The following is a 977,008-nucleotide window of genomic DNA, read 5'->3' as shown; positions in this document are numbered from 1 at the left end:
TACAGTTCCGTGCGCAGGTTTGCCTGGTTTAGCCGCAAATACGTGAGTCGGTTCTGTTCCATTTTTGCATACATATCCACTATATATTGCTGGAACAATCGGCCGTACAGGTGCAAATCGTGGCTGTTATCGCGCATCATCAGACGGTAGCTATACCATTGCATGACGGTAATGCTTCGACCGCTTGGCGAGCGTGAGTGGATGTTCCACCCGAGATCACCATGCGGGAACATGAGGACATAGTGGAGCGCGTCGTAGTACTGGTGCATTTCACTGATGCGTTGAAGCCCATAGCTTCTCGATCGGAGCACAATATCGCGGCTACTGTTTGGTGTGATGTACTGTCTACCAGGATCACTCCAACTTCGCTAGCTGTGGGTGCATTGTAACGACGAACATCAGGCGTGTTTTCCGCACTTATGAGTAGCCTCACATCTACGGCTTCCTCAGATTCACGCAAGACCTGGGCCATCGACTGCAGCAACGGCACGAACGGGTTGACTTCGGTAAGCAGATCTTGTAGAATGAGAAGGGTGGCATTTTGCAGATAGGGTGCCACAGCATGCCGGTGTCTAAGTTGTGTGTTGGAATCATAAATGTACATTTGGGCAAACGCAGGGGTATGACTCTCGGTTGGTGGTAGTAGACCACCGATCTGGTGGTAAATGCCACCTTGGATACGGTAGCAGTAGGCTCCGTTGCGATTGTTGGCCACGGATTCATCTATTTGGGCGCCTACCGAAGTAAAGCTCAAATTCATATTATAGGCGCGGATCTGCTCACGGAAATCTCGCCCTTCTTCATTGTCGCTACGAAGGAGACGGGCAATGATTGGAGGTGTAGGCTCCAAAGGTGGAAGCACAGCGGAACCTTGGCCACAGCAGAGTTGGAACTGCGGATTGGAGTTCGATTCAGATGAGCTTTCTTTGGCCCACATGTGTGCCTGACAGAAATTGCAGACAACATTCATGCGTCCCAAGGTATGTCTACAGGGGAGCTCGTTATCATCAGCGGATACAGGTAATCTACGAATGCGTTCCGCAGTATCATTGTCGTTTGCTTCCCTCATAGCCAGTCTCCTCGGATTCAATGGGCAAGCTGAATGGCTATTTCGCTGATGTCCCACTTGCTGGCACGTAGAGCAACGAACTTCTACCGATCCTTGGGCCGTAGCAACACTGGGTTGTTGGGCGCGTCTGGGATTGTTGGGACAGTTTCTCGAGGTCGAGCGAGCATGTCCTGGACGACTGCAAGAAGCGCAAAAAACGTTTGAGAATGACATAGGGTGTTTTTTTATTGAAAAAACTGAAAGGATGAGCAAAATAAAAGGGCTACGGAATAGATCAATCTAGCCGTGTAATGCGTTTTGCTCAATTGCTAAATCGAATTGATGTATCACGGTCTAATCATTCAAAAAAGGGAAAGGTCCAACTCAACCACCGCAGTAAATCATGTGATTCATTTCGTTTCAACCAATCATAAATATTTGTTTTTCAGTAATTACCCAATCAAAACCGACATGTAGCAAAAAGCTAATGTGACTGCCTTGTGACTGAAAATTAGCGCGCATAACTCCCAAACATTTTAATAAGGTTGAGACTAGTAGCGCCTGTTGATCTTAAAGATCACAAAGTTATGCTCTTTCGGTCTGTAGTTTGTTGATAATCTGAGGCTAGTGGGAATAGTAGCTGATTAAAGATGCGTTTGGAATGGGATGCTCCATTTGCAATATTCAGAACTCCGCACTCGAATTTGTGTATCCAAAGGTCTCGCTTGATGGTACTCTAATCTTTTGTCAATAAGCGGTTGATCTTTCGGTAAGATTTAGTTGATGTGCGCATAAATCTTTGCGTATTCAATGGACAGCAGAGTAGTACAGTCTCTTTTTCTTTTTTCCCGGGGGTCTTGCCCCCCCCCCTGACCTACCGCCACATAGCGATCATTTTCTTCATCCACGACAGAGGAACAACAATATGTACACAAAGTTAGGAACAGAAATAGTCAGACATCGATATAATATTAAATGGAGATACAAAAATAGATAATAGAAAAAATCGTACTTGGGGAAACATAGCATAAGGATAAAATCAAAAGGAACATAAGGACAAAAAAGCATACAGTAAAACATAAAGGTGAAGAATAACTTGAAAAATCATAGCAAAGGATGAAAACAAAGGAGCATAAGACAAAAAACATACAGTGAAATATAAAGGAATTATAAAAACAACAACATAAGGGTAAAGACGCCACCAGGACCATCAACAAAGAACAATCGGGCTGATTCGTTGCTTCCATGCGTGACACTCTGAAGAATTGCGTGGTATACGGCATGTTGATAACGGTTTAGGTACTCGTGTGTTTGGGGAACATTGGCAGCGTCGGCGATGAGATTGAATTGTTCTCTTACCAGTCTGGGCTGACGGCGAAGTGTGCTTCTGCCAATTTCTTGGCGATCTGGAAGAACAAAGCGATCGTAACTCAGGAGTGAACTCGATTGGCGGTTCAGATGCTCTTCAATGTCCAGCAAAGCGCGATCGTACACGATTTGGGGCGGCTCAATTTTGATGATCATTGTCTTGATTTTGATTGCTCCAAAAATGGAAATAGTCTTCTGCCAAATGCTGGCGGAACTGCATCCAAAGCGCAAACGGGTCAGGAGCCTGACATTTTCTGTCATTGCCGGCATGATACATTGCTGCTGCAGCACGATCGTGGTCCTTGTAAACATACTTGTACAGGTATTTGACGCTTTCCAGAGAAGTACAGATTTCGACGTTAATGTGAGCGTTATATCTTGCACAGAGGTATCGATTGTGGGGAACAATCCATCTATGTCCAACTGGACATGGTTCTTGACCACAAAATCACCATTGTTGCGACGACGGTATAACGGGTAACCACTGTGATCTTCGATAGTAGCTTCATTGAAGGAGCGCGGGTAACGCTTTTTACATGAGCCGTTTTCCATGCAGGGAGACCTCGGATGCGTTGTTCCACAAGGACCGTGCATCATACATCTGCTGACGGTGTCGTACAGGAAATCTCTCTCTGTCCGGAAGTTCGGCACACACGATACGATCATAGTCATCAAGTGTTCTCGGCTTATCCTCCGGAGTAACACCAAAAGCAAATGAAGATGCAGTAAGCCTCGCTTCTAAAACTCCGCCGTGTGTACATGGGTAACGACTCTTCCCAAACATGGTTCTTCTTTAGATCTTCCATCAGAGCTTTACGCTTCATGTTAAAAATTCGAGGACAAAGGTCGGGCTGATCAACAGCTGTCTGTCAACCAATCATATATTTTTTTTTTTCAAAAATTACCCAATCAAAGCCGACAAATGTAGCAAAAAGCTAATGTGACTGCCTTGTGACTGAAAATTAGCGCGCATAACTCCCAAACATTTTAATAAGGTTGAGATAAATGTGATCCAACAGTTGCCTACCGGTTGGTAGCTTATAGCTGTGTCCAGTTATCACAAGAATAATTAGTTCTGCATTCAGAGTGGACGCAACGAAAATCAAAATCAAGGTCAAGGAACAAGAAGAACCAGAAGAAGACAAAGGGGAAGGCAAAAATAAGACAAAGACGCTCATAATTTTCTCCTCACCCACAATCAATTCCACGTCTTGCTGGTTCTGTTGTTTATCCTGATTATAATGCTTTTACTGGTGCTGATGATGGTGTCGGTGACGCTGGTGCTTGTGTTGAAGCCGATGCTGCGAAGCTGACGCTGCTTGTGTGGTGCTGATGATGTCGGTGCTGAGACTGATGCTGATTATAGTACTGGTGCAAATGCTGACCGTGCTAGTCCCGGCGATTGGCGCTTTGTTAACACTAATACGGTACTGCCAGTGTTGATACTGGTATCGCTGATCCGTGAAAGAAGATCTTTTTTATTGCGAGGAAATAAAAACGTACTTGATGAAAGCTTATTTTTGAACGTATATAAAAAACATTATTGTCGTCGACACAAGTTTCAAGATGAGAGTTGCGAGCGTCATCGTCATGAAACGTTCGGTTTTCCTTTTTCACCCAGTTCTTGCTCAAGTCAACTGGGTGTCTATTCTGTGCAATTAAATTGAATGCAATTTCACCCAAAGAAGTTGTGAAGCTCATTTTCCCTTGAGTCGTTATTTGTTCAGAGAGAATTTACTTTCGATCTTTTTTTCCTCAAAATTCAAAGAGTGATTCGCCAGTGCTTAGACATAATGTCGTGACGTTGGCAACTTCTTCCAAACTGTATTCAATTACAAGGCCCCAGTCTCTTACTTCTTGCGAAAACTCGGATACACCTCGATCTGTCCATCACGTAAAATAACTGACCACATGCTTTAAAAAAAAAAACAGGACAAGTTTTTTTTGGCACATTCTGGTTATCCTGTCCATATATTCTAAGCACCATGATGGGTTCTTTACGTATATTAAATAAGCTGTGCTCGTCGGGCGCAAAACGGTGCGCTCATCAATTACTAGCTAAGTGCTCGGGATGTCGCGCCTTGGCCAAATTGGAAGTATTGAACCGCGACGAATAAAGCACAAAATTGCAACTCGTGGAAAAATGGGTCTACAAAGATGCTTCCCATATCTTTAGATTCATCGAAATCAAACGATTTTGGATCCCTTCGTTAGCTGCAGATCACCAACTTGGCCCAGTTCGCATTGCTTGCAGTTGGTTAGAAAAAATTTGAAGGGCATGAATGAAGACAAATGCCGGCTGTCGAGAAGAAAAATCATGTTTGTTTGGCAAACGTTCGTTTACAGCGCGATAACGACCATCAACAGCATCAATCAATCGTATAAAGGAACACCAACTAGGGCGAAGGGGATTCGGCAAAATATGAAGAAAGGAGAATGAATATTCTTGATTTGCAGCGTAAAAAGCACTGATATTGACGTCAACTCGATTCCAGTGGGACAAAACACGTTTTCTACGTCCCCGCCAAAAAAATTTCAAGGAGACTGGTTCGATTTCTTGCAAAATAGGATAAAATTCGCTGCACTTCAAAGGTGAAACACTATTGCTATGCGCAAAATATGAAACGTCTCCATGGCCCATCGCTCCAAAGCAACCTCGCAAGGCCATGCCATAATACAACAATTGGTAGGTAACTGAGTGCGGATCGGGTGATATGGGAAGAAGATTAATGAAAAATTAGTGAGCTTTCTCATTTTTCTGTAAGACGGTGCTCATTCGGCGTTTCAATGTAATTTTTGCATTTCGGGGATTCCGGAAATTTTTGTTTGCCAGCCGCTTCACACTCCAAAAAAAGCAAGTGCCTCACCTTCCCACAGACGCTCGTTCGTTGCCTTGGCGTTTCCAGCCATATTCCACAAAGCGGGCTGTAAAAAAAACGCACTGAGACTTTTTGAGTTTTTTTTTTTTTTTTGGAGAATCGAAAAAAAAACCCTACTAACCTTCTCGGATAATCCTCTTCCTTGAAGCCATTTAATTTTATTTCCTTTCAGCAGCTTATCTTGAAACTTGCGCTTGTTTTTTTTGTAATTAAACCCTATTTTATGGAATCCACGTATAAAGAAAGGTGTGTTTATAGTGTTTTCATACAACAGTACCGTTGCCATGGTCAACTGATGATATAAACTGAAACGTAGATTGCGCTATTTCGAGCTTACTTTGAGTGACCAGAGCGAGGCAGAACATCATGGTCATTGGACTCCCATCATAGACACAAAATCATTCCGAGAAGCTTGCTTTTATGGTGAGTGGAACTGGCTGCTGTATGTCACCATTTTGAAATTCGCCACCCTTTTGTAACATTTTAAAACTTCAGGTATTCCTGATGAACTGGGCCTTCGTGCGACAGCTTGGAAAGTGCTCTTGGGTTATTTACCACCTGACAAACGCATGTGGCATACCATTCTTTTGAAACAGAGATTAAATTATTATGTGAGGCATTCTTTTTCTTTTCTTTTATGGAGATTCAGCTTCTATGGAGAACAGAATATTAACGATCGTCATGCATTGCAGAATTGGGTCAAAGATCTATTAGAAGAACCAGGAGATGAGTTACCGACGAGCGATCACGTAGGATTATTTCATGGACGAGATCGGAATTATGATGATGCTAAAACAATGCAATATTTTTCTCTTGTTGTTGCTTCATGTGGGAACGAATCGCTTTTTTTTCCGCTTTTTTGATATAGCCGTTGAATGCCGAACCGGGGTCGAAATGGGCCACTTACTTCCAGGATAACACGATACTAGAACAGATAGACAAAGATGTGCGACGCACTCTTCCGGACATTGCATTTTTCCAACTACATGTTCCCAACAATCCTCTTAATCCTCTGTCGCCACCGCCTTGGGCAGAGACGGAAGAGACCACAGTTGAAGTTGAAGCGATACCCGAGTCGCCGTTGGAAAAACCGCAGAATCCTCGTAGGTTTTCATTTGGTCGAATGACCCGTCCACGTTCATCTTCCAGTGCATCTCGAAAATCAAACAAAGCAGCCACTACTACCTCCACCAACAACAATACCCGATCACGATCCAATTCCAAAAGTTCGGTGCGATCCTTTTCATCTGGTGTGCTGGAAACCGATCGAATATCATCCCCTCGCAATATCGTGCGTAAACTTTCATCGGCTTTCATCAAATCATCTCCCAATCCTACGAAAAAGCGATTACTGGATACATATGAACACGATTCGCCCATTTGTCCCTATATATTTAGTCGACGTTCCTTGTTTCGTCGCATCGCCCACTTGAATCATGAATCTAATCGACAGTCAGCCGTCGACGAACGAACCGTCACCCCTGGTTCCGCCATGTATGTGCAAGATTATCACTGGGAAGCCATTGAACGCATTCTTTTCATCTATGCCAAGTTGAATCCTGGTGTGGGTTATGTGCAAGGAATGAATGAACTGTTGGCTCCCATATATTACGTTTTTGCCAAAGATCCTCACATGGAAACGCAAGCTCACGCTGAAGCCGATGCTTTTTTTGTTTTTACAACACTCATGTCGGATGTGCGTGACCATTTCGTTCGGTCCCTGGATCATGATGCAAGTACCGGTATCAATGCTTCCATGCTCCGTATGAGTCAGCGACTAGCATGGTACGATCGATCGTTGTGGCGCGAGTTGCAACGAAAAGACATCAAAGAACAGTTCTATGCCTTTCGGTGGATCACCGTTCTCTGTTCGCAAGAGTGGGATTTGCCAGATGTGATTCGCTTGTGGGACTCGCTGTTGGCGGACCGAGGTATGCAAGAGAACTCGGAAGACATGCGTTTTGAATTTCTCTTGGATTTCTCCGTGGCCATGGTTACGTACGTATTTTGAATGAGGATGAACAAAAGTGAATTGTTGTTGAATGTTAGAGATTGACTATTTTTTATATTTGCAGTTGCGTTCGACAAGCGCTTTTGAATGGCGATTTTGCGGAAAATGTGCGATTGTTGCAGAATTATCCCATTGATGACATCCAAGTAGTGCTGAACACCGCGTATGCGATCCGCGATATGCGCTTAAAGACGATTGCTTCCGGACAAATTGTTCCGGGTGTGAATGATCAACGATGCAGTGGTGTCTTCAACAGTGACTGGAGCGATACTTCGTCCATGTCTTCCGTTGGTTCCAACAATCGCCTGCAGCGTTTGCGCGATTCTACCGAACATGCTCGCGCCAGTTTTGACTCTTTCCGACGCGAATCCAAAGAATCGATGGATGAACTATTCAAGAAAGGGTTAGCCATTGCACGTCATCCTGATCGGACCGATGCCTTGAAGCGCGCTAGCATGGGTGACATCCCCAAAGGGTTTTCGCAGAGGCTGGGATTCCTGACGACTAAAATGAGACGATCCGGATCCTATAATGGGGCTTCCACCCATCAACGGCAAAACAGTCAAAATAGCCAATCATCTCAATCACAGGAAACCAAAAGTTGGCTGCTGGCCAGTCAACCGAATAACGCCCAAGGCTGGACCCCGGCTATTCACCGCAACATGTCCATTTCGTCAAAACACTCTCAAGATTCGACTTCTACTTCCCGATCCAGTTTACTAGGCCGTTTTTCCAACATGATGATTTCCAATACCGCTGTCTCACCTTTCCAACGGCATCAGGATACCCCGGCGGAACCCCCGCTTCGAGAAGAAGACGATGAAAAACGAATCTTTGCCAAAGCACAATCTGCACATGATGAAGCTCTGAATCGGAACTCGCAGACCTATCGGGGCTATGTTTGAGATGATCTCCTTTTGCAGATGAATACAAGGTGAAGGGTCGTTACCACGGGCCTATGAAATGCTTGAAGCATGAGTCTTGTGACAGGATCTTTGGCCTTGGCTTCCCAAGAGATGCGGTGCCCTTTGATCAACCCATGTTCATGTCTATTCCATCTTTGTTCATCTTATAAATAGTGCCTTTTTTGTTCAAATACTCTCTTTTTTTTTGTTTATTAGTTTTTTAAAATAATTATAGTAATAATCTATAAAAATGGAAGAACGTTTATACCATGGTCAACTACAAGGACGCCGATATCTTGCTTGGTAAACATCATGGCATCGTATTTACGGAACTTGACATGATTGAGGCTAAGAAAGAAGCCGTTCAGGAAGCTTAAACTTCCGTCATCAAGTAGCTGCCATGCCCATTTCGAACAAAGAGAGGATAACGCTATTGTTTGCAATAACGGACATTTTGATATCGAAATCGCTGTTGCCTTGTCAACTTGACATCTACAGGCCACCCTTCTTGCGTTGTCATGTCCCAACTCTTTCACTAACCAGATATTGGCTCAGATTGCTTTAGGGACGCAGCCTGATCAATGGTTCTGTTGGCGTCCACGTGTTGCCCAAAAAGTTGGATGAAAAATCCACTTGCGCCCAATGAGCAAGCCTGGGGTCGCGCTTTTCTACGCTTTCTGCTGTTCGATTTAATTACTTGTCCCCTCCAGTACTTATGTTAAATAAATGCATTGCAACCCTTATTGCATTGCCATTCTGGAGGTAGTCTTCCTCGGGTGTTTCCCCTATTCATTGTAATATAGTGTTATTACTTCAAAATTTTATCCTTTTCCCTTTTCTGTTCAACAAGCCATGGATCAATAAAAAAATCACACAGCCTTTCGCGGCAAGCAGAGGTGCTTCAAGGCAACAATGGGTCACCCGTATTGTATCTTTATTATGGTATGTTTGATCTGGAATGATCTAATTTTTATTGCTTGCCTACTTTGTATTGAAGGAATGTGGAAAGTCTAACGATTGATTTGTATTCGAATGATTGTTGTGCTTGCTGTTGTTCATCAAGGAGCTGAATTGGTTGCATCTGTTTTGCTTTCATTTGGATGAGTGTGCGTTTCGCGTGAACGGGAACGGGAACGCGAATGTGAACGACGATGACGTTTGCTTTTACGGTCGCGACTACGGTGACCACGGTGGTGACGAGAGCGAGCAGATCGATCATCCTCTTGGTCCCGCCTTCTATCCCGGCCACGCTCTCGGCCACGCTCTTTGCTACGTTCGCGACTACGATCGCGGCTACGATCGCGATTTCGACGGCTGGAGCTTTTACGGCTGCCATGCTTGGATGGTGATTCTGACCGATCCCGATGATCTCGCCGACTGCGATGGGAACGATGATCGCGTCGATCGTGATGGTCTCTGTCAGATCGCTTCTTTGATCCCTGATCATCACTGCGACGATGATGGCGTCTTTGATCTTGTTCACGGTCTTCTTTAGGCTCATTTTCTTCACGCGACTTTTGCACTTGATCGTCGACGTCGACCTCTTCTACCGGATGTGGCAAAGTATCTTTTTGCATGCTCGTATTTGGAACGTTTAGTGGTACTTCTTTCTGTTCTTTTTCTTTTTCTCTTTCGGTGATCGTTTTCTTTCTCGTTTCTTTTTCTGGCGAGGTAGCATCTTTCTTTCTGTCAGACCGGTCTTCGTCTCTTCGACTGGAACGATTTCTCTTTTCTAATGATCGACTAGTTCCGTGATCGGATAGACTATCACGGCGATCTCGTCTTCGACGGTCTGAGCGTCCATGTCGATGTGAAGACCGCTTGTCTCGTGTCGTGTTGCGGCGTGATGGTGATCGTGACCGTGATCGTCTAGAAGAATGGAAAGATGAGCGGGAACGAGACCGAATAGGTGAGCGAGAGCGAGGACCGTGACGAGAACGTGAACGAGAGCGAAGGGGGGAAGGGGAACGAGAACGAGAGCGTGATCGAGATTCATATTTCCTTTTCTTTTTTCGATGGCGGGAAGATTTGGACCGACTGTCATCATTGCTGTCACTTTCAGCACCACTTTTGGAATGACTTGATCGTTTCTTCTTTTCCTTGAGACTATCCTCTTGTAATTCTTGGGTTGGCACATCCAATATTTCCCAACTGTCTCTTCTTTCTTTTTTCGGCTTGCTGGTATTTTTGAGAGCACATAAAAGTGCTTTGGCGTTTTCATGATTTGGATCCAAACGCAACACGCGCTCGAGATGTTCGGTGGCTTCTGCCGCTCGGCTTTGCCGCAGCAGTCTAATCAATTTGCCATCAGCAACCTCGTACATATCTACACTCAACAACGCAACTGTATTACCGCTTTCCTCTTCCCTCTTCGTATCTTCTCTCCTTTTCCATCTTTTGTCCCAAACCTCCCCCTCCCCCCCCAAAAAAAAAGTAAAACCAAGATGAACGTACCCTTCCGCTACTCGATACCACCCTTCCGCATATTTCGGATCCATATCAAGGGCGCGTTTGTAATACTCCATGGCCTCTTTGATCTTATTGTGTTCCATATGCTTGACACCATCAGCAACCCTAGAAAACGGATAACGGGAAGATATCCCGACCACATTAGTATCCCATATTGAACGAGTCATTCGTTGCCTTTCTTCTCGAGAAAATACGCACGCATCCTTGGCATAATTTCGGTTTTGCACGTCTCGTAATTCTAAATAGTTTTCCAAGGGTTGTCGATTCTCTTCAGCATTCACGCCTCGATCTTGCAAAGCGACATTCAATGTGGCTTCGCTTATTAAGCTCGGCTGAGTGGCCGTTCTGGAATGTACGTTGAAAAGGCTGGCGAGCCGTAACCACTGATGAGGGTAATTTAACATGGCTTCGTCGTTGATATTAGCGTGCCATGCTGTCTGCGACGCTAAGCTTAGAGAACTCGGTCGCTCAAAAGCAAATGGTTCTATTTGTTCCGGGGGGTTATCTTGATTCTCTACTGGTCTTCTTTCTGACCGTGACGGTTGAGGCTTCGTTTTGGCGTCTTGTCGTGCTTTTCGCTCTCGTTTACGTCGTTCCAAATCGGCTATGGCTTCTTTATGTAATCGGTATAATACCTTTTGAAATTCATCCTGCTGCGCAAATGCCTCTAGTTTGTTTTCAAACTGGGCATTACTCTCGGCTGCTGCGAGAAATACATTCTCTTTCGAAGGTGCGTCGTCATCTTGGCTGGCGGATCGAACTTTTCGATAGAAATAATGACGTGAAGGCGATTCGGTGGATGCGTTGTCTTGATTTAGTTTGCTTTTAATAGTCCAAGTACGATACTTTGCTTCGTCTTCCACCTGCGCTTCCATGGCTAATGGATGTCGTACGGAAGGATACCAAGATAGATGGTTCCAGGTGACTGCAATTTTTTTATTCTGCGTAATTTTCAAGAAAAAATAAAAATATCGTGAAATCCTGTGGATTCATTCCCAATCTTTGACGTGCGTTTGTAGACACAAACAAGCAGTGGCAGCACTACCATGTAAGTTGATCGTGTATGCTGATCGTGTATGCTAATATTTCAATGCGATATTACTCTCAAAGTAAAGACTATTGTTGTCATACAGCTTATGAAGAACGGTGGATCAATTTTTCGAACGGTGCTTTATTTGCCATGGTTGCCAGTTGTACTCTTTTCGCCAATGCATAATCTAAGATCCTGTAGCCGATGATATAATGACTCTGTGTATTTTTACGAATTAGTCTACCAGTTAATGCTTCTTTGCATCTCAAATATTGCGATACGTTTATCCATCCACGATATATCTTTACTCCTTGACATGTATTTACAAGTTATCACTTATCACAACATGGCCCATGCTGGTGACTGGAGCGCTTACACACTTTCAGGGAACATAATGGGCAGCTTTTGTTCGCAGTGCAATGTTTCATGATCCCGCGGAGTGCTTGTGGATGGCTGATTCAACAACATGTCACCCTGACTCCCGGTACAACCACATCTTTGTATCACACCGTAACCTGGCTTACCAGTCCCTTCATATCCTTAATTTCTTCATGTATAGCGAGCAACCGCTGTAGTAGAATCGATTTGCCAAGAAAATAGTCAAGTTTCTGTATATTTTGTAGCCTGTATTTAATTTTTGTTCTGTTCCATGGTGTATCAAATTGTCTAGTGATGGGCATCGTGGGACTCCTACAATGATAACAATGGTAATAAGTTAGATTTCTATAGTTTTTTTGTTATCATTATTATAAGGGCTTACCGTGAACATGGGTGGAGGTGTGTTGCGTTCCCATTTGGTACCTTCGGGACCGAGAGCCACTAGAGAAAAGATTACGGTGAGTTTTCCTTGAGGCATTGAAAGCAGAAAGGTAGCAAAGATTTTTACATTTGTAGGGATCGGGATGTGCCCAGGCTTCAAGTTCTTGTTCGGTCTTTTTAATGAGAGCTTGGAGCTCCTTGGTGCTGGTGACATGCTTATTGCGTTCGAATTGAGCTCGAATGTCTAACGCCTTCTGGCGCCAAACATCACGTTGAATGTACCAGTCCAACGAAAGCTTCAATGAGCGCTTGTAGAGAGATTGTACATGCAAACGATGAGCGTTCTTGAATGTCGTAGAGGCGGCAGCAGAGGACATGGTGGTTATGTATGTGTATCTTCCACTTCCTACGGTGAGCGCGAATTTTTTATTATTTGGTGAAGGCCGGGTCCTAAAAAAACTTGGGCGGCTGAATATTGCGTCATCAGCTCGAAATCCATTTTTGGAGATCGGTTCCTGAAATGGCCAACTGCTCCAAAATCACCGCACAGACAACTGCCATCCATGGTTGCAAATAGACCTTTGATCATTTCTTTTCAACTACGAAGTATCTGACCATTTCGCTCAGTAGCACCAAATAAGCTTTCTGACAGACGATGAATCCACACAGCAAGGCTCTATCACCGAGATTCCAAAGAGTGCAAATGGCCACCGGTGTCAAAAGCTCAGCTGGTTTTTAGATTATGCTTTTGGGAGCCAGAGAAATAAGTATCCTTCCGATGGACCTGTGTCGGACGATGTCCAACCTGCTAGAACACTCTTCAGTGATACATGGATAATAAGGCAACGTTAAGAAATCAAAAACTTCAATAATGCATCACTGTTTTTCGTCTGCAAGCAGATGATAGAGACCAACATAAGATAAACAGTTGATTTAATCAATGGTATGGGGGATATCGGGACGGTGGAGAGTGATGCCATCATAGCAGTCGATTGCAAGTGAGGATGAAGTGGCTGAAAAGACGGATAATGGAAAAGATAAATAGGCTTTTCCGTTAGTGACCATAAAATTCGTCGCTTTGTGTGTCCAAATAAAGGGTGCCGTCATCTGAAAATGAATCGTCGCTAGGTTCGGTTGGAGGAGATGGTGGTATGGCCTGCATAGCCGGAGGTATTGTGTCCTCAGCATCTACCATGATGTCTTCCGCTTCATCCATCGCCAGGCGATGGTATGCGTGGGCTGAATCGTGTCCACTGTCTATTTCTGATTGCGAATGAATCATATCGGTTCTGTCGCTTTCATACGCGAGAATGCGAAGATCAGTCGACACTTCGACAGAATGAGCACACTCTTCTGCGTACTTTTCTTCTTGGCTGTTGAGATCGCTGAGTAGGTCTCGGATGGATCCTTTCTCACTGTGCCATGCGCCGGGTGTGGCCGTAGGAGCAAGTGTGGGATAATACTCGGAGGTTGCTAAATGCATGCAAGTTTGCACATAAAAAAAAAAAAAAAAATACGCAAACTCTGGGTGCAAACGGCAAAAAACCAAATACGCCATGCAGAAGAAGAACACCGTGACTGGTTTTTTAAGGTAGAGTTCAAGCGTCCGCGCGTCCATTTCAACCCCGCTCCCGTAAATGACAACTCGCGCTGGAAAGCCATCTTGATTGACACGCATCATGAGCGCCGCGAACATGGATGCGGATGAAGAAGTATACGAAGTCCAAGCGCTGTTAAATCATCGTATGTCCAAGTTGAAGCCGGTATAAGTGCACAGTGCAAAAGAGAGATTAGCTGCGAACGAAAGCATGTTGAGTTTTTTCCCTTTTTTGATCTACAGGGTATCGTGGAATATCTCATCAAGTGGGAAAATTATGACGAATCGTGGAATACCTGGGAGAGAGAATACAACATGTATGCACTTGAATTAACAGTAACACCGAAAAATGGTATATGTTGATAGCGCGTGAGGCTCATGTTATGTTGACTTTAGCTTTTCAGAGGACTTGATCGATAAGTATTGGAAGAAGCAGCGAGAGACACGATCCGATTTCATTGCGCGTCATACCCCTGGAACATCAAACGACGATAAAGGTTCAGATCGGTCTAAACGGAAAGACGCAAAAAAAAAGAAAAGCAATCGACGAGAAAAGGCAACGCAGAGCGAAAACGCCAAGGCACAGACTGAAGAAAAAAAAGCAAAACGTATACCACAGGAAAAAGCGTCTCGTGGTGATACAAAGAGGAAGACAAGAAGCCAAGTACGGACCAACGATGATGTTACTCAGGCCATTCAGGTCAAAGTGAAAGACGATCGTACACAGGCCTCAACACCCGAGTATCAGATCGAACTTCCGATGGACACACCACCGCTGAATCTGTCATGGAAAGACGCCAAATCCGTGAATCATGTTTATGCAGACGCAGACGGCGTTTTATTCGCCAAAGTGGCATGGTAAGTGGTGCACCTTATCATCAAGATGTGAAAACAGCGTAACACAAGAACAACGGCAGGTCGAACGGAACAAGTACGTTTATTCCCACCAAGATCCTCCGCCACTACTGCCCTGTTCTTGTAAGTAAACGCTCCCCATCTCACTTCTTTTCCTTCCTTCTCATTTGTGACATACCGTCCCGTTGAACGTTGAACAAGAGATGGCTAACTATTATTCACAGCTTTTGCGCTTTTATGAAAATCTGTTAAGTTTTTCCACTGACTAGAAACTCGCCATTACTTTACAGCCCATCATTCCATCCACCCGGCTCCGACACATTATCTATAGCCATTATTTTACAACCCATCATTCCATCCACCCGGCTCCGACACGTTATCTAGCGCCGTTATCAAACCCGCCAACCCATTCTCCACGGTTAAACCATTCCACAATAACAGGTTCTTATTGTCCTTATACTTTACGCTTTTTTATTGTTATTATTATTATTATGACAAGCCATTCATACGCCTGTGAAAGGAAAAAGGGAAGAATGAGTGGCGACGTTATTTTTCGCTGTCTATTTTTTTCAACTTACATTTTGTATGCGGACATAACACTGGCAACGAATGCTTCTAAATGAAAAATGTCTTTTCTTCCCACTCGCAATCGATGCTCCTATACATTATCAAATGCCTATTTAACCCACATACCTCACATGAAAAAAAGAAAGTGATGACTTACGTGAAAAGCTGCTTTTTCAATGATGATCTTTTTGAAATCGTTATCGACTGCGTCCGCCAACTCAAAAGCCAAATTCTAACATTGCATGAGCACAAAATGAAGCTTTTGAATTGTCTTGGATATATTATGACATTTTTACCTTGATGATGAGGCTAGATTGAATGCAATGGGAGATAAGATCGTACAAATGTGTTCGGACGGCAAGTAATCTAAAATTTATATAGTCAATCATAGGAAGAGACACCTTTTTACCAATTGTTATCGGTCCATACCTCGCAGGCGATTGTTCCTCCAAAATCATTTTTGCAATCTTGTTGATCGCTACTTCCCAATCCAATTTTTCCGGTCGCTGAACATCGGCCAGATCTGGACTATGGGTGGCAAAAGTGTTTAGGCTCAGGGTCGACCAAGGAAAAATGGGTGACTTACTGTCGTACGGCTGTGCTTTCGAGAGACAACAGGGCGGCTCGTAAGTTGCACTGCGTGTCTTGAGCGATATTCTGAGCGAGAGTTTTGTTGAGCGGGAAGCCTTCCTTTTTCGCGACCAGTTGTAAAGCTTCGGTGACCTACACAGTGTACAGTTTGAGTCGTCTGTTAGTGCGCGATCGGGGCTGGTTCAGACCGTTCATTCAACGTACCTCTTCAATATCAGGACGAGCTACCCGCACGAGTAAACAACGGGATCGAACAGGGGCAATAATTTTACTCAAGCTGTTACAGCACAGAATTAAACGCATATTGGATGTATATTTTTCCATGGTACGACGCAGTGCTGCCTGGGCTTCTCGTGTGAGTTCGTCGGCCTGATCGATGACCACCACTAACGAGTGTGTGAGGCGACAAAAATTGGTAAACTTTAATAACGAAAGCCACACTTACCTTTGAATGGATGCCTTGCGTTGGCGTCAATTTGCTGTGTTTGTGCTATGCCTTTGATTACGTCCTGTACAATCACACGATCGTACATGCCGAGATCACTGAATGAGTATAAAGGAAATAAAACGATGTGTGAGTTCATTTGATTCAACCATTTGAGCCATAGTTTTCCTTTTTCTTTTTGATCTTTACCTAGGATTTAATTCAACGTGGAAATTGCTGGAGACGACGGTAAAGATCATTTTACGATTGGAGCTTGTGATGAATTGACGTTGATCGATTTTGAGCTGTCAAGGACGGTGAGAGGGATAATTCACAAATGACAAGTCGTGATTCTTTCTGGTCTTACTTTCTCAACGGCAGGTCCATATATTTCTCTAAGCACGGCGGCAAGGCGTGTTTTCTTTCCGGCACCAGAAGGTCCGTAGAACAGCATGTGTGGAAAGTTTTCACTAGCAGCCTGTTGCCCGTTTTTCCAGTCAGTTCACAGACACGCACATGCAAGTACACTGTCAATATACTTGCCAGTCGCTTCAAATGCAAAGACAGATCGTCATGATATGTCAATTGATCCAGTGTAGTTGGTTTATATTTGTCAGCCCACAAACTCATAATGATTTACAAGGTAAAAAGACTCGGAATGGGAGCACGCATACGCGAAAACATTAGGCGCGCAACGCGTGTGGTCATTTTCCAACTCCGTCAGTGACCAGCTTTCTTTGGTCCCCACCGTTCTCGCTGATACCGGTAGTAACGGCGAATTCGTTTCCGGTTATATTGAGCAACACTAAAAAAGACTTTAGTTTGGCATAGGATGAACCTTTTTAAAAAATAACAGTCGTAAATCAACAATTTTAATAAGAAGGCAGCAAAGAATAAATAAAAAAAGGGGGGAGTAGAGAAGAAAGAAAAAGAAATATATGCAGTAAATTGAATGGGCTTTTTTTGTGAGTGGGAACCTTGATAATTCGGGCGATATTTTAAAGTAAAGTCACCTTTGATATCAGCGTTACCATTGGGCTTCATGTCGCTGCTAAAATCCATAAGGTGGGCCAAACGATGAATTCTATGGGTATGGTCCAGCACTAATCGGTAGTTCGTTTTCGCATTGAATGGTGTTTCCTTGACTAGAAACAAAAAGAAAAAATGGTGAGTAACATGCATTGTCAATGTATTGTTTATCAGCCAAAAGTTGCAGGGCACTTACAAGTTGAGGGTCGGAACCTTGTGATGCATAAAAAATACCGTCAAATTTCTGTTGCGCCTGAGAACCATCGTCCACGTTGCAGTTGTGCACCACCGCGTGGTTCGCCAATAGGAAGAGGGCCCGGTCTTTGGCGGGGATCGAGGCGTCCGTCGAATCGAGAGTAATGCCCACGTATGGGTCGTTGCTTCGACCACAGCGCACAGCGTTAATCTGCTGTAGTTCCTCCAAGGTGAGCTGTTTGGCTATCAGGTCACGGAAGTAGGGATCCGTCTTTTTGTTATACGTGTGGCCGTTGACGTAGCTCGCCAAAGTGTCCTTGTCCATCTTGAGAACCTTTTTGATGTCGTCCTGGGTTTGCCCATACAGCTCAAATACGCGCACCATCATGGCCACCAGCTCGCGGTCAAAACACCTGGACAATCGCTTCCTTGGCTTCGGTATTTACTTGGACAACTGGTTCGGCGATTACTTCAGTGGTTGGTTCGGCCTTTATTTCGGCCTTGATTTCAGAGGTGATATCAGCAATAAGCAAACTTCTGCGACGCGCAGTCGGGGAGCGGTTCTTCCACATGCCCCTCAACACTACCGGCGTCGCGGGCATCACATGAGAGTAGTCGCTTTCAGAACTCGTGCTCAAACTGGGTGACGGCATCGCCATTGATTAGGGGCGTCTTTGCGATGTCAACATCAAAGGTGGGGGGCGCGGACGCACAAATGGTCCTGTAGAACTCGAGGCGCCTCCAGTCGATGGACCCGCTTCCGATGACTCGACAGAACTCGCCATTGCCTTGCGCTGTACAACGAGATCATCAGTAACAAAACTCACTGCCCCCCGGACATCACAAGAAATCTACCTTTTGGCGATCAATGTATATTTCTTGTAATACGCGCGATAAAGACTCGCGTTCCACCTTGAACCGGTACTCCACAGGGAGACGACGAACCACCGCAGGGGCTGGGCGATACTTGTATGGAATGGAAAGGAGGCTCAACACGTTAGTCAGTGCACTGCAAGGCATAAGGGTGATTCGGAAGCAGAATCTCATATTCATGCCGTATTTGTTTACATGGGCTTCCGTGTGTCCTATGGAAAATTTGATGCTCGACGAACGGGCCAGGGCAATCACTCCAGTCGCGAGGTCCTGGTAAATGGATATAATGATGACTTGTATGTATAAGCGCTGGGCTTCTTTCATGTCGTTGTTGCGGGTTGCGCATTCCATTTCGTCTTCATCTGCTTCAATGGGTCCTTCGCCTTCCACTCGAACGACATGCCTATCCGAGTCGATCAACCCAGCCAGGATATTTTCGCGAACCGAAATCGGCTCGGTCTCGAACCATGTTTCTAATTTTTTTGAGCCTTTGGCTCCCATGCCAAGGGCTTTGATCAACTCGCGGAACCTGTTTGGCCGCCGGATATACACTCTTCCGCCAAGTGTGCCGACTTGACTCGGTGTTTGCCTGGCACCAGCAGCAGTAACTCCTAATTTTCCGCAAACGTCTTGGATCCGTTGTATTTCGTCGACATCGTTTATGTTCACTGCAATATCAGTACTTCCGGTCGTTCCGTCCCCGAGCCAGAGGCCGAACAACCAAGCAACATCGTTGATTTCGCTGACAGGCAACCCCACTCGCTTGAGGAGCCGCTCGAATCGTCTGTTCTGGATAAGGACGGGGCCAGCCAGCTGGAAGTACTTTGTCGAATTAATCCATCGACATACGGATAATGCCGGACTTCCAGCTCCCATGTCATGGGTTGCGATCCATCGTCGCGTGAAATTCATCCGCAGCAGGTTTCGCTGCTGCATCCGAGCCGTACGTAGAAAAGAAGAACGCCTTCTTCACCCAACCCAACATGGGTATCTTTTCTCCATCGGCTCCCTTTCCAGCGCCCATTGCGATATACTTTACCTGATAAAAGCACCGGTCGTACCGTCTACCCGTCCCACGCTCCACTCCGGGCTTCTTGTCGAATGTAACTTTTTTTAGACGTTGGTGCGTGACCAAATGAAGCAGATGGTGTGAGTTACAAATATACGTGATGAGTCCCAGTCGTTCGATCGGTCGGTTCTTCAGGTTTTGGCGCGATTCCCGTACTTCAAACATTAGATCTTCTCCTCGTTGAACAGCCGTCACAGTACGTGACTTGGAGTTACCAAGGAAAGCGCCCAGCTTCTCCACCAAAATGTTGTTACTTGGGATAGTTCGTCTATCGCAAAGGCACGGCCCGAAAGGTTGCTTTGTTTGTTGACAGAGAGAGTTTGATTTCTTTAAATTTCCAGACTGAGTTAGCGTGTTGTACTTGACTTCTGCTCTTCCGTAACTGGTCACTTATTTGACAACGTACCATAAACTTCGCTTAAACCAAAAGAGGTGTACATTTATTGTTCGGAATGATGATCAAATTTATACTGGTAAAAAATTCAATTGCCGCCAATGATTCAATCAACACGCATAAGCGTGTGACCCGTCGCCATTTTCCAATTCTGTCATTGACCACTTTTATTTGATTCCCACCCTTGATGTATTTACGCAGACGTTCTTGTTCAACTTTGAGCCATAAATGGATGAGAAGGTTCAAATTCTCGCGACACACAGTATAACAGGTCATTGACATCACGGCGAATTCGTTTACGATTATAATGAGCGACACTAGAAAAAGAGTTTACCATGGGATAGATGGACCTTGTTTAAAATAACAGTCGCAAATCAACCTTTTTTAATAATCAGGCAGCAAATAATAAAGAGAAAAAGGGGGAACAGAGATGAAAGAAAAAAGAAACTTTTTGGAAACATATACAGTAAATTTAAATGAGCTTTTTTTTTTTGGTGAGTGGGAACCTTGAGGATTCGGGTGATTACTTTTTACGCAAAGACATCTTCGATATCAGCGTCACCACTGGGCTCCATGTCGCTGCTAAAGTTCATAAAGTGAGCTGAACGATGTGATTCGTGATAGAATTCTTTGGGAACGTCCAGCACCAATCGGTAGTTCATGTTCGCATTGAATTGTGCACCCATGACTAGAACAAAGAAAAATAAAAAGGGAAGTTAGCATGCGTTATCAATGAATTGTTTGTTTGTTCAGCTCAAGTCGCAAGGACACTTACAGTTATAGTTCCAAATTTCAGAGGGGACCATGAAGAAACCGAGGAATCGATCGGATAAAAGGATTTGCACCTTTTCGGCATGGGTGGGGAGGTAACCTTGAGGATTGTTGCCAGTGTCCATGTTGTTCTTACCCCATTCGAAACCACCGGGGGTGAGTTTGTATGCGGTAAGGGAGCATGAACCGGGAGTAAATGAACAAGTCATGGTAATGGTCTTTTCGCCATCCCACGATTTGTTGTTGGCCAATAATTTGGCATGCGTGGTAACATCTTGAGGAGACATGTTCATCAATTCCTGAGGTTGCGTGTGCAACCAACCAAGGGGTTCCAGATCGGCCAAGTATTCGTGTTCAGGCAAGTGACTCGGCAAATGCACGGTTTGGTGAGTACCCCACTGAGGAGGAATCACCACACATCGGATTTCCTTGACATTCGGTGCATCTGGAGGACTGACACCATACATCAAACCGGCCACCTGGGTACGCAGATCGGCAATGGTGATGAATCGCTTCAACACATTCTTTGGTAATACGTAGGTATACGTGTTCTCCTTGATATCGTCCGAGTTGACGTAGATGTGATTCGTACGCAGATGCAAGTTGGTGGCTGAAATGGCTCGAATGCGCCATTCGGTCTTTGAAGAGAACGTGGCTGTTTCGTAGTTACTGGTAGTGGTCACAATCATTTCATCACCGTGAATGTTGCGTGTCTTTGTGGTTACGGCCGTCAACTGCGATTGCTCCTTGGTCTGCTTCTCAATCTCGGCAATCTGCTGTCGCTGCAGCGAGGGAGCCTGGATCTCCATACCAAGAATGATATCACGGATTTCCGATTGGGTCAACGACGCCACGTTCACGTTGTTCTTCTTGCCGTAATCTGCCAAGATAAGATCCTTCAGCTGCACTTCCACCTTGGCCCATTCTTCGTCGGACAATGTCGGCCAAATGTGATGTGCCTCCGTGATCGTATTTCTGTCCGGTCGCAGAATCATCTTGGTCTTGTCATTATTTACATGCAATGCACGCAAAATCAACACCAAACGCGAAAACGCCGTGTACGAGGAGAAGCTGCGCAGCCAGTCGTCATACAAGTTGAACAAGACCTGTTACAACAAAAACACAGAAGTTAGCTCACCGACAGCGCAATGATCCAAAGAAAATATGTCATGAAGCTTACCATCTGGGGTTCAGTGGCCTTGAGAATAAGATCACCAAACTTTTCGATTTTGAGACACGCTTGGAAGGGAAGCTGAAGTTCACTGCCCTTGATGACAATATTGGGGAAATCCAAACAATGGACCTCAAGAGGATCCAACATACCCTTACGGGTCACAATAATCTGTTTCGGCTGTTCTTCCACGGGAAGTGATCGAATCAACGCCGCCACTTCTTCGGCCGTCTTCCACTTGGCAAGCTGACCAAGACGCTTCTGACCAGCCCACACCGATGTATGAATAATCTTCAGGAACAGTTGACCCGTTCGCGGATTGAAAATAAAGATCGCACCGTTGATCGGTTTGGTCGTCAAATTGCCTTCGAATGTCTTGTGGATGGTCACACGGTACACGTTGGTATCATCCACAAACCAGATAATCTGGTTACTGAACAACTCGCCATAATTCGTGGATGACAAGTAGGGTTCCGTCGGTTCCGAACTGTATAACTGCAACGCCTTGCGAATACGTTCACGCAACACGTACAATGCAGGGTTTGCCTTCATAATCTTGGCCATCATCTGCTGCACCAATGGCTTCATACCAGGAATCCAGTTACCGTACGCCGAATACAAGTTATACGCCAAATCGATACCAATCATCAGACCCGTCGGCGAAGGATAAATACTCATATTGTCCGTCGTGTAATCCAAGAATTTGGCACGTGTGTATCGCTCAATATCGTGCGAATCAAAGTCACCCCATCGCAGTTGGATATCTAGCCAGTACTTGGTCGTCGTAGGACCGTCCATCACATCCTTGGGATCGTTCAACAGCGAAGGGCGCGACACTGGCCATTTATAGGCCGCAAACAACAGAATGTCACTGGCGGAGGAGTTCATCTGAAAAGATAAAAAACCAAAAGTGAAGAGTGAGTACGGAGTATGAATTGAAACAATTGCCTAAATAAGGAAATAAAATTTCACCTTGTACGACTTGCGGGGATGAATGGTCTCCTTCTGCACCGTCTCAATCTGAAGCGCTTCCAATTCTCTATCAAATACTTGACAGCAATCCATTGTAATCGCCTCGTGCAGCTTTTGCCACAAATGGGCGCGGAAGATTTGAATCAACGAAATCTTGAGCGTCGGAATCTTGCCGTGCATGAAAATACCCGTCAAATCCAGTTGCACCTGGAAACCAACATAAACGTTGGATCTCTACAAATCGTTAAAGAAGTATGTTAGATCATCGTTTGAACATATAGAAAGCAGTTATAAATTGAAACTCCGATGCTAACATTCACAGTGGGGGACCACCATAGTGTGAATCGTCTGTTTGGAATCTGATTGAGACCGGAACGTTGAGCGTTGGTGAGTTTCTTGTACTTCATGGATTCTTCGAAACCGGAAGCCTTTTCCCAGAAAAGACCTAACCAAGAGGTGAAATAGGTGGCTTTGAAAAGGGTGTGTTCCAAGATGCCTTCGACGCCACCGAGGGCCTGGATCATATCGGTACGGTAATTGTTGAGATTCCAGAGTTTACCGTCGTGGCGCGAATGGGTCCAGTAGAATGGATTGTTCTTGAGGATTTGGTACTGCTTGAAATCGGTACGTACACGCCAGCCCTTGTCATAGGCGAGAGTATGGCGATCTTTCTGGAACAAGGTGTTAATACGGGGAATACCTCTATCCCAAGAATCTTCGAGATCTTCCAAAGTAAGACGACGATTTTGGGCATTGGCTTCCTGACGCTTGAGGGCATATTCTGCCCAGACACGCTGGGAGTCAACGAATTCCGATTCCCAGGATTGGATGTAGCGGTAAAGATTGGGAATGAGTTGGTCTTCATCGTGGGACATACCCGATCGGAAATGGGTGATGCCGGTTTCTGTTTGTTGAGACCATCGCAGGTCGGACTGCGGGATGAGGATGTGACCCATGGAAAGCATACCGAGACCACCGAGTTCTTTGGGACAGTTATGACCGATGAGGAAATCGCCGTGACAGAACAAAGGAGACTGTCCATCGGCAACTTGGAAACCGTAGTACTTGTCAACGCATTCAGGTTCAGCTTGAACTTGGAAGCGTCTGAAATGCGGCTCAGAGCGGGCCGACTGAGCAATTTGGTTCTTTGAAAGCACGCAAGGGACAAAATGGATATCACCACTGAAACGCACAGAACCGCGCAGATCGGTGTCACCGGGAACTTGTTGTTGGGTAGTGGTAGTGTAAAGACCAAGGGAACGTCCGATATCGTAGGCAAGGCGCAAGATTGATTTGTGGTGGGTAATCGATTGCGACAGCATATAGCCGGTTTCACTTGCAGAACCATTAGTGTCCAAAAGACCAGCCAAGAGAGAACGACGGACATCCGCAGATTCTTGCACAAAGAGTTCTCGAGCTTCATCAGAGACGCACTTGTCTTGCAACAATCCAAGCTTGGACAAGATGAAGAACAGAGGGTTGTCGGAAGATGACTCGCAATTCAGGACGTTGGTCAGACCCATCTTTTTGCCAATGGCTTCGACTCGCTCCTCCAGTCCAGATTGATCTTTGGCGCCGTTGCCGAGCCACACACCAATGATATAAGCGCATTCAGCGGAGGTGAGTCCAGCATAAGGACGATTGGTTGATTGATGCGCCTCCTTGACAAGTTTTTCCAGGCCACCATGGGTAGCAGCAATGGGCCACTGTTCGATAGGACCAGAGTAACGCATTTCACAGTCGATAGGTTGACGTCCAGTAACCTTCATATGTTCCGCGTAACGAATGAAATCTTTCACCCTGACGGTCCATTCAGAAGCGTGCTGTGCCTCTTCTACTTCATAGGGTCGCTCCATCTGGAGTTCTTCGTCATATTTCACTTGGTAACATTGGCCAGCCGAAGGCAAGCGCACCACAAGGTAATGGTTTTCGTTACAGAGGAAGCCTGGTTCAAACAAAATGTCTTCCTCCTCTCCAGATGGCTTGACACGGTACAATGGAGCAGTTCCCGAAACAGTGGAAGCCACTGTTCTTGCCTGACCATCGCTGCCTAGAACAAGATCGCCAGCTTTAATGTCTTCAATCAACCGGGTGGAACCGTCCGCCAGACGCACAGGCATTCCTGCGCCATAGCAGTAAAACACAACCGGAGGAAATCTTGAAGGCATCTTTGAGTTGAGACCAATCTTGATACGTGTTTGAATCTTGTTTTCACATTTCACAAGGAGATCGAGGAGCTCACGGGTGTGGACGACGGCTTCACGGTAGTAAGTCATAAGACCGATGAGGGCCGTGTTGTATTTGTTTGCAATCTTGCTAAAGGTGGTACTGCCGGAAGACATGAGGATCTGACGGATGCGGTTGTGGAAGCGATCCATGGATTCCTGATCTACGCGAAGGTAGGCTTGGGCGGTACGCTCCTTGGTTTGTTCGTTGATGAGATTCCACACGCCGTCCTTGAGAGTGAATTCTTCGTTGAGGGTACGAATCTTGGGGAGAATGCGTACTTCAAAGCCGGACATGGCGAAGAGAAGATTTGGGTTATCTTTGGAGTAAACACTGACGAAGCTGTCTTCCCATTCAATCGTAGTAAGGGAACGGGGAAGACGATTTTTGATATCCCAAAAGACGGCGCGACCAAGATTGACGTCGTGCTTCATGAGACGCATGCGGCAATCACGGGGCCAGCATTTCTTGTTGTTGTAGCCGACAATGTTTTCAAAGTTGGGATCGGGATGCTCGGTGAGGTAACGTTGAATGAGATCACGGGCTTCATCGGCGGTGAAGCGGAAGAAGATGTGGATCTTGTCAATGTAGCGTGAGTAGAGACGAATGGGATGACGTGTCTCCGTGGCAACATCGCGATACTGCAAAAAGTCGTTGGGAAGTTGAGGAGGGCCGGCCATTTCACTGGCGCGATGAAGACCGAGGACGAGAAGATCGAGAACAAGGCCATAGTACTGGAAGATGAAGGACGCGAATTGCAGACCACGAATGAGACCGTAAGCGTTGACGTGATTCATGTCCTTGTAGTTGAGAACGACGTTATTTTTGGCGGTAGCGTAATCGGCAAGATTGTGATCGAGGATGAGACGCAAAAGACGACCGAGCAAGGTGAGATCGATCTTTTCGTAGACGCGGCTAAAGTTGGTTTCCATCATGACGTTGCATTGGCCTTCGGAAGTATCCCAGACATCGACGAGGTTGTTAATTCCCTGACACCATTTATAGACGAGTAATGGCGGGGGTTCCGAATCGGAAGGTTTGATCCACGCAGGGAAGAGATGACGTTTATCGGCTTCGTACCAGAGATACTGGTCAAGGTAAGCGTCGGTGATCTTTTCAAGGGGTTCAATATCGTAGACAGGAACGAGATGGGAGTAGAGATCCATGAATTCGATGCCGACTTCCTTGAACGCACGCTGAGTGAGCAAGAGACGTTTGATACGGGACAGGGCTTCATGAGGGTTATCGTAGGCTTGTTCGATAAGACCGAGTTCTTCACGCTGGCTCTGATTGAGACGACCTTGGACACTGTAAGCTTCACGCAAACGTTCCAAGGCAAGGATGAGCAACTTGGTGTCATGTTTGTAAGAAAGAGGGGGGAAGGGAATAGGCGAGAATTTACGCGATTCCAACCAGTGAACGGTGGATGTGTAAATGGCGACAGCCTCTTCAGGGGTGATGTAAGGACCATCCTTCATGTAATTATGCTGACGTTCTTGTTCGGCTTTGAGCCATAAACGGGTGAGACGACCCAAATTCTTGCGACACACGGTTTTATCGACGGTAGCACCACGACGAATACGTTCACGGTTATAATGAGCAACGCTTGTCCACCAATCGGCCTTGGCCTTGATGTAACGCAGAATCATATTCTCAATGGGCGTGGGCAATCCAGGCACCTTCCAAGGAATATTAGCCTTCCATGCTACAGAGTTTCGAGAAAAAAAATTGAGATGTTAATCATAAATGTCAGTGATTGAGCGGTCAATCATTGGGGCGTACCTCTCCATGCTTCTGACAAATGTTGCAGAATGGTTCTTGATTTATTGCCCTTGATACCCTCCGGCATGGCGTCGGTAATATCGTGAAGCACAGCTGCACGAAGTTCAAGATCGTAATGCGAATCAACACGCTGTTTTGTCACTGTCTTGGCAATGCCCTTGGAATGACTATATATTCATAAAATCATGAGTACACCATGACATGGAAGTTCGAATAGATCAGCCCAATCGATTACTTACCGTCCTTCGAATTGACGAGCCAACAGATTTCCAAGCCATCGCTCAAGCAAGGGAACAATACCACGCATAAAGAAAAGCCACACTCTCCATCCAGGCGCCCAGAAACCAACACCTGGACCCTTGCCAACAGGACCCGTATTGAAACGATAGTCTAAACAGTTTGAGGGGAGAAAAAAAAGTTTAGTTCACATACTCATAACTACCGAGTCCATTGTTCCGCCTCATCCATCCTCCATGAGTTTCGAGAAATTCATGATCCGAGACGCGGCTGAGGAGCATTAAAATACTTACAGATAAGATGCTTGAGATCTTTGGTCATACGAATTTGACGCATGAGACGATATTTGTAGCGGTACATGCCGGTAAGCTGACCAACGTGAGCAAAGATATATTGGAGACCATCGGCCAGTTGGAAGGCGTCGACGTTGCCAAGACGATATTGAACGTGGGAGTCAACGACGAGTTTGGTGAGACGGAGGATTTCTCGACATAAGTGGAAAGCGTTACCGAAACGGGATTTCTTACGTTCTTTGGTTGTCAGTGTTTTGACGGGTTTGAGATTAAAGTTATAATCCAAGTGGAGGTAGTTAAGATTCTTTCGGTGAATCAGCAGGTTAAGCATATTGTAACCTTGACGACACACTTGCAAACCAGCTTCAACCCAATCGAGCTGAGTGGTTTGGAAAAACTTGGTGGACTTGAGACTGCGGAAAAGATACTTCTTATTCAGGGCCTTTGGAGGACGATGCTTCAACGCGTTCAACACGTAGCATTTCAACAGTTTTTGGTAAGACACGCGGACCTTGACAGGTTGATTAGGAGGACAGTGTTCGAGATACCAGCCCTTGACGAGAGGAATATCTTGAGCACGACGTGTGTAACCAGAACGCTTGTCATAAGGATGAGGCGCCCAGTAAAGAGCAATGGCATTCGCCGTGTTATCATTGTACAGCTCCTTGTCGTCGAGGAAAGGTTTCACTGTGGTAGGAAGCGTAAAGCTTTGATCTTCTTCATCATCCCCAAAGATGGAATCTTCATGCTGTGTGCCAGCCGCCTCGACGGTGCGCGACGAAATAGGATTGATGATGGGATCGAAATAGAACGCAGGCAAGTCGGGATCTTCAGACCGGACAAATACCACAGTAGGATGATGATACCATGAAACGCGCACACTGCGAGGGAGCGAATTGTACAAAAAGGGGAAGGCGATCTTGTACTCGGTACGAACAGGTTGGCGAATGATGATCTTGTTAATATCGTTAAACTCGTTCCAGTCTTCGTCGCTGGTGTCCAGATCACGATACAAGGGTTCGAACTTGGGACCACCGGGAATGGCCATGCTTAACGCCTTGGCTGTGAAGAAGGAATGCAAATCAAAGAGGTAAAAGTAGTTTTGATCGTTCAAGTCGGTCAACAGCTGATGTGCCAAACGGTAAAGATTGGCCATGATGGGAAGATCCAGGCGCCATTTACGATAAGAAGAACCATTAATGTGTTTGGTGTCTAAAAGAGGTTTGGGATCGTAAAACCAGTCAACGACAGCGGCATCTTCTTCCTCATCCAGTTCCATCTGGATGGCTTCAAGTGGTTCCACATCCATGACGTTGTCACCATAATCCAATGGAGGTTCTTCATCATCGAAAGGAGGGAATCGCATACGCTTAAAATGACGTCGATCACGCTTTTCACGACGCATCATAATCCACATGGTACCCCATTGGGCAATATAGACCGGTTCCACCACCCAAGGAATTTCGTTGACAAAGGTAATCGCACCGGTGATATGATAGAGAACTTCGACTTCACGGACTTGTTCCCACGGCATGGGCATATTTTCAAGAAGCTTCAAAACGGCGTGAGGGACGTATTTCAGAGCTCCCAGATAAATACGCTTGTCGTGTCTGAATTTTTTGGCTGACATGTCACCGTGATCTTTCACGATTTTACGCAAATGCTCAGGGGGCATTTCAGCTTTTTCATGTTCGATGAAACCTAGCGACATGGGCAATATTTAGACATGGGCTGTCATGGGGAATTGAAATTTTGCAAGAGTCAATTAGCATGGTAGATTACGTACCGAATTTACGTTTTTCACCGTAGCGTTTGTTTTGTAACTGCTGCCATTTCCTTGATTTCTCAAGTAGCTTTTGTTCGTGTGTTTTTTCTGGTTGCTGAGGTTGATTTGGTAGCTGCTGATAGTAACCGGCTTCGTAGGCATACTGATCATACTGCTGTTGCGACTGTTCAGAATAAGCAGAAGGCGTGCCTCCAACGGAAACAGGAAATCCTTGATCGTGGCTGGCCATAATGCTAGCTCGATTATCGTCCTATCTTTTGACTGACAACAAGAAATGCTATATCAAAAGTAGAATGTACTCTTGGTGAGGTGAAATAGCACAGGTGAAAGACAGAGATGGAACAATGTCGGGTTGAATTCGTCAGAGAAAGTCGGTAAAAGAAAAAAAAAAAGAAAAAAAAAAAGTGAACAGACGTAATTGCCCACTTGTCGCAGCAGCAACAGTCCCCGAAAAAAGTGTGCGCTTCAAAACAACTCAGAAACTAACAGTGACTGCTTTCTTTCATCCGCCAATCAAGTAGACCTTCGCATTGCCCTGTTCGGTATTTCAACTCTGAGAGGGTGCCCCCAAGTGCTGGAAGTCCCGAACTGACAAGCGCTTGATAAAAAATATGTAGTTGGACAGGAGAGGAATAGAGGATTATATGTGAGTGTATGTGTACGTATTAGACAGATATTCTAAAACAACTTTTATGTCACCACAATTCTTGAAAACTTGGTCATTGAACGATGTCCGCTGCAAGAAAATTCGCAGCTTTTTTGCTTGTGAAGATGAAAAATAAGGGCAAGTCTTTTGGTATAGACATGAATGGCTTTTGAAATAATTGGTACATATGGAATATTATCAAAAAGGTTTCTTGTAATCCGTCAAGGCGTGTTTCGACACAAGTAATGCACAGTGGACAATATATACCGGTATGCGCGGCAAAGGGAAAGCAGATGGGCAGTGAAAGAAAAGCATCATCGATAAGGAGTAAAGTGAGTGACATTACCAAAATTGAAAAATGTAATTCGAAAAAGTAGGTGCAATGCTTAGTTCCGACTTCATCGAAGGATACCGCGAAATGCATGTGATCTTATTACTTATCCGACGGAATAAAAAGTTCCATCATGTTCACATTGCTTCTCTTCAAAAGTTTCAGAGTGAATCGTCTTGTAAAAATAGCGGGAGTAGAAACTAATATCAAAGGGTCTTGAAAATGCCAAGCAATTCGTTACCATGAAAACTGCTTCTGCACGATTCATTATAAGCTGATATTGGGCAAGGCTGATCAACAAAACCGGGGTTAACAAGGATAGGATGGATCAAAAAACTTGCATTCATCTGACCACATTTGATAATGTTTATCGTATTGCACTTTTTCATACTTTGTGATATTGGATTGGAGATGCAAGATGTTCCTCTTCTGGAAAGATTAGCCTCGGCTGTGTTCCTGTTTGCGTGGTTGACGGGTGTCAGCTGTTCGAATTCTCGAAAATATACGGGTCATACGGAATTCTTTGGTCTTTTTTTTTATTATTATTCTCTGTGCTCACAAGATTCTTTGTTTCATCATTGATATCATTGTGGTCAGGAAATGTCAATAGCTTTTTTCGTTTATTTACTGCATGGCCAGTAGAAGTGAATGGGGAGAAAAAAAATTGGCCCATGACCCATCATCGCGTCATCAAGTCGATATGAAATGGTTGGTAAATGCAAGGGATTCCCAGCATGCATTGAATGTTGGCAGTCGTGTTGCTCATTGTTCCAAAGTGGCAAGCATACATTTGTTTGTTCATTTGTTTGTTTGTTTGACAGCAGCCATGCCAATTTTGGCAATGGATATGCCTGATTTGGCAGACCATCTTTTCCATCCGGCGCTTAATCCGGTCATCCACCAGCCTTCAGATTTGCATCCGAACTCCCTTTTTTTCATTTCTCTGCGTGCATTACAGTTTGTTCAGAGCGGTGTATTACAGCGCAATTCAGAAAACCGGCCCATTGGTACAAAAAAAAGGGGTAAAATAAACCAGAATGGAGCTTCGGTAATCTTCATTTTGAATATGGTGGGTAAATACATTGGTGAGGATGATATAAAATATATGGTATGGGAATTAGGCTTGGATATCTGTAGGCTTGTTAGCAAACAATTGCTCCACGAGATCGGCAGCAGAGGTATCATCAATTGGCTTCCAAGATATCGCGCTTTGTCGACAATATTTTGCCTAGGAAATAAAGTGGCAATTATCAAGCAGCCGCATAAGAACACACGTCTTCTTCTCCTTGTCTGCAATTCACTGGCTTTTTTCCCTCGTTCCAATCCGCCTCACCCCCCAAATCCCAGAACCTTTTCTTTTTCCTTTTTGTAATCCATTCAATCCCTTGGAAAGTTGCTTACAAGTGACATGACAGAATTGGATTTTCGAATGGAAGAGCAAGTTGTTAAAGCTGTAGAAAGAGGAATGGTTATGAAATGAAAAAAAAGGAGGCAACATGCTGCTCAATCATATAAATTATTTACCAGTAGAACGCTGATCATCGATGGCACATGTGCGTAATTTTCGTTCTGTGACGATAGTGGGTATATCTTTGAATGTTTGCTTTTTCATCAGCGGAGGTCTAAATGATGGGGCAAATTTGTGTCACTCATTCTCTCAAATATGCCTTGTTTTGTTCACTTACACCTGGAACTGGATGCCGACATCGGACTTTTGATTCATCCGAATGGTCAACTGAAAGGGAAAAAAAAATAGCATGCATGTAGGACGAACAAGAAGGGAAAAAAAATAAAGCGGGCTGGGTCAGAGAAATGAAGCATGTGAAACGAGGCAAAATTTGGCGTTTTACCTTGATGGTAGAGTTGAATTTGGAATCATGAAGCAAATAACGATCTGAAGTGACTCCTTTCTCAGCGTAGGCGGATAAATTCACGGTGAGGTTCCCGATGGACGTCGTTTCCTTGCCACCGCCGAGTTCTTGGTATACTTCGAGTTTTAGTTCGCAAGCCCCGAGAAGTCGTTGTTTGCTTATGATGAGGTGAGTCATGGTGCTGATGGGGTGATTCCAGTAGACACAGTGATCTTTGATGGGTGATCTAAAACATTTGGGTTTTTTTAAAGGCGGGGTGTTGGTGGGTTGAAATAAAGCTAGGTTGTTTTTAAATTTCACCTTGCGGTTGAACCACTAGGATGAGAGGCATATTTAATTTTCCATTGAACATAATATAGTCCACTGACGAGTGGTACGTTGATGAGATCATGGATGATGAGGGCGACTTCAAAGTCCACTTTTCGGTTTTTGGAGATGAAGAAGTGGGTGAGCGGAGCCATGGTTAGTGGACCTTTTGAAAGAGAAGAGGAAGAGAGGAAGAAGATGATATCTTAGTAATAAATAAATAAAAAGAGAGGAGTGGGTGGAATTGAGTGTCAACGTAGTGCGGGGAAAACGCTGACTGTAATAAACTGTAATCCATAATAGAGAACAATGTGACGTTCTTATGTTCCTGTGGGTTGGGAACTGGGAATTGGGGGAGGTTTTTGAGTGGAGTGGAGTGGAGTGACGAAAATGGGGAGAGCGGGGATTGGAGATGAAAAAAAAAGGTGCGAGACAAAAGAGAGATGATATATAACCAACCCGAAAAAAGTTGATGGGTGTGATTCTTTTCTCTTTGCTGCCACTGTTTGCTGCTTTGAAAAAAAAAAAAAAAAAAAAAAACCAACAACATCAACAAAAAACAAAAAAAGAACCGATCAAAAAATCATACTTTCTTCCTTTCCTCTTGTTGACACTCTTTTTGTGTAAAAAAAAAAAAAAGAAAAATATTTCCTTGGTTTCTTCTTCTCCTTTGTCCTCTTCGTCTTTTTTTTTCCTTCTTTTCGTCCCTTTTGTTGCGTTTCGCACCTATTTTGGTTCTTTCCTGTCGACTTGTTCAATGATTACTGTGGCGCCAACCACCGTCATGGCGTCTCCTATGTCAACCATACCCTCCGTCACCAGTTCGCCGTCGCCCAGTGTACCGTCGCTCCGACGATGTACAGACAGATTATTCTTATCCCATCTTCTTCACTACCTGGCCCTTGTCTACGAATACGTCAGTTCCTTTTTCAATACACCCACCAAACTCATTCAACCTCCACCCGCTTCATCGTCACTATCTTCATCTACTCTCAAATCAACTTCACCTGTCACTACTCCGTTGTCCTCCATCCAAACGTCCAAAGACTGTTCCATACACAACAAAACAACCCCAGCAACCAATACCAAATCCTCCCTTTCACTACAGTATTACAAAGGCAAAACCCTTATTTTGGACTTGGACGAAACACTGGTCCACTCCGTTCGTCTAGGCTCCCCCGACGCCGCTCGATCCGTCAGCGCTTCCATCAAACGCAAAAAAATTGAAGTTCAAAACGATAAACAAAGTATCCTCTACGAAGTCTACAAACGCCCTCATGTGGATTTTTTCTTGAAAACGGTTGGTTGATTTGAAATTGGGTTTCCCTGAATGCTTTCAATTTTTAATGAAGGTCATGGGACAAACAACAACAAAAAGCAAGATTCTCACTGGTGATTGGATGATTGTCTTTTTTTAGATCAGTCAGTGGTATAAAGTGGTCATCTTCACGGCGTCCATGGCAGAATATGCAGATCCAGTGATTGACTGGCTGGACCAGGATCAAACCGTTGTTTCCCAGCGTTATTTTAGACAGGTATTTTTTTTAGGTTTTTTTTTTTTTGGGTTCACCAAAATTTGGGGTCTAAATGCCAATCACAGTCCTGCGTCGTTCGTAATGGAAATTTTGTCAAGGACATCTCTTTGGCCGAATCGGACTTGGCCAAAGTATGTCTCGTTGACAACAGCCCTGCGGCTTTTGAAATGTTTCAAGGTAAAGGGGGAGAAAAGAGAACCACACGTTTTGATCTGACAACGATGCTAACGGATGGAATGGTAGATAATGGTATACCATTACCAGGCTGGATATCCAACCCCAAAGATGAATGTCTTTTGGATCTTTTACCGTTATTAGATGCTTTACGTTTTACAGCAGATGTTCGGAGTATTTTAAGACTACGATCCATGGCTTAAATGATTGCCTTGCTAGATAAAACTTCCCTCCCACTGTCACTTTCTTTATTCCTTCTCAGTTTAGGTAAATTCTGTTGGATGCGGCAGCTTTATGCCGCAGAGGTTTGCAGCATGATTTGTATATAGGTTAATTTGTATTCCTCAAAACTTGGCCCAATATTTGATTTTACCCACGCCTCGGTTTTTCTTCATACTCCACTAGTATTTGTATGTAAAAGCAAAGTTTGTTAATTTGCCATCATTCTCGTTTTTGACATAAACCTCATTAGAACGGAACTGTATCTGACCTGATATTGTTGATCAAATAAATAATAATGATCTGATTGTCATGACTTAACTTGAAATAATGATCGTGTGATGGTTTTTTGGTGGAAGTATGGGACGGGTATTGTCGCCATGCATACGATGAAAATGCTAAATGGACGTTTGTTTTATTACACTCATCGAAATTTTGGAACATCATGCATGCTCTAGAAATATATATGTAAAAGTCGTTGCAGTTCGCCATGGGCAACTCAAACGATTGGGGAATCTATTAGAATTGATCGGATCAGGTTTCCAGTTGTACAAAGTGCATTGACTGTAAAATGAGGGCAAATAAATCTTCCTCTGATCTTTTTTTTTTTTTCGTACATTACCCCACCTTTTTATTTTTATTTACCGAATCCACTGTTGTTCCCATGTCATTCAAAAACTGATCATTTGGCTGCGGTGCTCACTTTTCGTCAAATACTGTTTGGTCACAACAAGACAATGGACCCAAGGTGAAGCGTCAAGCAGCAAGGTTCGAAGAATAACTTGATTTCCGGATCAGTTTATCGCAGTTCAGACACGCCATGTACGTACGCTCTCGGCATGAAATTCCTGGGTTTTTTTATGGCCATCACCACAGCTTATATGAACCATCAGCAAACATTCTTTTGTTTGGCGCCCTATCTTTTGTTTATCGTACCTTGTAATCCATGCGGACGACTCGGTATTACAAATAGCAACAACAAACGTTTCTCCAGCAGCGACACAGCGCAACGTTTAGATTGATCGAAAAATTGATAAATAGATCATTCAGGCTGATGTTGTGCCCTCTAATGGTTTGAAACATACCATTATAAATGTCCTATACGAAAATTATCATGCAGAATGCAATCACAGCTTACCTCGTTTGTTTGTCCTGTAAATATACCCTTTTTTATATCTCGCATAATGTGACCATCATTGAAATTATGAGTCAGTATCTCCAATAAGCACTTACAGTTTTTCTTACTTTCGAGCGCCAAGGTCATTGTCTCTTGGACAGATTGTTCCGAAAATGAATACCTCGAAATGGTTTCGTATTTGTGCGTTGCAGCGAGTGAACTGGGAATCATCATATACGTTGGTCTGAATAATCGACGGCCTCATTCTTCCCCATTTTGTGGGTTATTTTCCTCTAGAACAGCGATGGTTTCAACAAGGCTATCCATGATGCCATCCATGGTTCATACATTCAACGGGATTACCTGCATATGACCTAACCCAAAGCGTTATAAGAGCATAAAACATAAAAGGACAATAGCATATGAAATCGAACAGTAGAAAAACAAGAATATGAGAAGCAACAAGTGAAGAAGCAGGATAGCCCTGCGGTAGTTTGCTGAACGATTGCTAGTCAGTATGATCCAACAAATACGATATCGTCATTACGCACGGAGCCCAACATTGAATATAATGCTTCTATCGAAACATTCTTTGTGCAAAGGGATACTGTAGCGATGACGTTTACGATCATGTGTCGTCATTTGAAATAAAAGATATCAAACTGCACTGTCGGTTGCAATAGCAATTTTGGAGGGAACTTTACATGGCATCATACTCAGTGTCAATGGGGGGGCTCTATTGGTGCTTCTATAATCATTTCTTCTTACTTTTTACAATAAAAAAGAAAAAAACAGTAACAGCAAAAAAGATTACTCATTTCTCTTTGCTGATCTGTTAAAATGATAAACACAAACCGAAAAAAAAACCTTATTATGTGGACAAGCGTTCGTAAAAAGCTATCAAGGACAAAAGCAAATAGATTACATGGTACTGCATGTGTTCCGGGATGCATTTCACCAGGCCTAAAAAGTAAGTGTGTCACAAGGTGATGCGATCTGACAAGCCGTCTTCACGGAGCCAAGCGCCATTCATGCCGAAGTTTGAAAGACCGCTGTTGCCAACCCAGGCACCATGCCTTGCTGCACTTTCGGACAATCCTACATGATAAAATAAATAAATAAAAAGTGACAGCATCGAGATAGCATGTGAAAGCTTTGCAAAGCTTTGACAAGACAAGAGGAAAATCATCTGTCTCATCAAGGTTTGACTGTTATGCCAATCCTACTCGCCTTAGAATAGTATCTTTGTATCATGTGTCAGAAACGCAGAATCAGCATTTTATTGCGACACACCCACGTTTATGAAAGCAAGCATTTTCATGCAACAAATTTTTGTTTATATAACCCTTAAAATGGGTACGAAAGACTATTCTCTACAGCATGCTTTGCAGATTCATTCACCGTCACATTGTTTAAATCGACTTGTGGAAATTCAAATGATGCAGAAGGAAGAAAAAAAAAATTAGAATTCATCCCTTCTTTTACTTTTTCTTCCGTTTTGATCTGTTCTTATCTTTTGTCAGTCCCTCGATCTCGACTTTTTTTCAATGCCTTTTCATTGCCTTCACTTACTGTCTGTCGTTTGTCCTGCTACCTGTGAATTATGCGGTCACTGGATGCCCCAGCATAGCGTAAGTTGACTCACCATGTCGTACCATTCCGCTTTTTTGATTTAATCTCATTTGTTTTGTTTTTTTTTGTTTTTTTGGCTATTTTGACAGGGCAATTGTCCTCGCAATGGAGTTCATCCTTCTCAGTGGTCAATGGACGCAATCACCGATAATCAAACATGCCGCGATAACGATCTTTCCAGAGACACTGCCCATACCAGTTGCACAAACCATTATCCTGACGTGGCTTATCACCAAAGCGAATAACTAACCGCCTCTTTCATCAAAACATCCATCGAAAAAGCTTTAACCTACTATGCACACCATCCATTCAATCATTCTGGAATTCCCTCTGTGCCTAAAAACAATACAAATTCAAAAGACTTGCTGAATCCCCACAAAAAAAGAACGGCGCTTCTTTCATTTTGCTTTACATTTCTATGTTCATATTTCTTCCCGACTTCTGTTGATCAGTAGCCCTTGTTGTGTGCAAGCATAATGAATCTACTGGTGTTCATTCGTTTTTTACTCTCCACCAATGTACCTTTCTTCCTCTTACAGCAATGGTTCAACCATTGTGTTAATACTCAGCATTTTTCTTTTTACCCATCGCTAATCCAACCACAAGAAAGACCCATCAAGTATCATCGAAAACGAAAAGAATGAAGCCCATCCATGTTCATTACTATGCAATTCAAGCCACGTGAATAAAATGGTGAATTCATGCCCAAATAAAATGTTATCTGTTTCTTCCCCCTTTCTTTTCTTTTAGTTTAATTTTCTTTTGTTTCTCTTTAGTGGATATAATCTACTCCCCGTATTCCCTATCCTTTCCGTCCCTTACCTTGCCTTGTAATCTGTGCCAATTCAGCAAAGATACAAAATAAGAAATAAAAATAAGTGAATATCTCCTGATCTTTTTTTCATCCAATAGTATTCATTGGCAATCCCTCAAATTCTCCTTTTTTGATGGCCAAAAAAAATTTTGAGTTTGACAGCAATGCACCCTTTATTTCCGAAAAATTTCTCCCCGCATAATGACATCAAAATCACTTAATGCCACTCTCGCCTGATACCGAGTCAGCTCATCCGGATCCGTCTCTTCAATATATCGCAACGTGCGATACGTTCGTCTCAAGTTTTCAACAGGATACTCGTACAATGTCTGGGACGCAAACCCACGAAACAATGATAAAAGTAAAACGGTTGCAGCTGTTTTAAGATTAAAAAAAACAGGAATGTGAGAATCTCCATTCATCTCACTGACTCTTTTTTTCCCATTTTTCTTTTTTTTTTCTTACCTCTTCGAACCTCGGCAGCCTTTTCTAGTTCCAGAATGTTCAACACCCAGTCTGTCAATTCCCATAGCTGCCCCGTCAGTGCCCTCGGGCAAGTTTGACATGCCATGCTCAAAATAGACAAGGCTGACACACGTAAATGCGTGTCCACTTGACGCTGTACCAGTACCGTTTCAAGCGGTTTTACAAGGGTATGTACTAAAGTAAAGTGAGCGCCATACTCTTTGGGTGTGTCTTTGGTATTTCCGATCATAACTTACCATATTTGCTTAATGCGTCGCCACATCGCTGGACGGTTTGAAGCAATGCTTCGCCCACCCGAAGTCGGTTATCCAAAGGTTGCTGGTCATCGCAGTAAATTTCTCCCAACTTGCGAATAATTGCATTGCCGTGGATATCGGTTAAAGCGGATAACCCCTTGATAGCATTCAAGTAGATAAAACTGGTGAAGCATGTGATATTAGCACACGCACGTCTAAAGTGCTCTCATCTTTGTTTACCTGTCTTCGTCTTGCACCAGCCGCACAAACATATCCAGCACACTGTCTAGTCCTGTGCCTGTTGATACCAGCGGATCTTTTGCTAGCACCATTTCTTTCAGCATCCCAATCCCGTGCGCTCGTACTGGTAATAATTCATCCTGCAACGCTTTCATGGCCTCGCGATACTTGGTCTTGGAAGCTTCCATCTGCGAATCTTGCTTTCCTTTGCCCTGTTTTGCGAATTTCTGTGCCGATAAATGGGAAGTAATGGCCAGCATCACTTCATGCACCGCTTCCTTGATGATATCCATCGAGCGTGCCTCTAATTCTTTCAACGGTCCCAGAGCACTTTCCAAAAGCTGCATTGCTTGCAGACTCAGTTCGTCATTTTCTGTCACAAGTACCGCTGCTTAGACACTTTTGAAAGCACACATGGAAACATAGTAGAAAATCATTACCATGGATGACGGCTCGAAGCAGGTTGATAGCAAGTAATAACGATTCCACATCTTCTTCCACGGACACAGTATCATCATGTAAATCTTCGATCATCTCCCTGTCTTCCTCTGATACAATATTTGCTATATCGGGAAATCTGCTATTGTTTGGCCGTTTTTCCGTCGTTTTTTGCAGACGTTCCACATATTCAGTAATGATATTGTTGCCAAAGGCCAGGATTTGGGTAGGTTTTTTCAGAATCGTAGGCCCCAATGAGTCCAACATGCCCATGATTAATTGTAGTGTCAATAACATGCTGAATAATTCAAATAAGTTTCGTTATTGCTTGACTGACCATCTCTTTTCGAAATAAATTATTTTGGGACTTACATTTTGGGATCAATGTTCTGCGCGCCCATTTTTATAGACGAGTATTCATTGAGGAGAAACACAAAGAAATCACCGCACAAATCGGGATTGTTGATGGTTTGGACGAATTCTACCAAGATGTCCGTGTCGATAGGCAATTGGTTGCCTCCCAACATCTGTGGCTTCCTTCGTAACCGTAACTCGATACCGCCCGACGGTCCTGCCGCAAAGTAAGCGACGCGTGTGCCATACAAGTCTCGAGGGTCAAGCAGAAGCCGTTTCAGGTCATTGATAGCTTCTTTGCTGCCAGCCAGCCGGAAATAAATCGTCAACAAATCCAACCCCGTTTCTCGCATTCCTGATTTGGATTTCACGGCTGATTCATATAAATGATACAGAGCTGGCACCATTTTCTCCAAGAACAACCGAATGATCTCCGGAGACGGTTCTCCAACCATCACTCGATGCAGCAGTTGCAGCATGAGCATGATATCTTCCTCAATCATCACCGTGCGATCCAATAATGAATCTCCATCTGCCGAGCTATCGAACGTCTCCGTGTTCCAATACCGTAAAAATGGTCCCGTGATCTTGTCGACAATATAAGCCTGCGTCAAATCCGGATACTTGAGAGCCATTCTTCCAATAATAAAAGTCACCACTTGGCTCGTCGATGAGTTTTGCTGTCCTCGTTTTACATTCTTTTGCAACAATGTCAATAACTGAGGTGTAATTATTGCGTAATAATGCTATAGAAACATCGGTTAGATGGGTCTGTAGACTGCTGATGCACGGAAATCAGCCTTACTTCCACGGACGGCATTTGCTGCGGCACAGATAAAATAAGTTGAGACACTTTCTCCAACTGATCCAACTGAACTATGTAAAAAAATCAAATGCAAAATGAGCCATATATCATTCTGGCATATTACGTTTGAGCAAATTACCTTGTTCAGCATCACCAAGTGTGAATTCAAGCACAATGGCCACGCCATTCGGTTTCAAAAGAATGCGGGAGAGAAAGCGGCCGCAGATACTACGAAGCCAGCCAGGTACAGGATGCAACGGGGAGGTACCCAAGAGTAGCATCAATGACTCCATCGCACGATAAGCGTCTGATCTACAGCATCCTTACTTAGTATTCATTTCGGGGCCCGCAAAGCGCTCTTTTGGATAGCGTCACGATACGCCATCCTGAAGACCGTTCTTTTTTGTTTTACCTATCAAAGAGCCACATAAACATTCGCGCACACCGATCACGGTCTTTGTAGGAAACCGTCCTTTCCTTCTTTTCTTGGGTAAAGATCGCCGCGGGATTGCTCGGTATAGGTGCACTGGTGGTCTGTGAGGAGCCTGGTTGCGGTTTCGGTGTAGGCGCGTAAGCGAGTTGAAGAAGCGCTGCGTACAGATCGGGAAGATGACGGATCATAATAATGGAGGCTACAGTTGTATACCCTGACGCGGTTTCCTGCTGATTTGTCACCAAGATATCCATCAATTTGGTTGTTAAATCAAGCAAAGTAGGCTGATCCGCAGCATTTTTTGTCGATTTCGATGCACCATTCTCATTGTCAATTCCATCACGCGCAAGCAGTTCTTGGGGCAAGGTCAATAATAGTTAACAGAAGATCAAAGCATTATCTTACCGTGGTTGGTATATCCGGATTTCACGCGTTTGGATAATGGCACGCCTACTCCCGGCAAGAAGCAAGGATATAACCCCCATGATATCACGATTTGTAGCAAAGTATGAATCAGTCGCAAATCTCTCACACCAATGATATCTCGGTTGTCCTCCTTTCTTTTCCCTGCTGAATGCACAGTCAGAAAAAACTAAAAATAAGAATGGCGCGCTTATCAGACAAAAAAGAATGGGTTATCACCTTCAAGCGCAGAGACTGCCAATAACGCTTTCTGTATGTTTCCCAGTAAATTTAAGCATTCGCTGACAAAGGCAATAGTAGGACGCTCAAAACTTTTCGTTTCTTCCGCATCGCCTTTCTCCAATTGTAGCTTATTCAAGCGCTCTGCTAACTGATCGTCAATGGAGACGTCTATACATGAGTGAGTTATGACGCCTTTTTGCGGTAGCCCTTTTGCAGACAGACCCTGAGAGCTCACGCCTTCTGATACTAAGATCGAAGCTTGGCTTAGCAGTTTATTTAAAGCTTCCCTTTCCTTGTCCCATTCCGATGTCATTGCCGTCGAATCGCTAGATCGATCGAAAGAAACGATAATGCTGCGCAAGTTGCCAGACAACCGTCACGCAGTTTTATTCTCGAATTCCGGCGAATTTTTCGTGTCCTGAAACGCTCGCCGCATTTCACGATTTTCTTCATCAAATTGCACACTAACTTTACTCTTGCAAATTGAAAATAGAAGCAAAACTGACAGTAGGAAGCTTCTATGATGGTAATAGTTGAACCATTTGCAGATCAAGAATTCCATCTTCATTTGAATCACTATATGTGTAGAGGTATTCAACGCTGAAAATGAGGATTTCACAGTGGTACGGGTCATTCACCATTCTTTCACTTCGGGATCTCGTTTCCTCACATAATATATCCTTGTCAGTTTACATATCCATATTGATAATGCATCTCTTTTGTCTGAAATTGCGGCTTAATGCACGCTCGCTTTCAACTACGCAGCTTGCTATTTACCAGTGACATATGAAAGAGACACACTCAACTTGCCTCATGGCTAGTTGGATTACTATCTTGAAAATCAACCATTTTCTCTATGCGCTCCACTGAACATCGACATGAAAGCTTAACAATACAGCGTATTACTGCCAGAAAAGCCCAAATTGGTGGAATCATATTTTTTAATTGGTCCGTTATGGAGCTAGCATTCCCAATGAACTTCATAATTCCAGTAAATGATAAGTGTCGTCAAGGGCAATCAAAATCAATAAAGGCTACTTTTTCAAGAAGAAAAAGACTTGTAGTTGTCGTTAAAATAAATGAGATTAATTATTTGTTTATTTTTAATAGTACAATAGATATATTCCATGACGTGATTAAAGAATTAGATTAACAAGATTCTCTATATCTTGCACTTTCTACTAGATGTATAGCTGTGTATGTAAATTCATCCAATATTAATAAATCTATACTGCCCATAACTCTATGAAATGAATCAATTTGCACTACGGTTAAGTAGTATTTTTTAATTTCATATAATATATCTGAATTATTATTTTTAATAGATATATCATATTTCTCTGGAAGCATACATAACGTCTTTGTTAGCATGAATCCCATGGAAGTTGCTGCGTTCTTACATGCTTTATTAGCTGACTATTGATAGAACGTACGGTATTTCACTAAATTCGGCAAGAAAAAAATTGAACCATCTGATATGAATCACAGGAATAACCTCTTCAAGCTTCTCGTGCGCCCTTATCTTTATTTTCTCTATTAACTTTCTTTAGGCCTTCGCGGCCCTAGCGCGAGTAAAAGTCCTCAACGGACGTGTATTCATCATCCTTAGTAAAGAGAAGCTTTTAATCGCTTCTGCGGCCCTACACTTCCTGCGCGCAATTTTACCTTATTTTTTACCCAAGTGGTTTTTTCTCAGTAGTACTGATTCCAGGGTGATAGATAGTCTCCAATGGACGTTTGTTTCATTCACCTTTAAATAAAAAGAAAATCTTTTAACTGAAATTTTAATCGCTTCTTCATGAACAGAGGAAGTATTAAAAATCAAAATAAAAAATCCACGGAACATAACTAGGTTACAATTATTATAAAAGGTTCTTGGCGAGAATTCACACCAAAAGGATACTTGTAAAGAAAACAAAAAAAATAAAAATAAAAAAAAAGTGTGGTTCCAAAAATATAAAAAGTTATGCGGCCTATGTGGATTGAACACATGACCTTTAGATCTTCAGTCTAACGCTCTCCCAACTGAGCTAAGGCCGCTTATATTATGAAACACCGATATTTAATACACGTTCCATAAAGTGTGACTGCTTATAACTGCTTCTACGGTTGAGGTGGAGTATGAGATAGCATAGTTTGATCGCATAACGATACTTTTTTTTTGATGTGAAATTGACGTTTAGCGAAGGTAACTTTAATTGGAGGCCTTTCGATAGTCTGTTAAACTTTCTTGAGCTATAAAGTAGCTGCAGTTCTGCTGAATCACGGACTTTCAGTCACTCTTGCCGGGCGAAAAGGCGTTGGATGCAGATGCAGATGACTCTGTTATAATACGCCGAGATTTTGGGTGTAATGACGCTGTATAATGGAGCATATCTAACGCAAAAGTACACGTTCTTAATCTCGGGGTTTGGGGATAACCTTGACTTGCTGACGGATTTGGAAGAACAGATTTGCCGGAAATTTGCCGTTGTGATTGGATAATAGGGAATGGTCACATTTGGATACGGTTGCCAAGAGGGAGCGGTTTCGAGACACAGCGGCAAACTGATAATTTTTTTCATTGTATTTGTTCAATTGGCGTGATGGCTAAAGCTTCGGCTTCGAAATCTCGGACATGTTGTGGGTTTATTCCCATGAAGACAGGTAAACAGAACTGCTACTGAATCGTTCCAACTGTAACTGACCGGACCATTATATACTAGGCGTCACCATTCTCACCATCTTTGGTATTGTAAGTTATTTCTTTCGGTTCATATCGAGAGTCCGTTTAACTCTGTTTAACGCTTGTTATCTGCATAGCTCAACAAACTCTCCGGATTTTACGGTCTTATTTCCTTTGATTTTGAGGACAAAATTGCTCTTAGTGTATATATCTACTCTTTATTTGCACTCATTGTCTTTGGTGTCGGCTTTTACGGTATCCAAAACGTAAGGTTTCATTACTGTCTTCTAGACAAACCGAAACAATGATAGAATGCGAGATTAATTAAATTTATTAGGATAATCTGCAAATCGTTCGATGGTACACCGCTTTCTATTGGGTTGACTGTGTAGTCAGTACTGCAACGACCATCCTCTTTGCTGTGAAGTGGTACGTGTTGACAGACCACAGCTTACCAGAATTGGCAGACGACCCCGTGAAATTGAAAGAACATGACGACGTTTTCCGTATGGAAAGTACCGTCAGTATCTTGATTTTGGTTATACTACGTCTTGTTCATGTAAGTGTTCAAATGGCCTGCAACTGCAACGAGAATATGAAATGAAATTGACAATGAGATGCCCGTTTAGGTCTATTTTGCTGTTATCGTAACAACATACTATATGTCGATGGGCAAGGCACAATATACAAAGCTGGCAGCTGCTGTGGACGAGGAACTAAGTTACGCAGAACATGCCAACGCACAACATCTCCGGCAATCTGAGAAGTTGATGAATCATCGAGAATAGATCCATTTATTTTCTGTTATTTTCCCTTTTCCTCTTCCTCCCATTCCCCGCACTGCAACGTACAGTTCATTATGTATTTTTAACCTCTGACTGCTTCCATTTGTTTTCATTCTAATCGCTTATTACTCTATCAATCAAATCACTTTTTTTTTTTTTTTTTTTTTTTTTTTTTTTTTTTTTCAACTGATCCATAGTATGATGACGGTCAATGCTTAGGTATAAATATAACAGTGTAAACCCTACGAGAAGACATCAGTAAATAAGTTAAAAAGCTCAAGTGCTCATGGCTCTTGCTTTCGTGGGAATGTATAAAAGAGTATTGTCAACAACCAAAATGGGCTGCGGTAATGTGTCAGATGACATTATTCCATTTCTTTTTTGTTCGTTTGCAGAATAATCGTATGACAAAATTATGAATCTAAGCAGGCCAATATTCTATTATTATAGCAATATTTCACTGCTATATTGTATGCCATCGATTAAAGAAATCGAATGCAACTAGAAAGTTTTCGATGTGTAAATGTGGCTTTGTGGGCGCGACGTAATATCATATTCCTTCCGATGCAATCACGCCTGACGATGGCGTGCGCAAAAAAAAAAAAAAAAATCCAAAGGGAAAAAAAAGTGGAGGTTTCACAACCCAAACTGTTTCTTTCATGCACGCTTCTCGTCGACCACTGTTTTCAACTCCATGCCATTCCACCTCCCAAAATTACGATATCCACTTGGATCAGCAACTGCATCAAATTACAATCCGAGATGAACACCATCTCAAAGATCGTCTTTCGGAATTACCGATGGAACTCAAGATACGGATTTTCGTGCTGGCACAGAATCCGCAATTGGTGAAGTCGGCATCCACATTTTGGAAACTATCTCGAGCGTCCATGGTACGGGCACGGTACCTTGTTCAACGGTTTGGTAAAACTGCGGCATTAGGTGAACGAAGTATGAGTTATCGCATTGTTTCGTTACAAGTGATTGCGGATATACTGAAATTACGCTGCAATCCCCGAGCCGATGGCGACTGGTTATTTTGGAAAGCGTGTGAAAACCACCACGAGCAGCTTGCCAAGATGCTTCTTGACGCCATGCAACCATCAAAAGAGACACTTCACCATCTCCTCAATGTGGCTGCTATGAAAGGTGCCAATAATATCATTGACTTACTCGTTCATCAGTATGGAGCGGATATTCATCACAACGGGGACGACTTGGTGCTGATGCTTGCCTGTGCTGAAAACCAGGTGGATGTTGTGCGCCATTTAGCCAGGCATTACAACTGCGATCTTCACAGCAACAGAGAACGTCATTTACGTCGGGCTTGTTTGCACGGTTACACGGATTTGGTTGATTTATTGATCCCTGGTGCTGACATTCATGCGTATAACGATGCTGCTTTACAAAATGCCGCCCACAAGGGTCATGCTGCAATTGTTGCACGATTAATTGACGTTGGCGCCAATGCTGCGGCAAACGATAACGCTCCCATTCAGTATGCAGTAGTCCATGGCAACACCTCCCTTGTAGCCTGTTTAATCGCTGCCGGAGCTGATCCACGATGTCACCAGGACAAACCATTGCGGATCGCGAGTCGACATGATGTGGTGGGAGTGATTGCTTTACTATTGAGACATGGTGCGGATCCGAATACTGGTAAAGGAGTTCCTCTGCGTGAGGCTATCCGGGCTGGCCATGTGGCCGTTGTCAACGTTTTGCTTCAATTCGGTGCAGATCGTCATGCCTACGGAGCGCTAAAAGGTCTTGCCGATGCCATTGTGAAGAATGATCTGGACATGGTTCGATTTTTGACCAAAGCAGGTGCACGTTTGGATCACAATTGGATAGCGCAGACGATGAGATCAGCCAAACGCAAGATATCTAAACCAATGCAACAACTGGTGGCTGATTGGCATGATTCTCGGTCCAACAACGCAGCAGATCATTGAAATCATTGTTTATCACTTCCACATGTAAATAGTTTTTTTTTCTGCTGTATCTAGCAGATACATAGTCTATACTTTTATTTTTATTTTTATATCATAGTTGAATGAAACACCAAAAGCAACATGTGCTGTACATAGTACCCATGATATGCGGTATGTCTTTTTCAATGCTTCTCGTTGATTAATAACAACCTGCAAGTTTTTCCAAGAAAGAACTAAAGGATCGTTTGAGCAAAGGTAGGAGGCATGTGTTCTTTTTGATTTTTTTTATATATATTATGAATTAGCATCGGGGAAGTAATGTTTTACAAGGACTTCTATGAAGCACCGAGGATTATAAGCGCAATTACAAATGGAAAAACTTTTTTAAGAAAGATAAAGGGAAAAAATAACAAGGTAGTTACTACAGGGCTGGATTGTATATAAAATGCAATTGAATAAACATAATGATGCCTTCCAATAATCAGCAACTACACTGCCTGCTTGGACACTGTGTGAGATGGGAGGTTAAACATATCACGTTCAGGAGAAACCGATGACCGAATGATGGGTTTTTTGTTAAAGAGACTAAAAGCTTGCAGCGCTTCATATTCGTCATCGGTAACGGCAATTCCTTCTATCGACCTTCGTTTACTATCTTTGGCAGGTTTGTCATCATCATGATCGGTCTTGGATAGCAGCGGCGACCGAATTTCATGTCCGTGCTCGCGCTTCTCAAAGTCTGGACAATGTCGCGCAGCACTATCCAACTCCTGGATCGGAGTTGCCAAATCGACTACCGAGAGTCGCCGCATTTTCGATGGTGTCATTGGAGGAGAATAGGAAGTAGCTGGTTCTGAAGCAGGCACAAAAGGTCGTGAGATTTTACTATAGTGGGCATCATTGTACTCGTCATGGAAATTCATGCCGTATTGATAGTTGGGCATGGGATATCGAGGCGAGGTCCCGGGAGGAAAGTAAGAAGGTGGGTGTCGCACGACTCCTGCAGGCGGTGGAGGAGTGATAGGATAGTACACTGGTGCTGGAGCCCAAGAAGATGCTGGATGAAACTGCATTGCCTCATGCATCATATACGGACCAGAACGAGGCATAGCATGGTACTCGTCTTCTGGTAATGGCGATGCGGGAAGTGACATGGGAGGATACTGAGCGTAGGGCATGCCATAGCTGGATGGCGTCATGACGGAACGGGCGGGATCGGGGTGAAATGACGGTCCATGAGAGGCGAGATCGGTGATCATGGAAGAAGGCGGGAAGTTTTGCTGGTGCGAAGAGACAGGATAAGGTGGTGACATGGAGGATTTGGAAGAGGACGAGGATGAGGACGAGGGACAGCTTTCATTCGTTTTCGATTTTGTAGGCGATCTTGTTGGAGACATGGACTTCTTCTTTGAGCGATTGTGCGTATGGGTATGTTGCATCATATTATCGAAACGACTAAATAACCGATCGCAACCAGGAACGATACATTTATAAGGTTTCTGTAAACAATAGCCACATTAACAAACAATTCACGTCAAAAAAAAAACAAAAAAAGGTCTCTTTTGAGCTCTCCAGTTCTTCTTGCCATATAGATGGACTGAGGAAGAATAGATGACAAGAGAACCGACCGAGACTTCGAAAACGTTGATAGATATACGTACTTCACCCGTATGTTTGCGAGCGTGTCGAGCAAGATGTTCACTTCGTGTAAACACCATGTGACAATCACCGAATCCGGTGCAACGGAAGAGTTTAGGCATGCCACGACGACCCTCAGTAGTTCGTTTTTTCTGAGGCATGGCTTAAGGTACAAAAGCGGAAAGAAAGGGGAAGTACAAGCAAGTAAAAAAAAAAAAAAAAAACAATGGAAAATTGAAGTAGAAAAAAAAAATCCCCCCAAAAAAAAGAAAAACCCAGGGAGAAACTTGGACCACTTTTTTTTTATTTTCCACCCCTGAAACATAGTTATGCAATAAGCCAGTCTGAGTCTGTCCGTCAACCGTGCCTTGAATGTTTCAGTCACAATCTCCTGATCATCGCTTTTTCATTCCCATTTTCACACCGTCTGAAGCAAATGGATGGCCCCTGAAAACCTAAACACCACACAGATCATGTATTCAGTAAATAGAGTTTGACAACATCAGTCGTACATAAAATTCTTACCTAGCATGATCACTATAGTGCTGCGAAGTAATACAGATAACATCGTTTCCTATTGATCGGATCTGAGATCCAAACCGTGCCTGTGCCAACCAAAATATCATTTCAGGTCCCGATCAACATTATCTCAGGCACCACTTGCGTTGCGTCTTTTTTTATTACTCAGCTTACCAGAGTTGGCAAGTTCTTGATACATTCGATTTCATCGTTTTCGAAATTCCATCGATATACCCGTCCCCTCTCTGTTCACCGTAACGGTTCATTTGTAAGCGATTCATCAGCCATGATCTAAAAATCACAAAAAAAAAACCGAATTTCCTCCAATGACGCGTTACCTTTGTCACCCATCGGTTCGCCAATCCACAGACCGACCCCGCCGCTGTCCCTCTCAAAGAAGGCCATCGAAGCTCCCAGGTGGCCTGCAATCTCGTTGCCATTCAATTGCCTCAGCATTCCCTTTTCCAGAGATATTTCGCCGCTCATGTATTGAATATTCAACAATGCCTCTCGACCGTAAATTCGCACTACGCCGCCTTGCCATCGCCGTTGCATCCTTGAATTCCAAGTGGTCTAAACCATGACCAAAAATAAGCATTGGATCATCCCAACGTCAATCACTGGATACACACCTCCGAAGGGCTCGAAATAGCAATGTACTGTTGACTGGTCCCTGATTTACCGGTGATAATGACTCTACGTCCAAATTAAGGTTCAGTTTTCGAAAAGCAAAAGGAAAAAAAAACGTAATTCAAACTCAGCAAGACAAACCTTCCAAACTGCTGAAATTCGTTCACACCTGACATGGTCCAGCGCCATTGCGGCCGAATAGAGGCAAATAGTTCAAAGCAGTAAACCCGTCCAGCACGTTGTAAATCATGCACTCGAGAATCGGGAGCACCTACAAGCAAGATACCGCGCCGCCTTTCGCCTGATGGCTCATCGTGATAATCGATAAATTCAAAAGCGCTGCCGAAATGCTCAAAACCCATTACGTTGGGGCTCGCTAGTATCCAATCAGGCCGCGTGAGAATAGCAGGTTTCTGTACCTGAAATTCGGAACGACCAAGGAAAATATACAGAGCACCCGCCTAATATTTTTAGGCCGCCGAAAAATCAATAAACAAAGAGGCAATTGCGGTTCCATTTTGCATAGGGAGTATCATACCTGTACTTCATTCATGACAGAGCAGTAAGGACATCCAACGATCAAGTCCTTGTGGCCATCGCCATCGATATCCACACCAGCAAGTTGAGCTCCGAAGCCTTCCATCCGGTTGACCATCGATGGAAGCTGGATTCGAATATCCGGTACCTCAGACAACCCATGACCAGCATTGGCTCTTCCAAAGAAAACATCCACATGACCAGAAAGATCATTTGAAAAAGGGGAGGCCACAGCCAAATCGTCAATGCCATCGCAATTGAGGTCCACTGTCGCCATTGACCATCCAAATCGGCCCTTGCCGCTGTGACCGGTCAATATTACTTGAGATTCATCCCGAATATCCGTGATATTGATATGCTGTTCCTGAATTAATCTGGAAAGTCGGGTTTTCGTTCCATTTAGAATAAACACGACGCCATTCATGAGACTTTCTTCCACGCTTGTCGCTCCCGGTTGGCGCAGGTCATGGTACGGTGCGGAAATGGCTAAATCAAGTTCACCATCCGCATCAAAATCACCCGTAGCCGTCGCATGTCCAACCGCCGCCGACAAAATAGGTAATGACAATGTGATGGGTGGCAGAAAGGTGCTGCTATCGCCTAACCCTACATGCTTGCTCAACCACTGGCATTGTCCCGGAAATCGCTGAAGGGTTGCTCCATTGGACGATGTGACAAATGGATCAAATATTTCGTCTTGGGCTTGATATTCCAGCTTTGTGGCCACCGGAGAAGAGCCATGGAAGCGGACTACATCTGGCAGCTCTTCCTTACCTCCCATCTCCGCATCTTGGACATTTTCCATCTCGTTTTGTCCCGTCTTCATAGACAGCGTCAAAATTCCAGTGTTCTCTTCATATAATTCATGGATCTCTGGACAGGTATTATCGATGCATACATTCGGTATCAGATGATTGGGTTCCTTGATGGAAGTGCTGTGGTCGTCAAAGTAAGAAGCACAGAGGGTTGGAACGGATCCGCCTTCAAAGAGGTGAATCATGTCTTGATAGCATTCAGTAATGCTGGCTGTCATGTCTTGTAATCCTAGCATCCTTTCTGAGTCAGTAGATGTTCTTCTTTAGGTTGAATCACTAGTACCTCCTTTGTGGTAATCGTTTAATTCTTCTATGAGAAATGGGCTCTTGGAACCGTAATAGCCAAACAAATGCTGTCCTAGTTTGAGGTCCATTTTGAAGGCGGCAAAAGCGATAGACATGCAATATCTGAGATGGCCTTCCGAGGGTATCATTGACGGTGAATCTTTGTATAAGCGGGTATAAATTTGCACCAGATCGCGGATCGGTATTTTCCATGTTTCGTTGAGGTATGCTAGCTTGGTTGAGTGCCGTAACGCGAATTCAGCCCCTGTATCGGCGGCAGTATGAGCACTGGCCGTGTTGTCGTGGAAATCCATATGGGCCATCGCTTCTATGAAATAATTAGATAGTCCGCCCAAGCTGTGCCACTTGACGTCAGCCATGTCATGAGACATGATGGCAAATACGAAAGCAACGAGGCCCTGCAAAAGCCCGAATCAAATCGTTCATACATGATTTTTATAATGAGTACAACAATCTATACGCTATGTGCTGCTACCATCCTCGAATTACCTTTATTGACGGATCATCCCAGGATTGAGGATATGTATCTTTTATATACTCAATGGCCGTTCGAATAAAAGGTGCCCAATGTGCTGATAGAAGAAGGTCGTGTTACCAAATGGATGCAGTATATATTAAGCAGTATGCATTACCATCTTCTGATTGTTGATGATATCCCAGGCATTGATAACCCCTAATCAATTGGATGAGTGTCCATGCACGTGCTTTTTTGGTTCGTACTCTGTAACGTACCAGTCCGGAAAGAAGGAACCCGCTTGGAGATAGTTTTTTGACTCAAGCAATATGTTTTTATACTTGTTCTGGATAGGATCCCGAGGTTTAAATAAATGCAGAGATCGGAAAGTCAATTCATTATGGACCGATCTAAGCTTGGAAAATCCAGGTTAGATTCGGCATGGTTGCCTGTTGGCAAATAGCCCAACGTACACTCCGCAAGCTTTTGCTGTGAAAAGCGATCCAAGCATGGCCACTAATGTGACTAAGGAATGACAACGACGTCTCATAATGGGGTTTTGATTGTTGATTCACGGAATCAGTGACAATGGAAATTGAAATGGAAATGGAATATTTCAGCCGTTAAGACAGTAATCTCCACTGGCAAAAAAGAATCTTGCTTATCTGTTGGGAGGAAATTGAGTGATTCATGCTCGAAAAATTGTACTTGACCTAAAAAGGTTAGACGACCGCCGGAATGGCTGGTATACTCCGCCCATTGCATTGTCAACTTGCATATCGCTCAGATGATCCAAGGTATCTTGCACATCTAAATTATATCACAACTGGTGATTTAATAATCTAAACTTGGGAATTGAGGTTGAGCATCTGATAGTCAGGCTATATTACGTGAAGTCAATTTTGGCGCCACCTTGTTGCAAACAACCTAATGTGCCAAATAAAACAAAATTTAAGGAGGCATTCCGGATCCGGTAAGGTCTGGGTAGGCTTTGTAGTAAAGTATAAACTATTTTTTTGTATGGTGTTACTTCGTTTGACAATGGGCGAAGCTTTTCATTCTTTGGGTTACCCTCCAATTTCGAATTTTGCTAATTTGCCATGCATATCCTTTAGATGTATATCACAAATACATATGCATGCTTAATCATAAGTTATAACAAGTAACTTATACTGCCTTTCGGCACTTGGAACACGCATGGAGGATTAATATACGTGCTCTATTCGAGCAGACAGCAACTAGATCTACGCTTCAAAATTAAGCTTTTTGGGAACCAATGTTCACTGACCAATTAAGATGAGCGGTCGAATGGTATCTGAACATGGAAGTGGCAGACATCTCTCGGAAGCACTACTTGTCGTCACCCAGCCACCTACTTGGGCATTGATTTCCCATCTGCGCTTAGCTTTTTGCTAACATTTCTCGTTGCAGCCACATTTTTTTCAATTCTACACCAATAACCAATTATATTATCGATAGCCGAATCCCTTCCTTCGTTAGAGTTGATTTTTAAATTAAAGTCCTAGCACAAGAAAGTAGTCTCTCCTTCTTTAACATCTTCATCGTACAGTTTGAAAGCTTCGGTGCTGGCAGGAGTGAGTTTACTTGTGTTGTCTCCAATGGTAACATCGCCGACTATTGAATTGCCACTTTCCATCATGTATATCAACAGTATCCTCGTGTACAAGATCCGCACTTGATTTCGGTATATTGGCGCTGCCTGGACTGTGTAAATTTGATTTCAGGTCAGCAGAATCTACGCATGGATCAGTACGGCTAATGTCGTCTTAAAACGACTTGTGTACTGAGTCCATTCTTGTCCAAGCTATTTTTTTCGCATACACACACACACACACACACACACACACACACAGAGAGAGAGAGAGAGAGAGAGAGAGAGAGAGAGAGAGAGAGAGAGAGAGAGAGAGAGAGAGAGAGAGAACAAAGAATCCAAAGAGGTAAAAAAGACTCAGTGGAAGAAGTTTCAGCAAGAAAGGTAGAGAGCGGACCGATTCGCAGATACAAGAATATAGACATAACGACACATATAGGGTTCACGTAAAGAGTGGAACACCACATTGATGCCGAGTCACCAACATTGTACCCCATTCTTTACATGAACTCCATATGTGCCCTCTTCTTATTTTCATGAATTTTGATATTAATTTAATGACGATCGGTAAGTCCTGCTTTCAGATCGCCCAGTTGCCACCTACAATGCAGGAACTGAGACTGTGAAATTCCTTGGAGCAGGGGTTGGTTTTTTTTTTTTTTTTTTTTTGGTTTTGTTTCGGGTGCTATCGGTCAGCCTGTTCACACATTGTTGACCGTATCCATGAACGGTTTGGCTTCTCCGTGTTATCAGATCATTCGGATTTCTGTTTGTTTTAATAAAGGAGTACCAAACTTGCGCTGCGGATTATAAATCCTGATGTTTATGTTGACCATTCGATAATCTAGGCGGGCAGATAGAATAGGGAATGATTTCATTTATACTAAGATGGATAATGAATAGCGATGAAAAGCGCTATCACAGGCTAAAAGCCGCTATTACTGTGGCAATGGTGGCGAAAGACGTATGGCTTGACAGTCGGTTTGTAATGGTTTGTGAAGATCGTCCTGTCTAGCTGCATAAACTAAAAATTTTAGCTCACTAACTTTCTGTAGCCAATTATCATCTCCAATTAGAAGATCGACAGGCTTTTTGTCTAAGATGGCTCTTTTTATTTAGGTTGTCCATAGCTTGTTCTCTTTACGAAATAGCCTTTGACGGCAAATAAGTATGATATAGTCATTTCAAGTGGCAGCAAAAGAAAACAGACAACATGAGCATAGTAAACAATTACCAACCGCTTTCCATCGTGCTCCGATAAGAAGACGGGAAATGCTTGAAAACAGACGATGGCAGTATAAAAAGCTGTAAATAGAACCTCAGATTTGTTTGAAATAGGAGAACATTCAGCCAATATTGTCAACCACTAAACGTAAAGTATTTTCACAAGGATTTGACAGATAAATATATCCTAAAGCCTTAAAATTTTACAATAGCACGGCGAAAATATTACATCAGCAAGTAATAGAAGCTTTTATATGCGGTGAAGCTCTAAGAAAGGGGGAAAATTTTCAGATAATGAATTATCATCTCATAGAAAAATAACGCTCCTTGTTGTATAGGCTGTAATCAAAGTACAAGAGGGATAAATCCTTTTGAGAATAGGTACTTCATTCACATTATCAATTTGCACTATTATATATGATCTGAAGAAATCGTCTGTTTCACAGTTTATTCTTTCATTAGCAACGGTCGATGGTGTTGTCCATTCTTGGATTGAACACATGTCTCGTATTACAGAAAAGATATTGCCTTCAGACTAGAATTGCAATCCCGATCTTCTGATATGGAACAGATTCCAAAGAATAGGTGAATACGCCAGATGAAAAGGTTGTGCTATACCACACTCACTCTTAGTCCTCAGGCCTAAAATCACTGATATTTCACCGAAACGGAATAAAAAATGCAATTGTGGCAATTTGTCATAAATCTCTATTCAGCTGAGCCAGGGAGTAGATGACCATAACTATCTCCTTTCATGTGTATCGTCCATGGAAAAGGAGAAGTTTAGGTTGTATAATCCCTGGAGTTGCTTAAATTTAGGGGATCAATAAATTACGTAAACTCCGAAGAAAGAAAGAAAAGAGTATAAAGGTATTCAACCTAGCTAATTCATGGTTCTTTCTCCTGAGTACTCCGCTTTCACACCCATTCTGTCGTAATCAATGATGTGGGCAAATGCATGTGCTTTGCTATCACTTATAGCTGTGGCATTGGCCGCTTCAACGCGGCAAGACTTATCAAGGGCGTGTTCAGCATCGAATTCACGATCTAGCGCTATCAAAGCCGCCTTCCAGCATGCCTATAATGGTTACAGACGTTATGCTTGGGGCAGTGATGAACTGCTGCCAGTCACTAATGGGTCTTCCAACTCCAGGTAAGTTCCCCTCATACTAACCAGCAAAAAATCATCAATCTAACTGGTGTGCATTTTCATGAGCTTAGAAACGGTTGGGGAGGTAAGCGAATGCGTAAAGCTGAATAATGGAGATCCGTATCTCTGATCAATTATCACTTGCCTCATGGGTCTCTAGCTACTATTGTTGATGCTCTAGATACTATGCTTATAATGGGACTTGAAGATGAATACGCCGAAGCCTTGAAGTATGTCGAAAAGATCGATTTCACCACATCAGCCTGGGAATCCAAGGGATTTGAGACGAATATTCGTTATTTGGGCGGTTTGCTGTCAGCAAATGACCTTCGTGCAAACGATGTGCTGGTGAAAAAAGCAGTCGAACTTATTGAAAATGCTTTACTGCCTCTCTTTGATTCGCCGTCAAAAGCACCTTACACCTACATGGACCTGAATCGGTACAACGTTTGATCACTGTTTCTGTCAGGCTTTTTTACTTACATCCTATTGTTATAGAAAGCGTGCAAAGCGAACCTCGTCCATTAACCTAGCGGAATTCGGAACATACAATCTAGAATTTACGCGGTTGTCCCAGATCACAGGCAATGCGACCTATGCTAAATATGCCAATGATTTGGTCGATCGCGCCATTTCGGAGCCGACCGTGTTGCCCGGTTTATTTCCAACCAGCTGGACCACTGATACCTTCAAGCCCATCAATTCCAGTAAGTCGTTCTCTAGATGAACACTTGAAAGAGGTGCCTAACGGAACCGTGAAAACAGGTTACATTACTATCGCTGGCGGAGGAGACAGCTTCTACGAGTATTTAATCAAGAACTATATTCTTCTGGGAGGCTCGGACCCGAAATTGCTGTCAACATGGAAACAATCGGTTGAAAGTATCGAAAAGTACCTACTGACGTCCACTGCAGAGAATCCTCGCATTAAATTTGTGGGAATGATTGATGGTCAGGGCCAGCCTGTTTACGTATCTCAAGAATTAGTGAGTACCAGTGATGGATGTATCATTTTTATGATCTCTCGTTCTGATACCTAGGAATTTAAAGATATGCTTTTGGCCAGGCAATATCTTGCTAGGAATTAGCCAAATGTCGGGCAACACAGATCGTTATCGGCAATTTGCGGATACATTCATGGCGTCTTGCCATGAAACATGGGCATCCACTACTACTGGAATCGCTCCAGAGAGCTGGCAATGGAATCCATTGCCTAATACAACTGATACCAAGGTACACATATATTTCGTTATTTTCATTGGCTTGTTTGACACCATCTGACTGCGTTTTTGAAGAAGACAAGGAAGAATGCGAAAGCATCCAAGAGAGCCTTCACCGCAAGCGATGCGATTTACGACTTGAGACCTGGTACGATTTGAGCTTGTAGCCGTAACTTTTTTTTTTATCTATATCTGATGACCAACGCTTAGAAACCCTGGAGAGCCTATTTTATTATTACCGGGTAACAGGCAGTAGAACCTATCAGGTAATTTGTTGTCATGCTCTCAATGGGCTATCCAGCTTGGCTTACACAAAATTGCAGGATACGGCTTGGGAATATTTCCAAGCTATCAATAAATACACGCGTACCCCTTCAGGGTTTACACGTATCACAGATGTGGATAGCGAGAATCCACAGCAGGACAATTTTCAAGAGAGGTAAGCAACAAGACCAAAAAATTGGTCATCTGCAGAGATGTAGTTCATATTGCTAATCAATGACGGCACCACAGCTTTTTCCTTGCAGAGACCCTGAAATATCTCTATCTCATTTTCGTTGACAAGGATTGCATATCGTTAAACGACTATGTTTTCAACACTGAAGCACATCCCTTCAAGCTCAATACACCGATCAACGTCCAATGATAAATGTCGAGGCATAATTTCAATGGATACACATTATACCACCACTTTTAGTCATATTTTTATTGGCACAGCTGAAAAACTGTCCAATAACTACATTGTTAAAAAATCGTTCTTATATCCGCTGTGTTTATCATTTTACCCCAAAGGATTGCAAAAAGTCAACATGAGCTGTTGCTTTCTGAGCGTGCTTCCTTTGGGCCAATTTTATTTGTGTTTGATTGGTTCATGCTGTTGATGTCGAACTCTCATTGTCATTGGTTCGATTTCCTTGCGATCCCGCACGGCAGCAATAACGCCCAGTGGCTTTTCCTCTTCCCCCGCCCGCATGCACTACAACGTCTTTCGACCCCCTTCCTTTCTGTGTTCATGCCAAAGAGACAGAATCTGAAGAATAAACTAAAAGTATACACTGTACAGAAAAATGAGTCACTAAGATCTAGTCATGATTCGGATGCTCAAGCGAGAACCGCGGACAATGTGGACAGTGTGAGCACCAAACTCGCCAAATTGCGCTCCGAGCAAGCCCGTGCAGCATGGAATCGACAACGACAGCAACGACCTATACCCAGCAATATGGCTGAACAATCTTTGAATTTGGGTCCGTCCTGGTTAATGCCAGCCATCTCGCCTAGTACAGTCGAAGCATCAACTTCGCACCGTTCGGCAGCAGGACCACCACCACCTCGTTCTTGGATCACGAGAAAGAGCAATCAAATCAGGACCATCCACCGGAAAGTATCGAATCCGACGGAAGGAGTGCCCTCACTTTGCTGGTTATGCTCTGTCGCTATAGCAAGGCGTCTAGCTGAGGATTACCGATTGCACGCGGATCGATATGACAAGGCTTTTGCATCGCTTTCCATCCGAGTCAAGCAGTCCCTACTTCGAGCATTGGCTACATCAACGGGTATCAATGACCGCCTGCTCAAATTGTTTCAAGATGAAGAATACGATGATCTGTGCTTAGAAAGTAGTTCGATCTCATTTTCAAAGCTGCTACGGACGTATTGGCGGGTGAAGCCGCTTCAAGCGAAGCCTCCACCGGAATTGGCGGTGAAGGAGGACTGGGAGGATGAAGAAGAGGAAGAGGTTAACCAAGAGCAGAGCTGGCCCGAAGGAGAAGGTTACATCTTTGATCCAGACGATAACAAAAAAGAAGACACCGAAATGTCATATGCGATGCAACAAGTTTTGGAGTGTGCTGTCCCCGGCATTGCACGTGGCCGACCGTATCTCCTGTCCATGCCTATGGCGTCTACGTTGGTTTCTCTGAATCTATCCTTTATTCGTCCCGTGCTGCCATCCATAGATCTGGCATATTTGATCGTCACCACATTACCCCACCTTGCAAGTTTATCTACCGCTGCTTGTTTCACGGCTACGGAAGGACCACGTGCGCTGTTTATTTTATCGCACGGATTGCGGCGACTGGAGTATTGGGATATTGGGTATCATGAATGGATGCAATTGGAATTGCTGTGTGGGCCAGATATCGGTGCGTCAATCAACTGGAAAAAGGACCTGCTCTATCTGAAGGTTCTCGGTTTACAATCGTCGGGACGGAACGATGACTTGTCACTGATTGGTCGACGGTTTTCACGTTGGTTCAATAATGAAATAGCGTCTTTGCGAAAATACCCTCTCCGGATTTTATGGCCATAGTTGTAAAAATATATAATTTGGATAGAAAGTCTCAATAAAGCAGACAGAAACAATCACTTGATGGCACGTTCACAGTATATGCAATAATGATGACACAAGTGACCAGAGACTACAATGTCTGTCACAAACAAGGTCACCTCTCAACGGGTGCTGATCCGTCATTACCTCAGCACAATTAGTACTGGCGGAAACACGGACAGGATGTTACACAAGGTTCTGGATTATGAACCCAACCCTGCCCGCCATTTTAGAAAGCGTCTCTGACTCTAAAAGTCTACAATTGTGTACCACGGTAAAGGATGGCACCCAGTACCAGCGTGCGAAAATATGGCGCCGTTAAGTCGGGCAAAACACCGTGGGATGACAACCGATTAAGTTTAGCCTGTATCACTTTTTGTGCTACGGTACTTCATTTCATAGACATCGTTGCTCATGTGGGAGAAAAAGCCAAGCTTGTCCCTGCATCACCATTTCCGATACATGGCAATATGAAAAAACCCGAATTTAACCAATCATACCAAGGAAAACATTGATGGTTGATTCACCAAAAGTACATTTTCCTTGATAGTGCAAGAGGAAGTGAGCTGCAAGATACAGTAATGGAGTTGCAAAAAGAAAGCTGTGGCCGATTAATTGCTGTTCCCATTTTTGAGGGAATACAACTTTCTTAAAATTCCGTAGAAAATCCTCGAAAGATACGACAGGGTTAATAAACTTCCGCTGCGCAAACAAACAGGCGTGACAACAGGAAGTTTCAGATTATGGTACGACAAATGCAATAAATAATATTCCAAGCAAGCCGATCAGATCAACACTAACCGAGATTTAACAATGTCCATATACACTTATAGTTGAAATTCCCTTTAACAGAACAAGGACTAGACAGCATTTTTCACGCTAACGAAGCAACCGGGGATGTGCAACGTTGCTAGGTGCAGTTTTCTCCTGGCACCGGTTGCCTCGAGTAAACGATCTTCAGTTTCATTCGCTGAAATTAATTCGACACAGATGAAGGAAAAATAATGGGCCGAGGATATACTTCTTTTTTTGTCTTAATTTTTAAACCAATCAAAATCATTCGAGAGATAATAGCCTTGATTGAGTTTGAACGGAGATGAAAACATTTTAAAAGATCAAGTGAGAAAAAACCTCGAAGAAGAAACAGAATCGGTTTTCATGTGGCCACAACCCGACCACTTCCCCCTTTTGGAAGGAAGTGGTTGGTCCGCGTAACAAGCGTGGGATTCTGGGGAACATTACAGCAACGGCGGTTGTTCCAAGTGGGAAAATTACACCAGAAAAAGGAGATTACTATGATACATGAGATTTCTCGGCATGACGACAAGATGAACATTTCATTCAAAATGGGAAAAATATAACCAAAAAGGTGAATATCTTGAAACCTAGTTATCCTTAACAATTGGCTGCTGCCCACCTTGACCGGTGTAATCTATTTGGCGGGTGGATGCGGAAAGCTGACTTTTTTTGGTTATAATTCGTTTGTCTTTTTTTCTTTTTGCGAATCAAATCGCGCTGGTAAACTGCAGGGATCATATGGTGGTTCAACCCTATCTTATTCCCATATCAGGCAGTTATCATAGGTTTCTTATTCACGACTCGTCAATGGCCTCTGATGCAAATCTTGGTCGCTCACATTATTCGTTCGCTTAGTTTCAAAAAAAAAAAAACATTTTTTTTTTTTTTGTATCGTAATCATTGGAACCCGAGAGAGATAGAGCCGTAATATATAAAAGAGAGGAATTGTATCCGATCAACGGATTTTCCTGCTTTTCGCTTACCCTCCTCCCCCTTCCTTCCCCCCATTCAAAAAATGGAAGAAAAAAAGGACCAGACGGTCGTCACCGAGTCATCACAACCACCTCCCGCCTATGAAAACGTTGAAGTCCCTGACGAAAATGTTTACACCGCACCTACCGAAGAAGATTGGGAAACGCTTCCTGAAGTGGCAGACACCCTCCCTAAAGCTGCCTACCTCGTCATTTTAATCGAATTTTGTGAACGTTTTACCTACTATGGCCTCAGTGGTCCTTTCCAAAATTATATCCAACATCCTGATCCCGGTCACTGTAAGTTTTTTTTTCCCGGTTTTTCAAACTCTTTTTATTTTTCCAGCAGACACAAAAAATGACGACAAATGATCTAATCAATTCATAATTTAGATCCTGCTCAACAGCCCGGTGCTATGGGCCGCGGTCAGCAAACAGCTACTGCTTTGACTACCTTCTTCCAGTTCTGGTGTTACATCACTCCTGTCATCGGTGCTATCATTGCCGATCAATACCTCGGAAAATACCGCACTATTGTCCTTTTCGCCAGTATTTATATGCTGGGTTTGGTCATTTTGACCGCCACCGCAAGTCCCGCCGGTATTGCTGGCGGCGCCGCATTCCCTGGTTTCATTGTTGCCATCATCATTATTGGTCTTGGTACCGGTGGTATCAAATCTAATGTCGCCCCTCTTGTCGCCGAACAATACCGCAGCCGTGCTCCTTATGTCCGCACAGAGAAGAACGGTAAACGTGTCATTGTTTCTCCTCAAGCCACCTACCAAAAGATTTTCAGTATGTTCTACTGGGGTATCAATATTGGTTCGCTTTCCGCCATTGCCACCACTGAATTGGAAAAGAACGTCGGTTTCTGGCCCGCCTATTTACTGCCTACTTGTATGTTCGTCCCGTGTATGGCCGTGGTTCTGCTCGGTCGCCGTCACTACGTGCAGAATCCTCCTCGTGGTTCCGTTTTTGTTGAAGCTGGTAGATTGTTCTTCTTCAGCTGGAAGATCAAGGGCGGTATGGAGGCCTGCAAGCCCTCCAACATTGAACGTGAACATCCCGAATTACTGAGCAAGGTCACCTGGGACGATATCTTTGTTGACGAACTCAAGCGTACTCTCAAGGCGTGTACCGTGTTCTGCTGGTACCCTATTTACTGGATCTGTTACTCTCAGATCACCAACAATTTGATCTCCCAAGCTGCTACTATGATGACTGGCAATGTCCCCAACGATATTATGCAAAATATCGATCCTTTGGCATTGATCATCTTGATTCCTATCATGGATCGTATTGTCTATCCTCTGTTGCGTCGTTATGGTTTCCGCATGCGTCCTATTCTTCGTATCTCTCTTGGTTTTGTCTTTGCCTCTGCTGCCATGGCTTATACCGCTGGTATCCAGTCCAGAATTTACAAAACTCCTCCATACTACGACCATCCCAATGGCAGAGAAAACTGGATCTCGGCCGCTTACCAGATTCCCTCTTATGTATTTGTGGCCATGTCCGAAATTTTCGCTTCCATTACTGGTAACGAATACGCTTACAAGAAGGCTCCTCAGACCATGAAATCCATCGTTATGGCCCTCTTCCTGTTAACCAACTGTGTTGCTTCGCTTATCGGTTTCGCCTTGGTTTCCGTTGCCAAAGATCCCAAACTCGAATGGATGTTTACCGGTCTGGCCGGTGCTGCTATCGTTGCCGCTATTCTTTTCTATATCATTTTCCACAAGAACGACGATGTCGACGTTGCCGAAGATGCTATTATTCGTGATGATAAGCAAATGGAAGAATATCAGAAGCACGATCAAGCAGTCGTGGATTATGAAGCCGAAAAGGGTCCCGCTTAAATAAGCATCCCACTTTTTGTGATGATATTATTTATTTGTTATTTTGCTTTTTTGTTCCCTTGTACTTTTCTCAATATTCTTTCCTTCCCTTTTTTCTCCCGCTATTCCATAATATCCCGTTTACCTATCGTAAACATTATCGTTTGTAGTAATATATTTTTTCCCGCTGCAGCTGGGCTGCGTTGCGTTTGACGCGCTCTTGGCTTTTTCACATACATATCGCTTCAAAAATACAATCATCTTTATCTATTCAAACTTATTTACATGGTCATTCTGTTGTTGCATTACCATTTGAATCGTTTCAGAATTGCCGCTTATGAACGTATTTATCAGATTTTTAGACAATGGGGGAGTTGTTATCATCATTTTTTTCGTCTTGATCTCGGTCTGCCTTTGTCTTCTTCTTTCTGTTTATTGCAGAAAAAAAAAAGAGATGAACAGGTATGCAGAATGTCGCCAAAAACTAGAAAACAGAATAAAATGAACGGTGATAATATCATCCATATTTTTTGATGTTATCTAGTTTTTCTACAATGACTTCATAGGTGAGGATGGTCATGGCGGAGGAGGGTACCGTGCGTATTAAATTGGTGGACATGCCCTTATAGAACCCTCGAATGCCCTCTTCTACAGTAATGACTTTTATGGCATGGATAATACCGTGGTATTTGAATGGTTTTCTGGTTTGATTTTGTAATCGGGTACGAATGACCTGAGGATAGACAATTTTGAGTACCTGCATCAATGCATACGGTTACACATGCACTTACTTCATGGGGATATGTGGCTGTGCTGGCAGCCATTTTTGACAAAGAGGAGGCTAATAAAATAACGAGTGTACCTGATGGTACATTGGCTTGCGTATCTATGGATCCAAACAGAAACAAACAGTCAAACGATCATCAGCCATGGATTCGAATGGAGTTTTCCAGCACTTGGATACTTACGAAACCAGGTTTTTAATTTTTCGTAGAGTGGAAATTGTACAGCAACGTGGCTTACGCCGATCAGAGAAGGTCCGAGACCTTTGTAGAACCCTCGGATGCCTTCCTCTTTGGCAATAGTGGCAAATGCATGAAGGGTGTTGTTGTACCGATACGCTGTTCGTTCGCTCTGTGTCTAAATCCCACCATTGACGTGAGTTATCCCTCCATCATTGGTTCCCTTTGTTTCTTTCCTTACCATGAATCGAGTTTTAATCACCCATAGGGGATTAGTAAGCGAGGTGGATGCAGCTCCGGCTGTCATGGCAGATGCGATGTGAAGTGTCCAATCGCGCCCTGGTTGACCTAATTCAATGTCGATGCAAGTTGAATCGATAAATTACCGGTTCTTCACGTGTGTTTCATGCTCTGTTCCCCCCTGTGACTCTTACCCAACTGACCCGTCCATCGTCCTTTGCAATAATCATAAACCGTAAAATAAATAGCCCAGGTCGGTAAATACCCCACAAGCATCGGTCCCAACCCACGGTATAACCCACGAATCCCTTCTTCTTTCCAGATCCTCGATAATGTGCCTTAATTCGATTGAAAATGAAACCAATAATTCGTTAGCGATCTGTGTGGCAGCGAATGATCCGATGTTTTTTCCACTGAATTGCGGGGATGTAACGTACCTACGGTCCCTCTATATACAATCATTCCCGGCTCTAATTTCCCCTGATTTTGTAAGCGTGTTTTGACGACATCTAACGGACATGTTACGATAGAAGACACTATGCCGGCGCCTGCACCGGCAATCGAATGTTTCAAATTTTCATGAGTTCGACTATCGTTTCGACCAACGTGGGAAAAAAAAGAAAACGAAGAGCGATTTAAGTACAATCCTCCATGACGTTTATGGCAAAAACTCTAAATCAATCGAAATGACTCTTACGCGAAGTCTTTCCACCAATTGGCGGCGTAGTTCATCGGAAAGCAAATGCTGTGAAAAGGAACAAGATCAAGAAGCGGATCCCGATGAGAAGGGGCAAGTTACGAAGAATGAGCACAGACAAGAAGCAACGAGAAGAAAGCACAATCTCAGATTTCTTCCAGCCGGTTGATCTCGAAAGAAAGGCAACCAATTATGTAATAAAATAGCAGTGGTAAGAAAAGAGAAAGGTGGGGTATTACTGCTGCGGAAGAGGCGGCGTCAGGACAGGCAAATTCAAAATGATTTAAGACCGTTTGAAAAAAAAAAAAAAAAAAGTTAGATCGCGATTTCTCGTGACGTTGTTCCCGTCGATTTGACCTGCGGCTGTTGAATTTTGAAAGGACGCAATTTCAGTTTCCTTTTGGCACCTAAGCTGGCTTACTTGATTGCAATGATCAAATGCGAGTGTAGGTCAGTTCAACATTGAAACTAATTGTATGAAAGTGGAGAGCGCATATCTGACATGGATGCAGAAAAAAAAGATAAACAAAAAGGTGCCTGTCTCATGTTTCTCGGTCAATCAAATTGGCGGATTATTAAAATCACAGCGGAAACCAATGGAATTTCGCCGTTAATGTTCACTCAGCTGACATATAAACACACAGCAATTACAAGGATAACTGAGTATTTTCTTACAATATACGGTGGACTGCTGCCTATCATCGACCTACACACAGCACATCTACCACCCGATAACAAAATAGCGAGAAATACCTCTATTATAGTGACCTGACCCAGCCTTATTCCCTCAACCATCCTGTGACACAATCAAAAACACATTTAGCTGCTTATCTACAATTCTAACGATAGGTATAACTTTCTCAAAGAATCAATGTAGTACGCAGGAATAGCCACACTGTGGTCGGATCACTTAACCTTGTACTTACAAACCCTTTTCATTGAAGACTCTGCTTTGATGCGATAGCAACAGCAGATAATAGGGTTGATTGGAGGCCGCAAAAGTGCACAGATAGACGAACATGGCATATCTTTGCCTTTATATCAAAGGTCAAGCGGTATCCGTTCTTCAAACGCTTATATACATGACATAGAATGGAATCCAATTGCAAAGGCCTGCTCATTTATTGAAATGGCCTTTGGTTAGCTGTCGTGAGCTAACAATTATGAGAAATGTCATGGAAACCATTCATATGCTTCTATTCTTCCGGATCGAGAAGTTTATCTGATGATTTCATCCGATGAAAGGACAAGAAGCGATAAACTCGTTGCGACTGAAGCTATTGAAGCTTGTGCATCCGCATTTTCCTCCTGTGGATTGTGAAACTTAAATTAAGTATGCCGCTATGCACGTAAATGGGGATTATTTGGTACAAGAATGCTCATGTAATTGTCAAATAAGATTGATGCCCAGTCTACTATGTTTCTGTCAGTGTTGCGTAAGTATCTATTACACATACTTTGTCCCCCATACAGTAGAGATGTCTTGCTATAGTGCGACGATGCTTGGTCTGCCTCTTTGTCATCACTTATTGTGCTGCAATATCATACCATTCTTGCAATTATCGACAGCTTTGTGCGTCCGCAATTTCGGGTAAGGATGCGGTTTCTCTACATCGCTTTTAATCTGGTGCAAGGACACTTCACAAGGTGATTTTCGCCGTTCTATGCCTAAAAATTTATACTTCTTCTCTTTGCGGCTCCAATTTTTCGACCTTTGGTTTCCATCAAAAATTTCCTTTTCTGACACAAAAATAGGTACATTTTTTTAGATACGCAAATTTTTTTCCTTGCAATAAACACAAGGTTGTTCAGAAACCATGTCTCAAGAGCAGTTGTCCAAGAGCGTTGCTGATTTGAGCATTGAAGAGCAAGGTGCTCCCCCTGCGAAAACCGCTGCGCAGAATGTCACCCCCTGGGAAGTCGAGGGTGCTGTTGTTGACGGTGTAGCTCAAGCCATTGACTACGACAAGCTTGTTGATCAATTCGGTACTACGCCCATCACCACTGAATTGCTTCAACGTTTCGAACAACTCACTGGCAGAGCACCCCACGTTCTCTTGAGAAGAGGCACTTTCTTTTCTCACAGGTAATCGACATTTTGTGCATATCGTGCATTCGGTTCCTTGCCGCTAATTGCTTTCTTGTTTTTTCGTATGCAGAGAGTTCTCCAGAATTCTGGATCGCTACGAACAAAAGAAGCCCTTCTTCTTATACACTGGTCGTGGACCTTCAAGTGCTTCCATGCACTTGGGTCACATGATCCCTTTCATCTTTTGTCAGTAAGTGAAAATCTATAGTGAGGAAACCAACGGGAAGAAACATGTGTCTAAATGGGGTTAACATAGATGGCTTCAGGACGTCTTTGATGTTCCGATTGTCATTCAATTGACAGACGATGAAAAGTTCTTGTTCAAACCTAATCTTACCGTTGAAATGTGCAATCAGTTTGCTTATGAAAATGCCAAAGATATCATCGCTTGCGGCTTCAAACCTGAAAAGACCTTTATTTTCTCCAACTTGAACTACGTCGGGTAAGAAAAGATAAGCATGATGACTGGCTGTGCCACGATACTCATCTTGTCAACGTGTGAATATAGTGGTGCTTTCTATCATAATGTTGTCCGTATTTCCCGCTGCATTACTTCCAATCAGTCCAAGGCAACTTTCGGTTTCAACGACAGGTAGGAAAAATCAACGAAATGGAGAGAGTCTTCTTAGATAATGTGTTAGTAACTGTGATATAGTGATAATGTCGGTAAACTCCATTTCGTGTCTATTCAAGCGGCTCCTTCCTTCTCCAATTCGTTCCCTCAAATTTTCGGAACCAAGAAGGATATTCCATGCTTGATTCCTTGCGCTATTGATCAGGATCCCTATTTCCGTTTAACGCGTGATGTGGCCAAGCGATTGAAATACCCCAAGCCGAGTTTGATTCATGCCAAGTTTTTCCCAGCATTGCAAGGATCGCAAACAAAGATGAGCGCCTCCGTCGATAGTTCTGCCATCTTCATGTCTGACACCCCTAATCAGATCAAGAACAAGGTATGACTGACAGCATAACTGGGAATGGCCGCAGATAAAACTGATATTTTTTGGATGCCATCATAGATCAACCGATACGCTTTCTCTGGTGGAGGAGCTACCGTGGAGGAGCATAGAGCCAACGGTGGTAATCCCGATGTGGACGTTGCTTACCAATACCTCAGTTTCTTCCTTGATGATGATGAAGAATTGAAGAAAATTCACGACGTAAGTGGCTAAAAAAAAGCAGGATAAAAAGGGAACGAAAGAAAAGAGTCAAAGGACTCATAGATGGATTTATGCAGGCATACAAATCCGGTGAGATGATGACGGGTGAACTGAAGAAGCGCTGTATCGAAGTTCTTCAGAAGGTGGTGGGTGATTTCCAGAAGAAAAAGGCCGAAGTCACAAAGGAAACCATTGATTACTTCATGGATCCTAATAGAAAAATTGATCCTTAAAAAAGAAAGTTGTAGTATAAAGGAATGCATTGTAAAAGTTAATACAAATTGGGGACTGCATGCTTCAAGTATGTGGGCTCACTTGAAAATGCAAGTATTGGTTGTTATACGGCAGCAGAGACTATGAGTGTATTTTATTGACTGATCAGGGACACATTGGAGTTGGGACATTTCAGTGGCGGTCATTTGGGAAGGCATCAAATTGTGACGATTCTGTCCAAACGCCGTCTTTGAGCTTCTTTGCCTCCTCATTTTTTCGAGCACCGCGTACCACTAGAGATTATGCTCAGTGGAATGAACGACTTTGAAAACGAGCCTGTGTTTGACTACAGGACAATCAATGAACGATTTCAACAGCGATTACTGGAGGCACAGAAAACAGCCAACGAAAAAGAGATAGAAGCCGATCTGGTATGTATGACCTTGCCAGGATCACGGACACGTTACTGTGTATTAATCAACATCATACAGAATCTTGCCGGATCGCCCGATCTACCTGATGCTGTAGATCCATTGGAAACCGAACGCCAAATACTCGAAGCCCAGGTAGCACGCGCGGAGAAAGATGTAGAGGAATTGAAAAAACAGGTGGCAGATCGTAAAGCACGTCGACTTCGCGAAGCAGCGCTACTCAAGATGACACCTGAAGAACGTGCTCGAGTCGTTGAAGAACAGGAAAAAGCGGCTGAGGAAGGTATGCCGATTGACGATGATGTTGACGATATGGATGTGGTGTTGTAAGTGGAATCTGATGTGCAACCGGACGCTGTTTCAAGCTTTTGAAGATACTTATTCTCTGTTTATGTTTGGGTCTAGCGAGTACCTGTTGCATATTGGCGAAACACCGTTACCGAGAAACGCAGCTAATATGTCGCGAACTGACTTGATGTCGTCTCATGCTGAATTTCGTACAAGAGCCATGCAAGACCCCGAGGTAAATGATCGTATCAATGCCAGGAGGGAGACAAAAATGAAAGTAGCTGCTCACTCGTTCTGATAAACTAGGTTGAAAAACAAGGTGAATTTGCCCACCTTCGATTTACCGAAGCCAAAAATCGTCTAACCCCCAATCCTAACGGACAAGGTAACTGTGAACCAGGAACCGTTCCTTGGGTTATTAGCTAAGCAATACTTCTAACAGGGGAGATACGTTCGTGTGAACTTATCGGGGAGACTTATCAACAATCTTTCAAGATTTGTTTTGATGTTTACGAGCCTAATTTTGTGGTCGATAACCTTGTGTTCGATCTCAGCATCGAGATGCAACTGGATTGCGGATCAATATTGCAAGAGCAAGTTATTGGAAAATCCGGACACTTTGCGATAACTTTCTTTAACGAGGGATGGTTTTTTTTTTTTTTTTTTTTTTTTTTTTTTTTTTTTTTTTTTACAGGATTGTGGACGAAAGTGATTTGTTGGCATTCTTCCGATTATTAGTGCACTATGCTCGTTTGGATGATGAGCGCAAAAAGGTTTTCAATCAGCTAAAAGAAAAGCTTGCCGACACACGGATAACTCTGCTGCCAATGGCAGAAGATCGATTAAAGTTTCAGAGCAATCGGTAAATGCTTGTCGTCATTCACTGCACCCGTTATGGATTTGATATCAACTATCCACATTTTACAGAAATGATGAACCGGAATTATACCTCTTGTGGAAAACTAAAGTCATTGAATCTGAACATGCTGATTTGGACGCCAATATTTGCGAACGTGTACTACCTGATATACGGATGGAAGCAGATACCTCTGAGAAATGTAAGCGAACAGATAAAAAGAAACCCATAGATTTTGCGTCTTACAGGTTGCTTCTTAGGGTCTTTGGTCGATGAAAAAGGAGTCATGGATCATCTTCCCACGCATTTCACGCAAACCATGAAGCTCAAGGGAGTGTTTTTAGCCACCCTTATTATGGTAGACGCTGTTTTTGACATGGGTTTAGCCTAGAATATGACATTGAATCGATTCAAACATGTAAATAACCTCTCACAGCATCTTGTACTAATCAAACTCATCTTCATTTTTATTTGTCTTACACATCGACCTTTCTGAGGACTTTGAATTTTTTTTTTTTTCGAAGCTGACACGGCGATGCCAAAGGCAGTATAAACGATTACGAAGAAAAAAAAAACTGACACGGCGACGCCAAAGACAGTATAATGGGTGATTGAGAAGAAAAAAAAGCTGACACGGCGACACGTCGGATGATCCTGCAATAATGTAGTGCCCGACTCATAAACATATGCTGGTATAAATAGGGCACTTCTGGGTTGATGAAATGGGGAAAGCTAGAACTTTTTCTTCCCAACAATTACTCTTGAACTTTTTTTTTCCATGACAAAACAAGCGAACGAATTCGTGACCGAGTGCAAGTCATCCTTGGCACGAGGGGTAGCAGTGGCTAGCGATCTTCTAGTTGACCGAGCGGTGGGCTGTTACGTCTATATGACGGATGGGCAAGCGTATCTGGATCTTGCTTCGGGTATTGGCGTTACGAGCACCGGCCATTGTCATCCTACCGTAGTGAAGGCGGTTCAAGAGCAGGCCGCCAAAATTTCGCACGCCCAAGTAAACATGTTTTATCATCAACCCATGTTACAGCTGGTGCAGAGACTCCGGTCCAAGGTGCCGCCGTCCCTGGATACTTTCTTCTTCTGGAATTCCGGATCCGAGGCTGTTGAAGCCGCGGTCAAGTTAGCTCGGCAAGCAACCAACAAACAGAATATCATTGTTTTCTCCGGAGGCCACCATGGTCGCACTATTGGAGCGATGGCCTTGACAAGCTCCAAAAGTATCTTTAGCGCTGGGTTTGGTCCTTTGATGTCAGGTGTCCACACGGTAGATTTTCCCTATGAGTTTCGTTGTCCAGCCAAGGATCATGCGCCATGTCACACAGGCCAGCATTGTGTGGATGAAACGTTGCGCCAACTGGAGCTTCTGCTTCAGCAAAGAACAGCTCCCGAAGAAACAGCAGCTATTTTGCTCGAACCTGTTCTTGGCGAAGGTGGCTATGTACCAGCTCCTCCAGGTAGGGATTTTGTCCCTTTTTCCGCAAATTCTGCACGTGTTGTCTGCAAAAACAACAGTTCTCAAGCGCCCTTTTTTTAACACTCTAGGCTTTTTCCAAGCTCTACGTACATTTTGCGACCGTCATAACATCCTGATGATTGTGGATGAAGTGCAAACTGGATTTGGACGTACTGGAAAAATGTTTGCCATTGAGCATTGGCCTGGAGTAGAACCAGATATCCTTGTTATGGCCAAGGGGATCGCAAGTGGCTATCCTTTGTCCGCTATTGTGTCGAGAAAGGCCCTGATGGATCAGCAACCTCCTGGATCGATGGGTGGCACTTATGCAGGCAATGCTGTTGCCTGTGCTGCTGCATTGGCCACGCTCGATGTTTTTGAAGAAGAGCGTCTGTTGGAAAATGTGAATCAAAGGTAACGTGAGCCTTTATGCACTGTTTTCATATCAAAATTCATTCGTCCGCTATATGGCAATAGATCCGAGCAAATGTTCAAGGAATTGCGGGAGAAAATCCCACCTTTGCTTCCCGAATCCATCCAACTTGACATCCGTGGATTGGGTCTTATGATTGGTCTTGAATTTCGCAACGCTCCTACCGGTTTTGCGACCAGAATCACCAAAGAAGCCCGCGAACAACACCACATGATCATTATCACTGCATCTGTCTATGAGACGCTGCGAATGATCCCTCCATTAATCATCAGCGAATCAGAAGTGACAGATGCCATTAACCGCTTAGCCGAAAGTATTCGAGCAGCCGTTCAGGCTATGGTATGATGATTATAATACCGTTGAAGGCATGCCATTTTATCACCGTCATGCTTGTAGGTGATAAACAAACCGAAAAAAAAAAGATATCTACTTTCTGTACCTATTTTTTATCTTTTTATACATATAAAATCGAAACAATGGTGGTCACTTTTTGCTACTGGTCTACTATTTTCTAAAGCATATAAACAGAATCTAAAGGCGTCTAGCCTTCTTGGGTCGGCATCCGCCGAAAGGCATGGGTGTTGCGTCTGTGACACGTTTGACATTCCAGTGGTGGCCTGATACCAAAGCCTTGAATGCGGCATCGCGACCGGGACCGAATCCTTTCAAAACCATATGCAAAGTATTTACTTGCAAGTTTTTGGCATGCATCTTCTCCAACAGTTGCAATGCGGCTTGATGGGCGGCTTCGTAACCACTGCGAGCTGCCTTTTTGAAACCGACCGATCCACCGGAAGTTGTAACCAAAGGTGCACCGTTGGGACGGGTCAAAGTAATGATGGTATTGTTCAATGTCGCATTGATGTGAATTTGATGTGGAACCTGACCCAAGCCCGTTAATGAGGAGCTCAACATGAGCATATCGAATTTGCTGCCTCCCGCTGCACCATCGTTTGCTTGTGATTGACGTTGCTTTTGTACAGATTCATTCAACACATTGGAAACGCTATCCGTTGATTGCTCCGATGACGCTGTGGTGCTGTTGCCCAAAACACTCAGAATGCCGTCGAGGGGTGTGCCGGTTGCAGTTTCTTTTTCTGCATTGGGTGTTACAGGTGATTGCTCGCCATTGGTTCCACTGCTATTCCATCGAGCCTGTACGAGAGGGCGCTGTGTCTGTGTCCAAATACGTCCGGTAAGATATTTGCAGGTGGCAGGCAACATGACAGGGACACTACACTAATGGGTAATAAAAAAAAAAGAAGAGGTCCAAAATGATTGGAAAAAGCCACTGATCACCCCCTCCCCTTCCTCTCTCTCAAACTTTGTTTTGTTCGCCCAGATATTTCAGGGTCCGATCGATCCAACCTCAGCCCTGATTTTCCACCGCATTTTTTTGGGTGGGTTACAATCCCGTGTCTGTTGAAGTGAACCTTTGCTCTCTATTTTATTTTGATACCTCTTTTTTTTCATTTATATATTTTTATCTTGCGTCAAGTTCACCTTTCTTTCACTCTTATAGCTTCTTTTTCTTTTTGACACTTTCTGCGTTTATTTTTCTGTATGTCCACAAAACGTTCCGGCTCAAGAATAGCGTCGTCCACGTCGCAACGGACGGAGAATTTAGATAGCTCCACTGTGGGCAGCAGACAACGTCAGTCTAAACGAGACGAAGTAAACTATACAGACATTTATTTAATCGTCTTTCAGACATAAAAACTGACACCAAAATATTACCTGTCTTTTAGGCTATCCGTAAAAAGCTGGAACAGGAGCTTTCAAAGAAACGCTCGGGTACTTCTTCTACACGTAGCCTTCGGCATACTCGCAAGATTGCCGGAACGGTTTCTGCTCTCCGACCAGCACAAGCACTTACTGTGAAAGAAAATATGCTTGTTATTGAGTCTGCTCAACTGATGGCAGCCAAACGTGCCGATTGTGTATTGGTAGTCGATGACGACGATCACCTGAGTGGCATTTTCACGGTATGGACAAGCACCTTTTTGCTTTTTGGGCATCTTCTCCGCGCGACATACGGAGATTCAAATTTTCTCACCTCATGCTTTTTTTTTTGTGTAGGCAAAAGATCTCGCTTACCGCGTAGTGGCTGAGGATTTGGATGCAAGGTAACCATAGTTATTTCCCATTCTTCTTCCCTTTTTTATACCTCATGAGTTCCCCTGATATATGGATGACGGGTGACTAGGTCAACCACGGTTGCGCAGATTATGACGAAAGGGCCGATGTGTGTGACGGCAGATACATCAGCTACCGATGCCCTGAACCTCATGGTGTCCCGAGGATTCCGTCATTTGGTAGGTTATCTTGATGCAGGCCGTCCCCATGGGTTTTTGTGCGAATCATTAATCCGTATCTAAACATAGCCTGTATGTAACGAAGAAGGAGATATTTTTGGTCTGTTAGATATTACCAAATGCTTGTACGAGGCGCTTGATAAGATGGAACGTGCTTACGGCTCCTCGCGTAAGCTGTACGATGCATTGGAAGGTGTGGAGCGAGAATGGTCAGCAAGCCCTGTTCAACTGGTGCAATATATGGAGCTTCTTCGTGATCGCATGTCGTGCCCCGATCTCAATACAGTATTGGATGGTACGCCACCTGCCGAAGTGTCGGTCAAGGCCAATGTTCGCGATATTGCAGTGATGATGAAAGAGAATCACACCACGGCCGTTTTGGTAACCAAACATCATAAAATTGCCGGCATCTTTACTAGGTAAATGACCCTTGGATGTGCCTGATTCGGCGTAGTTACATGGTGATTTCTAACCCAGGTCACAGCAAAGATGTTGTACTGCGTGTCATTGCTGCGGGACTGAATCCTGAAAACTGCTCAGTGGTACGTGTCATGACACCTAATCCGGATACTGCAACGCCGCAAACCACTATCATGGAAGCGTTGCGACGCATGAATGGTACGTCCAGAAATGATCCTCTTTCTGCTGTTGATTTTAATTCTTTCATATAGATGGGCACTATCTTAATTTGCCAGTTTTGGATGATGGCACATTAGTGGGCATAGTGGATGTGTTGAAGTTAACCTATGCTACACTGGAGCAAATCAATAGCATACAAGGCAACGACGGCGAAGGTAGTTCTCTTTGTTTTTCGTAGAGGAAAAGAGGCTAAATATGGAAGTAACCTGTAAATGTAACTAGGTCCAATGTGGTCGCGTTTCTGGGATAGTTTTGCAGGTGCTGATCATGCAGAAAGCGAGTCTCAAGTCTCGGACTCATACCCTTCACATCATCCGTCTACATTGATGGCTCATTCGGCAATGCATGCGATTTCGCCGGAACCCTCGACTTCTTTATCCCAGCTGCAAGGATTTTCCGAAATTTTACCCAACGAGTCGGCCAGTATGGTGGCCAACAACGAAGATACCCACTCCAGCCTTTCATCCCCACATGTGCATCATCATGCCGATGAAGGCATGTTCGCATTCAAATTCACGACCGCAAGCGGCAAGACCCATCGATTTACCTCCGCTTGCAATAGCTATGCCCAATTATTCGAAGCCGTGGAGCAAAAAGTCATGCCAGAACACCTGGCTCACGGTGGTCATGCCGACGATGCGAATGACGCAGCAGCTTGGCTGAGCATTTCGTACTTGGATGATGAGGAGGACAAAGTGCTGATGTCTTCCGATAACGATGTGATGGATGCTGTACGTTTGGCGCAAAAACAAAATCAGAATCGGGTGAAACTATTTGTGCATGATGCCGCCATTGAAGTCCAAAAGCCTATCGTTACTATTACACCTGCCGCAGAATCCGCACCGATTCCCGTAAAGCAACTTGAAAGTCTGACGGACAGTGAAGAAGAAACGAAACCACGTTCGAAAACCAAAAGCCATCAAGGAACACGTCAACATCACAGCGTCGAAGACAAGCAACGTCCATTTTCCCAAGACCTATTGTTGCCTGCAGCAATTGCTTTTCTGGGAGTCGTGGTCTTGGGTGTATTTGCAGTATCCCGACTTAGTCCCACCCGTAATTAAATACCACCGTGATTGGTACTAAAAATACATTGTGCCTATTCTATCTATTCTTGGTACTTGCCAATACACAATGTCCTATTATGCGAGTCCGTCAACAGGATAAAGGGCCGACGGGCCGATGGGCCCATATCTAAGCTATGGGTGATTGGTGGCGATGCATCCATATGAGGAAATCCTACATGTTCGCATCTTCTGTAATATATCCTGATTTCAAACGTTTATTATCTTCATCTTTAACCTGGATCATCCACTACCTCCTCAACATCAAGCATATTCAGCATGACATTTTGAGACCCCATCAGTTCATTTGATTTTGACTTTTTGAGTTCCCACGACGAGTAATCCCACAGAGTTTCAACCAGACAATCAAGGGGACGCGCATCGTTAAAATGAGCAATGAGAATGCTGCCTGCTGAGCAGCACTTGGATTATATCTATCTCCAAAGATAGAAGATAGTTTTTGAGTGCCATCATATTATAAAAATGCACGTTCATTGGTCCCTTACTGAACTCTTATGCGCACAAACTTATTCATTACAATTTTCATTAAAGGCATAGAAACAGGTGACGGAAACATTGGTAAACGAAGCACGGCAACAAACCATTCGCTGTCAAAAGCTGCCTCGGTAACAATTGATGGTTACGACGGTTGAAGTAGTAACTAGTATTACATACCGAATAAGGCGGTCTAGATACCGCTATCATATGCTGGGAGACCGATTTTGACAGTGCACTGAATTTTATAGCCAGGATTGAACCAGCTTCTTCTAGACAAAGAGAAAAACCCTTAGAAAATGGATTTGGACATTTTAAGTGTTAAATAAATCTAAGAACAGAGGTTCCCTATGACAACTGAGAATGAACGAATGTCGATAGGTTCCACAGTCTAAGATGGTACTAGTCCACAATAAATGTGTACTTTTTGCTTTGAAGGCGGCTGTTCACAGCTATTATAGTTATTGCATCATGTAAGGTTCATACGGGCAAACAATATCCCGCTATTCTTTTTTGGAGGCAATTTTTTGTCGAGAAACATGGAGAAATATACGTTGGAAAAATTTTCTTCTGAATCATGCATGTGTTGGGACGAAAAAAAATTTGGCAGCGGTCGTTTATCTTGGCGTGCGCATTTGATTCTCCGCCATCAACAGCCCTTGTCCCAGCGAAGCTTATTCCCTGGACATTCGGCAGGCATCGAGTGCATGCCGTTGATTTAATCAAAGCTATCTATAACAATACAAGCTCACATATATTCTCTGAATAATAGGCAATTAATGCATGGAAGACGATCGTTTGCCACAGGCTTTATCATGACATCACTAAAACATAAGTTCTCCCAAAAGCTCCCTTTTTTTTGCCTTATTTGCTATCCCCGACTCCTCTGAACTCCCATCACCCTTTTTTTTTTCCTTTCTTTCTTTTCTTTCCGAATTTCTTTTATCGGTTTTCCGTTAACATTTGCATTTTTTATTCTTTGTTTGCAAATGGTGATCAAAAAATTATTTGTCAAAGTTCAGGATAAGCTACATAATGAAAAGGGTCGACATGACGATGAAACCTCGGCGACAAAGTCTCCTTTATCCAAACGACAATCCAAGACACTTCCTAAAGCAAGGCCTGAACCCGCAGCCAAGCATCCTTCGCAGGGGTCAGGCGCACGGTCCATCCATCAGGTTTCCTCCAACACCTTGCAACAACCGACTCCTCATCGATATGCCGAGAAGAAATCCCACTCGTCTATTTTGGATTCCAAGCACGAGCCGGAATTGAATAGTCGTCAAACTAATCCATTTCTTACCGAAACTACGGAAACTACAACCAATGTAACCAACGATGTTCGTGTCCCGGACGTGGTTACCTTGTTAAGGACTCCACAACCATCCAGCCTCCATGAACCATCCTTTGAAAAAGACGATTACGCACAGTATGAACCTATGCTGGGTTCATTTTTACAGCAGAGACCCGCTTCATCGCCTTTGAATACGTCTCAAAGCCATCATGATATCTTCAAGACGATGAGCAGCGATAATGAGAAGCGCCGCCATTCGTATGGCTCATCGTTCGACAGAGCAAGTGATCATCACCGTGGACCGAGCTCCGCGTCAATCGTACAGGCAGATGCATATCCGCGCCAATCAAACGCCACCTCAAGTGAGTCTCGTCCGTCAAAAGGTGAATCTGGTAAGCACTGAGATCATCCACACATTGTATCTTGCCTCATTCTTATCTATAATCTCTTTCTGTGTCTGTGTGTGTATGTTTCCCACTAGCATCCTCCATCGAAGTTTTGTCTTCAGTCACACTGTCACCTTCAGATACCCGAAAATCATCCTTCATTGACCCGGCATTACAGAAGGGACATGATGAAATCGTGAATTCACCAGGTCCGACGATCATCAACACTAACATTCCTCTGGTGGCACAAACCATTTCGGAAACTGCGGATGAGGACGATGGTAATAATGCGCCAGAGCGACGCCCAGACCAGTCCGAAAGAGTCTTAAGTCAGGATTCATTCATCACTGCTTCCACGGCGGATACGACTAACAAAAAGGATGACACGATGGATAGTTCGTCGTCACCCGTGAATCGTGAAATGAAGCGCCTTTATCTGGAGAATGGGGAATTGCAACGCCGTATCAAAGCGCTTGAAGAACAAGTTCGTGTTCTGGAAGACACTTCGACAGCCACGGCCAACACGTTGATCAAGGAGAACGAACGTTTGGCGGAAAAGGTAGCGACACTTGAAGCCGAAAAACTGGAAATGAAATCTCGGATGACGGAAGAAAAACAAATATTGGAACAACAAATCTCCTTCCTGAAGAAGTCACAACAAGAATCGGTAGAACAACACTCGCTTCCATCGCCTAGAACATCATCCTCGCTAACATCTTCGGCATCTTCGCCCTCTTCGGAAACTGTCGTGACTGACCTTCAGGACGAACTGTTGCGTACTCATACTCGTGCACAGTTGGGACTTATTGAATATCTAGAAGGAGAAGACGACATTGGAGCCGCCATGGCACGATTCAAGAACCAGTTGGAAATGGACGCGGAAGGAAAGGTGAAATGTGCGGGAAAGCGGGATACCCTATTTGATAATTCCATGTATTCATCGAGCACGTCTTTATCCGATGCAATCACGGATGACCCTCCGCCAATGAGATCCGATAATTCGGTTTCTGTTCATTACCAATTTTAAATTGCCATTTCCGCGTCCTTCTTACTAGAATTTCGATTGAACCTTTTTTTTTCTTGTCTACACCATACGAGAAACTGGAAATCACGTACTGGAAATTGATTTTCTGTTACCCTTGCTCTTGTTTGAACTTACATTATCACTCATCATCAATATATCACAATGCCCAATAACCTCACTTTTAATGGACCATTGTAACCACCAAGAACAAGCCAAGGAGCATGACTCCATGCTTTATTGCATTTGTCTGCTGTTAGCTATTCAACTTTCTGGTAGCATTTTTGACTAGCTCACTTTTAGATCGAAAATCTACACAACTCCTTCAATCCATAGATAGGGATATGAAGTTATGAAGTTCAGATTCAAAAGCATGGAACCAGTTTCGTCTTCAATTAATGGCATTTTCGTGAGACAATGGCACGAACTTTTTTGGCAATAAAAGCGAACTTTCAGTAGTAATTTGTTACTTCTTTCTGACTACCTCAGCAACGGTGTGACCTTCAAAGTTGATATAGAAACCTGGATTTAGTTTGGCATACCCCATGATATTGTCGGGATCCTTCTGATAGATGGACACCAAGGGCTCGCGGAAAAAAAAAAAACGAATCAAGGCTGGAATCATCCATCATGCTGATTTTTTCGGATGATGAAGAGACTTTGCAAGTCTAAATTTGGAAAACTGATGCATTGTATTTCTGGCAAGGTTCATCATTTGTGACATTTTATTTCTGTTTAACATGCATGGTTAGTTAGATTTGTAAAACTGCCTGGCGTAATCAGATAAGCAATGATGCCAACTTTATCGGCTCATTCCTCAAAAATGATTACACTGAAGATAACGAAATTATTCAAACGTAATGATGATACATCATACAGCTAGAAATATGCGTATCGTTTTGTGTGTCCTTGCTGATTTGGATAGGAATAACATGAGACTTTGAAGTCAGTTTCCAGGTTGGTTCCTCACTGATTTCTAGTATCGTAAGAAATCAGAATCAGAATATTTTGTCCGTTGAGGCGGAAGGAGTAAAAGAGGAGGTTAGCGAGTCTCAAACAAAGCGGCAATGACCCACTTTTTGTTGGCTATTGCGTGACCCGCGTTCGGTGCTCCGTTGTCTTGGCCGGAACGTTCCGATGATGATCAAAATGTTCCAAATTGAGACATTTTCATGAAAACATTCACGCCTTCCATCGAAAAAATTTCTTGTGAGAGGTGAGTTGTTCCTTTTTCGACGATGAAAATCGTGCGAAGATTGACCACGTTTGGCGTGAATGAAAGGAGGATATCAACCTTAAAAGTTTTCTTGGCTGTGCTCGATGTTGGGATGGTTTGAATTGCTCTACGATAACTACTCAGTTGGTGGTTCGGCTCGATTCATTATCAGAATGAAATTGAGATATCATGACTCGTTTACTATCAAGCATTGCCTATCTTGTTTACATGCGCAGGGAGTTTACATTGCAGTGTGAATTGTAATAACATACCGTTGAACAGGCATGAGGAACTACTTTATAGCTAAGGGCGATATCACCTTAACTTTCTTGTATAAGAGAAGAATTGTATCTGTTGTTGTGAATGAACTGCAAAAGACGCGGATCCGAAAAGAGATGCCTGTAAAATTTGTGACTGATTCATTTCAAAAAAATTGAGCGGAAATTTTTGTCATTGGCACGTGCAACACAAAACGAACAGGGTTTGCCATCATCATGTGTTAAATAATGTCCACGTTGATCTTCCTCGGCCCGTAGTTTGTCGACAGCTTTTCAATAAGGCAGTAAATAGTAAAATATCTATTTTCATATGGGAATTCAGACAACTACATCGCACAAAACTGACATTTTCTCGATATGACACGATCACCGTAACTAGTGTAAAATGAAATAAGACAGGTGAAGCTGCTCATTTCAGCTCATCCGAGAAATCGGAAAGTAAATTAAATATGGTTTTACTTGACTTTATTCGCTTGTTCACCCCCTTTTTCTTTGGCTTTTTCCCCCAATCTTGCAATTCATCTCGTTATCTCCCCCATACCGCCTACCTAAATTGGCACAAATTGATGGCTTCGATAAGGGATTTTGCAGCACCGATCATCTTAAAAACAAACACAAATTTTCGGCTTGCCTTAAATCAGCTATTCCAGACTTCTTTATAAGCCGTTTTTTCTTTTCCATCGCATTCGCTGCAACAACCATCGCATTATTCATCTCTTTCTCCAGCACTTGTCTCTTTCAATATGCAGCCATCGACGTTAGAATCCTTAGTTTTATCGCATCAAGACGGTACTTTTTGCGCCGTGTGTGGTTCACGCTACCATATGACCAGTATGAATCCGTTTCACCGTTTTCTTTTTTCCTCATGTCATTGAAACTCATGAATCTAACCTATTTCATGGTTGAATCGTAGAACATTGTCCTGTTCATCCCTAGAAGTATCCCGGAGGGATCCCATCATATATCATCATTATCGGCATTACTATTCTACATAACAACAGCATCATTATCATGCGCATATCAGTTTCATAGAGTTCAACTGCGCCATCCTCGTTACTCGACATGGATTTCATTTCTCTCGGCTAGATGATCATTTTTTTTTTTTTTTTTTACATATGTCATTCTCCCTTCTCTCATTCTTCATGATTCATTCTGTCATTTTCCAGTAGTGGCTTTTTTTTTATTCTTGGTTACCCAATGTCTCATTTGTGTCCTTTTTTCATTTTCTCATTTCTTCTTGAAGTCTATGGTTACACATATTTTTTATGGTTGATCCATGGTTTTGTTTGTCGACTCCTCGGCATGACACCATCATTGTTCCCCTTTGCATGACTCATTTCGTCTCCATAGCTGTGTATGAATTGTAAATTTTTTTCTTTTATTTCCCAAACTTTATTCTTATGATAATTTTCATTTTTGCCACAACAGAATAAAAAACAAAAAAGAAAACCGACAATCTAATAAAAGAACATGGTATATCTCTTGATAGTAGCTTGATTTTCCCCTTCTGACTTTTGCTATTTTATAATGATACGACTTTATCTAGAAAAATAAGAAAGTAAAGCTTGTAAATATGTATATAACATGACGTTCGCGTGAGTGGTCGACCTCCACCTACGAATGACCTGCATTCAAACGCTATTTTTCTATTTTTTAGGAAATGAGGAAGCGGTGTAGCAACTCATTGCCGCAGCGGAGAAGGAAAGGGTTGCAAGGACGGAGTTCGTTTCATCCATTTTTTTGGGCTATTAAGAGTTCCTGAATTTTCTGTTGCATGGCCTTTTTCTGGTGACATTTGATCACGTTCACCCATTCGGAATGACGGCACCGGAATGCAACATCCAATTTTGTGCTGCGCTTTTCCAAGTCAGATATCAACAGTCTGAAAAATGGATGTGATATGGTCATTTGTAACGCAAAAGTTGCTGCGACTGAAAATAGACTAAGGATCATCCTTGTATACTTCCTTGGCGTCGCTGCTCAATAGTTTAGAGTTGATTTCGAGACGTTCCGTAGATCGTCTCCGTTTCTATGGTGCTTTTTTTTGAAAGACAGTCATTTCAAATGCGGTCATGATTTATTACTTTGTGATGAAAAATTCGTTGAACAATATCATGAAGTAACACTATGTAGCCAAGTTAGACAGGCTACAGCTGATAAATTATGCTAGGGCAACAGTTCCCTATTGAAGACAAAAAGATAAAGCAGCACTATAACAACTATTTGCCCAAGGAGAATGGCAAATCCAATGGGTGGCGTGTGCATGTGAACGTGAGCACAAAGCACTAATGATAACCACTGCCGAAACCGAGACATTCTGCTACAGTGACGAATTCAAGTTGTTTCTCTTTGCCATAATTCACAATCCATGGAATCAGTTCGTCAATGGTCTGGTCGAAAACCTAAGTTCAAAAACGTTGGAACAACAATGAATTGAACCTCTTCTGTGTCCATAAAAACAAGTTCTTTGATACATACTTCATGTTGCAATGTAATATAGCTTCCTGAGGCTTGGCCCACACCAGCTTCATATTCTCCTTTTTCTGCGCCAAGATCGTGTGTCACCCAATCCTGAGAGTCTACATTCCACATGACAACGCTGCAAAAGCGTTGTCCCATAAGCATCAATATCACATTACTAGTAAATTGCTCGATAACGGGACTTACTGATACCCCAGGTCACCAAGCACCTCTAATGCATGGTCATCATAGCTTCCTGCTGGCGGACGCATAACTGTCCACAAAAACAAATAGGGTGAATATTTCAATACCAGTGGTTAATCGCTACATGCTTACATGCAGGTCTATTAGAATAGAAAGAGAATTAGTAGACGCCATTCAACGAGATCTAATGGTTGAAACGTACCTCTTGCCAATGGCTTCTTCAATAACAGATGACAAGGTCTCCATTTGATAATGGATATCTTCTGTAGAAAGACCGCCGAGCTCTCTGTGCTCATATGTATGGCTACCGATCTGGTGCCCCAAGTCATCCAAATGTTTAAGAACTTCCATATAACTTTTGACTCCTTCCGAAGTGTCGACGCTACTGGCTTTGACATCTCTAGAATGAAATTTCATGAGTCCATTCGATCGATAGCTTGATTTCACAAAACAAAGACATACACCCAATTATTGCCATTGATGAAGAATGTCGCCTTGACCCCTTGATCGCTGAGCATGTTGCCTAGTTCCCATGTACGATAAAACGGCCCATCATCCAAAGTCAGCGCAATTTTGCCTGGCTCGGTACATTCATGGTACACCGTGGCCGCCGAACGACGAACGAATGGTGCGGTGAACACCGATGGTACCAATGACAGTGTGATAACACTTAAAATCCAGCTAACCATTGAGGGTACGTCAAATAATGAATAACAGGAGAAAGGGAGAATCCTGTTATGGCACGGACATATTTATACTCGTAGTGATCATCTTTGGCAACGCGAACCGCCGAAAGAAATAAAAGTGCGTAGCAGCAAAAACAAAATATTTGTCCTGATCTTATACTTTTGGTATCCCCTTCTTTTAACATTTAAGCTACATTAATGGTGCTACTGATGCGGTTTGATGAACGGTGCAGCTAGATTTCCATGGTTTTCCGTCTTGAAGGATAACTTGTTTGTCTCAATGCGATTCCCATTATTCCACATGATTAAATTTTCAAATATCGATACTGGAAATGAAAAATACCTCATTGCTAACAATACATCTAAACTCACGCACCCATCTAGCCGAAAATACCGAACGCTAGCTGGTGATGCAGATCAAAGTGCATGAGATCGCGTCGCCCCTTGTTGTTATTTGCAGGAGTCACTTCTTCTATTGCTTTCCGAGTGACAACACGCATTCACTATCTGAGTCCTTTTAAAGGGCCTAAAGCTTAATGACTTGGGACTATTGTGCCATTGGGACCACTTTATATCATGGCAATACATTTTTATCCGTGTCTCCAAGCACTTTGTCGCCAAATTCGATGCATGGTAACCAAGAGAACGGGTGTGCCGACAGAATAGCTATATTAATCGCTTGGGGATCAATTATCGTATAATTGTTATTTTTTTTTTGCGCTTTTGTTTTTTATGAGGAATTGCGTACACAATTGGTAATTATGTTTATTTTAAAGAGAACTCATCATGGTACTCAGCTTTGTGCTATAATGAGTGCTTAATTGCAGACGGATATGTTTTTTGCATCTTGCACAAGAGTTTTTATATGAAGTCCAAAGGCTACAATACATGGTATCAAAAGACTCGAGTACCCAAAGTCATGAAATGGAGATAATTCATGCATTCCCCCTTGCCCTTAATTCCCCATATCTCTGTAAACACGACCAATCAAGGCATGCTTCATACATCAAGACGATCCATTCACACTTTCGACGACTGGACTTCGCGACACTTGAAAATCCCATTTTGGGCGCGTCAATTGTTTGATTCATGAGATGCAAGCTGAGAGGTCAGTGTATACTGTATATTTCGCAAGAAATTTAATTTGTAAACTTAGTTGAAGCTCGGTTATAAATGACCATAACTTGTAGGAATGAAAATGTTTATGCTTACTTTATACTATTTGGCCCGCGTTCGGTTGGTTATGATGAGACATCACTCAAAAAATCCTCTCAACAAATGCATATCGATACTCTCGAATGAAGTGATGGCTTCATTTCTTACGGATTATGCAACAACACTGATTTCGATCAGGATGTCTACACGTGGAGCAAAAAAAAAGAAAAAAAAACTGATATAGATAGTTTGAAAAGCGTAAATTCGGCTTCCTTTGTCAAGTGCGCCACCATGAATGATTATATTGACAGCAAATCAAAGCTCTAACATTATCTGTTGCTTCATAAACATCCATTTAATCTATTATGATGCAGTATCGCGTTTTTGCGGAGCGATGTCTCTCTTGAAACTGTTGAATTTTTGATTGATGGAATAAGCTGTCACGAAATTCAAAAGTTGCCGTAAAGGCGTGCGTGATCCTCTGTACCTTGTTTCCCTCAAACCGATTTTTTCTCTTCCATACCGGATGCGTATTCATCTATTTGATACAGAGACAAACTTGCAGGCTCCGTTCGTCGCGGTGAAACGCATCAACATTCATGATTACTCCGATTATGCCGAATTACGTTCATTCATCCATCATCACTGTGTAGAACGAGGAGAACCGCTGGTGATTGAAAATCTACACAGGCTTCCTAGTTGGAATCCGCACTTGTCTGATATCGATCGGCTTTGCGAGTTTTACGGCACCGAAGGTAATCCCTTCTCATTTCGGTCATCACATAGTTGCCAAGCTTTTAATCATCTACTGCAGAGCTCCAACTATATGATATGAAGACCAAAGGAAATACCACCATGACCATTCCCGATCTTCTAAAAGAAAGCTATAATAGTACTAAAGAAGAAGCCGCATCGCCCGTCGTAAAGTCGATTGTTGTTAACCCGCCTGTTGTTGAACCGCCTGTTGCTGAACCGTCTGTCGTTGAACCGTCTGTCGTTGAATCGCCTGTCGTCAAGAAAAAGCGAGGACGACCGCCGAGAATCGCGTCAGCTTCTGTTTCGCAAGAGCCTCTTAAGACCACTGTCAAAGGACGATCACGAAAAAACGCGCCAGCTCCTGTTCCGCAAGAGCCACCGCAGACGACTGTCCAAGGCAAGAAGCGCGGACGAACACGAAAAAACGCGCCAGCTCCTGTTCCGCAAGAGCCACTCCAGACGGCTGTCGAAGAAAAGAATCTACCCAAAGCAGAAGCGCGAAGAATTTACGCGAAAGATTTAACTTGTCCACCTGAATTCGAGACATATTTGAAGAAGATTGTGCCGGACTATCTGTTACCGCTGGGGACCCATGATCTTTTTGGATGTATGCCTCCAAATCTGAGAGCCGAAAATCTGATGTGTTATTTGGGAGGCAGCTATACCGGCACGGCATTACATCGTGATATTTGCGGTACCTTTGGTCACAACATCATGCTACACACCGCTCCTGATGCATACTCTGAATGGCTCCTTATTGAACACCGTTACCGCGACGCGTTAGCCAATGTAACACATCCTCCGCGATCGCGAGTTTCCGGCCAAAAGAGTTTCTTCCTTGACAGTGACAGAGCCTGGTGTTCTCGACATATGTTGAAGAAAGCTGGCATCAAAACACACGTCATCATCCAAAAGCTTGGTGACATGGTGCTCATTCCCAGTTTATGCTACCATCAAGTACGCAATGTCGGTTTCTCGGCAAAAATCGCATGGAATAGGGCAACACCCCATACCTTAATGGCAGCACTTGATGAACATTTACCCATTTATCGCAGGTATGTCGATCATTGACTGTGTTCATCCACTTGAGAGGCATGGTATCGTAACATACTTGCAAATGTTTTGCTAGCATTGTCCGCCCTGAAGTTTATCGTTGCAAAGCCATGGTGTGTTATGCTCTTCGGAAATGGCTGGCGCTTTTGAAAAAGTATGAGAAGGATACAGATGCACCTCCTACAGATACTGCTGTGCTTGCTATCATGCCATCCAACGATCCTGAAGAGACGAGTCCGAGTCTGATGGATTTACCAATGCTTCAAGGGGGCAAAGCACTGTTTCTGGAAGAATGTCGGATTTTGTTGCATTTGCTGGCCAAAAATCTTATCCAACCAGAGACGATAGAAACTATCGAATTTGAAGAAGTCAGCAACGATATCCGAAACGAAGCATGCAACGCTGGCCTTTATACGAGGACGTGTGATTTTTGCCGAAGCGATATCTTTTTCCGCTATTACCACTGCTCTGACTGCTCTGACTATGATCTCTGTATGAATTGTTATATTCGCGGACGCAGTTGCAAACACGTGGACAAAATGACCATGCAGCAAAGTCGTACGAACTTGAACGAGTATATTCAGCTTTATCGTAAATTCATTGAATGCGTCAACAATATATTTGAAAAGAAATGTCTCTTTAAAGAGAACCTGTCCGTGGTGTAAGTAGACGACAGAGCCCCTCCAAAAAAATTAATGCTAATCAATATTCCATCTACTAGTGCACAACAATACTCATTGGCTACCTCATGCCGACGGTTGGAACTGTATCGAGCAAAAAACAAAGTAAGTATCCATTATAGCCGTGGCAATTACGCAGGTTTCTGATGAAAATTTAGTGTTTCGCCAATCATCTCGTCTGCGGTCACTGTCACTTGGTGACGACTTTAGCTGAACTGTACCAAGAGCATTCCTATGATATACAATCTATTTTTGGTCGACGTCTCTGTTGGAAATTAGTGGATTCCTCGAACAAAAATGCGGTGTACACCTGTGAATCATGTACCAAAAATTGTTCAAGCTGCTCTCCTCTAGTGAAATCTCCCTGCGACGATATACTGTTGAACTATTATCTTCCACCGTATCTGGATAACCGAAACTGGGGCGCTCCTGTCGATGAAGGCCTTTTTAAAGTAAGAAAGAAAAAGGCAAATATTGTCGTCAAACGATTCCGTAACCGTTCTTCGTTGAATAGTCATACTATTGGCCTGATCAAATCGTTGGGGTAAGTAAACGCTTGGATTTTTACTTTGTTTTTCTTTTGATTTGGAGATGCAAATGATATTAACGGGACATTATGTTCAGAACGATGACGAGGAGCCTCTTTATCCTAGTAAGGATTTCAAGCTTTTTAAAGAAGATATTCAGAGTATCGTGCTGGGCAACATGCTTCAACATGGCGTTCCGGAACTATGGCAAACAATCAACGACGAAACAGCTTCAGCCGAAGCCATCCAATTGCTCGAGGATGCATCTCAACAATGGGGAGAAAAGATTTGGAGTCGATTGAGAAGAACGCGGAGACCATTGTTTCCCGTAGTGATAGGGGCTACGGGGCGAGAATCATGGTACAAGAGCATCATCAAGTTTGTTAAGGTCAAAGAAATTGAAATGGTTTTCCCGATCAAGCCGGCACCAGAGGTTACAGAAATGAAGGAAAACATCCATCAAGTGGAGCCGACTGTGGATGCGAACGAACAAAAGGCAGACGAACTAGCGCAAGAGAAGCAGCCATTGAAACGTGATTATGACTTGATGAAGTTAATGGATGCTGATGGGGCTGTGGAAGGTCCACGTAAAAAAATGATGCTGTGATTTTATTGATCACGGTTTGTGTATTTTCTTGTAATTTAAACTGGTCTACATTCATTGTATAAACTATGTTCATGATCGTCAAGTTACCAGAATAAGCAAGCTGTTTTGGTAACACATAACCTAAAGAAGCGGATGAATAAAAAACATACGCATGTGTTTATAGGATTTTTTTTTCTTCTATTTGAAATTTTCTTATTGCTTTGACTCTCCTATCATGGTGTTTTGGTGGTTATATCAGCCTGAAGAACGCGTAGAAGCATTTCATGCCAAGCACTCGTTCACACGAAAGTTTTGCGGTTGCATGTCCCTGCGAGGTGGCTGTGCCATTGCTTGCGGTATATGGATGGTAGGCTACAAGGGCTCTGTTGGATGCTGCTACACCCAATAACAGTTGATTTTGGTTTTTTGAAGGGAGTAAATTTATATGCCTGTATATTAGCTTTCCAAAGTCGAAGTCGTAAGCATGCAAATAGCCAATGGAGATCACACAGCCCAAGTATTCTTACTGACGATAAGTATGAATGATTTAGCTTTCTTTTCACACCTGGATCACAAAACGCTGATGGTGCAGGGAGGAGTATGCTTGCTTTTCGCCTTGATCGCTTTTTATACCCTATTCGCCCTGTTTTCGGTAGGTTTGATTAAAATGTTGATAAAGACGATGGTTGATATGAACTATTGCTCGCTTAGGATTCACTACGATCATTACACCATGCGCATCGAGCTATGTGGTTTACAGTATGTGTATTCATTATCGATTTCTTCGTTACGATCGTGATATTTGGCATGCAAGAACAGCAATACTATGACTGGTGTGCGAGCAAGTCTCGAAACATTGTGGACGAACACGTATCCGCGCAGACGGTCAACGGCACACAATTACAGTTCAGTTTCACCCCCAGTCAAGGAAGTCGGGATTTCTACAACTGCAACAAGCTCTGGCAGGACGAAATGAAGTTTGCTATTGCGATATTTATCGTAATTTCCATCTGCTATGTAATGTTTTGCATGACCTCTCATTATTAGCCCCGTGCCCTGAGTAACTGATCTTTGTCCGTACGCAGATATATTGGGCTATCTGCCTATGGTCCTATTCGCAGAAACTATTTCGAATCGCACGAGGGCCCAGCAATTTCCTTCCACCAGGTCCGGTAGCGCCCATGATCCCTGGTATGATGAATCTACGCCCAGGAACGCAAGAAGAGGCACTAGAAGAAAAGACGGCCCCTTCAAGATCAACCGAAAAGAGCCTAGCGCAAATAACGAAATCACTGATCGAACGATGGACAAGCAAACGATGAGCGCGTGGACGCATCCAAAAAGCAGAAACCAATTTTTATCATTATAATACAGATGAAGCCAAAACAAACAGTGGTATGAAAGGGATTGCATGTCGAGGTGTCTATGTTTGTGTCTATACCCACTATGCGTACGATAAAAGTTGTATCTACGTACGCGTGTGGTTTGGGAGCGAGTCGATAGTTTTGAAATTATTGAGTCATCAGAGGGCGCCTGTCGACAAGATCGTTTTAAAGCATATTGGAAAACTCGCTTTCCGTTGTGGAGGGAGTGGCGGAACCTGTTGCTGATGGACTGCCAGCATTCTGTTCCATCTTTTGACTGAGCAACTTCTGAACAGCAAAGTATTTTGCGACGCAGCGGTCAATGCAAACCATTTCACCCTTATTAAGTTCAGGTTCATGGTAGTTGGTTGGAATACACTTGACTTGGCATCGGTCCAAGATTCTAAGGCATGTTTGAGCAAAGCTTTTCTATAACCGGATTTCGTGGGTGTCTCAAATTATACATACTTGTTATATAGTTGCATAAAAGAATCCACTTCCTGTTCGGCTTGAACCAGGTTCTCGGGATTGACATAAGTCTGCGAATAACTTCCCCACATGCTCATGATGGATTATTTAAGACTTTAAAATAGAAGAACTGGTAAAATCACACAATCGAAATCGAAGTTTTTTCTGAGTCTGAGATTGTAAGTCACAAATCTCTATCAAATGCCATGGATTACGCCCACAAACGATTGCCAGCACATTTTGCACATTATGGCAAGCGAGAGCAAGTTCTTTTTGTTTATATGTAACGCTCTATGTGAGTAATAACAACGTTCGTTTGATAGAACTCCAAAAATGGTATGAATTCCGTTAATTTTATGTTATTATCTTCTTCGTTTCTGCTTGAGGAAGAAAAAACCCAATATATACAATCTGCATAACAATGATAACTATAAGAAAAAAAAAGGATAAATAATTTTTCAGCAACATTAAAGAATAGCGGAAAAAACGCCCGCGTTTTTTCCATGGGATGAATTTGGGCGGGAGAAAGGCAGGCGTTCCAAGCAAAACAAGGTGAGATTCCAAAATTTTTGGCAACCAGATCATGCAATATAGGGTATGTTGTCATCATCGAGTAACTGGCTGAAATGGTGCATAATCTCTTCTTCGCCAACGATGTCTGATCCATTTCCAAGGTTACTCGAATCGTTTCTATGCTCTATCGCGTTTTTATGTTCTATCACGTGGTCTGACCCCTTGGATGGACTTTTCTCTGGCTGTGATTTAGCATCGCCACTACTGCTTCGTCGTCTTTTTCTTGTTGAAGTCGATGATTCTGAAACGGACGATGGCTCGGACCGCATGCGTTCGTAACACGGATGCTGCTGTACTAAGTTTGCGTAGTATTGCTGCAAGATAGGCCCAGTACTCGCAAGATGCCAATCGATCAAAGTGAGGAACTCTAGCTCCAATGCGTTCAGCTCTTGTGTGGAAATACCTCCCACTTTCGCGTAATGTGTATTGGTACAGTAAGAGTCACACAGCGCCTTCGAGGATACGGTAACGGCTGTAATTAGGAATCGATGGGCCGTTAAAGAAGATATTGTAAACTGAGGATGAAGCTCGCATACACGATCGATATAAATAAGCAGAATGAGGAGACAGGACTTTTCGACTGAAGTATATTTGACAATACGACGCAAGTAGTCACTGAGTGATATATTGGGCGGCGTCCTGGAATGGAAGCGGGTTAGATTGCTGGGCGTTAGGGGAATAAGGTCGTTGTGGGTTATCAATCGACCGAGCATATCCGCTGTCCTCACAAAATGGTGGTTAGTATTTGCCCATTGACACATACATTCAACTAACAGGTGTCCAACCACTTTACCAATCATATGCGTCAAGTAGTTGATGTCGACCGCGTAATAATACTCGGGTACAAGAATCACATTCATGGTCGGCACCGCCGTCTGTGTTGATTGCGCCATGACATAAAGCGGGATGGCGACGCAGTGTGTCTGGAATGAAAAATGACGACGGTGAGTCACTCACTTCCTTGTTTTCTTTTAGATTGGTAAGACACGGGTATGTGGGCAACCAAACGAGGTAAAATTCCCCAAAAACAAAAAAAAAAAAAGAAAAAGATAGAAACGCACAAGTGAAGGCTGGCGTTTCCACAGTTGGAGCTTGACTCTGCAGGAAGCCGCCGAAGCCACTCGGTCTCCGCGCCTCTCAAATTGAAATTTGATGATGATGTCATTGGTGATTTGATTTTTTTTTCGTTTTATCTTTTTCCATGGAATTATCATTTTACGCAGCAACATCAAAGACGATGGCCAGGAAATAGGTCGAGTCAAGTCGAGGGTACACATTTACGCGTACGGAAAGATACATAAGTTGAATCACTACAGCTATCCTGTAATATGTATTAACCATGGTCGGATGTTATATGAGGCATTTCCTAAACGGGATGAAGCTTTTGTGTGAATACAAGATATTCAAAGCGAGCGCGCGATAACCGTTTCAAAGGAACAACTTGAAAGCTTCCAAGCGTCCCTCACGGCTACGTGCTCCTATTTATCAACCGTAATTTTCGGAATTCAGTAAAGCAACGTGCGGCAAAAAAAAATTGATACCATAGCAATCTCATCAGGAATCACCCGAACCCCTGAAAAGGTGTTTCACAGCATTTCCGTTTAGCAACTATGCCCAAAAGAAGGCTATAAGCTTTGGTGCTTATCCAGAAAGAGAACGAACGACAAGTGGCAACGATATTTGCGGCCTTTATCTCGTTCAATCAGCATAATAGCGAACGACCTGAATATCGTTCGGGTTACGACCTTTTGGCTTATCATTTTGTAATTCAGGCTTCCTAATACAAAACTATCAGCCTATAGTCCAAGGACTTTCCAGGACAGAAGCAAATTCTGCTCATCGTGATAAATCATTGGAGGTGTTGACCCAATGTCATACTATCTAATGCCGCTATTTCGCTTGTTCCAGTAGAATAATAAATAATAATCCTAGTAGCGGCCCGTTACCGTAATCCCATTCGTCAATTAAAACCATCCTTCGTGATTTGTGCGTTTGTTCTCTTGCCACTTAATTTCTCCAGTTGCATAGATCGACGCCACAAATAAATACCGTGTAAGCAGTGATATCGAAAACAAAGCGTGAATAATCAGAGTGATTCAGATTGTTGTATCTTTATACTTTGGTGCACCATGCTAAGTTAGCTGCGATTTCAGAATGGAAAATGTGGGAGACGGAAAATGGGAAAGAGAGAGAGGACGGGTCAATAACTCAGCAGCGTCCTTTTAGATATGCAAAGGGAGACGCAGAACGCTATCTAAAAATGCAGAATTTGTCTTTTTGAGTTTTCTCATTTCTACAGCAACTGTTACTCCAGCTATACATTACCTCTGTAGCGTGCGGTATATAAGAAGCAAGTGATTGTATCCAGTTCCTTGACTGTTTGATTAGCGAAATGACGGGATACTGCCGAAACGAGTTCTTCTTTGTCGGTTGGCGATTTGATTGTGAGATTATGTACACGACAGTACTTGCGTAAAGTAGGAATATCCATAGTATCGAAATCAATCTAATGTCTTGTTAATTGGATACCTAACAAAAAGTTTGGTCGGGTATCATATCATTCCTTACAGTTTGAAATTCTTTGCCAACGTTCCCTTCAGCTCTTCGCCGCTTTTCTCTATCTCTATCCATTTGCGTATTATGTGTTGCACTAGTTGTTGACATTGTCTTTAATTTGGACCCCATTGTGTTTTGACGAAAAAGAAAGTTGTTGTGGAATGAAGGCGCCGGCAGAACAGGAAAAATGCAATCCAAACAATGATCCTCGTTCGCCCAATGGTCAACGTAACACGTGATGTTTGCGATTTCAATTGGCTGTCGCTGCCAAACTGAGCAATGCCTTTGGGCGTTGTCATGCTTGGGGGACGGGGGAGGGTTTTTCCTCTGTTCGGCAATGGCACTTTCCGAAACTTCGAGAAAACGAAAACGTGCATCAGAAGACGATACTTTGCCATCGCCGAGTTGCCCGATCTGTTTGCAGATTTACGTCAATCGTACCTTTTTAAGACCTTGTTACCATTCGTTTTGTTTTTCGTGCATCCGTCACTGGATCAATATTTTACCAAGCTGTCCGTTATGCAAACAAGTCATTGAATGTCTCATTTATAATATCGATGACGACAAGAACACCTTTCAAGAATATCAACTGTCTACCAAAGCAGACGATGAAAAGCATGACCCACCTTTGCAATTACCTTCGTTGACGGCGGAGGAAAGGCAACGAATACGTCGGGCAAAGATTTATCGTACACCTATTCCTGCGATATCATATCCAAAGCCGCTGCCAAGGCTGAAAGAAGTCAAATACATTACCCCAGAACATATCCCCAGGGTAAATATTGTCGTTAAGAAGCTTCCCAATGATGGACAGGTAACCCAGTCATCATCGTCACATGATAGATCGAGCCATTTTTGCGAAAAGAACTTCCAGCCTTGATGGGAGATTACCACGATTCATTTATAGAAACTCACGTGAAGCACATATTGCTAATGCCACATGAAAAGCACCGGCAAAAATCCACCGCTGCGGAACCAGTAACAGAAGACTTTGACATGCTAAAACAACTAGCTGAGTGGATCAACGACGAATCAGATACACTGACGGTAGCTCGACGGTTTGTCGTGGAACTGATGGCCTTTCTGAGAAGTGGGCTGAATTACCGAACGTTCATCTCCAATACCGAATATGCTGAACAGACAGACGAAGCGGAAGCGTCAACGGAACGGGAGAATGTACCCGTACGCATGTAAATAAGATTTTCATTGTTTTCATGATTATTATTTGTTTATTCATTTTTTTGGGGGTTTTGTCTTTTCTTTTTTCTGAAGAGATGAAACTTGATGTGAGATGGTTTGCTTTTGATTGTTTGCATTTATATTAAAAGATGCTTTTTGCCAATGGTTCTCATGTAGAAATAGCCAGTAGTTCATCATAAGTCGGCAAGGATTCGTTGCTGGATTCGGGAAATGAAGAGGTGAGAAAGCGGGAAACGGGACGCGAAGAAGGTCTGGTACCATTTTGGAATGGCAAAGCCAGCAGATGACTTGTATTACTGTGACAAGTGAAGCTGCTGGCCATACTGTACAAACTGTTTCTGATGGCAGACGATCGTCTTTCACATGTTTCTTCAGGTGAATCTTCAATCAAAGTGATGCGGCGGAGTGCGAGATTCATGCTATGGCTTCCCAATCCATCTGGTTGACTCAGCAATGCCATCATGAGCGCTGGTTCGTAAGGCATCGATTGCCATGTTTCTTCGTATGCTGGTAGACCCGCGAGCTTCATGGCACAAATCGTCACTGGAAGTACGGCGCGTAGTTCAGATAAATGGCCGTCCGTATTTTCGATGGATAAAACGAACTTGAGTTTATGACGAATCCGGACCACATCTGTTTGTACATCACAATGAACTTCGTCAGGCAGTCGAGGAACGGGTACCTGCAGGATAGTAGACCAGGGCACACCACGTCGACATGTGTGGTTTAAATTGTCATCGCGTACGTAACGCAGGATGCGGTTGTGGGACCTTGTTTTTCCGCCAAACAGTCCGTGTGCCGCTCGGCAGGTCATATACTCTTTAAAGGTACAGGCGACGAACCGGATTTTCAGATTGTTTACGCAAGGTGTCATTCGAATCGTCAGAGGGATATCTTCTCCGCGTGTGTAAATTTTGGTGGGCATCATGATTTCATAGTCGATTTTACCCACCCACTGATTCTGCAGAGAAACCGGTTCCATAAAGTCAGGTGTAAGGGGCAGCATCTGACGTGACAGATGCAATGTACGTTTTGATACATAATCGGGAAGAAACGTTGGTCGTTGCACAACCGCTTTGAGCTGATAATCCACAAGGTACAGATTGGCAACCTGGGTTGATTCCGGCAAATTACCCGGTAGGGGTAATTCGAATTCAAAGGGATGGCTTCCGGCGCCAAGACGATACATTTGTGCTTGCATCGGTAGAAACCACCAGTGGTGGTGCATGATAATTTTTTCTTCCTTCACCATCCGTTCGTGTCCTTTTCCAACCGCTAGAAAAATATATTATCCTTATGAGTAATTTATTTTTGATAATATGTGTGGCAAAAGAAGAAAGTTTTTTGGCGATCTCGTAAATTTTTTTTGTTTTGTAAAGGTGAGAAACCCAACCCCCACCCCCTCCCCACCAGAAAACGGATCAAAAAAGTAGTAAACGTACGTTCGTTCCAGCTAATGCTCATCTTTCCTGTGAAGCGCATCATCATGGATTTCACCCTGGTAGGCTTTTTAAGCGTAAGATTGAGTACACCCCGAAGAACGCAGCCGGCTGATTCATGTGGAGATCCATGCATAATCAAGTGCTCATTTTCGAGGTGAATGTGCAATTTATTAGTACGACGACTGCGACCCATGGCTTATATGGATATAAGAAGAGAAAATAAGGAACCAAAAGAAAAAGGAAAAGCGAAGATCAAAAGGATATAAGAGGAAGGAAGGATTTAAAAAAATTGAAGAATGAATCTCAGAGGTAACAAACAAAGCAAGAAAAAAAAATCAAAAAGGAAGGGTTGCCAGATTGTTGGAAAAAACTCTATTTACTTCATGCTCACTATGCCAACGACAGCCGGTTGCACCCAGCATGGTGACACAGATTTACTTAATGCAGTTAAGCGTCATCTAAAACAGTGGTCCACTTCTCTTTTGTCGACTGCCCTTCCCTTATTTTGACTTGTCCGCAGTGAATATACTGCATAACTGAACACATCTTTTTCATGCATCTCGTACAGCTAATGCGGTTGACATGTGTGTCGCATTAGAAATGTAAACATGTTGGTGATACAAAAGGACAACACCCCAAGGGAATGAAACATCAGGCAGATAAAAAAAAAATTAATCTTATCTCGGTTGTTGAAAATAATGAAATAATGGAAAAGTAATAAGATCTTTAGGCTGAAAATCCGAGTACGGGTACCTCATGCCAAATAATCGACGTGAGAAAAAACCTGGATAGGCCTGCACTATTTGCTTTTCAAGAGCAGAAAAAAAAAAGACCGCATCATTCTGAGAGTCAGCTGTTCCTATGTGATGTACAGCGGGACAAAATCTCTGCTTCTGGATTTGCTGTGGTCATTACCTGTTTAGGTAAACCCCATTGACTAAAAAATTGACCGTTTGATTCATAAAAGGCTATTGTGGTCACCTGCTGTGATGACAACAACAACATTGGCGAATGAAAAAAGAAAAATATTCGGGCATCCCTGGGCAAAAAGAACAACCGACCTTTCATTGCCAACATTTGGTACGACTGAAAATGATTTGTCACTCGATTCCTCCCTTTCTGTTGATCTTCATTCAAACAGGAAATCCGCACCATCCACAAAACCAATCCCAAACTATTCCCGCTTACCCTGCGCGGGAATCAAGCAACGTGCTCGAAACTTTAATTGCTTAGGCACACAAAACACACACACAAAGCCGAGACTCCGCCCCGTTCTGCTAAAAAAAAAAAAAAAAAAAAAATGATGGCGCGCTTTTTTTATCGGTAATCAGCACCGTAAATTATTGTTTTTCTTTTTATGAAATCGATTAATATATAAGTTATAGCATCCATGTGGGGTTTATCACCGCAGCCATTCATCCTGAAGCACCATTTCGATCGTTGGACGCTTTTTTAGGTCACGACTGAGCATTGACGATAATAATTTCATTGGCCCTGCATAATGGGTTGGTTACGCAAAAAGTTACATCGAGTGATTCTTTTTTCTTCTGTCCTTTTTAGTCAACTCTTACCTGAATACGGCATGCTTGATATCTTCAGGTCATGCTCTAGAATTTCGTCCACAGAATAAAAAGGTGTTTCGCGGAATATTAACGTATACAGCAGAATTCCTAAACTCCAGACATCTTGTGGTGGGCCTTCGTACTTATTGCCTTTGAGAATCTCAGGTGCTGAATACTCTAGCGTTCCCGCGTAGGTGTCAAAAGTGCGGCCTGGCCGGAAATAAGCTGCGCACCCAAAATCAATCAGATGAACAGTGCCATCTTCGTCCAGTAGAATATTCTCATCCTTAATATCTCGGTGCACAATATTGTGATTATGTAAATGATGTACTGCGTCAGCCACCTGTCGAAAAATGGCTTTCACTTCTCGCTCAGAGATATGCTCGTTCATCTCGATATAATCGAATAAATCCATCCCTTCGCCGTGCATTTCCATGATCATGAAATAATAGTCCTCATCCTCAAGATATTTCACTACAAGACCCCAATTTTGTGAATCAGTCAATTTCCTGATCACATACAGGAATTTCCCTTCACGCCCATACTTACATAATCGGCAACAATTCACATGAGGATGTCTTTGCAGCGTTAACATAATGTGAATCTCCAAAGGAATAGATCCACGTTGGCGATCCCTATAACATTTTCGTAATAACATTTAATATCGAACCATTATCATGATACACAAGATGTGCAAAGGATTATCGTATGATGGAACGCGCACGCGATGCAAAGGGGACACAAAGAAAAAAAAACTCACCTGATCCAAGAATCAATAATGATCCTTGATTTGGCAATATACTTTATGACGCATTTCTTCTGACCTTGGTTTTCTTTTAGATAGGCCAATTTAGCTGTCCCGTAAGCGCCTTCACCAAGTGTCCCCACAATCACATAATCTTCCAAAGGATCTCTTGATTTGCTCGGTGTAATCTCTTCCGTTTTCATTTGCGGTAATGCAGAATCGCTGTTGAATCGAGTTTCTGGCAACAGCGCATTTGTGGAACTTCCGTAGGAAGTAATACCATACGGCCGCAACATGGGTCGTCTTTTCGGCCCACCTAGACTCATCTCATCCTCTGGCGGAGCGCTCGATGACGGTGTAGGAATACTACGATGTTCGAGCTTTGTCTCAGACAAAGCATCCGTTTCAGGCGATCGATGGGGAAGAGGATCTTGAGTAGCAGTATAATCACCACGATTTTTGTTCTTGGAACTTCGAGAACTCGCATACAGCCGATCGTAGGTCACCCATATACTCAGCAACGATTCACCGTCGCTTTCGATTCGCCGTAATTGAAGCTGTACCGTAAAAACTGTCCTGTCTCTGTGGACAGCCTGAATAGAGCATAAGCCATGCGAATATTCTCCAGATCGTAGTTGATTGGATGCACGCGAAAGAACGCGACGGCACGTGTGGTTATTGATTATATCCTCCGCAATGAAAGCTGGGGTTCCTTTCAGCTCCTGTATTAATGTCGGCATTTGGGGAAGAAGCTGGCTGATATTCATCTTTTCAATCATCTCCTCCGGCTGATAGCCAAATAGGTATTTCGCCGGTACGGGACTGGTGCTCTGAATCGTGCCGTCCAAATGAACCGTAACCACTCCTGCAATCGTTGGTAGCGAGATGATCTTCAGGATATACGTCTGGTTCATTTGTTGCTGCGAGTGAATCATTACGGGGAAACAGCCACCCCATTTGGATTGGCTTCCATAGAAACGATACCGATCGATGATCTCGAAATCCATATTCTCCATTTCCATGTCCATATCGCCAGCGGATAACCCTGGAATAAGCACGCGGATGGATTGTCCGACCAGATCCTTTTTTGTATATCCGTACAGCTCTCTGATTAATCCAGATATGGCAATGATGGTGCCCTATTCATACCATACTATATAAATGCAATGCTTCGTCATCTATGAGCAAAACGACTTACCTTGGCATCCACATACGCGGATAAAGAACTTTCGTATATTTCTTCAAAGACCCATATGCATACAGGACCATCCGCCCCGGACTCTTTCACTTTTAACCATAAAGACGCTGCTGATCGTGTGCCGTTGGCCTTAATGATAGGTACCTAAATACAGATACAATTCCACGTATCAATACTGGTATCGGCAGTATCACCTTTCGGCGACCTCATTTCCATTTACCACAGAACCACATATAAGTACAAGTCCTTGTGTTGATTTCCAAGCACGTGTTGCTGTGATGTTGGCATCCCTGCTCCTGCTTAATGTATCGCGTATAGATTGCCGCACAGGCGGTTCGATCATTTCCAGGATAGATTTGCCGACATATGATTTTTCAATGCCAAAACAGAGCGATGCAATGTCGTTGAAAAGTAAAATATTGCCTGTCGCATTGGTAGTAAAGATGGCTTGATTTTGGGGTAAGAATCGGGTGGGAGCATGAACAGATCGATGTAATCGGGATAACTCTGAAACTGGTATCGAAGCAGGTTTTGTCTCGTCAATGGGTGGTAAAGTAATATTGCGGGAGAGCTCTGTTGCAAGGCTGCCTTGGCGGGCTGCAAGATATCCATCCGCTTCGTTAGCTTCTTGCTGATCCCAAGCCGTTGTCGGAGAGGCAGGTGTGGATTCCGCAGGGTAAGAGGAACGGTGCTGAGAATATTCGCTGGTATGTATTGCAGTAATGAAATCATGCAATGGTGTTCTGCCTTGACCTTGATCATTCACAACATCGGGAATCTCTTGTGTTTGCCAAGCGTCTTTCCACCGACGCATGTCCAACGCGCTTGGTTGCGAATAACGACGACCTTTATCACGATCCGTCAGCCGATACTTTATGCGGTGCACACAATCCATTCCTCGAGCCATTGACTGCCGATTGCTTTTGGCGGCTCTCATCATGCGTGACATTGGGGTGAAGCTATAGCTGTAAAGCGATTCTGTGGAGAACCGAGTGATGGTATCACCTTCAGGTGCCGTGGTTACCGGTTTGGCCGTTTCATCTTGACTGTTCCCTCGGAAACGTGTCAATCCTTTTGGAGGTAGTTCGCTTTCTCCATCCTCGTCCGACGTGTCTGTAGAACTAGCCACACTTTTGAATCCATATATGAGTTTTTCTGCAACTTTCTTTTTTGCCCTCGTACTTGTGCTCACCTTGTCACTTTATTATCCCGGTCACTGAACTTTTTACCGGGAGAACAATCTGAGAGATATCCATATAAGTTCATATGTCTCTGTTAAAACCATTACTGCATTTAATACCCAATGTTGTTCGTTCAGCAGATTCCATTAATTCCAATGCCAATGGTGGTTGCCAGTACTTTGTAAAGACAAGCAAGGGAATTTCGTTCAAAAAAAAAAAAAAAAAAAAAAAAAAAAAAAGGTGCGCACGGTTCCCCCCCCCCCCAACTCACAGTTGTCACGGCGAAACAACCGTCACTTATCTGAAAAACTTCTACAGACCTCACCATGACCTAGACGAGCATCTTTCGGTATATTATTATCCGACAGGTCCCACCGCACCATGCGCCTTTCGCACACAGTTCATCGTTGAGATCGCCATTGTGCGTCATTGACAACATTTGTCCGTCGTTTTTGTGGCGTTATGCGCAGGAAGAAAGCTCGTCGTCGGTAAATTTTCTGAATTTTTAAACCTCCATCAATGCGGCTCTTCAATCTTTCGAAAAAAAAGCCAGAATCGAACATTTGTTGAAACTGGTTACGCAGAAAAAAAAAGAAAAAAAAACTGGAAGGCCGCAAAAGTTAGAGGAGCACTATCAAGTATCATGAGCCGATTAGAACGTATTTCAAGCAGGAAATAAACTACGATTCATCATTCGTAAGTTCTTGTAGACTACTTTCCCAAAATAGCTTTGTGGTAGCCACGCACAGCTGTGAAGCTATGGAGTTTTTCACACTTGCAACGGACTCGCCATCAGGTTAATCCTTGGATTATTTCAATATGTCCATGAGGGCAAAATCAGGCCAACAATGTCAGCCGAAAGAACAAGAATAGTGTAACATATTCGGCTTATCGTGTAAGCTATGAAATCGTTATGCTACGAGATGGCAACGTATATAGTCATATATCAGATTGGAACAAATGTACGGCACAAAAAAAAATAGACCAAAGATCAATGAGCAGCACCACACATGTTCTTTTAGCAAAATATCTAACTTCTACCGAAATGCTTTGACAGCCCACCGAAATCAAAAGGAACGATTCAACAGCACAGTATGCTCCGTCTTATTTTTATCTTCCCGTATCAACACGAGCCTCATTGCAACCTTTTATAGAATGACGCCACTTTACACCATATATGGACATCAATGGTATGTCTAGCACTTTGCATCCGTACTAAAATGGCACGTTTGGTACTCGAGGAAGCTGGATGTGCAAATAGGAATAACAGGTACTGCCGTGATACCTGGTTCGATTACTATGCTAAGGTTGAATGCTGCAAATGCGGTTGTTAAAGGGTAGCTTGCTGCTGTAGAGATGCTGAGCGCTAATATACAATTTTATGTTTTTGAGACCTTAAGATCGGGAAAAGGCTGCTGTTTTATTGTGCGCCATCTATCGATATTTATACTATGACGGTTATTCGTCTTACAGACATTTCAGAAAGTAAAGTCGCTGGTTGAATTTTATGTCGTGCAAAAAAATTGTGTGTCCAAGAATAATGTCAACTGCTCCAGCAATAAAGTCGTGTTCACGTGTCATGAACCTCCTTTATTTTTACTTGTCGCTTAGTAATTATCCTCTTGGCATTATTATTTTTATAAAAAGAGGAGCTTTTTGAAGTGGGTTTTTTCTGGTTTCTTTTCTGATTTACATTTTTACGGACATTCAGAATGAATATGCAATTTCTTTATGAAGATGGACAAGGGCATGCTGTTGATAGAAATGGAATTGAGCCCATGGATCTTGTTGATGAGGAGCTATTTGCTATCGAAACCATAAGTTCTCGTACTTCTAATGAACAAACCTCCTGAGAGATCTCATAATCCTGTAATGCATACCGTTGCAGATGAGAGGAGCAGTGTGGATGTTTATATGAAGCAATGCAACTGTCATGACCATTCCCGCGCACACGTTGTCTTGGCGATAATGCATGACCATGTGCATTATTGGTCCAAGCACACTCCTTCACTGTTGCCATGCTGGTCCATGCGCTTACCCCTATACTTGCTCTTGTGTCCTCCTCTATCGATCTATGTGTTACCTCATGTTATGCTCTGCATTTCATTTATTTATTTTATTATCGTTGTCTCTTCTGTTTCGCATCTTTTAGTATAAATACCCGATCTCTTTTATGAAATAAACCTCAGTCAAGAATTGTGTGTGTTGTGTGTATTCTCTCATACTATCTTGTTTTCCATCTTGTCTTGTCCTTGTCTTGGTTCTTTTCCTGTTTCTATTCTTGTTCCGATTTCGACTTGTTTCTTGTTCCTGTTTTACTGTATTCCTTTTCTTGTCTTGTCTTGTCCTTGTCTTGCGAAAGCACTTAACACCACCCTCTTGTCCAGCTTGCACTGATCCTCCCGTAATCAGTGCATAACATTGTTAAATGAACTTCACAAAAAATCGAACGAGACTTTCAATTTACACTTCGCTTCTGAAAAAGAAGGAAGTGACAAATCGATCGATATTTCATCGTCCAAACATCATAGCACCACGGGAGAAACACCAAAAGAAAAGGAAAAGACCAACGAATTCAGGAAACCACAGAAATTAACCAGAACAAGGGAAATCCGAAAAAAGAAGTCTACTGAGACTTATACAACTTTGGTTTTCACAAAAAAATGTGAAGTGTGGTGGGAGAGTGGTAACCAAATTGATGTAAGAGTAACCAAAGAAAGAATATTCAGAATAGATAAGATTAGCTTCAGAACTTCCATGGTTCTTCCTCCGAATACTAACTTCTTGTTACTGTAAATCCGAATAGGGTGATAGCCGACTGTAAAAACTATCAGACTATTCCAAAGAGACTTCCAAAAATGTAGGCGCTAGTCCAAAGTGTATCTTCGAAAAGATGTATTCCCAGAATAAGAGATCAAAAGACAAAAGCTTAAGGATATCGATACAGAAATTTCTAAAAGACATTTAAATACTTTCACCGTACTATAGTTTCTTAACTAAGGGATTACATAATATGTAAGAACAATAGAAATAATCATGGTTTGAGTCGTCGTCAGAATGCGTAATGATCATAAGATAATTTCAGATCGTTAAACGAACTTCACGAAAAATCGAACGGGACTTCCAATTCACACTCCGCTTCTGAAAAAGAAGGAACCGACAAATCGATTGATATTTCATCGCCCAAACATCATAGCACCACGGGAGAAACACCAAAAGAAAGGGAAAAGACCAACGAATTCAGACAACCACAGAAATAAACCAGAACAAGGAAATCCGAAAAAGGCAATCGGCCAAGGCTTGTACAACTTTTGTTTCACAAAAATGATACGTGGGGTAGGTCGTCTATCGTAAGGCAGGTAAATGGGGTAGGCAGGGCGCGTAAAGTTGCCTTGTTGTTGATAGAGGATAAGGATGTCTTCTTCGATTCAAAGCTTAATTGCTGTGGTGTACTTGACTTCCGCTTAGATAATTTCATCTCTAAATTATCTCTCCCGTAGCTGGTCACTTCCTTGACAGAGCACAATAAAGCTTTCTTAAAACCGAAAAAGGTCTGTCTTTATTCTTAGAGAAATGAGGATGAATTTATACTACTTCTTTAATTTTAAACTACCGCTTCTGTCATTTCCAAATTCGGTGGCCTTCTATCATCGATTCTGATTGGCTCATTCAAAGTCACGTGAAATTCAGTGACTTTGAACTCCACCACCACAACTACGTATCAAAAACAGCTTCTCGGATAGTATAGTGGTGAGTATCCCCGCCTGTCACGCGGGAGACCGGGGTTCAATTCCCCGTCCGAGAGACTTTTTTTGTTAAAATTTTTTTGGAATTTTCTGGTTTTTTTTTGTCCCTCTGAAAGTTTTGTCTTGAGTAATATTTGATATATTATGGATACATACACATCGACTTTCTTTTTTTTTTATCAGTCCACGTCTATTTATTTGGGTAATTTTTGCAGTGTATCAGATTTAATAGGTACGACCAAAGTAAAAATAAAAAAGATTTTCATTTATTAGAAGGCTGAATGAACCCTGCCTAATGGAAACGACCGGCGTGATGTGAATATTTGTCAAAGCAATGCCGGGATCAGCCTCATTTATTACCAACCTAAACGATTTAGGCAGTTACAAATTAGGCGTGCCTCCACATTGAAATGTACTTTCTGACTTTTATGGGTGAAAGGCAGGGAGACATTGTTGGTTACGCTGTTTAACGTATGGTAGATTCAAGGACGAAGAAGGGTGTTTTGATTGGTTTCTATAGAAGCCTTTCCATCTTGGGTATCTCTACCGTCGATAAGGTATTCGTTTTTTCTTTTCACAGATAACTGATCCAACAACCTCGTTAACAGTATCTTCTCGTGGATCATGCGCAAGTGGCTAACTGGTTTATGGTCCCGCAAAGAGACGACAAACTCCTGTAATGTCCATGCTGAGACGATGTATAACTGACTGCCATCGAATCCGAAATACTTCAAGCTTCGGTAGAATGTATGTTCTACCTACAATCAAACATATAAGTTTGCGTTTGACTTACAAGCAATTAACGCATGGAAATCCACAGATGATAAAATCTTACTTCTCTCGTGAGCTCGATGACACTTTTCCACCATAGTTTGGTTTCATCCGTTGAATCGATGGAAAGTTTACGTATTTTTGATTGAATTGCCTGGTAACCCGTGTTAGGAATGTCTCCATTGATATGAGTTTGTGTTTCATTGGATTTTACCAGATCGGCTTTGTTTCTGATGAAAAATACCGGAATGCGGTATTTAAGAGCCCGGCGAGCTAATTTTACATCTACAGCCATCAGACGATCAGTTGATACGATAATTAATGCATCAAAGATTCCAAGACTGCAGGCTTCGAAGTATTGATTCGCTGGCTGATTCTGAGTGCCCGCACCGGGAAAATCCCAAATCATCAACGTCGGCAAAAGCGGGTGATGGTAACCCTTTGGCTCGGTAGTCGTCTCCGTTTCACCGACGGCCGCTGCTCTCACATGACGATCTTTGTATCCGAGCAACCCATTTACTAACGAAGACTGATAAGAATCTGACGGGTAAAACCGCCATTCATTATTATTGGTGTCGTCATGTTATGCGTCACAGTTGGCTAATCACCTTCCCAGTGCCTGCACATCCAATTACCGCCACGTTGTAATAGGAAGCGTCGATACCTAGTCTGTCTTTGGCTTGCTTCTGGTATGCTTCATTCACAACGATTTTCGGTGGTGGCGGGTTATAAAACAGAGTTTCCATTGAATCCCAGAATACATAAAACGGCGCCAACGGAGAGGCCATGAGTCCGAATAAAGTGCCAATAACTCCATCGATCAACGTGGAGCCCGTCAATAGTTCCTCTTCTAATGCTGTCCCAAACTCATAGGCTCCAATGACTGGCAGAGCCACAATCACAAACGGAGACAAGAGCACTGTAGCTCCGAAAAGACCAACAGCCTGTGCACCCTTCTTTGCACAGTCTATCATGCAATAGTCTTCTGCTGTATGCGATTGACCTGAACCCATACGTGCAATTTTGTGTGAAAGAGAGGGTTGTGAAGACAAAGAGGAACAAGGGATGCGATATGCGAGCGAGAACCACAGAAACCTTAAAATAACTCAGTACAACTGGCCATGTGATACGATGCTGGCACGGATCGGCGGACTTTTTATAGCTAAAACCTCCAGCCCGTATTTTTTTGTCTGTTCGTGAACCACCTCTTCTGCATAATCCAATTCGTAGCATTTAGACAATAAACCAGTACTGCCATTCCTCCTCATTATGCGACATGACGAAAATCAGAATCAGCTGGCATTCCTCGGAACGGTAGAAGAATCTACAGCCTCGGGACCGATAAAGAGGTAATAATTTACCTCTATGTACCACGGGTAGTTGTCCTCATCTCAGCGTGCCATGCATGTAGCATATCCAGTGATGAAGTCGACATATCGGGGGCCAATGCGTCAGACTCGCTGATTTCTGGTCACATTGCTGCCGTGTTTATTGTGAAATTCGATGTTCAGCGGGGTAACATGATCGAGTGGCAGTATCCACAAGGTGAGAAATTCGGGGTGCCATGTACGACTTTGGGAAGAATAGCTTGCCAGTAATAGCTAACGGGCGGCTGTTACAGATATTGATCTAGACGGTATCGAATATCAAGCTTTATGCAGTGGGTTGCACCACATCGACTCCGATATTATGTAAGTTTCGGCATTTCGATGTTTTTTCTTTAATTACTCTCAGTATGCTCATGCGCGTTGATAGCTACTTCTCAAAAGAGCCATATGTCGGTGTCAGTGTCTTCAGACAAATACCAAGCGAGACTGAGAGAGGAGCGATGATGAAATCCATGGGTGCAATTTTGAAGCCTTCTTCTGCAACAGGCATGGCTAATTTGGTTTCGACGCATATCGAATTTTTGACCCTTCAACTACAGTAAGCGATATGCTACATGTGATTGTGAAACTAGTAATTGATTCGCTGTTACAGGAACCTGATGGCGAAAGAAGTCGAAGACAAAGTCGTCTACGATCGGCTCATTCAATATCACAAAACATACTCGCCACCCGACAATTTATCTACCGAATCATCCAATGACAAGCATAGCGCCAGAAATCAAATACGGTCCTTTCCACGAGCTGAATCCTTGAGCGTTTTCATGTCTCAATCTGTTAATAGAGGGTTTGATGATTTGTCAACGAATTCCGGTCCTGTCACCAGTCCTGCCGGCTCATCTTGCTGTTTTCCGTCCTTTGTACATCAATTCGGTCCAGACGTTTTCGTGTTGTGGAAGGCCATGCTGTTGCGTAAGCGGGTTTTATTCTCGGTCCAACCCCCTATGGAGGCGGCATGTCACTATGGTAAGATATTGTATTGCAATACGAAGAAAAATTATGCTAAGTGAATGAAATTCTATAGTATATAATACTTCTGTGTTAAGTGGCGATGCCGATAAATCCTCAGCAGAAAGCTTCTTTGGTGGCAAGGAAGATTTCAGCGTACATCCGCTCTTCTCCGTCGGAGTACATGATATTCCTCAATTAGAAAACGCGAGAAATGGCTATGTTGCATGTATATTTTTTTTCCGCGTTTGTGGGGATTCGATGGGTTCACTTACACACGAACGATCATATTTGTTTTCCAATAGGTACATCTGACGCGATTTTTCAAAGTAAAACAAACCTGTATGATGTCTTCATTCAACTGGAGCCGATATGTAACTCCACGCAGGGAAAACTGCGAAAGAACCAACAACCTCTGATTACCAAACAACGACAACCTTCCCCTCATCCGCCAACAAATCGACCGACCATTCAATCTTTCTCCTCTGCGATTTCCTCAAGTGCGAATGCGGCCGATATCATACGATTCCGCCTAATGCAACATGTGTTACATAGTCAAAGCGAAAAGACAGGATACGCACAAATGGGTGGGAGCGAATTAACCTTTGATGCTGTAAGACAGCAACGTGGTATCAAAATAGCATTACAACTGTTGATGCTCGAGGCTTACTACCGATGGTACGGCGAAAATATATGGGTGGAACGACCTATGAGGGATGCGGCGGAACGTTCTGATAACTACCATCAGCATGACAACCGCAAGCAACCGTATTCTTGGCAACGGTTATTTGCTGGTGGCTCTGGAAAAACAAAATATCAACGTGGTACACTGCTAGGCAACGTGGCGAGTACAGACGATGAGCAACAAGACTTGCTTTCCGTGAGTGACATGTCATTATTGATAGCAGATGAACAAGATGCCGTGGAAATCAACAACAGCGATGTTTTTGGGATGACCGCAGCGCAATCGTCCGAGAACCATAATCAGAAATTTGCAACCGAGCAATTTGAAGAATCTCGCGAAACATCGCAGCAGGCTGTGGACATGGAAATGAGTTCTAAATATACGGCAGAGCTTCTCACAAGGTAGGTCTACAACTGTGTAGATCGATATATAATCATTTTCGCGTCGTTCATTAATATGCTGATGAACCTTTAGATTTTTCCAGAGGTTATCATCACGATTACTGTCGCTACTGCATGATATATTGCAGGCAAACGAGGAGGAGTCGATCGACATGATCATAATATACCCTCGTGACATGGTTCAACTAGGGTTAGACCCTTCTGCTGATGCCCAATTCATACAAGAGGTATCACAACTGTATTTCTCAAAACAAGTGTGTGTAGCAGGATGCTTAGGAGCAAAACCATGTTATTACTGCACAAAGGACAAGATCCAGTCATGTCTTGACACTTGTCAAAGTATTTGCTCCAGTCAGCAGAATAGTCCTATACGCTTATAAATAAAAATAATCACATCTCACATAGTAAAAGAACACAAAATATTTTGGAGGACCAGATACGGTATATTTATATAATGATGTCCAGCAAGAGTATGTACAAGTATGTCCGGTAATATGAATGTCTAACGCAACAATGCTCGGCATTGCCATAAGGCGACTGCAACATCTACCGTGTCTATGGATTTTGGGATCCCGATGGCAAAGGTTGAATCGGTGCATAACTGAGGGTATTCGCGTTTGATGTCGTGGCAAATTTCATCGATTTCTTCTGCACTCCATAGTCGGCGCATGTCGTAGCAAGGAATATGACGAAATATTTGAGTATCTGACATTGATTCAGGAACAGGAGCAGACTCGGTTCCTAAAGTCTTGCACTGAATCTCATGACCCAAGTCAATAAAGGGACTTTCAGGAGTCGAAGTCAGAAGAAGAAGACACTGGAATCCATTCACAGCAACGTGAAACTGTTGCTCTGTGCTTTCCATGCATTGCCAGCGTGTGGGAGCCGATGCGGATCCTGGTACGGGATGTAACAGACGTAACTGATGAGACGGCACCTGACGAAGTAGCTTTAGCGCATGAGTCAATGTTAACCTCGACACATGATCTGTCATATCGACTCGATAATAAACTGATTTTTGGAAGGCTGCCAGGAATCCTATACAACTCGACTAAATTGAAACGATCGCTTTTGCGGTTCAACGACAGCGGCGACCCACCTTGCCGTGTTCGAAACATCTCCAGTGCTTTCGTATGTAGTTTTACATAAACACCTTTGCCTTTTGACCGATGTTTGTCATACATGCTAGTATATACCCAAGGCATCAATGTCTTTGGATGCAAACCCAGTTGGAAACGAGCAAGCAGTTCTTTTGTAATATGCAAAATTTAGGAACAGCAAGGTAATGATAGATAAGCAGAATACGTACTAGCAGGAAACATCCTTAAATGAAACTGGCATCTTCGGAGAGGAGAAGCAAGTATATTGGCTATATATGAGGTTATTAAAGCAACAGAATGCATGGTGAACCGATTAATCTACCATAAGGGCTTGCTGCCATCCGCGCTTCTAGTGTGTTCAACTGATTACGGTTGTATGCTGCACGTTTCTTTTTGCCAAGTTTGCCATACGGTTTGGAGGATTTGAGTTGCCACTCTTTGATGAGGTGCGAAATTGAAGAAGAAGGTCGCGTAGACATTGGTTAAAAAGACAAATAATATAGCTCTCCAACTGGCAATGACCACATAAAATACTCTGGCAAGCCACTCATATCTCCGACCAGTCCGATAGAAATCAATTCAGTAGAAAGGTGACTTTAAAAAAGCCAATATGAACGATGGATACCTAATCAACCTCAAGTCTATGTAATCTGATTGTGTAAAATCATGTTGATAAATATAGTCGGAAGTGTGATTATTGATCTGGACACAGAGGCAGAGGTTATCCGAGTGTAACACGAGACCAAAAAAGCACAAGTGCCTAGATTACCGCGAGGACAAAAGACTGTAGCAATTCAGTTTATGAAATAGACAATAATCCAACCACATCCACAAAGATCATTGCTGCTCATAGTTAGAATGTCTTCCCATTTTTTCTTTGTTTTCATTTTATTTGTATTGTACAATCACGTGGTCCCCATCTTCACGGTGGTTTATTCATTGCCTTGCTTTATATCCATGCGAGATTCAAATAATAAAGCATTAGTTGAACTAGTGTTCCATGGAGACAGACACCTTGGCAGAGGGCATGCAGTTATTTATACCACCCGTCTTACTATAGCTCATGCTAAGGACCGTTCTCGCTTGCTTCTTTTTCTCCTTGGCTGATGTACGGGCTTTCAAACGACGTTCCTGACGTGACATGCGCTTCTCTTGTTGTCCGTTCTCGGCTGAATATTCTTTCTGAGCGATAGGGAACGGAGCAGAATTAGCGGCGGGAATGGTTTGAGTAGCAGCAGTAGAAGGCACAGAGAGATTTAAAGGAGAAGTTGGAGTGACTGAAGGGGCTGCTGTCGGATTTCTTTCCTTGGGGGACAATGTTGAAAGCGTTCGTTGGGACGTTGGAGCAGCTCCGTTGGCCGATGATTTCATATGAGGAACAGAAACCTCAATCCAACCTTCATCCTCTTCGTGCTGATTCAAATCATGTATTTCTTGGTATTCCTGCGGTGACAGCCATGTAGAAAACCAGTGCAAAAGCATATGAACGCTACAAAAGAAAAGATAGGGTTTCCCTTGCTACAGGTGACAGAATTGAGTTGGACTTCCTGCTTGTTCAGTGAGAAATATTGATGACACTGGTTCAGTAAACTAAAGGTTTAAAAGAGGATTTTCAGAGAAGAACTTGGTGGCAGTATGATGTTGGTAGTGGAAAGAGGGTGAAACGGTAACAATAGGGACAAAGCCCGAAGCGAAGAACAAGCAAGTGCATCAAAACGTGGAGAAAAAATTTATATTCTATCCTTCTCATACAAATTGTCCTACCGGGAAGTAATGTGACATAGAGCATGATACCTGAGGAAACGGTGCCCTTTATGAAAGATACCCGTTACAGAGGCTTTACATCACTTGACTTCCGAGTTCACATACATGAGCCGGTCTCCATACCCCTTTTTAGCACTGCTGGAGTCCCACTTATTCCCCAATTTGAGACCCTTCCGATAAAAGCCCTTTCCTCTTTGCATTCGAGTCATGATCACATGAGTCATTGTTCCACGTGGACACACCACAGACAGCACAAGCATTTTCTTTATTTTCAGGAACTTCACAATAACCTGAGCATGCTATAAAAAGCAGTGTGATTGGCAAAAGGTCTGCATATTGCGTCAACACACCAATAAATGCTTTACATTCAACAAACAATTTAAGACGTCTTTACGTAATACATCATAGACTTTAATAAAATATGTTGATGCAATCGATCGTTCTATGCAGCTTTTTATTAGCTCATAAAATATGTATTGACTTTTTTGAGAGTAGCTCTAGAAGGAGATGCCTAACAAATTTATGAGCAACGGAAATTTTGGTATTGCCAACGCTACCGTCATCGTCTTTTTTTTTTTTTTTTTTTTTTTTTTTTTTTTTTTTTGCTTACTTTATGTCGACTGCTGATAATTTTCAATAGTTGCTGCTGTATCCGTTTCTTATCCACTATGTCAAGTGCTCAGTTTTTTTTCTCCTGCCTAGTCTCGCTTTCTTTGTATTTGCTTTTTACCATAACCTGCACCTTCGGGTTTGAAGTTTTCTATAAACATTGACGGCGTGAGTAACATGCGCTAACCGTAAGTAGGATGCATTTAGTCTCACCTTCAGCATCATAATATTTCACAAGAATCGCTAAAGCAATGCCTATTGACGTGTCTTGGCCTAAATCCTGACGTCACATATCTTCTCCTTGTTATTCACGCGGATCCATCGTTTTTACCTTTGTTACAGTAGATAAGGATTTGTTTTTTTTCTTTTAGAAATGGTGCAGCGAATGTTAATGCGGGAGAAATACTTTCAAAAAAGGCGTACTGCCCTTTTTTGCCTTCGGGAATCGGCAAGTATAGGTACTTGTTCTGGTATTTTTCTTGCTTATTCTCACTGTATTCGGTTGGGCCACAGTTGATCACCGCATCAAACTGTTCCCAGCAAAATGGCGGTTTCCCACAAAAACGATTACCAACCGTAATTCCTGTGTTGCCAATACAGTTGTAGTCGATATCCACGTCATCCGCCTCAGTGGCAGTTTCATGATTTTGCAACCTTAATTCATCTTGCACTATACGCTTGACCTTTTCTTCGCATTCCACTGGACTATGAGCATGCAATAGTTCGTCGTAGTATTTCCAGAACATTTGACGAGTTAGGCCCTATCAAAGTGTGTTAAGTAAAACGGTAGCTATAGTGAAAAAAAAACGAACGTAGTGATACAAACGAGACACCATGACTCTTGATCATCGGCTGACCCTTGGACATAAAGATAGCCTTGGCGTGCTTGACAGCCCGTTTCTACAGCCTGAGAAGCACTCAAACAGATAACAGGCCAAAATTCGGCATCCTCAAACTGCGGAAAGTCGTCAAGAAATAAGGAGGAGTGGGGCGTAAACCACATTGGTCGCAAAGGTTTCTTCAAAGCGCGAGACAACGGTTCCATGGCAATACCGGAATCCTACACAGCAAAATTTCAGCATTCGCGAATAGACACACGATGGTCTCTGGATACATACAAGCAAACGCTGCGCAAACATATCAATTTTCTCCTCTATTTGAGCGTGTTCGGATTTTGACACCACTGTTGGAGGTGAGTGAAAACGGGTATCCCAAGTCATACTGTTCGCTTGATCGTCTAGCTCGACCGATTTTCGGTATCGATCTATTGCCCGATTAATCGTACAACACCAAATAGGAATTGTTTTGGAGAGCGCATCTGGCAGTCGCTTGCCACGTCGTGTTGAATCAACTATGATACATCTGTTCACCGTTAAATTTTTTTCTTGTACGGTAAGGTTTCCGATCAGGTGTTACCCTTCGTGCTTAGCGATGACATCGATCAAATGAAGATTGTTTCTACGAAGATTGAAATCCCATTGGCCTGTGTGGCCATCCGTTGATTTGAAGTACACGGAATACACGGATCGCTATTAATGGTAAGGCGCCTTCAGAAAGCTGTGTTTCATTGAATTCGAGTCAAGAGTCGTTTTACATTAGTAGGTCTGATGTACCAGGCACCGCACCGTTCGTTGGCTGTCAGTTATAGTTCTTTTAGCTGAATTCAGCTACTCTCGCAATGGAAAAGATAATGTACCTGCGAGGGCATACTTTGGGAAGAGGTCAGAAAGTTCTTGCACGAATGCCGAGTCTTCTTCTATGGACTTGAGCCTATTGTAACTGAAAGCAAGATAAGACTTTTTTTTTGTTAAAATTTTTAATATCAATTCCACAGGAGCGTACATATTCTTGGCATCTTTTCGTATTTGATTTGCTTCCGAGTGAAACTCTTGACCATAGAATATGTCGTGTTTTGGCATTGGAGATGGAAAAAAAAAGGGAAGGATGGCGATGACTGCGGAAAATTGGAGAGATGAAAAAGAAAAAAAAAGTTTCCGTTGCCCTGGACATTATCTGGCGCAGACAGGACCTGCATCTGTTCACAATCGTTGAACAATTCATATTAATATTTTCACGTAGTCAACATGATCTTTATTTAGTAACTACTTCTATCTGATGTATAAAATAATAAGCAACTTTACCAATGTCATATTCACCATCCAAGGGGAGGGCGCGGTTCAATCCCCGAAGATCTTACCTGTGGCCAAAAAATCTTGAGCAATTTCTTTTAATGCTTGAAAATCTTCCAGAAATGGCAACTACAAAGAAACGACCACTGAATGAGATCAGCAGTGAGGAGCGAACGAACAACCATGACCACATTGGCATGCACCCACGAAATCTCTATAAAGACAATGCACCGGATTTTCGTAGCCTCGCGAAACTGTTTCCTTCATTTCAACCATTGTATGTTGAGTAATCCAATCATGCACGACACTTACAACCATATTCACTGTCTGTCAAAGTCTCATTATAGATAGACATGGAACTGCACATATCGACTTTCATAATGCTGAAGCTGTGAGGTGTTGCAATGATATGACGTAAATCCATTTTCGACACGGATATCCTGACACCGTCTTTGGTTTAGGCAACTGACGTTATGCTTGTTAAAACGTGATTTCGGCTTGGAAATTGACTTTCCGTTGGATACTTTATGTCCTCCCGTGCCAAATCGGTACAGTAAATGCAAGATTACATAGCATGAACATTAATTAATCGGGCCAATGATAGGCTGAATTATATTCTATGGTTGGAGGATATTTTGGCAGAAACGACACAGGCAGATGCAGAAACTGTTATAAGCGGTATTGATATGTAAGTGTAGTTTTTCAACCTTTGTTACTTCTATTCGGTTTTCTAAATTGAGCCTAGTGGTGTAGGAGCCTCTTGCATCTATCCGCTATTAGGATGTGCAAACAATAAGAATTGGCGATTTGTTGGTACAGGTATGGGAAAAGATGCTTTATGACTGACCAACTTTCTGACCTTTCCAAATGAACATTTACAGAAATTGATAAACGTTCCCTTGAGTATGCGAAAAAGAACGTCTGGCGTAACAAATTAAGCGATAGAATACGTTTGATACATAATATGGATGCGACCAAAATCTTCAATTTTCTGGAATCCGATGATTCAAGGTACGAACGACATCAGTACAAGAAAACCGTAGCAAGTTTTCACATAGTATATTATAGGTATGCGTTCAGTATGTGCAATCCTCCATTTTATGAGTCAAAGGAGGAGATTGAAGAAGCCTACCTCAGCAAAGATTTGGCACCTTCAGCAGTAAGGAGAAATCAAAACAATAGTTGGTGCACTTGTTGTTAAGAGATTGCTTTTTTGTAGGTATGCATGGGAACAGAAAATGAGATGATTACAGAAGGAGGCGAATATGGATTTCTCAAGCGTATGATCCAGGAAAGTCTGATATATAAGGAAAGAATAAGGTAAGAAGAAGCAGATGCAAAATGGAGCAGTTACAATGGAGCTAATACATGTATTTGACACGAATACTAGATGGTACACAAGTTTAATAGGGCAGAAAAAGTCTATTAAGCCGCTGGTTCGATTACTGAAATATGAAAAGGTAACATCTGAATTGACCTAGGATTGCAAGACAGAATATACTAACCCGACGCTGTAAGATTAATAACTACGTGGTCACCGAATTTTCCCAAGGACGAACAAAACGTTGGGCTATAGCTTGGTCGTTTTTTCCGGCTCGTGCGGTAAGGGAATTTTTTTTCTTCACAAATAGTTGTACTGTGTTTTAAGACGAAAAATTGCATCGGTGTAGGTTACAGTCAAAAGCCTAGAATTTTATCGACCAAAGTGCCGCTTCGTACTGATTATTCCAAAGTCGATGGATTTTGCAGACTCGCAGCTTGATGCCATTTTCCAGGATCTCAACGTGACGACCAATGTATCCAGAAGCAATGCATCCATATCGTTACGCGGCGAGCCACTGCACAACACATGGTCCCGGGCAGCTCGACGACAGAAGAAACGACAGCGGGTGGAAGAGAAAATAGAAGATGTGGCTGATGCCAACAGTGACCCACTATTCGGTTTTGATGTTCGTCTACAGCCTACAGAATCTGTCAATGAGTGTGAAGTTATGATATCATGGCTAAATGGCGAAGATCGCAATGTTTTTGAAAGTTTCTGGAACCATGTCAAGAAGCGCTTGCAGGAAGCATGCGGCATCAAAACAGGCAGCGCATTTGCGGCGTAGAAGGATATATATTTATTGTAATTTGAAGCAGTTGCTCTGAAATGAATCACCAATCCAGCGTGCCACTTGCTTCATAACGGCCACCTTTTTATCGGTTGGATTAGCGTACCGCAACTCATACAATGTACACATATTCATTAAAGCAGTTTCGCAAGTGCCGGCTGACGTGGGGTTATCCGTAGTAAGTGTCTCCAGAATTGCGATCGCCTACCACGAACACATTTGTCAGTTGGAACGCGCAGTGACATCAGGAGACGTATGGTTGGATATACCTTATTTAAGTTGCCCATATAAACTTCACATACAGCGAGATTATGCATGACCTATGGTTGAAAACAAAAATTAATATATTTCACCAAATGAATCATAGTGGTTCATGTAACATACTAGTAGATTCTCCTTATTAGTTTGGTAGATTTCCAGAAGAATATCTCGTGCCTGCTTCCAGTCAGCTTTAGCAATGCATAGCAACGCTCTAAAAGTTCATAATCGATTATGTATTTTGACGATCCAAACGCAGGTTCAAGTTCTTTACCTATTGATTTGAATGCATTCAGTCACAGAGGGAGCGTCATTTCCCTGATACTGCGATTCTAAACGAGTATACAGATTCTGTGCCGAGGAAATATCACCCAACTGTCATTGAACAGTAAAAGGGGATGAGTTGAGTAGACAGAGGGAGAGACTACGATGTTCCAATTTTACCTGAAGATACAATCTTGCTAATCCTGACAAGATGTCGATATCTTGTTCGCCATTTTCTGCTGTCGCATATTTATCAAGAATCATTTCCATTGTGGAAGCAGCGCCCGTATAATCATTCATTTCCATAAATCGTGTACTTAACACCAAGTACATCTGGACCTCGCGACGTTGCCAAATATTTACTTGAGAAGCATCCGTCTTTTGCATCTGGGAGGCAAAGATGGGTTGGCCTCTATCTACGCGTCAAGAAATGTATCCGTTGTGCTTACCTTTTTACAGTGCACAGCTAGCATAGTAATCCTTTCTAATGTGAGCAACGGATGCTTCATCAATGCCGGTAAGCAAGCCCACAATACTCGTAACTCAAAAGGAACCATACAACCATGCTTGTTAGGGTACAGATCGGCATGATACTGATAAGTCAATTCAGGTCGTTTAAGATCTCCGAGTTTATCAAGTTCAGCCGATGCCAGCTGGTATAATCCCAGTTTCGTCAAAGCAAGCAGACGCAAATACCAAAGCTAAAACGCGATAAGAGTAAATTTTGAGAACCTCCAAACTTTGTTCAAAATTCTGTTTCCAGCTATACCTGCAAGATCTCCTCCAATTGCTCTGGATCGTGCTGAACAATTTTTTGACGAGCATAACGAGCTACCGAACGCCACATATTATTCATCTAATAGGATCGTCAATTGCCACGCCACCCATAGTCATAAAAATAATTGATTTCGTACGACTAGTCCCACGAGCATTTCTGAATTTTTTGCCTTGTCCTGATCCAAGGAGGCTGGACTGTCACGCTGTGGCAGATCCTCTGCAGGAATGTAACGCTCAAGCATTTCCGAAAAAGCATCGCTCTATAATAAGAGACAATGAGCCACTATACTAAGCTGGGACGTGTATCGGCACTGCTTACTACTGGAATGTCATAGAATGCGGTATGGTTGGTAAGACTTTCACCAATGATTTTACGGTTCTTTGAAGTTGAAAGTTCGCGTTTATGGCCGGGAATGGAATTGAGGGAGGATGTGGATAGATCTCGCGTTCTGGTAGAAGATGATGACGATGATTGATGGTTAAGTGTTGGTCTTCCGGGCATAGATCGTCGCCGTTGAGGCACACCGGAAAAAGAATCGGTGGATTCAGAATCGTGCACGCCTAGAGCGTGAGTGACGGTCTGAAGAATATTTTGCGACATGGTCGGTGAACGGCTGTGTTCAGGAGTGGCAGGAACAGAATCTAACCCATCGGTGTCGTCCAATAAGCGAGTATCGAGAGGAGTGGGATGAGACAGCAGTTCTTCGCCTGGTACAGGCACATTATCTGCTTTCAACGGAGAATCCATGGGGAAATGCCTGCATCGAGCGAAATTTTGAGCCGACCTGCGCATAAGAAATTACACCCATCCAATAGAAATCGAGTATCTCCGTCTGACAACGCCATGCGATTTGATACCTTGTAACTGTTTTTGAGTAGTTTTTCTATTTATTCTTTGAAGCAACACTCATAGCTGATGATGGGTTCTTGACTTTTTATTCCGTTGGATAGTACGTTCAATGATCGTATGGTGTTATGTTACAGTTCACGGGGCATTTTGACTGCCTGAGAATAGGCGTTTTTTTTGGTGCATGGAATTTGACTGCTTTCTTTCCAAATTGGCCACGATGATCCCAACTGACAGTTACGATTTTTCTCTAAAGCCAATGGCGACCATTCATGCTATCGATAAACATTCTGTCCATAAGATCTGCTCTGGACAGGTCATTCTTGATCTTGCTACCGCAGTGAAGGAATTTATAGAAAATAGCTTGGATGCAGGCGCAACTTGTGTAGGTACGTTTCTGTCGTAATACCACGTTGTTCCTCTACTGTGTCTTAACAGGCACCGGTAGATGTAAAGTTCAAAGACTATGGTCTCGAAAGTGTTGAGGTTCTTGACAATGGCAGTGGCATCGATCCTAGTAATTACGAATTCCTGGGTAGGCTAGTAAGCGCTTAGCGTTGTTCGATAAGCCTGCTGACGCTCTCTTTATTTAGCCCTAAAACATTATACTTCAAAACTCGAGAACTTTGAAGATCTGGAAAAGGTGGCAACTTTTGGCTTTCGTGGAGAAGCATTAAGCTCTCTATGTGCGCTTTCTGATTTGGTGATCACTACAGCGACCAAGGAACAAGCGCCAAAAGGTGTTCGTTTAATATATGATTCTGATGGCCAGCTGGTCTCTACAACACCTGTAGCTCGATCTGTAAGTAAATAATTTTGTTGGGCATCTTGTTTGCTCGCGATCCACTAACGCTTTTAACACGGTAGGTAGGAACCTCTGTACAGATTACAAAAATGTTTCATTCATTGCCCGTGCGACAGCGCGAATTCAAACGCACCATCCGACGGGAATATGGGAAAGCACTTTCCATGATTCAAGCTTACGGCATTATTTCTCGAAATACACGGATAACCGCAACGAACCAAGTAGCCAAAGGGTATTCATCGACACCGACCTTTCCATTTATGTTCATGCAACTCATTAAAGATTATATTATGCAGATCCCCTGTTCGCGCGCTATCAACTAACGGCAATGATAATTTGAAAGACAACATCGCGAATATTTTTGGCTCCAAGTTTTCAACCCAAGTGATTCCATTTTCCCTTTGCCTTGAAGACGTGCTGGGACGCAATGATGATCAGACCATGTATGTAAAACTTCATATTGACCCATAGAGTAAATCTGACTGACTGATCATCAATCATCATAGACCACGGATCGAGGGATATATATCCAAGCCGCAATGGGGATTAGGTCGAAGTGCGGCAGATCGGCAGTACTTTTATATCAATGGCCGACCGTGTTCTCTACCAAAGGTCGGTTTTATGCACCGTCCGTAATGCATGGTTACTGACTCGCCCATGGACAGATTGCAAAAGCCTTCAATGAGCTTTACCGTAATTTTATATCCAACCAATACCCATTCATTGTGGCTGATTTACATCTTCAACCTGGTAAGTGAGTAAGGTATTACTGAAGCAAAAGTGTAAACTTATAATGTCGGTTGGCTCAAGATATGTACGATGTCAACGTCAGCCCCGATAAGAGGACCATTTTCCTGCACAGCGATCAACTCATCGCACAACATATTATTGTAAGGATCGCGACTTGAACTCACTAAAGTATCAAAAAGTTCTGAAATGACCTTTTTGCAGGAGGCTCTTACTGAGCAGTTGGAGCCATATCGATCGACATACGAAGTGAATCCTTTTGAGAAGCTCAAGAAGAGAAGTCTGTCGGCCGACCTAGTGAATCATGCTCAAGTCGATGATCTACACGCAAGCCATGACTTACCGCCAGCATTGCAACAAAGAGATTCACCACAAAATGCGACTTGTGATCGCTCTACATCAATACCTCGGTCTCCGTCGCTTCCGTCAAGTATCCAGCATCTGGAATCACTAGCGTTCGCACCCGCAATCCGTCGTTATACCTCGACCACCTCCTCTAATTCGTCACCCAGCAGAGGCAAACGTCACAGCAACACTTTATTGAATTACGTAACTAAGCGTCCCAAGGCCAGTGAAGATGACGAAATACAGTATTCAGCCCCTGCTTTATATTCCGAAAATGCTGTATCTGAACTTTCGCTGACTGCTTTGGCCCTGAGATCAAACGAATCAAACGAAACTACGTTGAACACATCAGCATTGATGGCACAATCACAACAAGTAGAAACTGAAGCGCAGCAAGGAGAAGATATGGATGTTGACTCTGAGGTTACGGGACTGGAAAAAGACACTGAAATGGAAAATGCAGAAGATACAACCGAAATACCAACGCCCAATCATGCCGATTTAACAAGCGAGATACCAATGCGAGATACCTTGGATAATGAAACGTACTTTGAAGAAGCTCCGTTGACGTTATCTTTCCGAAATTTGTGGAATTCCACGGGCGAACACGCTACAGCTCATGTTAATTATCGATCCGTGAACCTATCTTCAGAGCGATATCGTCCGATCTTTTGCGATGCGAATGATGCTGAAGACGCATTTGGCGACAACGGGGTGGAAGAAGCAAACATTACGAACACAGTGGATCTGGAAAAAGCTTATGACGCTCTGCGTCGCGTGATTGACAAGTCAGATTTCAAAAATATGCAGATCCTGGGACAATTCAACCTGGGGTTCATCATCACACTACTGAATGGAAAGGATCTTTTTATAATTGATCAGCATGCATCGGACGAAAAGTACAACTTTGAAACTCTACAGTCGACTACGCAAATCAAGGGACAGCGCTTAATAAGGTATAATTTGCATTAAGGTTCGATGTTCTACTTGGCGCGTCGCATATTGAACCAGTATTATTAGACCACAGCGACTCGAACTGACAGCTTCCGAAGAACTGGTGGTGATTGAAAATGCGAATATTCTTCGAGCCAACGGTTTCGAAATTGAAATCAATGAGGATAATGAATCAAGCAAACGTGTACAAGTACTATCCCAGCCGACGAGCAAAAACACCATGTTTGATAAAAGGGGTAATTGGGTTGCATTGTGCAAATAGTTAACTGATATTGACATACCTTTTGACTTTGTAGATTTCGGGGAGCTAATATGCTTATTGAGCGAACACCCCGGGCAAATGGTACGTTGCAGTCGCGTTCGAGCCATGTTTGCATCCCGAGCGTGTCGCAAGTCGGTCATGATTGGCGACCCTTTGAATAAACGTCAAATGATTCAGGTAAGCTCCACTCTTCAAGTCTATCACGGAGAGAGATGCTTACCATATTTGGTTGGCGGGGTAGATCGTACGTCACATGAGCGAAATAGACCAGCCATGGGTAAGAGTCTTACATACCATATAAGCTGCTTGCATGATAACTCAGGGCGATTGTGTATAGAACTGTCCGCACGGCCGTCCCACCATGCGACATCTCTTCACTCTGCGTTCCATCGATATATTACATAATTCTTCTCGAAAATTTACCTACCGTGGATCCATATTCTCGTCAAAATCATAGTCACTGTCATCCATGCATTTCATCATTCCCGTCATTTGCTTTCTTGACATCGGTCTATGTCAAAAAATACTGTACACACAGACCGTTCATTCATAGGTATAATCATAAACTCTTCCGCAAAAGTCTTTAGAACAATTATGCTCTTGTTTTTTTCATACTACTCTATCCTGGCTTCCTTTGAACGTGTTCTCTTGTCTTTTTACCGTGACAGAGATGTCAGTGTCAGAAAGATAATAAACAAGTTCTCCATCTTCTCGTGAAAAACACTTTATTCTTTAGTAAGTATTAAGCATCGGTCCCATCCTTGTTTATCCTTCAGGATATCCACAACTTTCCAGTCAGCCCAGATTGCTTTGACGCGATCCATCATGCCTTTTCCGCATTCCAAGATGACACGACTTCCGGGACGTGCCACGAGGGGTATTACTTTGCTGAGAATCATATACCATTCATAGCCTTCGTCATTTGCAAATAGCGCTTCGGAGGGCTCATACTTTAGCACGCTCATTTGATTCTGCTGCTTCGTGGAAATATAGTCCACATCGAGGTAAGGTGGGTTGCATACGATGATATCGTACAACATATTCTCGTCAACATCAGAACCCAGTTGAGCCATATCTTGTTTAATAAACTGGGCCCGGTTATCGATGCCTAGCATTTTTGCATTGGTCTCGGCCAGGTTGAGTGCACCGGAGCTCACATCAATACCGACACCGGTAGCGTTAGGTGTGTTGGAGAGAATAGCCAAAAGAAGGTTGCCGCAGCCGGTTCCAATATCCAAGATTCGGCAGCCCTTTTCGGCAGATCTATCCTTGAGAGCCATTAATGCTGCATCTACCAGAGTTTCTGTGCTTGGGCGCGGGATCAAGCATTCTTCAGAGACTTTGAAATTGAGTCGATAAAATTCCTGACAAATGCTGGTTTAGACGCATGGAAAACCGGCCAAAACTAATGATTTATAGCATCAAGCGTGACTTTACCTTTTCACCGAGAATGTAAGCCAACGGCTTTTTGGTATTACCGGTCTCGATTTCGTCAAGACCTTCGGTGCCGTTCACTTTAATGCCTGCTTTTCGCATCGCTGCTACGGCTTGATCCACCTTCCGTTGCCAAAATTTCTGTTCCCGCTTACGTATCAGCTCGAATTTTTCAGGCTCCTGGCCCTCCAAACATAAAAGTTCCCCTGTCACTGGATGTGTGAATTCGATCCGTATCAAACTTGCACAAAGGCCTTTGTCACGGTTGGACTTTAGATATTTTGTATACGTGGAAGATCCCACAATGGGATGTGAGGTATGATGGAAAAAAAGGCTACGGAGTCCCACGCTGGAAAGTGGCGTTCGCAAGTGGAGATCCAGTGTCGTAAGATAATCCGCATCGTTGGAACGTGTGACAGAAACGATATCGAGCGACTTTAGCATTAATTTGGCGTTTCGTCTCGTATTGACGTATTCCGGTGGGAGTTCTTCTTCGCTGTCGCCGTTATGGTCGGCAGAGATTACGGATGAAGGTGTCTCGATATCCGGCAACAGAGATAACAAATTGCGTGGTACATTGCCATGGCATATGACTCGCATTAACATGCTGATCGCGCCAGCATTGTAGACATTCAGCAGCTTTTTTCGAATCTCCTCCGTTTTAGCAACGATCAACTGAAAAGACAACGACGATTAGGACGTGGTATATTCGCTGGACCAAAGTCAAGGTAGCATACCAAACCTGACGCCGCCTTTTGCAGAGTATAGACACACCAAATCTTTTGCCTTATTCCTTCGTCTGTAAGGCTTCCAACCGTATATTGTAATGCTTTCTCGAACAAGCCAAAATTCTATGGAGATTGTCTCTGTCAGATACAGATCATTCGTACGCACAGTTCTGCATGTGGAAACATCGCTCACCTGACCAGCTGATTTCCATACTACGGCTATATCTTGATCCTCATATATCACATTCACGGGTATGGATTTCATACGTTCTTGTTCCTCCTTTTGTTTATCATATCGAATTTCAACAACATCGCCCTCCTTCAAAATCCGAGTTTCTTCCACTGGCTCGTCGTTGACAGAGATTTCTCGCCGTTCAAAAGATCGATGAAGGTTTTCTTTGGACCGAACGAGGTTACGGTAATGCTCCAATATCCATTTTCTTATCCTAATGTTATTTGCCGAAGACGGTACAGTGATTTTCAGATAATTAATGTGAGAGGGGACAGACATTGGAATGAAACGATCCAAGCAAAAACTCCAACCAGCAAATTTTTTTTTCCTATTTCTCTATTTCTTTTCAATCCCCGCATAAAATTGGTTGAGACTATTCGCTGTAGAAATAGATCTTTTTGATATTGTAAATGATGGCAAAATGAGAAGGGGGTATGAATAAGGTGAAAGAATGCTCAATAAAATGAGGATACAATAATAATATCGGGATAAAATAAAAAGGGCACAAAGCTTAGTTATCAAGTAGAGGTTGGCGCTGATCCTCGTGATCAACATGGTAATCTTCATCGGTATCCTTGCGCTGAGGCCGGCAACAGCACACCAGATACTTGAGCAGTTTCCAAGCGCTGATAAACAAGCTTTTGATATCTCGGAAAATGCTGGCGCGACCATTAACAATGCGCTCGGGACGAAGTCTATGTTGACGATCGATCATAACACGAATGCAAGCTGCTACAGCACTTAGTACCCCAAGAGCGGTGCTGGCAGAGATCAAGAACATGATGATTTGCTGGTAACGTACAGCATTCATTACTGGAGCACCTCCCAAGATTTGACCCGTCATCATACCGGGAATGCTATCCAGCATGCATTGATAAGTATATCCACTTTGAATATTAAGTCTAACACTTACCTAATAAGGCCAATAACGGACATCTGATTAATCGTGGGCAACATGGCTAAGCGTACAGCTTCCACGGCGACCGATTGACCAGCTTCCCAGCGACTTGCACCAAACGCCAAATAAGTTTCGATGTGTTCTTTGTGTGAACCGACACTCGACAAGCAACTACTCAAAGCGACGGCCATGCCACTCATCACGTTTCCAACCAGCATGCCCATTACAGGGATAAACGTTTCGGGTAACCAAAAAGGCGATTGTGCCATTGCCCACTTTGAACCAATGACACCGATCAACAGCGTCGAGCAGCCAGTTGAAAGCAGAACGGAAAGAAACTAAGAAACTGTATGAATGATAATGTTCCTTCGCGATAGGATGGTCAGATTTACCATTCCGGGATATGACTGTTTCGCTTTGTTGTATACGGTTTCGTAAGATCCCAAAATAATAAGAACGACTATATATACCAATCAGTCCTGCGCAAAATAATAAGGCCTAAAACACTGTAATTCTTACATGACATCAAAAATACAAGTCCTGGCTGTCTTGCTCTAAAGACGTCCTCCAAAATATAACCCTATCAATGATACGTGTAAGCTCTTCGCGCATTTTTTTTTCTTCTCTCGCCAAGGATTATACCATAATGGTTAATTGTACTAGGCAGCGTATGGCTGCGATGAATAACGACTTTTCAAGCTTTAACCCAAGCAATAGCGAAATAACGCCTTTTCAGGAGAATGTAAGTTTGAGCATGTGAGTTGTTGGTGAAGAGATATATCATACCGTTTATGAGAATAAATCCTGAAGCGGCGGCAATATTGACCCACGATAACTCAGGAACTTGTCCTCCCGGTTTCTGTTCGCTTATCGTCGTCGTCCCATTGGCGATTAAGTTTGATATATGAAGGAGATAAGAGGTGGGCATCATGTGAACAGAAGATCCTATAAAATAGAACTACTATTCCCGCTTGAAATTAAGAAGGTCGCTGCCGCTGAAACCCAAAAAATAAATAAAAAAGAAAACACACTGTGACATCATTTTTTTTAGTGGCATTGATATCCTTAGATCCGTAACTGGGGTCATCGGTGTCACCGGCCCGCTTCTCTAGAAGGAGCTTTATCCCCTCCTTATTGTTAAAGCCGTATCCAGCTGCATCATGGTAGACATAGTCTGACCGTTCAACATAACGCAAAAGCTCCGATGTTTGGTTTCTGATCCATCCCCCGCCCACCCTATTTCCTTATACGTGTAAACACGCTTGAAAAAGGATACACGACCTTCCGTCTTTATAGAAAGCCATATCACACGGAAGTCTGCTTCACTTTTATATGAGTTGTTCAACCCGGGAAAAAACAAGAATTGGAAAATTCTCACATGATTAAATCAAATCATGATGATCGTCTTTCCTTTTTTTTAAGACTTAATCAACTGGTTGTCATTGGTGATAAAACAGCTGAAAAAATAAATATCTTTTACGTTTTAACCATCAAGATACACGTTGTATTCAGTGTGCGAGTAAGAGACGTTCTATTAACTTCATGCACAATACTTCAGTAAAGAATAAAGAAGTAACCGTTGCTCCATTTATCCGGCTATTGGCCCTTTTATTCTTACTACATGCCCGCAGGTAAATTAGCCTATGGCTACTATTTGGTGTTAAAATGCATGTCAACTCGGTTCTCTGTGTGAACTCTTGGCAATTTGAAACTTTTAGTTTTTGAGCGATCTATTGGCAAGTATAAATGCTAAAGCGATTGTCCTGGGCTTAATTATACCACTACACACAATATGAAGGCTTCTAATTCGCTGAACTCAAGTTATCGTGAGGAACACTATGTACAATCCAAATATCAACTATGTTGTGAGATTTGTGGATTCTGCTTTCCAAATCAAAGCGTTCACAATGATAGGGTACTGAACGTAAGACAAGTTATCAACCGATGAGATGCGTTGTTGTTTGAAACGTTGGAAAAGGCCGGTGTATGTATCTTATGAAAATCAAGAACTTCTATTGTGTGTTGCAACAAAAAAGGGGGAAATAATAGGAAAGCATAAAGAACGATTTTTTCGTTTCTAATCTTCTAGACATGAATGATATTACGCTGAGAAAAAGAGAAAACTGGGCAAGATTATTTGTTTGGTAAATAACCCAGCACCAATTTGTTCTCAAGCGGTTGTTTTTGATATTTCGTTTTGCATAAAGAGTATGTGTTATCTTACTCTTCCATAGGCATCTCATCTTCGTCTTCGATATATTCTTCGTCGTAATCTTCATCAATGGTGGCTTCTTGATACTGCTGATATTCGGACACGAGATCGTTCATATTGGACTCAGCCTCGGTGAATTCCATCTCATCCATACCCTCGCCAGTATACCAATGCAAGAAAGCTTTGCGTCTGAACATGGCTGTGAATTGTTCATTGACACGCTTGAAGAGATCCTGAATAGCAGTGCTGTTGCCAATGAAAGTACCGGACATCTTCAATCCGACAGGAGGGATATCGCAGAGAGACGACTTGACACTGTTGGGAATCCATTCAACAAAGTAGGACGAGTTCTTTTGCTGAACAGCCAACATTTGGTTTTCGACTTCCTTTGTGGACAAGCGACCACGGAAGATGGTGGCAACAGTCAAGTAACGACCGTGACGGGGATCGGATGCAGCCATCATGTTGCGGGCATCGAACATTTGCGCAGTAAGTTCAGGAACGCTCAAATTGCGATATTGTTGCGAAGCAAAAGCAGTCAAAGGTGCAACACCGACCATGAAGAAATGAAGACGAGGGAAGGGAACTATAGATAGACAGTGCGGATGAGAAGATTGTTCAATTCCAACTTTTTTTCTGTTTTTTGCAACGGAAAAAAGAAAGGGACACTTACCCATGTTAACGCAAACCTTTCGCAAATCAGAGTTCAATTGACCGGGGAAACGCAAGCTGGTGGAGACACCGGACATCACGGCGGAAACAAGCTGGTTAAGATCACCATAGTCGGGGTTGGTGAGCTTCAAAGTACGGAAACAAATATCGTACAATGCTTCGTTATCGATACAGAAGGTAGCATCACAATTCTCTACCAACTGGTGGACGGACAAAACAGCATTGTAAGGTTCCACAACTGTGTCCGAAACTTTGGGAGATGGTACAACGGAATATGTGCTGAGGATTCTGTCGGGATATTCTTCGCGAATTTTCGAGAGCAGCAAAGATCCCAAGCCGGAACCAGTGCCACCACCAAGCGAATGGGCAAGCTGGAAACCTTGAAGACAGTCGGTGTTCTCGGCTTCCTTGCGGACCACATCCATGATGGTCTCAACTAATTCGGCACCCTCAGTATAATAACCCTTGGCCCACGAGTTACCGGCACCGGATTGGGCGTTGATAAAGTTATCAGGACGGAAGATCTTGCCGTAGGTGCTACCACGGATAGCATCCATCGTGGCAGGTTCGAGATCGACAAGCACGGCTCTAATGGAGAGCAGCAAGGAACACGGCAACAGAAAATGGACGGAGTTTAGTTCCAGTTTCAGACGCGTACAATTTTTACGTTTCTACATACCTCGGTACATATTTGCCTTGATAGCCCTCATTGTAGAAGACGTTGATACGTTCCAATTGCAAATTGTTATCACCGCAGTAGTTACCGTTGGGGTCGATGCCGTGCTCTTGACTGATAGTTTCCCAGAATTTTTGACCAATCTATACAGTGAGATATTTCCAGCATCAATTAATACTGAAATTTCCCGGACGCCCATGTGTTGTATAAAGATAATCGTGAAGAATCTCTACCTGGTTACCACATTGACCTATAATAATTGAGTTGATAGAACGTAAGATAACTTAAGGACGCGATGGGGATCAGAAAACCAAATGTGATTTACCAGCTTGAACGTGAATGATCTCTCTCATTATTGTAGATTAGTAGAAAGCTATCGATACACAAGAAGGAACAATGGTCAATGGTCTTCTGGAATCAGTATACGAGTATTTCATATGCTTACAGGAAGATATATTATAAGGTATTGAGAGGGGGAAAAGCAAAATGAATTAACCAAACAACAACAAAAGAAAAAAAAAAGAGTTGCAAAAAAATTCGGGAATATGCAGGTCCACGTCACGATATAAATTCCGCATGAGGCAAATTGCTCGCGACACGATTCCTGTAAGGTGTCACCAACATGCACCACGTGTGCTGATAATCCGTGAACGAATAGAATAATTCAACTTTTTCCAGAAGGTGCAACTTACACGCGCTGCTATATTTATATCAAAGAGAAGTAACGTTGGTTGCAAACTAAGCCAACCCCGTGCTCTTCTTTGATTATCGATGCTAAATTTCCATATAGACCTGTTTCGCAATTTCATACCAAAAGCAGCATACTTAGTTGGTGGGATTAGTACTAGTAGTATAAGTGTCGTATCTTTATTTTTAAAATCATTTGCCTCGGTTCTGTTTTTGAGTCCATTCTTCTTGTAGATTGCTTTGTATACGAATTTATAAATTTTATATTTGTAACATCATCAGACGGCCCAAATGGAGTCGAACGCTTGAGTGTAATAAAGGCCACAGAGCGAAAGAAAACAGAGGATTTAACAAAATCTCCTGAAATTGGCATACTATTTTAATAAGGTCGATAATGGTGTTGATTTCTCGCGCTTTGAGATGCATGCAACGCTCCTCCGCCGCCACCGCCACTGACAGATCCTGAACCGCCACGGCCAGACGATCCGTAGTCCGATGATCGATCTCTCGTATCGCGAGAATACCGTCTTTCTTCGTTTCGTGGACGGTCATGATGTCCGCCGATTTTAACCTCATAGTCATTTTCTGCGTCGTCATAGCCACCGTCTTGGTGGCCGCCATCGTTGTTGTAACCTCCTTGCATACCGCCACCATATCCGTAGTTGCCGCCGTTGTTACCTCCGCGACCGCCATAGTAGCCCATATTGTAGCCTCCACGGTTGGCATAATATGCCGCAGCCATATTGTAGTTGCCATATCCGCCATACATGCCACCATACATATTGCCAAAACCGTAACCCCGACCACCACCACCCATCGGCCCGCCAAACGATGCTGCGCCGGCATATCGACTATTTGGCATATATCCTCGTCCGGCAGAACCAGGAGAAAATGCAGGATTGAAAGAATTTTGTGCACGAGCTTGTCGTGATTTCGGCATGGCTCTTTTCACTTCGATCTGATACGCAAAGGCATTAATCAAACGCGTTTTTTGATCCTTGCTTATGTACCCTGTCAGAACACGGGTGCTCCTTACCTGTTTGTCTTTGATAGCAAGGTTGGGATGGCGCAGTGCTTCCTCTACACCGTTACTGCTGTCGAAAGTAATAAATCCAAATCCACGGGGTCTACCGGTTTCTCGATCAGTCATGAGATTGGCATCGATGACTCTGCCGAACTGTGAAAAGAATTCGCGGAATTCTACTTCATCAACATCGGGCGAAATGCCGCCAACGAAGATCTTCTCTGTCTTATCCTGCTCTTCTCGTGGAATCGCGCGTTTAGGGTCAATCTGTAAAGCAGCAGCAAAATTAGCACTGTGCCAGTGAACTTTTCCCTCGTTTTGTTCCTTACTCTTTTACCGTCAAGGTAATGATCCTGATTTACGATATCGTCAATGACATTTGGATCGGCCATGGTCAAAAATGCAAAACCTCGAGAACGACCAGTAACGACATCGCGCATAACCACACAATCGGTCACCTCTCCAAACTGTGCAAAATACTGTTTCAATGAATCTATGATATATCAATAATGTTAATGATGGATTTTTTGAATGTCACTATCTCACGCTGGGCCAAAGCAAAGTTGTCTTGATCATCTCTGTCCTACCCAACCATAAACAGCATGCAAAATTAACTGAACAAATGCTTACCATCCGTTGTTTCCCAGTTAAGTCCTCCAATGAACATTTTGCTTTATAAGATAAAGATTGTTCGTATGCCATATGTGAAATAGATAGAATATAGAAATATAAAGAGATATAAAAAGAGAACAATAGATTAATTTCTTTGAGCACTACATTTGAGAAAATACCTAGCGCACTAAACCTGCTTCGCTACTACTGTCGATAGTCTAATAGCTACAGCTGGCCAATGTCTGATTCCTATCCTCATCCACCTCCCCCCCAAAAATCCCTTCTTCCTGACTTGTACACCTGTACACCTTTCTTCTTCACATCCATACCATCCATCGCATGATATGCCTCTTTTTGGTCTATTTGCCTCCCAGAGGATCGAGTGCAGGCATGCTAACTATGTACCATGTACAGCAAAGCGCTGACCCTATACGTGTGACCATATACTACTCACATCGGTTCCTCCATAACGCAGCTCCCCCTCCCCCCAAATGAATACCAATATCTTGATGTATGCTTACCCTTCGTCTTGATTCGCCGCGCTGGCAACGGGGTGGTTAGCGCTTCCACTGCTACCTCCCATATCATCTTGATTTCCTTGCATCATTGGTTGTTGTTGTGGTTGGCGCATTTGTCGCTGGAACATCTGCTGCATTTGGTATGGATTCATCATTTGCTGGAGGTTACGCTGATATGCTGCATACTGATATGGATTGGCTTGAAAACCGCGCCAATTATTCATCATCATTTGCTGCTGTGAATATCGCATATCCTTTTGATCTTCCTTTTCCTCTGAGCCTTCATTATGTTGACCATTTTGATCTTGATCGTCGTATTCAGGTTGATCTCTGTATTGACCGGTGGGAGAAGACGACGGTTCATAACCTTCGGTTCCAGCGTTCGCGCCATCGTCCTGACTCGTAGTTCCGTTATAATCGCCTCCATAAATATCTACGTTGGAATAAGAATCTTCCTTCGCTCCGTTGTACACGTTATAAAGTTCGTCATCGAAATCGTCAGCCATTGTTTGATTATCACTTGAAAGGAAACAGCCGGTCCTCAATTTTTATCAATGGTTCCAGGAAAAAAAAATTGAATTTTTTCCCGTGATGACGCACTGTCGGAATTCCAAAAGAAATATTTTTCACCACGGAACAAATGTGTGGGTTGCCGGAGCAAAGGCAATTCCGTTTATCCATGACTTTGCCCAAGAGAGACGAAGTCGTATTATTCGACGGCGCATCCTTCGGTACACCGGAAATCGTACTTCTTACTCCAGAATGCTTTGCAACTATCAATGATCGTTATTATATAAGGCTATAGGGAATCCCATACTAGTTGAAGCAGCGGTAGAGGGCAGAAGAGACAAGGAAAAAATTGGGTGTGCTCCTTTTTCCATTCAAAATTGGAATAAGATGATAGGCTTTCTCCAACAGAAGCCATTCACTGCCAAATATACGGACTGTAGCATGTAAAGCTACAATATCTGGTTTTTTGTAATATGTAATCGCTTTGTTCAAAGCAGGCAAGAGGTACGGTTTGTCGCTTTTTTGGTCCGAATGGATTCCTGTGATTTCAGGTGGTGTCGAAATAGCAGGTTCGCAGCTATTCATCTAATCTCAAGCTTTCCACTTGGGAAACTTTAGTTAGTTAATGATATATGGGGCAAATAAAAAAGAGAAAAATGTGTTGATGTGTTTCATGATGTTTTCTACAATGGTTACGGAAGAAATAATGTAACTACGATGACCGTATTAAAAAAAAAAAAAGAGGGATCAAAGCAGACGATGGAAAAAGTACAGAGTTTGTTATTCGTCAATTACTTTAGGTATGCGTACACTCCATAATCCAAGTACGTAGTTTAACCGAATCAGAAAGAGGTCTCTGGCCATCAGAATAGAGTCTTTCATCAGGTTGACTTTACTGCCATCAATTTCATGCCAGTTGACTTGAACCTCCGTGATGGGTATATGTTGCGATTGTGCGATCATGAGGCATTCAATATCGAAAATCCATCGTTCTACGTGCATATTAGGGAATATAATTTGAGCGGTTTTGCGTGTGAACAACTTGAAGCCACATTGTGTATCTTCAATGCCGCGAATTCCCAACACGTAAACCAGCGTATGGAAACCGCGCATCAGCAGATTTCGTATGAATGAGCGCTAATACCAAGAAAAAAAAGCATATTTAGCATAGTGGACATCAATCCCAAAATCCAGCCACATTACCTTGACTACGGCCTCCGTCGTCACCAAATGCGATCGTGATCCAACCGCCACTCCATGACCATCGTCAGTTATCAGCGTAAGCGCATGCTCGACCTTGTCATAGTCTGAGAAACGTGTGGCTCCATCCGCATCAACCATCAAGCACAATTTTCCCCGAGCAGCCAACATACCCTGTACTCTGGCAGTTAACATCTGAATCCCAACACCATTTGAAGCAAACTGTCCTAGTGTACCTGGGTAACCGCACCGCCTTTGCCTCTATTCTTTTCCAAGCTGATAATTCGTAGATCGCACTGCTTCCATTCTTTAGAAAAGTCCAATGCCGTTTCTACTGTATTATCTCTGCTGCCATCGTCCACAATAATGATTTCATAGCTAAAATTAGGATCATCCCTTTGCTTTTGTTCGAGAAATACTACGGTTTCTTTCAGCATAGTCGGTAATCGCTGGCTCTCATCAAAAGCTGGCACAATGCAGGAAAGCTGAACGCTGGGTTTATCAAATAATGTCGGTAGGCGTTTTCGTTCGTGAGAATGCGCGTCTCGATAATATTTTTCGTTATCGGTTGGTGGTCGTGGCTTTGGAGACAACATTAGCAGAAAGCCGAGTACCTTGAGAAACGCATTAGCTGACACAAAACTTTGGCAAGCGTTTTGAGGCCCATACCATGGATATAGTCGTTAGTAATATCGATATAGCAAGATGTAAGTACGACATGTTGAGACGATCGATCAGTAGCATGGACAGAAGACCGATGAACTGATAAGCCCAATTTTGTGCCTGGGATAAAAGCAGCAACCAATGATAACGCCACACACGACGTGGTTTCTGGGGCACATCCAATGGGACTTGACTGAATTAGGAATGCCGAATTACAAGCCAGCCTGTTTGCAACTCCCTGCAAGTTACCATTCACAATAATACGGTATGGGCTAATGTAAATCACCACGGTTGAAATACAGAAAAGTCGTCTGCGTCCCACTTAAAAAAAGGGTTTAATCATTTTCTTCAGATCCCTCTCTAACTTGCTGTATATGGTGATTAGCAAATACGGCGAACGGGGACAGGTCAAAGGTTAATGTCGCTGTCATGGCGCGCAGACTGACCACCTGAGGAAGCAAACCACACGTTAAACAATAAATAAAAACAATGTCCTATATTATATATCTGTTGTTTTGGTGTCCGTCAGTTCTTTAACAATGAATGGTATTATTAGTAGCTACTGGTTTTTGGCAGGAATTCTGCGCCCTCTTCTTCTGCCAACCACTAGCTCTGTATATTCCATCGGATTCCCACACGCAAAGCATAACACACATTGTTCATTTTTCAAGTCATCGATTCTCAGGATTATTATTTATTTGTATGTATATTATCAACAGATGCGTTAATGTTCTTTGTGAATAATCTTCTCATCGTACTGTCGATAGAGACCGTTGGTCTTGAGTACCTCCACAGCATTAGTGTAAATATCTTCGACCGCTGATTCCTCCTCCAATTGCTCGTTGATGAACCATTGTAGCAGGTAATCGCTCGTCCAATCCTCTTCCTTGCGAGCCATTGACATCAATCGATGGATGCGACGACTGTTTTCCTGTTCATTTTCAAAGGCACATTTCCTATTTCGACATTCACACGTTATTCCTCGATACCCGTATTCCAATATGTTTCTTTTGGAACTTACCAAGCTTCTGCAGGACTAGCAAAGTCAAAGGTTGCTTTGGGGTTTACATCCCGGATAAGAGCTCCCTTGGCACGGCGCTTGATGATGTGGTCGAAAATACGCAAAGCGTGGTCGCGTTCTTCAGCAGAGTGTGTGCGGCACCATGTGGCGCTACCAGGAAGTTCTTGATCATGGAACCAGAGTGAAAGGGATAAATACAAGTTGGAAGCGTTCAACTCTTGGTTAGCTTGCTCGATCAAGCCATCGAGCATGGTATCGGAGATATGCATAGCAGTGGGCATTTTTTTTGTACTAAAATAAGCTGTAGAGCGAAACAGTTGACGAGTCAAAAGAGGTTTGTTGTTGGAAGCAATGTAGGAAAGTTGTCTTGCAAACATAATGAAGATGGATGGCGTATTTTTATATATGCAAGAGAAATTCTGCCGCCTTTTTGTCTTCTCGGAAATAACAGTCCGTCAACGGAACAAATGATACAACCATGATGTAACGGTCTGAGCTTCATCTCTCGATGGAGCGGAAAATGTTTCATAACATCGCATTTTCGTGGTGATCGCGCTTACACAAAAATCACCTTATTATAGGATTCACAGATGTGATCTTTGTTTGCTTTCGTTAATTTGGGCTTCTTATTATTACCGCTCAAAATTCTCATAGGCTTGTAGTTCTGAATGCATGACCTGGATATTCATGATTTAAGGCGGATCTCTATCAATATAAAATGCTGTGGATCATCTAATTTCAGACTTTGGACTGCACGCTTTATTTCGCTGTGATTGAGAGACGCTCGCCATACTGATAGAATTACCATGGAAACAAGGAGGATAACACCCACATTTATTGCCTCCTAAAAAAAGAAAATGGCGCTTGAAGCATATTCCACAAACTGGATCCCCAAGTTGTTTGCTGGGACTCATGTTCTTGTGGATGTTCTTTTCCTTGCTGAGCGTTGCGTGGCTCGTCATAGCTATCAATTCCAAATTCTTGCTCTGCATCTTCAAACACTTCAATTTCTCGCTCTTGCTGTTCCTGACCGTTATCAACCTCAACTTCTATTCGACTGGCTGTCCTTTTAGTTACTGCTGCCGATGAACTGTCAATGTACTCCTGGGGATTCGCAATATTTTTGGAGACTGCGGAAGCCCGTTTGTCGGTTGCTTTTGTTACCGTATCGGTCTCCGATACAGTGTTGATGTTCTGTTTCTGTTTCGATGGTTTTGGTCGTTCTTGCTTCGCAGATTCAAGAATTGATATCAACAATGGATCGTGCTCGATCGTTGTTTGCGTAACTAGGTGAGCTGTTGTGGTTGTTGCTTCTGACGAATGTTCCACCTCTGCTTCGGAATCGGATCGTTGTGCCGATTTCACCGCAAATGACGTTGTTGTCTTGCGAGAGGAGCTGTTTTGCCTAAAAATCCAATAGTGCCCCATGTGTTAAAATGCTAACGTCTCGTTAAATAACATTGACTCGTTTACATGGTGTCTGGTTCTGACGCTAATAATTGCGCATTCGCCATTTCGTCCGCTATTTTACGTTCAATTTGTGCGCTGCGACCAGAGCATTGCACCTATTTCCAATCAGCGACATCAATATTGTGTATCGAAATTCAAATAACAGAAACATACAAGGGTCGTAGCTGCCTCGCGCTCCTTGATATTTTCCTTCAGCATATCACACAAATGACTGTAATGGTATAGACCATCTTCTCCCATGAGGACAACTACAATACGGTTGAATAACAAGGGAAAAAGTAGCAAAAAATCGAATCATACCATTGGGCAAGTCACGACAACCGGTGAATATCCTCAACGACGTTTGCTTATCGGTTGCTTGCAAGGCATACAATGCTCCCTAAAAAAAATTCGCATTTGTAAATTTTCTGACTGGATCGACTGGATAGAATATATTTCATACCATAATTTGCGCGTAATCAAAGTCTTCGATGGGTCGGCTTATGCTGAATGTTCGCACACAATTTCGCTCATCGTTCTCGCCGTAGTACAAAGTAAAAGCAGCTCTCCTCGCCGGTTGGATAGCCGCGCCAATCCAAACATTGCAACTATAGGGAATCGGTGGGACGTACTTCATGACAACCGAAACCTTAGCAAATGGGTAACCACGAAGTTACAAGACGAACAACTTACTCTTCTCCTTCCAGTTCTTTTAATCTTTTTCGCTATATAAACAATATAAATACAATTGTTGATCTGTAACACCAGATGACTTACGTTTCTCTCCTGCCTTGTTATCATCTTTTGCCTTGCGTTTTATAGTCTTATTTGCAGGAAATTGGGCATCAGATACATCATTACTATTAATTGTCGGTAGGTCATTAAGATCGAACTGAATAAACGTCGGCATGCGTTGATGCCTAGGACTAGGAGGCATTATTGCGAATTGGGTTACAGTGCAGCTGCAAGAGGAAACACACGATGCTCTCAGTTCTGTGACCGCCAATGAAATGAAAAGTTTACTCTGAGAATTTTCCTCCTAAACAAAACGTTTCCAGTGTTCCGTCCGTCATGCCCTTTGCTGGATTAAGTCGTAAACCTCTCGCAACAGTCTATCGTAGACAATTGCAGAGTTACCGTTATTTCGCCTCGTCCTCTTCTGGAAACGAAATCAGCGGAAATAGTCCGTTGCTATGGATAGGTATGTTCAACTAAAAGAGCGAGCGTAAAGTACCCATCATACTCAATGCAGCGAAATGAAGGATGCATTGCTCTCGGAGGTGCCGTAAGCTATTATCTGAAAGCTCAAAAGGCGAAGAAGGAAGCGGAACATCAGCGTGAAGGATTGGCAGATGTTGATGAGACGGCTGACGCGAAGACATCGGTACAGGACGCGGAGACAGCAAAATAAAGACCATATATGGACTAGAAGTTCGAACCTCGCGTTCTGAAACTCGTACAAAGTTGAACGGGACACTGCGTTCGGTTATCCTTGCCGATAATGCTCAACATATATCTTGGAGGCATTCTCGTTTGCCCCACATAGAACGTGCATGAATAAATTAGAACAAAACCAGCATCTGCACACATTTTTCATTCTTCAATTACCGGTTTTCCCCGGTAGTTTTTGTTTATCACATTGTATTTCCTTCAAGATCTCAGGACCAGCAATAGTCTGTGTTCTCTTAACGAAACGTTTTCAAGCATGATAACGTCATAAGCGTAACCTTCCCTTTCTGTACCCCATGCTGTCACCGATAGTTAGAAGATCCAAAGTATAAATATCCACGTAGACCAAAAGAATAAAGATGATTTTATCCTCCCATATTTTATTGTTCACTATTGATCTAGTCTACTTCTCTTGTCAGTTACGCCGGTTCTTCTTTTGCGCCGATTAGATTTGCTATACCAAAGTTTAGCAAATACGGAAGACAGCGCATTGGCTCGTCCGCAGATCGATGTCTGGAGGAACTTTCGAGAAGGTATGAAGGACCAATTGATGAACGAGGCATACCAAAGGTATTGCCTGGAAGTGGAAGAAATATAGGCCGAATCTGTTCAGCATTAAAGTGGTCCGGAATACTTCTGATTTGTCATGTTTCGGAATAAATCCAGAAGATTTGCAGGAAGTCTGCGAGAACCTTCCTGAAGATGGTGGACATAAAAAAATGTGTCTTTGTAGTAAATATAAATATGACATCTTATGGTAGAAATAAAAACAACAATCAACTACAGATTTAAACTGAACTTTAAAGGAGTACTCAAATCTGACATTCTGGCCATTGGAATTCCAGCACAGAATATTGACGACGACACTTGTCGTCGTCGATACTGAGCTGGATCACCAATGGTTTAGATGACAAACGGATTGATAAGTGCAATAGGATTGAGGCGGGGAAAAGCTACGAAACATTTCATCAAACTGACATCTGGATCAAAAAACAAATAGGACGAAAAAACGAGGCTACCAGGGGTCGAACCTGGAATCTCCTGATTCGTAGTCAGGCGCCTTATCCATTTGGCCATAGCCCCTTCGGTTTTTGTGGAACCGAAGGGGTAATGTTATTCCTACTGGCGTGACTGCTGGTTCGGACCGGGACATCGAGGCAATCTCGTATTTATTTGGGATACCGACCGCAGTGTTCAAGGGTTTAGCACGCATTTGACGGTGCGGGATATTCTGTGGGGTTCAGGTTCTATCGCCTCACAATAAAGAAACACGCATGTCGCCTCAACGTATAGTGTTTCTTATTTCGCTCATATATCCTTAGCCACACTCAGCGAAACAATAATCCTTCTGGAGCCATCCAGCGCAAAAAGCTAATCACCAAAGCGTAGGAAAGACAGAGATTCTTGACTATCATTAAATCTACTATTCTACTTCATATTGCCAGTCAAAATAAATGCAAACGCAAAAGTAGCGTGCCTCAAAACCAATAAGTCCGCTTTTTTGTTCTACTTGCTATTATCATTCTTATCACTTAAAATTGTCTTCATCATCGGTCCTACTTTTACTGATAATCAAATGGTTACACTTAATGAGAAATCGGAACGGCTGGTCTCTCCTATTTTGCTGTAAAAGCAAGAAAAGTCTCCTTAGCATAACTGATATTGCTGTCTTTGGATAGTTCTACTCGCCATATGAATGATAAAGGTGATCCTTTGTACTATAATGCTCCAACTAGACGAGAGTCTCACAGTAAGCTGTCTAGAATTTTGCACATTTCACGTCTGGATAGCTTTATGAATTCCGCTATTAACTCAGCTTAAATAACCTCGTCTCCATCGCATAGTGGTTAAACAACACGCTTAAGCTTTTAGTATGCTCTCGGCAAATAATCGTTGCTGTTTTTAAATAATGAATCACCAAAATGAAAATAACAAAGAAATAAAATTTCGCTGTCTGTTGAAGGAGGGCACCATCATCGGCACTTTAAAAAACAGTTCTTTTGCTTTGCAATCATTTTTTTTCGTTCCTTTCACTAAACCGACATCCGTTTTTTATCAGTCTATTGATACCAAACTAAATCTATCCGTCACAACTTTCTACAGCATTACAGTGTCCCTGCCATGGCTGAGATCAAAAGCTCAAATTACTCGAATGAACCAAGCAGCATTAAGCGCATTCACAATGACAGGAAGCATGCTACCTCCACTTTATACTGGTATCCAATACTTAGACGACAAAACGCTACGGTTGGCGAAGAGGATATTGAAATATCTGATAAACTCCACAAACCCTCAGCAACAGCGGTAAAAACTCTGATAGGGGATATGATGCTGCGGATTTTGAAGACTCATCCTTTTTTTAATCCCAGCCTAGCAATGTGGATCGATGTTGCAGGATTTGTTATGGATCCGAAGAGAATGACACCACTCAAAAGTTCATCATGCCATGCAACTGCAAAGGGACAGTGTACGATGACATGTTGCTCATACAAAAGAGGTTTTGGTCGGTAATTCACTGATATGACTACCTTTGGTCATTATTAGTCGCTTCGTTCATCGGCAGTGTCATGCCGATTGGGTTCACTCAAATACCAGCACAGAATCGCTTGAATGCAATATGTGTCGCTTCAAATACCACAGTATGCATATCCAGCAAATGGAGAATCATTGGAACCGGCAAAAAAACGATAATATTTCCGATTACATCAGTCACATTTCAGGTACAGTAAACAAACAACGTGGTTCTATAGAAGTGTTAACAGCATACAGCATAGCAGTAAATCGACAGAATATGCGGACACTTCTAGTATTCGCATTTTCGGCAATTGTGATTGTGATCTACGATGCCGTCCATTGTAGCGAGATTCGAAAAATTTCTGAATCGAGATTCGGACGAGAATCCGCAGATATGGTTCCCTTTGATAACTTGCGATTGCCTGTAAGGATCAGCGGAATAGCTTACAATTCTACTACGAAGAGAAGGTGATGACCTGCTTATGTCACATAGGTTTTGGAAAGATCTTGCTGGCAAGCAAGTATAAGTGGAAGAATATATTCTATTCTTAGGTTTTCTGTGGGGATCACCAATTTTTGGTACCTAGGTGCTATGCTTATTTTGATCGTCATTCTGTGCAAGAAAATGGAAAACGGGAGAATATCGGCAACTGGAACGCATTCATAGTCATTGTGATGGAACTGAATAAATAACATGTTGGGTATCCGAATTTTATTGATGTGCATGCTTATAAAATATGTGCGTTTGCGTGTGCGTGTTTGTGATGCCAAGAGAATGAGATTATGTGGGCTTCCTATTTTCGCTTGTTGCTGATGGTATGTCTGGATGATGGTTTTGTGGTCTTGCTGGATTCGGGACCTGTAGACCCTTGAACATTGGTAGCGGCTTTATCTCCATTACCTGTCGCTCGATGAACGCTATCCTGGTTGTATCCAGATTGCTTCGGTCGACGTGATTCCGCGTTTTTTGGACAACCGTCCCCGGCTAATAAATGATCACGCCAGCCTGCATCCGTTGGAGGAGAGATAGGAGTTTGACATAAAGGGCAGTTGGCATCATCAGCTTCCGGTGCTATTAAAGATTTTTCGACTATTAGTACGAAAGGCTTCTCATTCATGAAGTCTAATAAAGCGTCAGCATACCGGTACAACTTTTCTTCAGCGCATGTTGAAGCCACTGTTCCAAGAGAATAGGCCGCTTGCAGTTGGAGCATTGCTTCATCAAATGCTTTTGATCGCAGTCGCTTAGCAAATGGTCGTTGAGTGTTGACACTTCGAGAATCTAATATATAAAATGACGTTTAGCTATCGATTACCAAGCATTTAAAGCTATTGTACTAACAATTTTGCACATAGGACAATTTGTCAACATCGGACATGTGTTGTAATAATGAGAAATCAATGTATCCTCGTTAAAGTTCGGATCGACTTGATCACAAAAGATACAGATGCTATAATGATGGCATTAGTATCTTTGTCCATCCTGGAGGACAACGGCGAAAAAAAAAGAAGCATACTTGTCGGTAGAAATAGTAGGTTCCTTCTTATCTTCTGCGGTCGGTTTGATAGCAACAGCTTTAGGCGCTGCTGCGCCGGCACTAGAAATAGTACCTCGGGCAGACACAGGACGGCTCGATCCAGTCTATTCAATTGTGAGATTGATGATCTGCTTCTCTTTCAATTATTTTCACTCACTCTCTTCGTCCCTGTGGCTGTTGAGGTCTTTGATGCTATGAATTCATTTGTTATTGAGACTTGCCTCTAGATATACGCGTCTGTCCGTTGTTACCTGCTGGTTTGGAAGAGCGAGCAGGTTTATCAGATGATTTCGTCTTCTTCTGGGAACTATCTGCTGTTTTTTTGGCCGCGGTTGCAGCCGACAATTTCGTCGCTTTTCTATTAGGATTGACGTTGGATTTGGCAGCAATGGCTCGAATTTCAGCCATCGTGAGGGCAGCATTTGGTTGTGCTTGGGTATTATTGCTTTCATCCTCCAGTGTTAAGCAACGGTAAAGCGATGTGAATGTGTCTTCCTGCGAATCAACCAATGGTTGGACCAACTGCATATCAAAGGGTTAAACGCTTCAGTTGCCTCGACCAGTGGCAACAACTCTTTCAACATACCTTGAGAAGTCCATCCCTCGCGGATTGATCAATGCATTGATAAACCTCCGCCGATCCAGTTTGTTGCACAACGTTATCCAACATTTTCAAGGCACCCTCTTGCACGTCGTTATGCGAATGTGCAGCATAAGCTGTCGCAAAGTCTACAATGAGCTGCAGCGGAATCACAACTTTAGCAACGGTGCTTGTGCCTGTGTTTGTGATCAGTATTCCTAGCTTGCTGATTGCCATTTCAACGAGCTCTATGCGTGCTTTGGCATCCTTGTGATTGTGTATCAGTCGCTCAGGCGTTCCGATGAACAGTGGTATAACAGAATTGGGTGGGTAACAGTAAGTACGCGCCAGAGTAATCACAAGGTCCGTGGCAGCTTTTCGAATACGAGGATTTGTGTCAGTCGTTCGTTTCAAGAGTCCGGCAAAAGCACGTTCGACCATAGGCATAATAGATCCAACATCGATAGATGCTGCCATGCAAAACCCTATAAAAGAAAAATTAGGGTTGAATCTTAAAATACCTGAACCAGTGTTACTTACGGTTAAGCTGACGCCAGATAGCAATAGCCATATTAACGATAGTTTCTCTGGAATCCATAATAACTTCTTGGATCATCAGGAGAGAACCATTTACAAAAACACTGCATTTTCTAGCACTTTTATCCGATGTCCAGGAATCTCCATCTATCATTGTAATGTCTTCATTGCTGACTCGATCCATTATATCATCGATTTGTTCCATCTTGTTTTCCATCGCTAAATGATTGGCAGCTTGAATGCAATTTTCGATATGGTCAAGTCCCCGTTCTCTGTACTTTGCCTTGACACTTAGAATACAAGCGACGCAATTTTCGCCGAACACCATAATTGAGCTGGAATAGATTTCACGCTCCTCATCCAGGATCATTTCAGGTTCGTCGTTGTCAGCTTCAGGGCAGCTAAGACCTGCTAGCTGCGCGTTTTCACTTGAAGCCAAGGCATCAACATTCGACACTTGATGAGTGGCTGATATATACTCGCTATGTTCGTCTTCCTGCAAGGCGATTCCGTCGTCATACACTGGTTTTATATCCGCTTGATAAGAAGTCAAGTACGGTGGCATCAGCATAGCAGCGAGATCCGTGCTAACAGTTACTGCAGGGGACACATCTGGGTATTCTTTGGTCTCTGTCAGTTGATCAGCGCCCGGAGCGACCTGAAAATCTAGCTTGTCGGCTGCCAAGAAATTTTCGTCTGTTGCTTCAGGATATGAATAATCGCCCATAGGATGCGGATGGTTAATAGGGAATGAATCATGCGGGGAAGACGGTTTGTAAACTGGTTGACGTTCATCGAATGGTACTGGTAAAGCGGGATCGTTTACTGTTTGGTGTTCCTACGTAATATTTATGATAAGTATTTGAGAAATGCTGAGAGGTCAGAAATACTCACTGCAGGCTGTTCTTCGTAGAGACCGGGAGTGGTACTTGCCACCAAATCACCATGGCTAGTCATACGTATGCCAGATCGCTTCAGCATGTTTTCTGCAGATTGCTTTATTTTTTCAATGTCGGCCTAGATATTAATTGTAAGTCGTAATTAGACGTTCTCCATTATCCAACTCTAATTCTTACTTTGATTTTTTCTGCTTCATCGTAATCTTTGTTTTCTGCAGCTTGACGCTTCCCCATTTCCAGATCCTTGAGTACACTGATATACTGCCCGAACTTCTCACTTAGGTATTTATACACTTTTGCCTCTTGGTATGCTTCCGCTTAACGAGAGAGGACATGAGATTTACTAAAGCCTGACGCACATATATAATTTAAAGCGCTCACCTTCCACAGCCTTATCCTCGGCATGCAACAGGGCTGATAACCATTGTTGGAGCTCTGTCTCAATGATCCCCGTAGCTGCTGGACTCAACATTACACTAGGACTACTTGATATACTTGTCCTACGTGTTGAAGAACTAAGCATGCTGACACCGTCTAGAAGATGTTGAGGATATTTGAGATTCTGACAGGTAGTGAGACTCCTACTCTTCGGCAAATGCAATGGATTGATATTTTTTACCTGCAATATGTCTTTTGCAGTGCCATGGATCATTTCTTGGTGAGATTGACCAAAGACAGTGATGGCAAGCAGCCCGACCTAGAATTATAAAAGATGAATCACGAAATATTCCAGTGAATAACTCTGTTCTGATCCATTGCTCTTTTTTTTTATGTATTCCCGTAAGGTTTATTGCTTGCATTCTCTGTGTTTCTAAAGCGATTCTCATCTCTTTTTTTTCCCATTCCCATTCATGTCAAGACTATAGAAAACGGCGGTGCTCGGCTAAAAAAAAAAAATAGGGAAAACACCAAAAGAGAAAAACAAGTTACCTGATTATAAGTGTTTAAACGATTTCGGTAACAACTTCGTATGACAAGGCGTATATACTCTCCGTCGGCGTTGACTTTTATGGATTTCAGTTCTCGAGCCCGAAATTTTGCTCGAACATTATTGTCAAAGCAAACATAACTACGGGTCTCCATAAGAATTCATCATATGAAAACAACATGCATAAAGTGCATACCCTAGTCTCGTGAACTCGATAAGCATGTTGTCGTCGCCGTCTTCGTTGCTGTTGATTTCGCTATTAAGATCGTCGTACTTCAGGCATCCTACGTACACATCCACTTTGGACGCTATTTTGTAGTGGTGTGAAAGGATGTGGATTTTGTTTATACGTGCAGGACCGTTGAGTAAGTGAAGAATAAGGTCTTGCGGATAATTAGGACATCTACAGAGCATCAAAATATTTAGGATATTTTAATTAAAGATAACTCAGTCAAGAGCCCTACTTGGGCGTTTGCCAGCCTTTCATAGTAGGGCTAGCGGAAGTGCCTGTAACATCGTTGTATTCGGCAATAGTTTGTTCGTGCAGGACAGTGCGATTATCAATGCTGGAGTTTACCAGATGATCAGGAGCATGTTCGTTATCCCATGAGGAGCAATGGGCTACCTCGAATGGAAGATGCTCAGCGATCATGACTTTGGTTTAAAGGAAAGGAGATCAGAAGAAAAAAATGGAGATAATTTAAAGCAATTGCAAAGGCGAAAAGAAAGAATAAAAAAAAAGGGGGGGGGGCCAAACGGGCAGATGTCGGTTAACTTTGCATGGTCGAGTCCAATCCTCGTGCTGCATGACCGCATTTTCGATGAAGGAATATGAATCAGACAGCGGAGTGGCGCTCACCGGTTAAAGTGCGTGCCACACAAAAAAGCCTAAAAAAAAATAAGAAAAACTTCGGCAGGCTGCCATTAGTTTTCTGGAGAAAAGAGAAACTCACTCTGTGGTGTACCGCCAATGTATCCAAGCCGTCTACACAGAAAACCTTGTCTGCTGTCCGATTTATTGGATTTCCGATCTTTAAAAAAGCCATACGACGTCGATTATGAATCGAAAAATAGGATACTGTCTGTAAGGGAAATATATCGTTCATCAACGGAAGCTTGATGAACTCAAATATTCTTATGTTGTTGGCAGTAAAATACAGCGGTTGGCACATCATAGACCAGAGATGTTGTCACTGGAGTTGTTCATTTTAAATTATTATAGAACTCCTTTTCATTCTAGAGCAAGAGATGAAATGTATACTTGCGACTAGGGATGTACTCCACAATCTAATGGTTTTTATAGATTCTTGATAGCGATAAATCACAACCCAGCGCATCCTGGATTTCGGATGCACATAAAGGGGAAAGCAGCACGTGGCGTGCTGTTACCAAAAGGCGTTAAAGCATAATGGACCAAAACGCGGAAACGGCATTCTTTTACATTGCCAAGTCAGTCATTTTTCATTTAAACCTCTTATGAAACGCCGTTGACATTGCTGAGGCACCGATCTCCTTGTTTTACTGCCAAAAAAGAATCGATTGGGATTTATTTCTTAGGCACATTGCAATTAATGGGGAAAAAAAAATAAACATTCGTTTGATCATCGGTTACATAACTTGTGCAACCCTATTTAATGGAATGATGAGTTCCATGGCATCCTATATGGATCGTGCAACGATGCAAAATGATTCTACACGAATTTTTTTTTCAACCAATTTTCGCGTAGATTATATCCTATCTCCTTTCTCCTTTTCTTTTTTTTGGCATCTTTACTCTAATTTTTTTACCGTTATAAACTTTTTCTCAGCAGTGATGGTTGACACTACATTTCCTGACTCTGCTGGTATTAAGCGATCGCGAAAACCAAAGCCCTTGTTTAACATATTTCGAAAAAATAAGCAACAGAACGTGCCTTTGCATATAGATCCTCTTGGTTCCGGTGTCACGATACCACTCGAGTCTACACTTGTTGCCTCAGCACCTTCTGCCCATCATGCTTCTCGAATAATGCCACCTCTAGAAATTCATACGAAAATAGAGAATGGATCGAATTCACAACCTACTAAAGTACGCCGAAGACATCGTTCAAAATCCGTCGATCCTTCCATTTGCAAAGAAATACCGAATCCTAACAGCCTCACGGCAAGAGAAGAATCATTCAACAAGCTGTGTGGTCGCGCACCTACTACATCACTATCAGCAGAGGACTCCATTCTGCTTTCCCCAGTTCGTGCATTTCATCGTCCACCTGTACCCCCAATCCCTTCCCAGTATCATCATCACAACTCACCGGATGGTTCTTCCCCAGTTTTTCCCGAATCAAACGGTAGTATAGGCAATTCTTATCAAGGAATTCGAAATTTGCGCAAATTCTCTTCCGCGCACGATCTACGAAAAGCCGCAAAATTAGAACAAGAGAATATACATGCTACTGCAAGGCATATGCCTATGCCTATGCCAAAAACGGATCTGTCTCGGTCACGCTCCGTCAACGTACCAAAGCACATTCACCCATCACGATCGCAGACTCGTTCACCTGCACCTCCTGTACCTCATCATCGAATGGAATATTCACCCGTATCACAGTCTGCAAACGTAAAAGGCCGTTCCCGCTCAAAATCGTTTGGTGTATCGCGCGACGCAACCTCCTTTCGCCACAACGTCAGCCCCCCACTACCTACACAGAATATATATCCGCACAACAATATTGATGACGACGACGTACCTTTAGCGGCAGCAGTCATGATACCTTCGGACATACAGATGACGTCCCCCAAACGCACCCCTCTCCATCTGGTGCAGCCTTCTTCTTTATTAATTGACGAACAAGAAGAAGATGATAAGGATTTAGTACCAATAGCTATGCTAAAAACGGCTGATCCAAGCAAACAGATACAGACCGCGGTGGACGAATATCTGACTGCAGCAGATAAATATAAAGAGAAAGTCAAAGAACGCTTGCATCTCACCTCTGAAAATGGAACAGAGAATAACATTGACGACGATGACATACCAATATCATCGCTTCCTTTTATCCGGCAAATGACTGGCTTTGACTGCGAAGAGACATGTCTGAAACAATAATCACTTGGTCGATACAATTGCGTCTCACAAGCATTAGGCAATGAATTCCTGTTAATCATGCTTTATTTAATTTGATCCTAGCAATAAAAGCTATGATCAGTGATCCATTCAGAACAATTACACTGCATATATAGATTCTTTGCATGTTTATCAATAAATATTAAACCGATTGTTGGAAAAAAAAAATATATCTGTTAAAGCATGCTCAACATGTGTGGTTACATGGACGAAAGGAGCACTTCCATGCCAGATTCTTCACCCAAGCCAAAAAAAGTACGGCCTGGAGACACACAAAGACCTGAACCTGCATTTTAGGATGCCCCTTGCTAAGGACAGATTCTAAAAAAAAAAAATCTAATCGCATACTTTGATACGAAATCAACGGACCGAAACTCATGGGCACTTCAAAGACAGAAAATCATCTCCGGACCGGATATCCGAACCACCGTCACAGTCCGAGGAAGTTTTTACCTATCGTAGTGTAGTTTTTTTTCGCCGAAAAAGCAGGAGCTTCCTTGGCTCAGTCGGTAGAGCGTCAGTCTCATAATCTGAAGGTCGCCAGTTCGATCCTGGCAGGGAGCATCTTTTTACCCATTGAGCAATGGGTACTTTTTTTTTGAAAATGAATGCAAATGGCATTCCCTCTTTCTGATTTATTTTTGTCAGTTACGCCGGTTCTTCTTTTGCGCCGATTAGATTTGCTATACCAAAGTTTAGCAAATACGGAAGACAGCGCATTGGCTCGTCCGCAGATCGATGTCTGGAGGAACCTTCGAGAAGGTATGAAGGACCAATGGATGAACGAGGCATACCAAAGGTATTGCCTGGAAAACGGAAGAAATATAGACCGAATCCGTTTAGCATTAAAGTGGTCCGCAATACTTCTTGATTGGTTATGTTTCGGAATAATAGAAAACCGTGCAGGAAGTTGACGAGAACCTTCCTGAAGATTGTAGACATAAAAATGATCTTGATAGAAAATATAAATATGACCATGTTATGGTAGAAATAAAGAATGAACAAAAAACTACAGATCTAAACTGAACTCTAAAGGAGTACTCAAATCTGACATTTTATTGGAAAAAAAAAAAGTAAAGTAGTGTCGTATCCTTTTCTGGTATTTCCTAAAACGTTCACGGCAACACCTACGTTTTTGGTAATGGCGCTTTGATCACCTTCAAGCAAGCGTTTCCTTTATCGAACAGCTCGACCCAAAGGCTGAGCATTCAGAACCAAAATACCCTGCCAAGCCTTATTACGATATTATTAAGATTAACCCAAAAACATATAAATATCCCCTCGATCAAAACGAATAAAGAGCATCAATTATCTATCCTCCAATTCTAGTTTATTTCTTCATCTATCGTCCGTGGAACCAGTATCCGGAATAGATTCAGCAAACCCCGAAAACGACAGTAGGATAATTTTTTTATTAGGGGTTGTATCAATACATGTCCGTTGCAGACTATTGCTCGCCCTATATCAAGAAAAGTTCTAGAAAAAAAAACCACGTGGGAAAATAAAGGTATAGAGGCGTGCCGGAAGCTTGGAGTAGCTAGAAGATAGAAAAAAGAAGAAAGGCCGAGTTAGTCATAGCCGTCTGACGAGATGAGCCAAAAGGTAGAAAGTCTGTGCCAGAAGGTGGAGAAGTGTCATCATCACTTCGGTTGATGATTATATCGACAGAAGAGGGAGAGGGCGAGTCAGTTATGTTACCAGAAGTAATGGAGGCGGTAAAGTGGTTTGCTAGGCAATTTGATAATCCACCGCATTGGGAGTTAAATTCAGAGAGAGTGAGATAAGTCCGGACGAAAAAGTAAGCAAAAGAGCAGATGTTGGTGACTATGGTGGTAGAAATAAGAAGTAGGGCAATGAATGGTTGGAAATAGTTTGATACGGTTTTTTTACTTACAGTCCAGGACAGGAAAGTGAAGTCCAAAACGTGGAGTAAGCTCCCAACTTTCTTTTATGAATAAGCAAATGAACATCGTCTCTTAGTGATTATTGAGCGGTTATTCTACGAAGGTGTCGAGAAACAACGGAAAAAAAGTTAAAAGAAAAATTTAGGAAGCGAAGAGTTATGACGGAAAAGAGAATAACGTACACTATACTTGAAAGACACGGAAACTGATAATAACGGTCATCTCTTGAATGGATGTCCCGAGACAAAATCTGCATGCCAATAGCAGCCAAAGAAATTGGGTTAATCTATTATTTGGATGTCTGCTTACGATGTGCTTCAAAAAGAAACAATAAGACGATAAAGGGCCCATACTAATACGATTGATGACAGGAAAGACGGTAACGATGAAGTGATTTCTTGATACGAATGCGCTGCGGTTATGACTGACGCTGAAGAGTAGGGGGTTAGGCCGAGACGTAAAACGGAGGTAGAATGGATGATGTCGACTAGTACGCGGAAACCATCAGATGCATAGTCGTAGCTTTACACGGAAGACATTTGCGAGATTAGCAAACAGGGCGACTTCATCATGGAAAGATATGAGGAAAGAGTCGGATCGAGAGCTACGCGGAGGCGGAAGAGCTAGAGAATTGATAGAGTTGAATACTTTATTGTTAACTTTCGTAAATTCGGATGAAAATCTGAGCAAAGTTTTGCACTGTAACGGGTAATATCCTGCATCTATTATGGTGCGAATGGTATGTCAAACGCGGAATGAGAGTTGCGAAAAATACACAAGACATGTAGGTCAAATGAAATGAAGATTGACTGACAGGGAGAAGAATTAATCGAATCGTGGATGCTTCGCAATGGAACTGCTGATAACCATCAAATAGCATAGCTAGGTGAAGACTAAGACGAGAAAATAAGTATCCAAGCCTTTCAGCGAATCATTCCATCGTCTCCATGGAGTTGCAGATAAGAATGACATAATTTCGAGTTGTCATGCTTGCTACTTATTTCGAGAGCTTGTCATATTTGAACATCAGCGAAAAATTTGTGAACTATTTAGAGACAAGCTTATGATCCTTTATTGATTTTCAATAGCGGAAAGGAAACGGCAGCGCCATGACGAGTTTTAACGTAACAGGAAAGCACTGTACGTACAGGATTGTAGTAGTAGTGCCTACTTATTGGTCCTTTTTGGACTCTTCAGTGTTAGCCTGTGGTTTCTGTGCATTCATTCGGTTAATAAGGGATTTATAGACGAGACCGGATGACATAATAACAGCACTCCAAGCTTGAGCTTCGACCGGCTTCAATCCCGGTATGCCAATCCATTCGCTCAATTCAGGTGTAGTAGAAATAACGTAGAACACAGCCGTCAGAAAAGACGCCTTCATGTCGATAGAAGCTGTATGAAGCAGTCGCGGCGTGGAGAATGACCATTCTTGGTGTGTGAGTCGAAAAGCATCTACACGCAATGTGAATATATGATGTATCATAAGATTGGTTCTCAGACATTTTACCGATCCACAAGCCTCCACCAGAGCCAGCGAGAGTACCACAGATGATCTTAGCTACCCATTTGTCTTCCCCAAGTGCAGGATTTGCTGAGACGCCGTCAACGCCGATACGGGTTACTGCAAAGTTTCGAAGAATACCGTCTGATAAACAAACGACTTGTTCAACTACTGGGATAGAAAACAGGAATTGAAGGATGTTGTAAAAGTAGGGGTTTGAGAACATGAGCCAGTACGTTGTACTGGTTCATTTCAGTATATCAGTGATTTGATGCTTTGCCTTTTTCCAAATATCACAGGGCGACTCACCCGTATATGCCCCAGAAGCGGTTACTTTTTAGAATGCCTAACGGTTCCCCCCGTAGAATAGCGACTGTAGAGCCACCTCCTGCGCACATAACAATGGTAGCTAGTAAACCTTGACCCCAGCCAATGTGAGCATGATTTCCCCGTAACATGGACCGATACGCATAGTTGATCAGAATCGCGTGAAGCACTTCCAGTACTGGCACTGACACGTCCAGTATCGGGATATCAATTGTTAGGTTGGCGAGGCCAAATACAATAGCACCAAGTTGATCAGTCAGACTCATTAGTGAAGCGATCAGCTGGAAAGTACAGTAGAATTGTAAAGCGAATTCGACGATGAGAAAATTCAGGGACGAGACCAATCACCTGTTGGTGCGCCGTCACACAGTGTGAACTTCTGGTACATCATCTGCTCTGGTAGTCAGTAACGAAATAAAAAGTTATCAAGTGTTCAGCATCAACAGCAAAAATGCACATAATACAATTCATATGAGCTTCAATTAATAAAGTCGTGAACTTCGAAGTAAAAAATGAATAATCATCGCTTCAGAAACTGATTTCCAAATTGGGAAAGAGCATTTTTCGTTCATGTCAAAAATAAAAAAAAAAATGACTTCGATTTTCCCCAATTGCACTGAAAAGCAACTAAATCGCGAAGATCCGATCGCGTAAACAAAAACACATGGCCGATCGGAATACGCAAGCTGAGCAGCTGCCGTCGAAGCGCTCACAAGGACGATTAGACAGAAAAGGTATACTATACTGGGGCTTCAAGTCTACACGGACTAACAAAAGGGTATCATATTGTACAGCCAAATTCCGAGAATCAAAAAAGCGACGAGTAAACGGCATCGCTATCGATAAAGCGCCCAATACCCTTGGTAATGAATTAAACGTATCGAGTTCGACAGCGCAAGCTAATATGTTTGCGATATAGGTATCGACGCTGCTAAGCTAGAAGGACCTATTAACGCCGTATCGTTCGCCGCTGCACGAATTCATGAGATCGACGCACTTCAGTCCAGTATAAAAAAAGCCAGGTAGGTAATGACTGACTCAGTAACAGATTCTTCAGTTATCGTGAACGTTATTTGCTAGCTTCGAGGCCAACACCATAGCTTTCCCACCCATGCACCGAACCATGCGTCGACGTGCTGCAAGTCATATACTTCATGGGTTCCCTGCGCGTATGAGAGCGGTGAAAGCCAATAAATCGGCCAATGTAATTCCCGATCGAAGCATTGATGTGCACTGTTATTTATTAACATGAACTAAAATTTTTAGAAAGGAAAAACACGGACATTTTCATGGAGATCTAGCACCTTTACTAAAGAGTGCTTAAAAGGGCACCGTAAGTATGGCTCGTCATTATTTTCTCGGGAAGTCTTCCCTTCATACACTCTATAGATAATCAACGATGGCTGGAAACTTATATGTGGCACATAAAACGGATGAAGATGGACAACAAATGGGGATATCGATTGGTAAGAGTCCTTTTCTTGCTGCAGCGTAAGCCAGGTTTCCAACGCCCTGCGTATATAGGCTACTCATCCAATGCTGAAATCATACCGAGTCATGTATCGTGCATTCACTCGCTTCTCCATGGTTCACGACGCATCTTATTATGGGTGTATTGAAATGACAGGAGAGATGGACGCTATCAGCAGCGTTCTGGATACAATCACCGATCCGTTCTTGCCCTCAGTAGGCAGTGCTAGGTACGTATTCAGCCAATGCTTGATCAGTGAGGAGCCAAATTGATGAACAGTATTGTGCAAAAAACAGATTCAAAGAGGGACTGCGCTCTGGGCAGACCTGGATTTATCAGTGTCAGTCGTATCCTCGAAATCTCATTGCCCCTATTTCATATCTGTGGCGACCCACTACGACAGCCAATGCAAGTAGGGCATTATGGATTTGGGTGCACCCGTCTGCGTATAATGCCGTTTTTTCGTGCATTGAAAGTTGTATTAAATCGAAGGACAGATCTACAGGTAGCGATAATCATAATGACATGTGTTTTTGGATCTAACGGTTCTATTTGGCAGATATTAGGATAACAGATCTTCGTAGTGAGCTGGTCCGGTTTGAGTTAACGGGCCCTCGGTCAACCGAACTTCTGCAAACTATTCTGATCACAGCTGATAATCATGAGATCGAAACTAATTCAAACGCTCATCAAGTTTGGAAAGATATGAAATACCTCAAAAATGCATGCTCACTGTCTTCAGGCGTTGTCCTTGGTTTGAATGTCGAAGACCCTCGTTTAAGGTATTTTTTGAGCATAGAGAAATGGTGGTTCCTCAAAACTCATCCTGGCTGTTATAATTCCCGTAGGTTCCCACAAAAGATACCACCACTGCCAGCAACGGTTCCTCCTGATGTCACGGCACGGTTGGAGGCAGTAATACAACGATGGCCACATGATGTTGCGAATTCAGATATTTGGGAAAGCAATGTACGAAAACACATATACGATTCAAAGAACTCGGATTATTCTCTGATAAAACGAAGAGAACAGGTAAAAAAAAAAAAAGGAAATACTACTGTGTGGTTTCTTAATTAATATTCCCAATTAGAATCTATTACCTGGAACGAATCTTGAATTTACATCGGACGACAATCGTATCCCTGTTTTGCTCATCCAACGAAATAACCCTATCATTGATAATACCGGGAACAACCAGTTATCCCACCCCAATATGCCCGTGATCCCAGGCTGGACAGTCATTCTACCTCGAGGATGGGGTAGCGCCTTCTGGAGATCGCTAATATTCGCTGGTGCAAAAGTCGCTGGAGTAAATGACGTTCGTAACACTCACTGGGAATCCGGCTTTGGTTCTTTCCCGTACGATTTTCCTGGTACACGCGCGTTTGTAAAAGAGAGAAGCCGATCAAAAACTGCTGCTGAAGCCATTTGGATGAGAAAGCCGGTAACCAAGCGTGTTAATTATGCAAAGTTCAAAATTGATCATCCATTCGAGTGCGCCTTTGAAACTCTCATTAACACTGGGTCTTCCACCACAAGCAATCAGTTGCCGTGTGCTATTTTGCTGCAAGGAAAGAAACTTATTACTTGCATCAAAGCGGCCGAAGATACCACAACTGTTGAAAAGCAATTACAAGACTTAATGGGGGCCATGACGGCTAAGCGAAAAATCGCCCCACCAGCACCGTTTACTTTGAACGACGTTTTACTCAAGATCAGGATTACATACATCCAACGCGGTCGACCGCATACCAACGCATTGATATATTTACTGGACGACAAAGAAGAGTATCAGCAGTATGTTCGTTCATTTGGTTCCGCGGCCAAGGCTATAGAATCAAATGAATCGGCGGTAAGTATAAGCTGTGTTCTTCACGTGCATGATTCACTCATCAGGACGGGCTATGACAATGTAGGATGAAAACCATACCTCACAGCAATTTTCTCAATCTCCAAGACATATTGGTTATGTAACCAACGGTGGATTCTCACTAATGAACGGATGTGGTTTCGGCGTGGGTGCTTGTAGTGCTCATGGATTCCGAGCCTTGCTAGATGTCAGCCAAAGGTAATGTCAAACAAAAGGAACAATGTGTACCGTGATTTAACGTTCTGTGACCAAACCAGATCCGTGAATCACATTGTTCTTGTTCGAAATCCAAGCAGTCGGAGATACTACCCTGCCAAGTTAGAGCTCATGTGCTAGAGTTTTTCATAGATAAAGTATCTTTCAGGTCCATATAGACATAGTAAATTTGAGCCATCTGTAACTGCGAAACAAAGCCTATGTATTTCTAGACAGCTACTGTCGCTTTCATCCATCAATTTCCAAAACTTTTTAGCACCTCTGTTTTCTGTCTTTATATCCCTAGTAATTACATTTCAATTATCGTGAGAGAATCAGCTTCAACATACCTTGCGCAATAGTAATGATAGATTCTAACGCAAAAAGAGTCGACCAAGCTTTGCATCGAATATTGCACACTGAGTATCTTTAACCTCTTTTGCCCTACGCTTTCTGCGCGCAATTTTACCCTTGTTTGTCCCAAGTGGTTATTTTTCAGTAGTGCCATGTCTCATAGGTCACAGCGCGAGCGATAGTCCGCAATGGACATGTGTGTTCATTTACCCTTTTAACAAAAAAAAAAAACTTTTACTTTAACTTAACCTCTTTTGCTGACTCGACACAGACTATACATAAGAATAATAAAACGAGCCATCCATCGGCCTTTTGGCATTCAGTCATTCTCCAAAAAAAAAAGCGAAAACTATTCAATCAAGCCAACTTATTACCAAATATGTAAGTGGCGTCATGAACGTTTGTCGGACCTGTTAGCGGTCCTCTAAACGGTTTGTCTTAATGACTCACGGTTCGTAAATATCAACAACAAAGCTCAGTATGAGTAATAGTCGATATATCATGAATAGATAGCATTGTCATAATAGAATATAAAAAGAAACCCCAAAACATTGAATAAACATCATCATTCGTTTTATTGTCAATCCTCGTCTATTTACTTTGGTGATCGTGCAGTTTATCAGATCCAGTAATACGACACGTTTTAGGAAATAAAAAATGAATTGACGGTTCAAAAAACGTCGCTCCCGGGTGGGCTTGAACCACCAACCTCCTGATTAACAGTCAGACGCGCTAGCCAATTGCGCCACAGGAGCTTTTTTTTTTCGAAAACTTCCGGAAAATATCGACAATATATACGCAAAAACCAGTCACATGGCGGAGGTCAAAGATTTTGGCGCAATTCAATTTCTCGACGATTAAATGTGGCGGTTGATATCGAAATTCGAGCTGACTCATGGAGGCATGTATTCGTAACGGTACTTTGAAGCGTCGATTATGCGGGCAGCGGCTTGGCTTATTTTTGGTCTATAATGGATAATGCTCAAGATGATATGGTGACATAGAATGTTACTTCTGTTCTTGAAGCACAATGCCAGTGGAAAAAAATAAAAGACTGGCAGTCAGTTAAAAAATGAGCGGGGGCCAGCCAGTCACCTGTGTGGGTCTTCCTGCATTCAAATATCTCCACGCTAATTACAGATGTGCTTTAATGATTTTGCAAGACATCGAGTAGAGGCGTTAATAAAGTATTTGTTCTCCGTGACATGGTCTAGGCGATGGGGTGATTGGAAAGGTGCAAGCAATAAGACGAGTCCGACTAGAAACAGCCCAATACATTTAAAAATACAAACCATATCACTCTATTGAACCATGCTAAGCAGGCCTTCATTTATTTATTTATACGAGCTTCTTGGCAACAAAGAAATTCTTGAAATGTCGCATCTGCCATGCACATACTGCACCAAGAACGACGATCTGAGCAATTGTCCACCACACCACACGCGAATTAGTCAACTCGGATTGATCGCGGAACTCAGCTTCACGCTCCTATGAAGAAAAAGTCAACATGATGGGCTCACATTTTTCGTTGGATTGAAGTTGTGACTTACTCTCTGAGAGCTTTGTTCACGGCGAATATCCTGCACACGTTCGTTCAACTCATGCACTCGTTGAGCCAAATCTATCAATGTCTGAATGTCAGAAAACGCAAGTTTCAGTATGACATCAATAGCAATTATACCAGAAAGAGTCTCCGAATGATCGTGCATAACGGCTGGATCATCAAAATCCATATCAAAGGTCACTCGCTATTTCCAGATGTTTAGTTCAATCGGCAGTAATGCTTTATCTGTCCGGAATCTCACCGTTTTTGTCGAGTCGAACCACGAAGAGCTCGAAGCCGCCAAACAGATGGAATGATCGCCTGACTCTGCTGATGTAAACTTGAATTCACCCTCTGAAGTACCTGACTGTTCGAATACTCGGAGACCTTGCGTTAAATCCTATTTTAACAATACATCACGTAAGACGCTCGATTTCTCTCTGCACCACAAGCTGGAGATGGTACCTCGACTGTAACGTAAATTTTCAAATCGGAATTGACGATCCATTGCTTATGCGCATCGGAAAATTGCTCGGCTTTGTAAGTTCCTATGAAGCAGAGCTAACGATGAGAATACAGGTACATCATCCATAGAATAGCTGCGACCGTTTACCAATAACCATCGTTTCCTTTGGTAATTCTTCCAAAAAGCACTTTTTTTCAGTTCCATCAAGGTAGAAATACAGAGCATGTGCCACCTGAGAACAGATGAGAAGAATTCCCAGAAGCCACAGTGACAAATTTTTGCCGTTGAGAAGAGCCATGATAAAACACGTAGTGAACCGCGTTTGAACGAGTTAAAGGAAAGTCTACGAGGTTTTGTGAAGACGTCCAATGGCGATGAACCACAGGTCGCTATATTTTGAACACCGATCACGTGTTTTCAAGGGCAGTCATTATCGGTCAGTTCAGGCTGATTGCACTTTGACCATCGTAGACCGAACTTTCTCGAGCAAACAGAAGCACCATGACGTTCGATTTCGATAAACACATAAATTATTTCCTATCCAATCTACGGATGCTGCCCAGCGCTTATACCGAGACCGAGACAAATAGGTACTTTACTGTTGTTCTAGGCTGAACAAGTGCTTCCAACAAAAAGCTGACGAAAGGCACGCAGAATGACGCTGGCATTTTTTTGTCTTGCTGGACTCGAGCTGCTTGGTGCGACTGATAAAGTCATTTCCGACCAGAACAAACATGATTGGATTGACTGGATTTATGCTCAACAAATACTTCCAACGAAAGATAACGAAAACGGTACTTGATCATCATTCTATATTCCGCACGATCGCCCTCCGCTCAAACATCCTTAGAGCTGAACAAAACTCACTGCGGATTCCGAGGGTCATCTTGGTCAGGCCGATCATTTCAACCGCATGCAGTATGTGTCGTCCAGTAATATACCAGCAAGGAAAGAGACTGCCAGCAATTAAAGAAGCCTATCTTTTTAGAGTCACTGCGAATATCAACCCTATGATTCTGCTCATATCGCCAATACCTATACAGCACTCATGAATCTTCTTATTCTCGGTGATGACCTATCACGAGTAAATCGAAAAGCGGTCCTGACAACGATTCGTAATTTACAGCAAGCGGATGGAAGGTAAGAGATATTATTTAGAAACACAATATTAAAAAATATACACTTTTCATGCATAAATTTTAAGTAATGTTGCTTTTAGTATCAGCCCAACAGATGGTAGTTTGGAGCGCGATGTTCGATTCATTTATTGTGCGAGTGCTATCAGCTATATGCTCAATGACTGGAGTGCAATAGACGTGGAAAGCACCATCGAATATATCAAGCGATTGCAGGTACTATCTATACAAGTGTCCTGTTTCGCAGACAACCATAACATCTTGTCTTTATCTATTTAGTCATATGAATATGCAATCGGACAGTCTCCTGGAGAGGAATCACATGGTATGCGAGAAACACCTTTGGTCAGTCTCCGAAGAAAAATTAATTCATGCTTGCGTACCCAATTCGAAACATAGGTGGCTCGACCTTTTGTGGTGTTGGAGCATTGACATTGATGAATCACCAGCAGGACGGATTGTTGAATAAGGAGAAGCTTATCAAATGGTGTGTTTCGAGACAAAGCAGTGGTTTCGAAGGTCGACCGAACAAGAAAGCAGATACCTGTTACTGTTTTTGGATAGGCGCTACATTAAAGGTAATCTTTTTATAACGGATACGCGAACGTTTAAGTATTGAGAAAAAAGCGCCAAGATGGTAGACTCCTTTGATTTAATTAATCATGAAAACTGTCGGGCTTTCCTCACCACAACACAAACCAAATATGGTGGATTTGGTAAAGATGCTGATGCATTCCCTGGTAAGTCATATACTACCTTCCCTTGGTCTGTTAGCTTACAGTATTTTTCACGGTAGATGTATTACACTCTTACATGGGTATTGCGGCTCTATCATTACTCGGTGAGGCTGGGATTCAGCCAATAGACCCCGCACTCAATGCTCCGCTATCAGCTGTAGAACGACTGAAATCCAACTGCGCGTTCTGGAAAACCAATCAATGATAATGGAAAGACGCGCCTTCAAATATATCCTAGGGAGAATATGTCCATCTTAACATCATGCTCCGAGTAGACATTTGGTTTGCGGGCATCGGGGTCCATTTCTTATGACATACGTAAGTCCAAAAATCAGCTTGCATTGAGTGATCTATTCGGTGGTTCAATAAAACATTTTCGCTTTGATTGTGTCACTTACCTTTTGGTCATTCACTTTACCATGAAGAATAAATATCACAGCACACAATTCGAGCATAACAATAACAACGATCAGAAAGAGTGTTCGTGCGCTGAATTTATCTCCCGCCTGATGCACTATTCAGCTTTATACTTTCTAGGCTCACGTCTCAATCTCACCGGCGTAAGCTTCAGAAAGAGAACGCTCTTCCTTAGGGTATTGATCGCGAAGCGTCTTGTTTGCACCAACCGTTTCGCTTTATAGGATCTGCCTGTAGAGCCGCCATCGTTGTGAGCTATCTCCTGAACAGATTTGCCAGAAAACTACTTGATCATGATGATCTCTTCGCCCGCTGCTTCCGGTAGCATAATTGGCCAACATTGCCTGACCTTTTGCCTGATATGGACGACCTCACTGGTTTTTCTTCTCCTACCCCTGGCACCGATTCTCTACCCTGGCTCATCCCGCCAAAAGAACCTCACCCATACAGTACCCTTTTTTAACCTTCGTTTTTCCTCCGAGGTTTTTGTTCATCGGGTTCATTCCCCCAGGACTCCAGAACGAGCAATAGACCGCAACGGACGCGTGTCCATACACATGAAACAACATGACAACTTCTACTCTACTTTAATAATGATTCTCATGAATCAAAAATAATTAACATCATCTATCTTCCCGTAGTTTATCATTTTCTATCAAACTAGTATTGCTTTCTTGCATTGGATTCCGAGATCAGGTTTGACAACGACCAAATGTCGAATCCTTTTGATGTTTTAGGCGTTCACGGCGCCATTTTCATATTTGGTAATGACGCCGTAACACTTCTTCAAGCAAACGTCTTCTTCACTGAACAATTCGGCAATATCTTGAGCCTTTAGCCCAAAATACCCTTCTCGGAAAATCATCACAGAATAGCCACTTAAATAAAAATAATCAAATGCCAATCCTCTTTACTTCCTATATTTATTGTCCGCGCGATTCTACCTTTGATTTTTCCAATTGCACAAGCTATAAAATCCAGGGGAGCAGTAACTCACAGCCAGTCTGTGTTCACTCTCCCCTATAAAGAAATTTTTTATTTTGCTTTATTGCTCATGGAACCTGTATCCGGTGTCGTACTTCACTCGGATCTGATATACCGGCAAGATCACCAGAGTGGGAAACAAGAGGATTAGGGATAGGAAAGATAACGCTTTATTTTTGTCAATTATAAGGAGATATTTATATGTGCTTATTCGGTCTATGTTCTTCAAGAGGATAATGGCTGAGCGGCTAAAACTTTGATAAAAGGATGGTTGTACTTAGCAAGATGCTAAGCTGATTACCATTTTCGGACGTTATCCGCTTCAGCCACGACACCGGAATAGATCCAATAAAACAAAAAAATTGCCGCCGTGAACATTTTAGGACATCCCAAATAAAAAAAAAAAAACGAGTTGGTAAACATTGCCAAAAAGTCGCTCCCGGGTGGGCTTGAACCACCAACCTCCTGATTAACAGTCAGACGCGCTAGCCAATTGCGCCACAGGAGCTCCGCTGGAGATGAAAATGGACAGACATTGATAATTGATTGATAGGTCTAAAATCAACCAATCAAATCGCAGGCAGTTTCGGTTTCCGTTGCTTCGGTATCACGGGGTGACGAGGTCTCTTCCTTTGGTTCTGGCGCATTAAACACTTAAATTAAACAATTCTAGCTTTAGAATTATTGGAAATGCTATAGCAGACACTGAAAATTATGTAATTGCCTTTCCCAGAATGTTCGCTTCCTCAGCTTGTAATGTTTTGCCAGCGAATAATGCTGGTCAAAGAAATTATTTCCAGTGAGTCTCAAAGATTGCTTCCAATGATTATTTTTGTTGCCAACGCAACTCTTTTAGTGCGTTGAAAAGATGATCTTCTTTATATGAAAGGAGCCAAAGGATTATGAGTGTTATGCTTTGTTTCTGGTTTGATATTTTGCTGTATTTTGACGACGTCAAATGCTGATTTTTACGAGTTTATATATAAAGACAACCATATATTGCTCGTGTAATAAAACCAATCTACCCAAGATCTACAAAATACAAGATCGCTTGAGTGAACTAAATAGTTTTAGGGCTTGACCCATAAAATAAAATTTATGGGCGTCTCGGCGCCGTTATAACAGCGGAAAATTCCGTTTAGCTTCGCTTGGCGGTGTCGCTTTCAAAAGTAAGTTGAATACGAGAGCGGTAGGATTCAGAATGAGGACCTTTCAGTCTTTCAACTTTTCCATCTTAATATATAATCGTTTAAGTAATTAAATTAATAGCATTTCTAATACGCGGTAATTGTCAATAAAACGTCAATAGATAAAAATATAAATTTATGTGCGATGTTGTTGTAGTCGTGTTGGTGACCAGAGACTGCGGCGAATACATATTTTTCAATTTCCATTTCCACTGAAATCTCTACTTTTCGCAAATTCAAGCTTTGGGACAAAGTGATTGTTTTCATTATCATAGCCATCAATCCAATTATCTCGCTCGTTTCCGTGGAAGACAAGGGACCCGCCTACGACACCTGTAACTTCATATTGAGGACTAGTCCAGCCAGGAAAGCATTGCACGACCTAGATACACATATCGTTTTGTTTTAACAGCATACCCGAAAGTCAGTGTACGGTTGCGTAATATTTTTCACACCGAAAACACTTACTTCAAAAACCACAGGATCAAACGGTTGTTCTGAAGCACAGCAATCCAGCGTTTGCCAAGAGCAACATTCTTTTTCACCTGCGCTGATATTTTTTCTGAAGCGTCTAATAATGACCAGGGGTTAAATAATACCGCAATTTTTTCGTTTTTATCGAAAATCGAAAATACTTGGTGATAGATGCGGCAGTGTTGCCCTTTTGACGGATCTGCACAACGGCTCCATCCGTGTGCTTATTATAGATACAATAGGCTTGGATCAATTGCATCCAGCTGAGGAGAGTAAAAACACAGAGCTTCATTTGATGAGTTAAGTCTGCTTTGAACACTGTTCGGTGCTAATTTTAATTTTCTGACTAGATATTAAAAAGGTTTTGCTATGGCTTTTGTTCGCTATAAAAGGCAAACTGCAAATCGATATCACCGACGCATCAGTGCTTCACATTTCATTATGTTGAAAAAAGAGAAGGACGTTTTCTAATATATTACAGTAACGATATGGCAATGCTATGATGTTATATTATTCTTTCGCTTTTCCGCGTTATTTTATATCTTTTGTACAATCTATGATGAAGGTGACAACCGATAACGAGGCTTCTGTCTCTTATCCGTCGATCCTTTGGGTTTCTTCTTGTTGTTATTATGATGCGATGATGATTTTTGACGCAACGGTCGTGTCCGCTGCGACTTTTCCTTTGGCACATTCTTTTTTTCGATCTGCGGTGTTGAAGATGAAATGGGACTAATTGGATGAACTCCTACACGAACAATATCGGCCATTGTCCTTTTCGGGATTTCGGCATCTTCAATTATCCTTCCATGCATCGCGGACGATCGTTCAGGTGTTCCCACTGCGTTGCTACTTTTGGCCGTAGACCATCGACGTCGACGTTGAGCTGCCCCGTCCCAGTGTTGCGAAGGCGCCGGTTGCGTCGATATTGAAGGCCAATCGACCAACGCGCTGGATCGGCGACGAGGAGTCCGAGAGGAAGCCACTGATGATTTATCATGGCGATAATTTGCGCCGGAAGCATGGGACGAAGAAGGCATAGCGCCATTCACGCTTAGGCTACTATGGCGCCTCCGTCGTTCCTGAAAGCTGGGCCGTCGATTATAACGGGCAAAAATACCGTCCATGGTCCGTTCTTTCATATTTTTCTTACGATGAGGTTGCAATAAAAAGAACATTGGTGACGGCACAAGGGAGGGATGACTTCCGTGGCGCATATTTCGCATTTGAGTGATGGTATGAAGCGTTTGTGGTGAACTGTATCGGGGTTGAAAATGAGAATGCATGCGTTCTGAAGAATATGGATGTAGTGCAGATGATGATGGAGGTTGAGGTTGGTCCGGTAAATCCAGATGTGCATTGATGTCTAGCAACGGGATAGTTTCTGGATGTGGATAAATGCCTTCGACCATACTATTACGTCGATCATGATGATGAAAATCGTGCAAGTGCGGATGAATCGATGATAAGTAAGTGGGTGCTAACGGATGATGAAGTGTATGAAGTTCGGTAAACGACATTCGTCTGTTATCAATGATAGGAACAGGTGTTGATGTATCAAATGATAGGAATTCGTAAGGTTCGCATAGGACGTTCAATGGTTCAGAAGCAAGCATCATATCCATCGCTCGTCGAAATTCCAGCCGTAATCCTGTCACCGAGGTTATATCTGCTGAATTACCTAAATTACGTGATACGTTGAAAGGCTCTTCCACACAGAAACTGAGATTTCGCCCGGTGTTCCAGCCTTTTTCCTGTTTCGATAGGTAGCACCCATGTCTCACAGAAACCACTTGCTCGTCGTAATCAAATTCAATGGCGAACCGACGGAAGAACGCGAACAATAAGCCTCCCAGACTCTCATGGTTTGCTTTTCCAAAACCTTGGAGTTTTCCAATATGTCGATAAAATGGATGCTCGTTTGGAGGATCGTCAGCGATATTGAGCTGATGCAATACAGGAAGAATAGGCGGTTGCCGCATTTGGAGGAAGTTGATGAGCATGCATGTCCACGTGTATGTCGATAATGTGCCGCCGTTAGCTAAGGACGAAAAAAAAAATATAAATTAAGATTATATTTCCAATTAATTATATCGAAGAGCTGAATAGTTTGTCATGTCGCCAAACAATGTGTACCTGCATCGTTCAGTATACGTTGCTTCGTCCATTGCTTGATGATCATAGCCAAAGGTCGAACACGCGGATCGATGGCCACATATGCCTTGATCATATCGGTATTCTGCAACGCCAGGGTATTATTTACGTTGATATCGCAGGCCAGCTGTCTGTTGATCATCCCGTTAATTTCTTTGTTCTCTCATGTGACAGCGCATATTGTATCGTTTTCTTTTTTTTCTCCAATACATACGATTCCGGATCAAATAAGCGTACAATGGGCACCTTGGCGCGAGGAACGCACACAACATGCTGCATACCATCTATAATTTCCAAAAAAAAAAAAAAAAAAAAAATTAAGACCAAAATCTCAAGAGGCGCACTCTCGATCCAATGGAGACTTACGATGTCGAAATAATCTTGCAAGAGTACGGATATTACGAAGTCCATTCCACTGCGTCGTAATACATAAATCAACATCGGATTGACTTGTACCAAGATCATTCACAGAGGATCTGAGCAAAGTGTGGCTCGATGGTTAGTAATCTGTTACTTATGTCATTATTTTCGATCATTTTCGCATCCTACCCAAATAAATGGACTTTGATACCTCGGCCCGGCCATTCCATATTCAGCAATCGATCGATTTTATATACAAGCCCCATACGCCGATCGTAGCTTTCCCTTGACGGCAACAGTTCCTATAACGGTATTAGATAGCATTAAAGCTACGGGAGCGTGCGACATATTGCGGGGAAAGGTATGGTTACCTCGAACAGCATGAGCATTTCAGCACTGATATTACTCTCATAGATTGGATCAAGCGTTAAGGGTACATCGTCTAAATGAAGGTTTTCCAGCACATCGACGATGGAGCTGACAGCTGTGTTGTCCTGAGTCGCCGGGTCATTGCATTCCTCGTCGTTCATCGATCGGGATAGTGCTTCTTTGACGGCGGGTTCGTTGTTGGGCGGTGAACCAGCAGAAACGGAAGCGTTGCCAGTCTTTCCAAAAGACGGATGAAGCTCACATTCCTGAGTTGTATTGGACTGTTCCAAAATGGATGCTGGCATCCTTGAAAGGAAAAACGGTAGGAAGTTGATCGCGTGTTGCTTGTGCTTCGAGACATTATCTTCAATTTTCTGATCAAAGAAATCCAGTCACGCTCTTCGCACTGATTGACAACTTTGAAGCACAGATCATCATCACATAAGTTCCTGAGTGGATCAAAATTACGCTTTTTTTCAATAAAGGAGTAGATAATGTACTTGTATGATGCCATATAAATCAGTTCTCGCCAGTGCAAATTTAAGGAATATGCATTTCTGACATGACATATATGGACATAGTTAGCTCGATGCAAGGTGGATGAGGCAAGAAGCGTCAAACCATTGAACCCCGCCCCAGCCTTTGCGGCGTGTTGTCCAATGCATTCGTATTGAGATCGAACTAATGATCCAAAGAAATTATAAACAAACGGAAAAAAATATGCCATTCTTCATTGTGGAAAAGGAAAAATCGGTCTTTCTTTGGTACATATTGTGGTGCTCGATTCAAGCTAGTTAGCATGGTATCCTGTTCATTTCATGTATAATCTTTGGTAAAAAGGACAGATATCATAAAAATGACAAGTATCATACGAAGAGCATATTTCATAGACAGATTTAAGGTCATAATCAAGGAAGCATTCCGGAAGACTGATCCTACAATTTTTTCAATGACAGTTCGGTGTAAGATGTCGTCTGTATTATCAAAAGGATGGATTTGTATAAGATTGAGACAACGTACAAACGGGAAGGAAGCGAAAAAAAAGAGAAATGATAAGGTGATAAAAAGTAAGCACATTGTAAACAAGTTTCATTATTAGCGGGAAAAAAACTAATTCATGACTTGAAGAGGATAGAAAGAAAACAATAAGGGTCAAATGATCAAAGCTAGGATGGAGCAACAAGTGAAATGTCACTGCCACGTAATGCTGGATAGTTTAATGGTACATAAAAAATATGTTATGTCATCATTGTAAATTGGTCGCCTCTGTTCTCTTCACAATATCTACATCAAACCAAAAGATAAATAAGTTATGACATGAAAACTATAGTTTGATGCTTGCTACTGCTCACCAAAATATTTGTGATTCATGGCTTCCTGAGCCGTCAGACGTTCCTGATGGTCATATCGCAATAAATGATCCAAAAAGTCTATAGCTTCATCGGAGACAAATTGAACATTATCTTTGTTGATAAACTTGCTCCATGGTTTACGAGGGTAGCTAAGGAGGAAAACAGAGACGGTTGGAATGGACAATCCTAGGGCACTTCAGCGTTCAAGTCATCGGTTCTTACCTTCCTAAAATATCGTGGTACTGCTGATCCAGTTCGATATCATATTTATTGAGGTATGCGAACAACTCATCTGTGCCAAGCACTCTGGCAATTTTCACAAGTTGATCATAGTTGTCATGGCCATGGAAGAATGGTTCCTTGCGGAAGATCTAGAAAATAAAAACATCAGTCCCTGTCAGTTTTTTTTGACACAGTAATCGCCAGGCATATAACGAAAAGGTAAAAATGAACAAACATAGCTTACCATACTCGCGAACATGCAGCCATAACTCCATAAATCCAAACTGTAATCGTATTCTTGAAAGTCGACCAAAAGTTCAGGTCCCTTAAAATATCTTGATGCGACGCGAACGTTATACTCTGTGCCAGGATGATAAAATTCTGCTAAACCCCAATCAATCAGTCGCAGCTAAAAGAAGATGCTTTTTTTATCAGTTCTGATATGCAAATAATGGTAATTCAATCAATTATTTTTTACCTGGCGTTTTTCATGATCGATCATCACGTTATGAGGCTTCACATCACGATGCATGATACCCTTTGAATGACAGTAGTCTAATGCCTACTCAGAAACAATTATTATTAGCCATTGCTTTGAAAGCCTTCAACTAAGCTCAGTTTATTGAATCCTACCTTCAAAAGTTCCAGCATATAGTATCGAATATCATAATCGGTTAATCTTGGATATAGGATTTTGAAATCCGTATTGTTCACATATTCAAAAATGAGAGCCGGCGTCTTTGACTGTGGCATGAAAAATGGGTTCAACAAGGTGCACTGAATGGTGTTCCATGGGTAATCATCATGCATACCTGAGGATCTCTCACAACATCAAGAAGACCGACAACGTTGGTACCGCCTGCCAAGTTTTGCAAGATTTTGATTTCTCTCTTGATCTTCTTCTTCTTTACAGGTTTCAAGACTTTGATAACACAGCGTTCGTTGTTGGTAATGTTGATACCCTCAAAGACTTCAGAATATTTTCCACGACCGACTTTTCGAATAATTTCATAATTTTCTTGAAGACTACCAAGGGACGATCAGCATGTTTTGTGGGGAACCGTGCAACTCGTGTTACAGATTCTTGTCTGACGCTTACCCCCACTGTACTTGATGAGTGTCGTAATCCCAGTAACTACTCGGCATTCGACTATTGGCATCCGCATAGCAGCGAGCAACACTTTGATATGGCATTTTACTCGAGGCCATGACAAAGATATACCCAAAAAAGTCGAGCTGTTTTCTGTCTTCGATAAAAGGCGGAACCGACTTCCCCCAATCCCTCCCAGCCATTGGGTTTTTCCAATTTGCAACAAGTGACTACTTTTCCACCATCGCCGACCCAAAAATCTCCGCCAACCGATGCTGTCCCCTTTCAACGTTTCACAGCAATCATCCGCATGAACTTCACTCAGTGTATAGAGTCGACGACCAACTTCCAAAGATCATTTCAATCTGCAGCATCCTTTATGCACAACCATCACAAACCAATGTTCATAATATAGCTATTTCTATGCCACTATTCCGGTGGTTCCCTGGGGAGAAGATGGCTTCTTTCTTGTGTACTATCATGCCAACAGAAACCAACAGTGGTGCCTTATGCATACCACAGTGGATATATTTTCGCATGTTTGCTTACATTACATAATTCATAGTATATTTCGCAGCATAGGTGTTGATAACCAACTACGCCTTAATGAATAAGAAACAAAAAAAAAGAGGGAGCTTCAGTGGATTACAGTATGCTTGTGTCGAATAGCTTAATGGCAGGTTTTAATAGGTTCATTGATAATGCTAATCGGTATCAAAAGTGCAGGTGGTGCCATAAGTCTTGCCTCGGATAACAGCTAAATAAGCAAGATCAGATGTCAGCTTTCCATATGTAACTGATGCCAGGAAAAATTATCATGCACAAACCTTCGACTCTAAGTTCTACTTCGCCAAAATACATCTTTATAGATAAATCCACCTTTTCACCTTCCATCACCCCTGTCAGTGCAGGCATAGGGATTGTGAAATGAGCGACTTTTCGTACACCAGGACTTGTTGTGTAGCGGGGTTGTTCTTCGGTATCTGCAGCGTACAGTGTACAGGTGGTATGGTGGGGATAGTAAGCGAAAAAGTCCTTGGATACGCAATTGTCGGTTTCTAAGAAACAAGTCAGGATTTCCCTCACATAAATCATCGAAATATAGAAAAAAAAAGGCTGGCTTACCGAGCGGTTGCCCGCGTTGGACATATACCGAGAATCGGTTGTCACATCGTACACTGCCGTCGGCGCGAACGATCTTGTAACTGGGAGGATCGATGCCCTCTTCAAAGGTGGTGGTTGTATCGATACCATACCAATAACGTGGAATACGTGTTGTCACGACGCGCGGATTCAGACCGAAATAAACTGCGCCTCTCACAACCGCTAATTCACATCTGGGAGGCACAGCCACAAGACCCACTCGTGGTCCAAATTCTTGCTGAACACGCTCAAACAGGTAATTCGACGAACCAAAACCACCCACAAGGAAAATGGCTTGTAAAGAACCGGCCTTGAACAGTTGATCCTCGATTAGAGCCAGTACTTCGCGGATCACCGGTTCAAACACTTCTTGTTTCAGTTCCGCGGCGGTGATACAAAGCATGCCGTCTTCCAGTCCAATCGCAGGATTGTTCAGTGTGTCCAAGTTCATCGATGCCGGTAATGAAATAAACTGATCTTCCACACCATCAAACTGAGGCTTAATCAGATCGACAAATGTGTCCATCATCGTCTCGAATGCAGAAGCAGGAATCGATGACAAATATTCCTTGAACTTCTTCTTTAGCAATTTACGCATACGACGATCCAAAAATACAGAACCACACGATTGACCGTGGCCCTTTGTTGATTCTCGCAGTTTTCGTCCCATTCGTTCATCAATCTCAAAAACAATCAAATCCACAGTTCCACCTGAGCCAAAAAAAAGCTGTCAGTCAAACCAATCACTAGTTCCTAAATTTTACACGTTTATGGGATTCATCGGAGAGTGGTTACGTTACCTCCTGCATCACAGATCATGAATTTATCGCCATGACGAAGATCAAATTGATCACACTTTTTCTCGCAATACAAAGCAGCAGCTTCCGGTTCAGAAATAAGCATCAATCGATCACGGTGATCATCTTCCGCGATAAGACCAGCCTTAATCGCAGCATCGCGCATCGTGTTTTTGGCTCGGTCGGACCACATGGCGGGAACCGTTAAACACTAAACATCGATCAGTGTCAAATACCACAGGACGATGCGGCAGTTGTATATTGCACTTACATAACGGAATTGGTGTTGACCATAGTTACGAGCGAAGCCTTTCTTTAACTCATTCACCACATGTTCGTGAAATGCGTGAAGATAATCAGCAATAGCATCCACAATGGTAAGTCCATTGGGCAATGGTGGAAGTTCTTTCGCGATGTTCTCATCCAGATAAAGCTTATACTGCTTCAATAGGACCGAATTACGAGCAGTCGGTCGTTGCATTTCCAGTCGTGCCGCGTTACCCCATTGTGTCATTTGACTGGAGTTGCCTTGATAAAAATTCAACGTTGGCGTCTTTTTTCATCAACAACAACGGTTGTTAGCTACGCTGGGTATTTCTCTCCCTTCCTAATTTCTCCTCTTTTTTTTTATAGCTATTCCCTATCACTTGCGCACTGTTTGTCCCTTTCTCATCTTTAACCCATGTGGATGAATAAACGACGAGCCGACATGCTCACCTTTGGGTACACATTATTATTCTGCTTGGGCCTGCAAAAGGTACAAAGAAGCAACAGTGAGAATGACAAGCAGCTACGGAGAAAAAAAGACGATGTATTCTTACCATCTCACAATATCGACGACCTCATCGTTCTGGATAAAAGCATAAGAGCAGCCCGAGAACGTCGTACCTACAATCCGAGGGTTGAGTGCTCGAGTCTATAAAGATATCCCAGCCGGATAACGGCAATGACAGCAGTCCTACCAAAGTCGATACCAATGACCACAGGGTAATCGTTAGGATTAAAAGGTCTCGCTGCTGCCATAGAAACTTGTATTCCAAAGGGGGAAAGAGCGGTGAGAGAAGCCAAAAATAAAACGCTCACGGTTGAGTTTTTTCTTTTTTTTTTTTTTCTTTTTTCCTTATCCCTCGCAGTTCCCGCTTTTTCGAAGGATTTCAAACTACGCTCGAGCATCGGGTTCACGTCAAGTCCCAGAATGGAAAGAGGATTTTCTTTTTTATTCTTCGCAGCATTATGTTTCCCGATAAGAGATATTAAGTTGATGGATTGCTTGGCACAAAATTGGCCAACTGATACTGGCGTAACCTCTTAAGCGCTGTTCCAATTGAAGCATTTCGTACATAAACTTAAGATTCGGTTGAATGATCACGTTCAAGCGACGTGCCCGAACGTACAAATATGCTTGAATCAAGCTCATATGTAGGTAGTGCATCACATAACAAATAGTAATAGCCGCACTTCGACTGACTCCAACGCGACAGTGGATCAGGCACCGTGTGTTATTCGTCCGAGCATCATCTAAATTAACAAATAAAGACGAGTGAGTGGTTATATAAGAAAAAGTCACACATGAAGTGCTTTATCAGGCACCCGCATCCCCTGTCCCGCACATACCAACAAACATCATCGCTTCCTCCATACGTCCACGGATCGAGTCGATACCGTCGTCGTACAGATTGTCTAACAGCAAGAGCTTGAATTCATCGGAAGACAAGTTGGCATTTTCGCCCACGCTTACGACGTGGGTAATATGTAGTGCCTTTAGGATCCCGGAATTTGTTGCGTGGTTGAGATTTCCAAGATACAGGAAAGGTAAGATTTTCGATGGCAAGGATCCTTCAAAACGAGGGGAGAAAAACCACGGGAACCGAGCAAGGTCATCGTCGCTAGGCGGCAATGGCATCAACGAGGACAACAGTTGTGCTGGCATACTCTCGTCAATATCATTGCTGTTAAATTGCGTGTAACAGCAGTCAAGTAAGGGTACAGGTCGTCCTTCCACCGGTTTCGCAATGTCAGATTCGCCATCCAATGTGGTGGAATGAAAGGATCGGATGTGATATCGTTTCTCAGGTATTGTTGATGAACCGTTTTGAATATCAGGTTCGTTATCCAGCTCCTCGTCACCGTCTTCGATATCATCGTCCTCATCATCCAAATCGGTTTTTACATTATCTCTGATGCGCACATCCAGACGTTGCACAAGCTGATTGTCCGTGTAAGTAGATTTGCATTGGTTGTGACATTGGAGGTCCGTTGGGTTCAACTCCGTTCGTTTCCGCTTATGTTCGGAGGTTGTCTGAATGGACCGTAGCCGTTGTTCAATACGCCTTAGAACCATCACATCCACCGCATAAACAAAAAAGCTGCGTTTCTCTTGTAACATTAGATATGCTTCGGGAAGTCGAACCTTGTGTTTATACATAATCCATGAAAGAGCAAGTAAACTGGTATCCGTGTAACCGTCGGAACAGTGAATCAGCATATTGCGTCCTCGTGTCGCCTGATCGTCCATAAAAGCGAGTAAATGCATCAAACACGCATAAAATTCATCAAACGAAGTTGTTTCTGTAGGAACCCCCGTACTAAGAACATCCAAATGAATAATCTCGTCCGGTAACTCGTTTGGATCCAACTCGTCTAAATTCTCTCGGGCCAACGTCAGAATAGAAGGTAGCGGCATGTCGGCAAGATCGTGGGCTTCAATGCATATTGAAAATCGATGCGGATTGTCACATAAGTTGTTCCAATCAGCGTCCGATTCAATCATCTCGTCCGCACCTCGAGCAGAAACAGGAACATCTTGTGTATTGCCAAGCTACCGCTCGATCAGTTACGCTGGTCCGATAGACGATTAGAAGCATACTTACCCATATATGGGGTGTGACTTCGGTGGCAGCAGTCATGATTCGCATTTCTTCTCGCTCTTGCGCAAGGAAATTGAGACAGTGAATAGGCAGACCGTCGCTGCTGTATTGAACCAGCGAGGGAAACTGTCGTTCAAACGTATCAAAACCATCTACGCCAATATGTCATGAGTCGGCTGTACCATTGGACGAAGTGTTTAAGCAATTGCCCACAATACCTTTAATCACCAGTGTCCGATATGTCAAGGTATTGCAATTCTTGATGGCCCTCGAGCCAGCCGTTTGTTTGATGTGGTCCAACTCCTTCATTCGTTCCGCTCGTAAGCTCGCTTGCGCTTGACTGATTTGTTTTGCGACTTGTTCCGCTTCTGCACCGTAGACCACAATATCACTAATTGTGGCATATCTGGCTACCTGAATTTTGAAATTGCGAAGGTTGATACCCTGTTCCACTTCGTGTTGGAAGAAAGCTGTGCGTGTGATGTCGAGAATCTCGCTCGGAAGGACGGATTGCACAAGGCGGCGGTGATGGGGATACGCTTCGTCAGCGTGGACAAGTAATAAGCCACGATGCAGAGGGACCAGGCTACGGCGAATACGAAAAAAGAGATTTTGTTGGTAGGATCGTCCATCAACTCCATGCAACCAAGGAAACAGAATGTCGTTTGGCAACGGGCAGGTTGCATAAATGTCTTGAATGTCGTTATATTGTTCAGCCGAGATACTGAAAACGAGAGGATCCGTGGCTAAGGATTGTTGTAAGTACTTTTCAGGTATATCAAAAATGGCTTGTGTTTTCGGTTCGGTTTCAATGGCATGCTCCTCTTCCAGGGAAGGGGCTACTGCTTTGTCACTGTCATCGTCCTGTATAATGCCTGGTATCACAGACTCGTCGGTGGATTCCATGGGAACAAGCGGAGTAGGCAATATTTCGATTCTCGAAGCATTTGTCGACGCATTCACTTCCATGGCAAATGAGCAACTCAAAATCAATGAAATCTTTCCAATGACAAAAATCCGGGTTTTCTTTTTTCGCCACTGTAAAGAAGTACCTGGAAAGTTTTTCGCTTTCCTTTTTTGATTTCCGACGTCTCCCGTTTCACATGTTTCTCACCCGTATCAGAAAAGGAAACTTGTTGGAAACGGAGACCCTCGAATCAGGGTCTTGATATGTCATCCATTTTTTTTTTATTTTTTTTTTTGCGATCTGATCCGCCTCCATTGATGGTCATCTTTTGGTCTGTCATACATAAAGCAGTAATCCAAATTCCACTCCTTTATGTAAAAATTTGGCCCATCTGAAGGGTCGCCTGAAAATTTTCAGTCACACACCGTGTTCCAGCCTTTGTTCATTCCACACCAGGCACCAGTATGGGCTCGCACTCCCACTCGCATTCTAAGCACAAGTCCAAGAAGCGAAGACATTCAGACGATTCACACAAGGAAAGACACAGCCGAAAGAGAAAACATAGCCGGTCTCCTTCTGTCGAACACCCTTCTAAACGATCTCATCCGCACCATAAAGCGAGTGAAGAAAAAAATGCCAACGACGACGCTATTGCTCAATTAAGAAAGCTGGCTCAAGCGCAGAAAACGAAAGAACAGCCGAAAGAAAAAAAAGTAATCAGTACTCCTGAGACTAGTCACCATGGTCGTCGACAAGTCATGGTTCCCATGACCAAAGAATCTTACGAGAAAGAACGATCGATTATTCGCCGCGAACTCGATCCTGATACAGGTCGAATGCGGTAAGTAGCATTCAACTGAGGTGTCTGTTTGCTTGTACGAAGTTACTGATCTCGTCCATCGCGCCATTAGTTTGGTGAGGGCGACAGGCGAAATCCTGGAAAGTGTGGTGACTCGGGATCAGCATCGTGCCATCAACAAAACCGCGACTTTGAGTGATGGTATCAACTTCCAAGCTCGTCTCTCTCAACAAATGCATCACATATCGTAAAATGAACGACACTGCAACTCAGCTTACGTTGTCTCGTGAAATACTGCAATTGCCGCACCGTAAAGAGTATGCTGAAGTATCTATCGCAAACCATATATTTGCTTGTCCTTGATGGGAACGAGAGGAACATCTTCTCGACCATACTCAACACTTGCCATTTTCCATTGATATCCTCTATATGAAGTGTATTATTTCTCTGAATGAAAGGTTCGATAAAAACAAACAGAGGCAAACAGTAAGCAGCTTGTCTTCCCAGTCAATTAATTTACTGGCAAGTTACTTGCTTAAAAGTGAATCAGATTGGTGGGAATATTGTTGGTTTTGGAAAGAAGCATATGCGATTTATGCATTGCATAATGTGTTGCAAGATAATAATGTACAGTATATGGGGTCAAGAGATTATACCTTGATCTCCTTACAATAGACACTGTTTTTTTTTCTTCTTGCTTATACTGGTATTGTTGATGCACCAGGTCTATTCTTGAGTTTTGCAATAGCACATCCTTTAGCGAGGCGCGGAATCTTGCTGCAGTAGGTCGCCTGGTATGAAGCTCCAGACGGTCCCCACCATAGCAATTATTGCAGTAATAACGATCAATCCAATGTTCAAGGTCCGTTGAAAGGCTGATATGCTTGACCAAAACATTTTAAGGTAACACAGTAATGGAATAATGATGCATGTTACAGTTCCCAAGGCGGAGCCAAAGAAGGACTACAAGAATTGGAAGAAAATCAACACATGCAGTTTGTCAGTCAGTTCTCCCACGATAGTCTTACAAGAATTCGGTCAAAGTCAGGGAAAAGGATTGCAATTGCCACTGCCGCTATACTTGTAAGCACATATATGATGTAACGGAGCACTCCCAGCAAAGGAAACTTGCGTAAAAACCGAGCTTGTGCCAGACCTCTTGCCTCCATTTCATAAGTGATCTGCAAGCACAATGCATACCTGCGCATTACCGCACGTCAGTAATGAAAGATTATCCGGCAGCCACACTTTGTCATCCACATTACTTGCTCACTACAGTCAACACAATGGTCCACACCACAAGTTTGTTCAGCTAAGAATCGATTCACAAAAGGTTAGCGAGTGATCTTCAGTATCAAGCGCTAAAACTAAGAATTTACCACGATGCTGTAATCCGACTGGCGCTGTATTCGATCAATTTAGGTTACTCCAAAAAAAAGAAAAATTCATTGTGTGCAAACAGCATCCCACTTACCAAGATATTTTGGGTGATTTCTTTCTCCGTGTTGTCGCCAAACATAAGGTACATCGTTGATCCCCTGTTCCTACAGTTACACAAAGCTAATGCATAGTTTTGACATACACTTGCTTGCTTACATGAACCCGTGGAGGATAGTTGTAAGTGTGAACGAAGCCAGCAGCACCCGAGAATACAAATGGGGCGTCTTCATCTTCTTGTAGATACTAAGTATGGTTTGGTTTAGCATTATTTGGAAGCTTGTCAAAGGGCGGGCATGATATATACCTAGGGAAAACAATGTGACCAGCGAACACATAACACATAATACCTAAACCATAAGGCAGAAGTTTCCAATTGGTAGGCCACAATGATGTCTGCATTGGTTCGAGAAGCGATCCCGGTGCATGCCTTTTTGTCAGCCCATCTATGCATGAGACAATAATCAGTCCCAGCGAGCTGATTGCACCGATGCAGCTGGTATATCCTAAGTATCGCATTGGTAACATTGAGATACAAGTGACAATCGGCATGGAAACTAGTTTAATATGGATGATATCGAATTCTGGAAACAGTTCGTGGACGTTGTCAGCACAAATGAGTGCATTTGCTACACCGTTGCCGAAAGCCTCAAAGATGAATATGATGCCCATAACAATCCGGCCTTTTTTTCCCCATAGAACTGTACACAGATGCACTATATGTTTTCTTAAATCAGCGCTAGTCATAGTTGCGAAATAGGTCCGCAAGTCGATTTTACCGTAGCTCGTAATATCTTCATTGAAGCACTGCACTAAGCGGTTTCCGGTATAATTGCTGAGAATGGCCCACAAGAGAAAAAACGACCACCCAATAAGCCATCCGGATACCCGAAAAGCGTATGGGATGGATAACAACCCCAATCCGAGAAGAATGTTCATCGTATTGGTACAGCTTTGCCAAATCCGAAGTTTTCTCTCTGGGACAGCAATATCTTTGTGCTCTTCATGTGTTACTTTGGGAAGCGTCTTTACAGATGGGGATATCGTGACCGAGCTGGTGGTAATAGGATCAGTTGGGGTTTGCCCTAAGTACCCTATGTTTCTTCTGTGCCATAAATTTTTTCTCCTACCTGTCAAGGACATTACAGCAATCATTTTCGTGCACGGTCATGTCAGATTGCATGAAAATAGAATCTTGCTGAGACAGACAAGTAGCGCTTGTAAGAAAAATAAAAATAAAAACAAAAGAAAAAGAATGAAAATGGCGAAATTGGCAGATGTATCGGTCTCGGGCGAAAATAAAGGCTAGTGCTGTCTTATGGGGAGCCATTTCCTTTTGTTTATTTCTCTTAACATGTTTAAAAGATGCAAATGGCTTCATACAGAAATGGAATGAGCTGATAGATGCGCGAACTTTATTTGGGTTTGCTTTTCTGTGTGGATGTACCATACAGGATGGATCGGAAAAGTTTGCATTATAATCGAATCAGCGATTCCTCATCTGTTTTATTTTCCGAGCGAGTTCCTTCTTCTGTTGACGACAATGATCGGGAAGGTAACGACGATCGAGGTACAGTCGACGTACCGGAACGAATTTCTTGCAGTTCAACCTCAATATTTTCCTCATTCATGGATCTGACAGGTTGATTATCCGAATTAGAAATATCCAAAAGGCTACATTGAACGTAAATCAGGTGAGTAAGATTTCGTTAGATCGTTTTCCGTCCCCACTCCTCGCTCTTTGGCCATTCTCTTTTGCTGTAGATCTTTGATCTTTTTGTTTACTTACGTATCAACGGTTTTAGCAACCTGGCCATCACTGGCTTGGAGAATCATAAAACAAACATCGGGATCAACGTTGGGGAACATAGCAATAACGGTTTTGAGTTTGTCATCAAATGCTCTTTGCATTTCTTCCCGTCGGCGTTCGGAAACATGCATATGCGTTGCCTGTGGTGGCAATTGGGCTGTCGCAAGAGTTTGTTGTGATGCATATGGCATGTTGCCCGGATAAACATGCTGCCATCCTCCTGGATATCGTCCCTGCGAATGACCATGTAGTTGCTGCTGTTGCTGCTCATAATATAGCCGCGCCCGTTCTCTATACATTCTTGCTTCTTCATCATCCGGAACCGGTGTTGCTTCACGTTGTTGTTCAGGTGGACTTGTGCTTAACGGAGTATTCTCCCCTAATCCTTGTAGGATCTTGCCAACGAAATCTAATGGTTTTTGCATCGTCTTTTGCGCGAAATTACTTCCTTTTTCAAGTAGCGCCGCCGCCTTGACAGGATCGATGAGCAAAGGTGTTTGCACCTGTGGTGACTGTGAAGGGTGGACTACATTATCATAGCTGATTTGGCGTTTATCGTGCGTGATGGATGGTCGTTCCTGCTCCAATTCATTCATTGTTCGTTCAATGTTCCTGTGCGTATTTAAAGAGACATGAATTAGTCAATGATAAACCCTGTACATGATTGTGTGAGTTCGACGATCCATACGCATCAAATTCTTCTTTGGTAATAGATAATGAGTTGGCCTCCATAGTTTCAATGAATGTAACAGCACCTAGCTATTTTCTGGTTTAATACATCATTTGCTCTGTCTAACCATTGTGACGATCTCATAAATACCAGATTTGTCAAGTAATACCCTGCTTCCGATTGGAGTTGCTCGGGATTTCTGAACCGCGAAATGTATCTTTTTTTTCCATGTGAGTTCGCAGAAAGTAAGAGACATCATTCCAATGAGTTACTTACTGTATATTAGAGACCAGTCGAGGAGGGTTGGCGCGGATGACAACGTAGATAAGGACAGGTAAGAATTTATCAGCGCCTGCATCACCTTCCACATGCTTAATCAGACCTGTTCGTTCGAAAAGAAAACGATTAATACCTCTGCGTCCAGGCGGTATCAATTTCTCAGGTTGTTTACGTACCAAAGATGACTTTACAGCAATTTAGGACACAGATCAACTTGTCTCTTGGCGCTTTGTAATTGTTAATTTTCAAAAGTTCTAAAGATATAAGAGCATGTTAAGCGCAACTCTTTTCTCAGATCATTTCCAAGAGTACTTTACCAGATTCTGCAAATGTCATAAAAGACGCATTATGACTGGTCACGGGTATATCAAGATGTTCTTCTCGGATCCATCGGAAAATGCTAATTTTTTGGTGTAAAATCTCGTCGCGCTCTTTATCATCGGTCGTGCTCGGTGAAAAGGTACTGAATTCATGAAAGTTAACATCGTCGGCCCTGAATTCCAAGAGGCATCATCCTGGAAGCGATCACTTACGCGTGGTATAATCGATTCATGACTAACTTTTCCATTCCCTCTTTAGCATTCTCGAATTCCTGATCGCTGACATCGCGCCACACTTCGCATTCACGCATTTTGACGTAAATAAACTAGAAAATAGGTGTATGTTTAATCAACCGTAATCGAGACCCTTTTTAAAGTGATTATTTCCTGCTTACATCGAGAAAATCTTGAATGATTTTGATCTGTTCTTTCACACTCCATGGCCTTCGATCGAAAGCTTGCAAAAAGCTATTGAAGACGATCAATAAACCTGAGCATTAAGCGACGAGATCAGTAAGGCGTGGTGATCAGCAGAAACCCACCTTTTAAAATAACGAGTGATAGGCATGGCGCTTCGTCGTTTCATTTGTTCTAAAAACTTGTTGAAATCAAAGGGTATCTCCTGACGCTGAGGTGGTGCTGTCACATGGACCGTCTTTTGCAAGTCGGATATCGATGGTTTTTTAGGTTCATGACCGCTGGGCTTTCGTTCTATTGATGTATCGGTCTCGACTGCTGGTTTGGAAGAGGCTAGTGGCAGGCGCCCGGGTTTAGTCTCCATTTCTCGCATCGATGATCCTCATTGTGGGTGAGCTTACCTGAATCAGGTTTAATATTGAGTTCCTCTTGCTGGCTATCAAACTGTTTGAAAATCTTTTGAAATTGGGAGTCATTGCGAGCCACTGTATGCAAGCGTGGATCGCGTTCCTTTGATTTCGCTTCTTGTTGTTGTTCCGAGTCATTCTTCACATCGCTATTGCAACAATGCAGTTTTAGCTGAATTGCGGCATGGAAAAGTCGGCGAGGCATAAGAGCTTCGAAATACATACGGTGTATCATCTGGTAGATCCGATAAAAGTTGGTCAATGTCGTGTTGTTGCTGTTGCTGCTGGCGGAGTGCTTCCTTTTCATCGACAAAGTCATCGTCTTCCACGACGTTGGAACGAAGCTCGGCTTTTTCGTTGAACTCGTCAGCCAGAGCATCTGTATCCGACATGGCTGGCTTGCTACTATCGTGAGGTGCCTGATCTTTATTTGGTTTCATAACAATGGGCTGACACCAAGTGGAAAAATAGAAGAAAGAAAAGAAAAATTACCAGCCAATTTACAAAAAAAAAAGGACTTAACTCCGTTAAAAAGCGCTCTGACCGCGTTGAGACAAACGTCATGGGGAATCGGATACGTTGATTGAAAGATAAAAATAAGGCTTCTTAAATTCTATGTAAGTGTAACTCGGGCCCAACTTTTGATTCATGTGTAAAGTGAAGGTACAATGACAAACATCCACAGGTTATTCTTATGATGTGATATCAGACCTCTTTTATTCCCAAATGAATGAAATGGGGGAGTTCGACACGGAGCTGAATTTCCTCGTGAAGAACCCCGACCCATTATTTTCCCGGCACGCTCAGGGGCTCTGCGTAACGGCGATTAACCTTGCTGGCATTCATTGAGCTTTACAGGACAAGTCATAAGCATCAAACTATAGGAAAAAAATTATAGAGGATGTATCGTATGTACTACTATACAGCAAGATGATTAATATCTGAAATATCAGGAACTTTTCTAATAATAGAAATTACATTTTTTTTCTCAAGGCTAAACCAATGCTGAATTTTACCGGAACTTGCCTCCGCACAAACACAAATTACGTCGGCTAAGACATTTTAAAAAGGCTCATCAAGCAAGCTCAAGCTGACTATACGCCATAGTTTATTTAATGGTGGTGCAGTCGATTGATTAAAGACTGCTTTGTAATATAGATAAATTATATTTGTTACAACGGTGCGTTGGGCTGTAGAATGGTTTTCCAAGTGAAATTGGCCAATTTGTTTCGCAATTCATACAATGATTTGGTTTCAGATGATCATTTTGCCGTCAACTTTTCATCCATAAATCACCATAATGCATGCAACAAAAAACAACACGATAATGAGAAAAAAACAGACTAATAGCTTTGTAGTTTGATTTATCTAAATCCGTACATCATATAAGCAGATAAGGAAATTATCATTGAGTGGTTCATTGCTAAAAGCTGGAATCAAGAAAAATGAAAAAAGGTCGAGTCAACTGAGACTTATAATAGCATTGGAGCAATTGTAAATTAACAGTGTTTATTTTTATCAATCACTTTCGGCTGTCTTGTAAACGTTGCGACCTGTTGATGTCGCGGACGGGGTTATGCCGAGATTTGGCCATCGCAGTTGGGTGAAAATAAATAGATTTCTTTGGAATATGCATGACTGAGTGATTTTTTTTCTTGTAAGATGACCTATGCGCACGGGGAGAGAGATGTGTAAAATCTCGCGCAATACATATGATTTGATCAGAAGGATAGTAAAAAATTCGATCAGTGTTATCCTGATCCATGATATTGTGCTTTGACATTTGTAACATGTCAGATTCCAAATTTTGGCCGTCGAAGCTCCGGAACTTATGAGTGATTTATATGATTCCACGGTAAATTCGGTATAAGGTGTGCATTATGCAGTACGAGTCAAGTTTATTCTGTACTGTTTTATATCCAGAAATCAAATTGTTCTGCGTCCGGATAGTGAATCTTATCACATGCTAAGATGATACAGGCATGGGAACTCAATTCACTGCAGCGAACATAAAAATGCATTGTCACTGAATACCCAGAGCCGATCATGCATGTGTATAAAAAGAGCTCATAACTCGTTTATTTTTTTAAACCTTTCCTCGGCTTTCCTTTTTCTTTCTTTTTCCGCTTGGATGGTTATTTTCATTCGACAACTGAAAGCATTTCTATATGCCGAGGAACGCGATAATAATCGAACGCAGAAAAAGGCTCTCCAAGTAAAAATCAGCAAAGAACCTCCCGCTATCCAGTACTTTGAGAGGAATCAAGATGAGTTCACATTCGAGCTGATATTTGATCCTTTCGTCTGCCACGACGATGAAGCAGACCATCCAGACCTATTACTTCTCAGTTCAAGAACGTTGGAACCGCACCCAGCCTATACCCCTGGATTCGCTCAGTTTAAGAAGTTCTTATGGCCATCGCGCGTTCTCGCTACATCTGTGGCGTCGGTTTCCATCAAATCTTCTAGTGTTTTAAAATCCTCACCCCAAAAGTTAGTAAAACATAATATCTGTGCTGCTGTATAATCATGTTATTCTCTATTCATTACTTTATCTTTCATTCGATTCGTTGTATTTTTTTTTTACGCTCATGGCTGCAAACTATTTGTGCTCTTTCTTATGCTTTTGCCTTTTTTCCTTTCTTTTCCCATGCTTCTACAAAAATATCAAAAGGGAGTTCACACGATCTCCGCCTTCCCTTTGTTTATGCTCATCGTGTAACCAATAGCATGATGCATAAAATGTATGATCGTCTGCCTCGTCTCGAGTTTTAGCCTTCTCAAGTCAAATTTTGGAGCAGCATTATTGTGCCAAACCCATGTCGCTGTTTTTCATGGTTGATCTTTGGCCTTTTCTGCAACGACCCAAGACTGTGCTGTGACGGGTTTTCTTTTGCAGGGCAGCTCCGGTGCTGAAGGATTAAACTGACCATCAAAAATAAAAACCGTGGGCTCATTTTGCTTCACGGTGCATCAGAGAAAGAGACCCATGTTGACTCAAGTACGACTACTGAGTAGAACCTTATGCAAGTACAACGGTAGACTCTTGCTGTAGTTTGTAATGTTAACCCCTTCCTATATTATCGCCATCAGTGCGTCAAGGTAAATCGTGTAACGCGATAGCCTGGCGTCAGTCCATGACCGGTATGGCCGGTGTCGCCATTCGTCGCTCCATCAGTGTGTCTTCTGTTTCTGATCTTGTACCTGACACGCACAAACGGTCATTCGGACAACCAACCGTGCATACGCATCCTTATCTGATGAAAAATGGAGAAGGTCCGCTGCAAACTCAATGGACGAAATAGACCAGGATCCCCTAAAAGGGCTTATTTTTTTTTCCATATCTGTAGTGACCCCGGGACTACCTTCGAGCGAGTTTGAACAAAGACGATCAACCTTGATGAAATCACTTCCCAAAGGCAGTGTGGTGGTGTCACTGGGATACGGTACTCGCTATATGACCAACAACATCTTTTACCCCTTCCATCAAAATACCGATTTTTGGTACCTTTGTGGGTTTAATGAACCAGATGCTGCCATGATCTTGCGTAAGTAATCACTAATATATTTCACCATGCAATTTAATTAACGGATATGGTCTTTCGAACCCAAAAAAGAGAAAGACGATTCACCGCGTGGGTATAAACAAATCATGTTTGTGCCACCCAAGAATGCAGACGCAGAATTATGGGACGGTCCTCGCACCGGCGTACAAGGTGTCAAAGAATTCTTTAATGCTGACGAGGTAATACAAGAGTAGATGATGATCGATTGGACATTTTGCAATGCGTGTCTGACATCCTGTGCCTTTAGGCCTATGATAATTCCCGGTTTCCGGTCTTTTTGCGGGAAGCATTGAAAGCGGAGAATGTATTTATTGATCCACCGAAAAACATGCCTACCTTGTTGGAGGACAAGCAGATCATTAGCCTGATTGAAACTGGTATGCATCCATCCAAGGAAACTTCGGCTTGGTCAAAGATCCACAGTATGACGGGATTCCTTCACGGTGTGTAAGCGGATAGCCCAACATGACTGCCAAAGGATATAGGGGGGCTACAATCGATGAAAGACCAGTAAACTGAGGAAAATTTGTCGTAGGCAAGAAGATGAGCGCCATCAAGCCACTCAGTACGCTTATTCAGGAATTACGTGTGGTGAAAAGCGACGCAGAAATTGATATTATGAAAAGATCCGGACATATCAGTGCCAAGGCTTTTATCGAGGTAACGAAAAAGAAGAGTATGGATCCCTTTTTTTCGCCGTCGTATACTCATGCCCGAGGCTGTGATTAGGCCATGAAATGGACACAACCTGGTTATACAGAAGCTCAACTTTGGGCTAAACTGGATTATGAATGCCGTATGCGAGGATCATCTATTCTTGCCTATGTACCTGTTGTTGCGGGGGGTCCCAACGCTTTGTCCATGCATTATGTTAGAAATGACATGAAGCTCAGGTAAGCATTGGAAAAGGGTGCCAAATCGGCTGGAAAAAAAACAAGATCTACTCACAAGTTCCTATTGTAGAGATGGCGATCTCGTTCTTGTCGATTGTGGTGGCGAGTACAATTATTATGCTAGCGATATCACTCGAACATGGCCCGTGAACGGCAAGTTTACTGAACCACAGCGGGAGCTGTATCAAGCCGTTTTAAATGTCAACAGAGCCTGCATCGAGGTGAGCTGGGCTCATCGCCATTAATGTAATCAGTTTTGTTGACCTTATTTTTTTTGCTCTCCCACTAGTTGTGTACAGTAAAACAAAATATTTCTCTTCATGGCATTCATGCAGCCTCTGTCAAGTTGATGAAGCAGGAACTTCAAAAAATAGGATTTTCTACCACTGCATGGGTAAGTCTTGCGAAGCACAAGGACGATACCACAACGAATGGATTCTAATCTTTCCGATTTCCCTTCCAACGACGGCATAGGATTTGGAACGAGTGCTTTATCCTCATCACGTGGGTCATTACCTCGGTTTGGATGTTCATGATGTTCACAGCTTGAGCCGTTCACGTAAATTGCGGAAAAATATGGTAATCACCATCGAACCCGGAATCTATGTGCCATTCGACGACCGGTTCCCTCGCAAATACCAAGGCATCGGGATTCGTATCGAAGACAACGTCGTCATCGGAGATACCACGCCTTATGTTCTTACAGCCACTGCTCCCAAAGAAATTGTGGATATTGAATATTGCTGTGCGAATAACTAGGTGCGGGTTTACGTGATATTACATTCGGTTTTATTCGCTGTCAAAAGATTTTTTTTTAATTTCTAAGATTTAACCCTAGAATGCATTCATCGATACATTAATAGAGCTCTCTATTGAAGAAAAAAAAATGTATGTGTTCATTTGTAGATAAACTTACCTCGAAGGAGTTGGATTTATGTTTGGGAATAAATTGGAAGTCTTCAGGAGCAGGGCCCAAAAGAAGCTCACTAAAATAACAGATCGTGAGCAACGCCACACTGACTCAGTCAATTTGAATATTTCTTTGTTCTTACCTTAACTTGACCCAATCAGAGGCACGAGGACTGGCCATCAATGTCTCCAAATCGTCACGACCAAAATATGGAGGAGCTCGCTCATTGATATGTTGAGGCACCACTTCCAAAAGTCCCGCAGGGATGTATCTAACAATAGCGTTCGTTAACTAGGTTTTCCCTTGGCAACATTGATTCCATAGCTTTGGACTATCAGTTCCATACCTGTATAAGAAGGATTGCCATTCGCACAGGAAACGTCGAGTGGCGTTAATACCTTGACTGTCGGTACCCCAATGCTCCAAACCATAATCACAAAAGCGTTTCAACATATCAAAACGCTCGCGAGAGGAGATATCCCAGTGTCGCTGATTCTTGATCTCATCAAAAATCCAGGGTTTGATCAGGGCACCGCGGCCAATCATGACAGTATCCACGCCGGTTTCTTTTTTGTGCTTGTTGTAGTCTTCAAAACTAAGTACATCACCATTGCCACACAAAGGCATGTTGTTGGTCAACTTTTTCAATTCACCAATGTAATCCCAATTGGCCAACTTGGTGTAGCGCTGCATACGTGAACGACCGTGAATGGTTCCCAAGGCCATGCCCCAGTCTTCCAATTTTCCAATCAGCTTATGGGCCGTCGGCTGATCTTGCTTGATGCCCGTTCTAAACTTGGCCGTGACAGGAACATCCAACACGCGCTTCATGCCTCGCAAAATTTTGGACATACGACCACGAGCATCCATCAACGCAGAACCTCCGCCCTACCATATGCGTATGAGTGGACCGCAGCCAGTAGCACCTTGATGCGCATCACACACTTACCTGGTTGAATACGAGATCGATGGGACAACCCATATTCAGATCGACAAAGTCGACGTCCACTTCCTGATTGATGATTTCGCAGGCTTTCACGGCATGTTCTACTTTACTAGCGCAGATCTGTGATACGAGCGTCGTTTTAGCCCCACCTCTTGCATTCTCAACAGTGCCAATGGGTTACCTGAATACCAAAAATATCCTCAGAAGCGTGGCGCTTGGTCAACGCCCACTCGGATTGCTGACCCTGTTTCCAGACAAAGATTGGATAAGGAGATCCACAACCTTAACGCTTCAGTGATAAAACCTTACCTTGAGCAAGTTTTGACACATGGCCATTTCACCGCAAGTAATATCGACACCAAACTCTTTACAGATTCTTCGGAAAGGCAAGTTACCCACCGTAGTCAGTGGAGCAAGGTAGGTCTTGTTGCGGAAATCGATAATCTTCTTGTAGCCGGTATCGATAGGACCCACCGACTTCTCTTTGGGCTCGACATTCATGTTTACATCCGGCAAGTCATGGTCAATGGGCAATTCCGGTTTCTCTTCATTAACAGTCGTTGCTTCCTTTGCTGGGGCTTCCACCACTGTTTCTGTTACCACTTGTTTGCTGACCACCGTTTGGTCATTGTCGGTGACTTTTGTCGTTTCTGTCGTTTCAGTGGTGACAATATGCTCAGTTTTTTCTTTCTTGGCAGAGGCATCTTGGCTGTTTTCCGGCCCCTTTTCCTCTTCCGCTTCAAGAGCATCGAGTTTTCTCTTACGATTCTCGGCCTTCATATCCTCTTCAGCTTGCTTTTCCGCTTCAACTTCCTTCATATACACTTCACTCTTGGGAAATTTGAACTATTCGATCCCAAATTTGCTCAGTATCCCATCCAACCGATACTGTATGACTGACTCGCTCTTACCTGGAAATTCTGCAGTGCCTGTTGAGTTTCCGAAGAGATACCGTTCGTAGTATAAACGGGGTTCTTCTTCACAAGCTACCCATTCCAAACTGTTTAAGTTTCTCTCCTTTTGTCATCATTCCACTATGAAAGAGCAAAACGTACTTCTTCATTCACGATAAGCTTGCCATTTTCGTCCAAATGGGCCTTCAAGAAACGGCATTTAAAGCCGTGACGGCACCTGTCAAAATGTACCGGTGAGCATTCTCGACTGCGATTGACATGCGTGCGAATTATATGACGTACTTTCCAAAGAGATCAAACTGCACGCAGCGATCGCCAAGATCCTCAGGCTTACTAGCCATATAAGCTTCCAAATCGTGCGAGAAACGGCAACTATATGCAAGTGATTAGGGAACCTTCCTCGACTGCACTGGATCGTTAGATCCAAACGCACCTTTCGCCGAAAGGGCATGCTTCCTCGCGCGCAGTGTATTGACAGATCTATCAAGGTCATTTAATGCGAGAAGAAGAGGTGGGAATGGACGAGATCGTATCAGGAAATAACCTACTCTGAGATTGTCTTCGATACGTTTTTTACCGCGCTGACCCTTGTTGGCTCCCCTTACACGCTTGCCTTTTTTATCCTACCACTGTAGTGAGTACCCCAAATTTTTCTTTCCTTCAAACTGCAAGCTTACTTTATCGTTAAACTTTTTTCCTTCTTGGGCTTCGTCACCAAAGACTTCAGTAACTGCTGCCGCTTCGCCACTCTGATCATCCTCGAACCATTTCTCCTTACGGAACCTATGAATGAAAAAATGAGCAAAAGCGTCATATACTCGCATTTCGTCTTCAACGCACTCGTCTTTAATGGGCGCTTGGCCTGGCTTTCGTTCAAAGGTCGGCATGATTGAATGACAACTATTGACTCTGAATGCTCGGGCGAGGAAATATTTTTTTTTTTTTTTTTAGATCTGGTTTCCTGCGGGACTGTGACTTCCTTTGACCCAAAACCGGATTTGCAGGAACATAATGCACATTGGATAAAATGGCTCATTCGTTCAAACATTCTGTTTGTTAGCGATTGACATAAGTAGAAAATGGTTCGAAAGAAATCCTGTCGATCCATCAAACAGTGTGCTATTTGATAAAGGAGGGGGTTGCTGCAACAGCACAAACGGGGTGCGAAACACCCGAATCCCGACGCATAATGTGTGTCAAACAATAGAACTGTTTATAATGAAATATTCAATATGTCATTTGCATTATATCGGCTCATAAAAGTGAAGGCCCATAAATGGACAGTACTGGACTTTGATGCACACAACGAGTTGGAATGAAAATTTCGAGTATTTAAATGAAATAACCTTTGGATGATTGCCAGCTGCATCATTTGCAGAAAACCCTAGCTTTGAATCACCAGTAATCCTATTGCTTTCAACATTCTTTGCAGTATATTATAACACTTTTTAGACAAAGATACTGCTTACCCTGTGGTTGAGTTGTCTGCGCTTGTCAGACGTACAAAAGGATCGGAAAAATTTGTTACTCATTCTTGGTCAAAATAAAGCGACCATCATTGTGCTGGAAAGTGAAACCTTCAGAACGTATGTGCTCTCCTCATTTCAATATGTTCGAGCATTTTCGTATGCATAAAAATTTGATTTCATGATAATCTTATGCAATGCTAGTCTCATCCAAGGAATGCTGTCATTAAGCTGCAGTTCTCGTCAAAATCACGAATGTATTTGGCACTTACAGCGCTTACGCAAACAGAGAGATCACCTCTCCGTTGACGATAGAGGATGGAACTATTTCCATATGAATTATTTCTATTTGTGGTTTACAGAATGCAAACAAGATCTTCATGAATACACGACCTTGTTTCATGAAAGGAGACATCGATTCGGTGAATCATAAGCCAGTATAACTCAATCGAATGAGGCTATACGTAAACTCTCTATGCACGCATTGCAGTTACTGTAAGCTGGTAATCAAGTAAAGATTCACATACAAATAAAAAGATAAGCTTCAGCATACCTCAAGTGCGCCCATCACCTGTCAAAAAGAACTGGAGTGATGGGATGCCACGGTTGTCTATGGAAGAATACTATTTCGGGTATTTCAAATGAATCTAGGAAAGTTTTTTTTTCTTCCGTTGTGTATAATAAGTTTCCTAAAGCAAATGAGGATTATATTGAATCGGTTCTTTCCTTTGTCTTCAGGATGCAACTACGTAATGCCATCATTGCCATCGTCGCTGCATTGATGCCTTCTTTTGAGGCATACGAATTTGATGTGGATTGGGTCGCACAACATCTTGCTGCCCGGTCGCCATATCCCACCAAACATATTGCTAGCAAGGATATACTTCCTGAAGGATACACACTGGAACAAATGCAACTCATTGTACGTCACGGCACACGGTATCCTGAAAAGGACGATGTCGAGGAAATTGAAGCTGCGCTACAATTACTACGAACAAGTAGTAACCGAACCGCCGTGGGTTGGGTGGACGACTACGTGAATCCGTTCGATATGGAGCACGAAGGGCTGCTGGACAGTAAAGGCGTCGAGGAACAATACCTGCATGGACGTCGAATTGCTGAGAGCTATCCTACCTTTATCAGTCAAATTGCGGACGACCGGTTTACTGGCGTGTCAGTTTTTTCCTCCTACACCCAGCGCACCGCCGAATCTGGCGGAGCACTATGTCGTGGGATCTTTGACACGTATTCTAGCGCGAATACAGCGGACGACGAGTCATCGTTGAAGATGGTGATCACTAGTAAAAGCAATGATACCATGCTCGCTTTCCATGAACATTGTCCCCGATGGAAAAATGAGGTGCAGAACAACCCTTCGTCAAATATCCAAGTGAGCCGGTGGAAAACAAAAGCATTGGCGCCTATAGCCGAACGATTATCCGAGGATCTTGGCGTTTCTGTGGGCACAAAAGCGGTGAAAAACATCCATAATGGCTGTGCTTATGAAGTCGCTCAGCGAAATAACGCGAGTACATTTTGTACACTGTTCAGTCCTGAGGAGCTTTTAAAGCTGGAGTATCGTAATGATCTAAAGTACTATTACAAATATTCGTATGGCTTTGAGGAACTCAACGGACGCATGGCTTGCAATCTCGCAAAAAAATTGATGCAGGATATGGATGACGCAGTCCAGAGGAAGCCAAACCACGAGCGTCTAACCATCAAAGTCGGCCATTCAGAGACGATCATCCCTTTGCAAACTTTCTTTGGCCTGTTCCGGGACGACGAGCGATTGGAAGCGGACTCAAGTCCTGAAGTCATTGACCAGCGGCAGTTCAGGACATCTCAGTTTGGATCGTTTGCTAGTAATTTGGCGTTTCAAGTACTGAGTCAACAAAATACGGACGAAAAATACATTCGAGTATTAGTATCTGAAACCCCTGTCGTCGTACCTGGATGTGACACTGAACTTTGTCCCTACAGTCAGTTCCGCCAGTCTATCGAACCGAATCTACAATGTGATTTTGATACACTTTGCGAAGTCACCTCATAGAACAATAAAAAAGTAGGCATACAGTAATAGTAAGACTCAAGTTAGAGCTCTTCGCTGTCGGATACAGTCGTTTTATTGCTTTACCGAATTCGGGGGGGGGGAAGATCAATCTTTTACGGCAACCGAACCTATAATATTTGCCATTCCAAAACTGTTTTATAGTAAAGACGAATGTCTGTACGGTACCGCATATAAGATTATCTGCCAGCAAAATATAGTTAACTTCAGCACTATTGCAGGATTTGCAATCAAACGCGTGAGCATGATAGATACGTAACGGCAGTACTGAAGGATAAGGAATTCAATAATATTGATAGGTAGACCCGGAATGCAGGCGCATCGTAATACCTAACCAAGAAACTGAGGGTGTGATTCACCGAGATGGTTTTAGGAGAAATGGTAAAGACAGCATTCATGGTTGTACCAAAGCGAGCAAGCGGATTTTTGCATTATCCGGACCCTTTTTCATGTGGCGCAGTCAAAGCAGACTCGGAGTTAAATAATTTGAGAGTGGCCAGAAAGGAAGTGGGTTTCACTTTTCAACCCAATCGGCAATTGACCATGGCCACTGCTGCTGCTCAGATTCCTGTCTGTGCCTCTGTCGAGTGCCAGAACGAAGCTCGTTTGCAATGTCCTACATGTGTAAAGCAACGCATCACTGAAGGATCTTATTTTTGTTCTCAGGATTGCTTCAAAAAGAGCTGGGTAAGGGATACAAGGCACACTATGACTGTTCTGCACAGACATTAACAGCTCTTTCTAGGGCATGCACAAGTCGCAACACACCCAAAGCAAGGGTAGGTTTATACATTTCATGGATAGCTTCCAAATAGCTAAATGAAGCCAATTATTTATCTTTTTTTTCTTGCAGCATTGTATGATCCTTTCCCAACGTTCAACTACAAGGGTCCACTTCGTGCTTGTTATCCTTTGTCGCCTCGTCGAGCTATTCCAGAGTCGATTCAGAAGCCTGATTATGCTGAAACTGGTAAGTTCAGCTTGTAATCGAATCATGAATGATCGACTCATTCCAGAAATGGTCATCTAGGCATTCCAAAGTCGGAATTTATGCAAAGAGGAGGCGCTATCCGAGTTTTGAACGAGAACGAGATCAAACACATGAGAGAAGCTTGCAGAGTAAGCCCTAACTCAAAAAACATATCCATAAAGCTTGAAGTTCACTAGTTCATGCTCCACAGATCACTCGAGAAGTTTTGGAGATCGCTGCCAAAGCCGTGCGAGTCGGTATCACGACCGATGAAATCGGTAAGTTCGCTGTCTTTATTCTTAGACCCTTTCATGATGAGCATGTCATTTAACGCTTTGAGAAAGATCGTATCGTTCACGAAGCCACAATTGAAAGAGGCGCTTATCCTTCGCCTTTGAACTACAACTACTTCCCCAAGTCTTGCTGCACGTAAGTTTCCGTAATTCGGCGCAGTGTTCTATTTAAAGTTATCTGATCTGTTTTTTACGTCGACACATAGATCTCTTAACGAAGTGATCTGTCACGGTATTCCCGATCAGCGTCCTTTGGAGGATGGTGACATCATCAACATTGATATCAGCTGTTTCAAGAATGGCTTCCACGGCGATGCGAACGGTACCTATCTTGTCGGTAACGTCGATGACCGTGGTCGAGAACTCGTGCAGGTTACCCGGGAGTGCTTGGAAAAAGCAATTGCTGCAGGTAAAACTCTTGTCATTGACGTTAACTGCTCATAATAACAATTGACTTAATGTGATGGCGTTTCCTTTCTTTTACATCAGTTAAACCCGGTGTCCGATACCGTGATTTTGGTAAAATTATCGAAGATCATGCCACTAAGCATGGATTTTCGGTGGTTCGTGCCTTCTGTGGTCACGGCATTAATGAATTATTCCACACCACTCCCAACGTTCCTCATTATGCCAGTAAGTTTTGGTGAAAAGCGGGGCTTCTCAAACGATGTTTGGTCTGATTGTGTATGATAGACAACAAAGCGATCGGTATTATTAAACCAGGTCACTGCTTCACAATCGAGCCTATGATTTGCGAAGGCGTGTGGCAAGATCATTTGTGGTAAGTTGAGGCTAGTTATAATTTGTCCGTACGCACACGGCAATCTAAAATACTACGATACTCTAGGCCTGACGGCTGGACGGCCACGACCAGGGACGGCAAGCGATCTGCTCAATTTGAGCATACCTTACTTGTTACTGAAACCGGTGTAGAAATTTTGACCTAGAAACAAGATTCCAATAAACCCTGATCAACTGTATAAATTGATTGTACCATCGATAATGCGAATCTATTCAATGATACATTGAGACACGTAGTATTATAACTAAACGGTTTAACGGATCTAGGCTACATATATGAAGCGAATTGTAATATAACAATTGGGGTTGTTTGATCTGCCAGTGCTGGAAAGCTTTGGGAAAAAAAGCCGGAGATGAAAATAAAAAAAGTGTCGTCACCCCGTCTCCACGCAACGTCACCTGGGGCAGTCGGAGTCTTTGGCTTCAAAACAAAATTGAGCAATGTTGGGACGGGTGAGAGAGTACACAACCGCTTCATTTTATTTAATCTTTTCATAATGGCATCAGCAAGCTGGGAGTATCCCGAGCACAAGCAGTTCGAACGGTATGTCAACTTGGCGTTATACAACGCCTTTTATGATTATGACTTATCCACTAATTTCTCATTGTCACAGTGTCCCCACCTTGGACCAAGTGGATCCTAACGATCGCAAAGGTACGCCCTTCCGAACCGAGGTTCTTTTTATCGTATTCTCCTATACTCACTTTTGCTTCGTTTATTCTCCTTTTAATTAGCCGTTTACGCTGCACGCAACCAAAAGATTCGAGATGACTGGGTCAAGGTCATGGAAGCTCGTATCATCAAGGAAAAGCTCGATGAATGTTACCGAACTGAAGGCGTCAACCACTGTAAATAACACGACCAAACTTGATATACGAACTCCAGCAAACATACTGACGAATATGTTTTTTTTTTTTTTTTTTTTTTTTTTTTTTTTGGTTATTGACGATCCATAGACGAAAGCTGCCGTCATTTGGCTGATTTGTACTTAAGAGCACTCAAAGACAACAAGGTCGAGGGTTTCCGCAAACAGTCGAACAACGCATAAATAAGTAAGTGTTGTATTCTTATTTAAAGCACACTAACTGGATCGTTTGTAACCATTAACTTTTGTTTTGATTAGCCATTTGAAAATTTATAAAACGAAGGACATAGATGGCAGATATCAATAAAGAGTAAACTCGACATCTTGGCTGGTTTATTCATGACGCGACAAAAGGATAAGGGGAAACAAGGCAGAAGAAATGAAGAGATAAAATGACATGATGATAAGAGAGGAAAATCAAACGGATGAGGGAGGAGTCGATTTATTGGCTGAAGAGGGAAAGCGGGAAAATACACGCCATCTATGATGATGCCTACGTGTATCATGCGCTTTCCACCAGTCGATAATGTTCGAGTGAGCAAACCTTCTTGCCGGTCTTTTTCGTTACGTATTTTTTGAGATTGTTGCATGCTTCCACTTCACAACGGGCCTCACCCTTCACTTGGGGTTTTCTATACAAGAAGAAGGATATTATTAGTTGGCCAAGGAAAGGTAACAGCAATTAGGACCATCAGTTTGACTTACGGTTGGTTTCCAAACACTTCTTGAATCGTATGTGACATTGGGATGGAAAGGGAACTGCCTTCTTTGTTGTTCACATAATGGAGTCGAGTTCGATCTTCTTGCTGTTTGGTGCCCGCTGCTTGACCTTCTTTATCTTCACCGTCATCTTTGATCACGCGTTTGCTTTTACTGGCTTGCTTTTTCAAAAGACGATTGATTGTGTCTTCCTGTAAATCCCAAATGGCGAATAAACTACCTGCTGTTATCAAAGAACCAGACCATGTACAAAACCCACCTTATCCTTTTCTGCTCGTTGGATACTTTGATTTTTACGTCGTCTAGCTACTTCTGATCGTCGCAACGCTTCTTCTTCCTCTGTAAGGAGCTTCTTTTTACCGGATTCTGTGACAGCAGATAAAACGACAATAAGTAATTCTATACTTTTCGATCGTTGCTTATGTGTTGATGACTTTACCCATAGGTAGCTCTAGGTAATCTTCCACTGTTTCGTTATTCAATTTGGCTCGTTGACGTTTCGTGAGCGGTCGGTTCTGCACTACTTCGTCCATATTTTCATCGTCGCTGTCAAACATCGCTGCTGTTCAAGTATTAGTTTAACTACGCCTTTACAAGTTCCAACAAATCCTGCACCTACTGCGCTTCCTGGATTTGTTTTTGCGAGATTTGCTAGCTTGCTTTTGAAGAAACACTGGTTCCTCCTCGTCTTCTTCGTCTTCCTCCTCTTCCTCGTCCTCATCCTCTTCGTCTGCCTCTTCTTCTTGTTCTTGTTCTTCCTCGTCGTCTAGTTCGGAATCCATCATGGTCGATCCGTCGTCAAGTTGACCGTAGCTCATTTCTTCGGCTTCTTGATCTTCAACGTCGTCTACAGGTTCTTGATCGTCATCGACGGGTTCTTCATCACTGATACCGAGGTCGTCATCGTCCAATTCATCCAATTCATCGCTTTCAGGATCGCTTAAAATGTCGTCTTCCTCAGAGAGAGGCGAAGGTGAACGAGGCTTGGTTGTTCGTCGACGAGTGGGTCTCATGAGTGGTATTTTTAAGTGGTACACAAAGTTGAACAGGTATGCAATGGCAATTTCGCGCACTTGACTTCAAAGGCGTGACTCGTCATTTTTCCTTGGTCGAAAAGGCTGAGTGAGAAAATTGACCCGATCAGCTTTTTTCTTCGGGCGAAAACATCATATGTCCATCCATGAAAGCTTTGTCGACCGTGGGAGTATACATTATGCTGTTTTAAAGAAGTCTTCCTTCTAACAAGTTCTCATGTACAACAGTGGCGGATAGAGCTACGTTTTTTTACTTTTTATTTTTATTATTTTTGATAAAAGGTGGAGGGCAACGGCAGATGGATCCACGTGATAGCAGCAATGCCAAAAGATAACAGTGACACGCATGGTGCACGAAGATTTTTCAGCGTGATAAACAAATGCAGGCAGAAAAACGCTTCAGGAACCGTGACGCGGCCAATTTCCGTCATTGTAAGGAAACGATGATGTATCATCTGTGTCATATAATAACCAACTGGCACCCTATCAACGTATCGTTGAATGGTTATGATCCAAAATACGCTGGAAAAAAAATAGTGATGTTTTTCGCCTACCATTGATTTGAAACCTGGGAGGAGGGTGGGCATGCTTCGCCAATTTGTTTCGCGACAAAATAGCAAGCCTAAGTTGTTTACGTAAAGAGAGTGGTTGGTGGTACTCTCATCACCAGGTTTTACTTCGCCATAACCGAGCGATTGCCCAAAAATATGTTGGATAAAGGTAGATACAATAGCGTCTTGACGAATGTCACCAGTCAGCCCGTCCTCCTTGTTTGCCCACCGCAATACGACCTTCTTCATGGTATCAGGAATCATGGATGACAACAGCGTCATACTGTCTGGTTTACGGATCTACCTCCCCCAACTTGTCCTTGTCGGTGATGGGATCAAGCGGCAACTTGGCCAACCTACACAAACACAAGAATTCCATATTAGTACTCATGCACGCTCTTGCTTTGCCAATCCAGGTTATTTACAAATCAGAAATGCCTTCGACGACATTGGACTTGGAAGAATCCATGCTGGCCGCCAGCGTCAAAAGATGGAGCTTGGCAGCTTTTGGAGACATGCACTCCTCGTCGATGGCTGTCACTGTGTTCACCGTTGTCACGAAAATCATCGTTCGTGAAATTCGGGGCATCTTCGGGAACGTTGTTAAGCAATGCTTCCGTTTGATGTTTCACCAAGTTCTTCAGCAGTTTCTCCCCAAAAACACCCAATTTGCACATCTGACAATGCAAGAATTTCTTGAATGCTTGATTCCAGTGGCAGAGGTTCGGGAGAAGGTCAGCTCTTTGCTGGTATTCGCGGAACAGAGCAGCGATGTCTTTGCCATCAACCATCGATTTCTCTTGTTCGGTGCTGTTCACTGATTGACTATCGGTCTCCTGATTCAAATCAACTGGGCTCCTCGTTTCTATGGGTCCCAAGCTTGTAGAAGCTCGTTCTTACTGTGTTGCAGCGGATTGGCTCTGAGGCTCAAGGGCATTCGATGACTCTGATACCAGCATCCTGTTGACGGCTTCCGAGCAATTCGATTCGGCAGTTGCCAGAGCATATTTTCGGTTACGTTCTTTCTTGCTTCGACTATAGACAGAGGTCCGTTCCAATCCTTCTTTTTACTGTTGCGTAGAGATGCCTTCGCCAGGCGCGCGCATTACATGCCAGCGGTAGATCAAGCCCAGCAGGAGGCTCCAAAGACAGCACGGGCATTTGCTTCACCACCGTGTCAATCATGATAGCCTGCGGGTAAATGACGGGTCCGGCCTTGAGCCAACGTAGTCACTTCTCCACAGGATACATCGAAAGGATACATCGAAAAAAGTATCTGAAATCATCCGCGCTAACGGAACGCCATTGCCAATCACCGAAAATTTGGCAACAATGGTGTAAAGTAAGGGCCTTTTTGCCACTGACATTCAAAACCGTGTTATGGGTGACGTCCATGTACGCTGTACCGAGTTCATTAATCGATTTGAATAAATAAGTAATCAAACTATGATTCAACTAACCTCAATCTGCCATGTGCTAACAAAGCCAATATGGACCACCCACCATTGACAGCGTCATACTTGAAAAAATGGCCGGTGTTTTCGCCATCAACATAAGCTATTATTACAGCTTCACGTAGACGCGCAGTCTCCTTCAAAGACCTCTGGATGGCATTGTACACATGCATGTGCTCGATGGAAAAAGTTGGCGGGATGAGAGCCCTTATCGTACCCGGTGTGATTTGTATTCGGGGAGGTTGGCGGTTTTATCTTGCGTGTCTTCATGTGCGCAAGATCTCTTTTCGACAAAGCGGCATGCTGGCGCAATAATGCAGTGGTCTCCGCTGTACTCTTTTTTGTTTTCTTGACTAAATGTCGTCGACGGCGCGTAATTTTGGAAGGAAAATGGGGGAGGGGGGAAAGGGAAAGAGAAGCAAAAAGAAACCGGACTTGTAACTGACCATGTTTTGATTGCATGAAACGCATAAGCCGACCCGCGAATTCTTTTTAGCTAAATCCTTTGTGGCCCAACTGCCATATGTGCACAATGCCGATTCTCAAGCTATCAATGATATTGATACTGCTGCTATTCGTCCCGCCCAAGAGTTTGCCGCAGACAATTCTGTCGTAATCACCCCCCGCAAAAAGACATTCCAAGCTTCCCTCAAGGTACAAAGAGGCTCAATGAATTATTTTCATTGTTTCTAATCGTACCTTTGTTGAATCTTTTTCTCCCCTTTTTCTTTCACAGGCTGGACTTGTGGCTACTAAATAGATGGATCGATCGCAGTTGTCATGAATGTATAAATAGTGTTACGAGAAACATAAGATTGCAAAGTGTTGCGTTAAACTTGTTGCCACTTCAGTTACAATAGCAGATGGGTTCTCACCAATATAGTTTAAAAGCCACTTATGCCCATCCCCAAGAATACGACGCTGACCCAATTTTTTATTGGTTAACATAGTGCTGTAGTAAGCAAAAAAGTAAAAAGAAACAATGTATTGAACACGGTTTTTTTTGCACGACATCAAATGCATCATCGGCGACTTTACTTTCAGAAAATGACGGTATAAAGAAGGCACAAATAAAAACTAACTTTAGGAAACGTAACACAAGCAACACTGTATCGGATACAGAGTCCCGAACATGGTAATGACAGAAATGGTGAATTTTTCTTTTCTTTGGTTTCATACAAAAAATACGGCTATATATTTTTTATTACAAGGATGAATGGATGACGGTAGCGGGTATTGAGAATATTTAAATTTGTATTTAGAATTGGTAACCAGTCTGCTGGCTGTAGAGCTTTTCGGCTTCTTCCTTGGCGTGGCTAAAGAAAAAAAGTAGTGGAATGAGCGACCGCAATGAAATGAAACGCGTGATTGCGACAGATGAGTATTAGATAACTTACTGCTTGGCCTTCTCTCTGTCGAACCAGTCCATGCCCTTGGTTTCAATCAAACGATCGACGGCAGCACCGGAGACAGCAGCAAGGAGTTCCTTGGCAGTGCTATGGTCAACTTCTTCACCGTTTTCCTCCTTCTTCTTGTTGATAAGGTGCATGGCTTCATAAGCAGCAGCACCGGCCAACAACTGGTGGGTCCATGAGGACTTGTGTTCTTCAGTGGGGACTTCAACGGCGTTGATGGTGTTGTAGGCTTCTTCGTGGAAAGACATGGTAGAAAGGATAAAAAAATGGATGTACTGATGAGAAATCGTCAAGTCAAAATGGGGTCTTTTTATATCTTTCCCCCCTGGGTCCCTTTCGCTTGTATCTCCATTCTCGTTTGATCGTTCCGTTCTCGGAATCTAGTTTTTGTTTCCCAGCCAACGATCTTCCAGACAACGCTTGGCGGGCCCAGCATTGGCGGTGCAAGTTAAGCTACTTTATTTATCAGCCACATGCATTTTTTGCAACGAACCATCATCCGATTTTGCCTTTTTGAGAGCCGTCTCCGTTGCTGACACGCTTTATTTTAGTCCCGTCCTACACTGTGTCTGTGGTGAACCACTCCACGCCTTTGGCGGAAAAGGAATAGGAACAAACTTTCAGTGACTGGCTTCGTCTCTTAAACTGTATCCCTTCTTGTCATCCATTGGTTAAATCGATAATGAAGTAATTAAACATTGACACGTCATGTACGTTGTACAGTAGCTTGGAAGAAAATCATTTTGTAAAAAATAAAAAAAGTTCATGACCGTGTTCTTTTGATTTCCCGAAAATGAAGCCTGCTCATCGTCCAATAATTATTTTGGCGCTACAGCATGGGAAAGAAAAGAACAAAAAGAAGTCTCGCTGCAGCGGGCATGTATTTGTTTATCATGTTTCGGTTGTTGTTTGCGCATAACAAGGCAGTACCTACGAGACAACGCGTTGCTCGGGTGATCAAACTGATAGTTGGCGCGCCAGTTGTCATCGCAAAAATTATTTTTGAACGCCGAAAGCTTGCATTTGAACCGCTGTGAGCTTTTGCCTGAAAGAGGCAGTATACACAGGGTATCGCGTCCAGGACCCGGGTAAGACGAGTGGGAAATGAACACAGTACTATGACTGTTTCAAAAACAAATCCGTTCGTTAATAGATCGCATGATCGCGTAGTCGGTAGGTACCGTTCCTGAACCAAAATGTCACTATGCAACCCGCAAGCTTATTTTTTTGAGATTCATGTGCGTTTCGATAAATAGGTCTAACTCGATATGATTCTTGCGATTTAACGAGAAGGTCCCATTCCTTTTTTCCGCTCCTACGCCCTCTTGACCTTTCTTTTCTTTCTTTACTGTCTTCTCTGTTCTTTTCTACAGTACGAAACGAAGTGAAGAGAAAAGGTGGGATGTATTGAAAATGGAAGTCCGGGCTGAGTAGCGCGGTCTTTTTTTACGACATAAAAAGAGAATTGATACATTTATGGAATTAATGAGTGGTTTCTATTTTTTCTTAAATAGACCCTTTTGCAACCATTTTGGCACGCCGCCTTGCTTATTACCGGCAGACGATGACAGTATGTGGCCTGAAGAAGTAGAGGAAGCAGAAGCAGCAGTCTTGGTAGGTGAGGAATCGGAGGATAAGGTCGGTGATGGAAGCTCCTGCTGCATGTCTAGATATTGTTGCAACAAGATGGGAGACTCTGGAGTGACACGCGGGTAAAAAAAGAACCAAGGCGCACAGTGTGAATAAAAAAAAAGGAGTGGGAAAATCAACAAACTATTCTCTTTGCAAAAGTGTGTACTAGAGTTTTGTGGATTTTTTGTTTACCTTGCTGTCCGGAAGGCAGTTTTTCAAGCCATACGAACATGACATTGGAGGCAGGTGAAAGGTTTGCTTTGAATAAAGAGATGTCGGGGTCCACGAGCTTGGTGCGTGGCGGAAGACATAGCAAAAATGGTCGTTGAGGTGTTTGAAGTGTAGATCTCACAAAGTCATACAAAGCTGCCACTAAAATCGAGGGGGCGGAATGAAATGAACGAATTATTTTTCATGCTCTTGTTCTCATAGGTTCTGCCTAAGAATAGAATACTTGCCTGGTTCCTTAGACAAAAATGTCGCCTGCAATATTCTTCGGTCAGGGAAGCGAATACGCATGGTAGTTTTGGGGTATTTTTTCATACGTTCTTGCTCTTCAGCATTACGCATCTTTTGTGTTTTCAAGGGACTAGACCACATTTCGCATTCAGCATTCGTCATTCGATAAAAGAACAGCCGTGGAAACCCGCCATCGCCATGTTATGGAATTTCCACTTTACCTATTCTCCAGCTTTTGACGTTGTTCCATTTGAGATTGATACAATTTTTTCAGCTCACTGCTGTCGAGCTTGTAAAACGACTCTGGCATTTCCACTAAATTCGCGCATGCAAGCGCTTTTTTTTTTAGTCATCTGTATGTCACGGCTAAATAATAAAATACAAACGGTACCTGGAGCAGCCGCGTTGGCTGGTAATTCAAAGACCTTAATTTGTCTGTCAACAGCATCCGCAGTGGACGCGATGGATGGAGGGTTAGAGGACGATTCACTGGCCATACTGTAAACGCAGAGAGTGAACACAGGACCAGACCAGCTTACGGCATCCCCACTTTGCGGGGTCCGTAAGAGGCTTAGGCACAGCAACGGAGTCTAAAAATGGGCAAGTTCTCTTTCAGCCGCCATTTCCGTACAGCCCGAGAACCTTTTTACGTGGCCAAATCGCAGACCATGAAAGGACATTAAAAACCAAAAATATTTATAGCTATAGCTTTGTTGTAAAAGTAAAAAAATAAAGGGAAAGATGATGATCAAACGCTTACAGCAAGAAGTGCACTTGGATTCAAAAACTTTATTTCACAAAGACACATGGAGAGTGTCAATCATAACAAACCAGAGAAATGAAAGGTTCCTCAAGTAACAAAGAAGACAAAGCTGTCATTGAACAGATATAGATGATCCAAGCACATATAATAAAATACTTTATCCATGTAAAAGTTCTGCTCCGGCACAGGTCGTTCAAACGACAACTTTCACACCCAAACATCAACATTACCAAAGGCGGATATTTTCTTTGGCATAACATAGACAAACCATTCGAGAACAAGCTCACCATCTTTTGTTGACTATATCATACCGCAAATCATAATCTTTTTGCATCTACAGGATGCGCTTCTTGGCGTCGGAGCTGTGTCACATGGATATTGTAAGCTCACCATTACCATGCTTTAGCCGCAATCCGATTACATCGTTATGACCCTCTTTGTGTAGACAGAATAAACACTGTTCTATTCTGCTGCGAGTTGGTGTACCGACCACATTAGGCAGGCTTAAAATGAGGTTTTTTTTGGTCAAGCGCTGCGACTACTTCGAATGTCATACTGTATAAAGAGGTATAAAGAGGTATAAAGACAGTCTGTGAATTAAAATATCAGGAAACAATGGAAAACTTTGCGTTAAGAGATTTTTTTTTTTTTTTTTAGCAAACAAGAGCTGCATCGCGCTGCTTTAATTATGGAATGTGAGGCGTGCGTGTTTTATGCGCTGATGGATTGTTTTGGACTATCAGATTTGGCAAAAGGAAATGGTTTCGAACCGCTGCCTATTTCTATTTCTATTTCTAAGTGGTTCCCTCTTCTAGCAAGCAAACATGGTCGTTGTTGAAAAAGGCAAATGATTATGCTGCATGTATGAAACAAGTCTCGGTTACCCTGACTGTGACATCCATTTGTAGCTGTTATTGATCAGCTCATCTATTAACGTTGATGCATAAATTTCTCGATAACCTGAAACAGTCTTGAACAGTGAGACTACAAACATCAGGTTTGTACAACTTACCGGCACGGAACCTCATTCACACTTGATTTGATGGATTCAAGTGATTCAAGAAGTAGGGTATCTAGACTGTTCCGTATCACATCCATCGGCTTTGCTTGCTATACTATTGCTCTTCTTCTTTGCTCCCTTTTTCCAGGCCAGCATCATCACAGCAGTAGAAAAGTTGCAGTCGCGTGAAAAATGTTGCCATATGAATCATTGGTATAGCGAGCATGGATCAGACAGGCTTTGACATTTTAATATCAAGTCATGAATGGCAGATAAAAACAAACAGTGTCCAAAAATTTTTTCATTTGCTACAAGAGAATAAAATGAGCAAAGAGAGCAGGAAACCATGACCTTGTATACTTTATTCATGACCTTTGCTTTGAGAGCATTTTCTTACAACATGCGGAGACCTTATCATCCAACACCTCACGAGGGTGAAAAGCAACGTAAGCTTAAGAAAAAAGAAAGAAAGGAACAATACCTCATCAACAAAATATTTTCAAAGGTCTAGCTTCTCGAGAGATAGTATCAGAACACACACCGTTACGTCCGCACTCGGTATCGCATCAGCAATCGAGTCTACTCTGGTCCATTTTGACATGTGCCTTTCTCTTTTTATCCGTGTTTTTCATCGGACGGTTCGTCGTTTTCTGGAGCATGTTGCAACGAAGTAAGTTAAACAACAACATCATCAGGACGCCCGGATTGCACTGACTCATTATTTATAAATTTGCTGCAACGAAACAGACATGCCAATCGAAGAAGCCAGTGAATTAATTAAAGCGATCCCTTCAAGCAACTCTATCCGCGGTTACCTTCATACTTATGCATCAGTACCTCATTTGGGTGGATCTGATAACGATTTCCTTCAAGCGCAGTGGACAAGAGATAAATTTATTGAATATGGTATCGAGAATGCAGTGATTGAAACGTATTATCCTGTGCTCAACGAGCCCTTGGTCCGTCGGCTCGCTATCGTCAGTGGTTCCGACGAGTTACTATACGAAGCTTCACTCAAAGAAAAACCTTTACCGGGCGAAGATGAAAGAGACGATGCTGTTCCCACATTTCATGGTAAAGTTATTTCTTTTTCTCATTCTTGGTAGCCCGATTGGATACGGTGATGTCTCAACTTTTTTTTTTTTTTTCACATGACAACTTTCTATGTTGATTATTCCAGCATATTCTGGAAGCGGCAATGTCACCGCCCCGGTTGTATACGTTAATTACGGTCAGAAAAGTGATTTTGAATTTCTGCTGTCTCAAGGCATCCCCGTCCAAGGCACCATTGCTCTGATGCGAGCTGGCGTGGTTTCCCATGGATTAAAAGTCCGTCTTGCGGAGACATACCAGTGTGTCGGCGCTCTGATCTACACCGATCCACTTGATGATGGTCCGATTAATAAGTTCAAGGACGACGATCTACCTGATGCGTCATATCCCAAAGGCCCATGGTACGTACATATCCTACGCAAAGATGCATGTGTTTCTTATGATTTACATTTCTTTTTTATATTTTTCAGGCGATCCGCTTCTTCGGTTGAAAGAAGTACGGTGCAGTTCACTCCGTTCTTGATGGGCGATGTCACCACACCTGGATATGGTGCCATTTCACAAAACACGACTCGTCGTTCGGTGAACGAATCGTCTCCAGTGGTGCCCACAATTCCTTCTCTTCCTATCTCGTGGCAAGACGCGTATCCGCTGCTCAAGGCTACGGAATCACTGGGTGTTCAACCAGAGCAAGGCTGGGCAGGCGGTCTTGACAATGTCAGTTATTTCAGCGGTCCAAGCGAAGCTTTGATTAATTTGGTGAACATCAACAACTATCAAATCAAACCGATCTGGAATGTGATTGGCCGCATTGAGGGTATTGAAGAGCCTGACCAGGTTGTCATCCTAGGTAAGAAGTTGAAGCCAAGACTTGCACGAAACGTTATCTGATTCAACGCTGACTCATATTTCTGATTTGATTCAAAAAAAGGCAATCATCGTGACGCTTGGGGATACGGAGCCACCCACTCATCATCGGGATCGGCGGTTATGGTAAATGAAAAAGCACATGCTTCATCTTGGCAACTCCAAGAATAGAATTGAAGATCATTGTTACTCATGATGTTATTGTTTTCCTTTCTTTTTATGTGATGTGATGCCCAGATGGAATTAGTCCGCACGCTCGGAGTTTTATCCAAGCGCGGATGGCATCCACGACGCACCATTGTGATTGCTTCTTGGGATGCCAAGGAATATGGCTCGGTCGGTGCAACGGAATGGGCAGAGAATCATCAATCTTGGCTTGACGAACAAGCGATCGCCTATCTAAATGTGGATATGGCTGTCAGCGGATCTCACTTTTCGGCCCAAGCGTCCCCGTTGTTGCACCGTTTGCTCTACGAAGTGACACGTTCGGTTATTGATCCTCGAACCAGCCAATCTGTGTATGACTCTTGGCAGAAACGGTGTCCCGCGGTGGATGGATCGGCGTTCCCCGTCATTGATCTTTTGCATGATCCCTCGGACACGGTTCCCTTTTTTTATCATCTTGGTGTGCCAAGCATGTCATTGCATTTCAAAGGCAGTTACGGTGTACGCGGAAGCAATTACGACAAGTAAGTTTAATTTTTTTTTTTTTGCAGACTTTTTTACATACCGGGGAAATATGTATATGGCATGAAGATGAGACAAAGCAAAAAAGGAGTAAAAAAGAGTCATTTTGTCACAAAGCGTGAAAGAAGGATGTAGGTGTGGTTTGTGGTGACGCCATTTTTCTATTTTTTTCTAGTATCTATTGGATGGAAACTTTTGGCGATCCGACATTTGAGTATCACCAGACGATGGTGAGACTTTGGGGACTGGTGGCATTGCATCTTGCAAACGATATTGTCTTACCGATGTATCCGCTGGACTACGCCAATGCTTTGACGAGATACGTGGATTCAATTAGCGACCAGGAGCAAGGCTATCTATCGTTTCCCTCGTTAACTTCTTCCATTCATGCACTGCGTCGCACTTGCGTCCGATTGGACAAGAAAATGATGTCGTGGAAAAAAGATGTCCATATAAAGAAACATCATGGACAAAAGTTGATGAAACAAATCCTTCGAACAAATGGACATATTGCCCAGTTGGAGAGAATCTTCCTGGATCCGGTGGGTTTACCTCAACGCCAGTGGTACAAGCATGTTTTGTACGCTCCTGATGTGTGGACCGGTACGACGGCGAAAATTTTACCGCTGATCACAGAAACTCTGGAAGAAGACGGGAGCCCAAATCTCATCCGAGAAGCGGAACAGAGAACCGCCAGCTTGATTATTGAAGCACGAGAATTATTGCGGGGAAGATTTGATGACACAATGGATGATGATTTCGACATGGATGAATAACAAGCCAAAAAATTAACCATCGTGATCACGAATGTACCTTTTTTGGGTTCTTCTTGGAAAAGAAAAGAACAAATAAATAAAACCAGAAACTTCCACAGTTCTTAAAAAGAAGTACTTTCTTTCATTTCTATGATTGGTGAAAATAAAGGGTGACAAATTATTTTTAGTAGTGCGATGACCTATCGTTATTTTCCCCATATTTGCCGGTATTCCTGGAGAAGAGCAAAAAAAAAAAAAAAACCGAGTCGTCTTCTCACACAATGCAACCGATGGCGGTGATTTAAACAGGCCAATCATTGGTTAGCAATGCCAAAGGTACCTCATCATTATTTTTTTTTTTAATGGGGTGCATCAATGTTCATTTTTTTTTTTCTTCTTTTTGTTTCCTGATCTCTATTCAGACTTGTTATGATTAAATACACCTACGACGAGCACGGATTTGCATTTTACTATTTCATTCTCTCGACTCTCTTACTCTGCTTGGTGCCTGCTACAATCATCGCGCTTTCCGATGCGTGGAAGAACAAACAACGTATGTATAATGTCATCATCCAATGTGTATCGTCGCTGTTTTACGTAAACATTCACATATCTCTCTCTTTCTTTTTTGTAATAGAGCCGCCCATTGAACATCACAGCTGCGCATGCCGACTGTGTCAGCAGTTTCGAAGCAACCACGACGATTATAATTCTGCGATTAAGAAAGTCCTTCATCCAAAGTAAGCTTTATATATATATATTTTTTTTTGTTTTTTTTACACCATGTCGCAACAATGTCGATATTATTTTACCTTGATATTACTGCACCGATTTGCTATGATTTGGCTTTCCACTTCATCGCCTTCCCCCTTTTTTTTCTTGTACCATGTGCGTTTTTGGAAACGCTTTTGTTGCAAACAGCTAATCGCGGGCATGCCACTGCCCATATAGAAAAATCTTTTTGGTGATGGGCTGGATCGTGGTAGGTTTACTCTTACATCAGGTGTCACATGCGGATGCTTCTCATGGCATTTGGAACCCTTACGAGATTCTCGGTATTCACGAGGTAAGCCATTGAAACGAGCATTGGAGTGGTTGCACGGCCAAAATGAAGTTTGACCCAATGGCTGAATACAAAATCCAAATCATAGGACACGCCCATGGTCGATATCAAGCATTTGTACAAAAAGTTGAGCTTAACATATCATCCCGATAAAGCACAGCCTGGATCGGCGGAAGAGCACAAGAAACGTTTCATGGATATCACGGCTGCTTATAAAGTGTATGGACATTCCCAAGCTGAACAAGTGTTACGATCAGCTGTCATACTCAAATTCGGTTTTGTTTTTTCTGAATTCTAATAGTTTAACAGATCATCATACACGAAAAAATTATGAAACTTATGGCCATCCTGATGGACCGCGCCCGTTCTCTATGGGAATTGCGCTGCCAAAAATCCTCGTGGAAGGAAGCAATCGCACGATTGTTCTCGGTTTATATGGCTTGGTATTTGGACTTGGCCTACCTCTTTGCATTGTAAGTCTTTTCACATTGGGATTAGCCAACAAAGTTTATTTTAACTAAATATGGTAATTGTTCCTTTCGATTTCCGCTTCTTCGTTAGATACGTTGGTGGTTCCAATCACGTCGTTTGACCAAAGATAAGATTCTTCATGTGACCATGTCCATGTTTGTGAAAGAACTGAAGGAGGATATGGATCTCAAAGGTAACACAAAACAACCTATTTCTTCTCCAGTCGATGCTCATTTTGCCTTCACGGGGAATACGATCGTCGTTGTATGATACAGCTATTCTTGAGATCATTTTTGCAGCCAAGGAATTTGAAGAAACGGTCCATATTGAATCGCAGCACGAACTTGAAATATTGGAAATGATCGACACGCAAATCGCGGAGCAATTGGATCATCGATCTGCGGAGAAGTATTCCAAAGACACTGAGGTAAGACAAAATCGTAGCATTAGCAACCTTCGCCAAGCCCATCTATTAACTGAGCTCCAAATATTGCCAAAGAATGAATCACCATCCCATCGAAAAGCACGCACACTACTTTATGCTTATTTGCTTCGACTGGATTTCAATCAACTGGAAGCCTCGGACTATCGAACCATCAGAAAAGGTAATGTGAACCATCCAGGTCAAGAATGGTTGATAGAAAACTTGAAATAAAGCCAACGACAACTTTGTGGGTCAAATGTACTGATGGATCGGTTTATAATTGGATAAACAAAAACAAAAAAGATCAACGTGAAGTGGTGAAAAAAACCATTCATTTACTGCGAGGACTATCCGAGATTGCCAAAACCAAGCAATGGCTTAAAATCATGGTCCACCTGATGGAAATGAAACAGTATCTGATCCAGGCCATCTATCCCGGTGAACCACCCATTTTACAACTGCCCCATATTACGGCACATATGCTATCACGTTATCAGCTTATTCGGAACGAGCACATCACCACAATCCAGCAGTTTTTAGGTTTGTCCGAATCGGATCGTCAACTGTTCTTGGAACCACTGACAGAACATGAGCGTGAGGATGCCATGCATGTTGCAGAAACCATCCCCAAGTTATGTGTGAGCAAGGCCGCCTTTAAAGGTATCATCTCATCTAACCACGTTGGAAATATGGTTTTCTATTGTTCAATATTGTCTTTGCTAATCGAATGATAAACTGTATGTAGTATCTGGAGAAGACGTTATTGCCGCTGGATCAATCATTCACCTGATTCTTCAACTCAGGAAGGGTCAATTCGTAGGTATTGACCCTGTAGCCAAGGCAGTGGTAGAAGAAAAGGCAGTTGAACCGAGTGAGGAAAACAGTGATGAGGAAGAAATGCTGGATATTATTGAAGTATCAAAGAAGATCCCCACTTCAAAACTTCCTTACGGTCATTCCCCCTATTGCCCAATCGTAAGTGAAATAGAGATACAATTCCATTGTGATAATGAGTGGTCCCATCTCACGTATGACGGTAGGACAAGAAACCCAAATGGTGGGTATTCCTTGGCGATCCAAAAGTGGATCGCATGTTGGTTCATCCTCGTATCTTGACGGATATTTCAGACGTGGAAAAGATCAGTATCCCTTTCGCTGGTCCTCCTCATCCAGGCACTTATACTTTTTCATTTTTCTTAAAATCGGATACCTATTGCGGTATGGACATCATTCAAGACATTAAGCTGACAGTACGTGATCCGAATGAAACAGAAGATGATAAAAATGAAAAGCTCTCCGAACGTCGTCCTTCAGTGACCGAAAGAAAACCAGCATCTCTTGAAGATTTAGGATAAAATAGATTCACCCACGTTCATTTACTGTTAACCGTAATAAAAAAATTCATTATACCATCAGGGCTGTCTCAGTGAGACTGTCTATCTTATGTACAAAATGGAATGAATGGGTTATCAGTAGTCTACCTTTTTTTTGAAAATCTATAATCTCAAGAAAAAAGAACGCAGTTACTTCTTCTTATTGCCCGTCACTACATATCAGATACAAGTTAGAAAAGGTCATTCTTTCTTATCCATATGACGGAATGATGAATGAGAACTTACCATTGAACTATTGGAAAAATATACGAGCGAGATAAAGAACGAATGAAAATCAGAGCTCAATAACTGCGTTTGTGGCAACCTAAGAGAAAAAAAAAAATACTTGCCTTGAAATGCATGATATCGCCGTCTTCCACGGTATAGTCTTTTCCTTTTTGCATGTATTTTCCAGCAGCTCGAACAGCCGCTTCTGTACCCAGTTGTCGCAGATCACCCATTTTCATCACTTCAGCCGAGATGAACCCACGCTCAAAATCGGAACTAGGAAAGCAAACAAAAGAGTGAGCATGTCAATACCGAAACTCTTTTGAATTGAAAAAGTTACTGTATAACACCAGCGGCTTGCGGTGCTTTGGTGGTTTCCTATAGAAATATCAGTTTCGCATCCTCTATGCGTTTAATGCCATGATTAAAAATTTGTAATTACCCGCACTGTCCACGCGCGCACTTCTTGTTCACCGCAGGTAAAGTAATGGATCAAATGCAAGCCTTTGTATCCTCCCAAAATCACGCGGGGAAGTTGCGATGCTACACCTGTTTGTGCCAGATAATCTGCACCTTCCTCGGCAGCCTATACAAAGCCAAAAAAAAAAAAGATAAATATAAACTGGGTGAGCCTCTCTCTGATCCAACGTCTGCTGTATCGCTATGATGCAATAGTCCCTCTCGTCCTTTTCTTCCATTTCCCTTCTTCTACCCGTGCGTGCCGTCGTACATACCTTGGCTTCAAAGGCAACGGAAAGGGGGATGATGAGATCGTTGGGGTTATGGTTTTCCACCCATTGCTGGATTTCAGATAGCCTTTACAAGCGCGATGAGTATTCAGGTATAAGCATCATTGGTATGCAATATAATATACCATGGACCGTTACTGCCACTAACGTAAGCGTCTTCGCTAATATTACAAAGATAGACCATGGGTTTAGCGGTCAGTAAATGTAATGAATTGATAACGTGAGCTTCCGGAGCAGTCCACTCGAGATTGCGCACATCCTTTCCTTGGGCAAGGTGCTCAGCAGCCTTTTCCACTACGGCCTAGAGAACACAGATAGTTTGAATATTTGCGAAATGTGAATCATGCATTAAAAAAAATTACCAATTCTTCCTTCTTTGACATGACTCCCTGCGCCTGTTTAGCATTGGGAAATTTGGCAGCGCGACCCAAATCAGTAATATAGCGTTCCAAAGTTTCCTCGTCTTTGAGACGAAGTTCATCGTGAATAATTTCCAAATCTCGGATAGGATCGACAGTATCTTCGACGTGGGTGACATCGTCATTCTCAAAAGCGCGCACAAGATGGTAGATGCCATCGACCGAAGCAACATTGGATAAAAACGCATTGCCCAAACCAGCACCTTGAGCTGCGCCTCGAACAAGGCCAGCAATATCCAGGATTGTCAACTACAAGATGGAAAATCAGATCGCTCGAGCCGAAGAAAATAAAAAAGGTACCCGAGACGGCTCGACATATTCTCAAACCCTAATACGTACATGGGCAGGAGTCACTTTTTTGGGTCGATAAAGGTCGCAAAGCCAGGTGAAACGATCGTCAGGCACCTCCACTCGGGCTTCAGAAGGATCTATAAATGAAGATCAAAGCATCAATGAAGCGGGGATCTGCCAATGAAAGTCGACCGATGCTTCGTCTTACCAATGGTGCAAAATGGGTAATTCTCGGCAGGAACGCTACTGCTCGTCATGACATTGAAGAGTGATGATTTTCCAATGTTTGGCATTCCTACCACGCCCATTTTTAAATTGTTGGAGGGTCGCCCGAGAATAACGTTTTCAAGAACATCGTCTTTTTTCGCCGCTTTTTTGGCTTTCTTCGCTTGCAGTGAAGCTGAAACGGAGAAGCAAGCTTTGGAGGACCGATGCAACAAAGCAATGCTTGGTCGAACCACGGTTGTCGACGTAAACCACATTGCTGTACCTTTTTTTGCCCTGGACGATCAAATGATCGATACCGAAAATCTTTTTTTGGTCGTCTATCCATGGCAAACTACTTCGGAGATCCAATCCATCCCAAATTCAATTGGTCACGTGGAGTCCCAGCGCAGGCTTTGCATACGATATAAAAAACGATTCACGATAATCCCCTTATTGACAATGAAGCATTTCTTTGCTTTTGCTTATAGAGTTCTTGAAATAAAGAGTGAGATCGCAGAAACATATGATTCTGTAGGATTCGATGGTGCGAATGTTTGAATATGCTGTGAACCTACTATGCAGGTCTCATATTATGATTCTGAAAAACCTAATCAACCGTGTCTATCATCAATTAAACGAATAGACTTGGATTGGATGGGAAGTCTTCATCAGAGCTTCCCGCCGTCCAGAAAGTCGTTTGAGTACTACAAACGACCTTGCCGATTTTTCCTCAGTTGCTTGCATCCAATGAACGAAATAAACAGTAGCTCCATCCACTGTAATGTTTTCTATTGTGCAAGCCAAAGACGGATCTGTTTCTATGTACGCATCAATCCGTTTATATGAAAGTATAACATCTTGCAGAAAAAATCATCATTGCCAAGCTCAGATAGAGTAATGACAAAAAAAAGGCGTCATACAAGATACAATTACTCTGTTTGCAATTTCCTTTGATAGTGATGATGTTCAAACCTCTTATGAAGCTGCGATAGGATACGAGTGAAATATTGGTTGGAGCAGTAAAAAAATGCACTCGCAACAGGGTATCATAGGATTACTCTTATCATTGGCTGATGCAGTCTGAAAAGCTGTATTTGATAGTGTCATAAATATGAAAGTGACACCGACGATGGTGGGTTGTGGCCACAAGGATACAAGGCACAAAAAGATGGGAAGAGAAGTCTATTTTTGGAAATTGTGCTGCGAAAAGAGAATACGAAGACTGATTGGGGGAGGAGAAGGGAAACAAAAGATGAAATAAAATGTCTACATGCGACCCGCGTGTATGGTAAACCTTTTTGATGGTTACACAGCGCACGATCCTAACCACAAAACAGTGAGAGTGACAAAGTTTAGGGAACTGACCTGCCGCATACCGTTTCCTTCTTTTTTTTTTACAATACACACAATTTTCCCTTTGCACTTGGGGCTAAGCTCATCGCAAAAGAAGCTCCTTTGCCGTTCTAAAAAGCTTACTCCAACGTCAATAACTCTTTTCCTTTTTCTTTTTTTTTTTTTTTGCTTACTATCCACTTTGGGTCTCTTAGCAAGCCTATTTTTTTCTTGTGAGTTTCCAACGACAGCAAAGAGCAAACTATTTCTTTCACCTTTTATACTAAACGGCAAAAGAAGGAGATAAACCGACCGACAAACTATGTCCTCTGTATCTTATTATCAACCGCCATTGGAGAGACATGCCACTCGAAGCCCATCAACTCTGATGCCGCACTTATTACTTCCGGATTACCCCAATAAAGTGCAACCCCGCTCTTCAGCTGCCAGACACAAGCACCTTCTCCCATCGTCCACAAAGACCCCTTCTGACAGCAACAGTCCCTCTTTAGAAGATACCACACTGGACAATGTCGATGCCGAAGCAAGTTCTATATTAATAGCACTGGCAAATCAGAACTCATCTTCTTCTCCCACCAAGGAGTCTCCATCGGCCAAGGTAAACACTTGTTCAAGGAATAAGTTATTCACACCGCAGGAAACAAACATATTCATCATTAACCATCCGATCCATACTAGCCAACGAACAATGATACCAACAACGCGATATCTGCTAAACATACCATGAATGATGACGAGAACGACCTTGGCCAAGAGAGCATTATCAATGCCAAGTCAATGTCTATTCATAGCTTGTTGGGCAACGGTAACTAGGTTCCCTTTTCATTTTATTTGGTTTTCATTGGTTCCTGTCATTGTGGTTTTGATTTGCCAACCTCTCACGCTCCCTTCTTTTTTTTTTTTCGTCGTTCGGTGTTTTGTTATTTTTGGAGTAGGCAACACTTCTTCGTCTCCGTCTGAGTTGACATCTGTAAGTCTGCTGATCTCTCTTGCTTTATCCAGAAATAGAAATAGATCGTTTGATCAGTGGGAGTTGAGGGACGATCGGATGGAGAACCCCATCGGAGCAAGGATCCGATGCCCTTATAATTTTCTTTATACGTTCCGGAAAATGGGATTTACCAGAAAAAAAAAGAGAAAAACAATGAGAGAAAGGGAGGAGGCAAATATAATGCATCAAGCAGGAATGGTTCATTTATCATATCAACAGGGAAAAGAGGGACTTGGGCATGGAAACGGGACGGTTGCCGGGGAAAGCCAATCAAATAGGCCATTTTTAACTCTTTTTCTTTCATGAATGATTATCTATTATACTTACCGGGATGCTCTTCTTTTTTAGCAACGACAAAGCGCCAAGGATGGAACAGCAGGTAAGACAAAAAAGGTATTTTGTAACCAGACCATGGTCGGTGGATTCACGGGTCAAACAAAAGGTAGATCGCGCATACCATCGTTCAACGGATCGTCTGGGAATGAGCTTCAATGGAAACATGCGGTACGACCGGATCCCATCATGTTGTTAGCTGCTGCCGCAGCAGCGATCGACGACGAGGATAATAAGATGTATCGATCACGGAAATACGAACGTCGAGAAATTCTATTGACCCCACGGTATCATGAACGACGATTTGATGGTAGGGCAATAGATAAAAGGAGATCCGCAAGAAAAAAGGGACAGATAAATGATGAAAAAGCAATCTTAGATCGTCCCAGCGACAACGGACGACCGTCCTTTTACAGACGGCGATCTTCCAGTCGTTCCCACCATCAGAGTAGCTCTGACATGGATACTTCTGAAGCGAAAAGACGCCATCGATATACATCCAAAATAGACGCCAACGCAGTACACCGACGTCCACCATATCATACGCGGAATTCCACAGACAGCTACCATGACGAACCGCAAGAAAGTGAGCCAACATCAACACAGCCTTCCATGGTAAACCGCTGTTGTCAACTTGCAACGATCAAGAACAGTGCACTGGAAGCCAGTTGAGCTGACCCGTTTTTATTTATACAGACTCAGCGTGCAAGTCCGAGTTCAAGCGAAGCCAATACCTTTTCGTGGCAATACCTCTCTATGGTAAGCAATCTTGATGAAAACGTTGTCATACGAAGAAAAAAGAAAAAACTCCTTGTCTGATGCCAAATATAGAAACAAAATCCTAAAATCAAGCGCAATGCAATGCATGCGTACATCACCTACATGATTTATACAGATATGGCCCAGGAACGCTCAGTAAGTACCGTCACTGTTGTCTTGTTAAAATTTTTGTATTTTCAATACGAAACCCGTCGTTGCAATGCATGAGATGGCTCACTTTTTTTTTTTTCTTTGCCATTTTTTTTTATCATGTGTGTTGCTAGCGAGTTGAAGCGGCGATAGCAACTAATGGAACAACGATGCACGACTATCGTGCAGAACCCGCCACTATCATGGGCTATGCATCCGAAACAAAAGAGAACGATCCACCTCCTTATGGCGTGCGTCGATCATTCGAAGATGAAACACGAAAGGCATATGCATCCATGGATCAGTCTCCATCGGTGGCAGCGGCGGCGATACGAACAGAGCCGAACCATTCAATGATCGAAACCACACCCTACAGCAATCATCACGGAGGTTTGGCAATGGCGCATCCAGGAGATGGTCTTCATCATCGCCCTGGTGTTACTGAAACCTCGTGGTACGCTAATACAATGTCTGCAGCTTCGTACCGGTTGCCACCGTCTCCAAATCAACGTTACGATGGTATCCCACCCACGGTTGGCTATCCAACCAGTGCTCCGTCGTCGAGTTCGATCATGGGACGACCATTAACAGCGTTTCTCTGGGATGAACCGGGTTCAGCCCCATCTGCAGCCCATCCGGAAAGAAGGCATGAAAGTGTAACTTTACCGCCTTTAACTCGTCCGTTTTCTTCCATGCCTGTCAATGCTGACTTTGATCGATCTCACATGCTTTAGTTGGCTCTGTACAATCTCATGTAACATTTTTCTCTCCTTTGTTTTTTTTTCCTTTGTACTGTTTGAATCTGTGTCATTTTTTCTTCTTTCACCATGTATCCTGCACTGTTATGAGGACGTGACGGATATGACCGCTTTTACCGGTTTTTTTTTCCTTCTTTTTTCTGCTCTTTATACAAATGCTATATCTAACATATACATACCTATCTATTCTCCATCACTATTTGTTTGTTTCATTTTTTCATGTTACCACGAAAAAAGAAAACGTTTCTTTAGGCAGAACGGGAAAGTAATGTGCACAGCATGTAGACCAATAAAATGGGAAAGAGGCATAGGTGGACTGTATCCAGTGAGAGCATAATAAGTTGGTGATGCTACGATCTGTAGTTGAAAGTGGCAACCGATATTCCCATGTGTAACGTTGCTGGATCATGATTTGACGAAGCGGAACGATCCCGTCAATAATGTCTTTATAAAGTTTGGGACACTGAGTACAGCCCTCTTATTTATCCAATGAACCCAATCCCCGCGCTTAATAACACAGAAATTTCATTGTCGTGACAAAGAATTTAAGCAATACATCGTTGCAGCCCGTCTCATTTATCACAAGGGAACCCCATCGTTGCGTGGACGACCATGGAGCCTATCGCGGTAAAGAGACCACCCGTGGCCGATGAGTTATCCCGCTTCCAAAAACAATGTACTACATATCTTAACGTCAAACGCTTATACGTACGATGTATTATAAACTCATCAAAAGGTACACAAAAAAAGTGTACACTTCCCATAGCAGTAAGAAAAAAAAAAGTAAAAAAAGTAAGAGACCTATAATCTTGTCCCATTCACCTCTCTTCGCATTCCCCTTTCCCTTTGTAACCTCCTTCCCCTTTTTTGTTTCTTTCTTTCCATTGCCCATTTTTTAGCCTTTTTTATTTTTTTCTTTTTCTGTCGTTTTGTTCTTAAACAAGCTTGACGCTTTATCTGTCTGTTGTTTTTGTAACTTTTTGTTTTTTACTTTTTGTGTTTGGTTTGATATATCCTCTTCTTTTTTTGTTTCTGCTTTTTGGTTCTCTACTTGCTATTAATTGTGAGGGACTCTTCAGAAAGTCATCTCGTCCTTGCATAGCGGTGCTTGCGTGATGTTCTCTACTGCTCATTCACCCGAATCGCTCCTCAATGATTCGTACAGCGTGGACGGCACCATGACCGGGTCATCCCGTTCTCATTCTTCGTCTTCACCTTCTACCATATCTACTCCACAGTCACCTAGAAAACCAGATATCTTGCCCCGCAAGCCCGCCACCGCCACCACCACTGTTATTCAATCCAGACCGCGCTCAAAAATGGGTTCCCCCTGTACCGCCAAAAAGGTAAAACCACTTTCGAATCCTCTCCATATGGTATCTTTTTGCTATCATCGATCATCATTTCACTGACGATCCACCTGCCTTGATTTTTTTTTTTTTTTTTTTTTGTTGTATTGACTTCCTCTCCTTTTTTCGCTTGCTCTTTGTTTCACTTGTTTATCTCATCTGTGGTTTATTGGATTCTGTATCTTTGTTGTGGGAAAATTTTTATTCGTCATTCACATTGAATGTCGTTGTTGGATTGGATTTTCCGTTTTTCTCCATTTCTTGATGAATGAACGCTTCCAACTGCCTTATTGTCACTTCTTTTTTTCTCTTCTTTTCCTTCTCTCACCATTTTCCTTTTTTTTTTTTTACTGCGTGTACGATGTTATTATTTTGCATCAAAAAGGCACCATGGCGAGCACCTGGCAACTGGCAGATACCCGACATTATCAAAGAAAGTCATGAAAAATTGAAGCGTCACCAAGATACCCAAGCGAACAAATTGCAACAGAGCAACGGCCATGCGAACAATACAAATATGAAGAATAAGGCCACAGTAGAGAATATACAGTCGCCACAAAAGGTAAGACTTTTTCTCTTCCACAAGAATCACCGGACGGGTGGCTGTACATGCGTACATACGCATACATAACCAGGGCTTTTCAACTTGGAATGGACTGCCCAATATCTCATCATTTTATATATTTCTTTTAGCGTCCATGGATACCAATGGTGAAACCACTCGACATTCTCCCATTACTTCCCCCGATTACTCGGACCCCCAAAAAGCCGCACGCAGAGTTTGACAGCAAAATGCGAAAAGTGTTACCACGATCAAAAATTCTGGATATCAATCCTCGCGACTATTATGTTGGTCTCAGCAAAGTTGGCAGTGGGTAGGTAAATCGTTCAACGGACAGTGAGGCAGTTGTGATGTAAGGATCCATCTAAGCTTTTTAGCTATTGGATTCCTTCAAAAAACCCCACTCGCATCTGCGATACTCTTGTCCTATGTGCTCAAAGAGGATAATACGACCCAGAAGAAAACTGATCCAAGATTGATCGTTTTTGTTCGATAGTGCCAATGGAGCCGTTGTCAGAGCGACCAAACGATCCAACAACAAAATGCAAGTGGCTATTAAGCGTTGTTATATAGAAGATCAAGATACCCCGCACCATGCATACATTCTCCGCGAACTGCGCATCATGGGTTGTTTATCCCATCCTAACCTCTGCCAGCTAAAAGAAGCCAGTTTATGGGGAGATCATCTTTGGATGATTATGGAACTCATGGCATGCTCTGTTTTCGGTTTGTTATTCAACACCACCGTCGGTCTCTCTGAAGCCATGGCTATCCGAGTGACCAAAGAGGTAAGGGACATATTTCCCGCCTTTCCTGACATATTCACATCAACGACTCAATTGGAAAATCTTTGACCCCCCCCCCTTAGTGTCTCGAAGGTCTCGTGTATCTCCACTCCAAGAATTACATGCATCGTGATATCAAGTGCGAAAATATCTTGCTCGGTCGCAACGGTCAAGTGAAATTGGGTAGTGCATCCAACATCTTGTTTTTGCCATTAAAATCTCATCTAACTGATCGACATGCCTTGCAGCTGATTTTGGTTTGGCCACACCTTTGAATCGAGTCAACTCGGCGCGTTTAGGCACTGCCAAGGTAAGACGTCTCCTTGGCATTTACATTTCGTTCAGGTCAACGAACCCTGTCTATTTTTTTTTTACCATTGCCACAGGGAGCATTATCTAACTGTTTCATTTTTTTGGTTTTGTTCTCAATAGTGGATGGCACCTGAAGTGGTGGCTGAAAACCCGTACAAGGAAAACGTGGATGTGTGGTCTATGGCTATTACGTTGATCGAAATGATGGATCGCGTGCCGCCTTTATATTACTTGGAAGGCAACCGTGAAATCTACGGCGAAATTCTGTATGGCAATGCGCCTACATTCAATTTCACATCACCTTCTTCGGCCGTATCGGAGCTCCTAGCAAGCATGCTGGATCCTGAGCCGGAGCGACGTCCAGGAGCTCGTTGCGTCTTGACCAAAATCAAGCAGCAGATCTCGCTGGGCAACCTGAAATGCGCGAAGCAAGCCGAATTGGGGGCTTTAGTACGAGAAGTCTTCCCCGAGTCCGTTTAAAAAAAAAGGACGCTATACCATTGAAAGAACTTGTTCAAATGCGCTTCATTTTTTTCTCTCTTCTACTTTTTATTTCTCTCTTGCCTCTCTTATTACCTATTTTCATACATCACATTCAAGTCATTCACTTCACACACGCCTTTTTTTCTTTTCTACAATTTCAAAAAGTTCTTTTCTTTTTTTTTCTTTTTGGTTGCCTCATCAAGGAGTATTCTTCTATCTCTTTGCTACGGACGGATCTTTTGGACCCATCTTTCTCTTTTTCTTTTTTCTTATAATCTTATTGAATGTTTTATTGCTCTATTTTTCAATACCTTCAATCTTAAAATCAGGTGAAGGCGCATTTCTTCGGCTCACTGTTTTTATATTGTTCCCTCTCTTATTTTTTCTTTTTTGTAAATATTCTAGTCTTATATTCGTATCGAGTTAAAGCAGTCCAAGCGATTTCTTGTAGCAATTTTATCAATGGTGGTGATTTCTCTTTTTATCGTTTTGTTGCATAGAATTGTGCCATGATCGGCAAAAGCAAGGGGGAGATTTCCAAATCATCGTATCACCGAAATCTATGATAGAAAGGATATACCCCTCCACGGGCCCGTTGTGGTATCGTAAGGCACGTACGGGTTCTTGATTTTTCCACTCCGTCTGGTTCAAATTTCATGATTGATGAAGAAAAAAAAAAGTGATAATGACAACTATTTTACAATAGAATTTCATCATCTTGCGCTGATCAGCTTTTACTCTTTTTCCGTCTACATGAGCTTAAGGCTGTTCTGGCCTCACGAGGGAATGAGAAATTCCCAAGACAAAGCGATAAAAACGCAGCATGTATATGATTATGTCAATGCGTGGCTGTACAGAGTACCCTTCGTTTATTATATTTGTTTTTATTTACTCTTCATCGGATTCTTCAGCAAGAGTCATGGCAATACGATCCAAATCACGCTGGCCATCCTGAGTGATTCTGCGGCCACTATTTTTCGAGGAAACAAACATAGACATGTTGGTATTTCTCTCAGCTTTGTGATAATTAATGAAGTCACTTACCCCTTCTTGTCCTTTTCCAAGACACCGATCTTTTCCAAAGACTGGAGAACCTTGCGGTTGACGGAGCCGGAGGCATCAACGTGGTGGGAGGGGCGGGAACCGCGGTTCACACGACCACCATGGACTTTGTTCAAAGCACCAACACCGACGCTCTTGCGGATGTAGATGTGACGGGCAACGGAAGCTAATCCATTTCATGTCAGTAAAAAGAACTTGATCCCAATGTTTGGAGTCAAGGTGAAAAACTTACCGGCACGGACAAAATACCAGTCGGGATCATAGGGAGCCAATTCCTTGAAGGTACCGGTCTTGACAAGATCAGCCCACTTGGGAACATCGAGCTTACCAGTGCGCTTCAAGTAAGCAGCATAGGCTTTGATGAAGGCTGTAAAAATAAAACGATGATGTGATAAGTACAATGCACCATATAAAAAAAAACGACCAAAAAAAAAATCCAGGCCAGCCATGCCAAGCCACCCAGACTTGAACCAAGAAAGGTCTTCGATATTCCCGTCTCGTCCTCTTCCGTGTCAGTGCTTGTTGCTATACTATCTTTGTCGTTCGGTTGTTGTTTGCTTTTAACGCTGACATGAAAACATCACGACGATATGGGGAGCGGATAAGACGAGACGGATTCGCAACATGAAAGAACATGGAATGGGATGATAGTGTTGGGGGGACTGGTGCAACGGCTTGGAAACAGCAAGCACTGGATTTCGGGTATAGTTCCCATATCTTTTTTTACGGGCAAGAAGAAAGAAAAGAAACGAGTGTATTGCGTACCGTGGGCGTTAACGTCCTTAACAGTGATACCAGCCATCGTGTTGAAATGCGAGAGCAAAGAGAGAGAAAGAGAGACCTACACACCCAACCAATTCACAATAATAAAATTTTTTCTGATCCCGACAATTTTTCCACGTCACCCCGAGAAAAAAAAAATTGTATTGCAAAGTGTGCAGTAACTGTCTGAGTTTCGTTTTCCTCGTATCGTAGCACCACCACTTTTTTTTCCCCCTTTCTTTCTCCAAAAACATGATAGACACTGGTTTGCCCTGATGTTCATTTATTCACTCGCATGCCTTTTGTTATTACTTTTATACTCTCCCAACGAAACGACTGCGCAAACCTCGGTCACCATTCAACTTAAAGATGGTGAACTTCAAAAGTCATCTGTAGCAGCCGGTGATACACGCCATTACTACTTTTCATCGGTCAACGGGCAAGCCCTCTTTCCCCGCGATATCGACGATGACAGTCCACTCTTACTGAAACGTGATATTCCCAATATATTCCTTACTGTTACCACGTGCTCCCAGCCGACGGCGCCTTCCGGTCACCGCGAAGCCATACCCTCCCTTGATCTTTTTCTATCCACTTCAGCCGATGATACCCTTCCCGGACGTGGCACCGGTAAACTGATCGAAGGTATTCGACCAGGTTATACTGCATGGACAAGTCAGTCCACCGTAAACGATGTATGGATCGGCGTATCTGCACCATCCATAGGGAGCGTTTGGTCCGGTAACTGGACTTTTGAGATTGCCGTTTCTACGCAACGTAAGTATACCACTTGTCTGGATATGATACCATCTGATCCCTGTTAACTCCCTCTGTCATATTAGACTGGATGCATCCTCTCTTTTTAAGCAATGATCCTGATCAGGCGGATGTACCATCCATTACATTGGAAGACACGGATCAAACACATGCGCTGTTTCTTACCAATCCCTACACAAGTCAGACTCCCAATGTTTCTATACTTGTGGCCTCCCACGTCCCACCCGAATTGTCTTACTCATTATGTGCTGTACGGTCTTACCAGTTGCCGCAATACAGCACCAATATCACCACCACTCACCGAGGTCCATCAGGCGCTCCACGACAACAGATCATGGTTTCGAATTTGACGGAAAATGAATCTTATACCGCTTATCTATTGCACACAACGAATCAATTGACTGGTTTGACGCCGCCCGTCAATGTTCAAATGAAATCAGGTACTGTGAAAATACAGCTGAATTGAATGAAAGGATGAGCTAAAGTCTAAAACCGGATCATGCACATGACAGATCCCAATTGTCGGCTGGTTTATGACCTGGAATTTTGCGACCAGGTGGCTTACAGTGTGCCAGTGAACCCTCAAGCGCAAAATATCGATATATGGAATGTCACACTGAGCTACGATAATCAGGCACGCGCTTTGTTCAAACCCTTTGATACCGCTTTATCGCAATTCAACTGTGATACCACTCAATATTCTCTGGTTCGAAACTGCACGGATTGTTACAGAGACTACAAGCGATGGATTTGTTCAGTGACGATTCCTCGATGTACCTCTTCCAATCCGTCGGGATACAGTCAGATCAACAGTGATACAAAACCAGCTCCAGCTGTCAGACCGATCGGAGCCAACCAGTCACGGAATCCGTGGATCGATGAAGCCATGTCCCCCGGCGCTTGGACCGAGTTGCTGCCATGTATTGATCTTTGCTACTATGTAGTGCAAAGCTGTCCGCCTTTTCTCAAGTTCTATTGTCCGGAAGGGGATTTGGTGGCACTTCAATACGGCTATTGGCAAACGGGGCTCGTTGACCAAAACGGAACCATGACAAACTATGGTCTGGATCGACCTACGTGTAACCGTTTAGGTGCGAATGCTACGCAGCTGGTGATTAGCCAAGCGAACACCATAGGAAATCACATATCGTTCAAAGGGTTACTGACTGTAGGGACCCTTCTGTGGATTGTTCTCGCCTAAGAGATGACGTATTTGGCTGGGATTTAATTCGGCTTGGCGATCCGGGCGGCGTCTTATATTTTCTTGTCAATTTTTCTTCACCCTGTCTTTTTCTGGCTTGTTCTTGAATTGATACCTACCCCATTTGCATAATGTCAAAAAATAATAATGACCCGAATTACTCTGAGGAGCTTGAAGACAGTTCTCGCAGCATTCTACTCGGAATTGCATCCCAGCTCACCAAGGGAATGGATTTGGTAGTGTCACCAATACGTCAAATGGGCAAAGCGAAAATAAAAAAAGAAAAGAGGGAACATGACAGAACCTCTAATGCTGTAAACAATATTTTACATAGCATCGAGTCACTCTACCGACCTTTGTTCTAGAGCCACGGAGCATGTTGGAGCGTATTACCGACTTTATGTCACACCCGGATTTATTGTTGCAGTAAATTTTAAAATGATTTTGCCTTTTGCCGGGCGGTTATCTAATATTGAAAGCTAGCGCGGGCGACATTGATGATCCTCTTGAACGATTCATCGCGGTGCTTCGGTATTATTTATCTGGCTGGCATGTCAAGCCCAAGGTATTTTCCATACATCATTTGAATCAGATTACAAAATTGGGGACGCCATTGACACATTTTTCCTCTTGCGGGAGGTAAATTTATGCAGGGTGTAAAGAAACCTTATAATCCTATCCTTTCCGAATTCTTTCGATGTCATTACACATATCCTGACGGCACCGTTGCTTATTACATCGCTGAACAGGTGTCGCATCACCCTCCCATTTCATCCTACTTTTATACCTGCCCTGAACATCACGTCATCGTCAAAGGCGACATTAAACCGAAATCACGCTTTCTAGGCAACAGTGTGGCAACATTGATGCAGGGTTCCTCTCACATCATCTTGACCAATAGACATAACGAGCGCTATGATATTGCCATGCCAAACATGTACGGTCGAGGTATCTTGTAAGTCATACATTCGCCATGGCTATCAGCTGCTTTGCAAGTTCGGTCTCATGCTAAAGACATGAAAATACCATAGATTTGGTACAATGACCATTGAATTGGGCGATAGTTCAAAGGTGACATGCATCACAAGTGATCTGTCATGCGACTTGGAATTCAAGACCAAGGTACTTTCCGTACTAGCCCAGTCGTTATTCTCTTCGTCTTTTTACTGACAGCGATCTCATGCATGTTCTCTATTTCAATGACAGGGGTTCTTTTCTGGGCAATGGAATTCAGTGGTTGGAAAAATCAAGAAGGAATCCACACAAGAAGTCTTGTGCGAAATCACAGGTCAATGGTCCAATGAACTAGACATCAAGTATTTAAAGGTAAATGCAAAATGTGAGATTTTCCGTTTCCATTAGCCAACCCAATGGATATTAGACTGGTAACAAAGAGCGATTTTTCGATGTGAAAACGGCATCCACGTTCCCAAAGGATGTGGCTCCTGAAGATCAACAAGAACCAAACGAATCGCGACAGTAAGCGAACTGCACATGCTGTGTAGGTGGTTCAGACTCCCGAGATATTCATCGTCATCACTTGCGTAGTTTGTGGTCCAAGCTCACAGCTGCTATTAAAGCGCGTGACATGGATACCGCCACTGACGAAAAAACGACCATTGAAGATGCACAGCGACGTGATGCCAAAGAACGTGAAGAAAAGAACATCACATGGTCACCACGATTTTTCCAGGAAACAAACGGAGAATATCACTTTAAAGGATTACCAGAGTAAGTGGTATTACTTTCTAAGTTATCATTTGCATTGTGACTTATCTTTCTCTCTTTAGGCTTGATTACGACGATCCACAGAAAACCAAGCAATTACTGGAAAAAATCATCTTTTCCAAAGATTGACATTGAAACAGTTGATAAAAATGTATATTTCGCGAAATGCAAGTTACTTGGCTTTGGTTATTTGATGCTCGATTAAATCGTAGAAAAAAAAATAGACAATGGACTGATCCTTTATTATGTGACTCTATCCGAAAGCAACATGTTTCCAAGACAATAATATCCTTGTCAACGAGGCTGTTCGCCAAGTCGAGGTTGTGATAAATGAAAAAAAAAGCAGGCGCATCATTAAAATTCCTGCTGACAATTCAGAGTGGGCCGATTGGGAGTACAAATGAAAATTGCGCTAAAAATTTCAGATCAGTCAAAAGTCCACCAAGAATGGTTTTGCCGGAAAACTCAATTCCAGGGCGAAGCTTGTATGACCGAGTGTTATTTATTTTGGTATGCCGACATCTTACCGAATACGTTTCTCTCTAAAGGCCATTGACAAACGTCATTACAGCATTGATTCAATCTACATTGTTCTACATAGCTAAGGTTGGTGGTGTGGGTATCTAGAATATCCTTCAGGAAGGGAATAAATGATTTTACATCTATCCGTCGGCGTACATCCTTGTAGTACTGCTCAATCATTTCCCGCTCCCTGCCTGGAATGTATTTCGACAGCAGTTCAATAGGATACTCCTGGGTCAGCAGTGCTTGTATTTCCGTTTCGTTCAGTTTCAAGTTGTATTGGTCGAGTATACTGGTAAGAAACGATCGATCGTATTCTTGACATATTGCATTTCTACACTCAAAGTTGTAGATACGTCTGCCGACAGCTGTCATGGGCCACTTGAACCAATCTTCATTATACCATCTTGAAGCAATCGAAATCAGAACCGCGTCTTTTTTCATGAATAGACCTGCTCCTAGACCATTGCCGAACGGTGCAATTAACACATCAACATCTTTCACCAACTCGGCGGTACTTCGCATGTTGCAGCCAGCATCAAAGTCGATCGTCTCTATCGATACGTTCATCGCACTCAATGCGTCGATCACTTCCGGGATATTCGTTATATGTCGGGTCCTGCCACGATTTAGAATTGCGATGCGAGGTGTGTCGGGCTGATGCTTGTATGTAATCACTGACGAGAGGCATTGACTTGGTTCCGTAATGGGTTGATCTACAACGTACGAACTAAACGATTCGTAATGCGACGAGGGAATTTGGCCGTCACAGTACCATAATGCACATCGATTGCCCGATCCTACGACGGCTTTCCGGAAGCATAAAGGCTTGTACGTAGGTAACACTTGCTTTTCGGTTAAACGATCCTTCCTCTGGAGCACCATATCCGGTCCGCTCGGGAGAATCATCTCGAGTTTGGTATGTTTACCCTTCCAAGTCGCAACACGAAGTGTCCAGGCCGAGGATGACGCATTTTTCTCTCTCATCGTGCTGTAGAGTGGCATCAATCCATTGTATATGAAATGCGAGAAATGATACGGGCTGTATAAACCGTAGACAAAGACATCTTCATCGATGTACTTGGCACCGACGCCCCGTTTCATGGCCTTCGGCTTGAACCATAGGTCTTCTCCTTCACCTGTATTGAGGAGATTGATGCGCGGAGGATCTTGGCTGGTGATAACGAATGGGCCGTGATATCGATCAATGCAAAAGTTGGTAAACTCGCACATCCCCAATCCTTCGCAGGTCCATGTCGAAGTTTGGATCGGTTCGCCATAAAAGTTCCGCCATAAGAAGAGCATGACCCACATAATCGCGGAGCACAGAAAGATGTACCGTGCATACCTTCTCAATGGCTGTAATGAGAGGAATCGAATCATGGTGTCTGCGGCGATCCCGCTCAAATGAGAGTGCAGCTGCTGGTCGATCTTCTATCGAAAACCGGAAAGACGGGACCAAATTTTATGGAGTGACTGCTTTATGATGATCTGTGATGCACAGAACTTGGATTTGCTTTACTCAAAGACACATTAGCTTGCAAAGTCTTTATTCAATATCATGTTTTTGGTTTCTGAAAATGTCCATTGTATTTTCTCGATAAAATATAGTGTCTTTTGGCATATTCAACTCTAAATGCCGCTTTGGCCACTGATCGTGGATCATCCACACAACCTCCGCCCAAACATGCATAGACTAATTTCGTGATCGCAGCTACTGCTTGTTTATAACATGGTTTACAACGGCAAAAAGAATTGGAAGGAATCGAATGGTGGATATCTCCTTTTGCCATATAATGGAACGTTTATCCGCTGATGGTGAGTTTTCAGTGTATATGGTGTTCGCGGCAGCGAATTATTGATATGCCAATTTCGACGATCTGATTCGCCTATATCCACGATCCGTCGCAGACAATTCCTCATCTTGCTGGATTTCCTTCGCAGATAGGATTAAAAGTCCTCATAACTACTGGTGATAGTCCGTATCATTCCTCCCTTGGCCTTTTCGATTCATACAATGGTTCAGTTGTGGTTGGCCTAAACCACGATGAGGGCTTTCCGCAGAAAGAGTCATGATCGATGGCCTGAGATTTCACAAAGCACGTAGTCCCGGGGGAAGAAGGCGAATATATCCAAATTTTTAACGTCGCAAACTATTTTTGGAAGAAACATGTCATTTTGATGGGACTTTTTCTCTCTCCTTGGTCTTTTTCTCTATTTCAGCCGTTGCCCCATTTTCCCTAGTCGTCTAACTTTTTCATTTCGCGTCTCGCTTTGGGATTCTTTCGCGAAACCATTCCGTCAAGGACACTTTTGTCTTCTAACTTAATGGATTACTGATGTATAAAGTTCATTCAAGACCATAAGCAACTGCAGTTATATTTTGCTTCAGCATCGTCAAACTATTGATGGGTGGGCACCATATTTTTGCAGAGAAAACCCATCCTGCAACGACATGGTCAAGGGCGCAGCACGCCGCGAGTGGGAAATTTTACGTCATCGCGCATTTCGTACTCCGACAGACTTTGGTTCTGTGAGGGCAATTTTTGAACGGGTCTTTCACTTGAAGAAACGCTTCAGTCTACTTCCCGAAAACTTGACAGTTTGTCTCCTTCTCACAGATCGATCATTGAAGATTCGAACTTGTAGACAATTCGTCAATGCAGCGGGACGCCCATAAAAAAGGATTTACATTATAAGTATACTCAATTTTACAAAGGAATATATGCAGACAAGGCTGACACGCTTCCTTTTCCCGATTTTTTTACAAGTCATGAACGATTCGTACTTGAAGTAGTTCCGGCGCAACGCCTCATAAAGGTACCTTAATCTCGATACGATCGTTTAATAACAACGGACCATGTAACTGAATTCTCCTCATTAGGGTTCGGCTGAGCTGACCATTCAGCCCCTTCATAATAAACTGACAGGCATTCGGATCAACAGCCGTCAATGCCGTAAGACATCATTAGTTTCGCACCTACATATCGTTCAAACACCTTACGCAGACGTTTTTCTTGACTTTAGAAATCGTACAGACCTTTGTGAACAGTACACCCGTCGAACACACCTATTCCGATGCCGTAGCCGACTTAACGCTTGGATCCAACACAACCATCGCCCATCATCAAGTGTACAAAAGCAAATACTTGAATGCACTAAGAGAAGCGGACGAAGGAGAATTGTTGATCAGACTGCCAGAAGACAGCATTAAACAGGTACGAATGGTGCCTGACAAGATCCGCGTAACCTGGTCATTTACCCGTCATTGTTCTGATGCTAGATGTCCGAATCCGAAGCCCAACTCATAAGCAACGATGTCTATATGCACAGCAGTGCCGGTATGACGATTTATTTTTTCAGACATATTTTCGCGCCGGTGATACTAAGTGAAATATATTAGAAATGGGCGAGGACGGGACACCGCAGGACAAGAGTCTGTCTACACCGACTGTCGATGCTGGACCATCTTATGCACCCATTGTAGTGAGAGTCGATTTTATTCTGGAGAATCCTCGCATGGGAGTTGTGTTTGTTGAACCGGACGAGGAAGTAGCACCCTATGTAAGTGTTGAAACCGGATGAGTTGCATAAATGAAGTAAACTGACCGATTTTTTTCTCCAGCGCGCTCCTCACGTATATACCGTAAACCAACCATTACCGGGATCAACACGTGCCTGGCTTCCTTGCATTGATCGAGTGTCGGAAAGATGTACATGGGATATGGAATTCATTGTTCCTCGTAAAATGGGATCGACAGCGGTGACAGATTATGATGCCGAGAGTTCGCTTGATGAAGAGGATGCCACCGTGGTTGTATGCAGTGGTGAAGTTGTTGAACAGGTAAATAACACGGAATGGAAAACAATGGGAGATAGGATCACAGCAACTGAACTTTGTTCCAATTTTTTTGTCATATCTATCAAGGTCATTTATCCGTCTGATATATCCAAGAAAATTGTTCATTACAGCTTAGCGGTCCCCACTGCGGCGCCATTCATCGGCTTCGCTATCGGACCTTTTGAAATGATTAAACTATCACCATCTCAACTTCAAGAGGAAGTACTGACGGGCGCCGATCTCGACGAAAACCAGCAGCAAAGTTTGATGGCGGAAATCAACATGATGTCCAACATTTACGCTTTTGCGCTACCGGGATTAGATGAGGAATTAAGCGTGAGCTGCAGCTTTCTGATGCATGTAAGTGAATTGTCCCAACCGATATTTGTACCGAGTCACGAATACTTATTGCGTCAAAACAAAAGGCCATGCATTTCTATGCTCAGGAATATGGCTCATACCCATTCTCCGACTATAAGCTGGTATTTGTGGAAGATGCTTGGAGCGAAATTACGTCCAGTGCCTCGCTGGCTATTTGCAGGTAAGATTTTTGAGATGGATACGAGGCATTGCCAAGGCGGCCGGGGAAATTCACACTGACGATTATATGTCGATTAGCTCTCGTCTCCTTCATTCGGCCGATATCATTGATCAGATCTATCATACCCGTCGCATGCTGAGTTTAGGCTTGGCAAGACAATGGTTCGGTATCCATATTGTACCTAAATCTTGGCCGGATACCTGGTTGGTGTGCGGATTGTCCAACTTGATGGGGTCCTTGTTTATCAAGCGGCACTTGGGCAATAACGAATACCGATTACGCATGAAGCGAGTAAGTGGCATTGGGATCAGCAGTAAAAATGTATTCATGGTAGGGCGACCAAGTTGCTGATATCATTGTTTTCGTATAGGATATGGAATTATGTTGTTCACTTGATGTCAATCGGCCGCCCCTTTACAATCCAGCGCTTCCGATACCTTTAGATCCTGAAGATTTGGATTTCTTGGAACTGAAAGCTCCTCTGGTGCTGCATATGCTTGATAAACGTATGTGCAAAGGCGGCGGAACCCTTGGTCTTTCACGCGTTATTCCCAAAATCCTCGTGTCCGCCATGAGTGGTGAACTTCCCCAAAATGCCATTAGCACACATTACTTTATGAAGCTGTGTCGGAAAGTGAGCGGATTTGATACCAAGAGCTTCGCCGATCAATGGGTGTACAAGAGCGGATGCCCCAAGTTTACATTCTCGTTTCACTTTAACCGAAAAAAAATGGTGGTCGAGATTTTTATGCGACAGGAAAACTCCAATGCGGTTATCGGCAACGAAAGTCCAGTGAGTTTACTATTGGAAGGCAGCAGCAGTCAGGATCTCGTGACTCCCATGTTCACGGGCAATTTGACGGTGCGTATCCATGAAGCCGACGGTACTCCGTACGAGCATATTTTGGATATTCAATCGACCAAACATAAATTTGAAGTGCAATTCAATACCAAATACAAGCGTATCCGTCGAAACACGAAACGGTTCTTGGCAAAGCAAGCTGCGGCGGCAGCGGCGGTGGCCGAGGAGGAATTGGAAAATGAAGACGGTGAAACAGGCACCACCATGCTTGGCATTATTCCCAGTTTAGGCTTGGGAATGCCGATCTTTGAAGATCCTACTCAACGTCAAGATTGGCGGATCGTCGAATGGGGTCAAGACGAGGAAGATACAAGTGGTGCTGCCAGTGCCATGTTCGACTGGATTCGTCTCGATGCCGAATTTGAATGGCTGTGTACCATGGATTTTCAGCAACCCGATTACATGTGGGCAGCGCAACTTACCAAAGATCGTGATGTGGTGGCACAACATGAGGTGGGTGAAGGACAGTGAGAATGGAGTCATTCAACAAAACTGACCCTCATTTATCCTTACGATTTAGGCTATTGAAGCACTGAAGCACATGCCCTCGTTTCCGACGTCTACTAGTTTACTACGAGCTCTCATGGATCCTAAATGTTTCTACAAAATCCGTATGGAGGCTGCTTATGCGCTGGCATCGGTAAGTACGAAACGATGCGTATTGTCCCACCATTTAGAAGGGCATAGGCTGATAATGGCTACTTTTGTTTCTGGTTTGCTAGTGTGCCACACCGTCTCTGGATTGGGTTGGATTGTTGCAACTGAACAAAATGTTCCAAAAACGCTATTGTTTCCCTGTCGGTTCATCCCATATGGAAGTGGACGATGATATTCCTATGGAGCTGGCGATCCCAAAACCCAACAACTTTTCCAATCTGCCGGAATACTTTCTACAGAAGGCTGTTGTCATTGCGTTTTCCCAAGTCCGTGATCAGCATGGCTTAACGCCGCTAAAGATTCGCCAATTCCTGTTGGACCTCCTGAAATACAATGACAATATCGGAAATGAGGTGAGTCGCAAAACAATAAGGAACGGTAAAAGTTCAAATGGGTTGCTCATACCCTATTCCGTCATTCTTCTAGTTTTCGGACAGCTATTATATCGCCACACTCATCTCTGCTCTCGGAGATTCTTTAATTCCTGCTTCCGACGCCGAAAATGCATTGCAGTACGATGACTTTGAAGGGGAAAATGTACTGATGGCTGCCAAATCAGAAATCGAACGTTTTCGCACACTGGACTATGTGATTCCGACCTACCATAATATCGTGACCATTACATGTCTCAAGGTAAGCTGCGAAATGTGGGTCACGCAAGTTTATTGGTTCTGACATGTCACAGACAATGGCCAAACTGATGCTCAATGGACTGATGGAAGTAAACTTGGTGATGTTTTTGCAATATACCCGGTAAGATGGTTCTTGGTTTGATGTGCCTAATCGTTCCTGTTGCTCATTTTTCAATTTTTTTTAAAGCTATGGCAATTATATTCAAGTTCGCCTCACCGCCTTTGATTGTCTCTTTGTGTTGAAAGGGTTGACGGAAAGCACATTGACGCAATACTTTTTAAGCGTGATAAGAGATGATCCTTGCGTCTATGTGTCACATTACGTCGCTCGCGCCATGCTGGCATGGCTAGGCTTAGCATTGAAGGACAAGGTGGACTCATCGCAAAACCGATTCATTGAAGAATTTGCCGAAGAAGAAGGACGCGTCGTCATTGATGATGATCGGCAATCGTTCAAGAAAACCGCACAACAAGAATTCCAAGCCAATGTGGAAAATCTCAGAAAACGATTCGAACACAATTATCAGTTACAGCAAACCATATGGGAAATGTTAAAGTGAGTGGACGATGGGTCATCAATTACACGCAGCCGATAATCTCATACTCCATGCTTGTGCTTTTTTTCTTCTTCTTCGCCGTTTCCAGTTCTCCCGAAAGCTCGCATCTGGACCATTGTACACGCAAATATCTGCTTCAGTTCTGTGAATACATGTACAAGCCAATCGACGTGGGATTGAAAGTCACCATTCGAGTGCCTTCCTTACAGGTATGAGACAGGTTTTCTTTTATGTCCATTAGAGGTTGGATTATTGGCTAAACTAAGGAATGCTGATGCTTTATTAGACCACGGATTCGCCAGATGATATATCAGAACCTCAAACCCCCACCCCGCCGATCATTCGTCTTCACAAACCCAAAACGGTCTCACGAAAAGAAGGCGAAAGTAAGTATACCTCTATCCTTCTCTGGTTTTACTTGAGAACATGAAATGGACGTCAAGTATGCTGATGATGCGCGTCGTTTTTTTCTCTCTCCTGCTTCTCGCCTAAAAGAAACTACGAAACCCAAAAAGGCATCGACAACGATTCACATCAAAACCGAAGCTGCTGCCGAGAGTACTGTTCCTGCAAGTGGACCATCGGCTACACCTAGTATTCCGAAAACACCGCCTTCTACTGTCGTTTCCACTACTACGACCGCGACCGCCCCCACCCCGGCTCCTGCTACAACGGTGGCCATGGAAGCGCCCGTGGCCTCAAAAGCTCAAGTGAAACCCACCCCTACACCCAAGTTGGTGATCAAAAAGGGCGAAGGTATGCCCTCGGACGAGGCTAAAAAGGCTCGCCGTATTCTCAACAAACTTATCAAACACCGATCTGCCATTCCTTTCTTGCAACCTGTGGATGAAAACCTCGATGGCGCTCCCGATTACTTCAAGATCATCAAGTATGTATAGTTTTTCATGATTTTTCCCATGAGATATAGGCATTCAGGCTCATTATTCAATTTTTAACTGTTAAAACTACCAGGCGACCAATGGATCTTGGCACCATCAAGGTATGTTCTCGGAATGACCGAATTGGGTAAGTGTTTGAATAATAGGAATGCTAAATGGACGCTCTAGAGCAAAATGGAGAATCGACGCTACACTTCATTCCGGCAATTTGAGGATGATCTTCGGTTAATGTTCAGCAATTGTTTTGCGTACAATGGACCTGGTACCTTTGTTTATAACGAGTGCCAGACACTGGAGGCTGTCTTGGAGAAAGAACTGGCGAATATTCGCGGTAAAGAGCCCGAGGAAACACAAAATATGACGATCGTTGAAAGTCCCGCCCCATCGCCCCGGTTGAGCCATGCACCCGCCATTGTGCCACCTAAACCGCCGAAACCTTCAGCAGAGCCGTCTAGGCCCGCTGCACCCACGGAGAAGGCGACAGTACCCGCCTCGAAGTCGGCGATTCCTGCAACTGCTTCAGCTCAAGCTTCAACATCATCCCCTGTTCCCGTTTCAGCTACCCCAACTACGCCAGCTACATCAGCGGCGACAGCGACTCCTGTATCTTCGGCAAGCCCGTCCATGCCGCCTAAGAAACCCGAGCGTGAAGAAACCGACAGGGAAAAAGTTCACACAATTCTGCGAAAAACCATGGAAAATCAGCATGCCTTTGAATTTTTGCGACCTGTGGATCCTATCAAACAAGGTATTCCTCACTATCTGAACATTATCAAGAAACCGATGGATTTGGGTACAGTCAAGGCGAAGTACAAAACGGGGCAATACAAAAAAGCGCAGCAATTTGATGAAGATGTGCGGTTGATGTTCAGAAACTGTTATACCTTTAATCCTCCCAACACGTACGTATACAATGAAGCGAAAGCACTCGAAGAAGTCTACAACAAGTACTGGCAAATGTACTATGGTGCTCCTACAGCGGCCGCTTCAGAAAAGAAGTCGGAATCCCCCGCTGTTATTGCCAAACCTCCCAAGCCCGCCACTGCCAAGCCAGCCACTACCCAGCCAGCACCTACCAAGCCAGCACCTACCAAGCCCGCCGCTCCCAAGCCAGCAGCACCTACAAATACTACTGAGCAAGCACCTTCCTCTGTCGCCCAAGAAGCGCCTAAACCAAAAGCTGCTCCTGCTCCTAAACCTTCGGCGCCCAAGCCTGCTGCTAAACCTTCGGTGCCCAAGCCTGCTGCACCCGCAGATCCTCGTATGGACAGCAATAATCACAAACGTTGTGACCGTATTCTGAAGAAGCTGTGGCAGCATCAAGCTTCGCAACCATTTTATGAACCTGTATGTGATTCCAACCAAAATCTTGCAACAACATCATAGGGAGGGGCTTCAGTCAATTAACGCTTATTGTATAGGTCGATGCGGAAGCTTTGGGAATTCCTCAGTATCATGAGATTATCAAGGTAAGCATCGCTATAGGTACATCATGGCATCGCTCATGCATGTATGCTCATACCTGGTTTGAATATTTAAGCGACCCATGGATCTGTCTGCTGTGCGTAAAAGTTTGGAGGAGAATCGATTTGCAACCATCTGGGACTTTGAAACCGATGTACGACAAATCTTTTGGAATTGTTACCGGTTCAATGATGCTGCTTCTTGGGTAGCGCAACAGGGCCGTGCTTTGGAGTCCTTCTTCAATCAAATTTGGTCAGCAGAATTTGCGGATCCGAATGCGCTGAAAGGAGATGAGAAACGGTTGGCGCAAAAGATTGTTAACAAGCTCATGGCTCATGAAGCAGCTGGATTTTTCAACGAGCCTGTGGATACCGATCTTATTGCAGACTATGGCAAGATCATCAAGTCACCCATGGATTTACGTACGATCTCTGAAAAGTTGGAATCCGGGAAATACACCAGCTTGACTCAAGTGGATGCCGATATCCGTCTGGTGTTCAGCAACTGTTTCATTTACAATGCCCCCGTCACCTTTGCTTACGAACAAGGGAAGCGACTCGAAAAATATTATCATAATGCGGGCCGTGAGTTACGTAACAAAGTCAAGGAAATGAATGGGACAGCTCGCCGAATGTCCAACTCGCCTTCTCCAGCGGCGATGGCCATGCCTTCCAAACCTGTGGCGGGATCCAGCTCGGCCAAGACACCCAAAACCGCCATGGGACCTAGCGCTGAAAGTGCGAAAAAACCCAAAGCAAACAAAACGCCGTCTGTCCCGGTTTCAAGCACCAACAAGACGCCGTCAGAAACGCCATCGCAAGGTCTTCATCCGGCTTTGGAAGCCAAACTGGTATCCTTTGTCAATAAGCTTATGAACAACAAAGCCGCACTGGGTTTCTTGGAACCGGTAAGGAGAAAAAGAAATGTGAGGAAAGGATCGTCTCTGATGAAATGAAATTCTATAGGTGGATCCTATTGCGCTTAATATCCCTCATTACTCTTTGATTATCAAGCAACCCATGGATCTTGGGACATTGTAAGTGTTGAGAATGACAAAGACTTGCAATGTCCAGGTTTTAACAGTGGAATATTTAAATAGAATGAAAAAACTGAAGAGTGGCGCTTACAAGTCAGTGCGCGATTTTGAGACGGACACTCGACTGATTTTCACCAATTGCTACACGTTTAACGGGTTTGATCATCCAATCTCGCACAGTGCCAAAACACTGGAGACGATCTTCAACAAAGAAATTCCGAATTTACGGCGAAAGGAAGAACAGTTAAATGCAGAGGCAACTGCGTCTCCCTCACCGTCTCCTGCTCCCGCCAATGGCACAAAAACATCGAAACCGGCCCCTGCCAAACCAAGGGAAAAATCAGCTTCAGCCTCCCCGAATCCTGTGAAAAACGAACTACGAAAATACAAATCCGTGCTGGATAAACTTCAGTCCCATCCGTCTTATTATGCGTTTGGTGCGCCAGTGGACCCGGTTCTTTTACAAATCCCTATGTATTTTGATATCATCAAGGTAAGTTTTTTTTCGATACGAAAACAATGTGCGAAAAATATGCATGTTGACATCTTTTGAAATTAAGAACCCAATGGATTTTGGAACGATCCGCAAGAAAATGGAAGATTCTGAATACCGAAGTACTGAAGCACTCCTTAAAGACGTGGAGCAGGTCTTTGTGAATTGTTACTTGTTCAACTTGTCCGATGATATCGTGTATCAGATGGGCAAAGAACTTGAAGCGCGATTCAACAAACTATGTGCCGCCAAAGGATTAAAAGGAGTTCACGTGAGCATGGATCCACCACCTGCCATTAAACGTGAAGCGGATATTGATATGGAAGAGGTAAGCAAAAAGATCGTCCGGCTCACGAATGTCAATGCGTACTAATACTTGAATTGATCCAAAAAATAGGAGGCCATGTTGCTGAAAAAACAAAGACTGTGAAAGCGACATTTGAAAAATCATTAATATTCCTTTATCTTTCGCTTTTCTCCCAAAAACTGTAAATAGATATTTTGTACAAAATAATGAGAGTAAAAGATATCAGGTGTCATCATTTGGATGCTAAAAAAACCACATCAATCCATGTTGTCTTGCGAGTGACTGTAATATTTAATCATTGAAGGATGATAGAAATCGAAAAAAAAAGGAAACATAGAGACGAGGTAGTTTAATCATGCTGATTTTTCGGCACTGATGTACAACACTAACAAAATACTCCATTGGTTAGTTCTCTCGTGAAGAGTGCGTTATGCGTGCACGTCACTTGGTTGTCGACCTACCGTTGTTGCCTCGAATGAAGGTATCGCCATATCTGTTTTTCAGTTTTCCATCAACGTACTCTTCGGTACCTTCCAAAGCAATATTCATGTAGCCATCCAAGCAAGCAAGAACGCCTACGATAGAATCAAAAATAATGCCATTTCCCTGTTAGCTGCCATTGTAGGTTCCATTACAAACTTTATAAGGACTTTATACCTTTATAATCAATGCCAGAGTTCAATTTTACAATAACACGGTGACCAATGGCCGAGTTCAAAAAGTCGGTAGGTGATCGTGCGTGCTTTCCCTCCATGTGTGTGTGCGTTGTTTCCCGATCCCAAAAAAAGGTTGCAACCAGCGTCCTCACGGTTGCGCTTGGTCGGTCTGTGACTTTACGGCGGGTGTACAATCACGTGTGGAAAACTTCATTGGGTATAAATATGCTCGGACTGCCTTGCAACTTCCGGTTCGGACAAGTTGCAACACAAGTCACCGTTCCGTAGATTTTTTGGAAAGGTTTCTTCCCCAGCTCAGATTTCACCTGAAATGTGTAAATTTTTTTTTTTCCTCACTTCTTCTTGTTGATCTTTCTTTCAATCGGGGACATCAAAGCAACTGGTTGATCTTTGTTTAACCGTTTACATCCATTATATACCATATCAAAGCATTTCTACGTTTCATTCTTATTTCCTAGCATACCATATCAACGGTTTAATCTATCATGAGCTCCACTCGCGCTACCCGCAGCACCACGGCTTCCACCAACGCTTCTAGCCCAACCGCCACCAACAGTGCTTCCAATGCTACGTCATCGACGCCTCGTAACACCTCACCGGCCACATCGAGTGCGGCCTCTTCTCCCTCGACTCCCAAATCTACCGCATCCAAGAAGAAGAGTTCTACCAAGACTCTCAGCAGCAGTGCAAAACGGTGAGCAGTAAAAGCCATGGATGACATGATAAGTGTCCACTTATCTGACTAATGGTGCTTTTATTTTGAATAGTATTTCCAAGGAATTAGCTGAGATCTCCCTTGATCCTCCTTCCAACTGCAGGCAAGTGTCACTGGTTAAGGTGGACCGGCGATGGAGAGTGACTGTTCCTTTATTAACATGATCACTTGCTTTTTCTAGTGCTGGACCCAAGGGCGATAACCTGTATGAATGGGTCTCTACTATTGCAGGACCGGCCGGTTCGCCGTATGCAGGTGGCATCTTTTTCTTGGATGTGCACTTTCCACAGGAGTATCCCTTCAAGCCACCAAAGGTACGATAGTTTTCAATTGTTGAAAGGAGAGGGGGGGGGGGAAAGAAAAAAAAAAAGATTGTCACAAAAAGCAAAGCAGCGGAGCAATGCATTAACTTTTTTTTTATTTCCCCTTTTTAGGTAGTTTTCAGAACACGCATTTATCACTGCAATATCAATAGCCAGGGCGCCATTTGTCTCGATATTTTGAAGGACAATTGGTCTCCGGCCTTGACCATCTCCAAAGTTCTACTTTCTATTTGCTCTCTGTTGACGGATGCCAATCCTCGTAAGTGGAAAATTTGCATGCCCTTGCAGTGCATACATTTATTCCTGGGTTAAAACGTCTACCATGTATTGACATTGATTTTGGGATAGATGATCCTCTTGTGGGCAGCATTGCTCAGGAATATCTCAATGATCGTGAAGAACATGATCGCGTGGCACGAGAATGGACGAAACGGTAAGCATCAGTTTCTGAATTTTTTTTTTTCAAGGTTTCAGTGATGCGTTTTTTGATTGGGGGTTTTTTTTTGGTCCTTTTGTTTTTTTATGCAATGGTATTTACGTTTTGACCTTTTTATAATGTAGATATGCATGTTAATTTGATGATGAATCGCCTCTGTTATTCATCTTTACCTTCTTTCTCCTTGCTGTTTTTGAATATCATTTGTGTAAAGTCTCCATAGAAACATCATTTGCTCCCATGCTCAACAGATGGTAGTGGCCTTTATGTTCATCCTTCGAATAAAAAAGCTTTTCATTGTATCATAAAAGGAAAAGTAGATTTTTTTTTTATTCGGGTTTATCACGGCACCCATCATAGATAAGCCAAAAGATTATGAAAATTTTATCGGTCGATTTTTTCCCGCTTAATCAGTGCGTGGATCATTTTTCCGTGCCAACATAAAAAAAAATCGTTGTAAATTTTTGGGATATCGATGGCTCCTTGAAGAATTTCTTATGGCTTAAACATATACCACACAATGGAAGTCGAATGGATAATTTGGAGTTCGACATGGGTATCGAATCCACCAATGAAGGAATGTGGGATGAATCTGAGTTTGAGTATAGCAGGGGTGAACACTGAGAAACGGCCATATCATTGCCATCATACGAGCAGAGTTTTAAAAAAAAAAAACTTGGACTCGGCCGGACTTTTGATGCTGATCCTCTCAGATGATGCAATGAGCGAATTCTCAAAAAAAAGCATAAAAGGGATTCATGTGTGGGCGAGCCTTTTGTCTTGTTTTTCTTTTTCTTTTTCTTCTTTGTAAACCTTTTTCCTTTACACTTGTACTATATTAAAAAAAATGGGTGTTCTCGATATTGTTCCCGCTGGTGTTGTCACTGGCCAAAACTTGAAGAAGCTTTTCGAATACGGTAAGATCAATTAACTCGAAATTGCGAAAGAAACAACATGGTTATTCATACGTCTTTCCTATAGCTCGTGAGCACAAGTTCGCTATCCCTGCTATCAACTGTACTTCTACCAGGTAGGCTAAACTCTTTCTTGAGTTTTCATATCATTGTTGGTGTGACAATGTGGGCAATGCTATGCGAGCGGAATCATGGCCACGCGGAACACGTCATAAAATGCGGGATGGCTTTTGGGTTCAACTTTGCATTAAGCTTTTCGGTGAGAGAAGCGATTGGGAAAACTCGGGAAACACGCGGGATGTGACAGATGCAAAGTTAACGCGGTTGACCCGGAGCCATCAACCCGCGTGGGTTTGGAAAAGTGTTTATCTTGGCTTCTATCTATCGTCAATGGTTGGCTGTGGTTTCTCTGGATTTGAATTTGAATGTCACACCATCATGGATTCAATCTTGGAAAGATTCCAAACTGATCATACTTATCATGATTTTTTTTCTTCTCTTAGCACTGTCAACGCTGCTCTTGAAGCTGCTCGCGATATCAAGTCCCCCATCATCATCCAGTTCTCCAATGGTGGTGCTGCCTACGTCGCTGGTAAGGGTTTGAGCAACAAGAACCAGGAAGCCTCCGTTCTCGGTGCCGTTGCTGGTGCTCAAGTAAGTTTATCAAACTGGGTCTTATCTCTTTATCTCGTGGCATAATCCACTGACTGTTGATTATGTAAAACTTTTTTTATAGTATGTTCGCGCTGTTGCCAAGGCTTATGGTATTCCCGTGGTTGTGCACTCTGATCATTGCGCCAAGAAGCTCCTTCCTTGGTTCGATGGCATGCTTGCCGCTGATGAGGCTTACTTCAAGGCTCACGGTGAACCTCTTTTCTCTTCTCACATGCTGGATTTGTCCGAAGAACCCAAGGAGGAGAACATCGCTACCTGTGTCCAGTACCTCAAGCGTATGGCTCCCATCAACTGCTGGCTCGAAATGGAAATCGGTATCACCGGTGGTGAGGAAGATGGCGTGAACAACGAAGATGTTGACAACGCTTCTCTTTACACACAACCCGAAGACATCTGGGAGATCTACGAAGCTTTCTCCAAGGTCTCTGATCTCTTCTCCATTGCCGCCGCCTTTGGTAACGTCCACGGTGTGTATGCTCCCGGCAACGTCAAGCTTCACCCCGAACTTTTGGGTAAGCATCAAGCCTACGTCGCCGAGAAGCTCAACTCTTCCAACCCCAAGCCTGTCTTCTTCGTCTTCCACGGTGGATCCGGTTCTACCAAGGAAGAAATCAAGACCGGTGTCGATAACGGTGTTGTCAAGATGAACGTCGACACTGACACCCAATGGGCCTACTGGATCGGTCTTCGTGACTTTTACAAGAAGAACGAAGCCTACCTCCAGACCCAGGTCGGTAACCCCGAAGGTCCTGGTAAGCCCAACAAGAAGTTCTACGATCCTCGTGTCTTCATCCGTGCTGCTGAAAGCACTATGATCAAGCGAGTCCAGGAGGCGTAAGTGTTTTTTATTTTATTTTTCTTTTTGGGTCATATATGAGTACAAAAGATATTGATGTGTTCTCTTTCTGTTCTTCTTTTTCTAGTTGCGAGGATCTTCACAACGTCAACACTTTGTAAATACGTTAGTTCTTCTATTCTAAAGTAGTTCTCATCCACAAATTTCTTATTTCATTAAATTCAATTCATTACGGTTATTGGAAAAACGTGCAGTCTTTTGTACCAGAACAACATCTTCAAATCGAAAAATACAATTTTTTCACATGAACTGATACATGGAAATTTTGGGAATTCCGCATTTCCATCATATATCTGTAAAATAGAGCCTTTTACGAATATAAGATGTTAGGCATCCGATCCCCATGGGCTTCAGATGTTTTTAATCGTGCGGGTGGCTTCTGATTTATGTTTCCACGTGCAAAAACATCGAGACTTAGACAACCTTTCAGATCAGATGATAAAGATGTCATATCATTCCCAAATATATAGTTCTTGTCATGAGTGCGATCAAGAATGGCTTAGCTGTATTTTCTTTTGCTGCGATTCTGTGATGAACATCATTGGGGGGGGGAACAATGATAAATGATTCCCTTGCTGTAGTGTTTCGATGATCTGGTTTCGATTTCATCAGTAGGTCAAGTTTGTAGTCACTGTTAGTCATGGCAACATATGTTTAGTTAAATACTCATGTTTCATTGTCATGAGAATAATATTAACAATTCGATTAGACAATGAATCATGGTGGAAACCAATGATCTAATGGAAAAATATATAGAAATGGAGGATCCGGAAAAAAAGGAGCATGGCATGGATGGACTCATCAACCTGAAGAATTGTATCGCCGACTTAAAAAAAGTTGGCCAATGTAAAAGTCTTCTCGGACACAGGGACAGATCAAATATAAAGAGAAAGAAAAACGAAACATTGAATATTTGGAAAGAAAAAAGCTGCAAACTAGCATCTAGGATCGACTGCTGTTACCATCTACGGTTAACGAAAGGGCTATTTTCTTCCACGTGAGAATACCATTTCCGGTAATCGACAACGAATTTTTTTTCTTCAAGTCGCAAACGTATTTGGAGCGAGTGGTATATTTTATTGGACCCTTTCTCCCTTTTTCCACCCCTGTTGATAAAGAAGAAGCCTATCGACAGGCTAAAAAAAAATTACCTACACAAGAGTCAGAAAAATATGACTCCTCCTGTTGCACAGGTGTCTCGTCCCCCTTTGCCGCCACCTTTACCATTATCATTGGCGCAATCCACTGCCCTGCTTTCGCATCCACCTCCATCTCCCACTACTCATAATTTACCCTCACGACGTCATTCCTTGCCTGATCTAACGAAACTGAAGGAAGAATGGTACTGCAAAGAAGCCTTGCAAGTCAATACACTCCCTCCTGGAAAGTTACAGGTAAATACCCGTTTTTGGCCCAACCGTTCGTATCACGGGGGCACTGACCTTCCCCGACTAGATTGATTTGCTGAATTTTCAATCCGATGTCAAAGTGAAACGACCACAAATGCGGCTTAGAATGGGCTCTCAGCATTACTACTCGTCGCGGAGCAAAGATGCCACTGGCAACTGGAATGAAGGATTCATATTCACCATATCCTATCACAACCAATTATTTGATACCATCGAAGTAAGTTATCGGTTGCATTCCATTTTTTTTTTTCGGTGATGGGATGAAAATTAAGAATTTTTCTTATTTGGGGAATGATTGTGTATGTTCTAATGCATATTTATTATGGTTACGGCATGAAGCTTGATTTGTACGATAAGCGAAAAGGATGGCATAACAAGACACGGCATGTCGGCAAAGCGAAACTCAAAATTTCCTCCATCAAAGGCCGTGATGATGTATTTCTCACGTAAGTAGAACTTGTTGATTTTATATGAGAGCGGTTGTGGAACACCTTTTGATACGGGCGTGGGTTGTTCATTATTAGGTTTCTCCCCATGTACGAGTACCATGTTCGACGCTACCTTCCTGCACATATCCAATTACCGCATAATTTCCTAAAGTCACACATGCCTACCGTTCCGAATTTTAGCTCAATTCAACGCTCACTCCAGTCTCGAATATCTGACCAGAAAAATGTCACCAGCCAAGACGCTGATGATGATGATACTGAGACGCTAGTTATACCCGACTTACAGTACCATCAACATCCCAGCCACCGCAAGCATTCCATGACTCCCTTGATAGGATCCATCCAGATCCGTGTTCGTTACATTTACCAGATACCACCGGACGGCCTCACCGAAGATTTGAAACCCATTTACATGCCTTACAATGGGACCAAAGAGTTTGATACCTGTAGTCTTGCCAGCAGTCAACATAATCCCAGCTCCTACTCTGTCCACAGTCGATACAGCGGAAAAAGCCTTTACAGCACCGGTAGTAGCAATGTTTCCAATTCGACCATCTGCTCGGATGGACTTCAGTCTAGTCTGGCCGATTTCCATGACGCCGTCGAACCCAAACTGGTTTACGTCGATGATCTCAAACGCGTGTCTCCCACGGCAGCTGACCGACAAAACCCACCGTTGAGACGAGATTCATCCATCGATCTCATTTTTGAACAGAAACTGCACCACGAAATGGCCCGCCCCACGGATCCTTCCTCTGCCAAACGATCGGCTTCCTATGCCAGAGAACAGTTTGGTTTCTCACAATGTGACGTCGATAGCCGCAACAAGAATACCCGAAAAACCAACAGTGGTACCTCCACTCCCGATAATGCAAGTATTCGAAGTCATAACTTTGGCGACAAGAACTTTGCGTTTCGGTGGATCAATGAAACCTTTGATGAAGTTGCCCTGTCCCATCCCAGTTTGGACCGTATGATCGGTCTGGTGGTCAGTCCTCAGACACGAACATTACTACGTGCTGTGGTCAAGATGTTCAACGCTTTTGTAAGTGACAGCGTTGGAGTGCCGTACCATGTCGTTACTCATCTTTCTTTTCTTCGTTTCAGGGACAAGGCTTCAAGATTACTGGCATGCAATTATTATCATCCTTATCACTGTTGCAGACATTTTATTCAGATATACCACGGTAAGGAGACAATAGAATGGAGATATGTAAGTTCGCTTGACCTTGTTACTGATGACCGTGATTTAGACCTCCACCTGCCGAAAGAGTCAGCGATCTTCGGTTTTTGGATGAAGGGTATTATTTCCTGGGACACGCCATTATCGCTTATGTAAGTATCCGCTAAAGAGCGTTTTTTATTATTCTTTTCACGCACAGATGATTGAATGGTTTTCTTTCAATCTAGGGTTGGCGCGGCATCTCGTATCTAGGCGACTATGCCAAATATTTGAAAGGTGAAGTGTGATACAAAAAAAAAAAAAAAATGAAAGTAGACAGTCGAATCCACGTGCTGATTTCAAATTATGTTTTGCTCTTACAGATGTAATGAAGACGCGATCCAACAAAGAAGCCATCGTTCGTTTTTTAAAGATCCCACCGGAAGATCTGTTGGGTTACGAATATGGCTTACGAAAAGGCGCTGTATTTCAACCTAGCTATTTCGTTTCTCTGGACCGAGGTCATGAAGCTGTCGTTTTGGGCATTCGTGGCACCTGGGTAAGGGATAAAAAATATCGTGGCGTTAAAATGGCAAGTACTCACTCGACTCCTTATTTATTTATTTTTCGCTCCCGTAGAGCCTATATGATTGCATTACGGATCTGGTGTGCGAATACCGGCCATGGAAAGGTGGTCTTGTTCATTCAGGACTCTTGGCTTCGGCTCAATGGTTCTTTACCCGCATTATTCCTCAGATTTTTCATTACATCCATGAGCAATCGAAATCGTCCGACCGGCCTATTTCGTCATTTATCATTACCGGTCACTCTCTGGGTGCAGGCGCGGCGGCGATCCTCACCATGATGATCGTGGATCATCTCGATGAACTACGCCAACTGTCAGGCAACCCGAATTTTCGAATCCATTGCTATAGTTATGCTCCTGTGGCGGCGGTTTCTTTGGATTTAGCGGAGAAACACAAAGAGTACATTACCAGTTTTGTATGCCACGATGACCTCGTGGCTCGCTTATCTTACGGAACCGCCAGCTGTGCCAAGGAACTCATTATGGACGCTCTTATTGCTGTCGATGGCATGGGTGGCACCAGCAAGTTGAACGCTGACGAAATAGCGAAAAAAGCTTGCTTCGACATCATCAAAAAGCGACGTGAGGAAATCTTCCACTCGACCGAACCCAAATATCCTCTTCTCTATATTCCCGGAAGCGTCTACCAGTTTCGACGATCCAATAAGCCCGTTTCCACCGTACCATCCTCACTACGACCTCGATCGTCCTCCGCCTCTTCTTCCAAATCGACCCCCGCCAAACCATCTAAACTCACCTCTAGCCAATCCGAACCTGCTCTATTCCTAAAAGACGACGACCAACCCGGCGAAGTGAGCTTTACCTTACACAAAAGCTCGCCGCTCATTTCTGAAGAAGTCCTGGTGTCGAAAACATGTCTTGAAGATCATATGCTCGTCACCTATTTGAATGCGTTTCAAATGGTGCGACGTGAATGCATGCTTCATTCCAATCCAGAGTCGTCTGAAAAAAAGTCGGAACAGGACAACCTCCAAGCGCCTCTCAAGAGTAGCATGGAGGCCTCTGCATCTAATTTGCATGCCACGAATTCCCAGCAAAATCATGTTTTATAGGATAAAGCTATTATCATTTGATGAAGAAAAAAAACACTTCTCAATCAATCTTTTATAAATCTTCTCATTTTGCATCTGAAATTTTTCCCTCACTGATTTCGCCGATCATCTGATGGCGCTAAACATAACAAGATTGGGTCGTCTGATACGATACTGCTTGTTTATATTAAAACCTTGCTTAATCTGTTGTGGCTACAGAATTTGCCAGTTTTTGTTCTCTTTATTCTATGATTCCCAGGATCCTAGTCTCATCGTACTGGCTCTTGTTACTTTTGTTTCATTTTGTTCGTCCATGGAGGGTGGAAGGAATAGATGCCACCTCTGCTTTGCTGGAGGCTGCACCTTTGCATCTCAACATATCCAAGTTTGTCAATAACCAAGGATTCGGCGGCGGGGGCGACTTTGATGGTTTGGGCAATCATTTTGTCTGCGATACGCCTTTGCCCATGCTTGTGGGTGAAATTCCTTTTATGCCTACCGTCAATGAAGGGCTCAAAGATAATATTATGGCGCGGGGACAAGTCATGACGCTGCCTCACGAACGGCTGGGGGCACTTTATCTGCTCGCCAGCGTCAATCATGGTCCTGTAAAGACAAAATTCGTCATCATGTATGAAGATGGGACACATTCAACGACGACCGTGGTGCTTCCAGACTGGCAAACGGGCCACTTTACGCAAATCGTGCAACATGATGTGACGACGTGTCAAGTGAGTACAGGAGCAAGTGCCGGTCTCTTCTCTGTACCGATTTATGTGGATCCTACCAAAGTCGTATCGCATCTGACCTTCCCCTATACTGAGCTGTTGGGCTGGTTTCGTCCCGCTTTACACGTGTTTGCTCTGACAGCTTACAAGGCCGAGCCATCTTTACGTATCATCTCTGCGCGAAGCACCTCTCGTTGGGTATCCGAGCAGGTCCCCAATGGCTCCAATCGGCAGTATCAGATCATGACGGTGCGTGTGCATAACACGAGCCCGTATTGGGTGGAAAATTTACGTATCCAAATGGACGGCCCGCTTATCCAAACCAAACAATTTGGGAATATCGGCCAGCTTGCACCGGGCCACATCCAGACCGTTGATGTGGCTATTCACACGATTCGTCGTACCACCGGAAATGTGGGCGTCACCATCACATTAAGAAACGCCAACGATCAATTGGTGGCAGCTTCGGTTCGTACGACACTCAAGATAGGTTTACCTGACTATACGGAAGATGAAAGGTCAGTGACAGCAAAAATTTTGCTGATACGACTAATGCCTCACATTCCACCTATCACCGTTGTAGGGCGCTACGATTCCATGAGGCACCTACTTGGATGCAGCAAGCCAAATTTGGAATATTTATCCATTGGGGTGTGTATGCGGTGCCTTCATGGGCCCCTGTTGGTCAAGCGTACGCCGAGTGGTACTGGTGGCAAATGAATATGGGAAAGGCTACACGCGAGTACCATGAAAACGCATTCGGCACCAAATTTGAGTATGACGATTTTCTTCAACTGTGGAAACCGACCGAATTCGATGCGAACCGTTTGCTGGAACTCATTGATGTTTCGCGCGCAAGATATTATGTGTTCACCACCAAACATCACGACGGTATTGCATTGTGGGACACCAAAGTCACAAGTCGGTCTACGGTCCAGCTGGCACCTCACCGTGATTTTGTCAAAGAACTGGACACGGTATCGAAAACTGCTTTTCCACATTTGAAACGTGGTTTATATTGTTGGTGATTAAATAGCATCACTTCATACTATGGCGTATCGGTAATGATTTCATCTTGTTCTCTTTCCTTGTTAGATTCTCTCCCAGAGTGGTATCATCCAAGCTATTTTGACCCGTCTTTAGGTTGGCGTGGACCGCCACGGAATGCATATACCGGAGAACGAGTGCCGTACACTGGCAGCCGACCGATTTCTGACTATGTAAATGAACTCCAGGTACCGCAGATTCTGGAATTGATTGACACTTTTCAACCAGATATTCTTTGGTATGTCAACCACCAGTGCAGCGTATATTTCGTGAGAACACATGGCTGACTTGTAGATCTTGCTGCTCTAGGTGCGATATTGGCGGTATCAACAATTCGACGGCGTGGCAAGGGAAATTTTTTGATGATGGGCAACAAAGAGATCAGCAAGTCAGTCTAAATGATCGGTGTGGTAACCACATATCTGATTTCAGTACCATTGAATATCGTGCTGTAAATATTCCTCCTCCAAGGTTCTGGGAAGCGACGCGTGGTATTGACCCGTATTCGTTTGGGTAAATATTGGCAACCAAATGGTATTTAGATGCTTGATTAGCAGCTGATGATCGATTAGTTACAATCATGCAACGCGACCGGACCAGTACGCGTCAACGACGTCGCTTATTGTTGAACTGGTGAATGTGGTGACAAAGGGCGGTAATTTCCTGCTCAATATTGGACCGGATGCATCAGGAAAAGTACCAGATGTGATGGCGAATTGTTTGCGAGAGATAGGACAATGGCTGGATAAAGTGAATCCGGCGATCTTTAATAGCGAACCCTACTGGGTGACCACTGAAGACACTCTGGAACCGGGCCAACCTTTACGCTTCAGCCAACGACGCGATGGTAGGGCGTTCTACGTTTTTAGTCTGCAACGGCCTATTCATCGAATGGTCGTCAAGACCGTCATCCCCCTTCGACAGCAATCAGTGATACGAATGATGGGGTCCGCCATCGAATTGCGTTGGGAAGTACATAATAATGGTCGCTTAATTATTGTCATCCCATCTGGCATAACCAATACGTTGGAACATGTCTGGGTATTTGAAGTATTGCTCTGAAAAAATTGAATGCTTTTGCATACACAGTATAGCTTTTTTTTTAATATGCATCACCCAAAATATGTTGACTAAACTGTTATTTTTTTTTTCAATCCTGTTTATTCTCCCTTGGTTGGTGGCGGTGTGATATCTGGCTGCGGTGCGAGATCCGCCTGCGGTCGATCAGTAAAGGTATCATTATAAGCCTTTTTCGCATGACTGACAAACGCATTGAGATCGTCGCCATTCTTGAGGCTGTCAAAGCACCGCTGGAGGAAAGCGGTCTGTGTACCATCCTGCCATGATCGAACATATTGTCGTGCCATTGTATACCCTCCATTGATAGTCGCTTTTCCTACTGTTTCCGCTACATCCACGCTGTCAATATGTGTGTAATCCATACATCTATAATGTAAATCACCAAAACGCTGATAATACCTTTTTTGCCTGCCTGATAAAGACCTTCCCCAACATCCAGCTCATAGTCTTGCGATCTATAGCTGCTTGATTAACATGGTACGGGCTTTATCGATTTGATCAACCCAAATACCTACTCTTTCCTGAAACTACCACTGGCCGCTTCGGAGACTATATTCATCAGTGAGATCGTGAAACGAAGAATATGAAACGACCAATGATGGGTCAGAGAGATGCGATTACCATTTGTTTTCGGCTCAAAGGAGGAAGATTCTCGGCCGGCTACGAGCGAATAACCTCGTAGAGAATTGTACCAACGATTACTCGCTGCGGCATCCGCCTCATTCTCGAGTTTTCGGCGAAAGCAGAGTTTGGAACAGTCGGCTACATCCTCGGCCGCTTGAATGTTTTTCTTTTGTTTGCACCACTTTACACAGTTCTCCTCCCATTTCGCAATCACAGCGAGTTCGGCATTGGTAGGTGACTCGATGTTCGTCATTGTAGCAGTGAACGGACCACCTGTGTGAATTGCTTCGGTGCGCAATATTTCTTGATTGATCCGGAATCACATGACAATCAAATGGATCAACCAATAACAAACAAAATCATGAATGCACTGCCTAGTCGAATCATTGAATCGGGGCATTTCTTTTTGGTCTCTTATTGAGGCAATGAAGTCGTGATAGTAAAATTCCCAAAAAGCTTTAGTCATGTAATGCATCTCATCCCGAGCGAAAAGAATAGTCAATTTATAGTTGGACTATTACTATTTTTTTTTTTTTTGAACAGATATGAAGATAAGAAACCATTATACAAACGGGTTAATATTTATCAACTCAAAACAAGCGTCAAGAAATAGATACATCACAAAAAAGGTACACACCATTTCGCTTGTCGCAACATTACATATACTTGCTTGTGTGATAATCGTCCATCCAAAGAACAGTACTGGAATTCTTCAGTCAGGCAACAGTGGCCTTCGATTCCTTTGATTTATTTACTTTATCCCCTTTTTCCGTCGAAGCTGACGAACTCTACGATTTGATATGTATCGCTCACACATATATCTGCTGCTTACTGAGACACTGACACTGATCTACCTACCACAATTCACAACCGCTTCATATACTTTACATGCTTTATACGCTTTTATAACATTTTCTTCATGCGTCGGTATTACAAGTCCAGGTCTACATTTGGAATGTCAAAAGTTGCATGTTTTTCAGTAATAAAACAAAGTGGAGTTTGTTCATTGTGATCTTAGTCGCCGACCTTGGTTGAAAAAATAAAATAAAAATAAATAAATAACGAAATTGGTTGCCAAGTGAAAAGTTTGCCTTCGCGGTTAAAGTTTTTGAGTTGCGGGATTCTTCTTGAGTTTCATTTTCCGCAATCTTTAACTCTAAAAGCAAACCACTTTACACAAAACCAACTCACCGAATCAAATGTCACATAAAAATGAAGGCCAGTTTTCGGTTGGACGTTCTGGATATTTTTGGAGCTCCATATACGCACCATCGACAGATTTTGAAGTTAGTATGATGACAATGACTTTTCAAAATAATTTACCTGTCAACATAAATGTGCATCCGTTATTAGCTTGAGATACCAAAGTGCTATACGTGTTATGACGCCTGCCAACAATGAAAGGGAAAATAATGAGGCAAAAAAATGACGGACCGATGGGTGTCACTGGTATTACGATGTCTGGGAGTGCATGATGCACCGAATAGGTTCTGATGGTGTGATAAATATGTTTCGTTACAGTTATAGATAAAAAAAAAAGTTCCAAGGGTGTTATAAAACACTTTTTTTTTCTCTGTATATGTGCGTGGTCTTGTGCTCCATCGGGATCTGAAGGTCCTTTCAAATTTGGATAAGGATTTTTTTGGTGGGGCATGCGACCTTTGAAAACGCAAACTAGCTATAATTTTTTTTTTCATTTCCCATGAATAGAGTTGGGCAAATTATATATCACAGCCAACGACCGACCTTTTTTACTCACTGTCATTCCGTAAAACAGTACATATCATTATGTGTATAAACGGTTCTTTTGTCAGTGGCCAGCGTATGTGATTCCGGCATCTTCAGAAATGCTACTGAACTGTCATGAGACTTGAGAAAAAAAAAACTAGGTGCTGCAGGTGAATGCTGCTATGTTACACGAAGAAAGTCAAGACATCAATCTGTTGCCACCACGGAACGGGGTCTCCGAATCGAGTCTCCATTGTGTCACCCAAAAGAAAAATGATACGGGAACTCCATGGTCACCGGAATTACTTTGGCAACTATCGCAAAACGGAATGAAACAACGACAATCTGTCATGCCATGGAATCCATTTCGAATACGATGCAAAGAAAGAGCGACCATTTATATTGACGGGCATTCTGTAGCATGTCCAAGTTTTGAAAGCCATTGCAGCGGAACACAACAGGAAAAAAAAAACCGAAATGCATGCTGCTTCTGGGTTTACAGCCGTCCCAAGCCTTTGGCTGTTGTTTAATGAAAGAGAATAACACAAGCACACATACACACACACACCAAAAAAAAAAAAAAAAAAGAAAACCCGATGAACAGGATTGGATAAAAAAAAGGGAGAGAAAACTATCTTCCGTTTGTTGCTTCATATACGTTGGTTTTGCTGCAGCTATCTCGGTTACCATTTATGAAAGATCACCCTTTCTTTTTTTTTTTTTTGGGTCGTGCTTTTCCTTGTTTTTCTTTATTTTTCTGTCTCCCCTTTCATTTGTGTGCGTTTCTTCTGTTCCTTTTCTTTTCTAATTTCCCTTGCTTTTTTGACGCCTCACGGCAAATCCCGTTTTCTCTATTTATTAAAATCTACAGACGAGAAACGTCTTGTTTTTTTTTGGCATTTATTTTATTATTTCTTCTAAAAAGTATTTAGACACAGTTGACACGGTAAGCATCATTTTTTTGTTGCTGCCCATTCTCGGGTGGTCATGCTTAGGCCATACCAAATGCAGCATGTCCGTGACAATGAAACTAATGCAATGAGTTGTCGCGCCATGGTCACCATGACACTTACAGAAAGAGTCACTCTGGAAACACCAACCAATATAAAGAGAAAAAAAAAGAAGGCGAAACCGAGATACCGTCGAGACAACTGATATCTTATCTTCTCCTTTTTGGCTTGCTAACGAGAGAATCCTCCTTGTGTGTCTGATTATTACGGATATTTGAAAATGACGGATATGTATGTAATGAAAGCAGTGGTGAAATTGCCTAAAAGTCGGCAAACCATGGTAACGAGTTACAACACCATGTCGGCTGATACTGCATACTACGTTGGTGATTGCTTGGTGTCTGACAAACTGTACCTGGAAGTGGCATCGGCAATCTCCGAAAGTGACATTTTGGATCTGGTGCGAAGTTGTGACCCTGCAGAGTAAGCGTACCACAAGACGAATGGTGGTTGATAAAAATAACCCCGGTTACTGATTCATTCATTCTTTTTTTTTTATTTGTCTCTTCTATTTCATTCCACGTTCTTTCTAGGGTTCAGTTGGATCATGCCGATCCGTCGACTGGCTATATCCGGTTCCCCAGCAAGGAGAAAGGTGAGAGATAGCGCAAAAAATAGAAAAATTGGAGAAGAGGGGACTGAACCCTGATTAACCCTTATTGATCTTTTTTTATTGTTTTTTTTTCTACTTTCCCTTTTGACCTGGCTGTTGCCTTTTTATGACATTTTCCCTATTCTATCGATTTTTTCCATTCGTCATAGCTGATCGGGCCTACACCTTATTCAACGGAGCTTATTTCAGGAACGGTGTACGTTTGCAACTCAGAATCTATCCCTCAGGTCGTCAAGAACCCGAAGCCACTTCAGGTATCCTTCAAGTCCAAAATTTACCATTACACACGACCAATCAATCCCTATATGACCTTTTCCGACCGTACGGTCCCATGAACTTGTGCAAGATTATTGTCGAACAAGGGTCAACCTTCAAGGGCACTGCGCTCATTCAATATTTTCGCGAAGAGGACGCCGACGCCGCAGAAGCAGCTTTGGTAAGAGAACAACAAAAAAAAGGATGATTTTTTTTTTCTATTCAGGCGTCTGTTGAGGGACTGCGGAGATCGTGTTGTTGAATGGAGAGCTGATGCTCCTTATGCCCATCTATAGAATAGTAAGAATGTGCACGGAAACATCATGTGAGTTGCTTTGATTACCGAGACTTTTTTTTCGATTGATCTGTTCCTTTCCTCCACGTTACATCCTTTTTACTTTTTCTCTCTCTCTGATTTCACTCCTTGATCTGTCAACTTATACATGATGCTTGGTGATAGTACCGTATTCCCGTTTGTATCAAGAAAATTACGATCACCACCCACCGCCCCCGACCGCAAAAGTCGCTACTCAGTGGACAGTCCTGGCATGGTATGTACAAAATGCTTAGGCATCATCTACAGTCGCATTAAGCATTCTTTATCACGTTTCAAGGTTCCTTCAACGGATGGTCATCACAGCGGTGGTTCTTCAAGAAGCGAACCGAGCCGAGTGGATTATACCAATTTATACATCAAGAACCTGGATTTGAATGTCAAGAGTTCGGATCTGTTCAATCGCTTCCGAGAATTTGGTCGCATCATCTCTGCTCGAGTAATGAAGAACGCGCAAACAAAGCAGTCCAAAGGATTTGGATTTGTCAGTTTCAGTAAAGCTGAAGAAGCTTACCGGGCTCTACAGAAAATGAACAATCAGTACATCATGTCAAAACCAGTGATGGTGGCCTTCCATGAACCCAAGAAACCACGCAAGGAACAGACCCCTCCTATAGGGAATACCAATTACTTCATGACGAACCCCACTCCTTCAAGACCCGTGTCGGTGTCGCCGCCGTTACCTGGTGGCCATTTTGATACCTATCGTCCACCCAATGGAAATACCAATCGACCGCATTCTCACATGCCTTCCAATGGCATACCGCATCAATCTGCTCCTTCTGCACCGATGAACCATATCAACCACCCACCACATCACCAATCCGTCTATCCTGCACCTCCTTCTTCACATGCTCAGCCGCATCATCCTCACCCACACCAACATCTGCACCAACACCAACACCAACACCAGCATCCACATCCACATCCACATCCGCATCCTCATCCGCACCAAAACCATCATCAGCCTCCTAGTGTCATTCCACAGCAACAACCTCCTGCAGAGTATATACCACCACAGCCTTACCCGACGCCGCCTCAACCGGATCGTCCTTACTCTTATCATCCTTCATTACCTAATAACTCCAGGCCAGGTTATTTTGACTACCATTTTTCGTCCCCGCCTATGGACAAGGTAAGCCTTTTTTTCTTTTGGCGTTAAAACGACATCATCTTGAAGAGAATGATGATCTCGCTTTACAAATGGATTTAAGATGATGACCATGTTTTAGATAAATTATAGCAAACCAGGAAATCATCACGTCGCACCTCGAAGAGATATCTCTGGACTCGCTGGTACCTACGGGCCAATACAGCCTACGACACCATCACTGATAGATCTAGCTTCTGGTGCCTTCATCGACACGCCTCCAAATGGCACGGTAGCAACTCCCGACTACAAACAGAGTCAGGCACGTCCGACGTTTAGGCGCCGCGGATCGTTCGAATCTGTTTCCAGCGTTTTAACGGAAACAAGCAGTAACGTGCAACGACAACGTATGAGGAACGCAGTATTAAAGTCTGGCGAAACCGAGCATGTGAATGACATTGTCGATATGTTGCTGACATTGAAACGAAAAGAACGCTCACTGTGTCTATTCAATCCCGATTTCTTGAGAACAAAGATCCAGTTGGCGAAGAGTGCTTTGGAACTTTTCCAAGATGACATGGACGGTGCTTTGGACACGCCACCCGGCAGTGGTGGAAGCGAAGATAAGAAGAAACTAATGCCCCTTATGTTGATACCGCCTCCACGAGGCTCACGCGCGATTCCCATTGTGGTGCCACCCAAAGAAAAGGATAAGGCCTTGTGCGAAGAGATCGACAACTTTTTGGCATCATTGGAAGGCTTAGCAACCCACGAAAAGAAACAACGGCTAGGCGATCGCCTTTTCCCCCTTGTCAAGGTAAAGTGCCACGCGTAAAAAAATAAAAAAACATATCCTCGCGATGTTTTATCATGTTGATACAATGATTGCTCATTCGATTTAATGCAATGTAGGCCACCGGGGTTCGATACGCACCAAAAATTACGATTCGTCTCCTGGATACCGTGCCATTGAACGAGCTCGCTCATTCCATGTATAACAAAGAGAGTTTAAAAGCTAAAGTAGATGCGGTGGTGGCGTCACTTCAGACGTAAACCTGATGGTAATAAAAAAAAAGAAACAATGAAATTGCAAAAAGTTTTTCTCGAGGTGACCATGAATAGTGAGTAGCGATCCTCAGACAGAATGGGTCTATTTTGCAAAATGTGCTCAGACAAAAGTGAAGATGAGATGAACACTACAACACTATTGTGACAGCGATGCTATCGTTGATTTATATATATATATATATATATACAAGTGGGGTGAAAAAGAAAAAAAAAGTTGGATATATGAGATGAGAAGAAATATAGCTAAGATCGAGTTTCTCCACCAATGCCGCCAAAGGCAAAATAAGCCTCCTGCAAGCCAGGCACGACTTGATCAAACTGTTCCAGGACGCATTCAGGTTCGCCTTCGGGATGAATAAAGTCCATGCACGCTTGTCCATTGTCGGAGATGTAGAATTGCGGCATGAGCCATGTGTTGGCGCGACTCATGGTGTATCGTTTGATGAGCTGCCAAGGCTGTTCCACAGGTTTGCCTTGAATGTCTTGCATAAAGTTATTTTTATCCGTGATTTTTAGCAAATTCGCGTGAACAAAGAGGAGTTGGTCGTCATTGTTACTGTCCACGTAATACTGCAGCATTGAATGGCCGCAAAATCGACCATTGACCATGCTACCGCCCATGCCGAGGAAAGGAGTCACCATATGATAAGGAGCTCCCAGAGCCTAAAGAGAAAAAAAAAAAAAAGCAGATGGGGTCAATCATCTCACATGACGCAGATCGCCCTTTTTTGTTTCGTAAACATACCTTCCACGCATATTTAAAGGTATCTTTATCACCGTTAAGGAACTGAAAGTAGATTTCATGGTGTTGCTGCATGAACCAGGCCAACTGTAGTGGGAGCCAAGCACGACGCTTATCAATGACCATCTGACCAGACTATCATGATGACCAAAAGCAGAAAAATTAAGACAATTTACTCTATTAGGAAGAATGCTAGGATTCTCATACCTCTTGCTCCCATTCATCTTGACAGGGAATATTGAGGATATCAAAGATCTTGTTTTCACCATGCGTTTTCCTACAGAGACAAAGCCATCCCAAAAACGCATCAGTTGACATCATGTTTTGCTTCTTAGGTCTCTTGAATACGACGACTTACCAAAAATCCGGCCAAAACAAGGCACCAGTTGCTTCATAATTGGCTGTACGAAATAGGAAGGATGGATCTTGGGTGGGGATATTATCTGAATCCAGATAGATGATTTCCTGAAATCCGGAGTTGATAATGGCAGCCGCTTTAATCTGAAACCTAGAGGGCCATTGTGAGAAACATTTAGAAAAAGGGAAAATCAGCAGAGGCACACAAAACCCGTCCCGGAGGATGGTGGGGAAGAACAGCGGAAGCACAGGGCAAGAACTCCGAGTGATAAGACTCGAGCACTTACTGTTTTTCAGCGTTTCGCCTTTGTATAACGGGCCGAATTAATTGTGGATCGCCCAGGTCGCGTGTAACAGCACCTGCTTTGTACAGATCTCGAACCATATCTTTGGAAGGCTGTTCATCGTTGAGATGCCATACTTCGGCGGGCAGCGAGCATGAAAGACTTCTCAAAAGCCGAACCGTCGTCAAGGCCCGTACAAAGGTGTCCCTGTTGCCAGCAACCAAGACAATCCCACGCCCTTTCATTGGAATCTCCGAAATTGGCCGGCTTGCTTCCTTTTCCACAAACGATTGCCAATCCTTTCGATAAGCCGCCACCGTCTCGTTACTGAGATGCTGCCAGAAACCGATGTGGGCCCGTGTGTGGTTTGGATCGGTATTGCGTTCGACCGAGTGAGTTTTGCAAGCATCTGGTTTGGGTTCCAATGATACTGTGGCCTCGACTTTATCTGTGTGACTGAAATGCTGTCGCCCTTTGACTATCATGCCGTCTCGACTGGTGGTGATAAAAGTGAAGAATAAAAGAAGCCCGAAAATAATCAGGACCAGCAGATTCACTCGGGATCTTGCTGTGCTGCCCATGCAGGATAAGTACTGAAGGAAAAATAGATATGATATACAAGATGATAAGAAGGAAAAAAAATGAACAACAGATAATGCCAAGAATTCCACCCGCTGAATAAGTCTGAAAAAAAAAAGTTGTAGTGAAAAAGATAAAAAGAAAAGAATAAAAAAAAATGGGATCGCCCAATTTGTGACTTTGGATCGTCATTGGTGGTGACACAATAGTGTGGACACTGAAATTCAGACCGTCTCCAGTTTCGTGATGAAACCCAGTTAGAGAGACCGTTTTCATTCATCGGAAACTGGAGCCGAGGATTGCGCCATATTTGTAACAGTTGACAGCGGAATTTTGCTGTTTGTTATTATGACACTACTGAATGAACAAAGCCATCAAAGAGTGAGAATTGCATTGCGTCGCATAGATGATGTCTTTTGTGAAACCTTCAGCTGCTGAGCAACAAAATTTGCCATTTTTGTCCTGGTTACATTTTTCCATTCATTGCAGCTCCTTTACAAGTCTGGTTGGCTGATTTTTAGCCGCACTATGGATGGATTTACTTCTTTGTCTCAAAGGTCAAAAATCATATCCATGACTTCGACTGTTAATCTAACTGCCAGAGTTTCCAGCTTGATACCTGATACAATAAAGAGTTATTATTGTTACTGTACGTACTGTATAAACAGCAAGCATAATTACAGTCCTATCTTGGTTACGTGACAACGCAAAGGCACCTTCATGGGCGTATGTGTTTAGAGGGAACTTTTTGGGGCCGATTGGATAAACTGCATCATCTTTGACCAAGCATCCAGACTTTCCCCAGTTTTCGAACGTAATGCTTGGCGTCCTAAAGAATTCTTCTGTGTCCTCGTGAAAAGCCATTTTATAAAACAAGGTGCTACTTGTACTTGGATGAATCCATATCCTTGTATCAATTTGTCTACTACATTGAACAATATTACCTCGAACATGCTTCGCTTCCCCTGAGTGCAACCCCTCCATGTGCCTTTTTTAAAAAACATTAACCGCTTCAAATGTCTCGCTTGCGAATTTGGCCATTGTTTTTGTCTTTATGATAAATGGTCGAAAATTTATCTGAATCGTTGTCACAAACCCAATTTCATTTTATTTTGCCGATGGTCATGACTACTATTTCTTGTGCCATCACAATCCATCAGCCATCCGTCCAATAGGGAAAATGGAACCTGATTGTCACCAGAATTCAATCGGTGTCCGTTCGAGAAGGGACATCAGTCAATGATGGATTTTTCCACTTGTTCAATTCACATGTCAGTAAAAAAATGAATACACGTTACGCGACGGATACCGATTGATCAATTTATTTCCAAAATATGAAAGGAAAAATTAACAAGACTCTATACCAGCAGCATGGGTTATTCAAAAAAAAAAAAAAAAAAAAAACTCCTCAAGGAAATCCAACCATGGGTATTGTGTATGTGATGAATTTCCCCCAGAAAATATTCCATGATACTCTCAGTCTCTCTCTCACCCTTGTCAGCTGGTTTGTGGTGGAAAAAGAGAAAGGTTAAAAGTCAAGGCAGAGAAACTCTGAAAAATATACAGCCAAAGAAAAAAAAGAGTAATGAAGCATGTTGAAATAGTGGATGCAGAAGAGGGCGGGGGCGCGCTTTACGTAGCTGCAAGGATGAAGCAGACGATGCAGTAGGGTCATAAGAAATCGCAAGTATGAATGAGTTACAGACTATCGATTCTCTGGAAGGAACGACCTCCTTTAGGTCGCTGATGCAATTTGGGATTATTTTTGGCCAATATATCTGTGGCAATGGATAAGTAAAAAACAACTTCACAGTCGTAGGGGATATTAGGAGAAAAACTTGCCTCTATCCAATTTGGCGTAGTCAATTTCACAATCATGACGATCGGGGTACCGATGTGAATCGCAAAAGATGTACTCGCATCGGCATTTGTTCGCCGCTTGTTTGGCAAGTGGAATCTATCCATACATTGCACACCCCGTCAATACGTCTATGCAGTTCATTTTATTCCATGGTTTCCGCACCAACCTTAACGCGGCATTTGAAACATCGGCCCTTGTTTGTCTGTGCGGGTTTACTATTAGAGGGGAATCCGTCCGTCCCAGTCGATGTCGACGCCGGTGAAGATGCTACCGTGTGTGGTAACGGGGAAGAAACAGGGGATGGCGATCGAGGGTGTTTGCGAGGCAAGATATTATGGGTCGGACTGTGAGAAGGTGCTTGTGATTCATCGTGCGGAGTCGACGTCGTCTTGGAATTTCGGATTATCGGTGCCGTTGCTTCCACATTTTTATCTTGTTCTGTCGATAAGGGTTTACTCGCAGATGAAGGCGATGTGGACGATGTAGTCGTGGATGAAGTTGACCGATGATCTGAATTTACCGAGTGATGCATTTTTTCGGTCAGGAAATGGGAACCAATTACTCTGTCTCGACGTCATTTCGCTGTCGCTTACCTTCCTTGCCCTTGTTTGCCAACTTGTAGCATTGAGAACACATGTTATTATACATGGCATTGCCATAGAATCCACAACCGGCAATGCAAAGCAACGGCACTGTTTTATTATTGTTCTCCATGACCAGAAATGGAAAAGTAAAAAGGAGCACTAAGAAAAAAAAAACCAAGAAGAAGAAAAAGAGAAAAAAGAAAGCAAGTGGAAAAAAGGCGACCCATCCAAAACCCAACACAAAAAAAGCTACGATATCTCCCAAAAAGGCAATCATTTTATCCAATCAAACTACGCCGTAGTCCAACCATCCCATCGTCTTTCCACGCTGCCTCCCGCCCAATGCCTGATGGAAAAATCACTCTTGCTCAAATATCAGTATTCTGCGAAGATAGAAAATCAAGACCCAAATGGTGTGCTATGTTGTGGCACTATGCACTCTGCTTATTCGGGAAGAACCGTCAATTCGAACTTCTTTGACAAATCGAGAAAACAAATCGTCACTTGTTCAATATGTGGGTGTTTATTTGCATTTTACCGACTAATTGTTTGGTAATTGAATCTTCCGCATTTTTACTTTAACATAGTATTACGAAAAAAAAAGAGGTAATGGGACAAGAAAATATTTGTCTTTGCGGTAGGCACGATACCACAGGGATGATGGGGTAAGAAAGCTTGAAAGGGAATCATGTTGGCGGGCTTTATAATACATTTTTGAGTTGATGAATTTCCCGCTTATTGTCGGTTTGCCTAACATTGACCAAAAATCAGTCTGCAATGGCCTGAAGAAATCATCTATTGCAAATAGCTTACTTGGTAGAGTCCAGTGTAATATCCGCAATAATACCATGACATCATCAAATGGGAAAGAGCATCCTCTGGATTCAAGTATGAAATCGTTAGTTCGAGTACTTTATCTAAGGCCTTACCAAGAAGATCCCCGAAGGCGTTGCTAAACTGACCTGAGGTTACTGCGTTGGTCTGTGGATAGTACGAAGCAGACTCCTGTGGGTGATTATATTGAGTAGAACCGGAAGTGCCTGCTGTAGCTGATTGGGCTGGAGGAATGGGTGAAAGAGAATGAGAAGAAGAAGGAGACAGATTGAGCGGAGTCTCCGCAGCAACAGGATGCCGCGGATAATGAAATGATTGATCGCCAAAATAGGCTGTATCATCATAACATGTTGCATAGGAAGTACCTGTTTCTTGGAGAAATTCAACTGATGGCTCAGCTGCTGCAGTTTCTTCATCGTCTTCCCATGCCTCTGGATCATCCGCAACCGTGGCCACCTTTTCATCCGCATCCTCTTCCCCCTGTTCCTCATTTTCTTCATCGTCATTATTATGATCATAGTCAGCCCGCGAAGGAGAAGCATTACCCTCGGGATCCATTGGGTTGGCTGTTACGTCGGCGAGAGTTGGCGTGGCAATAGAATCATTATCGACTTTGGGTTTCTTCTCTCTGTGTTTTGACTACCATAAAATCAGAAATGACGGGAGACATAACCCATCTTTACCACAGAGGTTCTTACCTCGGATTCTGTGATATTTTCGGCTTCGGCTTCAGCTTCGGTTTCGGCTTCAGTAATTTCACTTTTTCTACGGTAAAAGCAACTTAGATCATACTGTAATGCCATCATCAACGGTGTTATTGTTACCTCTTCCTTATGACAGCTGCAGTCAGATTGGATTGCGCGTTTGGATCGCCAGTTTTTCGACATTGCTGCACGATGTTAGTCAAGGGTACAAGCGCACAATAATAGAAACCACAGTTACCTCGTAGTCATTGACAGCCTCCTCCCAGAATTGCGCAAGGTAAACACCGTGGAGAAGGTTCCAATCGTTGTCCTAAGTAAAAAGGTTGAAAACTATTCGTGATGCTAATCTGAGGTTGCGTCATTCCATTGGGCGGCACCACGAACCTGTAACGGGAAGCTAGCATCACTTTCAGTGAGGGAAGTCGCGCCGTTGGTTTGAGAAACGTTAAATGAAGACATCACCACTTATTCAATCAGGAATGGCGAATACCAGAAAAGGGACAACAAAAAAAAAGGCATAGAGAGGTGCTTTTGTCTATCTCGTATTTCAGACCCAGCTTTCCCACTTGTTGTAAGGGTCACGTGTCCTTTTCCGCTATTGAGGCAAAAAAGCTTAATGAACTATACAACCTGAATGAGACTTTATTGCTCCAACTGTAACCGTAGTCGATGTATTTCAGAGCGTAATTCTTCCAGACTGGCTTTCAATGTTTTGGCATCATCATACTTTCGGTTTTGTTTGGCCTCCTGTATGAATCCTTCCACTAATTTGTATTGTTCCACATACGCTTGGTACTGCGCGTGCAATTCTTCAATGTTTGGATTTTCCGTCGGTGTTCGTCCTGTGACTGAACGACGCTTCTTCTTTTCGGGTTTTAATATTCGGGGTAACATCTGAAGCGGAAGCATGTTGCGTTGCAGATACATGTTGGCCGCTGTCGATATATTGGTTTGCAACCGTTTCATGGAAGCCGATGACACTGGCAATGTTCGAATACTTTTGGCCAATGTGTCGTACAGAGCAAAACTGTCAAGTAACGACTTCCGGATTTGAGAAGCAGATCGGTAGGTTTCATGCGTCTGATTCACTATTTTCTCTTGCCTTGTAGAAAAGGAAATACACGTAAGTCAAGGGAGAACAAGAAATCGTCAACTGAACTGGTAGCTTACTCGAGCATCACTATCATATCGTGGAATCTAGGCAATTGTCGTTCTATATTATTACGGGCAATCGATAATTGATGATATAGGTGGAAAATGGGTAAAGTACGCGTGGACTCTTCATGCTTGAGTTTGCGACTAACGCAGCGAGGTAAGGGTACATTTTGAATCATTAGCGGCCAACCATCCATCTCACTTACTGAAAAACGGCACGGTAGCAATCACGGCACGCTCGTGTATCGCCCACAGGGTCTTCATCAAACGAGTCTAGTTCAATCATGAGGTTTCGCTGTCGCAGTTGTCTGTGACGAACCAATTTCATTCTTACCAGAAGCCATGTTTAGAAATAAGGGTATCATTCGTGAACATCGAATATTGCCGCATACAACGCGACCACAAAGACGACAGTGATGTTTACGATTGGTCAATGTAAATTGATTTCTGCAACCGAAAAAAAAATAAAAGAAAAAATTAATAAAACACCAAGGATAAAAAGACCGCACTTTTTTGCGTATCACGATTTGGATGAACCTTACAAACAGAGTGGACATTGCACAACGGATCGGTCATCCTCCCACTTTGTTACAGTTTGTTCGCCATCTAGTGTTCCACACAGGGTCAGTTATCAAGCGGGTCGTGTCATACACATTCTTTCCGGGGCCTCCCATATCGTCCTACTATTTCTCTAACTACCTCATGCTTACCTCGGTACTTAAGTTTCATACTGAGGATACTGCTCCCACTGGAAATGGCGCTTGCTTTGGAAGATCGCACCCCACTGCCTACACTGTCTCTGGAAGACACTGAATCGGCCCGTTCCAGGGTAATACTACTTAACGATGGACTGGCATTTGCAAGACGACTTGTGGATCGACCGGTCTTTGATATTCCCATGTCCGCATTGTAGTGAATATGAGCTAACTGTAAATTGAAATCCAGGCAACGTTAAATATGCCTATCTTATCACCATTTTTTTCTTGCACGACTCATCGTTCACCTTTTCCAACCGTTTTTCTAACCGATTACGTTCCAAGTACACGCGTTCCATCGCCTTTGCGCGACGACTCAGGAATAACGCCGACGCATTTCGCATCGCACCCAGATGTTCCACATAACCTTCTCTGCCGACAAAACATCCTGCACACACTTTTGCCCACGTTCCATGCGCTGGGTCGTGACGGGCTTGGCGATTGAGTTTGATTTCGTATTGCGTGTGAGCGTCGCAGAATAATCGGCCACATCTAGTACCAAATAGCATAAGCATACGCAACATCCTACATACCACTTGCCCCGTTTTCCTGTTCCGCTTACTGTCTGCAATGCTGCCTTCCTGACCCTCCTTTGCCGAGTATTTTGGTGCAACCGTTTAAACTGCAGACATCGTTCCCGGTTTCCGATTGCCAGTGTTCGCGTGTAATAAAATCGCCTTGGCCACCGTCTGAGGCAAAAAACGCGGGGCTGTTATTACCGAGATTCAAATTCTGGAAACTGCTCATCAAGGCAGGATCAATTAACTGTTTCAATGATCGTTCAACAGGACCATTGGAAGGGGATTGTCCCGGTCGCGGACTCGATGATAACGTTGTCTGCACTTTTTTTTGAGCATTCTTCAACCAGGACAACAATGCACCTTTGGTATCTTCTTCATTGTGAGCCACATCCAAGTGCTAGCCAATAGATAATTGTTCATGTGAATAACGGCATGGACGCGGGCCCAACTTTCTCAACTGTAACATATAAAAAAAAAGTACCCTACCTGGTTCAGCAGCTGAAGGGAGGAACAGGGACTGTCACATATAGGACAAACTATGCCATTGACAGGAACATAGTCCTCATAGTTATAAGCAGGCAAAGGACGGCCTGTGGTCATGATGATCCATACAATGGAGAGGGCTTCTTTTTTCTTTTTTCCTTTTTTCTTTTTCCCTTAGCCAAAAAGTTTCGGATTACATGCAATTCCCGAGCGGGGTTTGGAACCGGAATGATCAGTCACTGAACAGGAAGTGGCCATTTTTGCGTGCATGACCCCAACCAAACGCACGCCATGCCCACGCACAAAACTTTAAACTTGTTTTTCAGCGTATAGCAGCTGCCTATATAAAAAAGACATCGTTATTTGTCAAAGTATTTGCTCCAGAAAACACCGGAGACTGGAAGTTGCCGTTATCTGTAGTCAATGGCGATACGCTGGATTCTCAATTTTGGCTGAGATCAAAAAAGAAAAGCGTAAAGTTCCTGGTCGTGTCACGCAGCGGGCTATATGAGGGTATTTATTGTTACAGACACGAATCAGCCAAAAAGAAAAAAAAAAGAGTGTGAGTTTTGTGTTCCCTCTTGAATCCTTGGGTGGGCGAAACAAACTGTTGTTCGAATCCAATGAAAAGATATCTCAGAGGGAAGGTGCACGTTCCAGCGGATCATTGAATTTCCTTTCTAGGTTTTGAAGCGAGCAAGTGGAGGTTGCAACATGAATGGTCGAGCATAGCAACCATATGATGATAGAACAACCCCACTAAAAAAAACCATTATAAGCATCCAATATTAAAACAAACCTTATTCATCTTTTTATTTTTTTTCTTTCTGTAATTTTTTTTTTTTTTTGGACGATCGCTTTATTCCTTACACTTTCGTTGTTTTCATGAGCGACGCCAATGAGCAGCCCTCTTTTTGGCGGATCCAGGACAGCCAAGGTCGTTATCATTGCGACTGGCGGTTAACTACGGTGAATTGTGTGGAAGAGAACGCTTTGCGTTGGATGTACAGTGTCAACGCGGCCGTCTCGGGTGTCGCCACCATCATCGGTAAGGCGCTTATCCATCGCATCGAACGAGACGAAAAAAAAATCATCTCACACCCAATTTCCTTTCATGATAAGCTGCGGCCTTGCTTTATTGGCGATTATACCATAGAAATCAGAAAATCTTTGATTTCCAGACAGGATTCTTGCGTCCCAAACCGATCGAATCCATGGCTTTATTTGGCGTCATCTTTAATTTACGTACGTATCTTCTTTTCCGTATTCTTCTTTTTTTGATTTTTCATTTAAAGTTTTTTTTTTCATGATTTTTTGATAATCCGACTATTGACCCGGTTTCGTAGTCCAAACCATTCATGCCATCATCATGGTTACAGATGTAGCACCAACACCCATCTTTCGTTCAAGTGAGTTTGAATTGCACGTGTTGCCGTCGTCTCTCTTTCCCATTGAATCCAGATAGCTTCTCACTACTCCGCCACGCTCGATCAATTACGGTTGGCTTATAAGGCTATTTTTCATTTCCCTGTAGTATTTTTTGAATTACCATGGCAATTTGGTTTTTGCGCGCTGGCATGCTATTTATTTGGTGTGGCTCATACCTTATCAGATGCAAGTAACCCCGCCCGTCGCTATCGTTCATGTCCACCTTTTTTTTTACTAAGCTATTGCCCTTTCCCATCATCTTACAGAGCAGCAAATTCATTTACAGTGCCTGGATACGATCGCCAATTATTGTCGATACCATCTGTCTTCTCGTTATTACCTTGCCTTTTGTCACTAACAACATATGCTCCGTAGCCGCCGGCGTCTTCGCCGCACGAGGCAATAACGAATTAGCCGAACGATTCACCAATGCTCTGTATGCATTATGGACCCTTTACACGGTCTTCCTAGGCATTTTAATTCTGTACGCAGGACTGCGTTTACTACACCTACTGAACCATAATTTATTGATGCAATCAAATCGCCAACTGAATATCGGCAAAATCAAGACAGGTGCTCTCAAAGTCAGGATCATCATGGCCGCAGGATGCCTGTGTCTGTGGATTTTCGCCATCATCCTGTTACTGTATGCATGCATACGTCTTACCATTTCTCAGAATTACGCATTCAATATGATCATTGCTGTCATATGGAGATTTGACGGCACCTTTGCCACCCTTGTCGTTGAATTTGCCGTCATCCTAAAGTACGTATGAAACAGCATTACAGTTGCATACAAATTTATTCAGGGTTTAAACCCACCTTCAATAGTCCTCGTATGACCGCCAGTCTTGCCCACCTTTCCTTTGGGTCCGAACCATCCAATACTACTGTATTATCGGATTCACGGCAATTCACTCTTGATGACGACAACGCGCGCTCCAAGGAAAGATTCTCGGGGTCACGGAATCCAGGCGATGTCAAAGATACTTGGATACCCGTTTATGCAATGGGTACTGAGGAATATAAACGCAACATGTTGGCGCAAATCACGCGCCCTGAGCCATCCTTCAGTAAGGTGGAGGAAGATCGATTGCAATACGATGCTATGACAAACCAACTCCGCACCTCTCCGCCACATTATCTGAGCTACGAAGATCGCCGCGCCGAAACCAATGAATCCGTCGAGTCATCGCTTTTCGCCGACTCCACCATATCCGCATCTCACTTACTAACCTCCTCTGCGTCATCACGACCAATCATTTAATATATATCCAGAAGCATAACACCTAGCAAAAAAGTCACTTTTTTACTGATTATATTCCACTATTATAATATTCCTTTATCACTATTCCCTGTTTTTACTTTGAAAATTATCTCAAGACACAATTAATGCATCCTGTGTATGATCAAAATATAGTAAAGTAAATGGTGTCCTGAAAAGGCGTAAACAAAAGGTGGCGCAGGCTGACGTCTCTATGAATTTTTAGCCAAACGTTTCGATCTCGTCAAAAAAAAAAAAAATTCGTGGATAAACATTAAAAAGAAGAAAACACTACAGACGAACCTTTGAAAAGAAAAAGAATCACCCGATCTCGGATAGCAATAGAAAAAAGGGAAACTCTCATTCACGTAAGTGACGAAATAGTAAATCCTTCGATGAAAGTAAATTGAAATGACAACGCTGTTATGAATACCGATAATACCGATTCTGGCCAATCAAGTTTATTTACCCTTTTTGGCACCACCTCGCAACAATCGTCGCCTCACCCCTATCGAAATCTTGTGGCGAAAAATGAAGGCCCATGTCGGCCACTTATTACGGTGAAGTAGTTTTTTTCCTTTTGAGTCAAATACTGTAATAGGTACAGTACATATCCTATTTGCAAGTAGTACACGAACGACTTTTACATGCAATTAAAAATTTATACACATGGTTAAAAACCAGCTACTTTCAATATTGGCACAAACATATACGTACAATGAGACTGAGACCCTGGTTTCGTGGAGTAAAACGTAAGCATCCATCGTCACAGCAATATTGAAGAAACGGTTTCAAAAACTAAACTGATACACAGGAACAGCGCAAGATAGGGAAACTTTCCAGCATACAGTAAAATAAAAGAGAATGAGCAAAGTCTGACGCATGTCGCAATTAGGAGTCAACCACAGGCTTTATTGAAAGTCATAGAGTGACTGTAGTGGCATTTTGTTGCTCATGGCATGACATGGCGCAGTTCCTCTTTGCATCGCTTACGCGAAAGATTTTTTTTTTTTTTGTAGGCGCGCAATGTGCGTCGAGTTTTTATTCGTAACCACGTCCTAAGGAGAGGTGGAGGGAATGAGACGAAGAAGAAATCAACTTAAGAGGGCAGGTAGCTGTGATTCAGCGATTCGTCGTGAGATCAATTTGTGGATGCGGTTGATTACCTCTTCAGGATTGAATACAGTGTGATAGAAGATAAAGGCCCAGTGAGCCGACCAAATCCCGTGAAGGATGGCTTCAATGATTACAACACTCTTACAGTTGGGAGGATCGCGAGGGAAATCGAGCTGATAGAGTGCCTTAAGGATCTGCGTTTCGTTGACTGGGAGGAGCAGTAGATCGGGCCATACACTCTCCCACACCACTCGTTTAGGGGGGCATTGGTATAGGAAGTGAACGGGGGTGTCAGTCGAAATAGTGCAGAGAGGGCACTGGTCCGTGAGGTGAACGGTCGGAAGTAGTCGGTGAAGGAACGTGCGACTAGGTAATTTCGAATGCAGGATTCGGTACCACAAGTTGCGGGTGACTGAGGTTAAAGGAATAGACCAGAAGCGGGCCCATAGAAGGGCTTACGCGAAAGAAGTGTGAGGCTTTGAATTTCGCGAGTTTTGTTGCGCGAATCGAGCCAATGAGGTGCATTCGCAGTCAAAACAGGGTCACAATCGAAGATCCCCGAACAATTTTTGAAAAAGATATAAAAAGAGGGCGTTTTTCTTTTTCTTTTTTTCTTTTGTGCGCCAGTTCGGAATCAGGGGCTGCTAGGCTGGTGGTCACTGGTAATGATGAACGCTCCGGTTTTTGGTAAAGCATTCGGGGTATGGCGAAAAATCCGAAAACCATCCTCTAATGATAGGATTGGCCATCCTCTGAAGAAGATTGTTTTCGTTCCCGTCGGCTCTTCCCTTTGGGCGCCTGACTAGTCATCAGCGCGGTCATTGTGGAAGGTATGTCGGTGGGTTTGCTTTTTAATCGCAACAAAGGTAAATGAAAAATAAAAAAGGCTTTTGCCTTTATTATTATTCTTTTCCCAACCCTTTGTGGGTTGAATAATAAAATAAAAAAGTGAGCTTAATGTCCGTGTGGACGAACTATGCCACTTCATATAAAAGAAAATAAATGAAAAAGCTTTGCTTAGAAGAGATACAGCAGGATAGACCTCTTTGTTATATTTGTACATGATTCTTTTGAGCGCCAGCCCAAACACTACCTCAAACCCATATTCCTATTCAGTAGCTGTTGGTCCCACCTTCCATTCGCTGTATAGCCGTTTGTAAACCTGATGCTTTATGCTTACAACGCAAGCATTGCGCCCAAAATTATGTCAGCGCGATGAGGACGATCATCAAAAGCTGTTTTCAAGGCGTCGGCGACACTTCTATTGATTGATGCCGCTGACGCCGTTTCTCATGCTCGTCCTGTTTGTGGATCCACTGTTTTGAGGAAAGAATGGCCTTCTCAGTGTGACGTTAACCGAGCTTATAGTTGCGACAGGCAGAACACATGAATAAAGAGGCCGGTTTTTGGACAAGAGGAGTTACTGGACATCTTTACTGAATAGAGTAATCGTTCGATACAGGCGTTCTGAAGATTGCCATTCTCATGAGAGGCGCGTTTTGCAATCGTTACCAAGCCAAAAGGAAGCAAGAGGAATTCCGGATTATTGACCGGACGACGGCCTTCTCTTGAGAAGCCTGACTGATGACAATTTGCAATTTCAAGTCGGACTGACTGACGGAGAACCGCAGATTTCGATCCGATGGCTTACTCAATAGGGCGTACCATTCTTTTTGTATTACATTGTCACTTTTTTTTATTGGATGCAAGTAAACTTTGTTTCTTTCAAGCGGAATGAAAACTTGCTAAAAAATTGGGAAATCGGATAACAGAAAAGAAAGTAGAGGAATAGAGCCCAGGAATGGAACAAGAAGACGCGTCAGGTGAGGGAAAATGGAGGCAAAAGCAACAGAAATCAACAAAATGGATAGGAAAAGGAAAGCGTGAAAGAGAGGCACAAATAGACAAAGGCAGAAAGAGGGAGAGAGATAGAGAGAGACAGAAAGAGAGAGAGGGAGAGAAAGTTACGAAAGAAGCAATAACGAAAGGGTTTAAATGAACAAGCAAGGATATAACAGAGTACAAGTAAGGAAGATGGATCAAATGGTTAGTTCAAAGGGACCCCGATGTGTGTTTTCCTATTCCTGTTTTTTCTTTTTTCTCCTCTAGTGTCTTATCGTTGCTCTTGTTGATTGCCAGACTCTTGGAGGGCCGTCACCACTCTCTTGGCGAGACTAAAGATGTCACCATCCATATCGTCCGATCCGTCTTCTCGTTCATCTTCCTTTGCCTTTGACTTGTACCCATCCGAAGCGTTGGCGATACGCGTCACGGCATCGACAATGTCTTGCGACTGCGAAATTAACGATACCAATCTTTGATCTTGAAACCACGTAAACAAAATGCCAAAAATGTCAGTGGCCTGTATCACCTCGGTTCAATAAGAATTTCTGAATCTTACCATTGCCTTCTAAAAATTGTTCAATGGTCCAGATACCGATGTGTTGAAATGCGATATCTTGAGCTTCATCTAAGAACTGGGTCAAGAAACCGTGGAGGCCACCAGCAGGGGAATCCCAAATTTTTATAAATGGTCCGTAATTTTTGACTACCATGGATTCATCCCATCATGTCAGAAAACGTGAACTACTTTTTGGACGTGTTTTTTTTTCTTAAGCATACCTTTTGAGCTTAAATTACCAATGGCCGCGGCTGAATTACCCTGGACTTCCATGTTCTGACTGGACGTCAGCGGAATCAGTACTTCTAGTACATCCATGCCCACCAGACGTTGCTTTAATTCATCACTTAAAGCCAGCACCGCTATTGCTGCCGTCATCTCGGTTTGCACACTCGCAGGCACTTGGTTGATCAGCGACTTGATCCGTTCCACCGCCCCGGCTTCCACAATTGCTCGCTTATTTCGTTCGGAGCTTGCGGCCAGGTTTCGTAACGTCGAGATGGCATGGCATTGAATTTCTTCGTTGTCGTCATAAGAGAGCAGATCAATCAAGGGACCCACGAACCCTTCATCAATAATGGGCGATTCATTAGCAGGATGGATGGATATATTACGAATGCATGCGACGGAGGAAAGGATGAGAGGATGGAATGCGGATTTAAGAAGATGTAACAGCGGCGGAAGACCTTTGCAACGCACAATTTCAAGTTGATATTTTTCTACAGAAAATCATTGTCCCGTCAGCATCAGCATCAGAATTGCCAAAAACAAGCGTACCGTCCGATGCAAGGTTGCGTAATGCAAGCGCGGCTTGACATTGGACCTTCAAACTCTTGGTGTCCATAAGAGCGATCAGGTATTGCACCAGTCTTGAATCGGTCCGTGCGAGCTTTCTCCGATTACCGCCTAAAAATCAAAAATGATTTTTGCATGAATACGACCTGTTCAGCACTTTTCAAACAGAATCGGAGCTCTTACTATCGACGGCAATATTGCTGAGCGCTGTAGTACAGTAGTACTGTACATCAGCATCGGGGGAACTGAGGAGGCTGATGAGCACAGGAATCGCTCCGGCGTTGACCAATTGTTGCCGATTTTCCTCTAACGGTTCAAATGATGGATGAGTCTTTTTTCTTTCCCGCTAACATTGATTTATTCGAAATGTACGTACGTGTATGTGTCATGTTCAAGAGAGCACCTGTGGCGTTGCGTTGTACTCGCTGATCTTTGGAACGGGCTAAATCCACCAATAGACGTAGAGCATCCGATTTGGCAATTTTGGCCTTGTTCTCGTCTAAACAATCACCGCGCGCGTTAGGGAAAAAATGTCCTTGTTCTTCCTCGTTTGAGTGAATTAGATAATGAGCACTGCTTTCATACCGTGAGTAGCAAGATTGGTAATGCATCCAACCGCGTTACATTGGACTTCTACGTTCGGGCTTCCCATTTGACGAATCAACTGGTCCAGACCGCCAAGTTTCACAATTAGTAACTTGTTTTCAGCTACGAATAGGAGAGTTAGAAAAAGCCAAAATGCCTAAAGAATCAAGCGCTGCTTACTGTTGACGGCCAAATTGCCCAACGCTGCACTGGCTGCTCGTTGTACTTCGATATCGTGTGACTGTAACAGGAAAAGGATCGGGTCCAGCGTGTCTCGGCCGACTTGACGAACATCTGGTAGACTGAATGGTGAGTTTTTGACTTGCAAGCAATGCGGGTAATGTTCCTACGCACCTTTTTCGGTGATTTCTGCAAATGCCAAGGCGGCCGATCGCTGCAGATCGACGTTATCAGAGTAAGCTAATGTGGAAAGGGCTCGCAAGGGTTCGCCGTCAAAAAAGTTTGTATGGTTCCGGTCTGGAGGTCGAGTGCAGAAATAGACAAAAAGAAAAAAAGAAAAAACCAATGCGGATCATTAGCGCATGTCGACAAGATGGCGTAGAATCGGCACTTACTCTCAAGAAATTGAAGTAATTCGGCAATAGCTTCGCGTTCATTTTCCTGTAAAAGTGGCTCGTACAGTCCAGTACGATTGCGTTCTAAAAAGATGGGGATTTTCTTCAATACGAAACGCGCTGTGAACATGGTCCATCATCCACCTACTTCCGAAGCAATCTTGACAACAGCTGGAAATATTTCCCATTGAAAAAACCAAATATGACAAGATTGCGCAATTAGACTGGAAAAAAAAAGAAGAGAAACGACTTGATAGGATAAAGGAGACAAAGAAGGTCTGAGAGATAGAAAACTCCAGCCATAAATCAGGCGTGACGTCGTTGCCACGTGCTCAAATTTTCCTTTTCGCATTTGAAAGCCATGCTTCTTGAGTTTCTCTGTTTCGGTAGGGCATCTATCTCTTAAAGCTTACATATATATTATGTACTCTAGATGGTATACCAATCAGCTACCAGCTCTTGAGCTCTTCTAAATCGTATAATAAAATACTCCGTAGACAAGTTAACCCTCCCTCGTTTTGTTCATTTATTACACGCTTCATAGTTGATTGTGTGGCGCACCGTCCCCAAAATCTTTCGAGAATACAAAGCATACAAAAATAGTAGGGGACGGATAGTTTCCACTTCTATAAGAAAATATAGCTTGGCGACCACAATAACAAAATACACAAGCCGATAGTTCTCTTTAAGGATTTTGGCCACAATGAAGCTTTCGCATATTTCTATTTTAGTCTAGAACTTCGTTTAGAAAAAGTCATAAAAACGCGACACATAGTTGAAGTCATCACAATTGATAATCAAATGAACAATGGCATATGGACTTTCACCAAGCAACAGCAGATCACTGTATTACTAACGTCAACAATTCTGACATGATACATGTTCTTCAATGTTATCATGCATATCTCACATAAAATAGAAATCTTTTTAGGCCAAAACCAGAATGAAATGAGAGGTGAATTGTCTTTTTTTTATTTATTGTAACATGAATAGTTCATAACAAATAATGATGAATGGTATTGATTGATCCCTCAGTCAGTGTGAATACATAAACTCACATGGTGTGTTTTCAAGTAAAGTTTTTGAAAAAAGCTGTCATCATTGGGATCGACCATCATACATTATCAAAGGAACATCACATACAAAAGCAAACCTGAACAACAGCATAAAAACGGCACTAACCAATCGTGTTTTTTATTAACAACTATTGGGGCCATTGAACTTTCTTTTTCGACAATGTATCTACTATTCCTAATGCAAGGAAAAAGATATGGAACACCAGCGCCGAAGCGTCGTTGAGACCGCAGACCGGATTTAAGCAACCATAGCAGAAGCAGTGGCAGATTCACTATAAAAAGGAAAATCATGGGTCAAGGTAGACAATTACCGAGCAAAAACGTAGCGTTTTTACCCTTGACATAATGTCCAATATAGCAAAGATTCAAAAGTGTCCTTTCCCCTCTCCCAGCCCACCTCACTTTTTTTTCACATCCCCGCGCTTTTCTCCCCGAAGCCAAACGCTCATCGCGTTAGCCAATCAATCAATCAAAAAGGATACTATTTCCAGTTGGGAGGCAACTGGCCGGAGGTCTTGTAGTAACGAGCAAGACGGTGGATACGAGATTCGATCAAAATCAAGCGGTACTTGGAATCCTTGTCCTTGCGGTTGCGCTCCAAGTGCTTACGGATGGAGACAGCCTTCTTGATCAAGTGGTACAAATCCTCGGGGACCTCGGGAGCGAGACCGTTGGACTTGAGGATACGGAGGATCTTGTTACCAGTGACGCTGCGAACCTGGGGGATACCGTGGGAGTCACGGAGAATGACACCAATCTGAGCAGGGGACATACCCTTCTTGGCACTCTTGCAGATGATATCGACAACCTCTTCGGTGGTGGTCTTGACCCACGAAGGGGGAGTGCGGCGGTAGGGGAGGGCACTACCAGAGATACCCTTACCAGGAGTGTGCTATAGTAACATTGGTTTATAGAAAGTCAATAAAAAGCCCATAATGGCGTGTGCCAACAAAAACAGCCGAAGCAAAAACGACACATACCATGCGACCCATGTTTGCTAATTGAGAAAGTTGAAGGGAAAAAGAGAGAGAACAGCACGTTGTTTGCTTGCCCCAAAATTTTTATTGCACCGCGAAAAAAAATTTTCTACTGTGGCCGCTCCAACGAGTCACACAACGGATGTCGAAATTGGACAAGCCACCTTCACAGGCTCAGATCCAACACCACATTGTTGGCATACACCAACAATAACAGCACCTAAATGATATAAATGGATTACATAAAAAGGTTTAGTATGTTTGATTGGTTTTTGGTGGTGGTAAATAAAAAAGGTATTCCAGATCGAAAGCATTGTACACTTTTGATGTGAACGAAGCTCCTCTTTTCGAAGAACAGTCCTCGAGAAAAAAAAAAAAAAAAAAAAAAAAAGAGTGCCCCGCAACTGAGGGACAGATCATTTCAACGCCGCTGAGTTCTTTTTCCTTCCCTTTTTCCTTGTTGGTTCAACGATGGCGGATTCACAACCTATTATTACTTACTGCATCGAATACGCAGAGACGCAACTGTCCAAATGTGCCGACTGTCAAAAGGTGATTCCTCGAAACTCGCTTCGTGTCGGCCAAGTGTTTCGTAAGAACAAATCAGAAAAGAAGCGCAATGCAAAGCACACATGGTGGCATTTCAAGTGCTGGGAAGGTACATACTTTTATCATTGAGCGACCTGAATGGACATTATTGATAATCGTCTCTTGATTAGTGCCTGAACTGGTGACAAAGATACCAATTGAATATTTCAGAGGCTATCCCTCCATCCAAGAAAAAGTAAGGTCTTTTTCTGCAGCCAATTGATCGCTTATGCTGACGAAAAATACTTGGGTCATAGGATCAAAAACGTGTGCAAAGAGTGATCAAGGCCGGTAAAGGAACGTCATGGATGAAGCTGACTGCAAAGAACAAGGAAGCGGAAAAGGCAGCGGAACAAGCCGAGGAAGGAGCTGAGCCAGCGGATCAGAATGAGCAAAAGAAGAAGAAGAAATCCAAGGCTAAGGATGAAGAGATCAAAGATGTGGATATGACGGACGCGTTAACGGGTGTACAGACATCCAAGAAACCCGAAACCGAACAGAAGGAAACTGCGAAAAAGGAGAAAGCGCCTGCGAAATCCCCAAAGTCAAAGGTGGTAAAAGCAACCAGCGAGAAGAAGGAATTGAAACCCAAAACAAACGAGAAGAACAAAGTAACCAAAAAGACGTCCAAAGTCCAAAAGGAAACCGCCCCCGTCAAGAACATCACATTACCTCAAGCCGATCAACTGGAACTTCAAAACATTGCGTCTGAAATTCAAGCAAGTTTGAAGAATGAGGCCAAGAACAAGAAGAAGAAATCGGCATAAACCATGTTTTTTTTTATCTATTCATTTATTATACAGATCTTGTCGTTTTGTAAACCAAATCATTGATTCCATCTAACAGTTAACATCATGTCCTCTCAATCTATTTCTTGCGGCGCACCGTAATAAATCCATCTTCATCCACTTCATCCTCCTCTGGTTGTGCACGTTCAGAGGATCCAGTATCCACGTCCATGCCATCCTGTAAAAAGTAAATAGTGTCAACACTTTTCACATCATCAAACGACACTGTCGCCCAAATTTTAATGTACCTCTTCATGGTCATCCTCCTCGCCATCCGTGTCTTCAGAATCGCTGCCATCCTGCTGCTGCACACAGCTGGCTGCCACTTGACTGCGGGATTGACATTTTTCTCTCAGTCGTTCGACTTCGGTAAAGTTACCGTGAATACATTGATTATAAATCTCAACCAAATGTTTAGCCACCTAGATACATCGCCATTAGTATATACAATAGAATAAACTGCTTCTATACAAAAATCATACCAAATAGGCCGAGTCGTCCTCCAAAATTGTCAGAAATTCGTCCGTCATGATTTGCGAAAGAATGTCTTCAATATCAACGATATCAAGCTTTTTGCCGTCTGTTATTCAAAAAGCATGTTATTTTACAACGACTCCCATTCTCGTATAGGTACTCTATATCGAAAGATCAAACACTTACTCTTGCCAAAGTAGTCTACAATGACATCGATCATCCAATCTCGTTTCTCGGCGGAATCAACACCACCCCAATCCTGCTCGACAGCAAGCCTTAATGCAGTCCATGACTCGATAATGTATTTAACACCTTCTTCAAAGGCGGCTTTGTTGGCTTGCGGATTGCTAGCTGTACTCGCTGCTGCTGTTGCCATGATCTACTTTGTATAATGGAATATAGTGCAGTTGAAATGTCGAGACCACTTTTTATTTGGCGGTGGTCAAAAGCGAGCTGAAGGATGCTGATTGGTGGACACTAAGCCATCAAGCAATCTCCCCCTCCCCCGCGCCCCAGCTCTTTTTGATTTTCGCGACAAAAACATAGTTCTTTTTCTATCAATGGAAAATAAAATCCTGTAAAATGTCAAAGCTCACATAAGACGTTTTACTAGCAAGTTATACCACGAAAATTTGGTTACAAGAGGTTCTCATAACAGCTATTGAAAGGCTGATACATTATCATATGTTACTGAATTCTTAATCAGACGCCAAAACTACTTTTTTATATTTAGTGGCTAACGTATGATTTTAAGCGGTGTGATATTTAGTGTTTGCATCAAAGAACATTGAAGGGAAGAAGGTAACCTTTTTTCGATCTATGATATACGTCTGATCAAAACTTTTCGTTGATCGTTTAATATCCGTGCCCAAGCGCTTTTCATAGATGTTGCTTGAATAGAAATTAGAGATATAAGGTTTTCTTTTGACATACAATAAGACCTATGTAACAATCCACCTGAGAGGTAAATGCTTGATTTTCTGCTCATATTAAAAAATCGATCTGATGCAAAATGGCCAAACCCAGAAAGAGAGAAATAGCCTGTGACAGGTGAAGTGTGTGTGTGTGACTTGAACTGACGGTTCCCGACGATCGCGCGGATTACGCGTTCAAGCTGCGCAAAATTTCTCGCGACCGATTTTTCGTACGCGCCGCTTTCTCTACATTTCACCCTCATTCACCTTTTTTCCACCTTGTAAATAATGGACAAACCTACACCTCGCATCAACTCACAACTTCGTGAAAACTACGTCGGACAAACCGTCCGAGTAGTTGGCAAAGTATTATCAGTAAGTTCATATGCGCCCGACTAAACCCCACTAGCACAGTTCAGGTAATGACCCACGTTCTTCTTCCCATCACAGTTCTCTGGCGACACCGCCGTCTTGGAAGCAACTGACGGTGGTCAAATTCTCGTCAAAGTCAACGGCGTAAGTACACTTGTTCAATGCATGTGACTGACGATAATTACTCATCTTTGACTAATTCCGTTTACAGCAAAGCCAATGGGGATCGGATTATATGGAAGTCATTGGACGAGTAGAATCTGACTTTAGCTTGATGGAATTCAAATCGGCCAACATGGGAAATTCACTTGGTAAGTTCCACTTTCCGGAAAACGACATAATTGATATTGATACAGTTTGATGTAGATATGAAGTTGGCGGATAAAGTAGTGCAATACGGACAAAAGTGCCCTGAACTGTTTGATTTAAAGGCGTAGTTTGTGGATTTATGCCGGGAGACAACTGAATTTGATCGGAAGGGAGATTGCCAAAAACAGTAAATAAGAGGGTTGGATCAACCAAATAAACTCAAGTTCCATTTCATCGTTCTTTTCACTTGCCCCCCCAACGAACGCACTATTTCCTGTCCTTTCTTTTCCCTGTCTTTCTAACTTTTTTTTTTTCTCTTGCAGTTGATTTTTTGTTTTTTTTTTACTAGCTTTCTTCTCGTATTGGTCTTTTTGATTTAGTATTAGGGGGATTGTATCTTTGTTGAGTAGTATGAGTTCTTGTGCTTCCAGCTCTTCCGGTGTCGATCATTCGTCAAGGTAATAATCAACGATCTGATTCTGCTGCGCATGTATCTTTGTTGTACTCATGCTGACGATGTATCAAGTCAAGTTACCAATCCAACCATTACGCTGTCTCCTCCGCCTACAGTCTACCAAAAAGGGTCTCGTCGAAAGCGCAGTTTTCGAGCATTATTTACAAAAGACGATGGATCGGTCGTCTCTTCTATTCTGAGCAAGCTGACTCACTCTCGACCCTCTTTGCCTTCATCCGAGACGCCCACCGTAGATGTAGCAGCGGTGGCAGGTTCTTTAGCAGCAGTTTTGGCGGTCAGTCAGGAACCCATCATCACCGACGTCGCCTCTTCCCAACAACTTCATCCTGACACTGCGTACAATGTATCGGCCATTTCGTCTCAATCAAGTGTTTGCTCAGCTTCACCAACCGCTAGCAGTGGCCGATCGGGTGTTTTCCAAGAGATGAAGCGAGCCGTATCACAGTATCAACATGGCCAACGACGCCTTAATGATAACGATCGACCTCGTATTCGAAGCCTCCATCGTGCTCCCTTGGAAGATTCTATCACGGATCGTGCTCAACCGTCTTTGCTTCACGAAAAATATAAAGGCCATCGCAAAGGCAAAGTCATCGGTCACGGAGCCACCGCAGTGATTCGATTAACCGAACTTCCTGCTCGGCCTGCATTGTTAACAGCTGATCTAACCACAGAACACCGCCCAAAAACAGTGATCGCCGTCAAAGCATTCCGCAAACGGGATCATGACGAGTCCGAGAGGCAATACCGCAAGCGGTTGACCAACGAGTTCTGTATCAGCAAAACCCTGCGTCACGATCACGTTGTGGAAATGTTTGATCTCATGAAAGATAGTAAAGGACGGTGGTGTATTGCTATGGAATATGTAATGTATTGTTGCTTTTTTCTGTGCTGACTATTCATGATGGGTATTTTGACTGACTAGATGCCTGCTTTTTTTTTTTGAATCACTAAATACCTAGTGTTCCGGAGGAGACGTTTTCTCAATCCTGCAAAAATTTGATCTGAATGATGGGGAGATTGATTGCCTTTTCAAGCAATTGCTGCTGGGTCTTCATCATATGCATCGATGCGGCGTCGCTCATCGTGATATTAAACCGGAGAACCTGGTGATGACGGCAACCGGCGTTTTGAAAATCACGGATTTCGGAGTGGCTGATGTGGTGCAATCGTGCTTTGATGACACTGAGCGAGAATCGTACGGACGATGCGGTTCGGAGCCTTACTGGTCACCCGAACTGTTTGCGGAAAATCAAGGCTACGATGGTCGAGCTTTGGATATATGGAGTGCCGCTGTCACTTGGCATTGCTTATTGTACCGTCAGATTCCATTTGTGAAGGCCTCCATGGAAGATCCAAAATATGTCAATTTTCTCGACGAACGACCGGCTCGCACATGGCTGCCTCTCAGCAAATGCACGGATCAAGAAAAAGACTGCTTATATCAGATGTTTGAACCCGATCCTCAACTGCGCTGGACGAGCAGTCAATGTCTTTACTCAGAGTATGTAGAAAATATCCAAATCTGCCGGCATGGCCTTACACCGGACGGAGCATCCCACAGACATCATATTGCAGCAGTCTAGACTGAGCAGCGCTAGTATTCTTTTTGTTTTTCCCATTTTTATTTGTACAAGCACACTGATATAGTCCGTAAACAATGGGGACAATAATAGAACAGATCATCGTCCTCTTTAATATCAATCGTGTGATAAAGTAATAGAACAGAACAGCAGTATAATCAATGTTCACCTAGGCAACGCAGACACTGCCCTGGATTAAAGCCAACATGACGACCCACCCAACATGAAGACCCACCAAAAACAAGCTATGCGATGTCCTTTCACTAGACCATATAAAAAGGGTTACAGTATCAAGAACATGGTTTAGGTTGGGAGCGTTGGATGTTTTTGGTTTTGATTCTTACCTCCAAAAATCCAGAACAGCCATTATGGTTACAGGATACAGAATTGCCGGCGAAGGTGCGTAAGGATAGCATGGATACATGCATGTGCCGATCTAAAAACAAACATTCATGCAGAATCGGTATGATGATTTCAGTGATTTTCCCCGCCTCCAAACTGCTTTCCTCTCATCACCCCCGAAAACTCTTTCCCCTGCTGCCCAATACCCTGATTTGATTTTTTTTCTTCCAAATCCAATCTTACCTTCAATACAGCTGTTACGGTCTTTAATGCTTTTAACAGCTGTGGATCGGCGGTGGTATACCACCAACGTCTCTCCCTTGAAGTGGCGGCGGGATGAGGGGCCAACAGCAAAGGCACCTCTTCTTCCGCTGTGTCCATTTTCTCGCTTGTCACATTGACGGACTCCGGTGATGCAACCAAAGGCTTTTCTTGTTCCTCCCCTGCGGCTGTTTTTGACGCTCGTTTCCTTCGTTTGCGAACCTCGTTTTTGGTCTTGGCATCTTTACTGGAGCCCTCACCTTTGCGTCGTTTCGATGATGTTCTGCTGTCATTGCTTTCACTGCTTCTATCCGTATCCGAGTTGGTGTCCATGGCGTCGTCTGATTTTGACATCTCGGTATCTACGGTATCGCTGAAATCGCCAATAGGTTTCAATTTGCTGCTAGTGGCTGCAAAATTTGATTCTGCAGACGGTGTATCGTTATCCCTCATTGGCGATTGTAAGGAGCCTCGCGATGGCCCATTACCGTTGTACAACACAAAGGGTGAACTGCTGCGGGGTGACCCTTTGCTAAACCATTTTGGCGACATGGGGTTGTAGTTATCCAGAGCCGGTTGCATGTGTCGTATCTTTGACAAAATTTCGGCACAAGAAGGTCGCTTATTGGGATCGAGTGACAGCAGCATTCGAATCAATATCTTGAGCTCTTGTGGTATATCCGAGGAAATTTTCTGCCTTTGCATGGATTCAAGTATGGAGGGATCCAATTCTTTTTCTCGACCATTGTAAATGTCAAATCTCGACTTTGGAAACTTCACCCTTTTTTTTACAGTTCCATTATCAGTCGTTCAGATTGAACATATCAACAGATGAATCACACTTACTCTCGAAAAGCCAGGATTTCCTCTCGTAAGATGTCCACATCATCAATATGTTCGTATGGCAAGCGCGAATAACATAAATAGTACAACACCATGCCCAGCGACCACATATCGGCTTTCGCCGAATATTCCGATTTGTTTCGTCCTTCAGGGTTCAGCATGACGTGCTCCGGGGCCATGAATTCAAGCGTTCCGGTCGCACCTGTGCGATCGCTGTCCATGGTCTCTTCAAGATCCTCGCATTCACCAAAATCTGAAATCAGCACGTGCGGCGCGCCATAACGTCCTCGAGGATGATTTTCCCATTTTAACAATAAATTCGGCGGCTTCAGGTCGCGATGCACGATATTTTGCTCATGCAGATGACCCAACCCTTCCACGATATCGAGGAAGAGAGACCAAATTTCCGGTAAGCTCAATAATCTTTTTTGGGTATGGATCGGCAGCTGTGCTTGGGTTTCCCGCTCGTAATCCTCTTGCTCTTGAAGTTGACGCTTGATACGTTCTCTTTTCCGTTGTTTGGCTGTCTTGGGCTCTTCCTTCGCTTGGGGGTTCGCCTCGGAGCTCACCTCGGGTTCGAGGTACTCTTCGAGATTCCCACCATTGGCACATTCCTAATATTAAAAATCAGCAAAAGCTGAGGCAAGCACAGAGTTTCTGCTTACCATTAAAATAAATAAGCATGGTACCTCGGGACCTGTGAATTGGGTTAATATTATGGGATCAAAAAGACAGATCAAGACCAATACGATTACCAAAAGGTGTGAGTCGATCATTCTCAAGCCAAGAATGCTTGTAGCTCACAATATTTGGATGCCGCAGTCGTTCGAGTAAATGCACCTCGCGTAACATCTTGACCAGCCAAGGATGATTATTTCCTGTGAGAACACTGGATGAGATATCGGTTCGTATAATGATCGGTTATTTTAATCTTTACCAATGGCCACTTTTTTTACAGCATAGACACCCAATTTGACACCGTCAAGCTCATGCTAAAAAATAAAAGGGGACTCGCAATCAATCCATAGCCCCAGATGTCCAATGAAATCATTGCGGCATCCACGTACCTCACATAAATACACACTTCCACGGAAACCACGACCTAACTTTTTCTTTTCCACAAAGAAGCGTCTGTAGTAACCCTGATTGAAAGCTTCCGCCTTGAGATGCATGGTAGCTGCAGTTGAAGGCGCCGGGCGACTAGATTCACCTCTGGTTGGCGGCAGCGGCGAATCGTGTTCCGTCTCAGTTTCCGATTCCTTGGGTGTCTCTTCAGCTGGAGTACTGCGGCGCTAAATTAGACACATATTTTCCATGGATATCTTTTTCGTCCCGATTTACCTTGATGGTAGTGATGCTAATAAACGAAAGTAATTTCGATCCATAAAGGTAGGCTCATTGATCTTTTTTTTCAGCCGAGTGAGTGCGGTGCTATTCATAACAACGTCTTGAAATACCTACATTATCTGTGGTTGAGGGCGACGTAAAGGGTCGATGGCATAAAGGGCATTCGTCCGTTTGCATCTGAGAGAGTCATCATACAACGGGTTGGACTTAAACGAATCTATGCATGCATCCTAAAGAAAAACTCACACTTACCGGCAGAGGCGGACTACCGTTCGCCGACAGGCGTCGATGAAAGGATCCCGGCGAAGCCTGCTGAACGGTCACCATCTTGTTTTCAGCGTTGTAGAGCACTATTTGACCGCTCACATCGTTGCGACTAAAAAACGATATATGAGAGATGGAAATGCGGGCCACGTCGCATTATTCTACTTACGAAATCACGGTCCACTCGCGGTAAGGCACCAGCTCAAAGCTACGCCCCGAGGAAGTGGTATCTTCAATAGCCAAATAGGAGGTTGGCGCCGGTCTTGCATCGTGTTCGCCGGCGGATTGCGACCGATGTCTTGTCATTCCCGGCAATCGTGCGGGGGTTTCGTCGGGGGAACGAAGAAAACCACGTATATAAGGTCGGTCAACGACGAAATGCTTGGGACTGGAAGGCGATGGGATATAGTCGGACGGTGAATAGGGTAATGGTAAAGGCACTCGGGTAATGAAATGGCTGTCTTGGGTTGGATCGGCATTATTCAGCATAAGGGCCATGGCATGACTGACTTCCGGGTCACTCGCACGTCGATAGCCAGTGGTCGAATGCTTGGATGGTTTTTTCTTTGTCGAGCGGCTTTTCTTCACGCCAGAATGACCATAGCTCATGTCGGGGAATGGTCGAAAACGAAACAAAAATCAGCGACTCTTGATACTGCATGCTTTTTTGCATGATTACATTTTTGCAGCACCCAATCCATATTAAAACTCCGCAATGGCCTGGGGGCCTCGAATCCCCTCTTCATTCAGCATTCTGTCTTTTCCTTTTGTCAGTTGGATATAACTTGTATAAACAGACATCCAAATTCACAAACACTACGCGCTTATTTACACATAGATTTTAGAAAATATGAACACTTTATAAAGTGGCGGGAAATGGTGACTATGTCAGAACACTAACGGTATGAGCCTAGGAAGAAAGAGTAGAAAAATGTTGCGATGTCGCACTGTTTCCCAACAGTTTTGGGGGTTAAAGTTGATCGTCGTCCATATCAAGCTTCGAGATCCCATATATCAAGAGTAAACAGGGGCCTAATTATTTGGTGACTATTTTACAATGGCAATGACGATTTTGGGGCACGTAGCACAAGCTTGCATATGATAATTTGGCATAACTAGGGTTGTGACCTTAGTCATTGGTAGTTCAGCATGGCCACTTGCAATCCTGTCTTTTCTGAAACAGATTCGCTGGAAATCACCGGTCAAAAGCTTCTTCAACTGGGTGAAGGAGAGGTCCAGTTGACAAAGCACTATGTACCTGGGATAGCTCTCATTGTGCTTCACCACCCCAAACGCCACAATGCTCTGTCGGGTAGGATGATGGCGCAATTGAACGACATTGTAAAACAACTGGAGCAAGATCAGGGGGATCTGGTGGCTGTTATTATGACGGGCAGTGCAGGCAAATCATTTTGTGCAGGTTTAGGTAAGTTGGCACAATGGATAGGAAACGGTGGATTGGATGTCAGCTTACAGTGCGAAAATTCCCCCAGATCTGAACTTTGCTCGCGAATATCTTCAAGATTTAGCAGCAGCGAAAGCTATGAATAAATTTATGCATAGTGTGCTTTCTCGATTTGCACGTCTTCCACTGATTACCGTGGCCTCGGTGGCCGGTCCTGCTTTAGGTGGCGGCACCGAGCTTCTTACTGCATTTGACTTTATTTGCATGCACTCTCAAAGTTACATCCGGTTTGTTCAAACGCGCATGGGGGTCACTTCGCCTTGGGGTGGAGCCCGTCGGCTGATGAAGCAGATTGGTCGGAAAGAAGCGTTGCGAGTCATGGCCAGTGCTCCGGTGCTGTATGCTCAGGAAGCAAAAGAGATTGGCTTGATTGACGTTATTATCCCAGTGGAACTCTCCAGCAACCGTTATGAAACTTGCCTTGCCGCTTGTGTGGAATTCTTAAAACCATTTGTCACGGATGACCACGGTGCGAGAGTGGCTCCTGATGCGGTGCGCGGCATGAAGCGGCTATTGACTGCCGCAGATTCGGAAGAACAGATAGAGCAGGACATGCTGATCTTTTCCCAAAGCAACCAATCTAAACTCTGAATCAGCAATCCTGTTGCCCCATGGATGATGGTAAAAAAGTAGCTAATCTTTGTATTTTTGTTTTCATGCCATTTGTATGAAATTTCACTTTGAAAATGCCAAAAAAAAAAAGTGGTTTAAGATACCGACGGGTTGCCAAATAAAGAATTCTGGCATTAAGCTTTTTTTTTTTCTTGCTGCCCCTGTTTTCTTGACACGCTTGGATTGATACGAACTTGTTGCTAATGGAGGACGCGCTTTTGGCTCAATTGCAGAATGCCCACCTTCATGACGACGATGATCTTCGTCACGAGTCAGAAACGGGCTCTGAAGCATCAGACAATGACCAAGATGAAGACATTTACAAAGACGATGTACCGATCGATGCTCATTGTCAAACATAACACGTTGACTTATAAAACCGTTTTATATAGGATAATGATAGTATACCCTTCAATGCACAGCATGGTGGTCGACAGACAGGGCCCAAAGGAGTTATTGCGGATCAAAAATACCACGAACAACTGCAAAGAGATGCCCAGCTGCGTTCGCAAGCTCGACATAATGCTCGCATATTAGCCAAGGCACCGACGACAACGACATATCGTGAAGACGAAGCGGCTAAAGATGAACTGGTTTTGGAAGCGAAAGCAGAAGAGAGTGACGGTGATCTGGAGGATGAGGCGGCTTTGCAGCGGTTTCGCCAACAAAGGTTAGCGGAACTCCGGAATATGAATAATCACGCCGTACGACAGCAGCATCGAGTGTTTGGAACGGTCCAAGACATTACGGCCGAAGAATATGCGTCAGTGATTGACAAGGAATGGAAAACGGTTCCAATTATAATTCATTTGTATGATGAGGTAACATGGCCCAACCTTTTTGCCAACGCTTAAAAACATTCGGGTTAGTCTTGATACTAAATAAGGGAGCGCATTTTCATGCCCTCCCCCTTTTTTTCTTTCCAATCCTTTTTATTTAGTCCATTCGTGAATGTAGAACATTGGATGACTATTTCGTGGGACTCGCTTATAAATACGCATTGGCCAAATTTGTACGGGTCTCGGCAACCGACCTGGAATTCGACCTGGTAGGATCACCGGCCATTCTGGCTTACCGTGGCGGGATTTTGGTCGCGAACCTGGTGCGTTTGATTGATGAAGTTGGGCCACAGTTCATTGTCGATGCAGTGGAAGATGTTCTGTTACGGTACGTCATACCATGCAAGATCTTATGTCATCGGACTTTTCTGGTTGCCCCCCCCCCCTTTATTTTAATCTTTTATGTTTAATCTAATCGATCTATAGGAGTGGGGCCTTGTCAGAGGACGATCTGTATGATTTACCTGTTCGTACCAGATCGGACACTGAAGACGACGAAGAGGATGGATGATGATTTGAATTCCAGCATCAACCGACCATCCGACTCTCGATGGATCATACGGATGGACATGTTCGATTCATTTTTTTAGGATTCTTCAATAAATATTATGTACCTAATTGACAAAAATGGCACCGTTGGGAAACGTGAAAAGATGTGGGTCCTTGCCATTAAGAAAAGCGTATGTCGTCATGGCCAGGCCCAAGCATGAGAAACGTCTAAGCTTTGGGACGAATACTAACCATTTTCGGTAAGTGTCGGGGCATGATTATCAGCTGTATCGGTCTTTGGATTTGTGACCGCGGTTCCTTGTCTTATCTCTTTTTTGTGCCAACAATTTTTTTTTTTAAATCACCCACAAATTTTGGCAGTTGGCCCGGAACCCTTACTTTTCTGCATATAAATAAAAACAAAAATCACATTGTGGTAAAAAATGTCTCTCTATAAATACGCTCAAACTCAAGTGCAACGCCTTCAAACCATCTCTTCACATCTTACCCCTTCTTTCTCCACAAGTACGAAATCTACCATGGTCTCAGCATCCACTCAACCCTCATCAGCACGTCCCATCATATCTTTCATTGGCGGTGGTAACATGGCCGAAGCTATTCTCGGAGGATTGCAAGCCAGTGGTCATCCTGGTTCTCGTCTGAGGTATTCCGAGCCGTTGGACGAACGTCGCAAGTATATGCAAACAAAGTATCCCGAACTGGTGGGCAGTGCAGACAATGAAGCCGTCGTGGAGGGAGCCGATGTTGTCATCCTAGCTGTCAAACCTCAAGTGCTGCGTAATGTGATCAGCAGTCTTGCTCCTTCCTTCCTCAAGAATCCGTCCATGTTGCTAATCTCCATTGCTGCCGGGATCTCGACCAAAGATATGCTGCGATGGCTCAACACAGATCAAGCCGTTTCGATTGTGCGATGTATGCCCAACACACCGGCTCTTGTGGGAGAAGGTGCCGTAGGATTGTATGCAACTCAAGCCGTCAGTCAGGAACAGCGAAGTACCACCGAAGCCATTATGCGTGCGGTGGCCAAACAGGTATCGTGGGTGGAGTCGGAAGCATCCATTGACACTGTCACGGGTATCAGTGGCAGCGGCCCTGCTTACTTCTTCTTGATTATGGAGGCAATGCGTAAGTATCAATTAAGATGGGATTGAATGCAAAAACAAAATGAAAATGGGAATTTCATGACTCACCATGACTCTCTTTTTTTTTTGGCGGGATTATCCGAAATAGAAAACGCTGGTGTTGCAGCTGGTCTGACGCCGGAGGATGCCAAAGCATTGACGCTTCAGACATGCTTGGGTGCGGCTCGTATGGCTCAAACATCTGAAGATGATCTCGCCACTCTCCGTCGTAAAGTGACTTCGCCCAAAGGTACCACAGAAGCGGCCATCAAATCGCTCGAAAGTAACGGCATTCGCAAAACTATGGAAGAAGCGGTTTTTGCCGCTGAGAATCGTGCCCGTGAATTGGCCGAAGAGTTGGGCCAAAACTAGACACATCGATTGTCTTGTTTTTCTTGTCTTCTCATATTTCTGTATCCTCTCTTTCTCCCCTTATTCTTCGCCATCTCATTTTACTTCATGATTTGTATATTTTTTATTTGCTTCTTATACTCCGAAAATATAATAATTCACGCATATCTTCGCAACAAGTAATAAGGGGGGAATCTGATGAGGTTGATGAACACAAACTTTTTACCTTAAAAAATTCTGTGTCTTTATTTGGTTACTGGCCAAACATTAAAAAAAAAAAAACCTGAAAAATGCTTTTGGCATGATCAACGTCAGAAATCACACAAGATCTTATCTCCATCCCTATTCTGCCAAATTTAGAAGGACCATTCTACTGGTTCCTGGGACGCCAGAGGGTACCTGTCACCAACATCTAAGAATGGAATTTCCCGCGATAGCCCATTGGTTGCACAAGGGACGGATGTTGACACGGAGCTTAATCGTTGTAGAAACAACTGCTTGCTACTTTTCTCCATCAAAAGTAAAAAGGGATATCAACGATAGTCAGTGTGAACCAATAGGAATAACCCGGTGCTTCTGAGCATCAATTTTCTTATCAAATATTGAAGCAGAGAAGGCAAAGAACAAATAAGGATGCAGATATTCCTAAATCTCAACCAATAACCAACCTTCATTTTCACGAAAGGGCGCATGAAATCCACACAATGAATCAAGACGACACGGTCACTACAGGTTCGGTTAGAAAGGGAAAAACGCATGTGAATAGAAAGTCAATGATATCGATAGCTAAACAATGGTCAGAATAACTTCATCATAGAAAATGATGAGGTTTTTCATCTCTGCGAAAATATAAAGGGATATGCTTATTCCAATGAATCATTGGGGCAATAAAAGCATTTGTTTCCCAAGATTTCAATTCCATTTAGAAAACCAAAAAAAAAAAAAAAGGTGTGAAAAGAAGAAAGAGAGGTAATTTTTTACAGAACATGCTGTGCAATACAGATGAGATTGAATGCTTGGATAAATATCGCCATAAACGCGAAAGTAGAAACAGATCGTGTTGCTCTAATCCACGATTATGCGGCAACACCGGTTTCCAACGATTGTAATAGTGCAGAAGACATCACAGAATAAATTTTTGAACCACCGTCGATGCATTGTTCAATAGCCTAACGAACATCATAATATCCTTCAGCACACGGACACAACAAATAAAGCTTTCCATCCCGCCCTACTTACCTGACTCGTAATGGCACTGTCCGATTGTCCCGTTTGTAAAATGTGAGTGACTTCATTCAGCGAAGGCATGTAGGATAACACAATCGAACCATCCTTTTGCTGCTCTTCTTTATCCGTAGCGTCCATCAAGATTTGATTTTTCATGTAAATCTACAAAACTCTGTTCAGCCTCTCTTTATCCTTTTCCCGATTGGATGGTATTTCCTATCGTTTCTGTTGAGAAAGCGAAATACGTACCGCTGAGCAGGCAGTGACTTGATCCAACATTTCAATACCAGCGTCGGCTAACGCCACACTTGAAGCAATAATGGCAGCTGCAATACACGAACTCGTACCGTCATTCTCGAGAACATTGATGTAGATATCAATAGCCGATTTGGGCAACAGTTCCAAGCGAACCGCAGGTGCAAGTGCTTGCTCAAGGATATGCGAATACTCCTTCTCTTGTGTGTCCTATGAATGCAAGTTGAGTGAGCTTCGCTCTGGATCCCTATTCCGATAGATCCCGATGCTGCTTACGCGAATGTGCCCGCGACGTTTTGTGCAAGAGAATGTGGAAAATCGGAATTCGCAGTTTAACGTGCCGTTACGAGAAAATGCGGCTTTTTTCAATTGACGAGGACCGTATCTAGTATGGTTCATCGGGACATTCCAATGTTGGTCAAAAGGCTAGTCAGAAACAAGTGAACATTTAAAGCTTACACTGCGCACACCACTTTGGTGTTCCCAACTTCAATGTATGCTGAACCGTTGGACTGCGTTACGAGTCCTGTTTTCAAAACTGCGAATGGAAAAGAAAAGCAGGGTAAGTTTTCTTATTAATCCAATGTCCCGTTATTATTTTCTGTCTTACATAACGGTCGGATGGCGTCCATGCTGCGCTGATCATGGCGTTTGTTGTTACTGTCAAGTAGAGGTGCAGTTTCTTGTGCCTTTAATAATGGGGCCACACTGACTTCAGGTCCAGTCACACGTTTACGATCCATATTGACACGGGGTATTATACGAGTTGAAAGAGTTCACTGGGCAAAATCGACACGGCTTTCTTTTTGCGCCACACAAAATTTCCAAAGAAGCAGTCATGGCCATCAATGGCTGCATTGATCGCTTCGACTCTCTTGTCTTTTTTTATCTCTCCCTCTCTCTCAAATTTCACTCCTCAGCAATAGCTCAATATTAAAATTACAATCATATGCTATCTTCTTTCTTTAATTCAAAGCAAAGAAGGATAAGCGTACAACGCGGCTTAGCGCCTGACAATTTATCTACGCCGTCAAGGGGAGCTGCACTGTTAATGGCACGTTAAACGGATTTGGAGCTCTCCCATGTATTATATTACTCAAAAGCAATGATGTTTTGATTTCTAATCTGTCAGCCTCACTGTATCATTTCTTCTACATATATCACTTTGTTGGGAAGACATGCTACGTGCATCTGACTTGTTGGTCACGGTAATACTTTATCAAAAATAATCAAAGGCGGCGTGTCGCATGTATGTAAATACGTTAAAGAGTATTTCAGCCTCTTGTAAATGTTTGCAAGTGTTGTCCCGTAAGCATCTGTGAAGTCTTATTTCTCATTATGTATTCAAATACTCTTTGAGATTTTTGCATCTCAGCAATTCAAAATGATTCCGAGGCCGAGGCAGTGCCCCAGATGCCGTGCGCTTATAAGCCACCGTTCAGTGATTTCATGACTGCGACAAATGAAATGGGCGGGATTGCAAATTCTCGTGTAAATTTTTTTTTTTTCGCACATAAAAAGGGTGGCTGCACGCCGAAATGTTTTTTCTTTATCATAGTGGTATCTGCCTTAGATCCTTTGTCAGGGAATTGGACCTTTGGGTCCCCTTCCCACTGAGCCTTTGTTTAGCTGTTCGTTGATAAAGAATGAGTCATACAGATACTAGAATACATGTACCTCCATTTCGATTCCATGAATTCAACGCCGATACTTTCAGTATCGATACTCAAACGTTGTATTCGGAATGTCATATGGAGACAATTCTTTCCTTTTTTACAATCAAAACAAATATCAAATGAAAAAACATAAACGAGAGTTTAGGTATAGCAGATGGAATTGTGGGCCGCATATTGTGCTTTTTTTTTGGATACAGTATGTGCTGCTATGGTAACGGGTGGAGGGTGGCGGGGGTGAAACCACAGAAAGATGGATATGTACAAATACACATACAAATACAAGCAGGGCAACTTATAAGGGCAACTTATACCAGGTCGTAAAATAAATCATTCAACTTTCCTCGTGGTATACACTCGTCACTTCTGAAATGATCCACGTTGGTGGTATGACTCGCGTGACCGTGATGTTGGTCAGGGGAGATGCTAGGACAGGACACTGGAGCGTCCGACTGGATATACACAGCGTCTTCCAGCAGATATACTTTCCCTACGAGATCAATCACCGAGGGAGGAGCACCGGACGTCGCCGTACAGATGAGTGCACCGATCGGTTTAGACCGCCTCGTCTCACAACAGGTAGGCACCAAAGGCTTGTAGCATAGTTTATCTTCAATTTGCCATTGCACATCCCAGTTGCCGGACCCAGTGGTGGGGTCCAAGTGCCGGATCCCCGCAAATTGTTCAAAACTCCATGAAGCTGGCGAGTGAAGATCAAACACGCGGCAAGTACTTGTTTTAACGGGACGGCCACACCATTTCGCGGTTAAATCCTTGATATACTGAAGAGGAGAATTGGTTTGGGTAATGTCGGAAGCGCATTGAGCATTTATACACAGAGTAGAATCGCAATATATACACAGTATCTTCACAGATTGGTCTTTCTGGATGGTTGTCGGCGGCACGCTGGTGGTTGAAGAGGATGGCGGAAGGGGCATACTTTCGGGAATAGCGAATGATGAAGCAATTAATGCGTCCATTGCCGGATCGTCATACACGTCGTCAGGGAACTCGCTCCGAGGACTCGCGTCTGGAGCTTGCAAGGAAGTCGCCAGCTGCAAATCGGATAGTTCGCATGCTTCGTTCCGTATAGCATCGTCAATCAGGGTATCATTCAACATGTACGTGGTGTCATCCTCCGAATCATGCTGGCTAGATACTATACCAGGTCGACCGGAAGACATTGACTGAGAACTTTGAGACGGTCGGGACGGTGGAGAGTGCCTTGGCTCACTTGTTTGGGAAGACCTATGAACTTGACTCGGCTGAGTAGGATGATGGCATTCATGACATATCGGTGGCTGCGAAACCGTCGAATTGCGCAAATTGAAACTGGCACGAGACTCGATCGAACTTTGCGTTTCTGCCGGGCTTTGGCGTTGGATGGCGGTATAAGGAAGGCAAGATTCTTGAGAGCTGGCCGATGTGTCTTTGGCAGATTGATGCGACTGGACCAACGTCTGAGACCCGGTATTCCGCTGTGACTCAATCTGTCTTTGAGACGCTTCGGATTGTATCATCGCACATTCATTGGTGATCGGGGTAAAGTGACGAGAGAGAACGGCCTGATTGAATTGAGAGACAGCTCCTTGAGACATGATGGGTCCTTGAACAAGGCTTGGGGATGTCGTTTTTCTGAGAGCGTCGGTTGCATCTTCCATCTTCACAGCTACAGAGCCAGGGCTGTGAAATTCGAGACTCTGTCGCGACCCGTCGAAATGGTGGATTTCAGGATCGCCGCGATCATCGATTGGAGAAGAGCCTGCAGCTAGTCCCTGTCCAGCAGCAAGAGTACCTGTGAATCCGTTTTCCATCATCGGTTTCATGTCCGCGTCCATATCTGTGTGCATCTCTGCCGCCATATCAGTGTTTAGATCTGCATCGCTGAGCATTCCATCATGCTCTTCTTTTTTTTCCTCTTCCTCCTCGACGGCGAGCCCTTGATCGATCATGATACGACGACGAACAAACGACTGGAGTTCTTTCATGGCTGAACCAAAATCGCCAGGATTTTGAACGCACAATTCACGCACCCATTTGGATAACCCTCGGCGGTTCCTCAAGCCGGCATACTCGTTATTATGGAATCGCTCCTCCAAAAGTATAATAACGCCCCAGTCGTTCCGGTGTCGTATACATCTTCCAATGGCCTGGTTGATAGCTACGGAAACGATGAGTCACTCTAGCTTCTTTTTTCCGCAATTCCATCTGATACACATACCACGATAAGCCTGAATGTCATACCTAAAAAGAACGATAAGAAATCTCATACAACGTAGAAGGAAATAGACACACAATCTACCATTCACTTCCAGTTAATGGTCGATCTTCCGGAGGTTTCATTGGAAACAAATCTACGTCTTCCTTCCTCCTCATGTCGTTGTACTCTTTTTTCAATTTGATCTGGATATCCTTTCTGCAAACGATAGCAATGATAAATGAATCATCTTTAGCTCAGCTCGCCCGGATCGCTGACTCACATGTTCGGATACGGTATGCCGAGAGCCACGACGGCGCGACAGTTATTGTTGCTAAAATCGATGCCTTCACTTGCTTTTCCTCGATATACCTAACAGATTTGATTCCATATTCAATGCACACTGCTTAAACTCGGTAAACCAATTGTACATACTGCCAGAAATAAAGCTCCGTCTTTGCCACTACCAAACATGCCCTCTTGTGCTTTCTGGATGTGTCCATAAAACTTTTTCAAAGTTTTGTCAAAAGCGTTCCTGGCTCCCTGATGAGGCTCTAAAAGAGAAAAGCATTATAAGCCTTCACTGTGCCGAGATTCAACTCTCGGTTCCGAAATTACCTAACATAACATGCTTTTGCTGATCCAACTGTTGATAGAGACCCGTCGTCTGTCGAGAGTACAACAAGGTCAGAAGAGAGCTTGGCTAAACATACTGCTTTTTATGTACCTTCCACCGCTTCACGAGTGTGTCAATGGCTCTGTATGAGGGAAAGAAGCACAGCACGCCATAGGGGACCGCACGCACCACATTTAACAGAGCTACAGTAGGTTAGATGGTATGCCTTTAGATTGCGAAGGGCCCAAGTCCACCCTACCTTCACCGACATCATCTTGGTAAGCAAAGCTTTCAACATTGTTAAAGGTACCAGATAATATCACTTGTCCGGGGCTATCAATACGTTATGAATTAAGTTCACATAGACCGACCTCTATGCCTTACCCTCTGGGAAGTGTCCGGACCCAGACTTGGGACGAGTCAATGACATGCTTGGCTTCAACTCGTATTGGACTATCATGTATGAGCAACTATGGTAGCAAAAACAAAGCAAACTCACGAGACAAGTGTACTTACAAGTCGGTTTCAAGCTCTCGAGCAAAGGTATCCATCTAAAAAAAAAAAAAAAAAAAAAAAAAAAAAATTGAATGATTCCAATCCAGTTATTCCTGAGGACCAGCACACTTACTGGTGATAAAGTACCACTGGTTAGAATCACGGAATGGACCTTTTCGCTAATGTCACGAAAAATAATACCGGGATTCAGGCACCTTCATGAACAGAGACAAACAAATAAAATAGTTAATTTGATAAGGCGAGAATGCCCACTGTTGTCGTTTTTTGTATTACCAGAATGCGAGTTTATGAACCCATGCGTCTAAAAGCAGAGTAGAGCTATTAGTGTCACCCGTCCCTCAAATGGTCGACAACGGAATATTTACCAGCTTCGTTTTGAGGTTTTGTCGTGCGATTTTTCCTTTTGATAAGCACCATGCGGTAGTCTTTGGCATGAGCATGCTCTTTATCAAAAATATAACCGAGGACCATGAAAAGACCGGACAACAGTCGTAACCCGTAGTCGCTCACACATTCGCGCACAGTGTACTTTTGATTTTGGCTGGAAAACGGTTCATCGTCTTCATATACCATGTCTAGATCCGTGCCTCGACTTTCGTTTTTCTTCCGTATTTCATCTGCGTGGCGTCGAACCGCTTGATGGGCAAACACCAGCGTGGTATGGAAAATACTCTGCGTGATACCCACCGAGCTCAGTTTGGGTACCAGCTGATGACCATCCCATCTAATGAAAAATCCGAATTCACTAGCTTATTCCCTTTCGCGCTGGGCTTGTTCCACTTACAGTGCAACGTCTCGGTCGAATTCTTTGATATTGTGGACGTTTTCCGGACTTTGCATCCAATCAAGCAACGAATCTACCAACTAGAATCATCCATGATGAGCGTTATTCCCAGACGTGTTTCGATGCTCGGTTGACTTACGAAGAGAATTTGGCCGTGGCTATCGGCAGAAAGTTCTCGTTTGGAAATCTGATTTAGTTCAAGCTGCAATATTTTAAGCTCCATTTCATTGATCTCGAACGAGCCAGCAGAACGTGCCGCATCCTCAATGTTATGGGCTAACAACAACGGGGCAAAAACTATACTCAATACTCCGAATTCTGGTTCAAACTTGGACTATTGTTTACCTTCATCAATAATGACAATGTTATTCTCCAGATCGATATCCAATGCACTGCGAATATCTATGTGAATACGTCATTCTTAGTACGGCCTATAATGCTTGAAAACGAGAATCAATTAAAGGCATACTAGGATCGATTATGTAGTTGTAGGGACAGAAAACCAGCTCGGCATGTTCATACAGAGTGCGTGCTGAATAATACGGACATCCTAAACAACCACAAAAGCATCAATTGATTGTTCTACCAATTTTTTGTTTTCTGAAGCGTTTACCTCGAGTCTTTTTTCCCAGCGTAACCAAATCTTCAATATCCCAGATGGGATTCACACCGCGAGATATTTGAAGATCACCTAAAAGCTGAGCCACGCGTCGACCGTAGATACACTCTCGAGCTTCGAGTAGATTAAAGCTATTGCGTAACAGATTATTAAGAACCACTGATCCCAATTCTTACGGTATCACAGAGGTATCATTACCAGTCCTCTGACTTGTTGGATGATTTGGACACTTTTGGATGAACTGGATGGAGACCATATCTGCGTCAGTAAAAATTCAGGTCCATAACGGATCAAGGTAAAAAGCTTACTGCAGAGTTGCTCACGACTTCCAAGCACCGTCATCCCTAAAAGTGGAGATTAGTAAAAAAGGAAAAGGCCGTACATCAGGTTCAAGCGTACGAGGTCTGTAAGTCGTGTTTCCTTTCAATTCACCAACCAGTTGGGCAAGTTGTTTATGGCTAAAGTGAATAATTAGTAGATCTACTCATTGGCCATTTTTGTTTCCACGGTAAGCTTACGTTCGACTGCAGACGAAAATCTTGGGTATTCGATATGAGGTGGATTTGGAAGGATCCTTTGTTTGAAAAGCAGATGCCGCAGTAGGGGATAGCATGTCGTGATCTATGGAAGGTGATAAGCGCCCACTCGGATTCACTTTCTTTTTTCGGATATAGCGTGGTTGCTGGAAATCATCATCATCATCCATCACTGCTTTCCGTTTGCCCGTCGATGTTTCCTTCTCTTCCTTCATTGCCTTTGTTCCCTCCACTTCCGCACATTGGTATTTGAAAGAATCAAGATTGATGGTTTTCTTATAATCTGCTGACGGTTGGTTTGCCGTTCTTTCCTCGGAATCAGTTCGCTGCTGAAACGCATATGCAGGAGAAAAGGTGGGCCTGTTTCCGATGGCGCGGTGGAGATGTTCATTGACCGCATACTGGTATCGCATGGACTCGGTATAGGCTTTCTGCTGCTCGAGAAGCTCGGCTGCCACCCGTTTCTTTTCGTTTTCTCTCCAGGCTAGCAAATGGATCAATAAGCGGTCAATTGATCCGTGGCACGGACATACCTAGAGTTGCACAAAGAAGCGCTAATGATTTTCCGGATCCTGAAAATGTCAAATACAATGAGATGACAGATAAACAAACAAGGTGTATAAAAATCACTCACCTGTAGGGCTTTCTAACAGTGCATTTTCTGACCGCTGTAGAGCACGAACAATCTAAGGTATAACCAGAGGGATTAGCGCAAGTATAAAATCAAGCTCTATTTCGGATCGCAGACATACCCCAAGCATCATGCGTACTTGCGAAGGATCTACGTTTACATGAGTATTTTCAAATCATCACTGAGGGTCCACGAATTTCACATACAAGCTTCAAATGGAAAGTCGATCTCTACGCCGTTCATGGGGTATCGTTTCCTTGACGAAATCAAGGCAGGGTCCACATTGGACGAGGAGGATGAGGTGTCATTGGATGTTTGTGCAAAGTTCAAGAAAGGATGCGCAAGCGTTTTTTCACGCTTCGATTCTTCGTTGCCTGAAGTGAATGTAGACGGCAGCTTTCGGGATCGTGTCATTGCATAAGAAGTCCTGGACTGGGTTCGAAGCCATTTCCGAAGCTTCAAGGCGCAGTTAACATTGACAGCAGTCACCCACTCGCGCGAGCTGGTGTTTTCTTAGCCGTCGCGGACCAGGTTGGCCATATTTTATTGCCAACGTCTACTTGACTGTTTGAGCTTAAAGCTTGAGGCTCCAGTTTACATAAGGAATTTGAATAATCTCAAGCTTTAAAAGAAAGATCAGTTCTGCCCTGCCAGCACTGTATACCCGTTCGTGACGCGTCCGGCACTTTGTGCCTGAAACCGCAGCAAGAACGAGAAGCAACGCCACAGACATTTGTTCGTAGCCTATATTTAGGTTCACACAGAATAGCAAAAACTTACACAGCAATCCTATTAATGAATCTTTTGTTTATTATGGGATGGTGGAAAAATAATCAAATATATCGCTATTTGCCTGAACCAAGTACAGGTTTTTGTTTCGCCAGACAAGAGCTTTTAAACTGGCATCATATGAATGTTTGAACGATACCATCCAGTGTTGATTGAGATGATCAATATTATAAGGTTCTGGGACACGTATGGTATAAAGCAACAGGATGATTATGCTATGCCTATTTTCTTTTTGTGGCGAAATATGCTGGCAAGCAGGCTGTAAGTGTCTTACAGGATAAATACCGTACACCTGCTTGTCATGAAAAAGGAATCCTTTCTCCCAGATTCTGCAGAGGACAGTTACATGGCAAACTAGCGCATCTTGAAATCATGCTAAATAAAAGTAGCAGGTGGGCGCTTCCAATCAGCATATCCTGAGCTGTGACTCAATTAGGAAATTCATGTCTTATTTCGCGGTCTGACCTGGCAATTGTTCACCACGCTTTCTTCATGATCTATTCTTTGTACATTATCAACAAGGCTGGTGGTTTAGTATATCAGAAAGACTTTGCCGACCAATTAGAGAAACTCTCCAGCAATGAATACCTAGTTCTTGCAGGCACATTTCACGGGTAAACCATCTCTCGTTTTGCTGTTGTGTGTGGGCACGACAATGGGTTTTCTCATCACTGTTCTATAGTGTGCACGCCATCACTTCAAAGATTTCTCCTGTCCACAACTCTTCAGGTATTGAAATGTTGGAAGCCGATAAATTTAGACTTTATTGCTTTCAGACACTGACAGGTAAGTACAAGGGGTGAGGAGGTTTTCTGTGCCTGTGTAAATTCACACTGAAAATTTAGGCACCAAGTTTTTACTCATAACTTCACCACAACAACTTAACGTGGACCCTTACATGAAACGTATCTACGACCTTTACAGTGACTTTGTCATGAAGAATCCCTTTCATACCCTCGAAATGCCCATTCGATCCGAACAATTCGACCAGACATTACTCAAATTCATTAAAGGAATCAATGGGTCATAACTCCAATAAAAAAAAGGAATCCCAACCAACCACCGCGAACCTCGACGTTGGTGCTTAGCGTTTGCGCTACAAATAAGAACACCCTCATTTATCCCATGCAAAAAGTTTATCCTGCCTTGAAGAAGATACAGCTGACAACTGCCAACTGAAACAGAGGGTTCATTCGAGTTGAGAAATATTTATATTTTTGGATTGATTGGTTGAAAATGAAAATGAAGAGAAAAGAAAAAGGCCATACAGCGTATTCTACTATGAGACAAGCGAGTTAACATCAGGATACCGAGTGCACGAATTAAAGTGATAATATCCTACCATGTTACAAGTCTAGATAGTATGAGGGTTGGAGTGGAAAGGCGACCAAATACCGCGAACACTTTCGGTGGTGGAGATGACAGGTTTCTTTGCCAAGTTCTTCATCTTTTCCCCGCTAGAATCGCGCAAAAGACTCACTTTCTTTGAGATTTCGTTGGGTTGCATATTTCGAGCGCAAATCACTTTATCGCGACCATTCACTATGGAGCAACGAATGGTAGATTAGTTGACCGTACTAAGCCGAGGCAAGTGGTGAAGAATACATACGATAATAGCCACGAATGACGGGGTGATGTCCGGGTCTGGGTTGAACGACAATTTCGATTTGAGGATGTTCTCGTGCAAAGTTGGCCAGATCCTTTTTAATGTATTGACTGCAAGAGATCCTTTTGGGTTAATACCAACTATTTATAAAACCCCCTTTCGGTTATATTACTTACATCATGCCCTTGTTGCTCGCCCAGTGTTCACAATAGTTGAACACCATTTTGCGACATTGAAGAATAAATGCACCTGTGCCATTGCTTGGCTTGGGCACCAGTTTTTGGGCTAGCGCAGACATTGTTTGTATTCAAAGATGATTTAGGGCCATCCTTGTTTTTCCGCCCTCTTGGACAAACTGTCCAACCTTGTGACGTGTTTGTGACTTGTTTCACCGAAGCTTGGGATTCTCTGCAATTCCTTTTTTTTTTTTTTTTTTTTTTTTTTTTTTTTGGTTGGAACGATCGAAGAATCCCGTCCTAGAATAACTGGATCCCATCATGTAAGAAGAAGCGGAAGAAGACGGCGTCATTGAATGCGAATGACTGATCATGATTTTACAGGTCACGATTGATTGTGAAAAATTTACCCAAAGATCTTACAGAGGAAAAGTTCCGTGAGCATTTCGCCAAGAAAGGCGAAGTAACCGATGCCAAGCTGATGCGTACTCAGTAAGTGTGACATGCATATACTGTTGGCAGAATCTCGGGTAGCTGAGTCTTTTTTTCCAGATATGGCAGTTCGCGTCGCTTTGGCTTTATTGGTTATCGTACTGAAAAGGCCGCTTATGCTGCCATGAAGCATTTCAACGATACTTATATTAACATGTCCAAGATCACAGTGGAAAAGGCCATTCCTGTAAGTGATTTAGACACATTTGGAAAGAGTGAGGTCTTAAACATGGTATTTTAGTATGGATCGGAAGCTTTGCCTCGACCATGGAGTCGATATACGGAAGGATCTTCAGCGAACGAACGCATGACGGGTGCAACGTCCAATAAAGGGGAGCAGTTTGCTGTGGAAGAGACGGACGCTTTTAGGGAACGACAGAACAAGAAGGACGAATTTATCAACTCACTTCGTCCTGAAGACAAGGATTCAAAGTTGAAAGAGTACCTGCAAGTGATGACTTCCCGAACAAAGAGCAAAACCTGGGCCAACGACGATGTGAATGCGAACGAGACGTCTGTCAAGGCGAAAGTAAAGACGGCGGCTGTGGCCAATCGAAAGACCGGTGGTGCTGGTCAATTGTTAACGAAAACCCACGTGACGTTTGAGGATTCAGACGATGAGTTGTATGAAGATTTACCCGCCCAAAAACCAAAAGATACCACCGATAATGATGGGGACTCGGAAGAGGAAGAGGAGGCGGAAGTTGAAGATGAAGAAATGGCAGAAGCTGGTACGGAAGAAGATGAAGAAATCGGAGCGGTGACGGATATGGAGACGAACAATGGATTGGACCAAGAACCGTCCGAGGAAAATGCAGAAAACAAGGATACCCCGATCCCTGAGAAGAAAGAAGAAGTGATTTCGGATCCAAAAATGCTAATTGAGGATACGGGGCGTCTCTTTGTGCGTAATTTATCATATGCTTGCACTGAGAAGGACTTGAAAACACTTTTCTCCAAATATGGACCGTTATCCGAGGTAGGACAAACACTTCAACGGTTGGACTGCAATGTGCAACAATCGACTGATATCAGCCCACTTGTTATAGGTTCACATGCCGATCGCAAAGGATACTAAACGGTCCAAAGGTTACGCCTACATACTGTTTCTCATGCCTGAACATGCGGTGAAAGCATTTGAAGACTTGGATATGAAGACCTTCCAAGGAAGATTATTACACATCATTCCCGCCAAAGAAAAACCGCAACCGCGTGAAGACGAACTTCTCGGTCCCAATGGCACCAAACTGAGTTCTGTCAAGAAGGAAAAAGAGAAGAAGCGAAAAGATTTGGCCGCCAGTGACTTTAATTGGAATTCTCTGTATATGAGTGTAAGTATTTGGCTGATTTTCCCTGTTATAGTTATCGTGTCTCATGCGAAATGGGCTGTGTGTCTGTGTGTGATTGTGGTGTTTTATCTGTATCATGGATCTGATCATCTATTCTGTTTTTGAATAGAGCGATGCCATTGCTGCGTCGATTGCTGACCGTTTGGGAGTGGAAAAGTCCGATGTGCTGAATGCTGATGCCAATAATATGGCCGTACGATTGGCGTTGGCTGAAACCCAGATTGTGACGGAAACAAAAGAATTTTTTGAAAAGAATGGCATTATTCTGGAGAATTTTGGCAAGAAAGAGCGCAGCGATACTGTGATCTTGGTGAAGAACATTCCTTTTGGTACCAGCGAAGATGAACTTCGTCAACTGTTTGGTAAATTCGGTGAATTGGGTCGAGTAAGTATAATGACAGATAAAGTCGTGGGAATTTGTCGTCTTAATGATGTTACTTTTTCCAGGTTCTTATTCCTCCTGCTCGCACCATGGCGGTGGTAGAGTTCCTAGAGCCTACCGAAGGTCGTACCGCTTTCAAGGCATTGGCCTATCGACGATTCAAAGATACATTGATCTACCTCGAGAAAGCGCCCACTGGCGTTTTCCGCGATAAATTTGATCGTGATCTGCTCAAGAAGAAAGAAACAGAAGAAACACCCAAGATCCGTAGCGGTGTGGATCTTATTGACACGGCCAAAGAAGACGAAGATTTGTCGGACGTTTCCACCTTGTTTGTCAAGAATCTCAATTTCGCTAGCACACCCGAAGATTTACGCCGAGTGTTTGCGTCTCTGGAAGGCTATAGATCATCGCGTATCAATGTCAAGCCCGATCCCAAGCACCCAGGCAAGACGTTGAGCATGGGCTTTGGTTTCGTCGAATTCAGTACCAAGGACAATGCCGAAAAGGCACTCAAAGCGATGCAAGGGTACATGTTGGACGGACATGCCTTGGAACTCAAATTCTCTCATCACAAATCAGATACCGGTAAAGCCGGAGCCCAGAAAGCGGAAGGTACCAAATTGGTGGTGCGCAACGTTCCTTTCGAAGCAACCTCCAAAGATCTGCGCGAACTATTCGGTACTTATGGTCAGTTGAAATCGCTTCGATTGCCCAAAAAATTCAATGGCGGTCATCGTGGTTTTGCTTTCCTTGATTTCATGACCAAGCAAGAAGCCAAGAACGTGTTTGACAATATGGCCAGTATCCATTTGTACGGTCGACATTTGGTACTGGAGTGGGCCAAGGAGGAAGATGATATCGAGTCCCTGAGACAAAAGACAGGCAAAAACTACGCCAAGGAGGAAAACTTTGGTGGTCGACTGACCAAGCGCAGCAAGGTGGACTTGGATGATGAGGGCAACGACGACATGTTAGAGTAGTGGAGCTTTTTTTTTTCTTTCCTTTTTCTATAATTTTCATTCTACCCTTTTTACTATTGCATCTGTTTTATTTTAGCATTTCTCTATAGAAGCAAACACCGGCATTTCTTTTTTTGGTTTTCACCTTCAAATCGAGTGATGAACTGCCTTTGAAAATTGTGATGGAACCGGACAGTGGGAATTTGTATGATGATAACTCCGTTTCTCCACGTGTCTTTTGAGGCTACCATGTTTTTCATGGGGGCCGTGGAAGTTTTTTTCCGATGTCGGAAATAACGCGTTTAGCTAGGCCATTAACCGCGGTGGTGCCAGGTTTTTGGATAAGTATCGTCTGTGATTGAATTAAGGTGGTGCAATGGACGCACGGGTCAAAAAAATTGGAAAAAAAATGTTAAAATTGAGAGCACGATCTTCCAAACAAAGAGGGAATTCCTATCATCTACTGATTGTCGTCTATTTGTTCTTCCTGATTTTTATTTTTGTGCTTCCTTTTGTCTGAGCGCTTTTTTTTGCCTTTCTTTATCTGCCTTGCCTTTCTTTGAGAGCCTTTCGGCGCTCACTAGAATTCCTTCTGTCAATATGCGCTCCAATACCAAGTTGATACTGACCCTTATCAACCGTATCGCTCGCCAGGTACCGTGACTCAAACCCGCCACGGTCGCCTCATGTCGAATTGGTCATGGCTGACCATCCTTTTTCGTAGCTTCCTAATCACAGTGGACGATCTTTGGAGAATCTCGAGCAAGATCCTATTGTGCAACAAACGGGTATCTCTCAACTAGACATCAACCAAAAAAAAAATAAGGGTCTTAAAAATAATATACTGATCTAAACAAACCATGCAATTTTTAGTGGCGGCTATTATTGAACTTTCTACTTACAAATTATCGACCATTGCAAATGCTCTCGGGACTGTTCTAGAAGACACAGCCAAAGTACGTACCTGATTATTTTTTCAAGGATCAGTGATTTGACCCACTCAGATATCAATTATCATCGGCAGCCCACTCATCCCAACGGTCCTGGTATCCCCTCTGTGCGCGTGGATACACTGCAATCACAGTTATTTATTTTGCGTCTGTTGGCGGCATGCATGCAGCATCACTGGAAAGTCTATCACGAAAAATCCATCAGTCCTCACTTTCATGAATCGCATCCAATTGATCCCCAATTCTCCACGCTGCCGAACGAGATGTATTCGTTGAACGATGCCATGTCACAAACAAGCGATATAGTCGTGCCTGCTTTGGACGAAGCGCTCGTTTCCTTTGTGTTGGTCTTGATGGTCCAATTGCTTCATCAGAGTCACGCTATCAGCCATGGCGATCAACGTTATGGATTTGCGTCTTCTACTGGCAGCAATGGATCGCTTGAAAGGACTCCTACGATAGCTACGCGTTTTCCCGACCCATATGCCAAAGAATTGGCCACGGAGATCTACAGAACAACGGGTAGAATATTGTACTACGTGAGTGCGAGCAACTGGAACACCTATTATGGCAGAATCAAAGAGGCAGTACAATTTCTTGGTACAACCAATGACATGGGGGATATTACTATACCCGAATTGCGATTGCTCGAATGCAGCTGTCTGACACGTCAACGACTTCACACCGTATTGTCAGGTATGAAAAAATGACACGCCGTCTCCTCCCTTGTTTGATCCACGGCTGTCAATCCCATTCTATGATTTTTTGTCTGCCACAGCTAATAATGATTTTGGTTTCTCCACAGAATTAAGCCCTCATTTTCTGCATATGAAGTTTGGGGCAAAGCTGCAATTTTCACACATGATACGCAAAGCGATCTGGAAATGGATCGAATGTTATCCGAGTGAATTTGCTGAAGTGTGCAATAGCGAAAAACGACTCCTGGGAGGATCAGAACTGTTGTTTGACATGTGTAGCTCCGCCGCAGACAATACAAAAAATAAGACCATTTTGTGGCCATTACAAACTATATTGCTTGTGTTATCACCCGATTTATTATTGCAAGCATTTTTGGACAAACCGTCGGCGCCAAATAATCGCAGGGTAAGCTGCACTGTAGATCCCTTTTTTTATTTTTTATTTTTGGTGATGCCTGATTGGTACCAATGAAATGACAGGCGCTAACATTGGTCATGCCTCAGACCGCCTTTTTAGGAACTTTGAGAACATCGTTACGCAGTTCTAGAGCCCCAGAAATTGCGGCTGTTTGTTATGTCGATCTATGTAAAGCGGCCACTTACGTTCCTCCCACGGAAGATTCAGTGCTACGACATATCGCTGCAGATATTGCTGATGATCTGCGCGACAAGCTTTGGACCGTGATGCGCCCCACACTTGTGGATCCATTGCCGAATTCAGGATACCCCATCGATCAGCCCACACTTTTGACCGATTACCTCGTGGCCATGTTACGACTAAATCCTAGCAACACATTGCAAGCATGTTTATCGATCTGTTATGATCGAAAAGCGGCCATGATGGACAAACAAGCGCTTATTAAAGCGTGTCTTGTACTTGCTCAAGACGATCAGCGTTTGCCGTGGAATCCTTCGTTCAATTCAATGTACGCATCGCTTTCTCCCGGGATCCGTAGCTTATTCGCCGACACGGTGACGCTGGAAATAGGAAACGATGTCAATGGGTTGACATCAACACCAATCAACGGCTCGGAAACCCACGGTCGAGCGGAGTTAATGCACGATATATTGCGCCTGTTCCGAACCAACCCTAATCTGGCCTTGTCGGTAATACATTTTTTCTGGACCCTATACTTGGTATCACACAAACTAACCGAGCATGGAATAGAATCATGAGACTAATTCTGTCGAGGAAAACATCAAATGCATGAAATACATTACTAAGCTTCTTCAGCATGGCGATAAACGGATTAGTTTGGCCGCAGGCGAGTGTCTTGTGAAACTCCATGGTTCATGCTATATTGAGCATTGGGGCACCGCCCAATCCTTGATGACCAATTTCTGGAGAATTTCTTCTTCCGTCGTCTACGCGATTGCGCGACAGATCCTCGAGTACAGCCAAAATGAAGATCGTCTCAAATCCCGACTTCTCTTACTCATCAAAGTCTTTACCGCACGCGGTGACTTTATGAAAAAGGGCCATCAGGTAACCCCTTATTTTACCCTTCCCCCTCCCCGCTTTCTTTTTTTTTCTCTTGTTTTCCATGGCTAGATGCTTTTTTAGAAACCAAGACTAACTGCATTTTTTTTTGTCGAAAAAGAATACTGCAGCGGAAGGCGCCGATGTGAAGGAACGATTACAGGCGTGTGTCGCACTTGAAGTGGCTCTGCTGGTGTCACTGTGTTCGTCCGACGTGGATATTTGTACTGCGTCTTTGCGCTGTATCAATTATCTCTGTGCCGAAACGCGTCTGGCCGATGAAGAAGGCGATCCTCAGCTAAGACAGATCACCCTGATCAGTAACATATCCATCTATGAAGACCTGTCCTCCGACAATCCCATGGTGTTCCTGGGACGAAAAGCACAGCAAAAACGGATCTGGAAACATTTGCGAATGATTGTTCACAGCACACCCGGCAATTTAGCGGCCTGGGAGGAAGCATGGAATCGGTGGAGCGCGCTCACACCGTTACTGTCTCGATCCAATAAAAAAGCCATTGAGGAATGGGTGGAAAAAAATGGCAACAAGGCGACACGTCAACGCAATCGTGCTCCACCACCGATCGCCATTATCGCAAATAAAGCCACCACCGATATCAATGACGAACAATCTATTGCGTGGCACAATTATACCGGTTTTTTGGCAGCCTTGGGCGGTTGCTGTATCGATACTGAAGAAGAAGGCGATACGAAACGGAACAAACGATCGAGTCGCGTGCTGCCGGCCAGCCAGCCTTTACTCATGGTCGACCAATATCTCAGAGAAATGGTGGAACTGCTCACATCGGACAACATCTTTGTTCGTGAATCCGTCAAAGATACCTTGGGTGGCGACTTGTCACCTAGATTATATCCTATTTTATTCAAGCACCTGGAAAACGGCATGATGCATTGCTTCGATTCCGTTGGCGAAGCGCTTCCTACTCCTCAAAACAGTCTTTTCGTTGAACAAGCAGTACTTGTTCTCAAGTTAATATTGATCCGAATGAACGATACCACAGATTGCCTCCTAAATGTGGATTACGGCTCACTGATCCAGCTCTACGCCAACTATCTCAACAAACTTTCCAATGATTATACCTCCTTAAGCATCAAGATACGAATGTGTCGTCTTATCCATGCAGCAATGACCAAACGTGACCAAATTGTCATCTCCAACGAAATCCGACTTCGCAACAAACTATTAGGAATTGTGGCTGAATGGACCAGTGATTTTAAGCTGGTACGTGTACGATTCGTGTGTTTGAACAATAGAGAGCCCTTTTATTCACATAGGTCTCTCTAGAAACCCGGAAAGAACGCTACGGTTCAAGATGAGCAGCTTCACCAAGACCTCGATTTACTGTGCTTGAAGGCCATGGTGGGTCTGTTGTATCAATTACCGCTCCAGCCCCCAGATTCCGTTCGACAAGCCGATATTCAACAAGCCAAGGGTCGATTGTTTTACAAATATTTCAGCTACCTTTCGAATTTGTTAAATCGCTGCCGTATGACAGAGGTAAAACGCCTTTGGAAAGAAATGCCGCAAATAATTAGGATCGACAAATAATGATGGATATGTCTTCACAGAGTGACACAGCAAGCAACTATTCTCTCCCACGAACACCTAGTACGGAAGCATCCATTACGTCAAAGGTAAGCCATCTTCTTTTACCATGGCTACAAGTGACTCATCATCCGAAACCATTTGTAGGAAACTTATCAAGATTGGACATCGATGAAAGAGCTGACTATTCTTGCCATGTCGAACCTTCTCAGCGCCAACGTAGAGACGGGCTTGAAGTATTCCTTTGCCATGGGTTATCACGAAGATCCACAGACCCGCACCGCTTTTATTCAAGTGCTTACCAATATTCTCAACCAAGGCACCGAGTTTGAAACCCTGGCCGAGAATGTCACCTCCGATCGTTATGAAAAGCTAGTCGATGTAGGCATGAATTTCATTTTTTTGACATGTGAAACGGTATGGATTACTTACCTGTTGTTTTCTGTTATGTGCATAAGATGCTGGTGGATTCGGATTTGGAAATTGCCATGTCTTTATGTGATGTGTGTCCTTCGAGCGAGATAGCCGCCATTGCCGAGGTGCTTCTTCTCGCCTTTGAATCACGTAACAAAGCCATGCAGTTGCTCAAAGCGCTGATTGAACGTGAAGTGAGCTCCACCGGTAAGTAATTTTCTTTTTAATTTTTTGCTGGCTTGGCGTACTGACTATCCCAATGCATCCTAAAAATGGTTACATTAGAATACGAACCTACCTTGTTTCGAAGTACCACCATTGCAACGCGCGTGCTGTCCATTTTCGCCAAGACCACTTGTAATAGCTATATCCGTACGACCTTGCTTCCTGCTATGGAGAAAATCAACCAACTGGACGACGAAATGTTAACGTGGCAACTGGATCCACAAAAACTGACTTACGAAGATGATGTACTGCGGAATAAGGATAACGTGATTCGCGCCACGGAGATTCTCCTCGATGCCATTTGCTCGTCGGCATCGGAAGCACCAAGGTGAGCATCGCCCTCTGTGACACCTAATAATCCTAAGCTGACGCATGGTTGTTTATTAAAAAGAGAGTTCCGTGAAGAGTTGTCCCTGATTTCCGATGCTGTCTCGATTCGATATCCGGAAGCCAAGTACATTGCCGTGGGCAGTTTTGTGTTCTTGCGGCTCTTCAGCCCTGCCATTCTGACGCCGGAAAACATTGGATTCCCGAAAAAAGCCTTACCGCGAAGCAACGATGTGCGTCGACTTTTACTACAAGCCACGCGTGTCATGCAGAATCTCGCCAACAATGTGTTGTTTGGTGCAAAGGAGACCCATATGATCATCCTCAACGATTTCCTTACCGAGAATCTGTACAAAATCACTAACTTCCTGCGAGAAATATCCACCTGTCCACCGGCGGGCCAGGGACAGATCACCAAAGCCACGGTAGAAATGGATCAAAATGCCTACGTGCGTCTACACTGTTTTCTGGCCGAAAATTTGGAACGAATGTCTCGCGATCTCAGCACGCGCAAACTGAAAAGCTCGAGAGATACTCAATCGTTGTTGGAATGGAAGAAAACGCTTGATCGTCTGTCGAATCTCCTGGGACAGCTTGGAAGACCGTCCGATATTCCCCTGACTGATCTCTCCTCATCACGTCACACCGCGGTTAGTCACGGCAATCAAAATTATCGAGAGTTTATGCATCGCAACAGCCATCGAGACCTGTCGCAGATTAGGGCCCAGAATATCTTTTTTGAAGGCGGCGTCTCACGCGGCGGAAGACCGGTGTTTTATCTAATCTCGCGCCACATTCACGCAGACAGTATGGATTTTGAATTGTTGGTCTACTATATGATCCGCGTAAGTCGTCACCGATGCTGCCTTGCACACAGTACAAAGAAAACTAAAATGTTATTTCTGGCTAGGTTATGGAGCCGTCTTTGGACAGTCCGTTTGAGCTGCTGTTCGATTTGACATTGTTCACCACCGACTGCGCCATTCCAGCTCACTGGTTTACCTTGTTTTTCCAGCTGATTCTCAGTGAAATGAACGATCATCTGACCCATCTTCACCTCTTCAACTCCAATTCGTACCTTCTTCGCTTCTTTGGTGCATTGCCGCAGGCCATTGCCAACAAATTTGTGAAACGCACCTTATTCTCGGGATCGTTGCAAGAACTGTACGAGCGGATTGCTCCTTCCGAAGTGTCCTTGCCAAAGTCTACATGTAAGAATGATAAGAAAGATGAAAACTAGTTGACGCGTTCACGGTATTTATTCGCTGCTTCGATACAGTTGATATTGAGCGAGAACAGAGCATTGTTTTTTCACCGGTGATGAAGCGTGTTCAGCTGAAATCGTCTGTTCCGGTCGTCGTAAAAATCGGCAATGAACATGTGCAAGTGATTACTGTAAGTTATGGATCCATCGCCTTAGTGTTTTTATTCAAAGGATGCTCACTCTTATACCATTCAGGTGCGAAAACAAGAGCTTAGCTACAACTTTAGTGCCGTCATGAAGGATATCTATCGGATTGAAGACATCGAAGATATTATTTCCATGTCATCTCCGAAGCATGATAATGGTGCCGGAGGCGAGTTGATGATTCGTTGTGAACATGGTAAAGCATCGGTTATTCTCAGTAGCTCCAAACGAGACGCCATGGTGAACGTAAGTGAACTGGATTATAATAGCATTAAAGATAACCGGCGGCCTAACAGACAAGTCATATTCAGCTACTTCGATACAATAAGCAGCGTTGCGATTCTCTGAAACCCAATGCGATTCATGAGCAATCCATCCGTCCTGGCGATGTGCCCGGTCGACTGCTCAATATGGCCCTTTTGAATATCAGTAGCCGAGATCCTAGTTTGCGACTGGCCGCTTATAATTTGCTTTACTCTTTAAGCTTGGCCTTTCATTTCGATGTAGAGGGCCAGTTACTGACGGTGAAAGGTACATAGAATGGATGGTAAAAACTAAACCGTTCAAATGACGGGATACTAAACACTTCTCTTCTTCAGATTTATGTATACCATTCAACAGCATGGATTTCGTCGTCGGCATCAGCGAGAGTCTAGCCGCCACGGAAATCCCCTTGACGCTTGAATTCCTCCATGAGTGCTTGATTGGCATTTCCAAATCCAGCGAGTCGATGCAATTGCTATGTTTGCATTATATGGCACCCTGGCTGCGTAATCTTGGCATCTTTACCCAGACCCCTTATGAGCGGAATAAGCATATGGCCAAAATCAAAGAAATGCTGCGAATGTTCATGGACCTGACAGTCAACCATCCAAAGGTAAGAATTCATGACCATGTTGCTTTGTAATGATCGAAGAGATTGACAAGATGTGGTTAGATGTATCGAAATATTCAGGAGAAAATCTGGAAAAAGCTGGGTCGCATTGAAACAATGACCGATCTGCTTTTAGACGCTCTCATCGATTACTCCATCGAATCCGGTATTGGCACGGCTCATGCGGAAGTCATGGCGGACACCGTGGTCACTATATCCGGTGTTTACGTTCGTGGCAAACTAATCAATCGCATGCGCAAAGTAAGTTGTGTAAAAAACGACTTCTCTTCACTTCACTTCGAAACGAACTTACCATTAATTTAATCAATGGTTACGTAGGTTCTGCGACAGACATCGATATCTCCATGCATCAATATGAGCGACCACTCCACGTGGCCCCAGATTGCAATCTTGCTAAGATTCTTACTCATGGTCTCGTTCAACAACATTGGCTCGATCAAACTCTATCTGCCGGAATTATTTCATATTATTATTCTGCTCATTTCCACTGGTCCAACCTTTACGCGTTCTTCGGTGCATGAATTGACTGTAAATGTCATTCACACGCTGTGCACGCAGATGCCTCTGTCGCAGGACAACATGAAGAAATTGCAGTTGGTCTTGCACGAACTCTGTGGTAGCAAATGCAGGATTGCGTTTGGTCTCACCAAGCATCATGCCAGTGCGTTCACGATCAACAACGAAACATTGGCTGACAGTGCCAACTCGGTGAATCTAAATTCCATTCAGTACGTGACTTCCCTGCTCCTTGAAGCCATGGAGTATGGCGCATCCACACGAGGTAGGCTAGAAACAAGCACAAAAACGTCACAACAGCCATCAATAATAGCTGAACGACAAAATGATAGACATCGCCAACACTTGGAAAGCGCGGTGGATGGGGTTGGTAGCCAGCACGGCATTTCATTTTAACCCTGCGGTTCAGCCACGAACATTTGTCGTCTTGGGTTGCTTGGCTCGCGAAGAGACCGATGATGACTTGGTGTATCAAATCCTGACGGCTTTGCGAGGAGCTTTGGCCGTATTTGACGAAAATGACGCCACGCTCATCAACAGTATCATGATGTGTCTAAGCAATGTCATCAACAGCCTTCCCATGGATTCCATGTACCTGAAATCGTTATTCTGGCTCGCCATTGGGCTTGTGCAAATGGACCATGCAGCGATCTTTGCCGATGCGGTAAAATTTTTGCAAGCGGTTCTGCGAGCCCTGGATTCCCGTAAAATGTTTATTCACGCCTCAGTGGTGGATGTGTTGATGTCGACGCGTGTTCCTTTTGCTGACATTGCTTTGGAACTCGACGCGGCGTGCGGCGTGAGTTTTGAGAGCCACTTTTCATTTGCAGTGGCTGGTATCCTTTTGAAGGGGCTGAATACGTGCGAACCTCGAGACATTGTATTGCAGTGTCTTACGACTTTTCTGGAAATCGATTTGCAACGCACAAGCACTCCGGGACTGGTGGATGCGCAAACGCTAGGCTATGTAGCCGGTTTACTACCTGCCGCGGCGAAAGAAGGCAATTTACGGAAATTGCTTCGACTGGCCGGGTTATCAGACATTGATCTGGATCAAATGGAATTCAGCATCCCCTATGTTCCGCTGTTTGACGTATTCTACATCCCCGACAACATCACAGCCCTTTTACTGGTGTCACTGCTCGTCATGATGCTCGGTTCCATGGACAGTGAAGCGGAACGCGTCTTTTTATACAGCTTTTTGGCCGAAGCCGCTTCCTCCATTCCAGAGGTTTTCTCATTGGTGTAAGTTGAAGAAGAAGAAAAGTTTGGTGATAACTGTCGGTGACACTCATTCTTTTTTTTTCTTCTTTTGTCTAGGTATGAACCATTACTTTCGAAAGTGAATCAAGTCGTCAGTAGCAGTCAGAACGGTATTGTCATTGAAGCGGTGAAAAATATCATGATGATCGCATGCTACGAACCGGCATTTGATTTGCGACAGAGCCGCCATGGTCAAGCCGCGTACCTGGAAGAACTCGGGTTCGCTTCCTTTAGCGATCCTTCTTTTGGCATGTCCAATTCCTCCAAGAGCAGCAATGCACCATTAGTTATTAAATTACTAGAACGTATTCTTGAATAGACTAGAATCATTATAATAGTTTCTTATCTCATGCCATTATTCTCATTTTTTCATTTCTACTAGCATAGATTACTCATCATTTTTTTTTCATGCCTGTGATATCCGACGAATTTCACAGAATAAAATCATATCATGCCTTTGATGGATAGGTGGCAGAATTATTTGGTAAAACCAACAAAAAATAGATCGGTTCTTCCACGAGCAAAGCGAAAGATACTGTAAAAGATGGAAAATCAAAAGACAGAACGTGTGTTTAAGTAGATGGTATGTATCAGGTTATGGGGCAGGATTATTTCCTCTTGGCATCCTCTGCTGAGAATTTAAACGGCCCGCAGTAGGATTGGGATTGGAGTGTTGAGGTTGCGATTCACAGGAAATAGGTTTATCGGAAATAGCAAGGCTGGGGTCCCATTGATCGTCTTCTGTATCACTGACAATGGTAGAAGAAGCTTCACACAGCCGTCGATCCTCAGCCTCCTTTAACCGTCGTTGTCGCTCCCGTAATCGTTTGTAATAGCCATTTTTCTGTCGAGCTTTCATCAAGCCATTGCAAAAGATGTCATATTGGCAGAACAAGCAGATCCAGTCTTCAGGAAGCGCACTTCGTATCATGGATAGATCGGATGCCCAGAGATCCGTTGACAGCAACGATGGTGCTTCCTGTTCCTTTTTTCGCTGCCCCTTTTTACTCTTCTTTTTACTCGTGGATGAAGCGCTCATCTGAGATCCAGAAGCAGAGACGGACGTCTTGATATGTTGAGGATCCAATTCTTTTTCGCCTTGTTTGATACCTGGTTTGCCCTTTTTTCGTCTGGACGACTTTTTCTTCTTTGCACCTGTTTCCGTGGATCGAACCGCTTTCGATATTTCTGGTGATTGTGCAGGTGCATCAGCTATGATGGGGGAAGATGGCGCCTTGCTCTCGTTTCTCGTTGCATTGTGACCAAATTCGGTCGCCGTCGAACCACATGCATCATTCAAAGCGGACAACTGGTCCCAATTGGGTTGGATGGCAGGATCTAACGAAAACTCAAAATTGTGGTCCGGAAACGTCGCCTGAAGATTGGTTCTGAAACTGGTCCCCGGTCGATCATTTTCTGTCACTCTACACCATCGTTCGCGCTGCCGAGGCGTCGCAATCGGTAGTTCCTCTCGGTTTCTTTCATAGACTCGAGAGCATTTCAACTTTTTTGCGCTTTCCCTCGATCCCGCCTCATTTGGATGCGCAGATGAAAATGGATGCGATGCATCATGATCCATTGAAAATAATGATACTGATGGCTGCGATTCGTTGGAAGAAGGAATGTGAGCCTCACTGTCCTGCATCCAGGGTCCGTCATCAGCCGCCGTAGGATTGTCAGTCTGCGAAGCGGTTGCGGCAGGAAAATCCCACACCGAAAGATTAGAGTCAGTATTATCGGTTGGCGAGTTTTCTGAAGATACTTGATTGTCCAGGAATTCTTTAGATGATGTATCTGCGCTTTCGTCGGAACCTGCTGCTGCTTTCATGCCGGCGGTGGCGGTCTTTCGTTTCGAACGTTTCGTCGGAAGAGGCAGGATTTTGCGGTATTGCAATTGGATATATTTCGAATCGGGGAATACGCGTATAGGCAAATTGGGATCGTTGAAAGGTGGCGTTGCATCTTGGTCCACTCGGGAAGACGGCAAAGTGGTAGAGGCCAACGTTGAAGTGTCATTTGCGGAAGTGTGGTATACGTGGTTCCCCTCACTCGATGACGCCAGCTTGGCTGGAGGAGGAGGCATGCCCGCTACGGATGGCTGTTTGATACCGAGTGGAGCGGCATTTCTTATACCGTTAAAAAACTCTACAGAGGTTGGTGGAGGAAAAGAGAATTGAGAACGATGAAAAGCGATGAGTTGGCTGGTGGGCGTGTCTGTGGGCACAGGATGAGACTCCTTTGCCGATGCCGCCAGAGCCACTGGACTATCCGACGATGAGAGTGAGGTCGAAGCGGATGACAAGCTGGTGTCGTTGAATGTAAAGTTGAAAAGACTTGATAGCTGTTTTTCGTTATTTGAATCGACACGAGTCTCTCGTGGTTGCTCAGACACTTTGTGTGTCTTCATCAAGGAAATCAGTCCCTCCAAATCGGCACTGCCCGATGCTTGGCTATTCGACTCGGCAGAACTCAGACAGGGCGCTATGGAACAAAAAAACAATGTGTAAACATAGCTGGTGTAAATTGGGAAACACAGTTGAACTAAAAACGACATAATACCGGGATGTAAGGGTGCATGAGAGACGGAGATGGGCATGCTGGAAGGTGATGGACTGGTGCCGTGAGTGGTATTGGTTGGTGGAACAGTGCTGGCGCTGAAACCGAGGCTGGCGGGACGAATGAGGTTCAAAGGATGAGGAAAGGAATGCTCCTTGTTGTTATTGTTGTTGTTAAAATTGACGAGATGGCAGCCATTCCAGGGACGTTTGGAATGGGTATTTGTACTCATGCCTTGACCTCCAGGAAGGATTGCACGGGTAAGCCAGCCATCACATACATAGGAAGCACCTGACACACACACAAACACATACCAGAGACATCGTTATTATTGGGAAATACGGTTGGGTGGTCTTTATCTCTTGGTTTGATAAACGGGGCCATAATTTGTTACAACGGACACAGTGCTGACTCACTTGCATTCATTCTGTAAGCGGAAAAGGGGACTGCTCGGAACAATCACACCAAAAATGGTCATCCATCCTTTTCTCTCGCTTGCCTTTTCCAGTGCCTCAGTGTGAATCCGGGGAAAAACCCCTTTGGCCCGCCTCACACCTTTGTTTTTGCCTCTGGTGTACCGTTGCTGTCATACTTGATCAAACCTCATTGAACTACTATTTTATCGCCGTACGCCATAGTAAAACATGAACCATCATTATATGAATATCGCGTGCTCTTCCCTCTGATTCACTGCAAAATCCAAATACTTTGAACTTCCTCCGCGGGCGTCCCACTCCCCTCCCCTGGTCCGCTTTGATATCGTAATTGATGTGAAGGTTACGCTTTATTCACATGCACAAGGAATCGCCTTAGCACGCACCACAGTAGGTTTTTGTTATGTATAGAAGGATATTAGCTCAGCAGAAGTACGTTATTTACTTTGCCACACCGTCGCAAAACGTGGCCAATTCGACGTCCTTGGCTGAAAGTCCCTGACAGTCATGAGTCGACAACGTTACTTCCACTCGGTTATATACCTATCCAACATTAATGCCCTGATTGACATAGCCATATGATCATGTATATCCCAACTTACATTGAACCATTCCGGATGATGATCCATTTTGTCTGCTTTTAAGGCGACTCGGGACATGAAACCAAAGGCTTCATTGAAATCCTGGAACTGATACTTTTTGATGATAGCGTCGCGGTTGGTGACCATGGACCAGCCGGATGACAGCAAAGGCGCGAGGGATTCTTTTCTCTGTTCTTTGGTAAGGGTAGACATGAACAGTTTTCGGAAACAAGGATGAGGTTGGACACGAAGAGACAAAGAGAGAAATGGAGGCATGATGGCAGGGTTTTTATAAGGTTAAAGTTTCGCAATTGAAGGTGTGGGAAATTCTGTTCTCAAAATCCAATCACCGACATTTCGTAGTGACGTGGTTTTTCCGATTCAACTTTCTGGTTGAACAAGTTGATTTTGGAAAGTCATCCTCTACTCAACTTTACTCGTTAGATCATGGTATGACATTCAACCATCACAAACCATCAGCTATTATCAACGACTGACAATCTTGTGCTATTATTAGGATCGATTCAACATTAACAGTCAAATTGAACATTGTAAGCCTTGTCGTCCAAATGCCATACAATCTAGTCTTTCCGTTTCTTAACCCAATTATATCATTCGTTTAGTGCAATCCAAATATGTTGGTACTGGTCATGCCGATACCATCAAACAGTAAGTTTCGAGCGAAATATGATTATTTTATTTAACAATGAACTGACGGTGTTAACTGCAAATTCTAGTGAATGGATGACGAATCAACAAAGGGACAGCTACGCTTCTTACATTGGTCACAACTCTTTAATTTCATACTTTTCCGTGGCTGAAAACGAATGCAAAGCAAGAGTCAAACACAATATCTTGGAGGTACAGTATTATTTTAGTTGATCATTGTTGTTGTGTTGGGTTGATTCAACGTTTTCTCATTGATGAATCATGGTTATAGAAAATGTTGCAACCTTGCGGACCGCCACCTGTACGCGACGAACAATAGCTTTCCGATTTCGTTGGTATTCCTTGTAATCTATTCCTTGTAATCCGTTTATGCTCCTCTTTGTTTTTCATTATCTTGTTTCTTCATTTTTCATCTTTGGAAATAAGCTCAATATTGGGTTTAGTGCCTTTCTTCTTTCCTTCATTTTGCGTGTGAGGTATGACGATCTCGGGTTCTTCATCGTCATCGCTGTCAGAATCATTGTCGTCTCGCTTTTCTTCATAAACGCCCAATCCGAGATTCTAAAGGCACACAAGTTAGACATGTTCCAACTTGTTTTTCCTGTATGATCCACTCACCATTTCAATATATTGATCTTCTTCATTCACATTTTCAATGTCTAAATTGCTTGGATCAGTGTTTTCCAGTTCCTTATTGGCCGACTCCAGCTGCGGCAAAAATGCCTGTATCCGAGACAATACTGTGGTTTTTTTTTTTTTTTCATCCTTCGTTAAATACTGACGATGACATATCATGATGGTTCACACTTACAGTCGCTTGGTGCCTCTACTTTGTATGTTTTTCGCTCATTAGGTGGTGGTGGTGTTGGCAAGCTATCGGTGTCCATGGGTTCATTGTGCGTCTCTTGAGATTTCTTCTCCGCGAGCAATTTCGCTAATCACAAGTTTTTTGATCAGTCCCGGATCTTTGAGTTAGATTATGAGGTTGCCTTACCAATGGTCTTTTGTCGGCCTGGTATATTCAGTAATTCAGAGGAGTGAGTTCGTTTCTGGTCCATTGGGGCTCTTTTGTATAAGAAAGATCGTGAAGGGTAGACAAAACGTGGCTTTTTGAAGGCCAGAAAATGCAAGTGCATTTCAAGCAACGAAAATTTTCGCGGTCACTCCCACTTTCGGCTGCCTTTTCGTTTCGTCAAACCGCACTGCTTTGGGGGAAGGGAAAAAAAAAAAAAAGGGTTACTGATCTTAATACATTACGGACGTGCCAACTCTTTTATAATACAACATTATGGTGAAAGAACTGGATCCTAGCTTAAACGAAAGCGAATTTCTTTTGGAAGCCTTGCGTAAAGGTCACCGAGTCGACGGTCGTGCTGTTTACGACATGCGATTGATTGAACTGACATTTGGTTCGGATTACGGCCATGTCGAAATCCAACTGGGAAGAACAAGGTACGGATCAGTAATTGAAAAATGAATGCTTCTTGATTTTTTCGGATGGATTTATAAACTTTGGGTTTAGAGTGGCAGCACGAGTCACTGCTGAGGTGGTTCGACCGCGTCCCGACAAACCTACCGAAGGCATGTTGCTATTCAACACCGAAATATCACCCATGGCGTCTGCTTTATTTGACGCTGGCAGGTAAGCGATGGCTAAAAGGAACAACTCATTTCTAATAATGGAGCGATGACTAAAAACAAAAAAAAAACTCTTGAATAGCCGATCGGAAGAAGAAGTTCTTATTAGTCGTATCATTGAGAAAGCCATGCGTCGAAGCCGGGCCATTGATACGGAAGGTCTGTGTATTGTTGCCGGAGAAAAGGTAGGTTTATATTGTTCAAGGGATCATTGGTGGGACTGTTTCATTAAAAAAAATGCATCATTACAGGTCTGGAGCATTCGTGTGGATCTGCATTTCATGGATCACGATGGAAACCTGATCGACTGTGCATGCATAGCGGCTATTACCGCGCTGTTACACTTTAGACGACCGGATGTCACAGTTGTCGGTGAAGAAGTAACCATTGTAAGTGATTATTCAATGGGAAAGGATTGGTTGATTTTTCAATGCAAAATCGCTAATACTGAATATTTTTTTTTGCAGCATCCAGTCGATCAACGCAACCCGGTGCCGTTAAGTGTACATCATATACCTATCTGTGTCACATTTGGATTTTATGCGAACGGGTAATGATTTCTACATTGATGTTGGATACGTTGTTCCCCTTGTATTTGGCTAATAATATGGTTAGCGAGTTAATGGTGGTAGATCCCACCTATTTAGAAGAGCAAGTACAAGAAGGCAGCATGACTATTACAATGAATATACACAAGGAAATTTGCACGCTTTCAAAAGCGGGCGGTATTCCCTTGGAGATGGACCAAGTACTCCGATGTTCACAAGTGGCGCTTGTCAAGGTAACCGACGTCACCGAACAAATTCAAAAAGCCTTGGCCGATGATAAAGTAGCAAGGTAAGAAAAAAACCGATTCTATGAAATTTTATTGCCGTGATTCATTTTACATTTTCATTCATCCTGGACATTTTTGGTTTTTTTGTAGACAAGCGAGTCGAAAGTGAAAAAAAAAGGATCGAAATAGAAAAAAAGAGAAAAAAGCAGTCCCCTCACTCAGTGAGAAATAAAAGTCAATCGATGAAAGAGGAAAAATCCAGTCTCCGTTACAGTTTTCCCACGCATCTTTTTAAAGATAGCTCATTTTTGTTCTGCTTATCTTGTTTTTTCCTCTTCTTCTCTTAAACTATCCTTCTCGACTATTTATTCGCTTTTCGCTTTGCTCGTATGTCTCTATCCAATGATAACTTTATTGGCCTCACTAATTCGATGTCTGTTGATATATAGACGTATGCATAGAAAAGCCGCCTTGTCCTTACTTAGGACCGCCCAACGTTGTGTATCCGCCAAACCTCATCCCGTTTTTCTCACGGTAAGTCGCCTCAGTGTCCGATCGTGTCTCTCTCCGTATACTTACTGTCGGCAACCCAACTCTCACCAGGCAACGCGACCACTGACGTATGGAACATATCATGTTACAGCGCGAGGTCGCCCATGGAACCGTGAGCCCGACGTTTCCATGACACGTTCCCGAGGTTTTCATAGCTCTCGTCGTCATCAAACTGTCAAACCGTTTCTGCTGGCAGATATAGGAGAAGGCATCACCGAGTGTGAGGTCATTCAATGGTATGAATACGAATTTTCTGCGATTTGTTATGCAGAAACTAATGCCTGGTTTTCCCCAGGTTTGTGGAACCCGGGTCCACGGTCGCAGAATTCGACAAGATCTGTGAAGTTCAATCCGATAAAGCTTCGGTGGAGATCACTTCACGTTATTCTGGAAAAATCACCAAATTGCATCATCCAGTGAATGGTATGGCCAGAGTAGGCGAGCCCTTGGTTGACATTGACACCGAAGATGGAGACATGAATATGCCATCGGTGGATGATGCAAAGAGCCAGGCATCGTCTGTTTCGACCCCGAGCACTCCCACCACTCCTTCCAACAGCCGCACGTCAGGGTTCGCCATGCCGTCCGCTCAAAGGTTACTACAGATAAGAGGACTGGATGTCTCGCTTGTCAAGGGAACAGGTAAAGGAGGAAGGATCCTCAAGAGCGATGTTTTGGCGCATTTAGCTCAATCACCTGAACCACGTAAGTCCCGCAGGATGAAGAAGGCGAATGAGTGTGTGGATGGTTGATTGATTGGATTGTCTATATGTAGAAGCAAAACCACAAGAAACAGCAGCGCCGTCATCTGCAAGCTCGTCTGGTACGAGTGACGACTCGTCTACCCCTTTGACAATGATGCAAAAGGCCATGATCAAGTCAATGACGAAATCGCTGTCTATTCCCCATCTTGGTTACAAAGATGAAATTGAATTGGATGCTACCACCCAATACCGTGCGGCGCTCAATGATTACATCACGTCTCGTCCCAATGAATTTGCGTTCAAGAAGATGTCGTATTTGCCCATCTTCATCAAATGTCTTTCCATCGCCATGTCGCATTATCCTATCATCAATGCCACGATCCAGGGCAATGTGGAGGATGTCAACTCGGTTCGGATTGCCTACCGTCATGCGCACAATATTGGCGTCGCTATGGATACCCCCCAAGGTCTGGTTGTACCAAATATCAAGAATGTGCAGGACAAGACCATTTTTGAAGTGGCTGCAGAGCTCCATCGGTTGATGGAACTGGGTAAAAAGGGCGCCATCCCACTGGCAGATCTCAAGGAGGGAACCATTACTTTGAGTAATATTGGCGCGATCTCGGGTCTGTATGCCAACCCGGTGGTTGTTTCCTCAGAATTGGCCATTGTCGCACTCGGCAAGACACGTATATTACCACGCTACGATTCCATGGGCAATGTCGTGTCGCGACAGATTCTCCCCATCAGTTGGTCCGCTGATCATCGTGTCATTGACGGTGCTACCATTGCCCGTTTCGGAAACACTTGGAAGAGCCTCATAGAAAACCCGGCTATCCTTGCCAGTGAACTACGATAGATAGGATAGGCGTACCTTGTATAATTTCCACTAGATATAATATACTTCCGACTACAGTGCTATGAGAACAGATAGTACGCTTCATTAGAAATGCGACAGTAGAATTGGTATCCTCCCCAATTGTACTCTGTCGTAACACGTATGATGGCTCTGCTGCTTATTTAAAGATACCGGAAGACAGTTAATTTTTCCCCATATGTTTATTTTTCTTTCTATCATAGCAGAAAAGGCTTTGCTCAGCATTTCAGGCTTTTTTCTTCTTTTTGGTTGCATTTATACAATCGATACCCAGATTGATCTTGACGATACTTGTTTATTACATTTGCCCGCATTCTAAACATGGATTAGCCATCGAGGCTACGTTCAAGTTCGTTATGCACAATCTTACCTGTGATCTTGACAGACAACTTTGGACGGTTGTTGGGACCGGTCGACACATTTTCTGTAACAAAGAGTAGAAATTAGTACCTTTGCCATCGACCAGGGAAATCCATTGATCCACATACCAATTTTACGCAAGGTCAACAATCCGTCCACTAAACGACCAAAGACTACGTGTTTTCCATCCAAGAACTCACAGTTATCGCATGTAATGAAAAACTAGCAGCGAATTAGGTTCAGTCGCGGAAAAAAAACGATCACTCTATTGATATACACACCTGACATCCATTGGTGTTGGGTCCAGAATTTGCCTATATACAACAAATGAATAAACATACCAATAATCAATAAATACAAACACCAATGCGTACCATCGATAATAAACCGGCGCCAGTATGCTTCATCTCAAAGTTTTCGTCCTCGAATTTGTCACCGTAAATGCTCATAGACCCTGTGCCGTCACCCTGAAGACTCGCAGTGAGCGATCAAATTTGGCCACTCGTCATAAAAGAAATCCTACCTTGATGAAATCACCGCCTTGAACCATGAAATCTTTGATAACTCTGAAAAAGGGATTACGTTAATTACAGTGACCAATTATGCCACGTCGACATGACTACCGTACCTGTGGAACACACAATTTTTGTAGCCTTGAGGCACACCATTGCGTCTACATCATACGTTCAGGTAAGTCTCATCATATCAGCTATTAGAATCAAATGAACGGGAACCTACTTGTATTCTCCTGTGCATAATTGTCTGAAGCAAGAACAACAATGTGAGTATTGAATTGCATGTCAATGCCAGTTTTCAACAAATTGTTACCTGAAATTCTCGGCTGTTTTGGGAACAATATCTGAGAACAGTTCCATCTTCATTCGGCCGACGGGGACATCGCCAATGGAGATATCGAAAAAAACTACAGGTCGCTCTTGAGCCATGATCGATTAAGGGCCAAATGGAATATAGTCTATTCTCCCTTTCGATGAGCCGTCAATTGGCTGACCCGGATTTCAGCATTTTCTGGTTGTGACTGTTGTTATGCACCTGGAGTTTTCCCCCACCCCAAGGTTGAACACTCGCTTCTTGTCTGTTCCAAAGTACATATTACAGTGACCGCTATATTCTCCATCTAGTACTTTATTCACACAGCAAACTTGCATGTATGAAGGTAGCTTGTTTCTCTATTTCTCCAGAAAATAGCGTTTTCTCACCGTTTACCATTCGCTTCGAGTTAAATTGTCTCCTCAAAATCGTTCAAATTTTTTAGTTTCTTTCAAAATTGCTTTAAACCTTACCATCAAAACATGGGTCACTGGATGAGAATGTGATCGTCAGTTCAAGGTATTGTTTATCAGATGCTCCATTTGCACAACCCAACGGACTGAATAGGCAAATCCAGAGACACTGTAGATCGTTGCTGAGTTTGCAAGCACATGGAAGATATCGCCGCAACCAATCATTTTGTTCACAAGCGAATCAAAAAAGGACGGTTTTTTTGCCGACGGGCCCACCAGGACGAAAAATCGCTTTCTTCCTTCTTTTTTCCTATCAATTTCAATGGAATAAAGGCTGAGACAGAAAAAAAAAGCGAGAAAGATGGAATGGCTCTCCAAATGTATCAATGATTTTTATTCATCGCCTTGTTCAAACAATGCACCTGCAACAGCACTGCCACCTATTGTGACGGAACCTTTGCCATCGGTAATTCCCGTCAGTTGCGTTGGATGTACCAAACCTTGTATATCCCATCCTCTAGTCCCTTCCCATCTCAACATTGACCAATCTCGCCCCTTGAACAACACCGTACCACCCTATGCTGTTCATCTCATTATATTGACTGGTAAAACGGATTGGGCCGCCCACATTGAAGACGAAGGATTAGCGGCAGCGTTGATCAAGGCCATCGATGAACGGAAACGCCAGGGCACAGATCAACGATCGGAAAGGAACCGATACTTTGCACTTGGATCGATGAAAAAGGACGTCAAGCAACGAATTGTGGTGACGAATGCGTCTTTGCCATCGCAGTATTCGACCAAACGCGGTGCTTCCGATGTGCTTCTCATGCCGGATAACGTCGTGATCAGCAACGTGACCGCTCGTCAAGCGCATGCGCTACTTGACTTTGTTTTTGGGAAACCTAGCCATCTGTTTGAAACCTTTCCTATGGAAACTCATACCTTGATATTGATCTGTGGACACGGTAACAAGGATCGGCGTTGTGGCACCATTGGGCCAATGTTGCAACGAGCGCTCCAGCAAGCGTTGCACGAAGCTAACGACCACCAAGCGCAGGTCGCTTTGGTGAGTCACTTGGGAGGTACGTGCATCCGAGCTACGCTTTTTATTGTCGCTTCTGTCCCAATCCCGGTTCACATGTTGTACTTTTAGGTCATGCATTTGCTGGCAATGTGGTGGTGTACACGTATCAGGGGCAGCGAGCAATTTGGTATGGTCGAGTCACCCCTTGCCACTGCAAAGAGATTGTTCAGCAAACGATTCAAAACGATTACGTTCTACAGGACTTGGTGCGTGGCATCTTTGAGGTGGATGGGATTAAGGAAAAGACCTCATGTCGGTCCTCACAGTTGGATTGGTGAATCTCGAGTCGAAAAGGGCGGGCAAATCAGGCGTCACATGAGCCACGCCAAATTTATGGGTCTTTGCTCAGCCAAACCCAAAAGAAGGCTGTTAGCAACTTTCCATTCGCTCTTTTTACTTTCTTCTCATCTTTCCCATTTACTCTCTTTCGGCATTTCCTCTCATCTCTTTCATATCCCCTTGTACCATAATATTATATACCTCCACCTTGATCAATTTATTTCTGTAGTTACATTTTCAAGTAAAAAGATCATCTCTTCAAACTGGCTCGACAACAAAGAGAATCATACGGACCCGGAGGGGTCTTTGTCATTCCTCGCTTAAAATCACTCTCCGGCGTCAAACGATGTATCGAATGCAATGAACAGTTCAAACTATTTCGGCAAAAGTACCATTGCCGTAACTGCGGTAACATGAGACAATAAATGCGATTCCCATTTCGAGAATCAGCCCCACTAAACCGAGAGAGCGTTTTCAATGTAGGCGATGTCGTATGCTCCAACTGTTCAGATCACCGGCGAGTGCTTTTAAAGTTTGGCTATGAAAAGTAAGCGCCCTTTTTGTTTGCTTTACGATGACTATTGAGGGAATTGATGTAAATATTGTATTGTTGATCCGTGTTGATAAAGCCCTGTGCGGTGTTGTGATACATGCGATATGCTTATTTACATGCAGCAAATGAATTCAGAGGAGCTGTCATCCAAGTCACTCAAACAACTCAAATTCTACATCCAAGCGTATAATCTCGCCGCCAAACATGCTATTGAAAAAGATGATCTCGTCCGCATTATTCTCAATACTCGTCCTATTTCCAATGAGAGCGAAGTTTATTATCGAGCCAACAAATCGCGACTCGCCGATAAACGACCCGTATCGAATAACAATGACATGAAACCGTCTGACGACCAAGAATTCTCGTTTTCCAATATATTCCAAGATATTTTTGGTGGCGGTCAGTCTCCGTCACCTCAGCCCACTTCCATACCTGGGCAATCCATGTTTCAAGACCTCTTTGGTCAACCTTCGCCATCCGCAGCAAATACACCCAGGACAACCCCGTCACGATCACAACCACGGCCTCCCAACCCATCGCCACAGCAACCACCCTCTTGGCAGCAAACGTATTCCCATTCGCATACACGGCCTCCTCCGCCCACAGCCCAATATCGTTCCAATTCCCGGCCAACCTATCAATCAGCTCCACGACAACCACAACAGCCAAGATACCCGCAAACAGCTCGTCCACCTACTACTCCTTCTACGCCTGCTAATAATGCTTCGGTACCACCGTCCGGTCCGGCCCATAGACCTCCACCTCCACGTGCGGCGGCCGAAAACAATACGATTTCATTGGATGATCTGATCAGGAGCAAGATTGATCCTTCGTCTTTATCCGTTCGAACCCTGAAAGCCATCTTGCGTGCGAACTTTGTTGAGCAGTCACACGTATTGGAAAAATCCGAACTGGTCACAAGAGTACAACGATTAGCAAATGAAAGAAAAGAGGAATTGAAGGCTTCAGACAGCTCGGTCAACGAAGACAGTCAATGTAGAATATGTATGGATGCACAACAAAATTGTGTGTTTCTCGATTGCGGGCATATGGTCACTTGCATGAGTTGCGGCAAAAAGGTAAATCGATCCCCTCCACCGCCAAACGGATATCCCAAACAGCAAAGAGAAAAAGAGAACCGTTACTGATGAAACCTGTTACTGTTAATTTAGTTGATAGAGACCAAAAATGAATGCCCGATTTGCCGAGAACCCATCCTCAAGCTGATCCATGTTTTCCGATCCTAGACCTGATCGCGTTTTTCCACTACATCCACGACCCTGGCTTATGTTCGCGCCTATTATCACGACTCATCTGTTCATTGGTTGTATTCTCTTCCGAAATAGGATATAGAAAATGAGGAAAGAAAGCACCAATAAACAATTTGTGATGCAAAGAATGTTGCAAAAACTTGGGTGTTGGAGCCACGTCGAACAAACCAAATGGTTTTAACCACAAAAGGCGATATCTAACTCTTTTGTATTTCTCGAACAAAATAGGGAAAATTCTCTCTTTGGCTGCAAAGCGCTGCAAGATATTCATGGATCTTGTGGTTAGCTGATGACCGAGTTGTTGTTTTCTCCATTGATGCGGGCAAACCGACCAGCCCTACTGAGCGAAAAAAGATGCTCTCAACTCGTTTATGTCTGAGTTGATGCAGAGCGGCGAACGAACCTTCTAAGGACCATTTTTTCTCGATTTGGACGATGGATTTCCAAAAACGGTGATTTAGAGGATATATGGAAATGTTCCCGGTGCCAGTGCGCCTGACAGCGGTTCTCACCGTTATTACCGAATTAAGAAAAATGTCGACCGAGAGCCAAAAACAATCCACTATCATACGCTGGCGGGCATATGACATGGAAATAAATAAAAACTGCATCGTTACATGAACACAAAAGGTTAAAGGACGGACGGATAGATTTCCTGGGATTCGACAACAACACGAAACATATAAATAGGCAAGATGGCGCCATTGGATTGGCGTTATACTAGGTGATTTTCCTGTAATTTACGCTATTTTCTTCCGCTTCATATGGCGCCAGATATTACGGAAAAACCGATTAATGAGAGTATTGTCAAGCCCGCCTCGCTGAGCGATCAGGCTGGCGATAAAATGGCTTACATGGAGAAATCCGACAGCTACTATGATACTGAACATGCACAGACCCATGCAGAAGACGAAGAAGATTCGCCCATTGAAGAAGTCCGTTCTGTGGTACCAAAGTAAGCATTTACGACAGAACGTACAGAGATGCCAAGCTGTTTAACAAAATTGTCCTCTTTTTTTCCTTTGACTTGTTCTTCAGCACCGATGATCCTACATTGCCCGTCTGGACCTTCCGCATGTGGACCCTTGGTTTGGCGTTCTCTTGCTTGTTGAGTTTTGTCAATCAATTCTTCTGGTACCGTCAGAACGCCATGTCACTCTCGCCTCTGGTGGTTCAGTTGATTTCGTTTCCGCTCGGTAAACTCTTGGAGGCCATTATTCCGCGTTCCCGGTTCTTCAACCCGGGTCCATTCAACATGAAAGAGCACGTTCTTATTACGGCCATGGCCAACTGCAGTTACAGTACAGCTTACGCCATTGATATCATTACGATCCAGAAGCTCTGGTACGGACAAGATATTGGCTGGGGCGGAGGTTTGCTCCTCATTTGGACCACCCAATTCATTGGTTACGGTATGGCCGGTGTACTTCGACCCTATCTTGTGTATCCTTCGTCCATGGTGTGGCCTTCCAATCTGGCCAACATTTCCCTTTTCCGAACCTTCCATGTCACAGAAAGGTAAGCCAACCCGTTGTAAAAAAAAAAAAAAAAAAAAAAAAAAAAAAAAAACTGTTTTCTGCTCTGGTCGAATTTCCCTTCTAACTTGCTATTACTATAGTAACTGGACTGGCCCTACGCGTTTCAAATGGTTTGCCTGCTGCTTTTTGGCCATGTTTGTTTACTATTGGCTCCCTGGTTACTTCTTCCAGGTGCTTACCTTCTTTTCCTGGGCATGCTGGATTAAACCCGACAACCGTACGCTTGCTCAACTCACCAGTGGCTACCAGGGTTTGGGAATGCTGGCCGTTTCCTTTGACTGGTCTACCATTGTTTCGTACTTGTCCTCGCCTTTGGTTGTCCCCTGGTGGGCTATTGCCAATATTATGGTCGGGTTTGTCACCGTTGCTTGGATTATTGCCCCTGCTCTGTACTACAGCAATGTATGGAATGCTCAACGCTTCCCCATCATCACTTCGGCCTTGTTCACCAAAGACGGTGAGCTCTGGGATAACAGTGTCGTGCTTGACGAGCATAACCGTTTGAATGAAACGGCTTATGCAGAATACGGTCCTTTGTACATGACCAGCTTCTTCTCTTTCACTTATGGCATTATGTTTGCCGGTCTTACGGCTGTCCTCACCCACACCATCTTGTACCATGGCAAAGACATCATCCAACAGTTCAAGCGATCCCGCGACCACGATGATGATATCCACATGAAGCTCATGCGTGTTTACAAGGAAGTCCCCGGCTACTGGTATCATGCTACTTTTATTGTTGCTTTCGGTATTTCGTTTGCGGTATGCTACAAGTGGCCTATGGATCTTCCCTGGTGGGGTCTTATCTTGGCTATTGCTATTCCTATTGTGTTTGTGTTGCCAATCGGCATCATTCAAGCTGTTACCAACCAACAACCCGGTTTGAACGTAATTACTGAATTGATCATTGGTTACGCTTTGCCTGGTCACCCCATCGCCAATGTCACCTTCAAGACTTATGGATACATTTCGATGGCTCAATGTCTTACCTTTGTAAGCGATTTGAAGCTCGGTCACTATACAAAGATTCCACCGCGTGCCATGTTTGCGGTGCAAATGGTCGGTACATTCTTGGCGGGTATTATCAATTTGGCCACCGCACGCTGGTTGATGGGCACTATCCCCAACATCTGTACTGCTGATGCGTATCCATTCACTTGTCCATCCGCCAAAACCTTTTACTCGGCTTCCATTATCTGGGGTACCATTGGCCCCGAAAGAATGTTCGGTCCTAGTTCGCCCTACAACGGTTTGATGTACTTCTTCTTGGTGGGATTGCTGCTGCCTATTCCATTCTGGTTCCTTGCCAAAAAATTCCCCAATAGCTGGCTCAAATACGTCCACATCCCTCTTATTTTCAATGCTACAGCAATGATGCCTCCAGCTGTGCCTCTCAACTTCTCCATGTGGTGTGCCGCCGGTTTCGTCTTTATGTTCTGGTTACGAAAGTATCGTCACAGTTGGTGGATCAAGTACAACTACGTTACTTCAGCTGCCTTTGATTCGGGTTGTGCCATTGCTGCCATTATTATCTTTGGCGTTGTTACCGGCTCGGGTTACACACCACAATGGTGGGGCAACGGCGGCTACGGATTGAATGCTCAGTTCGACAATTGCCCTATGGCCTTGTACAACGGCTCCGATGCCTGCGTCTTATGCTAGTCTATGCTGCCTTACTACATAATTTACTCTTCTTTTTCCTTACTTGCTGTCAACTTTCTTAATAAACTAACCTCTAATCAGTACACACTATTTGCACTTATTGACTGTGGAATTATACCCATGAGAAAAATTATTAACGGAAGTTTAACGAAAGTTTGGAAAAAAACGGCTTTTTCTATACCCAAACTTTTGCTAAACTTCCGTTAAACTTTCGTTAAACTTTTATTCCATAGGTGAACAGTTTGAGATGACTCCATATTTTTCGATCTTATCAGTTGCTCCTTATTCTGTTGCGGTTCCTATTCAAGAAGATTGAGCATTTCGGCAATGGAGTAATTTGGATATTGAGACGTTTCTTCGTTTCAATATATCGGCTTCGTGCCTCCTGTTGTACTCCTTGTTTCCTTTATGGGAGACAGCCAACAATCATGTTTCTTCAGAATTTCAAATTGATGGCTCCAATGTACAAAGATACGTTTTGATCGAAACTACGTTTTGTAGCTATGTCCATGTCAGGCATACTCAAACTAGGCATGCTGTATGGTTATTGACTCTATCTAATCGGCAATACACACACTGTATAGGCAGTGGATGGAACGATTCTAACTGTAGCGTTACCAGTTCTTGTTCTCCTGATAATTACGGCGGTTTATTCTAGTTTGTTACGTGCACTTCGAATGCCATGCCTCATTTGTTGTATCAATAAAATGCAAATAAGCTTTCATACACATGGGTCCTTCCATTTAAATTGTTGGAACTCTGTTCCTACTTTTGGAACTGAATGTCAATCTGCTGCATGAGGCATTATTCCATGTCCTCCGCAACAGTCACCAGGGCTGCTTTTATTCAAACCGCCGAACAAACTGAAAAAGGATCCGTGTTTTTTCGTTTTCATCCTTTCCTTTTTTTTTCTCAGTTTTACCTTCTACTTTATACACTTTGCAATAGAGATTGTTGGGATATTATTATGCGTACTTTTTATACCCCCGCTTTGTTAGCTTTGACGGGTGTGGTGGCTGGTCAATTGGAGGCTGCCAGTGGTGAATTCAATATTACTTCGCCTTTGATGAATGGCGTTTACGTCGCTGGCCAGATATTACCTGTAACATATTATTTAACCCGAGATTCTTCCAGTAAGGAGATGTAAACAGTTATAGTGTGCTGGAAATGATCTTTTTTAACGTATCGAAACGTGTAGAGTTACATCTTAATATTTACTTGCAGCCTGTGGGTATCAATTACACCACTGCTGTCATTGCTCAGGATGCTGATGTATCCGAGAACCCTTCGGCTGTTGTCACCGTCAACCATGAAACGGTATGGCAACATTCCTATAATTATGAAATCCCTCCCACGGCACCCGCAGGCACATATCAGGTAAAGTGCTTCAAACTGTTGCTGGGAAGGAGGTATACTAAACATACATCGATAAAACAAAAAAGGTGATTTTCGAATCTGTGCGTACCCATGCGAACACCTCTATTCCCATCACCATCCGACCTTTCGTATCGAGCGCTTCTCCTATGCCATCATCCACTGCCGTCTCCTTGGCTACTAGCAGCAGTTCCACTTCATCCACCCCAGCCAAGTCTTCCAGTAGCATAGCACGGTTGTCAAACGATATTGCCGTGACAACCATTGCAGTAATGGCAGGCACATGGTTAACATGGATCCTTTGATTTATTTAGTTGTTCTGTTGCATTTTTACTGATAATATAACCCTAATATCTAAATACACTATCGAAGAAATTTCGTCCATTGCAAAAATACCTGGCATGCCACGGAGGGAAAAAGAAGATTGGCACAAAAGGGTCAAGGGGGTGGGGAGATCCGGAGCTATCGTCCGTGAGGGAGAACACTGTTTTTAGATTTTTGTGCATTCAAATTCTGCGCGGTCTTGCTGCATGTGCGGACTACATCTATTTAAGCAGTACCCAAATGGTTAACGCATGAATATTTGCTTACGGTGAATAATAATACGCCTTGTGCCTGTGGCGCCGAATTTTGTGATTGCTTTCTCGATAACAATACATTGCTTCATCCAAAGGATATCGATTCGAAGAAATGGGTTTTAGTTGCAATAATATTGGTGAGATTATTTTTATGGAACGAAAGCATAATTGAGAGGTTTTTTGTTATGAATCACTACTAAAATAAACCGTGTCGGGCACTATGGATAAAAGTTTAACGAAAGTTTGGGTTTAAAAAAAGCTGCTTTTTTTTCATAGTGTTTATCCTCAGCGATAATCATGGCTTGACAGATAAACTTGATTTGTGATGGGTGAATGTTATGAGCGAGTAGGGGCGCCTGTTTCATTCGATGAATACGTAACTGCCGCCTTTGGTTTTACCTGACACAGTGAAAAGTCCATCATACTTGGGATCAACCTTGGATATTTGTTGCTGCCTACGGGAAATCTTGGATGATGCGATGCTTGCCTCCAAATTTGTCTTTGTTTGCTTCATGCAATGAATTTATGCGGTCACAGATAGCGGGTAGCACCAGTTCTTCCATCTGTGCGATGCGGTCTGTGGCATTCACGTTGCGACGGATAGTGTGGTATGAAGGCTTTTGGTCACCGGAGAACTCGTTTGGCCGACGGGCGAACATCAGGGCAAAGGCTGGCTGTTGTTGAGACGGGCGTGCTTCAAGTTGATAGCTAATTGCGCGCTTGATGTGCTATTGATTTTACCTGAGATAAATATCTAGTCCCGCTGGCTTTTATTGGGGTTGATCAATTAAAGAACTTCTCGCTTTACTTTTTTACGAGGTGTCAAAGACATGTAAAGATACGAAATAGAGTGGAAGAAAAAGTAGATAAAGCAATCCATGCATTTACCCAAAAACAAAATGTGACACCTGCTTAGGACCATCAAGCTCGAAGCAGCTAAGGAAAAGCGACTATTACAAATTTCACGCCGTAAACCACCCGTCCGCCTCAGCACCTTGCAATCGCTTGGGAATGGGAGGAATTTGCTTAAATAAACGTTTTTACAATAGGATGAAAGAAAAATGAAAAATGAAAAGAACGGGTTGAACGGCTTTATTTAAACTGCATGGTATAATTGGATTTCTTTATACGATCAATCTTTATTGTCAGGGGCAGACAACTTTAGGTACTTTTCTCTGTGTGCTATTTCAGATGATAAGCTAAAAGATTACTTATTTCCAATTTCTTCAGAAGTCAACCAAGTCGAGGGATCACGGACGTGACCGACTTCCTCCTAACACGCTTGACAATGCCTTGTTTCATCATGTGGATCCATTTTTCAGGTACTCTAGTTGCCCGAGGATGATATGGAATAACGAGCCGATGATCGATGTCAGAGTGTTCTAACCCACTTCATAACTCCGTTGACGTTGTTGTATAGATGGGTAGAAACATGAGTATGGTGAGTCTTGTTTTTTATTTTTATTCTCAAAAGAAATGATCTCTATAATATGGTGCCAAAGAATAATAATAATCGGGATCGCGATTTAAATATACAAATGATATATCACTATTCTAGTGTCTCTTAACTGCTTGAACCGAGGCAATTTTTATGTAGTGGCATGTAAGTCCTATCTATACTACAGACGTTATGAGATTGAACAATACTAGGTTCCGAATCTTGGCAAGGCGGTATAGGTGTTGCATAATTTGGTCACCGTACCGCTCAATATTGGTGATTCGTCGTTGACCGGAAGTAAGAAAATGAATCCACCCCATAGAGGATCCAAACTGTCGGTGTTTTCGATTCCCGCGAAGGCACCGATGGACCTTTTCGATAAGAGAAGGCACTCCTTGGCAAAGTGCGTCGATAGAGATAGTCGGCAATATGGCCTTTCTGGGTGTGGTTGCAATTGGGAATGCACGGATCGGGCAGGTATCGACGCATACCGTGACCAGAAGTGGGCGCGCACGATATTGACGGTAAACGCCAAGGCGGTTTATGCTGCCAAGATCCATGGAGTCTCCAGACAGTCAAGTAATACAGGTGGCGAATTCAAAAAATCGGCGGACCGAGGAACGTACAAGCCGCCAGAGTCAAGGCCAGCGTTGATGGTGACGTGGGACCCAGGGACCACGTCTAGTAATGTTGTTGTACAGCATCAGCGGTCCATTGCTCTTGCAAAATCAGTCTGGTGATTGGGTCCGTTCCGAGTTGATATGTTTCTGGAAGCTCGAAATGCGAGAGATCGGCAGGAATATTCATAGTAAAAAAAGTCAGGTAAAAGACGGGAAGATGATATGATAAGTAAAGAAAAAAGGGCAATACTTGATCGTTTTTGGGCTCCCAACGCCGTATTTCATTGTTAAAACAAATAATGCGGACGCTAAAGGAAGAAGAGAATTTCTTCTTTCGGGGGGCTGCATCGAATTGAAAGAACGAATCGGATTTTAAGCTCCTACAATGACCGTTGGACAAGGAGTACATCAGTATAATTCATGATTTCATATTCATGTATCTTGGGAAAAAGATCATCTTACCTAACTTCCATGGCCAAATGTTTGGCAATAATTGTGAAGAGAAGACTTGCCTGAAATCGTACACAAAATACCAAAGCGTGAGAAAATGGCAACCATGATATGAACATAGTTATTTCCGGAGGTGCAGGTAACTTTCATTGTAGGCAGAACGATAGCCCCTTGGATTCCTGTTTGGCTGACGTCAGTTTTTGAGAGGAGTGATAGCCATGCTTGTTTATGTTGAAACGCTGACAGTATGTGTAGTGTCTTTACTATTTGCTTCTGAACGAAAGGCCGGCCGAGTAAGTGCGCTTTGTGGACAGAAGAGCTAGAAGCTCGTTTTCAGGAGGTAGGCAAGAAAAGGTGTGACGTCGAGGATAACCCTTTTTTTGTCTAGGTTATCATCGCTGTCACACTTTTTTGGCCAGGTTATCATCGCTGTCACACTTTCTCCGCCCAGGTTATCATCGCTGTCACACTTTCTTCGCCCAGGTTATCATCGCTGTCACACTTTTTTGGCCAGGTTATCATCGCTGTCACACTTTTTTGGCCAAGTTATCATCGCTGTCACACTTTTTTGCCTTAGGTTATCATCGCTGTCACACTTTCTTCGCCCAGGTTATCATCGCTGTCACACTTTTTTGGCCAGGTTATCATCGCTGTCACACTTTTTTGCCCTAGGTTATCATCGCTGTCACACTTTTTTGCCCTAGGTTATCATCGCTGTCACACTTTTTTGCCCTAGGTTATCATCGCTGTCACACTTTTTTGGCCAGGTTATCATCGCTGTCACACTTTCTTCGCCCAGGTTATCATCGCTGTCACACTTTTTTGGCCAGGTTATCATCGCTGTCACACTTTCTCCGCCCAGGTTATCATCGCTGTCACACTTTTTTGCCTTAGGTTATCATCGCTGTCACACTTTCTTCGCCCAGGTTATCATCGCTGTCACACTTTTTTGGCCAGGTTATCATCGCTGTCACACTTTTTTGGCCAGGTTATCATCGCTGTCACACTTTCTTCGCCCAGGTTATCATCGCTGTCACACTTTTTTGGCCAGGTTATCATCGCTGTCACACTTTTTTGGCCAGGTTATCATCGCTGTCACACTTTTTTGCCTTAGGTTATCATCGCTGTCACACTTTCTTCGCCCAGGTTATCATCGCTGTCACACTTTTTTGCCCTAGGTTATCATCGCTGTCACACCTTTTTTGCCTTTTTTTTAAAATGAGACTGCTAAATTGCGGGCTGGGTTTTTTTCATGCATTGTTTACTGCTCCTTCCATTTATCGTGGCTGAGTATGCAGGTTTGAGTTTAAGGAGACTATGTGCGCGCTGTCTTGTTGTTATTTTGTTGCAAGACTCTATCAACTGCAACATCTGAGTAGATCTTCTTCAGTGATGTCAAAGTTCGATGGAATTCTTGAACACTTGATGTTAGCGATCATACTGTCATGACCATTCCCGCGCACACGTTGTCTTGGCGATAATGCATGACCATGTGCATTATTGGTCCAAGCACACTCCTTCACTGTTGCCATGCTGGTCCATGCGCTTACTTCTATACTTGCTCTTGTGTTCTTCTCTATCGTTGTCCTTCCTCCTTTTATTGATCTATGCGTTACCTCATGTTATGCTCTGCATTTCATTTATTTATTTTATTTTATTGTCGTTGTCTATTCTGTTTCGCATCTTTTAGTATAAATACCCGATCTCTTTTATGAAATAAACCTCAGTCAAGAATTGTGTGTATTCTCTCGTACTATCTTGTTCTCCATCTTGTCTTGTCCTTGTCTTGGTTCTTTTCCTGTTTCTATTCTTGTTCCGATTTCGTTCTTGTTTCTTGTTCCTGTTTTTATTCCTTTTCTTGTCTTGTCTTGTCCTTGTCTTGCGAAAGCACTTCACACCACCCTCTTGTCCAGCTTGCACTGATCCTCCCGTAATCAGTGCATAACACATACTCATGCTATCCAAGTTTGCCCTTTCTCATTGTCCCGCTACTTCTTTGAATGGAAATTAGTGACGGACCTGGTATCGTTTATGGCTGCGTGGCTTCGGATTCAGAAGTGACATTCTGCGGCTGATACATCCGGATGTCACCATAGTGAAGTTTATCTTAAAAGGCATATAATTTTGAATAGATTAAAATGGAGTGCTCCAGTTTCTTTTTCTTTTAACTTACCAGCTCTATGTAATAATGAGTGTTTCGTCAATCCTCTTGATCAGATGCATATTGTAGTATTTTAGCCGTAACTCATGACGAATAAGACTGAGTGCGATACACTTTATGACCCAATTATCTTCCATCACATCGTTCCGATTCTTAATAATGAAGCGATTATAGATCCAAATCTGCCACTAAACTAGCTACTCGACCCATTTAGGTACTAAACAATCCCAATCCCGAATCTACGATCAATGACAGAACCTCACTTGTCAATGTACAAATTGAAGATCAACGTCAATGTCAGTAGCTTATAACTAATAAGCCCACACTCCGATCATCTATCTCAGATACACGAATCAATGATATAAAAACTAGAGTAGACTTTAACTTGTAAAGTCGGAAGGATTTTTTTATCTTTATCAAATATACAAAGAGCCTCAACGTATTTCACTTGTCTTGTTGTATTTATTATTCATTCTGCAACCCTAAACACCATACATATGCTTACAGGCACCAATTTATGTTGTTCATGATCCATGCAGCTGCAGCTGCGATCGATTCTTCATAATGAGTCTCATTGGAACATAACTGCACTGAATATACTGCGGCGCGATCATTATCATCGACCTCTAAAATAGTAACCATATCGTACATCACAAGAGGACTAATCGCTTCAGCGGCAATTTCTCTGGCGCGCACCATTCGTTGTGCCTCCCCCCCCCTGCCTATGTTGAGCACTGTGCGCGAATGTTGCTCCTGAAATCCTCATGGACGTCCTTAACAAGAATGTATACCAGGCGGTCAAGGTATCTGTTGCGCTTTTTTTGCAGGCAGGTCATTTTCAGCTGATTGTGCCAGCTGGGGATCACAGACATAGCAGGTAACTGTGAGGCGACATTCGCAATTTATCTTCTTGCTTGGTTTTTGAGGGTTCCTAGGCCTTCAAGATTGCCCGCCTGCCGTTCGATCGTCGCGTACAGTTTTTTTGCCACTGCGATGACAGACGTAAAGAATTTTCAAGCGACCGCATCGATTTTTTATAGGCTTATGCTGGCCAATTTCTTCATCGTTTACGGTAAGTGTCTGATTGATTGTATATCCAGGTGACGGCAAAGTTCGCCAGGACATTTCTTAAATATATTCTTATATACAGTAACCTCCAATGTGGATACAGGAGGAAAGGGAATGTACGGTTGAACGATGATATCAGGCATAATAAATGTAGTGTTTTGAAGCGATGTGAAACGATCAAGTCAGGCTCATGAAAACTTTGGATATTTGCTGATTTTCAACATTTTCCTTTTCATGGTCCGCCTAAGGGGTTGTGACATAAGGGCGTGCAAAACTAAGATTTCGAATTCCTACGGTAACTTTCTTTTTACGTCTTTCTTATATTGCCATTCTTTTTTTTTTTTGTATCATAATTTGCGCCATTAATTTGTAATTTTCCAAATCCCTACGGTGAATTTTGGAATAAACAGTATTTGTCGGCTTCAAAAAAGGAGGGGCGGGGTCTCTCTTTAGCATTCTGTTAATTTTCGATTGTTGTCTTCCCCATTTCTTACATGTCACAGCCAACTCTCGTATTCATCGTTAATCGTTGCTTCATGAGCAATGACTGCCATACAAATTTCAACTCATCACAGAATCTGCGGCGCCACCTTAGTCAGGTCCACGAGTTCGATTTTCCTAACCGCATCAAAAGGCCACGGTTGCACAACAGCGAATTGTACATGTACCTTAGCGAACCCTCTGCTCCCTCGAATCAGACTGTTTCAATTCAAAGTATTTGCCCTGTTTGCGACAATCATTTTGAAGAAGTGGCTGCTCTGAAAGCGCATTTCGTGACCACCCACCAGGAGCATCTCCCCAGTCAGCAGCATGAGCACGATCAAAGCCGCAGCAGCACCCCTTCAGAAGCATCCGTGGTCAGCAGTCAATCCATACCGGCTTCAGACACGATGGGCCAAAAACGACACTCTGATGAGGCTCTTTGCCTAGACGGTGTGACTCTCGACCAGCCATTGGGCGAGCATTTGATCATTAACGGCTTTGATGTGTCGGTAGCATTTCACAACATGAAGATGACGATGAAAGCGAACAAGTGGAAGCTGTCGTTAGAAGATAATCTGCTTTTGGCGCTATCAGCCACATCAGTGCTACTCCTTGACGGGTGCAAATACCCAGATGAGGTGAAACCGTTCTTTGCTTACGAACAATGGCGCATGACGGACGAGCATATCCAGCAAGTATACGGCATTAAACGTCAACCCATTCCTCTCAGGACAACCACGGAACTCAGTAGCACCCTTGATCAGTTACTCAATAAGGTGATTAGCCGGGATGAGGCTGAGATCATCTTGAAATCTATGCCATTATCAACCATGGAGAAGAAGATCGCCAAAACGATCGCCAACCTAGTGTCGAAGTTACCCCTTGTTGCCATTGAAGAAAATGTAAACGAGATGGAGCTTTGTTCCCGCTTTATTGATCCATTCTTGGCCGGTCTGTTTGATGATCCGGATAATGATATCTACTTGCGGTGGCTAGATGAAATTACCTTGGAAGCCAAAGCAAAAGATTCTTCAAGCACACGTCCGGATATGAGTGTCACCAAATCTTGCGGTGTCAGATGGGCAACTACTTTGGCCTATGGTGAAGCTAAACCTGCGATACAAGGTGATGATCACTATGTTGTTTGCAGAGACTTGATCAAGGTAGCCCGTTTTTGCAAGGATGCTCTCGACAGCCAGCAATTTGATGGGATTCTCGCTGTACAAATCATTGGACGATCTGTTGTGTTTTATCTTCTGACGTTACCTGCGACAAGCCTCTATACGATGATTCCACTGGCAACAATCAAAGTCCCAAACAGCCTCAACGAGTTACCTGGTTTGATATATAAAGTACCCGATATTCTCAAGGTTTTGGACTGCTTTGACCGGGTCTGTGTTCGAGCGGCACAACCGGAGACCGTCAAGAAGCGCTTTGCTCCAACATTGTCCATGGCGAAGATCGAACAACTTTTTTCTCTTTCTAAAAGCCGTAAGAGGTTATGTAACATCCAACTTCACCACAATTGATTAGTAAACAACAATAATGGATTGCATCACTTGCTGTCGTTGGTGTTGGTGTTGTTATCGGATCTCTTGTTCTTATATAGCTGAATTGCATTAGCTTTACGGAGTGTTGAATTTTGCAACCCCGATTTGATTAATAGAGTACCATCATTAGCGAATGAAAAAATGAACCGCTTTTTGGACATCATGAGTCGACCCACTTACAATCATTTGCCGACCAATCTCAAGAATCGATACGTTATTGCTCGCCACGGATTTTCTTTGGCGAACAATGCCGGTCTGATTTGCTCCGATCCTGCCATTGCTATTCCGGAAGCAGAAGGACCCCTGGGCACCGGTTGGGGTTTGCACGATCGTGGCAAGGAACAGGTCAAGGCGGTAAGCAAGCAATGACAAACCTTCAATGGGAATCCAGCTTTTATTAAAGTTCCTTGTTTGTTAACTGTGTCATGTCCTATGTTTTGCAGTCGGCATCGCTTTTGGTCAAACACTTGACTTCCAAAGGGTCACCATTGACCGATGAATCAATCGTTATTTTCTGCTCGCCGTTTTTGCGCACACGTCAAACAGCCGAGATTTTCCGGTCGACTTTGAATGAAACTCTGTCACTGAATATTGCGCCCGCCACTCCCAACCTGTCACTCAGAGAACGTTTCTATGGCGACTATGACATGAAGAGCGACGAAAATTACAAAACCTGTTGGGCCGACGATGCTACGGGACCTGATCATGGAGAACACAGCTCCTCAGGCGTTGAATCTCCCAGCAGCGTGTGTGATCGCACCACGCAGTTTATTCTCGATGAGATTGAAAATAAGGTGCAAGGAAAAGTGGTTTTGCTGGTGGCTCATGGCGATGTATGCCAAATCATGCAAACCGCTTTCTTATCCATGGAAGCCTACCGTCATCGTGAAGTGGAGCATGTGGAAACGGCAAGCTGGAGAGAGATGGAAGCATAGAAATTATAATTATTGTTGATAGATCAATTTACAAGAATAGAAAGAAAAAAGGCTCATCCATTGTTTTGGCATATTTTTTTTTCTTTTCATTAAGTGCTCGATTACGTTATATAAGTGACAGATGAATATGTGATTTGCTCCGGCTTGGGAAACCGTTACAAGATTACCGACATATCTGGTCATATGGCAAAGTGCCGCTCATCAAGAACTCGATGTCCTTTTCTGGGCCGGGCAAGTTGTTCCATATAAGAAGCTCTTTGCCAGTGGCGGTCAAACGTTCAATAGAGTCGCACGCTTGTGAATGAAACATCCAGAAATGACCATTGTTGCTCGATTTGAGACACTGATGGCATGGCGATACGACATGATATCCAATGATATTACCACTATGCAGTGATTATCACACGAAAAATGAGAAAGACACGGCAGGAAACTGAAATAGTGTCGTTGTATAGTTACCACAGTGTACAAGAAACATCGCGAATGCGACAATGACAAGTTCGTGTCAGATAGTCCTTGTCAAGTAGATATACGCTAAATTTTCAGTCAGTTATGGGTTTTCGAAATGACAATGTGCAATTGGCAACGTGCACCATATTAAAAGAAAAAAAGAAGCACCTACGATGGTGATGGAGTGTCGGTGCTGAAAAGCTGCACGGAAGCGTCGGCCAGTAAGATTGCTTTCATTCCACGTGAGCATACAATGGTGTGACAATGCTTGCATGTTAGTTTATAGACTGGTTTGACAGGCATGAGCATATCGCTGTAGGCTCCGGGTTCTCCGCGATGTCGGCGATAGTTGGTCATGGACAATACCGGGATTTGAGTGGAGTTTGTGGACGTTGGATGCCGAGGTGAAGGAAACATTGATTCTTGTGGTTGTCTTCGTTGAGGGATGTTCACTGTTGGAGGTGACATGGGTTGGGCGAGGATACATGTAAATGATGATAAAGGGAAACTCGAGTTATATACCAATTTTTTTATTTTACTTTTTCGCTGTATAATTCCGAGAAATAAAAACAATTGGGAGCGCGTAGGTGTTGAATGCTCGGAAACATTTATGTTTTTCCGGACCTTCCGCCCCGATCAATCCATCGTAGACAGAACAATAGGTAGGGAAGCTTTTGTATGCGCGGAAAATAAAAGAGATAAATTATTTAATGATCAAATCATGTACATTGGAAAAAGAAAAAGTGAATGAGTAACAGGAGGAGGATAGCAATGGTAAGGAATAAAAGGAGATGGCGGGAAAAGGGTGGATGAGAAATCGGAAAGGATGGAAATTGATGGCTTCTATGGCTCGGCCACTTCTTTTGTCATTGGCAATTTGGCGTGTGAATCGACAAGGGTAGACGCTGAAGCAAAAGTAAGAATGGAGCCTGGAGTGGTTGGTATATGTGGCAGTTTTTCTACGACGTCCAAAGTCTTTGTATGGCCACTAGGTGGATGTGTTATCGACTGCATCTCGGCAATCTCACTCCGGGCAGTATAGGTTGAGTAGAGAGATGATCTGTTCAATTCTTGATGTTCTTCTTCTATCACATGCTTCACGTTGATCGGAAAGTCCAATCCCGTTCCAACCATACGTCGCGGACAAAACCAGAACAGTACGTGTGGACCGAGCACGGTTCGAACATTATTCATGATGCCTCGATGATATGGATATTTTACCTGAAGCCAGAAAAATTCGCATCAGATCGTTGATTGATTATTTTTTTTTTAAAATCTTGATCTTACTTTTTGAATGGTTCCTTGATTTTTTAGCGTCAGAGTTCGACCTTTTTCCCAGCTTTCAATGGTGGTGGTGTTGGTGCCAACGCAATAAACATGATATCCACCCAATATACCAACGGCTACCAGGACAACAGTGCACAGCACCAAGTTGATGGATAAAAATGCGGCCTCTTGCGTAGATGGTCGAACATGAAACTGCGAAAATAAAAACAAATAGGGATTCTTGAATGAGATGCTTCGTTCCTCTTATTACTTATTTTAAAGTGGAAACGAACAAAAATAACCCTTACATCATGCATCTCCCCCACGATACGTGCCAATCGACACGCCAGGAGAACGAATAAATAAATCGATGTGACGTTGACGTAAAACAGTAATCGCAAGAAATGGCAGTAATTGGCGAAACCAATGCAGTTGTTCACCCACGGGCAATGATGGTCCATTTTGAGTACACACCGTTGACATATCCGACAATGATGGGCTCGAGGCGGTTTATAGTTGTTGCAGGTTTTGCAGAAGCGTGGTCTGTGAGTTGACTGTTTCACTTCCAGTACATGATGGTCTGGGATCTGTTCGTAACTGTAGTGATTAAAACATTTTCTGCTTTCTCTGTCTGTCTGTCCTCGACGACTGTGTCAGCTTTGAAGAGGTGCTTACCCAATTCGACGGTACGGATCCCGGATCGGTAAGGCAGGTTAAAGCGTAGTTGATGTATATCATGATGATAAAAACGTTGAACGGAGCGAGGATGAGGAAGGTGTGTAACGTCGGACCACCCAAGTAATTCCACAAGACGAAGATTTGTGAAGTGTATGCCATGAATATGATCATCAGTGTTACAGCGGTCACCGTGAGTGGACCACGCCACTCTTGCCAACTCATGATAAAAACAATAACAAATAGAGAACACAGGGAAAAAAAAGCGAGGTGTCCGTGTGGGGTATTTTTAACGGGAGGGATGGCACAATTGAAATAGGACTTAAATAAACGATATAAATAGGGGGTGGGATGAGGAACTGGGGTAAACGAGGGAAAATCGGATATTGTTATAAGAAAATCCGGAAAGATGACATGAAAAAAATCCAGAGAACGTCTTATATCAAGAACACACAGGCATATCAATCGCACGGTTGCAAATGTGGATGGAGACGATGATCAACACCAAGATTCGGACACGCTTCGGTGGATGACAAGGCGATTGTTACGGATACTTGTAAGTGTAATAGTCAAACGCCCGTTGATCGAAAAAAGTAATATAAAAAAGGTAAAAATAAGCAGGATGGTCGTTGGAAAAAGGTATTCACTTTGTTGTCGTAGTTAGACAACAGATAAAGAAGTTTTCGTTGCCGTGCCGCCAAAGAAAAAAAAAAGCAAAATGGGAAAAAAAATGTCTTTGTGTAGCACTGTTACTTTTCCTTATTGATGGCGAAAGCTCGTGTCAACATCCATAAACTGAACTGTTTCCAATTTACTCGGCTCATTGTTCTTTTTCATGGGGCGATTTCAGAAATGAATTACTAGATTGCCATTGTCCCTCTCCCAAGATAATGAACCTTTCACATCTTCGTATAACCATGGCATCATCGTCGGAGTCATGGCGTGTATGTGTGCTCTGTCTATCGTTGCACAGCCAGTGAATCACTTTTTAGCCGTTCCATACAGACCGACAGACCGATTTCAGAAGGCTATCCATTACTCTTTCTATCTATATATCATGCTTTCGCCATAAAAAGTATGAAAGACGTCTTCTGGGTTTGATCCGCCTGAATGTTCGCGCTTTTTGATATGCTGTACAAGGCAAGGGAAATGCTAGAAAAAGAGAGCAATACATGGTTTTGTATTGTATCCACAGTGTACAAAACAGCGTTCTACATCTCTATGGCCATTCCAAACGGTTTATACAAACAATATCGCTTTGCTTTTGTGATTACGCTGTTCTCATGTGCCATGGGCGTGTGTAACCCTTTTTTTTGCTTAAACTTGATAATCAAGCGATAGAGCCGTACTGTGCATTGAATGCTCATACGATTAAAAAATATAGATGTTGTTGTTTTCTCCATTTAGAATAAAATGATAATTGGTTTGTTCATGTGTATATACGATGGTAGGATTTGAGCTGGTATCTCTGCTGTATCCCGATCTGAAAGGTGCAGTATGGCTTGGCTTTTCTAAAAGTCGAGAATAATACTCATGAGTAATAAAGTGCACTGAAGCTCAGACACACACCTTGTCATGATAGGGACGCTAGCCATTTGAACCATTTCGACGAAGCAAGGTTTTGATATTTTGCAATTTTTATAAACCTTCATTATCACAAAATAGGATGGTTTATGTTTCTTAATTATGTAAATAGGATGGGCTATGCACAATGAAAATAGCAGCGGGGATGTCCATTCTAGATGGAGGGAGAGGACAGTTGCTCGGCAATTTCGATGATGAGTCGATTTTCGGGGATTGTCTCCAATTCGTGTGCCGTCAAGTTACTGCCTTTGGTGATGGCATCCACCGCCAATGACACTTGTTCCTGTTCCGATAAGCGTTCCATCCACTCCATGTATTCTCGCGGCGATAGGTCATATACCGAATATGGCAACGCCAATCGAGGTGTCGACGATTGCGATCGCACAACCAAATGATGGATCAGCACCAATTTTGAAAGCCCCGCCGTATGATGAGCAGCTGTCAACTGCACGGAATCCAGGAATAACAGAGGTCTGCGTACAATATTCCATGAGCCTGGGATAACGCCAATCTTGTACTGCCTTGTACTTACCTCAGCACACGCAGGGCTTTATACTCATCCCCAATTTCTTCAATCCTCACACCATAATCACTCAAGAACGAGCTAGTGATAAACTCAATCTCGGCCATATCTCCTGCCAGCTTCAGTTTGCCAGCTTCGCTCAGAGGCGATATCAAGCTTGCTTGGAAAACAAAAACATGTAGCATGTATTTCCCGATTTGACGCACCCTACAGGAGCATTTTTACATTTTTTGCTGATCTATAATCATAACCTTACAACTACTTACCATGATTTTGGTTCTGTACCGCAAGACAACCGAGAAAGGATCTGGCTGTGATGGTAACGGATGTGTTTGGCAAGTTCTTTGACATAGGCACTTGCCGAATCGTCTTCCATTGGATTGAAGTTGCGGTTCGCTTGTCCCGAAAAGTCTTCTTGATGCATTCGTATCAGTACCCGTAATATATCCAATTTGATACCATCCACCAAGTTTTGACCGATGGAAAGCATGACCCGCCGACATTCCTGAAATGGAAATTAGAGACACATATACTGCTATCACTGTGTTGCCACGCACCTCAGATCCTTTGATGATGATGTCCACCATCTTCTCTGGGTATTCCTCTAGCACTTTCCATATGGACTGATGCATGTAGTATGTAATATTGATGAGCTCAATTTTCCTGCTCAGGCTCATGAAAATGGTATTGTTCTGCGTAGCTGTATAAACAGACTGATCCGTATTCGGTATCTAGACAACGAATTTAGCACCAAGGGCATGCCTGTCAAATTCGTGCAACTGTAAACTCTTACCAATGCTTCGCACTTGGCGCAAAACATGTTCAGCGTTTTGACCACATTTCTTGCCACGGCTTGAGCTAAATGGGGCTCGAAAGCCGCAGTTTCCAATTCGCTTGATAGGATAAATCGCGGTAAGAACGCTTATACCTTCATATCATCCTCTTTACTGCTAACGACTTACTGTTCGATGACCCGTGTAATAGTCAATATACTTTGACGCCCGGGAGCCGTTCTCGACAATCCTCCGTGAGCAGGGAACGTTGCATTGATCGTATCATGCATTCTTGTCAATGATCTAGCCAAAAATCCGCTTTCAAATATGTTGAAGCTGCGTAGCATAATGACGTATTCAGGGCTAAATTATCAAAAAGGAAAACGTTACTATCACATGAGCATTTGCAAATCGGATGGCAAAGAAAGGTGTCTCTACCTCTGGGCATAATCGTGCAATGAGGTGCCATTATGGATTGCGACTCTGGAGAAGAATTCGTGAAGCAACTGGAGCAATTTGGGGTATCCGCCGACAAAGGTGTTTTGCAAAAAGGTCGAGACTGTGGTAGCCATGGCTCAGTCAACGGATCAAGAGTAGTTGACTAAAAAATTGCTAAATTACCTTTGGTGGCCTCTTTAAGTTCTCGCTCAAAAGTGGCCGATAATACGCGCCAAAAATGGCTGACAAGACTGGTCGCGTCGAACATCTAGTAGAAAGGGGTATACAATTGAGTTAAATAGCACACATTAACTCTGTAAGAGAGCGTATTTACTTTGGCCACTTCCTCCAAAAAGGTCACTTGACTGAGCGAGTCCTTCTTTATCTCGAGCACTTTTTCCAAATCGTAGATCTGTAATCGCACTGGTCAGCTTCCATGTTATTTGACCCAAGGGATACATTGACAAAAAATTTTACCTTGATACAACTGTCACTCATGGACTGCATCAATGTCTCCATACGACCCCATATCGCTTGCGCTAATGCTTGCTGATTACCGAAGCTGGGTTCGTTATTCGTCCGTCGCACATTAGGATGATTGCCTACATCAAGCTAAGCATTAGACCGAATTATATGCATCGATGGATAAGACGCCGGACCTTTCATTTCTTTTTGCAACGAATGCATATCAACGACATGTTTGATATTTCGAGCGAGGTCGTCGAGCATTCCGTTGGTCAACTCCTGCACTCGAGTGCTCATTTGCCGCATGTTATGAAATATTTGCAGACCAGCTGCCATCTTTGCCTGCGACTGTGTATTAACTCCATCTTTGAGTAATCGATCCGCTTCGCTTTCAACTCGTTGCCGAGCGGTTTCTATGAATGCGAGTTCTTTCGTCACGATATGGATGCCTTCAAAATCGGATTCATTGACAATGGTCTCTAGAATCGTTTTACACAGACGATGAGCTCCTGCACTTTTGCTAGGTAAGCCTTTCATTTACCGAGTTCGTGTACGGTTAATGCCGCTGCCGAGAGGTCGCGTCCAGCCATACTATCAGGCTCTATAGATGTGTTCTCCGTCGATGGCAGTTGCCCTTCCAGTCTTCGTTTCAGCAGTAGAAAGCGATGGAGCCGCCTCAGCAATTCGCACGTTTGTTGCAGATTTTCGAGCTGTGTCGTATAGCTTTGAAGTTGATGATACGGATCCTTAATTTTTGAGACCAATCTAATAATACATGACCATTTAGCTATGATGATCATTTACCCCAGTAAACGGTTCCATGTCAATACTCACTTTCGCAGAGACAGCTTTAATTCCTGGATGTTGGCTTTGACGGTCGCCAATACTGTCTCCAGATTTTTGATCCCAGTTACTTGTCCCAGCAAGTCTTCGTAGTTGTCCGTGACCTGATCGACGTTTGCGTCAGCTGATAATGCCTCTTTTCAGCTACTTCTTTCTATGCTGAGCTGTATCTACCTGTTCCTGAATTTGCTTATTCAGGCTATCGATACTGAATGATAGTTTTGCGAGGGCCGTGCCGATATCGCTGCCGTCGCCAGTACCTGACTGATTCACGATGGTGTTCGCATAACTGTTTGCGTCGAATTCATCGGACAAAAAGGTGTCATAATCTAAGCATCCCATTTATTTAATACCATGTAAAATGAAGCAGGGAATAATGTTGCGAACCTATATAATTGTCTGCTTCCCGCAAGAAAAACGTGGTATTGCCGGCCATGATGCTGCTAGTGTTGAAGCATGCTTTGTCCAGAAAAGCGTTCGGGCTGCCATTTAGAGTCACGGCCGCTGTGACGGATGAAAAATTCAAACCGCGTTTCTTTCATCCTCATCGGATCACGAATTCAAACTGTGAGGCCTGCTTCTTCCAAATAACTAGGATAACGAGTGAAAAAAGATACAGAGGATCTTTTTTCCGAGCATTTTATAAATACTATTAAATGGAGATGTGTAATATGAAGAATAACTATATGAATCTAATGCAAATTGATGAATTCACACCCAGGCAGCAAAAACAGCAAGTCGCTGACGCTGACAAGCACGGATATCTGGACATGGTGAATCTGAGCCATAACGTGCAGTTCACCATCATGTCCAGAATCAAGGACACTGTAAAATAATCCCATAGTCCAGGTAATCGCTATGATCGCGCAGAGGCACTTGTAACGCTCGATGCGTAGCGATGAGGATCCATCTTGTAAACTGCAAGCTGACCCTAAACATCAACATGAGATACGTATCAAGGATATATCGAACGAGTAACTTTTTTGGTACCTTTTGAGTTTGCTTTGTCACATCTTTGGTGTGTACGAGTGCTGTCAAGCATTCTGTAACTTTATACTGCGGTAATTTCACCTTGTTTACAATCGTCTTGAGATGTCTTTTTTTTTGACGAAATATCAGTATCACCATTGTTTGATAACACCGTCTGTAGTACTTACAATCCATCAGGTTCCGACCGCAGTAATTTTAGAATCTTGTTAAGATTTTGTGTACGTTCCTAACATCCACATTCATTAATTGATCCCCTTGGCAACAGCTGACAATATGGGTAAATTACCGTGGATTCTCGAAAATCTAGAGGAAGCCGATCGATGATTTTACTAATATTGATCTGCCAGAAAAAAATCAGTTTCAGCATGCGTGGATCGCTCGCAGAATCCTTACCTTGGATACAAATACTCGTGTTTTCTTTCCTGGCTTTCCATTATCCACATCAGCATTGCTTTCTTTAATGGTTCTTTTTCTTGGCATCGCGTGTGTGGCGTGTCCGGTATCGGACGTTCGTGGTCTGTCTCGATTCGATGATGCGTTTTCCACTAGAAGCAAGTTTGAACAATGAGAGAAAAGTACGAATCTGACAGCAGCATCGAGATGGAACGCTTACTGGTAGATGGACGTGCCCGTGTGTCGGTCCTGTTTGCAAAAGATGATTTCACTGGCGCCTAGGCACACGGTAACATGAACAAATGGTGCGACCACCCAAGGTATCAGTCACCTACCTGTGGCCAATCAACCGTTGTGCTGTTGGCTGTCATGCCAAATAGAAAGGCACCAAAAGCGCTATTGAATCTGTTCAAGGAATCATTGATGTCTTTGAGGCGTTCAAAATGGCCGTGCATCGTTGAGAAGGACTGGCTCACGGCTGACAACGAATTCGAGAGCACTTCAAACCGTGTCACATCGGTAGTGTCGCGCTGAGAGTACCGATCCGCTGGCGTTGCATTGCCGTATTGAAAACGTCGTGAATCACGCCGATGAGGGGTACTGAAAGGTTGCATCAAAAGTAGGGTTGGAGCTACAGGAAAATCGAAAGGGTCTTTTTTTTTAACGCGAGTTTTTGGGTAGGTGACTGTGAAATCATGCTGCATGGATTCAATTTCGCTGAGGACCATCTTTGCCATAACTATTGTTCCTGGCTCATATCAAGTTTAACTCATCACCATTATGTTTCCATACAAACTGTTGGGCAAATATTTAGCTTGCTGTTATCTTACAAGTGCATGACATTTTTAGTTTATTCAAGATCTACATTCCGATGGCAGGAAGCAAATCCCTATACACACACTAGTGGACCTGTGAAATATCCGCATATCATCAGTGATTATTCCCGTGAATAACCCGATGGGGATAACAGTACAAAAAAAAATACTGTCAGCGCCGAAACGTAGGATTCGAAAAAGCTTTCGACAAAAGCCTTTCCTCGATATAGGATCGACAAGAAAGGAATGCGAGTGAATAATGGTACGATACGCTTCATTCGTTTTAGCCAGACCGTTTGGATGACGAAGGTTCGTTTGGACTTTGCGATGCTTCAGTGTTGGTGCTGGGACGACCGAGGATCTTGACCACCGGTGGTTTGGCTCGACCATTTTCCGATCGGTTTTTACTACCGCTGGTTTGTTGTGAGGCAGCTCCTTCTTTGTTTTTGGAAGACCGTTTTCGACCTTCTTTTTTCGATCGGCTGCTGCTGGAGCCTGTCTTTTCTGATTTAGTGCCTGAAGCCTTTTTTTCTGTCGTTGGTTGCTCGGGGGTCCCTGCGGGACCTTTCTTTTCCTCTTTCTTCTTTTTCCGTTCCCTGCGATTTGACTTTTTATTCGTTTCCGAGGGCGAAGCATTGGGCGCGTTGGAGGCGGCAGAATTTCTGCCTGAAGATGTTGACTGAGCTCCTTTCGATTTGAGGACCTTCTTCGCCGCACTTTTGGCCGCCTGGGCTTTCGCTTTCGCTGCTGCTTGGGCTGCCTTTTGCGCTCGTAAATGTTCAAGCAGTGGCGTCGTCGTTGGCTTATTCGCACGCTCGGCTGCTAATGCTTGAGCTAATTTCACATAGTTGGGTAGCGGTGTGAGATTCGAATTGCCCAAGAAATAACCACCATTCTCCTCTGCTTACCAGACACCATGGCCAACTTGTTCTCTAAGCGTTCGATCTGCGATCCACCTTCGCTCACATCGGCGGCCACCTCGGCTGGTTTGGCTTTTTCGGCTTCCAAAGCCTCCAGGAAATTCAAATAATCGCTATCTGTTCGCAGTGGAAAATTTGAGCATACGGAGCCGCAGGATTTAGCATGCATGTGTCGCCACTCACCGTTATCAATGGTGCCTTGCCTAGTATCCGGTGCCTTGTGTTCCTTGGGGAGCTTCTGGAAGGGAGCAAATTCCACGACCGCCCTGCTTTCGTTTCCTTGTAACCAGTAATCAATAAAGGCTCGGCTTATGACAAATTTTCCCTTGAAAAAAAATGGTTTGCTATCATACCTGTATTGTCGAGAAATATATGCCCGTCAAATCCGCGATGGAATTCAATAACAGCTTCCATGGACTTCATGTGGAAGTATGCTCGAGAATACACATGTTGCTTCGCTTTGCTAAACATTGGCGGATTTAGGATTCTTAACGAAAACTCGATTGAATGGACGGCTGTTGTGGATAATTACCTTTTGCTGATTTTGCCAGGAACATAATATTTGTAATCGACAACGTCATCGCCGGTCCAAGCCTTGACGGCATTCATAAATGTCTCCTCTGGCAAGTTGGGGGGCAGTCTTCGAACGACGACCTTTGTTTTGAGCACGTTTTTGCGATTGGCACGTTTCGCCTTTTTCCTTTGGCGATCTCTCTTTTTCTTCTTGGCGGCTTTTTCCGCGCCTGACTTGTCCAATTTCTGTTTGTCTGTTCCACTTGACTTTTTATCCTTGGTAGCAGGAGCTGGAGCTTCAGCCGATGCGGCAGGCACTGGAGTGACTTCGGAAGACATGGCGCTGTCAAGGACGTTAATACTGCGTCGCCAATTTTTTTTTTTATTCAAAGGGAACTTGAACTTTTTCATCACGTGCGATCGAATTTTGTGACAGGGCTTCGACTCACAATGCAATTTTCAAAAAGACATCCTCATTACAAATACCAGAGTTTCATTTCAGGCAAGTGTCACCACCTTTCCGTCTCACTGTATATTTATAAGTGAGAAGAAAATTATTACTCATCATTAAGTTAAAGTCAAGAAAAATCAACCATCTAGTTTATATATAATTGTAAGCGTCATTGAAGGAATCCAAGAAACCACTTTAATATGAGATGAGACTTTTCTTTTGGAATACTATCGATGTGTGCTCTTTGTAGTAGTAATCGTTGACAACCCGGTCAACAATTTTGTGACCATGTATCAATCGCTTGGTGAGCTTTTATCAGTTTACACTGGGACATTTCATAAGATCAAATATATTTTTCTTTGTTCTAGTTACTTTTTAGAGACCTAGCCACTGTGTGGCATATAAGCATTAGAAAACTTATACTCCGTCGACTTAATATTTTTTAGCATATGATCAACTCATTCACAGCACATCAGCAAGATTTGCAAAAATGCAATATTGACCCAAACTCCGCTGCCATACTATGACTGGATGCTTGTTTTTTCTCCGCATTTTGTATATTTTATAAAACACCAATATCTCCACACTTCCGTATCCTACAGACGTTGTTTCTGCGCTGCAACTAGCCTCTATTACTTTACTATTATTATATAAAGAATTTGAGCAAGTTAAATATGTAACTTTCAAAGGAAATGACCTTTTTTGATGGTCCATATATGTCATGATGATGCAATGGTGTGTATATGGTCCCGTGATGTAATGGTTAGCATATGAGACTCTGAATCTCATTATCCGAGTTCAAATCTCGGCGGGACCTTTTTATTACCCGGTGGTACTGGGAAATTTTTAGCCAATCAGCATCGAGTTTGGACTTTTTTTTTGCCCTCTTTTTTCTCTTTTTTTGTGACGAAACAAAGTGGTTATTGTAAGTTTTCTGCCATTTTACGGCAATCGATGGCTTTGAGTTGGTTTTTGTTTCGATGAAGGGTAAAAATGGGACACATCGATTCATTATCGCACTAGAAACAGGTCTCTTATTTTATATTTTATTTTATTACTTGATTCCAGATTTGTAACCGCGATATGTATATGCATGCAAGCAGAGTCTCTGCTTTATATGATCGGTCGACATTGGCGAAGTCTATACCGATAATTGTGAGTCTACAATAGCTTTTGCAAGACACATAACAAGTAGTGGGTGGAAGCGGGCCTTCATCATAATTTGGCCTCACGTCCAGCTGCGTTCATGGCACGATACGTTTGAAATGTCATCTAAGATTTTTATAGGAAGAGATTACATCGACGAAACAATAGCCATACGGAAATATGACCGAAAGCGCGTACCGCTTAAGCAAGTTTGCATTGATCACAGGATCCAACCCAAAGAATTGAAGTGTTTCAGTTCCGAGAAAAGGAATGCTGTACAAAAGAAGAACCTCATATTACAGAAGAGCCCTTGGAAACAAGCCATCAAAAAACGCATTGTAAAATGGACATACTGACGTTCGGCGAGCACAATCTGTACGCATAACACTACAGAATTAAATTACGCCAATTGAACTAAGAACGCTTGGAGCAACTTGTCTGTGATCGATGGTCTGAGGGGAGTTCATGCAATGCAAGTCCTGTTGTTATGGCCAGCAAAATCAGTCAAGCCCTATAAAATTGTCGTAGAGACCAAGTCAAATCGACGGTATCCTCATCTTGTAGTTTTTTTTTTCTTACGGCTTCTTCTGATCCCCGAAATTAGGTAGACAGATCATAACATGAGCTACTGTATCTGATCGTGTAGACACGACCCCTCAACAAAAAGAGCGAGCCATTCGGTAATCAATACCTTTTTGTTCGTTTCCCGCATCTGTCCCTCCATGAAAGTAATATCGCTTATCACCGCTGGATCGAGGACAATCGGTCTCCAAGCGCTAAAGAATTTCCAAACCTCACTTGTCTTCACGTATCAAAATATTAGCCTCTTTAAAAATTCTGTAAGTTATAATATTTATTGTGTTATCTGCCTTTATGCTTAAAAAAACATATCCAACCTAGCCTGTTTCGCTTCGCATTGTGTTTGCAATTTCCGGCGAACATTTTCAAGCTGTCCTCCCAGGATTCTTCATCGAGGTTGTCCATTACAACTTGCAGGTGGCGAAGTACCTCGCGCGGAGACATCTTGGAGGTTGTGGAATATCGATTTCGGGCTCAGACTTTTCATCATGGGTTGTTTGGACTGGGTTGGTCTTAGGGAGGCGGTTCTCCTTCTTCAGAAAAATTGATATCGAGAGAAATAGTGGCTGCATCGAATCCGTACATCTCTGAAATGTTCGGCCTCAAGGCTTCAACCTCAGGCAAGTTTTCTACAGGTTCCACCCTCGTAGCTGGCCCCAAGATAACCTTGAAGGCATTGCTAATGGTCTCTTGTCTGACCTGGCCCCAAGAAAGCTTCGACCATCGCATTGCCGTCAAAATGTCAATACGAAAGAGGTTGCTATCATTGGCCACGTTTTCAGAGTTATTTTCTTGCCAAGATTTGGCGGTGAATTCTTTCGTACTGCAAATTCCTAATAATTGGAGTAAACAATATAAGTATTTAATTGACAACAGAATCCCAATAGAAACAGCACTTACTTGAAGTGCACTTTGAAATTTTGAATAATTCCAGCATCAAGAGGCTGAAAGCTTTGCTGTGGTATTGGGAGGCAAGTACGGGAGCTCAATGTTGGTAGGAGTGTAGTCACACGTGCGTCCTGCGAAATTATCTCAAATCAGGATCACCTTTCGATCAAAACCTTGGATTGATTTATCAAAGCAGCGAAGGTAAACTTTGAAGATATCCTCGTCATCCAAGCAGTTGCATTATGAAAGTAAAAGGAAAAGCCAAAGGCAGCCAGATGCTATTTCATGCAAATACGGTGAGCGATGTACATTGAAGTTCACACTAATTTGTACTGTACCTTTTTCTTAAAACAAGCAGGTTGGCTTTTCCAATAACAATGACTCCCGTTTGTCGCTCCCATCAGCATTCGCAGATTGTCATTCTTGCGAGATGTGCGTTTGTCATGCTGGAATGTTTAGCCTTCTTCAGGAGTTGATCTTGCTGAGCTGATGTTAACTTGATGTATGATTTGAACTTTGACATGTAGAATATGGTTTCTGGTTTTTTTTTTTTTTTTTTTTTTTTTTTTTTTTTTTTTTTTGATCGGTTCCCTGCCAGGTTACCGACATTGGTAATTGGGCACTTGCCGTATGTAGTGTAACAACAGAACGCAGACTCCAGTAAAATAATAAGCTGTTTGGAGTTCTTTGTCGTCGCGCATCAACTGAAATGTTTGGTAATGAATCATGATTTCACTTAGATCGTATACGATAACATTCATGTAGTGTGCGTGTGCAAAGGATTTGCCGAAACATGTCGCAAACTCTTTTGTGTGGCTGAACAAATGGTTATGCAGTTGCCATAATTGCAATGTTTACCTTTGTGTGGAACAATGGCCGAAAAATTGCTGCGTGGCTTTTGCCTATTACCCTTTTTTTTTTTTTGGAAAAAAAAAGAAACGTGGTATTCGCGATAGTATGTAATCCCTTGGGATCATTTTAGTACATTTCATCAAGTTTCATCCACGCGTTTTGAAACGTTCAATCAAGCGAGGTAAGCGAACAAAACGACATTACCGAGAATGATTTTTTTTTATTTCATGCAAAAAGAAAGAACTTTACAATGTCAGTTAAAGATATGCCACGGTGAAACAGAAATAAACTCAAATGAACACGGCGGCTTTTTTCTTGGGTCATCCTCTTTTTGCCATGTTGGGTAATGATGCTGGAAATGGTGTTATCTCCAGGATCGGGCGATTTTTCGTGACTGATTCAAGTTTGGAACAAAAAGTTCCCAGGTTACTTTGATGAAGCGTGAGAAGCATCGCTAGCTCACTGGTTAGGTTGGGAGCTCGTTAATGCTAACTTTTATGGGTATCGCGATAAAGCCGTGTTCTTCCCCTATATTTCTTTTTTTCCTTTTCCATGATTGTCGATTGACATCATTTTTGCTTTAAAAGGGTATCTTTTTTCACATTCAGCGGTTATTTGAGCGAATAGATAGACAAAAACGACACTTATGCCCACGAAAACGCGCCAAGTTGGCGCTATGTAATTGAATTATAGTTTTGTTCATAATGGGCATGTACGAATAAAGGTAACATGCATAGTGATCATGTAAGATAGAGACCATAGATGATCCGCATGGATATCGTTCTTATTTTCCCATATTTGGGTACAGACAAAAAGACTCATCCTATATGTTTCATTTGCTGGATCCATGGGAATAAAAAAAATCCTTGGAGAAATAGCAAGGGTGAAACAAATTGGTAAGACAGATGCGAAAGGGAAAAAAGAAAAGGCAAACCAAGGTAACCAAGACGAGGTCCAGTCTACCCCATGAATGCATGCATACCCGCCAGCAGTGGGGATGCATATCGGGTCATATTCTATTTTTAGGAAAATGTTTGAAGTTCTGCCATCATCCTTATCAAGGTCGTTCAGTTTTCTCACGACAAATTCCCTCATTTCACACGATTCTATGGATGAATGGGTCGATGATGGTGAGAGGACAATCAAATACACATTGTGTACCCGGTCGGTTGATCCTCCGAACTAGGCTGCGTAAAATAAAAACACAGCAGTCTCCGCTCGTAATGATACGAATGCATGGCGACTGCAGAAGTCTATTTATCTCCTTATGTCATATTTATTTGCACCATCAGCGTGATCGATAAGGGTCATTTATCCAGATTAGAGAGAATACCCTAGAGTATGACAAAGACTATATGCAACAAAGCAGTAAGATGGGGGTGGGAAAACCTAATCTCATTGTTCAGATAGGATGGTCGAACCAAAAATTGACGTGCGGATTCTGAAATAAGCACCTATTGTGTGAAGGGCTCATATGACTCAAGAAATGCTCATCCAACCAAACTTGGCATTAGGTCCAAATCATCCAAATGAAACCAATGAGCTATCGCTTTTGTAAAATGCACCAAAAAAAAAAGGGCAAACCTTCACTATATAAATTAGAGCGACTTTTTCGCATGGTCAGATTACAAGTTAAAAAAAAAAAAAAAAAGAGAAACCGAAAAACCCTTTAACAACTTTTTTCTTTCCTGAATTCTCTCTTTTTCATTTTTTTTTTCTCCGCGTCGCATCAATAACCCTTCCACATCCCTCTTCAAAACCAAATTTTCACTCAATATGTCCGTGGAAGAGAAAAAACATTCAAGTGAATACAGCGGGTCTATCGTCCAAGATGCTTATAGTGGTTTGTGTCTATATCACTTCGCAGTGGCGCAAACGATGACCAACAGAAACTGATTCTGTTTGTTTATTTCATAAAAATAAATAGATAGCAATTTCGAATACGGTGGAGACGGAGACATCAACCGCGAACACGCCGGAAGCGCATTTCTTGCATTTGCCAATGTTGTCTGTGTCATTGCTGGCACGGGTACTTTGGGCTTACCAGCCGCTCTGAGTCAAGGTGGCTGGATTGGTCTCCTCATTCTGTTTCTGGCGTGGACCATGTCAACTGTACGTGCTAAAGATTTGAATACAGTCCATGACCCAATTTTTTTACTTATTTCCATAACATATTCTATAGTATACCGGTATCATTTTGGTACGATGTCTGTACGTACCTAAACAACGTCTCCACACCTACAAAGATATCGCCACCACAGCATTCGGTGTGATTGGCGGTTGGGTCACATTCTTCTTCAACGCTTGGATTCTTCTTGGTGCGCCCATTCTATACATGGTGCTTTCCGGCCAGAATCTCAGTCAACTTTGCAGAGGCACAGTTGGAGACATTGGCGATACAGCATGGATTATCATTTCTTGCGCCATTGTCGCCGTCCCGTTTGTCATTGTCAAATCGATGAAAGAAGTCGCCTTCATGAGCGCTTTCGGCGCCTTGGCCACGCTTGTCGTCGTCCTCATCGTTCTTGTGGTGGCATGTATCGACGAAAAGAACCAAGTCGATGTTACGCATTATCCTGTTATTTGGGATCAATTCCCTGTTGCTCTGTCCACGATTTCATTTTCTTTTGGTGGCAACGTCGTTTATCCCCATGTGGAAGCATCCATGAAAAAACCCAAGCAATGGCCCAAGGTCGTGGCTGCCGGTCTGAGCGTTTGTGCTCTCATGTATTTCCTCAGTGCTGTCCCAGGTTACTACATCTACGGCACCGATGTCAAGTCCCCTGTGTATAACTCTATCCCTGATGGTGTTCCCAAAATCATTTGCTTGGTCTTAATGACAGTCCACGTAATTACTGCGGCGCCCATTCTTGTCACATCGTTTGCGCTGGACGTTGAAGAAATGCTGAATATCACCGTCGACCGTTTCGGCCGTATCTGGGAATTCGTATTGCGCGCTATGTTGCGACTAACCGTCATGGTCGTCATCGGTGTCGTCGCTTGCAAAGCACCATACTTTGGCGATCTTATGTCGTTAATTGGTGCCTTTGCTAACTGCGCACTGATTTTTATTTTCCCGGTCATCTTTTACTTCCGTTTGACAGGTTTCAGAAACAAACCCTTTTACGAAATCGCTTGGTGCGGACTTATCGTTCTTCTCGGTCTTGTTGGTCTCATTTTTGGTACCATCGACGCCATCAAGCTCCTCATCAAAGATTTCAATTCTTAAATTTTTCTTTTTCTTCTTTTTTTATTTATCCCTCATTTGTTCATTTGTTATCCTCTGGCTTCTTTTTTTTTTGAAGTCCCTTCCTCCCCTGCATCTGTATTCCTGTTTATCTGTTGGTTGAACCAAACATTCACGTAGATGTGTATATATGTATTATTTTTTATTTTTCATTCCCTTTTTATATTTGGACATACCCATCGATTTTTTCCTTATTTTGAATTAAAGAGAAAAAGGAAACACACTTATTGTAGCCATTCGATACAACTGGTCCATACCAATTTTTTATGTGATTAATATTGCCTATTCCATTATACAATCTCGTCTGTTTCAAACCATTCTACAGTTTAGCGAGACCGAATGTCCTAATATCAACTTACAATTGTGAAAAGGCAAGAAGAGTTTTAGATGGTGAACAACGCTTTCTTTTTGAACTTTATAAACATTCTATCTACATCATCCCAACTTGGGATGTTCCACGCAAACCCTTCTCTATCAGTTATATAAAAGCGAGAAACAAGTAAAAAAAATAAAAAAAAATAAAGAAGAAGGATAAATGAACGAAGCAATGAAAATGGGAAAGAAGAAAAAAATGAGGATGAATAAACAAGGAGTTGAGTGGATGTGAGCAGGGAATGGATGCAGACTCTATCATTGATATGGCATGAAAAATAATGATGAAAGATAATAATCAAAAAGAAAGTAATAAAATAATGTCATTTAGAACCAACTGGTCTTTGTCTGATATTGCAGAGGCACGTCTCTGGAATAAGCAGATCGACCACCACCACCGCCGCCGCCGCTCAAGGGTGGATAGTTGGAGTAAGGTGGGAAACCTCCCATGTCATAGAAACCACCGCCACCGCCGCCAGGACCATTACGAGAGCTGCCGCTGTAGTCTCGTCGGAAATCGCGGCCACCAAAGTTGCCACGACCGCGACCTCCGCGGCCTCGGCCACCATAGGATCGTGATTCACGAGCAATGGATTCCAAAAAGCTTGGAATTTCTTGATTGGCCTCTTTCAAAATATCGACAAGATCATTCACGATGTTCTTGTTACCACGGTTGAAGAAGGCAGTGGCCAGACCAGTGTTACCAGCACGACCAGTACGGCCAATACGATGGACGTAATCGTCAATATCGGTGGGTAGATCGTAAGAGATGACGTGCGATACGTTGGCAATATCGAGACCACGCGCCGCCACGGCTGTGGCTACCATGATTGGCGTACGACCTGTACGGAAAGAATCCAAAGCACGCTCACGCTCACGTTGAGTGCGATCACCGTGAATGGAGGTGGCAGGGAAATTCGAGTTCAGCAAGTAATCGCAAAGGGCATCGGCCATACGTTTCGTTTCCACGAAGATCAAAGTCAAACCGGAGACGTCCGTCGAATGAAGAATATCCAGCAACACCGACCGTTTGTCTTCGTCTTCAACATATTCCACCTTTTGCGTGATGTTTTCCGAAGTCGAGCCTACACGACCCACCGACAAGAAAATGTAATCCTTCAAGAAATCGCGGGCCAAATACTGAATGTCACGGGGAAAAGTCGCCGAGAACATGAGAGTGACACGATCTTGCACAGGCGTCATATCTTCTTGTTCGACAATGCGTCTAATCTGGGGTTCGAAACCCATATCCAACATGCGATCCGCTTCATCCAAGACCAAGAATCGGATGTGAGCCAGCGAAATACGAGCGCGTTCAATCAAATCCACCAAGCGACCTGGTGTAGCCACGAGAAGGTCGCAGCCACGCTCAATTTGGCGGAGCTGACCTCCGATGTCCGCACCTCCATAGACTACCGCGGGACGAACCCAGCTACGGTAAGCAAACTTCTTGGCTTCTTCATAAATTTGTGACACCAATTCACGAGTGGGGGCCAAAATCAGAACCGCTGGGTAGGCTTTTCGAGAGCGGTATCCGTGAGAGGGAGTTTCAGGCCCGCTGGCCAAGGGGCCTTTGCTGAAGAGCTCCGACAAGACGGGGAACAAGAACCCACCTGTCTTACCAGAACCTAGAGGGAGTTTCAATCTCAGCCATCGCACTTTACCCTTTATGAAAATCAATTCCACACTTTACCTGTTTGAGCGCACGCCATGAGATCTCTACCGGCACCGACAATAGGGATAGAGTACTTTTGCACAGGAGTAGGCGTAGTGTATCTTGCCAATTCGATGTTGCTCAAAAGGTGAGGATCCAAAGGAGGATGGGTGAACTATGTTGACCATCTCTATTGGTTAGCTCTGGTTTAGATCCATGCTACCGGGACTCCATCTCAAATGGGGAGTTTCAGGGGTAAGAAAATCAAAAAAAATTTACCGTGGTTACAGCCTCTGGACAGTTATCACCACTAGCCTCCACAGGGATATCATCGTACTTTTCAAAGTTGATGCCGGTCTGTTGGGTTACAGAATCATCCACTGTCCCAAACAATTCCCGTTCAGTACGAGGATTGCGGTTGCCGACGTGGTGGACGCCGTCTCTCCAGTAACCCTGACTATCATCTCGACGGACATAACCGATATCGTCACGACGGTTGTTACGGTATCCTCCATAGGAACCACGTTCGAAAAAGTTGTTGTTGCGAGGACCGCCCCAACTATTGCCTCGGCTGAAATCCGAACGGGACGACGACCAGCTGTATGGTTTTTTGTTTCTCGAAAATCAGTCTTTTGCTTGCTTCTTTTTTTTGTGCACTTCTAAATCAAGATAACTTACCCGTCACCTCGGTTACGTTCATTGTTCCAGGCAGCCCAACCTTCGTTGGCACCTCTGCCACGACCGCCGTCTTGGAAACCACCACGACCACTACCACCTCGAAGGTGAGGAGGGACATAGGCAGACCGTCCTGAATTGTTTGAGGGACCGTTGTACTTGTTGCCACCAACGCTCATAGCAGCTAAAGAAAGAGGTGGAATAATAAGCAAATATTATTTCGTCCTATGGCTGTAATATCAAAGTCCTACCAAACTGCTGATCTAAGCTTTGCGAGTTATAACCATGGTTCATCATTCAGATTGCAAGATCCCAATGAGTAAAAGTAAAAAAGAATACAGTGCAAGGCACAAGGTTGCAAAAACTTTTTTTTAAAGCGCTTTCAGCAGTTAGATGACGAAATAGTATGACGAATGATAGTCCAGTTCCCAAAAAAAAAAAAAAAAACCAATCTAAATGATCTATTATGACGGACTACCACAGGTATTTCAGGTTGACCCCTATATCTCGATTCTCAAAGGTACTATTGCCTAAAGCTCGACGCCAATGAATTGCATGCGCCATATTATCAGCCAGTAGATACATTTTGCCTTCCAGCCCTTCGTCTTCGTCAAGTCGTACAGGTTGAACCATCACAGCACTAGTGCGATCGAATTGCAAAACTACGCCTTTTTGCCGATCAATGCACACTGTTTCCTCATCCTCGCATGACGGTTTGTGTACATCTTTCAAATACCCCAAGGGAAGAATATCCACCGGTCCTTTATCCTGTATAAGGGAAAATTTAGTACAATGAGGGAGTTTACGATTTGGCTGGATTTTCGTTGTTGGGCAATAGGGCCGACGCTAGTCTTACCTTGTACGAAAAATCACGCAGTACAAGCTGACTGTCTTTCAGCGTCACCCAATATCGTTTCCAAGTCTAAAGCACCAATTCATGAGCTTATCTCACAGAATATAATGTAATCAAGGCGGGAAACCACTTACAGGAAAAGCGAGTCCTCGGACATAAAAGGTAAGATAGTCGCCTGCTTTGCAATGGGCCAGAGCGGCCTTTAAATCTTCAGCCCGAATGTCTGCGTCCAATTCTGAGGACAAAGATTGATACGAGAAACCTGGCCGCTGCGCAGATATCTTTGAAAATAGCTTTCCAGCCGAGGTTTGCTCTTCTTGCACTTGCAAATCAATGACGAGTTCCAGCTCAAGTCCTTTGATTTGTATGTTTTTAGGCTTTGTTAATTGATACCGTCGTGTGCCTTGGTTACAAGATTCAAGGCCGTGGTCACCAGCCGAAGTAAGTCGCAAAAAGCCAACCACAGGCATGGGTTCCAAAGGTTGTTGTACGATGCCCATACGTGACAGCCATGCGTGGGCAGGTCTCGCTGCTACAATAAATGTCATGGTGAAAGGACCTTTGACCGACCTAGAGGAATAAAGCCATGTTCAGTGGGTTTAGCCATCGTAGTGCACCATTTTTTTTTGTTGTGGTTCTACTATGTACCATGACATCGAAATGTCATCTCGCAAATCAATGCTCGTACGTTTGTTGGATCCCTTCAAAGAACCTTTTTCTGATAACTGAGTGATATCATTCAATTGCAAATGCAACTCATAAAGGTAGTCTATGCAAACGCATGGATGTCACATTATCTGAACCTTGTTTTATTTATTTATGTGACAAGCCTTACCTCGTGAGGAACCCTTATTGATGACTTGTTTCACTACAGTGTTCCATCATCAGCAAACAACGATATTAATGTTTATATAACGCTTCATCACGCACGAACCTTGACAGTGGATTGTTTTTTTCTTGAGTACTTTAGTAGGAGCGTAAGTTCGTTTAACAATCGTGACCGGTGACACGGTATGCAAGTTATTCATATGAGACCTGAGAAACGATAAGAAAAAATTATTCCAATATTAACTATGGTCATCTATCCCTACCGTAAGAATCCAAAGTGATCCGTGTCTGTACCGTAGAACCGCTCTTCAGCAGAAGCAGGATGGCGATCCACTCGACGCGAACCTTGCATGGTTTCTGCATTCACTGTAGGCGTCACCTCCATACCTGCATGGTAATGGTTATCATCGTGCCGTGTTGTCTCTTCATAGTATATCATATCATTGTGATCTGCACTCCCACCCCTTTGAGTTTGGGGTAACCCCTGAGACATTTTTCGTCCCAAGGAATAAACTTGGTTTGATGAAAGAAATTGATCGATAGGCTTGCCCAGCCATGTGGCGGCTCTTCGTAACTGGGTTTTAGGTTGCGATGCAGAATTATCTTCTGATACTGATTCTGGCAAAGGTGGGAGAGCGCGGTTCATGATCTCTGCATATGGCAGCTTGGGAAACTGATGTTCCGACGGGGTGGCAAAAGATGTAGCGGCTACATGGTTTTCTTGCGACGTCAAGGTTGATAGTTCATCATCGTAGTTATTCCATTCCTCATAGGACGGTGAAAAATCATGTATTTCATGGTGATGGTCTGTTGTCACGGCGGTCAGGTCCATTGATTCCATGGTTGGCATTGTTGTCACATCATCCGTATCTGGAAAATCAGGGGAACCGTAACCATCCTGACCATAGCGGGCTGCTTCATCTCTTTTCGGCGCATATGATGTATAGTGAAGATCGGCTCCTTGATTCATCAATTGGTTCATCGCACGGTCCTTGGGCGATTCATATTTCTGATGATCGGCTGTAGCAAGGGAAGGAATATAGGGACCCACACGCTTCAAGGAGGGCTGAGTTCGCCATCTTGGTAGAGACTCTCTTCGCGTGGCTTGCATAGGATGATTAAAAGACGTGTAATTGGACTGCAACGGCATAGTGCAGAATAAAGAAGCAATGTATTAAGGAACAGGCATGTACACGCATAAAAAAATGGTTCCTCATACATGTCGCAAGTAGGACTGGGTCAAAGCTTACAAATAGAATTGAAAAAAAAAATCGAGATTACAACATTCCTATTGCATATTTTAATGGAACCAAAAATCAAATAGACCAAGCAGATCGATAATAATAAGATTTTGTTGTGGGACTTATTGCCTGCTATGTTTCTCGAGGCGTTGAATGGCGGTGTTTAATTATGTGCTTATAAGAAAGAGACACTATGCATGGAAAAAGTCTAAGATTACACTAGTTAGAGACGCGATTATGCGTGGGATCACATTCGATTTCAATGTTCTTGATATATGCAGCAATTTCCGGAGCCTTATCCCACTAGATTGATAACAAAGTCCAAGATTAATCTTTTTTTTTAAAATAAAATAAAAATAAAACGCGCTTTGGATCAGATATCTTACGTTGATAGGTCCAGCTGCCCATTCAGCTGTGCCGGGTTGAAAGCTACCGTCCCAGAGTCCGACCTGAATACGCCTTTGACCATGAAGATATGGAACAAAGAGACCGAAACAAAGAGACACACATGATATAATTTAGTAAAAACATTTGCGTATGGATTATACAATGATACATACATGGGATGAGTAGGGTATTTGCATTCGCCCTTGGAACAAGTTTCTGTTTGCTTTTTCACACGGACGGTTTTGCCATTGATAGACCATTCGATTTTGGAGGGTGACCTACAATCCAAAAAAAATAATAATCGTGATTTAGAATGCGCTCACGTGAATCAACGGTAAAAAACGTGCTTACCAGGTCACAGTATAAGTAAGGAAGTTTTCGGTAATGTCCTTTGGTACTTTATGGATGTCACCGTTAACACCATACACGATATCATCGCCGTAAAAATAGTTGGTTCTAGACAAAAAATATTACGTACAAAGATGCGTAAAGGTGATGTTAGTGAAAAAAAGTCGCATCTCGTTGATACTTGGTTATACTTACTGAACATGATTGGGATCACCTAATCAATATAAAGGAAATTAGAAAAAATAAATTTTAAGGGGAAATACATCCGATAAACTAGCTTGCGGTACCTCCTAGCATTTCATAATCGATTTCATCACCATTGTCGCCAATAAGAATAATAGCCGTGATCGCTCCACCGACGGGTGCGCTCTTCACCGTGGCCGAGAATTTGCCAAACTGCATGTAGTCGGTCGAATTAAACGTTGCGCCGCTTCCAGCATACTTGTTGTAAGGCACTATTTTCACAGAATGGAGAGTTAAGTTATTGAGTGAACTTATAGTCTCGTCGAGTCAAAAAACATCAACGAAAAAATTGAGGTCAACTTACAGCCTTCGGAATCCTTCAAGCGCACGTATTCCTCCGGAGGAGCCAGCACCAACTTGAGACCCTCTGAGGTGACTTTCCAGTTCTTCCTGGTGGGATCGATCTCTTTCCAACCAGAGGTGCCTTGAGTGAAATCGGTGCGGATGTTAGTGCATGCTGTTTTTTCGGCTCTAGCCATCAAGGATTTTGGCGGAGCATGCGTGACAGGCATAGATACGTCATGACCATAGGGTGCAGTATAAGGCCTCTTATTCACCGGTGAGGCGTCCAAACATTGGATTGCTACGAATAACGCGATAACCAAAAGGGAGCGTACCATAGGAGACAAGCGAAAGAAGAGCAGCTGATGCGGTTGCAGGATGAAAAAGTAATGTCATTATATAGCCAAAAAACCCATTTTCCCTGTCCAGGAGGATCGAAAACACGAATTCTGTTTTGTTCATAGAATTTAAAAATAACTTGGATGCAACGAATTTCTTTATCGTGTTAAAAGTAAATGAGTTTTGTATTCCGCGCCGGTATTGAATGGCTCAAAAGCAGTAAATATCTGTGCACATCTCACTGTCGATCCATCCATAAAATGGAGACGAGGGTGCGGTAATAAACCATCTCAATTCACATCCCACAGTGTGGATAGTGATTTTGGGTTGTGTGGTAGTTGGTTTTTTTTTCGTCGCTTTGAATGCTCCCTTTGTTCTTCCTTGCACCTCCTCTCCTCATCTAGACCCCGCTCTGGACCACTATTTTCCACTCCCTTCCCCTTAGTCTCCCTTATATTTGCATGCTGGTCGGTTCCGCAAATAAGATCATCGAATCATTTACTGGTTTCTGGGGTCGCTTCTTTCATTGGCACATCGTTTTTTGCATTTCGGCAAATCCCTTTTTTCCGATCCCATGTTTAATACGCGCGTTGATATCTTTTTTGGCACAATACGTGACGCAGTCGAATAGTTTATTATTGTAGTGTTTCCTTTTTCGTTTTTGGTTCGTCTAATAGCGTTTCTTACTCGTCGGTCTTGTTATCAGAGAAATAGCTGCCGGCAAAAGGAATCTTGGACAGAATATCCTTCTTCACAAGAGGAATGTCGGAACCCAAGAGAGCGAGGGCACAACCGGTGGCGACACCCCAGGTGGCGAGGTTAGGAGCACTACCGGATATACAGTTAACGAGAATGCACAATGCGAGAGTGACCAAATGTACACTACTTACACTCGAATGAGTTTTTCGGGAGTGACGAAAGCAAAGTGGGGACTGGAGACGATTCTAGCGACAGGCATGATAGTGTGAAATGGGATGGAATTAATACAAGAGGCCAGCCCCCCCAGACAGTGATTTTTTTTTCAGTAAAAAAACACAGGCATCGGAGTTTGAGTTGAACACTTGTGACGTACAGTGAATTTTTTAAAATGTCTTACAAAGATGATGGGAAGGGATTGTGAAATAAAAAAGGATGTAGAATATATACAAATATACAGGCGAAAAGATCGTTTAATCTGTCTCATTACCGATCCGAAGCATGACAGAAAGCCATCGTTCGTCGTTGACCCAGTCAATATTGCTCTCGAGAATGAGACCCTTGGAGTGATAAAAGATTTCCGTGAGCTTTGTATTTGAGAATCAGAGTAAAACAAAGGAACTTACAATCAGCACGTTGCGTGCAATTTCAAATCTGTTTTGCATTTCTCGAATTCTATTATTGTGCCGTTGTATAAGTGACGAGTGAAGGGAGTTGACTAGCATTTTATGATTTACCTTTCCGTTAAAGCTTCTGGGTTTTCAGCCGCGAGATCATCATGCATGTCTACTATGATTTCTGATTGCGAAACATTTTGCTCTTCGATTGATGCCATTAATTGTCGGTTCGCTCGATGGCACTCTGAAATACAACCAAAATATGAAATAGATTAATCTTTCTGATCGTTTTCTCCTGGTTCCTGATGACACCATACCGATAATTTGACGTTGGGTATTCACTAGGTTCGCTTTTACCTCGCGTAAGCTTTCAAAGGTTTGCATAAAACGTACAAGCAGCTCGTCTCTTTCCTCAATTTGTTTTTCAACCAGTCCACTAGAATACGATGGAAAATAAGTAACTTAAGGGCTGGCATCGATCGGTCCATCAGCTACTTACGCTTGCTTTAGGGTATCCGGAGCGCTATCCGGTGGATAGAGCGCAGACAGTACTTGATGCGAACCATCAAGACTTCGCGTCAAAGCGTCTTTGCCAAGATTGAACTGTGTAATAACATCCAGCTGTGTCCGCAGCGTGTTCAATCGTTCTTTGTATCGCTCTAGATTTTCAGTGACTTCATCTAGCGTTAAGCGACGGACATCGTGCTCCAAGGATTTCGCTTCAGCGACGTTCTCATATCTTTGTAGTTGTCGTTTGAGCCAGTCAATTTCGCGCTCAGAATCTAGTACAAGCTGTTCCTTTTCTGATAAAATATTCGGCATGCTGACCAGCAGACAAAAGGTAGAACACCAGTGTCACACGAGATCGCGTCTGTGTTGAAGCTTTGAGTGGCTTGGCCCATGCATACCACTTTTTTTTCTGCGCGATCATCACTTCTTGTGCACAGTGAGATCATAAAATAGTGTAGAAAAAGTCATCTTTTTGTGTAAATCTTGGCTCTCTATCCGTCATCTGGACGAAATACGATTCGTGCGCTTGCGAGCATTGCCAAGAACTGATATAACAAAGAATACGCCTCTGATTGGCTCTCGTAAAAATAAAACCCTCGTTTGCCCCGCTTTGGAAATCCCTTTTCTTTTCACTGCCTCCATTCAAGCTCCGGCGACAGTTGCCCCTTGATACATGAGACATCTTTTTGGCAAAGAGCACAAGTCGCTTAAGCTTCAGAAAAGGCTTCAAAAGGAGGAAGAGATTCTATGGAAGCAAGAGCAGGCACTTCGAAAGGAACAAGAAGATAGAGATGCTGAATTGGCCCGACAATTGCAAGCAGAATTGGACTCGGACGGTTCGACGCCGCAGTTGCCTTTGGCACCTACGCCCTTTGACCCGGTGCCACCGTCCTCTTCGCCTGTCAATAACCCAGAGAGTCCTCCACCATTGCCAGTAAAACCGGCTGCATATAATTCAGGTAAGTGTTCTTAAGGTCGCTTTCCAAACACGTCTCTGACCAGACTTTAACCTTTTGTTCACAGTGCACGGCTCCACAAGTGCATGGTCTTCACCAGTTGGCGCGATATCTCATCAACAGTCTTCATCGTCATTACCGTCATTTGCAAACTCTGGCACCAGTGAAAACAGCCAAGCGAATTACAGGCCCTCGACGTTGAATAGCGATGTGCCTTCCTTACCGCCGCGTCCATTGCCATCGTATTCTTCGACGAGCAATCTATCGAATCAATCGACTCACAATTACAGTCAGCCATCACCTTCTCTGCCACCCGTAATGTCACCGTCGCCAATATATGCGCACCATTCACACCATTCTTTGCCAAAGACTTCTTATCCTATGGCCTCGGCGCCTGTTACATCGTCTTCCTCAGCATCTTCGTTATCAACAACACCACACCCTCAAGCACTACCGTCTCGTCCCATGTCCCGAGACAATTTTGTTCCTGTAATACCGGTGGCACCTACTACTCCTGCGCCGTATACTCAACCATCGGTACCATCCTATTTTCCGATGCCAGAACCCCAGATCGTGCATAAACGACACCAATCCTCATCTTCCGCATTTATACCCTCCGTAACGCAGCCACCCGTGGTGCCTAGTAGCAAAACTGCAAATACCATGCCACATCGACACAAGTCCCATCACTCTGTCCCTACAGCCGCCGCCATCGCCGCCGAATCTCCAGTTTTTACGGGTCCAATGCAGAAACCCGACGAGGTTTTTCCCACTCCCTCCAATCATACCACCATTTATACCAAATCTTTGACTGATCTCGATACGGAGGAGTCAAAAGAAAATAGGTTTTGGGAAACATCTCCTCAGGTGATAACGCTATCCAAGAGTCCAAAACTGAGCCTATCGGAACAATCACGATTGTATGAGCCTATCACGGAAGATGACAATGGTGATCCATTCGCGGATAGCTTTGAAATCGAGGAAGAGAAGCAAGATAAGACGGCAGTTGAAATTCACAACCATTCTGATATCAGTACAAGTTCCCAGGCATCCTTGAAAGACATGCAAGCCCGTCTACAAGCGCTACTAAAAAGTGATAATGCAAGTACGGACAATGTTTCTACCAATGACGAGAAGACTTTGGAAGAAGGAAGCGACCGACAGCATCGTCCAAACGGCTTGATTATCGGCCATCAGCGCTCACGTTCTGCGGTATCTCTATCGCAAACGCCTCAGCCCTCATCGCAGTCGATACCCCCAGCTTACGCAGCATCCGAGTGCGATTCTGTCGATGCTATACCGCAAGTATTTCCAACAAATATACTTCGTGCGGGTGCACCTACACCGGTCGTCACCGAGGCATCTACCACTGTTGAGCCGCATGCGCCAGTGACTTTTTCAGAAGGTAAAAATCCTACAATATGAGGTTAATATATTGTACAGGCTGTAACTAGGCTTCATATTTTTTAGTGTCCTCCAAGGACTATGGTTATTACAAGATTGCACCTAGCTCGACCAGCACCGTACCCGCCAATCTCAACAAGTCGTTGCCGCAGGTTCCTACAAGTAAGTGCTGACTTCAAAATATTTGACGCGTACCGGTTTGGCTGATAGTTGGTGTGGTAACATAGCGGATCCAAATGATCGCCATATCACTGTGCCTAGCATTGATCCTGAACATCGTGTATGGATTCGAGTGCATCCCACCGACACTGGAAAATCGCTTGCTCAGCGTATTCACATTGTGGCGACTTTCAAGACCCGGAAAATCACCAAGATCAAAACAGCTACTGGTCGTGAAGTGCCTATTAACGATACACCGGTATTTAGCGATTGGAATGAAATTACGCAGTTGCAAGATGGTGCACCATGGCAGGTCGAATGGGGCCCTATTGAAAATCAGCTGTTAGACGCAATAGAAAACGGTATGTCATTTTCGCTAATGCTTTTCGCCATCCCTTGAATTGCATCAAATCTGACTTGCACTTTTGTTTTGATTCAGGCAAAGAAATGATGCGAAACTTGAAAGCTAGTTTACGATCACAGTAATGCACCTACTGATATGTCTACATGCATCCATATATAATATGTATAAATATTTTTGATGCTATTATATCGATACTCTTAGAAAAAAAAAACGAAAGGGAATGGGGAAGAAAACACACACATTGAAAAAGAACAGATGAATGAATGCTAAACGAAAATCAGGATATCAGAAAAAGACAGGATTGGGAAATGGGAAGAAAAAAAAAGAAGGGCAAGGTTGGGAGACAGGAAGGTAACGAGTGAAAAGACAGAATGGAGTGATTAATGCAAACGAATTGAGGACACATTGATGATTCACTGGGATTTTCTTCAGTGAAGAAAAGAAAAAGAAACACCATGACGACGGTTTTTTTTTTTACCATCCGTTTTCGGCGTTTTTAAGCTTGAGATATTCGTAAATCTTATTACCAGTTTGCTCTTCGCGGATTTGTACCATATAGACCATGCTTGTGCGTTCCTGTTCATTGACCAACAGGAATGAAATACGCTTTGGATTGATACGCTCCACGTTACGACTCTGTACGGATGCGCTGACCAGTTTCTTGGTAGCTTTGCCGCTTTTCTCTACGTCGATATGGATATGCATCTTTTTGCTCGGCAACTGTTGCGATATCTTCATCGTGACGCTGCCAAAGCTACTCCAATTGGAATGTTCGTTTTGCACAAACAGTTTACATTTGCATTGCATCACGAGCTTCAGTGTCTGAGGAATAGGCGCCAGTTCTTCGGTGGAGATATTCTCGTCGAGCAACGAAGCTTTCCGCACAGAAGAGGGAGGCGAAATACTTTCATGACGTGTCACACGCAATGATTCTTGGTACATTCGATTTAGAAGCAGGGTCAATCGCTCGGCTTCGGAGGCTTCAGTGAAATGGACAAGGTACATTTCTTTGCGCGGACCGAGGAATACACTCAATGTCACATCGGTTTCGGATGGGCGGCGAATCAAGGTCGAAGGAAGAATCCAAGCGTTTAAATACAACTGAGCCGTACTCTGTAGACGAATGGCGACGCACGATCGATTCGTAAAGGTCTGTCGTACTTCAAGCAAGCATTCACCGTCCACAGCATACCATGACTCGTCTTTCCAATGAAATACTTCACAACCGTGACTATACAGCACCTGTCGTATACCGTTTGGATTCCCGTTCATCATATTAGGCTATACAAATAAAAAAAAGCAAATACCATTTCAGGTTAGTTCCGTCGCTTGCCATGTTGCTATTTTTGCAGGATACTTACGCTTCGAGGAGGCGATCCGGCATCTTCCTGACCAGGTGCGGTTAGTCTTGGTGTGCCAGATACAAGAGCAGGTCGCGGCACTGATTGCTGACCAAGGTAGGTAGGCACGGCCGGCGTCGACAAAGCTGCCGCTGGTGAATGATAGGGACTCAACGATGAGGATGATGTGGTGCCGCTCGAGAGGGATGGACGCATTAATGGTGTGGGTGGCGCAGATCGTTGCAAGGAATCATCACGGCTTAGTGTATGCGACTTTGACGAAGTGCTTGCTCGAAGCGAAGAAGCCGATCGTGCAGCAACAGGTTGGTTGTAAGGTGGTGGACGAGGACTTCCAGGACGTTGTTGCGGTATCATCATCGAAGTAGGACGCAGTTGTGAACCAGCGGGATTCAAGGACATGGATCGTGTAGGCGCATAACCAGGGGCTGACGAGATCTGCATGGAAGGCCGTTGGGGATAAGGTCCTGAAGGTCCACGTACCATAGGCGAAGGAGATCGACCATTATGTGCAGGAGGGCGCATTTGCTGGTGCTGAGGCGGTGGAGGAGGATACTGCTGCCCGGGAGGAGGCATGGTCGCACTTCGAATCGAGGATGTTCGAGGCAAAGGCTTGTTGGTCATTGGAAATGCGGCCGACTCGGGACTCAGACGAGGGGTGACGGGCCGTGAGCCCATATCATGGGCCTGTCGTTCACGGACGGCGCTATTGGGCGTGGGCGAACGGCTGGCGGGCGGTGTCATGGGATCACGCAACGACAGGTCTGCTACCCGCTTATCCTTTGAACGATCAGTGGACGACGATGTTGACGACGACAAGGAAGCCGTCTCCGTTTTCAGTGCAGCAGGGTCACTCTCCCCGACAGCGATGGAGGCAATTAGAATTTCCAAGGATGATCGCTTATTACTGTCCTGCTTGGCATTCATCTGAGACGTCGATGTGGTAGAGGTTGAAGCTGAAGCTGAGCCCGATGCCAACGTGGATGTCGAAGCAGAAGCAGAAGTAGAGCTGTTGCTGTTGGTGTTTGGTACCCCTGGGAAATCGGATACACTAAACGAAGATCGCATGAAATCTTTTACTGGGACAATGGGTGGCAATTCCGGTAATAGCTTTTCTCCAGTCGGTTCGGCAGCGGAAGGTGCCTTTGGCAATGACTTGGAAGCGGCGTTTGGGCCTGACATGCCGGAAAGATCTTTTGGCGGAACAACGGGTAAAAAGGAAGCCCGCGACTCGAACATATCATCGTCGGATTCATCGGACGAGCTTTCCAGCGGTGAAATTTCTCCCGAGTTTTCACCATAAAACGAAAACACGTCTTCACGGCGGATCATGGACCGTTTTTTCTTGGTCTTTGCAATTTCAAGAGGAGGACGCTGAACTCCATTCTGTAAGGCTGGGGCGTTTCCACTGTCAGGAGCATGCATTTGCACGACCACCTGTAAAGGCTTGGGAGACAACATGGCTGCATTGGCGGCGGTCGATTCCAGACCAAGCCACATATTGCGTACTTCCCTTGCGTCTGCGCGCAGTGTCAATTGGGATTTGCCATGGATCGTCAATTGCACAAAATATTCGCCTACGATTTCCCGATTGAGTAAGATGGATTGAACGGCGACATCCCGAAGGGCAAAGGCGGGATAGATCAGCAAATACGTTTCATTGGTCGTTTCCTTGCAGATGAGAAGCTGCTCCGAGGTCAAAGTGGCGCGAACACGTACTGGTCGACCGATTTCGTTCTCGGGAAGAAGCATGAAATGATTGTGCACAATGAGTCGGGCATCCGTATTGATCAGTTGCGGCGAGTAGGACTAAGGAGAAGTTCAATATGGGTGATTATTCATTCATGTTTTATACATACGAACCATTGGCGCTCCGGTAGCAAAGTCAACGACTTGGGAACAATTCATCTGCGACACAAATGTCTTTAAATTGATGCCTCGTCTCATCGCTGGAGTATCTTGATTCGACAAATGAAAATCGGTCTTGATCTGAGGTAAAGTGAGCGTGGTAGATTGAGAACTTTCAATGCTCGTCGATGAATTAACAAAGGATGATGAGAGCGATGAGAGCGGACTCGTTTCCTGAATTAAGGACATGATGGCGTCTATTCTGTTACTGGCAGCTGATACCAATGCATGGTCAGATCCGCCAACTTCAGTGCTGTCCAATAAATTCTAAAGCAGAGTAGTTGTTTTTATCCTTTGAGTAAGCAACTTAATTTTCCCTTTTTTTTTCTTAAGCTTTAAAATACGTACATTATAAAGTACTTTATAGTACTGCATTCGTTTTAAAGGGGCATTAAAGAGATATTCAAGCGTAATATCACAGGATTTGACAGTCGACAGATTCTAAAAATTCGAATGTTAGCCCCCGATGATGTCGTCCATGAGCTTTTTTTTTCTTTTTTTCTTGGCACCATTATAAGTATGGTACATGACCATCTTCCTAAGTGCAAGTTCAAAGTAATACGAAAGTTGGATAGTTACATGAAGTAATTGTTGGATAGATGCAAGAGAGGCGATATCCTGTCGTTGATTAAGATGGGTAATGTAACTTCTAGAGAAATTGCCATAAGGAAGTTCTATAGTCTTGGACTGGAGAGTGCGATTTGCAGGCATGTTAGCTTTGTGATTTGCACATTAACAGGGGTGGAGGGGTTGACTACGTTACCCATTGCATCAATACATCTCCGAGATCCCGCATTGTATGAGGATTAGCAGCAATATGATCGAGTTTCTAAGCGAGCCGGTTTGCCAAAAAAGAAACATGCCAACGTCAGACATTGGTACACAAGACGGGAAAGACAGAAATATTCATAAATACCGCGCAGAATTGCGTATTTGCCACAAAGATATCGTTTGCATAGGTTAGCAATTCGGTGAAATCGGGAGCAGTAGCTGTCGCTTCTTCTTTCCAAAGAGGAGAAATTTGCTACAAACAATTGTTTACAGTCGCCGATCAGTATTTTTTTTTTTTTTTTTCACACATGTAGAGATGTTTTTTTTTATCCATGGCAGCTACAAAATCGACGAGATGCGGCCAACAATAGAGAAAGTAGTCATTTTTTACGCAAAATAATACATACAGTGGCAATGGTTTCCAGTTTCTCAATGTAATCTTTTTCGCTTTGGATGAGTTCGGATAATGCGGTTGATTTTTTGTTGCTATCGAGGGAGAAGGACGACAAAGGTGGAGATGTTGAAGCAGGATTCATGAAAGCATCCAATGGAGCAGCGTGAACCGTGGACGCAGACAGCATGATGAAATGGCGATGTTATTATGTTACAATGTGTCGAATGGAATGAAGGTTGATGATTATGATTCAGTCAGACAGTTAAATCTATCAATACGAATAGAAGTATAAAAAGAGAGGATAAAATAATAAAAAAATGAGAGAAAATAAAAGATAGGAAAGAAAGGGGCAGTAAAATAGTGTCTATGACAACGGACGTAACTAAGGATTATAATAAAAAAAAAGAATGGAGAGGAAAAAGGAGTGTCTAGTGCTCCAGATGTGTTATGGACACATATACCATTGAAGATACGCGATGCATTCTGCCGAACTCTTTGGATTCTGTATCACCTATTTCCGGGCATCACGCTATTCTCGTGCAGTATCATCGCAACCGCCCTGATCAGCTTTTTCGTTTTCACCCCCGATCCGAGCTCATGCGGAGTCGAGACCTTTCTGGTTTTTTGTTTCTCACTTTTTTTTTATGCCTTGCCTTTAAACGCGGTGAAAACCGACAACTTGCCAAAACTGGATTCAGGCACGATGCGATTTCCAACCATGGGGAGAGACGAGGGCGATTTTTATGGTTAGACACAACTGTCCATTTTCTCAGCAGAAGAAATCGGTCTGTGGAGAGTTTTCCGTGACGTGTTGCTGGGCAACAAAAGTTATATTGATTCGCAACCGATTTTATCATCTTACGCCGTATTGTTTTGCGTAACAGGAGCGTTGCTCCGCCTCGGCTGGTGCCACATACAAAATAAAAAGTCCATCCCAAAAAACTCCCCCATCCTCTTCACGACTTTCTATTTCTACATTTAGTCAAATACACGGTCCTCAAGCCAATACCAGCTCACAGTAGATTTTTCTTAACGCTTTATTTTACGTGCAAAAAGCTTGCTATCCAGGAGTCTTGCAAGGGGAATTACCGGTTGGTGTGTCTCTCGATCGTCTGCAAAAGAAAAGAAGCAAAAAAAAAAAAAACTTTACTAGAGTTTGCATTCCGATCCCATTCATCTAGCTTACAGGAGCAAAAAATTGGTATCCAGTCTATGTAATTGTCGAGGAAAAGATGGGATCACGACAGCGTAATGCTTGAGAGCGATTCATCAAGGGTTAGAATGGTTACCAGCTATCGAGAAGTGAGAAGTTAGAACCAAGGGCTGTTGGGTCTCCTGGAATCTATTTCCGGACAATTAAATCCCGGGCCCGTATGAAAGGTCGAACCGTATTTGGTGTGTTCCAATGTTGACGTGCAACTTCAGTCCAACAATATTCTCGGTCCATGTTATGTCCATGTGTGCGATGTTCTTTATTGTTACTTGTTTACAATGTTAGCAACTTCAAAGGTTTTTTTTTGTATCACGCACAATATGAGCATACCGAGCTGTTTGTTTCATCGACAGAAAAATCCAAAAATGCGTGTATTTTGAGTAACAGTCTCTCTACTCAGCAAAAACCCCACATGTTGTGCTTCTTTGTATCATGAATGAATTACTTCGTGTCTAAAAATAGACGCGCAGGCGATAGACAGTGATGCTAAGTTGCTTCCATTCATATTCCTTCCTCCTAATCAAAACATGAAGGGAAAATCGGATTTGACTCTTCCACAGTGATTTCTTGAATCGGATTGGCGCTCTAATGCTTTGGCAACTCCTGTCTCTGCAGAGCGGTTAGGCTCCATAGTTTTCTGTGGAAGAGAGTTTTTGAGAGGTTGAAATGATGAAATCAAGGCAGAGGGAAAAGATTATGTTGAAGAACGAATTATTGTGGTAAACTACACAGAATGGATGATCATTCAATCCTCCAATCACATCCAGCATTCGGAAAGGGACACTTATGTTTCAAGAGTAACTTTTGACCGCCCAGCTTCCTTTTTTTCTTCAATTACAACTCACAGATAAACTTGATTGACTTTACATATACGATTTGGAAACATCTCCTCAACTTTCTCGACATTATAGAGTGTATAATCTAAAAGTCGAGCTGCCCTATATGAGCAATGACCCCCAAAACATCATGGCTAAAACTTCATTTGCAATGAATTAACAAATATTCAAAATTTATTCGCAAGTGACATTGCATCAGCGGAAAAAGAGTGATATAAGATTGGCTCAACTCGTCTGAAAGTAACATATTGTGCATGGCAACGGGTACCGTACAGAAGGGTTAGCTCATGCATCCGCACAGGTACATCGAAATGTCAGCGCCGTACATTATTCGTCTGTCTTCTTTCTCATATTTTATGTAATAGGTCATAAATCAAAGGAGACGCTGAAACTTTTTCATAACCGAAAGTGACAATAGTCCATCATTGCGTGTCTGTAACTTGGCAAGCGCTACGAAAGAAACCATGTCTTCGAACATCCTACCTATCAATCTTTTTGAATTATGTATACCGTGTTATTTCCACAATAAATTCCTTTTACATCCTGAGAGAAGAGTTCCTGAATCGCTAAACTTAGAATTATACAGTGGCATTTTTTTGTAGCATACAGCTATCATCATCAGTGCAAAAGGCATGATAAAAAGAAAGAGAGGCGAACCACATACGTTAAAAGGTACATAATTTCATACTCTGGCCAGTTTTCACTTATATTTACATGGTTCTATACGCACGGTATTGAAGGAAAATATGCATCAAAAAAGTGAGTCATTAAGAATTTGTTATGTGTATGCCACGCTAAAAAAAAGTAACGGCTCACTTTTTTTTTCTTAATGACAAAGCTTCCAAGCGCATATATTGGATGCATGAACAGACAAAAACGATATCCAGGCGTTACAACGTGGCGTTATCGTAACGAATGGCAACCACTGCCGAATTTCGCCAATCCGTCGTCAACGATAGATAGGTCATTGTTCGTCCATAGTTGGTATAAAGCCGCTCATTGAACAAAACCTCCCGATACTCCTGATTCAATGACAAAGTTGCATGCAGCATTGCCCAGTCGAAAGAGAATGGTCATGAAAACAGTATGCGGGATTATGGATGAATAGCAAATAGTTGAAAAGATGCAAGTGGATACTGCTTGTAATCTATCTTTAAAACAGACAGATGCATGGTTCAGTGGCACAGAAATTTGAATGAATGACAATCTGACAGATAAAAGAATGAATTTATTATGCAGTCTTTTGTTACCACGAGGCTTTCCTCAAGTAATTGAATGTTTGCCATTTTAAGAAGGAAAATGCAAGAATGAAAATGGGGTAAAAATAGACAAGTTTGCTGATTTTGTCTTTCTTTGGACATTTCCCGTGGAGATTGAGTGATGTACGAAAATGGTTCATTTCCAGGCAACGCCGATGATGCGGGAAATCATGTTAGAGTATAGCCTTTTTCAGTGGAGGTTTTGATTACGCGCCTAAGCAGGCTGCATCAGCCATGATGTTTTCACTATGGGGTTGGGCGGGTGAAATAAAGGGGGGGGGGAATGTCGACCAGCGTTGTTTCAAGCAGGGGCAAGATACATCAATAAAGTCATTGCAAAGCGGCGATACACCATATCTGGAATGGATGGTCTGTGATCGCACTTCTGATCCCTTCGACTTTTGAAGGAAAATGGACAAGAAAGAACGGACCCTCACGCTACCAAAACTTAAAAAACGGCAATTGATTCGTTGGGTGATCGTCATTTACCAAGGCATTTAAATGACAGGATAACCCATCCCTTGAGATTACGTCGTCAATAAAAAGGCTCGATCGAAATCCGTTTCCCCGGGTCTTTATCACAACAAAAACACTTTAACAATGTCAACGTGCTCTATCTTCAACGTCAAAAATAACCAATGCAAAATTCCTCGACCAATGAATTGCTTCTTGGCCTATCGTCTGGACAAGCAAGTCGAAATCGCCGCTCGCTGCCCCGGAGCTAATCATCGTGACATCTCGAAAATCATTGCCAAGTGGTGGAGGGAAGCTTCCGAAGAAGAAAAGGCGCCTTACCGAGAGCGTGCACGTCTTGCTAAAATCGAGCATGCCAAGTTGTAAGTTATTTACAAAAAATCTCTTTTGAACCCACAACATGGTTATTAAACCCAGAGTATAGATACCCCAATTACAAATATCGCCCAGTCAAGAAGTTGGGACGCAAGACCAGAAAATATTTGAAGCGACCCGCTAACAAGTTCACTTCGCGTTCAGAGGAAAACAATCGTATGATGGAACTGTTCTACCATGATCCCGCTACGGCTTTACGTCAACCGAACAAGCGATCCCGCAATACTACGAATGCCCAGTCAGATACCAAGAAAAGTCAAATGCCACTAAAGAAGCAACCGCAACGAGAACATACTACCGCCAAACAAAGCTCGGGAATCACTTGGTCGGCTGCCCCGAGCATGACAATAACGACCCAGGCCAGGACTTCGCAGAGTCCGAGTGTCGTGGCTTCGCAAGCTCCTTGCGTGATGAATGAAGTTGCAGACACCAAAACCGTGTACTTTGGTCAAAATGTGTCGTGTCAGCAGATGACCATCAATCCTCAGCATCTCTTTCAGCCCTCCGGTAGTAAGAGCTGTATGTCGTACGTGCAAAATGTGTTTGCACCGCCTAGCCCGGTCCAGAAGACCAAAGACATCCACTTTGGTGCATCCATGCCTTACACTCTGGTGCAATCGTCCCCTCCAATGGTGTTTGACCCCAATAGTCCGGTGTCTACCTGCGCATCTTATTCTCCTGACTGCAGCTACGCATCGAATGAAACCTTCAAATTGGAGAGCATACCGACAACTACGTATCAAAGCATGCCATCTCATTACGCCACCGAAAAATTCGTTGCGAACTCGTGCAACGCCGTTGAGCCTTGGATGCCTCTGCCCTCAGCTCCTGTGTGGCATCAGGCACCGGCATTCGTTGATCCGAGTATGTTATCGTTCTACTCTTTTGCATCGCCCGCCTCAAGCTTATGTTATGATAATCTCTCAAACTCTGTGCCACTTTTACCCTACTGAGCATGCCAACTTATCTGTACATTTCATCTTTCGTCCTTTTCTTTTCTTTTTATTCTATTGTTATTGATTTTCATTCGATTGCTTCCCTGTGACCTTTTCACTCCACTAGTTTTAGCCGGCTAATATTCTTTATGCATCATTGACTTTTTTTTTTTGTTTCCTTCCCCCTTATTGATTTGCCCTTTTTTTTTGATTATTTGACTCATCTCATCATCACATTAACCTATGTCCTTGCCACCCCGTGTAAGATCACTATTGCCCTTATTATACACTATACAGCATTAAGCATTCTTATAGACGCAATTATTTTTAGGCCCAAGCATCATTAAAGTAGACTTTTCACATAGACATTTGCAAAGTTTTTAATTTTGATATGAAAAGAATGAAAATCATACACCAAGATCGCCGCACATCGTTTCTATATAAATCTAGACCAACAAAGAAATTTAGTTTATCGCATAAGCTTCCTTGCCATGATCCTAAAAAAAAAAGGAAAAATGTCAGGTGAATCCGCGTTTAATTTCTCCAAAAAAGCTCTATTGGAACTTACGCTGATCACACAAATATGGTCGAGATCACGGAAATATTCATTATAATCCAACGCATAACCGACAACAAAGGCATCAGGGATAGCAAAGCCAACATAATCGGGAACATAGCCGTTGCTTCGGGTGGTCTTCTTGATCAACAAGCTGGTCACCTTCAACGATTTGGGCTTATATTCATCCAACTTCTGCAATAATTTCACCATGGTAGCACCTGTATCAATGATATCCTCGACGATCAACACATTCTACCGAAAGGGAATAGGTGAGCAAGTCTCGCAGTCGATGGATTATTCCTGCTTATTGCCATACCTTGCCCTCTAATTCGCGGCATTCTTCCTCCGTCATGGAGATGGTCACACCATCCGACTTGTCATTTTTGTACGACTTGACACGAATGAATTCAAGGCTCAAAGGAATAGTTTTGCCACCTTTAGTGGTAAGTTTTTTGATGCAATTCACCAGATCAGCGAAATACTGATGGCCACCCTTCAAGATACAGCACACAACTGCCATCCAAAAACCGTCAGTTTCCACGATCCGTTATGATCGTCAATGCATAATTACCAAGTGGACCGGTTGTTTCGTCGACAATCATACGAGCCAACTTGTGGACACGATCCTGAAGCCACCGAGCAACACGTCAGTTTCGAGAAGCAAAAGAAACAAGAGCGTCAGTGACAGGGACGAGGAACATACCATAATGACACCATGGGGAATAAGAATACTTGAAAGGTCCTTTTCATAATGTTGAGGAATGACGAAATGGTCTAAATGGTAGTGATTTTTTTCGACATTGACGTCGATCCACTTGGAAGAGTCCATAGGCATGGTGTACTTTGGCGGTGAAGATGAACACAAAATTTTCAGAGCAAAAAACTCCTGAAATTTCGCTGCCAAAGTGACTTGCAATTCTCTTTTTTTTTTTTTAACAGTCGACAGTCATGCTGAGAAAATCGGTCCACAAAAATACAAAAATTCCTGCGAACTCGTTTATCTTTTTGTCGCTAGCACTCGTACAGACATTATTAGTGTTGCCAATAGTATATTACGTTGATTAAAAAGATATAACAGATTCATTGTCATCTTTAGTGTTCTCTGGTATTACGGATTAAAAAAATGTCTAACGAGATAAAGAGGAAAGAGAACAAAGAAATACTGCAGCTGCATGGTTTATGCAGTGCATAGTAGGGCCCTAAACCAGTCCATAGAATGGAATACCACCGTTACAGTTTAATCAGGTTACATAACATAATCCGGTGTAAAACATATTCTGCGACTATTGTTGTCCATGTTTTGATAAAATAGTCATTCGATTTATTTGGGAGGCGGCAGTAAAAAAGTGATTTTGGATGCAAAAATACGAGAATTGTCAGTGCTTCTTTGATGAGGTAAAAAGATCTAATCATTCCAATATACCACCCGATCATGTGTGTCTTTTATCATTTTTCAGGCTGTTCCGCTCCCTTGAGTAGAGGTGTGGGCACCCTCTTGAACTGATTCTGCATTCTTCATTGACCTATGTTCTATCATTTTTTCCAAGGCTGAACATGGTTTATCATAAACACACCCTTTCAAGTATATTGAGTCATATTCGCATTTTCAAATGGGCGCTACTCCTACAGGTCCACCATTACCTTGCCTTTGCGTCTTTGCGTCTTTTCTTCTATCTACATTATTTAGCCTGGCTTTTCGCCAACTTTTGGGCACGTTGTCCTGAGCATTTTGGGACCCTTTTGCTGCAATATGATATACCCCTAAATAGGAAAAAAAACACTTTAATCTTCAAGAACTGAAAGCGGCTCAGAGAGCTCGAACCACTTCGGAATCCGAAGCGGAGGCACTACGTATGGTGAGAGACACGACGTAAAAATGGACTTCCCCAATGAGTGACTGGACAATTTTTTCCAAATCAAGTTCGCCATTTTTCATTCACCAGTTTCGCGCTCGGTCTTTGAAAGTATAAGTTACCGTGCCATGGCCGACCAAGAAACAGAAGAAGCACGAAGAGCCAAAGTACTGGCCGCGAGAAAGAAGGTATACTTATAACCAAGGCTGACCATCCTATTCGCTCTGATCCTTGAGTAACGTGAACATTCCATTATCTAGCTCAAGAAATTTCAGAGCAAAAAGCAAGAAGGGTTGCATGAAGGCGACGACAGCAAAGCTAAAAAACCAGACGCACAGACGCCTGTAGAAGCACCTGTTTCAGAGGAGACAAATAATACATCAGAAGAGTCAGTGGTTTTGAATTACACAGTGAATACGCTTGCATTCCCGCTAATGCTTGCTTTAGGAAAAACGACGCAATCATTCACAACGTATCTCAGCCAGGTCCGCAAGAATCAGTGATTCAGACCGACTCCCAGTCAGACCAGCTTGCAGCTTTGCAACAAGAAAATGTGTCGCTTCAGAAGCAGCTACACGATATGCAAACAGCTCACGAGGAGACTGAACGTCAGTTGCAGGCGCTGCAGTCTACTCAAGATGCACACGACGACCACCAGCAGACCCTGAAAACGACGCAACAGCAACTGGAGACCGTGTCGAACGAACTCGATCAATACAAACAGCAATATGAAACGGTCATGCAACAACTGACCGAAAAAGACGTCACGTTGACTGAACAATCGAAGCAAGCCGAAGACAAGATAAAAGAGTTGGAAAAGTTGGTCCAGAGCTCGGGCGATCAGGAGTCTAGGGCAAAATTGCTGGAAGATACCTTGGCTGATAAAGAGCAACACTTGGGCGAGCTTACGAAAGCCATCGAAGAGGAGAAAGCAAAATACCAACAAGCCAACGAGCGCATTCGTGAACTGGAAAACCAAGTACAAACGCATTTAGAACGCTTTAATGGCTTAACTGAGGATCACCAAAGGGCACAAGAAGAAGAGAAAGCCAAACACGCTGAACTAGAGGAACGGATTCGTGCTGCCGAAGACGAGAAAGAGTCCTTCCGAGTTACGCGAGACGAATTATCATCCAAGATCGCCAATGCACAGGAAGCGGAAGAAAAAATGATGGCACAATTGGATGACCTTGAAAAGGTCAAAGAAGAGCTCCTCAAATCGCTTGAAGAACTTAAAGCGGAGAACGCCTCCCTAAAAACAGAGCAATCCGCCGAAGCAGATACATTACAACAACGTTTGCAAGCAGCCGACGATCAAAATCAATCGTTGATGGATCAAATCGAAAAGCTAACAAACGCACTAAAGGACGAGAAAGAGAACAACAAAACAAGCAGCGGTACTGTCAATGAGCTTACCACTACCCTGGAGGAAATGAAGCAAGGAAATGCTTCGCTTCAAAGGACGATCACCGAGGCAGAGGAGAAGCTGGCATCGACTGTGGAGGAAAAGCAGCGCATCCTTGAGCAGACGCAGGAACTGTCAGACAAACTTGAAGCAGCCAACCTCGCAGTCGACAAGTTGACCAAGGAGAGTCATACTGCAGCTGAGGACAAGGCCTCGTTGGAAAAGAGAGCAAAGGAGCTCTCGTCTTCCTTACAGGACATGCAAACGGAAAATACGGCTCTGAATGATCAAGTAAAGGACTTAACAGCCAAACTGAATACGGGCGATATGAATCAGCAGTCTCTCACGGAACAGATCAATGAGCTGGCCTCGGCGTTAAACGAAGCGAAAAATGGAAAAGAAGCCTTGGAAAAGAAGATGCAAGAGGTCTCCAAAAACTTGGAATCAGAGCAGGAGGATAAAAATTTGATCAAGACCAAGATGGATGAATTGGCTGCGGCATTAAAGACCGCCCAAAGCAATCACGATTCAGCAGTTACACAACTGGAACAGTTGCAACAGTCCCTGGAAGCTGCGGATTCAGAAAAGACAGAGCTAGCAGAAAAGGTCAACGAACTTACAACAGCGTTGCAACAAACTGAGAACGAGAAAAAGTCCGTCACCGAACAAATGAAGGAGCTACAAGCAGCAATCGAGACTATGGAAGCCAATAAGCGGTCCGCAGAGGAGAAATTGACGCAACTAACAGACGAGCTTGCAAAGGCAAAGGAAGAAAAAGCGGCCATCGATCAACAGGTTGCAGAACTCTCGAACAGTTTAAAGACAACAGTGACGGATAATGAAACCTTGAACAACCGAATCGAAGAGCTTTCCGAGTCATTAAATGCAGCTCAATCCGATCAGGCGTCCACATCCGAAAAAATTGAACAACTTACGAAGGCATTGAAGACTGAACAGACTGATAATCAAACATTACGCGATAACGTCAACGAGTTGAAGGAATTGCTGGCCAAGGCGGAGCAAGAAAATCAAACGATAACGGGTCAGATTGAAGAACTGACAAAGTCGTTGGCTTCTGGTGAATCGAATAATCAGTCTTTGAATGAAAAAGTGCAACAACTGACATCCACGTTGCAGCAAGTCGAAGCGGAAAAAGTATCGGTGACAAACAAGATCGAAGAACTGACGCAGGCCTTGAACACCGGCAATACCCATAACGAGACCCTCACCGAACAAGTAGAAAACTTGACGGCTCAATTAACGAAAGCGCAAAACGATCACCAAGTTGTGACGCAGCAGTTGGAAGAAATGACAACAGCGTTGGAAGCAGGTCACAACGACAAAGAGGCTCTGTTACGACAGACAGAGGAGCTTAATGCTGCATTGAAAGATTCGCAGGAAGAGCGTACACGCATGACGAATCAAGTAGAGCAATTAAGGGAAGCCGTCAAAACCGGTCAAACGGAGAGTGAAGAAATCACACGCCAAGTGAAGGACCTATCGGCAGCGCTAGAGGAAAAGAAGACTGAGAATGAAAACTTTATCAGCAAGATGGAGGCGCTTGAACAGCAGCTCGAAAGTGTGCAAAACGAGAAAGGATCGTTGAGCAACCAAATCGGAGAGATGCAGGCATCATTAACAACCTCCACCGAAGAAAACGCATCGCTTGCAAAGCAGTTGCAGGATCTTTCCGACACCTTGAGCCGTACCCAATCTGAACATGAAGCTGCTGTGAAGGCTGCAGAAGAAGTTCAGCTGTCATTAGAAGCAGCTGAAAAAGACAAGGAAACTCTGTCCACCAAAATCGATCATCTCACAACCACGCTGGAAACTACAAAGGATTCGTTCGCTCAAATAGAAAAGGAATTGCAGCAGACTGTCGCAACAAAGGATCGTTACGCACAAGATGTGGAGGCTCAACTTCAGCAAGCGAAAGACCAATTCAACGATGAGAAAAAGCAGCTCGATGAAAAGTATACAGCACTTTTAGCGTCAAAGGAGATGCTGGAACAGCAATTCATGGATAATCAACCGTTGGCCGAAAAAGCCAGCAGTTTGGAAAAGGAAAAGACGGAATTGCAGATCAGCATTGATAACCTGAAAGCGGATCTCGCTCGATTACACACGCTTGAAGCAGATAAGCAGCAGCTGGAAGAGAAACTACGCAAGACCGAATCCAATGCTCAAACGATGTTTGACGAATTGACTGAGCTGCAATCGAAAATCGAGGAGACAGAAATTTTGCTTGAAGAGGAACGAAAAACGAGGGATGAGGCTTCACAGAAAGTGACTTTGGTAGAGCAAGAATTGGAAAAAATCAAGGCGGATCTCGAGTCGTCGTTGGCAAATGAGTCTTCCCAGTCCGAATTACTGTCCGGAAGAGATGCTCGTATCACCGAACTGGAATCCAATATTGAAGTGGCCAATCAGAAAATGGAGGAGAACTTGCAAATCCAACAGCAATTGCGCGAGGAAATGAGTGGCCTAGAGGAGCATGCCGCCAAACTGACGACTGTGGAGGAACAGGTGATGCAACTGCAAACCCAACTCGAGGAAAAGGATCGTCAGTTCTCTTTGATCAACAATGAAAAAGAACGCTTGGCGGCTGCTCTCAATGAAGCCACGCAAAACCATTCGACGGAGCAGACAACGAGCAAACAGGCGTACGATATATTGCAAGCTGAGTTGGCTACGACCAAAGATCAGCTCACGTCCGCAGAATCTCGAACCAAGGAGCTGGAGAAAGAAATCCAGTCGCAACAAGAAGTAATACAACAGTTGAAGGATGTCCCTGCCACGGATAAAGACACGGAATCATCATCGGAAAATAACCAGCAGGAACTGGTCACGACCAATCAACAGTTAACGCAGCAACTGGCAGAGACCAAAAAGCAATTGCAGATGCATGAACAAAAGTCCGAATACCTGAGAAAACAAATGACATCGTTCAAGAAGCAAGTCGCCAAACTCCAAAAGGTTGAAGCGCAGTTGCAACAAGCGACAGAAAAAGCACGCAAAGCGGAGCAGGAAAAAGAAGAACTCAAAGCGAAGCTTGCGGTGGAGCAAAACGTTCCTGATACAAGTGAGGCACAGCACACACAAGCAACGACAAGTTCCGAATCCGAGTCTGATGCTGATGATGTATCGAAGAAGCTGCAATCGCTTGAACAAGAAGTAAAGAGACTTCGAGCACAGGAAGCCGAAAATATCGAATTAAAGCATCGGTTGGAACGGCAATTCGAAGCCTTTAATACGATCCGTGGAGAACTGACGACGGTACGGGATCGACAACTGGATTCGGAGATGAAACTGGAACGGGAAAAGAAGGAGTTGATGAGTGAAAAAAGCGGATTAGAGAGGACAGTCCTTCGATTACGTACGGAATACGAGCAGCACTTGGAGCGGATATGGAGTCAGTATGAAGAACTCCGAGAGGAACATGAAGAAAACTTGACGGCTGGTCGTACCGCACTGGATGCGGCTCAAGTGAAACTGATGATGAATGGTTACAGCCCGGTAAGCGAAACTGGTTTTGAGTGGGTAAACAGCGATAATGAAGAAGAAAATGATCAGGACGATCATGAGCACGAAGAAAGTCAAGAAGAGTATACGGTAAACAAGCAACCTGTTCTCGGACCGTTACCACCGATCCCCAAGCCAGCGTTTTTTGAATTCATGGAAGTCCCACGCTGTAGTGGATGTCAAAGTGAAGTGATTGACATTTAAAATGAAATAAAACTTTTGTGCCCTACTCTATGTTGCTGCACTCGGTCTGTCAGTCGATCACATCGCATTCGTCCATCAAATTGTGACATGAATCATTTAAGAATGGACCAGGATATCAGTGTACATCAAACAAACATGCCGTTGGCCAATATATGGGAAAGTACTGGTATTTTATTTTAGATACAATGCTAAAGAACGGGACAGCCATTCTGTGATTGTGAAGACAAGCTTATTTCGAAAAAGAGAGAGAGGCTGTCACCACATAAAAGGGAGAATGAGGAATTTACAATATTTAAATACTTAAATTATAACAGATGTAAGAGATGGGATGATTGGTTTTTCAGTTCTGGATTAGCAAGTTGTCAGGTCCGTCCCAGAAGCTAATCATAGCGGCTACAGTCAAAACGATGGAAAACCGGCACCATCGCATTACTGCGCCAAAGAGTTTACGAATCATGCAACGGATACTGTCGATGAAGGTATTTGGTTGCTGCATCATGCATTCTACAGGCAAGTGAATGTTCGGATATAGTCCTTCAGAAGGGAACGAGGTGTCAAAAAAGTCACAGGCATAGATATCGTCACTTGTACTTGGTTTTTGAGAATCACAACCAATCTCCCCTTGAAAGTCTTCATTTTCGATGCGATTAATGAACGATAACGCTTCCTCCAACAGATGTGGATCAATGCCCGTGGTTTTCGATATCAAGTTATCGAGGGATAAATCGTTGGGCACGTTGTAGAATGCTGCAAGAGATTGTTCTGTAAATTCTGAAATATCACGCAATGGCCGAAATGCGGCTAAATTCGCGAATGACCGTTTCTTGGACAACCGTGGCGTCGCCAAAGGGGTGGTAGTTGTGTTGCGCTTGTGCCATTCGTTTTCTAGTTCGCTTAACAAACTGTGTCGGAATACAAAGTTTGTTTCGCTACCATGGCAACTCGGTGCCGGCGTGGTGTTTGTGGAGGAAATATTGACACCGCGATCTCTTAATTTCTGTAAAATGGTACGGTGTTCCTCCAAACTTTCATTCAGCTCGGCGATGTGACGAAATTGGCGATCATACGCGGCTTGCAAGTTTTCAAAATCAGCTTGTGTAAATTGGCATTGCTCAAATTGTTCCTTCAAAAGACGTAAATCCTTCAACGTGGTGGCCAGTTTATCTTCGACCTCGTGTTTCGATCGCTGTGCTGCGGCTTTTTCAACTTCAAGTTGGTCAATTTTGGCGTAAAGGTCTTCGATAACACATAGTTCATCTTCTGCAGATAGACGAGCCGATGGAATGTGTAAGGATTTGTCACGTTGCTGCCTTGCGTTGATCTCTTCTAACTCCTGAATTCTCGCAGATGCAATTTCCAGGTGACTCTGTAGGGTGAATATCTCCGTTTCTAGTTTTCGTGCTTCCTTTTCATCCGTTTTGGTCATGGATTGCTGCTCCTCCAGCGTTGCTTCCAACTTTCTTGTCAGCTCCGCGTTTTTCTGTTCAAGTACTTCAATCATTGCCTCGCGAGTCCCACGCGACGGGATAAACCGCATCGTGTTTTGTCCGTCGCCAAATTCCTCTTCTCCATCGCTTCCGTCGATTCCAGAATCATGACTTTGTACTTCAAACGATGTCGCTGGTGTCACTGACGGTGGCCAATGATTGGCTTGTGATCGAGTTTGCTGGAGAAGTTCCTCGTAGCTTGTCTTGAGTTTGATGTTATTTTCTAGCAGCGACTTTCCAATTTCGGCGGCCAGTATTAAATCTGAGTTTTTTTGGTGAGTTAAAAATTTTCACATGAATTTTATCAACTTAATGGGTAAATCGTCACCTTTCTCCTTATCTTTCAACACATTGAAAGCATTTTTCAGCAATGGAATCAATTCGTTTGTAGACTTTTCGGCCATCCATGAGACAGACGACATGATAGATGAACTTGAAAATGACGGAGAAGGCGGCCCTGGAAGCGGCAAGCAGGGCATCATTCTTGTTCGATCGGATCCTCCACAAGGGGTCATGTTCATGTCGAGATGCGTTGCAGCCAAATGAGACAACATGGAACAAAAAGTTGAATCTGTTTAAAATAATAATAAGCTCAAAAAGTTCGATACGGATAAATCAGTCCAAGAATAAAAGAGGGAGATCAAAAATGAACGCTGGTGAAAAGCAAAGTAGATGTTGCGTATATCGGAGGAGGAGGAGGAGGAGAAGGAGCAGGAGCAGGGTAAAGGATAAAGGATAGTGAATGAAGATGTGATGTTAACTTGATAAAAAAATCATGAGAGATAAAGTGTTACGAGGGAATAAATTTACGTCATTGCCATGAAGAACATTTCCCAACGCAACTCACGTTAAGGAGAATCGACAGGACCCGCGCAGGTACGTTATTCCCCCATGCCACCATTTGCTCCCATTATTGTTACCTTCACATGCAAATAATATATGGGCCTGGCCTTATCGTAGGCTCAAAAGGATTCCCTTTGTCAGGGTACCTTCTTTTTTCCTCTCATTTGCGCAGCAAAAAAATAATAATAATTGGAGCATGATCTTCTCATTTCTCTCCTTTTCTGTCCGATTCAGCCAATAATTTAATTATGACCATCTGCTCCGTACGGCTGTAGCACCGGCACTATCTATTTTATTTTAATTCCGATGATTCAGCCATTCTCGCATCATATCTGCTTGGATCTCCTCAATCCACAGTGCCACGAACTCAAACTTTATTCTGTTCACCTGTTCATCAAATGCCACTGCAATGTATCGACACCAAACTCTCGGATCGTATCATTTTTTTTTCTTGTACATGTGTTTACATTCATGCTTTCATATGGACGTATCGCAGCAACACCTGTTTTTAGCATTGCATTGCACACTCTTGGCATCTATTACCTACTTGTCTCTGATATTTGGGAAGCAGAAAAGGTATGAGGTAGGGTGTACGATAAAAAGTCTGCGGCAAGTAACTGAAATGTGCTTTGATCTTATTATGGGAAATGTCTTGTTCTTGGCTTTCACCAGAGCTTTACAGAGATTCTGAAAATTTTGTTACATAGGGCCAAGTTGCTCTCAGACTTTTAAAGGAACCATCTTCATTACAGTCGCAATTTGTACCTTGCATTTGAACACAAATGGTTTTTTTGCTCGTAGTTTGTGCCAAGAGTCTCTTATACGTAACAGCTTCCACGTGAAAGTGTCGATCCTAAGATCGGGTTCCCAACTGATTTTGAATGTATTCAGTTAAGTAATATAATATTTGGATCCGTTTGTGGAGTATTATTGCGACTATAGAATATCAAAAGAATTGGGGACTTGTGTGGCGCTGATGACGCTAAAAACCACTGCGCGGCTGACTATGGGTTGCCTCCTTTCCATGCCGCCATACAGTAACTCTGAGTCTGATTGGCCCACATTTCCATCACACTGCATGATCTTTCGAAAACAGTAATTACTGGACAATAACTGCTTGACTTAAATGTCAGCACCAATTCCCAAGTATGCCGCAGCAGCATTAAAGAGTTGATACAGCAGTATCAAAAGAAAAAGAATGAACAGCATCGTTATGAATTCACTAAATATAAATAATATATAAACCATAAACTAGATAAAAAATACAAGCAACTCATCATAAAACATATTCACTAACGGCAATTCAAAAACCAGCATATTAATGACAATGCTCATCTGAAAATGTGCAAGCGACTTACCCTTTGCGTTGTCTATCGTTTGGGAAATCGTCCTCCAAAGGTTGCACGGGATCAGCAAATGGATCATCAGAGTCAACAGAGTCTTGACGGTCGGAAACACTGAGTGACGAGAATTGCTGCAATGGACTGTCCTGTGTTTGTCTAAATTGACTTGACGAAAGAGGAGGAGGAGGAGGCGGCGATCGCATATGCTGGGTTGGAGACATTGGAGACGGCAAAGAGGTCGGGGCCACCGGCGAAGTCGGCATATTGACTGGTACTTCTCCGACAGACATCACATCGTACATGTCCAGAGCGCGTAGCAATTCTTCGTTGGTAGCAAGCAAGGTACCGATCCATTCTTCATCTTCCACCAGACGTGCATAGCGCACAATTTTTCTCTTTGACTCTTCACATTTTTGACGCAGATCCTGAACGCGAGCATCGTGTTGCAAATCAATCTCCCAGCGATCTTCTCGGGTGTTGATCAGTTTAAGCGCATTCACAAGATTATTGGTATTCTGGTTGGCAAGCGCCACTTCATTGATAATCTTGGGTTTGGCAGTTTCGAAATTGAATACACGCTGACCACTACCGCTGCTGCTCGCGTTGGTAGCATTGCTTTGACTACGAGGTTTGTTCTTGACTTTGGTCTCGATTGGTTTGACCGGCTTGGCCGGAGGCGGCATGGATCGTCGGCGTTCTTCTTTGGTGGGTGACTTTGGTCTCGAACGCACTGGCGGTGGAGGAACAGGCTCAGATCGTGTAGGTGTGCTTGCTTGAGAAGACTGAGGTGATTGCGGAACCTTACTTGCTGTCGACCGTTTGGTGGACTGAGAGTGATAAAATCAATACTTCCGTCAAATTTCACATACACCTCATCGGTTCACTTACATAACCAAGCTTGCTCATCCCCATCTCATAAATGTCACCCAGTATATGCATTCCAGGTTCACCTTTATACTTTTGAGACCAAGCACCTAACAACCCAACCAGTGTTTTTCGAACTTCGATGGCTTCCATCTATGGACAATTCATGCAGCTCAGTATTTTTTGGTTCATGAAGTGTCAAAGCCGATGCCTTACCGGAGAAGTGACCATCAACTCGAATCGTTCTTTCATTTTTTCATTAGACATGAGTTGCCCTTTTAACAAAAAAAAAAAAGGCACCAAGGTATTAATAAAATATGCGCAAAAGCCTGGATATCCTAATATCACTTACGATGAAAGCGCTGATTGCTGTTTTCCATTAGAAGCTTCAACACCTCTAGCACTCGCAATTTCTGCTGGGTTGTTCCATGCTTTAACCGTTTACGAATAGCTTCGATGGCTTCTCGAGATCCGCTTTCTTGCATGAAAATGGATTCGGTTAATTGCTGAAATTGATACCACTCGATCTCTTCATAATTGGAAAGTCGCTCTTCGAAAATGAAAGGTGAATACACTCTTTGTCACTTTGCAAAAAAAAAAGATACAAGGTTTATATTACCGATATAGAGAGTGACCGAAGTCTTTGGAACTTCCTCGGTGAAGATGCCCATAGGAAGAGGATTAGAAGATGACAATGAAGGTGAAAAGAAAGAAAAAAGAGTCCAGAGAAAAAGAGTGCAGGGTTTGCAAATTCGTCCTCCGGCTTCGAGATGATGTCAATGACATTGGCTGCCATCCAATTTTTTTTTTTTTTTTTTTTTCATCGATTGAGGCTTTTAATGCAACAACATACCTGTACTTTTCTTTTCGAAGAAAAACGATAAGATTGGCAGAATCAAAGCACTATGCATACGTTGTTGTCATGCATATGCAAAGTCGCCAGCATAGGAGAGCAGCTCTTTCATCGTTTCTTTCGTAAGAATTACCGGATTTGGAACATCAAGGCCGAAGCCATCTTTTCAAACCCGAAACGACTAAATCAAAAGAATTGGATATAAAAAAGATGTGTCGCTTGTTTGCATAGGCCAAGGTTTTCGCTCAGAGATAGCTGTAATTTTTTTCATTGGCATAAAGGGATGTTGTAATGTAAAATGCCTCTTTTTTTTTTTAATACCCGCAAACCCATGTATGAGTCCAGAGCAGCCCTGCCTTTTGCAAATTCAATGAACGATTATTCAACTGTACAGGCACCTTAAGCCTAAAGGTAAAGATCCATTGATATGAGTATCTACGAAAAGAACATAGACATACGAGAAGCGGTCATCGAATGACGAATGACAGAGTATGCTTAAAGTTGAGGAGAGGCAAGAGTCAGGGAAGCTGATCAAAAGATTTGGCTCGGTAAGAAGACAGCTGAACTTGAAAAATAAGAACACAAAAGATTTCTTCTTGGAAGAAATGATAGAAGAACTAGTGGGCAATTTGATAAGTTAGTCTGAAGATTGCAGAATTAGTTCAAGAAGGTGCTCGCACCTCTACTTTAGGGAGCGGAACAACCCTGTGCTTGCCAATCAAGCGATTGATTATAAACAAAACGTGGACAACACTGATGGCAGAAAACAAGTTTACACCGTTAACTAAGCGCCGGTGTGCGCTTTATATAGAGTTGACTGTGTCAAACTCACATGGTTTATTCTTCTGATAACAGCGCAAAGGCTCCTCCTGTCTGTATTTCATACTCGTTATCTTCAGTTCCACTGCTCTCATCTTCAGTTCCTGTTGCGTTCTCTTCCTCATAAGCGTCAGCTTCCTTCACACGTAATTGCTCATATTTTGTAGATGTAAAGAATCCTTCAGGCTTGAAGGATAAGAGAATACGACCATCATTGGCGAGACGTAGTATTACGTTGGCAGCTGCCAAAAATCGAAATGAGCCTCATCTTCCTACATCAGATCACTCCCACTTACCGCGATACACATCCGGTCTTGCAGCACGGGCTGTGTGGAAACCGCGTTGTTCAGCAAAAGCTAAAAGTGACCAACAGAAATTGAGTAAATAAATCTACCATCATGTAGAAAGTGGGTGGCTCTTTACCTTCACAAATAGCCCAAGCCGACCATTGGTAATCTTTTGCTTCTTCCAGGTCGGGAGGTGATAAAGACAAGATCTTTTCTAAAGGGATACGCTCGGCAAGATATTGCACGACACTATACGGCTCCTGAACTTGTGCGACAGGGTACATTCCAGAAAGAATCTGTCGACGAACATCAGCTTAACACGAAGTCCCCAGGGCCCCGTTGTCTTGGTGATAAACTTTACCTGAAGAGCACGAGGAAGAACGGATGGAAAAACGAGCCCCGGAGAATCACAAAGTCGAACGTTATCCGACAAATAAATCGTTTGAAAATGTTTTGTGTGGCCTTTGAACACAAAATGTATTAGTTAACGAACCGTTGATCTGATAGATAATAAAAAAATCAACTTCCATACCTGGCGTACGACTGGCACTCACAACGGTCTTTCTCATAATACTGTTAATGAGACTACTCTTTCCCACATTGGGGTGACCTAAACGAGGACGCGTCAAATCCAGCGCAGAACAAAAAAACACTGCAAGACTTTACCTACGAGCCCCAAAGTAAGGTACTTGTTATGTGGTTGAACTTCGCGACTGTGAATATCCAATATCTGCGAAAATTCATCATCTGTGTGCCATTTTAGCATTCAGTAGCAGTAAGCCAAGTAATCAGTCCGTACCCAAACCGAGTGTGCTGCCAGTATCGCTGTCATCATCATTATCGTCTGATTCTGTATCCTTGTTGGCGTACTCGTCGTCGTCCTCGTCATCATCGTTATAGCGATTGATAAGACTGGTCCAATCAACGTGGAGACCTTCTTTTGGTCGCTCGATCCGCTGACAGACCGACAAAATGTTGCGTACCCCTTCTGCGTGAAAATACCGTTTTCTCGGACGCTTGACTCGATTTTTCAGTGCATCTGCAGGGACCATTGTTAAGATATACGGATATAGAAACTTTGCACCCGACTTACATGTAGTGGTATCGTCAATAAGTTTGGGATCCCGAGGGTAACAGCTGAAGCACGCGATTTGAAGTTCAGGGAAATGTTCTTCGAAATATTTACGCCAAGAAAATACAGTGAACTCGGAAACCAGGTCAACCTAAATCATGGCAGTAACTCAGTGATTCCGGGACGACCTCAAAAACAACGCAAGAATCCAGCCTCACCTTGTTAAACACGCCTACTATTGGTCGACCCAATGTTTTGGTCACATAGTGATACAACGCTTGCGGAAAATGAAGAAGAGGTTGCCGAATATCCATTATAACCAAGATGATATCACTGATTTCCAGTACTCGCCATCTAATTTCATTCACGGAAAAAAAAAGGCTCGTTACTCGTGATGGAAGCAGGTATTGGCATGTAACTCCTTACAGCTGGCGCCAAACTTCTAGATTATGTTCAAACCAACTCAGGGGAGTATCTTTCTGGTTGCCGTAGCGTTCGTATACGCCTTTCATCCAGGATTGAAACTCGGTTTCTTCCTGCGTCTCTACTTCTTCTTTCGACATTTCATAGTCCCACTTTGGTCTCTTTGGAAAGTCAATTACTGGTCCAATACTATCAATCGATATCTCCAAGGCATTCTATGCATAACAGAAAAGCAGGTTAATCAAGGATATTATGCAAAATAACCGTTGATGGCACACATACTTGTGGAAGTCGATGAAACGGTTTCATACTCCGCAAGCGAGCTTCGTTGATTTGCTGTGGCGAGAGCTTTTCGAACATGGAGACCAACCTACGCAATTCGAGGCGAAAACAACGTCAGCACTAAGAACATTACACAAATGCGCTTAAAGGCAATACTATACCTATTGGATTTGTCAGGCGATTGCTGTAATGGAACACTTGTGGCAACAAAGTTCTCATTGACAGCTGGAACGAAATGTTGAGATAAAGCAGGTGGAGGTTGAGCGTCGTGATCGTCTTCCCATTCGTTGGAACGGCGTGCTTTTTGAGCTTTGCGAGCATTTTTAGCTTGCAGTTGCAGCTTCTTTTGTTTGCCACTAAATGGCTTTTTGCGATGTGAGTTCGGCATAAGAAGAAACCGAGGAAAACCGGCGAAGCGGTCGATAATTTCTAAATTGTGACACGGACACAGAAAAATCGCATAAGCGCGCAAACAATAAGAAGATTCAGCATATCAAACACAGCTCCAGAGTGAGGTGTGGTCTCCAGCCATATTCAATAAAAAATGAGAAGGATAAAATCTGGCATCTCTCGAGAACCGGAAAACGTCGTGCATCACCAAAAGCTGCTTCGATAAATGTAAGGCTCAAAACAGATGAATGCCCAGCAGCAGCTGTGGTGGATTTCAGCTCTGATATGTAAGCCGATGACAATTTTTATTCGATAGATGAGGAAAATATAGAGGATTTGAAATTGTTGCAAGAGGAGAAAGAGGAAGAGGAAGAGAAAAAGAGGTGAAGAAACAATATCAAGGGAGCCGACCGCCAGATTTTTGATATCTCTTTTTGCAGTTGTCAAGAAATTGTCATTATTTCGAGATAGTGGATCGGGTTGATGTGGCAAATGAATATTTTCTGACCAGTTTATCGGTGAGCAACGAAAGATCATGACCCGTTTGCAAATGATTTTTCTCTTTCAAACTCGGTTTGGAGTAATATTCAGCGACCAATGAAAATTGATCAGCAAGCTCCTTTACTGCAAGCGATGCTGCATGGAGGCTCGTGCAGCTCATGTGTGATAGGCGGATCCATGCAACGCTGTATGTCTTATTGACGCTGTGATGTAAGACTCTGTATGTAGTACCTTGTTTCAGAAGTCTAATGCATGCTTTTGTTACCGCATTGTTTCATGAGGGATCATCATTTTTCTGGTTATATTACAAATGCAAGCCAGTCAATAATGAGTAATAAACAAAAAATAGTCAGTAACGAATGAGATGATGAAAGGAACAAGGGATTCGACCGCGAAAAAAAAAATGGAAAGGATCGACGTGTATGGATAAACAAAGACAAATGCTCTAAAAATGACAAGATAATGTAGTGAGGAAAAAAGAGGGAGGAGAAAGGGGAAAATTGTAATGGTAGAAGGGAGGACGAAATCCAGCGTCCGATATCATCCATTCACTAGTTTGGTTTTGAGACGGCATTGGTAGAAGCCAGTTGGGATTCGGGATGATGTGTCGGTGTGTGGGGCCCAGTTGTGGACACGGAACAGTCCGAAATATACTCGTCATCGGGAATGGCTGTTAATGCATCTACAGGGAGGGAGGCTTTACCGACGGCGTCTGGATCAAGCCCGATACCATCGAGGATGACAGGTAAGGCACCCATGCTGTGGAATAAATGGCAATATAAAATAGAACAACGTGTTACTTTTGTGTTACTTTTGTATTGCATCAAATTTTTTGTCATCATGGGACTCGGAAAAGGAAAAGAATGCACAACACGTACCGAGAATAAAACATCTGTAACCTTAAACGAATATTCTCTGCATAAAGATCGTCAATGGGCCGATCCGAGTAAAGGCCGAGCTGGATATTCCGAATGAAAACAAAGAATTCGCAAACCGCCACAAGTCGATCTCGACAGTATTGATCAATGGGGGACCAATCGTCCATGTCGTCCAATTTAAATCGATAAATTAAAGGATGGTGTTCTGAATTCGCCGGTCGACCGCAAGCTGAACATCCGGAAGTGGGTTTCGTGTTATTGGAAAACCGTTCCCACAAGGGTCGTTGCGCTGCTGAGGAAGGGTTAGGTGGATGGGTGGTAGGAGGAAGCGGTTCGGACACTTGTTCTATAAAGCAAGGCTGACGAGACAGGTAATCCATCATTTTCTTCACCGACAACCGAGAATGAGGTCCGAAACGTAAGCACGGTTCAATATCCTCGATTTGGCAATGTTTCATATAAGCAAATTGGTATAATTTCTTCAGCGGGGTAGTGCGCGAGGATTGAACAAATTGGCGAAACGCTTCGAGTTGGAGTTCATCAATGGTGGTTGATTTCCATTGTTTCGGTTGAGATGGAAGAGGAGGCATGGAGGCGACTCGTTGTCCTCCAGCCAAAGTGTGCTGATCTTTGAGAGACTGTGGTTTGCGGTAAAGGAGCGTCTGATTGGCGCTGGCTCGTTTGATGCCGTGGAGTTCTTGAAAATCTCTGCGAGCGCGTAACCGCGGATCGGAGGTGGAAGGATCTTCGTGATCGGATTCGGATTGCTGAATCATCTCTTGCATTCTCTGACGTAATTCCCTTAGTTGACTTTGCTCGGCCACGAGATGCTCGCGCGTCTGTTGCAGTTGATTTTCGAGCTGCCACTTTTCTCTTTTCTCGGTAGCCACCATGCCGTTTGCTTCCTCGAACAAGCGACAACTGAGTTCTTCCAATTCGTGCTCGACCAAATCTTTTTCGTGCTGAACGTCAGCTACACGATCGATTTCAGCAACGTATTTCTGATTCAGTGTGTGCATGTCCAACTGAAGGCGTTCGAAGGCCTCATTTTTCTCGCGAAGGGCTGTTTCGAGACGAGCGATCTCTTGTGCTTGGGCTGCCACTTTTTGTTCGAGTTGAATGGTGTGTTGTTGATCGGGTTCAAACAATGTACGTTGGCACAATTTGCAAGAAGTAGATTGGGTTGAAGGGATGACTTGCCGACATGGACATGAGTGATCGTTGGTAGTATGTGGCGTGGCAGCAGTGGGCGAAACGGAAGTAACGACAGTGGTTGTTGATGGAGAAGTAGTTGTAGTATCCATAATAGAGAAAGTAAAGATCTATGCAGAGTATAAAAAGCAAGCGAGCCGGTGAAAACAGAGAAAGAAAGGGAAGAGGAGGGTGGGGATGGGGGAAGAAAGAAGACGGAAAGGGGAGATGAAAGAATGGGCGTTTGAGCAAAGTGAAATAAGGAGCGAGTAGAAAAAAAAGAGATGAAAAAAGGGAAATATAAGGTCAAGAAAAGAGAGACAAAAAGCGAATGAGAAATGATGGAAAGCGACCAAAAGAGAGAAAGAAGAGAAAAGAGAGAGAAAGAATAAGGTCGAATGGAGATAAAAACGATGAATGAAATAAGGGGGTTCGAAAAACCACACGAATGGAGAAAAAAAAAAAAAAAACTACTATTTTTATCTCTGTGGTGGTACATCAAATTCTTTTTATTTTTTCCTTCTTATTATATATCTTTAGCTGTTGTGTTATGCTAACCATACAAAACTTTTCTGACACTCTTCTGCATCACCCACACCCACAGAACATTCAAGAAGCCGTCAATCGCACGATCGCCGATTCAGCTTTTCGGTAATCACCTCTTTCTCCCTCTTTCTCTCTCTCACGCGCCAATATATCACTCACTTGCTTGAAAAACAGTAAAGATCTCGGCAGCTCGTTGTCCTTTTGGAAAGCTGTGCAGATCGTTCTTCCACAATGGAAGATGGATTCTACCAAACAAGAATGTCTCATTGGGTTGCTCAAACTTATTCGTAACGCAGTGGCTCACGAACCGACCAACCAACAGCTCGCCGTGTAAATGACCAGATCACCACGCATAAAGAGATTCCATTGCACTCATTGTTTAACCCATTTTTTAGCGATCATGGAGCATTGTCGGAAATCGATAACATAATGTATACCCATGCTGACGGTCAACGTATGTATCCAATGACTCGACATCCTTCACCTTTTTGATCACGATCTAATGCACCCCCAATCCCACGTGTAGACGCGACACTGTTGCAGATCAGTTTGCAAGCCGTGTGCAATATCCTTACGGGGAACGATGCGATCATTGAAACAAAATGGACTGAGTGGATGCATCAATCGCAATACGAATCGTGGTGGAAGTGAGTGCTTGCTATTTTGAAAAAGAATATCGAAATTGATTGGATTGTCCGCTGCTTTACTTTTATGCTTTCCAGTCATGTGTTGACACTGAACAGTGATGCCGTGGTATTGACTGCGTTTATCTTGATCCTGAACTGTATCCGCGGAAATGCAGGACGTGGGTAATTATTTTTGCACACAAAATGTCGTTGATCGCCAATGCATATCTTATAAATTTTTATTGTCTAGACGTGTATTGGTTCAGTGTACCAACGGGCACGCGCTGTTGACAGCCATGCTTGATGATATGGAACGCTTGCACGTTAGTGAAGGACAACACTTTGAAATAGGGTAAATTGAAATCCTGCGCTGTGGGAAATCATCAACAAAAGTGGCTGCTTTGGTTTTTTTGTTCTCTTTTACTAAAGGGCTCGGATCAGATATGCTATCGTTAGTCAACTGATCGCAGAAGGTCATTTCCTGACTCTCTTTAACGCTATGCAGACCAACGAGTAAGTACCTTTTTTTTTTCTCTTATTGCTTTTCCTTCTCGGTCACTTGACGGAATGATGACTTAAGAATAATCATTGTCCATCGAAAAAAGAGAAATCAACAGTCGTCAGACGATCCTGCTTAAATTGTTGGATTCCAAACTTCACATGCACAAAGGAACCTTCCCTGAATTCATCGGTCATGAAGAAGCCGCCTTGTTTAGCCACGTTTTTGGAAACTTGGCAAAGACGGCCATGGCGATTATGAAACAGGTCAAAGAGAGCCACGCAGACAAAAAGTCGGATCTGGACATGGATCGTGTCGGTACCATCTACACGAGTCTAGTGTTGGTTCTTCAAATCCTGAATCACTTGATAACGTGGGAGGACGAACAACCGCGGTTACAGTTCACCGACGTCCTGGTTGGGGATGATGCGCTGACCGTTGCTACTGGTACAAAAAGAACCTTTTTTCCTTTTTGGATTTGTTGACGATGTGTCATTGCGGAAAAGAAAATTGTAACACGAAACAATAGATCTTCTGAGGCATTGCGAGGGCATAAACCTGCCGTCTTCACAGGATGCCAAGGACTCTCAAATCGGATTTGATTATTTAAAACGGGAGAGTGTACGATTACTTGGCTCCTTGTGTTATGGCAATCGAGCTATGCAAGACAAGGTAATTAAGGAGTTCAGGATACCAGAAAAGAATACAAAGAAAAGCAAAAAAAAAGTCCAACAGGGTACAATGGTGTCAGTGCTGAAAAGAACAAGGATTGTGACTCTTTTGTGTTGGTCTTTTTCTAGTTGCGCCAAATCGGTGGAATTCCCCTTATTCTCAGTCAATGCAAGATTGATGATAGTAATCCTTGTAAGTACTGTTCTTGATGTTCTTTTTTCTTTTCACAACTGGGGAATCATCTGACTTGTTTTCGGCAGATGTTCGAGAGTATGCGGTTGTAGCGCTACGTCATTTATTAGAAGGCAATCTCGAAAACCAAAAATTGATTGAGGAGCTCAAACCAATGGAAGCGGTGCAGACCCCAGAATTGGATGAAATGGGATTGAAAGCGACGTTGGTGGACGGCAAAGTCCAGCTTTCGAAAAAGCACTAGTATAAAATAGAAAAAGAAAAAAAATTGAATGGGGTGCATGTTCGCCGGAACCCCAAATTTCGTTCTTTTCTATATAAAGCCAACGGGGAGCGGAGACGAGAGAACTTCTCTGCAACTTTAAAAAAAAAATAAAGACTAGAGCTCTTTCTCTTTTCTCAATTTTTTTTCTTTAATCTACTTTTTTTGTCTTTCGCGCTCTGTCCATTATCTTTCTTTCCTCGCTCTTACTTTTTCATACTTGATAATGCCGCCGAGTTACGAACCTCCTTACATGGTGCCTGCGGCCAATGCCGAGAAGAAACCCGGCGAAACAGTTGCGATGCGTCATTTCAAGTTCGTCGACAAACTCGTTGACCATCCCGAAAATGTGTATACGCTTTGGGAAATGTACCTTTACGGCAACAAGATCGGCGGCAGTAAGTGCATTTTTCATTCCATCGTCTTTGTTTGGTCTTGGTTTGGGTTTTCAGGGAGCCTCGAGTTCAAGGAGCAAATCGGAAATGGAAAATAGTGCCTGGGAAAAAAATAAATAATAGGGAAAATCGAAAAAGGCCAGGGATCAGTGATCGGACAGAGGAAGGCATGGACGTGTGGGAGTCTTCAGGAGCCTTGGTTTATTTTGGTCTATTTTATTTCTGTTGGGTCTTGCTTACCACTTGAAGTGAAGTGGGGGTGGGGGGGGGGTTATTGCGGAGACCCGATCTGAAACTCCCTTGTTAATCAAGGCCGTGATCGATGGATGAACTTCCTGAGAAGAAGGGGTTGGGGGGGAGGGAAGGGAACGGGAGGGGGGAATTTCTATCTTCGGTTTTGTGGAAACGGCATGACGATATTCGGGCATAACAGACAGAAAGCTGACGATGATTTATCATTTTATTCTTTAGACAAACCTTTCTTGGGTGTTCGTCGCAAGGAGAATGGCGTAGCAAAGGAATATGTTTGGGAAAGCCATGCTGAAGTACGCAAACACATTGAAAATTACGGCAAAGGTCTCGTTAAGCTCGGTTTGACTCGCCAAAAAGCTCTCGGTATCTACGCTGTAAATCGTCCCGAATGGGTAAGTGGTAGCATTGAAACAATGGAGATCGGCTCACTCACGGCATGCACTGGTTTACAGACCATGACGGAAATTGCTTGCTATCGACAAGCTTTGATGATCGTTGCGTTGTATGACACGTTGGGCGCTGAAGCAATTGAGTACATTGTGAACCAGACGGAAATGGAATTCATTGTGGCCAGTGCTGACAAACTGAAAAACATCACTCGACTTAAAGCTCAACTGCCTACCATTGGTACAGTGATTATCATGGACGACACCATTGATTCGGCCGATAAACAGCAAGCCGAGCAGGAAGGATTGCGTGTCTATACCTTTAAAGAAGTCGAAAAGATGGGCGAAGCCATCACCGAAGAAACACCTCTTCCCAAACCTGAAGATATCGCCACCATCTGTTATACCAGGTAAAGTGTGTTCTAGAGGTTTTTTTTGTTCTTTTTTTTTTTTCGTATCTTGTACCATGTTGTATAAGGTTTGTGCGTGTGTTCTGATCTTTCCAAATCAGTGGCACCACTGGTGTTCCCAAGGGTGCTGTGCTGACGCAAGCCAACTGTGTGGCTTCTGTTTATGCTGCTGCCGCGGTGGGTGATAAGGGCACTTTTGCTGCCGTCGATCACACCGATGTCTACATTTCCTACCTTCCTTTGGCTCACGTTTTTGAACGAGTGGCTCAGTTCCTTCACGTTTACCGTGGTGCGGCCATTGGTTACTATCAGGTAAAAAATTACATCGAATTGGGGGATGAAAGAGCGATAATAGTGGTTCTTGGAAAACTAAGAAAAATACCTCTATTTTTTGTACAGGGTGACACCTTGAAATTACTTGATGACATTGCAGAATTGCGTCCTACCGTATTCTGCTCCGTGCCACGTCTCTTTAACCGTATTTACGACAAGGTGCTCTCGGGTGTGAAGGCCAAAGGCGGTATCAGCAGCTATCTTTTCTTCACCGCTTTCAATGCCAAGAAGGCTCAATTGGATAAGACCGTGAATCATTGGCTTTGGGATCGTGTCGTCTTTGGTCAGGTAAAGTTTGCAATCATCATCTCTGTTTTAGCATCGTACAAAGTTCGTCATTGGCTGATCTTGAAAAATTTTAGATTCGACAAAAGCTGGGCGGTCGTCTTCGTTTCATTCTGAGTGGCTCCGCGCCTGTGTCACCCGATGTGATGGACTTTATGAGAATCTGCTTTTCTGCAAGGGTGTACGAAGGTTATGGACAGACAGAAAATTTCTGTGGTGGTTGTTTGGTAAGCTTCATTTTCATCATCAGCAAAAAGTGGGAATGAGGGCGGTCTTTCTTGTATTTCGGCGATATGGTGGCAATATGGACAAGAAATTTAATGCATGGTGCCTGCTTTAGACCATCACTGATGACAACACTTCTGGCATTGTTGGTATTCCTTTCCCATGTTCCGAGATCAAGTTGGTCGATGTACCTGACATGGAATATCTGTCTACCGATAAACCTAATCCTCGCGGTGAAATTTGCATTCGCGGTAACTCGGTGATGCGCGAGTATTATCAAGTGCCTGATAAGACGGCTGAGACCATTGACGCCGATGGCTGGCTCCATACGGGCGATATTGGCATGTTCGATTCCGCCAACCGTGTCAAGATCATTGATCGTCTCAAGAACATCTTTAAGCTGTCTCAGGGAGAGTACATTGCGCCTGAAAAGATCGAAGGCGTGTATCAGAAACACGAATTGGTGGCTCAAGCATTCGTGTATGGTGATTCTATGCAAGCATCTTTGGTGGGTGTCATTGTCCCAGATAAGGACCATTTCTCGGCGTGGGCCAAGAAGCATGCCGGCGGTGAAGATATCTACACATCCACCAATGTGAAGAAGGAACTGTTAAAGACGTTGAACGACTTTGGCAAGCAGTCGGATTTGAAGGGCTTCGAATTAATCCGAAGCGTGCATTTGACAGCCGACGAATTCACCATCGACAATGATCTTCTCACCCCTACCTTCAAGTTGAAACGTGAAGTCGCCAAGAAAGTGTACGAGAAGCAGATCAGTGAAATGTACGCTGCTTTGTCCAACGGCCGAGCATTCAACTAAGCAAAGAAAGAGCATATCTTTCATCATCTTTCTCTTTTTCCGCCAGTTCCATCATTCCACCCTCTAGCTAATTTGTTTCTTACTTTTTTATTGCTGGGAGAATCTTGTTCAGTATGATCAACTTTTTTTGATTCTATCGTTCTTTATTCTGGTTCTTTCATTCCTATTTTCTCCTTCAACAATCCACAAGCAATATCTTTTTCTTTTTTTTTTCTTACCGTTTCTATGGTGACCTATAATATAAAGACTGGTTCTAATGAATCGAGGATGTGCCATGTCGATTTATTTACATTTTATTCTTGGACAAGAATTCTTGGTATAATGGCTCGGGTATTTTGTTCTTCCTTCGGAGGGCCTCTATCAATTCATTTCGCGCTGACAATAAATGATCCGATTGGGGACTGTCTGGGTGCCAAGCAATGAGCGCTGGCAGAAACGTGGTCCTGAACCATTTGACACGGAAGATGGAACCTTCCCATATCGGGTTAGGAATACTTCCGGTCCTTTCAAAAGTGCTGATGTAGTTGGTGATGTCCTCCGACCCTGACACAGAAGCAAATCGTCGGTCAGAGGCTACAGGGACCACAATGGACGGAGGATCATGGTTCGGATGCGCAGCCATCTTTTAAAGCGGGATACGACGGTAAAAAGTCAGTACAATGATGAATCCATGCCTCTTCTCCTCGCTTACCCCAAGTTTTATCAGCTGTTCCTTGGCTGATCGTATATACGGAGCTGCCGATAATGTTGGATGATCGGTCAGGGCCCTTACATGGATCTGTACAGGAGATCCCATTTTTAGTCTGTCATACTCCGCAGCCGAGTGATATTGATGAGAAACGTACCTGCAACACGGCCGGCAATTCATTGGGTACCATGGTGCCCAAGACATCCAGGAACAACTGGCCCAAGCGTTTCGATGTCAGCAAGGTAGTTTGCGAATGGACAAATGTTTTGATGAACCACTGAGTATAAGTAAACTGGATCATGGGGCCCAGATGATAAAGTAATATTTGCATGCACTCCAACACCTTTTGAATGGTTTCTTTCCTTGCATCGGTGAAAGCTTGGCTGAGAATACGGTGAACATCCTCAATAATTTGCACGGCACGAACCGCCATTTCTTCATCGCCTGATGATTTGCATCCAGCACTAAAGACGGCCAATAATAAAATGGTGTGCCTGTGCCCACTTTCTTTGATCGAGCCTTCTGTGCCCTGTGCTGGTGATTGGTTGATCATTTCGTCCATAAAAGTCGGCCATTGCGTTTGAGCATTAAACTCGCCAAAACAGTTTGCAAAAATAGCAAGAATCGATATGCGAGAGACAAAGATGGGGTCGGTAGCCGCACATACAACTGCCTTGGGCTCTGCAACGGACTCTACCGACATGCCTTGCGACAGGAGCAGCAACTGATGTAGATCTTGCAAGATGATCTGGCGGCGAGTTTGATCACCCAATGTATTTAACGAAGGGTGAGCACATAATAACTGTAAATACAGCTCGTACAATGATAAAGTCGACATTTGGATGCTGGAAAAAAAAAAGCCAGACGGTCATCATCAACTTTGTAAAAACGCAACAGAATGACAGGAAAAAGTATACCTCCAATTGACAAAGAGAGCACGATCTTTCTCCAAAAGGGCGTCCAGCAACTCTTTAGCTTGGCTGTTTCCAACATCGGCTAAAAGTACCATGGAACCTATGTACTCTGAAATAAATTGCAGGATTTAAGCAGACAATCGATAACTAATGACAGCACGTCGGTTACCTTGGAATATTTGGCAACCGTGTAGTGTGTCCATGGATAGCACCTGATGCAGTTGTTGAAGGAGAAACTGTGCAGGAGAGTCTAGTATGACGAGATCGAGGTTCAAAGCCGAACCCACGAGGGTGGCAAGTTTGCAGTAAAGAAGCAGCCATTCTGGAGTAGTTGGGTCATTGGCAAAATAGCCAACGATGGTATGGACAAATTCGCGCGCTGAAAAAGCAACTTGACGCCTCAGCCTGCATATCGATTGCGCTAACCGTTTTAATGTATCGTCCTGAAAACTGTTGTTTAAAAAATCCGATTCAGTTTTTTTCATATGCGGGTAATGCTTACCGAGTCATCCCGTCGAACTACGACATCACAAAAGGCATGGGCGATCTCTCTGGTTGTAGACTGATTGCGATGGCGAATGTCAGCCGTAGACGCGTTAGCGAATGTTGGATCAGAGGGGCACGATTCTCTTGATCGTGCTAGGTAATCGGTCTGTGATTGTCCTGAAGAAGCAGAGGGACGGCCAAGGTATCGGACTCGTACAGGCGCAATGATTGTGCCACGCTTATCGCGCATACAGAAACCAGAATGACGAGCGTCCACTCTATCCTTTTCTTTTTTGTGATTTTCACTCACCCCCGAACGCTTTTTTTTTTTTTTTTTTTTTTTTTTGGTTTCCCGTTGATTTTAAGCTCCTCTTCCGAAGAATCAAGTGATATTGGTTTGCACAACCCAGGGGAAACCTTTTTTCTTGGTTTTGAGTTTCCCATTTTGCTTTATTGTTGTGTTTCAGCTAAGCTATTGCACGCGACTCGAGAAAGAAAGAGGAAAGATGGAGGTAAAAGATGTTATACAAGCTGAATAATCAGGAAGAGAGATGTCACTCAAGCGGTAGGCTTGATATTTTCCACACCAGAGGCAGGCGGCTGTTGGTTCAATGAGGCACCCAGTTTTTCACTCTAGATATAAATAATGAAAAAATTGGTTGGTTATTGCAAGATAATCCTTCTCATAGTTGACAAATGGACTTGCCTGAATCTTCTTGGCTTCGTAGTGCACGGCAGCAATCTGTGCGAGGGTCTGATTGGCAATTTCGTGGACTTTCTGACCGGTGGGGGTTTGAAGAGCCGCTTGTGCTTTGGTTTGAGCGGTTTGGGCCGCGTTTTGCACTTTTTCTTGAATCTTGTACTTGTTATCGAAATTCAAGGCCTTATCCCAGATACGGTACTTGTCATCAAACGACTTCACTAAGCATGTTGCTTTTAGAACGGACTCGTGCTCTTCACATCAGCCAACTTCTACCCTTTCTTCTTTTCAAATCTTACCATTCGTTTGCAGGGTCGTTAGGTACCCGGTGAGACGCGATGAAAGATTATACTTGTGATCATATTCCAACCCTTTGGCGACAATATTGTCCTGGAGAATGTATCCACTCGCCAAGATTTCAGCAGCAATACGCGACTTGGGTTTGGTCTCCTGTCGCTCGTGCTGTTCTGTTTCCTCCTTCTTCTCGCCTTCTTCGGCTGGACTCATTTCAAAGTAAGGGTTCACCGTAATATGGCTGTCGTCAATCAATGCTGTTACATCCCTGGGTGAGTCTTTCTTGAAAAAAAAAAAAGAAAATGTAGAACCATGTCACTCGAGATAACCAACCATTGCTTAAGAGAACGGCTGTTTTGGCCGCGTTGTCACGCTCAAAGTTAATCAGGGCAGCTTGTTGCACACCGTCATCATCTCTATGTGGAGTATATTTATTTAAAGTTCAGTCCATTTGTTTTTTTCCATTTATATTTCCAAGGTCGACGAGACGAGACGCGAAACATTGATATAGAGCTTTTTCACTGCCCGCTCCACACCTGTTGTTTGACCACTTACTTTGTGAGTTCAAATTCCTTGATCTGTCCACAGAATAAAAAGAATTCTTTCACTAATAAAAGAATGCAACTAAAGGTCAGTAGGAGCAAAACTGTACAAACGTTGACGACACCGGTTGTTACGGTTGAGCCTTTTACCTGCTTTTTCCGATGATTCAGGAGAGATGTTTCTCACCACCACGTAATTCGGAGAAGGAGTCTCGGGGATCTAAAGACAAAGTAACCATGTCAATGACAGATGGTTGACTTGGGCGATAAGAAACACCGTACCTTGATGTGAGTCCAGGTAGGCATAGCGATAAATTGGAAAAAAAAAGAAGGAACAAGAGGGACGGAAATAGCTGGGAAAAATGCTCAAACGGTTAAATACGGGACACTGGACTGGCTTGAAGATTTGACACCAAACAAGCCATGTGAAATAGCCGTCCGTGCTTCATCAGCATGTGATGCATAGCCAGCTGATACCACTAATTATTTTTTCTCTAACCTTTTTCACGCGTTTTCTTTTGTTGTCACTGCCCTGATTAAACTCGCTTCCGTATCATGATACGTCTCAACTTAAGGCTCAGCGATCCGTTCAATGCCGCTCGTGTTTCAAAAATCTTTCAAAGATGATAAACACGCCAACTTTATCATCTACAGTATCTACAGTGAAAAACTTTTTTCATCAGTCTCTTGTACCGTAATCATGCTACGCCTGAACCATTATTCAGTGATTTGGTTCAAGGTGCTAATAAATCGCATGGAAGAACAAAAACCAAGTTTTGATTACCGTCTCCGTCATTCATGATATCGTATATTCCTCAATTTTCTTCAAAAGGCGCAAAAGAAAACAAATAAAGAGGCTCCAATCCTTGCAAGATAAATAACAATTACGAATTTTATCGGATCACAGGCGTGATCGTGCGATGACAAATAAAAAAAAAAGGTTGATCAAGCCTTTTTCAGACCGAGTCATCCGACAGCCATATCCATCAGTCTTGTTTTTCTTTTTTATCTGCGTAGTTATATTTGACTGAATAGATATACACTTTATTCCAGAAGTCACCGTAGGAATTTGAAAATCACCGAAAATCGCCAATTATGAAAAAAAAACAAAAAAACAAAAAAGAATAGCAATACAAAAAAAAAGGACGTAAAAGAGCATGACATCAAAATGGTGAAGAGTTCACTTCGGTTGAAACATAGAGAAAGAGAATGTTTATTGAAGCATCATATCTACTTTCTGCGATAACTTACCAATTAAATGTATTTCGGGTGCGAGTGGCGATAACCGCTCTGGATCAATTTATACGACGCCGGGTTCTTGGCTGCTGTAGTTCTTCTCTTGGACGCCTTGAAGATCCACCTCGGTGAAACCTCTCCGGTACAGTGCCATGAGTTCGAAGCCTGCGTAAAATATGAATCATGTTCAACCAAGCTGCTGCGTCGCGGTTCCAAAAACGAAATTCAAATCCTTGGCTTTGCATGATCCTCATACAAGTTTGATTGGTACATCTGAACCGAAATGAAAAGATTATTAGTACTTTGTTTAAGATTTTTTTTTCTGGTATGAAATGCGTAACCCTACCTTAGAAGACCATGGCAAAGAACCAAAGGATTTTGTTGTCGGCGGTAAGATCGTGGATTTCGAACTTGTTTGAATGACTTCAGGCTTTCCGTACGGCAGGTCGGGCAACACTTGCTGGTCTTGAACTCGTCAATAAGCAGGACGCGGAATCCATGCTTTGTCAATAGTCTCCTGAAACCAAGACCACGGATTGGCTCATGGTACAGGGTGTTCGGAGCTGACCAGTTTCCTATCACGAATACCGCGTCTTCACCAAAGGTATCGGTCAAATCTCGGATGAGCTGCTGACTTGCCTTTTCCTTGTTGATATATTTGGAGAGTCGAAGTTTCCGGAACAACAAATTCTCGGTGTCGTGGTTTGTGATGGTGTCTCTGTAGAAGTCACTCAGGATCTCGGATTGGTCGGATCGGTCTCCGAGGTACGCGACATGTTCGTCGATGGAGATATTGCGGCTCGAGTGTTGGGATAGGACCTGTTCGGCTTCAAGAAGTTCAGGAACTTGGGCTTTGAGATCTTGCAAGATTAGACGGTTACTTTTTGGTCTTCCACATCTTGTCTTGATGCTGTGACGTATACCGGAACTTGATGGGCTCGGTCGGGGTAGAGTCTTCGTGTACACAAAACAATATCTCTTCTTCCTGGATCCACCACGACACATCGACCCGACATGGCTTGGAGCTCGTGAACGGTCAGGTCTGTAACGTACTTGCTGACTTCTTTCACTGTGGTGAACCTTGTCATGTACCTTCCTTGTCAGTCGAACCTCTTTTTCAGAACCCCTACACCGTCGGTTTGGATGGTACCACGGAATTGAAGCTCGCCATCCTCCTGGTTTTTGAAGACTGGGGCATCCAAATCGACCACCTGGCGCCAATAAGAGGGCTTGTCAGCCCCATTCACCCGGTTTTTCTTCATGATGTTTTGGCATAGGATCTTGCTGTCAATCTGGACATAGCAGGGTGACCATGAGCGCCAGAGAGGGATGCAATTGAAGGAACGTTGCCCAAGTAGGGAGAAAAGTCGATCCAGTTGATAGAAAGCTTCGAAATGGTTATTCGGACGGATCTTGACATCGTAATAGATGTTGCCTTCACCAAGCCAATAGTCTCTATCGTAAGCGTCCAATACAGGCCGGAGAGCGTGGTAAGCATTCATGTAGATAAGAAGATTCTGAGGGATGGTCTTTCTATTCACCGATTGGCTCTTGATCGCCTCTTTGAATCTTCTCGCGGGGACGGTGATGGCTTCATTGATCAGTTGACGGATTCGATCTTCTTCCAAACCTGTGCAACCAGTACGCGTCGCATCTCTGCTTTCCGTTGGCAAACATCCAGCAAGATATTGACGGCACGGCGAAGGTGTTGTCCAAATCTCATCTGCACGTTGTTCATATAGGCAACGTAGATTTTGGCCCCTTCGTATGGAGCAGTTTGTTGAGCGAACTTGAAGTTAGGTCGTTCGTACCCGGTGATCTCGAGGTATTCGTCCAAATGGCGATCAGTCTGAGCTCGGAACAGACCATTCTTCGACCGACCTCTTTTCGCTTGTATTCTCATGAGAGCCAGACCTCCGCAAAAAAAAGTCTATGTTGAGGTACTCTCGGATATCTTCTCTTGGTAGCAGTCGGAGGAAGATGAACTTGGAGAAAGAGTAGAATGAAGGATCTCCACAAAATTATGAAGAGCGTCAAGTTACTGTTCATTCCAACCAAGACCGGAGATGGAGCATTTGATAGCCAAGATGCGGTCACCAGGAGCAAGAGAGCCAGTCGTCGTCATCGACATACCATATGAAGTGGCTGGCAGCTCTTCGTCCATTGAGCTGATTTGATCGATAAAAAAAAAGTACTGAAAATCATGTTTAGGATCAAATCACAGCTCTAACGCGGGGAAGGAGACTTATGGCCTTGATGAAGTGGTTTCTTTTTTAGAAAGGGAAAAAAATGGAGAAGGATATCTTTGAGATGTAAAAAAAGGGAAGTGGTGCTTGGAAAAGTAGTTCATAGATGGGTTTCGAATGATATTTTTCAAACCCTTTATATAGAGGATGACCGGATCTTATGGATTGCATGGCGATATTGATTACTCTTACTGTAGTTGACGTTACTCCAGTGGTGCCAAATACTGTGCAGTGAGCCCCTTATTTTTGTTTCCGATCCCTGATTTTTTCTGGTTTCCCAACACCTTATTTTCCTTATTACCTTTTTCTCTGGATCGAAAACAATCCGTTTCTAGTGTGTATCTTTTACAGAAAAAACAACCATTGGTGTCCACCACATTGCACAGTTGAGTGATCGGCAATCGAAAATGCTTTTTGAAGCATTCGGTCCATCATTATAGCCAGCCGAGTGCTTTTTAAGCCTCGGTTTTTTATCCCACCAACCTCGGTATATCCGCTTTAGGAAGAAAAAGAAAGCCCACTGTATGCAATGATCCACGCTTGACAATAGTCACTATCCTGAGGTGATAAATGTTCGAATTGATATTACTTCAATGATCACAAACAAATGGATGATTCTAGAGCCAATGTATCTAAAATAGAGCCTCCTTTAGACACATATCTACCTCTTTACTGGTTTGAGAATAGACTAAAGCCGAATTAAACATGACGGCAGAGACAGAAAAACGCTGACAGGAACAGGTGTCTTGATGGAATATTCCTCAGTTTTCATAAAAAAAAGCAAGGCTTGAAAATTTAACAAAGAATATGAGCCCAAGGCGAGAACTGGAACAAAGAAACAATGCCTCGTTAATAGCAATGCCGCCACTATCACCGCCTTCAGCATTTATTATAGGATGGGATCGTGTACGCGTAGAGCAATATGATCGTAAATATCACCACGAAAAAAAAATAAAAAAAAATTGATCATTTCAGGCTTTGTTCCGGGGGAAAGTCGAGAGGCATCACTTGGTTTCCACCGCGTATTCAGACACCTGAATTTGTTTTGCCCAGAATCACATCGGATCTCACTTCGTCAGGTTTACGGCATTTCTCTTCGGAAAAAGAATCTTTTTAAAGCTTAAGCAGCATGGATATCGTACCACGGGCTGTGTCAAGTTCTGAGTCTCCTTTACACGCTAAAGAATGCACCAAACAACAACGAATGCAAACTGACGACCAGACAAAAACTGGGTGATAACTGTCACAAAGCATAAGAGTCAGCAGTTGTTGTTGGATGAAAAAATGGGTTGTGATTTTTGATTCCAGTATGCCTGCTAGGTCCCGCCTCTTAGTTTAGAAAAAAGGCAATCAAATTCTGCAGATGTCAAGATCCAGATTCGGCCGCAGAATGAAGGAACTTGGGTTCGCGTCTTACTTCTCAGCCAGGAAGCCTGCTCTCGCTGACAAGCAAAAGGCAAACGCCTGAAAATGTTTCAGAGAAAAGGTCGCCTGGACCTTGGAGCAGCATATACTCGAAACCCAGAAGTACGGTAAAGGTTCCGTCATGGTTTGGGGATGCTTTTGGGAAGGCAGACTCGGTCCTTTAGTCACTCTCACTTGCAATGTCAATCAAGACAAGTATATTGACTGCCTGACCAACAAATTTCTTCCCTGGTATCAGGAAAGAACTGGAAAGGAACTTATATTCCAAGAAAACGGCGCTCCGTGTCATACTGGTGGTTATGCCGCCTGGCAGCACAGAGCCCAGATCTCAACCCAATCGAGCATCTTTGGGCTTATATTGCGTATAAGCCTCGCAGCAAACGTGACGAACTGACAAGCGTGGCTCACATCGAAGCCTTCGTCCACAAAACCTGGTGGGGGATCTCACCTCTTCTTCTGGAAAATTTTAGTTTCCAGTCTGCCCCACAGGTGCCGCGCTGTCATAGAGAAGAACGGCAGCCAAACGCTTTATTAAATACTATTTTTATATTTTTACATCTATGACTTGTCGAATATTTCGTCTATGAATTTTGGAGTTGTTCTGAGGACCTTTTATCATGGAAGACTGTCCATCAAACACATCATTGCATTTTCCTTTTCTTTTTGGAAATAGAAATTTTCAAATTCCTACGGTGACTTTTGAAATAAACAGTATATTACAGGTCATTGTTCTTTTAATTTACCACCTCCGAGAAATCATTAGTCTTCGATTTGATTTTCAGAGTGAAGTTCTACGTTTGTCTTTTCTAGCACACCGTAAACACGACTGGGTGTTTCGGTAATGTCGGGTTTAAAGTTCTCCGTATAAGAGAACGAATGTCTCGCTTTGCGAATAGGAGTGTGCTTGAGGAACTAGAATAAGCCAAGTTAGTATCCATTTCTTTTTTTGATTCATCCAGTTTAGAGAAAAAAACACATACAGCTCCTGTCGCGCCCAAGTGACCTTCATGCCGTAAAAATAGAGCCTTCATTTCTCCTTTGGACCAAAAGTTGATGGCATATGACAACGTGTTCATCGTAATAGGATGACCTAGACGATATTGTGTTCATTCATCTCGCGTGCCGCAAGAATGCAAACGAATAAATCCTTTACCTCGAATGAAACAACCGCCGAAATAGATACGCTTCAGACCATGTTCCTGCGCATTCAGATAGGCAATCTGGCCAATATTATTGCTCACCATGAACAATAGACTCTTGGCTATATCCGCCGATTGAAAGCTGTCTTGCGACTGTTTTACTCCTTTCTTAAACACTTTGCCGAAACTTGACGCAATTCGGGACGCTTTCAACCCAAGCTTTGTATAATCGGTGCCGTAAATGTCGCCCACCAACAAATCCACATTTCGGTTATCACCGTCGACCGACATTTCCAGCATTTCTAGAAGCAAGCAACACGCTTAATACATGGTTTCATCAATTGTAACTGTTAGTAAATAAATTACCATCGAATGATTGTGCGTGGGTCAGCAAGGACATCAATCCCCACAGTGTACCACCACCAAGCTACCGACAAAAGGTAAGGCCGCATGCATCATGAACCAATCCATGCTATCGACTTACCGAAGTACCACTGATACGAGAAAACTCGTCGGGTCCCGTCACTTTGAGAATGCTGGGATACATTATTAAGTTGGCTTGTATGGGATCATTTTTGTACCGCAAAGCCTACCTAACACCGGAACCGATATTGACCAGCTTTTGGAAATGAAACGATATGTCAAATTAGGAGCTACCTTTAATTAGCCATATACGAATTGCTTACCATGTATGGGTATATATCTTTTGTTTTTTCTTCAAACCGCATGGCATCGCCTTCCTGCTCGGAATACGTAAATGCCTCATAAGGAATCTCCGTAATAAAGAAATTCAAACCTATATCGCAGCAGCAGGATCCCGTGAGTATACCACATGGAGCAACAATAGACAAAAAGTATTCTTTAGATTTCCTTCCCACGTACCCGTAATCAGACATTCCATTTCGTCTTCCTTTTGAACAATAACGTTGGGCAGTCGCTCGGCAAGCTTTGCCTGATACATGTAAGCGCCACCACCCGTAGCCTTCAGCACAGGCTGTAGTCCCGGTTTAAGCAATTTGCGGGAATCCTTCATCAGCTCGGCCACGAAATCTAAGCATTCATCGATCTTCTCGGTTTCAAACTTTTTGAAATGAAGACGCCCGCCTTTTCGGTCAGCGGATGAAGTAAAGTATACGATTTTCGCCAGCGATCCGCCAATCTACCCATTGCAAAAAGCAGAAGCATTAAGAGCCATTGGGTCGAAACGAAACTAGACCAGCAAAATAGAACACAAACTTACATCGACTGCAATTTGCGACACATGTTCATTCTGATTAGGTAAGACTATATCTCTCGTTTCATGAGCTCCAAGAAGAGCTTCGGAAACGGAAGCGCCAGCGACATTCATAACGATGGGTATTTATAAACGGAGCTGATCTTACAAAGACTTCAAGTGGAGAGGAAAATGAAATGGAATGGTTTGGCTGTTTTATCAAAAAAGACAACGAAAAGCGAATTTGCCTAATAAAGCAAGTGGAATTTGGGAACGCTTTGTCACTCTGACAGGTGGCCAAGAATTTCCGAAAGTTCAGAGTAATTTTTTTTTTCTTTTTGCTTTATTGAACAGTTTTCAGACACCGCTTGGGTACGATCGCAGACTTGCCAGCTCTTCTTCCACCTGGGCCAGCTCTTGACGGAGTGTGTGTATCAGTTTATCCTTTTCTGCCATGGATTTCTCAAAGTCATTGTCCAATACACCTCGTTCTTCATATTCTTCTAATATTGCACGTTGCTGGCCAATGAGCTCCTCTTGTTCGTCACGTTGTTTTTCCAAGAGTTTCTTCTTGGCCACCAGTGCCTCCAACGCTTTATGCGAACCGTCGGTTTGCTGATCGTTTAAACGTTTCCTTCGTTCTTCAATCTCGGTGCGCTTTTTATCTAGTTGTGCTTGTAGTGATCTCTGTTTACTGTCTTCTTGATCAAGTTCATCGCGATAGGTCTGAATTTCGTTGGATAACAGTTCGAGTTCGTTTTCCAGTTCTGCTTTTGTATAGTGCTGCGGTGTATCTTTTTCTTCGTGTGTCGATGATTCACGATCCATAATTGTATAGCAAGTAATGGGGGGTATTGAAAAAAGTGGAAAGATGAAATGGTGATTCAACTTCGCTCTAGGTCCGAAGGTCGCGAAACTTTGCCGCGACGTGACTGTGACTCATTTTATATTATGAACCCTGCGCGGACCGCATGAACCGGTCAAGAAGCACTGATTAGTTATACACTTCCTCAAGGATTCTTTATTTTACAGTATGAATATGCTTATTACAAAATTGGAATGGAAATAAAAAAAACGGTAGGTAATAGAGGGTAAGCCAAAGAGTTCGATTCTGTACCATGTCTTTTCGGCATGCTTCAGGCTGTCGGAAAAGATGGCTGATAAAGGAGAGCTGGGTATGTTTTTACTGGGTGGTAGATACTGAATGATTTTTCTTTACCATCCAAAGCCTTGGGCCTGTTGTTCTTGCGTTTGTTGGTCCTCTGTTTGCCAAATATGAGTTGAACCGCATCCAACAAAGCAAACGCCGGGAATAAACAACCAAAAACTTACCTTTGAAGGCAGCCAAGCCAATAAGAATGCCGGCCACAAAAAATATCAAGCTGATAAAAAACCACAGCACACCCCATACACGACTGGACATGCATGACCCACATAGTTTAGCAAATTTTGATGCGTCGGATTCGTATGCTTTCCGAAAAACGAGATCGTCAAGAATATCCCATAAACAATATAAACATGACATGACGCTGGTAATCCAGGAAGTTGCCGATTAGCCTACAATGGGCCAAACAAGGGCGGTTTTCTACATATCATTTCACTTACCCAACAAAAAGTACGAAATAGCGAAGACCAGCACCGTGAGCGAGCCACCAAAGGAATACCATGACACCAATGAACAAAAGACCAATGCCACGCGTTAACCAATTTTTGGCCCACCACAATGTGAACAATAAGCATACACCGAGGAAAATGGAAGCAATCTTTGATGCCAAGATATTGAACCCACACATCACCAGAATGGCACCAATAGCCGACGACCCCAAATATCCAGCCGGCAATGTACACATAGCAATACCTCCACGCTGCGGAAAACCGAATGAATGAGTATCTCCACCGGTAGGATCTCGTCGATCATTGTTCAAAACACTTACCATTCTTGTGACGCCGCCTTCATCTGGATCGATTTCTATGGATTCAATTTTCGCGCAAGTACAACATCCAACAATAGCATGTGAAAATTCGTGTAGACCGACAGTTAATAACTATGCAAGGACATAATGTGTCATTTAGGAAATTGCCCATGTCTGAAGTCAAGCAGTATTTCATTTGATATGGAAAGGAATCCATTGTTTCATTTTTTTTCTTACCTTGAACGGGGAAAGAATAATCTTGGCTATGGGCATATTCCAGAGAATCATGATCGCGGCAATGTAAACCCCGATAATGATGAGAATGATGCGTTGATCTTCGGTAGGTGTCAATCGGTTGACCGCTTCATTTTGCACTGCTTGCCGTGCTACGAGGTAGTGACTGTAGCTGGTTTGGTCAATGGGCGCCATGTCGACAAGATGGAAAACAAAGAACGGGAAGCGCTCGTTTTTCGGCTTTCCCCTGGTTTAAAAATAGGTGCGAGCCAAGCATTTTTACAAATCCGGATAGTCCCAAAATAATGATCGACGAAACGTCCCAAAAAAAAAATTGTTCAGCTAGATCACATCTCACTACCTGGTACACGTCCACACCGCCTTAATACAGTTAAGCTTATTTATTCAAATAGGAACAGCTTAAATTATCTTTCATTTCTTCATATTCTCTTGTGCCTGAGTTATAGGAACCAGCCCAATGCATTGGCCATTCCTCTCCTTCTCATGGTTGAAGGGCCCGAGGATGAAGATAGTCAACGGCTTACTATCGTATTTGCCGATACCTCATTTGATTTTAAATTAAGCTCAAAAAGGTCTTGATTCGGTTCATGCCCACCAGAATCACCTGGTTTTGCCTGAAAACTGGAACAGGTAACCATGATTTTCTGAACGACCACGTACTTTACAGTCATCCAAAGAACCAGTGGTCCCCATTAGCAATACTTGGGTGCATTATCTTATGGAGCAGGATAGATTGGATATGCTTGTGATCTGGAGCAAAGGGTCGGTGTTTTCTTTGGATGGGATCGGGTCGAAATGAGCTCTTTTCGAACGCCAAACATTCAATGATCCAGTTGACCGGTCTATTATCTCTAATTTATTGCCAAACTAAAAACGCAGCGGGTGTACGGCTTGTTAAAGCCAAAAAAGGGGAAAATGAGAATGTCAGAATAACACTTTTCCATTCAATATTAATGAGCCAAACATGTCAACAGTTCTAAAAAGAAAAAGAAAAGTGGTTTTTGTGTCCACGAAATGTATTCAGACACTCTTGAACGAGAATCCAATGCAAACAATGCAAGGCGGATCCTCAAGTTTTGGCAAGTTGTCCAGCAAGGCGTGGTTGGCACTGTATAGGGTTAGCCCGAGATTGATGTTGGTTATAAGTTGTTCTTCTTTATAACCGAACAGTTGGCAACGAAAAATATATGAGAAAAGGCTTTTCTTCTTTTTCGTGGTTTTTTTTTTTTTTTTTTTTTTTTTTTTTTGGCCTTTAACCCCAAGTCGTATTACTGTGCAAAGCTTTGATGTTAGAAAAAAAATGAGACTCTTTTCTCCACACGATGTCTTCCTTTTTTCATTTGAGATGAATTGAGTTTCAACCCGTTGGTCACCAATCTATTTTTGGATTCCCGACAATTGAGCAGTCCTCGCGTCAAAAGCTGGTGTGTTTTTTCTGATTTCCGGGTCTGACTTTGTGGAAACCGTTCTCAAGAAGTACCGATTAAAACACCATGAGCAAGCGATCGTTTATTATCGAGCATATGGAAGACGGCATGCACGATTGGTGTGTGCTGGAATACAAGCACATGTTGCAGAACATTGGTCCCGATCACCTTTGGTTTTCCGGACTGTCCGATGCATGCTTGAATGAGAATATGCCTGAAGAATTGAAGCAAGCCCATTGTCACCAAGAAGACGTGCTTCACTTGCCCGGCGTCGATCCTAGCGAGATTTGTCTGCTCGATCCGGCTGGTGAGTCTGATTTGGCGCCTGAGGACGGCGATAAATTCAAGTACTTTTTGTTCGGTGGTATTTTGGGTGACGATCCACCACAAGGTAAAAACAGACCACGGCCGCACTCTTTTCATGTCTGCTTACCGAATTCATGTGTCTAGACCGTACAAAGGAGTTGCGCAAACTTGGATTTGCCGGTCGTCGTTTGGGCCCTGTGCAAATGACCACCGATACCGCCGTCAATGTGACCAAACGCGTGGTGGAAGACCGAAGTAAGACCACGAAAAAAGATAGAAAGGAGGAAATATGATTACAGATAGCTGACGGATACGTGCTTTTTCCTTTTGCTGTGTGATAGTTCCTTTGAATGAGGTGCCTTATATCGATCATCCGGAAATTTTCTTTTCGCGACACGAGTCTGTGACCATGCCCTTCCGATACATTGCTGAGACCAAGCAAGTGACAGCCAAAGATGGTACTACCAAAACCATCAAAAAGCCATTGATGCCCCCCGGTATGCTCGAGCTTTTGAAAAAGGATAATGAAAGTACGTTTGAATTTTGATCGAATCCGCCTTGATTGTGTCCACCTGTCATTCTGCATAAAAACCCATCCAGACGGGATCCTATCCTATTTCCGTTGTAGTCTCTAAATAGTTTTCTTCTAACAAAACACTCATCTTTTTCATACATTCAATAATATTTCTCTTTTTTGGCGATGAGAACAAAGAATAAAGGTGCTCATCTGTCAATGCGTGGACTTGAATTGGGGCGCAGCTGTCACTGCGATTTTTTTCTTGCCTTCCGCAAAAAGCAACTCGAGGTGGGGCGGACTGACGGTTTTTTTTTTTACACCATGCAGTGCCTACGAAATTGTGGCCATCGTCTCAAACTATCGACTTCTTTACGATCCTTTCGCTCCATTTGGACAGGGGTGACCTGGCAAGGTCCCGCGATTCAGGAATGTGTAAAAACCTGTCTTGAAAGCGGCCATGTCCAACCTCGACCTGTAGCCGCCGTAGCACTCGTTTCGAAATCATTTACCCCGCAAGAATATGCCCATTTGATCCAACAGGTGCAAAATCAACTGGCGCCTGAATTGTTCCTGGGCTGTGTCGTCGATCGTGTAGCTCGTGTAGAGCACGGAGTGTCGTTGTGGATGGCTTACGATGAGGACGTGCAAGGGTTCTTTATTCAAGACGGCCCTGAACGTCACAAGGTACGCAACATATCCGTTGGCCGCTGGGGACGTGTCGAAGATTACCCAAGTGTGCAGCATCAGCGAACCAAGTTTGGCCAAGCCGGCTGGGACGCCTTTGACAGCGTCAGCCAACCGGCCCAACAATATCTACTGCCAGAGTCATTGACCGCCAAACAAACGTAAACTATCATTTTTATTTATTCCATTGAATTCCCTGAATAATTATCAGTAATGCAAAATCAACCTATAGATCGCCCTCTTTTATCTTTGTCGCCTCCGACAATGAACCGGATGAGTTATTGCAATCATTCGATCATCATTATCCAACTACACCAAAGGTAAGTTGTTGAACGTATGCTCGAATCTCTTCCAGTCTTCTTTTTCTTATTTCCTTATTTTCTGGGATAGATCGGTATCATCGGCGCCTCCACACCGTTCTTGACGGGCCAACCATACACTTTATTTTACCAAGGGAAAGCCATGGGTGCAGGCATTGTGGGTTTGGCGTCATATAGAAAGGACAATCCCAGTCTAACGGTGATCCACCACGGCCTGGAAAAAATGGGCGAGCCATTGAAAATTACTCGGTAATGGCAAAAAATTATCAATGATGGGCAAGATGGGGAATATTAACCCGGGGATGAGTTAGCTGTCGAGGCAATGTCATTCTCGATCTTGATCAGGCAGGCGCTACGGGGTTATTGCTCGACTTGCTTCACAGCGGTCCGAGCGGGAAACCCAAGAAGGATGAAGAGTTTTACCTGGGAGTGTATCCCGCAGGAGATACTCAGTTAGATGATGCAAAGGTACGTTTCTTGCAACACCTGATTGAGCAAACAAAACTTGTGAAGTTGCTCAATGGGCTGTTCTCAGCTAAGTGTCAACCGTGTCACGAGTGGTGATCCCTCCAGAGGTAATATGTCCGTCGACACCACGGCCGATTTTGAAGTCGGTCAAACCGTCCAGGTAGGTTCCGCCATGTCATGTCAACATGTCCCATATTTTTGACATCCTTGTTCATGTGATCACCTAGTTTATGCGAAAAGTTCCTTGTGATCCTCAAAGCGTATTGGAAGCTACAGGTAGAATAACAACATGGCAAACACTTTTTTTAGGTCCATCTCACTCGGCTTAATAGAAGGAAAAGTGGTGGTCGGTGTGGTGGATAAGGATGCCACCATTGATGCACTGCCTATCAAGAAATCCAGCGAGCACCAGATGATTGCCAATGTATTTGGTGCAACAAGTGAAAATGGAGCTATTGTAGGTCGCCCTTCCCTGCCAACCCAGATCTTGGATGTCCCCTATTCTCAGATCTCATTCAAGGCATAATTGGCTTTTTTTTTCATTTTCGAACATTTATATCTTTCATCCAAATTGGGGTTTAATAATATCATAGAATCACAGGGAATAGCAAAAAAACACAAATTTACACTGTAAAGTTCATTACTAAATCACGTACATTCAGCTTGACGGTGCGTGTTGAAGTCCATTCACAACGCACTTGGTAAATGGATTGACTCGGCTCCATGGTAGCTGTCACGAATCAATCAAATATAAATGTTAGAAAGAAAAAACGGATGGCCAATGTTCCAAGGGTGAGACTTACCATCCTCTTTATTCGGCAGCGCAAAAGAGAATATCTTGTACGGTTTATGGGATCCTTGCAAAGTGCCATCGCGTTGGTCATGACGTTGGCCACCGAACCCGTGGGACAGACTGCTGGTCAACATGCCGAATATACTCTGGTTGGCATACCATACGCGAACGGTTTGATCCAAAAGTGAACAAGTGGCAATGAATTTAGCGTCCGGAGAAAAGGCTAATACAGTAACTGGCCCCGTATGACCCTGGATTCAAAATAATAGGCGTCAGGCAACGGTGAAGATGCAGTTGCTAGGTAATTCCATGGGTTTAACTTACTTCGAGCACAGTGGATCGTGTCGCGGTCCGCACATCGTAGATAATCGACGCACCCTCTAATGTTCCTACCGATAATTTTTGTGCAGTGGTGCTAAAATCTACAAAAGGGTAACTGATGACCGAACACATTGAGAAAGACCGTCCGTGCAGCGAACGAGAAGGGATGTCTGTACTTACACCTTGACAAGGTCATGTAGAATGGCTGTAGCTGCAGGTAAGACTTGTTCACGCATGTGTGGAATATTGGGATCCAGCGTTTTAACCACGGCCTCAACCACCCGATGAACATTGTAATACAGTAATATGGGTTTCTAAAGGAAATTCGGGTTTTAGTGTCCCCTCTTGTTTCGATAGACATGTTGATGATCCTATCTGACCTTTCGAATAAACTGTCCAATGATCTGAAGACAGCGAATACGATCATCGATCTTTTTGCAATGCATGGTATCGAACGTCAAAGTTCCAATCACAAGGGGCATATTTGTTACCGCGATCTCAAAGATGGCGCCTTTCGCTCCGCGACTGACAAGGGACATGGTAGGTTTTTTATCGGAAGCATACTGAAACAGGGTACGGAGCACTTCCGAGGCATTGATATAGGATTCCCAAGTTGAAAATCCCTGACTCAAAAGTTCCATCGATGACAACATTCGTGCCATGGATGCAGACGACACAGTAGCTTGATCCGTATTTCCTTGTTCAAATTCCACATCCGACAATAGAATCGTCAAACTCAAAGCAGTCGATTTGCGAACCCTTGAATTTCAGCGTCAGTCTTTATTCACAGATAAGCATAGACCAGCAATATCATGTTTTTACCTTGAAGATAGCATTTGAGGTTGGTCGCATCCCATGATGCCTAGTATGACGGAAGCACGAGCCATCATCTGCGATCCATCACTTTCAGGAGCATCTGAAGTGGGCACTAGATCAAGAACTCTTTCGTAAGATATTGCATAACTTGGGGTAAAAAAAGAAAGACAGATCAACTTACAAAAGGCTTCCCAATAATTGACAAGAGAAACAATGTCTTCTTTTGACAACCCTGTGACCGCACTGGAAAAGAGACAGCGGGCTATATAATATATAAGCAAAGAGTCAACCACTGAAAAACAAGCGAGTATAGATACCCGAAGGATGACATCATGTGATTCAATTCGCACTTACCTGAGGGATCTTGCCAGTATTTACTAAGTAACGATAATGAGGGGAAGCAGTAATCTTTGCCAATAACGGCCGAAAGCGCAATAGCATAACTTGAAATCAAATCCGAGCTACAACCATCTTGTCCTGCAATAACACCACATCACCAGGGTCCCTGTTAACAGCTGATCCGGCCGCAACGATTCAGATGATCTTACCTGCCATGGATATGATGGCTTTACCCAACAAGGCAATAGTCAACAATCGTGAGGCGGTCATGGAAATCGATACTTTCCAGGCCTCTTTCTCGTCTTTCATCGGGGCCAAAATCGATAGATTGCCGTTGGTGCTTTATACCGAGAATAAGAAAAAGGGAATTCGGTCAAAACTCTGCAAAAAAAAGGTCTTTACCCTCTTACCCTTTAATACCGTAGGAAAGATGAGCATCCGTAATGACGGATGGTGAAACCGTTTTTCGACAAATGTCTTCAAAGGCTTCACTTACGTGCCAAGACATGACGCTGGAAATAATGGAGGACACCAATTCCAGTTTTCTGTCGTGGGCCGGTATTTCTGTATCCTGTCGTGAGTCGATAGGGTCATCTTTATCTGGACGGAATGTGAGCATATCAGGAACCACGGCATCGATGGAGGTGGTCGACGCCGAGGTCTCAAGCGCCGGCGCTAGTAATCCAGCTGGGCCCCTGGATTTGATAACCAAATCATTGGCTAAACGTCGAATGTTGAATGTGAAAACGTGCGCCAAATTGGTCGTCACATGGGACGTTTGATGATGGGACAGAATAGGTTTGATCGATGCTATGTGTTTCAGTGTCCAAGGTTTATGCGAAGAACTCGTAGTTTGCAAGCGATTCGTAGGCCAGCGATCGTCATTCAGAACATCGTGCGCCGTGGTGCCGGTCAACACACGATCAAGGTGCCCTGATTGAAGCTGTGAACCCACACATTCACCACCAATGATAAAACAGATGAATGGGTGCACTTTTATTTGAAGTGCGTTTTGTAACAACATACCTGCCATACAAACACCGTGCCATCGCTAAAGCCAAGCAACAAATAACTTTCTTCCACACGCCATTGAATTGCTGACAGCCCATACGGATGGCCTGGAAACATGTACAAACTAGCCAACCTTCGTAAATCATTTGTTGGATGTCGACACAGAAGTTTTTTTCTGATTTTTACCAGTGCATGGAATCAATTGAAATGAGCGCGGTAGAATTGTCTTTGGCGACCGACACCACGCACCCTCGAATGTGGATGTCAATTTTTTCCGCCGGTTCGATAAACATCTCGACAGGCATTGCGTGAACCGTGTTGGATGCCACGTATTTTCCATCACTAGACAACCTGCTTTAGCCGTCTATTCTTGCAGGCACCTCCACGCCCTTACCAGCCACTTACATTAAATTCCAAATCTTCACGGCTCCGTCACGTCCACCTGATAACAGGTACTGCGATGCCGATGGACTATATTCAGGAGCAAGCATGCATGTCACTTCACCATCATGTGCCTTTTCGAACACTCGAACATCGTCTCGATCCGCTAAATGACTTGAAATATCATTCAGGTGCAATAAAGCTAAAGCAAACGGAACCACGCAAATGGTGCCGTTTTCTATTTCCCCAAGAGGCGGTAATCGCCAGTTTAGATATGCTAAATGCATTGTTTTTTCTTTTGAATTTTACATACCGTAGCCGATAGCCAGGTGATTGCTGCTCACTGGGGCTGTGGCTGTGATGTGACCGAAATTGGGATCTTGTTGATCTTTCAGTGGCCAGCTGTCGGCGAATGATCTATCTTGCTCACGTATCCATCGTCAGCGGGGTCGTGGAAAAAAAATGAGAAATTCATCGATCAGGTCCACACCAACCTAGGGACAAATTTTTCGCGGGTGACGGGGAGGTGGTGTTGATGTCGGTGGATATATCGGATGCGGTAATTTGGATCCCGTAAGTTGACCTTTCAATATCATTAGCGACCGACAGCAAAGCAATCATGCCGTCTGACGTGTCTTCGTAAACGGCCGTGAAGCGGGATTCCGGCATACCACACGCTTATTCCAAGAATTTTTATATAAGTCATCGTGCCACAGCAGAAAAACGATCTTCATGGCTCACCATTCTCATCCATGGAATAAGATTGCACAAGCGTTTCACTACAGCCATCTCTTGAGCTTTCAGCAGATTCAAAAAGAAAAGGAAAAAAAGCGAGCGGTGCTTACGTGTAATACAATTGTTGTTCGTTGGATGCCATGGATCCAGTTTTCACGCCTTGGGGTGGATGCAGAACATAGTCATATATGTCACCATTCTATACTTGATCACGTCAATGTTTCTTCTGACAAAATGTAAATTGTACTGGGCTTCACCTGTGTCCATATCATCAGTCGATTTGTCTCACAAAATACACCGCCAGTCCAGCTGGTGCCAGATTTGGCCGGAAGGGTGATGTGGGGAATAAACTCGTTATTGTTGTGTAAAGCAAAAATCTGTCGGATAAATGGAAAGAATGAGCTTTTTACATCATCGCAGAGAAGGGAAAAAATCCAGTGTTTCATGAACCTTACCACCACTTTTTCATCGGTTAATGCCATACAAATTCCGGGTGTGGAATCACTGCTGATTAGATCAAAGTGGGCATTAAAGGTGGAAACGGTTTGATCGGAAGAGAGAGGTTGGTGAAGGATCGACTTGTCTTTGTAAATAATTTGCTTTGATACATCGAAATTCCAAGTATCCAAGCGCCCGTCCATGGTCATGGTGACCAGTTTCGGTTGCTGCCCCTGTTGCTGCGCGCCGGTGGATGACAATATACGTTCAGGGCAAAAATCCGTACATACCACCCAGTTGGCGTGTCCTCCCCATACGCTCACCACCTTTTACAGATGATCGTGATCAGTAAAACCATGCCAAAACTCGTTTTCCAGCTGATGTAGTGCCGGTTTACCTCGAGGGTGGTTGCATTGAGGATGAATATATCGTTGGACTGTCCACAGCAAAAGATGTGACGACTGGAAAACTGGTGACGACCGTCAGATAATGATGTTATTCGCGCTTTCATCAAGCTTTACCTGTTTAAACACTTTTAAATAGCGAGGCACCCCCATAAATCCACTGTTATTCACCGCTTGACAGCGGCCGTCTACAACACTCCAGCGTGCGATCTCGCTTCCAAAGAAATAAGGCAGGGTTCAGCGCGACCATTTCAATCTCGGATTGAAACTTTGGTATAAAGTGAAAAACGTTACCCGTCTTCTGCTGCACTGATAAGCACGTCGTCGTTTGAAAGCGAATTTGTGTGGTTCTTTATCACGCATAGTGCCACCACCGGAGCTTTATGCCCAACAAGAAGGAATTTATGCTAAAGCATGCCATTGCGTCTCGGTGTGAAAATGGGCTGCAAGTCAAAAAAAATAGAGGTCAGAGGAAACCGAAAAAAAGATACCTGTAATGTGGGTGGATCGAGGGACATTTGATAGACCCAGATATGGCCGTCCTTTTGACCTGCATACACATGAGGGGGATTGCAGGCGAGGCTTGTGGTGTTTGGGTTGGTGAAGTTGTGCCAGATGACGAACGGCAGAGAAATGGAGGAAGCCATCAATTGAAAAGAAGGAAAAGGTCTTTTCCAATCGAGTTTGTCAATATCACTGATATGCTACGACTATTGAAGAAAGCGGTGAACGAGTGAACAAAAAGCGTGACAGTCACTGCATGAAAGTTTCTCGTTTCTATTTCTTCACCACATGTCCGAGCTGAAACGCTGTACCACCTCCGATCCACGGTTCAAAATTTTTTTAAAAAAAAATGAAATTTGGATAGACAGGGCACATCATGCCATTCTTCTCTGTACTTATTTCCGATACTTTCCGACCGATATACTCACTTCCATGGATCCATCTGTGTTCTACGCATTCTGCAGTTCTCTCAAAAAAGATAATACACTTCAGATAAACAGACATTGTCGCAGCTAAAAGATAAAAAAGTCAAACAGGTATCATTGCCAAGCAGACCATATATTTAAAGCATAAACAATTTTATAAAAGGTAATGCTATCGACCTATTTATTGTAGAGTTTATTTTGGACAAATACGTAGGCATCTGCCGAGGAGATGACTGTCTAGTATTGAGAACTTGTCAAGCATCAGAGTGATGCTGCAAATTTTGTTAGTTATCCACACGGGGAGAGACTGGACATTCTTGAAGCAACTCTGAAACGTGTAAATCGAGCACCTCGGCTGCAGAGTCTACCAAATATGAAGCGGTATGCTGCTTCGGCCAGTCCATAGCGTCCTTTTCTGTCGCAGTACAGGTCGGGTTTTGGTTCAGGAAATCGTCATACAGTTCAGCAATCATATCGCTGTACTCGTCCACCACAGCTTGACGTTTGACGGTGCCTTTGTCTGACATAGGGATCTGTCGCCCGAGGGGGGGGGGGGCAAGATCTTTATCATTTGCGGATGAATTATGCTATGACTTACTTTATCTGCGTGGACCTCGACTTGCTGTTCGAACAAATTGATGAACGCGTTGTAATCAGTATTCTGAAAAAAAGGAGCCGTAAAAGTCATGTCTCTAAGCAGTGGAAAAAGTCGAAGAAGGACCATGCGAAATGGAAATGGCCCTTTTTATCATAGCCGGAGGAACGTCGGACAACAGTTTCAAAAATGTGAGCCAACTTTCATAACGTAGCCTAGGTTCCCGGAAATTCTGATGCTACACCCTTTGTTGCCAGCGTTGTACCGGGTACACAACTCGTGCCCTCAGAATTAAACAGAGACGGTGAAATGGCATCTGCAGGAGAAGAACTTGCCACCGTGGAGCTGACCGGCTCGTGACATGTTTCATCTTTTAGTCATGGTCCAAGGCATCCTCAAAGATAACTTCTCATTATACTTCTTTCAGGCTCACGTACGATCCACAAGAAGCAGCGTCTCGGTTGTCAAAAAAGACCACAGGAAAAGCAGTAACACGGACGTCTCACTCGGGCTAATGTCATATATCCTGCATTCCATCTTCCGCAGCACACCATTCATGTTTTAAAGAATGTAGTTTAATCATTATTTGACGAATTGTAAAACCACATTGATGACTCCGGGCATCTGATGAAGCATATTCAAGTCACGGATTCATCAGCGTTATACGCATCATACATTTCTCTCAAAGGTATTCATTTTAGAACAACAGACATCGTCATAGCGAACAGATAAATCGCTGTGAAGGTCATGTAATAAATCACAAATTATTATATATTAAGGTTACGCTTAAGGATTGTAGAATTCAACCTTGGATCAATAGCCTAGGCATTAGGCAAGGAGACAACTGTTTAATACAGATATCTCGTCAGATACCAGGCTGGCGCTGCAGGTTTTGTCAGTTTCCACATAGGGAGATACTGGGCGTTATTGAGACAACTCTGACACGGTTAGATCGAGCATCTCGGCTGCCGAGTCTACCAAGTATGAAGCGATGCGCTGTTTCGGCCAGTCCATACCGTTCTTTTCTGCCGCAGTACAGTTCGAATTTTGGTTTAGGAAATCGTCGTACAGTTCAGCAATAATATCACTGTACTCGTCTACCACGGCTTGACGTTTGATGGTGCCTTTGTCCGACAAAGGGATCTGTCCGCCGGGCGGCAAGATCTTTATCATTTGCGGATGAATGATGCTGTGACTTGGTGCCTCCTTGTTTGCCCGGTTCACAGCTCGTCGAACTGCGCAAATAGTTAATATAGCTTTATCACTGAGCATTCTGTTTACAAAACAAGCAGTTAATCAATGGCTACCTCTCTGCATGACTTCGTCTGTCAAGGAATTGCTCAAATACTCTGGTCGCAGCTCTACTAAAACACAGGTGCATGGGCGACGCTCACCAATGACCGCGCACTGTTTGATGACTCGCTCACCGGTGATGACATTCTCCATTGGAACCGGGTTAGTTTTCTCACCGTTTTGCCTGCGCGTATAAGTTTAGCAACCAACACACTCTCCTTTTCTTCCCATTTGGTATTACTTACATGACAAATACATCATTTTTGCGTCCAACGTAAATGTAATCACCAGAATTGGGTGTCACTTCTCGGAAAATGTCATTGGTATTATAGCCTCCATCCTCGCGGTTGGCTACCCCTGTCGCAAGGAAGGGAGCATTTGCTGGGATTACCAGATGCTTCACTGTAGGATCGTCGGTGTCACAAGGCTCGAATTGGTAATAAGGCGCATAGATTGGTGTCCCGCGCAAGACGTTCCACTGCTTGTTGCTTGGATCGAAATCGGAGCAAAGTACGACACTGATCTCTAGTTCACAGATGTTTGAGCGTTCCTCTTTCTATTCCTCCCATTTACACTGTCATTCATTCGTACCAGTAGTTCCGTAACAATTTTTTATGTTGATATGATGTTGGGTAAGCTCTTCGCCGAAAGAGGACTTTAAAGGACCCCCACCGCAAAAGACCAACTTTAGACGCTGCATCAACTCAAAATCTTGATGCTCTGTCATATAGAACAAGAGTTTTTCAAGGACCAAGGGATTTGTACCCATCATGGTAGGGTTGGTTTCGGTAATCGCCAAGCGCACTTCATCGACGGAGGCTGGCACTGTTGCCACCAATACGGTGCTAGCGCCCACCAACATTCCCATAAAAGACGATATAAAGCCAGATAGGTGGAAGAGAGCACTCGCACAGAGCACAGTATCACGGTCATCGTAGGTTAATGTGGGAGCGGATTCTTGGATACGATAACGAAGGTACTGGAGCAGAAGAATCAGGTAGCGGTTGCTGAGTTGAATGGGCTTTGGGTAAGAAGTGGAGCCGGAGCTTAACGACGGCAGGAGAAACAAAGAAAATAAATACGCAACACACCATCCTTTTTTTTTTTTTTTGAAAAAAAAAAAGACTCGCTGAGCAATTCACCTACCTGTGGAAAATTATGGCAATCTTTTCAATATCATCGAAAGTATAGTGTTTGTTTAGCAAGGTGTCTGCTTTTGGGTGAAGCGGCTCTTGCAACATTTTTTCCAAATCGAAAGGCGGAAGGATGATGACTTCACAATGCTCGGTTTGACTTGCTGCTCCTGTAGCCACATGACGGTATTTTTCGGTGGCCATGACGACTTGAGCATGGGTTTTATGCAAAAGACCCACCACATCGGCCTCCAAGTTTCGTGGCGAAAGAGACAAAAAGGTCACCCGCAATTTCAGAATCGCAACAAGACTGATCAGGTAAAAGATGTTGTGGTCGGCAATGAATCCAACCACGTCGGCCTTGTGTAGATACGGATGCCATTGACACGCCAAATTGGTTGCCAAATGGTCGACTTGTCGGTAGGTTAACGAAAGAAAAGTGGATGAACCGTTTCGCACAGCAAGGTAGCGTGCAAATACTGTATTTGCGTGGATCTCGACTTGCTGCTCGAACAAATTGACAAACGCGTAATAATCAGTATACTGAAAGTAAGGAGCCGTAAAAGTCATGTTGAAAAGATTCGAGACAATGCGAAGAGGAAATCATGGCGTATTTATTATGGATTGAGAAACGGCAGACAAAACAGTTTCGCCAATGCAAGCCAGTGTGTGTGGCGCAATCCGCATTACCGAAAATTTTGATGCTCCATTGTTATTGGCTGCTTTTATCATGTATGCATACACATCTCATGTTACTTGCATTAAGCGCAGTGGACAGCTGTAAAAATACCACAAAAAAAATACGCGTGACATGTAACTCTCAATCTGGCTACAGCATATCTCATGCCTTCATCTTGTGCAGCAAGCGACTCATGTTAATAAAGGCAGTTTAATCATTCTTTGACGAGTTGTAAAGCGACTTGATAATTCCATTCTCTGGCTATTTTATGATTACATAATCACGTCATGGATCCATCAACATGATATGCATTATGCAATCCTTTTAAAAGGTATACATTAAAATCAGACACCGCCGCGATGACGGCGTCAAAGACACAGGTCAGACAGGGATCATCGCCAAGCAAATCATGTTATAAATCATAAATTATTTTATAAGAAAAGGTAATACTGTCGTGTTAGGGGTTGTAGAATCCAACCTCGAACCAATAGCCTAGGTATTTACCTAGGAGCTGACTGTCAAGTACAGGTGCCTTGTCCAGCACCGGGGTCATGTTACAGGTTTTGTCGGTTTTCCACACAGGGAGAGACCGGAAATTCTTAAAGTACGCTTGGTAAAAACTCAGCAAGCGATAAGCAGGATTGCCGTCGTTTTGAGCCAAAGCTCGAAGCCAGTCTTCAGGACTGACCAAGTCAAACGTCATTCCATTCTGTCGCATGGCGGTCAAGAGGTCGTTCCATACAAAACGGCGGGGGTTCACAATGTGAAAGATGGAATTCTCCACTTTGACCGATTGATTTGCAGTGTTGATCATGATATCTGCAATCGCTGAAGCGGCATGGTCCAAGAGAATCCAATCAATGGTGAGTACCAGGTCGGGCATTTTGTGCATCTCCTGGCCACCGCCGACAATCAATAGGGGGTAAAACTCGTTAATGTTCCAAACCCCGTTTTGACTGTCACCACAGGCTTGACCCAAACGTTCAATGATACAGGGGAAATTCTTGTTTTCGCAAAGATAGTTGAGCAATTTTTCCACAATGTATTTTGACTGCGCATATCCTATTGGCATGGCTACGCAAGCATTGTCTGGCAAAGGCATTTCTTCAACGTCACCACCTATGCACGCGCTGGCCGAAACGCTCGAAATAAAATGGACGTGCATCGGATTGACAGAACGGAATGCAAACCGGAGAAGATTGTACATGCCACGGATACACACCTTGTCGTAGTGAGCAACGGGATGATGAAAGTCCAATAACCAAGCGCAGTGCTGCACCATGGTTACTTCCTTTTTGAGCCGATCGTACGTCTCTTTGTCAAGACCCAAGTACACGTCATCCAGCTTCATGGGCAGGACATGGAGTTTGGAAGATTCGAGCAACGACCGATCCAGCGACCGATCGGCAAATGTTTGACGAAGTCGATCCAAAAGAACCACGGTATCATTGGAGCCTCGGATCATCGCATACACTCTCTTCACAGTCGGTCGTTGCAGCAAATCCTGCAATAAAAAGGCGCCCAAAGACCCGGTGGTCCCCGTCAGCAAGATGACCTGATCCTCATTCTCGGCGTAGCAGGTAGCCGCTACTCCGAAATCGGTTTCGGCGCGCTTGATATAGGATGCCAATAGTTCCTCCGTCAAGCGGTACTGTTCCTCTACAATTGCTTCATAAGTCGTCTGTGTTTGAGACATCAGTATCTTTTTCATGGATTGCACGGTAGGATATTGAAAAACGAAACTGTGGGAGACGTGGTTGAAATGCAGGGCAATACGGTTACGCAGCTGAATCGATAACAAGGAATCCATGCCATAATCGAATAGCGATTTATTCACGTCGGTCAACTCTGAAGCTGGTAAACCAAGCACCTCGGCTGCCGAGTCTAGCAAAAAGGAAGCGATCTGCTCCTCCGGCCAACGCATGCCATCCTTTTCTTCCGCGGAACACGTCGAATTTTGATTCAAGAAATTGTCGTACAGTTCAGCAATCATATCACCGTACTCGTCCACCACGCTTTTACGTTTGACGGTGCCTTTGTCCGACAAAGGGATCTGTCGCCCGGGTGGCAAGATCTTTATCATTTGTGGAAGAATGGTGCTATGACTTGGTGCATTCTTGTTGGCCCGCTTCACCGCTCGTTGAACTGCGCAAAACAAAATGAATGTATTACTATCAGTTAGCCATTCTTTTTCGAAGAATGAGCAGTTGACCATGCTACCTTTCTGCATGACGTTGTCCGGAACGGAATTGCTGGCATACTCGGGTTGCAGCTCTATCAAAATGCAGGTGCATGGGCGCCGTTCGCCAATGACCGCACACTGTTTGATGACTGGATCACTAGCAACGATACTCTCCATCGGAATGGGACTGGTTTTCTCGCCATTTTCCCTGCACAGATGGGTTCAGCAGCCAAGAAATTTTCCCGTTTTTCCCCCATCCATTTGCTCTTACATGACAAGTACATCATCTTTGCGTCCCATGTGGATGTAGTAACCCGAATTGAGTGTCACTTCTCGGAAAATGTCGTTGGTATCATAACCTCCATCTTCACGGTTCGCCACTCCTGTCGCAAGAAAAGGAGCGTTGGGTAGGATGACCAGATGCTTCAATGTAGGGTCGTTGGTATCAAGAGGTTCAAAGTCGTAATAAGCTGCATTAATCGAGGTTCCGCGGAGAACATTCCATTGCTTGTTGCTTGGATCGAAATCAGAGCTAAACAAGCCATTGATCTCTAATCCACACTATCTGAGCTTTTTTTCTCCTCTTTGCCGAGTTTAAATGTCACTGATCATTACCTGTAGTTCCATAACAATCTTTGATGTTGATCTGATGCTGGATAAACGCGTCACCAGAAGAAGACTTCATAGGAGCTCCACCAAAAATGACCAACTTTAACCGCTGCATAAATTCAAAATCTTGGTTTTCGGTCATGTAGGACAAGATTTGTTCGAGGACAATGGGCGTTGTCGACATCATGGTTGGGTTTGTCTGACTAATAGCCGAACGCAAGTCGTCGACAGAGGCGGGAAGCTTTTCTACAAACACGGCGCTGGCGCCCATTGTGATTGCAGAAAAGCAGCAGAAGAAGCTAAAGACGTGGAAGAGAGGGCCGGCACAGAGCATGATATCGCGGTCGTCATAGGTTAATGTAGGAGCCGATTCTTGAAAACGATGAGGAAAATACTGAATCAAAAGTATCAGGTAGCGGTTGCTGAGTAAAATAGGCTTTGGAAAAGAGGTGGAACCGGAGCTTAACAACGACAAGGAGAGAGATATTGAATACACCCAACACACCAACATTCTTTTATTTTCATTGATCTCTCTAACGGCACCTACCTGTGGAGAATCATGGCAATCTTTTCGATATCATCGGAAGTATAACATTTGTTCAGCATGGTGTCCGCTTTTGGGTGAAGCGGCTCTTGCAACATTTTGTCCAGATCGATAGGCGGAAGAATGATGGCTTCACAATGTTCTGTTCCACTTGCAGCTCCGGTAGCCACATGACGATATTTTTCGGTGGCCATGACGACTTGAGCGTGGGTTTTATGCAGGAGATCCAACATGCCTGCTTCTGAGTTTCGTGGCGAAAGAGCCAAAAAGGTCACCCGCAATTTCAAAATAGCAAGAAGGCCGATCAGGTAAAAGATGTTGTGGTCGGCAATAAATCCAACCACGTCGGCCTTGTGTAGATACGGATGCCATTGACACGCCAAATTGGTTGCCAAGTCGTCCACTTGCCGGTAGGTTAACGAAAGAAAAGTGGATGATCCATTTCGCACAGCATGATAGCGTGCAAACACTTTATTTGCGTGAACCTTGACTTGCTGTTCGAACAAATTGACAAACGCAAAATAATCGGTATACTGAAAGAAAGGAGCCGCAAAAGTCATGTCTCTGAACAGTGTAAAAAATTTCGAGGCGGTGTGCATAACAAAAATTATGGCGATATTTATAGTTTATGGAGGGCCAATTTTTCGTCGCGCAAACAACTCCTGTGGCGCATTTGACCGTACCAGAAGCTCGGAGTCGCCACGGCCGTTGTAAAATAGTCACGTTTTCATGCTCCTTGAATCCGTATGCCTTCAACCTTCGTGCATGCCTGATGAAACATTACTGCAAGTAAAAAAACCTTTTTTTTTTGTCAGCCTTGAGCTTATCGACTCGTGACGTGCTACATCCGTTGGTCGCAGGTTGGACTAACCAACTTCAACACATGAACCGAGGAAAAAAATTTCGAAAATGCCGAATCCTTTATCAGCACATGGATGATTCACCTTGGCAAGGGCCGTGTGCCCCCCCCCCCCCCTGGGGCACGACATGGTATGCTGGGACGACCGACAGCATGAATGCACCAGATAGTTATTGCGTGCATCGACAATTCGTGTTGAAAATGCCAGCCTACAATATATCTTGCTGCAACCGCTAATACAACGATAAAACGTGAAAGACAGATATACTTTAAAAAATCGCACTAGACAGTGTTTCTTTCCGGAGCTAGAGTGAATAAAATAATATGCAGACAGTAAAAAGATCCCTCAAATCGAAAATGGACGGATTTCCGAGGAACCCTGTAGGCTTAACGCAAAAAATATAAACCAACGGAGCATCATCGACCATGTCGCTACAGGAACCAAAATAACACCAAGTTGCAAAAAGCGAGAGCGAGAGCAAAAGTTCCAGTCAATACGAACATAAAAAAAATCAAAAGATGGAGTCACCTACTCTTCAAGAACAGAGATACAATACGTTAAATACGGCACACCGTGGATGCCAATGAAAGAGAAACTCTGCACATACAGTCATATATCTTAGCGCCACGAAGCCCACCCTGGGATCTGAAATTACAATATCTTTCCAATAAATGGACATCGTTCATAGATTATCCGCATCCTGAAGTCATTGGGAAAGCCCAAGACCCATCGAACAAACCGTAGTTAGTAAGCCTTTTTTAGATGTCTAAACCTGTGCGGTTTGTAAGAATGCTTTCTTATGCTTTGACAGTCGATTCATTGCTTCCATATTGGCCTTGTCGTAAAAACTTCCTTATCTAGTTTTTAAAAAAGTTGGAAAGGCACAGCAGGCTTATGTTGCAGATCGAATAGACGACAACAAAAAGATGGTCATCGACATTACATCCAGTTGAAGGTGAGTTGAATGATTTGCATCCAGAACATTATGCCCAAAGAGCATCATCCATCACGATCAAAGGATTGGCATATGCTTTTGGCGGGCAGAAGGATCACCAGCCAAATTTGAAGATCGGTTGTGTTTGTGAACAAAAAAAACCTGGTCTGTCTGTGGTTTTGTGTCACCTTTGATTACAGGTTGGGTTGACACGTGATAACAATAAATCATGACCCCAGGTTCTTTTTGCAACAGAGTACTTCCATGACCCTATGGATTACCACCGACAACGGTTACAGGAGCTTAATCGTCTCTATACCACCCATAAAGATACCGTGGACAATCTTCAAGCCGCCGTGCGAAGGGAGATTCCACTGCTGATTCACGAGTTTCAGCCGTCGCTGGATCAAACAGCAGCGCTGGAGGAATATGTGAACGATCCTTGTAACTTATCGCTCATTTTGATCATTACTCAGTGTCACTTTTTCTTCTAACCTCAAGAGACCGACGTAGTGAATTTGTTCCGATTTCTTCGCAAAAGCGAGTTTTCGCTTCCTCACGCTTTATCGTTCTTGTTGGATACGTTGAAATGGCGGCTTCGAGACAAAGTGGATGAAGTGACCATGGAGACGGTGCGGTGCAACTTTTTGCAAAAGCCGCTGTGTTTCTTTCATAAAAGGGATCATTGCGGACGACCGGTGCTGGTGGTGCAGCTGAGATATCTAGAGTGTCCGGAAAAGGCAGAATCCATGATCGACTATCTGACACCGATGGTCATTTATGTATTGGAAACCATCCGAAAATTAACGCGTGATATTAGCCTGACACGAATGACCGACCACACATCGGATCCGATTATTCCGGAGATGATGGTCATGGTCGATTTCAAGCAAGCCCCATCGCTGCCTCTGGTGAGTGGTTGGTGGCGTTTTTTTTCCCAAGTCAATACAGTATGATTGACCAGGCCTTTTTTTTTTTTTTTTTTTTGGTATGGGGTGTAACGCGGATGTAGAATCCAGGTTTATTGCAGGGACTGATTCAATTGCTGAGACGGTATCCCGGTGTGATTGGGATGGTGTGCCTGATCAACTTTGGCTGGATGTATCAGGGCATCTGGCAAATGTGCAAACTGGTGCTTTCCGAAGATGCCAAAAATAAGGTTCACTTTCCCAAACAGAGACATCTCATCGATCTGGTTCCCGTCCAAGATTTGCTGGCAGGTTAGAATCCTGATCTCATTGATTCACGCATCATTGTGAAAAAAAAAAGCGATCAATTCACATTTTCTCCAGATCTAGGTGGGCAGGATGATCTCATATGGAGTCTTGAGAAGGATCATATTTACAACCAATACCATTGTCCTTCCGTGACCTTGCCTTCGCCCGTCCTATCCCCTTTGTTGCGCAGTCGTCGAAGCTCCAGCTCGTCTGTGCACTCCGTTTATTATGATGCTTCCGATCCTCTCACTCCTCCGCCGCATCGGTCCTCCCCTTCCTTGAGCGCTTACGCCACTCCCGCAGGCGGTTTGACCCCCACTGTAAGTCACAGCGATCTCACCAAGTTAGCCAAAGCGTACTCGCACATCTCTCTCCATTCCAAACTTCCCACCATTCCTTTGCGAACCGGTTTTCGAGTCCTGGGTCACTGGTTGATGCAGCAGCAAGACCGCGGGCAAATGTCGTCAAGTGCATTGATGGAAAAACTTGGACAATTACAAACAGTTCAATCTCAGGGCGGCGGCGACGAGCCTTCAGCGATCAAACTGCCGCGCCACATGCCAAAGGGCTGGCTACACTGGTTTCCTCTCAGTCTATCCAAGCTTCAATGGATAATTCAATGTCTAATGATACGCACCATCAAAAGGCTGGTGCGATACCGCAATACCCTATACTGGATTGCTGCGTGTGTATTATTACGCAATGGCATCCAAGAATTTGTACAAAATATGGTGATGCTGACGATGGAGGTGTTAACCGATCAACCTACGGCACTGAATGCAGTGGGTTTTCGAGGTTTGCTTGGGTTAACGATGGGTCAAATGACCCTGTAAATTTTTTTTAACCAGAAAAAAAATGATGAATGTTAAGATGAACTTTTCTTTTTCAATATATATGATATGCTTGTATCGTAAGATAAGATAGATTGACGCTTTGCTGTATGGGTTTATTCTTTATTCTCTATGGATTACGGAGACGGAGACGGGGATGAGGATTTATTTCTCTTCTTTGTTTCTTTTTTGGTGTTGCCTTGAGGAATCTTTTTTCTTTTTCCTTGTTATTACAGCTGAACTCGACAAGCGGTTTTGGGGTGTGCATGTGACATTAGCTTGGTGATGATAAATTTATTTGGCATGAGTGGTGGTTTGTTCGGCTCTGGAGATCAATATATCTCTATCCGGTAAGCAGCCCAGGAGCACGGCTGGATACAGGGTGATGGGATCTTGAAAGTGCGAGTCGCGAAGAGTAATGGAAAGGCAGTTGTGATCAAATTGTAGGGCTTGAGACGCTGTTGGATCCTCTTCTTCCTTGTCAATGTCGTCAATCGCTTCTTTAAAATTATTCAACAGCAGCTGGTCGTGATGCCGATAAATGAATTCCAGTTTCTTCTGATTCCCGCGATCAAACGGAATCCAGGCATTGTCAAACTGACTATTCTCAAAGTACCAAATCGCCATGAGCCAACCAGAGTCAGTGATAGAAAAGGACAAGTTTCTTTCTTGTAGCAGGACAGAATAAAAATGGAACGAGTTGGAAGAAAAATGTGGGAAGGAGAAAAAGAAGAAAAGAGGTATCCAAAGAGAGAAGGAAGAAAAAAGAAAAAAGTTGTATTGTGAAAGAGAAGAAAGAGCCACCATGAAAAGGAATTCATGCCCAATATAAAAGATCACACCATGTGATACACATCATTGATGTGCTTGACAGGCAAGAAGGAGCCCTTTTCCACATGCGAGGAATAGGATGACATCAATCACTTTATCCATATTTCTTGATGCGTCCTTTTTCGGGTAAGGCGGTGCTTCTTTTTTTGGTTTTTGGCCGTGGTCTTTTTTTTTTTTTTCTCTTTCAATAGTCAACTCGACCTGTCGCTTTATTCTGGAGCAAATTCTGAGTAACGTGGGGACCTCATATTGAATGGTACCTGAAATGATGCGCGTTCTCATGCGAAATGGGGTGTTGTCATTATACTCTTTTGTAGTCATGTCGACCACCTGATTACCATAGACGGCGAAATAGTGTCTTCCAATTAGGGAAGATACCGTGATCGACACGTTCTTTGTAAAGAAAGCAACATCATCACCTTTCTACATGAATCCGAAAAAAAAAAGAAAAAAGATGAAGAATTTTTGATACCGGTATACTTTTCGGCTTTAACGAACCTGCATTCTTTAAAAGATCAAATCAATGATAACTCAAAGGGGGTTCAAAATAAGGGGACCACAGGAACGGAGAGGATAAAAAAGCTTATTCCATGTTTATCGTGTCAAAAACTCTCAAATCACTCAACTTTAAAAAAAAATCCAGTGCACCGTATCGTCAATATAAACGGTGAACAAAATGTCCTCTTTTTTTCTTGTTACTTTGGTTTTACAGTAAAAAAACACATCATGATGAACTGATCGATTTGTACGATATAGAAATGTCAGGGACGGGTGCGGTTTCGATGGGTCCAATCGTTCTTGTGGATGTGTGCCTGGGTACCTGGCTATCTGTGTATCTTATTATGAGAAGCGAGTAAATGATTCGTTCTACGGTTGTCATGGTTTGGTTCCCTCCAATTTCCTTTTCTACTTTGTACATCAAAATGGGTTTCTCTCGTGAGTCTTCATGGCCAATCATGTGAAAGGTAGGATGGATGAATAATGCGAACCGACCCTTTTTTTTATGATTCTGTACTTTCTTGTCCTACCCTGCGTAACCATCACGGATCATCCCATGCTTACACTGACTTCCGATACTCCCGAACCATGAGAAAAGATTTGGTTCATGGCACCTTTTTACATGGCCCGACCCAGAAAAGATGCTAATTCCTACGCTGTTATGACGAAATGATCAATATAGAATGATGAAACGCATGAAAAGAGAAAAAGAAAAGGGCACCGTCTTGAGATGTTATGCAATGCATGTGGCTAAAGTGAGTCGAGTGATGTATTTCATGACCACTTGATTTCATTAATACCATGAATAGTTTGGATCCAACTCTCTCACCAAACTGGAAATTTTTTCATCGAAACCAATCAATGGTCCAGCGAGTCCAAAAGCTGAATAAATGCACAATCTCCAATCGAAGAAAAAAAAAAGCCAAGCAAGACCATCACACCACCGACCACCACATTCTTAGTTGACCCCCTTTTTAGTATGGACTTGCCGAAACTGCAGGAAGTCAATGCAAAATGTCATCAATATGGCCTGACCGTGCTTTTTTTGCTTATAGAATCGAGTGGAAATTAAGATTTTGAATTGATCCAGTGGAGGACCATGATGCAACTCTTTTTTTCTTCCCCTCTTTTTTTTGAACAAGAAATTTGTACATGTATTTGCAATGGCATGCTTTTGCAAAGCGAAAAAGAATAAAAAAAGTAAAAAATGGATTTAAATGGTACTAGCGAACTGGGCTTGAACACTTCGTTGAATACGAAGCATTTCTTTAAAGGTGTCCTCGTTGCCATGCTGGACTTCGAATTGCTTCCATGTTTGCCAAAAGTCGGGATGAACCTGGATTACAATCACATGCATCTTTTTGAGTACTCTTTACACAATCCATCGTTCGTTGATCTTGCACTTACCCTTGGATCAAAGAATTGCGATGCATAACCATAAATAGCGCGAGCACGGTCGATTTCGCCCAATTTTCGCTCCAATTCTGCATATTTTATACACATGATTCGCACATCCTTATCCGGAAGCGACTCCACCGCATCCTCGTAGATTTCACGAGCCGCCATCACACCAAACGAGGCAGTCGCCTTGGCAATATAGAATTGGAACATCTAACAAAATACACGCATAAGCATTATGCTCCACCGCCATTTTTCTCTTCCAAAGTAATGATGTAAAATTTTTTTTTACCTCCATACGATCCTCGTCAGACACGGCTTTGGTGGCTCGGTTATAGATTCTCATAGCATGTCGAGCTAAACCGTAGTCTTCTTCTAATTTGCCGTACATAAGATACAGTGGTTTAGCATACTTTGGTGGACATTTATCCAACGCTTGCTCGAACAGATCTCTGGCACGCTCCAATTTTGAACCCCCCTACAAGATATCACAAAAAAGACATTAGTCAATAGATGAAAACAAAGGAAGGGAAGAAAGACGCAGCAGTAAACACCAAACTTACGTAGCGTTTGAGGAAACGTTCGAGGTAAATGTTCCATAATTCAAAGGCAATGGGCCATCCGAACAATTCAATACCACGTTCGTATACCTTGAAGGATTCTTCAAAGTATTGGTGTTCGTGAAGAAAAGTGGCATAGTTGACAATGATTTGAGGATTGGCGATACGGAGATCCATGACTTTATCATACACGGCTTTGGCGCTTTCGATGGTCCCCACACTTTCTTCCAAATCAATGTAGAAACTCCACAAACGAAGACTTTTGAACACACGCTGCTGCACGGGTATAGATTCGTCGTGAAAGTTGATCTGTTTCGGGTTCACGCCGGGAACACGAGGTGTCGCTGTAGCGCGACCCATCACGTCCAAAGCGCGATCAAAGTCATCATGGCGCGTTTCCATTTCTGCATATTCACACCACACATCGGCGAGATCGTTGACCGACTTGTAATTCACCTTGACTGCCTTTTCGAAAATCGCACGAGCCGAATCGAGATCCTCGCCATCTTCGTAAAACTTGGCAAAGTGTACCCATAATTCGTGGAATTTGCCGTGAGCTTTTTTCGGATTGACGGTTTGCACAGCTTGTGTGTATGTTTCGACGACCTTTTCCTTGTTATTCTTCCATAGCGCCACCCGTTTCTCCCACTCCAGCACGTTGTTTGGATTCTGTCGCAACAAGACATCGTTGACCAAAAACGGACGGCGATCCATCAGTCGTTCGAAACGCAACAGACGTAAATCCAGTTCCAAATCCTCGTCTTCATCCTTTTCTCCCGCAGCTTCCCGTTCCGCCGCTAATTCCATCTTGGTTGTAATCATTTCTTCTTCAAACTCGGCATAAGCATCAAAGATGGCGGTAAAGTCGCGTACCGTTAGCACCGTCGTAATGCCTTCTTCAAATATATCGCGTGCCTATATGATTTTTTTGGAGGGGAAGAGAGAGAGAGAGGGGCAGGGATGTTTAATAGAGTATTTCTCGGTGGTTCCCAGCTAATTTTCTTTTGACAGCTCACCTTTTCTAATTGTCCCATTTTGATCCAGTACATTGATAATCGACAGTAGAGCATACCGACTTGATCGGTAAATCGTTTGATACCACTGCGAATGATAGGTTCCACTTTCACGGTTGTAATGTGTTCGCAATGTTCGACGATTAATTCACACAGTTCTTGCCACAATTGATAGTGGGATTTTCCTCGAACGGATTGAAATTTCGTATCGTTGACCACGCCTACCATCGTTTTGGCGGCTTCGTCGTAGCGTTCTAGTTTCATTAAATGATCTACAAACGTTTCCACGTGCGACGGTTCCAGCTAAAATGTCCACAAAAATTGTCAGTCCGTCGTCTTGATTCATTGCCTTGGGTGGTCATGAGAGAGGCTTTACCTTGAGGTAGCGACGAAGAACACGGATCGCCGTCTCGCCTCCTGCTGCTTGTGCAAATTCGAGATACAATTCCCAGATGCGTTGATGCTGCGTTACAGGCAAAGCACGCAATGCTCGGTCAAACGTTCGTCGAGTTTGTGTGAGAGCCGGTTGCGTCGTTAGAAACGAAAGATAATCGAGCCAAATGCGTGGCATCTATAAAAAAGAAACAAGCATCACGTCAAATGGATGAGTCAAAGGCACAATTGAAGAGCTGTTGGCAAGCTAATGGAAACCAAAGGGTTTTACCTTGTTGAGTAGAACCAGCGCACGATCGTAACAGTGGTTGACGGCTTCATACTGTGTCTTGAATCGGACAGGATTGACGCCTTTTAGTTTATCGCGTCGTACGTCCAGATATGCTTTCCACAGTTTATACGAGCCCGGAAGCACTTTGAGTGCACGTTCAAAAACGAGACACATTTCTGAAAACGGGCCATTGCGTTTATGATCGGTATACCGTAACCAGCTACGCAACGAATAAGGATTACGAAGAAGTTCCTCTTCGTAAGGTATGTCGTGCTCATTCTACAAGTCAAGAACAACATATGTTATTTCGCTCGTTCCTTAGTAACCCACAGTCCCATTCAATAAACCGAAGCAAGTATCCTTACAATCATAAATGCGTCATGTTGACTCTCCATCGTGCTATTCACTCTAATGAAAGGAAAGTTTCTTGCCAAAAAAGAAATGAGAAAAATTCGAGCTAGCCCTCGAGGTGGGAGGCGAAAAACCAGTCACAACCATTGCCCGACCCACTCGTTGCGCTGCGGACCCAACTGCTTATGTTATTTGTCTCCATTATTTCCAACAAAAATAAAAAGAAAAGAGAGAGAGAGAGAGGGGATATATAGGAATAAGAAGAAAGTATGATTATTGCAAAAAGTTATTCATAAAAAGAAAAAAAGTACATATTATTACAGGATGAAGGCGTATTCATCTTTGTTTCGTTAGGTTTTTTGTTTTTCTTTTTTGTAAGTTGTTATTGTAAGTTTTCATTGCAATTTAGTGACCCATCTGTCGGTCCACCACCATCAAACTGCCAACGAACGTCAAGTTCTAAAATAACAATAAACGTTGAGTATTAGGTAATTCTTGATCCATTTGTTTTACATGTATGACTTACCATCTTGGGTCGGACTTCAACGATATCTTCGGGCACCAAGAAAATGGTGGCGCCCAACTTACGTGCGATGGAAATCGCCAGTCGGGCGTTGTTGAAAGCTTCTTCTTCCGTAGTGCCTCGAGTGACAAGGCTGTAATCCACAATACCGGGCTTCATACCGTTCAAAACATCGATAAAGAACAGACCAGTACGAAGGTTGGGATCCTTGAAGGAGCTCATACGGCTCGATTTACCACCACGTTGCACGGTATCATTCGCCCATCGGACCATGTCTTGATCGGTGACAGGTCGACCTCCCTTGGTTAACGACTGCAACGTATGTACAATGTTCTCACGCATCATTTGCCAAACCAAACCAAGAGTCAACGTTCTTGTTCCGTCCACGATATCGGCTCCCTGGATACCGACCAAGGAAAATCGTCGTTCTTGACCCAGTCTCACAGCGTAATTGCAGTTCTCAATGGCTTTGAACCTTGAGATCGGTTCTTTACGGCTCACCATACGCCAATTCACCAATCCAGGAACCACCTTGTCAAATGCCTGCAACAGAACCACACCGTCCTTCAAATCCTCAAACAAGTTGTATACACCCTTGTCCACATTAAGACTGTTCAACCACAAAATGAACACTAAAAGGAAAATGGCATTAGTCAACCTGCCATGGTGAAAAAGTTGGGGGAACTTATTATAGTCAAAACTTACTTCGTGCTTCACGTTCACCTTCGGCATCAAAAGGTTCAATTTCAGGTGCTTCTTCTTCGGTCAAGGGGTCAAGGCCAGGATGCGTGTTGAAGAGATGGGCGACAAATGCCAAATTCAGCTTGGGGTTACCGGCAACGAGGGCTGATGGGGTCAAGTATTTGCGGCAACCAATTCTCTCAGCATTATCCAGCACCATTTCGGCTCGGCGTAATAAATCACGCTCTTGAAGAGCAGCCTTGGAACACTCTTCGGGTTTCAACTGGTGCAAGAGAATGGTATAGTTCTCACCATCCATCACATCCTTGCTGAAATTGTGAACTCTAAATAACAATTTTGATGGGTCAACTGCCTCCAACAAAGATAATGTACGAGCCTTTCTCAAACCGCCTTACCTTCGTTCCCAACCAGCGGCTTTGAGATGATAGTTGAACCAGCGCAACAAGATCTGATCCGGAGGCAACTTGAGGAACTCTTCCAAAGTTTCGTCTTCCTCCAACAGACGGTACAATTCGGGGTGGAGCTTGATATCAATCTTACTCAGCAAACCACGTTTGATGATTTGCCAGATAAGACCCAAGATCAAATGTTCACGAGCTTCAATGATATCTGTGGAACCAATGTTGACAACCGAACAGCCAATAGCCTTGGCAGAATTGATGACAATGTTGTTGTTCTCCACCATTTGGAAGTTGTTGATCTTCTTGCCCGCGTTCAATACACGTTCATCAATTGTATCGGGAACAGCATCGTTGATCAGTTTACATAAGATAAGACCATCTGAACCAATCGTCAGTATCCATAGAGACCAAGTATTTACTGCGGATCTTACCTCGGCATTCATCAAACAACTGCATGGTATTGGTGGGAATGGGAAGACGATGGCCCACATGACGATCGCCGGCCAAAACGCCATTGATATGACGTGTGAATTCGGTACGTTCATCTTCATTGATGGTATGTGTTACATTGGCATTGGTACCGTGAACCTTGATCTTGTTTTGATGAACGTCAAAGGCGCCTCTGTTACGACCTTCCTTTAGCTTGGCCGCAAGCTATGCCATGGATCAAAAAAAAAGAGATGATGAGTACGTTGGATTTGTTTAAAACACCGCCTCATGCATTTCCGTGACCCGAATAAATGGCGTCGGTTTTCGTTTATACATTTCTCCCGCTGCGCTCGTTTTTGGATTCATTACTTCCGCCCCTCTCCTCCTCCACCCCAACCGCTCTCCGCCCTCCGCCCCTTGCCACATATGAAATAAAGGCGTGCACAGACCTTTTTTTCATTATTATTTTCTCCCCCCCCTTCTATCCCTTACATCCCCTACGCTTTCCATCCCACCAACCAAACCAAACAATAAAAAAAAAGACAGGATTGGAACATGCTTTACCTCGACAAATTCTTCCACGTCAATTTTGCCGGTGGCACTGGTACTGACTTGTTTCAGAGTCGCACGCACTTCGTCATAATTATCACTGTAACCAGTATCCTTGCACGCTTGCTGAATTTCACGCTGGTCAAGGTAGCCATCGCCATCCAAATCACAGTTACTGTGTAAAGAAAATAGAAAGGCAAGAAAATGAGGTGATGAGCAAGCTGTGATTTCACTTTTTCTCAAAGTTGTCGCGACAACAACAAAAGAGAACCAAACTTACTTGAACTGGTCAATGAGCGAGTTAATATCGTTCACTTGTAAGGCAGGGTACTTCTTCTGAAGTGTGAATGCGTTGATAATGGGCATTGGGAATGAAAGGATGACTTGCTTTTTTTTTGGCTGTGTTCAAAATAGGCAATAAAAAGAGTAAGAGCAAAGAGGTGAAAAGCGAATGATGTATTTTTTTCTCTTTCTTTTTTTTTCGACTGTGTTCAACCACCCGTGTTTTTCCTTTTTTTTTTTCTGGGTTTTCTTTGCCAAGGCAAAAAACGGTATCAGCCAATGACGTATGTTGGTGTTACTCAAAATTGCCTTTTTAAGCTGCATAAAAAAATGACTCGGCGAAACTATCGATAGAAAAAAAAAAGCCATCACAGAACAATAAAGGGAATTATCATCGATGTCTGTCTTGTCTTTATTACCCATCAATACGATATCATTATGAGTGGCAATCCATTTGATGACCCATGGAGGCAAGCTCCCGATGGCCCGGCCTTTGGTAACGCCTATGAAAGCAACGATCGTCAGCAACAACCGTGGAATGGCTACGCCATGCCCGCTCCGCCACCGTCGCACAGCCAAGAAGGCCATGCGTGGCGCGAATCCAATAAAACGCAAGCTGAGCATCCTCGTCCACTTGCCAATCAGGATGCTTATCAATATACGGGCACCCGCTACGGTAACCAAGATTTCGCCGCCACCAGCAACGCTTTCTCTACCCAACACCAGGATACAGCCCCGACCCATACGCAACCCACGTCGCAGCCTGTCGACACAGCCAGCGTTCATACGGACACGAGAAGAACCGGCAGACCATCTCGCCTGCGGTTGCTTCTGCGCACCATTCTTTTTGTGGCCAGTGTGGGCCATTTAGGCTTCGCAGCCGGTGCATCACCCGTAAGTTCAACTCGGCACGGACGAGTAATAACATTTCTGGGCATTGACATATTATTATCACTGCGGATCCCATTAGTACTCCAATCAACCGGTGCCTTTTGACAATCGATCGTGCTTCTACTATCTATTTGCAGTGGTATGCAACCATGACATCATGAAAATCTGTGATTTTTTTTTCTTTTTTGGTTTACCTAACCATGGCTAACCTGGATACGGATAGGCCGTCCTTTCCATCCTATGGACAGGGTTCCACATCATTCACTTTTTCCTGCGATGGGTGACCCACTCGCAAAAGATCCGACGGCCGATTTTATTCGGAATCGATGCCTTGTTTGTGCTGCTGTGGGGCATTGGCATCATTATTGAGATTTCCAGATATCACTGTGCGCCAGGCGATCATAATCATTGGTGCGATTTTTACAACGTCAGCATTTTTTGGGGCTTCCTTTGCTTTGTAGGTTACATTGTAGCCCTTGTGTGGGGCATATTCGGTGCATGCCGTGGAAAACGACGATAAAAGAAAAATGCCAAAAGCGTCAAATCACACTATTTGCAGTTTGTTGATGTCACAAGAATGCCCCAGTTTACATACATCAAGTCAGACTATTTCTTTCTGTAACTTTTTTTTTTTCTGATTCGTAATTTTTTTGTTTCCAAGTCTATTTGAAGTGCTCTGTATTTATTGTGGGCCTTTTTTTTTACACGAATGGACGGTTTTGTGCAAACGGCTTTGCAGCTTTACAGCACCACCAATAAAGCGCTGTTATTCATACTCCACGTTGTGTTCATTGTCGGATGCATTCATAAATGGCTACCACAGCAACATCGACAAACACGCAGTCTCAAATTGCCCGTGTCACCAGAAACGGTGTGGAAGATCATTTTGGACATTGATCGATACCCCTCATGGCGGTCGCACGTCATTAGCATACAGCCTCAGCATTCTGCCAATGCCAAAACGCTCTGTTTCATTGAGCAGATTGCGCATACAAAGCAACAACTCGCTTATAAGCGACGTAGCAAGACCGAGAGTCCGATTCCCTGGAAAAACACGCGAGCACGATCCGTCGCCATGACTCGTATCAGCAACGAGTGCCTTGTCCGCATCGACCGCGGCACGCGTGTCAAAAGTGCCAAAGATGGAACCCCGCTCAAGGCCAAGCTTTCCACCCTCCAACGCACGTGGGAAATCGCCATTCGTCCCGACGGTTACCACACCATCTTTACCCTCACCGAAACCGTCCATACACAAGGCATGTTAGCCAGATGGCTAGGCCCTGTCCTCGGTTTCCATCGCGCTTCACAACGATTTCTCGTTGATCTCGTTCGAGAACTGGATCGTTCAGTCATCCTGTCCACCCAAATCAAAACATCACCTGCACCCCAGCACCCTCTCAAACATTGATGTTCCTAGCCGAAACCACGAATGACCCAAGTTCTCATTTTAATTCCCTATATCCCCATTCTTTATAACCTCTGACACCTGATCATGCGTAGCACCAAAAATGCAATCCGCAAATGGATCCTAATATCTCTCCATTTTTTATCTATAAACCAATTTTGATGCCAGCCAGTAAAAAAGTCATTGTCATGTTACTGAACCATATGTCAATGCCTAGAAAAAAAGAAAAAGATAGGATCGAGGGGAATATGATAAATGATGAAAAAAGAATCGGAGAGTATGGCGAGAGACCGACTTGCTATAGTGCGGTATCCATGACAGTATCCGCTTCTTGTTCCAGTGGTGCAGGGTCGGTTTCTTCGGACGATTCGGCAATATCTTGCAGGTTGGTCACGAGGGTATGTTGTGCAGAGTCGGAGGAAATATCACACAGCGAAATAGCTTTGACGAGGTCGTTGGTAGCATTGGAGAAGGCAGCCCGAGCTTTGATACGATGGACGCTTATTGGAATACGAGACGGTCGCACAGTAGAAACGGTGTTATGACGCTTTCTGATCGGTCGTCGCCAGAAGCGCAACGACGGAGACCCCACCGATCGGCTGTTGAAAGGACCCAGTTTGCTTGCTGAATGACTGGGATGCCTGGAGTGGCGTAACAGTTTGTCCCATTGCCGGGCATGGGTCATGGATCTTTCTCGATCATTCACGGACGAACCGGCGTGATGGTGCGTAGTTGATGCTAAGCCGAGCATCAAATGCAAGGAGGAGTCGGAAAAGCGAGTGGATGGTGGCTGCTGATCATGTTGGGTAGAATTGAAATTGATGCTACTGTCACTCTTGTACAGATTCCTCACAGGCCAGCCTGAACTCATGGAAAACGTAGGAATCACATTATCATTGGACGGTAAGGACGGACCCATCTCCATGATCACATTGAAAAAAAAAAGGAAAAAGTCAAGCGTCCCCACTGGTAGACCAAGTGGGAAAAAAAATGCAAAACTACGAATCATGACAATGACACTCCGCTTGTCGATTGCCACGGCTCCCCCATTGTTCGATGAAACCATGTATTTTGAATCTCTCTTTTTAAAAATTGAGATCGGTTATCAGCAAAACACTATAATGCCATGGTGATGGTTGGCTGCCATGGATAGATCAGGCAATCTAGATCATTTTGCAAAGTGGGTCTACGGTATACTGAAACAATGGTGTGTATATGTGAGTGCATACGTGAGAGTGTGAGTGGGTGATGAGGCTATCGAGGTATCATTCTCTGAGATCTTGCCAGCCGTCCAGTAGATAATTCATAGGGATGATGATTTATGGGGCGAAAATGCGCTGAGGGTGTCGCCCTTGTAGGAAACTGAAAAACAATGCTGTATCGAGACCGCTTGAAATTCATTATTGTGCTGTGAGCATGTTGAAGTGATGTAGCTCGATAAACCATATCATTTCGGCCGCCATGCATAGTAAAAGAGGATAGTTGGTGCAATTTGAAGTAGTGGCCGCTTACACTATGTGTGGCGTTGCTGGTGGTTGTCCATCAATCATTGCTGCTCAAAGTGAAGCGAGCAAACAAAGGCGATGTGAATTGATTGACTACTTTCTCGGATCCTTTAAATATAGATGAGAAAGAAAAATTATTTTCACACACGACATAGGGATACAAATATGATACGAATGAGCTCCAAAAGTATATTTTCTGGCCAGATCGTGATATTTATTCAAGGTCGATTTTTGCTTTACAACCTCGCAAATGCATTTTCTTGTTCTTCTTTTTGGTCGTAATGAAAATTGTTTCTGATGGAAGGACTTTACACCGGATCCAGTTGTAAACGTGGCTTCCGCAGCATGATAGGATTCTAGCGATCTGCTTTTTGTTTACCACGTCCACCAAATCAGACTTTTTTTTTGCTAATCGTTCAAGCACGAAAAAAAAAAAAGAGGAGATGGTAGTGACGGTGAACACTATGCCATATGAGGTATAGCTGATCCGCGTTTGATGAGAGACAGACTCGCGGACCAACAAAATTTCGTTTTCGGTCCTTTTGGTCCAACCCAAGCATGGTCGGATTCAATGCTTTTTTCCGCAATGACTGCGTCTATTTGAACTCCGTCTCAGGCACTAAAACTGGTGCCGTTGTCACTCTAAAATCCCTCCTTTTTTTTCACTAATTTCTGCTTTATAGAATATAGAAAAAATAGGTAGGTCGAGTTTCAATAACTAGATTCCTATAGTATGAGGCAACATGTTAGAAAAAAAATTGTCGATTTGCCTGTTCTTGTTATCATTTGAAATCGATTCCAGTCACTCACATTGATTGTCTTTAGATATATATCACCATGGCACCCAAGAAGAACGTGAAAGAGGAAAAGCTTCTGCTCGGACGTCCCTCCAATAATCTAAAGATTGGTGTGGTGGGTCTTCCCAATGTAGGCAAGTCCACATTTTTCAATGCACTGACAAACGCCTCGGCCGCCGCCGAAAACTATCCCTTCTGTACCATCGGTAAGCAGAGCATACTGAATCCGCCAAAAAAAAAGGGCCACTCATCTCGTTCATCCGTTGATTTTTTATAGATCCGGAGGAATCACGAGTGTCGGTACCAGATCCTCGCTTCGATTGGTTATGTCAACATTACAAGCCGGCCAAAGAAATTCCTGCCTTTGTACGTATTCTACAGATGGTTTATCGTAAAAAAAAAAAAAAGACAGAGGTCGTTAGAAGCTGACGTAGTTTGACGTTGGGTTTTGATAGTTGACGGTAATTGATATTGCTGGTCTGGTTAAAGGCGCTGCATCGGGTGCGGGACTTGGCAATGCATTCTTATCGCACATCAAGGCGGTGGATGCGATTTTTCATGTGGTGCGTGCGTTTGGTGAAGCAGACGTGATTCATGTGGAAGGTGACCTGGATCCGGTGCGTGACATGGAAATCATCCACGAGGAACTGCGATTAAAGGATGAGGAATTCCTTTCGAAGCAAGTCACCGAATTGGGTAACGTGGTGCGTCGACTGGGACACGGTGGAAATGCGGCCGACAAGGCCAAGAAGGAAGAATTTGCCGTAGTCAGCAAAGTATATGACTGGGTCAAAGAAGGCAAGGAAGTCCGTCATGGTATGTGGTCCAACAAGGAAATTGAAGTGATCAATACACTCCATTTGATTACGGCCAAACCGGTGATTTATTTGGCCAATGTGAGTGAGAAGGATTATCTGCGCAAAAAAAACAAGTGGTTGCCCAAGATCAAGGCGTGGATTGACGAGCATTCACCGGGCGATTTAATGATTCCTTACTCGGGTGTATTTGAGCACCGTCTCACCTTGATGGAGCCCGAGGAAAAGGCCAATACCTTGAAAGAATTGCAAGTAGCATCCGTCTTGTCCAAAATCATTGTGGCAGGTTACAACGCGTTGCAATTGATCTATTTCTTTACTGGAGGACCCGATGAGGTCCGTGCATGGACGATCCGCCGCAGCACCAAAGCACCTCAAGCCGCCGGCGTCATTCACTCGGATTTCGAACGTGGATTCATCATGGCCGAAGTCATGCGATACAACGATCTTCATGAACTCGGTAGCGAAAATGCAGTCAAGGGTGCAGGCAAGTACATGCAAAAGGGCAAAGATTATGTTGTCGAAGACGGAGACATCATCTACTTCAAGTTCAATGTCACTGCCTCGGCCAAGAAAAAGTAGATTCCCTCCTGTAAACAAAACCTATCCATCATGGCCGTTTCTCTTTGTACATTAACAATTGAGAAGAAAACCAAAAAGAAAAAAAAATCCTACTGTCTATACCCTCATAAAAGCGAGGTCCCTTGTTGAAAAATATAATAAAATAAAATACAATAGATAAATTTACAAACGAGCAAAAAAATGTGAGTTGCCATCAATGTTAGGATGACCTTTTTGTAGGATCATGAATACAAATGGAGTATGTAAAGGATATGCTAGTAGCAAGAGCGATGCGGCGATGAATGAGGATCCTAATTGGAAGAAGGGAGGACGAAAAAAGATACATGGGGAAAATAAGCGGTGATTCTAAGAGATGGGAGGGATGTTTTCTGTGTCCATGGGTGATGGTGGTTCGGCGCCGGCCTGGGCCCAGCGTCCATCTCTGGTGACCACGACGTTATCTGTACCTGCTGAAGCCAACTGCATCATCCATTCGGGTATGGGGGGTTGAAGCACGCCTTCCAAAATCAAACGCCGCATGCCTTCCAAAACGTTGGTGCCCTTAATATTGATGGTCATTTGCATTTCGTCCTCTTCTTCGGCCACGCTGGTATGGCCTTCTTCCGTCTGTGACAGCATGGCCGTCAGTGATTCGTTTTCCAGAGGTACGGTCAGCTCGATTTGCAGTGATTCTAAATTCGGCATCGGATTCCAACCAAAGCTTTCGGCGACCTGGGTATACCGATTTTTCACCAAGTCTTTATCTGTAGGAACAATACGTTTCTTCTCTTCCCGAGTGCTCACGTAGGCTTCGGCTCCTTTGAGTGGTTTGGACGGTTTGGCCCGGTAATCCAGCGGGTTGCTGTCCACTTGATCCAACCTGAATTTACTGAAAACGCCCAGAGAAGTCTGGTTCAAAACAATTTCGGATAACGTATCCACCCGTTTACTGCTTAGATTTTGCTCCTGCGCTGATTCGGCGGCAAATGTATGCAAAACACCCTAAGTGACCAATGGTTGAGTGATCTAAAGCCGTTCGCTCCTCCCATTGCGCACACACACACACACACGCACTCATGATACGGTACCTGAATGACATACTCCTTTCGGTCGCTTGAGGCGATGCTAGAAAACAAAATGTAGGGCGTATTACACAGATGCACCAGATAAGCGAGGCACGAAGAACGAGGAGCAGTGTGGGCTTCCATACTGTCGGTCATACATACACGGACCCAGTGGGTGTCTGTGTCATTCTGTTTCCAAACCAGCACATGCTATCATTTTTTGTTTGTCCATTAGAACTGTATATCAAATCTGTACATTTTCCACGATACGTACACAACTGAAGAAAGGATTCAAATACTGTTGTAAACGATCCCGCAACACCGAGGCATCAATCCCCAGTTCAGCACGGTGTTGGTTGTTCCCTGAAAATCAAAAAAAAGGTAAACACGCGGTAAAAGAAAGATGCTCATAGTTGACGAGGTCACGGTACCTTGTTTCAGTTCCCATACTTTCCATGATTTGTAAACGGGTTGATGCATGACATCTGTAGAAAAAGAAGTGTGCTTTAAGTGAATGATCAAAACCAAGCTCGACCTTGATTGGCAAAGTAACTTACGCGTTAGATCAAGTTGCGCAATCTGTAGGGCATATAGTCCTGACGGCTAATGTCAAGAGAAAATAGAAATCAGCTGTGTGAAAAATTACATTACGCTTGACTAGTGAGCATACATAATCGGTGAATATTTGCTGCACAAGCTTTGGTTTGGTGGCCGTCTCTAATGCGGCATAATCGTCCCAAGTGCCGGAAGAAGGTCGTAATTCCGGATCGTTGAACCACTGTTTAGCAACTGCCAATATCTGCGGTTTGTTCAGTTTGCGAAGTAGCGTATCAACGCGAGTGCCGTACTGGATCAGCTGACGATCTTCTTGAGTGAGCACCATGATGATCGGACAAAGTCAAGGCTGGTTCACTGTTTACGGCAGAAGAGCACGGTGAGCTGACTGGGTTTTAAATTTTGCTTGTCAAGCAAAAACGATCCCCGATTTTTTTCATGTTCTCGTACTTAAAAGACAACGGATCCAAAGAAAAAGACTTATTTTATCACGATGATGATCAGTGTTGGGGAACACACGTGTCGAATGGATTAAAAAAGGTGAATAAAAACACCTTTTGATGAATTCAAAAGGCTTTATTTGACCTTTTTATCTTGATTATGATTGTTGATGAGAGGAGTTGGATTAAGAAGGAAAAGGGTAACAAGGGAGAATTAAAGAGTTCTTTTCTGGTATGTGAAAAAAAAAGAAAAAGGAAAAGTCATTATTGAGGATCTTCTAGGTGAATGGCACGAGTGGCAACTTGGATTTCTTCCAGTTGGTTGACTTTTTCCGCGCTTTCCGCGTTTTCCGCTTTCTCCTCATCCTGCTTCTTCACCTCATCCATGATTTTGTTCAGTGATTGCTGTGACAAGGATCGAGAATGACGTTTAAACTTGGTCACCGCTTTCATCTAGGAGACACGTTTGCCGTGGTTACTTATAGGAACCCACAATAGTATGGACTGGATATTAAGACTACTTACAATCGTAAAGATACTACCAATGTTCTTGATAGCATTGTTAATTTCTTCTTCTGTAACTTCAGTGACCACCATTTCGCAGTTCTCTTCTTCACTGATCAGTGGTTCTTGACCATCCTTCGTCACCCAGGGATGTGTCTATTGATAAAATTTTAAGCCAACGGAATCCGCGGTCCGGTTCCTCGATCAACTTACGCGTAGTTCGGACATGACGATACGTTGTTCTGGATCTTTTTCTAATAATCGATGAAGGAGATCCACCAGTTGAGGATCAAGATTTTCATCGCAAGTCACTCTAAAAGATGAATAAGCATCTGATGGGTATCATCTCTGTGTACAAAGAGTTTCCAGCCACTCACGGGTCATTTTTGATCATATTATATAATTCAATAATGCTGCCGCTTCGAAAGGGCAATCGACCGTGGACAAGACAATACAGCGTGATGCCCAAGGACCATATATCGGCTGCTTTGCCGGAAATCTCGCCGTGATGCGCTACGCACAATTCCGGAGCCATGAACGCAGGACTTCCCGCGGACCCCTTGAGTTTATCGTTGCCTTTGACAAACATCTCGGACACGCCAAAATCCACAATCTTCAACACATCGTCGTCTGATAACAGCAAGTTGTCGGGTTTGATGTCACGGTGAACAATATCGTTGTTATGCACTAATCAAGAGCATAGCATATGAGCCGTTTGGTTCCGTGTGTCTCCCTTGTTTTGTTCCTGTAATATTTACAATACTCGATGCCAAGGATCATTTCGCGGAAAAATCGTCGTGCGTCGTCGTTACTGTAAGGCGTGGCGTTGTGATCGAGCTCAATGGACATTAGCACGCCTTTGTGGGCCATCTCAAACACTATGGTTGCCACGATGAGGATCTTGAACTCATCCCACCCCATAAAATCACCGAGGGCCCAATTGAACAAAACAATGCCGGCGTTCCCCTCTTACCCATATAGATCGAATCACCATTGGGATCATCCAATACTTCATACAACTTGACCACGTGCGGATGGTTCAGCTTTTTCAAGATGGCGACCTCTCCGCGCACAAGGTCCAACGGGTTTTCTGACTGATTAGGATTCCTGAGCGGACCTCCTCTACCCACACCCAATCCGAATCCTCCTCTGACACCTCCACGACGGGCTCCACGACGAAGCATGTTGGATTGTTCTTTTCGACGTAGACGCGATTTGCTGAATTCCTTGATGGCCTAAATGGATCCGGTCGGTTGGCCATTCCTTCCATCATGCCGAATTCTTATTTTCCCATTTGCACTTACATATTCAGTGTTGCTATTCACGCCAATACCAAGGTGCACCGTGCCAAAAGCGCCACGGCCGATTTCTTTCTTGAGCAGGTAATCGTTGATTTTGCGGAATCCTTCTTTGGTTTCTGACGTAGTGGCACCCAACGTCTCAATGACGACGGAAGGCGGGCGTGGTTTCCGTCGGACGGTGGATGAACTAGGGGAAGCCGAAGGCGACGATGAAATGGAAGGCGTCGATTCTGTCATATCACTGTCCTTGAAGAATAAGAAAAATAGGAAAAAGTAAAAGAAGCTTGCAATTGCATGCTGCACTTACTTTTTTACCAAATTAAAAAAAAAAAAAAAAAAAAAAAAAAAAAGAGCCGGACTTTGTTAGCCATCATGGTTAAGCCACATCGAGTCTTGGCATTGACCTCTTTCTCCTTTGATCCGAGCCGTTTTCCCGGTCATTATGACTCTTAAAGTCTTGTAAAAAAGGAGGAGGATGACAGACACTTTATTCGGAATTGTATGCTTGATGGATGAAACTGACCAAATAAGAAGGAAGGGAAGTAAAAGAGGCAAATGAGGGGGAATCAGACTGGATAAAGAAGGGACAAGAGAAGTCATAAAACAGGAAGATTAAGGAAGAATAATTGAAAAAAAAGGATGGTTGGTTGGATCTTTGATTTGAGAATCTAATTATCTTCGCACATCGGCATAGCCCACAACCGGTGACGATGGATTGAAACGTGTGATGTCCGTTTCCAATGCGGGATGATAACACACCGAAACATCGCAAGGTCGATCGATGGTGGTGGGCGCGTTTAATAATTTATTGGTGAATTCGTGAACAGCTTCGGTGAACGCGCCATCGGTGATATGATTATGCAGTGCGAGATTCTTGGCCCATGTACTGATCGTCTGCGAACTGAACGTTTCACCTTCTCGCAACTTGAGCGATGTCGTCTTGACGGCTTTGATCCAGAATGCATTCAAGTTTGTATACAATTCTTGTCGTGCCAAGTTTTTATCTGATAAAGAGGGTGGGGGAAGAGCAACCAATGTCAGTTGTCAAATGATGTATCATGCTGTGAGGAAGTTTCACTTACCTTGGTTATCCCATGTAGGCAATCGATGCGCCACCGAGGCGGCTAAATCAAGGAATGAAAAGCAGGTGGTCGGGAATACGGCGGCTGAAGTAAAATGGTTTGCATATTGTGTGACGGTATCCTATGATCCAAAAGATAAATAAAAAAAATAATACATTAGGAATTTTAGTATAGCCAGCGGGTTGACGTAACATCGAAACCCGTTTTTTTTTTTTTTTTCGTTCTCCTTACAATGAGTTCCATTAATGGTTCTCGGACTCGGGAAAACGTGTAGTCATCTCGTCCAGGACCATGGCGGTTGTAGGGAAAACTGTCTGCAAGACGTTCTTCCATGTCGTTGATGACGGTCATGGCCGAAGGAATGGTAGGAGCGGGAATATAAGTCATGATATCGTCACGCACTTCGGGATGGGCATTTAGTACGGAATGTATGATATTCACAAGCTTGGTTTTGTCGAGAGTAGCTGTAAAAAAAGAGAAAGTCAACAAATATATGAGTTTATGGGCGGATACAATAGTGTGTATGTTTTTTGTGTTTGTTACGTTACCTAACATGGCTGCGGTGGTGGATCGTTTCTTTGCTTCCGACTTGTGTCGTTTGATATCGTTGATTCGAAGACGATGCTGATGTTTTTCAACAAATAATCTCGCAACACTTCCAGCTGGTTGCGCATCGGCCATTTCTTCATCTTCTGAAAAACGCCGTTTTCGACCTACACATCAGACACATTAGTAACGGGGTACTTTTTAATAAAATTCCCTAGCATAGGTACCTAATGAGGTGTCTTTTTGGAGATTGTTATAAATAGTGGTCATGGATGGAAGGAATGCTCACTTGCGGAAATTGGGGGGAAAAAAGAAGGAAGGATATCAGGTCAAGAGAAAAAGAATGGGAAAGCGAATTTGGTCGTCTCAAGCCACTCCGAACCTGTAAGTCGTTCAAGTCGGGGACAACGATTCGTCAGCGACAGAAAAAGTCACGCTGACTGGTCCTGAGGAGCTGCATTTGAAATTTACATCCAATGAATTTGTCTGCATTTCAAGCACCTCTGGAATATGATAGGTTCTTTGCACCAATAAATCACGTTGATCCTTTCGGGTCTATCGGTCCCTCTCTATAACCACTAGAGTCAATGTCAGTCATATCATCATTATTCGATAACGATGCGCGATGTACAGCCGCGCACCCGTTTCATGCATAATTTTTCATTGAGAAATAAACATTTCTTTTTCTGGTTTGAGCCCCCCCACCCTATTGCTCCATTTTTCTATCTATTCTATAGAATGGAGATCACCCATGCTGTTTCATTATGGCGTCTAAGCAATGATTCATTTTTTATTTAAAGACGTCAAATGAGGCGGCAAAGACTACAAGGTAAAAATCATATGCGCATGGTAATCTCCTGAAAAGCTGCTTTCTTCTTCATTGTTGTGGGGTTTTATAATGGATTTACAATACTGGGTTTAGTGAAGGAGACCAACTTGCAGCCAAGGGCGGTTATTTTTTCTTTTTTTTTTCGCTTTTTCCAAACTTGACTGTCTTTTTTTGCGCATCTTGCTTTGCAAAATATTAGGGATAGGTGCGTTCTAGTATCATACATGTGCATGATGAAAGAAACCTTGGTGGCTCCCAGTTCGGTGTTAATAGAGTAAGACAAATGAGTTAAAAACTTACATGAATAATTTAATAAAACATTGGGAATTCATATTACATGTGAGATTGGTTTCATTTTTTCATAGCTTCCAAAAGTACGCGATTGATTTGAACCTGTTTGAACGTTGATGCACTCTTGTAATAGCATATCCCCGGATCCTCAAGTCGAGTAGAACTCCAAATTGGATGATCACATTTTTGTTGATCCACAGCTAGTGTGTCACCAACATTGAAATGAAAAAGTATTGTAACTTGATGTTGCTCTCAAAATTCTTTCTTATTGTCAGCCTTTTTCACAGGATATGGCTAGTGTCACTTTCAGATGATTTGGTAATGTAGGGGAAAAAAATCAAAAAAGCCTGTGATCATTGGCGACCGGCGACCCCAAAAGTCGATTTTCTGTTGAAGGTCCATATTGGGCAAGGAGTCGTTGTTTATTCCGAGAGAATGCGGTTCTCACTGTTGGGTGGGGAATATTCCCATGGAGGTGGAGAAATCCAAATAGTACTTTCCTTTTAGGTACGATTGGCCGCCCCTGTCAATCAAGTCCAAATTTTTTTGTTGTTTTCAACATTGTACTTGTTCAGGCACATGATGTTTTTTTTTTGGATCGTTTGTAACCCATGTGAACTTTTTACGGATTCATTTCTCATCGTCGTAGTGTTGATAGTAATCCATCGATAGCCACATCTTATCAGAAACAATTGAACTCGCCATGGCAAAGAACGAGAACAGACCCGAAAGGAACTTTCGGAGTTATTCTCACGCTTCATAAGGCGGATGACAAGGCGGAAAATCAATTACTCATTTGGTCGCGAACATCCCGATACAAAAGCGCCAAGTCCCCTTTTAAAGCAAAGCGTCTTTTTTGTTTTTCTGACTTTATTATTTGAACATCCTAGTCTCCAAGAAAAAACGCCTAACGTATGATTTAATTTCAATTGATGTAGTTGTTTTCCTAAGCATTGGAAATCACGTCATTCATATTCATTGAGTTTTACAGAAAAGATCATATCGCGGGAATCAAAAGATCAGTAAGATAGGTAAATTTACCATAGTGATAGTAATAACTCCATTGTTTCATAAAAATAAAAAAGGAACGTCAGGTCAGGTCAGGTCAGGTCAATGATATGGATCGTAATCGGTAATCAGTAGAAAAAAAAAAAAAAAAAAAAAAAAAAAAAGCCCGGAAAATCCGCCGCCATAATAAACAATGATCGATGAGAGAAATCGGGGAAAATGGGGAACAGCGCGGTAAAAAAATTATTTTCAGCAGGCAAGGCCATAGTAGAACTATCACTGAGTTTCTTTGTTTGTTATCACTGTATCAGCTGCGGTGGGTGATGATGATGACACGCTGAGTTCATATGCACAGAAAATAAAAGAAAAGGGGGGAAAAAACGGAAGATGGCGGGTCAATCGACCAAGCTCAGATTGTGGAGAAGGAAAAAAAAATTTCGGTTCTCAACTCGTCCTTTTTTTTTTTTTTACCTCTCTGCCTAATCATGTCATCAGAATAAAAAAAGGTAATCGGACAAGTTCGGCCAAATCATTTCCACGTGCGTGACTATCTGAAACCTATTGAGCCCACCCTGAATGACGATAATGAAATATAGCGAATCAAGAAGGATTGCGGAGCGGTGATTCGTACTTGGTTTTTGTGCTTATCAAAGCAATAAATTTGGGGGGGGTAGGGGAAGACAAGCGGGGAAGTAAAAAAACAACGTCGTAGTTCAATAACCACGGGAAAACCTGGACACGGTCAAATAAGCATAACGACTGATTTGGTTCCGGAGATTAAAGGCCGCTTTGGAATGAAAAAAAAACAGCGGCCAACCCAGCACCAACAACCTGGACAGACTATCCACGCTCGGGAAAATCCAGAGAAAATAAAGAAAAAAATTTCTCCACAGTGCAAAGGATTTTGGAGGGGGAGGTCATGCCCAAATACGGTAACCCTTAAGAATCCCACTTGTCATTCCACTGCCAGCTTTTCACACGCACAAACGCTTCACAACTTATTTTCAATAGATAACGACGATTTTATCATATTTGGAAAGAGACGTTTCTTTTTTCATATAATTTGGATAATATGTACAAAAAGGCATATATTTAAAAAATAAAGATGAAAGAGTGAGAGGGATGGCTATTTGTTGGTTGATTCTACTATACAAGGATGCAAAAGAAAAAAAAATGTAAAGAATTAATAAGGAACAAGTGAGTGAATACATGGTTTTGTAAAATGGTTTGGGAGGAAAGGGAGGAGGGGAGAGAAAGGATTTTTAGAAGGGAAGAATTGAATGAATGGAAGGTAACGCCATAGACTGTTGTTGTTTGGTATTATCATGAAGAGGTTGTAGCGCGATGGGAGGCAGCACACGTGCTTGTGGTGGACGGTCTAAAAGATCGAGCAGACTTGGAACCGCACCAGAAGGCCGGGCAAACACGGGATCGAATTGTTTGCATTCAAGAGGAGGAAGTTTGTTTACCATCATCATTTTGGGCGACCCCATGGCGGTAACGATGCGGGGAGAAAGCGTGGGGGAAGTTTCGGGAGTGAACAGGAATTCGGATTCGGTGTCTGATAAATGGTGTTCAAAGCTACATGCGGACAAGGTCGGCGAAGGTGGAACGGATCTTGTCACGGGCGTGCGTTTGCACACTTTGAGTTGTTGCTTGCGTTCTCGCTTTCGGCTGGGTGAAGTATGAATACGAACATGACGTGTCAGTTCATCAGACCGGGAGAACCGTTTCTCGCATCCCGGGTGGGTACATTGATGCGGCTTTTCACCCGTGTGAGTACGAATGTGACGAGTTTGATGTTCCAAGCGATAAAATGATTTGGGACACATGGGACATTTGTAAGGTCGAGGAACGTTGGCCTTATCGACAGCTGCAATAGCCCGCTTTTGTTGTTGATGTGGTTGCGGTGACGGCACGGTCAGGCCCGAAGGCGATGATGATGATAGGTTAAGTAAGTTGGAAGCAGCTTGAAAAGAAGCCATCACACGTTTTAGAGATAAAAAGGGGGGAATAGATGGGTGTTTAGAAACAGAGCAAAAAGCAAGAGGTAAAAGTCAGAATATCTGAAGTAGATAAAACGTTTCCAAAATTTCGTCAAAGTCAGGGCTTTATATAATGCGAAGTTGACTTTTTTTTTTTTCTTCGTTTATGGAAAGTGGGGTTGTCGGATGTGATGTGTTGAGATAGGAAGAATAAAAAAAAAATTGGGGGGACCTGTCGGTTGAGATTGGAGTGTCAAAATCGGCCACCGAGCATGGATCGCGCTTACAATGGCCAAAATAAATCAATAAAATAAAAAAATAAAAAAAAAGTTTTCCTTCTCCTCCTCCACCCCCGAAAGATGATGGCTTGATAACCACAAAAGGAAGTCGTGTAAAGTTCAGGCCTTGCTTAATGTTCACACGCCTGGTGGCTCCCCACAAAAGAGAAAAAAAAATGATGCAAGCGGAGATTTGTGCTATCGCCTTGACAATCCAACTTCAGCTGGACCCCCCTTATCGGTGCATATCAACCGAGTGTTTTTCTTTTTTCCCCTTTTCCTTCCTTCCCCTCAAACCCCCCAAAACCCACTATCCCCAGCTCCCCCCATTTCTTTGTAAACACTATCTTCGTTTTGTGATGTCCATGTGCGGGGAAAACTTTCTCTCGTCTCGATCAAATCCTACTTTAGGTAATCCCACTTATTTGTCATTTCATATTTTTTTTGAGCTCTTTATTGGGCCCTTGTCGAGTTACTTTCAATGCTTTTGTTGTCTATAATTCTTGTCCCGCATTTCCATTATATCACGCAATATCCAAACATCATACCATCATGGAAAAAATTACGCTTTCCCGCCCACATTTCATCGAACCATTCTAATCAATCGATCAGGATGTCTAGTTTTTTTTTTGTTTTCTTTTTTCTTTTTTCTCTTTACTCACTTTCAACTATCATCGTTCCTTTTACCATGTGAAAATTCTGAAATCCACCTCCAAATGTCCGTGCTTTGTAGTCCCTAATTACACACAAAATTAAAAACCCAGCAACACATGTGAAAGCATTATTTCCTTTATTTCGAAAGGGAACATTTTAAACAAAAAAAGACTCATAATTTCTACCCGCCAACAGAATTTCAAATTCCGGTTATCAGAACTATCCGGAACTCTCCAATCCTCCCGTATTGGGCTTTTTTTTTTTCGATGTCCTTTGCTCATGCACACATGCACATGTGAGATCCAGACACAGTCACACTTCCGGCATCACACATTCACACACAGGCATTGTCCCCTTTCCGTGACCACACTGAGCAGTTTCCTCATTCCACGTATTCATGACGCATCCTGTTTTGCAATTCTCGCCATTCTCATCCGCGGTGGATGCTGCCTTCTGGCAAGCGCTGGCTCAAAGAAAACTTGAAGTGCTCAAACTTTCCAATGCCGTCCAGACTGTGCATAGTTATTATCAGACGGGACAAACTATCGGTGATACCAAAGGTCAGCTCATTCCTATGCCGACTCGTCTGTGTGTGCCAGCTCATGGTCTGGAGGTGGAAACCCGAAACAAGTAAAAAAAATAAAAAGGCCTCAAAAAAAGCGCCGCTTGGGTCTCTATCCTATAATCAATAGTAACAGTGTATAATTCTTTTTTACAAAGACCGCTAGGATCACTCTCGGTCACTGGCACACTCTACAATGCCAATACTTTTGAAGAGTTTCAAACCATGGACAAAAATACATTTTTTCAGGACAAAGCCAATAAGGTAAGCCAGTTCCTTCTGAGCTGTAACAAAGCCTAGGTAATCAAGGAATGTGAATGGCTGACGAACCAAGCGGAACTTTGGTTCACTATAGATTTGGGATGCGATTAGGCACAGTGATCATGTGGAAGAGGCGCTTGGTCAGTTTGCCTTGATAACGTTTGCCGATCTGAAAAAGTACAAATTCTACTATTGGTTTGCATTTCCAGCGTTGATGCCTCAACCGGAACCATGGATCATGAAACAACCTATGCAACCCATTAACACCATATTTACGCAAGATCAGGTACTGATCTATGGCCGAAATGAGACATTTGGGAAATGACATTGAAACTTTTTTTTTGCTTATTTCTGGTGGTGGATTTTTCACATTCAGCTACTAAATCTCGGTCGAAAATACGCTTCTTTCCGAGAAAATCATGACGGCCGCTATTTTTTGGTTCGCCGACGAAATAGCAACGTTTGCCTAGCACCCCTGAAAGAATGGGATGATTTTTTCAACAAACAAGACGAGGTCAGTACGACATTGCAAACAATGATCATGAAATCGATAACATTTGTGAAAAAAGAAATCATAAACCTCATGGACTTGCACTCCCCCCCCCCGGAAGAAAAAAAAAATGAAAAAAGTCACCGGGAAAAATCAAGACCGATCGCAAATGATCTAATGGCTGATTTTTTTTCATTATTTTTAGATTATAGTGGGGTTTGCTGATCCTTCGAATGTGGACGTGCCAGGCTGGCCATTACGAAATTTGCTTGCATTAGTGCATACACGCTGGGGCCTTGGTGAGATCAAAGTCTTGTGTTACCGTGAAACGCCAGGCAAGCCGGACACGGTTGATTTATCGCGTATCCTTGTGGCCGAATTGCCCATCGCGTCACACTATACTCAACATGGTTAGTCATTTTGACGTAAATCCAACCTCATGGTGGCCTTGGGATTTTCATAATATCTTTTTTTTTTTCGGCACTAGACAATGGCGTCAAAGCCGTAGGCTGGGAGAGAAATCCCAAAGGAAAATTGGGGCCACGCATGGCTGATCTAGGCCCATTGATGGATCCTATACGGTAATTGTTTAAATCCTTCATTTGGCAACCAAACAAATACCAAAAAATGAATTCTCCCCCCTCCCTCCCCCACAAGAAAGGAAAAAAATCAATGACGCGTTCTCTTTATCCTCTCTAGCCTGGCAGATACCGCAGTGGATCTTAATCTCAAGTTGATGCGATGGCGGCTGATGCCGGATTTGGATTTGGACAAGATTAAAAACAACAAATGTTTGCTTCTTGGCGCTGGTACTTTAGGATGTTACGTAGCACGATGTTTGCTCGTAAGTTTCTATGCTTTTTGTTCCTGCATCGCCGGCCATGGTCGGCATGACCAGTATTGGAAGGCAGATAAGGAAAAAAAAAGATGATGCTAAAAAAACAAGCATTCAATGATAGGGCTGGGGTATACGTCACATCACCTTTGTCGATAATGGTCTGGTCTCCTTCTCCAATCCGGTTCGACAACCTCTCTATACCTATGAAGATTGTCTCAACGGAGGCATGGTCAAAGCCAAAGCCGCCGCAGAGAATTTAAAACGTGTTCAACCTTCCCTGGTAAAATTTAGTGACTTTAGTCGTTATCCCACTCTGGGCCATTTTCGCGTCAACTAATATGAAAATGTTGTCAATTATCTCTCACAGAATACCGTGGGCTATAATCTGTCCATCCCCATGCCAGGTCACACAGTATCATCCGATGAACAACTTATTCAAGATATTGAAACCTTAACCGGCTTGATCGAGAGCCACGATACCGTGTTTTTATTGACCGACAGCCGTGAAAGCCGATGGTTTCCGACCATGCTCGCAGCCAAATTCAACAAAATGGTCATTAACGCGGCTCTGGGTTTCGATACTTACCTCGTTATGCGCCATGGATCACGGGCTTCCCAGAGTTCCCTTGGATGTTATTTCTGCAACGACATTGTTGCACCCACCGATGTTAGTTGAAGCCGATTGGCCCCCCTGCCCACCCGAGAAACTCACTTTTGGTAATAGTCTTTAACTGATCGTACCCTCGATCAACAATGCACCGTAACAAGACCAGGCTTGGCGGCCATTGCCGGAGCGCTAGCTACAGAGCTGATGGTCTCACTTTTGCAACATTCGGATGGGTAAAAAGAAACGCGCCCCTGTTTATAAACTCTGTAGCTCGTATCGCTGAATTTTTTTTAATTAGAATCAATGCAGCCGCTGATACAGCCAGTCAATCTGATGGAGGGTCCATTCTTGGTCTAGTTCCTCATCAGATACGCGGATTTCTAGGTCAATTTAGTAATCTCCTGATTGTTGGTCAAGCCTATGAACGCTGTACGGCGTGCTCGGACAAGGTAGATTGGGGATGGCAACGATCAAATATCTTGTGTAAATCAATAAGTTGACTCACAAAGAAATTTGAATTAAGGTTACCGATGCCTACACCAGTAATCCATTAGAGTTTATGAAACGTGTCCTGGATAATCCACTCTATTTGGAAGAGCTGACCGGCCTGTTACAGCTCAAGGCGGAAAGTGAAGCGTTACTGCTGGAAGATAATTGGGCAGAATCCGGGGATGAAGATTACTAGCCATTTTTGTCACATGATCACGTATTCGTCACGGATCAAGCCGGTTTGCCCAGCCCTGGAAAATAAATAAAAATAAATAAAAAAACCCGCAGATAAGAGTGGCAAAAAGTTAAACAGCCATGGTGGGATCGGAAAATGAAAGGTCAGAAACTCTCAAAATGGAAATAGTCAAGTTTCACGACCAAATCCATCCCCGCATCGGAAAAACACGTTACGGGGTTTCGCTGGCGATCTTGTCTCCATTTTTTCTTCCTCTCCCCCCAGAATTTTTCAACCCCTGAAAAGCTATTTTCTTTGAAATGGTAACACCAGCAACGCGGATACTTAATTTTACAAAGCGGTTCTCCGCCCCGGTGACGGATAGCTACAATTGTGTCTTAAAAAGCTACTTTGGTCCCAAATGGGGAATTGTACTCCCCTCAAGCGGTATTCCTGACATGTTTTTCTCCATGGTTTTGTATGTTTTTTCTTTTAAGAGCAAAAAGATAATGAAAAACACTATTCTTCCCAAATCTCCCACTTGATGCCATTGAACCTATCAATTTCCATCGATTTCCTTTCCTCCCTGCGGGAAGCGGCTTTAAGTACTGTACAAACATTTACCAGTTGTTTATTTTCCATATCAAGAGTATATTTGACAAAAAAAAAATCCCCACTTCCCCGCCACTGGCTTGAAAAAAAAAATCACCTCATTTATCTTCCAAAAAAAGCAACTAAGGCTAATGAACCAAACAGGAATGATCGCTCAAAGCAAAAAATCATGGACCTATTACTGTGTAGCTTGATGCACAAACGTGTTGCCTTTTTTTTTCCGGCAAGATATGCTTACCGATCCTGCTAATCGATACCCAATGATATGGCAACACAGAGCAAAAATTTTTCATTGTTTTTGATTCGTTCCCCCCACAAGCAAAGTGAGTCCGCATACATTTACCAAAAAAAAAAGAAAAGATATGATATGTTAATTACTGCGTGCGAGTTTACTGATTTCCATGAAGGTTTACATATCGAATCGTAAGATAATTTTTTAGGCTTAGTCATGGAGATACTAAAGTGTGAGAAAAATGCTGATGTCAAATATAAACTGTATGAAAGCAAGGAAACGGCGGAATTTAGAAAGCATCCTGCACACCATCGATGGGACGAACGTGTGTTTAGGACCCACGATGACTGGTTTGAAGCAAATACCTCATCTTCTTTATTTTATTCTCTAGAGAAAGACAATGGTATAAGAGAACATTCGAACACCTACTACAGCATATGCACTGAACCATTTACCAAGAACCGGGTTTTTTCTTCAAGAACAAACTTTGTTTTAGTCTTTCAGAGTTTGAATCTGTTAATGAAAAAAAGCTCAGCGAACAATTCACACACTCTTCCCTGTAGGCTTTTTTTTTTAATACGGCAAGTCGACTATGAGATGAAAGGGTTTTGTAGCAACTTCTAGTATTATCGCTTGTACAATATGTAAAACTGGTCTCCCACAGTAAAAATTTCTGATTCATCTGATATTTAGAAACAATGGCCCGCTGCATCGAACGCGAATCTACTGTACCATATACGTTCTACTTTCCTAAAGTGCTGACCTATTTTGAGGGTCCGTAGTAAGAAATACTGCCAAGAACGATTTATTAAATCATTGGACATCTTGTCATTAGAAATATATGATGATGAAAAAAGGTATTTATTGACGTTCACAATGTCAGTATTTCGTCAAGTCCTGCCATTAGTGGCAAAACTATTTTAGAACGCATAATTCTGTGGAGTTGTACAAAGAGTTTCTTTTTTTTTGCAGATGGATAGCAAAAAAGCCTCTTATTGGCCCAGGAGATCGCTATCAACGTATCTTCAAAAAACGCTGGATTTGCCTCCACCAGCATCATACGATGCATGAATTTGAAATAGTTTGCCACATACGACAGGGTATCTCTGCTGCCACTCTCACTGTCTAAAAAATACCTAATGTTTATTCTATATCACCGTCTATGGTTGGGGATACATGACTCTTCATGGAAGTGTAGAGATCTCACAGTAAGACATTTTGGAAATTATATGTGAAACCGTGTTCGGGACGAAGGAGAGAGAAGCCTATTTTCTTCCAGCGATAATATGCAAAAACGGGACAGTGACAGACACTCTATTTCTTCCATGCGTTCCGTAATTACATCGCGAGTTTTTTTGTTCTTTCGCTTCTATCCGGTCCCTGTCCTCCACCCCCAAATCCAGTTTTAGAAGGTGGAACAAAAACATGGTTCTATCTCCATGCATCTATCTGTCAGTGCCACCCCCACAAACAAGTAACGCACATGGAAAAAAAAAAAAAAACTCAAGTTGCATTTTAATTATTCATCTTGGACGTTTGTGTTGCAACGATAAAAAACGGATACCGTTTTGCTTGTTCTGGAAATGACTAAAAGTTGATCTACTTTGCGATAAAGAAATTATAGTAGATTTAACTTCTAGGATAGACGATGATAAAAAAATTTTCATTGTTGGGTTTCTCTTTTTTTCTTCTCTAAAATAACATGTACAGAAATGAAAAATGCTAAATGATGGGGTAGTGAGTTTCTTTTAGTGATTTCTTTTTTTACTTGCGACCTTTCTTCTTTTGTGCTTTTCGTTTCATGGCACGCATTTCTTTCTTCATTCTAGGATCGACCATCTTATAACGACCCTTGACACCGCTGGGTCGGCCCTTGACACCACGATTAGCGCCCTTGGCCACCACCAGTTGAACTTCCTTCTTGGGTTTCGCCTTGGCGGATCTCGCCAGCAGCTTATTAATGGAATTGACTTTTTCCTTTTCGGACATATCCGGGTTATCGGCAATATCAGTGGCTTTCTTCTGCGCCTTCTGCATACGTTTCATAGCCTATCACAGACACCAGATGGTCATCACGTAAGTACCACAAAAAATTATGCATACCGTCGCACACACAAACACACAAAAAAAAAGACCCCTATTTTTACCTTGTACTTCTTTCTTGCTTTGGCTTCCGCGATCTTCTTGATAGGTCGTGCATCCAATGCCTTTAATTTCTCTCTCAACGCCTGAACCGCTTCCTTGGTCACCGGAAGATTCGGTTTGTTGTGTTTCTTTTCGTCATCAAGGAACCATACAGGCAAGCCGTCCTTATCTCGGAACGCTTCGCGCGTGAAACCTTCATCAATCAAATCCGTCTTGGTCTTTTCCTTGTTCACCAACTGTCGTGCAAGCGTCACCATCTCGGGCGTGATAAGACCCGTTTCCTGAGCCTTCTTCATCGCCTTTGAGTTCTCGTCTTCATCGCCTTCCCACATTTCATCATCCGAAGGAATCACATCTTCCGAAGGTATAATTTCAAAGTCGCTATCTTCTTCTTCTTCTTCTTCCAAATCATCTTCAGCCTTACGCTTGCGAGAATCAGTCTTCACGTCCTCGTCTTCTGATGCTTCTTCTTCTTCCTCTTCGTCTTCCTCTTCGTCCTCTTCGAGGTCAATTCCCTTGAACACATCCTGATCAAAGAACATCGAAGCTGCTTTGGTAAGACCGGAGCTGGTGCGTTGCGATAACTCGGCTTTGCGACCAAGATCCGTCAGTAAAGAGTTGCCCGATTTCTTCTTGGAACCCAGAATGGAGCGCACAGGCATCTCGTCATCATCGGAAATATCAGAGTCTTCTTCCATATCTTCATCCTCCGAAGCTTCATCCGAATCGCTGTCCGAATCGCTGTCAGAGTCACTTTCACCATCCATTTTCTTGCTCTTTTTGTCATCGAATCCACTCCATTCATCTTCTTCATCACGCGCTTGCTTGGCTCGGAACTTGGCATTCTTTTCAGCCTTTCTCGCTACATAACGGTCGTAATCCGCATCCAACTGATCTTCCAATTCTTGGTCATAATCACTGTCTTGGTCCATGCCTTCGTGCAATTCGGCATCCATCTCAGCAATGCGGCCTTTCATCAAATTCTTTGAGACATGGATATCATCATCATGTTCCTCATCAGCCAGTTCATCGGCCATGGACATGTCACCCTCTTGCAATGCTTTCAGGGACTGTAGACAAAGAAAAACAAATACATTAGCGTCCCGCCGCTCCTTTTTTTCCCTTTTTTATGAAGGACCATGTAACTTACCGCGTCTTGGTTAATCTTTTTGATATTGAACAAAGCCTCGCCGTCGGCGCCGGCTTGATCGAGACCAATGTCACTGGGAACGGTCATGTTCAATTGCATGCGTTGAATCAGTTTCATCTTCTTCTCGTTCGCTTTGCGCTTCTCACGCTTTCGCTTGGCGGCTTCTTCTTTTGTCAAATTCTCCAATTCCGCCTGTAATTTTTCATCTTCGTCCAGCGGTTCTTCCTCCACCACCACTGTCTCCTTCTTTTCCTCTTTGTCCATTTTGTACTCTTCGCGGACCCGAGTTCGCCATTTCAGCAAGGCTTTGAAATCGCTCTTGCCCAGCACCTTCAAATCCTCGCAATTGACTTTGATATCTTCGTTGGTGTAGTCCTTTCGTAATAACCTATTATCATCAGAAATTGGTTAGTCATGATTTGCACGAGAAAAAAAAAAAGAGTTAAAACATACTCTTTTGCTTCATCAGAATCAAAGACGAGTTGATTGTAGGATCCAAGCAAGGCAATGGGATCTTGGGCTTTGATGAATTCCATAACATCGTTCTTTTTGTGCAAGGTATAATTGCCATCTTCGTAACCTTCTCTCTGACGCTTCTTCTTTTCGGGTTTGAAGATATCCAACAATTTGGCCGAGGCATCTGCATCGACTTCCGAAAATACGGTTTTCGCATCCAATAATCGAGGATCGATCTTTTTGGGAGCAATGAAATCGCGACACACAACGAAAATTTCGGCAGACACGTTACGCGAGGAAGGAGGTTTGGTGGCTTCGACTTTGCGGAAAAGCTGCTGGAATACCCACAGCAATTTGTTGTAATCCTTGGATCTAAAGACCTTGGTAACAAAGGTACCTGAGAAAAAACAAAAAAAAGAGTACCGTCAGCTCCACGCAACCCAACTACATTTTCGTTTCCCTTGTGCGTTCACTTACCGCCTTTTTGCAAGAATTCGGTGGCAAGCTTCAACGATACCAATACAAGTTCGGACTGAGAGTAAGCATCCTGAGCCCATGCTGTACCAACATTGGGAGCACCATCGTGAAGCACACTAGAATAAATCATCCCGGTTATTACGCCTGCCCAATTTCTTCATTTTCTGATACATACACATCGGCTTTCCAAGTTTTCATTTCTTGACGCAAGTTCTGTCGACAACGATCGGTGGTAATATCATCTTGGAATGTAATGACATTGGGAATAGGTTTGATGGCAGCAAGATCGACACCTACACAAACGCAATCATTGGATTAAATTATCTCGCTCGTTCGACCGATTGTCGTTCAACGTTTCAACAAATCGTACCAATGACCAAGCTGGATTGCGGCATATATTTTGTAGCGACTTGTAACCTAATCAAAGACAACAAAAACAAAGTTAATTTGACTTTGCTTTCTCGATGCCAGTCGCATGTTTCTTTGACACTTACCAACCACCGGGGGCAGCACAAAGATCGATAAGTACTCGAGATTTCTCGAGGAAATTGTACTTTTTGTTCAGTTGGATCAACTTGAAAGCGGAACGGGCACGATAACCCTGCTCCTTGGCCAAGTGATAGTACTTGTCCAAACGTCCTAAACGTTCACTTGTAAGTCCATCGTACTCTTCTCATCCACCGATCTATTTCGACCTACCCTTTGACGACTTTTTATCTCTGCCTTTGCCCATGATCTAAAAATCGAATCGCTGGAACCTGTCGGGGAAAAGAGAGGAAAAAAAAAACTCTTTTTTTTGATATTTCGAAGGGGCGAAAGGCTTTTTCACAAAAATTCGAGTCACAATTTCCTAATTTAGCAACTCGTGTTTTTTTGTGGGTGGCAGACGAACTCATGCCAGAAAATGGAAACAATTGTCGCATTTCTTGGACTGATTTCGTTATGCCCAAAAAAACATTGGCATCGTATAGTCAGTCACCACTCGGTTTTGGAATGCTCAGTTTTTTAGAATATATCCGATTGAAGATTCACCTTTTGGGCTTTTGATAATTGTAGGCTGATTTTCGCAGTTATCACTCTTGAGCAGGAGTAAGCTAATCATTCAAAAAGGCGGTCATGCGTAAAATGATACGAGGCTGGAGAAAGTTAATCCCCTCACATAGCTAATCTGCCGCTTGTTGCATGACAAGCTTAAGAGAAATGGTTTCTTGGTTTCCGATATCCAATCTTCGCTTTAAAAATAAATGGTTTTACAATCAAGTTGCTGTGTTGGTTCATTTCAAATGTACCAAATGCTCATCGCGAGAGTCCCATCATCCACAAAAGGTGCAGCCTGAACATCGCTCATTTGGCCTCACCATCCTTAAAAACACCACCACCGCAGTGTTGGAAAGCTTGGTGGACCGTGTCCCTTCCTCAGCAATAACTCCCTCCCCTCTACTTCCTCTTTTTTTTATGGTTTAGCAAAATCACGCCTTAAGGAGAATAAAACACCTATACTTGTTCCGTTGATCTAATGCCGCCAATACTTTCTCATTACTCGCCGCATTTGCCGGTCCACGATTCTGTTGCTTTTGACGCCAAGAGCAGCCTCCCTCAGTGAAACAACAAGCAATAACCCACTAGACGTTAACTGAGCCAAGTGGATGTGGGATACCAGGTTAACGAATAAGCTGCGCCAGACAAACCATATGAATAAGGAGGACGGGTTTTGGGCAAGAGGAGTTAATTGGATGTCTTTATTCAATTGAGGAATCATGTACAAATAAAAAACAAAGGTCTACCCTGTTGTACATACATTTCCTAAGCAAACCATTTTTCATTTTTTCTTATATGAAGTGGCGTGTGATCGTCCACAGGACGTTAAGCCCACTTTTTATTTTTATTATTCAACCCACAAAGGGTTGGGAAAAGAATAATAAAGGCAAAAGCCTTCTTTATTTTTCATTTACCTTTGTTGCGATTAAAAAGCAAACCCACCGACATACCTTCCACAATGACCGCGCTGATGACTAGTCAGGCGCCCAAAGGGAAGAGCCGACGGGAACGAAAACAATCTTCTTCAGAGGATGGCCAATCCTATCATTAGAAGATGGTTTTCGGATTTTTCGCCATACCCCGGATGCTTTACCAAAAACCGGAGCGTTCATCATTACCAGTAACCACCAGCCTAGCAGCCCCTGATTCCGAACTGGCGCACAAAAGAAAAAAAGAGATGAGAAGAAACGCCCCCTTTTTATATCTTTTTCAAAAATCGTTCGAGGACCTTCGATTGTGACCTTGCTTTATGACCGTGAATGCACCTCATTGGCTCGATTCCCGCAACAAAACTCGCGAAATTCAGCGCCTCACTCTTCTTTCGCGTAAGCCATGCAAAGAGGGACTGCCCCATGTCATTCATGCTGCCATCAGCACCAATTGTACACTACAGTCACACTATAACCTGAACTATAGCCTATGATTGAACGCTGGTGCAACATGCCTCAAACTTTACGCACTCTCTTTTATCTTGTTGTATGCTAGAAAGTTTCCCTACCTTGGTCTACTCCTTTGTATCAATTTTGTTTCGTCTGAAACCGTAGATTCAATATTGCTATGATAATAAATGCTCAGGTATCACTCCACGAAACCAGGCTGCTATTCCCATGGTGCCGTGTTGCAATGGCAATGGAACACAGAGACCGCAATGACAAAGACATGTGAGCAAATTAACAGAATGTACTTGAGTACGTCAAAAGGTGCTCTTATGGATATGTACAATAGAAACACGCATCAGCGCAGTAACAGCACCTGTAGTTTGATTTCTTACATTCGCAAGAGGCTGTATTTCGCATAAATTAATTGACCTGCAGGACCACTGTTATCTCCTCTTGAAAAATTGAGTTCTCCTTCTCCGCTTCTTTGCACAGTGACAAGGTGGGCTGTTTTGTGTTCGATAAAAGATGCTGTCGTTTGTGCATTTGGTTCGATTGAATATTGGCAAAGCATAAAGGCACCGTTCGATTTTGCACTCACTTTCTGGAATCTTCCATTGGCATTTTTATTATACGTTGTATGCTACATCAAACTCGATTTTGCCATCACTTTTTGTGCTTCCCCGGGATGATTCCAAAACCGAGCGGCGTCCAGTCGCCACTCAATTTAGGAATGCTCGAGTAAGAAAATATTCTCGATTTAAGAATTAGTTTTCGTGGCTCCCGGGGTGATTCTTAAATCGAGTGGTGACTGTAATCGGATACCTTTTTGCACACACACTTGCACACATTTTCCTCTTTCTCTCCATACAAAGGTGGGCACGGTAATGCGTTTGTTGGAAACTACCAACATCTATGATTAGCGATAAGAATCGACTTTTTGGGGCACTTTGTGGGGTCTGTTTATGTCTTTTCCTTTATGGGCGGTTTGGAGCAGTTGTCTTCCATAAGCTTTGTAACGAGCAACTCTTCAACGGTTGATGTCTTTTTCTTAAAATTCATGTGGGATCCCAGAAACACAATTGTCCCTGCAACTGGTGTAAATGGATTATTTAACCAATGATACTAAACAAAAGTAGTTCAAAGATGACTCGTGAGCACCAGTTTGCATGATTGGCACTTTGCTGTATCAAGGCTGTTTGGATTGAGTAAATCTTGACAGAATTCTACAATGAGAGACTAGATATATGGTAGATACATGGTTTTTGTTTTATTTTTGCCAAAGAAAATTTTTACATGCAATTTTTAAATATTATACAAAGAGTGGATGAAAACTATACATTTACAAGGAGATCGTTTTTTTTTTTCAGTTTAATCCATTTCTTCCACCTGCATGTCATCTTCGTCCATTTCCTCTACTTCATAATCACTTTCGGTTTCGTGATTGCGGAGCACTTCGGCGGTACCATGCTTGCCAATATCCACGTGAGCCACTTCGCCGTTACGGACGCCGCCATCGATAATCATTCGGGCCAATGGGTTCAATAAACGTTGCTGGATCAGACGGTTCAATGGTCGTGCACCAAAGATGGGTTCATAACCTTGCTGGCCCAACCACTGTTTCGCCGCCTCGGAGACTTGAAGTTTGATCTTGCGGTCGTGGAGTCGTTGTTGAACTTCATGCAATCGGACATCGACAATATCGGTAATGTTGTTTTGCGTCAGACGGTTGAAGATGACCAATTCATCGATACGGTTGGTAAATTCCGGACTAAAGTGTTGACGTACAATTTGCAGGATTTGTTCCTTCAACATCACCATATCCATTTCTTGGGTAGTCTGTTCGGCCAAAAGATGAGCGCCCAAATTCGAGGTCATGACAATGATGGTATTGCGGAAATCGATCTTGCGGCCCTTGGAATCGTGGATAAAACCTTCATCGAGCACTTGCAACAGAACGTTGGCCACATCCTTGTGCGCTTTTTCCAGTTCGTCCAACAAGACAACGGCGTAGGGCTTGCGACGGATGGCTTCGAATAAACCGCCTTCTTCGTGGCCCACGTAACCAGGAGGAGCACCAATAAGTTTCGCCACACTGTGCTGTTCCATCAGTTCGCTCATGTCGATACGGATAAGAGCACGTTCGTCGTTGAAAAGGAATTCCGCCAACGTTTTGCAAAGGAGGGTCTTGCCGACACCGGTGGGACCGAGGAACATGAAACTGGCCAATGGTTTGTTCGGGTTCTGCAGACCGGCCTTGGACAAGCGAATGGCATCGCAAACCGCACGAATGGCCGAGTTTTGACCGACCACCTTCTTAGAGATTTCTTGTTCCATGTGAAGCAGCTTCTCACGTTCACTCTTGGCCAGGTTCTGCACGGGGATCCCGGTCCAGCGGGAAACGACTTCCATGATTTGCTCGGGACGCACCACTTCACTCAGCAACTGCGACTGGTTGGGATCGGCGGAAGCGGCGGCTTCCGACATCTTGCGTTGCTTTTCGGCCGTCACTTGCGCAATACGTTGTTCGACATCGGGGATCGCATAGTATTCGATATCCGCAGCAGTGGCGAGATCGTATCGGTTCTTGGCTTCGATGGCTTTGCGTTTTAGTTCATCCAGCTTCTGCTTCAGTTCACGGAGTTCGTCCAAACGACCTTTGTCCATGTCGTATTTCAATTTCAACGGTTTCAACTCTTCCTGCAGTCGGGCCATTTCCTCGCGCACCTGGTTTAGACGTTCCTGCGACTCCTTGTTGCTCTTTTCCTTGCTCAAGGCCATGGCTTCAATCTCCAGCTGAAAGTTCTTGCGTTCCAGGATATCAATTTCTTCAGGTTTCGAATCGAGCTGAACTCGCGTGTTGGCGGCGGCTTCATCAATCAAGTCGATTGCTTTATCGGGTAAGAAACGAGTGGTGATGTAACGATCAGATAACTGGGCTGCCGAAACCAAGGCAGCGTCGGTAATTTTGACGCCGTGATACGTTTCGTAGCGTTCCTTTAAACCACGCAAAATAGAAATGGTTGCTGGCACCGAAGGTTCGCCGACATCAACCTTTTGGAAACGTCGTTCAAAGGCCGGGTCTTTTTCAATCTGGCGGTATTCCGTCAAGGTGGTGGCGCCAATGCATCGAAGTTCGCCACGAGCCAACATGGGTTTCAGCAAGTTGGCGGCATCCATGGAACCTTCACCTTTACCGGCCCCGAGCACCGTATGGATTTCGTCGATAAACAGAATAATACCGTCTTGGGACTCTTTGACTTCCTTGAGCACGGCCTTCAATCGTTCTTCGAATTCACCGCGATATTTGGCACCGGCGATCAATGCGCCCATATCCAGTGAGAACAGTTTACACTGAAGCGTTTGGGGGACATCGCGTTCCACGATACGGCGAGCCAACCCTTCCACAATGGCAGTCTTGCCCACACCGGGTTCACCAATGAGGACGGGGTTGTTCTTTGTACGTCGAGCCAACACCCGAATGACACGTCGAATTTCGTCATCGCGACCAATGACGGGATCGAGTTTACCGGTTTCGGCCATTTGGGTCAGATCAATGGCATACTTGGAAAGCGCCTCGTAAACTTCTTCGGCATTCTTGCTGTCCACGCGTCGATTACCTCGCACTTGGGAAACCGCACTTTCGAGCGCCTTCTTGGTAATCCCGGCGTCTTTCATGGGTTGGTAGGAATTCGTATCGTCTGTAAGAGCCAAGATGACGTGGTCGATGGAAATAAAGGAATCTTTTTGGTTCTTCATATGGGTTTCGGCATTGCGCAACAACTTGGCCGCTTGAGGACTGATGGAAACTTGAGTAGGCGGTGGATCTTGAGCTGGTAAATGGACCATTTGCTTCTTGTAACCACGCTCCACCGTCGCTGGTTCGCATCCGGCTTTTTCAATGATGGATTTGAACAGTGATTGACCGTCGGTTTCGTCAAACAGCGCGCACGCAATATGAGCTGGCATAATCTGGCTGTGTCCAAACTCGCGCGCTAAACTTTCGGCTATTCCGAGAGCCTTTTCGACTTTATCTGTAAATTGCATTCCAGACATGATGGTGAATAGTTGTGTTTAGATAATTATTATGATATGTGATAAATGTATGATATGATGAAAGAAACAAAAGAAAAAAGAAGACACCGCTCGCATGAAATATTTATAACATGTGGCAGCCCGTTCATTGCTCGATAGTGCCAGAAATTGCCAGAATTGAATACATGTCCAATGAAATTCACAAGAAAACTTCCGCTTTTGTTCGACATCACCCGTAAATTAAGTCTCCGCCATCCGTAGGGCAAGGGTTGAGCTGATCAAAATGTTGATATGCACTTTTGCCGTCGGGATGAAATTGATGGACAAAAGAAAGCCCTGAACTTTTTTTTTGGGGTATTTTCTTTCAATTTTGGCATTAGTTACAAAAATAAAACTGAATAATTACAATCGGTTATCATTAATCGATATAGCTAGTATGTTGTCTCAAGACACAAGGTTAAGCAGCAGCAAAATAAGGATGTTTCTAGAAGAAAAGAAGAAGAATCGATCGTTAGCGGGAAAAAAAAAGGCAGGCCACATCGGGTATACCGGAAGAAAATAGATTTTACCAGTAAGTTGGTCAAATTGCCACGTTTGGAAGGTTCGGTATGTAGCAAGGTTTCAATCACTTGTCGTGTGTGGAAATTCGGTACCATTTGGTCAAAATTGGGTATCTCTAGCTGACGCTGGCTGTTCCATCGCAATCCGTTCTTCAACGTGGGCGTGGATGACGAAGGATGGGATATAAAATGCAAAATGGTTTCATCTCGTATGGAACTCGAGAACAAGAGTCGTTTGGTTTCCAGTTCCTGACCGAAAAAAAAAAAAGTTTAACCATCGGGCATAAAGAGGGACGGCTGATTTTAGATCTCAGTATGGTTTGACTTACAAAAATGACGCAGCCAAGTGCCCACAAGTCGACACTGGCGGTGGCCACCACACCATTGGCTCCTTCACGACCGTAGGTGGTAGCTCTGGCCACTTCGGGAGGACAGTATCTCGGTGTAATCACACCTACGCATTCTTGACCGATGATACGACAAGCTTCGAAATCAATCAATTTCCATCTTTTCTCCTTGTCTCGCATAATGTTGCTGGGCTTCAAATCACAGAATGCAATGTCTATGTCCGAAAAAAAAAATAACAAGGTTCAATATGCGGTCATACTTTGTTAATGGGTTGCATGAGGTTGCATGATTTTTTTACCATTTTCATGACACCAGGCCAAGCATTCGACAATTTCGCGTGCCACCTGACGCACGTTTAATGGTTCATCGCGGAGACAGGTACTTAGCGTTGATTCCAACCGTTCCAGTACTGTAGCATAAGTCACACCGTCGTCCTCATTGACGGTGTGGGATCGAGTCAATACGGAACTGGAACCACTGTCGTTACTTGCCGCGCTGCCGCCACTAATGGTGAGCACTTGGAGCAATTCCACAACATATTGAGATTTCAGTTTTGTCAATGTGCGGCACTCTCGTTCCCAAGCTTCGCGTCTCTGAAACGCCTTGATAACCGTCTCTTTCCATGTGCCTTTGTCGTGCATGCGTACAAACAGAATGGTATTGGCCGGTCCCTCAATCGCTGGAATGGACTTTTCCAGTTTAAAGTGCTGGGGAAGGACGTGGGCCCAGGTGCTATTAGACGTGGGAGCGGCGGGAGCCACTTGATCAATGAGTTCTTGCCAACTCGTTTCCTCGGTTCGCTCATGATCGTGATCCACTCCGAGATTGGCAATCAGGTCCAGGGGACTCACCGATCCATAGATTCCCGGAGAAAACGACGGTAATGGAGGATGAGAAGGAGAAGGAGAAGGAGGAGATGCCTCGTTGTCCATGTCCGTATAGTGTTCATCGGTGACGAGATGGGCTGTAGGTGCACTGCTGAGGGCCGAGGATGGATAGTGAGGCTGAGTGAGCGTCGTAGAGTGTTTGCCACTTTTATTCCAAGTGGCCTCGGTGGCTGTCGTAGCAATACTGAAACGGCGTGCACCGGGTTTGATGTAGCGAAGAGGCGAGATGGAGCCTCCAACCGAGACCGAGTCAGGAAGAGTGGATGTATCGTCGGCATCGCTTGGTTTAGCCGATGAGCCGGAAGGAGCGACGGCATGCACCACTCTTACACGGTTGCGATTGGGTTCATGCATCACACTGCTTCCATTGGTTTTCACGCTTCGTAACACTTCCATACTGCTACTGAGAGGCGCACCCGACGTCGACGACAGACTGAGACTCAATGGATACGCCCGAGGCGGCACAACACAATGATCAATGAAATCGCGGATAGGCCGCGAGAACTCATTCGGTTTTTGCTGTGTAATTTCATTGGGTGGCTGGCCTTCGCCTCGTATCGCATGGATCAGTGGAGTGGAAGGAGCTTGCGTCGTTGGTAACGATCCCATGGAACTGCGTGTGCCTGAACTTGACATGCCGTATTCGTCGAGCATCAGTGACGGAGGAGGGATCATTTCTTCCAATGTGCCTGTCACAACTTTGTGGGTGTCACCAATTTCCGACGGTCGCGACAATCGACTGTTACTCGTCCAGGCACGCGAAACGCGTTTGGAATTCGGGCCGGACATCCATGTGAGATCGGATCCAGATCGGGTGTGGAATGATCGTAGTCCGTTGTTGTTGTCTCGTTGATTTCTACTTTCCTCGTCCTCCGTGTGCCGATGATCGTCGGTCCAGAGATCGTGTTTGGACATGGCTCGATCGGTGGTACTTAATGTCTCACGTATGTCCTCCCTCTTGGAGGCTCTGGACTTGCGTCGTCGTAGGCAACAAAACGCAATAATGGCGGCAATCACCAGGGCGGCTACCCCACCAACGACACTTCCGATAATGATGGGCGTCGTATCCGTTTTCGATTGGTTGCCATGGGTATTTGTCGATGAAGGTACAGGCGAGGACGTCGACGAAGGTTTGATTGACAAAGGATAACCGGTGGGTGGTACATGGGACCACGTCCAATGCTGAGTGTCAAGAACGTACATATTGCTGTCATTCGTGGCTCGCGCTCCCCATCCACCGAAAATGTAAACCTTTTTGGTTTTCGGATCCATGACCGCACTGTGTCCTACGTTAAAAGAAAAAAGGCATCAGCTTACATTGAAAAACGGATATGGATGATGATGCTGCTCACCCATGCGCTGATTGGGACTGGAAGTGATGTTGTTGGCGGAGATGCGTTCCCAGGTGAGTTTGGGGTACTGTGCTGCGGACAAGGTCCAGATGTCGGAATCGTAAGGCTGTGTGGTGCCACCTCCGTAGATGATCATTCGATCGTCCAGACAGTTGGCCGTATGCAATCGACGGGCGCCAGGGATGGCTCCACTGACCGATGTTGGTACCACCTGAAGATTCCATGTTTTGGTTCCTAGATCGAATACATAAACCGTCTAAAAAAAAAGAACCGTGAGCAAACATGTCATTCTGACTGGCAGACCAATTTTTTTTCTGACATTTTTTTACCTGAGTTACATCATTGGGAGATCCTGTCGGGGTGCCTCCAAAAGATATCAGGCAATTGCAGGATTTTATATAGCACATGGCATGATCAGTAACGCCCACGCCGTTGGCTCCTGGCGACCATCCAAAGGAATTGGTATCCATTAACGATAAAGCATTCAAGATGGCGCTTGTGATGGGGTATCCATATTGATCGACGGAACTCCCGCCGTAAGAATATAAGGTATTGTTCACCAAGGCCAGCGTGTATCCAATGGCACGGGCGGGTGGTAAAAGACCTGTACAATAAAATCTCAATTCAGCCAAATAAAAACTACTAAAATTGGGTGCATGGGAAACAAAGAGAATAAGCAGCTCTAAATAAAGAAAAAAATTAAAAATAATCTCAGAAGGAACAGCTTACTCGAGGTGGGAAATGTCCAACTCCAACTGTTGGTATCCAATTTTTGCAGCATGCCCTCATATCCGGCATGCGTAGTATTAGCGACGATGACCAACATTTGACCGGGACTGGACAGTTCCGAGGCTTTGCAGAATATCTGAGGATGCATTTCGTTGCCTACTTCGGCTTGAACGGAGGCCGTCGGATTATACCAAGCACCGGTGCGCGAGTCCCATACCCACAAACTATTGGACCCACGCAGTTTGACAGTGTCTCCGTAGTTGGCGGTAGGATCTTCCACTCCGCCATATATCACTACATAAGGTTCGATATAGGCTGATACAAAAAGACGGTACGTCAGGCTTCTCGATCATGTTGCTTTTGGCATTGCTGAGCTTGAGTCATCACCCAAGAAAAAAAAAAAAGGAAAAAGAAGGTTGGCTTACCAGCGGCGTGGCCTGCTCGCCATGGCACGGTGGTGACTGGCGATCCTAACCGAGGATCGGGAATATGGTCGACAGCTTGATTCGGTACAGTGAGAGCCAAGATCGCCAATGCTAAGCACCAAGGTGGAAGCATAACACGAAAATACAGACGTAATAAGTAAGACAGGAATCCATAAATGTAAGAAATTTGAGGACAACATGAAGGGGTGGAAAAAAAAAAATAGAATGGCCATGGCGGAGTTGGTCTTGTTCGTGTTCGATCAAAAAAATTGTACCAGCATGAAATTTTTTTTGGTTTCTTTTTTACATGTCAAAGAAACCTTCAAAATGCCAATCGGGAATTCGCATGGTGAACGGGCCACATTTCCATGGTTTGGGATATTCAAACATTCACTGGTATAATTTTTGTCCTTCCGCTTAAAGGACAGTGGCAAACATTCCGCATTTAGGGCCGTATCCAAAAACAGTTGAAATTTCTAGAACTCAGCCCTCTCGGTAACACCAGATGAGTCGGTCGTCAATCCAACAAGAAGGACAATGACCGCCTACCAGGCCATTAGGTAATCGGCTTTGTTCAATAATATCATGGTGTACTTGTCATCTATCATCTATCATCACAAGAAAAATATAAAGATATTTCCAAGCTGTAAGCAAGGGTTACATTGTAAAAAAAAATGGTAGCCATGGTTTTATTATTTTAAGGTGAAATGCATTAGACGTTTTCTTTTTTTTTTTTTTTAAGCGCAAGCCTTGTAACAAGCTTCCAATTCTTCAACATCTTCCTTGGAACCGAGCCAAATGCCGGATCGGTCATGGATATGTTCAGGAATAATATCCAATGCATTCTGGGTACCCGTGGAAGCTTTACCGCCCGCTTGTTCGATCAAATAAGCCATGGGGAACACTTCATACAGAATTCTAAGCTTTCCTTTCTTGGATTTGGAATCAGCCGGATAACCGAAAATGCCACCTTTTTTTTTGTAGAATAAAGATAGAATGAGGATATTTTGTATCACACAAGTATGGCTTTTTGGTTCCACTTACCATACAACAAAGTTCGGTGAATATCGGATACCATGGAACCGACGTAACGAGCGCTGTACTTTTGCTTGACCTGGTCAACATACTTTTTGCTGGCTTCATTAAAGTACTTGTAGTTTCCTTCGTTGACGGAATAGATCTTTCCGCGGGGCGGCATGACAATCTAGAAAAATTGATGGACATGATGAACATTTAGTATATACTCCGCCTGGGCACACGCTCCGCTGACGGGATTTGCATCGCCGACTATAAAATGCTTACGTTTGGGTGGGTCATGATGAACTCGCCAATGGCGGGATCCAAAGTAAATCCATTGACGCCATTACCGACAGACTAGAAAAAAAAATAACAGCTTACCAATTAATTACACATGTTTCATCATGGATTACCCAACCGTGCCATAAACTCCCATACTCCCAATTTCCTGCAAAAAACCAACTTTTTTTTTCTGCACATATACCAAAACCATCACATGCATGATCGGGTATGTGCTCCGAGTCCTTCCCTCCTTGGCGAATTCATATCACCCGTGTCTCTCTCTCTCTCTCTCTCTCCCACTCTGTATGGGTGTGTGTGTCTCCAGCATATCCGATAAAACTTACCAAAATCATTTCACAGTAGGAACCGTACATACAGTAACCAGCTGCAATCAAGTGTCGACCACTGCGAATCAAATCCTTCATGGACGGGTTTTCGGTATCCTCCACTTTGAAAATACCAAAAATGGTACCGATTGAAACACCACAATCAATGTTGGAGGAACCATCAAGAGGATCGAATGTCACAATGTATTTGCCGCGTTGACCATGATCCTGGATAACCATGGCCTTTTCATCTTCTTCGGACACGAGAATGCACGCTTTACCAGAAGCGATCAAAGCGTTGCGGAAGATATCGTTGGCAAGGACATCCAACTTTTTCACATCTTCACCCTGAACATTGGCCGCACCCGTCAATCCCAACCTGAAGAAATAGCATCTCCCTTTAGTACCTAGTCGAGTTTTTGGCTGTACTCTTTTCAAAAAAACCCTTACAAATTGATCAAACCGGCCTGCTTGACTTTGGAGGCGACGAATTTACAGCCAAACTGGATGGCTGTGAGCAATAAAGTGAGATCACCCGTCGCTTCGGGAGCATGCTAATCGATAATAAAGAGGGATGAGTTGGTACAACTTCTTTTTGGGATGGTGACACGACACGACTGTCGATGAACAGTGAAGGATATCTTACCTGTTGTTGTGCGATAACCCATCGGGTCAAGGTCATCAAGTCTTCACCGTGACCGACTTGAACAGATTCAAATTCGTTGGACATTATTGTATTATGGTTATGGGAGTTGAATAAAAATGGAAGTAAAAGGAAGAAAGGGTTGAAAGAAGAAAGAAATAAGTAATTTTATGTGAGAGGGTTTTTTTTTTCTTGTTCCGTTACCCCACGTTTGTGCATTTTATATAACATATGCGACAGTGGGACTGCGTGTTGATTCATTGTCGGAACGCGTAGGGTCAGATTTTCGTCATTTCTAACTCCGCACTAGAGCCATCGGCCTACGGTTTGTTGTCCTTCATCATTGGTGAGAAAATAGCTTACCGGTGCTTTTCACTCAGCTTGCACCATTCTATGCTTCGCTACATGACGTTTAGCCTAAAAATTACATAACATAGCTTGAAATTAAAAAAAAAAAGCTAAAAGTTGCAAGCTTTTTATAATTGTCAGTGACATCACGTTGAAAACATTATTGTCTTTACACATTTCACATGGGTTATTGCTATGCCAATAAGTGAACTTTTGGTCGAAACAAATAATTGGTGGAAAAAAATAGGATTCTCACACTGGGGCCATCAGAAAACCAGGGGAATTGAATCCGAACACATCCGATTGTCCACCAATCACCGAATGGCAATCAGGTGGCAAAAGCTGAGATCCAAGTTGAGCCAAATGGCAAAAAAAAAAGTCGCAAAGTGATGATGGTTTCCATGGTATCATGCCACAGCGAAGCGAAACAAGAGCGAGTCCTATCACACGCTATAAATAAATAAATACAAAAGTAAGATGATGAAAAAAAATATGCATATGGCGTTCGTACATTGTATACCTTTATGGCCAAGCACATTGACGGGAATGTGTATCTGCGTCGATTTGTCTAGGTTGTTTTCCTATATGGTGTCAGTTACCAGTGGCCTGCTCAAAAAAAAAAGCAGCACGGTAGTTGCGTAGTAATAGATTTGATACAAATATTATTTGTGTTTATGCTTGTCACTGCATGATTCATTTTTCATGAAATGAAAAAGAAAGAAGGTTTTCAATGTAGTTTGCATTTCATCTACAGGATCTGTACCGCACCTTTTTTTTTCTTCTTCTTTTCGGAGACACGGCTTGGCTTTGGTGTCCCTGTTTTGCCGCCTTGTAGGGAGGTCATAAACACGAAAAAGAACCCCCCCCCCATCTCCCTCGCGATCCAGTTATAGTTTTCCTCTTTTTTTTTTCGCCATGTTTACTGTATCTTGACAGTGCTCATCTGTGATCAAGGGGAATGCTGCAGACAAAATATAAAGCATCTGTATTACTCGCTTTCTTTTGTAGCCACTCTTCTCTTCTTCAAGAATCACACCGCCAAAAAAAAAATTATCCATCCTCATTCCCGATCTCTTTTTTATTCTTTCTCTATTATCCCCTTGAGCCATGTTATTCGATAACACTTATATCCCTTCACCCGAACTTTCAGCTATCGACTCGGACACGGGTAAGCACCATACCATCGCCACCCGATCACCCATCATTTTAATTGGATTCTGTTGTTTTGCGCAGACGAAATGCCCAACGTTCCTGAACAAGATATGCCGGCGGACCACGTTATTTTTGTTATCCATGTGAGTTGTCAGCGATTCTCTGTCATTCATCGTTTCCGTTGACTAACCTTTTTGAATGGAATATCAGGGCATTGGACAAGTACGAGAAACGGGTTTAAAGAAGAAAGACAACATTTTTACTAAACGATGACATGTATTTTTTTCATTCTCTCTTTTTCTTCTCGTTGTAGCAAACTGAAAAATATGGCTATTTTTATGAACATCGTAAGTGAACAAGTCCCTGCTGTGAATCTTAAAAGTGTTTTTGCATGATGGAAAATGAAAGTTTAAACGCCCAATTTTTTTTCTGTGATGGAATCTAGTCAACAGCCTTCGAGAAACGGCACGACAAGTACTTCAAGCAAAAGTGCCCAACCGCGATATGCGGATCGAGTTGATTCCCATCGAATGGCATAAACACGTGCACGAACAAGCCGATCCGGTGTTGGAGACCATCACGCTGAAATCCATGCCCACCGTTCGTCTAATCAATAACGAGTACCTGGCCGACGTGCTTTTTTACTTTTCCAGAGATCGAGGTCAAAGCATCATCGATCATTGTACGCATCTATTCAATTCGTCGTATCATAATTTCATGAAGAAGCATCCTTATTTCAAAGGCACCATCTCCATCTTGGGCTATTCGTAAGTCTGAACTTTTTTCCACGAAACTTTTGTGCTACAGCCGTAAGAGATGTATCTGACTGCATGAATTTTTTCACGTTACATTCCTTGCATGTGCATCTAGACTGGGTGGTATCATTACCTGGGATATTTTATCGCATCAACGGCAACCCACGAACGAGGTGGAAAAGGACGAATTGGCCAAGCTCAATATCCACTTTCCTCCTTTGGAGTTCAAACCGGACTACTTCTTTGCCATTGGCAGCCCTCTGGGGGGATTCCTGTCGGTGCGCAACCAGCACCCTAATACCTACCATCCGGAGGAAGACATCGTTTTTGAAAACATCTATCACCCCTTTGACCCTCTTGTAAGTACAAGCACCATCATTGACAACAATGAAATGGGGCTCGATTGGGAATCGACTTTTTTTTTTATGTTTTCTTGATATCCTTGCATGCTTTGTATGGAGTATGTTATGGACCCGGTTATTGAGGTTTTTTTTTCACCCCCATGACGGTTGCCCTATTTCAATGCCAGTTTCATTGTTAGACTAAAAATGTGTTGACATTGGTTGTTACTAGGCTTATCGGTTTGAACCGCTCCTGAACCTGTATTACAAGGATCAGCCTGCAGTTGTCATTGACCGGTCTGTGCCCCTAGGTCCTGGATTCATGTCATCTTTGACCGGCAACCTTCTATCTTCATTTTTCTCCTGGACGTCGTCATCCCTTGGATCGGAGAACAGCCTGCAGGAGTCCAACGACCATGGGTCTTTCAAGGAGCACACTGCATCATCTTTACCAACCGCGAGCACAACGCTGTCAGCAGGGGACAACGGAGATACCGGGGCTTTGAATAGTGGTGGTGGCGGCGGTGGTGGTCTATTTACAGCCATTAGCTCCTTTGTGTCGTCTTATTTCACCATCTCCCCTACAGAAGACGATGACGATGACGACGACGACCAGGAAGCGTTAAGCCGAGACAGTGACCACGATTCCATCATTGACCCATTATCCGATCCCAAGGACACCACTGACGAGCTTCCCAGAAAGTTTTCGCTGGAAAGCTGTGTCAGCGATACTGGAAGTAGTAACAGTAGCACGAGTGGCGAAGAGGACATCCCCGAAGAATTACCTCTGCGATGGAGTCGGCGTCGTTCGAGAACCTTGGGACCACTGGACGATATTCACTTTGAGCCGCCCCACAAGGAAATCCATCACGGTCATCATCATTGGATCGAAGTGCTGGGAATTGACGGGTTTGAATTAGCCTCGTCGGAGCGTGCCTCGATCAATTTCCAGCGACCTCCTGCAAAGAACGACCTTTGGGCGGATCTGAGCCAAGAGTTGACCCATCCCCCAGTGGCCGAACCGGTATTCGAATCGACCGTTCCTGATGATCCCCACGAGGAATTGAACAAGTTACCTGGCGGCCGTCGCATCGATTACATTTTACAGCCCGAATCGCTCATGGGCATGATTGCCAACGAATACTGGAACGGGATCCGAGCTCACTTTAGCTATTGGACCAACAAGGATTTACTGTGGCACATTATGACTCGACTAGAACAAGATTTATAGTTCTTTTTTCTTCTTTTCAGTTTGACAGGTCTCCCCAAGGTTGGGTCATCCAATTGTGTATTATTTTATTTTTTTTTCCCATCGTATACAAGTAACAGCACAAAAAAGAGAATACAAATCAATTTCCCAGGGGGAAAACTGAGCAATTTCAACAGTACCAGACTGAGGAATTGGAAGAATTGATACAAGTGGAGGGCATGGGGGAAGGGCTCACGATATCATCGATCATGAACGATGGCATATCACAATAAAAGGGAGTTAAACTTGACGTAGCAGCCGAAGAGGTGGAATGCGACGAAGTGGATGATGAAGAAGGTTGCAATGTGGGCATGGCGGTGGCCTGCGAAGTGGAGGTCGACGACGACGGCATGGGTTGCTGAATGTCGACCATGGGCCCCATCATGTTATTTTGCAGAGGGGTGGATGCTGCTGGCGAAGTCTCCATACTGTAGTGATTGGATTGGTTGTTGTGTGTCCAGGGATCGAGCATGGTCCAGTCACCCATGGAAGTCGATGCTTCGGTAGTATCAAAAGGCGTCGACGCATTGGAAGTGTCCATAGGCAGCCGATTGTAAAGCACTGAATTGCATTGCCAATCATATGCATGAGAACTAGGCGACGGGTTGTTATTCACTGGCATTAGTTGCAACGGCGGCGGCGGTGGTGGTGGTGGTTGGCCCGAGTGAGTCGATTGCTGATGTTGCTGGGACGAAGGGTGATAGGGACCGGGACCATGAGAGGAAGAGGAAGACGAGGAAGACGTGATCGCTGCAGTGGTCAAGGGAGACGGTGGATGCAAATACAAAGACAGACTAGGAGAGTACCTAACAGAAACTGATGACGATATCTTTCGATGTTTCAAATAAGGCTGATGTCCATCGTTTTTTGGAAAAGCAGAAGTGGAAGTCGAGTTTTCTGTCCGTGGTTTAGGAAGGGACATTCCAGCGGAAGTGGATGAAGAAGACGCCGAAGATGAACAGGTAGACGAGGAAGCCGCGGCTCTTTTCCCCCGAGCGATGCGCTGTTCTCCTCGCAAACGCAGTTGAGCAAGGATGGCTCTTGATTCTTGCACTTCTTGTTCTATCTTGACCATTTGTTTGGTAAGATCAGCTGCCACAGTTGGGGTCGATATTTGTGGAGAAGACATGCTAAATGCCGCAGTGGAGGAGGAGGAAGAGGATGTAGATGAATCGACTTGGCCACCGTGAAGGGTCACGGACTCGGAAGCGGAAGCGGAAGCGGAAGGGTTGGCCGACTCTATTAATGCACGTTGCGAAACTAAATCATTTTCTATGCGTCGAATGCGTGCTTCCAACTGCGACAAGTTATCAATAAAAGGATCGACATTGGTTGGCTGCGTATTACGAGACCGACGAGAACTGGGATAAGCGCACAAGACTCCCGTTGATAAACATCGGGTGCAATTGGGATGAAGACCATCACACCGGACCTATAATATATATGTATTCATCATGGTATCGACATGAAAAACAAAAACGAAAGTAAAGGTCATATTCCATGACAAACAAAAAAGAGAAGGTGTTCTGTTTATAAGTCCAAAGTGCATCTTTGTTTTTCTTGTTCTCGGATGGTTTGACATGTGCGACTGTTTTCTTTTTATACCTATTTTTTTTATTATTATTACCTTTTTGTGATGACAGCGAAAGCAGGCGATGGGGGCTCTTGGACGTTTGGTGGAAGAATGCATTCTTGTCATGGTCGAACGTTCGTCTGATTTCTTGGTGTGGGCCGAACCATGGGCTTGTTTGCCTGCAGTCATCACGGTCAAGGTTGGAAAAAGGGGCCCAAGTAAAAAAAATATAGAAGATGTAAAAAAAAAGGAAAGGAATGTGGATCGGGAAAAGACGAAAATCGAAAACCTTGCAGGTTTGTTTATAAATATAAAATATTAATGTCGCATTTTAACCTTGTGAGCTGAGGGAAGCGGATGATTCATGCGTTCAAACTTTTGATCTTGATGAAATCCATTTGCATTGATTAGAATATTAATTCAAAAAAGAAACCATCATTCAAGTAGCATCCTATATCCAATACGTCTCCTCCGTCCATGTTGCAATTTATCAACTGATTGCCTTATTTGCAACGTAAAACCCTATACCTTTTTTCGCCAAAAAAGAAAAAAAAAGAAATCTCAAAGATGGTTGTAAAGCATAATAATAAGAAAGGGTCAGCCAAAGAAAAACAAATAATCGAGACTATTTTACAGATCATGCTTAATGGTTCAAACTGCAATGATATCCTATTGCATGTCAGCTGCTCTTTTTTCTTTATTGTTTCTATCCATTCAACCATGATTCGAACGATATATATACAATGTCGTCAAACAGTAAGAGCAAATTGTTTATGTAATATGGGTAGTACTGTAGAGACTTTTTTCTTGCTTTTTTTTTCTTTTTTACAAATGGACAATGGGGAACGATCTAGGCAGAAGGATGACATGGATGGGGTTTGGGATGACCGTTGGCTCCAGGACGCCAAAATACCTATCACTATTCCACCATCACACGCTCAAGATGCACTATATTTTTTGATCTGCATAAAACTCATGCAAAAAAAAGGACACCTTCTCACGATGATGAGTTTTCCCATGTTCTTTTTCCTTGCAGCTAGAAAGGATGGGGGAACATCGCAGGAATAAAAATTACATTACTGCCTATATTCAGCTGTCAACTTTGAAGCCACGGTGCCGTTGTACATCCAAGAATAGAATTGACCTCATTGTTCTCTCAAGTGAGAACTAGGAAGTTAATTGTTCGAAAAAACCGCAATGGTGCCTTAGATGATTTTGGGTGGATGAAATTGCTCTATTGTGAAGAAGCATTGGAAGGATACGACGGTTTAACAAAAAGGGGACAGACGATATATTGAAGATGGCCAATAATAAGTAACATAGGGGGGAAAACATTGAAGAGAGAGGGAAAAAAAGAGAGAGATAAGATATGAATATTAGTGAGATTCAGCGATCAGGAAACGGGACAAGGCTTGATGATAAGGGATGAAATACAATAATAAGGACGATGACCACCTATAAAATCAGTATTCTCTTCCCAAGTTGCATGGTAAAGGTTGTTTTTTTCTGAGTTTTTTCTGTCTTTTTTTTTTAAGCAGCTCTGTTTAGACGCTTTAACATGCACATCCGCCAGCTCCGCGACCATTGGCGCCACCTTCACGCAAGAGATCAATTCGGGGATTGGTTTGACCAGCGCCCGATCGAGCACCAGGACGACTATACATGATATATTCCAAGGGAATGCTTTTGGCTGAAATTTTTTGTGAACAAAGAAAAAAATGTGAGCCATTGTGTAACCGAAGCAACTTGTTTCTTTCCTTTTTTTTCTACCTATTTCTGTGAATACTTGATCCACGTTGAGGGCGGTTCGAGCGCTCGTTTCAAAAAATAAAAGGCCGGCCTCTGAAGCATAAGCGGATGCTTCCTCGGTCGAAACTTGACGGGTCACACTCGCTGTATCATCGCCATCTTCTGCCTCTTCTTCGCCTTCCACCAAATCAATCTTGTTTCCCACTAGAGCAATCACGATGTGAGGATTGGCTTGGCGTTGCAGTTCCTTGACCCAGCTTTTGGCCTTTTCCAAAGTCGACTAATTTGCAAAATGACAGTGTGAGCTCCATGCATCTAATGATACATCGTGTTCCCTTTTTTTGCTTACGCTCTTGGTCACATCGTACACCACCACTGCGGCCTGGGCATTGCGATAATACATGGGCGCCAAGGAATGGAATCGTTCTTGGCCCGCTGTGTCCCAAATTTCGTATTTGATGGTGCGATCCTCCACCGTGCATTTTTGAGTCAGAAAGGCCGCTATAAAAAGGGCAAAGATTGTCATGTTAAAAAGAGTCGGTGGTCAGATACTCTCGTGAGCAGAAAGAAAAAAAAAAGGCAGCTCGGATGCACCTACCTCCAATGGTGGGTTCTCTGTTCTCCACATAATCACGATTCACAAACCGAATGACCAAACTGGATTTGCCTACTGCCGCTTCACCTGAAATAGAGTATCGGTCAATATAACGCTTTCCACATCATCTTTCTTCTTCAGGCTTTTCTTCCCAGATTTGTTATTTTACCTAGTAAAACCAATTTGACATTGACGGGCTTGGTATTTGATGCAGTGGACAGAGATTGAGCAGGATTATTATTTCCCGTCGCTGACAAATTGCTGTCGACAGCCGGACTGTATGGTGCTGAACTTTGTGGTGAATTGCTGGCCGACATTCGCTTTTTTACAATGTGGTGTTGTCTGAACTGGGAAAAGAGAAAAGACAAAAGAACCAAGGATTTTTGAGTGTCGGAAGTCCAAATCCACGTCACTCGGGTTTCGGTTTGGCTCGGACTTATGATATCATTGAAACTTTTATTTTGGGCGTTCGCGCATGACCCGCCCGAGCCCTTTCGTTTTCCTTTTTCCTTCTTCTTCTCTCGAGCTAAAAAAAAAAGCACCAAGTGAGAAAACAAAACACTACACTTGATAGTCCAATATGCCTCTTATTACTGCTGAAATGAACATGGCGCATGCCTTGAAAGAAGGCGATATCATTCCTCAAGGTATGTATACAAAATTGAAAAAAAAGACCTTGAATTCGTCTCTATGCCAAATGCTTAAAGCGTGTATGTAGTCCTGGACGATGTATTTACTCCTGCCACCATGTTGGAAATCAAGTACCCCAATAACAAAGAAGTGCTTCTTGGCAACACACTCACTGTAGAAGAGACAAGCGAAGCCCCGGTTGTCAACTTTGCTCCTCCGGATGCGGATGCCGAATACACCCTCTTATTGGTAAAGCACGCTAATTTATAAGAGTCAATACTACAATACTGAACAAATACATCATCCTAGGTGGACCCTGATGCTCCGTCAAAACAAGACCCCAAGATGGCACCCTGGAGACATTGGGTCATAGTGAATATACCAGGTAAAGCTCCCTTTCCTTCTATATTGACGATGCGGCTATTGGGAAACAACAAGATGACTAAAACGCGAGAATTTCGCAGGATCCCAGACCACCAATGTTCAAGCCTCAGCTAGTCAACATTCTGAGTACTTTGGACCCGCACCACCACCTGGCACTGGTCCTCATCGTTACATTTTCTTGTTATATAAGCAAGCCAACAAAAACAACTCCTTCCAAGCCATGTCCGCCGAACCTCAAGCTCGCGGAAAGTTCGACTTTAAGCAATTCGCCAAAGATAATAATCTCGAACTCATCGCCGTCAATTACTTTCTCTGTTCCAAAGAGTAACTTGTCAATGCAAAATAAATAAATAAAAACAAAAAGCACTCCCACTGTCGTTTTACACCATGCTAAATATTCTCCTGCAATGCATAAATACGATGGCCAAAATAAAAATGGGAGTCATTGCTTGCCAAACTTTGAGCATCACCATCTGCCAGCTAGTTTCTCCAAGATTGAAAAGGCGTGAGAATGTAATACGATAGTTATCATATCCATAGCGACTGACAAGAGCCCTATAAGCGTGTACAAAGTCCACTGTGAGCCAACAAGCAATAAGCAAATGTGACCCTATATTATGCCACTAAGCTTAACATCTAAAATGGTTGACAAACATCCAAAAATCAGTTTCCTTGTTACAAGGGTTCTTAGTTGTTGTACATACGACTTGTCGCCGCAGATATAAAAAAAAAAAATTGACCAGTGACATTGATTTTAGATTAGCTGTGACATTAGTTGTTGGAGCAGTCATCAGCAAATACGGGGTTTAAATTGTAGGTGACGTTGACCGGACAAAGGAAAATTAGGTTTTTTTCTCTGTCTGGTGCATCAAACTGTTGCTTTATCGTCGGTTAAGCATCTTCCCATCGTACCCTTTTGTCTGTGTAAGTATAAATGGGGAGGTTTCGTCTTGGGAAAGAATGTACATTCTCTCTTCTTGGTTTCTTTTTCTTCTTTTCGCATTATTAATTCCTTCTTTTCGATTGCCAATTTACCGATTTTGCTTCTCTTTTTTTTTTTGTTTGATGGTTCGTTCAATTCTTCCAGTAGATCTAGTTTCGTTCGGATCCGTTTGTTCCCAGCCATCTTTTTTTCCTTGATCGATTATTCTTCTGTGTAAGTTGATACGCTCACACTTGGATGGCCCGCTTTTTGTCCACTGCTTCACCTTTTTTTTTTGGCCTTTTTTATTTTGTTTTGTCGCTGTGGACCTTTGTGCGATGCTGCTCGATTACGTGCTCGTTTTCTACTTTCGGCTCATTCTCTAACTGTCAACGTTCTTCTTTTTATTTTCTGTTTCTCTTCCACCTCTGTTTTGTCGCGCTTTCGTTCCAAATTTGTGTGTGAATGTGATTGGGTGTGCCATTTCCACTCTCTCGCTTTGCCTTGCATCGTTTCTTTTTCAAAACCTTTTGCGGTGCGCGCAATGATTTCTCTTTTCCAAGTTAGTCCTTTTTGCGATTTCTTTTCATGCTTTTCTTTATTTTCTTTTTTTCTTTTTTGCTTTATCGGCAATCTTTTGGGTTGTGGATTTCCTTGAAAAAATACTGGAGAAAAAAGGAGAGAAAAAAAAAAAAAAGAGGAGGGATGTGAGGAAGGAAAGAAGAGGTCTTTAGGGGTTCAACTTTTTCTTTTTACTCGTTGAATGACCAGTGACTGACATGTATCGGTTTTTATTTAATCCAGCATCAATGATGATCACCGCAGACCTCTCTTATCATGAAACGTGCAAGCGACTATGTCGGTAGCAATGGCAACGATATCAACAAAAAGCCAAGATTCACTCAACAGTCTTACGGGTAAAGCATTCTCATCCATGATTTCCCGGGGGTGACAGCAGCCAAAAGTCTACTTTTGATCGCCATACTTATTTTCTTTTTCTTTTTAACAGTGACAGCTATGGTCAGTATGGTACGATGAATCCCACAACTGCTGCGATGATGATGGCGCCGCAATATGCGACTTCAGCTCCCTTTTCTGGTCAAGCCAATGCCGGTACCTCAGCATTTCCTGGAATGACCCCATTTGGCGCCGTCAATGGGTCAGTATACAATGCCGGTATGGCCAATTACAACGGAGCTCAATATGCTTCCATGACCCCCACCGCTGGCATGACCGGCGTTTATCCGCCGACGGCATTTGGCGCCTCGCCTTTCCTTGGAGCGGGTGCAGGCATGCCAGGCACATCCGCGGGCAACGAGCTCAGTCGAACCATTTACCTCGGCAATGTAACCAGTGACATCAGTGCTACGGAGATCCTGAATCAAGTCAAGACTGGCCCGGTGGAATCCATCCGAATTCTTCCCGAAAAAAGTTGTGCTTTTCTGGCCTTTGTCGATACAGGCTCGGCACAAGCGTTTTATCAAGAACATCTTAGCAGGAAGATGACGGTGAATGGGACAGATCTGAAAGTCGGATGGGGTAAATACAATCCGCTTCCCAGCGCAATACAATTGGCCGTCCAGGCGGGAGCGTCACGCAATGTGTATCTGGGTCATCTCGACGACAACATCACCGAGACACAACTGCAGGAAAATCTTTCCCGATTCGGCCAAATTGATCAAGTCAAACTCATCCGTGAGAAGCGAATTGCCTTTGTCCACTTTCTCAGTATCGCCTCGGCCATGAAATGCGTTACTACGCTTCCCACCGAATCCGCCTGGGCCGGTAAACGGGTGAATTACGGCAAGGACCGATGTGCCTACATTCCCAAAGCAGGTGGTACCGATCCTTCCGGCTCTTACGGTATGGGATTCCAATCTCCTTTCCAGGGCGCGTTTACCTTTGATGCATACAGTGGTAGCGGCAGCAATGTGAATCCGGCTTCCGCGATGGTGTCATCGGCTTATGGTATGCAAGCAGGTAACATGATGGCTACCACGCCCATGTTGCGCACACTTTATCTGGGCAACGTGTCGCCTGACGCGACGTGTGAGGACTTGTGCAACGTGATTCGAGGCGGGTTGCTGTTTCAGATCCGATACCTTCAAGACAAGCATATTGCCTTTGTTACATTTATGGATCCCAGTGCGGCTGTCAATGTATATAATCAAGCCAACTGCAACGGTTTGGTGGTGAAGAATCGACGATTAAAGGTGGGCTGGGGAAAACCTTCCTTGATACCGGCCAATGTATGGGTTTCCGTTCAAAGTGGGGCGTCTCGCAACATCTATATTGGCGGCGTGGAAGATTCCATGACGGAAGAAAAACTACGTGAAGAATTTTCGCAATTTGGCGAGATCGAGCTCGTCAATATGCTCAAGGAGAAGAACTGTGCCTTTGTCAATTTTACCAATATCCTCAATGCCATGAAAGCCTTGACCGCCATCAAATCGAATCCGGCCTATGCAAAATACAAACTTAACTACGGCAAAGATCGATGTGCGAATCCGCCTCGACGACCTCCGAACGGTCAGCAATCCCATCAACATCAACATCAGCAACCACAACAACCACAACAGCAACAACCAACACAAGCTGATTCGAGCTCGACCGATGGTTATGTAACACTCGATGATCTTCACGAAACAGACGACCATTAAAATTGCACCTCATCGTGTGCCCCGATCATCCTCGTCCTCATCAGTTCACTGAATTAAATTATGGGACTGTAATTGAATTATAAGGATTCCCATGATCCTCATAATCCTGATTGCTATGTTGCTTGTTATCCCCCGTTTGACGAGTAAATATTCAATAATGGGTGGAATAAAATGACACTGGAGAAAACAACCGGATCTAATTCCTATCTCATTCCTTGTTTTTCTTATTATTATCTTTGCATGACATCCATGATCATGTTTAAGGTCTTTTTCAAGACATACACAATTTAGCCAACCATTCGGTTCAGTTGAAGAAACTGTAAAAGATCATAGCAAAAGACAGTGAAAAGGTACAGGTTGTAAAGATTACACCATTCACCTTAGTACGGGGACCAATGATAGAAAAAAGAAAGACGTAAATGGCAGCATATGTATGAGCTATTATAAAATATCAATGATTGCAAAACGTTATCAGCGATAAGCGCCCTGTAAGGTATCATGTGAAACTAACAGTTTTTCATATCGAAACTCGATGAAGACTTATCTCTACAGGCGCGTTCCCAATGACCTTTAAAAAATATCCTGACAATACTCGCGGTATTTTCTGACACCTCAGTTAAGAGGTGGTGATGCCAACTATCACGATAACGTTTACATTGACACCCTTTGTGTATTGCACCGTCTCCTAATTTCAATGGATGTGGTACCACGTAAAATCAAAGGTAAGCTTGTAATTAATCACAAAATTTGGCATGTTTTATCACTGGCACTCTACCCAGGCACGCTATTATATGCTTCCGAGACCGCATCGAAAGAGTAAAAATCGACTTGTCAACTGGTCGGAAGCTTTTCAGGTCGATTTCATATGATATTGCAAATAACGACGATAATCTTTTAATCAAGCGATCTTGAGGAACAAGGGGGACACAACATGTAATGTGCTGCAGAATTTTCGACGAGACACATGCATTTTCCAGGAACCCCAAGTCCACGATCATAAATTTCAAAATCGAACGGATCAATACAGAGTATCGTCTCAATGCCATTAGAGTAAAAGGGTAAATGTCGCGAATCGAAATCATGTGAAATATGAAATTTCCATTCTGTAAAAATACGAGATGACCCGAATTAGGCGAAATTATTATCGTTTATCGACATTTATGAAAAAAAAAAAAAAGAGTTGCAAGGAGGAATCACGGTATATACCGTCTTAAATTAGAGTGATGTGGCCAGAATATACAAACTACAAGAAGTAATATGTCACTTTCTTCATTCATCTTGTGCCAGATGCGTTATCACACAGGAACGACTTCTTTTTCTCTTCTGATGCCTGATTTTACAACAAGTTGTAAAATCATATACTTGGAGAGCCAACAGGTCACTGATGCCATTGTTGGTACAAAAATGAGATGCTGCAAGATAACAAGTGCTTATCAACTCAACAAAATGAAAATCTAGCCTTGCAGAAAAAAGCTTTTTTTAACGGATTTCTGTGGCTTAAATCAGATGGTAACCAAAGCAAATAAAAAAGATGACAGGCCTAGTGGCCCTATTCTTTTCATCTGATCATCAAAACAACGCAACGCAAGCAAAGTAAAAGCAAAGCAAAAACATAACAAAGAAAGACAGAGTGGATCGTCATGTTAACACAAAAGACATACCGTTCCTCTACGGTCTAATGGCTTAAACTGGTTTTGTTAACGCGACAAAGATGCAGATCTGGTAAGAAAAACGGCGCTTAAGGTGGGTGCATGAAAGATGAAGCTAATCCCAATGAGGATGGTTGGACGATATGGACATGGAAGAGATGCAGATCTGAAATCAAATGATACAGATAAGCAAAAAGTCAACAGAGATTGACGTTGAAAATAAACAATCATATGCAAACGGGATTTATCACACCTGGCGATATCTAAAAGGGGGAACCGCGTTATCAAGAAAAAGCGGGTTTGTGCGGAGGCTTGTGTTATCAATAGCCAATCATTCTCCTTATCTCTCGGAACCGCCCCATGGTATGAATTGATAAACGATAGGATTTAAAAAGAGAGACTTTTTATTTTTTATTTTTCCTTATTTCGTGTTTTTGTTTCTTTCATACTCCTTGTCTTTTTGCATTTTTTCCTCCTCTTTTTTTTCTTTCTTTTTGAATTACTTTTTCTTTCTTTTTTGATTTTGTTGATTGGGGAAAATTTTTTGAATTGAGTCACGGCAATTAGTTTATCCTTCTGACACGATGACGGTCAAGTCGCCTTACTACAATAAACCCTCGACTTCCACGAGCGTTGATTCATGTCACAAATGCCCGTTAATAAACGTCAGTTGCCAACCAGTCAATTCCGCCTTGCCGGTTGCAAACGATATGAATTTACAACTCTCTCCTCAAGTCCAACGTCCCAACGCTGGCTTCGAATCCATGCAAATTATCACGCCTTCTAACGACAGCTCCATGATTGTTGAACCGTGCAGCTCCAGTGCTGCGACCTCGGATATTAGAAGTGGATCGTGTATTTCCTGTTCGAACTGTGGTATTCAAACCACCCCTCTCTGGCGACGATCTCCTCAAGGTCAAACCATCTGCAATGCCTGCGGCTTATATTTGAAAGCCCGCAATACTACCCGACCTCGTTTTCTCAAGTGCCGAAGCACCAAGCGACGTACTACCCCACCCAAATTGCTTGCACCTGCACTTCCCTACCCTCCTACCACTGCATCAATAATTCGTCCTCCTTCATCATCATCCTCTCCAAGCATACCAACCACTCACGCGTCTTATACCCCAACAACGGTGATCGCCGCAGTACCTGAATCGTCGTCGACGGCCCCCACCCCAACCATCCCACGTTCCCAAAGTTCCCCCGACCGACATCGTACGACAATCCCAACGGAAACGAATACATCAGCCGCGGCCTCGAACTTGTCGGCCACCTCAACCATTCCAACGGACCCAGCGCCGTCGGTTACCACCACCAACCCTACCACCAATGACACGTTACGTTCATCTGCATTGCGATGTTTTAATTGTCACACCCACACCACCCCTTTATGGAGACGGGACGAACAGGGCCACGTAATCTGTAATGCATGTGGTTTGTATTTCAAATTACACGGTATCCATCGTCCAGTGAGCATGAAACGTTCGACCATTCAACGACGAAAACGGGTCACGACCTCGTGGATCAGTGTACGTCGATCCGACTTGTCTCTGTCGTCGTCTTCGTCGTCGTTGTGTCCGCGGCATGAATCTATTTCTGGACACAAACCTTTACTAGAAAAACGAGACGCTCCCCAGCTCCACATGACGACAATGTTACCAAGACTTTGCGATAATGGTGATGCGAAACCCGCCACGACGACGACAGAGCCCACCATCACCACCAGCGGTTCAGACGGTAGTACTAATGACGAAACCGACAAGCAATCCGAGGTTCCATCGCCGACGCCATCGCCATCGAATACTGCGACATCCAACACTGCGATACCGAACACTGGTCCAACCAAGGCGAGCATTGCTTGCCTACTCAACCCCGCTCACCATGACGAGACCCCGGTTTCGAGAGAACCATTGAATCATGTTCCACTTTCGGATTCATCTTCAGCCAAAGCGGCTGCGGCTGCATTTGCCGCCATGTCCGCCATTTTAAATCCCTCAGTCAATCGTCAACATACGCATCAAATGCTGGCAGCTCATCGCCATGAGTTGCAGCGGGAGGTATCTAATCTTACCCATTTATTGAGTCATACTACGGCCATGCTTCAGAATTTGGATGATGTGATGGAAACCATCCATCCTTCCGTGGAACCTGGCGTAGCCAATGCATTAGCGTCCCTTTTACAGCTCTCTAGCACGCGATTTAGTTCAGAAACTCATGTCTCCGTGTAATATTTTTTTTTTGGCGTTAAATTTTTTTTTTTCTTGGTCTTCGGGTTCGGACTGAACTCAATGTCTAAAATTACATCACGCCCTTTTGCCTTCCGCGGAAGCCCAATTTGCTTGTGGGAAATTTTCAGAAATTGTGGGGAAATAAGAGCCGCCCGCCAATCAGCATAGGGACTTGTAAACGCGGGGAATGCGGGGGTTGAATATCATGTGGAACTCTCTGTGGAGCCATTAGGTCCGGTAAATCCCGGTTCGTCATGGGGCGGATGCGTAGGACTTTTATGCATTGCTCGTTTGCTATTTGGCGCATGTTGCCCAATAAGAAAGTGAAAAAAAAACGATTGATCATCAGGCACCACCGATGGCCTGGAATTGGAATGAGAAAAAGAAAAAGGATAGGGTGTCTGTGTACAGTTGGTATCACCTTAACGATGCAAATGACTCACGGTAGGCAAAAGAAACTTAAAAACGGGGCTTAGGTAACTCCACACAGCGGGGTCGAGAACCGTGGTGCAATAAATCATTTGTCAGGCCAATGATTTTAGCTTGCCAAAAATATTAAGCGCAAAGACCCCCACCCACACCCCGCATCGCGTCGTATTCACTCTGTCACTTTTTTTTTTCCCTTTCCCAATATATTCTCTTGCCTTCTTTCAGTTTTTTTTTGTTTCCTTTTTCTTTTCATCTTTGTCGTCTTCTTTATCATCTTTTTCTTTACTTTTTCAATGCATCATTAGCATCTTCTTCTTCTTCTTCTTTTTCTTATTGAACATTACCAGAACCTCATCCATCAAATTACCCACCCCCTTTTTTCCTTTTTTTTTTTTTTTTACTACACAACCACTCATACACATCTTTTTCATTCATATATACACATTCTCATTGTTTTAAAATTACTATGGATTTCGATTCAAATTTCCCCCTTTCTCCTTGTCCTACCGCCAGCGTTTCTAGTCACAGTAGCAGCTGGGATCCACTTCCGCCACTTTACAGTGGCCGCGATAGTGTGAGCAGTGTGTGTGATTTTGACGAATTGCAGGAATCCAGTTCCATTGAAGGTAATATTTTTCAGTTCCATTTGCATCTTCCATTACGGAAGGCAAATTTTAATTGTATTTTATTTTTTTTTATTTCTGTTTTGAAATATGTATTATGTGTTATATGTGGAAAAACTATATACTCAAAAAATTTTACTTGTTTCCTTATAAAATTAGATTATCATTTTTCCATGAGTCCACGACAGGATCTGGCCATTGCTATTCCTATGGAGGACATTGATGCGTTGGAAAATCGCATGAACCTGTTGGATAATGACGATCAAAAATCGTTTTCACAGTTTATTCACATGTTTGATCAAGACAAGTCTGCCGACCCTTCATCCACGTATCATCCGTATGATGGCCAACAGAACAACCAAGTCGCAACAAACGATGATCGGCTGATGACGCTCAAGGTAAGATCAAATTAAAATTTTTTTCACGTCCCCATGTTCCTCATAACAAAAAGACTAACCTGATCATTGTAAATTAGACGGAAACCGACCATGACAATACCATGTCCATTTTGCAATCGTTTGAGTCAGTGCAACAAGACCGCCGCGATTCTGTCTCGGTCGAAGACATGGACCGTAAGCGCCGTTCATCGTCTGAAGCCAGCCGTTCGCCTTCGCCGGAAAGAAAGCGCATCAAGTCCAAGGAATTGCTGACGGAAGATGAGAAAAGAGCCAACCACATCGCCTCGGAACAGAAACGTCGCAACACCATCCGTACCGGATTCAAGGATCTCACCGATATCGTGCCCACGCTCAAGAACGTGAACAATTCCAAGAGCACCATCCTGTTCAAGGCCGTCGACTACATTCGCCAGCTTGAAAAGCGCAATAAAGGGCTCCAAGACCGTTTGGCCAAGCTTCAGTCGCGTATGGAGGCCAAAGGACGTATGGAAGCTTTCCGACGCCAATCCATGGTCATGGGTCAGGACAGCTCACCCAAGCACGGTTTATTATCTCATCAAGCCATGACCGCTCTGTTGGCTCACAAAGACCAGCAGAGACAATTGGAAATGCTTCAAAAACAGTTGCACATCCAGCAAGAACTGTTGAAAAAGCACAACATTACTGCGCCCTCATCGGTTCCTTCCTTTTCCATTCCAAATACGCAACCGGAAGTGGCCGATCAACCCCCCTCGTCTCTCTTTTCTCGTTTTCAGCAACAACAGCAACAACAACACAAGCAGCAGCAGCAGCATGTCACGGCTGCTCATCCATCCTACAACTCCATCTCTATCTCTTATCATAAGGAACCTTCTGCATCAGCATATGTAAATATCAACGGCATCAACTCTTATCATCATCAAAATGCACCAGCTCTAGTGGTGCCTGCCACCGAGGAAGACGAAACCCACTATGCCTCTGATTGGCCACGCCGGAATTCATTCATTAGTATTAATGTTCCTAGTCTCAATATCCCGGCCGATGAGGAATACAGCAAGGACATGGCTTTCCGGGAACGACTCTTAAGTTGCGGTAGATTAACTCATTTACAAACATCGTTGTAAAAAAAAAAGAAACATTTCTGTCTTCTCAACCATCTTTTTTTCTCATGCCCCCTTCCTCTTATTATTGTCCGTTATTTTCTCTGTTTATGATATGCCAACTCCTAAAGATTGCACCACACGCCATATTAGGTCATGTTGTATTCCATTACTCTTAACCAAATGCGGTTTGGTGTCGCATTTCGAAAAAAAAGTTTTTTCTTTTGTTTTTCTACAATCTCTCTCTCTCTTCTGTGTTTTCCCCCATTTAGCCTGATACCTACCATTTTTTTTCTCCACACTTTTTTGATACTCCGATAAATTTATGACGTTCCACTTATTCTCTTTTCTGATTGGATCAAATTTTGAGCCATTTTTCCTCCGCGAAGGGACAGGTCCTTGCTGTGGGGAGACGATTTTTTTTTGTTGAATTTTTTTTTTTTCAAAGGCTTGGCAATCAGAAGGCTTGTAAAGCGTCTTGCTTTTCCTCTGTACGGCCACATTCTAACTCAGCTTGAGTTGGGTCCACTCACTATCTAGTGCACGCATAAAAAAAATAAGCAAGCCAGGAACGTTGGCCTATTGAAGGGTTGGGAAGTGTCATGGCTCGTGTTCATCTGTTTTCCATATCGCCCCGTAACAAGCAAACAGGCGACTATGCCCATCAACTTGCACAGCAAAATAGGCCGCCACCACCCAAAACCGAAAATCTCACGGTCGACGAAACCCACTCTCTGGATATCACAGCGGTACCTTCACCTAGTTCGGCCGCTATTTCTCCGCATCATTCCCCTCGAATACAATCCACAGATGCGCTCTTGCGCAGTCGGCAAGAAGATGCCACCAACAATAATACCGCGGCTCTCACCGCCGCCTTGTTACAAAATACCCCAAGTAACGCTGACCTGGTGGGCGCCATGGCAGCGGTCTTGGTAAGCAAACCAAGTAAGTAGGCCGTGTGACACTATCTTTGTTGCTCTTTTGGATGGTGGGAAAAGAAAGTAAGAGGCCACATTATCAGAGAAAAAAAGAAAGGAAAATTGCAAAGACCAAAAGAAATAGACAAAAAAAGAAAAAGAATTTTGCCAACCACCAAGGCAACGATGACTGGTTCACATCGTCTTTTTTTTTTTTTTGGCAAGGGAAAAATTAGACAGCAGCAAGAACAACCGTAAACTGAAAACCAAAGATATTCTAGGCACATTACAGAATCTGCGAGATCGTGCTGAACAAGCCTCGGTGACCGAGACCAAGGGCAAACAACAAGAGCAGAGCACCGATTTGATGGAACAAGCCGCGGCCGCAACCGCTCTCCAGTTATTGGGTTTGGCCCAGACTCAAGCCAAACGTGCAATACCCACTGAGACCACCAGCGAAGAATATAATCATATAGGTAAATCACCCATGTTTCTCTATGATAATCAAGGCTAACGTGACTGGAAAATGCTCACGGCGTCTTTTGTTTTGTTCAGCCGAAGCAACGGAAGCGTTGGAATCGCACGATGACATCAATTACAAGCGTGGTAGTTGGACTCGGGAAGAGGACGAGCTTTTACTGATAGGTATCAAGCGGCACGGATACGGTCGGTGGAAAGAGATCGCCAGTACCATCCCTGGACGAAAAGGCAAACAAATCAAACAACGCTGGGATAATACTTTGGCCGCAAAATACGTGGATCGCGAATGGCTTCAAAACAAAATGAAAGCCGATGAAGAACACCAGGCCACCGAAGATCCTCATCGACCATCCACCTCCCCACTGCGATCGCTTTCCCCGCCGACGACGGATGTAAAGCCGGCGGTGGCATCGTCCTCAACGGCGTCGACGTCGGCAGCACCACCATCATCATCATCACAAGAACCCGAGGATAAATCGTTGAAATTATTGGAGCCGAGTGATTTTTATGAGGTTATCCAAAGACTGGCCGAGAAAGCTAGGGATGCGAATCAGGAAACGTTGGAAGCGTTGGTGTCTCAGGCCCTACTGAACGGGGTGGCATCGACCGCCGCAGCCGCAGTCAACGCGACATCGACATCGTCATCTACATCCCCAACGGCCTCCTCTTCCCCTTCATCTACTGCTGCCGCTACTTCGGCGGCTCCCGCGTTACCTCGACCTCCAGCACCGACGTTCAATTTTGCAGATGCAGCAGCTTTGGCATTTTACGCTCAACAATTGCAGCAACAAAGCAACCAAGATAATACCAATTTCCTTCTTACCAATCCCTTCCAGAATGATCAAAATGGTCTTAACACATCCAGTACGGTTCAATCCTCCGATAAACGACTTCATAAGCGGAAACGATCCGATCCGGCTTTAGCCGAAACCCAATCGGCCGCCATGTCCATCTATGCATCCTCTGCTCCCATCACGACGACCGTTGACAACGAAACTCACACGGTATATCCATGCCTCTTCCCAAATTGTGGCAAAACGTTTGCCCGACTCTACAATCTCAAAAGTCATTCCCGAACCCACACGGACGATCGTCCTTTCTCTTGTCACATCTGCCACGCTGCATTCAGCCGAAATCACGATCTGAAACGTCACGTTAAAATCCATGGCGGTGAAAAACCGTACCACTGTGCGGGATGTGATAAAACATTTTCAAGGTAAGGCATAGGACATGGAAAAAAAACGAACGTGTATGGAATCAAGAGGCTGAGTGTTCTGTAGGTTGGATGCTTTAAAACGACATAAAAGCAATCAGCGTAGTAAACCGGCATGTATGGGCGCTTGATTTATATCATTCAGTACAGTGAGTTTTTTTTTCCGTCCAAAGAAGAAATGCGTGTTTCCCAGCGCTACTTGTGATTTTTTGTGGTTGATATGGTGTGTTTTCTCCTATTCTTTGAAAACATGGAAACAAAGAAAAAATAATCACGATAAAACAATGACAAGTATACAATAAACATTAATGAGCAAACAAGGCAGCCAGGCAAGAGGGAAAAGAAAACTGGAGCGAAAGACAATAGCTAGGTAATAATAGGAAAAAAAAAAAGACAAAAACAGAGAGCAAGTGATGGTGGGGGTGATGTGAAGAAAATAGAGTGAGGATCTTTGTGTGTGCGAAAGAGAGAAAGAGAGAGGAAGGGGAAGATTATGGGGCGTGCAAACGGTGTGAGGGGATAAAGACGAAAATGAGGGTGGTGACAAAAGCGATAAACAGACCTGCAAGCAACCACAGAATCCCTCGTCTCTTGTGAATTCGCTGAACAGTCTTGTCCTGGACCTGAACGAAAATAAGAAAACTCACTTCGCTAGAAAAAGGAAAAACATGAATAATGTCGCCATGTGAGTTCAAGCCCAAACAAATCCAACCAATTTCTGATTTTACCTTTTCGTCGTGAAAGCGAGCCACCATGCAAATTCGGTAATACTCGTTATCAACGTGGACCAGCCAATCAGAAAAGGCAGTAATCCCCACCATCGCGTCGCCATGGTACCTGAGGCGGTGAAAATCAAGCCTAGTTCAAGAGCAAAGCCCAGCACCAGCATGAGCAAGGCAATGATCATCAACAGCTTGGCCGTCGTGGAGACAATGTTGGTGTAAAGAATGCGATCCACAAATTGAGGATAATAAAAAACGTTGAGGATTTCAAAGACATGGGATCGAGCCGAATCGAAGACGATGGGTTCCGGGCGTTGATGCTTTTCGATCAGATCGTCGAGCGCGGCTCGGTGATCGTTGGGTAGATGGATGGGCTGCGCGGCGTCGAGAGCACTGCAAAAAGTCCGATAGATGCGCGTAGCATTCTGGACGAGATCATGCCGACTGAGCGATTTTCCCGGGGTACGTGAAGCGTAAGTGAGTTCCATGTGACGAGGCGTCAGTGGTGGCTGCATCATTAAGCTGTCCGTGTCGGGAGTCTCAAAGTACATGGTATGTTGCGTAGGACTGCGCGGTAATTCCTCGGTTTTTTCCACACTGGCCAGAAACTGGGACAGTCGTTCGCTGCCGGACGTGGTTTGTCGACGTTGCAGTGCATTTTGAAAGGCTTGCCACAGTTTTTCGTGGGTTTCGACTTCCATTAAGAAATTGAGATTTTGTTGCGCTCCTCGATGTCTCAGGAACGTGGCAAAATTCGACTGAGTCAAAGGACTCAAGGTGTTGAGACGTATCATCTGATCCAGGGTCGGTAATCCGTTCACCCGCAGATTGTAGTCCTTGATCTCCTGCCACGCTTCCATAGGCGCCACGGCAAAGGGATCTTGGTAACCGTAGGTTTTGTGATGAAGTCGGCGATAAGTGGGGGTGCGATTGGGAGGTTCCAAATCCGGTTGGCTCAGGTACGGGTTGTTGGAGTGACGGTGGGACGATGAACGATGCAGATCATGCAATGGGATCGGGTGATTTTTCTCTTGCATCTGCAAGTCAAGATCGCTCCTCAGAGCTGATTCGAGCCCATGGGAATGAAGACGACTGTTGGCTTGGCGGATACTCCACTGACGTTTTGGGGAGTCTCCGGGGCTGTCGTCGAGAATTTTGGCGTAAGCCGACAAGGTACTCTGTTGCTGGAGCAACGACGACGGCCTCGTTGCGTTGTCTTGGTTGAAGTTCATAAAGGAAAGGGAAGGGAAAGGAAGGCGTGCTTTCCACTCGAATTGTGTAACAAGAAATAAAAAAAGGAGAACCGTCTATACTTGTGTACAACCCAAAACGAGGAGATCTCACTCCGAATCATCAACGAGCATTCTCTTCACTTTTTTTAGTGTTTTTTCGTCTTTTTTTTTTTTTTTTTTTGGTCGAATTGATTGTTGATGCGAATTTAGACACGGTAGCCCTTTCGGCTCTCTTTTACTTACAATCAGATTTTTTTAAGGTATCTGATTCCGTATAGGGACAATAGAGTCTGTGAGAAAACGGGGTGGGGAGGCGAGATAGAGGGAGGCCCTGAAGCTTTTTTTCAACAACAACCAGAACTCGAGTTGTTGGTGCCATGGTTCACCATCCGATCTAACTGAATTGGTCATCGAGATGGTAACATTTTTCATGATGAACCAAACTGTCGGTGGTACTCTATTTGATTCCATCTTGCTCAAATTGAATGCATCTTTTTGTACTATATTTATCTCACTTTCATTTCCGTCATTATTTATTGATACAGAAAAATCAGGGGCCACGATCTGCATCTCCATTGACATTGGAGTAACACTCTCATTGTCTAGAATAAAGGATCTTCAATATAAACTCGATTCGAGCTACTGTAAAAACACAAAGAATGGTCAACAGAAGATTCACATTCAAGAAACCTACAATGGATTCTTCTTTTTTGTATATCATGTAAGCAAGGCCTATAAAGAGTTTTTTCTAGCTGTTTTTGGATACTGTAATTCACAAAGCTTACATGAGAGCAAGTTCCTCAATACCACATACCTACTACTACATATTCATAACAGAGCATTGATTACTCGCGAACAATAAGACGATCTGAGAAAAGAAATTTTTTTTATACCTGAAAAATCGATCAATTAGTACAACTCACACATCCTCTGAAGAAAGATCACCCTACTGCTCCACCGTAAGACTAAGAAGATATCTTTGCTTTCCCCCTGATCCTTTTGATGCAGATTTAAAGTGTCAGCGCGGACCGAAAGGATACTAAATTTGTAAGCAAGGCGTCGCCAAAAAAATTGGATACATGCACAGGCCTGCGAATTTCCGATCCCACGAATTAAAAAAAAATGCCGTCCTAGTCTGAATATGAGCGATAGCTACTGAGACTATCCAACGTCAAAGGCTTAGCCGAGTCAGTTATACATTGGTGATGAGTCACACCAAACGAATGGCTCTATATTATCGTTTTTGTTACTGGGCAAAGATGCCGATGCCGCACAGGTAGACAGACCCTATGCTTTTGGACTATCTGAATTTGGATACCCTGTGGCAAGAACCACCAATTTAAAGCGGTCACTGTATGTCTTTTTTTACCGAGTGGGCGCCTATCTGACTAAAATAAATTTATGGAAGACGGTTAAGTAAATAGGAAAGGAGTAAAAGCGTTCATAGGCTATCAAGAGGAAAACGGTCGATTTCGGCGCCTGCTTCCAACACCATAACCGGTAAAATTGGGTTACCAAAGACTGGAATCAAGCATGCACTTCTTTCAAGCCAATGCTTTCTCAAGCTAAACGACACGACAAACTCATAATGTTACCCTTTCTGTTGTCCAAATTCGCTGCAAATGATTGCCTTTACCGTCGACAGCACAACGTTGTCTTGCCATAGACGTTGTTCGATAAGTCGTCATCCACAGCGTAGCTGACACACCGTCAATACAGCACGATAGAAAGTTGAATGCTTGCAATTTCCACATGATCAAGGGAGAGAAACTGTCGAGAACATATTTCTGCTATGATCAATAGCTATAAAGACGAGATTGACCTGCCCAAAGGGTGTTTGGGCGTGAAGCAGTTTTTTCAGCCACAGATGCAGCGGGAAGACGGGAACCTGCTGAAGTCTTTTCCATTTATAGAAAAAATAGATGGAACAAGCATGGCCAAAATGTCCAACTTGACTGCTGAGAGTTCATTGCAGACTCCCAGATCTCAAATAATCCACCAACCTTCATGAGGGAAGAATTTGTCATGGTTGGTGGTCCGGTAACTATTCAGTATTCACACAGTGGCTAAATTAACAGGGGTGTGCCGTAAGAGTTGATTGTCACGATAAAGAAATCAAGTCTCACATAGAAGATCTTCATCAAGCCCGACGTGTGAGCTTGATGCTCATTGAACAGCATCCCCAGTTGCTGAGGGTTCTTCCCAAAACTTGGTTCTCCGATTGAGCGCCGCCAAACTGGTCGCATAAAGATTCTGAAGCTGCGAAACTCATCTGGCGCGAGAAGGAACATTCATTTACTTTATTGCATTTCAAATGTGATTACCTCGAGAGGTTGTCAAACGGGTACCTGAATTTCCGCCAATGGATCGCTTCAAAATAGTGTCTAGAATGGGTTGTTTTGAACCTGATACCGATTAAAATAGTCTGGGATTCCCAAAAGCACGCTTCCGCATACCGTGTTGTATGGCAGAGGGTACCTGTCTTTTTCGTAGTTGTCATTATTAATCCAATAGTCAAATACAGGCTATACGAGTAAGCCTGGGGAAAGAGGGATGGAAAATAGGCAACTGGCCTCAATTGGAGCAGAAAAAAAGTCGTCCCACGTAAATAGTCACCTGCACCGGTGAACCAGACGGAGCATAGACTGCAGTAACCTAGTCAAAAATTTTACTGTGCTGTTTAAGTAGTTTACCTTAATAGAATGACTAGTCTACTTTCTCAACAGCTTTTCAAAAAGGGACATTCGGAGGGAGACAATGGGCACCCGTCATTGGAAGATAAAGAATACTCCAAAGATACATAGGAAGTCAGTTCTTCTTTCACTGGGTAGGGTAACTGCGCGACTTGGAAAGTGAAAGCCAGTCTGTCCGAATGCGCACGAAGGCTATTTTTGTTCAACCTGCGAATTGCCAAGTATGGGCAAGAGTGTACATTCGGAGCCGCGGTGGCGGCGTCGGATGACTGGCTGACGATTCCGTGCTTTTTGCTGCGACTCATCTCAGGGAACTCGATGGAATTTCTCTGCACTCCGGCCCTCGATTTTCATTTTTTTTTTCACACTTGTTCTTTCTTTCTGAGATAACTAGTTTTTCCTTTATAATTGTTTACACTTCATCAAGATGACAACAGAAACCAAATCCCCGGTAGAGAACACCGTTGAAACTCCAATGGTTGAGGCTCCCGTTCAGAGTGAGCTTGAATTCAAGGTAAAGGAAAACGCGTGTGGGATGGCGTGGAAAAAAGCATCTGGTCATTGACAAGCATAAATGTGCTCAATTCCAGGTATTCGTCGGCAATCTGTCATTCAAGACAGAGAAAGACAAATTGGTCGAGTTTTTCAAGACGGCAGGCACTGTGTAAGTACATTTTGTCCACATTCATGGGCACTGGAGCTCCTGCTCGAGATGGAGGGTTTTCTAACCTGGTGATATGGTCGGGGAATGTCATAGTGAGGATGTGATTATTATCAAGCGTTTCCGCCGATCGCGCGGTTTCGGATTCGTTTCCATGTCTTCCATGGAAGAAGTCGAAAACGCAGCCAAGACTCTCGATAAAAAGGAATTGGACGGTCGTCCAATCAATGTGGAAGTCGCTCGTCCGAGAAGTCCTTCGTCTCGCGATAGAAGCAAGAACACCAAGAAGCCCAGACGCCAGAAAAAGGTAAATAGTCATATGAGAAAGCATACAGTACCGGGAATAATGTCCGTAACAACCCACGTTTCGATGACAGAGAAGATCGCGTAAAGCGAGAGCCGCAGAGACGTCCTCTGACAAGACCGAATCTGTCCCTGAGACCAAGCCAGAGGCCGAGACCAAGGAACAATCTGCATCTTCTGCTACTGAACAAGAGGCAGCCCCTGCACCGAGTACTTCTATTCCTGCTGGTAAAGTGAAGACTGGTAAAAAAGCGACACGGGCGGCAAGGCTTCCTCCGAGACCGTTGACTGAAGTTTCAAAGACGGCGATTTATGTGCCTAACTTGCCATTCTCCGTCAAGGATGATGCCTTGGCTGAACTTTTCAAGGACTACAAGATCAAGTCGGCTACCATTCCCAAACTTAAAAAGTACGTATGAGCTCATCGGGGGGTTGGGACGTAACCGTAGGCGTTCTTAGCGTATTCGGAGTTGAGGTGTTGATTTTTTATTTCTCTCTTTCTTTTTTTAGTGGCCGTTCCAAGGGCTATGGTATTGTGGATATGGAATCGGAAGAGGAACAGAAACGGGTGCTGGAGAATTTTGGTGAGGTCATGGTGAAGAACCGCAAAGTGACGGTCAAGGTGGCCATGTTCCCCGGTGAGGAGACTGCAACCGAAGTCGAAGCGACGGCTGCAAAGGACAATGACCCCGACGTCAAATCTGACACCGATAATGGGAAGGAGAAGGAGACAAAACCACAAGAAAAATCCTTGGAAAAGGAAAAGACGGTCGACGCAAAGAAAGATGAGACCAAGGAGAAGAACACAGTGCAGGATAAGAAGAGCAAAGACCAAGAGCCTGCAAAGGAGACCAAGCCAGCTACAGCGAATGCGACCAAAAGTAGTGAAAAGAAAGAGTCAGCAACCAAAGCAGACGCACCCGCAGATAAACCCGCAGATAAACCCGCCAAGTCAGAGCCCAAATCAGAAGACAAATCAAAGAAAGACCTGAAAGAAACTCCCATCGTGCAGGCCGTGAAATCCTAAATCATTCCTAAAGGACAACTTGCTCTTTTTCTATTCAAACAAACTCTGTTTTTTTAAAAAACGAAAAAAAAACCTGATATCCTTACGCGACATGCTTTGAATTACTTTCTTCTTCTTTTTGAAAAAAAAAGAACCAAAACCCCCTTCCAGATGAATCAATAAAAAACGACCTTTCACAATTTTTACTAGTCAATTGAGAAAAAAAAAACATAACATATGAGTTATATTTCAAGATTCGCTATCTTCGTTTTGTAGGGGGAAATGAGAGAATAAGGTGTGAAGGAAAAAGTGACCTGGGAAATTACGTATTCAATGACTTTTCTTTGTGGTAATGTTACAGCATTAGTTTTTGACAAAAAATCGTCGCTTTAGATTCATCAACATTTTGCGTCGTCGTTTCGGTCGAACGTCTTTTCTAGTATGGGTATCGCTACCGACGTCTAATTTATAGAATTGGGCCAGTTTTTCTTGAATGGCCGTGAGGTAGTCCGGGGCGTCATCGTTGAACAGGGCGGTTTGTTGATCAATCGAAGCCCAGTCGATATTCCAAGTCATCACGTTGCCTCCCGTAGGTTCCAATGAAGGAGGATGAAATGGACGCAATGTTCGCATGTAATCAGCTAGGACTGTTTCTGTATCTAGAAAAAAAAAATATTTTTGCCATGTCAATATAAATTGCCACAGTTTTCCGAGTCATGGTAATCCATATTTACTGTTGGGTTCCTGGGATTTCCAAAAGTGATCGTGATCGTCCGAGGTTAAGCCTAGTAACGGCCGATGCAATGAAAAAAAGGCACTGTGGGCTAGTTGACTAATGGGGACATTGACGACGGGCATGAATGAAAAGTCGCCAGAGTGTCTTGCCTTGTCTTCTGAGCGAGTCGATGGGATAAGGTTGTTGGACTTTTTATTATTTCCTCTATAGGATGAGAACAGGTACTTCGACAATGCCACCGCCCGTAATGCGACCGATTGCGACCAGCGGCTCGTTCCACCTGTCCGAACGACGAACATGGGGTGTCGCAAGTGGGGTAAAAAAGAAGAGAAACTGCGGATTTTTCTTTTTCGGTCATTGTTCCTTGATGAGCACTGGGCTCACTGACTTTTTTTTTTGCTTGTTCACGTGACTCGCACCAACAGCAACATGGAAATTTTCTTGCATTCTTTTTTTTTATGTGTTGACCAAAAGAAAGTTTGAGCTATCTAAAAACTGCATGGAAGCAGGGGAGGGGAAAAAAAAGCAATAATGAATACATGGCTGCTGTATCGCCGAAAAGCTGCATATGTGGTCCTGGCACAACGGAAAACAGCAAAACCATGCAGCAGTGGTTTATGCCTATCTAACTCTTTCGATCTATCGATCTGTAAGGTGAAAAAATGTTCAATTGAAGATAATCCACTTAAGCGTATAGCCGCCATCCAGGTTTTAAAGTAAAAATTATGTTATTGCTCACAAAGAAGAGCAAGAAACACTTTATAATGTAAGAGATTCAAGCAGAGAAAGAACCTGTAAAAACGTGTGCAGATAATGACATTGTCTGCTTTTGAAACACCATTTATCGGAGCAATGATTATATACGGGGTTTGATAAATTGAGACGAGGCAGCAATCATGCTCCAAATATTCTTTCTATTAAAAGTCAGATCAAAAATTTTAGCCAGGACAAAAGAGCCAATCATATTCCTTTTCGGTTGCCAAAGAAACAGCATCCCATTTTTTATTTTTTATTTTTTATTTTTTATTTTTTATTTTTCGTTTTTGTCTGTTCGCTTCAAAATGCCAACGATAAGCAGGAATCAAGCCATTTGCATGCTTTATGGCGAAAAATATACCGAAGAGAACGCTGCTAGGCTTTTCAAGAAAATCGATGGTACAGATCTCGAAATTTGTTATCTTCATGATCCTACGGAACCAATCTTAAAGTCAAAGATGATCATCAACTCCAACTCCAACTTCAAATACCGTCTCTATCCTGCTTTTTTTGACAACACAATGAAATTCTAATGATTCCGACTATCCTTTTGGTTATTTATTCATATTACTTGCAAGGTTGGCGTTTTGAATAAAAAATGCATGAAATTTTACGGGTAAACTTTGCTTCTTTGAAATGAGGCAATTCGGCAGTTGAATGCTTGCAGCAATTCATCGTCCTTCACCAATTCTTTGCAATCATAGACAAGTATCTCGTGGGTGTGCGGCAACTTATCGACAATGATTTTTTTGACTTGGGGATGGGATCTATTTGACTTGAATTTTTAGTTATTCTGCTTCTTCCTTTCCTTTTTTTTTATTACCGCAGAAATTCCCTTAGATCGTGGGTATTAGTTGTTAGGCCAGCGTGGTCCAAGGCGACAATGCAAATCTTCGATTTGCTGGCAATGAATTCCAGCATATCTAAGGTGGACATATTAGACATTGAACATAATTGAATGGACGTTTTACCTTGGGTATTGCCAAGATCATCATCATCTTCGACTGTTTGCTTGCGTTTTGTAAGATCTCTACTGCAAAACGGATCGTTCGCTTTGCTGTGCGTCGAGCCAAAGACCACGTCCACCATTGACCTTTGCTTTAAATTATCGCACATTTGTTGCAACAGTTTGATTCGTTTGGCTTCCTTGTCATTGGTCAATGATTTTCGGACATAGCCGACGATCGTGTGACCATCCTTCTTTAGGCTGTGTAGAAGGGCTTGGTGTTTAGGGAGATGCTCTGCAATGCCTTTGGCTGTGTTGTCTGTAATATATACCAAGAGATTAGATTATCATTGTAAAAAAAAAAATATTTTCAATGACCCTTACTGATGAGATTATTTTTTAACACGAAAAGGGTTCTCACATTCATCCTGTCTCCTGTGTTCGTCAGCTTTCGTTTTGCGGGTGCCTTCAAAAAATTCAATTTTTTATGGGTACACCACACAGTAAATGCTTGGAGAGTTTTTGTATCGAAGAACGCCGTGTATTGCCAAATGCTGGCAAAAATTTGCCTCATCGATACTTGTTGACGTTCATACATGTTTTCGTTGCCTGGGTCAGATGCAAGGTACACCAAGTTGAGAAAATGAACGATCTGTGATTGACATGCTTAAATAAAAGTTAGACTACACTGGTAATAATATGTTTCATTGCCATAACTTACTGAATGAGATCTCCACAACAGTTGATGTTTCATTGCTTGTTTCACATTCTGGATACTTGTTATATCGAAAAGGGTATTGGTTGACTTTTTTCTCCCAAATCAAGATAGGTTCGCTGGGATCATGAAGGTGACAGATTTCGAGCTCTGTACCCTCAATCTTCTTGAACAGCCTAGCTGCATTTTCTTCGGTGTATTTTTCTCCATAGAACATGCAGATTGCTTGATTTCTGCTTATGGTTGTCATTGGGAAGAGGACGATAAAAATGGATGCTGTTTCTTTGGCAGCCGAAAAGGAATATGATTGTCTCTGTTGTCCTGGCTTTTGTCTTGGCTTTTTGTAAATTCTGTTTGGGATCGGGGATTCAATTACAAGTTACGTGCAATATAGCCTCACTAAAGCCAAACAACAAGGGCCGCAGTTCTTTTTTGTGGAAAGAGAAACTAATCTATTTTATTAATCATTTTGAGGATATTTATATAGTCTATTTGTTCGTTGTGCTAGTGTGATCGGTGTTGGGCAAAAGTAATTATTAGCGGTTGTTGTTTGAATTGTTGGGTGGTTTGGCTGAGGCATACATGTCCCCTCCTTTAGCAGAAGTTCTCGTATACCAAGGCTTCAAATGGACCACGTTGGCGGTAGTAATTGTCAAGTGCTTTTCAGAAATTTGGCGTTCATTAACATATTGGATTAGACTTCGCGGTTATTTTTCTTGATTATCGTCCATGATCCCGACCAGCGTTCTTTGGGGGAAGTCAGTTTTTCCAGGTTCCTGTGGGCCACCAGGTCGTCAGGCATGTATAAGGTTTTTTACGGCGGGACCTTTGTCATAGAATTTTTTCTTCCGTTCTTGCGCGTTCTTGATGTGGTCTAAGGCTTGTCCATGTACGAGTGGGTGGGGGGAATGTCATCCATGTTCGGATTCGCACGTTTTCGGGTCCGAAACGAAGCTTTCGATCGAGCTAAGTCGAGCGCGTTTACAATACATTAACTCGAATGGCGAAAAGTTGGGGGACGATTGCCGTGCAGTGTTGTATGCGAATGTTACAAAGGGAAGGAATGTATCCAATTTTGTGGCTTTCTTGTCCGCGTAGGCAGTCAGTCCAGTCTTTAGGGTACGGTTAAAGCGTTCAACTAGGCCATCGGTCTGAGGGTATTCCACGGAAGTCAGGCTGCGAGGTATACCCAGTCGTCGGCATACAATGTCCATTGCGTCCGCAATGAGGTTTGCACCGTTATCCGTGATCAAGCGATGTGGTACTCCATACTTGAGTGCGGCCTCGAATAATAAGACTTGGACGACGTGGTTGCTGTCAAAACTCGGTGCCGTAATTGCCCTATTTCGTAAGGTGTTCTTATTACGAGTATGTATGAGTTGACTTTGCTGCTCTGGGGTAAAATGGCTATATCGGCGGCCCATATTCCCCCTCCCCCCCGCGAAATGAGGGAGGATCGGCTTCATTAGGGCTGCTCGTCGTCGAATCGTGCTGATTTTATACCTTGGCATTGTTCACATGTCTTGATCCATTCGTTCACGTCGAATACCATCGTCTCCACCACGCAATTTGTCGTTCCTTTTCTAAGGTTTCGTTGCGCCGAAATGTCCTGAGGTCGGGCCGTTATGTGCAGTGTAGAGGACTGTTCGAACCATTTGGCGGGGCAACACTGGTACTGTGGGTTCCTCGTGATCTTCTTCCCTTGCAGAGAATTCCATTTTTACAAACGAAGGGTTTCTTGACGTCGTCTCGTAGGAGGTTTATTTTCGTTGTCGTGTCGCTGTAGTTCCTTAAACTGATCAATCGTAGTGTCGTTTTGCTTCTTGATCGTTCTGCATTATGCGGCTAAGAGCGTCGACATTAGCGTGTCCGTTGCGGTGGATTATTGTAAACTGAAAACCTTGAATTCCGAGGATCCATTGTGCTATTCTTCCGCGTGGCATTTTCGTCGATAGGATGCTTTTCAAAGCGGCGTGGTCGGTATAGATCGTGAAATTGGCGCCGTAAAGGTATGGATAAAATAGTTGAGGGCCCATACTATCGCTAGGCATTCTTGCTCGGTCGTGCTGTAATTGCGTTCAGTGGTGGTGAGTGTTCGGCTGGTGAATGCCAGTGGTTGAGCGTCTTGGATCAACGCAGCGCCTAACACATGGAGACTGACGTCTGTGGGTAAAGCGTAGGGTCGAGACGGATCCAGGTAGGCTAAAGTGGGGAGGTTCAATAATAGTTGCTTAAGTGTTTTGAATGTTCGTCAGCGAGTCGATTCCATTCGAACTTCTGGTCTTTTCGTAGTAATAGATAAAGCGGGCCAGCAGGGCTTGACAGGTTTTTGGTGAAACGATGATAGAATGCACAAAAGCCCAGAAATCTTGCAAGTTCGTTGGGATCGGCCATTCGGCGATCGCTTTCACTTTAGTCGGGTCCGCTCGTATTCCGTTGTTACTAACTAGTTATCCCAAGTAGCGGACCTCTTGCTGGAAAACTGGCAGCTTTTTTGGAGAGATCTTGAGGTTATAGTTGGCCAATTGGGATAAGACTTGCTCTAAATCGGTGATATGTTGTGGAAATGCGGTGCTGTAAATAATGAGATTATATAGGTAGGCCATGACTCGGGGCATGGTTTGGAGGATTTTCTTCATTAACCATTGGAAGGTAGCTGGACCATTCACTACTCCAAAGATCATCACCATGAACTCGTATACCGCGGCAGCGATGAAGGCCGTCCTGCACCGGTCTTGGTCGTCCATATGGATTTGCCAGTAGCCCGATTTGAGATCGATCGCTGAAAAATATTGGCTGCCGTTTAGCTGGTCTAATAGTTCGTTGATCCGGGGACGGGAAACTTGTCTTTTCTAGTCACCGTGTTGAGGCGCGGCAATCCAAGCATAATCGTAGGCTTCCGTCGGGTTTCTTGATTAACACTACTGGAGAACAACAGGAACTGGTACTTGGCTAGATCATTTTTTTTTTTAGCATTTGCGCTACTTCTTTTTTGATCGCGTCGTCTTCAATCGGAGCTCGTCAGTAGTCTCTGGATACAAGGATAATTTCTCTTTCTTGTCGGTGGCATGTCGTACATTATGTTATGCACTGATTTCGGAAGGATCAGTGCAGCTGGGCAAGAGGGTAGTGTTAAGTGCTTTCGCAGGACAGGAACAAGACAAGAAAAGAGTAAGAATAAGAAAGGAACAAGGATAAAATCGGAACAAGAATAGAAACAGGAACAAGGACAAGGACAAGGTGGAGAACAAGATAGTACGAGAGAATACACAATTCATGACTGAGGTTTATTTCATAAAAGAGACCGGATATCTATACTAAAGGGTATGAAACAAGACAAACAACGACAATAAATAAATAAACGAGATGCAGAGCATAACATGAGGTGACGCATGGATAACAAAAGGAGGAGGGACAATAGTAGGGAAGAATACAGGAGCAAGTATAGGGGTAAGCGCATGGACCAGCATGGCAACAGTGAGGAGCGCTTGAGCCAATATACACGTGGTCGTGCATTGTTGCCAAGACAATGCGTGCTCGGGAATGGTCATGCCACACAACGAGAACATCGGACGATTGTAGTATTCGACATGGCGTGAGTTGAAGCAATAACAATCTTTTTTTGCTGCAAAGTGTAGTGACAATTCAGAAAGATCGCACGGTTTGCACCCTCATAATCGGTGGAACAGAAGAAATTATCTTTTATTCCCACAACAGCACTATGTGAGTGACCGAAATTTGAAAAAAGGCCTGATCGAACTGCTTCGCACACACAAAATAAAATAAAGCTGAACTGGCACAGCCTTTGACTGACCCGAATGACCCGTCCCGAGCCGAACTGCTGGTCGACTCGGTATGGGCCGTGACGCGGGTCATTTTTAACGGTTTGGGCGGTTCAGGCTCTGACCCGACCCGACCTGACTCGAGAAGCAACCCTGGCCCAGGACAAAAGCCAGGACAAAATAAGCCAGGACAAAATAAGCCAGGACAAAAGCCAGGACAAAATAAGCCCGGACACAAAAGCTAGGACAAAAGCTAGGACAAAAGCCAGGACAAAAGCCAGGACAAAATAAGCCCGGACACAAAAGCCCGGACAAAAGCCAGGACAAAAGCCAGGACAAAATAAGCCCGGACACAAAAGCTAGGACAAAAGCTAGGACAAAAGCCAGGACAAAAGCCAGGACAAAATAAGCCCGGACAAAAGCCAGGACAAAAGCCAGGACAAAAGCCAGGACAAAATGAGCCCGGACACAAAAGCCCGGACAAAAGCCAGGACAAAAGCCAGGACAAAAGCCAGGACAAAATAAGCCAGGACAAAAGCCAGGACAAAAGCCAGGACAAAAGCCAGGACAAAAGCCAGGACAAAATAAGCCCGGACACAAAAGCCCGGACAAAAGCCAGGACAAAAGCCAGGACAAAAGCCAGGACAAAAGCCAGGACAAAATAAGCCCGGACACAAAAGCCGGACAAAAGCCAGGACAAAAGCCAGGACAAAAGCCAGGACAAAATGAGCCCGGACACAAAAGCCCGGACAAACGCCAGGACAAAAGCCAGGACAAAAGCCAGGACAAAAGCCAGGACAAAATAAGCCCGGACACAAAAGCCCGGACAAAAGCCAGGACAAAAGCCAGGACAAAATAAGCCCGGACACAAAAGCCGGACAAAAGCCAGGACAAAAGCCAGGACAAAAGCCAGGACAAAAGCCAGGACAAAAGCCAGGACAAAATAAGCCCGGACAAAAGCCAGGACAAAAGCCAGGACAAAAGCCAGGACAAAATGAGCCCGGACACAAAAGCCCGGACAAAAGCCAGGACAAAAGCCAGGACAAAAGCCGGACAAAAGCCAGGACAAAAGCCAGGACAAAAGCCAGGACAAAAGCCAGGACAAAAGCCAGGACAAAATAAGCCCGGACAAAATAAGCCCGGACACAAAAGCCAGGACAAAAGCCAGGACAAAATAAGCCCGGACACAAAAGCCCGGACAAAAGCCAGGACAAAAGCCAGGACAAAAGCCAGGACAAAAGCCAGGACAAAAGCCAGGACAAAATAAGCCCGGACAAAATCTTTGTATATTGAGAAAGATCAGAATTTTTTTTTCTTTACAAATTAAAGTCTACTCTAGTTTTTATATCGTTGATTTAGTGTATCTCCTTGGCTTTTGTCCTGGCTTTTGTCCTGGCTTTTGTCCTGGCTTTTGTCCGGCTTTTGTCCGGCTTTTGTGTCCGGGCTTATTTTGTCCTGGCTTTTGTCCTGGCTTTTGTCCTGGCTTTTGTCCTGGCTTTTGTCCGGGCTTTTGTCCGGGCTTTTGTGTCCGGGCTTATTTTGTCCTGGCTTTTGTCCTGGCTTTTGTCCTGGCTTTTGTCCTGGCTTTTGTCCTGGCTTTTGTCCGGCTTTTGTGTCCGGGCTTATTTTGTCCTGGCTTTTGTCCTGGCTTTTGTCCGGGCTTTTGTGTCCTGGCTTTTGTCCTGGCTTTTGTCCTGGCTTTTGTCCTGGCTTTTGTCCGGGCTTTTGTGTCCGGGCTCATTTTGTCCTGGCTTTTGTCCTGGCTTTTGTCCTGGCTTTTGTCCGGGCTTTTGTCCGGCTTTTGTCCGGCTTTTGTCCTGGCTTTTGTCCTGGCTTTTGTCCGGGCTTTTGTGTCCGGGCTCATTTTGTCCTGGCTTTTGTCCTGGCTTTTGTCCTGGCTTTTGTCCGGGCTTTTGTCCGGCTTTTGTCCGGCTTTTGTCCGGGCTTTTGTCCGGCTTTTGTGTCCTGGCTTTTGTCCGGGCTTTTGTCCGGCTTATTTTGTCCTGGCTTTTGTCCGGGCTTATTTTGTCCTGTCCACAATGCTGCCTCGTCTCTTTATCGAACCTGTCCCAATCTCATTCTCTCCGTTGGTCATTTCAGGGTTAATCTCGCATTCTTAGCGGTGTTGGGTTAAATGTCGAAACAGACAACCTACGTAATGATCCAAAACGAATGTGCGATTAGTGGAAAACGGTAAGTGGCAATCAGACAACAACAACAACAAAAAAAAAAAAAAAAAAAAAAAAAAACCAAACCAAGAAACAAAACTTTCGAATTACTTTTTCTTCACACTGTTGCAGGCTCATGTAATCCTCTGGGATAAAGTGTCTTCCTACAAAAACCTATAACGCTTAACCTTACTCTTTGCCACTGCCCAGAATTGTTCAATTGGGTTAAGCTTTGAGAGTAAATAGGAATGGCCTTTCATATGTGGGTTTTTATGAAACTAATGTAGTGGCCTGCAACGGTCCCTAAGCTTATGTATCCATCAGCCCTTTTTGGAGGCGTTGGGGGGTTCACACCAACTGTGATCAAGCCTGCTGCAGAGATAGCACCCAATTTAGACGTTGTGTTTACCCTTGTAGTAGGCCGGGTAACAATAGCACGAGTACCTTTTGTGGACCATGCTCTTGATCGTTTCATTTTTATGTCAAAAGCACGCTCATCAAGAAGCATGCAATTCGTTAAAGATTCATGTCTGTATTTTCCCATTTGCAAACCCAACCGTATCGTTCCTCAATCTTCACTGGGCTATTTCTTTCGACAGAATGAAAATCAGCCTCCTTCAACGAAAGGTTGCACTCACGTCTCATAAGTTATGAACGGATCTGCGTGATGCTTTAAGATCTGAAGTCTCTTTAATAAATGCTCCGTCACTTCAACAACAGTAGCAGAGGGATTAGCATCAATGCAAGTTGGTACAGCTGTTTTATATGCTCTTCAGTTAAGGTACACCTACGATCTACTTTTTTTTACAGTTCTCAAAAATACTGTCAGGGCAAAGCATTATACCGGGTGACCCCACCTATAAGCTGTTCGAACATGAATGCCCCAACTGGTTAGCTACAGCTGCTGCACTCATACAGTTTACAATCTTCAGATCGAAAAAACCTTATCCTGGACCGTGTAACGCCACATATTCTCGGCTTACAATATGGATAGGTGAGAAAATTACCAATCTAACAATCTGTGGCATTTCATGTCTGAGTGGACTCTCGTATCCATGGCATTCTGTATGTATTCAAATGATTTCAAGAGAAATTTCGATAATATTGACATTGGAATTGCTTGCTCAGTCTTGGTTTGTTATATTCAGCCTAAGTAATGAAGTCCAGGAATTCAAAAAAAAAAAAAAAAAAAAAAACCATCAGTGTCTCAAGGTATTTTTGATGTTTTTGTTTGACAGAATTGACCTGCATTGGATTGATATGATTAAAACCGGATCATTGTGTCTTGAAGACCCTGTAGATTCGCTTTATTGAAAATCCAGGATGACAATCACGATAAGAATATTACAGTATGTCACTTACTTGAGGTTCGGGTAAACTTAAAAATCGCTGTATATCATTTCAACAGGTAGGTTTCAAATAGGGTGATGCAAGAAAAGAAGACATCAATGACGCAGCAGATGAGCTCCACTCTCTCAGGAAAAAATATCAAGATAGTTTATTTTGATAATAATTTTGATTATATCCGCAAAAGTGCTTTGGTACGATATTGATACTTTAACAGCATTAGCAATCGATACAGATTGCGTATATATAGCAAGGCGCAATGGTTTTGTAATGTTATATAAGCACAGAGGGTGGATTTGGGAACAGCAGACTAGTAGATCGCTGGATATTTTGAACTGCGGTTTTCCTTCCCAATTGAAGTCCGATAGGGTCCACAGTTTTGGGAAACTGAAACTAGACTTGATGAACGATCTGCAAAAAAAAGGAGTGTATCAATGGTGTTCCGTAATAGCAGCATTACAAGTAAGCTGTTGTATATTTGGCGGAGGAAATTCCCAATTGTATATTGTGGAATAAAAAAAGAGACAGGTTGATGCAGCGGCAAACCCCGTGGATCCACGCGGCCTTGCCGCACCGCAGCTGTCATTGATGCCGGTTTTTTTTTTCTTTTTTCATTTCGAAGTACGGGAGACGGACGATTTGTCAGTGATTTGAATGTCGACTGTCATCGCCGATTAAAATGGGATCCAAAACCGGAACCAAATTGAGCAGTGCTTGCTGGCTTTGAATGGTTTGTAAAAAACAGTTACACAACTCGCTTATTCCAACACAGTCGGATATAGGTTAGTAAGCCCAAATTCAGTTGATGGGCTTCCACCCTATCGTAACCAATCTATCCTGAATGTCTTATATTTCTACATGCCAGGCTGCTGTATCTCTTAATCTTCCAAGGCAAAATAATGGCTTGACATTTTCGGATTTGGGCAATCGCCGTTGTCCGGTCAATATACGGTTGTCCACAGCGCCATGTCGACATGGATACGTCAGCAATAAAGCTTAGTTGGTAAATTTTATTGTGTGGTGTTTGACGGTTGATGCAAAAATGATCCAAATAGATAGAAATTCATGCCTTTTTGCTCACCATGAAGGAGTAACAAGCAATCCCAGATGGATCCAGTCGAAATTTCATTGCCAATCCCCAAAAGAAGGAAAAACCAACGAAATAGAACAATATATTCTGCTTTGCATGATAGAATAACATCATTGCAGAATTTTGATTGGGTGTGCACGTACGATTGCTTCATAGTGAAGACATCATTCTTATTAGCGATCGACTTGTAGTTAACGGCTAATCCTTCATGCCATCTGATGGGTAGTTTTGTGACACAACACGATTTAGATGGCAAGAAACAAAAAGATATCAAAATAATACCGACTGGAGCTTTTCTCTTTCGGAATCCAATAATAGGGTATCATGGTTCACTGTGCTGATCGACTCAATTACCGAGGACACAAATTACCCAATTTAATTTACGCCAACCTTGACCCAAAAGCCATGCAGGGTAGAGACGACAATGGACAAAAAGGAGGATGATTGCATAAAAGAATAAAAAAAAAGGTCGAGTACCGACAAAGTGATGGAACGAAAAAATAAAAATGTCATTCAAGAACATCAGCATGATTATGGGAAGAAACACGATCTATCTTTGTGTAGGAATACTTTGTCCAGTTTAGATGAACAGAATCCTCCATTTAGCAATGCCGATCGTCGGTCATCCCAGGGGTCAGGTGAACCTCATTGTCCCAAAACTGATGAGAACGCAAGTGGTTTTCCATGTGGTGAAAGAAGGTTTTGTGCAATGTTTTCGGATGTAGCCATCACCAAGTCAAGAAAATGTTGCCGCGTCCATGTATTGAGGACACATACTTTTTTTGTTGTTTTTTCTCTCGCTATCATGCAATGTGTGTAGAAACGTTATAGGCGTCATCGACATCATTATTTGCATAAAATTTAGCAGCTTTCGGTTTTTTCCTATTAAGTGTGAGAACTTCAATGAAATGAACCATATGTTTTTTGGATCCATTGAACCAACAGCCATAGTAGATGATGTCGTTTTTGAAAAAAAAAGGACACTAACGATTCTCAGGGAACTGTTTTTAAACACACTAGATCTGAACACAATTTATGCTTTATTTACGTTGTTTTGATTCAGAGATTCTCAACTCTAAATCTTTTTCACTATCTCTTTTTATATTCTGACGCACTTTTGCAGAATGCATTATGAGGGGTTATGCAATCTTTAAACACCGTCGGTACGCATGGTTGCTTTATTATGAAAAATAAAAATAAAAAAAATAGTGGATGTTGAGGGATCCTGGAAACGGTCCATAGTTTGACCGTTCGCAGATTTACTTGGTAACCAAAACGGGCAAGTCCGAACCGTTGAAGTGAAACAACCGTTGAAATCGGAGTTTGCGATGGCGAAGAAAGGAAAGTGGACTGCCCAATCTGGTCGTCGAGGCGGATTGTGTTCGTCCAAGGGGAGCTTTAAAAGAACACGACAAATACGGAAGAATCGGAACGTGAATCTCGTCCGTCTATAGAATGGATTGCAGTGTACAACGCTGGGTAATAAAAACCATTAAAAGAAATTCAAAAAGACTTGTTGGAAAAAAAAAGAAGAAAGAGACATCACAGAAAAAAGGCGCTCTTGGATGTGAGCTATGGATGGGAATGTTTCAAAAATAAGCTCCAGCCACTTGTAGAAGATCTTCATGTGTTTAAACAAAAAGTACGGAAACGTTGACAAATGAGAGCTTGAAAACGTCCCAATCTGTCCAATCGCAGGAATTTCGAGGCGGACTTTTGACACAACGACCAATATTGTATCGTGACAAATCCGTCAAGGCATAAAGCCGATGATGGGATGCAAAGGGCGTGTTCCAACTGGGGTGAAGCGGTTGTTGTAAAAATTCTGGGTTTTGGAGACACTTGATGGAAATCTAGTAGTGAAAATAAAATATCACGATACTTCGACGGTTCATCCATGTTGGGTGTTGGAATCCACTATCAAAAAGCAGCGTTTTTTTGTTCTTGCTGAATTCCAATTCAGCTGCCCCATCACTGTTCGTGTCGCTTTCAAGGCTTTGTCGGTCGGGTAACGTAATACAAGCAATTAACATTTTTGACTTGTATCTATGGTGGCGATTTAAACTTGGCGGTGGTTGTTTGTTTCGAGTGTTGAGAAGTTGGACTTGTTTGGAAAAATAGAATGGAACATGGGTCCTCCTTCTTGAAGATGAACGAGAGGTCCATTTCGAAAGAAAAAAAAAACCGTTACTGTGATCATTGTGAAACAATTCCCGTCATTTTTTCGATCGAAAGGTTTTTGGGAATTAGCTTTCACTCGGGACAGAAAATCGCCCTTTCATTTTTAACGGTCCGACACGGTTTGTGTAACAATGTGCAACACAAGAAAAGTGGAATGGAGGAATATAAAAGTTGCAAGCATTTTTGAGACTTTTTGCAAGGCCTCTTCTAAATCCACTTTCCGTTTGGCATCTCTTTTGGTTGCTCATACCCTTGCATTTTTTTTCCTTTCATTTTTCATTCATCTCCCCATCTCTTTTATTTACTTGCTTTTTCTCATCGATCACTTCAGATCCACAGTTTTCTTTCATAATGCCTGTCCCAATCGAACTTAGCAACTCCCTACGCCGTATGAGCACCATCACCGTGCCAAAGCAAGATATCAACTTTGAGTAAGTTTCCCCGCCTACCACCATCAAATCAGGGAAAAAACCCATCCCTATACACCCAATGCAATCCACATCCATGCAATGCACATCACCCAGTCTACGCAAGTTTTTATTTCATGGATGGCTGATCTGGATTGTTCCAATTTTTTTTTTTTTTTTTTTTTTTTTTGGCAGTTCTTATGATTTTCAACTGTGTCTTCCTCAGACGGATATCAAAGATACTTTTGAATCGCGCGAATTGGAAGCTGCTTTCTGCCGGGACTTTGCCTGCTGTGGTTTGGTGTTGAACGATCTTCACGATCTGTTGCAGCACTACGAAGAATGCCACGTCCGCTTGGAGGACGATGATGCTAGTCTGTATGATGATTCCGAATCCGGTTACTGGTCCCCGCCTTCTCTTTCTTATTCGTGCTCGTCTTCGGCCGCTTCGTCTGTGGATGGTTCCGCTCCCAGCAGTCCCGTCTTGAGCACCGAGTCGGTGACGCCCGACATTCATCTTATCAAGAAGAAGGCCGCCGCTTACTTGTCTGATCTGTACAACTCAAATCCTTCTTCCCCTGTTTCCTTGGCTTCTTCCTCATTGTCTAGCCCTTGCTCGTCGGCCCCGGTGTCTCCTCTGTCGCTTGATGACGATGTTTTGCATCCCATTGATATTGTGGATGACGAGGCCACATTGCCCAAGAAATCTGTCGGAAAGAAGCGCTCGTACACTCAAATGTCCAACACTACCGCATTGGATCTTCTTACCCAGTCCGCTGCCAAAAAATTGGCGCTGGCCAGTCATTCCCTGGGGGATTTGAACACCCCGATTTTGACAGATGAAGATTTTCTGGCCCAAGCCGGGGCCCTGTTGGCATCCACTCATGCCAATGCCAATGCTGATAAGCCATACAAATGTCCTGTTCCCGGTTGCGACAAGGCTTACAAGAACCCCAACGGGTTGAAATATCACAATCAGCACGGTCACTGCAACTTGGTCAATGACGAATACGAAAACATGGCTTCCAAGCCCTACCAGTGCACGATTGGCGATTGCGGCAAGCGATACAAGAACTTGAACGGTTTAAAGTACCACATTGAACACTCGCACATGGCTGCTTTGAACCATACCTTGGCCACTTTTGGTCATTCCATCTTCAATACACCTTCGGCCGTTCCTACTCCCGAAGCCTCCCCCGTCTTATCTGCCGCCTCTCTTCCATCTCTTTTCTAAAAAAGAAAAACTGACACTTGTATATTCATTTTGCATTTTCTTTTCTCTCTCTCTCTCTCGTTTGTCTCTCTCTCCCGCCCTTCCTGTCATCCTCTCTTTGCATCTCTTAGCATCCCTTCTCTTTTTTTCATCTTTTTCATCTTGCTGTAAATATTTTAGCCATCCCTTCTTATCATTCACATAATCTTTCAACTCTGGTCATTTATGGACCGCTGCTGAATTTTTTTGATGGATGATCGGGAATACTTTATGTTCGTTTGCGGATTGTCAATCGATTATCCGAAAAAAAGTTAATGACTAGTCTTTTATTTTATTTTTTTTGTTTTCCCTAAAATTTGTTTAGCCTTCCATTATTATTAAAATATCGAATTGTTTGAAAAAAAAAAAAAAAAAGAAGAGGAGAGCCCTCACTGTTTTATTCACTGATGTTGTCCAATGCGTATTGTTTTTCCAAGTGTAGGAAGCTGCATGAAAAGGAAAATATGGGACAAGGCGAAAAAAACAAAAGCGTGGATAAGACGGTTGTATATGGTAAAGTATGAAAATTGAGTTTAGCCACTGCATGACAGGGTGACCCGGGCAACGTTGCACTGGACCTAACAATATTGATAAATAGCGTAACTGTGCTGGTTTCTGCTTGGCAAAAAGAGAAATACAAAAACGAAGCTCAGCTGCTTTAACTGGCAGAACTACTTTCTCCAATTGTTACGCTAAAGGCATTGGGCTTTTTAGCTCTTCAACTTTGCCGAACCATACAAATGACTACGATATCATTAGTATTTTGTAAAAATAGCCTGGGGTTTATCCCGATAATTATTGATTGGTTTTTTTTCACAGACGAATCAAAAAAGTCCCAGAGACTCCTTTTTATTTTTTTGGTTTCCCAACCCGGTGTAACCTAGTCAACCGAAAAAACCCTTCATTCCCCGCTCATTCGAACAATGAACTTACTTTCACTGCCACGTATCCGCCATGTGGTGACACAGTACCAGGTCGCATAACTGCTTCATGTAACGAACAGAACATCTATCGCTCGTGCCGCAACTCCCCTTGGCGCAAAAGCCCAACATGCAAGGAACGACAATCGAAAGTTATTGTTTTTTTTTCAATCCCCATAAAATGTGAATGATCCCCGGAGGATGAAAACGGAACGAAAAACTGAAGTGAAATTATCAAACCGGGATTGAGCATGGCGTGGTGTGGTGTGATGTGGTGTGGTGAGGGGTTATAAATGTTGCGCAAATGACAGAAATAAATGTCTTTTTGAGTGACATCTTCCTGTTCTATCAAAGCTCTTGTTGTTCAGTCTTCCCATCTTGGGGTGTGTGGAGCCTATCAAAAAAACGTGTCACTGAACTTGGTCACACTACGGTATCGCTTTTGAACAGCTTGCTGAAGATGGACTTGTTTCTCTTACCCCAGAATGGGGTCCTGTGTTCAAAAATGCCGCATGACGACAGATGCACAAAAAAGTAAAGAATACCTATTTAGGTATTTCTTTTTTGTTTGTTTTACTTATCTTTGTTTGAATGGTTATTTTGTTGGCGTGCAATGGAAATATCAGATGTCGTACTTTTCGGAAAGGCGACTTTTTTGGAGTCATTTGCGATTTTTAAACTGGCGGTGTGCGACATTTAATTTTTTTTTTTGTTCGGAAACGAGGGTCTTTTGCTGCATCTTAACTTTTTTTGACGGCTAGGAGTTCTTTTTCTTTTCCCTTTTTTTTTCAATTTTATCTCCTTTGTAGCCCTAGATATATCACCATCAGAGGATATACACAATAGTGTTTTATAAATGCTGTGACCGGATGGGTTCTCCGGTTCAGGAGTTTAATTGCATTCAATTTCGGACTGACCTGAGACATCACCTTGGAATGAGATCTGTTATCGACCAATGCTTCTATTTCGGACCTATTGAGTCCAATTGACGATAGGATAGAATGTCTGACATGGGGAAAGGAAAAAAAAGCAAGTATATTCGATGCAAAGGGCAAGATGGAAAGACTTCCCCGTTAATCATTTTTTCCTTGAAATGAAAAAAGAACAAGCCATGGTGAAATCTATAATCACACTACGGTATCCTTTCGTTGTGTGTTTTCAAGGAATGGAATTTTATATTTTACTACTGTTGTAATCAATTGCAAGGGACCACTTGCTGCAACGATAGGAGGTAGCCCTCAATAAGTCGCAGATAAGCACGCTTGTCACACTTGGCTCGCTCGATAGGTATGTTATGCAAAAAGTTGCATGAGATGACGCTTGACGACCAAGGCGACGGCTGTCACTTTTTTTTTCACGCACGTTCAATGACAGTGCACTAGTTATCTTGACTCACAATGAATTCAAACATCAACCGAAAACTCAATTATCGTTTTCTGTCGCGCATGAAATGCCCTAAAAAGTGATATTTCGTTTTTCGCAAAAAAGACACCAATAGTATTATTTAATTTTTGTTCGTGTCGTATGTCATTCCCTTGAATCGGGTCTAACAGCAAGATGCATAACCGATGAACATCACCCGGACGGGTTTTTCATCCACTCCTTTGTAGAGTAATTGATATTGATATTGATATTGTGATTATTGTTATTGTTGTAATTACATTTGGTTTGAATCCCTTTTTTTTTTTTGGCTTTTCAATTCCTTTCTCTTTATCTCACTCTTTTCTGCTTTTTCTTTTTTTCAAACAATTTTGCTGCGTAGCAACATCTGCATCATACAAGTGTGCTTGTGAGGCTAAGCAGACGCACCGTGAGCATGATCCATTCATCCCTTTCAATGATGCATTTTGCATTATCTACCTTTTACATCCTTTTGGTTTTGACTTGTGTAACGCAGGCCGATGTACATTTGTCCAAACGCGAACTTCCATATGATATCGCCAACTTCAAATCCTTTGGTAAGTGGTTAATGTCACACGTCCCTTGCCTCCTCAATTTCCGCTGTTGCATTACCCATTCATTGGTTACGAAATGATAGACCACAGAACCACCACTGCCACTACCAAACCTTTGGATCATCCTAGCCATCTACCGTCGCTTCCAGCCATGTTAATAAAGGATGATCACCGAATAATGATCACGGATCCGCATCGTATCGCCACAGCTGTGATGATCCGAACCGCCAATATTCCCAGCTCCAGTTCGGCTGTACCATCTTCCAGTTCCATGCTTTCGCACGCCAGTGCCAATTCTTCCTCCGTGGTACACGCCACCAGTACCACCGTTGTCGTGGCCACCAATGTAAGCCATCCTCCCGCCAATGGAAGCGCGCCCGTTTTAAACAACGGTAAAGAGCACCCCACTGCCATAAAGTCAGGCCCTTCGTCGGGAGCTATTGCCGGTATCATTGCCGGTTTGTGTATCGCCATTGCAGGTCTCGCAGCGTTTATTATCATGCGACGCAAAAAAGCCGCGGCGCGTTGTCATAACAGTAGGATCCGTCGGCAATCGGATCCTTTCACTATGGGCTTTGGTAGCCATGAACCGGCGCCTTATCGTAACACGGTGGTGTATCCTGAAATGTCCTATGCCACGACGCATAACAGTTATAACCCGTTTGAGTCACCGCGGGATGCAGATGAGCGATCAGTTCCATCCGGGTCTTTGGGTGTCGGTATTGTTGTGTCAACCTACACTCCTACGTTGCATGATGAAATCAGTATACAGCGGGGCGACCGAGTCGAGTTACTGGCTGAATACGATGACGGCTGGTGTCAAGGCATCAATTTAACGCGTGGGAATGCCAAAGGTGTATTTCCGAAACATTGCGTGAATTTTGCATCAACGTAATCTTCGAAGAATCGTCACTTCATCCAAAGCAAGAATCCCACTATTCATGCATAGTTTCACAGTTTATTTTTGATCCATTGCTCTCCCTGTATATCTTTACTGATCCCAATTTATTTAGTATGATAAAAAACCATATAAACTCATGTTTCTCTGATATAATCGTCAATTTTTTTTCCCTCACGAATAATAATGAGTCAACGAGTCTATATCGTACCCATCAAGTAACTTGTCAAAATAGTTTTCATTTTTGAAAAGCTTGGCAACATTATAAGCATTGTTCGACATGTAGGCTATCTGTTCCGAGTTGTCAGCGGAGAAACGCTCATGTCTTCACGGCTTGAGACGAAGATTCTCCCAAATGCAGAAGGTGAGAAAAAAAAAGCAAGCGAGTGTAAACCACATCACATCACGTCACATGGATCACCTTTTTTGATCAAACTATGCGGGTCCTATCAAAACCTGCTTCAACCTGTCAAGATCGCTGGAATGAGAAGTTTGGCTTGAAACCGAAGCTTTACAAAGAATCGTTCGAAATTTCCTCTTCTTTCCCCAATTTTTCGCAACATTTATTTGGGAGTTCATCGTGGAGAAACGGGTGTCCGTGACTAAGTGGCCACGTAGACATATTGGGCAAATTGGGGGCGGCCTGTGGACTTTTTTTTTTTTTGTTCGGCTTTGGGGCTTTTCGGACGAATGACGTTTTCAGAATGTCAGTCATAGACCAGTTGGCAGAGTTGGGACGGAGAATGTGGCCCAAATCTCATAGATGGAAATATTCTTATCCGAAACATGCCACTCACTGAGCGTCCCATCACTGGGACGGTTCTCCATTATCGCCATAAAGATCTTCAAAAGAGTACCTCAATAGTACCTAGGGAAAAATTGGCTGCATGATATCACCGCGTCGTAGAAAGTTTCCACTCCTTTTGTTATAAATAAGTGGCTCCAAGAGCAACTGTTTCCTCTGTTTTTTCTCATTACTCTTCTTATCAGAAACCACCAGTAAAGAAACAAAATGGCTTGCCCTTGTACCACCAAAGACAACAACTGCACGTAAGTTGACCAGCGTCAATTTTTTGACACAGCCCCCAGCCTCTGGTGTATCAGTTGACTAATTCTCATTGAAATATATCTGCAATAGCTGCACTCAGGCTGCCCAATGCAAGTGTGGAGATGACTGCACTTGCCCCCAGTGCAAGGCTCATAACAAGCACAGCGACAGATGCGCCTGCAAGGGATCCGGCAAAGGTAAGTTTATCTCTGATGATTTATATATCACAGCCACAGACGGCACTGACCATGATGGTTTTTTTTTTTCACAGGCTGCGACTGCGGCAATAGCTGCAAGTGCTAAACAGCTTGACGAAAGTCTCACCATTCTCGTTCTTATGTGATATATTGTCCACAAAAATTGTAAAAAATCACTTGTTTCCTTAAATTCTCAGGAATAAAAAAAATACTGCTGATATGCGTTATGTAACATTCATTGTGTCACCATTTTTAACAAGTCTCTTCCAAAAGAAAATGCCCCAGTTTTTGACATGTGTCGGATGGGAGGGCAACAACGCAACATAGGGTGCTTGTCGGAAAAACAACCCGAGACCACTGAACATGATAGCTGTGAGGAAAAATTCGTTGAATACTGATAATAGCTCACATGAAGCGCGTTTCTCATATTTTATGCCGGCAATGGTTTCGGCAAAAATTTTAATATGCCTGCGGCGCTTTTCAGTATACTGAGACTGTGGCTGGGATAGCTTTAATGAGGAATCTGTAACAACCAACAGATATGTTACAGTTGACCTTTTTTACTCGCTGTGTGACGGAATTGCTCTATTTACGGCAAAAAGGTGTCCTTGGTTCTTTTTGTCTGTCTGCTCACAAGTTACAGGCAAGCGTAGCGCATCTATCGACCTAGTGTTGATATCACTTTTTAGGTGATAAAGAACAAAATAGCAAGTAGTCGTGTACAGTATGATAGATACCATTAGCTGAAAGATGAGCATTATGTGCTTAGTTCAAGTAACACGGTTGAAAAAAGTTGCTTTTACCAAATGTTTTATAGTTAAGCCATAGACTTCCCAAAGAAGAATTGCATGTTTTCAAAAGATCTCCATGACTTTAGTTTGGCAAACACTTGGTGCATTCCAAAATTCACCCCAATGCACTCCAAAATCAATTAGCGTGACGTCCCGCTAATGAAAAAAATTTGAATGCTGACGCGTCCACTGAGATCTTTTTTCTTTTTGATTTCCACCAACTTGCCCAAACGTCTCTAATATTACTGCCGCGGTCGAAGCTTTCAACGATCTTGTGCAAGTTTGTCCTACGGCAAGTACCATTCAACTGCCGATGTTTCCGACGCTGTTGCCGAATGCGAACGGAGGTTCAACATCGTACTCAGTGTCATAACGATTTCAGCGACCGTGTAACCTGGGTTCACCTGCAAGCATTACGGTGGATGTAGAATCCGTAAGGGTGATGTCGTTGATGAAGCCGTCGAGGACGAAGAAGCTTCAGGTTCGCACGGTAAAATCAAGCCAGAAAGTTGGCCCCGGATGCTCCAGTTCAGGCACTCGAAGTTGACTGAAGTGGAGTAAATCTTGGAGTGACCAAGTGTTGTCTATCAGTAAGGATCATTTAAAAAATAATTTCTTAAAATCATAACTGAATCTCTTGTTATATTAGAGACAACACGACCAAAGGGATTGCAAATTCCCTGCCGAAGCATCAAGCGCTTGTCCACAGCTTGAAAAACGATGGACACACAATCGTCGGCTATGTCCGGAAATCGTTAACCAATGACCATAAAGGAAACCAAATCAAACTGCTGCAAGCAATGTGCGACAATTTTAAGGAAAGGTCGATGGTGGACGTGGTCTTTGGCTCCACTTACAGCAAAGCAAAACGATCCGTTTTGCAATAGAGACCACAAAAAACGCAAGAAAACCGTCGAAGATGATGATGATCTTGGCAATACACAGGGTAAAACGTCCATTCAACCAATCTTCAGTGTTTAGTTAATTAAGATGTTCACTTCCTTAGATATGCTGGAGCTCATCGCCAATAAATCGAAGATCTCCAAGGCGGCCTTGGATCACGCTGGTTTAACCACGAACATCCATGATCTAAGAGAATTTCTGTGGCCATATAATAATAATAATAATAATAATAATAATAATAATAATAATAAAAGGTTATTATCAATAAGTTGCCCTTCACCCACGAGACACTTGTGTATGATTGCGATGACTTGGTGAAGGATGATGAGGTGTTGCAGGCATTCGATTGCCGAATCCCATCATTCCAAAAAAGCAAAGGATATCCGTGAAATTTTATGCATTTTTTATTCGAAACGACATCCATGCAAAATAAAAAAAAACCAAAAACAATAGTAAATCATTAGAATTTTACTGTGTTGTCAAAGTGAAAAGCAGGATAGAGACGGGATTTGGAGTTTGACTTGATGATCAACTTCGACTGTTTTCCGTAGGATCATGAGAATAACAAATCTTGAGAACTGTACCATCGATTTTCTTGAAAAGCCTAGCATCATTGTCTTTGGTATATTTTTCGCCATAAAGCATGCAAATGGCTTGATTCCTGCTTATAGTTGTCATTTTGAAGCAAACAGGACAAAAATCGAAAGAGTTCCCACAAAACGTCGAAAGAACTCGCATCCTCTGCTTGCACTAACACCACCTTATGAGGCAAAGCGGGCCTTTCTTCATACTTGAACGATGGGCATGAGGCTCGTCGTAATGGTTGAATGAACGGACAAGCCTCCGCAGGCGCGAAATTGGAGGAAAGAAATGTTACGCGCGGCAAATGATGATGAGCACCAGCAACATTACGATTCTCGAAAGGATTTGGAGTGAAACTTTGAAGTGCACCAAGTATTAGCGTTTATTTTTCTCTAATTCAATTGAGGGATGCTTTTCTATTCACTTGAAGTAACTAGTATAATAGAATGATTTCATGGCAGAGGAAAACCGGGAGGGCAAGTTTTCTGAAACCGCAGCAGAAGGCCTATTTTTCAAAGCCAACCAGCAAACCCTTTTTGTCACGATCGGGTTGATCAGAACCGTTCTGCCTTATGGTACCATCGAATAAACTTCCACCATGTTTACGTGAATCGAAATGTATTATTCATGTGGATCTTGGTGAGTAGCGCATGGCTTGATTTGGGTCTGTTTTCATGCTCTCCATCTAAACTATTGCAACAGATTGCTTTTATGCCCAAGTTGGTAAAAGTCATCGCGCTTTTTCTATTCTAAGCAAAAGACTGACTGTAGAAGCAGAACATGTGCGCTTAGGTATACCCCTCGATCAACCCTTGGCTGTTCAACAATGGTGGAGTGTCATTGCAGGTAAGTTCGCACGTTGATTCTCATTCTCCCTGGTATAACTTAAACATCAAGCTCTTCACAATAGTCAACTATGCCGCACGAGCCAAGGGAGTAGCTAAGCAGATGCCCTCCCCAGAGGCAAAGAAACTGTGCCCAGGTAAACACTAAACTTTCTTATTGCGAGACAACAATTCCAGGGAAAACGGGATGACTTTAATCAATCAATGGTTCGCAGATATCCAACTCGTTCATACAGCAACATATACGGAGAATGATACGGAACCTCAGTATCATGTCGATCCGAATCGGTCCACTCATAAAGTGTCATTGGAACCCTATCGAGCCGCATCGAAAAAGATTATGAAAATTTTCGGACGATATTGCACCATTATCCAACGGATTGGTCTGGATGAAGCTTTCATGGACGTTACATCAATCGTCAATCAGCGTATCATTGATTGTTACATCGATAAAGACCCAGACTTGTTGGAAAAAATAGACGACGATGAATGCGATATACCGATCGATTGGGATACTTTGGGTGTTACTATTCCCTCAGAGGAGGAGGAAGCGCAAGCCAAAAACGGGGAACAAGATGGTTCACAGCGACCATGGGCTCCCACGACGTGGTGTGATCTTCAGTTGGCCATTGGCGCCGAAATTGCAGCAGAAATCCGCAAAACAGTGTTTGATGAGCTCCATTACACTTGCTCCGCAGGTAAGCCAAAACGACCAAATGTTTTTCGGGTCCAGTGAGGATTTTACTAAATATGCTGTCATCATCAAGGTATTTCCCATTATAAAGTCGTGGCCAAGCTGTGTTCCAGTCGAAACAAACCCAACAAACAGGTAACAGCGTTGCGCTATTTGGAGAGGAGCTCTTGGGATCACTGACTTTTTGAATCTATCAGACCATCCTTCGAAAAAACGCTTTAGTATCGTACATGAAAGATGTGCCGTTCAATAAGATTAGAAATCTGGGCGGCAAGTTGGGGACCGAAGTGGGAGAAGAATTGAACATTCAAAAAGCAAGCGATTTATGGCAAGTATTGTGACCAAGGTCCCTTAGTCTGATGCAAAGGCTTTTTTTTTGTTAATTGCTTTCTACAGGCCATATGCTTTGAAAGAGCTTCAAGACCGATTTGGCAAATCTACCGGATTATGGCTTTATAATATCTCGCGAGGAATCGATAATGAAGAAGGTAATGAAATACCCATCACCGATTAGGCGGGACAAGGCATTGATATCTTGGTTAGTGCAAATTACTACATCACCAAAGTCACTGATGGCGGCTAAAGCCATGCATCCGCCTCTAAAATCTGGTAGAGAAATGGAACGATGGTTCAAAATTTTAAGTACGGAGCTGTATGCCAGAATCATGATCAACTTTGAGGAATATGGTACATGGCCAAAGAGTATTGTGGTAAGTAGATGATGGCCGAAAAACAGAGCAGGTCAACGTCTCACAGAGCAACAGGTCCACTATCATCATGCTGCCCAGCCGGACTGGAGAACCAAATCTTTACCCATGCTACCCAAATCATGCATAAAGTCGCCACGTAAGCTCACGTTTGCAAAAAGTACATATACAGACAGGCAATCATCGAGTAACTTGTGAATGCCCTTGTTTACAGATCGATTAGCCGAGCTTGTTATCAATGCCACTAACAAGCTGACAATGTATCCGTGCAGAGGACTGTCATTGCAGGCGTCTGGGTTATCGCTGAATGAAGCAGCAACGACAAATCAGAATATTTCGCGGTACTTTGTGGCAGAACCCGCAAAGAAACCGTCGTTGAGTCCACCAAAAAATGATTTATCGGCCGAGGACACTGTTGATATGCTAGCAGGTAGTTTATCGGATGATGCACCATTCACCGAGGATGACGAAATGTTGTTGAAGAAAGTCGAGGAGAACCATGCTTCCAGAACAAAGAGTGAGCCTGCAAGGATTATGTCCCAGGACATGGGGCAAAATCAATCGCCTACACAGGAACAAGCGTGGACGTGCGATAAATGTTTCAAGCGACTGCAACATCATGAAATTGAAGAACACACCGATTATCACTTTGCTATGGAGCTGCAAGAACAAGAACGAGGTCCCGCGGTGGCAGAGAATTCTCGGAAACGCGAGTTAACCCTGCATGATCAACCACCATCACTGTCGCCATCCTCCTCGTCCTCCTCCTCATCGAAGCGATCAAACCACGCCAAGGATGCTCGTGACAACAAAAAACGTCAAGTGCACCTTTTCTTCCAACCACGACCCTAGCAAGTGGAGAAAAAGAAAAAAAGATGAATGATTATAACAGCACGAAAACAAACGAGCAATCACCATATTCTTTTATTCCTTATTTAAGTCAAACGTCATTATTGTAAAAGTTCATCCTACTATTTATTAAACTCAGAATGTTAATGTTTGTATTACGAGGGTATAGATGCGATGTATCGAAATAAGGGGGGAGGGGAGTTGGGATTAAATCATCAATATAGAAATGAGCGACCGGCAAAAAACCCCCTTAATAAGTGGCCAAGTTGTGTGCGTCAGATACACTATACTCTATTCATGAAAAAGCCCTTAAAAACCATCATCGCTGGTTTGTTTCGCATGGGCTTTTGCGCCGACTGTTTTAGGTGGTGATAGGGGAGGCTTGACATCGATGGTCTCCCGTAGTGCTGCGGAATTCGTCAGTGCCTCATTACTGATGGAATCCAATTTTTCGTGTCGTCCATGAGCCTTTTTCTTTGAAGGATTGGTGGTGACCTGATAAAAAAAATGTGGGTGAGTGTCGTGCTATGCGAATTGGCAAAAAAAAAGCCGAGCAGTAATTGACATCTTACCCAGTGAATGACAATCACATTGATCATGACATCGATATTACATGTTGTTAAACAGATGGCACCCCGCGTTTGACCACCCATGACAGTAAGGGCAAAGATGTTTGCAAACGAGACCAGAAGCGATACAATGGAGGCAATGAATGTTTTTCGAGTCACATCGCGCACACGCGAGTATTTCAGTGCGTTGCCAACACTTTTCGTTGTACGCATCAACGGCTTGATAAATAGAATGGTCATATACGCATTGAAAAACTAGAATAGAAAAACAAGTTAATAATCCATCCGCCAACTAGACGCTGTGTACTCATTGGTTGAGCTGAATGAATCCATACAAGGTCATAAATCTAAAATCAAATATGAATGTAAGCAGGTTTAAGACATGGCAGTAGGAATCTCCTTTTTTTTCTTTTTTAATGCAATGGGGCTTACCAATAGCGGGATGCTGGCGTAAATATGTAACCCGATATAGCATATACCGTCGTCGGCAATGAGAGCAATATGGTAAATAAACTTCGAGAACATTGCTAAAGTTAGCAATCAAAATGTGGATGGTCATGTCGATGACATGAGCTTACCATAAGAGTGAATATGATAACATATGGCGTCAACAAGAGAATGTGAAAGCGATACGATTTGCTTTGCCAACGATCGCAACGTGCTGAAGATACCACCCAAACACGTTCTACCAGCCACAAGTACACGACAATCTTTGTAGATGTATAGAAAAGATCACATGCAATCTCGGACAACAAGCAGGCAAGTGCATTGCCTGTACATACAACACCATATGAGTTTTTTTTTCTTTTGAACTTGGTCGTTCGGTTAACACGATGGGCTGTTTTAATTACCATTATGCGTATGCATCAATATGAAGGACATGGTAGTAAATGCCCATGAGAGAACAAAAAGGATAAAGATCAGCCAGCGAGAGTAGGAAAGTTGTTTCAGCGGCATTTGTAAAAACTTTATGCCAAACAGAGTGGACATGACGCTCACGGATAACAGAGCAATGATCTGAGCGAGAAGTTCCACCGAATCAGGCTGTGAAATGTACATTGAGATGTCATTCGGTGGCATTGAATCGAAAAAGAAAAGCAAAATGGCCGCTTTTTGTTAGTTTGAAAACCCAGACTATGCATATATTTATACAATGGGGTTAGCGGTGAACCAAGGTTCATGATCCACCGAAAGGTAATAGACATCACACAACGGAGACTTTTCAGCGCCTCAACCTTAAAAAAAAAGAAGAAGAATTGCTTAGATTGACTCCTAGATTGACTTGGACGCACGTACACCGTCTCCCCTTTTGACAGCAAGAGAAATAGGGGAGGAAAATCAGAAGCTAGTCTATCTGAAGATTTAGACTACTTCAAAGACCCCATCCCTTTAGAAAATTCATTCACTCCTTTTTCATTCAAGAATTCGTTTGCATCAGTGTTCTATATTGATATTGCTTCGGCCTAATGCAGAAACCCACAACTAGATCTACATACCGCCGTCTTTCCCTTGCACTTTACGATTGTTACAGACCCTTTTGCATCGGTCTGCACCTCCTGCGAAAAAGGAAAAGGAACTCCGTCCCATGATTGAAAACGACAGCTCTAGAGATAAAAAAAAAGGAAGGAGTTATTGAATGTGGACTTTTAGACCTATGGCGCCGCATCTTACTACGGTATCGTTGATTAAAAGCGTTCAATGCAAAGCATATCAGCGGTTATTTTTGCCTTTTTTTTTTTTTTTTTTTTTTTTTTTTTGCAAGCTTGAGTAACAAACGTTGGAGATAACTCATACCGTAGCAACGAAACGACCTGCTTTGAATTGATAACGGTGGTTACTCTAAGGCACGTCGCAAAATCCATGATGAAGAGGAACGGTGTCAAAGCCCCGAGTGAGACTTTAAACTTTTGCAAGTCCATTATCATCCACCTCTTGATTTTATTTCTTTTGCACTTTGCTTTTGAGATGAGCTTTTGCCATGTCTTTTGACGGTATGTTCATAAGTTTAGCATAATTACCAGAGATGCATTGCTTGAAGATGCCTTTTATGCGCAATACTGTAGGTGCTGTTAAAGAGCCTGAAAGTCTCCTTTACGTGTATTAAAGTGCACGCACTTGTGTTGACAAAAGCAATTATCCTGGGAAGATGGATATGTATCGAGATCTGGTCCAAGCGCCCGTTGCTGACTTTAGCAGATCATGCTTCGTATGTCAGCATGCATTGTAATAACTGCAGCGCTTTTCGGCTCACAGAGGCCATCCCTGATCATCGCACAACTGTTGCACGCGATAAAAAAAAAGTCTGGATCCAAGGTTTGGCAAGATCGTACGAGATTCTGTTTTAGGGACGACGAGTAAACGGAAAATCATATGACCACAATGGTAGGACAAGCATTTATTCAAAGGTACAACACATCGTTTTTGCCATATGAGATCAAACTGTCATTACATGAAGGGCACGATCATTGGGTGCTGAAACCAGTACAATGCGCAAATGACTGCACATTCACAAAAGAATTGCAGAGTGGAGGTTTTGTCAATAAAAAAGGTCCCCTACACTAGGGTCTCCTCAATTGCAATAATGCTGATTCAAGCGTGCGAGCCAAAATTACAGCATGAAATTCCCGACAGCAACCCAAGATCAACGCATAGGCAGCGATCTAACAAAACATAAAGGCAAGTACTAAGTGAAGCAAAATGTATGATGTGACGGGAGTAAGTAAGTGGGCACTACGGATGGATCGCTTGATGAGCCATTTTTTTGTTTTGTTTATTTGGTAATTTCACAATTTCATATAAAATTTCGAAACAAGGTTTTGGCATTCTTTTTCATTAACACTGGCTTTTTTTTTTCCTTTCTTTGATCTATCGATTGGGTTGAAAAAGGAAAATTGACGCATGTGCATCAGAATTTAAAAACCCTCCTTTTTCCTACCAACACACCTCTTGTTTTTACGAATGAATCGTCGAGACCCACAACGATTGATTTGTCCACATCATCCTCTTGACGATCCTTTACCCTCGCCCGTCTCGTTCTCTTCACCGCCGCTCCTTCCCGTCACCCGCGTTCAAACGTCACGGTCCACTCCTTTGCCGAGAAAGAAGAACAAACGTTACAAAGACGTGTATCAGCACAGTGACAGTATCCTTCCTCATGTTTACGAATCGCATCCTACCTCGCCCATTCACCTTCCTTGCCAAACCAACGACGCTCACCCCATTCCTTTCTTAAAAACCCTGCCGATCAGAAACAAGCGGTGCAATGCCACCTCGCCACAACGAACCACACGCGTGGATATTCTTCAGGAACCACGACTTCACCAGACATTTCAATACATTGGCCATCCTCACGGTCGCATCAAATCCCATCGCGTTGGATTCGCAGAATACGGTGCTCTCGACGACGGTCATCCTGCAATTGTAATCGGCGGGCACGGCTGCAGTCGACTTGTAGGCGTCATGTTTGAAGAAGTAGCTCAACGCTATGGCATCCGCATGATTTGGCCGGAACGTCCAGGGTAACCACAGTCTTGGTGCTAAATGACGCCATGGAAAATATACTAATAATTAGTATTTGTTATTCTTCGTTAGGTATGGATTAAGCGAAGAGTGCAATCCACAGGATCTGAGTGCACTGGAATGGGCAGGTAAAAAAAAAAAAAAGGTGGAACTTGAGAGTGAGAATTCAAAGTGCGTTTCAACTAAACCGCGTTTTCTTTGATAGATGTTGTCATACAGTTGGCGGATCATTTACGCATCCGCCGATTCAGTCTTATTGCTCAATCCGTAGGGACCGTTTTCGCGCTCGCTATTGCCCTGAAGTGTCCCTCACGGGTGCTTGGACCTATTTATTTGATATCGCCGTGGGTATCGACCCAAGCAGCCAATACATTCAAATGGACTCGACGATTACCGGCTTCACTCGTTACACGCACCATTTCTTTGGCCATGGATGTCATGTGGATGTTCAATAAAGGCATGTCGAAAGAGAGCTTGCCATCACGACAAAACCCCAACCGTATCTCCGACGAAGACTCCGTTTCGGATTCGTCGACGAGAACCAGTGATACCAGTCGCGGCAGCAAAAAGAGCCCTCTTGGATCACCGGACTCCAGTATCCACAGCACACTGACCGCATTTGAGGAAGACGAACTTTTAGCGTCATTGGAAGACGACAATCTAGAATTATCGACGGACTTTCCTCCGCATCGCCCTTTGAGACATGTCGTGCGACCGAAACATGTATCGCTGTATTTGGCCATGAATCGATTACGCATGTCCGAACCGTACAGTCAAGGCCAATTAGGCGACGTCCTTGTGGCGTTGGAAAAGTATCATTCTTTCGGTTTCAGCTACTCGGAAATTACGACTTCGGTTTCTGCGGTTTGGGGTGAAAAGGATGGATTAATACCGCAAAAAGCCATTGATATCCTTGCCAATAGTCTACGAGATGTGCGTCTGAAGATCCTGGATGGTGAGAGCCATGATTTGGTATGGAAAGAAGGGGTTATGGAATGGACCATGCGAGGTATCGCCGAACGGTGGCGAGGCAAAGTACACAAAGGCGAACGCCCGGTCGTTCACCACTGATGTCTACACGGAACCCATCGCTTCACATCGTTTTCATTCTTTATTTTCTTCTGTTACACTCATTATCATTTTTTTCCTATTACTATTATTATTACTTATTATCATTTCTTATTTTCTTTTACGGTTTATTCATTCATTACAGTATTCTCCTTATAATCTCACTTTTTGTACGTTTAACTCGCAAGATACCGCCACATTGTGCCAATTTTCTAGCATATGTTTTAAAAATCCCTTTTTTTTTCTTCAATACATTCGTTTTATTATTACCCTGTCGTCTGGTCTGTTATAAAGTTGGTGGCATGTTATGTAGCTGATCAGTTTAATACAAGGTCAAAAAGGGAATGAAAAATACGATGTAATGATGGCCCATTTTAATTACAACCGAGATCTTCAGATATGCAAAAGCATCATAGAAACGGATCATTCAACATGCAGGTACAGTTGCAACTGCACTCTAACAGAATAGTAAGCAGCAAAAAAAAAGAGAAAAGCAAACTTAGCTCAACCTACTATATCCGCTCAACATGTAATTTGTCTTGCAAGCAAATACCGTGCTGTAACCTCGGATACGCTTTAGAAACATGTTTCTGCAGTGAATATGATACATGGCACTGAAGATTAAGCGAAATGTAGAATATACTAATCAATTGATAATATTTGGATGAGAGGGAAAACTCGTCATATTAAATCTGTCACGAAATCCGTTTCGTTGCATAACAGATGTGTGGACAGTTTCCACCGAAAAAGATGGAAAGCGGAAAATTGAGCGGCGCTAGAATTATGACGCGCAAAAAACCCTTTTTGCTTCCCATTTCCAGTCACTTTGTTCAACCCGATCAGGCGTGTTTTCTGTTGCCTAGCAAAAGTTCTGCTTTCAGGAACTCGGCAATGAGTACTTTTGACGGTCAGATAAGAGAATATCCCTGTATTAGCATTGACCGGTTTACGCGCCGTAATGGAATCAAGTACTATTTCCTTAGTCATGTTCACTCAGGTACACCTACATTGCTTTGCCCTCACTTGTATATAGCGTGCATTCTGACAGTCTTTTGCGATCAAAAAAGATCACACGCAAGGATTAGAGCAGTCTTCAATTCTCGAGAATATTTACTGTTCGGAAATAACTGCCACTTTACTGCCACGTATTCGACGACGCAACAAGCAATATGGTCATCTCGAGGGACGACTTGTTCCCATTCCGATCGCCCAGGAGACCATTATCGACACGACCGATTATGGCAAAATCACCGTCACCTTATTGCCCGCTAACCACTGTCCCGGGGCTGTTCTGTAAGTGATAACGGTTTTGACTGAAACCAACAAGTTTTTCTTGTCAAGAAAAAAAATCTCACTAAAATGACGAACAGAATACTTATTGAAGGTTGCAATGGCACAGTTTTGTACACCGGTAAACATATTGTTTCGACTGATTGTTTTTGTCAAATAGAAGAGTAGTTGTATTGAACCTTGATTGAACATTTCTATAGGCGATATGCGGGCCGAGAAAGATTTTGTAGACGAGTCACTGCAGCTACTTGGAGATAAGATCATTGACCATGTCTACATGGATACGTCCTGTTGCAACGACAAATTTCGTCATTTTCCGACAAAGGTATAAAGTGCATAATTTTTTTCCTTGTTCTTATCCGGGTGTGTAACCATGGATTGGACGCGCCAATGATTTGGATGATAGGACGCATCGGTGCAGTTACTCCTTCAAACCATCAAGCAATACCACTGCACATTTCACATTTATCTTGATTGCTGGACATTCGGATATGAAGAAATATGGTTTGCCATTGCTCAGGTGTTCAATACAAAAGTAAGCATAGTCTTCTTACAATGGTAGTCACTGGGAAGGTCATGATATTTACGTTTTTTTCGTTTCTGGAAAATAGATCCACGTCAGTCGGCAATTTTACGATATGTACTGCAGAGCTGACAGTACCTTTGACCGGATCTTAACGACCGATCCGCAGACTCGCTTCCATTCTTGCAACTGGGCATCCACTTGTTCCATGCACAGTGCGAAGACTCTAGCGATTCATCCTGTACCGTTGTCATGCGATTATACCATCGATATGAGTACCCCGGAGGCACCCTCGCTCTTGGCGTCCAAATTGTATGACCCATCAACCATAGCCCATCGCCTGGTAAGCAAATTCATGCCTGCGTACCATTACATGTTTGTCTAACAAGTCGGCAAAAAAAAAAATAAAATAAAAAAAATAGGCGTTGCCGTTCTCAACGCATTCCTCCATGAGCGAAATTGCAGGATTTATTCGATTTATCCGTCCCAGACGATTTACAGCTACAGTTGCTCACGGAAAATGGACAACCGTGGCTGAAATGAAAGCGTTGCTGCGAGCGGAAGGTTGCTTTAATGATGGAACAAGCTCGTTGTCTTCATTAGACGATGTTTTCTTTGACCACCGGCAGGATACCACCACCGTATTTTCCATATCGGATTCGGACAGTGATGAGCCCAGATCGCCGCAGCAATGGACAGAAAGCGACCCTGATGTGGTGGTGTCCGATGCCACCGGATCTCAAATGTCAATCCAGCATGACAGCAGCCTACCCAGTACGTTGTCATGGCACGATAACGAAGACGATCCGCAGATCCTCTCCTCGAAACGGTCGGCGCAAAAACAGGATATAATATCTTTGACGGATTTCATGAACAGACTCCACAACGAGACAGCACTGGCAGATGATGAAATGGACGATTTGTTTGAAAGTGATGCCAGTGACGATGAGCTGCAAGCATGTAGTATGTTACCTTGTGCACCATCATCCTACACCTTGGTGGGTGATTCACAGGACATTTGCATGGTGACCGAGGAGCCGCATGCGATGCAACAAAGCGATTTGTTGTCAAAGGGCCATACTATCGATGATGCCATCTGCCTCGACGAGTGAGTCACGTAACCTACCGGAATATCCTGAAGGGTTTGCTCGATTTTTCGTCCGATGCCATGGGTTCATGATGGCGCACAAAAAGGGATTTTGGGCACTGGACCCCCATGTGAAATTATCCTCTCTGCTTTGATTCAACAAACGTAGCCAGCAATGCTTCGATTGATTCTACTTTTCACAGTCTTTTGCCTGTGGTGGGTTCCCGGATATGGACAACTTCGCAAGCATCATCAACAGATCCAGCCGCCGTTGGAAGAAGTCGACGTGATTCGGGCCATGCAGGGAAAGCCAAACGAGGCTCATCGATCCCAAGAGGCGAGCACAAATATGCCCGAAGCGACGTATGCAAGCTCGCCTGCTTCCACTTGTGGCGAAGCTTCTTTATCTTGCGTTGTTTTTGATCCAAAGCATTCTCGTATACCAATCCGATGCGGTGTCATTCGAAAAGCGCCCGTATGTGAACGACAAGACGACCAAGGAAAACGCCATTGTGATGTGTTTTGTGACGCGGACGGGTAAGTGCGTGTGTTACAGTGGAACAGGCAGCCGATATTGATAATGAGCTCCTGTATGTTTGTTAGAGGAGCACGGGTTTGTGAATTTGCATTTCCGAAATGCTGTGCGGTTGGAAAGAATGGCTGTCGAACCTCCAAACCTCGTGAAAGTATCTAGAATTTGTCGTGTGACGTTGGATCCATAAAAAACGACTTGCATTTTCTTTTTTGTGCTTCGACTCGATATCTTTTTTTTTATACTTGCTTTCTTTTGCCATGGAACAAGAGCTTATTGAGTTGCTTCTTGTTGCGAAAAAGGCGTTATCTACGGGACAGTCTATCTGCGCACAGGCGAATACTCTATGTCAGGCATCGGAACGCCATGTTGAGATGATTGAAAAGACATGGCCCAAAATCCTCTTTGTGAATAATCATATCATTATACAACTGAGCTCATTAGAACGCATTCGCGAGTATCTTTCACTGAAAACAGAAGAAGTACAAGCATGCATAAAGGTACATTTTCCAAACCTTTGGGGACGACCGTGTAGGTGGCTATTGTTTTTGATGTCGGCTTCTGACGGGGTGGGTTTCACTTTATGCACACCGAATAAAAAAATCGTATAGGACCGTGAAGCTACTTTGGCGACGGTCTCCATGGAATTAGAACGGATATTTGATATGCTTCGTAACTCAAAGATCGATGAGGCTATCTTGCGAGTAAACGAAGAAAGGGAAAGAAAAAGTCAAACCATGACCGATACAAACGTCGCCAGAGGGGATAAACCAGTAACCTTGTTTCATTACATTGACGATCAAGCTGTGCTTGAATTACAGCGGCAAGCCGACGACGAAATCGGAGAAGTAGAGGTATGGTACTTTGCAAAGAAAAAGAAAGAAAAAAGGGTGTGATCCATGTCTGAGGCTTTTTGAAATTATCAGAGTTTATGTGCATCGTTGGTTTCAATTACCAAGGCATTATCCAACACCATTGCCGAGTTGGCGGCCTTGCAAGAATCATCTCTTTCCATTTCTCTGGAAGAATCCGTATCGGATTTTGCAAACGAAAAGCTACAAATTCAGGAAACAGAGATCACCAAAATGGCAGATATCCTGACCAGTCTGACAAATCATTATGATCAACTCGGCGAGGCCACGAGGTATGTTTACACATCATATGCGCGCGGAAATGCAACATCTTACTTATCGATTTATCGATGGCGGTAAATACTTGATTGATTACCATTGGTCTTTTCTCTTAGGTTATGTCAGTCAGATCCGGAAGCCTGCCATCAATTGGATATCACCGGTACACACATATATACGCAACAAAAGATTTAACATCAGTGTGACGATGCCTTATGTGGTATATTTTATAGTTTTACGGGATGATCACGACCATATACCCGACATTCTCGATGATTTGCACGAATCCATGGAAATCGTCGATTCCGTGAGGTAGTTCAAGGATGGATTGGGAAACCTACTACGGATAAAGAAGAAAGAGTTAATTGTTTGTCACGATAGCGAAGAGATTCGCGTGCGGATGCAACTGTACTCGACCATTCAGGATGAGCTCATCAAAGTTTTGGATCAGCTGGAACAGTTCGGGTCAGCTGGTGGCCAAGCTGATATGATTTGCGAGCGAATGATGACAGCAGAGGTAATTGGACACTTTTTTGATGGGCGTGTTGTATACTCCAGTAAACACTGCTAGTAGGCCGATATGAAAGAACGCGATTACAATCTCGAGAATTACTTCAAACAGTTGTCCTCACTAGCAGAGTGGTAATGAAATCTATGCCTTGTTATCGACCAACCCATGTCTGACCGATCAATACGACGATAGGTATCGCTTATATGCGGCCTCGTATGGTCACTTGATCCTCGAGATTGAACGGCGACGCAAAGTCTCTGAAAAACAAGAGAAAATGCGCAGGGAAATTCTAAAGCTCTTTGAAGACACCTATGAAGGTCGACCTATTAAGGACAGAAACTCATGAGATCATGGATCTTAATCCATTTTTCCTTTCTTTATCTTTAGATGAATTGCAAGAGCGCCACCGATGGTTTCGTGAACATGGAGAATATTTGCCACAGGATCTATGTCCTTTTATTTACGTATGTTCGTCAAATAATTACTCGTGTGTTTTGTGTAGGCAAAACTGACAGAAGAATTTTCTTTTCTAGGATCCTCCTTCCAACTTTACTATAGCCATAGAACAAGAAGCAGGCCAGCTACCCAGACTATCGCAAGCAACAGTAGACAAGGTACGTGTCGAGAAACTGTCATATCATGGGCTACATCAGTGGTGACCCTCATAATTTACTTAGATCACCGCTGAGATGCAACGAAATGATATGTGAACACGTTATTTTTTATGCTGGCAAGTTGACGCATCTTCCCAAATCTGCGTTGCCTCTCATCCTATCCCGCCTTGTCCTATCGAGTGACGCTCCAAATACTTTTTAAGTTAGAAAAAAGAGAAAATTGTCAATCTATGAAAACAATATTAGAAAGCATTATCAGAGCATAGATCGATCGACATGTTTGGTCTCCTATGTCCGACAAAATCACATAAAAGAATTGGCAGGCAGGAGTTGACATCCTGAAAACAAGTTTGATTAATATACAGTACTGGAACGATTTGGTCCAATGCCATTGTCATGTAGGAATAGAGATATTTACTGGTCACATTGATGAATAAACGTCGCCCCATATTAGACCAAAAAAAAAACAAAAAAAAAAAAAAGATGGCAGAAAAATGCTCATGTCATGCGAAAGAATGATGATAATAAATTGAGGACCCACCCCCGGCCCTTTTGTTTGTATCGTATATTCTGCCATGTATCTCGAAGCACGATGCTTACGATGGTTATATATTGGAATTTTTGAATGTAGGATACAAACTTAATACGCAGCCTAATCTGGAATGAACTTGGACCTGGAAAGGTTGGTTAGGCGCATTTTCACCATCTATCACCGTGTATGCCTTTTTCCCTGCTGGAGCCTTTGGAGTGAATCGGAATGCCTTGACTTTATAATATTCCACCTGAACAGTGGGACGTAGAATTAGTAACTTGGTCGTCTGCTGTCACTATAACTCCGTTTAGGCTTACCAGCGGAGAATCAATATGCTGGCCGTGTTCGATTTTCTTAAAGATCTCCATTTGCTTTGCAATCGAGGGATGACCTCGCACAAACAAAGCGTCAATCAGACCGTCATTGGGAAGTGCGCATGGATGGGTCAACATATCTCTCGCCACACTGGGCACTTTGCTCGTTAAAAAGAAAACGAGATCGTCATTGATCACGGTCCAGTCTTCCGGAACCGGTTCCGAGAGAGGCGGAATAGTGTCGACTACCGGTCCATCGAGCTCATTCAGCGGGGGGCGGACGGGATGGACCAAAGCGTCTCTGTATTTACTCTTGATTCTTTCCTTGTTGGACTCCTCGATTTGAAGAGCAACTTCCACAGGATAGCTTTGACGTGCAAAGATCTGCTGCATCAACCCAATAATGTTTCGTGTATCACCCATCCAGCTACATGCATACAAAACTGTCACTCCAGCTGTCTCAGGGCTTGACGAAAAATTGAAATGAAAAGGAGATTGCGAACTCACCGTAGATGTTCCGTGGCTAAATCTGCGTAAGCGGTGATACCGTGGTTCTGAGATAAAAATGAAAAGTAACGATGGTCGGCATATGTTACGGAGCATAAATCCAGGGCCAGATTTTGTCCTAAAAATCCCGAAAAATTCAGTACAAAGAAAATGTCCACGTCTATCATTCCTCTAGTGTACCTTTAATGACTTGTAATGCCGAATAGACGGGATCGTATCCGCGCACATAGTCGAGAAGACAAATGCTAAGTGAATTGCTGGTTCCTCCCGGGATAAGTCCCAGCGGTACGTTCTTGATGGCTTGTCTCGCATCCGGTCGTTGAAGAAAACCATTGATCACCTCATGAATGATCCCATCGCCACTAACCGTGACAATTGCATCATAGCGATTAATATCAAGGTCTTTTGCAATTTGAAGAGCATGTCCTTGATGTTCGGTATCTGAAAAGCAAAGAGGTCATTCACTGCTCACAGCTCCTTTTTTTTTCGTTGCTACGGTGACCTACACTGGATATCCATTTCACAGTTGGCTGCCTCAAACACCGGTTTTACGCCAAATTCAAATATATCCTTTGCTTTTCCCTGACCTCCTGCCGGATTAACAATAACCTTTAGGCGCTTTTCCGGCTTCATGTCTACCATCATACAAAAACAGGTCAGTAAGTTTGGAGGATTTTTCTTTTCATCCGAATAGTAGATTTTACCTTTATATACATCGTGCATCAAGTCCTTGCAAAATTGCTTTGCTTCCTCTTCGTTGTTGTCGCTGAGAGAATACATAAATTTGTACAGTTCCAGCAGCGAGTCTTCCTTGTCGTGTTGCATGGGTATCAAGGCGTGAATCTCCACCATCTTTAATCTTTCATTGTAGCAAACACGTAATATATTCGTATTCTGAATAGGTAACAGTAACGGGTCGGCCCTTTTGGGAGGCGGTAAGGGTATACAAAAGCATGTGTACGAAGGTTTGCCTAACATTTCCTGTTGGCGCTCCGCTGGTTCCCGTCGATCAACTGGTGTGCCAATACGTACCTCTTTTAGCGGCATTAAAATCGCCTTCGATGCGGAGTCCATCGCCATCGTAGGTCAATTCCACGGGATGGTGAACTTTGGTCAATTGCAACTTTCGAATCATGGAGAGGAAACCGTGTGTCGATGTATCGGACGTGGATCCGAGGTTGGAAACTCCGAACACCACATGCAGCTGGGCAGGCATGAGGAAGCAGTCACTTACGCTTGTCTTCAAAAACGGATTTGCCAAGCAGCCGCCAAGACGACGCATGAAATCATTGATAAGTACCGCTATCTGTGCGGTATGATCCAATTCCTCACCCACATTTTCTTTGCTAAATACCTAGGAAATACGGGAAATCCAGGTTCAAGCCGAGAATGCAAGCACACTAGGGAAGCAAGTAGCACAGGGTGGGCAATTTCCCAAGTCATAACATTTATGAAACGATTTCCATGGTAAAAGGCAATCCTCGACTCTATGCGATTACAGTCAACCAACCTAAAATTGCTGTCATTTGTATAGCCCACTCGAATGATGATTATGAAAAAAATGAGATGAATGGGGAATTGTATTTATTTTCTCCCCTGCACATCCAGAAAAAAAAGTGAGAGAGAAAAAGATAAAAAAATATAACTATAGGGCATACGTTTTACATGGCCATACTGGCTTGCAGAGCTTTGAGTTCGGCTTCCTCGTCGTCTTCGGTAACGGTTGTTTTGCGACCTAGGATAGATGAACCGTAAGATGGGGAATGAAAAAAAAAATCTCTAGGTTTGGAGTTTCTCGTCTTACCAGGTTCATGCGACGGTACGTTGGGTGTGTATACTGAGGGTGCGGGTGTCTCCAACATCTTTGCATCCAATTCCTCCTGCTCCAACTCTTCAAGTTCATTAAGAAGATCGTCCTAAACATCGAGAACAAAATATCGTCAGTTGATGCCGATCGATCATGCGGATAACGAAACGCTACCTCATCTAACTCTTCGCCCATGCCAATAGGCCGAGAAATAGCCTCTGAAATCTCGTTCGCAACGTCCATCTGGTCTCGGATATCGTCCATGGTTGCATCCACCTTATTAATATCCCTAAAAGAGCGCAAAAGAAAAGAAAGCTTTTTTTCAGTATAACTCGCCCTCAACCATGGTTTTTGGGATTTCTCATGCCACGGTCAATGATTGACAAAAACCAAAAAGTAATACTTACATGGATCCATGAATGTTCTTCATTGCTTCGGCACCAGCACGCATGGCTCCCATTGTTTCTAAGTTGACATTGGCATTCTCTATTGCCATCATTTGGGTTTCGATCGTCATTCGAGCTCCGTTAATCTTTTCGATATTCACTTCAATTGCCTTCTTTCGTTTTAATGCCATCAGTGCCACTGGAATTTGTAAAGAGTAGGTGAGTAAACCATACGGGGCAATACATAACAAGTCCGTTGTACTTACCTCGACGGTTCTTTGTTGCGTTTGTTTTTGCGATCTTTAACTCGTTCTCGGCTTTGGCTTCCATGAAAGTCTGCCGTTTTTCCAACATATCGAGCGTTTCTCGTAATTTGTAAATTGCATCTTTGGCTGACGTTTTTGACTTGGCTTTGCCAAAAAATAAATTCATGGTCGAAATGGGGGAGAAGGAAACCAAAAAAAAAAAAAAAGAAGAGCAACCGGAAGCGGAAGGCAAAGGAACAAAGTTGCTTTGGGTCAGAAACGGGGTCGAAGAAAGATTTCCTTGTATTACGTCATGAGACCGACCACACAAAGAAAGAAAAAAGTTTGTTCTGTTTTAGGAAAACTGGTCGGATGCTGAACATGATACTTTTTTAGGAAAGCCAGGCGCAAGCTTAGGAATTTTTTTTGATCTATAGAAATCGCAAAGCTCATTTGATAACAAAACTCAAATAGCCAGAAATCCTGTCTACTTGTGAAAAAAAGCTACTTAATCAAAATTCATGCAACGGGAGCCGAGGATCAGAAGGGAGCAGCAAGCAGTAAAAAAAAAAAAGCGTTAATGGCAAGCGTGAAACAAGGAGACAGAATCAGACAGTGGTCCTTCCTTTTTAATTAAAAGGTCAATTTGAATTCCCTCACCAAATAGCGCAACGTCCTCTGTCCTTGATATCCCATCAATGATAAAAGAGGAACTAGGCATGTAATTATGAATTAGCCCTAGTAACTTGTCCAGAAGGCAATTTGGAGGAATGTCTTGCTTTGTTCTCAAAGAATTTCCTACGAAATAACCTAATGTTGAATTTTTTCCAAACCGGTTAGTGCTGTCAAATTAATGACTTTTTTTTCAGTTATCATATGGTGTTACTTCAAATAGCCTTGCCATTAGTAAAACTTTTGAACAGCTTTCTTTCATCAGTTATCAACCTCAGATGAGCGAGTGGAACACATGTTATAATGGTACCAAAAACAATGCCGAAATAAAAAAAAATTGGAATCTAAGCTGTATTCCACTCATTTGACTATGATACTGCTTTACGCCGATTGACTACATCCATACAATAATTTTCAACATTAAGTCAACGACCTTCTCCATCGATATTCCTTCAACGAAAGTGAACACGAAGACGAGCCACGTTTGGCAGCGTATATGCAGATCGGGCCATTGGTTGACGTAGAAACCATATCATACCACACCGTCTCGTGCTAAACATTGAATCTGAGAAGAAAACACGTCATATCAACACGCAATCCACTGTCATCAGGTAAAGTGCTGTACTGAATGCCACATGGAAGAATTCATTCATGCCAACGGTTCTCACAAGCTTGATCAGATGTGTTGCATAAATGTTATCTCGCTGATCATGCCTCATTTCACGAAGACTATGCCGCGTCGATGAGCCGATTAGAAAATGTTTTTAAAGAAGTCCTTTTAGGACCAACGATAACTTCCCAACTTCAACATGAAATTCCTTATACTGGTAACCTTTGTATCGTTTGCTGCCTCTACTGTCATGGGTGTATCTATTGCCAAAGCAATTAACACCGAAGTATCCAACAATGCCGAATGCAGCATCAATAACTTGTTGAATTGCAAGACCACCGCTGAACTTGCCAAATAGCAAAAGGACATGACACTGAATATCAAGCTGCCGATTTACATACTTTAGCTACTGCTATGCGTATCCCAGAAGCCACAGTCCTTAAATTGGATCTATGTGATTCTGATTTATTATGTATACCGTTGCTTTGTGACGAATGTGATTAATGAATGCAACGAACTGTCGTGAGACTCTTGGACGGTTTTTTTTTCCAAACGTCTACGTTAGAGACATTTTTTGATCCACTTCTCTCTCCACTTTGCAATAAAGGATTATTGGTGACTTACGCAAGAGCACCTCACGTTGTTCAAATAAGAGATCAATCATCGCAAAAAGGGCATCTTTGACAGAATTCACCGCTTACAAAAGTATTTACAAGTACATTTATTCGCAAAGAATAATCCATAAGACGGAGCGGCCGAATGCCCACTTGTTAGTAACCTATTTTGTACCCAGCTTTTTTGTGAAGACAATCCGGCAACAAAATGTCGACACCGGGACGATGGATGATCTTGTGCGGATAGTTCGCAAATGGTGTCGAGCTAGTTGACCATCATTGAATTTACAATGGGCCGAGTGTGCAAGTAGCAGAGAGCCTCGTGGTCGGTCTAGAGGGTGAAGCGGCTGCCGCAAAAGATACTTGCTGGCAAGATCTTGGTGCTACCATTTATCGCATTATAGAAAGACATGGAATGAGATGGAGCTTTGCTCTAGTGTCGTGGATCCGTTTCTGACAGGACTTTTCGATGACCCTGATAATGGTGTCTATCTGCGATGGATTGACGAGACCACCTTGACGGCTAAAAAGGCCGATATTTCCTCGAGGCCCCGTCCCGATAGGTGCATCACCAAGTCCGGTGGTGTCAAATGGACCAGTAGCCTGGCTTATGGTGAGGCAAAGCCGACAATCCAAGGAGATAACAATTGACTCGTCTGCAAAGATCCAATAAAGGTAGCTACCTTTTGCAAAGAAGCACTTGATGAGCAACTTTTCAAAGGCATATTGGCGATCCAGGTCATTGGAAGAGCTGTGATGTTCTATGTACATGCTTTACCGGGTCAAAGCCTATATACTCTGATCTCTCTCGCGCGCGTCAGAATTCCGGACAGCCTCGAAACTCTGCCCAGTATGGTCACTGAGGTACCCGCTATCCTCAAGGTCTTGGACGTCTTTGACAGACTTTGTGTTCCTGCGAGTCAATCGGAGGTCATCGCTTGACGACGTGGAGTAACCCTCCGAAGGTGAAGATCCTGCAACCCTTCTCTGGTTCCAAGTACTGCAAACGTCAGTGCAACCTTCATCCTCAGCATAACTGATAAAGATGCACAATCCTTCCAGCCATCCCGTTAACTGCTGCTTATATCGGCCAACCTGCCATACTTTATCATTTCTCATCTTCCTTTTGTACTATTCCTCTGTCAATAAAAATTTTTGCCATCCAACACTATACACTTGGGCATTGCGAATAAGAGAATGTAGTTGCATTCTTGAAGTCCATCGATGAATGACAAAAACAAATGTGGTGATTCAGTCGAAGAACATCAAAAAGCAAATGAATATTTGGTAAATTTATGCAACTTTGGAAGATCTTCATTTGATGGCAGAAATTGCTGCAAGTCACAGACAGTTCGAATCGCGACGTGCACTGCTAATTCCGGTATTTCTTGAAAAATGCGTCGTTCCATCGCGCTGGATCTGATCTGTCAATAGGTCTTTCGAAATCGTTTCACCATGTCGCAAATCAACGAAAATATAGCAGAAACGCCCGTGAACAAATCGGCATCGTCAACCTACTTCATCATGACAGACGGTATCAACGACATCCCATGCCCTGAAACCTTGCTGCAGATTGCTGAAACCAATCAAGTGCAAACACCTTGGCAAGAACTGAAAGAAACATTAAAAGACACTATTTTAAAGGTAAAGCTGGCATAACTTTGGACAATTTGCATTTATCACGGAAACTTATCTTTGGATTTTGATTTACTGTAGCAATGCGCTGTGATCGAAGCCCAAGTCACCGATACCGAGATTATCAGCAGCATTGATACAGTCAAAACCAGTATCATTCACACCATTGATCATCATTCAGGGTAAAAAATAGCCTGATAACAATCGATTTAACCAATGACTTGATCATAACTAATATTTATACTGAAATACAGACCTCCTTTTACCATACAACGAGTGTGTGAACTGGTGACTCGACCTACACAGCATTATAAAGTTTTTCAAAAGTATCTTTATGCCATTGAAAAGGTATTACCTCACGAAACAGAGTCATTGCCTATATAACTGATCAAAGATTTTTAGGTGCTCCTTGTTCAATCAAACTGGGAACTATTTAGTGAGACAGACGAAGCACGTTTTGCACTCGACAACAGCGATAACTATGGTTTTGGTGATCAAAATTTTGCCGGCGGTCAAGATCTAGAGCCTATTCCATTCGAGAGTGACGATTCCGAGCCAAAGGATGATGAGGATGATGAAAACGAGAATATCAGTGATAAGGAGGATGAACATGATACGAAGGAAACGAGCCTGGAAGCGGAGCAGACTGAAGTGGATCAGGTTATGGACGATGGCGATGCAGAACAGAAATCACCCGAACAAACCTCCACTGATGATAACGAAGCGAAAGATGATACATCTGTGTCCAAAGACGAAGCGGGGAAGGATGATACGAAAACCAATACAGATGATGCAACGGAAAGTGCCGAAACACCAACAGACAAGGATGAACAAAAAGGCACAGAAGCAGCATCTTCAAATACACCGCATCATACTACAATAGAAGGAGAGCATAATATAGAACCATCAAACAAAATGGATGTAGATGAATCTTGATACATACACACATCGATTTGAATTGATCAGCTTAGTTAAAATAGGGCAATTATGCATAACCGCACGGGAGAAAAAAAAAGTTTTGTATTTATTTAAAAACGGTATTGGCATGTAATACGGGTAGTGTGCGTGATATTGGGATAAGGATTAAACCCATTTGCCGTGACAGAGTTGGTATTTCCCATGAATACATCAGCCTTTCTGTTTCCGGCAGAATCCGATCGAAAATACGACATGTACCTTCAAGACGTACCCATAAAAGCACAATAGTATTATTGAGGTAAAGTGCTGATGAAAAACTGAAATTCTTCAGCATGGAACGGTGGGTGTTGGTATAATGGCGGAACTCTGTTGTTGCTGGTTCGGTGATGTTCAAAGCGGCATGGCGGATATTGGGACGACTTCAGTTCGCAGGAGAAATCCTTAAAACTGATTTAAAGTGTTTACGATTAATCGACGCCTTTTCTTTTCGTCCGTGAGCTGTCAAACGTATTCATTGCCCCCAGGCTTGCAGTGAAAGGAGTCAGCGACGTTCCAATCAAAGTTTCCTTAAGCTTGCCCAGGTACCGCACCATGTCCTGGTGGACGCGGTCTTCTGTGATATCTTCCGCTGTGACCGAATAACCACACGTTGGACAACGATCTTCCGTCTGGAGTTTTTCCTCTAAACAATCACTAGGGAGAATGGTTACTCACTTGTATGGGTCAGCCATGGTTACTCTTTACGTACAGGCAGAAAAGATGTCCACAAGGATTTATCCGACGTGGAGCTTGCAATGGACTGTCGCTGATGAGGATTGTTAGTAAACCGCTTACTGAGCAGGTATATGCAAATGCAGCAATTGTAATTACCATATTGCACAAGTGAGCAATTTCTCAAGTCGTAAAACAGACAATGGGAACGACATGAAGGGGATTTTAGTGAATGTCGACCATTGGGAAGGGCTTTTGCCAATGTCGGTATCTTAAAACTTTTTTTATTTTTTTATTCCTCAAATCCTTGAGACCAATATGAGTTTATGCGCAAATGTGTGCTCGTGTTCATTATACTTAAAAAAAAAGTTCAGTGATAAAGGTTATATATCGATTGTATATTTACTGACTTCCACCAAAATAATTGCAAGGAGGGCGTAGCAATGCTGCAGAGCCAATTCCACCCATGGTCAATTCAGTAACAATAACGTCCATTTGGCGATACAGATGTTCCAAAGAGGACGTTGCACGCTTGTGTTGCCATTCTAATCATAGAAACGCGGGATGAATCATTTTCCTAGATATAATATCATAATGCTCTGGAGCCTCTTACCGTGTATCGCTGAATTCAGCTCGTCTGCCAGTTTTTCTACGTGAATCGGATCCAGCAATCCAGCCACATCCTGGTGCGATGTATCCGCATAAGCCAGAATGGAAAATGTCGCCTATATACTCTTTCTATCAGGACCAGTTTGCTGTCGACACCCTTACAATAACGTCCTTACCGTCAGACCGTCTCTGAATTCAGGGTAGAATTTGGCTAGATGGAAATAACTGGAATGTAATTTTTGACCATAGCTCATGGCGTCTCGCAGGTACGAATTGTTATCCGGATCATCGGTATCCATATCGTCCGATGTCGCTGCACCCCGTATATCAATCTCCATACCAAGACTTAATGATCGTCTCCGTTTTTTTGCACCGGTATCATCGTGGGCATCTATTGATTTGCGTTTGTCTCCCACCGCCAAATCAGAGTATTGATTTTCTAGTTCCGTGACAGTATGGGCCAATTTCTGATGTGCTTTTTGCACCAACCGAATAAAGTGTCGACATTTCAGCCGAAATAGTAAACGAGTGTGGCGGTTGAAAACTTCGGGATAGTGCTCTTTACTGAGGCTGATCGCACGTTCGATATCACCATGTAGAACTTCGCGCATGATTTCTAATAGTTGCCCAGTAAGAAATCAAATCGTACCACCTGTTATATACAAACGCATATTTTCCTGATTGCGTACCTATTCGTAGATCCATCTCATTTGCGTTGATGTCAATGGTATCTTGGTGATCATGGTCGGCGGATGAGGTAATGGACGTTTTTAAAGCTTCGAAACTCTTTCGATAACCATGATGGGCGAGGTATTCGAGGACAAGGTTCTGCATCAGCGTATTATGCCTTCGTGTTTTCGCCACTTTCGGCTCTTTGGATGTGGAGGGAGAGGGAAAATCGACATTGGAAATCGTTTGGAGCACCGCCGCTTCACTGGCTTTCATATAGGACGCAATGTCAAATTTGAAGGGCTTCTGCCCAAAGTTGGTATAAACTTTCTCGCCCGGCGTCTTGAAACCAATAAAAGGATAATATGAATGTTGCATCAAGTTGCTGAAAGCGTGACCCAGATGAACACCGTTTTTCGTATAGAATGCCGTCATGTTGCGATAATCGATGCCGCAGCCGATTATGTCGCCCGTGCCGAATCGCGGTCCATAAGGCTTACTGGTTCCAGGGCCGGAAAACAGATGCCCGTCATCACCATGATAACCCCAAGAAAAATCTTCCCAACCTAAATTGCGACAATGAGCATCGCTACCCTATGTGTATTAGTGTAGAGAGACGTCTTACCTGGTAATCGGTCAAGACTGCTCGAGGCTAAGCAAAAACCAATGCCAATGTGACCGTCGGTCCCTTTTGACACCACTTCCACCTCGTAGTAGTAGACTCCACATTGAGCTCGCATGGGAAAGTTGGCTCGGACAGCTGAAATATCCAAATCCTCTTCCAGAATACCTACCAAAACAATTCAGCTGGCAGTCCTATGCTTGTATGCAATATAATGACCTTTGTACGCAAGCAGTAAACCTTCTTCACTGATGTCCACCAAGCTTCCTTTATCATTAGTACTCCAGGCTGTCGGTAAACGCAGATCTTGCATGATAAGATTCATGGCGGTAATGTCGGTCATGGCCTTGGATCGGTTGAGCAGAGAAATCCGTTGACTATCTTTAGTTCCTGCCAATGGCGCAAGATTCACACGCGGCAGAATCTTGCGGTAACTCGCGTATTGTTCCTGTACAAGTAAGGCATACATTGACCCTTCCAAATATGAAGGATACGTAGGCATGCCGTGTTTGTAGCGATCACAGAAAGCATCGATGTCTTCTGCTGCTGTGCGTGGTTTATCAAAGCGAGCGAGCCGATGCCGTATCCCTGCAAGGCTAGGAGCGATTCTTGGTGTTGATGCTTCACTGGATCGTAAGTTGAGGTCAAAATGCGAAGAGGGAGTGGTCATGGAAAGGACAGTGACGAGTGGTGCTACGACAAAAGACGCATCGAAGTGGAGAACAAAAAGAATTCGAGTTGGCTCGCTGGCAATCCATCCCGCGATGAGCGGTGAATGAAATCACCGTGACCTGAACAGGCATGAATCATGAAGAATAGTAATATGGACAAATTCGACTCTTAATATCCCTGCCACCTTTTATTCCCTTATTATTGGAGTGAGAAAATATGTAAACAGATGTTATAAGATTGCGTGTCCTCTCTTCAGGATGATCATGAATCATGGATAACTTTTTTTATATCAAACCTACATCCTGAGGCGTGCCATTCTTGGCTGTAACATCCTGCCCACGTTTTGCAGTTGTCCATCATTTGACTGGATACAGCAATAGTCCAGTGATGGGACATCGACGATTTTTTGTTTCCTGTCCATGGCTTAAGCCTGAGCCTTCGTCAGCTGTTTCCTTTCATCGGCGACTTTCGATCGTTTACCATGTTCATATCTATTGCATCCATTACCAGAAAACTCATAAAAATGGGATGTTTCATTTTTCTATTGCAAAAGGTATTGATTTATTTATTCACATTCATTAAATTTCTAAAAGAAAAAATGACAGTTCTATATAAGAGATGGTTTAACCGCGCAGAGTTCCCATGACAAGAGCCAACAAAGCCATGCGGACATAGAGACCATAACGCATCTGTCGGAAGTAAGCAGCACGGTGATCAAAGTCAACTTCGGGTTCAATTTCACCAACACGAGGCAAGGGGTGCATGACGATCATGTGAGACTTGGCCTTGCTGAGCATATCGTTGTTGACAGTGATGAAGTTCTTGTAACGGTCGTATTCTTCAGTAGAGGCAAATGCTTCCTTCTGGACGGTAGCCACGTAGAGGACATCCGACACACCGATCACTTCGTCAATAGAGGAGTACATCGTTTGCTTGACACCAGCACGTTCAACTTCTTCAATAATGTCCTTGGGCATCTGGAGATCATCAGGAGCGACATAGTTGAGCTTCACTTGGTAGTAAGCGAGGATCTTCACCAAACTGTGGATGGTACGAGCGTTCTTGAGATCGCCGACCAACGTAATAGTAAGACCATTCACGGTACCAAATTCTTCACGGATAGTGAACACGTCCAAGAAGGCTTGAGTAGGATGTTCACCAATACCATCACCAGCGTTGATAATAGGCACCTTGGAGTACTTGGCGGCAATTTGAGCACTGCCAGGCTGAGGATGACGGAGAATGATAGCATCGGCGTAGCAACCCAAAGTGCGGACAGTGTCGGCAAGAGATTCACCCTTTTGCACGGAAGAAGAGCTGGCACTCACAGAGACAACCTTACCACCCAAACGGCACATGGCAGCTTCGAACGAGCACGAAGTACGGGTCGAGGGTTCAAAGAACATGCTGCTCATCACACGGCCTTGCATCAAGTTGATCGTACCGTACAATTCCACGAGGTTGCGCATTTCCTGGGCAACGCTGAACAACAGATGAAGATCGTCACGGTCAAACTGCTTGGAGCTCAAAATGTGCTTGCGGTAGAAAGGCGAATGGCTGACAACACGAGCGAGCGAGGAAGAGATCTCATACTCGGGAGTACGGTAAGTCATCAATTGTTGATCTTGAGCACCAACCAACTTCACGGAATCAGCGGCGGTCAAACGAGGCGATTGGGCTTCAGTGGCACGTTCGGGAACGTTCAAAGCGGCTTGATCGGCCTTCTTGGCTTGTTCCTTGACGATGGCCTGGACACCCTGGGCTTGGATGGACACATCGCGTCCCATGTTACCATCCACCATGCTGGTACCATCCATGAACACGGTCTTCTCGTTCATCACCACACGGTGAACGGCACCACACACCTTGCGGCCAGCCAAAGGAGACCAGTTGGCAGCATCCTCGGGCCAGACATGCTGACGATCAATTTCAACTTCGATGTAGGTATCGGCCTGAGGAGCCAAACCAAAGATGCGACGAGGGTTCTCGTAGAAACGGTCCGAGATGTCCTTGAGCTGGAGACGACCTTGAGCGACAGCGTCCAACAACAAAGTCAAAGCTTCAGCAATACCGGAAGTAGCAGTAGCGGGCTTGCCAAGTTCAGCGGCCAATTGACGAGGAACAGAGCCTGTAGCGAAACAGTCAATGACATCCAAGTTCTTCCAGAGAGCTTCTTGTTCGCGCTGGGTGGGCAAAAGCTTGGTGTTGTTGAACTGTTCCGAGGTGAAGAAGAGCGAGTACACGGAGACATCGCAAGTAACCTTCAAGCCCTTGGCCTTGCTCATTTCGATCAAAGCCAAATCGTCAAGACCGATCACATTGGTAACGTGGATGATACGGTTGTGGAGCGAAGCCAACAACAAGATGGAGGCAAGATCGGTACCCTTGGCATCGGTCACGACCAACTGGTCACTGGGCCACGACGAGAAGACCTTGTCATAAACGGAAAGTTTGCCGCTACCGATTTCGTCGGTGCTCACATAAGCAGCAGCCGCATCAGGTGCCACAGCATCAAGAGACGAGGCATTGTCGGCCGTAGCAATGACGTTCAACAAGTAATCGGTATGGGCAGCCTTGCGAGCTTCAGTACCGCCGTTCTTCAACGAAGTAGCACTCTTGATATCGTGAGCAATGGCAGAGATGGTGGTGAAACCGGCATTCAAAGAAGCCTTGGAAACAGAGGTGAACTCGGCCGAGTTGACCATGTGGGTGTTGACATTGATCAAACCACGGAAAGTAGCAATGGTGTTGCTGGTCTTGTAATCGACGCTGAGAATATCATCATCCTTCATACGAGCAAGAGCTTCGACGAACAACTTGGCGCACTTGACGTTGGTCAGCAAGGGGATGGAGTAATCAATGGCCATACGACGCGAACGGTAACCCTTGGACATGTAAGAGGCGGGACGACGGAAACGGTTACGCGAGGGCAAGTTAATGTACATGTCAATCAGGTTGTTCGACAAGTGCTGTTGCAACGAGTATTCCGCCTTCATCTTGTCATCAACGTCACCATCCAAGGTTTCCAAATGCTTGACGGGGATGTTGTGTTCCTGGATGAAATCGGCAGTACCGGTGGTGGCAAAGATGTTGTAACCCAATTCGTGCAATTTCTGGACGGAAGGAAGCATTTCTTGCTTCTCCTTGTAAGAACCAATGGACAACAAGATGTTCTTCTTGGGCAACTGGAAACCGGTGGCCAACAAAGCCTTGAGGTAAGCAGAATACTTGTCCTTGCCGAAACAGGCAACTTCACCAGTGGAAGCCATCTCGACGCCCAAAATAGGATCAGCACCGGACAAACGGCTGAAAGAGAACTGAGGCACCTTCACACCGACGTAATCCTTGGGGATCTCGATCTTGGGGTAGGGCTTCACAGGAAGACCCAACATGGCGTGAGTAGCCATCTCGATCAAATCGACACCCATCACCTTGGAAACGAAGGGGAACGAACGAGCAGCACGGACATTGCACTCAATGACCTTAATTTCGTTGTTCTTGGCAATGAACTGGATGTTGTAGGGACCAGTAATGTTGAGAGCGCGACCGATCTTGGCAGTAGCTTCCTCGATCTTCTTGACAGTTTCGGGATCAAGGTCCTGAGGAGGCAACACGAGGGTAGCATCACCAGAGTGGACACCGGCATTTTCAACGTGCTCAGAGACAACGTGCATGATCATCTTGCCGTCCAAAGCCACAGCATCCATTTCGATTTCCTTGGCCTCTTCAATATACTTGGAGATAACGACGGGGTAGTCGCGCGAGACAGCCGCAGCTTCGCGGAGGTAAGAAGCAAGATCGTCCTTGGAAGACACAACGTTCATAGCAGCACCGGAAAGAACGTACGAAGGACGGACCAACACAGGGTAGCCAACCTTGTCACAGAAGATTTCGGCTTCCTCGTAGCTGGTAAGTTCCTTCCATTGAGGCTGGTCGACACCGAGCTGATCACACATGCGCGAGAACTTGTAACGGTTTTCAGCGTTATCAATCATCTCGGGAGAAGTACCGAGCACCTTGACGTTTTGACGGTAAAGGGGAAGAGCAATGTTGTTGGGAGTCTGACCACCCATGGACATCATGACACCAGAGGAGTGTTCAATCTCGTAGATATCGAGCACACGTTCCAAGTTGATGTTTTCAAAGTAGAGACGATCGGCTTCATCGTAATCGGTGGAAACAGTTTCGGGATTGTAGTTGACCATGACAGTCTTGATACCCCTTTCACGCAAAGTGCGGATGGCACGAACAGCACACCAATCGAACTCGACCGAAGAACCGATACGGTACACACCTGAACCCAAAACCATGATACCCTTATCCTCAAAGCTGATGTCATGCTCGACGGCATTGTAGGTCATGTACAAGTAGTTGGTAAAAGCAGGGAACTCGGCAGCAACTATGCGATGGAAACAATTAAGAGTTTAGAGAAATGACTTTTTTTTTGTCACTGAAGACGAAAAAGATACTTTACCTGTATCAATCTGCTTGACATAGGGAGTGACACCGTATTCCTGACGGAGACGGCGCACAGCCAATTCGTTGCTGTTGATTTGAGTGGCGATCTGACGATCGGAGAAACCGAGCTGCTTGGCAGAGCGGATCAAGTTGCCGGGAATGCTAGCCTTGGTGAAACCAGAAAGACGCTTTTCCAAGTTCACAATACGTTGCAACTTGTTCAAGAACCACTTGTCAATCTTGGTCATTTCCCAGATACGGTCAACAGTGTAGCCCTTGTGCATGGCATTGGCAATAGCGAACAAACGTTGGTCCGAGGGCACGGTAAGTTCGTGGTCAATGTTGGCCTCATCGACAATATCAGTCTACAAAATGTGTTGATCAGTTGCTGCAAGCTTCAAAATATATCAAAGATCCAAAATTACCTCACTGAAACCAGGGAAGTGATAATCGATGGCACGAATAGCCTTTTGAATAGTTTCTTCAAAGGTGCGACCAATGGCCATGACTTCACCGACGGACTTCATGGAAGAGCTGAGGGTGGTGCTAACGCGGTTGAACTTCTTAAGATCCCAACGAGGAATCTTGACAACGACGTAATCGAGCGAGGGTTCGAAACAGGCGCAAGTGAGCTTGGTGACACTGTTCTTGATCTCATTCAATGGAATACCCAAACCAAGTTTGGCAGCGACAAAGGCAAGGGGATAACCGGTGGCTTTGGAAGCCAAAGCGGACGAACGAGAAAGACGAGCGTTGACTTCAATAATGCAGTATTCCTTGGAGAAGGGGTTCAAAGCGTACTGAATGTTACATTCACCGACGACACCCAAGTGACGAATGACGTTCACAGCGGTGGTACGGAGCATGTTGTAGTCGTCATCGGACAAGGTCTGGGAAGGAGCGACGACAATGGAATCACCAGTATGGATACCCAAAGGATCAAAGTTTTCCATGTTACACACGGTGATACAGTTGTCTTGACAATCACGCACAACTTCGTACTCGATTTCCTTCCATCCCTTCATCGACTTTTCAATCAACACCTGAGGCGAGGTAGCAAAGGCCTTGTTACAAAGGGCAATGAGTTCCTGTTCGTTATCAGCAAAACCGGAACCAAGACCACCCAAAGCGTACGCAGCACGGCAAATAACGGGATAACCAATTTCCTTGGCAGCAGCCAAAGCTTCTTCGTGGGTAACAGCGGAGGCGGATTGAGCACACTTTTCGTTAATTTCGTACAAGGCTTGAGCAAAGAGGTCGCGATCTTCAGTGGTGATAACGGTATCGATAGGGGTACCCAACACCTTCACACCCAAAGATTCGAATTCATCCTTCAACTTGATACCAACGTTCAAAGCGGTTTGACCACCAAAAGTGACATAAATACCGTCGGGTTTCTCGAACTGGATGACCTTGCGAACGAAATCAGGAGTCACAGGCAAGAAATAGACCTTGTCAGCGAGACCCTTGGAAGTCTGAATGGTAGCAATATTGGGATTGATCAAAATGGTGTAAATGCCTTCTTCCTTCAAGGCCTTAATAGCCTGAGAACCAGAGTAATCGAATTCACCGGCCTGGCCAATGGACAAACCTCCGGAACCGAGGACCAACACTTTGTTCACATGGACTCTAGGGTTCTTTTTGATGTTTTCGGCCTTGATGCCACCGGGCATAACAATGGGAACCATCTTGTTCTGGTCAACGCATTCCTTGACAGTGTTGATGAAGACATCGAACAAAAATTCGGTATCACGAGGACCAGGGGTCGATTCAGGATGGAACTGGACAGAGAAAATGGGCAAGCTCTTGTGAATGATACCTTCGTTGGAACCATCGTTGGCGTTGACAAAGAGTTCCTGGAAATCCTCGGGAAGAGAAGTAGCATCAACAGCATAACCGTGGTTCTGCGAAGTGATGTAGCAGCGACCAGAGATCATGTTGGTACAAGGAATGTTCTGACCACGGTTACCATACTTCATCTTCATGGTCTTTGCACCAGCAGCAAGAGCCAACAACTGATGACCAAGACAGATACCGAAGATGGGCTTGTTAGCAGACTTGAGAACAGTGCGCAAGCGGTTGAAAGTGGTTTCGACCATGGTAGGGTCACCGGGACCGTTGGAAATGAAGAGACCATCGTAAGAATCGGCGGGCTCAGCAGCAAAGTCATAATCCCAAGGGACGACCTTGAGTTCAACGCCGCGGAAGACAAAGCAGCGGATTTGGTTATACTTCATACCGACATCGACGGCCATGATACGTAAAGTGCGGCCGGAAGCGGTCTTGACGGCTTTGCTGGGATCAGGATAGTAGACCTTGGGTTCCTTAGTAGAAACCTCAGCGACCAAATTGCGAGCATTAGGATCAACCCATTCAACATCCTGATAATCCTTCATCCAGCGTTCGGTAGCGTTGTCGCTGTCTTGGGGCTTGGAAGTCAATCCCAAAGCGGAAGCGGCAGCGTCAATAGCCGAGACCGTGACCTTGGGGAACAGAATCTTGGCTAACAGAACACCCTGTTCACGAATCTTCTTTGTCAAGGCACGGGTATCAATACCGTACAATGCAGGAACACCTTGTTCCTTTAACCAGTCAGAGAGCGAGGATTCGGCCAAGTAGTGGGAGAAATCATGAGCATAGTTGCCAACAATCAAACCGGCAACGTGGATTTGAGACGATTCAAAGTACTTGGGGATACCCTCCAAAAGGGCATCCATTTCGGTACGGGAAGGCACACCATAGTTACCAATCAGTGGGAAGGTCAAGACGAGGATCTGACCGCGGTAGGAAGGATCCGTCAGAGATTCGGGATAACCGACCATACCTAAAAAGGCAAGTAAGCATTAGTATCTATCTGGACACTTTTTTTTCTCTCCGCCTTGTACCACCACCCAAAAGCCACCAGATGGTGGATTTAGATGACACAGATCACAGACAGAAAAAAAAAATATTAAACCCGAATTTCACAAAATAATATACCTGTCTGGAAAACACATTCACCAGAGATACTCTTTGCTTCCGAACCAAAAGAAAATCCTTGGAAACTTGTGCCATCCTGTAAAACCAGGGTTCCTGTTGTGACATCGGTGACATCTGCGGAAGCAGTGACAGGGCGATGGGGAGCCGAAGGGGAACGGGGAGATGCGTTGAGCGGAGTGGCGCTTACAGCCGGGGCGGGGATAGGGTTAGCGTAGCCAGAACCAGATTGAGATGCCATTATTTTGTAAACTTGAGAGATCGATGAAATAGAAGATGTTTGGAATTGATATTATACAGATGTATGAAGAAATTTGCGTTGGATGACTGTTGTTTTAAACCAGTTATTAGCCTTATGAGACACGATAAATCATTTCACATCATCATTATCCTCATAATTCAAAGTATTTACTTTTTTTGTTCTGTAACGCACTACCGCAACAAGGTTTACACGTGTAGAGTATGGGTGCACAAAAATGAAAAAGAGAGAAGGGTTAATATAAAAAGGGCGGATTTATTGGGGAAGGATTATCTTTGGATCGTCAGCCGAAGAAGCTGAGAAGTTGCATGGATCTGAAAGTATTCTATTTAAATAGTTTTTTTCTCCAGGAAAAGTTTTTCTCGCTCCGGTTCAAAAAATAAAAAAAACATTTGCCCTGAACCCCATCATCGCACAGACAACCCAACGTTTTTTATGACACAAGGTAACCAATTTTTCCAGATCCTGTTACAAATCATCATATAAAATAATACTTCTTGCAATTGATGACGTGTATTGATATAATCAATGGATTGTTTTGGTTCAGTTCTTTGGCAAATTTTAAATGAATGGTGGGTTTTTTTTTTCGTGGTGAGTTGGTGTTACACAACTTAATCTTTCGAGTCATAGTTGATACCTCCATAAAATTCAATTCCCGCTAACAAATGAAATTCTTGCCTGTTTTTCATTTATCGTTATCTCTGTGGATACATGTTTGAATCACCGTTCATCTTTCAGCTTTTAGTTTATATTTGCCAAGCTCAGTAATGAAGATGAATGGTCAGCGTGGAGAACAACTGTTACTGCTTAGATTATTAATTTAGGTCCTGTTTTTATATGGTTTATTTCCAAGCTAAAAAGACGTTGGCAGGACCTAAAACTTTCGGTTGAACCTTATTTCGGCGACCCAAACGTCCATTGTGAGTCATCGCCCAAAATTTCAGGAAGGAAAAAAAACAGCTTCCACCCATTGTTGTCGCTTCTTTATCCGCAATCCATAAGAAAAAGAAACCTCCCCATTCTTATTTTTTTTTAATTTTTTACGGTTACCTCATACCACAAACAATCATGGATAACATTATCAAGTTTTTCCATTATCGATTCACACTTTCTATCTAATCTCTAATAAGCGTACCTCAAGGTTTAAATACATGATATGAATTCTTCGATGAGCATAAAACCCAACAGTAGCAACTTGCAAACGACGCAAAAATTCCCGGGGATTCTTTGAAACTCAGATTCCTCGGAGTCGCTTTCTTTATCTCTTCTCTTTGAGTCTCGCACCATCTTTCGTATTGCGGATAAGGAATGTTATCATGAACCGTCCGTATGCTTCGCTGAGAACAGTGAAGAGAGGATATCACCACTGATAAAGCGATTCACTCCGCTCTGGAATTTGACAATAGCTTGCAGGGTGACTGAGAAACCAATAGGATAGATACCCGTTGGGACGGCGATTAGATACAAGTACCAATAGATAGAAGGAGCACGGTTAATCGCCATTTCTACCGCGGGTATATTGTAGATACCTTGATGCATGCCACCTTAACGAATTTCTTTGAATGCACTTTTGTCATTTCCGGTAGTGGGAGCAGGTTGCGAGCCATCCGGATAAGTATCTTAATCTATGCTGGAATTCTTGGATGATGAAGTGGATGCATTCACCAAGGACGACAGCCCTACTTTTATGTCTCAAGGGTAACGAAGCGAACGTATTTCGCTCTTCTTCAAAGCAAACAACAGTTTAGATTCAATGTATTTATTTTCACATTGCCGGGCTCCATGCCGCACAATAAAAATCCTTGATTGACTGCTGAACCCAAACAACAACGTACTTCATCGACACGCCCTTGTTCCTTGTTCCTCCTGCTAGAGCCAACGAAACAAACATGCACTCTCCATGCTCCTCTATCATGACGCGTATTCAGTCATTATCCAATGCATTGTTGTTATTTATTATTAATGTACCTTGATAAACGTTCTCAGACGCATACAGTACGACGACGACGGTCAGCCGCTGATATGTAGTGAATCAAAATAATACGAAACTCGGCAAGGGAATGGGGTTGCAATGGCGGTGAATGGCTACAAACACGTATAATCTCACAGGTCGTTCCATGTTATAACTGCAGTTGTATCAGATCAACATCGGGACCACGTAAAACCGTGCGTTCGTAAGTGCCCATGGGTGTTTCAAGCTGATCAAAGCGGAAGCGATTGTTTTCACTATCGGTTCCTCGAAAAATGCCTTGGACCACCGTTTTTCCGTCCATGACAACGGTAGCCTTGGGAGCCGTTTGGGACATGGCAAGCCAAAATTGCAAGTAACGGCTTCGCAATGGATCTGTAGAATTGTCAGACATGAGGCTTTGATTGCAAAAAGAAACACAACGGCAATATTTGTTGGAAATTGAAAAATTTTATTTGGACGATCCCCCGAATTGGATCGACTAGACACATGAAAATGGAAACTGAAAAATGCAACAAGGTAAAACATGCAAGGGTTAGCGAAGAGGGCAGGTTGTAGCGTGCAATCACATAATGAATGGGGGCGTATCGTGGGAAAGGGTCAACGTCGATGAAAGTCAAGCTGTAACCGAGAGTCTTATATGCTGACAATCTTCATATCTTACTCGCTTGATTTTAAATCATATTTATGCATACACCACAGGGAACATAAGAGGTATCATATCTCACAGAGCTCAAGAGAGTGAACTTAGGCGGTGCCACCTGCGGGAGCCGGAAGCTTAGAAATTCAAAAGGGACCTCAAGGAGTAAAATGAGCGACTTTCATGGACTTGATATGACAATTTATTCAACCTAAAAGCGACAAAACGACAAGTCAAATGACAAACATGGAGAAGCAACAGGCCCGATATGACATGTTAGATGGATAAACATTGGAAACTGTGTCAAGATTTTAGATGCAACAGAACTTATTCCTAACCATCAACTGGCCCTTGTGCCCCGGCAAAACCAACCCCACAATACCATTTATCGCAGTCAACGTGAAGAGCACGGGCCGGAACTGTTGACGGTTGGTGCTTTATAAAAATCATTTTATACGAATTTTGTTTTTTCAGCGTCAAGGGTCTTGGGCTTACGGCTGTTTCCAAAAAAAAAAAAAAAAAAAAAAAAAAAAAAAAAAGGTCGATCTCGGAGAAAGCCTTTCTAGATGAGCGGTTTTTGAGAAGAAGAACAAACTTTGGCAGACACGTTGTGTGTCGATTTTATAGGCTTTCATGTTATGACACTACCATTGCGCCTTCCACATTTTCGTGAGCTCAGCTGAGAAGTTTCATCATCAGCAACAAAGTTGCGCAGTAAAGGAATTACAGCAAATACAAAACTGCTGTACTCAATGATGGCAATAAAGATTATAGAGAAAGCGCTCCACGAGCAGAAATCAACACGTCAACGTGAGAGTTATATAGACTAGACCTCGATGATCAACCCCCTAAACATGTCTTGCCAAGAGAATCCCTTTACATCATTCGAACTATTACTGAGCTGACGCCCACTGTAATGTTATTGCTTTTCGGTGGACTTTTTGTGTCACATATGGTTTAAAAGTGGTGACAGTGTGTAATAATAGATCATGTAGCTTGCCATTGCAAACCTCAAGTGCCCCCAAAAGTTGCTCACAACTTGATAGGATACAATATGACTTACACGCACCGATAGCAAATGCCTAAGCTTGCATGAAAGCGAGTCTAGACAATTACCAATCTTCTACTGGTTGATGGGGATACTGCAGGAGGTCGAACCACAGCAAATTTCAGGTTCGATCTGAAGGGAACCAGTGACGGAGTTTATTAGTTGAATTTGTCGTTTCGAATGAAACATTTGTGAAAATACTCGCCAATCATATTATCTCTTTGGCGTCATTTGAGCAACCGCTCCCACACAGCCACTGCAATACAGCCTGTGTGTTGCCATACTATCATGGAACGGGAAAAGCGTTTGAAATACTTTATTTCTTCATGTTACAATTCTTTTACAAGAGTATATTAACATAAAAGACAGAAATCCTCATATAGTCAACTTTCAAGGATATTATCCTCGAGTATATATATATATATATATTTAGTGCTAAAAAAATTTAGAGTAACATGAAATATTATGAAAAAAATTGACCCATATCCGTGCAAAGGATCTGCAGCGATATCTTTTTTTGTGTGTCTCCTGACAACCGAACTCCGACAACGGAAAACGAAGGACAAAAAAAAAAGATCGACCGAGGCAAACAGGTCAATCCCCGCTTACTCTCTTTTTATTACTTGAAGAATCTCGCTTTTACTTGCTTCTTCGGATCCATGCTTAATTCATCGATGCAAGGACACCACTGTATTCTTATTGCAGTGGTGTTGACATTGCTGTTTACAGCGAGTTATTTCCAGTTTTATACCGCGCAAGTGGTATCCGGACGTGCTATCGAAGTGGAATCCAATGTCCCTGCTCCTGGGAATGAAGAAATGGTTTTTGACTTGCCGTTACCTGCCGTCCTTCCGGAAGTAACCGAGTCACAAAAAGCGGCGTTGTATCCTCCAACCGTCAATGCTTGTGATCAGGTCGACATTGAATGGCTGTAAGTTGGAAAGCCAGGCTGGTCTCAGGAAGCATAGATTATGCTTACAAATTTTTCTAAATTTTTTTTATTTATCTTTGTATTTTTGACACATTTAGAGCATCTGACCGAGTGTATTGGGACGGCTGGACTACGAAATCTATGTTTATCAGCGCAAATGGATCATTCACAACAAAGGATGTTCATATCACCGAAGATACATCCGTCTGTGTGGTAGTCTTGGTAAGGCATTTTTTGTTATCATCTTTCGGCTTTGACGGAATACTGAACCGTGCTTTTATCAGCTCGGTCCTATTCCAGCTAAATCGTCGATACGACCTGAGAAGCATTATGGACCTGCCGACAGTATTCTGATGACAGCCGCGGGTAATAAAACCCGAATTGCAGTCAATTTACAGCAGCATGCCAAACAGACCAATGCTTATTACGCCTCTGTCTATTTTGCCAATGCCGATCAATATCGACTTGAGGCTTTCACCGAACACCGCTCTTATTTCTGGGAAACTCCGATATACCATGCCTACCGGCCATTTCCATTTGTTTCCCAGAATCGGCTCATTGTCAGAAAAGCACCGAAAGGCAGTCCGGTAGCCTGCGATCTGGCTCACTTGGAGCAAGTGCAAGGAAGCTGGGTGCTCTCGAAAACCGGGAGATACGATTTTAAAACGGACCAGTGTCAAATGGCGGAGATGGATCCTCAGCTTTTGCAAGCCAAATCCATCCATGTATGGGGTGACAGTAATATACAAAGGTACGTTAAATGGGCATCATGTTTATTCGCTTTCGATTAACAGATTTTCTTTGCGAATAGAAATTTGAAAGCATTGAGTCTTGGCGATGCTTGGTGCAATTATGGAGAAAGTCGATGCCTGTGTCACGACGATGATGATAGTGAGAGCTTGACAAGATACCCTTGGTCTGTGGATCCCAGTACGCCTTTGAAATTGAATAACACCTTGCACGGAAACATCGATATTCACTACCAATCCATTGGCCCTATCACTCTGCGAGATGTTCGTTCGGAAGTGAGACGTCAAGCCGACAAGCTTCCTGCTGCTGATCTCGTCATTATCAGCATCGGCAATGGCGACATTCCACTTTCGCGTCTGACCTCAAGACAATTCGCGCAAGCCTCCTTTGATCTCTTGAACTACATGCTTGACCAAATTTACCCGTATCAAACGATCGTTCTTCGAACACCCCAGTTCTTTGGTCACGGCACGCTCTTCTCTACTTCTTGGAACGCTGCCCGCAGTTCAGCATTTGCGACTGTCATTCGTGATTTTGTCGCGTCATGGAAAGGCTCAAGAAATATTGTACTGTGGGATACTCAGAAACTTGGTGTCGAACCAAATCACTGTACTTCGCTTGGTACTGTTCACAGCAGGCGCAACGTTGTGGATGTGGAAAACAAGCTTCTACTGAACCTACTTTACAATACCAAGTTGACCTTGTCATCCTCATAATTATCTTTATATCTGTTCTTTTCCCATTTTTTAGTAAATAGATTTCAATAGTATCATTTATGTATAAACAATTTTATGAATTAAAAAGCATACAGCAACCACCACTTTTACGCAAAAGAGGAAGAAAACGTGCAGATATCCATTGTATGAAATTTTTTAAAAAAAAAGGTCGTGCATGGCTTGAAAATGCGTCAGGAACTCATGTCCAGATGCGTTTCATAAGTCACTTTTGGTGCTCGGCATGAGACCCTTTATGCATCCATAAAGGCTGTAACTATGTGATTATGATTTTTACAGGCCGTACCTACCTTGAAGAGCACACGCGATGTTGCATCACACTGGTTAACGGTACCCCAAAACGATGGCTTATCTAATTGACATTGTTACTTTAATGCCGCGCTAAATTTGAAGAAAGCAAAGTATCTGATGGTCATTATTATATTGGCAATACCATGATAAAAGACGGATGAAAGGCGGTACACTTATTTTTATTCTACCTGCACTGTATACGAATCAAGCGGAAGGGAAAAAAAGAGAGCGCCAATTATCATGCGGTGCAAGTGGTCAAAGCAGGGGGCTGGTGCTGTTATACCCAAAAAAATAATCCGTAAGCGTCTGTTTTGATTTGGTTTCTTCTCACGATCCATGGTAACATAGCGTTCTTGTTCTTCTATCATGGGTTCGATAGGGTTAAAAACAGAATCTGGAGAAAGAAAAAATGTTTTGAGATTCATCGCACGACGAGTGTCACGTGCAAAGTGGGGTGCAAAATGCTGTACCTTGAAGTGGACCCAAAGCTTTTACGCACTTGTGCATTGTTCATTTGCAATAGTATGATTGCCTTCATTCTTGTCATTAACAAACGTTGTCAAACTCGGTTTTCAAGATACTATGACAATACAGGCGACGCAATAAAGGACCGAACGGCATTTGAGTTAAATGTAGCGAGACAATGTCTGGTCAGAAATGCCAAACAGGTAAGATCTTCTTATTATAGTATCCATTGCGACGTTCGTTTTTCTTTGGAACAAGATTTTTTTTAACTGATGTCAAAAAATTGAACAATATCAAGTGTCTTTTTCTATCGTTTCAGAAACTAAACATCGGTGAGTGGGCTGCCAGATACGGAAATTCAATGTTGAAGGTCAGCACATCGCTCAATCATCTTATGGCTCGTTAGTCTACCGTGTCTATGCTTCGCTTTATTTCATTTTAGGCTTTGATAAAGATGAGGTACAGTTACATCGATTTCGGATTTTTGGGCACGATAGGAAAGGCTGATCTTCGTCGCAGAATGAATTTGCTATGCTTGAGCTGATCCAACGCTGTGTTGGTAAGATAACAATGTTCTCGTCGACTCTATTTTTCTCACCGTCAAAATGACCTCATATTTTATGTCCTGTTTTACTGCTTTTGCTTTTGGTAGAATCGTTGGATATATATTTTGAGAAAGTGGTAAGCTACACGAAGGAACATGAGGGGAGAAAAAAGGAAATTTCAAGGTTGCACGACCCTCTATCTGATCACTTTTGATGATCGATATAGACGGAACTCGATCTGATGTTCAACTTGGAAAAAGTACACATAATCTTAGATGACACTATCCTCAAAGGCATTGTTTTGGAGACCAATCAGGATCGAATATTGGCTCCCATTGACACACTTACCAAATCTTCCAATTGAAATCCAACATCAGTAATTACTTGGTTCAACCTACAAAATGTAACCGAATCTAGTTCGGCACACTTGATCTCTGTTCATTTTTGGATTTGTGCGCTCGGCGGCACATGAGACTCTGTTAGAAATGGAGGAAAAGGTTTCGATTAGCGTTCCATATACGGTCGTGCACCTCCCTTCGTAATTGATCGTTCCGTTGTCTCCATTTTCGTTTTTACTTCCTTTTTTCTTTTTCCTTTAACTACATTTTGTTATCAACCCTATTTTCTTTTTTTTTTTACATCTCTTTAACTTTATCTATTTTTTCTATTGTTAAAGAAATCATTATTTATTTTTAAAAAGGCTTAATGGATCAAAAGATTAATCGCCTCGAAAGCGGCGAGTTTTCGACGGAGAAGACGGAAATCGACAAAGATTCCAATACCCTTGAAACGCATGTAGAGTTGCAGCACCTTCAGGGCGGCACTAAACGTGGTTTAGATGCAAGACATATTCAGATGATCTCGTTGGGAGGTGCCATTGGGTATGTAACGAACAACTGTAATAGAGGGCGGCTCATTCATCCATACAAACATATCCATTTTACAGTACCGGTCTTTTCCTCAACATGGGAGGCAATATCGCCACGGTAAATATAAAAAGCGAACCACCGTCCTCTTGTCGACTTCCTGTAGATTGATGAAAAATGATTATTGTAGGCTGGCCCTGCTGGTGCTTTGATTGCCTATGTGGTTGGTACGTAGGACAACGGGCTGATATCGGGTACAAATTTTCATCTTAATATGTTGTCGTAGTTGGTATCATGGTATATTGTATCATGACTTGTCTGGGAGAAATGGCTACTTTTATGCCTGGTAAGCTTTCAATGTTTGTCCTTCAACTGACAACTATTTTCCCATTCTCATTATCATTATTACAGTGACGGGTTCTTTCAACCACTATGCTACTCGATTTGTGGATCCAGCATTAGGTTTTGCGTTGGGCTGGAATTACTGGTAAGTGGAACTGGTGTGCCGTTTATCCTTGTGCACGGAATTCACAAATTCGCTTTCTTAGGTTTTCTGTAAGTTTAACATTGACAGTGAACTTCTAAATGATAGTTAGCTGATAATAATGTGGGCTTCTCTTTATTCGTGGACCGATTACTGAATTTTTCAGTGGGTATGTAATTGATTTAATGCTATGCGTATGAGAAAAAAAGTACGATCCTGATTGAAAAAAAAAATGAATAGGCTGTTACTATTTCTACTGGTAATTCTTTTTGTTTTTTCTCTGCAGTAACAGAGAGTAAGTTTGTCTTATTCCAATGAATCTCTACGCATTTTATAGAACTAGCTGCTGCTGCTACGATTATTGCTTGGTGGAAACCTGTCATGCCTGATGCAGCATGGTCCACTATTTTCCTTGTCATGATTCTTACCATTAATATGGCCAGTGTAAGGTTGGTAAAGACTCATTAATATTTTTAGCATCCTTTCTCAGCCTAATGTTTCGTTGGAATTTAGACTTTATGGTGAAATCGAATACTGGTTTGCCATGATCAAAATCATCATTGTTATCGTTTTTATTATCATTGGTAACGTATTGTTCGCAGTGCGCTTTTAGCCTACGGGAAAATGCCTAATGTGGGACTCTCGATATTTAGCTATCCTCGTGACCTCTGGTGCCGTGGGTCACAAAGTGATTGGATTTGCGTACGTGTCTTCATTTTGCGTTACCAACCTTTTCCGTTAATTTTCTCATTGTGGTTGATTACTAGTTATTGGAAAGACCCTGGCGCCTTTGTCGATGGCGCAGTTGGCACCGTGAGTGTGCTTTTATCAGCTGGTTTTTCTTTCCAGGGAACCGAAGTTGGTAAGAAAAAACACAACCCTTCTTTTTTACTTGATTATCCCGACTTTGTGCTATTAGCATGTTGTTTCTTCCCGGCCAAAGCGGTTGTTCGTACAACCTCAAATTGTTTCTCACAAATGACATGATCTTCTTTCTATAGTGGGTATCACGGCCGGCGAAGCCAAAAATCCTACCAAAACTGTACCGCGCGCTATTCGCAACACGTTTTGGCGTATTCTCATTTTCTATGTGGTCACCATTTTTTTGATCGGTTTATGCCTTCCAAGCAACGACCCTCAGCTGGAGAACTCTGACGACGACCCTGCTACGGCGGCTTTCACGTTGATTTTCAAGTTGGCGGGTATTGACGCCGGTGCTCATGTGATCAACGCTATTATCCTTACCAGTGTGTTGTCGGCGGCCAACTCTTCCTTGTACACCACCGCTCGTACCTTGCTTGGCCTTTCACGCGATGGTAACGGTCCTGCTTTTCTTGGCAAAGTCAACCGCTTTGGATCCCCTTACTGGGCAGTTCTGTTCTCGTCCATTACTGGGTTTGCCGTTGTTTTTGTTTCCATTTACAGTGCATCGGCGGCATTTGAATGGTTCATGAGCATTACTGCTGTATCCGGTTTCATCAGCTGGGCCGGTATTGCTTTTGTTCATATCCGTTTCCGAAGAGCTTACAATTATCAAGGACGCAATCTTGACGACTTGCCTTTCAAGGCTATTCTTTACCCATATTCAGGCATTTTCGCTTGTGGGCTCTGTATTCTCATCATTCTCGGCCAAGGCTACGTTTCGTTCACGCCAAAGTTTGATGCCATCACATTCTGCAAAAGTTATATCGGAATCATTCCTGCCATTGTATGTTATATAGTGTACAAGGTCCTTCGAAGAACCAGGGTCGTGCCACTTGGTGAAGTGGATTTTGAAACGGGCCGTGTCACACGTCTCGACATCGAGAAAGACGAGGAAGAAGACATTGATGTTGCTTGGTGGAGACGTATTTTACGATGGATTGTGTAACTGAGAAATTCTCATCTACATTTCTCAAAAATCAACTCGTGCTATAAAATTACTCTTTCTTATTGTTGTTATTCGTATATCGTACCATGATTGTTTCCAGAAAGGCACAGATTAATTAAAGTCGCTTTGTGTCCTGCAATACACAAAAAAAGTTTTCTATATTTGCCTATGAATGCTGATTTAAAAAGGGACCTGTAAATTCATTGAATGTAGCCATGGACAGTATCTGAATATCCGTATGTTTCCATGCAGATGAGTGGTTTTGTATTTCATGATTTTTTTTGGGGGGAGCATAAATTATCGCATTATTTGCATCTCATATCTGGGCACTGCCTTTATTTGCCTCGCCCTCGCCTGTGCCAGGTAAAAAAATGCTTCATCAATGTGGAGATGGAAATTTTTTTGGGAACTGTAATTGGGAAAGCAGCCTCCTTGAACCGTTAGAATTACACCAAATATGGCGCATGATACGGTTCAAAAATTCTTGCAAGCCTGGCATGAAATCGCAACACTATCACTGCCGTATGGAGTGACCACCTCCACTATCTGGTTGGTGGGACGTATAATAATAGATGGGTTCGTTTTTTTTCCAGCTTCACATTGTTGTTGTTTCACCGGGAGATGTTGGTTTTATACAAGTCTTTATTAATGCACATTGTGGTGCGAGAATGAACTATATCCATTTCTGGCTTGCGTTGCATTGGCAAGAACATAATCTTTCAAAAATTTAAACTTTCGATTTATCAGTTGTCATACTTTATCATTGGATGCCACAACGATGATATACAAGAATGACGCTGTTGCGTTTTCGATCAGGTGGCACGTGGGAAGTTTGAAAATCCGCATTTGGCATCGGTTTCATTCATGTGGGCAGTGGTTGGTAAAAAATCGTCCAATGATTTATCAGCATTCTTATTTTCACATGAGAATCCCAGGATTGGTGCAACGTGCAACCGGCCGTCCTGGTGCTTTTTGCATTTTCACCTGTTTTGCCTTTCCTTGTTCGTAATATTTTTTTTTCTTTCTCTATCTTCTTTTTTTTCTTTACCTTCTTATTAATGCTGGTTCCATCAGCTAATACTGTCTTTATTGTACGCCATGGAGAAAGATTAGGTGCGAATCATTGTGATGGGACGGAAGAAAAATAAGTTCCGCTGCCACTGACAGTGTAGAAAATTACCCCACTTTTAGATCATGTGCAAGAACTATGGCAACCAGATCCGGCCCATGGTATCTGGGATCCGCCACTTTCTCCTCATGTAATAACTTTCACAATAAATATTTTACATTTTATGGGGCGCTTACACGACGCACTTGCATAGGGTCATGAACAAGCAAGGAGAACGGGTCGTCACTTGATTGACATGATGCATGAACGTGGACTGGATCCCGACGATGCCACCATCGTCATTTACACTTCCCCTTTTCAGCGATGTATTGACACCAGCATTGGTCTTGTCCACGGTATGGAGGCTGCCAAACCGCCGATATTACGGCTCGATCTAGGACTGGGGGAATGGATGTGCGAGCGGTTTTTTGATCAGGTGTGTCCTGCACAGCAACTTCTTGCACGTCAGCAGCAAGAATTGGCAAGGCAACAAGCGCTGACGTATGCTGCTGCAGCCAACCCAAATATGTATATTTCCCAGTCACTGCTTCCTTCCATGCATATCGATTATGGTTTCACGGCGACTGTCACCGATTTTGAATACCCCGAATACTATACTGACATGTTGCAACGATTCAATCGTGCACGGCTTGCATGTCTAGGAAATGTGGCAAAAGGATTACCAAAGAGCCACTCTCACGATCCATCGAAAACCGTCATCATCATGGTGACCCATGCTGTCGGTGTCAATGCATTACTTGACAGCTTTAGAAATCGAGTGACACGACCAGTGGAGACCAGCTACTGCAGCGTTTCGTGCATTGAATGGCATAATCCGATGCATTGTTTGGACGGGTCATCCAGTGATCAAAGCGATGATAACATGATGGATGATGACGACGAAGAAAATTTATACGCCGAACTAGCACCCGCATCTAATAATTTTCAGCACAAGAGCCGCTGGAAGATTACCTTGAGTGCTTCGGGAACCCATCTGCAACCCACCACTTGAGATGACGGACTCATATTTCTTTCAAAACGATTAGTCCTACTGTATGCCCTCTTTTTATGGTTATTCCTGAACATCCATTTTTTCTACTTTAGTATATCCCCCCATCACACTCATCCATCCATTATTACCTGTTTTTATCCGTTCCCTTAGCATTACTTGTCATCAAACAAGAACGTAAAAAAGTAAAAAAGAAAATCGCTTTGGAATCGCCTTGGGCTAAATTCACTCCCTAACTCTATATTAGGTTTTTCTTGAACAACGTTTTGTTCACTCTTTTTGTTGCTCCTGGTATCCCTTTTTACGTATTCATATGGTAAAAATCCGGCGATTGCTGTGGCAATCAGAAAATCTGCTTCTTTTTTCTGTAGTTGGGTTCTTTATGCGCATCGCTTCAATGATTTCTGATACTGACTCCTGAAAAAAAAATCCTGATGCTGTTGTGATACAAAAAGATAGGGTTGCAGGAAAATTAAATTTAATGGAACTGGGTCATCAGAACCGAGTGCACTATGGACCGAGATAAACAAAGAAACAGGGTCCATTCGTGTGCGCATACTGTTTCAATCGGCGTCATTTTTGGGCGCACATGTGGGTTGAATTCCCATCCGAGATAACCAAAGCAAAAAGGGAAGCAGTTTAGCATGGGAAGAATGAATTGCAAATAGAATACATGAAAAGAATTTTATTTCTTGCTACATTAAAATAAGAAGATTTGGGGGGAGAGCCTGATTTCTTGCTGCATTCAAGCAGCTAAGACAGGAAATCTGTTTCTAGATTCATTACAAGTTGTGATGCATCGGTCTTTTGTGAATCGAAGCTTCCTAGCGTGAAGGTTGACGATGCAATAAAACCAAAACAAGTGAAGAGGAAGTACGGCGACAGCAATCATCCAGAGGGTATCTACGCGACGGTAACGTCGAAGCATGAATATCATGCATATGTGTAAAACTAGTCGTAGCAAGAAAAAGGACGCTGCGAATAAAAGATCGGAACGCCATTTTTTCTTGAGAGATCCAATAGCGAGAATCAAGGTGGGTAATTCCAGGATAGATGCCATTGCGAAAAAAGATGAAATCCTTCGATGGAGGAACCATAGCAATATAACGATGTAAGCGGTATGGTGGACCCAGCCGGTGAGAATGGTGATGCGTCGGCGGTAAAAGACGGAACCGAGCGACAGATCCAGAACGAGATACACGATAAAGAAGCATACCAAGGCGGTTTGAGCCACTGAGTCATGGTCAAACAACAAAAGGTCCCATCCTGATCTCCAAAAGTAATAAAAGTTTGGCAGGCCCATCAAGGTGCACACCAAACTGCTTGCCAATGTGAGAAGCCAGCTGACTTGTTTCTCGGATTCCGCCATTCCACTTTTAACGACCAAGGCAAAATACGCGGTTAAGAGGAGAAAACTCGCAGCAAATGACATAGGTACATAAGGTTGAGCAAAAATGGATGCAACCGCAACGGTTACAGGATGTGAATAAACGAGCATGAGTGCGCAGATAGCCTATGTATTAAAAAAGAACGAAAAGCAAATTGCAGAATAAGAATCCATGCTTTTTCTTTGATTCGCTTTTTTATGTCGAGAACTTTTTTTTTAAAATTTGAATATGGCCACATTGCATCGAAGTTTAGAAAGAAAGAGATTCGAATGTTATCCTTAAAGATGATTGGATCCACTGTGAGAAGACTTCATGCATTCTCCTGTACGAACGTCGTTTTATTGTTGACTTTCTGCTTTTGATCCAATAGTGACATTGGATTTGATCACGGTCAAAAACGGCAAAAAATATTTCTTTTTCCGATGCCGCCTTTTTTTCACCGTCCCTGAATACAGTCCCAAAAAAAATTTTCCTCGTAAAATTATAAAAGCGCCCCCAGTGGCTGAAAGCTGGTGTGTGTTTATCTTTTATACGACTTTTTTCTTCGGTTCTTTGTATCTTTCAAGGTAATTATACATACTCTAGTCGAGTAAAATGGAGTGGGACCAGAGTGGACCGAACATGGATGATGACAAAACGTCCAAAAGCAACTGAATTACAATTGTGTTGCCTCAAAGACATAATGTTAAGTTTCAAGCCTTGTCTGACAATTCAAAACTAGCCATATTATGATGGCTTATGGGGGATGGGATATGGGAAGGAGAAAGAGGAAGGGTTTACCAATGGGCGCTATGACTGTTGGAACACGTCAATTAACGGTTTCTCTTTCTTCCAGATACAAAAAAAAAAATGAACCCGAGCTAAAGACCGTGATCCCAAACAGTAAGTATGACAAAAAGCTTCAAACTGGCTTTTTTCTTTCTCAAACTTTGAGGATGATAATTTCCGACGGGCGGACGGACTCGTGCCTGTACAGCACACTTATAGAATGTCGATTGTCGTTTTTCTGAAATTCGTTTGAGAAACAGAAAGCTGGGAGAAGCCCATATAGAATTTGAAATGTTTTTTATGAGCTTTTTTACTCATGCTGTGCTTTTCTTTAGGGTACGTGCTGTGATTCTTAGAATGATGGATTATTTTTCCCCTCTATTGGAATAAAAAAAAATTTACTGCCTTATTTTCCTTTTTCTCTTTGATGGCGCAATGTCCAAGCGTGTTGTTTGATTGGTGAAAATTTCAGTTATGAAACCCTTTAATTTGAGCGTCGACTTGATCAGAATAATACCCAGTTGCTTTCTCCTTTCCATTTCTTTTAACTTGACATGGGTGATATTTTTCTCTTCACATCGGAATCGGTTGGCGAAGGTCATCCTGGTAGGCTATTCCTTTCCGAGGACTTTGAATGAGTAGACTCATAAAAACCTTGGGGTGGCGTTTCTGCAGACAAAATCTGCGATCAAATATCAGATGCTATTCTTGATGCATGTTTGGCTCAAGATCCGCTTTCCAAAGTCGCCTGTGAAACAGCAACGAAAACAGGCATGGTAATGGTGTTTGGAGAGATTACCAGCAAAGCAACCTTGGACTATCAGAAAATCATACGTAATACAATCAAAGAAATCGGATACGACGATACGGGAAAAGGGTTCGACTACAAAACTTGCAATGTGCTGGTGGCCATCGAGCAACAATCTCCGGATATAGCCCAAGGTCTTGTCCAGAAATCGTTCAACATTGAGGATATCGGTGCGGGTGACCAAGGTATCATGTTCGGCTATGCCACGGATGAAACGCCGGAAATGATGCCCTTGACCATTATCCTCGCTCACAAATTAAACCGCCGCATGGCGGATCTGCGCCGCAATAACACATTGCCATGGCTTCGTCCGGATTCGAAAACACAGGTGACCATTGAATATCGGAACGATCACGGAGCCATGATCCCCCTTCGTGTTGATACCATTGTCATCTCGGTACAGCATTCCGAGGAGATTGAAACGATGGATTTGCGGCACGCATTGATGGAATATGTGATCAAGCCGGTGGTCCCCGCCCATTTACTGAAAAACACAGTTTATCACTTGCAACCCTCTGGTAAATTTATCATTGGCGGTCCTCAAGGGGATGCCGGCTTAACAGGAAGAAAAATCATCGTGGACACTTATGGTGGTTGGGGTGCGCATGGCGGCGGAGCGTTTTCCGGGAAAGATTGGTCCAAGGTCGATCGTTCGGCGGCCTATACTGCTCGCTGGATTGCCAAGTCTCTGATTGCGGCAAAATTATGCAGACGTGTGATGGTTCAGCTCTCTTACGCCATTGGTATAGCGGAACCGCTTTCCGTTTTCGTGGAATCTTACGGCACGGCATCAAAAGCTGACGCCGAACTAGTTCAAATTATTCTTCAGAACTTTGACTTGCGACCCGGCGTAATTGTAAAGGATCTGGACCTTTTCAAACCTATATATCAGCAAACAGCCGTCTATGGTCACTTTGGTCGATCAGAATTCTCATGGGAAATCCCAAAACCTTTAAAGTTCTAATTTGTGAGCTTTGTGGATGTCTAATCATGTGATAGCAGACGTTGATTCCCCCTTATCATGTTTCTTTTTTCTTTCCACCGTTGTATACATTAATCTACTAAACATTTTTTCCACTCTGAACACTTACTGCTGCAAAGCTAGATCTTGCAGGGAACGAAGACCGTTTGGAGCGTTATTGACGCACAAGTCGTTGCCATATGTGTTTCACCTGCGTAAGCCTACAGGATTGCTGCATCGCCATTTGCTCTGAACGCCAACAAGTATCTTTTCACAGCTCTCTTTCCTGTGGTCTTTTTTAGAACTAGAAGCTTTGAGAAACAAAAATTCATTAATGTAAAATTAGTGATCCAGCTGTATACATGCAATATTTCAAATGGAAATGGTACTTATTTAAAACTCTAAATATGTGTTGTGGAAGAACAAAATAATGACAAACTCTTTTTAATCTAACGATAGTTGAGGCGTTTGATGATGAGGAGCAGCTGAGGAGGTAAGGGTATGAGGATGAACATGACGCCGATAACGAGCGATCATTTCGGATATAAGAGCAATTGTGTCGTTGCCTAGTTGATAATAATGAGCGCTTTTGGCTGGGTTAAACATGCTGGTATGAGCTTTCACTTCGGAAGCTGCATTGGATGGACATGGGATAAATAAGTGCGCGGTGTCAAAAGGAGGCAGAGCAATAAATGTGCGCGGTGAGGTTACGGCGCCGTCCGGATTGGGTAGCTATCATTTATTCCATTAGTCTTGATTGATAAACCCATGCGGCGACGACAATATATTGTGTACCTGGACATAAAAGCATCGAAAAAGGATATCCGGAAGCTCCATTAATTCACGCACTCTGATAATAGGCGACCCGTATAAGCACTTTGAATATGTAAACCATTCCTGTATACCATTGTTTACCTTTGCGAGCATCGGTTCATATCTGTCAAGGCACTGACAAATTCAAGCTCATTGTACATGTCTGTGACGCTCGCAGCAATTTTGTCTCTGGTCATATAAGCCGCAGCGCCTACAGCTGCTACACCAACAACACCTGCCAGGAGCCCCCAACCTCCCATCGACTTTTTTTTCGTTGTGGTGCTGACCTGCGTCACGGTACGACTGCTGCTGCTGGAAACTTGTGTCGATGAATTCTGCAAAAATCGACCCACTTGTTCCACACTAGACATGGCTGTCGTAGACACAAAATCGTGATTCACCGAATAGAAAGGGGTATCAAATGCAAGCAAGCCAATGATTTTGGCCGATCCCAAAGGTGTATCCAGCCTTGAATGAAGTTGAAGAATCGTCTCGGCCGCTACAATCAAAAGCAATGGAAAAGAAAAAAAAAAGGCCCGCTTATGAGATAAAACGACGATTTTGACGACGGCATCAAGTAATTCGTTTGATGGCTTACCGACAATGCCACCCATGGAGTGACCAATCAGCACCACCATGACATGTCCTTTACTCTGCAGGCGCTTCATATCCTTGTGCTGACTCTGAACAAGATCGCATAACCATGCGCTCAGATTTCGCACTGCTAAAGTGAGATCACTATTCCAATATTTGATAGAACCGCGACACTTTCGTTACTACGTAACATAGGCTAATTGAAAATGCGTTTACAGTACCCTGCTGTCTTATAACTCGGATAAACAATACTATCCACATCGACATCCGACGAATTGCTCAAAATGGTTCTTAATCGATTAGGAAAATCCTAGTAAAGCATGATATGAATTTTTCTGATTCTCGAGAAAAGGAACTAAATTGAGTATGGAATGTTCAAAAGTACATGAAAACTGGTATCTGAGCCTCGGTAACCGTGAATAAAGACCAAAAGTAGACGATCTTTATGATCCAAGGAATTCGTTTGACTCATGCTGGGAAACCAGTGATCGGAAAAAGAGCAATTTTTCCTTATCAGCAAGTGGATGGCCTGAACATCTGATTCTGTCACCGCCTTTTCTGCTTTGGAATTGGATGGGCTCACACGCTGGCTTCGAATTTCCGATCAACGATGCATCGTCCGGTAAAGCCCTCTTTGATTGCTCATTTTAGGCAAATGGAGATGACATTGCAGGGTTCTCCGCCCCAAAACGGCACGTGATAGACAATTTTAAATAGTATGGCTTTGTTGGTTCAACTGGTTTTCTTTCACTTCTGTGGCAAACCATTTTGTTTTCAATGTCAGATCCTTTTCGTTATTACATCGCTCCCCCTATTGACTGGTCGGACGACCAGCTGGACACCTTTAGAGCCATCATGGATACATTTATCGCCTCACTGACACCCGAAGAGGAGGAAAACTTGGCGAAGAACCTGAGCAATACTGGGTTGCACAACCGCCAAGACATTCGTGAGTTTGCCCAGCTATCTTGCACGTCGCTTGAAACGCTGGATTCCATCAAAGCCTTCGTTAACCGAGCGGTGGCCCCCGAGAAGCGTCAGGAGCTCGGTATGCTTCTGTCTCTCTTGTCCACTCGCGCAGGCACGTTTGCTCTCACCGGCCACTTTACAGAATTTAAGCTTTTGTCCCGTCAGGAACGAGAAAAGGTTTTCCTCAATTGGAAAGATTCATTCTTGCCGCAGTTACGACTGATCTACAAAACCTTTTTTGCCATTACCTGTCATCCATCGTATGGAGCCAAATCCAGTGTACTACACAGGGGCATGGGATATCCTGGTCTGGATGTAGCACGTTCGCACCCCGATTATAAGCCGTTTAAGGAACATGAACGTTTACGGATGATGTCTCTCGAGGACTTGCAACCTGACCTGGAATTTGATGCCATTGTGATCGGAAGTGGTGCAGGCGGAGGTAAAAAGGACCATCGCCAAACAAAGGCACAAATTTCAGCCCAGGATTCACTAAGCATTTTGGGGGGGTTCTTTAACCAGGAGTAACAGCGGCTGAACTTGCCAAAGCCGGTAAATCTGTCTTGGTGATCGACAAGGGTACATACTATCATGCTTCCGAACTTGAACTTCATGAAGCTTCTGCATTTGCCAACTTGTACGAACACGGCGGCTTCTTTTCAAGTGGCGAAGGCTCCATCAATATATTGGCCGGAAGCACCTTTGGCGGTGGCACTACTGTTAATTGGTCGGCATCTCTGAAGGTAAATCATCACATATGGTCTTGTTGCCTTTTTTTCCATTTCCATAGCATCTGATTTAAATCTGTCTCTTGAAAGTTACAACATTTTGTACGCGAAGAATGGGCTAAGCAAGGGCTGAGTCACTTCCTTTCACCCAAGGTATATATCGCCTAATACCGACCTTGTTCATCAATTGCTGAACTAAGCGCCGACTTTCATGAATTGTTAGTTTGCCAAAGACCTGGATCGAGTCTTTGAACGTATTGGCGCTAGCACCGATGGGATCAAACATAATGGTCCTAATCAGATTCTCGTTGACGGTTGCAAGTAATATAGCCTATCAAGCAATGGCAGATTTTAATATGATCGCTAACAGTTGTTTATTGTCACAACTTAGACAACTTGGATTCCCGGTAGCCGATTTGCATCAAAATACGGATGGTCAGGCGCATGCTTGCAACTGGTGCTTTGCTGGTTGTAAAGACGGTATCAAGAATGGTACCGTGAACTCTTGGCTTCGTGACGCGAATGACCATGGTGCTAGATTCCTCGATCGCACCAAAGTTCTTCGGGTGGTAACTGAAAAAGGCGTGGCGGTCGGTGTGGAAGCCGTTGTCCAGTACAGTCATCATGTCACTATCCGTGCCAAGCAGGTTGTGGTAGCTGGTGGTTCCTTGCAATCACCAGGGATACTGTTGCGTAGCGGGTTAACCAACAAAAACATTGGCCGTCATCTTCGTTTACATCCTTGCAGTATCACTTTTGGTTTTTTTGATCGCAACATTGATATGTTTGAAGGATCCATCATGACTGCGGTAAGTATCATGCTTTGGATGGAGAGCGTTCCCAACCCATTGCCCCATTCTGATAAAATTTTCCCAAATTAGGTGAGCAATGTTGCCGAAAATGTGGATCATGAAGGCTACGGTGCCAAGCTGGAGGTTCCTTGTCTGCATCCTGGCAGCTTTGCAACGGTACTGCCATGGCGTGGTGCCGCGCATCATAAAGAGCTTATGATGCGGTACCGCCAATGCGCTCCAATTTTGATCTTGGCTCGCGATAAGGATTCTACAGGAGCTGTCCGCTATGACGAACATAATAACTTGATCGTTGATTTTGCTCTATCCACCCATGACCGTCAATCCATTTTGGCCGGTATTGACCGTTCATTATTGGTTCTCGTAGCTGCCGGTGCCCGAGAATTGCACACTGGCCAATTTGGCGTAGAGCCTTTCAAATTCGAACCTGACGAAGAGTCTCGTGTGGACAATCCTAGATTCATGCAGTGGCGTCAAAAGGTTCTCAAATATGGTCTTCCTCAGGACGGTGCCGGCGTATTCTGTGCTCATCAAATGGGTACATGGTAAGTGATGTGGACTGCCACGATGGCACTGCTTTCATGATCTCACGCTATGGAACCCTTGTAGTCGTATGGGTATATCACCCAAGGTATCGGTCACAAAGCCCACCGGAGAAACGTGGGAAGTCAAGAATTTGTACGTATCCGATGCGTCATTATTCCCATCAGCCAGTGGCGTCAATCCAATGGTCACAACTGAAGCATTGGCTCTTCACGTTGCTGACACCATCCTAAAGACATCGGATACTTCAACTGCCGCAAAACTATAAGCTGTCCCGCTTTGTCGTATCTGCATAACTAACCCCAGTTATGAAATTTACAGATTTCATGGGTAAACTTTGGTCTTTTATCTTTTCTTGATAACCTTATTTATATTTATGACCATAGTTATTAAGACATAGAGCTGATAAAGGGATTAATATGTATCAGTTTAACTAACACATGCTTTATTCAAGTCGTTGGGGACAAAAGACAGGCTCCTAACCATTGAATGTTGTGAAGGCGAAAAGAATATTACTATTGGGTCTGGGGTTTCAGAAGTTGAAAGTAGGTTTGAAGTGGTGCCTACTGTCTGTTTGTGTGTCCCTCATACTGTCATTGGCTTTTAATCCCAATATCTGTCTGCTTTCATAATGATGGAGTAGCTCCTGCCTTGGTTTCAATGTTCGTGTCGCGGGTCGGCATGCGCGCATATTGGATGTCAGCCAATCAAATCTTCCTATTTTTGGAAGTGTTTGTCGACTTTCTGCATTCCTGCATTACTTTTTTTTTCCTGGTTGTAATTCTCCTGAACTAAAGTCTGGTACCCGCCACAAGTAATAATAAAATGCACTGGGTGTAAGCCTTTACAGCTACCAGTCGAGCGTCACTGCAATGTTAAACCCATGTTCTCTGTGACTGGTGCTGTGATGAAGGAGCGCGTTAAAAAAGTCCCGAACAAGCGCCGCTTTAGTCATTCAACTCTTTTTTCCCATTAACATTTCTCATCATGTCTGCCAAGTTGCCAGAGGCTGACGCAGCCCAGTATCCTCCCGAGCTTGAATTAACGCAAGTATTAACCCATATGTGCCGATATTGGCGAAACCCCATTCCCTGCTAACTATTTTGCAATCATTACTGTAGTTTACTGCAAGTAGTTCATCGTCATGGTAAGCCATGGGTTTCAGTGTTTAAAACAGTTGAACGACCTAAATAACGCGAAATGAAAAAAGGTGAACGTACTCCCGTCCGCGCACGCCTTACTAACATCATACCTGCCGTTTGGCAACAATGCGAGGCCAATATGCATATGATGTTTGCCATACTGGACTTTAACAAGGAGCACGGATTCCGTCATGCGCCGCTTAGACGACTAGTGGAAGTCGCAACAGACCAATCCACAGAGACCATTGGACCCGGAGCTTGGTAAATGGGATGAAAGGATACGTGCAGTAAGGGTAAGAGATACTAATGGAACGATCCCTTGGGAAAAATAGTCATTACGGTCAGTTGACCAACATGGGAAGACAAAGTATGGCTGCCTTGGGTCATCGTCTAAGAGAAATTTATGTGAACAGGTACTTTGTGGGACAAAACGCAGGTTGGATTCTTGATCATGACATCTAAAGATATGTTTTAGGCTAAAGTTCTTGCCTGATATATACGACGACAAGACCGTGTTTGTTAGAAGCACCGATTATCCGCGTACTCAGGACTCGGTCCAACAGCTTTTGGCGTCCGGTCTCTATCCTGCTGAAAAGCGCAATGCTGATTTCGTAATGACAATCCGATCACGGTAAGCTTGCTAATGATTGCCCGTTGGGCGGCGATGAATATATCATCTTATGAACGACGGATGAAATTAGTGACTCGAGAACCGATAACATGTTTCCAAATCCGAATTGCTACCGACTCCGCCAATTGTCCAAAGACTTTACTCGCGTAGTAGCCGATATGAGCAGGGATAAATTTGCATCATTGTCGCAACGATTGAAAGCATATGTGGATGATGTGTCTTTCGACAGTCACCCGTCGGCGAACGGTCTTTTGGGTCAGTTTTTTGTACAACCACAGAAAAGGCATGGATTGCTGGATGAAAAGAAGCTGACCGGAGCTGCAATACTGTAGATACATTAATTTCAGCAAAAACGCACGGATACGAGTTGCCGAAAGAGATTGACGATCAATTGCTTCGTGATTTGGAGGATCTGGTGGTCAATGAATGGTTCTATGGCGCTATGCAATCCAACGAAGTGCGACGCTTGGGTCTGGGACGATTAGCAGGCGAAATCAAGGATCGAATGGTCCGTCGTGCCAACGGTACTGACAAACAAATTGGTGAAGACAATTACAAGCTCGCGATTTATTCTGGTCACGACACGTAAGTCCAAACGGTCAAATCGTGTGGAAACTAAGTGAAAATAACTGACATCCAATTATATAGTACGATCGCTCCACTCTTAATTATTTTAGGCGGTTTCGATAAGCGGTGAGTAATCTTTTTTCCCAAAAAAAAAAGAAAGGAAACTGATGGTGAGAATATCCATAGATGGCCACCTTTCGGAAGTTCGATTATTTTTGAACTATTCAAGCAAAAAGGACAGAAAGAAGCCAAGGATCCCGAACATTTTGTCAGAGTTCGATTCAACAACCAAGTGCTGCAACTGCCTGGATGCGCGCAACAAGGCAATCACCATGAGAACGGTGATAAAACTTTATGCACCTTGAAAGCGTTCCAAGAGATCGTGAAAGAGCAGATACCTGAGCATTGGGAAAAGGAATGCCAGATTTAGATGCTACACATAATAACTAACGCGATGACAGTGCCGTTTATGATTGGTCTGCTCTGTCCACCACAAGGTTAGACGAATGTAGTTGTTTTTTGGTTGTGCCACAAAATGCATGGTGGGAGACAACTCAAAAGGAGCGCTTGTTCAAAAATAAATTGTTGTCGGAGATTGAAATGTCCGTTCACCTGCTTCACTTGTAAAGATTCATCTTTTTGCTTCTCTCCTCTCGGGTGCACTTTGTCACACGGTCCATCTTTCTTGTCTTATTTTGTACTATTCATTCTTGGTCCTTTTACTTCCGTGTTTGCTATCTGAATAGTAGTACCTTTTTTGCTCGAATTTTTTTATTGTGTATGCTGTAATGGAATCGTTTCAAGATCACCTGTCGTCGTCCAGTTTGAGTCATCCCGATCAGGCTGCCTGGTTTCCGACGGACCAGCCCATGTCTGCTCCACACGATCCACCTCTGCAGGAACCTGTTCCTTTCGAAGGTAATTCATGACAGTTGGACCAAGACATAATTTGTTTGGACCGTCTTAATGACACCGTGACCATGGCTAGATTTCCAATTTAGTTTTGGTTTGGACCCTGATTTTGCCATACCCGTGCCTTTCGACCTGTTTCCTGCCGACAATGGTTCAAGAGCCCCGGAACCCAATGTTGACACGAGCTTCAGACTGTTTTCACCGCCAGACAATCTTCCTGCAGCAACACCTGTCGTGCCTTCTCACTCTGATATCTTGGACGAAAACGACCAAAAGGCGTTTTCCGAATTCCTGGATGCTCTGTACATGGATCAGGATCTGCAGCAATCCTCGACCATGATGGAGCCTTTACCCAGCCACTTCTCCAGTTTATACGATTCACACCCGATGCCGCGGCATGTCGCTCCAGAAAATGACCAGACGCCTGTACCTTCTTCCTACCCTACGTCGTCCTCGATGATGATAGACGATGAATACCGTCGCACGTCCATACTCCAGTCACTTGATCAACAAAAACGTTTCCAACAACGGCTTCAACTTCTAGCATCCATGTCTCCGAGAAAATCCTCATTTGGATCTGAAACTCATCATCATAAAGAATCCGTCCCTCACGCACCCATACCTCAGCCTTCCTACGCTTCCATGCCTCCTCCTCCTCCTCCTACTTATCCAACATCGAATTCTGGCTATCATCAGCCGCCAAGGGAGCTCATCCATACCCAGCCGGCTCTACCATGGCAAGAGAAAAAACTCAAAGACCCCATCCCAACGACCGTTGATACTGAAGAGAACAAAAAACCTGGGAAACGACCGATCACTGACGGCAACGTGGGCAATGCTTACAGCAGCAAGCGAAATAAACCGCATAAAGAGCTATTAACAGAAGAGGAGAAACGAACAAACCATATTGCGTCGGAGCAGAAGCGAAGAAGTACCATTCGATCAGGGTTCAAGGATCTGTCTGAAATTGTCCCTACATTGAAAAATATGAACAATTCCAAGAGCATGGTGCTATTCAAAGCCGTGGATTACATCAAGTACCTGGAGAAAAGAAACAAAAACCTGCGAGACAAGATTGGGGCCCTCGAGATTCGCGTGCAAGTAGAAGGGCGAATGCCTACCGGTGGGGGTCATCGTGGCTATCGTGACGACTTGCATTCAAAAATGGCACCGTCGATTGACAAAAAGGATATGGAATATCATCCATTCAATAACACCGACCATTCAAATGCAGGCCATGCCGCGGCCGTCGCCTTAAAAGCGCACAAAGCACAGCAAAAACAATTACTGGCGTTCCAAGAACATTTGCAACAGCAACAGCAAAAGGTGATGATCCGACAGTACGATCCACGAGGGCCGGTCCAGCACCGACCATCAACTTACTTTCCTGAGAGCAGCGAGCGATGGTTTGATGGAGATCCCATGTTTAGAAGATCGTCGGGTTACGCGCATTCAGATATCAAAGTAGATGATGCGTCGGAAGAACCGCTAAAAGCTACTGTTTCCGCATAGTAGTCCACTATAACCCATGCATACACTTCCTGTATTCCCTTTTGTACTTTTTTTTTTCTTTTACCCGCGCGACAAGTCATCTTATGTTTCTCTCTCTTCTTTTTAACCAGTGTCAACATATTATTGGGATCTTTCGAGTGTCCTCTCTTTTTACGCAAACTGTCCATATATACATCTACTCTTTTCTTTCTTTTTCTCTGTCGTCTTTTTCTTTTATTTTTGTCAATAAAATAACCAGAAAATGTCTTCTTTCCATTTTAACTGACAGGGGACACATTGGAGAAAAATAGCCGAAAGGAACATCTCCCTATTGTGTCCACGAATGGAAAGACCACATTCCATAATCGATGTTCCATTTAATCTAGCTGTTGGCTTCCCGCCATCCTTTTTCCTTTCATTGCTTATAACATAAAACCTAGATAGAATTCGGTGCTTTTTTTTATCTCGCTCTTTTTTCATTTATGCGATTTTGCTATTGTTTAATCTTTCTACCACTGGCTCATGTAGCCGTGTCAACGGATATACCCTCATGTAATACGATGGCCCAATATGAACAAGCTGCGCGCATGTGCAGTATCGAAGAGAATACTGCCAATTTCAGCTCTTGTTCCTGCAGCGCGTTACCTGTCTGTTTACAAATCGACGACGACACGAAGACGAAGACCCCATGTCCCCGAGACATGTATACCAGATGTCTTGCCACATGTGGCGCATCCATCTCCTTGGTGACCTGTAGCAGCAAAATTGTCACCATGTGTCTAGGTCCTCCCACTTTGTTTGATGGAGCTAGAACGAACCGGTAATTGATAGTAAAGAAAAAGCATTCCCATACCCGCCCCAGCGATGACCATAGATCATGAGATAAATACATCTTCCATTAAAACAACGAGCCCTTCTCTATCAACCCTCCTGATGATTTCTTTTAACATGTTTTCTTCCTTTATTTGGATAATATTTTCTATTTCTTCTCTTCTTCGAGCTGCTTTGCGGGTGTATCATCACGTCCGGGACCTATGATTGTTGAAGGAAACATAAGTAATCCACGTACTACTTCTTGTTTTCACGCATTTTTTGACCCCACGGTGAATAGCTTACCAACTTGCTCCCAAGGAGAAAGACTGCCTTCAAAGTTTCTGAATGCTTGGGCCAGTTCGACGGGTTCTGCGACGACGCGCTTCTTCTCTTCGTCATAACGGACCTCGACATAACCAGTGAGAGGGAAGTCCTTACGCAGGGGATGGCCTTCGAAACCGTAATCGGTCAAGATACGACGAAGGTCGGGGTGACCGACAAAGAAGATACCAAACATATCGTATACTTCACGTTCTTGCCAGTTGGCACCGCTGAACAATGGGACAGCAGAAGGAACGGGCGAGGTTTCAGAGGCATATGTCTTGACGCGAATACGAGCATTGTAACGGAAACTCAACAAGTTGTAGACAACCTCAAATCGATTTTGGCGAGAAGGGAAATCGACACCGGTCATGTCCTGGAGCGATTTGAATTGACAGTTTGTGTGATCGCGAATAAAGGTCAAGACAGGTTCGATGGCGGAAGGAGCAACATAAATGGTGAGTTCATCCTTGTATACACTGAATTGCTGAATATATTTAGGCAACATGGATGTCAAGAATTTGCCGTATTCATGGAGACTATCGTTGCCCGACTTGTAGTTGGGATCAGCAGACACCGAAGTGGCTAGCACCATGGAAAAATAATTAGAATCCAACTGACAGTATGGCATAATTACGTGTATATAATGTACCTTGGCTTCTTGCTGAGGTAATGGCAAATGTGCGAGTGGCATTCAAGCGCAAGCTGGGCTTGACTACGAATCAGAAAGAGAGAACAAAAGTTTTAGTATGATTTCACGATTGACGTGGTGTAAGAGATAAGCATCGGAACATACCAGCAGCCAAGACGGGCTGTGGGCGTGCAGCGCGCAACAAGGCGGTCCCTAAAACTCTGGAAGCCATGAGGATGAAAGCGTAAGAAAATGTAAGGACGGTAATGGAATGTTCAAGGCGAGCTCGTCCCCAATTTTTTATTGTTTGCTCTTCCTCACTGGTGGCTGCCGGGGCAGATCTAAATAGCGGCAATTAAAATTACTTTGTGACGTAACATCCGCGGCTCGCAACCCGCGCCGCCGGCCCCGCGCGCTCGTCATGAAGCATCATAGTTCTCCTCTCCTTTTCAGTAAAGGGAAAATTAGAGCTGTCATTTCTTATACTGCTTCCCATCATTTGCGTCTTTATTTGTCAGAAACAATGATCGGAAACAGTATGAAACAATGGCCAGTTAATAAACCGTTGATGAACAGCTTTTTGAGTTTTTGTTGCGCTTGCCCACGAGTAGAGCCTTGCACTGGTGCATTGTATAGGTTAATACGCCATTGTTCCACTACTGTTCGGTTGCCCAGAAAGCACCAAGGTCTTCTCTCGTTCCAAAAGAGCACCTTCTGGGGCTGATAGGGAGCAAGACAGCATACGCTCATATTCCTCGTTTGCGTCAATGCCATACACCTGGAGCTCTTCTTCGAATCGGTTTTCAGATGACGGCGCAACCGAAGCACTTGGAGTCAAGCTGATTGTCCTGATTATTAGCAACCACGGCAACCGTTGCTGCATTTCCTGATTTAGGGACTTTGGATACCATGTCTGTTGACTAAGCTTGTCTCAGCGAACGTATGAGATATTCGAGCTGTTGGTAAAGCTCGATGACTTGTTCAGGTCTGAAATACACTGCCTCTCTGATGATGCTAAGGCAAGTGGCGACTTGCGTGGTGTCCATGCGTTATTTCCTGTTTTGGAAATCGACGCAACGTAAAAAGACCAACAGTCACTCGGCAGAATGGCTTGAGCAACGAGCAAGAACGAATATTGTGCCATCGTCATGCTTGTTGTTCAATTGACGCAACTGGTAGATATAGCCATGCTTGTTGATGCAACTGGAACAGCAATAAGAATAAGCCGGATGCTATGATTATGGCCGAAAAAAAATCCTGAAGACAAAATTGAGTGAGGCGACTGATTAACCAATTGGGCCAAAAAATGGTGATTTGTTTAATGTCTTAGTCTTTTTGTTCCTGTTTCGCCACAACTGAAAAGATCAAATCATGCCGCCTTTGAAATTAAAGCGTGGGTCGTTTTTGCAATCCGCGTGATCCGTGAAATATGCGTATACGCCACTTCTCCGGATGAAGTTCCGACAAAACATGGAATTCAACGACACTTTACTGTAAGCTTTCTGCAAGCCAATCGAAGTTGAAAAATATCATAGCGTTCGGTCGGATTGGGTGACGATATAACAAAATGAAGAGGAACATGACTTTTGCGTATCAAAGAAATGTGACTCCGCAATTTCATGCTCCGTCCAACAGGTGCCCGATTGTTGCAAATTTACGACCCGTTTTCTGAAATTAGCTGTCTTCGTTTTGTGAAGGGCTCTTTTCCATGCCTTACCTTGTCCCGAAATTACTCTACACCTTCTTATTCGCATGTCAAGGTTCGGCTCCCGTGTATCTTGCCCTGTTTTATTCCTCGCAGTTGGGGCTCAAAGGAGACCAGATCGGCTTACTGGTGGCAATAGGTAATAAAAAGTCGTTGGCGGTCTGTGCTCTCTTCTGGTTTGTGGCTCACCAACCTTTTTTTTCTTCGTGATTAGCTCCCTTTATTTCCGCCATCGCTTGTCCGCTATGGGCAGCCATTGCTGACAAAACCAAAACGCACCGCTACATTATGTGTATCATTCACACATTAGCGACACTGGCTATTGTTAGTGTTATGGGCATATCCGTCGTTGTCCAACATATCGATAACGAGACCGATCGTAGTAAGCTAACCATCGCACTGGTCACCGTTACGTCGGTCTGCTTTGCTTTCTTTGGTGTCCCGGTCGCACCCTTGGTAGACGGCGGCGTCATGAAGATCCTCGGGCGTAATAAGGACCAGTATGGCAAGTGTTCCATGCTCGAATTTCGGGATATCGGATTGCATAAACAGCTTTGTTTTCTGACTCGGAGGGAAAATTCTAGGACGTCAGCGTATGTTTGGTTCCATTTCGTTTGGTGTAGCTTCTTCGTTAGTAGGCTTCATCACCGATTGGGCCAACGACATGAATGCGATTTTTTACGTTTATGCTGTATCAGCTGTCTGCTTTATCACGGTCGCAGGAAGTTCGCAATTTAAACCGGAACGAATGGTGGAGCGATTACGACTTAGCAAACCGCTATCCACCTCTCAACCTCTATCCACGATTCCCACTACATCGCTTGATCAAACATCATACCCGCAACCCTCTATGGATGATCATAATATAGCTCCGCTCAAACGCAAAATTAAGCAATTTCACATGGAATACGATGACGATTTTGTCGAAGAAGAGTCGTCCCAGATCCGCGAAAACGAAGTGCAACGACTGATCCAGTTTGCTACAGAATCAAGCATTATCGAAGCTGTCAACCTTGCCAATCCGCCGGCTTATCGTCGTCGGTCGTCCTCTGCGCAAGACGTAAACGATCACACCCGCAGCACGCCCATGCCGAGCACGTTACTCGAGTTATTGAAACAGCCCAAAGTGCTTTTATTTTTTACCACTATGATGCTCATGGGAGCGTCACTGAATATGGTGATCAGCTTTTTGTTCATCTTTTTGAAACAAGATTTGGGTGCCAGTTCCTCTTTGGTTGGCTTGACAGGTTTAGTGGGCTCGGTGACCGAGTTGCTTTTCTTCTTTTATTCTCGAGATGTAAGTGGCTTCCATTTTACAATACCTTTTTCTGGGTTATTTTTTATGTCGGATCATTGACCTTGGTGTATATTAGCTTATTCGCCACTTTGGAATCAAAAGTCTCATCATCCTCGGCCATGTACTGACGATTGTTCGCATATTCTGTTATACTATTCTGCCCAAAGGTCCTAATGGCGCCAGTATAGCTCTCGGATTACATTTATTAAATGGTATTTTGGCGGCTTCGTAATACATGCACCGATAATGTCGTACTAACTCTCTACTTCAGGTATCGCATTCTCGGCGTTATGGGGTGCAGGGGTTGTACAAGCCGATGAATTGGCACCTCCGTCATTGCAAGCGACATCGCAAGGTATGACAGACAACATTTAGCTTTCAAAGAGGAAAAAAGATTAGGGTTTTTGTAATACTTAAATGACGATTTTGTGTAGGTGTCCTTGCTGCGATGTATGCCGGTATTGGTTCTGGCTTGGGCAGTTTGGTAGGAGGGATTATTTACGAACGCTTTGGTGCCAACAACATGTTTTACGCGGCCATCACGCTTACATCATTGAGTCTGGAACTTTATCTGGAGACAAATACTCGATGTGGCATCAGTGATATGGTTCGATGGTTCTATCGCATGGGAATTCGTATTCACAAATGGATTCAGCATGCCCGTGGCATTGGCCGGGCCGTACCTCGATGGAGTGGAGGAACGCGACAGACTGGACCCATCCGATTACAAGGCGATGATTGAAAAACGGGCACGCAAACAAAATAGACAAAGTTTTATAGCTTTTTTTGTATATGTTGAAGGTTTATATAGTTTACATCATTACGGTTTGAGAAAGTACACATATCCCGCATCATCGTAGGATACAATCACATTGGAGAAAGGGTGACCGGTCATACCAATCACCTCTGCATCGCATAGTTTCATCTGGCCCATCAACTGTCCTGTGGTTGTGCGGAAACAGTATAGAGTGGAATCTTCTCCCATACCATAAATATATTCACCTTGCGGTGAAGTCGCCGCTGCAACAAAGTCCGATCCCGACTTTTTCTGGTGTGAAAATGTCTTGACAATTTGACCGCGCATTGTCATGATATACAGTGTGTTTGTTTTGTTGCACACCACTACTTGATCAATGTTTTTGGGGAGAGGCAGGATGGATTGAACCGTTTGACTTGTTAGAGTGGCAGTTGTATTCAGTTTGGTTGCATCAGCGTTGGGTTGGGGTGTGACGGTGTGAAGACATGTGGTTGTTTTAGCATCCCAAATCTGTCAAAAATATCTTTTAGTTATAATAACGAATGAACCCCATCAAGTTGAGCGTTCTTTTCATGTTACCTTGACTGTACCGTCACTACTGGCACTTAATATCCGGGAATTATCGTTGGAATAGAGAACGCTGTTCACAAAAGAAGAGTGGCCGCGGAATTCCTTAAGAATCTTTCCGGATTTCAACCCATGAACCTTTACAGTCTGATCATATCCACCACTTAGGACATGGGTGCCATCCTTATTGAAGCATATTGATGTGACACCCTGACTGTGAGCCGGTGATATCCTCCGTTGGCAGACGCCCGTTTGAACCTTCCATATCTGTAATCCCATAAGCCGATGGTCAGTCCCAAGCTCTCCGTCATTGATTTGCTAATTTCCAGCTCTTACCGCAATTTTGCCATCAATAGACCCTGACGCCAACCAGTCGCTGTTTTTACTGAAAGCTAAGCACAGCACCGATTTATCCATGGCCATCAATTGATCCTTCAGTAAGAGATTAGATTATCCATTACCAACACTGTCTATTCAGCCCGAGCAAAAATATTCTTTAAATATTAAATGTACCTCTGCTTGATACCGTAGATCTTTCCGTAATTTGCCAGTCATGTAATTCCACAGTTCAATAAATCCATCCACGGATCCAGTAGCCAAGTACTGCCCGTTGGGTGAGAACACAGCACATTCTGCATATGTTTTCTTGCCGGGAAACTATAGCCTCATTGCTTAACTCTCTTGTGCTTTTTTTTTCACTGACCAATTGAGGTATCCAATCCCTACCTTAATATTAACATATGGCTTGGAGACGAAAGCGTCTTCTTCTGTTTTCTGTACAGGAGCCACCCCTCGAAAGAGATCGTACACAGAATTAGGCTGCAGTAATCCCTGATGTTGCTGCCACTTTAAGCATTGCCCGAGAAGCCCCAGTAGCCGAGAAGAAGGCACTGTCGTAATTTCTTCCATGAGCGCTACAGAAATTAAGGCGAGATATAAGATGATTGTTTAATCATTCACTCATTTCCGATGTTGACATACTATCTGCAAGATCTTCGCGACGTTTTTGTTTCGTTATACCGCTAGGGTACACGGCTGTCGGATCAAACTGCGGTCGTGATAATAAATGATCAATGTGTAGATATCGTTCGACACTGCGCTGTTTGAGTAGCTGCATCGGTTCGCTCTTGTAAAGCAACGCCTTGGCTGTATCCATTTCTCCAAGCTCGGCCATTTCCACAATGATCTATGGTTGAATGCCGAAGCTATGCATGAGATCTCGGCTTGTGGTACCACGTCAACTACGAAATTCTTGTACCTGTTCGTAAAGGGCGATCAGTTTGTCGGGTGATATTTTGAAGCTGGCCAACTGCTTCAATACGGTGTCCCATCGTCCTTGAAGAATATCTTGTCGAAAAGCTTCTTTGCTTTCAACGGCATTCAAAGATACGGGCGATTCATTGTGCAGAGCTGTCAGCGTGCGTTGAAGATTGTTCTCCCTCAAAAACTGGATAATTAATCGAACCACACTAGAAATAGTATAAATTAAACAGTTTAAATATCCACGAAAAAGTAAACGAAGAACAGTTCCAACGTACTCGTCTGTGGGTATATTGTTGGCCATGGGCTACTTGAATCGTGTATGATCAAATAAAGGGCCCCAGCTGGGTCTTGCGGAGTGCCGTAATTTGGTTTGCCAAGAAAGACGCGTCACGAAGGGACCACATAAAGCCGGCTTTTTTCACTGGCAACTTTTTTTTGTGCTGGCCTTGTGCTTTCACTCACACAATGCTAATCAAGAAACAAGACGACGATGAGATTCCCATTCATATGATATCCTCCGTCTCAGCAGGAACTGCTTTAGCAGAAGAAGCGCTTGCTAAAAAGCGCAAACTTCGGGGACCAAGGCAGAAAAGACGCACAGGTACCGCCATTGTCGACCTTGGCATGACTGTCGATAACCACAAGCACACCACGGAGAACGATAAAGACGACACATTCATTGCACAAGGCAGCGAACTCGCTACACATCGTTTAATCACGCACGCCAGCGTGGGCATGGACGACGATCAAGACGACGATGAGCACAACAAAGAAAATCAGACGCAAGGTCGGCACATGTTCAGTTTCGCAACCGGCAGAAAAAAGTCGGCTTCGACAATGATGAAGAAAGCCATGGGAGATACCATCGAAAGTGATCAGTCTGGACCGGCATCGAAACGAAACGCCATCCGTTTAACCTCCACTGCAGCCAAACGATCACAGCAAACACAAACGCCCGCAGCTGCAGTCGACAAACGGCGGCGAAAGGAACGTCAAGCTGAACTTTTACGTGGGGATCAAGACAACGAAGAGAAAGACGAAGAAGAGGACGAAGAGGCCTCCGACCACGAAGCCGCGGACGAAACTGCGCAAGATGAAAGGGTCGGCTACGAACGGTACTTTCAAAACTTGCATAGCAAATCCAAAACGTCCAACAACACTCTTTCCAAGCTGGCGGTACTGGAGCCTCAGGAATTCAGAGACATTTTGGAAGCGGCACCAGAGAAACACGCAAACGAAATTACAGCTCTTCACAATTTTCATCAGCAGAATTTTTCACAGTGGTATTTTGAACTTCATTCCGATTTCAACCTCTTGTTCTACGGTTACGGTTCGAAGCGCAATCTTCTCAACGAATTCGCCCGTAACGTGCTGACTGACGGTCCCATCATTGTCGTGAATGGATTTTTCCCTACCATCACCATGAAAGATATCTTGAACAAGATCACGGCTGGCGTCATGGGTGTGAGTGCTCCAGGACAGTTGCAGGAACATGTTTCCATGATTTGCAACTACTTCAAAAGCGAGCAACGATCTTATGACCGTTTGTATCTCATTGTTCACAACGTCGATGGCGGTAATCTCCGAAATGAAAAAGCCCAATCGGCGCTCTCCATGCTGGCTTGCGCATCCAATATCCACCTTATCGCTTCTGTCGATCACATTAATGCAGGCTTACTTTGGGACAACGTGAAAGCGAGTCGATTCAATTGGATCTGGCACGATGTTACCACCTACGAAAACTATCTCGTGGAAACCAGCTTTGAGAACTCTCTGTTGATGCGCACCGGCGATGTGGGTGGTGCTCGTGGTATTGAATACGTTTTAGCTTCCCTGACAAGTAACGCTCGTGGTGTATTCAAAGTGTTGGCGGAACAACAACTGGTCGAGATGGAGGTAGCCAATATGGATGGACGCGGTACAGAGGCTGTGGGACTTTCGTACCATCGCTACTATCAGCTATGCCGTGAAGGATTCTACACTTCGAGCGACTTGGCGCTACGATCTCAACTGACGGAATTTCGAGATCATCAAATCATCCACTCTAAGCAATCACAAGATGGTACAGAAATCTTTTATATTCCTCTGGACAAAACCAGCTTGTGCAATATCATTGAACGCATGGCATAATCATTCTGTATATATAAACTTTTTTCCATCTGCTACTTTTTCTGTAATCCCATTATGGTTGCCTTTTTACTTTTTTCAAAAATAAAACTTACTGTTATTTATCTGTTTTGCGCATAATAATAATTGATATTCATTCTTCGCACTCTTGCAACATTCATTTGTAAACAAAAAATCATCAAAAGAATTTAGCACAGGTATCCTTCTTGTTTTTTATTCAGCCGATGGAGCTCATGCCCAGCCATTAGCTGCAGCGATCAGATCAGCTTCCTTTTGATATGTATTCAAAGCGGTTTCTACCATTTTCACGGCAGCTACCAACGCCATCGCCTCTCCCTGCTGCTGTGTGAAATTCACTCTCATGACTTGTCGCTGGTTGTTGTCTGTGTAGGGTGCTCGAACTACCTCCAGTTTGAATTTCAGTAGTGCATGATCTAAAGTATCCACTGATCAGTTATTTTCCACCTCAGACACCATGGTTCCCCATCAGCCACTTACCCATGCCTGGTAGGGTCATCTGTCCTTTGCGCTTCAGATATCCATTCGCATCATATTGCTCAACAATATGGCCCTGCATGCACTTATAATATTGGCCAAAAATACAAAAAGATATCAGTAATGGGAACTTAACTCACATAAATGGCATAAAAACTCACCTCTTCCAGCACCTGAGCAATCTTTCCCACGGCTTCGCGTTCGTCTTTGGCATAACAGTCGATGGAGCATACTTTTGGTTGCTTGAAATGGAATAACCCGGGAAGCCAAGAGTTTAAATGCGAATTATCCACGGCCCGTTCTTCTCCCGAATTCGATGCTGTTGAATAATAATATTGTCGTTCGTTGGTGGCTAACGATCCTCCAAACATACGCAGAGCACGGGATTCTTTTGATAATACTGTAAATTCGCGACGTGCTTGTGGCGACGGTGTCTGCGCCCATTGACTGACAGCAGATACGGGGTTTCGATCAAAGTCAAGGTTAGGGCTCGGGATAGGCATGGACAACCGGTGAAGCGCTTGTCTTGATTTGATGGTCGGATCAACTCGATTATGATGGTACCGCTGCCATAATTGGGTAAATCTACTAAATCGGTTACGTTCCGTATGTCCAGACAATCGAAGATCAGGAGAACACAGCCCCGCTAGGTACCGGTTATGCTCTGTCCGTGGGTGAGAATAATGCATGTCGGTAGAATTGTGAACGTGAAAGTGATGTGGCAATGACGCACGCGGAGATAGAAGAGAGGCTATAGGACGTTGATTGGGCGGTTGAGTGCAAGCATGCTGCTGTAAGGTACGTCGAAAATGGTCACTGATATGGGGCGTATGAATGCATGAAAGCGGATGACCAGCCGTGCAGACCGGTCTTTGTAAGGCTGTGGTGGGATAAACGCGATAGCTTTCGGTAAAACGCAACAATGGTTAGTTACGGGTTGATAAACTCTTGTACGTAAGCAAAACATATATACCCTCTGTGATCTCGGTCTATGGGTGGCTGGGAAGAACCGTAAGCACATTGCACTTGGTTTATCCACCAATGATCAACACCTGCTTGAACAGTCAGATCATGATGTCCTAGATCGGCACGAATGACTCGTGGCTTGGGCGGTAAAGGAGGTGGTGGGATGGCAGATAGACCATCCATAGGATCGTCGGTTTCCGTCGAAGCGTTCTGATCTCGTTGATGACAATCGCGCAAGTTGGCTTGGGACGAACATTGAATTTCAGACACTTGTTGCATGACGCGCGGAGTTTTCCGTTCTTTCTCAGCCAAATGAAGCATCATGCCATCGATGCTCGGTAAAGAATCTTTACCAGAAGCAACGCCACAAATAGTTGCTGGACGCCGCCGTTTTGCAGGCGAAGTAAGAGATCGAATTTCATCGTCTCTTTCTGTTTGCCAGTAATTGTTGGCATGTCGTTGCAAGAGCACATAAGTCACCTTGTGCATATTGTGCCTAATTGTCCCGTTTAGATTAGATGGTTGGATTAACTCCTCGCTTCTGTTTAGCAAACGCTTACTCTTCATTTAGCAAAGAATCAATGATGGCTTCGGATGTCCATTCTGTCCACAGAACTTTCAATGTATCCAGTAGACGATCATCAATGTCATTGACGGACGCTACAGGTCGACCTATTTCTTCCGCTGTGGGTGGACTGGGTAACAGTGATACATCCGGAAGAGGATCACTTGTAAACCAAGGATGCTCTTGTACATCTTTCATCTGTCCTTCACTTTCATTAATTTCAGGTAGGACTGGATCCAGCCGTTCCTCTCTTTCCCTTGCATTACCGTCAATCTTTTTGCCGGATCGACCACCAGAATCCTCTCGATAAGATCACGTGCTTGACTCGAGACTGTAGACGGCATTTTATATTTTCCTGCTTTCACCTTGTTCAACAGTTCGCGGATATCTTCGTCGTCAAAAGGAAGGTGGCCGCAAAGGAGAGCATAAAGAATGATGCCGCACGACCAAATATCAGAAGCTGCGCCGTTGTAAGGAATACCCTAGATCAAATGCTTGTTACGATTTTTTTTTCTTTGCTCGGTCACTTTCCCGCAGACATGTTGAGATACGCTATTGCAGCACTTACAGTGACGATTTCGGGGCTTGCATAATGGGGAGACCCGCAACTTGTCGCCAGCAATGACCCAACCGGTTGTAAAGAAGCCATACCGAAATCGGCAATCTTGATATTATTCTTCTCATCCAGGAGAAGATTCTCAGGCTTGAGATCTCTGTGACTATAGTCAATGACATGGCGGTGAGAGAAGAACAACAACAACAGAATGGCTAGGTTTTTATGTGGATCGCCTATTTACCATATTCGGTGTCGGTGGCAGAAATCCAGGCCAAAAATGATCTGTTGAAAATGACGACGGGCTTCTGATTCGGACAGCTTTCCCCTCGACACCAAATGCTGAAATAATTCTCCGCCCTGAACGTATTCCAGAATCAAGTATCTACATGGTGCCGTCCAGAGTTTCGAGACTGGTTAATGAGGTCCTCATGTTACAGACAATCCAACTTACAAATTCGACGATGAAGCGAGATCGATAACGTCCAGGAGTCGCATAATATAAGGGTGATCAATGAGCTTCATGATGGCAATTTCGCGCTTCACAGCTCGCTCCACCGACGTGTTGGAAGCCAAATAGGTCCTTGGGATAATTTTGACTGCCACTTTTTCGCCAGATACTTTATGGATACCGAGCTTGACGCTCCCTGACGAGCCCTTGCCGAGGGTTCTACCCAGCCAGTAATTACCGATTTCTTTCCGTCGACGACCAGGGGATGTGGGATGGGGTGGCCGCGATGATTTTCCAATGATACGCCGCTGAGGAGAAGGGGATCCAATATCTGTGATATTTAAAGTGGGCATGTAAAAAAACAGTCGATAGCAGTAATAAAAAGGGCGGAAATGGCGTGGGCAGTTTTCGATCTTGGGAAAGGAGTCGGATAATTTACACCAAAAATATTCAAATGATAGCCTCTGTTAAGTGCACATAAAAGGGGCGAGGAATGTGAATAGTAGCTGCTCATCACAATTTCTAAAGAAGCAACAGACCACTAAAACATTATCAATTGATTTTTGTTTTATATCTTTGGTCTGCTTTACATGTTCCTATCCTTTTATCGATGACTGGATCCCTATGCTTTGTATCCAGGAATATCACTGTACTCTGTTTCTTACACATCGTCTCTGAGTAAAGCATAGTTTCTGCCCTGAAAAAAACCATGGGCCTTGAGAAAATGCCGTTTATGTTTGCAATTACGGCTGCGATGGGTGACTATGTGCGATGCGGAACACACCCATGACAATATCCCGTGGGTTCTTGGTACAGCACTTGTGGTTTGGTTGGAAGCACATAATATTTTGTCAAGCCTAATAGTTCATAGCTGTATGGGAAATGAGAATAAACGATTACATATAAAGCAATGATTTCGATGTATAAAGGCTCAACATCACCGGCCGAATCAAGGTCCTGCAACTACCAAGTGTATAGCAATGGCCACGGTTAGATTCAATCGTTTTTGATCTTCTTCTTCTTCTACATAAAATACCATCACGATAGATAGGAACAAGCAGCTTCAGTGAGGTCATTGGTGGTGGGACGGTCTGTGCCGCTTTTCCTCTGGCTCTGTTTTCTCAGACATGTCAAGGTTCACTTTGTCTTGGCCACCATCTATAGAGAGTGTTAGCAGCGCCCTGACATCCAGTAAAGCAATCACGTACCTAACGCTTTTCCGACGATTTGAAGCTTTCTTTTCACCATTGGCCACTGAAAGCCATCTAATATGCCCCCGTCAATGTTGCGCTTTTGATAGTACAGAAATATTTTTGAGAATTCAACTTACCAATGCTTTCCATGGCTAAAAGATACTTGATGTCTACTGGACCAACACGTCCGATTCTCTAAGACGGAAAGGTAACAAATGGTCAAGACGGCATAAGCTGAGGACGACTTGAGGGTTCAAATTACATGAGCGCGATCCTCCGCCTGAAGGAGTTGGGACGGGTTCCAGAAAAGTTCGCCAAATACGACTGCAAGAAATGACAAAGTGATTAAATATATGAGTTGGCGGTCGCCCATGATATATTTACCAACATCGGCAGCACTAAGCGTGAGACCCACATTGGCGGCCGCAATACTCAGGATGGCTACTCGCACTTTGACATCGCTCTGAAAATCTTCACACAACGATCGGCGAACTTGCTGGTTTGTTTGCCCATCAATTCTCATCCAACCAATCTATGACAACAATGAATTTAATTGCAAACCCCATCCAAAAAAAGGCACCGTCTCTTTACCTTTGCATGTTGCTGGGTTATAAAGTTCTCAATACCATCCATGACTTCCAAATGGTAAGCAAATACGATTATCTTGCTCGTCGTGCTCTCCAGCAAATGACCGATATATTCATTCATGGAGGGTAGCTTGGCCTTACCAGACTCCACGTACTACCACATTGGGCTTTTAGTATGAGCCGCCGTCGCATGAAGCATAGTTTGAGCTCACTGCGTACCAATCTAGTTAAAAGCAGCTCCCGCTGCTTCTTCAGGAATGCTGTTCTGTTGAATGCATCGGACAAACGGATTTGATTGTCGAGATTATCAATTTCGTTTTTGATGCACTTGACTTCTTTTGCTTTGCCAGGAACCAAGGTCATATAGATAGCCTGCCGCGTTTTTTTTGGTAGCTCCAAATCAACATCTCTCTTGAGGCGTCGTACCATGATCGTCTTTTCTAATAGAAAATTCAATTCTTCGAGCTTGGTCGATCCTAATAAAACGCTTGAGATGCCGTTTTTGCTATTTAACAATAATCAAACATACCTGAATAATCCCACCCAAACGCTTGGTATGTTCCTGCACAATACCGCAAGCCATATTGATGAAAACTGGTGAAAAGATCGGGACGCAAGGCTTCTAGTTGCGGATATAGTTCCACAGGTCTTGAAAATGCAGGCGTGCCAGAGAGCAAAATAACGTGCTTTGCTTGGTGGAAAATCGGTCGCAAAGCAATGGTCCGTTTTGCCTAATGGGATTCTGAATTGACATGATACTATTTCGAATACAGAGAATATTTACAGCACGGTTCTTGATATAGTGACTCTCGTCGGCAATGATGAACTTGAATTTTCTAGCAGTGATCTCTTCGGCGTTTCTGCTCACCAAATCGTAACTGATGATACAGAATTTCATCGTTTTCCTGCCTGAGAAGCGGGATACACCGGTTTGAAAGTCGTTATCGGACGAATTAGCTACATGTACTACTCAGTGAACGACCGCTTTTCAATTATAAGAATATTATCAATGTCATCACCTTCACTGGTGCTTATTGGGAGGGTCGCTGCTGTTTTGAGATCACTTCCTTTGAAAATAACAGGGCATTCTTCATCTTGGAGATCCAGCCACTGTTGTATCTCGGCCTTCCATGTCAGTCTCAGCGACGAGGGAACAATTACTAAAACGGGCCATGTCTCTTGATAAACATAAGCGATCGCTAAAGCTTGAATCGTCTTGCCGAGTCCCATTTCGTCTGCCAGGAGAAAGCGTGCATGACGCCGAATTCCTTTCTGCACGCCTATTCTCTGAAAGTTCTTCAACTGTTGCCACAATTCAGTATTTTGTAAGCGGTTCATTCGCACATCTGCATCATGAATATTGACAGCAGCCTGCAAATCAGGCACATCCAAAAGAGTTTCAATCATATTTGGGAGCTTTTTCACCACGATACCATGACTATTGGATGCGGCGTGGAATACGTCCAGGGCTTTTTTGTAGTGTTGTAACGTCGCTGGTATAGTCCATTTTCCTGTTTGTGGATCCCACGTAGCGTCTTCAATGCTACGGATGGTGGGTAGAAATGTTTCGTTATACGCCATCTTGATACCTATTCGGGTCGTGGAATGCACATCAAATTCAATCATTGCATTGGAAGGCGATGAAGTCCGATCTCGTGGTACAGGAACGTTGGATCTCTTTGCATGAAACAGCGATCCTTTGTGCGACGACCAACTTTGACATGTGGATGGCCCTGCAGCCGGCTCTGGCCTTGCTGTGCTAGTGGATGTTTGCGCTGGATCATCGTCCCATTTAAAGTATTTGCACTGGGAACGGAAACACTTTTGCAGAATACATCATGTCAGTCACTGATATGCCTGATGAAATTGAAAGATTGTTCCACATACCTTCCAGAACCAACGTCCTTGCGTGGGACCGGCTTTTTTGACCTGTAAATGAATGCAATCTTTATTGCAATAACACTTTTTCGCACCGATCATTAAAAACCGAAAATGCCGAAAGGAAAACACGGGGGGATGGCCAAATTAATCAATTTCAATTTTATCGCAGAGATGGGAAGTCACAAAAGGTGATACTTTGTTGTTAATAGAGATTCGACTGAGCAGGCGTCTACCGTATCTCGATGTTTCTCTTTTTTGTTATTGCTGGAATAAAAAATATTACCTTCAGTCATAGAACGAATTCTCAGCATATTCATTTACAAGTTAATCATAGGAAATGGACCAAGAAGGTCGACATAAGTTAAATCGTATTCTGACTGAATAAATCTCTTCTACATAACAAGCCGTACACCCGCTGTGCAATGGATGCCACCTGCTACTGGATGCCGCACTCTTACATTGAGCGACATTCGTCAGACAAAAAGCCTAACGCAATACGGCATAACCTGGGCGAGACTCTTGATGGAACTTTGGTATATTAATGTCAATACTCTGGCATACCATGAAACACTTTTAATGAACAAAGCAGCACTTATTGACCCCCTCCGTTCTGTCCCGCCCAAGGTTATGATAGATCTACAAAGACGTGTGGGAATGTTGGGTATTAAAAAATGAGTTAGTAAGCTCTTTGACTGATTCAAATGTCGTCAAGATATTTTACCTTTGATGTTTGATGCAGCAGATACCGAGGGCTTCCCGACCGAAATAAAGAAAAGATACAAATATAAAAAAAAAGTAAATACAATAGGTGCGTCTGTAAAAACCCCCTAAAAACCCTGTGGGAAAAAAAGGAGGAAAAGACTGCAAGAAGACTATTCACTAAAATACAAAATACATACTACAACTACAAAATAAAATGGTCGGGAAGAAATATCGAAGGCGATACCACGGGCAGCAATCCATATGAGAGGAACCTGGGGAGGACGCGTCAGCGTTTCCCGATGAAAAAGAGAGTCACACCACCGACGATGCCTTTGACGACAAAAACCGGTTTGGCCACATTTGAGCGCGAACAAAGTAGAAAGATTTGGAGGGATGGATGACTTGCCAAGCGAAAAGAAAACCGGAGAGAAAACCAAAAGCTAAAGACAGAATAGAGAAAAAGGACAGGTAAATTTTTTCTTGTCGAAAAACGGATAGTCGTATCACACAAAAGGTACCTTTTCATAATAATCGAATCGACCGGATCAGATACACGCCATAGTCTGGATGATGGATGATGGATGCAATGATAGTGAGGGATTTCCAGGCAAACAGAAGAGATGCAAAACTATAGAAGAAGAAAAAATTCGGACAAAAATATGTGATTTCCCATGGATGAAACAATAGTCACCTCACTGATGCATGAATGATGAGCTACACAGATCGAAGCATATCTGCTCCATGTATCATTCGATTACTGAAGAGAATGAAAGGGCATATACAGTATAACTGACAGATAACCCAAATTAAATGATGATACGACTGGCGTTCTTCTGTAGCATCATTTAATTTGGGTTATCTGTCAGTTATACTGTATATGTCCTTTCATTCTCTTTCATTTTCAATGAATCGAATAATACATAAGCAGACGTGCTTCGATCTATGAATTCATGCATCAGAAGGGTGACTATTGTTTCATCCATGGGAAATCATATATTTTGGTCTTCTCTCTCTTTCTGTTTACCTGGAAAACTCTAGGTATCATTGTATCAAGATCCCATCCGCATCCATCATCCAGACCATTCTTATCCCGTGTATCTAACTTGGTTAAATCGACTACCATCCTCAAAAAGGTAAGCGTCGAGTGGTCTACCATCGATTTTGCTCCGGCAAAATAGACTTACTTCTCTTATTTTCCATCTCTTCTTTTACCTTCCGGATTTCTCCATTTTCTTTTCGCCTGACAAGTTTTGGATACTACAACTTGACTTTCTCTCGCCATCCATCCATCCATCTGGCGAAACCGGATGCCATCGTCGGTGGTGTGACAATCTTTTTCATCGGAAAACGCTTACGCGTCCTCTTCATGTTCCTCTTCTTTGGATTGCTTCTCATGATATCGTATTCGAGGTGTCTTCCCAATTATTGTATTTTCTATTTTATATTTCATGTACATATTCTTTTCGCAGTCTTTTCCTCTTTTTTTCCCACAGGGTTTTTTAGGAGGTTTTTACTGACGCGACCATTGTTTTTTTTTTATATCATCATGTACTTTTTTTATTTTTCTTTCTTTTTATTCGGGAAACTCTCGATATCTGGAATCCAGCTCGAAATTACCGTCACTTCTGGCACTCAATATTTTTTGCCTGCTCAAGCTGACACCACCGATCCATCGCTTAACTGTCCCTGGAAGCAATTTATTTTCTGCATCGAAGAAGAAGCTTACCTGGCGGTCCGTATTCATCGTTTTTTTTTCCGGTACACCATTTGGTTCAAAGGCAAGTCCAATTTCTTTTCCTTTGCTATGAAAATTTGAATCAATCAAAGAGCTTACTAACTCATTTTTTTAAATACCCAACATACCCACACATCTTTCTAGATCTATCATAGCCTGGGCGGGATGGAACTGAGGGGGGGGGGGGGGGACCAGTGCTGCCCTGCGCGTGTTCAGAAACAAATCACGTTGCAACGTATGCCATAAAATTGTCATTAATATACCGAAGTTCCGTCAAGAGTTCTCGCCCAGGTTATGCCGTGTATGCGTTAGGCTTTTTGTCTGACGAAAGTCGCTCAATGTAAGAGGGCGGCCTCCGGTGGCAGGCGGCATCCATTGCACAGCGGGTACGGCTTGTTAAGAGCCAATATATTATGGATTAAATTTATCGATCATATAATACTTGTTTCCTTGGTGAATTATTGATTGAAAGCAGGAGAACTTGTTTGATCTTTCAAATGAACACCTCAAGATCGCACACGCCCGCGCGCGTGAGGCCATTCTGGTGACGTAGGTAATGATTCAATGTCCGAAAGTGGAAAGTGAAAAAAAAGTGGAAGCTGCGAAAAAGTTACTATGGTTTTTCATTCATATTATGGCCAGTGAGGACGAGCATTCGAACGGTTCGGGCAATCGCGAATTCGGGGATCTTTTTGGATCTGAAGATGAAGCTTCAGATATTGACGATGGTCGTTCACCATCTGCACACGGATCGGAACCGGAGGACGAGAGCAGATCGTCTCTGCGTCGACGTGCTTCCAGTGTAGACAGCGAAACAAAGGAAGGAAGAAAAAGTGATATCGATAATCTCTTTGGCAGCGATGACGAACAAGAGGATGAAGAACCAGTACATCGTCCTTCAAAGCGAGCAAGGAGGTAAATATGCAACAGATAATCATTTAATCTACCGTCGACCTGATAATGGAATGCATGCTACTCAGTTATTCGGAGGAGGAATCTCCTCGGGAAATGCGACAGGAGGAAGAAGAACATTACGGTGAAGACGATTACGAAAGGGAGAAATTCGAAAAACGACGTGTGGAACTTCCGTTGGATATGCCTGCCCTGCCACTACCTACCAGCATAGACGATAAAGTAAGGGTTGCTGCGTGGCAGTATATGACTGTGTCGCTCAGTATCATTCTTTCAGTATTATCTTGCCAAGTTACCCAGCTATCTCAATGTCGAGATCAAACCATTCAAACCTGAAGAACTGGAGATCGAGACCGATCCCGAACTGACTGATGCGCAACGACAGGAATATATTCGACAACAGGTCGAAAGCACGATGCGTTGGCGAAAGCGAATCACTGAAGACGGAAAAGAGGCAAGTGCTGTCGTTCTTAACAGCTATTGATGAAATAGCAAAAAAAAAAAAAAAAAAAAAAAAAAAAAAAAAAAAAAAAAACTCACGAGTGTATAGATTGTGCAATCCAACTCTCATATAGTGGAATGGGAAGACGGTACACGCTCTTTGATGATTGGCGACGAGTGCTTCGATATCAATGAGAAACCAATGACCGAAAACGAGCATGTCTTTTTGTTAGCGCAACAACCGCAATCGGGAGTACTGGAGAGCCATCTTGAATTCACAGATTACATGACCCTGCGTCCCAGTGATCTCAAGAGCGAAACGCATCGACATTTGACGGCACAGATCGCTGACAAACATGTGAAGAAGATCAAAACCAAAATGTTCTTTACGGAAAAGGATCCTGAGAAACTCAAACAGGAACTCGAGATGCAAGAGAACGAACGGTTGCGTGCTCAGCGAAAGTTGGAAGCGCAGCGAAATAAGACACAGGGACGCTACGGCGGAGATTTCCGAAGCAGTCGATACGATTATGGAGATTACGATGCTGCACCCACATACGCTTCCCGAAAACAGGATCAATATGAGGATGACTTTGTGGTCGACGATGATGAGTACGATGAAGAAGAAGAGCGTTCCAGAGAAGAACGACTGGCCCAAGCGAAGCGTAAGGGCATGGATAAATATAAAAGCAGTAATCGTTACAGTGACGAAGAGGAAGAGGAAGAAGATTACGAGGATGAAGAAGAAGAAGAAGAAGAACCCGAAGAAGACGAACAGGAAGAGGAAGAGGATGAAGAACGGATTACTGTGAGAAGACATAAACGCAGGCATTTGATGAGCGATGAAGACGAAGATTGATCAATTATTTTCCTGCATCTCTTTCTTTTTTTGTTTTGGATTCATCACCCGTTAATAACAGACTCTATTGTAAATATTTGCGTCAGGAAAAAAGCATATCGATTGTTTAAATAATGTTTATGCCATCATGAGCCTTTCGAAATTTCATCACTGCCGGACTCCGCAGTCCGATCATGCCTCAACCACGTCAGTTTATCCAGCATCAACAAGTCATTACCAATTGCAAACAAATGACAGTCGAAAAAATGTAGAATTTATTGCAGGAATAGTCGATCACCCATTGTATAATCTTGATGAAAGGCACTGAATGAAATTTATGCTTGTTGTGGCTAAAAAAAATAGATAAAAAATCAGTATCACAGAAGCTTTGAAGCACGTAAGGCGAAATCGTTCAGAACGTACCTTCACTGGCTGCTGATGCTTTTAACCAGTTTGTCATCTTATTTATGACTTTCTACTATATTTTCAGTAATGCTCGAGTGGAGTTTATAACCAACTTATACCGCGACATCAACTGGCGCCCATAACACAAGATGTCGTGTAATATCACGTGACTCGGCGAAAATTTGGTGCCGGAATGTCGTGCCAGAGTGTCGTGTCCGTAGGAAATCCGTGACAAACGTCGTTGATTGAGACTTATTTCCGCGTCAACCACGACTTATTCTGCGCGTTTCCTTTTTTCTAACTTGAGCTCGTCTGCTGCAGATTCTGTCAATTACACCCCATCTTCACCATTGCCCGCTGAAAATGTCAACGGTCTCCAAACCTCTCTGGTCGATGATATCCTCCATTAATGTCGGTTCTTTTCTTCATTGTTCGCCATTGGTTACTTGCAACTATTCAAGTTCGTCTCGATTTCATTGAATGCCTGTGTTATCCTTGATTTCTGCGGTTCTCGTGGTGTATCGTGTTTTGATATTTCCGCCTCTCTTCTACCGTTTGTTCCTGATTTTTTCCGCCACATGCCTTGGGATCATATTGACGGTATTTTGGATCAATGGGTTGGTCGCTGTGCACTTCGCCTCCTGTCCTGGAAATTCTTCTGGAAAGCTGAGCTTCAAGCACCGACTGACAAACGTGAGCGATGTTATCCTCACTGGCATCGTGCTGCTGGCCTCGACAAATTTATTTGGCGGGATCACCTCCAACCTGCTGATGTTCGCACCTTCCAGCCACCTACTGAGTCTTCAGGTTTTAAGTACCTCTACGTTCCCCGTTCTCATCGCCTGGCTCGTCAGGAAACAAGAACCCGCCTTAGCTGTCTAGGTATTGACCCTTAAAGCATCTTGGACATCGGTTTCCCTCCTCGTGCTGTCAGTTGGAATTCTTGTCCACGACCAATATTACGACGTCGCCATGGCCCAGTTTGTCAAGGCCGAAATCAAACCCCTCGAAAACTTCGACCCTCTGGATATCAGTATCCTGGCCGATCCTGAATCAAAGCCACGTCCACCGAAAATCAGAAAGCCTTCGTGTTTGATCTTTATCGCACGCGCTGTGAAAAAGCCGTAACTCATTTCCCGTGTCATCTTGCTTCCCCTGTTGCCCGCTCCTTTGTCGAGGCAAATATCCTTGAAGAAGCTGATCTTCCCAAACTTCTTGGACAACGTGCTACTGCCCGTCTCCGCTGTGCTGTGCGTTAGCGAACGTCAGGCTTGGCGTGCCTTTTGCGATAAGCTGGCCCGTGGGGATTTCTCGCGTGCAACTGCGACCATAAAACGCATCCGAAATCGCCGCAACCAACAGGTGCGCTTTACCCACCCGTATGGTCCTGCCCTTGGCGCTCAAGTCCTCCGCGACTATATGGCCAATGTTTACTCTGGTCAGCGTCTGCCAATCATTTTGGAATGTTGACTTGCAATCCATGGCTGATCATCGAGATCGCACCTACCGGCGGTGGCGTCGTGCCATGGCATCGGCAAAGCTGTCTGGTGGGATGAACACCAACAAGCTGCCCAGCGATTCCGAACTGCTGTCCGCCGCGCGAAAAGGCAAGCATGGCGTGCTTTTTGTGATGCTTTGGCTCGTGGGGATTTTTCCCAAGCGATGTCAAAGATCAAGTCCATTCGAAACCGTCGCCGTCAACAAGCCCAATTCACGCACCTTGATGGTCCAGCCGCTGGTGCATAGCCACGGGTGATCACCTGGCCTCAGTCTATTCTGGTTCGGGTTCACCCTTGTCTCGCCCACATCTTCCCTTCCTTTCGATATTTCATCAGCAACCCCACACGTTCCTTTCTTTACTACCGATACCGTTGCCAAGACTCTGGATCGACTCCCTCGGCGAAAAGCTCCCGGTTCGGATCATCTCCGTTCAGAGATGCTTATGTTCATCCAGTCTGTGTTTTCCCCCCTCCCTTGTTGTTTAACCTCTGTGTCCAATGGGTATACGTTCGCTCTATGGGTTGCCTACTGGCAACAAATGATTAGCTCAAAGTGATTAGCCATCCGAGCCACCCAGAAGTCAAGCAACAATCCCCCCAAATTGAGCAGTGGATTAAGCAGACAGAGAAGCTAATCTGAATCATCGAATATTTTCTTTCGAAGCCTACGAGCTGAATAAATTTAAATAATCATATCAGCCGTGCGATAATGCTCATTACACTTTTACATTTTTATTCCGAAGAAAGAGGACAAATTAGAGTACTCTACGCTTGCTAATCCAATCCGCACTGGCCACAGTGTCTTTTATCCCTAGGAAGCGAAAGCGAATGAGGAGTGTTGTGAAAAAAAGTCCGGCTTCATTTTTCATAATGGATATCCCTTTGCAGCTTGGCATCTATACATTTCTAAATATATTACGATAGAAAAAATGTGCAAACCCACAAACTACTACCTATAAAGGCCCTATCGAGAACAGAAGTCGAGACTTGAGACAAACATCATTAAAAAGCACCTTCAGAAAAAATGGCCCTCACGAATTTACGTGAACGCAAATGCCACCATTTGAGCAACAGCAACCTTGATATGGAAGGTGATTATATCAACAGCCAATGAAATCGTCCAAACGTGATCAAACGGCCGCAAAAGCGCAGTCACGAATTCTGGTGCCATATAGCAAATTTTGATTTTTTCCAAAAAAAGCTCGCTTAGCTCAGTCGAAAATGTATATGTTTATTGAGGGGTATGGCCTTAATGATTATGAAATCGATATCGGCTACCCTATGGGACAGTTAAGAAATAAAACGAAAAAAACATCTATAGATCACAAAAAGATGGAAGAAAAAAAGTAGGGTGAGAGAGTAGAGGAACACAGGCTACTAAGCTACCTTTCACTACATGGTCCCCTCCGCAACGTGCTTAGATGGTGTCGCAGTGGGAGGAAGATGCCAGAGGCAGTTCCAGGCGCGATTCGCGAGAGGCAGTAGGAGGCGAGAGGTCTATCCAGACTTGGCCGGGGGTAGGATCACTTGTGTAATCTCCGTCAGGGTTACAGAGCTGGTCAAAGTGCCAGAGGATGGTGCAAAGGTCTGACCAATAAGTTGGTGCCGAGGCGGAACGGGAAAGAGGCAGTTGATTCAAAACGTAATCAATGCGAACGCCAGGAAAATTTGGAACACAGGATGGAAGGGAGAACCAAAGTTGGGAAGGGACAACAGGGCACTCCATGAGATGGGAACGGGTGGTAGTACTGAAGCCACAGCGACAAGGACGAGGTTTCCCCGGTAGCCAGCCCATACGCCATCGCACTAAGCGGCTACGATCAGCTCGCGAAGCAGGGACGTAGAGTATTGGATCCACTATCAGGGTAGGGCGGCAGGCTCGAATTAGAACTCTTTGGGTACTGGTCAGGAAAGCAGTGAAGTGACGTTGCCGATAATTGCGTAGCCAAGTGGTAAGGCGTGAGGAAGACATCTGTTCAGCAGGATGATCGACCACAATTGGACGTTCTTGGAGGCGTGACAGCAGTGACAAACGCACAGACGAAGAAACAAGAGGCATGAGGCAATCATCGGGCAGGTAGCTCATCCGCAGGCAGAATTTCAGGACCAAGGTATCAGCGCGGAATGACATGCTCGGGAGGTTGCAGATGTGAACCAGCACTTGAGTAGAAGCACTCTTATGGCCGCCCACTATCATGCGAAGGCATCGATCTTGGACACGGGCGAGCTCTTTATGGTCTTTTTGGAGTAAGTGTGCGATTGAGAGACCATATTCCAGTTTGGGTCGGATGAAAGTTGCGTAGATTCGTGCAGAAAATAAAAGTGGGAAACCATTGCGATTTAGGCCCATAGCGTTAAGCTGGGACATTGCCAAGAAAGTGCTGCGTGCTCGATGTCGGATCAGAGCAGCAGTGGCCAGACCTTTGGAGTGGAACGGAATGCCAAGATAGATAAATTCATCCACTGCAGGGAGCGAATCACCATACAGGGAGAGAGGGACAAAGCTACGAGACGTGGGAACAGGCGCATTTAGGATGGCACATTTAGGAGGACTCCATTTATAGCCCAGGACATGAGAGTGGGTTTCAGCAAGGGTGAGCATGTGTTGTACCTCGCGGGCTGATCCAACCAAAGCAATGTCGTCCGCGTACAACAGGCAGTTGATGGGAGTCGACGAGGCAATGGGGTCACTGTCAGATGGGATGGGTCCAAACGGTAAGCCATTGGGCGCAAAAGCATCGTAGCGAGGTGGTCTCGATGGTGATGTGGAGGGCACCGCTGTGGTAGAATTTGAGGCAGCAGATCGCAAAAGAGCAGGCAGCGTATTGATATATAAAGAGTAAAGAAACGGGCTGAGCACAGACCCTTGTAGCACACCAGTAGACGGAGTAAAAGGAGTGGAGGCTTGGTTTTGCAAGAGAACTGTGACGGAAACATCATCGAACATGTGCGCTAGTAGCGAGACAAGTACAAGAGGCGTGGAAGAGGCAAGTAAAGTCTGCCAGACAACCCGGCGGTCAACAGTATCGTAAGCGGCCTTAATGTCCAAAAAAGCAACGACAGGGTAGTGGTTGTGGCGATCGCGGTAGGCCCGCATCAAGTCGTGTAGACAGAGGGCTTGATCCAGAGCACTACGTTGATGGCGAAATCCCCCTTGGGCAACGTCTAGAGGTGGGGCGGTGGTTTCCAATGTAGGTAAGAGAATCATCTCGAAAAGTTTGCGTACAATCGAGGTCAGTGAAATCGGGCGGAAGTTGGCAGGATCGTGAGGGGCACCTTTCTTGTGGATAGGAACTACCTGGGCATGACGCCACACTGTGGGAGTATAAGACCATTGGGTGCAGATGGTAAACAGGTGGGTCAGCAAAGGGGCAAGAGAGTCTGCGATCGGTATCAACATTTCGGCACGAAAATCATCTGGACCTGGGGCTTTTCGGCGTGGAAGTCGTTTCAAAGTGGCAATGATATTCTCTCTGGTAAACGCATGCGAAAGGGATGTAGATGCGAGATCGAAAGGGAGAGACTGGCTGGGTGCAGGTGGCAGTGGTGGTCGGGTGCGTGGCAAATGTTGACCAGAGTAAACAGTCGCCATATGGTCGCGGAGCACTTGGGCACCAATAGCTGGGCCATCAGGATGAGTAAAGCGTACCTGTTGGTTGCGGCGATTGCGGATGCTTTTGATGGTTGCAGTTGCACGCGAGAAATCCCCACGGGCCAAGTGATCGCAAAAGGCGCGCCAAGCCTGACGCTTAGCGTATCGTACAGCACAACGGAAACGGGCAGCAGCGTGTTGGAGGCGATCCCACCATGGGACTTTGTCCAGACCAATGGCTCGATGCCAGCGACGGTAGCAACGTTCTCTTTCATCTGCGAGGGCTTGGAGCTCTGTATTCCAAAATGATTTCCATGAAGGAGGCCGGGGTGCACGACGACAGACCGATTTGTCCAGCGCAGTGTAGATATGATCGTTGAGATCGGAGTTCAGTTGGTCGATCGGTGGTCGAGTGGAAGGCGGGTTTTGAGAAAGATCCTGGAGTTGTGTAAGAAGACGGTCTGACAGGGAGTGAAAAGTGTCAACATATAAGCGATGCACGTCCGTTTCTTGTAATCGCGATAGATTCCAGAGGCGACGGCTTGAAGAAGAAGAAGGAGACGTGTGAACAAGAGTAGTGGGGTCAGAGTAGGCAAAGGATAAGGCCAACAGTTTGTGGTCGGAGCCAAGGTGGAGTTCAGAATAGATTTTTAGCGAGGGAGTGGAAAGTTGAGGCACATTGGTAAGAAAATAGTCGACGATGCTGCTATGGAGCTGTTCATTCCGGTAGTTGAGAAAAGTGGGAATACCATATGCTAAAGAGATGTTGAGAATCTGGAGATTACGTTCTTCTACCCAGTCTTGTAGTAGTGATCCGCGGGTATTGGAGCGATGATCACCTGTGAGAGCGCCCAGGCGAGCATTGAGATCACCACAAATGATGGTATCATTGGTCAGTGGGATTGCGTTCAAAGCGGCAAGGACTTCATCAGGCGTGAGGGAGGGCGGCAGATAAATACAAACAACCCGGAGTGAAGGGCCGATCTGGAGCCCAAGGGCATGAGGTGACGTTATTGGGAATTGAACAATGTGGAAAGGAAAGCTGGGGGAAACAAGAGCAGAAATACCATGAGAACCACGGAAATTACCCGCAACAGGGCTACCATACAAATGGTACTGAGACCAAGAAGTACGGAGTCGAGCTGGGGAAAGTAACCAGGTTTCAGTGATGAAAAGGAGAGAAAAGGACTGGCAGTGTTGGAGGATATCATCGACCAAGGAGGCTTGGAGGCCATTGGCATTCCATAGGCCGATGCGGAAGTGAGGGGTGGGAGTGGGTGGGGTTGGGGGTGGGGGCGATCGAGAATGAGTGGCAAGAGAGGTTGACAAGGAAGGAGTGAAGGGGTGATTGGGATCAATCATCTTTAAAGTGTGCCGCTACGGGCTTGGGCGCGTTCACTTTTAGCATCGACCATATCGGTATCAGGATCAGAAGACTTTTCTTCGGCAGGGGAAACGGGAGCACCTCGGCAGGAACTCAGAATGCGAGAAACATCTGCCTCATTAAAGATAGCATCATCTAGAAAGGAGCGGGCAATGGGCGAGGCAAGGTGGTAAGGAAGGCGGGCCACGGCTTTTTCGCATCGACTATGGTGAAGGGTCTCGGCAAACAGGTGTTGTTCCTCAAGTGGCAAACTTTTGATTTCGGGATCAGCAAGGTGGACAGGATCAAGAGGGTCAAAATCAAGGAAGGGCTTAATGGTATGCTTTTCAAGTGTGGCAAGAACGGAGGGACGGTACTGGTTGTGGATAAGAAGTCCAACAACAGAGCGAGCAGGGAAAGTTATGTCTAGAATTCTATAGGGGTCGATTCCAAGGCGGCGAAGACGAGAACGGGCTTCTTGGCGGGTGAGTCTGCGGGAACGAGGGATGTAGAGGTACTGGAAGCCACCAGGGCCTTCAGCTTCCTTGAAAGTACGGACTGAAGCAGCCAAGCTTCGGACAGTGCGCTTAATACGCGGAGGGCGGATTTTTTTGGACACAGTGGCCCAGGTGGATTCATCAGAACCCAAAGGTGTAGGAGTGGTTGGAGTGGGACATGTTGCAGCCTCAGTGGTAAGGGGGGAAATGGGGACAGTAGGCTTAGGAGCGCTGGCAGTAGCAGCAGCAAGTTGGGCTTTCAACTGAGCATTCTCATCACGCAGTTGCTGGTTTTCTTCAAGTAGGCGACGGATCTGGTCAAGTTCCGTACGATGCGTAGTGACTTGCGCAGCCAGGTAAGTAATTTGGGCCTGCATGGCCGCAAATTGTTCAGGTGGAGTGGTGGTGGACATCGAGTTGGGATGCGACGTCGGCGGGCGAAATTCAGAATTGGAGTCCGGTTCGGACACAAAAGGTGGTGCGGGGATCGAAGCGGTTACCGGAAAACGAGATTCGGCGATGGAACTGGCTGAAATCAACGTTGTGTTTCTTTGATACACTTTTTCTTGAACTGGAGATATCTCAAAGAAGAACGATGGAAACGATTTCAAACTTCAGGGATAGGTCGATAGTGGATCGATGCACGATGTGGCAACGGATGGATGATGGATGGAGGGATTTAGGTGAGGGTGGAACAGGTGTAATTCCGGCTAAAAGTTTTCCCGCTATAAAAACGAGAAAAAAGTGATGAAGAGCGGAAAAAGGGTGCTCCGCTCGCTTAGCTCAGTTGGTTAGAGCGTGGTGCTAATAACGCCAAGGTCACAGGTTCGACCCCTGTAGTGAGCAACTTTTTTGGACCATTTTATGATTTTTGTGTTTTTCTTTTTTTTTTTATTATTTTGGTATAACTGTTATGATGTTGTTGAGATCTTTATCACTGCAGAATACAGCAGAAATTACGATGACTTTTTTCTAAGTTAATTGACTACATGCGCTTGAAGATTAGTTGCCATCGAAAGCGATAATTTTGTGGTGTAAATTTCCTTAAATGACTCCATTTCCGGGTTTTTTTTTTTTTTTTTTTTTTTTTTTTTTCCTTGGTATAGTGTCTGTAAAAGATTTAATTGAGAATGCGCCATCGGATAAACAGCGAGTATCTTGATTTGCAGAAACCCACGCAGTAAAGTATCTTTGGCAGCATCGTTAACCAACATTGCTGGATGGGAAGGGGAATAAAGCGAAGAATTATAGTCAACGGAAAATAGGAATATAACAGGACTGGAGCGGTCGGCCTTGAAATTGTTAGATGTTTCTGGAGGTATTAAACGCAGGTAGAGAATGACAGTTCCTAGAGATAAGATCAACTGGGACAAGAACCATAAACAAGAACAGGATACAACGGGAAGATAACTGATTGGTTTATTTCTACTAGTCAAGATTCACTGGATATTTATGCTAAGGTTAGTTACTCGACGAATGCAGGTTTAAGATATACTAAAAATAAGAAAATGGATTAAAGAAATAAAATCTTTGAAAAAATTAGCGATTTTGTAAATCACATGATCTACACTAAGTTATCAAGACCTGTTAAACCTTTTTTTCATCTTTCAACCATGCCTCGCTGCCCACTTTCACGATAATAGGCGAAACAATCAGCAGCAAGATGCCGTTTGCGCCAGTTGTGGTCAAACAGAGCATCGTCGCCGTTCACATAAAATGTGAGTGGAGCTCTTTTTTGAAGAAAGGTGATTGACGATACGACGATCTGGTGTTTTGTAGCATCATTTAATTTGGGTTATCTGTCAGTTATACTGTATATGCCCTTTCATTCTCTTCAGTAATCGAATGATACATGGAGCAGATATGCTTCGATCTGTGTAGCTCATCATTCATGCATCAGTGAGGGGACTATTGTTTCATCCATGGAAAATCACATATTTTTGTCCGAATTTTTTCTTCTTCTTTAGTTTTGCATCTCTTCTGTTTGCCTGGAAATCCCTCACTATCATTGCATCCATCATCCATCATCCAGACTATGGCGTGTATCTGATCCGGTCGATTCGATTATTATGAAAAAAGGTACCTTTTGTGTGATACGACTATCCGTTTTTCGACAAGAAAAAATTTACCTGTCCTTTTTTCTCTACCCCTTCTTTAGCTTTTGGTTTTCTCTCCGGTTCTCTTTTCGCTTGGCAAGTCATCCATCCCTCCAAATCTTTCTACTTTGTTCGCGCTCAAATGTGGCCAAACCGGTTTTTGTCGTCAAAGGCATCGTCGGTCGTGTGGCTCTCTTTCTCATCGGGAAACGCTGACGCGTCCTCCCCAGGTTCCTCTCATATGGATTGCTGCCCGTGGTATCGCCTTCGATATTTCTTCCCGACCATTTTATTTTGTAGTTGTAGTATGTATTTTGTATTTTAGTGAATAGTCTTCTTGCAGTCTTTTCCTCCTTTTTTTTCCCACAGGGTTTTTAGGGTGTTTTTACAGACGCACCTATTGTATTTACTTTTTTTTTTATATTTGTATCCTTTCTTTATTTCGGTCGGGAAGCCCTCGGTATCTGCTGCATCAAACATCAAAGGTAAAATATCTCAACGAAATTTGAATCAACCAAAGAGCTTACTAACTCATTTTTTTTAAATACCCAACATTCCCACACATCTTTGTAGATCTATCATAACCTTGGGCGGGACAGAACGGAGGGGGTCAATAAGTGCTGCTTTGTTCATTAAAAGTGTTTCATGGTATGCCAGAGTATTGACATTAATATACCAAAGTTCCATCAAGAGTCTCGCCCAGGTTATGCCGTATTGCGTTAGGCTTTTTGTCTGACGAATGTCGCTCAAGGCAAGAGTGCGGCATCCAGTAGCAGGTGGCATCCATTGCACAGCGGGTGTACGGCTTGTTAAAGAAATAAAATGAATAGAAAATAGTAATACATTGAATCACTGGAGTTTGGGAGTGCACAGACACAGGAGCGAGAGAATTAGGGCAAGGTTCATGGCAAGTAATAAGTGTTTATAAAACCATGAGGAGGGCAAGTCAACAATGATGATGATACAACCCAGGCCCTTAAGAAATGGACAATGGTGAAGATTAAAAGATTCTCAGGAATGCTTATAGCACTAATATACAGCGAAAAGAAACTAGCAAACAAGAGAAAACGCGCCATTGGGACAATGTGTGCATATCTCACCTCTAACCCATATCACGTCGACAACCTATCTAATAATCAGTTTCAAGGCTATAACCTGCTACAACATATAGGCATAAATTTTGCCTGTCAAACAAAAGACAAAAAACTATAAAAACCAAGCCATCTGTAATAAGAAATGAATTATCAACGGAACTTGCCATACAAATTAGCCAAAGGCATGAATCTTTTTGCATCGAAAGCTGTCGGAGTACCAAATTTCCCCATTCATTGAAAGCCACTGAAATAACGTCAAAGGAAAAGGGCAAGGCACAGCATTGGACTAACACTTGGAAGGAACATCATGTGGCATGAAGTTAGAGCCAATGAGAAAAGGGTAAGTATGCTTACATATTATATATTTAGGAATAGTAAGTCAGAGAAGAACTTATATCACGTCTTTTAGATCAAAGAGTTAATGGTGGACCATAAAAAGCGAGCCGAACGTCGACGAGCTTACTATGATTCACAGGTACTTTTTTTTTTTCGATTGCACTCACGCAAGTGTTTTCTCATATTGAATCTGCTTTTTTTTTCTTCGCTAGTTGGGAGATCCCTTGCAACTGCTTCGAGTTACGGGGTCAGCACTCAAACTTCATCCTGATGCTGAGCAGTTTTATTACCACGAAAATACAGACAATCTGTAAGTTTATATGCGACTCACCTCACGATAATTATGGTTGGTAACGACTTGTCTCGCTTTTAAAAGTATGCCCTGGCAAGGCAATTCCGCCATAAAGATCGATCGGCAAGTTTATATGTATTCGCGACCACGTAGAACAGTGCATAACCAGCCATATACAGATTCGACGGTCGTTCGTTGTTGGATTTCATTACCGAACCTTCTACAGCCAACGGCATGAACCAATTGCCCGACGACGAAAGCGAACTTCTCAACGATCTGAACTTTGAGCGTTATCAGGACTTGGTCGAAGCTGAACGGTTGCAGAGTATGTACGCGATACACGTCCAACAGGCTGTCAGGTGTATATTTACCACATTACTGTTAATCACTTAGTTTTGGAATCCGAGCGCCTAAGCCAGGTTGAAGAGGAATGGACAAAGCTGTTGGACCGTCATAAAGCGCTCTTGGCGATGATAAATCCAAGGTATGGTTAAACGTTTGGCAATAAATGAGATGCAGGGATTTGCTAAAGCTACTCTAGGAAAGACGATGCAAACTCTCGGGGATTTGCATACGACTATGGGACCACCATTGTGAACGATGACGCACCGCAGGACGAAGAATCGGAATTGCTTAAAGATATCCTTTTTTTTTTTCAGTGCGCTGTGACGTGCGGTTATTGGGTTTTCAGCTTTTTCGATTTTTCCTTAACCGATATGTTCACAGACGGATATTCTACGATATGTCGATGATTTAACAGACAAAGACAAGGAGATTTTGAATGACATGTCAAGGAAGTATGGAATACGGAATTACGCACGTTTGCTACGAGTAGCCAAAAGGGACCGAGATGAACAGTTGCGAGAATTGAAAAAACGACAAGAGGTAGTATTTTAGAAGAACATTCGTCTCTTTGCCTTGCTGATATATACCGTGAAACAGCATCCAGATGCCAAATCGGGTGATCATTCGGGCCGTCGTGGCAGGGATTCAAGGCGGAGGCGGTCAATGACTGAGACAAGGCGAAGATCAGGGTAAAGGAAGGAGAAGGAGGTAACGTTTCGTTGACGTACTAAACAAATCTATTACAGACGCGATAGTCCCACCTATGAGCCATATGGAGACGCTTCGGATAGCGACTCATCAGCCGATGAAAAACGATCTGATTTTGTCATTGAATTTGGGACGGAAAACGCTACTTCAGGCTGGACTCCAGTAGATACAGAGGGCGAAAAAAATATGGATCCGACGATGAACATGATCGAACGAAGCACTGTCGAAAAAGGTGCGGCCAAAGAAAACAAGGACGATAGAAGGTAGAGTAACAATAGCCGTAAAAGCTACGCTGCATTATCTTTAGTAATTCTAACCTGTTACAGACGACGGGAAACACAATCGACCAATGCTGGACCCAGTAGCAGCATGGCACCCACCAACACCGAAAAAGAAAAAAAGTTGACGCCGATGGAAAAGCTCAAATTAAGGATGAGAGCGGGGCTAGAAAAGCAAAGTATGATCATAGACGTTGGGTGAAAAAGGATTACATGATTAACGTCACCATAGTCAAACTGGATGAACGAGATCGGTGGAAAAAGGAACGGGAAAAGGAGATGGATCAACTGCAAGACTTTGTGCGCGATAAAAATATTCCGTTTACCTCAACCTATGGAAGTCGTCCACCGCCACCACCTCGTAAATCCAGTCCGACCAAATCATCCTCAACTGAGGCACATAATCAATCCAGCAAAGAACCGCAAGACAGACGTTCCAGTTATCGGTCAACGTCCAGATCCAGATCCAGATCCAGATCAAGGTCGCGTTCTCCCTTGGAGCGCAAACGAAAACGATACCGGTCACCTAGTACTTCGAGATCCAGGTCGAGATCTAGATCCAGATCAAGATCACCTAGCCGACGTAATAAATCGTATCGGTCGACACATTCTCGTCGTTCAAGAAGCCCGAGAAAACGACATCAACGGACTAGTAGACCATCGGATGAGCGTGAAGAAGAACGTTACTCTTCTTCACAAAGACGACGTTCTACGGAAAGACGATCGCGTCGTTCACGGTCAAGAAGTCCGTCTCGAAGGAAGCATCGATCGCACAGAAGCAGATCACATTCCAGGTCCAGAATACGGAAGTGATGATAGAAAAAGAAAATTAAATTTACAATAATGATTTGCATCTACTATTTTTACTTTGGTCGCTATTTCATTTGATGAGTGTTGTATTGAGAGTGGTATGGAGGATGATTGGCAGAGTTATATGAGTTGCCAGCGTTACATGAGTTGGCGGAGTTATATGAGTTGGTAGAGTTGCATGTGTTGCCAGAGTTACGAGAGTTGCCAGAGTTACGATATAATTTTCAAACTTGACATTGTTATTGGTCTTGTGTTCCTTTTTTTTTTTTTTCTCACTTCATTTGCTCTAGATTGCTTGGACTTTTGGGAAAAAAAATTGAAGATTATTTTATTTAATGATTTACATGTAGGAAGGTTTGATATTATAAAAAATGCTATAAGGTATGATATCTGGGGGGCTACATACGAGTTGGGTTAAAAAATGGAACAGAGTGTGAAATAAAATGACCGCAATGGACGCAAAAGAGGTTTAGGCTTTGTGCTCGTATTCATATTCCTTCTCGTTGTAATTAGGAGGGTTCTGTTTTTCTTCGGCTTGGTCAACACCAATGGCGTCATCTTCCACATCGGTTTTATCATTCTTGCCGTGAATGATGTAGAATAAAGGAGCACACACGCCCATAGCACAGGCAATACCCGCATACATGTACGTAAGCTTCGGATCGACAGCGACAGAAACGAGAGCAAAGCCGAGAATGGAACCAACACAGTTAGTGAACAGGAACAAGGCCATGACTAAGGATTTCATGCTAATAGGGGCCTTCTTGTAGGCGTATTCAAGACCCGTGATGGAAGCAAAGACTTCAGAGACACCGACGAGAATGTAAGCAGGAACAATGAGACCAGCGGAGACATAGTTTTTGTTGCCGGTCGGGAAGTTGTAGTACGGTGGGGAGTTGTACACCACGGCCTGGATAGCGGCACAGTAAGCCATGGCAAGAGCGGCGAAAATGAAACCCATGGTGATACGAAGCATGGGACGCATGGGAATACCGCAGCGGCGTAAGAAAGGATAGAGGACACGATCCATCAAGGGAATGACGATAATCAATGTCAGCGGGTTGATGTTTTGCATGATATCGTTGGGAACCTTGCCGGTTTGCATGGTAGCTGTCATGGAAACGAGGTTGTTGGTCATTTGAGAGTAACAAAGCCAGTAGATAGGGAACCAGCAAAACACGGCACAAGCACGAAGAGTACGACGCAATTCATCGACAAAGACATCATTCCAAGTGAATTTCTCGGCCAGTTTAGGATTCACATCACGCATCACGGAAGGTTTAGCACCTTCAAGACCATACTTGACAGCAATCTTGAGAATGCGTGCGACTTCAACAAAGATACTACCGCGAGGAGGATGCTGCACGTAGTAGTTTTTACCAAGGAGGACCACGAGAATACCGGGAATGAACATAAGCAGAGGCAACATGTAAGCGGACCAGAAGCCAACATATTTTTCCAACGAAGTGGTAGCGATGGCAGAAAGTGAGCCGACATTGATACCCCAATAAAACATGTTGAAGAGTTTCTGATAAGTGGCTTGAGGAGTGACAATCACACGTTCGGTCGAACCATTACGACGGGTGATGACGCGAATAAACGGTGTCTTTGATTGATATTGCTCGGCAACCAAGGGTGATACGTTGGATTTGATACCACCTGTTCCTACACCAATGATAATGATAGAAACGATAAAGCCAGGGAAAGCGGCCCCATTTTGGATAGCTGCGGGAATGGATGTCAAGGTCAAAGCAATCAGGCCGACAAAATAGATACCAGCGAAGACAAGAATGGTCTTGTATTTTCCCCAGTACTGATCAGCAATCATGGCTCCCGGGATCTGAAGATGAAACGGATATTAGAATTCCCATTATGGTGTAAATATGGACACAAGTAGGGTCTTACCGGGGTTATATAACACCAAAATTGGAAGAATGTGGTGAGCGCGGTAGCCACCTGCTGACCCTTATTCAGCGCACCGGGCGTTTCAGCAGGGTCTTTTTGAATCAAAATGGTGAGTACAACGGAAAATGTCAAACTCAGGTCGTCACTAGATGATTCTCGACAAAACATGAGATACCACCAACAACACTTACAACTAGGAGGGTGTGGATGTTGAATATAATTTTGGAAAGGACCAGTCAAACCGTAGTAGGTAAAACGTTCACACAGTTCCAAGAGGATGACCAAGTATGCAGAGCGTGGGATCGCATCGGCTACTTCTCGGCAAACCTTCCAATCTTCTTCAGTAGGTTTGATATGATCATCCTCTACTTGTGGCTGAACCGAAGTATGGGAGATAATTGATCCCTCAGCGTTGGGTTTCTCTTTCAAGTCATGTTCGATATTTTCTTTAATGCTTCCCTCTGCCATGTTGTAAATATTACAACGGTAAGAAAAGATTTAATATGTAAAAAGATGCAGAAGAAAAAAGGAAGATAATAAAGAGTTAAACTGTGTCTATGATGACCTCTTTTATTCTTTCGTGCGATTACAAGTTTTTTTTTTCTTGTTTTCTCTCTCCGCGAGCTTGCATCTTTTCTCTTGATACGATTTGTGTTTGCGTTACAGTAACTCAATCTGGATCCGGGTTGCACCAAAACCAGATAATGTTATTCTTGATATTCTTGATCTGAACAGTTCAGTGCAATCCATAAATGGTACATTTTGTCGTTTTTATCTTGTTGGAATAACGAGAACACTTCCTTCTGTGATCAAATAACGCATAGATATAGGATGAATTTAAAAAAGAGTTCACACGCTTTTCCATTTCTTTTAGACAGCTTGCAACGTTTGATAGAATTGACTGACTCTCGGGTGGGCCATGACCTTGGATGGTTCGAAATTTAGAATTTGCAGAGATTCCAGTGTGGTTGCGCGTGACAGAGCAACATAAGCTTGTCCCTTTTCAAAGACTCGACCCAAATCGACTCGTACACGATCAAGCGTTTGTCCTTGACTCTTGTGAATTGACATGGCCCATGCGAGCATTAGAGGGAGCTGTGTCCGTGTTGCGATTTGTTTACCGCCTAATAATTTAAATGCAGAGACAAAATGAATAACGATTTTTTCTTTCAACATATGATTTTTTTTTTCTTTTTCTGTCGAATGCGAAAAATAAAATGAAAATAATGGGTTACCTGGAAGTTCGACGGACCATGTGTCGCTTTCAATGACTATTTCTCGATCGTCAGAAAATCGCACGATGGGACAATTGCGGGCAATAATAGAATCAATGTCAATATCTTCGGGTTTGCCCATACGATTTGGTGGTAGTCGTTTTCGCAAAGCAGCTTTCTGTGTAAATCCAACTTCACCAGCGAAACCGACTACGATGCCCAGAGACCCGTTGACCAAAGTGGCATCCATATTCTTTAACAACATGACCTGAGCATTTTTTTTGAGACGAATTAATGCAGGAGCAATACAACTCTCTATTTTTGACCGATCGCCCCAATCAATGGCGTGGAACTCGTAATCACGGCCTTCGAGAGCTTGCAAACGCATGTTGTTTGATTGTTCCACTTGAGTACGTAACGGATACCTAATTGATGTGACCTACCGTGTCAAAATTTTTTCTCATTTTCTCACATTCCCTTTTTCCGGATGGGGTTTTTTTTCCTTTTGAAATTTATCTGCACTTACAGTTCAGTGGGTTCAATGGATGTCTTGTTCATCGGTTCTCGTGAAAGCGATTTGAAAATGTCGATGGCCTTATTGGAAAGACGGCCGAGTCGCATCTCATTGAGGATTTCAATAAAGGCTTTTTTTTTGTCATGGAAAACATAATAAGGAATTTTGACCTGGTAGTGCGATCATCACATGTTACACAGTGTACTTACTTTCATCTTTTTGTCGGAACACATGTTTAAGCAACACTGTCTTTGTTACCACTTTTGACCAACACTGTGCTTCAAAAGCAAATCGAGAACTTCCATGTGGATTCACCGGCGGTAACTGGAAAAAGTCACCTGTTAAAATGACCTAAATCGAAGTTAATATGATCAAGTTGTTTAACCAAAATTTCCATTTTTTTCGTCACTTACCTGTATCCCTCCAAAAGGTAGTACACTTTGTTTCATTGAACGAGCAATCGCTTCAAGTTTATCAAATAACTCCGCATCCATCATCGAGACTGACAAATAAACTGACGTTGAGGTCCACCATTCCTCCCATCCGGTATTTTGGCTCACATAACCTTTTGTTCAACTTACTTTCGTCAACGATCAACACACGTGTCTTTCGCCATCGTTCAGCCACTTTGGACTTTGACGTAATCCTTTCGATGAGCGTTTCCACAGGTTCCTTTCCCAGTCCAATGCCGGCGAAACTGAAAATCACAAAAAAAAAGCACGATTTAGGATTATCATGATATGCAGAATCATAAAAAGATCCCATTTTCACGTGAGTCCTTTTTATTACCTGTGTAAAGTGGAGCCATTGATATTGCAGGCTGCAATACCTGTGGATGCAGTCACCGCCACGCCTTCGCCGTAAATGTTGGTTAATCGATCAATGATGGCTATACAAGTAATGAGATCATGAATGGCCTGTGCTACTTGTCTTTCTGTTTTTTACAAGCACAAAACAATTTACCTCTTAGAAGAACCGATTTGCCGGTACCAGCAGAGCCAGTAAAGAACAAATTGGTCCGTTCGTGAATCACCATGTTCAGAATCCGCTCCTGCTCGGCGGAGAGTTCAGGGCGATATTCCTGGTCCGGTTTCACAAAGGAAGGGGCCTTTTTCGTGACTCGCTTGACACTTGCTTTGCTCTTTATCGCACCCATGGTACCACTGGAACCCTGCGAAAATGAGAACGATCCACTGAATAAAGAGGATGACGATGGTGAATCTTTAAAGGGTTTTGATACATTGGATATCCAATGTTTCGGCTGTGAACTAAGCACAGTATAATCAGGGGCTCTGTTTCTCGCTTTGAACGTATTGGTCTCGGTGATAAATGTCGCTGGAAGCACTCGCTGACGCTTCTGCATGTAATCGGTATCTTGATATGGCAGGTAGTTTGACTGGTAAGAAGGTGGTGTCGGTGTGTCTGGAGGAGGTTGCCAACTTGATTGTCGTTTCACGGCTGGTTTCGGGTTCACCGGAATGCGAGAATATGACGTTGCAGAGGGAGCTGGCAGTTCTTGGGTCTCTTGACTGGAGAATCGGGGTTTCGTCTTGTACGATGGATTGAACGTCTGGAATTTGTATTTTGATTCATATCGCAGTTCGACCGTATTTCCTTGACTTGAGCTAAACGAACAGCGAGATCCCTCGTTCTTGATTTTGTTTTCACAGTTGGCCAACTTGGGTCGTTGTTGTTGCTGTGTTTGCGATTGGTTCCTTTTCGGTAGAAACAACGATTCTCCAATCCGATTCTCGTCAATCACAATTGTGTTTGCACTTTCGTCGTCCAATGCAGTAAGATCGATCACATCCCGTTTCCCAGTGTTTGGTAGCTTATTAGGGGACGACAAGGTGGAATGGGAACGTGGGGATGCGTTGCTGAGCGACAGGTTTCCATCCTCATTCGCTTGACGTGCATTAACAGGCGCGAAAAAATTGAATAGCGTTACTGATTTAGGCTTTGTAACAGTTGATCTTTTTTGTGACATTGACGTAATAGAGAAATGTGAGAAACAAAGCAAGGAAATGCAAAATGGAAAATGACAATGGGTATGTGCAGCGTTCTAAAGCAAAGAAACGCGTAAAAGGACGACAAAGAAATATAAAAAAGGGAACAATCTCGAAATCAAAAAAAACCAAAAAAAAATTAAAAAAATACAGTATGGAGTCGCGTCGACGGAGTCGAAAAGAAAACCTGCCTAATTGAGCAAAGCCTTTTCCAAATCGGCTTCTGTGGCATCCACATCAAGATGAGCTTGTTTATCGTTATTAATATGCGTAGGTGCATGCGGAATAAAGGCCGGCTTTTGGGTATCGGAAAGTGATGGCGATTTGATAGAACCCGTCTCAGTATTATTAGTCGTCGCCTTGCGGACACTGCTGTTCAGGGATATCATGGTGGAAGGGACAATCTCAACGACTTCTTCTTCTTCTTCGTCGCTTTCTTCAGCGCTTGCATTCGTTTCATCATCATCATCTTCTTCTTCTTCATTATCTTCGGAGTCACTGACGTGCACGGACAGCTGGATTGGGCTTTTGTCGCGGGCGTACTTCTTTTGCATCGCTTCGATGACGGCATCATCGACCGGCTGCGCCTGATCTTCAGCAGGAACACGGTGTCCGTTTTTCCTGGCCAAATCACAGAGATAATCGTACACGACCCATGGAAAACTGAAAAAACCGCCTTCAAAACTGTAATCCCGGCGTCGTTCGTTGGGATGGTACGTCACATAATACCACGCGGCCGCCTTGGCATCCACGTCCGCCTGTAGTTCCGCACCGACACTTCCATTCTTCAACGAAAATTCGCGTTGGAATTCGTGCCTGTATGAGTTGCGCATGCTTGTAACAGCGGTCATGGTTGTTTTCTGCAGTTCGTGAAGACTCTTGCGGTTTCCTTTTTTTGACCATTTGATAATGTAACCCGAAACGATTTCTGCTTCGGTACTGACACCATATTGATTCATCAAGGCGAGTAAATCACGGTTGTAGCAGTATCGCCAATGTCTGGCGTCCGCAATATAACGTTCCATACCCGGAGCACGTAAGCGAACATCATAGTCGGACTCGTTGGTCAGTTTACTCTTGTAGTCCTTGTAGTCGGCTTTATCAATGGATCGATAGATACGACCCAGAACCTTTTTTGATTCATACATTTGCTTGTCTTTCTTTTGCATGAAATCAGGAAACGCTCGCACTCGAAGATCGTCATCCAATCTTGCCGGTTTGCCCGTCTTTGGAAAATCTGTATCCACACAGTCAAACCTTTTTGTTTTTTGAACTTCAACATCTCAATCCCATTTTTTACTCACCGACAGCAAGCGAATGAAGCTGCGCCAAGCGTAGACAAGCACCGTCGAGGGCACCTCGGGATGATCGGTCTGCCGTGGCTAAATGGGCATTGGCAATTTGCCCCAGGTTGTCGTTGTTGATGTAATTCACAAAAAATTTCTGTATATGGGATATCTTGACCTCGTCAACTTCTAAAGGTTCTTCAGCTTGGTAGTCCATGGGTTCGTAGTTTTTGATCGTGGGCATCAGGTCGGGATCCCAAAACACGCTAACTCAAAGAAAAACACGACAAAATTAGACACATCCAAAGGAAGCATCAACGAAATGTTATACTCACGTATAATCATCGCCGTCAAGATCGCCACCGGAGCACATACTTGGTATATCACGGTAACCCTGGGCCGAAAACACTATCACGTCACAGAGATCACGAAGTTTATGTGAATCTACAGCCCTCACGACGCGGATATCGCCTGGATGGAAGCAGGGATTTCGAAAAAGAACGCATTCTCCAGTAATCACTTTGCGTCGGCCGCCCGCTATTTCGGAAACCTGACAAAACACTTCGCCTTCCTGAAGACTTCCAGTTTCATCCATGACGCCCAGTAAAAAGGCACCTTTCGGAACGTGGATTTTCGCCTTTTTTTTCAGATCTTTCAGGAGATTCACTCGAAACATGTTGACCAAATTGATAAGATGCGGATCCTTCTTCTCCAGGAACCCGGCCTCCATCATTTTTACCATGGATCGGGCCGTGTCAAATTCGTCAAGGTTCGCGTTGAGCACTTGAATAGCCTCGGCGCGATTCTCCAGCATCTTATTCAGCGATCCGATCATGTTGTCCATCTTGTTAATAAACACTTCATCCTTCACGCCCAACGTGGATAGCAACGTAATCGCTTGTCTATTGAGATAGGCCGGAATCAGCGTCGAAAATCGAATCACCTCAAGCCACGTGTGGTTGGAATTAAATTTTCTTTGACTGGGCCGCAGCTGCACTTTTCGACCGTTCAGATAGTTGGATACTGTCAGCACCCCCTTTGCACCGCCCAAACGAAACTGAAAGGCGCTGGGAACCGTTTTAAGTTCCATTTTGATGGCTACTTCGCGCGCCACGGCGGGGGAGATCTTGCCAACTCCGTCTGAGAATGTATAACCATTGTGGACTACATCATCAATGAATTCTACTTCCTCTGGTTCCAGACGCGTAATAGGGCGGGTCGACGAAAAACACTAGATCAAAAATAAATGGCATATTAACCCATATAACCAATTTCAAGGTACATCACGAATAATGATCAAAATATTACTTGGCCCATTCGCACCGCATGTTTCGCCACAATTTTTACGTGCGAGAACACGCCCATCCATTGACGAATCATCGGTGGAGTGAGATCCCTGCTGGGAGCAAAGAACCAACAGCCATGTTCGCGCAGCTGGGAGCTGGACATGGCGAGGAAATCATATCGGCGAGAACCAATCTGGATGCCATTTTGCAGCACTTTGTAAATACGATTGTAGATGACTTCGTTGTTCAGTCCACCGTGAGATGCCGAGACACGACTTCCTCCTTCATCCACAAACTGCACACGTGCAAAACGCTCGGAATGATCTCGAAAATGTCGGATAACGCGGTTGGTGGTTTCCAGTGTAGGTGGTAAAATTTGGATCGATGACGGGGTGACCACAAACTTTCGCATCATTGCACAGTAGCCAGGAATTCTCTTTTGATGAAGCACCTTCATACCCATTTTCTCCCAGATTTCATGAAAGGCCAAGGTCGGATGCCACACACGTTTCTTTTGAGTTGCAATCAGATCGAGAATACCACAGCTCACAGCAGGATCCAATTTCACAATCATGTCATAAAAGTCGTCATCCAGGTTGTATTCGTTGAAATAATTGGCAAGGATCAGACTTTCAAGATTCCACAGGACTTCAAAGGGTAAAAGTTTGGCACGTTCAATGTGTGTTTTGGGTCTTGGCAGTGAGGATGCAAGGATAACCTTGAACGTTTTCTGTTGTAAGCGTGCATCGCGAGGTACCAGGTTATATTCGGCTGCTTCATCCAATAACCGTTCCAGCGTGTCTTGGTATCGAGGGGAGGTGCTGAAAAGAATGCGGTAAACAAGCCAGGAGCCTAAATTGACCGTATCTTCTCGAGCAATGGGCATGATTGGCTTGCGCTTGCTGGCGGGATCCGGTGATTGACTGGTCGCTCCGCCCTCTTTAGCTTTCAAAGGTATATCGATCACGCGCTCCCACTGACTGTTGTTGGAGACGCTGTACTTGCTTACTGTCAAGCTTTTCTTTTGTCGCCAAGCACGAGAGGCATTTCGCAAACAGACAGTAAAATAGGTCGCTCCATCGTCACGTTCGAGCTTTGGATCGCCAAGAAGATCCTTGAACTTGAACTCCAAACGGTATCGGGTATCCAAGTGATTAAAGAAAATTTGAATCTGTCGCATGTCGTAGTTGATCACGATAGCCGCATCGTCTGTGGCGGACCATTCTTCAATGAATATTTTAGGTTCGAGGAGCGACCCCATTGAGAATTGTCGGACGAGAATCTGGCTTCGTTTTCCGGGAGGAGTGTTTCGCCAGGTGATATTTTGAAGAGCCTTTTCACTCACAAACTCCAGCTTCACCGGGCGACCATCAATGCTAAGTTGACTTGGAACGAGCGACGGATTCAATATCGCTTTACTGAGACAGTACATGTCGAAAGTATTAGGGTGGCGAGGCCAATTTTGCGTTTTTGTTGTTTGTTCACTTACGCAAACAGCACAAAGGCTGTGCCATCTGGCTGGTCATTGTCATCCATGTTGATTTCTACTTTTTCGACCGTGCCAAATTTGGCAAAAACATCAAAGATGGTAGGAGCAACGGTTTTTCGATGGAGATTACTGATGCGAATGCAACGTTCTTCATTGCCTCGAGAATGGTGCCTTGCAGGAGTATGTGACGAATTGCGCGGTCGACCGCTTTTAGGATGGTTGGAAGAAGAACGTCTTACGGGTAAAGCGGCAGGCGTAGACCGGGTCGTGAATTCCATCTTGCGGCAAGCCGATCAACAGGGTATGTGGGTGAAAAAGAGTGTGGTGTCAAAAGAGCTTTTTGGCAGTTCCGCCACGAAAATGGGAATTTTGGAAAATTATTCGGCTCCCGTGTTTCTGCAATTTCAGATTCTGAAAGCCATATGAACAATACCATTGCATGATACGGGACAAATTATTATTGATGTTTACCATCCTGTTCTCGTGTCATTTCTTCTTTTCAATTGATGTGCTTCAGATACAATTGCTTCTTCATAGATACAGTCACTCGGATTCATACAATTCAGGATCACTCTAACATCTAGGCATGCACATATACAAATTCTGACTCTCTGTTAGCTGTAATAGAATCAATCCCTTGGCTATTGAAAAAGTGACGTGTGGTGGTTTCTCCCTGATAGGGATGACACTGATATGCAAATTTACATAGTATAAGCACATAAAAGTACTATCTGGCTTATTTCGAGAGATTCGAGATATGGTTTCGAGTATCTCTGCGACTAGGTGGCTTCTTTCCAAGGATACCTCGACAATTTTCGCTTCCACATCGGCACTCTTGCTGCGTTTCCACATCCTTGAAGACCGAGAAATTATAATCGTAGAATAATTCAGTATTAGCCGGAATGTCCTTGGAGGCAAACACTCCCACATGAAGCTCGCCTTTGAGTGCCCTGTAAATAACCAAAAAGAATCCAATTTTTCAGTGCCTCATCATTCATGTGGACTAAGCATTTCATGTAAACTGACCATTTTTCGATGTGACAATTGGGATCGCAACTGTGATTAATAAAGCGAGCATCGGTTCCTTTCTCACAAGCATCCACGACTTCGCCCTGTCGATAATCCAAGAAGTAGAAATTCTTTTGGTTTTTGTAAGCGTTTCGCATACGTTCTTCGCACAGCTTATGTGAGATGATTTCTCCCCGATATTCAATAATGAGGTCACCTCGTTTGATGTCGACTAATGTCCGCAAACCCCAACCTCTTTCCCGAGTCTAGATCCCCGTGTTAGAACCTGACAGAAAAATAATGAATGACTAACAGCCAGGGGGACACTTTACCAAAAAGACATCGAGATTTTTGCATCCTTCCTTCTTCTGAAACCGCCGATTGGAACATTGATCACCACAAGGGCAGGTATTCGGTTCGCATTCATAAAATAACATTCTGAGGGAGGGGGGGGGGGCGCGCATGATTAGTTTTTAATTGTGCCCTTTTGCTTTACTTTTTTTTTCATGCACGATGCCCGCTTTTATACCTGTTTAAGCAATCTTCACCGCAACCAAGTCCGCCATCGGCGGGAGGGATACACTGGCATACGATTTTGTTTTCCTTTCGGTTCGGTTTCCGTTCCACAAAGATATCTAACGATCATAGTTGTTAAGAAGAACTCAACTGTCGAATCAGAAATTTCGCATGCATACTTGATCGGATACGCGTATAGTGAGGCTTGTCAATTTTGGTGCAATGGGTGCCGAATTTGCCAATCAGACCTTGATTGAATTCCTGCATAATGTCGGCGGGTAGAGAGAAATCATGATAGGAATTTAAGATCACGTCACCGTGATGAAGAGGTAGTGGAAAATTGAAAATTGAAATGTCGTGCGACTTTTTCTCCCGCTTGCTAAGCGGCTTTTCTTTGGCATTTTGTTTGTGGATTGGTGCATAAAGACCGGCCTCCAGGAATCGTTTTTGTCGTCGCAGAGAGGTTGCAGGTTCCTTTCCAGATTTTACCGATCCCACTGTGGTCTTTTCTGCAGTCATCATTTTCACAGGTGCCGGCCTGACTGTTACGGGTCGAGAAGGGGTTGTAGATTTTGGTTTCAACGTCTGTGCCTGGACAAATGCCATCACAGTATCGCTAGTCAAAGTGTTTCGTTTTTCAAACTTTGTCCAACGCAAACCACAAGCATTGCACAGACTGAACAATCGCACGGTTACTAAATCGTTCTCTGATTCTCAATAGACCCTCCGTATATACCTGTGTGGACCGCCTGGCCCTCGACGCCAGATAGCGGTCTCATTTGCTTTGCAAAACTGACAACGGCTCCTCGGCTCAGCTGAGGCAACTAATTCTGCAACTGTTAAGATTTGAGTTTGTATGATTGGCTTGCTTTCACGCTGCTTGTCTGCTGATTTATCTTGATCTTTTGATGCAGCAGGTTTCTTGGTTTGTTGGATGCTTGTTTTGGAATCGATGTCGTTGCCTGAGATGGCGCTCTGTTAGATGACACAAAAATCCAGAACTCATCGACTACTGTAACAGACGATGCAAAAAAAAGTATCGATGCCAAAACTATATTAATAACTTACGAGATTTTTCGGCTTGCGTTTCTATGGATGTTGTCTTGGTGGATGAGATCGGCTGTGCAGACGACTGAATAACTGGGTTTGTGGAGACGGATGTATTTCTTGAGCTACGACGTAAGAAGGCTTCAGATGGAGCCGTTGGTGGTTGCCTGTTGTCAGATTGCGTTCTTGTCGCTGATGGATCGATTTCTGCCGGATCGTGTACACTGCAAGTAATGGTAAAAAAAAGAAGAAGAAACCATCAGCGTTGATCTAGGACACAAATATCCATGACTAACGTTTTGGTATGCCACGATTGCACGCGATTTTGATCCATATGGGTCGCTTGACGAAGGTGGGAACGAGGTGATGCCGTTTCATCTATGAGTTCTGAAACATTGCTTTCTGTTGACGTACAAGACAGAGCTTCACCGGTATCCGCCACTGATGTATTGCTGCGAAGCTTATACTTCTTACTTGGAGGAGAGCTCTCGCGAGGCAAAGTTTCTGATGGCACGATCTCGTCAGGAATACGTTTGAGTGGTATCATGGTCGGTTTATCTGTGGGTTTTTCGACAACGGGAGAAGTGGGTGAGTGTGGTTCCAGAGAATCGGGTGGGGAAGGAAGAGCATTGTTAAAGTCGTCTTCAGTGGAGGGCTTTTCCGCAAAGGCAGCAGTAATGAATTCACTATCTTCCATAGCCAACGTTTTTGGAGGAGTAGCACAGCTGAACATTGTTTCTGAAATCACCACACTATTCTTCTCCACATTGTCATGGGAATCAGGACCCATCGCCTCGCATGTCTGGGCCTCCGGCCGTTGGCAGGCGTGAGCCGTTGCCTCAGTTTCGCTTCGGTTCAAATTGGTCAAATCGTTCAAAGCGATGGCATCTACTACGACTTGGTCCATGATGGCTTTTTATTTCAAGGAGTGTGCTGAAATCTCCTTCGGGAAAGCAAGGAATGAGAGTTAGTAATTGAATGAGCAAAGGTTGGCTGGAGTGTACCTGAAATAAGTGGGAGTTTAAGAAGAGCGAGAGAAGATCTCGGGTATCAAGTAGGAATAAGATAAAGAAAAGAGAGAAAGAGTAGCACCGAAAAAAAAAATTGTCAACAAGGAGGGACAGACAATAATACGCGTATTCAAACCGTAACGGGAAACTGAAAAAAAAGAGCGCCGCGTAAAGCGTACGGATCACCAAGCTTGGACGAGAATTGCACGACGTTAGTCACAGCTCTGACATACTGACATACGTCTAATAAGCAAGTTTTACCTGCTATACATCGGATTACAATTCTGACAATCATTTATTAGCATACGAGCTATATATTCACTATCTCTACGGTCTCTCAAAGAAAGGCGCTTCCCTTTCGGCCTTGATTGAAAGCATCGCTGTCATTGGCGCGTGGAAACGGCTGGTCTGACACCATGCATCTCAAACACATCATATAAGCAGACAATCTTTTCTAATATTGTCATATCTTCAGAGCATCATTGTACTCTAAGCTTTCTAGCATAGCAGACCCATAACAGTACCGAGTCAAGGAAGCTTACCAGAACAGAAAAGGAACGTCTTCCGATGGATTGTTCCAACTGCCATCAGAGATGCCAAAACGGAATCCAGCGTTTCGGTAAGCAGCTTCATGTGATACGTATTATGAGAAGGATGCATACTGAATGTGAAGCTTTTTTATCTGGCTGCATTACAGTATATTCCGTGTTTCTCATACCTTGATCTACTGTCCGTGTCCATTATCCTAGTCGACGGATCGTAAACACAGAACGAAAGACAGTATATGATCAGTTTTAGCTACGCGAATGGCTTTTAGACACAGCATCAACTACCTAATCGCAAACAACGTCACTGTTGGAGAAGCTAAAATAAAATAAAATGAAAAAGATAATGTAAGGTCAGGATACACTTACAGTCTTACAGTGGAGCGCTTTTTTTTTTTTTTACGGAGACCTTGAAAAACGCGAACCGCTGAGTATAGATGATTTTGATATTGGTTATGAAATCGTTTGTAGACGTAGACATATCTTCAATTGCAAAATAAAGTGTATAAAATCTATTTAGTAATCCTGGCTCAATTGTTCCATATCTTTTTCCGAGTATCCAAGTAGAGTGAGAACGTATTTCAAACTCTTTTGATTGATTCTTGATGGTGCCTGTTGCTGCACTCGAGGCTTGGCGTTGAAAGCAATTCCCAGCCCGGCCTTATTAAGCATCCACAAATCATTGGCTCCGTCACCCACAGCAATGACTTGATTCAACGTAAGACCTTCCGCTTGTGCAATGACATCCAACAGTTCCTTCTTTCGAATGCCGTCAACAATCGGGCCCGCTGTTTCACCTGTCAAGGTCAATCCATCCGATGAAACCCTCAGCTGAAAAAAACATCGAGGATGGTGTTAGAAATGGTGGTGGTGGTGGTGCAACCAGAACCGAAATTTTGAGAAAGGAGTGATAATCAAAGTTTACCTGATTGGCAAATGCGTAATCTAATCCGAGCTCGGCTTTGACGTACAAAGCCAACGGCATGAACCCACCACTGATCACCGCCAATTTGAAACCCAGCCTTTTCAGGGCGCGACACAGGAACCGTGCACCTTCGGTGAATGTCAGGTTCTTCTTCACATCTTCCAGCACATTCACGCTGGTGCCCTTAAGTAGAGCTACACGACGTCGTAATGACTCGGTAAAATCAATCTCGCCATTCATAGCTGCTTCGGTAATAGCCTATGGGAAAAAAAAGTTCAGTGATGAATAGAAAAAAAGCCATCATCCTCAAGGTTCCAGTCGTGCACCGTCCAGGCTTTCCTTCAAATGCACTAAAGGTAGAATACATACCGCCACTTGATCCACAACGCCAGCATATTTGGCAATTTCATCAATAACCTCTTGTCGGATGAGTGTAGAATCCATATCGAAAACGACCAATCGTTTGTTCTTGCGGAACACATCGTCGGGCTGCAAAGCCACATCTGAGCCGTGAGCAGCCGATAGTTCAATCAATTCCGTTCGCAAGGCTTCCATATCCACAGTGTTCGGGACACTTAGTCGTACATCGGCACATGACAGCTTGTTGTCGTCCATGTTCAACCGCGATAACTTTTCAACGGAAATGCGATGTTTCAACAAAAGCTGGGTCCAGTGACTCAGAAAATCGGCCTGTAATCCATTTTGATTCAAAATAGTGGCGGCATATTTGATACGATCCGAATAGGGAGCTTCTTCAAGTGAAGCAGGTAGACAGACATGAGCTTGTTCTTCCCGTTTCTCTTGATGGCGAACAGATGGTTCCCGTGCCTGGGTATCGGGAATATCAAACGTGAGAGTAGCGTCCCATTTTTGTGCGGCTTCTGCTAGATCACGGAAAATAGTGACATTGTCCGAGGGCAGTGTCAAAAGTACACCAAAGGTCACGTTATGATACAAGCGAGACAGCATGAAATCCTCAATGTGGCACGGATGTTGTGCAAGGCACCCAAGAACAGCACCAATGATATCGGTACCATGAGGCCCTGAAAGTGATACAAGCACTTTTTGGTTGGGTCCGACAAATGCAGGTGGAAGCAAGTTGGAAGGCGTGAGTTTGTACTGAGAGCGACTGCGACTTAGGACGGGTGACACGCTCGATACGGTCGACTTTTGCTGTTCATCACTGAGCTTGGTCATAACCGATTGCTTCAACGCGGTAAGATCCTCAGCCTTCACAATCGATAATTGAGCCACGCGGTGAAGATACGGTTCCGACAACGCAAGACCTGAATGACGATCGTTCTTCTTGAGAATTTTCGTGATACCGGTATAGTTCAAAAACACGAAGCGTTCGAGCATCAATATCTGTTGCAGAAAAGCGAGCAATGCTTCATCGTCATCTTGCAGTGATGCCTGCACTAAACGAGCCGACTCCGAGTCGAAAAAGGCGCATACTTTGTCGACTTCCTTGTCCAACCGATCCAGAAAGACGACTTCGGACTGTTGCAACTTTTCCAGTCGTTTAGACACCACTTCGGAGAATCGTTGTTGTGATGCCGGGTGCTCAGGCTCAATCTTTATCGAATGAGCGTACACAGAAGACTTTAGTAATAACTTTAGCCCATTGTAGTCGATGCAATTGGCTGCATAGTCGCTCGGTAAATGCGCCCTGCGGTCCTCGAGGAATCGACCAAACTTCATCCCACGTTTCTATACGTTGCGCTGATAAGAAAGATGCAAAATTGGAAATTAGTCATTTTGACTTTTTTTTTTTATAGATTTTTGTGACTTCAAGTTGCATAAATTGGATCGATGGTTCCATTATACATCACTCAAAGCATGTGATATTTTTTCAGGTCGTGCGTGTCAAGACATGAGGAAAAGCTCTCTGATAAGTACACTTCAACACAGTACCGAGCAGCAAAGAGCAAGTGTTTAATTGACTCATCCTACGCATAAAAACACTATAGACAACATGATCATAATGTGCCTATTTTTCACTGTGAGCAATAATGGATTAAAATATATCGTCACCAAAGCAATTACCGCTTTTGAGCTTGATTAGACGCTTGATGCACTCCGTACAATGCGAATAATAATATGGAGCATGTTGTCGATGGGTTTACTATTTTTTGTTTGTTTGCATAATCGATTCCTTTCTTTTTTGATGTTCGTGTTCTGCCGAAAACTCCAATGAGAGTGTTTAACTTTGATATATGTCGAATAAATGAAACAACTCATCCAAGCCTATTGTCATAGGCACTGATTCGGTCATGGTCAATATTATGTTGTCATGGTTTATGTAGCACTCGTTGTTTTGCTGTTCATGGTATGGTAGAGTTTTATCTGTTTACCGGTCTGCTGAGAGTGAGGCACAAGTAAAAAGGAAATTGCACGATCTTTTTATCCATGCTGAACAGACAGTGGATATCGCAATGGTTCTCTTCTTCGGAAAAGGATTCAATTGTTTTGGGCGGATCGGTTTGACGGAACTTGAAAGTTTTTGTTACAATTTTTTTTTTTGCTAACCGGATCGTGAGGGGGATGAATGGTAACACTTGTCTTGACACATGTCATGGCGAGCATTTTGAATTATGAACGGTTTGACCCCGATTCTGTGACAAGGCGAAATCAGTCGAATGAATTTACTGCCGTTGTTTCCACCGGGCGGAAGCGCTTGCTCTTATATCTACTTCAGAATCAACAGTATAGAGAGGCTTTAACGCTCCTCAATGCCCTCATGAAGACGTACCGTTTCAAAGTGGCCGAATACTGGCTGGTACGAATCCATGCTCAAAATAACTTTTGGTATAGTCTTCACTCACCGCTTTTTGATCACCATAGATCGGCGCCGAAATTGTGTCACAGATCGCGCCTGAGGAATTGAACGCCTACATGGAAGTGGCCGCCCTCAGTGCCAAAAATTCAGAAGTGAGTCCACTTGGATTATAGAACACAGTGTTTATCGTTGATGACTCATGGCTTGTAAAAAGAAACCTCATATTGCCTATGTGTGGGTTGAAAATCTGCTGAGACAGGGCGACGTCCGTCGAGCCAAAGAGGAACTGATAGTGTAAGTATAGGGTCATTGAGCTCGGAGAACCCTGATTATTCGAGAAAATGACCGCTCATCCATTTTGGGTAGTCAATTATCTCAGGATTCGTGCAAAAACGATCCCCAGTTACTCAAACTTCAAGTCATCTTTGCTTACGAAGAATGGAAAGAAGCCGTATCGAAACTCAAATGTAGTCAAGAGGCCGATTCAGCTGAAGATGACTCTGACATGGACTTGGATGAAGAAGATAGTGCCGTTGAAAAGCTCCGAGCCACCGCCTTGAAATTGGTTCGCGAGATTTATCCGACCTTCATGAGAGACCCCGAGATTCTCAACATATACCTCGAAGTAAGCTTGCCTTTCATGCTAAGCGATGGTTCAGATGCTCACCGGATCCTTTTTTTTCTTTTAGCTGTTAACCGCCAATCCAGAAATGAGATCCGATGTATTGGAGTTGCTTGATGAAGCAGGGCACGAATGTCTAACTTGTCCGGACCTGGATCGCATAAGGTATAGTTTTCTTTTACAATCAAAAGTGAATTGCAAAGGTGCTAATCATAAAGTTTAGCTTATTGCTAAGCTACTGGCAGATGACGAAACAGAACAAGAGTTTATGGATACAATTAGCTGAGCGATACTGTCGTATGACGATAACTGACCATCCGAAGAAATGTCTTAAAAAGCTCATGAAACGTCTCTTTAGACGCCTGGGTAGGACGACTTAAACATCCGTGTTGATGATCTACCGGTTGTCTAATGTCTCTTTCTGTTTTTAAGATCGGTATATCAAGAAACAGAAAACCGAGAAAGTTCTCACGACACTGGTAATGATATGGGGACTGTTGCTGGATCGTTTGGAGGCTAGATTGTTCGATCACTTCTTTTTAAAGAATATTCGACGGGCACTCAATTACGTGTAAGTGAAATCAGGAAGCAAACCCCTTTGCGGCGATCTCCTCACATCACTTTGTATTTTTGTCTCTGTAGGTTCCGCCGGAGCGTGCAAACTCCGCCCTGGAAGCTCGATGCTTTTACATCCTTGAGCTCGGCTATAGATGATCATCGAAGTATAGAAACACTAGTTCAATCGCAGAAACTACAACTTCCCCGTGATATTACAAAGGAAATGGTTCGTCGCGTTCGCATCTCCTTTGATCTTTTGCAAACAAAAGCCCGTGAACTCCAACAAGGCACCGTACCACCGCCTTTAGGTATTAAGGATTTTACTGCTGGTGATCCTTGGAGCCAGTTCCTCGACCACATTCCGGAGGCAATACCCGATCAACCCTCGAAAGCAGATCCCAGTCAACCCACCAATATACAGCCATCCACTATTCCACCCTATCCCTACCCCTATGCTTATCCCTACCCACAACCCCAACCCCACCCCTACCCATACCCATCATACTCTTATCCTGGTCAGTTCCCGTACTATTGATATTTGGTCGACTCCTATATTAGTAACCCAGCCTCGTATAGTATGGACCCATTGCATGTAAAAAGATAGCATCACAAATCACGGATACAAACAATCATCCTCGTCACACACTCGCACGAATTTCATTGGAAAAAGAAAAATCAAAGGATTCAAATGACGATGGCGTGTAACAATGCCAACCAAGTGGTTCGCTGCGTGTGGAAATGCGTTGTATTTTGAGTTGAAATCGATGTATTCAAAAATCACATGTGACGGCTGCATGGTGGCCGGGACGGAACACTTTTTGAAGGCTGTAAAAAGTACTGACAAACATGATGATGATTCCGAATATCATGCAAGTCCAGTGCGGTATTTTGCTTCGTTGCCATAGGGAGCCAGCCGATAGTTTTAAATAACAAAGCGGAGGTAAAATGTAAGCAAGAGCGGTGGCGGAGAATCCACCCGTCAGTTCCAGGACGATGCCAAGGTTGCACGTCAGTAACGAAATCACTAGGGCAATAAGAACCAAAACCGTTGTCAAGATGAAATGGCGCTTGAGATTGAATGTCGCTGCTGGCCAGAAAAAGGTCTCCAGGACCTGGATAAAAGACGTTGATCAATGTTTGGCAAAGGATATTCTGTGCAGTTACGACTTACCTCTCGACACACAAAAGCTTCTAGCGGGATAGTAGTGAACATATTTAAACCAAACGCCAATCGTGCAATATTGATCAGAACATTGTCCGGAGGAAAATTGTTCAAGATATTGCCTACAAAGCCTGTGAGCATGGTTCTACATTTGATCAAATCATCACATTATCAGCAAAATGATACCTGCGGTCTTGTCGGTAAAGACAAGGTAGCCGGACACGGCCAAGACAAAGCATGTGACAAAGGCAATGGTCATACTCCAATGCGTTACGACGGCGAATCGATTCATCGACGGTTGTTTCAAAGAAGTAAAAATCAAAAAGCTATTGTGATGGCACACAAAGGCTACAAAGAAAAGAAAGAACGCGTCAGTCAACAATATGTTTGTCTGCTACTTCTTGACTTGCACGTACCAAAACTGATGACGGCGATGGCTTGAAAGATTTCGTCGTTGACCACGTTGAACATCAGGTCAGGGGAGCCTCGTATTTCAGGCGACATTCGTGGTCCTTCAATGAGGACGCTGACGATGATAACAAAGATGGCGACGAGAGCCAATGCGCTTGTTTTGGCCAATTTGCCGATATCGCGGTAGAGCGAAAGTGGGTAAGACACAAACAAGGTGAAGAACATAATACACAGTCGACGATTCCCAAATATCCACAGAATTGGAATGCTTTCGATGGATGGAATCATGGATCGAAAAACGTGCGGTACCGTGTCACCTAAACCAGTTTAGAAAATAAAATAAAGGAACCCTTGCAAGGATTGCCGCTTGTCTATACCTAAAATCACGCAGTACGCACACATCCCTTTATAGCAATTTCTGTCAATAAAGAAAACACAAACAGCATGTTGGATTCTGCATTTGCGCAGTAACACTTGCCTCCAAATGCAAAAGCAAACTGGAAAATCGAGATGGCGACGAGTCCCGCACGCCCGAAACAAAACTCAAGCAGATCCTGATAAGTGTTTCGCCCCGCCAACTTTCCATTGTAGATCAGCAACCGCAACGTCCAATCTATAACCATTTGGTTACTATACCGTAAAAAAAGAAAAAAACAGGCGGCTGTTTTATCGGCGCTGGGTCCAGGAAGAAAGCTAAAACAGAAAGGGCAACATCATTCCTTTAAAGGCTTACCGACGACAACCGTTAATACTATCAGTAAAAGAATGCCTGTCCAAAATCCCTTTTTGCACGTCAACGAAATCACTCAAAATTACTGGAAAAAAAAAGAATGCATGAAACACATACTGCTTCTTTGAACGAAAATGGTAAGCCGATGATACCGGCACCAATGATGCTGTTGGCCATATTAAGCTGTTTTGCATGATAGAACGAGTCAATACCCACGACAAGGAACAAAAACCGATTTCTTACAAAGCTCGCAAAAATGGTGCCGCCATCGGAAGGAAGTCGGTATGTTTTTAAATCGTCTTGGTCGTTATCTTCGTCACGGTGATCCTGCCGCTGTCGGTGTTGTAGGCTTAAAGGCGTGATTTCGGAGTCGTCGATATCGAGTTGGGCATACTCTATTGGGGCAGTAGGGGCATAATCCCAGTCGTCGTCATCTGGTTCGTTACTGTCACTGTGGCCGTTGTTATGGTGATGGTGAGAGTGATGAAGCAAACGCACAGTGGCATCGTCAGCATGAGCCGCGACGTGCTCTTGACGCTGGGTCTTTTCAACGCTCGAGTCGGATACGGTGGCTACGGTCATGTACAGGGGAATAAAAGGCGTAGTCCAAAGTTATGAGCAACTATTATCCATAAGGGAAAAGATCTCATATAACTTGTAGATGCGAAAAGGGATGCCCACATTTTTTCCAATAGCCAACGAAATTTTCGAAGCGTCCAAGTCACGTGGGGATTCACCCTTTGGACTTCCATAAACGAAAAGAAGGAAAGAAGCAAGTGAAAAGAAAACCACTACAGGTGAACAGTCCATCGGTAAGCCTTCATCCACATCCATGGCTTTGAGCTGGTAAACCCATATATCATTTCAGAGCACAGTGAACGACTTTCATGCATTACCAGGCGCTGGATGCTGAGTATCTGAAGAAAAAAGGGGAATCACGTTGCACAGAGAAAAAAAAGCGGTCTTCCCAAATCTGGTAAAAGTCTAACATCCCAAACTCACCTAGTCATATTGCAGGTTACTCAAACCATATGCGAGAACGAGCTAGCCTTAGCAAAGCCTCTGTTCTCGATCTATGCTCACCTGCCGTTTACCGGGCTGCAATTCATTGCATAGTTTTGGTTTCATAGTTCGACTAAGCATCCCTACAGCTTCGATTGAATACATTGGCCTTAAATCGGATTTTTCGCAGCCAAAACTCTGGCGTACCTTATTTATTTGAGTTTCGCTTGACATTCTGGATCCAAAATATAGCAACTTTAGTAAAGTAGACTTAGTTTTATCGACCCACTGGAAGATTTTTTTTTCTTTTTCAAAAATACTGCGGCTGGCACCTTTTCAATTTGCGATGCAGTTTAGACTCGCATGACGGAGAAGCAATATTTTGATGGCCCGCCATGAATGGGGTGGCTTATTTCATGGATTTCCAGTGGCAGGCAAATTGCCCCATTTGTGAAAGGCTGTATTCTTCCAACCATGTCGACTTCATTGGCGAGCTTGATCAGCAACGTAAAGAGTAATACGGCTAAAAATAGCTTACTACAAAAGAATTTAGCCATCAATAAAAAGCGATCGGCAAGGTAATATTTCCAGATCTTGTTCCCAATAATCCCTCCTTTCTGACATTCTTCAAACAGTCATGAAGACAAGACGGCGATCAGGAAAAAGCTAAAGCAAGAAAAACCAGCCATCGAGTCCTGTAAGTAACTTGCTGAAAGCATGGTTTATAACCGCATGCTCATTGACCATGTAGCGGAACCCAAGGTGGTGGTGTTTGATGGCTCATCCTTGAAGAAACGGCCCGAGTTCGAAAGTAGAAAGGAAAAGAAGGCTTTTCTGGTACGCTTTTGATCGTCATGGCACACAACTGATTGAATAACGGACTAAATCGAGGGTCTTCCATTTAATAGTCTGGAAAAATATTACAAACGGACTCGAGCTCGACGGAGGATCAGTCAAAGATGAGTGCCAAAGAAGTGGCAGAAGAAGAGTAAGTCGTTTGATCTATTTGAAAGAAGGCATCAAGTGCTTATTTTTCTTTGTAGGGAAAACAAGCGAAATGATCAAGAATTAAAAGATTTACTAGCCACCTCGAAATTACTAGAAGAATATCGTAAGTCATCCCGTCCGATCCATGTTGTACCGTGACGAAAGGTTATACTAAAGCGTCTCACAGAAATTGAGGAAATGAGCGGCAAAGAACGTCGAAAGCATATGATGAATAAGTTGGAGACATTAGGTGCAAAGGTAAGCGTGGGGTTTTGCTCATGTACAAGCGAGATGCAGGGTCCTAAAAAATGGAGTATTAGCCTGCTGCAAATATCCGCATACCATTGGCGATCCATTTGGGCATGGAAGCGAAGAAGAAGGAACGATTACAGCAAAAGATGCAGGAAGCTAAAGATACCGGTCTATACGACAAATCATTGAAGCATTTGTATGTCAAGACAAAAGCGAAAAAGCGTGACCGTAATCCCGGTATCACGAACGGTATTGGCCGCATGAAAGGCGCAACGTTGCAATTGAGCAAAGAGGAAATCACTCGCGTAGCGCGTCAAGGGACAAAGAGTAAAAGTGGAGGAAAGAAGGGCAAGGGCAAGAGACGATAAAAGAAAAGATTCATACCATATCAATTTCACGACAATAAACTCATCTATTTTTGCATTCATGTATCATACATTATTCGCCTTGTCCATGAAGAGAGCACTCTTGTGTGCGCCCTTTGGAAAGTAGGTGTTCAACTCGTTTACTGATATCGCAGAAAAAAACCTGCCACACCGGTATATGATGAACAGCTGGTTTTTTTTCTTTTTAAGTTGATCTTTTACCAGTGTGACCCAATATTTTGAAACGCATTTTTCACACTGTACTGAATTTGATATGTTTTCATGTGAAAAATTCATGACCGAATTCCCGCGATCACCTCACCAAAATGGAAATTTTAACCCAGAATCCAAAAGATCAATCACATCTACAAGTTGTAAAAACATTGGCTCTCTTTATAATAGGGAATGGCAAAAAGTATCAAGCTGCAACTCTACAGTGAGTTAAAAACGTTCGGGGAAAATGGCGTGTCTCTTTTGTTGCGGATAAATTACGTTACATTCGCGTAAATTGGGAGGCGGAGACAGCCCGATTGGGTGGAACCATTCGCTCTTTTTTTTTTTTCATCAGCTCACTTGTCAAAAGCATATACCACATGTTGGCAACAGTTGAATCAATGTTAATTAACTTTTTGTTTTATATGGAGAAAATAACAAATTTTTATACTGTTCTTTTTGATGATAAGATATTTACAAATCCAGAAGATATCATCATATTCGCTGGAAAAAGAAGATCAATAGGTGGACATGGTTTCTTGGGGGAGCATATTTGATGGAGAGTTTTTTTTTTTTTTTTTCAGTCTTGCGATGTGAATTGAAAACCCGGTAGATGAGATCGGTAACGCGAGAGGCTTCAATTCCGGTAAAATGATGAATGAGGAGAATGATTTCAAAAAGACGTTTAGGATTGGTAGGCAGGAGCGAGGAAGGGAACACGACCGCCCATTTGCTTCTCTCGAATGGTTTGTAAGATATGATGCATGCCTTTTCGAGCCTAAATATGACGCAGTCGGTTTAGTACCCACCATGACTTTTCACACGATCCGGGGATCCCTTCCCAAATCCAGTTTGTTTTTTTTTCTTACCTTGGCTGCATTGGAAGCAAAGCTACCTTGACCAAACGCTTCAATGCGATTGGTCATTCCCCATCCAAATCGTGAAATGATACGGGCTTCTGTTTTACATGAAGTGAAGGCTGGATTTTGTTCGTTGGGTCGGAAAGTCTGCGTTTCCTCGACTTGCATAATACGAACATGGTTTAAATTTTTCGTACGAGTTGTCATGGTCATGGATTTGGGATCCACTTCTGATTCCTCAATGATAAAAGCTTCCGAATTCTTCAAAAACTGGAAAAAAAATAACCATTGGTATGTTAAACTATGTGCATTCAATTGAACGCTTATTCATCATATTTTCATGATCACTTACGCTTTCGGGGAACCACTTTGGTACTTTTCCTTTCTTCAAGACTAACCGGGTAGTCTTTAATACGCCTTTTTCGTCGACATAACGATCCAACACGTCGACTGCCAACACTAGAGAAAACGTAACATATCAGCATTATTCGCACAAGCTACATCGAGATCAAATGAACCAAATGTATTTACCATGAGAAGCAAAAGGATTAGGATAACGTAACCAAAAGGCATAGCTCACGGTTTGCCACGGATATCTATTGATTTGTGATGCGTTAGCGTTATGCATGACCTCGAAAAAAAAGCCTTCAATAAAGAAAAAAAAACTTACTCATAGTTGAACGTATGTTGGTAAAACTTGACCATTGTCGATTGCTTTCGGTGCGAGTATGATTGTAAAAGAGGATTTGGTACTGCAGAGCAAGACGAAAGAGAAAATGGAGAATCCGGTATTGACAGGAAATAATGGAACAACAAAGAAGCTCAACCCAAAAAACCTGTCGACGAGATTTTTTTTTTATCATACCACCCCCAAGGGTTGGTTTGGCCGAACCGAGTCGATGACGCACATCCGCATATTTAATCTCCGCTTGTCTTAAACAGTACAACAAGGATCTTCATTGGTTCGATCCTTCATCCTTGTTCTTTCGAATTTCCATATAGTTCTGATTTTTTACGATTCAATACAGCGGTCCTAACTGTATCCTTCTCTTTTATCTCCATATGGAAAGCTCGGAATGTGGCGGGGTCAATGCTTTCTTTTTTTATATCATGCTTAAAACCGCATATGGCTAGAAATATGATAACAAGTTACGTCTCCAGTAATTGAAAAAAGGGAATATGAGTAACATTGGATCAATCAAAGAACGCTCTCATTTTTAGATGGAGATCATAAAATGAATATCCTCTCCGGTTCATATGTAATGTGGTTTTTTTTATTCCAAGGAAAAGCTTGATCAAAATTGGAGAAATTGTGCAACGTGCTCGCAGAAAGTTTATTAAGTCTTCTCTTCGGTCTTTTGCTGCCAAACCGTGGCAAAGTTATAACCTTTTAAAAATGATCCCTTTTTCCTTATATATCCAGTCCCATATATATTCTCGCATCACATCATATCTGCAACTGGTCAGTTGAATTTGCTCTGATGAAGATTTGTCTGTCGAAAGCGCACGATTTTGAGAGCACGCACAAATAGCAAGTCACAGGCCAGTTCGTTGCTCATCAGACTTTGCCGGAAATCGCATGAGGTCTGTCTGCACTCTTTTTTCTTATATAATTTTTTACTTTTTTTTTACTTGCCCTTTCAGTTATCCGATTCCCCCCAAAAGTATGCATGATCTTCCAGACGAAATCCTTTTACGTACATTCAAATTGCTAGCCACCAATTACTGGCAACTGCTTCAGTTAGGAAGCGTATGCAGAAAGTTTAAAAGGTCGGTTATCCTTCTCACGGAGGTTCCACTGGGTCTTGACAATTCCGTTCATGACTAAAATGGTGTGTCCAATGGTCTTTGTGCCATGTCTTTGTTTATCTATAGAATTAGCGACGATGCCAGGTTGTGGTACAACGTATTCCAGTCCAATTTCCCCGTCTGGGGTCGACATGTCCAATTTGCAGCCAACCCACATTCACTGATTGACTGGAAACGTTTTGTTCTGCATGTGGAAGCGCAAAGAAAACGAGCTCGTTCGATTAATTTCAGCTTTGTACCCGACGAACGAAGTATTGAGAATATGAAAAGATTAGATACCGGACGGAAACGCAAATTAAGAGAGAGATCCCCTCCTTCGCTTTCGAGGAATATCTGCCGACAGAGAACCTCTTCCACCACGGCTTTGGACAGCGAATGGCCGTTTCCCTCCAACGGGTTATCATCTTTAACGTCAGCATCGAGTATCACGATTCCAAACGAGAATGGCGATCCTTTTTCCCCTCCCTCTACTCTCGACCGATGGATGCAGTCCGAAAGAGTCTGGCTCCCCACTGTGCGTCCCGAACCTGTGTTTGATCGAACGTCCATATTGATGAACTCCTCTGAACTCCCTTTCCGAATCCAGGATCCGTTAGTCGTCGATATTGACCGAAAAACCAATGTGGGGATTGTAGCGACCGGGAAACATCGCAAGGAAACAACGCACTATATGCACACGCATTTTCGGTCGGAGCACAAAATCCTGTTTTGGGAATATCCTTCCTGGCGACTGGTGCGTGAATTCGATTTGAGCTTAGCACCGCCTGAAATGACCTGTCAGATTGTTGGCATTCAGTCAATTCGCGTGCTATGCGGTGATGGACAGACGACTCAGAAAATTCGCCTCTTTGCATTAGCCATCGGTCAGCCTCTGGGCCATGTACACTTGGACGTCGAAGGAGCCGAAGATCGAGTCGATCACTGGCAGGCCGTGCTTATTTATCGACTCTTTGATGACGGGACCACCCAGTGTCTCGCTCATCTGCGCGTGGAAGGCCATTTCATCGGCCGAGAAGTCTTTTTCTTTTCCGATATCTCGTGGGGTCAGTCCAATGACGGGCAATGGGATCCCGACGACAACGTGGACGCGGTGCGGGATTGGATGGAAATTTTGACGCCTTCTTATGCCAACTACGATCGACGACATACCATCTTTATGCTTGCCATTGGATCCACCACACCAAGATTTTCCGGCTGTGCCCAACTGGCCCAATTTGATATCCGCGGCGATCCCCACGTTCTCGACCCCTCCATGGCTCCTTTAACGTGGAATCGAGCCACGCATCGGTTCATGACCCACAAAGACAATCTCGATCAGCATCTCCGAGAACCTTTATCGTTGTTCAACAAGGTGATTGCGGTGATTCCCTTGGGTGATAAAGTGAGCTGCATGGTCCATTTCCGATACCCACCCCATTTGAATCATTTGATCTGCACCGGCAGCTTTCAAGATGAGGAACTATCCGTGTTTGACTGGCGTTTTGGTGTCAAAGTGGGGACATTACCCTGGACGGCTCCGCCCGAATTACGATCCCTGAACAACATTCAGGGTCCCATGGTAGTGGGATCATCCGATGCAAACGAAAATCCGACCTTGACGCCTGCTGCTCCGACAGCTGCATCTGCACCCGCACCTGCACGAGAGGCAGTACCCGCTGTCACCGACAATCCAACGCAAGCTTCAGATGAGGAACAGGCTCCGGTTGACCTGGAAATGGAGATGGATGATGCCGAGTTTGGCATAGACGACGAGGATGATGACTTTGAGCCTATCAGGGATGTCCGTCCCTGGGGTTTCGAGACGACCATGGTGTTACCGCCGACGTGGTCCAACAGCAAACTTGGGCCGAAAGAGCTTGCCAAGCACGGATTTCGATTGATTGCCGTGGGTGATAATCGAAGAAACAAGCTGGAAATCAAAGTGTGGGATATCTCGTATTTGTTGGAGATGGAGTGGGATCCGTTGAAAAGGGAGGACAACGAAGATTCGGTGGATGAAGAAGAAACGGATTATACAAGTCAGTTTGGTTGGTGGAAGCGAGGTACCAAGCGCCTGAAACGCGTCGCACTGCGAATGATTGAAGAGCACATGGAAGAACTCAGCCTTGTCGGGTGGGTCCCGGTGTCTCACTTGCGAAGACGAAATAGTCGAGCCGTGGAAACTGAAACCGAGTTACCGCTATCTCCTCCCAAGGGAACTCGGCCCATGATCTTTGCCCATTCTTTCAACAGTAGTCTCGCCAGCGATCCTTTAATGATGCCCGTGAAATATGCTGCTTACAACGTGCTGTATACATCGCTGTTCCTATTGACGGACGAAGGTGAAGTAACAGTGCTTGACATTGAGACCGGCAAAGTGATAGGCACCGTGGATAATGTGGCGGCATCACCGGATCCCATCGGACCACAACAGCAAGTTCGCGGTATCGATGTCAACGTCATTGCCGGCCGTGAAATTGTGGTGACAAGCAGAGAAGGCTTATTACGCAGTGTCATGACCTAGAATCCGAACAATTACACCCACTACCAAGAATCTCCATCTGGAAGCATCATAGATCAACCATTCCCCTCATCTTCCTCTTTCCTGCAAAAGGAGATAGACTACTCTCCTTCTTTTGCGACACCTTTTACCACATATTTCATACTTCTCCGATTTTTTTTTCACATGCATTAATCTGTCGCAACAGCAATGTAGATCATTGTATGAATGCATTTATCGATACCCTTTTTTCTGATTTTCTTCAGAGAAAGATTATCACCTTTTCAAAAATCCATTGATGATTTTTCCATGAATTTCAAACGCAGTAAAAACGAGTTTCATCTTACTCTTACTATGCATATTGTGGTAGATATTCTGAATTCGCGGATAGTTTTTATCTAAAACGTATCTTGCACCGAAGATGGGTCCTATGATGTTAAAAAGTGGGAATGGGGTGAGATACACCTCCTACGTGGCTTTCGTGTCACCCATGATGAAGCTTACTATTTGCTGGCTGAATACGTGATGGGAGTACAGAGCATCAGTCATGACGCTATCAGTTTTGATAAAATCTTTGCCCTGAGAATAGTGTAACGGCGTCCACGCAGGACGCTCTTTTTGTTTACACAAAAGCATAATCTTGACGAAATCTTATGCCATACTTCGAACGCAAGGCCCCACGCATTCGACCTTCTCGTTCCTCCGATACGCAACGGACATCGACTGCAACAGCCTCGTCGTATGATGGCGGTTCTAATGCTAATGCAGTTCCATCTATGCAACCTTCTGTATCCGAAAATGTAAAAGTAAGCTAATTTGGTACGGTTGGCGTGGTGTGAAAGGGACTCGCTCCCAATTCTCATTAACCAGCTTGATATGCCAGAAATGCACGCAGTTGAGTGCCACTCCTTCTACGAGAAGTGCTCCAGAAAGTTCGCGTCTGATCGGTTCCTCTGAAGTTATCAAGTGGGATCTGCCAATTCAGGCTTCTGAACTGAGCCAGACACGGTCATCGAGCTTGATTATGCAGAAACTGCCAAACGACACCTCAATCCACAGAAAACCTTGTGTCTCCATGTGTATCATGACGGAAAAGAGGCCTTACTGGGCTGAATCCATCTCATCGAACAAGGTACGCCATAGAAAAGCCTATTTTTTTTGGGTTGTTGGATCAAAAATCTTATTTGACTGTACGATGAGTTGCACCAGGTATCGAAGCCGGCGTCCATCTCGGTTCCCGAAAGACCAGGGACTCCATCGGAGTTAAGCCGTTACGCTCGCCACTCCTCTGATGGGTTCCATGTAAAATTACATTATCGATCGAGCTCAACGAGTGAGACTGAAGCCTGCCTCTTGAATAGATCCGCTCAGCAGAGCCACCCTTGTACTTGAAGACAAAGTTTGGTGTCTATGACTTGGTAAGATATGCAATGACAAAAAAGAGGGCCAAAGGATACTGATGCATCTCGGTTCCAATAGAACCTTATACATAAGAACTGGTACCAAAAGGTGCCAAAGGATTTGTACCGCAGCCTTGATAAAAAGGAGCAACAACGGCAAGAAGCAATCAATGAATTTATTATGCTTGAAGCCAATTTTGCTCGAGATCTGGCCACGTTGCATGAGGTTGGTATCCAGTAACACTTGCAACGAGACAAAAAAAAAAACTCAAGTGTTGAAGCATGTAATTGATATTTTTCTACTGCTTGTGCGTTAGAGTGTGATTGTGCCGCTGCGGCATTCCACTGTGATTGACGATCCCGTGAGACGAGACGCATTCATTAAAGAGGTGTTTTACAATTATGAAGAACTGCGCGAATTGAACGGTGCGCTTTTGCATGACCTTGTCACCCGCCAGCAGGAATATAAAGGAGGATGTGTTCCAGGCATAGGCGACATCTTGTTGAAACATTTTCTGAATTTCAAACCCTTTGAACTCTACTGTGCTCACATGGCCATGAGTGTCTTTTTTATTGATCGAGAAATAAAAGTCAACAAAATCTTAGAAGAGTTTCTCGACACGCAAGCGGACGATCTGCGACGACACACCATCAAGCATTACCTCTACAGTCCATCGCAACGTCTAACACGCTACCCATTGACTTTGGAGACGATTATTGAAACGACAGATGTAAATGATCCCGACTATGTACGACTGAAAGAATGCAACGAGCTTTCCAAATGCATGGCATCCAAAGCCAACGCGCTGGCCAACCAACTGAAAAGGCGTGTGGAGATTTGGGAAATCCATCAATGTCTTGAAGAAGAAAAAGGCGGCTATTACAATGATTTACTATGCCTGACAGATAGTGATCGACGATTGTACCACCAAGGCATTGTCAAACGCGCCGACAATGAACAATCGCATATCCGCCTGCTCCTGTTCGACCATGTGTTGCTCATGCTCAAACTGAAAAAGGGATTGCCCACAGGCGAGTGTCAAGTGTGGAAAAAACCGATTCCGCTAAAGATGTTGTTTGTTGAGGAAAGCCGCGACTTTCCCCTGAGAGGCAGTTCCGAATCACTCGCTTCGCTCAACAGCCTTGGCCTACGAAAACGATCATCCAAAACCAATGGCGAGTCGCTCACATCTCTTACACTTCACTATATGGGACGCAACGGCGGCGTGTACCGTGTCACATGCGCTCAACCCTCCGAACAGGAACAATGGATTACCGAAATCGAAAATGCCAAAAATCTCTTGCAAGCCAAAGCACACAAGCACAATCTGTTGACGATACGTTCAAAAGACGACGAATGCTTTCCCCTGGTGGCTACGCCCGATACACGAGGATGTGCGCATGGAAAAGTACAATGCTCGATATCGTTTGGTATGGAAACGTTTTGACAAATTACATAAACGATACTGCGATAAATGCCAACATGCTATGCTTTTAGACGACAAGAAAGGTCAACAGAAAATCATTGTTGGAACAACCACAGGAGTCTATTTCAAGGCAATCGGACATAAAAATGTACGAAGAGTACTTGCATGTGAAGACACCACACAACTGGGCATCATCGGGTTCCATGAAAATAGAATCTTATTAGTACTAGCAAGTAAGTCTGAGTCTATGGGATCAATGAAATAGTTTCGTTTAACGAGCCATTCAACTTTTTTTTTCTGGTAAATAACACAGACAAGCAATTGACAGCATACCCTCTTGAAACATTGGATTCGCCTTTCAACATGAAGCCTCCGGAACGACTGGTGCAAGTGATTGATCGAAATATTCATTTTTTCAAAATCGGCAATTGCTACGGCAAAGACATTCTCATTTATAAAACGCGAAAAAGTAATGGTTCCCGGTTAACGGCTTTGAAACCTCAACGTCTGGTGGAACTCACAAAACACAGTTTAACCGCGGCCCTCTCTTCTCGAAAAAACTCGTACTTTAAAGATTACAAGGTTTGCTTTTTTTTTCTTCCACTATATTATCAGTGATATGAGCAAAAAAAAAAAAAAAAATGGTATTGAATATTCGTGTAGGAATTCTCCATCTCTGCAGACGTCAAGGATATTGTTTTTGCAGAGCATCGGCTTATTGTTTGCTTTGATCATGGTTATCGAGTCATTGACATTAATAACGTAAAGAATCCCAGCGATGGACTGATGCCAAGTGAAGCTGATTTGCAAAGCTACGGTCTTCGGGACCTTGGCTCATTGCGATTATTGCGCGTGTACAATTTTAGAGGCAAGCGGCTGTTATGCTTTAACCGGTTCGCAATGTACATTGGTGCGGTGGATGAAGTGTCTCGACTTCACCATCATTTTGTGTAAGTAAAATCAACAATTCATGTTTTTAGTGAAACGTCTGGTCGTATTCATCAGAAGACTTGGTTTGTTAGAAATGTATCCCATTCACTTTTGTGGGAATGGGAAGGAACTCCCGAGGACATTCTGTTTCAGGAACCCTACATTATCGGGGTCAGTCAGCAATTCTTGGAGATTTGGAATATATATACGGTAAATCATCCAAACGGCAGGTGCGAGAAAATTGCAAAATTTTTAACGCAAGATCATAGAGAGAATTAATGGATATTCTTGTTGGCGATCAGTTGCGTGTGACTAATTATGGTGATGCTAGTGGTTTGGACCCGTCAATCCATCTCTGCATGAATTACCCAGAAAAACCAGAATTGCAGAATATTTTTAGCTTACGGTGCCATTAACCCGATTTTGGGATGCACGTCAAAAATAGTAAACCGCAAAAAGGAACAGTTGTCATTCATCGCGAAAAAACCAGGTTGTGTACCTTTCGTATGTTGGCCCCTATTTTTTTTTTTTTTTTTTTTTTTTTTTTTTTTTTTTTTGTAGTAGTAGTAGATCGCCTTGGACGAGGCATCGGTCGGAGCGCGTACGATTGACTTTTTTTTTCTTGTGCCACGAAAAAATGTCAATTGCAAATTTGCTTAATCGGTGCAAAACGAACCCTTCTTGTCCCACCTGTTGAGTTTCAATGCAAACATCAAGACCACGCTAGACTACTAAAAGAAACCACACTTTGACCAACTGCATTTGAGAAGTGAGCAAGAAAAAAAACCAACCAAGCAAGGTGATAGCCCCAAAACGCTTAACGAAGTGAGATAAATTGGATACAAGGAACGATAACAAGAAAGAAGACGAATATAAGAGAAAGAGCGAAAATAGAAAATGGAGCAGCAGGCAGCAGCAAGGAGTTCTGTTCAGGGTAATTCAAAGAGTGGCCTCTTTCTCTCTCTGTGCAATTTTATTCTCTCTTTCTGACACCTCTCCTTGCCTTTTTCCTCTTTCCCTTTTCTTCCCTTGAATTATTTCTTCTTTTGCTTGCTCGGTTTTCCTTTCTTTCCTTTTTCCTTTCCTTTTCTTTTCCTTCTTTTTTCTTTTTGGCTGGCTTTTTTGATCGTCACTCCTTTTCTGTAACTCCATCTATACCATGTCCATGTCACCATCGTACGATTGGGTAGAAATCGTCGATCTTCATACCAACGTTGCATTTTTTGCCAATCCTGTATTTATCACTTGTTTTAATATTATCTATTCAAAACGGCAGACATCAATTAATTACTGTTTTTCTTTTTATGGATCGGTAGAATACTGGTGAATGTTTGTTAGAGAAACCAGCCATGGGCTTGGTGTAAGCGATCATTTGTAAAGTGTCAAAATTTTTTTATTACAACCGCTCATAATGCTGATGATGATAGACGTCCAAGAGATCCGGAAGGTGATTGGTGGGAACTTTGGGATGACAAACATCAACTTCCCTATTATTATAATACGGGGACCTGTGCTACGGAGTGGACACAACCGAGCGAAGAACACATCATTTCTCTCATTAAGATTCAGGTACAGTGTTGAATTTCAGTGTGGATGTTTCAGATGAACTAAAGTTGACATTCGAAAATGTCAGACGTCGCCTCATTTTACTAACCGCATCAACAACCTTGATAACGGAACGATCCTACCGACCCCAATGGAAATCAAACGTAACAGTCGTTCCCTTGACTTGACAGCCACCAATGCCTCTTTCAAACGTACACATACCCATGAACGATCCACATCCGACGGCGCTAAAGAACTCGCCCACAATTACGATTTGTTACCTCCAAGTCCAGAGACCCTGACACCATCCAATACCTCGCCTGTCAGTTGCGTGTTTCTCCATGTAGATACCAAATCAAGCCTGCCTGTGCGTAAAACTAGTCTACGAGAGCACCGTGACCCTAAACAGGTCTGTATAATTGTTTTTTCTTTCTCCCGATACCAATTAAAAAAAAAAAAACAAGGCAAAAGTACTTTTTGATTGTTTCTTGTATCGTCTGACACAGTCGCAGGAATCCATAGAACCACATCGCTCTCGGCGTCTATCTTACTTTTCGCCATTGGCCAGTTTGGCCAGATCCGCACCGCTGAAAAGTCTGGTTCCTATTCGTACCCATGCTTTTCATCTCTCAGCGCATCCTTTGGGTTCGTAAAAAAACGAGAATCATATCCAACATGTACAAATCCCGAAAAATAGTCGAAATACTAAAGTCAGAGTTTTTTTTTTTATTTTATTTTATACCACACGTTTGTTTAGAGACGCTGAAGCCGACCAAATCGCCTACTAGTATGTATGAGACCTCGATTTTAAATACGTAAGACCACGCAATGCACGACAGACATTTCAGAGCCATGCCAAGAAAAGAACTGAACCTATCCACATCTGTAGGCCTATACTTCCTGCTGGACTACGTCAGGATATTAATCAGTTTGCCATTGACGGTTTCGCCAAGAAGTATTTTGCAACACATAAACGCGGGCTTTTCAGACGTCGTGTGCCAATGAATGAAATGCTTCAATGGACCAAGGATTCGCTGAAGCAACCGCTGATCATGCTTAACAAGGGACTTTGCAAGGAAGTCTTGAAATGTTTCAAGCTCATCCAGATTATTATGGGCGATCGGTCTCGCCCTCGGCATTCAAGCGAAGTCGACGAGATCCAGACCATCCTCAATTATGGTATCAGCAAGGGGCAAATGAGAGACGAAATTTATGTGCAAGTCTGCAAACAGCTACATCACAATCCCTCTAGGTACGTTAGCATTGTCGTCACTTATCTTTGCCATGGTCACCGGTCTTGGAGAAAAAAATAATAATCTGATCCTTATCTGAACACAGTAAAAGCATTCGAAAAGGATGGGAAATTTTGTGCATCATTAGCATCACTTTCCCGCCTTCGAAAAATCTGGAGGCTTATTTAACGGATTTCGTACAACAGCATCATCAAATCCAAGAGAACGATGTGCACATTATGAGCCAATACGTTTCCTCGCGCTTAAAACGGATTTGCACTCGTGGAGCCAAAGGCAAAGTGCTAACGCCTGCGGAAATTCAGCGAGCCAAGGTACAGCATATCTACAATTATATAGGCAGATTCGTTTAAAAAAGCAGGGCTTAACCGATTTACCTATAGGAAGCACCCTTTAAGCCCTCTGTCTTTGGCGAATCGCTCGATTTCATCATGAATCTGCAAACGGATGACGAACTCAAAATCCCGCGTATTGTTCCCTTTTTGGCCGACACCGTACGACAACTTAATGGCCCTTGTTCCGAAGGCATCTTTCGTGTTCCTGGCGATGCTGACGATGTTACCGAATTGGTAAGAAATTGCAGTCTTTTTTCTTATATATGGTTGATAATCTCATTGTTTTTATCACCCTGCAGCGAGTTCGTATTGAAAACGGCAACTATGATGCTTCGGGAATCACCGATCCCAATGTGCCTGCATCCTTGCTAAAATACTGGTTAAGAGATCTGGCCGAGCCCCTCATCACACCCAAATTTTATGATCAATGTATTGCTGCCTTCAACGAGCCTCAAAAGGCTGTCGAGATTATCAATTTGCTGCCAGATATCAACCGCCGAATTGCCATGTATATGATTACGTTTTTGCAGGTACAACGAGAATAACTCGACTACTCTTTCTTGTTTTTGCGGCATGATAAGGAATATGAGTTTTATTGACGTATTTCTGCAGGAATTCACCGATCCCGAGGTGATCAAACGCACTTTGATGAATATCAACAACTTGGCCATGGTGTTTGCCCCCAACTTTTTACGATGTCCATCCGAGAGTTTGACCACCGTATTTGAAAATTCCAAATACGAGCAAGCCTTTCTAAAACTACTCATCACCAATTTGTCGGCTGACCAGCAAGAGTGTGCTTATGATGCCAAAAGCATCTATGGATCCTGTCAGTCGGCAGAATAAACATCCATCTACTCCAACTCCTTTTCCACTTTAATATATCCACCATTTACACACATCAGTTGCATTACATGTTTTCGTTCAGTAGTGAATTTCCATCGTTTCGGTTAAATAGGCTTATTACATCTGCTGATGCCGTAAGAGAACGTAAAAAGGTAAAGAAGGTTTCTGTGACGATGCCAACAAAGGCAACATGAAATGAAACAGAAAGAAGAATAAAATGATATGAATACAAAACTGGTACACACGACTACGGAACTAATAATAAGAATAAGAAATACGAACAGACAGAAAAGAAAAAAGTTACAACAGGAAAACAACGACACAAAAGGAAAAATTTGAAGAAAACTAAGGTGGGGCAAAGGACAGGAGAGGGGGGAAAAGATGTAATAAATAGATATAAGCAGAAAAAGGAACTACAAAGGGAAACAAGAACGTTATAAAGTAGTAATAATCTGATATAGCCACTCAATGTTTTTTTATGCATTTTTCTCAGAGGTGGGTGAAGAGGTGGATGCATGTTGATTTTCTCCTGCAGACGATGAGGACGACGATTTTGAGAGATACACATGATCGTTTTTATCGGGCGGCTGGGAAGACATGGGGTGGTCTTGATGATTGACTTCAGCTTCGGTCATTGTTTCATCACCATCTTCATCCTGTTTATCTGTCACCGTATAATCCATCGGTGTGCCTACAGGTTCGTCTTCCTCGTCTTCCTCTGGCGCATCGTGGGTGGACTTTTCAGAGGCTGGATGGTCTTCTTTTTCGTTCAATGTCAAAGATGGCTGCTGTGAGTGACTTTCTGAAATCGAATGGTTATCCTCGGTAGCCTGCTGAATATTTCCTCGCAATAACTCTTTTTCTTGCTGCAAACGTTGAGGATCCACTAGATCTATCACATGTTCTCTGACATCGTCATCGTCATCCAAAGCCAACATGTACAATGCTTGATCCAGGACGAAACCGGCCGGTATTTCCTCATCCGTAGCCAGATCTGCTACCGATAATTCGTACAATTCTCGTAAATAGACATCTAACCAACCCATTTGGTGAGAACTGCGACCATGTTTTTTGTTGTTGTAATGAGTAAATGATTACCATTTAAATAGATCGCCCGCATCGTTCTTGAAGTCGCAATGCGTACGTTCACTACAGGATCTGTGGCAAGATGCACCAATCGTGTCAGGAAAAACGATGCAAAATCGCCCACACTGATCCCTGCTTCCAAAAGTGTCCGACATAATTGAGCAAAACTAATTGAATATTGATTAAGTGAACAAGAGAATTCACTGACAATACCTCGGTCCTTGAGACCAAAAAACAAGCTTACATGAGACGACCGCGGTACATATCGGCATGGACAAATTGATCCAGTTTCTCCATCACATGACTTAGTAATGCCAGAGCAAAGTTACGCTTGCTTTCCATGATATCTTCTCCATCTTCTTCGACTTGTGACAAGGTTTCACCATCTTCATCGACGGCGCGTTTCACAATATCCAAGATGACGGGGAACTGAGGGGCAAGTACATCAGTTTGAATTGTTTTTGCGTTCGTATTCTTATGAGCCGAGATCCGATACTTACTGTTTCCATGCCCGTTTCACGAACAGCCGCAAATTCGTCATGACAAGCACGAATAGTCAGAGGCAGAATATGCTCCACGACACGCGCCGCATCAAACAGCATGGCAATGTCTCGAAGCTGGCCTGCCAGGATCTCACGCAACCGCCAATTGGTCATCACGCCATCCCACACTTCGGCAAGAATGGGAATATATTCGTTACGCGAACTTACGGCCAGTTTACTGAGGAACTCGGCCAGATGCTCCAGGACACCTTGCTTGACGTCGTCCAAATCCATGAGATAAAGAGCAAATATTTGTACAAGATCCCGTTCAGTGCGTTCCGGACCAATCACATCGGCGATTTCGTGAAGAGAGTAGGCAAACGTCCGTCGCACTTTGATCTGATAATCCTTGGTCAAACTGAGATAAGTGTCCTTCAAATGGGAATCCCAGTAATCGGCTCCCGCCGTCAGCACGACAGCCGGGAAATTGTAAGCGCAGATGATGGCTTTATCCGTATCCAATTTAAACATTTGATTGGTGCCCACATTGGTGCCCAAAGAGAGAAAGAATTCGAGCAACGGATCAGGAACCTATGTACCAACAGTCACATCAATCATTGACCTCCAAATCACCTAATAATCCAAGTGAACTGGAATACTTACTTTCCCGCAATGGCGTGTCGTCTCCCAATCCGGGGGCAAAAAGGTGGCGATGAGTTTACCGATAATTTCGGTCAATGCGTTACGCACATTTCTGGACACATCGTTCTTAAAAATGTCTACGCCTTCCACCGCCACTTGACTCCGCAGATCTTCGGGAAGGACAGAACACAGTGACGGCAAGGCGGAAACGCACGATTTACGTACGTGCCATATGGTATCTCGGATAAAGTTGAGGTACAAAGGAAGCTACCATTTCTCCAGTATTAAAATTTTCGTACACCGCATACACGAACAGGACATTCACTTACCAATTGATCAGTCACCACCTCGGGACTCACTACGGTGGCCAGGCTACCTATCGCAGAGGCGGCTTCCTTTCGTACGTAAAACACGGGATCCTCCGCTGTCCGTTGAACAATCGGAAGACATAATTTGGTGCATCGCTCACGACCCAAGAGACGTGCCAGCGACGATATCAACTACCACAGGTGTTACTTGAGGTCCTTGATTTTCAGACACGCTTCCATGTTATCGCAGCCACTTACCAATAAGCACATCATTTTTGCAAAATTAATTTCGCCTTGATCGATTTCATCTGTCGAGGAAGATTGGTTGATGTAACCTTCAAATCCAGGCGTGGATGACCGACGACGATTAGCATTGGAAGGTTCTTCTAGATGGGGAGACAAAGCCGATGTATTCGCGGCATTGTTGGCGTCATCGTCTCCGTCTTCGGGAGATCCTGGGTGCTTGCCATCCACGATCGATACTAGACCCATGATGATGCCTTCGTAAATCTCTATATCGATCAGTTTTTGATACAATGGATTTTCAGGTCCTGCATCCGCCAACTGGGAGGTGACAAGTATGATACACTGCTGTCCCAATGTAGCTAATTCCGAATTCTGATCTAATAACAGTCCGATCAAGAGCGGTGCAAACACATGTGTGGGTATATGCCAGCCATTTTCATCCTGCCACGGCGATGATTTGTCGGTCTGTGAATCGTTTCTGCTGCTTGGATCGTTGGATTCACTTGCATTATTCGGGGGTTTCGACGAGGACGGTGCCTCTACTACTGAATGGTCTTGGGATGGAGAAGACATGGATCGATCGTTATTGGGAGGAGACTGGGAGGTCGCATGGGTGACTGCATTATGATCTTTTTCGGTGGTCAAAGAACCGGTTGTCGTAGTCGTAGAGTTAGAGGGTGTATCGACAGTAGGTGCAGGAACAGAAATAGTTTCCAGATCGCCATGTTCTTGCAATGCTGTGAGTCCATTGGTTAACTTTTCATTTTTTGGGATCGTCGTCGCAGTACTGGGTTTCATCTGATCAACCACTGGAGGAGCATTCTATAGACAGATCATAATTCAACAATGAATGCATGTCTTACAAACCCTTTTTCGCATCACGCCTCCTTTACCTCGTAGTAATACATGATGATTTTGTCCAATTCACTGATAAAAGTTTCTCTCACAGTATCATCGCGATCGGTGGCTATTTTGAGTACCATGGGTAATACATATTTTACAGCTTCTTCCACGTCAATATCACGAATGATGGTGGGTAATTCTTTGGCGACCAAAAGTCTGTGTGACAATAAAAAAAAACAATGCGGTTAATGGATGAGCTTTGGTCCAAGTGGTTCTTTTTTCTTCTCTGCAGTGACATTACCTGTGGATCAGAATGTCAGTCTTATTAAGCATATACAGCCGTTCAAGGGGATTTAATGATTCATCCAAGATCAACTCATCCTCCAGGTCATCGGAAGCAATTTCTGTAACAAATCATAATCAGTCTCACGCCTTGGCATAACCCACTTCTCAGCCAACCATGGCTCCTCCTCTGACGGTTACAGAGGTGCATTTATTTTTTTTACCTTCTGACATGGCTTGCAACAACGAGTCTGTGTCAAATCCTTCGTGCAACGGTGACGGTTCAGGCAACCCTTCTGTGTCTTCGACAAAGGTCTCCATCACAGCTTGTGCCACGGCATCCGGTTGTTCATCAAGAGGCAAGTCAGGATTCTGGCGTTCGTTATCGTCGATCGAGGCTTGAGAGAGTGAACTATTGTCCTTTGGATGGGTGTCAGTGTTGGAAGGATCCTGTACATGGTCTTTATCAGCGATCGTTACGTTATTGGGTGTAGGTTCGTCTCCAAACGCTGATGAGGGTGTGTGCATATCAAAAGCGGCTTCATGCTCGTTCTCAAGGTAATCGTCCTGGTCATCGGAAAAATCGAAACCGAGATCTAATATAAATAGGTCAGTATTTCATTGCTGTGATGACGACTTGGAAACCCTTTTCTCCGCCTGTGCCATGGCGTTATTCCCTCTTTCACCTGTGCTTTCCCCCCAAATCCCAACCCCAAAACCTCCCATCCACAGGTGTGGGTCCCAATAGGACTTACCAGCCATGGTGCTTATTCAGAATAACAAACGGTATCTAAGCGTTTCCAAAGAATAAAGGTTGCCTAACTTGAAGATAAGAGTTGCGAACGGTCAACATTCACTGAATGTAACAGAAATGAAGTTGTGACGACGTGCGACGATTTTCAAGTTACGCAAAAAAAAAAGGTGATGGCCAAACGCAAAACCCAAATAAAAAAAACACCGAACAACAGCGCTGGATTTTCATCTTCCGTCCAATCAAGTCGTTCCTTCTTTCACGAAAACCAAAACGGTCACGTTGGCTTTTCTAAATACGGCAATTTTCTCGCTCCTGTGTATTGCTCCCTTCAACCCACCATGGCTTCACTGTTGGTATAGTTTTAAAACTTTTTCACTCATTCCAGGCTCAATAATAAGCATGGTTTAGCTCAAAACTATGATTATTGTGGGTTGTTTTTATGAAAGGTCATCGAATGACTCGGGTTCTTGAAACTTTCAACCGTGCAACAAGGCGTAATAACCAACGATCTGCTCCAGCTGAAGTAATACGAGTCATTTGTAGATGTGATGGGACACAACGTAAAAACGTCAGAAGACCTGTCACTCGGTAAATGGCATTGTCTCATACCAAAGATCAGATATCAGTTACTGCTCATAGAAAAAAAAATCCTCCATCAAATTAATCATGCACAGACAAAGATGGAGCGCCGACAATATCTTAATTCTCATGCCTACATTTAATAATGTTGTGGACATGCATGTTCTGGGCCCTTTTTTCGTTCCGAATCACAAGCCTCACTACATCGAGAGAGCGCACCTGGTGCTGCCACACTTTGTATCACACTCTTTGATAAGATGCAAAAAAAGTTATGTGCGACCATGATCCGCCGCTGGAAAACAACGACATTCTTTCAACAAATCCCCATCTTTCCTTTTTTTTGGGGCATAAATGAAAACAATGAACTGTTAAAGGCAGTCCCTTTTGTTCGATTTATTTGTCATTGTGTATTTCCATGCTGTTTTCGATGACTGATGGAAATTATCAGGGCTTTTGTCTATGGAGATCGAATCCGTATTGTCATTTTCCCTCCATCTGATGAGTGATTTTGCAGAATAAATCAACACTCACGTAAAGCGAGGGTTATACAGCGCACTGCTTCCCCGTGGATCCCTTCCATGACCACATACAATAAAAATAAAACAGAGCAGCAATGTCAGTTATCAAAATGCATCTTCAGATGCGATTGGAGGTGAAAAAAAAGAGGGACATGAAATTTTGAACGAATATGTTACAGAAGATCTATTAAGAAATTTTAAAAGCAGGAGATATTGACATCAATCAATAAAAAAAAAAAGAAAAGGATAGAAAGAGAAACAAGGAAGTGGTTGAGCGTTGAAAAAAGTAGGATAATTTCTTTTTTTTTCTTTACTCAATGACCTTGGTAACAACACCAGTACCAACGGTCTTACCACCTTCACGGATAGTGAAACGTTGTCCGTCTTCAAGGGCAATATCGTGAATCAATTCACAGGCCATTTCAACGTTGTCACCGGGCATGATAAGCTTGTCATCGGGGTCTTCAGTACCTTCGGGGTGAGTAAGGCTGACAGTCACATCGGTGGTACCAACGAACATCTGAGGACGGTAGTTATTGACGAAAGGAGTGTGACGACCACCTTCATCCTTGGTCAAGATATACAATTGAGCCATGAACTTCTTGTGGGACTTGACAGTACCAGGGGCGCAGATAACCTGACCACGACGGATTTGTTCACGCTTAATACCACGCAACAAAGCACCCATGTTGTCACCGGCTTCACCACGGTCCAATTCCTTGCGGAACATTTCAATACCGGTCAATGTGGTCTTGATGGTAGGGCCCATACCGACAATTTCGACTTCGGAACCCTTGGTGATGGAACCACGAGTCACACGGCCAGTGGCCACGGTACCACGACCAGAGATGGAGAAAACATCTTCAACAGGCATCAAGAAAGGCTTGTCCAAATCTCTGACGGGAGTAGGAATGTGTTCATCAACCGACTGCATCAGTTCAAAGATGGCCTTTTCACCAATTTCGGGATCGCGGCCTTCAAGAGCAGCAAGAGCCGAACCCTTGACAATGGGAGTGTTTTCACCATCGAAACCGTATTCAGACAAAAGGTCGCGCATTTCCATTTCGACCAATTCAAGCATCTCTGGATCATCAACGGCATCGACCTTGTTGATAAACACAACCAAGTTCTGGACACCGACTTGACGGGCCAACAACAAGTGCTCACGAGTCTGAGGCATTTGACCATCGGTAGCCGACACGACAATGATAGCACCGTCCATCTAAAAACAACAAAAAAAAATCCCCAAAATATATATTTAGTTGGCATATTCATCATCCCAAGGCAAGCAAATCAAAAGTACCTGAGCAGCACCAGTAATCATGTTCTTGATGTAATCAGCGTGACCAGGACAATCGACGTGAGCGTAATGGCGGTTGGCAGTTTCATATTCAACGTGGGCAGTGGAAATGGTGATACCACGGGCCTTCTCCTCAGGAGCCTTATCGATCTGGTTGTAATCCATGAATTGAGCATTGCCCTGAGTGGCAAGGGTTTTGGTAATAGCAGCAGTCAAAGTGGTCTTGCCGTGATCGACGTGACCAATGGTACCAATGTTGACGTGGGGCTTGCCACGGCTGAATTTGCCTCCAGATTCAGTGGCCATGGTACGACGACCTACAGATATTGAACGTTGAATAATCATGCTCTCTCACTCAATCCTTGCCCTTGAACCCGCAAGTCACAAAATAAGATACTTTACCAAAGAACATCAAACGGGAGGGAGCCGAAGACACATAAGCTTCCTTGAGAAAGCTGGCAGCCTAATTGAAATAACGCTGTGAGCATGCTTTCATTACCCTCTATATTCCGAGATATACTAACCATCTTGTTGCCAGAAGAAACAGCTGTGCGTGCGGAAATCCAAGCTGCGCAAAAAAAATAGTGTCAAAAAACTAGGTGCCTTGTCAAAAAAAAAATGGAGATTCCAAATCTATCAACTTACCACTTCTGGAGGCGACAGAGGAAACACAGCGGCGAGAAGCCACACGGCTAGCAGGCAAAGCAGCTTTATTGACAGCAGTCTTCAAGGCGAACATTGTAACTGGAGACAAATGAAAGTTTGTGGATGTAGGTCAACAAAAAAAAAAAAAAAAAACTGGCGGCTTTTTTTTTTTTTCTTTCTGAGAACCCCGGACCTTCCACCCTTGTTGCGATAAAAGCACGTCACAATAACTTGCCGCATGTTGTCGGATTGTGACTGTATGTTTATGGGGAGTTCGGGTGCGATGACGGTGCAGCTTCTTCGACATTGTAAGTCTCCCAAATTCCAACGATTGAAATTTTCTGGCTCAGCATTCATAAGCTTACAACTTTTTTTTAATGAGTTTATTTATCATCATAACATTTATCAGAAGAAACAAACGAGTGCTTTCTCTGCGGCTCCCCGCCTTATTTTTTTATTACTCCGATCGGTTTTGTCTTTGCTCTCTAACCGTTGGAATTCCAGCTCAGATTTGACGCACCACAACCATTCGCTCCCCTTTTTACTCCATGATGTTTTCCAGAAACTCTTGGTGGTGTTGTGATAAATATAGTCTCTTTGGAAACCATTCCAATCATCGTATCCTGTGTTTATCCGAACGACCCCTATGTCCTATGAGTAGCGTTACTCTCCCTGCAAGATCCTCGTAGCCTGTACCCTCTACGCTAAATGGGCCGTCTACTGACGCCTAACATTCTGTCTCTTCCAGCGTCACCCCTCGGACCTTGCTGCTTATCGATACACTAACCCCAAAGACACTTTTTTTCTTTGCAGTTGGCTCTGATTTTCTTCCTCCGTATGTCATCATTTGTTAAATATATCAATACGCCTAAAATGAGGCAGAGTGAGCCTAGAGAGAGGTCAGAAAAGCTTACTCCGTCTCTTAAGCCTCTCTTTTGCCCCTCGTTCTTGATAGATGCCTCGTAACGATGACAAAATGGGTTATGGGTGCATAACCACAATATCATACATGTCGGAATGTTGAAGATGTTTATGCACAGACAATGGAAAACCAGCGCAGCTGGATAAGAGAGAAGTGCAGAAACAGTCGCCATTGACGGCGGTATCCGACAAGGTTGATGATATATTCCTGTAAGACATGTGGATACCAGAGGATAAAGCAATGTGGGTTTGTGTACTTGAAGTCTATGATATGGAGTGTGACGCTTTATTTCTTCTTTTTGGGGCTGGGAAGAGAAATGGGATATGTGTCCCGACCCTGGCGATATTGCTCTAACCATGCAAGGAGATATCTGAAGAGAAAAAAGTCAGGACAAGGTTTTCTTGGCAATCGCATGACCGGGCCACTTACTTTCGCTGTTTGGTGCTGATACCCATATCATTCTTCATGGTACGGCTGTCAGTGGTAAATAATTGCTCCCAGCTCTTAACGTCCGACAAGAAAAACGACAAATATCAGTATGAAGATTCTGCGATCCAAAGCTCGTTTACTGGTTCTACCTCGAATTTGCTGGCGTATTCATCACAACCTCGGCCAATGCTCTTCAAAAAGCTTTCAGCATCTTGGATTTTGCCTACCGAATACCTGACATGTTAACGGACACAGTATCAAAATTTAGGACGAATCTAATCAGTGGCTCCATTTACCTCGGGGTTCTGGAACAACAGCGGTACGACCTGTTGCAGTGTGTAGGCGTCGCGCTTGACCAAGAACTGAAGATCTGAGAGAAGCGAGCATCTTTAAGTAGAAGAATCGACAAGTTGACTATTTTTTTTGATCGAACCTGTAATTTCATGAACCGGCGCACAATTGGTGTGACGGCCGACAAGCGCAAAGCAGAGTCACGGTGTTCCCAATTTGGTATACCGCGAATTACCTTGCCTCTTGTCCCTTTTTTCCTTCTCAACCCTTTTAAAACAATCTTCGCCATACCTTGATAACATTGTATTAGTATGTCTTTTTCTTATTGAAATATATCTTCAGACACATGTCAGTGATGATCTATGGCCATTTTCATTATAGGCTTCAACTGGAAGAAGTTTTTCGAAGTGAAAAAGCTGGGTACGTATTTACGGCGCAGCAACAAGTAAGAAACAGATCATTGATTGTTACCACATTTTCATTTGTCCAAACGGCGAGAAGCGTCATATAATGAGATGCATCAAATGCGTAGATGTTAATGACTGCGTACCACTCTTTGTACTAGGTTTGCTTTATTAAATGTTGCTCCTCTTTTTTTTTTGCAAGTGTTGAAAACAGCATGTCTTTTATATTGTGATGCGCACATCACTCGACGGCGTCCATTTGAATGCCCAAGTGCGCAAGTAAACTAGAATAGCAATTCATGCATATTTTAAGGCGTACACATAATCGCATATTATAAAACGCATGCACTCGCTGAATAGCGAAGCAATTTATGGAAATGCAGCATGATTTATAGTTATAATGTGGGCGATGACTCTGGGTCTCGCCCTTCTCGAGAACAATGTGGCAAACGCGGCACCTTTTGCTCTTCATTTGAACGTGAAACGATGAATACGTCACCTGAAAAATTATAATCAGCTATTTGCTTGTTAGAATGGACCCATGGTTTCCTTTTTCTTTTTGCTATTAGAACTTTATCAAGGCCGAGCTTTATGTCTATGCGTAGGTAAATGGCACGATCTCCTTAGCCATCCGGACTAATCCTGCTTACAGAGTCACCGGCCCTTAAAAATGCTATATTCCTCATTGAATCGCTCTCTCTCGGCAAGCTTTCTCCCAGCAAGCGAAAAGCTCCACTTGTTTCGCTGGACCATTTCCATCGTTGTTTGAAGAAGGCCAAATTTTCGCCGCTGGCCTTTATTATCGAAAATATATGGAGTGACATCCAAAGACCGGCTGCCAACAAGAGAAGTATCTCGGCACTCCAAACCCCATTAGACAAATCGGACGTCAAGAAGATGAAAGGATGGTTGGCAATTGAAGGTCAGTATTCAAAATGTCAATACAATATATTTAAAGCGATAGCTAACACGAGACATTATAGAAGAAATCCGAGAACAGGAAATCCCAGGTAGGACGGACATCAATCATGTCAACGAGTCCCATTCCTCATCTCTACATACGCATAGACGTGTATATGACCGAACCCATGGAAATTGGATCCTCTGCTGAAGAGTTCGAGGATGAGCTTCAAGTATTCGCGGAAGATGATTACGAAGACGACGACGAATTATTCTTTGACGCCATGTCGTTGGATTTCTGGGAGAATGAAGACGAAGATGGATATGAGGATGAATACGAATACGACGATGAAGACGATGAAGATGAACTATTCTCTGATGTCATGTCGTCCGAAACTGAGGATTGGGGAGAGTATTACTCGGATGCGGAATCTTTCAGTGACGAAAGTGAGAATGACACAGACGAAGAAATTTTCGTGGATGCCATGACTTTTGACGAAACAGCTGCTCATCGTTTCTATGCCGCCATTGAATCAGTGCAGATTAGACATGTGGAGACGATGTATATAATGAACCATATAAATTTTACATCCATTGTTTAACTGATGATAATGAACTTTAGTGCATGCTGCAAATTTTGGAAGCGATGATCAGTGCCTAAAAAGCGACTCATCCGTGATACTTTTGTAACTGTTGATAGCAAGCCAGATTTCCGTGGTTCATGCGGATTGCTTCACCTTCAGCAAGAGACACAGAGAAATCATTCCGTGTACAAATCCAGCATATGCATCCAAGACCGGGGCACGCTGATACCGTTCCACATTTCGCGTTGCAGATGAGAAACTTCAAATTGGTACGGTGATTGGTGCGGGCGGTTGGAGAACAACACAGAATGTTTCGACGGCAGGTGTTGCTTCACATTCGTACGAGCCGGCGGAGTGGTTTGACTGAAAAAAATCTAGCATCAGATAGACGTTGAGCCTACTCTTGAATAAATGATACACATCAAATCTGTTACAAGATACAGAGGGACCAAACGTCAATGATGGATAATGATCAGTTGATGAGGATAGCTGTCATTGGTTCTGTTAGCAGTGTTAGGAAGAAATACGTTGAGGCGACCTTAAAAAAAACCGACAGAGGTCAATACTGTATGCAAGTACAATGAACCGAGATCTATGGCAGTCATAATACTTCCGGGAAATTGTAAATAGGCGGGAAACCGCGAGGCCGGGAAGAGTAGCAGAAGAGAAGCTATGAATACATGATGGGTCATTCTCTATTTGGCATCATGCATCATCACTTCAGCCCTCTTTATCACAAAGCGATCCAAGCGGACAGTATCCAGCTGTGAGCCTAGTTCATATGTAAATCGATGGCTTGAATCTGTCACATTTTCTGATTACTCATCTGAAAAGCGGTTTCTACTGCATACAAGAAACTCAAAGACGATAAATAAAGATCAAATAAGGACTTGCAAAAGAACGAGAAATGGAATATGACATGTGGCTAGCTTGCTGCGGCGACATGAATTCACACATTATACATTTTATGGAGGGTGGCGAACAAGGCTTTGCAATTCATATAACAGTGAAAAATTGCCCTCATGATTCCTCATGAAAACAATACGGCCTGTACGACAAGCGGCTTGTTATTTCGCTCCGAGAATTGATCTCGTGAAAGTGTATCGATACTTGAAATCGTATGTCACCTCCACACGCGGATGTTGTTAGTACTTTGCATTCTTGGTTCTTGTCATGTTCTTCGTTTGTAAAGATTTATGGAGTAAATCTACTTTGATAATGAGATGCAAGAAAAAGAGTAATTACATTATATAGTAATACACTAGCGCACTACGTTTTCTTCCCCAGCATTCGGTGATACTGCAACCCAAGTCTCTAATTCAGCAGAAAACTTAGAAAAAATCTAGATTCATGCGAACGATCATCTAAAATCTATATAATAAAGGCTCAGATTGCTAAAGGTCTTGATAATGACTGAACTGTTTTTTATTTCTTCATTATCTGCGTGGAGACCAATGTTTGTTGATTATTCAAGTTCAGCATGAAATAAATTTCACACCAACGAAAGGCCAAGCCGGGAGCCGGGGAAATTGAAAAGTAAGAATCACATGCATGCATGCACTCATGCATGAATGTGAATAATATGGCAAGGGATCTTTTTTTTTTTCCCTTGAAGAAAGCTGCCTTCACGGCTCATTCTTACTTTTCATGGCGGTGTCGTTTGATAAATCAGCTTCCGCTTCGTCAAGCAGCTCATTTCGCTTTGACAAGACACTGTCAGCGACAGCACGTTTTGGTCCAATCGAACGTAGTGATGGTGGCGGTTTCCGCCATTCCAACGCGCATTCGGATCCTGAACCAGATCCGGATCCTGAACAACTGGAATGCCATACGCACTCCATTAAGAATCGTGTTGCAATGTTTCAGCCAATGACTGATGCTAGTAGACTGGATCTGGATGGGATCGAAGTGCAGTCATTTCTGGAAAATGGTGACTACTATGACGAAATATATGGTGATGATTTGAATCCCTGCTCCAGCACCTATGCAACCTGGAGCCACCAGCTGGATCATCGACACAGTTTGGCGGAGAATCATAAACTGGGCCATTTGGTAGCAGATGACACTGTGGAATACTTGCATTTTGCCTCGTACATCGATGATATCTATGGTTTACCGTCACCATTATCGAGTCCGATGAAAGAAGCGCGACAAGAAGAGGACGAAAATGTACCCCGACAGTTTGCTGTGGAACGGTTGACGATGGTGAGAAAACATTTGCTGGAACGTGCGCATACTGGTCCTGAAAAGGAAGATTACAAATCGGACAGAGAATTACTGCAGCGAGAGAAATACCCGCAGTTTATTTGATAATCAGACTCAAAAAGTAACACCGAATAACCAATAAGATAATGAAAAAAAAAGTTTTTAATTTTTTTTTCTCAGATCTGTAGTATATTTGCTGGCTTCTCCTCATTTCTTTTTTTTTCTCCCACCTTTTCCTCTTTTTTTCTTTTATTTTATTTTTACGGTCTCTCTCACTTTTTCGGTTTTTCGAATAAACTATATTGTACTGCAAGTAAATGACAAGAGAGCATCGTGCCGGATCGATCGATTCGTCGTTATCGCAAACACCTACAGAACGTAGCCCTCTGCTGCCGTCCTCCAAAGTCGATGAAAATGGATGGTCCACCGAATTCAAATGGTTACTGAAGAATTCTCTGCCCGTCATTGGAACTTACCTTTTGCAAAACTCGTTGCAAATGGCATCCATTTTCACTCTGGGACATTTGGTAAGATTTTTTCTTTTGCCCAATTCAACTGGCGCCTAAATTGGACTTCGCATGACTCATTCGCTATATAGGGTCCCACTGAGTTGGCAGCGTCGGCTCTTGCAAGTATGTTTGCCAGTGTATCCGCTTGGAGTTTAGCTTTTGGCACCACGACGGCTCTAGATACCCTGTGTTCACAAGCATGGACCGGTGCTCACGATAAAACCCTCGTTGGTGTGCATTTGCAACGGGCCTTGCTTATCCTTGCTGTCATGTTTCTGCCCATTGCCGTGGTATGGTGGAACGCTACTCGTATCCTTTTAGCCCTTGATCAAGAACCGGGTCTGGCATTGCATGCAGGTAAGATGAGGGAGAAAAATAGCGAAAAAAGAGGAAATGGAGGACAAAATTTCAGGGTCTCTTTATATTTTCTGTCCAAAAAAAAAATCGCTCATTGCCTAAACGGGAAAAATTTAAACAGGACTTTTCTTGCGTTACCTGCTTCTTGGTGCACCCGCTTTTATCGCATTTGAAGCGATCAAGAAATTCCTGCAGGCTCAGGGTATCATGCAAGCCTCCACCTACGTCCTCATGTTCACTTCCCCACTCAATCTCGCCATCAATTATATGTTTGTCTATGTCGAACCGTTCAAAATGGGTTTTATTGGCGCTCCGCTTGCGACGAGTATCAGTTACTGGGTGATGTTATTGAGTTTGTTGGCATACATCAAATTCGTGGATGGCCGTCAAGCATGGGGTGGTTGGACGCGCGAGGCATTGACTGGTTGGTGGCCTTTCTTGCGTTTGGCGATTCCGGGTATCTTGATGGTGTGTACCGAATGGTGGGCGTTCGAATTAGCTGCTTTAGCTGCCTCCTATTTGGGTACCATTGATTTGGCGGCGCAATCCATCTTGTTGACCTCCAACTCGGCAACGTATACTATTCCCTACGGTATTTCTGTGGCGGCATCCAACCGTGTCGGTAATGCGCTTGGTGAAGGTTTGGCACAGAAAGCACGTCGTGCTTCCTTCATGGCTTTGATGTTTGCAATTGGTTTCGGTGCTCTCAATTCCACCTTTTTCCTCGTCACAAGATCCCATTTTGGCTATTTATTCACCTCTGATCTCGAAGTGGTGCAGCGCGTGTCGTATATCCTTCCGTTGTGTGCTTTGTTCCAAATTGCCGATGGTTTGGCCGGTGTGTGCGGTGGTGTGATTCGTGGTCTGGGACGTCAGAAAGTCGCTGCGTGGATCAACTTGTTTGCTTATTACGTTGTGGCTATTCCCCTCGGTTTTTACCTCACTTTCAAGGCGAACTGGTCCCTTATCGGACTTTGGACGGGTTTGTCGGTCGCTCTTTTCATTGGTGCGTCGGGCGAATGTCTTTTCTTGTTCATGGTGGATTGGTATGCCGAAGTGAAACGCACACAGGACCGTGTCCACAAGGAAGAAGACAAACATCACCATATCCTCGAAGAAGCTTAAGCTGGATCAGTCACTTGAATCTTTATCTTTTTCTCCTTATTCCCATACTTTAGACGATTCTTTCGCCAATTAGATCACTCAGTATGACTCATTTCTTCTCATCCCCTTCCTATTCATTCATTTTTTATACATATTCTAGAATATCGAATGTCCCTGTGTATACAATTGTATGTTTAAATCATTTTCCTCTTTTCCCGCTCTCATCATTTTTTTTTTCGCTACCTTGATTTTCAATGATTAAAACGGGCACCCATTTCCACCAATCATTTTGTTGAACCCTGAGTACAAGGATCATACTTTATCCGCACCATCACCAAGTGCTGCGCTGTTTTGCAAACTCCTACGTGTGTAATAGGGAACGTGTTCTCGTTATCTGTCAATTTGGCTGATCTAATGATGATGAGTTGTTTCATAAGGGAAAATTGATCCTGCTGTCGTCAAGCGTAATAGAGTGGCCCAGTTAAAAGTACATTTGGTCTTTAGCAAAAGAACGATTGATGGATATGGAGAGTTAAAGTCGCTGACATTTTAGCTGAGCAGATCGAATATTCCAATGATAAATACTGTTTACGCTCCAGCGCTTTGTAACAAGTACATGTGTTAATATCCATCTATGGCAATATTCTTTAGATGCTCAGCTTTTTAACCGGTCATTGTGCGATTTCCCGAGGCATCGATGTAGCAAAACTCACCATGTGAGGGCTTGAGGAACTCGAATATTAATTCCTCACTTTCAAATCTGTGCTCCGCCGATTCTGCGTTTCAGAAACTCAAAGTCTACGCGATCCAAGGCTACATCACAGATTCTTTGGATCATGCTCCTTCCATCTTCGCGAACTGTAGAATTTATGGACTAGTTCATGCTTAAAGGCACGTTACAGGTCAGAATCATCTACCGTAACTTTGCTACGCATCTTTATGACCATATGGTTTCCGGTTACACCGTGTTGCCATCTTTCTTTGCATTGAGACGCAAAAACTTCCTGTTCTACGTAGTCTTCGTAAATCGCCCCAACGCTGACCAAAAGCAATTGCCGATGTACAACCTCAGCAAACCATCAAATTTTTATATATAAAGTGCGGAAAACTGGACCTTCTAATTTCATGCTTAAAGATCTTCTTACCACTATTTTTAATGAGCAGTACGGACGGACCGCCCGGGTATGATGGATATGATCCTCATATCACCTTCAATGCTAACGACCCTCTGAATTACGTGCTGCATTGCGACAAGTGCTGCCTAGAAAGCTGAGAAAAGGCTTCTGATTTCGTGCTCTGGGAAAAGTTCAAGATGGACTGCCAGGCATTTGGAAAATACGGTTATTTTTGCACACATCCAGGAGACACCTTAGTGTATGTTACCTACCTTTGCGGTGTAAACACAACATCACCTCAAGATACGAATGTTGCGGTAGTCCCTCGAGATCTGGATTTGGAAGGCGCCGTTCTCCCTCAACAAGTTGCCCGGGAATTACATTGGAAGACGAAAGCGCGGTCTGCTTCACCAACACTTGTTCCATTCAATTACATGTCCCTTTTGTTTATCGTATCTCTTCTTCTCGTCTTCTCCACATCGTTTGATCGGTATTTGCGTAGATAAAATGAACAATAAAAAGGTCGTCGCCTGTTTGATACCCTATCACTAAATTAATAATGGATCGGATCCATATAACGTCGAATTGTGGAAACTATGAACAATGGACTGATTCAATCATAGGAAAACTACTGAAAAATATACTTGAAGCTGCAACATTAAAAGCGGCCTGATGGCTATAATTACTGCCGAGTTCAACTCAGTGATCTTTGACCTGAGCAGATCAAATAGATATTCCAAAAGATAGATGAAATTTACATGTCCACCATGTGTCTACATCCTTCTATGGTAATATTTTTAAATACGCCACTTTAATACCCGCTCACTGTCTGCGAAATTCCCGAGGAACCGCATTGGTTCATGTAGGAGTAATGTACCCTCTAAAGATTGTGAAGAACTTGAACGTTGATCCGCACGCTTTGGCAAAGTTCAAATCCGTTGCTCCTTCAGAAACTTTGACTTTTAATGCGAACAAAAATTTCTGCAATGATCTTGCTTCCATTGTCGCGAATTCCAGGCCTATCCGCACACTTATGCTCCAAAATATGTATCAGGCCCGGACATTCTGTCGTGACTTGAACCACCCTGGCTCCTGTTACACTGTGTTCCCCATCCTCGTCGCATTGAGACGCAGAATCTACTTGTTCTACATTTGGCTTCCTAAAATGTCGCATGGCTATTGCCATTCAGAAGTGAAATCACTTACTCTGGCTGAAATATCCAATACAATGCCCCTTTTTGCAAACATCCAAGTGGCGCGAAAATTTTAGCGTTCTCTTCCAATGTAGAAAAGATGGCTTCTATGAATAAATAATTGTCAGAATACCTGAGACCCAAATTTGGCGTCAAGCAATCCCAACAGAAACTGTTAATGATCCTTCGCCCATTTCACAGGTTATCTACACTGAGAATGCTTCGCCAACACTTGCTGCATCCAATTACAACCTTTTTCTTTAATTGTAGCCCTTGTTCAGTTTTCTCCAGTTCGGTTAATCTTTTTTTTTGGCGTAATTGGATAAAGAAAAAGCAGTTTTTATTACCTCGCCTATGCTTGTTTCGATAGTAAGCTGTGATACTAGCCACAGACATCAAATAAACTTTACGTGTCCGACGTAATGGCAAGAAATTACATGTGTTGATGACCCATCTTTGGCAACGCCTCTCACGAGCCGCTTTTATACCAGTCATTCTGCGATATTCCCGTAGGAGTCATGGTCCTTGTAGGGCAAAATTTGCCATGTAGGGAATGAGGAACTTGCAACTATTACTCCCACCCACGTTCGCCACATTCAACTCTGTATTCCGCCAATCCGAGCGTATGGAACATTGCGATCTGACGCAAGTCATGTCGCAAGTCATGCCGCGTCCAGTCTCGCATAGTGAAGAATTTTTAGAGACATTCATGCTTAAATACAGTTTCCCAAGTTCTGGGAGCCTATGTTACTTTGGAACGTCCCTTCATTGACCACATCGGTCTCCTTGTTACACGGTGCTGTTGTCCCTATTTTGTATTGAGGCGCAGAAACTTCTTGTTCGACATTGTCTTCCTAATGTGTCGAACGGCTGGTGACATGGGTGGGTCGAATTCAAAAAGCGATGACTGACGCCCCCAAGTCGCACGATCCTGTATAAAAATGAGCAAAAATGAGCAAACTGTATTTGCTGTATTCACGCTGGAAGTCAAGCACCTCTATTAAGTTTGTTTTAACATGAGTATCAAGTGGCGCGAAGACCGTAATGCTACAAGCTACAGCTTTGATATTTACTACAAGGACGATGATCTCGCCTATTGGGTCCATTGTAACGAATGCTGCCTAGGCAGCTCGGCATTGACCTCTGACCACGTACTCTGGCAGGAGTATCTGATGCAGTGCAAGCAATATATGCTGTTGTCCTATTGCAAGCATCCAAGCGGCGTGGAAATTTTAACGTTCCCTTGCAGTGCACCTGAAGAGTTTTCCGCCCACAAGAACTTGGTCAGGATCCCTCGGAATCTCGCTCTGGCGTCAAGCCATCCCCCCGAAGAGGCGGCCTCCCCTGCATCTAGCACCTCATCTTCAGTTATTGCTCAGCAACCAGGGCAACAAACGGGTCAGCCAACGGGTCCGTCATCTACCTCTTCCTCATCGTCGGAAGCTGTCAATGCCCCTTCACCTATTTCTCAAAATCCCCGCCCCGACAACGCTTCATCCACTCTTGCTCCATTCAATTATATGTCTACTTTATTCATTGTAGCCCTTCTTCTTGTTTTTTTCCGATCCATCGACCATTCTTTGCGTCGTTAAAAAATAAAGTGATATCATGCGATTTAACTGCTCGTCATATTCCAATAGTAGATCAGAATCCATATCGTCAACATTCGAAAACTCAATCAAAGTTGGTCAATCAATAAGGAAGCCTGTCCGATGTATCAATGTGATCGTGCTTTATTTTTAATGAAGGGAGCAATCATGCCGCATGAATCAAAAGTCAACAGTCAGTAATAACTGTGGTTATTTTAATAGCGATTATCAAATGGGTCGATAATTTTTATGTAATATGATCAAACTAGATCTGATAGACTGATATGAAAACAAATAATAGGTAATGAACGAAAACGAACAAAGAACGGAATATGGTTTTATGCGTCCTTGACAATTCTAGCTACCAAGTCACCCGAAGACAAGGAATCGCCTTCTTGGATGGGAACTAATTCCACTTTGCCAGAGACCGTCGCATTGACCATGGTCTCCATCTTCATGGCACTGAGTACACAAACAGGGTCACCAGCCTTGATATGCGCACCTTCCTTGGCACGGACTTCAATTACCACGCCGGACATGGGAGCAGGAACATCACCCGGCTTGGAAAGGTTGGCCTTTTCACGTGTCACCATTTCCACGGCGGCGTTCTTGTCCGTGATACCCACCACACGGGCTTCACCGTTCAGTTCAAAGTACACATCGCGTTTGCCGGTGTTATTGATAGGACCAACCGCGAGCAGCTTGATAATCAAGGTCTTTCCTTCTTCAATTTCCACATGGAATTCTTCACCAATTTCGGGCTTGGCAACAAAGTAGCGCGTAGGCACCACCGACAGATCACCGTACTGGCTCACCATATCGCGGTATTCGGCAAATACTTTAGGATACAGAGCAGCGCTAATGACATCATAGTCACGGATATCCTTGCCGTACTTCTCAATGAGTTCTTCCTTCAACTGGGTCATGTCCAGAGGAGGCAAAGTAGCACCGGGACGGCCGTCAATACGGGGCAAATCACGAATGATTTGGCTACGCAAAGGTTCCGGGAATCCGCCATAGGGTTGACCGAGATAACCCTGGAAAAATTCGACAACAGAGGTAGGGAACGAGAGATTGGAAGCTCGTTCAATCACATCCTGACCTGTCAGGTTGTTGGAGACCATGAACTGGGCCATATCACCCACGACCTTGCTGGAAGGTGTGACCTTGACAAGATCACCACACAATGCGTTGGCTTCTTGGTAAGCCTTCTTGATCTGCTTCCACTGGGTACCCAAACCAAGTTGCTGGGCTTGGAACATCAAGTTGGTGTACTGACCGCCGGGCATTTCGTGATCGTACACACCAGAATCGGCCGATTTCACGTTCGCTTCAAAGCAAGAGTACAGAAGACGGCATTGTTCCCAGTACGAGTTGATGGCTTGAATATCTTCCATGCGAATACCGGTACCCAAATTGGTCTGTTCCAGACCCGCCACCAGAGCACCCATCGCAGGCTGCGAGGTCATACCGGACATGGAATCAATGGCAACGTCCACCACATCGGCACCTGCCTCGGCCGCGGCCATCATCGACGCTACACCGGTACCGGCTGTGTCGTGGGTATGGACATGGATGGGTAAATCGGGGAATTTCTGGCGGATGGCACCAATGAGTTTCTTGGCAGCGTTAGGCTTGAGCAGACCGGCCATATCCTTGATACCAAGGATGTGAATGCCTTCGTCCACGAGTTCCTGAGTAAGTTTCATATAGTAATCGAGATCGTACTTCTTCTTCTCAGGGTTGGAGACGTCACCGGTGTAACAAATGGTCGCTTCAACCACACCCCCGGCCTTCTTCACAGCGTCAATACCCAATTTCATGTTTTCCACATAGTTGAGAGAATCAAAGATACGGAAGATATCCATGCCAGCCTTAACCGCCTTGTCACAGAATTCATAGACCACGTTGTCAGGGTACGAAGTGTATCCCACGGCGTTGGCACCACGCAGCAACATCTGGAACGGAATGTTGGGAACAGCCTGGCGCAACTTCATCAAACGATCCCACGGATCCTCGTACAAGAATCGCATTGCCACGTCAAAGGTAGCACCACCCCAGCATTCCAAAGAGAACGCGTTCGCCAAAGCATGTGATGTTGCAGGAGCAATACGGAGCAAATCCACGGTTCGCACACGAGTAGCCAACAAGCTCTGATGAGCATCACGCCAGGTAGTATCCATGATCAAGACACCAGGGTAAGCACGCACCGCCTTTGCAAATGCTTCCGGACCTTGTTCCACAATAATCTTGCGCCAACCTTCGGTGGATGGGGCGGACACATCCATGCTCTTTCCATGATTACGTAATACGGGGATTTCAATTTCGCTCTTGTAGGAAGGCTCGCCCACTTGACCTTTGATTTGCGAACCATTGACGACCACGTCACCGAGATAACCAAGTAAGCGCTGAGCACGGTTCTGATATTGGACCAAGCGGAAGAGATCAGGTGTATCATCGATAAAGGTCGTCCAGCAGTTTCCGGTCATGAAGGTATCATGGGTCAGTAAGCGTTGCAAGAAGGGAATATTGGTCTTGACACCACGGATACGGAATTCCACGAGCGCACGCACCAGTTTACGACGGGCGACTTCGTAAGTGCTTCCGGAACATGTGCACTTGACAAGCAATGAGTCATAATGAGGCGTGATGATAGCACCGGCATAACCTGCACCACCGTCCAGACGGACACCGTTACCACCCGACGAACGGTACACTTCAATTTTACCGGTATCAGGCTGGAAGTTCTTTTCAGGATCTTCGGTGGTGATACGGCACTGAATCGCGTAACCACGTTGACGAATACGTTGTTGCGTAAGACCCAACTGTGGTAATAAAGCACCGGCGGCGATTTGAATCTGCGCGGCTACGATATCAATACCAGTAATTTCTTCAGTGATGGTGTGTTCGACTTGAATACGGGGATTGATTTCAATAAAGTAATGGCGGTTCTGAGCATCGACCAAGAACTCGGCTGTACCGGCATTCTTGTACTTGACTTGCTTGGCAATCTTGATAGCATCGTTGAGGATGGCCTCACGTACACGCTGGTCGAGGTTCTTGGCAGGAGCGATCTCGACCACCTTTTGATGTCGACGTTGGACGGAACAGTCACGTTCAAACAAATGGACCACATTGCCCGCTCGATCAGCCAGGATCTGAACTTCAATGTGACGGGGTCTGTCCAGGAAACGTTCAATAAACACGGTACCGTCACCGAACGCACTCAGAGCCTCGGATTTGGCTCGGTTAAACGAGTCTTCAAGCGATGCAGCGTCACGGACAACACGCATACCACGACCACCACCACCCATCGCTGCCTTGATAATGATAGGGAACCCATGTTCTTCAATGAAGGCCTTGCACTGTTGGAAATCGCTGACGGGACCGGGCGTACCAGGTACGACAGGGACTTCACACTCCATGGCTACACATGACCCCAAGCGAATTGTTTGTATTTAGTAATGCTAGTCCGTAAATGGGAAAACCTCGTAACACAACAATGTTTGGGTTTTCCCTCAATTACTCGGGGGGTCTTTTTTTTTTCATTTACCAATTTGGCGCGCTTTTGTTTTGTCACCCAAGCTATCAATGACGTCGGCGGAGGGACCAATAAACGTGATACCGGCTGCTTCGACCTTGCGAGCAAACTCGGCGTTCTCGCTCATGAAACCGTAACCAGGATGAATCATGGAAACACCTCGTTCCTTGGCAATTCTCACAATTTCATCTTGTGCCAAATACGCAGCGACAGGTGTGAACTGACCGACTTGACCAATTTGATATGATTCATCGGCCTGACAGAATAAAAAATGACAAAAGTTCAGAAAAAAAAAAAGGAAGATCACTCGAGAAAAAACCCACACCAGTCATGACAAAAAGAAATCATACGAAAAAATAACATTTTTTTTTATCCCTCATTACCTTGTATCGATGCATCGATAACCGATCTTCGTACGAGAAGATGGCCACGGTTCTCATGGAAAGTTCATGCGCTGTACGGAATACACGGATGGCAATTTCCTGGATAACCCGAGAAACAAATGAAAATCAGCCTTTACCAAACCAGTCAAAACGATGTAACGCGAGGCAGCCAGACTTACACCACGATTGACAACCATGAGTTTTCGAAGGTTGCCCATCACCTCGCTGTTTCTGCGAATAGTTTCCACCGAATGTTCTCGTTGTTGGGGCATAGTTGAAATAATATATGACAATGACGAGGTGTTAAAGAGAGAAAGGTAAAAGAAAAAGTTGAATATTTAAAAAAAAAGAGAACTCTGACAGAAAGAGAGAGAAAAGAAAAAGAGATCAGTGAAATAGATAGAGAAAAAAAGTCAGAAAAGAGAAGAAAAAAAAAAGAGACTCGGTTGATGTGATTGATATTCTAACAAAGTTAAATAAACAAAAAAAAGAGGGTGAGAAAACTTTCAATCCAACGATGATGATGCCACGCACACACACTAAAAATTTCTTCCGCCCGAACCTTTCAAAACGGGTTCAGAGATGGAACGGCTCGGATGGACAGGAAAATCGTTTTCATGTGTCATCATGTGTTCCACATGAATTGATCAATAGCCCAAACATGGACTTATCCCTTCCCATCTTCCCGCCTCTCCCATATCTTGATGCGTGATTTCCAGCTTCCATCAGGTCTTTTCCCATTCTTCTCATCTAATTACCTTTAAGCTTTTTTTTTCTTCGGTCTTCTTTTGTTCCTCTTCCTCTGTTTCCAAACGAGTAAAAAAGTGGGTTTGAAACAAATAAGATGAGACGATAGCTCGAAAGAAGATTGGAAGATTTCCTCCATGGCTTTTTTTATTTATACAACGCCAATTTTTGAAACCGTTCATCTTCTGTCGGAGACTGAAATCCCGTTTAAACCTTCATGATCCATGCAGGAGCCCAACCCGATAAGGGTCGCTCTTTGAAAAAAAAAGATGAAAGGACCAAAAAGAAAAAAAAGAAAGAAGGTTCAAAAGGCTCCTCCATCGCCCAATCAAAAATGAGGACTCGTGCAGTCCCCTTGAAAAATAAATGGCATCATTTAGTTTATGAACTGCCATTGCGTGGCCAGTAAGCTTCATATCCGAAGTTTAGACCTTTGGACTTTTGAACCCGAGACGACAAGAGAAGGAAGGTGCTATCCTTTCTTATCCATCGGCAGTCTCCACCATCTCAATGTAATGAACTGTTTCGTAAAATATGAAATCAAAATATAAAACAGAAAAGGAGTAATTTTATAAGATACTTTTTATTTTTATTTTTACAGCATTGACTGCTCGCCCTGGCAATGATGACAATGCAGTAACTATCCTCGTCGGTTGTATTTGTTTCATGCGATTATTCCGTGCGATTATCTGCATGCCGAATCCTCTTGCCTATGGATGATATGGCATAATGTGATGACAGAAGAGACATGCCGTCTTTTTTCCTGCTTTATTTTGGATAATAAAGAATATATCTTTATCTCCCAGGGGAAGCTTCAGGCATATCGCTTCTTTTTCGTATCTGTAAACTACGAACGCTCCTTTCATCCATTCGCTTCTTCATCGCATATCCATTTTCCCCCTTTGCTTCTACATTTCGCGATTGCGATTCATTTTCTTATTGCCTATATTCTTACATTGCTTTAATAATCTATGCGTATATTCATATCACAATTGCCGACGACAAATTTTCAGAGCTTGCACGCCAAAAGAAAATAAATTCTGACGACGACCCTTCATTAACTGTTTTGCTTTCGAATTATTCCCAGCCACTTATTCAAGGTGTGCTGTCAAATGGTGGACATATGCAAAACCCATAGTCTTTTCTTGGGAGTAATTTTATTTATCTAATGAAACGCATCTTTTTTCATCTTTTTCTCTTAGGTTCTCTCTGCCATTTGAATAACTTACTTGAAAAATACCCTCAACTTGAAAAGAAAAAAAAAGTTGATCTTTTAAATTTTTTATTTATCCACATAAATTCAATTTAAACTGTACAGAAAGATCGCACCACCACATCGCTGGCCATGAGGTTCGCATGCTCCAATAAAAAGATTTCAAGCTCCTGCCAACCGCCGCCGACTCGAATCAACACCTTATTCTGGGCCTTGCCCCGTCGTGTACCGGAATAGGTCATCAATTTACATGTGTAGATTTTGTTGCCACTTGGACTGAGTTCGTTCCCAAAGTAATATTGACCGCTGTGTGGACCTCGTTGACATTTTATCGTGATAGGACTCGCGTTCACAATTCGACCCACTTCAACGTCCAGAGGATCTTTAGCGTTGGCAACATACGTATGGGTCTCTCTAAAAGCGATCCGCATCCGTTCCTCCTCTTCCGCTTCCTCCATCTCCAGTTCCTCGTCCTCCTCGTCGTGGGAATAGTACATGCTGTGAAATTGTCGGCTGGACGGTGGCGGAGGGGGAGGCGGGGTTTGCACGGCTCGATACTGAGTGCTGATGGGAGAGTAAGCCCGTTGATGCTGACTCAAAACCGGGGTCGAATATTTCTTGCGTAGCCCAGGCCGTCCTAGAGGTGGATTGTGTGGCGCTAATGGTGGGGAGCTATCAGGCACGGTCAAAAATAAGCGGTTGGAAGGAGGGGGATCATCTGAATTGTTCGATACTACTTGTAAACCATGCATGCGTGATTTCGTGGGCGGAGGAGATCGGAGCATTGACGATCTTGGTCGGGGAATCAGACTTGGAGAAGCCGACCGATACATTTCACTGTTGGATGGGGTCTTTGGCCGCGGAATAAGTGAAGGTGTGCCTGTGCGTCTGACCGGTGTTTCAGCACGCATCCGGGGATGATTGGTAGTCAGCCGCATGGATGAACCTCCCTGAAGCCCCATACTGCTTTTGGGTCGATTCGGCATGGTCTCCCTTGATCGATGATATTGTGGATTAGGCGTCTTGGATCGTGGCAATGGTTTCTCTTCGGCTTGTTTCCGCGATAGTGTGCTTTTGGTAGGTTTCATAAACGAAGCTTCCTTCTTTCCTGGGCCCATCTCGTCTCCGCGGCTGTGACTCTTCCTCCGTGTCGGTTCCATCATCATCATATCATCACTGTCATCTGCTTCTTGACCGTAACCGGAATAAGGCGGTCTTGACGTCTTGCTGCTGGCATGCCGCCGAGGGTTGGTAGGTGTTTTCGTTCGTCGTCCGGGGCCACCGTTGCTACCAGGAACAGAAGGACTTGAACCTACGGAAGACGAATCGGAAGAACTCGGCCTTAACATGCTGCCTACATGAGCATGCAAGTCCCGCATGCCGGATAATGGACTAGCGGTACGCTGTGTCCGACCATAGACGGGACTAGGAGACTTGTTGTGATGCATGGTTCGCCACATACTGCTATCTCTGCCACTGCTGGGGGTCACACTGCGACCCCGACGGACTTCGTCATACGGATTATAGACATCGCTCGTGGGTGATGAGGTTAATGTTTTGGAGTACGGACTTAAAGCGTGTGTATTTCGCCAATGATCAAGCGGGTCATGTGCGTTTGGTTCTGGACTGCGGTATCGCCCGTCGTTCCAGCTGCTATGACTTTTATCGCTGCGGTCACTGAGCCTGGACCACGCAGGACTGATGGGACGTTCCATCATCAGCAGCTTTTCAGTGTCGGGTAAATCGCGAATACGGAGTTCATCCATGGAAATGCGTAGCTGATTCCAACGCTGTACCATAGCTTCGTGTCGTTGTATAGTGGCATTGTTCCGAGTGACTCTGGTGGCGATACCATGACCTAATTTCGCCAACATATTGGCAATGGACGGTGCGCAGTATTTGTATTTAGCTTCAAAATTCTTTTCTACCGAACGAAATTTCCCAGGATCGACCGGAGTCGGGGCAGTCGGCGTGCCCGGCATGGCTCCATTGGTGGTGCCATTGGCGGCAGCCATGGATCCTGTGGATGAGCTGGAAGATACGGATGCATTGGAAGGATACGACTTGGGAGCTGACTTTAGGATACTTTTGGAAGGTGATTGGTAGTAAGTAGGTGTACCAGCTGAAGTTTGAGCCGCGTGCCATTCTCGTGCTTGATGAATCATGGCGTAGCATTGCCCGACCGTCTTGTCCAAACCATCAATCATCACGTCTACTTGATCGGCGACTTGGCGGAAAACAACAAGCCATCGATCTTCTTTCAGTTCTTCCTTGAGCTCATCGATCTCGATACGCAAACATTCCCAACGCTCTTGCACAACACGATGCTTGCGACCTAGTACACCCGTCGTGTCTGGGAGCGGGGAATCGGTGGTCATACGCGCATATACTTTCTGGACATGATTAAACAATGGCTCAACACGTGCATCGATTTCTTCCAGTATTTCATTGTCTCTGTCCTTGACGGGTGTTGTTGTCGTTGCTTTTTCTTGTGGATCGGCTGAAGATATGTTGGATAAGCTGTTGTTTAGAATACCGTCGTCATTCTCCTTTGGGGTTTCTTTAGGTATGGAGGGAGTGGGTGGAGAAGAAGGGGCGATCGCAGCTGCATGCCTTCGCTCTTGAAACTGGAAAATCATGATAGACAAATCATCGATTTGCAGCAAAATGTCATCCATGAGTGTGCGCAACTCCTTTTCTTCATTGACTGTTTCGATACTCTTTTTGACTGAAGTCAAAAAATGCTGAAGCCCAGACCATTCCGACTGAATTTTGGTAATAGCCAATTTGACACCTGGTCTCAATTCTTCTTGCTCTTCTTTTTCTTCGATGGCTTCACCCATTTCAACCAGTAAACCCATTAACGGATCCATACGATTGACCACGTCTTCTACTGGCTGTGTATCTTCGTCTATTCCTTTCTTGATATTTTGCTCTAGAGTAAACACACACAGATGCGCGGTCTCTAACCATTTGGTCATGGCGCTCGTCACGACATCGAAACCGTCAAGCATTTCTTGAAGCGTCAGCGATTCTTGCAAGTTCAGAATATCGCTCATTTCTTTATCTGGAATCTGCATCGCGTTGAGTCGTTCTACAAGACTTTCTTCCTGCGTCGACACGGAAGCTTGAAGCACAGGCGGAGCGGGCAGCAAAGTCATGATGAATCTGAAGCATTACGCGCATTTAACACACAGAATATTTGGCAATGGACGGTTTCTTGTCCTTTTGGTGTTTAGGCTGGACTTACTTTTAATAACTGCAAAATAATGCTGGAAGAAAATCAATACAATCTTAACAGTTACTCTAGGGACGGTTACTGTTGGCAGGGTAAATAAAAACAAAAATATATGAAACGTATATTTGTATTGGATAGATATTAGAAGGGTATATCGGGTTGCCTGGGCAACAAGGTAATGATGGAATGAAGGATTAGAATGGCATGAAGTGAAAGAAAGGAAAAAAAAAGGACGCTCAACTGAGAATATAATAATAAAAAAAGCTAGTGCGCGTGGCTCTTTCCATTCCTAAAAGCGTTGCACAGGGATTGGATGGTTAATTTTTGAAGTTTACACACACATGTCGTTGTTGGTGGTTTTTTTTTTATTATTATTTTACAGGTACAATTTGATTAATTCATCACTGACTCCGCTCGGTGTCAGCACGCCCAGATCAGTCAACAACAATGTCAAATACTGGGGTGGAGTATAATCGACGGATGGGTTCGTAAATGTTAGTTCGTCCACACCCTCGGGTGGAGTATTACTAAAGGACTTTCGCCGGGATGTGAAGCGGACGATCTCTGGAGTTTCTGCAGGAAGATCATACTGATTCAAAGGATATACACGCACAAATTTGTAACTGGGAACAAGGGTTTTTTGACGTTAATAAAAAAAAAATCCATCCATGAAGTGAAATGCAAGCCTAAAAATAATACCTTTCTGCAACCGTGTAAACCGGTTTGCCCAGAGCATTCGCAACCAAAGCAATTTGATATGTACCAATCTGTCGGATAAACATATTTTTGAGCTCCTGATGACCCACCTCTGAACTGTCTAGAATAATGCCTGTAATTACCTGATTGATAATGCCTCCGTTCTCCACTACACCTTCTGCGCCAACAAACACCATGTCAACCTTATCCATGATATAGCCTACTGCTGAATCCAAAACCGCTCTGCAAGGAATACCGGCTTCTCGCAAAGCGTCCACTGCTTGCAAACTGACCAAAAAAAAAAAAAAAAAAAAATCATCTATCAGTATGCGACCCCAAGATCAGATTTTAAAGGAAACAAAAAAAAAAGTGCATACCCTTCGCTATTTGGACGACCCTCTGCCACATATACCTTGAATCTCTTATGTTGCACATTGGCAGCATAATATAAGACACTCATCACTACGCGTGAGTACGCTTGAACCAGGATGACAGCATTATCATGCACGAATTGAGCTCCAATTTCGGCAGCCTTGATACGCGCCACGGAAGCCTTATCCAAGATCAATGCTGCGCGTGACAATAAATTCTCCTTGAAATCTTCGAAGCTTCGCGCTTCAGCAGACAACTAGTGCAGTAATTATATAAGCATGTACCTCCTTATTTTCCGTTTCTTGGTTTTTTTTTTTTTTTGTTGTGAACTCTTACCGAGAAATCGTGCGAGTTTCTGGTGACAAAACGCATGAATAAATCCACACCTGCCAAGGTGGCGATAGTGGCCTTGTGTCGATTCGGTGGTTTACCGTGAATTCTGCGATTGGTCTGAACGTCTTGACGAATGGATTGGGCAGCGCGTTCTAATGTTTGCATGAATTCTGACATGGTGGGTGCTAGAAAAAAAAAGATATAAGGTCATGAGCGAATCATGGTTGTGTTGATCGTGCAAAGTATTGCCCTGTGGTATTTTACCTTCGCTTTGTCGAACAAAATCGGTTAATGCTTTGAACACGGCGACAGGTGTCGACACTTCCTATCCGTTCGAGAAGAATTCGTATTAGGTGACATGGCACGAGCAGAACAATCATAATCACGTTGTGAGTATTTTCACGTACAGGATCCTGAAGGTAACTCTCATACGATGCAATAACATCGAATTTATGGCCACTTTCCAAACTCATTGTGTCTTGTTGTCAACTTTGGACTGAGTTTTCGATGTAAAAAGAAGGCAATTTTTTTTTTATTCAAATATTTGGGAGATGTGTGTGTGTGTGTGACTCGTTATGGTTTACGTCCGTAAATTTGTCTAAAACGTGTCGAAACGCGATGGGTATCGGCTTCTTTAAAAGCTTGCTCAACCGTTTCATCATATTCGACCGAGGTGATCGACGTCAGTTCAGTCACCATCACTTTGACAGCTGGGAGGGCCATTTTTTGAATCGCTAAAAACATTTCTCCCGCTTCGCCGCCCCACGCACCTAAGGAATGAAACACTATATTAACACCATTGAAATAATGATCTGTAACACTGTCTTTTTCTTACCGATGGGTACATCATAATTGATATCTTGGATATCAACAAAGCCGGCTTTGTTCAAGAATCCGGAAATTTTATCAGCAATAAAGGAATCCATACCTCTGGCTTCCATAGCTTCATCAACTACGAAAAACACCAGTATAAGATGAGATTGCCTTTTTTTTTTAAAAAAAAAAAGTGTCGCGCGAAGAAAATGGTCAAGTACTTACTGCCGCGGCCAATCTTTGTAAAAGCGGGTCCTGCATTCTTATAATCATTCACCAGTTCGATAATTTCAATGGCACCACCAGGTTTAAGCACCCGTTTCATTTCGTCAACTGACTGCAGATACTGATCCACGGGGAATCCCATCACCAGGAACCGCTGGAACACAAAGCTAAACGACTCATTTTCGAATTTCAGACCCGTACTGGCATTGCATATTTGAAACGTGACATTGGATGGTACATCACTTGTTTGGAAAACATCCGCCATATCGATACCCACAAACTGCGAGTTGGGATACAATCGCGCCATGTCCTAAAAAAATTGAATGACTTTAGTTTGCATACGGGCAAGCATTTGCATATGGTTTAGTGGCAATTTACCAGAGTCCACCATCCAGGACCACAACCGATATCAAGCACACGAATGCCTTTCTCCAGCTGTTCATGGATTTTTGACTTGTACAATCTAATAGACAAGGGGAGTTAGTAGAGCCCTTCAATCACCCTTGCTTCAATGGAAGTTACCCTCCAACTAAAATTCTATCAATAGTAAACCAATCAATCAGTCTGTGTATCTTGGGCATCAAAATATCGCTATACTTACTTCCACATCTCATGATTTAGTTTCAGTCGGTCGACTTCCAATTCATCACTGGGTAATATGTAAGCGATATTCTTGTCGTTTGCTAAACGGCGACCATCTTTGGCCTGAAAAGCGATATCAACGGCGTCGTGTTGGATGGAACTCGAGGTAGACATAGAATTGGGTTTTTCTCAGCAATGAGTTTGTCACAGATGAAAAGCTAAATCCATATAAAATATTGAGCTTTTTATTGATTTGGCCATCATACATAAGATCACTCTTTATTGGACACATCAGTGAATAGAGGCTTCAACCAGGCTATCCTGCATCCATTTCATTGTTTTAAGCAACTGTTCAAGCGTTTACCATAGGGAGTAAACATCATGCACCCCTTATCAAAACTTATGCCTGGCTTTGTACCTATTTTGCCACCATTAGGTGTCTGCCTTCTTTATCCAAAAAAGGTCCATTCCCTAAATTTTTTTTCTTGGTTATTTGAAGCAAAAAAAAAAAAAAAAAAAAAAATCCCGCGGCCAAGATGGGCGTGACGTCACAGTAAAGGCGGCGGGCGGCGGCCCAGCTTTCCAAAACATTGTCCGTTTATTTAATTTCGATAGCTCGTATCTTTTCTTACATTGATAGTCGATTCACATGTTCGCTAGAGCCATTGCCCGTTCTTCGAGATTATCTCGCCCCGTCTTCATGCGTCGCGGAGGCCATGGCGCCCCTATGAACGAGCCCTCCGGTTATCTTTTCAGTGAAAAGGTAATATTTTACAAATCATTTCATCGCGACAATCGGCTTGTCCATTTGTGAGCCCATTGACAACGGCATTCAGACACTTTTTCACCAAAATTGGATCTACTGTCATGTCGTTGTGTTACTGAGTACGAGGAGCATCTAATAATTCTGGTTTGCTTTAGAAACGTATCAAGGAGGATTGGGAAGACATCTACTATTGGGGTATGGGTGGCGGTTTCGTTCTGATGGCTGCCGCTTTGTACTACAAGCCTGACACCACGTAAGATCGTCGTGATCAACAGTATCGAATCGAAAAAAAGCTAATGGCGACAATTTGTTATAGCGTCATGACTTGGGCCAGAAAGGAAGCCGAAAAGTCCCTGAAGGAAAAAGGTGTTGAACTCGAATATCCTAGAACTTCGTCCGCATAGATTGGTTAGATCGACCTCACCGAAACCTCTTCACCCTCTTTCAGCTGGTGTAAACTTCTTTTTTGTTTTTCGTCCTGAAGATATAAAAAAAACTATATGTATATTCCATCATCGAACGTTTGAGCGAAAATTCTTTTAAAAATGTATCGGCATCGCGTAAACACGAAAGCAACACCGTGATATGGGGACCAGTTATTTTAGTGATCTGTGTTGGGCGTTGTACGGACTTGAGGACTGAAAAGGAGACAGTATGGAGTGCTTTAATGAATATCTACAGTGCCAAGCACTGTGATAAACTGCATTGCTTCCAATGCGATAACTGGAATTGGAGGGTAACACTATTTGCAGCTCTTATGAAATGTCGAGTTCAACTGGCTGATTTACGTCATAAAATTTCGGCGTTGCTGATGAATGGGCAATTCCGGTTTCTGTCAGTGTCCTGCAAACGCATTTTTCTTCAGATATCAACTCACCCTTCATCATGGCAGACTCTACTAATTCTCCAGAATACGTTACCCTTGTAAGCAGTGACGGGTTCGAATTTATCATCCACAGAGAGGCTGCCATGCGGTCAGGCACCATCAAGAACATGTTAACCGGACCAGGTAATACATATACAGACGGTATTCACGGTTTCAATCTATGCATTGAGAACTTACCACATGGTTAGTACAATTTAGGGAATCCATCGAAAATCGAATTCCCTTTCGTGATATAAAGTAGGGTGTCAGCACCAGTGATTGAATGCACAAGCAGATACCAACATTGACCATTCTTTATTAGAGGCGTGATTTTGGAAATCGTGTGTCGATACCTATACTACAAGTGGCAATATGAAGGCTCTACGACGGAGATTCCTGAATTCAAGATTGACCCAGAAGTGGTTCTCGAAACGTTGATGACGGCCGATTTCCTCGAATGCTAACTCTTACATATGCATACACACCATATCCAACTATTTTTTATCAGAACACAAATACAAATGGGATATTTTTATTTCTTTAAATGGCGAAGGATCTCAATGGATGATTGAAAATTGTGTGCGTGGCAAGCCATGTAAGTTCCTCTGGTAATCGTTCATGGATAGTATTTGGGTTCATAACGAGTAATTGATAATCGGAAATCACTGGATTTGTATCCAAACCAAGTAATGCAGGTATCTGGAAAAAGTTGTATAGTCAGTTACTGGAAGCCGTGGAAAAGGAAAAATACATGTTCATTATTACCTGAGTCATTGTGTGTTGTAAAGTTTCGGTGTGCTGCCAGTATGTAATAAGAAAAGGAACTTGAAATGCAGAGCTATACGATCGTAATTTCTGCGCCAACCTATCGAGACGCTCCTTTTCTTTGGCCCAGTATTTGAAACTATACAAAAACCCATTAGAGAGCTTCTCTTTTTGCCAACGAATCAACGACTTATTTGACTTACTTTACAGAATCGTCCAGTTGAGAGTGTCGCAAATCAGATAAAGAAAATACAATTGCTCCTGTTTCATCGACAGCCTGATATAGGAAATGAAACGAAGAGGGGGCGAGGTGGGGACTGTTAGCTTGACGGGTTTCTCTTTGATAATGCGGGGATTCCAAACTGTACCTTGCCATATATACAGTCTTGGGAGGATATAGATCGGGTAACAATATTCATGTCATCAAAGTGCTTTATACATCGTGAAAATTCGTCGTCTAAACCGAATTTGTGCTTGAACCATATCGCTGATTCTTGGTTCTTGTCTTCGACTGCAATGCACAATTGCCATGTTGGTTTCGCTGAGTTATCTTCTCGGTGAGGGGCCAGCTTGGCCATGGATGCTTGAATATTTGGATATATACAGGATGAGAAGTCTTCACGAACCCACAGCGAGGTTGCAGGAGACAGATTGCCCTGGAACAGTCCAATGAGATCCACATACACACCATAGCATCATCTTCTCATTTTACTTGACACTTACATTATTCATGTTATTTATCAGAGTTCGTCGTTCGGCTCGTAAGCTTTTGCCTACTTTTTCTTCCGTCGATTCTTTCATGTGGATACTTTTTCCATGGATCAAGGCATTGGTGGAGGGAATGGCCACGGCACCTGTACGTTGGGCCAACTTGGACATAAAGTTGAATATACTTGATCGTTTCAATGCTTGGCTGTGACGCTTCTGAATCTGGTTCCTTGCACGTTCGATATGCGGCATCATTTTTCGTTTGAGACTTCGCATGCGTCGCAGAGTCTGCATAGTGATAACCTCGCTTTGCTCCCGAAGCACCTCCTCCATGAGTTCCCTTGTCCACTTGTTCGCCAACTTGGAGATCAATGCATGACGTCGCAATTTTTTCTCCAGCGCTTGGCGGCGTTCTTGCTCAGCCCGTGCGGCAGCTTCGGCTGATTCGCGTTGTTTTTGCTTTTGATAAGCGATCTGCGCGGCTAATCGTGCTTTTTCTTCCTGAATTTGTTGTTCTCGGAGTCGCGCGGCTTCCATTTGACGTTGTTGTTGCAGTTGCAATATTCGTCGTTCTTCTGCGGCCGCAGCCTGAGCCGCCGCTTCTGCTGCCATTTTCTCTTCTGCTAAACGTCGTTGTTCCTCCAATCGTGCTTGTTCTTCTTCTGCTGCCAATTCCGCGGCTGATTTATGCAAAGGCATGGATCCAGCAATGCCCATATGTGAAGACGGAGGGAAAGCAGAAGCAAACGCCGTGGCTTGCCCCTTGATGATAGAAGACGGAGGCTGTATCACTGTCTTCTCGATAAGTGGTTGCTGCGCATACACTGTTGTAGCACTCGGTAAGATACCCGCCGATTCTCCATTGACGATATCGCGATAAGATCGGCCTGCTTTTTTCGGTTCGACAAGAAGCATCGATTTTCGTGCTTTGGGGTTGGAATAGGGTTCTACATTTCACAGAGAAAGAGCTTTAGTCGAACACTGACCAAACAATTGCATGATTCACTGATAAATGAAACGTACCTCGGAATACTCTTGCTTTCGTTTTAAAATGTTTCTGACCAAACTTGATCATGGCTTGACCCGCCGACATATCCAGCACGAGACCATATAAAGTCGCTTCTTGAAGCAACTGTTTGGTGGTGTCATACGCCAAAGTCTGACGCAGATACTCGGCATCAACCCCCGAGGTTTGGTAAAGATACGCGTGATTCATCGCTTTCAAAGCGCCTTTTCGGACATCAGGGAAATGCCCTTCCAATAAACAGGCCATGAGAAATGACGTGGAAGAGTCGGCCACCAGCTTGAAAAATTTTGAGTAAAAATTTTGACAGGCTTCAACGTTGACGGGTTTGTTACGTCGAGACGAGGTTTCCTCGATTTCGTTGTTACGTTGCGCCAATCCATAAAATGCGAGTGCTTGTTGTATGTAGGGATGCATAAATAAGTGTGGGGGCAACGCCATTGCTTGGCGAGCAACATCTTGGTCCCGCATGTGTGTAATAATATGATACGCTCGGAACTCGGCTTCATTTTCCGTCTCAATCCCTTCTTCGCGTAAATCATCGTAAAACTCGATCAAACTTAAAAGAACTACAAAGTAGATTCCTCAGTATGCGGGCGTGATACTCGATACAATTGCATTGCGACTCGTACCTTTACGTAGTTGTTCCGTTTCCTGTTGTTCACTAAACTTTTCCTCTTCGCAATCGCTCATTTCATGCAAGCATAGGATATGGAAGCGGGCAATTCTTTCGTGCACTTTCACAGCCGTGACATCTCTGATGTTCTGAAGCGTAAAGTCTTGTCGAATAGATCGTGTGCGGTCACGAATAAAAGCGTGGCATTTCTGCAATGGATAATGGGACAGAACGGAATCTACAAGATAGTCCAACGTACGCTGCAAGCAGACACAAGAGGACGACAGGTAAAAGATATTGAGCCAACTCGTCGGGGGATCACCCACAAATGAACGAGGTAAAAAAAAATATTCACCGATAAAACTTCAGGAGGTCGCACATCGGAAGGCAAGGGTTGTTCGTTGCCTGCTGCTGAACGACGATACGCTTTTACTGTCTTTTCAGGATCGGCATTGCCCTCTTCATCCTAGTGGGGGGGGGGTGTTAATTCTCATTAGCAAAAACAAAAGAGTGTGAAGTAGATAAGAATATCGTACCATTTCCAACAAGTCCAAGCCATTCTGAATTTCTCTCTCAAGTCTTTCGAATGCGGCGCACATGCTTTGACATGTACCTCGAAAGTCGATGGCATCTTCCAATCGAGTCGGTGCGTCCGGATCGGGAATGAGTTTGTTCTGAATGGCGTGACGTCGTTCTTTTTTTCGGTTTTCTTTGAACTAGAGGTGCAAGAAAAGACAGAAGGGTAGAGAAGAATAGGAGGTAAGGACATCAAGGGCCGAGAGACGGAAAGGATGCAGTTGTGCAAGACATGATGGGCAAACGCGCTATATCATATCACAGACAGATACACGGCGTGGGAGCTGTTCAGACTTGCGGAGAGAGAAAAAACGTATAAGCCTACCTGAGCATAAAGGGCACTTTTACTGGTGGAACCGAAACGGGCAGCTCGATCCTGTGCAGTAACTTCATGACTGACGGGTAAACCGGGTCTGGACCAAGTCTTGTTCTTATTGTTACTGTTATTAACGCCATGGTTATTGGCATTATGAGCGTGTGAGTTTTGCTGCGTGTGCGGTGAATAAGGCTGAGCATTGCCTCGACCTCGTCCTCGACCTCTTCCGCCACCGCCTCGTTTATTATACATGGCCGTTCAAAAAGAGAGTGAGAGTGAGAGTGAGATGGATGGACGAAAAAAGACAACGTAAATTGGAAGGAATGCGGAGTCGTAAAAAAAAAAGGCTGCTCACAATTGAACTGAATCGTTGGGCCCTCCCAACAGAAATGGCAAGCAGGAAAATCCCGCTCAGCCACTGAGAGTTCAGGCAAAAACCGCACCCGCAAAAAAAGGAAATTAGGGCGCACGACGCGCTCTACAAATCCGACGCGTCTTTTTTCCTGTTCCTTTTTTTTTCAACTCCTCTTTTCCTCTTCCTTGTACTTCCTTCTCTCGCTTATTATTCACTTATTCACTATGGATATAATAGAATCGATGGATATATCCGAGAGTCCTGGAAGTCCTGAAATTCCTGAAGTCTTTGTCAGCTCTATCTATGCAGCTACTTATTCTTCCGTCACCGTCCTGGAGATGTTAATTCAAGATGTCGCTGTCATGCGAAGGATAAATGATTCTTATCTCAATGCTACCCAGATCCTGAAAATCGCCGGTCTCGACAAGACGAAACGATCAAAGATATTGGAAAGAGAGGTTCATATTGGCGAACACAAGAAAGTACAAGGCGGTTATGGGAAATATCAAGGCACCTGGTAAGTAACAAAAAAGCAAAGAAAAGCACAGACCTTGGATATATCTTATTGATTAAATTTTCATAACACATTCTTTACAAAAAAAATGGTGGTAACAATAATAACTTACAGGATCCCACGTGACAGAGCAAGGGAACTAGCAGAGAAGTACCACGTGTTAGACTTGGTTCAACCGCTTGTGGATTTTGATATGGCTTTGATCGCGGAGGGCGGCACCGATTGTTTGCCGACGAAAGAACAAGCGCTCGGGTGCCGAAGACGATACATAGAGGAGACAGAATCAATGACGGATTCGCGTTCCCCAGGACCTCTTTCACCAGACTACGACTTTCCATCGCCCACGTCCACCTCACCTCCTAAAACTGCACTCAAAACACCGGCCGCTGGCGCCCCTTCACCGGTTAACAATGCGCTGGTTCGCGCATCACCATCGTCATCTTTAACAGCACCGACCCCCAGTCATAAAAAAGTGAAACTATCCCCACCGGCCAAGGACGATCCGAATATCAACGAATATCATCGAAACGTTTTGATGGCGATATTTCTCTCCAACGATCCCAACCATATTCCTGATCTGTTGAAAAAATCAAAAGGGTCTTTGGATTTGAATCTCAATCTGTTGATCGATGAACAAGGCCATACAGCGCTTCACTGGGCTGTTGCCTTGGCACGCATCAAGACAGCCAAATTGCTGGTCAAGAAAGGAGCCGACGTATGTCACGGCAATTACATGGGCGAAACTCCGTTGATGCGCGGAGTCATTGTCACCAACAGTTTCGATAACGAATGTTTTCCGCAAATGTTAAAAGTGCTGACGGCTTCCATTCCGGTGGTGGATCATAAATCACGAACGGTGTTTCATCACACAGCTTTAACGGCCGGCATCGCAGGACGTGCTACAGCGGCCATTTTCTATATGCGTCAATTGATTGATACCGTGAAAAACGACAAACAGTTTGATTTATCCATTCTCCTTCAAGTGAAAGATAATCAAGGCAAAACCGCTCTGGATATCGCCAAGAGTTTGAATTGTACGGAAATGGTGGAAATGCTGGAAGCATGTCAACCTGTAGAAGAGGAGAAAATGCTGGAAGATCAAGATCCTGTCATCGCCATACCGCTGCCAGAGGTAATGTAGACCAATCAGGCGATTGTTGTAGCTCATCATCAGTATGCGTCCTAACACGTCCTTCATTTCTAGTCACAGCAAACAGAGACTGTAGCTCGCGAAAACAAGGCAGTATCCCATTTCATCCAGCGAACATACGGATCAAGTCAACGCGGGCGTGAGATTGTATCAAGTGAGTCACTGGCAGGTTCACATATGATCAAACATAGAATACTGAATCGCCCCAATTTTATCTTTAGCTGTTCAAAAAATTGTGGATGAATTGGATGCGGAGCATAACAATGAGCTGTATTCTCTGGACACTCAATTAAATCAAGTGCATGAAGAACTTCGTCAGGTGACGGCTCAATTGGAATTGACAAGAAAAAAGCTCAAAGAACGACAATCGGAAACGCAACAGCTTGCCGAAGCCCATGCACGGATCCAGAAGCTGGAAGCGACAATACGAGCAGGATGGCATAATTTGGACGTACTGAAATTGGATGACGGTACAGAAAGCGAGGATATTGACGCGTTATTTACTCTGACGACCGATGTGAGCGAGGAAGATAAAACACCTCGAGAAAGACACCTGGAAAGACAAATCCGAAGATTGTTGGCACGAATCCAAGCGTACACAAAGAATGGACAAGATCTACAAGCCGAAGTTGAAAATCTGCGAGCGCAATCATCTGAAAGGGAGATGCAATGCAAACGATTAATTGCTATCTGCTGTGATCTTCCCATTGAACAAGTCGACGAACTTATTGAACCGTTAACTTTGGCTATCGAGAACGACCCACCAGATCTTGATGTGAATCGTGTGATTGGTTTCATGGAACGTATGAAGCGTCAAAGTATGTCATCCTCAATACCTGCCGAATCAACCTCCGTCAAAGATCCAATGAGCACCCAACAACACATCTAAAAGCCTCAAAAACCAACCCATCAAACGATTCCTCGTTTCCCTTTGTCTGTAAAATAATCACTCTTGTTCATCTGTATATATCCTTCTTCCCAAAAAGTCACCGCATGAATTTGAAAATCAAATAGATTTCACCTTATGCAAATTAACTACCAAAATGTCGGAAATCAATATCACAAAAAAACGTAACACGCATAGAAGGAGGTTGTAAACCGACCAGATTTCTTTGTTGAATCCAGTACCTCCTTGTATACAAGCACGCTCTCAGAAGGCGACCATTCTCAAAAAATAGACCGATATGATTACTCACGTCTCTTTTTCTCTTTATGATCCACCAATACCCTACACCGTAATGATTTATAAAAAGAGGATGTTCCCATGCTTTACTTTGATTGTTGTAAAGTATTGTTTCACAGCTAAAATGTTCAGATTCGCACTTGTGATAGTGTATTAGGCTTTGATTTTATTATTATTTGCAAGCATTCGAACAATAAATAGGAGGTTGAGCATGATTTACTTTTTCTGATTGAAATCTGCCCCGAAATCTTGTTCTGCGGTATCTGCAAGGATTTCTGCGATGGCTAGAGCAGCTGTAGCCGCAGGACTAGGTGCGTTTCTCAAGTTGAGTACTAATCCATCCATCACATTACGCTCGACGATATATTCACTGGCGGCAATACCTCCAGGCTGTAAAAGAAAAAAGAAAAGCAAATGAACACAAACGCACAGCAGAGTATCTGACATGGTCATACCTCAAACACCTGAGCCATGACGCCGGCGAAACTGGGTTCTACCATATCGCCTCGAAGGCTAGGAATGATCTTTTGGCCGCTCTTCAGGAAAGCGCGCTTATTCAGATCACGATAAAGTTCGCCAAGTGATAATCCGATATTTTTGAAGGCAAACGACCAGAAAGCGCCATTAGTAAAGATATCCAAGACATCTTGCAACTTGAAATCAAAGAATTTGTAGCCTTCACGGGAAAAGGTAATGCTATTCAATTTGAAAAAAGTCCATGAGCGATAGGCCGTTTTTACAGATGGTCCATTCACTTACCAAGCACCGGGACCGACAATCAATTGGTGGCCACGACGAACGTCCACCTACATTTGAAAAAAGAAAAAAAATTCATATGGTGACTTTGAAATACAAGCAATAAGTACAGGACAAACTTACGGTAGGTGTAAAATGAACGCCGACGGGAATACCGCCACCGCTGGGAACAGGATAGATATTACGCGATACGATATTTCTGAATTCGGGCTTCAACTGGTAGTACTGGCCTCGGAATGTAAGAACACGATGTTTCTTGCCATCACCGCCAGTGGCGGTCGCTAAACGATCCGCGTAAAAGCCACCGCACGTAATCACTTTTCCAGCAGTGACCTGAAGAAGGGGTCCTTTTTGAGTGGGTTCCACACCAGTGATCTAAAAGAAAAAAGGGAGAACGAAACATCAGCTACCTTGGCTTGCCCTATTAAATAAATTTTGCACATTTCTTCTTACTCTAACGCGATTATCCTCTGTCTTTTCAAATTTTCGAGCATCAAAAGATGTTTTTACATCACCACGACTAAAAGGAGATCATTGAGCTATTTCTATTTTCACTGGCAACGATAAGTTGATAGAAAACTCACCCTGTATCTCGAATATCTTGCATAAGGCTTTGACTGACGAGCCAGTAGTTAGTGATACCGGTATTGGGAGAATAGAGGGCACTATAGGCTTCTACATTGGGTTCCAGTTCTTTGATCTACGCCTGAATCAGAGCTGATGTTTCTCACCCCCCCCCACTTGATTTTTTAATCTCGAAAATGTACCTTGTCATGATAGATAATCTCAAGACCCTGCACACCGTTTGCTGTGCCTTGGTTATACAATTTCTCTACTTCTTTGTGCTCGTCCTTGTTGCTCGCAACAATCAATTTGCCGCACCGCTCCACGGGCAATTTACGTTCTTCACAATATTTGTACATAAGATCGGCTCCACGAACGCACGTTTTAGCCATCAATGTGCCGGGAATATAATATAAACCGGCGTGAATCTAGACAATCCCATTGATGAGCGATAAAGCTGTCACATACGTACTATGCCAATTGCTGCTTACCACACCCGAGTTATGCCCGGTTTGATGATGGGCCACTTCCGCTTCTCGTTCCAGTACAGCGACCGTCATTTTGGGATATCTCTTCAATAGTTCGCGTGCGGTAGCAAGACCGATGATGCCAGCGCCCACTACCGAATTTGGATTAGCTTACGCGTTTATTATGCAATGAGTATGCATCCACCCATTACCAACAACCACGTCGTAGTCATTCTTGGTCAATCCTGTTTTTGGATCCTTCTTGCTGAAATAATCAGCACGAGCTTCTCCTAATAATCGTTTTACGCCCTCGCTTTCTTTTGTTTCTTCTCCAGGTAATGAATCCCACAAGTGGATTTTGGGTGATACGCTGCTGTGAAACGGATGAACACGCACACAGGTGGTGGCAACCGCTGCAGCGCGATATCGACCATAAGCGACGGCTCGACTACGTGCAAACGTGATAGTCGTTCGTGAAAACATGGAGGTCGGGAAAATTGGCGAAAAAAAAGAAACAAAGGGTGAAATCGATAAATAGAAAAACAGAATAAGTAACAATCAATCCAGCAATCGGCAAATGATATCATTGGTTTCACAGGGCCCCCGCGCATGGCAGCGGTCATCCGATAAATCAAAATTGCCGTCCCAAGAAACTTTTTTTTTCCTTGACAAGCCCTGCTTTTACCGTTTCCCTTTTCATTTTATCGCATGATTCGCTTATCTTGTGCATAGGCTTTTTTTGACTGCAATGCCAATAACTACCCAGAATAAAAAAGAAAACGGGAATCACCTCTTACTTATCAGTGTCACCGATTGCTTTCCATATTTTTTACGCTGTGACGGAACATCCCGATACACGAACCGGAATAACAAATAACACGAAGCCCGACAGGATTATTTATTATCCTTTGCGGCATTGTTTCCCTGATTTCAAATGAGCTCAGTGCATCGTCGTCTTGCCCAAAGAATACGTCCAAATGGATTTCCGGTAGATTGATTACTACCGGACAATTTTTTTGCTTTCTTCCACCGACTTTTGAACGATTTTTTTCGATTTTTTTGGCCGCTCTCTCCTTGAACTTTTAATACCATCTCAGCCTATGACGCGATTGTCAGTATGAGGTCAAAGGACTCGTCCTTGCATCCGTCAGGAACTTCGGCAGGATATCCTTATACCCGACAATAGTCGTACGATGTTGATCATCAAAGATAATCACAACATGGCTAAATTGGGTAATAGCGACAAGTCGTTGTCATTCTTGCACTTGCCTCCCAACAGGCTTACTGTATATTTTGAAATCAAAAAGCCAAAATGCACCGAAACAGGTCGTTTTCGTCATTATATCTGTATTGCGCCGCCGTTCCTTTGAGCGATTCCTCAGAATGATCTTTTTCTCTCGGACTTGAAAATTAGAGCTCGGTTGCCGCAATACGACAGCTTCCATGGCGAAATTTATAATCATGAGTCATTTTCTTCCTCTGTAAACCCTCTCCACTGTCTAACATTTATGATTCTGCGACGAACAAAATTGCAGAGAACACAGTAGGGTTAATTCCGCTTGCAAAAGCTATTACTTTCAGAATTCTGCTATCCGAAATATTTGGATATTAGAACAATCCACAAAATTTCTTAAACTGACGGCATCAAACAAAAAAACTTTCATCACCTCCGAGAAAGAAAAAATCAACTTTTAGGCCGCCCCGGATCGCCGTCACAAACATTGACGTGTCCGGCACTTGAGAGTTTCCACCCAATCAAATAGGGGCTTTTCTTTACGCGAATTTCTTCTGTCCCCCCCCCCCCTCTAAGACGGATTTTCAATGCTGAGGCTGATAGGTTGATATGGCTTTTTCGCATGGTAATCTTTATTTTACTGCTTCACTTTCATTCTCGACGTTGAGTATGCAGGTTTGAGTTCGGGGAATACGTGCGCCATATCTTGTTGTTATTTGTGATTTGTTGCAAGACTCTACCAAATGCAAATAAAAACTGAAAAAAATCAGTCTTCAAAGGTTTTCCAAGTCCGTCTTGGAGGGGGGTGACATCAGGCCGTGCACGGACACGACACTCCGGCACTAAATTTTGTAGAGCTCATGTGATGTGCACGCCACTCAATGACGGGCACGACATCTTTGTGTAGTTGGGCTAAGTGGATGTCACGATATTACGAACCAGTTGATAGAATCCTCTTTCAAGCATTATTGGAAGCACTGAAATTGCTAATAGAAATTTATAAAATAAATAATTACATTGGGATAGACTGAAAAAAAAGAAAAAGAAAACAACACTGAGATAACGAAAAACCACAATGCCTACATTAGTTATCACCTTCTATTGATGACCTCATTTGTAGGAAACCATGTATTACTTCTCTTCAAAAAAAAAAAAAATCGATGAGCTGCAACACTTTGTTGTTGATGTATGTAGGGAATAATTCAACTTAAAAGTTGCGCAGGTCTATTTCGGTAATCTTTGTGGATCCTTCTTTCAACCGGACAGCTACCATCCCATCTAGGTTTTACAGCAGCTTTCAATCAGACTTTCATAGTATCTTGCGTTTCGTGAGACAACGAACGGGGCTGGTAGCACACACAAGCAACAGAAGCAACAGAAGCAACAGGATGGTTATGCTCGTTATGTACCTTGGTGATCGTCCAATATTGCTCTCTGCAGTTCCAGGGACAATCCGTTCAAAAACTAGTGCGAACGTTTGTCTAATTCTTGGTAACGAAATGATTATTACGAAAGACAGCGCCCGCGACACATTGCAATGCCAATGGCCGTGCGTCGCTGTTCTTTGTCGAAGATGCAAAAGGATACTGACGAGCAACATCGCTTACAGCCGCTTTAAAATCTTTGTAGTTTGATAATGTTTCCAATCAGCGAGTAGATCTTCGAGCTGTAGAGGTATTTACCTCCGACCTCTTCGAGCCAACAAGATCAGGACGATTGGTTCACACAGTGGGGAACTGCCAGTGTTAAACTGGACAAAGCAGCACCAACCCGTAAAGGTAAGTTCTGAATGATTCCGCCATTCATGCTTCAAAGATTCTGTAATACCGATGTTTTTTATTTTTTTAGCGCTGCAAGCAAACGATTAGCTCAAAAAGTATATCGCTGCCTGTTTCGCTGAGACGTCAAGCAACCACCCAAATCGAGCACGCTCAGTGGATCGAGCAGACAGAGTAGCTAATCTGAATCGTCGAATATTTCCTTTCGAGGCCTACGGCTCCCTAATGCTAAATAAATTTAGAATAACCAAATCAGCCGTGCGACATACCCATTACGCCGACGAAAGAGAAAAACGAGTACTCTAAGCTTGCTAATCCAATTTGACGCACTGCCCATATTGCATTTGATCCCAAAAAAAGAAAGCGAAAGCTGCGATGAACAGGGCGGTGAAAAAGTACGGCTGCATTCTCCATAATGGATATCCATTTGCAGCTTAACGTCTATTCATTTACAGTTACATAGAATACGCAAAACCATGAACAAAATGCATATAAAGCTGCCGTATCAAGAACTGAAGTCAAATCCCGAGGAAACATTAATAACAAGCAAGAAAATAGCCCTTATTTCAACACCCGCCGCCTAGATATGGAAGGTGATTATATCAACAGCCAATCAGACCGCTGAAATGTGACCAGAATCGTCACAAAAGCGCAGTCACATACTTTCGTGTCATATAGCAAGTTCTGATTTTTCCTAAAAAAGCTCGCTTAGCTCAGTCGAAAATGTATATGTTTATTGAGGGGTATGGCCTTAATGATTATGAAATCGATATCGGCTACCCTATGGGACAATTAAGAAATAAAACGAAAAAAACATCTATAGATCACAAAAAGATGGAAGAAAAAAAGTAGGGTGAGAGAGTAGAGGAACACAGGCTACTAAGCTACCTTTCACTACATGGTCCCCTCCGCAACGTGCTTAGATGGTGTCGCAGTGGGAGGAAGATGCCAGAGGCAGTTCCAGGCGCGATTCGCGAGAGGCAGTAGGAGGCGAGAGGTCTATCCAGACTTGGCCGGGGGTAGGATCACTTGTGTAATCTCCGTCAGGGTTACAGAGCTGGTCAAAGTGCCAGAGGATGGTGCAAAGGTCTGACCAATAAGTTGGTGCCGAGGCGGAACGTGAGAGAGGCAGTTGATTCAAAACGTAATCAATGCGAACGCCAGGAAAATTTGGAACACAGGATGGAAGGGAGAACCAAAGTTGGGAAGGGACAACAGGGCACTCCATGAGATGGGAACGGGTGGTAGTACTGAAGCCACAGCGACAAGGACGAGGTTTCCCCGGTAGCCAGCCCATACGCCATCGCACTAAGCGGCTACGATCAGCTCGCGAAGCAGGGACGTAGAGTATTGGATCCACTATCAGGGTAGGGCGGCAGGCTCGAATTAGAACTCTTTGGGTACTGGCCAGGAAAGCAGTGAAGTGACGTTGCCGATAATTGCGTAGCCATGTGGTAAGGCGTGAGGAAGACATCTGTTCAGCAGGATGATCGACCACAATTGGACGTTCTTGGAGGCGTGACAGCAGTGACAAACGCACAGACGAAGAAACAAGAGGCATGAGGCAATCATCGGGCAGGTAGCTCATCCGCAGGCAGAATTTCAGGACCAAGGTATCAGCGCGGAATGACATGCTCGGGAGGTTGCAGATGTGAACCAGCACTTGAGTAGAAGCACTCTTATGGCCGCCCACTATCATTCGAAGGCATCGGTCTTGGACACGTGCAAGCTCTTTATAATCTTTTTGGAGTAAGTGGGCGATAGCAAGCCCATATTCCAGTTTGGGCCGGATGAAAGTTGCGTAGATTCGTGCTGAAAACAAAAGTGGGAAGCCATTGCGATTGAGACCCATAGCGTTAAGCTGGGACATGGCCAAAAAAGTGCTGCGTGCTCGATGTCGGATCAAAGCAGAAGTGGCGAGACCTTTGGAGTTGAACGGAATCCCAAGATATATAAATTCATCCACTGCAGGGAGCATATCACCATACAGGGAGAGATGGACAAAGCTACGAGAAGTGGGTACAGGTGCATTCAGGATGGCACATTTTGGCGGACTCCATTTATAGCCCAGGACATGAGCATGAGTTTCAGCAAGAGTGAGCATGTGTTGTACCTCGCGAGCCGAGCCAACCAAGGCGATGTCGTCCGCATACAACAGGCAGTTGATGGGAGTCGGTGAGGCAATGGGGTCACTGTCAGATGGGATGGGTCCAAACGGCAAGCCGTTGGGCGCAGAAGCATCATAGAGAGGTGGTCGCGATGGTGAAATGGAGGGCACTGTGGTGGTCGAAAGAGAGGCGGCAGAGCGCAAAAGAGCAGGCAGAGTGTTAATATATAAAGAATAGAGAAATGGACTGAGGACGGAGCCTTGTAGCACACCAGTAGATGGGGTGAAAGGCGTGGAGGCATGGTTTTGCAAAAGAACTGTGACGGAGACATCATCAAACATGTGCGCTAGAAGCGAGACGAGTACAAGAGGCGTGGAAGAGGCAAGGAGGGTCTGCCAGACAATTCGACGGTCAACAGTATCGTAAGCGGCCTTGATGTCCAAGAAAGCAACAACAGGGTAGTGGTTGTGACGATCTCGGTAGGCGCGCATCAAGTCGTGCAAGCAGAGGGCTTGATCCAGGGCACTACGTTGATGTCGAAAACCGCCTTGTGCGACGTCCAGGGATGGGGCTGTGATTTCCAATGCTGGTAAGAGAATCATCTCGAAAAGTTTGCGTACAATCGAGGTCAGAGAAATTGGACGAAAGTGGGCAGGGTCGTTGGGGGCACCTTGTTTGTGGATAGGAACTACCTGAGCATGACGCCACACTGTGGGAGTATAGGACCATTGGGTACAAATGGTAAACAGGTGGGCAAGCAAGGGGGCAAGAGAGTCTGCGATCGGGAGTAACATTTCGGCACGTAAGTCATCGGGACCTGGGGCTTTTCGTTGTGATAGGCGTTTCAAGGTGGCAATAATGTTCTCTTTGGTAAACGTGTGCGAGAGAGAGGTAGAGGCGATGTCGAAGGGAAGCGATTGGCTGGTGGCAGACAGTGGAGGAGGTCGGGCAATTGGCAGATGCTGGCCAGAGTAGACGTTCGCCATATGGTTGCGGAGGACTTGGGCACCAACCGCAGGGCCATCGGGATGTGTAAATCGCACCTGTTGGTTACGGCGGTTTCGGATACTTTTGACGGTCGCAGTTGCACGAGAGAAATCGCCGCGGGCCAATTTATCACAGAATGCACGCCAAGCCTGACGCTTAGCATAACGCACAGCACATCGGAAACGGGCAGCAGCATGTTGGAGGCGATCCCACCAGGGGACTTTGTCAAGCCCAATGGCTCGATGCCATCGACGGTAGCAACGTTCACGTTCGTCAGCAAGAGCCTGTAGCTCTGCATTCCAAAACGATTTCCAGGAAGGAGGCCGAGGGGCACGCCGGCACACCGATTTGTCCAATGCAGTATAGATAAGATCGTTAAGATCGTGGTTCAGCTGGTCAATCGGGGGTCGGGTAGGAGGCGGATCATGGGAAAGGTCCCGGAGTTGGGTAGAGAGAGGTGCCGACAGGCAGCGAAAAGTATCAATGTACAGCTTGTGTACGTCCGTTTCGTTCAAGCGCGAGAGGTTCCAGAGACGGCGACTTGATGAAGAAGGAGGGATCGTGTTGACCGAGGCATTGGGGTCACGGTACGGGAAGGATAAGGCCATCAGCTTGTGATCGGAGCCAAGATGCAAAGCAGAATAGATGTGGAGCGATGAAGACGAAAGGTGAGGCATATTTGTAATGAAATAATCAACGATGCTGCTATGGAGCTGGTCGTTCCGGTAGTTGAGGAAGGTAGGAATGCCGTATGCCAAAGAGATGTTGAGGATTTGAAGGTTGCGTTCTTCCACCCAGTCTTGGAGGAGGGGTCCGCGGGTATTTGAACGATGGTCACCAGTGAGGGGGCCCAGGCGAGCATTTAAATCGCCACAAATAATAGTGTCTTGGGTCAGTGGGATAGCGTTCAAGGTAGCAAGGACTTCATCAGAGGACAGAGAGGGCGGCAGATACAGGCAAATAATGCGTAACGAGGTACCGATCTGTAGCCCGAGGGCATGTGGAGACGGTATGGGAAATTGCAGAATGTGGAAAGGAAAGCTGGGGGAAACAAGAGCAGAAATACCATGGGAACCACGGAAATTACCCGCAACAGGGCTACCATATAAATGGTACTGGGACCAAGAAGTACGGAGTCGAGCTGGAGAGATTAACCAAGTTTCGGTGATAAAAAGTAGAGAAAAGGACTGGCAGTGTTGGAGGATGTCATCGACTAAGGAGGCTTGGAGACCATTGGCATTCCATAAGCCGATGCGAAAGGGGGTGGTGGAAACAGGTGGGGTTGGAGATGGGAGCGTTAGGAGATGAGTGGCAAGCGAGGTTGACGAAGAAGGAGTGAATGTGTTGTGTTGATTAATCATTTTTTTTTAAAGCTTGCCATTGCTGGCAGGTGCGCGTTCATGTTTGGCGTCGGCCATATCAGTATCAGGATCAGTGTCGTCTTTCTCGGTAGTATCAGTGTTGGTAGGGGGCACAGGAGCACCACGACAGCGACTCAGAAGACGAGAGACATCATCAGTATCGAAAATGTTGGCTTCCAGGAAAGAGCGGGCAATGGGGGAGGCAAGGTGATATGGAAGACGGAGCACTGCTTTTTCGCATCGTGCAGAATGGAGAGACTCAGCAAACGCTTGTTGATCTGCGAGGGACATCTGCTTGACTTCAGGATCAGCCATGTGGATGGGGTCACAGGGATCAAAGTCGTGGATCACCAGGATATTATGCTGACCGAGGGTCTCCTCTACGAGCGCACGGTATTGCACATGGATCAGGAGGCCGACAACAGAACGAACGGGGAAAGTGATGTCAAGCACACGGTATGGATCAACGCCCAGACGGCGAAGACGGGTACGGGTTTCGTGGCGGGTAAGGCGGCGAGATCGAGGAATATACAAGTACTGGAAGCCACTTGGGCCGTCGGTAATCTGAAAGGTGCGAGCATCTGAAGCCCGAGTTTTGGGCTTAGGTTTAGGTCGGACAGGACGGTACTTTTTGGTGACTGTAGCCCACTGCGAGGCGTCAGAACCCATGGGTGCAGAAGGGGTTGAAGTTGGGCGGGTTGCAGTCTCAGTATTAGGGGCAGAAGTGGATACAGTAGGCTTGGAGTAGAAAGTGGAAACGCTAGCGGTAGCGGCAGCAAGTTGGGCTTTCAACTGGGCATTTTCATTACGGAGTTGCTGATTTTCTTCGAGTAGGTGGCGGATCTGGTCGAGTTCAGTACGGTGCGTAGTGACTTGCGCAGTCAGGTAATTAATTTGGGCCTGCATGGCCGCAAATTGGTCAGGGGAAGTTGTGGACATCGGATGGAGATGCGTCGTCGGCGAGCGAAATTCAAAATTTGAGTCCGGTCCGGACACAGAAGGCGATGCGAGTTTCGAAGCGGTTGCCGGAAAACGAGATTCGGCGATGGAACTGGCTGAAATTAACGTTGTGTTTCTTTGATACACTTTTCTTGAATTGGAGATATCTCAGAGAAGAACGATGGTAACGATTTCAAACTTCAGAAATAGGTCGGTAGGGGGTGGATGCACGATATGGCAAAGGATGTATGATGGATGGAAGGGATTTAAGTGTGGGTGGAACAGGTGTAATTCCGGCTAAAAGTTTCCCCGCTATAAAAACGAGAAAAAAGTGATGAAGAGCGGAAAAAGGGTGCTCGCTTAGCTCAGTTGGTTAGAGCGTGGTGCTAATAACGCCAAGGTCACAGGTTCGACCCCTGTAGTGAGCAATTTTTTTGCTCCTTTTTTTCTTCTGACTTTTTTTTGTATTTCGAAATTCTATTTTTTATTCATTGGCTTCATAGCTTGGAGCTTGCCGTAAGAGAAATAAAGTAAAAGTTTTTTTTTTATTTAAAGGGTGTGTGAACACACGTCCGTTGCGGGGCTATTGCTCGCCTGGGAATCGATGGGAAATAGTGCTACTGTAACAAAACACTTGGGAAAAACAAGGGGAAAATGCTCATGAAGCGTAGGGCAGCAGTTTTTTTATTAAAAGGGTGAATGAACACATGCTGTTGCGGACTATTGCTCGCCTGAGATCTATGTGAAAAGAGCTCAATTAAATAAAATATAATATAATAAAAAAGCGTGGGGTGGAAGATACACATGCAAAAAGAATTGATTTTATTGTTTTCTTTTGTTACGAGATTTATGTTTTGTCTGCGTCCAGGCTTACTTCACCCTTTCCGAGTCTCTGCTTATTATTATTTCCTTGCTTGGAGTCGGTGGGGAGAGTCTAATTGGTTGGCATCGAAACCAACAGCGATACCGGCGCACCTTGTATCCAAGTAAGATTTGTGGCATATATACTTCATGCAACGAGGAAGATCGGAGAATACTCAAAACACGAATGCGTCTGAAGATACACCTGGGAAGAGGATAAGGGACAATGAGGTAAAGTAAAAGCATGCATCACAAATAAAATGAAACACACAGAATACAGAAAATTAGGGAAGTGCCATCTGTCATGAACCTATTGAAACAGGTTTCTTTCAGCCAGGCGCAACCGACCATAATATACGTCTGCTGCGCGAGATTAGTCTACATGATTATACAGCAGTCGAATACATATTCAAATAGTAACCGTCGCTCTATAAGCCATGATAGAGTAATAAGATGTGGAGGAGATGGCAGTCGGCTTAGAGGTCGCGAATATCCGGTGTATTGTTCTCTTTTGGGGCAGAATATTTAGAATTCCTGGTAATAGCGCAGGGTTCCCTGGCGTATTTATGAATTTCGATGTAAGATAATAGCGCATTATGAGCGTTATTGAGAACTTGGTAATACTGATGCGATATTTCAACTCTAAAAGTGCTTGCTGTCACAAGCTTATGTAGAAAGCGTCCAGGAAGCTCTTTCAGGTCATAACATTTTTAAACAACCTGTAGGGCGCGTGATCAGGTGATATTGTTGGCAATAAATGATTTTCAATGTTTATTACAGAACAGTAAGATTGCTTATTTAGATACGTCTGGCGATCAAAACGGAGTTGACGATATCATTATGCGGATGCAACTCGATCAGAGGCTCGAGACCACAGATACTGAGCTGGGAAGCTTCGATACTTGGGTACAATATTTTTCGAAGCGAGTGCGCACTGCGAACCAGCACTACAGCACCTGACTTCATTTGAGAGACAACATGACATAGGAAACTCGTCTTTTCGGTACCGTCATTACCCACCAGCGCTCCCAATACAATCACATCCGCTTCGCTGTACCCCAGATAGCTGTCGGCCTCTTGCTCAAAGTACCTGAGCTTGTCCTGCAGACCCAGTGCATCGGACAGTTGCGACGATATCACGATGGCTTCCTTACTTTTATCAATATTGTCGATCCGTTTAATGTCATCCGACTGAAGCGCCATCAGGAAACTCGACATTGGCAATGGTCCGCTCCCCACAAAAGTAATATGACTCAGCCTTGCACCCACGCCCTTCAGCGCATTTAGCTCCAGCCGTGTCAATCCCTGGTAATTGTCATAATACACGAAACTCGACAAAATGTCTTGTACGACGCTGCCGTGGTCAGTTTCGGTGCCTTGCTTTATATTGCATAGCTGGCGGTCATGACGCGCAAGGTATACTAGTTCTTCAGCCCAGTGTCGTTCGAGCAGGTATTCGCCCTCGGAACACAGTCGTCGCAATGAGGGCATGATCCCCTGGATCGTAGGATGACGAAGTACGGCAGTGACGGTACTGTGATCATGCACTGTGATACACATCTGGACAAGCTTGGTGAAAATAAGATTCACATGAGGACCAGGTTCAAGAGACGCAGCAGCCACTAGGTGCTGGTGAATGTGCTCGATTTCGGCCACCAATGTCTGGGTACGGGAGAGTTCCTTGGGAAGGACGTGGTGGCAGGGACGGATTCCGTTTTCTTCAGGTAGCAAATGATGGATCATGGTTGATATCAGTCAATAATGTATGGAATATCAAACGGAAATTTACGAATACAGAAAAAAAAAAAAAACACCACAAAAACAAAAGAAACCAATGAGAGGGGGAGAAGAGGACAGAGTAATGTAAGAAACTGAGATGGCATAAGAAGTTGAAGGCAATACTTTTTATATCCGAATTTTTTTCTTTTGTAATATAAAAAACCAGGGCAGGGACGGTTTCTAAAATGGAATATCCGTCAATGGTGGCCTGGGCGTCTGTATCCGAAAGGTCTAGGATCCGTGAGTGCACCCTGTATAACTCACCTGAGCTTGTTCATTTTAAGCGCCTTATCAATCTCATGATCGCAGACCATGTCTGTGATAATTGTACCACATGAGACATAAGAGTAAGCTCGATTTGATCAGAAGATGATCTCTCTTTATATAAAATAACTTAGGGAGTACTTTATTCTATCCACGACCCGTGCGCACAGGTACGACATCACATGATTAAAGGAGATCTTTGAGTTTTCCTCTTTATTTTATCTAGAAGGAAATAGATTTGATCAAATGCAAATAGTCCAAAAGTCTAGAGGACGAATCATCAAACACAGGAAGGGTATCACAATACAGAATTTCGACCGCGCAGGGAGAGGACGAGGTAGTTATCAGCGATCATCAGTCTGTTCCTCAATCCTTTTTTTTTTCTCTCTCTCTTTTTTTTTAAGCGTTTTTGCTGTTTCTTTTTTGGGGGAGGTGGGAATCTTTGGGCTTGGTAGTTTTTCCTTGGTGCTTTGCGGGGTTGGCCGTCATCGATTCCGGTCACTGGATATCACATTATGAAACGGGCTTGTTATGGGGGTCATTATAATTTGGATTGAAAGGTACTATACTCTTTCGGTCTCGTTCGCGTCGTTCACGGAAACTACGGGTACTTTGTTTCTTTCGAATTCCTTGCAACGACATTGCATATTCTTCACTAAGACTTGTAGATTCCGATTGTTTGCGCAACGTTCCGAGACTCCGCCGTCGCCACTCATGATCCGGTTCCAGCCCGGCCGATTGTGCTGCTAAGTTACTCGTCGACGCTGAACGATTGATGCCTCGCCATACAGTAGATTCATCCCCGCATACAACGTCGTCGTCAATGGTGACATGTTTGATAGGTAGTAAATCGCCCTGATCCGCTCCTTCAAATGCAGGCTTCACCCAATCGGGGGGTTCACCCACCGTCATATTGATAGGATCCTTGAAACCTTCGTATTTTTCAAAGATGGTAAAATCAAAAGGCTTAAAGTTGTCTGCCATGTAGTTCATTTCACGCTCTATTTTTTCGTTTTGCCCTGGTTTATCTTTGTTCCACATCGTGCCCGGTTGTTTCGAGTGGGTGCATCGGTTATCGAGTAACAGGTCCTCGATATCATACGTAAGATCGAAGTTGTTTTGATCGGATGGAGGTTGAAAACCAGGTACCAGCGCTTTTAGTTCCAAGAGTTGCCAATCAATCGATCTGAAAAAAGGATGCCGAATCAAAGCGGTCCAGCCTGCATGACCCTGACCTAGTCGCTTGGCAGGATTCATCTCTAGAAACTATACCAAAAAAAATAAGGAAATCAATCTTGCGAGACCGAAAACACTGCTGTGTCAGTGGGTGGTGCCATCCTTTTGCTTACTCCTTGAATAGCTGCTAAACATTCTCCGGAAACATGACGCCCAGGGATTGTGGGGTATTGGATGTGCCCTCTTCGAATGGCCGATCGTAATTCCTCGGTCGTTTCATGATCAAAGGGGCGCTATATAGCACCGATTAACATACACATACTAGTCTAGCCTTGACAAACGAACATACCTTTCCATAAATGCATTCATACAATGTCACACCTAAAGCCCACCAGTCCACTGCTTCATTGTACCCTCCGCCCTTGAACATTTCCGGGGCTAATACATTATAGATAATTAATACATCACCAGCTTCAAGTTCTATCTGACGGTGGAATTTCTTTTTCTTACCCATATAGTAAGCCGTGCCAGAGTTAGAAGTTAATAAGCGGTGTGAATGTAGATGGGTTGCAATATTAAAATCAGCGAGATGAACGTGACCCTTGTCATCCATCAGAATGTTATGAGGTTTGATATCTCTATAACAACCAGTAAGCTCCTTATTTCACATTTTCACATCTGGAAATGTTTTTCTTTCTCAGAGAAAAAGGTAATCAAATCGCATTACCTGTGAACGACTCGGTTGAAGTGCAGATATTTGATAGCGGAAGCTAGTTCGGCAAACCATAACCTGAGGACATCCTCGGAGAAACTTGTGCGTGATATGTGATAATGCAGGTCTCCTCCTAACCTAAGAAAGGAAAATGAATGCCATCCTCTTGTCATTTCTGGTATTGCATTTTTTTTTTTTACAAACATTAAATCGGAGACCATGTATAAGGACTCGCTATCTTGAAAAGCAAACCGCAATCGGCATAGAAAAGGATGATCAAGCTGCTCGAGAATAGTACGTTCTTTGATGACATTTCGTACCGCATCCATGTGAATACATTCTAGCTTGCTGATATATTTTAATGCGTATAATTTGCGCGTTTCACGGTGCTCGACGATCCGCACCTATTGTCCTGTCCCTGATTAAAGTTAAGCATTCACCAGTCGAATTATATTCATAATGTTACCTTGCCAAAGGTGCCGCGACCAACAATGCGCATCAACTTGAAATGCTGAAGTTGCACATCTACGCTTTCTTGGTTATCATCTGGACGTGCAGAAGTACGTCGAAAAGAGATGATCTACCTTGTTGTTGTTGGTCATCAGTGCCTGCTGCAGCGCCACCAAGCACCGTTGCCAATAAACCAGATATGAACCGAATCTTGGAGAACAGAGAGAAGCTTGCAGACTCGCTCGAGGATTCAAGAAAAGATAAGTTTGCGTTTGCTCGCCTTTTTAACCCCCTTTAAAAAAAGAGCTGTAATCCGGTAAAGCACCCAAGCGGCCTTGATCAGGAAATTCATTCTCCGCATCAGCGCTTTTCTTTCGGAAACCTTACCCTGCTCTTCCTTGTGTCAGCCACCAAATTGAAGTAAAAAAAAAAGGCACGAAGCCCAGAACTCATTGTCTACATTTTTTGTTCACTGCCATGAATTCTTTGACTCGTTTCGGCCGTACCTTTGGTGCTTTCCAACTTACTAGTTACCGCACGCTTGCTCGCGCGACTATTCCCACAGCAAGAAGATGCCTCGCCACCAAAGCAAATGATGACTCGACCAACAAGAAAGAACAACAAGTCGATGAATGGAAACCACTGCGTGATCCTCCCACCGTTTTGGGTCTTCGCGATCCACCTGTAGCTGACAGAAGCAGTTGGCTCCAACGAAAAACACAGAAAATTAAAAACTTTACGGATTACGAGAAAGCATTTGCAGCTCACGCTGCAGAACGTCGTCATTTGTAAGCTTTATTCACAATCTGCATAATGGTTTGATTGGTCATGCTCACTTTTGGATTTTACCAGGGTTGAAGAAGCGACCAAATCCTACTTTGCTGATGTACACGGTAAGTGGAAAAAAAAATTCTAGCTTGCTACGAGTATTAACCATTCATACTCGTTGATAGAGATGCGAAAAACTCAGGGCAAAATGTATTATGCATCCAATAAGCTCACCAGTGCTGAAGTAAGTGTATATTATTGCCATGATAAACAAATACAGTCCATTGAATGATGATTATCCCTGTAGAAAGCAGGCTATATGCCTGATTATGAAGGATTCAATGTCTCAAAGGACACCGTCCACACAACCGATCTTTTGCTGGGCAAAGTATCGCTGATGACATTTGTTTATGCCAAATTTGGCGAGGTAGGTCTTTGGCACTGTGAAAGATCATCCTTCTTTTTTTTTTAATACTCATATTGTTATTTTCTAGGCTCATGTGAATTCCTTTATTAATCCTTTCTTGCAAAAATTTGGAAATACCGAGGGTGTACAGGTGGTCGAGGTAGGATACCAAAAGAAGAGACAATGACTGAAAGCGGATTCTTATTCTCGGTGCTTTTTGATAGTTGAATGTGCAAGAGAATTTCTTGAAACAGCTGTTACTGCGAGCGTTTGTACCCAGTATTCGTCGTAATCTTCCCGACGCCCGCAAACCAAATTACGTGTTTCTGATGAAAGACATCAGCCGATCACGTAAAATGCTGGATATGACCAACCAATACATCGGCTACGTGTTTCTAGTGGATGAAAATTGCAAAATTCGATGGACGGCTCACGGCAATGCGTCGGCTGAAGAAGTAGCCAATATGCTTGCCATGACAGAGTATTTGAACAATAAGCGGATAAAGGCGGAAAAAGAGACTCAGTAATGAGAGATATTCTATAGGATTCGCTGAGACGTATTTACAAATATAGACCATTAGCATATATAAAAAACTCATCAAGCCCGTTGCTTCTTTTGCAATTCATCGATTTTTGACACCAGTTCAACAATCTGATTGCGGTACATGTCTTTCACGTCCGCAATGTCCGCTTGCAGCTCCTCGACCTGTTCTGTACGCTCACCCAGCAATTCTAATGCTGCTTGATAGCTAGAAAAAAAAAACTGGCATCAGAAAAACCGCCATCCAGTATTTTCAATTCTTGCAGCCCTACCGTTCGTTCAGCACATGATGTTCTTTGACAGCATCCTCCGCTTTCTTCCATTCTTTCCGCCTAAAGCATTATTTTTTCAATGTTGGCTTGTCATGGGATACCAATGGTGTATAAGTATTGCTTACAGTTTCTCCATTTCCAAGGTCATCTGCAACACTTCTTCCGCCAACTCATCTAAAATCATCGTCAACAACACTACTCGTTACTGCATCGGTTGGATTATCACAGCATTACCTCGCGATTGTGTCAAGCTATCAAATTGGGTATTACGGAATTCCAATTGATTCTCCAACTGTCGAATGGAGGCTTCGTATCGGTCAATCACAACTCTGGGATGACGAGAACTGGTATAGGCGCCTGATCGACTACTGGTATCATCAATACTTGATCGAGGACTTGAGTTGACATAGGAGACCTGAATGAAACGGTATTTTGGTGAGTGTGATATGTACGCCATACCATAAATCAACTACGTACGTCTTGTCCATTCACGTAAGGAAGATGGGCCAGCCAGTTCCGTTTTTCATAGTCGGTGAGCGATTTTTCATCGGATGGTGCTGGAGAAGGCGATGAGGACTCTGAATTTGCTCGTTCTTCATTCAGTTTCTGCTGCCATTTCTTTGCTTCCGCTTCGACTGCTTCCTGCATCTGCGCCTCGTAATAGTTCTTCCAGTATTCAGCATCTTTACCAACGTCTGTGGAACGTGATTCGGCATGCTCTTCCATATCTGCCAAGCGAGATTCAAGCATCGATTTGGCGAGCTGCTGTTCTTCCAACTGTGCTGCTATTGTTGCTTTTACCTGCCTTTCTGCCATGAGCTCCGTCTCACATTTGCCGAGGCGTTCACTCTAACATGGTATCATCAGCGGTTTGCACGCAGGCAAAATTTATTAAAGCAAAATATCATACCATGGATGCATGTTCAGCACGCAGCGTTTCCAGCGTCTTGTTGACTTTATCACGTTCCTGTTCTGCTTCTTGCAATCGAAGGATCAAACTATTGTACAGAGAATAGTCAGAAAGAGAATATATTATAGGGCTAACGCCGACGATACCTTTGTTCTGTCTGATCTCGACTCTTTACAGTCAATGAATGCTGAGTTTGTAATTGCTCGATCTGTCGCAATAAAGGTGCTGTGGCTTCTTCAACATCTGTACTAATATCATTGACGTGGTTCTCAGCAAGCTGAAGCCGTTGTTGCAATTCCTAAAAGAGAGACGCTTTCAATTAGGACCATTAATCTCGTCAGAAATGGGCGCTCGCATAAGCGTTTGGGACATGTACTGCTATCTCGGAGCGCAAATTATCCTCTCGACTACCAGATTGCTCTTCGGCTCTCTGGAGCGCGATTTGCAATTCGCGAACCTAGGTCAAATAATTTTCGTATGAGTATGACAATTAAGATAACAATAGAGAAAATTGAGTGGCAGACCTCTTTTCGTAGGCGAGATTCCATGGCTTCCGCGTCGCTTTTCACCTTGGACATTTCTTTATGCAGCCTATCGTTGGCTTTGATTTCTTTTTCCAACGCCGCTGCGTGAGCTTCTTCTGATTCACGCTTCGCTTTGCTCTTGTCTTCTTCCAGGCCTTCCAATGTCGAATCAAGCTTAGCCTATCGACAAATACATTCATTTAAAGGTGCGCATTTCAGAAACTTTTCAGACTGTTGCAAACGAAGATGACCAATAATACCTGTAACTGTGTATACCGATCTTTGGCGGCCAAAGCTTCTGTTTCCAGTTTATTGATATGCCTTGTCTGCTCCTCTGTCAGTGTGGAAAGCGTAGATACAGATTCTATTGACAGAAACTTGTGTAAAGCCGCTGCATCCTCGTACACAGGGATTACGCGCATTTGTTGGGAAAGAAAACTAATACATACCTTGAAGCCGCTTTTCTCCTTCACTTAATTTCATGTACTTTGCATTGGCATCTACCAGATCTGCGCTTGTCTTGTCAATCTTTTTCTGCATCTCGGTTATGGTCTTTTCTTGATCATTTTTTTCGGCTCGAAGTTTCTTGATGGTATTAGAATGCTTTAGTTCATTCTTCGACAGCTTTTCACCTGTGATACAACGTGAATAACACATTCCTTGCCAAGTATGTATGAAACGTTACCCTCATTCATTAAACCCTGAATTTGCTCGTCCTTGGTAGAAATTTGGCGCTTCAGATCGTTGATAGTATTTTCGAGCTTTTTCATCTGATAATTGGATGGTCCAGAAGATTTACCGCTGGACTCTTGTGCTTTCAGTAAAAGCTTTTCGATTTCCTTGATTTCGCTTTCATGCTCCTTCTGTGTTTGATGCATCTGATCATGAAGCTTGGCAATTGTTTCCATAGCTTGCAGTAATTGCTTTTCTCTTTGCTCCAAGATGCGATCAAGATCTCGAGACGTTTCGGTACCTGCTTCTACTTGTAAATTTGGGCCACCTTCCGTTGTTTCTTTATCAACGCCGTCTTCTGTTGCTTCTGTATTAAGGTCGTCTTTGCTCGTTTCTGCATCAGGATCCTCTTTTGTCATTTCTTTTTTAAGATCGCCCTTCTTCGTTTCGTTATTATGGTCGCTTTCTTTTGCATCTGTATTAAGACTGGCTTTTGCTGTTTCTGTTGTAACACCACCTTCTGCCGTTTCTGAAAATGGCAGTGCGTTGTTTAATGCTGCAGTAACTTGTTCCTCCGATACGTTATTGGGTGCATTATCCGCGAAATTTTCAATGGGTATCGCTTCATCGTTCAGCGGCTTTTCATGTGGCTGCTCAGCGTTACTAGGTGCAGGCGATGCCGATGGTTGTTTGGGACTTTCAGCAACATGGTCGTCCTGAGAAACACTGGTCAAAGGTACGGCGGGTGAATCATTTTTGGTGTCTGAACTGGTGGAAATAATGGACGAAGGTCGTGATGATGTCGATCGTCGGGCACCGGCTTTGTCAGCCATTACTGCCGCAAGACGTGCAGATAAATCGCTACTTTGACGTGGTATATGGGTGGGTGATGCAGGCGATGGTGTGCTTGTCGAAGCAGGGGTTATATTTTTAGGAACTTTCTTCTGTCGTTGAACAATAGTGACATCGCCCGTAATAGGGTCGACGTACGTTTCCACTTCGGCATTGGCATCTAATATATTGATGTAAGCGGAGCAAAGAACGCTGGCAATAGTGACAAGTGCATATAGGTACCATTGGCAGCTCCACGATTTTGCGAGCTTTGTGCGTTTTGAGAATTCTGTTCCAGCAGAGTGTCAAATGTCGTTTCAACATTCGATATAGCCTGTTTTAACAGACCGCCCCAACGTGTAGTTTCGTTGGACGCGAAGAATCCGCTCATGAAAGTTATTAAGGCTGGGAGAGTTACAGCCAAAAGTTTGGTTTTGCAAAACGGAGATTGCCGTCTGAGCCAAAAATAAAAAAAATTCCCAAATTTCACACTTTTTTTTTTTTTTTTTTTTTTTTTTTGCCTTTTAACAGCAACACTTGTTAGATCTATTGTTTCCAGTCACTGAATGTATAACTCCATTATACTTCGGACATGTCACAGAATAACAGTTACGTCTTGTCGACATCCGACGAAACTTGGCTTCTTTAAACCGAGATCAGCTTGGTTTAAGCCTTGTCGTTGGGTGCATGACATGCCCACAGCGTCTCGACGACCAGTATCTCTACCAGCCAAAGTCACCTCTCTTAAACTACGATGTAATTCAGTAATTAAGCACTTGCTAGTGCTGATTAGCACAGCCAGTGACATGACACTAACGTTACTGCATGGAATAGGTACCGAATTCGACGAAGGCGGTGCTATCAATACGACTGCGGGCGAATTTCTAAAATCGGATTTCTGTCAGACCCACTCTATATTACCTCGGGATTTACGAACGCTTGATACCTATTCTTACTATCAGAAGCCTTCCATTCTTGTACGTTCGAACGCTATCCTAGTTAATATGGCGCATATAAGAGCACTCTTGAAAAGCGACAAGGTGATTCTTTTCGACGCCTATGGATCGTCCGACAGTTACAACCAAAATCTGTTCATCTGCGATTTGCAAGAGCGACTCGCTTCGGCAAAAGAAGGACTGCCGTTTGAATTTCGGTAAAACCTCTTTTCCTCAAAATTTGTTATCCAGCAACCGGTCACTGAACCGATGCCATTTTTCACTTAGGGCTCTGGAAGCGATTCTGATCAGCGTATCGTCGTCCTTACAATCCGAATTTGAAGTGTTGGAAGGACCTGTCAACAAACTGCTCAGCGATTTGGAAGATCTGGCTGATATCGAGGAATCGGTGAATGGCGATCGTTTGCGAGATTTATTACAGTATTCCAAAAAACTGTCAAAGTTCGAGCAAGATGCGCTTTCCATCCGCGATGCGATTGATGAAATACTGGAGCATGGTAAGCAATTCATCTGTTTATCGGATAATAATACATGGTAGTACAAGGTGTCTAAAGATCATGCTTGAATGACAGACGAGGATCTGGCGGCCATGTATTTGACTGCAAAAAAGGCAGGCAAATCCCGGGCACCATCCGATCATGAGGAAGTCGAGTTGTTGTTGGAGGCCTACTTTAAACAAACGGAAGAAATTGCCGCAAAAGCGTCCGCTTTAAGGTCACACATGCGTGCCACCGAGGATATCGTACAGATTATTCTTGATGTTTCCCGAAATTCTTTAATGTGGTTCGATATCCGTCTCACGATTGTCACCTTATCCGCCACCATCGTCAGCGGTTACGGTGCCCTCTTCGGCATGAATCTCAAAAACTATTTCGAAACCGATCCGTTTGCGTTTGGCCTTGTGTCTGGGATTGCCGTAGTCTCTGGATTTGGTGCCTTTGCCGTTTCCTTGAGAAAGCTAAGGAAATTATCAAAATTCACAGGCTAAATGGCCTTCATGTAATCAACGATCTCATCTCTTTACATTATCATAAGTTGCATCCTTCACCAATAAGCCCCTTCCCCCGTTTCTCCATTTTTACACACAGCGCCTTTGTTTTTCTCTAAACCTCCAAATGATATCCCTCTCGCTTCGTTTTTCGATAGACATATACAGTCAAGAAGTTGTTTTTGTATTAGCAATTATATGAACATAGAGTAAAGCAGTAGCTTTTCTAAATAAATTGAACCTAGAGCAATAATTTTTGGATCTATGCACAAGTTATTTTAAATTAAATGGTAGCATTACGCACAACGAGCACGGGGCATGGGCATTCATGGATACATCGGTCAGACACGGAACCCAAAAAGACACTCTTGACAGCACCGAGACCGCGTGAGCCAACAATCAATAAATCAACCTTTGTGTTCTGAGTATAGCGAGGAATCAAGGTCTTTGGATCGCCCCACAAGATGTGCTCTTCGCTGGAAATATGCATTGTTCGCAAATGCGCCGACATCTCTTCCAAACGTTCGCGGGCTGTCTTGCTCGTGGGATGGTTATCGCTGATCTCTTCTATAGCTTCACCGACGTGAGTGGGAGTGGTGGACAACATAGGGAGGTCTTTCCTGTCGTGGGAATGTTCCTTTTTTAAACTGTGGCGGTCTTCTCGACTAACGGCAGACAAGAGGATAAGATGATCCCTTTCGGGATTGATGATATTCTTGATAGACCATTCAAACAGTTTACGAGCATCTTCACCGCCATCGTATGCAAGAGCAATACGACGCTTCTCAGTAATGGACACAGACATGGTCAAGGGTAATTTATAAAGGGAGAATTGGAAAGAATTTGGTAATGAAAAAAACCAGGTATAAATTGATGGCGCTTTTTTATATATTTTCATGTTTTCTTCATGCAATAGGATCCTTGATGTTTCACAGGTGAAACTTGGAACACCATTTCATTTGTGGGATGATCGAATCTTTCCACCCGGAGCGGGAAAAAAAGGACAAGGGAAGGAAAAAAAAGAAAAACGCTCACGATACTTTTTTTTTTTTTTTTTTTTTTTTGGTCAGAACTGACAAATTGTATTTACCTGACCGCATCATCGTCATGGTCCTTTTTGCAATGAAATCCATTCCTCTCAAAATGCTGCCGAGAATTTTCTGTAGACATCTCCGATCCATTTCTTCTTTTCCCTCATGGCACAAATACCCTTCAAATTTCAGTTATTTAAATTCGATGGCATCTGTCAAACCGTGGCCTTAACACTGTGTCCACTCATCGGGAAGATGGATGGCATTGAGCCAATTTGTTATTCTCGTAACGTGGAGTTCGCTGGGATGATTATCTTTCAACCTGGTAAAGCTTCAACCACTCGATCAACAAGATGATCATCATTTGACACAGAAACCATAGCAACTTTAATCATGAATCTGATTGCATTGTTTATGACGGGAGTCATGATATATCATGTAAAGACCAAATATACAGCCGTAGGTAAAAGTTTGATCCATCATCAATTCTCATCAACAATTCGGACGCCATCTCACCCAAAGGGAAGGCCGAAAAGAAATCACTCTTTTCTTTCAACTATATTTAGCCACTGTCGTCCTAGAGATGCTGTTGGTCTCGAGCATTATTCCGAGCGCATCCATTCTTTATCCCGTAAGTTTCGTCAGCATATATGAAGTTCAGGATAAAACCTTTTTCTAATTAACGGAAATTAAAAATAAGTTTTTTACAGCGATGCATTTAGGTCTGATCAGTACCACTTGGTGGTGCCTTGTTTTTAATGGGTTTGTGGGTTTTCAGTTCGCCGAAGATGGTACGCCTCTCAGCATATGGGTAAGCTAAATCACACCACCCAACGTCAACGTAAAATGAGCTCATATTGCAATGTTGTTGTTACACAGTCTATTCGCATAGCGTCGCTGATCGTGTTTCTGGTTGTAACCATCCTTGCTATGGCGACATTTCACAACGTGAGCCCCTTCAACTATACCAACCCAACCGCACTCTGGTCTATCTATTTTTTTGTCAACGGAAGCGGATTTATTATCTACACCTTATCGCAAATATTTCTGGTCGCTTTTACGTTGGATGATCGCTGGCCATTGGGTGACATTGCTTTCGGAACCTTATTTTTCGCGGTGGGTCAGGTGTTTATGTACATCTTTTCTGTCGGTCTGTGCGAACAAAGCAACCATTTAGTGGATGGGCTGTTCTTTGGAAGTATGTCGAATCTGCTCGCTGTCATGATGGTCTACAAATACTGGGACTCTATTACCAAGGAGGATCTTGAATTTTCTATTGATGCTAAGCAACAATATTGGCAGTTTCAAGCCCTACTGAAGGATGTCGGGGAAGACAAGCGAGGAACAGCTTACGATTCATTGTAAAAAAAAAAGACCCAAAACAAAGAAATAATGAAGACTACTCATTTATCTCTCTATTCATATGTCATACTAACATCAATCATCACTGTCATTGATCTTTAAATACACTAGAAATCTCGATATTTGTGTTGTTGGTTTTTTTAACGTGACATATTCGTCACAAGATTTGACTGAAACAGGACACGCGGGAGGGGGGTTCAGCTCCGACGTAGTGTTGATTGGAACCAATCAGCACGGCTACCATCCTTGGGAGTTGACGAGGTGACCGTGAAATCCTGGAACTGAGATTTTTTTTTATAGTCAGGGAACAGAGGCATGGCATGGCTCCTGTCATTTTCAGTTAGTAGCTCTCAAAAGGCGATCACTCCGTTATCTACAGGGCTGACTGATATTCTTAATCATTTATTCAAATAACAAACAGCTAAAAGCAAGCCTATCTCAAATAACTCTAACCAAATTTAAGTTTGTGTCAAGAAAAACATCTGCAAAAAAGCTTGGATTCGGAAAAAGTAATTTATGCTAGCATGATAGAGCACGAGCGCTGAGTTTGACCCCCTGATGCTAATGCAGAATATCTATCTCACATTACGATCCAAGAGAATGGCAATGTTTCCTTATGGCGGCCGTGAAAAGTTGATAATCTCTGTAGTGGCCAGATAAATAACCTTGGTACACTCATGGAGTATTCAGATAGTATCGATGTTCAGGGAGTATACAATTCTCAGGAAAGTGATACACCCGCCTGATGCAAAAAAAATGAATCTTGATACGCATGCCAAAAGCGCACAATGTACCCACCCATCTGTTACTTGTGTAACCTTTGTTGTGCCTTTTCGGCTTCAGACTCAAAAAAGTTTTTATTTTTTATTGTATCCTTAGTATACGAGTTCTGTGATTTTCTCCTTGAATCGACGCTTTTTAACAATTTCGTGGATGCCAGTTATTTTGCAGCGAATAGTCTCACAAAGCTGTGTTTTTCCAAATAGAAAAAAAAAAAACCCACGATGAAAGAAAAAGAAAGATTTATGCAGCTTGTTTCATCAGCTCATATTACATGCGTCTTCGAACAGCAGGACCTGGCACTTGAATAGTTGGATATTTTTCCCCTTTTCTTGGCTCCATTCTTTTCTGATCTTTTTCTCTCAGGTGCATATATCATTTGTTTTCTTATGCAGACAGTTTTGTGATACGTTCCAAGGAGATCTAACCTTCGCTCGATGGTAACTGTATCACCCCTAAAAGAGCGCATGAAGATGAAACATACGAGCTTCTCCGAAGAAGTGTAGATCCTGGTTACAGTAAAGAAAAACATTATGCAGCCAACGTTTCCCCTTTCGCGGTGACCGCCTAAACGATGGTTGACTTAATTTGTGGTAAAATGAGAAACATCCGATGTGAGATCGCTGACAGCTGAGTGCATCATAATGGTGCATTTTTAATCGCGATATTAACTGTTTTTGGAATATCCGACTCATGAGTGTTGGGTGGGAAGCTTTTTCTCTTATTATATTTTCCATAAACGACTTAGTTCGAAAATCCATGATTTTGATTGGCAGTGTCGAAGGCCACCTGTGTCATACGACTTCTCCAACGCCCTCGGCGGAGTTTGGGTTACCTGGTTTTCTTTCCTTTTTCGAGTGGCGCCACTCCCACCCTGGATCGATTGTTCATATAAAAGGAACCGCGAAGAACTATACACCTTTTCTGTTATTTACTTCATTTACACGCTTCGCAATACTTCCTCTATATCAACACTCATGGTTCGACAACTACGAATATTAAATCGAGAGAGTTCTCATCGATGGCGAAGAGCTTCCTCAAATAATAAGAACCATCGACGCCAGTCCCTGCAAGTCACCATCAGCAAAGAGCCTCCCACTATCCAGTACTTTGAACGTGATAATCTTGAAGACAGCTTTGAATGCATATTTGATCCCATGGTCTGCCACGATGACGAGAAAGATCATCCCGACTTGTTCGTGCCGAGTCGAAAGCAACTGAAGCCTTGGCAGAAACCGCCATACACAGATTGTTACATCGATAACCAAATTCAAACGTCGTTTTTGAAGCGACTAGTTCACTGTGTACGTCACAGGCAAATCCATGTATAGCTTATTTATTCCCTATTACATGTTAGTATGTTATATACCCTTTTGTAAATAGTCTGCATCGTTTCTTCAAAAAAAAAAAAAGACTTTGATCTGTGTTGCACAGATGGTGTTCCAAAACAACAGTCAGGGCAATTTTTAGATTCAGAAATGGGGAATTTTTTTTATTTTGGACAACCTTGTGGTGTTCGATATTATGTGCGGGAATTTTTATGTGTTCAACAATGGGAACCAATTGATTCCACAGCAGAAGTCGTGTTCATGAGTCACGGGTTTGCCTTTTCGGCCAGTGATTAATTACAAGGGAGCGGTTGCATTCCAGCTTTTGGCTTCTTGTTCCTGTTTGCAATTTCGTTCGATAGACACGAACATATCATTACGGATCCCACTGAACGAGACGCAGTAGCCCAAGCACTTAGCTTTTATTATCTTATCTGAAGCAGATCATCTGATTTGTAACTGCAAAATATCGCCGTAGAATATATCATTCGTTCAAGAGAACCTCTTGTAAAAAGAGTCAAAGATGGCTTTCGAGGATCAGTTGCCATGCACCCCACCTTTGCCAATGGAGGCTTCAGCAGAGACAGCACGAGTTGATATCCAATGCTCATGTTTCCAGGCGACATTGATTTGCTGAAGCGTTGGGATTCAATACAGTTTGCTAATAGGAACAAGCTCAAGGAAAAAATTAAGTACGCGTTGTGGAATTTAGATCATTTGTGCCGTAGTTCTTTGGTGGAAACAATCCGTATGGTCAGATTGTTGAAGCCTCATTGTATATTAGTTGTGGGTTAACCTGTATGAAAGCATAAGACGAGTGATGATTCGGTCGCTGTTGATGGTCTTGTGGGTTGTGCATGAATTCTGACCTCCACTCCAATCACAGTGTTACTGAATCTATACAGCCATGAATAATTTTATTCAAATGGCTTCTTGCAATGCAACGTTTTGATAGTTCGATAATGCACTTGCTCATTAGAGTTTTGAGATTTCAGGGGGTGCCAATTTGTGAGGTACTCTGTATTGTATTTCCATGAACACATCATCCACAGAAAATATTGTATATTTATCACCTAGATATTATACGGAACCGTTGTAATCAGGTTGAACTGAATCTTTCTGGAAAGATAAAAGTACTGGTGCAAGGTATACCAGAGCGTATTGCATAGGACTTGTGTTAGCAGGGCAGCAGTTACCTGGTAATGAAAGATAGATTCTTAAACGGAAATGCCCTTGGGTGGGAATTGCTAAGCCATGCTTTCGTCACTGAATAGGCAAGAAAGCGACAAATTGTGTGTAGATGTTCATTGCCAGAAAGGTTGGATTAACCGCATATCAATCAAAAACGTGCAAAATCTGGGTATGTGACTCAAGTGATGCATCAGCGCCAAATTTCTGAACATGTACCTTCAGAATTCACTATTACAGTGTTTCCAACAGTAATGACACAGCCAATCAAAATCAATGTCACTGGTCAATTAGGAATCATGTCACTGGTTAATTAAAATAATGTCATTGGTTGACCAAAATTGATGTCACCAACCAATCAAAATCAATGTCATACTTTTAGAAATGAAGTCACTTCGTAATTTTTGGAAGCAGGCAAGCTCCGACGATGTTGAAAAAAAAAGGAGAGCAATTTTTTTTTGTTCTCTCACATCACCTTGTTATACTTTCCATGATACCAGAAGACTTGTTGCTGTTTCGCTTGGATCTCAAGCATAGACCGGGTTCAGATATATTCACCAAGTACATTGCTCAAGACCAGCGAGTGGTCGACTTAGTTACGAACGCCATCTTCCATGTTCCCGCTGGCACCTACGTCAGTACAAGCACGCTCTTTAAGGACGGCACCAATTGTGACGCCTTGTATGTTCCTGTGTCATCCAATTTGTCAGGCCTACCACCGATTATTCTCGAGTTTCAACGAACTGTGAATATGGAATTTTTACGTAGAAGTACCAGATACTGCTTGAATACCTACGACCGTCTGCTCCTCGCCTATATTAGTGGTTTTTTGTACTAACTGCATCGCTTCAACTTCAATCTCAAACAATTTCACTAGTCACCATCGCTTGCCGTATTGTCAAGCAGTCCCCTGGTTCACCTTTGCTGATGACTTCATTATGATTACGAAAGACACCATTCAGCCTTTGATTGACAAAGATGACAAACTGCCACCTTTAGCAGCACTTGCCCACTTCATTATTGCAGGCAAGCTCAGTATCATCGAAACAGAGCACAATGACGACGAGACAATTCAATCTTTGTACCGCTTGGCAATGGACATCTTCCCCTGTGACGTCCGAGATGACGGTGGCTTTGAGCCAGCAATTACTGCATTAAACGAGATGGGGCAGCAGTTCAAGAAAATCACCAAGGAGATTCCATCGAATCTATCGTGCCGTGACATATTCTGAGGATGGTGAAGCCTTCTGCATCAAAATGAAGAGGAAATTCGACGAGGCAATGGACGGCAACCGTGCAGTAACACCCATGTACGAACCTGTGAAGTGCCTAAGTGCAATTTAACCAACGACACAACTCACAACGAGATCAACTCTCAAAAACGCAAAGATCAGCTCATCAAATTCGTAGATGAGTTTAAGGTAGCCTTGAACGGACGCCGTATGAACTGGCATGATTGCTGGAAGGAAGCACGAAGCCATGGTATCATTATGCATTACACCAACTATGAGGTCATGAAGAACGCGTATCATCGAGCTAAGCAGCAACACTCTTTACCTCCCTTTGATCTTATATCCTTTTATCTTCTCCACATATATCCCATCATTTTTTTCATTAGTCAATAAACGAAGTACTTTGGTTGTTTCCTCACGGTTGTATATACAGTTAAATAAAATAGTTCAATCTTCAAAGACTTATTTTTACTTTAAATTGTTTTATAACTTACTTCAATTTCGTATAACACAATGATGCCAGAGAATCTACAACGAATCAAAATACAACAAACATGCTCACGGAACATGCTCACGGAACATGCTCACGATACTCACGGAACATGCTTACGATGCTCACGGAACATGCTTACGATGCTCACGGAACATGCTTACGATGCTCACGGAACATGCTTACGATGCTCACGATGCTCACGATGCTCACGATGCTCACGGAACATGCTCACGATACTCACGGAACATGCGTACGATGCTCACGGAACATGCTCACGATACTCATGGTTGATTTCTAGAAAGAAGTTTTACGAGTGTTTTTTTTTTTTTGTTTGATTTGTTTGGGTTATTACAAAGGTTGTCTGTTTCGACATTTATCCCAACACTGGTAAGAATGCGAGACGAACCCTTTGAAATGACTTTGCTTCACATTGTTGCAGGCTTCGGTGATCCTATTGGACAAAGTGTCTTCCTGCAAAAATCTATGACGCTTAACCTTACTCTTTGCTACTGCCCAGAATTGTTCAATTGGATTAAGCTCAGGGGAGTAAGTAGGAAGATACACACATTTATATCCTCTATACTCAATATACTTCTTTATGCTTTCATGCGTGTGAATGGGTGCATTATCCATGACTATGTAGTGGCCTTTCATATGTGGGTGCTTGTCCATTTCATCGAGAGTCGTTTTTAAGAAACTGATGTAATGGTCTGTTACAGTTCCTGAGCTTATGTATCCTTCAGCCTTTCTCTTCTTTGCAGGTCTTGGTTTCTTCACACCGACTTCAATCAAACCTGCAACAGAGATAGCGCCCAATATAGACGTTGTATTTGCTCTCGTTGTAGGTCTGGTAACAATAGCTTGAGTACCTTTTTTAGATCAGGCTCTTGAGCGCTTCATGTTGATGTCGAAAGCAGACTCATCAAGAAATATGCAATTCGTCAAGGAGTTCATGTCTGTTCGTTCCCATTTAGAAACCCAATTGCATCGCTCCTCAATCTTTGCTGGATTGTTTCTCTCAATAGAATGAAAATCTGCTTTTTTCAACGAAAGGTTGCACTCACGTCTCATAAAGTTATTAACTGTGCTGCGTGATACTTTAAGATCATGAAATCGCTTTAATAAATGCTCAGTCACTTCAACAACAGTAGCAGAGGGGTTAGCATCAATGAAGTCGATGACAGTTGTTTTATGCTCTTCACTTAAGATACACTTACGACCTACTTTTTTACAACTATCAAAAATATTGTCAGGGCACACATTATACTGGCTGATCCATCTATAAGCTGTTCGAGGGTGAATGCCCAACTGTTTTACTGCAGCTGATGCAGTCATACATTTTTCAATCTTCAGTTCGAAAAACCTAACTTTATCCTGAACTGTATAACGCACATAGTCTCGTTTTGGTTTTGCGTTCTTCATACGAACATCATCAATTTTGGCTTTCTGACAACATTGGGCAATTAGGGATTACATTTCCCAAGTACTCTGTATGAGTAGCAATAGTCTCAACAATAAATTCATTCTGATCAACAATGTAGTCCATGGGCTCAGGACCACCATTCTCATCAATAACATTCCCATGTCCATCTTCATATAAAATTTTGTACTCATCTTGAATTGAAGAGATTTGAAAAAGAAAAAACCAAGAGAAAAAAAAATACTCGCTTTCTTTTTATATTCTTTCAGGCACCAAGAATCACGACGTGATTTCTAAGCAAGTGACCATTTCTAAAAATATGACATTGATTTTGATTGGCTGGTGACATCAATTTTGGTCAACCAATGACATTGTTCTAATTAACCAGTGACATGATTCCTAATTGACCAGTGACATTGATTTTGATTGGCTGTGTCATTACTTGTTGGAAACACTGTATGTGTGACGAAATTGACCAGTGCACACGGCTGCTTATGTGCTTTAGAGGAAATATATTTTATTCTGCATAAATAACATTTACGGAAGTCCTCAACGGCTCGAGGGAAGTCCGAATATAACAAAACATGAGATTAGATTACCATTGCGGGATAAAGTATGTGATCACCATAGTCACGGATCGATCTCTTTCTACTCAACGATCGTCGATTATCATTGTGTCCTCTGTAACATCAAATCAGATAAAAGGGCATACTGCTGAAGCTTGGTCTGTATTACGAATGATGTAAAAAGTATTCACCGTTTTTTGTTCCTAGTTCTAGCTCGGTGATGGTGTCTTCTTTCACAATAGAGCATGACATAGATATCATACCCAACGTGAGCTAATATGATTGTTAATAATTGATTTCGCTAGTTTTTCGGTCGGTTTCTGTGAGCGTCTAAAGCAGGATAACGATCGTAAGCGCCTGCGCTATTTTGCAACAAGCCTTGAAGAATCATGCTTTTTCATTGCACGAGTCCGGGCCGCACACATGTACCGTATTAAGAAAATGGTCACAAATAAACTCAGCCGAAGTGACGTATGATTCGTAAGCGGCCCTCACATGAAGTGATTTTTCAATGGGCTTGCAGAGCGCAGTATCTTTTCCCGATCTCATCCATGGCTGCAGCTTCTGATCAGTACGACGATAAAGACTTCTTGCAACTGAATCTAAGCGGTTCAGCTTATGAGCTCCTGAATGCGGCCATTGCGAGCCATAATCGACCTCAGGTGGATTCTCGCATGAGCTCGAGTCCTTCCACAGTATTGTCATCTTTATCACCGATTGAGAATACAAAAATGCAGACCGTCGACCCTGTGCAAGGTAAAATATAGTTGCTTGCAACTATTGGTGGATTAATTTTATACTGAACTACTTGATTTAGTATCTGTGAAAAGAAATCATGATAAAACGGATGATAACGGTAGGACGTTTTATCGTTAGTGAAGCGTCGGGTGCAAAAATGACTCATTTTTCTGTTCCTATTTTTAAATCAAAGAAGGAGGAGCAGGAGATGAACGCTCGAAAAGCTCAGCACCAAAAAGAGCAGGAAGAAAGCCGCTGGAGACTACGCCATCACCCGTAAGTTTGCTGTTCCCCATTTTTCTTCTCGAGTTTCACTGATCTGAACGAATGTTGCACTTGATATGCTGAATTTTTTTGGTTCCCCTTCTTTTTGTGTATCCTACAGTCCCTGCAATTGGATCCAAAACAGAAACGGAAAGCCCAGAATCGGGCCGCGCAGCGTGCATTTCGAGAACGAAAAGAAAAACACATGGCCGAGTTGCAGGAGCGTATACGTGAGCTTGAAGAACTAGCGTCCAAAAAAGACGAAAACCTGTTGCGTGAAAACGAAAGTCTAAAGGATCAACTTCGGCAACTGGAGCAAGAAAATTACGCACTCAAGCATTCCAAGTTTACATTCGAATTCCCTTTAAAGGACACACGTGGCTCGTTTGCTGCGGATGGGGCGCCGTCCACGTCGACAGACACCGATTCAACTCCCGCTTCGTCCTCCCTTTCTTATCAACGCAGTGGTAGCCATTCCAGCACCGGTTATCAGAGTTACCAGTCCATCGAAGACAGCAGTAGCTGCAGTGAGCATTCACCTCAGTCGAATGGGGACGACGATTCGAACAGTGTCAACACTCCGTCCAACTCAGCCCAGGTGAATGATCACTTGACATCGTTTGATTATCTTGCGCCATCCAGTGATTTCGATTTCCTGGCTGTGTCTGGGTCCGGCGACACAACCGCCTTACCATTAACGGATCTTTTCCACACCAAGGACGATTTGTTTTCCAGCTATCGTGTGCCAAATCAAAACGACGATTTTATTTCCCAAGAAGCTTTCTCTGAGATCTTTGGCGCCGAAGCCGATCTATTTGGTCTCAGCGCTCCCGCCCCGTTCAGTGCCGACTTGGAACCTTTGCAAATGCCGCTGCCTGACTACACAACGAGCAAAACAGAGAATGCACAGCAGTCATCTCACTGTCCTCTTGAGAGGATGGGCAATGTCATAAACGACGAGTCCAGTGCCACCACGGCCGCCGACAAGTTTGACTTTAACCTTGACGCTCTTTGTGAGGACATGAAAAAGAAGGCAACTTGTCAGATTTTTTATGAAAAGTACATCAAGGATAAGCCAGAGGTGGAAGAGTTTCTCTCATCAAAGCAGAATATGGAAGCCTTGCTGTCACGCAAGCAGGAGGTGCAAGCGTTGCTCTCATCCAAGCAAAATATTGAAGCCTTGCTGTCCTCTAAGCAGGATATGGAAGCCCTATTAACATCCTTTAACGCATAAACACCATCCCAAAGCTCCATTCATTCGCAAAACCCTAAACAAATTTCTCCAGAACATTCCCTTTCTCCGCTTTGACGACAATTTTCATTTTCTGCTTTTTCTTTATCATTTTTATCCGTTGTATCTGTTTCTGTCTTGTTTGTAAAATCCTTTCTTTTTGTTTCACCATGTTTTCATTTCTATTTGTCCCATCAGCATATGTTTAGGATATACATTTTTTTATATGATTATCTTTAGAAAAAATATGTATAAAAAAACATATGTCAATCAATTACACATACAGCCATTCGCGGCCAAGAAATCAAAAACAGAGGAAAGAACAAAAGAAGGAAGAGTCGAATGTTTTGGTGAAATGTGCATGCACATACAAAGGCCGACAAGCAGGCATTGACTATCTCTTTTTTTTTGTTGCTAACGCTTAAACACATAAAAAAGAAGGGAATAAGAAAAAAGCACTATATAATCGCTAAAATAATGGAGTAACTGTAGTCCGTTTAATAAATAACACGATTTTCCACCTGGAATAGAGACAAATTGTCAGACAACTTCATAGAAACAAAATGCATGTCTGTGTGTTGGAAAGTGAGACCTACCTTGATGACGATGGGCGGTTCTTGGGTATTAGGTCTCGATATTTCGGCAAGCTCGCGGCCAGCCTAGTCAAAGTGTGGCAAGGTAAGCGACATGTTCGGAAAGAAATGGTAGGTTAAATAGTGACTTACGTTCCAAGTGCCGCCTTCGATAAGTTGAGTCAAGGCCAGCTGTTTGCGACTTAATTTCAGTGTCTCACGCACGCGTTCGGCCACGAGATCAAGGTAAGCAGTGGTGAGAGCTCGCCACTCGACCACGACGGGATCGCTCATTTCAAACATGGGAGCCACTTCCACTTTGGGTTGACCCGGAAGCAAGGAATTCTGACGGTAGTTTTGCAACCCACGCTCCATATCGGCCTTCTTTAGTGTAATAAATCCCGTATCCATGAGTAATCCGCCTACAAAAATCACAGTCAGTGGATTGGAAATTAAGGTTGACAGTTTTGATTTAGCATTTACCGTTGCGATAGTCAGGCAGGGGAGTCAGTTGATCGGTACCTTCAATGGTGGCGCCCAAGAGTTTCTCCATGGGTTCAATTACCGAATAGACCAGCCATTGCGATAATTTATGGAAAGAAACAAAGTGTTCAGATGATTGGGGGTTGTTCTGAATAGCTTGACATGGCCAGACGTCACCAAGACCGCGAGACCCGCCCTTGCCTTCTGCTGCCCAGAATTCGCCCATCTCTTGCATCACAGGCCAAAGCGTTTCCAGATGAATCAATGGGCCCTTTTTCGTCTTGATGGTGGTAGGATGTTCCAAAAGATATTCTGCAAAGCAGTCAAATTAGACAGGTCCGCCTGTGAAAAAGTGATTTATTATAAGAGCTTACCGAGAAGGTTGCCTGGACGTGCGACGAGTTGACTGCCAAAGTAATCTTGACGATCTTGCAAGACTTCACCGAGATGATGCAATAATTCTAATCGATCCTCAAGACCAACAAGGATATTGCGGCTATCGACCTGGAAGCCTTGGCGAAGTGTATCCATATTGAGAGCCATCAGAGCCGCAGCTATTTCAGAATAAAACATGGTGAGATGACACTAGACAACTGAGAAAAGTCGAGCTTCAAAACAGGACACCTACAGTCAACTCGATGCGGTTCGGAAGGATCGCTGGAAAAGACGCCAGCGGTGAACATGTCGAGCACAGCGACGGCAATGCCTTCTGTGCGCTTATAGATACGACCAGAGGCGTTTTCGGTGTAAGACCAGAGGTGACCGGCTTCTACATCTAACAGCACGGCAACGACGAATAGGTCGAGCACCCGTCGGGTTTGGGTCATGGTGTCTTGTCCGAGGCTTGCCCAGGCATTGATGAGGTTTTGTACTCTCGGCCGTCCACCAACATCGAAATGGCGCCACCGTCCGTGAACAGGGATATTGGAAGGATGATCGTAATCCCGCTTTATTAGGGAGACGACAATCTGGACTACGTCTTCCAATTTGCTTTGATCCACGTCAAAATGCTGCAGTCGCTTCTTCACCGCGGCTTCCTGGACTTTGAAACATCGCTCCCGAACTGATCGGAGCGTCAAAAGATATTCTTCATCGGGAGTCAATGTCGGCACCATTGTGTCGCTTTGTAATTAAGGAAAGGAAAGAGGGTAGAGAAATGTAAAAATGAATGAACAAGAAGGGAAAAAAGTATAAAAGAAATATAGAAAGACTGAATTAAATTAGAAGAAAAACGTTGAAAAGAAGGAAAGGAAAAACATTCAAGGGTGCCAAAACACGCCCATTTTTATGCTACTTTCTCCCATGCTTCGAAATTTTGCTGATCAGTGAACGGGAAATAATTTACAACAACCAGGCAGGTTGGACAAACGGTTGACCGGTGCTCCTTTCATTACTCCCAGTATCATGGTTGATCAAGAAAACATCCCCATTGGGGAGTTGCTTTTTTTTTTTGTAAACCTTTTTCTCGGTGTGCTCCTTAATTTTAAACTGGAAACTTTTATTTTTTATTTTTTAAAAAACTCTCTATCGTGACAACGTGACAAGTATTCTACAGTTCATTCTGGGATTTCTTTGTGCTTCTATATTATTAAGTAAAACGGGATCGGATGACCCGGGCAAGGTAAGCGGTGGATGAGAATCTGTAACGTTGTGCAAAGAGGTTGAAAACGGAAAGAAAACAAAAACAAGAAAGTAGAGATGAGGTAACTATGGAACTTGACAGCCGATGCGCGCCCGACATTGCACCATTCACCACTCATGGTCAGTTTAGGCATGATCCACAAACTGATTGTTTTCGACTTTTGACAGTGTTACTCTTTTTTTTTTTTTTAGGAACCTGGTAAATGATGTTGGCAATGGATGGAGATCTTCATGAAAACATCGCTCGACTCCTATGTCAATCAAAAAGGTGGGTCATAGAAAAAGGCAGGGCACGATTCATTAATCAGCAATAGGAAAAACTGCGAAGATTGCATTGCGACCGCCAACTGTATCGGCTGTAGCATGCTTATCTTCCATCCTTTGCCCCTTATTTTTATTTGGGGTCCCCCGACAAGGATGAAGGTTTTTTTAACCTTGAAAAATAAAAACAAAAAGGCGTTCTTCTGAATGCTTCGTCGGACTCTGTATGACAACGTACGGTTAATCTAGGAAAGCCGTGCACCAACTTTAAAAAATTATAGTCGACTCCTCTCCTGGAGAAACAGCCCCTGATAAGCATGGTGGGTAGGCTTGGACGGGTGGATTCCAAAAAGCTGATTTTTGGTTTGACATTTGTTCTTTTGACCTTGTTTTGTCGATTTGTTCTTATTTTAGCAATAATTATTCTTGACGGTCTCAACGCAATGGCGAACATATCAAGATAAAGTGCGCTCCTCTTGAAGATTCACTCCGTGAACGTTAACCGGAACAAACGACTCTTTCCATCTCCGAGTACCCTTTTGCTCCCCCTTTTTTGTGTCCCCATTTCCTTTTCCACATCCCCCATACCCTTTTCTTCAGGGGCTCACTTACACAGACAGAGAACCAAATACGAACGAAGTAATGCGTTTTGACCGCTTCCAAAAAGTCAGGCTTCTTTCTATTGTCCTTGGCAACTCATGTGCTAAGAAAAAGCATAAAATGAATTGTGATACATGATGCTGCCCATTTAATGGAAAGCTTGGCTTCCCCCACAATCATGAAATAGCGGAGTTTGCTAATGCACAAAAAGATTGTTACACTTGTTGCTGGAACGAGTGCAAAAGTCAATATTGAAGAACACCAGTCTCTATTCGTCTCACAAGTTGCGGCGTTCTGCAATGTCTCAAACAGTCCATAGATGTCCTTGCTCCCGAACAGTGTTACATGGGAACATAGTTTGGGTTTTCACAGCTAGTCTAGCATTTCTGATTTAACTTGAGCCCATGTGTGCTGCGTCCCTTTGATGATCGGTGCAATTGCTCTTGAACAGTTTCCATTCTTCTGCTAATTAATATCAGCGCGATTGGTTTGTGGTCGATAAACGAATACACGACACTAAATTGATCTCTCGTAACTATTTCATCCTTTTTCGGGAGTTTGCTTCGCTTTCCTTATCTGTAATGGTAACGAGGCAATGAAAATACGACAAGGTGATAATATATTACCCTATCACCGATACTTACTTTGCGTTGGACATATTTTGAGATTCGCGATTGACGAACACCAGCAGGACGGCCGGTCCTCCTGCTGTGCTTCTGCGGAAAAAGAGATTCGCGCTCAAAGCGCGCGCGTGCAAGTTTGGAACCGTTTCTGGCTGTCCTTATCTTACGATTCGATCAGATGGTCTTCGTACGTAAATATATATATATATATATATATACAAAAGAGCATCAAGTTACAGTAATACTCTCATGTATGGGTCGTCTTGGATGCTTAACCATATGCTATCTCATAATTTTGCTCAATTTTGTACATTTGTATTCAAATAGTCGAAAGAAGTTCTTGCATACTATTATGTGTGATGTTCTAGCCCTAATTTTCTACTACAGTCTCTTCGGATCAGAGCCAGTAGGCTTGTGTGATCTTTTTGTTTGCAGAAAGATCAATCAAAGTGCATCATGACTGCTTCTCCACATCTTCGCAGTCGGCGTTTCAAAATTTGAAATACTTGGAAAAAAAAAGTAAAGTCCAAATTGGTGTTCACGTTGTGTGTGAGTGACAAGACAACCGTTTTGCCATGGAAAGAGACATTACGAATTATATGATTGCCACTGGCACCAGCTCACCAGAAGCTGTGGAAGCTGCCAAAGACGTCGTACGAGGTAATTTTTTCTTACCCCAGCCAAACCCGTCTTGACCAACCGGGATCGCCTTTGTATTGTTACAAAGCTTGACTCACATTTTACATAACTAGCGGTGCACAATGGTCGAGTGCAAGATAATTTACTCCTACTTATTCAACAATTGGGAGAATATTTGACAAGTGACGACGATTTTGTACGCGCCAAAGGTTGGATTATAAACTTGTTGTTGGAGAGTGATGTCGTCTTATGCATGTTGTTTCACAGCCACGGGTCTTTTATCAACGACATTGCGAGAATGCGAGCATACGTCGATTAACGGATCAGCAGGTAGAAATACAGTCAATAGCGAAGGTTGTATGTTTGGGATTAAGTGACTGATCCATCCGCACACACAGTATCTGTCTTGGTGGACTTTTATTGCAACCGTCTGACGGAGAAAACTTGCGTCCCCTATTTGTTGGATGGCTTACTGGCATTGACGGACTTTGACAACTTCAGCGATGTGAATGCAGTGACAGTCGCTAAAAGGTAGAGTCTGGTCTTTTCCGAGAAATGGACAGGGATTGATGATGGTAATTATGGGAAATTTCAGACTATTCGAGCGAGTGGAGGTACAGAGATTCCCCCAAGGAACAAGAAATTCCGCTTTTCAGCTGTTTGAAAATTTGTTGTCCAAGAAACTGGCAGGTAATTCGTCGTCTCACATCACAGTTCGACAATATATTATGTATCTTGACAGATGAATTGCTTAGCTTTGAGATCGATCAATGATGAGTTCATTTACGGGTTCACACAAGCCATGGACGGTGAAAAGGATCCACGCAATTTGTTATGCGCCTTCAAGCTCGTCGAGACCATCAACCGTGAATTCGATATCTCGATCCATGTGGAAGACCTTTTTGAAGTCACATTTTGCTATTTCCCCATCACCTTTAAACCCCCACCCGATGATCCTTACGGCATCACCGCTGAAGACCTCAAAGTTAGCCTAAGGTATTTATGGCCTCATCTTCGAATGTACCTTGTTACTCTGACTGACACACGATCACCGCTCAATCAACAGAAAATGCTTGGCTTCCACCCCCTTGTTCGCCAAATTTGCCGTGCCGCTCATGTTAGAAAAATTATCTTCTACTTCCGGAAGTGCAAAGGTATGTGATCTGTTGTGTAGGATATTTACCCATATGTGAGTTTTAAACTGGAGGTCTTTACAGAAAGACTCGATGGAAACATTGGCTGCATGTGCTCCCGTCTATGGCGCGGCGGCGTTATTACCCAACACTGATGAAATTATGGATTCACTCAAAGTCGAGGTAAATACATCTGCATGCATACCTCATGCTCAGAGAAATAACAGATATATCATGAAAATCTTGTATCGCGTAATGTAGGTCCTCCATGCTACCGATGCTTCGCTTGAAGAGGCGGCGTTGGATGCTATTCATTGTGTGGTGGCAGCCCTCAGTAGTGGCGTGAATGATTCGACGGAGGAGCCGACCGACAAAGCCTTGAAGCCTATTGTCGATGAAAGTCTCACCAATTTGAAAGACCCCGATCTCAGAAATGCAAAAGAAACTGGTCGCATCTTGCGCGCCGCTGCATCCGCTTCTGGTAGGTGCATCATTTTCTAAAGCAAAACAAGAACCCTTAAAGCTAACCGCTGGCGGGTCCAGATTATGCTTGCAATTTCATCGTATCACAGGTCCTTCCTCGCTTACTGAGCAGCTATCGCGAAACAGAGGTCACGACCCACCGAAAACTCGTAATGGATATCATGCTCGAATTGCTGGAAGCCGGCATCGCTGTCTATGGATCCTCGAGTACGGATAAGAATAAGATGCAAGGTAAGCGTTACGTAATCGATGGATTATTGATACATGAAATATCGAGACACTGACTTGGTCGGTTGTAGTGGATGAGGATATGGTGTCTCCTCTGTTGCCATTCAAGGATCGCTTATTCTACGTGTTTGAAAATGCCCTGATGGCTTCCAATGAGTACAATGGTGTCCGTCTTGCGGGTATCCGAGGCTTCAAGTTGATGACCCTCACACAATCCTATTTGTCCAGCAACGAAGTAAGTGATTTTCATCCTTTTTTTTTCCATCGAACCTACCAGAACTAAGAACGAAATGTTAGGTTGGTATTGTGGTTCAGTCTTACAATAAGATCCTATTGCACGAACCCGATGATGAACTTCGGTAAGTTACTGGGACCTCATTTCAATGGAAATCCGCAACCCCCCCAAAAAAACTGATTGATTATGCTTTAGTATGGCTGTACTGGATGCTTTGACAGTGTTGGCTCAATTCGATAGCAGCCACATCATTCGAGAAACTGTCCCCGCCCTGATCCAATGCCTCCCAGAGACCGCCAAAGATAAGCCTGCTAGCAGTTATCAGCGAATCCTCGTAGCGCTGAAAAAGTTGGCCCCAATTCCTGCCATTTTTGATGTCACAGCACCCATGATGATGACCAAGATGGAAGAGTTATGTCGTACAGGTACGCGAAAGGATTTATTAGCGAGTGTTTGCGGCTCAGACGCATTAAAGGCTGACTTACAATTTTTCGTATAAATGTAGAATCGGAAGCCGCCTATCCTTGTGCGATTGCCACCTGTTTATTGGATATCCTCAAGATCAAAGTCGCGGAGAACCACACAGATATCGAGACTTGCGTCAATACGATTCTTCCTCGCTTAATAGCCGATGTCATCCAATCTGCTTTGGATGCAAAGAGTTCCCGACTTCTCCTTGAAGCGAATCTCTTGCGACAGATTGCATTTATTGTCAGTCTTGTTTTCCAAAAATTAAATACAAGGTATGTAAAGGAAATCAGATAAGTTAAGATAGCCAATATTAATTGAAATGATTAGCCTACAAGAAGCATTCGTCACTCGCATGTTCAAACTTTTCCTGGACGGCGATTTGTCTGTGGTTGACATTGAATCTTCGGCCAGTTTTGCCCCGTTATCGGTACACTATCGCTTTCTCACCCGTTACTATAGCCCCTGATAGATTGACTAACTGACGGAATTATTAGCCTTCAGCAAGTGACCATCAAAAGCCGACCCTTCTATTATTTTCGGCCATCGTGTGTGCGTGCAGAAAGGATGTGAGTCTTTTATATATCCATGCATTTTTCGATAAATCAAAGCTGATGAATTCGGTATAGACGACTTTACCATTAGAGTCTGTCGATGCATTTTGCAATCAATTGATGCAAGTCGCCTTGGTATCATCCAATACCATTGAACGTGAAGCATTAGTAACCATGATGGGTGCCATGGTGAACAAATATCGTGATAGTAAGCGGCGGTGGCTAAAGCGTGGGCAAACATTGGATTTTGACCTGACAACTCTCATTTTAACAGCTAGCGCGTTATCATCGTTTGTGGAAACGTCGGCGACCCGATTGGAGGAAGCAATGAACGAAAACTCCAGTACAAGCACCAATGCATTGGAAATTTATCTTTGGGTAAATTTGAGCGAGAAATGTTGAAAAGGCTGGGATACTAACATGGGGCGTTTGTCAAAGTTGACCAAAGCGTTGGTGGTTCGTGCTTATGCGGCAGGTTATGAGCTGACGCAGAAGATCATCCACTTGTGCTCGAATCCAGTTCTCGGGCTACAAGCTGCGAAAGGATTCGATATCCTTATTGGCGAAGACCCATTGACGCTGAATAAAGCCACCTTTGCTACCATCAATGTAAGTTACTCAAAGCGGCCATACTCATCTGGTAGACTTGAGGCTTATTTGTTCGCAGATTTTGTACAAACAGCGCTTCTTCAATTTCTGTCTTCCAGAACTCATGGGAGGGTTCCGCACAGCAGATGAAGGTAATTGTCATTTACCATGGGAAAAATGATTCTTGTGACGATGGTGAATAACCGAGTATTTGTGCAGCTGTCAAGCCTAATTATCTAATTGCTTTATCGTACATGTTGAAACATGTACCCAAGCAAATCTTGTTCAACGAATTGCCACCAGTAAGCATCGACCACTCTTTTCGTTTCTCCTTTGACTTTTTTCTAATGACTTCCTTTTTCAAGCTGGTTCCTTTGCTTATCCAAGCCTTGACTTTACAAGACGCTACACTCAAAGTGTCGACATTGGATACGTTCCGGTTAGCGGTGACGGAGGCGTCGGATGTGGTGGCACCTCACGTGCGTTCGATTTTGCCGGCGTTGCTTGGCCTACTGGAGCCGGAACAGAGGTCACCTCTGGAAGTCCGTATAGCTGCGCTCAAATGCTTGGCGGTATTCCCGGTCGGACTCACCAATGATGTTTTGTTGCCGCACGTTCATTTCGTAACCAAGCAACTGACCAAATCTTTGGATGATAAAAAGCGTCTCGTCAGAAAAGAAGCAGTCGATTGCAGAGCTCGTTGGTAAGTTTGGATTTGTCGCGGTGATTCAACCATGCCGAGTTATTGACAAGGCTTCTTTTTTACAGGTACTCCATTTCCGTTCCATTATAATTAATTTGAAGGGGATCTTGGTGGTTTTTTCCCGGTGGCATGATGAGCTTTCCCTTGGATTAGATATTCCTCGAGAGCTGCTCCACAGGTTGTATTATAGACAATAGCAATTTTTACGAATATATAAACACATGATCCCGTGGCTTTGAAAAAGCTTCATTTGTTCTATTTCTTCCATATGTTCGAGTTGAATGAATGATCCGGCTCCCAATATGGAAAGCTTCACGAAAAATTACTTTTATGGTAATACAAACGTTAATTTTGTACCACATAAAAAACTTTATAGGGGAAGCCTTGCATAGCCTACAGATTTTTTTGACAGCTACTTGATCTTGCCACAAACAGGCGTATTTTATCGTATCTTGCTCAATTGAATCAATTATTTCATTTATTCTTATGGTCTGAGTAAAAAAAAAAGTGAGACTCGATTTGGATTCAATAAAAAGGACCCACCGTGATGAGTGCCCGTGCTGCATTTTAAACAAGAAGTCAAAGTGTGCTCAAGTTCCAAGCTAAGTCATACCTGGTCATATATTTGCGCCGTCTCTGTATTCGTCAAGGTTATTCTATTTCAAGCGTGTTGGGTCACAAATCACTGATCGTTGTTTCGGTGCCGTACACTGGACCCTTGTCTAGCTTACCGGACGCAAGGTGATCCATGCTTCACTGCACCAAGCCTTGATCTTACCGCCAACGAGTGACACGACCTACATTTAAACAAGAAGTTAAAATATGCTCGAGTTTAAACTTATTCATAGCTGGTCATCTTTGTTCGTTGCCGTTTTCGCCAAAGCTCCTATAGTTCAAGCGTGTGAGTCACTACCGTCCATCGCTACTTTGGCCCCCAAACAATGAAGTCCCATCCTGACTTACCGTTCGCTAGATGGTCCATGCTTTCATCGCGCCAAGCCTTGATCGTGCACCAAAGAGTATCCCGGCCTACGTCAAGCAAGAAGTCAAAGTATGCTCGATTTGAAAAATATGTCATACCTCGCCTTTTTTTCGTTTCTCCTCCATTTCGCCATGACTTTTATTATCAAACCATGTGAGTTACCGTGCACCCGTCGTTGCTGTGGTCCCCTACATTGAACCTTGTGTCTCCTCACCAGTTGTATGCACGGTAATCCACGTTTCGTCCCACCAAGCCTTGATCGCCATATTTACGGTGTCCCGGCCTGCATTTAGACAAGAAGTCAATGTTCAAAACTATCTCATACCTGGCCATCTTGTTTGAGTCTCCCGTTTTCGCCGTAGCTGCTGTATACCAAGTGTGTGAGCCACAACTCACCTGCTCCTGCTTTGGGTCCAGCTTACCCTTTGAAAGTTGACGCTCCCTGTATCGCGCCAAGCCTTGATCATACGGCCAACGAGTATCCCGACCTAATCTATAAACATGGAGTCAAAGTATGTTCGAGTCCAAATATATGACATACCTGGCCAACTTCGCTTCGCCTCCGTTTTCGCCATGGTTGCTGTATCTCAAGCATGCGAGTTGCTATTTGCTCTAATCCCCGCATGCGAGTTGCTATCTGCTCTAATCCCTCACACTGGACCGGCGTCTGGCTTACCACTTTACAAGATGATTCACCCTTCATCGCACCGAGCCTGATCGGTAATACGAAGGAGGTCACAGTTGCATCAACCCAAAACCAATGCGGAGCCATATCTTACAGCCCTAATTCTCAACACTCGCTATCCACCCCCACCCCACTCCATATTCCCTATCCACCCCAACCCTCCGCCACTAATTCCACACCATCCCAAACCAAAGCGTGGAACATACGTATGTTCCACAAGAACGCCGATGTCGATGATTATCGTATGCGCACAGGTAGCAAGCGGAGAAACCATCCAAACAGCGTGGAACGAGGAGCGGGCAACCAAGAGCGGAGGAACCACGGGCGAAAATCAACAAAAGTGGACGAGTGTGGATAATCATATCGCCTGCTGGTGATCAAGCAGCAAGCGTAGAGGATCTTCTTGAGCCCCATCGCAACCGAGGGACTGTAACACCAGGGAGGACAGCGATGGTAAAAAATCATACCACTTACTGGTGGCCAGCCAGCAAGGGCAGAGGAACATCCAGTCAAATTGGAACCAAAGACGTGGCACCAACGGAAACGGAACGAGGACGGGAGAGTCGTTCTTGAAGCGATTCTGCTGTTTGTCTACACAATGATGGAAATAACCGGTTAGGCTCGTTATGAATACAGTGCAAGGCATAGAATAACTAACCTTGTATCGATGTCAGCAAGCGATGAGACAACTGATAATCCGCCGTGTATAATCCGTAGTCAGGCAGAGGAAAAGATCTGGAACTATTCATCGTGGCAGAATAGAGGTCATTATTGAAGGCGTTGAGCGATTGTATGAAGCTTCTACCTCTTCTCTTGGAACAGCGGCCACAGAAAAATCACCCATGCTGTCAGTAAAGCGTCTCCAAGCTTTATCGATCCATGCTTTGATCGTAAATCGCCGATTGTGCCATCCTGGTTTTGGTAGGAAGTCAGAGTATGTCGGAATCTCAAGAAATATCATACCTGGGCCAAATTAGTTGCGAACGCCAGCGGGAAGGACAGTGTGGCTTTTGAGCAAGACGTTAAGGTAGGTGCAGAGTCGACGATCGCCATACTTGGAGTCCTTTCCTTGGTTTTCGTTGCCCAACATTCATAAGTCATATTGTCAAATACAATGTGTCTTGATCGTTGTGTTGGTCTTAGCTTGCTCCCAATATCTGTTTTTTTAACAAATTGGTGGTTAATTGGAAGTGTAGAATGAACCTGTGACAATGCTGAAATACTTACCCGCCAACTTTCCATATACCCGACAAATGCATGAGTGGCATTAATGGTGGACTTGAAGCACAACCGAATGTCACACAAAACACTGATTACTGTTCTGTAAATAAGCTCCACAATAACTTACCCCATGCCATCAAAGTGTGGTTTCCAATGACTGGAACGTCAGGGGAGCTTAATAAAATTCCTCTCAAAGAAAAGATACGACGACCATGAAATGTTGCATAGAGTACGCTTAACAAAATACCTGGTACTGGGTCATTACAGCTCATGGATCAGTCTTGAAGGTTATTTAAAGTCATGCTAACAGTATAGACAAAAGGCATATTCATTATCCTGAAGGACTGTAAGAGGCCTCACATACCGATAATACCACTTTAGGCTGGGGACGCATAGAGCTAGTAGAAATATATTCAACTGGAATATTAATCTATGAAAAAGGAAAAAATGTTGTCCGTATACAGATGTCTGTTCCTTTTTCCTGACATAGCAAAATACCGTGCGTTCGGCCTGATGTGGTTCCAATCCGTTCTAAAGCAGGTAATAGGTAACATATTCGAAAAGGTCATTTGGGTTTTGATACTCTTACCGCAATAACTGAAATGCGTATCACCGATGTGTTTACACAGAATGTGGATAGTAATGGGATGATGCTTACGTGTTTTTGTAACGGATGCACCAACAGAAAGGCGAAGAATGGGCGATCGGCTGTGAACAACCTTTTCGACGGCGCAGCTGCGTAGGGATGCCTTGAAGCTTGGTCTTGATGGAAGCAGCAGGAACTTGACGAAAGCACATTAAAAATATAATGGATTGAAATTAATATTCAAGGGTAGAGAGGATTGGCGAGTTTGTACGGTAGGGTGGCGTACCTGGAGTGATGTTTTAGTGCTTTTGGGTATGTTTAGGATAGGCCGCTCTCCGTTCCAAATATGGTAAGAGAAAACTACACCTCATCGCCATTGGTGAGTTGTTTTGTCACTTTGAACGTGTTTGATATATAAAAATAAGCCTTAATAATATTTGAGAAAGCAGATGCGCGGTTTTTTACGTTGCTGACAACTTACAGCGTGGTGGTTATATCGTAGCGCGTTCAGGGTCGTTTGAGTAACTTTTAGAAACTCCGTCGCCGCATAAAACATCGCTCCGCATTTGAATGCAAAGTTTAGCAACGTGGGTATGATCGCTAAAGCGGCCCATGGACCCAAAAAAACACGTACTGTTTTTGTTGTATGGACTTGACGCAGCTTCGCATCAGAAGAAAAAAAATTGGAGAAAAAAAAGAATTGATGCTCATGGTGGGCCCTTTTATTGAATCCAAACCGAGCCACACTTCTTGTAGCTCAGACTATAAGAATAATGAAATATCTATTCAGTTACGAGATACGATAAAGTACGATTGTCTGACGGCAAGGTCAAGTAGCTGTCAAAAAAATCTGTAGGCTATGCAAGGCTTTCCCGATAAAGTTTTTAAGGTAGTACAAAATTAAGGTTTGTATTACCATAAAAGTAATTTTTCGTGGAGCTTTTTTTCATTTCCATATTGGGAATCGAGAAGATCCAAGGGATATCCGATTGTTGGGCTTCATCAAAAAAAAAAAAAAATATTGGAAACAATGTTCGATCGGGTTCTTTTTGTTGTATTTAGCCTACCGTTCATTGATGTCAATACCATCTCAGTCACTCCTGAATATATTCATCCAAGTTTCCATTGTCGTTCCTTTTCCGTACAATCTCGGACACTGTACTCACATCACACAGTTTTGTTGCAATCGCCAATCTCATGCTTTATCGACCATACCACCATATGATACCTTCCCATCATATTTTGTTCATCCATTACTGTATAAGACGATTATAGCTTGCCGGATACCGATGTTTATGAATCATATGACTACTCATCATGAAAATAAGAACAAAGAATTCATCTACAGGTTCTATTCCTTCTCTTTGTATTTCGTGTGTATTTGGATATTACACGAATATTGTGGTCTCCACCAGGTGATGACAAACAGAAAGAATGTCAAGACTTACGGAAAGACGGATATCTTATGTCAAAGGAAAGATCGAATGATTGATCTTTGCCGGGTATATAATTGATCATGATGAATACGACACCGGATCCAAGGATTTTAAACTTTATTGAAGGCAATAATCATGTGAATGTTGGTAGAAAAAATGGCTCCCAGAAAAATATGCATAATTTTTTTCGCATGGTTTATGATTCCATGTTTCAAATTGGTGCTCATTACTGATGCAAAGTGCACTGGAGTTGACAGTTTTTCTCTTTCCATTCTTGCTTTCTTATTCTTTTTTACTATTTCTAACTGCTCCTTATTTATGCCTTATGTCTCATCACGATCGTAATGGAAAAAAGCGCGCGACTCCGCCTTCACCGTCTGGTATGGAAAAGGAATTACTCGGGTGGAATGAAAAGCTGTCTGAGCATTCGTTATAGTTGTAGACCCAAATCCAACCTCCTCTGATGACGATTTTCAGCCACCGCTGATCCCAACTTTTAAAATCAAGGGCAAGTCAAAATCGCTTCATCCAAAGAAGAAAACGAAGAAAAGCGATAACGACGGTACGATGAAAAAAATAAAGCCTTTGTGCTCGACTTTCTAGCTTGATCATTACAATACTGAATCGAAATCATTGACTTTGACTGAAACTATACCTGTGCGCCACGGTAAATAACAATGATGACAATGATGTTATCAATACAGACGACTCATTTAGTTTAATTCAGCTGCAGGTTCTTCATCGTCTGTAAAGTCCACTGCGAACGACTCAATTCTAACATCCGAGCATGCGGATGCAGAAAGAACAGCAAAGCACGAAGCTCAAAGGTCTGTAAAAAAACAAGCGAAAAGCGAAGCATCGAATGCGAAAAACCCCATTTGTCCAACATGTGGCCAACCAGGCCATAGTCGATCGTCGAACAAAGCCTGCCTTAAATATAAACCGAGACGGAACACAACTAAGTATTAAAACGAACGTTTACTGTATCATCCAGGCATCTCATAAAATTGCGTGCAAGAACCAATGATTTCTCGATAACTTACAGAACGATGTGGCGCGGTCGCGACGTTAATATACGCCGGTTCACTTTTCGCAAATACCCTATTTTACGATGCCTCAAATGAAGATCGAACGAATCAGCTTTACACCATCGTACTATCTGCGTATTTTACAACCTTGATAACAGGCATCATGTAAACTCTTAAAATGTTACCTGTCAGTCATTAAGATACACACTGCAGCTTCAATGCTCAAATGAAAATTTGCATCTGTAGAGAGAAAGGAACTACTGAAAGTTGCAAAATGTCTTCTTGCAGGAAATAGAAAAGACAATGTTTCAAGAACAAGTCGAATGCGGAGTAAACAGGCAATCTTACAATGACTTGACATGAGCACGACTATTCATGTTTAGTGTTGGAATGTAGTCTCTCTTAATTTATTTAAATTGTTTTTAAGCTTTCAGAGCCTTGGCATGGTGAGCGATGTGATCGGCAATGAAGCTGGCAACGAAGAAATAGCTGTGATCGTAACCCTCCTGATAGCGAATATTCCATTCGTTTTCGCGACCCAATTCCTTGATCACGTCCTTCAAGTTTTCAATATTCAATTCACGCTCCAAGAACTGGTCGCTGGTACCCTAGTAACAAAATCGATAAGAACATGCACATGCATCATTCCCTGACGGATCTCACAACATACCACATCAATAAGCACATCCAGATGCACATCGGGGTGACGTTTCAGCAGTTCGACTGTATCGTATTCCTTCCAGGTATCTTGATTGGAACCGAGATAGTTGGAGAAAGCCTTGACACCCCAAGGACAATGGATGGGGTTACACACTGGCGAGAAGGCAGAAACAGACTTTGACGGAAATCAATGAGGAATGCTCTTTTCTTTTTTCAATTGGAAAAGCTATTTCTTACCTTGAACATGGTGGGGTTCTTGATAAAGATCTGCAAAGCACCATGACCACCCTGTATCCCAGATAAGAATTCGTTAAATTTGCCTCATCACATGCGGTTTCATCAAAAAATTTACCATGGAATGACCCATCACGGAAATACGAGAAGGATCCTAAAAGGAAAAAAATAAAGCAATGCATCAGTATCCTTACTCTTGATATTGTCTTGACAGCTGACATACAATAGGGAACGCTTCGTGTATCAAGCCTGGTAATTCCTTGACGATGTAAGAGTACATGCGGTAATGCTTGGCCCACTTTTCCTCGGTAGCATCCACATAGAAGCCGGCACCTGTCAGCAAAAACGTGGAATGTGAGAGACACATTTTGCAAAGAAACGTTGGCTGTTCAGTGAAATGGGGCTTACCAGTGCCGAAATCCCAGTGATCGCTGTCACCCTCGATACTGACTCCACCTATTGATTACGACAAGTGTCAGTTGTTTCCCTGCTGCTCATGATTGTTATGTATTTTTCTTTACAAACGTACGAGGAGAAGTATCGGGGGCTATCAAGGCCAAACCGTGCTTGGCTGCTTCAGCGAGTGCACCTGCTTTCTGAATAAAGTTATCCTCGTTGCAGGATAAGCCTGACAGGTAATAAATGGCGGGCACTTTGGCTTGGTCGGCTTCCTTTGGAAGAAACACATTGACCTTCATGGTACAACTCAATTGCTCGGAAGCATGTTCATACTTGACGATGTAACCGCCAAATGCCTTGTTACGAGAGATTTCCTTAAACATGACGCACTGAAAGGAATAGGTTGGACTCGCTCTCTCACTGGCCACGGCGGGACAGAAAACTTGACGTGTTACTGCCCCGCGAGTTGGTGAAACCCCATGAAGCTGAGTTTTTATTTCGAAAATAATAAGAGATTCATGATATGAATTGGGAACTGCTTGATGAACGCTGGGCGAATTCTTTGGCTTTTTTCATCTTTGAGCGGTAGACCCCAGTGGTGGTACCGAGAAGAAGTGTCGCTCCAAGGAGCATGGTGAGCAGCGTGACACGTCTTGCCGAGGGGGGCATCGGTTGTGAAAGATCGGCCAATTGTGACCCTATCCAGACCTCCAAGCAGACCTTGAAACAACTGACAGCCGCAGTTATCGTATACTGATAGAAGCTGATACCAGGCATAGTCGACAAGAACAGGTTGGATAGCTGCCAAGGGATCGGCGAGATCCGAATACAAACAATCATCTTTTTGTGCGTCATATGGGAAAACCCCCAAAAAATAGATATGTTAGTGCCTTTCCGGTTTTCGATTCATTGAAAATAGCGTACATGAACTCCACCGTATTGAATGGCCTGTTGCATACTTTGGTATCGTTCTTTATTTTTTGCCGACATCCACCGTGACCAATCCACGCCGTGGCATAATCTAAGAACGTGAACCGTGAGATACACAAGAAGATACAACCGCTTTAATCTACGGTGCCCTACTTGAAACACATCAAGGCACCAACAAAAGCGCCTATAGCAAAAGCATGCAGGTTCAGTCATTGGATCCCTATTGATGTGCACAGTTAAATTATATGTTACCAGAAATGGCCGGCAATAAGCCTTTGGAGAATCCATAGATATAACCGCACATGGTAACGGACAAAGTAAAACCGAGAAAAGGCGGTATTGAAGTAAGTAAAACTGCACCACAAAGTAGTATTGGGCTGTATGGTGTTGAACGTAAGCGGATAGCTATGGATTGCACATCTAGAAGCGAAGCAAGTTAAAGCATTTTCCAATAGGGCAGAGCGCGCTACCTGCAGTGACAATTACATTGAAGCAACGCCGTTTTGGAGTCGAAGCCGTTGGTGCGGCAAAACATCAGATACAGCCAGCCGCAAGCGATTATGGCGAGGAGAATGTTTCTTTTCAGATGCATTATCTTCAGGTATTTGGGGGGAAAAGAAAGGGAAACAAGGTAGAGAAAAACTGTTGTCACGTTTGATATTTAACAGCGTTTCATATACGAAGTAATGTCTCTTATTGCTATCTTTGGTCAATCCGACCGTCGATACAAAATACATGTGAATTTTTGTCGTCAAGTCAGTATTTGCAACCAAAGTTTTATTCAATGACGGTTGTTGTAAAAAATAGCGTATGCTCATAAAGCCGCCCACTGCCCTTGTTAATTCAATATCCGACTTGACTTTGCTCTTTCACTTGAATCGCTCGATCCCATGCGAGCTGCTATGCGTTTCATAGGTGAGAGTGCAGTAGAGGGTGTCTGTGGAATGATGAGAGTATTGACTCAATATGGAGAGTAGACATTGGTGCCAACTTGACGGATCCCATGTTCAAGGGCATCTATCGCGGTAAACAAGTCCATGCCGGTAATGTGCGATTCGTTGTCTGCGCTCTTGTACATGTACTCAGATTTTCGCTTTATCAGACGACACGGACTTGTTACTGCAACGTGCTATTAAGGCGGGTGTTCAGAAACTGATTATTACCGGCACGAATTTGGCGGAATCCAAAGAGGCCATTGAGCAGATTGAGCAAAGTGAACACAAAGGTACAGCTTCGTCTTTCGCTAGGCAGAAAATTCCTTGAAGGAAGGTTTGTCTCAAACGACATATGGTAGACATGTTGTACTGCACAGTTGGGTGCCATCCCACCCGGTGCGACGAATTTGATGCATTTGAGCAAGGCCCACAAGGTTACTTTGATGCTTTACTGGCAATTGCTAAACAACACGCCAAAGTCGTCGCCATTGGCGAGTGCGGTCTCGGTAATACACTGATCCATTATGATTCATGGATGTCTCGGCAAAAACTGACGTCTCTTTCGTTGCCGTTGCAGATTATGATCGACTTCAGTTTTGTGCCAAGGAAACCCAATTGCATTATTTCCAAAAACAGTTTGATCTTGCCGAAATAACGGGATTGCCCATGTTTCTTCACAACCGCAATACAGGTGGCGACTTTTATGACATGATTAAAACAAATCGACACAAGTTCAAGCATGGTGTAGTGCATTCGTTTACCGGATCCATCGATGAGATGCGTGCATTGATTGATCTCGGACTGTATATCGGCGTCAATGGATGTTCGCTGAAAACCGAAGAGAACCTGCAAGTGGTCAAGGAAATCCCAGAAGATCGTTTGATGATTGAAACAGGTCAGTCCGCCGCAGACATTATCATGCAGTCGACAGTGATCTAACACCTGCATATTAAAAATCAAAAAAGACGCGCCGTGGTGCGATATTCGGCCGACGCATGCTTCGCATCAGTATCTCAGCAAGATCCCTGCCGAGGAACAGGCATGCTATTCGCCTCCCAGCAAAAAGAAGGAAAAGTTTGAGCCGGGCTGCATGGTTAAGAGCCGATGCGAACCGTGTACCATCGGGTAAGTAGCAACTCTTTCTTCATTTCTTCCCTGCATCTTTTTCATTAAAACCACCATCCCTACTCCTAGTTCCGTACTGCATGTCATTGCAGCCGTACGAGGCGTCGATCCGCACGTATTATCAGAAGTCGTGTGGAACAACACATGCCAAGTGTTTTTTCCCCCAAGAGATTAAACCACCCAAATAAAAATCCATCCTACCACCAGCGTGCCGATAAAAGAAAATCTAAACCACTCGTTCTCGCAAAGATGATATTAAAAAAAAGACAACATGGATTTGGGGTGACCGGGGTTCTTCTACGCTTAAAGATACAAGCCTTCAGGCGTTCCTTCACTCTTTCTATACAACACCTTCTCACGTGCTTTACGGAAATCTTCCGCTACGACCTTCATACGACGTTCTCGCAATGCCAACAAACCGGCCTCAGTACAGATAGCCTAAAGAAAAAAAAATGCGCATGGGTCAGTTTTTGCAACTTTTTCCTCATTCTCTTGTTTTTGCGCAATAAGTATACCTTGATATCAGCACCGGAAAGATCATCCTTTGACATGACGAATTCTTCCAAGTCGACATCGTCGGACAAGGTCATGCGTGATGTGTGGATGTTGAAGATGCGTCGTTTGGTTTTTACGTCGGGCAGGGGGAATTCAATCTTGCGATCGATACGGCCAGGACGAATCAGGGCAGGATCCAAACTGTCGATTTTGTTGGTGGCCATGATCACCTTGACGTCGCCTCGTGAGTCGAAACCGTCCAATTGATTTAGCAGCTCCAACATGGTACGCTGAATTTCGCGTTCACCGCCCGATGTGGAATCGTAACGTTTGGTACCAACAGCATCGATTTCATCAATAAAGACAATGGAGGGAGCGTTTTCCTCGGCGACTCGGAACAGTTCACGCACGAGCTTGGGACCATCACCCAAATATTTTTGAATCAGTTCCGAACCCACAATACGCAAGAATGTGGCACTTGTTTGATTCGCCACGGCCTTGGCCAACAAGGTTTTACCCGTACCGGGGACACCGTATAAAATGACACCTTTCGGCGGCTTGATACCCATTTCCTCGTACAATTCAGGATGCGTCAAAGGCAACTCCACCGCTTCCTATATGTTGTTTTCACACAAAAATTAGCCATCGGTAGCAACAAGTCAATTTGATAAAAGGAGGACTTGCCTTGATTTCTTGAATTTGTTGTTCCAACCCACCGATATCGGCGTAGGATTCGGTGGGGGCCTTTTCAAGTTTCATGACACTGACCATGGGATCGGTATCTTCACCCAAAACACCGACGACGGACATGGTTTTATGATGCAGCAAGACACTGCAACCCGGTTCTAGTAAATCTTTGTCGACAAAACTCATGACGGAGACGTAATATTCTGGCCCGGTGGACGAAGACACAATAACGTGGTCATCGTCAATGATTTCTTCCAACGATCCTACACTCATGGGAGATCCACGAAGATCATCGACACGTGTTCTTTCTTCTTGATCCTTCTCCTCTTGAGGCTTCAATCGTTCTTGATTCTGCACGAATTCCTCTTCAAGGAGTAAATAATCTTTGATACGTTCCATCTTGAGCATTTTCAATCGACAACGTGATGTGGGGAAAACTAGTGCAATTTAGATGAGCATGTCATTGTCGATGCGCCATTAAATAAATAGATAGCTAGCGCCCCGCATCCTTATGAAATGAACGGGCAAGCGAACGAGCGAGTGACAGCCTACCTTGTGGTAATTTGGTCGACGTGTCGGGTCCTCTCTTCTTCTTTTTGCCCACACGCGTGGGTACGGGAGGTTCCCACTTTTTCTTTTTCATGTCTTTATCCTTTTTTTTTTTTTTTTGGTCTAGTTAGTGTCTTCTGTCCATTGGTCTCTTGGTCCTTCCTCTTCTTACCTTGTCTTTTTTGTTATCGTTGCCTCGCGGCATTCCGGATTGTGAGTTACCCTGTAAATAGACATCAATTTAGCAGTCGTACATTGGTTTTTAGAGAGCGTATTGGGATGATAAAGTACCATTCTGCTATTCTTTGTTCTTTTTTAGATAAAGAGAAAAAGGAACAGTGAGGTGCCGAAGCGGTTATTAATTGAACGATTACGTTGCCCGCGTGCAATTTTTGGGAATGTCGTCAGCGCGACGCTTGTGACTGTCTTTTTCAAGCTGTTCCGTCCTAAATTAGGTCCGCAGGGTGCACGAACGAGGTCAGTGAAGAGATCGTTTTGTGCATTGAGTAGACCATGTAAGTCATTGGTTCCCATTCACGGATTTTTTTTGACTATATGACTGACGCTAATAATTTACATAAAGGGCTGCAAAGAAATCGTCATCAAAAAAGGCTAGCAACAATAAACAAAAGGTACTTGAGTTCTTGGTGCAGACAAAAAGTGTGACGAATAGCTGAAAAATGAACGATGCCCTTAGGCTACGCTCATGGAAGAGGATGTAGAAGAAAACACCAGTGGACCTTTGAATTTGTTAGTAGCGCGACGTTCATTTAAGAATAGCAACTACGTTGGCCCGAAAAAGTCGAAAAATCTTAAACAAATTCTGGCACTGGAAAAGACGATGGATTTGGCCATTGATATACCAACATGTAAATTAAAACAACTGCAAGCCGCCCGTGATAAGTCTTCACTGGTTTAATCATTCCCAACTTTTGTAGATCAAAACATCGAATGTCCCCCTTCAATTTTACCGCAAAAGAAGTATTGCGATATCACTGGTCTGGATGCGCGATACACTGATCCGAAAACTGGCTTACGATATCACAATGCCGAAATCTACCAATTCATCCGATCCTTGGGCGTACCAAACGTACAAGCATATCTGGCCAGCAGAAATGCAGCTGTCGTGTTGAAATAAGTTGCCTACCACCCTTTTTCCCTCTTTTCTATCCTACATTCTTTTAACCTTTCCATGACCATCTCCAAACACATCTTGATAAACGCAAATGCATACACTTTTTTTTCTTGTCTAATCGTCGGAATCCATCCGATGCGGTTCGTCTTCTGCGTCGGAATCGCCCTATATAATAGGAAAGTACGATTAGCAACGTCCGTCCCGGCAGGGTGGTCTGGCTGGCACGCTCTCGTACCATTTCATAGCCTGCAATGGCTTGATCAAAAAGTCCTTTCAGATCATCATTCTTTGGAGGGACCAGTTGCCATGGTGCGAGTTTATCGCGATTCTCGATTCTTTTAAGAAAAAAAAATACTAGGTTAGATGCGCTTGCAGTTAAGAACGACAGAATGGAGTGTTGTACCTGGGATCCGCGCCGGCGTCTATCAGAGCGTCCGATACCGCGAGAGCAATAAATGGGTCTTCGGTGTATTGAACAGCGTAATGCAAGGGCGTGTTGCCTTTTTTATCCTTTGCATTGAGAAGCGCCGGTGTAGCGAATGGGGTCAAAAATTCGATGCAACTCAAGGCACCATACTTGGCTCTAAACTACTGGATGAGATAAAATTGCTTTCCGTGTGATACCACCACACCGCTTACGCGTAATGGAATACGGAGCCTCCCGCCTCATCCTTGAACTGAATATCGCCGTCTTGCAGTAGCAGATCCGCCAGCAAATCGTCCTGATCGTTTTCGCAAGCAGCCAGCATGCGTTCATCTGTAGGCCAGGAGCATGTGTGAGAGTAGAAACGAGAGAGGCTGAACTGTGAATAAAGACTTACTGACTGTAATGGCGTCGTTCGTGTCTGTCATTGTCCAAAACTGAAGCTATGCGTCCGTTCATTTTTTTTCCCTTTTTCTCTTGTGCTCGCGCCCCGCAATGGCAAGTCACATTATGTCACCCACGGAAATTCGCATCTTGTGAAGCATGAATAGGTATTAGGAAAGCTGTTGCTATAAGTTCACAGCTCGTTTAGGATCTTTTGGCGTCGTCTACGAAATGAAAAGTCACTGTGTAAGTAGTGTCTCGTATTCAACTGATACCCACTGCGCTGTGACAGTATGCCAGTATCTTGGCAACCTACGGGACAAGCAAGGTTGGTCTTATTTTTTACGTTTACGATCACTGTGCAGATGAGTATGAGAAGTCGTAGACCGACCGATAATCGATGGGAATGCAAACTTAGAACCCTAATTTAATGATTTCTAATTTTCTAAACTGACAGCATCACAGTAAACACTCCAACGTCCCCGCTACAGTAGCTGTTGCGCTTCGAATTAAGACAGACGCGCTTGGTCAGGTTGATTGCAAAATGAATATTCGGCTTTTCTGATCACCCACTCTTTTTTGATTGTCTCCATTGCCTATTTCATTTGCACCGTTGAACAGTTGCTTGAGCTTGTTTATCAAAGCTGTGTCTCTAACATTTCTCTCACATTCAGTCAGCAAAAAGATACTACACAAATTTTATTTTTATTCACTGGTCGATGAACAGATGCGACACGGCAAAGGCTTTGTAAAGGATCCATGGTCACACTCAGAGACTGTTGTGGATGCATAGAACTGAGGGGTGAAATTCCGAAAGGCCAATAATAATGGACGAGCATGAGCAAGAAAGGGTGAAATAAAATTGACAGCTCCGCCACTTTTTGGCGTCCGACGGCTTGGCAACAAGAGACATAATGAATTCATCAACTGCAACTCAAAAAAACGAGTAGAAAATATCCGTCCAAAAAAAGAGAGTCTTCCTTCATTAAGCTCAGAAACATCATTTTAGCTGATGAAAACGGTCTCTATAAAATCACGCACTGGTGTGCGTTTAGGTCGTTGACAGCGGGCGGCATAGGGTCACTTTTTCTTTCTATGGCGTTGAATGAAATGGGGAGATATAAAATGTGCGTTTATGTGCAGTTGGATACTAACGAGGTATCTGTAAGAATGCGGAGTTCTCGAAAGTGATAATAACTTTGAGCATACCTCCAAGTTGCACAAAATTGAATCGTCCATCATCCAGGGGTACTCTCAGGCCGCAAACTTATTGGGCTGGGTTCAAGTATCATCAATGCCGGAAACGTTTTGGACAGAGAACTGATCAAGGACAAAGTGAATATGGGACTCCACTTCTCCCAGCGACCCTAAAATCCATGTGATTAATGTCAGGAATTCCTGATATATCTCTTCAGAGTCATACCGACCGTGAAACTTGTATAAAGAAAAGAAAAAATAGGGCCACTACAATTACAGTTGGCTAGTCAAGACAACGGAGAGGAGCTAAAAGAAAGAATACTGCTTATCGAAAGATAGATTGCATCGAAATAATACATACTGCATCTCAAGTAATATAAACTTCATATTGCTATTTATAAATCAGTGCCTGTAACTGAAGCTGGTCGAACACCAATGTAAACATGTTTGAGAGTTTGCCTTGGGCCGGGATTTTATTGCTGATATCCATCCGGGCACCTCATTTTTGGAGCCGGAAGTCACTGAGATGTGTCTGAATACTTGATTATATTTTACTTTACAAGTGGAAAAATATCACTGAGATTGTCACAGAGCCAGAAATTGGCAGAGATTTATCAACGTTTTTTGTCACTGTCATTGACCAATTTGTCACTGAAAAGAATGATACTAAACTTTATTGCGTTTTCACATTCCGGTGCCTAGGCTGTCTGGAAGCATGAATCACATTCGCCATTCACAGCCACCTTTTCCATGTTTAAAACTTGATAAATTATTGGCTTTTCACTCATTTTGTGTATCGTTACACGAAGATGGCCATGGTCCTCATGGACTTATTTTACACTCAACGGAGGTATATATAGACATCCACAGCAAAGAGACTGCTGAAAAAAAGAGGAATTGATGGAGAATAATCATTGATAAAAAAAAATGAAGGACAAGCTATGGATAAACTAGTCAGTTTCACGTGCAATCACTACAGCGACGGGTATACTTCAGGAGAATAGAGAGTGTGTTCATTCAAGTCATCCGTGCCATTTTCCAGACTCGCTTTTTGAACTGGACGAGGCGAGTTGGGCCGAAAATATCTTTCTCACCAAACTATCATCGGAATATCAATTCTGTCTTCCCTTCTTTTTTTATCCATTCATTCATTTTTCTGGGGCTCTCTTCCCTTTCCTTGTTCTTTTTTATCCTTTTTTTTTATCCTTTTCCTTGTCAACCGCTGCATTCTAGCCATGGACCGATATGGAAGACCCGATGCACGAATGTACCAGCCCAATGACCCGTATCGAGCCGTAAGGAAACCTCCCAGTCCAGGTAAAAAGCTTCATTCCCAACTGCATGCCTTAGCATGGCTCGATCTCATTCTTTTGCGGCTTTACTAATGCCCAGCTTTCTCAATAGATTCGTCCGAATCAACTGGCATTCCTATGGATTCCGACTTTATGCATTCCAGAACGGCATCGGATTCAAGCACAAGTCGGCTGGCCACGGGTGTTTCAGAATCAGCGAAAAATCAGGGTGATGTTTATAACAATTACGATTATTACGATCAAGATCCGTACGCTGTGCCTGCGCGTGGTCACCAAAAGCGGCAACATCGAAAACGAAAAGATGAAGGGCAGCGAGCCAATTCCTATCTTCCTTATTCCCACCATCGACGAAATCCCTACGGAGCCCACGAACCCGTCTACTTGGAAGAAGAACGATTGCCTAGTTTCATTTCGCCCGATCGAGACGGACCGGTAGGCTCGATCCTCCAAGACAACATCATCATGGACACCGTCGATCATTTGGATCCCATCGACGAAACCCAGAAATCACATCAATTGCTGGAACCGTTACCTTCAGGGAAAAAGAAACGACGGTGGTGCGGATTGCGGAGACGAACCATTGTGTACGTTGCGTTTGTGTTCATCGTTATTGTGGCGGTCATTTGGTATTTCGTGTGGCCGCGAGTACCGACGCTTCAGTTTCTGGATGCTGATCTGCGTGAGGAACCACCAGCCAAAGGCCCGCCTCCAAATTTTGAAGTACACCTCAAATGGAACATTAGTATGACCACCGACAATTCGGAAAATTGGGTGCCTACGCACATCAAAGCCCTCACCGTGGAAGTATTTGACGATAATACACAAGAGAAAATTGGCACGGGAAGTTCGGGGCCGTTGGTATTGGCAGCGAAGAAATCACAGACGATTCCCATGAACATCGACATTGATTATGGGCCCAAGCGGCAAGCCACCGACACGTACAACGACTTGTTGGGCGCCTGCTATATCTCCAAGCAGAGCACGGTGCCAGAAGACCAGGAAAACCTCAAGCAACAAAAACTCAACGTCATCTTCCGAGTCACCTATCACATCGCCGGCTTCGCTTGGACCACCACCGCTTCGGTTAAACCGGCCAACGGTTTTGCATGTCCCACAAAGTAACCAAAGATCTTTCCAGCCAAAAACCTGATACCCCAAGTCACCCATGTCTGCTTAATTACCAAGATTCATCTTTTCTGTACCTTTAATAAATCCATAAGCTGCCATTATTGCTTCTGTTTTCAGTTCTCTTATTTATTTATTTATTTCTTCCACAGACAACGTTGGAACTTTGGACAGAAGCAAGCAATATCTCTCGTGATGAATAAAAAATTTTGGCGTGATGAATTTAGATAAGTATAGTTTACAGTTGTATGCAATTGCATTGGTCATGACTATGTTATACAGTATACGGGACATGATGCGCCTGATGAACAAGTGTCACATTTCTGGAATGTATTCCGGCGAATATGTAAACTTGCAATTCACAGAAAATGACAGTCGCATATCAGGCGGTCAATTTGTCGAATATATGCAAATGCATTGCTTGCCGGTATCATCGATGTTGTTGGCAGAAAAAAGAAAAATAAAAGGTAGATTCTGCTTGTGATCATGCAATGAATGGCAGAAATTCAGAAGACGCCAATGGATTCCTGACGTCAATATTTCCATGTTGTCTCCCGTATTTCTGATCCTCAAAAACAAGGAGGCATAGCATCGTCATATGGGTCAAGGTACAGTTCTGTACGGTCCTGGCTTTAATTATTCCAGACAATTCATATACATTCGCGACGAAAAAAAAGGGGAGGGTCAAGTATAAATCAATCATTCCTATATGCAGATAACACGTTGACTCAATTTACTCGTCCTTTCGTTTGATATGACCCACTCCATTTATCGATCGTTCGTTAACTTGCCTGATGGCCGAATGCAAGACGAGCAAGTCGATTCTTTTGTCAACAAAAAGTACTCAACAATTATTCAGCTACCGCTCACGGCCTCAATATATTGAGTAGTTGGTCGTTGTCGATGGGATTCTTAAAATGACGATTTCTCATAATTACATAGCGGATTTCGAACGCTGCAACAAATTGAAAAACTTTTGATGTTATGAAAATTTGGAAATTCAGAGATTCTTAAGTAAGCTCCAACTGTTCCCGATATATCCCAAGGGTAACTACGTAATTCTGGCAGCTTTCGTAGGGTGGAGTACAAGAGGGTTTTTGCGTCATTCAATAGTTCAGGCTAGGAGATATATGACGATAGATGCATCATCGAGTCGATTGCAGTAGAGAAATACAAGAAGATTCCGCATGACGTTGGCTTTCATAAAGAGGGCAAGTCGCATGATATTAAGATTGGAACACAACTGTCGTTGATGAGTTTGGAAATTCCTGTTGCATCATCCAATCCACGCTTGTTTTCTTACCTGTGCGTCAGGTTATACCATTGTAATACAAGTTTTTCGGCCATATACCAAACGCGGTATGGACAGAATTTTTTTTTTATGACAACGGGTGCACAAAAAATGTGTATTCGTCAAAACATTGCAAAACCATGGCAATAGCCTCAAATCGTGTTTATTTTTATTTGGAGCCGATATCATATTCACCGAACCCAATGCCAGCATGCAATGCAGTCTTGGTACTGCAAGCCATATTCAAATTGGCTATAATGTTATTGAATAATTACTCATTTGTATGCAGTTTTTTGAAAAAAAGCCATCACAATATTCGCTTCGGAGTACAATATAACAAGGTAGCTTCTCTGGCAACTTGGAAATAGAGTTCCTATCGTTCCCTGTACGCAAGAATGATGAAGAAAAAGGATGCAATTTTGCAGTGGCATCGGGTCGGAAGCAATAGCAGAGAATAAAAAGGTCGTACAGAAAAATTTTTTCAATTTTTCGGAAACATTGCAGCAATGGTCTTGATTTATTGATCGTATATTGTCCATTTATTCAACGGCGAATCGATCCAGTGCAGTCCTAGTTGGGTTGATATTTTTCAGTCATGGAAGCGTGATCCCATTGGTGCAATGTGGTTCTGTGAAAAAGGCGGCAGCTTTCAGCAAAGAATATGAATCATTAAACAAAAAAAAAAGAATATGAAATCAGGTCGTAGAAACTCGTCGAATGATCCCGAATTCCAAAGTGTTCGTATAACCTGTATTGGTTCACCGCGAATGGCTCATGATGGAGACACTCCGACTGTATTAAACAGCAGCCCAACAGGTCCATAAGAGCTTGCCCATCCAAAGATCCCACTGAGGAGTAGTAACTTGGCAGCAATGATAAAAGTGGCAAGGGGATTGCGCAATGGGTCCGTGTAACAGGTATCAAACTCAGCAATGGCTTCTTTAGAATGCGGCACTTCTTTGAATTCTCCTTTTTCCCGGCTTTCGTATGTCATTGCCGTCAATGTCATTACTACACATACTTCCGCCCGCTCGCTTCTGGAATAAAGATTTGAAAAGTAGATTGTCCATCTCCGCGGTCGATGCGACCATTGGGGGACTCTTTCTCCGATGCCATCTTAAGAAGAACACTTTGTCGGTCTTGCTATATGAAACGTATAAACTACAATTCAGGGATTACAAAAAAAAAAAAAAATGAAGCGTTCAATGAACAAGGTTGAACTTTGTAATGCGCGTTTAATGAGTTACACAATAACACAATCTGAAAGCCAATATGCTAATCGATGTGACCCGGTGGCGATGCCTTCCGAAGAAAAAAATTTTTTTTTTAAGTTGCCCAAACGGCGAAATGCGGATCTGGCTGATCTGTTCAACATGGAACGTGGGTGATGGGTTTGTAGTTAAACGTCTGTACAGTGCTACACGTGCAAATTATTGACAGCATGTACATCAAATCAAAACCTCACTCACAAATACATGATCCACAAAAAGAAATACAAAAAATAAAACGGGAAAAGAAATATAGAACAAAACAGCTGGACTAAATTGTATAATTCCCGCTTTTTTTTGCTGAGATGGCTATATTTTTTACTTTTCATTGTGGAAGCTTTTTTTTCGGGTTGAGAAAGTCACATGGTCTCCTTATGGCTAGCTAGACACCCTTTTTTTTTTACACTTGTGAGCCGACCCAAAAATTATAGACACTCGGCTTCATTAGTTCCAATCTTGTTCAATCCCGGTTGCTTCGGCGATGCAATGAAAATAAAAAAATTATCAGGCCAGTCTAGCGCAACCGTAGCACAAAAGGTGGCTCTAGCTGCATGATCGTTTCACCATTCTTCCATTTTTTCCAATCAGGCAATAAGCCAAGGGAGAGTTCATCTTGTTGAATGCTCGAAATCTAGACCCGTCTTCTTGATCTCTATTTTTTTTCTGTGGACATCAATGACCGCTCTTGATCATCCAAAAGAGGTTCGAACAGCTCAGTCTATTCATAGATAACGCCACAGATCATTTAGTTTGAACTCATTAGCTTCCGAACCTTCCCAGCGGTCCAATCGCTGAATAAATGAGTCTGACATAATTTCACTCCGCTCAGTGAACCAATCAGAGATTAGGTTGAAATGAAAGCAGCTCAACGACTCAATAAAGAACGAAAAGAAAATATAGTTCAGTACACATGTTTGCCAGTGGACCGAATCGACGGATCCGAATGTACGGAAGGTATAATCTTACGTATTTGGTGTGAAAAAGAAATCAGAGAATGAATGACCCAAAAAGACAAATGTGTATAAACACATCGAACCCCGTTTGAAGGAATTCGTCTCCCGCTAACAGATTCCGTTCCCGCCCGTCTCCCCCACGTTTATAAAGTTGCACTTGTTTTTTTTCAGTCTTCTTTTTTGCTTCCTCGGCTGATTCTTTGGTTCTCTTTATCAGTATACGATTCTACTCTACTCTCCTCTACAACAACCAATATTTATAACAAAAAACCCATTGCTTGTGAAATAAGGAACCAGTTCTTGGCAAAATGATGGTGAACGCTTTTGGAAAGACCAACGAACTGAAAATCGAAGTTCTCAACGATGTCATCCAGCTTCGTGGCCAAGCCGACGAAGCGGCAGGCAAAGTGCTGCAGGGATCAGTCTTGCTCAACCTCGCCGAACCTTTGAAAGTTCGAACGATCCAACTCAAATTCACTGGCAAGATGAAGGTCCAATGGTCCGAAGGTATGGTATCCATAGTGAGATCACTGACTGTTTCGGTCAGATCGGCTTGGAGTTTATTTTATCTTGTTCTTGAATGGTTTGACTGATGGTTGGCTGGATTTTTTTTTTATATCTTTTTAGGAATGGGCCATCACCAGTACTCCCATAAACAAGAGCGTACGATTATTACCCATAGTTGGCAGTTTGTGCCACCTCACAACGGGCATTCCAAGAAATCTCAGCTTTTACCTGCGGGACGACACAAATGGGATTTTGAATTGATGTTGCCAGGCGATTTGCCCCAGTCGCTCAATTCTGATATCGGTCGCGTCACGTATCGTCTCAAAGCCGTCGTGGACCGACCGGCGTTCCATCAGAATCTTGTGAAGAAGAGACACATCCGTATCAACCGCTGTATGCTCAATGAATTCGAACTGTCTCAGTCGTTGGAAATTCACAATACGTGGGCCGACAAAATGGTGTACGATATTTCGCTTCCAACCAAAGTGTACGCTCGAGGCGAATCGATCCCCATCTCATTCAACATTCTTCCCATCGCTAATAAGCTCAAAGTGCGTTCGATCATGGCCACGCTCAAGGAATACTGTACCTACACCGCAAACGCACACAGCAAAACTGATATGCGCATCATTCGATTCCTTCGTCAAGAAGACCCGTTTTCGGAAGCCGTGCTCACTGGGGAGACGTCATGCTGGACTCGAGTGTTAGACATGGATGTGCCTCCGCAATGTCCTTTAATCTTTTGCGATACAGATAATGAGATGATCAAAATTCGACACAAGCTCAAGTTTATCATTTCACTGGAAAATGCGGACGGTCACTTGTCGGAATTGCGTTGTGCGGTGCCTGTGGTGATCATTGACTCGCTCATTCAGCAAAGTGATCTGCCGACCTACGACGAAGCGTGGCGTTCCGTGCCTTATGATCGTGCGGTCTGGGATGCACTTCGGTCGCAACCGACTCGTCCTCATCCCGTCTCCATGGCCAGTGCGGAACGTTTGGTCGAAAGCCGGCAGCCAGTCACAATTTCCAGTTGGACAAGGTCGCTCTCCGTCACTTCGGGCGCCGTGCAACCGGCCCAACATTCCATTTCAGAATCGGACGAAAGCAATGTGGACGCTGAGTCTGAAATGTGGTGGAATGGCGTCGATTTGTCCAAGGTGCCCTCTTACCAGTCTGTGAACCACATGGATTTATCCTTGTTGTCCTGCTCTTTACCTCCTGCCTATGATTCCTTGTGCACCTGGCCCTCGCGCGGCTGTCGCTAAGCACGACCACTTGGTCTCACTTCTTCCATGTCACAAAAATTCCTTCTTACATATATCCCATAGCTTAGTCATGTCTTCATCTCTGCAAGTTCTTTCACGCTATTTCTATTTCCATTTGCAACGTTTACATTCATTAGTTCATTTTGTTTTTCATCCTATTCATATTTTCTGCCTCTCTTACTGCACTTGGTGCTTTTACATTCCTCATTTCAATAAATAAGACATTCTCAACATACAACATATCCAATATGGTATTTCAACAATGACATAACAAGCCGTACCAAATAGGAAGCAAAAAGTCATAAAAGATATTTGAAAGCCCGGCAGCCTTTTTTTTTTTTTTTTAAAAAAAAAAAAAAGAAGTGCAAGGTGCCGAGTTTTATGACGGACAGGTCAGGTCAAGAAAAGAAAGGGAAAAAGGGATTTTTCCTGGAGTTTTCTACATTTGAACAGGTTGTGTTTTGAATGGATTGACAGTTGAGTGGAGTTACTAATGTCACAACAGAAAAACAATGGAAATTTTGGACGCGACGTTAGGCCAACTGTTTCGTTACTTTACAACATTTTTTCAGGTGCCATGGTTATTAAGCTTTATTGCTGTTTTTGTCAGCCAGGATCGTCAACTATAAATCTCGAACCATCTCACCACATCCCATCTAACGAAAAAAAAGCTGGAAAATGAAATGGAAAAAAAATTGGCAAACACAAGAGCTAAAACAAAAGCCAGCTTTCTTTCCGCACCGGAAGATGACAGGAAAAATGACGAAGGGAAAATACAAAAAAAGATTACGTGGAAGATTACGGTTTTCAGATTACCTATCTGTCTGGCGGAGAGGACGCAACGAAAATAAGTTCACACGTATCGTGAGACACGATTGGCAAAGACTTATCCAACCATTCAACGATTTCGGCGAAATTCGAAGATATTGCTTTTGTATCACCTCCTGGATTATCCCGTATATGGGCTTTCAACCGGCCTTGAGCAAGCCAATCTACTCCAAGGAACCATACGTAAAATGAACTATTCAATTCATTATATTACGCGGAGCTCGCTGGGAACCAATCGATCTGCAGATGAGATTCCGCGGACGGTGATCGCATGGCGGGTTGTGGGGAACAGAAAGAAAAAAAATTAAACTAGATTCCACAACTCACCAATAAGGAATAAACAATGGTATTTCTCGCTTTCGATTCATGGATAGCTTGGTTGCTTGCGTTTTGAACCACACTGAGGGCATTGTGCATCCTCTGGTCAAGGTCCGATCCATCGCTTGTGCATCAGCAAATATCTCTATTCTGCATCTGTTGTTGCCCATACAAGGAACATTTCACAGAAAAAAAAAGTCGGACTTTGGGGGTGGGCGAACCGTTTGCCCGGAATTGAAAACAAGGGGTCATCCACTGCTGCAGCTCCAAAAGAGGCAATCGTCATTCAGACCCCGACATCCGCGCCTCTCGGGCAGAGAGTTAAAGAAGTATCAAGAAGAAGTGTCTTGGACGGCATTTATTAGGCGCTTGGGAGGAACTGATATAGAAAGTAGCAATTTTTTACTGAATGTCAATCGAATAAACCTTGCAAACCTCGATTAAACGTTTGGAGCGCGGGGAAACATGGTTTTATACCTATTTTTTTTGGTCAAATACTGAGTCGCAAGGTCTGCTAACCTCAGACCAGCAACATACTATGAACAGACAAGGACCTTATGGAAACACATGACGGCACTTTTTCATAATATATAAGCGGTTTGTATTGAGGGCGGGATTGTGTTTTTTTTCTCTTTTCATTTCTTCAACGCTTTCTTCCTTAGCTTCTTAACTTTTTCTTTACTTTATTGCTCCTTCTTGCCTTACTTCCTGGCTTTACTACCACTTCTTTACCCTTTCAAATTTTCCCCCCTTCAAACTGGCCATTTTCAAACCAAAGATTACTGTCCAAGCCATGTCTGCTACCAACTACGCCTATGCCAACATTCCAATGTACTCTGGTTCTCTTGTTTCCGGGGCCGAGACCTCGACGGCCTCGACTGATGTGAGCTCTTGTGCATCTGTCACTGATCGGTCTTCGCCTTTGCGGGCAATGGCGTCTGCCTCGTCTCCTTTGGTCTCCCATTATCTTGTGGACGAAGCAACCGATGCTTCGGATTACAAACGCAAATGGGATGACTCGTTCACGGCTGCTGAACGTGAAGCAGCCAGTGCCAACATTGCCAAAGCTCTTCGTACGTAAAACCTTTCAAAATCAATAGCCAAAATTTCATTGAACAGTGTATTCATGACTCATTTTTCCATCCAAAAATTTTTCCTCCACCCTTTTCGTTGTTATTTTTTTTCGATAACGCAATAGATATCGAGAATTTTGAAGATAATTCATCCACTTCATCGCGTGATGACACCAGTCAAGGTAAGATATGCTACCTGCATCTCCAGCCAGCATTTGCAATACACGACTCACACATACTTGCCCTTTTTTTTTATTAGAAAGCGACGATGGTCATAGCAAGAAGCCAGGTAGAAAACCTATGGCCGAAGAAGAACTCGACGTAAGTTCTTTTGATCCAATCCTTGCGTGTTGCTGAATGTTATTTGTGATCTAACCATTTCATTTTTTATTACAGGATGAAGAAGATCCAAAGGTTAAGCGCAAAGCGCAGAACCGAGCAGCTCAAAGAGCGTTTCGAGAACGCAAAGAACGTTACGTGAAAGAATTAGAATCCAAGATCAAGCATGTTCAAGACACGCATTTGTTCGCTACGGCTCAGCTATTTCAAGAAAACCAACGGTTGCGCTCGGTCATTTATCGTCTTGAAACCGAAAATATGGCTCTCAAGGGTGTTTCCATGGCCGGTCCTGATGAAACCGATCCATTGTTCTTCAAGTCAACCTATCCTGGCTGGATGCCGCCCATGTATGGTTATCAACCCATGCTGGTCCCCGCAATGAGTTTAGACTCGATTTCATCTTTCCATCGACAAACTCAATCGGACCCAAAGTATTCTCCTGCCATGTCTCCGGTGCCTATTCTTCCTCAACACCCGCTCTCTCCTCAAGAGCCCCACCCAGCAGCACGTCATCATTCTTCTCATCCTTCACACCAACAATCAAGCCCTTCCATTCGACCTTCTCCTGTTCCTCATTCTCACGCCCAACGACGAATGGTGTCTCAAGACCCTCAGCAATTTACTTTTTCTATTACTACTCCCGATACTTTACGAGCTATTAATAATCAACAACAGTCGGCTTCATCCCACCGCAAGAACTCCACCGCCTCCACCGAACCTATTGAACTGGTTCAACTGTATCCTGACCACAGCCATCCTGCTACCCAACATCAAAAGAAACGCCATGCGTCGCCGGTGCCGCTGGCTAAAGAAGCCAATTCGCCCGTCCAAGGCAGCCAAAGTGTGGCTTCGATCGAGATCGAAGAAGAAGAAGATAACGACACGGTGCGCAGCATTTTAAGCGAGCCTGTTTTTGATTCCCATGGTGAGCTAATTTTGCCCGATGAGGAATTAAAAAAGGGCGCATCCTTGCATGCCGATACTATGCTGTCAACGACCACGGGCGATGCAGGTACCGACGATCGAGCACGGACGTCCAACCTGACCGCGGCTGCGAATGAAACACAAAAACATCACATCAGTTCGCCTTTATGGCAACGCTTAAATCAACATGCTGGCACGCCGAAATTTAGTGTGGACCAACTTTTAGAAGCCGTGAAGAAATCTGCCAAAGGCACTGCCAATGACCAACGCCTTTTACACGAATGGGAAATAGAGACCATGATGCAAGAAATCAATTAACTTTTTTTGACATCATATGGATATGTATTATACCGGGCATGCATGCCCATCACAAACATTTTTTTTTGTTATTTGTTATTTATTATGTAAATAAAATCATCGTTTTTTACATCGCCACCCAAAGGTTCCCTACCCACCCGAGTGGGCTGAATCCCCACTAAAAGCCAAGAAAGTGTTAGATAGCGTGGTAAGTCTCACACAAAACTTAACCCCGCGAATCTCCCCACTTGTGCAACAAGGGGGCAGGTTAGTAGACAAACCACGGCCATTGATTGGATCTTGGTGGTTACAGTGGGAACCAATCCAACCGCGAAACCGTGACTGCGACAATATAATTTCACACGACAGACTTGGGTTGCTCTAATATCCTAGAATGGTAAAGAGCGAATAGCTCATGGTTACGGTGTTTGGGTGCACACAACCAAGTGTGGTTCAGTGATCAAAGAAAATACACGTCGAAGAGAAATCTACTTTTTGTGTGCTGATGTTGTTACTTTTTTCGGCTGATTTTCATTTTACCAATGGAGGGTCATTGTGTGGTGCTTCACCAGTTCCGAGACACTCGGGATGCGGAGATACATGTTTCCATACTAAAGTGTGGAGGATCTGGGGGAGAGAGGACGGGGAAAATGCGGGGAAAGCGGGATATCAGGAACATCCGCTGATGTATCATGACGGGACAATGACTAGTGAAAACGGTATGACTTTTTTTTAAAAGGAAAAATACTGACTGGAAGGGTGAACCCTAATATGACATAATGAGACTCAAGGGTCTTTGAGGCCATTTTTTGTTTAATCAATCGGATGGTTTGTCTCGTTAGGTTGTCTTATCGATTACATAAACACACGATTTAGCCTTCCTCCACTCATTTCATCCGAACGGTCAATTGGATCACTCCATTTTTACCACAACGGGAAATCAAAACACCATGAAAGCCAGGGAAAAAAAGGTGGTGCGTTGTTTAGCACGGATTAATATTCGCCCCTTCAAGAGTTGACCCTTTTTTTACAATTCAGCTGTTTCGAATGAAGCTGGCTTCTGTCAGGTATAAATATTGCCCTTCTTTTTTTCGACCCTTTTTTGTTTTCTTTATTTCTACAATTAGTGTCACATTCATCTATTTTACTTCTTTCTTTCTTTTTTTGTTTCCATTTTTTTTATTTTTTTAATTGATGCCAAGCTCTTCCTTTGTTCGTCGGTATAATTCACCGCTGGTGCAAGTGATCCTCCTGGGTCTTGTGTGTCTGTGCTGCCCTGGCATGTTCAATGCATTGTCAGGTCTCGGTGCCGGTGGGTCCATGAGTTCCAATGTTGCCTTGACTGATGCAGCCAACGGTGCTCTTTATGGCTGCTTCGCTATTGTTGGTTTCTTTGCTGGTTCATTCACCAACACGGTGGGTGTCAAGACAACGTTGACGGTAAGGTTTCACATACAATTGAGACTCCGCGAGATAAAAAAAATCTTTTTTTACTTAATTTGTTATTTTGTCTTGGGTGTCTAGATCGGTTCCGTGGGTTATGCCATTTATTCCGCTGCTTTCTGGGTATATGATCGTAAGCAAGTATCTGGTTTCGTTATTGCGGCTGGTGCCATTCTTGGTTGCTGTGCTGGTGTGTTCTGGTCTGCTCAGGGTTCCATCATGATGTCGTATCCCGAAGAGAAGAACAAGGGCAAATACGTTGCCATCTTTTGGTCGTTGTTCAACATTGGTGGTATCTTGGGTTCTGTCATTGCTCTTGCTTTGAACTTGGAGAATGAAGCCGGTGGTGTTTCCACGGGTACTTACACTGCGTTTGTGGTGATCATGATTGTTGGTATCTTTTTCTCCTTGTCGCTCAGTCCTCCTTCGCGTGTGGTGCGTCCCAACGGTACCCAAGTGGCCGTGGCCAAATCAGCTCATTGGACCCATGAATTGAAGGGTGTTCTCCTTCTTTGGAAAGAATGGCGCATGGTCGCTCTGATTCCCGCATTTTTAGCTTCCAACTGGTTCTACGCTTACCAATTCCGTGTGAATGCAGTGTATTTCAGTGCTTCTGCTCGTGCTTTGAACGATACCATGTACTGGGCTTTGCAAATTATCGGTTCCTTATCGATTGGTTTCTTGCTCGATTACCAGGGTTTGGGTCGTCGCGCTCGCGGTCTCGTCGGTCTCGGTGTTCTCTTTGTCGTCTTGATGGCCGTGTGGGCCGGTGGCTTTGCTTTCCAATTGACATTTGACAACAGCTACAACAATCCTCTCGGCTGGAAAGATTCCGGATTCGGTGGTCCTTTTGTCTTGTACATGATGTACGGTCTTTCCGATGCCTTGTATCAGACCTACCTGTACTGGCTTATGGGTGCCATGTCCAACGACCCCTCTTTGCTTGCTCGCTATGCCGGTTTTTACAAGGCCATGCAATCTGCTGGTGCAGCTATCTCTTTCGGTCTCGATGCTGTGGATATTCCTCTTCGATGGGAATGCTTGGTTTGCTGGCTTCTCGTGTTTGTGTCGTTCCCCTTGATCTTTCTGGTTGCCAACAAGGTCACCGAAACCAATATGTCCGTCGACGAAATCGCTGCCGCGGAAGGTGTGGATGGCTCTGACATCTCCGATAAACACAGCAACTCGTTTGTCGAAGTCTCCGAAGGCAAACCACAATACAACCTTGCCTAATTTTGGTCTATTTTTTCCCTGATCATATTTTTTTCATTGGCCCTCTCTTCTTTTTTAATTTGCTCCCGCTACTCCGCTTTTTCCTTTTGTTCCCATCTATTTCCCGCCCACTCGACATTTTTATACATATTTTGTTTCGTACTTTTTTGTCTATTTTTTTCCCCAATTCACCCGTTTTTCCTTTATTGGATCTATTCTTACTTTTTTTCCTTCATATTATTCCGCGATTCTCTTCGTCCTTTCTCCTTCTTTGCGAGAGCCCCTCAAGGTTGTCTATAGATTATATCTCTTTTGATGATATCACATGTAAATTTTTGTAATAAAAAGAAAAAAAGAGAGTTATTATCCAAATTGGTGTCATTTTTCCTTGGTCAGGACGTTTTTTAATTATGTGTCACCACGGTTATTAAAAAAAAAGTGATCGTGACACCAAAAAAGCGTGCATCTGGAGGGAAAATCATTGCAATTCCGAAAATACTACAATTTACCCGCACGATCGGTCGGTCGGTCGCATTATGTCAGCCAGCTGAGTGCAACCAAAGGAAGGGAAAACCAAGTTTCAAAGAGATAAACAACCCATGTAGCGAATCGTTACTATGCCCAAATCGTTACGATGGCATATGATCGTCAACTCCGTCGATTGGATTGTTCACGTGGGTATAGGGTCGAGCAGATTTCGTCAGGGTATCATTTTTTTTTTTTTTTTTTTAAATGGAGGAACTTGTGCTGCGGTGATGCGACGTGGAGCTCCATGTGGCCACTGACAACGCCAACGAAGCAATATCGTCATCGGTAGGGCCGCCATCCATCAACGGTCGATGTCGGCGCAAATCCGTATGAACGGAGCTATTGGAACCGGTAAAACTTCCACGGCGCGATGATCCATATCCCGCGGATCCATGCATTATCGATCCTCCATTTCCGTCTTCGTCGTCCGAGGATGACAAGGGACCTCGATGGGTGTCCTGATCGTAAGAGTGGTGGTCTAATCGGTAGTCCATGTGATGCAATATGGCGGCCAAATGTTTCATAATGTCCATGTACTCTTCCTGAGTCAGAGGCATCGCACTAAACCGGGCCCGTTCGTAGCCTTGCAGATACACTCGGCCCAAATGACTATCGACCAGATCCTGCTGAATCAGAAACTCAATGTATTGATGGATGGAAACACAAGTGGGTCGCGCATATTCCCTGTCAATCTCCATCACCGCTTTCTCTACAGCCTCCAATCGTCAGGGATTTTTTCTTAAATGGATGACGGGATATATAGGACAGAAATCTTACCAATGATGGAAGGTGTTCTTGCAATTGCTCGTTTGAAGTCGACGCCCTCAAACATGGGCGTGCCTGGTTTGGCCCATCCAATCAGCGAGATATCCTCCGGTAACGGTTCAGCAGCTTTACGCACCCGCTGAGCCTCGTCAAAGCCTTGCTGAATTTTTTTGAATACTTTCTATTGCAACATATCAATAAAATGAATCTGAAGAGACTTCACAGGACGGGTCTTTACCTTGGGAAGATCGTCTTCTTTGATAGGAATGTACAGCTTGGGAATATCCTGCAACGATCCTCGCACCGTCAATACTCGACTACATGAAAACCACAAGGAAGCAATGGCCTATCGTCTCTGTTAATCATTGAAGAACCAAGAGTAGAAGTTCAAGCAAAACGTGTGCACTGACCAGCACTAGATAGCTACCGCCGACCACGACCAGATTGCGGTAATCAAAGAGACCCGAGTCGGTACGATCGGTAAGAGCTTGAATGATGACATCGGCGGCTGAAATGGCAATACACACTGTAGTTAGGAAGATTAAAAAGAATAAAGACGCCGTATAAAGGTAGTGAGCTTTGCGTGATGTCTTCATGATGGCGGTGAATGCATATGTCTGGCTGAAGCCCAGTCCATGAAGGCACCAAATTTTCTCTTATGCTCATTTTTGTCCCCATTACCCAAAAAGGAAAGTCGGATGACGCTTGTAAAAACAAAACTTTGGGTCGACCATCGGCCAAAACCCGCATACTCTTTTTTTTTTTTTTCGCAAGGTTTGAAAGCACTCACCATGGCCACGTCAGGCAAACCGGGGGGTGAGAAAGCTTCGGGATCGGCCCTTTCGTCTGTTGTAAACGACTTGATTCGAGCCGCTGCTGGCGGTGATGCTCGTGACGTAGCCGACGACGATCTTGACAAGTTTGTAGCCGATCTCATCCTGAAAGAAGCGGCGGAAAAAAAGAAGAAATACAACGACATTGGTGTACGCGCTTACTCTCCTAATCCGTCCATGTATGTATTTAATATGGATCGATGGGTCTACCGTGTCGCCGTGTCACTGACGCCTTGATTGTAATTTACACTTGTAGACGACCCAGCGATATGCCAAAACCAAACAAGCGTTTTTTGTTAAATATGGTCAAAGCAACCGACAGTCATAATCAAGCTGTCATTAGAGCCGCCGAAAGAAATGCTTCTAGAGCACATCAACGACTACACCACCGCGACACAAGCTCAAGTCGACACCGACGACGATCCCGATCACGCTCATCGTCGTCATCACCGTCCCGCAAGCGAACGCGAACTAGCACTCGATCCCGCTCCCCTTCCGATTCCCGTTCCCGATCAAGGTGTGATGATGGTGGGAGCCGAACCGATAGCGATGAGGAAGACAGTATGGATGAACGGCGAGAATACGATCGATACAGAGAAAATCGATCGTCGCAAAAGCGGCCACATAGTCGATCGCCCGATAGACGACCAAAACGATCCTTATCCGTGTCTCCAGCTCGCAAACTAGGTGGAAAAGTCAATCCGTCATCCAAGCCAGTGCAGATCCGTGGTCGCGGCAAGATCAGCATGAACCGCTCTGCCATGGACAAATATTTCCAGGACGAGTATGATCCAAGCAAAGATATCCCATCGGATGAAGACCAATACGTATTTGCAAAAGAGACAGACACAATCAAGGCCAAAAAGGACAAGAAAAAAAAGAAGAAGAAATCGAAAAAGAGCAAAAAGAGCAAAAAGCATAAGCACGACAAGAGATCTAGTGATGACTCACTCTCTGCCAGCGACTTCGATGCACCCACTGTCGTCATGCCTAAACCATCAATACGCGCTTGGGATATCGGAAAAACTTCATTCGACCATTAGCGTCCACTATCATAGAACCATCTTGCATCTATTCAGCATCCAATTTCGAAAAAAAAAATTGCCCTTTCAAATACACTATTTATGAACCCCTTTAACTTGATCGACATAAATATGCTTGGATATTGGTGGGGTGTTGCGAACGTAGGAACTGTGGTCTTGTTGCCTGAGAACATCACGTTGGCATACCTCCGATCGCTTTTGACGCTGGTCTTGGCTAGTAATCTCTTATATTTCCTGGGATCCATTGAATTCAAAATGTGTTTCGATGCTAAATGCAAAACGACAGTCCATTGCCGTGAATACAGTACAGCTGAATGTGACTTTCTTAACTAAGCACTTTTGTGGAACTCTTTCAACTGCGCCTCATTACTTTCATTCATCAAAAATTTGCAGGGCCCTATATTTTAGATGGGTGTCAAGAGCAGCATCGCATGTTCCTCGATTACAGGTTGCTGCGTCTTCGCTTTCACTTTGGTGAGCGAAAAAATCCGCATAAATTGGAGGAACTCCGCTGGGATGGCGCATTCCCTTTCCTGGCACCTGTGTACCTTTTTCGGTGTTTGTTAGGAAGAGTCGGTTTGGTAAAGAAGAGAATCCAGTCACTGTGAAAGTAGTATATGATATGCACATGTGAAAAAGCCTGAGCGATAGAAAAGGAGAAGAAGAAGCCAGCCATGAGTTCTGAAGAACTTGCTGCCATCCCGTGAATCTTTGCCAGTCTGAAGCCCTTAAGCACCAGAAGGGTGTCTTGATGGTGCACTTAAAGACGACTATACGTGTTCTTATTGTACATATAATGATGTACATTGGAGGCGAAGGATAGAACCGTGTCATTGAGAGTGTTCAATCATATATTTAGTAAAACAGGTGTGTATGAGTGATGTGTACGACATGGACAAAGGACGGAATAAATGTACAGCGGTGGCGTGAGGGTATGAAAAGGCTGAATCGTAGGGGCAGCTATCCGTGGAATTCTTGGAGAACTCGCTACAACAAAGTTAATATCTCACTCTTTTCGAGACATCGCCCGCTAGGAGCCTCTCCAAAATACTTACTTCAGCTACACGTTCAATGTCTCTTCCGGAAATTCGCCTAGTTTTAGGAGGAAGTACTTCCATAGTGGATTCAGCTAGTCTCTGTGTGAACAAGATGTAGTTCAGGTAGATCTATTCAAGGCGTTCCGTCAGTGGTAATGTACTCGCACTCGTGTTTGAGGTACTGCCATTACCAAAATGTCCACATTTTCGTCCAGCGATTTATGTGGCATACGGCGTTTCAGCGCATTCCGGAGTGCACCCCGTTTATAAAGTTTGGTCATAACAAAGCTGAAGGCTCGTGAAAGAGGAAGAGGAATAAAACGCGAAATGCAAAAAAGTAGAATAGCGTGACTCGGTTTTAATTTGATACGCACTGTTCTGTTGGAGTCTGAATGGTTTTCCAAATCCAGTCGTTTCCGATCTGTGGCACCTCATTTTCTTACAGAGAGCTCCCACACTTCATTTTGCATACAGCCCTTTTTGTATTTCTTGAAACAACGCGGTGTTTCTGCAGACAAGTTTATGATTAAGCGTTCTTTTGTTCAATAAACCATCAAAAAATGAACTGGGATGCGCGCCTCTTTTTTAGAACGTTGGGAAATTAAAAGAATAAGGATGATGCAATATGCTTGCGCGCATTTTTATTTAAATGTTGTTTTGCTATGACTAGATTTAAGAATTTTGTTTACAAGCCGACCCAGTAAGAGCGGCCGCCCACATTGTGAATAGGGGTCACGGTGAGGTCGCTGTTGTTCAGAGTGACTGAGACGGCCCATTCATACCATACTTTTTTACGGTCGGTTTGTCGCCAAAAGTCCAGTTGAATGGTGGATCCCTTGACGGCTTGAACGGGCGTTCTCAAGGGGAAAAAGATGGGGAACCAGCTGAACATGCCGGGCGAATGCGTGGTGGGATGGATAGAGATCAGCACATCTTTGTACAACACCGATTCGAAATATCCAGCCAGTCCGTGAAGCGTCATATCACTGCTTGCTTTGAATTCGACGCGTGAATACCGGACATTGTGCAAATTGTTCAATGGATCACTGTCAGCGGGAATGTCCTTATTGGGATGCTCAAACGTCCATAATGGTTGCGACGGCGCCAGTTCACAAGCTTGCTGGAACATGACCACATACGGTGTTTCAAAGTGAGCGAGATCCTTGTAAGCCGCCACTTCATTGTATAATTTGGAAGACGCAAGAGGTGCAGCAAAGGCTGTATACGACGCAGGAATAGAAATGCCGTCGGCTAACCGAATAAAAAAAAATTCAATCACAGGTCAGCTTTGTGTTTCTTCCTTGGCAAAAATCTCTAGACCTCGTCGACAAAGTGGTCGGCTGTGGTGATGTTTGACTTACGTTTCAAAAATTTCTGTGCACCATCCAGACATTCTGGCGAAAGTTCATTGTCACCAAACGAACCCAGCAATTCACTCACGAGAATATCGCACTAGATGCAAGACTCAGAAAAAAGTCATGTGGGATGTCAACTCGCCCAGCTTGGCATTTTCTTACCTTGGTTGACGGTCTCCATTCACGCATATCGGCAAAGATGAGTTCCACTTTATCATGCCACAATTCCGCTTTGCAGTTCTGTAATCTAATGAAAAAAAGAAAATGAGAGGCGGAACCACAAAGGGTTTTTCCAGAGTTTATCTGCTTACGTGACATAGGCATTTGGGTTCTTTTCGAGTGCATAAATGTGTACTTTTCGCTCGGATTTTTCGGCCGCCCGTAAACAGCAATTGACCAAGGGACCACGGCCAGCACCGACCACCATGATAGTGCTGTATTTTGTAACATGTGAGACACTGTGCGTCTTGCATGACCATGTTTAACAAGTCCACACTTACGATACGTAATCTGATCCGGGCTCGACACGGTCCAGCAGTGCATGATAGACTGCCTACATGAATTGGGGTCAGCCAGTCAGCTTTCAACATCCGAATCCCGGTCACGAATGATGGGGCACTTTACCTTTTCATATTGTTGGTACTTGATAGGGTCCTTCTCAAAAGTTTCATAGGTTCCATTTTCTAGATTATCCATCAGAGGCTGCAAAGGGGCCTGGAGGTAATCTTGATAACCGGCGGCGAATCTCTGGACTTGATCCAATTCCGGTAAATTCCTGTTCAAATAACGGATATATTCTTGATAGGAAGAATTGCTTGCGGCGGGATGAAGCGGTTTGGACGGTAAAGTGACAATCATATTGGGACGTGACTAGACAATGAAAAAGAAATAAGTGTGTGCGGTGGTAAATCAAGAAGTAAAAAAAAAAAAAAAAAAAAAAAAAAAAAAGGTAGGCAGGGCATGTACCTTGTCCATTAATTTCTTGATAAAGGCTTGATGCCGTTTGCTCAGGACAGGATACCCTTTGGCGTTACTGACAAAAATCTCGGCTGGAATAATCACGGCTTTGATCGGTTCGGCAAGCCACATGTCCAATTCCAGTTCTTGTAAAGGCAAATTCGCCGTAATTTCAAGCGCTATTTGATGCCATGCATTATTATCTTTCCATGCCCCAACACTTTGCTGTTACTGTCAAACAGACATACCGATATGAATTTTTGGATTATGTTCTGTCAGTATCTTGAACTGATTCCATCGGCGCCAAGAGGCGTTAGTGTCGAGATCGTCCTTGTCCACCAAGGGCACCTTGATCCACATCTACGCAATACAAATAAGTCCTCGGTCGTCCGATCTGTGGCATGGCTGAATGGTACCTGAGTATAGCTCATGGAAGTCACATGGTGATTGATGGTGCGTACAATGTTGGCCATATTCTTTTTCGGCAGGGACGGCAACATCACCGCCAAAAGACCCAAATGACATGCCCACGCTAATTCTTGTTTCAATACCTACATAACGAAAGATCAGATCCAGTGTATCAAATGGCCACTTGTGCACCGCGTCAAATTTACCAATTCTGAGCTTGTTCTTGTGTATGTATCGGCAGAATCAAGTTGCAACCAATCGGCCAGTTCTCCTACCACGACCTCGGACCATTCTATGGATGCCACTGGTGTTAAGAAGAAAATGCATAAGAAACGTGTCTTGGTCGTAGTGTGTATTACCGGCTGATTTGAGAATGAGATCGTCGCGTTCAAAGTAGGGATTATTTCTCCATGCTTCTATGGCTTTTCTGTTATTAGATTCAAACAGAACTCGCTGACATTGAGGGTGAGCGATGGGAGTGACGATGAAGTCGTGGCCTGCAGTGGTGGCCTCGTGGACAAACAGCGAAATATCCTGGTAGTATTCGTTGGTCAGCAAGCCAACAGGACAGGCACGCGAAATGTCGTCGTCGCTCATGCTGGTTAAGAAGCGAGAGTAAAAAGAAAGAACCAAGAAATTGTATGCTTATTTGATTTGCGAGCCCATTTTATTTTTTCGACAATTCCGCCATTAGCTGTTATTCTTTTTTTTTTTTTTTGGCATTTGAATCCCCATATTCCCAGTGCAAGCAAGTATACGACAAAGGCTCTTACTCCTTTGTGATGTCGGCAAAAAACACAATGCTTGGATTACTTTTTTTTTTCTTGTTTTATTGGAACAAAAGTGAGAAAGAGTGAGTAAATGAGTATTTTAAGAGGGACGACTTAGCGCGAGGTGGCAGCGGCCTTGGGAGCGAAACCCTTGGCCTGTTGCTTGCTGACCTTGGCACCCTGAGCAGGACCCTAAATTATCAATTCAAATTCACCCGTTAATATGAGAGTTCAAAGGCACCGATCTTTTTCTTATTGATATCTTACACTAGCCTTCTTGGCAGCAGCAGCAGCCTTCTTGGCTTCCTTGGACTTGGCAACGGCAGCCTGACGAGCAGCAGCACGGGCATCGGGCTTCTGGTTACGCTTGGCACGGATGGCATCCCAGGAAGCACCGACAATAGCACGTTCGTGCTTGACAGTGCGGCGAGTGCGCTTCTTAGCGATTTCCTCGGTAACACCCTTCTTGTTCAAACGACGGTAGATGACGGTCCATCTGATCTTGCGGGGGTTAAGACGCTGAAGGAAGTAGGACTCGGCCTTGCCATTGATGAATTTGAAAGTCTATATAAAGAAAAAATGGGTTGTCCATGCGTCAATGGCTGTTTCGTTCACTTGTATCCAATGTGCTAAATGATGTTAATGGCTCCTTTCAAAATGACTTACTCTACATGACAATAGAAGCTGTGAGTCATTTCATGTTTTCATGATTAACTTTCATTTTTCTTTAAATTGAATTTTACCTGCTGTCGAGACGGACATAAGTCTTACCCTTGGCGGGGTAGATCTTGTAGCCAGAGAAGGAGCAAATCTCGAGCCTATATTCATCAATCCGTCAGTCATCGTTCATCTATCGTTCTCGGATGGTCGAATTGCTCCAGATACGTTACTTCATCTTTATAAATGGATGATAGGATGGAAGAGGGGGATTCTCTGCCGCCCTTGACTGGAGTCTGAGCTTCACCCTTCCTCCCCCCCAACCCAACTCAACCCAATTCCTTGCACGAGAAATTGCTGAAAGAGGTCGTCTGTCCGACCCGAATTTTTTCGGACCGGACACCATTTTTCCTAACACCACACTTTTTTCTCTTTCGAGTGAAACAAAAAGGGAAAAAAAATGTGATTGTCCTGGATCACTTCATTGGCAATTGATGACTTTGTATGTTACGGACAAGTTGGGCGTAATAAATAGGTTACTTATAGTCACAAGTCATATATAAGTTGATCTAGAAAAGCTTCTTCTATATTTGGGGGGGGGGAGGGTGGATTATTTATTACAACTATTATTCTTTCGCTTTGGATATCGGGGGTGTTTTCGGTACTTCTGGAAACTGGAGGTTCTTGAGTTTATCGGAGGCTTCACGTTTCTGTTGTTTCTTCATGTGTTCTCGTTGGCGCAGGTAAAAGTAATCACGGTGAAGGACGAATTTGGGTGGTTCGGTAGGTTTGGAAGGGGTCAAAGCGCCGGATTCACTCGTTGGTGAACTCGCCCCGGTTTCCGGTGGGTCTTGGGACTTTTCTCGTTTGCTTTCACTCTTGTCAGTCTCTTTTCCTGAGTCGTCTTTGGCTTCTTTCTCTTTTTTGTCCTTGTCTTTGTCGTCATCTGGTTTTTTAGTTCGCCATGACTTCCAAGCCGAACCAATACTGGAGACCAGGTCCATGACACTGTCGCTTTCCGGCTCGCGGTCTTTGTACGGCTCCTTCTTGCCTTGCGCCGTACCCTTTGTCGACAAGCGGGGACTGGAGCCTACTTTGGTGCAAAAGTTGCTGTCGGCCAAATGCGTTCGGCATGTATAGAACCAGTCGGTGTTGCTGTTATCCGCCGACGTTAGCACTACCGCCGTGAATTTGCTGCATACAAAACACGGTCGATCCTGCGTCGTTAATCGTGCAATGTACAGATTCTTTAATGTACCACTTTGGGTCATGGCCGACACTGAGGGGTGAAAAAAAAAAGGAAAAATTTCCCAAGATCCACAGAGAAAATGGAATTACAGAAAAAATAAAATGAAACCGATTTTTTGGTTGCAAAAGCAAAACTCTGTAAGAGTCTCCTTTTGGGGTATCATTGTGGGGAAAATGAGGTGAACTGTACTCTTTAGTATGATACTTGCTCAACACATTGAACTTAATTTGAGAAAAAAAAAAGGGTTTGGAAGTGACATTTTTTGAGGTGTATTTCTATGAGACAAGTGTTGAATGCTAAGCAGGTCATGTTGCTGTCAAAGGGACGGTCGATCATATTTTGCATCAACAAAAATTTGATAGGGTTATTTAGCATAACTGGTATTATCTTTTCTGTTCATCAATATGGAGTTGGAAGCGAAAAATAAGGTCATGCGTCTAAAAAGAGTAATGACCCAATCTGATGATCTAAAAATGCCATAAACGACATGCTGGAAAAAAAACAATAATAACAAGAAAGGCTTGCATTTCTCCCCAATTTTTTTTTTTCGGATCTTGTGTTCTTTAGGATTCCCGATCTTTTACGACATCCGATACCCCTTTTTTCTGCTGTTCAAAAGTCCCACTCGCTTGCTCATATATATACTTACTTCATGGCAGTCGAGAACGATATCTCTGACGAGACCATTCAGCAAGATAGGCGGGCGCAGATGATCTCGGACGACGAACTCGGATATTCACGCCATCCAATAACGTACCCTTCCGCCGGCATCACTCTTGCACACACGGTTGCTGGGCCGACCAAATCGCCTCCTCCCGTACTCATGCCTCGACCGATCCCGGCCGTAGCGCCAACCCGAAAACTTATTATGCAAACGAGCGATCCATCTCCGTCACCCGACCCTCACCCTCCTGCAACTGATACGACAATGACGGTGCCTGTCATCGATTCCCCGACGCTGCCTTCCTCGGAAACGGCGGCGACAACGACGGCACGACAAAAAGAATCGAGCGTCATGAAGATGAAAGAAAAGATGCCATCGGAGAACCCCAAGGAGCGCAGTGGTCCAACATTAAATACAGACGACGACATGGGTGCACAAACCTCTATCGTCACGCCAACCAGTGAGAGTAAATCTCCTCACTACGTATCGGCGGACGACGAAACGTCTGTGCGACCGACCCCGAGCGTTTTGGTGAGAAAATCTACCGATGCTCTGACCGCCGAGCCCCTACCTCTTTCCTCTCGCTCGATCACGTCTTCTGTCCCCACTACGATACCGTTATCTGGCCACCCCAAATCCACCCGTCTCGCTGCCGATCTCGCTAAATCACCCAAATTCGTCACCTTTTCACAGTCTCCGCAGAATTTACCTTTACCTCCTTCCTCGGCACCCACGCTTCCTACGGTGACGGTTTCTTCTGCCGCTTCCGACATGTCTATACTGCAGAAGAACAAAACAGCTTCACCTTTACCAGCGTCATCGACCGGACAACCCCAAGTGTCGTCCCAACCGTCCCCACTGACAAATCCGAGCCAACACTCGGGTATGCCAAAAGACTACGAGTCACTCATGCAACACAATAAAATGTTGCAAAATCAAGTGGATAATTTGCTTCGAGAGCGCAACGAGTTGAGACACCGACAAGACGATATGCTGAGTAGATTGCAGAGTTTGGAGCAGTTATTAAAATTGGATGTACCCCAGCAAGGACGATCGGCCGCACCGTCTTTGGAACATCCTTCCACAAATGAAACCGTTCGTCAGAGGAATGAGGATCAGGAGAAGAATGAATTCAAATCACCCAAACCACGACCCAGAGCACACGATGGACCGGTCCAACCGACTCCTTCTTTGTCTGACCCCAACTCGCGACACGGGGCTCCGCCAATGTCGCCGTATGCCAATCATCCTGCCCAAAAACAGGCCAAGCGTTATCGAAGTCGAAGTTTACCGCGTTACGTCTCCGAAGAAGCGACATCGCGGTGTCCGATGGATCGAATGTACCCTATGCCACCATCAAGGTACATGGATGCTATGCGCCATCGACCGTATCGCTATATGGACGAGTTTTATGATGATGGTTACGACCGTGTCCATGGAGACAGTGAGCGTGATGCGTATGAAGATTATTACAACGAAGCGATGCTGGGTGCGATGCATGATGAACCGGAAGAAGAGGCATGGGATGAAGCCGAGTATATGATGCATCATCCTTCGGCACATCTTCAGTACCCTGTGCCTTTTCCAATGTTTCCTGTCTCCATGATGCCGCCGCTGCCTCCTCGTCTGACTCGACAAAGGTCCCGTGGCCAGTCTCGTTGGGCACCGCCCGCTCCACCGACCGACAAACCTTGCCGATCATCGATCCGACGACGTCCAATGTCTTCCGTTGCGTTTGCGCGAGAACCACCTCCACCTCCACCCCCCATCTCGGCTCCACCACCTTCCACTTCGGCGGCTGCTCCACCACCCCCACCTCCTCCTGCACCACCGATCCCCTACCCTGGTATGCACTGGTCTGATGCGTATGAATATGGTATGGATCCCAATTACGTAAGCATGATGGACGCTTTAGATTCTTACATGGCTCCACCCTATTATGCCATTCCAGGTCCACCCCCGCGGCGTTTCGATGATATGTACGATGATTATCGCCCACCCCGTCCCAAACTTTCCGGTAATCCATCAATGCGTAACCGAGGCCTCGAACGGCGTATGAGCCGTCATTCGCTTTACGGATCCTCCATGTAGACAAGCCCGCATTTGTTTGAGGCACTTGCTTCACGAAAAAAAGAAGAGAAGCGCTGACGAAGAGAAACAATGTTGAGCAATGAGAAACATTTTAGGTTTATTATATATACATATTTTTTTTTATCATCGATATGAATCATTATTATGGGAAAACGTGGTGTATCTTTTGTATATTTTGTCGTTTTAGATAGGTCAAATACGGATTGTTATAATAAAATTTAGAGTTGAATGCATACAGCAATTTTGTAGCTATTCGTTTTTCTTTTCATTTGGTTGGAATGCATATACGCTTGATCGAATCGGGTAATGCTTTCCTGATTGCCGAATCCATTCACGCTTATCTACATTGTCGTATGGTGCCAAATATTCTCACATTTATTAATGTTGCCTGAGCTTATAATCGTAAGATTTAACTCGAGCGGCTGACTATGATAAACTGTAGCCTATAAAATATATGCCAATGGAGCCTTCTGCTTTGCGATCACGATCGACGATCCATGACGTACACTCCACAATAAGCAGTGATCACTCTGAAACAAAGATCTTATTAGTTAGGGCAGACATTTAGTATTCAATTATGCGCGCATGCATAGCTTGAAGCAAAAAAAAAAAAAAAGAAAAAAAAAAAGAAAAAAATCAGTAAAGAGCCAAGCTGAACAAATTGTAAATCAGACGCTCATATTCAATTCCATGTCCTTCCTCTGGTTATCAGAGATTATCATTCGGCATCCATGCGGCTTCTTATCTTGACCATTCAACCGAAACGAATGCTTTGCCGATTGTATTTTCTGAGCAGGAAAAACGTTACTAGTGATAATTATAATCCATGATGGCTATTAGCATTCTCTTGCAAGTCAATGACTTATGAAAACAAAATAAAATGGCGAACTTGCTTATACCCGTACAGATAACGTTGCGTCCGTTTACATGCAATTAGTCTGGAATATAGCACAAAGTTGTTTAGCATTTTCGGAATCATCCGGATATTCCATTGCAGACTGAAGAATTAGCATTTGTTTTCTAGTTGCATGAATATTGGATTGACGGTCTTGATGACACAAAATGGCCGGCCGGCAACGGCAGCAAAGAGAATAATATTGCATTAAGTTTCGCCCAGGGAACGGACCGTTTCAACTATTTAAACAAGAGGAAACAAGTCATTGAAAAACACCAACATATCCAACCTATCCTTCGCATTATGGCAAAACACGCCTTGACACTTTTATTGGCTTTCCTTGGAACATTCAACATGATTACGGCCGAGTGGATCGGCAAAGCGCCCCTATGTCTGCATGTAGCACAGCCCTGCCCAATTACTTCGGGTATTACCCCGTTATGCTACGCAGGTACAGCAGAAGAGGCCAAGAGATGTCCACCAGCATGCGGTGACTTTGGCGATGATTGTGATCCCGTCATGGGTGGCTTTAAACAGTGCTGTATTCCACTTTAAAACATGTACACATTTTTTAGGGCTGTTTTTGTGCTTTCTTGGCGTTTACTTTACATGTCATTGATACATAAATAAAGCCTGCCCTCCTGTCCTGTTAACATAAAAGTTGTTGTAAACTGGAAGACACTCCGATTAATGTAATGAAGCCTTGTTCGTCTGTAGTTCGCTACAAAAGGTTACAATGTCGGTAGAGTTTTGGCAGATGGCGATACGTTCGAAAATCATGTTAATGAACTGAGTGCAAAAACGTAGTAACTTGTCCTGAGCTTAAGAAAAGACGCTCACAGGAAATGAAATCCTTTCTTCTTTTTTTTTTTTGGTTTTTTTTTTTTTGCGATCCACGATCCACGATCGACGGTCTGTCATAAACAATGTGATCATTCTGAGACCAAGTGTTTAAGTTAGAGACAATTTATCTAATCAAGTACGTGTTAATAGCAGTAGAAGTAACTTTGCATCCGTGTGAACATGCTAAATACATTTGTCTAGCATTTTTTGGAATCATCCGGATCTTTCACTGCAGACTGAAGAATTAGAGTCTGTTTCTAGCTGTCGGTCTTATATGACACAAAGCGGCCAGCCGACAGTGGCAGCAAAGAGAATGGCGTTGTATTAAATTTTGCCTAGGGAAGCTGACCATTCAAACTATTTAAACAAGAGGAAACATGCGTTGCTAAATACCAACATATATACATCACCTTATCCTTTCGCATTTATGGCGAAGCACACATTGACACTTTTATTGGCTTTCCTTAGAATTTCCGACATGATTACGGCCGACTGGATTGGTGATGCGCCCCAAATTGACGGGTCCAAAGCCCTGCCCATATAGTGCCAGCATTACCCCGATATGCTATGCACGTACAGCAGAAGAGGCCAAGAGATGTCCACCATTTTGCGGTGACTTTGGCGATGATTGTGATGCCGTTCTGGGTGGTTCTAAACAGTGCTGTCTTCCCCTAAATATGTAGGTTTTATTTAATAGCGTTTTTGTGCTTTGTTCGCGTTCACTTTCATGTCACTGATAAATAAAGCCCGTGTTACTATCATAAGAGCTATTGTATTTGGCAGACACTCCAATTAATTTAATAAAATGAATTCTTTTTATATATTGTTGTTGTTCTAGATAGGTCAATAGGTATTATATAAAAAGTAGAATTGAATGCATTCAGCAATTATGTAGCTATTCGTTTTTCAACAAGTTTGGAATGGATATGCGCTTGGTCAAATCGGGCAAGACATTCCCGATTGTCGGGTCCATTACACGCTTATCTGTGCGTGCTGCCAACCTTGTGTTTCACATGAACGGGAAGTTTTTTTTTTTTTTTTCACATTCATCAATGTTGTCTGAGCTTGTAACCGTGTATTTTATTTTATTTTTGAGCTAGTGCCGAAAATATACGGTAGGAAATCGAGATGAGGGCTCTAGTCCCGATGATCGGACCTTGAGCGGGGCTAGTAGCATGTACTATTAAGAATGCGACCGTGTTCGCCAAGGAGATCTTCGGGCGGCTGACCGTGGAACAATCAAGATATTGTAGCCGTAAAAGCATGTACCCAATGGAACCTGTTTTTTTCTAGCCCTCTTTTTCGATCCACGGTCCACGGCCCATGATAAAAGAAATGTGATCACTCTGAAACCGGTGTTTTAGTGAGGAAAACAGATTTATTCAATCATACCCTACGAAAAACATGAAAAAAAAATCAGGAAAGTACCAGGCTGAACAAGTTGTAAACCAGCCGCTCGTATATCCCTTCCTCTGGCTATCAGAGGTATTCACTCGGACATCCATGCGGCTCCTTATTCTGGACCATTCAACCAGCATGGATGCTTTCCCGAGATAGACATAATTGGAGGCGACCATCAACAAACCTTGCAAGTCACTGAATGATGAGACCAAAACACAATACAAAGTAACCTGCATCCGTCTAAACATGCAATCAGTGATGAAGATAGCACAGCATGGTTCAGCATTTTTTGCATTATCTAGGTCTTCAACCTGCAGATTGAAGTATGAGCATCTGTTTCTACAGGCAGAAATATCTAGTGTAGAGTACTGTATTGATGATATAAAGCTGCAGGCCGACCACGACAGCAAGGAGAATGACATTGCATTAAGTATTCGCCAAGGGAACAAATCGCTTAAACAAGAGAAAACAAGCATTGCGAACTACTAACATGTCATATCCAATCTTCCCTTTCGTATTATGGCAAAGTACGCGTTGACACTTTTACTGGCTCTCCTTGGAGTTTTCAACGTGATTACGGTCGAGTGGTTTGGCGATGCGCCCTATGTCTGACGGAACCGGAGCCCTGCCTAGATAATTTTCACCTTATCCCAGTATGTTTGGCAGGTACAGCAGAAGAAGCGAAGAAATGCCCACCAAAATGCGGTGATTTTGGCGATGAATGTGATGCCGGCTTTGGTGACATCAAGCAGTGCTGTATTCCGCTAAGACCGTGGCTTTATTTGGTATGCTTTCTTGGCGTTCACTTTTATGTCACTGATAAATAAAGCCTATGTTGCTGTGATAAAGCTATTGTAATCAAAAAAATTCTTGTCCACCTTTAGGTTCCCTATAAGACGTTAGAATTTCAGTAGTGCTTTGCCAGAGTGCAGGACGCAACTTGTTCTGAGCTTAGAAAAGCGCTCACAGGAAATAAAATTACAGTACCTACGGAATACGAGAAAAAATATCGACAAAATCTGCAACATGGAGGACATGCCCAGACAGGGCAGAGCTGGGAAATTTCACAATGGCACAAAGAGCCAAGACCCAAGCCCAGAAGCATGCCAAAAGAAAATATTTTTACGGTTTTGACGAAAAAGGCTAATTGCGATCGAAGATCGATGGAACACCAAGTCATAAGCACGCTTTAAGCCTAGCACTAGGCTCGATCATTGGTCACTTTTCGCGATCCCAAAAAAAAATTTCCCCATTTGCATCAACATCGAGAATTTGCACAAAAATGGCCTATTTATTCAGCGTACCTTTATTTTTCCCATTTCTTTTTGGGCTTTTTCTCGCCATTCGTTTATTCTTCTTTCCATTTGCCCATTGCCGTTGATTGAAACTACTGCTTATTTTTTCACTTACCACCCAGCAAAAACAGCAATGTATTCCTTTCAATCCATTGGCCCACACCATCACGCCATGAACCGTCAAAACACTCCCATCCATAGCGCCCAAGGCACCTGTGGCTCACCGTACACTTTGTCCCATTTCTGCCCCTCCTGCGGCGTTGACATCAACCGTTTTAGCCACGAATTCTGGTGCAGGTACTCGTAAAGGTTCGCAAGGCTCATCAGGAAATCGGATCCGTTGGTCTAGTCGTCTATTTGTAGTAGCATTATCATGGCATATTTCCACCCAATTGTACATGCTTTTTGTCTTTATCATTCTCTACTCCCTTCTGTCATTATCGTTATCACTGTCATCCGCAGTTGCTCTCCCATGCCTCATCGTCGAGAATATAAAAATAATTCTTTTCCTAATTTGTCTTGTTGTGAAATCCTCTACCGTTCATTATTAATGAAGAATGGATCTTTTAAAAATGCCATATCATGCTTATTCAGCATGATAGTTTCCATGATGACTCGCATAAAAAAATGAAGACAGCCATCGCCGAAAAAAAAAAGATCGGGGTTTCTCGGGAAACTGGACCCAATCAATGCCCAATTTTTTGTTTCTTCCTTTCTGTTTTGACGTGCACTAACGAATGTTTCCATCGAAAACGATGGAAAGAAAACAAAATCATGACCGGTCCCTACATGTGATTTAAACAAGCGTTTAAACGCAAATGGGAAAATAAAGGGATGCTTATGGACAACTATGATTTCAAATCGACGTCAATTGTTCAAGGAGTATTTTCTTCATCGTGCACCGGGATCGATAGACACACAGCATTTAGCGTAACTCAAAAAGAAAACAAAACATTCTAAGAATCTTTTTCTTCATAGTTTTGACTCGATCATCTTCAACGTTATGCTTTCTCGAGTCGCTCTCTACGATATGATTGGCCAATGATCATGTCAAGCCTCGGATTTCCATTCCGGCAACAACCGCATGTCAGTGCAACAACTGATAATGTGGATTCACATTCCGTACCTACCTTCGCTCGACAAACGACGCAATGTGTATCGTCTTTTCGGTTCGATCCAGTTCAGGCATGCAAAATAATCTCCAAGTATTGCGAATAATACAACGAGCTTCTACATTGCAATCTTTGAACAAAAAAAAAACATGTATAAAAAAATAACGTAGCAGGCTGGCTGTGTCTCTGTTTTTTTGTGTTATTTTTGTGTTCTTTAGCATGGCTTCGGTCGGTCCAAATATCAGGACAAGGTTGACTTGATAACAGATCACCAGTGGATCTTTTTCTTGTAACTTCGATGCCAGGACCCTCCACTTTGCATCTCCTCCAGTCACGCTTTTTATTCGCTCTTGGACCACTAAGTAGTCAACTTCCAGCAAAGACAAATTCAAGTACGATCAATGCAAGGTGACCTATTCAGGTTACTTGGTTTTGCCTTGTCAGTCCTCTTATCGCTCAAGGACATCAGATCTGCATCTTTCGGTTCAGGTTGATCAAAGTTTTGTTTTTGAAATTTTAGTGCATGATAGATGACTGGTTAGGTTTTGATCTTTACCTTTTATCGTTGGAATGTTTCCTAAATTGTCAAGATCAGCACAGCCATCGTACTAATAGACCAACACTATCAATTAAATCACGGTCTCCTCCCCCTGGATGAAGCCAAAGAAAAAAGAACAATGGTGGGTGCCAACATGGCTCACCTACTGCAAACAGCGAGCAATCGTTGGCTGGTATGCACACCACGGACGCCCACCAAGACTTTGTGGTATCAACAAAAAAAAAAAAAAAAAAAAAAAAAAAAAATGGTGCAGAATCAGATTTCTACGAAAGAAAAAGACAGGCGGGCTAAAGTTGGTCTATGGATGAGTGGATTTGATGTCATGCAAATATATGTATTTTTTTTATTTCTTCTACGGTGCAATAGATGGAAGTTGATGATAACAAAAAGAAGGAGGTAGGGATGGAGGAGTTTTTCTAGCGGATACTCAGGCGGGAGTTTGCTTTCTTCGTACCGAGTTCGGTTTGTTTCAAGATGGTTTGCCAAGATGCTCGCTCTTGCGACGATGCGCTCAGGGCCAACACTTGATAAATCCATGCCAATAAGCCGTTTTGTTTCACCAGTTCCACAGCAACATCCGGGATACCGGTTGCTTGCAACATGATCTGTTAAAACTCATGGTGTCAGATCGTGCATCATTTAAAAAAACTCTGCATGTTTCCCCAAACTCCAAAACGAATGGCTTACCTCGATGATCGCTTTTTTACTCGTGTCATCTGCCGCCACCGAGTTGTAAAAGGTGCCAAGGACATCCCAGACACGATGGCGATTAAAGACCTGGTAGTCATCAAAGGTTCGCATAGACGACGATAACACTCTGAGTAACCAAAGCCGTTCCCTCTTGTGGCCCGACGACGACGACGTAAACAGGGGAGCAAACATGGGGATATACTATACACACATTTTACCACGTTGTTGAGTCGCGTGACACATAAACAAAAACAAAAAAAAGATCGCCGAATTCTTTGTCAACTTACATCCAAATCGAAACTTGAACTCTGTGTTAACCATTTCAGAACGTGGGGCGCCATGTAGTGACCGGGGTGAAGGATCACGGATAAAGCATGCGCAACACAAATACACGTTGCTGCCGGGATTCTCGGTGGTACCAGTGCTTCCGATCGGCTAGTGATCGAATTTCGCAACCCATCCAACAAGAAAACAATTTGATCCTTTTCTCTAAACGCAGCGGTCTATATCCACCAGAAAATCCTGGTCAATTTTTACAACACCACAGGGCCATCACTTGCATCACACTTACATCGAGCATGACATAGAACTGGTCCATCATCTGATATCCGATTTTCCGGGTGTCTTCATTCGTGGTTGATAGCGCGACCAGTACCAGCCCGAGCCCGTTGCATTCAATGAACTTTCGGCAATCAATCACACCGCTCGCAATAAGGTTGGCAAACAACGGCAGAAAGAATCGGTAGTCGTATGTCACCACTTGGGTCTCGTCGGCTACCGTCTCGGCATCGTCATGTACGATCAAGCTGGCGTCCGCAGGGAAATGGGTAAAGGTATATTTCATCAAACCAGGATCGATCAAGCCAAACGTTTCCACCGAAATCGTCGACGCTTGGAGTAAAGTACCCGCTTGTGCCAGGGTTTGTCGCTGTTTATCGGATCCCGGACCCCATAGCAACATTTTTGCCATAATGGACGTTTGTCCGTGACGCTCGGTCGACATGAGAATCTCCAAAATACGACGGTCGGACAACGTCGTGGTCGCACTGTAGCTTGTCAGGATAGGATCCAACAGACCATAATGCTCGGCCAAGACGGTAGGCTGAATAAAGTGAAGAAGGTGGACTAATCGGATAATCGCCACGCGGTGCGCACTGTCGCACGGTACAACCACCTCCTTTGTCTCATCAAGACTTGAAGCAGTCAAGGTTTGGAACTGTTCATGTTCAAGCGTACGACGAAGATAGGTTTCAATCGGTTCCACTTTGGTGTACTAAAATGATCACGGGTGAATCCTTTTACTATTCCTGTACACATCGTTTAAGGGGTTTCTGGGCCAGACCCACTTACCTCTTGGTAGACTGCCTTCACCAGATCGCCGACAAACGTCATGGCTTTTGCATTGTTTATATTGTCCAACAGAGCCGTCAAGATGAAATCACGCACAGTTTCGGCATCCAAAGATCGCCAATGGAACTCGAGGTCCAAGAGATTCGAGACCGCGGTATACACGTCGTCGACCACCTCCATGTCGGACATCTTACTGCTGTCCATTTCCGTCGTCAACTGTTGCAATATATGCTCAAATGTCGATTGCAGGTACCGGTCACGTTCAGTCGGTTCGGATAAAAGATCGTAACCTAAACGCACGATACCGACAGCGGAAAGAGTCAAGGGCAACGGTTTCTTCTTTTCCACCATGGCCGCTACGTCCACATTGGCTTTTTGGCACGCCTCGGCAAGCGCTACGAGACTGATCGAGCTGGTGTGACCGTCCAGCATATACTGAACAATCGGTTTCGCACACGTCGTCAGCAAGGCGGAAAGAGAAGCGGCATGATCCGCCAAGTTGGCATTGTCTCTGGAGAAACCGTATTCCAACAACGGTAGCACATCGTTATTCAGTCGATTGGATGCTTGACGGTACTGCCAGATCTCTGCAATCACGCCGTACGTTTGCGGAGGCAGGGTCGCAGTGGCATCCGTATCCGATCGGCGACGAAGTTCAGACACAAGCGCAACAAGTAATTTGCTAACGTCGTCAAAGAGGCCAGCGTCTTTTCGAAGACCCTTGTAATCCAGTGTAAGCAGGCTTTCGATCAATACCGTGGTGTTGCCTGCGTCGGCCAGCAGGTCGACATACTGATGCGCAAGGTTCAAGAACTATTTCGCGACAAGGTTAACCCACCAGCCATCTCTCTCCATGATAAATCACATCGCCACTTACAAGTGCATCGAAAGGACGTTCCACGTGGGTTCCGTGCTCCAATTGTTGGACAGACGACGAAAGTATGGCGAATATCTCCTTGATACTTGGATGATCAAAAACAAGAGAGCGCAGTTTTCGCCAGGATGCATGCTCATCATTGGCTTGGCTGACGGTCAAACCGTGTCGTAACAGATCGAAGCAAGCCTTCAACAGAGATGCGGATATGGAGGTATCGGTAAGCAAGGCAACCGCCAGATGTTCCAACAAACAGGAAAGCGAATGCTTCAACTGGCGGGGCGACATGGTATCGATGGCGTGCGTTAACAGTGACACGACCACGGGCGTAAAACGGTCGTCGATCCAGGCATTATGGAACAGCGTGGCAAAAGGTATGGATTTCATCAAATGCACCATGCAACTAATGACAGAAATACAGTCGTGAGGCACAATGGGACTGGCTGCGCATGATTGCAACCACTTACCTATGATCATCGTCCAAAGACTCGATGGCCTGAATCTCCTTGTAATCAAACAGCGATCTTGCCAATGGATGACGTTCTGAAAGATACTCCACCAATGGTTCAAAGTTTGTCCAACCAAGTTTGGTCTGGCAATTTTCCGCCACCGACAAGAGGTGCTTGTCCAAAGCCGACACGGGCAACACAGACAGTATATCCACCATCTGTTGCTGTGCGGCTGCAACGTCTTCAACATTATTTTCTATACATATAAAAAAAAGAACGAGGAATATGGTCAGTCAGGTGATATGTCTCGTTTTTACCAGAGCGCTACAATCACTTACGACTCAAGAGAGCTTCCAAATTCGCCTCAGCATCCGTCTCGATACGCTTAGCAGACGACACGGGCGATAAACGACACTGCTTTAAGCACATTTCTGCTTGATGTATCAACTCTGCTGTTTTGTATTGAGGGATCGCATGCGGATCCAAGTTGCTAGTGGCCATCTCATCGTCCTCCATTGCTCGCAATCGGTCGCAGAGGGCCAATAGGTAATAGGGTGCTTTTTGTTTTGATTGCAACAGTACGATCAGCTTGGTAAGAAAAGCGATTACCGAACGTTTATGGTCTTTGACAAAACGCAGGTTCTCAAACAAGGTCAAGAGCAAAGGGCTGAAAGGGTGCGTGTACGCTCCCATGTCCGTCATGTCCTCCGTTTCACCGAGTAATGTCGCACTCAGCGACGTAGCCAGGGTCCGTTTGCGATCCTCCACGGCCAACAAATAAGTCTGATCCGCTGCCGTTACCAGTTGAACCAATTGATCTGTATACTTGTATTGCGCTTTGCCGAACCGACCGATACAATCATCCAAAAACTTTAGTACGGCTGTTTGCTGTTCGGTCATGGATAGGCTCTGTGCGTGGCGATGGTGGACGAAATTCTGTGGCAGTGCTGCCAACCATAGATCGATTTCTTCCGCATCGTGACGGAACAAGAACGAATCGGCCAATGTCTGATTGATTAATCGGCCCGTCAAATCGCGGATATGCTTATACGGCGTCTGTAAGTACAATGTGAGTAAGGTCGTAATATGCGTAAAAGATGTCTTGTCTGTCAAGAAGAAAAACAAAAAGTCAGTGATATAAATTTTTCAATGAGCCCAAAAATGATCGGATGGATTAAATACCGGCTTTGCTACTCCATTGAAAATCGGGCAAATCCAATAAGAATTCCAACAAATGAATGAGAGATCCCGGTCGAATGGAAAGGAGATCCACCGGAATGAAATGGGTCGGATCAATATTGGATTCCATGATGATCTCGGGGAGATGGGCTTGATAATAGCGAATCAGTCGGAAGGCTGCGTCCTCGAGCATTTGATACTGAGCGACGATTTCCGCGTCATCCTGCTGTTGTTGTTGTTGCTGAGTCGCCGAATCGCGTTTATTGGTGACTTGGTTGTAAATCGCATTGAGGATCTGGATTTCAGGTACACGACGACGTAAACCTTCACGCACATTCTCGAGACAGCGACGCCAGGCTGTGATGGATTGGCGTAGTTTGGCTTCGTTCGTGCCAGGGTATTCTTGGGATTTCTCCAACACACTGATCACATGGCGCATCGCTTCCGCTACTTTACCGTATTTTTGAAACGACACGGAAATGCCAATGAGCGTGGTATACCGTACGAGAGCACTGGCATGTTGCAACCCCTTGGTGCTCAACGAACGACCAAACACGTTAGGCAAGATGTTATCAAGAATCGTTTCTGCTTCCGGCGGCTCCGAAGGATATGTATTGTCGTTGCCATAATACAAGGGAGGGACCGGTAAATGAGTGATTTTCTGCAATAGCGTGACATTGGCAAGCCATTTCGTACTGAGACGAGGTTCGTATGTGAGGAACGTCTTTTGCCAATAGCTAAGGAAAAATGAATTGGTGAGTTTTTCAACATGCGCTAACGTCAACAACGTTTTTTTTTCTTTACCCTTGCACGAGTTCGGGACAAGCGGCGAGAATTTTGACGAGTAGTTCCTGTTGGCGCATATCATCGGTAGGTTTGAGCGAAGGAATGAATTTGGCGAGGACACGATTGTGGAGTTTATCGGATTTGGTTTCTTCTTCTGCCAAAGCGGTGGCCGGATACCAACCGGCGTCGGGGAAACAGACGCCAACACCAGGAACGCTGCATATAGAAATGAGAAAATGGTGCACCAAATCGGCGGGCACACCTGTTTCGTTCCCCCCAATGGATTCCGTTTCACCACGGGCATAGATCTTGGCCATCTTTTCCAAAATATATGGCGAAAAGAAGAAAGCTTTGGCACTGCGAGGCACCAGAGAATCCATGATCAAGTGTTCGTAAGTGACCGACAGAATTTCCTCAATCAACTAGAAAAACAGGAAACGATCAATTTCACATTCGTTCTCATTATGCTTCCAATTTCCCTTTTTCGTACCTGGTAAGCATCTTCGTGAATGTGCATGAATACGCCATGGGCAAACCCTTTGATGCTCAACACTTGTCGCTTGATCTCAGCATCCCCGTGAATGAAAAAAGCAAGCACAAACTTTACAAAGGATGTTCTCAAATCTACACAAACAACAAAAAAAAAAGTTGGCGTCTCTGAATTATCCCGTATTTGTCTCGACTGAGTACATACCATAGAGGAACCGATTAGGGTTCTTGCTATTTTTGCTTTGTCGATATCGCGATGCTCTCAGAAAACCCTACAAAATCCCGATGTTTTACATCAGACATCCATCATGCACCAATCTAGATGAAACACGTGTCGCGAGTACCTCGGTTTGAAAATTGAACATTTGGAATAATTCTCTGGTCGTGGTTTGCGAGAATGAGGCAATGGCGACAAGGATGCGGAACATGGACTGGCATTTGGCGATACTGGTCGCGGACAATCCACGGTAAATGTAATGAATACGACGCTGCATGATGTAAGAAAAAGGTCAAGGATAATATAAGCATTAGCAATTAATAAATTGAGGCGGTTCACTTTGACAAGGCAAGTGTGTTTGAGGAATAATAATAATCAAAAAGGATATAGTTTGACACAGTTCAAGACCGAATGGACGCAGAATGGGCGTATCGCAGAGTCGAATGAATAAGCTGATCACGTCTGGCACGAGACATTCCAGATTTTGGATGTTGGCCTACAATAGTAAAGTGCATGAGTGAGGGTGGATTTCGTCAATGAGAGTGATTTCCATGGCTCGTTCAACTGACCGAATTCTGATAATCCCAAAGTTCGACGAGTTCAGACGGATCGTTGCAACTTTGAACATATTCCACAAGAACGCGGGTCGTCGGTATAGTTGGATCCACACGCACTTTGACAGCCGCAATGAGTTGCGTACGAAGAATAGAAAGCGCTATAAAAGAAAAAGGGTTCCCCTGAAAGTCAGGTTCTTTGCGTTCTCGAGAATGCATCCAAAAAAGTTGGTGTGTACCTTTGACCAAGACGGACCAATCGCGCAATTGCATGACATGGTGGATCTGGTTCGGATCGACAAAGACATCGGCTGACTCTTTTGCTGCCGAGCCATCGTGCTCCTCTTTAGTAGCCATGACCTCTTTTTTGCAATCGATGAACGTCTTTCGGGCCACTCGAGGTTTTTTCCCTTTAATTTCCAAAATTAAGCTGGGTGGCTTGGAATCGCCCTGTGAGACTGTGCAATTGCATGAATTTTCTTCCTTTCTCAGCCCATAGACGTTGAAGCCTTGAAGCCTCGAATAGCCTTAAGTAAGATAATTTTTCATTCCTGAACTTGCCGATGTATACTTTTAAAGATACTAAAGAAGGCTATATACAAGCGCATTTTACATCAAAGTCGTCCCCATTAGCTAAAGAGAGATGGCGGACCTGAGAGCATGCTGGCACCAAATAGTCCACTTTATGACATGATATCGCATGGACAACCTTGAACTTTTTCCATTAGGTAGTTGGTAAATTGATGCCCTTATTAGTTGCACGCTTTCAACTTGCTTGTGGATCCTACTTGGGTGAAATAAGTTTTGGACAAGACCGTGGCGGGGTTTGAATTATGTGAGGAAGAGAGCGGATGGGATTCCCCACTGCGGTCAGCAAAAGTGAAGGAAGCCCTGCCCAACCATTGATCTTCCTCTTTTCGCATCACGTACGTATAGATTCCGTTATTATAGGGGATGACAGCAGAAATAGGATGATCGATGGATGAGAAGCTCGGTTGGATGGATGATGGATGAAACTAGATGGGAAAAAAAATTGAGCGTGGATACATTGTCGTAGCGACATGAACTCGATTGCTAGGATACATTTTTCCCAATGGACTGAGTTCCTCTACGCATTGGAATGAATTCTTCCCATTTCAAAAGGCACTGGCTGCATCATATGTGAAAAAGAACAGGATTGGGGGGAAGGGGCCCTTTTGGGGGTGATTGGAATGGCGTCAAAGAAAATCTGGAATTGTCACATCGATACTAACCCTGTGGTGTCTTTTTTTTTCTCTCTCTTTTCTCTGTATGATATGATATCCATTCTCAATTACTGTCTCGTCGACATTCCATCTATCCCCGATTTGACCGCTCACGCCGTTGTATCAATATTCGATGTCGCCTTTCAGTTTACAACATGGCTGCTCACAAGATCGTCAAGCCCGCTGGTGCGGCTCCTGCTGACGAATTCGAATTGTCCATTGCTCAGGCTCTTGTTGACTTGGAAAACAATGTTCCTGAATTGAAGAAGGATTTGCGTCCTCTTTACATTACCGCCGCAAAGGAAGCCGATATCGGTGCCGGTAAGAAGGCCATCATCGTCTTTGTTCCCGTCCCCTTGCAAAAGGCTTTCCAAAAGGTCCAGAGCAGGTAAAGAATTCATTCGCGCGATCCAAACGAAACAAAAAATCGGATATAAGGCTATGGCTCGAAAGCAACATGAACTTATTCAATTTGAATGGTTATTAGATTGACCCGTGAGCTCGAGAAGAAGTTCTCTGACCGCCACGTTGTGTTCATTGCTCAGCGTCGTATTTTGCCTGTTCCTGGTCGCCGCACCAACCCCAAGCAGCCCCGTCCCATTTCTCGCACCTTGAAGGCCGTTCACAGCGCCATCTTGGACGATCTCGTCTTCCCTACCGAAATCGTCGGCAAGCGTCTCCGTGTCAAGGTCGATGGTTCCAAGACCCAAAAGGTCTTCCTCGACACCAAGGATGCCACCTCTTTGGAATACAAGCTCGACACCTTCTCTGCCGTCTACAAGAAGTTGACCGGCAAGGACGTCGTTTTCGAATTCCCTGCTGTCGTTGATGTCATCTAAAAACCTTTTAATCAGCATTTTTCATGCATCCCAATAAAAACACCAAAACTGCAATCCATGCTACAGCTAGAAAATGAAAAGATATACAGCTTTTTTTTTATTTTATTTTATTTTAGTCACCATGGATTTGGTATACAATACAGGAGAGATCAAGTAAGTATTAGCGGAGTAAGAGAACAGAAAAAAAAGGCCTACACTGGGGGTTTATATTAAGGATGTGGTTGTTGTTGCTGGTTATGATGTTGACCGAGGTCCCGCATACGGTCCCAAATATCCGCAGGATGTTTGACCGACGATGGTTCGTCCTGACGGGATTGAGCATGGTCGGTAGCGGTGTAAGTTCGTGTGATGTCTGGCAAGGGCACCGCCGTCGCGGTTTCCTCGTCTCGTTTTTCGTTGGCGTTGTACACGAACAAGGGATAGTCATCGTCGGGTTTCACATAAGGTTGATCGGACGACAAAGCGCCAGGAAGCCAGCGTGGATTGGCGGTTCTGGCCTTTCTACGTTGACGACGTCGGTAGAAAAAGAAGGCCGCGCCCAGAATAAGAAAGAAGCCAAACAGTGAGAACGAGATACTAAATCCTTTCTTTTTCTTATCGTCAGCCGGATCGTTGGCCCACGGGTTCTCAATGACAGTGGTGTCGTATATCATTGGCTTGGTCCCCGCGCCTTGATTCGTTGATGGTAATGGAGGAAACTCGTATCGACATTCTGGTTTCGCTTGGACCTGATTTTGACCTGACATGGAATCGACCCATTCCCACGACTTCATATCCAAAATAGCCACATCGTTCACAAAGACCGGTGCTTTGTCAACCACGTCGCTGTAACCTAGATACACGTATCATCCCATCAGCCTACAGAAAGCGTGTCGCTTTTTCTCGCTTTGACAATTTTTTGTTTACCTAGCATGACCAGCATGTAGTTGCCATGGGTCACGGCCCGGTGACCGGCGCGCGCGGTAGGCGGCGTTCCTTTGACAGACGGCTTGGACCACCGTAATTTGCATGTATCCAATACGTAGACATCGTTATCTGCCGTAAAATTCGTCTGATCAAGATGGTGACCACCATAAATAACAATTGATCGACCATCAGGAGCTGCAAAACGAGTTGGTTAGTTTGCCTTATTACCTATCCGTTATTTTAACTTGTATCAATTTTACCAATGACACTAGAATAACTGCAACGCAAGGCATGAGATTAATTATTTCGGACTTGAATCCATTTCGTTTCTATGCTTACTCGAGTCGTGGATTCGGAATATCACCAATGGTTTCCATGCTCACCGCCTTTTTCTCAACGGTATCAAACACTAATAAGGTGTGAGTTGAAAGCTCAAAGTATACATTGGCACCAATTTACCAAGGACACTATGGAAATCGGCAAACGCCTCAGACCATGAATTGTCGCCTGTATTCTGAGCTGCTGTCCGTCCTCCCATAATAAATAACTGATCCATTCTGTATGCAGTTGAGTGTCACAGCTCGACAAGGAAAACGAGTTATGTGGCTGTCATGGTTAGCTTACATTAGATTGGCCGAATGGGCATAGCGTGGAGGACGAGGACCGTAAGGCTCCGGCACAGAATACTGACTCCAAGAAGACGATTGGGTATCAAAAGTATAAAAGTCGTTGTACTGCAAAAATAACTCATTAGCTTCTGTTATGATGACTGACTGTTTTGTTTTACTGGCGTACATAAGCTTTAGTAGAATCCTTCGCGGATCGACCGCCGTAGAACCAGGTCATGCCCGTATTGTTATTGGCATTGGCGGTCATTTGGGCGCGTGGCAATGGCATGATTCCTTTCACATTGACTACCGATCACGGTGGTTTGATAAAAAAAATATTCAGCGAATGCGCGCTTTGCTCAATAACCGTGACCAAGGGCATGGGACTTACCTGTACTCCATTGACCGGCGGTATCGTACATTGCTAAATATGCCATCTGCTCGCCGCCTCCGTCGCCCGCTTGCACGTAAATATTGTTATCATTGGCACCGCGGAATCCTACACCGTATAAAAATGGTTGAAATGATCCAGCCGGTGGCTGGTAGTTGGCAGGCACTTCCCAGTGGGGTTGAGCGGCCACTAGATCCTTGGATAGATCCAAATGCCACATATCCGGCGCTTCCTAAGCTTTTCCATTTAGTATACAGTTGAAAGATCCATGATGGATGAGCAAGGTAGTTTTACCAGGTTGCCGCCCGTAACGTAGAGATCGTTATTAATAGCGATGGCCTGAAAATCAAATCGATCCACAGGGCCATCAGCTCGAATCAATGGCACACAGGCCAGAACCGCGACCCCGAGGGTTATTAGCTTTCTTCGATAATGCAGCATGTTCTTGCGCAACAAAGAAAAGAAAAACCAGCGCTTTCAAAATAAAAGGAACCTTTTTTTTTGAAATATAAAAAAGTCTGCCAACAAGAAAACGAGGATCTTAAATCTTTGTATTACGGGTTGGGTCAACGTTGCACTGTCCCACACCTGTGAAATAACCACGATGGAACTATTTAAATACCACCATGCAGACCCTTTTTTCTCGCATGGAGAGAAGCCACGGCTGGCCTTGACAAATGCATGTAGAGAACATGCAGCAAAAAGATGCAGCCACTGTTAAACAGGCAAGTTATTGCGTAAGGGGGCATGTCAATCTATTGGTTTTTTCTGTATCAACCGCTAAAAAAATAATGAAAATACCGTGGCAACTGAATGTTCCTATTTTTTGCATATCCATCATGTCATGACAATAGACCACGACGATATCCATTTCACATGATTTTCCAGTTGGACGATGAACGATGAACGATGGCGGAGTGCGAATACCGGATATTGCATGCCAAAATGAGGAACTGTTATTCAAAGGCCGTCTAAAGAAAAAACGACCTCTTTTTGAATCCGCTGGGTTGCTGGGACATGAGGCTTTTTTTTTCTGTTCTATAAAAATCCGTTAGGCTATTATAGGCATGATTGGTAGGTTGTGACCGGCGCAGAAAATCGGTCCATAGTGTTTATAGTTCCTTTTTTTTTCTGCCAAAGAATTAAAAAAGCTAGTGATGATGATACATCGACTTTTGATAGTTAAGGATAGTCTAATCATGTTAAAATATGTCATTTGTAAATCAAGCATTTATTCCTATGGCAACTCTAGAACTCAATACCTAACCCTTTTGTATCCCTCCAAATAATTATGATCGTTTAACCCGTCAGATGACTTTTTCGTTAAAAGAATATTTTCTTCCAGTTCTGTGGAAAGTCTATATGGGAAAGTCGCCTATTGTGTGGGATGAGCAGAGTCGTCCTTTTCTGTTTTGGGCGAAGATCGTCCATTAGCGTGGAACCTGTGGAACGGGGACTGGGTGGGCGACCGATTTCACTGGTTCGGATGATCGGACACTCAAGTTTCCTTTTTTTTTTTTTTTTTTTCTCTCTTACCGTTTGCCAAGCCAGAAAAGTGATTGCTGAGGTTTCAATCCATTCTTATCAACGAAAAAAAAAAATGGTCTGGACAATCGCGATATCAAAAAGAAAGGCAATCTGATTGTTTTTTTATTATTGCTTCTTCTTTTTAAATATTTGTTTTTCGTTTTCCGTTCTTGTATTATTTCTGTATTCATAATATTTATCACACGATGAAGCTTATTTCGCGTCAACGATGGCTCTTATTAATATTGATCGGACTGCAACTGTTGGCCCTGAGTTGTTATGCACAAGACTCGGATGGTGCCAGCAAAGCGGTTAGCGATCCATCGCACAATGACGCTGCACCCGCTTCCAGCGATGCAGGGGGCGATCAGCAGCCTACGCCCAGTCCTTCGGACGATAAGTCTTCACCCACAGACAGTGACACATCGCAACCGACGCCGTCTTCCAGCGACGACACTCAACCCACGTCCAGCTCGGACAATGTGGCTACACCGACCTCGGATAACAATAATCAGCCTACGCCTTCCAGCGACACCAACAATCAACCTCAACCTACACCATCCAAAGACAGCAGTCCCAGTAGCGATGCCAGTCGTCCTACGCCTTCCCCATCCGATGACAATAACAACAACCATGCATCGACCTCGGACAACGCCGATAGCAGCAGCGACAATAACAAGCCTTCTGCCACCAGCGACGGAGGTTCGCAGCCATCGTCGTCGGATGATGCGCACTCCGAGAATCAGCCTTCGCCTTCTAATTCTGACAGCGCAGCAAAAGAATCGTCCTCTTCTGGATCCGATTCTGGTTCGGGTTCTGGCTCGTCTACCAACAAGACTGGTGTCATTGCCGGTTCAGTCGTGGGCGGTGTTGGTAAGTAGATATTTTCTGTCAATGCATGCACGATGGTGCATCAATGTATATCATGATACTAATTTGTTTACAGTGGGTCTTGCTTTAATTGGTGGTTTGTTGACATGGCTCAATCGACGTGGCGGTTGCACTAGTCCTCGTCGTCGTCGTGGCGACCAAGCGTTTGAGAACGATGATTACGCCGTGGATATGTCAGACAACCGAAATGATCCTTTCACTCCTGCCGCATCGCGTACACCTGAAATGGCACCTTTCCAACCGGGCGCACGCCGTTTTGTTCCTCCTGTAAATGATTACATGGATCACAATGGCAGCAAGTACAGCGAAGAATACTACATGCACGATGCACCTCATGAACATCAACAACCTTCCTACTACACTCCTACTTCTCCCATGGCGGCCGGTCATGACGGTTATGAGGGCTATGAAGGTTATGATTGGTCACAAGGTTACAGCAAACCCGATACGGTAGACAGTCACAAACCTAATGTTCTGTAAACGAGAACAGAAAACTCCCAATAAAAAAAAAAGAACAAAGTATAGAACAAAAAATTTCCCCGGTTATGATCCTGGGAACCCAAGGAAGATAGAGGTGTCAAATGTCTGTTTCTGAATCTGAGTCGGTGTTAAAACAGGCGGATAGAAAGAGATTATGATAATCAATCCATAGTGGGAAACTAAGATCTTTTCATCAGCAAATGAGATTGGGCATCGCATAAACGATACAGCGGAACAATAAAAGTATGAAGCAAGTTCACAGGCAAAACTTGATCTTCTTTTTTCCCTTTTTTATTATTTTCCCCACATTTTCTTTTTGAAAACAAAGTCAACGTACCAACCAGGTTGATCACGATGCATTTGTCTTCACCAAGCACTCCTTCTTACTGGCTTCATGAGGCTCCGTACCAGTTGAACAGCGAAAATCCGTTGCCAGCCAAAGCAGATATTGTCATTGTCGGAGGTGAGCCCTTGAACTTGTTTGCCCTCTTTCACTTGCCAACTGGCGCTATATATCTCATCGATTCCATGATATAGCTGGTCTTACTGGCATGTCTGCTGCATATTGGTTGACACAGATGCGTCCCGAGCTCTCGGTCGTGGTAGTGGATGCTCGTGGTGTGTCTAGCGGTGCGACAGGTCGCAATGGTATGGGTCAATTGTGCTGTGACGAGGCAATGCGATATTAACTCGAAAGCGTACATTCTTATAGGCGGCATTATTTGTCCTGGATTGAACGACGATTTCGAAGATACTGTGAACAGCTATGGAATGGCATCTGCTGAACGATTGGTCAATTTTGATTACCGAAACGTCGAATGGCTTGACAAGTTTTTGAGACAACACGCTGACAACGACAAGGGCACATTTGATCCGGAATTGACGTGGATGAAACACGGTACCATTGTCGCGTGGTCCAACCAACAAGAGGCTGACGAAAGTCGCGAAAGGGCTGAGCAGTTGGCGCGGTCGGTGTCGGATATGCGGGTGTTGTCGCCAGAAGAATTGCAAGCGATTACCGGTATCAAGACGTACAAGTACGGTGGACTTCAGATTAAAACAACTGCTATTGCATGGGCGGCCAAGATTGTGTTTTGTTTAGCGCGGGCGGTGGAGAAGAAGGTGATTATTGCCACCCATACGCGTGTGGACCGTGTGGAAAACGAGGGACCCGTGAACCGGGTGATCACGTCCCGTGGTGTGATTGAAACACCCAAAGTCGCTTTCTGCACCAATGCATGGACTCAACATCTTGTCAAATCGTTCCATAACTACTTGGTTCCCGTACGGAATCAAGTCGTCAGTGTGCGAGCTCCGGAAAATATGCCACCCATGGATTATGTCTTGAGTGCCAACCGAGGGTAAGTAAGCAAACGACAAAAAATGAGCCTGAGAAAAACACTCTCAAACATTCTCACGCTACGGAAACTCTTCTATTTTAGATATCAATACATGTCGCGTCGTCCCAACGGCGACCTTATTATGGGCGGTATGCGTGACATTGTGCCCAATAAGCAGGAACATGAAGATGACGATTCCGTGCTCAATCTCGCCGTCTCGAGCGGACTGCGCGATTTCATGAGAAATGTCATGCAGGTTCCCGTGGCCATGGAACGTGAATGGGTAGGCGTCATGGGTTTCTCCATGCGCGATGGTCTTCCTTTCGTCGGTTCCCTTGAAAAGCTCACGGGCAAATCAGGCCAATTTGTCGCAGCAGGATTCACCGGTCATGGTAAGCATCAACGTAGCCAGCAGACTGCCAAAAAGAGGAGGGGGCTAAAATAGTCAAATGTACTACGTTTAGGTATGCCGCGAACTTTCCTGTGTGGTCGTGCTATTGCTCAGATCTTGACAGATCAAGAATTGGAGTCGTGGTTTCCCACCGAATTCCTGGTAGATCATCCTTCGCGAGCCTATCTTTCCGATAGTACCGGATCTAAACTTTAATAACCTACTCTGCCCATCACTATTTATTATATTCCGCCTTGACCCTTTTTACAGAAAACAACTCATTCGCTTTACTACTGAATTTCTTTTTTTTTTTTAGACAAAAAAAAAAAAAAAAAAAGAAATGTAAAGAATAACTCATCACGTTTAAAGGATATGAATGGCGAATGCATGCGAGAGAGTATGTTACCATGACATAAATGGGGATAAAGAAACACTTTAGTTACCGAGATGTAGGAAAGTTTGTTTGAACAAGGCCCAAAACAAAGGCAACTGCAAAAGGGCCACTTCGCAACGTGTGCTAGATACAGTACTCGCGTTCTGGCAGACTATGTCATAAGTACGTGCGGGACCTGTTGCAAAGAGGAAACCTTTTGATTTTGGGGATCGACACAATGTATTGCCAATGGCGATAAAGCTTATCTCTTCGTCAGGGCAACTTTATCAGATTGGTCAAGAAATTAGATGATAATGCTAAGCAGGTGGTTGACTCAGGATATACCTGATTCCGCTATATCTGACATGCGAGTTGATGGCATGCACGTCCAAACTTTGCAGATGGATCTAGTCGCAAAGGGCCTGAAACGGCTCAACGAAAAGGATAGCTCTGAGGTCATCAAATCAATAGACGATTTGTCGAGGATAGGAACAATGATGCAGTTCAAAATCAAAGCACCGTTGCCAATGTCACCTCATTTTGTCGAAAAGCGAAAGGTTCATGAGACTGAATTATTGCCCCAAACGCGTGGCTAGATCCAGATCCCTTATCAAGGAAATAGGGTCAAGAAGGACAAGAAAATAGAAGTGATCGTTTTAGGTTTGTGATGAATACATATTTGGATGCACTGCCACAGTTTTGGCAACCGAAGAAAGCTATTTCATTCAGGTGGGAAAGTGGTGGAAAAACGGACGGTGGTCATATCTTTGGTCCTCAAGATTGTTCCATGCTTGTCCAGCTACACAGAAGAAAAAGGCTAAAAATAGTAAAATTTACTACTTTTAGAAATAGTCGCGGACTTGTGTGTCGTGCCGTTGCTCAGCTCTCTGACGGATCAGAAATTCGCGGTTTCGCCTCCACACTCGTCGTCAACCATCCTTCCCCGTTCGTATTTTGCCTACGAAAGCGAATCCACCTTACCAAATAATCATCATAATCTTTTTTGGTATACTGCATCACGTTCCCAGACCAGAAACTCAGTCATGTTCCATGAACCTGAAAAGGGAAAAAAACAAGTTAGGAAAAATATGAACACTCTAAAATAAAATAAAAATAGTCTTTTGATTTAAATGGATATGAACGGCGAATACATGCGTGTGTATGGTTGGAGAGAGAAGAATAGAGTTAAAATATGTAGCAATGTATAAAAAAAAAGTGAAAAGCTGTATGGCAAATGAAAAAAAAGGGGGGGTAAGAGAACTAGAAGGAACGGCGAGGCTATAAGCCGTAGAGATAGGTCGCGTAAATGACAAAGATGGCGCCGAGCACAAAGGAACCGGAGAGAACAAAGTTGAAAAGCCAGACACTGACAAGACTGGACAGAATGATACTGATGCTGGTGGCAAACCCTTTGAGGATATTATCGGCGTACTTGACAACAAGCGCCACGATCAATCCACCAAACGCCTGAATAAGAATCACGACCCAGGTCAAACACGTGTAGTTGACAAAGAAGCCCTTTTCGGCAATGGTCGCACCATCCTGCATCAAGACGACAAAGATCAGGCCGAGCAACACGGAGAAGAAGGACATTTGAATGTTTCGAATCCACAGCTGACTTTGAGCGGCGGTTGTATCTTCTTGCGGCGAGTGACCTTGCGGAGATCGTAATGAATCGTTGTCCTCGTCCTTCATCATCGCCTTGCTCTCCTCATCTCCGGCATTCGGCTGTTTAACCGGAGCTTTGAGGATCTTTTCAAAATAGACACCTGCCAAGCCCGAAAGAACACATGCCATCAACACGGCCATAAATCCTTCCATGTTGGACTGATTGCCGACACTGGTTGAAGGCACATCCGACACGATTTCTGGTTCGGTTTCGCCGGTAAAGTAAGCGATTGCGGCCAACGAAGCGTCCTTGGGCAGCACCACAAGTCCAATGCCAAAGGTCAACAGAGCCAATGAACACCACTTTAAGCGGTTCAAACTACGCTTCAGAATCACCACACTGAAAAACGCTGTGGTCAAGATCTTGAGTTGGTAAGTGACCTGAAACGTGGCAGCATCGAGATTGGTCGCCGCGACATATTGTAGGTTGTTCTAAAAACCGACATGAATAACATTGGTCAAGGCAACTCTCCATGGAATCTCCATGGAAATTCCATGGTGCATCCCAGAGTTTAACATCCAAACCTTACCTGAATCAAATAAAGAAAAGCAGGCAGCGCCAATTTACTACTTTCCCGCCAATTAACTACGACTTCACGCTGAAGAAGGGTGGCGAGTCGTGACAATGACCGCTGATGGGCTGCAGGCATCATGTAAAGAACAATCATACAGACAAGGGTTTTGATCAGTTCGCTCATAATAACGGCGGTCGATGCCAGGTAACGTTGATCCTCTGGAACACTCGCACGGGTATATCGCATCACCAAGATAAGGGCGCTGTTCTGCACTACCAAAATAAGTAGCGAGAGATACTTGAGTGGTATGCCACCGCATACAGTCTGAACCGCTATCGACATTTATGTTAAAAATAGATAGACAACATCGTATTCTGGCTTTTGGATAATTTACCCATGATATGAAAGGAAAAAAAAAAAAGAAATGGAAAAGGAAAAAAGAAAAGGAAGAGAGGCAGACAGATAAGGAGCAAGTAAGAACGAAGGAAGAAAAATGTGATCGAATCTCCCACAGCCTGAAATAGCCTCAAATCCCGTCCCACCCAAACCACCGCCCAAAAAAAAAAAAAAAAAAATCGTGACGGGGTTTTGGGTCAATCCTGCCAGCCTGGTCGAGAGCCAAAAACAACAACGAAAAAAAAATTGACCGAAGCCTAAAACGCCTACTCGACTATATCCCTTTTTCATAGCTGTTCCCTCTTTTTTTTTGGGGGGGGGTAATCTCTTGTGAAAGTATGTAAATCGAAATAGCATGGTTGGAATCACTGGTGGAGAAAGTACAAACGGTGTGTTTACTTTGTCATCTGAATTTGGCAATAGCCAAATATTACAGTAATCAGAACTACTCTTTATCTGCAGCATTAAAAACAATAGCCAACTACCACTAACGAGATATGTCCTGACGCCATGGATTGGTACCACTGTACGTTGCTTGTGATACTCTCAAACTATGGCTGAGCACCATGACGGTTGTTTTGATCGATATCAATACAAGAACTATAAAAAAAACTTAATTTCCTGCATTAGGAAACATTAACAAGGAGAGACGACAATATGTACTTTACTAGTGTAACCCGCTTAACAGTGGCCAGACAGCCTACACAACGTTTGCCTATTAAACGGTCATCGTATGATATGGACCACTGACATTGAAAACTTGAGAGGTAAAAGCCCCTAATATCGTCTCACAAATAAAAGCTTGTGCTGTGTTGGCCAGTCCAATTGTGTCACTTTCTGTTACCCGAGCACCAAGTAAATACAATGTGCTTCAATTCTCGTAGTCGTGAGGAGGCTTAATATCAATAATACAGTGTTATTTTCCTTTCATTGTAAGTTTAGGCAAAAGCCGATCAACGTCATCACTGCCATCAATATGTAGACGAAGATCCGTCACCCTATTTTGTCCAAAGAAAGCAAGGTGCTCATCAGCAATAAGGAGATGAAACAGAATGAACGATCTCAAGCTGACTAATGTTTTTTTGACACATGCAGTAACATATCTCGGAATATTGAAGCACATAATAAAAAAAGGCGATGGAACGCTTGACAAGTCTGCCCCGTATAACCAATGATCGTTTTCAAGTTCGATCGCAGTATCTTGTTTTTCAAACGACCTTGGGACAATAAAATGCAGGAACAGTTGATGAATTCAAATAAAGCATCATTCAACAACTCCATCAGTTCACAACATTGGCTTGATCCGATCAAGCACCTCTATTCCCACATACAATACAGTATCTCGATAAGGGCTGCCCTAAAATGTATCCAGCCGACATTGCATTGTCCTCCCCTCCCCACCAACAAAAAAAAAAAAAAAAAAAAAAAAAAAAAAAAAAAAAAAACCATCCATTTGAGCTGTGCACAGTACATATCAAGTATGTGTTGATAGGGTCATTAACTTGACAAACGGTCTCGTAGAACTTCTGCCTGTACAATTGAGACGGCCAGCATGAATGTTTATCGCTGTTCAATGGATGCATACAAGAGACTCTTCACTGTGAGGAGAGACATGTTAATTTACAATTCTTTTGCGATACTGTGTTCCTCTATTACATGAAAAATGATGGTGATTGAAAAAGAAAATAACATCGAATGATGGATAATAATTTGGAATCAATGACACCTATAAGAGATATTTTACAGGAGATCATGTTTTGTATCAAAAAGCATGGAAAGGGATTCACCAAAGTGGGTGCGTCGAATGGCTTCGGTGAAAATGGGGGCCACGTCAAACACTTTGATTTTGGGACTGTTGATGTGAGGATCGAGAGGAATGGAGTTGCTGACAATCAGTTCATCCAGTGCACTCTGATCAATGTTTTCAATCGCATTTGCCGACAGTAAAGCGTGGCTCACCAATGCAATCACTTTGGTCGCTCCGTTTTCTCGCAACATTTTGGCCGCTTTGGTGATTGTGTACGAGGTATCGGCGATATCATCAATCAAAATACATACTTTGCCGCGCACATCGCCCACCAACATGAGATCCGTTTTTTGCGTGACAATCTGTCGTCGCTCCTTATGAATAAGAGCAAAATCCATGCACAAACGATCGGCAACAGAGGTCGCACTAATCAATCCCCGCAAACAAAAAATAGAAAAAAGCTATAGTCAGCTTTTCTTTCCATTAAAGCTCGCACCATCCAATAATTTTACCGTTTAGCGCCACCTGCATCCGGAGAAACAATGACCGCGTCTTGATAATTGGGAATGTGAAGACGGATATATTTGATCATCAAAGGCTTGCTGATCAGATTGTCTACAGGACAGTCGAAAAATCCTTGGAACTGAAACCATGATTGTGTTACCTCATGATTTGAACCATGCGTTGGCCGAGAGGGTGGTCCCCATGCTTACCTGTGCATCATGAAGATCCATGGTAATAATATGATCGGCACCTAACAGTCGTTTCAAAGAAAAACAAGAGAGAAACAAAGTGAGCACCCTTTGTAATGATATGTCTTGGGTAATTTTTTTTTTTCATGACATACCGGCACAGGTCAAAAGATCGGCTACCAAGCGACCGCTTCGAGCAACCCATTCTCGGTAACGATTTTTGGGTTCTTCTGGTTTTTGATCCTGAAGCGAGGTTTGAGCGAGACGACGCAGCACTTGTTTGGCAATGTCTTCCTGTTGATGGGATGGTTCCGGAGGGTATTTGGGAGTAGCCGGGGGCAGTTTAGTGAGTGGAGCGCCAGACGGCTTGAAAGGAACATCGGCCTGCCGGGAGTAAGGGAAGTAAGGAACAACTACCGTAATACGTTTGGCGGAAGCGATTTTGCAAGCATTGATCATGACCAAAAGTTCAATGAGATTATCATTGACGTGACCACACCCGGATTGAACAATATAAACATCGCGTTCTCGTACGGATTCGTGCATCTCCACACTCGTTTCGTTGTTGCTGAATTTCGATAGTTTAGTTTTTCCGGGACATATACCCAGTCGTCGACAGATAGCCGCTGTCAATTCGGGATGTGAAGAACCGCCAAATACAATAAGATTACGCATGGATAAACAGAACAAAAAAAAGAAAGAAGAGGAAAAAAAAATGGGGTAGAAAGGAAAAGAGAAAGAGCCAAATAAGATCATTCATCATGGTTTGCTGGTGCTTTTTGTTTTTTTTTCTGACTCACGATTGCAACACGCTCTTTGAAAATCAATCATCTCCGAAAAAAAGTCCACCCAAATTTGATATAAAAAATGTGACGTTTTTCTTTTTCACCAAAGCGCTGCTTTTGGATAACTGGGGATCATCTTTTTTATTTGCTGAGAAGCAAGAAGAGGGAAAGACGAAAACAAAAGGTGGAAGAATCCAGGGAATGATGATTTCGGAATACAGGACGAAAGGAAGAAAAACATTTTAGAGTTTGGCGGTAGGGTTGAGGGACTTGAAGACACTGTCGAGCTTCATAGCGAGCATGATCTGACCCTTAATCTTGAGCTTGCCGCTCATGTAAGCCTTTTGACCTAAAGAAGAGGTTGAGTTTCTTCTGCATTGTCCACTTTCCTTTTTGCCCCATCCAAAATTTTGTACTTACCGTTCAATTTGCCAGTAGCCAAGTCAACAAAGTCTTGATCCTTCAAGGTCAAGATAGCATCGGCCTTCTGCTTGCCTTTACCACGGGTCACCTTGCCTTCCTTCTTGCAGTCGACAGTGAAGGTTTCTGTCTTGCCGTCAGCGTTCTTGATAACAAACTCGAACACGCCATTCACCTTTTGTGACAATGACAGAAAGAGGGGTGAGAACGAATGGTCATTTTATGAAGAACGCTCATGGCCCTTTGACATGAGCCATGGCGGAATGGAATAATAAAAAGAAACCCTTACCTTCTTGATCAAGGCGGCCTTTTCTTCAGGAGAGTAGGCATCAAAAACCTTGCTCAACTCGGCAATGAGTTCGGAGCTCTTGAATCCAGGAACGACGATATCAGACATGATGTGGAAAGAAGTGTGAGATGAAAGAAGAGGTGATAAGGTATCGGTATGAAAAAAAAAAAAGCCAAGTCTCCAGATGATGGTTGGGTTTTATATACGTGAAGATGAAAATTTCACGTGGAGGGGTTGGAAAAAACAAGTCCTATTAACAATCACATGCCAAAATTTTGCGTATGCAACGATTGATAGAAAAAAAAAAATTACCCCGCACCGTCTTGCCAGAAAACACGGTTTACGATGACCATTTTGTGCAACCTCGTCCATTTTAATCCATTTTCGGATTGCTAATTGTAACCCCAAGCTTCATTTCCCTCTTCACCCAATGTGAAACGGAGTTCATCACACCTAGAAAACAGAAACAAATCTGCAAGTTTTCCTGCACATCATGCGAATTGGTTGATGTTAACTAAGCGATCCCATCACAAGAAAAGTAAAAAAGCCATGAATAATTATTACAGTCCAAATCTGTTGACAGTGATATGATGATGTTACCCAGCGACCCATCACTTTGGTTCTTTCCGAATAACCCATGCTACAATTATCATATTTTTATTTCGCAATGATGGCGCGTTGTTGATCGTTATCGGGGCAAGTGATGGATTTGCTGTTGGGCATCTTTATATCCAACAGAGTATGATAATACGATCGCTTCCCACGACAGTTGATCCAGTGGTCTATGTTCATTATCGTTCTGTGTAGTTAACCCCAAAATTCGAAACCCCCCTAGAGAAGTTACCCACTGTAACTGCAGTGTGCATTTACCTCATATTTAAAAATATGGGTAGTGTTGTCATTAAGTGGATTCGCAACGTGGTTTACATTAAGAGCGGATGTTGGTAGGAGGTAACATGTCGGATTTTGGCGAATAAAATGCCACACCGATAAATTGGGGAAACCGGCATCTGCGTCGTTCGTCAATCTCTTGCATAGACTCCATAGTAACCTATGGCAAAAAATGAAATTCAATTGAAATTTCTTGGAACCGTTGAATGATGCATGAATGCCAACGAATTTTGGTCTCTGTAATATTACAATTCCTGATATTACAGCACCTGTTGCTCGTCGATCATTGCTGTTGGACTGAAAAAACTTGTTTAATTCATAATTATCCTCTGCAGCCCTTGACCGAGAGATCAAAGTCTGTCATTTCTTAACATCTACTGCTGCTTTTCTCTTGTTCTTGTACAAGAATTCTGGCTTTGAGCGATTTCATCGGATTTTGCCTGGACAGTCACGAGGAAGAATATGGTGAATGATCTTTGCAATGCATCATTTTTGTGAAAATTGAATCCCAGCAGGATCCTTCCTTTTTTCTTCACTTGCTCTTTTTACATTTTCCCCACTCTTTCTTTGAACTTTGTATGATATAGTGTAATATGCCTGATACCCCCGACTTTGTTCAACCTAATATATATCTCTGGGACCAGACAGACGAGCAAGTCATCATCACTTTGCCAGTGCCCGAACTTTGCAAGGCTCACGATCTCGACATTGCCATTCAATCGCAATACATACGAGCTGGTGTGAAAGGTCAACCAGCTATTCTCAAGGTATGATTTGGGGTCTATTTCTCAACCAAAGCCTTAGAGTCTTATGTCTAATTATGTGTTAACGACTTTTTCTTGTAAAATTATGCGTTTAGGGAAAGCTGTTCTTATCTATCAACTCTTCAAAGTCACATTGGCAAATCGAAAATGATGACACGGATGCTTCTTTTACTGCTTCGCCTTCATTGTCGATGGCTTCTTCGTATGCTTGCCTCTCTTCACCAGGGTCGCCTATGATGCTGCCAAACCCCATGTTGGGAGAATCGTTTGCAGAAGTCGATTCACCCACCGCCAATCTATTGCAACAAACCGTCGCACTCGGCCAATCGCTCAATCTCAATCACGATCATGACCACGACCACGACCATGACGCCGCAGACGATACCGATCTTTCAGCATCCAATGAATTCAAACCGTCGAAATACAAAATGATTAGTCTGTATCTTCACAAAGATATTCACGGAGTCCATTGGGAGATACCCATCGTGGGTGGGTATGCCGAAACCATGGACATGGATCCGACCAGCGCCCATTATCTCGGCCAGTGGTTCGAATCCCGGAAAAAGAATACAAAGGTAATAGCTATTTCAACAATGGTCCAATTTACCTTGCTTTTGCAGTGTATTCATTCGTGGGTTGACCAATGACAGAGAGCATTTGAACATTTCCTTTATGCGGCTGAACGAGGTCATTCGCGCGCCATGGTCAAAGTAGCTTCCTTGTACGATGTACGTTACGGTGTAACCAATGTGATGCCGCACAGGTTTACTCACGATTTTCTGCATTTAGGTTGATCAGAGAAACGACATGCAGGGATTGGCTACCGATTTGACATATGAATATCCTAAAAAGGATGCGCAAAAAGCTTTCCATTGGTATAAGCGTGCCGCCGATCGAGAGGGGTTCATGTCGGATGTCATGGCTTGCTACATTGTTGGCAATACTTTTACCTCCGGCTCACCTCAAGCCGGCGTGGAAAAAAACGATCGACTGGCTTTACGCTATTACGAGCGATGCATGTTACTAACGGGTCCGCAGATCGATCTTGATATGAATGTCGTCGATGGGGTGATTCCAGAATCCCAATTACGCAGTCGATCCCCACGGTCGGGCAACGAACATTATTTTTGCAGTGCAGCGTTCCAGAGTGGGCTCATTTTATTTTCTGGATCAAAAAATGGCAAGGAACAACCCTCCTCTGGTTCCGACAGTTTAGTGGAGGTCGATCTAGTAAGGGCGATGCGATACTGGAAACAAGCTTCCATGTTGGGCCATGCGCAGGCATCTTACAATATCGGCATCATGTACGCGAAAGGAATTGGCGTGGAACAGGATTCCTTTGAAGCTGGAAAATGGTTTGCACGTGCGTTGCATTTAGACGACACGCGAAAATTAGTGGTCCCTGCACACATCAAATTGAGAAATTGGAATGCGTCCAAGGAGGAATTAGGGGATTCCCTACCGGTACAACAAGAACAACAGCAGCCATCAAAACCATCATCATCACCCTTCTCCTCATCAGGATCATCTTCCAAGCCCATGTCCAACGCGGCAACTACTTCTACAGCAAAGTCCACCAGACGGCGAGAACGGAAAAAACCGATAGATTATCCTGATATGGACGATAGTAGAGGAAAAATCGTTGCCTTGAGTTCGGCTGCGGCGGTAGCAGGCACCATTGTTTGGTGGTACATGAAGGCGCACAAATAATTCCATGACAACAATAACAAAAATCGAACCATCAAAATCAATTCCAGAATCATCACCATCAACATCATTTCAACGAGCAAGATACCAAAGTGGGAAAAAAAAAGAAAAAAAAAAAAAGAAAACGCCATGACCTCAAAAGAACGAAAAAGTGTTTCTCCTTTTTAAGATAACAGGGTTCTGTGATACTGAGGTGTGCGTGGGTGAGAGTGAATGAGTGTAAATGCGATATGAATATGTGCGTGTGTGTGTGTGTGTGTGTGTGTGAGTGATCATCCTTTTTTCCTTGCTCTGGAATTTTCTCAAAAAGAATATGTTTGTACTCGCATATTTATAAATGCAATAAGGAAAATCGCTCGATCCTTTTTTCCCTTTTCTTCTCTTTCTCCTTTTTTTTTTATCTCTTGTGTCTTTTTTTTTCTTTTTTTTATCATATTGGTTTATTGTCATTTTACTCTCTAACACAACATTCCATTCCCATTTTAAACTCTACCTTATTACCCCTTCTTTTTTTTTGGCTTTTGACTCTGGCTTATTAAAGTTTTTTTTTATTATTATTTTCCCCGCCCAACGCAACCTTTTTTATTATTATTATCCTTATTATTGAATGACAAAGTGGTATCCGCCCGTTCAGCATACCTCATCTTGCGATGTCATTGTGGCCTTACGAACAGATCAGACATTACCTGTCAAGCGCATGGCCAAACGACAACGATCGCAACCACTAAAATCGGGTCTCACACCTATCCGACGGTCCGTTCGTCCACGGTCTTCCAGTGCTGGTCCAAGCACCATTGCTATTCCCAACGAATTCATTGCGCGCTGGATGTGTCACAAAGCTGTTCTCGCCCGTTCGTCGTACTACTTTCATGGGATGTTTCAGGATCAATTTCACGAATCCAAATCAGCCATCGTTTCACTTCCTCGCAGCGTCTTTGGTATCGCTTCACTGAATTGCATCTTTCATTTCATGTACACGCAAACCCTCGAATTACCGACCAACCAACAATTAGCGTTGGAACTGCTCCAAGAGGTGTATTCAGGCGCCGATTACCTCGGAATGACCGAATTATGCAAAATGATAGGCCAGCAATGGGATCAACTTGTCCATCAGTGGACATGCTACTGTGCAAGCTGCCAAACCTTGGTGCCCCAATTATTGGCCTTTAGCCAATACCGCCTTGAAGAAGAAGATAAAAGTGACAATATTATGGCTAAAATCAGCCAAGATGCTCAAGTGATTCTCACGTGCGATCCTGATAAATCACTGCAATCGTTTTGGACCAGTCGTGACATGGCTCAACTGCCTAATTTACAGACGTTGTCACCCCTCATTCTGAACAAAATTGGAAAATGCAACGCAATTGAATCCCTCTATGCATGCTACATTGCCTCGCAAAAGCTGGCCGAAAGTGATCCGTTGCTGTCGTGGAGCCATTCCCTCCATGCTACCTTGGCCTCGGCGCAGTCCCGTGCCACTCATATCATTGCCAAAAATTTTAATTTCTATTGTTCTCAATATCCTGCGCTAATGTCATGCATTGATGGTATCACGTACTCAGTTGACTTTCTCGAATATCTTTTGTTACAGGTCCTCGAGGATCAAATGGATTCCGATAATGCAGGACTGCTCTACCAAGGCATCGTTCGCGATCTCATGTGCCGTCACACCGTTCAAATCAATCCCGAAGTCAAATATGTTCTCATCATCGCTAGAGAAATGGCCATCCGATACATTGGTCGACAGCTAGACCAAATCAGGGAAAAAGGCAATCTGAATAAACTTGATGCAACCACCGTCAGAATGCTGGCTGAGGGTATAAACAAAATGCAAGACCAAAAAAAAGATTGCATAAAAGCTGCTTCGCACGTAACTTTGTTGTTGTTTACTGACTTGCTTTTTTTCTTTCTTTCCATTTTTGGAATGTCTTTCCAACATTCTTAGATCTTTTTATGAATCCTGCCGCTTTACTTGGACCTCGCAAATCCAGAAAACAAAGGATCCTCGCTTTTCTCAAACCTTCCGATCCACGCATCACCATGCGCGTATCCCGTCATCCCTCCCAGCAAACCACCACCACCACCGGCAGTCGCGCTCGTACCATCGAGAGTTTCCACAGTTGCAAAGATTCGCTCTGCGGATTTATGAAAAAAATATGGCGGTATCGAAAGAAACGGTATCCGGATACTCGACTATCAGGACGACGATCAGCTGTCATGGCTGATGGACGCAACAGTTCACGGCTCATGGCGACGCGTCATTACTCTCATATTTCCACCTATTCCAGTATCAACGAGCGGACCCTGATAGGTGAAGCAGATCTTCGTCTTGAACGTAAATTATCGTCATCAAGTTACTCACACATGCTGTGGCCCGGTCCCACACCCACCAAACGAACGCTGGCCGAGAAACTGCTACCATCGCTCCTGTTCCCGAAAATTTCGATGCGACACACTCACTCACTGAAGCTGTCCATGATGATCACGGTTGGAAAACGAGTGCAGTTAATTCGACGGCCCGTGCTGACCGTCGGCACCGTCGCCTACATTGGACACGTAGTATTTGCAGAAGGCATTTGGGTCGGGGTAGAATTGGATCGCAGAGGTAAGTTTTTTAACACTTTCAGACGAGTCACGGCATCACACTCACGCATACACACATGACCTTAGTGGGAAAAAATGACGGATCCATTGACGGTCATCGCTATTTCAAGACATCACCCAACCGAGGCATCTTTGTTCGAATGGAAGACGTTAGCGTCATTGTATGAATTTCAAAGCAACAAAAATCAAGTCCAAAAAGGCTTATCGCAAAAACGCATCGACCTTTCTTTTTTTTTTGAGACCGACCAGTCAGGGAATAAAGGGCATTTCAAGGCGGATCACAATAACCACGTGATGTGGCCTCGCATTTGGTTGTAACAGAAAATGGCCATTGATAATGCAAAGCATGTGTCCTCCCAATGGTGCATATTTTCTTGTTTTTATGGATGCAGCTTTGTCACTTGCTTTTAGACAGATGTGAGTCCACCAAAAAAACTGCTTGATGGTGTGATAAGCCCCATTTTAAAGTGCAGGAATATTTTCAATTTTCGGTCCTTTCCATTTCTGGAAATGGCGAACAAAAAAAAAAGAAGCCGGTGACAGTTACTACAATTCCATAAATGTCTTTTTGGATATTCAGGACATCCAGCTGTATAATAGTACTTTTATCAGATATTTTGTTCAGACATTTAGCTCACATTATATGGGCTTGCGTCATTCATTAACCGATAAAAGAAGAAGAGACAATAAGATACGTGTAGTGACGGAGCCCATCAGTTCTGAACATGCCAATGGCGTGGTAGCACTCGATAACGGCAAGTAGCATATTGAAACACCCCCTATTGAACAGCCATCAAAGACTCGTCACCTTTATGTCAATAGTGATCCTATGGTGGATCCGCACTACAAATAAACTCCATATCCGTTGCGAGTTGTATCTGGATCGATGGATCGAACAACTGTGTATCTGGACTCGGCCGATTGCAGCAGCACCGCCTACAAGCACAGGGTTCGCTGGACAGTCGCATCATGCAACAAATCAAGACAATAATCCCTGTGAATATCTGGCATGCATATGGATGTTGTATGGCAATCGCAAAACTATAAATCGCAGAAAAGGAAAAAGATATAAAAGACAGTCGAAGGCATCAAGCGGGAAAAGTTTTATCTCAAGTGTGTATGTACAATGGGAGGAACTGATCAAATGAGGAAAAAAAAGTAAATGATGAACATGATAAAAAATATGACAATGAGAGATGATAAAAATCAATAAGTATAAAGAATGACCAAAAAGAAAAAGGGAAAGGAGCATAAAAAAACATGAAATGACAAATTCGTTATGGTGGTTGGACATGGATGGGGCTTAGACTTTTAGAAATGGATGGTCTAAAAGCTGCGGAATCTTTTTGCGCTTGGACGGATCCCTTTGCAGGCATGACTGCATGACATCGATAATTTCTGCCGGCAGAGTGACGGGATCGTGGGTGAAGTCGCCAGGGGAATATACAGGTGCTTGTGACGGGAAGGGAATGACATGCGTGGGATCAGGAATGAATCGGAGTTTGTGGAATAGCTTCATATCGGAAAAGGGAGGACGACCGTACACCATCTGATAAAGGATACATCCTAGAGACCAAACGTCACTGGGGCGACCCATCTAGGAACGGAGGTTACCATGGGACTCTCATTCCATCCGTGTACTATCGTCAAACAAAACTCACCTTCATCAGTTCATTTTGACCGTGGCCAACATCGGTTAGCGCTTCTGGTGCCATATAGTTGATGGTGCCCACCTGGAAAAATATAAAGCACAACATCAAGCCAAACTGAAAATTGTTGAACCACCGGATTCCCAACTCTATCTTTACCTGTTTGTCCCGGTGAATATTCGTGGTGTTATTGGCAATTCGCTTCGCAATTCCGAAATCGATGATTTTCAGCATCCCACTCACAAGGACAAAATTCGCGGGTTTGAGATCGCTGTGCACAATTTTCTCCTTGTGGACAGCTTCCACGGCTTTTAGCATCTAACATTTTCCATAAGTCCATCGCAAGAACAAGTAAATAAAATGAACGAGATGAAATGAGTACCTGGCGCCAGTAGTATCGCACAAAGTTCAGATCAAGTGGCTCGTACTTTTGACGGCTCAGCAAATGCGCCATATCAATTTCGCCGAGTTCCATTATCTATTTCGTGCTGTGGTTACAAATTGGATGCCCAAACCAGTAATGGCAAAAAGTGTATACAAACCACAAATAACGCATTGTGACGTTCAGAAATTTCATAGTCGAAAATTTGCACAATTCGTGGATTGGCCCGTAGGGATATCAGTAGCTTGATTTCATTTGTATACATTCGCGTAGTGTTTTGGTCGATGCCTTCCAGTGGTACGGCTTTCAACGCGTAATTTTTGTGATCTCGATGGGACAGCACCTTGAATACAAAACTGCTACCGCCTTTGGCTATTTTCTCGATAATGCTGTACGCTTTGTTATTCACCTACCACGACGTGTTAATTTTCCCACCTTGGCTCTTTATGCAAAGCTGTAAAGTAAAAATCCACTTACAGATACTTTGGCCATACAATTGAGAGAATCTGGCTCGCTCATTGACGGACGCGGGAGCACGATATTCAGAATTTCAAATGCAGGAAGTAACTCATTTCGTGCCGTTTGATTCCCTTTTTTTTTTTTGGCAAGAATTTACAATCAGATAAGTTGGCACTAAAATTACCAGGCAAATCTGCATTGTTACCTTCTACTCTTCGGGCCCGTATATCTGTGGGTCAGTGATCCAGTTAGTTGTCGAAACCTTTTTCCAAAACATTCACAAATTTGGTTACCTGGGTTAGGCTGTCGGAATTCTTGTGGATGGGAAATCGGCTAAACGAACAGAATTGAGTATATAAACTCACACAAAATGGCTGATGATGGCCTACCGGATTAGATTCATTGAGAGGAACGTTCTTTTCAGCGCCATTGTGCTGTAGAGGATAAACAAGACACATGCGATGGGTATTATATTCATGGCTTTAGGACGTATGATAGCGGTTGATTACCTCTACTTTGATCTCGAGATCTTCGGGGCCGCGTGACCTTTTATTGTTGGTGGATGGCGGAGATGGGGACAGTGATAAATGTCTTTTGTGGGAGTTCAAGTGCTCGGCTGCAGGTTCCGGAGTAGGCTCCAATGCAGGTTCGGGTTTAACTGAAATGACCAATTTTTAGTGGGATCAGAAAAAGGAAGGAAAGCAATGTTTTTCCAGTACCTCGTTTTCGAGAAGACTCGGTCAGATGATAGCTTGCCGCCTCTCCGAGTATTTCTGCAGATGAAGTGGTTGAATGACTCGCGTGCATCACCAAGGATGGTTGAGCTACATCAATTGACGATCCGAGACGATGATTTTGTGCGTGATTTTCGGTTGACTGTGTAGGGTTTAGCGTCATTCGTTCCATGGATTTTGCAGGTTCCACAATGCGACCCCCTTGGTCAACGCGCCATCTTTGTGCGTCCCAAGATAGATTTTTCTTTATATCAGCAGATAAAGTTCTGTAATTATGGTGCTATTGATTAGTTTTTTTAAAACCGAAAAGATAGAAAAAATCCATTACGCTGTGTATCGACGACCGGAGCGGAGATGGGTAGAACTGTGAGCAGACGATCGGGTAGATGAGGTGATCTAAAAGGGTAAGTTGAGTCGATTGGTTCATGTTTTGCCATTGCAGGCATCGTTCTTTACATCGTAACGAGGTAATAGTCGGTCGTGGCTGGGAGATTGGGTTGAAGAAGTGATCTAGGCCAAAAAGGTCCTGGCGTGAGTGGGACATTCTATGGTTCGGAAAAGGTAGTTGCGCTTAATATGGTGATAGCCTACTTCGGTAGCGGTTTGATCGTTATTGAGACTAAAATATTCCACGTCGTCGTTGTCTTCTCTATCTAGACAGCTGGTTGGAAGAGGCGAAACGGTGCCTTCGCTGGAATCGTCGTCATGATGGTCAAAGTAGCTATTGGCCGTTGTTCCAATAAGTAGCGAGTCAGGCGGATCGCTCATTGGAGTATGAGAATGAGAAGACATGCGCTCTTTGGCGAGACGATGGACGATAACAAGAATATAGTATAAAAAAAATGACAGGAGAACCTAGTGGGTCGCGTGATGGCAGAAAAATGCCTCCCAAACAGGAACAAGTCACACTCATGCTGTAGCTGCTTTGCCCTCCAATCCGAGAAAATGACTTTGAACAACAAGCCATCTTTCTTGAAGATATATGTTTTTTTTTCTTAATTCGATATATAACCAATATAAAAGCATCTACATATAATCTATGACTTTATAGGGATTGCCGGTCTTTTGCAGCAGTTGGGTCCAGTAAGTGTCGATATCAAATTTGAACGGGTATCGCCCACCAAACTCAGATTCCAGTGTGTCGATATCGATGTAATCTTGGAGGAAGACCTTGTCGCTGGAGGCCTTGTCATCTTTGACTGTATTCTCGTCGTGAACAAAGCTAATTTTGCTCTTCGTCACAGGATCAATCAAAGGCGAGATCATTTTGAACATGGTAAAGAAGAACCAGGGAGCTGCCGAAAACAATGAGATCACACATATATGAAGATGGGGGACTTTCTAATTTTACTTACATTTAATGAGAAATGCTGTTCCGAGACGTTCAGGATAATGATTGCTGAGAATGTCCAGGAATTTTTTAGCGGTGCCCAAGCTAGGATTCTGCGATGAAGAAGAGTCCTTGAAATCGATCAAGATATCCAATGTTTCAACTCCTTGAGGCATTAACCGAATCCCCCGTTCGAGACAGAATACGATATGCTTGACTTGTCGCTCTCCATCCTTTGAATTCTGATGACGTGGACGCATGACCCACAGAGGTCGACCAGCTTTGGAAAATCCATTAAAGTACATTTTGCCCGTGGTGGCCTGTGATTGCATTTTGAGATCATCATTACTCGTCAGAAAAGCAGCAAAACACCGCATTTTTTTTTTATTTTTTTACCTCGGGACGGATATACTCGGGATCCAATTCTTCAGGACGATATTCTCGGCGCCATTGAATTGTGTTTTCTAGCATCTTTTTGGCGGCCTGTAGTGGGTGCATACAAAATTTGTAAGTCGAGGCATATTCATCTGAGCTTGGCTGGTGTAACGTCAAAAGCACATTTTTTATACCTCGAAATCCCATTTTCTTGCGCGCATGTAACGTTTCAAGGTGGCATCTGTCAAAAATCCTTTTTCGCTGGGATAATACTCGTGGTCAGAAGGAAGCATGATGGTCTGAACATAGTTTCGCAGTTGGTCAAGCTTTTCTTGCTGTGATGCGTCCAAAGCCGGGGACTGTGGAGCAACGAAATCGGCCGGCGGGTTCAGAATAGGATCGGATACCCAGTGCCCTTGATCTTTTTCTGAAGTAGTGGATTCTGTTGCAGCAGGCTTGGATTTAAACATAACGAGAATGGATACTGTTGGCTAACGATTGAAAAGAAGAAGAAGAAAGAGGCCCACGAAAAAAAGGCAAGTACGGGTAAGATAGGCAAAAGCAAAAGAGAAGGAAGAAAGGAAAAAGGAGTTACGAAAAAGGGAAAAAGAAGAAGAAGAAAAAAAAAATTGGGAAACGAGCAAGTCGGTTTACAAGAGGGTTGGTATGGAGACGGCGGCGTGGTTGTTCATTGGACAGGAAAGGCAATCAATAATAGGTCCATCCATATGTAGGTGAGACGATGCATCATTTCCCGTATTCGTCATTCTACAAGGTGGTGGATATCCCTTCTTTGAACCGAGCCATCATGGTGATTAAGACTTGTCATGCTGAACGAATGAGAAAAGTGTGGAGTTCCGAATTTTTTTTTTTTCCAGCCCAAATTTGAGGCAGGGGCCCTTTGGTAAGCTGGCTGAGACAAAAAAACCTCCCACCCCCCGGTGGCAACAGTCACTCCGTCACTCGCGCGTAAACAGACTATGAGCCAGGGCGACTAGCATTCAGTTTCTCTCTTTTTCCCAACCCATAATACCCTCCCCCTCATGTTGAGAAACGCCACTCGCCTTGCGCGCCCCGCTTTGGCCGCCTTTGCCAAGTCTACTCCTGCTGTAAGTCCTTCGTCATGTCAGCAATTCACCCCCTTGGTGGTTCAACCGATGCAGTGGACCCAATCCAACCATTGCAACCCCACTCAAGGGGGGGTGCCCATTTTTTTTCCATGGCATGTCCATGAATCCTGATCTAATCTGTTATCGTTTTGTATATTTTGCTTGTTACACTTGTAGGTCCGTGTCAACCTCGGCGCTGCTTCTGCTGCTTTGAGACAGTATGCTACTGCCAAGCCCTCGACTTCCGAGGTGTCTTCGATTCTCGAGCAACGCATTCTCGGTTCTTCCTCTGAAGTCGATCTTCAGGAAACCGGTCGTGTCTTGTCCATTGGTGACGGTATTGCCCGTGTTTACGGTTTGAAGAACTGTCAAGCCGAAGAGATGGTGGAATTCTCTAGCGGTCTCAAGGTAAACTTTTCCCTTTCGATTACGCTAGGCTGTTGGAATGAAATTTTTCTTGTCGATCAAAAAATCCGGTTCTCATCAATAATTTTATGGCATGTAGGGTATGGCTCTTAACTTGGAAGCTGACAATGTCGGTATTGTCGTTTTCGGTAACGATCGTTTGATCAAGGAGGGTGATACTGTTAAGCGTACCGGTGCTATTGTCGACGTTCCCATCGGTCCCGGTATCCTCGGCCGTGTCGTTGATGCTTTGGGTAACCCCATCGATGGTAAGGGTCCCCTCGAGACCGTTGGCCGTTCGCGTGTTCAGGTCAAGGCTCCCGGTATTTTGCCCCGTCACTCCGTCAACGAGCCCATGCAGACTGGTATCAAGTCTGTCGATTCCATGGTTCCCATCGGTCGTGGTCAGCGTGAATTGATTATTGGTGATCGTCAGACCGGTAAGACCGCCGTTGCCCTCGATACCATTCTTAACCAGAAGAACTGGAACAACGGTAACGACGAGTCCAAGAAGTTGTACTGTATCTACGTCGCTGTCGGTCAGAAGCGTTCCACTGTTGCTCAGCTCGTCCGTACCCTCGAAGAGAACGACGCCATGAAGTACACCATTGTCGTCGCTGCTACCGCTTCCGAAGCCGCTCCCCTTCAGTACCTCGCTCCTTTCTCCGGTGCCGCTTTGGGTGAATGGTTCCGTGACAACGGTCGTCACTCTTTGATCATCTATGACGATTTGTCCAAGCAGGCTGTTGCCTACCGTCAAATGTCCCTTTTGCTTCGTCGTCCCCCCGGTCGTGAAGCCTACCCTGGTGACGTTTTCTACCTTCACTCCCGTTTGTTGGAACGTGCTGCCAAGATGAACAAGGATTTCGGTTATGGTTCCATGACCGCTCTTCCCATCATTGAAACTCAGGGTGGTGATGTGTCTGCTTACATTCCTACCAACGTTATTTCCATTACCGATGGTCAGATTTTCTTGGAAGCCGAACTTTTCTTCAAGGGTATCCGTCCCTCCATTAACGTCGGTCTTTCCGTGTCCCGTGTCGGTTCCGCCGCTCAGACCAAGGCCATGAAGCAGGTCGCTGGTTCCTTGAAGCTTTTCTTGGCTCAGTACCGTGAAGTCGCTGCTTTCGCTCAGTTCGGTTCCGATTTGGATGCCTCCACTCAGTTCTTGTTGAACCGTGGTGCCCGTCTTACCGAATTGTTGAAGCAACCTCAGTACTCTCCCTTGCCCATCCAGGTCCAGGTTCCCATTGTGTTCGCTGGTGTCAACGGTTTCCTTGACAAGATCCCCGTTAACAAGGTTGTCGACTGGGAAAAGGACTTTATCAGCCACATCCAATCCGAACAGGGTTCCGTCCTCGATGAAATCCGTACCCAGGGTGTTCTTTCCAAGGATCTCGAGGGCAAGCTCCGTACCATCTGCGAGAACCACTGCAAGACCTTCTACTAAAGTAGTATTCAGCCAACCAAAAGCAATAATGTATAAATAAACCACGAGAATCATTTTTCTTTTTTAAATTCACCACAAAAACAAATAACCAATTGAACTTTTTTTATTTGCAAAATAGTAATACAAATGTTGAATCTTTCGACTGTTTTTTTATCTCCCTTTTTTCTTTTTTGCATTCTATAAAAAACATGACAAAATAATTTATGACTTCAATGAGAGAGTGGCGGTATCAAAAACTCGACATTTGCTCTTGAACACTTGCAGAGTACGATCGCGGACGATTTCTTCGACCATTCTCTCGTTGGCCACTTGACGACGCTACATAACGAACCGAGCGTTTTGGCGCATTAAGTTCCAGTGCACTAACCCATTAACCCCGCCTACTTGACTCCCAACTCTGTCTTTCTTCTTTCCAATAGGTTACCTTGGTTTCGTCGGCAAAAACACTGTTTTGAGTGTCAAAATCATCGGGATCCTCGCTCAATTTTTTATACTTGGCGTCAATTTGTTCATCCATAATCTAAACGAGTCCACAACGTCAATCCAATGTGCAATCTTGGTTTTGTCGGAATGGTGGTCATCCAGCGTTTTTTTTTGACACCCCGTTAATTTTTTTTACTATACCTTGAGACAGTAGTTGACAGCATGTTCACGCTTGGTGTAAGCATCAGCAAGATCTTTGAAGAACTGAGCACAGGCCTGTTCAGAAGTTGTATCGGTTGAATTGAGTCGCAGAGTGATTGTGTCGTCCACCTTGCGCAATTCTCTCATATAATCTACTCGGGTCGATCAGTCCCGGTTCGTCGAGTTCCCAAACCTATTGTCAGACTCACCTTTGAAGAAGGAGAAGTTGAAGCAAGTGGACGGGCTCAATTCCTTTTCAGACATTGTTTAAGGGACAAACAATAGAAAATAAAAAAATAATGATTTTTTTTTGAGTGTTTTTTCCTACATCTTTTGTCGACTATAGGGCATGGGTCGGCGATTTAATTTGGGTCAAGGTGATTCGAGGAAGAAGACGATGGAAGGTTGACTAGAAATCGCATGATAAATATGATAATGCACTATAAAGCAGAGAAAGAGTATGCAGTCAATACTTGCATACAGTGTCATAAAATATGTATTATCGACATCTTGTATGAAAATGATGAAGGTGAAGCTAAACGACGGGCGCAGTGATGAAAAACGCGTCACTTCGTGGGTTGCGGCATACAGAAAGGAGAAGTGCATCCGAAAAAAAAAGGCGGAACTTGTTTTTTCCACCCAGTATGCGATCATCATGAGCGCTATGGACACCAGTGATGAAGATCTTCGTATGCCACCTTCGGTTGTATCCACAGCACAAACAAACTCCAGTCTAAGCATTTCAGTGTAAGCTACTGCAAGCTTTTTCTGTCTCTCTCTCTCTCTGAATCACGATCGTTCACGCTGTTCCTTGTTTCAGCCATCCTTTGGTCTTGCTCAATATTTCCGATCATTATACACGTACCAAGCTTCAGAATCCAGATGCAGTACAAAAAGGTTACATCCTGAAAATCCTTGATGCTGATAATGTGCTGACGCTCCAAATATCGTTAGGCCATGTCCATGGAGCTCTTTTGGCGAAACAGTCCGGACGCGAGATTGACATTATCAATTCCTTCGAGTTACCACCAGTGATACAGGAAGGAATTGACGTGCTCACAGTGGACAAGGCTTACCTGGCCAACAAGCAGGAACAGAGTAAGCTTAGGGTCCGCAAAAGATATTTGAAAAGAGTAGCTGACATGATGATACGCAGTGAGACAAGTCTTCCCCAATCTAGACTTTATGGGATGGTATTCACTGGGAGCTTTCCCCACAGAAAAAGATTTAAAGGTCCATGAACAGGTAAATACACGGTCAATGACTTTGAAAAGAACTTTTTTGGATTGAAAGAGGCGCAGTTTTTGCAAGTGAACGAGTCAGCTCTATTCCTGCAAATGGATCCCGTTAGTTTAGCGGCCGGATCCAAAGAATTTCCAGTGGTTATTTACGAATCCATCATGGATTTGGACGATGAGACTCCCCGTCTCATGTTTGTTAAATCGGCATACAAAGTAGAAACCGAAGAAGCCGAACGAATTGCAGTCGATCACGTCGCGAAACCCAGTACATCCAGTGCCGAATCGGGCGTGGGGAATGCATGTAAGACGATGGCAAAAAATTTCCATAGTGATTCGTTCAATCTTACTCATTCTGGTGGGGCTTGTTCCGAACAGTAATTGCTCATCTGACCACCCAACGGAATGCCGTGGCCATGCTTCACAGCCGTCTTCAAGTACTCCAACAATACCTCCAAGATGTAAAAGCAGGCGTTATCCCTACCAATCATGATATCGTGCGTCAAATTGCAAGTTTATGCCGAAGATCGCCCGTTGTGGATACCAAAGCATTTGATGAACAATTTTCTACGGTAACAAGGCGACAGAAATATCAATCAGAGAGAGTAACAGTGATGCTTACACATTGCTGTGTTTGGTTTAGGAATTTAACGACGTATTACTGGTTGGATACCTGGGCACAATCACCAAAGGTCTGAATGCGATCAACGATCTCATTGATAAATTCAATCTTCTCTATGGTGCAACAGGCGCATCGGCCGGCCGCACCGTCACACCTATCAAAAAAGGAAGGGTAATAGATGGGCTCGCATCCCACAATTGATCCGTATCCAGACACAATGGCTCACTGATTACGATCTGTTAGCGCATGGCATTTGAAGAACCGACTCAGTAGATAATGACGATTTGAATCTATCTCGAAAAAGAAACCGGCAAACAATCACTAAAAAAGGGAAATCTGGGAAGGAAGGTGCTTTATAATATACTAGTTATATATTTGGTATGTGCAAAGGGGGGGGGGGAATAAAAAACGCAATGGTATGTTATCAAATGTCTACTGAATCACTGGGAAATTCAAGGGAGCAGGGAAAAAAATAGAAAAGGTGGAAATAGAGGCACACAGGGGAAGATAATAAAAGGTAATAAGAGGGGGGTAAGGGTAGAAAATAGCGAACAAGAGACTCGTCAGTTTATTTCATGGTCATGATTGAGTAAGGACACCGGAAGTGGAAAAGACCATGACCATGAAACCCCACACGATAAGCAGACCCGCTGCGATATCCAGCCAAAAGGATGGTTCTGGTAATTCATCGTCATCCAACATTTCATAGTTATCCACGGTTGATACGTCTTCTTCATCAAAGATCGGGGTACGGGATGATGAGGCAAACGAGGCGACATCAGAGAACACGAGGGGCGATTTGTCCTCATCCATGGGTGACACCGCCGTCGAGGCCGTCAGAGTGGGATACACGGATACATCAGTTGACGTTGCAGTACGTCGTCGGGTCACGAGGTAAGCACATGCAGGTAGAATGAATGCCAAGGTCGTCGCGGATACCCCACCGACCAGTGCATACACTTTGCCCAACGACTTGACAGTGACGCCTGTGATCAACAGGATAACAAATAGGACAATGGTCACGATATAGTGCTGAAAAGTCGTCGGTTGCTTGGTCGCGGTCTCGAAACCCAATGATTTCTGCACGGCTTCACGTGTCGGGAAAAAGGCCACACTGCAAAAGAAAAAAAAAATATACCAGCGTTTGCAGAAAAAAAATGCAATGCATTCATTAATAACCTGTGGTCGTTGATCCTTTTTTTTTCGGGATGTACTTACGGAATAGAAAGCACCATATTGAGACCGAGAGCGAGACGGCCAATATTGACCACTGGATCATCAGGAGCAAAGTTCATGAACAGGTTGGACTGAACATTTTCGCCGAAACATAAGAAACCAATGATGGCAAATGTCATGGAAGCCAACCAACTGATGCCACTGGAAATGGTGGTGGTCTGCCGCCAGCTGTGGGCGGTTTGATCTTCCAGAGTGAGATAGTTGTTGAAGGCGACCTGCGAGCACGTAAATGCAAAAGCCATGATGCCCAAGGCTCCGAAAATATCCGAGCCAAACCATGTCAGGGGAATATGGGTGTCAGGTGCGTAAGCCGGGGCGCGAATCAAAATGGACAAAAGAATGACAGGCAGTGTGAATACAGCCACCGTGGACCAGCGCGCCAATGACCCGATCGATCGAGAAGTGGTAAGGGGAAGGATCTATTCTGGGGCGTGAGTACATTCATTTCAATATGCCATTCCATCTTTTTTTTTTTTGTGATGTCGTACACAACAAAGACCAATAATGGGCACAATGATGGATCTGTCGCTTAGGATCGAGAATTGGGGTAGATAACGCTGGCACAGCACCGTGACGGTATCTCCTAACACTGCGGAAACATAAAGATAAAACAAGGGGAATGACAGAATAAGGGGATGAGCAATTTTAAATAAGAAAAAGAACAAGGCGAAAAACGACGGGTTAATTGATTGCAATCGATAATGGAGATGAAAGATAAACAATGAAATGCATTACATATGAAATAGCTCACAGCGGCACCACCGGCTTGAATGAAAATCATCAAATTGAGAAAATGGTAGCCTGGTCTGCCAAGGAGATATTCGACTAGAAGAGCAAATTTATAGATGCCAACTCGTTGACCGGCCACAATGAGCATGTAAAGGCCAGTTTGTGAAAGGATGGCGACAAAAATCGAAGCAGCTACACCGAGGAAAAATCCTGCGTGGGCGACGGCAAATGGTAATCCAATAATACCGGCACCGACGGTCGCATTGACCAGATTAAAGGCGACTTCCAATCGAGTTCGTGATCCATAGCCTGGACGATCGGCTTGAAGAAGATCGCGTTCGGCTTTGGTTAATAGGTGATGGTGTTTGTTAGGTACACTGCCGTAAAACGTCATTGGAAGGTAATAACGTTATAAGCTGTGATGTGGCAAGCAAGGGAGTGTGTTTGTGTGTGTAATAAGGTAAGAAGAAAAAAGAAAGGAAAAGTGGGAAAGATAAAGGAAAGGAGGAAAAAAAACACAATTGAATGGACGAAATAAAGATTTATATATTAACCACAAAAGAACACAAGAGAGGGAAAAAAAAAAGAGACAAAGATGCCGGTGGACAGAACAGAGAGAGATACAAAGGAATTAGACTAGGAGTGGAGCGATTTAATTCAGCCAGATAGATAAAAGGGGAAAAAGGAAAAAGGCAACTGAATCTATTAGATAAACTGTAAGCGCCATGTACCATTTAAAGAAACGACAAAAATGGATAACGCATGATCGCCCATCTAGACTTTTTGTCATGGTTCATGTGCGCAACCAGAAAAAAAAACGAGGAGCGCTGTCTTTCTGGCATCCCCTTCTGCATCCATGACAAAAGCAAATGATGAACACATGAATATACATAATGGTCCATGGTTGGTCCTATCAGACTGCAATCCCTGCATCCCATGGCACACGCTACGTAATATGAGGTAACACACAGTATCAAGTCAAAGATAATAAAAATAAAAAATAAAAAGATATAATACAAAGATGGTGCGAATCAATGGCACGAGCATTGAGAATGAAATTTGGCCCCCTTCTTATCCCTCAAGACCGTTTGATAGATAAAGAATAATAAAGTTCGAGACTTCCCAGAGCAAGACATAAAAAGAAAATCTCTAGGGACTTATCATGACAGCTTTTGCATATCACATCTGATGTGCGCATGGCAGCTCAAAGGGTATTGTGGATGCAGTGGATAGGGCAGGCAGTATCGAAGCACTGGCGGCGTCTTTTTTTTTCCAGTCCTCGGCGTTTGCTAACATTCTTTCCAGTTCGGCCTGAACACATGGATGGTCCAATCACATCCGTAAAATCTGACTCACCACGGTCCTAAAATGACCACATTGGTTCCCCAATCCAATGACAAGTTGTCACTGAAATTCGAAAACGACGATTGGGTTACCAACCAAAGGTCCCACCATTGCGCATTTTTCTAATGATCAACAGCAGAAGTCGCATCGTATCTATTTTCATCGCATTCACTGGCCTCATTATTGGATCGGGTTCTCCGTGCCATGTTCAACCGTAAAATCAAATCACATTTTCGACGCTCACACTGGCGAACATGACTCAATTCTACCTTTGTGCGTTTCTTCCACCCTTGATCTATTTTACTTGCAAAACTAAAGTTCCTCACTCTGTCATTCACAGGACGCTATTATTTTATGATGTAAATTATGTATTGGCAAAATAATCTGCACCCATAATTTAATAGCAGCACATACGACGGGATACGTTTATCTCGTTCAAAGAAGAAGAACATAAAAATCGAGAGCGAAGGTGAGTCCTGTACCGAGTTGCACAAAGGCCACAGTACGGCGCAGTACATTATGCTCCATGTCGTCACTTTCTTGATTTGCGGTGTGAAAAACAAAACAGAAAAGAAATAACCTTATCAGAGAAAAACAAAAGCTGGCTTATCTGCCCAGTTAAGTACTCTCTGGTTTTCGTTTCCCTATATGAGAGATTTATTGTTATTGTCTCCTACACAACAGTAACTATGGATTCATAAACAAATGGACACTGCATGTAAACTCTCTGCAAACGGAACCTAGGATAAAAAAGTTGTCGGAAACCATCGGCTCGTGCAAGCATCGAGGATGGACAGGTGCTTGTACGACAATAGTTGATCCTGTTTTTTCCATAAACATCAGTGGCACTATTTTTGGTTGGCTCAAAGTCATCTATCACGCATCAAACAAAGTTATCGGAGGCGTAATTCCGGTGATCCTTCCTTTTCGCCATTTGATGGCCCCATCGCATTTTTTATGACTAGGATTCTCTTGTAAAGCCAAAATGAAGAACGACAGTAGCGAGTGAGGCGAAACATGTGTTTAATATTGCAGTAATCATATGTATTGACACTTATGATGTAGCAGCAAGAGTTATTATCTACGTACATCTACAGTCTCTGGAAGATGTTAGACATCTTTTATTGGCGTATCATAGCAATTTAGTGGGAGCCGGGACATCCAGTGACAAGATTTTTGAGTCTATTCCTTTTCTTCATTGATCGAGGAGCCGAATGTTCCATGATCGTTCTCCTGCGGCCAACAAACAAATATGCGTGCTTCCGCGGAATTCGCTGTAGGCGATGGTGACTTCATGACGACAGAATCATATGTTACAGATAAACAGAGATCGCTGTAAGGATTTATTTAAACGTGGTATTTATAAATGAACATGGGGTGGTTATAAATCAATGAAACGCCGAGACGCTATTGGGCGAATAAAATAAGGTATACGTATATAGTGAACCCCCATGTGATGCAACAGAATTTTCGAGACGTGTATAGATGATATGACAGGGACGGTAAAAATCTCTCTCAAGTCATTAATTGATGAGTATAGACAGTAGACAAGGATGGATGTATGGGGTTGTGATGGCTGGTAAAAGAAGGGGGAGGACCCTCGTGTAAGGCGTCGTAGTAGCTGGGTAGCCTTTCCTCCCACGCTTCCACAATGGTATCATCCTCCCTCCAGTGGGGCGGAGATGGCATATGCCGAGAGCCCGGGACGGTACCCATTTCCAAAGGAAAGCTCAGTGACATACGACGCGCTTTCATATTGTCGATAAAAAACAGCAACAATCGCAAATGATGCTTGACATCCAATGTTCCAATGGCGAAATTCGGAGCTAATCGTGCTGTGTCCAGCGGCAACGACAAGGCTACACGAGTGAACAGTTAGTGCGGGCGTGAGTGTGAACCCAAACAGTATGACTACGACAAAAAATTTGGCGACGAGGACTTACGTAGATGAGCGAGGTTGTCCTCTTCTCGCACATCATACTCCTTGTCTATAAAAAAAATAGAAACAAATCAGTCACTATGTCCAGACACCAATACAACAGATTTTTTACATACAACACGATTTGGTGGTACGAGGAGCCAAAAGTTCTTTGGGAAGAACGCTGCCAAATTTGATCACACCGGGACGGATACTGAGTACAAGAACAATAAAATATACATCAAATCAGTGATTGGTTTTGTAGAAAACTCGAAAAAAAAGTGGACACAAAGAGAATGACTTACGGGTAAGTTTCTACCTGCTCGATGTACATGACAATTTTCGCTACTCGGCCTTCGTCTCGTAATGGCTGAAGATGACACATAATATCAAATTGGGATTCCTCCAGACACACGAAACTGGGCATACAGATTTCGTACTGAATATGACCTTGGCGTTTTCCCCGGTAACGGATTCGTGGTCGTGAACGACGAGCCACATCCAAACTGGCATAACTGTGATTTAATACTTGGATAGACCGACTGACGCGCATTAAAGCTCGTTTTTGTTTTCTGGGCGGGAGTGCCACGGATAACCAGTCAGAATTCACGTTGTTGTCCATACTGTGCGTGACAGGATCAGGATCAAGACTTGAACGTGACAAACCCAAAGAATTGATCCGCTCGTTCCAGTTGAGCTTTAAACGCTCGGTCAACGAACTCAGGCTCAACCGCGCAGACACTTCATAGAGAATGGTATGTCGCGAGAGATCCACCGACGGCGGTAACTGATGCGCCCCTCGAATACTTATTTCAAAAGGCCAACGTGTCAATCCGCCCGTCACAATAGTCCGCTCGTTCAACAAGAGTTGTTCCTCACGGACAATTGTTTGTGACGCCGTACTTAGACCTAACAATAGTAGGTGAGAACCATAAAAAAAGATGGAAGTCACGTTCTGATTGAAAATTTACCGGCAACGATCTGTGTATAATCGTTGGAAATCTCGCTACGGACCTGACCGCGAAAAATGACCGTGATTTGACGGACATGGATAGGCCGTGTGAGCTGTAACTGGACTTGTCCTTTGACAATAAGAGGCACCGCGGCCGGGGTGTCTTTGTACAGATCAATGATAGTATGTTCAGGAAGAATACTCAGTGATGATACCGCCATGCTTCATGGAAAGATGATAAAAGACACATGAAAAAAGAGGAAATGAAACGACTTTTTTTAAGAGGGTTGGTCTTGTTTGTAAAAATTTGGCCTTGGTTATAACAAAAAATAAAAAACCCAAAAAAATTTATAGAGTCATGGCAACGCACACAGGGTGTACAAGAATGGTGCAAAAAGAACAATAATTTTTTTCTTTTATATCCAACAGATGGGACCAAACGAGCATGTGACGATTCAAATTGTGCTTCCATTAATCACACACGTTACCAATGGACCGTCAATGATGTCGATAAAACATCAGAAAAAGCTCTCCAAAGCATCGTTTATTAAATCAACAATTTGCAAGGTTTTGAATGCCAGGATCAAAGCCCCTTTCAGAGTTGTCAGCGTAGGTTTTATTCATGCAATGGTCTCTCGACAAATAAGAGAACGCGAATCCCCAAAGAAGCAAGAAAAAAAATCAGTGGGGTTTTCACGTTGCAACATTTTGTCGAGTCTTCTTTTTCTTTCTCTCACCTGACGGCGTCCAACGGGGGTTTTCCATAGCTTCTATTTTACGAAAGGATAACAACATAAATGTTTGTATTTTATATCTAGAAGATGTTGGGCCCCAGCGTAAACGGGATGGTGTAACCATCCAAGTGTCTGCTTGGTGGAGTTTGGATTTTCCTTTGTTTCTGTACGAAACAACGTGACTTTGTCAAACCCATTGTCCATTTTTGGTAATGTGACGATGATCGCTTTTTTTTCCCTGCGGAGATTGAACCAGGGAATTGGACGACTCAGTTCAGCCACTCTCAGTTTGGGTCCGAAAGAACAGAAAAAAGAAAAAAAAAATCCCAACTTCCCATATTTACCTCGATCACTGCACGCTTGACCCGGATTCCCTTTTTGTTTTCTTTTGTTTGTTTTCCCTCTTTCCTTTTCCTTCCTTTTTTTTTTCTTAGCCGTTTTTTCTTTTCGCGTGGTGTTTGAAGCTCCACAGCCTGGTGCTTTCGTTTGTCAGGCAGATAACCATGGCAGAACCACGGCAACAACACGTAAGCTTCAGTCCTACCACGACGGTGAGCAATGGCTCGTTGTACGAGGAGGAAAATACTGGAAGCTTTGCGAACTACTATGCGCCGTTATCGCAATCATTTAATGAAGCACGCGGCGAAGGATTCGGTGTATCCTCCGAGATGGAGTTGGACAAGACACCTTTGACTTTTGACAGTTTTCCCACTCGCAGCTCGATATCCTTGACGACTCGTCCGCCAAATTCCTATGCCAACGAAATTATCGATCAGTCGCAGTCCCACGACAGCGAAAAGGTGATCGAAGTATCACCAAATGAACGTTATATCCGCTTAAACACCCTGCTCGGCAAAGGTGCCTACAAAGTCGTTTACAAGGCCATTGATCGAGATGAAGGTTACGAAGTTGCTTGGAATACCATGCAGGTAAAAAACAAAGAGTCCATCCGGTTTGCTGAGACTTTAGATGGTGGTTTGAACTTACCAACATTTTTCCGTTGTCATCTGCTGACCTAGGCCATGAATGCTAATGATGGCAAAGATTTGGAGCATGAGATTGAGATTCTCAAATCGGTGCGTCATCCCAACATCATTGCATTTCATGATGCTTGGTACGGTGAAAACGAGTTTGTGTTTATTACCGAGTTAATGACGTCAGGCACCCTCCGAGAATATATTCGCAAGTTATCGCCGTTGCCCAATTTCAAGATTGTCAAGCGCTGGTCACGCCAAATTCTCAAAGGTTTAGCTTACTTGCATGGTCACAGTCCACCCATCATCCATCGTGACATTAAATGCGACAACATCTTTATCAATGGCGCTCACGGTGAAGTGAAAATCGGCGACATGGGCACGGCTGAAATGAAGCTGGGCAAAAAGTACACACTTATTGGTACCCCGGAATTCATGGCCCCCGAAATGTATGAAGAGCAGGGTTACAACGAAAAGGTGGACATTTACGCTTTTGGCATGTGCTTGCTGGAGATGGCAACAGGCGAATATCCCTATGGGGAATGTAAAAATGCGGCTCAGATCTACAAAAAGGTGTCGGCCGGTATCAAGCCCGCGAGTCTGCAAAAAATTACCAATGAGGAAGTGCTCGGTGTCATTAACAACTGCCTGGGTCCCGAGGATCAACGAATGAGTGCGCAAGATATCTTGGAACATTCTTTCCTGGCCGTGGAACCGGATGTCGTTTTATTGACAACGGATCCGAACCATGTGCATTTGACGCTGCAAGTCGTGTTCAAGGGCATGGACAAACTGTCGGTCAAGTTCGACTTCAACGTGGAAACCGATACCGCCGAGGAAGTTGTGCGAGAAATGATTGAGGAACAAGTGCTGCCGGAGCGATATCAGCACCACATCACCAAGGAGATCAATCGTATTCTAAGGGATCTGGATAAACTCAGTGAATCCGAGCATGCCGAAGAAGTGCGTCGGTCGGTGTGGCGGCGCGAGAATGACGTGCAGTCAGAATTGGCCAAGACTCAGAAAGAACTGGAACGAGCAACCGAACGGGTGGCTCAGATTGAAGCTCGTTGTGAGGGGTACGAAGGGCTAGCAAGACAAGCAGAAGCACGGTATCTTGAGGCGATGCGAAGTCTTCGTGAAGCCGATCAACTGATGAAAATGAACGACATTCAATCCAACATCTCGCCTCCTCTGGCGGAATTGGAACGGTTACGTCTGGCCGATTCACCTTCAGCACCACATGAGCATGATGTTTTTACTCCCGTAGCAACTGACACCGTCACTGACATCAAAGACGTGAATGCTGACGCCTGCGCCAATTTATCGCATGATGCTTTGGTATCCCGTATTCTAGAAGGTCCGTTATATTTTTTTTTTTTTGTACCAGATCAAATGATGGGTCAGTGGGCTAACATTATTCATTTTTTGTGTTTTGTATAGAATATTCGGACGATACACCGATTGAAGTGTTTGTTCGGGATTGTGCAATGGCTTCCCATCGAAGTCTTGAAAAGGCACATGAATGGATTAAGAAGCTTGAAAATCAGGATATCATGACGGTCGGTGATCTTCGCGATCTCCACGATGAAGATTGGGCCGGGATTGGATTGACTGTATTTGCTCTTCGTGCGTTGAAAAACATGTTGAAAGGCAAGAAACTCGCTGGACAAACCATCACACCTGGCAACGGCACCGGATCGTTTCCTTCTCCCATGAGCACTCATCCTTCACCTCATATGACAAAACCCATAGACGATGGCAGGCCATTACCCTAGAATTTCCATTTTTATTTATTGCTTTTCTTTCTTTTTCTTCTTTCCTGTCCATGGTGGCAGCATTCGAGATTATACCTAAAAGGCATCCCTTCCAGGCCTTTTGTCTCTCACTCACTCACTCACTCATTCACACACACTCTCTCTTGGTGCTTTGAGCTCTTGTAGCAATCATGTTTTTCTTTATTGCTTTTTCTCTCTTTTTTTTATATTCAATTCCAACTTGTAAATATGATATAGCAACTTTGGATTTCATTCTTTTTTCTCACTTTTGAATGATTAAAAAACTAAAGAGTGTTTTGAGCTTGACAAAATCACTATGGTGAATTACCAATCAACTTTGGGTGTCCACGGATGCAGAAAATGATGCATAGCAACGGCCATCGATGTTATGCTAATCGATGTTTGATGATAGAATGACCTCGAAAAGAAAAAAGATACAAACAGTAAAGGTGGCAATGCCCAACTAAACCCATTCGGGACGGTGTCCGAGTTCATGCAACGGAGAGGGATTGGATGAGAAAAAAAAAAAAGAGAATTTTTTTTCATTGTCCGGAGGTGTGACTTACAATATCCAAAGCCGTCCAAGGTTGGTCTTTCTTTTTTTTATTATTTGACGTTCCGCAGCTTGTTTTCTCTTGCCATACAAAAAAAGAAAAAGGGCATCACACCATGGGAAAGGATACAAACAAGTCAAAGGGAGCTCGTCCCATGCGCCATGATCCGCTTCATGCCCAATTAGCTGATAACCCTGATCAGCGTGCCGTTCGCAAAGCCCCCCGACAAAAGTTTGTCGATCGCAACAACCGAAGTGATGATCCCGTGGATGTGAGTGGATCGATGGACACTGTAGTGCTTGATTCATGACACTAAACGAGAGTATGATCTCGCACAGGAATATTTGGACCCCAAACTGTCAAAGAAGATCTTGAAGATCGCCAGAGAACAGCAGGAACAAATCGAAGAAATTAAACGAGAAGACGAAGAAGAAGGGTGAGGCTTTGCTCTAGATAGAGATCTGTTCAGGGGGACCAATCAAAAACAGAAAAACTAACAATGTCTTGTTCGTTCACGGATCCAGCATTACCCCTACCAAACCATCCAAGTTCCCCTCCATCTTTGATCTCAGTGACGACGAGCCTGAAGGCGATGACAAATACGGCGAATATGAAGAATTGGATATCGACGAAGAAGATGCCGATGTTTTGAACAAATTCTTGCCCAGTGCACCCAAAGAACGTAAAACATTGGCTGATCTTATCATGGAAAAGATTGAAGAAAAGAATGCCGCCGAGGCTGCCAAGAACCGAGGTAATTACGCACAGATCAGTTAATCAAAAATATCAGCTCAATTAATAACCACCGTTTCAATGTGTATATACAGACGACGACCGAACATTGTCGCCTGCCGTCAATCCCAAAGTAGAACAAGTGTACACAAAGTAGGTTTCAAACATCCGGGGGATCATGGATTCTTAGATAACTGACCTAGTTGATCGGATAATAGAGTGGGCGAATTGCTTAGCCGTTACAAATCCGGCAAACTGCCAAAAGCTTTCAAGATTATTCCGTCATTGAACAACTGGGAACAAATCCTCGTTCTTACCAATCCACAAAACTGGACTCCTCACGCTACATATGAAGCCACCCGCGTCTTTGTGTCCAACTTGAAAGCCAATCAGGCACAAAAGTAAGTTATGAATCGACTGTAGAAATGGAGCGAAAAGGAAAAAAAAAATACTCATCGCAATGTTTCGACTTGCAGGTTTTTCTACCATGTGTTGTTGGAACGTGTGGAAGATGATATCCAAGAAAACGGCAAATTGCATTATCACCTGTACCTTGCGCTCAAGAAGGCACTTTACAAACCTGCAGCTTTCTTCAAGGGCATTCTGTTCCCCATGTGTGAGTCTGGCACGTGCACATTGAAACAAGCCGCGATTGTTGGCAGCGTGCTTCAGAAAGTGTCCATTCCTGTTTTGCATTCGTCGGCGGCATTGTTACGTTTAGCCGAGATGGATTATACCGGTCCCAACAGTTTATTCATCCGTATCCTCCTCGACAAGAAGTACGCATTACCTTACAAGGTGGTGGACGCCCTCGTAGAACACTTTATGCGATTCCAGAATGACAGTCGAGACATGCCGGTCTTATGGCATCAATCTATGCTCGTGTTTGCCCAAAGGTAAGAAAAAGGATATTTTGCAGTTGATGGCATGAAAAAGAATGGATGATTGAACCCCTTTTTTTTTACTTTCGTCTATGAATAGATATAAGCAAGATATGATTGCGGAGCAAAAGGAAATTCTTATGGAAGTGATCAAGCGTAAATACCATCCTGGTATTTCACCGGAAGTTCGTCGTGAATTGATTCATTCTTCTGCAAGAGATGAAATGATGGAGGACAACGACAATGATATCTTGATGATGGATTAACCACTTTTTTTTCTTTTCTCTCATCTTTTTTCTTTCATAACTCGATTTACGTTCCAAAAAAAATATGCATTCATAAGGTAGTAGTATGAAAAAAGAAAAAATTTCAAGATAGTTTACATAAGGAAATTTCATAAAGACCTCATATCCATAAGTCACTGACAAGTCTTGCTATAACCTCATCCGATTTCTATATGTTTGTATGACTTTACATGTAATTTTTTGACACATAGGGCTTTGAGTTAAAGGGATCCACAATTAGGCAAGCGACACATGCCAGGAATAACGGCATAACAGCCTATTTTTAGTGGCAGATTTATTCGTCCTTTTCTGATGGAGCGCCTCGCATCATGCACAGCGCTGTTCCTTGATGCGCGTTTGTGTTACTGTGCTCTCATCATCGCCATGGCCAAACAATGACTTTTTTAAGCAAAGGAGGTCTACAGTTGGTCTCCAGTCCATATGATACTTGCCGAAAATCTTGCGAATTCTGGAACCTTTTAAAATGTAAACTCTATCGGCTCTTCCAAATCGAGCGGCAACTGACATTAATTAAGGAGTTAGCGACTTCCATTTGAGATTTTACTGCAGTAAATTGTGTCCAGAATGTGTCTACACAGCAGTCGGTTTTTTCTTGCTTTTCATTATTAACATGACATTTCCCCCTTTTTTTGAATCTTTAGCAGAGCTCATTCTTGGCAGGCAGTACTGTACTACTGTGTCAGCCAAGACATTTGATGATTCCAGAATGTGAGTTTCCCTCTCACGGTGGATAAATATTGAGGTCGGAAGATAGGTATTCGAGAGTCATTAACTAAATTCACAACTCATAAAAAGTAACTTAGGAAGATACTTAGTTCCGAGTGGCCGAATTGTCCAGTTCACACCACGGCCGGCTATGCTGGGGAAATATCCATCTGTACTACCTTCTTTTCTGAGTGTGCCGAGTGACCCTTTTTTTTGGTGATGAAACACTAAATTTCCACCCAATTCATACAGCTTCGACCTGCCACTATAGTATACTTCGCAGAACAAGGCATGTCAGAACCACAGATGCATATAGTTGAGGGTGAACGCACACGCGTTAAGAGCGCTTGTTCTTGTTGTCTCGTCCGCTATGATGACGAAGATGTTGTGGCCAACGGCTTCTTGATGCACGAGGATTACCTGCCGCAGCAGCAACAACGCCAAAGCCAGTCTGGCCAAGTCATCGACCTTGAGAGCCTAACAAGTTCTGTCGTCTCAGCCGCTCTCAAACGAGAACTTGACGAAGCATCGCATGGCGACGTTGTTTTTTCCCTTCCGGAGAGCGACGATCTGCTCGTGAACGGTTTCGACGTCAGCCATTTCTTACACCAGTTGCAACTGTCGCGAGACACAGAATGGAAACACGCCCTCGAGGAACATATGCATCTAGCTTTGGCTTCCACTTCGGTTATTCTGTTGTCACCTACCACATATTCCAATGATATCTCGCCGTTCATTAGCTATGGTAACTGGAAAGCAACCGTCAATTTCATCGAAAAAAAATATGGCATCAAACGTCATCCAATGCCGATAAATGCGATCACCGGCTTGCTCTCTATCGTCGACGACTTACTAGCGGACAAGATCAATCGAAAAGTGGCGTACAGCAAAATCATTTCTATGACATTGGAAAAACACTTGGAAAAGTTTGCCATGGCCTTGGGGCAACTAGTCAGGAGACTCCCAAGTGAACCAATACGAGAAGATTTTGGCGAGGCTGAACTTTGTTCACGTTTTGTCGATCCATTTCTTTCCGGGCTCTTTGATAATCCGGACGATGATGTTTATCTTCGTTGGACAAACGTATTCAATGGAAAAACCAATGAGCAACCAGCCATCTGTATTACGAGATTCTGTGGTGCCAATTGGGAGATGAACGTGGGATACGGAGAGGTTCAATGTGCGGCACGAGACAAAGACGATCACGTCATTTGTCGTGATTTATTGAAATTAACCGTATCTTGTAAGGAAGCACTTGACGAACAACTGATGGAAGGAATGCTGGCCATCCAAGTGCTGGGGCGAACCATCAAATTTTATTTACTGGTCTTACCTGCCACAGGACTGTATGCATTGATCGATCTCGCCGTCATAGAAGTTCCAGACTCGCTTAAAAGCCTCCCCAGTTTGGTGACTGAAGCGGCAAACATCATTAAAGTACTGGATATTTTCGAGCGACTCTGCGTCCCTGCCAGTGATGTCGCGACCACCATGAGCCGTCGTACTCCAACCCTTTCACTGTCACAGCTTGGTCAACTTTTTGCAATCTCAGAACATCGAAAAAGACCGCGTCACCTGAGGCCTCAATCAAATTGAGTCCTTCCTCAGACATTTTGTGTTCAATACAAATGATAGTTCGTATGTCTCTTTTTCCTTTTTGGTAGCTTGTTTGGTCTCTGTTGACTAAATACAGGTTAAAGATGCATGCGAAATTCTATCCAAGAATTTACATATTTTAGGCCATATTCCACATGAATCTTTCGAGCGATAGCTCGCTACAAAGCTCACAGGGTGTTACTCGCTTACGATTACACACAATGCCATTGTATGCTGAAAGCCGAATATTATTCATATATGATCGGAAGATATTAAAATCGGCAAAACCGAGAATCTTTCATGTAATATTTACCCGAACCTTAATCTATGCACCATTTCTTCTCTCACTGCACGCTTAAACAAGTTAACAATCATGAATAACCATCACAGCCTGCCAAAGCAATGGAAAATAGCTGATAGTAGCCACTCAAGCATGTTAATAATCATATACGCTATTGTAATTTACGATACCCCAAGGCCCCAATGTATAGAAAACCGCCACTCGTTGCTGCAATAATTCCATGACTTCAACTCTTTGGATGATATCGCATCTGCACTGATGGTTTATCTGATTTCCTTTTTAGATACAGTATTTGTAGCTCGATCAGGATCCGGAACTTCGGAGTCTCGGTCTTTACAACAAAACGCAACAAATGTTGCCAAAGATCACGAATTGTTTCCGACTGGCAATCATTTGACCTTTGGAAACGAAGTTATCGACGGGGTCACCAACGGTTGTCCGATGATGAGAGTCGGCCTTGCTAGCTTCCGACTTCGCTGCATTTAATTTGGTTTTGACCGATGAGTAGAAGTAATAGCTACCCCATGATATGGCCATGATCTTCCATTCTTCTTTGTCCCCCACCAATTGGCCACCAAGGGTATAGTGTCCCCGATGAGGAGTATAAAAGTAAAGTTCGTCATCTTTTGAGAGCCCTCTACCAAGATCGTGCCACTCCCCCTACTGGCTTCAGGATCAGGATTATACTCATTGCCAACTAACTTCTGCGGAATGCTTCCGCGGCGAAGAAATGCCACTCGGCGGTGGCCAGAGGGATCTCGTTGCATGCTGCAACATACGCAGCGTCTTTCAGGAGGTTGGTTATAGTTTCTCGCTTGTTCATTGCTGGTTCGAAAGTTATGAATGATTTATCTGTTAAGGATTATTTAAAGAATTGTATATCTGAATAATCGCTGCATTTTACCTCAATTTTTGCTGATCCAACGACCAAATCACTGCGGTCTCCTCAACCACCGATGGGTTGTGGCCGTTCGGGCCCCATAGTTCCGCGTGTATCTGCGGAATTTTTCCGCCGCGAAAATATGCCACTCGGTGGTGGCAAAGCAAACTTTCGTACATGCTGCAACATAGGCAGCGTCTTGGATAAGGTTGAGGAGAGTTTCGCTTTTGTTCATTCTGCTGGGTTGTTTGAAAGTTAGAAAGATTAATCTGTTAACGAATTGTGCAATCTTCAGCATCAATATTTGATTACGGGAAATATATCTTACGTAGACCACGCACATCCCTTGTGTCTTGGAGAATACGGACATTGTGGAAAATACCTTTTTTGTAAATGAACATGGTGAGATGCCTTTTTTTAAAACTATTATTCGTAGGCAAAGAAATGGATTATCGTCAGTATCACGAACCTTTGTCCGTTCAAGTCGTTTGAGGAATAAAATAAATAGCCACACAGTCTTTCACGTACGGATATAATAAATACATGAGAAGAAGATGATGTTTATTCTTTTGGTTTACATGGATATTTATATTGCTGTCTGTTAGCAGAATATAGTATGAAGTTGGAAAACTATAGTTATGGCGCATTGTGCTGGGCCAGTCAGGACTTCTTCAAGATATTTCCGAGTTGGGATCTCAAAGCAGAAACAAGGTTACGACAACAACAACAAAAAAAACCATTGGCCTTCTTGTCTGCAGTACTTCCCTTGCATTTCAACTCGACAATCGCTAAAATTTATAGAATGCTTTAAGCAAGTATGATACCATTGGACTGTCCTTATTTCCATGAAACAAAACGCCGGTTTGAAACGCGCGGTCCATTATGTACCCCTTTGAAAAGAAATGGATTCTTGCATCTAGACTTCGGCGCAAAGCCATATATGGAACTGGATCATTCGAAGAACGTTTTATTTGCATCAGCAGTTCATTTTACCGTTACCGTATGTAGTACACTACCAGATGATAACTGACTACCAAGTGGAATAACATTGCCTTTAAATAGCAAGGCCTTATTTGACGCTGTGGTGAACCATGGTAAAAGATCCTTTTTCCATTCATTACACAAAGTATTTTGTGGAAGTGACAAACATGGAAACTCCCTATGTAATTCATACTCTTTGAGCCACGCTTTATTTTCCTTTGGATTGATTGTCGTAATCTCTTTTGCTCTTCAAGCTTCGAGATTCCCTTTTCTACTGATCTCATCTTCGTTTTATTTCGCCCCAGTTCGGCGACAGGCTGTAGCTTTCCATTTTTATAATTTTCTTTGGCAATAATGGAACATGCAACAGTATAAATATGTGCGTTGATAAAAATGAAAGATAATCTTCACTGTGTTCTATCTTATCATGACCATCGGAGTTTCAACCCCAAATTGACGACGGCAATGGTCATATCACAGTTCTTCCAGCAAAAAAGATCGAATGACTCTTTATTTTATTCCTCAAACAACTTTGAACAGACAAAGGTTCATGATACTGATGATGATCCATTTCTTTGCCTACGAGTTTATAAAATATGATAGAAGCTTGATGAAAAAAGACATATCCAAAACACCGTATTCTTTAACAAAGGCATCTTCCAAAATATCACGATCCGCGCAGGCGGGCGTCCTTCCGGCAAGGTATGTCATTTCCCGCACCAAAAATATTGATCCTGAAGGTTGAATGCTAAACGATAATTTCAGCAGTCCAACAGCTGCAGAAGCCACGGAACCGCCGAAGACGAGGGAATCCCAGGCAGCGTCAATGCCGGCGCCAGCGTCTGCGGCCGCCTCAAGTCGAGCAAGCAGCGCAAAAAGAAGACCCAGCGGAGCTACACGAGAAGCTTCATTCATTAAAATTATCAAACGATTTTTCATTTTCCATGTAGATCTTTTTCTTTTTACTCGTAAAATTCATCATATACTTGAGGATTACACTGGAGCTGCGGGTCAACTGAAATTCGGAGAGGTGGACCTTTCAGGCTTTCTGATGGTGGTTCGTGTGAAGATCTGAGCTGAATATATTCTTGAGGGTTTTTATAAACTGTTAAACCAATCGAGTTGGATTACAGGTGATAAGCCGGCGCGAATTTCTGCTTAATCTAGAGATGGCTGGTCAGAGGATGATGAGACCGCCACAATATGGTGGGCCGTTATCGCCGATTATGGCACGGAAGAGGCCCGTGTCCGCCGATGGCTTGGCGAGACATAGGAGCACATATTTGTCAGTGATTCCTGGCATAGCGAATAGGCAGATCCTATCGAGAGAATAGACATTGGACAACAATGATGAAGCTGTTGCCCGTGAGCATAAGAGAAAAGAGTCGAAGATGTCGGCAAAGGTAATTTCGACTACTGTAGGTGGACGGAAGGGTTAGAATGCAATAAATCAGTGTGACCAGCGACTAGTTGGTTCGTTTTGATGTGCTGTCAGCTTGTCAAGTCGTTAATCATTTGATGATCGATTCGCATTGATTGGGGCAATGCCATAAGCGGCTGAAATGTTGGATTAGGTGACCGACACCAATCGTTCATGAGGAGTAGACGGCAATATCAGGTATGATAAGGGTGCGCAGAGGAAGGTGCATGACCATAAGCTAAGCGGAACGGAGGGTGTGTGAATCGAGAGCATAACTTGAAGGAAATTCGTTAATAATCAATTTGAACGTGATCTTGAAGGGGAGTAGTGGGAGTGACCTAATCTTGAAGGAGGCCTCTCAGAAGACGACGAGTTTTGCCTTATATTTCTCATTGGGTACACCATACGCTTCGAGTCCAATTAGTGGCGGTTGAAGAAGAATGGAGGCCCATGGCTTATGATCGGGTAAGTATCGACTTATGTGGTTGAACTTCTGGTCATTGTCCGAGCCGAGGCAAGTGCGCTGAAGTTCGAAGCGAGTAATTCTAGCACCCCGATTGAGCTAGTATTTTGAAAACAAACAAACAACAGGCCTGTCGTATAGATAGGGCTTATATGCCACTGCATAAGAACTACCTCGGTTCAAGCAGATAAGGGACACTATAGTAGTACTGTAGAGACACATCAATTGTATATTTAAATCCCGATCCCGATTATTATACCAGATATGATCATCCTTTCGACAATAAAAACAAGTCTCACCGTACTCACGTCTCTATCTAACACATACAACAAGGCCAACATCCCTTACATCGTGGAAGAGCATAAGCAATTTATCTTGCGTTACATTGATGAGAGTCCCTCTGCCGTTGTAGCTGGAGCGGCAGGAATTTTTATGGACCTCAAGTTTCTCGCAGCACATTATAAATGTGCTGCCAACGCAGTGCAAACTATATCGATCAAGCAGGGTTAGTTCCATCTGTAAAAAGCAATGACGAAAAAATTTAACAAAGGTACGATGGGTCCAAATAGCGGTACCGGTAACAAACGGACTTGGACTTTACAACAAACTGTATTTTTCTGTGCTTTCCTGGATGAATTTACCTTCCATATTAGTCTAAAAAGAGGTATGGCTTGGTCAAGAAGAGGGCGAAGGGGTCGCAGTCACAATGGAGCGAAGAGTTCGCAGTCACAATAGAGCGAAGAGGGCGAAGAGGGCGAAGAGAGCGAAGAGGTCGCAGTCACAATAGAGCGAAGAGAGCGAAGAGGTCGCAGTCACAATAGAGCGAAGAGGGCGAAGAGGGCGAAGAGAGCGAAGAGGCCGCAGTCACAATGACACTATTGCCGATGACTTTATCTTCCATCTACGCGTCATGTCCATTTCCACCCACTCAGCGCCATCAGAACGTTGAGTCCCGTCCTGTTTAAAATATAGCATCGGAATGTCCTGCCGTATTCAAGCTTCCGCAATAACATCTTGCTCAAGTTATCGAGGAGCCAGAAGCCAGGTGCCGCTGTAAGTTTCTCCAGAAAGGCTCCATGGGCTCGATCCGTTCTTTCCTGGTTACTTTGAAGCCATAGAGGGAGATGGATTGACGGGTATTGACGGGCAGGTACAATGCAACTTTAACCTGGGCGCATGTCGTTCGGATGCTTCGTATGAACAGTAATACGTTCACGAAAGTATATCATTCCTTCGGGTTCACTATCATGCGTTAACACTTATCATGTAGATCTAGAATGTGAAAGCCCTTGTCCCAGAAAGCTTTTCCATCGGCTATATGCATCTATACAATTCCGCGGGAAGATGCTTTTTATGCACTTTGACAACGTTGATGGTGGACGGTCAAATAGTTGCTTTTGTGAGTCGATGGCAGTTGGACGTAAGTTATACAGGTGGGCCATTTTTTATAATAGCAGTCTTTGCTTTCCCAAATAAAACAACTCAACAGTTACCAATACGCCTCTTAAATTCAATTCGTTTATCGTATGTATGGATGCTACACAAAACACCCCTAAGCTCTCCAACGGCAAGAGGGCATCTTTGTAGACTATCGGTCAACATCCATGCCAATGGCACGTCTTTCCCAGACACTTGACATTTTGAGACAATTGTGTTCACTGCAACTCTTGCAAAGTGGCTATGCTGGCTGAAGCTCGATCATGGGGCTTATTTCCAAGTGATCATGAATGAATAGCGAGGTCAACGCAATTCATTCTATATTTGGCTCCTCCTTCTCTGTCGATATGCCATTGGCATGTCATGCGTGCTTAGCGTAAGCACGCGCACACAAAGATCAGCAAATCCAAGCGGTGAAAGCTTCCAAGAAGTACATTTGCGCCGAGAAGCTGACTTGGCGCACATGGTTGCTCTGATGAAGTCGGAGAATGTATTATCCTTTGGCTTACAATGGAAGTCCTTCGAAGAATGGTGCGATGGCAATGTCGCTGAAGATATAATGCAGTACATGGAGAGAAAGTATTAAGAGATTGAACTGGTCGAGAATGGGGCGGACAGTGAGTTATAGATGAACCATCTCGTACAAAATATTGATAATAATTTAGATGCACCGTTTTCTTATCCACACAAAACAGTTACGTGGAACATGGCATCAGCAGCTCAATACGATTGGAGAGCGTTCGTTATGTTCGTGCGGACAACCTGATATACATGCATCTCGCACGGATTTGAGCATCGCCACTCCGACAAGGCAGAGACGATGGCCAATCTCGACTCCACGGTGATCCAGGTAGAGATGTGCTGCAAGTGGCAATGACAACTTCGACTTTAACTCACGATGTGTGATAGTATACATATGCTCGTTTTTCACGATGGATTTTTCTGCACTGCACATCTCCTGGATTGTTTCAACTTTCAGAATATGATGATCTGGCATGCTTCGTAGCCAGTATCGCCTTTTGCACCAAGTGTATGATCGAGTACAGCCTACAATCGGGCAGTTTTCTGGTAGTTTGGCGATCCAAACCAGGAATTTTCGATGATTGCTCTCCAGGTATCGAACCATGGTTCTGTCAGACGTTTGAGCTGACGACGATCTTCGTATCGATATCATCGAATTTCTGGAGGTCAGGTCGCTGACAAAGTCGAAGGGCATTAGTATGCAAGTGACATTGTCAGCAATGCACTTGTATCCCTGCCGGATTAGACGACGTTTGCTGGGACCTTTCTCATATTAGACATCCCTTTCCGAACCACTGGTTCATGGATTCGGTGAAGCATTACTAACGGCCAGCTCCCATGGTTTTCGCCAAGTGAACGTTGAAGGCTGTCAAGAAAGGAAGTGACTGTTATTCTTGCTTCTACACAAATAACATTAATGATTTATCGCTCCGTAGCATTTGAAATTCTCTTACATTAGCATATTCTTTACTTTAACTTTGACTATTGGGAAACCACGAAAATATACATCTAACAAAACGCTCCCGGGAAATATATTCGGTGAAATCCATGTTGATATGGTTAGTGCGATCATATTTGCTCCTGCACTCCTTAAATCAGGCAATTTTACGTCCTTATCATCAGTAACAACGTGATCCATTCAAATATCGATGTATTCAACATCGACTCCAGCATCAATATGATAACGCGCATGCTCCTTGATGGCTGGAACAGCCACTTCTTGATCATGTGCTTCTGGCAAGGAATGCAGAAAGTAGGCAGCTAACTAGGTAGTATTCCGCCCAGGAAAGTACAGAGCTGGAGTTTGACCGGGCGACAGCTGGCAGTTGCTTGACTACACAGGAATCCAAGGGGATCTACAAGTCTCTCCCGCGAAGGTCCACCGTTTCTTCTTCACACTCAGATGAAGTGGAGTCTTCATCGTTTTCTTCCTCAATAGCAGTAAGCTCTCTGGAGTTGAGCTTCAGCCCCGACAGAAGCGTGGTTGAGTCGGCGTTCTCGGCTCTGTCTCGGCCCTCTAAACGAAGACAACTTGGCAAATTTCCTGGGTTGTATCGGATAACATGCCAAGGACTATCTCAGACACTTCTTTACCGTGATTGTTCCCAGATTCCACCACGTTGACACTATTGAAACGGAGACTACATGTGTTGAAGTCCGTCGTACTTCTGCGAAGTTGGTCAGGCCCAACCGTGCGCCTCACATAGTGCTTGGACACCGAGATGCGTACATTCAGGCAAAGATGAGGACTTGCTTTGAACATGTTGGAGTTTAAAATATTTGCGATTTACTTAAATGTGATGGCGATTTAAAGGATGATGAACTTAGAAAAGGTGATGCACAAGACGTGTCGGATATCTCTCAAGCTCTTAACAAGCGGGAACTGTAACTGGAAATGAAAAAAGTGAGTTTATTGGTCGAAAAACATCTAAATTGAGGAACGGAACCGTCCTCAAAGGACGAAACCGTCCGCGTCAGAATAGTGCTTGATAACAAACTACTCATATCGATATAGCTATTGCATTTGGGTTAGGTCATGAATGACTTAGTAGCATTTTTGTCTGGTTGCACAGTTTCGTGACTGTGCGCAGAGCGAAGAAAGCGCAGGGATCGAACAGGGCGAAGAGTGGTTTTTTTCTTGTAATCACGCACACACTTATGCTACCATGACTACAATTGTCCTAAAAAACGTTTGTTATCTTTGCACTGACCGTAACTTTACCGAAGCGTCAAAGTTGAATCAACACTTACTCAAATCTCATGATCTTTCATACCCCCAATGTGTGCGAAAGCAAACACGCCCCATGAATCTTGAATATGTCTACGTGCAATACGTAACATCGCACAACGATAAATCAATTCCGGTTCATTACGCCTGTCCCTCCTGTTGTTTCACCATGAGGCTCTTGATGAATTGCGCCGGCATATGGAAACCTCTCACTTGCAAAACTGTTTCACCAGTGAACAGGAGAACAGAAAACGAAAAATCACAAACGAAGATGATCAGGCAGCAGTAGAAAGTATCGCTATCGTGAATAACAACAACGTGATATTACGGTACGCCACTCCAACTTTCGCAAACAGTCTACCACCAAATTCGCTTCCATTCCAATGTCTATTATCCAAAAGCTCAGCTCTATCATTACGATTGCAACATCTTCTAATTCGCAACTGTCAGTATCGCAACAGGCAGAAATTGAAACCCTCAAAGGACGACGCGTTGAAATTGAATGTGATCAAATCAGAATTTCCGATGGCATTCGACTTTTTGCTGAAGGCTCTCAAACAGCCCTTTGATCTATTACCAAGATACCTGTGGAATTTCCAGTATCCGGAGCAACCCGATAAAGCCCACCAAACGAAATTCATCAAAGCGATGCAGTGCATGCTGACAAATTACTGGAATAATTGCGCAGTCGACAAGCAGCGTATGGATGATCATGAACGCACTTTCTGGATCAAACATATCGTACCGATATTCCAGGCATTTGGCAACCAATGTGGCTTTGTGGATTTTAGTTGGTGTGAAGTGCAGTTGCATCAACATAGGTTGCAAACGGCTGATCCATTCACAGGCGAACGTGGCATCATCCGTTATGTAGATGGATTAGGCAAGGATGACAAGCAGCATGAAAGAGTTGTCATGGAATGCTCCTCTGGTCTGAAACTGAGACAAGCACACGCGGAATACGATACCATAAAACAGATTCATAGTTTAATGTGTATCCACCAAGGAATCATTACAAGATACCCGAACGCAAGCTGCAAGACATTGGCCAGAGTGCAAGTGTATGGGATACAGTTGATCAAAGAAAAGGTGACGCTTAGCTGATTACCCTGCAGCACCAATGACGGAAACATCAAGTATACATACGATGAGCCCAGATCGGCGGACATTCCTTGTTCGTATGGTCAACGCAAACGATAGCTGCATATGATGGATTTACTCGCCTACTTGTACACGAACTTAAAATTGCAATTTGAAATCCAAGAACAACTGGAGGATGAGCATTATGGTTTGGTTACGGTTGACAGTTCAAGCACTCTGCGGCATCTTCTGAAAAACAGGACTTCGATAGCGAGGAAAATTAGCCAGTGGAGTCACTGTTGGCTTCAATCTCACAGTATATCAGAAACGCCTGAATGAATATGCACCAGCCTACTTCCCGTAGTAGTCATGGAAGAATGAGTGGAAAAAAAATCTCCCTCCGCCCTCTTCGCTCTTTTCACTTTTAGCCGTAGACTCATAGCATTGCTTTGTTGAACAATTGCCAAGCACTTTGCAGAATGAAAATGAAACCTTTGAAAGCGCTTAACCAGCGCATGTTTCATCAATCCTCGTCATTAACCTTTCCTTCCCCAGAAGTCTATTCGTTTGACTTTGCTCTTGACAACGGACCATGACTCTCATTGGGATTTAATCAGGCGAACGCGGAGGAAGATAAATGTAAATAATATGCACGAGAATTGATATATTTCGTATATCAGTCGAGCTATGGATAGGAGCATTATCCATCATGATTTTGATTTGTTTTTGGAACTCTCCAATTAGCATTAAATAAATCCAGAGGCAGCTACTGCGCCCATATTGATGTTCTGTTTGCTTTAGTCGTTACAATAACATAGGGAATTCTCACCAATGTCATCCAAGATAAATTGCTTATGTTCCTCAAATATACGATGTAGGCGTGTTTCTTTTATTCAAAAATACTAGTTGCAGCCTTAATCGGCTGCTACAATTGCTCGCTTCGAAACTTCAGTGCACTCGCCTCGGCTCAGACAATGACCAGGAGTTCAATCAAATAAGTCGATACTCACCCGATCATAAGCCATGGGCCTTCATTCTTCTTCAGCCGCCACTAATTGGACTCCAAGCGTATGGTGTACCCAATGAGAAGTATAAAGGCAAAGCTCGTCGTCTTCTGAGAGGCCTCCATCAAGATCATGTCACTCCCACCACTCTCCTTCAAGGTCACCTTCAAATCGATTATCCTGAGGTTCCTTCTAGTCCCGTCATGATACACACACACTCAGTTCCATCTACCTTCAGTCATGTCGGTCATCTGCATACCCTTATCACGCCTAATATTTGCCATGTACTCCACGTAGACGATTGGTGTCGGTCAAGCAATCCAGCGCTTCAACCAATTATGGTATTGCCCCAACCAACAAATGGAACACCAAAATGATTACGAATTTACAACCTTTCAACACGTCAAACGAACCCACTAGACCCTGGCATACTAATTTATCGCATATCAACCGTTTCGTGCACCCATTCAATACTACCCTTGCCTTATCGACACCTTCGGCTTTCTTTCTCTTTCGCTCACGGGTACCCGCTTCGTCATTGTTACATTGTTCGATGTTTATATTCTTGAGAGGTCTGCCTATTCGCTGTGTCACCAATCCACTGAAAAGTATGTGATCCAACATCTTCTCCAAGTCATCGGCGAACATGGCCAGTTCCGCGCCATACTCGGCGAAAAGGACCCTCCATTTTCTGGCGATTTCATCAAGTCCCTGGCCAGCCATCTCCGAATCAAATAGAAGTTTGCGTCGACTTACATCCCCAAATCTACCCGATCGGTTTAACCGTTTATAGAAACCCTCAAGAACATATTCAGCTCATTCCCACGGATCACCATCAGAACATTTGGAACGTCCACCTCTCCGAACTTCAGCCTTCAACTTTGGTGTCTAATCATCAACTATATGGACCTACCGAAAAAAAAATTTATTGGCGACAACTCTATCTCACCCAGCTGCTCGTGTTGCACCCGATCATTTTTGCGCCTCTTGTTTCACTTGTTTGACTTGATAGCGCTCAGAGTGTACTAACATGACATTGCTTGCCATTTTCCCCACCGTTTATGGTGACATCGCTTCTTGCTGGCCTTTTGCAATAAATTGTTTCTGATAGTATTTATGATATACTGTAATGTCGCATAGGTGCGCGCGGAAGGGTCGAAGTGCAATAAATCAATATGGCGTGTTGTTAGGTCGTTTGACGTGTTGGCAGGCTGTACCTTCGTTGATCATTCTGGTGATCCATCGCGTTGATTGTGGCAATACCATAAACGGTTGGAACGCTGGGTGCGACTGACACCAATATGAAAAAGGCTGGATATATTTGTGCAAGGTCGAAATCACATGTTGCGTGGACTCAGGAATACAGTCTGAGGGCTGAAGAAGAGCATACTAGCCTCTCGGTAGCAACTTGGGGGCGTTCTTCCGAAAGGATTCTCTTGCGGATCCTAGTAAGGAAGACGAGTTCAGTTACATACTGCGTGCTGTAATAACGACACCATGATCAGAGAGTCTTTCCAAGATTATCAACCATGGCGTGAAAATACCTCGCTGTTCCTGCCACTTCAGCTTCTTGCAGGGGGCTAATTTTCAAAATTTTGCCAGCCGAATCGGATGCTGCCCAAGATCTTAAGACAAGGCATTCTGCGACTTGCTTTTTTTTTTCCTTTCATATTTCCGCTTCCTTATTAACATTATTCGTTTCAGACAACAGCTGCGATGAGCTTCACGGTAACGCTCAGCTTGATTACAGCTTGTGCAAAACATACACAATTTTTCGATTGGATACCATAATAACTCTCAGAAGAATTACAAAAACGTATATGTTGAGGTGAAGTATAAATATCATGTTTTGAATGACTGCTATTATGCCTTTTTCCGTTGTGTTGGCATGCTGTGATGTTTATTTCCAATTAATGACTTGATTCAAGCGTGTGATGAAAAGGAGAGTGACAAATTTCGAATACATATGGTAGTAAATTAAAAAAAAACGATATTGGACGCGTCGCAATTCAAGTGTAGATACATCATTCAGTTGGTTCGAAGCTTAAGTGGACATGGCCTTTTTCGATTTTTTGACGGTGAGAATATTTGGCCTACTTGTGTCAGTGACAGGGTCGGAGTACGGCGGCTCATGGTACCTGCCGCATCACTGGCAGGAACGCAGATTCGCTCGAAAATGTCCAGCACTTTGATGATATCTCCCGCTTTAGTCACAAAGCCGGGAAGACTATTCAACGAGTCCGGAAGTTGTATCACAGCCAGTTCGAGGAACGCATATAGCCCTTTGGCGGGCAAGACCAGTATGTAGAACTTGACGGTGCGTCCTATCACTTGGACACCCAGCGTCCCCTCCATGACTTGGATATCGAGGGTCTGTTTGCAGAATACGGCCACTTTGATGAGATCCCAGCAGATGACGCGATTGTCATGGTCTTGGGCCGCAGACTTGGCTTCTCCAAATCCGAGGTTCATCTGCCATTCGAAGCTGCAGGTCTTGGTTATGCAGAAATCAGGTCGCTCTTTGCTTTCCTCCATGTGCTTGGCGTCTGTGGACTCATTTGTCCAACGAAAGTAAGTGTCATTGTCCGGATTATCAAACAATTCGAAAAGAAATGGATCGACAAAACGTGAACAAAGTTCTGCCTCGCCGAAATCTTCTCGGATTGGTTGACTGGGCAGTCTCCTGACTAGTTGCCCTAAAGCCGTAGCGAACCTTGCCATGTGTGTTCCGGATGACATCGAAGTCATCTTGTTGTATGCTTCGTTTCGGCTGATCTTTTCTGTCAGCAAGTCGTTGACGATAGAGAGCAAACCGGTGACCGCTTTTATTGGCATTGGATGATATTTGATGTCATATTTTTTTTCAATGAAATTGACGGTTGCTTTCCAGTTTTGCAGGCTAATGAGCGGCGAGATATCATGGGGATATACCGTAGGTGTCAAGAGAAGAACTGAAGTGGACGCCAACGCCAGATGCATATGATCCTCAAGGGAATGTTTCCATTTAGCATCTATTGACAGTTGCAGCTGATGAAAAAAGATGCTAACGTCGAAATTGTTAACGATGAGATGATCACTTTCTGGCAGGGAAAAAACTACACCGTCAAGCAACAATGCCTCACTGTGCCGCTTTTTGGACGTGACTGGCCTGGCAGAACTTGCCATGCTCCCATCGGCATCGGCTTGGCTCGCGCTCTGCTGTTGTTGCTGATGCGGCGGCGGCAGGTAGTCCGTATGCTCGTCGAAGAAATGGCTGGCCACACCATTTAAGCTGTCATAATGGCCCAGGCAACAAGGACAAGCATATAGAATGCGCGTGCGTTCACTGCTGTCTGCGTGACGGAGGTATAGAAATCCATTGGTATTGTAACGCCTTGTTGATTTCAATCCCACGGGGAATTGAAATCCGTGCAAATCCTTTAAGTGGTCGCGAAGTCGTCGCGGCTCGGCGTAATTTTTGATATGTGTTTCATCAAGGAAACACCGATGTACCAGAAACACCACCTGCCGTGGGTCTGGCATAATGAAGATAAACTTGTGAGAAACTTGTATGAAATCGAGACTTTTAAAAACTTGGGTGAAATCGGAACTTGTAATAAAAAAAAAGAACTTGCATGTAATAAAAACTTAGAAGAAACTTGTAAAGAAGGACGAAACCTGTATGAAATTTTGTGCGAACGTTCTGCGCTTATCAAAAAAAGGCCATTCATACTTTCTTTCCGAGTCACTTGGCATATTCATAGAAGAAGGTAACACAAAAGGATATTTCCCAGCTGGAAAGTCATAGCGTAAAGTTCGGGTTTTGCAAATCGGACAAGTCTATTCTCAAAGGTGTTTTGTGAACCCTGAGCAAAAATCGGCTCATGTGCCTTCTAGTTTTGACATGCTGCCTGTCATATTCTAATTTGCGCAATGACATTTCCGGTGATTCACCCAAATTGACAATTTACTCTCTTTGTATCAGCGGTTCCATCCACCTCAGTAATATAGTTTTCGCAGTTTTGCGCGTCCTTTTTTCATTGATATGGGGAATCAGTAGAAAATACCCAATTTTTTTTGTCAGTCGTGTACTTTTTCGGTTACAACAAAAGCCAGGTTTCAGATAAAAAAAATGCTGACACAAATCGGGGATATCCAGCTGAAAAAGCTTATCATGCATGAGATTGACAGAAAACCCTACTTTGAATATGATTATTAAATTAAATTAATGAAAAACTAGGAGGAAATGCGCTTCACAACCACTTGTAAATCAATTACTGGATGTTTGCCCATGGTAGACGGCTTAAAATATAGCTTTCTCGCTTAAAGATGACCTAATGTAGAGCATGAGTTAACAGGGGTGTTGCACAACAGGGACGTGTGTGACAAAAACTCACGAAGTTTACAGTGTACCCTTTTTCCATTGAATGAATAAGACGGAGGAAAGAGAACCAAAAAAAAAAAAAAAAAAAAAGAAAACTTTTGAGCCAAACTTCAAGTAGATAAGCGAGCATTCCACCTCATTCTTCTATGGCGGCCGCCGTACGATCTGTGGGGTATACATCAAAACTCGGATTTTTGTAACTATAAGAGTTGTTACTAGATTTGAATGCTCAGCTTTGGTTTGTTCGAAGTCTTTGGCACCATGCTAGTTAGCAAAACTAATTTGCCAAGGTTAGGATTAAACATTCTCGCGGTTTGTAACGGTTTTTCAAATATCAACATGTCGAGCTTTTCTTTTCTTTTGTTCTTTTTTTTTTCCTACCAACGTGCACATGTACAAAGAATACGTGCTTCGACCTCGGATGTGTAACCGATCTTTTTTATGGCGCGGTTTGTAACAATTTTCTTTTCGCATCATGCACATGTGCAAAAATACGTTCTCCGACTCCGATGCGTAACCAGTTTCTTTTATATTGACATAGTCATCGTCATCGTCATTGGAATTTTCGGATGAACACTCAGGTGCAATGAAATCTTCGCTGTGATCATATCGATATGTCTGGGAAACAAGGCAGCTGTCAAGTGAAAAGCCACAAAGAAAGGCAGGAACCGTTATGATTTTACGGTGTAATGCATGGATCTTTTACTTGAAAATGAGGTGCAGATGAGATCCCTTTGTTTATATCCCTAATTTTTTGGCGGACAATAATCAACTTCATTCTCCTGTCATGGCACTCGGACTCACTTTACTGAATGACGCTTATCTCATCCTTTCTACAAAGTGTTACAGTGCTCTAAAACAATGCAAATCAGCTATAGCGAACATAAAGTTGTAGCCTGCATTCATTCATTGATGAATAATATAATATATGTGGAAGACGATGGAAAGCCAGTTTTGGGTGGATATCCGCAGTATCATTTGGTCAATTGCATATAATTGTAATAGCTTCATTGCCGTTCGTTTCAATGAAATGATACGCGAAGTTAAGCCATTATCAATAGAGAAGTTGTGGTGATATCACAGGTCGCTTGAGGATAACGGAAGCAAACAGACCTCGTAAAAAACACAAGGCCGTGATAACGTAAAGCAGTCGAAACAGGGCTTTTGATGGCAGCGAGTTTTTACAACGACGATCTGTTAGTGGCTTAATAAGGATTAATCAACATGATTGTGCAACTTGAACCTTTGCTGCCCCAGTTTCTAACTTTCTCCATACTAAAACCGCTCCAATTTCTGTCATACATGAATTACCTAAGCAACCAAAGTCAATGGCCACCCAAGCATTGCCACAACCTGCTTTACTCTGTTCGTGATGTGACCATTCAGTAGGGCTTGTCAGTGCCGATCGCTTTCGCTTGCGCCGTATTACGCTTGATACTGACAAGAATTTGCCTACTTTCGCTCTTCTTGCGTCTCAAAAAATGCGTGAGCGATGTTCCGAGCTAATAATAAATGCCCATGATTAGATCGAATTTCTCTCGTAATCCTCAAAGTTGCCGACAGGGTATTTCAACCGTTGTCCTTGAATAAAAATACTCAGAAGCCATGATCGTGGGATAGCATCACCATCACCATTGCCGCCAGGTCGTCCTTTCCATTGACAAGGTATTCTTGCAACTAACTATAAATAGCGAATAAACCCGATTGGTTGGCTCATATAGAAGAGATAACTCGTGCCTATATTGATAGGAATATAATATGTCTGTTTATATTTTACCGCACCATCAGGACATTAAGTTCCAAGAACAAATTTTCGCAAAGCAATTGTGTATGAAATTGAGGAAGTCGCCCATAGTTTACTTTCTCGGCGCTCAAATAGGTTTATGAGCCATTCATCATGGATACGTAGTATGAACAAGCTGGAGGACTGTGAAGTCGAATTGGATTTGCAGCCTCGTTGGTGTCGTTGGCGGAATTCCGTTGTGACCAAGATTAGAATGGAAGTAATGGTAATGGGGTGGCAGCGTGGCAGTTGGCGAGAATATTCATGGGTAAAAGTGTCTCAAAATTGGGAAGTGCGACACCATAGAATAAATCCTTCACTTGACGGTGCCGTTCGGGCAATGATCCGGCGTCATTATTTGGACGGATTTTTTTTTATTTATTAATTCAACTAATGAAAAACTGATCAAAGAGATCGAAGGACAGTCCATTACCTTAGGTTGCGAGTATCAATACGATATTGATTGATAATGAATTAATAATGGGGACTCTTTTCTTTTTTTTTTTTTCTTTTTTTTTTTCTAGAGGAGCGTAGCTCCGATTTTATTTGCTTCACACGCCGTTTTGAGCGGTGTGAACTAAAATCATATATAAAATTAAGAAAAACTAGGACAACGAATGTAGGAGGAGAGAGGGGCCTAATGAAATATAGAAAGTTGGCTACAGTTTGTGCAGTAGAGTCTGATTTACGCGCACCAGAGCGTGATGGTTTTGATTGCCATATCGGCAACAGTGTCCGGTGTAAGGAGGTGTGCCTTTAAGATGTAGTTCCAAGTCCCTTGCCAAATGGCGGCCAGTTTGGTGGCAAGAGTTATAACACTAGATATGGCTGGAGGGGAAGGAAGGAATTGCAGCTGAAATAGCGCGTTGTGGACTGTGGCGGGGTTACGGGTTCAAGGAAACAGTCGAGCCAAACTTTCTGCCAAATCGCGCATTTTAAAAGACATGGTATCGGGAAGTGTCCCAAATCGTCGGTAGCAGTAAGGGATAGAGGACAGCTGGGTGACAAAAACTTGTTGAGGAGGCTACGGTGTAGGGCGGCGCGACAGAAAACATAGCGTGGAGAATATGGAGCCACAAGTTGCGACTTTGATATGGGAGGGAAACTGACCATAATTGACGCCACTGGATAGTTGAGACGGAGGGAAAGGTTGAACGGTATTGAGGAGTTGGGCCCGTACTAATACACGGTAGGACCAGGGACGAAGTTGGGTGAAGTCGATATTCGAAAGGAGTGGGAAAAGCTGAGAAGATCCTGGGCCGCCGAAATGGTCGGGAAGAAGGACTAATTATGGTAATAATTGTGATGGTCAGTCAAGTTTGGTCTATCGTCGCAGTGTTCAGTAAAAAAGGTTGGAGAGCCAACTCTTGTTGCGATAGAAGGGAGAGGAGTAACCGCGAGACTGAAGGGAATGATGAGGTTCGATGTCAGCTACGGGTCTGATGACGTCGAGGGATGGTTCAACTGTATCCAGGATGGAAAGCGAGAGACGTTTCTTGCGGAAGCGGTGGGGTTGGAGAATGATGAACACAACCTGTGTAGATAATAAGAGCGAAAAATTACTCCGACAACTTCTTGACCTTTATGTGATCGAGAACGATCAGCTAATGAAGACCATGAGTAAAGTATGATGAGCAACGGTTGCTAAAGTAAGAGCCTAACAGGAGTTACATTATTGCTTATAAATACAAGTGTCCCTATAATATTTTGTTTCGATTTAGGAATAATTGTGGTCCAGAATGATGACTGATTATATCGAATTGGGAATTCCAAAAGATTCTTGAATCAAAAATATTGTATTCTTAAATCGAGGATTTCTAAATCGAGCGATGACTGTAACTATCACGCTTTGTATTATGCCCTTTTTCCGTAACGTTTGCATGCTGGGATGATTTATTTGCAGATCGATAAATGTATTTAAGCGTGTGGTGAAAGAAGGATGACATGAATTAAATTTCTAGTGTACATGCAATATGGGAATAATAAAGAAGGCCTATATTGGATATGTCGGATGATTTAATCCGACCCAAGTCTCAGTTGATAGGGTTGGAGTACGTCGCTCATGGTAGTTGCAACATAGCTGGCAGGGATGCAGATTTGTTCGAACGTATCCAGCATTTTGACGACGTTCCTCGCTTCATTCACAGAGCCGGGCAGATTTTTTCACCGATTCAGGAAGCTGTAAGACCATCCTTTCGAGGAATGCATACGGTTCTTTGGCGGGTAAAACCAATGCGTAGAACTTGACGGTTCGTCCTATTACTTGGACGCATAGCACTCCATCCATGAATTGCTTGCCGGGTGCTTGCTTGCAGAATACTCCCACTTTCGAAGATACCTATGGGTGGTGCAGATTGCCTTGGTCTCTTGCCGCAGGCTTGGCCTCCCCGAATCCGACGTTCACCATCCGTTCGAAACTGGAGAACCTTGTGATACAGATATCCGGTCGTTCATTGATTTCTTCCGTGTATTTGGCCGCCGTAGCTTCATTCGTCCAACGAAAGTAATCTCGTTAAGCGCCTGCTTTCGGGTGATCTTCTCCGCCAGTAAATCGTTGACAATAGAGGTAAGGTGGTGATCGTATTCATCGGCATTGGTTGGCGCTTGATGCCGTATTGGTTTTCGGTGAAGGGGGACAGTTGCTTTCCAGTTATCAAAGCTAATGAGCGGCGAGTATGTGGTAGGTGTCAACAGAAGAATCGAAGTAGACGCCAACGCCGGATGCATGTGTTCTTCAAGGGAATGTTTCCATTTAGCATCAATCGACAGTTGCAGCTGGAGAAGGAAAAGACTGGGGTCGAAATTGTTCACGCGGAGACGATCACTTTCCGGAAGGGGAAAACTACACCGTCAAGCGACAATGCTTCGTTGTGCTGTATTTTGGACGTGAGTGACCTGACAGAACTCGTTCTGCTCCCATCGGCATCGACTTGGCTAGCGCTCTGCTGTCGTTGCTGCTGCTGCTGCGACAAGTAGTCCTTTATGCTCCTCAAAGAAATGGTCGGCCCCAGCGTTTGAGCTGTCATAATGGCTCAGGCAACAAGGACAAGCATACGGAAAGTTCGAGAGTTCTTATCTGCATGGCGCAGATACAGAATTTGTTATATTATAGCGCCTGGTTGATTTCAACCCCGTTGGCAATTGATGGGCGTGAAAATCGCGCAAGTGGTCGGGGAGTCTTCGCGGGTCGGCGTGATTTTTCAATGTGAGTGCGTATCGATGAAGCATACACCACCTCCCGTGAGGCTGACATACTTTTATATTTTTTTATTATTTGCGGTGTACGTGAAACTTGTAAGAAACTTGTTGGAAGGTGGAAACCGTATGAAAATCGTATGAGAGTTTTGCGTTTATCATATGATACACTCTTTCTTTCTCAGACCACTTGGCACCCTCAGAAAAGCAGAGCGCACAGACAATATGCCTCACGGCACGATATAGTGGTAAAGTTCGGGATTCGCATATCTGAACAACTCGATCCACTCGGGACTGGATGGGTATCTTCCCGAAGATGCTTTTTTCTTCTTCTTCTTCTAATGTATGTATTTTGGTTAATAAAACTCGTCCCCTTTCGACGGAAGACCATTTGTCTTCATTGATGGTGACTTCATATTGAAGGATGGCCTTCTTTGAAAATCACATATGTTTTAAACCAAGAACCTAGTAATTAAAAAAAATCGGGAGTTCAAGATGTGATCCACCCCAACAGCTATGGTTGTACTGCTTGAAAAGGCGCATTGATCTTTTGGTTTTTGACTTGGTGTATTGTGCACGACTATAGCTGAATACTGTCTTGGGCAACCACTCCATATGGCGGTAATGCTAGCCAGTAACTCACTCCGAGAAAAGATGCTTGAATCGGTTTTGCACTCGCTTTCTCTTTCACCATGACATAGGGTAATAATATTTGATGTGTAGCTGGAGATTTCTCGAGTTGAGTTTTTGTTACTTGAGATTCGTTGTTAAAGTATCCCAATGAGCAAAGTGCTGTCTTAATTTCTATTAAAATCAGATGCATCATTGTCGAAAATAAAAGGAAAGCCGAGCATAAAAACGCATGTAGTTTGCCACTCAAGAAAGAAACCTTCTCATAGGGTGACAAAATCACAAATCCAATAAATTGATCAAAAAGCGAGTGAAAATTGTGCCTTCAAGACGCATGAACAATTCTCTTAGGCTCCATATTGTTCAGTAGAGACACTCTCTCTAGATCGCCGACGTTGATTAAAATGAAAGAGTAGCATAGCGTGGAATATACTTTGTTGGTCAGTTGGATCCGGATACAGTCACCGCTCGATTTTAAGAATCACCACCGAAAGGACAAAAGTCATGCTGAAATCGAAATTATTCCAAAATACATGTAGAATTCCTTTTACCATACAATATATAAGAAAATCGATCTCTGGGAATTGCAGAAAGTCATTCCAAAACCGCTTGACTATATCTTTCACGAAAGAGAGGAAGAAGGAGTTGCCAAAAACTTTGTCGACCCAACAACTTGTAGAGTTGCTGAACAGTATACATAGTATATCTGGGAATACAAGGATGTTTTTATGCTATACTGTATGCAAATTCTGACTAATGACCGACCGATTAAAGGGCTACCGTATGTGATTTAGAGACTTTTATTCCGCGATTTTTTAATAAAATAATAAGAAGAAAAAAAAAACCGTATTGACGTATTTATATCCCGTCAATGTTCTCGCCAATTGTCATGCCGACACCGATGCTTCCAGTCCAATCTTGGCCACAACGGAATTCCGCCAACGACGCCAACGACACCAACGACGGCTGCAAATCCAATTTGAGTTCACTGTCCTCCAGCTTGTTCATACTACGTATCCAAGATGAAGGGCTCATCCTATTCGAGCGCCGTATATGCCAGAAACTAACTGTACAGTACAGTAATATCCAACGTATTGACACAGATGGGGCACAACAGTTGGATAGTTATGTTGAAAGCAGTAACGATATGCCTTGGCCAGACGGAAATGTCCCACTACGAAGTTTGCAGCTGCCGTGACCAATTCAGAAATATCGGACCAACGTGGTTTCCAGTTTTGGTTGAAGCTCGCTTTCAAGTATCGATGACCGCAGATCCACTTGCAAAATATCAATGGCTTCCGCTTGCCGCTCGTGACATTGCTTCTGTATCCGTTGTCTAATGACTGCATCGCTACCTCGCTTAGATACATTGACAATTCATTCGAGAGCTCCAATATCGTACGGATCGTGAAAGAAGCTGCGATAGGAAAGGCCGAACTTTGCTCGCTCAAAATAGCGCCAACAACCACCCAACTAGATTGACATTCAAATTAGAATAGATCCAGTTTCCAAGAAATCGAAGTGGTTACTTACCACAATATGTAGGAGTATTGGATGCAGCAAATGCTTGTTTCAATTTTCGTGTTCGTGATCATACAAACGAGGACGGCAATATGTCTTGATACAACCTCGATCTCGGCCCGAAAGATCATTTGCATGTCGTCGATATATGATAGCCGTAAAAATTGTCTTTAGATTCTAATTTAATTACCATTGCGCATGAGTAGTTGGCACTTAGCAAACCCGTTGTGAGTCTTACCATAACTGAAAACATGAAAGCTGAGTTGAGGATGGACGCGGTACTCAACATTGAAGTCGTCTTGTTATATGCTTCCTTTCGGGTGATCTTTTCTGTCACCAATTAGTTGACAACAGAGAGCAAGCCGGTGAACGCACTTATCGGCATCGGATGACGTTTAAAGCTCTATCTGATTTCGATGAAGTTGACAGTTGCTTTTCAATTATCAGGGCTACTGAGCGGCGAGATATCACTGGAATATATCGTAGTTGTCAAGAGAAGAACCGTGGTGGACGCCAACGCCGAGTGCATGATCTTTGAGGGAATGTTTCCATTTAGCATCTATTGACAGTAGCAGCTGGTGAAAGAAAGAAGTTGACGTCGAAAATTGTTCACGAAATGATCACTTTCTGGAAGGGGGAAAAAACTACACCGTCAAGCAACAATGCTTCATTGTGCCGCTTTTTGGATGTGACTGGCCTGGCAAAACTTGCTATGGTCCCATCGACGGTGACTTGGTTGGGTTGGCTTTACACTTGTTGCTGCTGCGGTATGTAATCCTTCGGCGTCGCCAATGATGTGATTGGCCACACCGTTTTCGTAATCGTATTGACCGACAAGCCTACTGAACGCGGGTGCGTTTACACTCATCTACAAATCGCCCCTATGCTGTTGGAGTGTATTTTGTGACTGCAAGCCTGTTCCATAGTTCCTACAAGTTGTGGCTGCACTCATGCAGTATGTATTCATCTTAAAAATTCAAAAGACCCTATTGCGATAAAAACAGTTCTCTTTCCGCCAGTGGCAAATAGCCACGGTTTTGACGCTATTCTACAAGAAGGACACCCTTGTATGTGAAGGACTGAGTTCTCAACGGCTGAGCATGACGGAGACACGGAAGACTGATATGTGAAATAATCATAGAGAATTATATCGCTATGAAGAGGGTGAGCCTCAGTCGAAAGCTTCGGGGGCAGAGACAGTGGTGATTAAATGTAAGAAAGGCAGTGCGAAAATTTCCCAACAATGCCCTTATGTGACTACCCGTATGCCTGAGATGTGACTACCCGTATGCCTGAGATGTGACTACCCGTATGCCTGAGATGTGACTACCCGTATGCCCTTATGTGACTACTCGTATGCCCTTATGTGACTACCCGTATGCCTGAGGTGTGACTACCCGTATGCCTGAGATGTGACTACCCGTATGCCTGAGATGTGACTACCCGTATGCCTGAGGTTTTTGACTACCCGTATGCCTGAGGTGTGACTACTCGTATGCCCTTATGTGACTACCCGTATGCCTGAGGTTTTTGACTACCCGTATGCCTGAGGTGTGACTACCCGTATGCCTGAGGTGTGACTACCCGTATGCCTGAGGTTTTTTGACTACTCGTATGCCCTTATGTGACTACCCGTATGCCTGAGGTTTTTGACTACTCGTATGCCCTTATGTGACTACCCGTATGCCTGAGATGTGACTACCCGTATGCCCTTATGTGACTACTCGTATGCCCTTATGTGACTACCCGTATGCCTGAGGTTTTTGACTACTCGTATGCCCTTATGTGACTACCCGTATGCCTGAGATGTGACTACCCGTATGCCCTTATGTGACTACCCGTATGCCTGAGATGTGACTACCCGTATGCCTGAGATGTGACTACCCGTATGCCTGAGGTGTGACGACCCGTATGCCTGAGGTGTGACTACCCGTATGCCTGAGGTTTTGACTACCCGTGGCCCGTATGTTTTATACGTCAGGCATACGGGTAGTCACATCTCAGGCATACGGGTAGTCACATAAGGGCATACGAGTAGTCACATAAGGGCATACGAGTAGTCAAAAACCTCAGGCATACGGGTAGTCACACCTCAGGCATACGGGTAGTCACATCTCAGGCATACGGGTAGTCAAAAACCTCAGGCATACGGGTAGTCACACCTCAGGCATACGGGTAGTCACACCTCAGGCATACGGGTAGTCAAAAACCTCAGGCATACGGGTAGTCACACCTCAGGCATACGGGTAGTCAAAAACCTCAGGCATACGGGTAGTCACACCTCAGGCATACGGGTAGTCAAAAACCTCAGGCATACGGGTAGTCACATCTCAGGCATACGGGTAGTCACATCTCAGGCATACGGGTAGTCACATCTCAGGCATACGGGTAGTCACACCTCAGGCATACGGGTAGTCACATAAGGGCATACGAGTAGTCACATAAGGGCATACGGGTAGTCAAAAACCTCAGGCATACGGGTAGTCACACCTCAGGCATACGGGTAGTCACATCTCAGGCATACGGGTAGTCAAAAACCTCAGGCATACGGGTAGTCACACCTCAGGCATACGGGTAGTCACACCTCAGGCATACGGGTAGTCAAAAACCTCAGGCATACGGGTAGTCACATCTCAGGCATACGGGTAGTCACATCTCAGGCATACGGGTAGTCACACCTCAGGCATACGGGTAGTCACACCTCAGGCATACGGGTAGTCAAAAACCTCAGGCATACGGGTAGTCACATAAGGGCATACGAGTAGTCAAAAACCTCAGGCATACGGGTAGTCACATCTCAGGCATACGGGTAGTCACATAAGGGCATACGAGTAGTCACATAAGGGCATACGAGTAGTCAAAAACCTCAGGCATACGGGTAGTCACACCTCAGGCATACGGGTAGTCACACCTCAGGCATACGGGTAGTCAAAAACCTCAGGCATACGGGTAGTCACATCTCAGGCATACGGGTAGTCACATCTCAGGCATACGGGTAGTCACATCTCAGGCATACGGGTAGTCACACCTCAGGCATACGGGTAGTCACATCTCAGGCATACGGGTAGTCACATAAGGGCATACGAGTAGTCAAAAACCTCAGGCATACGGGTAGTCACATCTCAGGCATACGGGTAGTCAAAAACCTCAGGCATACGGGTAGTCACACCTCAGGCATACGGGTAGTCACACCTCAGGCATACGGGTAGTCAAAAACCTCAGGCATACGGGTAGTCACATCTCAGGCATACGGGTAGTCACATCTCAGGCATACGGGTAGTCACACCTCAGGCATACGGGTAGTCACATAAGGGCATACGAGTAGTCACATAAGGGCATACGGGTAGTCAAAAACCTCAGGCATACGGGTAGTCACACCTCAGGCATACGGGTAGTCACATCTCAGGCATACGGGTAGTCAAAAACCTCAGGCATACGGGTAGTCACACCTCAGGCATACGGGTAGTCACACCTCAGGCATACGGGTAGTCAAAAACCTCAGGCATACGGGTAGTCACATCTCAGGCATACGGGTAGTCACATAAGGGCATTGTTGGGAAATTTTCGCACTGCCTTCCTTACATTTAATCACCACTGTCTCTGCCCCTGAAGCTTTCGACTGAGGCTCACCCCCTTCATAGCGATATAATTCTCTATGATTATTTCACATATCAGTCTTCCGTGTCTCCTTCATGTTCAGCCGTTGAGAACTCAGTTTTTCACCTTTAATCGGTCGGTCATTAGTCAGAATTTGCATACAGTATAGCATAAAAACATCCTTGTATTCCCAGATATACTATGTATACTGTTCAGCAACTCTACAAGTTGTTGGATCGACAAAGTTTTTGGCAACTCCTTCTTCCTCTCTTTCGCGAAAGATATAGTCAAGCGGTTTTGGAATGACTTTCTGCAATTCCCAGAGATCGATTTTCTTATATATTGTATGGTAAAAGGAATTCTACATGTATTTTGGAATAATTTCGATTTCAGCATGACTTTTGTCCTTTCGGTGGTGTTTCTTAAAATCGAGCGGTGACTGTATCCGGATCCAACTGACCAACAAAGTATAAATTCCACGCTATGCTACTCTTTCATTTTAATCAACGTCGGCGATCTAGAGAGAGTGTCTCTATTGAACAATATAGAGCCTAAGAGAATTGTTCATGCGCCTTGAAGGCATAATTTCACTCGTTTTTTGATCAATTTATTGGCTTTGTGATTTTGTCACCCTATGAGAAGGTTTCTTTCTTGAGTGGCAAACTACATGCGTTTTTATGCTCGGCTTTTTGATCGACTGTATCCCATATATTTTTACTCTGGCCAATGTCTTGCAGCTTGCGTTCGGGTATCTTGTCATGATTCCGTGGTGGATACACATTAAACTATGAATCTGTTTTATGGTATCGTCTTCCGCGTGTGCTTGTCTCAATTTCAGGCCAGAGGAGCATTCCATGACAATTCTTTCATGCTGCTTGTCATCCTTGCCTAATCCAGCTACATAACGGATGATGCCACGTTCGCCTGTGAATGGATCAGCCGTTTGCAACGTATGTTGATGCAACTGCACTTCACACAAACTAAAATCCACAAAGCCACACTGGTTGCCAAATGCCTGGAATATCGGTACGATATGTTTGATCCAGAAAGTGCGTTCATGGTCAATTCATACGCTGCTTGTCGACTGCGCAATTATTCCAGTAATTTGTCAGCATGCACTGCATCGCTTTGATAAATTTCGTTTGGTGGGCTTTATCGGGTTGCTCCGGATACTGGAAATTCCACAGGTATCTTGGTAATAGATCAAAGGGCTGTTTGAGAGCCTCGAACAAAAAGTCGAATGCCATCGGAATTCTGATTTGATCACTTTCCGTTTCAACGCATCGTCCTTTGACGCTTCAATTTGTGCTTGTTGCGATACTGATAGTTGCGGATTAGAAGACGTTGCAATTGTAATCACCGAGCTGAACTTTGGATAATAGGGAATAGAAGGCGAATTGGTGATAGACTATTTGCGAAGGTTGGAGTGGCGTACCTTAATACCACGTTGCTGTTATTCATGATAGCGATACTGTCTATTGTTGTCGGATCATCTTCGTTTGTGATTTTGTTTTTTTATCTCCTGTTGGCTGCGGAGGTTGTTTGCAAGTGAGAGTTTTCCATATGTCGGCGCAGTTCATCAATAGTGTCATGAGGAAACCAACAGGAAGGACAAGCGTAAGAATGGGGATTGACTTGGTGTTGTGAGCTGTTACGTATTGCACGTAGACATATTCGGGATTCAAAGGACGTCTTTGCTTTCGCAAACGTGAGGGGAATGAAAGATCATGACATTTGAAAAAGTGTTGAATTAACTATAACGCTTCGGCATAGTTACGGTCACTACAAACATAACACATATTCTTCAAGACAACCGTAGTCATGGAAGCACGAGTGTGTGTGTGTGTGATTGATAAAAAAAATTCACTCTTCGCCCTTTTCGCCCTCTTCGCCCGAGCGTCGCATTCCCAAACTCACATGAATTTGGTGTTTCAATCTGATGCTTGTACATAATAACTGCGTAGTTTATGGTGATAGAGTTTTATACAAAAAGAGTTGTTTTATTCACGCTGTCTGCATAGAGGTCTGCAATGATGTTCTTACTGTTGCGACAGACAGAGTCTGGAATATCTCTGCAGCAACATTCATTGCACTTCTGGTTCTTTCAGCATCATTCAAGTTTATATGATTTTCCAAGTAGGATAAATCCTGTCTGTTATGATATAAAGTAACCATGGCACTGACTGCTTGAGAAACTGTGTGATTCGCTCGATCGTAATCGTGTTCGGCGTGGTCGATTTGAGGGTTATTCGGAATAGTGACTGCATTCTGTTCGCTTGAGAGCACGTTGGAGAAGACGAAGCTGTTGTTTCGTAAATGCAACAAATGCATGTGCTTACACGGCTGTCGATTCCTCTGATAATAATAGAAGCTATGTGATTGTATGGTGCTGCTTTCAATAACATGGACTGAGTACGACAGGTGATCATTGCAGAACGACTACACAAGGTAAGCACCAGGTTCATCGGCGATAGATACAAGCGCCTCAGTTTCATCACCCTCGACAGCGATTGACACTGCAGTAATCATGGCGTCTCTGGTTCCTGCGGGAATTGCTGCAGCAGCAAGCTCCACACGTATCCTCTCTCTTTCGCCCCTCGTCATTGCACCACTATTCTGGGTTATCCTTCTGCGCTCCAAAACCAGATCACCTTCAACTTCGTGTGTCAAGACGTAAATCAGACTGGCCAGGCGCTGATTCCTATTTCGTAGTAGGTAGACAGATTTCAGCTGGTTGTGCCACGATTCGATGTAGTTGTTGGTTAACATGTGGCTAACTCAAGTGGGTGGTATGCCTTGCTCCAGAACTGACACTTCCTCTCGGAACGCCATTCCTTCCAAAGTAAGTCAGAAAATCGCTGTGCTCAGAGTACGTATGCAAGAATGTTTCGATCTTCCTATGGAACGCGTCTATGTTTTCTTCGTAAATGATCGATTTTAGAGCTGTCATGATCTCTCCTCTGGTGACGCGGTTGTCTCCCGCGGTAGATCCAGGTTTAATTTTTTGATTCAGTTGTCTACCCCATGCTTGGGATACATGAAATAAACGATATTGGATATTGCACCCAGGGAAACCATTTTGGGAAGTGCCGGTTTCAGCATCACCGCAATCGATGGTGAATTGTTGAGGACTCACGATAAGACCACAGTTGCGAAGAAATAAAAGCCATTGTGTACTCGAGCCACAACAACATCCGAGCTGAATGGCGTGGCTGTTTGCGGATACAAGCATGGCCAAATTAGAAGAGACGACGGCGTGATATGAACGACTGACGTACAATTTCATGGACGGAATATGCGGCGTATCTTGAAAGGCATTGTTATGCATCTGATCAGCCATTGCCTATTCAACGACTAAGGCTGCCTATCGAGATTCCAAATTAATGATACGGTATCTGTCTGTTCTCCCGTCGTGTACTTGCTCCAGGTGTTCAACGGAGGATCGGTCATGTGAGTAAGACTCACCGACGGGTTTGTCTGTGTCACCTTGTATACACTTCATCGCCGGTACGGTGGCCTGACGTTTTCACCGTACACTCACGAAAAGCGAGAAATACGGTTTTCAAGACCTTTACTAAAGAATGTAATCGGTTCAAGCAAAGACTTCACGTCAATTCTTTTGTCTCTGGTTTTCATTTAGGCATATTCAACGTAGTTTGGATGATAGTGCGTCACTGCCTCGTAATCTAAATCTGCTCAATGTGCTCAAGAACACGGTATCCATCTACGACCAATCCACCAGTTACTCACGAAATCGGATCGTCCAAAACGTCTATTAAATTGTCGTGGAAAACAAGGTGAATCAACTAGTGTCCATGATTCTACGCGATGCGGCCAAGTTCGGATTCCAGACATTGTACTAGGAAAACAAGCCCATCGTGTGCTTTGTATCGTCGGACGACTTGTCTTTTCAACGTAACGCCAGTTTCATCCGTCAATGGATTAGCATTTCCGGCATACCTTGGTGATAGCCCAGGCCGTTTCACAGTGGCAACCTTCCTGGTAAATGCAGCGACGAGGTAAAAATGGCGAGGAAATACTGCTGCCGGAACAATATACCATGCGAGATGTGGTTCGTCAAGCGGAGAATCAGATTGATACCATGATTGCACAGGTACCAAAACAACCGTAAGAACAATCAGTCGAAGAAGAAGTACAGCTGCATAATATGGAATTGAGCACACAGGATAATATGCCATGAAAAGGAAATAGGGATACACGAAGACTCGACTTCTCATCATCTGCATCACATCCATAAAATACAATTGCATACCGTGCCTAATATCATAACTGGAAATGGGATAGAATCTCTCCTTCTTTGATAAATGAAAATAAATGACCACATAGTTATTTTTTTAATTTTTTTTCGCGTCTGCTACTACAATTCTCCAGATTTTTTGAAGCAGTATTCATATAATCCACTTTTTGGGGAGGTTTGATTCGTATGCGTGGTGTTCATATCTTCGTGGGCGGGAAACTCTATCTAATGAAATAATCATCTGTACCATGGCCTTGTTGGGTGTACCCCATGTCGAGCCTTCGTTACGTCACATTCAATCTTAGTATTGTCATAGCAGCCCGGAAATCTGGGTAATCGCAAAAAGTACACTATGATACATCTAAAATAACTTTGTTCGAAACCAATATAGATTGCAAAACAATAAAAACTCTTGCATTGAAGCTTGATCGAGAAACTGCAGGAAACCCGTGATGATGGTATCTTTGTCGCACCGACATTTTAGACACAGACCTGAGGTGGACATCCAAAACATTTGAAGGAACGGGCATATTATCATTTTGTATTCATCTTTTTAAATGTTGTACTAGTTTTCTTTTTTTAATGGAAACATCCGGCGTTTACAAAAATGATGTTAATATGAGTAGCACAGTAATCATTCTTTCCCTGACAAATTTATATACGATCAAGTGCGGTATCTATCCTGTTTTATCTCTCAACACACCTGAGTAAAGTCAACCGAACAGTTATGTACATTTACTGTCATGGAGATAACTGGATATCACTCACGACAACAACATGCGAAACCTGATAGTCGATTTGGCTTGTAATGTCAATGCGCAGAGTTGACTGTAATAATGTCCTTGTGTTGAAATTAACAGAACAATCGTAAGAGCAACTTAAGAAAGTTATTGTCTTATGCAAGAGTATGATCGGGCACATACTATTATAAGATCAGTTACTATAACATTAAGCAAACATAATTGTTTGTGACAAAGGCTCATACGGAAACATGTGCTGATATTCCTGGGACAGCAGAAGCGGAGATCTGGCATAACCGGTTGATCACGCTACGTTGTCCAAGACGAAGCACATCGAGTCGCATCATCGGCGGCAGTCCTTTCAGAGGTATTTTCCGTTGGCTGTAAGGCAGCATGCTGCATAATATATTCAGTTGTGGTTAGTTCATTATATGAACAAATACTTATGCATAGATCATATGATACAGTTTTTTACTCGCTCATTGACAATAAAAAATATCTCTTGGACGATTGCGTTGCATAAGCCTCGTCTCAAAAAATGACAAAAAGCCATTTTGTAACAGGAGCAGCACTTTCTAGCTGCAAATGGTCATAAATACGTACTTTAGCGAGGATAAAAATGGAATAAACCAAAAAAAAAAAGTGCACAATTTGCTGTAATTTTGAGCCCTGCTCAAGGTGGCACAAACCAGCGTCGGCATTTGGGCAGCGGTCACAGTGGAAATGCTTTGTCCTTTTGTTCACTTTTGTACTTTCCCTTTTGGTTCTTTTTGAATCGCTCGACCTTGTCAATCCTGTCCTTCCTTGCAGGTTCTAAGCGCTCGATATTTTGCGTAGCAGAATCGAGCCTATCTCTTTACAGCATCTCCCTCATCCTAGAAACTGCAAATTCCTTTATTCGTTCTCTCTTTCGTCGCTCAGTGTAACGAAAAAGACACAGCGTGGAACCGTCTATCCTTTCGAAGCGTTATCGTTTGGCATTCGTCACTGCATCCAGCAACGCTTAGCGATTATTTTCATTAGACGTCGCCGTTAAACCTTGTATATACATAACAAAAGCAGCGCATGCAATGCAATTAGCGGACACCACCAATCCTCATGCCCTCTTCGCGGAAGCTTCACAACTGCTAGGAAAAGGACAGACCAAAGTACGTCAAGGGAAAAAGAAGGGGAAAAATTACTCCACTGTGTTAACATGTCTACGAGGATAATAACCGGATCCATTTTCTGTAGGATGCTTACAGCATGTTATTGTCTGTTGTGGAATTATCCAGTCAACAGTTGCAAGAAGTGAAATTCGTCCATCACAGTACGTTGCAAGAAACTAGTCAGTATCCACAACTTTTTGGGGATTTGTTTTGCTAACATGCTTTAATTCATCTTGTAGCGATTGTGTCCAAGCCAGGAGAGTCTGAGTTGTTGTTATCCTTGATGAAATCTAGTCTCCTTCACCTGGAGGACATTGTTGTAAAACAATCATCCAACATTTCCACCACTATCCCAAGTTGTACATTACCTTCCCGCATTGCATCTATACCTAAAACAGCAGTTAGACCTCCCACTCCCACCAACCCTGTCAAAGATACACCACATCCTTCATCCAGAAGCCAATCTCCGATTCTACCTTCAAAAAAACCACCGCCCATTCCTCCCAAACCGACCAATATTCGGAAACCTGCTATTCCTCCCAAACCATCACGCTTACCCTTGGTGGCCTCGCCACCATCCACCATTGATTTGCGCTCTGATCCATCCCCCAAATCCGTGCTTCTCACAACCACGCCTACCCTATCCACTTCTCTTCGGCGTCCCAATCGACACAGAGGAAACTCTGTCAGTTTTGCAGAGCAAACGAGCGATCACGAAATATCCGATGATTGGGATGAAGACTCAGATAACGAGGACGATCGTGATGCTGTGGATGATGAAGATGAAGAAGACGACGATGATGACGAAATTATTGACTTCGAGCAACAACAAAGTAGGATTGGAATGTGTGCTGCTACCCTTTGTCGAATCATCATCATCTAACGCATTTTTTTTTCTCTAGTCAACGTACGTATACCGCCACCTTTGCCTATCACGCAGCGCCGAAATCAGACTCAACCGAGCTTATCGCGTGCACGACCTCATACAATGTCCGAATCCCACTACCCGACCTCCGCTTCTTATGATACCCGTCATTGTTCCCTGATAGAGCCAAATGAAAACCCTGATACCATTCCCAACCTTGATATTTTTGCCGATGCCGTGATTGATCCATCCCGACTGGTGCCTGCTCAAACAAGTACAGGCGATACGCTTGCACTGCCAAGTTCGACTCAAATCACCGACTATGTCCCCAATATTCCTATCCCGCCATTATTGACCACCCATCGTCGTTTGCAACATCGTTTGGATGAGCTGGACACAACACTCAACGAACTCAAATCGACGAAGCGATCATTGGCACTCAGTAATGGACAAAAACGATCGGTTAACCGTCGGAAAGAAGAGGACGAGATCGATGTCAAGATGTTGCAAAAGACCGCGTGCATCGCTGATACTCGCGAAATTTTGAACAAGGTGCGAACGCTCTACATGAGTGCAGCCACTGTGCCGAGTGTCATGCAATTCCCACCGCACTTGGTAGCCTACCAGCTGACGCTGATTGAATCGGCCATTTTCCGCGATATCCCTGCCAACGCATTACTGTCACATTCGGCCAAAACACCGCACCCCAAGATCGTCGCTTCCACGGATTTCTTCAACTACATCACACGTGCAATCGAGCATTCCATTTTGTTACCGCAAGAAGCTTCCCGACGTGCCGAACTGATCAATCGTTGGATCAAGTTGGCATCCAAGTGTTTGGCCCTGAATAACTATCAGACCCTGAAAGCGATCGTTTCTGCTCTAGGAACTCCACCCGTGCAGCGTCTGCGACGAACGTGGGACTGTATTCCAAAGAAACGGATGGGTCGCTTGGAGTTTTTGAACGTGCTGATGTCGGAAACAGACAACTACGGTCGTTACCGAGAACACATGGAACTCGAGAGCAACAAACGGTGGCATAAGCCTGTGGTACCATTTTTGGGAATATTCATTCATGACATGACCTACCTGCTGGTTGCTGCCAAAGGATTGGGCGAAGGTGACGGCAGGGTTCAGGAGTTAATGCAAAAGATCCAAGCTTTTCAAGAGACCCCAGACTACCCTGCGCGACCTCCAACCTCTTACATCAAAGCGTCCACCAAACATTCGTTTCGTCCTACAGCAATTACAAATGCTCTTCATCGCAACTCTTCAGCGAAAAATCGAACCAGCAATCACGCGTTATTTGGTATTGACAGCGACTATCCAGAAAAGGGGATCGAGTTGGAGCAACAGTTGATCACTCAGTACATCCTGATGCGGCCATGGGTCAATGAAAAGATTATTGACGAACTCAGTGTACTTCGTGAACCGCCCAAACCGCGTTCGGGATCCTCGCCCGCATTTTCCAGAGTGAACAGTGTCAACCACAATAGCCCTTTGACTGGAGCCAATGGGAATGGGGGTGGTAGTAATGGAAGCTCGTATGCCAGCTCAATCCTCAGTAACGCAAGTTCAATCGTACGCCTAAGCACCAGTACTCAGAGCTCCTTGCACCTCAGCGCAGATGATCCATCCAACGGAAACGAGGAATCGAAACAGCGTAGCGGATTCTGGCCTTTTAGTCGCAAGAGCTCAGAAATGAATCGTCCGTCTGTTTCCTCTGACATTGATCTCGATCGCCATGCCAGTTCCATATGGAGTGACGACGGTGATGAAGAGGACGATGAACCTGGAGATCATACCAGCGCGGAATTATATCCCCATAGGGTTCCACCTCAGCCGCGTACGTCGCACTCGATTTCGAGCCGTCGTCCAAGCACAACAAAATCTTTATTGGGACATACGCGCAGTTTTTCATTACCATCCAACCGGCCAGCGGTATTGGCCGAAGCAAGTCATTCTTTGAGGGGGAGCAAGCGCGGCTGACAATAACTTCCCTTCCGTCATTCTAGCCAACCATTTTTGTCAAAGGATTAAAATTTTTTGGATATCCTATATTCTTGTTTTATTCTAGTCTTTTTCTTGTTCGTGGTGTTCATTGTTTCTTTTTCTATTGTGAGAGTGTATCTATTTCAAGGCATATGGAACAGGTTTGTTGTTCAAGGCAGCAAGAACATTGTCGACGCACATTTGTCCCATAGTTTCGCGGGTCTCGATAGTGGCACTGCCGATGTGAGGAAGGATGACACAGTTCTTTAACTTGAACAGCTTGTTGTCAAGCGGTAAGGGTTCGGGGGTCATCACGTCCAGACTATCATCAATAACGGTTAGAGCGCAATCCTACCTCTCTCCTAGATTCCCAAGTTATAGCTTACCCAGCACCAGCAATCAAATTATCTTCCAAGGCACGGACTGTTGAATGGAAGTAATGAGCAAAAGAAAAACGGAGGCATCGACTGAATCCATAAACAACCACTTACTGAGGTCATCCTGCTGCACCACAGCACCACGCGAAATATTGACAAAGATCTGCAAAAATATTCGCGCGAGGTTACGATTTTCAAGTCCAAAATATGTTTGATGTAACATTGTGAACAATACTTACCGCATTCTTCTTCATCTTGCTGAAAGCATTATAGTCAAAAAGATCCTTGGTATCGGGGGTCAAAGAACAGCATGTGACGACGTAGTCGGACTCTGCCAACAGATTGTCAAAGGTGGAAAATTCGGCGTTCAATGATTCTTTGAGAGCAGGCTTCTCTTTACGACCCCAATACAAAACGCGGTTGATGCCAAAAGCCTTGAGACGACGAGCTACAGCTTCACCAATGCGTCCCATGCCGACCACACCGAGAGTCTTGTTGGTAAATTGATAACCGCAAAGCCAGTCAGGGCGGAATTCGGTCCACTAATGATAACGCATATATCCTGTTAATCCAAGCATTTTCCCCAAGTTTCCTCCATTCTGATAAAACTCACTTCACCAGTTTCTGCAGCACGGATACCCTAATTTAGAGAAATTAAGGTTGGGATGCTTTAGTAAAATCTTCAAAAGACCAATTCTTCATTTCGATGTACCTGTTTCATATGACGAGCGGCGGCCAAGGTCAACAAGACCGTCAAATCGGCGGTGGCATCGGTCAATACACCGGGAGTGTAACCAATGGTGATATCATTCTTGCGAGCTGTTTCCAAGTCAATGTGATCGAAACCGACACTCATGGTGGTGACAAGCTTCAACTGTGGACCTATCGAGAGTAAAATGTTTAGAGATTTGCATGATTCGGGTACGAGCAAGGGCGATAAATATTACCTGCAGCTTCTAAAATTTCCTTATCAATCTTATCGGACAGCATACAGATCAAGGCTTCGGCACCTGTGGAAAAATCCAAAAAATCATATCAATATCGCTGATCCTTTCAAATTCAACCGTTCGAACTTATTATACCCTTGATTTCCTTCAAAAGAAGGTCACGGGGCATGGATCGTTCTTCGGGCCACTGAACCAAATCCAAGTCCTGAGCTTCAAGACGAGCTTGGCTTTCTGGCAGAAGCTTGCGAGTGGAGACCACCTTGGCTGCCAAAGAAGGAACGGATTGGTGAAATGCACGAACAGGAATCACCTTGCATTGTCTCGAAGTGCGCAAAGCACTACTGGCAGCTCTAATGTTCAGAAGTCTGAATGCATTCATTTTTCTTTTGGGAACAACGAATTGGGAAGCTCTTCAACAAATAGTTCCAATTGTCAATCTATCTCTTAAAATCTACCAATCGGGGCTCACATCACCCAGGAACATGACTGCTAGTCTCCGCGCCGACATTGAATATCTGTCACTTTCAATCCGTTGGGATCAGATATCCCGATTTATATTTGTACTTATTTGGCAGTTTCTCGATCTCGATCAGTTCGATGCAAAAAGCAGCATAGAAATTATGTGTCGTTCCCAAAAATTACCACTTGAACAAAAATACTCAGTCATATGTGCAAATGCATTGTTTGCTCTCTAAGCTAGTTCAGCCGCAGGGACCAAGTGTATCGGATAGCCGATTGGCGAGGGGGGTTAAAGGAAATAGGTCCACTAACCTACATGCCATACCTTTATAAACAGGCTTTCTGCTGCTGGTTTGTAATGGTTGCCAAAGTTGAAACGATCACCATCAACCATAAATTTTGTGGACCTATGCAGGGCGGATGTTTAAATTCGGGGCCCTGCCACTTTCTTTTGGAGATGCAAAGCGCTGTCCCAAAGCCACCTATTATCATTATCGGTTGACCATGGCCAAGCGACATGGAGCACCTTACACGCATTTGAAATACAAGCCTATCCATAAACCGGTGCCTGAAACTCCACCGAGACCTAAACCAAAACTAGGTCCACTCTTGATCGGTGGAGGTATTTTGTATGTGGCGGCCACTTATGTCACGATGGTCGTTTTCCGAAGTCGAGAAGCCGTCAAACACGATCACGATGATCAACCTATTACGCCGAGTTCATTTGACACGAGCGAAGTATGGGAGAGAAATGCGAAAGGCTACGACAAGGAAGTGGGCTGGGATGAAGTCATTATGGGTATCGGACTCATGAGACGATGGCTCGTTGGTCATGCCAAGGTAGCACCACTCAAGATTGTTGCAAAAAACTCGGCAAAGGGTCTCACTAAATATGGTTGATGTAGGGTGATGTGTTGGAGGTATCTGTGGGTACAGGTCGTAACTTTGATTACTATAAAGCCGATCAGATCGATACAGCGACTTTTACAGATCGTCATGAACCCATGTTGAATGAAGCCCGGAGCAAGTTTGAACAATACAAGGAAAAATTCCACAAGACGTTTGTACAGTTCAAGACAGCCAATGTGGATCAGCCGCAAACGATGGACAAAGGCAAATACGATACCGTGATCGATACGTTTGGGTTATGCAGTTGCGCCAACCCTGCCGAGGCACTGGTATCCCTGGCGGATGCTTGTAAATCAGAGGATTCCCGTATCCTTTTGCTGGAGCACGGACGTTCTCACTATGGTTGGCTTAACCGACTGCTGGATACAAACCTGGACAACCATGTGAAACGGTACGGTTGTTGGTGGAATCGCGATGTGATGGGTCTATTTGAAGAAGAGAAAGTCAAAGAAAAACTAGAAATTGAGACGGTTTCTAGATGGCATTTTGGTACCACATGTTATATTGTGGCCAAGCCAAAAAAGAATGCTCATTAAAGCACTGTAAAATATATCATATTTCACCAACATTTGCATGATCTTGTCTTATTTTGCACCATCAAGCCACTTTGGCTTTCAAGGACCGGTATTTCAAATTGGCTGTTCCCATTTTGCGTGTTCCTGCCAATTTTTCGGCCCGATTTTCTTTCATGGTATGACCGATTCTAACGCGAGCTATTCCGTAGCATCAGCCGATCCCCCGTTTCCAGAAAGCGACAATGTCGTTGCCAGCAACCGATCCTCCCAGGATGACTTTCAGGAACCCATTGCCATAGCAGACAACGAAGAACCAAGGAAACGCAAAAGAGAATCGGAAAATCGATCGTCGCCTGAGGACGACGACGAAGCTATTCAATGTTCCATTTGTTGCGAAAACTGGACCAATAACGGAGAACACCAAGTCGTTTCCCTCAAATGCGGCCACTTATTCGGCAAACAGTAAGTGCTTTGTTTACCAAACTATGGCGTAATTTGGCAATCTAAAAATCATGACACCATACAAGTTGTATCAAACGTTGGATCGCGTCAGCAACCAGGAAGTTTGGAAATAATGCAAAAGTAGGCTGTCCTATTTGTATGTACGTATCAAACAAACGCGGAATATATGGCATCTCGGTGAAGATAATGCATCTAATGAATAGGCAGCCAGCGAGGAAGAATGATTTACGTGTGATTTGGCCTACTCGGATAACTGCTTACGATGCGACAGAAATGGAAGCTATCAAGAAGGAATTGGAAGGAACACGATCGCGCGTGGTGGAACTCGAAGTAGAATACGATCGATTACATCTGGCATATCAGCAAGCCATCAGAGCGCTTTCCAAACAAGCAAGCGAACTTGAAGCAAGTCGACTAAAGTAAGCTCACATAGGAAACTGTCAGACGCGTCGTTTTAGAGAAATTAAAAACGATTTCGGATCGGCAGGATCCAATCATCCATCATACCAGACCAGCAACCAGTGGTAAAGATCTTCAAGGATATGCAGGCAGCACAATTATCTGAAGAGGTAAAGCAACAATAAAAAATGCCTGGTTTACGGATTTGTCATTCTGACAAGACCTTTGCATAGCGATCGGTGTCTCGCGTCATGGCGCTGAATATGGCGAGCGAAATTGCCATTGTATCATATATCGGATATGGTGCTCAAAAGATCAGTCTTCGTGATCTTTCCAATACGGAAAGATTATCTATCCATGAATTGCTCGTCCGCGATCTCAAGTGCCGAGGCGACACCGTTCTATCCACTGGCTTGGATAAAACCCTGAAAATGACATCCTTACAGAATAATTGCGTAGTTCAAACGTAAGTGAACAGCTCGGAGCCTCCATCTGAACAAGATATTAAATGATGTATCATCTGTTGTACAGATATCCATTAGAAGCAGCAGGCTGGTCTTGCGACTTTGATACCCAGGATGCGAATCTCGTTTACTGCGGTCTTCAAAACAATGCAGTGCTTGTTTTTGACATCCGCAACACTCGATCGCATTTAGACCGATTGCATAAACCATCCGCAACAGGGAGCGCTCCTTTGCATTCACTCATCAGCTCGTCTATTGACGGTCAACGGACGCTCCTATGCGCAAATCTCACACGGTCTTATTGTTGGCGTTGGAACAGCGATACCACCGAATGGGATTGTCATATGCTCGGTCTCGAACAAGATGGTAGGGTTGACCGGTGTACCAAATTCTTTCTTCCACTGTATTAAAATCGCACATGGTCAATGCAGGTTATAAACCATTCTCACTCTCAAAGAGTGACCAGAATTCGTCTATCCTTGTATCGCTGCGACGTTCTTCTTCAGTGAAACAAGTCGTCGGTCATCTCAACGATCTGTCCTTTGAGACACAGTGGATGTGGGAGGATTCGCAAGAACAAAAAGCACTAGCACGAAGTTTTTATTTTTCACCGTCTGCATGCAGCAGTGATGATTTCATTTGTTATGCTAACGAAAAGGATCAATCGGTAAGAGATAATGTTATCTTGGTTTCGCATAAAATACTCACATGAAGAATTTAGATATCGTTGCGCAATCAAAGCGGTTTGATACAGGCCCTTCCAAGCGGCGGATCAGCGCTGGATATCAAAGGAGCCGTTATAAACAACGAACAGATGTTGGCAACCTTGACAGAGCGCCGATTTCAACTGTTCAAGTACACATAACATTTATTCATCACCATTCCATCCTTGTCTCTCTGTAAATACGTTTCCACTTCCCTACCATTGTCGTTTTTCTTTCATGTAAAATACAACATGCCCACCATAAAAATGCTGTACGTACTTTATTTCAGTTATTAGCTTATTTTGATATGATTACGCTCACACAAGACAAGCTTGTCTCAGCTTGCAATATTGTCAATTGGCGTTGCTGACATTGAAACAGTGCAAAGGGTTGGCGGAGCCTGAAGAACGCCCAAGCTGCGTCTGTTAATTCAAACTGAAACGCTGATAACAGGTCTCCACTTGCTCTCTTTTCATTCATGGAATCGGATATTCGAGAATCCAATGTCGCCGCAGAGAAATCGTTACCCGACCTTCCTGGTAGCAATGAGGACTTGCCGTCATCTATGAAAGAGCAAGAGCAGGATAGCAAGATATCGCCCAGTAACACGAACTCGACCGCGCCTGCTCTCCAAGTACTCGATTGGTTGTTTCAAGGTTCACCTACTACCGAAGAGACGGGCATTGATGTATTTATTCTCTACGTTTATTCCATGATTGCCTATTGCGTAAAGCTGAGTTAATCATATACAGACACATGCCGGGATGTCCAGTCATTCGGAAGATGAGGACGACGATGACGATGATGATGATTTGGACTTTTACAAGATGACCTTGGACGAAGTCGATGGTATGTGACGATGCGAGACATGTTGGGAAAAAGTTGGCATCGAAGGGTTTACAGTAAGAAGACAGGATATCTGCGTTCAAGGAAGACGAATTTGTCAGTCAGGCTTTGGAAAATGGCATGGATTTGCGTGAATATGCCCTTCAGATTGAAAAGGAACGAGCATCGGTGCAAAAGCAACTGGAGAACGACTGTAAGTTTTATCGTTGGTAATATTGCCTTGCTTAAACATATTGACATGGATGGTAGACGTTGCAAGGACACAAACCTTTGTGGATCTGCATGCTGAGATTGAGGTAATTTGCCATTCATGGGTCGGATGCAGGTACGGTGTACTGATGTTGCAAATGGTCCTAGTCGTGCGATCAAGTATTAGAGCGCATGGAAGAACTTCTCAACGTTTTCCAAAGTGATCTGGGAAATATCAGTGGAGAAATTCAAAGTTTGCAAACGCGATCCTCCGAAATGAGTATACGCTTAAAGAATCGGAAGGTATTTTCAAAGAGCAGGGTAGCGATGATTTCACAACGGCGCAGTATTGGATACTGAAGGAAAAAGACAATAGGCTGTTGAGGCTCGGCTTGGGAAATCATTGCGGGCGATGGTAATCCCCCCTTTTGTCATCAAGTAAGCAAGCTATAAGCTATGAATGTCGTCCATCCAATTAACCAGCTGCTTTAGGAAAATTACAGAAAGCGACGTGGACGAAGTGTGGCTACAATATCTTTTGGGTATCAACAAACAGATGCGATTTGTGAAAGCCAACCAAAATCGCCCGATCAAAGCCTTACGCAACGTTGGCCCTGAACTGGAAAAATTACGCTTGAAGGCGGCCGCCACCATTCGAAATTTCTTTGTTCAACGTATCCATTCCCTGTGTGTTCCGAATGCCAATATACAAATCATGCAACAATCCCTTTTTTTAAAATACAAGGCGCTGCACCAGTTTGTGCTTGAACGACACCACGAGGCTGCCATGGAAATTCGACAGACGTACATCAATTCACTGAGGTGGTATTTCCATAATCATTTCGAACGATACAGTAGAGGCTTGTCCAAGCTCCAGGTGGGTGAATTTTTCAACCAGTGTATTCTGGAATCTCGCCCTATAGATTACTGATATCATTGTCTATCAGACTGTGGCAGCTGATAAAACTGATCTGATTGGCACGGATGCAAATATACGCAAAGGTAACGGCGGATGATCGCAAGTGTATCGGAAGCCGGACATGTCATGCTGATATTTATCTTGGGTTTTTAGGACTGTTCACCAGCAGCAAGGTTGCTTTAAAAGATAAAAACAATCTTTTCGCTCTGGAGTCTCGTATCGATGCTTTGCGCATGCAAGATTCGGGTGTCATCTTGGTTCATGTAGCTGAAGATAAGGAACAGGTAGGTGATTACAAATGCACAGATTGCTTTCGCAAATTATTGAGACATTTTTGATTGCAGCGCTATCAGTTTGAACAGTTATTCAGAAGCTTCAATTTAACATTGATTGACAACGCCAGTTCAGAGTATCTATTTATCTGTGAATTCTTTTCCAAAGACCCAAAGACATCGGCCGACGTAACCAAAACCATTTTCCAAGCCATCTTTGAGCCCACGGAAAAAGTAGGCATTGTAAGTATTGCACGCCATCTCGGAAAAGCTTCGTAGTATTCACCCATGGGTTTACGGCGGTTTTCTAGAACTTCACAAAAGCTTACGTTGAAAACTCGTTTGATGCAGTGGGAATCCTACTCTGTATTCGAATCAACACACAGCTTGCGCTTGAACTTCAACGAAGGCGGGTGCCAGCGTTGGAAGGTTATACCAATTCAACAAATATGCTTTTGTGGCCTCGCTTCCAGACGATCATGACATTACATATTGAAAGTATACGTAAGATGGCGAATAACAAATCGGCCATCAACAGCGTCAAAGACATACACCCTCATTATGTAAGCCGATCGATCCAGTCTCTCTGACTTGTAACCTAACTAAAAACAACCTCTTTTATTGCCAGGTTACAAGACGTTATGCAGAGTTTGCTGCGTCATTGCTTGTGCTCAATGAAGACTATGACGATCCTATTCTCACCAACAGGTAAGTCTGTCAGCTGTCAGCAAGGGATACGTCATACTGATCAAAAAGTTTGGTTTTAGTGTTCATAAATTGCGAAATGAGATTGAAGGCCTTCTTTTCCGTATATCCAACGAATTTAGTGAACCATCACGTCGGATAGCGTTCCTTATCAATAATTATGATTTAATTAGCTCAGTGTTTCAGGTAATTACCATCTTCAGTTAACGTGGGTTGGCAATCTTTCCTTCCTCCATACTGACCAATGATACAGGAAGCACACAGTCGTGCTCTGGAAAGCGAGATGGACCATGTAAAGCAGATGCTGAATTTGCAAATCAGTGCATTTGTGGATGAACAACTAAAGCCATACTTTGGCTCTCTTATCGACTGTGTGAAGCGCGCCGAGAAGAATCGTGCCTCCGTAGATCAAGGTAACTTTTATTGGTTTCTGCATAACTAGCAGGGTCTGACTATCGAGGTGTTTAGGGGAATTGGAGAGAGTATGTGCCAGTTTTGCACAGACATGGCGACAGTCATTGACAGGCATCAACGCATCGGTGATCCAATACTTTTCAAATTTCAAAAACGGGACGACGGTGCTGCATGCGGTGCTGGGTCAACTGATCGTCTATTATACGAAATTTCTAGACATGTTGGAGGATGCAAAAATCATTAACAAGGTGCAACCCGTAGGCGTGCAAACGGTGATGGTGGAAATCAAGAAATTCCGAAGCACATTCTAAAACAATAAGAATATCGTTCACCAAGTATCATATGCATCCATTGACAATTGATAGATGTGTGATCCATACACTTAGCATATAAATTTAATAAAGAATATCATAGTGACCTAACAGATTTTTAACGCCAATGTGAGAAATTGGTTTCTTTTTAGAGTTGTTGCAAACCAAAGTTTACCTGGTCTATAAATGAGTCGTAGTGGGTTCACCTTTTCTGTCTTTGTGTTGCTAGGCCAGAATTCATGAACAGCGGCGACATCGTCGTTGCTTCCATCAAGATAAATGACCTGGACTGGGATATTGAGAGCGTTGCTCAAGGCGGTGATCTGCAAGTGATCGGATTCTCGACCAAACGCTTCGACGTGCATGGCGCAGAATTCCTCAATAGAGATCATTTCCACGACCAGAAATGGTTCATATTCGTCTGCATGCATACGCAGATAAGCCGAGGTAACAAACCGAAGGTGCATCACAATGGCATTACTGATTTCTTCTGACTGGAAATTGGCAAGAAGAAGATCCGTATCCCCTTGCCACTGTGGTAATTGCTGAAACTGTTCGAGAGTCACGTCGTAAAAGTCCTCGTAGGCCAGTTTTTGAAATCCTGCCATTTCCAATAGATCGGTGGTCGATTTGAGTGTGGCCAGATTGGTGACATACTCGGATCGCTTTTGTAGCACACTTTCGAACCACGCAAATGCAAAAGCTATTTCCACGACACGTTTATGCAAGCGAACATTGGCCCAACTGTATGCGTACCATTACCTCGAAAGAAACAGTTGCCTGTATCATCATAAGAGAAACGCATTTAATTATTAAGCAGCCATTTTATGAAAAAGTCGCAAGTGCTAGAGGAAACACATACCATCGCCACGACACTTTCTTATCTTTTGGTGATCTCCGTTCAGGTTCTGTTGCAGCAATAGGGTGCACCGTCAGTCTAACATATTTTATTGCGGGAACCGGCAACCACAGCGCCGGGGTTTTTTTTTACCTTGACTTTTCGGAGAAAAGGTTCGTTATCCTTGTATTCTTCCTCTAAATGGGAGAGCGGCTCTGCTTGACATACAAGCGGAATCTAAACAGGATGCTTAACGCCAGACATTTTTTCGATTCAGTAAAAGATAGTCGGTGACTTACCCGTTGAGCTTCTTCATCTTTAATACGTTGTTCAAATTGCAGAATCTGTTCGTCTGTTAATTCAGGCTCTTGACGTTGTTCGGTGGACATGACGCAGGTAAAACGGGTGAGAAGGCAGCTTACGCCGCTTGCCACATGCTTATCTACGGACAGTCACAGGAACTCAAATTTCGGGCTGCATCACGCTTGAACCTTGCTGCCTCGCTACTCATGGTCGACGACAAGGAAACACTATCTACTGCGGATGACTTTGCCAACTATGTAAGCCGAATACGACCTTTTCAAACAGTGCATTGTCCTTCTTACAAATTTGTTGTTTAATTATTAGATTGACTCGGTCATTGGGCAACTGGTAACATTACTAACAACATTTTCTCGAACGGTTTGCTTACTCATTTCTTCCGTTCTTGTAACTAGCAATCAAAAATGGATGGCGTATCAAAGCAGATGAACGAAAAATGTAGGTATTTCACCATAACACCGTCCTTCTATCGTTGGTCAAGACAGGAAAGCGCTCTGGATTGGGTTACTGATAATCTCCCCTCCCCTTCCTTTTTTATTTTTATCTAGTTGATAGTATGAATACACGAATCGATGAATTGGAACGAACATTGAAGGATGTACTGAAACAGGCGGAAGAGTCACAATCAAATCACACTGCAGAGATACCAAACAAACAGGAATAAACCCTTCAGAAAAAAACAGCATGTGAAGACTTTCTTTTTCAAACAAAAAATCAAGATAGAAACCATCTTTCATGCTTTTATTGTGTATATCTATTCCTGAGGCAATGACCTCAAGGTACTTAGTTGTCGGAGAAGATCCATTGAGCGTTGGCAGCTTCCCATTCAATGAGTTCACCAGCCTTGCCGAACCACAAACCGATTTCCTTTTCAGCGGACTCGTAAGAGTCGGAACCGTGGATGATGTTGCGGCCAACAGAGATACAGTATTGACCACGAATGCTACCGGGACCAGCCTCAAGAGGGTTGGTGGCGCCGATCATGGAACGGCCCTGACGGATGACATCCTTGCCTTCCCAGACCATAGCAATAACGGGAGCCTTGCCGTTGGTCATGTAGTCAACGAGACCACCGAAGAAAGGACGGCCCTTAAGATCAGCATAGTGCTGTTCAGCCAAATCCTTGGAGGGAACGACGGCCTTCAAACCGACGAGCTTGTAGCCACGTTCTTCGAAACGGTTGATGATCTTACCGACCAAACCGCGCTGGACACCATCAGGCTATTCATAACAACAAGAGACCATTAGTTTCCATGTTCTGTTTTTCATAACCATGCTTTCACCGATTTTTACCTTGACAGCAATGAAAGTACGTTCGTTGGCACCACCCCTACAAGGTTCAAAAAGAGAACGAGACTGCTTAGTACAAATGCCTCACCAAAGAAACTCTGGTGTGTCAAAGAGTGCAAGTGCTTACTTGACACCGGCAATAGGCTTGGCATCAGCGTGGATGGGGCTTTGGACGTCTGTAAAATGAAGAAACCGATATCAATATATAATGACAAGAGAAAAACATGAGTGGATCATGATTACATACTCTGGAAGTAAGCATAAGAAGCAGCACCGGCAGCAACGGCACCAGCGGTGGCGAAAGCAGCCATGCGGCTACCAGCGGCAGCAGTAGCGCGGCTGGCGGTAGCAAAGCCACGGGCTATAAAATTTAAGGAGAAAATTAACACAAAAAAAATTTGGGATGAGAATCCGGCTATTCACCCTTGATGGAGGCAGCGGCGGGTCTAGCTGTGGACAAAAAGTTGACGCGTTAAAAAAGACATAAACACACAGGAAAAGCATTGATTTTCACTTACCAATACGGGCAACAGAACGAGCGAACATCTTTTTAGGTGGAGAAAGAAGAATAGGACCGCTGTCCGTGCCTTTGGCGGTTTATATATAAAAACACGTATTTGTACTCCGAGCGAGGTTGACATCACAACCGGATCGGCTGGGGAACGGGGCCAACGACTCGCCGCTTGAAAAAAAGTTGGCGTCTTTTACCTTAATGGTAAGTAAGTTGATCCTGAAGTGAATTGCCGGCACACCAAGCTAGAATCCGATTTTTATCAAGCGCGGAACAAACGGGGGACATCCATTAAACCTGTGGTAGGTAAAAAAAAAAGTGTCAAAAATCGCATCACAACATGCCTCGCATTCGGTGCACTTTTTAATCTCAGCAAAGGCTGTTGCGATATCAATAAGTGAAAAGACAAAAAAAGTCAACAGCCACACTTTGCAGCAAGAAGGCAAGTATTGGCAGGAAGTCAAATCAAGAGTTTTTCCGTCAATAACCAATCGCAAAGAGATCATATTAATCGGAAAAAAAGAAAAAAAAAAGCCAGAGTTATATTACTATGACAACTGTAGAACAAGTCCAATTTCATGAGGTTCAAAATATGATTGCTACTCATTACCAAACATCTGCTAGCAAACCTGCATGATGCAAATAGAGTTTCAAAAAATAGAGAACACAAGGAAAGCAGGAACTGTTCTGTTTTGCAGGCAGGAGCAGAAACGGAACAAATAATACACATTTTACTCGTTTCGCTGGGCTGGAAAAGCAAAAGATTTTGCACAAAAACCAACCAAAAGTTTTGCTGAACTTTAAAATGAGAGGCTTAGCTTTGTCGATGGACTACTTTTTTTTGTCTTTTTAAAGCAGCTTGTTCCTGCCACCAATTTCCCTTTCCTTAAACTTTTTTTTTCTTTCTTCACAAGATGTCTGTCGAATACGAAGGTGCTATTGGTATTGATTTGGGTACTACGTAAGTATACAACTTCATTGAAAGTCATGATGGCTTTTATTTTTGGTTTCGGTATAAGGTGGCATCAAACTGACGGTTTGAATGAATCATATGATAGCTACTCCTGTGTCGGTGTGTGGGAGTCTGAGCGTGTTGAAATCATTGCCAACGAACAGGGTAACCGCACTACTCCTTCCTACGTTGCTTTCTCCGATAGCGAACGTTTGGTCGGTGATGCTGCCAAGAATCAGGCTGCTATGAACCCCAAGAACACCGTATTCGATGCCAAGCGTCTTATCGGTCGTCGTTTCGATGATGCCGATGTCAAGGCTGATATGAAGAACTGGCCTTTCACTGTGGTCGAGCAGAATGAAAACCCTTTCATTCAGGTCGAATTCGAAGGTGAAACCAAGACCTACTCTCCTCAAGGTAAACTATTTGCTTCGAAAATTTTTTGATTGGATGGCTCCAGAGGAACTTCTTGACTAAATAGAGTAATGTGACTGTAGAAATCTCCTCCATGGTGTTGATCAAGATGAAGGAAATCGCTGAAGCCAAGCTCGGCAAGAAGGTCACCAAGGCTGTGGTCACCGTTCCCGCTTACTTCAACGACTCTCAGCGTCAGGCTACCAAGGACGCTGGTGTCATTGCTGGTCTCGATGTCCTCCGTATCATCAACGAGCCTACTGCTGCTGCTATTGCTTACGGTTTGGATGCCAACGACAAGAAGGAACGCAATGTCCTCATCTTCGATTTGGGTGGAGGTACCTTTGATGTGTCCCTCTTGACCATCTCTGGTGGTGTTTTTGCCGTCAAGGCCACCGCTGGTAACACTCACTTGGGTGGTGAAGATTTCGATAACACCTTGGTCAACCACTTTGTCCAGGAAATCAAGCGCAAGCACAAGAAAGATATCTCTGATGATGCCCGTGCTCTCCGTCGTCTTCGCTCGGCTTCCGAACGTGCCAAGCGTACCTTGTCTTCCTTGACTCAGACCACCGTTGAAGTTGATTCCCTCTTTGAAGGTGTTGACTTCCAGTCCAACATCACTCGTGCCAAGTTTGAAGAGATCAACTCAGTCGCTTTCCAGAACACCGTCGAACCCGTTGAACGTGTGTTGAAAGATGCCAAGATCGATAAGAAGGAAGTCGATGAAATTGTCCTTGTTGGTGGTTCCACCCGTATTCCCAAGATCCAGTCTCTTCTTCAGGATCTATTCAACGGCAAGGAATTGAACAAGTCCATCAACCCCGATGAGGCTGTCGCTTACGGTGCCGCTGTCCAAGCTGCTGTGCTCACTAACCAAGCCGGTAATGAAAAGACCCAAGATCTCTTGTTGTTGGATGTTGTCCCTCTTTCTCTCGGTGTTGAGATGCAAGGTGGTATCATGGCCGTGGTTGTTCCCCGTAACAGCCCCATTCCCTGCCAGAAGACCAAGGTGTTCACCACTGCTTCCGATAACCAGACCACCGTTACTTTCCCTGTCTACGAAGGTGAACGTTTGATGACTAAGGAAAACAACATGCTCGGTGAATTCTCTTTGAACGGTCTCATTCCCGCTCCCCGTGGTACTCCCGAACTCATGTGTACTTTCGATTTGGATGCCAACGGTATCTTGAAGGTCACTGCCCAAGATAAGACCACTGGTCGCAAGGCTGATGTCACCATCTCCAACTCGACTCGTCTTTCCGCTGCCGATATTGAACGCATGGTCCAGGATGCTGCCAAGAACGCCGAAAGCGACAAGCAGCGTGAAGCCGTTGTTCAGGCCAAGCAAGATCTTGAAGCTTACGTTTACCAGGTTGAGAACAACGTCTCCGATCCTAATGTTAACATGAAGATCCGTCGTGGTGACCGTGAAGCTATCGAGACCGCTCTCGCTGAAGCCATGGAATTGATGGATATCTCCGCTGAAGATACCACTGTCGATGACTTGAAGAGTGCTCAGACCAAGCTCAAGCGTGCTGCTACCCGTGCCTTTGCTCATGTCTACTCTCAGCGTCGTTAAGACAAAAAGACAGACTCGATGCAATTAATTCTCTCTTCATTATTTTTTGCATTCCCAAATATTACATTTTTCTCTGCATTTTGTATAGTCAGCTTATTGCTTTCCTCTTTTCAAACTCTTTCTTTATTCTATCCTGTAAGGAATTGTTGTTTTCATAAATCCATTTTACTCATTTGTGAAAAAATCAAAGCAAAAATATAAATCTTGTTTTCACAAAACAATAACACATGGATCGATTTTTTCATCATGTATCTTTGAAAAAGTCGATTTTAAAATTTTGTCGGAATGATTGACTTTTGAATAAAACACCTGCAGATCAGTTTTTTAGAAGAGAAAAGAAAAATGGAGAACAAAGAACGGATAGGATCAAAGAAAGGAGCAATGAATAAGAAAAAATAAAGATGGATTGTTGTTATACGATGAAAATTGGAATTGAAGTAGTACAAGATATGATACATTTCTAAAACTTTACACTGCGAGCCACATTGGTCTTGATACCTGTGGTTTCGCCACCATAATTGCCTTGCAAAGGTTTGACCACTTGTCGGACAGAAGACAGTTTCTTGAGTCTCGATTCGTATCGGTTGCGATGCTTGACACGCGCGTTGCGGTTCTCCTTCTTGCGATGCGGTGTAAGACCCTTGTTCTTGAGGATCTGATAGCTCGCAAGACGTTTCTCGCCATCTTCCACCTTGTAGTCGCTATCCATGACTGGCGTGCGCTCGGCTTCATACTGCTCCTTCTTGGCTGCTTTGCGCTCCGATTTCGTGGATGCTACCTGATTATAGTAATCGTCACCGTCGTCATCGTTGCTTCCTACTCGGTCAATATCGGCAGCCACCATTTCATCGGCTTCATCCCAGTCAGCTTCGTCCAAATCAGCCGATGTATCCTTTGGCTGAGGAACGCCCTTCTTCTCTCGTGGTTGACGCTCGCGATACGGCAGATCAGAATCGCCGTGGTATTTAGATTGCAATTTGGCTTGTTTCTACGATCAAGTAATTCGCATCAGTAAGGCCGTTTACACATAAAACCTCGACTCGAATCACTTACGGCATCAATTTTAGCGACATAGTCTCGAATGGATCGCTTCTTAGCAATCTTATCTTCCATATCCACCATATCCAGTGCATCCAGTTCGCCAAAGTCATCAGCAAAGGCCCGCTTTCTTTTCTTGCCTGCTTTGGCCGCCTTCTTCAGACTCTTGAACTCTTCTTCGATATCGAGAACAGCGCTTGAAGCGTCTTCAGCTGCTTCTTCCTCCAAATCGAGCAAATCGTCCTCGTCATCGCTGTAGGATACCGCTGCCGCTGCTGACGGCTGTGTCTTTTTAGATTTCTTGGTCCGTTGCTTTGATGGCTCAGGGATAACCTCGGTTTTATCGATAGCGGGCGCGTCAAGAGTAGCAATGAAATCATCTAGTCGTGATCCAAGCTTCTTTTCCACCTTTTCCAACTTATCCAGCGTCATGCGTAACTCCACTAATGCCTGAATCACAGGATGGCCACGCACATCTCGAACATCGGATGCTTTCAACACAAAGTAGAATGATACGTTTGTCAAATAGACCATCATGATATCTACCCAAAAATAAATCGATCAGTCAACTGCCATCAAGATGTAGGGGCAAAAAGAAGAAAAACGTACGATTTTTGAACAGGATGAATTGCGCTTCCAGTGAATCTTGTTGTTCATGAGCTTTAATCTTTGTAATGGTATCTTCCAATGACTTGCAGATTTCCGATTTCAACTTGAACTCGTTCAATAAATCCAGTAATTCAGGAGATTCATTCTGCAAGATTTTAATCTTTTCAGCGACCGGTAAGTTCTTTCGTCGCTTTTCCGTTTTGATGACGCTACAAAACAAACGGTGAATCAGACTTCCTGTGTCTTTTGATGATGGGGAATCTCATCACTTACTCAAAGTTAATATCGTCCAAATCCTTATTAACGTCTTCTACCAACTTTCGGTCGGCTTCGGCATCCTACAGGAGCAAATCATATCAGTGACTTTCACTTCATGTAGAGTCCACCAAGGACACTTACTTGATCAGCACCCGCACCCCATCCGGCCATGGTATCATCCATAAAATCAGCTTCGTCCATTGCATTCAAACGCTCCTTTTGAATTCGAAGTGCCTCTGCTTCCTCTTCTTGCATCTCATCCAGATCCGAGCCTTCATCGGCGTTGTAGTAAGCCTTCTTTGATCGACCCCATGTTTTGTCTAAACACAATCGAGTAAGCAACAATGTTAGTTATTGTTTTTAACAGCAATCAACTCAACATACCTTCTACTTCGGCCTCTTCTTCTTGATCGCCGCCGATAATCTCGTCATCTGACAATTCTTGTTCTTCTTCCTCTTCAGAGTCAAGACCTTCCAATCCGTACACTTCCTCTTCGCTCAAATCGTAATCATCTTGAGCATTGCGATCGTTCTCGAGAAGGATATTTCCACGTTCCTCGTGAACTATGTAAAAAGGAGTATCAGTACTCAAAATGTCAAAAGGCAGAGCAATAGTAGATCAGCTACATTCATCTTCGGAATCGTGCTCGATATCGTCCCAAGTACGAATGGCCTTGATCTTATCGCCTTGTCGAGGATCGGCGCTTTTGGCCTTTGCGTCACGAAACACTGCGGTTTTCTTCTTGCCCATCGATAGAAGAAGAGATGATATGCAAATAGGTGGATGAAAAAAAGCTACTGCCGGAAAGCTGCACAAAAGGGCGCTTGAATTTTTTGCGTGGCTTGTGCCCGGCTGCTGAGCGCAGCCCTGCCCGACAAATGAAGAAGCTTCCTATTTTGGATTAAGTTTTGAACTCAGCTTCATTCAGTTGTTTCACTCATTGCTTGGCTCTTCTGCAACCCACAGTTATCTCTTATTCCCTTTCAATGTTGTATATCCTTGGGTTTGTGCTTTTATTAGCCGTAGGTAGGGTCTGCTTTCAGTATTCGATTATGGAAATAGTATACCAACTTGGTTAATCTAGTGCTCTGGTTCGCTCGCCATCGCATTGCGCACGGTGCCTCACAGCTGGCCAATGCAACCAATCGTCTTTTGGGTTACCGTATCCTGCCAACCCATGAAGGATCGTTTGAAACTGACATTGAAGACGGCTTGACAAGTTCTCAGTTTGACCTCCATGCCAATCTAGCTGATAATGACCATCGTGCAGGACTAAAGGACAAGGAAGAAATTATGAGAATCATGAAAAGGGAAAGAGTCAGCTTTGATCAAGCCCGCCTTTTACGGCAACAGCGATTGCTGAAAAAGAATGCAAGTATAAATGCTGGCTTCACTTTGCGATATGGAAGTTTATTAAACTATAAATTTCTATAGAATATCGACCCTGCTACTGGTCTTCCACTGGATCCCAAATTCGTCTCTTTCGGTTCCTCTTCTTAGTTAAAAATAAGCCACTTTCTGCATTCATTCACTTTATATTTCACCACTTTTTTGTCCTCGTATCTTTCACCTCCCTATTCTCCGTGACCCAATTCCTGTTATTAGCTCAATTCAGTTCTCCATGCCATGGCAACCATAAAGCAAGCTGCTCCTCGTAGACACAGACTCGCTGTCGATGAATGGCAGTACTTGCGCTTGAAAATGCAAGTGTGTTCCTGTGACCCTTTTAGACTTGTTTCGTTGACTTGAAAGAAAAGCTTACGTGTATGTTTTCGATTACAGTTGGTCTGAAGAGCCCTTGAATGTAGACATTACAGAAATATCCTTTCGCATGACCATTTATCACGCATTACAACAAACCTTTGGTATCGCTGGCGTGTCGACTGTCATTGACATTTTAGATTGGGACGACAAAGCGCACGTTGGCATTATCAAGATCCCTTCGAGGTAAATAGTCTGGAGCACGTTTGTAATCTTCGTGTGACTAAAGTTTTACAGTGCCATGACGACTGTTTACGGAGCAATCGCTACTTATCAATTTTCCATGGCCAACCAACCGTGTATACTAGATATCCTTGGATCCTCGTCTCATTTAATTAGCTTGGCGGACGACAGCCGAGAGCTTTCGTTTTGATCATCGATTTATTATCATTTACTGTCTAAAGATGCATTTTCATTTATCATATCCAGCAATACTTTTCGCATTTGGCCTGTTCGGGGCGAATCGGGAACGTTGGGTGCTAGTCTGGTGGAAGAGAACATGACGGATGGGTTCAAAGACCCTCCAGGACTGATGTAACGGTTCGTTTCTTTGGAGCTTCTTGCAGTGGCTTGATCAGAAGAAACGATGGAAGGTGTCGTGTGAGATCGCATGGGAAGGGCTCGGATTGGCCGATGGGCAGTCGATACATCAGACAAGCGAAAGAGATGGCTTAGCCATACTTGCATATGTTCCGCGGATTGCGCTCGCAAGGTCAATCCTCGGTTAGGGCTGGCTTTGTTCATGATACTCGGTGCGGTTGAAATCCATTCATTGGCCAGAATCGGTATGCTTCCGTCCGTAGCGTGTGAGACTGTACCAGGCTGAAGCCGGAAAATGAGGTTATCTTGTAAATTGTTTGACAAGGTAGTCACTTTAAAGTGAGGCACGTAACGAGAGCAATCGGGTCGCGCGGGGTAATTCTTGGCATGCTTGTACTCGTGCAAAAACCCGGCTACGGAGGTAATATCGTACATGAGGCTCTGCAACAACTGCGAATCCTAGTGAAAGTACTTACCAGGAGTGAGTACATAAATATGTTCCTGCCATTGCTGGAGCACAGACGATTTGCGTTCCATACGTGCAGCAAAAAGAGGTTGCAGCAATGGGTGATTGTGATTCTGATAGCGCAATTTTTCGGGATGACGGAACCCTGCACGATCGGATACCAACTGGTCTTTGCACCGGTCCACGAAATGATACCAATCGTCATGCTTTTGAATACCATCAAATAACTGCATGATTGACCGGATACCAGAGTAGTTTCTTGGCCACTTGTCTTTGTACAGCTCATCCATCTCCAGGCACAGCTGACGCATCTCTTCTACTATATTTTCTTCCGATCGGCGTACTTGTCGCTGCAGTCGTAACACGGTGTCATGGATTTTGTTTTCGTGCTGATACACCTTGGTAAGCTGCTTCACCACCGCTAAATAATTGGATATCAACACAATGAATTATGCCTCGTGTGCGTGCATGCAAACGCGTTTCTATCAAAACAGTGGCCTTACATGAATTCATCAACCAGGGATCCTGCTGAGTGTGAGCCAGATGCGGATGATCATCGAACCATGTGAGCTGCTTATTGAGTCGAGCTACGCGACGGGCAGCTTCTTCCTTCAACTTGCAAAGGGTGGAGAGAGTTAAGCGATCATCACATCGGACAGACCCAATCATGCGTTTTAGTTCCTTTTTCATCATGGCAAGCTTGGGAAGCGCTCTCAGCCGTAGAAAATTCTCCAGCTCCGAATGCTGCCGTGCATTGGATCGGTGATGATGCTGCCATGCTTCGAGCACAGCACGAATACCGATCTTTGGCGAGAAATTTTCATGCAACAGAAAATCCTTGTCCGATCCATTTTGCGAAGATGATGACTCCTCGTTGGGCTGCTTGAAGAACAAGGCTTGATCCATTTTCTGGTAGGATTTCGTGACCTGACTTTCGACCGTGGCATACAGCACAAAATGATCATAGATTCGTTTCAGCAGCACTTGCCATGATTGTAACCGGTTCAAAAGCAACTGGATTGGTCGTATGCCTTCGGATTCCATCAGCCAATATCCCGGTGAACACTCTTTATCTTTGCTCTTCATTTCATAAGCAAATATGGGTGGGGGAGCATCCACCTCCAAGTTATCAGACGCAGAAAGAGCCGCTGTGGGTGTAAATGGTGGCACCGCCAGAGCTGACAGGGATGGAATCAAATGCTTCACCGAGGAAACTGGACTAGACACCATGGTCGAAGTCAAGCTTCTCGGACTGGTGGCGGAAGACTCTTTGTTCGCTGGAGAAGATGTCGAATTTCCTCCATTATCAGTTTCTGCTGCGACTTTGCTGCATGGTTTTGCCAACCATCGACCTTTGCTAGAACGAGCCATCATGTAATCAGTAAACAACAAAGAAAGAACGAGAAATGACGACGGAACGCAATTCCTTTCCTTTCTTTCTCGACAACCCAATATGAATTCGAAGTGATCTCTTAATATTCATGGTAGATTTTTAAACTATTAGTTCAGAACTTATTCACTAGAATTTAAGAAGCCCAGGGAGGCTAACCGAGGCCTTAAGTTGAACTCATCAATATCTTGGCTGAAATCAAAACTTGTTCGAGTTGTCCCACTCGATGCATCGACTCTAAATCGTCGCATCCGCCTATATGTTGTTCATCGATAAATATATTGGGAACCGTCCATTGGCCAGTTTTCTGAAATAGTGCTTTTTGAAGAGCATCGCCGTCGGATCGTTCATCCAGCTCCATCACTTCAAAGGGTACTTTGAGATCACTCAGCAGATCTTTAGCATCCTCGCAATAAGGACAATACGACTTGCTAAAGACCTATAATTATAAAAACCTATGTAAGTCATAGGTTTCCATATGGTTTCTACACTTTTGGCCACGCACCATCACTTTGTTGCGGCTGATGGCAGTGTCCACAATCTCGGCAGCTGTCATCTTGGTGGAAAAAGTTAAGACTTGACCGAATGAAGAATTCCCGGCACTCTGACTTTAAATCATTGCGGAAATAAATCAGCCAAGATCAAAAGCGGAAGCGAACGAGACGAGGAAGAAAATTTTTAAAAAAAAAATCAGATGTTGAATGCGATGAGTGATAGGGCATAATGTACAGAATCTTTTTTTTTGCCCTCTTTATATTAAGAGGTGATTATAGAATGATATACTATGTGACCACATAGTAGGAAAAAGGGACAAAAAAAGCGAAAGAGGGAAATGGAGGATATGCGATGAGGATGTGATAAATGTTGATTTTCCGTCCCTTGAAATTGGAGCTTTAGGATAATTCATTGAATAAATTGCTATTGCGATGAATCTCGGGATCGAACGATGAATTCGCCAGGGGAAAAGATAATGGTGTTGTTCCTGATGATGCATGAGAGTTTGTAGAAGGATGAGATAAGGATGAAGCGTGAGATGGTATCGGCCGGCCGGGCAAAAGAGGAGAGAGGTTGTCGTTCATCGCTAAACCAAGGCCACTATAAATTACGAGCCAACCTTGATGCGGATGATGAATACAGTGAAATCCATTTCCGGGAATGGCAAGAATTTCATACAATTCTCGGATATCGACAGGATGTTCGAAAAACATATCGTTCATCATACGGTGCAGCTGGACAAGGGTGTGATATTGAGCGGGCTCTGCAAATGATTGCCCAACCATAATCGCGCTGAGTTTGTGATATGCCATCTTGGCTCGATCGAGGATCATGGTTCGACGATCGCCCTGAAAAAAGTGGTAGATGAGATAATACTCTTATCATCATGCTGCGGCTGAAATCAACTTACCAGCACTTCGCCGAATAATTTCGCATGGACATCGTTGGACAACGTTGATTTGGCCGTCCACGCTGAAGAAACACACAATATATGAATTAAAAAATCTGCAACGCTCGTAAAAGGTGGTTACGCTTTTGCGATCACTTACCATTTGACCATCCTAAAGGTTCCGAAAAGAACCGTCTCTCAAACCGAGGATCCAGAGCTCCTTGATTGAACATCGTTTCCGCTTGAGAAGGCGCGACTGGAAGAGGTCGAATCGCTGTTGCTGTTGAGAAAATAAAACATGAATGAGCGACAAATATCGGATGAAAATTGGAGAAAGCTGGTAACTTACATTTCTGTGGTTCTCCGAATAAGAAGGTTGAGAAGAACGAAGTGTTCGTGCTACTATCGCCAACAGCTGAAGGGGGTCGAATAGGGACGATGGGCTGCGAATGACACATATTGGAGGAGGAAGCTTTGACGGTGCGATCATCAGCCGATAATCGAGTGCCAGTGTCGGTTTGCTGAAAATTATTCGGTGCTTGCCCAATGGCTGATACAGGTCGAGCGATAGATGTCGGCACCGTGGTGGCGGCGATGGGCGACGTACCCAATGACTTTATTTCAGAGTGGATGACAGACTGTACAGGAGGCGACAAGAGGATCGATCGGTCGACAAATGGCGTCTCTGAACTAGTTGACAACGGTATGAATGGATGTCGTTGACCTTGAAAAGCTTGCATAAAAAGTGGCGGTTCTTGAGGTACAGGAGCCGGTGACAGACTCATACCCGCTAAAGACGAAATGGTGTTATTCATCACTGTGCTTCCCGTCGACCCACGCATCAGTGCATCCATCAATAGCTTTTGTCTTGCTTCATCAGAAACAGGTTCAACCGCAGGTGGTGCCGGTGCAGAATTAGCTGATACTGCAGTCCTTGGTACCGCCTGCTTCTCTTCCTCGGAAGAAACTGCGGAAGTTTGAGTGATCTTGGAAGCCTGGTCTTCGGTAGATGAGGAGTGTGCATTTTCACCGGTTGCCTTTTGTGCTTCGGATTGCTCTTTCTGTTGTTGTTTTCGCTTTTCCTGTTCTCGAGTTTCGCGAAGTCGACGTTCTTTTTCTTCCTTCTCTTTTCGCTTTCGTTCTTTTTCAAGTATCCGTTCCCGTTCTTCCTTGATCCGTCGTCGTTTTTCTTCTTCCTTGCGTTGTCTCTCTTCCTCTCTTTTCTGCCGCTCGAGTTCGCGTTTCTGTCGTTCCAATTCCAGTTTGCGCTCTTTTTCCGCTTGTGCAGCCGCTTCTTCTGCTTTTCGTTTTGCTTCCTCCGCCAAACGCTGTTCTTCTTTGAGCTGTTTGAGTTGGCTAGATAATAACATGGACATGTAAGGATCAATGTTGAAAAGCGAAAATCAGCATATATTCAGTTACCGTTTCTTGTCCCTTCGACGTTCTTTTGTCTGCTGCTTCTTTAATTCCTTTTCTTTGCGTAGCCGTTCCTCCTCTTCCAATTCCTCGATCAAACGCTGCTGACGTTCATTGGCCACCTTTTCACGATATGCTGTTAGGATTCTTTGCTCAAACATTCGTGCCGCGAAAATCTGGAACATGCGTCGTCCATCTTCTATCCGCTCTTCATCTCCACGAGAATTCTGCCATAACAAAGCCAACATTATTAATGGGATGCTCATACCGTATCCATTCAAAAACTCGGTACCTCGTCGTCGTCGTCATCATCATCATCATCATCTTCGTTTGTCTCTTCCTCTTCATCTTCATAAATTTCGACTTCATCATCGTCGTGAGGAAGATAAGCTTCGTCTTCTGCAATACCAAATTGTTCCTCGTTTTGCATTCTTCGCTCCGCCAAGCGTTCCATCATGTCAAGGAATCTTTTGCCGTCATTTTTTAACAGGTCATCGGCAACAGTGATGATACCACCTAGTAATTTTTGGATGTAAGTCAACTATCACCCTACGGAAAGGAAAAGAACGAGTTCATCAGTCCCATGAAATAAAAAAACATACCTTTGACGGTCAAGCTGTTTCCAAGATCAAAATGTTGCTCCGTGGTGGTCCGTGAAATATGGACTTTTTTTCCGCCGGAATATGTCGTCAAACTAATCTTTCGCTGAACAATCTCCGATATTCCGTCCGAGTGATCCGAAGGATGTTCATAATCATGTTCTTGATCTTCTTCTCGTTCCGAATCATCCCAGTCTTTATCGTTGTCCTGAGTAACCTGCTGGTTTTCGTTCCGTGATGGTTGCTTTTCAGTGTTAGCATCATCCTTTGTAATAAGATTGGAGCCGTGTGATCCAAGTTTCCTGAATTCGGGAGGCATGAACGGTATTAATTTGCCCTGAAGACAGGTCTGTTGCTGGTGATTCGCATATTGTTCGAGCTCTTCGTAATAGGCGTCGTATAAACCCTCCAATTCGTCCTCAATCGCGTTGCTACCGTGCAAAAGATCAGTCACACTTTATCATGCTTCACGTACAACATGTCAATTTTTTTTCCCTGCTCACCGTTTTTTGCCGCAGACGGAGCAATTGCAACTGTGTTTCTGTTGTTCCTTCATTTTGCGAAGTACTGCTTCCTTTTCTTTCTTCACCAACGATCGTCGTTTGTCTTCGCCGAGCAACAACCAGAACTCTCTGATCTTTTGCCTTTCTTCGGCATTGCTGACACTGGACCAGATTCGGTCGTTATCGTGCTTATTCGGGGACATGTCAGGTGAATTTATGTTCTGGGTATTCACAAGCCAATGGGAACTGTGTTGACCGTAGGATTTGGAGGGATGACCGTTCGTAGCCCCTGATGCTTTGGCGATGTATTTGCCCTTCTTCTTGGGCTTTGTAGAGGCGTTTCCCGTAGGGCACTCGTGATAGTCTGTCGCATTCGAGGGTGGCGATGCCGCGATCTGGGGATTCGTGTCGGAAGGGTTATCATTATGAGGAGTGGAATGGACGTTTGTTTTTTCTGTCATGATGAATGGAAATGACAGCCGTCGGTTGAATCGGTGTTTATTAACAGTCGTAACCTTTCAGGTCAATGGCGGGAAATAAAAGGGACACAAGAATCGGCACAGATCAAGATCGGTTTGGGCAACGATCTAAGCATAAAAAAAGGTGGAAAACAGTGGTAAGTGACAGATGTACGGTAACCCAAAAGACAGTCGACGCACTTTATGCTTTATGCTACAATTTAACGGTCGTCTCGAGAAAGGAACTATCACAAAGAACCGACAGGAAATTCATGGGAATCAAATTAAAAAAAAATTATCCCATTTTTTTCTCTTGGAAATTGACCGCACCGTGCCGGATTGACATGTGACTTGGAAAGCCCAGCGTATATTTTTTTGATTGTCCGGCACAGGCACTGCGGAATTCGACCCTGAGTTGAAGATTTGCATTTTACCAAAAAGTCAAAATTCGCCATTGATAAAAAACGATGTCCCAATGTCTAAGCATGTTGTACAAAGAATAACTCATTAATGGCAAAGGTACAACTTATAGGGTACTATGAGTTCAATGTTTTTTTTTATTGATGTATTGGTGCCATAGATCAGGTTTCGTAAATCACGATATTTGATCATAGTGGTCATACTGTCCTTTAAACACACCACGTAAATGACTGGACTCAGTTCCTAATACTGTACAGGAAGAGAAACGATGCAATGCGTCAAAGCTGGCCACAGCACATCCTACGAAGCAGCCAAGTCAAATTTACTTTTGGAGGTCATGTATATTTTTTATTCTTTCTCTTGAATGCATCTAATTTCTACCAAAAACGGATTTCTTTTCTGGGGAAAAACGTATCATTTACATCATGATAGGAAGCGCAAACATGTTTTCAAACTAACGCATGACGTATGTCATTTTCATTTTATATGATGACAGGAAAAAGAAATAAAGGCACTAGACGGTTGAATCGTGAAGCTAACACGTTCATCTACCCTTTGTAAAAGCATAATGTCACGTTAGTTTCTGTAATGGTGAGGAAAAACAGACACGTATACAAAAAGGTGACAATTACGATGAAAATGCTTATTGTGGATAAATAACTCTGCCATCATGTAATACACATAACTGGCTAAGGATGATCCTTATTGCCACATTGATAAAATACAGACAATCGACATGAACGTATACAAACAAATACATTACAATGCGACGGTATGTAACAATGTATTAACCAGACAATCATCTCTTAAAGCCATTTTCGTAAGTATGTATGAGAGCGAAAAAGCAATCTGGAAAAATAAGACCGGACAGCAATCCAGCGAGTCAACACTGGCTTCGACGCGGATCACGTAGTGGTATTCTAAAATGACCGTGACAGAATGTCTTTTTTACATTACGTATTACGACATATCATAGTATGGAGAAAATAGAACATATTCGAAACGTTTCGGTCATCAAAATATAGTGCTGACTATGATCAAGATCATCCCAATTCACAAACCATTGCTTCACATATATTGTGGGCAAAGGAAATAATTTCCTAATGCCACAATGACAGAAAAAGGCAATCTTTTTAGCCACGTTTTTAGAGAGTTATTTTTATCTCGCATGCTAAAGAACCAGTGACTCGAATAGTTCGGTTCCGTATAACTTTAATATTATTAAATCATACCATTGGCTGAAAAACTTGTCAAAACCAATGAGCACGACTGAATTTCGTCTGCTTCGATTCCAAAAGGGTTACGGGGCCATCATTTTTGGTTCGTCACCAGGGAATGGCAAAGCTTAATACGATGTTAAGGCGGCCCTTTTTACTGGTTCCAATAAAAGAACTGGTCTATATCGAAATGGACTGGAATTCAAGGGGTTCAAAAAAAGGAAAAAAAGAAAAAAAAAAGGCAAGAGGATGACTTGGCGTAACAGGCCAAGCAAACCAACGCCGAGAGGTATGATCTCATCTATAAAAAGCATCGTTCATGCTTACTTCTCTTTTTCAGAAAAAAAAGAGCACCTATTTGGTGAAAACCAAAACAAGCAAATCATCAAACACGAAAAAAAAGAGACTCTCAGGTCACTCACCATCTTTCCATGTTGGCCACGTTATCTTCGATTGATCCCGCCGCAGTTTTGCCGCCGCTGACCCGCTCCAAGCATGGGAAGTGGATGGAAGCACTTCCTTCGTTTAGGTCTGTTTGTGGAGACGTGGATGCTGCCTCTGCGATTGTCAGTGCACCGTCAGGCGTCCGTCATCACGCGCGTACTGTGTCTCTACCTGCCCGATTGCCGAGCCAACATGCGTCCCGCCACCACCGATTATCCATGGACGTGCTTCTCGACGCTATCGATCTCGATCGACATATGAATCAGTTTTATACTCACGAAAGGGCTAAATGCGCTTTACGCCGAGTGACCCACCATCACCCCTTCAAGACCTCGCCTGTCGTGATACGCCGTCGATCCAAATCCGCTCCAGGTGCGTTGGAGTCTCGCCACAATCTCTCAACGCGCTGGTTCATCCCGATGACCGGGTCACATTTGAATGCTACGCCAAAAGAAATTGCGAAATCTATTGTTCAACAGCATATCGAATACGCTACCAGGAAATAAGGTGCCAATGCCTTCTCGACAACGTGACCTTTCTATGCAACTCTCCTTTAGTTTTATGAACTTGTCCTCCTTGTACAACACCCACTGTGTCAGTCGTTTTTTGTCATTGTACTCCTCATACATTCATTCACTGTAGTTTAATGTTTCTTTTTCAATACCTGCCACTCCTTGTCTGGTCCTCTCCTTCTTTGTGACAGTGCTCACATTATCACGACGAATTGTAGCTTCACCTGCTCGCTTTATGTATAGTATTTTGATGTAACAAGCCTCCTGCTTCGTTTATTGCGTCATGAGTCACGCGAGAATAACACAAACTACTACATTCCTTTGAAAAAAAATTTCTTCATATTTTGAATGAGCTTTATTTGTTGCGTGATGATTAGAGAAAATGTAAATTATCGATTCACGTTATTCCATCTGCCACGACAAACCGTTCACAGATATGCAACATTGGTCAATAACGAGATCATCGCTGAATTGCTTTGGTGAATATTTTTCTTCTTGCAAGAAAGTATCCAAGGCGGTACGCCAATCTCCTATTGCCTTTCACGATCATTGCTCCTTTGTCAAGTGATCTTTTGGGGACGGAGGAAGCTCAGTGGTTCGCGCTTGTTCCAGTATAGCATCCCTAGATGGTTCATCCTCATCTTCGGGGTTTTCTACTTTGGGGGATTGATCCTCTGTCGATGGGAACAATACGACGGCTGATGCTGTTGAAGGACCTGATGTGGACGGTGTTTTGTTATGATCCAGGGCTGGGGATGATGACAGTTCAAAATCTGGGGAACAAAAGATGGAACTGCTCATAGTACTGTGATCTTGAGGGGAGTTCTGGTTATGTTCACTTGAGGTCCTTCGTTTTTCTCTCGCTGGGATTCTGTGCAGTAACCCATATCCTACATCGCATCCAATGGATCCATGGCCACCCCAATCTCGATGAGGAACTAAAAGAACCTGAAGACCCAAGCGGCTGTTTGTTGGTTTCATATTGACAAACAAAGGTCTTCTTGTTCATCGCTCACCTCTCGACATTTGTCCCATTCCGAATTGTAAACGTAGAGCCTCAATGATTTACCCGTGAATTCTTCGATAAGTTGAAACAGATCGTCTTCGCTTTGAAGAGACAAATGCGGTGATCCGACAATGAAATCTTTATCAGGAATAAGCCCTACATACCCGATCAAAGTGAGTGGGACCGATATTTCTTCCATATAAGTCTTTCGTACCTGCCATCTCTGCCGGTGAGTTTGGTGCCACCTCCAGCACATGCCATATGTGTTCACTTGCATGCGCATACGAGCAGAAACGAATCGAACATCCTAAGTACTTTAGCCTCGCATCATTGATTTCCCCTCTGATCTGTCCAATATCAACCTATCAAACTTGTCTCATTGGAACCTTCCGTATGCCACTGCCTGCTAGGAATCAGCGTCAACTCTAAATTAAAGACCGCATAAGAAACCAATAGTGGCAGCTTAAATGGCGTGGGTTGCTAGCGGGTTTTACCTCGCGTCTCTTGGTCTTTGCTAGAGTATACGGTTAAAGGTACCGGTTTATCTTCAAATTCTCGCAGGTTTTTGAGCAATATTTGAGTGTTGCCTTGATTCTATTATGTATTGTTATTTTTTAGACGCAACTCGACTTTTCATGACCGGACAGTACCAGCGGCATGTGGTTGATGCTAATGATGTAATCGAAGAATTCTTCAATGCCGGCAACACTGGCCGGAGAATTTTCCTTGACCTGAAATACGAACATCAATGCTAGGGCACGCTCAAAGAAGTAGAAGCATATTATCGACTGACTTTAAGCACATGAAAGCCGTTTTGATCATCTTCTGCACTTTGTGAGTTTCCCATAATCACTGCCAAGTATGAATTCAACCAACACAATTTAAAGAGCGCTTGTCCCATTTTTCATGCGCACTGGAAAGAAAACCCAGCTCCTCTGCAACGACCCCAAAGCTCAATAATATATCGGATAATGTACACATCACGATCGATCCACCATGTCTTACAGAACATACATAATTGTTCTTGAGCTATAGATGCTTTCTGTAACCGTGCCATATTGCTTTGCATGGACGCGTCATCAAATTCTTCAATCTCGGTTTTGGACGGGAAATCATTCTGGCGATCTTTGTGACTCTTCATCTCCTTTGAAACGCCGCCGAAGCACACCGGATATTTGGCAGTGTCCCCAACTCAGACTTGACAGCGTGTGGTAAAAAAATAAAGGGAGTCCAAATGAAAACCTTTTTCTCTTGTATGAAATATAATCGGCATAGATGAATGTTGGGTGAGTTATGAGTTTATCGAGGAGAGTTGACAGTTCCACAGTGCTTGCATGTTCGCAAGTCTTGATTCGACGCAAATCGCTCAATGATTGGTTTCAGTTGGGTTCCCAAGTCGGTGCAATGGAATGACTCGTGGTAAATGATACGACGACAGTCGGTCTTGGCGCAGTACCATTGTAAGGTATCTGATAGATTTATGTATACACAAGTGACACAGTATCAGTTTTTCATTGTCAGTCATTGGTAAAAAAAAAAGATTCAGGCTGTTGGAATGATAGTTACCTATCTGATGAGGTAGCCGGATGCGTTCAATGACGATACCCACAGTGTTTGCAAATCGCACCGGGTTATGGGGAACTTTGGCTGTCATTCAACAAGCACACAAATTGATTAGTCACAAAAATAGTTTCAATCTTTGTGTTACCCCAGATTTACCGGGAAGAAGAAACATTTCGCCCTCGTTGATGTGGATATCCTTGAACTCTTCATTGTCGACTACTTTTATCAGCATGCTACCCTTGACTTGATAAAACCATTCCTATGTTTGTTTTTAATGTGATGATCAGCAGCAGCTTTTCCTGAAACGCAGGGAGTGTGTATCTTCACCTCGGTTTCATTGACGTGGTAGTCGGTGCGTGCGTTCGGGCCGCCCACCACCATGACAATGGTATCTTCACCCTTGGAAAGGATAAAGTTGTTCACGGGTGGTTGGAGCTTATGAGCGTTTTCGTCGACCCACTGCTTGAAGTTGATAGGCGGAAGAAGCATGTCTCAATAAAAGAATAAGAACCCCGAACCATTTAAACAATCACACAGGTGCCTGAAAGATCAACTGTGACCGTGAAAACATCCAAAGACCACCACAATCAGATAATACACAGCCAATGGTTCGCTCACAATGGCTCCCTCTCACAATCAATACCTTTCTGATTCTTTCCCAGGAGATTATCCGTGATTCCAAGGAAGGAAAACTACCTTTAATTTTACTTTGCGGGTACCATCTTGAGCGATTCAAGATAATCTTGTTTGACTGATTGATTATTGCCTATCCGTCTGCTCGGAGCCCTAGTGAAGCAAGAGTAGTGTCAACTGCTGGCACCATTTCGACATTGAAATCTCGCACATGTCTCAACCATGATCAATAACTGACCCTTCCGAGAGCTTGTCAAAATTGTAGCAATTATAATATTTGTTATGATAATGGAAGCGCCACGATTTTTTTTATTCTTTGTAAAACAATATCTATATGTGAGTTTAACCTTGAAGCACCCCAATTTGGGTCCACGTTGCGGCTTTTCGGCTTCGGACAAACCCCAGTTCCCTTTCCAGACTAGTTCTTTCTTTAAGAAACGATCAACCAGATGAGAGAAAAAAAAAGGAAAGATTATCCAAAGCTTGCGGTGAACACTTCGCAAGTTCAAGTGATGGCTTCTTAATAGTTGTTCTAGCAGCATGCCTGATAATTTTATTTTCACATCGTGGTTTCCTCAACACTAACTATGCAAGATTCCCAACTTTCGCATCTTTTTTTTTTTTTTTTTTATCAAGGTGAAAGCTCGTGAGAAAAGATTGTCTTTTCTAGACGTGCCCTTATTTGGTAATACGTACGGAAATCGAGAACCAAGTCAAAAATATGATAACCAAATTTGGGCCATCCCTGACAGTGGACAGGAAGGGACTCGGATCCACCGAAGTAAAAACTTAGATGGAACCCGCTTATGTGTCGTCATAGAAATGCTTTCTACGTATCATAGCAAATCTAGAATCAATTCATTCGTGTCCGATGGCTCCACGACACGACGGACAGGATATCGCCGAATCTCCCCCCTTTTTTTTGGAATGTCTGGCCACCGCTCCAAATTGATTTTTGGCACATGGACTCGATTGCTGTTATTTATTTCCATGGCTTCTTTAAGCCTAATACTTTGATTCATTTACATTGTCGTTTCTCTTGCCCGCAATAATGATGGATCCCCACTTTCCGCGTCTTTTTCCATTGAAGCGGTAATTCGTTAAAAACGATGCTGTCTGCTGGATGTACCTTTCTGTGATAATACTCATGGAATCGAGAACCAGACCAAAAAACTACGGTAGCCAAATTTGGGTCATCCCTTGGTAAACATAGTGCTGGCCGTTGTCGCATGATATCAACAAGGATTTGAATAGAAGTGCGATTTTTTTTTTCTTTTCAAACGATGAAAACAATGTGATAAAACGAAAAAGGACGCCGTTCTCTTTTTCGTTACTCTTTTTTCTCTTTACTTAATTTTTTACTCCTAGGCTCTCTCGTCGCTCGTTTGATAAGAAATGATATTAGTATTTCCATCCGATCTCAAGCCAGTCACAGCCAGCCAGCCAAACCGAGTCGTCGAAGTACATTTATCTGTCGTTACAGCCAGTCATCCAAGTCGAGTTCGCCCATTGTCCTTAGTTCATAATTCATAGTATGTTGTATATCGTTGATCGCCTATCTTTCGTGTATCGTATTGTGTATCGTCCGTATCCAATCGTCCAGTCCTCCAAACCCAACCGCCTATTTTCGTCCATAATCCATCGTCCATCGCCACAGTCAGTCAGCCACAAGGAGTCGTAGCGAGAACATGTCTTGAGCAGGTTCTTCGTATATTGCCTCAGCCAGTAAATTATGACTCCGTATCCCAAGAGCATGTCATCTTGGTTGTTTTTTTCCCGCAATCGTCCATTACTGAAATTGAGGAGCCAATAAATCAGCCAGTGTGAGCCATATCGAGATCGTGCCACAGAAGGGTCTTTTATTTTCCGTATCGTCTGTTGCCCAAGTCGATAAACCGACGTTTATAGCCAAACGCGTCGTACCGTAAGCCTTTTTGTCCGCCATTGTCTGCAGTGGGAAAATCAAAAGCCAAGCAAGCTGTGTCGCACCGAAGATAGGTCATGTAATCGAAAGGCCAGAATGTCACTGCCGTCCGTTATCGGGATTGAAGTGCTGCCGTCAGCTAACCAGCCAGTCAAGGTCAGCCTCACCAAAGTCTTACGCCTGCTGTCGTTCATCACGAAAATAACGTAATCCGCTAAAAAGCCAAGGCTTTATCATTCTATCAAAACTCCCAAGCAGAAATCCGGAAACCGTCATGAATTCAGAGACGAAGTCTGTAGCATTGTCTGCAACCAGTGGTCGAGGCCTCGTTCTTGAATGGGAGTCTGAAGAAGAGAATTTCCGCCAGATGATTGTCATCGAAGCTTGGGAGCGCCTTTAGTGCTATTGGCCCATGATAATATCAGCAACCTGAATAGCTTATGCGTGGGATGGATGACATCGGTTGTAATGGTTGGCTCTCCTGAACAGGGCGGATCCGACGAATTTCGTCGTAATGGCTCCGATTAGTCGTCTGCATAAAATTCCACCCTGTCAATGTTTTTCTTGTCCGTTTTTTGCGATGCACGATGATTGACAGAAGGCTGCTTCGATAACTGTTGGGACTGTGCAACTGTATGGGGCTGGAGCCAAATGCTGCTCTTCATGCTGTCAGCAAAGGGCGTCTTGCATCAATTTTGAACTTTTTTTGACAAGGTTCACGAAACTTGTCGAACGATAGCGACTCCACGTCGGCGGTCTGACCAGGTTGGGAAAGACGCGGTTCCGCTCATCAGCATGAGCGAGGGTGGGACTTGTTCGACGAATTAACCGTAAATTGACAGGACTCCAACGTCATGAACACTCGGACGATGCGGATCTTTGGGCATTCCTCTCGAACAAATGCTTTGGATTCTCAAGACACCAATCACAGCAGTGCGCTAATAAACAAAACGACCTTGGTGAGTATTTCTCGTAAGGATAAGCGAAGAAATGAGCGTGTTTTCTTACCTTTGTTGGCACTATTTGATAGCCTCGCCAATTATATCGCGTGTAGGCGCCCCTGAATTCGCCTCAGTCCGACGTAGTACCGATTAATCTTCCATTTTTCAGACATGGTGACAAGAGTATCATTCGTGTTTCCTTGCTTTCTCTCACAGTGGAATAAGACCCACGTATAAGAGAAAAGCAAAAGTGGATACTGCGCGTGATATCAACTGAACGATTGTTCAGCGTTAGTATAACTGGTTTTGTCGCTATGCCGCTTGTCTATGTATAGCATTTACCTTAATTTCAACATAGTTGAGCGCAGAGAAGGCACCGGATAAGCAGTAGGCGAACAACACTGAAAGCGAGGCCGAAGTACCGGAAAGGCGACGATCGGGAAACGACAACAACGCCACAGACCCATCACTCCACGCACAACACCATATCCTCCCCTGCCTCCTCCTCTTCCTCCAAAACCCCAGCCACTACCCGCCCACTACCGCCCACTACCCGCCCACTACCGCCCACTACCGCCCACTACCGCCCCATATATCCCTATCCAACCCACCTCCCGCACCATCGACTCCAAACCACCGCAACCCAAAGTGTGGAACATACGTATGTTCCACAAGGACACCGATCCGATAGTAAACGAGGAGCGAACAACCAAGGGCGGAGAAGACACGGACGGACACCAACGGTAGAGAATAGCGAGTGTGGACAATCATATCGCCTGCTGGTGATCAAGCAGCAAACGTAGAGGATCTTCTTAAGCCACAACGCAGCCGAGGGACGGAAACACCAGGGAGGACAGCGATGGTGGAAGATCATACCGCTTACTGGTGGGCCAGCCAGCAAGGGCAGGGGAATCATCCAGCCAAATCGGAACCAAGGCGGAGGATCAACGTAAAGAGACGACCAATGGAATGAACGAGGGCGGGGGAGTAGTACTTTAAGCTAATCGGTTTGTTTCGTGATCTACAATGATTGGAAATAACCAGTTAGGTTCATTATGAATACAATGCAAGCCACAGAGTAACTAACCTTGTTTCGATGTCACCAAGCGATGAGACAAATGGAACCCGCCATACTGTATATAGCTCGTATCAGGAACTATTCACCGTGGCAGAACATTGACGTCATTATTGAAGCCGTTGAGCGATTGTAAGAAGTTTTACCTCTTCCTTTGGAACAACGAACGCAGAACAACCACAATTACTTGCGTGCCTGTTATCAGCAAAGCGTCTCCGAGCTTCATCGATCCATGCTTCGGTCGTAAATTGCTTGTTGTGCCCTACTGGATTTGGATAGGAAATCACAATATGTCGGAATCCCAAGAAATATGATACCTGGGCCAAATCGGTTGCGGACACCGACGGAAAGGACAGTGTGGCTTTCGAGCAAGGTGTTAAGGTAAGTGCAGAGTTGACGATCGCCATGTTTGGAGTCATTTCCTTGGTTTTCGTTGCCCAACCATTCATAATTCACGTACTAGTCATATTGTCAAATAAAATGTGTGTCGATCGTCGGTGGGTTAGTCTTGCTGTAAATGTTGTATTGTTGAGCATATTTATTGTATTTAATGTTCAATGGGTTCTTTTTGTTGTATTTTGCATATCCGTCCATCGATGTCAATCTAATTTCTCTATCACGTCATTCATTTTTTTATTGAAACATTTTCACATTGAGGATACTGAAAGCCGTTCGTCCAAGTCCATCATTCCCGGTTACCATGATGTGCATCACCTTTGTGAGAAGCTTGATACCTTACCGCAGCGCGTTTCCTAGACAAATTCATTGTAGTCCCTTGTGAGCGAGCATTATTTCGTGATTGTAAAACAAATGCAGCGGGCATCTGTTTATAGCCTTCATTTAGTCGAAGTGGTGCACTCAAATCGTAGTAAATAAATGAAAAAATGTGAAAAGTTGGTATGCTCGAGATAGGAGAAATTCATGGTGCGGAAATGTAAAGTATCGGTAAAGCGATGGCAACGGATTCACTGCGCATTCCGGCTCCATGGTAAAAAAAAAAAAAAAAAAAAAAAAAAAAAAAAAAAAAAAAAAAAAAATATTATTTGACAAGCATGTTGCAGACAATTTGTACCAAACGCTCATTGCCGGTTAATGCACTCAAATGTTTGAAGAACACGGATCAATTGTTTTGCTATCGTAGTAATTTTATAACTGGCAATACTGTCATTAAAATTCGGTTGGCATACTCTCAATTGTTATGCCGGTTTAAACTAGCTGTAAATGTGACCACGATCGCGCGAATGGTGAAAGCGCAAGAAAAAAATCTGACGATATTTGAGGGTGAACAGACGAGGTTCAGTGATTGATGAATAAAAAGAAACTTGCCGTTGAAAAGGTCAGAATAGAATCCACCGAAGAAATGAAAGTCAAAGATAATGAAAAATGAAGCTCTTCTTTTTATACGACACTATTAAAAAACCCAATAATGCATTTTCTCTTTTTCATTTTTCCTATGTATATATCAGGTACGCCGGCTTACGGTTACAATTTTCAATTGATTCTCTAATGGGTGCTTGGTACCAAAGCACAAAATAATCCAAGCTAAACACTTCAGCCCCCCAAACAATCAACTTCCTATCAGCGCATTTTGCACAATGTCTGAATTTCGCGTTTTATTCGAACAGACAAGAGTGGATTAAATTGAGAGATATCTTTCGAATCTGTTCTCAACAACAAATTGAAAGGTGTCCAGAAAAAAAAACGACTAGCTATGCGTCTGCTCCCACATTTAATCGGCAGCCCTCTTACCTTTGCGCCAGAGAAAACGCAACTGCACTGGGCCCAAATCCGTCAACAATGTCCGCCATGGGCCCGGTAATCGCTTTCCACGATCAGTCACCGCTGACGTATTATAGGATTGCGCCGCGCACATGCCTTCACCATCCTGGACTTGACCTGTGACATGCATTCCAACGATTCAAAAGTCATCTTTGAAAATAACGCTCTTGCCTCCAGCAACGTCCAGTATAAAGTCACAGTATTCCCGTTCGGTTCAAGACGTACCTTTTCGAGGTCCCGTCGGGTCCTCTACTACACTTACCAGATTGATCTTTGCAGTACCGCTTCATGAATAATATGGCCGAGTTTCTGTCGCAACCGGTAATACCTTCTCCATGGGTCCAAGGAACAGACCGTTAGATAAGCCTTGACATCAACAAAGATCAGGCATCCCATATTATCTTGATTCTCCTTCGCAATCATACACCTATATTTTTTTTCTTGGGTAGTCTTTTGGATAGCGCTAATCCGATGACATTGAAACAGGTTCTTTGTGTACCCATTCTGTTGCACAGATGCTTCAAACGATGATATCAAACACTATTGGTGATTGTTAATCATAAGTGCTACATCAGTTGCTTAGATGGTGAACGCCTTACCAGCTAGCGGTGTCGATCGTCAACTTCCAAACGTACATTTTGAATCATTGTGAGCGCATCACTATGGCGCTTTCTTGCATCAAATACACATACCTAAGGTACATACAGACTGGCATCTTGGTGTTGCCTTGGATTTAGTTTTCTTTACGCGCTTACTGCCAAGACAAAGTTGCAACGTAACACACATTGAGCTTTATAAAAAGCTGTTAGACATGATGCTGCAAAATGTTCCCTCACGAGAAACGGGCATTACCAACTAGAACATAAAATAATAAAAAGAAAAGGATGTGAGGTGGGAGACTCTGACAAATTAATGACAGGATGAGCTTTGGGCAACCGTAGCAACCAAAAAAAAAAAAAGAAATCATTTGATTATGACGCGCCTGATGGCACGGTGGCTCCGTCCACGCGGAGATTCACTTTCTTTGTTTGACCATGCAAATGCGCAGAAGCAATCCAAACTGGCTAGAATGCAATGATCCGCTGAAAAGGTGGCAAAAATATGACAAATCCTGTTTCTAATGGTGGTCACTGACAGTTTATTTCCTGAATAAAGTTCATCCCAGGCTTCCTTCTCGGCCGACCCATCGGCTTTCTTCCGTTTCACCACAAATGCAAAATGTGTAAGCGCGATCGATTTGCAAATTTGATTGGCCACGGAGAGCCAATAAATTTCAAGTAATATGAAATGCGAGGAGAGGAGCGGCTAACCGTTCCATCCCTTTTCCATTCACTCTCAAGTACCTCTTCATGACCAAGACCTTACCGACGCAAGATTCAGTAGAAGCTAAACGATGGCTCATCATTGGTGCTTATCAAGCAGGTGCTTCTGAAAAGCATGTTGCACGCATCGCAGGAATTTCACGCACAGCCGTCCGTCACATTATCTTGAACTACCAACGTACAGGTTCACCGTCATTACCAAAGCAAGAACCTCTCAAAGGTAATAGTGAGAGGCATTTTTAAAGTTTATGGATGTTAATATTGATATTGGTGCTGTGGGGGTTGTATGTGCGTACTTGTTTATTTAGCCAAGTTAAAGCCGGTGGTGGAGTATGACGAAAACGGCAACTTGATTGAGAGTGACGATGAGGATAGCGAACAGGTACTATTTTTTATGAACCCACCGATGGTGGATAATGCCTCCGCCTTTTTGTTAGCTTAGCAAGCAATGATATTTTAGGACCATGGATCGTCTGCATGGATCGACCGTTCACCCAAGGAAATCCAAAAATCACCGATCCACAAAAGCCCCAAGCTCAACAAGACACTTACCACCAAGCAACTTCTGGCTTACGTATCCGAGCAAATGCAAACAACCAAACAACAGGTCAGCACCGACTTAACATCAACTTGATTGTTTTCCGTTTATTAATCATCCTGCAGTCCGCTGAGGCCTCCACTTCCGAGTCTTGGCGACCTCTCACCCCTCCCAGAGACAGTCGTGGATCCATCTCGTCAGATAAATCGCCGCCGCAACTACCGTCTTCTGCGATTTCCCTACCGCCTTCACCACCATTGAACAGCGTTGACAAATCCGTTCCCAAAGCGCCCCCTTCCATCAGTAAATTCGATCAGACCATCAAAGGGTACGAAATATGGACCCACGAAGATGATATGGTCCTGGTTGATCATGTGCTTACCCGGCTACAAGGCGGACGCTGGCGTGAACTCGAAGCCAAGTTAGGTGGTCGCCACAACGCTCGTTTGTGCCGTGAAAGATGGCAATTTCTGCGGAAATTGCTGCTGAAAGGTATCAACAACAAACCAGAAGTTCCATCCGCATGGACTGCGAAGAAGAATAACGCCTAGGATTCTCAATGTCTTGATGTATCCCAGCGTCTCTTCCATTCTACCCTATGCTCGTGGTTATTTTTTTTTCTCACCTCATCCCTTATCCAACCCTTCTTTCTTTTCTTCTTCTGGCTTAGCCATGCAGTTGCTAAAAGAATGCATGTCCGTTAAGTATGCTATCTCACCGACTACTCCGACCTATTCCTGTCTCGCTTTATAATAAAATAGCCAAGTCAAGTCTTCTAATTCTGCAGCGTGTATCAACGACATTTTGGTAAAGATAGAGTCCTGGTGTATCACCATGGTTAACCGGATAATAGGAAAGTGTGACAAAATTGCCTCAATAGGATCATTCTCTTCCGGTCCATGTTTATAAAAGAATAAGAGAGTATGGTATGACATAGATGATTCATTTTATTCAGCTAGATCGCTAGCTACGATGTGAATACATTGCAAGGATTGTGTTATCGCGGAGGGAATATATCTACTCGATGAAGAAACAATTGATCATATACCGGAGGCAGCCATGAGTTTGGTGACGTTTTGAACAAATGCAGGAACGATTCGTGGCAAGACTACCAGTTCCGGGGCTTGGAGCGTCATTTCATGAGCCGTGGGACTGTTTGTTTCGTCAATATCGTCTTCATCCGAGGACGAATCGCTGTCATAATTCAGTTCATCCATATCATCGATCATGGTCATCACCTCGGCATGATTGGGTAAGAAGTTGAAGGCTTCATTGGCTTGCTGTCGCGATTCCACAGTGGTATCCTGCACCATCAACTTTTCACGTCGTCGACGAAGATGTTGCTCCTTTCTGCGACGGTGGTAATCACACACGGCTTCCAGTTCCTGCAAAAGAGTTTCTTGCTGCTGATCATCGATCCCCGCGTCTTTGATTGTCTGGTCCAAATCCAGTTTCCCAGAAATACCGTTCGATAAGAAAGCAAACATATTGTCCACATAGCCCAACAATTCATCAAACAAATGGGACTTATCCTGAGCATGGACATTATGAACAAAGAAATAAAACCGTTGTTCATGGCGTTGCACCAGTTCAATAAACGGTTGAGCGGTGTTGGTGACATCGTCTGCATCCAGAGAATCGAGTAGCTTGATCAGATCTTCAATGAAAGCTGCCAAATGCTGAATAGAGTCGCCAATGTTGGCTGCTTTATACACTTGCGCCAGTGGTTGATAAAAGATGGCAAAGATTTCTTTCAACAACTCTCCTGTGACGCCCTGGAACACCAAGGTCATCATGATTTCTTGCTCACGCTTGCGGGCGTAAAGCAGCCATAGCTGATAGAGCTTCTTGACGAGAAGGCGGGATTCAGTCTGTCGCGCATCATTGGCAAAAGCGACCTTCATGATTTGATCGGCACTGAGAACAGGCGCAATATCTTCGTTGCGTAATACATCGAGGGTCTCGGTGATCGGACGTTTGTGGACTAGCATCAAAAAAGCACGTCAGTCCAAGCAAACCGATGAATTTATTCGTTGATGTACAAACCTGGTCCATTACGTTGGTTGTAAGGAGGTGCTTCGGTGTCCACGGCATTTCGCAGCTTTTGACATAATGGCTCGTCATTGATACTCTTTTCCAATTCCTCGATATTCTTCTGCAACTCCTTGGCTTCATCGTGCATATTGGCCAGTATAATTCTAAGTTGGCCATAATTAGCATGCAAGCGTTTTTTTTTCGTACTTTTCTTCTGCCTCGTACCTTTGAAATAAACTACGGCCGCCAAACGGTTGGGCCAAGAACAGATCCAGCACTCCTTTGACCATTGAAAAGGGGTTGGAAAATTTCAGGATTTGTGCAACCGCGCGATACGGCATCAAAGAATGGGTTCGTTTCAAACTGGCGATATTTTCTGCCGACCGATCCGACGTAACAAATTGAGTATGAAGCACAAAGGCGAAACTGTTGCAAAAGGCAAACACAAAGAGAAAAAAAACGTGATTGTAAATAAATAAAAGAGGGGTTCTTTCACGGACATCAGTGGTAATTGAACTTACTTGATTCTTCCCCATTCAAATGCCTTCAACAGCGGCGCCGGCAAGTCTTGGATTTGTTCCGTCTTTTTAATGATATCGAAAATCTCGATCAGCCCGCCTTTTTGCATCACACGCTTTTTCAGCATATCCAGCAGATCATTGAGTTCCATCACTTTACGATCCACTTCTTCGCGAAATCGTTTCTCCTCCGCCGCACGTTTCTGATCCATTTCCCAACGTTTCTCGCTGTCGGCCTTTTCTTCCGCCGACAGTTGAAAAGTGTCACGTGTCAAGAAGTCTTGAAACACGGTGCTTTTAGCCAGTTTACTGTCTGTCGCTATTTGCCGCAAAAACGAGCGCAAAAGGATCCGATCTTTCTCGCGGTATAAATGCTGATTCGATTTTCCGTTACCACTGGCTACATCACGCACTTTGCTTGGGACCGAGGGAATGTCCAAGGTTGGAAAGGCTTTTTTCAAGTCATCCTCAAGTTGGCGGAAATGACCATGACGACGAGCTACGTAAGCGGGTGATTTCTCGGTATCTGCGAAAAGTGTTTGAACCACAAATTCGGCATGTTGATGCTCTCGGATGGTGCGACGTTCGCTCACTTCGCGAACGGTGACCACATTGATAAACAGATCATTGGTGCCAATCCACTCGAGGTAAGTGTCGTCATTTTCTAGCAAGGACAAATCTTTGGATATTGCGTTGGCGAGTTCGGTATCATCATTGTGAATGTCCTGTGGAAGCACATGAATGCTTTCTTCCTGGCCTTGCACTGTCTTGATAGTAGCGGACAGAGCGATGGTGAGCATTTGTTCGAGCTTGTAGAGCAAGACGCGGCGCTGGGTGGCTCCTTTGTGCTTGGGCGCATAGGTGTCGAGCTTGAGAGCACAAAAATCATCGAGAAAAGTCTGCACCTTATCCCAGAATTGCTTCTCGTTGTTCTTCTCGAGCAGTGGAAACTCCAAGACGAAGTGCTGGAAGATATAGCGCAAAAACGGAAGATCGGTCGAGGGGTGGTCTTTATCCAGCAAGTCAGCAAGCTGGTGGTTCTTACGTAACCTGTTCAGTTCCTCATGTAACTGAATGGTAATGAGTTCACGTTTGAGATAATGGAGTTGGTTTGGAGTCAAGTTCATGACGAAAAAGACAATGGCATGGCGTCATGGAAGAAAAAAACGGGGCCTCTTTTTATTTCTCAAGCGCTATTTTCTATTTTGGGTCCGCTTGAATTTCCCTCTTTCGACGGACATAGTCGCACCGCCAAGCGCACACATGCCCTCTTTTTTTTTGACTATCCGTCGGAATCATCCGAATAGCCACTTTAATCGGCTGATGTTATGCAAACCAGGTTTCTCACCAGCACACTTCTTGGCAAAAGAAAAAGGCTGTGGCTGATAACGATGAATGTGACGCATGAATTAAAAAAAGGTGTCCTCTACTTGGTGTTCCGTGTCACGTAAAGTTTTAGCAGCCACAACAGGAAAAAAAAAGGGGAACACCGAGCCATATATAATATTGATCCATCAAAAACGACATCATCCGGCCCTCATCAATTTTCCAACTAGGGTACACCGCTCACGTCCATGTCACCTCACTTATCGATGGTTTTAAAAGCGTGGATATTGTTTGTGTAACAAAACAATTGTTGTTTAGTCTCAAGTTTGGGAAGACCGTTTCTAACCCTTGTTGTGGCCTTAAACGTAAAGAAAGATGATAACAACTTTGAACCGTTTTCTGAAGCAATAGAAAAGACCGCCCGAAACGTCTGTTTGGCGAGAAGGCATGAGCATTGCTGGGTAAGATTTTTCAAACTCCACTTTTTACTTTTCATCTTCCAATCAAACACTTTGACCGCAAAAAAAATCGCTTTTTTTTGCTCTCTCTTCGTTTTCCTCGTCATACTTTTGTCGTTCAAAAAAGTCGGTGCCCGCCATGTCCAACACAAACACACTGGAATCCACAACTAACAAACGCATTGCTCTTCCTGTACGCGTGGAGCCAAAGGTGTTTTTCGCTAATGAACGTACATTCCTATCGTGGTTGAATTTCACGGTGGTACTCGGTGGTTTGGCAATGGGTCTTTTGAACTTTGGCGACCGTATTGGCCGAATGTCGGCCGTATTATTTACCTTTATTGCCATGACTGTTATGTTGTATGCTCTGTATACCTTTCACTGGAGAGCTACCAAAATCCGAAATCGGGAAGCCGCTCCTTATGATGATAGAGTGGGACCCACCGTACTGTGTATCTTTATGCTGGCAGCGGTTACCGTGAACTTTTATTGTAAGTCTTTTTTTTTTCTATTGACCAAAAGATCGAAATCGGTTATACTGATGGGAATACGTGTTTTATAGTGCGTATCGGCGAGAAAGGCAAATTCTAAGGATGATGTATTGTCAGTTTGGTGTTTTCGTTTTGTATATCAGATTATTTTGTTTTTCGCATAATATACTTGTTCCTTTGGTTTTATCTGCTGTGATATGGGTATCAAATAGGGTAGTGGGATGCTGTCATTCATCCAATATCTATCACAAAGTATGCAGTCATCAAGATGGCCTAAACCCACAAGTTTACTGTCAGAAACATTGTCCTTAAATAGTTGGCTTAATTGGAAATCCGATGAAACTTTGCCTCAAATGAATGAGTAAGGATAATATAGGCAATTGGTTAACCCCTTTTGCAAAGAAAATATTACCAATTTTTTCCATCTACAGGCGTGGCTCAAACTAGACGACCTTGGCTTCAGTGTTCTTCGTGGTAGGTTCGGAAGATGTGGAACTGTTCAAGGCTCACCTACTTTTGTGAGCTACAGTGAAGCGGGTACCGGGCTGAGCGGGTTCACAGCTGGTTTTGACGGTTTGGATTGCTGGCCTTTACCCAACAAAAACAAGAATGTAAATGAAAAAAGAAAAAAAAGCATCGTGAGAAAGTGATGCAGTCGTAAGTGCATATGCATCTCTTGCCACCCCTCTTTCAGTCACCTCTTGCTTTTCCTCTCCCGTTTAGATTGACAAGTTCCTTTTTAGATTAAGGAAATAATGCTTTTTGTACTTGGTCCATTGTTTTTATAACAGTGATGCAACTCTTGTGGTTCACAATCATGTAGAGGTGTGCCAAAAAAGAAAGTCATTGCTCGTTTTACTCTAAATCCACCTAGTTGATCTTTTTCAGTTAAAGGCACGCGACATTCTCACTTTGTCTTGAACAATATTTTTTCATCGATATCTCACATGGCATTTTCAGCGGTTTCGATCAATTTTCACAAAAATGCTCTTCTGACCAATCGTCCGCAAAAAAGCTCTCAATCAAACAATGAGCGTTCCCAGTCAGCTCCATTACACTAGTTCTGATGCGCCACTCCATAGAGATTACATCCTCATTTGCAAGCTTCTTCAAATTGCTTCTGAATACAATTGAGCACTCGAATTTCTTTCATCTTGTAAACTGCGTTATGTGATTCTGTGAACTGCGCTATGCAAATTGTATATGCGTCACCACCCTCCACTACCTCAAGTTCGATTCCACAAATAGCGAGCCATCATACCTAGATGGTTTTATGTATCAAACCACCATATCACTGCATAGTTCAGACATTTCCAACTGACGGGCTATCATGTCAGCTGAATACTACTTGCAAAGCTTCTCACTTTGGTCGATAAGAGTCCTTACTCTCAACGTCTTCTAAGTGGTCAAGCTTCAAAATATTATTTTGGGCAGTCTTATACCCTTCAATAGTGTCTAGACACTTCACGTAATTGATTCGATCTGAAGAATAGGATAGCTGATGTTTTGTCAGTGTTACAACTTTTTGGGAATTGGGTTTTTTTTTTTTTTTTTTTTTTTTTTTTTTTTTTTTTTTTTTTTTTTTTTTTTTTTTTTTGCTTCTGCGTGGCGTTTTCTGGGGTGTACATCTCAAGAATCCTACATATGTGCTGAACTCATAGCGTCCCCATGGCTTTATTGGGGCATATGCCGAAGACTTTTGCTATGGTGTGCGAAGCACGTACGATCCCCGGGATTCAATAGATAAACTCCAAGTCGTTCCCCACTCGTCGACCATGCGCAGGGCTCCTGATTTTTCCTGCTTCCCTATTTAAATCTCATTTTAACTCCCGCCGATGTGTCATTTTTCGTATTCACCCTTCCTCTTCGCTTTTCAACTTTATAAATGAGTTCATCGTTTCCTGAACAATTGGATACAGACAGCGATGACTTGGACTATGATCATGAAATGAATGCACTGGAGGATGACGAAGAGGATTGGTGGGATGCTGAAGAAGAAACAGCACAGACATCGCAAGCATCCAACGTCGAGGATGTAAATACCAGTAATACAACAGAACAGCGCACGAATGGCACTTGCGAAGCCGAACTACGAAAAAAGATTCTGGAAATTCAAAAGGATAGCAGTTTAGCTCCACGAGAAAAGGCTCGACAGATGCAGGTGCGATAGAATTTAGCTTCCAATGTGAAGTTATTATTTGACATGGAGACTGACTTGCGCTACGTCCCGTCCATTCTCTAGTACTTGCTGTCCCATGGCACACTACCTCCTACTTCTGTCGACGGGTCGCCCAACAGTTCCACCCGACAGGCCTTTTCCGACGATAAGAGTCGATCAGTATCATTCAATGTAAGAATCTCGATTTGAGTTTTTGATACTCCTGTGAGGCAAAAAAAAAAAAAAAAAAAAAAAAAAAAGTAAAAAGACGGCTCACCCAGCGTTATTCTGAGAAAAGAACAAGGACGAAGGCATTCTTGGATGCAAACATTACCAGCGTAAAGTAAAACTTCAGGCCAATTGTTGTGGGAGGATATTCTCTTGTCGATTTTGTCATGATGACAATAGTGATCATGCCATCGTTCGGTAAGTTGGCCATTCATTTTTTATGGTTCGTGTAACTCCCCCACATACTGACCTGAACCCATTCTCGATTAGAACCGAGACAAAGAATATGTTTTGCATGCTGTGTATGACCTTGCAACCGGCCGGTCAGGTATGCCCCAATTGCAATGAACAGGTCGCGCGTTATTACTGTGATAAATGCAAACTTTGGGATGATGATCCCAAGAAATCGATTTATCATTGTGACGAATGCGGTATATGTCGTCAAGGCCGAGGATTGGGTGATGATTATTTTCACTGCAAGAAGTGCAATATCTGTATGACGATCACCATGAAGAATAAGCATCGATGCATTGAACGAAATCTTGAGAGCGATTGTCCAATCTGTGGCGAGTACATGTTTACTAGTACCACCACGGTCATATTCATGGTACGTCCCAAAAAATAATGGAGAAAAAAACAAGAAGAGATTATGTAATGCATGTTATTGTCTTGATTTTTAGCCGTGTGGTCATTGCATCCATCGACTTTGTTATACAGCTCACATTGAAAACTCGTACCAATGCCCGACGTGTCTAAAGTCATTGAGTGATATGTCGGCTTATTTTGCACGACTCGACCGAGAACTCGAACGACAACCGATGCCGCCCGGATTTGAAAAGATTGTATCTCACATTTTTTGCAATGATTGCGAGAAAAAGTCGGCAGCCAGATATCATTACGTGTATCATAAATGTGGTCACTGCGGAAGCTACAACACCACGGTATTACGTACAGAAAACACAGCAGAATCGGCAACAAACCGGACACAAGACGAAGATGACAATGAGAATAAACCCTCCACGGCTCCTGTTCCAGAATCCTCGACCGATCCATTGCGGTTACCATCGAGATCTGAGCAAGAACGGTTGCTTCCCTCCACTTCAGAGGAATCGAATCATACGAGAAGTATAGATCGGTTCTCGTCTCTGGAATTACCGCCTTCTCGATCATCTCAAGGTGCGCGTCGTGAAGATGCTGATTTCAACGACGGATGACGTTCTTCAGTCACTATAGAAAAAGAGGATGACCAAAAATGAAATGGGAACAAATTGCCAATTTGGTTATATCCGTGTAAGACACGATAAGGTTTTGGCAATGTAATGTTTATGTATTCCAAGATATCATACCTAAATTAAAGACGAGTTCTTGCAAACGAGAATGAATGTGTTTCAGTGTGAATTTATTCCTACAGCTTCTAAGAAAAAACACAATGCTCTTTTAATGTCTCATTGTTGTAAAAAAAAAAAAAATGGGCTTTGAAGAAAAAGTGCCACCCCATCCATTTGTGGAACATTTACCACCAACATCACTTTGCAATAAGCAGATCCATCACGTTCTCTATCATTTATTATTTTCTCGAGAGGGCAAAGAATCAAATCATGCAGCTGATTTAGATCATCAGGTACCTTTTTGGACCCATCCCTGCTAATGATATTATTTGATGTCAGCAAGGGTAGAAAAACTTCACACAGTAATCGGTCGGATAGGAATTACATAAGACGTAAGAAAAGGATTGAGCGGATATTTGCGCATTCACATCATCATTGATTTTTAGTGCATAATAGTGCGTCGCTGTAGGAACCGACGGAGATTGAAGCACATGCTTTTCAGGCGCATTCGAACATATGAATTCCTATTGACGGGCTTCATAACTGACCAAGGTCTTACATAACCCTCAATTGATTTCTGATGCACAAAAATTTATCACAAGCCAATGATCATTTGTCATACGAAAAGAGGTCACCGAGTTTTCCGAAGAAACCACGAATTGAGTTTGAAATCAAACATTGGGCTCATCCGACGCGCGTCGAAGAAAAAAGAAAAAAGTTAACTGAAGCAATAAACGACATATGCAATTTTTTCCACGCCCCTTTTCTGTTGCTGAACTCTAAGCGTTCCAAAGACCGCCTTTCATGAAAGACAAAAGAAAAAGAGGTACCACCCAAACATATCTCATTGACATAGTGCGGACATAACGTAGCGTTTGACAAAATGCAATGCTGCGTGACATCATTTGGAGTCCCCCGCCGTAGTTGGGCTTCGGCTTGATAGAGAAGTGAACACAAAAACCCGGATTTTGGGCTCGTCGGGGTATCGAAGGGCTTTTTGTTGCTTGCACGCAACAACATTTTAGCAAAAACCCGCTTTCTCTGCTATTCTTTTTCCTGCTTTCTTGTTTCTTTTTTGTTCCGATTTTTTTTATGCTTCCAAGTGTATCGATCCCTTTCGACGAGAATGCACGATATCCCAGTCACGATTTAATGCCGGAACTCGAAACCAAGTGGCCCGAAGGACGACATGGCCATCCTCGCCATTCCGTCATTTCGCAATTTTCAAGTACTACCACGAGTAACTCCAGCGGCAGTCAGCGCCACAGTACAGGCAGTACTTTGGATGGCGGTGAACGTTATCGCTGGTCAGCCGAGACGGACCCGGAACACGTGGCCTATTCACGTAAGCAACTATATTTTTTTTTCTCCCCTTTCCACTTGAAACCAGTGTGATTGGGCTTGTTCGTGGGCGGAATGTGAATAACACAAAACGGCCTTTTTTTTATCGATTAGCTTCCTCTCCCACCACCATTGGTAGTTCTTTTTCATCCTTATCACCTTCCTCTCGACGCTTGTTATCGGGAACACCCAATTCCGAAAGTTTTCGCCAACAGGAACTGAACCGGTTTTTGCCATCGTTCTCACTTCGTTCCCCGCTCTTTCGTCGCTCGCAGACGTTCTCGGATCCTTTGGTTATGCCTTCTATTGCCCTCGCACCTCAACCGTGTCCCGATCCACCTTCCGTAGACCGGGATCCCTGGTGTATGTCAGTCAAAATGGCGCTTGATCAAGCGGTTTACCAGGCATGGATGCACAAATACGATATTCCCTCATTTGCATTCGCTCGATCATGGAAACGCAGATATTTTATACTTGTCGACCGCACCGTTTACGTATTCAAATCGTCCAAATCCACCACACCCGTGCGCGAATTTTTCGAACTGACCGATGATACTTTGGTGTTTGTTTCGGAAGAGTTCAAGAAAGCGTACGTACTTGAGTTGCGAAAACCGCTCCAGCGGTGGTACCTACGATGCGATTCTGTGGAACAAATGAAAAACTGGTTGGAAGCGATGAAAAAAATCGTCGCTTGCATCAAACTTGGTTTTCAAGGATCCATTTCGAGCAGTATGCTTTCATCCATACGGTTAACGGACGATTTTCGACTCGTGGAAGATATTCCACCAAGACCCTCCATCGATACGACCTACTCTTATCGACATTCTACGACTCTCCCCATAAATCTCAATAGCAATTCACAGAACGTGCGGAATCGTCGGTGGCAACAACGAGAAATGAATGATCGTCGATGTAGCACACCTCCAGATTTTGCTTTAAACAACAGCAATCACAAGATACCAAAATCTGGGTTCAAACGTCAATCCTTGCTCCATATCCCGAACTGGGCGACTGTTCTGCCACCCCAACTTCCTCCACCTCGATCACTGCCACCGCCTATTCCATCCCCTACTACTGCTACTGCTACTGCCACTACCACTACCACTACCGCTTTACCCACGATCTCCGAAACTCGCCAAGATCACGGGTCCTGATGGTTGAGTAACTTTTTTTCATTGTCTGACCAATCACACCCTTCAGGGGAAGAGAGACGAAGGGAAGAAAAAACCGAAAACGAACTCTTTTTGCTTCGGGAAAATTAACTGAGCTGAGTATTATTTGTCAGCCTCCGATGAGAACTTAAAAGCTTTTTTTTCCCTGTTTGATTTCTTCAGCCCATCCCATCCCACTCCTTCCTATTGTGACGATCCTCGGATGGTCACATACACTCCCTTGTCATTTGTTTATTCCTTCTAACTTTAACTAGTATTGTATATTTTCTCATTGTGTTTCTATATTCTACCTTTATTGTCCATAACTTGTCCTTCCTTCTTTGTGCTCTCTTTTTTTTTCATTGTTATAATCTACTTTTTTTTTAATTTGCCTACTGCATTCCGCATGAACTTTTTGGCTGTATAAAAATTTTCAACAAACTAATCAAAACTGTTCTTTTCCGACTCCGTTGAATCCTTTTGTCCGACGACCTTTTTTTTTTTTTTTTGGTCCCCAGTCCATTCATTAGCTTGGCCGCAGTATTATTGACTTCTTTTGAAAGAAAAAAAGACCGCTTTTTTATAATGTGGTTTATCAATATCCATAAGCACAGAATACAAAAACATGAGCCAAGGCGAGAGAGAAATAGAATGACGAAAGGAGTGACTGATGAGATGAGAATAAGGTTTAAAAGTAGAGAAAAACAAAAATAGAGAGCATAAAAAGATAATAAAGAAATAAGAGTAGCCTGGAAATTCTGGGTCAAGAGAACATCGCCTCATCGAGAATTGCCTTTTTTTTTTTTTTTTTTTTTTCTTCTTTTCTAAACGATAGGTAAGGTTTGTTCATCCGATGGCGTGATAACGTGTTCCGTTGTGAGAGGTAGTTCGGCGTCGTTTTCATCCGATCGTGGCATCGCTTGTTGTGTCACCACATTATTCCGTTTCTCATACTCTTCCCGTAAGAATTCTCTGACATTTTTACCGGATCGCATGCGAAGAATACGCAAAATGGTTTCACTGTTGGGTAAATCGGGCGATACCGACTTGCGTTGAGATTTCCGTTTCTTAATGGTGTGACGAGAGTGATACACCGTCTTGCTACGATCCATCTTTCGTCCGCCTCTCAATTTCATCTCCACTTGATTCTTCAGCACGCTGTGGTAGCCTTGCATAAGCTGATCGGTATCCATGTAATAAGCCGATTTAATCGCCAGCAACGCGTAGTATTGCGAGGTTTCAAGTTTCTCCAGTGGCACACCGTCGCCCTCTTCACCGCCATTCAACAGAATTTTTAGTAGCTACAGTATATATCTTGTTAGTATAGTTGCCTAACACCTCCGCCATCTGATCTGATCGTTGAATCGGCCACTTCTCTTCTTGTCCACTTTTTCTCCTTTTTTGTATTCATACTTGCCTCGAGCCATTTGAAAATAATGTCAAACTCGTATTCATCCAGCGGTTTCATCTCTGACATTTGTTCCGAAAGAGGGGGAAGCAACACGTTTTCCAAGGCCAATAGCATTTCTTTCCAGATCTTGTCCAACACAAATTGCATGTTGACGTCCCAGAGATTATCATTGAGCACCTTCAAGTTACGTTCCAGATAATCTAAAAGAGGAGCAATCGCATCTTCACACTCTTGGATGCTCGGTGATACAGGCTTGGCCGCACGGGTGAAAGCGGCGAAAAAGCTGCGGTCACGACCCAGTAATTTATCCATGGTTTTTCGTGACATGCATTGACGCATGTATCGGCTCATCTGTTATGACCAACCCAAATGAGTGACCCATCGATATTTTTCGCACACGTACTCCATAGTCTTACTTTATCCACGATGAGACCAGCTGCATCGTTTTCAGCTCTTCGAAGTGTTCGGAAAGCTTTGCCAAACCAGAACTGAATATCGTTCTTCTCGCCTTCCAAACCGACGCGTAGCACCAATTGGCCTTGAGGATGAAGCTTCAAAGTGAATTCATGCGACTGGAAATCGCTGAAATACTCGGGAGCTAGTTTAAAATGGACGTAGCCGCACTCGTCGTCCGCGCCAATCATATCTTCATCGTACACAATGGCCAATACTTCGACGGCTTTCTCCGTAAGCCAGATATCAAACACTTGATCCCATCGAGGATTCAAAGTTTCGTAGACTGTGCGTGTCCTTGTGATGGGCTTTTCGTCGATTTCCAGTACCACATACGGATCACTCAATCCATTGTTATCCAACGCTTGCAATCCTTCAGCACGCACAATCTTGATGGAGTATAAAAAGTTCTTTTGCTCCTTCTCTACTTGCGGCACACCAAAATCGCGCATCTTCTCGGCAATTGCATCAGCATCCATCATTTCATATAATCGATCCAATCGGGAACGTGCGGCTTCAATATTGTTGATTTTGATACAAAACTGGTCCCAACCACAAAGAAAAAAAGAAAGAAAGAATGAGTAACGCGATTGCAGGATGGCTAATGGTCAATACGAGTTGCAAAGTTACCTCGGGTGTAAAATCAGTGGGAACGTCGCTTTCAGTGCTGGAACGACCTCCACCCAACTGATAACGCGCCATATCCAAAAATGTAGAAGGGGCGGCGGGGTTGCCATGCGAACCAGTCTTCGGCACAAGGTCTTCGGTAATCATATCTTCCATAATAACGGTGTATTGTTCCAAGGCAATACCGATGACCTAGAGAATCACCGGTTGAGCTGGGACTGTATCTATAGATAGATCGCTACTTTTTGCCCACGCCCAGAAGGTCATACTTACTTTTGACAATGCGGTGAGAAAGCCACATCGCTGAAGCTCGTTGGGCCACTGAAGATTGTGAAGGAAATCCACGGCTTGATGGAACATACTGAACAAATCAATCACAGATGAAGAGTGAGGCGCTGCCTCGCTTGTCTTTTCAAACTATTGTAGATGACATTTAATAAAACAAACCTTGTGAATCTGACATGGGCTTTTATATGCGCTTACCTTGTCTTCCTTGATGGCGTTTTCAACCCATTCAAGTGTAGCAGCCTTGGTCGTCATCAGCCATCGTCTTACATGCTGCAAGAACCACGACTCCACTTTGAACAATGCGGCTTTTTGTCTAGGGTAAACCCATTAACACACTTTTTACTGTCACGCATTCGTTGGCAACCGCTTACCTCGATCCGTGTTGATCATACAATGTTTTCAGTCGCAATACTTTGTGATACAGTTCAAACGTAACTTCGATGGATGCATCTTTTGCAGCAGGCGAAAATGCCCAATTGTCCATTTCTAATGCGAAATAGGGCATTTGCTTGGCCATGACTATACTTGGCACCGATATAATACTATAAAAAAAACACCCATTGAGGACTCTATCCTTTCATTCATGGATCCACAGATGCATATAAAGACTTGGCACTTACCCTTTGATGGATGTCTTAAACTTTCGTTTTGCAAGAGATACAAGTTCTTGAAGAAGTTTATCTGCCATGCTCACTAGTCTTTCGAGGTCATCCGAGTTCTCTGGATTGTTGAAGTTCTTTTCTAGACGACGCCATCGTTCTACTGCTGCTCCCTAATGGCCAAAAAAAAAAAAAAGATAACCATGAGATTAAGAGATCATGCCACATTTGGAATGGTTCGCATAGGCTAACAAGCGCACCTCTACAATTTCTTCCAGATTTCCGAATTCCACCAATGGGTCAGTGTGATCTTGCAGAAACACGGGATTCTCATAAATCTTATCGAGCATGGTGACAAGATCACTGATCCATTCCGGTCTAATTTGTGCACGTTAGACGGTGATGTGACAGATAAATAGCTCAGGATCCATTCCACTTGCCTTACTCGCCAATATTCAGATAAAGCATCGGCCAACTGATGCAATACGGTATTATTCAGACCTTCAAAAACGCGCACGAGACGCTCTCGCTTTCGCATCAACTTGTTAGCTATCCAAATTACCAACCCAAATGGTTTTCTTTACTCACGTCATTGATGGGCCACATCTCGATGTCGCTTTCTTTCGACACTTTATCCAATGTTCTGATAGCATCCTGAATATCGTCAAAATCGACTTCGTCCGCATCAAATCGGGTCTTGACCAGTTCCAGATAGAGTGTTGCACGGAACGACGAAGATAAGCGCCACGTTTTCCAACATTCTCGCAACAATTCATCGGATTGCTGAGATAAAACACTTCCTTTGGCTCGCTCGATGCCTTCGGACGTTTTAAGATCATGCTCAATACACAGATCCATGAGGTAACGGAAAAACGATTTGGGATCGCTCGGCACAAATGTAAACGTATTCTGAAGTGATTCACTGCGCTAGATGAACATACAATCAAAATAAGTGGATCTAAATGAATGCAATTGTGCGTGTTGTTTGTGTGATGGATAGTTTACCGCAGGTGATGGTACGCTGTCTTGACCGGTGCCTGAATGGTCGGTTCCTGAACTTTGACGGTTCGGGGCTCGGGGACCTCCGCCAGAGAGCAGGTTGGAAGATCCTACATCCATTTCACTGCCTGCTCCCAAGGAGAATTTCGGATTCATCAACATAATGGTATTCATAAGCTCGGTCAATTGCTTGACTTCCTTTTTCTGCCAACTGTCGTACGCCTGCTGGGTAGGAAAATCTTCTTTCCGTCCAGGATACGGTTGGTTGGTATGAACGTTATTGATGAGCTTTTTCAAATCCAGCAGAAATGCCTGGTGCATGCGTCAAAAGAAAAATACACAACTTTCAGCGTCTCCTTCAAAAAATATAACATCACCATAAGACGACAAAACTCTCTTACCGATTCAGTACACAGTGGTTGAAGCTCGCGTAATTTGGCGGTGTGTTCAGCGTTGGGGATATCGAATAATTTTTGAATGGTTTGGATCATTGGGAAATTTTCAAGAGATTCTATTGAATCTGAGGGTATCGGGGAGGCATTGCCTGGAGTGGAAGCTGCTTTTTTCTTATCCGAGGAACGTGGGATGGTTCTTGGAGAGATGAATCCATCCAAGAGTTCCATCACTTCGGGACTGGCAGATGACGGTGCATCTTCTTGAATGGTAATGACGAGTAATTCGGCAAACCGTGCAATGAAGCGGTTCAGATCTTCGTACCAGACCGCCGGATTCGGATCGTGGCGTTTAAGCTCGGTCTCACTCGTCTTGAGAAAGATGATGACCAGATCGTTGACGGTGCCTGTCGGTCGGTAACGGTGTTGCTGAAGCACTTTCTTCATTTGCTTAATGACCGCTTTGAATCGTTTGTCCTGGTATTCGGTTTTTGTCAAGTCTTTTCCATCGCTGATATCGTCCAGTCGTCGAGCCATTCCTCGCACGATTTCCCGGGTTAGTTTGTCCGGTTTGCTTTCTTCACCAAACTTGTCAGAGAGCCCGCCAAATACATCAATACCGAGATAGCCACTGGAACGTTCCTTTTTCAACTCCTTGGGACCGCTGGGAGTATTTCCATTCAACTCGTTGCAAACACGAACCGCACAACGAAGTACGGCATCGTACACGATCTGCGGATTGACGGTACGAGCGGTACGTCGACCACCGCCTCCACCGCGTCGAAGGGTTGACCCACTTTTCAATTCCATCTGTCAAGCCAAGGCTGAGCCGGTACCCAAAACTTTACATGGGCTGAATTTTTTTAACTCTTTTGGCTCACCACGTGAGACTCTCCATGTTCAAACTGAGATTCAATGAAGACGGCGCTGTGCCAGAACTCGGATCATTCATGCTGTTTGGTAACTTTACAAGATCAGCTCACGGCTTTTTATTCATTATTAACATTACATATTACATCAAGATAGTTCCATCCGCCGTTCTAAGGGTAGTCATGCGAGTGATTTTCCTTTGGATCAGACGCTCTGTCCGATAGCATTCGTAAAAGTGCACTGTATTGTCGCGAAGCATCTCTCGATGTGACACGAGCAACAGGTGTTGTAATTGCGCCAAATCATTGCGAGACCGAAACGCTTCCACTGTATGTACATTATCCTGTGCCAATAATAATCGATTTTGCCGTAGGTCACATATTCCATGGACGGCATTATTCTTACGACCAGCGATCGGTGTATCGGCAACGACAAACGGTATCAAATGAGAGTATTTTTCCACAGCCGATACAAGTGATGCGTGTTTCTCGTCTTCTTCATCGTCTTCTTCCTCAACTGTATACTCTTTATAAATATTGCTTGCTGCAATTCTCCTTTCGTCATGTTTGGTTTGCTGCAACTTGTGCATGGCGGTTGCAAGTGTTGTGATATCTGTTGGGTCCTCGCGTTCGGTGGAATCACCGAACCTCCTTAGTTCATCCAAACAAACACCAGAAAAAAGTGAAACGCCGGCTGCTGTGGAAAGATCTCTGGCCAATGTTTCCTTGATCTGTATCGATGATGCAGGAAAATGGCGACGATTCAGAATTGGAATAATGTTGACACGGGAACTCAAGAGCCTCAGCATGTAGTGATCCAATTCCCCAAGGTGGCCTGCAGTTGTCGGGTTGAGGAAATATAAGCATGCATGAATGTGCGTATCGCGTACGTTGGTGTCTCTTTTGACCTTGGTTTCCTGTGTCAATAAAACTCAGTGACACCTGAATACAATAGTACATAGGGAATTTGGAATAGAGAAAAGGTCATTACCTCTGATAAGGTGTGGTCAAACTGGTCATCGATAAACTTCATCAAATGAAGGATTTGATAATCCAACACCAGTCGTCCCTGATCCATCAAGAGACCTGGTGTATCGGTGACTGTCAGTTCCATTCTTACATCGTCGAGAGTAACCAACGTCGAGTGATCGCGAAAACGCACAGTCTCCTGAACCAGGGAAGTTCGTCCAGTATCGGGAAGATGGCTCTCTTTAGGTGTGTAAGGAAAAGTACAGGAATGCAATCGATCATAGAATGCCTGTACAAACGACGTTTTTCCAGTGCCTGTGGATCCGACAACAAGAATGTTCATCGTTATTGTTGCGTCTCGTTTCCGCCGTTTCATTGTGTAATTCATCATGTGGACCTCCTGAAAAGAAAAAAAAATAAAGAAGAAAAAGAAAGGAAAAAAAAAAAAGACAAAGAATGAATGGAAGGTGGATTTAACCAAGGCGGATTTATTTAAAGGTAATTGTTTAACATTTGAGAAAGCCGTGCATGACGAATCCGTTTTCCCAATCAACCTTTTGCTAAAATTCATTGTCATCATCATAATAAGCGAGTATCATGACAAATTAAAGTTTGGCCCAATCGGCTGCAAGAGCTGGAATAGGCGAGTGAAATGATTTGTGTTCTTTCTTTGTTATGTTTCGTTACTTAATGCATTGAATAAGTGGACCTGACGGGATCTGTCTGATTCGCATGAACATTTCGGGAATAGCTTGGTAAATATTGCTGTCCGACACTTAAATCATGCCGCATGGCGTGTTCCGATGATGCAGATGTCACGGAATCACAGGAAGTTGGAGGTTTCAATGGTGGAAGAGGATGCATGGAAGGAGATGAGGACGACAATGAGGCGGATAGGGTGAATGGGGTTTCAGTGGCATAGTTGGTGTGAGGATAGATCGATGGATGTGTAGGCATCGGCGAGGAGAAAGGGCGGGCCACATGAACTGGGTAGCGGTCAGCTTGATGCTGTATTCCGGATCGGTAAAGTGTACAGTACATCTGCACGTTGTCCATTTTTCGGGATCAGCAGTTGTGTTCATATGGCCATTTTCTCTATGCATGTTTCAGTTACCTGTTGTGTATTCTGTGGTAATTGTTTCCATAATTGCATCATTGCTTTATTCACATTTCCGTCGCATGCCTGGAGTTGATCAGACGTAACATTATGTTGTTCCAGTCTGCAAAACAGTGCAAATATTTCTGGATCGACTTGTTCCTCTGTACTCGCTTTGTTCTCAGAACTAACGTCCGCGGGTGTTGGCTCGATCGGGCTTGATTTTGCATGATTTTGATCGGGCAGCTTACGGTCGATCTTGATCTAGTTTGAATATTTTTTTGATTCCCTTGCTTTTTTAGATTGATAAATCCCATGGTTGTAAGCATTTTTATTGGCTTACCGATTCAGGCGAGGTTTCTCTGCTTTTCGAAAGGTTTGAATGGTTGAATTTTTCTTCACGATGTCGATGCAGTCGTTCCAAGAGGACTCTAATTTGAACGGATAAGTCGTTGGTCATTATCCATGTAGATCCTGCACAAACAAGGATCGAAGGACGACTTACGTTCGTTCTAAACGCAAACGCATCGTGCTTTTGCGGGCTTCGCGCAGTTTGATACTGATCGCTTTGTTTTCCTATGGTGGAGTGAGCAAGTCCGCTACAACTAGTGAAGAAGAAAAAAAAAATGGGCCAACGGACCTGTTCCACTTCTGCGATTTTACGCTTGAGCTCATTATAACGTGTTTTCAGCCGTTGCTCTAGACATGACGATTCCAAAATGAATTGAGTTGAATGGGCCAAAGACAGACGAACCAAAAAAAAGTAAAAAGGTGCGCTTAAGCGTACCTTCAGCTGACGAAGAACAGGTGGTTTGCGTGGAAGCACTGTCCAGCGGCATAACCAATAGTTCTTATAGAAATATAAAGAAGAACTGAAAGAAAGAAAAAAAAAAGGGAAATACGAAAAAAAAAAGCACACAATAGGAAAACCAAAAATGCAAAGCTGTGCCCTATCGTTCAATTCCAATAAACCAGGGGAAACCGCATTTCTGAAAAAAAAAAAAAAAAAAAAAGTGGCACTCTGATGTTGAAAAAGTCGATAAAAAATATTAATGGGCATCTTTGATAGCCATCCGCTTCTTTTTTCCATGGATTTCAATCAAATTCTAGCCATCATCAATGTAAACGTGTATCTGATTCTGCACTCCTTGATTCACCATAACTCATGGGTTTTTCTTTCCAGAATGCACGTTCTACCTCCGAAGCTGCTTCGTCAATGGTAAACACGAATACTAGCGTACCCGTCCCTACCGAGACGACCCCAACGTCCAGTACCACGGCTTCTGCCCCGTTTATTATCCCACCGACGCTTGACATTTCCAAAATCAATCCTCAATTGATCCAAGAAGTGCGTGCAGAATACCTGGCTAGTCAGCAAAAAACCACTGCCATCCCGGTAACAGACGAAAAGCAATCAGCCGAACCATCGCTCGATCAACTATTGGATTCGTTGCAGACCGTTAAGACAGTGACTCCAGAGCTACTAATGGCTTTGGGACGCATGACCCAGGAGACCAAGTTGATTCAAGTGTTACGCGATTGCAAACGCAGACAAGTAAGGCAAATGCAGTGTTTATTGTAAACCGTCACTCACCCGCTCCACAGGACGCAAAAGAACGCGATCTGTTCAATCGTCGCGAAGAAATCCTTAAAAAGCATCAGAAGCATCGGGACGCTATTTTTGCAAAGTAAGAACTACCATGAATCGATAGCAATTGGCTTCGAGGCTCACCGTGATCGTAGAGAATTGATTGGTGCGGTGACCCCAAATGAAATCCAGGTTAGCATAAATAAGTGTGATTCTGATCAAACTGCAACTGTGGATGGCTTAAATAAATTATTACACAGAGATTTGAAGACGGAGTCAACGAAGAACTCAAACACATGGACATTCACATCCTTCAGGAACTGGATAAAGAAGCTCGAAGGCAGCAGCAGGCATTGGAAATGGTACTTTGTTTTTGAAGCTTCTAATTTCAGGATGTTAATCTGTAGATTTTGGTTGCTGTAGTTAAAAGTTCCCTGCTTCAAGGTGACTTCGGATGCAAGTGATCTCAAAATGCAGTCCAAAGTGCTCTCTATTTTGCAAGACATGATCAACGAGTAAAGGCCAAGGTCCCTTTTCCTGATGTCATCCAAGCACCCATTCACAGTAATCAATCAGTGACGATTGATACGCATACCCCGCGTTTGAATGAAATACTCGTTGGCCCGATGTAATTAAAGGACAGAACGACAGCGCAATTTAGGACGAGTCACGATGAATATACAGTACAACGTTCATACCAAGCGCAATCTGCACAACAAAATGCGGATTCGAATATTTGCAAGGACGATAACATTTTTATTTAAAAAGGTGATATATTTTTTTCAGTCCTTGTTGGATGGCAAAAGTGTATAATGGGCAAAGATCAAGTCATAGCCTTCAAATTCATAAAGAATGCGATCTTTACGTTTGTAACCGTCAAAGGGAGCCATGGTACGCACCAGCTTGTGAATATTGTTGTCTTCTTTGGGGGTATGGGATGCAAAATAGGTCACCGTAAAAGAGCCAGGCTGGAATACATTGATCACTTGGCGAATCAGAGTACGAGCAGACGTGGCATCGCAGTGCTGAGGATTGGGATGAGAGGAAGAGACAGGGATGGTGGTTTCAAAGGACGCATACGAGCACTGAGGCTCGGGGGTGACGTGAATCGTGTAATAGCCATCCTTTTGCAGACCGTTGGCAGAGTAACCGCAAGGTTCAAATAAGAAGGAATCCACCTTGGCATCCGGATAGATGGCCTCAAGACCCGTGTCAGCATCCACACGTCGACCGCCTACCAAGCCCGAAGGTTCGTCCAGTTGGTGATAGAAGGGTTCCATGGCCGACCGATCGAGCTGAGTCATCAAGATTTCAATCGTCTCATCATGGCCCGAATATCCTCGTTGGAAATAACCGAGATCAGCATGCAACACCGAGCGTACTTGCTGCATCTTGGACCAATTTTTAGACGCCATCCAATTCAAACCATCCGTTTCAGCCATCAGTTGGTCCAAATGGCTACTACGAAGCGAGCCAGGGTTCACACCGGTCAAATAAAGATACCACTGATCAATGTTGGTGTCGCCAATCACGTAAGCAGCACCGTTATCTGCAAACAAAAACAGACAATAAAAAATGACGTGAGTTGACTAATCCTCCATCCGATCTTTTACGCACTTCCTCACCAACTTACCAAAGTGATCATCCAGATATTGAACTTCGGCATCCCAACTGTGGTGAGGACCCGGTTGCTTTTCGGGAAACATGAATGATTTGCGAGAATAGAACAAGCGATGGACCGTATCATAACCACAACGAAGACGAGCGATTTCCATGATGTAGGGCAAAGCCTTCAGAAGCGTAGTTGTGCCGCAAGTCTTGATCACCAGTTTGTGAGGGTACACAAACATTGAAGATTCACTGGGAACGGAAGAGAGGAGGTACGCAACGCGTCAATGGAAAATCTGCCTAATTTGCCCCCCGTCTCGGAAGACGTGGTTGATCTTTTCTTTTCTGGGAGTGCATCGTTCCGGCACAGCCCCAGAAAAAAAAGAGAGAAACTTACCTTAGCAAATAAGCATCCACAAAGTCATTACGCAACACGTTCAACACGGTGCATTTCACGGTAGCCAGCATGGCATCCCACACCGATTTTTCCACCGATCGAAGATCACTAGCGCCAAGACCATGGAGAGTAGAGGTGGTAGTAGTAGGAGTTGATGGAGTCGAGATATCCGACATATCCGAATCCGAAGCATCAGCCAACGAGTGGCTGTTGTGCGAGGTGGGAGCCGGAGCGAACCAAATTTCAAGTAGTTTTTCGGGGCCTTCAAAGCAGCCTTGTTCTGCAGAGTAGTTGGCTCCCGAGGGAGGAGGAGCGGTGGGAAGAGGCAATTCTTCAAGGACCATTGTTTTGTGAGTCAGTTTTCTTTGTATATATGTATTTTCCAGGGGGGGAACCAACGACGAGCAAGCGACGAGAGTACGGAGTAGGCGTTAACGCGGTGAGGTTTTTGTTTTGGGTGTGTGGGTTGGTTGTGGGGTAATTAAAAAAAAGTTGAGATAAAAGAGATCAAATAAAGAGCAAAAAAAAAGTGTAACAGATAGAGTGTGTTGTCTCGCGAAGAGGTTGCAATAAATAGTTAAAGGTTTAAGGATGTCAAGACCAAAAGTTGGAGAAGTGAAGCCGGAAGGGTAAGCTGATCAAAAAACGAACTAGATTATACTTGTGAGAGTCAGAGCGCATAGCAAGCTTGAGAGATAAAATATCAAAGAAGCGAGTTTTGCCGAAAAAGCGAGCGTTGATATGTCTTTTTTTTTAAATCGATACAAAAGTGCGGCTAGGTATAATAACCATTCCAAGCACTTTCAAACGGAATAAAAGGGATATAGAAGAAAAAAAAAGAAAAAGAAATAAAAAGAACAATCTTTGCCTTTGTGAGTTTTCCTTTCATTCATTTTTATGTATAAAAAAAAAAAAATTTAAAAGAACTGTGACTGCGGGTTGTTGTTAGGGCCAATTATTGTCGAATAAAGTTCGTCGGAGATACGAATTGGACCTTTGAAAATCACCATACAGGAACACAGTGCTTTCGTTTGTACCATGGTGCCGATGAGAACATTCATTTCCTCTCGCGGTTCTAGACGGTGACCCTTAAAAGATGAGACTTGTTATCTTATCAAGTCTGTGGAATCCGCATTCAACTGTACAAACGGTCAAAAAGTCATCATACAAATTTCAATTACCCGACACGTATCGGCTCTTGGTTTCTTGTTTCTTGTTTCTTGTTGTATCGTGATCTTTCGTTGCTGTGATCGTCATGAAATGGAATTTTCCATTTCGCTGTAAACAGACCTCCTTGACTAGACTCGTTCGCTTCCTCTGAAGAAACCATCGTACGTACTAATGAAATACCTAATGCATATGTACCGTGAAAATCCCATACTGACCTTTTTATCTTCTCCACACGGTTCAAGTTTTTTAGCGTGAATGAGACATGCAATGTTATCCAAACGTCATTTCATTCATGGGTCACTTGGTTAAGGTTTGACAAATTGAATCACCGACGCTTGTAACCCAGAATTTTTTTTTCAACCATGGCTGGAGAGAGAACTATTATATTTTTCGATATTGCCACATTTTTCTCCGACGATGGAAGGCTGCAACCTGCATTCACACTTATGCAGACTCCAAGCGTTCTTTTTATAAATACCATCATCAGCGTCATCCACTTGTCTCAGTGTACTGGATGTGAAAGCAGTTGGGTAACATGGAAAAGCCAGCTGTAAAACGCGTAAAAAACTTGACTGACAGGCCCAGACCAGCATCTTTTTTTCATTCATATCAACATATGGAACCAAAAATACAGCAGTTTCATGATCTTTTTTGCATTGTTTTACCGGGGAACACCAAGTATTCGTGATTATGAAATTGAGCGCCACATATGCATTGCACATCGTCATGATGCTGAAAATAGATAGATCCGTTATCATTTTGATATTCTAAAAAGCTCCATATGATTTAGAGTGCGAAGTTCAACCGTCATGAAATCATGCTACTACGCCTTAACCTGACTAACCGCCCCTCTCAACGCAATTAAAATCAACTACGCCCTACTGCAGGTTATGAGTGCATTGTGCGACACTTGATTCTCCAAATTCAATCGTATTCTATCATCGGTACACACAGGACACATTGTATCATCCTATGACATTTTTTTTTCCATTTTTCTCCTGAACTTGCAACAAGTAAAAATAAAATAAAAAAATGCTTAGCCGTTATTTCATGTCATTATTTTATTGGATCAAATGCTTATGCACATTAATATCAAACTTTTTTTTTCTCTTTTTTTTTTCCATCAAGCTGATGAAAAATATCTCTCGCAATTAGGAAAAAAAAAATCCTGCCATGCGATCCTCGTTGTCTATACGAATGGAGGAATTACTGTAAGAGATGCATTATTTGCCGTTTCAAGGTACCGAGGTAAGAAACGATTCCGAAGGTGGCAAACTGAGCGGCTCATTTTCTGCAATGGTTTGCAACTCAATTCGACGATCATCGTCGTCTTCGGCGGACGACCCAACCGAGAAAAAATCGCCACTGTGCAACGAACTGGTATCGTTGGGCAACTCGTTTTCGTCGACGGCCGACAAAAAGTCCATCTCTTCATCAGAAACGTCCGTTAAACCATCAGTTTCAGAGACAAGTAGTAGAGGAGCTGAGCTCTGCGACTGATGAGAGACCGTTACGTACGCAGGCGCTGGTTCGTCCGAAGCAACAGTAATTTGCGGAAAGTCCACTGACGATGACCCATTTTCCGTCTCCGTGGCATTTGGTACTTTGTCCATGTTGCCTGGTTTTGTCACTGGTATGGCTCCGTCGTCATTTATCTCTGTCACCGCGTCTTTGACTGCAACCGTTGCGCTGGATACCTTCGTGGGCTCAGTGGCTGATACCGTCACAGAAGCTTGCTCGTCCTTTTGTTGTGCAGGCACCACCAATGGGTCTTCATCGTCATTTGTCTCTGTCACTGACGCCGTCGCTGTAGCGCAAGGCTCATCCTTGGGGGCAGTGTCCGATGCGGTGACGGAAGCTTGATCGATAACTTGGTTGTCACCAGCTTCTTTCTGCTGTGCAGACAACACTGACGGATCTGCATCGTCATTTGTCTCTGTCACTGACGCCGCTGTAGAGCAAGGCTCATCCGTGGGGACAGTGTCCGATGCGGTGATGGAAGCTTGATCGATAACTTGGTTGTCATCGTCTTCTTTCTGCTGCGCAGACAGCACTGACGGATCTTGCCGCTTTTCGAGCACCTGCGGCTCAGCCACGGCAATGTCTCTTTTAGCCGGCTCATTGTTGGCTGGTTCTTCTATAGGCTCCTTGATTGGTTCCTGGGAAAGGTCGATCTCGGCTGATACCTCAAGTGAGTCTTGAGCGAGCTCATCGGATTCAGGAGACGGATTACTTTTGGGTTCCGCCACCTCCAGAATTTGGTCCTTTGCTTGAGTTGCAGAGGCCAGGTCATCTGCTGCATTCGTGCAAGAGTCTTCTTTTTTGTCAACGGATGCTGTGTCTTGCGTCGGCAAATCGGCATCAGGGATTCTCAAAGAATCTTGTTGATCTTTTTGGCTTGGGAGACTTTCAGGATCTGCTGCGAGTTCTGTTTCTCTCTCTTCCACGCTGCTGTCGGAAGCAACGGTCGCCGTTGTACCGACTAATCCAACCGCAGCACTCGGTAGGCTTTTAGCTAATCTCGTCTCCGAGTCGGCATCCTTATCGTTGTTTTGAGGTGAAGCCATAACGCTTGCAATGGAGGAACGATCATCCTCTACGCTCGCCAACGCATCTACTTCCTCATCGTTTTCTGCGATATCCTTTACGACAGCAGCGGTTACATCCTGCATCTCGTCCTTGGCCATGTTCATGCCGCTCATGTTGCTATCGGGCACCACGGTCGCGAAAGCTTGCGTGAACGTTTGCTTCTCTTTTTCAGAAATAGCTTCTTCGTTTCTCTCTGCTGCCAATGCTAAAAGACGCTGACGGGCTTCCTTCATGATGTCTTCGCTGAAAAAGGCAGCAAAGGTGTCTGTTTCCTTGGGTGTTTCTGTCGTAATATAAGGCTGGTCGACGGGAGGAGTCACTTCAGGCTGAGCATTCTTTACGCGTCGCTCGAACAACAGACTCTTTGACAAATCAAACTCAGTTTCCAAAATGGTGGCATGAGCGACTTGGGATGCGTTCAATGCGTAATTAGTGCGCTGGCGATAAAGTCGTTTTGTTTCCTCAATTTCTTGAGTCAAATTGGATTCCAGTTTCTCGGCAACAGGGGTTCGCGGGGAAATTGTTCCCGAAATGATCCCATCCATGGTCGAAGCTCGATTCATGGGCCATTCGATAGGCGACGCCGGTTCTCCCATATCCCATGCTGCAGGGCTGATATCCACCGGAACTTCATTCACCGATGGTGACGGTGACGATGGTGAGATCGCCGGCGGACTGACCGCATGATGACTGACCGCTTTCTCCTTTTCCTTTTCCTTTTCCTTGAGCGAATCCATCGTTTTATGGAACAATAATGTTTCGCTGTGATCGCGTAGACGGGCCAACGCTTGCTCCGTATCCCAATGATCATCGGCGGCCGTGAATTGGTCGCTGATCATGGCCTTGGGTGGACTAGATCCACTGGATCTGCGATGTCGCAATTTTTCCGTAGCCAGATCAATGTTGTAAGATTCAAAATCAAAGACAGTTTTTGGATTGGCTGCCTTTATACTGTCAGCTGGATCGGTCTCTGTCTCTTCGGACGACGGAAGAAAGAATTCGAGTTCTTTGGTTGGGGTGGCCGCCGCCGATGTGTAAGGGGTCTTGCTGTACGTGGAGTGTCCCGACGCAAACAAACGATGGGTTTGCTTTTCTTCCGTCTTGGTGGACTTGAAGGTTCGCGGACTCGTAGGCATGCTTCCCGAGGGGGATTTACTACTACTGCCGCCGGCATAGGCTTCGTGGAAGCTGTGACGTCGGCTATTGGAGGTATACCCGCCATATCGGGTCGGCATGGTAACGTGGTATGGATTCGGTGAACTGTAGCCGCTCAAGAGTAACTTGCTTGAAGGCTTCAACGGTAGTGGGATCAAATCACGGTCACTCCAATCGTTACCAGGTTCTCGGGTATCATCAAAGAAATTTGGCAACGTGGCAGCTCTTCGAGGAGAAGGAGTCGATGGTATCAAATCCATGGCGTAAACGTTTCCTTCCGTCACCGGTTCATTCACGGTCTCAGAAGGCTCAATGGTGGATGGCACCGGGGAGTCAATGATTGGATCTTGAGACTGCTCTTCCTGTGGTGGGACCGGGTCGGGATCGGCTGATGTCGTCAGCTCTTCTTGAGAGCTAATAAGTAAACACGAATATATGTTCATAAAAGGACTATATTAAGTATCTAAGCGAGTATTACCTTGAATGGGGTGACTCTTCTTCGTTCACCGATCCATTGCCGCCAGAGTAATCCGTGCGATCCACCGACACCCAATTGTCTTGACTTTCGGTTTCCGAAGCTGGTTTCTCAGGCGGTTCATTGAGCCATACGCGCGTCGGCGTGGTGTCATTGTACGATTCCCAGGGAAAAGCCGAGGTATCCTCTACTTTCGCAGTATACTCATCCATGCCTGTGAATTGATTGTAGTAATCGTGTACGTGGGCCGCTTCTTGCTGGCGTTCTACCGACAGTGATTCAAACGAAGGGGGCTCATTTTGAGGATCATCCCATACATTGACAAACACAGGAATCTCGGGCATTTCACGAACCACTGGTTCTTCTTCCTGTTTGTGTTCGTGCTCCTGCTGGAGCTCGTTCTCAACTTGGACCTGGGTGTCATCGTTGCGTGTCGTTTCTGCGTGACTGGGCTCATTGTGCGAGTCATCTGGACCCATGTTTACGTCGGAATTTTGCTCTTGATCCTTCTGGTCCTCGCCGTCATCCTTGAAATCTGCTGATGTATTCTGAGCTGACGGAACGTTGTTATCGGTAGGTACCTAAAAAAATACATGGTCAAATCCCAGAGTCCTTTTTTTTTCATTGGTGATCAACGTACCGGCTCCACTGCGTCCTGTTTCGGTTCATTGTGGATGGCGGGAGGGCCTGTAAATTGTTTGTGGAACCAATCATCACTGGCAATGGTAATATTGGATAATGGAGGCATGGGTCTGTACTGTCTACGTTCATTATTCTCTTTGAGGTCATGATAGATAACCGGTGTATCCCAAGCATTCATTTCCTTGTCTCCCAAGTGTTCAATGGTATACTGTTGTGGGTTTCCTTCCAAAAAGGATCTCAATGTAGCCGGCGAAGCAGTCGTCAGTTCTTTTGGCGATAACTAATCGATTCCATTGATTACAATCGGTACGACCAAGCATTGTGTTACCACCCTTTTTTTGTAGTCTTTTTTTCTGGTTTTTTACCTTGCCATAATGTTTATCCCAAGTACTCCACCAAGATTGAGCTAGATCGGTTAAACCGGGCCATGTATTGTTGCCAGGTGCAAACACCGATCCGTCAGCAAATCGTTGCCATGACCATGGCTTTTGCGTCCCGATAAAATGGGCAATGGCAATATCACGTCCATAATGGTAATGGGCGGGTAAATAGCTAAGGTAACCAAGTGTGTAAGATCACCAAGATGGAAATATATAAATACTTTGTGTCATTTGCACCCATTTTACCTGTATTGCGTTGTCGGTGTCGTATTGAAGATAAAAGGTAACCGATGAGCAGATGAACTAGGCCAGGAACTAAAGTATGTGTTTAAAAGTCCTTGATCACCGCCTGGCGGGAAGATAGAAGGATGATGAAAAAAAAATCAGCACGGTCCAATAGAAATCCCATCTGTGTAATCATGCTTCTTTTTTTTTACCGTCAAAGGATCCTTTTTCTTTGGCCAGTGTGAGCAAATCTTGATAAACGGAATCTGAAGGGGCAGTAACAAAGACACCTGAATTGAAACAATCTGGCCATCCTGCGTCGGGGGCGGCGGAAAAATCCGGTCTTTCAAACAGTTCGTCGACGTTGCGCATAGGCAAGGTGTCGGCGTCGAGAAAGACGATTTTGGTGTACTGATGGAGTTGCCACACATGGATTTTGGTAAAGGTGACATCGAGCTCGGGGCGACCGAGAATCTTTAGATTGGCTTCATCATATGACCGTATCATATCGACGGCAATGACGGTCACCACGGTTTCCAGATAGCGACGGATACGCTCAGACACTTGCGGTGTGACGAGACACGCAATGTCCTTTTTCGAACCGAGATCGCGCAAACGATGAGCAAGTACGAGAACGCCAGAAGCATAAGCGTCCGACGTTAGAAGCGTGACATAAGCCTCCATAGTAGGAATAGTTTGACAAGAAAAACAAGAAAAAGAAAGGAAGGGTTTTTTTTTTTTGATCAAGCCGATTTGTTTTTTTTTTTTTGGTGGCCTTTTTTTTTTTTTTTTTTTTGTTTGTGAAGCGTACAAAAGATGCCATTTGTGGATATTGGGGAGAAGGGTTTTCTTGCTCACGCACCCCAAAACGGGAACTGTTTTTTAAAACTGTAACAACCATTGTGAATCCCATCCAGCGAGAATGCTTCATCCGATATTCTTTATTTTTGGACTGCATGAAAAAGATGAAATAAATAGCGCGAATTGAAAAAATATGTGTTCTACAACAGCTTCAAATGACCCGTCACCTCGTTGATAAGCTCCACAGGCCCTAGTTATTCAATCGATGAATATCCTTGAAAAAAAGACTTATTTATATCTCTGCCATCTCCCATGTTGGTGTTACCTGGACCAATGCCGAGCACAGTGCGCGAGCCAGCGGCGATCTGAGTTCGACCCGCATCGCATATGCTTTGAGCAGGCAAATTGAGACTTTGAGCAATCGCTTGAAGTTCCAATCTATAGAGTAATAGCCAAGGAAAAAAAAACCGTTATCAATACATCTCTTTTTTTTTCGGTAGAACGGGGATAACCGCGGCATCATTTTTTCCTTACAATTGGTCTTCACTGCTGGCTTTCAAAGCGACCTTGGCCTGACCAGACTGTTCCCAGCGTTTGAGCATCTGAAACATGGATCAATATCCCTGTTGTAACAGGACCATTCTCTTCGCTTGCCGGTCCCCTCACATTACCTCTGGGTTATTCTTCTTGACCGCTTTGTAGCATGCCAAGGTAGCATGACCACACTAACGCAATCGAATGCTGTCAGTACAGGAGTAAGCGCATCGTTCGCGTCACCCAAATTACCTGAGCCGCAATCTTGCCCTTGGTCATGCCCAAATCTTGACGTACAACTAGCACCTGAAAACAAACCCCTCCTTTTTTATTATGTTGCCAAAACCAATATCCACAAGCTTCACAATTTACCATTTTGTAATCCTCATATTTGCTACAGTCGATCGCGCCTGTTGGCAATTCGTCCAGATCGTCATCGTTTTCGAGTGCAGGACTCTCACATTCGACATCAGAACCATGCAGCTGTTTTCCCAAAAAGTAACCGGTAATGAGAGCCACTGTGGCTGTCACAGCAAGTTCGGCGAACGGTAAGGCACAACCAAATTTGTTTGCCATCACTTAATTTTTGATCAAAAAATGAATGCAAAAAAGACACGCAATTTTTATTTGTGACTTTTGGCGGTGAAAATTCCCAAAGGAATTCAGCGTCACTTTAAGCTGCGTCAAGAAAGGCTGCATTTTTCAAAAGAAGGCAACCCAGAAAATAAAAGCATCGATATCTGAATAATCATGGTCGTATGTCCCCAAAACTCAATTATTAACGCTGTATTCGCCGGCTGGTGCAAGAGTTACAGGTGAAAATAAACAACAAACAAATGGCATCTGTATTTGAAAGTTTGATCGCCTGGACCTTCCCCGTCTTTTTTTCTTATTCATTTTCACACAGAGGTTCTTTTTTCTCAGTCACTGGGTTCCATTACACAGCAAACAAATAGAAAGACATAGAAATACGTGACATATTATTTTCGTAAAAACAAGTTTATTTACAAGCTGTACAAACTGGAAGAAGGGAAGACATTTAGTGGTTCTGGGATCTGGGCTGGATAGGCATGCTGTGGATGGTCTTGTTGACATTGTTGCCTGCGTTCTTGGAGATGTTGGCATCTCGGGAAGCCTTTTCAGCGGCCATTTCGCGTTCTTGACGTTCCAACAGAGCCTTCTGGCGCATCTTTTCAGCTTCTTCTTCACTGACCATATCCTTGGAGTCAGACTCTTGTTCGTGCTTGGTGTCGTGCTTCAAGGGGACGTGGTTTGCTTGCTTGACACGCATACCGCCAACCATCTGGGCGGGAGAATGTTCGTTGAGAGCATCGTTCTTTTGGTTCGGCATGATGGATATTGATTGGAGAATGTGAGTAAGGGAATAGAGACGCACTCCAGGCTCTCCAAAGCAAGGGAATTTTATAGATGTCGAGCTGCATGAAAATGTCGTCACAACATTCGGCGGCCCATCTTCCGGAAGCTCCGCACCACTAGATTCAGCAGAATAAAATCATCATGACATCGGTGACAAAAATGGAACCAACGAACTTTCCGTTGAATAGACCAGTTTCCCATGGTCCCGCCCTCCATTAACATCGTGTCACCCTCTTTGAGAATGTCCTTTATAAGTTATCGGAACTCAGACGCCAATCATAACCACATTACAAATGGCGCAGTAATTGAAAGCTACTGCGGTTCAGCTACGCGGTGAATGCGACGTTTTAAGCCGGCAAAGCAGAGAATAAAAGAACTATCAGTTGATTATTTCTTCTCCCACGACCCTTTCAATTTCCTATTGGCGACCACCTTTCGCCGTTGAATCCCCGTTCCCCCAAAAGCTTCACCGCCTTGGAAATTTCGGTTCACGACTTTGATGATTTTCACGCCATCATGACCGCAACCGGTAATTATAGTACTGAATGAAAGTTTTCTTCTTTCTTGAATTTAAAAAAGTTTTGCATTTGTGGAGACCTGTGAATGAAAAAAGGTGTTTTGTACATTATGATTTATAGCTCTGTTCTTTTAGACCAGCAAACCGAGTCCCTGACCATACGTCATTGTTGCTCAGAATAGAATTCCTGGAGTTTACAGCATACTAGTGTATGACGCTTATCATGTCATCGAAATCTTTGGATGCCATATAACAAAGGATGCTTGAAGAAGTTGAAAACAGCATTTTGAAAACAGTTACAGATGGTGGGAATAAAATTTCCCAACAATAACTTACACGGTGGATGCCAAGATGTGGTTTTCTCAATGACGTATTCCCAACGAAAACCTTAAAACCTAAAAAATGTGCTGAGATACAAATACAGAAACTTTTGAATGAGAAAAGCATTGACAATGTTATAATAGATACGTGTCAATAGTGTTGCTCCAATTACTGCTGGCCACTGAATAGAAACCATTAACCAAATTGATGAATTCCCTTGTGAGAAAATAATTTCGTCCAGCTATGGTATTAAAAAGATGCAGTCTCTTTCCTTGCGCATAGCCGAGAATGATGTGACCTCAGGGTGTCTTGCTGCGGCCCGATTGAATGCACAACCGTTGCAGATCGTAGCATAACGGGAAACTTCAGTCTATGTTACGGTCTTGTTTTCATAGACTCATCGCATTTATTGATGTCATTATGGCTTGTAGAGAGCTTGTGGCGATGTGAGGTTCCAATTGTCTTGATATCATGCCCCTGTTACTGTCTGTTTTCCTCGTGGTTGGTCATCATTTGTTTTTGCCACGTTGAGAGACAGACACATTGCAGTATGGAGTCGTTGTTATGGCGTAGTTTCTGAGTCATTTAACCCTGTTGTGTTGACATTTTCCTTTTTAGGTAATGATGGACAGTCGGAAAGGTTGCTGTGCCTTGCTTGCGCCAAACAATTACCCTATTATATATAAAGACAGGCACCCCCATCCTTTGTAGCTTCTTTCAATCCTTTATTCCATGTCCCAACACCATCTGCAAATTTATCCGCCCAGCCAGTACGCCTTTGATCAGCCGTCGAAAGATGGGTTTTCAGACAGACGACGATCACTCGTTGGAAATTCATGGCAAACCTTATCGAGTTCCAAATACCGCCAATTTCCAGAAACAGATAATCCATGGTTTTACGAAATTGAAGCTGCCAATACTGCTATAGCGCGCAAGGAAGTAAGTGCGATAAGCTTAAATTCGATAGTAGGACAAAGAGTCTACGTTTTGCGATCATTAGCTAACCACCAGTGATTTAGAGGGAAAACAAAGCCCTGCTTCAAGAAATCGAACGAATCCAGCTACAATCCAAGGAGGAGGTTGCCCAATTAACAGGTAAATAGTGATCCATCGCCACATTTTCATGAGGACAAGCATCTGATGTGGCACCAATAGAAACAATAATGCGTCTGAGGCAAGAAAATGCAGATATCCGTGATGCTTCCCAAAAGAAAATTACCTTACTGGAAGCGGAAATCAAGAAAATGGATGATCGACCAACTGCTGCCAGCACAACAGGTACCGTCTTCTTTTTTTTTTTAAAAAAAAAAACAAACAAACAAATCATTCGATTGAAAATTCCCGTGCGTGATCGTTCACACAAACTTTTGTTGTTGTTCAGTCGAATCATCTATTTCTTATGATCAGCCAGCATCACCCTTATCTGAGGAACCAGCGGCGCATCAGATCAAATCCAAAGCCTTGGTGCTTAGTATTCAGGTAAAGCTTCGATTGTCATTGTCACTAGGCTTCTGATGTTTGTCACAGGCGCTAACGTTTTATTTGGTGCAGGATACGATAGAGGCGATTGAAGCAGAACTGCGGTCCTACCAGCTCCATGGTCGCAGTGATGACAATTTTCAACCGTCCCTCCCATCCGATGATCAGCCCGCCGTCGCAAACAGCAGCCAAGTAGTGATGAAAGAAGCAGCTAAACTACCAACACCCGACAATGAGAAAACAGCATCATTCGCTGTTGATGTATCAAGGCCAGGTCGGAAATCGAAACAACCCATGGCCAAACCATTGCCGGTCCCTCAGATAAACCACACCGTCAAAGGCCTTCCGCGTATTTTTGGCAAGTTTGGCACTAAGCGTGCCCAAAACAAAGCGGCGGATGTAACTGTTCAAACCAAAGGCGCGAACATCGATGTGCCCTGGAATTCACCGAGAAAGCCAAGTTACGAACGGATACCTGCATCATGGGCCGACCACAGGGTCGGATCACCATTAAATGATACCAAAGATGTCCCTCCCCTATCCCCTTCCCCATCGAGTTCTTCTTCCTCATTTTCATCCTCCTCCACAACCCCGGATGAAGAAGCGCTAATGCAAGATATATCCCACATCCGATCTCTGCTGAATCGAGACTTGGCATAGAACGATCACTTCCGAAACAGCCGACCGAGTTTCAAAAATACAACATAACTCCCATACCCGCGCCGACTTGCATCCAGCGCACGAACGATACATAATTTAACACATATTCATTGATCACGTTTTGTACAGTAGAATCAATTTTCAGCCATTTCACGGCTGCATAGACATCACTACACAAGAACGCCGTGCTTATTTTATCCATCGCCTTATTTTAGAATTTATAAGCGGTCCATTTGTCACCGCCGGCCGGCTTTCTGAATCTAAATAATGGTATCATACTAAAGAAAATAAAGCACGATTTGTAAATACATCAGATGGAGATAAAACAGCATAAGTGTTTTAGTCAATCAACATCTATGGAAGTCATAGGACAAAAACCCGGCTTCCGATTACTTCATATTGCTTGCTTTTACGAGGGAAAAAAGAAATTCTTATCATAATTAAATTAATCAAACTTGCAACAGATTTTGGATACAAAAGACTTGCGCCCTTATTTTCCACTGTTACTTGATTATATGCACAAAGTATTCCTGTTACTGCATTGCTGTCATTTAATTATTGTCAATTACCGATGACTGATTCGCAAGTAAAATGTATGAAAGGCTTTATTTTTATGACGATTCGAGTATCATATTTTTATTTTTGTCATATTCACTTTATTTTTTATTTTATGCATGTTCACCGACTGTCTTTGCTGTCTGTGTACTGGTGCCAAAGACAACCTTCGTGGCATAACCAAATATTTTTATTTACTTCGTGTTTTTGATTCCCATCACTCCAGATCAGGAGATGAAGAAGGTTATAAGTAGATGACTTAAACATTGGGAAACAAAACATATTACTGTAAAAGCCTTTCTGTAGCTTAGAGATGGAACGTCTGGCAACAATGGATCTAGCGACAACCTTACAATTTTCAATGGCGTATAGTAATTGTATTAAGCCGAATGAAAGCATGGTTCAAGCTAGGCGCCGTTTCCTGTAGTATCGGAGAGGATTTTTTACAACCAAACGGTGACTATCCACCGTACATCAATTCATGAATCATCAACAAAGACTACTACGTTTTTCCTTTCTTCAATCTTTGTTTTTATCCACAGTTGAATAGTTTCAAGAAAAAAATATAGAATGGGCAGGACCCGTAGTCAGTAGTGAAAAAAAGAGAAATTTTGAACTGTCTTTATAGAGGCTCCAAGACTATACGCTCAAGTGTAGCCATCTGTTGTTGCGGATCTAAAAGATCACCAAAACGCGCAATATCCGCTTTGTATATATATAAAACTAGTGAGAGACACATAGGAGTATGGATTTGACTAAAAGCATTTTCGGCTTCGTCTCATGTCAAAGCAATAGCTATCTCTTCGTGAGAATAATACTGGCTTCCAGCGATAGATCAAAGTTGGTTATCGTACTTCTTTCAAACCCAGAAGCATATAAGAGGAATGGTCGTATCGATACCATGAGATTATCGCCAGCCGCCAGTTGTACCATGTCAACTGTAATCTTGGTATTGCGTGACTTTGCTGATGTTTTTGTTCATCGAGCAAATGTATGCTTACATAGGACTGGAAATGGTTGCAGAGAAAACACTGGCGTATGGGAGGGTCATCATTCATTTCTGCATATCCGCTTGGGTTTGTCCACAGCGATTGTAGTTCACAAACATATGCCGCTATATTTGAGGAAATTTTTTAGGTTGTGCCATTTTTAAGAAATACTACGTTCGTGAATACCATATCCAGACGACGTAGTGTCACTCTAGATGTTGAAGGGAACAGCCATAACAGGAAGACAGAAACTGTAGCATTCCGACGCAGTCTGAAGAGGAATTGAACCACAACGGTCACAGTAGGTTTTAGGACAATGGTATGGAGATGAGAAGAGCCGTAGTTACTGTCGCGTAGGAATAAAGATGATCATAAATTGAATTTGCCATGATATTGACAAAGATGGCATATGATTTTGAATGATTTAGGAAAGCATAAACTGATAAGATGAAGTGGTTTGGGGTGTAAAGATTCTTTCATTATGATGAACTTTATTTCATCTGACTTTGAACTCGCGAGTGGAGAAATCTAAAAAGTGCGAAATGCCGAGAAAAAACAGTGGTTATTTTTTATTGCCATGTGATGCCAATTGCCTGTGATTTCAAACCAGTATCCAATCGGCCGATATTTAACAAGCTAGACAATGAATCGACAACAAAAAGGAATGTCAGTGCAAAAGTTTTTATCTACAAAGTTTGCTTCAATGACGTACAAGCACAGAAATACACTTTTGCGAACAGCGTGTTGAAAAAAAAAAAGTTTTTTTTTTTTGTTGGGAAACTGTAAAATTTCTACTTTCACGTGTCATATTAGGGTTTAGTGTGACCAGAGATCAAGCGCATCCCCAACCAACGATAATTATTTCGCGCATTTTTTTTTTTCTTTGGTGGGCTTCTTTTTTTCGGTTCACGTTTCCCTTTTTCTTTTCTCTCCAGAAAACATAACACTCCAAAAACTTGGATCATGGGTGGCAAAAGACGGTCACCTTCACAGCAATACGGAAAAGAGGCAGTCCAAGACATTACCAACACTACGTCTAACATGCCAGCACCGACAGGAGAGAAGAGCGATGTCGTGCTTTTGGCCGCCGAGCCAACCAAGAAGAAGTGGCAAAATTGGTGGTTACGAACCATTACCACTTTTATGATGATTGGCACTTTTTTTGCCATTCTCGCCTCGGGCCACATTTGGGTCATTCTCATGGTCGTGGCCATTCAAACCATTGTATACAAAGAAGTCATTCAGATCGCACAGGTTCCTGCTAAAGAGAGAAGTATGCGATGGTTCAAAACTATGAGCTGGTAAGTCCCATGTCTCAACAAAAAAAAGAGTATTGTACCCAGCCTACTCAAATATGCACACGTGCTCCTCAGGTACTTCTTAGTTTCAACCACCTACTATCTCTATGGCGAATCCATCATCTACTATTTCCAGCAAATCATTCTCGTTGACGCTTCCCTTTTACCATTTGCTACCCATCATCGCTTTATCAGTTTCGTCCTCTATGTGATTGGTAAGCAGAGCTGTGGCGTGGCCGTGAAACCGAGAGTGAAGCGCAATACTGATACGACGTGCGTGTTTAGGCTTTGTCTTTTTCGTTATGAACCTGAAGAAAGGCTTCTATAAACGTCAATTCACTCAGTTTGGTTGGATGCACATGGCCTTGATTCTTATTGTTGTGCAGAGTCATTTTATTGTAAATAATATTCTGGAAGGTCTGATCTGGTGAGTGCTTCAACTCGAGTATGAGAAAAGCAAACACGGAAGCTGATAAGCGGTTGTTTTTTAGGTTTGTACTTCCAGCGTCTTTGGTGATCTGCAATGACATCTTTGCCTATGTGTGTGGTTTCTTTTGGGGACGTACTCAGTTGATTCAGTTGAGCCCCAAAAAGACTGTGGAAGGATTTGTGGGTGCCTGGATTTGTACCTTGATTTTCGGATTCCTCGTACGTATAAAGCGAAATGTGTAGTAGTAGACTGGACCATAACCACTAACGTACAACGGTGTTAGTGGTCATCCTTGTTGATGCGATTCAATTACATGATCTGCCCCGTCAAGGTGAGTGCGGGTAGCGAATTTTTGCTACAAGTCTTGTTTTAGCTAATATCGGGGACGGGGATTTCTAGGATTTATCCATGTCAGCATGGTCCTCCATCACTTGTGAACCCAAGAATCCCGTTTTCATTTCAGTGCCCTGGGAGCTTTCGGAAACATGGGTATCTTTGGGCAAATATCTGGTAAGAGTGTGGGTCTTGGGGGTGATTTCTCTTTGCTCGGTCTTCTAATATCGAAACAATTTTTTGGGGGATCGAATGGATAGTTGCATAAGGAGATTACCGAAGTATGGATTGCGCCTATTCAGCTTCATGCCCTTGTGATGGCATGCTTTGCTTCTTTGATTGCACCGTTTGGTGGCTTTTTCGCCAGCGGTGTTAAGCGTGCATTCAATATCAAGGATTTCGGTCAGAGCATTCCTGGCCACGGTGGTATGACGGATCGTATGGATTGTCAGTTCTTGATGGGTCTCTTTTCCTACATGTATTACCAAAGCTTTATCAAGGTGTGTATTCTTGGCAGAACGTAAATTACTTTTTATTGGTGATACATGGGGTGACTGATCACTGTGATTTTTTTCTTTACAGACGTTCAATTTATCGGTGGGCGCTATTCTAGCCACTGTCATTAACAGCTTGTCTGTGCAGGATCAGCTCGAACTTCTCGAACGATTCTTGACCTACTTTGTCAATCAGGGCATTCTGGATTCCAGTGTCCTTGAACGATGCGGTTCGGCCGCCTTGACAGAAACCGCACGTAACATTCTCCCATAAAAGGCATCTCAGCATAAGCACACAGACGTTCAGACACTGCCAAGCAGCCATTATGTCTAGTATTCACCGTACTCTGTAATCCTGTTAATTTTCTATCCTGTCATTTTCTCACTTATATAAAATCATTCATTTGCCAAGAAAAGGAATAAAGCTGTGTGCATGTCATTCAGACCCGATTTCATAGGGAATCATGTCGGTGAAAGTGCAAGTGCAAAATATACTTGCAGCTGGTCAATGCTATTATTTTTCCTGCTTGATTTTCAAAACCCGCCCATGGGGACAGTGGTCGCTTATTGACGAAGGATGCTCGCTACACCATCGCATCCTTTGTTCACATGTTGGATGAAGCCTTCAATAAGCTTTTTCTGGCAAGTCAATTTTCCATGTGATTATTCTATTTTGTACGTGGCTAGTATTTTGATGGATCCGTAACTGAAGATCCGGGTCTTGTCTTTTTGGTGAGCAAGGAGGGAATGCACGCCATGACGTGATGGGTTGGCCAAAGCTTTTTTCTTTCGTAGCGTGTTACGGAATTGAATATAAATATTATTTGGAATAGTTTAGATTATACATGTAAGTGGTCAACACAGATAAAATGGTTCGATCATTCATCTGAGAATGCAAAAAAGGAAAATGGAACAAAATTGACACAAATAGCAATTTGTAAAAAAATAATTCAGGAACGAGATGCTGGGATAGGTTGCAATTTGACGGGTTGCAATGTAGGTTGGGGTAAAAAAAGACGAGGGGACGTGGAAAACCAAAAAAGAAAAAAAAAAGATGGTATTACAAGACAGCTTGGTGTTGAATCAATGATATGTTAATGATAGCGATCGGATGGAGATTGTTTGGCTGTTTCCCAAAACACGGTGATTTCCCCATCCCCTACAGTGGAATGGGTACCGCCTGCACCGCTGTGAAACGATGTCCAACTGGCGGTCTTGTACTGTCTTGAATCACGTTCGTTTGACGCTGGACTGAGATATTCACGAGATGCATTCGTTGAAGTCGCAGCTTCATTCAGTGGCGGCGGGCCCGAAGAAGTCGGTTCGAGTTCTATTTCTGGTTGATCTTTGTCGTCGTGGTTATCCTTGTTGTCCTTGTTGTTGTTGTCAATAACGGTGCGGACGGATCGTTTTCGGGTGATACCTCCTTCTTTTTTCGTAATGGTATTAATACGGACCATGGTTGGCTTGGCACGTACAACGTGGATGGGCTGGGCATCTGCCGATTCTAGACTGACTACCGAGCTATCGGCATTGAGCGCGGTTTTGGAACCGGTTGTTCGTACGGAAGCCGTACGTTGAACACCCCCCGCCTCCGTTGCCGTATCTGCCTGCTGATTTTTGCGTACCGAAACGGCTCGTCGTATTTGCACTTTGTCTTCGTCATCGGAATCCTCGAGAATTAGTGGCTCACGAGACGTACCGGAAGGCGGTGCGTAGGTGTGCAGGTTATCGTATTTTGTCACTTTGACCGATGACGATCGATTCAGGAAAGCGTCCTGGGATGTGGGTCTTGCAGGCGGCGATGGAAGAATATTCAGTGAACGACGAATGACGGCGTTGGCCGGTTGGGTGGGTGAGGAAGCATCAAAGCGAGGAATGTGAAGTGAAGAGGCGCACAGAAACAGGGGCGTGGGTGCGAATGGGTCGCCGATTGAAGTAACGGTGGGATTGGACTCCTACGAAAACCCCATTTTAGTCAGTTAGTACACCCATCGTCTCTCATGGTTTCATTTCCGACGGTTACGGAACAAGTATATTTTTTTTTCTTCATGCATGACAGCAGTAGCTGATCAAACAAAAGGAACTTTGATACAATACCTTTAACCATGGATCGTGGCTGGTGGGAGTGACGGGTGCAGGGGAAGTTTTGGGTGAGAAGACGGCCGACACCGGTGGCATCAAGGACGCAGGGTCAAAACGTGGCGAAGCGTCGGCATGTTTAATTTTGTGATGTTTCGCTCGTTTCCGTCGCTTTATAAATACAAAGCCAACGATCGTCGCAGAAACCAATGCCATGCCAACCAGACCGGTGATCAAGCCGGCCATCAGGGCCGTTTTCGGTTTACTTTCAGAGGCAGAGGCACGTTGCTGCGAGACGGACATTCCCAGGGACTGAATATTGACACATTGGGATAGTGGGCATTCGCCGCACACTCTGATGATGTCCAACACACAACGTTCGGAAGGGCCGCAAGTCGGTTCGCAGCGTGCTCGACAATTCTTGGGTTGACACGAATTTTGCGCCGTGAGTATTTTATGATCTGCAAGCAAAATGAGTGCATTGTTACAATGACAACGTGCTCTTTCTTTTCGCTCACCATCAACAGTTGCCATGGAAGGAGACTATATTCAGTTCAAAAACGCCAAAAAGAGCAAGAGTAACAACAATAACAACGAACCCAAAAAAAAAGTAACAAGAAAAAAAAAGGAGGCGAAGCGTGGAGAGATCGACGGCTTAATCCCATTGTGACGAGTAGCATTTTTTTTTTTTTTCATCTCCAAACCAAACGTAACCAATCAACTAGTGTAATTTGGAGGATCCCGATCCCACATTCCAGGACCCAAATTATAACCAGCTTTCGGGCTCCCGCGGAGATTCTGGTGCCTGTCAACAAGTCATAACACCATCTGTAAGTTGTTCTTTACAGTTACGAATAAAGCAAACTGTTCAGTGAACTAATACTAGAAATGTATGCTCTCGTCGCTTAAAAGTTGGGTTCACGTAAAGCGAGACAAGGTCTCGGTACGAGTACAAACACCGACAAAAAAAGATGGTGTGTCTAGTAAGCGTAGTCGTAAAAAATGTCGCAGGGGGATCATATTCCTTTCAACCTATGTAGATAATACCTTGCGATGTGGCCAGTGTTATCATGACTGTCGTAAAAGCAATGCATGACGATGCCTTGAAATACATAATCGAGCATACAATACTATCGTATCATATGCCCTACCATGAATGCAAATATACATCATCAGTGTCATTATCGATTATGGAATCAATGTTTGCGTGTCATAATACAATTGACAGTTTGTAAGGGTCATAAACATGCTTTTTTTTTCACCGTTACAGTATCTTTATTTGAGATGGGATTTCTGTACCATAAAAGAAGCTGCAAAGACAGGTGTCGTTCGTTCGCAGAGTTGCATGGCGATAAATCGCTAGATAGAGCATGGCTATTTTTTTCATTTTACGCCATATGATAAACTACCGACAATATGCGGCCTTTCAAAGGCGAAGGCATAGGGTGACTTTGGTCGATTTCGACCTTTATCTTTTTCATTTAAATGAAGCATTCCCAACCTTACTGATCAACTTTTTGTGCTATTAAGCAATGGCCTTACAGCAAGGTGAGCAATGCTGAACACCATGTGTGAGTAACTGATGGCTTTTTTTTCCCTTCTCTGGTCGAGTATTGCACGATACATATGCAAGCTGTATCTCACAGTGACAAAAGCGCATAAGACATTTTATGGATAAATGGCATAATTATTCATGTTTTTGTGATTTGTCATTCACAATGGAAATAATCAACTTTTTCAATGACGGTATAACCCACCATTGCCCCAAAACCAGCACACCCACTATAGCCAATACAATTTTATATACCTGGTGAAATAGAAATCCCGCGTATAAATTCTCCAAAACTACAGACAAATAGCATTAGACAAGTGGTTACTTTTCTTTTTTTTTTCTTTTTCTTTTTTGACAAGAAATACTACGTACCAATGTCATACACCACTGGAGTGTATTCAACCAATGGGATATTGGACACACCGGTATAGTTTGCTTCCACTAGAACCCATTTGGTCAGTGTGCTTTGGGTAGCAGTTTTCACTGCTTTGGGATTCAGAGGAAAGTCGGGATGATTCAAGGCGTCACATGGATCGAGGAGCGAAACTGAGAAATCGGCAGGTGTCTACATCATGGACGTTAGAAAAAAAAAACACGCATAGGCCAGTTGCGGTTTTGCTGGTATCTTACAATAGCAGGATACGATATTCGGCATTCATAGCTAGCGTCACTTTGCAGATCTTTCAGTTGATACCAGTGTTTTGATGCCGTTACGGCCGGATTCGGAGGGTCATGGAAAGGGATAATGGCGTTTTGCAAACGTGTGTACGGTGGCGAGAGAATGGGGACTTTATCGGTTTGTATGCTTGCTATTTCCGTTAAAGAACATGTGGAACGGGTGGGATGAACGGTAAAGATAAGTTTTTCTGTATTTGCAAGTACGCCAAGTGCTGATAGAGCGAGCAGAAAGCATGCATAATACACTTGCATGGTTAAAGATGCGAAATAAAAAAACTCCCCCCCATTCTGGCACGGATGTGTGTGGCTTGTGACACACCCAAGATTCCGCGCGTGGAAAATGTGTATGCCCGCTCGTACCGCCCGACTCATTGGAACTTTATTATCGCCAAATGTCTTCGAGAGCATTACGCCGACTACAAAAGCAACAACTGCAAGAGTTAGACCATGCTAGTCATAGCGAAGACGACTCATCAGAAGAGGAAGCTCCACCACCCAAAGCCCAGAATTTGTTCGACTTGGTAATACAAGAAAGCCTCTCCACCGCAGCAAACATGCGTGAATGCTGATATCATGCCGTTAGTTGAATGAAGACCAAGACGATGACGATGCAAATGATACGGACAATGCAGACGAAACAGATGCAATGAACGATGAACCCGTAGCTGAAAAGAAACCAAAAGTGGTACCGCGAGAACACGACGAAGAGGAAGAGAAAGTGAGTGCGGATATGGTTTAGATTTACTTTGGAAATACCAGGCTGAGATACTTTCTTCAGTCTCCTAGTACTGCGCAGGTCGTTAAATCGAGTAAAAAAAACAAGAAGAAAAAAAAGAAGGGAAAAGCTCAGGCTCAAGCTCAAGCCGTCAAGAGCCATGCTTCCTCAAAGAAAGATATTGCGGACATGAGTTGGGAAGAATTCGATGATGTCTTGAAGGAGATCGGTGGCAGGTAAGTTCTTATAGCCAATCGGTTCGAAGTATCGAGCTTTTAACGTATAGCTTAGTTCACAGCCGGATAATGCGGGTTCGACAAAGGAGGAGGACACGGAGAATGCCGATGAACGCTGCCGTTTGCTGTCAGTTAATCAACGTTATTTGGATGCGGAAGCCGAAATGAAGCGCCTGTTTGGATCTCGCGTAGTGAATAGTGAGAATCGAACCGCCGGAAGGTATTGATTCACTGGGAATTCTCTGGATCCGTTTGCCGAAACTCACCTGGTTCATCATGTAGAGTTTTGAAACGTTCCAAATTAAGTACACCCAAAGTGGATTGGCCACCTTACAAAAAACAAGGATTGTCAATGTCGTTGATTGAAAACAAACCAGGCAAGCCAAAGCGTTCAAGCCATGAAGGGCGAAAAAAGGACAAAAGGAAAGATTAATTTTAATAATGAATAGGTTCATCCTATTATGCATTCACGCACTCCGAGGAGTATCAGGATGCGCAGCTCGAATTTTTGAATTGTGTGGCATCGCACGACCCAAATGCTCTGATGTTCCTGACTCACCATCATCCTTATCATGTGGATGGTTTACTTCAAGTCTCTGAGGTAGCCAAACACAGCGGTGATCATACAGTGGCTGGTGAATGCATTGGTATTTATCCTAAGGAAATTCCGGTAATGAAATGTTCATCGTTATTAACATTGCTGTAGAACGTGCCCTTTATGCTTGTGAGCGAGCTTTCCATCCTCACTTTTCGCTGTCCTCTGGCACGTCCAGACTTTCATACCAGCGATCTGAGAACCGGTACGATTTATATCCTTGTTATCGCTTATTTTGTCATGCTAACGCAGCTAGGCGATCGACGATTTTAGATCCTTCTTCCTTGCCATTTTCCGTCACATTCAATTTTTGACCCGCCGTGGGTGCTGGCGAACCGCCTTTGAATTCAATAAGCTGTTGTTCAGGTAAAAAGTCATGGATGGCCAGAGGGAATGTGGGCAGTGATTAACCCACGAGTGTTTGTCTGTTAGTCTGGATCCCACTGCCGACCCCACAGGCGCCTTGTTATCCATTGATTATTATGCATTGAATGCCAAAGATTACGGTTATTTGTTACGAATGATATCGCATTGGAAAACCGATGCGTCAATCTACCCTGGCGCCTTGGATGATTTACCCAACTTTGCCTTTTCCGGAGCTTATGCCAAGTTCAAGTTGGCGCAAACCAAAGACAATGTATCTGAGGAAGACAGCTCTGCCATGCTAAAGGAAGCGATTAAGAAATTCCCTCAGTTTACACCTCGTTTGTTGCAAAAGCTCGGCGAATCCGATCCATTAGTATCTCAGGTTCAAGAAACGTAAATATTTTTGCTCTCTTTAATGGCTGCCTTGGTATAGCTGACATTTTGGTCGTATTAGCATCAATGACCCTTACTTGGACCTACTCCTCTGGTTGGCCGTGGAAAGGAATCATGAACTTTGGAAAGAGCCAGAGGTAGGTGTTAAAGTGCCTTTAAAAAAAATAGGAGCCTTGGGATCTGACTGAACATTTTTTATGCTGCGCTGTTTTACAGGTATTGCAGTGGCTGAAGCAGACGGCTCACCAAGTAAAGGCTCAAGACGACCTGGCTTATCAACAAGTGCGATGCAGTGAAAACCGTGATATTCCGTTGAATGTGTGTCGTCATGTCATCATGTCCGAAATTCGCAAGTGTCTTTCTTACCTACCGACGTCCGTCACTGGCACCGATTACCATATGTATGACCCTCTTCCACCGCCGGATTCTGTATCAGGTTACGATATCAACGACAGAATTCGCAGGGGTCACGGAAGCGGGGCACAAGCTGCGCCTACAGGAATTCTGGCCAGAATCCAAAATTTCCTCGATGGTATGGGAGGCAATGTCTCTCCGGAAACGGCTGACCAAATCCGTGAAATGATGGCCGAGGTACGGCGTCGTATGGATACGCTCCCAGGCACTTTTCCCGATCTCCAAGACTACGAGGAAGATGAAAGGTATGATCCTCCATCAGGTTCTGATCTCTGTCAATATGGCTGCTGACATTGTTCACGTAGTGGCGAAACACCTGCAAACCCAGAGCAGCTTGATTTTGACTACCTTGACGAGGTAGCGGCCGAAGAACTGGCTATGCAAAGAGCTTTGGCAGAGGAATATGAGCGAAATGATAGTCATAACAACCATAATAATGACGACCGTAGATCAAACACTGAATAGATGCAAAAGAATAACAACACCGTCTTTTCGACCTGATGTTTTTCTATTGATAAAAGCAATGCGTTGCAAAGAGGCTATGTACAGAGAAATCACAAAGTGTAACGTTGGTTCTATTTCTTCATCTTGGTTTCGGTGAATAAGACGTGCTGCTTCACTGTGGTCGAAAGAGAAGTGAACAAAATATGAGTTAGAAAACAACGCGTTTATCAATTGCATTGGGCGCCTCACGTACCAACAGGATCGTATTTCATCATGGACAACTTGGGATTGATTCTGGGACGAGCCTTGATGTAGTTATAGCCAGTGCCGGCGGTGGACAACATCTTTACGAGAATGACTCTTGCTTTTGCCTTTTTTGCCATGATCTGTAGGAGAACAACCGTTGTTTGTTAATAGAGCACTCTCATCGGCATTCAACTGCGGATTCACTACCTAGAGTTTTGCTTCAATCACAGATTACAGAAAACAACCTGAAAGCGCACCCCTCGTCTTGTTTTTTGTTGCCGTCAAATGAATAGCAAGTCACACAGGGCCGCCGACTGCCAATCAATTTTTGCGGATTTGCTGTATTTGCTGTTTCCCCGCTGAATCCTCATTATCTCGGAATGGGTGACAACGAACGCAGATCCACCATTATTCATCATACAAAATGATACATAGATGTATACAATAACCATTTGGTCAATCAATATAGAGTAGCTTCTTGTTTTTCACCTTTATCTCGGCCCATGCATCGCTTTAACTTAACAGATCTCGTTGCTCTATTAAAAAAGGGTAAGCTTTCATCACTTCAATGGTCATGAGCCTTGCCATTTGTTCTTTTACCTTATTTCTGCCTTATGCTACCGCGCCTGCAGACCTAATACTCACCCATTTCAAGTAACAGCTTTTTTTTTTCTCGTTTGTTTTTTTTGCTGTCTGATCGGCAGTCGGGTTTGGACATTTTGCGCAAATTTCAAATAACAGTCCCACCGAAGCAACGCTAAGCTCCGCCATGAACAATGCCTGTGTGGGTAAACAGCGGGTTTCCTTCAGCATCATGAATCAAGCTGCCAGAGGTTCACGAGTCGTCTTTGGTAAGCATGCTGGAACGCAACAAACAACATTACGCTTATGTTAACCTTGCTGTTGACCATATTAGTGGGCAATATTCCTTTTGAGCTCACAGAGGAACAGCTCATTGACGTGTTCAAGGAAGTCGGACCTGTAGCGTCTTTTCGGTAAATGAAGCCGATCTACTTGTCTTTGCTGAATAAACTTGTTCATTTTGCATCTTTTTCCTTAGTTTATTATTTGATCGTGAAAGCGGACGACCGAAAGGTTATGGATTTTGCGAGTTTTATGGTAATGCTTGGAAAAACACGATCGATACATTTATCCAAATCATCTTACACCGATCTTTCCCACAGATGCCGAAACAGCTGCAAGTGCCGTACGCAATCTAAACGATTATGAAGTTGGCGGTAGACAGTTGAGAGTTGATTATGCCGCCATGGACGATCACCAGCGTTCGGCCGGTCCACACAATAAGCACGCACCACAACAGCCAACCCCATCACAGCATGCCCCACCTCCGATGCCACAGGTAAGACCATCACTATTTCATCGTACATGGGATAGGGAATTGTGATGACTCATTTCTGTAATAACATCTCAAAAGGCGAGAGGAAACGCCATGTCTCCAGGACCAGCGGCTGGTAAACCCGGGGCTGCGCCTGTATCCTCCGTGGTCGAAATTTCAAAAGTGCTTGCTTCCATGAGTCCCCAAGATTTGTTCACCTTGATGAGTCAGATGAAGGTAAGTTGATTACTTCTTTTAAATCATGTTACTGGTATATAGCAGAGTGCTTATATGGAAGAAACAGCAAATGTGTTTTGAAAAACCGGATGCTGCACGTGATTTCTTAACGGCCAACCCTCAAGTATCGTATGCGTTATTTCAGGCCATGGTGATGATGAATATTGTGGATCCAAATATTATTACTGTAAGTGACGAGACTGGTATGACAGAGAGGAGGAATAGACACTCAACATCTATTTGCATGGTCGCTTTTTTATAGAGAATCATGAGTAGTCCTGCTGTACCTGCTGCGCCTGCTCCCGCGGCTGCTGCTTCACCTGTCGTCAATGTTGCCACCCCTCCTCCTGCCGTCATGCAAACGCCCGTTCAGCCTTCCATGCCACCCATGCCAACCATGCCAGTTATTCCTCCGTCACAACCACCGCAACCCCCCGTGAATCATACTATGCCATTCCCTGCTGCCGGTTCTCCCGCACCGCAAGCTCCGCCTCTTGGTAAGTCATCATGGTCATCAGTAGAATTGAGACCATTTTCTAATACCAAAATTGTGTAGGTGATATCGCAGAACAACAAAAGGCGTTATTGATGCAAGTGTTGCAGCTAACCGAAGAACAAATCAACGCGCTTCCACCCGAGCATCGCGAACAAATTCGACTATTGGTAAATTTTTCTTTGCACAAAAAATGTCGGATCGATATCTGCGTGGGTTGCTAATCATTGATACTGGTTTTCTGCAATACAGAAAGCGCAATTGGGTGGACAGTCCTAAAAAACCCCTCTTATTTCACGTATTTCACTGATTGTCCTTTGTTGGCTCGTTTTTCCAATTTCGCTTGACGTTTGGATTTGGCTGCTTCCGGTGCGGCGCCTTCCGATCCCATTCCACCGCTGCCAAGATAGGACATGATCATTGGAACGCATTTATACAATGCATACGCCGGAATCTAGAAAAAAAAATAACATCAATTGATACATCATCCAATAAAAACTATTTCCCAATGTTCTTACCACAAGGTAAGCGAACCAGAACTTGTTGGAGATGAACGCGGTGGTCAAGTGGACAAACCAAGTCACATAAATGATATCGAACATGTAACTATGCAAAATCCCATCTTTTGAGCCAACTTGAAAAAAAAAATGCTATTCAGCACAAATTATTTTTCTTACGCTGTCAATCCTTCTGCGTTGAGATCATCACCACTGGATCGCAACGATCCACTCGCGTCATAGCTCGGTCGACCCGATGATTCCAGAACACTGTAAAAGAACATACTCAAACCGCCGGTACAGACATATAACACAAGCTGCGAAATGGTAAACGATGACCAGTGATAAATGGCCCGCCATAAGATGTAGATAGCCTAGAATGACTCGTCAATACCAAAACGCGATCATCCAAGAATTCCACCGAGGTTTTACTTACATTCACAATGAGGAAGCCTTTTTGCAGATTGGCCAACGTACGCTTATTGGCCGCGGCAATCTTTTTTGATGAAGCGTTTGCCTAGCGAGCGTTTTAGCCAATTCTGATGAACGGTTGAGGGTGAGCTTTTTTTTTTTTTTTTTACCATGAGGAAAAGATTGTAAAGTATAGACATTGCGGGTTTCAGTTCGCACAAGCTTTCCTCCAGTAATAATTCAAAGTCCGCAATAAAACGCGGTAGCACGGTGCGCTTTTGACCCTCTTTTAATTCAATAAACCGGATTTTGCTTGAGTTGTAGCCGAGCCATATAAGAACATCAGCTTATTTCATCAGCATTCGCGGGTGATGCACATCGAGCGATACCTTTCTGTATACAAGAAAAAAAAAAGTACGTTTGCTTGCGACATGAGTCCACAGAATCTTCATAAGACATACACAGAATCTGGTTTATAGCTTCATACTAATGCCCGCATCATATCTATTCAAGTATGTGAAACTGGCAATGTCTTGCCATTGTTGATGCTGCGCAAAAAGCCGACCCTCACGAGAATTTTATCTAAATTACACGGCTAAAAATTAAACAGAGTTCAACTGAATGCACTGCAGCACACTATAAATCATAGCAGCAAATTCCTCACCACGATGAATAATGTAATAGCTGAGACCTGTGTATCTACGGTAGGTATGGTTGTTGACAGTGAGTAAGTCCTTCTGTGTATAAAGCCGTTCCCACCAGAGTTCATGATAAGGTAGTTAACATGTCCACAAATAAAGAAATACTTGATTTTTCCGGTTTATAATAGTAAAAGCACTGTTCAACCATACGCGACATGGAAAGTATAGTAGGTAATAATGCTTTTGAAGGATATGTTTGTATGCAAGGCACATGTGCACGGTCAGGGCACAAGAAACTAAGTAGCTATTATGCACATTGTTGCTTTCCCGATCAACCGTTGCATCCATGGGCGGAGAATGAAGTTGGTCCATTGATTGAAAAAACAAAAAAAGGTTCCACTGAGCGTTACACATCCAGTTGATGGCTATTTTTGAGAAGCTTTCGGGATTGGCTCAACGAGCAAAAGAGCATGGTATATCGAAATCCGTCATTGCAAAGGACAAGCGCTTAGAACAATCACTGTCAACGAACATCACTCAGGACAATGTCGCGCTGGCCCACGTGAGTTGCATCAAGCTCCAATTCCCAGCCAGTGTCTCACTATCGTTCTCCCTAGATGTCAACGTACGGCATGCCCAATCTCGCATCGGCTATTGCTTTTGATCCTTGGACGGGTCTTTTAGCCGTTTGTAGGTTGCGTTTTGTTACAAAAGAATAATGCTCAGAGCTAATAATTGGGCTTTCACAACAGCCGGATCTTCTCCGTGTTTCATACAGGTGTTTGGTAAAGGCGTGTCGGCCAAGATCCCTTTACCAAGTAATACGCCCGTTAAATATATGCATTTCAAGATGGGCTGCCCTTTGCTTATCGTGATTGATCGCAAAAATACAATTATCACGATCGACCTGAAAACGAAACGTGTGCACCACGTCGTGCCTGTGGAAGCGATCGTCACCAGTTATGAATATTGTGTCGGTACTGACTGGCTTTGTCTTGGCTTAGTGGATGGCCGTGTCCAATTCTTTGACGTGGAGTTGGGGATCTTTGCCGATTATCAAACACCGAACTTGATGCTTCCCGAAAATCAACCAGCCGCAGCCGATCCAACGACCGAAAAGTTCAAATCGCAAAGTATCGTGGTGTGCCTTCAGATCCATCCTACCGATCTCCATCTTTTGCTGGTGGGATACGAGACTGCCGTTTTTTTGTGGGATCTGCGAGAGCGGGCGGTGAAACGCGTGTTTTCCTTTGAACCCGGTGAGATCGAAATCCGATTAACCTGTGTGATCTGGAGTCCATCCGGTCATCGCTTCATGGCAGGTTACGACGACGGGTCGCTGCGGCTGTGGGATATGCGATCGCCGCGTCAGCCCCTCACCTCTCGAAAATTGCTTCCAACGAGTGGATCAACCGACGACAATGTGCCTATTTATCGCCTTGCGTGGTACGTCGATACCTCACTTGATAGTTCCTATTTGCTGGTGGCAGGTGGCTCCCGGGACTTTCTCGGTCTCCATTCACTGGAATTTGATTTGGAACAAGATGGCCAGGAAGCACAAAAACAGTCGTTCATTTGCTCGTCCAACGAAGTCGACGACTTTATCATGTTGAGCCGGGATGCGTATTTTCTGGGAATGCGGGACCCCTACGGTGTCCTTATCCTTTCCTGCGACGGCTCCGTCCGAGGTTTTACATTCGATCACAGTTATTCTTCGCTCTTGTTACCAGCGCCTTTGGAAATGCTCATCCCGCCCGTGCTGTTTGCGCGTCATATTCCCATGCTACCTGAAGAGTCTTTCAGAACCCTTACCAGTGTTGTCGACCCTCACGTGAAATACTTACCACTCACTGGCGGCAGCGCAGGAAGAGACCATGTGTATCGGATTCCTTCCAACGATCTGTTGACGACGATCCACGTGGGTGAAATCATCAAATTCTGGGATGCTTCTTTTACTGCCTTAAAACCTCTGCCTTATTTAACCATCGATACCAAAGCGGCTTTAGCCAACACCAAGGCGCATATCCAGTGCATCAATCTCAACCAATGGACCAACGACTTTTCCGTTGGTTTCGATAATGGCACCATTTTTGTATACCAATTCCACTTGGTTGAGAACCAACAGCACGAACCCGCGCATAACGATGCTTTTCTAGCCAGTTGTGATGATACCCTCAAAGAATTAGGCGACTTGTTGCAGGAAATGGAAGCCCCCTTGGAGGACGATTCGCAGACGGATGAACTACAGCAGAACAATGTTGCGCCGTCTGCAGACAATCCACTGAACGAACCTGAGCAATCAGGGACGGCCAATACTCCCGAAGAAGCCTCCGACCTTCTCCATACCATTCACATATCCCACATTGATTCCCCGCATCGCGCACCGGGTTACTACCCTAAACTCAAGATACAAACAGACGGAGATTCCATTACTCACTTGACCAGCTATCGAGCTCACCTGTAAGGCTACCCACCGCATTGATGCATCATTTAATTCACGACAGGCTCCTCATTGCTTGATAGGTTGGCATTTGCAACTACGGGAGGAAAAGTGCATGTTATCGATTTACGTAGTTCGCAAACTTTGTTCACCATTGATATGAAAGGTAAAAATAGCGCTTTTAACTTGCCAAGGTATTTTGCTTACTTACAAAGGATGCAATTAGCATATATTATGGAAACGAAAGCAAAACAAAAAGATGAACTGGAAGAAGTGCCAATCGATGTAAAGATCCGTATTCTCAAACTGTACAACACATATTCTCCTAGTAGTTGTAAGAAGCGTGAACAATTTACCATGGTTGCCCTTTTAACTCATCAAGTGAATTAGTGGTCCGTACAGAAATCTCGCTTTATATTGCACTGGACAGCGGTTATGTATACCAGAAATCGCTTACTGCCGACGATGAGATTTGCCTTGTGACCAAGTCCCAGGATATGCCGCTGAATTTATTTATCATTGATGCGGAAGGAGGGGAGCAGAAATCAGAGTATGCCAATGCGGACGACAAAGACGATCATCAGCAAGGAACCAATCCTTTCGAAACCGACGCCAATTTACATAACGAGTCCGTTGACGCCCCCGATTGCATGTCGCTACACAGCAGATCGAGCCAGTCGACCAAAGAATCCAAAAAAAGCAAGGGCAAAGAACCACAAAAACAAGGTTCAGTAGATAGCATCAAAAAGAAGGCACAACCTCGGCTGCAACGCACACTGTCTCCTTTGGAATTCCATCCTCAACCCGTGCCGCATTACGTGGTCGTCATTTACCAGCATCTTATCCATGTTTTACTGAGCGGATACAATTTTCCACTCTACCGATTTGATATACGACGACTGGATGAAGAACCGTCCGACGAAACCATTCTGTGCAGTCAAATAACAACGGCAGAAGGTATGGCGGACGATTTGCGACAATTCTATCATGATAATTTTTCTTAACCGTAATAATAGGAAGCACCTGCCTCAGCTTACTGCTTGCTACTGGGCGCATCGTTTTGCTTTCTCTTCCCACTTTGAAAGTCATTGCTGAAACAACATTAACACATCCGTTGACGCGAGCTCACGAGTCATCCATCACTCCGGATGGTCGAATAATGACATGGACAGCGAAATACGAACTAGAACAAGATCTCTTTTTGTTAAACAATGGGTTGTAAGTATCATGAAAACAAGCAGGCGGCCTTTATCAGCTATACTAAAAATCCGGTTGCCACAGACCATTCGGCAACTCGGTGATTCTATATAACAAAAACATACAGATTCCTCCTCACCCAGCCTCTGCTGGCACTTCGAAACAAAAGAAATCATGGATCAGTACAGTGGCCGATGCATTCTCAAAGGATACCATGACAATGGCAGAATTTGACGCTATAAGTATGATAATTCAGGGAATCCAACCCATTTGTTTTTTTTCTTACTGATCGCGGTGTCTATTTTAGTGGGTAAACAAATACCAGCTGCATCCGATCCGCCGGCCCATGCATCTGGTCGTCAACCACCGCAATGTGATACCTCTGAAAGCGGTGAACCCAGTGGATCTACTAATGTATTCAAGGAACTAGCCAACAAAATGAATGAACGTGGAGACAAGCTCAATCAGCTGGAACACAAGTTCCAGGATATGAATCAAGCGTCGGGCGACTTTTTGAAAGCGGTGCGTGATTACAACGAAAGGCAAGCACGCAAAAAATGGTGGGAATTTTAGAAAAAAGCATGTATCATAAGAAAATATATCCTCTGAAAGCAATCTTTTTAATTGACATGGTCAACCACCACCGCAATGTTCGCATACAATCTTATACAGTCATTTGTTCGATTCAAATCCTTCCAGAGACTCTCTAGTTATATAAAACCGGGATTCTTTTACAAAAAGACTATGCCAAATTCAATACATGGTTCAATTTTACCGGATCCAAAGGCAAAAACAAGCAGTGCGATGTATACAACAGATGGTTGGTGCTTGAAATTATGTAATCCAAATATTGGATTATCTTGGTGCTAGGTATTCGTCGTCGTCTTCATCGGCAGTTTCACCAGCTTGACGGGTGAAAATAACCGGCCTGGCTTGTCCCATGAATCCCGTAAGTGCAACGGTTCGCATATTTCGATTTGCGTTCACGTCACGATTCCAGTTCTTGTTGCAAATCTGGCACTTGAGGACGCGGAACAGTGAAGCATCCACCTGCCGGCTCTTACGTTTTGTAGAGTTTTCTGGCCGCAGAAAGAGCACACCTGGGAGAAAAGAAAAAAAAAGGGAAAAGATGAGTAAATCCTGATGCCCCTTATCTCGCATTTTCAGTATTTACTTGAGACGTATTAAACTCGTTGATCTTAAGTAGTATGAGCCGTCCTTCGTGCTCCGCTTGCTTCAACAGTCTTGCCAACTTCTTCCCGCCCGTGACAAAAATAGTGACCATTTGGTGGTACTTATGCTGTTTGCGATATTTTCTTTTGGGAGTTTGTGATCGGAGAAGAGGTTTTTGTGTACGAAATTTTGTAACAGAGATTTGATAGAAGAAGTTTTGGGACGTAAGCGTCTCTGAGTATGATACGTGTGTTTCTGTACGTGTGTATGTATAAGTGTGTGTATGTGCGTACATTGCGGTATAGGAAGAAAAGAAATATTGAAAGCGCCGATAGCTGCTGTTATGGCCCTTCTTAATTTTCCAAGGTCCCAATGTGATCAGGTGGTCACAGTGAAACTTGATATTTGTGTCGGTAGATGCAGTTTGACTATCCTGTGATAAAATATCATGTCAAAGCAAAACCAGCAATCCTGTTACGGTCTGCTGGTTTTTGTTTTCGCATTCTGTATACTGTGCGCAGTTGACGGCAATTGTAAGACAAAGCAAGAATATTATTGAGCGATCGTTGTTCATAATAAGCAGAAGATGTTACGGCGAGCATGAAGATTATCAGAGAGGCAAATAGATGATTTCAATCATTGATTCGGAGTTAATTTTTGGTTTGATGGAAGGGAAAAATAAGACGCATCAATGTTATCATTGCATAAGAAACACGGGCTGGTTTGATTTGATTTCATGCCCTTTCGTCGGCACCGAACCGTATTGAACAGCGACATGTAAATAAATGCAGAAGGACCTGTACTTTACTGATTGATCAAAGATTGGCAAAGTCTACACTATTATTTTATAAATTCTGCAGTAGCTGTTGGAAGATACAGAAAGTTGTCATGAGT

At 43.6% G+C, this 977,008-nt stretch overlaps 384 protein-coding genes and 9 non-coding genes across 393 annotated transcripts; 179 read left to right on the top strand and 214 right to left on the bottom strand.

Moving 5' to 3' along the window:
- The first annotated feature begins 5,085 nt into the window (after window positions 1-5,085).
- BYT42DRAFT_561195 (rab-GTPase-TBC domain-containing protein) lies at window positions 5,086-8,491 on the top strand. The gene is made up of 8 exons (XM_051567336.1): window positions 5,086-5,110; window positions 5,284-5,357; window positions 5,417-5,541; window positions 5,612-5,718; window positions 5,791-5,906; window positions 5,988-6,044; window positions 6,164-7,293; window positions 7,371-8,491. Exons 3-8 carry the CDS (start codon window positions 5,519-5,521, stop codon window positions 8,209-8,211), a joined length of 2,274 nt encoding a protein of 757 aa, XP_051426589.1. The 5' UTR covers window positions 5,086-5,110; window positions 5,284-5,357; window positions 5,417-5,518; the 3' UTR covers window positions 8,212-8,491.
- A 616-nt stretch (window positions 8,492-9,107) lies between these two features.
- BYT42DRAFT_561193 (uncharacterized protein) lies at window positions 9,108-11,591 on the bottom strand. The gene is made up of 3 exons (XM_051567335.1): window positions 10,879-11,591; window positions 10,666-10,785; window positions 9,108-10,503 (listed from the first exon to the last, which is right to left on the bottom strand). The coding sequence occupies exons 1-3, from the start codon at window positions 11,553-11,555 to the stop codon at window positions 9,270-9,272; spliced, it is 2,031 nt and encodes a 676-aa protein (XP_051426588.1). The 5' UTR covers window positions 11,556-11,591; the 3' UTR covers window positions 9,108-9,269.
- A 785-nt stretch (window positions 11,592-12,376) lies between these two features.
- BYT42DRAFT_544013 (uncharacterized protein) lies at window positions 12,377-12,846 on the bottom strand (the record flags this gene model as incomplete). The annotated part of the gene is made up of 3 exons (XM_051565730.1): window positions 12,377-12,400; window positions 12,471-12,529; window positions 12,597-12,846. The coding sequence occupies 3 exons, from the start codon at window positions 12,844-12,846 to the stop codon at window positions 12,377-12,379; spliced, it is 333 nt and encodes a 110-aa protein (XP_051426587.1).
- Window positions 12,847-14,032: 1,186 nt separating this feature from the next.
- BYT42DRAFT_642934 (uncharacterized protein) lies at window positions 14,033-15,314 on the top strand. Its single transcript, XM_051572594.1, has 5 exons — window positions 14,033-14,232; window positions 14,310-14,383; window positions 14,463-14,924; window positions 14,984-15,044; window positions 15,146-15,314. Exons 1-5 carry the CDS (start codon window positions 14,149-14,151, stop codon window positions 15,188-15,190), a joined length of 726 nt encoding a protein of 241 aa, XP_051426586.1. The 5' UTR covers window positions 14,033-14,148; the 3' UTR covers window positions 15,191-15,314.
- A 181-nt stretch (window positions 15,315-15,495) lies between these two features.
- On the bottom strand, window positions 15,496-17,133 carry BYT42DRAFT_592518 (DNA clamp loader; the record flags this gene model as incomplete). Its single annotated transcript, XM_051570621.1, has 10 exons — window positions 15,496-15,579; window positions 15,646-15,720; window positions 15,785-15,854; window positions 15,918-16,016; window positions 16,075-16,211; window positions 16,284-16,465; window positions 16,525-16,622; window positions 16,714-16,808; window positions 16,871-16,981; window positions 17,047-17,133. 10 exons carry the CDS (start codon window positions 17,131-17,133, stop codon window positions 15,496-15,498), a joined length of 1,038 nt encoding a protein of 345 aa, XP_051426585.1.
- Window positions 17,134-17,606: 473 nt separating this feature from the next.
- BYT42DRAFT_611776 (uncharacterized protein) lies at window positions 17,607-18,329 on the bottom strand (the record flags this gene model as incomplete). Its single annotated transcript, XM_051571550.1, has 3 exons — window positions 17,607-17,648; window positions 17,729-18,076; window positions 18,141-18,329. 3 exons carry the CDS (start codon window positions 18,327-18,329, stop codon window positions 17,607-17,609), a joined length of 579 nt encoding a protein of 192 aa, XP_051426584.1.
- Window positions 18,330-18,341: 12 nt separating this feature from the next.
- On the bottom strand, window positions 18,342-19,737 carry BYT42DRAFT_246429 (uncharacterized protein). Its single transcript, XM_051562690.1, has one exon. It carries the CDS (start codon window positions 19,534-19,536, stop codon window positions 18,568-18,570), a length of 969 nt encoding a protein of 322 aa, XP_051426583.1. The 5' UTR covers window positions 19,537-19,737; the 3' UTR covers window positions 18,342-18,567.
- Window positions 19,738-20,332: 595 nt separating this feature from the next.
- Window positions 20,333-29,705, bottom strand: BYT42DRAFT_511347 (pre-mRNA-processing-splicing factor 8). The gene is made up of 9 exons (XM_051565155.1): window positions 29,302-29,705; window positions 27,516-29,216; window positions 27,225-27,375; window positions 26,986-27,152; window positions 23,292-26,908; window positions 22,978-23,211; window positions 22,015-22,893; window positions 20,839-21,940; window positions 20,333-20,751 (listed from the first exon to the last, which is right to left on the bottom strand). The coding sequence occupies exons 1-9, from the start codon at window positions 29,528-29,530 to the stop codon at window positions 20,594-20,596; spliced, it is 8,238 nt and encodes a 2,745-aa protein (XP_051426582.1). The 5' UTR covers window positions 29,531-29,705; the 3' UTR covers window positions 20,333-20,593.
- Window positions 29,706-30,874: 1,169 nt separating this feature from the next.
- On the top strand, window positions 30,875-31,825 carry BYT42DRAFT_561163 (uncharacterized protein). Its single transcript, XM_051567334.1, has 2 exons — window positions 30,875-31,506; window positions 31,680-31,825. The coding sequence occupies exons 1-2, from the start codon at window positions 30,910-30,912 to the stop codon at window positions 31,683-31,685; spliced, it is 603 nt and encodes a 200-aa protein (XP_051426581.1). The 5' UTR covers window positions 30,875-30,909; the 3' UTR covers window positions 31,686-31,825.
- Window positions 31,826-31,959: 134 nt separating this feature from the next.
- BYT42DRAFT_490949 (uncharacterized protein) lies at window positions 31,960-32,326 on the bottom strand (the record flags this gene model as incomplete). The annotated part of the gene is made up of 2 exons (XM_051564040.1): window positions 31,960-32,013; window positions 32,129-32,326. The coding sequence occupies 2 exons, from the start codon at window positions 32,324-32,326 to the stop codon at window positions 31,960-31,962; spliced, it is 252 nt and encodes an 83-aa protein (XP_051426580.1).
- Window positions 32,327-32,982: 656 nt separating this feature from the next.
- Window positions 32,983-34,666, top strand: BYT42DRAFT_561157 (NLI interacting factor-like phosphatase-domain-containing protein). Its single transcript, XM_051567333.1, has 4 exons — window positions 32,983-33,755; window positions 33,874-33,990; window positions 34,056-34,167; window positions 34,234-34,666. The coding sequence occupies exons 1-4, from the start codon at window positions 33,213-33,215 to the stop codon at window positions 34,365-34,367; spliced, it is 906 nt and encodes a 301-aa protein (XP_051426579.1). The 5' UTR covers window positions 32,983-33,212; the 3' UTR covers window positions 34,368-34,666.
- Window positions 34,667-37,047: 2,381 nt separating this feature from the next.
- On the top strand, window positions 37,048-37,377 carry BYT42DRAFT_490931 (uncharacterized protein; the record flags this gene model as incomplete). Its single annotated transcript, XM_051564037.1, has 2 exons — window positions 37,048-37,131; window positions 37,222-37,377. The coding sequence occupies 2 exons, from the start codon at window positions 37,048-37,050 to the stop codon at window positions 37,375-37,377; spliced, it is 240 nt and encodes a 79-aa protein (XP_051426578.1).
- Window positions 37,378-38,099: 722 nt separating this feature from the next.
- On the bottom strand, window positions 38,100-42,045 carry BYT42DRAFT_561154 (uncharacterized protein). The gene is made up of 12 exons (XM_051567332.1): window positions 41,806-42,045; window positions 41,581-41,751; window positions 41,344-41,508; window positions 40,918-41,293; window positions 40,645-40,817; window positions 40,506-40,576; window positions 39,719-40,446; window positions 39,349-39,644; window positions 38,909-39,281; window positions 38,669-38,850; window positions 38,412-38,606; window positions 38,100-38,322 (listed from the first exon to the last, which is right to left on the bottom strand). Exons 1-12 carry the CDS (start codon window positions 41,894-41,896, stop codon window positions 38,120-38,122), a joined length of 3,024 nt encoding a protein of 1,007 aa, XP_051426577.1. The 5' UTR covers window positions 41,897-42,045; the 3' UTR covers window positions 38,100-38,119.
- Window positions 42,046-43,550: 1,505 nt separating this feature from the next.
- Window positions 43,551-43,623, bottom strand: BYT42DRAFT_t40. Its single transcript has one exon. It is a non-coding gene; the product is annotated as a tRNA-Phe (tRNA).
- Window positions 43,624-44,113: 490 nt separating this feature from the next.
- On the top strand, window positions 44,114-45,190 carry BYT42DRAFT_246217 (Inositolphosphorylceramide synthase subunit Kei1-domain-containing protein). The gene is made up of 4 exons (XM_051562689.1): window positions 44,114-44,229; window positions 44,289-44,317; window positions 44,386-44,514; window positions 44,586-45,190. Exons 1-4 carry the CDS (start codon window positions 44,169-44,171, stop codon window positions 44,850-44,852), a joined length of 486 nt encoding a protein of 161 aa, XP_051426576.1. The 5' UTR covers window positions 44,114-44,168; the 3' UTR covers window positions 44,853-45,190.
- Window positions 45,191-45,334: 144 nt separating this feature from the next.
- On the top strand, window positions 45,335-47,130 carry BYT42DRAFT_561149 (ankyrin repeat-containing domain protein). The gene has a single exon (XM_051567331.1). It carries the CDS (start codon window positions 45,693-45,695, stop codon window positions 46,983-46,985), a length of 1,293 nt encoding a protein of 430 aa, XP_051426575.1. The 5' UTR covers window positions 45,335-45,692; the 3' UTR covers window positions 46,986-47,130.
- On the bottom strand, window positions 47,131-48,826 carry BYT42DRAFT_561148 (uncharacterized protein). Its single transcript, XM_051567330.1, has 2 exons — window positions 48,626-48,826; window positions 47,131-48,463 (listed from the first exon to the last, which is right to left on the bottom strand). Exons 1-2 carry the CDS (start codon window positions 48,761-48,763, stop codon window positions 47,453-47,455), a joined length of 1,149 nt encoding a protein of 382 aa, XP_051426574.1. The 5' UTR covers window positions 48,764-48,826; the 3' UTR covers window positions 47,131-47,452.
- A 30-nt stretch (window positions 48,827-48,856) lies between these two features.
- On the bottom strand, window positions 48,857-52,619 carry BYT42DRAFT_561146 (uncharacterized protein). The gene is made up of 11 exons (XM_051567329.1): window positions 52,337-52,619; window positions 52,142-52,273; window positions 52,042-52,082; window positions 51,899-51,981; window positions 51,387-51,807; window positions 50,290-51,332; window positions 49,893-50,212; window positions 49,754-49,817; window positions 49,460-49,694; window positions 49,128-49,366; window positions 48,857-49,057 (listed from the first exon to the last, which is right to left on the bottom strand). Exons 1-10 carry the CDS (start codon window positions 52,411-52,413, stop codon window positions 49,287-49,289), a joined length of 2,496 nt encoding a protein of 831 aa, XP_051426573.1. The 5' UTR covers window positions 52,414-52,619; the 3' UTR covers window positions 48,857-49,057; window positions 49,128-49,286.
- A 3,416-nt stretch (window positions 52,620-56,035) lies between these two features.
- Window positions 56,036-57,715, top strand: BYT42DRAFT_592515 (glycoside hydrolase; the record flags this gene model as incomplete). Its single annotated transcript, XM_051570620.1, has 8 exons — window positions 56,036-56,289; window positions 56,348-56,556; window positions 56,615-56,835; window positions 56,900-57,082; window positions 57,145-57,217; window positions 57,280-57,335; window positions 57,393-57,508; window positions 57,583-57,715. 8 exons carry the CDS (start codon window positions 56,036-56,038, stop codon window positions 57,713-57,715), a joined length of 1,245 nt encoding a protein of 414 aa, XP_051426572.1.
- A 235-nt stretch (window positions 57,716-57,950) lies between these two features.
- BYT42DRAFT_561138 (uncharacterized protein) lies at window positions 57,951-59,433 on the top strand. The gene has a single exon (XM_051567328.1). The coding sequence runs from the start codon at window positions 58,082-58,084 to the stop codon at window positions 59,375-59,377; it is 1,296 nt and encodes a 431-aa protein (XP_051426571.1). The 5' UTR covers window positions 57,951-58,081; the 3' UTR covers window positions 59,378-59,433.
- Window positions 59,434-61,208: 1,775 nt separating this feature from the next.
- Window positions 61,209-63,020, top strand: BYT42DRAFT_492057 (POT family-domain-containing protein; the record flags this gene model as incomplete). Its single annotated transcript, XM_051564121.1, has 2 exons — window positions 61,209-61,464; window positions 61,558-63,020. 2 exons carry the CDS (start codon window positions 61,209-61,211, stop codon window positions 63,018-63,020), a joined length of 1,719 nt encoding a protein of 572 aa, XP_051426570.1.
- Window positions 63,021-63,516: 496 nt separating this feature from the next.
- On the bottom strand, window positions 63,517-65,206 carry BYT42DRAFT_528818 (mitochondrial carrier domain-containing protein; the record flags this gene model as incomplete). The annotated part of the gene is made up of 7 exons (XM_051565381.1): window positions 64,899-65,206; window positions 64,639-64,790; window positions 64,396-64,539; window positions 64,203-64,309; window positions 63,968-64,139; window positions 63,791-63,885; window positions 63,517-63,732 (listed from the first exon to the last, which is right to left on the bottom strand). The coding sequence occupies exons 1-7, from the start codon at window positions 64,931-64,933 to the stop codon at window positions 63,517-63,519; spliced, it is 921 nt and encodes a 306-aa protein (XP_051426569.1). The 5' UTR covers window positions 64,934-65,206.
- Window positions 65,207-66,598: 1,392 nt separating this feature from the next.
- BYT42DRAFT_561127 (uncharacterized protein) lies at window positions 66,599-68,471 on the top strand. The gene is made up of 7 exons (XM_051567327.1): window positions 66,599-66,984; window positions 67,058-67,177; window positions 67,244-67,429; window positions 67,496-67,579; window positions 67,643-67,940; window positions 68,007-68,147; window positions 68,225-68,471. Exons 1-7 carry the CDS (start codon window positions 66,716-66,718, stop codon window positions 68,378-68,380), a joined length of 1,254 nt encoding a protein of 417 aa, XP_051426568.1. The 5' UTR covers window positions 66,599-66,715; the 3' UTR covers window positions 68,381-68,471.
- Window positions 68,472-68,521: 50 nt separating this feature from the next.
- Window positions 68,522-70,645, top strand: BYT42DRAFT_245711 (uncharacterized protein). Its single transcript, XM_051562688.1, has 8 exons — window positions 68,522-68,791; window positions 68,852-69,117; window positions 69,197-69,314; window positions 69,386-69,464; window positions 69,522-69,672; window positions 69,774-69,941; window positions 70,007-70,137; window positions 70,196-70,645. Exons 1-8 carry the CDS (start codon window positions 68,663-68,665, stop codon window positions 70,324-70,326), a joined length of 1,173 nt encoding a protein of 390 aa, XP_051426567.1. The 5' UTR covers window positions 68,522-68,662; the 3' UTR covers window positions 70,327-70,645.
- A 68-nt stretch (window positions 70,646-70,713) lies between these two features.
- BYT42DRAFT_491186 (pyridoxal phosphate-dependent transferase) lies at window positions 70,714-72,184 on the top strand (the record flags this gene model as incomplete). The annotated part of the gene is made up of 3 exons (XM_051564055.1): window positions 70,714-71,407; window positions 71,496-71,820; window positions 71,884-72,184. 3 exons carry the CDS (start codon window positions 70,714-70,716, stop codon window positions 72,182-72,184), a joined length of 1,320 nt encoding a protein of 439 aa, XP_051426566.1.
- A 93-nt stretch (window positions 72,185-72,277) lies between these two features.
- Window positions 72,278-73,128, bottom strand: BYT42DRAFT_561122 (uncharacterized protein). The gene has a single exon (XM_051567326.1). The coding sequence runs from the start codon at window positions 73,061-73,063 to the stop codon at window positions 72,371-72,373; it is 693 nt and encodes a 230-aa protein (XP_051426565.1). The 5' UTR covers window positions 73,064-73,128; the 3' UTR covers window positions 72,278-72,370.
- A 274-nt stretch (window positions 73,129-73,402) lies between these two features.
- BYT42DRAFT_491092 (uncharacterized protein) lies at window positions 73,403-75,857 on the top strand (the record flags this gene model as incomplete). The annotated part of the gene is made up of 9 exons (XM_051564049.1): window positions 73,403-73,513; window positions 73,588-73,824; window positions 73,919-73,965; window positions 74,046-74,154; window positions 74,224-74,573; window positions 74,639-74,772; window positions 74,826-74,951; window positions 75,016-75,693; window positions 75,745-75,857. The coding sequence occupies 9 exons, from the start codon at window positions 73,403-73,405 to the stop codon at window positions 75,855-75,857; spliced, it is 1,905 nt and encodes a 634-aa protein (XP_051426564.1).
- Window positions 75,858-77,341: 1,484 nt separating this feature from the next.
- On the top strand, window positions 77,342-79,059 carry BYT42DRAFT_611758 (uncharacterized protein; the record flags this gene model as incomplete). Its single annotated transcript, XM_051571549.1, has 2 exons — window positions 77,342-78,038; window positions 78,128-79,059. The coding sequence occupies 2 exons, from the start codon at window positions 77,342-77,344 to the stop codon at window positions 79,057-79,059; spliced, it is 1,629 nt and encodes a 542-aa protein (XP_051426563.1).
- Window positions 79,060-82,601: 3,542 nt separating this feature from the next.
- On the bottom strand, window positions 82,602-83,998 carry BYT42DRAFT_528804 (uncharacterized protein). The gene is made up of 6 exons (XM_051565380.1): window positions 83,674-83,998; window positions 83,414-83,611; window positions 83,344-83,351; window positions 83,215-83,281; window positions 83,026-83,146; window positions 82,602-82,949 (listed from the first exon to the last, which is right to left on the bottom strand). Exons 1-6 carry the CDS (start codon window positions 83,898-83,900, stop codon window positions 82,833-82,835), a joined length of 738 nt encoding a protein of 245 aa, XP_051426562.1. The 5' UTR covers window positions 83,901-83,998; the 3' UTR covers window positions 82,602-82,832.
- Window positions 83,999-85,907: 1,909 nt separating this feature from the next.
- On the top strand, window positions 85,908-87,526 carry BYT42DRAFT_490880 (uncharacterized protein; the record flags this gene model as incomplete). The annotated part of the gene is made up of 2 exons (XM_051564033.1): window positions 85,908-86,863; window positions 86,938-87,526. The coding sequence occupies 2 exons, from the start codon at window positions 85,908-85,910 to the stop codon at window positions 87,524-87,526; spliced, it is 1,545 nt and encodes a 514-aa protein (XP_051426561.1).
- A 1,337-nt stretch (window positions 87,527-88,863) lies between these two features.
- BYT42DRAFT_642911 (uncharacterized protein) lies at window positions 88,864-89,976 on the top strand (the record flags this gene model as incomplete). The annotated part of the gene is made up of 5 exons (XM_051572593.1): window positions 88,864-89,021; window positions 89,087-89,132; window positions 89,206-89,306; window positions 89,366-89,671; window positions 89,740-89,976. Exons 1-5 carry the CDS (start codon window positions 88,890-88,892, stop codon window positions 89,974-89,976), a joined length of 822 nt encoding a protein of 273 aa, XP_051426560.1. The 5' UTR covers window positions 88,864-88,889.
- Window positions 89,976-90,621, bottom strand: BYT42DRAFT_561109 (Tim10/DDP family zinc finger-domain-containing protein). The gene is made up of 2 exons (XM_051567325.1): window positions 90,487-90,621; window positions 89,976-90,421 (listed from the first exon to the last, which is right to left on the bottom strand). The coding sequence occupies exons 1-2, from the start codon at window positions 90,582-90,584 to the stop codon at window positions 90,205-90,207; spliced, it is 315 nt and encodes a 104-aa protein (XP_051426559.1). The 5' UTR covers window positions 90,585-90,621; the 3' UTR covers window positions 89,976-90,204.
- A 180-nt stretch (window positions 90,622-90,801) lies between these two features.
- BYT42DRAFT_528798 (cyclin-domain-containing protein) lies at window positions 90,802-92,082 on the bottom strand. The gene is made up of 2 exons (XM_051565379.1): window positions 91,853-92,082; window positions 90,802-91,777 (listed from the first exon to the last, which is right to left on the bottom strand). Exons 1-2 carry the CDS (start codon window positions 91,950-91,952, stop codon window positions 91,068-91,070), a joined length of 810 nt encoding a protein of 269 aa, XP_051426558.1. The 5' UTR covers window positions 91,953-92,082; the 3' UTR covers window positions 90,802-91,067.
- Window positions 92,083-93,952: 1,870 nt separating this feature from the next.
- On the top strand, window positions 93,953-94,809 carry BYT42DRAFT_611752 (uncharacterized protein; the record flags this gene model as incomplete). Its single annotated transcript, XM_051571548.1, has 2 exons — window positions 93,953-94,390; window positions 94,459-94,809. The coding sequence occupies 2 exons, from the start codon at window positions 93,953-93,955 to the stop codon at window positions 94,807-94,809; spliced, it is 789 nt and encodes a 262-aa protein (XP_051426557.1).
- Window positions 94,810-95,284: 475 nt separating this feature from the next.
- BYT42DRAFT_479951 (uncharacterized protein) lies at window positions 95,285-96,450 on the bottom strand (the record flags this gene model as incomplete). Its single annotated transcript, XM_051563676.1, has 2 exons — window positions 95,285-96,090; window positions 96,258-96,450. Coding segments are annotated over 2 exons (999 nt in total), but the record flags the coding sequence as incomplete, so codon positions are not given.
- A 1,071-nt stretch (window positions 96,451-97,521) lies between these two features.
- BYT42DRAFT_561091 (uncharacterized protein) lies at window positions 97,522-101,161 on the bottom strand. The gene is made up of 9 exons (XM_051567323.1): window positions 101,063-101,161; window positions 100,955-101,003; window positions 99,983-100,892; window positions 99,763-99,906; window positions 98,580-99,703; window positions 98,369-98,454; window positions 97,829-98,293; window positions 97,643-97,751; window positions 97,522-97,580 (listed from the first exon to the last, which is right to left on the bottom strand). Exons 1-8 carry the CDS (start codon window positions 101,088-101,090, stop codon window positions 97,660-97,662), a joined length of 2,898 nt encoding a protein of 965 aa, XP_051426555.1. The 5' UTR covers window positions 101,091-101,161; the 3' UTR covers window positions 97,522-97,580; window positions 97,643-97,659.
- A 1,464-nt stretch (window positions 101,162-102,625) lies between these two features.
- On the top strand, window positions 102,626-103,236 carry BYT42DRAFT_245359 (uncharacterized protein). The gene has a single exon (XM_051562687.1). It carries the CDS (start codon window positions 102,780-102,782, stop codon window positions 103,098-103,100), a length of 321 nt encoding a protein of 106 aa, XP_051426554.1. The 5' UTR covers window positions 102,626-102,779; the 3' UTR covers window positions 103,101-103,236.
- Window positions 103,237-104,676: 1,440 nt separating this feature from the next.
- BYT42DRAFT_t44 lies at window positions 104,677-104,748 on the top strand. The gene has a single exon. It is a non-coding gene; the product is annotated as a tRNA-Asp (tRNA).
- A 159-nt stretch (window positions 104,749-104,907) lies between these two features.
- On the bottom strand, window positions 104,908-106,610 carry BYT42DRAFT_561073 (interferon-inducible GTPase-domain-containing protein). The gene is made up of 4 exons (XM_051567321.1): window positions 106,069-106,610; window positions 105,675-105,989; window positions 105,525-105,614; window positions 104,908-105,447 (listed from the first exon to the last, which is right to left on the bottom strand). The coding sequence occupies exons 1-4, from the start codon at window positions 106,471-106,473 to the stop codon at window positions 105,172-105,174; spliced, it is 1,086 nt and encodes a 361-aa protein (XP_051426553.1). The 5' UTR covers window positions 106,474-106,610; the 3' UTR covers window positions 104,908-105,171.
- A 49-nt stretch (window positions 106,611-106,659) lies between these two features.
- On the top strand, window positions 106,660-109,293 carry BYT42DRAFT_561070 (uncharacterized protein). Its single transcript, XM_051567320.1, has 7 exons — window positions 106,660-107,005; window positions 107,082-107,151; window positions 107,216-107,386; window positions 107,441-107,811; window positions 107,870-108,022; window positions 108,099-108,879; window positions 108,953-109,293. Exons 1-7 carry the CDS (start codon window positions 106,981-106,983, stop codon window positions 109,257-109,259), a joined length of 1,878 nt encoding a protein of 625 aa, XP_051426552.1. The 5' UTR covers window positions 106,660-106,980; the 3' UTR covers window positions 109,260-109,293.
- A 15-nt stretch (window positions 109,294-109,308) lies between these two features.
- On the bottom strand, window positions 109,309-110,674 carry BYT42DRAFT_561068 (uncharacterized protein). Its single transcript, XM_051567319.1, has 3 exons — window positions 110,189-110,674; window positions 109,979-110,128; window positions 109,309-109,917 (listed from the first exon to the last, which is right to left on the bottom strand). The coding sequence occupies exons 1-3, from the start codon at window positions 110,280-110,282 to the stop codon at window positions 109,382-109,384; spliced, it is 780 nt and encodes a 259-aa protein (XP_051426551.1). The 5' UTR covers window positions 110,283-110,674; the 3' UTR covers window positions 109,309-109,381.
- A 73-nt stretch (window positions 110,675-110,747) lies between these two features.
- BYT42DRAFT_561066 (uncharacterized protein) lies at window positions 110,748-111,685 on the bottom strand. The gene has a single exon (XM_051567318.1). The coding sequence runs from the start codon at window positions 111,459-111,461 to the stop codon at window positions 110,970-110,972; it is 492 nt and encodes a 163-aa protein (XP_051426550.1). The 5' UTR covers window positions 111,462-111,685; the 3' UTR covers window positions 110,748-110,969.
- Window positions 111,686-112,135: 450 nt separating this feature from the next.
- Window positions 112,136-114,372, bottom strand: BYT42DRAFT_561062 (tRNA A64-2'-O-ribosylphosphate transferase). Its single transcript, XM_051567317.1, has 11 exons — window positions 114,195-114,372; window positions 114,049-114,131; window positions 113,947-113,987; window positions 113,769-113,881; window positions 113,471-113,714; window positions 113,179-113,412; window positions 112,684-113,113; window positions 112,566-112,625; window positions 112,474-112,503; window positions 112,354-112,409; window positions 112,136-112,254 (listed from the first exon to the last, which is right to left on the bottom strand). Exons 1-11 carry the CDS (start codon window positions 114,269-114,271, stop codon window positions 112,201-112,203), a joined length of 1,422 nt encoding a protein of 473 aa, XP_051426549.1. The 5' UTR covers window positions 114,272-114,372; the 3' UTR covers window positions 112,136-112,200.
- A 306-nt stretch (window positions 114,373-114,678) lies between these two features.
- Window positions 114,679-116,589, top strand: BYT42DRAFT_491363 (uncharacterized protein; the record flags this gene model as incomplete). The annotated part of the gene is made up of 10 exons (XM_051564071.1): window positions 114,679-114,758; window positions 114,943-115,029; window positions 115,086-115,169; window positions 115,227-115,300; window positions 115,363-115,492; window positions 115,550-115,640; window positions 115,701-115,801; window positions 115,872-115,941; window positions 116,000-116,083; window positions 116,152-116,589. The coding sequence occupies 10 exons, from the start codon at window positions 114,679-114,681 to the stop codon at window positions 116,587-116,589; spliced, it is 1,239 nt and encodes a 412-aa protein (XP_051426548.1).
- A 12-nt stretch (window positions 116,590-116,601) lies between these two features.
- On the bottom strand, window positions 116,602-117,970 carry BYT42DRAFT_491015 (uncharacterized protein; the record flags this gene model as incomplete). Its single annotated transcript, XM_051564043.1, has 7 exons — window positions 116,602-116,796; window positions 116,862-116,912; window positions 116,977-117,064; window positions 117,125-117,225; window positions 117,295-117,501; window positions 117,564-117,815; window positions 117,884-117,970. 7 exons carry the CDS (start codon window positions 117,968-117,970, stop codon window positions 116,602-116,604), a joined length of 981 nt encoding a protein of 326 aa, XP_051426547.1.
- A 1,027-nt stretch (window positions 117,971-118,997) lies between these two features.
- On the top strand, window positions 118,998-122,308 carry BYT42DRAFT_611743 (uncharacterized protein; the record flags this gene model as incomplete). Its single annotated transcript, XM_051571547.1, has 13 exons — window positions 118,998-119,127; window positions 119,187-119,273; window positions 119,332-119,540; window positions 119,606-119,775; window positions 119,840-119,986; window positions 120,050-120,155; window positions 120,209-120,293; window positions 120,354-120,433; window positions 120,495-121,591; window positions 121,656-121,825; window positions 121,886-122,028; window positions 122,093-122,128; window positions 122,189-122,308. 13 exons carry the CDS (start codon window positions 118,998-119,000, stop codon window positions 122,306-122,308), a joined length of 2,580 nt encoding a protein of 859 aa, XP_051426546.1.
- Window positions 122,309-122,576: 268 nt separating this feature from the next.
- On the bottom strand, window positions 122,577-123,891 carry BYT42DRAFT_543979 (S-adenosyl-L-methionine-dependent methyltransferase; the record flags this gene model as incomplete). The annotated part of the gene is made up of 2 exons (XM_051565729.1): window positions 122,577-123,215; window positions 123,289-123,891. The coding sequence occupies 2 exons, from the start codon at window positions 123,889-123,891 to the stop codon at window positions 122,577-122,579; spliced, it is 1,242 nt and encodes a 413-aa protein (XP_051426545.1).
- Window positions 123,892-124,540: 649 nt separating this feature from the next.
- Window positions 124,541-126,494, bottom strand: BYT42DRAFT_245001 (uncharacterized protein). The gene is made up of 6 exons (XM_051562686.1): window positions 125,930-126,494; window positions 125,786-125,871; window positions 125,663-125,723; window positions 125,536-125,603; window positions 125,159-125,481; window positions 124,541-125,102 (listed from the first exon to the last, which is right to left on the bottom strand). The coding sequence occupies exons 1-6, from the start codon at window positions 126,072-126,074 to the stop codon at window positions 124,757-124,759; spliced, it is 1,029 nt and encodes a 342-aa protein (XP_051426544.1). The 5' UTR covers window positions 126,075-126,494; the 3' UTR covers window positions 124,541-124,756.
- Window positions 126,495-127,092: 598 nt separating this feature from the next.
- On the bottom strand, window positions 127,093-129,050 carry BYT42DRAFT_561046 (tubulin beta chain). The gene is made up of 5 exons (XM_051567316.1): window positions 129,029-129,050; window positions 128,937-128,953; window positions 128,707-128,846; window positions 128,029-128,615; window positions 127,093-127,941 (listed from the first exon to the last, which is right to left on the bottom strand). The coding sequence occupies exons 4-5, from the start codon at window positions 128,582-128,584 to the stop codon at window positions 127,364-127,366; spliced, it is 1,134 nt and encodes a 377-aa protein (XP_051426543.1). The 5' UTR covers window positions 128,585-128,615; window positions 128,707-128,846; window positions 128,937-128,953; window positions 129,029-129,050; the 3' UTR covers window positions 127,093-127,363.
- Window positions 129,051-129,444: 394 nt separating this feature from the next.
- On the bottom strand, window positions 129,445-132,079 carry BYT42DRAFT_561041 (uncharacterized protein). Its single transcript, XM_051567315.1, has 5 exons — window positions 131,548-132,079; window positions 131,045-131,085; window positions 130,744-130,907; window positions 130,427-130,681; window positions 129,445-130,348 (listed from the first exon to the last, which is right to left on the bottom strand). Exons 1-5 carry the CDS (start codon window positions 132,048-132,050, stop codon window positions 129,770-129,772), a joined length of 1,542 nt encoding a protein of 513 aa, XP_051426542.1. The 5' UTR covers window positions 132,051-132,079; the 3' UTR covers window positions 129,445-129,769.
- A 526-nt stretch (window positions 132,080-132,605) lies between these two features.
- Window positions 132,606-134,059, bottom strand: BYT42DRAFT_561035 (nucleotide-diphospho-sugar transferase). Its single transcript, XM_051567314.1, has 3 exons — window positions 133,491-134,059; window positions 133,258-133,428; window positions 132,606-133,191 (listed from the first exon to the last, which is right to left on the bottom strand). Exons 1-3 carry the CDS (start codon window positions 133,848-133,850, stop codon window positions 132,835-132,837), a joined length of 888 nt encoding a protein of 295 aa, XP_051426541.1. The 5' UTR covers window positions 133,851-134,059; the 3' UTR covers window positions 132,606-132,834.
- Window positions 134,060-134,590: 531 nt separating this feature from the next.
- BYT42DRAFT_561034 (ferritin-like superfamily) lies at window positions 134,591-135,389 on the bottom strand. Its single transcript, XM_051567313.1, has 2 exons — window positions 134,939-135,389; window positions 134,591-134,873 (listed from the first exon to the last, which is right to left on the bottom strand). Exons 1-2 carry the CDS (start codon window positions 135,313-135,315, stop codon window positions 134,642-134,644), a joined length of 609 nt encoding a protein of 202 aa, XP_051426540.1. The 5' UTR covers window positions 135,316-135,389; the 3' UTR covers window positions 134,591-134,641.
- Window positions 135,390-135,605: 216 nt separating this feature from the next.
- BYT42DRAFT_561032 (uncharacterized protein) lies at window positions 135,606-137,364 on the bottom strand. Its single transcript, XM_051567312.1, has 7 exons — window positions 137,165-137,364; window positions 137,081-137,112; window positions 136,851-137,018; window positions 136,709-136,787; window positions 136,562-136,656; window positions 136,412-136,503; window positions 135,606-136,343 (listed from the first exon to the last, which is right to left on the bottom strand). The coding sequence occupies exons 1-7, from the start codon at window positions 137,322-137,324 to the stop codon at window positions 135,773-135,775; spliced, it is 1,197 nt and encodes a 398-aa protein (XP_051426539.1). The 5' UTR covers window positions 137,325-137,364; the 3' UTR covers window positions 135,606-135,772.
- On the top strand, window positions 137,365-138,211 carry BYT42DRAFT_642893 (uncharacterized protein). The gene is made up of 2 exons (XM_051572592.1): window positions 137,365-137,588; window positions 137,650-138,211. Exons 1-2 carry the CDS (start codon window positions 137,459-137,461, stop codon window positions 137,796-137,798), a joined length of 279 nt encoding a protein of 92 aa, XP_051426538.1. The 5' UTR covers window positions 137,365-137,458; the 3' UTR covers window positions 137,799-138,211.
- Window positions 138,212-138,641: 430 nt separating this feature from the next.
- On the bottom strand, window positions 138,642-138,930 carry BYT42DRAFT_561023 (uncharacterized protein). Its single transcript, XM_051567311.1, has one exon. It carries the CDS (start codon window positions 138,911-138,913, stop codon window positions 138,740-138,742), a length of 174 nt encoding a protein of 57 aa, XP_051426537.1. The 5' UTR covers window positions 138,914-138,930; the 3' UTR covers window positions 138,642-138,739.
- Window positions 138,847-138,919, bottom strand: BYT42DRAFT_t39. The gene has a single exon. It is a non-coding gene; the product is annotated as a tRNA-Arg (tRNA).
- An 870-nt stretch (window positions 138,931-139,800) lies between the features above and the next one.
- BYT42DRAFT_561018 (uncharacterized protein) lies at window positions 139,801-141,051 on the top strand. Its single transcript, XM_051567310.1, has 5 exons — window positions 139,801-140,140; window positions 140,206-140,303; window positions 140,381-140,556; window positions 140,614-140,774; window positions 140,844-141,051. The coding sequence occupies exons 1-5, from the start codon at window positions 139,958-139,960 to the stop codon at window positions 141,015-141,017; spliced, it is 792 nt and encodes a 263-aa protein (XP_051426536.1). The 5' UTR covers window positions 139,801-139,957; the 3' UTR covers window positions 141,018-141,051.
- BYT42DRAFT_561014 (uncharacterized protein) lies at window positions 141,047-142,068 on the bottom strand. Its single transcript, XM_051567309.1, has 4 exons — window positions 141,868-142,068; window positions 141,693-141,801; window positions 141,494-141,632; window positions 141,047-141,422 (listed from the first exon to the last, which is right to left on the bottom strand). Exons 2-4 carry the CDS (start codon window positions 141,720-141,722, stop codon window positions 141,145-141,147), a joined length of 447 nt encoding a protein of 148 aa, XP_051426535.1. The 5' UTR covers window positions 141,723-141,801; window positions 141,868-142,068; the 3' UTR covers window positions 141,047-141,144.
- On the bottom strand, window positions 141,825-145,585 carry BYT42DRAFT_244737 (uncharacterized protein). Its single transcript, XM_051562685.1, has 11 exons — window positions 145,297-145,585; window positions 145,029-145,235; window positions 144,835-144,973; window positions 144,524-144,601; window positions 144,286-144,466; window positions 144,082-144,221; window positions 143,900-144,022; window positions 143,009-143,843; window positions 142,475-142,953; window positions 142,140-142,410; window positions 141,825-142,080 (listed from the first exon to the last, which is right to left on the bottom strand). The coding sequence occupies exons 1-11, from the start codon at window positions 145,482-145,484 to the stop codon at window positions 142,028-142,030; spliced, it is 2,694 nt and encodes an 897-aa protein (XP_051426534.1). The 5' UTR covers window positions 145,485-145,585; the 3' UTR covers window positions 141,825-142,027.
- A 981-nt stretch (window positions 145,586-146,566) lies between these two features.
- BYT42DRAFT_561010 (uncharacterized protein) lies at window positions 146,567-148,092 on the top strand. Its single transcript, XM_051567308.1, has one exon. It carries the CDS (start codon window positions 146,646-146,648, stop codon window positions 147,915-147,917), a length of 1,272 nt encoding a protein of 423 aa, XP_051426533.1. The 5' UTR covers window positions 146,567-146,645; the 3' UTR covers window positions 147,918-148,092.
- Window positions 148,093-148,426: 334 nt separating this feature from the next.
- On the top strand, window positions 148,427-148,499 carry BYT42DRAFT_t45. Its single transcript has one exon. It is a non-coding gene; the product is annotated as a tRNA-Met (tRNA).
- Window positions 148,500-150,879: 2,380 nt separating this feature from the next.
- Window positions 150,880-151,970, bottom strand: BYT42DRAFT_561002 (uncharacterized protein). The gene is made up of 3 exons (XM_051567307.1): window positions 151,653-151,970; window positions 151,350-151,585; window positions 150,880-151,294 (listed from the first exon to the last, which is right to left on the bottom strand). Exons 1-3 carry the CDS (start codon window positions 151,934-151,936, stop codon window positions 151,011-151,013), a joined length of 804 nt encoding a protein of 267 aa, XP_051426532.1. The 5' UTR covers window positions 151,937-151,970; the 3' UTR covers window positions 150,880-151,010.
- Window positions 151,971-152,209: 239 nt separating this feature from the next.
- BYT42DRAFT_560999 (NUC188 domain-containing protein) lies at window positions 152,210-155,543 on the top strand. The gene is made up of 13 exons (XM_051567306.1): window positions 152,210-152,404; window positions 152,465-152,533; window positions 152,590-152,692; window positions 152,751-152,874; window positions 152,937-153,003; window positions 153,060-153,136; window positions 153,195-153,370; window positions 153,438-153,646; window positions 153,701-153,923; window positions 153,990-154,173; window positions 154,232-154,993; window positions 155,058-155,209; window positions 155,269-155,543. The coding sequence occupies exons 1-13, from the start codon at window positions 152,335-152,337 to the stop codon at window positions 155,345-155,347; spliced, it is 2,295 nt and encodes a 764-aa protein (XP_051426531.1). The 5' UTR covers window positions 152,210-152,334; the 3' UTR covers window positions 155,348-155,543.
- Window positions 155,544-156,241: 698 nt separating this feature from the next.
- On the bottom strand, window positions 156,242-156,315 carry BYT42DRAFT_t38. The gene has a single exon. It is a non-coding gene; the product is annotated as a tRNA-Asn (tRNA).
- Window positions 156,316-156,688: 373 nt separating this feature from the next.
- On the bottom strand, window positions 156,689-157,927 carry BYT42DRAFT_560998 (emp24/gp25L/p24 family/GOLD-domain-containing protein). The gene is made up of 6 exons (XM_051567305.1): window positions 157,717-157,927; window positions 157,569-157,651; window positions 157,366-157,503; window positions 157,242-157,308; window positions 157,111-157,181; window positions 156,689-157,048 (listed from the first exon to the last, which is right to left on the bottom strand). Exons 1-6 carry the CDS (start codon window positions 157,865-157,867, stop codon window positions 156,899-156,901), a joined length of 660 nt encoding a protein of 219 aa, XP_051426530.1. The 5' UTR covers window positions 157,868-157,927; the 3' UTR covers window positions 156,689-156,898.
- A 108-nt stretch (window positions 157,928-158,035) lies between these two features.
- On the top strand, window positions 158,036-159,523 carry BYT42DRAFT_560996 (terpenoid cyclases/protein prenyltransferase alpha-alpha toroid). Its single transcript, XM_051567304.1, has 8 exons — window positions 158,036-158,159; window positions 158,224-158,363; window positions 158,420-158,487; window positions 158,558-158,709; window positions 158,789-158,921; window positions 158,985-159,030; window positions 159,105-159,445; window positions 159,502-159,523. Exons 1-7 carry the CDS (start codon window positions 158,071-158,073, stop codon window positions 159,296-159,298), a joined length of 822 nt encoding a protein of 273 aa, XP_051426529.1. The 5' UTR covers window positions 158,036-158,070; the 3' UTR covers window positions 159,299-159,445; window positions 159,502-159,523.
- Window positions 159,524-161,277: 1,754 nt separating this feature from the next.
- On the bottom strand, window positions 161,278-161,351 carry BYT42DRAFT_t37. Its single transcript has one exon. It is a non-coding gene; the product is annotated as a tRNA-Asn (tRNA).
- Window positions 161,352-162,170: 819 nt separating this feature from the next.
- Window positions 162,171-162,802, bottom strand: BYT42DRAFT_560992 (uncharacterized protein). Its single transcript, XM_051567303.1, has 3 exons — window positions 162,666-162,802; window positions 162,499-162,601; window positions 162,171-162,412 (listed from the first exon to the last, which is right to left on the bottom strand). Exons 1-3 carry the CDS (start codon window positions 162,794-162,796, stop codon window positions 162,227-162,229), a joined length of 420 nt encoding a protein of 139 aa, XP_051426528.1. The 5' UTR covers window positions 162,797-162,802; the 3' UTR covers window positions 162,171-162,226.
- Window positions 162,803-162,918: 116 nt separating this feature from the next.
- On the bottom strand, window positions 162,919-165,794 carry BYT42DRAFT_560990 (uncharacterized protein). Its single transcript, XM_051567302.1, has 6 exons — window positions 165,390-165,794; window positions 165,208-165,320; window positions 165,025-165,134; window positions 164,873-164,942; window positions 164,641-164,789; window positions 162,919-164,545 (listed from the first exon to the last, which is right to left on the bottom strand). Exons 1-6 carry the CDS (start codon window positions 165,690-165,692, stop codon window positions 163,059-163,061), a joined length of 2,232 nt encoding a protein of 743 aa, XP_051426527.1. The 5' UTR covers window positions 165,693-165,794; the 3' UTR covers window positions 162,919-163,058.
- Window positions 165,795-166,300: 506 nt separating this feature from the next.
- BYT42DRAFT_560989 (Pkinase-domain-containing protein) lies at window positions 166,301-168,348 on the bottom strand. Its single transcript, XM_051567301.1, has 8 exons — window positions 168,061-168,348; window positions 167,774-167,987; window positions 167,595-167,705; window positions 167,440-167,523; window positions 167,206-167,370; window positions 166,962-167,110; window positions 166,740-166,888; window positions 166,301-166,671 (listed from the first exon to the last, which is right to left on the bottom strand). Exons 1-8 carry the CDS (start codon window positions 168,252-168,254, stop codon window positions 166,634-166,636), a joined length of 1,104 nt encoding a protein of 367 aa, XP_051426526.1. The 5' UTR covers window positions 168,255-168,348; the 3' UTR covers window positions 166,301-166,633.
- A 128-nt stretch (window positions 168,349-168,476) lies between these two features.
- Window positions 168,477-171,070, bottom strand: BYT42DRAFT_560987 (uncharacterized protein). The gene is made up of 8 exons (XM_051567300.1): window positions 170,954-171,070; window positions 170,813-170,879; window positions 170,709-170,739; window positions 170,263-170,544; window positions 169,995-170,202; window positions 169,177-169,905; window positions 168,879-169,109; window positions 168,477-168,808 (listed from the first exon to the last, which is right to left on the bottom strand). Exons 1-8 carry the CDS (start codon window positions 171,012-171,014, stop codon window positions 168,756-168,758), a joined length of 1,662 nt encoding a protein of 553 aa, XP_051426525.1. The 5' UTR covers window positions 171,015-171,070; the 3' UTR covers window positions 168,477-168,755.
- An 85-nt stretch (window positions 171,071-171,155) lies between these two features.
- Window positions 171,156-174,058, bottom strand: BYT42DRAFT_511251 (protein-tyrosine phosphatase-like protein). Its single transcript, XM_051565154.1, has 4 exons — window positions 173,077-174,058; window positions 172,862-173,010; window positions 171,606-172,809; window positions 171,156-171,509 (listed from the first exon to the last, which is right to left on the bottom strand). The coding sequence occupies exons 1-4, from the start codon at window positions 173,825-173,827 to the stop codon at window positions 171,223-171,225; spliced, it is 2,391 nt and encodes a 796-aa protein (XP_051426524.1). The 5' UTR covers window positions 173,828-174,058; the 3' UTR covers window positions 171,156-171,222.
- BYT42DRAFT_244491 (nuclear RNA-splicing-associated protein-domain-containing protein) lies at window positions 173,941-174,904 on the top strand. The gene is made up of 2 exons (XM_051562684.1): window positions 173,941-174,606; window positions 174,677-174,904. Exons 1-2 carry the CDS (start codon window positions 174,230-174,232, stop codon window positions 174,813-174,815), a joined length of 516 nt encoding a protein of 171 aa, XP_051426523.1. The 5' UTR covers window positions 173,941-174,229; the 3' UTR covers window positions 174,816-174,904.
- Window positions 174,905-175,320: 416 nt separating this feature from the next.
- BYT42DRAFT_642881 (transmembrane amino acid transporter protein-domain-containing protein) lies at window positions 175,321-177,236 on the bottom strand (the record flags this gene model as incomplete). The annotated part of the gene is made up of 9 exons (XM_051572591.1): window positions 177,132-177,236; window positions 176,781-177,055; window positions 176,309-176,717; window positions 176,161-176,247; window positions 176,039-176,102; window positions 175,944-175,967; window positions 175,830-175,876; window positions 175,593-175,764; window positions 175,321-175,527 (listed from the first exon to the last, which is right to left on the bottom strand). Exons 1-9 carry the CDS (start codon window positions 177,182-177,184, stop codon window positions 175,321-175,323), a joined length of 1,338 nt encoding a protein of 445 aa, XP_051426522.1. The 5' UTR covers window positions 177,185-177,236.
- Window positions 177,237-177,476: 240 nt separating this feature from the next.
- On the bottom strand, window positions 177,477-180,296 carry BYT42DRAFT_611723 (uncharacterized protein; the record flags this gene model as incomplete). Its single annotated transcript, XM_051571546.1, has 12 exons — window positions 177,477-177,675; window positions 177,791-178,423; window positions 178,500-178,570; window positions 178,632-178,680; window positions 178,758-178,863; window positions 178,937-179,014; window positions 179,078-179,223; window positions 179,294-179,406; window positions 179,476-179,548; window positions 179,623-179,830; window positions 179,899-180,053; window positions 180,130-180,296. 12 exons carry the CDS (start codon window positions 180,294-180,296, stop codon window positions 177,477-177,479), a joined length of 1,998 nt encoding a protein of 665 aa, XP_051426521.1.
- A 3,260-nt stretch (window positions 180,297-183,556) lies between these two features.
- BYT42DRAFT_592491 (peptidase M24, structural domain-containing protein) lies at window positions 183,557-185,122 on the top strand (the record flags this gene model as incomplete). The annotated part of the gene is made up of 7 exons (XM_051570619.1): window positions 183,557-183,649; window positions 183,718-183,847; window positions 184,006-184,130; window positions 184,200-184,363; window positions 184,434-184,584; window positions 184,653-184,757; window positions 184,838-185,122. 7 exons carry the CDS (start codon window positions 183,557-183,559, stop codon window positions 185,120-185,122), a joined length of 1,053 nt encoding a protein of 350 aa, XP_051426520.1.
- On the bottom strand, window positions 185,028-188,047 carry BYT42DRAFT_244302 (uncharacterized protein). The gene is made up of 13 exons (XM_051562683.1): window positions 187,974-188,047; window positions 187,811-187,916; window positions 187,682-187,756; window positions 187,567-187,613; window positions 187,416-187,505; window positions 187,275-187,350; window positions 187,131-187,205; window positions 186,529-187,065; window positions 186,401-186,463; window positions 186,223-186,339; window positions 185,620-186,161; window positions 185,416-185,544; window positions 185,028-185,349 (listed from the first exon to the last, which is right to left on the bottom strand). Exons 1-13 carry the CDS (start codon window positions 188,018-188,020, stop codon window positions 185,220-185,222), a joined length of 2,034 nt encoding a protein of 677 aa, XP_051426519.1. The 5' UTR covers window positions 188,021-188,047; the 3' UTR covers window positions 185,028-185,219.
- An 824-nt stretch (window positions 188,048-188,871) lies between these two features.
- Window positions 188,872-191,101, top strand: BYT42DRAFT_560970 (histidine phosphatase superfamily). Its single transcript, XM_051567299.1, has one exon. The coding sequence runs from the start codon at window positions 189,192-189,194 to the stop codon at window positions 190,650-190,652; it is 1,461 nt and encodes a 486-aa protein (XP_051426517.1). The 5' UTR covers window positions 188,872-189,191; the 3' UTR covers window positions 190,653-191,101.
- On the bottom strand, window positions 190,730-191,101 carry BYT42DRAFT_560969 (uncharacterized protein). The gene is made up of 2 exons (XM_051567298.1): window positions 190,931-191,101; window positions 190,730-190,853 (listed from the first exon to the last, which is right to left on the bottom strand). The coding sequence occupies exons 1-2, from the start codon at window positions 191,066-191,068 to the stop codon at window positions 190,809-190,811; spliced, it is 183 nt and encodes a 60-aa protein (XP_051426518.1). The 5' UTR covers window positions 191,069-191,101; the 3' UTR covers window positions 190,730-190,808.
- A 112-nt stretch (window positions 191,102-191,213) lies between these two features.
- On the top strand, window positions 191,214-192,880 carry BYT42DRAFT_592490 (MetAP 1; the record flags this gene model as incomplete). Its single annotated transcript, XM_051570618.1, has 10 exons — window positions 191,214-191,357; window positions 191,416-191,449; window positions 191,524-191,640; window positions 191,701-191,789; window positions 191,852-191,918; window positions 191,985-192,069; window positions 192,140-192,342; window positions 192,423-192,566; window positions 192,627-192,714; window positions 192,781-192,880. The coding sequence occupies 10 exons, from the start codon at window positions 191,214-191,216 to the stop codon at window positions 192,878-192,880; spliced, it is 1,071 nt and encodes a 356-aa protein (XP_051426516.1).
- Window positions 192,881-193,198: 318 nt separating this feature from the next.
- On the top strand, window positions 193,199-193,914 carry BYT42DRAFT_560964 (uncharacterized protein). Its single transcript, XM_051567297.1, has 4 exons — window positions 193,199-193,278; window positions 193,349-193,389; window positions 193,470-193,583; window positions 193,692-193,914. Exons 1-4 carry the CDS (start codon window positions 193,232-193,234, stop codon window positions 193,781-193,783), a joined length of 294 nt encoding a protein of 97 aa, XP_051426515.1. The 5' UTR covers window positions 193,199-193,231; the 3' UTR covers window positions 193,784-193,914.
- Window positions 193,915-194,102: 188 nt separating this feature from the next.
- On the bottom strand, window positions 194,103-194,853 carry BYT42DRAFT_491517 (PAPA-1-like conserved region-domain-containing protein; the record flags this gene model as incomplete). Its single annotated transcript, XM_051564086.1, has 4 exons — window positions 194,103-194,232; window positions 194,306-194,511; window positions 194,580-194,686; window positions 194,760-194,853. The coding sequence occupies 4 exons, from the start codon at window positions 194,851-194,853 to the stop codon at window positions 194,103-194,105; spliced, it is 537 nt and encodes a 178-aa protein (XP_051426514.1).
- Window positions 194,854-196,197: 1,344 nt separating this feature from the next.
- BYT42DRAFT_611715 (uncharacterized protein) lies at window positions 196,198-197,011 on the bottom strand (the record flags this gene model as incomplete). Its single annotated transcript, XM_051571545.1, has 5 exons — window positions 196,198-196,261; window positions 196,331-196,409; window positions 196,456-196,730; window positions 196,806-196,940; window positions 196,977-197,011. 5 exons carry the CDS (start codon window positions 197,009-197,011, stop codon window positions 196,198-196,200), a joined length of 588 nt encoding a protein of 195 aa, XP_051426513.1.
- A 1,302-nt stretch (window positions 197,012-198,313) lies between these two features.
- BYT42DRAFT_560960 (uncharacterized protein) lies at window positions 198,314-199,045 on the bottom strand. The gene is made up of 2 exons (XM_051567296.1): window positions 198,757-199,045; window positions 198,314-198,675 (listed from the first exon to the last, which is right to left on the bottom strand). Exons 1-2 carry the CDS (start codon window positions 199,020-199,022, stop codon window positions 198,618-198,620), a joined length of 324 nt encoding a protein of 107 aa, XP_051426512.1. The 5' UTR covers window positions 199,023-199,045; the 3' UTR covers window positions 198,314-198,617.
- A 1,787-nt stretch (window positions 199,046-200,832) lies between these two features.
- On the bottom strand, window positions 200,833-201,362 carry BYT42DRAFT_491752 (uncharacterized protein; the record flags this gene model as incomplete). Its single annotated transcript, XM_051564102.1, has 3 exons — window positions 200,833-200,995; window positions 201,087-201,180; window positions 201,257-201,362. The coding sequence occupies 3 exons, from the start codon at window positions 201,360-201,362 to the stop codon at window positions 200,833-200,835; spliced, it is 363 nt and encodes a 120-aa protein (XP_051426511.1).
- Window positions 201,363-203,141: 1,779 nt separating this feature from the next.
- On the top strand, window positions 203,142-206,214 carry BYT42DRAFT_244010 (uncharacterized protein). The gene is made up of 7 exons (XM_051562682.1): window positions 203,142-203,298; window positions 203,376-203,702; window positions 203,809-204,082; window positions 204,152-204,531; window positions 204,613-204,674; window positions 204,786-205,237; window positions 205,411-206,214. The coding sequence occupies exons 1-7, from the start codon at window positions 203,286-203,288 to the stop codon at window positions 206,009-206,011; spliced, it is 2,109 nt and encodes a 702-aa protein (XP_051426510.1). The 5' UTR covers window positions 203,142-203,285; the 3' UTR covers window positions 206,012-206,214.
- Window positions 206,215-206,402: 188 nt separating this feature from the next.
- On the top strand, window positions 206,403-209,339 carry BYT42DRAFT_511229 (Sec63 Brl domain-containing protein). The gene is made up of 11 exons (XM_051565153.1): window positions 206,403-206,543; window positions 206,628-206,730; window positions 206,942-207,056; window positions 207,142-207,272; window positions 207,355-207,526; window positions 207,615-207,717; window positions 207,800-207,951; window positions 208,024-208,129; window positions 208,252-208,608; window positions 208,694-208,923; window positions 208,989-209,339. The coding sequence occupies exons 1-11, from the start codon at window positions 206,420-206,422 to the stop codon at window positions 209,301-209,303; spliced, it is 1,908 nt and encodes a 635-aa protein (XP_051426509.1). The 5' UTR covers window positions 206,403-206,419; the 3' UTR covers window positions 209,304-209,339.
- Window positions 209,340-209,623: 284 nt separating this feature from the next.
- On the bottom strand, window positions 209,624-211,301 carry BYT42DRAFT_490853 (GTP-binding protein YchF; the record flags this gene model as incomplete). The annotated part of the gene is made up of 8 exons (XM_051564032.1): window positions 209,624-209,825; window positions 209,890-209,927; window positions 209,992-210,135; window positions 210,284-210,365; window positions 210,424-210,599; window positions 210,661-210,966; window positions 211,057-211,145; window positions 211,217-211,301. The coding sequence occupies 8 exons, from the start codon at window positions 211,299-211,301 to the stop codon at window positions 209,624-209,626; spliced, it is 1,122 nt and encodes a 373-aa protein (XP_051426508.1).
- Window positions 211,302-213,970: 2,669 nt separating this feature from the next.
- Window positions 213,971-215,535, top strand: BYT42DRAFT_543949 (uncharacterized protein; the record flags this gene model as incomplete). The annotated part of the gene is made up of 5 exons (XM_051565728.1): window positions 213,971-214,001; window positions 214,272-214,507; window positions 214,589-214,651; window positions 214,724-214,807; window positions 214,936-215,535. The coding sequence occupies 5 exons, from the start codon at window positions 213,971-213,973 to the stop codon at window positions 215,533-215,535; spliced, it is 1,014 nt and encodes a 337-aa protein (XP_051426507.1).
- A 2,165-nt stretch (window positions 215,536-217,700) lies between these two features.
- On the top strand, window positions 217,701-219,047 carry BYT42DRAFT_592486 (kinase-like domain-containing protein; the record flags this gene model as incomplete). The annotated part of the gene is made up of 5 exons (XM_051570617.1): window positions 217,701-217,783; window positions 217,967-218,258; window positions 218,339-218,438; window positions 218,504-218,565; window positions 218,688-219,047. 5 exons carry the CDS (start codon window positions 217,701-217,703, stop codon window positions 219,045-219,047), a joined length of 897 nt encoding a protein of 298 aa, XP_051426506.1.
- An 891-nt stretch (window positions 219,048-219,938) lies between these two features.
- BYT42DRAFT_491211 (40S ribosomal protein S19-A) lies at window positions 219,939-220,561 on the bottom strand (the record flags this gene model as incomplete). The annotated part of the gene is made up of 3 exons (XM_051564058.1): window positions 219,939-220,020; window positions 220,095-220,278; window positions 220,345-220,561. The coding sequence occupies 3 exons, from the start codon at window positions 220,559-220,561 to the stop codon at window positions 219,939-219,941; spliced, it is 483 nt and encodes a 160-aa protein (XP_051426505.1).
- A 532-nt stretch (window positions 220,562-221,093) lies between these two features.
- Window positions 221,094-222,966, top strand: BYT42DRAFT_560918 (stretch-activated Ca2+-permeable channel component-domain-containing protein). Its single transcript, XM_051567295.1, has 3 exons — window positions 221,094-221,651; window positions 221,717-222,091; window positions 222,164-222,966. The coding sequence occupies exons 1-3, from the start codon at window positions 221,150-221,152 to the stop codon at window positions 222,850-222,852; spliced, it is 1,566 nt and encodes a 521-aa protein (XP_051426504.1). The 5' UTR covers window positions 221,094-221,149; the 3' UTR covers window positions 222,853-222,966.
- BYT42DRAFT_631824 (uncharacterized protein) lies at window positions 222,932-224,587 on the top strand (the record flags this gene model as incomplete). Its single annotated transcript, XM_051572459.1, has 8 exons — window positions 222,932-223,088; window positions 223,187-223,278; window positions 223,336-223,417; window positions 223,506-223,807; window positions 223,884-223,923; window positions 224,059-224,178; window positions 224,234-224,331; window positions 224,401-224,587. Exons 1-8 carry the CDS (start codon window positions 222,984-222,986, stop codon window positions 224,585-224,587), a joined length of 1,026 nt encoding a protein of 341 aa, XP_051426503.1. The 5' UTR covers window positions 222,932-222,983.
- A 617-nt stretch (window positions 224,588-225,204) lies between these two features.
- On the bottom strand, window positions 225,205-225,792 carry BYT42DRAFT_467034 (uncharacterized protein; the record flags this gene model as incomplete). Its single annotated transcript, XM_051563523.1, has 1 exon — window positions 225,205-225,792. A coding segment is annotated over one exon (588 nt), but the record flags the coding sequence as incomplete, so codon positions are not given.
- Window positions 225,793-227,557: 1,765 nt separating this feature from the next.
- Window positions 227,558-236,514, top strand: BYT42DRAFT_611704 (Bromodomain-containing protein; the record flags this gene model as incomplete). The annotated part of the gene is made up of 27 exons (XM_051571544.1): window positions 227,558-227,747; window positions 227,834-227,922; window positions 227,987-228,059; window positions 228,130-228,320; window positions 228,386-228,443; window positions 228,506-228,666; window positions 228,728-228,946; window positions 229,031-229,303; window positions 229,369-229,484; window positions 229,562-229,775; window positions 229,855-230,799; window positions 230,867-230,986; window positions 231,069-231,356; window positions 231,430-231,636; window positions 231,689-231,756; window positions 231,823-232,191; window positions 232,281-232,401; window positions 232,479-232,578; window positions 232,688-233,081; window positions 233,165-233,192; window positions 233,260-234,438; window positions 234,513-234,560; window positions 234,632-235,462; window positions 235,521-235,591; window positions 235,655-236,084; window positions 236,152-236,412; window positions 236,482-236,514. The coding sequence occupies 27 exons, from the start codon at window positions 227,558-227,560 to the stop codon at window positions 236,512-236,514; spliced, it is 7,077 nt and encodes a 2,358-aa protein (XP_051426501.1).
- Window positions 236,515-236,660: 146 nt separating this feature from the next.
- Window positions 236,661-237,349, bottom strand: BYT42DRAFT_243474 (U6 snRNA-associated Sm-like protein LSm6). Its single transcript, XM_051562681.1, has 3 exons — window positions 237,049-237,349; window positions 236,853-236,966; window positions 236,661-236,776 (listed from the first exon to the last, which is right to left on the bottom strand). The coding sequence occupies exons 1-3, from the start codon at window positions 237,143-237,145 to the stop codon at window positions 236,745-236,747; spliced, it is 243 nt and encodes an 80-aa protein (XP_051426500.1). The 5' UTR covers window positions 237,146-237,349; the 3' UTR covers window positions 236,661-236,744.
- Window positions 237,275-238,852, top strand: BYT42DRAFT_560907 (ubiquitin-conjugating enzyme/RWD-like protein). The gene is made up of 6 exons (XM_051567294.1): window positions 237,275-237,762; window positions 237,836-237,886; window positions 237,965-238,097; window positions 238,218-238,365; window positions 238,455-238,539; window positions 238,668-238,852. Exons 1-6 carry the CDS (start codon window positions 237,554-237,556, stop codon window positions 238,678-238,680), a joined length of 639 nt encoding a protein of 212 aa, XP_051426499.1. The 5' UTR covers window positions 237,275-237,553; the 3' UTR covers window positions 238,681-238,852.
- A 484-nt stretch (window positions 238,853-239,336) lies between these two features.
- Window positions 239,337-241,255, top strand: BYT42DRAFT_528702 (fructose-bisphosphate aldolase, class II). Its single transcript, XM_051565378.1, has 5 exons — window positions 239,337-239,459; window positions 239,524-239,572; window positions 239,960-240,110; window positions 240,193-240,965; window positions 241,055-241,255. The coding sequence occupies exons 1-5, from the start codon at window positions 239,390-239,392 to the stop codon at window positions 241,086-241,088; spliced, it is 1,077 nt and encodes a 358-aa protein (XP_051426498.1). The 5' UTR covers window positions 239,337-239,389; the 3' UTR covers window positions 241,089-241,255.
- A 660-nt stretch (window positions 241,256-241,915) lies between these two features.
- On the top strand, window positions 241,916-245,780 carry BYT42DRAFT_560903 (uncharacterized protein). Its single transcript, XM_051567293.1, has 9 exons — window positions 241,916-242,381; window positions 242,443-242,613; window positions 242,736-242,842; window positions 242,921-243,890; window positions 243,953-244,032; window positions 244,099-244,180; window positions 244,256-244,304; window positions 244,391-244,566; window positions 244,647-245,780. The coding sequence occupies exons 1-9, from the start codon at window positions 242,160-242,162 to the stop codon at window positions 245,664-245,666; spliced, it is 2,877 nt and encodes a 958-aa protein (XP_051426497.1). The 5' UTR covers window positions 241,916-242,159; the 3' UTR covers window positions 245,667-245,780.
- Window positions 245,781-246,673: 893 nt separating this feature from the next.
- Window positions 246,674-248,482, top strand: BYT42DRAFT_492200 (alpha-L-fucosidase-domain-containing protein; the record flags this gene model as incomplete). Its single annotated transcript, XM_051564134.1, has 5 exons — window positions 246,674-246,891; window positions 246,957-247,393; window positions 247,469-247,658; window positions 247,730-247,933; window positions 247,993-248,482. 5 exons carry the CDS (start codon window positions 246,674-246,676, stop codon window positions 248,480-248,482), a joined length of 1,539 nt encoding a protein of 512 aa, XP_051426496.1.
- Window positions 248,483-248,531: 49 nt separating this feature from the next.
- On the bottom strand, window positions 248,532-249,358 carry BYT42DRAFT_243280 (uncharacterized protein). The gene is made up of 4 exons (XM_051562680.1): window positions 249,279-249,358; window positions 249,016-249,160; window positions 248,900-248,955; window positions 248,532-248,828 (listed from the first exon to the last, which is right to left on the bottom strand). The coding sequence occupies exons 1-4, from the start codon at window positions 249,325-249,327 to the stop codon at window positions 248,581-248,583; spliced, it is 498 nt and encodes a 165-aa protein (XP_051426495.1). The 5' UTR covers window positions 249,328-249,358; the 3' UTR covers window positions 248,532-248,580.
- A 3,172-nt stretch (window positions 249,359-252,530) lies between these two features.
- On the top strand, window positions 252,531-255,242 carry BYT42DRAFT_560890 (uncharacterized protein). Its single transcript, XM_051567291.1, has 6 exons — window positions 252,531-252,911; window positions 253,027-253,055; window positions 253,191-253,281; window positions 253,345-254,199; window positions 254,297-254,971; window positions 255,067-255,242. The coding sequence occupies exons 1-6, from the start codon at window positions 252,582-252,584 to the stop codon at window positions 255,205-255,207; spliced, it is 2,121 nt and encodes a 706-aa protein (XP_051426494.1). The 5' UTR covers window positions 252,531-252,581; the 3' UTR covers window positions 255,208-255,242.
- Window positions 255,243-255,465: 223 nt separating this feature from the next.
- On the bottom strand, window positions 255,466-256,850 carry BYT42DRAFT_491544 (mannosyltransferase putative-domain-containing protein; the record flags this gene model as incomplete). Its single annotated transcript, XM_051564090.1, has 6 exons — window positions 255,466-255,704; window positions 255,822-255,885; window positions 255,968-256,099; window positions 256,172-256,241; window positions 256,323-256,472; window positions 256,609-256,850. 6 exons carry the CDS (start codon window positions 256,848-256,850, stop codon window positions 255,466-255,468), a joined length of 897 nt encoding a protein of 298 aa, XP_051426493.1.
- A 1,633-nt stretch (window positions 256,851-258,483) lies between these two features.
- On the bottom strand, window positions 258,484-259,829 carry BYT42DRAFT_560884 (uncharacterized protein). The gene is made up of 4 exons (XM_051567290.1): window positions 259,639-259,829; window positions 259,212-259,555; window positions 259,027-259,141; window positions 258,484-258,962 (listed from the first exon to the last, which is right to left on the bottom strand). Exons 1-4 carry the CDS (start codon window positions 259,757-259,759, stop codon window positions 258,883-258,885), a joined length of 660 nt encoding a protein of 219 aa, XP_051426492.1. The 5' UTR covers window positions 259,760-259,829; the 3' UTR covers window positions 258,484-258,882.
- A 535-nt stretch (window positions 259,830-260,364) lies between these two features.
- On the bottom strand, window positions 260,365-261,626 carry BYT42DRAFT_611695 (uncharacterized protein; the record flags this gene model as incomplete). Its single annotated transcript, XM_051571543.1, has 7 exons — window positions 260,365-260,379; window positions 260,443-260,507; window positions 260,559-261,102; window positions 261,162-261,228; window positions 261,288-261,352; window positions 261,406-261,477; window positions 261,552-261,626. 7 exons carry the CDS (start codon window positions 261,624-261,626, stop codon window positions 260,365-260,367), a joined length of 903 nt encoding a protein of 300 aa, XP_051426491.1.
- Window positions 261,627-261,809: 183 nt separating this feature from the next.
- Window positions 261,810-264,198, bottom strand: BYT42DRAFT_611694 (FYVE zinc finger-domain-containing protein; the record flags this gene model as incomplete). The annotated part of the gene is made up of 9 exons (XM_051571542.1): window positions 261,810-262,269; window positions 262,338-262,466; window positions 262,529-262,595; window positions 262,657-262,769; window positions 262,865-262,928; window positions 263,033-263,249; window positions 263,326-263,569; window positions 263,640-263,995; window positions 264,085-264,198. The coding sequence occupies 9 exons, from the start codon at window positions 264,196-264,198 to the stop codon at window positions 261,810-261,812; spliced, it is 1,764 nt and encodes a 587-aa protein (XP_051426490.1).
- Window positions 264,199-264,922: 724 nt separating this feature from the next.
- Window positions 264,923-267,094, top strand: BYT42DRAFT_560872 (uncharacterized protein). Its single transcript, XM_051567289.1, has 6 exons — window positions 264,923-265,129; window positions 265,204-265,326; window positions 265,428-265,490; window positions 265,616-265,695; window positions 265,776-266,275; window positions 266,341-267,094. Exons 1-6 carry the CDS (start codon window positions 264,967-264,969, stop codon window positions 266,774-266,776), a joined length of 1,365 nt encoding a protein of 454 aa, XP_051426489.1. The 5' UTR covers window positions 264,923-264,966; the 3' UTR covers window positions 266,777-267,094.
- A 773-nt stretch (window positions 267,095-267,867) lies between these two features.
- Window positions 267,868-268,335, bottom strand: BYT42DRAFT_491509 (uncharacterized protein; the record flags this gene model as incomplete). The annotated part of the gene is made up of 1 exon (XM_051564085.1): window positions 267,868-268,335. A coding segment is annotated over one exon (468 nt), but the record flags the coding sequence as incomplete, so codon positions are not given.
- A 1,610-nt stretch (window positions 268,336-269,945) lies between these two features.
- Window positions 269,946-272,526, bottom strand: BYT42DRAFT_242987 (putative VAC8-vacuolar membrane protein required for the cytoplasm-to-vacuole targeting). The gene is made up of 11 exons (XM_051562679.1): window positions 272,394-272,526; window positions 272,246-272,329; window positions 272,025-272,147; window positions 271,851-271,964; window positions 271,671-271,793; window positions 271,462-271,584; window positions 271,269-271,391; window positions 271,068-271,196; window positions 270,512-271,009; window positions 270,291-270,437; window positions 269,946-270,211 (listed from the first exon to the last, which is right to left on the bottom strand). The coding sequence occupies exons 1-11, from the start codon at window positions 272,431-272,433 to the stop codon at window positions 270,003-270,005; spliced, it is 1,713 nt and encodes a 570-aa protein (XP_051426487.1). The 5' UTR covers window positions 272,434-272,526; the 3' UTR covers window positions 269,946-270,002.
- Window positions 272,527-273,194: 668 nt separating this feature from the next.
- Window positions 273,195-274,345, bottom strand: BYT42DRAFT_560860 (40S ribosomal protein S13). The gene is made up of 3 exons (XM_051567288.1): window positions 274,302-274,345; window positions 273,804-274,213; window positions 273,195-273,593 (listed from the first exon to the last, which is right to left on the bottom strand). Exons 1-3 carry the CDS (start codon window positions 274,311-274,313, stop codon window positions 273,560-273,562), a joined length of 456 nt encoding a protein of 151 aa, XP_051426486.1. The 5' UTR covers window positions 274,314-274,345; the 3' UTR covers window positions 273,195-273,559.
- Window positions 274,346-274,769: 424 nt separating this feature from the next.
- Window positions 274,770-275,653, top strand: BYT42DRAFT_611690 (uncharacterized protein; the record flags this gene model as incomplete). The annotated part of the gene is made up of 3 exons (XM_051571541.1): window positions 274,770-274,956; window positions 275,018-275,082; window positions 275,144-275,653. The coding sequence occupies 3 exons, from the start codon at window positions 274,770-274,772 to the stop codon at window positions 275,651-275,653; spliced, it is 762 nt and encodes a 253-aa protein (XP_051426485.1).
- Window positions 275,654-275,753: 100 nt separating this feature from the next.
- Window positions 275,754-276,524, bottom strand: BYT42DRAFT_611689 (Pre-rRNA-processing protein TSR2-domain-containing protein; the record flags this gene model as incomplete). The annotated part of the gene is made up of 4 exons (XM_051571540.1): window positions 275,754-275,852; window positions 275,923-276,096; window positions 276,157-276,254; window positions 276,335-276,524. The coding sequence occupies 4 exons, from the start codon at window positions 276,522-276,524 to the stop codon at window positions 275,754-275,756; spliced, it is 561 nt and encodes a 186-aa protein (XP_051426484.1).
- Window positions 276,525-277,295: 771 nt separating this feature from the next.
- Window positions 277,296-278,057, top strand: BYT42DRAFT_560853 (replication factor A protein 3). The gene is made up of 4 exons (XM_051567287.1): window positions 277,296-277,437; window positions 277,513-277,578; window positions 277,646-277,745; window positions 277,801-278,057. The coding sequence occupies exons 1-4, from the start codon at window positions 277,351-277,353 to the stop codon at window positions 277,869-277,871; spliced, it is 324 nt and encodes a 107-aa protein (XP_051426483.1). The 5' UTR covers window positions 277,296-277,350; the 3' UTR covers window positions 277,872-278,057.
- Window positions 278,058-278,642: 585 nt separating this feature from the next.
- BYT42DRAFT_492468 (kinase-like domain-containing protein) lies at window positions 278,643-279,804 on the top strand (the record flags this gene model as incomplete). The annotated part of the gene is made up of 2 exons (XM_051564151.1): window positions 278,643-279,083; window positions 279,181-279,804. The coding sequence occupies 2 exons, from the start codon at window positions 278,643-278,645 to the stop codon at window positions 279,802-279,804; spliced, it is 1,065 nt and encodes a 354-aa protein (XP_051426482.1).
- Window positions 279,805-279,837: 33 nt separating this feature from the next.
- On the bottom strand, window positions 279,838-283,501 carry BYT42DRAFT_560845 (kinase-like domain-containing protein). The gene is made up of 12 exons (XM_051567286.1): window positions 283,028-283,501; window positions 282,847-282,970; window positions 282,709-282,771; window positions 282,589-282,650; window positions 282,315-282,531; window positions 282,185-282,239; window positions 282,003-282,125; window positions 281,913-281,944; window positions 281,251-281,861; window positions 280,387-281,185; window positions 280,146-280,237; window positions 279,838-280,064 (listed from the first exon to the last, which is right to left on the bottom strand). The coding sequence occupies exons 1-12, from the start codon at window positions 283,465-283,467 to the stop codon at window positions 279,971-279,973; spliced, it is 2,712 nt and encodes a 903-aa protein (XP_051426481.1). The 5' UTR covers window positions 283,468-283,501; the 3' UTR covers window positions 279,838-279,970.
- A 67-nt stretch (window positions 283,502-283,568) lies between these two features.
- BYT42DRAFT_242789 (ClpP/crotonase-like domain-containing protein) lies at window positions 283,569-285,075 on the top strand. The gene is made up of 2 exons (XM_051562678.1): window positions 283,569-284,284; window positions 284,352-285,075. The coding sequence occupies exons 1-2, from the start codon at window positions 284,008-284,010 to the stop codon at window positions 284,912-284,914; spliced, it is 840 nt and encodes a 279-aa protein (XP_051426480.1). The 5' UTR covers window positions 283,569-284,007; the 3' UTR covers window positions 284,915-285,075.
- Window positions 285,076-285,078: 3 nt separating this feature from the next.
- BYT42DRAFT_560841 (thioredoxin-like protein) lies at window positions 285,079-286,475 on the top strand. Its single transcript, XM_051567285.1, has 4 exons — window positions 285,079-285,267; window positions 285,328-285,756; window positions 285,876-286,102; window positions 286,201-286,475. The coding sequence occupies exons 1-4, from the start codon at window positions 285,139-285,141 to the stop codon at window positions 286,283-286,285; spliced, it is 870 nt and encodes a 289-aa protein (XP_051426479.1). The 5' UTR covers window positions 285,079-285,138; the 3' UTR covers window positions 286,286-286,475.
- Window positions 286,476-286,667: 192 nt separating this feature from the next.
- Window positions 286,668-288,070, top strand: BYT42DRAFT_560838 (pyrroline-5-carboxylate reductase dimerization-domain-containing protein). The gene is made up of 2 exons (XM_051567284.1): window positions 286,668-287,409; window positions 287,515-288,070. The coding sequence occupies exons 1-2, from the start codon at window positions 286,707-286,709 to the stop codon at window positions 287,775-287,777; spliced, it is 966 nt and encodes a 321-aa protein (XP_051426478.1). The 5' UTR covers window positions 286,668-286,706; the 3' UTR covers window positions 287,778-288,070.
- Window positions 288,071-288,642: 572 nt separating this feature from the next.
- Window positions 288,643-290,133, bottom strand: BYT42DRAFT_560836 (ribosomal protein S5 domain 2-type protein). The gene is made up of 6 exons (XM_051567283.1): window positions 289,849-290,133; window positions 289,698-289,776; window positions 289,515-289,623; window positions 289,233-289,448; window positions 288,996-289,145; window positions 288,643-288,925 (listed from the first exon to the last, which is right to left on the bottom strand). Exons 1-6 carry the CDS (start codon window positions 289,979-289,981, stop codon window positions 288,833-288,835), a joined length of 780 nt encoding a protein of 259 aa, XP_051426477.1. The 5' UTR covers window positions 289,982-290,133; the 3' UTR covers window positions 288,643-288,832.
- Window positions 290,134-290,802: 669 nt separating this feature from the next.
- BYT42DRAFT_242580 (uncharacterized protein) lies at window positions 290,803-293,637 on the bottom strand. The gene is made up of 4 exons (XM_051562677.1): window positions 293,544-293,637; window positions 293,214-293,480; window positions 293,133-293,155; window positions 290,803-293,072 (listed from the first exon to the last, which is right to left on the bottom strand). The coding sequence occupies exons 2-4, from the start codon at window positions 293,285-293,287 to the stop codon at window positions 291,220-291,222; spliced, it is 1,950 nt and encodes a 649-aa protein (XP_051426476.1). The 5' UTR covers window positions 293,288-293,480; window positions 293,544-293,637; the 3' UTR covers window positions 290,803-291,219.
- BYT42DRAFT_491310 (uncharacterized protein) lies at window positions 293,388-296,349 on the bottom strand (the record flags this gene model as incomplete). The annotated part of the gene is made up of 19 exons (XM_051564065.1): window positions 293,388-293,480; window positions 293,544-293,662; window positions 293,727-293,775; window positions 293,836-293,927; window positions 293,984-294,057; window positions 294,109-294,177; window positions 294,241-294,275; window positions 294,353-294,434; window positions 294,514-294,577; window positions 294,606-294,964; window positions 295,025-295,104; window positions 295,164-295,300; window positions 295,370-295,426; window positions 295,494-295,574; window positions 295,638-295,774; window positions 295,842-295,884; window positions 295,952-295,987; window positions 296,043-296,101; window positions 296,162-296,349. The coding sequence occupies 19 exons, from the start codon at window positions 296,347-296,349 to the stop codon at window positions 293,388-293,390; spliced, it is 1,854 nt and encodes a 617-aa protein (XP_051426475.1).
- A 1,713-nt stretch (window positions 296,350-298,062) lies between these two features.
- On the top strand, window positions 298,063-298,931 carry BYT42DRAFT_242572 (Sybindin-like protein). The gene is made up of 3 exons (XM_051562676.1): window positions 298,063-298,213; window positions 298,282-298,385; window positions 298,445-298,931. Exons 1-3 carry the CDS (start codon window positions 298,092-298,094, stop codon window positions 298,627-298,629), a joined length of 411 nt encoding a protein of 136 aa, XP_051426474.1. The 5' UTR covers window positions 298,063-298,091; the 3' UTR covers window positions 298,630-298,931.
- Window positions 298,932-298,953: 22 nt separating this feature from the next.
- Window positions 298,954-299,503, bottom strand: BYT42DRAFT_543920 (thioredoxin-like protein; the record flags this gene model as incomplete). The annotated part of the gene is made up of 3 exons (XM_051565727.1): window positions 298,954-299,141; window positions 299,209-299,315; window positions 299,382-299,503. The coding sequence occupies 3 exons, from the start codon at window positions 299,501-299,503 to the stop codon at window positions 298,954-298,956; spliced, it is 417 nt and encodes a 138-aa protein (XP_051426473.1).
- A 162-nt stretch (window positions 299,504-299,665) lies between these two features.
- BYT42DRAFT_560822 (uncharacterized protein) lies at window positions 299,666-302,836 on the top strand (the record flags this gene model as incomplete). Its single annotated transcript, XM_051567282.1, has 7 exons — window positions 299,666-299,704; window positions 299,766-299,873; window positions 299,934-300,060; window positions 300,115-300,852; window positions 300,923-301,204; window positions 301,332-301,607; window positions 301,670-302,836. Coding segments are annotated over exons 1-7 (2,225 nt in total), but the record flags the coding sequence as incomplete, so codon positions are not given.
- Window positions 302,837-303,027: 191 nt separating this feature from the next.
- On the top strand, window positions 303,028-303,461 carry BYT42DRAFT_560820 (uncharacterized protein; the record flags this gene model as incomplete). The annotated part of the gene is made up of 2 exons (XM_051567281.1): window positions 303,028-303,220; window positions 303,291-303,461. Coding segments are annotated over exons 1-2 (178 nt in total), but the record flags the coding sequence as incomplete, so codon positions are not given.
- Window positions 303,432-312,766, top strand: BYT42DRAFT_242275 (uncharacterized protein). Its single transcript, XM_051562675.1, has 22 exons — window positions 303,432-303,522; window positions 303,571-304,212; window positions 304,322-304,620; window positions 304,719-305,321; window positions 305,383-305,700; window positions 305,816-306,937; window positions 307,001-307,213; window positions 307,285-307,350; window positions 307,409-307,642; window positions 307,720-307,882; window positions 307,961-308,228; window positions 308,292-308,877; window positions 308,944-309,072; window positions 309,138-309,438; window positions 309,507-309,622; window positions 309,687-309,881; window positions 309,947-310,166; window positions 310,235-310,512; window positions 310,573-310,770; window positions 310,849-311,311; window positions 311,379-312,291; window positions 312,367-312,766. Exons 2-22 carry the CDS (start codon window positions 303,681-303,683, stop codon window positions 312,626-312,628), a joined length of 7,479 nt encoding a protein of 2,492 aa, XP_051426470.1. The 5' UTR covers window positions 303,432-303,522; window positions 303,571-303,680; the 3' UTR covers window positions 312,629-312,766.
- On the bottom strand, window positions 312,600-315,596 carry BYT42DRAFT_242234 (uncharacterized protein). The gene is made up of 3 exons (XM_051562674.1): window positions 315,180-315,596; window positions 314,869-315,105; window positions 312,600-314,790 (listed from the first exon to the last, which is right to left on the bottom strand). The coding sequence occupies exons 1-3, from the start codon at window positions 315,247-315,249 to the stop codon at window positions 312,905-312,907; spliced, it is 2,193 nt and encodes a 730-aa protein (XP_051426469.1). The 5' UTR covers window positions 315,250-315,596; the 3' UTR covers window positions 312,600-312,904.
- Window positions 315,543-316,171, bottom strand: BYT42DRAFT_560816 (putative pterin-4-alpha-carbinolamine dehydratase). The gene is made up of 2 exons (XM_051567280.1): window positions 315,902-316,171; window positions 315,543-315,842 (listed from the first exon to the last, which is right to left on the bottom strand). The coding sequence occupies exons 1-2, from the start codon at window positions 316,154-316,156 to the stop codon at window positions 315,741-315,743; spliced, it is 357 nt and encodes a 118-aa protein (XP_051426468.1). The 5' UTR covers window positions 316,157-316,171; the 3' UTR covers window positions 315,543-315,740.
- BYT42DRAFT_592462 (splicing factor 3B subunit 5/RDS3 complex subunit 10) lies at window positions 316,158-316,868 on the top strand (the record flags this gene model as incomplete). The annotated part of the gene is made up of 5 exons (XM_051570616.1): window positions 316,158-316,160; window positions 316,398-316,431; window positions 316,504-316,549; window positions 316,618-316,741; window positions 316,821-316,868. The coding sequence occupies 5 exons, from the start codon at window positions 316,158-316,160 to the stop codon at window positions 316,866-316,868; spliced, it is 255 nt and encodes an 84-aa protein (XP_051426467.1).
- An 83-nt stretch (window positions 316,869-316,951) lies between these two features.
- BYT42DRAFT_611675 (uncharacterized protein) lies at window positions 316,952-317,607 on the bottom strand (the record flags this gene model as incomplete). Its single annotated transcript, XM_051571539.1, has 4 exons — window positions 316,952-317,110; window positions 317,168-317,289; window positions 317,361-317,483; window positions 317,544-317,607. The coding sequence occupies 4 exons, from the start codon at window positions 317,605-317,607 to the stop codon at window positions 316,952-316,954; spliced, it is 468 nt and encodes a 155-aa protein (XP_051426466.1).
- Window positions 317,608-317,837: 230 nt separating this feature from the next.
- BYT42DRAFT_491276 (ribosomal protein S5 domain 2-type protein) lies at window positions 317,838-319,028 on the top strand (the record flags this gene model as incomplete). The annotated part of the gene is made up of 6 exons (XM_051564063.1): window positions 317,838-318,001; window positions 318,072-318,191; window positions 318,270-318,372; window positions 318,439-318,576; window positions 318,655-318,737; window positions 318,803-319,028. The coding sequence occupies 6 exons, from the start codon at window positions 317,838-317,840 to the stop codon at window positions 319,026-319,028; spliced, it is 834 nt and encodes a 277-aa protein (XP_051426465.1).
- A 615-nt stretch (window positions 319,029-319,643) lies between these two features.
- Window positions 319,644-321,077, top strand: BYT42DRAFT_491349 (2-oxoacid dehydrogenases acyltransferase-domain-containing protein; the record flags this gene model as incomplete). Its single annotated transcript, XM_051564069.1, has 3 exons — window positions 319,644-319,750; window positions 319,810-320,219; window positions 320,290-321,077. 3 exons carry the CDS (start codon window positions 319,644-319,646, stop codon window positions 321,075-321,077), a joined length of 1,305 nt encoding a protein of 434 aa, XP_051426464.1.
- Window positions 321,078-321,270: 193 nt separating this feature from the next.
- On the bottom strand, window positions 321,271-322,450 carry BYT42DRAFT_560806 (peptidyl-prolyl cis-trans isomerase H). Its single transcript, XM_051567279.1, has 9 exons — window positions 322,284-322,450; window positions 322,194-322,217; window positions 322,084-322,128; window positions 321,979-322,021; window positions 321,830-321,922; window positions 321,737-321,769; window positions 321,584-321,677; window positions 321,466-321,519; window positions 321,271-321,410 (listed from the first exon to the last, which is right to left on the bottom strand). The coding sequence occupies exons 1-9, from the start codon at window positions 322,397-322,399 to the stop codon at window positions 321,394-321,396; spliced, it is 519 nt and encodes a 172-aa protein (XP_051426463.1). The 5' UTR covers window positions 322,400-322,450; the 3' UTR covers window positions 321,271-321,393.
- Window positions 322,451-323,057: 607 nt separating this feature from the next.
- BYT42DRAFT_491158 (Sucrase/ferredoxin-like-domain-containing protein) lies at window positions 323,058-324,061 on the top strand (the record flags this gene model as incomplete). Its single annotated transcript, XM_051564052.1, has 2 exons — window positions 323,058-323,781; window positions 323,853-324,061. The coding sequence occupies 2 exons, from the start codon at window positions 323,058-323,060 to the stop codon at window positions 324,059-324,061; spliced, it is 933 nt and encodes a 310-aa protein (XP_051426462.1).
- A 658-nt stretch (window positions 324,062-324,719) lies between these two features.
- Window positions 324,720-325,862, top strand: BYT42DRAFT_611671 (zinc finger, C3HC4 type-domain-containing protein; the record flags this gene model as incomplete). The annotated part of the gene is made up of 2 exons (XM_051571538.1): window positions 324,720-325,694; window positions 325,788-325,862. The coding sequence occupies 2 exons, from the start codon at window positions 324,720-324,722 to the stop codon at window positions 325,860-325,862; spliced, it is 1,050 nt and encodes a 349-aa protein (XP_051426461.1).
- An 869-nt stretch (window positions 325,863-326,731) lies between these two features.
- BYT42DRAFT_543912 (OPT family small oligopeptide transporter) lies at window positions 326,732-329,086 on the top strand (the record flags this gene model as incomplete). Its single annotated transcript, XM_051565726.1, has 3 exons — window positions 326,732-326,841; window positions 326,925-327,404; window positions 327,505-329,086. 3 exons carry the CDS (start codon window positions 326,732-326,734, stop codon window positions 329,084-329,086), a joined length of 2,172 nt encoding a protein of 723 aa, XP_051426460.1.
- Window positions 329,087-330,053: 967 nt separating this feature from the next.
- On the top strand, window positions 330,054-330,765 carry BYT42DRAFT_611669 (uncharacterized protein; the record flags this gene model as incomplete). The annotated part of the gene is made up of 3 exons (XM_051571537.1): window positions 330,054-330,219; window positions 330,285-330,463; window positions 330,529-330,765. 3 exons carry the CDS (start codon window positions 330,054-330,056, stop codon window positions 330,763-330,765), a joined length of 582 nt encoding a protein of 193 aa, XP_051426459.1.
- A 4,044-nt stretch (window positions 330,766-334,809) lies between these two features.
- On the top strand, window positions 334,810-335,291 carry BYT42DRAFT_560792 (uncharacterized protein). The gene has a single exon (XM_051567278.1). The coding sequence runs from the start codon at window positions 335,027-335,029 to the stop codon at window positions 335,234-335,236; it is 210 nt and encodes a 69-aa protein (XP_051426458.1). The 5' UTR covers window positions 334,810-335,026; the 3' UTR covers window positions 335,237-335,291.
- Window positions 335,292-337,269: 1,978 nt separating this feature from the next.
- BYT42DRAFT_469808 (uncharacterized protein) lies at window positions 337,270-337,575 on the top strand (the record flags this gene model as incomplete). The annotated part of the gene is made up of 1 exon (XM_051563550.1): window positions 337,270-337,575. A coding segment is annotated over one exon (306 nt), but the record flags the coding sequence as incomplete, so codon positions are not given.
- Window positions 337,576-337,782: 207 nt separating this feature from the next.
- On the top strand, window positions 337,783-338,787 carry BYT42DRAFT_491575 (uncharacterized protein; the record flags this gene model as incomplete). The annotated part of the gene is made up of 1 exon (XM_051564091.1): window positions 337,783-338,787. The coding sequence occupies one exon, from the start codon at window positions 337,783-337,785 to the stop codon at window positions 338,785-338,787; it is 1,005 nt and encodes a 334-aa protein (XP_051426456.1).
- A 183-nt stretch (window positions 338,788-338,970) lies between these two features.
- Window positions 338,971-339,743, top strand: BYT42DRAFT_611667 (histidine phosphatase superfamily; the record flags this gene model as incomplete). Its single annotated transcript, XM_051571536.1, has 2 exons — window positions 338,971-339,162; window positions 339,252-339,743. 2 exons carry the CDS (start codon window positions 338,971-338,973, stop codon window positions 339,741-339,743), a joined length of 684 nt encoding a protein of 227 aa, XP_051426455.1.
- A 163-nt stretch (window positions 339,744-339,906) lies between these two features.
- On the bottom strand, window positions 339,907-340,496 carry BYT42DRAFT_491724 (protein FAM72; the record flags this gene model as incomplete). Its single annotated transcript, XM_051564098.1, has 3 exons — window positions 339,907-340,129; window positions 340,203-340,277; window positions 340,366-340,496. 3 exons carry the CDS (start codon window positions 340,494-340,496, stop codon window positions 339,907-339,909), a joined length of 429 nt encoding a protein of 142 aa, XP_051426454.1.
- A 210-nt stretch (window positions 340,497-340,706) lies between these two features.
- On the bottom strand, window positions 340,707-342,819 carry BYT42DRAFT_560787 (DHHC palmitoyltransferase-domain-containing protein). The gene is made up of 4 exons (XM_051567277.1): window positions 342,135-342,819; window positions 341,768-342,046; window positions 341,481-341,672; window positions 340,707-341,414 (listed from the first exon to the last, which is right to left on the bottom strand). Exons 1-4 carry the CDS (start codon window positions 342,357-342,359, stop codon window positions 341,037-341,039), a joined length of 1,074 nt encoding a protein of 357 aa, XP_051426453.1. The 5' UTR covers window positions 342,360-342,819; the 3' UTR covers window positions 340,707-341,036.
- A 929-nt stretch (window positions 342,820-343,748) lies between these two features.
- BYT42DRAFT_560783 (Golgi transport complex subunit 5-domain-containing protein) lies at window positions 343,749-347,243 on the bottom strand. The gene is made up of 15 exons (XM_051567276.1): window positions 347,148-347,243; window positions 346,935-347,089; window positions 346,752-346,864; window positions 346,459-346,682; window positions 346,112-346,396; window positions 345,930-346,054; window positions 345,787-345,864; window positions 345,636-345,720; window positions 345,453-345,573; window positions 345,204-345,377; window positions 345,035-345,134; window positions 344,799-344,972; window positions 344,508-344,746; window positions 344,251-344,448; window positions 343,749-344,191 (listed from the first exon to the last, which is right to left on the bottom strand). Exons 1-15 carry the CDS (start codon window positions 347,194-347,196, stop codon window positions 343,873-343,875), a joined length of 2,439 nt encoding a protein of 812 aa, XP_051426452.1. The 5' UTR covers window positions 347,197-347,243; the 3' UTR covers window positions 343,749-343,872.
- A 111-nt stretch (window positions 347,244-347,354) lies between these two features.
- BYT42DRAFT_560781 (uncharacterized protein) lies at window positions 347,355-348,781 on the bottom strand. Its single transcript, XM_051567275.1, has 7 exons — window positions 348,479-348,781; window positions 348,364-348,421; window positions 348,144-348,295; window positions 348,037-348,090; window positions 347,918-347,976; window positions 347,751-347,856; window positions 347,355-347,691 (listed from the first exon to the last, which is right to left on the bottom strand). Exons 1-7 carry the CDS (start codon window positions 348,755-348,757, stop codon window positions 347,617-347,619), a joined length of 783 nt encoding a protein of 260 aa, XP_051426451.1. The 5' UTR covers window positions 348,758-348,781; the 3' UTR covers window positions 347,355-347,616.
- A 176-nt stretch (window positions 348,782-348,957) lies between these two features.
- Window positions 348,958-350,808, bottom strand: BYT42DRAFT_560779 (Smg-4/UPF3 family-domain-containing protein). Its single transcript, XM_051567274.1, has 5 exons — window positions 350,411-350,808; window positions 350,232-350,341; window positions 350,062-350,157; window positions 349,867-349,995; window positions 348,958-349,792 (listed from the first exon to the last, which is right to left on the bottom strand). Exons 1-5 carry the CDS (start codon window positions 350,728-350,730, stop codon window positions 349,242-349,244), a joined length of 1,206 nt encoding a protein of 401 aa, XP_051426450.1. The 5' UTR covers window positions 350,731-350,808; the 3' UTR covers window positions 348,958-349,241.
- Window positions 350,809-351,587: 779 nt separating this feature from the next.
- BYT42DRAFT_t46 lies at window positions 351,588-351,659 on the top strand. Its single transcript has one exon. It is a non-coding gene; the product is annotated as a tRNA-Gln (tRNA).
- A 1,315-nt stretch (window positions 351,660-352,974) lies between these two features.
- BYT42DRAFT_241831 (uncharacterized protein) lies at window positions 352,975-353,600 on the bottom strand. Its single transcript, XM_051562673.1, has 2 exons — window positions 353,468-353,600; window positions 352,975-353,400 (listed from the first exon to the last, which is right to left on the bottom strand). Exons 1-2 carry the CDS (start codon window positions 353,502-353,504, stop codon window positions 353,081-353,083), a joined length of 357 nt encoding a protein of 118 aa, XP_051426449.1. The 5' UTR covers window positions 353,505-353,600; the 3' UTR covers window positions 352,975-353,080.
- A 2,062-nt stretch (window positions 353,601-355,662) lies between these two features.
- BYT42DRAFT_543903 (transmembrane amino acid transporter protein-domain-containing protein) lies at window positions 355,663-357,536 on the top strand (the record flags this gene model as incomplete). Its single annotated transcript, XM_051565725.1, has 3 exons — window positions 355,663-355,675; window positions 356,235-356,419; window positions 356,490-357,536. 3 exons carry the CDS (start codon window positions 355,663-355,665, stop codon window positions 357,534-357,536), a joined length of 1,245 nt encoding a protein of 414 aa, XP_051426448.1.
- Window positions 357,537-357,897: 361 nt separating this feature from the next.
- On the bottom strand, window positions 357,898-360,712 carry BYT42DRAFT_511130 (P-loop containing nucleoside triphosphate hydrolase protein). The gene is made up of 5 exons (XM_051565152.1): window positions 360,507-360,712; window positions 360,259-360,439; window positions 359,860-360,178; window positions 359,620-359,755; window positions 357,898-359,554 (listed from the first exon to the last, which is right to left on the bottom strand). Exons 1-5 carry the CDS (start codon window positions 360,550-360,552, stop codon window positions 358,254-358,256), a joined length of 1,983 nt encoding a protein of 660 aa, XP_051426447.1. The 5' UTR covers window positions 360,553-360,712; the 3' UTR covers window positions 357,898-358,253.
- Window positions 360,682-361,895, bottom strand: BYT42DRAFT_560757 (uncharacterized protein). The gene is made up of 3 exons (XM_051567273.1): window positions 361,243-361,895; window positions 361,112-361,177; window positions 360,682-361,023 (listed from the first exon to the last, which is right to left on the bottom strand). Exons 1-3 carry the CDS (start codon window positions 361,654-361,656, stop codon window positions 360,730-360,732), a joined length of 774 nt encoding a protein of 257 aa, XP_051426446.1. The 5' UTR covers window positions 361,657-361,895; the 3' UTR covers window positions 360,682-360,729.
- Window positions 361,896-361,976: 81 nt separating this feature from the next.
- BYT42DRAFT_560754 (uncharacterized protein) lies at window positions 361,977-363,217 on the bottom strand. Its single transcript, XM_051567272.1, has 2 exons — window positions 362,206-363,217; window positions 361,977-362,119 (listed from the first exon to the last, which is right to left on the bottom strand). The coding sequence occupies exons 1-2, from the start codon at window positions 363,084-363,086 to the stop codon at window positions 361,993-361,995; spliced, it is 1,008 nt and encodes a 335-aa protein (XP_051426445.1). The 5' UTR covers window positions 363,087-363,217; the 3' UTR covers window positions 361,977-361,992.
- A 13-nt stretch (window positions 363,218-363,230) lies between these two features.
- BYT42DRAFT_560750 (concanavalin A-like lectin/glucanase domain-containing protein) lies at window positions 363,231-364,888 on the bottom strand. The gene is made up of 7 exons (XM_051567271.1): window positions 364,460-364,888; window positions 364,200-364,367; window positions 364,108-364,126; window positions 363,916-364,020; window positions 363,738-363,842; window positions 363,564-363,636; window positions 363,231-363,480 (listed from the first exon to the last, which is right to left on the bottom strand). The coding sequence occupies exons 1-7, from the start codon at window positions 364,773-364,775 to the stop codon at window positions 363,397-363,399; spliced, it is 870 nt and encodes a 289-aa protein (XP_051426444.1). The 5' UTR covers window positions 364,776-364,888; the 3' UTR covers window positions 363,231-363,396.
- A 571-nt stretch (window positions 364,889-365,459) lies between these two features.
- Window positions 365,460-365,734, bottom strand: BYT42DRAFT_491432 (ubiquinol-cytochrome-c reductase complex subunit-domain-containing protein; the record flags this gene model as incomplete). Its single annotated transcript, XM_051564077.1, has 2 exons — window positions 365,460-365,604; window positions 365,667-365,734. The coding sequence occupies 2 exons, from the start codon at window positions 365,732-365,734 to the stop codon at window positions 365,460-365,462; spliced, it is 213 nt and encodes a 70-aa protein (XP_051426443.1).
- A 211-nt stretch (window positions 365,735-365,945) lies between these two features.
- Window positions 365,946-366,911, bottom strand: BYT42DRAFT_611655 (uncharacterized protein; the record flags this gene model as incomplete). Its single annotated transcript, XM_051571535.1, has 5 exons — window positions 365,946-366,032; window positions 366,099-366,147; window positions 366,210-366,333; window positions 366,407-366,525; window positions 366,589-366,911. 5 exons carry the CDS (start codon window positions 366,909-366,911, stop codon window positions 365,946-365,948), a joined length of 702 nt encoding a protein of 233 aa, XP_051426442.1.
- A 294-nt stretch (window positions 366,912-367,205) lies between these two features.
- BYT42DRAFT_560740 (uncharacterized protein) lies at window positions 367,206-369,656 on the top strand. The gene is made up of 5 exons (XM_051567270.1): window positions 367,206-367,558; window positions 367,623-368,960; window positions 369,026-369,121; window positions 369,187-369,480; window positions 369,558-369,656. The coding sequence occupies exons 1-5, from the start codon at window positions 367,273-367,275 to the stop codon at window positions 369,602-369,604; spliced, it is 2,061 nt and encodes a 686-aa protein (XP_051426441.1). The 5' UTR covers window positions 367,206-367,272; the 3' UTR covers window positions 369,605-369,656.
- BYT42DRAFT_241590 (uncharacterized protein) lies at window positions 369,647-374,230 on the bottom strand. The gene is made up of 8 exons (XM_051562672.1): window positions 373,927-374,230; window positions 373,665-373,772; window positions 373,512-373,577; window positions 373,328-373,435; window positions 373,097-373,189; window positions 372,704-373,015; window positions 370,844-372,649; window positions 369,647-370,763 (listed from the first exon to the last, which is right to left on the bottom strand). The coding sequence occupies exons 1-8, from the start codon at window positions 374,098-374,100 to the stop codon at window positions 369,957-369,959; spliced, it is 3,474 nt and encodes a 1,157-aa protein (XP_051426440.1). The 5' UTR covers window positions 374,101-374,230; the 3' UTR covers window positions 369,647-369,956.
- Window positions 374,231-377,878: 3,648 nt separating this feature from the next.
- On the top strand, window positions 377,879-379,023 carry BYT42DRAFT_611652 (uncharacterized protein; the record flags this gene model as incomplete). Its single annotated transcript, XM_051571534.1, has 2 exons — window positions 377,879-378,057; window positions 378,120-379,023. 2 exons carry the CDS (start codon window positions 377,879-377,881, stop codon window positions 379,021-379,023), a joined length of 1,083 nt encoding a protein of 360 aa, XP_051426439.1.
- Window positions 379,024-379,367: 344 nt separating this feature from the next.
- Window positions 379,368-380,506, bottom strand: BYT42DRAFT_560729 (phosphoribosyltransferase-like protein). The gene is made up of 5 exons (XM_051567269.1): window positions 380,268-380,506; window positions 380,136-380,190; window positions 379,881-380,077; window positions 379,574-379,816; window positions 379,368-379,502 (listed from the first exon to the last, which is right to left on the bottom strand). The coding sequence occupies exons 1-5, from the start codon at window positions 380,397-380,399 to the stop codon at window positions 379,470-379,472; spliced, it is 660 nt and encodes a 219-aa protein (XP_051426438.1). The 5' UTR covers window positions 380,400-380,506; the 3' UTR covers window positions 379,368-379,469.
- A 6,382-nt stretch (window positions 380,507-386,888) lies between these two features.
- On the bottom strand, window positions 386,889-388,457 carry BYT42DRAFT_611649 (uncharacterized protein; the record flags this gene model as incomplete). Its single annotated transcript, XM_051571533.1, has 2 exons — window positions 386,889-388,297; window positions 388,364-388,457. 2 exons carry the CDS (start codon window positions 388,455-388,457, stop codon window positions 386,889-386,891), a joined length of 1,503 nt encoding a protein of 500 aa, XP_051426437.1.
- A 1,379-nt stretch (window positions 388,458-389,836) lies between these two features.
- BYT42DRAFT_241507 (uncharacterized protein) lies at window positions 389,837-391,844 on the bottom strand. The gene is made up of 7 exons (XM_051562671.1): window positions 391,705-391,844; window positions 391,438-391,635; window positions 391,302-391,360; window positions 391,110-391,238; window positions 391,027-391,048; window positions 390,237-390,951; window positions 389,837-390,170 (listed from the first exon to the last, which is right to left on the bottom strand). The coding sequence occupies exons 1-7, from the start codon at window positions 391,754-391,756 to the stop codon at window positions 390,155-390,157; spliced, it is 1,191 nt and encodes a 396-aa protein (XP_051426436.1). The 5' UTR covers window positions 391,757-391,844; the 3' UTR covers window positions 389,837-390,154.
- A 779-nt stretch (window positions 391,845-392,623) lies between these two features.
- BYT42DRAFT_560718 (uncharacterized protein) lies at window positions 392,624-395,259 on the bottom strand. The gene is made up of 12 exons (XM_051567268.1): window positions 394,983-395,259; window positions 394,822-394,909; window positions 394,543-394,754; window positions 394,335-394,470; window positions 394,138-394,267; window positions 393,844-394,083; window positions 393,711-393,791; window positions 393,577-393,654; window positions 393,406-393,506; window positions 393,181-393,340; window positions 393,054-393,113; window positions 392,624-392,999 (listed from the first exon to the last, which is right to left on the bottom strand). Exons 1-12 carry the CDS (start codon window positions 395,207-395,209, stop codon window positions 392,776-392,778), a joined length of 1,737 nt encoding a protein of 578 aa, XP_051426435.1. The 5' UTR covers window positions 395,210-395,259; the 3' UTR covers window positions 392,624-392,775.
- A 1,291-nt stretch (window positions 395,260-396,550) lies between these two features.
- BYT42DRAFT_491383 (uncharacterized protein) lies at window positions 396,551-397,894 on the bottom strand (the record flags this gene model as incomplete). Its single annotated transcript, XM_051564072.1, has 2 exons — window positions 396,551-397,266; window positions 397,384-397,894. The coding sequence occupies 2 exons, from the start codon at window positions 397,892-397,894 to the stop codon at window positions 396,551-396,553; spliced, it is 1,227 nt and encodes a 408-aa protein (XP_051426434.1).
- Window positions 397,895-398,231: 337 nt separating this feature from the next.
- On the top strand, window positions 398,232-400,673 carry BYT42DRAFT_560708 (spinocerebellar ataxia type 10 protein domain-containing protein). The gene is made up of 11 exons (XM_051567267.1): window positions 398,232-398,432; window positions 398,502-398,657; window positions 398,723-398,781; window positions 398,854-398,974; window positions 399,050-399,136; window positions 399,204-399,305; window positions 399,395-399,466; window positions 399,559-399,899; window positions 399,982-400,124; window positions 400,253-400,316; window positions 400,385-400,673. The coding sequence occupies exons 1-11, from the start codon at window positions 398,332-398,334 to the stop codon at window positions 400,558-400,560; spliced, it is 1,422 nt and encodes a 473-aa protein (XP_051426433.1). The 5' UTR covers window positions 398,232-398,331; the 3' UTR covers window positions 400,561-400,673.
- Window positions 400,674-400,804: 131 nt separating this feature from the next.
- BYT42DRAFT_490961 (uncharacterized protein) lies at window positions 400,805-403,684 on the top strand (the record flags this gene model as incomplete). The annotated part of the gene is made up of 7 exons (XM_051564042.1): window positions 400,805-400,976; window positions 401,445-401,617; window positions 401,678-402,021; window positions 402,123-402,333; window positions 402,421-402,642; window positions 402,717-402,866; window positions 402,980-403,684. 7 exons carry the CDS (start codon window positions 400,805-400,807, stop codon window positions 403,682-403,684), a joined length of 1,977 nt encoding a protein of 658 aa, XP_051426432.1.
- Window positions 403,685-403,799: 115 nt separating this feature from the next.
- BYT42DRAFT_241451 (uncharacterized protein) lies at window positions 403,800-406,089 on the bottom strand. Its single transcript, XM_051562670.1, has 7 exons — window positions 405,789-406,089; window positions 405,456-405,736; window positions 405,290-405,395; window positions 404,530-405,217; window positions 404,376-404,462; window positions 403,903-404,306; window positions 403,800-403,847 (listed from the first exon to the last, which is right to left on the bottom strand). Exons 1-6 carry the CDS (start codon window positions 405,794-405,796, stop codon window positions 403,971-403,973), a joined length of 1,506 nt encoding a protein of 501 aa, XP_051426431.1. The 5' UTR covers window positions 405,797-406,089; the 3' UTR covers window positions 403,800-403,847; window positions 403,903-403,970.
- A 241-nt stretch (window positions 406,090-406,330) lies between these two features.
- On the bottom strand, window positions 406,331-407,614 carry BYT42DRAFT_611642 (uncharacterized protein; the record flags this gene model as incomplete). Its single annotated transcript, XM_051571532.1, has 7 exons — window positions 406,331-406,405; window positions 406,467-406,693; window positions 406,772-407,023; window positions 407,100-407,182; window positions 407,322-407,373; window positions 407,459-407,528; window positions 407,591-407,614. The coding sequence occupies 7 exons, from the start codon at window positions 407,612-407,614 to the stop codon at window positions 406,331-406,333; spliced, it is 783 nt and encodes a 260-aa protein (XP_051426430.1).
- A 994-nt stretch (window positions 407,615-408,608) lies between these two features.
- Window positions 408,609-410,447, bottom strand: BYT42DRAFT_611641 (uncharacterized protein; the record flags this gene model as incomplete). Its single annotated transcript, XM_051571531.1, has 6 exons — window positions 408,609-408,709; window positions 408,801-408,817; window positions 408,891-409,363; window positions 409,426-409,613; window positions 409,677-410,174; window positions 410,243-410,447. The coding sequence occupies 6 exons, from the start codon at window positions 410,445-410,447 to the stop codon at window positions 408,609-408,611; spliced, it is 1,482 nt and encodes a 493-aa protein (XP_051426429.1).
- Window positions 410,448-412,291: 1,844 nt separating this feature from the next.
- Window positions 412,292-412,712, top strand: BYT42DRAFT_631712 (uncharacterized protein). The gene has a single exon (XM_051572458.1). It carries the CDS (start codon window positions 412,337-412,339, stop codon window positions 412,607-412,609), a length of 273 nt encoding a protein of 90 aa, XP_051426428.1. The 5' UTR covers window positions 412,292-412,336; the 3' UTR covers window positions 412,610-412,712.
- A 136-nt stretch (window positions 412,713-412,848) lies between these two features.
- BYT42DRAFT_560698 (pantothenate kinase) lies at window positions 412,849-414,828 on the bottom strand. The gene is made up of 9 exons (XM_051567266.1): window positions 414,595-414,828; window positions 414,237-414,513; window positions 414,041-414,150; window positions 413,948-413,973; window positions 413,839-413,890; window positions 413,721-413,781; window positions 413,369-413,656; window positions 413,196-413,305; window positions 412,849-413,127 (listed from the first exon to the last, which is right to left on the bottom strand). Exons 1-9 carry the CDS (start codon window positions 414,700-414,702, stop codon window positions 412,975-412,977), a joined length of 1,185 nt encoding a protein of 394 aa, XP_051426427.1. The 5' UTR covers window positions 414,703-414,828; the 3' UTR covers window positions 412,849-412,974.
- BYT42DRAFT_560697 (uncharacterized protein) lies at window positions 414,829-415,571 on the bottom strand. The gene has a single exon (XM_051567265.1). The coding sequence runs from the start codon at window positions 415,393-415,395 to the stop codon at window positions 414,925-414,927; it is 471 nt and encodes a 156-aa protein (XP_051426426.1). The 5' UTR covers window positions 415,396-415,571; the 3' UTR covers window positions 414,829-414,924.
- On the bottom strand, window positions 415,572-417,022 carry BYT42DRAFT_560695 (peptidase M50B-like-domain-containing protein). Its single transcript, XM_051567264.1, has 5 exons — window positions 416,718-417,022; window positions 416,502-416,612; window positions 416,173-416,432; window positions 415,900-416,096; window positions 415,572-415,829 (listed from the first exon to the last, which is right to left on the bottom strand). Exons 1-5 carry the CDS (start codon window positions 416,907-416,909, stop codon window positions 415,783-415,785), a joined length of 807 nt encoding a protein of 268 aa, XP_051426425.1. The 5' UTR covers window positions 416,910-417,022; the 3' UTR covers window positions 415,572-415,782.
- A 1,206-nt stretch (window positions 417,023-418,228) lies between these two features.
- Window positions 418,229-418,761, top strand: BYT42DRAFT_492054 (SAM-dependent RNA methyltransferase; the record flags this gene model as incomplete). Its single annotated transcript, XM_051564120.1, has 2 exons — window positions 418,229-418,553; window positions 418,613-418,761. The coding sequence occupies 2 exons, from the start codon at window positions 418,229-418,231 to the stop codon at window positions 418,759-418,761; spliced, it is 474 nt and encodes a 157-aa protein (XP_051426424.1).
- Window positions 418,762-419,234: 473 nt separating this feature from the next.
- Window positions 419,235-421,082, top strand: BYT42DRAFT_560686 (uncharacterized protein). The gene is made up of 7 exons (XM_051567263.1): window positions 419,235-419,830; window positions 419,902-419,989; window positions 420,060-420,238; window positions 420,301-420,457; window positions 420,525-420,617; window positions 420,685-420,733; window positions 420,790-421,082. Exons 1-7 carry the CDS (start codon window positions 419,307-419,309, stop codon window positions 420,981-420,983), a joined length of 1,284 nt encoding a protein of 427 aa, XP_051426423.1. The 5' UTR covers window positions 419,235-419,306; the 3' UTR covers window positions 420,984-421,082.
- A 10-nt stretch (window positions 421,083-421,092) lies between these two features.
- On the bottom strand, window positions 421,093-423,940 carry BYT42DRAFT_241066 (uncharacterized protein). The gene is made up of 11 exons (XM_051562669.1): window positions 423,924-423,940; window positions 423,753-423,861; window positions 423,137-423,659; window positions 422,936-423,066; window positions 422,742-422,864; window positions 422,569-422,649; window positions 422,394-422,499; window positions 421,952-422,330; window positions 421,752-421,885; window positions 421,575-421,665; window positions 421,093-421,501 (listed from the first exon to the last, which is right to left on the bottom strand). The coding sequence occupies exons 2-11, from the start codon at window positions 423,757-423,759 to the stop codon at window positions 421,202-421,204; spliced, it is 1,875 nt and encodes a 624-aa protein (XP_051426422.1). The 5' UTR covers window positions 423,760-423,861; window positions 423,924-423,940; the 3' UTR covers window positions 421,093-421,201.
- Window positions 423,941-424,540: 600 nt separating this feature from the next.
- BYT42DRAFT_240947 (WD40-repeat-containing domain protein) lies at window positions 424,541-426,441 on the bottom strand. The gene is made up of 9 exons (XM_051562668.1): window positions 426,187-426,441; window positions 425,990-426,102; window positions 425,813-425,909; window positions 425,689-425,760; window positions 425,309-425,617; window positions 425,111-425,230; window positions 424,964-425,052; window positions 424,860-424,897; window positions 424,541-424,795 (listed from the first exon to the last, which is right to left on the bottom strand). Exons 1-9 carry the CDS (start codon window positions 426,340-426,342, stop codon window positions 424,590-424,592), a joined length of 1,200 nt encoding a protein of 399 aa, XP_051426421.1. The 5' UTR covers window positions 426,343-426,441; the 3' UTR covers window positions 424,541-424,589.
- Window positions 426,442-426,908: 467 nt separating this feature from the next.
- Window positions 426,909-427,312, bottom strand: BYT42DRAFT_611635 (uncharacterized protein; the record flags this gene model as incomplete). Its single annotated transcript, XM_051571530.1, has 2 exons — window positions 426,909-427,157; window positions 427,223-427,312. 2 exons carry the CDS (start codon window positions 427,310-427,312, stop codon window positions 426,909-426,911), a joined length of 339 nt encoding a protein of 112 aa, XP_051426420.1.
- Window positions 427,313-428,143: 831 nt separating this feature from the next.
- BYT42DRAFT_543878 (uncharacterized protein) lies at window positions 428,144-430,215 on the bottom strand (the record flags this gene model as incomplete). The annotated part of the gene is made up of 5 exons (XM_051565724.1): window positions 428,144-428,454; window positions 428,527-428,696; window positions 428,758-429,037; window positions 429,104-429,558; window positions 429,659-430,215. 5 exons carry the CDS (start codon window positions 430,213-430,215, stop codon window positions 428,144-428,146), a joined length of 1,773 nt encoding a protein of 590 aa, XP_051426419.1.
- Window positions 430,216-430,710: 495 nt separating this feature from the next.
- Window positions 430,711-433,866, bottom strand: BYT42DRAFT_560672 (uncharacterized protein). The gene is made up of 5 exons (XM_051567262.1): window positions 433,663-433,866; window positions 433,122-433,576; window positions 432,778-433,057; window positions 432,545-432,714; window positions 430,711-432,469 (listed from the first exon to the last, which is right to left on the bottom strand). Exons 1-5 carry the CDS (start codon window positions 433,851-433,853, stop codon window positions 430,782-430,784), a joined length of 2,784 nt encoding a protein of 927 aa, XP_051426418.1. The 5' UTR covers window positions 433,854-433,866; the 3' UTR covers window positions 430,711-430,781.
- A 1,841-nt stretch (window positions 433,867-435,707) lies between these two features.
- BYT42DRAFT_560670 (CRAL-TRIO domain-containing protein) lies at window positions 435,708-437,560 on the top strand. Its single transcript, XM_051567261.1, has 4 exons — window positions 435,708-435,897; window positions 435,967-436,364; window positions 436,466-436,673; window positions 436,746-437,560. The coding sequence occupies exons 1-4, from the start codon at window positions 435,726-435,728 to the stop codon at window positions 437,501-437,503; spliced, it is 1,536 nt and encodes a 511-aa protein (XP_051426417.1). The 5' UTR covers window positions 435,708-435,725; the 3' UTR covers window positions 437,504-437,560.
- Window positions 437,561-437,648: 88 nt separating this feature from the next.
- BYT42DRAFT_240778 (uncharacterized protein) lies at window positions 437,649-438,463 on the bottom strand. The gene has a single exon (XM_051562667.1). The coding sequence runs from the start codon at window positions 438,305-438,307 to the stop codon at window positions 437,795-437,797; it is 513 nt and encodes a 170-aa protein (XP_051426416.1). The 5' UTR covers window positions 438,308-438,463; the 3' UTR covers window positions 437,649-437,794.
- A 1,217-nt stretch (window positions 438,464-439,680) lies between these two features.
- BYT42DRAFT_240737 (uncharacterized protein) lies at window positions 439,681-442,891 on the bottom strand. Its single transcript, XM_051562666.1, has 8 exons — window positions 442,830-442,891; window positions 442,465-442,743; window positions 442,177-442,371; window positions 441,804-442,103; window positions 440,791-441,702; window positions 440,520-440,705; window positions 440,237-440,440; window positions 439,681-440,165 (listed from the first exon to the last, which is right to left on the bottom strand). The coding sequence occupies exons 1-8, from the start codon at window positions 442,857-442,859 to the stop codon at window positions 440,043-440,045; spliced, it is 2,229 nt and encodes a 742-aa protein (XP_051426415.1). The 5' UTR covers window positions 442,860-442,891; the 3' UTR covers window positions 439,681-440,042.
- Window positions 442,892-442,951: 60 nt separating this feature from the next.
- On the bottom strand, window positions 442,952-445,912 carry BYT42DRAFT_511085 (fimbrin). Its single transcript, XM_051565151.1, has 7 exons — window positions 445,700-445,912; window positions 445,435-445,594; window positions 444,873-445,095; window positions 444,436-444,820; window positions 444,044-444,363; window positions 443,342-443,970; window positions 442,952-443,274 (listed from the first exon to the last, which is right to left on the bottom strand). Exons 1-7 carry the CDS (start codon window positions 445,783-445,785, stop codon window positions 443,221-443,223), a joined length of 1,857 nt encoding a protein of 618 aa, XP_051426414.1. The 5' UTR covers window positions 445,786-445,912; the 3' UTR covers window positions 442,952-443,220.
- A 338-nt stretch (window positions 445,913-446,250) lies between these two features.
- Window positions 446,251-446,800, top strand: BYT42DRAFT_492176 (uncharacterized protein; the record flags this gene model as incomplete). The annotated part of the gene is made up of 2 exons (XM_051564130.1): window positions 446,251-446,595; window positions 446,672-446,800. 2 exons carry the CDS (start codon window positions 446,251-446,253, stop codon window positions 446,798-446,800), a joined length of 474 nt encoding a protein of 157 aa, XP_051426413.1.
- A 411-nt stretch (window positions 446,801-447,211) lies between these two features.
- On the top strand, window positions 447,212-448,131 carry BYT42DRAFT_560659 (uncharacterized protein). The gene has a single exon (XM_051567260.1). The coding sequence runs from the start codon at window positions 447,302-447,304 to the stop codon at window positions 447,998-448,000; it is 699 nt and encodes a 232-aa protein (XP_051426412.1). The 5' UTR covers window positions 447,212-447,301; the 3' UTR covers window positions 448,001-448,131.
- On the bottom strand, window positions 448,132-449,060 carry BYT42DRAFT_560658 (uncharacterized protein). The gene has a single exon (XM_051567259.1). It carries the CDS (start codon window positions 448,920-448,922, stop codon window positions 448,296-448,298), a length of 627 nt encoding a protein of 208 aa, XP_051426411.1. The 5' UTR covers window positions 448,923-449,060; the 3' UTR covers window positions 448,132-448,295.
- Window positions 449,061-450,339: 1,279 nt separating this feature from the next.
- On the top strand, window positions 450,340-451,784 carry BYT42DRAFT_528575 (GTP-binding protein YchF; the record flags this gene model as incomplete). Its single annotated transcript, XM_051565377.1, has 3 exons — window positions 450,340-450,505; window positions 450,577-450,665; window positions 450,755-451,784. 3 exons carry the CDS (start codon window positions 450,340-450,342, stop codon window positions 451,694-451,696), a joined length of 1,197 nt encoding a protein of 398 aa, XP_051426410.1. The 3' UTR covers window positions 451,697-451,784.
- Window positions 451,785-451,788: 4 nt separating this feature from the next.
- Window positions 451,789-453,666, bottom strand: BYT42DRAFT_560651 (centromere protein Chl4/mis15/CENP-N). Its single transcript, XM_051567258.1, has 6 exons — window positions 453,410-453,666; window positions 453,297-453,342; window positions 453,171-453,243; window positions 453,014-453,102; window positions 452,764-452,949; window positions 451,789-452,677 (listed from the first exon to the last, which is right to left on the bottom strand). Exons 3-6 carry the CDS (start codon window positions 453,217-453,219, stop codon window positions 452,042-452,044), a joined length of 960 nt encoding a protein of 319 aa, XP_051426409.1. The 5' UTR covers window positions 453,220-453,243; window positions 453,297-453,342; window positions 453,410-453,666; the 3' UTR covers window positions 451,789-452,041.
- Window positions 453,667-453,782: 116 nt separating this feature from the next.
- Window positions 453,783-455,834, bottom strand: BYT42DRAFT_560648 (kinase-like domain-containing protein). The gene is made up of 7 exons (XM_051567257.1): window positions 455,543-455,834; window positions 455,212-455,473; window positions 454,997-455,116; window positions 454,616-454,925; window positions 454,452-454,551; window positions 454,260-454,394; window positions 453,783-454,187 (listed from the first exon to the last, which is right to left on the bottom strand). Exons 1-7 carry the CDS (start codon window positions 455,774-455,776, stop codon window positions 453,999-454,001), a joined length of 1,350 nt encoding a protein of 449 aa, XP_051426408.1. The 5' UTR covers window positions 455,777-455,834; the 3' UTR covers window positions 453,783-453,998.
- Window positions 455,835-455,913: 79 nt separating this feature from the next.
- BYT42DRAFT_560645 (Cut8 six-helix bundle-domain-containing protein) lies at window positions 455,914-457,588 on the bottom strand. Its single transcript, XM_051567256.1, has 5 exons — window positions 457,395-457,588; window positions 457,170-457,334; window positions 456,853-457,085; window positions 456,622-456,742; window positions 455,914-456,543 (listed from the first exon to the last, which is right to left on the bottom strand). The coding sequence occupies exons 1-5, from the start codon at window positions 457,435-457,437 to the stop codon at window positions 456,212-456,214; spliced, it is 894 nt and encodes a 297-aa protein (XP_051426407.1). The 5' UTR covers window positions 457,438-457,588; the 3' UTR covers window positions 455,914-456,211.
- A 2,889-nt stretch (window positions 457,589-460,477) lies between these two features.
- On the bottom strand, window positions 460,478-461,403 carry BYT42DRAFT_240590 (uncharacterized protein). The gene has a single exon (XM_051562665.1). The coding sequence runs from the start codon at window positions 461,278-461,280 to the stop codon at window positions 460,558-460,560; it is 723 nt and encodes a 240-aa protein (XP_051426406.1). The 5' UTR covers window positions 461,281-461,403; the 3' UTR covers window positions 460,478-460,557.
- A 1,206-nt stretch (window positions 461,404-462,609) lies between these two features.
- Window positions 462,610-465,655, top strand: BYT42DRAFT_543867 (E1-like protein-activating enzyme Gsa7p/Apg7p; the record flags this gene model as incomplete). Its single annotated transcript, XM_051565723.1, has 11 exons — window positions 462,610-462,842; window positions 462,933-463,038; window positions 463,130-463,321; window positions 463,731-463,935; window positions 464,013-464,106; window positions 464,225-464,369; window positions 464,485-464,643; window positions 464,731-465,030; window positions 465,088-465,203; window positions 465,269-465,419; window positions 465,494-465,655. 11 exons carry the CDS (start codon window positions 462,610-462,612, stop codon window positions 465,653-465,655), a joined length of 1,863 nt encoding a protein of 620 aa, XP_051426405.1.
- A 114-nt stretch (window positions 465,656-465,769) lies between these two features.
- On the top strand, window positions 465,770-466,569 carry BYT42DRAFT_560630 (uncharacterized protein). Its single transcript, XM_051567255.1, has 2 exons — window positions 465,770-466,239; window positions 466,391-466,569. Exon 1 carries the CDS (start codon window positions 465,955-465,957, stop codon window positions 466,177-466,179), a length of 225 nt encoding a protein of 74 aa, XP_051426404.1. The 5' UTR covers window positions 465,770-465,954; the 3' UTR covers window positions 466,180-466,239; window positions 466,391-466,569.
- BYT42DRAFT_240578 (uncharacterized protein) lies at window positions 466,401-467,264 on the top strand. The gene is made up of 4 exons (XM_051562664.1): window positions 466,401-466,569; window positions 466,654-466,803; window positions 466,870-467,147; window positions 467,225-467,264. The coding sequence occupies exons 2-3, from the start codon at window positions 466,695-466,697 to the stop codon at window positions 467,100-467,102; spliced, it is 342 nt and encodes a 113-aa protein (XP_051426403.1). The 5' UTR covers window positions 466,401-466,569; window positions 466,654-466,694; the 3' UTR covers window positions 467,103-467,147; window positions 467,225-467,264.
- A 636-nt stretch (window positions 467,265-467,900) lies between these two features.
- BYT42DRAFT_560623 (Spb1 C-terminal domain-containing protein) lies at window positions 467,901-471,489 on the bottom strand. Its single transcript, XM_051567254.1, has 9 exons — window positions 471,406-471,489; window positions 471,201-471,345; window positions 471,077-471,123; window positions 470,882-470,999; window positions 470,707-470,822; window positions 470,227-470,626; window positions 469,774-470,161; window positions 468,626-469,693; window positions 467,901-468,527 (listed from the first exon to the last, which is right to left on the bottom strand). The coding sequence occupies exons 1-9, from the start codon at window positions 471,437-471,439 to the stop codon at window positions 468,243-468,245; spliced, it is 2,601 nt and encodes an 866-aa protein (XP_051426402.1). The 5' UTR covers window positions 471,440-471,489; the 3' UTR covers window positions 467,901-468,242.
- A 2,880-nt stretch (window positions 471,490-474,369) lies between these two features.
- On the bottom strand, window positions 474,370-477,228 carry BYT42DRAFT_560617 (P-loop containing nucleoside triphosphate hydrolase protein). The gene has a single exon (XM_051567253.1). The coding sequence runs from the start codon at window positions 477,174-477,176 to the stop codon at window positions 474,492-474,494; it is 2,685 nt and encodes an 894-aa protein (XP_051426401.1). The 5' UTR covers window positions 477,177-477,228; the 3' UTR covers window positions 474,370-474,491.
- Window positions 477,229-477,238: 10 nt separating this feature from the next.
- Window positions 477,239-481,479, bottom strand: BYT42DRAFT_560615 (uncharacterized protein). The gene is made up of 7 exons (XM_051567252.1): window positions 481,032-481,479; window positions 480,632-480,906; window positions 480,303-480,558; window positions 478,362-480,236; window positions 478,045-478,277; window positions 477,725-477,964; window positions 477,239-477,639 (listed from the first exon to the last, which is right to left on the bottom strand). Exons 1-7 carry the CDS (start codon window positions 481,177-481,179, stop codon window positions 477,613-477,615), a joined length of 3,054 nt encoding a protein of 1,017 aa, XP_051426400.1. The 5' UTR covers window positions 481,180-481,479; the 3' UTR covers window positions 477,239-477,612.
- A 634-nt stretch (window positions 481,480-482,113) lies between these two features.
- Window positions 482,114-483,918, bottom strand: BYT42DRAFT_560609 (fructose-1,6-bisphosphatase). The gene is made up of 6 exons (XM_051567251.1): window positions 483,728-483,918; window positions 483,532-483,635; window positions 483,100-483,460; window positions 482,759-482,830; window positions 482,501-482,660; window positions 482,114-482,426 (listed from the first exon to the last, which is right to left on the bottom strand). The coding sequence occupies exons 1-6, from the start codon at window positions 483,809-483,811 to the stop codon at window positions 482,194-482,196; spliced, it is 1,014 nt and encodes a 337-aa protein (XP_051426399.1). The 5' UTR covers window positions 483,812-483,918; the 3' UTR covers window positions 482,114-482,193.
- Window positions 483,919-485,475: 1,557 nt separating this feature from the next.
- BYT42DRAFT_240301 (DDHD domain-containing protein) lies at window positions 485,476-487,625 on the top strand. The gene is made up of 4 exons (XM_051562663.1): window positions 485,476-485,571; window positions 485,670-485,991; window positions 486,095-486,338; window positions 486,553-487,625. Exons 2-4 carry the CDS (start codon window positions 485,729-485,731, stop codon window positions 487,549-487,551), a joined length of 1,506 nt encoding a protein of 501 aa, XP_051426398.1. The 5' UTR covers window positions 485,476-485,571; window positions 485,670-485,728; the 3' UTR covers window positions 487,552-487,625.
- Window positions 487,626-488,078: 453 nt separating this feature from the next.
- BYT42DRAFT_603071 (uncharacterized protein) lies at window positions 488,079-489,367 on the bottom strand (the record flags this gene model as incomplete). The annotated part of the gene is made up of 3 exons (XM_051571068.1): window positions 489,197-489,367; window positions 488,376-489,001; window positions 488,079-488,130 (listed from the first exon to the last, which is right to left on the bottom strand). Exons 1-3 carry the CDS (start codon window positions 489,329-489,331, stop codon window positions 488,079-488,081), a joined length of 813 nt encoding a protein of 270 aa, XP_051426397.1. The 5' UTR covers window positions 489,332-489,367.
- Window positions 489,368-490,355: 988 nt separating this feature from the next.
- Window positions 490,356-492,012, bottom strand: BYT42DRAFT_560605 (GTP-binding protein ypt5). The gene is made up of 5 exons (XM_051567250.1): window positions 491,656-492,012; window positions 491,490-491,573; window positions 491,241-491,392; window positions 490,913-491,171; window positions 490,356-490,832 (listed from the first exon to the last, which is right to left on the bottom strand). The coding sequence occupies exons 1-5, from the start codon at window positions 491,801-491,803 to the stop codon at window positions 490,696-490,698; spliced, it is 780 nt and encodes a 259-aa protein (XP_051426396.1). The 5' UTR covers window positions 491,804-492,012; the 3' UTR covers window positions 490,356-490,695.
- Window positions 491,979-492,971, top strand: BYT42DRAFT_560604 (phosphatidylethanolamine-binding protein). Its single transcript, XM_051567249.1, has 4 exons — window positions 491,979-492,133; window positions 492,205-492,365; window positions 492,426-492,501; window positions 492,581-492,971. The coding sequence occupies exons 1-4, from the start codon at window positions 492,067-492,069 to the stop codon at window positions 492,826-492,828; spliced, it is 552 nt and encodes a 183-aa protein (XP_051426395.1). The 5' UTR covers window positions 491,979-492,066; the 3' UTR covers window positions 492,829-492,971.
- A 1,288-nt stretch (window positions 492,972-494,259) lies between these two features.
- BYT42DRAFT_611611 (uncharacterized protein) lies at window positions 494,260-496,082 on the top strand (the record flags this gene model as incomplete). Its single annotated transcript, XM_051571529.1, has 2 exons — window positions 494,260-494,339; window positions 494,432-496,082. 2 exons carry the CDS (start codon window positions 494,260-494,262, stop codon window positions 496,080-496,082), a joined length of 1,731 nt encoding a protein of 576 aa, XP_051426394.1.
- A 2,038-nt stretch (window positions 496,083-498,120) lies between these two features.
- BYT42DRAFT_560592 (uncharacterized protein) lies at window positions 498,121-500,155 on the top strand. The gene has a single exon (XM_051567248.1). It carries the CDS (start codon window positions 498,316-498,318, stop codon window positions 499,960-499,962), a length of 1,647 nt encoding a protein of 548 aa, XP_051426393.1. The 5' UTR covers window positions 498,121-498,315; the 3' UTR covers window positions 499,963-500,155.
- Window positions 500,156-500,857: 702 nt separating this feature from the next.
- BYT42DRAFT_543856 (uncharacterized protein) lies at window positions 500,858-502,515 on the top strand (the record flags this gene model as incomplete). The annotated part of the gene is made up of 3 exons (XM_051565722.1): window positions 500,858-501,017; window positions 501,174-501,412; window positions 501,490-502,515. 3 exons carry the CDS (start codon window positions 500,858-500,860, stop codon window positions 502,513-502,515), a joined length of 1,425 nt encoding a protein of 474 aa, XP_051426392.1.
- Window positions 502,516-502,768: 253 nt separating this feature from the next.
- On the top strand, window positions 502,769-505,529 carry BYT42DRAFT_240130 (uncharacterized protein). Its single transcript, XM_051562662.1, has 5 exons — window positions 502,769-502,959; window positions 503,032-503,436; window positions 503,690-503,884; window positions 503,964-505,104; window positions 505,169-505,529. The coding sequence occupies exons 2-5, from the start codon at window positions 503,094-503,096 to the stop codon at window positions 505,230-505,232; spliced, it is 1,743 nt and encodes a 580-aa protein (XP_051426391.1). The 5' UTR covers window positions 502,769-502,959; window positions 503,032-503,093; the 3' UTR covers window positions 505,233-505,529.
- Window positions 505,530-505,592: 63 nt separating this feature from the next.
- BYT42DRAFT_543854 (uncharacterized protein) lies at window positions 505,593-507,055 on the bottom strand (the record flags this gene model as incomplete). Its single annotated transcript, XM_051565721.1, has 2 exons — window positions 505,593-505,752; window positions 505,830-507,055. The coding sequence occupies 2 exons, from the start codon at window positions 507,053-507,055 to the stop codon at window positions 505,593-505,595; spliced, it is 1,386 nt and encodes a 461-aa protein (XP_051426390.1).
- Window positions 507,056-510,019: 2,964 nt separating this feature from the next.
- BYT42DRAFT_560573 (uncharacterized protein) lies at window positions 510,020-511,923 on the top strand. Its single transcript, XM_051567247.1, has 5 exons — window positions 510,020-510,262; window positions 510,339-510,412; window positions 510,506-510,716; window positions 510,787-511,121; window positions 511,223-511,923. Exons 1-5 carry the CDS (start codon window positions 510,176-510,178, stop codon window positions 511,737-511,739), a joined length of 1,224 nt encoding a protein of 407 aa, XP_051426389.1. The 5' UTR covers window positions 510,020-510,175; the 3' UTR covers window positions 511,740-511,923.
- Window positions 511,924-511,925: 2 nt separating this feature from the next.
- On the bottom strand, window positions 511,926-512,887 carry BYT42DRAFT_603062 (uncharacterized protein). The gene is made up of 2 exons (XM_051571067.1): window positions 512,453-512,887; window positions 511,926-512,377 (listed from the first exon to the last, which is right to left on the bottom strand). The coding sequence occupies exons 1-2, from the start codon at window positions 512,751-512,753 to the stop codon at window positions 512,082-512,084; spliced, it is 597 nt and encodes a 198-aa protein (XP_051426388.1). The 5' UTR covers window positions 512,754-512,887; the 3' UTR covers window positions 511,926-512,081.
- Window positions 512,888-513,451: 564 nt separating this feature from the next.
- On the top strand, window positions 513,452-513,825 carry BYT42DRAFT_560569 (uncharacterized protein). Its single transcript, XM_051567246.1, has one exon. The coding sequence runs from the start codon at window positions 513,516-513,518 to the stop codon at window positions 513,741-513,743; it is 228 nt and encodes a 75-aa protein (XP_051426387.1). The 5' UTR covers window positions 513,452-513,515; the 3' UTR covers window positions 513,744-513,825.
- BYT42DRAFT_528538 (uncharacterized protein) lies at window positions 513,821-515,309 on the bottom strand (the record flags this gene model as incomplete). The annotated part of the gene is made up of 4 exons (XM_051565376.1): window positions 514,878-515,309; window positions 514,541-514,822; window positions 514,034-514,475; window positions 513,821-513,977 (listed from the first exon to the last, which is right to left on the bottom strand). The coding sequence occupies exons 1-4, from the start codon at window positions 515,119-515,121 to the stop codon at window positions 513,821-513,823; spliced, it is 1,125 nt and encodes a 374-aa protein (XP_051426386.1). The 5' UTR covers window positions 515,122-515,309.
- A 4,789-nt stretch (window positions 515,310-520,098) lies between these two features.
- BYT42DRAFT_631625 (uncharacterized protein) lies at window positions 520,099-521,054 on the top strand (the record flags this gene model as incomplete). Its single annotated transcript, XM_051572456.1, has 1 exon — window positions 520,099-521,054. A coding segment is annotated over one exon (675 nt), but the record flags the coding sequence as incomplete, so codon positions are not given.
- Window positions 521,055-521,077: 23 nt separating this feature from the next.
- BYT42DRAFT_492151 (uncharacterized protein) lies at window positions 521,078-521,296 on the bottom strand (the record flags this gene model as incomplete). The annotated part of the gene is made up of 1 exon (XM_051564128.1): window positions 521,078-521,296. The coding sequence occupies one exon, from the start codon at window positions 521,294-521,296 to the stop codon at window positions 521,078-521,080; it is 219 nt and encodes a 72-aa protein (XP_051426384.1).
- A 4,348-nt stretch (window positions 521,297-525,644) lies between these two features.
- Window positions 525,645-527,491, top strand: BYT42DRAFT_560550 (uncharacterized protein). The gene is made up of 2 exons (XM_051567245.1): window positions 525,645-525,870; window positions 526,042-527,491. The coding sequence occupies exons 1-2, from the start codon at window positions 525,791-525,793 to the stop codon at window positions 527,078-527,080; spliced, it is 1,119 nt and encodes a 372-aa protein (XP_051426383.1). The 5' UTR covers window positions 525,645-525,790; the 3' UTR covers window positions 527,081-527,491.
- A 3,173-nt stretch (window positions 527,492-530,664) lies between these two features.
- Window positions 530,665-530,862, top strand: BYT42DRAFT_468088 (uncharacterized protein; the record flags this gene model as incomplete). The annotated part of the gene is made up of 1 exon (XM_051563535.1): window positions 530,665-530,862. A coding segment is annotated over one exon (198 nt), but the record flags the coding sequence as incomplete, so codon positions are not given.
- An 826-nt stretch (window positions 530,863-531,688) lies between these two features.
- Window positions 531,689-532,342, top strand: BYT42DRAFT_560546 (uncharacterized protein). Its single transcript, XM_051567244.1, has 2 exons — window positions 531,689-531,921; window positions 532,010-532,342. Exons 1-2 carry the CDS (start codon window positions 531,884-531,886, stop codon window positions 532,260-532,262), a joined length of 291 nt encoding a protein of 96 aa, XP_051426381.1. The 5' UTR covers window positions 531,689-531,883; the 3' UTR covers window positions 532,263-532,342.
- A 1,233-nt stretch (window positions 532,343-533,575) lies between these two features.
- On the top strand, window positions 533,576-533,794 carry BYT42DRAFT_492068 (uncharacterized protein; the record flags this gene model as incomplete). Its single annotated transcript, XM_051564122.1, has 1 exon — window positions 533,576-533,794. A coding segment is annotated over one exon (219 nt), but the record flags the coding sequence as incomplete, so codon positions are not given.
- Window positions 533,795-534,923: 1,129 nt separating this feature from the next.
- On the top strand, window positions 534,924-537,627 carry BYT42DRAFT_560542 (uncharacterized protein). Its single transcript, XM_051567243.1, has 11 exons — window positions 534,924-535,031; window positions 535,095-535,115; window positions 535,170-535,238; window positions 535,303-535,374; window positions 535,453-535,935; window positions 536,005-536,066; window positions 536,129-536,259; window positions 536,328-536,419; window positions 536,475-536,641; window positions 536,696-536,777; window positions 536,853-537,627. The coding sequence occupies exons 1-11, from the start codon at window positions 534,965-534,967 to the stop codon at window positions 537,488-537,490; spliced, it is 1,884 nt and encodes a 627-aa protein (XP_051426379.1). The 5' UTR covers window positions 534,924-534,964; the 3' UTR covers window positions 537,491-537,627.
- Window positions 537,628-537,634: 7 nt separating this feature from the next.
- On the bottom strand, window positions 537,635-539,320 carry BYT42DRAFT_560540 (uncharacterized protein). The gene is made up of 6 exons (XM_051567242.1): window positions 538,908-539,320; window positions 538,635-538,828; window positions 538,489-538,569; window positions 538,392-538,403; window positions 538,060-538,311; window positions 537,635-537,982 (listed from the first exon to the last, which is right to left on the bottom strand). Exons 1-6 carry the CDS (start codon window positions 539,134-539,136, stop codon window positions 537,797-537,799), a joined length of 954 nt encoding a protein of 317 aa, XP_051426378.1. The 5' UTR covers window positions 539,137-539,320; the 3' UTR covers window positions 537,635-537,796.
- A 154-nt stretch (window positions 539,321-539,474) lies between these two features.
- Window positions 539,475-540,046, bottom strand: BYT42DRAFT_239575 (uncharacterized protein). Its single transcript, XM_051562660.1, has 2 exons — window positions 539,851-540,046; window positions 539,475-539,660 (listed from the first exon to the last, which is right to left on the bottom strand). The coding sequence occupies exons 1-2, from the start codon at window positions 539,979-539,981 to the stop codon at window positions 539,582-539,584; spliced, it is 210 nt and encodes a 69-aa protein (XP_051426377.1). The 5' UTR covers window positions 539,982-540,046; the 3' UTR covers window positions 539,475-539,581.
- An 853-nt stretch (window positions 540,047-540,899) lies between these two features.
- BYT42DRAFT_560537 (Alpha/Beta hydrolase protein) lies at window positions 540,900-542,914 on the top strand. Its single transcript, XM_051567241.1, has 3 exons — window positions 540,900-541,574; window positions 541,648-541,703; window positions 541,781-542,914. Exons 1-3 carry the CDS (start codon window positions 541,015-541,017, stop codon window positions 542,644-542,646), a joined length of 1,482 nt encoding a protein of 493 aa, XP_051426376.1. The 5' UTR covers window positions 540,900-541,014; the 3' UTR covers window positions 542,647-542,914.
- A 620-nt stretch (window positions 542,915-543,534) lies between these two features.
- Window positions 543,535-545,568, top strand: BYT42DRAFT_611597 (beta-lactamase-like protein; the record flags this gene model as incomplete). The annotated part of the gene is made up of 7 exons (XM_051571528.1): window positions 543,535-543,640; window positions 543,711-543,936; window positions 544,014-544,054; window positions 544,134-544,258; window positions 544,340-544,468; window positions 544,545-544,799; window positions 544,879-545,568. The coding sequence occupies 7 exons, from the start codon at window positions 543,535-543,537 to the stop codon at window positions 545,566-545,568; spliced, it is 1,572 nt and encodes a 523-aa protein (XP_051426375.1).
- Window positions 545,569-545,718: 150 nt separating this feature from the next.
- BYT42DRAFT_611596 (uncharacterized protein) lies at window positions 545,719-546,237 on the top strand (the record flags this gene model as incomplete). The annotated part of the gene is made up of 2 exons (XM_051571527.1): window positions 545,719-546,080; window positions 546,147-546,237. 2 exons carry the CDS (start codon window positions 545,719-545,721, stop codon window positions 546,235-546,237), a joined length of 453 nt encoding a protein of 150 aa, XP_051426374.1.
- Window positions 546,238-546,449: 212 nt separating this feature from the next.
- BYT42DRAFT_492124 (autophagy-related protein 17) lies at window positions 546,450-548,375 on the top strand (the record flags this gene model as incomplete). Its single annotated transcript, XM_051564124.1, has 10 exons — window positions 546,450-546,557; window positions 546,687-546,929; window positions 547,002-547,219; window positions 547,322-547,368; window positions 547,439-547,512; window positions 547,657-547,722; window positions 547,780-547,847; window positions 547,909-548,033; window positions 548,104-548,180; window positions 548,250-548,375. 10 exons carry the CDS (start codon window positions 546,450-546,452, stop codon window positions 548,373-548,375), a joined length of 1,152 nt encoding a protein of 383 aa, XP_051426373.1.
- Window positions 548,376-548,935: 560 nt separating this feature from the next.
- On the bottom strand, window positions 548,936-550,899 carry BYT42DRAFT_611594 (ATP-NAD kinase-like domain-containing protein; the record flags this gene model as incomplete). The annotated part of the gene is made up of 7 exons (XM_051571526.1): window positions 548,936-549,112; window positions 549,180-549,603; window positions 549,684-549,801; window positions 549,864-550,124; window positions 550,190-550,318; window positions 550,388-550,654; window positions 550,716-550,899. 7 exons carry the CDS (start codon window positions 550,897-550,899, stop codon window positions 548,936-548,938), a joined length of 1,560 nt encoding a protein of 519 aa, XP_051426372.1.
- A 56-nt stretch (window positions 550,900-550,955) lies between these two features.
- BYT42DRAFT_631595 (Snf7-domain-containing protein) lies at window positions 550,956-552,308 on the bottom strand (the record flags this gene model as incomplete). The annotated part of the gene is made up of 4 exons (XM_051572455.1): window positions 550,956-551,599; window positions 551,665-551,779; window positions 551,898-552,075; window positions 552,143-552,308. The coding sequence occupies 4 exons, from the start codon at window positions 552,306-552,308 to the stop codon at window positions 551,345-551,347; spliced, it is 714 nt and encodes a 237-aa protein (XP_051426371.1). The 3' UTR covers window positions 550,956-551,344.
- Window positions 552,309-554,437: 2,129 nt separating this feature from the next.
- Window positions 554,438-554,959, top strand: BYT42DRAFT_611592 (uncharacterized protein; the record flags this gene model as incomplete). Its single annotated transcript, XM_051571525.1, has 2 exons — window positions 554,438-554,630; window positions 554,697-554,959. 2 exons carry the CDS (start codon window positions 554,438-554,440, stop codon window positions 554,957-554,959), a joined length of 456 nt encoding a protein of 151 aa, XP_051426370.1.
- A 457-nt stretch (window positions 554,960-555,416) lies between these two features.
- Window positions 555,417-556,657, top strand: BYT42DRAFT_560511 (uncharacterized protein). Its single transcript, XM_051567240.1, has 4 exons — window positions 555,417-555,661; window positions 555,734-555,834; window positions 555,907-556,000; window positions 556,055-556,657. Exons 1-4 carry the CDS (start codon window positions 555,473-555,475, stop codon window positions 556,586-556,588), a joined length of 918 nt encoding a protein of 305 aa, XP_051426369.1. The 5' UTR covers window positions 555,417-555,472; the 3' UTR covers window positions 556,589-556,657.
- On the bottom strand, window positions 556,658-557,539 carry BYT42DRAFT_560509 (uncharacterized protein). Its single transcript, XM_051567239.1, has 3 exons — window positions 557,441-557,539; window positions 557,319-557,375; window positions 556,658-557,263 (listed from the first exon to the last, which is right to left on the bottom strand). The coding sequence occupies exons 1-3, from the start codon at window positions 557,494-557,496 to the stop codon at window positions 557,038-557,040; spliced, it is 339 nt and encodes a 112-aa protein (XP_051426368.1). The 5' UTR covers window positions 557,497-557,539; the 3' UTR covers window positions 556,658-557,037.
- A 7-nt stretch (window positions 557,540-557,546) lies between these two features.
- On the bottom strand, window positions 557,547-559,982 carry BYT42DRAFT_560507 (uncharacterized protein). Its single transcript, XM_051567238.1, has 6 exons — window positions 559,401-559,982; window positions 559,185-559,349; window positions 558,580-559,125; window positions 558,067-558,506; window positions 557,895-558,006; window positions 557,547-557,826 (listed from the first exon to the last, which is right to left on the bottom strand). The coding sequence occupies exons 1-6, from the start codon at window positions 559,849-559,851 to the stop codon at window positions 557,684-557,686; spliced, it is 1,857 nt and encodes a 618-aa protein (XP_051426367.1). The 5' UTR covers window positions 559,852-559,982; the 3' UTR covers window positions 557,547-557,683.
- Window positions 559,983-560,476: 494 nt separating this feature from the next.
- BYT42DRAFT_491442 (uncharacterized protein) lies at window positions 560,477-567,528 on the bottom strand (the record flags this gene model as incomplete). Its single annotated transcript, XM_051564079.1, has 4 exons — window positions 560,477-564,252; window positions 564,328-564,676; window positions 564,737-567,135; window positions 567,291-567,528. 4 exons carry the CDS (start codon window positions 567,526-567,528, stop codon window positions 560,477-560,479), a joined length of 6,762 nt encoding a protein of 2,253 aa, XP_051426366.1.
- Window positions 567,529-569,311: 1,783 nt separating this feature from the next.
- On the bottom strand, window positions 569,312-569,909 carry BYT42DRAFT_611588 (uncharacterized protein; the record flags this gene model as incomplete). Its single annotated transcript, XM_051571524.1, has 3 exons — window positions 569,312-569,454; window positions 569,515-569,563; window positions 569,694-569,909. 3 exons carry the CDS (start codon window positions 569,907-569,909, stop codon window positions 569,312-569,314), a joined length of 408 nt encoding a protein of 135 aa, XP_051426365.1.
- Window positions 569,910-571,804: 1,895 nt separating this feature from the next.
- BYT42DRAFT_560494 (uncharacterized protein) lies at window positions 571,805-573,723 on the top strand. Its single transcript, XM_051567237.1, has 4 exons — window positions 571,805-572,134; window positions 572,233-572,356; window positions 572,419-572,885; window positions 572,946-573,723. Exons 1-4 carry the CDS (start codon window positions 571,863-571,865, stop codon window positions 573,598-573,600), a joined length of 1,518 nt encoding a protein of 505 aa, XP_051426364.1. The 5' UTR covers window positions 571,805-571,862; the 3' UTR covers window positions 573,601-573,723.
- An 829-nt stretch (window positions 573,724-574,552) lies between these two features.
- Window positions 574,553-575,283, top strand: BYT42DRAFT_611586 (AP-4 complex subunit sigma-like protein; the record flags this gene model as incomplete). Its single annotated transcript, XM_051571523.1, has 5 exons — window positions 574,553-574,577; window positions 574,781-574,833; window positions 574,894-574,933; window positions 575,027-575,055; window positions 575,146-575,283. The coding sequence occupies 5 exons, from the start codon at window positions 574,553-574,555 to the stop codon at window positions 575,281-575,283; spliced, it is 285 nt and encodes a 94-aa protein (XP_051426363.1).
- A 229-nt stretch (window positions 575,284-575,512) lies between these two features.
- On the top strand, window positions 575,513-578,304 carry BYT42DRAFT_642749 (amino acid permease/ SLC12A domain-containing protein). The gene is made up of 12 exons (XM_051572590.1): window positions 575,513-575,800; window positions 575,866-575,905; window positions 575,976-576,012; window positions 576,072-576,131; window positions 576,197-576,272; window positions 576,334-576,340; window positions 576,378-576,438; window positions 576,607-576,718; window positions 576,783-576,853; window positions 576,923-576,971; window positions 577,037-577,131; window positions 577,271-578,304. Exons 1-12 carry the CDS (start codon window positions 575,625-575,627, stop codon window positions 578,137-578,139), a joined length of 1,653 nt encoding a protein of 550 aa, XP_051426362.1. The 5' UTR covers window positions 575,513-575,624; the 3' UTR covers window positions 578,140-578,304.
- Window positions 578,305-579,106: 802 nt separating this feature from the next.
- BYT42DRAFT_560475 (histidine phosphatase superfamily) lies at window positions 579,107-580,585 on the top strand. Its single transcript, XM_051567236.1, has 3 exons — window positions 579,107-579,252; window positions 579,331-579,398; window positions 579,462-580,585. Exons 1-3 carry the CDS (start codon window positions 579,198-579,200, stop codon window positions 580,257-580,259), a joined length of 921 nt encoding a protein of 306 aa, XP_051426361.1. The 5' UTR covers window positions 579,107-579,197; the 3' UTR covers window positions 580,260-580,585.
- A 137-nt stretch (window positions 580,586-580,722) lies between these two features.
- On the bottom strand, window positions 580,723-582,000 carry BYT42DRAFT_560471 (uncharacterized protein). The gene has a single exon (XM_051567235.1). The coding sequence runs from the start codon at window positions 581,752-581,754 to the stop codon at window positions 581,002-581,004; it is 753 nt and encodes a 250-aa protein (XP_051426360.1). The 5' UTR covers window positions 581,755-582,000; the 3' UTR covers window positions 580,723-581,001.
- A 966-nt stretch (window positions 582,001-582,966) lies between these two features.
- Window positions 582,967-584,184, top strand: BYT42DRAFT_492256 (S-adenosylmethionine synthase; the record flags this gene model as incomplete). The annotated part of the gene is made up of 2 exons (XM_051564138.1): window positions 582,967-583,018; window positions 583,088-584,184. 2 exons carry the CDS (start codon window positions 582,967-582,969, stop codon window positions 584,182-584,184), a joined length of 1,149 nt encoding a protein of 382 aa, XP_051426359.1.
- A 441-nt stretch (window positions 584,185-584,625) lies between these two features.
- BYT42DRAFT_611582 (uncharacterized protein) lies at window positions 584,626-586,060 on the bottom strand (the record flags this gene model as incomplete). The annotated part of the gene is made up of 6 exons (XM_051571522.1): window positions 584,626-584,913; window positions 584,977-585,031; window positions 585,097-585,493; window positions 585,593-585,732; window positions 585,810-585,898; window positions 585,974-586,060. The coding sequence occupies 6 exons, from the start codon at window positions 586,058-586,060 to the stop codon at window positions 584,626-584,628; spliced, it is 1,056 nt and encodes a 351-aa protein (XP_051426358.1).
- Window positions 586,061-586,365: 305 nt separating this feature from the next.
- BYT42DRAFT_611581 (uncharacterized protein) lies at window positions 586,366-588,908 on the top strand (the record flags this gene model as incomplete). The annotated part of the gene is made up of 7 exons (XM_051571521.1): window positions 586,366-586,999; window positions 587,080-587,300; window positions 587,376-587,438; window positions 587,509-587,606; window positions 587,677-588,094; window positions 588,167-588,642; window positions 588,707-588,908. The coding sequence occupies 7 exons, from the start codon at window positions 586,366-586,368 to the stop codon at window positions 588,906-588,908; spliced, it is 2,112 nt and encodes a 703-aa protein (XP_051426357.1).
- A 1,594-nt stretch (window positions 588,909-590,502) lies between these two features.
- On the top strand, window positions 590,503-591,110 carry BYT42DRAFT_592422 (histidine phosphatase superfamily; the record flags this gene model as incomplete). The annotated part of the gene is made up of 3 exons (XM_051570615.1): window positions 590,503-590,668; window positions 590,746-590,998; window positions 591,062-591,110. 3 exons carry the CDS (start codon window positions 590,503-590,505, stop codon window positions 591,108-591,110), a joined length of 468 nt encoding a protein of 155 aa, XP_051426356.1.
- Window positions 591,111-591,849: 739 nt separating this feature from the next.
- BYT42DRAFT_611579 (uncharacterized protein) lies at window positions 591,850-593,404 on the top strand (the record flags this gene model as incomplete). The annotated part of the gene is made up of 2 exons (XM_051571520.1): window positions 591,850-591,898; window positions 591,969-593,404. The coding sequence occupies 2 exons, from the start codon at window positions 591,850-591,852 to the stop codon at window positions 593,402-593,404; spliced, it is 1,485 nt and encodes a 494-aa protein (XP_051426355.1).
- Window positions 593,405-594,254: 850 nt separating this feature from the next.
- On the bottom strand, window positions 594,255-595,435 carry BYT42DRAFT_560448 (uncharacterized protein). The gene is made up of 4 exons (XM_051567234.1): window positions 595,314-595,435; window positions 595,170-595,232; window positions 594,500-595,102; window positions 594,255-594,415 (listed from the first exon to the last, which is right to left on the bottom strand). Exons 1-4 carry the CDS (start codon window positions 595,378-595,380, stop codon window positions 594,363-594,365), a joined length of 786 nt encoding a protein of 261 aa, XP_051426354.1. The 5' UTR covers window positions 595,381-595,435; the 3' UTR covers window positions 594,255-594,362.
- Window positions 595,436-596,833: 1,398 nt separating this feature from the next.
- BYT42DRAFT_528497 (major facilitator superfamily domain-containing protein) lies at window positions 596,834-598,525 on the top strand (the record flags this gene model as incomplete). The annotated part of the gene is made up of 5 exons (XM_051565375.1): window positions 596,834-596,992; window positions 597,068-597,358; window positions 597,438-598,150; window positions 598,227-598,362; window positions 598,422-598,525. The coding sequence occupies exons 1-5, from the start codon at window positions 596,857-596,859 to the stop codon at window positions 598,523-598,525; spliced, it is 1,380 nt and encodes a 459-aa protein (XP_051426353.1). The 5' UTR covers window positions 596,834-596,856.
- Window positions 598,526-598,970: 445 nt separating this feature from the next.
- On the bottom strand, window positions 598,971-601,038 carry BYT42DRAFT_611576 (WD40 repeat-containing protein SMU1-like protein; the record flags this gene model as incomplete). The annotated part of the gene is made up of 8 exons (XM_051571519.1): window positions 598,971-599,417; window positions 599,487-599,741; window positions 599,811-599,906; window positions 599,988-600,131; window positions 600,201-600,388; window positions 600,456-600,660; window positions 600,733-600,943; window positions 601,013-601,038. 8 exons carry the CDS (start codon window positions 601,036-601,038, stop codon window positions 598,971-598,973), a joined length of 1,572 nt encoding a protein of 523 aa, XP_051426352.1.
- Window positions 601,039-601,159: 121 nt separating this feature from the next.
- Window positions 601,160-602,984, top strand: BYT42DRAFT_560444 (origin recognition complex subunit 2-domain-containing protein). Its single transcript, XM_051567233.1, has one exon. The coding sequence runs from the start codon at window positions 601,203-601,205 to the stop codon at window positions 602,865-602,867; it is 1,665 nt and encodes a 554-aa protein (XP_051426351.1). The 5' UTR covers window positions 601,160-601,202; the 3' UTR covers window positions 602,868-602,984.
- A 72-nt stretch (window positions 602,985-603,056) lies between these two features.
- BYT42DRAFT_528492 (kinase-like domain-containing protein) lies at window positions 603,057-606,431 on the bottom strand. The gene is made up of 9 exons (XM_051565374.1): window positions 605,898-606,431; window positions 605,688-605,828; window positions 605,459-605,609; window positions 605,157-605,372; window positions 604,886-605,088; window positions 604,333-604,821; window positions 603,521-604,262; window positions 603,363-603,444; window positions 603,057-603,298 (listed from the first exon to the last, which is right to left on the bottom strand). The coding sequence occupies exons 1-9, from the start codon at window positions 606,245-606,247 to the stop codon at window positions 603,096-603,098; spliced, it is 2,577 nt and encodes an 858-aa protein (XP_051426350.1). The 5' UTR covers window positions 606,248-606,431; the 3' UTR covers window positions 603,057-603,095.
- Window positions 606,432-606,776: 345 nt separating this feature from the next.
- On the bottom strand, window positions 606,777-609,012 carry BYT42DRAFT_528488 (P-loop containing nucleoside triphosphate hydrolase protein; the record flags this gene model as incomplete). Its single annotated transcript, XM_051565373.1, has 12 exons — window positions 606,777-606,857; window positions 606,931-607,052; window positions 607,103-607,159; window positions 607,225-607,282; window positions 607,350-607,411; window positions 607,472-607,605; window positions 607,668-607,828; window positions 607,894-607,897; window positions 607,958-608,150; window positions 608,204-608,405; window positions 608,459-608,583; window positions 608,739-609,012. 11 exons carry the CDS (start codon window positions 609,010-609,012, stop codon window positions 606,967-606,969), a joined length of 1,356 nt encoding a protein of 451 aa, XP_051426349.1. The 3' UTR covers window positions 606,777-606,857; window positions 606,931-606,966.
- Window positions 609,013-612,626: 3,614 nt separating this feature from the next.
- On the top strand, window positions 612,627-614,204 carry BYT42DRAFT_611572 (Leo1-like protein-domain-containing protein; the record flags this gene model as incomplete). The annotated part of the gene is made up of 4 exons (XM_051571518.1): window positions 612,627-612,907; window positions 612,973-613,126; window positions 613,182-613,362; window positions 613,480-614,204. 4 exons carry the CDS (start codon window positions 612,627-612,629, stop codon window positions 614,202-614,204), a joined length of 1,341 nt encoding a protein of 446 aa, XP_051426348.1.
- A 962-nt stretch (window positions 614,205-615,166) lies between these two features.
- On the top strand, window positions 615,167-616,344 carry BYT42DRAFT_611571 (uncharacterized protein; the record flags this gene model as incomplete). The annotated part of the gene is made up of 4 exons (XM_051571517.1): window positions 615,167-615,470; window positions 615,523-615,712; window positions 615,848-616,026; window positions 616,085-616,344. 4 exons carry the CDS (start codon window positions 615,167-615,169, stop codon window positions 616,342-616,344), a joined length of 933 nt encoding a protein of 310 aa, XP_051426347.1.
- Window positions 616,345-620,898: 4,554 nt separating this feature from the next.
- BYT42DRAFT_560422 (uncharacterized protein) lies at window positions 620,899-622,087 on the bottom strand. Its single transcript, XM_051567232.1, has one exon. The coding sequence runs from the start codon at window positions 621,950-621,952 to the stop codon at window positions 621,044-621,046; it is 909 nt and encodes a 302-aa protein (XP_051426346.1). The 5' UTR covers window positions 621,953-622,087; the 3' UTR covers window positions 620,899-621,043.
- A 224-nt stretch (window positions 622,088-622,311) lies between these two features.
- On the top strand, window positions 622,312-622,385 carry BYT42DRAFT_t47. Its single transcript has one exon. It is a non-coding gene; the product is annotated as a tRNA-Ile (tRNA).
- A 2,535-nt stretch (window positions 622,386-624,920) lies between these two features.
- Window positions 624,921-627,548, top strand: BYT42DRAFT_560415 (alternative splicing regulator-domain-containing protein). Its single transcript, XM_051567231.1, has 12 exons — window positions 624,921-625,069; window positions 625,139-625,204; window positions 625,278-625,375; window positions 625,442-625,480; window positions 625,537-625,682; window positions 625,751-625,841; window positions 625,899-625,996; window positions 626,082-626,242; window positions 626,300-626,391; window positions 626,449-626,673; window positions 626,737-626,867; window positions 626,921-627,548. The coding sequence occupies exons 1-12, from the start codon at window positions 625,037-625,039 to the stop codon at window positions 627,499-627,501; spliced, it is 1,761 nt and encodes a 586-aa protein (XP_051426345.1). The 5' UTR covers window positions 624,921-625,036; the 3' UTR covers window positions 627,502-627,548.
- Window positions 627,549-627,773: 225 nt separating this feature from the next.
- BYT42DRAFT_528478 (POT family-domain-containing protein) lies at window positions 627,774-629,923 on the bottom strand. The gene is made up of 3 exons (XM_051565372.1): window positions 629,595-629,923; window positions 629,404-629,495; window positions 627,774-629,338 (listed from the first exon to the last, which is right to left on the bottom strand). Exons 1-3 carry the CDS (start codon window positions 629,869-629,871, stop codon window positions 627,968-627,970), a joined length of 1,740 nt encoding a protein of 579 aa, XP_051426344.1. The 5' UTR covers window positions 629,872-629,923; the 3' UTR covers window positions 627,774-627,967.
- Window positions 629,924-631,469: 1,546 nt separating this feature from the next.
- Window positions 631,470-633,321, bottom strand: BYT42DRAFT_238549 (uncharacterized protein). Its single transcript, XM_051562659.1, has 3 exons — window positions 632,095-633,321; window positions 631,545-632,020; window positions 631,470-631,482 (listed from the first exon to the last, which is right to left on the bottom strand). Exons 1-2 carry the CDS (start codon window positions 633,116-633,118, stop codon window positions 631,917-631,919), a joined length of 1,128 nt encoding a protein of 375 aa, XP_051426343.1. The 5' UTR covers window positions 633,119-633,321; the 3' UTR covers window positions 631,470-631,482; window positions 631,545-631,916.
- Window positions 633,322-633,328: 7 nt separating this feature from the next.
- On the bottom strand, window positions 633,329-635,267 carry BYT42DRAFT_492443 (RNA dependent RNA polymerase-domain-containing protein; the record flags this gene model as incomplete). The annotated part of the gene is made up of 3 exons (XM_051564150.1): window positions 633,329-634,374; window positions 634,442-634,689; window positions 634,759-635,267. 3 exons carry the CDS (start codon window positions 635,265-635,267, stop codon window positions 633,329-633,331), a joined length of 1,803 nt encoding a protein of 600 aa, XP_051426342.1.
- Window positions 635,268-635,616: 349 nt separating this feature from the next.
- Window positions 635,617-637,735, bottom strand: BYT42DRAFT_238414 (RNA dependent RNA polymerase-domain-containing protein). The gene is made up of 3 exons (XM_051562657.1): window positions 637,670-637,735; window positions 637,199-637,609; window positions 635,617-637,127 (listed from the first exon to the last, which is right to left on the bottom strand). Exons 2-3 carry the CDS (start codon window positions 637,474-637,476, stop codon window positions 635,720-635,722), a joined length of 1,686 nt encoding a protein of 561 aa, XP_051426341.1. The 5' UTR covers window positions 637,477-637,609; window positions 637,670-637,735; the 3' UTR covers window positions 635,617-635,719.
- Window positions 637,736-637,934: 199 nt separating this feature from the next.
- On the bottom strand, window positions 637,935-639,241 carry BYT42DRAFT_492357 (uncharacterized protein; the record flags this gene model as incomplete). Its single annotated transcript, XM_051564144.1, has 5 exons — window positions 637,935-638,148; window positions 638,225-638,472; window positions 638,539-638,644; window positions 638,736-638,841; window positions 638,902-639,241. 5 exons carry the CDS (start codon window positions 639,239-639,241, stop codon window positions 637,935-637,937), a joined length of 1,014 nt encoding a protein of 337 aa, XP_051426340.1.
- Window positions 639,242-639,580: 339 nt separating this feature from the next.
- On the bottom strand, window positions 639,581-640,969 carry BYT42DRAFT_238471 (uncharacterized protein). The gene is made up of 3 exons (XM_051562658.1): window positions 640,774-640,969; window positions 640,066-640,702; window positions 639,581-639,993 (listed from the first exon to the last, which is right to left on the bottom strand). The coding sequence occupies exons 2-3, from the start codon at window positions 640,674-640,676 to the stop codon at window positions 639,774-639,776; spliced, it is 831 nt and encodes a 276-aa protein (XP_051426339.1). The 5' UTR covers window positions 640,677-640,702; window positions 640,774-640,969; the 3' UTR covers window positions 639,581-639,773.
- An 871-nt stretch (window positions 640,970-641,840) lies between these two features.
- BYT42DRAFT_492177 (HAD-like domain-containing protein) lies at window positions 641,841-643,950 on the bottom strand (the record flags this gene model as incomplete). Its single annotated transcript, XM_051564131.1, has 3 exons — window positions 641,841-642,155; window positions 642,250-642,507; window positions 642,619-643,950. The coding sequence occupies 3 exons, from the start codon at window positions 643,948-643,950 to the stop codon at window positions 641,841-641,843; spliced, it is 1,905 nt and encodes a 634-aa protein (XP_051426338.1).
- A 1,093-nt stretch (window positions 643,951-645,043) lies between these two features.
- BYT42DRAFT_238277 (uncharacterized protein) lies at window positions 645,044-646,864 on the top strand. The gene is made up of 7 exons (XM_051562656.1): window positions 645,044-645,180; window positions 645,243-645,322; window positions 645,395-645,653; window positions 645,718-645,815; window positions 645,874-646,016; window positions 646,083-646,221; window positions 646,293-646,864. The coding sequence occupies exons 1-7, from the start codon at window positions 645,145-645,147 to the stop codon at window positions 646,741-646,743; spliced, it is 1,206 nt and encodes a 401-aa protein (XP_051426337.1). The 5' UTR covers window positions 645,044-645,144; the 3' UTR covers window positions 646,744-646,864.
- Window positions 646,861-648,493, bottom strand: BYT42DRAFT_238169 (transmembrane amino acid transporter protein-domain-containing protein). The gene is made up of 6 exons (XM_051562654.1): window positions 648,260-648,493; window positions 648,159-648,185; window positions 647,787-648,098; window positions 647,557-647,718; window positions 647,380-647,492; window positions 646,861-647,320 (listed from the first exon to the last, which is right to left on the bottom strand). The coding sequence occupies exons 1-6, from the start codon at window positions 648,402-648,404 to the stop codon at window positions 646,979-646,981; spliced, it is 1,101 nt and encodes a 366-aa protein (XP_051426336.1). The 5' UTR covers window positions 648,405-648,493; the 3' UTR covers window positions 646,861-646,978.
- Window positions 648,337-649,398, bottom strand: BYT42DRAFT_238219 (uncharacterized protein). The gene is made up of 5 exons (XM_051562655.1): window positions 649,193-649,398; window positions 648,755-649,133; window positions 648,629-648,694; window positions 648,515-648,550; window positions 648,337-648,394 (listed from the first exon to the last, which is right to left on the bottom strand). The coding sequence occupies exons 2-4, from the start codon at window positions 649,091-649,093 to the stop codon at window positions 648,536-648,538; spliced, it is 420 nt and encodes a 139-aa protein (XP_051426335.1). The 5' UTR covers window positions 649,094-649,133; window positions 649,193-649,398; the 3' UTR covers window positions 648,337-648,394; window positions 648,515-648,535.
- Window positions 649,399-649,987: 589 nt separating this feature from the next.
- BYT42DRAFT_631526 (uncharacterized protein) lies at window positions 649,988-651,599 on the top strand (the record flags this gene model as incomplete). Its single annotated transcript, XM_051572454.1, has 7 exons — window positions 649,988-650,091; window positions 650,149-650,210; window positions 650,265-650,350; window positions 650,422-650,501; window positions 650,557-650,624; window positions 650,688-650,758; window positions 650,821-651,599. The coding sequence occupies 7 exons, from the start codon at window positions 649,988-649,990 to the stop codon at window positions 651,118-651,120; spliced, it is 771 nt and encodes a 256-aa protein (XP_051426334.1). The 3' UTR covers window positions 651,121-651,599.
- A 149-nt stretch (window positions 651,600-651,748) lies between these two features.
- BYT42DRAFT_560342 (PRELI-like family-domain-containing protein) lies at window positions 651,749-653,026 on the bottom strand. Its single transcript, XM_051567230.1, has 5 exons — window positions 652,861-653,026; window positions 652,722-652,786; window positions 652,543-652,649; window positions 652,200-652,460; window positions 651,749-652,108 (listed from the first exon to the last, which is right to left on the bottom strand). The coding sequence occupies exons 1-5, from the start codon at window positions 652,893-652,895 to the stop codon at window positions 652,016-652,018; spliced, it is 561 nt and encodes a 186-aa protein (XP_051426333.1). The 5' UTR covers window positions 652,896-653,026; the 3' UTR covers window positions 651,749-652,015.
- Window positions 653,027-653,627: 601 nt separating this feature from the next.
- Window positions 653,628-656,831, top strand: BYT42DRAFT_238006 (uncharacterized protein). Its single transcript, XM_051562653.1, has 2 exons — window positions 653,628-653,960; window positions 654,066-656,831. The coding sequence occupies exons 1-2, from the start codon at window positions 653,770-653,772 to the stop codon at window positions 656,500-656,502; spliced, it is 2,628 nt and encodes an 875-aa protein (XP_051426332.1). The 5' UTR covers window positions 653,628-653,769; the 3' UTR covers window positions 656,503-656,831.
- A 756-nt stretch (window positions 656,832-657,587) lies between these two features.
- On the top strand, window positions 657,588-660,750 carry BYT42DRAFT_560335 (uncharacterized protein). Its single transcript, XM_051567229.1, has 9 exons — window positions 657,588-657,610; window positions 657,679-657,896; window positions 657,958-658,104; window positions 658,196-659,309; window positions 659,377-659,538; window positions 659,619-659,887; window positions 659,969-660,255; window positions 660,328-660,445; window positions 660,505-660,750. The coding sequence occupies exons 3-9, from the start codon at window positions 658,060-658,062 to the stop codon at window positions 660,649-660,651; spliced, it is 2,142 nt and encodes a 713-aa protein (XP_051426331.1). The 5' UTR covers window positions 657,588-657,610; window positions 657,679-657,896; window positions 657,958-658,059; the 3' UTR covers window positions 660,652-660,750.
- Window positions 660,751-661,206: 456 nt separating this feature from the next.
- On the top strand, window positions 661,207-664,449 carry BYT42DRAFT_237779 (uncharacterized protein). The gene is made up of 11 exons (XM_051562651.1): window positions 661,207-661,469; window positions 661,552-661,595; window positions 661,663-661,804; window positions 661,869-662,189; window positions 662,293-662,425; window positions 662,538-662,595; window positions 662,670-663,032; window positions 663,119-663,344; window positions 663,414-663,599; window positions 663,665-663,895; window positions 663,978-664,449. Exons 1-11 carry the CDS (start codon window positions 661,395-661,397, stop codon window positions 664,209-664,211), a joined length of 2,013 nt encoding a protein of 670 aa, XP_051426330.1. The 5' UTR covers window positions 661,207-661,394; the 3' UTR covers window positions 664,212-664,449.
- BYT42DRAFT_237933 (armadillo-type protein) lies at window positions 664,410-668,303 on the bottom strand. Its single transcript, XM_051562652.1, has 9 exons — window positions 668,120-668,303; window positions 667,869-668,034; window positions 666,988-667,797; window positions 666,751-666,921; window positions 666,443-666,688; window positions 665,798-666,370; window positions 665,542-665,726; window positions 665,310-665,464; window positions 664,410-665,244 (listed from the first exon to the last, which is right to left on the bottom strand). The coding sequence occupies exons 1-9, from the start codon at window positions 668,149-668,151 to the stop codon at window positions 664,688-664,690; spliced, it is 2,895 nt and encodes a 964-aa protein (XP_051426329.1). The 5' UTR covers window positions 668,152-668,303; the 3' UTR covers window positions 664,410-664,687.
- Window positions 668,304-670,062: 1,759 nt separating this feature from the next.
- BYT42DRAFT_237758 (elongation factor Tu) lies at window positions 670,063-672,018 on the bottom strand. Its single transcript, XM_051562650.1, has 5 exons — window positions 671,897-672,018; window positions 671,776-671,846; window positions 671,654-671,714; window positions 671,255-671,568; window positions 670,063-671,173 (listed from the first exon to the last, which is right to left on the bottom strand). Exons 2-5 carry the CDS (start codon window positions 671,776-671,778, stop codon window positions 670,262-670,264), a joined length of 1,290 nt encoding a protein of 429 aa, XP_051426328.1. The 5' UTR covers window positions 671,779-671,846; window positions 671,897-672,018; the 3' UTR covers window positions 670,063-670,261.
- Window positions 672,019-673,103: 1,085 nt separating this feature from the next.
- On the bottom strand, window positions 673,104-673,634 carry BYT42DRAFT_611554 (IGR protein motif-domain-containing protein; the record flags this gene model as incomplete). The annotated part of the gene is made up of 4 exons (XM_051571516.1): window positions 673,104-673,188; window positions 673,248-673,321; window positions 673,397-673,470; window positions 673,544-673,634. 4 exons carry the CDS (start codon window positions 673,632-673,634, stop codon window positions 673,104-673,106), a joined length of 324 nt encoding a protein of 107 aa, XP_051426327.1.
- Window positions 673,635-674,498: 864 nt separating this feature from the next.
- On the top strand, window positions 674,499-675,838 carry BYT42DRAFT_560325 (uncharacterized protein). Its single transcript, XM_051567228.1, has 4 exons — window positions 674,499-674,543; window positions 674,595-674,864; window positions 674,926-674,952; window positions 675,011-675,838. Exons 1-4 carry the CDS (start codon window positions 674,534-674,536, stop codon window positions 675,442-675,444), a joined length of 741 nt encoding a protein of 246 aa, XP_051426326.1. The 5' UTR covers window positions 674,499-674,533; the 3' UTR covers window positions 675,445-675,838.
- An 852-nt stretch (window positions 675,839-676,690) lies between these two features.
- On the top strand, window positions 676,691-677,831 carry BYT42DRAFT_560322 (uncharacterized protein). The gene has a single exon (XM_051567227.1). The coding sequence runs from the start codon at window positions 677,074-677,076 to the stop codon at window positions 677,734-677,736; it is 663 nt and encodes a 220-aa protein (XP_051426325.1). The 5' UTR covers window positions 676,691-677,073; the 3' UTR covers window positions 677,737-677,831.
- Window positions 677,832-679,888, top strand: BYT42DRAFT_510954 (mate-domain-containing protein). The gene is made up of 3 exons (XM_051565150.1): window positions 677,832-678,158; window positions 678,230-678,497; window positions 678,619-679,888. Exons 1-3 carry the CDS (start codon window positions 677,949-677,951, stop codon window positions 679,620-679,622), a joined length of 1,482 nt encoding a protein of 493 aa, XP_051426324.1. The 5' UTR covers window positions 677,832-677,948; the 3' UTR covers window positions 679,623-679,888.
- Window positions 679,889-682,895: 3,007 nt separating this feature from the next.
- Window positions 682,896-683,501, top strand: BYT42DRAFT_631510 (uncharacterized protein; the record flags this gene model as incomplete). Its single annotated transcript, XM_051572453.1, has 1 exon — window positions 682,896-683,501. The coding sequence occupies exon 1, from the start codon at window positions 682,926-682,928 to the stop codon at window positions 683,499-683,501; it is 576 nt and encodes a 191-aa protein (XP_051426323.1). The 5' UTR covers window positions 682,896-682,925.
- A 335-nt stretch (window positions 683,502-683,836) lies between these two features.
- Window positions 683,837-687,694, bottom strand: BYT42DRAFT_491483 (pyruvate carboxylase; the record flags this gene model as incomplete). The annotated part of the gene is made up of 4 exons (XM_051564083.1): window positions 683,837-686,925; window positions 687,052-687,295; window positions 687,423-687,521; window positions 687,602-687,694. 4 exons carry the CDS (start codon window positions 687,692-687,694, stop codon window positions 683,837-683,839), a joined length of 3,525 nt encoding a protein of 1,174 aa, XP_051426322.1.
- A 1,780-nt stretch (window positions 687,695-689,474) lies between these two features.
- Window positions 689,475-692,543, bottom strand: BYT42DRAFT_592414 (uncharacterized protein; the record flags this gene model as incomplete). Its single annotated transcript, XM_051570614.1, has 5 exons — window positions 689,475-689,849; window positions 690,120-690,525; window positions 691,072-691,366; window positions 691,502-691,836; window positions 692,011-692,543. 5 exons carry the CDS (start codon window positions 692,541-692,543, stop codon window positions 689,475-689,477), a joined length of 1,944 nt encoding a protein of 647 aa, XP_051426321.1.
- Window positions 692,544-692,949: 406 nt separating this feature from the next.
- Window positions 692,950-694,570, bottom strand: BYT42DRAFT_560313 (uncharacterized protein). Its single transcript, XM_051567226.1, has 7 exons — window positions 694,429-694,570; window positions 694,286-694,346; window positions 694,025-694,206; window positions 693,694-693,944; window positions 693,460-693,604; window positions 693,320-693,387; window positions 692,950-693,243 (listed from the first exon to the last, which is right to left on the bottom strand). Exons 1-7 carry the CDS (start codon window positions 694,492-694,494, stop codon window positions 692,997-692,999), a joined length of 1,020 nt encoding a protein of 339 aa, XP_051426320.1. The 5' UTR covers window positions 694,495-694,570; the 3' UTR covers window positions 692,950-692,996.
- Window positions 694,571-694,594: 24 nt separating this feature from the next.
- BYT42DRAFT_492299 (S-adenosyl-L-methionine-dependent methyltransferase) lies at window positions 694,595-695,815 on the bottom strand (the record flags this gene model as incomplete). The annotated part of the gene is made up of 5 exons (XM_051564140.1): window positions 694,595-694,791; window positions 694,857-694,949; window positions 695,060-695,369; window positions 695,438-695,522; window positions 695,661-695,815. 5 exons carry the CDS (start codon window positions 695,813-695,815, stop codon window positions 694,595-694,597), a joined length of 840 nt encoding a protein of 279 aa, XP_051426319.1.
- A 439-nt stretch (window positions 695,816-696,254) lies between these two features.
- On the top strand, window positions 696,255-697,025 carry BYT42DRAFT_560308 (uncharacterized protein). The gene is made up of 3 exons (XM_051567225.1): window positions 696,255-696,404; window positions 696,563-696,660; window positions 696,724-697,025. The coding sequence occupies exons 1-3, from the start codon at window positions 696,291-696,293 to the stop codon at window positions 696,809-696,811; spliced, it is 300 nt and encodes a 99-aa protein (XP_051426318.1). The 5' UTR covers window positions 696,255-696,290; the 3' UTR covers window positions 696,812-697,025.
- Window positions 697,026-697,238: 213 nt separating this feature from the next.
- Window positions 697,239-697,799, top strand: BYT42DRAFT_560305 (BTB/POZ protein). Its single transcript, XM_051567224.1, has 3 exons — window positions 697,239-697,416; window positions 697,482-697,530; window positions 697,595-697,799. Exons 1-3 carry the CDS (start codon window positions 697,293-697,295, stop codon window positions 697,734-697,736), a joined length of 315 nt encoding a protein of 104 aa, XP_051426317.1. The 5' UTR covers window positions 697,239-697,292; the 3' UTR covers window positions 697,737-697,799.
- Window positions 697,483-701,099, bottom strand: BYT42DRAFT_237560 (SAC3/GANP/Nin1/mts3/eIF-3 p25 family-domain-containing protein). The gene is made up of 9 exons (XM_051562649.1): window positions 700,922-701,099; window positions 700,750-700,851; window positions 700,402-700,645; window positions 699,769-700,338; window positions 698,761-699,692; window positions 698,406-698,693; window positions 698,241-698,314; window positions 698,038-698,176; window positions 697,483-697,971 (listed from the first exon to the last, which is right to left on the bottom strand). Exons 1-9 carry the CDS (start codon window positions 700,982-700,984, stop codon window positions 697,813-697,815), a joined length of 2,571 nt encoding a protein of 856 aa, XP_051426316.1. The 5' UTR covers window positions 700,985-701,099; the 3' UTR covers window positions 697,483-697,812.
- Window positions 701,100-701,758: 659 nt separating this feature from the next.
- On the top strand, window positions 701,759-704,450 carry BYT42DRAFT_603008 (uncharacterized protein). The gene is made up of 4 exons (XM_051571066.1): window positions 701,759-702,149; window positions 702,261-703,278; window positions 703,351-703,450; window positions 703,518-704,450. Exons 1-4 carry the CDS (start codon window positions 701,857-701,859, stop codon window positions 704,183-704,185), a joined length of 2,079 nt encoding a protein of 692 aa, XP_051426315.1. The 5' UTR covers window positions 701,759-701,856; the 3' UTR covers window positions 704,186-704,450.
- A 245-nt stretch (window positions 704,451-704,695) lies between these two features.
- Window positions 704,696-706,749, bottom strand: BYT42DRAFT_491963 (FAD dependent oxidoreductase; the record flags this gene model as incomplete). Its single annotated transcript, XM_051564114.1, has 9 exons — window positions 704,696-704,869; window positions 704,935-705,175; window positions 705,239-705,285; window positions 705,359-705,610; window positions 705,689-705,755; window positions 705,820-705,935; window positions 706,003-706,227; window positions 706,291-706,418; window positions 706,479-706,749. The coding sequence occupies 9 exons, from the start codon at window positions 706,747-706,749 to the stop codon at window positions 704,696-704,698; spliced, it is 1,521 nt and encodes a 506-aa protein (XP_051426314.1).
- A 6,991-nt stretch (window positions 706,750-713,740) lies between these two features.
- Window positions 713,741-714,673, bottom strand: BYT42DRAFT_543793 (uncharacterized protein; the record flags this gene model as incomplete). The annotated part of the gene is made up of 1 exon (XM_051565720.1): window positions 713,741-714,673. One exon carries the CDS (start codon window positions 714,671-714,673, stop codon window positions 713,741-713,743), a length of 933 nt encoding a protein of 310 aa, XP_051426313.1.
- A 354-nt stretch (window positions 714,674-715,027) lies between these two features.
- BYT42DRAFT_t48 lies at window positions 715,028-715,101 on the top strand. Its single transcript has one exon. It is a non-coding gene; the product is annotated as a tRNA-Ile (tRNA).
- Window positions 715,102-716,278: 1,177 nt separating this feature from the next.
- BYT42DRAFT_560293 (Nicotianamine synthase) lies at window positions 716,279-717,350 on the bottom strand. Its single transcript, XM_051567223.1, has one exon. It carries the CDS (start codon window positions 717,275-717,277, stop codon window positions 716,333-716,335), a length of 945 nt encoding a protein of 314 aa, XP_051426312.1. The 5' UTR covers window positions 717,278-717,350; the 3' UTR covers window positions 716,279-716,332.
- A 292-nt stretch (window positions 717,351-717,642) lies between these two features.
- BYT42DRAFT_631485 (kinase-like domain-containing protein) lies at window positions 717,643-719,991 on the bottom strand. The gene is made up of 7 exons (XM_051572452.1): window positions 719,932-719,991; window positions 719,670-719,869; window positions 719,481-719,603; window positions 719,264-719,391; window positions 719,103-719,191; window positions 718,927-719,046; window positions 717,643-718,843 (listed from the first exon to the last, which is right to left on the bottom strand). Exons 1-7 carry the CDS (start codon window positions 719,962-719,964, stop codon window positions 718,091-718,093), a joined length of 1,446 nt encoding a protein of 481 aa, XP_051426311.1. The 5' UTR covers window positions 719,965-719,991; the 3' UTR covers window positions 717,643-718,090.
- Window positions 719,992-720,023: 32 nt separating this feature from the next.
- Window positions 720,024-721,730, top strand: BYT42DRAFT_237208 (ATPase assembly factor ATP10). The gene is made up of 6 exons (XM_051562648.1): window positions 720,024-720,703; window positions 720,768-720,808; window positions 720,869-720,927; window positions 720,991-721,110; window positions 721,178-721,249; window positions 721,314-721,730. Exons 1-6 carry the CDS (start codon window positions 720,393-720,395, stop codon window positions 721,614-721,616), a joined length of 906 nt encoding a protein of 301 aa, XP_051426310.1. The 5' UTR covers window positions 720,024-720,392; the 3' UTR covers window positions 721,617-721,730.
- Window positions 721,731-722,023: 293 nt separating this feature from the next.
- Window positions 722,024-725,230, bottom strand: BYT42DRAFT_543789 (uncharacterized protein; the record flags this gene model as incomplete). The annotated part of the gene is made up of 11 exons (XM_051565719.1): window positions 722,024-722,076; window positions 722,137-722,317; window positions 722,380-722,751; window positions 722,813-722,900; window positions 722,959-723,110; window positions 723,189-723,269; window positions 723,382-723,516; window positions 723,597-723,700; window positions 723,786-723,968; window positions 724,022-725,020; window positions 725,083-725,230. 11 exons carry the CDS (start codon window positions 725,228-725,230, stop codon window positions 722,024-722,026), a joined length of 2,496 nt encoding a protein of 831 aa, XP_051426309.1.
- A 301-nt stretch (window positions 725,231-725,531) lies between these two features.
- On the top strand, window positions 725,532-726,783 carry BYT42DRAFT_543788 (uncharacterized protein; the record flags this gene model as incomplete). The annotated part of the gene is made up of 4 exons (XM_051565718.1): window positions 725,532-725,595; window positions 725,674-725,992; window positions 726,063-726,292; window positions 726,368-726,783. The coding sequence occupies 4 exons, from the start codon at window positions 725,532-725,534 to the stop codon at window positions 726,781-726,783; spliced, it is 1,029 nt and encodes a 342-aa protein (XP_051426308.1).
- Window positions 726,784-727,037: 254 nt separating this feature from the next.
- BYT42DRAFT_560280 (uncharacterized protein) lies at window positions 727,038-727,775 on the bottom strand. Its single transcript, XM_051567222.1, has one exon. The coding sequence runs from the start codon at window positions 727,679-727,681 to the stop codon at window positions 727,067-727,069; it is 615 nt and encodes a 204-aa protein (XP_051426307.1). The 5' UTR covers window positions 727,682-727,775; the 3' UTR covers window positions 727,038-727,066.
- Window positions 727,776-727,837: 62 nt separating this feature from the next.
- On the top strand, window positions 727,838-729,661 carry BYT42DRAFT_560278 (chitin synthase III catalytic subunit). The gene is made up of 5 exons (XM_051567221.1): window positions 727,838-728,139; window positions 728,197-728,277; window positions 728,342-728,445; window positions 728,515-728,625; window positions 728,694-729,661. Exons 1-5 carry the CDS (start codon window positions 727,980-727,982, stop codon window positions 729,177-729,179), a joined length of 942 nt encoding a protein of 313 aa, XP_051426306.1. The 5' UTR covers window positions 727,838-727,979; the 3' UTR covers window positions 729,180-729,661.
- A 637-nt stretch (window positions 729,662-730,298) lies between these two features.
- On the bottom strand, window positions 730,299-730,825 carry BYT42DRAFT_237104 (uncharacterized protein). The gene has a single exon (XM_051562647.1). The coding sequence runs from the start codon at window positions 730,715-730,717 to the stop codon at window positions 730,412-730,414; it is 306 nt and encodes a 101-aa protein (XP_051426305.1). The 5' UTR covers window positions 730,718-730,825; the 3' UTR covers window positions 730,299-730,411.
- A 108-nt stretch (window positions 730,826-730,933) lies between these two features.
- On the top strand, window positions 730,934-731,426 carry BYT42DRAFT_611531 (uncharacterized protein; the record flags this gene model as incomplete). The annotated part of the gene is made up of 2 exons (XM_051571515.1): window positions 730,934-731,260; window positions 731,391-731,426. The coding sequence occupies 2 exons, from the start codon at window positions 730,934-730,936 to the stop codon at window positions 731,424-731,426; spliced, it is 363 nt and encodes a 120-aa protein (XP_051426304.1).
- Window positions 731,427-732,897: 1,471 nt separating this feature from the next.
- BYT42DRAFT_631475 (uncharacterized protein) lies at window positions 732,898-733,680 on the top strand (the record flags this gene model as incomplete). Its single annotated transcript, XM_051572451.1, has 1 exon — window positions 732,898-733,680. A coding segment is annotated over one exon (413 nt), but the record flags the coding sequence as incomplete, so codon positions are not given.
- Window positions 733,567-734,097, top strand: BYT42DRAFT_592394 (uncharacterized protein; the record flags this gene model as incomplete). Its single annotated transcript, XM_051570613.1, has 2 exons — window positions 733,567-733,685; window positions 733,716-734,097. The coding sequence occupies 2 exons, from the start codon at window positions 733,567-733,569 to the stop codon at window positions 734,095-734,097; spliced, it is 501 nt and encodes a 166-aa protein (XP_051426302.1).
- A 938-nt stretch (window positions 734,098-735,035) lies between these two features.
- On the bottom strand, window positions 735,036-735,823 carry BYT42DRAFT_602998 (uncharacterized protein). Its single transcript, XM_051571065.1, has 2 exons — window positions 735,672-735,823; window positions 735,036-735,643 (listed from the first exon to the last, which is right to left on the bottom strand). Exons 1-2 carry the CDS (start codon window positions 735,741-735,743, stop codon window positions 735,077-735,079), a joined length of 639 nt encoding a protein of 212 aa, XP_051426301.1. The 5' UTR covers window positions 735,744-735,823; the 3' UTR covers window positions 735,036-735,076.
- Window positions 735,824-737,131: 1,308 nt separating this feature from the next.
- On the top strand, window positions 737,132-738,419 carry BYT42DRAFT_491537 (uncharacterized protein; the record flags this gene model as incomplete). The annotated part of the gene is made up of 3 exons (XM_051564089.1): window positions 737,132-737,197; window positions 737,307-737,569; window positions 737,714-738,419. Coding segments are annotated over 3 exons (1,035 nt in total), but the record flags the coding sequence as incomplete, so codon positions are not given.
- Window positions 738,420-738,942: 523 nt separating this feature from the next.
- Window positions 738,943-740,937, bottom strand: BYT42DRAFT_236927 (uncharacterized protein). Its single transcript, XM_051562646.1, has 4 exons — window positions 740,100-740,937; window positions 739,846-740,025; window positions 739,472-739,783; window positions 738,943-739,410 (listed from the first exon to the last, which is right to left on the bottom strand). Exons 1-4 carry the CDS (start codon window positions 740,584-740,586, stop codon window positions 739,076-739,078), a joined length of 1,314 nt encoding a protein of 437 aa, XP_051426299.1. The 5' UTR covers window positions 740,587-740,937; the 3' UTR covers window positions 738,943-739,075.
- Window positions 740,938-743,147: 2,210 nt separating this feature from the next.
- Window positions 743,148-747,875, top strand: BYT42DRAFT_510907 (RNAPII transcription regulator C-terminal-domain-containing protein). The gene is made up of 23 exons (XM_051565149.1): window positions 743,148-743,256; window positions 743,349-743,444; window positions 743,503-743,565; window positions 743,634-743,766; window positions 743,831-743,925; window positions 743,991-744,231; window positions 744,302-744,389; window positions 744,453-744,551; window positions 744,630-744,849; window positions 744,912-745,082; window positions 745,151-745,314; window positions 745,377-745,438; window positions 745,510-745,739; window positions 745,820-746,057; window positions 746,113-746,212; window positions 746,280-746,351; window positions 746,412-746,544; window positions 746,611-746,714; window positions 746,775-746,945; window positions 747,004-747,076; window positions 747,144-747,226; window positions 747,290-747,627; window positions 747,693-747,875. The coding sequence occupies exons 1-23, from the start codon at window positions 743,172-743,174 to the stop codon at window positions 747,715-747,717; spliced, it is 3,084 nt and encodes a 1,027-aa protein (XP_051426298.1). The 5' UTR covers window positions 743,148-743,171; the 3' UTR covers window positions 747,718-747,875.
- Window positions 747,876-748,217: 342 nt separating this feature from the next.
- On the bottom strand, window positions 748,218-751,313 carry BYT42DRAFT_543780 (uncharacterized protein; the record flags this gene model as incomplete). Its single annotated transcript, XM_051565717.1, is given in 14 exon segments — window positions 748,218-748,229; window positions 748,241-748,283; window positions 748,406-748,424; window positions 748,591-748,656; window positions 748,809-748,892; window positions 748,935-748,974; window positions 749,032-749,097; window positions 749,151-749,221; window positions 749,769-749,885; window positions 749,953-750,035; window positions 750,100-750,206; window positions 750,522-750,572; window positions 750,880-750,913; window positions 751,174-751,313. 14 exon segments carry the CDS (start codon window positions 751,311-751,313, stop codon window positions 748,218-748,220), a joined length of 933 nt encoding a protein of 310 aa, XP_051426297.1.
- Window positions 751,314-753,890: 2,577 nt separating this feature from the next.
- BYT42DRAFT_560241 (S-formylglutathione hydrolase) lies at window positions 753,891-755,318 on the bottom strand. Its single transcript, XM_051567220.1, has 7 exons — window positions 754,989-755,318; window positions 754,868-754,915; window positions 754,683-754,792; window positions 754,578-754,613; window positions 754,463-754,513; window positions 754,236-754,400; window positions 753,891-754,173 (listed from the first exon to the last, which is right to left on the bottom strand). Exons 1-7 carry the CDS (start codon window positions 755,239-755,241, stop codon window positions 753,988-753,990), a joined length of 849 nt encoding a protein of 282 aa, XP_051426296.1. The 5' UTR covers window positions 755,242-755,318; the 3' UTR covers window positions 753,891-753,987.
- On the bottom strand, window positions 755,319-756,410 carry BYT42DRAFT_642694 (uncharacterized protein). Its single transcript, XM_051572589.1, has 5 exons — window positions 756,275-756,410; window positions 756,041-756,208; window positions 755,942-755,972; window positions 755,783-755,879; window positions 755,319-755,698 (listed from the first exon to the last, which is right to left on the bottom strand). The coding sequence occupies exons 1-5, from the start codon at window positions 756,378-756,380 to the stop codon at window positions 755,375-755,377; spliced, it is 726 nt and encodes a 241-aa protein (XP_051426295.1). The 5' UTR covers window positions 756,381-756,410; the 3' UTR covers window positions 755,319-755,374.
- A 381-nt stretch (window positions 756,411-756,791) lies between these two features.
- BYT42DRAFT_592390 (uncharacterized protein) lies at window positions 756,792-757,852 on the top strand (the record flags this gene model as incomplete). Its single annotated transcript, XM_051570612.1, has 5 exons — window positions 756,792-756,831; window positions 756,891-757,013; window positions 757,083-757,229; window positions 757,301-757,618; window positions 757,689-757,852. 5 exons carry the CDS (start codon window positions 756,792-756,794, stop codon window positions 757,850-757,852), a joined length of 792 nt encoding a protein of 263 aa, XP_051426294.1.
- A 64-nt stretch (window positions 757,853-757,916) lies between these two features.
- On the bottom strand, window positions 757,917-759,979 carry BYT42DRAFT_236716 (26S proteasome subunit P45). Its single transcript, XM_051562645.1, has 6 exons — window positions 759,871-759,979; window positions 759,752-759,802; window positions 759,583-759,682; window positions 759,028-759,467; window positions 758,364-758,957; window positions 757,917-758,286 (listed from the first exon to the last, which is right to left on the bottom strand). Exons 1-6 carry the CDS (start codon window positions 759,871-759,873, stop codon window positions 758,152-758,154), a joined length of 1,323 nt encoding a protein of 440 aa, XP_051426293.1. The 5' UTR covers window positions 759,874-759,979; the 3' UTR covers window positions 757,917-758,151.
- A 306-nt stretch (window positions 759,980-760,285) lies between these two features.
- Window positions 760,286-760,717, top strand: BYT42DRAFT_611521 (ino eighty subunit 6; the record flags this gene model as incomplete). The annotated part of the gene is made up of 2 exons (XM_051571514.1): window positions 760,286-760,448; window positions 760,518-760,717. The coding sequence occupies 2 exons, from the start codon at window positions 760,286-760,288 to the stop codon at window positions 760,715-760,717; spliced, it is 363 nt and encodes a 120-aa protein (XP_051426292.1).
- A 111-nt stretch (window positions 760,718-760,828) lies between these two features.
- On the bottom strand, window positions 760,829-761,566 carry BYT42DRAFT_543776 (uncharacterized protein; the record flags this gene model as incomplete). The annotated part of the gene is made up of 5 exons (XM_051565716.1): window positions 760,829-760,879; window positions 760,950-761,049; window positions 761,118-761,297; window positions 761,354-761,471; window positions 761,536-761,566. 5 exons carry the CDS (start codon window positions 761,564-761,566, stop codon window positions 760,829-760,831), a joined length of 480 nt encoding a protein of 159 aa, XP_051426291.1.
- A 2,048-nt stretch (window positions 761,567-763,614) lies between these two features.
- On the top strand, window positions 763,615-765,377 carry BYT42DRAFT_560229 (uncharacterized protein). Its single transcript, XM_051567219.1, has 2 exons — window positions 763,615-764,036; window positions 764,124-765,377. Exons 1-2 carry the CDS (start codon window positions 763,955-763,957, stop codon window positions 765,152-765,154), a joined length of 1,113 nt encoding a protein of 370 aa, XP_051426290.1. The 5' UTR covers window positions 763,615-763,954; the 3' UTR covers window positions 765,155-765,377.
- Window positions 765,378-768,796: 3,419 nt separating this feature from the next.
- BYT42DRAFT_560225 (uncharacterized protein) lies at window positions 768,797-770,679 on the top strand. Its single transcript, XM_051567218.1, has 2 exons — window positions 768,797-769,176; window positions 769,297-770,679. The coding sequence occupies exons 1-2, from the start codon at window positions 768,978-768,980 to the stop codon at window positions 770,442-770,444; spliced, it is 1,347 nt and encodes a 448-aa protein (XP_051426289.1). The 5' UTR covers window positions 768,797-768,977; the 3' UTR covers window positions 770,445-770,679.
- Window positions 770,680-772,228: 1,549 nt separating this feature from the next.
- Window positions 772,229-774,361, top strand: BYT42DRAFT_560223 (uncharacterized protein). The gene is made up of 4 exons (XM_051567217.1): window positions 772,229-772,663; window positions 772,789-772,845; window positions 772,923-772,984; window positions 773,060-774,361. The coding sequence occupies exons 1-4, from the start codon at window positions 772,384-772,386 to the stop codon at window positions 774,242-774,244; spliced, it is 1,584 nt and encodes a 527-aa protein (XP_051426288.1). The 5' UTR covers window positions 772,229-772,383; the 3' UTR covers window positions 774,245-774,361.
- A 984-nt stretch (window positions 774,362-775,345) lies between these two features.
- BYT42DRAFT_560221 (major facilitator superfamily domain-containing protein) lies at window positions 775,346-777,250 on the top strand. Its single transcript, XM_051567216.1, has 2 exons — window positions 775,346-775,663; window positions 775,748-777,250. The coding sequence occupies exons 1-2, from the start codon at window positions 775,418-775,420 to the stop codon at window positions 776,897-776,899; spliced, it is 1,398 nt and encodes a 465-aa protein (XP_051426287.1). The 5' UTR covers window positions 775,346-775,417; the 3' UTR covers window positions 776,900-777,250.
- A 356-nt stretch (window positions 777,251-777,606) lies between these two features.
- BYT42DRAFT_543771 (uncharacterized protein) lies at window positions 777,607-778,767 on the bottom strand (the record flags this gene model as incomplete). The annotated part of the gene is made up of 4 exons (XM_051565715.1): window positions 777,607-778,115; window positions 778,184-778,352; window positions 778,410-778,517; window positions 778,582-778,767. The coding sequence occupies 4 exons, from the start codon at window positions 778,765-778,767 to the stop codon at window positions 777,607-777,609; spliced, it is 972 nt and encodes a 323-aa protein (XP_051426286.1).
- A 295-nt stretch (window positions 778,768-779,062) lies between these two features.
- Window positions 779,063-780,175, top strand: BYT42DRAFT_236587 (uncharacterized protein). Its single transcript, XM_051562644.1, has one exon. It carries the CDS (start codon window positions 779,205-779,207, stop codon window positions 780,045-780,047), a length of 843 nt encoding a protein of 280 aa, XP_051426285.1. The 5' UTR covers window positions 779,063-779,204; the 3' UTR covers window positions 780,048-780,175.
- Window positions 780,176-781,007: 832 nt separating this feature from the next.
- Window positions 781,008-781,365, bottom strand: BYT42DRAFT_611513 (uncharacterized protein; the record flags this gene model as incomplete). The annotated part of the gene is made up of 3 exons (XM_051571512.1): window positions 781,008-781,034; window positions 781,103-781,213; window positions 781,276-781,365. 3 exons carry the CDS (start codon window positions 781,363-781,365, stop codon window positions 781,008-781,010), a joined length of 228 nt encoding a protein of 75 aa, XP_051426284.1.
- Window positions 781,366-781,698: 333 nt separating this feature from the next.
- Window positions 781,699-784,427, bottom strand: BYT42DRAFT_528385 (PRMT5 arginine-N-methyltransferase-domain-containing protein). The gene is made up of 11 exons (XM_051565371.1): window positions 784,164-784,427; window positions 784,011-784,096; window positions 783,813-783,947; window positions 783,645-783,756; window positions 783,406-783,575; window positions 783,064-783,309; window positions 782,940-782,992; window positions 782,751-782,873; window positions 782,602-782,686; window positions 782,446-782,536; window positions 781,699-782,335 (listed from the first exon to the last, which is right to left on the bottom strand). Exons 1-11 carry the CDS (start codon window positions 784,399-784,401, stop codon window positions 781,770-781,772), a joined length of 1,905 nt encoding a protein of 634 aa, XP_051426283.1. The 5' UTR covers window positions 784,402-784,427; the 3' UTR covers window positions 781,699-781,769.
- Window positions 784,428-784,688: 261 nt separating this feature from the next.
- On the bottom strand, window positions 784,689-785,394 carry BYT42DRAFT_492208 (ribosomal protein L24e-domain-containing protein; the record flags this gene model as incomplete). The annotated part of the gene is made up of 4 exons (XM_051564135.1): window positions 784,689-784,766; window positions 784,842-785,138; window position 785,241; window positions 785,318-785,394. Coding segments are annotated over 4 exons (453 nt in total), but the record flags the coding sequence as incomplete, so codon positions are not given.
- A 463-nt stretch (window positions 785,395-785,857) lies between these two features.
- BYT42DRAFT_490932 (VPS4-associated protein 1) lies at window positions 785,858-786,502 on the bottom strand (the record flags this gene model as incomplete). The annotated part of the gene is made up of 1 exon (XM_051564038.1): window positions 785,858-786,502. One exon carries the CDS (start codon window positions 786,500-786,502, stop codon window positions 785,858-785,860), a length of 645 nt encoding a protein of 214 aa, XP_051426281.1.
- Window positions 786,503-786,817: 315 nt separating this feature from the next.
- BYT42DRAFT_236538 (uncharacterized protein) lies at window positions 786,818-789,474 on the top strand. The gene is made up of 2 exons (XM_051562643.1): window positions 786,818-788,990; window positions 789,096-789,474. The coding sequence occupies exons 1-2, from the start codon at window positions 787,133-787,135 to the stop codon at window positions 789,233-789,235; spliced, it is 1,998 nt and encodes a 665-aa protein (XP_051426280.1). The 5' UTR covers window positions 786,818-787,132; the 3' UTR covers window positions 789,236-789,474.
- A 6,171-nt stretch (window positions 789,475-795,645) lies between these two features.
- On the bottom strand, window positions 795,646-802,311 carry BYT42DRAFT_560209 (ribosome 60S biogenesis N-terminal-domain-containing protein). The gene is made up of 16 exons (XM_051567215.1): window positions 802,168-802,311; window positions 801,944-802,089; window positions 801,763-801,870; window positions 801,502-801,654; window positions 801,363-801,429; window positions 801,159-801,292; window positions 800,687-801,090; window positions 799,886-800,619; window positions 799,042-799,809; window positions 798,722-798,959; window positions 798,258-798,657; window positions 797,381-798,193; window positions 796,602-797,303; window positions 796,318-796,533; window positions 796,028-796,231; window positions 795,646-795,945 (listed from the first exon to the last, which is right to left on the bottom strand). Exons 1-16 carry the CDS (start codon window positions 802,283-802,285, stop codon window positions 795,757-795,759), a joined length of 5,394 nt encoding a protein of 1,797 aa, XP_051426279.1. The 5' UTR covers window positions 802,286-802,311; the 3' UTR covers window positions 795,646-795,756.
- A 1,016-nt stretch (window positions 802,312-803,327) lies between these two features.
- Window positions 803,328-804,011, top strand: BYT42DRAFT_543764 (40S ribosomal protein S7; the record flags this gene model as incomplete). The annotated part of the gene is made up of 2 exons (XM_051565714.1): window positions 803,328-803,560; window positions 803,660-804,011. The coding sequence occupies 2 exons, from the start codon at window positions 803,328-803,330 to the stop codon at window positions 804,009-804,011; spliced, it is 585 nt and encodes a 194-aa protein (XP_051426278.1).
- Window positions 804,012-804,220: 209 nt separating this feature from the next.
- Window positions 804,221-806,357, bottom strand: BYT42DRAFT_543763 (uncharacterized protein; the record flags this gene model as incomplete). The annotated part of the gene is made up of 9 exons (XM_051565713.1): window positions 804,221-804,843; window positions 804,918-805,112; window positions 805,178-805,185; window positions 805,257-805,326; window positions 805,377-805,474; window positions 805,542-805,651; window positions 805,713-805,831; window positions 805,917-806,148; window positions 806,211-806,357. 9 exons carry the CDS (start codon window positions 806,355-806,357, stop codon window positions 804,221-804,223), a joined length of 1,602 nt encoding a protein of 533 aa, XP_051426277.1.
- A 1,292-nt stretch (window positions 806,358-807,649) lies between these two features.
- BYT42DRAFT_543762 (uncharacterized protein) lies at window positions 807,650-808,814 on the top strand (the record flags this gene model as incomplete). Its single annotated transcript, XM_051565712.1, has 2 exons — window positions 807,650-808,316; window positions 808,390-808,814. The coding sequence occupies 2 exons, from the start codon at window positions 807,650-807,652 to the stop codon at window positions 808,812-808,814; spliced, it is 1,092 nt and encodes a 363-aa protein (XP_051426276.1).
- A 264-nt stretch (window positions 808,815-809,078) lies between these two features.
- Window positions 809,079-810,882, top strand: BYT42DRAFT_560192 (FAD dependent oxidoreductase). The gene is made up of 5 exons (XM_051567214.1): window positions 809,079-809,277; window positions 809,352-809,462; window positions 809,527-810,175; window positions 810,257-810,546; window positions 810,619-810,882. Exons 1-5 carry the CDS (start codon window positions 809,169-809,171, stop codon window positions 810,759-810,761), a joined length of 1,302 nt encoding a protein of 433 aa, XP_051426275.1. The 5' UTR covers window positions 809,079-809,168; the 3' UTR covers window positions 810,762-810,882.
- A 1,314-nt stretch (window positions 810,883-812,196) lies between these two features.
- BYT42DRAFT_490882 (UDP-galactose transporter) lies at window positions 812,197-813,347 on the bottom strand (the record flags this gene model as incomplete). The annotated part of the gene is made up of 2 exons (XM_051564034.1): window positions 812,197-813,018; window positions 813,117-813,347. The coding sequence occupies 2 exons, from the start codon at window positions 813,345-813,347 to the stop codon at window positions 812,197-812,199; spliced, it is 1,053 nt and encodes a 350-aa protein (XP_051426274.1).
- Window positions 813,348-814,944: 1,597 nt separating this feature from the next.
- BYT42DRAFT_560174 (phosphoribosyltransferase-like protein) lies at window positions 814,945-816,732 on the bottom strand. Its single transcript, XM_051567213.1, has 4 exons — window positions 816,092-816,732; window positions 815,958-815,998; window positions 815,757-815,887; window positions 814,945-815,670 (listed from the first exon to the last, which is right to left on the bottom strand). The coding sequence occupies exons 1-4, from the start codon at window positions 816,690-816,692 to the stop codon at window positions 815,238-815,240; spliced, it is 1,206 nt and encodes a 401-aa protein (XP_051426273.1). The 5' UTR covers window positions 816,693-816,732; the 3' UTR covers window positions 814,945-815,237.
- Window positions 816,733-816,806: 74 nt separating this feature from the next.
- Window positions 816,807-817,626, bottom strand: BYT42DRAFT_560171 (SCP2 sterol-binding domain-containing protein). Its single transcript, XM_051567212.1, has 3 exons — window positions 817,431-817,626; window positions 817,142-817,316; window positions 816,807-817,070 (listed from the first exon to the last, which is right to left on the bottom strand). Exons 1-3 carry the CDS (start codon window positions 817,536-817,538, stop codon window positions 816,964-816,966), a joined length of 390 nt encoding a protein of 129 aa, XP_051426272.1. The 5' UTR covers window positions 817,539-817,626; the 3' UTR covers window positions 816,807-816,963.
- A 2,045-nt stretch (window positions 817,627-819,671) lies between these two features.
- On the top strand, window positions 819,672-821,097 carry BYT42DRAFT_235476 (uncharacterized protein). The gene is made up of 2 exons (XM_051562642.1): window positions 819,672-819,813; window positions 819,875-821,097. Exons 1-2 carry the CDS (start codon window positions 819,787-819,789, stop codon window positions 820,793-820,795), a joined length of 948 nt encoding a protein of 315 aa, XP_051426271.1. The 5' UTR covers window positions 819,672-819,786; the 3' UTR covers window positions 820,796-821,097.
- A 302-nt stretch (window positions 821,098-821,399) lies between these two features.
- BYT42DRAFT_611500 (uncharacterized protein) lies at window positions 821,400-823,563 on the top strand (the record flags this gene model as incomplete). The annotated part of the gene is made up of 3 exons (XM_051571511.1): window positions 821,400-822,609; window positions 822,738-823,397; window positions 823,463-823,563. 3 exons carry the CDS (start codon window positions 821,400-821,402, stop codon window positions 823,561-823,563), a joined length of 1,971 nt encoding a protein of 656 aa, XP_051426270.1.
- A 1,136-nt stretch (window positions 823,564-824,699) lies between these two features.
- BYT42DRAFT_592379 (kinase-like domain-containing protein) lies at window positions 824,700-825,919 on the bottom strand (the record flags this gene model as incomplete). The annotated part of the gene is made up of 6 exons (XM_051570611.1): window positions 824,700-824,993; window positions 825,058-825,129; window positions 825,205-825,363; window positions 825,428-825,523; window positions 825,588-825,836; window positions 825,905-825,919. 6 exons carry the CDS (start codon window positions 825,917-825,919, stop codon window positions 824,700-824,702), a joined length of 885 nt encoding a protein of 294 aa, XP_051426269.1.
- Window positions 825,920-827,515: 1,596 nt separating this feature from the next.
- Window positions 827,516-828,918, bottom strand: BYT42DRAFT_510871 (CRAL-TRIO domain-containing protein). The gene is made up of 4 exons (XM_051565148.1): window positions 828,520-828,918; window positions 828,347-828,433; window positions 827,976-828,270; window positions 827,516-827,915 (listed from the first exon to the last, which is right to left on the bottom strand). The coding sequence occupies exons 1-4, from the start codon at window positions 828,793-828,795 to the stop codon at window positions 827,647-827,649; spliced, it is 927 nt and encodes a 308-aa protein (XP_051426268.1). The 5' UTR covers window positions 828,796-828,918; the 3' UTR covers window positions 827,516-827,646.
- A 450-nt stretch (window positions 828,919-829,368) lies between these two features.
- BYT42DRAFT_611497 (ATP synthase subunit alpha) lies at window positions 829,369-831,289 on the top strand (the record flags this gene model as incomplete). Its single annotated transcript, XM_051571510.1, has 3 exons — window positions 829,369-829,434; window positions 829,612-829,842; window positions 829,940-831,289. 3 exons carry the CDS (start codon window positions 829,369-829,371, stop codon window positions 831,287-831,289), a joined length of 1,647 nt encoding a protein of 548 aa, XP_051426267.1.
- Window positions 831,290-831,490: 201 nt separating this feature from the next.
- On the bottom strand, window positions 831,491-832,177 carry BYT42DRAFT_611496 (caffeine-induced death protein 2; the record flags this gene model as incomplete). The annotated part of the gene is made up of 4 exons (XM_051571509.1): window positions 831,491-831,607; window positions 831,714-831,809; window positions 831,914-832,065; window positions 832,123-832,177. 4 exons carry the CDS (start codon window positions 832,175-832,177, stop codon window positions 831,491-831,493), a joined length of 420 nt encoding a protein of 139 aa, XP_051426266.1.
- Window positions 832,178-832,520: 343 nt separating this feature from the next.
- Window positions 832,521-834,128, top strand: BYT42DRAFT_560151 (uncharacterized protein). Its single transcript, XM_051567211.1, has 8 exons — window positions 832,521-832,660; window positions 832,734-832,810; window positions 832,868-833,011; window positions 833,070-833,158; window positions 833,215-833,455; window positions 833,530-833,723; window positions 833,795-833,944; window positions 834,017-834,128. The coding sequence occupies exons 1-8, from the start codon at window positions 832,569-832,571 to the stop codon at window positions 834,044-834,046; spliced, it is 1,017 nt and encodes a 338-aa protein (XP_051426265.1). The 5' UTR covers window positions 832,521-832,568; the 3' UTR covers window positions 834,047-834,128.
- Window positions 834,129-836,463, bottom strand: BYT42DRAFT_560143 (transmembrane amino acid transporter protein-domain-containing protein). Its single transcript, XM_051567210.1, has 4 exons — window positions 835,745-836,463; window positions 835,498-835,598; window positions 834,992-835,428; window positions 834,129-834,887 (listed from the first exon to the last, which is right to left on the bottom strand). Exons 1-4 carry the CDS (start codon window positions 836,130-836,132, stop codon window positions 834,353-834,355), a joined length of 1,461 nt encoding a protein of 486 aa, XP_051426264.1. The 5' UTR covers window positions 836,133-836,463; the 3' UTR covers window positions 834,129-834,352.
- Window positions 836,464-838,933: 2,470 nt separating this feature from the next.
- On the top strand, window positions 838,934-839,249 carry BYT42DRAFT_235426 (uncharacterized protein). Its single transcript, XM_051562641.1, has one exon. It carries the CDS (start codon window positions 839,030-839,032, stop codon window positions 839,195-839,197), a length of 168 nt encoding a protein of 55 aa, XP_051426263.1. The 5' UTR covers window positions 838,934-839,029; the 3' UTR covers window positions 839,198-839,249.
- On the bottom strand, window positions 838,984-840,340 carry BYT42DRAFT_235404 (uncharacterized protein). Its single transcript, XM_051562640.1, has 4 exons — window positions 839,972-840,340; window positions 839,451-839,909; window positions 839,138-839,370; window positions 838,984-839,070 (listed from the first exon to the last, which is right to left on the bottom strand). The coding sequence occupies exons 1-3, from the start codon at window positions 840,171-840,173 to the stop codon at window positions 839,198-839,200; spliced, it is 834 nt and encodes a 277-aa protein (XP_051426262.1). The 5' UTR covers window positions 840,174-840,340; the 3' UTR covers window positions 838,984-839,070; window positions 839,138-839,197.
- Window positions 840,341-841,354: 1,014 nt separating this feature from the next.
- On the top strand, window positions 841,355-843,103 carry BYT42DRAFT_492233 (kinase-like domain-containing protein; the record flags this gene model as incomplete). Its single annotated transcript, XM_051564136.1, has 2 exons — window positions 841,355-841,615; window positions 841,706-843,103. The coding sequence occupies 2 exons, from the start codon at window positions 841,355-841,357 to the stop codon at window positions 843,101-843,103; spliced, it is 1,659 nt and encodes a 552-aa protein (XP_051426261.1).
- Window positions 843,104-843,207: 104 nt separating this feature from the next.
- On the top strand, window positions 843,208-843,746 carry BYT42DRAFT_560129 (uncharacterized protein). The gene has a single exon (XM_051567209.1). The coding sequence runs from the start codon at window positions 843,217-843,219 to the stop codon at window positions 843,436-843,438; it is 222 nt and encodes a 73-aa protein (XP_051426260.1). The 5' UTR covers window positions 843,208-843,216; the 3' UTR covers window positions 843,439-843,746.
- Window positions 843,747-843,950: 204 nt separating this feature from the next.
- Window positions 843,951-846,047, top strand: BYT42DRAFT_560127 (Bystin-domain-containing protein). The gene is made up of 7 exons (XM_051567208.1): window positions 843,951-844,263; window positions 844,331-844,428; window positions 844,517-844,746; window positions 844,820-844,877; window positions 844,943-845,125; window positions 845,201-845,620; window positions 845,706-846,047. Exons 1-7 carry the CDS (start codon window positions 844,108-844,110, stop codon window positions 845,869-845,871), a joined length of 1,311 nt encoding a protein of 436 aa, XP_051426259.1. The 5' UTR covers window positions 843,951-844,107; the 3' UTR covers window positions 845,872-846,047.
- A 1,372-nt stretch (window positions 846,048-847,419) lies between these two features.
- Window positions 847,420-848,211, top strand: BYT42DRAFT_492348 (uncharacterized protein; the record flags this gene model as incomplete). The annotated part of the gene is made up of 1 exon (XM_051564143.1): window positions 847,420-848,211. The coding sequence occupies one exon, from the start codon at window positions 847,420-847,422 to the stop codon at window positions 848,209-848,211; it is 792 nt and encodes a 263-aa protein (XP_051426258.1).
- Window positions 848,212-848,602: 391 nt separating this feature from the next.
- BYT42DRAFT_235260 (uncharacterized protein) lies at window positions 848,603-849,935 on the bottom strand. The gene is made up of 4 exons (XM_051562638.1): window positions 849,862-849,935; window positions 849,721-849,774; window positions 849,417-849,631; window positions 848,603-849,337 (listed from the first exon to the last, which is right to left on the bottom strand). Exons 2-4 carry the CDS (start codon window positions 849,760-849,762, stop codon window positions 848,995-848,997), a joined length of 600 nt encoding a protein of 199 aa, XP_051426257.1. The 5' UTR covers window positions 849,763-849,774; window positions 849,862-849,935; the 3' UTR covers window positions 848,603-848,994.
- Window positions 849,936-850,493: 558 nt separating this feature from the next.
- BYT42DRAFT_560105 (uncharacterized protein) lies at window positions 850,494-851,442 on the bottom strand. Its single transcript, XM_051567207.1, has 2 exons — window positions 851,139-851,442; window positions 850,494-851,075 (listed from the first exon to the last, which is right to left on the bottom strand). The coding sequence occupies exons 1-2, from the start codon at window positions 851,310-851,312 to the stop codon at window positions 850,953-850,955; spliced, it is 297 nt and encodes a 98-aa protein (XP_051426256.1). The 5' UTR covers window positions 851,313-851,442; the 3' UTR covers window positions 850,494-850,952.
- Window positions 851,443-854,291: 2,849 nt separating this feature from the next.
- On the bottom strand, window positions 854,292-855,142 carry BYT42DRAFT_560100 (uncharacterized protein). The gene has a single exon (XM_051567206.1). It carries the CDS (start codon window positions 854,907-854,909, stop codon window positions 854,406-854,408), a length of 504 nt encoding a protein of 167 aa, XP_051426255.1. The 5' UTR covers window positions 854,910-855,142; the 3' UTR covers window positions 854,292-854,405.
- A 1,683-nt stretch (window positions 855,143-856,825) lies between these two features.
- Window positions 856,826-857,546, top strand: BYT42DRAFT_543743 (uncharacterized protein; the record flags this gene model as incomplete). Its single annotated transcript, XM_051565711.1, is given in 2 exon segments — window positions 856,826-856,887; window positions 856,904-857,546. 2 exon segments carry the CDS (start codon window positions 856,826-856,828, stop codon window positions 857,544-857,546), a joined length of 705 nt encoding a protein of 234 aa, XP_051426254.1.
- A 2,837-nt stretch (window positions 857,547-860,383) lies between these two features.
- BYT42DRAFT_560097 (uncharacterized protein) lies at window positions 860,384-861,531 on the bottom strand. The gene has a single exon (XM_051567205.1). It carries the CDS (start codon window positions 861,503-861,505, stop codon window positions 860,555-860,557), a length of 951 nt encoding a protein of 316 aa, XP_051426253.1. The 5' UTR covers window positions 861,506-861,531; the 3' UTR covers window positions 860,384-860,554.
- A 214-nt stretch (window positions 861,532-861,745) lies between these two features.
- BYT42DRAFT_491877 (uncharacterized protein) lies at window positions 861,746-862,048 on the bottom strand (the record flags this gene model as incomplete). Its single annotated transcript, XM_051564107.1, has 1 exon — window positions 861,746-862,048. A coding segment is annotated over one exon (303 nt), but the record flags the coding sequence as incomplete, so codon positions are not given.
- A 5,024-nt stretch (window positions 862,049-867,072) lies between these two features.
- Window positions 867,073-867,698, bottom strand: BYT42DRAFT_611486 (uncharacterized protein; the record flags this gene model as incomplete). The annotated part of the gene is made up of 2 exons (XM_051571508.1): window positions 867,073-867,496; window positions 867,568-867,698. 2 exons carry the CDS (start codon window positions 867,696-867,698, stop codon window positions 867,073-867,075), a joined length of 555 nt encoding a protein of 184 aa, XP_051426251.1.
- A 1,584-nt stretch (window positions 867,699-869,282) lies between these two features.
- BYT42DRAFT_235097 (uncharacterized protein) lies at window positions 869,283-870,450 on the bottom strand. The gene is made up of 3 exons (XM_051562635.1): window positions 870,257-870,450; window positions 870,031-870,195; window positions 869,283-869,970 (listed from the first exon to the last, which is right to left on the bottom strand). The coding sequence occupies exons 2-3, from the start codon at window positions 870,153-870,155 to the stop codon at window positions 869,529-869,531; spliced, it is 567 nt and encodes a 188-aa protein (XP_051426250.1). The 5' UTR covers window positions 870,156-870,195; window positions 870,257-870,450; the 3' UTR covers window positions 869,283-869,528.
- Window positions 870,451-874,303: 3,853 nt separating this feature from the next.
- BYT42DRAFT_476517 (uncharacterized protein) lies at window positions 874,304-874,543 on the bottom strand (the record flags this gene model as incomplete). Its single annotated transcript, XM_051563630.1, has 1 exon — window positions 874,304-874,543. A coding segment is annotated over one exon (240 nt), but the record flags the coding sequence as incomplete, so codon positions are not given.
- Window positions 874,544-876,478: 1,935 nt separating this feature from the next.
- On the bottom strand, window positions 876,479-876,799 carry BYT42DRAFT_484227 (uncharacterized protein; the record flags this gene model as incomplete). The annotated part of the gene is made up of 1 exon (XM_051563727.1): window positions 876,479-876,799. A coding segment is annotated over one exon (321 nt), but the record flags the coding sequence as incomplete, so codon positions are not given.
- A 2,940-nt stretch (window positions 876,800-879,739) lies between these two features.
- Window positions 879,740-882,679, top strand: BYT42DRAFT_560087 (uncharacterized protein). The gene is made up of 3 exons (XM_051567204.1): window positions 879,740-879,940; window positions 880,001-880,594; window positions 880,664-882,679. The coding sequence occupies exons 1-3, from the start codon at window positions 879,859-879,861 to the stop codon at window positions 882,613-882,615; spliced, it is 2,628 nt and encodes an 875-aa protein (XP_051426247.1). The 5' UTR covers window positions 879,740-879,858; the 3' UTR covers window positions 882,616-882,679.
- On the bottom strand, window positions 882,670-884,501 carry BYT42DRAFT_234908 (D-isomer specific 2-hydroxyacid dehydrogenase). Its single transcript, XM_051562634.1, has 8 exons — window positions 884,078-884,501; window positions 883,943-884,005; window positions 883,708-883,877; window positions 883,609-883,635; window positions 883,235-883,537; window positions 883,110-883,158; window positions 883,005-883,041; window positions 882,670-882,940 (listed from the first exon to the last, which is right to left on the bottom strand). The coding sequence occupies exons 1-8, from the start codon at window positions 884,319-884,321 to the stop codon at window positions 882,757-882,759; spliced, it is 1,077 nt and encodes a 358-aa protein (XP_051426246.1). The 5' UTR covers window positions 884,322-884,501; the 3' UTR covers window positions 882,670-882,756.
- A 511-nt stretch (window positions 884,502-885,012) lies between these two features.
- Window positions 885,013-885,846, top strand: BYT42DRAFT_631410 (uncharacterized protein; the record flags this gene model as incomplete). Its single annotated transcript, XM_051572450.1, has 2 exons — window positions 885,013-885,241; window positions 885,307-885,846. The coding sequence occupies exons 1-2, from the start codon at window positions 885,056-885,058 to the stop codon at window positions 885,844-885,846; spliced, it is 726 nt and encodes a 241-aa protein (XP_051426245.1). The 5' UTR covers window positions 885,013-885,055.
- A 28-nt stretch (window positions 885,847-885,874) lies between these two features.
- BYT42DRAFT_560081 (uncharacterized protein) lies at window positions 885,875-888,130 on the top strand. The gene is made up of 8 exons (XM_051567203.1): window positions 885,875-886,287; window positions 886,353-886,427; window positions 886,491-886,706; window positions 886,775-886,856; window positions 886,920-887,152; window positions 887,218-887,516; window positions 887,582-887,817; window positions 887,872-888,130. Exons 1-8 carry the CDS (start codon window positions 885,884-885,886, stop codon window positions 888,013-888,015), a joined length of 1,689 nt encoding a protein of 562 aa, XP_051426244.1. The 5' UTR covers window positions 885,875-885,883; the 3' UTR covers window positions 888,016-888,130.
- A 155-nt stretch (window positions 888,131-888,285) lies between these two features.
- On the top strand, window positions 888,286-891,564 carry BYT42DRAFT_234829 (Sac2 family-domain-containing protein). Its single transcript, XM_051562633.1, has 15 exons — window positions 888,286-888,499; window positions 888,588-888,703; window positions 888,765-888,893; window positions 888,950-888,996; window positions 889,058-889,192; window positions 889,266-889,327; window positions 889,382-889,766; window positions 889,837-889,891; window positions 889,962-890,092; window positions 890,153-890,323; window positions 890,392-890,643; window positions 890,709-890,788; window positions 890,848-890,971; window positions 891,039-891,198; window positions 891,254-891,564. The coding sequence occupies exons 2-15, from the start codon at window positions 888,619-888,621 to the stop codon at window positions 891,508-891,510; spliced, it is 2,073 nt and encodes a 690-aa protein (XP_051426243.1). The 5' UTR covers window positions 888,286-888,499; window positions 888,588-888,618; the 3' UTR covers window positions 891,511-891,564.
- Window positions 891,565-891,594: 30 nt separating this feature from the next.
- Window positions 891,595-892,737, bottom strand: BYT42DRAFT_611480 (peptidase C65 Otubain-domain-containing protein; the record flags this gene model as incomplete). The annotated part of the gene is made up of 6 exons (XM_051571507.1): window positions 891,595-891,617; window positions 891,686-892,213; window positions 892,273-892,290; window positions 892,373-892,418; window positions 892,502-892,585; window positions 892,648-892,737. 6 exons carry the CDS (start codon window positions 892,735-892,737, stop codon window positions 891,595-891,597), a joined length of 789 nt encoding a protein of 262 aa, XP_051426242.1.
- Window positions 892,738-892,818: 81 nt separating this feature from the next.
- On the top strand, window positions 892,819-893,398 carry BYT42DRAFT_560069 (uncharacterized protein). Its single transcript, XM_051567202.1, has 4 exons — window positions 892,819-892,908; window positions 892,976-892,999; window positions 893,065-893,107; window positions 893,218-893,398. Exons 1-4 carry the CDS (start codon window positions 892,858-892,860, stop codon window positions 893,331-893,333), a joined length of 234 nt encoding a protein of 77 aa, XP_051426241.1. The 5' UTR covers window positions 892,819-892,857; the 3' UTR covers window positions 893,334-893,398.
- Window positions 893,399-894,541, bottom strand: BYT42DRAFT_560066 (nucleoside diphosphate kinase). The gene is made up of 6 exons (XM_051567201.1): window positions 894,478-894,541; window positions 894,383-894,409; window positions 894,207-894,320; window positions 894,087-894,135; window positions 893,963-893,999; window positions 893,399-893,890 (listed from the first exon to the last, which is right to left on the bottom strand). The coding sequence occupies exons 1-6, from the start codon at window positions 894,503-894,505 to the stop codon at window positions 893,453-893,455; spliced, it is 693 nt and encodes a 230-aa protein (XP_051426240.1). The 5' UTR covers window positions 894,506-894,541; the 3' UTR covers window positions 893,399-893,452.
- An 843-nt stretch (window positions 894,542-895,384) lies between these two features.
- Window positions 895,385-897,419, top strand: BYT42DRAFT_560062 (heat shock 70 kDa protein 2; the record flags this gene model as incomplete). The annotated part of the gene is made up of 3 exons (XM_051567200.1): window positions 895,385-895,431; window positions 895,529-895,839; window positions 895,920-897,419. The coding sequence occupies 3 exons, from the start codon at window positions 895,385-895,387 to the stop codon at window positions 897,416-897,418; spliced, it is 1,857 nt and encodes a 618-aa protein (XP_051426239.1).
- A 459-nt stretch (window positions 897,420-897,878) lies between these two features.
- Window positions 897,879-900,074, bottom strand: BYT42DRAFT_491729 (Sas10 C-terminal domain-containing protein; the record flags this gene model as incomplete). The annotated part of the gene is made up of 7 exons (XM_051564099.1): window positions 897,879-898,406; window positions 898,472-898,998; window positions 899,066-899,274; window positions 899,339-899,403; window positions 899,465-899,643; window positions 899,708-899,887; window positions 899,951-900,074. The coding sequence occupies 7 exons, from the start codon at window positions 900,072-900,074 to the stop codon at window positions 897,879-897,881; spliced, it is 1,812 nt and encodes a 603-aa protein (XP_051426238.1).
- A 180-nt stretch (window positions 900,075-900,254) lies between these two features.
- On the top strand, window positions 900,255-901,206 carry BYT42DRAFT_560059 (uncharacterized protein). Its single transcript, XM_051567199.1, has 4 exons — window positions 900,255-900,350; window positions 900,409-900,695; window positions 900,759-901,120; window positions 901,184-901,206. The coding sequence occupies exons 1-3, from the start codon at window positions 900,311-900,313 to the stop codon at window positions 900,822-900,824; spliced, it is 393 nt and encodes a 130-aa protein (XP_051426237.1). The 5' UTR covers window positions 900,255-900,310; the 3' UTR covers window positions 900,825-901,120; window positions 901,184-901,206.
- A 266-nt stretch (window positions 901,207-901,472) lies between these two features.
- BYT42DRAFT_611474 (uncharacterized protein) lies at window positions 901,473-903,462 on the bottom strand (the record flags this gene model as incomplete). Its single annotated transcript, XM_051571506.1, has 3 exons — window positions 901,473-902,038; window positions 902,102-902,512; window positions 902,595-903,462. 3 exons carry the CDS (start codon window positions 903,460-903,462, stop codon window positions 901,473-901,475), a joined length of 1,845 nt encoding a protein of 614 aa, XP_051426236.1.
- Window positions 903,463-903,647: 185 nt separating this feature from the next.
- Window positions 903,648-904,037, bottom strand: BYT42DRAFT_611473 (putative glutaredoxin; the record flags this gene model as incomplete). The annotated part of the gene is made up of 2 exons (XM_051571505.1): window positions 903,648-903,920; window positions 903,987-904,037. The coding sequence occupies 2 exons, from the start codon at window positions 904,035-904,037 to the stop codon at window positions 903,648-903,650; spliced, it is 324 nt and encodes a 107-aa protein (XP_051426235.1).
- An 87-nt stretch (window positions 904,038-904,124) lies between these two features.
- On the bottom strand, window positions 904,125-904,863 carry BYT42DRAFT_234518 (uncharacterized protein). The gene has a single exon (XM_051562632.1). It carries the CDS (start codon window positions 904,807-904,809, stop codon window positions 904,375-904,377), a length of 435 nt encoding a protein of 144 aa, XP_051426234.1. The 5' UTR covers window positions 904,810-904,863; the 3' UTR covers window positions 904,125-904,374.
- A 4,963-nt stretch (window positions 904,864-909,826) lies between these two features.
- Window positions 909,827-910,747, top strand: BYT42DRAFT_560049 (uncharacterized protein). Its single transcript, XM_051567198.1, has one exon. The coding sequence runs from the start codon at window positions 909,910-909,912 to the stop codon at window positions 910,426-910,428; it is 519 nt and encodes a 172-aa protein (XP_051426233.1). The 5' UTR covers window positions 909,827-909,909; the 3' UTR covers window positions 910,429-910,747.
- A 233-nt stretch (window positions 910,748-910,980) lies between these two features.
- Window positions 910,981-912,186, bottom strand: BYT42DRAFT_491249 (GRASP55/65 PDZ-like domain-containing protein; the record flags this gene model as incomplete). Its single annotated transcript, XM_051564062.1, has 6 exons — window positions 910,981-911,382; window positions 911,451-911,596; window positions 911,655-911,780; window positions 911,827-911,865; window positions 911,935-912,034; window positions 912,061-912,186. The coding sequence occupies 6 exons, from the start codon at window positions 912,184-912,186 to the stop codon at window positions 910,981-910,983; spliced, it is 939 nt and encodes a 312-aa protein (XP_051426232.1).
- A 553-nt stretch (window positions 912,187-912,739) lies between these two features.
- BYT42DRAFT_491069 (3-hydroxyanthranilic acid dioxygenase) lies at window positions 912,740-913,492 on the bottom strand (the record flags this gene model as incomplete). Its single annotated transcript, XM_051564048.1, has 4 exons — window positions 912,740-912,909; window positions 913,007-913,087; window positions 913,160-913,262; window positions 913,331-913,492. The coding sequence occupies 4 exons, from the start codon at window positions 913,490-913,492 to the stop codon at window positions 912,740-912,742; spliced, it is 516 nt and encodes a 171-aa protein (XP_051426231.1).
- Window positions 913,493-920,561: 7,069 nt separating this feature from the next.
- On the top strand, window positions 920,562-922,085 carry BYT42DRAFT_559998 (uncharacterized protein). The gene is made up of 4 exons (XM_051567197.1): window positions 920,562-920,897; window positions 920,986-921,059; window positions 921,138-921,284; window positions 921,341-922,085. The coding sequence occupies exons 1-4, from the start codon at window positions 920,705-920,707 to the stop codon at window positions 921,764-921,766; spliced, it is 840 nt and encodes a 279-aa protein (XP_051426230.1). The 5' UTR covers window positions 920,562-920,704; the 3' UTR covers window positions 921,767-922,085.
- A 1-nt stretch (window position 922,086) lies between these two features.
- BYT42DRAFT_559997 (uncharacterized protein) lies at window positions 922,087-924,913 on the bottom strand. The gene is made up of 4 exons (XM_051567196.1): window positions 923,771-924,913; window positions 923,475-923,675; window positions 923,262-923,413; window positions 922,087-923,199 (listed from the first exon to the last, which is right to left on the bottom strand). The coding sequence occupies exons 1-4, from the start codon at window positions 924,892-924,894 to the stop codon at window positions 922,256-922,258; spliced, it is 2,421 nt and encodes an 806-aa protein (XP_051426229.1). The 5' UTR covers window positions 924,895-924,913; the 3' UTR covers window positions 922,087-922,255.
- Window positions 924,914-925,306: 393 nt separating this feature from the next.
- BYT42DRAFT_559994 (vacuolar transporter chaperone 1) lies at window positions 925,307-926,596 on the top strand. Its single transcript, XM_051567195.1, has 4 exons — window positions 925,307-926,042; window positions 926,114-926,384; window positions 926,455-926,485; window positions 926,557-926,596. Exons 1-2 carry the CDS (start codon window positions 925,691-925,693, stop codon window positions 926,140-926,142), a joined length of 381 nt encoding a protein of 126 aa, XP_051426228.1. The 5' UTR covers window positions 925,307-925,690; the 3' UTR covers window positions 926,143-926,384; window positions 926,455-926,485; window positions 926,557-926,596.
- A 1,278-nt stretch (window positions 926,597-927,874) lies between these two features.
- Window positions 927,875-929,804, top strand: BYT42DRAFT_528316 (zinc-ribbon-domain-containing protein). Its single transcript, XM_051565370.1, has 5 exons — window positions 927,875-928,203; window positions 928,285-928,392; window positions 928,499-928,626; window positions 928,699-929,035; window positions 929,109-929,804. The coding sequence occupies exons 1-5, from the start codon at window positions 927,928-927,930 to the stop codon at window positions 929,640-929,642; spliced, it is 1,383 nt and encodes a 460-aa protein (XP_051426227.1). The 5' UTR covers window positions 927,875-927,927; the 3' UTR covers window positions 929,643-929,804.
- A 1,274-nt stretch (window positions 929,805-931,078) lies between these two features.
- On the top strand, window positions 931,079-932,696 carry BYT42DRAFT_559987 (uncharacterized protein). The gene has a single exon (XM_051567194.1). The coding sequence runs from the start codon at window positions 931,394-931,396 to the stop codon at window positions 932,249-932,251; it is 858 nt and encodes a 285-aa protein (XP_051426226.1). The 5' UTR covers window positions 931,079-931,393; the 3' UTR covers window positions 932,252-932,696.
- A 9-nt stretch (window positions 932,697-932,705) lies between these two features.
- BYT42DRAFT_559986 (uncharacterized protein) lies at window positions 932,706-933,072 on the bottom strand. The gene has a single exon (XM_051567193.1). It carries the CDS (start codon window positions 933,029-933,031, stop codon window positions 932,792-932,794), a length of 240 nt encoding a protein of 79 aa, XP_051426225.1. The 5' UTR covers window positions 933,032-933,072; the 3' UTR covers window positions 932,706-932,791.
- Window positions 933,043-937,841, bottom strand: BYT42DRAFT_510820 (uncharacterized protein). The gene is made up of 13 exons (XM_051565147.1): window positions 937,027-937,841; window positions 936,632-936,937; window positions 936,215-936,553; window positions 936,067-936,155; window positions 935,887-936,004; window positions 935,648-935,799; window positions 935,399-935,569; window positions 935,223-935,340; window positions 935,013-935,156; window positions 934,743-934,931; window positions 934,076-934,654; window positions 933,666-934,010; window positions 933,043-933,549 (listed from the first exon to the last, which is right to left on the bottom strand). The coding sequence occupies exons 1-13, from the start codon at window positions 937,825-937,827 to the stop codon at window positions 933,073-933,075; spliced, it is 3,828 nt and encodes a 1,275-aa protein (XP_051426224.1). The 5' UTR covers window positions 937,828-937,841; the 3' UTR covers window positions 933,043-933,072.
- A 152-nt stretch (window positions 937,842-937,993) lies between these two features.
- On the bottom strand, window positions 937,994-939,817 carry BYT42DRAFT_233957 (Septin-domain-containing protein). The gene is made up of 2 exons (XM_051562631.1): window positions 938,878-939,817; window positions 937,994-938,803 (listed from the first exon to the last, which is right to left on the bottom strand). Exons 1-2 carry the CDS (start codon window positions 939,436-939,438, stop codon window positions 938,030-938,032), a joined length of 1,335 nt encoding a protein of 444 aa, XP_051426223.1. The 5' UTR covers window positions 939,439-939,817; the 3' UTR covers window positions 937,994-938,029.
- On the bottom strand, window positions 939,313-940,897 carry BYT42DRAFT_559981 (uncharacterized protein). Its single transcript, XM_051567192.1, has 6 exons — window positions 940,739-940,897; window positions 940,592-940,650; window positions 940,457-940,527; window positions 940,295-940,382; window positions 939,970-940,215; window positions 939,313-939,896 (listed from the first exon to the last, which is right to left on the bottom strand). Exons 1-6 carry the CDS (start codon window positions 940,788-940,790, stop codon window positions 939,543-939,545), a joined length of 870 nt encoding a protein of 289 aa, XP_051426222.1. The 5' UTR covers window positions 940,791-940,897; the 3' UTR covers window positions 939,313-939,542.
- A 142-nt stretch (window positions 940,898-941,039) lies between these two features.
- BYT42DRAFT_611462 (uncharacterized protein) lies at window positions 941,040-942,058 on the top strand (the record flags this gene model as incomplete). Its single annotated transcript, XM_051571504.1, has 6 exons — window positions 941,040-941,072; window positions 941,135-941,506; window positions 941,557-941,639; window positions 941,695-941,731; window positions 941,800-941,901; window positions 941,963-942,058. The coding sequence occupies 6 exons, from the start codon at window positions 941,040-941,042 to the stop codon at window positions 942,056-942,058; spliced, it is 723 nt and encodes a 240-aa protein (XP_051426221.1).
- An 83-nt stretch (window positions 942,059-942,141) lies between these two features.
- BYT42DRAFT_233916 (S-adenosylmethionine decarboxylase) lies at window positions 942,142-944,092 on the bottom strand. Its single transcript, XM_051562630.1, has 3 exons — window positions 943,545-944,092; window positions 943,173-943,399; window positions 942,142-943,088 (listed from the first exon to the last, which is right to left on the bottom strand). The coding sequence occupies exons 1-3, from the start codon at window positions 943,886-943,888 to the stop codon at window positions 942,322-942,324; spliced, it is 1,338 nt and encodes a 445-aa protein (XP_051426220.1). The 5' UTR covers window positions 943,889-944,092; the 3' UTR covers window positions 942,142-942,321.
- A 1,657-nt stretch (window positions 944,093-945,749) lies between these two features.
- Window positions 945,750-950,030, bottom strand: BYT42DRAFT_233897 (uncharacterized protein). The gene is made up of 4 exons (XM_051562629.1): window positions 949,941-950,030; window positions 949,574-949,842; window positions 948,937-949,514; window positions 945,750-948,872 (listed from the first exon to the last, which is right to left on the bottom strand). Exons 2-4 carry the CDS (start codon window positions 949,751-949,753, stop codon window positions 945,950-945,952), a joined length of 3,681 nt encoding a protein of 1,226 aa, XP_051426219.1. The 5' UTR covers window positions 949,754-949,842; window positions 949,941-950,030; the 3' UTR covers window positions 945,750-945,949.
- Window positions 950,031-950,197: 167 nt separating this feature from the next.
- On the bottom strand, window positions 950,198-950,864 carry BYT42DRAFT_492196 (glycogenin 1; the record flags this gene model as incomplete). The annotated part of the gene is made up of 2 exons (XM_051564133.1): window positions 950,198-950,304; window positions 950,393-950,864. 2 exons carry the CDS (start codon window positions 950,862-950,864, stop codon window positions 950,198-950,200), a joined length of 579 nt encoding a protein of 192 aa, XP_051426218.1.
- Window positions 950,865-951,097: 233 nt separating this feature from the next.
- Window positions 951,098-952,479, bottom strand: BYT42DRAFT_559969 (peptidyl-tRNA hydrolase PTH2-domain-containing protein). The gene is made up of 6 exons (XM_051567191.1): window positions 951,888-952,479; window positions 951,768-951,821; window positions 951,653-951,706; window positions 951,516-951,583; window positions 951,307-951,419; window positions 951,098-951,231 (listed from the first exon to the last, which is right to left on the bottom strand). The coding sequence occupies exons 1-6, from the start codon at window positions 952,089-952,091 to the stop codon at window positions 951,182-951,184; spliced, it is 543 nt and encodes a 180-aa protein (XP_051426217.1). The 5' UTR covers window positions 952,092-952,479; the 3' UTR covers window positions 951,098-951,181.
- Window positions 952,480-953,224, bottom strand: BYT42DRAFT_559967 (uncharacterized protein). Its single transcript, XM_051567190.1, has one exon. The coding sequence runs from the start codon at window positions 952,864-952,866 to the stop codon at window positions 952,555-952,557; it is 312 nt and encodes a 103-aa protein (XP_051426216.1). The 5' UTR covers window positions 952,867-953,224; the 3' UTR covers window positions 952,480-952,554.
- A 1,238-nt stretch (window positions 953,225-954,462) lies between these two features.
- Window positions 954,463-956,162, top strand: BYT42DRAFT_642633 (uncharacterized protein; the record flags this gene model as incomplete). The annotated part of the gene is made up of 5 exons (XM_051572588.1): window positions 954,463-954,669; window positions 954,750-954,825; window positions 954,886-955,008; window positions 955,112-955,209; window positions 955,282-956,162. The coding sequence occupies 5 exons, from the start codon at window positions 954,463-954,465 to the stop codon at window positions 955,867-955,869; spliced, it is 1,092 nt and encodes a 363-aa protein (XP_051426215.1). The 3' UTR covers window positions 955,870-956,162.
- Window positions 956,163-958,454: 2,292 nt separating this feature from the next.
- On the top strand, window positions 958,455-960,242 carry BYT42DRAFT_491038 (cytidylyltransferase family-domain-containing protein; the record flags this gene model as incomplete). The annotated part of the gene is made up of 8 exons (XM_051564046.1): window positions 958,455-958,714; window positions 958,787-958,926; window positions 958,997-959,138; window positions 959,203-959,359; window positions 959,425-959,472; window positions 959,541-959,663; window positions 959,735-959,974; window positions 960,057-960,242. 8 exons carry the CDS (start codon window positions 958,455-958,457, stop codon window positions 960,240-960,242), a joined length of 1,296 nt encoding a protein of 431 aa, XP_051426214.1.
- A 520-nt stretch (window positions 960,243-960,762) lies between these two features.
- On the bottom strand, window positions 960,763-962,743 carry BYT42DRAFT_559956 (uncharacterized protein). Its single transcript, XM_051567189.1, has 3 exons — window positions 962,569-962,743; window positions 962,069-962,511; window positions 960,763-961,926 (listed from the first exon to the last, which is right to left on the bottom strand). The coding sequence occupies exons 1-3, from the start codon at window positions 962,582-962,584 to the stop codon at window positions 961,063-961,065; spliced, it is 1,323 nt and encodes a 440-aa protein (XP_051426213.1). The 5' UTR covers window positions 962,585-962,743; the 3' UTR covers window positions 960,763-961,062.
- Window positions 962,744-963,690: 947 nt separating this feature from the next.
- Window positions 963,691-964,532, bottom strand: BYT42DRAFT_559949 (uncharacterized protein; the record flags this gene model as incomplete). Its single annotated transcript, XM_051567188.1, has 3 exons — window positions 963,691-963,895; window positions 963,975-964,167; window positions 964,233-964,532. The coding sequence occupies 3 exons, from the start codon at window positions 964,530-964,532 to the stop codon at window positions 963,738-963,740; spliced, it is 651 nt and encodes a 216-aa protein (XP_051426212.1). The 3' UTR covers window positions 963,691-963,737.
- BYT42DRAFT_602934 (transcriptional repressor TCF25-domain-containing protein) lies at window positions 964,533-967,499 on the top strand. The gene is made up of 12 exons (XM_051571064.1): window positions 964,533-964,801; window positions 964,864-964,998; window positions 965,059-965,231; window positions 965,287-965,451; window positions 965,514-965,608; window positions 965,681-965,878; window positions 965,938-966,031; window positions 966,100-966,192; window positions 966,259-966,585; window positions 966,647-966,722; window positions 966,802-967,244; window positions 967,305-967,499. The coding sequence occupies exons 1-12, from the start codon at window positions 964,673-964,675 to the stop codon at window positions 967,462-967,464; spliced, it is 2,088 nt and encodes a 695-aa protein (XP_051426211.1). The 5' UTR covers window positions 964,533-964,672; the 3' UTR covers window positions 967,465-967,499.
- A 75-nt stretch (window positions 967,500-967,574) lies between these two features.
- On the bottom strand, window positions 967,575-967,826 carry BYT42DRAFT_592354 (50S ribosomal protein L33; the record flags this gene model as incomplete). Its single annotated transcript, XM_051570610.1, has 2 exons — window positions 967,575-967,618; window positions 967,697-967,826. The coding sequence occupies 2 exons, from the start codon at window positions 967,824-967,826 to the stop codon at window positions 967,575-967,577; spliced, it is 174 nt and encodes a 57-aa protein (XP_051426210.1).
- A 677-nt stretch (window positions 967,827-968,503) lies between these two features.
- On the top strand, window positions 968,504-969,979 carry BYT42DRAFT_492362 (uncharacterized protein; the record flags this gene model as incomplete). Its single annotated transcript, XM_051564145.1, has 8 exons — window positions 968,504-968,540; window positions 968,606-968,684; window positions 968,750-968,808; window positions 968,874-969,090; window positions 969,130-969,262; window positions 969,330-969,449; window positions 969,525-969,729; window positions 969,831-969,979. 8 exons carry the CDS (start codon window positions 968,504-968,506, stop codon window positions 969,977-969,979), a joined length of 999 nt encoding a protein of 332 aa, XP_051426209.1.
- A 65-nt stretch (window positions 969,980-970,044) lies between these two features.
- On the bottom strand, window positions 970,045-970,863 carry BYT42DRAFT_611451 (uncharacterized protein; the record flags this gene model as incomplete). Its single annotated transcript, XM_051571503.1, has 5 exons — window positions 970,045-970,209; window positions 970,274-970,361; window positions 970,433-970,626; window positions 970,689-970,769; window positions 970,834-970,863. 5 exons carry the CDS (start codon window positions 970,861-970,863, stop codon window positions 970,045-970,047), a joined length of 558 nt encoding a protein of 185 aa, XP_051426208.1.
- Window positions 970,864-971,725: 862 nt separating this feature from the next.
- On the top strand, window positions 971,726-973,768 carry BYT42DRAFT_492245 (WD40-repeat-containing domain protein; the record flags this gene model as incomplete). Its single annotated transcript, XM_051564137.1, has 3 exons — window positions 971,726-971,866; window positions 971,922-971,994; window positions 972,096-973,768. The coding sequence occupies 3 exons, from the start codon at window positions 971,726-971,728 to the stop codon at window positions 973,766-973,768; spliced, it is 1,887 nt and encodes a 628-aa protein (XP_051426207.1).
- Window positions 973,769-974,394: 626 nt separating this feature from the next.
- Window positions 974,395-975,514, top strand: BYT42DRAFT_491657 (uncharacterized protein; the record flags this gene model as incomplete). The annotated part of the gene is made up of 4 exons (XM_051564095.1): window positions 974,395-974,701; window positions 974,761-974,962; window positions 975,026-975,183; window positions 975,249-975,514. The coding sequence occupies 4 exons, from the start codon at window positions 974,395-974,397 to the stop codon at window positions 975,512-975,514; spliced, it is 933 nt and encodes a 310-aa protein (XP_051426206.1).
- Between the last annotated feature and the right edge of the window lie 1,494 nt (window positions 975,515-977,008).

The sequence above is a fragment of the Radiomyces spectabilis genome, assembly GCF_025331425.1.
Source record: "Radiomyces spectabilis strain NRRL 2753 chromosome Unknown BYT42scaffold_3, whole genome shotgun sequence".
Taxonomy (NCBI): domain Eukaryota; kingdom Fungi; phylum Mucoromycota; class Mucoromycetes; order Mucorales; family Radiomycetaceae; genus Radiomyces; species Radiomyces spectabilis.
Note: the sequence above shows the minus strand (reverse complement) of the source record. Positions and strands in the feature narration are given on the sequence as shown.

What these genes read in the sequence shown, in the direction of transcription:
- BYT42DRAFT_560087 (XM_051567204.1), top strand. Translation starts at nt 879,859, where the DNA reads ATGTTATTGTCTGTTGTGGAATTATCCAGTCAACAGTTGCAAGAAGTG. An exon ending in CAGTACGTTGCAAGAAACTA is followed by an intron (nt 879,941 to 880,000) that starts GTCAGTATCCAC and finishes TTCATCTTGTAG; the next exon opens with CGATTGTGTCCAAGCCAGGA. An exon ending in TGACTTCGAGCAACAACAAA is followed by an intron (nt 880,595 to 880,663) that starts GTAGGATTGGAA and finishes TTTTTTCTCTAG; the next exon opens with TCAACGTACGTATACCGCCA.
- BYT42DRAFT_560990 (XM_051567302.1), bottom strand. Translation starts at nt 165,692, where the DNA reads ATGCCAGCATCCATTTTGGAACAGTCCAATACAACTCAGGAATGTGAG. An exon ending in AAATGCTCATGCTGTTCGAG is followed by an intron (nt 165,321 to 165,389) that starts GTAACCATACCT and finishes ATACCGTTATAG; the next exon opens with GAACTGTTGCCGTCAAGGGA. An exon ending in ACGTATACTGAACGATGCAG is followed by an intron (nt 164,546 to 164,640) that starts GTACACATTGTT and finishes TTTCGTCCTTAG; the next exon opens with CTAACGGCGGCACATTATCG.
- BYT42DRAFT_561091 (XM_051567323.1), bottom strand. Translation starts at nt 101,090, where the DNA reads ATGGAATCTGCTGAACGAACAACATTGG. An exon ending in TGCTGAACGAACAACATTGG is followed by an intron (nt 101,004 to 101,062) that starts GTATTAAATGCA and finishes GATATCTCTCAG; the next exon opens with ATTGTTCTCCCGGTAAAAAG. An exon ending in TGTGAATTGTTGCCGATTAT is followed by an intron (nt 98,294 to 98,368) that starts GTAAGTATGGGC and finishes GGGGTCTTGTAG; the next exon opens with TGAAATATCTTGAGGATGAG.
- BYT42DRAFT_561066 (XM_051567318.1), bottom strand. Translation starts at nt 111,461, where the DNA reads ATGCTTTTGCACTGGTTTTCTACATGGCTGTCACCGCAGGAATACCAA.
- BYT42DRAFT_560630 (XM_051567255.1), top strand. Translation starts at nt 465,955, where the DNA reads ATGGTAACACCAGCAACGCGGATACTTAATTTTACAAAGCGGTTCTCC.
- BYT42DRAFT_560695 (XM_051567264.1), bottom strand. Translation starts at nt 416,909, where the DNA reads ATGGCGCCCATTGACCAAACCAGCTACAGTCACTACCTCGTAGCACGG. An exon ending in TTATTCTTTCCCCGTTCAAG is followed by an intron (nt 416,613 to 416,717) that starts GTAAGAAAAAAA and finishes GTCCTTGCATAG; the next exon opens with TTATTAACTGTCGGTCTACA. An exon ending in AAGGCGGCGTCACAAGAATG is followed by an intron (nt 416,433 to 416,501) that starts GTAAGTGTTTTG and finishes GGTTTTCCGCAG; the next exon opens with CGTGGAGGTATTGCTATGTG.
- BYT42DRAFT_235097 (XM_051562635.1), bottom strand. Translation starts at nt 870,155, where the DNA reads ATGCAAATGATCTTTCGGGCCGAGATCGAGGTTGTATCAAGACATATT. An exon ending in CAATACTCCTACATATTGTG is followed by an intron (nt 869,971 to 870,030) that starts GTAAGTAACCAC and finishes ATGTCAATCTAG; the next exon opens with TTGGGTGGTTGTTGGCGCTA.
- BYT42DRAFT_560097 (XM_051567205.1), bottom strand. Translation starts at nt 861,505, where the DNA reads ATGCATCTGGCGTTGGCGTCCACTTCAGTTCTTCTCTTGACACCTACG.
- BYT42DRAFT_560540 (XM_051567242.1), bottom strand. Translation starts at nt 539,136, where the DNA reads ATGCCACCGAATGACATCTCAATGTACATTTCACAGCCTGATTCGGTG. An exon ending in ATTGATGCATACGCATAATG is followed by an intron (nt 538,829 to 538,907) that starts GTAATTAAAACA and finishes TTGTATGTACAG; the next exon opens with GCAATGCACTTGCCTGCTTG. An exon ending in ATGTGATTGTCATTCACTGG is followed by an intron (nt 537,983 to 538,059) that starts GTAAGATGTCAA and finishes TTTTTTTATCAG; the next exon opens with GTCACCACCAATCCTTCAAA.
- BYT42DRAFT_235476 (XM_051562642.1), top strand. Translation starts at nt 819,787, where the DNA reads ATGGTCAAAGTAGCTTCCTTGTACGAT. An exon ending in AAGTAGCTTCCTTGTACGAT is followed by an intron (nt 819,814 to 819,874) that starts GTACGTTACGGT and finishes TTCTGCATTTAG; the next exon opens with GTTGATCAGAGAAACGACAT.
- BYT42DRAFT_560884 (XM_051567290.1), bottom strand. Translation starts at nt 259,759, where the DNA reads ATGGAGAACAATAATAAAACAGTGCCGTTGCTTTGCATTGCCGGTTGT. An exon ending in GTTTCAAATGCCGCGTTAAG is followed by an intron (nt 259,142 to 259,211) that starts GTTGGTGCGGAA and finishes ATGTATGGATAG; the next exon opens with ATTCCACTTGCCAAACAAGC. An exon ending in CTACGCCAAATTGGATAGAG is followed by an intron (nt 258,963 to 259,026) that starts GCAAGTTTTTCT and finishes CCATTGCCACAG; the next exon opens with ATATATTGGCCAAAAATAAT.
- BYT42DRAFT_561062 (XM_051567317.1), bottom strand. Translation starts at nt 114,271, where the DNA reads ATGCCAAAACACGACATATTCTATGGTCAAGAGTTTCACTCGGAAGCA. An exon ending in CGAAAAGATGCCAAGAATAT is followed by an intron (nt 114,132 to 114,194) that starts GTACGCTCCTGT and finishes TCTTGCTTTCAG; the next exon opens with TTACAATAGGCTCAAGTCCA. An exon ending in ATCAAGAGTCATGGTGTCTC is followed by an intron (nt 113,114 to 113,178) that starts GTTTGTATCACT and finishes ACACTTTGATAG; the next exon opens with GGCCTAACTCGTCAAATGTT.
- BYT42DRAFT_246429 (XM_051562690.1), bottom strand. Translation starts at nt 19,536, where the DNA reads ATGCAGCAGCGAAACCTGCTGCGGATGAATTTCACGCGACGATGGATC.
- BYT42DRAFT_528798 (XM_051565379.1), bottom strand. Translation starts at nt 91,952, where the DNA reads ATGGCGCAATCAACACAGACGGCGGTGCCGACCATGAATGTGATTCTT. An exon ending in CTACTTGACGCATATGATTG is followed by an intron (nt 91,778 to 91,852) that starts GTAAAGTGGTTG and finishes TTGTGAGGACAG; the next exon opens with CGGATATGCTCGGTCGATTG.
- BYT42DRAFT_559956 (XM_051567189.1), bottom strand. An exon ending in GCCACGATCCATGGTTAAAG is followed by an intron (nt 961,927 to 962,068) that starts GTATTGTATCAA and finishes GGGTTTTCGTAG; the next exon opens with GAGTCCAATCCCACCGTTAC.
- BYT42DRAFT_559997 (XM_051567196.1), bottom strand. Translation starts at nt 924,894, where the DNA reads ATGAACTTGACTCCAAACCAACTCCATTATCTCAAACGTGAACTCATT. An exon ending in GGCCGTAGTTTATTTCAAAG is followed by an intron (nt 923,414 to 923,474) that starts GTACGAGGCAGA and finishes TGGCCAACTTAG; the next exon opens with AATTATACTGGCCAATATGC. An exon ending in CAACCAACGTAATGGACCAG is followed by an intron (nt 923,200 to 923,261) that starts GTTTGTACATCA and finishes TTTTGATGCTAG; the next exon opens with TCCACAAACGTCCGATCACC.
- BYT42DRAFT_560573 (XM_051567247.1), top strand. Translation starts at nt 510,176, where the DNA reads ATGACAACAGAAACCAAATCCCCGGTAGAGAACACCGTTGAAACTCCA. An exon ending in AGAGTGAGCTTGAATTCAAG is followed by an intron (nt 510,263 to 510,338) that starts GTAAAGGAAAAC and finishes GCTCAATTCCAG; the next exon opens with GTATTCGTCGGCAATCTGTC. An exon ending in TTCAAGACGGCAGGCACTGT is followed by an intron (nt 510,413 to 510,505) that starts GTAAGTACATTT and finishes GGAATGTCATAG; the next exon opens with TGAGGATGTGATTATTATCA.
- BYT42DRAFT_243280 (XM_051562680.1), bottom strand. Translation starts at nt 249,327, where the DNA reads ATGGGAGGAGAACTGTGTAAAGTGGTGCAAACAAAAGAAAAACATTCA. An exon ending in AACAAAAGAAAAACATTCAA is followed by an intron (nt 249,161 to 249,278) that starts GCGGCCGAGGAT and finishes ATTCGCTCGTAG; the next exon opens with CCGGCCGAGAATCTTCCTCC. An exon ending in TTATCAGGCAGGCAAAAAAG is followed by an intron (nt 248,829 to 248,899) that starts GTATTATCAGCG and finishes GCGTGGATGTAG; the next exon opens with CGGAAACAGTAGGAAAAGCG.
- BYT42DRAFT_561041 (XM_051567315.1), bottom strand. Translation starts at nt 132,050, where the DNA reads ATGGCTGACGATTTCGATGACGAACTTTATAACGTGTACAACGGAGCG. An exon ending in GCGGCGAATCAAGACGAAGG is followed by an intron (nt 131,086 to 131,547) that starts GTAAGCATACAT and finishes TATCTTATAAAG; the next exon opens with CAAAATGTTCATTGGAGGAC. An exon ending in TAACTGGGAAACAACGGATG is followed by an intron (nt 130,908 to 131,044) that starts GTAAGCATTTGT and finishes GATATATCATAG; the next exon opens with ATTCATTGAAACAGTATTTT.
- BYT42DRAFT_240947 (XM_051562668.1), bottom strand. Translation starts at nt 426,342, where the DNA reads ATGGCTTCCTCCATTTCTCTGCCGTTCGTCATCTGGCACAACTTCACC. An exon ending in ATTTAAAAGTGTTTAAACAG is followed by an intron (nt 425,761 to 425,812) that starts GTAAAGCTTGAT and finishes GGTCGTCACCAG; the next exon opens with TTTTCCAGTCGTCACATCTT. An exon ending in GACTGATGATATGGACACAG is followed by an intron (nt 425,053 to 425,110) that starts GTGAAGCCCAGT and finishes GATCAAGTATAG; the next exon opens with AATGGTGACATATATGACTA.
- BYT42DRAFT_236716 (XM_051562645.1), bottom strand. An exon ending in GTCGACCAAATTACCACAAG is followed by an intron (nt 759,468 to 759,582) that starts GTAGGCTGTCAC and finishes AAATTGCACTAG; the next exon opens with TTTTCCCCACATCACGTTGT. An exon ending in TTTCCGGTGCTGATATCAAG is followed by an intron (nt 758,287 to 758,363) that starts GTATACTTATTG and finishes TTTTTTCTTTAG; the next exon opens with GCTATCTGTACTGAGGCCGG.
- BYT42DRAFT_560049 (XM_051567198.1), top strand. Translation starts at nt 909,910, where the DNA reads ATGTTGGCCACGTTATCTTCGATTGATCCCGCCGCAGTTTTGCCGCCG.
- BYT42DRAFT_560225 (XM_051567218.1), top strand. Translation starts at nt 768,978, where the DNA reads ATGATGGTGAACGCTTTTGGAAAGACCAACGAACTGAAAATCGAAGTT. An exon ending in GAAGGTCCAATGGTCCGAAG is followed by an intron (nt 769,177 to 769,296) that starts GTATGGTATCCA and finishes ATATCTTTTTAG; the next exon opens with GAATGGGCCATCACCAGTAC.
- BYT42DRAFT_560999 (XM_051567306.1), top strand. Translation starts at nt 152,335, where the DNA reads ATGGCCGATCGGAATACGCAAGCTGAGCAGCTGCCGTCGAAGCGCTCA. An exon ending in ATCGAAGGACAGATCTACAG is followed by an intron (nt 153,647 to 153,700) that starts GTAGCGATAATC and finishes TCTATTTGGCAG; the next exon opens with ATATTAGGATAACAGATCTT. An exon ending in TTGCTAGATGTCAGCCAAAG is followed by an intron (nt 155,210 to 155,268) that starts GTAATGTCAAAC and finishes TGACCAAACCAG; the next exon opens with ATCCGTGAATCACATTGTTC.
- BYT42DRAFT_560838 (XM_051567284.1), top strand. Translation starts at nt 286,707, where the DNA reads ATGTCTCTCTATAAATACGCTCAAACTCAAGTGCAACGCCTTCAAACC. An exon ending in CTTGATTATGGAGGCAATGC is followed by an intron (nt 287,410 to 287,514) that starts GTAAGTATCAAT and finishes TATCCGAAATAG; the next exon opens with AAAACGCTGGTGTTGCAGCT.
- BYT42DRAFT_560672 (XM_051567262.1), bottom strand. Translation starts at nt 433,853, where the DNA reads ATGGCCACCGAAAAATATCGTCATGTGGCTACCGGAGCTGCAAGTGGA. An exon ending in AAAGATGATGTACTTGTCAT is followed by an intron (nt 432,715 to 432,777) that starts GTAAGAGCAAAT and finishes CCATCTGTGCAG; the next exon opens with GGAAAATGGCGAGAAAACCA. An exon ending in GGACAACGTCATGCAGAAAG is followed by an intron (nt 432,470 to 432,544) that starts GTAGCATGGTCA and finishes TGTTTTGCGCAG; the next exon opens with TTCAACGAGCGGTGAAGCGG.
- BYT42DRAFT_559987 (XM_051567194.1), top strand. Translation starts at nt 931,394, where the DNA reads ATGCCTTCTATTGCCCTCGCACCTCAACCGTGTCCCGATCCACCTTCC.
- BYT42DRAFT_560335 (XM_051567229.1), top strand. Translation starts at nt 658,060, where the DNA reads ATGCTTGAAGCCAATTTTGCTCGAGATCTGGCCACGTTGCATGAG. An exon ending in ACAATGCTCGATATCGTTTG is followed by an intron (nt 659,310 to 659,376) that starts GTATGGAAACGT and finishes CTATGCTTTTAG; the next exon opens with ACGACAAGAAAGGTCAACAG. An exon ending in AATCTTATTAGTACTAGCAA is followed by an intron (nt 659,539 to 659,618) that starts GTAAGTCTGAGT and finishes TAAATAACACAG; the next exon opens with ACAAGCAATTGACAGCATAC.
- BYT42DRAFT_559994 (XM_051567195.1), top strand. Translation starts at nt 925,691, where the DNA reads ATGTCCAACACAAACACACTGGAATCCACAACTAACAAACGCATTGCT. An exon ending in GGTTACCGTGAACTTTTATT is followed by an intron (nt 926,043 to 926,113) that starts GTAAGTCTTTTT and finishes CGTGTTTTATAG; the next exon opens with TGCGTATCGGCGAGAAAGGC.
- BYT42DRAFT_561010 (XM_051567308.1), top strand. Translation starts at nt 146,646, where the DNA reads ATGGTTGACACTACATTTCCTGACTCTGCTGGTATTAAGCGATCGCGA.
- BYT42DRAFT_237933 (XM_051562652.1), bottom strand. Translation starts at nt 668,151, where the DNA reads ATGCTTAATAAGACTGACATTCTGATCCACAG. An exon ending in AGGTGGTGACTGATCAATTG is followed by an intron (nt 666,689 to 666,750) that starts GTAAGTGAATGT and finishes GAGAAATGGTAG; the next exon opens with CTTCCTTTGTACCTCAACTT. An exon ending in GCGGGCGATCTATTTAAATG is followed by an intron (nt 665,245 to 665,309) that starts GTAATCATTTAC and finishes TGGGTTGGTTAG; the next exon opens with ATGTCTATTTACGAGAATTG.
- BYT42DRAFT_560415 (XM_051567231.1), top strand. Translation starts at nt 625,037, where the DNA reads ATGTGGCATGAAGTTAGAGCCAATGAGAAAAGG. An exon ending in CGAAGCTGAACGGTTGCAGA is followed by an intron (nt 625,683 to 625,750) that starts GTATGTACGCGA and finishes TTAATCACTTAG; the next exon opens with TTTTGGAATCCGAGCGCCTA. An exon ending in AATTGAAAAAACGACAAGAG is followed by an intron (nt 626,243 to 626,299) that starts GTAGTATTTTAG and finishes ACCGTGAAACAG; the next exon opens with CATCCAGATGCCAAATCGGG.
- BYT42DRAFT_560718 (XM_051567268.1), bottom strand. Translation starts at nt 395,209, where the DNA reads ATGCCGAACTCACATCGCAAAAAGCCATTTAGTGGCAAACAAAAGAAG. An exon ending in GGCTTGGGCTATTTGTGAAG is followed by an intron (nt 393,114 to 393,180) that starts GTAAAGAGCCAC and finishes GGTCACTTTTAG; the next exon opens with CTTTTGCTGAACAACGCGGT. An exon ending in AAGACCGGATGTGTATCGCG is followed by an intron (nt 393,000 to 393,053) that starts GTAAGTGGGAGT and finishes GATTTTTGGCAG; the next exon opens with CTGCCAACGTAATACTACGT.
- BYT42DRAFT_560537 (XM_051567241.1), top strand. Translation starts at nt 541,015, where the DNA reads ATGAATCGTCGAGACCCACAACGATTGATTTGTCCACATCATCCTCTT. An exon ending in ATTTGGCCGGAACGTCCAGG is followed by an intron (nt 541,575 to 541,647) that starts GTAACCACAGTC and finishes ATTCTTCGTTAG; the next exon opens with GTATGGATTAAGCGAAGAGT. An exon ending in GAGTGCACTGGAATGGGCAG is followed by an intron (nt 541,704 to 541,780) that starts GTAAAAAAAAAA and finishes TTTCTTTGATAG; the next exon opens with ATGTTGTCATACAGTTGGCG.
- BYT42DRAFT_560806 (XM_051567279.1), bottom strand. Translation starts at nt 322,399, where the DNA reads ATGGCTCAAGAGCGACCTGTAGTTTTTTTCGATATCTCCATTGGCGAT. An exon ending in AAAAATTGTGTGTTCCACAG is followed by an intron (nt 322,022 to 322,083) that starts GTACGGTAGTCA and finishes TCCCTTTTTCAG; the next exon opens with AGTTATCAAAGATTTCATGG. An exon ending in AAGGCGGTGATTTCATCAAG is followed by an intron (nt 321,923 to 321,978) that starts GTAGGATTTCTT and finishes GCGAGTCTTCAG; the next exon opens with GGTGACGGCACAGGGTCTAT.
- BYT42DRAFT_241831 (XM_051562673.1), bottom strand. Translation starts at nt 353,504, where the DNA reads ATGCTGGAATTATTCAAAATTTCAAAGTGCACTTCAA. An exon ending in AATTTCAAAGTGCACTTCAA is followed by an intron (nt 353,401 to 353,467) that starts GTAAGTGCTGTT and finishes TCCAATTATTAG; the next exon opens with GAATTTGCAGTACGAAAGAA.
- BYT42DRAFT_560305 (XM_051567224.1), top strand. Translation starts at nt 697,293, where the DNA reads ATGGCAGACTCTACTAATTCTCCAGAATACGTTACCCTTGTAAGCAGT. An exon ending in GAACATGTTAACCGGACCAG is followed by an intron (nt 697,417 to 697,481) that starts GTAATACATATA and finishes CCACATGGTTAG; the next exon opens with TACAATTTAGGGAATCCATC. An exon ending in ATTCCCTTTCGTGATATAAA is followed by an intron (nt 697,531 to 697,594) that starts GTAGGGTGTCAG and finishes ATTCTTTATTAG; the next exon opens with AGGCGTGATTTTGGAAATCG.
- BYT42DRAFT_560903 (XM_051567293.1), top strand. Translation starts at nt 242,160, where the DNA reads ATGACTCCTCCTGTTGCACAGGTGTCTCGTCCCCCTTTGCCGCCACCT. An exon ending in TCCCTCCTGGAAAGTTACAG is followed by an intron (nt 242,382 to 242,442) that starts GTAAATACCCGT and finishes TTCCCCGACTAG; the next exon opens with ATTGATTTGCTGAATTTTCA. An exon ending in TTTTATTCAGATATACCACG is followed by an intron (nt 244,033 to 244,098) that starts GTAAGGAGACAA and finishes ACCGTGATTTAG; the next exon opens with ACCTCCACCTGCCGAAAGAG.
- BYT42DRAFT_245359 (XM_051562687.1), top strand. Translation starts at nt 102,780, where the DNA reads ATGAACAAACCTCCTGAGAGATCTCATAATCCTGTAATGCATACCGTT.
- BYT42DRAFT_560792 (XM_051567278.1), top strand. Translation starts at nt 335,027, where the DNA reads ATGCATGACCATGTGCATTATTGGTCCAAGCACACTCCTTCACTGTTG.
- BYT42DRAFT_240737 (XM_051562666.1), bottom strand. Translation starts at nt 442,859, where the DNA reads ATGGAGAGTCAACATGACGCATTTATGATT. An exon ending in AACATGACGCATTTATGATT is followed by an intron (nt 442,744 to 442,829) that starts GTAAGGATACTT and finishes CTTGACTTGTAG; the next exon opens with AATGAGCACGACATACCTTA. An exon ending in CGCAATTCTTTGATCCAAGG is followed by an intron (nt 440,166 to 440,236) that starts GTAAGTGCAAGA and finishes ATTGTAATCCAG; the next exon opens with GTTCATCCCGACTTTTGGCA.
- BYT42DRAFT_560509 (XM_051567239.1), bottom strand. Translation starts at nt 557,496, where the DNA reads ATGTCGTTCCCATTGTCTGTTTTACGACTTGAGAAATTGCTCACTTGT. An exon ending in TTGCTCACTTGTGCAATATG is followed by an intron (nt 557,376 to 557,440) that starts GTAATTACAATT and finishes AATCCTCATCAG; the next exon opens with CGACAGTCCATTGCAAGCTC. An exon ending in TGTGGACATCTTTTCTGCCT is followed by an intron (nt 557,264 to 557,318) that starts GTACGTAAAGAG and finishes CATTCTCCCTAG; the next exon opens with TGATTGTTTAGAGGAAAAAC.
- BYT42DRAFT_560779 (XM_051567274.1), bottom strand. Translation starts at nt 350,730, where the DNA reads ATGTCTTCCGAAGTCACTCCAGTGCCTGCCGCATCGGCTGAAGCTCCA. An exon ending in TATATTTCTCGACAATACAG is followed by an intron (nt 350,158 to 350,231) that starts GTATGATAGCAA and finishes ACTGGTTACAAG; the next exon opens with GAAACGAAAGCAGGGCGGTC. An exon ending in GCAAGGCACCATTGATAACG is followed by an intron (nt 349,996 to 350,061) that starts GTGAGTGGCGAC and finishes CACTGCGAACAG; the next exon opens with ATAGCGATTATTTGAATTTC.
- BYT42DRAFT_560605 (XM_051567250.1), bottom strand. Translation starts at nt 491,803, where the DNA reads ATGTCGGCCAGCAATTCACCACAAAGTTCAGCACCATACAGTCCGGCT. An exon ending in TGTCAAATTGGTTTTACTAG is followed by an intron (nt 491,574 to 491,655) that starts GTAAAATAACAA and finishes ACTCTATTTCAG; the next exon opens with GTGAAGCGGCAGTAGGCAAA. An exon ending in CAGAGAACCCACCATTGGAG is followed by an intron (nt 491,393 to 491,489) that starts GTAGGTGCATCC and finishes CCCTTTTTATAG; the next exon opens with CGGCCTTTCTGACTCAAAAA.
- BYT42DRAFT_235426 (XM_051562641.1), top strand. Translation starts at nt 839,030, where the DNA reads ATGAGCGAGGTTGTCCTCTTCTCGCACATCATACTCCTTGTCTATAAA.
- BYT42DRAFT_560066 (XM_051567201.1), bottom strand. Translation starts at nt 894,505, where the DNA reads ATGTTCGCTCGTTCTGTTGCCCGTATTG. An exon ending in AAGCCTATTGCCGGTGTCAA is followed by an intron (nt 894,000 to 894,086) that starts GTAAGCACTTGC and finishes TGAACCTTGTAG; the next exon opens with GGGTGGTGCCAACGAACGTA. An exon ending in GTACTTTCATTGCTGTCAAG is followed by an intron (nt 893,891 to 893,962) that starts GTAAAAATCGGT and finishes TGTTATGAATAG; the next exon opens with CCTGATGGTGTCCAGCGCGG.
- BYT42DRAFT_561138 (XM_051567328.1), top strand. Translation starts at nt 58,082, where the DNA reads ATGCCAAAGAGACAGAATCTGAAGAATAAACTAAAAGTATACACTGTA.
- BYT42DRAFT_602998 (XM_051571065.1), bottom strand. Translation starts at nt 735,743, where the DNA reads ATGGACTACATTGTTGATCAGAATGAATTTATTGTTGAGACTATTGCT. An exon ending in ATACAGAGTACTTGGGAAAT is followed by an intron (nt 735,644 to 735,671) that starts GTAATCCCTAAT and finishes CAATGTTGTCAG; the next exon opens with AAAGCCAAAATTGATGATGT.
- BYT42DRAFT_560151 (XM_051567211.1), top strand. Translation starts at nt 832,569, where the DNA reads ATGAGCGCTATGGACACCAGTGATGAAGATCTTCGTATGCCACCTTCG. An exon ending in GGCCAACAAGCAGGAACAGA is followed by an intron (nt 833,012 to 833,069) that starts GTAAGCTTAGGG and finishes GATGATACGCAG; the next exon opens with TGAGACAAGTCTTCCCCAAT. An exon ending in CACCTATCAAAAAAGGAAGG is followed by an intron (nt 833,945 to 834,016) that starts GTAATAGATGGG and finishes ACGATCTGTTAG; the next exon opens with CGCATGGCATTTGAAGAACC.
- BYT42DRAFT_560658 (XM_051567259.1), bottom strand. Translation starts at nt 448,922, where the DNA reads ATGGAGATGGGTCCGTCCTTACCGTCCAATGATAATGTGATTCCTACG.
- BYT42DRAFT_237208 (XM_051562648.1), top strand. Translation starts at nt 720,393, where the DNA reads ATGAATTCTTTGACTCGTTTCGGCCGTACCTTTGGTGCTTTCCAACTT. An exon ending in CTACTTTGCTGATGTACACG is followed by an intron (nt 720,809 to 720,868) that starts GTAAGTGGAAAA and finishes ACTCGTTGATAG; the next exon opens with AGATGCGAAAAACTCAGGGC. An exon ending in AGGGTGTACAGGTGGTCGAG is followed by an intron (nt 721,250 to 721,313) that starts GTAGGATACCAA and finishes GCTTTTTGATAG; the next exon opens with TTGAATGTGCAAGAGAATTT.
- BYT42DRAFT_560569 (XM_051567246.1), top strand. Translation starts at nt 513,516, where the DNA reads ATGCCAACGATAAGCAGGAATCAAGCCATTTGCATGCTTTATGGCGAA.
- BYT42DRAFT_603008 (XM_051571066.1), top strand. Translation starts at nt 701,857, where the DNA reads ATGGATATAATAGAATCGATGGATATATCCGAGAGTCCTGGAAGTCCT. An exon ending in GGGAAATATCAAGGCACCTG is followed by an intron (nt 702,150 to 702,260) that starts GTAAGTAACAAA and finishes AATAACTTACAG; the next exon opens with GATCCCACGTGACAGAGCAA. An exon ending in CGGGCGTGAGATTGTATCAA is followed by an intron (nt 703,451 to 703,517) that starts GTGAGTCACTGG and finishes TTTTATCTTTAG; the next exon opens with CTGTTCAAAAAATTGTGGAT.
- BYT42DRAFT_560617 (XM_051567253.1), bottom strand. Translation starts at nt 477,176, where the DNA reads ATGTCTGGAATGCAATTTACAGATAAAGTCGAAAAGGCTCTCGGAATA.
- BYT42DRAFT_560609 (XM_051567251.1), bottom strand. Translation starts at nt 483,811, where the DNA reads ATGTCCAACGAATTTGAATCTGTTCAAGTCGGTCACGGTGAAGACTTG. An exon ending in GGGTTATCGCACAACAACAG is followed by an intron (nt 483,636 to 483,727) that starts GTAAGATATCCT and finishes ATTATCGATTAG; the next exon opens with CATGCTCCCGAAGCGACGGG. An exon ending in CAGGCCGGTTTGATCAATTT is followed by an intron (nt 483,461 to 483,531) that starts GTAAGGGTTTTT and finishes CTATTTCTTCAG; the next exon opens with GTTGGGATTGACGGGTGCGG.
- BYT42DRAFT_561193 (XM_051567335.1), bottom strand. Translation starts at nt 11,555, where the DNA reads ATGGAAGCGCAGGTGGAAGACGAAGCAAAGTATCGTACTTGGACTATT. An exon ending in CGAAATTATGCCAAGGATGC is followed by an intron (nt 10,786 to 10,878) that starts GTGCGTATTTTC and finishes TCCGTTTTCTAG; the next exon opens with GGTTGCTGATGGTGTCAAGC. An exon ending in TGGTATCGAGTAGCGGAAGG is followed by an intron (nt 10,504 to 10,665) that starts GTACGTTCATCT and finishes CAAATTGATTAG; the next exon opens with ACTGCTGCGGCAAAGCCGAG.
- BYT42DRAFT_528478 (XM_051565372.1), bottom strand. Translation starts at nt 629,871, where the DNA reads ATGGCAGAGGGAAGCATTAAAGAAAATATCGAACATGACTTGAAAGAG. An exon ending in ACATCCACACCCTCCTAGTT is followed by an intron (nt 629,496 to 629,594) that starts GTAAGTGTTGTT and finishes TGATTCAAAAAG; the next exon opens with ACCCTGCTGAAACGCCCGGT. An exon ending in TTTGGTGTTATATAACCCCG is followed by an intron (nt 629,339 to 629,403) that starts GTAAGACCCTAC and finishes TTTCATCTTCAG; the next exon opens with ATCCCGGGAGCCATGATTGC.
- BYT42DRAFT_561109 (XM_051567325.1), bottom strand. Translation starts at nt 90,584, where the DNA reads ATGAGCATGTGGGGAAGTTATTCGCAGACTTATGTCAATCCCGAGAAC. An exon ending in TTTATGCAACTATATAACAA is followed by an intron (nt 90,422 to 90,486) that starts GTATGTATAATT and finishes AACATGCCTTAG; the next exon opens with AATCTTGGACCGATGCCAAG.
- BYT42DRAFT_241451 (XM_051562670.1), bottom strand. An exon ending in GCTCTCTTTGTCAATTGGAG is followed by an intron (nt 405,218 to 405,289) that starts GTATACTTTTTC and finishes TTTTTTTTCCAG; the next exon opens with CATCCAAATGTCGACTTTAT. An exon ending in AATTGCCGGCCGTGTTGCAG is followed by an intron (nt 404,463 to 404,529) that starts GTACGTTTCTCA and finishes TCTCCTGTACAG; the next exon opens with ATCCATGTAAGGGCCCTGAC.
- BYT42DRAFT_560475 (XM_051567236.1), top strand. Translation starts at nt 579,198, where the DNA reads ATGCTGGTTCCATCAGCTAATACTGTCTTTATTGTACGCCATGGAGAA. An exon ending in ACGCCATGGAGAAAGATTAG is followed by an intron (nt 579,253 to 579,330) that starts GTGCGAATCATT and finishes CCCCACTTTTAG; the next exon opens with ATCATGTGCAAGAACTATGG. An exon ending in ATCCGCCACTTTCTCCTCAT is followed by an intron (nt 579,399 to 579,461) that starts GTAATAACTTTC and finishes GCACTTGCATAG; the next exon opens with GGTCATGAACAAGCAAGGAG.
- BYT42DRAFT_242580 (XM_051562677.1), bottom strand. Translation starts at nt 293,287, where the DNA reads ATGAGGAGGAAGGAAGACGTAGATTTGTTTCCAATGAAACCTCCGGAA. An exon ending in CCATTAACTGGAAGTGAATG is followed by an intron (nt 293,156 to 293,213) that starts GTAGATTGTGTG and finishes CGTTCTTTTTAG; the next exon opens with GTATGACATTCAGGCTTATC. An exon ending in TGACATTCAGGCTTATCGTG is followed by an intron (nt 293,073 to 293,132) that starts GTATGTGTATCA and finishes TCGTTTCCGTAG; the next exon opens with CTATCAACCAGGCCATTGGA.
- BYT42DRAFT_560969 (XM_051567298.1), bottom strand. Translation starts at nt 191,068, where the DNA reads ATGAATGCTGTCTTTACCATTTCTCCTAAAACCATCTCGGTGAATCAC. An exon ending in CCTTATCCTTCAGTACTGCC is followed by an intron (nt 190,854 to 190,930) that starts GTTACGTATCTA and finishes TTTTGCTGGCAG; the next exon opens with ATAATCTTATATGCGGTACC.
- BYT42DRAFT_561035 (XM_051567314.1), bottom strand. Translation starts at nt 133,850, where the DNA reads ATGTTGTCTCCAAAGCCACGACCACCAACCGATAACGAAAAATATTAT. An exon ending in AAGGCGGTGCGGTTACCCAG is followed by an intron (nt 133,429 to 133,490) that starts GTACACTAGGAC and finishes GCCAGAGTACAG; the next exon opens with GGTATGTTGGCTGCTCGGGG. An exon ending in CGACGGAGGCCGTAGTCAAG is followed by an intron (nt 133,192 to 133,257) that starts GTAATGTGGCTG and finishes TCTTGGTATTAG; the next exon opens with CGCTCATTCATACGAAATCT.
- BYT42DRAFT_559981 (XM_051567192.1), bottom strand. Translation starts at nt 940,790, where the DNA reads ATGCCGCTGGACAGTGCTTCCACGCAAACCACCTGTTCTTCGTCAGCT. An exon ending in GAGAAACCTCGCCTGAATCG is followed by an intron (nt 940,216 to 940,294) that starts GTAAGCCAATAA and finishes TATTCAAACTAG; the next exon opens with ATCAAGATCGACCGTAAGCT. An exon ending in TACCACAGAATACACAACAG is followed by an intron (nt 939,897 to 939,969) that starts GTAACTGAAACA and finishes GACAACGTGCAG; the next exon opens with ATGTACTGTACACTTTACCG.
- BYT42DRAFT_560615 (XM_051567252.1), bottom strand. Translation starts at nt 481,179, where the DNA reads ATGCATCCTCAGATATTCTGCAAAGCCTCGGAACTGTCCAGTCCCGGT. An exon ending in TTGGACATTTCCCACCTCGA is followed by an intron (nt 480,907 to 481,031) that starts GTAAGCTGTTCC and finishes TTTATTGTACAG; the next exon opens with GTCTTTTACCACCCGCCCGT. An exon ending in GGCCTGGTGTCATGAAAATG is followed by an intron (nt 478,278 to 478,361) that starts GTAAAAAAATCA and finishes TTTCGGACATAG; the next exon opens with ACATTGCATTCTGTGATTTG.
- BYT42DRAFT_238006 (XM_051562653.1), top strand. Translation starts at nt 653,770, where the DNA reads ATGAGGTCTGTCTGCACTCTTTTTTCTTATATAATTTTTTACTTTTTT. An exon ending in GTATGCAGAAAGTTTAAAAG is followed by an intron (nt 653,961 to 654,065) that starts GTCGGTTATCCT and finishes GTTTATCTATAG; the next exon opens with AATTAGCGACGATGCCAGGT.
- BYT42DRAFT_242234 (XM_051562674.1), bottom strand. Translation starts at nt 315,249, where the DNA reads ATGGCCCCGTTTATCAAACCAAGAGATAAAGACCACCCAACCGTATTT. An exon ending in CAATAATAACGATGTCTCTG is followed by an intron (nt 315,106 to 315,179) that starts GTATGTGTTTGT and finishes TCCTTCCTGGAG; the next exon opens with GTCAAGGCATGAGTACAAAT. An exon ending in TCATGCACCCTTACATCCCG is followed by an intron (nt 314,791 to 314,868) that starts GTATTATGTCGT and finishes TTTGTTCCATAG; the next exon opens with CGCCCTGTCTGAGTTCTGCC.
- BYT42DRAFT_511229 (XM_051565153.1), top strand. Translation starts at nt 206,420, where the DNA reads ATGATTAAATACACCTACGACGAGCACGGATTTGCATTTTACTATTTC. An exon ending in GGAGGATATGGATCTCAAAG is followed by an intron (nt 207,718 to 207,799) that starts GTAACACAAAAC and finishes TGTATGATACAG; the next exon opens with CTATTCTTGAGATCATTTTT. An exon ending in GAGCAAGGCCGCCTTTAAAG is followed by an intron (nt 208,609 to 208,693) that starts GTATCATCTCAT and finishes AACTGTATGTAG; the next exon opens with TATCTGGAGAAGACGTTATT.
- BYT42DRAFT_560293 (XM_051567223.1), bottom strand. Translation starts at nt 717,277, where the DNA reads ATGATCCATCATTTGCTACCTGAAGAAAACGGAATCCGTCCCTGCCAC.
- BYT42DRAFT_510954 (XM_051565150.1), top strand. Translation starts at nt 677,949, where the DNA reads ATGACAAGAGAGCATCGTGCCGGATCGATCGATTCGTCGTTATCGCAA. An exon ending in TTTTCACTCTGGGACATTTG is followed by an intron (nt 678,159 to 678,229) that starts GTAAGATTTTTT and finishes TTCGCTATATAG; the next exon opens with GGTCCCACTGAGTTGGCAGC. An exon ending in GGGTCTGGCATTGCATGCAG is followed by an intron (nt 678,498 to 678,618) that starts GTAAGATGAGGG and finishes AAATTTAAACAG; the next exon opens with GACTTTTCTTGCGTTACCTG.
- BYT42DRAFT_642934 (XM_051572594.1), top strand. Translation starts at nt 14,149, where the DNA reads ATGAGCGCCGCGAACATGGATGCGGATGAAGAAGTATACGAAGTCCAA. An exon ending in TGGGAGAGAGAATACAACAT is followed by an intron (nt 14,384 to 14,462) that starts GTATGCACTTGA and finishes TGTTGACTTTAG; the next exon opens with CTTTTCAGAGGACTTGATCG. An exon ending in GCCACTACTGCCCTGTTCTT is followed by an intron (nt 15,045 to 15,145) that starts GTAAGTAAACGC and finishes TATTATTCACAG; the next exon opens with CTTTTGCGCTTTTATGAAAA.
- BYT42DRAFT_238414 (XM_051562657.1), bottom strand. Translation starts at nt 637,476, where the DNA reads ATGGAATTCACGACCCGGTCTACGCCTGCCGCTTTACCCGTAAGACGT. An exon ending in ACAGCCTTTGTGCTGTTTGC is followed by an intron (nt 637,128 to 637,198) that starts GTAAGTGAACAA and finishes GTACTGTCTCAG; the next exon opens with TAAAGCGATATTGAATCCGT.
- BYT42DRAFT_238169 (XM_051562654.1), bottom strand. Translation starts at nt 648,404, where the DNA reads ATGGTTATAGATTGGACGTTGCGGTTGCTGATCTACAATGGAAAGTTG. An exon ending in CTTTACCGACAAGACCGCAG is followed by an intron (nt 647,493 to 647,556) that starts GTATCATTTTGC and finishes CAGGCTTTGTAG; the next exon opens with GCAATATCTTGAACAATTTT. An exon ending in AAGCTTTTGTGTGTCGAGAG is followed by an intron (nt 647,321 to 647,379) that starts GTAAGTCGTAAC and finishes TCTTTTATCCAG; the next exon opens with GTCCTGGAGACCTTTTTCTG.
- BYT42DRAFT_560129 (XM_051567209.1), top strand. Translation starts at nt 843,217, where the DNA reads ATGACGGTCGGTGATCTTCGCGATCTCCACGATGAAGATTGGGCCGGG.
- BYT42DRAFT_237560 (XM_051562649.1), bottom strand. Translation starts at nt 700,984, where the DNA reads ATGTGCGCCGCATTCGAAAGACTTGAGAGAGAAATTCAGAATGGCTTG. An exon ending in GAAAGCAAGAGTATTCCGAG is followed by an intron (nt 699,693 to 699,768) that starts GTACGTTTCATT and finishes TGTGAAATGTAG; the next exon opens with AACCCTATTCCAACCCCAAA. An exon ending in AAGACTGTATATATGGCAAG is followed by an intron (nt 698,315 to 698,405) that starts GTACAGTTTGGA and finishes TTCCTATATCAG; the next exon opens with GCTGTCGATGAAACAGGAGC.
- BYT42DRAFT_528804 (XM_051565380.1), bottom strand. Translation starts at nt 83,900, where the DNA reads ATGGTTAGCTGGATTTTAAGTGTTATCACACTGTCATTGGTACCATCG. An exon ending in ATCAATGGCAATAATTGGGT is followed by an intron (nt 83,612 to 83,673) that starts GTATGTCTTTGT and finishes ATTTCATTCTAG; the next exon opens with AGATGTCAAAGCCAGTAGCG. An exon ending in CTTGGTGACCTGGGGTATCA is followed by an intron (nt 83,147 to 83,214) that starts GTAAGTCCCGTT and finishes ACGCTTTTGCAG; the next exon opens with CGTTGTCATGTGGAATGTAG.
- BYT42DRAFT_237758 (XM_051562650.1), bottom strand. An exon ending in CTCCCGTTTGATGTTCTTTG is followed by an intron (nt 671,569 to 671,653) that starts GTAAAGTATCTT and finishes CAATATCTGTAG; the next exon opens with GTCGTCGTACCATGGCCACT. An exon ending in TGATTACTGGTGCTGCTCAG is followed by an intron (nt 671,174 to 671,254) that starts GTACTTTTGATT and finishes TGTTGTTTTTAG; the next exon opens with ATGGACGGTGCTATCATTGT.
- BYT42DRAFT_245001 (XM_051562686.1), bottom strand. Translation starts at nt 126,074, where the DNA reads ATGATGCCCACCTCTTATCTCCTTCATATATCAAACTTAATCGCCAAT. An exon ending in AGGATTTATTCTCATAAACG is followed by an intron (nt 125,872 to 125,929) that starts GTATGATATATC and finishes TCTCCTGAAAAG; the next exon opens with GCGTTATTTCGCTATTGCTT. An exon ending in TCCGTTATTGGCCTTATTAG is followed by an intron (nt 125,103 to 125,158) that starts GTAAGTGTTAGA and finishes CATGCTGGATAG; the next exon opens with CATTCCCGGTATGATGACGG.
- BYT42DRAFT_560241 (XM_051567220.1), bottom strand. Translation starts at nt 755,241, where the DNA reads ATGTTTAAGGAAATCTCTCGTAACAAGGCATTTGGCGGTTACATCGTC. An exon ending in AGCCCCCGATACTTCTCCTC is followed by an intron (nt 754,916 to 754,988) that starts GTACGTTTGTAA and finishes CGTAATCAATAG; the next exon opens with GTGGAGTCAGTATCGAGGGT. An exon ending in AGAACCCCACCATGTTCAAG is followed by an intron (nt 754,401 to 754,462) that starts GTAAGAAATAGC and finishes TTTCCGTCAAAG; the next exon opens with TCTGTTTCTGCCTTCTCGCC.
- BYT42DRAFT_561068 (XM_051567319.1), bottom strand. Translation starts at nt 110,282, where the DNA reads ATGCATTCTGTTGCTTTAATAACCTCATATATAGCCAATATACTTGCT. An exon ending in TTTAAGGATGTTTCCTGCTA is followed by an intron (nt 110,129 to 110,188) that starts GTACGTATTCTG and finishes ATATTACAAAAG; the next exon opens with AACTGCTTGCTCGTTTCCAA. An exon ending in GATGTTTCGAACACGGCAAG is followed by an intron (nt 109,918 to 109,978) that starts GTGGGTCGCCGC and finishes CGAGTTGTATAG; the next exon opens with GATTCCTGGCAGCCTTCCAA.
- BYT42DRAFT_561073 (XM_051567321.1), bottom strand. Translation starts at nt 106,473, where the DNA reads ATGGGTTCAGGTCAATCGCATACAGCAGAAGACTATTGCATGATAGAC. An exon ending in GATGTGCAGGCACTGGGAAG is followed by an intron (nt 105,990 to 106,068) that starts GTGATTAGCCAA and finishes GATTCTTATCAG; the next exon opens with TCTTCGTTAGTAAATGGGTT. An exon ending in TCAGAAACAAAGCCGATCTG is followed by an intron (nt 105,615 to 105,674) that starts GTAAAATCCAAT and finishes ACGGGTTACCAG; the next exon opens with GCAATTCAATCAAAAATACG.
- BYT42DRAFT_561023 (XM_051567311.1), bottom strand. Translation starts at nt 138,913, where the DNA reads ATGGCCAAATGGATAAGGCGCCTGACTACGAATCAGGAGATTCCAGGT.
- BYT42DRAFT_510871 (XM_051565148.1), bottom strand. Translation starts at nt 828,795, where the DNA reads ATGTTTAAATCCAAGCCTGCTGCAACAGAATCCACTACTTCAGAAAAA. An exon ending in CCGAGTATATCCGTCCCGAG is followed by an intron (nt 828,271 to 828,346) that starts GTAAAAAAATAA and finishes ATGCAATCACAG; the next exon opens with GCCACCACGGGCAAAATGTA. An exon ending in AACAGCATTTCTCATTAAAT is followed by an intron (nt 827,916 to 827,975) that starts GTAAGTAAAATT and finishes TGTTTTCGGCAG; the next exon opens with CTCCCTGGTTCTTCTTTACC.
- BYT42DRAFT_528702 (XM_051565378.1), top strand. Translation starts at nt 239,390, where the DNA reads ATGGGTGTTCTCGATATTGTTCCCGCTGGTGTTGTCACTGGCCAAAAC. An exon ending in GAAGAAGCTTTTCGAATACG is followed by an intron (nt 239,460 to 239,523) that starts GTAAGATCAATT and finishes TCTTTCCTATAG; the next exon opens with CTCGTGAGCACAAGTTCGCT. An exon ending in GTGCCGTTGCTGGTGCTCAA is followed by an intron (nt 240,111 to 240,192) that starts GTAAGTTTATCA and finishes CTTTTTTTATAG; the next exon opens with TATGTTCGCGCTGTTGCCAA.
- BYT42DRAFT_560960 (XM_051567296.1), bottom strand. Translation starts at nt 199,022, where the DNA reads ATGTCTTTCCACGAAGAAGCCTACAACACCATCAACGCCGTTGAAGTC. An exon ending in GACAGAGAGAAGGCCAAGCA is followed by an intron (nt 198,676 to 198,756) that starts GTAAGTTATCTA and finishes TTTTTTCTTTAG; the next exon opens with CCACGCCAAGGAAGAAGCCG.
- BYT42DRAFT_560278 (XM_051567221.1), top strand. Translation starts at nt 727,980, where the DNA reads ATGGCACAAATACCCTTCAAATTTCAGTTATTTAAATTCGATGGCATC. An exon ending in GATGATTATCTTTCAACCTG is followed by an intron (nt 728,140 to 728,196) that starts GTAAAGCTTCAA and finishes CAGAAACCATAG; the next exon opens with CAACTTTAATCATGAATCTG. An exon ending in GACCAAATATACAGCCGTAG is followed by an intron (nt 728,278 to 728,341) that starts GTAAAAGTTTGA and finishes CCCAAAGGGAAG; the next exon opens with GCCGAAAAGAAATCACTCTT.
- BYT42DRAFT_560781 (XM_051567275.1), bottom strand. Translation starts at nt 348,757, where the DNA reads ATGCAACCTTTCAGTACCCCTCATCGGCGTGATTCACGACGTTTTCAA. An exon ending in CAACGGTTGATTGGCCACAG is followed by an intron (nt 348,422 to 348,478) that starts GTAGGTGACTGA and finishes CCGTGTGCCTAG; the next exon opens with GCGCCAGTGAAATCATCTTT. An exon ending in TGACAAAGCAAACTCAAAAG is followed by an intron (nt 347,692 to 347,750) that starts GTACCAAAAAAG and finishes GTTGATGTTTAG; the next exon opens with GGTCAGCTTGCAGTTTACAA.
- BYT42DRAFT_244737 (XM_051562685.1), bottom strand. Translation starts at nt 145,484, where the DNA reads ATGATCGCTGAGCATCTTCCATTCGAGGTAGCCCATTGCTCCTCATGG. An exon ending in ATGAAGCAGAAAAAATCAAA is followed by an intron (nt 144,023 to 144,081) that starts GTAAGAATTAGA and finishes ATTAATATCTAG; the next exon opens with GCCGACATTGAAAAAATAAA. An exon ending in TCGCTCTTCCAAACCAGCAG is followed by an intron (nt 142,081 to 142,139) that starts GTAACAACGGAC and finishes ATGAATTCATAG; the next exon opens with CATCAAAGACCTCAACAGCC.
- BYT42DRAFT_561034 (XM_051567313.1), bottom strand. Translation starts at nt 135,315, where the DNA reads ATGTTTGCAAGACAACTTTCCTACATTGCTTCCAACAACAAACCTCTT. An exon ending in GCTAGTCCTGCAGAAGCTTG is followed by an intron (nt 134,874 to 134,938) that starts GTAAGTTCCAAA and finishes ATGTCGAAATAG; the next exon opens with GAAATGTGCCTTTGAAAATG.
- BYT42DRAFT_244491 (XM_051562684.1), top strand. Translation starts at nt 174,230, where the DNA reads ATGGGCTCGCACTCCCACTCGCATTCTAAGCACAAGTCCAAGAAGCGA. An exon ending in CCTGATACAGGTCGAATGCG is followed by an intron (nt 174,607 to 174,676) that starts GTAAGTAGCATT and finishes TCGCGCCATTAG; the next exon opens with TTTGGTGAGGGCGACAGGCG.
- BYT42DRAFT_560992 (XM_051567303.1), bottom strand. Translation starts at nt 162,796, where the DNA reads ATGAAGCTCTGTGTTTTTACTCTCCTCAGCTGGATGCAATTGATCCAA. An exon ending in ACTGCCGCATCTATCACCAA is followed by an intron (nt 162,602 to 162,665) that starts GTATTTTCGATT and finishes GGTCATTATTAG; the next exon opens with ACGCTTCAGAAAAAATATCA. An exon ending in TTGATCCTGTGGTTTTTGAA is followed by an intron (nt 162,413 to 162,498) that starts GTAAGTGTTTTC and finishes ATGTGTATCTAG; the next exon opens with GTCGTGCAATGCTTTCCTGG.
- BYT42DRAFT_560816 (XM_051567280.1), bottom strand. Translation starts at nt 316,156, where the DNA reads ATGCCTCCATTTCTCTCTTTGTCTCTTCGTGTCCAACCTCATCCTTGT. An exon ending in ATCATCCGGAATGGTTCAAT is followed by an intron (nt 315,843 to 315,901) that starts GTAAGTTGGGAT and finishes AATGTTGGATAG; the next exon opens with GTATATAACCGAGTGGAAGT.
- BYT42DRAFT_511347 (XM_051565155.1), bottom strand. Translation starts at nt 29,530, where the DNA reads ATGGCCAGCCACGATCAAGGATTTCCTGTTTCCGTTGGAGGCACGCCT. An exon ending in AGGCCACTGAACCCCAGATG is followed by an intron (nt 21,941 to 22,014) that starts GTAAGCTTCATG and finishes TTGTTGTAACAG; the next exon opens with GTCTTGTTCAACTTGTATGA. An exon ending in TGAAATTTGGAACTATAACT is followed by an intron (nt 20,752 to 20,838) that starts GTAAGTGTCCTT and finishes TCTTTGTTCTAG; the next exon opens with TCATGGGTGCACAATTCAAT.
- BYT42DRAFT_561146 (XM_051567329.1), bottom strand. Translation starts at nt 52,413, where the DNA reads ATGAGACGTCGTTGTCATTCCTTAGTCACATTAGTGGCCATGCTTGGA. An exon ending in TCATCAACAATCAGAAGATG is followed by an intron (nt 51,982 to 52,041) that starts GTAATGCATACT and finishes TTCTTCTATCAG; the next exon opens with CACATTGGGCACCTTTTATT. An exon ending in AAACGATTACCACAAAGGAG is followed by an intron (nt 51,333 to 51,386) that starts GTACTAGTGATT and finishes AAAGGATGCTAG; the next exon opens with GATTACAAGACATGACAGCC.
- BYT42DRAFT_240130 (XM_051562662.1), top strand. Translation starts at nt 503,094, where the DNA reads ATGGCTCGTGTTCATCTGTTTTCCATATCGCCCCGTAACAAGCAAACA. An exon ending in GGTCTTGGTAAGCAAACCAA is followed by an intron (nt 503,437 to 503,689) that starts GTAAGTAGGCCG and finishes AAGATATTCTAG; the next exon opens with GCACATTACAGAATCTGCGA. An exon ending in TGTGATAAAACATTTTCAAG is followed by an intron (nt 505,105 to 505,168) that starts GTAAGGCATAGG and finishes AGTGTTCTGTAG; the next exon opens with GTTGGATGCTTTAAAACGAC.
- BYT42DRAFT_561148 (XM_051567330.1), bottom strand. Translation starts at nt 48,763, where the DNA reads ATGCCTCAGAAAAAACGAACTACTGAGGGTCGTCGTGGCATGCCTAAA. An exon ending in CTCGCAAACATACGGGTGAA is followed by an intron (nt 48,464 to 48,625) that starts GTACGTATATCT and finishes TATTGTTTACAG; the next exon opens with AAACCTTATAAATGTATCGT.
- BYT42DRAFT_561127 (XM_051567327.1), top strand. Translation starts at nt 66,716, where the DNA reads ATGTCTCAAGAGCAGTTGTCCAAGAGCGTTGCTGATTTGAGCATTGAA. An exon ending in TCCAACTTGAACTACGTCGG is followed by an intron (nt 67,430 to 67,495) that starts GTAAGAAAAGAT and finishes GTGTGAATATAG; the next exon opens with TGGTGCTTTCTATCATAATG. An exon ending in ACTTTCGGTTTCAACGACAG is followed by an intron (nt 67,580 to 67,642) that starts GTAGGAAAAATC and finishes ACTGTGATATAG; the next exon opens with TGATAATGTCGGTAAACTCC.
- BYT42DRAFT_236587 (XM_051562644.1), top strand. Translation starts at nt 779,205, where the DNA reads ATGGGTCTACCGTGTCGCCGTGTCACTGACGCCTTGATTGTAATTTAC.
- BYT42DRAFT_560860 (XM_051567288.1), bottom strand. An exon ending in TTGCCTCCCAACTGGAAATA is followed by an intron (nt 273,594 to 273,803) that starts GTATCCTTTTTG and finishes TCCTTTTTATAG; the next exon opens with TGAATCTGCCACTGCTTCTG.
- BYT42DRAFT_642694 (XM_051572589.1), bottom strand. Translation starts at nt 756,380, where the DNA reads ATGCATCTGAAAAGAAACATTCTCCTCGCCATAATCGCTTGCGGCTGG. An exon ending in CTTATTGCCGGCCATTTCTG is followed by an intron (nt 755,973 to 756,040) that starts GTAACATATAAT and finishes CTTTTGCTATAG; the next exon opens with GCGCTTTTGTTGGTGCCTTG. An exon ending in TTCAATACGGTGGAGTTCAT is followed by an intron (nt 755,699 to 755,782) that starts GTACGCTATTTT and finishes ACGCACAAAAAG; the next exon opens with ATGATTGTTTGTATTCGGAT.
- BYT42DRAFT_528492 (XM_051565374.1), bottom strand. Translation starts at nt 606,247, where the DNA reads ATGCCCACTTTAAATATCACAGATATTGGATCCCCTTCTCCTCAGCGG. An exon ending in TTGCTCAGGTGCTGGAAGAG is followed by an intron (nt 603,445 to 603,520) that starts GTGAGTTTTTAT and finishes CAATATTATAAG; the next exon opens with TGCATGCAGGGCCATATTGT. An exon ending in GATGACCCTACCAGGCATGG is followed by an intron (nt 603,299 to 603,362) that starts GTAAGTGGCTGA and finishes TGGATACTTTAG; the next exon opens with ATCATGCACTACTGAAATTC.
- BYT42DRAFT_560511 (XM_051567240.1), top strand. Translation starts at nt 555,473, where the DNA reads ATGTCGCAAATCAACGAAAATATAGCAGAAACGCCCGTGAACAAATCG. An exon ending in TAAAAGACACTATTTTAAAG is followed by an intron (nt 555,662 to 555,733) that starts GTAAAGCTGGCA and finishes GATTTACTGTAG; the next exon opens with CAATGCGCTGTGATCGAAGC. An exon ending in ATCTTTATGCCATTGAAAAG is followed by an intron (nt 556,001 to 556,054) that starts GTATTACCTCAC and finishes AAAGATTTTTAG; the next exon opens with GTGCTCCTTGTTCAATCAAA.
- BYT42DRAFT_233916 (XM_051562630.1), bottom strand. Translation starts at nt 943,888, where the DNA reads ATGGTCCTTGAAGAATTGCCTCTTCCCACCGCTCCTCCTCCCTCGGGA. An exon ending in GTGGATGCTTATTTGCTAAG is followed by an intron (nt 943,400 to 943,544) that starts GTAAGTTTCTCT and finishes TTCCGTTCCCAG; the next exon opens with TGAATCTTCAATGTTTGTGT. An exon ending in ATATCTGGATGATCACTTTG is followed by an intron (nt 943,089 to 943,172) that starts GTAAGTTGGTGA and finishes TTTTGTTTGCAG; the next exon opens with ATAACGGTGCTGCTTACGTG.
- BYT42DRAFT_238277 (XM_051562656.1), top strand. Translation starts at nt 645,145, where the DNA reads ATGGAAGTGGCCGCCCTCAGTGCCAAAAATTCAGAA. An exon ending in TCAGTGCCAAAAATTCAGAA is followed by an intron (nt 645,181 to 645,242) that starts GTGAGTCCACTT and finishes GCTTGTAAAAAG; the next exon opens with AAACCTCATATTGCCTATGT. An exon ending in CCGGACCTGGATCGCATAAG is followed by an intron (nt 645,816 to 645,873) that starts GTATAGTTTTCT and finishes CATAAAGTTTAG; the next exon opens with CTTATTGCTAAGCTACTGGC.
- BYT42DRAFT_242987 (XM_051562679.1), bottom strand. Translation starts at nt 272,433, where the DNA reads ATGGGAAATATTTCCAGCTGTTGTCAAGATTGCTTCGGAA. An exon ending in TTGTCAAGATTGCTTCGGAA is followed by an intron (nt 272,330 to 272,393) that starts GTAGGTGGATGA and finishes CCATCTTTTTAG; the next exon opens with AACGCAATCGTACTGGACTG. An exon ending in TGCAGAAATCACCGAAAAAG is followed by an intron (nt 271,965 to 272,024) that starts GTGCGTAGGAAC and finishes TCAGTCTACCAG; the next exon opens with ATGTTCGTCAAGTCGGCCGA.
- BYT42DRAFT_560998 (XM_051567305.1), bottom strand. Translation starts at nt 157,867, where the DNA reads ATGGCTCTTCTCAACGGCAAAAATTTGTCACTGTGGCTTCTGGGAATT. An exon ending in AAAGGAAACGATGGTTATTG is followed by an intron (nt 157,652 to 157,716) that starts GTAAACGGTCGC and finishes TCTGCTTCATAG; the next exon opens with GAACTTACAAAGCCGAGCAA. An exon ending in TCATTCGGAGACTCTTTCTG is followed by an intron (nt 157,182 to 157,241) that starts GTATAATTGCTA and finishes AGACATTGATAG; the next exon opens with ATTTGGCTCAACGAGTGCAT.
- BYT42DRAFT_560546 (XM_051567244.1), top strand. Translation starts at nt 531,884, where the DNA reads ATGGCTTGCCCTTGTACCACCAAAGACAACAACTGCAC. An exon ending in ACCAAAGACAACAACTGCAC is followed by an intron (nt 531,922 to 532,009) that starts GTAAGTTGACCA and finishes TATCTGCAATAG; the next exon opens with CTGCACTCAGGCTGCCCAAT.
- BYT42DRAFT_560192 (XM_051567214.1), top strand. Translation starts at nt 809,169, where the DNA reads ATGCATTTGTCTTCACCAAGCACTCCTTCTTACTGGCTTCATGAGGCT. An exon ending in AGATATTGTCATTGTCGGAG is followed by an intron (nt 809,278 to 809,351) that starts GTGAGCCCTTGA and finishes TCCATGATATAG; the next exon opens with CTGGTCTTACTGGCATGTCT. An exon ending in GTCTTGAGTGCCAACCGAGG is followed by an intron (nt 810,176 to 810,256) that starts GTAAGTAAGCAA and finishes CTTCTATTTTAG; the next exon opens with ATATCAATACATGTCGCGTC.
- BYT42DRAFT_560651 (XM_051567258.1), bottom strand. Translation starts at nt 453,219, where the DNA reads ATGCATCAACCCGTTTACAAATCATGGAAAGTATGGGAACTGAAACAA. An exon ending in AGTATGGGAACTGAAACAAG is followed by an intron (nt 453,103 to 453,170) that starts GTACCGTGACCT and finishes TTTGATTTTCAG; the next exon opens with GGAACAACCAACACCGTGCT. An exon ending in GAAAGGAGTATGTCATTCAG is followed by an intron (nt 452,678 to 452,763) that starts GTACCGTATCAT and finishes TTGGTCACTTAG; the next exon opens with GGTGTTTTGCATACATTTGC.
- BYT42DRAFT_561046 (XM_051567316.1), bottom strand. Translation starts at nt 128,584, where the DNA reads ATGGATGCTATCCGTGGTAGCACCTACGGCAAGATCTTCCGTCCTGAT. An exon ending in AAAGGTTTGCGTTAACATGG is followed by an intron (nt 127,942 to 128,028) that starts GTAAGTGTCCCT and finishes GTCTATCTATAG; the next exon opens with TTCCCTTCCCTCGTCTTCAT.
- BYT42DRAFT_631485 (XM_051572452.1), bottom strand. Translation starts at nt 719,964, where the DNA reads ATGCGCATTGTTGGTCGCGGCACCTTTGGCAAG. An exon ending in GTCGCGGCACCTTTGGCAAG is followed by an intron (nt 719,870 to 719,931) that starts GTAACATTATGA and finishes ACAGGACAATAG; the next exon opens with GTGCGGATCGTCGAGCACCG. An exon ending in ATGAATGCATTTATGGAAAG is followed by an intron (nt 719,047 to 719,102) that starts GTATGTTCGTTT and finishes GGTGCTATATAG; the next exon opens with CGCCCCTTTGATCATGAAAC.
- BYT42DRAFT_561163 (XM_051567334.1), top strand. Translation starts at nt 30,910, where the DNA reads ATGGCCAGTAGAAGTGAATGGGGAGAAAAAAAATTGGCCCATGACCCA.
- BYT42DRAFT_242789 (XM_051562678.1), top strand. Translation starts at nt 284,008, where the DNA reads ATGGCCACTTGCAATCCTGTCTTTTCTGAAACAGATTCGCTGGAAATC. An exon ending in ATCATTTTGTGCAGGTTTAG is followed by an intron (nt 284,285 to 284,351) that starts GTAAGTTGGCAC and finishes AAATTCCCCCAG; the next exon opens with ATCTGAACTTTGCTCGCGAA.
- BYT42DRAFT_560105 (XM_051567207.1), bottom strand. Translation starts at nt 851,312, where the DNA reads ATGAAAAATCGTTTGATAATTTTAATGAATGAAGCTTCTCGTGTAGCT. An exon ending in CTTCTGCAGCTGTTGGACTG is followed by an intron (nt 851,076 to 851,138) that starts CTGAAATTATCG and finishes GAAATGACATAC; the next exon opens with CTTGCCGGAAGGACGCCCGC.
- BYT42DRAFT_560542 (XM_051567243.1), top strand. Translation starts at nt 534,965, where the DNA reads ATGGTACCATCGAATAAACTTCCACCATGTTTACGTGAATCGAAATGT. An exon ending in TATTATTCATGTGGATCTTG is followed by an intron (nt 535,032 to 535,094) that starts GTGAGTAGCGCA and finishes CTATTGCAACAG; the next exon opens with ATTGCTTTTATGCCCAAGTT. An exon ending in CATGGCCAAAGAGTATTGTG is followed by an intron (nt 536,642 to 536,695) that starts GTAAGTAGATGA and finishes ACAGAGCAACAG; the next exon opens with GTCCACTATCATCATGCTGC.
- BYT42DRAFT_560308 (XM_051567225.1), top strand. Translation starts at nt 696,291, where the DNA reads ATGTTCGCTAGAGCCATTGCCCGTTCTTCGAGATTATCTCGCCCCGTC. An exon ending in GTTATCTTTTCAGTGAAAAG is followed by an intron (nt 696,405 to 696,562) that starts GTAATATTTTAC and finishes GGTTTGCTTTAG; the next exon opens with AAACGTATCAAGGAGGATTG. An exon ending in TACTACAAGCCTGACACCAC is followed by an intron (nt 696,661 to 696,723) that starts GTAAGATCGTCG and finishes AATTTGTTATAG; the next exon opens with CGTCATGACTTGGGCCAGAA.
- BYT42DRAFT_560987 (XM_051567300.1), bottom strand. Translation starts at nt 171,014, where the DNA reads ATGGCAGCAGCGAGACCTTTTAATCCTAACGATTACCCTGTGGTCATT. An exon ending in GTCGTCGATATTGTGAGATG is followed by an intron (nt 170,740 to 170,812) that starts GTAAGAATACAT and finishes TACCTTTTGCAG; the next exon opens with GCCCAAGCAGAATAATAATG. An exon ending in CATGATCTGTGATGCAGGAG is followed by an intron (nt 169,906 to 169,994) that starts GTAACGTAACCA and finishes TTTTTGGCTCAG; the next exon opens with GTGGAACTGTGGATTTGATT.
- BYT42DRAFT_560081 (XM_051567203.1), top strand. Translation starts at nt 885,884, where the DNA reads ATGATCTTGTCTTATTTTGCACCATCAAGCCACTTTGGCTTTCAAGGA. An exon ending in GTAGGCTGTCCTATTTGTAT is followed by an intron (nt 886,428 to 886,490) that starts GTACGTATCAAA and finishes TCTAATGAATAG; the next exon opens with GCAGCCAGCGAGGAAGAATG. An exon ending in AATAATTGCGTAGTTCAAAC is followed by an intron (nt 887,153 to 887,217) that starts GTAAGTGAACAG and finishes TCTGTTGTACAG; the next exon opens with ATATCCATTAGAAGCAGCAG.
- BYT42DRAFT_560708 (XM_051567267.1), top strand. Translation starts at nt 398,332, where the DNA reads ATGCTAACCATACAAAACTTTTCTGACACTCTTCTGCATCACCCACAC. An exon ending in TGCGCTGACCGTTGCTACTG is followed by an intron (nt 399,900 to 399,981) that starts GTACAAAAAGAA and finishes ACGAAACAATAG; the next exon opens with ATCTTCTGAGGCATTGCGAG. An exon ending in GATTGATGATAGTAATCCTT is followed by an intron (nt 400,317 to 400,384) that starts GTAAGTACTGTT and finishes TGTTTTCGGCAG; the next exon opens with ATGTTCGAGAGTATGCGGTT.
- BYT42DRAFT_559969 (XM_051567191.1), bottom strand. Translation starts at nt 952,091, where the DNA reads ATGGCAAACAAATTTGGTTGTGCCTTACCGTTCGCCGAACTTGCTGTG. An exon ending in TCAAGAAGAATAACCCAGAG is followed by an intron (nt 951,584 to 951,652) that starts GTAATGTGAGGG and finishes TCCATGTTTCAG; the next exon opens with ATGCTCAAACGCTGGGAACA. An exon ending in TGTGCTCGGCATTGGTCCAG is followed by an intron (nt 951,232 to 951,306) that starts GTAACACCAACA and finishes TTGAATAACTAG; the next exon opens with GGCCTGTGGAGCTTATCAAC.
- BYT42DRAFT_240578 (XM_051562664.1), top strand. Translation starts at nt 466,695, where the DNA reads ATGGAGATACTAAAGTGTGAGAAAAATGCTGATGTCAAATATAAACTG. An exon ending in ACACCATCGATGGGACGAAC is followed by an intron (nt 466,804 to 466,869) that starts GTGTGTTTAGGA and finishes TTTATTCTCTAG; the next exon opens with AGAAAGACAATGGTATAAGA.
- BYT42DRAFT_560223 (XM_051567217.1), top strand. Translation starts at nt 772,384, where the DNA reads ATGTCTGCTACCAACTACGCCTATGCCAACATTCCAATGTACTCTGGT. An exon ending in CAACATTGCCAAAGCTCTTC is followed by an intron (nt 772,664 to 772,788) that starts GTACGTAAAACC and finishes ATAACGCAATAG; the next exon opens with ATATCGAGAATTTTGAAGAT. An exon ending in GCGTGATGACACCAGTCAAG is followed by an intron (nt 772,846 to 772,922) that starts GTAAGATATGCT and finishes TTTTTTTATTAG; the next exon opens with AAAGCGACGATGGTCATAGC.
- BYT42DRAFT_511251 (XM_051565154.1), bottom strand. Translation starts at nt 173,827, where the DNA reads ATGGAAGTGAATGCGTCGACAAATGCTTCGAGAATCGAAATATTGCCT. An exon ending in TCGGACACTGGTGATTAAAG is followed by an intron (nt 173,011 to 173,076) that starts GTATTGTGGGCA and finishes ATATTGGCGTAG; the next exon opens with ATGGTTTTGATACGTTTGAA. An exon ending in GGAAGCGATGATGTTTGTTG is followed by an intron (nt 171,510 to 171,605) that starts GTATGTGCGGGA and finishes TTGTTAATTTAG; the next exon opens with ATGATGCTCGGACGAATAAC.
- BYT42DRAFT_560970 (XM_051567299.1), top strand. Translation starts at nt 189,192, where the DNA reads ATGGGATGCCACGGTTGTCTATGGAAGAATACTATTTCGGGTATTTCA.
- BYT42DRAFT_560471 (XM_051567235.1), bottom strand. Translation starts at nt 581,754, where the DNA reads ATGCTCGTTTATTCACATCCTGTAACCGTTGCGGTTGCATCCATTTTT.
- BYT42DRAFT_561070 (XM_051567320.1), top strand. Translation starts at nt 106,981, where the DNA reads ATGATCGAGTGGCAGTATCCACAAG. An exon ending in GAGAAATGGCTATGTTGCAT is followed by an intron (nt 108,023 to 108,098) that starts GTATATTTTTTT and finishes GTTTTCCAATAG; the next exon opens with GTACATCTGACGCGATTTTT. An exon ending in ACGGCAGAGCTTCTCACAAG is followed by an intron (nt 108,880 to 108,952) that starts GTAGGTCTACAA and finishes ATGAACCTTTAG; the next exon opens with ATTTTTCCAGAGGTTATCAT.
- BYT42DRAFT_246217 (XM_051562689.1), top strand. Translation starts at nt 44,169, where the DNA reads ATGGCTAAAGCTTCGGCTTCGAAATCTCGGACATGTTGTGGGTTTATT. An exon ending in TTCTCACCATCTTTGGTATT is followed by an intron (nt 44,318 to 44,385) that starts GTAAGTTATTTC and finishes TTATCTGCATAG; the next exon opens with CTCAACAAACTCTCCGGATT. An exon ending in GCTTTTACGGTATCCAAAAC is followed by an intron (nt 44,515 to 44,585) that starts GTAAGGTTTCAT and finishes TAAATTTATTAG; the next exon opens with GATAATCTGCAAATCGTTCG.
- BYT42DRAFT_560787 (XM_051567277.1), bottom strand. Translation starts at nt 342,359, where the DNA reads ATGAGTTGGCAAGAGTGGCGTGGTCCACTCACGGTGACCGCTGTAACA. An exon ending in GATCCGTACCGTCGAATTGG is followed by an intron (nt 342,047 to 342,134) that starts GTAAGCACCTCT and finishes AGTTACGAACAG; the next exon opens with ATCCCAGACCATCATGTACT. An exon ending in ATCAAGGAACCATTCAAAAA is followed by an intron (nt 341,415 to 341,480) that starts GTAAGATCAAGA and finishes TTCTGGCTTCAG; the next exon opens with GTAAAATATCCATATCATCG.
- BYT42DRAFT_560550 (XM_051567245.1), top strand. Translation starts at nt 525,791, where the DNA reads ATGCCTGTCCCAATCGAACTTAGCAACTCCCTACGCCGTATGAGCACC. An exon ending in AAGCAAGATATCAACTTTGA is followed by an intron (nt 525,871 to 526,041) that starts GTAAGTTTCCCC and finishes TTTTTTTGGCAG; the next exon opens with TTCTTATGATTTTCAACTGT.
- BYT42DRAFT_560127 (XM_051567208.1), top strand. Translation starts at nt 844,108, where the DNA reads ATGGGAAAGGATACAAACAAGTCAAAGGGAGCTCGTCCCATGCGCCAT. An exon ending in GAAGTGATGATCCCGTGGAT is followed by an intron (nt 844,264 to 844,330) that starts GTGAGTGGATCG and finishes GATCTCGCACAG; the next exon opens with GAATATTTGGACCCCAAACT. An exon ending in GTAGAACAAGTGTACACAAA is followed by an intron (nt 844,878 to 844,942) that starts GTAGGTTTCAAA and finishes ATCGGATAATAG; the next exon opens with AGTGGGCGAATTGCTTAGCC.
- BYT42DRAFT_559967 (XM_051567190.1), bottom strand. Translation starts at nt 952,866, where the DNA reads ATGCCGAACCAAAAGAACGATGCTCTCAACGAACATTCTCCCGCCCAG.
- BYT42DRAFT_560853 (XM_051567287.1), top strand. Translation starts at nt 277,351, where the DNA reads ATGGACAAACCTACACCTCGCATCAACTCACAACTTCGTGAAAACTAC. An exon ending in TAGTTGGCAAAGTATTATCA is followed by an intron (nt 277,438 to 277,512) that starts GTAAGTTCATAT and finishes TTCCCATCACAG; the next exon opens with TTCTCTGGCGACACCGCCGT. An exon ending in TTCTCGTCAAAGTCAACGGC is followed by an intron (nt 277,579 to 277,645) that starts GTAAGTACACTT and finishes TTCCGTTTACAG; the next exon opens with CAAAGCCAATGGGGATCGGA.
- BYT42DRAFT_242572 (XM_051562676.1), top strand. Translation starts at nt 298,092, where the DNA reads ATGATCTATTCTTTGTACATTATCAACAAGGCTGGTGGTTTAGTATAT. An exon ending in CTTGCAGGCACATTTCACGG is followed by an intron (nt 298,214 to 298,281) that starts GTAAACCATCTC and finishes ACTGTTCTATAG; the next exon opens with TGTGCACGCCATCACTTCAA. An exon ending in TTGCTTTCAGACACTGACAG is followed by an intron (nt 298,386 to 298,444) that starts GTAAGTACAAGG and finishes CTGAAAATTTAG; the next exon opens with GCACCAAGTTTTTACTCATA.
- BYT42DRAFT_511130 (XM_051565152.1), bottom strand. Translation starts at nt 360,552, where the DNA reads ATGATGAACCATGGTTATAACTCGCAAAGCTTAGATCAGCAGTTTG. An exon ending in AAGCTTAGATCAGCAGTTTG is followed by an intron (nt 360,440 to 360,506) that starts GTAGGACTTTGA and finishes CTCTTTCTTTAG; the next exon opens with CTGCTATGAGCGTTGGTGGC. An exon ending in GTCCAGAGGCTGTAACCACG is followed by an intron (nt 359,756 to 359,859) that starts GTAAATTTTTTT and finishes TGGTCAACATAG; the next exon opens with TTCACCCATCCTCCTTTGGA.
- BYT42DRAFT_560907 (XM_051567294.1), top strand. Translation starts at nt 237,554, where the DNA reads ATGAGCTCCACTCGCGCTACCCGCAGCACCACGGCTTCCACCAACGCT. An exon ending in ATCCCTTCAAGCCACCAAAG is followed by an intron (nt 238,098 to 238,217) that starts GTACGATAGTTT and finishes TCCCCTTTTTAG; the next exon opens with GTAGTTTTCAGAACACGCAT. An exon ending in GTTGACGGATGCCAATCCTC is followed by an intron (nt 238,366 to 238,454) that starts GTAAGTGGAAAA and finishes ATTTTGGGATAG; the next exon opens with ATGATCCTCTTGTGGGCAGC.
- BYT42DRAFT_559986 (XM_051567193.1), bottom strand. Translation starts at nt 933,031, where the DNA reads ATGAGGCGATGTTCTCTTGACCCAGAATTTCCAGGCTACTCTTATTTC.
- BYT42DRAFT_244302 (XM_051562683.1), bottom strand. Translation starts at nt 188,020, where the DNA reads ATGCCGACCTTTGAACGAAAGCCAGGCCAAGCGCCCATTAAAGACGA. An exon ending in GAAAAAAGTTTAACGATAAA is followed by an intron (nt 187,757 to 187,810) that starts GTAAGCTTGCAG and finishes CTACAGTGGTAG; the next exon opens with GATAAAAAAGGCAAGCGTGT. An exon ending in TGTGTCAAAACTTGCTCAAG is followed by an intron (nt 186,464 to 186,528) that starts GTAAGGTTTTAT and finishes GTCTGGAAACAG; the next exon opens with GGTCAGCAATCCGAGTGGGC.
- BYT42DRAFT_245711 (XM_051562688.1), top strand. Translation starts at nt 68,663, where the DNA reads ATGCTCAGTGGAATGAACGACTTTGAAAACGAGCCTGTGTTTGACTAC. An exon ending in GACGATATGGATGTGGTGTT is followed by an intron (nt 69,118 to 69,196) that starts GTAAGTGGAATC and finishes GTTTGGGTCTAG; the next exon opens with CGAGTACCTGTTGCATATTG. An exon ending in AGCAGATACCTCTGAGAAAT is followed by an intron (nt 70,138 to 70,195) that starts GTAAGCGAACAG and finishes GTTGCTTCTTAG; the next exon opens with GGTCTTTGGTCGATGAAAAA.
- BYT42DRAFT_560507 (XM_051567238.1), bottom strand. Translation starts at nt 559,851, where the DNA reads ATGACCACTCCCTCTTCGCATTTTGACCTCAACTTACGATCCAGTGAA. An exon ending in TTTACTGCTTGCGTACAAAG is followed by an intron (nt 559,350 to 559,400) that starts GTCATTATATTG and finishes TTGTTTTGGTAG; the next exon opens with GTATTCTGGAAGAGGATTTG. An exon ending in CAGTCTTGACCGATTACCAG is followed by an intron (nt 559,126 to 559,184) that starts GTAAGACGTCTC and finishes GTCGCAATTTAG; the next exon opens with GTTGGGAAGATTTTTCTTGG.
- BYT42DRAFT_560996 (XM_051567304.1), top strand. Translation starts at nt 158,071, where the DNA reads ATGACGTTCGATTTCGATAAACACATAAATTATTTCCTATCCAATCTA. An exon ending in AATATATCAAGCGATTGCAG is followed by an intron (nt 158,922 to 158,984) that starts GTACTATCTATA and finishes TTATCTATTTAG; the next exon opens with TCATATGAATATGCAATCGG. An exon ending in TCCTGGAGAGGAATCACATG is followed by an intron (nt 159,031 to 159,104) that starts GTATGCGAGAAA and finishes TTCGAAACATAG; the next exon opens with GTGGCTCGACCTTTTGTGGT.
- BYT42DRAFT_559998 (XM_051567197.1), top strand. Translation starts at nt 920,705, where the DNA reads ATGACCAAGACCTTACCGACGCAAGATTCAGTAGAAGCTAAACGATGG. An exon ending in AAAGCAAGAACCTCTCAAAG is followed by an intron (nt 920,898 to 920,985) that starts GTAATAGTGAGA and finishes TTGTTTATTTAG; the next exon opens with CCAAGTTAAAGCCGGTGGTG. An exon ending in TGCAAACAACCAAACAACAG is followed by an intron (nt 921,285 to 921,340) that starts GTCAGCACCGAC and finishes ATCATCCTGCAG; the next exon opens with TCCGCTGAGGCCTCCACTTC.
- BYT42DRAFT_240778 (XM_051562667.1), bottom strand. Translation starts at nt 438,307, where the DNA reads ATGGTGGCTCTTTCTTCTCTTTCACAATACAACTTTTTTCTTTTTTCT.
- BYT42DRAFT_241066 (XM_051562669.1), bottom strand. An exon ending in CCTCAAATGCTATCTTCAAG is followed by an intron (nt 422,331 to 422,393) that starts GTAAAAACATGA and finishes CTGAAATTCAAG; the next exon opens with GGTTCGCAAATCGACTGCTT. An exon ending in CTACATGACCTTGTCAAGGT is followed by an intron (nt 421,666 to 421,751) that starts GTAAGTACAGAC and finishes TGTAGATTTTAG; the next exon opens with CACCACTGCACAAAAATTAT.
- BYT42DRAFT_511085 (XM_051565151.1), bottom strand. Translation starts at nt 445,785, where the DNA reads ATGCCCATTATCAACGCATTCACACTTCAGAAGAAGTACCCTGCCTTA. An exon ending in GCCGCTGGTTGGGAACGAAG is followed by an intron (nt 444,364 to 444,435) that starts GTAAGGCGGTTT and finishes ATTGTTATTTAG; the next exon opens with AGTTCACAATTTCAGCAAGG. An exon ending in AGGTGAACGTGAAGCACGAA is followed by an intron (nt 443,971 to 444,043) that starts GTAAGTTTTGAC and finishes TTTTCCTTTTAG; the next exon opens with TGTTCATTTTGTGGTTGAAC.
- BYT42DRAFT_561002 (XM_051567307.1), bottom strand. Translation starts at nt 151,936, where the DNA reads ATGAGTCTGACTGATCAACTTGGTGCTATTGTATTTGGCCTCGCCAAC. An exon ending in CGCTTCTGGGGCATATACGG is followed by an intron (nt 151,586 to 151,652) that starts GTGAGTCGCCCT and finishes GAAATGAACCAG; the next exon opens with TACAACGTACTGGCTCATGT. An exon ending in TGGTGGAGGCTTGTGGATCG is followed by an intron (nt 151,295 to 151,349) that starts GTAAAATGTCTG and finishes CATTGCGTGTAG; the next exon opens with ATGCTTTTCGACTCACACAC.
- BYT42DRAFT_642749 (XM_051572590.1), top strand. Translation starts at nt 575,625, where the DNA reads ATGGATCAAAAGATTAATCGCCTCGAAAGCGGCGAGTTTTCGACGGAG. An exon ending in ATTACTGAATTTTTCAGTGG is followed by an intron (nt 576,439 to 576,606) that starts GTATGTAATTGA and finishes CGCATTTTATAG; the next exon opens with AACTAGCTGCTGCTGCTACG. An exon ending in CACAAAGTGATTGGATTTGC is followed by an intron (nt 576,972 to 577,036) that starts GTACGTGTCTTC and finishes GTTGATTACTAG; the next exon opens with TTATTGGAAAGACCCTGGCG.
- BYT42DRAFT_234829 (XM_051562633.1), top strand. Translation starts at nt 888,619, where the DNA reads ATGTCCAGTCATTCGGAAGATGAGGACGACGATGACGATGATGATGAT. An exon ending in AAAGCAACTGGAGAACGACT is followed by an intron (nt 888,894 to 888,949) that starts GTAAGTTTTATC and finishes CATGGATGGTAG; the next exon opens with ACGTTGCAAGGACACAAACC. An exon ending in ATCCCCCCTTTTGTCATCAA is followed by an intron (nt 889,328 to 889,381) that starts GTAAGCAAGCTA and finishes CAGCTGCTTTAG; the next exon opens with GAAAATTACAGAAAGCGACG.
- BYT42DRAFT_561149 (XM_051567331.1), top strand. Translation starts at nt 45,693, where the DNA reads ATGCACGCTTCTCGTCGACCACTGTTTTCAACTCCATGCCATTCCACC.
- BYT42DRAFT_240590 (XM_051562665.1), bottom strand. Translation starts at nt 461,280, where the DNA reads ATGGCTTCTTTTCAAGCTGCTTCCAACTTACTTAACCTATCATCATCA.
- BYT42DRAFT_560890 (XM_051567291.1), top strand. Translation starts at nt 252,582, where the DNA reads ATGACATTTTCCCTATTCTATCGATTTTTTCCATTCGTCATAGCTGAT. An exon ending in ACGCCGCAGAAGCAGCTTTG is followed by an intron (nt 252,912 to 253,026) that starts GTAAGAGAACAA and finishes GCCCATCTATAG; the next exon opens with AATAGTAAGAATGTGCACGG. An exon ending in AATGTGCACGGAAACATCAT is followed by an intron (nt 253,056 to 253,190) that starts GTGAGTTGCTTT and finishes GCTTGGTGATAG; the next exon opens with TACCGTATTCCCGTTTGTAT.
- BYT42DRAFT_528316 (XM_051565370.1), top strand. Translation starts at nt 927,928, where the DNA reads ATGAGTTCATCGTTTCCTGAACAATTGGATACAGACAGCGATGACTTG. An exon ending in AAAAGGCTCGACAGATGCAG is followed by an intron (nt 928,204 to 928,284) that starts GTGCGATAGAAT and finishes TCCATTCTCTAG; the next exon opens with TACTTGCTGTCCCATGGCAC. An exon ending in AGTGATCATGCCATCGTTCG is followed by an intron (nt 928,627 to 928,698) that starts GTAAGTTGGCCA and finishes ATTCTCGATTAG; the next exon opens with AACCGAGACAAAGAATATGT.
- BYT42DRAFT_238549 (XM_051562659.1), bottom strand. Translation starts at nt 633,118, where the DNA reads ATGTCACAAAAAAGATCAACTGTTACAAAGCCTAAATCAGTAACGCTA. An exon ending in CAAATCGGTTCTTCTAAGAG is followed by an intron (nt 632,021 to 632,094) that starts GTAAATTGTTTT and finishes TTACTTGTATAG; the next exon opens with CCATCATTGATCGATTAACC.
- BYT42DRAFT_240301 (XM_051562663.1), top strand. Translation starts at nt 485,729, where the DNA reads ATGCGGATCGAGTTGATTCCCATCGAATGGCATAAACACGTGCACGAA. An exon ending in ATCTCCATCTTGGGCTATTC is followed by an intron (nt 485,992 to 486,094) that starts GTAAGTCTGAAC and finishes ATGTGCATCTAG; the next exon opens with ACTGGGTGGTATCATTACCT. An exon ending in ATCACCCCTTTGACCCTCTT is followed by an intron (nt 486,339 to 486,552) that starts GTAAGTACAAGC and finishes GGTTGTTACTAG; the next exon opens with GCTTATCGGTTTGAACCGCT.
- BYT42DRAFT_560229 (XM_051567219.1), top strand. Translation starts at nt 763,955, where the DNA reads ATGGACCGATATGGAAGACCCGATGCACGAATGTACCAGCCCAATGAC. An exon ending in AAGGAAACCTCCCAGTCCAG is followed by an intron (nt 764,037 to 764,123) that starts GTAAAAAGCTTC and finishes CTTTCTCAATAG; the next exon opens with ATTCGTCCGAATCAACTGGC.
- BYT42DRAFT_560841 (XM_051567285.1), top strand. Translation starts at nt 285,139, where the DNA reads ATGGAGGACGCGCTTTTGGCTCAATTGCAGAATGCCCACCTTCATGAC. An exon ending in AAGACATTTACAAAGACGAT is followed by an intron (nt 285,268 to 285,327) that starts GTACCGATCGAT and finishes CGTTTTATATAG; the next exon opens with GATAATGATAGTATACCCTT. An exon ending in GTGGAAGATGTTCTGTTACG is followed by an intron (nt 286,103 to 286,200) that starts GTACGTCATACC and finishes ATCGATCTATAG; the next exon opens with GAGTGGGGCCTTGTCAGAGG.
- BYT42DRAFT_560322 (XM_051567227.1), top strand. Translation starts at nt 677,074, where the DNA reads ATGGCGGTGTCGTTTGATAAATCAGCTTCCGCTTCGTCAAGCAGCTCA.
- BYT42DRAFT_560697 (XM_051567265.1), bottom strand. Translation starts at nt 415,395, where the DNA reads ATGGATCGTGAATCATCGACACACGAAGAAAAAGATACACCGCAGCAC.
- BYT42DRAFT_560209 (XM_051567215.1), bottom strand. Translation starts at nt 802,285, where the DNA reads ATGGCTACTAAAGAGGAGCACGATGGCTCGGCAGCAAAAGAGTCAGCC. An exon ending in TTCACGAAGATGCTTACCAG is followed by an intron (nt 801,091 to 801,158) that starts GTACGAAAAAGG and finishes CTGTTTTTCTAG; the next exon opens with TTGATTGAGGAAATTCTGTC. An exon ending in TCTTTGGACGATGATCATAG is followed by an intron (nt 798,658 to 798,721) that starts GTAAGTGGTTGC and finishes TTCTGTCATTAG; the next exon opens with TTGCATGGTGCATTTGATGA.
- BYT42DRAFT_235404 (XM_051562640.1), bottom strand. Translation starts at nt 840,173, where the DNA reads ATGGCGGTATCATCACTGAGTATTCTTCCTGAACATACTATCATTGAT. An exon ending in TTATACACAGATCGTTGCCG is followed by an intron (nt 839,910 to 839,971) that starts GTAAATTTTCAA and finishes TACTATTGTTAG; the next exon opens with GTCTAAGTACGGCGTCACAA. An exon ending in TTACCGGGGAAAACGCCAAG is followed by an intron (nt 839,371 to 839,450) that starts GTCATATTCAGT and finishes TGTCATCTTCAG; the next exon opens with CCATTACGAGACGAAGGCCG.
- BYT42DRAFT_238219 (XM_051562655.1), bottom strand. Translation starts at nt 649,093, where the DNA reads ATGACCGTAGCCACCGTATCCGACTCGAGCGTTGAAAAGACCCAGCGT. An exon ending in GCACCATTTTTGCGAGCTTT is followed by an intron (nt 648,695 to 648,754) that starts GTAAGAAATCGG and finishes CATGCAAAACAG; the next exon opens with CTTAATATGGCCAACAGCAT.
- BYT42DRAFT_241590 (XM_051562672.1), bottom strand. Translation starts at nt 374,100, where the DNA reads ATGCTGTCTGCGTCCACGGTTCACGCTGCTCCATTGGATGCTTTCATG. An exon ending in AACTGGAAACCATTGCCACT is followed by an intron (nt 373,773 to 373,926) that starts GTATGTATTATT and finishes AATTGTTTGTAG; the next exon opens with CAAATTTCTCCTCTTTGGAA. An exon ending in CTATCCAACAATTACTTCAT is followed by an intron (nt 373,190 to 373,327) that starts GTAACTATCCAA and finishes TCGAATTTTTAG; the next exon opens with AATCTGTCGACTGTCAAATC.
- BYT42DRAFT_560750 (XM_051567271.1), bottom strand. Translation starts at nt 364,775, where the DNA reads ATGGTACGCTCCCTTTTGGTTATCGCGTTATTCGTAGCAATCCAATGT. An exon ending in CTTGAAGGATTCCGAAGGCT is followed by an intron (nt 364,368 to 364,459) that starts GTAAGTTGACCT and finishes CTGTGAAAATAG; the next exon opens with TGCCTTACAACAAGTATGCT. An exon ending in CTTACTTATACTGTGACCTG is followed by an intron (nt 363,843 to 363,915) that starts GTAAGCACGTTT and finishes TTTGGATTGTAG; the next exon opens with GTCACCCTCCAAAATCGAAT.
- BYT42DRAFT_528385 (XM_051565371.1), bottom strand. Translation starts at nt 784,401, where the DNA reads ATGAGCGACGACGACATTTCGCGTGCCTGTCCTGTTGGCTTGCTGACC. An exon ending in CTTCCATGAGCTATACTCAG is followed by an intron (nt 783,757 to 783,812) that starts GTACCATTCAGC and finishes TGTATTGCGTAG; the next exon opens with ATGTGGATCAAGGTGCCCTT. An exon ending in AACCCAAATGCCTATGTCAC is followed by an intron (nt 782,687 to 782,750) that starts GTAAGCAGATAA and finishes TTTTTTCATTAG; the next exon opens with ATTACAGAACTGCAAAGCGG.
- BYT42DRAFT_561154 (XM_051567332.1), bottom strand. Translation starts at nt 41,896, where the DNA reads ATGACATCGGAATGGGACAAGGAAAGGGAAGCTTTAAATAAACTGCTA. An exon ending in ACTTGGTGATGCTGAACAAG is followed by an intron (nt 40,577 to 40,644) that starts GTAATTTGCTCA and finishes TTTTTTACATAG; the next exon opens with TTCAGTTGGATCAGTTGGAG. An exon ending in CAGAACATTGATCCCAAAAT is followed by an intron (nt 39,645 to 39,718) that starts GTAAGTCCCAAA and finishes TGAATTATTCAG; the next exon opens with CATGTTATTGACACTACAAT.
- BYT42DRAFT_561195 (XM_051567336.1), top strand. Translation starts at nt 5,519, where the DNA reads ATGGAATCCACGTATAAAGAAAG. An exon ending in CCGAGAAGCTTGCTTTTATG is followed by an intron (nt 5,719 to 5,790) that starts GTGAGTGGAACT and finishes TTAAAACTTCAG; the next exon opens with GTATTCCTGATGAACTGGGC. An exon ending in AACAGAGATTAAATTATTAT is followed by an intron (nt 5,907 to 5,987) that starts GTGAGGCATTCT and finishes CATGCATTGCAG; the next exon opens with AATTGGGTCAAAGATCTATT.
- BYT42DRAFT_560754 (XM_051567272.1), bottom strand. Translation starts at nt 363,086, where the DNA reads ATGCCGTTGCAGTCCAATTACACGTCTTTTAATCATCCTATGCAAGCC. An exon ending in GACACGGATCACTTTGGATT is followed by an intron (nt 362,120 to 362,205) that starts CTTACGGTAGGG and finishes TAACTTGCATAC; the next exon opens with CGTGTCACCGGTCACGATTG.
- BYT42DRAFT_560623 (XM_051567254.1), bottom strand. Translation starts at nt 471,439, where the DNA reads ATGGGCAAAGGCAGAGATAAAAAGTCGTCAAAGG. An exon ending in TGTGCTGCCCCCGGTGGTTG is followed by an intron (nt 471,124 to 471,200) that starts GTAAGTGTCAAA and finishes GTCTTTGATTAG; the next exon opens with GTTACAAGTCGCTACAAAAT. An exon ending in AAAAGATTAACCAAGACGCG is followed by an intron (nt 469,694 to 469,773) that starts GTAAGTTACATG and finishes CTTTGTCTACAG; the next exon opens with TCCCTGAAAGCATTGCAAGA.
- BYT42DRAFT_560670 (XM_051567261.1), top strand. Translation starts at nt 435,726, where the DNA reads ATGGATTACCACCGACAACGGTTACAGGAGCTTAATCGTCTCTATACC. An exon ending in GGAATATGTGAACGATCCTT is followed by an intron (nt 435,898 to 435,966) that starts GTAACTTATCGC and finishes AGACCGACGTAG; the next exon opens with TGAATTTGTTCCGATTTCTT. An exon ending in AAGCCCCATCGCTGCCTCTG is followed by an intron (nt 436,365 to 436,465) that starts GTGAGTGGTTGG and finishes ACGCGGATGTAG; the next exon opens with AATCCAGGTTTATTGCAGGG.
- BYT42DRAFT_237104 (XM_051562647.1), bottom strand. Translation starts at nt 730,717, where the DNA reads ATGGATTTTCGAACTAAGTCGTTTATGGAAAATATAATAAGAGAAAAA.
- BYT42DRAFT_602934 (XM_051571064.1), top strand. Translation starts at nt 964,673, where the DNA reads ATGTCTTCGAGAGCATTACGCCGACTACAAAAGCAACAACTGCAAGAG. An exon ending in ACGACGAAGAGGAAGAGAAA is followed by an intron (nt 964,999 to 965,058) that starts GTGAGTGCGGAT and finishes TACTTTCTTCAG; the next exon opens with TCTCCTAGTACTGCGCAGGT. An exon ending in AACTTTGGAAAGAGCCAGAG is followed by an intron (nt 966,723 to 966,801) that starts GTAGGTGTTAAA and finishes GCTGTTTTACAG; the next exon opens with GTATTGCAGTGGCTGAAGCA.
- BYT42DRAFT_560494 (XM_051567237.1), top strand. Translation starts at nt 571,863, where the DNA reads ATGCTTAATTCATCGATGCAAGGACACCACTGTATTCTTATTGCAGTG. An exon ending in CCGTCTGTGTGGTAGTCTTG is followed by an intron (nt 572,357 to 572,418) that starts GTAAGGCATTTT and finishes TGCTTTTATCAG; the next exon opens with CTCGGTCCTATTCCAGCTAA. An exon ending in GGTGACAGTAATATACAAAG is followed by an intron (nt 572,886 to 572,945) that starts GTACGTTAAATG and finishes CTTTGCGAATAG; the next exon opens with AAATTTGAAAGCATTGAGTC.
- BYT42DRAFT_233897 (XM_051562629.1), bottom strand. Translation starts at nt 949,753, where the DNA reads ATGAATGCTTGGGATACACCGGTTATCTATCATGACCTCAAAGAGAAT. An exon ending in AACAGGACGCAGTGGAGCCG is followed by an intron (nt 949,515 to 949,573) that starts GTACGTTGATCA and finishes GTATTTTTTTAG; the next exon opens with GTACCTACCGATAACAACGT. An exon ending in GAAGAGTCACCCCATTCAAG is followed by an intron (nt 948,873 to 948,936) that starts GTAATACTCGCT and finishes TTTACTTATTAG; the next exon opens with CTCTCAAGAAGAGCTGACGA.
- BYT42DRAFT_561018 (XM_051567310.1), top strand. Translation starts at nt 139,958, where the DNA reads ATGGCTGAGATCAAAAGCTCAAATTACTCGAATGAACCAAGCAGCATT. An exon ending in ACAAACCCTCAGCAACAGCG is followed by an intron (nt 140,141 to 140,205) that starts GTAAAAACTCTG and finishes TTTTAATCCCAG; the next exon opens with CCTAGCAATGTGGATCGATG. An exon ending in TGCAACTGCAAAGGGACAGT is followed by an intron (nt 140,304 to 140,380) that starts GTACGATGACAT and finishes GGTCATTATTAG; the next exon opens with TCGCTTCGTTCATCGGCAGT.
- BYT42DRAFT_642893 (XM_051572592.1), top strand. Translation starts at nt 137,459, where the DNA reads ATGCCCTTTGCTGGATTAAGTCGTAAACCTCTCGCAACAGTCTATCGT. An exon ending in TAGTCCGTTGCTATGGATAG is followed by an intron (nt 137,589 to 137,649) that starts GTATGTTCAACT and finishes AGCGAAATGAAG; the next exon opens with GATGCATTGCTCTCGGAGGT.
- BYT42DRAFT_510907 (XM_051565149.1), top strand. Translation starts at nt 743,172, where the DNA reads ATGGAAAGAGACATTACGAATTATATGATTGCCACTGGCACCAGCTCA. An exon ending in TGGATTCACTCAAAGTCGAG is followed by an intron (nt 744,552 to 744,629) that starts GTAAATACATCT and finishes CGCGTAATGTAG; the next exon opens with GTCCTCCATGCTACCGATGC. An exon ending in GGTGAACAAATATCGTGATA is followed by an intron (nt 746,545 to 746,610) that starts GTAAGCGGCGGT and finishes TCATTTTAACAG; the next exon opens with CTAGCGCGTTATCATCGTTT.
- BYT42DRAFT_561032 (XM_051567312.1), bottom strand. Translation starts at nt 137,324, where the DNA reads ATGCCTCCTAGTCCTAGGCATCAACGCATGCCGACGTTTATTCAGTTC. An exon ending in TAACAAGGCAGGAGAGAAAC is followed by an intron (nt 137,113 to 137,164) that starts GTAAGTCATCTG and finishes TTGTTTATATAG; the next exon opens with CGAAAAAGATTAAAAGAACT. An exon ending in TTGTCGTGACTTGCCCAATG is followed by an intron (nt 136,657 to 136,708) that starts GTATGATTCGAT and finishes ACCGTATTGTAG; the next exon opens with TTGTCCTCATGGGAGAAGAT.
- BYT42DRAFT_234908 (XM_051562634.1), bottom strand. Translation starts at nt 884,321, where the DNA reads ATGAATGCATTCAGACTTCTGAACATTAGAGCTGCCAGTAGTGCTTTG. An exon ending in CCGCTCGTCATATGAAACAG is followed by an intron (nt 883,636 to 883,707) that starts GTACATCGAAAT and finishes TCTCTAAATTAG; the next exon opens with GGTATCCGTGCTGCAGAAAC. An exon ending in GGTGCAGCAGGATGACCTCA is followed by an intron (nt 883,042 to 883,109) that starts GTAAGTGGTTGT and finishes TCCATTCAACAG; the next exon opens with TCCGTGCCTTGGAAGATAAT.
- BYT42DRAFT_560648 (XM_051567257.1), bottom strand. Translation starts at nt 455,776, where the DNA reads ATGACAGAATCGACGCCTTCCATTTCATCGTCGCCTTCGGCTTCCCCT. An exon ending in TGAATAGCAACACTGAATAT is followed by an intron (nt 455,474 to 455,542) that starts GTAAGTGCAAAT and finishes GGATCCATTTAG; the next exon opens with GCCATCAAGGAATTCAGCAA. An exon ending in TCGTCATGTCCGAACTACGC is followed by an intron (nt 454,395 to 454,451) that starts GTAAGTTGATCG and finishes TTTTATCAATAG; the next exon opens with ACACATCCCTGGGTGACGAA.
- BYT42DRAFT_560989 (XM_051567301.1), bottom strand. Translation starts at nt 168,254, where the DNA reads ATGGCTGGGAGGGATTGGGGGAAGTCGGTTCCGCCTTTTATCGAAGAC. An exon ending in ACTCATCAAGTACAGTGGGG is followed by an intron (nt 167,988 to 168,060) that starts GTAAGCGTCAGA and finishes GTCCCTTGGTAG; the next exon opens with TCTTCAAGAAAATTATGAAA. An exon ending in GCTGCATGTTCGCGAGTATG is followed by an intron (nt 167,111 to 167,205) that starts GTAAGCTATGTT and finishes TTTATTTTCTAG; the next exon opens with ATCTTCCGCAAGGAACCATT.
- BYT42DRAFT_560604 (XM_051567249.1), top strand. Translation starts at nt 492,067, where the DNA reads ATGCCTCTTATTACTGCTGAAATGAACATGGCGCATGCCTTGAAAGAA. An exon ending in AGGCGATATCATTCCTCAAG is followed by an intron (nt 492,134 to 492,204) that starts GTATGTATACAA and finishes GCGTGTATGTAG; the next exon opens with TCCTGGACGATGTATTTACT. An exon ending in CCGAATACACCCTCTTATTG is followed by an intron (nt 492,366 to 492,425) that starts GTAAAGCACGCT and finishes ACATCATCCTAG; the next exon opens with GTGGACCCTGATGCTCCGTC.
- BYT42DRAFT_603062 (XM_051571067.1), bottom strand. Translation starts at nt 512,753, where the DNA reads ATGTTCGTCGTTCGGACAGGTGGAACGAGCCGCTGGTCGCAATCGGTC. An exon ending in GAAATCCCAGGAACCCAACA is followed by an intron (nt 512,378 to 512,452) that starts GTAAATATGGAT and finishes TTTTTTTTCTAG; the next exon opens with ATACAGAAACAGTCCTAGCT.
- BYT42DRAFT_560325 (XM_051567228.1), top strand. An exon ending in AGGATGGTTGGCAATTGAAG is followed by an intron (nt 674,865 to 674,925) that starts GTCAGTATTCAA and finishes GAGACATTATAG; the next exon opens with AAGAAATCCGAGAACAGGAA. An exon ending in CCGAGAACAGGAAATCCCAG is followed by an intron (nt 674,953 to 675,010) that starts GTAGGACGGACA and finishes ACATACGCATAG; the next exon opens with ACGTGTATATGACCGAACCC.
- BYT42DRAFT_560645 (XM_051567256.1), bottom strand. Translation starts at nt 457,437, where the DNA reads ATGACCACTATTTATAACAATCTCCAAAAAGACACCTCATTAG. An exon ending in CCAAAAAGACACCTCATTAG is followed by an intron (nt 457,335 to 457,394) that starts GTACCTATGCTA and finishes TCTGATGTGTAG; the next exon opens with GTCGAAAACGGCGTTTTTCA. An exon ending in AACCATTAATGGAACTCATT is followed by an intron (nt 456,743 to 456,852) that starts GTAAGGAGAACG and finishes TTTGGATCATAG; the next exon opens with GATACCGTCACACAATATGC.
- BYT42DRAFT_560659 (XM_051567260.1), top strand. Translation starts at nt 447,302, where the DNA reads ATGGACGGTTTTGTGCAAACGGCTTTGCAGCTTTACAGCACCACCAAT.
- BYT42DRAFT_631712 (XM_051572458.1), top strand. Translation starts at nt 412,337, where the DNA reads ATGGTTTGGGGATGCTTTTGGGAAGGCAGACTCGGTCCTTTAGTCACT.
- BYT42DRAFT_561014 (XM_051567309.1), bottom strand. Translation starts at nt 141,722, where the DNA reads ATGTTGACAAATTGTCCTATGTGCAAAATT. An exon ending in ATTGTCCTATGTGCAAAATT is followed by an intron (nt 141,633 to 141,692) that starts GTTAGTACAATA and finishes TTTATATATTAG; the next exon opens with ATTCTCGAAGTGTCAACACT. An exon ending in GCTGAAGAAAAGTTGTACCG is followed by an intron (nt 141,423 to 141,493) that starts GTATGCTGACGC and finishes AATCTTTAATAG; the next exon opens with CACCGGAAGCTGATGATGCC.
- BYT42DRAFT_561157 (XM_051567333.1), top strand. Translation starts at nt 33,213, where the DNA reads ATGATTACTGTGGCGCCAACCACCGTCATGGCGTCTCCTATGTCAACC. An exon ending in TGGATTTTTTCTTGAAAACG is followed by an intron (nt 33,756 to 33,873) that starts GTTGGTTGATTT and finishes GTCTTTTTTTAG; the next exon opens with ATCAGTCAGTGGTATAAAGT. An exon ending in CCCAGCGTTATTTTAGACAG is followed by an intron (nt 33,991 to 34,055) that starts GTATTTTTTTTA and finishes TGCCAATCACAG; the next exon opens with TCCTGCGTCGTTCGTAATGG.
- BYT42DRAFT_560069 (XM_051567202.1), top strand. Translation starts at nt 892,858, where the DNA reads ATGGTCGACGACAAGGAAACACTATCTACTGCGGATGACTTTGCCAAC. An exon ending in ACTCGGTCATTGGGCAACTG is followed by an intron (nt 893,000 to 893,064) that starts GTAACATTACTA and finishes TCTTGTAACTAG; the next exon opens with CAATCAAAAATGGATGGCGT. An exon ending in AAAGCAGATGAACGAAAAAT is followed by an intron (nt 893,108 to 893,217) that starts GTAGGTATTTCA and finishes ATTTTTATCTAG; the next exon opens with TTGATAGTATGAATACACGA.
- BYT42DRAFT_560783 (XM_051567276.1), bottom strand. Translation starts at nt 347,196, where the DNA reads ATGGCCGGCAATACCACGTTTTTCTTGCGGGAAGCAGACAATTATATA. An exon ending in ACTTAAAGAGGCCACCAAAG is followed by an intron (nt 345,574 to 345,635) that starts GTAATTTAGCAA and finishes TGGCTACCACAG; the next exon opens with TCTCGACCTTTTTGCAAAAC. An exon ending in GCGCCAAGTGCGAAGCATTG is followed by an intron (nt 344,973 to 345,034) that starts GTAAGAGTTTAC and finishes TTCGTTGTCTAG; the next exon opens with ATACCGAATACGGATCAGTC.
- BYT42DRAFT_560221 (XM_051567216.1), top strand. Translation starts at nt 775,418, where the DNA reads ATGCCAAGCTCTTCCTTTGTTCGTCGGTATAATTCACCGCTGGTGCAA. An exon ending in GTGTCAAGACAACGTTGACG is followed by an intron (nt 775,664 to 775,747) that starts GTAAGGTTTCAC and finishes TTGGGTGTCTAG; the next exon opens with ATCGGTTCCGTGGGTTATGC.
- BYT42DRAFT_560845 (XM_051567286.1), bottom strand. Translation starts at nt 283,467, where the DNA reads ATGAGCTATGGTCATTCTGGCGTGAAGAAAAGCCGCTCGACAAAGAAA. An exon ending in TGATCGACTCACACCTTTTG is followed by an intron (nt 281,945 to 282,002) that starts GTAATCGTATTG and finishes CCCAATTCACAG; the next exon opens with GTCCCGAGGTACCATGCTTA. An exon ending in GCTGTTCTGGATTTTTGGAG is followed by an intron (nt 280,065 to 280,145) that starts GTAAGAATCAAA and finishes TATATGGTCTAG; the next exon opens with TGAAAGGACATCGCATAGCT.
- BYT42DRAFT_235260 (XM_051562638.1), bottom strand. Translation starts at nt 849,762, where the DNA reads ATGTCCGTATTCTCCAAGACACAAGGGATGTGCGTGGTCTAC. An exon ending in AAGGGATGTGCGTGGTCTAC is followed by an intron (nt 849,632 to 849,720) that starts GTAAGATATATT and finishes CAAACAACCCAG; the next exon opens with CAGAATGAACAAAAGCGAAA. An exon ending in TTGGATCAGCAAAAATTGAG is followed by an intron (nt 849,338 to 849,416) that starts GTAAAATGCAGC and finishes CTTTCGAACCAG; the next exon opens with CAATGAACAAGCGAGAAACT.
- BYT42DRAFT_560698 (XM_051567266.1), bottom strand. Translation starts at nt 414,702, where the DNA reads ATGAATGTCGCTGGCGCTTCCGTTTCCGAAGCTCTTCTTGGAGCTCAT. An exon ending in CTCGTATCAGTGGTACTTCG is followed by an intron (nt 413,782 to 413,838) that starts GTAAGTCGATAG and finishes TTTTGTCGGTAG; the next exon opens with CTTGGTGGTGGTACACTGTG. An exon ending in CCACGCACAATCATTCGATG is followed by an intron (nt 413,657 to 413,720) that starts GTAATTTATTTA and finishes GCTTGCTTCTAG; the next exon opens with AAATGCTGGAAATGTCGGTC.
- BYT42DRAFT_560686 (XM_051567263.1), top strand. Translation starts at nt 419,307, where the DNA reads ATGCAGTGCCTACGAAATTGTGGCCATCGTCTCAAACTATCGACTTCT. An exon ending in ATTATCCAACTACACCAAAG is followed by an intron (nt 419,990 to 420,059) that starts GTAAGTTGTTGA and finishes TTTCTGGGATAG; the next exon opens with ATCGGTATCATCGGCGCCTC. An exon ending in CTCAGTTAGATGATGCAAAG is followed by an intron (nt 420,458 to 420,524) that starts GTACGTTTCTTG and finishes GGCTGTTCTCAG; the next exon opens with CTAAGTGTCAACCGTGTCAC.
- BYT42DRAFT_560342 (XM_051567230.1), bottom strand. Translation starts at nt 652,895, where the DNA reads ATGGTCAAGTTTTACCAACATACGTTCAACTATGA. An exon ending in CAAAGTGGTTCCCCGAAAGC is followed by an intron (nt 652,461 to 652,542) that starts GTAAGTGATCAT and finishes TTTTTTTTCCAG; the next exon opens with TTTTTGAAGAATTCGGAAGC. An exon ending in TTGCTTCCAATGCAGCCAAG is followed by an intron (nt 652,109 to 652,199) that starts GTAAGAAAAAAA and finishes CGTCATATTTAG; the next exon opens with GCTCGAAAAGGCATGCATCA.
- BYT42DRAFT_560422 (XM_051567232.1), bottom strand. Translation starts at nt 621,952, where the DNA reads ATGTCCACCACCACTCCACCTGAACAATTTGCGGCCATGCAGGCCCAA.
- BYT42DRAFT_560448 (XM_051567234.1), bottom strand. Translation starts at nt 595,380, where the DNA reads ATGGCTTCCAGAGTTTTAGGGACCGCCTTGTTGCGCGCTGCACGCCCA. An exon ending in ACAGCCCGTCTTGGCTGCTG is followed by an intron (nt 595,233 to 595,313) that starts GTATGTTCCGAT and finishes TCTGATTCGTAG; the next exon opens with TCAAGCCCAGCTTGCGCTTG. An exon ending in TACCTCAGCAAGAAGCCAAG is followed by an intron (nt 595,103 to 595,169) that starts GTACATTATATA and finishes CCATGGTGCTAG; the next exon opens with CCACTTCGGTGTCTGCTGAT.
- BYT42DRAFT_560174 (XM_051567213.1), bottom strand. Translation starts at nt 816,692, where the DNA reads ATGATCTTATTTGGCTCTTTCTCTTTTCCTTTCTACCCCATTTTTTTT. An exon ending in TGGATCTTCATGATGCACAG is followed by an intron (nt 815,888 to 815,957) that starts GTAAGCATGGGG and finishes TCATGGTTTCAG; the next exon opens with TTCCAAGGATTTTTCGACTG. An exon ending in GATGCAGGTGGCGCTAAACG is followed by an intron (nt 815,671 to 815,756) that starts GTAAAATTATTG and finishes GGGATTGATTAG; the next exon opens with TGCGACCTCTGTTGCCGATC.
- BYT42DRAFT_510820 (XM_051565147.1), bottom strand. Translation starts at nt 937,827, where the DNA reads ATGGAATTGAAAAGTGGGTCAACCCTTCGACGCGGTGGAGGCGGTGGT. An exon ending in AGATGTGGCCCATCAATGAC is followed by an intron (nt 936,156 to 936,214) that starts GTGAGTAAAGAA and finishes TTGATGCGAAAG; the next exon opens with CGAGAGCGTCTCGTGCGCGT. An exon ending in ATCTGGAAGAAATTGTAGAG is followed by an intron (nt 935,800 to 935,886) that starts GTGCGCTTGTTA and finishes TTTGGCCATTAG; the next exon opens with GGAGCAGCAGTAGAACGATG.
- BYT42DRAFT_560836 (XM_051567283.1), bottom strand. Translation starts at nt 289,981, where the DNA reads ATGGATCGTAAACGTGTGACTGGACCTGAAGTCAGTGTGGCCCCATTA. An exon ending in AAGTCACTGCCTGCTCAGCG is followed by an intron (nt 289,146 to 289,232) that starts GTACGTATTTCG and finishes AGAGTTTTGTAG; the next exon opens with ATTTACATGAAAAATCAAAT. An exon ending in ACAGTGCCATTACGAGTCAG is followed by an intron (nt 288,926 to 288,995) that starts GTAAGTAGGGCG and finishes GATGTTCGTTAG; the next exon opens with GCTATTGAACAATGCATCGA.
- BYT42DRAFT_234518 (XM_051562632.1), bottom strand. Translation starts at nt 904,809, where the DNA reads ATGATCCTCGATCGAGCCAAGATGGCATATCACAAACTCAGCGCGATT.
- BYT42DRAFT_236927 (XM_051562646.1), bottom strand. Translation starts at nt 740,586, where the DNA reads ATGGTGCCGACATTGACTCCCGATGAAGAATATCTTTTGACGCTCCGA. An exon ending in CGAACCGCATCGAGTTGACT is followed by an intron (nt 740,026 to 740,099) that starts GTAGGTGTCCTG and finishes ATTCTGAAATAG; the next exon opens with CTGCGGCTCTGATGGCTCTC. An exon ending in ACGTCCAGGCAACCTTCTCG is followed by an intron (nt 739,784 to 739,845) that starts GTAAGCTCTTAT and finishes ACTGCTTTGCAG; the next exon opens with AATATCTTTTGGAACATCCT.
- BYT42DRAFT_243474 (XM_051562681.1), bottom strand. Translation starts at nt 237,145, where the DNA reads ATGGAGGGAAAGCACGCACGATCACCTACCGACTTTTTGAACTCGGCC. An exon ending in CTCTGGCATTGATTATAAAG is followed by an intron (nt 236,967 to 237,048) that starts GTATAAAGTCCT and finishes ATTCTATCGTAG; the next exon opens with GCGTTCTTGCTTGCTTGGAT. An exon ending in CTTCATTCGAGGCAACAACG is followed by an intron (nt 236,777 to 236,852) that starts GTAGGTCGACAA and finishes GTATTTTGTTAG; the next exon opens with TGTTGTACATCAGTGCCGAA.
- BYT42DRAFT_560918 (XM_051567295.1), top strand. Translation starts at nt 221,150, where the DNA reads ATGTTCATTTATTCACTCGCATGCCTTTTGTTATTACTTTTATACTCT. An exon ending in GATTGCCGTTTCTACGCAAC is followed by an intron (nt 221,652 to 221,716) that starts GTAAGTATACCA and finishes CTGTCATATTAG; the next exon opens with ACTGGATGCATCCTCTCTTT. An exon ending in CAATGTTCAAATGAAATCAG is followed by an intron (nt 222,092 to 222,163) that starts GTACTGTGAAAA and finishes TGCACATGACAG; the next exon opens with ATCCCAATTGTCGGCTGGTT.
- BYT42DRAFT_560143 (XM_051567210.1), bottom strand. Translation starts at nt 836,132, where the DNA reads ATGACGTTTTACGGCAGTGTACCTAACAAACACCATCACCTATTAACC. An exon ending in CGCTGTGAGCTATTTCATAT is followed by an intron (nt 835,599 to 835,744) that starts GTAATGCATTTC and finishes ATGTTTCCGCAG; the next exon opens with TGTTAGGAGATACCGTCACG. An exon ending in CCATTATTGGTCTTTGTTGT is followed by an intron (nt 835,429 to 835,497) that starts GTACGACATCAC and finishes GCCCCAGAATAG; the next exon opens with ATCCTTCCCCTTACCACTTC.
- BYT42DRAFT_560280 (XM_051567222.1), bottom strand. Translation starts at nt 727,681, where the DNA reads ATGAAAATATATAAAAAAGCGCCATCAATTTATACCTGGTTTTTTTCA.
- BYT42DRAFT_238471 (XM_051562658.1), bottom strand. Translation starts at nt 640,676, where the DNA reads ATGGACCAAGTCGTAGTAGATGCCATCGCTTTGAACGATTTGACCAAT. An exon ending in CAATCGTGGCATACCAAAAC is followed by an intron (nt 639,994 to 640,065) that starts GTTAGTCATGGA and finishes CATTACTTGCAG; the next exon opens with TGTACACGATCCGGCAGAAA.
- BYT42DRAFT_241507 (XM_051562671.1), bottom strand. Translation starts at nt 391,756, where the DNA reads ATGGGCATCTTCACCGAGGAAGTTCCAAAGACTTCGGTCACTCTCTAT. An exon ending in TTCGGTCACTCTCTATATCG is followed by an intron (nt 391,636 to 391,704) that starts GTAATATAAACC and finishes TCATTTTCGAAG; the next exon opens with AGCGACTTTCCAATTATGAA. An exon ending in CAGCAATCAGCGCTTTCATC is followed by an intron (nt 391,361 to 391,437) that starts GTAAGTGATATT and finishes TTTTGTTAAAAG; the next exon opens with GGCAACTCATGTCTAATGAA.
- BYT42DRAFT_560592 (XM_051567248.1), top strand. Translation starts at nt 498,316, where the DNA reads ATGACGGTCAAGTCGCCTTACTACAATAAACCCTCGACTTCCACGAGC.
- BYT42DRAFT_560100 (XM_051567206.1), bottom strand. Translation starts at nt 854,909, where the DNA reads ATGCCCTTCGACTTTGTCAGCGACCTGACCTCCAGAAATTCGATGATA.
- BYT42DRAFT_561122 (XM_051567326.1), bottom strand. Translation starts at nt 73,063, where the DNA reads ATGTTGCCTGCCACCTGCAAATATCTTACCGGACGTATTTGGACACAG.
- BYT42DRAFT_560059 (XM_051567199.1), top strand. Translation starts at nt 900,311, where the DNA reads ATGTTGTATATCCTTGGGTTTGTGCTTTTATTAGCCGTAG. An exon ending in TGTGCTTTTATTAGCCGTAG is followed by an intron (nt 900,351 to 900,408) that starts GTAGGGTCTGCT and finishes TGGTTAATCTAG; the next exon opens with TGCTCTGGTTCGCTCGCCAT. An exon ending in AGCGATTGCTGAAAAAGAAT is followed by an intron (nt 900,696 to 900,758) that starts GCAAGTATAAAT and finishes AAATTTCTATAG; the next exon opens with AATATCGACCCTGCTACTGG.
- BYT42DRAFT_560964 (XM_051567297.1), top strand. Translation starts at nt 193,232, where the DNA reads ATGGCATCAGCAAGCTGGGAGTATCCCGAGCACAAGCAGTTCGAACG. An exon ending in GAGCACAAGCAGTTCGAACG is followed by an intron (nt 193,279 to 193,348) that starts GTATGTCAACTT and finishes TCATTGTCACAG; the next exon opens with TGTCCCCACCTTGGACCAAG. An exon ending in GGATCCTAACGATCGCAAAG is followed by an intron (nt 193,390 to 193,469) that starts GTACGCCCTTCC and finishes CCTTTTAATTAG; the next exon opens with CCGTTTACGCTGCACGCAAC.
- BYT42DRAFT_560740 (XM_051567270.1), top strand. Translation starts at nt 367,273, where the DNA reads ATGAGACATCTTTTTGGCAAAGAGCACAAGTCGCTTAAGCTTCAGAAA. An exon ending in GTTGCCGCAGGTTCCTACAA is followed by an intron (nt 369,122 to 369,186) that starts GTAAGTGCTGAC and finishes GTGGTAACATAG; the next exon opens with CGGATCCAAATGATCGCCAT. An exon ending in GTTAGACGCAATAGAAAACG is followed by an intron (nt 369,481 to 369,557) that starts GTATGTCATTTT and finishes GTTTTGATTCAG; the next exon opens with GCAAAGAAATGATGCGAAAC.
- BYT42DRAFT_242275 (XM_051562675.1), top strand. Translation starts at nt 303,681, where the DNA reads ATGCAGCATCACTGGAAAGTCTATCACGAAAAATCCATCAGTCCTCAC. An exon ending in TTATGAAAAAGGGCCATCAG is followed by an intron (nt 305,701 to 305,815) that starts GTAACCCCTTAT and finishes TTGTCGAAAAAG; the next exon opens with AATACTGCAGCGGAAGGCGC. An exon ending in ATCGCTGCCGTATGACAGAG is followed by an intron (nt 307,214 to 307,284) that starts GTAAAACGCCTT and finishes ATGTCTTCACAG; the next exon opens with AGTGACACAGCAAGCAACTA.
- BYT42DRAFT_560757 (XM_051567273.1), bottom strand. Translation starts at nt 361,656, where the DNA reads ATGACATTTATTGTAGCAGCGAGACCTGCCCACGCATGGCTGTCACGT. An exon ending in TCCGAGGACTCGCTTTTCCT is followed by an intron (nt 361,178 to 361,242) that starts GTAAGTGGTTTC and finishes TTGGTGCTTTAG; the next exon opens with ACTTGGAAACGATATTGGGT. An exon ending in TGCGTGATTTTTCGTACAAG is followed by an intron (nt 361,024 to 361,111) that starts GTAAGACTAGCG and finishes TCCCTTATACAG; the next exon opens with GATAAAGGACCGGTGGATAT.
- BYT42DRAFT_233957 (XM_051562631.1), bottom strand. Translation starts at nt 939,438, where the DNA reads ATGATGATGACAATGAATTTTAGCAAAAGGTTGATTGGGAAAACGGAT. An exon ending in TTGACCACACCTTATCAGAG is followed by an intron (nt 938,804 to 938,877) that starts GTAATGACCTTT and finishes TTATTGACACAG; the next exon opens with GAAACCAAGGTCAAAAGAGA.
- BYT42DRAFT_239575 (XM_051562660.1), bottom strand. Translation starts at nt 539,981, where the DNA reads ATGATAATGGACTTGCAAAAGTTTAAAGTCTCACTCGGGGCTTTGACA. An exon ending in CAGGTCGTTTCGTTGCTACG is followed by an intron (nt 539,661 to 539,850) that starts GTATGAGTTATC and finishes TTTTATCTCTAG; the next exon opens with AGCTGTCGTTTTCAATCATG.
- BYT42DRAFT_244010 (XM_051562682.1), top strand. An exon ending in TGCTGTTCCCACATTTCATG is followed by an intron (nt 203,703 to 203,808) that starts GTAAAGTTATTT and finishes TGATTATTCCAG; the next exon opens with CATATTCTGGAAGCGGCAAT. An exon ending in TGACCAGGTTGTCATCCTAG is followed by an intron (nt 204,532 to 204,612) that starts GTAAGAAGTTGA and finishes ATTCAAAAAAAG; the next exon opens with GCAATCATCGTGACGCTTGG.
- BYT42DRAFT_560729 (XM_051567269.1), bottom strand. Translation starts at nt 380,399, where the DNA reads ATGCCTATGGACTCTTCCAAGTGGATCGACGTCAATGTCGAAAAAAAT. An exon ending in CGAAACAACCGGTCCACTTG is followed by an intron (nt 380,078 to 380,135) that starts GTAATTATGCAT and finishes TTTGGATGGCAG; the next exon opens with TTGTGTGCTGTATCTTGAAG. An exon ending in ACCATATTTGTGTGATCAGC is followed by an intron (nt 379,503 to 379,573) that starts GTAAGTTCCAAT and finishes TTTTTTTTTTAG; the next exon opens with GATCATGGCAAGGAAGCTTA.
- BYT42DRAFT_560872 (XM_051567289.1), top strand. Translation starts at nt 264,967, where the DNA reads ATGAGCGACGCCAATGAGCAGCCCTCTTTTTGGCGGATCCAGGACAGC. An exon ending in GGGTGTCGCCACCATCATCG is followed by an intron (nt 265,130 to 265,203) that starts GTAAGGCGCTTA and finishes TTTCATGATAAG; the next exon opens with CTGCGGCCTTGCTTTATTGG. An exon ending in GAATTTGCCGTCATCCTAAA is followed by an intron (nt 266,276 to 266,340) that starts GTACGTATGAAA and finishes CACCTTCAATAG; the next exon opens with TCCTCGTATGACCGCCAGTC.
- BYT42DRAFT_560444 (XM_051567233.1), top strand. Translation starts at nt 601,203, where the DNA reads ATGCTAATCAAGAAACAAGACGACGATGAGATTCCCATTCATATGATA.
- BYT42DRAFT_236538 (XM_051562643.1), top strand. Translation starts at nt 787,133, where the DNA reads ATGGCAGTCGAGAACGATATCTCTGACGAGACCATTCAGCAAGATAGG. An exon ending in ACCACCGATCCCCTACCCTG is followed by an intron (nt 788,991 to 789,095) that starts GTATGCACTGGT and finishes ATGCCATTCCAG; the next exon opens with GTCCACCCCCGCGGCGTTTC.
- BYT42DRAFT_237779 (XM_051562651.1), top strand. Translation starts at nt 661,395, where the DNA reads ATGTCCATGTCACCATCGTACGATTGGGTAGAAATCGTCGATCTTCAT. An exon ending in AAACCAGCCATGGGCTTGGT is followed by an intron (nt 661,596 to 661,662) that starts GTAAGCGATCAT and finishes TGATGATGATAG; the next exon opens with ACGTCCAAGAGATCCGGAAG. An exon ending in TTTCTCTCATTAAGATTCAG is followed by an intron (nt 661,805 to 661,868) that starts GTACAGTGTTGA and finishes CGAAAATGTCAG; the next exon opens with ACGTCGCCTCATTTTACTAA.
- BYT42DRAFT_560313 (XM_051567226.1), bottom strand. Translation starts at nt 694,494, where the DNA reads ATGAGTTTGGAAAGTGGCCATAAATTCGATGTTATTGCATCGTATGAG. An exon ending in ACGGAGGCATTATCAATCAG is followed by an intron (nt 693,388 to 693,459) that starts GTAATTACAGGC and finishes TTTATCCGACAG; the next exon opens with ATTGGTACATATCAAATTGC. An exon ending in GTTTACACGGTTGCAGAAAG is followed by an intron (nt 693,244 to 693,319) that starts GTATTATTTTTA and finishes CCTTGTTCCCAG; the next exon opens with TTACAAATTTGTGCGTGTAT.
- BYT42DRAFT_560171 (XM_051567212.1), bottom strand. Translation starts at nt 817,538, where the DNA reads ATGTCTGATATCGTCGTTCCTGGATTCAAGAGCTCCGAACTCATTGCC. An exon ending in AGGCCGCCTTGATCAAGAAG is followed by an intron (nt 817,317 to 817,430) that starts GTAAGGGTTTCT and finishes TTGTCACAAAAG; the next exon opens with GTGAATGGCGTGTTCGAGTT. An exon ending in GGCTACTGGCAAATTGAACG is followed by an intron (nt 817,071 to 817,141) that starts GTAAGTACAAAA and finishes CCTCTTCTTTAG; the next exon opens with GTCAAAAGGCTTACATGAGC.